We start from the raw sequence: 1,026,157 nt of genomic DNA, 5'->3' as shown, positions 1-1,026,157 counted from the left end.
GCGGTAGGTGGACAAGGGAGGAGAGAGGAGGGGAATCTGTGTTTGGTGGTAGCATCTTGCTGGAGATGGCAGAAATGATGGATGATGATCTTCTGGATTTGAATGCTGATGGGATGGTAGGTAAGGACAAGGGGTACCCTATTGTTGTTCGGTGGGAGAAAAAAGCAGGTGTGAGGGAAGAAGTGCAGGAGCTGGTTCAGATCTGGTTGGGGGCCCTGTTGATAACGGTGCTGGGGAATCCTCAGTTGAGGAAGAAGGTTGACATTTCAGAGGCTCCCTGTGCAAGTTGGCCTCATCAGAACATGTGCGATGGAGATAGAGGAACAGGGAGAATAGAATGGAGTCTTTACACGAAGCAAGGTGTGAGGGTGTGTAGTCCAGGTAGCTGTGGGATTCAGTGGGTTTTCAGTGGATATTAATTGTCAAGTTATCCCCAGAAATGGAACTAAAGATATCAAGAAAGGGAGGAGTCAGAGATAGACCAGATGAAAGTGAGGGCAGGGTAAAAAATTAGAAACTTTTCCAATTCCAGATGAGAGAGGGAAGCAGCACCAACAATATCAATATATCAGAGAAAGAGTTGTGGGAGGGGTCTGGAGAGGATTGGAAGAAGGAATATCCCCCATTAAGAGACATTTATAATTGGGACCCATGACCACTTTTCTGACCTGAAGAAAATGAGAGGAATTAAAAGAGAAGTTGTTGAGAGTGAGGAGAGTCTCAACCAAGTGGAGGAGGCTGGTGGTGGGTGGAGATGCCTCAGGCCTTTGCTCCAGGAAGAAGTTGAAGACCCCTGAGAACATCCTAGTGGAGGATGGGGGTGTAAAGTTTACATGCATCTATGGTAAAAAGGAGGCGGCTGGAGTGTACAAACTGGAAATTCCAAAACTAGCATAAAGCATCAGAGGAATCATGGATATATATATGGGTAGGGACTAGACTCAGGGGAGAAAAGACTGAGTCAAGGTGGGAATAGATAGCTTTGTGGGGCAAGAGCAGGCCGAAACAATGGGTCAGCCCTGTTTGTGGATTTTTGGAAGAAGGTGGAAGCAAGCTGTGCAGCGTTGGCGGGCTATTAGCTTGGAGGCAGTGGGGAGGAGATCACCAGATGAAATGAGGTCTGTGACCATAGTTGATACAATGGCCTGATGTTCCATGTTGGGGGTCATGGTCCAGAGGAAGATAGGAGGAGGTATTTGACCCTCTGCAATGTAGAGGTCAGTGCACCAAACTACAACAGCACCCCCCTTAATAACAAAGTCAGGGTTGGATCTGAGCACAAAGAGTGCAGTCAGTTCAGAGGAGATAGGTTGGATTGGTTAAGGGAGGGGGCAGAGAAATTGACATCGACAATTCTCAGTGAACAGATCAAGTGCAGGTAAAAGGCCAGAAGGAGGGGTCCGGGTGGAGGGAGAGTGTTCGAGCTGGATGAAGGGGTCTGTGGGATGGGGAGAGGACTCTTGTCCAAAAAATGGCACAAAGGCAAAGATGGCAGAAGAAGAGTTGGATTTCATGTCATGCCTGAAGCTCATTAAGTGGGTCGCAGAGGGATAAAGCTGACACCTTTGCTGAGCACAGAATGTTTGAAGGTTGGGAGAGGTGGTGAATGCCCGACAGGTGGTCGGGTTTGAGGAAGAAATGGAGTCAGAGGGAAGGGGAGGAAAGGAAGGTTTCAGAGGGTCATGGGTATCTCTGAGCTGTTGCATCTCGTGAGCATTGATGCCTGAAAGGAAAAAAACACATTTCTTGTTCTGATGAGGCCAACTTCGACAAGGGAGCCTCCAAAATGTCCATCTTTTTCCTTTAATATATAGTATAAGGATTGCCTAGCACCATTGTCAACAGGGTCCTCAACCGGGTCCGACTCATCCCCCACACTTCTGCCCTCTCCCCCTTTCTTCCCTCCCACAACAGTGATAGGTTCCCTTTGTCCATACCTACCATCCCACCAGAATTCACATCCAGAAGATCAGCCACCATTCCTGCCACCTCCTACAAGATGCTACCACTAGATGCATATTCCCCTCCCTTGTCTGCCTACCACAGGGACTGTTCCCTCTGGGACATCCTAGTCCACTCTTCCTTCACTCTCAACACCACCCAACGGCCCCACGGCACCTTCCCTTGCAACCACCTTATGTGTAACACCTGCCCACTTACCTCCTCACTTCTCAGTATCTAAGGTCCCAAACACAACTTCCAGATTGTGCAGCAACTCACCTGCACTTCACACAATCTAGTCTGCTGCATTAGTTGCTTACAGTGTGGTCTCCTCCAAAGACTGGGTGACCACCTCATGGAGCATCTGTGTTCTGCCAGCAAACATGATCCTGATCTTCCAGTTTCCTGCCACTTTAACACACCACCTTGTTCCCTGGCTAACATCATTTAAAGGAAGGCTCACCGGACCCAACACATTAACTCTGATTTTTTCTCCACAGATGCTGCCAGACCTGCTGAGCTATTCCAGCAACTTCTGTTTTTGTTCTGATTTACAGCATCCGCAGTTCTTTCGGTTTTTATTTCTGTCGCAGGGCTGCTGTAGAGTTCCAGCAAAGCTCAGTGCAAACTAGAAGAAGTATACCTCATTTTCCACTTCGGGACCCTGAAGCCCTCCAGACCAAATATCAACTTCAATAATTTTAGGGCCTGAACTGTCTCATGTCCTAGCCCTCTACCCCAGACACCAGGCCTTGTATTACATAATCACACTATCACACACTATTGTTAGCCATTAACAGTTTCCATTAACAGCTATTCGCCCTCCTAGCCAGATTGTATCTCCTCCGTTATCCAACTGCTCTTCTCTCTCTTTGGGCTCTATCCAAACCTTTCGTTTACTCCTTCCCCTTCCCCCCAACCTATCTTCTGCATATAAACCAATATTTTGCTACCTACCATCAGTTCTGAGCAAGGATCACTGAACCAGAAATATTAAATCTGATTTCTCTTCACAGATGCTGCCAAACCTGCTGAGCTTTTCTAGCAACTTCTGTTTTTGCATGATCAGGGAGTCTGGCTTTCCCAATCGAAAAGAGGGTATGATTCTGAAATCAAGTTGTTCAGAGATGTTATAACAAAAATCTGGCGTAGGTGGAACTTTAACCCAGGCTTCCTGGCTCAGAGGCAGCAATATCAACACTGCACAACGAGAGTCCCTCACACTTCTATTTATTAATTCAGTATTGGAAATGGGGTGACCAGTTGTTTGAATGAATTGATTAATGCAAAGGTTGTTGTGCTGTAGTGTTGAAGGGTCTCTCTGATGAAAGGTCTAGGCCCGAAACGTCAACTTTTGTGCTCCTGAGATGCTGCTTGGCTTGCTGTGTTCATCCAGCTTCATACTTTGTTATCTTGGATTCTCCAGCATCTGCAGTTCCCATTATCTCTGTGCTGTAGTGGTAATGTCCCTGCCTCAGAGATAGAATACTTGGTTCAAGCCCCACCTGCTCCGGAGGTGTGTTATAACACATCTGAACAAGTTGATTACAAGTATCAAAATAAGAGTATTAAAATAATTTATTTCAACAAGATTTTTTTATGTTCCCTTCAATGACAGCAATGCCCACATCCTATGAATGAATTTTTTAAAAAATCAAATGATATACTGTAGGGGTCAAGATCCCACTGCTGGATCATGTGTCATTGCCGTGAAAAGGCTGCCAAGATCATCAAAGGCCCATTCCATCTTGGTAATGCTCTCTTACAAACTCTTCTATCAGGTAGAAGATACAGGAACATGAACAACTGCACCAGCAGGTTCAAGAATAGCTTCTTCCCAACTGTTATTAGACTGATGAATGGATTCTAATTTTGAATAATGCTGTTCTTGTTAATGTTTATCATGCCTCGTGCACTTCCTGTGCAGTGTAACATGTATTCCCGACTCTGTCCAGGTTTTGTTTTTCACTCACTGATCTGTATATTCGTGCTTGCTCCGATCTGCCTGTACTGCTCACAGTCAAAGCTTTTCACTGTACTTAGGTACACATGACAATAAATCAAATCAAATCAATGAAGGAAGAGATGATATAAACACTCAGTTTACTGATGACACAAAAATAGGTAGGTTGTAAAATAAGTAAGTTGTGAAGAGGATTTAAGTGGCTACAAAAAGATACTGATAAGTAGGTTAGCAAAGATCTGACAAATGTAATACATTGTGCAGAAATGTAAAATTGTTCGTATTGCTGGAAGAATGACAAAGAGACAAGTTATTTAAATAGTGAAAGATTGCAGGGTTTACAGGTTCACAATAATCGGGATTCCTAGTGCATGAATCATAAAAGGTTAGTGAGCAGGTACACAAGTAATTAGGAAAGCTAATGGGGTGTTGTAATTTATTCTGAGGGGAATGGAATACAAAAGTAGGAAGATTATGCTTCAATTATACAAGACACATGTAAGACCCGTATCTAAAGTACCATATACAGTATCGGACATCCTACTGAAGTAAGGATGTAAATATATTAGAATACGTTCAGAGGCTCACTGTAGTAAATGTCTAGAATGGGTGGATTATGAGGAAGGTTGTGATCAGAGATAATAGGAACTGCAGATGCTGGAGAATCCAAGATAACAAAGTGTGGAGCTGGCTTGGCGTGCTGTGTTCCACCAGCTCCACACTTTGTTATGACGAAGATTGGACAGGTTAGGCTTCTAGTCACTGGAGTTCAGAATACTAACAGGAAATTTGATTAAAACCTGTAAAATCCTTGGCTTGGGGGGGGAAGAAGTTCCTCATGGGAGAATCTAGAATTAAGGGTCAACAATCTTTGGAACTTGCTTCCTTAAAACGCATGGAGGCAGATTCTTTTAATATTTTTAAGATAGAGGTGGATAGATTGATGATAAGCAAGAAGGTAAAAGGTTAAGAATGGGATAGGTGGCAATGTGAATTTGAGCTTCATCTAGATCAGCCATGATCTTATTAAATGGGGGAACAGGATAGTGAGGCTGAAAGTCCTACTCATGCTCTTTGTTTTTTTGTTCACAGACCATATCTAGTACTTACCACTAATTATAATACAGAACATAAAATTACACAAGTTAGAGGCAAAATTAGATTATTTAGCCTTCGACCTTGCCCTGCCATTCAATGATGACCCATTATTTCAATTCCCCATCCCCACATTATCCCCATATTGCTTCATTCTTTTAGTATCCATAAATCTATTGATTTTTGTCTTAAATATATTCAATAATTGAACATGCAAACTCCTGTCTGCGAGAGATTATGAAGATCCATAGCATTTGCATCAAGAAATTTTTCTTCATCTCAATTTTGGATTTGTCAAAAGATAGAAAAGAGAAATTGAAGAACAACATTTAGTTGATATTCAGGTTTACTTCACATTTAGCGTGGTGGTGCATTTTCTGTATATGGTGCTTTCAATTTGCATGTCGATTCAGAGCTATTCATTTTCTTTTGCCACCCCATCTTTATTAGATTTTTAACAGGGGCTTATCAGACTATCAGCATAGGGTCATCAAGAATATCAAAAATGCAACAAAATTTGTATTGTTTGGACTAGTTTCTGTTCTATAACAGATTATTGTGTGCTTTTTGCTCAAGCTAATTTTATTGTATTTTAATGGTTAGCACATTTTACTTAATTTGCTTGTGCTATTACATTGATTTTATTAACAGTTGTCATGCAGGCCAGACAAGGCATGATTTTTTTAAAGTAATCAAGAAACTTTTATCATCAATTTACCTGGCCATTGTATCCACAAAGTACCAGATTCATTGGAATCGGTTTTCTAATTTGTTATGGCAGGAGCCATATGACCATTGTGCCATAAACACTAGGCTACCTTATCCTTCAATCCTTCAATTTCACACAAGATCCTTTGATCCAAATGAACGTGGAAACTTTCATCCAATTTTTCCAAACTTTATTCAAACGTGGACTTAAGAAATAGAAAAAAAACTATGCAAATCAATGTGGTCTGGCAGAATGTCAGAAAAATACTCTTGTAAGTTTTAAAACTTTGGATTTGGCTCAATGTCAAGTTTCGTTTGATTACATTCCAATGAAGCACCTTGGCAGAAAAAAATCTCGTGTTAGTACGCTTCCTCTCACAGACTCAATGTGTCGCAAATTTCTTTACAGCCAATTAACTACTTTTGAAGCATAGTAATTTTTGTACAGTAGGAAATGCAGCAGCCAATTTGTGCACCGCATGCTTCCATAAGTGGGACTTGAGATTGTGTTCAGATAATCTATCTTTGGTGAGTGTGATTAAGAGAGAAAGTTTGGCCAGAGACTTCCCTTTTTTGAGTAGTGGTGCCCGAAGGATCTTAGCTTAGCTGAGAAGGTGACCCACATATATTCCAAGTCATATTGGAAAGCGTCTGCCAAAATGCAGACTTGGAAGTGATTGTGACAAAGCGGTAATATCACTGGACTAGTGATCTACAAGTCCAGGCTAATGGTCTGGGCGCATGGGTTCAAATCCTACCACAGCAGCCGGTCATGGAGTCATAGATGTCAACAGCATAGAAGAATATTGTATGGCCCATTGAGTCTGCTCCATTCAAAAACAAACGCCTAACTATTTTAATACCATAAATTTAATTGATAAAATCTGTAAATGAAAGGTAACCTCAGTAATAGTAACTATGAACCCATCATCAATTATTGTTAAAAACCCATCTAGTTCTCTGATATCCTTTAGATAGGGAAGTCTGTCATCCCTACCCACCTAGCCCACTGTGACTACCAACCACAGTAGGAGTTACCTCTTCAATGTTCCCTGAAATTATCTGAGAAGTCACTTATTTCAAAAATAATTAGGAATGGACAACTAAAGCTACCCTCACCATCAATGCTCACATCCCAAATTAGACAGGTTATCAGTTCCATTTCTGAAAAAGCAAGCCTAGCACTTGTTGCTAAAGAGCCATAGAGATATGCAGCATGGAAGCAGACCATTTGGTCCAAATTGTCCATGCCAACCAGATATCCCTGACAAATCTAGTCCCATTTGCCAGCATTTGGCCCCTATCCCTCGAAACCCATCCTATTCATATATCCATCCAGAAGCCTTTTAAATGTTATAATTGAACTAGCCTCCACCACTTTGGCAGCTCATTCCATACACACACCACCTTCTGCATGAAAAGTTTCCCTTGGGTCTCTTTTAAGTCTTTCCCCTCTCACTTTAAACCTATGCCCTCCAGTTTTGGGCTCTCCCACCCTGGGGAAAAGACCTTGACCATTCACCCTATCCTTGCCACTCATGATTTTATAAACATCTATAAAGTCACCCCTCAGTCTTCGATGCTCCAGGGAAAATGGCCCCAGCCTATTCAGCTTCTCCCTATAGCTCAAACCCTCCAACGCTGGCAACATCCTTGTAAATCTTTTCTGAACCCTTTCAAGTTTCAAAACACCCCTCCTGGCAGGGTGACCAGAATTGCACACATTACTCCAAAAGTGGCCTAACCAATGTCCTGTACAGCTGGAACATGACCACCCAATCCCAAGCTCAATGCACTGTCCAATAAAGGAAAGCATACTAAATGCCTTCTTCACTATCCTATCTACCAGTGACTCCATTTTCAAAGAACTATGAACCCGCACTCCAAAGTCTCTTTGTTCAGCAACACTCCCCAGAACCTTACCATTGAGTGTATGAGTCCTACCCTGATTTGCCTTTCCAAAATGCAACACCTCACATTTATCTAAATTAAACTCTATGTGCTACTCCTCGACCCATTGGCCCATCTGATCAAGATCCTATTGTAGTCTGATGTAACCTTCTTTGCTGATGGATTTGAAAAGTAGGACAGTTGTGTTAAATCAACTTCGAACAACAGTTAGACTACTTTTTTAGAGTACTATATGCAGTTACTTTAGCTATATAATAAAAATAATAGAAAGACACTGGGGACTGTGCAGTCAGGACATGTTGTGTCTTACTGAGGAAGGTGCAGTTGAGGGGTTAGGCAAGGAAATATAAATACTTGGATAATCAATTCTTAATGTTGTCAACCATACAATTCCTCATTGATGGTTGATAAAATAATTCCTGTAGCCACAGGGAATGTAGCCAGTGAAATTGCATGAATTGATACAGGGCAATTGTGGATTTTGACTCAAACTGCATTTTCCAATAATTTGCAAGAAAAGAGTTTGAATCCAGTTTCATTCCCTTTCTGTGTATGCTAGTTGGTGAAAGGAGTACTATAAAGATCATAGCTATGAAAACCCCAAGACATCCCTATACTGCAGCTAAAAGCAATAGTTATTCTATCACCCTTTCTTCGTTTGAAGCAAGGAAAACAACCATCAAAAGGAACAAGACAAAACCTCTCAGCTGATCTAGAAGCCAAGCATCTTGAAATCAACTGCTGACTGATAAACATGAGTGTTGGCTGTATCACTCAACGTAACAGCCACCTCATGATCTCTGAGGTCCCCATTGTGGGCTGTAGTTTACCAAAAAACTGCAGGAGAAAGAACCTAGATTTTCCCTACATTCCTTTCTGAAGAAGGGTCTTGGCCCGAAATAACGAGGTGTAGAGCTGGATGAACGCAGCAGGCCAAGCTGCATCTTAGGAGCAGGAAAGGTGACGTTTCGGGCCTAGACCCCTCTGCTTGGCCTGCTGTGTTCATCCAGCTCTACACTTCATTATCTCGGATTCTTCAGCATCTGCAGTTCCTATTGTCTCTAGGCCCGAAATGTCAGCTTTCCTGCTCCGCTGATGCTGCTTGGCCTCCTGTGTTCGTCCAAATCTACGCCTGGTTATCTCATTTTCCCTACATTGTTTGGTCACGTTGTATCTAACCAAAGAAGCTCAGGCAATCGAAGCTGAGAACCCTGTAAACAAAGGACCCTGAAATCTGATTGTCTGAACCTTTCTCCAGAGTCTACAAGACAACAAAAGTCAATAAATAGAACTTCTTTGATTAAAGCCCATCAAGCTGACTCAGTGCTAAAAATACTAGTTCAGACTGCACTCACTGAAGCTGAGGCAGAACCAATGAAGCCAGATGAAATTCTTATGCAAAATCCAAGTCTGCATCAGCAATGCTTTTACTGGCTACAGTTCCACAAGGACTAGTAAGACATTAACAGGGCATGCCAGAACTGCCAAGCTATGGGAAAACCCCAACTGCATCATAAGTTGCACGTATAATTTCCATAGAATTGCTTTGAATGCAGAATGATATCAAAAGACTAAGTCAAGGGCACTCTACCTGAATGAACACAGCATTCACAACAAGATAGATGATCTAAAAGAGATCACTGTTTATGATGTAACTTCTACCACAGGGATGTGGCTGCATGGTGACCAGGACTGGGAAAGGAATATTCAATGACATTTGATACATAGTAAGGGCAGAAAAGAAGAAAAAGCTGTTGAAGGTACACTGATAATGAGACAAGGTCTTAGTTCATTAGTATGGGAGAATCTCAGTTTGGAAAAGCAATACATGGAATCTGTTTGAGTGGAACTAGTAAATAACAAGGGACAGCTGAAATTGTTTGGATTTATTTACAGGCCACCAAATATTCATGGTAGTGTGGGACATGGTATAAATCAAGAAATGAGAGAAGCTGGTCGCATGTTCCCACAATAGAGTATGGAGGGAGGTGCCTATAAATATAGTTGATGCATTGATAATCACTTTCCAAAATTTTATTAACTTGAAGCGATTCCTGTGCACCATTTCCGCCACCTCCAGCAAGATGCCACCACCAGACACACATTCCCCTCCCCTCCCTTGCCCCCCTTCTGCAGGGACTGTTCCCGCTGGGACACCCTGGCCCACACTTTCTTCACCCCCAACACCTCCCCACAGCCCAATGGCACCTCCCCCTGTAACTGGTGATGTTGCAACACCTGCCCATTTACCTCCTCCCTCCCCACTATCCAAGGGAAATGAGGGCAGAGGTGCAGGAAAAGCAAGAGATGCAATCGAGAGCGTTTCGACAACTGAAGGGGGAAAGTTGCAGTCCTTGAAATAGGAGGACATCTGGGGTGTTCGGGAGTGGAACACCACATCTTGGGAGCAGATGCGGCGGAGGTGGAGGAATTGGGAATAGGGGATTGCATTCTTGCAGAAAAGTGGGTGAGAGGAGGTGTAGTCTAGGTAGCTGTGTGAGTCAGTGGACTTGAAAGTGATATCGGTTTTGAGGCCGTCACCAGAGATGGAGACAGAGTGGTCCAGGAGGAGAGGGATGTATCAGAATGGTCCAGGTGAATTTGAGGTTGGGGTGAAATGTGCTAGTAAAGTTGCTGAACTGTTTGAGCTCTTTGTGGGAGCACAAGGTGGTGCCGATACTGTCATCAGTGTTACGGATGAAGAGGTGGGGGTTAGTGCCAGTGTAGCTGCGGAAGAGGGACTGTTCCACATATCCTACAAAGAGGCAGGCATAGCTTGGGCACATGCAGGTTCCCATGGCCACCCCTTCAGTCTGTAGGAAGTAGTAGGAGTTGAAGGAGAAGATGTTAAGGGTAAGGACAGGTTTGGTTAAGTGGATGAAGGGTATCAGTGGAGGGGGACTGGTTGGGTCTGCGTGTGAGGAAGAAGTGGATGGCTTTTAGGCCAACTGTGTGGGAAAAGCAAGTCAATAGGGATTGAATGTCCATGGTGGAGATGGGATGTTGGCGGGGGGGCAAGGAATTGGAAGTCGTGGAAGTGCTGGAGCATGTGGATGGTGTCCCGGATGTAGGTGAGGAATTCCTGGACTGGGAGGAGAAAGTAGAGTCAAGGTAACCAGAGATAAGTTCAATGGGGCAGGAGCGGGCAGAGTCAGGGCAGTAGGGATTGTGGATTTTGGGAAAAAGATAGAAACGGACGATGCGTGGTTGTGGAGCAATGAGGTTAGAGTCTGTGGGCGGGAGGTTACCTGAGGTGATCAGGTTATGGATGGTCTGGAAGATGATGTTTTGGTGGTCAGGGGTGGGGTCATGATTGAGGGGGCGGTAAGAGGAGATGTCAGAGAGTTGGCGCTTGGCCTCGATGATGTAAAGGTCAGTGCGCTATGCCACAACTGTGCCTCTCTTGTCTGTGAGTTTGACAGTGAGGTTAGGGTTGGAGCAGAGGACTGCATGTTCTGTGGGGGAGAGGCTGGTGTTGTTGTGGAACAGAGGGACTTATGAGTACAAGTACATAGTTCATTGAAAGCAACATCACAGGTAGACAGGGTGTTGAAGAAGGCATTTAGCATGTTGACCTTCATCAGTAAAGGAATTGAGTATGGAGTTGAGATGTTATCTTACAGTTATATAAATTATTGTTGAGGTCGCACTTGAAGTATTGTGTACAGTTTTGGTTACCATGTTATAGGAAAGACATAGTTAAACTGGAAAGTGTGCAAAGAAGATTTACAAGAAGGTTACCAGGGCTAGTTGGCATACAATACTCCAGACATAGTTTCACCAAGACTCTGTACAGTTGCAGCAAGACATCCCTGTCCTGTACTCATCATCTCACTATAAAGGCCAACATAAATTTACCTTCTTCACAGAGCAGGCTCAAAGGGCCAAATGGCTTACTCCTTTTCCTATTTTCTATGTTTCTAATCAAGTCACACTCTTTTGATAACTTAAGAAAGCCTGTTTGAATTGTCTCCTTTGAAAACTTAAATTAAGGATCATTTTAAAATTCACCTTTAATCAACTGAGGGGGCAAGTGAATAAAGAAACAGAACTAGTTCACCCATCTTCAGTCAGAAGCTTAGCTTTTTGTGGCACCCCATCTTTTATACAAATAACTTAGGGAACCTCATCCGGGAGCCGGTTATAATGCAGGCTATATAAATTGTGTAAGTTAAGATATTTAAATACTTCTGTAGATGGTGAGGAAAGGCAATTATGAATTAAATGGTGTGTTTGTCCTGAAGTTAAGGAAAAGTTGACGTTGATTTGGGCAGCCGCTACCAAGTAAATATGTTTCTGTAAGCCAACACGTGAGAGTCACTTCAAAAATACATTGTGTGCCACCCATAATCAATGTACAACAACCTGCTTAAGAAAGTTGTCAATTGAAACATTCTGTATCAGCATTATTATTCACAGTTCATTTATGGAGATTGTTGCAACATTGCTTGAATCTGGCAGCAAAGGTCTATAGATTTAATTCAGGTAAAACAGCAATTGAGTGGGGCACATAAAAAACACAAAAGACGGAGATACTGGAAATCTGAAACAAAAACACAGAAATTGCTGGAAAATTTCAGTAGGTCTCATAGAATCCCTACAGTGTGGAAACAGGCCACCAAGTCCACATTGTCCCTCTGACAAACGTCCCACCCAGACTCATTCCCCTGTAACCTGGCATTTCCCATGTCTCATCTACCTAACTCATACACCCCAGGACACTATGGGCAATTTAGCACAGCCAATCTAGCTAGACTGCACACCTTCGGACTGTGGGAGGAAACCGGTGCTCCTGGAGGAAACCCACACAGACACGGAGAATGTGTAAACTCTACACAGACAGTCACCCAAGGGTGGAGTTGGACCTGGGTCCCCAGCAATGTGAGGCAGCAGTGCTAATCACTGAGCCACTATGCCAGGTCTGGTAACATCTGTGGAGAGAAACCAGAGTTAGCATTTCGGATCCAGTGACCTTCTTCAGAATGATGGTAGGTCGGAAAAGGATGGTTTTTATACAGAAGATGGGATGGGGGGGGCTGTGCGGGGAGGGCAGCAGAGTAGACAATAGGTGGAGACAGAGCCCAAAGAGAAAGAAAAACAGCTGGACAGACAAAGGAGTGGTTGAAGATCAGTCTGGAGGAATGAATAGTTGCTCGGGGGCTATTAATGATTCCTAGTAGCCCACGTGATGCCAAGATCTGGTGTGTGGAGTGGGGGAAAGTATGAGAATGGTGCTCAAGTCTTAAAATTGTTGAGCTCGATATTAAGTCCAGAAGGCTGCAGAGTTCCCAAGCAGAAAGTGAAGTGCTCTTCTTCCAGCTTGCACTGAGCTTTGCCAGAGCACTACAGCAAGCCTGAGACAGAGATATTGGCCAAAGATGTGTCGACATGGCAAGCAACTGGAAGTTCAGGGTCTTTTTTGCAGGTAGAATATGGGTATTCTGCGAAGTGGTCAGGCAGTCTGCTTTCATTTCCCCCATGTAGAGGAGACCATATTGTAAACAGTGGATAGTGTAGACTAATTGTATCAGAAATAATAGGAACTGCAGATGCTGGAGAATCCAAGATAACAAAGTGTGAAGCTGGATGAACACAGCAGGCCAAGCAGCATCTCAGGAACACAAAAGCTGACGTTTCAGGCCTAGACCCTTCTCTAGGCCCGAAACGTCAGCTTTTGTGCTCCTGAGATGCTGCTTGGCCTGCTATGTTCATCCAGCTTCATACTTTGTTATAATAGAGTAGACTAGATGGAGTGAAATGCAAATAAAACACTGCTTCACGTGGGAGGTATGTTTGGGGGCCTTTTTTCTAATTAAATGGGATAATTACATTTCTTAGGGTGAATTAATGCAAGGAAATGCAAAGCATTACCAGAAGATAGTCCTTCAATGTTCAACTAGTTTCCAATCTATAATGTTCACTAACAGAAGCTCTGTTATAGACTATTTTTTAAACAGTCTTTTATGTTATGACACACCTCCAGCTTAATTGAGACTTGAAACTGAAGCTTCTGACCCAATTTGCCACAACAGACAATTAATTCAGGATTCCATTTAAATTTATTATTCAATTAGGACACATAGCTTTTTAACCTTTATTAACTTGCAATCAAAATATTTTCCATTTTGTTGTAAGAAATGTTTCTGCAGTTTGAAATTAAAGTAATCTTTTCCTTTGTTGTCCTGTGTCCCTTTATTTATGACCACAGTTATTTTCCTACACAATTCATCCATAAGCAAAAGAGTTCCCAACTTGGCTATGGAAACAAATGTGTGATCATTTAACAGTCTGTGGAATCATTCATCCGCTGTGGCATGTCTTTTTATATTGTGGGACTTGCTATGATCATTTACAAATTAATGCAGTGTGCGGTTTGGACTGGGCTATTTCACAAATATTCGTAAGTTATTTGTCATAGCAATTAATTTGTCAGGGCCATTTCACAAATATTTTCTTTCCACATAATAATACGGATTTACATTAATAGGATGTGAATCAATGTGTACTTTAAAATCCAAGTATGTTATATTTGGAGAAAAAAGATCATGTCTATCATGATGGATAAAATCTATATTCTGATGCAGAACAGAAAAATTATAGAGTAGAATTTGGTCCAGTCTAAGTTAAACTGTAACTTCCCTCTGATAATTGAAAGCTTTGAGCAATGATACTGTAACAAGCATAGAGAGTCATAGAGATCTACAGCACAGAAAAAAGACCTTTGCCCCATCATATCTTTGTTGGTTAAAAACAACGACCTAACTATTCTAATCCCACTTTCCAGTGCTTGGCATTGTATGCTTTGACATCACAAGTGCACATCTTAATACTTTTTAAATGTTGCGAGTGTTTCTACTACCTTTATGGGCAGTAATTATGGGCAGATTCCCACTACCCTCTGCTTGAAAAAGTTTTTTTTCTCATCTCCTCTCAACATTCTGCCTCTGAGAGACAATAAGAAGGAAGAAAGAGAAAGGAAGATCTCCAATTATATATCCTTATCATTACACTTTACAGTCAACATATACTCTTGAAGTATAGTGTCTATTGTAATGTAGGATAAGCAGATAATCTGTACATAGCAAGATCACACAAACAGCATTATGATAAAGACATTTATAAAGTGTTAAGTGAGGGATAAATAGTGGCTGAGATACCAGAGACTCTACTCTTGAGGCCTCTTATGCCCATCTCAGGGAGCAGATGGGCACTAGGTTTAATATTGAATCCAAAAGGCAGCTCATCCAGCAGTGTGGTATTCCCAGAGATTGCAATGGAGTATTAGCGTTGATTTTTGTGCTGATGCCTTGCAGTGGTACTTAAAGCCTTAATAGAGGCAAGAGTTCTGTAAGTAAACCACAGTTTTCACAGTCTGCTGTGCCTCATAGGAGCAAAGTTTGAAATAGTATTGACAGAATAGAAAACTATTCCATATTTGCCATATGGCAGCTTCAACATGTGAAATGATAGGCTGGAAACATGTGGTCCACACTCAGCATGCCATAAAATTCATAACTTTCTACCGTCACTCTCACCTGAGCATCTATGTTATATCTGTGAAAAAAAAATACCTGGAGCCTTAGGCAGCTGGGGGGGGAATGGGTTTGGAGAGGTAGTGATTAGTAGGAGTAATGTTGGAGATATGTTTTTGGATATCTTGAAATATTTCCTGTAACCTACTCCAATATTCCAAATGACCCTTGGTCATTCACAAGACTCGCATTTCTGGTGAAGGGTCTAGGCCTGAAACGTCAGACTTCCTGCTCCTAAGATGCTGCTTGACCTGCTGTGTTCATCCAGCACCAAGCCTTGTTATCTCTGATTCTCCAGCATGTGCAGTTCCTATTGTCTTTGGTTTGCCCAATTCAGTTTTTAATCAATGGTAACTTCCAGGATATTAATAGTTTAGAATTTAGCATTGGTAATGCTATTGAACATCAAAGGTGATGGTTGGATTCCCTCTTGTTGGATGGTCATTGACTGGTATTTGTGTGATGCTAATTAAAGACTGATTGAGGAGAAATTTCTTCTCTCAGGGTGTTGGAGTCTTGGGGACGCCTTGCCACAGACACCTCCGGGTGCAAAGTCCTTTTACTTATTTAAAGCTGAGGTATAGATTCTTCATCAGTCGGGGAATCAATGGCTCAGGAGGAAGTGGACTTGTGGAATATCAGATCACCCATGATCTTATTGGATGGCAGAGCAGGCTGAAGGAGTTAAATGGCCTAGATAATAAAATGTGAGGCTGGATGAACACAGCAGGCCAAGCAGCATCTCAGGAGCACAAAAGCTGACGTTTCGGGCCTAGACCCTTCATCAGAGAGGGGGATGGGGTGAGGGTTCTGGAATAAATAGGGAGAGGGGGGGAGGCGGACCGAAGATGGAGAGAAAAGAAGATAGGTGGAGACAGCATAGGTGGGGAGGTAGGGAGGGGATTGGTCAGTCCAGGGAAGACAGACAGGTCAAGGAGGTGGGATGAGGTTAGTAGGTAGGAGATGGGGGTGCGGCTTGGGGTGGGAGGAAGGGATGGGTGAGAGGAAGAACAGGTTAGGGAGGCAGAGACAGGTTGGACTGGTTTTGGGATGCAGTGGGTGGAGGGGAAGAGCTGGGCTGGTTGTGTGGTGCAGTGGGGGGAGGGGACGAACTGGCTGGTTTAGGGATGCGGTGGGGGAAGGGGAGATTTTGAAGCTGGTGAAGTCCACATTGATACCATTAGGCTGCAGGGTTCCCAAGCGGAATATGAGTTGCTGTTCCTGCAACCTTCGGGTGGCATCATTGTGGCACTGCAGGAGGCCCAAAAAAAATGGCCTACCTCTGTTTCTATATCTTACAGTCTTATAGTGTGCTATGAAGGTTACTTTCCATGTGTCAGCTCCTGCCTGGAAATTGTTCCAGGTCTTGCTGTGTATGTACAATGCCTGCTTCAGTAGCTTTGTATTCACAAGTTGTGCTGAACATTGAGCAACCGTCCATTTCTGACCTTATAATGGAAGGAAGCTGAAACAATTGAAGATAATTGAGCTGGACCACCATTCTGAGGAAGTTCTGAAGAGATGTCCTAGAGCTGAGATTGACTTCCAAGAACCACAACCATTCCCTTTGGCTAGGTATGACTCCAAACAGCAGAGATTTTTGTCCTAATTTGTTTATCAAAGACTCCTTAATGCCATACTGCGTCAAATGCATCAGTGATGTCAAGTGCAGTCAGTCTCAAACAAGGGTTCAGGTATTTTATCCATGATTGGACCAAGGCCTTAATGAGGTCAGGATTTGAAAAGCTACAGTGGAACACAGCTGAGCACCACTGAGCAGGTTATTACTGAGCAAATATTGATCAATAGCACTGTTGATAATCCCTTCCATCACTTTGCTGATGATCAACGTATACTCATTAAAGTAAAAGTCACCACAGCCCCAGTGGATCGTATGCTGCTGTTTCATTAGTGAGAGATAACTGCTGGTGAGCTCAACATAAGTGTCACCATTCTGAAGAGAAAGGAGAGATTGAGAGGATAAGTCCTTAATGTTGACCTTAGTTGACATGGAAATTGAATCTGTGCTGTTGGCATCACTGTGCGTCACAAACCACCCATCCAGTCAACTGAGTTTATAATTGCCTGCATGGGATTTGTCCTACTTTTCATACACAGGATAAACATGGGTTCAAAAACACTGGCTTAGTGCTAGTGATGTTATACTGGAAAGGTTTAGAGGGTGGCAGGTAAATCTGGAGTACAACTCTTCAGTTGTGTGGCTGAACTGTTATCTGGCCCCATTGCCTTTGCATAAGAGCAATATCATGACACCATGTAAAGTGAATAGAATTGGTTGAGGACTGGCATTTATGATGCTGGGGACCTCTGAAGGAGGTAAGATAGATCATCCACTCAGCATTTCCATCTAAATATGGATTCAAAGCTTTTCAGCCAATTCTTTTTCACTGATGTGCTGGGCTGCCCGCTTTCCCTGCACCCCCCCCCCCCCCCCCCCCCCACCTTATTGAGGATGTGGATATTTGTGTCCTTCTATTAGTTTTTTAAATGTCCATGACCATTCACAACTAGATGCAGGTCTGCTGAGCTTAGCTCTGTTAATTATGAGGTGGCTTAACCTTGTTTATTGCTTGCAGGCTCTATTATTTAGCTGGCAAGTAGTCCAGCATTGTATCATCACCAGGTTGTCACCTCATTTTCAAGTGAGCCTGGTGCTGCTCCTGGTATCTCCCACCCCCCCCCCCCCTCCACCCCCCGCATTCTCCATTGGACAAAGATTGATTTTGTTTCATGTTAATGATGACAGAGTGGCAGAGATGGGTTGCAAGTTGTGGTTGAATATAATTCTGTTAGACCATAAGGGCTCATGGATAACTAGTTTTGAGTTGTTAGACATGTTCAAAATCTGTCAGTTAACAATGGTGGTAGTAACACACAAAACAATGTAGAATGTTGACTCCAGCAGGACTGTGCAGTGGTCACTCTTATCAATACTGTTCCAGAAAAATTCATCTGCAGCAGGTAGCTTGGTGAGGATGAGGTCAATTATGTAGGAAAACATGGTGGCTCAGTGGTTAGTGCTGCTGCTTCATGGTACCAGGGCCCTAGATTCAATTGCCAGCCTTGGATGACTGTCTGTGTGAAGTTTGCACTTTCTCCCTGTGTTTGTGTGGATTTTTGTCCCGGAACTCCAATTTCCTCCCACAGTCTAAGGATGTGCAAGTTAGGTAAATTGGCCTTGCTAAGTTTGCCATCGGTCACTAGGGATGCGCAGGCTAGGTGGAGTAGCTATGGAATAAAAAATGCAGGGTGATGGGGTGGGATGCGCTTTGGAGTGTTGGTGTGAATTTGATGGGCAGAATGGCCCAGTTCCACATTGTGAGGAATCTATGATGATGTATACCTCACTCGTTGATTCTGTCATCACCTGCTGCAGACCCAGACTGTCAACTATGACCTTTAGAACTTGACCAGTTAGGTCAATAGCAATGTGGCTGACTTATTCTTGATGATGATGAAGTCTCCAACCCAAAGTACATTCCACAACTTTCAGAACATTTCTGTAGTTTGGAGTATTCATTACTTACAAGGTAATGTTTAATTGGTGTTGTTTTTATGGTGTTTATTACGATAAAAATTATTCACAGAATCCCTCGTGTGGAAGCAGGCCATTCAGCCCACCAAGTTCACATCGATCCTCCAAAGAGCAAGCCCTCCCTGACCCAACCCATCCCTGTAACTAAACATTTCCCATGACAAGCCCCATAACCTGCACATTCCCAGACATTACATGTCATTTTAGCATGGCAAATCCACCTATGCTGCACATCTTTAGACTGTGGGAGGAGACTGGTGCACCCAGAGGGAACCCACACAGACATGGGGAGAATGTGCAAACTCCACACAGACAGTTGCCCAAGGGTGGAATCAAACCTGGGTCCCTGGTGCTGTGAGGCAGCAGTGCTAACCACTGAGCCACCGTGCCACCCAACTTAAAACTCTAAACAAGATATTTGAAGGCTCAATGACCAACTCAAGAAAATTCAAGGTTCTAGGCCCGAAACATCAGCTTTCCTGCTCCTAAGATGCTGCTTGACCTGCTGTGTTCATTCAGCTCCACACCTTGTTATCTCGGATTCTCCAGCATCTGCGGTTCCTATTATCTCTGTTAACATAATGCTGTTTGTTGGAGCTGGTTCCACACATATTTCCTAGTATTTCCTGTCTCCCAGTATCCTTAGTTAGCCCATTCTCTGTGTGTGTTAACATACCACTGTCTAGTTCTCATGTTCTATCTTGCTCAGTAACCTTCTCTTTCTCAATATATGTGGAGCTGGAAAAGTACAGCAGGTGAGGCGCAGGAAAGTCAACATTTGGGACCGAAACCCGTCATCAAGACTGAGGAGGGGGAGGGGATCCCATAAATAAGTAGAGGGAGGGGAACATGTGGAGTGGGTAGGTGAAATAGAGATAGGTGGATGCAAAATAGGGGATTATTGTGGTTGGTCAGAGGGAAGGGTGGAGTGGATAGGTGAGTAGGAAGATGGGCAGGTTGGGGATGAAGAGATCTTGAAGCAGCTGATGTAAGTAGGGGGTTTTTGTGGTTGGTCAGAGGGAAGGGTGGAGCGGATAGGTGAGATTTTGAAGCTGGTGAAGACAATATTCAGGCCATTGGGCTGTAAGCCCCCAAGGCGAAATATGAAGTATTGCTCCTATGGTTTATGTGCGGCCTCACTCTGACAGTGGAGGAGGCCAAGGATGATCATGTCACCAGGGGAGTGGGAGGGGGTAGTTAAAGTGGATGGAAACTGGAAGCTGTTGATGTTGAACTCTTTTCCCACTACGTCTGCCTCCCCACCCATTTCTTTGAATGCAAATCTAACCCACCCTCTGATGACTCCTTCTCCCACCTCCAGCAAACTCCATCTTCCCAGACACCCCCTCCCACCCACCTAACCTCCTTCAATCTCTTCACCTCCAACTGCCACCATGACACCAATAGCCTGAATCTGACCACCACTCTCACTTGCTCCAACTTCTCCCCATAGGAACACACAGCCCTCCGCTTCCTTAGCTTAAACCTCAACCTCACCATTAAATCTGCCAACAAGGGAGCATGATGGTAGTGTAGCAAACTGAGCTCTACATCACTGAGGCCAGATGCCAACTCTCTGACACCTCTCTACCATCCCCTTCATCAAGACCCCACCTCTGATCACCAAGCCATCATCACCCAGCCAATCAACAACCTCATCATCTCAGGACTTTTCCCGTCCACTGCCTCCAAACTGATAATTCCCCAATACAGCATCACCCATTTTTTTTCTCCTACCCAAGATCCGTAAACCCAACTTCTCGGTCATTCCATTGCCTCTGCCTGATCCTGTCCCACTGAGCTCATCTCCTCTTACCTTGACTCTGTTCTTTCCGCTTTTGTCCAGGAACTCCCCAACAATGTTTGGGACACAACACATGCCCTCTATCTTTTCCAAAACTTTCAATTCCCCAGCTCCTAACACTTCCTCTTCACCATAGATGTTCAGTCCCTGTACTCCTGCATCCCCCACGAGGATGGCCTAAAAACCCTACACTTCTTCCTTCCCCATAGATCCATCCAGTCCCCCATTACCAACACTCTCATTTGCTGGGTGGAACTGGTCCTCACCTTCAACAACATTTCCTTTGATTCCTCCCACTTCCTACAAACCAAAGGGGTGGCTATGGGACCTTCATGGCCCAAACTCTGCCTGCCTCTTTGTAGGATTCGTGGAACAGTCCGTCTTCAACAATTACACCTGCACCGTCACCCACCTCTTTCTCCACTATGTCCTCCTCATCTCTGCCCTAAATGAGCATCTCCTTATTCTGTGATCAAGCCCTCTGGTCCTAGCCTCTTCCGCAAGAGAAAACAATCTCTCCACATCTAACTTGTCAATTCCCCTATGAATCTATATATAATATCTCCCGCAAGGAGATTAAAAAGTTCATCAACTTCGCCAACCCCTTCCACCGTAACCTCAAATTCACCTGGACCATTTCTGACACCTCCCTCACCTTTCTAGACCCACCCTCCCTTTATTTATTTATGGCCTCCCCTACATCCTCCCCGCTACTTCCCCACCACGTCCCCGCACACCACCCCCCACCCGCCAGTCCTGATGAAGGTTTCAGCCTGAAACATTGACTTTCCTGCTCCTCAGATGCTGTCTGACTTGCATTTCCAGCTCAACATTTATTGAGTCTAGCTCCAGCATCTTGAGTGCTTACTGTCTCCAACCTTCCCTCTCTCCTTTCCTTCTATTTCTTTCTCCTCCTTTAAGACACTCCTTAAAAAGTACCTCTTATCTTACATGGCTTAAGACCATAAGACATTGGAATGGAAGTAAGCCATTCAGCCCATCAAGTTTGTACTGTTATTCAACAAGATCATGGCTGATTTGATGTTCCTGAATTCCACTTTTCCCCATATACATTGATTCCCTTCCTGATTAATAATCTATCTATATCAGCCTTAAATATATTTAATGAACCAGCCCAGAAATCTCTCTGTGCAAAAGAATGCCACAGACAGAAGAAATTCCTCCTCATCTCTGTCCTAAACGAGCATCTCCTTATTCTGTGATCAATCCCTCTGGTCCTAGCCTCTTCCACAAGAGAAAACAATCTCGCCACATCTAACTTGTCAATTCCCCTATGAATCTATATATAATATCTTATTATGTAATAAAGGAATATTTCATTTTCCTAAATTCAATTAGTACAGAGCCAGTCTACTCAATTTCTCTCAGAAGGCATCCATCCATGGCCAGTATCAGCCTAGTGAACCTTCTCTGGATAGCCTCTAATAGGTTTCCCTAGACATGGAGTCTAAAGCTGTTCAGAATAATCCAGTTGTGGTCAACTAGTGCCATGTATAGTTTTAGTGAAACCTCCCCACTTTTGTATTCCATTCCCTTTGAATAAAGGCCAACATCCCAATTGCCTTCCTTCTGAACTTGATGCTAGATTTTTTTCTGATTCATGCATGAGGAGTTCCAAATCCCTCTGTCCTATTGCTTTCTGCAGTCTTTCTCCATTTAAATAATATTCAGTACTTGTTATCCAACTTTGCTTGATAATATTCCCATGAAGCAAGGAATGGATTTTAGAAGTGCTATGTCATTTTTAAAATTTGTTACTGTTGGGTGAGTTTATTTAATTTAAATTCAGAGTAAACTGAAATAATTTTCAGTTTGAACACATAGTGACAATTTATGGTTGAGAACTGGATGCCAATTGTTACTGTGTGGTCTGGGACAAGCAACAGCTATTATGCAATCTTCATTTTTCTCTACCTGCCCAAGTTAATCCCCCAGTTTTTATTTCTTTTTATGGGGTTATGGATATGTGAAATCAATGCCCAGATAGAGTGGTCAACTCCATTGAAAATAATGGAATCAATAATCAATAATGGAGTCCAGAAAAGGTTTTAGGATTTTAACTGTGGATGTATCAAGCAAAAGGCACACAATTGCCGTGAAAATAAATAGAAGTACATTAAAGTTACAAGGTGGAACCAGATCATTCGAGTTTCTGTCTCAACCATTCACCTTGAAAATTAATTCCTTGGCCTCGCTGTATTTTGCACGAAGCTTTGCTAAATCTACTTAACCATAGCTCTACATCAGTCGTACTTAGTTTGCACTGTTGCACTTAATTTTGACTCTAAAGCATCATGTTCTTTAATCTCTCAATTATTGACATCAATTTTCATCTATCTATTCTTTAATAATTTTACATTATACTTTAGGTTGTCCTATAATCTGTATAGTTGTAACATCTACTATATCACATTATGTAAATATTGTTAAGTTTCATTTGATTCATTTTTAGAGAGATAAGGAGAAACTTGGCAGAGGCTTCCCCCAGAGATTGGTTGAATGTGGCCAATTATACAACAAATGGCACCAAGGCGATAAAAGAAACAGCCAAATCTTATCTGATGCTTTCTAATATTCTTGTGAAATGATAATGTAGACTTAGGTGTGTTCTTTCTTTATATTCTTGGTAGAACTTGCAGCTACTTTACAAATTACCACTTTGCACATATTTATTTGTAACAACCTATTCTTGAAACAGTCTATCATTACATTTTTGTGTTAACATTTATTGAGTGAATTACATTATGGAAATATGAATGAAATATGAATGCCAACGTAGAATGGAAGAACTTTTATGATCATACATCATCCTTCGTTATCTCTGTAATTATGGCAAACCTGTTCCCATTATAATTGCGGTGACTTTTTTTTAGAGCAGATTGTGTGTTTTTGCAACATAGATAATTTCACCTTTAGTAACCATTGTATCACTGATGGAAATGCCACTGTGTCCTGATAGAAGCACAGTGATTTCTGAAAGTTGATTAAACTTGTTTGCTACCTTTGCCCAATCAAGCTTGGGTTGTCACATGAATGTGAAGCTTATTTTAGCCAAAGATATAGTTGTAGATAAAATGTGGAGGGTGAGAAACAAGTGGAGAAGTCACAATCCCATGCCTGTGCACTACCAATCATTTTATTTATTTTTAAGCTTTAGGCAATGTGCACAAGTAAGCTTATTTATACTCTGGAAGATTTATCTTTAGTATTGTTCACAGGCAAGATAATTGAGATCCTAGGGAAAATTGGCAACAGTCTCAACATTTCCATTTAGAAATGAATTGACTGCCTTTTTGTTATATTATGCTGATTAAAATAGGTTAACTCACGCAGTGTTGTACTGTTTTACTTGATTCATATTATGAACTTTAGCGATGCGACTTTTACTATTTCAATGTCATTATGAAGCATATGGATGACGGTGTATCTTCTTTTACATTTGCATCTCCCGATAAATCTTTTATTTCTTTACTCAACCCATTCTGTGTCCTTTAGCCTTGCACTTTAATCCTTTTTGTTATGTAATCTCTCTTGCCTTCCACTCTATGATAGATCTCTCTTTTGTAATTTCTTTCCTTACCACCTCCCCATTCTGTGTTGTTGGGCTTGAGAACTTAGAGTTCTGATGAGAGATCTCCAATCTGGAATGTGGACAAGGTTTTTTCTCCACAAATGCTACCAGACCTGCTAAATATTTCCAGTTTTTACTGTTTCTAATTATGTAGTCCACCTGAGACAAAATGATTCAATTGATACAAAGTGAAGTGTTCAAGAGATTTGCTCATGGTGTTTTAATCACTGTAGAGTATGAAAGTAGAACATAGCATATATACAATAATCTGATTATCTTTTCAAGATGAATGAGTTAGTTAAAACCATAAGAAAAAGGAACAGAATCAGGCCATTCAGCCCCTTAAGCCTGCTCCATCGTACAATAGGATTACACTGAACCTAGTAATTGTATCCAAACAATTTGTTCCAGGTCATTAGATTAGACTGTGCTCTAAAGTGCAATCCTGTTGAATAGATTATCTTTCACTTTGCTTGGTCTTAAAATAACCTACAAAATAGCTTATATAGAAAAGTTTTTAAATAATTTATTTTAACTGATTTTAAAAAGTTGTGTCAACTCTATCTTGCAATTCTCCAATGTGATGAACATGGTGTTTTTGTAACAACAGCAAAATACTGTTGATGCAGGGAATCTGAAATAACAGAAGTGCCATAAAAACTTTACAGGTCTGAAAATATCTGTGGAGCCAAAAACAGAATTAATGTTTTGAATCAAGAATGACTCAATTAATAGAAAGTCATATTCAACTCAGACCATTCTGTTCTTAATAACTAATGAATTCTTGGGATATGTTCTATTCATTAGTATCTTTGGTGTATCCTGTAATTCTTATCATAACTTTAAATTGATTAAATGTGTCAGTTAAATTACCAGAAAAGGCACTATTCTGACTATTTAATATGATTTCTATTAACAATTGTGGAAATAGATAAATTGACTGTAATTCATGTTAATATCATTGATGCATTGTGATTCAATTTTGCTAAGTAAATTCTCAAGCCTCACAGTATTTTACTTTCACTGGAGTAGATTCTAATGTCAATAAATTTGCACAAGTGCACTTAGAAGAATTTTGACTTGTTGATCGGTATATTGAATGTATACAGATATTTCAATCAAACTAAAATTTAAAATTTTAACAATTTTGTTGAAATGTTACACAATGTGCTATTTGTTAAATGTTTGGATTTTTAAATATTCCGATTGTCATATTAATCAACTTCTAATATGTCTGTATTTCCTTTTAGTTCTTTGGAAGCAAGGAGGAATCTTGTTTCTTGAGCGTAATTTGCCAATTTCTACTGCCACCCTGCATTTTGAATAACAGCTGTCTCTTTTATAAAACCATTGTGTTTATTTCCATGAGTCACATTGAGTGATACAGGCACAGTATTCACATTCCTGGGTTCCTTTGTTTAACATCTCATTACTTATTTCATGCTGTACTTCTCAGTTGCTGTCTTCATTCCAAACCTGGGTGGGAAAGCAGACATAAGTAGCTGATTATGAACTAAAGAGTGTATGAATCTTGCTTCTGTATTTTACAAAGATTATGCATTCATTTGTATGACAATTTAATCTGAGCATGAGTTTAGTTAATGTTATTTGTTCTTCATGTTAATTTGATCTTCCTCTCTTACATTTGGTATCTTGTGCTAAGCAATAGATAGACTGAATTGTTTTATGAATGGCACTACTGGTAAATAAGCCTCTCAAGCACATAATTGTTACAGTACAGAAGGAGACCATTTAGTCCATTGTGCGTGTACCAATTCTATTATCTAATGCCAATCTCCTGCTTTTTCACCATGTCCCTGCACATCAATTCAATCCAAATAGTCATCCAATACCCTCTTGAATGCCTCAATTGAACCTGCACCCACCACATTTGCAGGGAGTGTATTCCATACCCTCATTGCTCACTGAGTGATAACATTTTTCTCACATTACCCTTGCTTCTTTTGCACATCACATTAAATCTATGCACTCTGGTTCTTCTTTCTTTTATGAGTGGGAACTTTCTTCTTATCTATTCCAACAATCCTGCTCAAGATTTTGATAGTTTTTTCCAATATCTCTTCTCAGCCTTCTTCTCTCTATGCGGAACAATCCAAACCCCAACCAATGTAACGTTTATATTCTAACTATTTCTTTGTAAGTTGAACATAAACTGTCCAGCTGTCAACAGAAGATATTGGATATTATTGCATATTTCGAGAATTTTATCTTCAAAAGTATTTCATTAATTGTAAAACACTTTAAAATAGTCTGGTGTAATGAATGGCGCTACAGAAATGAAAATTTTTAAAAACTGTTCATTTGTGGTCTTACTGCGCTACGATGTTGGTTGAAGTCTGTCTGATGTCTTGATGTTTCCCCTTATCTCTCCGTCACTGAGATGTTTGTCTTGATCTCTCCTCACTCTGAATGCTATTTTGTCTCGTCTGTTACAAATTTACATGATATCCTCTGGCCCTTTAGTGTTTCGTTTCTTTCGGAACATTGGATAGCAATTGCCCGGTCTCCATATGATTCGTGCCTTCGGACTACTTCCGGTTATAAAATTAATCTTCCAGGCTGTCAGCTGTAATCTATATTCAATGCGTTGCCTCCGTTATGCATGTGGTGTGTTTTTCGATGCTAACATTATGAATTATCTCTTTCTTTGTCTCTCCAAATACTTTGACTATTTACCTTATCGCCCTGGGATGTGGCGGGGTGTCGAGTTGAGTGTAGGTTTGTGGTTTGATTGTTTATTGTGTGTTGGCATGGCCTTGTTGTGGAACAGTTTCCATTGAGACGGAATGCAAACTTTGGAGTTTATGAAAAACAAAAATATACAAGGCATTTTTTTTCCAATTAACTGTAATGCACGTTGATGGTACAATGCTTTCAGCATGTTCGCCTCTGGACCTTTGACCTTCAATTCTCTGACGTTTTACAATGAAAAAGCCGAAACCAATGTTCATCCTCAATCAAAACTCTTCCAGAACGGAATGGAAAATTCGGCTCGTTTTACACCTACGCCACTGCAAGATAATATTTGCACCAAAGTCTGGAAGCATCTTGAAATCTGAGTCACTGGGACGAAATCAACCCATTTCCAGTCAAAAATGTACACTTACAACCAACGAAAAATTTGATTGGATACAAGAAACGTTGAATCATTTTGTTTGCTGTAAATGGTCACAAGTAAGGAGAACTGTTTGTAATTGTAAGTCTCCGGGACCCATTAAAGCAGACTTCAAATTGTCCAGAAAAGCAATTCTTAACATTTTCCTAACGACAGCCTGTCGACTTAATGTCCACTTTCCAAAGAAAAGATTCGAGTGTGGACTCCCCTTTTTTTTGTTACGGTTTCGGTGGAGAAATGATGTAAAGCACCACTTGAAACACACAAGCAGTTTTAAATTCTAGGGTTGATCTACTGGTATTTGCGTGCATCAGGGAAGTGGACCTGTCCCTGGTGTTTAAATAAAAGGATTGATGTTGGTCATAACAGTGGGTCTGGAGGCGCTGCTTTACGCGACAGATTGTTTTTGCAAAGTGTCAGCGCACAGAGGAATTATCTAATTAACAAATATTTGACGCTCTATTTCGCCCAAACAAACGACGCGTTGAGAATTGCACTTGAGGGGGCTGTTGGAACTTCCGTAAGCAATTGGAAAGTTGAAGTATTTGATTTGCGCAAAAGTTAAGCTTAAATTTCAATCCAGTGGGTGGTAAGCAGATTGAAGAAAATGCTGTCAGGTATAGAGGTTGATTCAAACGGTTTTGTTTGTTTTTCCCCAGACGTTCTAAGAGTCCTCGTGGTCTGAAAGGCAAACTCGGAAAAGCTAGTTTGGTCATTTCGGTTTGACATTGATGTAGATGGAAATAGTCGCTGTATGTGTATGTTGTCGCTAGAACACGCATGGGTTTATCGCGTCCTTTAGACAAACTTAGCATTTACGCAAGAACAATGACTAAATGGTAAATACTTGAAATCAGACGGATCCGAGAGGTGGAAATGTTAAGAAAAATACAAAGGACATGTCAGTTGACAGTGTTTCTGTGTGTGTGTGTGTGTGTGTGTGTGTGTGTGTGTGGAAGGAAGAGGGGGAGGGAGATACAAGCTAAGGTTTCGACAATGACGTGTTATATTACCACCTTTAGGCAATGCAACATCCCAAACCAATTTGCAGCAAAATACTGCGGACGAAAATGTGAAATAAACACACTTCTGAAGAAGAGTCACGCTAACGCTAATTGTCTTTTTTTCTTCACAGATGCTGTCAGCTTTGCTGAGTTTCTCTAGCAGTTTCTGCACTTATTCTAGTGCGATGATCAAATTGTAGCCGTAATCCTTCAGCAGAACTGATCTGTGAGAAACTAATACCCCATTTATCTCTGCTGGGTGCTGATACACCCTTTAAACGTTTGCATAATATTAATCGCTTTCTCAAGGATGTCTTTATGCTCCAGTAATAAACGTCGGATAAGTACATGTCAACGTTGCAACATCGAAACATCAAGCGATTGATGTTTTATTTCTCTGCCAACGGTTTCCAATTGTGTTACAGAACAAAACGTGCAAATCAGGCTTCGGGGGTGGGGGGGGGGTGAGGGAGTTCTTCACACTGCTTAACATCTTAACATCTGAGCAGTCTCCGATCAACACAAAGAAAGAATGCTAACTTGTTTAAAAATGAGGCTGCGCCGGAATTAAGTTGAACAGTTTGTCCGCAGGCAGAGAAATTCACATACAAACCGCAGGTTGCTTTTTCTGTCTGCTTTCCCTCTCGTCATTAACCAGTTTCTCCCACGGTTTCACCTGGCCCCAGCTTCTTGCTGGGATCCCATTGCAGCAAACCTTGAGCGGCAGCGGAGAAAGCGGAGACAGGTATTAAACAAAGTAACAAAAAGTTGTTTTACATAGCGCCGTAGGAAAAGACGTCCCGAAAGTTAACACCGAGCCATAGAAGGGGATTTCAGCGGTTAATACTGGAAGCACGTATAGATATCTACCACTGTCCATGTGTTTAGCTTTTAACAAATAATGCAAGTACGTACATTATCATTAAACCATATTTACGTGCATGGTCACTAGGCAGTTCGGAACAGCACAGCAGCATATGAAGAAACGAACAACGTTGGAATGTGACTGCGCAGCAAACACCCCCAAGGCATTTGTTACTTGTACAAGACAATATTGACAAAATTTGAGGGCCCGATAACTGAACGGACTCGCCATTTAACTTCGGCGGAAAGACCTTAGACTGTCCTCTGTTCTGTATTTACTCAAAGTTTGGTTCTGCAGAAATTGCTCGAGGATGTATGTTCCATTCTCAAACGAAAACCACTCAGAGACAGAACCGCAGCTTGGTTTAGGTTGCTGATATGTCGTTTCCCTTTTGATGCGGGAGAGAACATAGATGCGGTGAAATCTCCCAAATTGTTTCTTGTGACAATAGACTTTAGGCTTTAGAGGTTAACGCCGTCAGGACGGGAGATTCCCCCCTCGCCCCTAATGCAGTCACTGATTTGGTCGTGATGCCCTTCTCCACGACACAACAGAGGGGAAGGAAAACTTTCATGAACGAAATAATGTGTGAAAAGGCACTGTTGCATCTTTTAAATTCCCAGCCCACTGACTTAGTAAACGAGAATAGTTCAGGCAGAATCTCTCAATCGAATTATTCCTGAGTCTTCGAACAACTCAGGTTTAGCACTCGGTTTACGAGGAAAGTCAAATTATTTACAATGGGATTAAGCTCTGCTCCTCAGACACAAAAATGTTCCTTAATAGTGGAAGTTAAGAAACAAACGCTGCGGGTTCTACCGACGAGACAGGCCGGACCCGAAACGTTAATTCTGCTTCTCTCTTCACAGACTCTGCCAGGCCTGCTGAGTTTCTCTAGTATTCGCTGCGTTTGTTTCAGATTTCAAACATCCGCAGTACTTTGCTTTTACATAACTGCGGTCGCTTAATCTGAATTGCAATTTAATGCTCTGCTTTTTAAACATTCATTCAGCAATAGAGAAGGTGTGAAATCCAGAATGAGAAGCAGGCGCTAAAAGCGATATGATTTGTCTTTCTCGAAACCAAAAGAACTGCGGATGCTGTAAATCAGGAACAAAATCAAAGTTGCTGGAAAAGCTCGGCATCTGTGAAGGAGAAAACCGAGTTAACGTTTCAGGTCTAGTGACCCTTCCTCAGAACTCCGTCTGTAGGGAACCTCAATCCCAAGGTGTTCTTGGAAGGAGTTGTAGGTAAAATATGAGGATGTATGAAGGCTTAATTGGAAAATCACGCGTTACATTTGGCTCTGGTTTAAATTTGTGGCGCATATTTTTCCTTCTAGATCATTGATTTTCTTAATCTGGCATGCATTAGTTGGTGGAAAATATTAAAGTTAACAATGTCTTTTTGGGGCGAAGAACTTTGATCGTTCCCTTCGCTCCAGCCCTCATTGCCGTCAGTGCCCGACATTGGCCGCTGGGCGGCGCTCCAGTCCGGTAACCGGTAGCAGCTGAGTCAACCTGTTGACGGCAGAACTGTATTCGTGTATCACGGAGTCGTGGCGTCTAGATCACCCGATCAATCTCATCCTGAAGCACTACCGTGTTTTTGCAATTGCACTTGATCGTTGTTTTTATGCCACTTCTTGGCCATTAACATATCTCAGGATCCAATCTGCCCACACATCACTTCATCGATAATCGATATCAGAACATTCATGTTCTATTGGTTCCGGTTCTGTGTTTGCAAATTGCTAATAATTGAATCATCGCTCACCCCATTAGGGGATGGGCAGCCAGTTAAAAAAAACAGGCTGAAGATAAGGAAATGCAAGCCGAACGTGATCTCTGAGGCACAAATCAATACTTCAGACACACCGTCCGCGGGCCGGTGTGTCTGATAAAACTGTATTGATCTCAGGAGCTAATATATAAACCGAGTGATTGAGAGAGGTGCCAATCTCATTTAACTCTAACATCTGAGGAACGCGGTTTGTCCATTACAACACATGCAGAAATAGTGTCGGTTTGTCTGGTTTTTTTCGGCGGGAACTACCTCACAGGGCGCCTTCAAGTTAGCAAAGCGCTAGACCATTTAGGAATTTGTTCGAAATCTAATTTGTTAAAAGTTATTTTAACATAACACAGCCTTCCTCCATTAACTGTCCGCAAACGACAGGTTATTTAAGGCACGGGTTTGGCTGTTAAACGGGAATATGTTTCAAACTGAATTTTATCCGGAATTTTTCAGACTGGATATACCAGGGAGACTTGTCCATTTGTGATATTTAGGTTTAGACTGACGATCTGCAGTCTACTGAGATTTCCATTGACACGGTATGCCAAAAGTTCATGAACAACACGCAGTGTTTTTGTTTGAACGGAGATCAATTATTCTAATTGACAAAGCTTGCTGTCTGAGTTTCAGGGAAATAGAGGCGTTTGTCCTAGCGCCTTGTAAACCGCAATGCGGTACACTTCACGCGCTAACCGATTTGAGATCTGTTTTGATTTAGTTCTTAATCCGTGCACCATTCGAAACGGCACCATTCGACAATGCTTAAGTGAATTCTAAATGACTTCATAATAATATCAGCCCCAAATCTCTACTATTTAATTGTGTTTTTAATGCTTTTATCACTTTATGAAAGCTTTACGAAAATCTGTTGGACACGTTTTTAATCTTTTTTTTAAATTTACTTCTTATCCCCTCAGTACTAAGTTAACAAGCACATAAAACTATACAGCCCACTTACAGAGGCTTAAGCAAAGGGAACGAGTCAGTCGAGTGAAAGCATTCTTTTGCTAAACTCTGTCAATGCTTGTATTTACGTCGTCTATATTCTTATAGTTAAAATTGAATTAAAATGAAACCCAAAGAAGTTGGCTAAATCTAACCGTCTTGTTGGTAGGTTCAGGGACTCAATACGAAATGCTCGAGGATCACTGGCAAAAGAAATACCAGCCCAAGAAAGCAGAGCAAATGTTGCTTCAATATTCACATTTCTGAAAATATTTATGTTGGTTTCATTGCCGACAGTTCCTATTTCGCAGTAAAACGCCACATTGTAAAAGTAAAGTGGGCGTGCTGTCACCTGATATAAGGTGTTTGCAAAATTAAATGTTTGAGGTCCAGCCAAATTTATTTGATAAGCCTGTAACTCAAGGAAAGATTGTCAACGCAATCGTTCATCTTGTTGCTGAATCAGTGGGAAATGCACCCAGATCCCTGGGAAATCTCACAAAGGAAATCAACCTGAAAATTGCAGATATCTGGACAGCACTTCGAGGGAGGCAGGGTGAAGGCGGTGGGGACTATCGCAACTTGCTGTCTCTGAGGTCACAAGGACACAGCAAGGACATGTGAGTCTACGTAATAGCAGCCCACTTCCAAACACAAACACACACCCCGCAGTAACATTTTTCAAAACGGATTGACAGCGCCTTGTTTCTTGTTGTCAAATCTTACCAATCTCCCCATCATCTCCAACTCCTGGTGCAAACAGAACACAGTCTAAAAATACATTATGTGACAGATTAATCTCAAAGGCTTCGCCCACGTTTTGTTTTATTACCAGACATTTAATTTGGTAAACTTTCATTGCCTTACGTTTTCTCAGCCCCGCAAATCCTCCTGCTTAACCATCACGTTTTTTCGCCTTTGCTCTAACGTGGTGCGACATTCCTGTGGGGGGGGGGGGGGGTCGGGGGGAAACATATCGAATAAGTCTCACTGACAGACTTGTGTTTTAAAAGTGAGACGGTGTAACTTGTGCGCCCTACGAACGCCAGACACATTCCCTCCAGTGAGTGAAACGCGGCGACCAAGTGTGTAAAATCCACCGGTGTACGACGTTAAATGAAGCTTCAGATCGATTTTTTAAAAAAAACTTGATGTTCAAGTGTTCACTGTGTAACTTTCATTGAACTAACCGGCCTTTGGAAGATGTGTTTCGTGGATCATCTGCCAAGGGGGGAATAGGGCGCTTTTGAATGATTTGAGATTTTCGCCCGAATGAGTGGATTACATCGGTTTAAAGCAAAACATTCCGCCTAACTCTGTATGAAGGAGATGGTTTTAAAACCATTAGTTAATACTTTCCTTGAAATGATCTCAAATTCTGTCAGTTCAGGCGCTTCACAATATTTAAATCGAAACGCTTAAAACAAAACGATTCTGCTACAGTTGCAAATTTCCACAACAACCAAAAAAAAAACAAAAGGTAGGATTTTTCTTGCAGGAGCAATGCGTCAGTTCTGTGGATCTGGGGAAGTTTACGCGGTGCGTTCAGGTAAGTGCGTTGGCTACAAAATGCCATTCTGTAACCAGAGAGGGAGAGGGAGACGGTGGGAAGACACCCGCTTCTCTTAGAGATTCCTTCAGATTTTTGTCCAGATACATCCAACGTTTACAACATTTTATAATACAACAGATATCCAATCAAACTTTCGGAGCACTTGAAACTAACCTAATTTTAAGAGGAATCATTTGCAATTTCGAGCAGGTGTTGAAGTTCCTGCTTTAACACTGTACATAAAACGCCCCTTCTGAAGTTTCAAGTGAATTTGAGAATGCTTACAAAATCACCAAGCGATTAAATGCCATCAGCACGCAGACAGAACACTGGACTGTGTGAATGACATCAAAATGAATGTGATTGTTGGTAAACAGGTAAAGAAAGCGGGAATGTACAAAGAGCTGAAGAGGATCGTTCATTCACTTTGGGAAGTTGAGGAAGGTTTGGTAGAGGGTAGTGAGGGAATATGGGAGCGGAGGGAAGGGGAGGTGTTGAAATATTTTTACACCGATGATTTAGGCGGGTAGTCGCTCCCCGCTGTCGTGTCCCCTCCTCGGTAAGCTGAGTGCTCATGGGTCCCACGGAACGGGGACACAGGCTGCGGTTATGCCCTGTCTTCAGCGGTGCGATGAGGTTTCTTCAAGCAATGAAATGAATGGGATTTTCTTGTATCCATTATTTCCAAATCCTGTCCTATTCGGCCAGGAATTGTGATGCCCAATCTAGATTTAATCCCTTCATGGCCAGCAACCCCCTGCATCCGCAACCCCTTCTTCCACGCTCTGCCTCCTCCCCCTTTCAATTTTGATTTTAATGAGGTAACTTTTATTTTGGCTACGGATTACCCACATTTACCCAAGGGTCGCGCCCCCCACCCCCCCCCCCCCCAAATAAACCTCCCCTTCTCCCTAGGATTGACCCCTGGACAAATCGTGTCTGTGTTTTTTTTTAAAGAGAAAGCCGCGCCTTTAAGGATGCGTTGCCATCCAAACAGAATGTAAACACATTGTTGAAACTGAGGCAATGGCCGGAATCTCTGCTGGAGTTAATCAGCCCTCCTGTCTGTGCGCAGGCGCTGAGCTGCACTGAAATTTGATGGAAGTTGGAGAGTGAGTTCAGAGGGAATTCGGAACGCAGCGGAAGAGCAGCAGCAGTCAGCCCCGAGTAGATTTCCCGCAAAGTCCGGGATTATTTTTGTTTTTGTAACACGCACCGTCCCGCAGCTGCCGCAGGACAAGGCGGGAGCATGCAGACGCCTCGCAGGGACAAACTGCAGAACTTCTGACTGGCCCGGCTTTGGGTGTCGCACCCCTGACTCTATGGGATTAAATACCATACAGGTTAAAAAAGAAACACCCGCACACGTACAAACGCAATCTCTTCTGGTCTTCACCCGGCGCTGAAAACCGTTGGAAACTTTGGGGCTCAGCTGTGAAACACCGGGTAAGGATTGTGTGTGGGTGGGTGGGTGTGTGGGTGGGGGTGAGCGTGGCTGAAATATCGCATCAATGAATATAAATAGGAAGGTGCAATTCTGAGGGCATTAGATATGTCAACAGCAAACCCCTTTTGAGACAAATTAGACTCTCGTGTTTGTAATGGCGTTTAAGGGAGTTCTGTTTTATTTGCACAATTCCTGCAGCTGATAATTTGTGCCCGATTTCTGTGTGTGCGTGCGTGTGTGTGTGTGTGTGTGTGTAAGCACTGTACATATTGAAATCCGAGATTGTTGTCGACGCGTTCGGCCTTTACCTCTCTTCATTGAAAGGGCCGGGACTCGAACAAAGTTGAAGCCGACGTCGGCCCAGAGCAGTTCAAACTGTAGATAGCAGACTGTGCTTCTATATCTGTGTATGTGCGTGCGTGAGAGAGAGGGAGAGTTCGGAAGCACAAGGAGAGCAAAATTGTTCGCTACGAACAACAGGAAGCGCGAAAACACGTTTTGTTGCATAGTAATATATTTCAATGACAATGGCCTAAGGCTCCCAATAGGAGAAGTTTATGGGATCTTTGCAGATGTGTGTAGGAGCATGAGAACGAACGTGATCTCAAATGCACCTCAGAGTGGGGCAGAAAGCTTGTGCGTGATCTCTGCTGTCCAATCTGGGCCACGGTTATTATGAATTGCACACCCCCTCCCCTTAAATTTATAGAGATTTTCTATCTTTACGTTTTAGAAATATTGTCAAAGCAATGCTGGTGTTTGAGTTTCAATTGGGAACTTAGCAACAGCTGGACTTTCAGAAATCACCACCAACCAGGAGGTGAAAGTACTCATTGTTGGGTATTGGTCGCTCTTCACTCCATGTGAACGGTACCAGCTCCGAGAACTATAATTAGAATACTGGAACTAGCATTAAAAAACCTCTTGGTACTTGTTTGCTTTCATTCTCTAGTTCCAGTTTTTTTAAAATCGTACATGATTAACTCTTCCACCCACTCCTAATTTCCGTACCCCACAGCCCCTGTCCCCTGCCAATAGGATGGGGTTAAATTGCTCAGCGACATTGCCCTGTGGGGAAGGGGGACTGCTGAGTCTCTACCTTCAGGTGCTGGGATTACAGAGATAGGGAGGGCTCTTTGGTGAAGTTACACAGTTGTGACCTCACACGTTGACACTGGGAAAGGCCAGAAATTGGGCAAATCACCATTTCCTCGCTCCATCGGCCCTCAGCCTTATTCCCTCTCCTTCCCTTGCTGTTATACCAACGCCGCCCCCCACCCCCTTCTCAGCTTCATTCATTCAGGCAGCCTGACAAGTGTAGGACAGTCAGAAGAATAATGAAATGACCAGTTTGTGCTCATTTTCCAATAGATAATGACAAGTTGAGAAGAGCCGCTGTTTTTAAAACAAGAGCTCCCCGTCCGCCAGAACGATTTTCGAACCGATCCGAGCCATTCTAGTCCGTAAATATTTTCATCCTGTATAATTTATTTATCAATTCCCGCATATCCCAGAGAATGCTCGTCAATGTGGAGACCATTGCATTTTCGATTGTGGAAGGAGACGTGCGCGCACGTTAACTTCTTTAAGCTCGTAGTTCTAACGTTGTGACATTAACTGTAGCTTGTTAATTAACAATGATCACGATCGTCGTTTTGCTAAAATGACTGGAGGAAGTACTTTCCAAATTCTTAAAACATTATTGTTCTTTTTTAAAAAAGTCTGTCCTTCTGGTCCACTGTGCCATGGAACTCTCAGTTCCCTCATAAATAGAGATACAAAGTGGCTTTGTACATTAAAAGAAGCACCTGGTTTATGTGAGTCTGTACTACCTGGACGCCTACTGACAGAGTAAATTCGCGCCTAGTTAGATTTAAGATTCGAACTGATTTCACAGATTTAAAAATAAAATTAATAGATTTGATCGCGTGTCTTTAAGGATTAGCACGGCGTATTCATGTTTTTCACTGTAGGTCGAGCAGGGAGAAGCTATATCGCATTTTGGGAATTCTCCCGGGTATAAAAGGGGACCTACAAATGCCAGACTAAATTCCGAAAATAGAGAGAAGCTGCCGGGACTTTCCTATAACTCTTCAATGCATCTGCCTCGCTGTTTTACAGCTGGTTTCAGGATTGCATTACATTACAATATTTCCCACAGAAGAGAGAGCGAAAAAAAAGTTGACTGAAGTTTAAAACACTCTGGAGAACGCGCCTTGCAATCTATTCACCGTCTGGGCTCTCCTCTTTTACAGAAACTGAAAGCATTTAATCTTGTAACTGCGGGGTACAGCTCGGTGTCATTTCCCGATTTAGTTGGTGCAAACGTACGGTTAGAGGAATCGGTGATGATGGGTGATTTGTCAAAGTTATGGGGATTAAACTGCGAAGCAATTTGCCTAGTCCGTGTAATGACGCCGCTAACGTTAGAGGTTGTATTAAACAAGCCGACCTGGTGTACTACAGTCAGCAAACTAAGGCAGAACTAGAGTGTGGTTTCTGGTTAGTGACTAGACCGCTGAGACTAGCGATAGGAGGCTGACACAAGTGGGTTTCTGGGCTACCACTTCAAAACGCGAGTAAAAGCAACAAACGCGCACACATCAGAAAACGAGAAAACACTTCATACCACCTTCCTGGGAATTTGGGAGATATATTCAGTGTGTTACACCTAATTCGGTCACCGGCCGTGTAACGTTAGATAACTTTGGATCACATTTGTTTCAGGCCTACGAATAAAATGACACTTCAGTTGCACCAAGCTTCCCACCCACTTAGCCGCTTCCACCTCCAGCATGTTACCCTCCCCACCCCCACCGTAGGGCTGCCATGTGCAGTCAGTAAAATCATGCCTGACCTAAATTGTCATGACTTTTTTTATGGAGAGTGGTGGAGCTGGGGGTTGACGTTCAGACGGTGTTTTATGAGAAGTTTGATACACTGATAATTACCACAAGTTGCAGACGATGAGGACCTTAGCCTTGGGTAAGTTTAAGGGAATGAGCATTGGTGCTGAGACACAGGAGGATAGCGGGAGAGATGCTGTTAGCTGCAGGCGTTCGGATTAAGGTACTGGGGTGTGGGTTGGAGAGAACCCTCCTCTAGAAATAGTCTGAACCAGTTTTTTTTAAAGGAGGAAGAAGCTGTTTTTTTTCCCTTCACTGCTTAGAACTGAACTCTCTGATAGTCACACACACACCTCATTAAGTCACAGGGCAACGAGGGATTTCTCCGACTTCGCCCAGAGAGCTAAACTAAAACAGGGCTCGTTCCTAGCTCAGTGCTGTGTACATTGAGAAAGAAAGGGTTTACCTTCATTTCTGATTTCTGATAGGAACACATTAGGGCCTGCCCTTAGAACTCAGGTCGTATTAGCAGCTTCTTTGTTGTGTAACATGTTAGAGAAAAATAGTTCAGACAGTGTGATTTATTCGGAACAACTTGCCGCTGAAGGGGTAAAAAGGCGGTGTTTTGTTTTTAATTAATCAAGCCCAGTATTTTGGAGCCCATATTCTAATTTAGCGTTTAATCACGGTCTCTCTCTTCGCCCAACCCACTTGGGTTAAATTGCCCGATTTCTAAATGAAGAATCTTCAAGACGAATTATCCCGAATACTCAAAGTTAAAACATAATTTCATTTGACGTGCCCGGTGAATCTCTGAGTTGTAGATGAAAGCAGATTTAGAAAGGCCTCTGTAAAGACAATGGGACTAGCATTCCCAAAATCGATTGTATCGCCATGAAGGAATCAATTAGCAATACGATGTTTTAAGCCGGTCAATAAAGTTGCTAGAAGTTTGCAATTGATAAGCGTGACTTACTGGTGAGGAGACGGGCCTGGACAAATAGCAGATACCAACAACCTGTCCCCCACCGCCACCCCCGCCCCCAAAGACATCAGGGGATAATTCTGTGAACAGAAAGTTGACTGGGCCCGATATAATCGGCCGGGTTCTTCCAGGTCAGTGCAAAGGAATTCAATCTAAACTGAAATGAAGAGTTTGTGTTTGAAAAGGTGAGGGGGAAGGGACGTGCGCAGATCTAAATCTGGACCATCAGACAGAATGTGATTTGAAAAAGAGAGAGACGGAGATAAGTAACCCCCCGGGGGCATTGATACTCGTGACGACTTGTTACATTCGTCCTGATGCTCGCCAAAATCTTGCAACATTTTCTGTGCTGCGAAGAAAGTTGTTCGGACCTTCTATTGAACACAGACTCCTGTTTCCTTCCCGTGCTTTGTCGAGGACTTGGAATCTCTGCGACCAATCCTCCAGACTTCTAAACAGTGTAAAACAAAGACCGAGATTCACGATTTTAATAAATCAGTGAGTCCTGTTTAATTCCGAAACTTACTCTACTTCAAGCGCCGATTACACCCCACTCTTGAGCCTCATCCTCCAAACACTGCTTCAACGTTCACCTGAATTATTTGATACCAGGGCCAGCCCTGTGGGGTAAAATAATGTGACAGTCAGGAATAAGGCACTTGAGCAGGATTGGAAACAGTGAAGGTTTTAAATTCTCTTCCTGTTAATGCAGATGTTACAGGCTATTCTATTGAATTAAAGTCTTTCAGTGCTGAGATATGAATATCCCATCGCCTTTTAACAACGTGTAAAATATTTCTGATCTTTTTCCAAAGTAGCACTTGAGCTAAAATTCCCTCTCTCCGTCTCCAGTAAAACAAACATGTTTCACTCGGTTGCAGCCGACAAGTGAGGTTGCTAAGAGTGTGAGGTGCCAGTGAAGTGTTGCCCTTTTTACATTTCAATTATCTTGATGAATGAGTTGCTCCTTGAATAAAGAAAAATAACCAACTCAGCCCGGAGCCCGTAAACCCGAATCCAGCTGAGTCTCCCTCCCCGGGGGGAAGGGGGCCGCGACACTGGCCTCGCAGTTTCTCACAGACCCTCGTCAACAAAAATAAACCAGAAGAAAAGGCTGGGCATGCTGGGGAAAGTGGAAAATCTCTCTCCCTCTCTCTCACTGTGTAGGTAACTCTTGCGGTTGATATATTCTCAATGTAACGATGGAAGGTGTCAGTAAAAGAAACCCCCACCCCCCCACGCTCCACCAAATACAATGGTCGGAGAGAAACTTTTATTTGCCTCTCTGCATTTGGAGATGTCCCGACTTTATTTGTGTTGGTAGAGTGTTTATGAACTCCTCAGAGCAGCTCGTAAAGTTAAAATGATGAGGGCTCAGATTTCTCCCCCACGGCAGACAATTTTTGCACGGGCCTTGCTCCCTCACAGAATCCTGTAGAAATACGTTCCACTCCTTTCCTGTCTGCTGTCGTTTCCAGTCCTTTTCGTTTTAAAAGCAATCGAATATTTTCACGGCGGATGGTGGGAGCCCGAACTGGAGAGAGGGAAGCTGCTGAAAAGACTTAGCGGATCTATCAGCCTCTGTGGATAGAGAAATAGAACGGGATCTCGTTAATCAGAGGACTGTTTCACTTTGAAACGTTTTCTGTATCTCTTCAGAGACAATTTTAAAAAATGTCAAAGTCAGGACCCCGGGCGCTGACTGTGCAGTTCATGTTAGATTTTTAAAAAATATAGTTTCAGGGATGCAGCTTTTTGCACATCAAGGTTGGGTTAGGAGCTCATTTGCTCCTCCCGGGTCACTCTGTGGTTTTATTTCGACACACTCTGAATTGTCCTTCAGCTGAATTGAACTTAAACAGTAGTGGAGGATGCAAGTATTGGGGACCCCCTGGACTTAAACCATTTTCATCATCGGTTTGAACTCTGAGGAACTGAAGACTGACCTTAGCAGCGTCTACTCCCCAAGACTCCGAAATCAACTTTCTCTGGAGCTTTTCAGGATCAAATTGCTGGTCCAAGCGTTATGCAAAAATAATAGTGATGATTGTCAGGAGTAGCACCCGAAAGCTTCACTCATGTGCTGTACATAACTGGTGTGTTTGTTTCTCTCCCTCTCTGTTCTTTCTAGGCTTGGCCGAGGAATTGCACAGAAGTGTTGCCTATTCGACTGAAATGGGAAGTAAGACTTTGCCCGCTCCTATCCCCCTGCATCCACCGCTACAGCTGACAAACTATTCGTTCCTGAGGGCGGTGAACACTTTCCCATCGGCCGTGGACCAGCTGCAGGGTTTGTATGGCCTCAGCACCGTCCAGACCATGCACATGAACCAGTGGACTACCCTGGGCTATCCTCACCTTCACGGGATCGCCAGGTCGACTTTCACCGAGATGGCCGCCGCACAAGGCTTCGTGGACGGCAGGTTCCCGTTCCCGGCGCTGCCCTTCAGCGCTCACGTCTTCCACCCCAAACAAGGGAGCCTCGCCCACGTCCTGCCCGCGCTGCAAAAGGAGCGGCCCCGCTTTGACTTTGCCAATCTGGCGCTGGCGGCCACGCAGGAGGATCCGCCAAAGCCCGGAGACTTTCCAAAGCTCAGCGCCGGGGTCGGAGGCTCTCACGGGGAGGTTGGTAAAGTCACCCTGGACAGGAAACCTTCCAGGGGTAGGCTACCCTCCAAGACCAAAAAGGAATTCATCTGCAAGTTCTGCGGCAGGCATTTTACAAAATCCTACAACCTCCTCATACATGAGAGGACCCACACGGACGAGAGGCCCTACACGTGTGATATCTGCCACAAGGCCTTCAGAAGACAGGATCATCTGAGAGATCACAGGTGGGTGCAGACACTCCATAGTCACACACACACACATGCACACACGCGCGCACATACACATACATATACACACACATATACAGACATACACAAACACATACACTGCATCAAACATTGCAGGATCATGAATCCTGAAATGATCCTCTCTTGGTGCCTGGTACTGCTTCTCTCTCACGGAGGACAAATGCTGTCATGTCAATTAGTGTGTGATCATCACATTCCCCCAAGTTGGTATCAAAGCTTCTCGAGGGAGCTTTCTGTAGAAGGGTACATCCTAATTTGTCACGAATGGAAATCTCCATTTGCAATGTAATTGTACGGATCTGATTGATCACAGCGCCGCCCTCCCCAATGTTTCGATATTGAACCAACGTGAAATGTAATTCAATGAAGAACTCAGGGCTGGGACATGGTTAGAAGTACCAGAAATGTCAGAAATCACTAAACCCTCTTCGCGCATCTGTTCATATGGGTGAGATTATTGTATCTCCTACCGTTCTCCCTGACCTCCACCAGTAGTGGCTGCCCATTGCAGTGAAGCTGTGATTTGGGGAATAAGATATGAATCTTCTCGCGGTCCCTTGGTGTCCTTGAGGTGAAGTGTTCGGCGCCCGCTGTGCTGCGTCCCTGATGCTGCTGTCGGCGTGGCGCCCCTCCGCCAGTGGAGGGCGCTGTGCCCGCGTGGTGCGGCAGCTTCTACCCCGGCCAGAGGGGAGCGGTGTGGAGCATCGGTGGCCGGTCACTCCTGGCCATCAGCAAGTTCAATAACAGCCGCTACATCCAGTGGCTGCAGCAGGAAAGATACGTGAACCCAGGGAGCTGTAAAGGCCGCGTTACTGAGAGTTTGCCACTGCTTTCATTTGCAGGTATATCCATTCCAAAGAGAAACCTTTCAAGTGCCAGGAGTGTGGGAAAGGATTCTGCCAGTCCAGGACTTTAGCTGTTCACAAAACGCTACATATGCAGGTAAGGTCCGCAGCAAGTTTCCAGAGAATTCAAACTCTGGGCGAATAAAGTTTGACAGGTCCTGCGGGAGGAATCTTGCATAGTTTTGCGGCAAGGGGAGAGGGAGGCCAGTATTTTTGCTCCCTCAGCAACCTATTTATAAAGCTAAGATGATCCAGGGCTTGCAATGTGCATTATGTCTGTCGCGAATGTCCTGCGGACCGGGACATCTTTTCTGCTCAGCCTTTTTCACGAGGGACCTTCTCATGAAACGTCAGCTATAGAACTATTAACTTTTAAGATGACAAATTAAACTTTGTGTACAGCGCATACGATCGTTCCACGGTTTCTGGGCGATCGCTATAAATGCTAAAAGGAGATCACAGTATTTTATTTTCGTTTCAAAACGAAAGAAAGGAATTAATCCTTTGCTTGCTTCAAATCTGAACAGGAATCTCCTCACAAATGTCCCACATGCGGAAGAACGTTTAATCAAAGAAGTAATCTGAAAACTCACCTTCTTACCCATACAGACATCAAGCCCTACAATTGCGAACAGTGTGGCAAAGTATTCCGGCGTAACTGCGATCTGCGACGGCACAGCCTAACTCACACTCCCCGGGCGGAATATTGAGCGAACCGACGGCCAAGCCACTCCGCGTTACTTGAATTTGCTGTGAATACTTGTATAAAGTAAATAAATATGCCCTCCCGCCCTCCCAAAAAGGAGGGAAAAACTGACAATAGCCACATCCATATAATTCAATAGTTTTCTACATATCCCTGTCCAAATCAGAATCTTCGTGTATATAAAATTTTTTATACTGCTCTATGTCCAATCCTCAAGTGGGATAAATTGAAAGCATGTGAATAATGATAATAAAATGCTTTTTATCATGTCATCTTTTGTACTTTGTGTTCCAATTAGGCTTAATGAACACTGACAAAAACTAGACAGCGTCCACCGGGAGGGATAAATACATAATCGAATCAATAAAATTCACTGTCAGTATTTCTTTCAACAGTCTCAAAGCAAAACGTTTGAGGAAGCTGAGGAGCTTATTCCGCTTTTTTAAAAGAAATTCTTCACCGTGTTTCTCGAGGCTGTTAATAGATTTCATCCTGTTTTACACCGGGAATTAATGATAGTGTCGGGGTGCATCTGCTTACTGACAAAGATCTCGAATCCTGAAGCAGCGACAGCTTTTGAGGGGAACCTGCAAATCGTTAAATTGTGCCCCAATCCGCAGTCAACAGCGGGAGGTTGTTCTTATTAAATGCCCTCTCAAGTAGTTCTCGGACTAATTCGGCGGAGGTCCGGAACATGTCAACTACAACTGCAGCATGAAAACGTACACGAGCCCTCACGTTGCGCATCTCCTAACATTTTGAAGAGCTTGACACAACAACACAAAAACATGGGAGACTGTAATTTTCTGTTCCATTGATACGGGTTAATGCAGAGGAGGTTTTGCTGCTGATAGAAACCACAGAGTGAACACCTGAACAACGGTTCCCAATTCCATTTTGACTATTCCAACGTAAACAGTACCCACTTATATCCTCTACCCACAACCAACTTTCATTTCATTTATCATTCAACAACTGATGCCCCCCACCACCCCCCCACAGCTTGACTGGACTGCTGTCTCGTTCTACCGTCAATTTTACAAAATAGCTTCCAACCAGAGGAGCACAGACCACCCCGACCAAACCTAACATGGGAACAGCTCTGACAATTTGACATAATTTCTCTGGCAGCAAGATTTCCTTTGCTCTATTAGTCGGAAGTAAACACATTTTTAAAGTAAAAGCCGGAGAAGATTAAAAGAGAGGTAACGAAGAAACAAACGTGCGCTAGCTCCGTGTTAGATTTTCGCTGTCACTGTATCACAGAGGAGCCTAATAGCATCTTTCCTGCTCTACACAACTACAATCCTCTCACTGCCATAACCTATCCCACACCTCCCAATATTTACTTCTCACTCGGGTTCGCGCATTTACACTTGATCCTCTCGATAACCGTTCTACAATTAACAAACACCAGGCCTGCCATCGTTGCCAGTAATTACAATGAGAAGAATGGACTTGAAAGGGTTGAATGGGGGTGGGTGCGGAATATACGACTTCTTTTTCTCCTCAAGGAGCAACCTCTTGTGAAGGCTATAATGTAAATACATTTGACTTTGGTGAATTGATACCATAATTGGTTTGAAGACTAAAAGGTGCAGCAAAGTGTAGCAAAGAGGTTCTTCATATATCAGAGTGATCGGGCTCTCCATAAATCATTTGATACCGTAGAGCCAAAACATTGGCGCAAGTTGTTTAAATTACACAGCTTACAATTTGCACAAGTGCTATAACGTCATTAACCATTTGTTGACCGATGCTCCCCACTCAACCATTCAACACATTTACACAAAAACAGAAATTGCTGGAAAAGCTCAGCAGGTCTGGTAGCATCTGTAGAGAGGTCAGAGTTGACGTTTCAGATCGAGTGACCCTTCCTCAGAAGAGGTCTAACTCTGATTTCTCTCCACGGATGCTGCGAGACCTGCTGAGCTTTTCCAGCAACTTCTGTTTTTGTTCCTGACTCACAGCATCCGCAGTTCTTTCGGTTTTTGGTCATGATTTTAATTTAACCCGTCAGGGAGTTGCATCTAGAATGAGTGTCTTGCGCACGCTTTTCAGTTTTGCTTCCAGCTTCTGTGAAGTTTACAGGTAGTTAAAAATACGGCGGGAGGGATTGGATTTGGGCGCTGGGGGCGGGAGGTGGGGGGAGATAATGTGGGGCATTGAGGTTGCTGGGAGGCAGGCTTCCGACGAGAAAAAAGACGCATTCTTCAAAATGTGTTGACTTGTGAGTTGGTTTTCGTAGCGCCATTGAAGAGCGGCCTCTCTTGCATTGAAACGTGTTCCGAACTCGCTCTCGGGTGGGCGTATTGTTTGAAAAACATGTTCTCCGTTTCCAGCGAACATCCCCAACGCCTTGCTCTAACCTGTACAAACATTCCAGGCAGCGCCCCACCCCCCTCCCCGCCCCTCGATTCGGTCCCACCCGCTGTTCGTGTCCCCCAGGGCGGCCTCATGTGGCTCTGAAATACTCAAATTTTCCTCCCATGACCATCCACCTAACCCTAATCCTAACCCTATTGCAGGTGTCTTTACATCAACAGACAAGCATCATTGACTTAGTTGGTAAATACTTAATCTAAGCGCCTTGATTAAATCACAGTTACTTACCGAGGAACTGCTTACCCAGTACAGTTCCTGTGGCCTCTGTCTTTCTCACAGTAGACTTTAAACGAACTCGTGTACTTTCAGGATATAGATAATAGAATCCACGTATCTATTTATATTGGCTCGACTTAAATTCATGATCTGTTAGAAAGGATGATGTTAAACATTTAGACATGCACTTTGTAAACAAAGACTCTTGTAATGGAATAACATAGATGTTGTTCATACCACAACATTGGTATTTTTTGAATAACCGTGGCGTCAGTGAATTTTCTTGAAAAATTTACCTTTCACTGGCCTTTCTAAGCATTTTCTAGGGCTTTGTTAACATCGCTTAGTTCTCCCATTGTCCGACCCTACCCTCGTATGTGGAATGTGGGTAACACTGGCTCATCCCATTTGTTACCCATTCCTAGTTACCCTGCAGACGGTTTCTGGAACCCTGCAGGGGACACCCTCAGTTTATTGGAACTGCGCGGAGGGAAGTCAACGTTAGAACCTGCCGCAGTCGGGGCATGTATTCTGGGTACATCTACGTTTTTCAACAAAATAAAGGCGAGTTGCACAGGAACTCTCGTGCGTGCGCAAGGAGTACATAAGTACATGGAGATGACATGTGTAGATGCACACAGCGCGCACTCAAATGTGCAAACATAGGCATATATGTACATATAAAAATAAGGTACATATCTACATCTGTGCACAAAAATGTATACATATGGGTACATATAGATTATTTACGTACGTGCTCATAGACATATTCGCCTACAAATGAATGGAGACATAAAGAATTGTGACGCAAATAATTTAACAGAAACATACAATTTAATCGGCCAAGGGAGGGGGGGGCGGGAAACATGTTTAAAGCAGTTATGGTGTCCTGAATTACATCCAGCTGTTGATTCAGAATGCTGTTTGCTGAGGTTAAAGAATTAAGTACAGGATATTCTACAGGTTCGAAACAACAGATGAAATGCATGTATCTGCCCGGGGCTGAATGACCACTTATGCGCTGCAGATTTGTAACAGTTAAGTTTTGACTTTCTCTACAGCGGGATAAACGCCAGCAATGCCTCAAATACTGAGATGACCGTTCTAGAGAAAGAGATGGGCAGGGGTGGGTTTCGGGGGGGGGGGGGGGGGACGGGGCGGGGAGAGTTGGTGGGGTGGTGGTTGGTGGTGGAGCGAGGTGGAATCCACATGCCCAGGCTTCCGCTCGTTTTCCTGTATTATATGCATCCTAATTCGTTTTCCGGCTAGAGGTCAAAAGGAAAATGAATAAATGAGCGAAAAATGCTACGTTTTCAATAAATTGTCTATTTTTAAAACATTGTATACATATAACTGCATCTTCCTCGCTTATCACATTTAGGCTAAACTAGAGATAGATCAGTTTTATCTCCTGGAAAATCAAGGCAATTCGTATTGTAAGGTAGATACAATTTAATAAAGACTCTCATCTAGAATTTTTTTCTAAATCATAGATTATAATTTGGAATTACTGGTTAAAATACACCTATAAAATAGGATGTGAGGTGAAAACTCGCTTAGTCGAATCAAAGATGTAAAGCACGCAGACTAACTTAAGAAGAAAGTGACAATATCGTTGAAATAAACGAGCATTCCTGGTTTAACTATAACTCTCAATTATAAATAAATAATTCAATCCTCCACAAATCGGCGTTTTCAGTACAGAAGGCCTTGGAAATATAACTTTCAATGTTTCGTTGGTAATTGATTCATTCAATTGGTTGATTCCTGAACTGGTTAGAGCGAATTCGTGGAAGAAGTGAGGAACGGGGGTGATATTTCTGAACTGACGTGGTCTTATGTTGTAGAAGTTGTGACGGCTGCATCGCATTAATGCAAACGCGACCGTTTTAGTGGAATAGAGATCAGATCAATGCTGTCATGAGGTTGTCGCACAGACTAGCAGGGGCTGCTGTCTAAAGGCGCTGAAGCAGAGAATCGTGTTACAAACGAGGCGCTACATATGTGCTGATAGCACCAGAAATGTACCAGATATGTCTCCAACACAGAGGATGCATAAAGCGTTTATACGTCGACTCTCCCAGCGAGTGTTTGTCACTAGAGCCTCCAAGAACCAACTTGTCAAAGTTGCAGAACTCTTCAATAGGTTTACGTCCCATATACCATGCGTGTTTCATACCAACAGAAACGCTTGGTGCGATGTTTGCAAGTTTGAGTTTAGCTTTTTTTAAGAAAAGCAGGGAATGTGATAAACTCGCTTCCCGAGTGAAGTAAAACAACAATCCTGCGTGTTTGGTGTCACAGAGAAACCCACACCGGAACGTCAGGCTGTTTGGTGTTACAGAGAAACCCACACCGGAACGTCAGGCTGTACGGGACCGGAAACGTCACCTAATGTTAAACTGAGATTTGGAGATTGCATTGCTAAACTGCCACAATTCACTTCAAACAATAACATGACTTTTCCGGATCAACAGCATATTTGCTGTCAAAGTTTCCTCAACGCTTAAAACGCTGAACCACCATCCTGGGGAATCAGGACTGGATATCAATTTAATGTTACGGAAAACATGGAGCTTCACAGGGAAATGCGTACGGATTAGATTCCCCACTCCCCCACTTTCTGCCTTTTTTCTTGGGTTAGATTTTGTCTACCAGCCAAATGAATCGAGGCTGTAAATCTGTTCAGAAAGAGAAATGTTTCCTCAAGACCGCTTTGCCTTCTTGTTCTGTGGTATTATTGAACGTCCCATAAGCATTAACTGGAGACAATGCACGTTCTTCGCAAAGTAATTTCCCTGAAAGAGGACCCCCAAGGGTGTACATGACAATGGGGTCTGAAACAACATTCGCTCTGTCAACCGACACTTCGAAGCGGCTATTCGTGGGCAATTAAACACATTGCAGCCGAAACACGCAAATATGGGCATTACCACGCATAATCGACAAATGTCCAACATCTAGTGCCCGATGTGATTTTAATTCAAACCCATCTCCCGGAATCTTCAGCGAAAACTATAGCCTTAGAGACGCATGTGTGCTAAAATCAGACACGCATGCTGTATAACCAGGGTCAATGCCTCATTAGTAGTAACACACAGAACCTTCTCCCGTGAAATGGAGACTAACTTGTGGTCTCTATTGAGTTGCCAAAACCAGTGTTGTTTTGGTTATTTTTGATGGGACGTTACCAGGTCCGAGTTGTAAATATAATCTCCACGCCAGGAAACTAGTTTAAAATCTAATCGCACTGAACTGATGACTCCCCAGGCTATGCCGGGATTTATTTTTTGGTCAGGATTTTTTTCGTTGTTCCAATTTCCTCAACGTGAATTCCGATTTCCTTGGAAATATCGAGTAGGGGAAATTTTCCAAGTTGCCTTTCAAATAAAGCGAACAGATTGGAGGTGGGGTAGGTAGATAGGTGGGCTGCAGGGAGATGTTTTACTTTCAGTTTATTTAAATCAACTCGTGAGTTAGATGAGTTTGAGAGATTCAGGTGAGTCCCTTGGAAAATGTTTAAACAATCCTTGGCTAATTGCACACCATAAACTTCGATGGACTTTTTACCCATTCCCTGAGGGTGTCCAAATGAGATTTTTCAGGTTCTACCACTGTTTTGACATAGAGCCACAGCGTTGTACAGCACGGAGACAGGCCCTTCGGTCCAACTCGTCCATGCTGATCAGATATCCTAAATTTAATCTTGTCCCATTTGTCAGCATTTGTCCCATATCAGTCTAATTTCTTCTTACTCATATAACCATCTATATGCCTCTTAAATATTGTAATTATACCAGCCTGCACAACTCTCTCTGGCATATCTAGTCCCCAGTCCTAACGCTTACACAACAATTTTTATATATATCAGAGATCAGTTCAGTTTAAACTCCTAGAATTCTCCTTCTGCCTTTTCTTCCAATAAATATTACCCTTCACCCCCCGTTATGCTTCTTTCTGTCGTTAACTTTTGTAGTCAATATGAAAGAAAATCTTTCATTCAACCAGAAACCCGATTAAAACAAATCAGCATTTTCTCCTATTGCTAAGTTCGAAATTATGAGATGTCCTGGCAAGAAAATGTTGACTTTATCATAATCTAACTGTATCACTGCTCTTGCTTAATTTATCTACAGACGCATGAGATACATAGCATTTAAACAGAGAGAGTACCATTAACTAGCAAAGTCTCATCATTCTGAGTGGGAACTCATTGTTAGACGACAGGCAGTGTTACAGACTAGGCTGATTCCAAGAGAGAACTTCAGGAATATATTTGGAGCCATTTCTTGTCCTGTTCTAAAATAAATCACCAAAAACTTTTGTATTTTTACATAGGAGTTGGAAGAGGTGCGGAAGTCCGCTGCCAGCAGCATTTGCTCACTGTTTCCCTCCCTGCGTGCTTTCAGATCAATTCGCAACGGTCAGAATACTGGATTAGACAAGAGAATGAAACAGATCCAAAATGGAACCTTAAAGAAAATAGAAGTAGAATCGATAAGATTCCTATTCAGTCACTTTTCCCAATCAACCCTGCAAAAGCTTTGATTGGGCAGAATGCAAAAGACGTGCTTCCTCTACATTGGGGAAACCAAGCGGAGGCTTGGGGACCGCTTTGCAGAACACCTCCGCTCAGTTCGCAACAAACAACTGCACCTCCCAGTCGCAAACCATTTCCACTCCCCCTCCCATTCTTTAGATGACATGTCCATCATGGGCCTCCTGCAGTGCCACAATGATGCCACCCGAAGGTTGCAGGAACAGCAACTCATATTCCGCCTGGGAACCCTGCAGCCTAATGGTATCAATGTGGGCTTCACCAGTTTCAAAATCTCCCCTTCCCCAACTGCATCCCTAAACCAGCCCAGTTCGCCCCCTCCCCCCACTGCACCACACAACCAGCCCAGCTCTTCCCCCCCACCCACTGCATCCCAAAACCAGTCCAACCTGTCTCTGCCTCCCTAACCGGTTCTTCCTCTCACCCATCCCTTCCTCCCACCCAAAGCCGCACCCCCATCTACCTACTAACCTCATCCCACCTCCTTGACCTGTCCGTCTTCCCTGGACTGACCTATTCCCTCCCTACCTCCCCACCTATACTCTCTCCACCTATCTTATTTACTCTCCATCTTCGGTCCGCCTTCCCCTCTCTCCCTATTTATTCCAGTTCCCTCTCCCCATCCCCCTCTCTGATGAAGGGTCTAGGCCCGAAACGTCAGCTTTTGTGCTCCTGAGATGCTGCTGGGCCTGCTGTGTTCATCCAGCCTCACATTTTATTATCTTGGAATTCTCCAGCATCTGCAGTTCCCATTATCTCTGCTTCCTCCTTTGCCCGTCTTTCCCAGTAAAACTTGCAGTGTTTATGCAAATTCACGATTTCAGTTTATCCCGAAGTTAGTCAATGGTTACATGAACCAGGTTCTGTATTGTTTAATTGTTGAGATCTAGAACATTCTGCCAGTCCGGGGAGACAGATCGAAGTATTTTAAGCAGTTTGTTCAGACACACTACCCGGGACAGGTGGGATTTGAACGTAGAACTCCTGCCCCTACACGACCATTGCTCACTAGACTCTCTAACACTTGAGTTCAATGTGGGCTCAAAACGTTAAGGCCATGAGATACAGGAGAAGAATCAGGCTCCTCGGCCCATCAAGTCTGTCCAACCATTCGGACGCGGCTGGTACATTTCTTGACTCTATTCTCTTGACTTCTCCCTGTAACTCTTGATCCGCCTACTCTTAACTCTGTTTCTCTGCCCACAGATGCTGCTAGACCCGTTGAGTTTCTTCAGCATTCTCTGTGTTTATTTCAGATGTCTACAGTTCTCTGCTTCCATTTTCAATCAGAGTAGCCCTTGAGGAATTGTTACTCCTTCAAGGGTGGAAGCCGACGAGTCCTTAATACTACCCATTCATCACTTTCTGAAAGTCTAGAAGGAGTAAGTAACAGGAACGTCACTGACAAACCCAAGCGAGTTTTCATGGCGCAAGGTTGTTGCAGAAATGAGCCAAATGAATAAACATGAGGTGGAGACTTGGACGAGATGAGAAGTTCTTACAGAGAAGGCGGGCTGGACAGCCTCTTTCGAGCTGTTGAGTGAGGTTGAGCAGTGAGGTGGATTCACAGATCAGAGAGCGGCCAAGGACCTGCGCCGGCGGGCAGGCAGAGGGGAAGAGTCTTGTTTGAAACTTCCTACAGGGACTGCACGGAGGCCTGAGCGTCAGATTCCGCCTAGTGGCCCGCACGTTTATGGAAGTGCGATGTCTCGCATTTTTAATAATTAGTTCGCCTTCGGAGAAATAAAACGTTAAGCACAGCTTGACTGAACGTAAATTAAAGTTTTAAAGAGAAAAGCGAGTGAAGCCTGTCAGAGATGTTATCTCTGAGTTTTGAAAGGCACATCTCACTCACAGACACACACAAAAACTCATACACACACTTTCACACCCATACACAAATGCACACAGTCTCACGCGCGCGCGCACATAGACAAGAGACGCTGACTGCAAGTGACAGCTGTAACTCGATTCTGGGAGGCAGCGCACAGCTTCTGAAGTTGAATTGAATTATGACTGCGCTTCTGAATTAAAAGTAAATCACCCCCATCACCTGATCGTATCAGAGATAGTAGCAACTGCAAATGCTGGAGAATCCGAGATAACAAGGCGTAGAGCTGGATGAACACAGCAGGCCAAGCAACATCAGAGGAACAGGAAAGCTGATGTTTCGGACCGAGGCCCTTCTTCCATACAATCTCACGATTTTCTCGCTCCATCACATCTAATTTAAAATAAATTTTCTGGGGGAATACCGTTTATTTATTTATTACCTTGAAGAGAAAGGACAGAGCCAGCTCCCCAGTTTCTGAGCAACTACACGGAGCAAATTTCAAAGCTTTGTGTTGACGGTACTGGCGGTACTGAAGTGGGGTGGGGGGGGGGTGAAATTCACAAAATAAACCTGGGGTCACTGTTCAACTTGTCCCCCTCCCTGATTTTTTTTAGCTGGTCCCATGCTGAAGCTGACTTCAGTGGCACCTGTATCACATTCTACACACCTTTCTCGCTTCCCTCTCCCATTTGTTTTGAAAAGCCACTTGAGAGATAGAACATAAGAACCAGGAGTAGGCCATTTAGTCCCTCAGCCCTTCCCCACCGTTTATTACGATCAAGGCTGATCTCATCTTGGCCTCAACTCCATTTTCTGGCCCACTGCCATAACCCTTCAACCCCATTGCTATTTAAAAATCAGTCTTGCTCCTCCTTAAATTTACTCAATGCGTTGGTATCCATCACAGTCTGGGATATTGAATTCCACAGATTGACAACTATTTGAGAAAAGTAATTCCTCTTTATCTCTGTTTTTAATCCACCTCTTATTCTGAAACCATGACCTCTTGTTCTGGATTTCCCCACATGAGGAAATATCTGCTCCTACTTTGTCAATTCTCTATCATATTATACGCCTCAATTAGATCTCCCCTCATTCTTCTGAACTCCAGAGAATATACATTAAAGCTACTCAATATGTCCTCATAAGATAAAACCCTCATCTCTGAAATGAATCTGGTGAACTTTCTATGAACAACCTTTCAAGCAAGTATATGTCTCCTCAAGTAAGGGACCAAAACTGTACACAGCACTCCAGGTGAGGTCTCATTAATGCCTTGTACAGCTGCAGCAATGTTTTTCTACTTTTATACTCTATTCCTTTAGCAATAAATGCCAACATTCCATTTGACATCCTTAGTACTTACATACTAGTTTTCTGTGATTCATGCTCAAGGGCACCCAGATCACTGCATCCAAGCATTCTGAAGTTTTTCTCCAGCCTAAACAAAAAAGTTAGTCTAAATATGAAAGGAAAGGAAATACTTGACCCATGTCTTACCCACCCTCTCCCTCCACCTTCAAACTCTAGACCCTATTCCATCTAAAAAAGGGCCTTTCAGATTCACCTCAGGTCAGTGTGAAATTTGACAACTTCTTATCCCTTGCAAGATTTAGGACCTAATCCTAATCCATTATCTCAATCCAGTCCTTCATTTCAGGAAGTGAGAATAATTTCAAATTCACCAAGACTGCATAACTGCTACCCTGATTGTTTTTGGATGTTGAAATCATTCATGGCATACAATTCCCCAGGCGGCTCCCTGTCTTCGTCACCTAGAGCATGTTCACTAATCCAGACTTCAAAAAAGTTAAATTTATTTTTGTTGTGAAATCCTCTTCACATGAGACTGAAGCCATCCATTGCAAACTGTGCACAAAGGGTCTCTGTCACACCAGTACTCAGTTTCTTGCAAGAAACACACCTCTGACTTTGGAGGGTGAGACCCGAAACATCAACTTTCCTGTCCCTCTGATGCTGCCTGGCCTGCAGTGCTCCTCCAGCTCCACACTGTGTTTTCTCTGACTTTGGATGGTCAGGCCAGGCTTAATGTACAGAACTCGGATCTCATAATGTCCAAAATCTCCACACTCCAGAGGCTGACTGATACAACAATGCAATGCCGAGGTACTGTTGCACTGTCTGAGGTACCCTCTTCTGCTGAAACATAAAAAAGTGAATTGGAGTAGATCATTCAGCCCTTTGAACCTACTCCACCATTTTATATGATCATGGCTGCTAATCCAAATCAGTAACCTGTTCCAGATCACACTCCATATCCTCAAACCTTTGGGTTCTGAGGATTAGGTCTCCCTCCTTTTGACAATCTCCAACATTTTGGCCTCAACTTGTCTCTGTGACAGGGAATTCCAGAGGCTCACACCGTCTGGGCGAAGAAATTTTTCATCTCAATCCTAACTGCCTACCTTATATCCTTAAACTGTGATTAATTTCCCGGTCAATGGGAACGTGCTTCCTGTGCTTATCCTGTATACTCCAGTTAGAATTTTGTAGATTTCTCATGAGATTCCCTCTCTCATTCTTCTAAACTCCAGTCAATATAACCAAATGTAGAGCTGGATGAACACAGCAGGCCAAGCAGCATCTAGCTGCTTGGCCGCCTGTGTTCATCCAGCTCCACACTTTGTTATCTCGGATTCTCCAGCATCTGCAGTTCCTATTATCTCTCTCCCGTCAATATAATCCTAACCAATCCCGTCATCCCATGAATCAGTCTGGTAAACCTTCTTTGCTCTCCGTCCATAGCCAGAACATCCTTCCTCAGACTAAAACTGCAAACAATACTCCAGGTGGAGCATTCCCGGTACTCTGAAGGCGAGACATTATCTTACATGCACTCGGAGAGGTGTTTTGGCAATTTCTCTGCGGCCTGTGGGACTTCCCGGGTCGTCGTTCAAGATCCGTCCAGGATCTTGCTGTTGGAGGAGCCGGGTATTGCTGACCAATATTGACCTGTCAATCCACATCGCCAAACTTGCTCGAATAAAAGCAAAACGCACCGGACGTTGACAATCTGTGTCAAAAATGGAGATTGCTGGAGAAAACTCAGCAAGACAGGCTACTTCGGAAGGGACAGTTTAGGTCATACCGGACACGAAACATTAACTCTTTCTCTCTCCACGGATGCTGCCAGACCTGCTGAGTTTCTCCTGTGATTGCAGTGGGATTTTGCTGCGCGCAAAGTCTCTACGGCCTTCGGAGTTGCCGGGTCATTGTTCAGGATCCGTCCAGAGTCATTGCAAGTTCTCGGCCTTGCTCCCAACTTTGCTTTCCAACAGTCACCCCTTAGCCTGGGTTGAGAGGTCCCTGACCTTCCCCTCAACCCTCACCATCCCCTCCGTTCGCCACTGCTCCGCCAGTTTTAAACGTGGAAACGAACTTCCAAAAGAGCAAAGATAACAAAGTGTGCAGCTGGATGAACACAGCAGGCCAAGCAGCATCTCAGGAGCACAAGGGTCGAGGCCCGAAACGTCAGCTTTTGTGCTCCTGAGATGCTGCTGGCCTGCTGTGTTCATCCAGCTGCACACTTTATAATCTCCAATTCTCCAGCATCTGCAGTTCCCAATATCTCTGATATTGGGAACTCTCCAAGAGAGCAAAAGCAGCTTTCACTGTTTGTCTTTGATTGACTTTCCGGCAGATTTTCTCTTCCCATAACCATCGGTGACTGAAATGTTTTGAAATTCCATCTCAGTTTGACCACCGCGATCAAACGTCGCGCCTGTTGCTCATTAGAACCGGGGGCTAAATTACAGCGGAATTTCATTCCTTTCGGACTGACTGTGCGCAGTGACAATTTAAATGGAATTTAACCGCGTCGCAACCAGATCTGATTTAAAGCCGGACTATAATTCGCGCAAATAACCACATTAAATCTGCCTACTCGAAGGGAGGACAGCATCAAAGTTCATCACGAAATGCTGCTTTCTATAAACGGACGTGTGTAACCGTTTAAGCGGCTGCAAAATGACACGGAGGATGTGAAGGCTGAGCTCGGGGCAATCCCGGAGCATTTTCACACGGCCAAGAAGCAGGCTTATTTCCAACATCATTCTACACCTTCACGATTTTTACTACCTACCCCTCACAACAACAAAAACCACAATATCTCGATCGCCTTTTGGTTTAAAAAAAAGCTTGCTGCGTCGTTATAACATGCCTGAGCGGTCACTGATACAGGGACCCGGGACGCCAAACCGACAGGGATGAGCCTTTCCAACAGTTGGGCAGTGCTGGGTGGGTGGGCCGTGTCTCCCTGACGGCTGCATATTTAGGATGGCTCCAAATGATTTTATAATTAACCACGCAGCGTTCGTTGCTTTACCGGGGCACCGTGACGAGTGGGTCCTCTTTTGTTGGTCATTCGCATAAATGTTTTGGATGAGAAAATGGGAGGCATGATTAGCACGTTTGTAGATTGCGCTAAAATTGGTGGTATCCTGGACAGTGAAGAAAGGCGTTGAAGATTATAAAGAGATTTAGGTCAATTGGGTCAATGGGCTGAGGAAGGCGGATGGAGTTTAATTTGGATAAACGCGGGGTATTGCATTTTGGAAATACAAACAAGGGCAGGATTTTTTCAATTAATGGTAGGGTCCTGGGTAGTGTTGTAGTACATAGAGACCTAGGGATTCAGGTACATGATTCTTTGAATTTGCATCACAGGTAGACAGGATGCTTCAGAAGGTGTTTAGCACTCACGCCTATATTGGTCAAAGTATGGGAGTTGGGACCTCATGTTGAGACTGCACAGGACATTGATGAGGCCTCTTCTGGAGTAATGTATCCAGTTCTGGTCGCCCCGTTATAGGAAAGGTATCATTAAACTGGAGAGGGTTCAGAAAAGATTTACCAGGATGTTTCCGAGACTGAGGGGTTTGAGGTATAAAAATAAATTGGAAAGACCGGCATAATTTGTCACGGGAACGTAGGCGGTCAAGGGGTAACCTTACCGAGGTTGATAGAATCATGAGGAACATAGAGTGAATGACAAGCTCTTTTCTTTAGGGCGGGAGAGCTCAAAACTAGGGGGGCATATTTTTACGGTGAGAGGAGGAAGATATAAAAAGGGAAAGAAGGCGCAACCTTTCCTTTAAACAGAGAAAGTCGTTCCTGTGGGAATGAACTGCTGGAAGAAATGGTGGATGCATATACAGTTATAACGTATAAAAGGCGTTTAGATAAGTACATGATAGTAAAGGTTTACAGGGATATGGGCCAAACGCGAGCAAATGGGACCAATTTAGTTTGGCAACATGGTCGGCGTGGACTGGTTCGAGAAAGGGTCTATTTCTGCGCTGTTTGGCTCTGCGATTCTGCGGTTCTGCTCGACCACGGCCTAATTATGTTCCATGCAGCTTGTGGTTATCATGAGACATTTTGGCCGCACTGTCTCCACGACCCCTCGACAATCCACATCACCCGGTGTGACCACTCGCCACAAATTCTGACCTCCGTTATGTGTCAGCATGCTTGGTAAGCGGTCAGGCCTGCAACTGAGCCGATCCGCTTTCTTTCAGGGGAAAATTTTTAAAAAATCAAGTGATTAATTCTGTACCGATATCAGTCAAGTATCCGGCTACATCAGGAGCAAAGCGTAAAATACCTAATTTAATAATCTTTTCTTGGAATTGGTGTTGTACGTTCACGAACTCTGCCCTGAAGCTGTGTGGATGGACGTCGCGGTGAGAAGGGGATACCAAGAGCCGCAGAGGTTTATTTGCAGTGAATCTGTTAAAACAAAAATACTGGCCCATCTTCCCCTCACAGATCGACCGAGAAATACAGTTAACGTTTCGAGCTCCAGTGACCTTTCGCTGTCTCCTTCAACTATAAGCTGCAAATAAAATTTTCTTTCCCCCCTGCGCCCATATGTCTCCAGACACCCCTTAAACCCATGTAGAGCCACATTAGCATTTTGCATTTACGTAGCGCCTCCGGCCAGATAACGTCTTCCAAAGCGTTTAGCAGGAGAGCTCTGACATCGAGCCGGTCCGGGCAAGCACAACTTGCTGAAATGTGTGCAGTCGAGAGATGTAGGCAGCAATATCTCCTCTCACTTGATCGGTAGCTCAGCAATCCGGAGGTCCTAATGTCGCCAAAAACTGTACAAATTTGCGTTGTCGCCTGTGCAAAATAAATAAATGCCTCGGGCACTTGCGCGAATTATCTGTGACCCTTGAAAACTAAAGGGGACGATGATAGCAAACCCTCTAAATTGAGGGTGGGGTGATATCACGGTTTCAAATGGAAACCTGCCGTCTTTACCTGGTCTGACCCAGTGTGACTCCAACTCAGCACAGTCAAGGGGCTTTAGGGATAGGGAACATTTGCCATTGACAGACACAACGTTTGAAAGACTAGAGGATAACATTCTCGGTTATAGACTGCAAAAGGCGTGGCAATCTCTGGCAAAGCCAATGGAACGGAAGGGGTCGGGTGAGGGATTGTTCAAGAACCTGAATCAAAGGAGCATTGTCGGAGGCTAGAGGAGATTACAGAGATATGGAAGGGCCTGAGAATTCAGAGATTACAGCGATATGGAAGGGCCTGAGAATTCAGAGATTACAGCGATAATGAGGGGGCTGAGGGGCTGAGATTACAGACCTTGGGAGTGAGCTGAGGGTACAGAGGTCACAGAGACAAGGAGGGGCTGATGGTTTGGGGAGTACAGAGCTAGGGAGGGGCCTGAGGGTGCTAGGATGATAAAGGTGGGGAGGGACTGAGGGTACTGATATTACAAATATAGGGAGGGGCTGAGGGTACAGAGATTACAGAGACGGGGAGGGGCTGAGGGTGCAAGATGGGAAGGGGGTAGGGTTGACCATGCTGAGATTACAGAGACAGATATGGTGCTTAAAAAAAAGTTGCGAACACGAATTGAGAATTTGAAAATCTGAAAGTTGTTTCAGTGAGTGGCACAGTTGATGAGCAATCAAAGAGGTGATTGGTAATAGGGCTTGACATACATTGAGGCTTTTGTAGCATACCCTCTACACAGTGAGCAGACGCACCGCAAATATTGTAATTGTTTGGTTCAGCCAGCATTAACGCCATAAACTTAAATATTGAATTGAATTCCACACCCATTATACCGGTAATGTACACGTGCTTTGGCAGGAATGGTGCCCGATATACGGGCTTTCAATTAAAAGGAGACTAGAGACTGAAGTTTACTTGTTCCTCTGAAGAAAAATTGAGGGGAAATTTAATTGAAGTGTTTAAAACTGCGAGGATTTTTTTAATAGAGGACACAAGGAGAAATCTTTTTTCTTTGATAGCAGGTATCGGGAAAGGGTACATAAGTACGCAAGAAAGCACCAGTAAGTCAGATAGTACCTAAAGCTCGCTCAATATTCAATGACTGATCTCCAATCTCAAACCCACTTTCAAACATTTACTTTAGTTCCATTAAAATCAAAATCCATCCATTCAGCCTTGAATCAATGTAACCACTGAGCACCATGGTGTTAGATATTTCAAAGCTTCACAAATCTTCTGGGTGAAGACATCCATACTCATCCCAGTGAAGGGTGCTTTGTGTGTGGAATGAAATTCCTGACGAAGTGGTAGATGTGGGTACAAAGTTTAAAAGACATTTGGACAAGTACATGAACTTAAAAAAAGTTTTGAGCGGTAGGCAGGTGGAGCTTATTTAGTTTGGGATCATGGACTGGTTGGACCTAAGGGTCTGTTTCCGTGCTGTGTGACTCTATGACTTTCAATGGCATACCCAATTGGTTTTAATCTCTTCATTGAAAGGAGGCAGATTCTCAGTATCTCCCGTGCAGCATGTGGTTATCATGACGTATTTTGGCCGTATTGTCTCCCCGACCCCTCTACAATCCACATCTTCAAACCGCAGATTCTCAGTATCTACCCTGTCAAGTCCCTTCAAATCTTTACTCAATTCAAATAGATGACTTCTCATACTTCTCACTCTAGGGGGTATGCAGTTTTAAAAAGAGTTCAGGTAAGTTTTTTTTACATTTGTTTTTAAGAAAACAGCGTATTATGTTGAAAGCACTCTCCGAAAAGCAGAGGCCGATGCAAATGCATTTTTCAAAAGAGAATTGCATCTCAACTAAAACAAAGAACTGCGGACGCTGGAGATCTGAAAGAAACCAAAACAGGATTTGCTGGAGTAACTCAGTGTGTCTGGTAGTATTCGTGGAGTGAGAAAAACGGAGTTAATATTCGGAGTTCACTGACCCTTTATCAGAAGGTTCTAAAGGACGGAGCCGAAGCTCAGGGCTGGAGGGAAAGATCCCTGATGTGGGACAAATTGGTATATTGTTCAGAGAAGGTACACAGACGCAGGGAGGACTCGGCCTGTGCTGCACGAGACACGTCGGAGATACAACATGCGGCTTTAAAGCCGGTAGTGTAGGATGTCCTTTAAACCTGAAAGACAAAACTTTGAAAACTGAGGTGACCTCTTGTTTGTGTCTCAGTTTGTGGTTTCAAGTCTTCCCTTACACACGCTGTAGCTCGTGTAGAATTCATATAAATTCTAAGTAAGCGCCCCCCAGAACCTAACTTGTTCCAGATATCACTGGCGAGGCTTGGCTTTACACTTGATACATCAAATATTAGGTAAGGGCATATTTAGACAGCTCGAAGAAGTATTTGACAGTCCAACAGGTTCGGCTGTTTCCATCTGATAAGCAGTTAGCACTGACTTCGTAGAGCGATACTTTCCAAGTTAACATTCAAGATATACTATTGAGCCCAGGCCTTAGGGAAATTCCTTGTGCAACAATGAACAATGCCCATGAAAATTATTGCGATATTAAGGATTAGTAAAGGTCAACTAAAATTGAAGGCCGTGTCCATCAAACAGCTGCTGTCGCAAGAGAAACACAAACCTCAACGACTATCCTCAAAGGAGTCAAGTAAATATGTTTGGATGGGTTCTAGGGCTGCTACACTTCAATCAGCTACTGCGGAAATATTGCTTCTTCTTTATGCCTGAAAATTAATATTGCCTTTTGTCCTAACTGGAGACATATGACAAATAAAATACATTAAGTTTTGCCAATTTTTAAACTGTGGGGTCGCTGGCTGGGCCAGCATTCATTGCCCCGAATAAACGAAAAAACATTCCGGGACGTTTAAAAGACATTTGGACAAGTGCACGAATACGAAAGGTTTGGAGCGATATAGGCCAGGAGCAGGAAAGTGGCGCTAGTTTACTTTGGGATTATATTTGGCATGGACTGGTTGGACCTAAGGGTCTGTTTCATGTTGTATGAGTCCATGACTCAGAGCTATTAAATGTTTGATTAGGTGCCCCGAAATCACATGATATTGTAAGTAGGGTGACGTGGAAATGTTCTGTATCTCTCACATTCGGGAGCTCAGTATAACCACATCAAAACTGTCCTGTTCTATCAAGAGATCATGAACTCAAAGCAATTTGCTGTCAGGTTTTTAACTGGAGGTGGAGAGCCAAATGAAGTTCGCACTCAGTGTGTGATTCTTTAGATATCTCTATAGTTGCTATCCATTCTCTTTACAAGGCTCAGTATTCAGACAATTCCAGTCTGGGCACCAGAACCCTGCCAAACTGATGGGTTTGTCCTTCAGTGTGAAGCTACCCATTTTGTTTTAATCTGCAGCATGCGCTGTTAGAATTTGAATATTAAATTATAGTTCAATATTAAACAAGCTCACTTTCCACTGTGCTACAACATGACTTTCCATATTAAATTTACTTCGGTGCATTTAACATGTTGGGAGTTATGTTTCACTGCAAATTGACTTGGAACTAACTGAACGAAATGGGAATGTCTCATTCAGACTTTTTGGAGGATTATGGACTGGTCTGCTGTGCTTGGGGCCTGAACATTAGATGGTTTGAAAATGTGGTGAAAATAAGGAAAACTGGTTTCCAAACCTCAGTGTAAATTTATTCTCTAAATCCACAAGGCAGTCTAAAATAGCAATATCACATAACCTTCAAGTTGCTCTCCAGTGCATAGGTAGCCCCAGTTTAGGGACCTATCAGATTCCTTTAGGCAGACTACATCAAAATCCTGAAGTTCCAACAGAACACTCTTGCAGAAGAATACATAGCATCATTGGGTTCCTCTGAAAGAAGCTTGTTGTTGAAGCTGCTGGAAGAATCTTTCAGCAGGTGACCACATTCATTTGACTGCACGCATCACCCCAAAGTGTCAAATAAGCACAGAAATGTTGTTAGCCTGGCGAGAGAAGGGCTCATGCTTTCAGGTCCTTGAGAGGAATTCTCTGCAAAGGAGCAGGGAGCCCAGATCCTGCTGAATGATGCATGAGTAAATAAATTCTGTAGAGAAATGTAATGATGTTACAACCCGCCACCACCCCCCCCCCCCCACCCCACCATCAATCAAGGCTTCTTCATAATACAGTCTCTCTGTTTCACAAAGTTTACCCAGGGATGTGCAGAGGTAAGTGTATTATTTATATTGATTTTAAAAATCAACTTGTACAGAGATGCTACTACACACTTCTGGAGCAGGTGAGTCTTGAACCCAGGCCTCAAGGCTCAGAGTGAGGGAACATCACCACTAAGGCACATGAGTCCTCTCTGCATTATTTATATGTTTGCTTAAGAGGTGGTTGTTTGGTAACATCGTCTCTGTTGCCCATTCTTAGCTGCCACTGGAAGTTTGTGAAAAGCTTTAGTTTTGGACTTTTGCATGCCTTGTGATGATGGTGTAATAATGCTGGCTGGAGACGTCCAATGATTTGATCTTGTGGCAATAAATAAATGTTGGTAAGGGTATAATTTAAAGGTGATGGTACTCCACTTAAACATTTGCATTTGTTCTTTCACTTGTAGTGGTTGTGGTTTGGTGTCGCTGTCAAATGTATGGTGGCATGCTGCAGAGCATCCTGTAACTAAAATACACTGCAACCACAGATATCCAGCTGTGGGTGAGCTGGATACAGTCTAGTGGAAGGGATGGAAATCAAATGGGGTTTCATTCCTGGCTGACATCAAGCTTCTTGAATGGCTGTAATTGTATCAACTCCAGATGACTGGTGAGTATTCCTATCACACTCACAGCCAAGTAAATGATGAAAAAGATCAGAGTCAAGCCATTAATGGAATACAGAGCCTTTGCCCTCTCCTTGCAACCCACAAAATGATTGCTGCAGCTCAGTTTCTGGCAAATTGTGGCCCACAGGTTGATGGCAGGAGACTTTGAAGTGGCTTTGCTGATGAACGTCAGAGGGAGAGGATTCTGTCCATCCTTTTGAATATGGTTTTCACTTGGTATTTATGATACACAAATTAAATCTGTCACTTGTACCCTGAACATATTCTAGATCGTGCTGTGAACTGGTAAGGACTACTTTCCTATCAAAGGAATGTTTAAGATATTGTCATCTGGAAGCTATAAATCTTATAGATCCTACTGAATTCGTAAAGACCCACAACACTTCTCCACAATACCAATACTCTTACAAACATTTACAGATGCACCATAGAATGTATTCTATCTGGATGCATCATAGCTCATATGGCAACTTCCCTGTCCAGGACCATAGGAAACTGCAGAGAGTTGTGAACACAGCCCAGACCATCATGCAAGCCAGCCTTCTATCTATTGACTTCATCCAAACTTCTTGCTGCCTCAGAATGGCAGCCAACATTCTCAAAGTACCCTCCCATCCCAATTATAATCATTCCAACATCTTCCATCGGCAGAAGGTACAAAAGCTTAAACAAATGGACTAACAGATTCAATAAAAGCTTCTTCCCCACTGTTATTAGATTTCTGAATGGACCTTCCAAATTTCAAGTTTAATGTTGACTTTGCTGTTTGTGCACCTTCTCTGCAGCTATAACATTGTATTCCTCACTCCATTTTATTAATCTTATGCACTTTTTACAGTATGATCTACCTGTGCTGCACACAAAACAAAACTTTTCACTATACCTAGATACATGTGACAATAATAAATCAGATCAAATCAAATTATTACTTCATCAAATAATCATCTTCACTTAACCTTCCATATCTAGAGAATTATTAAATATACCAACTTGTGAAATAGCTTAAAGAACTGAGCCACACTCTTCATACAATCAAACACCCTCTGCATGGTCAATGAATGAGTGAAGGAGATATCTTTTTGCCAATGAAGAAAGAAGAATTTAAGCAATTAAACAACAGTTCTTTATTGATACATTGCCTAATAGTCACCAGCACCTAATTAGTAAAATACTAAACGTTCTTATATGTACTGAAAAAGTCAAAACCTACTGAATTAATAAGTTTAAGAATAGGATTGCAAAGCTAATTCAGTAAAAATCGAACAATACTTCGAACAAGATAACAATATTCCATCAGAGATAATGGGAACTGCAGGTGCTGGAGAATCCAAGATAACAAATTGTGGAGCTGGATGAACACAGCAGGCCAAGCAGCATCTCAGGAGCACAAAAGCTGACATTTCAGGCCTAGACCCTCTCTGATGAAGGGTCTAGGCCTGAAACATGAGCTTTTGTGCTCCTGAGATGCTGCTTGGCCTGCTGTGTTCATCCAGCTTCACACTTTGTTATCTAACACTGTTCCATACCTACATTTAGCACTAAGTTGACACAATTGGCCTACTGTTAAATTCCACAGTGGAACTGGCAAGTTAATAGCTCTGAACTGGAAGTTCAGCAGTTGTCCTAAAGTCTCATTCAGCATATTGCTGACAAGTGGTGAATAATCATCAATCTTACATGACCCCATTCTTCTGATCATTGGAAAATAATTATTGCAACTTTCTCTGGATACTCATACTAGTCTCTTGGGTGTCAGAATGGTGAAGCATTGTCTGTAATGGCTATGAAATATTTTACAACTGAGTTGGACAGATTCTTGGCTGGCATTTAGGGTGTCGCCTGAGACGCAGGGTACATAGGAATTTAGAAACCACAATCAGATCAGTCATGATTTATCAAATGATGGAGTAGGCTTGAGGGGCTCAATGGCCTACTCATGCTTCTAACTCATATATTCACTTTTTTTTGTAGATCTGGTGTCCAATTCTTGGATTGATTTAACTTGCACATTGGCAGTTTATATTCTGACTGGAACCTATTCAAGACTCCCTTCTTTCATATTGAGAATTCTTTCCCCCTTAAGTACAATTATCAGGTGTAAACATTTTGTTCTGATCTGACTGGACATATGAACTTCTCTTCAGCCAAATGGCAAGGTGTTGGTGTCCTGTACCCCAGATACTTGCTGTTGGTCTTAGATTGTCTGAAATCACCTTCTTATATTTCATTCTCTTCTTGTGTCATGCAATTCAATCTACATACATTTAACTTTCACAAAAAAAACCTTTCACAGTGACTGATCCGAGTGATACATGTGTGGCAAGCATTCACTGTGTAGATAACAATTAACTTAAGCTGACACCTGTATTTGGCATTGTTTAATTTTAACTGCAAAACAAAATCCACACATGCTATCTGACCAGTAATGATGTGTAATTTCTGGGACTTTAATAACAAATATACTAAATACTACCAAATAACATGGTGCTTTCTGAGTCACTCTTGACACGCCACCAGGTTTGGCTGGACCGTACAAAATACTACCAGTCATGCTATATTGTCTGCTACAACTATTCTAGTATCATTCTGGAATGCAAAAAGTGACACCTAGTTTCTCTTCTACTCTCCCTAATTCCCTCTTCCTCTCCATCCCATAGTTACCTCCAGCAAAGACCTCTCTGTTATTATGACCAAAACCATTTGATCAGCTGTTTCTGCCATGTCCCAGTTTTCCCACAAGCAAGTATCTCTTCATGAGTTCTGGACTTGTATCTTTGCCCAGCTTCTTCCCTCCTGTCTACTGTGAGCTCATCTTGTCCAGAAGACCAATCTCCCATTCTATCATTCCCAATCCCACTAAACTGATGACCACCAATCTTTTCCTTCCAGTGCCCATGTTAGCTGATATTATGGCTTCCACTCTTTAAATCTTCTGTTATCATGCATCTGCCCAAAAACGACTGTTGACTGCATCATCCCTACAAATCTGTTCCTGTCTTTCTCACAACTCCATGTCTGAATTCTTCATTATAATTCCAGCTGATGTTATGGCTGGACAAGTCAGATTCCAGAATGAAACTTTGCTTAATAGATTTTTTAAACTGGTTTACTGGGTCCCCTGTCACTGAAACATCAGCATGCAAAGTTACAGATTTTCTTAAGAATAAAAGTTGAAAAAATAAAAGGAAAAAATGATAAATAAACAAAGCTATTGAAGTGCAGAAAAGTTTAAAAGAGTTTAAAATACAAAGCATTTTAACCTCTTCCCCAATTCCATCACATTAAAGTGTCCAATCCAGACAGATTATCCCTCTATCTTTTAGTTCAACTCATTTGATTCTTTCCAGATTTTTAATGCGAACTATGAAGTATTTTTGCATGAATACCTATGGAAAAGCTTTTTTTTGTCTGTTAATAATTTACAGGTTTCTAACTAGCCACTCATGGTCCAGAAGTTACTCAAGGTAGCTTTTATCAGGGTAACTTTCCCTGAACTGTTCTTTGTCTTCTTTTAGGAGGGAAATTAAATTGTGCTTGTAACCCCAGTCATTTCTCTGACCAGCTCAGAAACTTCCAATCTCCGAGTTTCTTAAACTGAAATCAATCTTTGATTATCCTGAACAACAACAAAGTTAATGGACCTCAATGTTGACACTAGCAGTGCTAAATGCAACTTTGTACTGAAGAAATCATACCAGCCTCAAAACATTAACACAGTTTCTCTCAGTCTGCCGCCAGACCTGTTCAGCTTCCCCAGCATTATCTGTGTTTGTTACAGGACAAACTGCATTACATTAGCCCAACAGGAGTTCCCTGCTCTCTGACACAGCTGGATTAGGTCATCGTTCAGGAAGGACTGACTGATCTAATCATATTTTTAAACCCTTCATTAAAGTAACTATAATGTGATGGACTCAAGCATTTAGGGTTATTGGAGCTACACTCATCCAGGTAATTGGGGAGAATTGTGCCTTGTAGATGGTGAATAGGTTTGGGATAAGCAGTAATTGTTTCTAATTAAATATTGGCTTGACTGAAGCCATTGCATTCAATCCCTACTCAAAATTCCATTCCCCTGGCAACAGTCTGAAATTAAGTCAGTCTGTCCACAACCTGGTGTTGCATTTGACCCAATGTTCGGCTTTTAATTAGTTAATTTCCTGCCAATATTTTTCTTCTGCATGGATCTCTGAAATCTGTGCACAGCAGCAACTTTCAGAACCAGCAGTCAATGCTGCAAATGGCATGAATTGCTGTGCACTGCATCTCGGTGAGGGCAGCTTTGAGGGAATATTGCTTTCAACCTCATATTTGCACCATCACTAAGACTGCCTTTCTTATCTGCTATAACATTGCCAGGTTTTGCTCCATTTCATCTCACCTGTTGCTGAAACCCTATTTATGCATCATCTCTCACCTGACTATTCCAACGGAGGTTCATCTTCCAAAATCTATTCTTTGTGAACAAGATCAATTCAAAGCTCTGCTGCCTGTGTCTTAATTCACACCAGGTTCCACTGACCTTGATGAGCTACCTGGGCTTCTGGTTAAATCAACATCTCAATTTTAAAAATTTTACCTTTCAAATCCAATCATGTCTTCCCCTTCTCTCTGAGATCTCCTCCAGCCCAGCAATCCTATGAAATATCTGCACTCCTCTGATTCTGACATTTTGTGTAACACTGATTTTATTTATGTCATCCTTCTTGGCCTCTCCTTCAGCTGCCTGGACACAAAGCCCTGTAATACTCTACCTGAAATTTCTCCACCTCTTTAGCTCACTTTCTTCAAGAAACTCCTTCAAGCCTACGTCTTCAACCTAACCTTTGGTCACATGACATGTTAGCTTCTTATGTGGCTCAGTGTCATGTTTTGGCTAATAATGTTCTGTGGAATGCCTGATATTTAATGTGTTATATTATCATGGTCTCCATAGATGACCTCTAGGATGACAGGGAAGCTTTCATGTTTTAAGACTTTTATAATAACAAACAGACTAAAAACACTATTGATGAAACAGTTTTTGTAGGCCACCAATAACTTAAAATGATAGAACATTTTCCCTTCTTTGAAATGACTGAAAAGCCCACCTCACAATTACACTTTACTCTTTCCTTACGTTGCCATTTGTTTTCCCATTCTCTGTTGACAGTGACCCTTTAGTGCTTCTTTACCCTTCCGTTCTTTTGCTGCCATCTAAGGCTTGACTCAGCTTTGAGCTCAGAATTTCTTGGTAATCTGCAAGAGGCTAATTGAGGCACTGCCTGCAATTACATTTGAGTTCCCTGCTCTCTGACACAGCTGTCCAACATTGTTGCTGAACTTGCCACTGGATCCTGCCAGTTCTTAGCTCTCATAACCCCTCAATGCATCTGTACCCTGAATGTTTGTTCACTTGCAAACAATGCCCTTGCTACCTATGAAACTATTGTGAACATCATATGCGTATGTTCATCACTTGAAGAAGTGTGAAGAATTTGAAGGCAGTATGACATTTATCACATGATCTCACCTTGACCTGATGTCCTACTTCCTTGGTACATTCTCCTCTTTAAAGCATCTCACTTTATTCCACATCGTTTTCAAAATCTTTATTCTGTACCTTTGTTAGAGTCATAGAGTTGTACAGCATGGAAACAAATTCTTTGGTCCAACTCATCCATAACATTCATAATGGCCAGATATCCTAAATTAATTTATTCCCATTTTCTAGCAATTGGCCCATAACCCTCTAAACCACTTCCTCTGGGAGCTCATTCCATACCAACATCACCCTCTGTGTGAAAAAGTTACCCTTTAGGTCCTTTTTAAATCTTTCCACTCTCACCTCAAACCTATGCCCTCTAGTTTTGAACTGCTCCACCCTGGAGAAAAGACCTTGACCATTCACCCAATCCACACGCCTCATGATTATATAAATTTCTTTAAGGTCACCCCTCAGCCTCTGTAGTTTCAGGGGTAATATCCCCAGCCTATTTAGCCTCTTTCTATAACTCAAACACTCCCACCTTGGCAAACTCTTTGTAAATCTTTTCTGAATCCTTTAAGTTTCACATCATCCTTCCTTTAGCAGGGAGACTAGAATTATATATAGTATTCCAAAAGGGGCCTAACCAATGTTCTGTACAACTGCAACATGACCTTCCAATTCCTATACTCAATGCACCGACTAATAAAGGCAAGTATACAAAATGTCTTCTTCACTATCCTGTCTATCTGGCACTCTACTTTCAGGAAATTATGAACCTGCACTTCAAGGTTTCCTTGTTCTCAAAGATAGTTGGAATTTATTTGTTGATTTTCTCCCTCAGAATGTGTACTGAATGAAATCTCATCCTCTTATGATTTCAACTTACACCTCAACCTACCATGTTTCACTCCTCTGAGTTCACTGGCCTCTTATCCTCCCAAATGTGTCCCTTGATGTAACTTGCCAAAATTACATTCAAACACATCTCCTTGACTTTGCCATCTAACGTGCCATTGCTTTACCTATAACTTCAATAAGCAGATGATAATTTCTGATCCTTGTATTGCTCAATATCAATATCCTTCTTCCATGACCCACACTTACCTTCTTCTGTTGTGCCTCAATTAATTTGTAACTCCACTTTCAAATTACCAACTCTAGCAGCTATTTGTCCTCCTTTCACCACATTTGGGCAGCAACTGATTCATTCAGCCAAAAGCTCATTTCCAACTTTGATGTCCTCATCCACAGTAAATCCATTGTTCTGCAGTCCCTGTTGTTTCCATAAGTTCAAGGAAATAGGTATGAGAGAATGTGGCAGACAACTGATTTAGCCATCCATCACCAGATCTGGCCAGACCATTTAAAACACTACCGGCTCCTCCAAGATCTATGAGATCCATTCATTCTGGCCTCCAGTATATCCCCAATCATAATTGCTCCATCATTGTTTGTGGTATTTTCAGTTGATCAGGCCTCTCTGGTTATGGAATTTTCTCCTGAACTTGCCTTCTTTCAGGGCACTTCTTAAAATATACTTCTTTGAAAAAGTTTTTGGTCATCTCACTGAATTCCTCCATTGTGGTTCAGTGACACATTTTGTTTTGTAATGATACTGTGAAGTGCCTTGGGGTGTTCCATCGTGTTAAAGTTAGTACATAAGCATGTTATTGTTACACTGAGTGCAGCATTGGGCTATGTATGATAGGAAGCACATTCTGTCCAGGACTATGTGCTGAAGGACACGCAAAAGCTTGGGGCAGCTGCCACAAAAGCACAGTGGGGAAAGACCACTGTTTGCAGTCTTCTTGCTGAAGTTAAATGGGTCTGTTCAGATATTGGACCCTCCTGGTGCCTCAAATGCATGTAAAAATAGTTTAGTTCAAGTAAGAGATGCTTTGGTTTGTTTGGAGAGGGACAAACTCCAATGTTAATTTGTTTCCTTGATGTGTTATTGCACAGAACCCAACTGCGTTTGTGTTTTTTTATGAATAGTGTATACTTTTGAAATTAAAAAAAAAGTAGGATGCACATTCAGGATTTAGGTAAGGAACAAAAGGAGAATGCTGCCAGTTGTCAGAAATGGCCCAGTGGAAAATACTGCTGTCATCACACTTTCTGGTGCTGTGCAAAGACTTTTTGTTCCTTTATTGTGAAACTCCACTTTAAATTTCCTTGCCTTTTGAATTTATTGTTCCCATTACTTGTCTGTCCTTTATAATCGTTCAAATTGATACTGAAGTTGTACAAATGTGCCAATCCACAAAATTACGTGTAAACTGCGCATTTTCAATATTCCTGTCCAAACAGATTACTAGTCATTCTCACAGTAATCACAGCGAAAAGCGGGGAGTCTAAGTCCTGGCCAGTTTCATGGATCCACAGCAAAGCTGTGGCATAGATAGAGGTCAGGCAGTTCATTACAACTTTGCTGACAAAAAAAGGAGTTATTCAGTCTTATTACTTTTTCCAGCTCCAGGTTTGTCTTGTAGTCTTGTAGATCACTGCATTTTATGTGCATTTTCAAGCATTTTTTAAACACACTTCGGATTTCTGCCTCTGCCACCTGTCAGATGGAGTTCCAGACTCCACCACCCTCAGGGCAAAAATAAGTCCTTAACGCTCCTTTAATCCTCCACCAATTACTTTAAATCAATGCCTCTTGAATATTGACCTTTCTGCTAAGGGGAATCAGTTCTCCTTAATCTCATTATCTTGATCCTAAATAATTTCTCACACCTCAAACTTTTGTTGTTGACACATGGTCAGAAAGCTAATGGCACCAGTGATTTGGGCCCGAATCCAACAAGTTCAGTCAGAGGAGAGGAGGCAAGTGGAAATAATATGCTTTAAAGTTAGAAAATTGCAGGGTAGTTTTCTGGTAGACATCATCTTTGGTGTTCACTTTTCCATAAACATTCTCAAATTCAGTACACTCAAAAAGTAGTCATATGAAAACTAAAAAAAAGCAAATGTAATACTTAACTAAGTATGAGTATAAACAACAGAGTTAATAAAAGCTGCAATAGAATGCAATCTTTTGAACGGATCTAAAAACTTATTATTTGAGAAATAATTTTATCAAGGAAATATATATAGATAAGGAAATCTAGAATGATCAGTTTTTCAGGTGGCATCTATAAAGATGCAAATAGGGTTAACATTTCATAAGTTGTTTTTAGAATCAGAGAATGATACGGTAAGATGGCCTTTCAGCCCATTCTTTCTGTGTGGGTTCTTTGAAAGAACCAATTAGCCTCACTCCCTGCTCTTTCTCCTTTATTCCTCATTTCATTTTCAGTTCAACATTAGCCTCACAGCACCAGGGACCCGGGTTTGATTCCAGCCTTGGGTAACTGTCTGTGCGGAGTTTGCACATTCTCCCTGTGTCTGCGTGGGTTTTCTCCGGGTGCTCCAGTTTCCTCCCACAGTCCAAAGATGTGCAGGCTAGGTGGATCGGCCATGCTAAATTGGCTGTAGTGTTCAGGGGTGTGTGGATTATAGGGGGATGGGTCTGGGTGGGATGCTCCAAGGGGCAGTATGGACTTGTTGGGCCGAAGGGCCTGTTTCCACACCGTAGGGAATCTATTTATTCAACTCCATTTTGAAATTTATTATCTCAACTGTTTTCACGAACTGTATTTGAGATCATAACAAGTGCTTTGTGAAAACATTTCTCAACCGGCCTCTTGCTCTTATCAAAATTACTTAAATTCTGTGTCCTCTAGTCACCAATCCTCCAAAAAGTGGAAACGGTTTCTCCACTTTTACTCTGTCAAAATCCAACATCATTTTGAAGACATCTCCCCTTAATTCTCCCCTTAAACTTCTATAAGGAGAGTTCTGTGTTGGATTTGGATTGGACACCTGTTCCTCTGCTTCTGCCAATATTTATTGTATAGGAACTGCAAAACAGCAACTGGGATTACTTCCATTGCCTTGCTTCTGTATAATTGGAAAGTCTCCTAACTTCCTTTCCTTGCTATCTACAACATTACAGCTAAAGCCTCACCCTGTCGGAAATTGAGTGACCCTGCGCCCATTGACTCCTTGATGTAATTTGATGGAATTCCATTAAAAAATCAAGCTAAAACAGTCATTTAATTTATAATAGAACTACCCTGGCATCACTGTTTAGAACAGCAAATAAAGCCCATATTTGTTTTGAAATTTGATTTGTTTGGTATTATAAGCCATCAAATATTTAATTTCTAATCGTCAATGGAATAAACCAGATCCAATTTAGGAGTATGCCTCACGTCTGTACCAATTCCAATGTATTTGTACAGTAAACTTCCAGCCGCTGTCATCTGAGTTAACCTATATATAATTGTTTTACTGTTTCATGTATCAACTATTAGAAAACTTAGATTTATATTTGATGTGATTTGATTTATTTATTGTCATATGTACCTAAGTACTGTGAAAAGCTTTGTTTATGAGCACTACATGCAAATCACAGTAAGCAATGACAATCAGATCTTAGTGTGAGAAAAGACTTAGATAGAGGCATACGGGTTACATCACACAGGGTACGTGCTCAGCAAGATTAACATTGGCAAGATTAGCATTATTTGAGGCAAGAGAGTCCATTCATCAGTCTAATAACAGTCAGGAATAAGCTGTTCCTAACCTGTTGTGCACATGTTCAAGCTTTTGTATCTTCTGCTTGATGGAAAATGTTGTAGGAGAGCGTTACCATGGTGTTATGGGTCTTTGATGATCTTGGCAGCCTTTCCATGGTAGTCAGCCATGTAAATGGAGTCCATGGATGGAAGGTTGGCTTCCACGATGGTCAGGGCTGTGCATGCAGCCTTCTGCAATTTCTTACAGTCCTGGGCAGAGCAGTTGCCATGTACAGGCCATTATGCACCTGGCCAGTGCAATGGTTTCAATGATGCATCTGTAAAAATTGGCAAGGGTCCTTGTGGACATGCCAAATTTCCTGAGCTACCTGAGGAATAAGAAGTGTTGTTGTGCCTTCTTGACCATCGCATCTAAATGGGAAGTCCAAGACAGGTTTTCAGTTATTGTCACTCCTAGGAACTGAACCTTCTCCATCTTCTCAATTTCAGCTCCGTTGATGGAGATGAGGATGTGTTCTCCATAAGACCGTAAGACATAGGAGTGGAAGTAAGGCCATTCGGCCCATCAATCCACTCTGCCATTTAAATCATGGCTGATGGGCATTTCAACTCCACTTCCCTGCACTCTCCCCGTAGCCATTGATTCCTTCTGAGATCAAGAATTTGTCGATCTCTGCCTTGAAGGCATCCAATGTCCTGGCCTCCACTGCACTCCGTGGCAATGAATTCCACAAGCCCACCACTCTCTGGCTGAAGAAATGTCATCTCATTTCAGTTTTAAATTTCCCCACTCTAATTTTAAGGCTGTGCCCATGGGTTCTCGTCTCCCACCTAACGGAAAGAACTTCCCAGCATCCACCCCTTCTAAACGATACATTATCTTGTAAGTTTCTATTAGATCTCCCCTCAACCTTCTAAACTCCAATGAGTACACTCCCAGGATCCTTAGCCATTCATCATACGTTAAACCTACCATTCCAGGGATCATTCATGTGAATCTCTGCTGGACACGCTCCAGGGCTAGTATGTCCTTCCTGAGGTGTGGGGCCCAAAATTGGACACAGTTTTCTGTGTTCTCAGTTCTCCTCCATTTTTTCTGAAGACAATGATCAGTTCTTTGGTTTTGCTGACATTGAGAGAGACGTTGTTCTTATTCAACCATGTTACTAAGTCCTCTATCTCTTTTCCGACCCGTCAATGTTAGATATCCGTCCTACTGTGGTAGTGTTATCAGCAAACTTGTAGATGGCATTTGTTCAGAATGTTGCAATGTAGTCATTCAATCAGGTATGATCTCAGTCTTTGAACTAAGAGGATAGTTCATTGCACTTGAAGAACATTCCATTCTTCAAAAGAGTATACACCAAGCTATGATTAGAGGTTCAAAGAATAATATACATGACCTAAGAATAGCAGAGGAGCTAATCAATGGGCACCATGCCTGATCAACACTTACTTGAAACATATTTTTCTAATTTTGATTATTTTCCCGTTTAGTTTGTTTTAAATAAACAACCTTCAGCCAATTCTTTAGCCGGAGGCTGGTGATATTTCATTTACAAAAAATACATTTATGATACGTCATACCTGTTGTCAATTAGTGAAATCATTGGATTTATCTGATGTGGTATGATATGGTACTGATCTAGGAGACGTCAGTAGAAACACATCTTTTAAAACTTATGCTGCTTCCTCCCTGCCTCCAAGTTAACCGTTAACATACATGCACTCCTCTTTGGTTGGGAGGATGGATGACCAACTCCAGAAACCTTCGTGGATGGTGTCAATGTGGAGGAGAACATTTCTCTCACTACTTTTCTTTGCCTTAACTTTCCCAGATAACGGCTATGACCCAAAGAGACATCAAGGTACAATGGTAAATTTAAACCATGAATTGAAATTAAAAATTAGGATAAATGCTTATTTTCATGAAATCAAAATACAACGTATCATCTGATATAATGTAATGTAATATATATTGCAAATTTGCAAGATAGTTGGCATGGTTCTGGGTCACAATAAGTTTGATAATTAGTTCTTTCAAACTGAGACATAGTACAATTTGAATTCCAGAGGTGAAATGAGAGTGACTGCCCTTGACATCAAGGTCACATTTAACTAAATGTGGCACCAAGGAGCATTAGCAAAACTAGAGATAATTGGAATCAGGGGGATAACTCCTCGCTGGTTGGAGTCATACCTGGCACCACAGAAGATGGCTGTGGTTGCTGGAGGTCAATTATCTCTCCTCCTGGACATTATCAAGTGTCAAGGCCCAAAGATCTTCAGCTGTTTTATCAACAGCCTTCCCTCCATCATAAGTCAGAAGTGGGGATGCTGGTTGATGTTTGCGTAATGTTCACACCATTCGTGACTCCTTATATACTGAAATGTGACATCTTCAATTGCAATATCCAGGCTTGGACTGAAAAAGTGGCAAGTAATATTTATGCCACACAAATGCCAACAGTTATCATTTCCAATAAGAGACATTCTAACCACTGTCCCTTGACATTCAATAGCACTGCCATCACTGAACCGACACCCCCCACCCTGCCGCGGCCTGAGGCTTACCATACACTAGAAACTGAACAGGATGAGACTAATAAATACAATGCCTGCACGGGTTTGGATCACATGATCTTGTTGAATGGCAGACTAGCCTGAAGGGACCAAATATTTTTCTCATTCCTATTTCTTATGGTGAAATGGCAGGTGTGAGGCTCGGAATCCTGCAATGAATAACTCATCACCTGACTCCCTAAAGGCTGGTTCACCATCTAAAAGGCACAAATCAGGAACGTGATAGAATCTCATCACTTGCCTGGATGAGTGCAGCTCCAACAACACTCAAGAAGCTTCACACCGTTCAGGATAAAGCATCCCGCTTGATTGGCACCACTTCTATTCTCTCCATCATCAAGTTCAGTCATAGCAGTGTGTACCATTGACACAATGTACTTTATCAAAGTTTCTCAGATAGCTTCCTCCAAACCCATAATCTCTTCTACCTTGAAAGAAAATGGCAGCAGACACATGACAACATTCATCATTTGCACATTCCCCTCAGAATCGCTCACCATCCTGATTTGGAAATATATTTCCATTTCTTCAATGTTTCTGGGTTAACCTCCTAGAATTCCCCCAACGGTATTGTGGGTCTACTACAGTACATGGAATGCAGCGGTTGAAGAGAACAGCTCACTACCATGTTCTCAAGGGCAACTAGGGACAGGCAATGTGTTGGTTCAGTTAAAAATGCCTGCTGATGGGTGTTATGTACAAGCCTTCTAGCTGTAGTCAGTATGAGGGAAAAAGAAAATCAGGAGGTATAAATGGCTTGTAAAAAAGGCACCATCACAATAATCATGGAGGCACAATAATATGCAGGTGGACTAGGAAAATGAGTTTGGTAGCAAATCTCAAGAAAAGGAATTTGTGGAATGTCTACAAGATGTTCTTTTTGGAACAGGTTGATGTAGAACCCATGAGAGAACAGTCAATTCTGGACTTGGTGATGTTTAATAAGGAAGACTTGATTAGGGATCTTAAAATCAATGAACACCTAGGGGCAGTGGCCATAATACAGTAGAATTCACCCTGCACTTTGAGAGGGAGAATCTGGAATCAGATGTAAAGTATTACAATTGAGTAAAGATAACTACAAAGACATGAGGGAGGAGCTGGCCAGAGTTGATTAGAAGGGAGTTCAGCAGGAAAGTTGGTGGAGCAGCAATGACAAGGGTTTCTGGAAATAATTCAGGAGAAACAGCAGAACATCATCCCAAGGAAGAAGAAATATACCAAGGTGAGGATGAGGTAACCATGACTGACAAGGGAAGTCAGAGACAGCATTTAAGTGAAAGAAAAAGTGCACAATGTGGCAAAGATAAGTGGGAAGCCAGAGGGTTGGTTAGCCTTTAAAAACCAATAGAGGATAAGTTAAAAAAATACAATGGGGAGAGCATGGAGAAGATGAAATATGAGAGTTAGCTAATTAGTAATTTAAAAGTTTGTGAGAGATTCTTCAGCTATCTAAAAGACAAGAAGGAGGTAAGAGTGTACATTGGACCACTAGAAAATGAGGCTGGAGAAGCAGTAATGGTCAAAAAAGAAAGGGTGGAGGAACTGAATAGGTATTTTGGATTAGTTTTCACTGTGGAAGACACCAGCAGTATACCAGAACTTCAAGAGAGTCAGGAGTCAGAAGTGAGTGCAGTGGCCATCACTAAGGAAAAGGTGCTGGGGAAGCTGAAAAGTCTGAAGGTAGAAAAATCATCTGAGCAAGATGGACTATATCCCAGAGTTTTGAAGGAGATAAATGAAGATATTACAGTGGCACTGCATTGTCATCTTTCAGGAATCATTGGAGTCAGGAAGGGTTTCACAAAACTGAAAATGGTTAATGTGACACTCCTGTTTAAGGGAAGGAGGGCAGAAGCAGGAAACTATAGCCTGGTTAGCCTGACCTCGATCATTGGTAAATTTTAGAGTTCATTATTAAGGTTGAGATTACAGAGTACTTGCATGATTGAAATAGGGTGGAGTGAGCATGTCATTGTCAAGGGCACAGTCATGCCTTGACAAATCCATTAGAATTTTTTTGAGGAGATAATGAGCACGTTCTTCTCCTCCCCCCTTTCTGATGAACGGTCTAGGTCCAAAACATCAGCTTTCCTGCTCCTAAGATGCTGCTTGGCCTGCTGTGTTCATCCAGCTCTCCACCTTGTTATCTTGGATTCTCCAGTATCTGCAGTTCCTATTATCTCTAGACAGAGGAGAGCTAGTGTATGTGATCTATGTGGATCACATAGATCACATAGGTATTTTGGATTAGCACAAGGTGCTACACCAGAGGCTGTTAAATAAGATAAGAGCTCATGGTGTTATGGGCAAAGAATGGGCATGGATGGAGGACTGGCTGACTGGCAGAAAGCAGAGAGTATGGATAAAGGGGTCCTTTTCAGGATGGTAGCTGGTGGCTAGTGTAGTTCTGCAGGGGTCAATGTTTGGACCACAACTATTCACAATATATAATAATGATCTGGATGAAGGAACTGAGAGTATTGTTGCTATGTTCGCAGATGACACAAGATGGCAGAGGGACAGGTAGCATTAAGGAATAGAGAAGGCTGCAGAAGGACTTGGACAAGCTAGGAGAGTGGGCAAAGAAGTGGCAGAGAGAATAGAATGTGGAAAAGTGCAAGGTTATGCATCTTAGTAGGAAGAACAGAGAGTAACTATTTTCTAAAAAGGGAAAAAATTTTAGAAATCTGAAGTGCAAAGGAACCTAGGAATCGTCGTTCAGGATTCTCTTAAGGTTAACATACAGGTTCAGCAGGCAATTAGGAGGCAAATGCAATGTTAACATTCATTTCCAGAGGGTTGGAATACAAGAGCAGAAATGTACTACTGAGCCTGTAAAAAACGCTGGTCAGATTGCATTTGGAATATGGTGAATAGTTTTGGGCCCCATATTGAAGGAAGGATGTGCTGGTGTTGGAGGTGGTTCAGAAGAGGCTTACAAAAATGATCCTGGAGTTGAACGTTTGTCATATGGGGAGCATTTCAGCACTCTGGGTATGTACTCGATGGACATTAGAAGGATGAGAGGGGAATCTCACTAAAACTTACAGAATACTGAGAGGCCTGGATAGACTGGATGTGGAGAAGACGTTTCCATTAGTAGGAGAGACTAGGACCTGATGGCACTGCCTCAGAATGAATGGATGACCCCTTAGAACTGAGATGAATAGGAATTTCTTCAACCGTTGGGTAGTTAATCTGTGGAACGCAATACCACAGGAGGCTGTGGAGGTCAAGTTACTGAGTATATTTAAGACAGAGATAGATAGCTTAGGGGATGAAGGGTTATGAGGCGAAAGTAGGAGAATGGGGTTGAGAAAGATATCAGGTATGATCACATGGCAGAGCAGATGTGATGGTCTGAATGGCCTAATTTTGCTCTTATGTGTTATGGTCACATCCCATGTGTGAATTGTTTTTTAAAAAGAAATCACATTGTAAAATCATACTTGCTACTAATATTTTGAAATGGATCTGAGAGGAAAACTGCTCAAATAATTACATTATTGAAAATAAAGTAATTGAAAGTTTAAACAATGTAATAATACTGGAATTGATGGGAATCAGGTGGCACAGGAACTATACACAAAATAATATGTTTGTGGTTGTTGGTCAATCATCTCAGTCCAAGGACTTCACCGCAGGTGTTCCTCAGGGTAGTGTCTTTGTCCAACAAGAGGCAATGGCCACCTCCAATAAGAATCTAATCATCATCTCATGACATTTAATAGGATTACCATCACTGAATCCCCCTTTACCATCATCTTCGGGGTTACGACAGACTAAAAATTGAACTGAATGAGCCATATAAATACAATGGCTACAAAAGCAGGTCAGAGGCTAGCAACTCTGGAACAACTAACTCACCTCCCGTCTCTTCAGTGCCTGCCCACCATCTACAAGGCATGAGTCAGCAGTGCAATGGAATATGTTACACTTGCCTGAATTGGTGTATTTCCAACAGCACCAAAGAAGCTCAACACCATCCAGGACAAGCATCCTGTTTCGCTGGCACCCCATCTACCTTGAACATTTACTCACTTCACCACCGACGGTCAGTGGCAGCAGTGTGTACCATCCACAAGATGCACAGTTGTAACTTACCAAAACTCTTTCAACAGCACTTTCCAAACTTGTCACCTCCAGCATCTAAAAGGACAAGGCCTTGGATACACTGGAAAACCACCACCTAGAAGTTTCCATCCAAGCTGCACAACATCCACATTGGAACTATATTGTCTTTCCTCCCTAGGTCTAAATTGTGAAACTGCCTTCCGAATAGTATTGTGGGTATCACCTTCTCCAGGATAATTAGGGATGGGCAATAAATGCTGACCTAGCTAGTGGCTCACACATCTCATTAAATAATTTTACAAAATTGCCTCTCATTCTTCATGATGTTGTTGGCTTCTTCATCCTGCTCATATCAAATGGAACCTTGTCTGCATCCTCTTTGACTGTAGATTCACCCCAGGCGTATGCCACTAAATTATGGAACCACTGTTCTTCATTGCAACCATTCCTCATAGCATATTTCTCTGCACTTGTTTGTTATGCAAATCAATGACTTCGATGTGAAGGTACAAGGTATAATTTGTCAGATCACATGAACATCAATGATAATGTTGCTAGTGAGGACGATGATATTTGGCTACAATCTGATATTGATCAACTGGCAAATTGGGTAGAGCAATGGCAGATGGAATTTATGTGTGATAACTGCAAGGTGATGCATTTTGGGACGTCTAATAAAGGAAGGACATACAAATTGAATGGTAGGTCCCTAGGGAGTATTGAGGAACAAAGGGACCTTGGTGTATAAGTCCTTAGATGCCTGAAGATGTCAAGGGAGACAGAGTGGTGAAGACGATAGATGGGATTCTTGCCTTCATTAGCCAGGGTATACAGCAAGGAAGTCTTGATACGACTTTATACAAAATTATGAGAGGAATAGATAGAATAGACCATGAGAATCTTTTTCCTATGGGAGGCATGTTTAAGACCAGAAGGCATAAGTTTAAAGTGAGGAGCAAGTGGTTTAGGAGGGATCTGGGAAAAGACTTTTTCACCTGGAGGGTGACAGAAATATAGAATGCACTCTGACAGTGTGGAAGAGGAAGGTACTTTTGTATAATTTAAGAAGCATCTGGGTGAGCACTTAAAGTGCCAGGGCATACTCAGCACCAGGTGTAGGAAAATGGGATTAATGCAGTTAGGTGTTTGTTGATTAGCATAGACATGTTGGGGTAGGGGAAAGGCCAGTTGTTTTTCTTTAGTCATTCATGGGATGAGGGCATTATGGCTAGGCCAGAATTTATTGCCCATCCCTAATTACCCAGAGGGCAGATATGAATCAACCACATTGCTGTAGGCCTGGAGTCACAAGTAGGCCGGACCAGGTAAGGACGGCTGTTTCTTTCCCTGAAGGACATTAATTAACCAGATAGATTTTTCCCGACAATCATCAAAGCATTCACGGTCATCATTAGACTCTTACTCCCAGATATTTATTGAATTCAAAGCACCATCTGCTGTGGTGGGATTTGAACCCAGATCCCCAGAACATTACCTGGATATCTGGTTTAACAGTCCAGTGGTAAAACCACCAGGTAACTGACTCTCCAGTTTCTATGATATATGACTCTATGCCTCTTTTCAAAGTTCTTTTTAGCATAGGCAATAAAGTCTACAGACTGACCTATAAATATGGCAACTTAGATATGCTGGAACTTCCTCCCATCCATTGATGGCTTGCTGTCTTGAAGATTGAATGGAAACGGGAATACAATTGAGGAAGTTCTGCCACCCATACAGCCATGTAACTAACATTTGACTTCGAAATTGTAGCTTCCTCTCATGTGACAAATGCAGCCCAAAGAGGCAGACTCATGACTTGAGTGAGCAGCAAATAACATGTAACATGAGGGAGTGAGTGAGAGGATTGGCAGCAAAAATACAACAGCACAACACAATATTTTTTAAAAGGCATGGAACTTTTGAATGTTAATGTTCAGAGGTACCTGGATATACACTTGTCAAAAAAGTAAATATGAAGATAACAGCAAGCACAATGCAAGGCGAAAGCATAGCAAAACCTCGACTGAATACTGCTTGCAGTTTTGGTCTCCATTTTTATGGAAGGGAATACTTTTTGTGTTTGTCCTGATGAGAACAAGATGAAAAGTTTCAGCAACATGATTCTAAATTAACTGAACAGGGTAGGCAAGGGTGTTTCCTCTAGCTTGGAAATCTAGAACATTGAAGCACACTCTCAGGATGAAGGTTGATCATTTAGGGCTGAGATGAGGTGATTTATTTTCCACTCAGAGTTATTGACCTTTGGAATTTCCTATTTCAGACGAATGTTGCTGCTCCATCATTTAATATACTCAAGGCTGAGGCTGATTGATTGTGCCATCAGCCAAAGGCATGGAGGAGGAATAAAAGGCATAAAATTGGACATCAGATCAATGTTCGATGCTTTCGGCAATTGCCTTTGGTCAGATGTGAAAAATATCTTGCTTGACTATCCGTTTAGCTGGGGAATAGTTATACTAATAAGAAACAAAAATAGATCATTAAAATGAAGTGCATGTATCAGACTTAATCAACCAAATACCAGTTTCGTCTGACCTTATTAGAAGTGGAAATAGAATAAAAACATCAAAGTAAAGATGTAAGCATGCCCATTTCAAGCTCATATTCATCAATTGTATTGATATTCCTTAAAAGGAATGTTGTAGTTTGAAAGCTCAATTACATTTGGGAAACAAAGAGAACTGTTCACTTCTATCAGTGCCAGATGTGCTTTACCAGCTGGAAAGCTGGTCTGTATGCATCAAAAGGATTAAATTTATATATAATTTTTGTAACATAATACACTGCGAGTACTTGACCTTGAATATATTTCCGTGGAAGTTTAATAATCAATAATATAGGCTTCAATTTCTTTATATATGTAATTTATTTCTTCATGATTAGAAAACTTTGATTACTTTAAAGCCTAAACAATGTCACAAATGAAGTATTTCAAATACTGATGTAAAACTCCATGAATTACAATTACAGATGCAAAGCTCGCTGTTCTAATGTAACATGCTGAGTGAGTGTTCCAATTTTGGGTGCGTCTAAGTTTTCACTTTTTTTCCATTGAATTTTAGAGGAAGTGCAGAAAAGTTAACATGCAGGTAACAGCAAGAACTTACGAAGGCAAATGCATGTTGAGACCACAATTAAAATGCTGTTTTCAGTTTTGGTCTCCATTTTTAAGGAAGGGGATCCCTCTTGCATTTATTCCAGTGAGTACAGGTTGAAAAGTTTCAGTAACATTGTTGGGTAAAAACACATGAACCAGCTCAACCAAGCAACATAATAGATTGTGGAACAAAAACAGAACCTGAGGAAGGGTCACCGGATCCAAACCGTTAACTCTGTTTTTTCTTTCACAGATGCTGCCAGACCTGCTGAGCTTTTCCAGCAACTTTTTAATAGGAAGGCGAAAAACATCACAATCTGTTATGTTAAACAAAACGCGAAATAACTGTGGATGCTATAAATCAGGAACAAAAACAAAGTTGCTGGAAAAGCTCAGCAGGTCTGCCAGCATCTGTGAAAGAAAAAACAGAGTTAATGGTTCGGATCCGGTGACCCTTCCTCAGGTTCTGTTTTTGTTCCTGATTTATAGCATCCACAGTCATTTCGGGTTTTATTTAACATAATAGATTGTGATGTTTTTCGCCTTCCTATTAAAAAAAAGTTTGTTAGTGCCCTTAACTTGGTTTAATACATTAGGCAGTTTTACTTCAGCTCATCAGCAAAAATAGGAGTTTTAACAGAGATGTTTAATCCCTCCCTAAGCTAATTAAAAATTACTGAAACAGACTTAAGAAGCTACACTAATCATTTGACTGTCTTACTAGTGTGCACTGGGCAATTTATCAGTAAATTAGTTATTGAAAAGGGTGCTTTTAGCTGATGCCTGTGGACTTAGGAAATGAGCACAGTTTGAAAAGCCTTCCAAAACCACTGCTATTGGAGGATTCTCACAATTTCAACTGGATACTTTTGTGAATGGGGCCTTATTGAAGCAAATTGAATTTTAAGCCAGGGTAAAAGACCATGGAAAATGTCAGTGCAAACTGTTTTAGGCACAACTCACTTGCATTTACAACTCCTCAATTGTTTTCAGTGGGTCAGTCTATTGAACTGGAATTAAAGAGTGCAGACAAATTTGAAATTCTATCAAATGCTGCTCAAACATCAAGTCAACTGAACAAATGACGGAGCAGAGAGGGGATGTTGCTTCTTTGCTTTGTTAGGAATCCTTGGAGCTATGATGTCAAGGCAGTCAATCACATCTCTCCTTTGGAATCCAACTGTTTTGTTCATATTTGAACAGAGCTGTAATGAGGCCTGGAGCTGAGAAGTGACACACAAGCAGAATGTCGGCGAGGCAGTTTATTGATAAGCAAACACTGCTGATAGCACTGATGACAACTTCCATCACATTACTGATGACCCAAAATTGACTGATGGGGCAGCAACTGACTGGGTTGGATTTTTATCTTTTCTGGATAAGCTATTCATGGGCAATTTCACACATTGTTGGGTAGATGCCAGTGTTGTAGCTGTATTGGAACAGCTTGATTAGGGTGTAGCAAATTCCAGAGCACAAGTCTTTAATAGTGTTGCTGGAATGTTGTTAGTGCCATAGCCTTTGCAGTATCCAATGCCCCCAGCTGTTCTCTGATATAAATGAAGAGAATTGAATTGGCGGAAGACAGACAATACAATTCTGGAGGAAGCTAAAGATGATTCATGCCCTTGGCACCTCCAGCTGAAGATTGTTGCAAATACTTCAGCCTTACCTTCAGTTTTTATGTACTGCACTCTCCCATCATTTCAGGATGGGGACATTTGTGGAGATGCCTCCTCCTTTGAGTTAATTATCCACCACTATTCACAGGATTTCAGAGCTTAAATCTGATCTATTGGCTGTGGAATTGATTCTTTCTCTCTGTGACCTGCTGTTTGGCACAAAAGTAGTCCAGTGTTGTTGTAAGTTTGGCAGGATGTAGCAATGACAGCGTACACTGTATCTTCAGTCAGACAAACTAGGGTTCAGATAAGGAAATATTTTAACATTTAGTGGGATTACAAAGTGTGAGCTAGTGTTGGACAGTAGTTTAATGAAGATTTTTATTGTTGCATGTGCAAACAAGCACACTAGTAGGATTTGGAATGGACTACTTGCTGGGATGTGAATACATATTCAATAGCAGGAAAATAGACAAATGCTTGGAAGAAAAAAAAAATCTAGGGATTTGGTTAAATAATGCAGACGTGGGACGGCTTGGATTGTTCTTCAAAAGGGGTGGTACAGATTCATTGGGACAAATGGCCCCTTTCTATGCTCTGGTGCAAGGATTCCATAAATGATATTATTATATATGACAATGCGTGGGATTTGGGGAACTGCTGACCAACAGCACAGCATGCATCAGCAGTAAATACAGAAGACAGGATGTTGGGTTATCGCCAAAGGAAAAGAGTACAAATCTCAGGAAGTGTTTCTGAGTTTCTACAGAACACTGATCCAGCTCAGGCTGGCATACTGTTTATAATTGCAGCAATTTTATCATGAGACAGATTTTTAGGCACTGGAAAGGGTTCAGTAAAGGGCAAATGATTTGATATCAAGTATTGGATACTGGAGTTACGATAAAAAAAACTGCAGAACGGGGAGTGTTCACAATGCAGGATCGGTAAATGTAATTCAAAATTTCGAACATGGTAGAAAGGGTATTTAATCAGGATAAACACCTGTATATTTTAACAGTCATAGATTCCACAAAAGGGCACAGCCATAAGCAGGAAAGGTAAAACCTTAGTCGACAATTAACTATTAGATGCACTGGGTTGTGCATTCAGTAGGCTTCAAAATGATGCACTGCAAATTGCAGAGAGTTTGAGATATCTTGTATAAAGTTGAATTTAAATAGTATTTTGGTACATATATTTTTAGAGTACCAGGATTGCTGGGCTAACTAGAGAACTATAATACAGTAATAAAGAATAGCTGAAGCATAACTTCTATTCAAAGCTTGAAATTACATTTGGAACAGTGTGAGCAGTTCTGGAGATGACAACTTAGGAATGATTTTGGAGGAGAGATAACACAAACTGGAGTTGGATTTCCTGAAATTTAGCAAGTTAAGGGGCAATTTGAACACAGTTTCAGGAAGGGATAAATAGAGAAACTATTTCTATTGGTTGAGGAGTTTAGGACTCAGAAACAATGCACAAAAAATTACAGCTAGATTTCTGAAGAGTGAAATCAGGAAACATGTAAACACAATGGAGGTAGGAGTTTGGAGTGTAATTTGGTAAACTGCAAGTCATCAATTGTTAATTCTAAAACATTGGATCTTTTTAAACCAAAATCTATGCCAGGATATCAGACAATGGTTAGGTCACAGGTTAGTCAGGACCAGGTTGAATTGCAGAATAAGCTCAAAGGGCTAAATGGTGTACCAATGCTCCTTTTGGTGAGATGTATCACAATAAGTTGTTTTGATTTTATTCTTTATACATACTATTTTCGTCATAGTCAAAAATTACTTTCTTGAAAAGTAGTCTTTGCTGTTTCTACTGTCAAAGAGCAAAACTTAAACCATCTTTTCTGGCCAAGTTCCAAAGACAACCTTTCCTCAGTGGTTCGTGATTAACTTTGAGGGTATGAGGGTACACAGCTGTATTGAGTTAACTATTATTTTGATTGATCAAAACACATTATAATATTGAGCAGAGTTCAAGAGAACCAAGTGAAACTGTGCAATGAGTTTGCTTGAAAACATCCAAGAAAATTCATACACTGAAGTAATCAGCTATCATTTTCATATGCAGACTGAATTTGAGCAATCAGAAGATGCGTTTGAGGAGCCAACATCTGATCGCACAATGCTTTTGCTATGTTCTGATTAGAAAGCTCCACTGCTGGAACATCTGACTGAATGCCAAGATGTTCAGCTGCACTCCAGATTCAGACTTTTTTACTATATTGTTAGCGTGCCATACCTAACAATTTTTTTGTATGGCTGCTGTGCAGAGTTGTATTTCATTGAAACTGGGCTACCATTGAATGAGTGGTTGAGAAGTGGGGGGCTGTTGAATTAAAACTAAATACTTCTCCCTCTTTAATATAATAAAATGTGAGGCTGGATGAACACAGCAGGCCAAGCAGCATCTCAGGAGCACAAAAGCTGACGTTTCGGGCCTAGACCCTTCATCAGAGAGGGGGATGGGGGGAGGGAACTGGAATAAATAGGGAGAGAGGGGGAGGCGGACCGAAGATGGAGAGTAAAGAAGATAGGTGGAGAAGGTGTGGGTGGGGAGGTAGGGAGGGGATAGGTCAGTCCAGGGAAGACGGACAGGTCAAGGAGGTGGGATGAGGTTAGTAGGTAGCTGGGGGTGCGGCTTGGGGTGGGAGGAAGGGATGGGTGAGAGGAAGAACCGGTTAGGGAGGCAGAGACAGGTTGGACTGGTTTTGGGATGCAGTGGGTGGGGGGGAAGAGCTGGGCTGGTTGTGTGGTGCAGTGGGGGGAGGGGATGAACTGGGCTGGTTTAGGGATGCAGTGGGGGAAGGGGAGATTTTGAAACTGGTGAAGTCCACATTGATACCATATGGCTGCAGGGTTCCCAGGCGGAATATGAGTTGCTGTTCCTGCAACCTTCGGGTGGCATCATTGTGGCAGTGCAGGAGGCCCATGATGGACATGTCATCAAGAGAATGGGAGGGGGAGTGGAAATGGTTTGCGACTGGGAGGTGCAGTTGTTTGTTGCGAACTGAGCGGAGGTGTTCTGCAAAGCGGTCCCCAAGCCTCCGCTTGGTTTCCCCAATGTAGAGGAAGCCGCACCGGGTACAGTGGACTCCACTGTACCCGGTGCGGCTTCCTCTACATTGGGGAAACCAAGCGGAGGCTTGGGGACCGCTTTGCAGAACACCTCCGCTCAGTTCGCAACAAACAACTGCACCTCCCAGTCGCAAACCATTTCCACTCCCCCTCCCATTCTCTTGATGACATGTCCATCATGGGCCTCCTGCACTGCCACAATGATGCCACCCGAAGGTTGCAGGAACAGCAACTCATATTCCGCCTGGGAACCCTGCAGCCATATGGTATCAATGTGGACTTCACCAGTTTCAAAATCTCCCCTTCCCCCACTGCATCCCTAAACCAGCCCAGTTCATCCCCTCCCCCCACTGCACCACACAACCAGCCCAGCTCTTCCCCCCCACCCACTGCATCCCAAAACCAGTCCAACCTGTCTCTGCCTCCCTAACCGGTTCTTCCTCTCACCCATCCCTTCCTCCCACCCCAAGCCGCACCCCCAGCTACCTACTAACCTCATCCCACCTCCTTGACCTGTCCGTCTTCCCTGGACTGACCTATCCCCTCCCTACCTCCCCACCCACACCTTCTCCACCTATCTTCTTTACTCTCCATCTTCGGTCCGCCTCCCCCTCTCTCCCTATTTATTCCAGTTCCCTCCCCCCATCCCCCTCTCTGATGAAGGGTCTAGGCCCGAAACGTCAGCTTTTGTGCTCCTGAGATGCTGCTTGGCCTGCTGTGTTCATCCAGCCTCACATTTTATTATCTTGGAATCTCCAGCATCTGCAGTTCCCATTATCTCTGATACTTCTCCCTCTTTGATGGTTTTACAATGTCAGAAGATGTATTTATACTGACTTCACCACTATAGTGTGGTTTCTGCAGAATCGATTTTGTGTAGACAGACACTGTCATTGCACCCACGTGATACACTTTGAAATGTACAGCGGAAATGAATCTCCCAAATCCCAACGGGAATGTGGCTTTCCTCAAATCAAGTTCAAATGTTCAATGTAGCACATATGACAAAACAAACCATGTAATTTAGCCCAATATATGTCTATGTATGCAGATGTGTGAAGATATGAACATGATCACCACTTAAGTACATTTTTAAACCAAAGTTAATGTGTTTTACAGACAGGATAGCACCAAAAGATGATCACTCAAAAACAATCAGGGCTGTTACAGCATGTCAAACACTGGCTCAGAAATTCCATGAGGGTTTGACACCTTTCTCCTATTTAGTCAGGTGGTAGTGTACACAAGATGGACTTGGTCTTTGCAAGCAAAGTATGATGGGCATTCCTAAATACTGAGGTCAAGAAGATTTGACCTTTTTCGTTCCCTTAACATTTATTCAGGTCCAGTCTGGTGGATGCATCAGCCAGCATGTCCATTGCTTGATACTACCAAACCACTTGGTGATATCAGTACATTATCATTTGGACAGAAGCTGACAAAGACAATCAACACGAAGGCAACATGAGCTGAGGGAAAGCCGTAGTCTGGACCTGATGCTTGTTGGGCAGGTTAAGTTTATATTTGATACAGTTCAGAAGAGAAAGAGGTGATCTGAATAAATATATAAAATCCAGAGGATCCTGACAGGATTCATTTGAAAAGGAGGTTTTGTTTTGTGGGAAATTCTGGACATTTGACATGGGGATTCACAGTGTTTCAAAAACAAAACAAAGCTAATCAACAAACACTGCAAGGACTACGGATGCTGCAAATCAGGGACAAAAATAGAAGTTGCTGGGAAAGCTCAGCAAATCTAGCAGCATCTGTGAAGAAAACTCAGTTCTAAGGAAGGATCATGGGACCTAAAACATTAACTTCAATTTTTTTTCTTCGATTTTTTTTCACAGATTCTGCTAGACCTGCTGACCTTTGAGCAAATTTTGTTTTTGGTGTTGTTGCTCTTGAAGATAATGAGAACATTTTTCTGAGAGATTTGTGAATCTTTAGAACATTTCCTAAAAAGGCTGCGGAACCGGAATCTCGTAATATTTTTAACGGTTCCATTGATTGGACGGGACATACCCATAGATGATGATGTACTGGATATTCGTTATATGGTATGCTTTTCTTCCAATTTTGGTGCAAGGTGTCAGATGACCTAAGGAGGAACTTGTAGGGTCAACAAGGCTGCATATGCCATTGTCATTTCCTTTACTGAAGTTAATGGTCTGTTCAGTTTAATTCCTTTTTGACATTGTGCAGTAGGTTTGATACAGAGTTGCATGCTGAGCCATTTCACAGTATAACAAAGAGTGAGCCACATTGCTGTGGGTTCAGTGTCACAGATAGCCAGGCCAGGTAAGATTCCTTCCCTAAAAGAGTTGCGAATTAGATAGATTTTCAAAATAGCTGATGACAGTAGTGGTACCATGAAACTAAGATTAACTTCCAATTCCCAATTTCACTTAAAAAAATTACTTAACTCAATTTACATTTCACCACTGATTTGAATCCAGGTTTCCAGTGCATCAACTTGGGCTTCTAGTCCAGTGACATTTATGCATTTGTCAACCCAAAGTCTAAAAGACACTAAGTTTAAAAGAACAAGATGACTAGCTATTTGTTCACCCTTCATCTTCGTTGTAGTTGAGGTAGAAAAGTTTCATAACGTTTTCCTGTGGGATATGAAACTACAGGTGAAATAGCTACAATAATACCATTTGCTGTCTTTGTCTCTCTAAACTACACTATCCCAGAGCCCTGTATTCAAATTTCTGTTGTGACGGAAAAGATCACCAGATTTTAAGTTAAGACTTTTACTGTAATAAACATATTTTAATATGTCCACACTTTCAGCAGGCCACTTACACAATAAACTACTGAAGATGTCCCTCAATTTATATTGAAATCACTGAAAACCTCCCCATGGTTCTACTTTACTCTGTCCCTCAAAAATGAATTTTATTCTTTGAACCAATTTAAGGTGATTCTTGGCTTCAAAGGCTTTGTATCTTCTCTTTTCCTTTCCTAGCAAGGTAGTTTCTAATCCTAGAACCAATTTTCGTTGAGAAGGATGAATTGGGGATTTGACTGGAGAAGAGGTAGATTTCAAGTTAAAGGACTTAAGTTTACAAGTTGTATTTTAATTCTGCTATCAGTTTAAAACCATCTATTTACAATGATGAAGGGTCGAGGCCCGAAACGTCAGCTTTTGTGCTCCTGAGATGCTGCTTGGCCTGCTGTGCTCATCCAGCTTCACACTTTGTTATCTTATTTACAATGAACCATTATTTTGTTAAAGTATATAAATATGATTGTGTTATTTTAAGCTGGGTTCATAAGTCAGGTAAATAGGGAACTTTGAATAGTTTGGCAGTAAATCTTCTCACATATGCAAAAAATAAGGCTGAATTACTTCCTGCAATCTTCAGCCAGAAGTGTGAATAGGATTATTCATCTGAGCCTCCTTCAGTGGTCCCCAGCATTACGGGTACCAGTCTTCAACAAATTCAATTCACTACACATGATATCAAGTAACGGTTGAAGACATTTCAGTTTCCAATGGCTATGGGCCCTGACAATATTTTGGCAATACTATTGAAACTGGTGCACCAGGATTTGTCAGTCTTCCAGCTAAGCTGATCCAGTATAGTTACAACATTGGCATCTGACAATGGGGAAAATTGCCCAGCTATGTCCCGTACGCAAACCTAATCCAGCCAATTCCTGCCTATTGGTCTACCTGCGAACATCAGTAAAGTGATGGAAGGTGTTATCAACGATGCTGTCAAGTAGCATCTGTTCAGCAATAATCTGCTCAGGTGATGCCCAGGATGGGTTCTGCCAGGGTCGCTCAACTCCTGATCTTGGATCAAATGGGGATAAAAGCTGAATTTCAGAGGTGAGGTAGGAGTAACTGTCCTCAGCATTAAGGCCTCATTCAACTGAACGTGGCATCAAGGAGCCCTAACAAAACCGGAATCAATGGGTAGCGGGGAGCAAAGTCTCTGTTGGTTGGATTCATGCCTGGCACATAGGAGGATGGTTGCGGTTGTTAGAAGCTGGTCAACTCAGTTCCAGCACATCTCTGCAGGAGTTCTTGAGGGTGGTGTCTACAGCCCAAACATCTTCAGCTACTTCATCAATGACCTTCCCTTCATCATAAGGTCTGAAGTGGTGATGTTTACCGATGATTGCACAATGTTCAGCACTTTTCATGACATCTCAGACACTGAGGCTGTCACGTTTAAATGGACAATATCCCAGCTTGGGCTGACAAGTGACATTTGTGCTCACAAATGCCAGGCAATAGCTATCTCCACTAAGAGACAATCTAGCCACAGTCCCTTGATATTCAATGATGTTACCATCATTGAATTCTCACTGTCAACATCCAACTAGAAACACACTGGATTTACAACATAAACACTGGCTACAAGAGCAGGTCAGAGCCTAGGAATACAATGGTGAGTAACTCACCCGCTGATTCCTCCAAGCCGTCCACCATCTGCAAGGCACAAGTCAGGAATGTGACGAAATACTCCCAACTTGCCTGAATGGGCATGGCTCCAACCACACTTTCGCACCATATCCACAAGCATCTACTCCCTCCACCTCCGACGTTCAGAGGCATTGTATGCAATTTACAAGACGCACAGCAAAAATTCACCAAATATCCTTAGATAGCTCTGTCCATAGCCACAGCCATTTCCACTCAGAAAGACATGGTGAGCAGATACATGGAAACACTACCGCCTGCAAGTTCCCTTCCAAGCCACTCACCATCCTGACTTGAAAATATATCTTTGTTCCTTCACTGTCACTGCGCCAAAATTCAGGATATCCCTCCATAAGGGCATTGTGGGTCAACCTTTGGCACATGAACTGCAGCAGTTCAAGAAGGCAGCTCGCCACCACCTTGTGAACAGCAACTAGGGATGGCCAATAAATGCTGGCCAGTAGGGGATGCCCTCATCCCAAGGGTAAATAAAAAAACATGATAAGTCTGGGAATATTGGGCTTCATTTCCAGCACACTACCACAGTGAGTTGTGACGCTGTCTGCCATTAGTGCAACTGCCCTAGACGGACATTCTTTCCCCAACCCCCTCCACAACTATCTTATATCTTCTTTCCAGTAAAACAACCTTTACATCTCCCTGACCCGCTTTAACCTTTAGGAATGCAGTATTTGTCTGAGTTTCCGAGTTCTGAGGAAGGGTCACTGGACCCAAAATAGTAACTCTGATTTTTTTTCTTCACAGGTGCTGCCAGACCTGCTGAGCTTTCCCAACAACTTCTGGTTTCACTCCTGTATTTGTCATCAGGCTGAATCAGAAAAAGTCTCATGACTCCTTCTCCATTTTACCCGAGATTGAAAAGACACAGTCTCCAAACAACAATCTTCTAAGTCTCATTTATAACAATGCCATAAACAGCCTCCCTTAACAATCCAATTCCAAGACCATGACTGAAAGATTGTCAAAACTGCAGCAGAAAGTGAGCAGTGAGCATTAAGGCAAAGATTGAAAACAGGGCTAACAAAACAGTATCTAAACGAGCAAATGAGCAACAACTTTTTTTTGTAAATCACCATTTTAATTTCACATTCCCAACAGAAAGCAATACAACATTTAGATAATACAAGCGGCTACACTTCAAAAGTGCTGGATTACTGTAACACATTAAGACACATCTTGAGGTAATGGAAGGTGTCAATAAGTGTCTTCCATATTTCAGTAAAACCTATCAATACACAAATGCTTGTACGGATAATTTTTATTTTGTTTCCCATTTTGTAACGTTTTGAGCTCTGCTGTTCAACTTCACATGCTTCAGTTCAATTAATTCGAAATTTATGTTGTTTTTCAACAGAATGGTTCATTTCTCCTTCTATTAAAAGATTTCAAACCTTTGTTCTACTTATTTATTTAGCAAATTCAAATTGTGAGTACAAAGTGATTGTTTCCTCAGTTGCTGAGTTGAAGGCTACTTAATATGTAGAGAGGACACTCATTTATATACAGCATTATTGTCTCTTGTCATGGGTATAAGAGGTGTGCAGGGGCCCTGGCTTGTGCTGGACCTTTTTGGAAAGGAATCAACAGGTGCATTCTCTGAAGTAATCACTACACCAGAATACAACTGTCATCAAGCAGCACTCTTCGTTCAAACAGCATAAAAATCATTTTTTGTCTTCAACTGGCATTCTTACAAATTGTTCCGATGACCTCAAGATGAAAGGCTTTGATAAGGTGTGTCCTTTTTTCCAATAGTCAGGTTCTGTACATCTAAACATCTATTTGCATTTTATCTAACTCATTACCCAACTCATAAGTTAAAATTGCATATCCCTTTCACACATGCAGACAAACGATCACAGACAATGTTTGTTGGTCGCTCATTACAATCAACATCAATTGCAATTCTTGCTTCTTCCTTGCAGAATATCGAGAAGAGAATTCAGAGATGGTTAAACTCATGACAGATCTAGACATAGCCAATTAAATTGGTCTAAGGTCTGACAACCAAACAACATCAACTTAAGGTGTTTGATGAAATGGCCAGGCAAGATGCAGAAAATTCCTTCTTTTCAATGCTGCCAGTTGTTATGATCCAGAACATATTTTCAGAGTATGATGCAGTTCTCCAATACTGAAATATCTCCAATCAAAGTCACAAAGTATATCCAATATGATGTGACAAAAGTAGACTATTCCTTCCTTGTGCTTCTCGCTCATCTGTGTTTTGTTTTAATGCAGCTGACCACACCATTCTCTTCAAAATCATTGCTGTTCATCTAGGTCAAATTGCTCTAACGTGATTTATGCCCTCAAAAATTTGGGCATATCGAAAAGGTGGGAAGATGAGGAGGACGGGAGGAAGATTGATGAAGGCAGGGGTGGACGAAGGTGTCAGTGGAGGTACAAAATTGGGAGTGGGCGAAGTGTGCGTCAGGAGGGTTGGCTAAGTGGTGGGAAGAGAGCAGAACAGAGCAGGCAGCGGGAAGTGACAGAGTAGGTTGTGTATCGAGTAACTGCTGAGGAGGGGTCCGTGGGGGTCGGTTGGTGGGGGGGGGGGGGGGGAGTGTGTTGTGGAGGCAAGAGTGGGTCGGAGGCTGGGAGGTGAAGGGGATGGAGTACTGGGAGGGTTTGTGAAGGAACGGCGTGAGGGTGGACAGGGGAAGGAAAAGGACAGAAGGGAGAGCGGAGAATCGCAGAGAGGGAGCAAAGTGCTTCAGCAGTGGCGAAAAGATACGATCCCCCTGGAGGCTACTGCTGTCACAGGAGGCCCCGGGCTTCAGTGCGATCAGTCGCTGAGGTGCGGGGCTGGTTGAAAGCAAATAAAAATTAATCAGGCAGAAAGTTGTCCCGACCACAACACTTACTTGACTATTTGTTCCATCTTTGTTTCCCTGGGTGCTGGATCGCTCATGAGCGTCCAATGAGCTCTCGGTTTAATCCTCCGCCTCCTGCACCTCTCACACACCCTCCTTCAGGCCAACCAGTGCGCCTGCGCCACATCAGTCCCGCCCGCCACCAAACCGACGGAACCGTTCGGTTGACGGAAATGACGTTAGCACGATGGGTCAAGGGTTTGGGCTGGAGTCAGAATCCGAATCCACCCGGGGAGAAAACTAGGCGCGTTGCACCTCGGGATACTGGAAGAGTCTGTCGTCGGTCATCCTGTGAGTGTGGGAGAGTTGCGTTGGTGATGGGAGGAGGGAGTGGGGGGTTGACTGTAGTGTCGAGGTGATGCTGATGCTGATGATGGTAATGGTGGTGGAAGCGGCTGTTTAATGTCTGTTGGGGAGTTAGCACCAATCCTCGATCAGCCGTTGACCTGCCGGCTGCCTGCTCGATGTCAGGCTGAATTTGTGTGATCTCTGCCGGAGGTGGGTCTCTTGAGAGCAGCTGAAGAGTTTTTGTGGCCTTGCCCCATCCTGTTACCTGACAGCAAGGGGACTGACTTTGCTTCCTCTGTTTGCTCATGGGGCTGACTCACCACGCTGTGTTGTACTTTCTGGTGTAGTTACCATGTTAAACTAACATAGCTTGATCATTCGCATTCCATGTTGGCAGGTAACAAGTTCCTGTGGTGTGTAATTTGTACAGGTCGCCGATAGTTTGACAGATCTACGTGTGATTAAACAGCAGATAAACTCACGCGCTTTAAAAGCATTCCCTTTGCCTCAGTTAAAGTCAGATTACTTTCCTGCTATATTTTAAAATATAAGACGAACATTTATTGTTTGACGTTTGCCAGGAGGGCTTTGGAAGAGAAGCTGAGATCTGGTTCTGTTAATTTTTCGGAAGTTTCCTGACATTGCCATCTTCCATTCTCTCTCTTTCCATTTTTTTTTCATTCTAGAAATTTTCAAATATCTGCGGATGCTTAAGCAATATATGAAGCTCTTTAGTATGACATTCTGTGTTCTGAAAGCCTACTTGATCTGTAGTGAAATTGTGATCAGTTGAGTTTGGACAGTGCAAAATTCCACTTGTGTGAAGTTAGCCATTCCTGTTAGTAAGCTGGCACAACCAGAGAATGATCCCTGTGATAAACTGAAGGCCTTTATTGGTTCCTTTGGATTAGCTGAATTTGTACAAACTTTAATCTGACTACACCAACCAATTGGAGCAGAGTTAGGCCATACTAGAGTGCACAATCATGAAATCATATACCATCATTTGACAACAAAAAATATTCTTGTGAAAGACTATTCAGACTTTTGAAGTGCGAGAGAGAAAATGAAGTTAGTGCAGCAGGTGAAAAACCATAGCATGAAGTGAAAAGCAGGCATTAACAATTGGGCGATTGTACTCTTGAGTTTGTCAACAATTCTGAAGCATAAGGCAGACCTCTTCATAGAATCATAGGATCCTGACAGTGTGGGAACAGGTCATTCAGCCCATCGAGTGCACACTGGCCCTCTGAAGAGCATGCCACCCAGACGCACTCTCTACCCTATTTCAGCATTTCCCACACTAGACACTATGGGCCATTTAGCATGGCCAATCCACCTAACCCACACATCTTTGGACTGTGGGAGGAAACCAAAGCACCCAGTGGAAACCCACGCAGACAGGGGGAGAATGTGCAAACTCCACACAGATAACTGCCCGAGGTTGGAGTCAAACATGGGCCCCTGGCTCTGTGAGGCAGCAGTGCTAACCACTGAGCCACTGTGCTGCTTGAAACAGTTTGAAAAGCAGGCATCCTCTCCTGAGAGGAAGAGAATGATTGCCTAACCCGGTGATGAGATAAAAACCGAAAGAATTGTGGATGGTAAACATCAGGAACAAAAACAAAGTTGCTGGAAAAGCTCAGCAGGTCTGGCAACATCTGTGAAGGAAAAAACGGTTAACGTTTAGGGTCCGGTGACTCCTCTTCAGAACTCAGATGATGATGAAGCTTTGCTAAAGTTGTTCAAGGTAGCTCAAGCAGAACTCACTCCCGTTTCTGGTCCAGAGGGGAGTCATTGTGTTTTTATTTGTGTTTTTCTGAGATTGAGCATGTGTTTGACATCGTCAAAAGTTAGGTTGCCTAGAGGCCTCTTTTGCTATCTTGCAATTCCACTTCACACAAATTTGTCGGTAGCCCCATAATGATTTGACTCTGATTGAGGATCACTGTATTTGAAAGTGACAGATTACAAAACTCACAAAATGAACATATATCTTTTGAAATATGCACCCTTGATCTGGAAGAACAGTAAATGAACTAGTTCTTGTCAATGTCACTCTTGTTCAGTTAGGGGTGGTTTGTTTATTTGTAAGTGCTTGTTGATTTTGAGATTTGAGATTCTATGTGTAAAGCAACTTGGTATAAGATGGGTGCAATAAAATCTACTTGTGGGAAGTAGTAGGAAATCCTTGTTGCTGAATAGCATTTCAGTATATGGGGCATTGGTTGAGGTTGAACATATGTTGCATTCTGGATTGTATAATGTTGAGATGAAGTGTTGGCTGGCGTGCCAATCTGCAGTGCCATATTGTTAATTGATACATACTGCCTGGAAATTGGAATTTCTTTCACAGGTGGATTGGAGTGTAACATGACGCAGTAGATTTCTGTGTATGAGACGTGAGTTGATAACTATTGATGGAGTTGAAAAGTAACTCTGAAGGTAACATGAGGTGGGCAGGACAATGGCTCAGTGGATAGCATTGTTGCTTTACAGCGTCAGGGACCCAAGTTTGTTTGCAGCATTGGGGAACTGTATGTGTGAAGTTTGCACATTCTCCAGTGTCTGCGTTTCGTCTGGGTCCTCTGGTTTCCTCCCAAGGTCCAGAGATGCGTGCATTAGGTGGATTGGCCATGCTAAATTGCCCAAGTATGTGCAGCTAGGCTGATTAACCATGGAGAATACAGGGATACTGATATATGGTTGGGGGGGGGTAGTGCTGGATCTGGGTGGAATGCTCTTCGAAGTGTTGGTGTAGGTTCAATGGGCCAAATGGCTGCTTTCCCGTTGGAGGTATTCTATGTGATGGAAATGAGGATGGTCACAGAAAACAAATTACTCAACACTAATAGTCTCTGAAGAGTGATTCGGAGCAGGACACCTGGTTGTTAGTTTGGCTAGGGAGAGGGGTGAAACAGCCTCTGTGTTCCACCTGACCAGCAGAAGAAACAGTTTCCTAGGCATCAAGCGGTATATCTGTATTTCTTAACTACCGTGGCTGTCATCAATTAATTCAGCATGTTTAACTTGTGTCTTTTGGCCTGTATGGCTTATTCTTATAACTACTTTAATGCTGAGATATCAAGGAGCTGAATAGAAAAATAAGGTTAAATGTTGGGTTGTAACAGTAGAAATGCCATATTGGCTTTGTACTATACAGCTGGGGATTCATTAGGATACAGAGGGTTTGGCAGAATTGTTTTAACAGCTCCCTAAAATCTATTCACTATTTCACTATTCAGTGGGTATGACATTAATCTGCTTATTTCTCATTTGAAGGGGTAGAACAAAGGTTGTAGACAAATTCTATGGATGTGATAGTAGTTATATGAGAAGAAGTTGAGTAGAATGTGCCTATGTTTTGTAAAATTTAAAAGAATAGAAGTGAACTCATTGAAATTAGTTCTTCAAAGCTTAACTGGATAGATGATGAGAATGTGTTTCTCTTTGCTGAAGAACAAGGCTTACAGCCTTGGAATAAGGATTCGGCTCTTTTCGGATGGTGTGAGGAGATGTTTCTTTCCTCATAGGGTTTCTAATTAAGGAATCGGGTACTATGTAGGTAGTACAGCAATGGAGCACACTTGGAATATGATTGCTTCCTTGCTGTGACATCTTTTAAAAGGTCATAAAATGTAGGAACAGAAGCAGGACATTCAGCCCATCAAGTCAGCTCTGTCATTGAGTAAGATCATGGCTGACCTGGTAATCCTCAACTCCATTTTCCTGTTTTCTTTTCCCCAGTAAACCTTGACTCACTTAAAATCTATCTGTCTTGGCCTTGAATATACTTACCTCCCAGCCTTGACGTTGATTCGTTATTTACTGCTTAATTGTCATTATATTCCCTGTTAATTTAATATTAATTTTGCAAGTCTAACTTTTATATTTTGAAGCACTGTTTCATGCTGGACTGTCAAAGATTGAAGATTTTTCTCACAAAATGTTTAAATTACACTTGACAAATTGTTTAGATCTCCTATATGTAGAAAATACCTGAGTAATAGTATAAAAGGAGCAATGGCAATAGTGTTCAGGAGCTTTGCCTCCAGAAATCAGAAGTGAAAGTATATTTGTTTAAGGCTTATTCCATGTGATTTATGTAGTGACAGCTGTTGCAGAATCTCACTTTGCTTTTCCTTTTGTCACCCACAGTTACAGCGTGCTTCCAAAATGTTGGAGTCCTATGTGACTCCAATCTTGATGAGCTACGTGAACCGTTACATCAAGAATCTCAAGCCGTCTGACCTTCAGCTATCATTATGGGGAGGTGATGCGGTCCTCAGCAAACTAGAACTGAAACTCGATGTATTGGAGCAGGTACAGATTTCCTGTCAGATTTCCTTGAGTGAGCGTCAATGATGAATGATGTTAATGGCTGCTCAACCTGCATAATAAATTTTTGACCACGCAGTAGTAGCTATTTTTGAGACTGACTGGTCAATGATACTATGGGCCCTTAGGTTTCAGAGTTAATGCTCCGTTGATGCATTTGGAAATTCCCTCAATATGGGGAATGCCTGTTCAACAAACCAGTTGATAATTGGTTGACCTTGCAAATTTGCTTTGAATCTTTGGGCAAAGCCAATTTTGGCTCAGGTCAGCTAACCTGAACAAATTAAAGAAAAGGTAACAAAGTGTGGAGCTGGATGGACACAGCAGGCCAAGCAGCATCTCAGGAGCACAAAAGCTGACGTTTCGGGCCTAGACCCTTCATCAGAGAGCTCTCTGATGAAGGGTCTAGGCCCGAATCGTCAGCTTTTGTGCTCCTGAGATGCTGCTTGGCTTGCTGTGTTCATCCAGCTCCACACTTTGTTATCTTGGATTCTCCAGCAGCTGCAGTTCCCAATATCACTTAAAGAAAAGGTATTCTGTTTTCAGTTATTGGTGGCTAGATTTAAAGTGTGGCAAATGTTCATCCCTTTAACAACTTTCCTGATTGATTTTTAGAACAATGCATGTCGAGGGGGAACAATGCATGTCGAGGGGGTATTGTAAAATTGTACATTTTTCTTTTTTAAAGATAGTAGCGCAGAATCTGTCTTTCTGCAAGGAATTTACAAGTTTGTACAATTCATGCTACTTGAGGAGCTAGCCCTCTTTATGGATGTATTGGCTTCAGACCAATTAACTTAGTTATTCATTATCCAGTTTAAAGATTATTCCTGAACATTGCATTATTCTAGATGCATTTGGTATAAATTGAAACATTCCTTTTGGAGCCATAGGTTAAAATGGCCTTGATCTTGCACTCAGCAGTGAAGTGGAGGCGCACATTGCTAATTGCATGACAAAACACCACCTAACTTGGTTGTAGGCTGCAGTGGGAACTTACTGTCTTGGTGAAACCATGCATTCTCTGACATCATGAGCTGAAGAATTGGGCCTTGAAGTCTATCTTACAGTCTTTGAAGTAAAGGCCTATCTGCAGACCTTTGCTAACTGTTTCTTGATATCATTCTATTGTTCTTTGTTGATTCAGTGTTCGTCACAGTTCTTGTCCTCCTCCAAACGCCCTTGTCCCACTATTTTTTTGTTACTTTATTTATTTATGGGATGAGGGCGTTGTTGGTTAGGCAGCATTTATTGCCCATCCCGAATTGCCCAGAGGGCACTTAATTGTTAAGCACATTGCTGTGGATCTAGAATCACATGTAGGCCAGGCCAGACCAGGCAAGGATGGCAGTTTCCTTCCCTAAAGCACATCAGTGAACCAGATGGGTTTTTCCAACAATCGACAATGGATTCATAATCATCATTAGATTCTTAATTCATTGAATTCAAACTTCCCCCATCTGCTGTGGTGAGATTTGAACCTGAGCCCAAGAATGTTATCATGGTCTCTAGATTAACAATTCAGTGATAGACCATCGCCTCCCCTTTTACTCTCTGACATTGGTGGGATTGAGAAGCTGGATCAAGTGCAGCTAGGTGTGTGAGGCGTAAAGGGATGTTGGAGGAACTGGAAGATGTTCACATTTCTGTTGATTCAAAAGGCAGTGATTGTTGAGTCATAGCGTTGTAAAGCACGGAAACAGACCCTTTCGTCCAACTCATCCATAATGACCAGATATCCTAAATTAATCTAGTCCAATTTGCCAGCATTTGACCCATATCACTGTTAAACTCTTCCTTTTCATGTACCTTCCAGATGCCTTTTAAGTGTTGTTGTTGTACTAGCCTTCATCAATCTGCTACCCACCTTACCCAATGTCCTGTACAGCTACAATGTGACCTCCCAACACCTATACTCAAGGTACTGAGTATACTAACTGGCTTTACGTTTCGTGGGAGCAACCTTAAATTAATCAACATTAACACTTGGTAGGAGTAGAGAAATCAATGGTGCTGGGGGAATTATTCACAAGTCCTGGTGAAAGCATCAGTGTTGGTTTTCCTGGTGCCCATTCAAGCACACCGGAGCTTCTAGATCTGAGTGTAAATGAGCCCTCCGGAAGTTGCAGTGATGTTGTGGCCCTTATATTTGCAGGAGTTGCTTTAATTGAGGCATTGTTTCTCACTTGTTTGAAGCCTTGATATGATGCGCCACCCACGGCAGTAAGATAATGCTGCACAGTAACTGACGCAGCCTTATTTCATTTGATCAGCTGGTCATTGACCCTCCTTTTTTGTTCTCCTTTTGACACAAATATTTCCTTCTGACGCAGAAAATAGGAACAGAAGTGGGCCATTGGGCCCACTTGAGCCTAATCTTGGCTGGTCATCAAACTCCGTACCCTGTTCCAACTATCTACTTATCCCTTTTCTGATGAAGGGTCAGGCCCGGAACATCAGCTTTCGTGCCTAAGATGCTGCTTGGCCTGCTGTGTTCATCCAGGTTCACACTTTGTTATCTCGGATTCTCCAGCATCTGCAGTTCCCATTGTCTCTGATGCAATTTTAACCTCACTGCGAAGCCTCTTCCAGGGATGCCTAACCTGAAGAAGTTACCTTCCTCCCTCCGGACCTTTTCTGATGAAGGGCCTAGGCCTGAAACATCAGCTTTCGTGCTCCTAAGATGCTGCTTGGCCTGCTGTGTTCATCCAGCTCTACACTTTGTTATCTCTATTTATACCGTTTGATCCTTTTAGTCCAAAGAACCATAGCTGACCCCTTATTGAAACATTCAATGTTTTGGCCTCAACCACTTTCTGAGGCAGAGTGTTCTACAGGCTCACTACTCTCTCGGTGAACAAGTTTCTCCTTATCTCAGTTGTCAGTGGCCTATCCCATATCCTTAAACTGTAACACAGTTGTGGCTGCCCCTATCATCGGGAACATTTTTACTGCATTTAACCTGTTAATTCTGTTAAAATTTTATAGGTTTCGGTGGTGTTGCCCTCAGTCTTCTAAATGCCAGTGAATACAGTCTTAGCCAATCCAGTCACTCTCCATCTGCCAGTCCCCGTCTCCTAGGTATCAGTCTGGCACAGCTTCATTGTACTCTGTCCATCGTCAGAACATCAGTCTTAAGATAGGAAGACCAGAAACCACAATACTCTAGGAGTGGTCACACCAAGGCTCTCGAGAATTGCAGCAATACACCCCTTGTACTATATTTGAATCCTCTCATTATGAAGGCCAACAAACTATTTACCTTCTTCACCAACTGCTGCACCTGCTTACTTTCAGCGATTTGTTCACAAAGACACGATGATTTTGTTGCATGTCATTCTTTCCCAATCTGTGCCATTGAGATAATCTGCCTTCCTGTTTTTGCTATCATATCTCATATTTATCCACATGCTACTTTATCTGCTTTGTATTTGCTCACTCACTGATGCATCTTTGTATACTCCTCACAGTTCACCCTCTCACCCAGCTTTGTGCTGTCTGTAAACTTGGAGATATTACATTTACTTCCCCCACCTAAATCATCAGCATATATAGTGAATTGCTGAGGTCCAAGCAGTGATCCTTCTGCTATCTCACTAGTCACTGGCTATCACTTGGAAGAAAATCTATTTATTCCTATTATATGTTTCCTGCCTGCCAACCAGTTCACTACCCATAACAGTACACCATCTCCAAAATCATGGACTTCAATTTTGCATGCTGGTTTCTTACGTGCAAACTTATTAAAAGCCTTCTGAAAGTCGAAGTAAACCACATCCACTGACTGTCCCTTATCAACTCTGTTACATTCTTGAAATGTTTCAGTAGTTTAGTTAATCGTGATTTTCCATTCCTGAACCCATGCTGAAACTGTCTGATTCTGTTTTCCAGTGCTTTACTGTTAAATCTTCTACAATGGACTCAAGGATATTTCCTACAACCAATGTCAGGCTAACAGGAGTATGATTCCTTTTTGTGAGTAATGGGTTACATTAGCCACCCTCCAATCCATAGGAACCTTCCAAAGCCTGTAGAATCTTGAAAGTTGACCACTAATTTTAGGGCCACTTCCGCAAGTACTCTAGAAAGTAGATTATTGGGCTCTGGGGATTTATTGGCCTTTAATCCCATCAATTTCCCCAACTCTATTTCCCTCTTAATGTATAATACAATAAAATATTGATTTCCCTCAGTTTCTCCCTCTCACTAGATAATGCGTTCTGCAACATTTTGGGACATTAATGATGTTTCTCCTTTACAAAGACAGAACCAAAATATGAATTTACTTGGTCTGTCGTCCCTTTCTTCTCTGTTATACTTCCCCCCCCCCCACCCCCCTCTCCGTATCTGACTGTAAGGGATTTGCACTTGTTTTATATAATTGTTTTTCTTTTCACATATCTTTCGTGATTCGCGTGTATGTTCCTGGTGGCTTACTCTCATTCTATATTCCCCCTCTTTATCCTCCTTTGCTGAAACCTTAGCTGCTCCCAGTACTCAGATCTGCTGCTTTCTTTGACTATGTTGTATGCCCCATTCTCGGATCTATTACTATCCCTAATTCCCCTTGTTGGCCACCGTTGGCCACCTTTCCCATTTTATTTTAACTCTATTCTGCCTGATTCTGCTTTTTCTTCCACATTTTTGATGACCCTCTAGTGTTTGAGTCACTTCTGGCCGAACCCACAATTCCTTTAGTTGAACCTTTGACATAATCCTGAGTGCCTGTGAGGCATGTTGAATGATTGTCCAAATGTAACCTTGCTGCCTTAGTTGAAAGTCCAAGGGACTGACTTTCACACCGCACTCATTAGAAGTTAATCTCTCTACCACCTTTTCAGTCTGCACTGTCACTGCTCCAGCTCCACTAGAAGTTCACTAACTTATGACCCCTCTGTATGGTTTTGAGCAATAAAAAATTTTACTGTACAAAATTAGATCTGTAATGCAATCTGAAATTTATACAACTTGTGGCTAACATTCTGAATTAACATGAGGTAAATATGGGTAACAGACAAAATGTTGATTAATATGCCATGAAGCACATGAAACAACAAATGTGGCTAAGACAGACGCCATGTATTTGTCAGCAATCCCCGATCAGACGTTAGCAATATGTGGGTCATCAAATTTCCTTAGATTTTCTAAATCCTTTTTGGAAGACTGGCTTTGAAATTCCTTCAAACTGCTTCATTATGGACTGCTGAATGACTGTGTACATTCTGGTAGTTCACTGTCCCTGTGGGCCTGTGCTCCCTTGGATCTGGAAACTGCAACTCTCAGGCACAATATCAGCTTATGTGCAGGCCACTAGCTTCACCGCACTCCCCCCAAAAATAAACTTTTCGATGAGCAGGAATCTTGTTCAATTGCGTCTAAAAAATACTGCTTGAAACTCTAGAAGAGTCGTACTGAACTTGAAATGTGAACTATATTTCTCTCCACAGATGCTGTCAGACCTGCTGAGTTTCTCCAGCATTTTCTATATTTGTTTAATATTCCTTCGTGCTAGGTGTGAACCCAGCCAGTAGACAGTTTTTCCTTATTGATCATTGACTCCAGTTTAGCAACAGTTTCTTGATGCCATACTCTATCAAATGCAGCCTTGGTGTCAAGGCCACTCATTTTCCCTTGCCATTTGGGAATCAGTTCCTTTATTTCATACATGGACCAAAGTTGTATGAGGTCAGGAGCTGGGTGGCGTGGTTGTGTAGGACATTGATAAAGCCATTTTTGAAGTACTGCGTGCAGTTCTAGTCACCCTGCTGCAGGAAGGGCATTATTAAATTTGGCAGGGTTCAGAAAAGATTTACCAGGATGTTACCGGATCTGGAGGGCTTGAGTTATAAGGAAGGGCTGGATAGGCTGGGACTTTTTTCACTGGAGCATGGGATGTTGAGGGATGGGAATATAGAGATTCATAAAATCATCAGGGGCATGGTAAGCTGAATAGGAAGGAATATTTTCCTAGGGTTGGTGAGTTCAAAACTAAGAGTAATATTTTTAGGGTGAAAGGAGAAAGATTTAAAAGGGACCTGAGGGGCAATCTTTTCACCTTGAGGGTTCCTATGTGAAATGAAGTGGTAAATTCAGGCATAGTTACAACATTTAAAAGACATTGAATAGGTACATGAATAGAAAAGGTTTACAGGGATATGAGCCAAATGCAGGAAAGTGGGGCTAGTTTAGTTTTGGACACTTTTTTGGTTGTCTTGGACGAGTTGGACCGAAGGATCTGTTTCTATGCTGTTAGGCTCAATGATTCTAAATGTCAGTAAGCAGGTTATTTCTGACGAAACATCTACACAATGAAAACATTACTTCTCAGTAAACATCACAGTGAGTTTAATTTTAATCTTATTGTTATTTTCAGGAGCTAAAATTGCCATTCACTTTCTTGAGTGGACACATTCATGAGTTAAGGATTCATGTGCCATGGACGAAGTTGGGCTCTGAACCTGTTGTTATTACCATAAACACTATGGAATGTATCCTGAAGCTTAAGGATGATGTACATGTGAGTTAACTTTGATTCTTTGTTTTTGTTGATGTCTGCAGTTTATCAAAACATGTAAAAATTCTTGTAACTCCTGAACTCTTTTAAGAGGAAATTGTGTTTTGTGTGTAGTGGCAGTTTGAAGACTAATTTGTATGTATGGATAGGAATCAGGAACTGCCTTCAATTGAAGTTTGAATTTAGGAAGATGTGATAAATCAAAGAGCTAAGGGAGAGCTGGAAGAAAAGCATCAACATTGGAAATGATGAACAGACAGTGACAATAGGATAGAGAGCATAAATCTTAAATGTAAATCAACAGGTGAGGCCAGAGATTACAAAAAATGGACAAAATTAAAGATTCTGTGTCTGAATGCACGTCACATTTGAAACAAAACTCATGAAGTTAGTGCATAATTTGGTAGCCATTATAGAGATGTGGCTGGAGGATGACATTCAGTATGGAACAGTACATGACATTCAAGAACGATGAGAATTCCCTGTTTGGGGCTTTTATCTGGTTCAATCAGGGAGCTTTGGCTGACAGATTATAACAGGAATGTTAGTCATCCTGTTCTCCGCAAGAGATGGCCCTGAGGGATCTGGATCAGTGTCAAGGATTCTGCGCTTGTATGTAAAGGGTGCCTTGCTGATGTGATACTGGTTTCTGTGAAGTTATTTCAACACCTGTAATAGGTGCAGGCTATAAATTAGTAGGTGGCAAAAAAGTGGCAGATGAAATTCATTTTCATCAAATGTGAGGCAGTAGATTTTGGTTAACCAAGGTAATTACTCCTTCAATTGTTGCAAGAAGGGTGATATGGGTGAGAAATGGGAATTGAGAGATCAAACTCACAAGGCTTCCAAAGCAGTGAGCTGATGATATCTCATGACATACTGGATTCTTTGGGAAGAGGTATGGTATATTTTGGATAAGAAATAACATTGAATCTACAGTATGTAACATTTTCAATAAGACTAAAGTTGGAGCTGAATTATGCTATACGATGTGTTTGTAAAGGCTATATGAATGAAGTTGGGACTGAATCAGAGACAATGTTAGCGTTTATGTCTCCATTCTAGTTGATGGACTGATATTGGAATGGGGCAGAAACATGCAATTCAATTTGTGTTTTTTCTTTATTCTTCCGTGGGATGAGGGCATCACTGACTGGGCAGCATTCATTGCCCATCCCTAATTGCCCAGAGGGCAGTTCAGAGTCAACCACATTGCTATGATTCTGGAGTCAGATGTAGTAGGCCAGACCAGGTAAGGATGGCAGTTTCCTTCCCTAAAGGACATTAGTGAACCAGATGGCTTTTTCCTGACAATCAACATTGTATTCACGGTCATCATTGGTCTGTTAGTTACAAATATTTTTTATTGAATTCATATTCCACCATCTGCCATGGTGGGATTTGAACTTAGGTCTCCAGAACTGTATCTGGGTCTTTGGATTAACAGTCTACTGATAATACCACTTGGCCATTGCCTCTCTCTCCTGTTTGTATGTAAGATAAATATCAAAATGGACTGGCTGAACTAAATGACTGGTTTCTATATTGTAATTTCTTATTGTTCTGCCCAGTTCTATTTAATTTCCAATAGCAGGCGTGATTACAGTGTTAGAAATAGTTGCAGAAAAAAAAAGCAATATGGTAATGAGCTCCAATTTTGAAGAATTTGTAGGAAAGGAATATTCACTGAACTAGAAATTTCAGCATTAACTCATGACTTTGGTCAACATGGGAAAATATTTTGAAATATGCCTCTTACCCCATTATATATTTCTTTCCTATAACGTCCTCACGGTGCAAATGATCAAATGTAGTCTCACTTCTATCAAGCAGGTGGTCATTGTTCCAAATCAAGAAGAGAAATTCAGAGATATTATCTTGAACTTTTCACTTGATAAATGCAAACTCATTATAAGAAGTAAATGTATTGGAACTGTGGAAAATCATAATTGTAGGGAATTAATTTTCACCAAATACTGTGCTTGTAAAACTTATTATTTGAAATTACTGTTTTTCAGCAGTTTTCTAATTGCTTGGCTGTTGATTTCTTAATAAGCACATGAAATATTATTTACATTGTTTTAAAAATCTGTTGAATTTGTTCAGAGCTGGATGTTAGGTTCGGTTGTGCTTGAAGATCCTATGTTACCACTAACTTAATTTTTTAAAATGGAAATTTGAAATACCATTGTATATAATGTAAAACCAAATGAAACTACAATGAATTTGTGCACCTTTTTTCAAATGTTTATAATTTGACCCTTGGATTTTTCTATAAGTGGTGCATTTTGGAGATAGCATGCCACCCGTGTAGTTGGGACTGCTGGAAAACATTTTTTTGCATAAAAAGAACCCTTTTGGGATACTGTGTACTTCAGTGTAAAGGTGAATGTTTCAAGGCCAGATGTCCCAAGAGAAGGCCATTTTTGGTGAAGCCAATTATAGATAAATATACAGGCAGCAGAAGTAGATTTGGAACATATGACTTTGAACATTACAGAACCAACGTTTGATCTTGTACCATGCAGATGGCTACTGGCATAAAGATCAGGTTTCCTACTTGGAGGAAAATTTGAACTTGAATTTAGTGCTGCATACAGTGTTGGATCAAAGGTCAATGAAGTAGAAAACTCTAAAAACAAGTATTTGTTACAGATGTTTTAAACCTCTTGGTTAACATTTGAGTTTGGAAAATTGCTTGTGACGTTTGGACAAATTATCCAGTGGAATGTAGATCCCCAGAGGCTAATGGCTGGGTCTTACTGAAGTTTGACTTCTTTCCTCTTTCTCCCCCTCGTCACCATTCCCCTCCCCCTCCAGCACCCCACAATACAACTGCCTTTTATGGGAAGGAATCTGTTAGTTTTTTTTACCTCAAACTTGAGGTTCAAGTATTTTGTGCAATCCCATTTTTTTCCTTTTTATTTAAAATATTTCAGAACCCAATTTTTAAATTGTTTTTCTTCTGCTCCAGAGCTGGCCTCTTTCCTGCTGAACCTGGTGTTCTCTTTGTCTGAGACAGAACCTCCTTGAAGATACTTATCCCTTGACTGAATTGTCAATTTTGTTGTTAATGCCTATTGAATAATATAGGAAAGACAACTTTGTATTTTGACGATTGTAGGAGTGACAGCATGTGGTTTATGTGTGTGTGAATACTGAGCGTGCAATGTTACAAAGAGGTGATGAAAAGTGAGGGTTATTAGACCTAGTGAAGGAAGATTTGATATTGACACTTTGTGCCTAAAGTAAAATAATTTTGGGGTCAAGTATAGCATGGTCCAGATGTAGATACAATTCCTGTAAAGTTGCTCCAACAATATGCAGAAAGTGTCAACTTTAGATGATGATGCCATTGTGTTAATTTTTCCACCTTCTAAACCAGTAATTTTAATAGCCTCCCTTTGCGAATTTGTCAGGAAGTGTGAACACTTTTGTGCTGAGGCATTGTTGCTTGTGTTAGGACTGACAATATTCATAATATTCCTGTAGAGGAGAGAATATTCCTTTAATCTGATTGCTTTAATCCTGACTTTTAGGAGTGATGGAACAAAATTGTAACCCCGCCCCTCAAAATTAGTTATCTGAAGATTTCTAAAAATCTGCAGATTATTTTTAATGAAAATTTGTACTTGATCAAGTTTGTACGTAAATCATTATCAGCGATTAAATTGATTCAAGTAGGCTTTCAGTTTGAGATTTCAACCTACTGTACATCTTCAAATACTGAAATCAAAATGATAATTTACTGTTAATAGTCCGTTATGCTATTGGTGTAGCTTTTAGGTTTGTGGCACCAGTGATTCTGAATCACCTCTCAGTCAGAAGGTGGTGGGTTCAAGTCCCAAAGTAAGCACATCATCTAGGTTGAAAGGGCTGTGCCCATAAGTTTGTTGCAGACTGCAGGTTGTAATGATCAAGTTACAGTTAAGAGAAGATATGTATTTATGTTGTGACTTGTATGCTTTAAGACATTCAAGATGCTTTTCAGTGAATTAAGGAAAATATAGGTAGTGTTGTGATGTTTGAAATCCAGTAGCTGATTTATGAACATCAAGAGCTTAAAAATATCAATTAGATCATACTAGCTAATTTGTTTTCATGTTGTCTCAGGAGTATATATGATGGTTAGGACACTGGGGAGAATTTGAAAGTGTTACTGCATCTTTCACTTATACCTCATGTCCCTCTCTATGAGTTTTTACAGTTAAGTTTGAAGTCTGAATGAGGCACACCAAATCTGCATGAAATGCTTTTATGCATTCTACTTACCTTGGTTTTTGTTTTTTTTCAATGTTAATCATACAAAATGTTCAATCATTTTCATTAGATATAGTTTGAAAGTGACGCTAATGCAAATTAGTGTTGGCTATGCTGAGCAATGTGTTTTATAAGGAGATACAATATAAAATATAAGATTTGAAAATTATTTATTGGAAAGCCACTTTCAACAGGCAATAGCACAAAGGTATTATCACTGAATGAGTAATATAGAGACCTCGGCCAATACAGTAGGGATTTGGACTTCAACATCAGCACAGCAGATGGTGAAATATGAATTAATTTAGTGAACCTTGAATTTTCAGCTTTGTTAATGGTAACTGGGAAACTATCGCCCATTGTCTTAAAAACAATCTGCTCCCCTCTGGTAATGTCCTCTGCCCTGAAACTCTTCGACCACATACTCAAGCAAACCCGGTACTACAGCCTCTCCTTTCTCAGTACCTGTCTATGGAACTGGATCAGTCCCAAAGGACTCCAATCTGAAGAAGAGTCCCAACCTGCAACATCAACTTTCCAGCTCATCTGATGCTGCCTTATCTACTGTGTTCCTTCAGCTCCATTCTGTGCTGTCTGTGACTCTAGCATCTGCAGTTTTTGCTGTCTCTGCTACACTAATGTTCTTTTAAGAAAGTAAAATTTGCCATCCTCATGTGAGCTCACTTACACATGAGTGTAGCAAAATAGTTGACTCTTAAATGCTTTCTGAAATAGCCAAACCAAACAGGGAGAGTATCGGAGAAATATGAAGTGAATATTACAAGGTTTAGATCGAAGATGGTATGGGGCAAATGTGATCAGTGATATTCTTTCAAAAAAGAAGTGCTGTAATGACCTATCAGTTGTAGCAAGGAAGCAGTTAACTATTTTAGAATCTAAATAGAGCTAGTTTATCATGCAGATAAATAGTTGTACACATCGCCTTCGTGATGTTGTTGTAGGCAATAATTAAGCAAGCATCAAACATTACTGTATTCAGCTAAATAAAACTTCTTTCAAAATGAATGATAATACATTTACAGTAACATCAAAATACTATTTCTAAAAGGAAGGTTGTTCAAGCGTTTACAACATTATTGCTTCCAGTTCCTTTAATTGAAAAATTGTGATGGAATTGAAAAGCAAAGGAGGGCAATTTAAATAATACTGAAGAGAAAAAAATTGGGAAAACTAATGGGACAGAAGGCTGAGAGGGCCACCGGACCTGCCGCCTTACATTCTACAGTGGTTACAGAAATGGTGAACATGTCAGTTGTAACCTGCTGAAATTCCCTAGTGTAAATGCCCTAGTAGATTGGAAAGTCACTAATGCAATACATACCTTCAAGAAAGGAGGTGGTCAAAAAGCAGGAACTATAGGATAGTATGGATGATATTGGTTATTGAGAAAATACTAGAAACCAGTACTTAGGATGTAGTGGCAGAATTCCTAGAAAAAGGCCAATGATTTTGACAAGTTTATTAGAGCTCTTCAAGGATTCAGCAGTGGGGTTGACAAAGAGGACTTCTTCACTGTAGTGTATTTGAATTTCCAAAAGTCTTTTGATGAGATGTCACATACAAGGTAAGAGCTAATGATAGATTAACATGAATAGAAGATTAGCCAACTAACATGAACCAGTGGGATATATTGATAGATTTCAGGTTAGTAAACTAGCAGAGTGCTGCAGGGATCATTGCCTGGGCTTCTATTGTTTACAGTCTGTGGTAATAATGTGAATAACTTTTCCCCAGGGCAGGATTGACTGCCACACGGGGTCATAGTTTTAAGGTGTTAGGAGGAAGGTATAGAGGAGATGTCAGAGGAAGGTTCTTCACACAGAGAGTTGAGTGCATGGAATAGTTTGCCAGTCGTAGTTGTGGAAGCAGAGTCATTAGTGACATTTAAGCGACTGCTGGACATGCACATGGACAGCAGCGAATTGAGGGGAATGTAGGTTAGGTTATTTTATTTTTGGATTAGGATTATTCCATGGCACAACATCGTGGGCCGAAGGGCCTGTACTCTGCTGTACTTTTCTATGTTCTAAGCCCCTGAGTTTTGTCTAATTACTGCAAAATCTGATTCAAAGAATAAAACCTGACAATCAGATCAACATTGACCGAGCACTGGATGTGGTATTAGTACATTCAACCTTGCTGATCCCAAGAGGGTTGCCCTTACAAACATCTGGTGACAAAATTTGGAGACCTTCCCCACAGATTTGTTGATTGTCATCCTGACATAGTCATTCTTGCAGAATCAGACCTCCTGGGTAATGTCCCAGATATGACCATTGCCATCCCTGGGGATGCCCTGTTCCACTATCAGGCCAGACCCACCAAAGCTGACAGCATTGTGTGGTATACAATCAAGAGAGAGTTGCCCTCAACATTGACTCTGGAGTCCATGAGGTCTTGTGGCATCAGATCAAACGTGGACAAGAATACTTCCTATTCATTACAATGTCCCTCCTTTTCCCCTCGGCTGATGAATCAACTCTCCTTGTATGGGATGCATTGAGGATGCTCGGGCACAGGATGTTTTCTGTATTCCTTGCTGAAAATAGAAGAGTTGATTCATTTTCCTTTTTCTCGAGGGATGTAATTATGACAACCTTTTTATCTGTTTGTCTATATGCAATTGACTTGTGTTGTCAGTATAACTTTGGGCTGTAGTGTCGACTGATGGATGTAGGTAGGGATCATTTGCACTTCATGAGTGGAATAAAATGGGTTAAGAGACAACATAAGTAATCCTGGGATGCAGCTTGAAGACTTCTATATCTTTTGCAGAGACATTTCACAAGATGGTCCTAAGGAATCGAAACCTTCCACTTAACAACAAGGTTTGGAGCAGTTGTGACTTTTCATTGGAGAAGAGAAAGTTGAGAGGAGATTTAAAAGAGGCATTCAAAATAACAAGGGCAGTGCAGATGGCGAGAAACTGTTGTCATTTAAGGTAGTTGGCAAAGAAACAATTTGTACAGGAAGAATCTGTTCTGTACCACCTGGATGTGGCGGATACAAACAAGCATGAGATACGTATGTATAATAAGAAAGAAGGTAGTGAAAAAGTGGGAAATTATAGACTGGTATTAAGGAAAATGCTGGAGTGATAAAAGATTTAATATCAGAGCATTTGGAAACAGTGACAGAGTTGAACAGTGTCAGCATGAATTTACAAAAGGGAAATCATGCTCTACAAATCTACTGGAGTTTTTTGAGGACATAATGAGTAAACTTGATACAGGAGAACCAGTACGTGTGGTTTACTTGAACTTTCAGAAGGTTTTCAATATTCAATATTTAGAGAGGTAATCATGCAATATTAATGCACATGGGATTGGGACGGCGTACTGATGTGGATAGAGAATTGGAAATTGAGTAGGAATAAATGGGTTACTTTTCTAGTAGCAGCCAGTGACCTGTGGGGTAGTGCAGGGATCTGTTTGAACCGTAGCTGTTCGCAATGCACATTCATGATTTACATGAGGGAACTGAATATAATTTCTCAATGACACAAAGCTGGGTGGGAAGTTGAACTGTGAGGAGGATGCAGAGATACTTCATTTGTAACTTAGGCAAATTGAGAGAGGGGCAAATGTGTGCAGATGCAATATTATGTGGGTAAATTTTGAGGTTATCCAGCTTGGTAGTAAAAACAGGAAGGTTGATCATTAGTTGAATGGCGATAAATTGAGAATGAGTGGGTGTGGAACAAGACCTAGGTGTCCTTGTGCACCAGTCACTGAAGGCAGGCATGCAGGTGCGGTAGGTGGCAAAGAAGGCAAATGGCACACTGGCCTTCATAGTAAGAGGATTTGAGTATGGGAGCAAGGACATCTTGCTTCACTTGCACACGGTCTTCGTGAGACCACCACTGGGATATTGTGTGCAGTTTTGGCTTCCTTATCTGAGGAAGTGAGGATGGAGAGTAGTTATGTATCAGGTCCCAAGGAGATGTGGTGAGTACCACATCACGGTTGAGGTGGGAGAAAGATGTTTAGTGGGTATAGTTGAGGATGTGTGAGGCAAGTTTGTGAATCAGTTAAATCATTACATGGAAGCTAGACTAAACGTTTAATAGTCTAACTTTTCCTGACAATTTGCTAAACTGCAGAGGAACTCATTGAGTTCTTTGATTTAAATACAGACATTTGGACGACTCCAAACGATTATTTGGCTATTGGAAAACCTGGACTTTTGCGTTTTGTTTTGCAGATGGTCGGTGTTGGGTCTACTGCTGTTTGTCATTTTTATAAATGACCTGGATGAGGGCGTAGAAGGATGGGTTAGTAAATTTGCAGATGACACTAAGGTCGATGGAGTTGTGGATAGTGACGAAGGATGCTGTAGGTTGCAGAGAGACATAGATAAGCTGCAGAGCTGGGCTGAGAGGTGGCAAATGGAGTTTAATGCAGACAAGTGTGAGGTGATGCACTTTGGTAGGAGTAACCAGAAGGCAAAGTACAGGGCTAATGGTAAGATTCTTAGTAGTGTAGATGAGCAGAGAGATCTCGGTGTCCATGTACACAGATCCTTGAAAGTTGCCACCCAGGTTGACGGGGCTGTTAAGAAGGCATACAGTGTTTTAGCGTTTATTAATAGAGGGATTGAGTTCTGGAACCAAAAGGTTATGGTGAAGCTGTACAAAACTCTGGTGCGGCCGCACTTGGAGTATTGTGTACAGTTCTGGTCACCGCATTATAAGAAGGCTGTGGAAGCTTTGGAAAGGGTGCAGAGGAGATTTACTAGGATGTTGCCTGGTATGGAGGAAAGGTCTTACAAGGAAAGGCTGAGGGACTTGAGGCTGTTTTCATTAGAGGAGAAGAAGGTTGAGAGGTGACTTAATTGAGACATAGAAGATAATCAGAGGGTTAGATAGGGTGGATAGGGAGAGCCTTTTTCCTAGGATGGTGACGGCGTGCACAAGGGGGCATAGCTTTAAATTGAGGGGTGAAAGATATAGGACAGATGTCAGAGGTAGTTTCTTTACTCAGAGAGTAGTAAGGGAATGGAATGCTTTGCCTGCAACGGTAGTAGATTCGCCAACTTTAAGTTGTCATTGGACAAGCAAATGGATGTACATGCAATAGTGTAGGTTAGATGGGCTTCAGATTGGTATGGCAGGTCAGCACAACATCGAGGGCCGAAGGGCCTGTACTGTGCTGTAATGTTCTATGTTCCATGTTCTATGATTTCCAGCATTCACATAATTTGCTTTTGGATTAAAAAAGTATTCATGGAGTTCATGCTTTTACCCTACAGTAAAGGCTAATTTAATTCTGCAATGTACAGTAAGGATGAAGCAATGTAAAAGAAACAACACCACGCTTCCTTGTAAGATACCATGCTTACCCTCATCCAGTATACTGTTTTGGAGTGTTCACATAATGGAGATGTGGAGGCCATTGGAAACATTCATAACAGGGCCGTAGAAGGTTACACAGTGTAAAAGTCCTTAGTTGTGACAGTCATGGAGAGTTGGGTTCTTTCTTTCTTGAAAAATATAAGCTTAAGTTGACCTTCCCTTCTGTATTTTACAGAATTGTAAAACTGAATTTATTTAAAGTTAGACTGAAAACATGCTAACAATGAACAGGTATAAGCTAGTTGGCCCTCAAACTTTGTCCACCATTTAACAATTCACTGCTGTAACCTCCAATTTGTGTTTCCTCCTACCCTGATATCCTTTTGCTGTCTTGCTAATGAAGAATCTGTTTCATTTTACCTTAAAAAATGTTCTACTTCCATCAACTTCTCAGGAATAGACTTCCAAAGATGCTTGGTGCCCTGTGAAAGATGTTCACTTCATCTCTCTCAATTGTCTCATCCCTTATTTTGAAATAATGACCTCATTTCTCGATTCTCTCACAAAAAGAAACATCCTGTCCACATTGACCATTTGAAGGCTCCTCAGGGTCTTGTATGTTCAAGCCACCTTATTCTTCTAAGCTCCAGTGATTCAACTTTTGTTATAAGTCATTGGTTATATTCTACATCATGAAATTCAGTGATTGGACTGAGTTGCTTATGTTGTTGAGGAGAAACTAGATATGATAGCAGGCAGATACATGAATCCAATGAATTTATGGATCTCCGATGATTTCCTTAATTTCTGTTGATGTACAGAACAGTTAACATTTGCACTCGGATAGAGAAAATCTACAAATGATGTTACAGCATTTGAAGATGGAGTAAATCAGGATAAAGATTGACTGGCTGAATTGAATTTTTAAAAGCTTATTGAATAGACTAATTCTTGTGGTCTTTAATCCAATTTCTTGCTGTTATTCACGGTCATGTACAAACACAGAAATTGTTAATTTGTGACAAGCCTAAGGTGCAGGTCAGCTGTGCTTTGTTTGCTGGATTGGTGACTTCACTGAGGTTTTCTTTTTAAACTGCATTATTCAGAAGTTTAACTAATCAGGTTAAAATGCGTAGTGTTTGTTCCTGGTATGGATTTAGATCAGTTGTAATTTTGAGTTCTGGAAGTGAGTTTGCTCGCTGAGCTGGAAGGTTCACTTTCAGACGTTTCGTCACCTTTTTTTTTATTTGAAAAAATATACTTTATTCATAGAATGTACAAAAAATAAAACATTTATACACCTACCCAGTCATGCAAGCCACTCCAGGTTACCCGGGGGTACGTACACCAACTAAAGGGAAAAAAAAACAAAACAGAGAAAAAAAAACAAAGCAAAGAAGCCGCCCCGGCAGTCGTCACCCCGCACAGTCCCAGTTTGCCCCCTGACCAGTTGGGGAAGGCACCAGCTGGGCCCAGTTACCAGATAGGATTCTTTTCCCTTTTCTGGACGAGGGGGCTCATACGGTGGTCTTTCCCCACCGCGCCTTGGCGGCGGCTGCCCCAAGCTTTAGTGCGTCCCACAGCACGTAGCCCTGGACCTTGGAGTGCGCCAGTCTGCAACACTCGGTCGGGGGCAGTTCTTTCAGCTGGCAGACCAGCAAGTTGCGGGCAGACCAAAGAGCGTCTTTCACCGCATTGATGGTCCTCCAGGCGCAGCTGATGTTGGTCTCGGTGTGCGTCCCCGGAAACAGCCCGTAGAGCACGGAGTCCCGTGTCACGGAGCTGCTCGGGACGAACCTCGACAAATACCACTGCATCCCCCTCCAGACCTCCTGTGCATAGGCACACTCCAGTAGGAGGTGATCGACAGTCTCGTCCCCCCCGCAGCCACCTCGAGGGCAGCGTGCGGTGGTGCAGAGATTCCGGGCATGCATAAAGGATCTCACTGGCAGAGCCCCTCTCACCGCCAGCCAAGCAATGTCCTTGTGCTTGTTTGAAAGTTCTGGCGATGAGGCATTCTGCCAAACGACTTTGGCAGTCTGCGTGGGGAACCACACGACGGGATCCACCCTCTCCTTTTCCCGAAGGGTCTCGAGGATACTACGTGCTGACCACTGCCTGACGGCCTTGTGGTCAAAGGTGTTTCCTTTCAAAAATTTCTCCACGAAGGACAGGTGGTACGGAACGGTCCAACTACTCGGAGCGTTCCGCGGCAACGAGGCCAGGCCCATCCTTCGCAACACCGGGGACAGGTAGAACCTCAGTAAGTAGTGACACTTGGTGTTTGCGTACTGAGGATCTACGCACAGCTTGATGCAGCCACACACAAAGGTAGCCGTCAGGGCGAGGGTGGCGTTCGGTACGCCCTTTCCCCCATTTCCCAGGTCTTTGTACATGGTGTCTCTGCGGACCCGGTCCATCCTCGACCCCCAAATGAAGTGGAAGATGGCCCGGGTGACCGCAGCGGCGCAGGTCCAGGTAATAGGCCAGGCCTGCGCCACATACAACAGTACCGAAAGCCCCTCGCACCTGACAACCAGGTTCTTACCCGCGATGGAGAGGGACCGGAGCGTCCACCTGCCCAGCTTCTGCTTAAATTTGGAGATACGCTCCTCCCAAGTCTTAGTGCATGCCCCAGCTCCACCAAACCAAACACCCAGCACCTTCAGGTAGTCTGTCCTGACGGTGAAGGGGATGAAGGAGCGGTCGTCCCAGTTCCCGAAGAACATGACCTCGCTCTTACCCCTATTGACTTTGGCACCCGAGGCCAGTTCAAACTGGCTGCAGATGTCCAACAGCCTACTCACCGACCGACAATCGGTGCAGAAGACGGCGACATCATCCATGTACAGGGAGGTCTTGACCTGAAGGCCTCCGCTGCCTGGGATAGTCACGCCCTTCAGGCTCACGTCCTTCCTGATGGAGGCGGCGAAGGGCTCCACACAGCACACGAACAAGGCAGGAGAGAGCGGGCAGCCCTGCCTGACTCCAGATCTAACAGGAAAACTGTCTGATTCCCACCCGTTGATCGAGACTGCGCTAACGATGTTGGCGTAGAGCAGCCGGATCCAATTGCAGATGCCCTCCCCGAACCCCAATTTGGAGAGGACGTCCCTCATGTAAGCATGAGAGACCCTGTCGAAGGCCTTCTCCTGGTCCAGGCTGACGAGGCAGGTGTCCACCCGCCTGTCCTGTACGTAGGCGATCGTATCCCTGATGAGCGCGAGGCTCTCAGCGATCTTCCTGCCCGGCACAGCACAGGTTTGGTCAGGGTGAATCACCGACTCCAGGACAGACCTGACCCGGTTGGCAATGACCTTGGCCAGGATTTTGTAGTCCACGTTCAAAAGTGAAATGGGACGCCAATTCTTAATTTCTTCCCTCTCCCCCTTCCTCTTGTAAATGAGGGTGATGATGCCCTTCCTCATGGACTTGCACATTTCCCCTGCCCGAAGCGCACTATTGTACACCTCCAGCAGGTCCTGGCCGACCAGGCCCCATAGAGCAGAATACAGCTCGACCGGTAAGCCATCGCTTCCGGGAGTCCTATTCCTCTGCAAGGACATGAGGGCTCTGGCCAGCTCGTCCAGGGATATCGGCCGGTCCAGCCACTCCCTCGTGCCGTCGTCTAAGACCTCCGTGATAGACGACAGGAACGACTCGGAGGCCGTGCTGTCCGTGGGCTTCGTGTCGTACAGTCCGGCATAGAAGGATCTGCTGATCCTCAAAACGTCGGGCCGAGACGACGTCACCGAGCTGTCGTCCTCCTTCAGCCGGCTAAGCACAGAGCTCTCTTTGTGCACCTTCTGAAAGAAGAAACGCGAGCACGTCTCGTCCTGCTCCACGGAGCGGACCCTGGACCGGAAGATTATCCGGGAGGCCTCCGCGGCAAAGAGCGAGGCTTGCTGGCCCCTCACCTCGCGGAGGTCCTCCGTGACATCGACCCCCATCGACTGCAGAAGGAGCAGGTTCTGCACCCTTTTCTGGAGTCGCGACAGCTTTCCCCGCCTCTCTCTTGCCTTCTGAACACCCTTGAGGACAAAGAACCTCCTGATGTTCTCCTTCACCGTCTCCCACCAGTCGCCTGGAGACTCAAAGAGGGGTTTCACGGTTCTCCAACCGGTGTACTCCCTCTTAAGCTCCTCGACGTTCTCTGGGGTCAACAGAGTCGTGTTGAGCTTCCACGTCCCCTTGCCGGCCGGCTGGTCGTCCTGTAAGTGACAGTCGGCCAACAGGAGGCAGTGGTCAGAGAAGAACACCGGCTCGACACCAGTGGATCTGACCGAGAACGTCCGTGACACAAACAGGAAGTCTATCCTTGAGCGGATAGACCCGTCTGGCCGCGACCAGGTGTACCTCTGCTGCGCTCCGTCTGCAGGGGTGCTGAAGACGTCGAGCAGCTTGGCGTCCTTCACCGTACCTATCAGGAATCTGGACGTGACGTCCAGTTGAATCCCCCCACCCGCTGTCCCCACGCCGGATCTTCCATCTGCATCAATGATGCAGTTGAAGTCTCCGCCTAGGATGACCGGCCTGGACGTAGCCAGCAGGGGTGGAAGCCGCTGCAGGACGTCCAACCGCTCACTCCGTACCACTGGGGCGTACACGTTGATCAGCCTCAGGGGAGCATTCCTGTAGGTGATGTCAGCCACTAGGAGGCGCCCCCCCACCACCTCCTGAACTTGAGAGATGGTGAAGTTGTGCCCCCGCAGCAGAATAGCCAGGCCCGAGGAGCGACAGTCGTTACCCCCCGACCAGATCGAAGGCCCACAGGTCCAGGCGCCGGACCATTTCCCGTACCTGCCGAGGTGCGGTATCCCGCACTCCTGCAGAAACAGGAGGTCCGCCTTGATGGTGGTCAGGTAGGCCAACGTGGACACACATCTCGCGGTTGACTTGACGCTGCGCACATTAATGCTCGCAATTCGTACCCCCATTGTGGGCAGTGACCGCAGTACCCTCCCCAAGTCCAAGGTCCAGCCCCTCCATCTGTCCCTTCATGCCCATTGCCCGGGCTAACTGCTGGACGCTCTCTGGGCTCAGGAAACCGTCTGTGCTGCCTTCCGGGTGGCATCCCCCCGTCAGGGGTGCGGAGGCAGGAGGGTCCGGCTCCGGATCAGGCTGGGGACGTGCTGTTTCCTCCTTCCCGCCTGGAAGTTCCGGGGGGCCCTCCAGTGCTCCAGCGGCACTTGACTGGGTGTCGGAGTGAGCCTCAGGACGCCTCCCGTCACCCGGAAGCGCGATGCTGCTTTCCTTCCCCCTCGAGACCTTTAACTTCTGCTTCGGGTGGGCCCTCTCCGAATCCTCCTCGTCAGAGGAGCTCTTATAGCCCCCCCTGTAGCTGTCTCTTCCCTCCTGATTGTTGCGGTTCCTGGGCCCGTCGACGCACCTTCCTCCTCGCTTTCCGGACTGTAGTCCACTCCCCTGGGTCGCCTGTCGCCGCCTCCATTGGCTCCGGGTTGTCGGGGGGGATTGGAGCCTGCAGGGGTGCTTTGCTGGCCTCGGGCCCATCCTGCAGGGCTGGGCCCTCCTGCACGGCCTGGCCCTCCTGCACATTAGTGGGGTCCTTGCTGGGCCCTGGTGCCTTCCTCTCCTCCTGGGGGGCTGGCCCCGCATTTCCCCTGCCGGCGACCTGGGCGTAGGTGGTACCCCGCCGCGGGCATGCCCTATAGAAGTGGCCCGCTTCCCCGCAAAGGTTGCAGCTTCTCTCTCGTGGGCAATCCTTTGCAAGGTGTCCCTCCTCCCTGCAGTTCCTGCAGATGGTGACTTTGCAGTCGGCCGCCATGTGACCTGACCTACCACAGGCATGGCAGACTTTAGGTTGCCCTGCATAGGTCAGGTAGCCCCTGCTCCCGCCGATCGCGAAGCTGGACGGTGGGTGTGCGACATTCCCGTCTGCGCCCATCCTCAGCGTCACTTTGACCTGCCTCTTACTCGTCCAGATGCCAAAGGGGTCCACCATGTCATTTAGGTCCCCTTCCACCTTCACATACCTTCCGAGGAAGGTCAGGACATCAACTGCTGGCACATGCGGGTTGTACATGTGTACAGTCACCATACGGCTCCTCTGTGCTGGCATCACAAACAGTGGGACAGCGGTCAATACAGAGAGGGGGCCCTCACCTCCTTTCTCCTTGAAAACCTCCAGGAAGCGCTCGCAAAGCTTGGCACTCCGGAAGGTCACATCGTAAAAACCTCCTCTGGGGAAATCCTGCAGGCAGTAAATGTCCGCAGCAGCGAACCCACAACAGTCCAACAGGACCCTCTTCACGAAGAAGGTGCGGTCCACAGGTGCACCTTCATCCACCTTCTTTACGGAAACACGGATGGTGTTCCGGACCCCCTGACCTGGGGCACGAGCACTTGCCGCAGCCATCGTTGCAGGTTGGCTGCTCCCCTGAACCAGCGTTAGGCCGAAGCCAGCATTAAGATCCACTGGTCGCAAGGGTGCACAGCCAACCCGACGTCCTCCTTTCATCTCCAAGACAGCACTCTCGTCCTCTCAGTCCACAAGAGAGTGGGTCTTTAGTGTGTTTGAGATGTTAGCTGGTTCACTGAGCTGTAAGGTTTGTCCCCAGATGTTTTGTCACTATTCTAGGTAACATCATCAGTGAGCCTCCGACAAAGCGCTGGTGTTATGTCCCGCTTTCTATTTATCTGGTTAGGTTTCCTTGGGTTGGTGATGTAATTTCCTGTGTTGATGTCATTTCCTGTTCTTTTTCTCAGGGGATGGTAGATTGATTTGGAGCCAATGTGTTTGTTGATGGAGTTCCGGTTGGAATGCCATGCTTCTCGAAATTCTCGTGCGTGTCTCTGTTTGGCTTGTCCTAGGATGGATGTGTTGTCCCAATCAAAGTGGTGTCCTTCCTCATCTGTATGTAAGGATACGAGTGATAGTGGGTCATGTCGTTTTGTGGCTAGGTGATGTTCATGTATCCTGGTGGCTAGCTTTCTGCCAGTTTGTCCAATGTAGTGTTTGCCACAGTTCTTGCAAGGTATTTTGTAGATGACGTTTGTTTTGCTTGTTGTCTGTAGAGGGTCTTTTAAGTTCATTAGCTGCTGTTTTAGTGTGTTGGTGGGTTTGTGGGCTACCCTGATGCCAAGAGGTCCGAGTAGTCTGGCAGTCATTTCGTAATTTTGAGTTTACAGTTTTCACTGTCATCGAGTTAACTTGCTTATTTGATTTTCTGAGTGAAGTGAATAATCATAAGGGAAGTAGTTAAAATGCCTAAACGTTTTGCTTGGATTTTCTGTTTGCCTCCAGAATAAATTTTTATGATACACTCTGCACTCTAATAAATTATGATTAGTCGTAAAGTAATTTTGAAGTTTGTTTGCAATCTCACTGATCAAAAATGACCACTATTGTTCAGCAATTCCAATCCAAAAACTTCATTCCAGGTATTGTGGTAGCAGTTAAATTCAGAATTAGGGGAGCCAATGGCCTAGTGATTGTATTGCTGGACTGTTAATCCAGAGACCCAGATAATGTCTGGTGACCTGGGTTTGAATTCTGCCGCAGTAGATGGTAAAATTTAAATTCAGCAACAAAAATCTAAAATGAAGAGCCTAACGATAGCTATTGTTGATTGTTGGAAAAACCAATCTGCTTCACTAATGTCCTTGCCTGGTCTGGTCTACATGTGGCTCCAGACCCACAGCAATGTGGTTGACTCATAACTGCCCTCTGGGCATTTAGGGATGGACAATAAATGCTGGCTTAGCCAGTGATAATGTCATCCTGTGAATGAATTTTTAAAATTTTCATATTATAAAATGTTGTGTTCTCTGCAGCAGCATCTTGTCACTTGCAGGTTTTTACTCATGTTCTGTACAATGCTCTCGACAATTTGCTTCTTTACGTTTACACTGAGAAAGTGCTTAAATAAGGGTTGGGAAATGCTTCCCAGTTCCTGAGCAACGTTTATCCTTCAATGACATCACCAAACACAGATTATCTAGATTCTGAGATAGTAGGAACTGCCATTGCTGGAGAATCTGAGAAAATAAGGTGTAGAGCTAGATGAACATAGCATGACAGGCAGCATCAGAAGAGCAGGAAAGTTGATGTTTCAGGCCTAGACCCTTCCTCAGAAGTGGTCTGGATTCTGTTTGTGTGAATATGCTGAGCACAAAATGGCTGCAGCATTTTCTACATTGGACAATGACTACACTTGAAAAGTTCTTCATTGACTGTGGAAGGTCTTATGTAAACGCAAGCCTTTACAATGAAACATAGATTTACAGTTCAGATGAAGTCTATTCAGCCTGTTGTTCCCTTGCTGGCAGAAAAAGAGCTATTCTTTGTAATCCCAATTAGCAGTATGTTATGGAATTTTTATTGCTTGATAATTGTTTTTGCCTTTACCTTTTTAGGCAGTGAGTTCCAGAGATCCCACATTTCTGCGTGTGAAAACACATTTTCCTCATCTGCTCAGTCATATTTTTACCAATTATTTTAAATTTGTGCTTGGATATTTGAATTCCCTACTCATGGGAATAGGTCCTTCCTATCCACTTTATCATATGAATTTATGCACCTCAATTAAATCTCCTCTCTTCTACCTCAATTCCAAGAATCCCAACCTATCCCATTATGCCCTGTTTAAAAATAAAATTCATTCCTTGAGATGGTCTACTCTATCGTTTCTGGTGTAATGCTGTGACTAGAATTGTGAGCAGTCTAGCTAGTGTTAGAAACATTTCTAGCTTATTATCTTGATCTCATATTCTTAGGCTGGGCCAAGAAAGCAGAACATCATATATGCTATATGCTGCCTTGACCAAAACAATCTTGAAAATGGATAAATCACAAGTTCCAGATGGAATATTTCCCAGGCTGTTAAGGGGGAAACATGGGAAGAAATAGCAGAGATGTTGCCCATCACTTTCCAGTTCTCTCTGGCTCTCGGGTGTGGTGCCAGAAGACTGGAAGAATGCTAACTTCGTAACGTTGTTTCAAGGGAGGAAGGAAAGTCAGTGTAATTACAGCCCAGTTCAGCCTAATCTCCATGGTGGGCAAATTATTGGAATAAGTTCTGAGTGGCATTTTTCCTTTTGAATTTTTTATGTGCAGTGGATGTTTTGATGTTTGCCTACAATTGCTTAAAGCAAAATCTTTTGGATTTGAAAGAAAAATGTCTCCTAGTTTCCTTTTCTAAATGTTTCTGTTCTGATTACTCATGTTCAAAAACACTTAAGTTGTATGCTACGTATTATTACGTAATGAACAGTAGTAATTTCACAACTTCACGTTGTGAATTACATCTCAAAGACCACAGGCTAACTTCCTAGAGCTAGTCTTTGGGCCTCCCCATTAAGGGTACTCAGCCTTTGCAAACTGTTTCCTTAATGTCTACCATTATTAATTTGATGGACAGGCTATTTTTATAAGCATATGTTGAAAGGACTTGGAAGGCTTGGTTCTGAAAGGTAACAGGAGATCTTTATACTCTGTCACTGATTGACTGTTAGTGAACTATTATGTCAGCTTAAACTACAGATTGTTAGAAATGAAATCTTTTTGCAAAGCTTCTTTCTGAATTTTCAATCATTTTATTTTTGAGAGGTATTTTTGAAGGGCCTGCGTTCAAATTTCTTTATATTTCTTCTATCTACCTGTCTGCTTAAGATCTTGCTTCTTTTACCAAGCTTTTGCCCTGTCTGCCCTGGTATGTGATTCAATGGTTTTGTGTCAGATTTTTTTATTGTTGACTCTCATGTTAAGTTCCTTGGATTGTTTTGTCATGTTAAAAGTTTGATATAAATATTATAAAAAATGTAACTTGTTGTAAAAATACAGACAGTATTAGATTAACAGATAAGAACAGAAGACTGCATTTTTTAGAACCTTTTATGACCTGATCTTGCAAACAGTTTTGCAACCAATAGAGCACATGTGAAGTGAACGCATTGTTGCGATGTACAGGAGCATGGCAGCATATTTCTGGTTGTGGAAAATTTCTGTGCATAAATGAAATAAAAGAGACTACGCGGATTAGAAGCAGAAGTGGCCATTTGGCCCACCATTCATTAAGATCGTGGTTGATCAGCTTATGTTCCAAATCTACATTTCCATCTATTCCACTGGCACTCAATTCCTTCGTCTAACGACAATCTAAAAACCAAAAGAACTGCTGATGCTGTAAAACAATCTATCTACTTCTGTTTTAAAAAAATGTTAAATGACCTTGCCTCCACTGTATGCTCAGGCAGAGTTCCAAAGACGTGCACCCCTCAGATCAAAATATTCCCCCATCTGTATTCCAATATGATGATTTCCAGTCTTAAAACTGTTCCCCCTAGTTTGGACTTATCCACAAGAGGAAACTCTATGCCCACCTTGTCACATGAACAGACAGACAAAGATCAAGAAGGTGCCATTCATGCGTTTGAGTCTGCTCCACTCTGATTTTAACTTGTCTCTATATCCCTGTACATGCTTTCATCCCCTTGGTAAACAGGAATGTATCTACTTCTGCCTTAAAAATATTTAAAAATTCTTTGTTTACTGTGTTTGTGGAAGGGAATTGCAAAGGCACTCACCGTCGGAAAGATTTTTTTTCTCATCTCTAGATGGGTAATCCCTTAGTTTAAAGCGATCAACCCTACTAGATTGTCCTACAAGATGAAACCGCCTTTCCACATCTGCTTGGTCAAGTCCCCTCAGGATCTTGATTAAATCATCTCTGACTCTTCTGATGTCCAGAGGAGAGAGGCCTGACCTGTTTCCTGTGAAGGCAGCCCCCTAGTTCCAGGCATTAGTCATGGAAATCTTCTCTGAACTATGTCCAAAACATTACCATCCTTCTTTAAATACAGTCATCAGGTGTGATTTTACCAAAGCCTTGAATAACTGAAGCATAATCTCCTTACTTTCGTGTTCAGTCCCCCTCACAATAAATCATAATATTCTGATAGCTTACCTGAATGCTAATATTCCGCAATTCTTGCAATTGGACACCCATACCTCTTTGCACGTCAGAGCACTGCAAACTCTCACCATTTAATTATTTTTTATTCTTTCTGCCAAAAAGTCAAAGCCATCCAGGATCTTATAAACTTGAATCTCACTTCATAACTAGAATTCTGCAGCTCAGGCAACACCCTGAAAGTTTCCTCTGTACCCTTTCCATTACAGTCACATCTCTTCTCAAATGTGGATTACCGAACTATACACAATACTCTATCAGTGGCCTAACTAATTTTTGTGCAGTCCCAGCATCTACTTTTAAGCCTACCAGACCACTGTCTATCCTCATTAATTTCTTCAAGTATATCACAGTTATTTTCCCTAATTTCTATATTCACATTGTTTCCCTCACTGGTAAACACTGATACAGAATAGTCATTTAGAACCTTCATGATTCTCGGCACTTGCCTTCTCACCTATTTTAATGTTATCTGCAAACTGATGGTACATTCACTTCTGTCATCCAAGTCAATAATATACGTTGTAAATAATTATGATCCCAGTACAGTGGCACTCAACACGATATAGGTTGCCATCTTGAAAATGCCCCCTTTAACCCAACTCTATTTTCAATTAGGGAACCAATCATCTGTCCATGTTAATGTACAGTACTGATTCTAAAACCATGAACTTTTATCTCTTATGTGGAGTACATCGTTGAGTCTTTAAAAAAGGAGTTTGGGAGAAAACAGTTAACTGTAGATACAAATAAAAAGTGCTAGGGAAGCTCAGGTCTGGCAGCATCTATGGGAAGAGGTACAGAGTTCACGTTTCAAATCTAATGATGTCTTCAGAACTTTTTTAATGCAAAACAATTTGCCCCTTTTACTTCATCAAGACCTTTACAAGTGCTCAAATCTCAGTGAAGAGTCATTGCTATCTCCTTGATGAATTTTTTGCTCCCCTGGCAGGACTGTAATTGGTTTTGTCTTGGCAAATTACTGTACTTACCTAATTTATGAAGTTCACTTCTGAAGAAGCCAAACAAGACTCGAAACATCAACTCTGTGTGCCTCTCCACAAATGTTGCCAGCTCCACTGAATTTCTCTAACATCTCTGTATGTGTTTCAGATTTCCAGCATTTGCATTAAAAATGTGTACCTGTGCATCTAACTCCTGAAATAAATAGTGCAGCTTTACTCATTTTCCATTGCTGTCCTGGCTATGTTTGAAAAACATTAAAATCTTGGCTAGATAAATTTAATTATTTTTGTTAGAATCTTGTACCTTTTGTAAAATGTTTGTCTTCGTACATTTTTAATGGAGTGCAGTGTGATTGCATGAAATAAGGCTGATTTATCCATTCTTAACAAAATATCAATTAGGGTTTGGATTGCATTTTCAAAAGCTGTTTCAAATCAGTGTTATATTTTACTATTTCTTTTGAAGCCGTTCTTTACTATTGAGTTGAGAAGGCAGGTATGTTGTATTAAGAAAGAAAGAAAGTAGGAATAGTTGCTAGGATGATTAGCATTTTCTGTCTTTTTGCTTGCCCCTGTCTGAGAACCTGTCCTAGCGTGTAGATAAACTAAAAGTATACTCTTAAATATGAATGAAGTTGCCAAATAGTAATGATTAGATTTGAGTTTTCAACAGAGATTCTTTGGTGCTATTGACAAGGGAGGGAGTTATTTCCTACAGTGCCCTGAGAGATTTTAAGAATTTTGGTTTTAGTTACTAATAGTAATAGCTCTCGTGTTGCATGCCGTTGAGTGGGTGAGAAGATCTTATTGCAAGAATGGCTTTGGGAGAAACCAGGATTCAAGTGTAATTTTAAATGGTAATGCATCACCAAAGGCCAGAAATTGGATATTCCCTACAGGATAATAACTCTGAGAAAATGTTGGTCTAATTCACAACTTCTACAAATTAGTATAACTTTCTTTAGTCGTTTAATATGGGATGGTTTTTTAAATTGTATAAGTACTTTGTGCAGTTTACATGATTCAACAATATTACTTGGTGGATTTGTTTTTTTAAGAACTTGCATAATTCCTACATCTTTTATCTGAAGATTAAAGAAAATTTGGCCTGCAATCCGACTAGGATTCGTGCATAATAAAGTCCTTGTATATACTTTTTAACCTCCTTACTGCAGTTAATTGGTTAGGCCAGTGAAATGGAAATGAAATTGAAGCATGCAATATGCTGATCAACTTCTAACTTCTGTTGTGTGATTTTTGACATGCTAAATAATGTGAGGAAGTGGAAAATTTGAGTCACTCAAAATCAAAGACTTGACGGCATTCTTGAAGAAATGCAGAACTGAATAAAGTGAGTTGTTTGAAAGAACAAAACATGAAAAGATAAATTTCCATGTAGGAATCTGCTCTCAAGTTCTTGATTGCTGACAAGAAAATATTAAATTTCTGGTAGTTTCCTGTTCTTTCATTATTATGTAATTAGTATCTCACTATTCTGTATATTTTTAAAGGCCTGTTCAGTGCAATATATCCTGGTAAGTTTAAGCATGTAAAATCCTGAAGTCTTAGTCAAAGAACTTTGTTTCTATTTTGTTAGAATTTGACATTCTATGTACAAAATTAATGACAACATTGTTGGAAATTCAGCTTCTTAATTTTATCTATGTTATTAATTATTAACAAATAAGTTTTTCCTTCAGGCTTTTTTATTCTTGGAATATGGGCATTGCTGACTAAGCCAGCATTTAATTTCCCGTCCCCAATTGCCTAGTTGGAACCAATTTGCTGTGGGTCTGGAGTCACTTGTAGGCCAGACCAGGTAAGGATGGCATATTTCTTTCCCTAAAGGGCATGGTTCTTTTTCTGATGAAGGGTCTAGGCTTGAAACATCAGCTTTGGTGCTCCTAAGATGCAGCATGGCCTGCTGTGTTGATCCAGCTCCACACTTTGTTATTTGCAGTTCCCATTATCTCTGGTTCCCCTTAGGCTAGTTTCTAATTCCCGATTTTTGAAGCATTCAGATTTCATCACCGGCCATAGTGATGTTCAAACCCATTTCCCCAGAACATAGCCTGATGTTTCAGATGACAGGCCCAATGACATTACCACAATGTCACTGCCTTCCCCACTTGATGAAACTCTACATTTATCTTGTAACTAGTTGCCCGTGTTTAATTTAACCTCTATTCAATTGAGTATGCAATAATTTACTATTTCTTTGCTAATCAACATTGTGAATAAAATAGAATTTGCCTTTGAGGTTTACATCTTTAACAGAATAAACTTACAAGGCCCTTCAGTCAAGTGGTAAAGACCATCATTTTACATTGAATCATATATGTGTTGGGACAGGTGACCTAAACCTGACAAAAGAGGTGGATTTTGAAATGTGATTTAGAGGAGAACGGAAGGGTACAGAGTTTTAGGCAATTGCTAATGGAAAAGTAAAATTTGAGATTCGTAAAAGACCACATTTTAAGATGCACGAAGGTCTTAGAAGGCTATTGGTCAGAAGGGGTTTAAGAGAGGTGACAGGGGAGCATGGCAGTGGAGAAATTGAACAAAATAAATGTCTGTCTTTGAGTTTTTTTAAGTTAACTTGAGAATACATGTTTGTGATGCATAATATGCGTATAACAAAATTACAAATAACTGTTGTGATATTGATCCCAATTTTAATGTTTTTGAATTTCTTCACAATAAAAGTTCTTTCAACTCAAGTTATATAACACCGTTTACGTAGTGAATGGTCTTGTTGTGTTTCATAAACACATAAAGCAAAGCAGTCACTGTATTAAACAAGAAGATATTAGAAGGTAAGATCAATACACATTCTTTTTAAGGAGTGTTTCAAAGGAGAGGAAAATCGAAAGACTGGAGATTGCAGGGTGAGATTGAGGAGCAAACTTTGATGGTTGAAGACCTGGTCACAATTGACCATGAGAAGTGGCAGGCTAGTACATAGGACACGATTGAGTCACAAGGCAGCAGTTGTTACACTGGGTGGACTTATGAAAACGATGAATAGAGAAGCCATGACGAAGCTTCAAATGCAAGGACAGGATTTGTTAATTTTAGGCTTGGGAGACAGGGAGACATGGAGTCATTGAGTCAGAGAGTGGACAGGACAGGGGTAATAATTGAGTGAAAATTAACATAGGACCTCATCATGTGTTCTTGATTTTTTTTGTTCTTTGGTTGGTTAGAGAATCATTTTTAAGTATATTGTCCGGTCTTATTTTTACGACAGTGTTTATATTTTCATCCCCCTTGAGAGCTCACAATCAGCCCATATATCATGCTTGTTGACACTTGCTTTCCTACCTAATTATTAAAGCTTATGCTTTCTTTCCTTGAAGATTAAGTCAGAGATGACAGAAATATTAACTGTTTCACCAGTTTTTCACAAATCTTAAAAGTTTACTGAAGAAAATTTGGATGATTAAAAAAATGCACTGTTTAAAGTACTTGGGTTCCTTTGTGTGTGTGTTTTTTTTAAACAGAAAAATGTGGTTTGACTTAGAATAATTGGCGAGGTTGTCACTTGCCATATAGGAAAGTTTTCTCAAGCATGTGGTCAACTGAAAGGATAATAAACATTAGTATGTTGTCAGATACATACCACACAGATTGAAAAATACCACATTGCTTCTTAAATTAGTAAAATCTTTAAGAATTTACACAGATTGTAATTTGAATATAATTGTTTAAACTCTTTCACACAACTGTGTGACAGTTATAATTTCCAGTCTGCTTTATTGACTGTTATGTAGAAAAGATTTTGTCACATGTTGTAAACAGCCTAGAGGATGTGACATAAATAGCAGCAGAAAGGATGATTATATGATAGGCAAAAACTAGAATTTTATAGATAAAAATTATTTCAAGATAGAACTGTCTTGAAAATATTTTGAACCATGTTCACTTATTCTGTTAAGATACAGAAAGTACAGTCTTAATCTTCAAAGTACATGGTTTGAATGGGCAAATCATGCAGCATATATTTGTATAAATATATTTTTCTCTTGAAACACGTCTGTGATGTGTTCTGAGTATGGATAAGTCTTATTTTCTGCCAACTGAGCGTGTACTAACTTTATTTTTAACAAATTGACGTCTTCTGTGAGATGGTTGCACTACCTTGTCAGTGATGCAAACCGTCAGGAAGATTGGACTTGGTGCTTTATAAAAAATTTTTTACTGTGACTCTAGGGAGTCAGGGTCAATAGTTGAGAAATTTTGTGATTTGAAGATATTTGTAGTGAAACTATTTTTCTTTCTATCCTGACGCTATTAATGTGTAAGGAGATATGCTGGCAGGTTCTACCTTTGAACAATTAATCATATTTTGGTTATAACTTTTTACAGGAAGTGTTCTTGGTGTTTGGAGGTAAAACAGCTTGTAATCTTGGTCGTAATTGTTTTCAGCTTCAATCTCCTAATTTTTATAAGTATCTGTAGTAAGTAACATGTCTTTTCATTTTTTTAGGAGTTATTTGAAATTAATGTCCTCTTGCTACTAATCCTTTTGAGAGTAGAAATAGTTTCTAATTCATCAAAATGCTCTCTGCTCAAAGGAGAGTTATCCAAGCTCTAGCAGTTTTTCTAGATAATTGAAACTCTTCATTCAGATCCAAGGCTAGCCGTTTTTCTCCAGCATCTCCAGGGCCTTGGTATTTTTTCTAAAATGTTTTGTCTAGAATTGTCATACTGCGGAAGTACTTTGTAAAGCTTTAACGTAATCTTGTTTTTGTCCACTGTATGCATATTTTTGAAGATTATGATTTCTTGGGCTTTTTAAAACAGTTTTAAGTTTGTGAATCTAATTAAAATCAATTTTACTAAATAGGGTTATGCATGAAATGTTTGATTAGCTGTGGAGTTAAATTCTACAAATGAGAAATTAATGATTGATAGTCAGCGAGTAGTTAGGCTATGGAATGCGCTGCATGGAAATGTGGTAGAGGCAAGTTCAATTGAGGAGTTCAAGAGAGTGTTGGATGATTATTTTGGTAGAAATGGTATACAGTTATCATGGGGAAAAGGCAGGAGACTGATATTAGGTAATAGAATTGTTACAGTGCAGAAGGTGGCCATTCAATCCATCTTGCCAACATCAGTTCTGTGATAGCCTAGACATAAATGAATTTATTTTAAGGATGAATCTGTGATGTAGGTGTGCCTTATCAGTTTTTTCAGAAAGCCTTTGATAAGTTTCTTGTTTGTAGACTAATGAATAAAGTCAGAATGTGGAATAGAGGTGAATAGCAGCATGGATTGTTAGCTGGCTTCAAGACAGAAAACAGAGTATGAATTCAGTTATTCAGTGTGGCAGAATGTGGGAAATGGTGTTTGACAAGGATCAGTGCTGGACCCATGGCTAATCACAATTTATATCAATGATTTGGACTTTGGAATTGAAAGGACAAATGTGAAATTTGAGGATGGTGTCACATTTTTTTGGGGAAGGGTGGAAGATAACTATTGAGGAACACTGCAATAAATTACAACAGGACATAAATTAATGGGCAGAGTTGGCACATGAAATTCCAAGCAGACAAATGTGAGGTGGTAACATTGGTGCCGTGGTAATTTTTTTAGGTCTCAAATTTGACTTGCTATAAGCAAAAGCAACTTACTTCCTAGTTCCCCTTGGAAGTGAGCTTCATGATTATGCAGTCAAATTGGTCATTTAGAACACAGAACTCGGAACTGTGTTGCACAGTACAGGCTCTTCGGCCCACGATGCTGTGCCGAACTGTTATCCTACTCTAAGATCAAACTACCCTGCACACGCTACATTTTATTATCATCCACGTGCCTATCCAAGAGTGGCTTAAATGTCCCTAATGTATCTGACTCCGCTACCATCGCCGTCATTCCATGCACTCACCACTTTGAATATTGGCCATCTGCTATGTCAGCAGTGAGATTCTTTTAGATCCTTTTAGGTCCCTGCTGTTGTCTGATTATTTTAACTACCTTCACCAGTTTCTTAGCCTCCTTAACAATATCTGTACATTTATTTGTGCCCTCTGCCATACAGCCAGACTTATACTTGAGGATTTTTATCTATTCCCTCAAATTTGATGAAACACTGTTTTTACTTATTACTTTATTAAATGTTCGCTTTAAGGCCTCAGAAAGGTTTTCCAGGTTGTTACCAAGGATGAGTGACTTGAGTTGTGAGGAGAGATTGGAAAGGTTAGGTCTGTTCTCTTTGGAATATGCAAGATTAAGAGATGACTGAATAGCAGTGTATAAGATGATGGTTCCTAATTCAGCTGGTGCAGAAAAATTATTCCTTCTTGCAAGTGGTTGGTAACTCTTCCTAAAAAGGTGGTGGGAGCTGATTCTATAAATAATTTTAAAAGGGAGTTGAATGAATACATTTGGTTGAGGAACTGAAAGGGTTACAGACAAAACTGGGGACATGGGACCAACCACAATTACTCTTTGAAAGAGCTGGCATGAATATGAGAGGCCAAATAGGTTCTTTCACTGCAGCAAGTTGTGTTGCATATTTCGTTTGTACTTTGTGTGGCCTATTTAGTAGAAATAATGATTTTGTATTCTCCCCTTGCTAACTGTGTTTGGCTAGCTGTCTTAGTTCTTTGCCCTTGAAAGTTGAGATTCTTTCTTCCTAATCATTTTTTTTCCATGAGCCTAACCTTGAAATTTAATGATATTCTTTTAATTATCATTGGGTATTATGGAGCTTAAGAGGGTTTTGTGAATAATTACACATTTGTTGAAACTTTTCATCTTGCACTTATTAGGGCTATTTGAATGTACCAAACTAAAAGAAAAACAATAATTATACAATTTGACAAGAGACCACACTCTCCTGACAATCAGGTTTACTGTTTTCCCTTTATTTTGGTGTTTCTTGAAAATTGTTCTGATGAGTTTAAAAGGAGCGTTATTTTCAGTAATACTTAATATTCCACTTGCTGTTTTCAAAGTTTTCTCTCAACGATTAATTAGGGAAATTCTTCTTTGATGCCTCCCTTTCTTAATTTCCTTTCCCTCACTGTTTTTTGAATTTATAGCAAGAGGATTCGACTGTAGGAACAGGGATGTCTTGCTGCAAGTTGTGTAGGGCCTTAGTGAGACTACACCTGGAGTATTATGTGCAGTTTTGTCTTCTTAACTGAGGAATGATGTTTTGGCTATGGAGGAAGTGTGACAAATTGTGACAATCTCATAGAAATCTGTAATATTAAAACATCACCAGACATGGTAATCACAGGAATCACAGGAAGTACATTCCTGATTGGGAAGGCAGGAAGGTGGCAGTTGGTGGTAGGTGGATGGTGGAAGTGTCCAGAGTCAGGGCATACAGTGGAAGGATTCAGGACTGAGATGAAGAGAGAGTAGTGGGCCCGTGGGATTCCCTGTAACAGAAAGTGGTTGAGGCCAAAATATTGAATGTTTTCAAGAATGAGTTAATTATAGTTCTTGGAGCTAAAAAGAGCCAAAAGATATAGGAAGAAAGAAGGAACAAGGTACTGAGTTGAATGACCAGCAATGATCACATTGAATGGTGGAGGAGATTTGAAGGACCAGTAGTCTACTCCTGCTCCTGCTTCTTTGTTTCTAATGACAAGCATTTCAAAGAACTTCACTCAGACTTAAAATTGTGCCTTCACTGACCAGTTGTTTGGAATATTTCTCAATGTATGAGAAAGGGCTGTAATCAGTTATTGTTTGAAAATTGAAAGGGAAACTGGAATTATTTTCATATAAATCAGTTGAGGCTAATGAATGTATCCGAGATAATGGGAACTGCAGATGCTGGAGAATTCCAAGATAATAAAATGTGAGGCTGGATGAACACAGCAGGCCAAGCAGCATCTCAGGAGCACAATGCTGCTTGGCCTGCTGTGTTCATCCAGCCCCACATTTTATTATCGAGGCTAATGAATGTACTCGGTTTCCCTTAATTGTGTGTCACTCCAGTCTTGAATTCCTTTCATTGCTATGGTCAAATTCAAGCAACAGTTGCAGTTACAACCAAAAATAAATCAAGTTACCTTGGGGGAACAATAAATACAGTAAATATGAAGGAGATCACAGAGTAAGCAGATGCAGTGCACTAAGAAGGCAGACTTTTCAAAAGGGATCTGCTGTGGGACTGGCTGGATCCAGAAGCACGCTGAAGTGGAGCCCTTTCCAGAAGGGTATTACCATTTGGAGAAATTGAAATCATTCGAAAATCATTGAAAACCACTTGGACTGGTTTGTGTTGAATCTGACTGTTTACTTGGATGCATTCTATGATCCTTTTCTCAATGCTTAGTTCCTTGTGTTTAAAAAAAAGATATTTTTACGATATAGGTTTGTTGGTACAGTTCACAATAAATTTGGCAGCATTGAGGACACTGTTTTAAGATTGAGCTTGTGCTCAAAGTGTAACATCATATAATTATGCAAGAATACTTGGGAATGTTGCATTGTTGTTGAAAAAGGGCACAAAATCTACTTGTTCAATTAATTTAAAATGCAAACCAGCTGAGATGTGAATTGACTTTACATTGTTCAGTATTGTGATGAATTGCATCTTTATGAAAAAGCTTAGTGGTGGGATTAAAGAGGTTCAGGATTTCTGTCTCCATTGCTTTTCTCACCATTTATTTAGTGGTTACAAGATACAGCTGTGTGTCAGTCCGTGTGTGTCTGTTGCCTGCCAAAAAGAAACTGAGCCCCACCAATGTTTGCTGTCCTCCATTGACATTAGAAACAAAGCTAATAAAAATAAACTTGTTTTGTTTTCCAAAATCTGATTTCACCAGCTTCTACAGTTACAATTTGAGGGATGCGCTTCCTTTTGTTTAATTAAGAGCTTTTTGACCCATAGAATTACATTCATACCAGAAGTTGTAGTTATTTTTGAGAAGGTTTTCAATCTACATAAATTTTCTTTGCTTTGTTTCTTTCTCAAATTCTGTTATAATGACAAGGTAATATGACCCAAGTTATTCTGGACATTGATTTGATTGCTGGATCTAATTTTTTTTCTGGAATTTGCAGCTCAAATGTATTACTGTTCTTATATTATTATTTAAAATAATGCTTTCAGATGGAAAGTGAAGAATTATTAATATCATTATTGTTATTGTTACAAAGGACCTTTCACACTGATTTATGCCCAGTAGCCCCAATTTGAGTGTGGTATATTTACTTGGAGTTCTGTGGGCGGACTAAAACTATGCTTGCAAAATCTATGCTACAACCTATCTGGGGAGGAAAAAATACAAGCTCTGCTATAGTACATTATATCAGCCTGGAGAGGAAAGACTGAAGTTTGGTTCACTGTTAACTTGTTGAGGGTGAGCAGTACCTCCTTCCTCAATTCTCTTATACCACATGTGTAGGTTTTTCTGATAATAAATTGTGATAATAATTGCCCTTCCAATTAAAAATATTAAGTGAAAACATTCAAGCTTAATAAATAAAAGTAATTTTATAAAGGTGAATTGAGAGCTTTTTTAACTAATGGTGAAGTTGGATGAGGTTGTGGTTGATGATGTGTACGTGGACTTCCAAAAGGCGTTTGATTTGTTATCATGATCAAAGTCCATTGATAAAGGGTTAGCTGTAGGACAGATGTCAAATTGATTATGCCACAGATGGTAGAGCATAGCAGTGAAGGTTGTTTTTCAGACAGTGGGAAGTATGAAGTGGTGTCTCCAGTGGTCAATGTTGGAGTGCATCTCTTTTTCAGATATATTAATTACTAGAACTTGAGTATACAGGGCATAATTTCAAGAATTTGCAGATGATACAGTTCATTGAAATGTATTAAACAGTGACAAAGACAGTAACGAATGTTAACAGGCTAGATAGACTAATGAAATGGATAAGCGCACAGCTGATGAAACTGAGCGCACAGAATTGTAAAGTGATTCATTCTTTATAGGAAGGATTGTGAGAGGAAGTATCAATAATGTGAATGAAGCAGCTTTCAAGTGGGTGCAGGAACAGAGAAATCTGGAGTGTACATGCAGAAGGTCTTTGAACATGCTATTTAAAAAGGCATACAGGATCTTCAAAATAAAACAAAGAACTGCAGATGCTGGCAGTCAGAAACAAACAAAAGCGGATTGTGTTAGAGAAACTCAGCAGGTCTTGCAGCATCTGTGTAGAGAAAATACAGAGTTAATGTTTCGAATCCAGTGACCCTCCGTTAGAATCGAAAGCAGAGTCGGTCATGTTGCTATGGGTCTGGAGTCACATGTAGGCCAGTCCAGGTAAGGATGGGAGATTTCCATGACTGAACCAGATGGGTTTTTCGTGACAGTTGATATGGTTCTATGGTCATCATTAGGCTACTAATTCCCATTTTTGGTTGAGTGTAAGTTCCACCATTGGCCACAGCTGCATTTAAACCAGGGTCCCCAGATCATTGCCAGGGTGCCTCATTTAATGGTCTACCGATAATACCACTAGGCCACAGAAAATTAAGGAGCGATGTTTCAAAATCATGAGTTTTATTTTTACAGAATAAATAAGCTGTTTCCACCAGCAAGTGGATCAATAACGTGAGAGGAAAACTTAACATGATTAGTGACCGAAACAGAGTCAAAATCAGGAAAAAACTTTGTCAGCAAGTTATGACTTGGAATGTATTGGTTGAAAGCAGATTTGAAAACAGTTTTCAAAAGAGAATTGGATAAATATTTGATACTGTAGGATTCAGTGGGGGTACACAAAGAGTGGGATGAAAATTCTATTTGGAGAACACTTTCAAAGACTTGGAACATGCACAGCGGATTACCAGGCATATTTCTGTGCAGTATCTAAAGAGAGAATCTCATTTACCTGCACTTGGTCCTTGACATTTTAAGTACTCATGCAGATGCTTCTTAAATATTTCGAGATTACCTGCCTCCACCACCCTCTCAGGCAGCACGTTCTATATTTCTACCACCTTCTGGGTGAATTTTCTTTTTCTCTCAGATCTTCCTCTAAATCACATCTTGCCTTAAACTTGTGCCTTCTGGTCTTAGATGTATCTACCACGGGGATGAGATTCTCATGATCTACTCATCGATGCCTCTCATAATTGTACCTCTCAATCATATACCCTTTCAGCCTTCTCTGGCCCAAGGGAAACAAACCCAATGTTACCAGTCTGTCCTCATAACTGAGACTTTTCATCCCAGGCAACATCCTGGAGAATCTCCACTGCATCCTCTCCAATGTAGTCATGCCCTTCCAATAATGTGGCAACCAGAACTACATGCACTGTTCTATCTGTAGCCAAGTCAGTGTTTTATAAAGTTGTGACAAGAGTTCCTTGCTTTTATATTCTGTACCCTGGCAGGCATCCCATATGCTGCCTTCACCACACTGTCCACCTGAACTGACACCTTCAGGGCTCTTTGGACTTCTACACCCAGGTCCCTATGTTCCTCAGTACTCACTTAATCTCTTAAATTTGCCTGTTCCAAACAGAACAGTCCTAATCTTTCCAACCTCTTGTTACAGCTGAAGTCCGTTGGAAAAAGCCATTTTAAGGCTTTAGAATATTGAGAAAAGTTATAAGTAGGAGCAATGGAGCAGAACACTAATGGTAGGATAATGTGGAAATTTCAGTGAGTCAATCATAATTTTTCAAAATGTAGTTGGAAGCTGGGCGACTTCAACAGCACAAGAATGTGGGTAGATGATTGAAAGTCTTTCTTATCCTTGACTCCTATTTTGTTCTTCCCAAGCACTAAATACTTGAAAAAAAATGTTCTCAAAGCTCAGTTGACTTGGAACATTGTATTATTTGGTTTCAGCTGACTGCACTTCAGATGTAAATGGTGTGAAATCAGAGTGATTCAAAACTTTCCTTCTTGGTGGTCTTGTATAGGTTGCCAAATTGTGATTTAAAACTTGGTTCCTAAGTGTTCTGTATAATTCATATTGTGGTGAAGTTGAATCTTTTCTTTTTGCTGCAGAATGTGGAGCTTAATGGCTCTTTGGAGAATAAGAAGAAAAGGTTTGCATGCAGAACACCTTTCATAATCACAGGCTGTTCCAAAATGTTTTACATAACGTATAACTCATTGTTATCGGATTAAGCTGAGGAAGTACTTTGAAATGCAGTCAGTGTTTTCTAGTAGTCTTGGCCATTGACCTTCTAATTTGAAAATAGCATGGTCCATTGACAACAATGTGATAATAATTAATAACTTAGTTCTTTTTAAATTATGGGCTGCAGGTTAAATATTGGCCGGAAGACCCATAGAAATGGTACAGCACACCAGGGGACCATTCGGCCTATCCTCTCCAAGCTGATCCATAGACACCCAGATTCCCTTTCTAATCCCATCTTCCTGCACATTGCCCATACCTTGCAGCTAACCACACTGAAAGTACAGATCCAGACACAGTAGGAACTGCCAATGCTGGGGAGTCTGAGATAACAAGGTGTAGAGCTGGATGAACACAGCAGGCCAAGCAGCATCAGGGGAGCCAGAAAGCTGACACTTCGGGTCTAGACCTTTCATTTTTCTGTAGAAGGGTCTAGTCCCAAAATGTCAGCTTTTCTGCTCCTCTGATGCAGATCCGGGTACTTTTTGAAAGAGCTTAGGGTCTCACTCTCCACTACCAACTCAGGCAGCAAATTTCAGACATCCACCACCCTCTGCAAAAGAAAATATTTTCCTCATGTCCCCACTTAGCTTGAACCTATGACCCCTGGTTTTTGAATTCTCTGCCAAGTGAAAAAGTTTCTTCCTGTCTCCTCTATCTGTACGTCTCATAATTTTGTATACCTTAATCATGTTGCCTCTCAACCTTCTCTGTTCCAAGGACAACAGTAACTTGCTCAATCTCTCTTTATAGTTACAATTCTCCAGCCCTGGAAACATTACGATAAATATTCTCTAAACTCTCTGCAGAGTACTTACATCCTTCCTGTAATATAGTGACCAGACTGCACACAGTAGTCCAGTTGTCGCCTCACTGTCCTGAGGAAGGGTCACCGGACCTGAAACGTTAACTGTGATTTCTTTTCACAGATGCTGCCAGACCTGCTGAGCTTTTCCAGCAATTTTGTGTTTGTTTAATCATTATTTCCCTACTTTCACGACCAAAGCCTTCACTATTTCCTCAGCCACCTCCCTCAGAACTCTAGGATGTAGCCTATCGGGGCCGGGAGATTTATCAATTTTTAGACCCTTTAGCTTTTCTAGCACTTTCTCTTTTGTAATGCCTACCGTACTCAACACTGAGTACTCAACTCTAGGCTCTCCCTAATTGTTGGCATACTACTCATGTCTTCCACTGTGAAGACTGACGCAAAGTACTTATTAAGTTCTTCAGCTATTTCCTTATCTCCCATCACTAGCCTTCCAGCATCAGTTTGAAGTGGCCCAATATCTACTTTTGCCTCTCGTTTGTTTCTTATGTATTGAAAGAAGCTTTTACTATCATTTCTAATATTACTAGCTAGCCTACCTTCATATTTGATTCTCTCCTTCCTTACTGCCCTCTTTGTTATCCTCTGTCTGTTTTTGTAGCCTTCCCAATCTTCTGATTTCCCAGTGCTCTTGGCCACTTTATAGGCTGTCTCTTTTTCTTTGATATATTTCCTGACTTCCTTTGTCAGCCATGGCTGTCTAATCCCACCCCGGATAACCTTTCTTTTCTTTGGGATGAACCTCTGTACTGTGTCCTCAATTACACCCAGAAACTCCTGCCATTGTTGCTCTACTAGGCTCTGCTTCCAGTCGATTTTCGTCAATTCCTCTCTCATGCCCCTGTAATTACCTTTATTTAACTGTAACACCGTTACATCCGATTTTGCCTTCTCTCTTTCAAACTGCAGGCTGAACTTGACCATATTATGATTGCTGCCTCCTAAGTGTTCCCTTACTTTAAGGTCTTTTATAAAGTCTGGCTCATTACATAGCACTAAGTTCAGAATAGCCTGCTCCCTTCTGGGCTCCATCACAAGCTGTTCCAAAAAGCCATCCTGCAAACATTCCATGAATTCTCTTTCTTTGGATCCACCAGCAACATTATTCACCCAATCCACCTGCATATTGAAGTCCCCCATGATCACCGTGACCTTCTCGATGCATCTTGCGCTGCTGGTCCTGATCACTGTTAGGAGGTCTGTACATAACTCCCATTATAGTTTTTTTTGACTTGGTGGTTCCTCAGTTCCACCCGCACAGACTCCACATCTTCTGACCCTGTGTCATTTAGTGCCATAGATTCAATTCCATTCTTAACTAACAAGGCAACCCCACCCCCTCTGCCCAACTCCCGGTCTTTTCGATATGTTGTGAATCCTTGGATGTTTAACTGCCAGTCCTGAGCTCCCTGCAACAATGTCTCTGTGATGCTTCCCACAGCATAATCATTCAAGAGGCTTTGTGCTGTTAATTCATCTACTTTGTTGCAAATACTATGAGCATTTTAGATAAAGTGCCTTAATGCTAGCTTTCTTATCATTATTAGAGAGGTTGGAAGTCCCAAGATGTCTTAAGATATCATTCCTTTTTGTTGTATTCCTAGTCTTCCTCAAGCTTAAATCCACCTGTACACATGCTATCCTGTTGCTTATCTTTCCATTTAACTCCATACTCCCTGTCTCTTTCACTTTCCCTCCCCCCGACTCACTAGTTTAAAGTCCTACTGACTACCCTATTTATCCTTTTCGCTAGAACACTGGTTCCAGAGCAGTTCAGGTGGAGACCGTCCCAATGGTACAGATCCCCCCGGTTCCAAAACTGATGCCAATGCCCCATGAAATGGAATCCCTCTTTCCCACACCAATCCCTTAGCCATGTGTTTACTTCCCTAACTTTCTTTTCCCTCTGCCAATTGGCACGTGGCTTGGGCAGTAATCCGGAGATTATGACCCTTGAGAACCTGTACTTCAATTTCTTTCCTAGTGCTTCATAATCCCTGAACATGTCCTCTACTCTAGCTTTGCCTATGTTGTTAGTCCCGATGTGGACCACAACAACTGGATTCTCCCCCTCCCGCTCCAATATCCTTTCAACCCGGTCGGAGATGTCCCGCACCCTGGCACCGGGCAGGCAACACACCATGCGGGACTCCCAATCCGGCATGCATAGGATACTATCTGTCCCCCTAATTATAGAATCCCCTATAACAACTACCTGTCTCTTTGCTCCCCACTCTTGAATGACCTTCTGCGCCACGGTGCCGTGGTCAGCTGGCTCATCCTGTCCACAGTCCTTTTCCTCAACCGTACAGAGAGCAAGAATCTTGTACCTGTTGCTCAAGGTCAAGGGCTGAGGCTCCTGCACTCCTGAACTCTGAATCCTCCTACCTGCCTCTCTTATGGTCACACCTTGTCGCTGAACACTTTCTGAATTTGAGTTATTTAGTCTCCCGGGTGTGACTGCTTCCTGAAACAAAGTGTCCAGGTAACTCTCCCCCTTTATTTCCTGTTACAGAGCCAACTTTGGATCCAAATAACACATAACCCAATACCGCATTGGCTTTTACTTTTTTGACCTATCTACGTGTGGGACCTTGTGAAATGTCTTACTAAAATCCGTGTAGACAACATCCACTGCACTACCCTCATTGATCCTCCTTGTCAATTCCTTAAAGAATTCAATCAAATTTGTAAGGCGTGACCTTGTCTTGGCAAAGTGATACTGACTATCCCTGACTGGTCCATGCCTCTCTAAGTGACAGTTTATCTGATCTCTCGGAATTGCTGCTAACAATTTGCACACCACCAAAGTAAAGCTAACTGACATATGATTGCTTATATCCTTTTTAAACAAGAACCACATTTGCAATCTTCCCGTCCTCCAGCATCTCACCTGTGTTTAGTGAAGTTTAGAAATTAATCCTTAGTGCATCTGCTGTTTCCTCCTTCAACATCCGAGGGAACAATCCATCTGGCCCTGGTGACTTATCCATTTTCAAGGATTCCAGTTCCTCTAACACTGCCTCTCTTGTTAGGATTATTTTATCCACTACTTCACACTGCTCCTCTTGGATTACTATATCTACATCATCCTTTTCCTTTGTGCAAATATAGACGAGAAAATCATTTATTATTCTTCCTATTTCCTCTGCATCTTCACACAAGTTCCCTTCTTAATTTCTGACAGGTCCCACATTTTCCTCAATTATCCTTTTGTTATTTAAATACTGGTAAAAATATCTTTAGGTTTCCCTTTATAACGTTTGCTAATATTTTTTCGTGCCTTCTCTTTGATTTCTTTGTTTCTTCTTTTATTTGATTGCTGTACTTAGGGTATCTGCAATTTAATTTTTTTGTGACTATCATAAGCTTTCTTTTTCTATTTTTTCTTACCCTGTAATTTTCTAGATTGCCCCAGAGGTCTAGATTTGGCAGCAACATTCTTATTTTTGGAGGTGACATAGAACATAGAACATTACAGCACAGTACAGGCCCTTCGGCCCTCGATGTTGTGCCGACCTGCCATACCAATCTGAAGCCCATCTAACCTACACTATTCCATGTACATCCATTTGCTTGTCCAATGACAACTTAAAGTTGGCGAATCTACTACCGTTGCAGGCAAAGCGTTCCATACCCTTACTACTCTCTGAGTAAAGAAACTACCTCTGACATCTATCCTATATCTTTCACCCCTCAATTTAAAGCTATTCCCCCTCGTGCTCGCCGTCACCATCCTAGGAAAAAGGCTGTCCCTATCCACCCTATCTAACCCTCTGATTATCTTCTATGTCTCAATTAAGTCACCTCTCAACCTTCTTCTCTCTAATGAAAACAGCCTCAAGTCCCTCAGCCTTTCCTCGTAAGACCTTCCCTCCATACCAGGCAACATCCTATTAAATCTCCTCTGCACCCTTTCCAAAGCTTCCACATCCTTCTTATAATGCGGTGACCAGAACTGTACACAATACTCCAAGTGTGGCCGCACCAGAGTTTTGTACAGCTGCAGCATAACCTCTTGGTTCCGGAACTCGATCCCTCTATTAATACTACTTTGTGCCCGAGGGATCTCACTTTCCAGTGCCTCTCGCTTGTTTGTTACTGATTTGTCCTTTAACAATCGTGTCCAGTCCACCTCAGCTGAATCACTTCTCTGTTTTATAAAATTTGCCTTCCCCGAGTTTAAAATTTTTACTTCTGATTTATCTCTTTTCCATAATAATGCTAAATCTAACCGAATTGTGGTCACTACCCCTGATATAGTCACCCACTATCACTTCACCAACCCGCCCATCTTCATTTCCCAAAACTAAATCCAGAATTGGGTTTGTCACGCATTGTTTGAAATAATTTCCTGGACACAGTATATGAACTTTTTATAATCAGTGCTGTTTACATTGTTTAAGATCCAGTTGGTATTGGGATAGTTAAAGTCTTCAACTACTATTGCCCTCTTATTCCTAGAGGCAGAAATTTTTCTACATTTGTGTGCTATCTCCCTCTTACTACTTGGGGGTCTGGAGTGCACTCCTAATAGTGTGACTAAGCTTTTTTTAAATTCCTAAACTCATCTGTTAGCATTTCATCACTTTTCACAGTTGTACCTATGTTTCTAATCAACCTGATCAAAGATGTTGTTGTACACCTCTGGAACAGGTGGAACTTGAAACTGGGCTCCCTAATGCAGGGGGTAGGGATCTTATCACTGCAATACTCAAGGGCCCTAATTGATTCTTTAACCAATACTGCAATCGCCCCCTCCCTTTTTCTGCCACTCATTCTATCCTGCCTGAAAATTTTGTATCCAGGTTATTGAGCTGCCAAATTTGCACCCCCTTAACCAGGTTTCCCTTGTAGTAGTGACATTGTGCTGCCCTGCGTCTATCTATGCCTTTAGTCCATCTTCCTTATTTGTAAGAATCATTGCAGTGAAGTATGAACAGCTCTATTCCATCAGTTTTCTTCGCTGGATGCTTTTTACTCTTTTTTTTGTCTTTGAGTTGCTGACTGCATCAGTAACTGATCTTCGACCTCCCGTTTCCCAATCTGAATTGGACCCGTCTAAGCCTACACTATGATTCTCATCCCTCTACCATACTAGTTTAAAACTATTAGGTTTGTACAGGTCCCACCTTCCCCAGAAACTGTCTCCACGTATCAAGAATCTAAAACCCCTCCCTGTTAGCAGCCACGCATTCTTCTAATTTGTTCTGTTATTCCTCCTATTGCTAGCATGTGGGAGTCTTCTGAGAATGCTACGTTTGAGCTCCTGCATTTTCATTTATCTCCTAACTTCTAATATTCAACTTTTCGTCCTCATTCCTTTGTTTACCGATGTTGTTGGTATCTATGTAAACCACGACCACTGGCTGTTCATCCTCCCTGCAGCTGCTCTTTGACATCCCTGACCTTGGCACCATGGAGGCAGTGAACTTTCCTGGATTCACATCTGGTCCCAGATGTGTCTGTCTTTTACCTTTATATTGAATCCTGTCTCATTATAGCTCTGCTGCTTGTTTTCTTCTCTTTCTATGCGGCAGAGCCATCCATAGTGCCATGAATTGATGCTGATTTCCCATGAGAAGCCACCACCCCCAAAAGTATTGAAATTGGTACATCTGTTTGAGCGGGGGATGACCACCTGGGACTCCTGCACTTCCTTCCCGAGTCTTTAACTTTGTCTGATGGCCCTTTCTGCCTGTGTAATCCTCACCTGCAGTGTGACCACCTTGCTAAATGTGCTATCCATGACATTCTCAGCATGGTGGAATCTCCACAGTGAGTCTCCCCGCAGTTTCAGCTCTGAAAAGTGCTTAACCAGTAGTTGCAGCTGGACACACCTCTTGCACACATTGTCGTCATGGAGACTGGAAGCATCCCTTATTTCCCATATAGAACTAAAGAAACATACACAACTTTGAAGTCTCCTGTCATGACTTTTTTCTAGATTAAACTAGTTACTCCCTTTAAGTGGATTTGATTAAGCTGGAGACCTTCCCATGTTTTAAACATTTCTATTATAATTGGAAGTCCCTACCTTTGTTTAATCTAAAATACTTTTAAAAATGTAAGTTAATACTCTGAAGTTATCAGCTATGAAATGGCAGTTTCTGCTGGGACTGTGTCACTTTCTGAACTGCATGGACTGGGACTCAGCACCACACTCAGTCTTTTGGATATTTCCCTTATGTGCTCAGTGTCATTTTTTTACAAAAAAATTATTCACGTGTGGAATGTGAACATCTCTGGCTTCCCAGCATTTATTTTCCGACCTTAAGTGCTTTTCAGAAGGTGGTGGTGAGCTGCGTTCTTGAAGTGCAGTCTGTAACATTCCTGTGAAGTGCTTTGAGTTTTATTATGATAAAAATGCAATACAAATATAAGTATTTGTTGCTTTCATATATTTATCCAAGTTGTATGTTTTGGGCCCAAGTAAGAGTAATATTTTGGCTGTAAACTACTTTGCAAAGATCGTGATAAACTAGTTATCTCACAATACTTTCCATATTCCCATCTCTGTTTACTCTTATTACATTTCTCCTTTTTGTTTTATCATTCTTTCCAATATCCTTGTATTCTCACTCCTGTTCTTGCTTTCTCCTGTCTCTTTCTCCCCATTTCTCTTTTCCATTCCTCTGCCATGTTCTTTGAACAGTGCTTTAGTTCAACATCATGCGTGCTTCTACATTCGGAAACATAATTTAATTCAAACCTGTCATGGCCTTGTCGATATTCGCCTGAATGAATGTTGGTGTAATTTGTTAAACTGAGACAGACAAGTTAGGCAGAGTTCTTGCCTCATACCTAACTGTTGTGTTTTTACCCCACCTTCAACGAGAGATTGCTGGCAAGGCCAGCGTTTGTTTCCCATCCCTAATTACTCTTGTACCACAGTCCCCGTGTTATGAACTTGAGTCCATTCACAAGTTGATTTTTATTCAATTTGGAACACAATGCAGAACTATATAAAATAGCTGTTTGTAAGGATGAGGAAATACTTGTATGTTGGATCTTTAAAATTACAGCTCTGTATAGGATTGCATGAGGAGGAGCAGAGTTGATATTTCCAGAACTGAAGGGAACAGGAAAGAATGGTTTTTGTGCTGTTGACAAAATGGGAGGAGTGGTGAGTGGAACAGATGGTGAAGCCACAAAGAGTAAATTCAAATGGTAACAAAGGAGGAATGTAGTATTAATGATATTCATGAACGGTAGAAAATAAGTCTGCTTTGCTGAGAGCAAGTCAATGATATCAAGATACTTAATATCTTACCAAAATTGAGGAATGAATTTGTTGAACTCAGAGTTGATCCCCCAAAGCTGTAAACTACCTAAGTGTAAAATGAGATAGTAGGAACTGCCGATGCTGGAGAATCTGAGGTAACAAGGTGTAGAGCTGGATGAACACAGCAGGCCAGGCAGCACCGGAGGAGCAGGAAAGCTAATGTTTCGGATCTGGACCCTTCTTCAGAAATGCTCCTGAAGAAGGGTCTAGACCTGAAACGTCAGTTTTCCGGCTCCTCTGATGCTGCCTGGCTTGCTGTGTTCATCCAGCTCTACACCTTGTTATTTTAAATGGAAAATGAAGTGTGTTCTTCCAACTTGCTTTGGGTTTTGCGAGGACACTACAAACGTGGTTTGGGAATGTGAGCGAGTGAACCAGATAGTGTGGAGAAATGATAAGCAACTGTAATATTGGGGTTATTCTTATGGACAGATTGGAGGTGTCCTGCAAAGTGGCCTCCCAACTTTGTTTGGTCTTGTTAGTGTAGAGGAAATGGTATTGTGAGCAACAAGTACAGTGGACTAATTGGAAAGAAGCCTAAGTAAACTGCTGTTTAACCTGGAAGGTGTGTTTGAGGCGTTGGACAGGGTTGGGGAATGGTGGGAAATTGTCAGGGATTATGGGGAACTGAACCAAGATGTTATGGAAGGAACATTCCCTGCTAAATGCTGATGGAGAGGAGAAGTAGTCTTTGCTGGTGGCATCCTGCCAGAGATGGCAGAAATAATGGAGGGTGATTTTTTGAAAGTGAAGACTAGTGGGGTTAAAAGTGAACTCAGTGGCTATCCTATAGTTGTGCCCTCCACCTTCTCTTCCTTTCCAGAAAAACTGCAGAAAATATGCTTGACATAGCTGTCACCTATGGTGATGCGGGAATCCTCAGTTGAGGGAAGATGGAGGACATGCCATTGGTATCATTGTCTAAACAGATGAAACTGAGAAACTGGGAGAATAGAATGGAAGCAGGAGGTGAAGAAGTATAACAAATATCTGGGTGCCGGCATATATGGAATGGATATTGGTAAGCAACTTATCCAAGATTTGGAAACCGAGAAGACAAGAAATGAGGTGCTGCATTTTGGGCAGGCAAATCAGGACAGGACTTATACGCTTAATGGTAAAGTCCTGGGAGTATTGCCAAAAAAGAGACCTTGGAGTGCAGGTTCAAAGTTCCTGGAAAGTGAAGTTGCAGGTAGACAGGATAGTGAAGAAAGTGTTTGATATGCTTGTTTTTATTTGTCAGTGCATTGAGTATAGGAGTTGGGACGTCAAGTAGCTGTACATGATATTGGCTAGGCCACTTTTGGAATACTACGATAAATTCTGGTCTTCCTTCTATAGGAATGATGTTGTGAAACATGAAAAGGTTCAGAAAAGATTCACAGAACGTTGCCAGGATTGGAAGGTTTGAGCTACAGGGAAAGGCTGAGTATGCTGGGGCTATTTTCCCTAGAATGTTGGAAACTGAGGGGCGATCTTATTGAGGTTTATAAAATCATGAGGGTTTACAATCGTGAATATTTAAGGTCTTTTTCCCTGGGGTTAGGAAGTCCAGAGCTAGAGGGCATCGGTTTAAGGTGAGAAGGGAAAGATTTAAAGGGGACCTAAAAGGGCAACATTTTCATGCTGATGGTGCGTGTATGGAATGAGCTGCCAGAGGAAGCGATGGAGCTTGGTACAATTACAACGTTTAAAAGGCATCTAATTGGGTACATAAATAAGAAGGGTTTAGAGGGATATGGGCCAAATCCTGGCAGATGGGGCTAGATTGAGGATATCTGGTCAGCATCCATGAAGTGGGCTGAAGGGTCTGTTTCTATGCTGTACAGGTCTATGACTGTAACAAAGGGAAGAGTCAGAAATGGACCAGGTGATGCTGAGGGAAGGATGAAAATTAAAAGCAAAATTGACTAACTTTTCCAATTATGGACAAGAGCCAGAAGTAGCACTGATGATTTCATTGATGTACCAGTGAAAGAGTTGTGGGGGGGATGTGAGTAAGAGTAGAACAAGGAATGTACCATATACGCTATAAAAAGCCATCTTCTTGTCCTACTCCTGACTACATCTACATCCTTCCCTTACTATCATTTGTACTTGCTTTTATCTTTTATTCTGGGCACCTTCAGATTTTCTACTCAGACCTCTATCCTCTTTGTCAACAGCATTAAAAAAAATCATTTTTCTAGCCCCGTTTAGTTATGAAGATAGGTCATACTGAATTTGATATTATTTTGGTTTCTATCTCTACAATTACTGTCAGACTTCCTGAGTTTCTGCAGCATCAGATGTTTTTATTTCCATATTTCCAGTATCTGCAATATTTATTTGAGCTTTAAGTTTCATAAGATACTCTGGTGGCATAAGAGCTCCTATCTGGTGATCACTAATCTTATTTGCTAAGTTAGCCCAGTACCACTATGCCACTATCTCTTCTCAAATAATTCACTTTTGATAATGGGCTCCAAATTTATGATTATGGAATCATGTAAGCTTATGAAAGATATGTAATGTTTCTTTTAGTGTTAATTCTATGTTTGTCTTTATAAATTGAAGTAACTGTAAATAAAGAAATCTACCTATTTTCATAGGCTAAGTATTGTACCTAACAAAATTATGTTTTACTACTTTAAACAAGAGGGTCAATGTTTGATAAATGCCATGGGAACAAGAATTGAACATGTTTGGCTTGTAATCAGGGAGAAGTGACTTTTCTTATTGTTACCCAGTGACTGTGGTTATCAATGAAATAAGTGTAGAGATTAGAAAGTAAGAGGTGGATTTGACACTGAATGGATGAGAATTTATTAAGAAGTACGTAGAATTTTTGTTAGAATGTGGTCAACTTAGTGTTTTTCTTCAATTACGCACTGATTCTCACTGGAATACACATTTCAAATTTTAGCCTAATCAAGTTTTTCAATTACATAAAGAGGAACATTTTGGGATATGACAGCTGGTGGTGCTGTCATCCAAAGTTGCTAGAGACAGCTTTCAAATTACAGATACTTTAACTGATAGTAAAATAAATTACAGAAACGCCATCTTGATGGCAACATCAGTAGTGCTGCCTTCCCAGACAAAAACCAGTGGTTTCTCTACTCAATTGAACTGGGTTGCTGAGTATTCCCATAGTTCAGAAATGAAATAGAATATGCTTTGAGACACCATATGCGATTCTGCACTGTCAATACATATGATGCAAGAGTATAAAAGTGCTGGTAAGCTTCGTCATTCAGCTCTGGCATCACAGGAATGCTTTCTGTGATGCCCAGAAGTCTCTTGGTGAATGTTCTTCTCGGACAACAACTCAAAGTAGTGTTCCACCCATATCTACAACTGTTTATTGCAGTCAATGAAGTGCTGGAAGGTTTGAGCTTACCACCACTGTAATGGATCCTATCCATTGAAGCTAAGCAATCACTTCTCATTAATTACAAGAGCAATCTAAGCAAGAAGACGCTTACTGCACTAAGATCAAATCCAAAAAAAAGTCCATCTACCTTCATTATGATACTCATTACTGGCCACCATTTGGCTAGATTATCCAGAGGCTGTATGACAAGGGAATGCTTGGGACAAGCATGACAGGATCACAAATGCAACAGGTCTGTCAACAAAGAAAATGGCTCCACTGAAAATAAAAATAAGGGAGGTCTTCATTGACTGCAATAAACAGTTGGAGATATGGATGGAACACTACTATGAGTTGTAGTCTGGGGAGAACAGTTACCAAGAGACCTCGGGACACGATAGAAAGCATTCCTGTGATTCCAGAGATGAATGAAGGAGCTTACTAAAGATACTAATCCACTTATCATTGGGAAACTCTAGATGCTGATGCTGTACTAACATATTTCTGTAGTATCTGCACAAACCACTCTGTCTCTACTAGAAAGAGAAAGTATTGTCTCAGGCTATATGAGAATCAAAGATTGTGACTTCTTACAAAGACAAACGCAATCCTAGCAATTGCAGTAGCTGTGGAGTCACCTCCCTCTTGAGCTTAGTGGAAAAACTATTTTCAATGCTACCCTTTGTTAGATGGCAGACCCTGGCTGAATGCATCCACTTTGATTCCCGTCATATATAATGATGGCCCATTATATATTGCCTTCATCAAGCTCATCAGTGTTTGATCACATGAATCCAAGTAATATATTGTCTTCATCAAGCTCATCAGTGTGTTTGATCACAAGAATCCACTGCTTGTTTGTGGCGTCATCATACCTGTTGCCTGTTGGTGTCTTTCTGGGGGACCATGGTACCCATTTTTGTGGGTTGCCTTTGGGTGACTGCTTAAAGAGCTGGGGTCTCGGTCAAGGCTACGTCAACTGTCCCATCTCTTTGTGATGGTGCCCAAGGCTGCAGGCTTTCTTCAGTCTCCTGTGGGCTTTGGGGCAATGCTGGGGAAGCTTATGGATTTTGTCTGGGCTGGGGGACAGCAGATGGTCTTGCTGTATCTGCAAGATGTTGGTCTTTGGGCAGCAGTGAGGCACCAAGAGAGGCCATGAGTCAGAGCTGGGAGCAACCTCTAGCCAGAAAGAAGGAGCAATTATGCTAAAATGGTACCAGTCAGTGTAGTGCCATAAACAATAACATAATGAATATTTAACACGTTTTCTGGCCCTCATAATTATTCATGTTAAAGGGAGGGAACACTAAATGTCGTGACTTTAAACATAAAATCCATGTACGTTCCCTGTGCTTGTTCTTTACCATTTTTTCATTCTTTCTCTTTTCTTTATCTTTAAAAATATTTTTTGCGATGTGGCCTTCATTGGTAGCTGGCATTTATTGCCTGCTCTCAGTTGTCTTGCAAAGGTACAACTACACCACGAATATCTTCATTTAATGAATGATAAGAAATTGTAATCACTAATTACAAGAGATCGAAGTTGACAGCATATATACATTTAGGTGAAACTACACAAGGATGCGAGGGAGAGAAGAATAGATGTCATATATTAGATTTAATGAAAAAAGATGGGACAAGGTGTGAGTGGAGCATAAATACCGGTATAGATTGGTTAGGTCAAAAGGCTTCCTTCAATGCTTTATATTCTGTACAGTCTTATGCTGATGTGTGATTGGAGTCTAGCCAAGATTGGGCAATGATAGCAAGTTTCTTTTCTCAAATGCCTTTAATAAATTAGTGGTTTAAACAACAACCTGGTAACTTTGTGGTCAATTTCACTCTTCTAGCTTTTTATGTTAGTTTCAGATTCTCAGTGTGCCATGCTGAGACTTGAACTTGCCGTATGAATTAGGCTTCTGGATCACCAGGCTCGGAGCATAATTAAAGAACTGTCGCAGTATTTATTTTCGTCCTCTCACGATTCTTTCCCATGCACTCTGTTACTGGACAAATATCACATATCATTTTTTTTTCAGCTGCAACCTTAAAACATTGCCTTGAACCTGAAACTGGAAAGTACATTCCACTTCCCATGATGCCTAATCTTCATCAGGGCAAATCCATGAGAACACTGCCTCTGGTGGGAAGACTTATTCTACATTGTTTGTATCTTGTGCCAATCTGTCTATCTTTTTTAATGGTAGAATATGGTGGTAATTGCAAGACCACTTGGTGAATCAATTGTTTGCCCTTGACATCACATGGGTGTGTCCATGTAATCACAGTAATCTATTATACAGGGTCTTGCTCTCCAAATTTAGGGAAATTAGACCAATATTTGGCTATCATGTGGTGTATTACTGTATGTGCACTAAAGTATTTGAATCCAGATGTCTAATTTGTAGGTAGTTTAAAGCGGGTGGAAGAATTTGTCATGAGTACCGATATGCTTTACGGAAATGATGGCATACAAGTTGACCTTTGAATCCTTCAAAAATGGGGGTCCACTTAAGTGTTGAGTATAAAAATAAATCACTAGTGTGAGTTGTTAGCATCTTTGCCATTTACCATGTGGGATCTGCCCAATGCAGCATATCTTAAATTCTTGTGTATCTTCATACCGCAGCCCATTTCTTTTCTTTGATACTTTGAGCTCTGTTACAATGTACAGGAAGTAAAGCAGCTATTTGTGGCATGAAAAATTGAGGCTCACAACTAATGCAAATACCATATCATGGCTGAAAGGGCTATAATCTTGGATGCTAAATGTGTGCAAAATTGTGATTTTATTTGGACCAAATCAAATGAGGCCATCTTATTTTCCATTGTCGCCATTGTGGTAGCCATTGTGAAACTAAAAATAATAGTTTGTGATGTTTTATTGTTTGTAAAATTACTTGTTTCATTTCAATGATGTGAGTTACATTGCACAAACCACAGAAAATGGTTTATTTAGTTACTTTGTAATCTCCCTATGGCTATAGCATGTTTGCTTTGCTGAACTGTATTGCCGTCAGCGGCTGTTAGGCTTAGAAGGAAGGTGTGGAATTGCATGTTAATAGTGCATGGTTGTAGTTCTTTCATTGTCTTTCGTTGTCTTGTATTTCAAATACAGATTATATCTGTAGGGAATTGATTTAACATGGTTTATTTAGGTTTTCCTTGTTTGGAGACATTCACTGATCGATTATGTTTTGTTCCTAATTGATGTAACTGTTGCATCCAGTTAATGTAGTTTGATGTCCATAGTATTGCTTCAACAATCTGGCACAGACTCCAAAGATGAGAAGTCAATCACTATCTGTTTGTTTATTTTGGGATGTGTTTGCTTTTCTAAGAGTCTGACAGCCTCTTGCTTCATGGGGCAACCTCAATTAACCCTGCTGGAGAGGACATAACTGACCTGTTTGAGCATTTGTGGGTTGTTTTGTGAGAAAACTTGTCGACTAATTTGATCATGGATAACATTTCTGATGTTTCATTGATTATAGTTACAGTTTACTAAGTTGTAAAGGTGCTTTACAACTGCTGCCATTTTTAGTAAGAGAGGCTTCATATTTATATTCTATGTGAAAGATTAGTTAATTTATTTGTTAGAAAGGTCTGGGTGACATGGCAGACAAATGCATTTCCATTGGTACTGTTGATCAGGCTCAAACTTAGAATCATTTATAGAGTATTGAGGAACATTTTGAATTTGAAACAGAAGGCTTAAATATATTAAATATTGAAAAGAACTGCATGAGAAAGGATCATGAATTCCGTTTAAGTTTTGATTTGTTTGGAAGCAATCTAATCAAGTTTGAAGAGTGTGTGCATTCTATTCTTCAGCATTTCATTTAATCAAGGATGTACAAGTCACTTTGGCGTTGCTGCTCAATTTGTTAATCCATCTCAGCAATGTTAATTGTGCATCAAGTTGCTCAACAATACCATTTGTACCACAGACTTATATTCTACTTTGTAACTCACTCTAATACAGTGTATGCTAGAAAGCATAAACTGTTGATCTTTGAGCCAAAAATCTTTAACTAATTGTACTGGAAGTATTCAGTTGTACTTAACTGGCAAGTGAAGTCCAGTGGAATGTTGCTTAATTTCCGATTCGTGATCTGAAATCAAATATCTCTGTTTTTATGGGTATTGCAGTGACTTCATTGATTGGTTAAGGCAAAAACTTGCGTTACACCGGCTATAGTTTTCCAAACCTCCTCAGACTTAGGTTGCTGAAGAGGATGTTACACCCTTGTTGAAAAGATGATATAAACATAAGCCCAATCAGTTTAACCTTGACGGTGGGGAGAATTTTTGAAACAATAGCTGTGGACAAAATTAAGTCCCCTGGGTTGATATGGTTAACTAAATTAAGCCAGCCTGAACTTGTTAAGGGCAACTCATTTAACTAACTTGAATTTTTTGAGATAATGGAGAGAGTTGAGGAAGGTACTTCTGTTGGTCTTATACGAGTTAATTTAGAACTTTTGGAATAAATGAGACATTAGCAACATAAATGTGAAATTGTCTCGGTGACAAGAAATAAAGTAGTGGAGAATAGTAGTTTTTCAGACTGGGCGAACATTTATAATGGAGTTCCGCAGGAAACTGTGTTAAAACCATCATTCTTACTGACTTTTCGTCATGATCTAGAGCCTGAAATGCAGGGCATGATTTCAAAATTTGTAGATAGTATGAGATTTGGAAAGAGTGCTAACCATGAAAAGAATAATGGAAAACTACAAAAGGATGTAAGGAAAGGGCTCTGAGATTATTGGAATGGAGAGACAGGCAGCAAATTAAGTTTAATTCTGAGATCCTAGACATGATTTATTCTGGGAGGAAGAATGTAGAAATACAGTACAAAATGGAATGAGGTGTGGAAACGGAAGGACATGGGTACATTCTCACATGAATCATTAAAGGCAGCAAGGCAAGTTGAAAATATAAAGCATGTAGTATCCTGGATTGTCAGTTGGGGCATAGAATACAAAAGCAAGAAAGTTAGGTTAAACAATGGTTTAGCCTCACCTGGAGTCTAATTCTGGAGATCATACTTCAGGAAGGACGCTAGAAAGGGTGAACTGAAAAGTCATGAGGGTTGTTTTCGGAAAGAGAAATTTCAGTGCTGTGGATGGTTGGGGAAGTTGGGGCAATACTTCTTGGTAAAGAGAGCTTTGAGGAGATTTGATAGGGCTATTCAAAATCATGAGGGATCTGGTTGAAATTGATGAGAAACTGTTTCCTTTAGTAAAAGGTTCGCGACCAATAGATTGAAGGTAATTGCCAAAAGAAACTTTGAGGAGCAGGAAAACAGGCTTGAACAGATCAAGATTGAGGAAGTTGATGTGCTGGAAATTTTGGCAAACATTAAGATTGATAAGTCCTCAGGGCCGGACCAGATTTATCCTAGGTTGCTACGGGGAGCGAGAAAGGAGGTTGCTAAGCCGCTGGCGAAGATCTTTGCTTCCTCACTCTCCATGGGAGTCGTACCGGAAGATTGGAGGGAGGCAAATGTTGTTCCTCTTTTCAAGAAAGGGAATAGGGAAATCCCTGGAAATTACAGGCCAGTCAGTCTTACGTCTGTGGTCAGCAAGGTTTTGGAAAGAATTCTGAGGGATAGGATTTATGACTATTTGGAAAAGCATAGCGTGATTAAAGGGAGTCAGCATGGCTTTGTGAGGGGCAGGTCATGCCTCACAAATCTTATTGAGTTCTTTGAGGAAGTCATGAGACAGGTTGACGAGGGTCGAGCAGTGGATGTGGTGTACATGGACTTCAGCAAGGCATTTGATAAGTTTCCCCATGGCAGGCTCATTCTTAAAGTCAGGAGGTATGGGATACAGGGTGATTTGGCTGTCTGGATTCAGAACTGGTTGGCTGACAGGAGGCAGAGAGTGGTTGTAGATGGTAAGTATTCTGCCTGGAGGTCACTGCTGAGTGGTGTCCCGCAGGGCTCTGTTTTTGGGCCTCTGCTCTTTGTAGTTTTTATAAATGACTTGGATGAGGAGGTTGAGGGATGGGTTAGTATATTTGCTGATGACACAAAGGTTGGAGGTGCCGTTGATGGTATCGAGGGCTATTGCAGGCTTCAGCGAGACATTGACAGAATGCAGAGCTGAACTGAGAAATGGCAGATGGAGTTCAACCTGGATAAATGTGAAGTGATGCATTTTGGAAGGTCGAACTTAAATGCTGAATATAGGATTAAAGGCAGGATTCTTGGCAGTGTGGAGGAACAGCGGGATCTTGGTGTTCATGTGCATAGCTCCCTCAAAGTTGTCACCCAGGTGGATAAGGTTGTTAAGAAAGCATATGGTGTTTTGGCTTTCATTAACAAGGGGATCGAGTTTAAGAGCCGCGAGGTTATGCTGCAGCTCTACAAAATGCTGGTGAGACCACACTTGGAATATTGTGTCCAGTTCTGGTCGCCCTATTATAGGAAATATGTGGAGGCTTTGGAGAGGGTGCAAAGGAGGTTTACCAGGATGCTGCCTGGACTGGAGGGCTTGTCTTACGAGGAGAGGTTGACTGAACTCGGACTTTTCTCTCTGGAGAGAAGGAGGAAGAGAGGTGACCTGATCGAGGTGTACAAGGTGATGAGAGGCACGGATAGAGTTGATAGCCAGAGACTTTTCCCCAGGGCAGGATCGACTGCCATGAGGTGTCATAGTTTTAAGGTGTTAGGAGGAAGGTATTAGAGGAGACGTCAGAGGGAGGTTATTCACTCAGAGAGTTGTGAGCGCATGGAATAGTTTACCAGTGGTAGTCGTAGAAGCAGAGTCATTATTGACATTTAAGCGACTGCTGGACATGCACATGGACAGCAGTGAATTGAGGGGAGTGTAGGTTAGGTTATTTTATTTTTGGATTAAGAATATTCCACGGCACAACAGCGTGGGCCGAAGGGCCTGTTACTGTGCTGTACTTTTCTATGTTCTATGTTCTAAACAATAGTGACATCAGGAAAACTTTTACACAAAAGCAGCTAGGATTTGGGATGCACTGTCTGGGGGTGCGGTGGAGATGGTTTCAGTCAAGACTTTCAAAAGGGAAATGGATCATTATCTGCACCAGAATAATTTGTAGGGCTGCTGGGAAAAGGCTGGTAAGTGGCACGAGGTGCGTTAGTTCTTTAGAAGACCAGATGGGCCAAATAGCTATATCCTGTGCTATAAGAATTCTGTGGTACTATGTTTACATCACACCTCTTCTCTAGCCATACACTCATGAATTCACCCCAGAGGCAGAATGAAACAAAAGTTTAAACAAAGTCAAATTATTGTCTGTTTGGAAGAATTTCTTGAAATGTGGCCAACGAGGTATGTTTTAAGGAGATTCTTGGAGAAAAAAAGAGAAAGGGAGACTGAAATTTATGGAAAGAATTTTGGAGCTTAACTCCGACCAGAGATGGGACAATGATAAATTTGTTAAGGGCAGATGGTACAGGGCTGGAGGAGGATCCCTCGATGAAAAGTGACATTCCCCAAAGGGATTTGCTTAGAAAGATGAGAATTTGAAGACTGGCCGTGAAAGCAATGGTATGATGGAATTTGGAAATGACAAAGGCATGCACACTATTTCATCAGCTGATGTACTGAGTTAAGACATGGGATTCGTGATTTTGTCGTGATGGAATTCGACCATCTGCGATGGGAGATGCCGTGAGATGACAGACTGTATTGTTGTCATCGACTACCGAGATTGTGAACACTGGGTGAAGTTGGACATGGAATTGGAGGCGCAAGTACGGAATTTGTTGTGGAAGTACTGCAGACTGTGATTTCGATCTTTTCCATGTTTAACTGGAGGAAGCATCATTTATTCTGAACGTAAAACAATTGGTCAAATAACAGTGAGGATTGGTGGGTGGTTGGAGTGGGGTGTTGTCCATGCAAATGAGTTAGAAAAGTGAACCAAGAATAGATTCCTGGGAGACTATTTGTGACTGGGATTGACTGTCAAATTTAATGGGTGCCATAATTTGAAACTGCTGTAGGGCTATTCAACTATATAAAAAAATGCACGTTGTCACACTGTTAAATTATACATTAAGTTGACAATTTGTGCCAAATGTTAGCACTTTGTGGTCTGACAACATGGAGATTATATCCAATAAAATGCAACACAAACATAAATATAACAGAGTTGGGTGAACAACTACTTAAACTTGGGCTTGAAATAGATTAATTATGTTATTTTTTGTACTGTGCAGTTCACTGGGATTTTTTTGTCATCATGGTGCTGTATAAGAATAAAATGTTTGTGATCTGGATGATTAATTACTGTACAAATTGATCTTGCTTGGGATCATGGGAATATTATTGTGGAACTTAACTGTTTTGAATTACATCATGAAGACCTCATTGCACTGGAGTTTTTAGTGCACTATCTTGTGTCTATCATGGGGACAACCGAAATTTATATGGACATGTGTCATGTTCTGAATTTTGTAAAATGAATCAGAGGTTCATTTGAGGCTGCACATTTTCATTTTAATTAGCTGAATACTGAATTGCAGTGATTCCAGATGTTTAATAGAATGTTTAGACGTATGCATTGTGATATAGATGAGAGCAGCCCTTCGTGTAGTTACAAGTTGGTGTAAGCAGCCAGACAAAAAAAAATCAATAGAAATGACTTCCTTGCACTTACTGAAGACAAACTTTTAATCAAGTTCACTTTAAATGTTGTATAATGCACCCATAACTGTGTGTAAATGTTTCAGTTGTTGACAATGTTCCCTTGGTGTGGCTTATCTAGATTTTGTTGTTTTGCAGGATGATCATGAGAGCTGTGGCTCCAGTTCAACCAACCGCAGCACTACAGAGAGCATAAAGTCATTAGCTAAAACCCGACGCATCCAACAAGTGACCTCAGCTGACCCTGACTTACCCCCAGGTGAGTGACGAATGTGACTGGGTAGGGAGATATTTGAAGTGTTTCTGTTATGTGCATATTTAAATAAAAACTTGTAATCATTCATAATCACAAAATATTGACAGGAATTAATGCCATGATAATCTTGTGTTGATGAAAGCTAACTCTTTGATGTACTACAGACTTGAATTTTCACATATATTTGTTGAGTTGAGTCTATGACAGGCGAGAAGTGTTTACCCAATGTCTGTTGAATACAAGCTTATCTTCCTTGAATCTTGCTTCTGCTCTCTGCTCTGAACTGAACAACAAACTTAATGGACAAAGAATTTGTTCACAGCTAGGTGTTATCCAAATTGGCCGCCCTTTTATTTGAGGATGGCGTCAATCCTGTCATGAATTTCTACTGTGGGTCTTAGTATTTTTCAATAGGCCAATTCTTGACCAGTATATCTTTGGGCACGTGGGTGGAATCTTGGTTGAACATAGGTCTTATTCACTTGATATCAAATGTAGTCAGTGATCTATGCTTCTGAATCTTAAGAGTGTGAAGTTAGACTTGTAGAGAATTCCCTGTTGGCTATGTGCCTGATTGAGATGGTAGTGCAGCACTGTTTCACAAATACAGTTTACCAATTAAACATAATTGTGTCGTCAATCTAAATTGTGCATCAGTGCTGCAATCTATAAAGCAGTTCGTCATCAGATTTGCCACACTGAAGCATATATTTGAGTTCTTTCAGTGATAGATACACTTTGTGTCCCATGTTAGTGTGGCTTTCTCGTTCTGTTACAAAATTTAAAGCAGCGAGGATACAACTGAACAGCAGTTGGAACTAACTTAGCAGATGTAATGCATTTGTTTTAAGTTACAATATGTTGGCGATAAAATCATCAACTGACGAATGAGTTGGCTAGCATTGTGACCTCATTGGTAAGTTACATTTTATCTTTTGCTTCTAAGTACTAGCATGTAAGCTAAAAAGATCGTTTAATTTCTGCATATCAGAGGATAGTTGTAGCGCTGAAGGAAGAAATTCTGATGCTCTGACACCTAGTGCCATTTTACCACCTTTTCCCCATAGCTCTGTATGTTCTTTCGATTCAGGCAATTTCTATTGAGTAGCTTAATCGAACCTGCCTCCAATACGTTCCGAAGCAGTGTATTCCAGATCCTAGTCATTTGCTGTATGAGTGAATGTTTCCCTATGTTGCATTGCTTCTTTTGCCAATTTTCTGAAATGGGTGCTTTCACGTTTTTTTTATCCCTTCATTAATGAGAGCAGCTTCTCTCCATCAGTCCAGTCTTATTGGAGGATACCTCTATCACATCTCCTCTCAGTCATTTTGTCTGTTGGGGAAAATAGCTGCAACTTCTCCAGTCTTTTCATACCCTAATTCTGCATTCCTGGAATCACTTTTGTGAATCAGTTCTGCACCCTGGCAAATAGCTTCACATCCATTCCAAAGTGTGGATTTATTTTTAAACTGGATTCAGTACTCAAGTTGCAGCTGAACCGTTGTTTTAGATGAGTTCTCCAGTTTTATATGTGTAACTTCTAATAGTTTTGAATTACAGACTGCCATTGGACACCTCTTCCTTTTTTTGACTTTTTTTTGGGCAGCACGGAGGCACAGCGGTTAGCACAGCTACCTCATAGCGCCAGGGACCCGGGTTCGATTCTAGCCTCGGGCAACTGTCTGTGTGGAGTTTGCACATTCTCCCCGTGTCTGCGTGGGTTTCCTCCGGGTGCTCCTGTTTCTTCCCGCAGTCCAAAGATGTGCAAGTTAGGTGGATTGGCCATGCTAAATTGCCCGCAGTGTTCAGGGAGGTGTAGATTAGGTGGGTTATGAGGAGATGGGTCTGGGTGGGATACTCCAAGATTCGGGGTGGACTTGGTGGGCTGAACAGGCTGTTTCCACACTAGGGATGCTCTGATTTTATGACTCATGGGACATAGGTTCACTGGCTGGTCAGCATTTATTGTCCGTCCCTAGTTGCCCTTGAATAGGTGATAGTGAGCTGCCTTCTTGAATTGCTGCAGTAAACATTGATCCACAATGTCCCTCGAGAATTCTAGGGTTTTCACCCAATGGCAGTGAAGGAATGGCTTCATATACTTGACCTCATCCTTACCAATATTCCAGTTGCAGATGCATCTGTCTATTTCAGTGTCGGTTAGATTGATCACTGCACAATCCTTGCGGAGATGAAATACCACCTTCATATTGAAAATGCCCTCCATCATGTTGTGCGACACTCTCATAGTACTAAATGTGTTGGCTTTGAACAGATGTAGTAACTCAAGATTGGGCATCCATGAGGCACTGTGGGCCATCGACAGCAGCAGAACTGTACTCGAACACAACCTGCAAACTCATGACCCAGCATAACCACCTGTCAACCATTACCATCAAACCTGGTTCAACAGAGAGCCCGTCATCCTGGGAACAAGTCTGGTGAACCTTCATTTCACTCCCTTTGTGTCAGTAATATTTTTCATGAGATAAGGAGACCAAAACTCTATGCAGTACTCCAAGCTCTTATGTAATTTAAGTCAGACTTCAATACTCCTATACTCAAATCCTCTTTCAACAAACGCTGATATTTCCTTTATCCTTCCTGATAGCCTGCTGCAAATGCAAGTTAGCCTTCAGTGATGGTGTGGCAAAGACACCTAGATTCCTTTGTAAAAGGTGAAGCTGCCGTATTCCTACCAGACCATAGGGTTGCTGTTTTATTGGAGTGAGATAACTTGTGGTGGTTTAACCTGAAAGGCTCCATACCTGAGGTGAGACGAGGACATTGAGAAGGAGAGTTTTTCATAGTAACCTCAGTTAGTGCAGGAATTGAACCCATGCTGTTGGTGTCACTCTGCGTTGCAAACCAATTGTTCAGCCAACTGAGCTTATTGACCCCCATACACATTTACACTTTCCAACCTCTTGCCACTCAAGAAATAGTCAGCACATCTGTTTCTCCTACCAAAGTAGATAACCTCACATTTTTTCACATTATGCTCCATCCGCTGTATTCTTGCCCATTCACTAAGACTGTCCACTTCTTCCTAGATTGCTTTAAATCTTTCCCACAACAAATTCTTGATTAGCTTTGCAAAATCTGCACATTTGGAAGTATTACATTTGGTCCCCATCTCCATATCACTGATGTATGTTATGAACTGTTGCAACCCAAGTACTGATCCTTGAGGTATCCCACCACTCACATGGAGATAGCAAGAACTACAGATGATGGAGTCAGAGTCAATACAGTGTGGATCTGGAGGAACACAGGTCAGGCCGCATCGGAGGAAGCAGGAAAGTCGCTGATGAAGGATGTAAACCTGAAACATTGACACTTCTGCTCTTCTGATGTACTATATTCCTCCAGGTCCACTCTATTGAATCCCACTAGTCACAGCCTGCTAATGCAAGAATGATGCATTTATTCCTGTTCTGTTTTGGGCCTGATAGCTAATCATTAATCTATGCCAATATATTACCTCCTATCCCACGTGCTTGATGTTTTCTAACTAGCTTCCTGAGGGGTCTTTATCAGAAACCTTCAGAAAATATAAGTATGTTACATCAATTTGATTGCCTTTATCAATTTATTAGTTGCATCTTCTAGAAACCTCCAATAAGTTTAGAACATAGAAAATAGAACAGTCCAACACTGGAACTGGCCCTTCGGTCCACAAAGTTGCGCTGAACATGACGAGAAATGAAACTTGTTCCTTCTCTCTGCTGTTGGTCAATATTCTCCATTCCGTGCCTATTCATATGCTTACCTAAAAGTCCCTTATATGCCCTTATCATATCTGCCTCCACCACCACCCCTGACAATGCATTCCAGACTCCTGCCACACTCTGTGTAAAAAAAAATTGCCACTCACGTCTCCTTTGAATTATCCCCGTTTCACCTAAAATGCATGCCCACTAGTTTTAGATGTTTTGACTCTGGGGGAAAAGATTTCTGACTGTTAACTCTATCCATACATCTCATTATTTTATACAGTTGTATCAAGTCTTATTTCAACTTTTGCTGCTCAAGAGAAAATAACCTGAGTTTTTTCTCGCCCTCCTTATAGCTCATAATTCTAATCCAGGCAGCACCCTCACTAAGCCTCCACATCCTGACTGTAAGGTGGTGACCAGAATTGAACATAATACTCTAAGTGTGGCCGAAACAAAGTCTTATTAGGCTGCAGCATGACATCCTGACTCTTGTCCTCAATTCCCAATCAATAAAGGCAAGCATGCCATATACCTTATAAAAAAAGTGAAAGAACTGCAGATGCTATAAATCAGGAACAAAAAACAAGGTCGCTGGAAAAGTTCGTCAGGTCTGGCAGCATCTGTGAAGGAAAAAATAGTCATCTTTTTGGGTCCAGTGACCCACCCTCAGAACACAGTTCTGAGGAAGGGTCACTGGACCCAAAACGTTAACTACTTTTTTCTTCACAGATGCTACCAGACGTGCAGAGCTTTTCCAGAAACTTTGTTTTTCATGCCATATGCCTTCTTTACCACCCTATCTATTTATGTGGTCACTTTCGGAGAGCTATGGACTTGAACCCCAAGACCCTTCTGTACATCATTGCAGTTCAGAATCTTGCCATTAACTGTTATACTTTTCCTTGACATTTGATATCCCAAAGTGCAAAACCTCTCACTTACCTGGCTTAGACTCTATCTGCTATTTCTCTGCCCATATCTGCAAGTGATCTATATCCTGCTGTATCTTTTGTCAACCTCCTACACTGTCCACAACTCCTCCAATTTTTGTATCGTCTGCAAATTTATTAACCCACCCATCTACATTTTCACCTAAGTTGTTTATATATATCACAAACATCAGAGGTCCCAGTACAGATTCCTGCGAAGCACCACTAGTCATGGATGTGCAGCCTGTAAAACACCCTTCCACCACTACTCTCTGCTTTCTGTGGGCAAGCCAATTCTGAATCCACAGCCAAGTCACTGTGGATCTTATGCGTCTTAATCTTCTGCATGAACCTATCATGGGGGACCTTGTCAAAAGCCTTTCTAAAGTCCATGTAAACACCATCCTTTGTATCAGCCCACCTTTAGTTGCCTTTTCGAAAAATTCAATCAAGTTTGTAAGACGTGATCCACCCAATACAAAGCCATGCTGACAGTCCCTAATTAGACCATGCTTTTCCAAATGTGCGTAAATCCTACCCCTGAGAATTCTCTCCAATAACTTCCAACCAGTAATGTCCTGGGATCCTGGGTTTAAATCCCACCTTGGCAGATGTTGGAATTTGAATTTTAAAAATAATCTGCATTGAAGGCTCTAACAAGCCCATGAAGCTGTTGTTTTTGTAAGAAATTGACTAATATCCTCCACGGATGCTTACCCAGTCTGGCCAAGATGTGACTCCAAACCCACACCAACTGTGCTGTGGGCAGTTAGGGTTTAGTCAACAACACCCATATCCTGCAAATGAGTTAAAAATGGCTCCTATCTGTGCATACTTTATAACTAAAACATTTGGAATGGTTTCTGGCATTAACATCAATGAAAAGAAAATTGTGTTGCCTTTCTCTTTTTTTTTTGAAATGGTTGTGTACGTCCCAATGAGATTACACTTTGGAAATAAGGCAATAAATTTTCAGTTCTTCAGATACTGTGCTGAACCAGGATTTGCTTGTTTCAGTCATGTGAACTTAAGGGTAATGCGATGGGTATTTGCGTATCTGGATGAGCCTATCATGGGGGACCTTGTTGAAAGCCTTACTAAAGTCCATGTAAACACCATTCTCTGCTCTACTGTTGTGAAGTACTTGTTTGCAGTGATATCTCATCATGTACTGTCGTGTAACCCATGAAAACTAATAGCTTTGGAATTCTAGTTTACTGAAGACCGATGATTTTGCGCACCTGATTTGGTGTAACTTCACTAATAGGATTTTCGACTGCAACCTGCAAATCAACATCGTAAACAATCCAGGCATTGACTCATTACTATGTTGCTGTTTCTTTTAAAAGGTTTCTAAAATCCACTGCACTGTAAGTTTCCATATAGGCCAGAAGAAAGATCCTGAATCTTGGCATCAGATAGGCAACACAGCCTTGGAGGCTCTGTCTTTGTGATAGGGAATGGTGTTGCTCCATGTAACTAAACTGTCCTCTATCATTACTTGCATTTTCCTTTTGTTCCCACACTTGAATGCTGCTCGGGATGATAGTGCTGAGGTCATTTCACTGATCCTCCTGACCTTTTTCACACTGAGGACAATATCTCACACCCAATGGAAAAGGCCAGTTTTCTTTGGAAGGGTCTTCCAAAGCTAAATTCTGGATCCTCACTCTCAGTCACCCTTCCTGTCTCTTACCATTGACTAAATTTGATTTACATGATCTAAGGGGAATGTTTGTCTCTTGAAGCACTGTCCAGATACCTTTACCCCTGCCTGATGTCACAGTCTCTATCGCTCAAACTGCAGCTTGTAAAGTCTGGGCTGATGTGTCTTGAGCAACTTGCTTCAGATGCAGTCACCATAGGTTGCATGGGTATCCACTAGCTCCCGTGTACTCTAGCTGCAGCACACCATCAATCCAGTTATTTCTATTCTATCGATATTTACATGTTAAATATATTATGAATGAACTTCTGTACTTTTCAACGTCAATAATGTCTCTTGGAGGAAGGAAGTGAACATACTGTAACAAAATTGCAGATGACACAAAAATAAGCTGAAAGTCAGGTTGTGAAATGGAAATATGCAGTTTATAGAGAGATTTTTATAGATTAAGTATTTGGGTAAAAAGCTGGAAAAAAGAGGATGATGTGGGAAGATGTGAAGTTGTTCATTTTGGAAACGAAAACAAAATAACAGAATATTATTTAAACGCAGAAAGCTGCAACACAAATAGACTTGGGACTTCTTGTGCGTAAACCTCAAAAAGCTTGCACACAGGTGCAGCAAGCAATCAGAAAGGCTAGTGGATTGTTGGCCCTTTATTTCAAGGCGGTTGCAGTATAACAGCAGGGAAATCTTACTGCAACTGCACAAGAAGCTGATGAGACCACATCTGGAGTGTAATGAGTGGTTTTGGTCCCCTTATTTAAAAGATCTTTTTCAAAGCGGTTCAGAGAAGGTTCAGTACGACAATTCCTGCAATGGAGGAACTGTTGTATGAGCAAGGGTGAAACAGGTTGGAACTCTACTCATTGGAATTTAGAAGAATGAGAGGTGATCTTTTTGAAAGAAAGGAAATTCTTAAGGGGCTTGACAGGGTAAACTCTGAGAGGCCGTTTCTCCTTTTGGGAGAATTTAGGACCAGAGGGCATAGCTTCAGAATAAAGGGGTGCCATTTAAGACTGAGATGAGGAGGAATTTCTTCTGTGAAGGTTGTGAGTATTTGTAACTACTTGCCACAGAGAGCAGTGAGGGAAGAGTTCTTGTGTATGTTTGAGGCTGAGGTAGATTCTTAATCAGTAGGGGAATCCAACGTTATGCGGAAAGGGTAGAAAAGTGGATGTGAGGAATATTGGATCAGTCATGATACTATCACAAGGTTAAACAGCCTACTCTTATTTCTTATGGTTGTATGACCTCTTGATTTAAAGGACATGTTTAATCACAAGACAAGAAAGAAATCCCCACCTATAACCTACCTGATTTCCTCTGATGTCGCAGTTTCTCTTGCAGAAAGAAACAAGTTAAAGTGCCTGGAGATAGTAGGAATTGCAGATGCTGGAGAATCTGAGATAACAAGGTGTAGAGCTGGATGCACACCAGGCCAAGCAGCATCGGAGGAGCAGGAAGGCTGACTTCTGGGTCTAGGTCCGAAACGTCAGCCTTCGTGCTCCTCTGATGCTGCTTGGCCTGCTGTGTTCATCCAGCTCTATGCCTTGTTACCTCAGTTGAAGTGGCTCTCTGCTTTCACTTGTACCCCACCATTGCTGTCCTTTTCATGTAGGCCTGCTGTTCTCTTTAAGAAACTGTTGACTTGCTTTCTCTCATAGTTTGAAAAGCTGCTGACTTCACTTTTTATAAAACTGCTGTCCCTACTCTGCTGTCTTTGAAGTTACTGCGGCCCTTGCGCTGTTCAGAAGCACACTCAGAAAAGGAGAATATTGTAGAGGAGAAGACTGAGATACGCGCTATTAGACTTGAAAGGATTGAGGTTAGTAAGAAGGAGGTGTTATCAATTCTATAAGGTGTGAAGGTAGATAAACCCCCTGGGCCAGATGGGACTTTTCCAAGGGTTCTCTGGGAAGCTAGCGAGGAGATGGTGGAACCTTTGGCCTTGATCTTTGAGTCCTCATTGTCTACAGGTTTAGTACCAGAGGACTGGAGGATTGCAAATGTTGTGCCCTTGTTCAAGAAGGGCAGTAGAGATGACCCAGGTAATTATAGACCTGTGAGCCTTATGTCTGTTGTAGGAAAAGTTTTGGAAAGGATTAGAACAGGTAGGATTTATAATCATCGAGCAAGCAACAGTTTGATTGGAGATAGTCAATATGGATTCATCAAGGGCAGGTCATGCCTCACAAACCTCATTGAATTTTTACAGAAGGTGACCAAGCATGTGGCTGAGGTTGGGGCAGTTGATGTGGTGTGCATGGACTTCACTAAAGCCTTTGATAAGGTTCCACATGGTAGCCTATTGGAGAAAATGCGGAGGCATGGGATTGAGGGAGATTTAGCAGTTTGGATTAGAAACTGGCTTTCTGTAAGACGGCAACGAGTGGTGATTGATGGAAAATATTCAGCCTGGAACCTGGTTACTAGTGGTGTGCCACTAGGATCTGTTTTGTTTGTCATTTTTATAAATGACTTGGATGCAGGCGTAGATGGTTGGGTTATAAAGTTTGCAGATGACACTAAAGTCGGTAGAGTGGTGGACAGTGTGGAAGAATGTTGCAGGTTGCAGGGAGACTTGGATAAACTGCAGAATTGGGCTAAAAGGTGGCCAATTGAGTTCAGTGCAGATAAATGTGAGGTGATTCACTTTGGGAAGAATAATAGGCAGGCAGAATACTGGGTCAATGGAAAGATTCTTGGTAGTGTGGATGTGCAGAGGGATCTTGGTATTCATGTACATAGATCCCTGAAAGTTGCCACCCAGGTTGACAGTGCTGTTAAGAAGGCATATGGTGTGTTAGGTTTTATTGGTAGAGGGATTGAGTTCCGGAGCCGTGATGTCATGCTGCAACTGTACAAAACGCTAGTGCTGCCTCACTTGGAATATTGCATGCAGTTCTGGTCGCCCCATTACAGGAAGGATGTGGAAGCATTGGGAAAGGTACAGAGGAGATTTACCAGGATGTTGCCTGGTCTGGAGCGAAGGTCTTATGAGGAAAGGCTGAGGGACTTGGGTTTGTTCTCATTGGAGAGAAGAAGGCTAAGAGGGGATTAAATAGAGACATACGAGATGATCAGAGGATTAGATAGGGTGGACAGAGAGAACCATTTTCCTACGATGATAGCATCAGCTTGTACGAGGGAGCATAGCTACAAACTGAGGTGTGATAGATTTAAGACAGATGTCAGAGGCAGGTTCTTTACTCAGAGAGTGCTAAGGACGTGGAATGCCCTGCCTGCCAATGAGTTAACTCAGCCACATAAGGGGCATTTAAACAGTCCTTGGATTAGCATATGGATGATGATGGGATAGTGTAAGGGGATGGGCTTAGATTAGTTCACAGGCTAGTGCAACATCGAGGGCCAAAGGGCCTCCCCTGCGCTGTACTGTTCTATGTTCAGAGGCTTCTGCTCTATTGCTCGGTGTTTTTATTTTAGATTTTAGTTGCTCCATGCACGGTTCTTTAATAGTTTTATTAGTTTAGCAGCATGCTTTAAATTTAAAGTACTATAAACCTCCTGTGGTTTTTCCTTTTTGCCTTCAGTAGTGTTTGAATCACTTCTCTGACCATGGAATGTGGAAGTATCTTCAGCAAAAAAAAATTGCATTTGATGGTCAGGATAAGGCGCTATTTTCCTGATTCGAAGATTCTGTCCTTGTTTTCCTGCCAACTCCATAAATCCCTTGTGGCTAAATTTGATTACTGCACATCTGCCATCAGAATCTATGTCAGTCCAAGGCTGTCACCATTCTTGTCTGTGCTGTCTTCATGCATTGCACAACTTAAACTGCTTGCATGTTTCAGATTTAAAGAAAGCTGCTGGTGGGTGCTTGTCACAAAGTACTGATCATCGAAGAAATCATTGCTTGATGTGTCATATTGTATGCATATGTGTACAGTTCACTTTACACTCAATGCCATGCTGTGTATGCATTCTGGAAACAGTAGACCTTTGGACAAGATGTGAGAGCTATTTTTCATTTCAAATGTGCTAAATGCAATAGGTTTTCCATTCATTTATAAGGTTAGGATTTGCTGTGACTCAAGTGCATTCCGTGGCTATTATCCGAGATCATTAAAGTTTTTTACTTTACAGCTGGAGCAAAGGAAATCTTTTTGGAGGGAAAAATTAACGAGAGGCCCATGTGAAAGTATAGATGGTCATTAAAACTAAATTGTTTCTTTTGTATCCTGAACAATATTTATCTTTCACCCAATATTAGTGACACATTACCTGGTGATTATCTCATTGATGTTTGTGGAACTTAGCTATACACAATAGACACCCTCATTTCCTACCGAACAGCAGTAACTGCAGTCTTCAATTGGATGTAATGGACTTTGGGATGTCTTGAAGCCATGAAAGGCATGGCATAATTTCAAGTTATTTCTTCTCCTGTAGGGATTCAGAATGTCAGCACTGAGTTGATCTGCACTGATTGATTTACACTTCATTGTAAAGGTTCTGGCTGAGGAGTAGTGAAACAACTCTGCTCTGTTTTTATACTAGCTGCAAAATATTGGCTGAGACCTGAGTTCTGCATGATAGAGTTGCAAGCTTCATGAAAGCTATCAACTTGAGTATCCAGGTATGGTATCTGTTTCAATTTAGATGGAAGCTGATCAACAATGATACAGGCTTTGAGCCCTCTGAACAGGAGGGCAAGATGAAAAATCATCACTTCATAACTTGCTAAGATAAAATATAACAAGTGCCTTCTTCAGAACAGGAATCCTATGCCTCCCTGACAGATTCAGAGACTGACAGCTTGTGGGATTGGCAGTGGGGGTGGTGAGGTAGTTTAGGAAGCAACTGTTTCTGTCACTTTTCAAACTAGAATGATTGCTCATTGTCAATGGATATGGATGCCCGACCAAATTATATTGATGAATTGTTAACTTAGACGAACGATCATTTTTGTGCTGATGCTGTTTGAATATCTGCATTAAATGCAGATTTCAGAATTTGACAAACAGCTACAATTTGCTACCATTGATTTCTAACTGGTAATTTGGCATTTGGCCTGTGTATATTTCTCCAAAATGACAGTAAATGGAAGGTGGAATTTTGAAGAGTTTTTTTTTAATGTTGCCTAAAGTACCAAGATCTCTCTTGCTTTGCCGCGTTTCTTTTTGTGTGCATACAAGGATCCAGATTATTTCTGTTGGTAGGTTATAATTATGCTATTATATCTGCTCAAATGTTACAGCACTTCCAGGCAAGGAACAGATAAATAGTAACACTCAGATATCCAAAAATTTGTGCCCATGTCACATGGCTGTCTTATTAGTTATGTGAAAACAGTTTGTTCTGGTCTGGCACAAAAACAGAAGTTGCTGGAAAAGCTCAATATGTCTGGTAGCATCTGTGAAGACAAAGTCAGAGTTAACAGTTCAGATCTGAAACTTTAATTCTGAATTTTTTCTTCACAGATGCCGCCAGACCTGAGAGTTTCCAGCAACTTCTGCTTTTGTTCCTGATTTACAGCATCCACAGTTCTTTTGGTTTTTATCTTGTGGTGTGGCGTGCCATTGCAATGAGTTGAATAGCATGAAACAGCTGTATTTGTGATGTAGTTACATGCAAAACCACAGAGTGGGCGGCATGGTTGCTCAGTGGTTAGTACCGATACTTCACAGCGCCAGGGCCTCTGGTTCGATTCTACCCTCGGGCAACTGTCTGTTTGCATGTTATCCCGTGTCTGCATGGATTTTCTCTGGGTATTCTAGTTTTCTCCCACAGTTGAAGATATGCAGGCGAGGTGGGTTGGCCATGGAAAATTCCCCGTAGTGTTGAGGGATGTGTAGATTAGGTGGGTTATAGGCGGATAGATCTTGGTGGGATGTTCTGAGGGTCGGTGTGGACTTGTTGGGCTGAAGGGCCTGTTTCCACACTGTAGGGATTCTATGATTACGTCAAGAACATTATATCTAGTCCATTCGGATCTAAGTACTTCTAAAACAGTGTGATAATTCTAAGTTTTTGCTGATCAATTTCCTTAGCACTAGGAAATCAACTATTGCAAGTGTGGAGTCCCAGTGTTTCAACTTGCCTGCTACTTCAACACACCACCGTATTCTCTGTTAAGATCTCTGTCTCAGGCCTGCTACAGTGATCCAGCGAGGGTAAATGTAAGTTGGAAGAAGTGTCTCATCTTTGATTTGGGAACCTTGTTGCCTTCAGGACTCAGTATCGAATTCAATAATTTTAGAGCCTGAACACATCCTTTTGTATCTTTTACTTCCATGCTCCGGGAACTGGTGTGACATGGGCTGCTTTCAGTACAGCCAATCTGATTTCTCCCAATTATCACCTGTCTAGCTTTTCTTTCCTAGCTTATTATCAACAATCCTTCTTCTGCCTAACTTTTTCCCCTCCATTCTCCACCCTATCTGCTTACTCCTCCCCCACCAACCCCTGTCATCAGCATAAATACCACTTGTTCCTAGATGCCATCAGTTCCAAAGAAGGGTCACAGGACTGGAAGCATTCTTTCTACAGATGCTGACTGACCTGCTGAGTTTCTCCAGCAATTTCTGCTTTTTCTTCAGGTTTTGATTGTTGTTAGAGATTTTTAAAAAATTAATTAATGCAAGTTGTTTTTCTCTAAATTTAGTCATTGTTTCCCTTTTTTTGTGCACTTGTGTGATTTGGCATTGCTGGCTTGGTGGCATTTATTGCCCAACCTTAGTTTCTTCCGAGAAGTAATGGTGAGCTGCCTTCTTGAACCTTTCCAGTTTATGTAGGTAGACCCAATCAGGAGAGAATTCAAGGATTTTGACCCAGTGACATGCAACTGAACAATGATGTATTTCCAGGTCAGGATGGTGAGTGGCTCCAGGAACTTGCAGGTTGTGGTGTTCCCATGTAACTGCTGCCTTTGTCCTTGTAGATGGAATTGTCCGTGGATTTGGAAGGAGCTGTCTCAGGATCTTCTCCAAGAGTCTTCAGTGCATCATTTAGATGGTACAGGCTGCTGTGTCGGTGGTGGAATGAGTGGTGCCAGTCAAGTGGGCTTCAGTAGGCAACTTGTAGTGGATCAAAGTAATCTAGGAGGCTGGAGTTGTTGTGTGTCATTACTAAACTCCTGAAGCACTTCATAAAAATGAATGTCAGAGATACCAGGTGGTAGTCATTAAGGCACGTTGCCTGGTTTTTATTTGTCACTGAGAAGACAGTGGCCTTCTTGAAGCAGGTGGGAACCTCGCAGCATAGTAAGGAGAGCCTCATGATGTCTGCAAATACTCCTGCCAGCTGGGCTGAGCAGGATCTGAGTGCACAGCTGGGGAATCCGTCCAGGTCAGTTGCGTTCAGTGAGTTCATCCTTAAGAAGGCCGATCTGACATCTACAGCAGTGACTGTGGCCACAGGTGCACCTGAGGCTGTGGGTTAGATGACATCATTTCACTGACCTTCTTTTAAAAACAGGCATAGAATGCATTGAGATAACAAAATGTGGAGCTGGATGAACACAGCAGGCCAAGCAGCATCTTAAGAGCACAAAAGCTGATGTTTTGGGCCTTGAGGGTCTCAGATTATCTCAGATTCTCCAGCATCTGCAGTTCCCATTATCTCTGATAGAATGCATTGAGCTCAGCAGGGAGGAATGTATTGTTGTCAGCGATTTTACTCAACTTTGCTTTGTAGCCCTTCATATCGCATAAATCTTGCCAGAGTTAAAGATAACAAAGTGTGGGGCTGGATGAATACAGCAGGCCAAGCAGCATCTTAGGAGCGCAAAAGCTGACGTTTTGGGCCTAGACCCTTCATCAGAAAGGTCTAGGCTCGAAACGTCAGCTTTTGCGCTCCAAAGATGCTGCTTGGCCTGCTGTGTTCATGCAGCCCCACACTTTGTTATCTTGGATTCTCCAGTATCTGCAGTTGCCATTCTCTCTTGCCAGAGTTAATGTGTGTTCGTGAGTTTAGTCTGATGTTGTCTCGTACCTGGATTTCCTCTATGAGTTTGGGTCACCTGACTTGAACTCGTTCGACCTGCCTTTAGTAGGGACTGAAGTCCTGTAAAGATAGTCCTGGACCACAGCTCTGTGATATTCTCATCCATGTCAGAAGACGGTGCGTTATAGCCCCACTGTTGGATCTGAACACATACCTTTATTATTGCTGGCCCACTGTCTTGGAATTCCTGCCCTCTTGTCACTGTAGCATTAACTAACCATGCAGGCTGTAAAATACAGCTGGGCTGAGCAGCAATTGCTAGACTTGCCAGTGATGCTTATCTTTTGAATGAATAGAAAAAGTCATGGCTTACATTCCGGTGCAGCATTGCAGGAATTATCTTTTGGATGAAATGCTAAATCAAGGTTCCCTCTGGCCTCTCAGATGCAAGATTCTCATACCACTGTTTACATTAGAGCATGTATTATCACTGGTGTTCTGGCCAATATTTATCACAAAGAAACTGTTTCTTTGACTGTTTATTCCAGTTTAGGAAGAACTTGCTCTGTGCAAATTGGTTGCTATGTTTCTGTTTACAACAGTGAGTGTTCTTCAAAGCAGTTAATGGACTGTGAAGCACATTAAAACATCCTGACTGTGAGGAAGTTGCTGTGTATATTGAAGATCCCCTTTTCTTTTTATTCCCTGACAGATGTTATTTGATTAATACAGCCAATTTTTTTCATCAAGTTTTGATTTAGTTGTAGTGACTGCAGTACAGAAGGATGCCACTCAGTACGTTGAGTCTATTCTCATGCTCTGTTTTTTATTTGTTCATGGGATGTGGCCATCACTGGCTGTGTCAGCATTTGATGCCAATCCCTTAGTTCTTGAAATATTGCAGTCGGTGTTCTTTAAGTACCCCCAAAATGCCATGAGGAAGGGAGTTGCAGGATATTTACCCAATGACACTAAGAAAAAGTAATATATTTCCAAGTCAGGAACATGAGTGGCTTGGAATGGAACTTTGCAGGTGGTGCTGTTCCGACCTTATCTCTCCTCCTTGTCCTTCTAGGTATCGGTACCATTTGCCTTACCAACTCTCCATATCCCTGCAATTTTAATTTTCAAGTGTCTGTCACATTTCTTTTCATAATCATTCATCATGTGATGAGTTGTTTCGGGCACTCCAGATGTGGTATTGCCAGTATTGTAATTCACAATTTGTTATGTGAGTATCGTGCTGTAGTGATATGGCATGCATTCTGGCACTGTCAAACAGTTAGTTGTCAGTTTCCATACATGGGTTATCAAATCAGCACCAACATCTGAAATGCGTGACAAAATGCATTAAATTTAATCAGTTCTCATGGTCATTATATATTATACTTTTTGCTTGAAGTATCACCTAAAGTTTTTCTCTTGGGACCTTATGATGCACAAGAACCAGTCCACGTTGCGATGATCAAACAGAATAGGTTAAGAAATAAAAGCAAAATTACTGTAGCTACTGCAGATCTGAAATTTCAAACATCAAGAGCTGGAATAATCTCAGCGATTTAGAAAGCATCTATGGAGAGAGAAATAGAATTAACATTTAATGTCTAATGACCCTTCCTTGGAAGTTGAAGGCTAAGCAATCTAAGCACATCCAGATTGTCACACTAAACTTAGTGCCAGAAGAGCTCCATGGTATTCTAGTTATGATATTACCAGTGGTGTAATTCACAGTTTGCTATGTGAGTATTGTAATTTGATGTTTAGTTGATGCTGAGATGACTTCAGTACAGTTGGTACTGAGGGATCTTTTCATACTCCAAGGTGCTGATAATGGATGCATTGAACAATTGTCAAATAACGCTTAGATATTCCGCATTATAATCAAGAGCAGATTAGACCTATCTCTTGGAAGAGGTATCTTTCAGTCCCGTAACATGGAAATTAAAATTTGCTACAGTTTGATCTGTTATGCTGAAAAAAATTGCCAATCAGGATTATCAGTGCAGCTTTATACTGGCTTCAAGGTTTGTCATTACAAATCACATGCCCTTGTTAAGCCTTCCAAAGTATGGTTGTAAAAATATCTTATAATGAGCCTAATGTGCGCTTTGCTGCACCTGAAAGGGTGGTCCACTTAAATGAATAGGATTTACAGCTGCAATGTTTGCTTGCTTTTCCTTCTAACTTGTTAACATGCTTCTTCTAGTTAAGAACATTTGAAAGCAACCCCACGAATCGGTCATCAGAACCATGGAGAACTGATTTGACTCCTTGTGTAAGATGGTCATTACTGACCAGATGAAATTACTGTGAATAGACAAAACTCAAAGTGCCACTCTGAAATATTCTCATCCACATGTAGACAAATGAAAATGTGGCTTCCGAGAGTGAGGCAGGTTGAATACCAGTTACATGGTATGTAACAAACAAACATTTTTAGCCCTGCAAACTGTTCAGGTGTATGCATAATTTTCAGTCTACTAAGTGGCCACCTTTAAGTTAGATTCAAATCACACTGACTGGCACGATGGAACAGATTCCAGGGTTTAAACAGGAGCAGGAGAAGACATTTAATACTGCCTGGAGGCTTGTAACTTCGGCATTTTCACATGTTCACTCGGTACCTGATTTTTGCAGAACCTAACCAATTTTGTGCAGAGAATTCTTAAAATTAATTAAATTAAGTAAAGCATCTCATTGATTTGCAAAGGCTTCTTCATTATTTCAAGAGGACCAATCCTTTCAAATAGGTGAGCAGCACCTTTATAAGATTTTTTGCAAAAGGCAATATGAAAAAGGTGAATGGAAGTACATAACTACAGTGGCATAAATGGACATATTCATCTGTATCTTCTACAATTCGTGCTCATTTAAGCAGTTACTAAGTTTAAAAAAAAGTTATGCATTCCCTTACAGAACATATTTCAGCATGTTGTCACCCACCAGCCAGGACTTCAATTAAAGAGATTCCTCATCTTGGTTCCAAGTTGAAGCAATCACTCAATTTCAATGCTTTATAAACTCATATGTTCATCGTTAAGGTCTACAGCCACATGTGCACACCAGTTCTCTTGGAGGATGGCCCGTCTCATCTTTATTACCTCTATATGGGAATCAGTGAACTGTTAACTCTTAGTTAAAGATTCTGCTTGCGGAAAGTTTTCAGTGATAGAGTTACCATGAGTTCAGTTCCTAAGGTCTTTCCGTTGGGAGTTTTCCGATTTCCTTATTAGAGCAATGGGAAGAAATTATACTCGCTGTAGATACAAAAATCTTTCTGCACAACCGAACATTTTGGCATTGTATCTTTAATAGTAACTGGAGGAGAAAAAAAGCACTTGGCGGGTATGATATTTCACTCTTGCATTTTGCAGATGATGGCATTTACCACGCACTGGGAATGCATAATGGAGTTCGTTTTTCCAGCTATGATATGGTTGAACAATTTTAAATAGGTTTCTTCCCAGTAGGCTGTTATGCAGGTGCTGACTGTGTCAATTGTTGACACAACTCAAGTCTTTCTGCTTAATAGAGAGTGCAGTGTAGAACACCAGTATGCTGGCCTTTACAAATTAGATCCAGAAATAAAAATAACAGGAGGTTAAATGTTAGCTTACTGTTTTTTTTTGCAATTTGGGGAGGGGCTTGTGGGAGAAGAACTAATGGGAGTAAAATTCATTTCAAAACCTCATCAAAGCACAGTTAAGTAATAAATATAGCTATTTGGTATTGAATTATTTAAGTATTTGTGCTTGAGTCACAAACATTGTTAACACAAGGGTTCAATAGGGTCCACTGGACATTTTTAAAGCAATTTGAGAGTTGCTTATTTTATAGTTGAGCGTGATAATATTTTGTATGCAGTGAAACTCCCTGAAAGAAATAAGTGCTCACAAAGTTCAGTGAACCCGCTGTAAAAATCAACATAACTAAATTTTGGTCCCAATAAAAAAAATTGGAAGCAAAATGGAAACTAAACCAAAAGTAATTTACTAAATTTGGACTTTTAAAAATTATAGCATTTTTGAACTTGCACATTTTAGTTTTACATTTTTTCATTATAATTCTGTTGGTTCCTGTCTTTTTTTTCTTGGTTTTAGTTAAATATTTTACAGGTGTCGTTCTTGAAAACGAATATATGAACATATGAAACTGGTACAGGAGTAGGCCATATATGGCTGCTGTTCAAGCCTGCTCTATTATTCACTAAGATAATAGATGACGTTTGACTTCAACTTCATATTACAACCCCCTTTATTCCCTTAAAATCTAAACATTCATCCAACTAGGCTTTGAGTTACTCAATGACTGAGTATTCTTGGGTCCCTCAAGTAAAGAACTCCCAAGATTCCTAAAAATTTAGTGAAGGAAGTTTTCTTCACCTCTTAAGTGGCTGACCCCTTATTCAGACATGCTCCTTCATTCTACTCTCCTGTCAAGATAAACCACTTCTTTACAGTTTACCCTGTCAAACCATCTCAGAATTTTATATTTCAGTGTGACTGTCTATTTTTTTGATGTCATGTCAGTATTGGCCCATTCTACGCAATTTCTTTTCAAAGGCCAACCGTTTCAACCCAGTGAACTTCTTTTGTTTCCCTTCTAAGGTAAATCCATTCTCTTTTAGATACGGAAGCCAAAATTTTATATGCATTCTGGTGTTTTCTCACAAAAGCCCTGTAAACTTTCAGCAGCAATTTTTTGCTGTCGAATTCATGTTCACTTGCAGTGAACACCATTTACCTAAAACACTAAATGCTCATTGTATTAAATCACATTGTGATTCGTGTAGAAACACATCCAAATCCAATACACTTGTTAAAAGCAATGCAATGATGTAAAAAAAACCAACATTTCTTGTTTCATTTCTTAGGAAAACAAGCAAGGTGCATGAGAAAACATTGATGTACAGCATAAAGGAAAATCCAAAGGAGTCTATTGTTATTCTCTTGCTCTTTATATGTTTAATGAGAAGAGTAGGATCCATTTAGGACCATAGATAACAAAATGTGAAGCTGGATGAACACAGCAGACCAAGCAGCATCTTAGGAGCACAAAAGCTGACGTTTCGGGCCTAGACCCTTCATGGTCTAGGCCCCGAAACGTCAGCTTTTGTGCTCCTAAGATGCTGCTTTGCCTGCTGTGTTCGTCCAGCTTCACACTTTGTTATCTCGGATTCTCCAGCATCTGCAGTTCCCTTTATCTCTCCATTCAGGACCATAGTGGAAATTTGTCTGTGGACCCAGAAGATGTGGGCCCAGTCCTCAATAAATACCTTGCATCAGTTCTCATAATGAAAAAAGAAGATACAGGAATAGACATCAGGAGGGAGAACTGTGAAATAGTCGAAGAAATTAACTGAGAGAGAGGAGGCAACAACAGGTTTAGCAGCCTTGAAAAGGGATAAATCTACTGGCCTGGGAGAGATGCATTCCAGGCTGTGCAGGAGGCAAGGGAGGAGATACAGGGACCTTGGTAATTTTCACATCCCCTCTGGCCAGAAGTGAGGTGCCAGGGGATTGAGGGACTGCAAACTTGTCCCAGTATTAAAAAGGGCAGGAAGGGATAAATAGTGAAATTTCAGGTCATTCAGTCTAATCTCAGTTGTGTGGAATTAATTTGAAATAAACCTGAGCGAGAGAATATATCTGCACTTGGACAGACATGGATTCACCAAGGATTGTTGAGGGATAGATGTGTTTTACAGATTCGATCAAAATTTTTAGAGAGGTAACCAGAAGTGTCGTTGAGGATAATGTATTTGATGTGGTCTATGTGGACTTTAGCACAGCTTTTGATAAGGAGGTCAAGCAAGTAAGAACCCATGGATCCAAGGCAGAGTGGTACGTTGGATCCAAAATTGGATTAGAGGCAGAAAAAAAAGGGTGATATTGGATGGATGTTTACAGTGAAGTTCCACAGTGCTTAGTGTTGGGGTCTTTGCTATTTGTGTTGTGCATTTATGATTTGGACTTCATTTAGGGTGAACGATTGAGAAGTTTGCAAATGACACAAACATTTGTACAGTTATGAATAGTGAGTAGCCACAGTTACAGGAAAATAACACTACACTGGTCAGCTGGGTAAATAGAATTCAACCCCGAAAAGTGAGAAATAATGCACTTGGGGAAGGCTAACAGGCAAGAATTTACACAATGAGTGATAGAAAATCACTCTGAAGGAAGTCTGTCAGATTCTGAATAGTGCTGAACATCAGAAGGACCTTCGTTGCATATAACAGATCCTTGTAGGCAGCAGGGTAGGTAGGTGAGGTGGCTAATAAGGTGTACGGATACTTGCATATTAGTTAAGACATAGAATACAAGAGCAAGGAGCTTGTAAGACACAGGTTCTGCCACAAGTGGAATACTGCATGCAGTTCTAAACACCACAATCTAACATAGATGGGATTGCATGAGAGATGGTGCAGAGGAGATGTACCAATTTGCTGACTGGTTTTTTGCGAAGGTGACCAAGCATGTGGATGACGGTAGGGCAATTGAAGTAAAGCCTTTGATAAGGTTCCACATGGTAGGCTATTGGAGAAAATGCAGAGGCATGGGATTGAAGGAGATTTAGTACTTTGTCTTCTTCCAGAAGGCCAGTTTCTAATACAACGAGTGGTAGTTGATGTAAAATATTCAGCCTGGAGTCCGGTTACTAGTGGTGTGCCACAAGGATCTGTTTTGGGACCATTGCTGTTTGTCATTTTTATAAATGACTTGGACGCAGGCATAGGTGGATGGGTTAGTAAGTTTGCAGATGACATTAAAGTCGGTGGAGTGGTGGACGGTGTGGAAGAATGTTGCAGGTTGCAGGGAGACTTGGATAAACTGCAAAATTGGGCTGAAAGGTGGCAAATGGAGTTCAGTGCAGATAAATGTGAGGTGATTCACTTTGGGAGGAATAATAGGAAGGCAGAATACTGGGTCAATGGAAAGATTCTTGGTAGTGTGGATGTGCAGAGGGATCTTGGTGTCCATGTACATAGATCCCTGAAAGTTGCCACCCATGTTGATAGTGCTGTTGAGAAGGCTTACGGTGTGTTAGGTTTTATTGGTAGAGGGATTGTGTTCTGGAGCCGTGCTGTCATGCTGCAACTGTACAAAACGCTAGTGCTGCCTCACTTGGAATATTGCATGCAGTTCTGGTCGCCCCATTACAGGAAGGATGTGGAAGCATTGGAAAAGGTACAGAAGAGATTTACCAGGATGTTGCCTAGTCTGGAGCGAAGGTCTTATGAGGAAAGGCTGAGGGACTTGGGTTTGTTCTCATTGGAGAGAAGAAGGCTAAGAGGGGATTAAATAGAGACATATGAGATGATCAGAGGATTAGATAGGGTGGACAGAGAGAACCATTTTCCTACGATGATGGCATCAGCTTGTACGAAGGAGCATAGCTGCAAACTGAGGTGTGATAGATTTAAGACAGATGTCAGAGGCAGGTTCTTTACTCAGAGTGTGGTAAGGTTGTGGAATGCCCTGCTTGCCAATGTGGTTATCTTAGCCACATTAGGGGCATTTGGACAGTCCTTGGATAAGCATATGGATGATGATGGGATAGTGTAAGGGGATGGGCTTAGATTAGTTCACAGGTCGGCGCAACATTGAGGGCTGAAGGGCCTGTTTTGTGCTGCATTGTTCTGTGTTCTATGTTCTAAGTTCCTAGCACCTGCAATGCTATGGGCCAAGAGCTGCAAAATGGGATTAGTGTATTCAGATCTTTGTTATCTGACATAGAAACAAATGACCTGCTTGTGAGATGTAACTTTCTGTGTTTATAATTAGGTCGCTGCTCGTGTGAGTTTCAACCTGCAGTGAACTGTTTTACAATTCCTCTCATATGTTTAGTTCAGTTGAAGTGGTGGGGAGGTCTAACTGTAAAAAAACTTGCTGACTAGAAGGAGTGTTACGCATTGACTATACTTCAGGTTAGAAAGCAAAGTTAGAATACCCAGCAGATGTTTGAATTTGAGGAAGTTTCCATTATAGATTTATTTCTCTTCGAGTTTTGCCATGCAGATTTAAGTGACACAAATAAAATAATCTTTTGTTATCCTGTTGTAGGTTACGTACAGAGCTTAATTAGGCGTGTTGTTAACAATGTGAACATTGTAGTCAACAATCTCATCTTGAAGTATGTGGAGGATGACATTGTTCTCTCAGTCAACATTACATCTGCAGAATGCTACACAGTGGATGAGTTTTGGGATCGAGCTTTCATGGATATTCTAGGTGAGTGAAATAGATCCTTTTATCATTTCTACTTTTAGAAATATGGGAATGCAAAATGTGAATTTAAAAAAAGACTTAGTAAAGCAGGATAGTTGAAAAAAATTAAATGGGGTTTGGTCAGTTGCACATAATTGTTCAGAATTCTTTCTGTCGCATCAACTGCAGTATTTATGTAGCCTTCGTAACGTGCAAGTTTTGATAAGATTTTTAGTTTTAAACTGTCTTTAATTTAAGGTAAGGTGGCATGCATTAGAAAGGTAGTGGTTTGTAAGAAGTTATTTAATTCTGTCTGGCAACAGACCACGTGATTTGCTTTCCAAATGGACAAGAGGGCCTAAGTCAAAAGACTTGTTAATCAAGGGCAAAGTTTTCACACCATAAGCAAAGGCAAGAGCAACTGGGAAAATTTTCATTTTAGAAAGAGAATTATAGAGAGCGAATTCCTCGAGAGTGGCAAGGGCAGTTAAAGTGTAGTGAACACAGAGGGAAATATGCCCTTTCTCTTGATGATCAGGCAGAAAGTAGAAGGCAGATGATCTCTAGTTAAAGAGATGTCCATAGCATAAGAATGTAAGAAATAGTAGCAGGAATAAGCTATGTAGTCCATTTAAAGGTATTTGCCATTTAACCGGATAAGGCTGATCTAATTGCACCCTTATTCCACTTTCTTGTCTGCTGCCTGCACACCCCAGTGTCCTCCATTTTCATGTCAATCAATGTTTAATTCAGTCTTGAATATATTTGGTGAAGCAGCTTCCGTTGCTTACCAAGGAAGTGAATGATAAAGAGTAATGTTTCCCAGACAAGACATTTTCCTCATTTCTGCCTTAAATGCAAGTCCCCTGTATTTGAACTGTTACCCTTAATTCTACATTTGCTCACGCCAAGCTCCCTCAGAATCTTATCCTCTCATTTTATAAACTCCAAAGGTTGTAGCACCAAACATCTCCACCTTTCATTGTATGACGACCCCTTTCATCCCAGAAATCAACTGGAGCAAGCCTACTGCATTCATTAGCTTTGAGAGGACTGTGTTTTGACATTCACTCAATGTTGTGACTTGGCTAAACATGGAGATGTGAAATAGTTGAATATGAGATGGGAGTAATGTTGGTTTGCTTACTGTAAATTGTGCAGCTCTGCAGAGAGTAAGGAGTAAAGCATAAATGTTATATGGGGTTTTGATTGTGCCAACTATTAAGACGGATAGTTTAGAGTATCAGTTTTCTGCTCAGTAATGCTTCATCGCTGTTGGTTATAGTTGGACGGCTGCAGTAAAAGTATTAAAACTTGCAATCTTTTTGTGTGATCCTTTCACTTAGTCACAGGGAATTTACATCTATTCATTCAAAGTTATTAGCCACATCAGGGATTGTTTGGAAAAAAACACTTTGCAATGTTATTTTCAGGAGTGTTCTTAGACTTAATTCGTCACCAAGATGATATGAAAAGAGGTGACCCAGAATTTGGTCAAAGGATTAGGTTTCAAGGAATATCTCAAAGAAGGAGGAAGAGACCAAGAAGCTAGATGGCTTAAGGAGGGATTTCCAGGGTTTAGGCATCGAAACATTTCAAGACAATTTATAAATGGCAAAACAGTTAAAATGGGAAGATACCAGAGGACACAAGATTAGATAAATACAGAGATCTTGAAGAGTTGGGAGATGTGGAAGGTTTTGGTAGCCAGGATGAGTATTTCAAAATCGTGTAATTTCCAAACCAGACCATGTAATTTGGTAAGCACAGGTATTGTGGGTGAACAACACATGACGTGTATTAAAATATAGAAACGGAGCTTTGGATGAGATCAATTTCATATAGAATGGGATGTTTGCCATTTATAAGTAATAAACCCAGGTGCAGCAGAATGTGGTCATGTTAGTTTTCGTGATGGTATCTGTATGTGGAAAAATTTCAATTTGGGATTCAGATACAATACCAAAGGTTGGAATCAGTAACCCGCCTGCCCTGGCCGACACATTGCCCCCGCCTGCTCCTGCCCCACGATCTCATCTCCACCTATCTGGACTCCATTTTCTCCCCCTTGGTCCAGGAACTCCCCACATACGTCTGTGACACCACCCACATCCTCCACCTCCTCCAGAACTTCCAATTCCCTGGCCCCCAACACCTCATTTTCACCATGGACGCCCAGTCCCTATACACCTGCATTCCCCATGCAGATGACCGAAAGGCCCTCTGCTTCTTCCTGTCCTGCAGGCCGACCAGTCCCCTCCACCGACACCCTCATCCGCCTAGCCGAACTCGCCCTCACCCTCAACAACTTCTTTTTTGATTCCTCCCACTTCCTACAGATAAAGGGGGTGGTCATGGGTACCTACATGGGCCCAAGCTATGCCTGCCCCTTTGTAGGTTACCTGGAACAATCCCTCTTCCGTACCTACACTGGCCCTAAGCCCCACCTCTTCCTCCGTTACATTGATGACTGTATCGGTGCTGCCTCGTGCTCCCAAGAGGAGCTCGAACAGTTCATCCACTTCACCAACATCTTCCACCCCAACTTCAAGTTCACCTGGACCATCTCCAACACATCCCTCACCTTCCTGGACCTCTCTGTCTCCATCTCAGGCAACCACTTGGAAACCAATATTCATTTCAAGCCTACCGACTCACACAGCTACCTAGAATACACCTCCTTCCACCCACCTTCCTGCAAAAATTCCATCTCCTATTCCCAATTCATTCGCCTCTGCCGCATCTGCTCCCAGGATGAGGCATTCTACTCCCGTACATCTCAGATGTCTTTGTTTTTCAAGGACCGCAACTTCCCCCTCGCAGTGGTTGAGAACACCCTCGACCGTGTCTCCTGCATTTCCCACAATTAATCTCTCATACCCCGTCCCTGCACTAACCGCCAAAAGAGAATCCCCCTCATCCTCACATACCACCCCACCAACCCCCGGGATCCAACGCATCATCCTCCAACACTTCCGCCATCTGCAATCCGACCCCACCACCAAAGACATTTTTCCCACCCCACCCTTGTCCGCTTTTCAGAGGGACCACTCTCTCTGTGATTCCCTTGTCCGCTCCAGACTCTCCTTCAACCCCACCACACCCAGCACTTCCCCCTGCAACCGCAGGAAGTGTTACACTTGCCCCCACACCTCCTCCCTCACCCCAATCCCAGGCCCCAAGGATACTTTTCATATCAAGCAGATGTTCACCTGCACATCTGCCAATGTGGTACACTGCATCCACTGTACCTGTTGTGGCCTCGTCTACATTGGGGAAACCAAGCGGAGGCTTGGGGGCCGCTTTGCAGAACACCTACATTCGGTTTGCAATAAACAACTGCACCTCCCAATCGCGAACTGTTTCAACTCCCTTTCCCATTCCTTAGACAACATGTCCATCCTGGGCTTCCTGCAGTGCCACAACGATGCCACCGGAAGGTTGCAGGAACAGCAACTCATATTCCGCTTGGGAACCCTGCAGCCCAATGACATCAATGTGGATTTCACAAGCTTCTAAATCTCCCCTCCCCCATACTGCATCCCAAAACCAGCCCAGCTCGTCCCCGCCTCCCTAACCTGTTTGTCCTCTCACCTGTCCCTCCTCCCACCTCAAGCCACGCCTCCATTTCCTTTTTACTAACCTCATCCTGCCCCCTTGACCTGTCTGTCCTCCCCCTGGACTGACCTATCCTCTCCCTACCTCCCCATCTACACTCACCTCTACAGGCTCCATCCCTGCCCTATGTCTTGTCTGTCTCCTCTCCCCCTATCTTCTCCTCTATTCATCTTTGATCCACCTCCCCTTCTCTCCCTATTTATTTCAGAACCCTCTCCCCCTCCCCCTTTTCTGATGAAGGGTCTAGGCCCGAAACGTCAGCTTTTGTGATCCTAAGATGCTGTTTGGCCTGCTGTGTTCATCAAGCTCCACACTTTGTTATCCTAGATCAGCTTTAGACAGTTAATAGTGAGCGTGATAGAATCCGTGTTGTGGCCTGGTGCAAAGTTTATGGTATTGACCTTCCCAGTATTTAGTTGGAGGAAATGTTTACTTATATTGGTCTGTCAGGTCAGTTAGTAAGAAATTCGGCAGAGTGGCTATGGACCATGAGCTTTTTTCGTCCAAAGTTGACAAAGTGTGAGATCAAGGTACTTACTAGAAGAATAGAACCACAAGATTCCACGTTTTATGCCGAATAAGAATTTATTATACAAGATTATTTCAGTTATACAATCTGCCATATATGCATATGCAACTTGCATTCTAGCATCCAGAATTTTCCTAAATATATATGGTTAATAAACACATTGTGATCAGACATCAAACAGAGCACATCAAGCCGCAAATATGGTCAAGACAGATCCCACGGATTTCTCAGCAACCTCTTCGATGATAGTGACACTATTGGTCATTAAACTTTACAAGGGATTCTGATTTCTTCTCTTTTGAAGACCTAGTTTCATTACCTTGTCAAAAGCTGTTCCATCACAGACTGGTTCAGTGTCTTGTCATGTTTTAGTATGTGCACCCTTACTTTCTAGGACTGTGTTCCCCTGGGTTCTTGAAACTGTACCCCAGCATTTGCTTGCTGCCACAACTCCTGTTTTTTCATCAACAACTAACATCACCAAGTGAGATAGCAAGAACTGCAAATATTGGAGTCAGAGACAACATAGTGTGGAGGTGGATGTTTTTTTTGCTGCAGAGGCAGAGGAATTGGGAGTAGGGGATCACGTTCCTGTTGGAGGATAGGTGAGAGATGATGTAGTCCAGATAGCTGTGGGAGTCTGTGGACTTGAAAGTGAGAGTCTTTTTCCTAGGATGATGACATCGGTTTGTACGAGGGGGCATAGCTGCAAATTGAGGGGTGATAGATTTAAGACAGATGTCAGAGAGTGCTAAGGACGTGGAATTCCCTGCCTGCCAATGAGTTAACTCGGCCACATTAGGGGCATTTAAACAGTCCTTGGATAAGCTAATGGATGATAATGGGATAGTGTAGGGGGAGGGGCTTAGACTAGTTCACAGGTCGGCGCAACATCGAGGGCCGAAAGGCCTGTTCTGCGCTGTGTTGTTCTATGTTCTATGTTCTATGTCAGTTTTGACGTGGCTATCAGAGATGGATAGGTCCAGGGAGGAGAGGGAATTATCGGAGATGGCCCAGCTCCACACTGTGTTATCTCTAACATCACCAAATATTAGGTTTCGAGAAGTGCCTCAAAGTTTTCACTTCTCTAAGTTCTAATCGATCTCAGCTGCACAAAGCAGATATTCTTTTGTAGCTTCCTTAGCCCATGGTCTCAGCTGTAGAACTATTAACTGCACATGGCATCTTTTGCGCCTGTACAGTTCACAGGTTTTTTGAGTTCTACCTTAAGCACTTAGCTGCACCTCCTTGCTGCCCAGAATTTTGAGTCATAATGGCTTGGTACATTTGCACCTTTTTTGGGATAAGCATCATATCTTTGTTCCTGAGTTTCTGACTGATGGGGAGCCCAAAGACAGCAATCCTATCCTATGGCTGCCCCTGTCAAACTAACTACAACACTTAGACTGTTCTGAATGATCTTTTGAAAACCTTGAAATAAGCTCTGCCTTGGTTCCAAGGCAGTATTTTATGTAACTGATATTTTGTAGCAATGGAATGCCATACCACCTTAAAATTCTTTATTCTTGAATGTATCCATTTAATATTGTGCAAGTCAGCAATCTGTGTGTAAATTTTAACATAGGAGATTTTCATCACTGTCTGATTGCTTTTTGACAGTGGAGAATTGCAAGAGTGATGAGCTAGAGCTTGGTGTGTATTTCAAGCACTCAAACTTAGTCTTGTGTTTTTAAAAGATGTTGCAGATGTGCAGCAAATAGGTGAGATTAGGAAAGGATCAAGGATAGATCATCAGAGAAATTCTACAGATAACACGGTGGCATGGTGGCTCAGTGGTTAACACTGCAGCCTCACAGCGCCAGGGACCCGGGTTCAATTCCAGCCTTGGGCGACTGTCTGTGTGGAGTTTACACATTCTCCCCGTGTCTACGTGGGTTTCCTCTGGGTGCTCCAGTTTCCTCCCACTGCCCGGAGATGTGCAGGTTAGGTGGATTGGCCATGCTAGATTGCCCGTAGTGTTCAGGGTGTGTGAGTTATGGGGGATGGGTCTGGGTGGGATGCTTCAAGGGGCGATGTGGACTTGTTGGGCCGAAGGGCCTGTTTCCACACTGTAGGGAATCTAATCAACAGTTTGAAAAGCCATTGCAGGTGAATCTGGTTAGATTAGAAGTAGTGACTTCACCATTAAGGGGGCCCTCTTGTTACACAGTGGTAGTGTCACTACTATTAGACCAGGAGGCCTGGGTTCAAGTCCCATTAGCTCCAGAGGTGTGTAGTAACATCTCTGAAATGGTTGATTAGATTAGATTCCCTACAGTGTGGAAACAGGCCCTTCAGCCCAACAGGTCCACACCGCACCTTGAAGCATCCCACCCAGACCCATCCACGTATAACCCACACACCCCTCAACACTATGGGCAACTTAGCACGGCCAATCCACCTAGCCTGCACGTCTTTGGACTGTGGGAGGAAACTGGAGCACCCCGAGGAAACCCACGCAGACATGGGGAGAATGTGCAAACTCTGCACAGACAGTTGCCCAAGGCGGGAATCGAACCCAGGACCCTGGTGCTGTGAGGCTGCAGTGCTAACCACTGAGCTACCGTGCCGCCCGTACCGTGGTGATTAGAAAAATAAGTTAAATAAGAAACGTTTTAAATTAAGTGAGGACACTCACCTGGGAGATATGGGAGATGCTGGAGACAAATGCTGTGGTCAGCTCTATTAACGATTGCGAGCAAGTCACAGAAAATGAAGAGGAATAGTTTACCATTATCATAGGATGCTGTTTGTGATTTGCAGGCCATTTTAACAGTGTAGAGATATACCAACTTAGTTGGAGGGATTCAAGCTTGAAATTGGGGCATATCTGGGCAGGAGTTTGGAAAATGAGAGTGCCTCGGAGTGCAAACAAAGTTTAGAGGTCAGATGGTGGTTAGCAAGCACAGAAAATTAGAGGATTATGTTTTGAGGAAGGACTGGTTACAGACTTAAAGTGGAAGGGAAGATTGTAAATGAAGCAAGGGAGTTGTTAATAATATCTGTTAAAATAGATACTTGGAAGATAGATTGTCACGATAGTTGCAGTTGGGTTGAGGGACCATACAGTGGGTCTCTTGGGCAGGATTAACTAACACCAAAAAAGTTGAATTGTACATTTATTGCATTGGGTTTTGTGATTGTGCTACCACATTTCCCTTATTACAATTGTAACTGTAATTCACAATTAGAGGAATGTAGGCTCAATAGTATTATTGCTGGACTATTAATCCAAAGATCAGGTAATATTCGGGGAACCTGGGTTCAAATAGCAGATGGTGGAATTTGAAATCAATAAGAGTCTGGAATTAAGAGCCTAATGATGATCATGAAACCATTGTTGATTGCCAGGAAAATCCATCTGGTTCACTAATGTCCTTCAGGGAAGAAATCTGCCATCCTTACCTGGTCTGGCCTGCATGTGACTCTGCACCCATAGCAATATGGTTGACTCTTAACTACAATAAGTGCTGGCCTATCCAGCAACACCCTCATCTTATGAATGAATAAAATCAAATTAAAAAATAAATAATGGCCTGTGAAGTATTTTGGGATGTCAAGAGATCCTAAAAAATGGTATATAATGGAAGAATTTTTCTACATGAAAATCTTAACTGTGATCTGTTGTGCTGTTGGAGTATCTTAATTTTAAGTACCGCAATTTAAGTTTAGTTTTCACCAGTGGCAGTTATGCCAAAGGTTTAATATCAAAATGGTACAGCATTGTCAAGACCAAATCTTAAATTGACGCCAATTTCTAAACTGTTAATGGAAATTGTGCATTTCTGGTATGACTGGACAGTTTTTATGCTATTCTATAATTGTTAATTGTGTTCAATGGCCTGCAAATAAGGAGAAAATAAATTTTCTTTTCTCAATGGGATGCAGGCCTTTTTTGGTAAATACACAGAATTGTGAATTTCACTTTTGTGCTTCATATATTGGCATAAACCTTAGCTTCTTAGCTTCTAACCTTGTATGCATACTAGTTGGATGTGATTTTTCCTTCGACACCATAAACAAGTTCATGCTTGTATGCTGCATGGCTATTATGGGGAAAACAGTGGAGTCAATTCTGTAGTTAGTTCTCCAGTTCTGAGGAAGGGTCACTGGACCCAAAATGTTAGCTGATTTCTCTTCACAGATGCTGTTAGACCTCTTGAGCTTTTCCAGGACTTCTGTTCTCGTTTCTGATTTACAGCATCCATGGTTCTTCTGGTTTTTCTCTAGTTAATTTGGCTTTAACCATGATCTGAGAAAAAGTATTGAAGTTATTTGCTAAATTTCTTTTTTAAACTTGTATTTCATAAGTATTTGTAGGCAGTCCATGTCTTCACATTGATTTTACAATTTTACAGAATGTAACCAGTAAGTAAACATAGCCCAAGTTCTGTGATGGAGAAACTAAGAGCAGGAGTATGCCATTCAAGCTTCTGAGCTTGCTCCATCATTCAGTATAATCTGCCAACTTAATACCCACTTGCCACTTCCACCCTATAATGATTGATCCCTTTAGCTCTAAACACTATAACTAACTCCTCCTTGAAGATATTCAATGTTTTGGCCTCAACGGCTTTCTGTGGTGGGTAATTCCACAGGCTCACCACTTCTGGGTGAAGAAACTTCTCTTAATCTCAGCCCTAAATAACCTGTGTCGTTAAATTATGATCCCGTATTCTGGACTCCCCAGTCATTGGGAACATCCTTCTTGCATTTACCCTGTCCAGCCTGCGAAAATTTGCTAGATTTGTCTGCCAACCCGTTCTCTATTCGTCATTCTTGAAAGATTCTAGTAAATTAGTCAATCATGTTCGCCAATTTCTAAATCCATGCTGATTCTGAAGAAGGGTCTAGGCCTGAAACGTCAGCTTTCCTGCTCGTCTGATGCTGCTTGGCCTGTTGGGTCCATCCAGCTCTACACCTTGCTATCTCGGATTCTCCAGCAGTTGCAGTTCCTACTGTTGCTGATTCTGATTGACTGTTTTCCAAAATCTCTGTTATTAAATCTTTTATAATGGACTGTAGCATTTTCCCCACTTTCATGGAGGTGATAGCCTAGTGGTATTATCGCTGGACTGCTTACCCAAAGACTCAGGTAATGTCTTGGGTACCTGGGTTCAAATCCTGCCATGGCAGTTGGTGGAATTTAAATCCAATAAGTATCTGGAATTAAGAGCCTAATGTTGACGGTGAATCCATTGTCAGTTGTTGGAAAAAAATCATCTCATTCACAAATGTCCTTTAGGGAAGGAACCTGCCATCCTTACATGGTCTGGCCTACATGTGACTCCAGAACCACAGCAATGTGGTTGACTCTGAAATGCCCTCTGGGCAATTTGGGGTGGGCAATAAATGCTGCCTAGCCAGTGACACACTCATCCCATGAATTTTTTTTAAATTCACTGTCAGGCAAACTGATAACAGTTGTTAAATCATTCTGATTGTAGTTGTGTCTAATGAACTGCTATAACTGAAATGGCATCATTGCTCCTTTCTTTATAATTGCCTCTTGACATATTGAGGGATTCCAGATTGTTGTTTTTGTCCTTGAGATATTCTCTTGAAATATTTGAAATTAACCATGCTCTTTATTTGGGAGACCTGTGTTGTTGTGTTAATAAAAGACTGGCAGGGAGTAAAACTAAAATATACTATACTTCATGTGTACAGCCAAATCCATTGACTTTCATTTACTTTCACAAAAAGCTGGCATCATGCAATTGTGCGTGCATCTGTAAGGAAGGTTAATTTTATTTCAAGTAAACATGTTGTAAATTGAGTGTTCTGCTAAGGGAGGAGATCAGTCAAAATGCTTGCTCGCTCAACTATTTTTTCACTTCTGTGATTTATAATTGAAATTTTGAATTACCATCACAAGATCTTGCAACAAATTACATTTTGTTGTGTCAGTGCAACCGGGTTTACTCATTAAATTGACTTGTTTTTGAAAACCGTTCCAAACAAAATTGGAACAGTGCGATGTCTCTTTTTTTGTCCCACTGTTCCACTAGTTATAATATAAATTTAAGTATTTTACTCAGCCAATGACATAATCACTTATGTACTTTATCTCCTTTATGTTTAGGTTAAAAAGATCCGGTAACCATTCTTTAACAAGACCCCCGTAATAAAAGAATCCCATATGAGTTGACGTTACCGTTTGCCTCCTCAACTTTGCCCCTGGTCTGAGGCATGGTGATCCATGGATTAAATTCACCATCAGTTATCTGCGAATGTACTGTAGCCAGACTTGCAGATGACTCAAAAATAGAGGGAAAGTCAAGTTGCAAGAGAATACAAACAATTTCCAGAGAGATATTAATACGTTAATTTAGTGGGCAAAAGGTTTGCAAGTGCAGTTTAATGTGGTAAAATATAAAGTTGTTCGTTCTTAATACCCTGCCATTATTCTTTCACGCCCCTTTTTGCTGTCCTGATTTCCTTTTTAAGTTGTTCCTTGCACATTTTGTATAACTCTAGGGCTTGTGCCGTTTTGAGGCCTCAAAACCTCCCGTCAGCCTCCGTTTCTCTCTTTATCCAATACAGTATTTCCCTCCATATCCAGGGTTTACAGGATTTGTTGGTCCTACACTTGGTTTTACTGAGCATGTGTATTAGTGCATGTGTCTGGGAGCATGTGTCTCTATTTCCTTCGTGAACGTGTCGCACTGCTCTGACAGATTTACCTAAACGTATCGACATCCAACCTTTTCTGGAGGAATCCTCTCTGATCTTACTAAAGCCAGGCTTCCCCCAGTTTAGAACTTTGATTTCTGGTCCACTCTTATCCTTTACCTGGACAATCGTGAATCTGATGAAGTTATGACTGCTATTTGGAAAATGCTCCCTCACTAGTACTTCAGTCACAAAAACAGCAGTTGCTGGACAAGCTCAGCAGGCCTGGTAGCGCCTGTGAAGAAAAAATCAGAGTTAACATTTTGAGTCCGGTGACCCTTCCTCAAATGATAGCTGGGAACACTTCAGTTTATATGCGGCTCATTTCTCTCTCTTCAGGCTCTACCCTATTGTTTACTCCCCGCCCCATCCGCTCCCTATTTTCTGCATATAAAACACCGTTTTCCCAGCTACCATCAGTTCTGAGGAAGGGTCACCGGACTTGAAACATTAGCTCTGATTTTTCCTTCACAGATGCTGCCAGACCTGTTGAGCTTTTCCAGCAACTTCTGTTTTTGGTCCTGATTTACGGCATCCACAGTTCTTTCGGTTTTTAATACTTCAGTCACTTATGCGGCTTCATTTTGTGAAAGTAAGTCCGAGACCGCTACGTTTTTTGGAAAGCCTTCTTTGTAGTGGCTTAGAAAGCCCGCCTGGATGTATTTTAATAATTCCTCTCCTCGAAACCTTTCATACTGTGACTGCTGTAATTAATGTAATCCCCTATTATCATTACCCTACTACTTTGACATCTCTCTGAAATTTATCTACATATTTCCTCTTCTACTTCTCTCAAACTGATTGGGGAGCAGGGTGGGAAGTTAGTGGGGGAGCCTATAATATACTGCCAGAATATGATTACTCCTTTTTCGTTTTTAAATTCTACTAATGTAGCTTTGTTTGAGGAGCCTCCTAATATGCTTTCCCACCTAACTGCAGTGTCAGATTCCCTGATTGATACCGCGACGCCCACTCCTATTTTACCTCCTTCCATGTCTTGCTTGAAGATCCTATATCTTGAAAAGTTGAGATGCCAGTCTTGTCCCTTTCCCAAGCATGTTTCAGTGTCAAAAGTGACACTGTATCCCTATATAATAAAGCGTGAAGCTGGATGAACACAGCAGGCCTAGCCGCATCTCTGGAGCACAAAAGCTGACGTTTCGGGCCTAGACCCTTCATCAGCGAGGGGGATGGGGTGAAGGTTTTGGAATAAATAGGGAGAGAGGGGGAGGTGGACCGAAGATGGAGAGAAAAGAAGATAGGTGGAGAGGAGAGTATAGGTGGGGAGGTAGGGAGGGGATAAGTCAGTCCAGGGAAGACGGACAGGTCAAAGAGGTGGGATGAGGTTAGTAGGTAGGAAATGGAGGTGCGGCTTGGGGTGGGAGGAAGGGATGGGTGAGAGGAAGAACAGGTTAGGGAGGCAGAGACAGGCTGGGCTGGTTTTGGGACGCAGTGGGGGGAGGGGAAGAGCTGGGCTGCTTGTGTGATGCAGTCGGGGGAGGGGGCAAACTGGGCTGGTTTAGGGATGTGGTGGGGGAAGGGGAGATTTTGAAGCTGGTGAAGTCCACATTGATACCATTGGGCTGCAGGGTTCCCAGGCGGAATATGAGTTGCTGTTTCTGCAACCTTCAGGTGGCATCATTGTGGCACTGCAGGAGGCCCATGATGGCCATGTTGTCTGAGGAATGGGAGGCGGAGTTAAAATGGTTTGCGACTGGGAGGTGCAGTTGTTTGTTGCGAACCGAACGGAGGTGTTCTGCAAAGCGGTCCCCAAGCCTCCGCTTGGTTTCCCCAATGTAGAGGAAGCCACACCGGTTACAATGGATACAATATACCACATTGGCAGATGTGCAGGTGAACATCTGCTTGATTTGGAAAATCATCTTGGGGCCTGGGATGGGGGTGAGGGAGGAGGTGTGGGGGCAAATGCAGCACTTCGTGCAGTTGCAGGGGAAGGTGCTGGGTGTGGTGAGGTTGGAGGGGAGTGTGGAGTGGACAAGGGAGTCACGGAGAGATTGGTCTCTCTGGAAGGCAGACAAGGGTGGGGATGGAAAAATGGCTTTTTGAGTACTGTTTTTTAATCTACTTTCTGGGTCCCTAATTTCTTGTGGGACCAGATCCCTTTTCTTCATCTATGTTATTGGTACCAAAATAAACCTCAGTCTCTTGTGTTTGCCCTCTCCCTTCAGAATGCTTTGCAGTCATTCAGTGACATTCCTGACCAGGGAGGCAACATATCATCCTGGAGGAGGAAAGGCTGCCTGCTTTTCTTACAATTGAACTCTCTGTCACTATAATCCTACTTGTTCTTGTGCTGCAGACCCTATCACAGTACCATAAAGATGCTCTCACTGCTTTCTGCTGCACAACCACCTGTCCCAAAGTGTCCAAAATGGTATATTTGTTAGAAAGGGGTTGGCTACATGGGACTCCTACACTACCTGTCTTCCTGTACTCTGTCTGGTGGTTGCTGCGTGTGCTTTCTGCCTGTTCAGTCTCCACTTTACTAAGCAGGCTATCTACAGTATATTCATCATCACGGATACTCCACAATGAATTCATTTGCAGCTTCATCTCTGAAATGCAGTTAGCCAGTCCCTGCAGCTAGTCACAGTTACTGCGCATGTGGACAACAGATAGACCTGAAGCCTCCATAATTTGCCACATAGCACAGGAAGAGCATTTTTTAAAATTCACTCATGAGATGCGGGCTTCACTAGCTAGGCTAGCATTTATTGCCCAACCCAAATCACTTAGAAGGTAGTTGAGAGTCAGCTACGTTGTTATGGGTCTGGAGTCACATGTAGACCAGACCAGTTGAGGATGACAGATTTTTTCTCTGAAGGACATTAGTGAGCAAGATGGGGTTTTTTTAATAATGGTTTCATGGTCATAAATAGGCTCTTAACTTCATATTTTTTAAAAATTTAATTCAAATTCCACCATCTGCTATTTGAACCCAGATTCCCCGAATATTACCTGATCTCTGGATGAATAGTCCTGCAATAATACTACTGAGCCTTACATTCCTCTAATTGTGAATTAAAGGAACATTTGCTGAGTTCCTGGATTAATAGCCGAGTGATAATACCACTAGGCAGTCGCCTCCCCTGAAATATTACAGGTGTGTGCTTCTTTGCCTTGACTTCCTTTGAGCCCCGCAGTTGCGATGTGGTTTGAAAAACAAGTTGTGCATCTGCTAATGTGGTACACTGCATCTTGGCCTCCTCTACTTCAGGGAAACCAAGCAGATGCTTGGTGACCGCTTTGCAGAACACCTACGCTCAGTTCGCACTAAACAACTACACCTCCGAGTTGTGAACCATTTCAACTCCCCCTTCCATTTCGCAGATGACATGTCCACCCTGGGCCTCCTGCAGTGCCATAATCATGCTACCCAAAGGTTGCAAGAACAGCAACTCATATTCTGCTTGGGAACCCTGCAGCCTAATGGCATCAATGTGGACTTCACCAGCTTCAAAATCTCCCCTCCCCCTACTGTATCCCAAAAGTAGCCCAGCTCATCCCCGCCTCCCTAACCTGTCTTTCCACCTATCCCCTCCTCTCCCCTCAAGCCCCACCTGCTTCTCCTACCTACCAACTTCATCCCGCCCCCTTGATCTGTCCGTCCTCCCTGGATTGACCTATCTCCTCCCTACCTCCCCACCTACACTCATCCGCCCCACCACCGCCTCTTTGACCCGTCTGTCTCCTCTCCTCCTACCTTCTCCTCTACCCATCTTATATCCACCTCCCCCTCTTGCCCTATTTATTTCAGAACCTCCTCCCCGTTCCCTATTTCTGAAGAAGGATCTAGGCCTGAAACGTCAGCTTTCCTGCTCCTCTGATGCTCCTTGGCCTGCTGTGTTCATCCAGCTCTACACCTTGTTATCTCAGATTCTTCAGCATCTGTAGTTCCTACTATCACCGAAAGTTTTATTTTGTTTGTTTTAAATTTTAAAGTGAGCGCAGTTGGCTTTTGAAAATGAAATCCTTCCACTTATCAGGAGATTATTGCATGCATCTTAAATGTCAGAATGCCTTCTCAGAATGTGAACACAAAGGTTGGTATTTATTGCCATTGAGATGGCATTGGTCTGCTGCTGCCCTGCAACACCACAGCCCTGGGCGGGGAATGGCAGCATGGAGGAGTTGAGGGTTGTTAAGGGCGAAGAATGTTAGGAAACTGTGATGATGGATTTCAGTGATTAACAATTATCATCCATTTGATGATGTGATTGTTTGTTCCTGAAGTCTCCATTAATTTACTCTGGAAATTTGTCAGACATTACTAAAGCACACGTAAAGGCATTGTTGTTCCTAAACCTGTTTAGGAATAATGGTAGGATAAAAGATGTGTTGCTATACCTTGGGATTATGGATTAGATCTATGCTTTAATAATGCTGAAGGGTGTAAATTTGGCGTTGATCAGCGCTGATGGAAGGAAGGTGGGGAGTGGTTGTGCCTTAACATCACCAGGTGGGCATGGGTTTCTTCTGGATCTGATGAAGGATCATAAACCTGAACCATTGCTTCGATTTCTCTTTGCAGATGTCACCAAATTTCGAGTGTTTTCTGTTATTATTTCAGATTGTTGGCGTGTACAATATTTTGGATTTGTATTAAGGTTCTCTTGTGTCTGGCAGTGTTTGGCTTTTTAAAATTTCTGGGAGCTGAATGGATAATCATGGCGTGCTATTTTCTTTCTTGCTTTCTTTTATCAATTTCCTTCCAATTCTCTTATTTTGTCCTTTTTTTATATTTTTGTGTCTCTTGATGAGTAAAACCCCTCTATCCCTCACCCATGCCCACTTTACTTTTCTCTGAATATAGTTTTTGGCAGAATCTGAAACCACGAGTAAGAAACTTAATTAAAATGTTACCAAGACGGACAGTGCTGTGAAGTTAGTGACTATGGCAAAATATATATATTTGATCTAGAAATATAGTTATTAAATGTCGTGCTTGGATTATGAAAAATGTCAGGAATGAAATGTCAGTAAATTATGGTAAAATTTTGATGAATTCTTGTAGATTTTTTCCATTTATAATGAATCCTTCATTTTGTAAGCATTCTTGATGCTGGAGAACCATGCATTCTCTGAGAATGTAGCACTCAGATCACACTCCATGCCAAGGAATTGTCATATGTACCTGTTCCAAGAGATTCGATACATGAAATTATGCATACATCCAGAATGGAGCTAGTTGCAAGAATTTAGTTTGTCATTGAGGACAGTTTTAGGGTCAGGAAGGAGAAGATCAAAGGTGACAGAAAATTGAATCTGTGTGTGTGTGTGTGTGTGCACGCGCGCGCATGCACGTCTGCACCAGTAGTAAGTTTGTAATCATGAAAAGTAGATGCTCATGTTCAGCTGTCCTGCTGGCAAGACACCTAAATGGTTCTGCACAGCAGAATTAATGAGATGTCCGCAGTGCAGTTCAATATCTCTGTGCTGTTGGAATTGAGGCACAAGTTTCATGAGTTAGTCCACAGTCAAGTGTTGAAGTCAGGGAGGTTGATTGACTGGAGGAGGAGGCAGTCATTGAGACTGTCAGGGATGGAACAACTCTTGAGAACAAGCCCAAGGCCAGATCAGTAAAGGTAAAGACATGTAGCTCGTTGAGAAGTTCAGTGAGACTCACTGTGCCATTAATATTTGAGGGAAATCGCTGAGAATTCCATGGAATCTGTTTTGAATGTATTTACTGTCTGATCTATGGTATGGAATGTTCTATCACAGTTTATTATGCATGTTTAACACGTTAATTCTGGGTGTTACAGGTTGTGTATATATTGTAGATTTTATTACTGTTCTGGTGATGGAAAGTAAAGTTTACTGCTAGGTATTCAACTGTGAAATCCTCTGGCTTTATTCTTTGAACAAGTGTCCTAGATCTCACATTTTGACAACTTTAAAAATAAAGTTATGAACTCTAGCCAGATTGGAACAGAACACAGTAGAAGTGTTGATGGGTTGCATCAAAATGATATCTTTCTCATTTGGATAGTTGCATAATAATGCTGCCTTCCTTATTCTTGTAATAATTTAAATGTATTGTGTACTCTTCAGCTCCAGAATTGGTCTTGAGGAAGGTAATCAACTTTTCTGATTGCACCGTTTGTCTGGACAAGCGAAATGCAAGTGGAAAAATCGAATTTTACCAGGATCCGCTTCTCTACAAATGTTCCTTTTGCACACGTTTGCACTTTACTTATGACAATCTCAACTCTAAAATTCCAGCAATCATTAAGGTATTTATCTAAGAATACTTTATATTTAGAGGGCAACAACCAGGGATAAATCATTGATGGGAAATGATGGCAGAAGAATTGCATAGGTATTAGTGACTAACCCATAAAGTTTTCACATACCAATTTTATTTTCTCCTTCACAGATGCTGCCACACCTGCTGGGCTCTTCCAGCAACTTTGTTTTTGTTCCTGATTTACAACACCCACAGTTCTTTTGGTTTTTAATTTTATTTTCAAAGTGTTCCATCAAATTAGTATATATTGAGACATGTAAGTTCAACGATGAGATTTTGCGACATGGTGCTTACATTTTTAACAATTTATCTAGATGTGGATATACACTTAATTTTTAAATAAATATAATGATTTGTTGCATTTCCAGATCTTTTAAAAAATCTCACATCGTGTTTTTGGTGATTAAGGAAGTCTGCTGGGGGCTGAGGATATTTCTCTTTTCTGGTTTACTCACTGAAGAAAACCAACAATATTGGATCAAATTAATAACAAATGGTTAGGTATTTGCTAAAATACTCTGATACATTTAGAACAGCGAGGCTAAGACAGTTGTGTCTGTGTATAATTTGTGACCTAAGTATGCAGATATCAACCTAGTATTGAAGTGTATGAGATGCCGTTTAATAGATTTGCTACAAATGGGCAAATATGCTTTGAATGTAGTTCTGGAGCGAACTGATGATCTTTAAGTAATAAATGCAGAAGAATTAAGTTAACTTTATCTGCATTGAATACAAGCTGGTTAGCAATGGCCAATCTACTGCCAAGTTTCTGCAAGTGCTTGGAGATTGCTGGCACAAGTTACATTGGAAAAGTAGTTTAGAGTTATTTTTGCAGTAATGTTAAGACTTCTTAAATGTAAGGAAGCAGCTCCAGGATACAGTTTGATACCTCCCTGATGAATAAGACAGATAATAGGGAGTAAGTGATAGATTTATGTATTCAACATCCTTTCCCAAAGTGATACTTACTAATGCTTCACATTGCGTCATAAACAAGTGTGCACAACAATTCTCAAGCAGAAAATTGAATAAATGATCAATCATATTTCTTTTGATCATTAAAGTAGAATGTAGGTAGGATGTCATGAAAACTTCCTCTTCTGTGGGATCCTTTATATCTTCCTGAATGTCTCATTTGAAAGACAGTATTTCCAGCAATTCCACAGTTTCTCAATATGACAGGTCAGCCAAGATTTGATGCTCAAAACTGCTGATGGGTTTAGAACCCACTGCCATCTGACACAAGCTTAAGGAACTAATCCACGGAGCAAGCTGATACTTAGCTGCCTGTAGCTGTATGGTTTTGAGAAATACCAGGTTTTAGCAATTTTTAACTTGGTTCTCTTCTTTAGATATAAAGTACATATAAAAAATGACTGGGGAACAGGTTACTTTACCATTCTTGCAAAAGACTTGTCAGTATTTTGAGTGTAATTTGTCAAGTGGTGCCAAATTTCCAGATTGGAATGAATGCTGTAATTGAACTGATTTCAGAGTATGCTTGAAACAGAAATCATTGATTTGAAGCAGACAAATGAAAATGTTAAATTAAAAATTCAGGCTGTATATTAAAATGTAAGTACAAAACTCTCCAAATTCTGGGGCAAAGATTATGCCACAACATGTTTGCTTGATTTCATAGCTTTTGCCATCTACCTCAAGAAGTTTTGTCTTTTAGGCAAATGAGTTGATACTTTACACCAGAGTTTCCCCATCAATTCACTTTTTAAGCACCAGATATGACAACAGTCATAGAGATTATTTTTCTTTCTTCTTTCATGAAATGTGGGTGTGGCTGGCAGGGTCAGTATTTGTGCCCGTTCCTTGTCCTTGTTCCTTGTCCTTGAGAAATGACAAGCATGTTTGACCACTTCAGACAATAGTTAAGACTCAAACACATTGTTGAGAATCTTGAGATGCATGTGAGCCAGCCTAGGAAAGGGTAGCACATTTACTTTCCTAAGGACATTAGTGAACCAAATTGGTATATACAACAATGGATTGTTTCATGGTCACCATTACAGAAGCTAGTTTTCAATACCAGATTAACAATTTAAATTAGACCAGTTGTTATGGTGGCATTTGAGCTTGGACCCCTGGATTGCTGTCCACTGACATAACCATTGTGCTGCTGTGTCCTCTTTTGATACAGATCAAGAAATTTTTAAATTGTGCTCGAGTTCTTCCTAGTGGTTTATGATAGATATTCTTCTTTACACTTGACTAATCACTTTGCCGAGTTGTAGTACTTGTAACAAATGGGAAGTATCTGTGCAAAAGCGAAATCATGTGGACGCTGGAAATTTGAAATAAAATAAACATTCTAGAAATATTCAAGTCAGGCAGCATATATGGAGAGAAGTAGAGTTAATACGTTTCAAATTCAGATTATCTTTATCAGAACGGATGAAAAGTTTCTGATGGTGATTTCAACCTGAAACATGAACTGTATTTCTCTCCAGAGAAGATACCTGACCTGCTGAGTATTTCCGTCATTTATGGGTGTTATTTGGGAATATCTGTGAATGTTTCAGAACAATCCGTCTGATTAAAATGTTGTGTAAATTTGGATTTTGAAGAAAGAATGCGTTTTCCTTGCCAGCGAATTACGAACTGCAGATGTTCATCAAAATTTTCTCTTCATATACCTGTTTTCCTTCAGTCTTGTGGGGTGAAGTGACGTTTGTTGGAGTTGGTTTTTGTGGTTGTGAATAAGAGTAACAGAAATCTTCTAGGGCTGTTCAGTGAAGACGGTACTCTGCAGACTTCTAAGTTCTGTTTTTCTGCCCAATGAGAAATCTCAAGAGGCAAAATCTTGGTCTTGCGCTCAGAGATGAAAAACATCACACACAGATGTTTGAGTTATCAGAACGGCCATTTAGCGAAGTTAGATTTGGCTAATCATGATTCAGCTAAGAAAATCAACCATTTTTAAGTTTCCACATTTTTCATTTGAACTTGTTTACGGTGTGCATGGTCAGAATTTCTAATTGCAATTGGTGAAAGTGATCCTTTAGGGATTTGAGTTTACTCTTTGTTAACATAATGGAATGATCTGTTCATGTGATCTCGGTCAGAGGGATTGAATATGAGTTAAAGTTAAAGTTCTTTTTTTTCCAAAATGATTTCGAACTTTAAATTTGTAATAGCATTAAAGTAGAAACCTGAAGAACTAACCTCCATCAAGGAAAAAAATCTCAATGATCATTGCAGTCGAGGCAGTATAGAAAGGGTTCACTAGGTTGATTTCTGGGATGAAGGAGTTATTTTTTAAGAAAAAATTGAGCAGATTGGATCAGTTGAAATGTGTAAGATTTGAATGAGTGGATGTTGAGAAAATGTTTCCTTTAGTGTAGGGCATCCAGAGCTGGCGGACAGAGTTGTTTAATTAGGGATCTCCCATTTAAGAGTGGGATGAGTACTAATTTCCTCTTTAAAAAAAAGTTGTCAACCAATTATTGTTTTGTGATGCATTCACACTCATGAGTAACTTGATAAGAACACCCAATTTTATCTTCACCTTCAGTTGCATAAGGCTGATATTTATCTTTTTCATTTAATTTCTTAGACTAGCAAGTTTATGGTACCTTACAGAGAGAAAGCTGTACAAGATCTGGTTTTGACCGTTGAGATAGGATTAACTACTGACCACATAGTGAAAATGTCCCTGGATAGCAATGATTATAATATGATTGAATTTTACATACAGTTTAAGGGAGACAAGTGTGGGTCCAAGACAACTGTTTGGATTTAAACAAGGGCAGATATGACGGCATAAAATGTGAACAGGCAATGTAGGTTAGGAGATAGGTCAATAGAGATGTAATGACAAATGTTAATGGGGACAGTTCAGAGTGTAGAATAGATAACATTCACAGATTAGATTAAAAATAAGCAAAGTTAGTATCAAACTCAAAGAAAAACATAAAGTTGTGCAAAGATAGGTCGCAGTTCAGAAGATTATACAGGATATAAAAAACAACAAAGTATTACGAAAAGATTAATGAGAGACAAATTGACCAGATATTTTGCATTGGTCTTCATTAGAAGGATATAAATAGCATCCTGGAAATCAGGAATTGAAAAGGAGGGAGGAACTCAAACTTACAATTCCTAAGAAGAGAAGTACTGAGTAATTTGTTGCATCAGTGAGTTGGTAAGTCCCCAGATCCTGATAGATTTCATCCTTGGTCTTAAAAGAGGTACTAGCTAGTGTGATAGCTGATGCATTGTTTTTAATTTTCTAAAATTCATTAGATTTGTGGAAGATTCCTTTTAGAATAAAAAGTAGCTAATACTCTTTTAATCAAAATATGAGGAATGCAGAAAGCAGGAAACTACAGTTATCTTAACATCTGTCATAGGGAAATCGTTAGATACTATTATTAAAGACATTATAAACAGGACAATCGGATAAGTTCCAGGTAATTAGGCAAATGTGACATGGTTTTGTCAAACAGAAATCACATTTAATTAATTTAATTAAAGAAATAATTTGTGCTCTAGGTGAATGGGGAACCAGCGGATGTATTGTATTTAGATTTTCAGAAGGTATTTGATAAGCTTATAGTGTAGGGGGTAACATTGGAATGGATTGAAGATTGTCTGGCTAACGGAAATCAGAAAATCGGAATAAATGGTTCTTTTTCAGGGTGGCAGCATGTCACAAGTGGTGCCAGGGGTCATTGCGGGGCCTCAGTTCTTGACAATTTATGTAAATGAGTTAGATGACGAGATCAAACGTATGGTAGCTAATTTTGCTGATAGCCCAAAGACAAGTAGGAAAGTGAATAATAGAGAACTCAAAAGGAGCCTACAAAGGGACATTGATTAAGTGAGAGGGCAAAGGTCTGGCAAATGGGGCACAATTTTGGGAAGTGTGAAATTGTCTATTTTGGAAGCAAGATGAGAAAGAAGCATATAAAGTAAATGGTGAGATGTCAAGTTGTTCTAGTCAATGAGTTGCAGGTACAGCAAGTAATCAGGAAGGTAAATAAAATATTATATTTCATTGCAAATGCATGGATTATGCTTCATTTATATGGGGCATTGATGAGACCGCATCTGGAGTAATGTGTACTGGTCACCGTACTGATAGAAGAATATTAATATTTTGGAAGTCGTTCAAAGAAGGTTTATTAGAGTAGTACCTGGAATTAGCAATTAGACATTCCAGACGTAAGTCAGGATGTGATGGAAAGCTGTCCACTAGCCTGGATGAATGCAGCTCCAACACTCAAGGATCTTGATTAACTCTACATTCATATTGTTCACCATTGACACGGTAATAGCTCTGCGCACCACCTACAAGGTGCAATGCAATTATGAGGCTCCTTTGACAGCACATTCCAATCCATAACCTCTGCTGCTTAGAAGGACAAGGGCTGCAGATACATGGGAATAATGCTACTTCTTGCAAAATCCCATCCAAAGCCACAGATTGCCTTGACACATGTTGACATTGCCTTCAATGTTGCCGTGTTAAATACCTGGAACTCACTCTGCAGCAGTTCAAGCAGTTTAAGACAGCTTGCCACCACCTTCTTGACAACTAGGGGTGGGCAATAAATGTAGGCCCATTCAAAAAATGGTTTCGAAACTATAGCCAGTGTCTTTAGTGTCAGTTTTAGAGGTTATTTTGTCCTGGATTTTTTTTGAGAGGGTTTAAGACCAAGGTGCTGAGCCAGCTACTGAAGAAAACTCAAATGAACAATTTGGGAGGCTTTGCGTTTTTATTTTTGACAGCCTGAGTGGATGTGGCCAGCTCTGTCAGATGAGAATTTCTGAGTAGCCTCAGAAGGTACTGGGATCTCAAAAGAGTTAGAATCTTCAGTGAATGTCTCCTGGCTGCTACTCTGTCTGAATTTTCTCCTGATTTTTTTTCCCTCCATGTGAGAATCTGTGTCTGAATTTTCCTTTTACCCAAGGGGTGTGTTTACAGGATATTACTATGTTGGAACAGTTAATTAGTGATAGTTACTGTATCAATTATTCTTAAGTTTTCAATAGAGTTAAGTTGCAGGTGGTTCTCCTATAATGTGATAGTTGCTTTCTTGTGTGACCTCGTTCTATAGAAAATCACCATCGAAAGCCATGTCACAGGGACTCACAGTAGAAGATCGCTCTACATGTACAGCAGAAAGTTCTCATTATCCAAACAGCATCACTATTCATCAATTGTGTCACTGCCGATTCATGTTAACGAAACACACGTTACAGCAGATCTATCTGTATTCTAAATTCCTGTTTCTTTGGTTATAATTTAACTATAGTGTTTAATTAAATTGTGTTTTGCTTAACTTGGAGCAGTTTGACCAGTTGCATTGCATCGAGAACAGACGCTTTACATTTGCCTATAAATTAAGAAAAAGTTAGGGTCTAGCCTACCTTCTTAAAATATTTTAAGAGTGCCTGATCTGGTCCATAATGCTTTACAATTTCTGCCGTTACTTTCTGCAGTTTCCTTGGATGGTTTTCATGCGGCCTTGGTGTCTTAATAAGCTTTCAATGCATCTGATTTTTCTAATAACTCTTTACCAATATTTTAGCCTGTTTAGTGTCTCACTACTTGGTTTTTTATTGAATTGCAACTCTTTCTTTGTAAAGGCAGATGCAACATATTCATTCAGTACCTCAGCCGTGTCCTTTGTCTCCATGTGTTAATCTCCTTTTTGTGATCCCTAATCTGCTCCATGCCCTCTTTTTATCTCCTTTTTGCTATTTATATGTTTATAGAAAACTTTTGGATTTCCATTTGTTAGTTTCTAGCTTCTCAATCTCTCTTTGCTGCTCTCGTTTCTTTTTACTCTTCTGCTATTTGACTAAATATCTTAGAATTTACTTCAACCCAATTGTTGTCCAGAATTTTATTTGTACCTCTTAATGTAACACTTCTGGAATAATGTAGCACTAGTTTAATTTTTATTTCAAATTTTACAGATTCAGGCACTCGTTGAAAGTTTGAAGCTGTCCATCACAGACCAACAACTTCCTATGCTGATTCGCATAATTCAGCTTGGAGTTGCACTTTACTATGGTGAAATTTGCTCTTACAAAGATGTAGAAGTGGAGGAAGCATGTTCTACAGCAAAGGAAACATCCATTACTCAAATCGGTAGGTGTAAAAATCTGAAGTTTTGATAAGATGCATGAGGCATGTTCCAACGAAGTTGTATGTTTCTCTGACTTGGACATACACTGGCACTTTCATTATCATAATATTGGAATTCCATATCTAACAATGTTGTGAAAGTACGTTCAATATATGAACTGCAATGATTGAAGAGCAAGGCTCATCATCACCTACTTGAGGGCAGTTAGTCACGGGCAGTAATTGCTGGTTGACCTTACCAATGTTCCCCACATTCTGAGAATTATTTTGACGCATATAAATCATTTCAAAATGTTAATTGTATTGTAATTGTGTAATTGAAGGCAGGTAGTGGGTATTAGCCTGTGATTCATACTTGTTCCTAAAGACACGGATTTAAACTGTGGCTGTTGCGTTACTTAGTGCTTGCTTGTGACTGCTTGAATAGAGGTTAAAAAGGTGTGGAAAGATTGGCTTTGGTTTTATCCTTTATCAACTGGCTATCTGAAGCAGAATACAAAGGACTGTAAACAGTTTATCTTTCACTCTTTGGGAGCAAAAGCATCACAAAGGAATAGAAGACGCACATAGGGCACTTCACCCCTCCTGTTTCTCCATCATTGAACACGACTGTGGCTGTTCTTCCGCCTCAGTTTCACTTTTGCCCCCAATTCAATATCCCTTGATTTCTTGAGTTACTGAAAAAACTGTTTATTCCAGCCTTGAATATATTCAGTGATGGAGCATCTACAGTCCTTTGTAGAATGAAATAATTTCTCCTCATGTCAGTCCTTAATGATTGATCACTTGTACTGGGATTGTGCCCTTATATTACAGACTCTGCAGCTATGAGAAACCACCTCATATTTGCCTGCCATGATCCTTCAGAATCTAGTAATTTTCAGTTTTCAATTTTTCATTATTTTAAACTCCAGACCGTGGGCTTAGTTTAATCCGGCCTTCAACATAACACCATTCTCTTGTTGCAGGGATTAATTTAATGAACTTTTGTTTCTTCCTTCGAGTAGTCTCGTCCGAGACTTAAATAATCACATCAAGACCTTTGTTATAATACTCATTCTCCTTGCAAGAAAGCTAAAAAGCTATTTACTTTCCGAATTGTTTGTTGTATCTGCATACTAACTTCGTGTTTCTTGAATGAGTGCACCTTAGTCCCCAGGGACCATCATTATTTAAAAATGTAATGCCCTTTTTAAAAATTATTTAGCTTTTCTAATTTTGTCACCAAAATGAATAACATCAAGCTCCCTATATCATACTTCATTCACGACTTTTCCGTACCACTTAGCCTGCCAAAATTTCTATGTTGCTTTTGTGGTTCCTTCTCTCAGCTTATATTACCACTTGACTGTTACAGTCAGCAAACTTGGATGTACTACTCTCTCATTCTTCTTCCAAGTCATGGAAAATATTTTATTTATGAGGCCCAAGCTCTTATCAGTTACAGTGTACCAACCTATAAATATCCAATTTATCCTCATCTGCTGCTTCATGCCCGTTAATGAATTTTCATTTTGTGTTAACATTCTGGCCCCAGTTCCATGAGACCTTGTGCATTTACTTCTTATGTGGCATTTATATGTTGCCTTTTGGAAATCCAAACACACATGATCTACTGGTTCCCCTTTATATCTGCTATTCATAACATTCTCAAAAATGATAATATATTTGTTGAACATGATTTTCCCCTTTGAAAAACCATGTTCATGTCAGCTGATAATGTTATGCATTTTTTATATGACTGTCGTTAAGATAGCCTCAATTATTGATTTCCAGCATTTTCAGATTTTGTGGTTGGATTTTATTCATTCCGATATTATTGGAATCAAACTAAATTTGTGAAATTTGAGATTTCTTCCTTGCAGCCTCATGACAACTGCATTTAAGATAACTACAATATAATTGAAGTCTAACAATGAGTGTCACATTGATTGCTAATCTCCAAACCAGAGACTGAATTTCTGATTTCTGTTTTCTTTGTAAAATATTATGTTTATTTTTTCACTTATTGGACACAAGCACTGCACAACTGAATCTCATTTGACTTGTGCTTAAGATACCTCTGATAAATGGAAAAACGTGAACTCACCAGATATGTGATGGAAGGTTGGTGCCAACTAGATGTAAAAGAAATGAATAAATTCTGTCCAAGATAAATTAGCATTATATTCCAGGAGATTTTTAATTAATGAAGGAAATAAAAATATCAATGTTTCTTTGGTTATCTATATTGTTACAGCAGTATTGTTTCAATAGCCGAACAATAATTATTTAAAAACGGCTGATGATGTTGCTAGTGATAAAAACAAATGTGAATTGTGAGTGTTAGTTCAAAGTATGAGTTTGAGAGTATATGCATACATGTTTGCTTAATCTGTTAATGTGTGCCTGCTAACTTGCCTGCAGACATGATGTCTAATGCAGATTTTTAAAAATAATACTGGCATTTTATAATACTGGTGTTGTGTTCAGAAAACACATTCACAGCCTAAGGCTGAATTGCATTGAGACTTGGATTGAAAAGTTCATATGTAACTTGAGTGTTAAGCTAAAACTGTGCAAACATGTAACAGTCATATGGTACCCGAAATGGATGAACAAATTCATCTGGCAACGGTTGAATTAAAAATAGAAATGTATGTTTTATTGTATTGATGCTCTTATATTTGATAAAGTAATAACCTAAATAACCAGCAATGGCTCAATTGATTGCAGTGTCAACTGAGTCAGAAAACAGAGTCCAACCCCCTGGTCTAAAGATTTGAGCACAAATGTGAGTCTGAAATTCCACTCCTGCAGGGTGATACACTGTTAGAGGTATAATTGTTCAAGAAAGATGTTAAATTATAGACCAATCTACTCTCTCAAATCTACTTAAATCATTCCAAAGCACAATTCGTAGAAGAGTACTTGAGTTCTTCGTTTTGGTGAAAACAGAAAATGCTGAGGAAACTCAACAGGTCTGGCTATGGAGAGAGAAATAGATACACAGAAGATGCTTTCAGATCTGATGAGTTGCTCCAGCACTTGCTGTTTTAATTTCAGATTTCCAGTATCAGTGGGATTTTGCTTTTATTTTAGAGTTCTTTATTGTGTGTATGCAATGTTTATCCCTAAATTACTAAAACAGTTTATTTGTTGAGGTTAGAAGATAATAAAATGTGAGGCTGGATGAACACAGCAGGCCAAGCAGCATCTCAGGAGCACAAAAGCTGACGTTTCGGGCCTAGACCCTTCATCAGAGGTTGGCCTGCTGTGTTCATCCAGCCTCACATTTTATTATCTTGGAATCTCCAGCATCTGCAGTTCCCATTATCTCGGATAATATTTGTTGAGGTTGTTGTGTGTGGGACCTTGCAATATTCGAATTGCTTGCCATATTTCCAAATATACAACACTTCAAAATACAGTACTAGCTGCTTACTTGGAAAATCCTTTGGGATGTTTAGAGGTTGGGCTAATTGCAGAGTAAAGGTGCTTTTTCTCTAAATGGCATCATTTAAGAAAAAGGAAAGTATTTTTTAAATATGGAAGCTCCAGGCCAGATTTTGGAAATACTTACAGTTTTAAAGTTTCGGTTATTTTAATCTGTCTTCGCCTTGAGGTGTTGATTTTTGTAGAATTCTTATCCGATGACTTCACTGGGATGGAAAGCCTAAGCAGCATGGGATATGGAGCTGAAGCACAAGTTTCAGAAGGTCATGGTAATTTATTGAGAGGAATACTGGTTAGTATGATCTGTAGAAACTGCGAGAAACTTAAGCAATTAATGTTGGCTGGCATGAATAGCATTCTTCATTCAATGCCAGATGTGCAGTTTGTTGTCATGCTGCTGCTATGTGGAACCAAGCAAGTAAATTACTAGTCCATCAGAAAAATATACAAGTTAGATTAGCTATTGGAACAGAAATATCATATTACCGATATAAATGTGTGATTTGTAGAATTCAGGTTTTTGGCTCTTGATAAGTAGCTTACATTTGCACGCTACTGTTGATCTCAAATTTTTTCAAAGACTGCAACATATTTTGGTGAAACATATGAAGTGTTTGAAATGCACTGTTAAGAATTTCATTCTGTTACATATTTCTGTTTAAGCTCCTCAATCTTCACCTTTCTGTCTTTGCACCAAAGTGGAGGATGGATTGACTGAGGCACAGCTTTTATCCATTAGTCATAACCACTGGAATGTAGTGATACAATCACTGCATGTTAAGGTTGGAATATAAAGTCAATGTCAAAACTTTATTTCACTTTGTCTCCTTATTTTAGCGATTATTCCATTGTCCTAACTTACCTGCATTCATGTGTACTTATCGTACAATATATATGTAGAGAGGGGAAAGAAAACGGAAATGTGGCAACGATTCTGCCCAAGCTACCCCTATTACAGCAGGTCATCTTTGATCCACGTAATTTGCGTGTCTAGAACTTCCTGACAGGATTTGCCTGAGTTTTCCTGCCAAGTATGGATTGCTGTCTTAATTTGTCCCTGACAAAATACTGTCAGAATAAAACATTGAAAAGAACCCTATATTAATGAAGGAAATCTTTGAGCCTTTCATTGTGAAGTTTGACAGTATTTTGTAAAGCTTAAAAATTATGCATGTACTAAAATGCGTGAAATGTTTTGCACAATAGATAAAACACTTAGATTGTAAGGAGTTAAAGACAGTTATTCCAGGGAAGAGAAACAACTTAATGCAGGCAAACATCACAAACTGTTTTGTAGGAGCATTGTGAGGAAAAGTATGACATTGAGATCCAGTGAGCTGCTGAGATTGGAAAAGATGAGCAGAACAAGGAAATTAACAAAGTACACTGAGAGTAGTGTTGTAAGAAGAACTAGTTTATGGTGTTAATATGAATTTCCCCAAGTAAAATGTTAGCATAATAATGGCAAATGGCAAATATTTATTCCTGTGTAACTGACAGCAATTTTCCTGAGACTTGTAAGACATCATCAACATCTTGCACGTACATGTAAAAAGAACTTGAAGCATTTTGCTCAGCAAGGCAAACAAAGCAGACCATAAGCAAAGGAAGAACTGAGGAGACATGATCAAAAATTTGCTTGAAGTGATAATGGAAGAAATAAAAACAGTGAGCCAAAGTTGAAAGTACAACTGCCAATTGTTTGGGTGAATTTTTCATTTCTGACCTTGACAGTTGGACTGGGAGGCAATACATATAAGTAAGTGCCAGATGATGGATGAGCAGAACGAGATGAATGCTTGGATATTGACAGTAGAATTTTGGATGAAGTGAAGTCTAGCTAGTGATGGCTGAGAGGTCATAACACAATTTCCAGCTTATTTCACTGATGAGGTGAGGGCAAGTTCAAAGACTGCGTCAAAAGTGGAGGATGCAAGTGGTGCAAGTTCAGCAAGAAGGGGTGGACGCTAGGAAGTTGTTTCCGTGAGGCGGGGAGACCAGGACCCGTGGGCACAGCCTTAAAATTAGAGGGGGTAAATTTAAAACTGAAATGAGATGACATTTCTTCAGCCAGAGAGTGGTGGGCTTGTGGAATTCATTGTCGCAGAGTGCAGTGGAGGCTAGGATGTTGGATGCCTTCAAGGCAGAGATCGACAAATTCTTAATCTCAGCAGGAATCAAGGGCTACGGGGAGAGTGCAGGGAAGTGGTGTTGAAATGCCCATCAGCCACGATTTAAATGGTGGAGTGGACTTGATGGGACGAATGGCCTTACTTCCACTCCTATGTCTTATGGTCTTATGGTCTAAGTTAATGCTGCTACACTGAGGTTGAAAATACAGGACAAGGTGCAATATTTTGTATTTTTCTCGGCAGCTTACCTTTCTTTGACTGTAGATTTTGTATGCCTACTATTGCATAGGGCTGAAGATTTATATACTGTTTTCTGTTTAGAGAAGTTACAACACTACCATCTGTTGCTTTTAATTTTGCATTTTAATACAAGAGTTGGCAATTCACCACTGGAGCCTGGCTGAGATCATAAGATACAAATATGTTCCTCCTATACTTTTTGTGAATGCAGCTATTACTGTCTCTACAGCTTCTAAATTGCTCAGTAGAACGTGTGTTTAGACTTCTTTCTTTCTTATTCCAAAATAAGTGCTTAACATGCCTGGTCTAGAAAGTTTATGGCTTTGAATTCTATAATATTATACGTTGCATAATTTTGATTACCGATGCGTTTATTGATGCACTCTATTGATCCAAATTGCAGCCACTAAATTTACAAATTGCAATAGAAAGCACTTATCTAGAATATTGATTTTTTTATTGGCAAATATTATTATTTTAGCTCTGGAATTGATAATATACAGTTATGTACTTAAATGATATCGAAAGGTATTATTAATTAAAATTTCTAACAAATGCTTCAACATGAAAGAAAAATGGCCAGTATCTAGCAGTCCTGAGTTATCGTTTCATGTGTCTTCTTCCACCAGACTGGTTTTGAGGTGTGGTTTTAAATTCACAATAATAGATCAGATAAAAGCTTCTGCCGTTGGGACCATCACATTATTTTCTTCATTTTTTGGTTTGGAACTGTGAGCTGAAGTTGAGAGTTTAACTTTGGAATTTGAGCAGCAGCTTGTTTTGCCTTAAAGAAGGAAAAAAAACAAACTGATATTTGTTTCTAGGTATTGGCCTGGAAAGTTAACTACAGGTAAATTATTGTCCGAAGAGCCCTGTAAACATTTCTGTACCTGAGATGTATTATGCTTAGAGATGGCAGCTGCTTGGATGTTAGGAGGATTAGTTAATAAGTGGCTGATGCTGGCCAAACAAGAATGTTGAAGAAAATGAACATGAAACTACAGTTTGAACTGGTTTGTTCTGGAGTTTTGGAAAGAAGGCAGTGTGGCTGGTGAAATCTGATGGCTGGCATTTTGGTTGCTCTGTAGTTCATATTCAGATATCGAATAATTGAAAGTTCAGTTTGTAAAACATAAGTAAGTCACCAGCAGTGTGATAATGGGAACTGCAGATGCTGGAGAATCCGAGATAACAAAGTGTGGAGCTGGATGAACACACCAGGCCAACCAGCATCTTAGGAAGTAGGAGGAATCGAAAGAAACGTTGAAGGTGAGGACGAGTTCAGCTAGGCGGATGAGGGTTTCGGTGGAGGGGGACTGGTCAGACTTGGGGGACAGGAAGAAGCAGAGGGCCTTCAGGTCATCTGCATGGGGAATGCAGGTGTATAGGGACTGGATGTCCATGGTGAAAATAAGGTGTTGGGGACCGGGGAATTGGAAGTTCTGGAGGAGGTGGAGGGTGTGGGTGGTGTCACTGACGTAAGTAGGGAGTTCCTGGACCAAGGGGGAGAAAATGGAGTCCAGATAGGTGGAGATGAGTTCGTTGGGGCTGGAGCAAGTGGAGACAATGGGTCGACCAGGGCAGGCGGGCTTGTGGATTTTGGGAAGGAGATAGAAGTGGGCGGTGCGGTGTTGAGGAACAATGAGGCTGGAAGCTGTGGGTGGGAGGTCACCTGAGGTGATGAGGTTGTGGATGGTTTGGAAGATGATGGTTTGGTGCTTGGGGCTGGGGTCATGACCCAGGGAGCTGTAGGAGGAGGTGTCAGAGAGTTGGCATCTGTCTTCAGCGATGTAGAGGTCAGTGCGCCATACTACAACTGCGCCTCCCTTGTCCGCGGGTTTTGTGGTGAGGTCAAGATAGGAGTGGTGGATTGGAGGACTGCACATTCTGCGGGGGAGAGGTTGGAATGGGTTAGCGGGGTGGAGAGGTTGAGGCGATTGATGTCTCGATGGCAGTTGGAGATGAAGAGGGTGAGGGAGGGTAGGAGACCTTCGGGTGGTGTCGAGGAGGAGGACTTGTGTTGGAGGCGTTTGAAGGAGACAGCTGTTTGAATTGACCTGTGACTTCAGAATTTAAGTGATATACAGTCCTATGTGCCTGTGAACAACTCACTATCTGAGGACAGCTTGAAGCTTTAGCAACCATTGTTCAAAATTGCTTAAGTGAACAGACCAGTTACAACAATTATTTTTATTTTTAATTGTGGCTTTTGATCTTTGTATGTGATAGTGGGGTTTGTGAGAAAGACGATTAGCTTAAATTATAGATAGCAATTAGATTACTTCGTTTAACTTTTGCTCTGCTGAAGTTATAGTATTAATAATTGTTAATTCTGTTTATGCTATTAAACTTGGTGTCTTGTATCATTATTCATAAAGACTTTTTGAATTTTGAGGGTCTTTGAAAATTTTAATTTCACTGTGTGCGATGTCCAGTGTTTGCAAGTTTGATTTGGCTTGGTTTGCTGTCCCTGTGTCCTAATATTGCTAAAGGCTGTTACAGATCCCAAGTACAAAGAGTTCTGGTAGCCTGTGTGGATATGAGATATCAGCATAAAGTTCCTCAAATTTATCAGTGATCAACTGGTGACATTAAAGGTCGTAAGGACCTTCTTGCTATGTTTGCTGACAATGTTACTACGTGCAAACATTGTTCCAAATTCTCATATATTATTCTGGATTACTGATTAGTTCTTTGCTAGAGAAAGTTTTGAAAAGAGCTGCTTGCCGTTGTATCAGTGATAATGGGAACTGTAGATGCTGGAGAATCCAAGATAATAAAATGTGAGGCTGGATGAACACAGCAGGCCCAGCAGCATCTCAGGAGCACAAAAGCTGACGTTTCGGGCCTAGACCCTTCATCAGAGGGGGAGATGGGGTGAGGATTCTGGAGTAAATAGGGAGAGAGGGGGAGGCGGACCAAAGATAGACTTGCCGTTGTAGGTGATTTTGAAAAGCAATACAATCCTTAGTGATAATGGGAACTGCAGATGCTGCAGAATCCAAGATAATAAAATGTGAGGCTGGATGAACACAGCAGGTCAAGCAGCATCTCAGAGCACAAAAGCTGACGTTTCGGGCCTAGACCCTTCTTCAGGGGGTGGGGGGGGGGATGGGGAGAGGGTTCTGGAATAAATAGGGAGAGAGGGGGAGGCGGATCGAAGATGGAAAGAAAAGAAGATAGGTGGAGAGGAGAGTATAGGTGGGGAGGTAGGGAGGGGATAGGTCAGTTCAGGGAAGACGGACAGGTCAAGGAGGTGGGATGAGGTTAGTAGGTAGGAAATGGAGGTGCGGCTTGAGATGAGAGGAAGGGATGGCTGAGAGGAAGAACCGGTTAGGGAGGCAGAGACAGGCTGGGCTGGTTTTGGGACGCAATGGGGGAGGGGACGAGCTGGGCTGGGTGTGTGATGCAGTGGGGGGAGGGGACGAACTGGGCTGGTTTAGGGATGCGGTGGGGGAAGGGGAGATTTTGAAACTGGTGAAGTCCACATTGATACCATTGGGCTGCAGGGTTCCCAAGTGGAATATGAGTTGCTGTTCCTGCAACCTTCGGGTGGCATCCTTGTGGCACTGCAGGAGGCCCATGATGGACATGTCATCTGAAGAATGGGAGGGGGAGTTAAAATGGTTTGCGACTGGGAGGTGCAGTTGTTTATTGCGAACCGAGCGGAGGTGTTCTGCAAAGCGGTCCCCAAGCCTTCGCTTGGTTTCCGCAATGTAGAAAAAGCCACACCGGGTACAATGGATACAGTGTACCACATTGACGGATGTGCAGGTGAACATCTGCTTGATATGGAAGGTCATCTTGTGGCCTGGGATGGGGGTGTGGGGGCAAATGCAGCACTTCGTGCAGTTGCAGGGGAAGGTGCTGGGTGTGGTGGGGTTGGAGGGGAGTGTGGAGTGGACAAGGGAGTCACGGAGAGAGTGGTCTCTCCGGAAGGCAGACAAGGGTGGGGATGGAAAAATGTCTTGGGTGGTGGGTCGGATTGTAGATGGCAGAAGTGTCAGAGGATGATACGTTGTATCCGGAGGTTGGTGGGGTGGTGTGTGAGAAGGAGGGGAATCCTCTGCGGGGGCTGTTGTGGTGGGGGCGGGGTGTGAGGGATGTGTTGCGGGAAATGCGGGAGATGCGGTCAAGGGCGTTCACGACCACTGCGGGAGGAAAGTTGCGGTCCTTGAAGAACTTGGACATCTGGGATGTGCGGGAGTGGAATGACTCATCCTGGGAGCAGATGCGGCGGAGGCGGAGGAATTGGGAATAGGGGATAGAATTTTTGCAGGAGGGTGGGTGGGAGGAGGTATATTCTAGGTAGCTGTGGGAATCGGTGGGCTTGAAATGGACATCAGTAACTAGCTGGTGCCTCCTCCAGAACTTCCAATTCCCTGGCCCCCAACACCTCATTTTCACCATGGACGTCCAGTCCCTATACACCTGTATTCCTCATGCAGATGGCCTCACGGCCCTCAGCTCCTTCCTGTCCCGCAGACCTGACCAGTCCCCCTCCACCGACACCCTCATCCGCCGAGCCGAACTCGTCCTCACCCTCAACAACTTCTCTTTCGATTCCTCCCACTTCCTACAGACAAAGGGGGTGGCCATGGGCACCCGCATGGGCCCTAGCTATGCCTGCCTCTTTGTAGCTTACGTGGAACAGTCCTTCTTCCACACCTACACAGGCCCCAAACCCCACCTCTCCCTCCGTTACATTGAATGACTGTATCGGCGCTGCCTCTTGCTCCCCAGAGGAGCTCGAACAGTTCATCCACTTCACCAACACCTTCCACCCCAAGCTCAAGTTCACCTGGGACATCTCCAACACATCCCTCACCTTCCAGGACCTCTCAGTCTCCATCTCAGGCAACCAGCTAGTTACTGATGTCCATTTCAAGCCTACCGACTCCCACAGCTATCTAGAGTTCACCGCCTTCCTGCAAAAATTCCATCTCCTATTCCGAATTCCTTCACCTCTGCCACATCTGCTCCCAGCATGAGGCATTCCACTCCCGCACATCCCAGATGTCCAAGTTCTTCAAGGACTGCAACTCTCCCCCCCGCAGTGGTTGAGAACGCTCTTGACTGCATCTCCCGCATTTCCCGCAACACATCCCTCACACCCCGCCCCCAACCACAAACGCCCAAAGAGGATCCCCCTCGTTCTCACACACCACCCCACCAAACTCCGGATACAACGTATCATCCTCTGACACTTCTGCCATCTACAATCCGACCCCACCACCCAAAACATTTTTCCATCCCCACCCTTGTCTGCCTTCCGGAGAGACCACTCCCTCCGTGACTCCCTTGTCTGCTCCACACTCCCCTCCAATCCCACCACACCCAGCACCTTCCCCTGCAACCGCAGGAAGTGCTACACTTGCCCCCACACCTCCTCCCTCACCCCCATTCCAGGCCCCAAGATGACTTTCCATATTAAGCAGAGGTTCACCTGCCCATCCGCCAATGTGGTATACTGTATCCATTGTACGCACTGTGGCTTCCTCTACATTGCGGAAACCAAGCGGAAGCTTGGGGACCGCTTTGCAGAACACCTCCGCTTGGTTCACAATAAACTGCACCTCCCAGTCGTGAACCATTTTAACTCCCCCTCCCATTCTTCAGATGACATGTCCATCATGGGCCTCCTGCAGTGCCACAAGGATGCCACCCGAAGGTTGCTGGAACAGCAACTCATATTCCACTTGGGAACCCTGCAGCCCAATGGTATCAATGTGGACTTCACCAGCTTCAAAATCTCCCCTTCCCCCACTGTACCCCAAAACCAGCCCAACCTGTCTCTGCCTCCCTAACCTGTTCTTCCTTTCACCCATCCCTTCCTCCCATCTCAAGCCGCACCTCCATTTCCTACCTACTAACCTCATCCCACCTCCTTGACCTGTCCGTCTTCCCTGGACTGACCTATCCCCTCCCTACCTCCCCACCTATACTCTCCTCTCCACCGATCTTCTTTTCTTTCCATCTTCGGTCTGCCTCCCCCTCTCTCCCTATTTATTCCAGAACCCTCTCCCCATCCCCCTCTCTGAAGAAGGGTCTAGGCCCGAAACGTCAGCTTTTGTGCTCCTGAGATGCTGCTTGGCCTGCTGTGTTGATCCAGCTTTACACTTTATTATCAGAATCCTTAGTGCATGTGTCTTCAAGTTTGCAAAGTCAGTGCAACTTGCCTATATGGCCTGTAATCCAGTAGAGCCAGGTGACTATATTGACTTTGAGTTCACTGTTGATTTGTTCAGTGAGTTTGATTTGAGTTTTCAGGTACATTAGCAGGTTCAATATTGAATGCCGTGGCAAAAGGTATTCATTCCAGTTCTTTCACTTTTAGGCTTTGATATCGCGCACAAAATTTCTGAAGCTAATTTGCGTACTCCTTGGCATATTCTTTACAGTTTGACGTTGTGGTCAGAAAGGCACTGTATAATCCGAACTATCAGTGGCAATTCACACACAGTCACTTGTGCTCTGTCAGCTACAGGTTTTCCCTTCCTGTCCATGAAAATTTTCATTTCATTCCCTTGTTCATAAAATTGCAACAGAATACTCCCATGCCATTTAATCATAATCAAACGAATCATCGAATTGTGTTTGAAGGTCTTTCAGTAGCACTTCAAACTACTGGCTCTTTAACACTCTACTGTTAATGCTTGATACTGTTTTTAATATGGCTATCCAGCCACAGGTACCATGCATGCATACATTCTCTTCATGAATGAAGCACCAAATGGCATACAACTAAGTATTCAGATCAAAGTTGAGGTGGTGCTTTATTTTCTTGACTAGAGTAACTAATCCCTTCTGAGACCCAAGCTTGACTACAGCATCATCAGTAGTAAAAAAATTTAACTTTGCATTGGCTTCAGTTATCATTTGCACTGCTAATGTAATCCCCTCAAAAATACCTTCCCCTTTGTTGAGGTCATCGAATGCTGCTAAAGAAAGCAAATCTTCTGTGCTTTAAAAATCTGCTGTGATTCTCTGCATGAAGATGACCAGTACTTGTTATGCTCCAGTCTCATGAATAATCGATTGGTTGAACTCAAAATCAGCCGCCAAATCTTTTAGAGATTATTAAGTGTCCTGAGCCAAAACATTAATCCACTCTGACACAATGCAGTGAGTCAAGTTCACACTCTGAAGTAATTTAGGTTTCTCTGGAGCCAGTAAGTTTGCAGATGCAATGGTGCAGTCCGTTACAAACCCTCCCTCTACATGAGGCCTAAGTTATTTTTTGGAATGGGTTCACTTGCCACATAACTTGACCATATGAAATTAGGTTCCTGTACTTCCATATTCTTTTTAAGTGCTTTGATTTTTATCTGTGCATGTCAGTCCTTGAATTCCCCATATTTGATGTGCTTTGTTCTCTAATGCCATTCCATGTTGGCTTTTCTTGTGGCAGAAACTGTTTCTTAAATTGTGCACACAGGTTTGCATTTCACCTCCACCAAAAAAAATTGCCCCACTTTTCGTTAAAGTACAGTATTCCACTCCCCTTCTTATGCAGCCATTTTAGTGAACATTATGTAGTAAGTAAGCCTTTCAGCATTGACCTCTGCTGGTGGGTCCGAGGCTTTCAGGCTGCTCCCCTGTAATGGGCTTCTTTGGGTATAGTTTCCACTTTCTCAAAGTCCTTGCACCAAGTGCTTTCGTGCTTCTTTGGCAGTGGCTCCTTCACAATCAGGCTGACACCTGCAATGTGTAGTACTACTGAGATTCAGTGTGCTGTTTTCCCCAGGATATTACTGAAGTTAGCTGCGATCTAGCAATGTTCTGGATATGGACCTGGGCCAGAGATCACCCTCTCTCCCACACTTGGTGTTGGACGAAGGGATTGACAGTATGGTTGCTAAATTTCAGTACGTCATGAAGGTCAGAAATTGAGTTGTGAAGAGAACGTAAAAGGACACCAAGGGATATAGAAAGGCTATCAGTGGGAAACTATCTGAAAAATGGAGTATAATGTGAGAAATTGTGATATTGTTCCTTTTGGTAGGAGAAAATAGAGCGGGATTGCAGTGCGTAATGAGATCAACCAGCTTGACATCATAGAATATGCATTTCCTGATTCGAGCTGTTAATCTAGTCTAATCTGGCAACCTGGCTGACACACGGAAAGCGTACGTGTCAGAGATACTGACACTGATAATTTTGGTGATGGGATACTGGCCTTTCTCGATTTATTTCAGTGACACTGAGAGTAAAGCACAATCATGACAGCTGCCATCTTTGAGTTGCGGGTAAGTATTTCTCACATCATGCCGTCGCTTGGGAACCTTGATTTGTTCAACCCTGCTGTTGAGAACTGGGCTCAGTATGTGGGATGAATTTTTTTATAGGTGAACAACATTGTAGCAGATGAGAAACAATGATTAATTCTTTTGATGGCCTGTGGAATGCAGCTTTTTCTGTCATTAGAAGCCTAACATTCCCTGTACTAAATCCTTTCACAAATTGACTGACATAGTTAAAGGATGTTACATCCCCAAGTCTCCTGTAATTCTGAGACGCTATTAGTTTTACTCGACAATTTGACAACGAAGGGAATCTGTATTGGAATTTTTGACTGGGTTAAGATGGCTGGCAGAAGCATGTGAATTTGGTTTAATGCCTAATTAGATGCTGAGAGACCATTTGGTATATGGGTTTATTGATGTAGCTATCAAAAACCCCTGTAAAGGAAGCCTAACTGGACTTCAGCTAACTGCCACAACTGGCCTTATCATTGGAAAATATGGCAGGTGGAGCATGCAAGTTATAAGGGCAGCACCTTCAGAGTTGCTAATGGGTAGAAAACTGCATCAGGTTAAATCTGATCTTCCTGGATCTTTGGGGATAGGGGAGGGTGAAATGGCATCAGGAACTCCAATGCTGGCCCAAGACTCCACCATGCAAGAGAGATGGTTTAGTGCAGGGTGAAGTGTGGTGTAAGAGTCGTGGAAATGGCCTTAGAAGGGTTTAGATGCATGGTTGATGTGAGGTCAAAGCCAGTGATTTTTAAGTTGGTCCTGAATTAGCATGTGGATCACGTGAAAGCCATGAATTCTCAAATGGTGTGGGAGCAAAAGGTGGCCTGCCCCTCTGAATTGTTGGAACTGTAACCAGAGCCTCTGGATATACACCCTTTCAAAATATTGTTGAGTCCTCTGAGTCAGAGATGGACGTGATGGAAATAGCCTCGATGCCTTTGGCGTCAGAAGAGTGAAATTCTACCGAGGCACTTGTGTTGCAAGAGACAAGTGCCCGTGCTTTATGTGCTGCCCGTGTTGGATGCCAAGTGCTACCTCGTACTAAAATTATCCAGGAGGCCCTCCAAGAAAAATGACTGGCCTATGTCCATAGACTCCTCCGCTGAGGAGGGATGATTGTAATTGTAATGAGCTCCCTGATTAGGGCTGTTAGTCGGTTCCAATCAGGAACCCCCACTGACATGTGAAAAGTGTATGTCAAAGATAATGAAACTCTGGTGCCTGACTCTCCATGAGGCAGTAGTATCGTCAAGGACTGTTCCTATGCAAATTTTGTTTAACCCTTAATTAAATGCTGAGAGACCATTTGGTATGGGATTTACTGATTTAATTTCAAAGGTCCCTGCTCCCTGAAGCTCAACTGGACTTCAAACAAGTAGTACATGGAAAATTTGCTGACAGGATACTGGCCTCCTTGCGGTTATTTCAGGGACCATATTATCTTAGTGGTGAGAGATTGTACAGCTCAGAGATGCAGAGCTATGTGGGTGTCCTCATGTACGGATCTCAAATATATAGTATGCAGATATTGCAAGTGTTTAGGCAACATAATAGAATGTTATTATTTATTTTAAAAAGAATTGAATTGAGGAGGTTATGCTTCAGATATATGAAGCACTGGTGAGACTGTATCTGGAATACTGTGTACAGAATTGGTAACCTTGTTTTGTGGAGGATTGTTAATGTGCTGGAAGCAGTTCAGTAAATGTTTTACCAGGCTAGAAACTAGAATGGGTGTGTTGTCTTATGGGAAAAGGTTGGAAAGACTAGGCATGTAGCTGGAGTGCAAAAGAGTAAAATGTGGCTCAGTTGAAACACATGATCATGAGTGGTGGCTCTGAAGAGGATGTTTCCTCTTGTGGAAGAGCCTAGAGCTAGGGGGCCACCCATTTAAAACAAATTTTTTTTCTTTGAGCGTCATCACTCTTTAAAAACCTCTCCCCCGAAAGGTAGTAGAAGCATGTCTTTGAATATTTTTAAGAAAGATGTAGATAAGTTCTTGACAAGCAAGGGACTGAAATGGTATGGTGATTGATGATTTTATTGATTGGTGGAGCAGGCTTGAAGGTTCTGCTCCTGTTCCTAATTTGTACATTCCTGTCTGGAACATTTGATACTGCTGTGCATTAAAATTTACCTGCACACATTCATTTATTTCACTAGCCTCTTTAAGTGTATTGCTGTCATCCTCACAATTGATGCTACTTTCAAGATTAGTGCCATGTGGCTTTTAAAACTGTGCAATGTGTACCAAGTCTAAGGTTTTTAATATCAATAAGAAATGCAGTGGCTCCAGTACTGAGACCTTGGAAGCACCTTTGGGAGGCGATGGCTCAGTGGTATTATCACTGGGCGATTAATCCAGAGACACACACAAGGTTCTGGGTTTGAATCTTGCCACGGCAAATGGTGGAATTTGACTTCAATAAATGCCTGGAATATCTTAATGATGACCATAAACCCATTGCTGATAGTTGGGGAAAAACCCATCTGGTTCATTAATGTCGTTTAGGGAAGGAAACTGCCATCCTTACCTGGTCTGGCCTACAGCTGATTCCAGACCCACAACAGTGTGGTTGACTCTTAACTGCTCCCTGGGCAATTAGGGAATTAGGGATGGGCAATAAATGCCAGCATTGCCCTCATCCCATGAATGAATCCAGTGCAGTCTCTGTACGTTCCCCCAGTTGTAAACAATGATTGTTCACCACCACTCTCTCGTGCCACAGAGCCAATGTCCTATTAACGCATCTCCCTTTTAATCCATAGCTTTAACCTTGCTGGAGTAAGCCTTTATGTGGCACTTCATGAAACTCATTTTAGAAGACTGTATACATCTCATCAACTCTCTTTGTCAAAAATCTCAATTAACTGAAATAAACATGAGTTTAACAATTCTATGCTGGTTCTCCTTTACTCATGCATATTTGTTAAAGTTAATTGATTTTGTCTTGGCTTATCATTTTTAAAATGCTGTTGTGCTACTGAAATTGAACTGTTGCAAATATCTACTTCATGGTTCATGTATTTTAACTTAAGTTTTAGTTCTAGGAATTAAAGTTTAACAGCACATAATTGGATAAATGCAATTAAAGTACCTGAAGGTTCATGTACTTTAAAGGTTGGGGTCATGTTGCTTTAAGAGGTTAACAGCTCAGAAGGTTAGGATAATTAAAATGCTTGGCATTAGTGATTGTTCAAACAGCTAAAACAAGTGGCATGAGCAAAATGCAATTTCAGTCTCTTTAAAAGAATCCACAATATAAGGGATGGAACAATAGAAACAGCTTAAAGTTAGAGACATGATATTTGCAAAATTTGAAGTAAGGGCACTTCAGAGCTAAATTATTTTAAATTCAAGTTTAGAATAGTAGAACAATCTATAATGTCACAGGGATGGTTAAAGCCTAAGATGATCTTCTGGTTTCAGTTTATTGGACGGTGTATTTGCTTGAGAAGTCAGTTGCACTTTTAAAGCGTAGAGGGTAGTGTCCTAGAAGTTGTGGATGAGAAATCCCAGAAAGCTCTTGATAGTTCAATAGAGATAGAAGTAGGTGAAGGTAGGTATGAGTATGGCGATAGCAAGAATTACAGATGCTGGAGTCAGAGTCAATACAGTGTGGAGCTGGAGGAACACTGCAGGTCAGGCAGCATCAGAGGGGCAGGAAAGTTGACGTTTTGGGTCGGGATGCTTCAACAGTCCTGATTGAGGGTCCCAACCTGAAATGTAGACTCTCCTTCTCCTCCATTGCTGCCTGACTTGCTGTGTTCCTCTAGCTCCACACAGTATTGACTGGGTAGGTAAAAGTACATAACATTGGAGTAGATGAAGACTATTTGGCCTCTTGAGCCTGCTCCCTAATTCAGTAAGATCAAATCTGAGCTGAATAAAACACAAAAGAACTGTGGATGCTGTAAATCAGGAACAAAAACAAAGTTGCTATGAAAGCTCTACAGGTCTGGCAGCACCTGTGAAGGGAAAAACAGAGTTAATGCTTTGGGTCTGGTGATCTTCCTCAGAACTGCTTGTGTTTCAAATGCTCCTTTCCAATTTCCTCCTGATTAACCTTTAATTTTCCTGGATACAAGAATTTATCCACCATATCCTTAAAAATATTCAGTGACCCCATCCCTACCACCTTCTGAGGCAGAGAGTTCCAATATCGTGCAACTGTTTGCAGGAAAATTATTTTCCAAATATCTGACCTTGATCAGTTGGATCAGTGGGCTGGTCAGTGACAAATGGAGTTTAATTTGGATAAATGAGCAGTAATTCATTTTAGTAAAACAAACAAGGATAGGGCTTACAATTCATGGTAGAGCCGTGGGTATTGTTGTCAAATGGAGAGACCTCGGTGTTCGGGTACATAATTCTTTGAAATTTGCGTCACTGGTAGACTTGGTGGTTAAGAAGGCGTTTAGCACACAGTCATTGCTCACACCTTTGAGCATGGGAGTTGGGACATCATGTTGAGGTTGCACAGGATGCTAGTGAGCCTGTTCTGGATTGTGGTTCTGGTAACCTGTTCTTGGAAGGATATTATTAAACTGGTGAGCGTTTGGAAAAGATTTACCAGGATGTTGCCAACAAAAGCGGGCGGGCGGGTTTTAGATATAAAAATAGACTGGAAAGCCTCGGACATTTTTCACTGGAGTGTAGGAGGTTGAGAGTTGACCTTATTGAGGTTTATAAAATCATAAGGGCATGGCTAAGATGAATGACAGTTGTCTTTTCCCTAGGGTAGGAGAGTTCAAAACTAGGAGGCATATTTTTAAAATGAGAGGAGAAAGATTTAATAAGGACACGAGGGGCAAGTTTTTTATGCAGAGAGTGGTGGATCTGCCAAAGAAAGTGATGGACGCAGGTACAGTTACAACATTTAAATGACATTTGGATAAGTTTGTGAATAGGAAAGGTTTGGAGGGATATGGGCCAAGCACAGGCAGATCAGACTAGTTTAGTTTGGGAACATGGTCAGTGTGGACCGCTTGCACAGAAGGGTCTGTTTCCATTCTGTATGATTTTATGATTCTCTGACTTTAGAGGGTGACTCCTAGTATTAAAACATAGAACATAGAACATAGAACAGTACAGCACAGAACAGGCCCTTCAGCCCACAATGTTGTGCCGACCATTGATCCTCATGTATGCACCCTCAAATTTCTGTGACCATATACATGTCCAGCAGTCTCTTAAATGACCCCAATGACCTTGCTTCCACAACTGCTGCTGGCAACGCATTCCATGCTCTCACAACTCTCTGCGTAAAGAACCTGCCTCTGACATCCCCTCTATACTTTCCACCAACCAGCTTAAAACTATGACCCCTCGTGCTAGCCATTTCCGCCCTGGGAAATAGTCTCTGGCTATCAACTCTATCTATGCCTCTCATTATCTTGTATACCTCAATTAGGTCCCCTCTCCTCCTCCTTTTCTCCAATGAAAAGAGACCGAGCTCAGTCAACCTCTCTTCATAAGATAAGCCCTCCAGTCCAGGCAGCATCCTGGTAAACCTCCTCTGAACCCTCTCCAAAGCATCCCCCCTCACATCTTTCCTATAATAGGGCGCCCAGAACTGGACGCAGTATTCCAAGTGCGGTCTAACCAAAGTTTTATAGAGTTGCAACAAGATCTCACGACTCTTAAACTCAATCCCCCTGTTAATGAAAGCCAAAACACCATATGCTTTCTTAACAACCCTGTCCACTTGGGTGGCCATTTTAAGGGATCAATGTGTCTGCACACCAAGATCCCTCTGTTCCTCCACACTGCCAAGAATCCTATCCTTAATCCTGTACTCAGCTTTCAAATTTGACCTTCCAAAATGCATCACCTTGCATTTATCCAGGTTGAACTCCATCTGCCACCTCTCAGCCCATCTCTGCATCCTGTCAATGTCCCGCTGCAGCCTACAACAGCCCTCTACACTGTCAACGACACCTCCGACCTTTGTGTCGTCTGCAAACTTGCTGACCCATCCTTCAATCCCCTCATCCAAGTCATTAATAAAAATTACAAACAGTAGAGGCCCAAGGACAGAGCCCTGTGGAACCCCACTCACCACTGACTTCCAGGCAGAATATTTTCCTTCTACTACCACTCGCTGTCTTCTGTTGGCCAGCCAATTCTGTATGCAAGCAGCTAAGTTCCCCTGTATCCCATTCCTCCTGACCTTCTGAATGAGCCTACCATGGGGAACCTTATCAAAACAGTGCCCAGAGTTCTGAACAGACATACAAAGGAAGCCCATGAGCAGTACTTACTCGATGCAGCTGAGAAAGATTGGAACTCAGATAAATTCAGTGGCAACTGATTGAACTTAGTTGTTTGATAACAGCTGAAATTTTGCTAGTAATTAGATGCTTCTGAGCGATTTCAAAGTACTAGAGATTTCAGATTTTGGGAAAAGAGACTGAACTGCCAAACCACAAGAAACTGTTGTGGCAATCTGATTTGGAGATATTTTTGAGTGAATTCTGAAGCAAAATGTTCAAAAGTGAAGAATTCATATCCTTTGTAAAGGACATTTTTAATGGGATAAAATAATCCACAGTGTCATTAATGTCTACATGGGATCTGTAAGGGCCAGATTGCAAATTTTAGACAAATCTCTCTCGACCAATCCTTGTCATTTGCCCATCACAAAATTGTGATTAAATTTGCCCTTTTTCAAAAAAAAGGTTGGGGTATATTTTGTTCACTCCTCCTGGATTAAGAAGTTCTTTGTAAGAACTGCGGCAATTCTGGGCCATGGGGGGGGGGCATGCAGGAGGCAGGGGGAGAATACATTGCAGCATTTTCATGTTCACAAACCTGTATGGAGAGATATAATTGAAAAGGATCAAAAGATTATTCAATTGCTAACAAATTAAGTCCAAAATGTTGAGAGACACACTTCAACAATGTCCTTGGTTTTAAAGGTGGAATCCAAAAGTTGACAATTGTACTTAGTAGTCGGAAATTCCTTTGAGGAGATTTTCGATTGGTGAGACAGCAGGTGTAGAATGTAGGCAGTTGTTTCCCTTTTGAAAATCTCTTCAGAAATCTTCTGAGGAAATGTTATTGAAACTTTTTGTGTTTTGGGGGATGAGAAAACGTTTATACCATTTGTTGGCTGCTTTTTCTCAGTCACCTGGAGTTGAAGATGTTGATAATGTCAGTAGTTGCTGCGGGGAGCAGCATTGATCTCTTGACTGGGATCATTGTACGATTGAAATGATTGTATGATTGATTTCGGTGTTATTTTGGTCATGTGACCAAGTCTGCTGTAAAGTGAGAAACAGTTGCCATCAAGGCTTAGTTTTGCTTTCCTCATAACTTCTGTAATGGGCCATAGACAGTTGGCTAAGTGGAAAGTCATGAACACATTTTGTAAGGCAGATGTAAAATGCACTTCTGTTATGCAGGAATTTTTCTCGGAAATAATCATCTCTGGAGCAGCTTCAGGAGCATATTAAAGTTTTGGCAAAGGTCTGTAACTTGGTTTGTGGGTGAGGTTGTTGACTTGCTCGCCAAGCTGGTGTGTTCTCGTTCAGATGTTTCGTCACCGTGCTGGGTGACATCATCAGTGGAGCCTTCCATGCAGGCTTCATCGGAGGTTGCACTGATGATGTCACCCAGCACGTCTGAGTGGAAATAAGCCACTTTGGCGAGCAAGTCAACAACCTCATTTCAGGAGCAGATTTCTGAGATGTTTCTGGAAGGATTTTTATGAGTTTAGGCACCTGATTATAGTCTTTGTTATGCAGTTGGTTTGTTTTTTAAAATAGTCACTGAAATTTGATGTATATTTTCTATTAATCCATGTGTAACAGATTTGTCTTAAGTATTTTGACCGTTTAATGGTCGGTCTGTGGGCTATTGGTCCACATTTTGTCTGATAACTCCTATTTACCTTGTGTTAGAAAATATAGAAGATTGCTTTAACTTTTCTTAATTTACATAGTGTTATGAAGTTGGATAGAGTAATTGTGAAGTCGAAGGTAGGAAGCTAATATGTGTGCTTCCTTTAAGAGATTTGTGCTTTGTACTTAGAATTTTTTTTTCAAGTTTCAATGTCTGCGAGTAGCAGCTGAAGTTGACAGTTCAGGGAACCTCAAAAAGTGAAACTAGTGTATCAAAAAATACCTTACAGGTAGCTGGCAAAACAGTAGTCTTGTTTAGATATAGTAGGAACTGCCGATGCTGGAGTCTGAGATAACAATTTGTTGGTGTTGTTTAGATATTGTGATGTGTTTGAATTTGATTAATTAATTTAAATGAACCACCTAGAAGCAGAAGGTGAATTGAATTTCAATCTGATGGTTTCAGGTTGTCAACACCAGTCATATTATAAGAATTTGATTGTGTCATTATGACATAAGACGGGGGCATTTGGAAAATTGGAGAGACCCAGCTGCCATCTGAAAGAGAGAGACAACTATCACTGCCAGAGATAGTAAGAACTTCCGATGCTGGAGCCAGAGATAACACAGTGTGGAGCTGGAGGATCACAGCAGGCCAGGCAGCTTCAGAGGAGCAGAAAAGTTGATGGGTCGGGACCCTTCTTCAGAAAAAAAAACGGTCCTGACCCGAAACGTTAACTTGCCTGCTCCTCTGATGCTGCCTGGCCGGCAGAGTTAGCACTAGTCAGCTCTCAGAGAAAGCCGATCGAATTAAAGGTACTATGGTATTTTAGCTCAAAGCCTTCGTTGCAGAAATTATAGAGATAAGACATCCCTAACAGCAGAATTAATGAAAGAAAGGTTTTTGTGAAGAGATTGCAGATAACAGACTAGGTAGTCTGTGAAAACTTGGAGAGATTAAGTCATAATTTTAGGAGCACAAAAGCTGACGTTTCAGGCCTAGACTCTTCATCAGAAAAGGCAGATGAAGAGAGGATTCTGAAATAAATAGGGAGAGAGGGGGAGGCAGACTGGATATGGATAGAGGAGAAGATAGGTGCAGAGGAGAGTATGGGTAGGGAGGTAGGGAGGGGATAGGTCAGTCGGGGAGGACGGACAGGTCAAGGAGGCTGGATGAGATTAGCAGGTAGGAAATGAAGGTGCCACACCAAAGGCTGCTACATAAGATAAGGTTGCACGGTATTGCAGGTAATGTATTGGCATGGATAGAGGATTGGTTGACCTGTAGAAAGCAAAGAGTAGGGGTAAATGGGTGTTTTTCTGGTTGGCAGTCAGTGGCTAGTGGTGTGCCTCAAGGAGCAGTGTTGGGACTGCAATTGTTTACCGTTTACGTAGATGGTTTGGAGTTGGGGACTGAGTGTGGTGTGCAAAAATTTGCAGATGACACTAAGGTGAGTGGTACAGCAAAATGTGCAGATGACACTGAAAGTCTGCAGAGGGAAATAGATAGTCTCAGTGAGTGGGCAAAGGTCTGACAGATGGAGTACAATGTTGATAAGTGTGAAGTCATTCATTTTGGTAGGAATAACAGGAAGATGGACTATGTTTTAAATGGTTAAAAAATTGCAGCACACTGCTTTGCAGAGACACTTGGGTGAGCTTGTGCATGAATCGCTAAAAGTAGGTTTGCAGGTGCAGCAGGTAATTAAAAAGGCATTTGGAATTTTCTCTGCCATTGCTTGAGGGATGAAGTTGAAAACAGGGAGGCTAAACTGTAGCTGTATAGCATCCTGGTGAGGCCACATCTGGAGTACTGTGTGCAGTTTTGGTCTCCTTACTTGAGAAGAGATGTACTAGCACTGGAGGGGGTGCAGAGGAGATTCACTCGGTTGATTCCAGAGTTGAGAGGGTTGGATTATAAAGAGAGACTGAGTAGACTGGGATTATACCTGTTGAAATTCAGAAGAATGAGGGGAGATCGTATACAAACAAATGAGATTACGAAGGGAATAGATAAGGTGGAGGCAGGGAGGTTGTTTCTGCTAGCAGGTGAAACTAGGATTAGAGGGCATCGCCTCAAAATAAAGGGAAGCAGATGTAGGACTGAGGTCAAGATGAATTTCTTTACCCATAGGGTTGTGAATCTGTAGAATTCCCTGCCCAGTGAAGCGGTTGAAGCTACCTCGCTGAATATTTTCAAGGCATGGCTAGATAAATTTTTAAGCAGTCAAGGAATTAAGGGTTATGGTGAGTGGGCAGGTAAGTGGAACTGAGTCTCAAAAAGATCAGCAAAGATCTCATTAAATGGTGGGGCAGGCTCGAGGGGACAGATGGCCTACTCATGCTCCTCGTTCTTATGTTCGTATGTTCTTACTTAAAGTTAACAATTGGTCCAGCATCCATTGCCATTTGTGGAGAAGGTATTCAAACATTTACTACCCTTTGTGGGTAAAAGTGCTTCCTAACATCTCTTCTGAATAGTCTGGCTTGAATTTTTTCAGATTATGTTCCCGAGCTATACAATCCCAACCAGTAATATTAGAATCTCTTTATCTACCTTGTCGTCCCTTGTTAATATCTTGAAAACTTCAATCAGATCATCCCTTAAACTTCTAATTTCTGGAGAAAAGAGGCCTAATTTCCATAATTTCTCTCTATTGCTTAACCCCTGAAGTCCTGAAGTTTGTTAAGCTTGTATAATAGACGTGTAAAAACTTTTTTACTGCTTTATACCTAACGGCCTACTTTAGCAGTAATATATTAGACTTGATGGTGAACAAAATGAAAAATTAAAACCTTGATTTGGAAAGTTCAAGGATGTGTGGGAGTAACGTGAATTCTGATTATAGCTAAAGCGAGAATTAGTGGAATTTTGGAACAAGGCAAACCCTCTCTGGGTCATAAACTAAGATAATTGAGTAGAGGAAAGATCGTTCATTTGTAAATTATGTGAATCTATTAAGCAGCAAACCAAAAGATTAAATCTCACCAAGGCAGCTTACATTTGATAAGAAGACTTTATTGAATATTTATCATACCTGTAAACTTAATTGGCAGAAATAAGGCCCTTGTGATGCAGTCGTAGTGTCCCTACCATTGTGTCTGGTAACACAAGTTCAAGCCCTACCTGTTGCTCCAGAGGTCTGTAGTAGCATCTCTGAATAGGTTGAAAATATCGATTTGATAGAATGGCTGAGAAGTTTAGAAGGGCAGTTTTATGTGTGTGTTCTATCTATTTTTAGAGTGTATCTGTTAGGTAGCCAGAGATGTATTTGAGATTCACAATGCATAAACACAATTGATTCCTCTCAGCCAACTCATTTTTGGCCTGAGCCGTTGGAAGGGGAAAGGTGGTGTTACCCAATATTTGTGTGTGACTAATTTAGTGAGCTTGACTGGTCATTTGGTTAAAACCATGGAGGACGAATAAGCAACTATTCACTGTTATCTTTGTCTGAGTGAACCTAAATTAGTTTTGACAGCTCCTGTCTTTTCTGGACTTATGACCCTGACTTGAACAGCCCCAGCTGCTAAAATATATTTAACTACTGTGGCACATCTCTTCAAAAGAAGCTGATTTGCTGCAGGGCTTGATGAATGTTGACAAAATGAAGGCCAGTGTTTTTTTTAATACAAAGTTCACATTGATCCCTGAATGTTATGCAAACTTATAAATCAATTTTTACTCTTGATCACAAGTCAGTTTATGCTCTTTACCTATACCACTGGTAAATGTAACGATGGACTAATGAATGTGTCTAATGACTTTGACAATTTCTGTGCACGTTGATCACTGAATAAACTTTTTTGGAACTAATATTGACTTTAGAAGTGAATTATCCTTCATTTCAACCAATTAGAGAGGCAGAACAAGCAAACTGAATTTCTTGATATTGGCAGTTCATTAGTTTTCTTCCACAAATGAATGCGAATCTCCCCATTGAAGATTGTGTTCCAGCCATCACCAGCTTCAGATCACCATGAGTTAACATTTCTGGTGTTGATTTTTCTCAAAAATTGAAAGTGGCTCAGTGGATAGCAGTGCTGTCTTATCATGACAGGGACCAGCGTTTCATTGCAGTCTTGGTTGATCGTGTGGAGTTTGCACCCTCTCCCTGTGTCTACAGGAGTTTCCTCCATGCACTCCGGTTTCCACTCTCAGTCCAGAAATCTGCAAGTTGGGTGGATTGGCCATGCTAAATTGCCCAGTGGTATCCAGAGTTGTACAGGCTAGGTGGATTAGCCATGGGAAATGAAGGACTATAAGGATAAAGTGGTGTGTTGGGTTTGTGTTGGATCCGCTTCAGAGGATCAGTGCATTTGAATGGACAGAATGGCCTCTTTCTGCCCATAGGAATTCTATGATTCTAAAATTCTTTCACAGAAGCTATTCTAAAAATGGGGAATAAAGGTAAGGACTGATTCGGGCTAGTCAACATGACTTTGTGCATGGGGATCGCACCTCACTGAGTTTTTTTGAAGAGGTGACAAAGAAGATTGATGAAGGCAGAGTGGCAGGTATTGTCTATGTGGACTTCAACAAAGTGTTTGACAAGGAACTGGATAGTAGCCTGGTTAGTAAGGTTAGAACACATAGGCTCCAGGGGAGCTAGCCAATTGGAGACAAAATTGGCTTGAAGATAACAAAGGGTAGTGGTAGAAGGTTGCTTTTTGGACTGGAGGCCTGTGAATGCAAGGATCAGTACTGGGTCCACTGCTTTTTGTCATTTATATAAGATATATTTGGATGTGAATGCAAGAAGTATGGTTGATAAATTTGCAGATGACACCAAAATAGATGTGTAATGGACAATGAAGAAGATTATCTCAGGGTACAACGGGACCTTGATTAGATAGGCCAATGGGCTGAGGAGTGGCAAATGGAATTTAATTTAGATAAATGTGAGGTGTTGCATTTTGGTAAGGCAAATCGGGGCGGGACTCATACACTTAATGGTAAGTTCTGGGAGTGTTGCTGAACAAAAAGTCCTTGGGGTGCATGTGCACAGTTCCTTCAAAGTGGAGTCACAGGTAGACAGGGTAGTGAAGAAGGTGTTTGGCGCACTTGCCTTCATTGATCGGAACACTGCATATGGAAGTTGGGATATCTTGTTGCGGCTGTGCAGGACATTGGTGAGGCCAGTTTTTGAATACTGTGTACAGTTCTGGTCACCCTTCTTTCAGAAAGATGTTATTAAACTTGAGAGGGTACAGAAAAGATTTAAAAGATTGCCAAGGCTGGAGGGTTTGAGCTGTAGGGAAAGGCTGAATCATCTGGAGCTTTTTACCCTGGTACATTGGAGGCTGAGGGGTGACTTCATAGAGGTTTATAAAATTTTGAGGGGCATGGACAGGGTGAATAGCCAAGGTCTTTTACCTAGGCGTGGCAAATCCAAAACTAGAGAGTATAGTTTTAAGATGAGAGGTGACAGGTTTGAAAAAGGATCTGAGGGGTAAATTTTTCACACAGAAGGTGTTGTGTGTATGGATTGAGCTGTCAGGAGAAGTGGTGGAGATGGGTATAACCACAATATTTAAAAGACATCTGAATGAGAATATAAATAGGAAGGGTTTAGAGGGCTATGGGCCAGGTGGCAAATGGAAGTAGGTCATGTTGGGATGTCTGGTTCGCATGGAAGATCTGGACATTAGGGTCTGTTTCTGTGCTGTATGACTATCGCCACTAGTTCCTTTATAATAAAGGTAGGTGCTCAAGGCTTTTTTATACACTTCTGATGTCGAAGTAGTTTTTGTTTTCTTAGACTGCATGGTTAAAGTTTTGTTTCTTTGTGTCCATGGAATGCCACCCTTGTGCCACAATTGTAATGTACCTCCCTCTTGGCCAGTAGGGCCTTTTTCAAGTGCCACTGATGCAAGTTATGTGTTACCAAATGCCCGAATAGATTGATTAAAGATTTCTATAACCTTCAAAGTTTTAAACAGCCAGGCAAGGAGGAGGTCTTTTGGCCCTTCAAGGCTGATCTGATTGTAAACCCCGAAATCCCACCTATCCCGAAAGCATGTTTATTATTATTATGGTTATTATTGTTAAGAATTTGTCTACTTCCATCTTAAAATAACTCAAGGACGATGCTTTCATCACTTTTCCTGGAACAGAACCTTCTGATCGGAAAAAAAATCACCTCATCTCAGTTTTAAATGGGCAACATCATGTTTTAATCATAGCCCTATATTCTTCAAGAGGAACCATCTTCTTTCACCCTCAGGTTCGTGCATGTTTTAAACAAGTCATGCCTTGCTCTTCTAAACTCCAGCTTTGCCTATCTAACCCTTCCTCATAAGACAAGTGGCCTATTTCTGGTATTAATCCAGTGGACTTTCTCTGTGCTGCTTCCAGTGCATTTACGTCCTTCTTTAAATAAGGCGACTAATACCATGCATGACAATCCACTGAGTCAACTAGGACACTTCTCTGTTTGGCTGCATCCTGTATTTTTCAGCACATTTGATAGAACATCTTTGTCATTTCTGGATAATAATCATCACCACCACCTCCAACAGACTGATAGACGCAACACGTATTTGCACACACTCCAGCATACATGCGCGCACACAAACACACACAACACATTTAGATTAATCTGTCTTCTTCTATCAGCTCATATAACCTAATCAACTAATTTTGTAATTTCTGAGCTATCTCCTCGAACAAATCTATTATCCCTGCAGAACTGATGTCATATGCAAACTGTTATATTTTACATTTAAAACGTTTGCTCTTCACAGTTTTTTTAATTGTTGCGATATTGGCAATAATCGCATACTCCCACAATACATTAATGCTGTTGTTAATTCCAAATACTTCTGGTCACTTAAGTTGGTAAAAACAACAAAGAATTAATCACTTGGCTGTTATTACAGTGACTTTATCCCAATTAAACCATATTGAATTTTCTGGCCTTCATATCATGGCCTTGTCAAGTATACTAATATGTTTTTGGTTTGTACATTTTCAGATTTACTTCATTGTGCAAATCATAAATTCTCTTAATGGAGTACTGTTTCTAAAGCCTACAGGTACTTCCAAGTTACTGGAAATGCTGATGTACAAGCTCCTTTTGGAGTTTAATAGTTTCCATTTCTGTGAAAACAATATGTAACATGCAGAATGTTTTGCAGTTCTGCAGTTGTCAGTTTTAAGGTGGCCACATGGAATGTCAAAGGGGTCAATCATCCTATTAAGTGGTGAAAAATTATAGCCTTTATAAAGATGGAAAAGATCCAAATTGCTTTCTTGTATTTGAGCAATTCTGTGCTACTGCAATGTAGGTTTGTTTTGGAAACCCAAAGGTTTCCGCTGACTACACTCTTTCCACAACTTTAGTGCATACTAATGACTTTGGACATGACAATCTGGGCACTTCATTATTCATCACATCGAGCCTTTAATTTTTCTTTCATTAACTTCTCAATGAATGGTAGCAGATGTTTGGTACAAGACTGTGCAAGTCCGTTTGGGTTTGAAATTAATCAAAGTAAGGAAAAGCTAGACAGAACAGAATATTTTTCTTCCCATCATTTACATCTGTGAAGAGTGGTCGGTTGATTTGATTCTGCATTGAATTAACCTTCTGAAATTCTAGCTGGCTGAGGGGGATGTTTTGTTCATGTTAAAATGTTATATAAAGGATATATCTATCAACTAGTTTAGTGTGAATTCTGGATAAATACATAAGATCCCGAGAGATCTTGACAGAGTACATGTGGAGCGGATGTTTGCTGTTATGGGAGAATTTAGGATGAAAGGTCACTGTTTAAAAATAAGGTATTAACCATTTAAAACTGAGATGAGGTGAAATTCATTTTTTTGAGAGAGTCATGAGTCATTGCAGCTTTCTTCCTGAAAAGGTAATGGAAGAGAAGTCTGCATATTTTAAGTCAGAGCTGGATAGATTCTTGTTAACCAAAGGGGTGAAAGGTTATCAGGGTTAGGTGGGAATGTTGATTTGGACTGATGGACGAAGAAAATGTAAAAGTGACATAGTTATAAGTAAAAGGAACTGAATGTCGCAATAAATTTGTAATATAAGGAAGGTGAGTGAAAAGTTTTCTTTTGCATGAATTTTCTTTGGCTTCAGCACAATTTTATCATGTAAGAAAAGCATTTAGCGGTTTTTTTTTCATTTTTAAAAAAATCTGTTCTGTAGGCAATGTAAGTAACACAAACAAGGTCAAAGTTGGAAATTTTGTGCTCGATGGAAAGGAGGCATTGAATAGCTTGTAGTGATTAATATTCTGAATAAATATTTATATCTGCCATGATTGTATTGTGTGGCAGAGTAGTGTCAAGGAAACATATGGTGCTATGGGTAGTGTCCGAGGCACAGCCATGCTCACCTGCTTTATCAATGGCTTTCCTTCCATCATAAGTTCAGAAATGGAGATTCTCGCTGGTTGCACAGTGCTCAGCCCTAGAGGACAAAAGAGGGCTACTTGTTGTTTTATAGGGACTACTGATCAGAATAATGAGAGAAAACCTCATTCAAACATCCAAGATGCAGGGTATATAATGAAGAGATGAGGAGAAATTTCTTCACTCAAAACATTGAATTTTTAAAATTGTTGACCCAGAGAGTTCTTGGATGTGCCATCTTACTCATCAACATCATCATCATCATCATATTTAATGATGAGATATACTTACAGTCTCTCAAGAAATTGAGGAATGGGAGATTGAGCATGGAAGTGGGTTTAAAGCCGAAGTTGTGCCATGATCATAATGCATGCTGGCACAGGTACGATGGACTCTCAGATAACTCCAGCTCCTCTAAAGTATTTTCTTGTGTCCTTATGACTTTACAGTACGAAAAGTATTTTGTATTGGTGGAGCAAAGTACTTTTTATTCAACCACATGAGTAGGTGTTTCAGGTTGGGTTAGCATTTATTGCCCATCATTAACTACCTTCTTGAACCACTGCAGTTCATATAGTGTACGTACAGCCACTGTGCTGTTAGGAAGGGACTTACAGGATTTTGACACAATGACAGTGAAAGAACAGTGATATATCTTGAAGCCAGCATGTCCTGTGACTTGGAGTTGGTGGTGTGAAATGTATCTGATGCTTTTGTTTTCTAAGTGGTAGAGGTCACAAGTTGTGAAAGGTGATGCTGAAGATGCTGTGGTGAACTGTTGCAGTGCCTCTAATAGATGATGCACATTGCTGCTACAGTCAGTTCCTCCATCACCAATTAAATGTTGAAGGTGCTAAATGGATGTTAATCAAGTAGGCTGCTTGGATGGTGTCATGCTTCTTGCAGGCTTTGGAATTGGATCATCCAGGTAAGTCAAGAGTATACTCTTGACTTACCTGGATGATCCAATTCCAAAGCCTGCAAGAATCCCTGATCTGACCCTTGTAGATGGTGAATTTATTTTAGAAATTGAGGAATTGAGAGTACATGGCTGCAGAGATGGTATAGGTTTCAGATGCCTGGGGCATTGAGATTGGTTCTGGGAGCAGTACAAACTAGATAGGTTACACCTAGGCAAGACTGGGACTGATGTCTAAGGGGGAGTATTTGCTAGAGTGGTTTGGGAGGCTTCAAACTAAAATGGCAAGGGGTTGTGAACCTATGGAAGGAATCAGAGGAAGTGAAATCAAGAATGAGATCAAAAGACACAAGGGAAGAAGAAAATTGATAGGCAGAATCAAAGGCCAGAATCAAACAAGGCCACAGAGGAAAGAAAGAGGGAATGGGACAATGAACATTTAAAAAGCCAAACCTTAAGGCTTTATGCCTGAACGCGCACACATTGGCAATAAAGTGGATGAATTAATCATGCAAATAGATGAAAGCATGTCTGATATAGTCAGGATTACAGAGACATGGCTGCAGGGTGAGGAGGGATGGAAAGCTTACAAGAGAAATTAGAGTTAGTATTCAATCTAAGGAAGAGGCATACAAATTGACAAGGAAAAAAAATACCACAGGCCTGAAAAAATGAAAACATTTTGGAATTCAACAAAGCAGGACAAATGACTAATCTTGAAACGGAAAATAGAGTGTGAGAGTAAGCTTGCAGGTAACAATAAAATTGACTGTAAAAGTTTCAGTGGGAGTGTGAGGAGAAGAAAATTTGTGATGACAAATGTAGATCCCTCACAGTCAAAACTGGGGAATTTATAATGGAGAACAAGGCATACTATTGGTTCTGTGCTCACAAAAGAGGACACAAAGTAGATACCAGAAATGTTGGGGAACACAGGGTTTAGAGAAAGGAAGGAATTGAAGGAAATCCGTATGAGCAGGGAAATGGTGTTTGGGAAATAGATGGTAATGAAGACCAATAGATCACCAGGCCCTGACAATCTATATCTCAAAGTAGTTAAGAAAATGGTCCTAACAAGAGTGGCTGCATTGTTGATCATCTTCCAGTATTGTGTAGACTCTGGAATAGCCTCTACAAATTGGAGGATGACTAATGTAACTTCTTAAGGACATAGGCAAAAAGAATACTAACAATTGCAGACAATCACCCTGATGTCAATAGTGGGGAAAGTGCTAGATTCAATTACAGAAGAATCAATGGCTGAGCATTTAGGAAGCAGTGGCAGTATTGGTCAGAGTCAGTATGGACTAATGAAAGAGAAATCAGGCTCAACAAATTTACTTGAATTCTTTGAGGATGTTATAAGTTGGGTTGATAAAGGTGAGTCAGTGGATTCAGTTTACTTGGACTTCAGAAGTCTTTCGGTAAGGTCGCACATAAGAGATTAGCATACAAAATTAATTTTCATAGGATTAGAGCATAGTTTATTGAGATAGATAGAAAGCCGGTTGACAGACAGGAAACAAAGAGTAATAATAAATGGGTCTTTCTCCATATGGCAAACAGTGACTATTGGGGTATCTCAGAGATCAGTACTATGACTCTGCCTATTTACAATATGTATTAATTATTTGGATGAGAGAAATAAATACTCATTGGAGTTTAGAAGGATGAGAGGGGATCTAATTGAAACTTTCAGAATACTGAATGGCCTAGACAAAATGGATGTTGGGAAGATGCTTCCATTGGCAGGAAAGTCTTTCACCATACTCCTGACTTGTGCTTTGTCAATTGTGGATAGGCTTTGGTGTGTCAGGAGGCAAGTTAGTCACCTCTGATCTGCTCTTGTAGCCACCTTACTTGTATGACTAGATCAGTTCAGTTTCTGGTCAATGGTAACTGCCAGGATGTTGATTTATGTGGGATTCAGTGCTGGTATTGTCTTTGAATGCTGAGGGATAATGATTTTCACATCTCCTGTTGGAGATGGTCATTGCCTTGCATTTCTGTGGTGCGAATATTACTTGTTGAATACATGCTGCTAGACCTCATTGTCGGTGACATTTTCCATTGCTACACTGGTGATTAAGATTAACTTGATATAGTGATAATTGACCTGGTTGGACGACTTTTGCTTTTTGTGGATATGGCATATCTGGGCATTTTTTCATGTGGGTACATGCCACTATTGTGACTGTAACTGGAAAACTTATCTATGGATGCCTCCCACCCACCCTCCTGCAAAAATTCCATCCCCTATTCCCAATTCCTCCGCCTCCGCCGCATCTGCTCCCATGATGAGGCATTCCACTCCCGCACATCCCAGATGTCCAAGTTCTTCAAGGACCGCAACTTTCCCCCCACAGTGGTCGAGAACGCCCTTGACCGCGTCTCCCACATTTCCCGCAACACATCCCTCACACCCCGCCCCCACCACAACCGCCCAAAGAGGATCCCCCTCGTTCTCACACACCACCCCACCAACCTCCAGATACAACGCATCATCCTCCGACACTTCCGCCATCTACAACCCGACCCCACCACCCAAGACATTTTTCCATCCCCACCCTTGTCTGCCTTCCGGAGAGACCACTCTCTCCGTGACTCCCTTGTTCGCTCCACACTGCCCTCCAACCCCACCACACCCAGCACCTTCCCTTGCAACCGCAGGAAATGCTACACTTGCCCCCACACCTCCTCCCTCACCCCTATCCCAGGCCCCAAGATGACTTTCCACATTAAGCAGAGGTTCACCTGCACATCTGCCAATGTGGTATACTGCATCCACTGTACCGGGTGTGGCTACCTCTACATTGGGGAAACCAAGCGGAGGCTTGGGGACCGCTTTGCAGAACACCTCCGCTCGGTTCGCAATAACCAACTGCACCTCCCAGTTGCAAACCATTTCCACTCCCCCTCCCATTCTTTAGATGACATGTCCATCATGGGTCTCCTGCAGTGCCACAATGATGCCACCCGAAGGTTGCAGGAACAGCAACTCATATTCTGTTTGGGAACCCTGCAGCCCAATGGTATCAATGTGGACTTCACCAGCTTCGAAATCTCCCCTTCCGCCACCGCATCCCAAAACCAGTCCAGTTCGTCCCCTCCACCCACTGCATCCCAGAACCAGTCCAACCTGTCTCTGCCTCCCTAACCTGTTCTTCCTCTCACCCATCCTTTCCTCCCACCCCAAGCCGCACCTCCATCTCCTACCTACCAACCTCATCCCACCTCCTTGAACTGTCCGTCTTCCCTGGACTGACCTATCCCCTCCCTACATCCCCACCTATACTCTCCTCTGCACCTGTCTTCTTTTCTCTCCATCTTTGGTCCGCCTCCCCCTCTCTCCCTATTTATTCCAGAACCCTCACCCCATCCCCCTCTCTGATGAAGGGTCTAGGCCCAAAATGTCAGCTTTTGTGCCCCTGATATGCTGCTTGGCCTGCTGTGTTCATCCAGCCTCACATTTTATTATCTTGGATTCTCCAGCATCTGCAGTTCCCATTTTTACTATGGATGCAGCTAGTTGTGAAACACAAATCCAGATCTGTTGTCAGAATATTGTCAGGGCTCATAGCCTTTACAGTATCCAGTGCCTCCAGCCTGGTTGTTGAAACCATATACTTGTATTACATGTATGAATAAAGTTGGATTTTTATGTTTGAGTAAGTAACTGAATCTAAATGAAGATGAAGTTGTACAGAATTCTGGTTTTATGTTCATACATTCTTGGTGTGTGTTCCTTTGTGTTTAAAATTTCTGCTATAACCATAAATGCTTGTCAAAAGAAAACTAATCATTCACATTATGAAACTATGCAAAGCATGTTTTTGTGTCCATTTTGAGACTTGTTTGTAATTGGAACAATAATTAAACCTTATGCATGACACTAAACTGTAACAATAAGGCCTGCTTTAGTTTGCTGAGTCCTGGGGGATCTTCACTTGATGGGCGTCATCTTGGTCTGCGGATGTTGTGTGCATAACTGCCAAATACTGGCTAATTGGAAATCCAGGAATCTTACCATTATTCTCTCAATTTTCTATTGTCCTGGGACCAAAATCCTTGGATGGAATCTCACATGGTTCTGAACAGTAGTTAGACCTACTTTAGCAAATATGGTTTCCATTGTTGCTTTTCTGGCAATTACACGTGGTCTCTGCTGGAGGAATGATTTAACACAGTTTTTTGGGCAGTTGCTCAAATGTATCTTGGCAATTGGCAATCTAAGTGGACACAGGAGAATTGTAGGTGAGCTAGGGAAAATTTGAAATGTTGACTTCAGATTTGTTTCTCGAGTTAGGACATGTGTGCCATAAAAATGAAATCCAATACTGCCAATATTTTTTAAAAAAGTCTTGGAACTATATTGGATAACTTGAGAGTTCACAATCATTTTGTTGACGTAGATGGACTCCTCTTAACTTCTAATGCAAAAGCAAAGGGATGGTGGAAAGGGAATGTACTTAAAATACTGAATTCTAATGAGAAATCATTCAATTGAAATTTTAACTGTAATTGTTCTGTATACGTTGCTCTGGAGAGTTGCTGAGGAGTTCAAGAAACCTCTGTTTCCTCATGAATAAGATAATAAAGTGTGAAGCTGGATGAACACAGCAGGCCAAGCAGCATCTCAGGAGCACAAAAGCTGACGTTTCGGGCCTAGACCCTTCATCAGCCTCATGAATACTGTTTCTTATAAACAGTAAACTATTCAAGGTCTTGCGGTATGTTAGATGTTTCTTGTTTGGAACCATTGGCTCTGATTTTGTAGTCAGTGGTGAATTAGCAGCATCTACTGCTGTTTAGCGTACTTGCACCTATCCACAAACCCATTGCAGTCTCTAGTGTATCACCCCTGGTTGTTGGTGACCTAAAACAATGCAGTGCCCGGTACTGTGGAAGTTGGGATCGTATCTTTTCAACCAGTCAGTTTGCTGAGTTTTAAATGAGTTCAAAGCAGGTGGCAGGACAGAATACTTACTTCCCCTCAGTTGAAGGGTCAGTAACAAAGTGGCATAACTTTTAACATGCTAGGAAGGATATTTTGAGGGGAATTGAAAAAAAAGAATTTTTTTTCACCCTGAAGTTGCTGTTGATCTGGGAGGGTAATAGAGGCGAGTAATCTCACAATCTGTAAAAAATACGAGGTGAGCACTTGAAGTGTCATAACATTCAAGGCTATGGGCCAAGTGTTGGACAGCATAACTTGTGTAAATTAGCATTGGTGGTATAGACTTCACCACTATGCTGTATGATTCAATGATTCTGAGTAATTTATTTTCAAATTTTACATGTTAGGTTTTAAGATGGCACAATCTGCATGTAAGTAATTTTCTGCCAACTGTTGATGAATGGCTAAAATCACTCAGGGAGTTTTGAAAAGAAAATGATTGATTATGATTTTTTCTCAGTAACTGAAATTTTGAGTTTCTAGTAAAAAAAAAGCTTCAAACCAAGAAAAAATTCCAAACGCTGTATGTTCATCATGAGTTAATTAAATTTATCCACTGAATTGACTTCTGTGCCTCTTCGTATCTTCATTAAGTTTGAAGTCAGCAATTATCTCAAAGGCCTGACATCAACTGGATATTTTTATATCACAAATAAAAACCAAAAGAACAGCAGATACTTTAAATCAGAAGCAAACATTTAAATTAGTGGAAAAGCTCAGCAGGCCTGGCAGCATCTGTGTAGAGAAATTCAGAGTTAACATTCTGAGGAAGGGTCATGACCTGTAATGTTAACTCTGATTTCTCTCCATAGGTGCTAGCAGACCTGCTGAGCTTTTCCAGCAATTTCTATTTTTGTTTCTGACTTTTATATCAGAAATAAATAGACCAATCTCTTGCAGTTGAGATTTGAGCCTTTGCAGTTGTTTGCAGAATTCGCTAGTGTACAGTTTCTGCAGGAACAGGGTGTGCACAACCGGTTCAATAGATGATCTTGGAATGAGGGGATTGTCCTACGATGAGAGATTGAATGGACTAGACCTTTATTCCCTGGAGTTTAGCAGAATTGGTGGAGATTGAGGTGAAAATTATTAATTTCTCCAGGGGATTGACAGACTGGATGCTGAGAAATTATTTTCCCTGGCTAGGGAATTTACAACGTTGGATCACTGTATCAGAATAAGGTATTGTTTAAAAGTAAAGTGAGGAAATATTTATTGATTCAAAATGTTTTCTGTCATAGAATTTTACAGCAAGAAAACAGACTCTTTGGACCCAACTTGTCCATCTGTTTCCTAAACAGACCTAGTCCCATTACCTGTGTTTTGCCCATAATCCTTCTGAACCTTTCTGTCTAAGTACCTGTCCAAATGTTTTTTAAATGTTGCAATTGTACCTATCTCTACCACTTCCTTTGGCACGTTGTTCCATATACCCACCACCCTATGTGTGAAAGAGTCTCATCTTTTCATTAAGCCCTTCCAAGTTTAGGTATAATCCAACCAATGTGAAAATAATAGTCCTGTCTTTTCTACGTGATACAAACTTAAAACCTAGTGCACAGTTGGATGGTACCACTTCCTGTAACAGCCATTGGGGACAAGCCCTGTATGTGATTGACCAGGAAGTGCAAATGGTCACCAGCATTTTGTGAATTGGTTCTAGAAGTGAGGTGGGCTGCAGTTGAATCCGTTCCCAATCGGACAATCAGGAACCATCTGCGAATTCAACAACAACAGGAGTGCCATTTGAAATTAATTGGGAATGGGGATTCATTCAACAAAACTCATTGTGAATTAACTGTGAGATTAAGGGGATTATGGTGTGAAGTCATTGAGAATTGGAATTCAGTACCAATAGGGTAGGACTCAGTGCTAACTGGTGCAAATGAACACAAATTTTTCACAGTGCCTGCCCTCTGCTTCATCTGTGCAGGTACCAGTCGGGATGACTTGGTCTCTCTGCAGGTGATGGCTATGCTCGAGGGATTTCTCCTCTCGGTGCTACTGTTAATGCAAAAATAACAATGTAGCTGTATAGCTCCTTGAGCACGGCCCACCTCAGAACCATTTTCTCACAACACCCACACAGTCCTTGATAATTTGAGTATCTAAAATGCTCTGATATCAGTCTTAAATACATTGGGCGATTGAGCAGTCACAGCCCTCGAAGACAGAACTCAAAGATTTGCCATTGGTGAGTGAAGACATTCCTTTGCATCCAATCCTAAATGGTCTGCTGGTGATTGTGAGACTGTCCCAAAGAAGAGAATGATCTTTCTTCAGCAACCTTGAGAAAATTCTGCACTATTCAATGTGTTTGCCCATCATCTAAACTTGAGAATACTGGCCCAGCCTCAAGTTTTCCTCATAGGAAAACCTTGCACATAAGGAATCAGTCTAGTGATGCGGGCTGTTCTTTCTGACTGGATATTGTGAAATCAGTGGGACAGATAACGTGGACAGTTGGAAGTTAAAGGCCTTCAATTTAGGGAAATGCCCCAAGGCACTTCACAGAAGGTCAAAACAAATCTGACAGTGAATTTATAAAGTGAAAGCTTGGCCTAAGGGGCAAACACATTTTTGGAAGTGTCATAAAGAGAGGAAGAGAGTCATGAGCTACTGAGTGTAACTTTGGACAGATTGCTGGGAGTTGGTTGTGGGTAAGAGTAGGGAAAGAGGGAAGGAGGCGCTTTCTTGCTTTTTCTAAACTTTTTTACCCTGTAGTAATTGATTTTGAATTGAATTAAGCTTTATTGTCATGTGCATTCAAATAGGTGCAGTGAAAAGTTTGAAATGTTGCTTCACTCAGGTATAGGATGCTTAGTATGTGTTACAGAATTGAATGAATCATAAATAAAAGTTTAGCATAAGAATAAACAATAAAGAATCCTTTTAGAAAGTACTCGCACATTAGTCCTTTAATCAAATCTGTTGCAGCTTTCAGACTACAGGGCCAAGTGTACAGGAAGTGCTGGGTATCTGTCCTGGAGGCCTGGCTTGCCTTCCGCCTCTGCCCCTGCACTGGCCTCTGCTCCACTCGCTTGGACTTTATTGCCTCCATACTGGCTTGGCCAGGGCCTTGCCTCTGGAACTCGCAGAGAGGAGATATTTAGGAAGTATCTGCAATATTGTTGAGGTCAAATCTATTCTCAATGATTGTAATAAGAGCATAAGAACTAGGAGCTGGAGTAGGTCGTTCAGCCCCTCGAACCTGCTCACCTCGATACAATCATGGCTGATCTCCTGTCTGCTTTGACTTCACTTTCCTGTTTGAACCTATAACTTATTAAAAATCTGTCTCCTCTTAAAAATTATCAATTGTTCTGGCATTCACCACACTCTGGGATTGTCAGGTCCACAGATTCACAACCTTTTGGAAAAATAATTTCTCCTTTCTCTATTTTAGATAATTTTAATGAATAATGTTCAAGCATGTTCCAATCCACTTCTAGAACAGGTGGGATTTGAACTCCAGCCTCTGCAGTTGGGGCAGAGACCTGTTGCAGAAGGATTTCAAAGTGGAGTCTTGAGTCCCATGCCCAGCAGCACAAATGGATCTCCACCTGGATTTCCCCACCACCACAGCCTCCAGAGAGATTGGCTCCACGACATGGCCCCAGGCTGCGCTACGACCCAAGATGCCACCCCCACCCCCTCCACCAAAGTCTCCCTCCAACAAGTGCCCTCATCTCCATTTCAAACTGCTATCCCTTATCCTACTACTGTGACTTCTCATTCCAGATTGCCCAACTTCAAGAAACATCCTTTCTGTAGACACTGTGACACATAAGGGAAAGGGAAAGTTAGCTGGATATTTTGTTCTAAAACATGGCCAAACCTCTCAAGACAGTATCTTCTGACTTTGTTAGTGATCAGGAACAGAGGACAGTTGCTGCAACTCAGATAGGCAAGTAGACCCAGACTGCAGGACTCCAGGAGCCTCGGCCTTAGTGATTGTCCAACCCATTCATAGTACTGAGGAAGGGTCACTGGACCGAAAATTTAACTCTGATTTTTTTCTTCGCAGATGCTGCCAGACTTGCTGAGCTTTTCCAGCAACTTCTGTTTTTGCTATGTTCATGGTTCTTCCAGCTTGTTTGGATGACAGTGAAGGATGTAGCTAAATGACCATGCCTTTGAAACAATCTACCCTCGAGTCAAGTGGATGCTCGGATTTTCAGCAACTTGCAGACAAAACTTGATGGATTTTTGTGTACTCAGGGAATTAATGGATACAGGAATAGTGTGGGAAGATGGAGTTGAATTTGGAAAATGTAACACCTTTAGTTCGGGAAGAAAAAAGGCAGAATGAAGGAAACTATAAGCCAGTTAGCCTGATGAAAATGCCATGTGAAAACTTCTCAGATTGGTTATTAAGAAGGTTGTGGAAGGTTACTAATAAAAGTCATAACTTCATCAGGCTGAGTGAACATGGCATTGTGAAAGCAAAACCATGTTTAACGGATGTTACTTTCTCAAAATATGTAATACCAGCAGGGTGACTAGAGGATAACCTTTAATTATGGTGTATTTGAATTTCCAAGAGACATTTGATCCAGTTAAATCAAATGTTACAACACAAGATTAAGAGCACGTGGGAAAGTGGCGTAGCATATTAACATAAAGAACTGGTTGGCTAACTGGCAGCAGAGTCAGAATAAATAGGTCATTTTGCATTGAAAAGCTGTAATTTGGCTGGGTCCTCAATTATTTGCTATTTATATATCAGTGTCTTGGATGAAGGGACCGAATCTATGGTAGCTAATTTTGTCAGTGATAGGTCAGAAAGTAACTTGTTCTGAAGGGTGTAAAGTGTGTGCGAAGCAATCCAGGAGGTTTAAGTGAATGGGGAAAAGGTTGACACATTGATTATAATGTGAGAAAATTTAGCCTTGTCCATTTTTAGCAGGAGGAGCAGAAGAGCAGTATACTATTTAAATAGAGAAAGACTGCAGAACTCAGTGAACAAAGGGGACTTGGTACCCTGGGACCTGAATTGCTGGAAGTTAGTATGCAGGTATGGAAAATGATCAGGAAGACATATAGAATGCTGGGGCTTATTACAAAGGAAATGGAATGTACAGGTTGGGAATTGTACTGCAGTTTTACAGGACCTCGCTGAGACCCCAACTGGAGTACTGTGTGTAATTGTGTTCTCTAATTTGGAAATAGGTATAGTTGCAGTCAGAGCAGTACGGAGAAAGATCAGTCAACTAATTCTTAGGTAGAAGAACTTACCTTAGGAGGAAATGTTGATCAGTTTGGATTTTTAACCAATGGAGTTTAGAAGGATATGAGGCCATCTTATTGAAACGTACAGGATTCTGAGGGAATTTGAAAGGGTGGATGCCAGGAGTATGTTTGCTTTTGTCGGGGAGACTAGAGCTAGGAAAATCATTTTAATCAGAAATAATCTCCCTTTTATGATGAGATGAGAATTTTATTGTCTCTCTGAGGAATGTTAGTCTGTAGAAATCTTTTCCCCAGGATAGAGTGGAGACTGAGCCATCGAATCTATTCGAGGCAGAGTCGAGGGCCATGGAAGTCAGACAGGAAAATTGAGCTGAGACCGGAACCAGATCAGATGTGATCTGACTTAATGGTAAAACAGGCTGAAGGACTGAATAGCCTACTCCTGCTTCTGAGTCCAACAATCCTGTTAATGGCAAAGTAAGCACAAAGAGGCCTGTTTCTGATAGTATTATTCTTCAGTTAATTCACATAAATACATTGTCAATTTAGTTATTGTTTTCACTGCTTAATTGATGAACTCTAGTTCTAGTTTCTCCTGATACGTTTGAAAGTAGCAAAACCCTGTAAATGGATTTATTTAATTTTATTGCATGAGATAATTAATTTTGGGATGTTGAGTAACTCTTGATAGAGTTTAAAAAAAAATGTGGAACATTTAGCAGTGCTCACTAGAACTGCCTTTTTCCAATTTGCCATTGAATTGGAGAAAGTCTTCTGGTCTCACCGAGGCCCTGTATTGCTGCAGTAAAATTTCTCAACTTGAAAATTCAATTTTCTTTGATAGAAGCCCCAGTGCTCTCTTTGCCTTCCTAACCACTCGTTGTACCTGCATGCTAACCCTTTAATGACTAGTACATCACAAGCAGCCATGTGACTGTCAGCTACATACTTTCAGTTCAATAAACAGTATTTTTTTTAATATTCAACAACAAAATAACTTGTGCAGGAGATATATTCGAAGTTTATTCAATATATTGGTTGAGTATCCTTCAGCCCTTTTGGTTTTCAAGCAGGAGGTGTCAGAAAAGTTACCACATGGACAACTATTCTAACATTCAACATAGTTGAAGTTTAGTCTACTCCTGTTGGGTGGGGGTCAATACTGTTGCAAGAGGAAAAGAGAATTTCCAACCTTTTGGAATATATAATTGACATTTTCCTCATTATTTTTATCCAAGGTGGAAATGTGCTGTGATAACTTTGATGTGATGATTATGTTGTGACATTTATGATGTGCCTTGTGATTGCACGCAGACATTATGGCATGAAAGGAGTGGATTAAAAAATAATCTTTAGCTACTGTTGGCAAATATGTTTGTAATGTTGGCTGTAAATCATCATTTTCATGCCCAGGTATTGATCTGAATTTTTTTAAGCTGGTAAAAATGACTGATTGTGACATCGTCTCTTTTGATGGGGAGGCACTGGTTAATTGCTTTCACCTGTTTCAATATGGCATTAAAGTTGAGTGTTTGTGTCCACAGGTACTGAATCTGAACCAGGATCTCAAGGTCAACATGCAATCCAGTACCAGAACCTGGATGCCCAGCAGCAGTTGCAGCAGCGGGATGGTGATGATGATCAAGGTTGGGTATCTTGGGCATGGTCTTTGGTTCCTGCACTGGTCAGTTATTCTGAAGAGGCTGGTGAAAGCTATGAAGTTGATGAAAATGGCATCAGAATAAATTGCCCGAGATCATCACCTCATAAGGATCCAATAGTTTCTGTGGGATTTTACTGCACCAAAGCTACTATCACTTTTAAGGTTTGTTTTTAAAAAAACACACCAAGGCTGACATCCACTTTGCTCATTTACTGTAAGATAGTTTTACATGTATAGATTAGAATGACAGATTTTCTTCAGTCAAGACCCATAGTGATCCATTCCTCGTAAGGTCATTTTAATGATACTGCTTTTCCCCCCAGGTTTATTAATTAATTGAATTTAAATCCACCAGCTGCCATGGTGGGATGTGAACTCCTCTCTCAGGAGCATTGATTTGACCCTCTCTTGTTTACTTGCCCAGTAACATTAGCACTCTGCTACCATTCCTCTTTCTTAGTAGTACGTAGTGAAAACAGCAAAAGAGAATTTTTTGGAGAAATTTAGAATTATCTGTTCCTGTAGGATCCTTGTTCAATTTTGACCCAAAAACTGATCACGTTTGTTTGGGGAAAGGTAAGACTCTAATTATAGTCCAGCATAATCATACCTACTATTTTTTGGCAGATTTTTTATCCAGGGTAGATATTTGCTTTATTCATAGATTTTGGAATGATTAATGTTTGGCCTCAGGTGAACTATTTTGTCTGGGATTAATGTGTCACATAGCAGTAAATATTTCATGTTCTACATATGGTTGTGATAAATAAAAGTATTATTTTTCATGATATATTCTTCTCGCAATGCTGAAGCTTAGGTGCTTAATTTATTGGCATTTTGTACGTTCCCAGGTATATGTGCACAGATATGTGTACCTGTGATGAGTTTGTTAATAGTAGCTTAAGTCATTTGAACATTTTAATGTTTCTGACCCACATTTCTGCAGTTCCTTCTTTCAGACTAATCCTGCTTGTAACAAATTTTTTTTAAAATTATGCTCTTCGTGCTTCTTAAAAGAAAAATAGAAATACTTATATAGGTAAAAATTGATTTATGAGGATGATGCCAGAATTCAAAGATTGCAACTGTAAGGTAAGAGTGAACAGGCTGGGACACTTCTCTTTAAAACAAAAAAAAACTTGAGTGTGACCTAATACTGATTTTAAAATATTGACTTGGCTTTATTGGTTAGAAGTAAAAAAAAACTGTTTATTTGGCAGTCTAAAGCTACGGGCATTACTAGGCAATAGTATAGTGGTAATATTACTGGACTAACAACCCAGATCCCAATATAAAATTCTGATTTAAATTTGAACTCCATTGTGTCAGATGATGGGATTTGAATCTGAGAAAAAAAAATCAGAAATTAATAGCGACCCTACGGCAAAAAACTCATCTGATTCACTGATGCTGTTTTGGGAATGAATTCCACTGCCCTGACTTGTTCTGGCCAAGATGTGACTCCAGAACCTAGCATTGTGGCGACTTTTCCATTACGAATCTGCTTACAGTGGTTCAAAGAATGATTCGGCATGGGCAATGAATACTGGCCCAGCCAGTGACGCCCGTCACATGAGTGAATTAAAAAAATACACTTTTAACTGCTCTCTGAAATGACATTGCCCTCAAACTGAGTGTTAGTTATGAGGTATGCATAATAAATACAGGCTTAACCAGTGACTTTCACATCCTGTGCACAAACCAAGAAAAGTAAAATCATCACTTAGAGAAATGTAGAAAATAGTAGCAAAATTAGGCCATTTAGCCCATTAATTCAGCTCAGTCATTTATCGTGATAATGGTTGATCCTTTATTTCAATGCCATGCTGCTACTTTTTCTCATAGCCATCGAAAGCAATAGGCCTTGAGAAATGTAGGTGTTTCTTAAATATGTTCAGTCACTCCACAACCCTCTGTGCTAAAGAACTTCACAGGTGTGTCATCCTGTGAATGATGAGTTTTTCCTTATCCCAATCTGATGTGGTCAATTGCATAGCTTGAAACCATGTTCCTTTGTACTGGAAGCACCCACTGTGGAAATACCATCCCTGCATCCAGTTGGACCTGCCCTGTCACAATTTTATGCACTGCACAGAGATCCCTTCTCATTCTTCCAACGTCCAGTGAATTAGGCCCAGTTGCCACTTGGAGTTCAATACCACATTGGATATTTTAGTTTTACTCATATGATTTGGGCATCGCTGACTAGGCCAGCATTGTTACCCATCTTTAATTGCCTTGGAGAAGAAAATATAGAGTCACATTCTTGAACCGCTGCAGCCCTTGAGGTATTGTGGATACCTACAGTACTATTAAGGAGCGAATTCTAGGATTTTCTTTGTGACACTGAATGAACATTGATTTTGTTCCAATTGGAATAGTGCACAGTTTGGAAAAGAACTTGCAGGTGGTGGCTTTCTCATGTAACTACTGCCTTTGTGCTTGGAGGTAGGAATTGTGCATTTGGAAGATGTTTTTGGGGGAGTCTTGGTGAGTTACTGTAGCACTTATAGATGGTACACGCTGTGTATTGGTGATGAACAGAGTGCAGGTTGAAGGTGGTAGATGGGATGCCAGTCAAACAGGTTGATTTGATCGAGATGATCTCATGCTTTTTACGTGTAGTTGGAGCTGCACTCATCCAGCTAGTGGAATGTATTCTATCACACACCTGGCTTGTGTTTTGTAGGTGGTGGACTAACACCAGAGAGACAGAAGGTAAATTATTTGGTCCAGTACTCTTAGACTGTAACCTACTCTTTTCATCACTGTACTTACATGGTTAGTACAATTTAGTTTCTGGTCAATATTAAACCCACTGTGCTGTTGATAGTAGGGGTTGATAGCTGTGCCATGGAAGGGTTAACATTTTAGCTGTATCAGAGATAATGGGAACTGCAGATGCTGGAGAATCCAAGATAACAAAGTGTGAAGCTGGATGAACACAGCAGGCCAAGCAGCATCTCAGGAGCACAAAAGCTGACGTTTCGGGCCTAGACCCTTCACCAGATGAAGAGTCTAGGCCCGAAACATCAGCTTTTGTGCTCTTGAGATGCTGCTTGGCCTGCTGTGTTCATCCAGCTTCACACTTTGTTATCTTAACATTTTAGCTTCTGCTTTGCCGATGGTCATTGCCTGGTCCTTGTAGGGTGGGAATGTTACTTGCCAACCGTCAGCCTAAACCGGCACATTGTCCAGGTCTTTCTACACATCCAAATGATTGAGCCTATGACACTATCCTAAGGAACTCATGTAAAAATGTCCCGTGTATGAGATAATTGACCTTGAACAACCGCAGCCATATTCCTTTGTGCTCTGTATTACTCCAAAACAGAAAATAGTTTTCAAACTGGTTCTTCACTGGCTGAGGTTTTGCAAGGGCTTCTTGATAGCGTATTTGTCAATTATGGTCTTGATGTCAAAGACAGCCACACACATTTCAGTTTCCTTCCCTCTTGTTGGGGCCCATAGCCTTTGCAGTAAACATATGAAATCAACCTATTTAGGCATTTTATGGTGCATCATGGGGGCAGTAGGGACTGAAACCCAGACTTTCTGATCCAGAATGTTTTTGAATTAATTTTGAATTCTAGTGGATCCTACAATCTCTACAGTGTGGAAGCAGGTCATTCAGCCCATCGAGTCTACACACTCCTACCCTGTCTCTGTATTTCTCATGGCTAATCCACCGTGCATGGGCAATCCACCTAATTTGCACATCTTTGGACTGGGGAGAAAACTGTAGCACCCAGAGGAAACCCATGCGGATGCAGGGAGAATGTGCAAACATAGGGTGGATTGCCAGGGTGGGTCCCTGGCTCTGAGGCAGCAGTACAAGCCACTGAATCACTGTGCCCAGACATAGAGACACTAGCACTGTGCCAGAAGAGCCCTTAGCCTTTAAAGTATCCAATGCCTTCATCCATTTCTTGTTGTCATGTAGAATGAATTGAAAATTTAGTAGGAAGCATGTGTCCTTTTTGTCAGCTGTGCATGCCCTTTTGAAGGACCTGGATTTGGGAGCACAAAGAGTTGCAGAAGTTCCCCATTGTTCCACCCTTCTTTGGTTGTCCTCTGTACCCCTGTCGTTGATCCACTCATGTGTTGTCCTGAGATTCAGTCCCGACCCTAGGCCTCTCTGATATAGTGTCATAGCAGCCATTGCTCCTCCTAGGTATTGAGGAGCATGGACAGCTGTTAGCCTTAAATTGGCTGGTAGTTCTTTGGTGGACAGGAATTCAACTTCTAGTCACAGCAACAAAGCTCACCACTCGCCTTTTAGGTATCGCAAGTCTTTTGGGAAAGGAGTTCTGGTCGGCAGAAATGCCCATTATCATCTTAACATTTTGCCACTGTAGGGTTGCCTGCTTGCTACTTTGGGAGATGTCTGCTTGCTATTTTAGAAGCTTATTTGCCTGTTCTGCATCAGAAAATTAGAAACAGTGCCATTAAATTTCTAAACTTTTAATCATGATCCCTCAAGCATTTTTACAGTCTTATGAAAGGTACAATAGATTATTTTACGAAAAGCAGTTGAATATAAGCAGTTGGAACAAGAGATGTAATAGAGTTTCACTTTTATTGACCCAAGTATGGAATCCTGCTTGGGAGTAGGAGTCACAATAAATATATAATGTATTAATGAGCTTTCTTCAATTTTCCTGGGCATTGTTCAGGGTCTGAGTAGGCATAAGCTTGAATTCAGTTGAATTTTTGTCTCAGTTGTGACAGGCTTTTTCCCTATACTTAGTAGACTGACAGGCTGGCCGTGTATCTTTTTTGCTTTGTTCCCTGCTCAATTAAGAGCAGCCCTTAGCGCTCAGTGATTTGTCAGCCTGCATGCACATTAAAACTGGCTATCTATCCTCCGCACTTTTGGCTCTGATCTTAAGGAAAAGCATTCCTGCTCAGTTTGAAATAAATAAGGGCCATTCTGGTTTAATGCACATGGGATCAGACAATTGATCCTCATTATCTCAGTTTGAAATAGCTGTGAGCTACAACATTCTATACATTGGATACATCTGGCTTTAATGCGCATCATCAATTCCTGATTTTTTACCAAATAAACCCCTGCCTAAGTGGATTCAGCCTTTTATTTTGAAAAAACATATTTTGATTTGAAAACTCAACAATTAAGTATGACCCATTCTCAAATCCTTCCTGTGAATTCCAAAAATAATTATTGAAAAGTCTAGAAATTTTGTGGGGGCATGGGACATAAAACTTTGGGTTGGTATTGATTCATTCCATTATCTTCCATTATTCTGGTACGCGTACTTGGTTGCATCCGTAATTGATTAGTTGAAAACTTTGATGGATAGACCATAGAATCATACAGCATTGAAGAAAATTGGAAAAGACTGCCGCATAGCAAACCATTCAGAAATAATTTCCTAATAATGCTTAACCAAGTACTTTTTCAATGAAAATTGCTAGGTTTAATGTAGAAAGGTGGACTTGGTAAAAAGAAAAATCTTGGTTAAAAAGACGTGAAATTGCAACATAAAGGTCTTCTAATCCAGCATTTCCGGTGCAGCAGTTTTTGATTATTTTGTCTGATGTTCAATAAACTACCTAGAAAACAATGGCCAAAGGGCTAAGAATATGTTGCACAAACCATGGAAACAATAAATAGGGACTTGAGATAAGTTTACTTTTGAAAGACCTGTAAGCACATGTGAAGAACTTGAGTGCAATGTAATTCAGGAAAAGTGGAAGAAATTTCAGACTGGCAAGGAAATCAGCAAAGAGCTTTTCTGTGAGTAGAGATTGAATAAAATGGGCTCATGCCCTCTGGAGTTCTGAAGAATGAAAGGTGATCTCAATGAAACGTATAAAACTTTGAAAGGGGTTGACAGGCTACATGCCAAGAGGCAGTTTCTCCTTGCTGGAGCACCTCTAACGAGGAACATTGTTGTGGAGTTGAGCGATGGCTATTTAGAATTGAGATGAGGAAAAATTTCTTCACTGAAGTTTGTGTATCTTTGGAATCCTCTGTACTTGAGGGCTATGGCAACTCAGTTGCTGAGTATGTGCATGGCTGACGCCAATGAAATTTTTCATCCTATAGGAATCAATTATGGGGATTTGGTGGAAAAGTGGAGTTGCAATTAAGGATGGTGATGATATTAAATGGAAGAGTAGTCTTAAGGCTTACTGCTGTTACTTGATTTAAAGGGCAGCACGGTGACTCAGTGGTTACCAGTGCTGCTTCACGGTGCCAGGAGCCTGGGTTCGATTCCACCATCAGGTGACTGTTTGTGTGGAGTTTGCACAGTCTCCCTGTGCCTGTGTGGGTTTCTTCCTGCAGTCCAGAGACGTGCAGGTTAGGTGGATTGGTCATGCTAAATTACCCATTGTGTTCAGGGATGTTTAGCTTAGGTGTGTTATAGGGAGATAGGTCTGGGTGGGATGCTCTGAGGGTTGGTGTGGACTTGTTGGGTCAAAGGTCCTGTTTCCACTCTGTAGGGATTCTATGAAATTCTGTGAGTTCTATGTACCGAAAATTATGGAGAGTGAAAAAAGGCTGAGAAAATTTCAGAAATCTTGAGGATAGCTTCAGCAGCTTAAAATGGAAATGTTACTGATCTAGGAGAAACATTACACAATGTTCTGTTAGGTTGTTTAAATTAGACATTTTTTGTTAGAAGATGGACTTTGATAACTGAGATTTAGTTGTATTAAATAGTGAAATGAATGGAGAGCAGATTGATGTTTGGAAAGTTGAATTATCTGTTGGATAAAGTACTGGGAGGTTTAGTTTTCATGCAAAATGTTGTTGAGATGGGAGCGCTGCATACATTTAAATCTGGTAAATTCCACTGCATCCACTAAAGTGAAACTAAGTCTGTGGAGTTGCAATGGAACAGAAGTGTTAAGAGTGAAGGGTTGCACTTTGCAGAACACCAGCTAATGGTCATGAAGTATGCGGTTAGCCTGTGTTATTCTGAGACCACACTCCAACTCCTCAGTTGGTCAACAATGACAGCCAAACAATCTCATTTTGGTCAGCCAGTGAATATTGCAATCAATACCACAGAGTTCCACAGAAGGGGAGCCACACTGATATAGTGACATACAGCACTCAATACAAGCATATATATTTTTTCATGCCTACTTGCATCCCCTCACCTCCTTGCATTTCTGCAGCAACATCTCCAGACGGTCATTGGCGTGTTTCCCAGCAGCTTTGTTCTGTTCAGTGTCAAACTGACGCTAGATGTTTTCTTGATGGACATTCAGATTCAAAGCCACATCCACCAGCGCAGTCATCAGCTTCATTGCTTCATTAACCAGACATTAGACAGAGCAGAGGATTCTGCACGCTGAGAAATCAAGACACCTAAACCCAATCCGAGAGATGCAGACGCTTGATGACTTTTATACCAAGATCCTGCTCAAAAACAGTACAGGCACCAATGACCTCCCCAGACATTTGCTACCCTCCCTGCCAGAGAGACCACCAATACACTGGTCCCTCCCTGAGAATGTTCTAGGCATTAGTAATCCCTCCACTTCCCTACAGACACAGACATCTACCCACTTGCCATCAGAAAGAACCAGAGACTGGGTTCAGCCCTCAGAAAACCCAGACAGACAGACACCACCTTCCCCCCCCACCACCCCGAGATGCAAAGACTGACTCCTTCCCCAGAGACCCTCCTCACCGCCAAACCCCTCCCTGCCCCAGAAAGATCCAGACACCACAACCCCTCCATTCAGAGATGCCAAGACACTGCCCCCCTCCTTCAGTATCAACCTGGACCTGGACCTTTGTCCAGAACAGCCACAGGCACTCCTTCTCACGGAAAGACACCCCAGATACTGGGCCCCTCTCTCAGAGATCCCCAGACACTGGCACCTATTCCAGTACCTTAAGATGGGATTCAGCACTTCAGTTGTGATTATGGATAGAGAATTATAGCTTCAGATCAGTATGACAGGTCGGCACAAAATCGAGGGCCGAAGGGCCTGTACTGTGCTGTAATGTTCTATGTTCTATGTCCTATGTACTTCCATAACAAGAATGGCATTATATTTGTTGCAACTTTTGGAATTTTCAGAAATTTTATATCTTTTTGTTGTCATCTTAACAGGGGTAGGATGAACGAATGGCCAAAATTCTAAATCTCTTGGTCAAATGGTGAAAGAATTTAACCATGAAACGTAGAATCTTACTTTCAGAAGCAGCCCATTTTACTCATACCCCACTCCCTGCCTCTTGCCCCAAAATCTTTCAGTTTTGTCATTCTTGCATAACAGTTAATTTTTTATTTAAAAGCTGTATAGAGTAAGCGAATGGTTACAGCACAATATTAGTTTACTTCAGTTTAGCTAGTCTCAAAGTTCCTAATCCCTTTCTCCACAGTTTTGTTTTGTTTTTTTTTTGGTCTTCTGAGGCTTATCCAATTCTCACTTGAAAGCCATGATGGAATCTGCCTTCACCATTCTCTCGTGCAGCACGTTGAAAGTGCTGACAATCCACAGTATAAAAAAGGTTCCTCCTCGTGTTTGTGTTATTTTTGCAAGAGACCTGGTTGTCCTTGTACTCGAGGCACTGAAAGTAAGCAGGTGGTGAAGACAGCATATGGTTTGTCAGCCCTCATAGCAAGAGAATTCAAAAACAGAAGGAGGTATGTCATGCTGCAAATATCACCATAACTTCTGTGTTGGTTTTGCTTCTGCCTGCTTGCATGTGTATGTGGGAGTTTAAGTTAAAAAGTTGTAAGTTGATAAATTATCATTTGTTTGTCTTTGCTTAGAACTCATTCACCTGGAATAAACAGTAGCTTCTTGCTAATTCCAGAAACCTGGTTGCTATATTTTATTAACCCAAGTTTGTAAGGTAAGCAAATTGAAGATGTTGAGCAATCCTCAAATTGATTACCCTGGGAGTAATATCAGTGTACTTTCCTCAGTGGTCCATGATAATAAGCAGGTATGAATGGTCACCTTCCACCTTTCGTCATAGAACCATAGAATCCCTACAGTGTGGAAATAGGCCCTTCAGCCCAACAAGTCCACACCAAACCTCCGAGCATCCCACGCAGACTCAAACCCCATAACCCACATAATCTAGCCCAATTCAGCACGGCCAATTCACCTAACCTGCACATCTTTGGACTGTGGGAGGTAACCAGAGCACTCAGAGGAAACCCATGCAGAAACAGTGAGAATGTGTAAACTCCACACTGACAATCGCCAAAGACTGGAATTGAACCCGGGTCCCTGGTGCTGTGAGGCAGCAGTGCTAACTGGTGAGTCACCATGCCGCTCACTAATGTAGCAATAACTTCTATTTTTTAAATCATTCTGTGTGGACAGTAAAAGTATTGACCTTCTGGTAAAAATTGACTGATAATGATTCTTATTACTGCAAGCACCAGGAGGGAAACCAGTCATTTAATCTGGAAATTGACAAGGAAAGACTCTAACCAGTAGAACAGTACTCTGCTTTAAAAACCAGTCATCCAAGTCAGTGCGAAAGGTCTAAATTAATTTTATCTATTGAGATTTACTTGCAGAAAATCACAGAATTGTAGTAGTGTTACAATAAAGAAGGCCATTCTACCCCTTGTATCTGCATCAGAATTTCAAATGAGCATTATTACGTACTGCAACTCCTGTTTTAACCTCTCCCCTTGCAAATTATTTTTATCTAAATAGTCATCCAAAAAGAATGCCTTGATCAAACCTGACTCCACCATATTTCCAGGCAGTGCATCCCATGCGCTAATTACTTGTTGTGTGAAAACATTTTATCTTTCCTCTCATTTGCTTCTTTTGTAAAATGCTTACAATTGTGGCCTCTGGATCCTTTCATGAGTGGGAGCAGTTTCTCTATTTCTACTGTATCCAGTCCTCTTGCCTGGTAGCCCATAAGCTTCCAACTTCTATTTATGGAAAGAATCATGGGAGAATACTCGATACCATGCGTGTATTTTAAAAGATTGGAATTTAAATTCAGTTTTTATATTTCTGCTCGTGACTGTTGTGTTTTGATTCTAGAATACAACTTCATGTGTGAAGATGTGCGCAGCTACGTGTGGGAGTGAGTGTTTTATTGTGTTTCCCATTTTGGGATGTTGCGTACTGAGATGTTGTCCTTTCTTCTGACTTAAACTTAACTGCAAGTTTGATCAGTGTTTGTTACTGAAAAGCACAACACCAAAAGTGTTTTAAGTACTCCCTCTAAATTTTGTTTTGTTACTAATGACTAAGAGGTGAAGAAAAAAGAACGGTAATGTGACCATCTCAACCTATCCTTGATGATTATGTATAATAGTCAATCAACTATCTTGTGCAGAAAAGAACAGTTATGAGTGTGGACCCACATTCCTTCCAGTTGTGAATTCTTGGCAAATAAACAGTTAAATTGGAACTTTTTTTTTGCTTTTTATGTTTTCTCCCTAAATCAAATTCTGTTTCCATTTCTGTATTCCTCTCTGTGAAATATCATGAGTTTTGCACTGAATTCACTGACTTGTCATCCTGCTCCTCATTTTTTTCTTTGTTTATTACTCAGTCCTCAAATTTAGGCAGTTAAGAAGACAAGGATTATTATTACTATTATTGTTCACCAGAGAACTAGGTGCCAAGTGGTCTTCGCCATGCATTTATCACTTTACCCTTGCAGTAGTTTGGTCAGCAGAATATGTTTGAAACCTAAACGTACACAAGCAAATCTAAGTAACAGCAAAATATAGGTTAGTCTTGGAAAATTGGCATTATCTTTTTGTTCATGTGATGCTGCATTTAAAAAAAATCATCAAATGTGAGCATCACTGGCAAGGCTGGAATTTATTGCTCATTCCTAATTGCCCTTGTAGCTAAGAGTCAGTGAAAAGCATAAACTGCTGGAGAAACTCAACAGGTCTGGTAGCACCTGTGGAGAGAAAGCAGAGTCAATATTTTGAGTCTAGTTACCCTTCTTCAGAACAGTAAAGTCATTCATTTTGCACTGAGGATGTAGTCAACCAGATGGGTAAAGATAGAAGATGTCCTTTTGGGAAGGAATATAGAGTCAGATTCAGCGTATGGTATTGAAGTAGATTACAGGTATATGAATATTGTGGGGTAAAAACATGGAAAGAAGAAACTTCTGTGTGTTCTGCAAATATTATAGTATAATTGTCACCTTATAGTCACCCACCTGTTCTACTGAATATTGTTCTCATGGAAACAGCAACAAAATAATTATAGTGATTGTGATGAGATCAGCCAACAGGACCTCATAGAATGAGTTCCCTGATTGGGATTGTTAATCTGCTCCAATCACGGAGCCCTAGCAGTTTAGAAGGTAACTGTCAGAGATACGGAGACTCTGATAGCTGATTTAGAATGAGGCAGAACTAGGGTCAAGGACTGTTCATGTGTAAATGGGTGACTTGGTGACAGGATGCCAACCTATGTGGAGTTACTTAGTGACGACGAAAGTAAAGCATTTTCCTGAAGAAACTAGCTCACAACAGTCATTTTTGAGTTGGCATAAGCATTTCTTACGTCATATCTTTATTTGTCAAACTTAAGTCGTTTGCCCTTGCCATTGTCGTTGATGCTCAGTATGCGGAAAGAATGTGTTTTTCTTTTATGGAAAACAATATTGTGGCACAGGAAAAGCAATAAGCAAGTCTCTTGACAGCTTGTGGAGCTGTAGCCTTTTCTTTTATAAGGAGCCATTTTGCGACTTTCATGTGGTCCATGTGTTTATTTAGGAACATTGCACCTACCTGAACTTTATGCATCAATGGTCCTGACAGGGCAACCATACCTCCCTCCCACGTGGGGCAATTTCCACGATTCTTACACCAAACTTTGTCCCCGATATCAAACTGTTTATCTCACTTGGCAGAGTGTTGTAAAATGGTATCAGGAAGGTCAATGACAGATACAAAACTTCACTAAATGAGAGAGACAGTTTGATACAGGGGAGAAGTATGGTGTAAGAAACTATGAAAAGGCTCTGCATGAGTAAGAGGCATGGTCAATGTGAGGTCAGGACCAGTGACGTCAAAAGTTTAGGTAGACGATCCTGAACCAGCACGTAGACCATATGAAGGCTGCGAATTTGCAAACAGTGCAGGAGCAAAACATGCCGTGCTTCTCAGAATAGTTTAAAAATCTGCTGGAACCTGTGAGTTCACCTGTCTGAAATGTTGATGCGTTCTTGGAATTAGAGATAGTTGTGATGGATGTAGCTGTTTTGATGCAGTTGAATTTTTCTTGCTACTGGAAGAGAGGATGAAATTCTACCATGGCGCTCCTGGCACAAGAGGCAAGCTCCAGTGCATTATACACTGTCCACATCAAACAGCAGGTGGAGGAACTTGACCCAATGCTGAAATACCCCAGGATCTTCTCCAAGAAAAAGGACCAGCCTATGTCATCAGGCTCAGAACAGGAGGGAGCTAGTGATTGTAATGAGATCAACCAGCTGGAACTCAAAGAATATGAGTTCCCTAATTGGACTAGATTAATAGCGCCAATCAGGTAGCCCTGGCTGACAGATAAAAAGGCGAGTGTCAGTGATATTGCCACTTTGATAGCTGATTCAGAAGAGGCAGTACTAAAGTCAAGGATTGTTAATGTATAAATAAAGGGTGACTTGGTGATGGAATACTGGCCTCTGTGGACTAATTTCAATAATAACATTTGAAAACATCAGAAATGATAGCCCTTGAGACGGACAACCAAGAAATCTTTTATTTTGGCTCTTGAAGGAAGATCATCTGTAGTGCTATGGCATAAATATTAAATATAGCAACAATTGAAAATGCAAACAGCATCTCTGAAACTTTAAAGAGTGACAATACGGATGTTGCCTTTGAGAAATGATATATTTGGAGAGTTCACAAACACGAAGAGCATAGGCTTAGGGTCATACAGCTCGGAAACAGGCCCTTTGGCCCAATCGTCCTTACCAACCCGGTTTCCTAAACAGAACTAGTCCCATTTGTCTGTGTTTGGCCCCACTAAACATTTGTTATCCTTGTACCTGACCAAATGTCTTTTAAATGTTGTAATTGTATCTGCGTCTTCCTTTTCCTCTGGCACCTTGTTCCACATACGCACCACCCACTGTGTGAAAATGTTGACCCTAAGGTCCCTTTTAATCTTTGCTCTCACACCTCCAATCTAAGCCCTTTAGTTTTGCACTCCTGTACCCTGGGGAAGAGGGAAGGCTATTAACTTTACCTATGTTCCCCGTGATTTCATAAACCTTGAAAAGGTCACACCTCAGATTCCTACGTTCCAGGGGAAAAAGTCACAGACTATCCAGCTTTTTCTTACAACACAAACCTTCCAGTTTTGATAATATCCTCATAAATCATTTTTGCACCCTTTTCAGTTTAATAAAGTCTTTCCTATGTCCGGGTGACCAGAATTGTACGCAGTACTCCAAATGTGGTCTGTACCAATGCCTTGGAAAGTTGTAACGTGTCATCCCAACTCCTGTAGTCAGTGCTGTAATCGATGAAGACAGATGTATTAAATGCATTCTTCACCATCCTGTGACGCCACTTTTAAGAAACTCTGTACCCGCACCCCTAGATCTCTCGGTTGACAACACTACCCAGGGCCCTACAGGACTGTGCAAGTCCTGCTGTGATTTGCCTAACCAAAATGAAACCCTCGCATTTATCTAAATTTAACTCCATCTGCCATTCCCCAGTCCACTGGCTCAATTGATCAAGATCCCATTGAACTCTTAGATAACCTAAGGTTCACTATACCACCAATTTTGGTGTCATCCACAAACTTACTAACCATACCTCCTTTATTTTCATCGGAATCATTTATGTAAATGATGAAGAAGAGTGGACCTAGCATCGATCCTTGTGCTGTTGTCCAGCCTGGAGACCTTAGCCGTCATCTTCTGTCTCCTACTGCCCACAGATGTAATTTTTGGGAGTGAATATTGAAGATTAATAGAACTATTCGTTGAAGTCTTATGGTAAAAAGTGTAAATCTAAATCGGGAGTTAAATTAAATAAAGTACAACAAATGAAAATGAATTTATTGTAAAACTTTTTTGTCAAATATTGTTTGAAGACTGTAATTTTATGTGAATTTAAGTATTTTTATTTGATATTTGTGTGATTAAATTAATTCTTGTGGCGCAGTCGTAGTGTACCTGTTACGTTGAGGCCCAAGTTCAAGACCCACCTCTCCAGAGGTGTGTAATAACAACTGTGAACAGGCTAATTTTAAAAATAGATTAAAATAATTGTGTTAAAGAAGGTGATTAAATGCATTGCTGAATTAATCCATTGATTGTTTAGTCTACATATCTGTTGGGTTCAGCTTTTTTTTATGAAATAATTTTCCTTCATCTTATTTTTTAAACTTAATTTTAACTTTGATTCTTTTAGTTCCTGGACTTAGTATAAACTGTCCACCTTGTTTGTATCTAGAAAGTGTACTTTTTTTGACAATATCAGCTTCTAACAAGTGTTTTGATATGAAGTTAAAGTGGTAGGACTTTTTAACCTGGTCTTTCCAGATGAAAGTAGTTAGAATTACAGTGTTAATTATTTAATTTACAAAAATGCCATGTGAGTAAAGAAACCTAAAACAGTAGCTTCAGGGGTAGCTGCTTAAAAATAATGCATTTATATAAACTGCAACTATTTGGAATGGATTAAGTTTTTAACTTAATTTAGCTAAATTGAAATACAATATTTTATTGAGAACAAATTTCAGGACCTCTCAAATACATTTTTAAATTTATCTTGGCATTCTGTTCTGTTTTCATTTAACATGCTAAAAGATTCCAGCTGTAATTATATAATATTCACTATGTATGATTACCAAGTCTTGTATAATCATGCCAATTTCTAGAAATATTATTTAAAATTGTTCTATTTGCTGAGTAAAAATGTTCACAATTCATTTACACTTAACTTCGGTCAGAGATGGAGTCAAGTTCCTGCAGTGTTATTTTATGTAGCCGAGACCATTCCAGTATAACATGATGCTAAATTAATCCTATTGTTGATTGAATAACGCTAGAAATTGTTCTTCTAGATTTTGAATTCCTTTAATCAATTAATTGCTTTTCCTCTGGAGTAATTGCTGACAGATGAAGCTGGTTAGGTAATAAAGGGTACAGGTTATGCACAACTCTTTACCTTAGGCATATTAACATAGCTATGAAAAGCCAACATGTGTAACATGAGTTACACAACAGGAGTAGTTCAAATGGATTTGTAATGAGAGCTGTGGGTATTTCCATACTGTAGGAATGAATATTGCTTACAATCATGACAGTGTAATTGAGATAATTGCCAAGGGTAAGTTAACCGTTGGTAATGGTTTGGAATCTGAATTCAATCTGACAGCTTCGAAAATTTCTTACTGATTGATTATGATGGTATTTTGTTGCTAGATGCCATTGATTCTGAGATATGATTGTTAAAATGTTTTAAATACTAATATCCTCTGAAGTCATTTCTAAGAAGATTTTGTATATGAATCACTGGCCGACGTGAATTTTCCTAATTTTCACATCAGTTGCATAATTATTGAGTAAAAATATAGATATAGGTTTGACAATGATGAAGGTATTTGCCTAGCAGATGCAAAGAAATTGTTAACATGAGAAGTTTAACATTAACCTTATGTTCAAAATACATGTCATTATCTCATTGTGATTAAACCATAGTCAACAGTGAGCCTTATATCCTGATGTGGATAATACGTTGCAGCTGTTTTACTTCACCTGTTTCCTGTGTAATAGCTGTATTTAGTTTGAAACAAAAAAGATTAATTTGTCTGCAGCAATTTTGTGTATTGGGATGACAGGTTATGACTACTTATTGATAAAATGTAACATATTTGAATGGAGGTATTGTCATGTTGTTACAGTTGACAGAAATGCAAATGGAGAGCAGCTATTACAGCCCTCAGAAAGTGAAATCCAAAGAAGTGCTTTGCTGGGAGCAAGAAGGGACAACTGTTGAGGTATTTCTCAATTCATTGCCCAGAATGATGATAACATTTCATGTGAAGACATCTTCTCAGTGATCTATTAATTCATTGTTGTTGATAAGCATATTGGATAAACATCCTAAAATGTGTTTACTTTGGTTAGAATTTTCTGTTACATATATGAGAATGCTATTTACCTTGAAATAAAGTCATCATCTTGACAGTTTGTTGAAACACTTCCATTTTATGAACTGACAAATATGTAGGGATCTCTTCATGAAAACAAACATGTGCCAAGTAAAATCTGTTGTTTCTGGTAAAGGTACACATGCTGAGCTCATTCGGCAGTATTATGTATGAGAAATGGCCAAGACTTTACATTATTACAGTATCTAACAGCAGATGTCCATTATGCACTGAGATATTATGGTAGCAATCTGCCTTTAAAACAGGATCTAAATTCACATAGCTCAAAGTTGTGCAAGAGATCAAATTCCTAAATAGAGCAGAGTTTGCAAATGAAACTAAAGCCATTCTCTGTGTAATTATGTCTTTGTATTGTGAAAATTATAATCAGTTCTCTTTGCAATGAATTACAGAGTATAAATTGAACCTAGAGTGTTGTGCTTGTTCTGGATTATACAGCGTAGAGTTGGAATTGTGTTGTTCAACGTTGGAAAAGGAGTAACTAATAAAACAGAATCACATTGTTGAAAATTAGCATTAATTAAATAAAGTTGCGATTCAGTCTGCTTTTTTAATGCAGCATTCTGCAAAATCCTTCAGCAAACGCACTTAAGAAAAATCTGGGGAAAAACCAGACTTTACCGGTGTCTGGATGTGAATTTTTTAGTTCCTCTTTGAAACACTTTGCAAAATCATAGCCTTCCAGTTTATAAGCGCATATTGGGACTACTCCTCACCTTTTGCTTGGTATCAGAGTGTAGGAAAGCTGCAGATTTGTTAACACCATTATGGTTAGTTTGAGAGTAGACCTGGTCATAAATTTACTACTTTGGCAATGATTTGATGAACTACCAGCTATTCACATTATAGGACAAATTTCCAAGAAACTGTTTTCAAAAATGATAAGCAATTTGTTCTGTCAGTTCACAACATCCCTCACTGTTCGGTAACCAGGAATCTGACACACAAAATCTGTCATGGATACAATTTATAAGCAGGGTTTCTTTTTGCAATTAGTTAGCTTTTATTTTCTGATCTTCCGCTAAAGGGAGAACAGTGCAAACCATGAAGGAGAGAATCATAGCCTCTGGTTCATCGAGCCTGCACCAATCCTCCAAAGAGTATCCACCTTCATCCCAACAATCCTACATTTACCATGATTAATCCTCCTAGCCTGCACATCCCTGGACAGGGTGGTTTAGTATGGCCAATCTATCTAACCTGCACTGTAGGAGGAAACTAAAGCACCTGGCGGAAACTCTTGCAGGCAAGCTGAGAACGTGCATACTTTAACACACATGGTCACTGAAGGCTGGAATTGAACCAGGGTTCTTGGCTCTGTGAGGCAGCACTGCTAACTGCTGTGCTACCATGCCACCCAAATTATTTGTGAAATGCCCATGACTGTGTTGAGAAATAATTACTTTCAGGGCAATTCCTAAGTTATAATGTGAAATACTGACTTGCATTTGTTTATATATTACAGCAAGCCCTTGTGATTTCTGTGGATCTCTACATTTGCATTTTTCTTCCATTCTTCAAATTTAAAACAAACAATTATTTTAAAGATTTACATTTTTGCTAATGGTCTTTTATAGGAGGATGCTTAGCATTTTCACATTTGAATGCAAATTAGCTATAATAATACCTACTGTTTGTTTTTAAGGTGCTGATGATGGGAGAACTTTTCTTTGACTGCCAAATGGGTTTTGTGGGTTGCAAGGCTTTCTGCCTTAAGGGAATAATGGGTGTGAAAGACTTCGAAGAGCCTTCAAACAGAAGTGAATCTGTAAGTAATTGAGTATTTTATTAAAACAGCAATTGCATGTAATAGAAAACAATCTAAAATTTTAAAGAGGTGAGAAGTGGAAACATTTTGACAGTCAATTCCAGAACTTACAGTCAAGAGTGCTGAAGATTGGAAGGGTGAAGGAGCAGGGTGGTTGAACAGGCTGCTTGGAGGAATAATGGTTCTTGGAGAATTGTAGTTTGAAAGATGTATCACTAGATAAGGAGACAACAGGCAATGAAGTGCTGATATATCACAGTATGAAACTGGATGAGCACAGGAGGCCTGGCAGCATCAGAGGAGCAGGAAAGTTGACGTTTTGGGTCAGGACCCTTCTTTGGAAGGTGCTGTGCAGTGAGGTTAAAATTGTATCAGAGATAATGGGAACGGCATATGCTGGAGAATCGGAGATAACAAAGTGTGGAGCTGGATGAACACAGCAGGTCAAGTAGCATCTGGATATTTTTCTGAAGAAGGGTCCTGACCTGAAACAACAATTTTGCTGCACCTCTGCTGCCTGGCCTGCTGCATTCCCCCAGTTCCATGCTATGTTGTCTCTGACTCCAGCATCTGCAGTTCTTGCTATCTCTGCATGAAGTGCTGATGTTCTGCATCAGCTTAGTTTGTAGAAAATGGGAGCAGATGAATGAAGAGGCAATGAAGGCTTGAGCTATATTTTCAGTTGTCATTAGGCTGAGGTTTGGTTTAGGTTGGAAATAAGTAGCCTTCGTGATGAGAGAATGATATCAGAAATTTTGCTCAGTATCAGATCGTAATCCATTATTCTGGATTCGGACTCAATGTCAGACTATGGCAGAAAGTATGATGGCATCATTGGTGAAGGTATGTGATTTGTAGTGGGGCTGGGGGCAGTAGTTATGAGGAATGGTTTGGGAGAGAGGCAGCCCTACACCTCCCCTGTCACCTCCATCTAACATCGTGAACAATCCTTCCACATCTGGCAGAGATTAACCTGCACTTCTGTACCAATTGCTCCTGATGTGGTCTCCTCTATATTAGCGGCCAGTTCATGGAGTACCCGCACTCTGCGCGCACCAACCAACCTGCCCTTCCTGTTGCCATCCACTTTAACTCCTCCTCCCACTCCCCCGGTGACATATCCATCCTTGGCCTCCTGCACTGTCAGAGTGAGGCCAAACGTAAACCGGAGGAACAACACCTGGTATTTCGCTTTGGGAGCTTTCAAACCAATGGCCTTAATATTGACTTCACCAGCTTCAAATCTTTTTCCACCCCCAACCTGTCCATCACCTATTCATTCCGCCCTTCTCACTGACCAACCACCATAACCCTCTACTGCATCCTCCTATCTCCATCCCACCAACCCTCTCCTCCCTGTATTTATTTCTGGGCTCCCCTTCCCCTACCCAGCCCTGATGAAGGATTTCAGCCTGAAACTTTGACTTTCCTGCTCCTCAGATGCTGTCTGACTTGTGTGCTTTTCCAGCTCCACATTGGCTGGTAGGAGTTGTGATCTTTGTGCCTCTTAACTGGCAGAAATTGCAAGGCAGGAAGGTGGTCAGCAATTTTGTTAGAACAAGGCCATGGGAGCAGGATGTGGCTCTCAAAGACAGAATGAATTCACCGAATGAATGAGAGGAGATGGGGTGTGTATTGGAAGCTAGAGTGGTTGAGAACTAGCTCAGGAAGAGTTTGGCTGGATGTACTGGATGATGGAGTAATGTGTGAACTAAGCATTGAAATATTGGTTTAGATGTTAGTGTGATAAAGGAGTCCATAAGCTTCTGGCGCTTACTATAGGTCAAGATCGGCAAGTAAAGGCAAAAAGGATTTAAAACTGGACGTTTGGCAGTAGAGAAAAGAAGCAAGAGCTTATTCTTGCTTCCCATAATAGTCGTGGAATTGAATGATTTTTGGCAAAGTACAAGGTCTGATTTCATTTGATGGGATGGGAGGATTTAGTGGGTGTGCGTTTTAGGACTTGCAGAATTTTTATATTATTTTGATGTGCTATTAGAAGTGTGCTAATGGAGATTTTATTTTCATTAAACAAGATTCTTATCTGCTTTGAAAGGTTTGGGAGCATTTTCAGTGGAATTCAGTACTTTTATTTTCTAGCTTTTGAGGCAGTCAGAAGCTATTAAATGAAAAGCATGGGAAATTAAACGAATCTTTGACCTAATATATAAATTTATAAGCTGTTTATTAAATTGAACCACATGGCATTGTGTTATGGAGAATCAAGTTTGTAACTTCTATGCAAGAAGGAAGTTATAGTTTTTTTTCTTCCTGCGGTATCTTCCATCAGAATTTTCTAAGTTTTCGGCTACTTTATATTGCACAAATAATTCAGTGCAGATCTGGGCAAAATACTGAGGCTGTTTTCTGGAACGCACCTTGGGTACTATGCTTACTATTTAGTTATACGTCTCCTCCAAGAAATTGAAGGTTTGGCTTTAAATTTAACTAGGTATAACTGAATATTAAATAATGTATCATTTTCTTTTATTCATAGAATCATGAACAGACTATTGTCTTTTTAAAGTTTTCAATTAATTTACAATAGTATTTAGACAATTCAGTTTATCTAAGAACATAATAACATTTATACCGAGGGTAGGTGGACCATTTCATTACTGACATTCGCCCTCCCTGCTCTCACCCTGTTCTTCACACCACAACAATTTTGGTTGATCAGTTGCTTTAATTGCAGTAAAAACACATGCTTGACACATTTATTCAGCTTTTTAAAATAAGACAAGAAGAAAATATTGCTAAAACTTTACTCCTTTGTCCTGTAAGAAGTATATAAATAACCTGAATGAGCCCTTTGAAATTAGTCCTAACTTGGTGAAATGAGCCAAAAGAGGTGACTTCCGACTGGCACAATTGATGACCAACTTGAATGGTCAGCTAGGCATCATTGCTGAATTTCCAGCATCTTGTCCTTTGTACTGAATTTGTTTCTCTCTCCAGTTGAACTGTTTTGTTGATTGTCTCTCAAGCACAGATTAATTGCAGATGAAGTCTGAAAGTCAAATAAAAACTCTTTATCTTTTAGAAAACACAAACCTTTTCCTCATTTTATGGAGTGATCGAGTATGATATAATTGGTCTTTCAATTGGGAGTGCATCAGGATGCATTCTAGATGCTGGAAGGCCTGCATAAGTTTACATTCTCTGGCTCTTGAGTTCAGCTGAGTAGTACTGGAGTTGCTTCACAGAACAGGCAGAAAATTTCATGACTTCAGTTTTCAGCATGTGATGTATTACTGACTTTGAAATAGGCCAACACAACTTACAGCTGGTGGATTGACACACCAATCTGACATTAGAGTCATACAGCATGGAAACAGACCCTTATGTCTGAGATCCTTCAGTGCAGATAAGCTGTACCGAAGGGTCTGTTTCCATGCTGTATGGCTCTGACTCTAATGTCGGATTGCATTGTTATTGATGCTTGTTCAGTGAAGTTAGAAATTGCTTAAAAATGTGGACATAAGCCATTGATGGCACTTCCTCTCCATCTTCCCAGTATGTCAGCACAAGACATTGTCTAAACGTATTGGAGTGGGCGTGGAGGGCAGTAAAGGAACTCTTTGTGAATAAGGGATAATGGGAACTGCAGATGCTGGAGAATCCAAGATAACAAAGTGTGGAGCTGGATGAACACACCAGGCCAAGCAGCATCTCAGGAGCACAAAAGCTGACATTTCGGGCCTAGAGAGAGACATAGTAATAGTGAAAGTCTGGAATTCAGCTTTTGTTTTGCGAAGATCAAGGAATCTCAAAAAAAGTTAGAGCCTAGGTTATGATTGGTCAGTCAACCTGGTTCACTAATAGAATTAGATTTCTTGTTGGGTGATTACTATTTTAACCATTCCATTCCAGATAATCCTGTAATTTAAAATTAAGGGTGTTTCTTCTAGGGTCGGAGCTTGCCTGTAGTTTATGCTGGTAAAGCATGTGGTTTTCATGGGTAGAAATTATATCAGCGCAACCATGCAGAGTTTGCAGGTTTGGTGGCACAGTGGCTCAGTGGTCAGCACTGCTACCTCTCAGCACCAAGGACCCCGGTTCAATTCCACCCTCGTGCGAATGTCTATGTGGAGCTTGCAGATTCTCCCCGTGTCTGCCCTGGTTTCCTCTGGGTGCTCCGGTTTCCTCGTATAGTCCAAAGATGTGCAGGGTAGGTGGATTGGCCATGCTAAATTGCCTGTAGTGTTTAGGGATGTGTCGATTAGGTGGGTTATAGGCAGATGGGTCTGGGTGGGATGCTCTGAGGATCGGTGTGGACTTGTTGGGCCAAGGGCCTGTTTCCATACTGTAGAGATTCTATGATTCTGTGGTAATGGTTCATCTAATCTGGAGTAGCAAGAGCAACAGAACATCTGAGAACTCTTTGAATAGCAGAATCAATAACCTGTTGCCTTGAGGAGATTTAGGAATTACGAAATAAGCAGAAGCTTGGCTGAGGTGAACTATGCATGAGAGTCAAATCAAAGAGCAATAGGGAGGGAAAGAAAATTTTAACTTCAAAATTTCACTCTTTTAAGATCTTTAACCATGCATTACCTGAAGGAGTGAGACTTTACAATCTTTAGTTATTCATTTTCTAGGCCAGAGAAGTCAATTGACTATAATATTAATAATTATCACGTCTAAGCACATGAATTAGGAACAGGAAATCACTCAGCCTCACCAGCCTGCTCCTCTATTTAATACTATGCTGGGTGATCTGAATACTCCACATTCTCACTTTCCTTTACTTATCAAGAATGTATCGACCACCTTCAAAATAATGAAAGACTCTGTTAGTTTTACCTCTTGAGGAAGAGTTCCAAAGATTCACAACTCTCTGAGAAAAAAAAATCTATTGTGTCTGTCTTAAATAGGTGACCCATTATTTTGAAATAGATCTAGATTCTCCATAGGAGGAAATGTCCTTTCCACATCTGTGCTTTATCCACATTAGTGAAAATACATGTACGCAATTAATTATTGGCCTAGATTTCTGTGGTGGTTTCATGAGCAAATGTGCATATTCAGTAAGCTGTTAATAATGGAGGGTGAATATGAATGAAATACCATTTATCAACGGTAAAGTCAGACAGGTGCAAATCATTCGGCAAACTGCAGAAATTCACACATTGGTTCTTCCTCTCCTCAGTGTATGCATCGTTAATGGTGAGAGACATTACAACTGCCATGTCATATTGTCAACAAATTATTTTTGTTCTTTTGCTGGCGACAGGCAAAACATCTTTTATCATGTGTGTATAATAATGGTTCAGTTTTATTTTAATTCGTAAATTAAAAATGACATAGAACATAGAACATAGATAGAACATAGAACAGTACAGCACAGAACAGGCCCTTCAGCCCACAATGTTGTGCCGACCATTGATCCTCATGTATGCACCCTCAAATTTCTGTGACCATATACATGTCCAGCAGTCTCTTAAATGACCCCAATGACCTTGCTTCCACAACTGCTGCTGGCAACGCATTCCATGCTCTCACAACTCTCTGCGTAAAGAACCTGCCTCTGACATCCCCTCTATACTTTCCACCAACCAGCTTAAAACTATGACCCCTCGTGCTAGCCATTTCCGCCCTGGGAAATAGTCTCTGGCTATCAACTCTATCTATGCCTCTCATTATCTTGTATACCTCAATTAGGTCCCCTCTCCTCCTCCTTTTCTCCAATGAAAGAGACCGAGCTCAGTCAACATCTCTTCATAAGATAAGCCCTCCAGTCCAGGCAGCATCCTGGTAAACCTCCTCTGAACCCTCTCCAAAGCATCCACATCTTTCCTATAATAGGGCGCCCAGAACTGGACGCAGTATTCCAAGTGCGGTCTAACCAAAGTTTTATAGAGCTGCAACAAGATCTCACGACTCTTAAACTCAATCCCCCTGTTAATGAAAGCCAAAACACCATATGCTTTCTTAACCCTGTCCACTTGGGTGGCCATTTTAAGGGATCTATGTATCTGCACACCAAGATCCCTCTGTTCCTCCACGCTGCCGAGAATCCTATCCTTAATCCTGTACTCAGCTTTCAAATTCGACCTTCCAAAATGCATCACCTCGCATTTATCCAGGTTGAACTCCATCTGCCACCTCTCAGCCCATCTCTGCATCCTGTCAATGTCCCGCTGCAGCCTACAACAGCCCTCTACATTGTCAACGACACCTCCGACCTTTGTGTCGTCTGCAAACTTGCTGACCCATCCTTCAATCCCCTCATCCAAGTCATTAATAAAAATTACAAACAGTAGAGGCCCAAGGACAGAGCCCGTTGGAACCCCACTCACCACTGACTTCCAGGCAGAATATTTTCGTTCTACTACCATAACGTGACTTTAGCTGCAAAATGGCTTGATTGGGGCTATTTAGACAAACTGGAAAATTGACAATTTTGTTGAATGGATGCAAATGTTAAAAAGGCTCAAATCAAAAGCTGATTTATTTAAGTGATGAAATAAATGAACTCAATTCTCATTTATGTCATAGAAATTGTTTATATTCCACGTTTAAATCAAAACTTAACAATTATGCCATATTTTTCTTTGAAGGAAGCCTGTTTCTTCAGTTGTGGTGAAAGTCTGAACAGCAAGGGATTAACATACCTCACCAATTCCCTGTTTGATTATCGAAGTCCAGAAAATAATGGAGTCAGGGCTGAGTTTATTTTGGATGCTGCTCAACACAAGGTCAGGCCATTACTAAAACTAATTAGTACACTGGGAGTATTTATTTTCCCAAGGTTCTATTTTAAAATATATCATGGCATATTTATAAAAAATTGTGAAACCTTCAGAAATAAATGCTTTCAAAATTTGCTGTGTTAGGTTACACAGGTTGACTGATATTACTTCCCTGTTAGACCTACTGTGGAAATAGTAGAGGCAAGCAATATATCTGACTGCATTAGATTGAATTTAGTTTTATTTATCAGCTTGATCAGGGTTTGATGTTTCTCAGATTGTAATGCCAATTGAAGAATACCACAGATGCCTGTATAAGTAACAAGTATGGTTGGGTTAATTTAAATTTTGTGTGTAAAAGGGAGAACTGATAACATTTCAAATCCCAAAGCAAGAAAATTAAACTGAAAATGAATTGCTTATATTTCGTACAGTGGTTGCCAAAATCATTCAAATCAGGTGATTAGCATCAGACTTTAGCATTTGGTTGGTATTCAAAAATTTATACAAGATTATGTAAGGATAATTAAAGTACACAGTTTCAAATTGAAACAAAGCTGATATTAAACTGTCAGACATCATCTGATGGGTATATTCTTGATGGCAATGCTTCAGCCAATCTGAATTCACTTCCTAACCAATCAACAGTGTATTCTAACATTGATATTTAAAATGAAATTTTCTTGGTAATGGTACTTCTTGTGAATTGTCTTGGTGTATGTGCGATGAAAATGTTCAAAATCGTGTTTTCTTTCCATCAGTATTCAATTTCCACCAGACGACTTTATTCTAAAGTTATACCACCAGGGACCTTGGCAAATGCAGCACATGCTAATTTCTTTTCTCAATTATTGGAGTGATTCTATTTTATTGCACAGCCATTATACCTGTGTTCTGATTTTTAAAATTATAACATGTGTCCATGGAACATGACTTTATTATAACTCTTTAAATACCCTCCCCAGACAATGCAGTAAATCTAGACTGAATGCTTAAGGTCCGTAAAAACATAGGAATTTGGAGCGGGATTATGAGACAATGCTGAACCTAATTTCAGCGAAAAAAGTCGAACAAGTGAGAGAAGTGTCAGTGGGAGAGCATTTTGGTGGTAGCGACCATAACTCAGTCAGATATAGGTGGTCATTGAAAGGGGCAAAGATGGACCAGAAATAAAAGTTTTAAATTTGGGGAAGACTGATTTTAAAATGATTTAAAAGTGGTAAGACAGGATCTTGCTGAAGTTAAATGGGAGCAGCTGCTTGTGGAAGTCTCCGTTGGAATAGTAGGAGTCATTTGAAAAGGAAACAGTGAAACTGTAGGGCCAACATGTACTTATAAAGGTGAAGAGAGGGACCAAAACTGCCGGACAGTCCTGGATATAATCAGAAGACCAAAATCCTGGAGGCATGCAAAATGTGCAGGGGGTCGCTTTCAAAAATGAAATCGGTCAAGTGAAAAAGGGGCACAAAGAAAGCATTGGCAGATAAAATAAAGAAAAATTAAAAGGCATTTTATATGTATTTAATGGCCAAGAAGATAACCATGAAAGAATGGGGACTCAATAGATGCTTGATGACAGGCATAGCCACGATGGGCCGAAAGGCCCCTTCCTGTACTGTAAAACTCTGACTCTGACCATAACGCATAGAAGCAGGATTAGGTCATTCTGACCATCGTGTGTGCTCTACTATTTGATCGTAGCTGTTATGTTTCACAATTCCATTTTCCTGCCTTCTCCTTGTAACTCTTGATCCCTTTACTAATCAAGAACCCATCTATCTCTGCCTTAAAATGTACTCAATAACTTAGCTTCCATATCTCTCTGCAGCAGTGATTTCCACAGATTAACCATCTCAGTTCTAAAGTTGTTTAGAGACTATGCCTTTGGGTCGTAATCTGTTCAACTTGTAGAAATGTCTTCTCCCCATCCACACGATATGACCCTCTCAGTGTTCTATAATTTTCAGTCAAATGCCTGTTCAACCTTCTAAACTCCATCGAAGACAGACCCAGAGTCCTCAACACCTCCTCATTTGACAAACCCTTTATCCCTGGAATCATTCTTGTAAACCTACTCTGAACCCCTTCCAATGCCTACATATCCTTCCATTTACACATCCTTCCTTTTGCGCGTCCTTCAGTAGGACACCCAGATCCTTCTGCACCTCAAAGCTCTGCAATCTCTCCCCATTTTAGATAATATGCTTTTTCTATTCTCCCTGTCAAAATGGACAATTTCACATTTTCCGACATCGTACTCCATTTGTGAAGTCTTTGCCCACTTCTTTAGCCTATCTATATCTTTGTGTAGCCTCTTTATGTCCTATCTATAAATTACTTGCCACCCGTCTTTGTCATCTGCAAAGTTAGCAATATAGTTGTCATTTATATGAATTGTGTAATATTGAGCACTGATTTCTTTGGTACATGACTTGTTACATCTTGCCAACTAGAAAAGACCCATTTATGCCCACTGCCAATTCCTGTTAGGTAGTCAATTTTCTATTCATGCCAATATGTTACTCTTTCGACCGGGAGGTTCTATTTTCCACAATTACCTTGGATATCGAACCTTATCAAACGCCTTCTGGAAATTGAAGTACAGGAAACCCATGAGTTCCATTTTAGGTGCAACGTATGTTACTTATTCAAAGATCCCTAAAGAATTTGCTAAATACAAGTTTCCTGTAGTTATAATCTCTCTTTCAATAGAACATAGAAGATAGAACATAAAACAATACAGCGCAGAACAGGCCCTTTGGCCCTCGATGTTGAGCCGAACTGTGAATTAATCTAAGCCCCTCCCTGTACACTATCCCATCGTCATCCATATGCTTATCCAAGGACTGTTTAAATGCCCCTAATGTGGCTGAGTTAACTACATTGGCAGGCAGGGCGTTCCACGCCCTTACCACTCTCTGAGTAAAGAACCTGCCTTGGACATCTGTCTTAAATCTATCACCCCTCAATTTGTAGCTATGCCCCCTTGTACAAGCTGGAGTCGTCATCCTCGGAAAAAGACTCTTGCTGTCCACCGTATCTAATCCTCTGATCATCTTGTATGTCTCTATTAAATCCCCTCTTAGCCTCCTTCTCTCCAATGAGAACACACCCAAGTCCCTCAGCCTCTTCATAGGGCCAGTGCTCCAGACCAGGCAACATCCTGGTAAATCTCCTCTGCACCTTTTCCAATGCTTCCAAATCCTTCCTGTAATGGGGTGACCAGAACTGCACGCAATATTCCAAATGAGGCCACACTAGCGTTTTGTACAGTTGCAGCATGACATCACGGCTCTGGAACTCAATCCCTCTACCAATAAAACCTAACACACCGTAAGCCTTCTTAACAGCATTATCAACCTGGGTGGCAACTTTCAGGGATCTATGCACATGGACACCAAGATCCCTCTGCACATCCATCTACCAAGAATCTTTCCACTGACCCAGTATTCTGCCTTCCTATTATTCTTCCCAAAGTGAATCACCTCACATTTATTCGTATTGAACTCCATTTGCCAACTTTCAACCCAATTCTGCAGTTTATCCAAGTCTCCCTGCAACCTGCAACATTCTTCCACACTGTCCACCACTTCACTGACTTTAATGTCATCTGCAAACTTACTAACCCATCCACCTATGCCTGCGTCCGAGCCATTTATAAAAATTACAAACAATGCCCACAGTGTTAAGCTCCATCAGGATCTTGTTTGCTTCTAAGAGATTATTGCTAATTTTTCTAAACTGCGAAGAGATACAGGTCAAGTCTTTCCAACCTTTCCTCTCAAAATAACTTCTCCACCTCTGGTACAGGTTGAATGTACCTTCTCTGAACTGCTTCTGATGTATCTGAATGCTTTATTTAATAAGACCAAAACCGTACACAGTATTCTAGATGATGTTTCATCAGTGTTCAATGGCAGAGTAGAGAGTAAGCTGGGGAGAACATACCAACTAGTTTTAAAATAGGTATTCTAAAATAGAAAAACAGTAGTGAAGATAAATGCGGGTCCCTTAACAGTCAGAAACAAGAGAAGTTATAATGGGGGACAAGGAAATTCCAGACTAATTAAATAAATATTTTGATTCTGTCTTCGTAACAGATGACACAAATAAGTTGCTAAAAGTATTGGGGAGCACGGGCTCTAGTGAGCAAATGGAATTTTTTAAATCAACGTAAGTAGAAAATGGTGTTGAGAAAATAGATGGCATTGATTAAAGGCTGATAAATCCCCAGGGCCCAATAATTTGCATCCAGAGTACTTAAGGAAGTGGCTGTAGAAATAGTGGATGCATTGGTGGTCACCTTTCTATATTCTATCAACTCAGGAACTGTTCCTATGGAAGGGTAGTTAATGCAATCCCATTATTTAAAAGAGAGGTAGAGAGAAAACAGGTAATTATAGACTGGTTAGCTTGACATTGGTAGCGGGGAAAATGCTAGCGTCCACTACAAAAGATTTAACAACAGAGCACTTGGAAAACAGTGAAGGGACTCGACAGTCACCATGCATTTTTGAAAAGGAAATCATGGTTGACAAAGCTACTCGAAGCTTTCAGTGATGTAATGAGTAGAGTTGATGTGGAATGACCCAGTGAAAGTGATTTACTTGGACTTTTGGAAGGCTTTTGATAAAGTGCCACAGACAAGATTAACCTGCAACATTAAAGCACATAAGATTGGATGTAGTATGTTGACGTGAACAGAGAACTGGTTAGCGTACATCAAGCAAAGAGTAGGAATAAGTAGTAGGGTACGACAAGGATCAGTGCTTGGACCCCAACTATTTACAACCTTCATTACTGATTTAGATGAGGGGGCTAAAGAAATATCTCTACGTTTTTGGTTGCACAAACCTTGGTGGAATGGTTATCTATGAGGAAAATGTGGACATACTTCAGTGTCATTTGGACAAGTTGAGTGAGTGAATGATTATTATCTGAATGTCAATAGATTAAGAAAGGTGAGGGGTGCTATGAGAGAGGGTGGTCTTGTTTACCAGTCACTGAAAGTAAGTATGGAGGTGTAGAAGGCAGTTAATAAAGCAAGTGGCATGATGGGCCTCAAGTGAGAGGATTTGAGTACAGAAGTAGGGATGTGTTGCTGCAACTGTACAGGTCATTGATATGTGAAACTCAGTGTTAGCACCTAAAATTATCATCCTAAAACAGGTGCTGAAAATCATCGTGTAAAATCAACAGGAGGTGGTTGTACTTTTGACCTTTGTGTTGTCTGGTTTGCAAAAATAAGACGGGAAGAGGGGAAATTATTTTATTCTCTAGTAATGGTCATGAATATGAAATAGCTGAGAAAATGAAATCCAAGGAGCTTTTCAGCATCCCGCAAGGACAGTGTGGGCAAAGTAGAAAACAGCAATAGAAAAGTATTGTTCATATTTTAGGCGATATTGCATGTTGAAGGTGGATACCTTTGAGTAAATTTGAAGATGTTGTTTGAATTTGTTACATTATTACATATACTAATGGCCAAAGCTACATTTGGAGACGCATTTCCTGTGATTTTATTGACCGTGTAAATAACTAAAATTAGATATTAACTGGTGAAATAGTGACACGAATTGTATGATGCTTTTGTGTACAACCTGTATTCTGTCACATTACTTGAGCAGGAGAATGCTTTCGATAACCTCTGCTCTCTTTCCCTGATAAGCCTTTGTGTAAAAGGCTATGCAAATACAAATAGCACTCGCATAAAGTGTTGTAATCTCTGAATTCCATCCTTTTGGAACTTAAGTTTTATTTGTCTTGCTTTGTTGGCAGGAGACATACACAGAGATAGCTGGCGTGCAGCGTTTTGGGGCCTTCTACATGGATTACCTATACACAATGGAGTGTAGTAGTGGCAGAGGTATTGCTTTATTTTCTCTTTGATGTTTGCTTCCCTCCCCTTGAACTACACAAACAAATGTTTCTTCATAGACATATGGTCCTTGACCTGTTGCCCTTTGTTTTACCCCAATCTAACCAGGATAGTCTGAGATTATATTTTCAAGAAATGAGTATGGCATAAGTATTGAATGTGGATTAAATAACGAAAATAAGAAGTGGGCGCTTGGCCAGCTCACATGTTCAATGCTTTCTATGAACAATGTGCCCTGCTACAAATTGTCTTTGCACATGGTTTAGTCAATAGCTGTTTTACAGACTTTCCCTCTGCAGTGAACCTCTCAATAATGAATATTTCATAGAAGTTAATCCTTTTCATGTAATTGCAAAGTCTGTCTCAAATTGAAGATTTGTTGGTTTTTCAGGAAAGATGCTTTTCATGACATCGATATTCAAAAACAAAATACCTTGACTATCATCTCTTTTGTACCCCTCATAATTTTATAAGCCTCTATAAGGTCACCCTCAATCTCCTATGCTTCAGTGAAAAAATCCCCAGCCTATCCTTATAGCTCAAACCCTCCAGTACTGGCAACATCCTGGTAAATCTTTCTGAACCCTTTCCAATCTAAAATACTAATCACATTGGAACTAAAATGAAGAGTCTGCAGTGCACCCTTGGCTAAATATTTGAGAAGACATTTTACAGACCCAAATGCAACTAGTCAATGTGTGCTTTGAGGATTGGTGAACTAAACAGGTCCCTAATAGATTAACAGGAACATTTTTGTGTGGTTTTTACAAACCTTCAAATTGCTGGAGGCAAAAAAGATGGGGATCATGTGATTTCTGTGGCAGATCACAAGGCAGTGTGATGGATTGAAAGGATAAATCAGGTGGCCAGAAAGGATTTGAAGTTTATGTTCTTGTAACAGTGTAGTGGATATATAAGTAAATTACAGTTTGAATTATTAATCGTTTACAAAAGGTAAACTACTCAGTTAGTAATCGAGAAGCCTCGTGCCATTTTATCTTAGTGATGTGTCTTCTCCAGAAAGAGAATTTGAAATCCGTTTCTTTGTTTCTGTTTGTCCTGTTTTTCAAACTATTTTCTTTTCTACACATCTTTATCTCTGACTACAGTCAGCTTAGTGTCTTGCATTGCATTGAGGCTAAGAGGCAAACAGGTGACTTCCTTACAGCCCTGTATCATCATTGCCATTTACAAACAAGACCATTCTCCTTTCTTGCTGTATTGCGGAAAACCTCACCACTTGCTAACATCTGCCCAGTTACTGCTGAGAGCTGCAGTGGAACTGCAGTGTCAGAATAATGGTTTGAAACTTGTGTATTTGAACCGCTTTTCAATGGGATTAATTTTAAGTGGTTAAGTGAAAATGATATATCATGTCAGAGGTGTATTGAGATCTGTGTGTAGACAATGCTGTCCATACTTAGGAAAACATTTGGGTGGCTTGACTAAGACCAAAGTAAACATTGTACAAAGTAAAAGCTCATCTTAAAAAATAGTTGTTCTCAATTACTTGCTCTGTAGGTGAGTAAATGTTTCAACTTCTCTGCTGATTGATAGCAAAGTGAGCTAATCTCTTTATTTTCTGGGAGTTAGGAAGAGAAAAATTGAATTCTTCAGCTTTCAGGCTTTTATATTAAGGATGCCTTTACAATGAAGCAATAGTCTGGGCAAATGAATTGTAATTCAGGTTTTAGGTTAGACAAATCCCTGCCTGCACAACTTGCCTGCTGTGTAGTTGGAACCTCAAACGTATCATGGAAGTTGTAACCCTGTTCCTGCCTTTATATACGTCTATGCGCCGCTGCCGTCAGTCAGAAATTTGAATGTTTAAGTTCTGCTGAAAGGGAAAGTAGGGTGTAAAGCTATCCTTGCTTATTAAAATGAGGTTAGATAGCTTAAAACTGCTCAGGTAATCAAAACCCATGAGTAATCTCTAAGAATGTTTTGAGTCTGCTCTTGATTTATTCATTGGTTAGCATTGATTTGGCTATTCCAATGCTGTTTTGGGTAGCATCTCATAGGTTCTCGCTTTTTAGGATCTGGTTCAGTTTATTCTTTTGGTTCATATTTTCCAGAACTGCTTTTACTCAAGAAAGAATGTACTGATGCCATATGCTTGTTTTGTTCTCAGGTTCTGTTAGTCAACAACAAGATGTTTCCATAAACAAAAGTGAAGATCTGGGCAGTGTCCAAGAGATGTCCACGAAAAGTCTAGTTGTAGGTCCAATGGAGGTTCGGCTGGACAGCAGTTCTGTTCACAGAATACTAAAAATGGTAGCCTGTGGACTGGATCATGAGTATGAACCATACAACAAACCTCACTCAGGTTAGAACAAAATTGCAGTGACGACTTGTAAGTGACCACTGCAACTTTTTAATTCTCAAGATTTTTAACTCCTGCGTCTACTAGTGACTTTTAATAGTGTAAATGAATTGGTCTGTAATGTCGTATAGTTATAAATTTCATAATTTTAGTTGATGTAATTTAATCTTTTCTGTTGGCATTCATGCAAAACCTGCTCATTATGCTAAGTTTTTGTTCAGCCAGAATCACTCATCTCCTGACCGCATTGCAACCTTGGTTCAAATATAGAAAATATACTTGAACTCCAGAGGAGAAGTGAGTAAGATGCTTCTTGATGTCAAGGTTGCATTTGACCAAATGTGGCATCAAAGAACTCCAGCAAAACTGGAGTCGATAGAAAATGGGGTGAAAACTCTCTGGTGGTTGGAGTCATACCTAGGACCAAGAAAGATAGCTGTGTGTTGTCGGAGGTCCCAACTGCAGGGCATCTTTGCAGGAGTTCCGCTTGGTAGATATTTTCTAACTACCCTCTTCAGAGTAGTCATTACGCATTCCTGGAACAAGTGGGACTTGAACCCAGACCTCCTGGCTCAGAGACAGAGACAGCACACTGTACCACAACAGCCCCAGAGTTTCTCTTGGCATTGTTCTAGGTCCAACGATTCTCAGCTGCTTTATCCATGACCTTCCCTCCATCAGAAGAACAGAAGTGGCTACGTTTACTGATGATCGTGCAATATTTTGTACCACTAATGACTCCTCAGATCCTGAAATATTCCATGTTCAAACGCAGCAACACCTGGATGCTATTCATGCTTGGTCTAACAAATGACGAGTAATATTCACACTACACAAATTTGAGCAAATGACCATCTTCAACAAGAAAGAATGTCAGCATCGCTGAATCCTTCACTATCAACATCTGGGGTGGAGGTCGTGGGTGGGTTAGGGAATACCTTAGCAGCTGACCTGTCAAAGTTTTCCATCATCCATAAGGCACAACCAGGAGTGTTATGGATTATTATCCACTTCCCTGGATGACTGCAGCTCTGACCACACTCAAAAATTGACACCAACCTGGACAAAGCAGCTGACTTGGCACCACATTTACAAGCATTCACTCTCTCCACCACCGACACTCAGTAGCGGCAGTGTGTATCATCTACAAACTGTAAAACAGAAATTCATTAGGCTTCTCCTTCAACTACTTCCAAATCCATGACAATTAACAGTAGGAAAAAGCCAGCAGATACGTGGGAACACCACCACTTGCAAGCTCCCCTCTGAGCCACTCACCATCCCCACTTGGAAATATATAACTGTTCCTCACTTTACTGTGCCAAAATCCTGAAATTTCCTATCTGCACCAAATGAACTAGACAGGTTCACATTACACTTTTTCGAGGGAATCTAGAGATGGGCAATTAATGCTAGTGCGCAACCACTGATACCCACATCTCAGGAATCAATAAAAATCAAATTAACAAATCTCTTTCACATAGTATGATAGGCATCCATTCAGCTGTTTGTGCTTGTACTGACATTTTGAAAGAGCGATCTGATTAGATCCATTCCACCGTTCTTTTCTCACAGAACAACTTATGAACCTTATTTATTTTAAATGTCAATAATGAATCTGTTTTCACTGCCCATTCAGGCAGGTATTGCAGTTCATAACAACACAGCTCACCTCTGGCACTTTTACTAAATGTCATGCATCTGCATTCTCAGCATAGCAATTCCCTCTCTCTTGGAAATATTTTTGTTTTATTTGCTGCATTATAATGCATTTGCTGAATATATTAATACACCCAAAAAATCAATTTGTACGCACATTGCACTGCTTCCACTGGGGGAAACAGGTGTCATGGAGTTTCTGCTGCCTTCCCATATCAACACACTGATCAATTAGAATCTATCTTACATGAGAACTAAGATGGACTGTTAACTCTTCTTCCTGCATCTCCATGCCTTTATGGCCAACCAGTCAGCACCCTTTTCTCATGCTGTGTAAATTCGCATTTCTTTTTCAGGTTTATTCTTGCATCCCAGCCCTGATGTGTGCATCTTGAATAGCTTCAATTCTCTGTCTCTTTTCATCAAAGTTTAATTTCTGAATCATCAGCAGTTATTTAGGGTTTGATAAATAGGCCTAAGTAACTTAAGTCTAAGAATGTAAATAAACAAAATGTAATGCCCTCAAGCTGATCTTCTTGGTGGATGAAATGTTTGATGTGGAAAACTGAGTGGAACAGAATCCATGTCATGTCTCATTTTAATCAACACTGAGTTTGGATTCAGAATTCCCTCGTAAGTCCAACTAAATGTTAAGATTTTTGGAAGTCATATTCTCCTGTTGAACAATGTTTTGGTTATTAAAGCCCACATCCCTCACTAGCATTCAAATCTATAGCACTAACTGTTTTCTTGGCAACAATTGGCTCATCAGAGCTCACGTCTGAAGAAACAAAGGAATTCGGACTGGAAGTAGGCAATTCAGCCCTTTGAGCCTGCTCCACCATTTAACATGATCATGGGTGCCCTTTTATTGTTTTAGCCAAAGTGGACAACCTTGCACTTAGCCATATTAAACTACATTTGCCAGATTCTGGCTCATTCTCCTGGCCTATCAATATCCATCTGTAAACTAGTTTTCTCCATAACACAGCTTGCTTTCCCACTTATTTTTAGTGTTAGCCATGAATTTTGGTGTGTTATACTCTGTCCCTGTTTGCAGATCATTTATATAGATTGTAAGTAGCTAAGGCCTGAGAACTGAACTTTGTGGCACCCCACTAATTACAGCTCACCATCCAGAGAAATCCCCTATCCAATCTAATACTCTACCCCTAATCCCCCTGGGATCTAACCTTCTGGATCAATCATTTATGCTGCATCTTGTCAAATGACTTCTGTAAGCCTGGCTATTCCTCATCCATCTGATTCCTGTTATCCACCTTGCTAGTTACATCCCCATTGAGCTCCAGCAAGTTTGTGAATCATGACTTGCCCTTCATGAAACTATGCTGCCACTGGTGAATTGAGCTTTGTTTTTCCCAAGTGTTCAGTTATCTCCTCTGTTACAACTGACTACAGCAATTTTCCCATTACAGAGGTCAAACTTACTGGCCTGTAGTTTCCTATTTTATGCCTATTTCTTTTTTTCAAGTGAGAGTATCGCATTAGTGTGTTCCAATTACTTTGGACACCAGGCCACCTCAAAATATTTTAAGAAGGTAGCCTAGATCCTAACATTTTCTTATTTTAAAGGCAAACATAAAGTACCATGTACCAGATGCAATGCGACTGATCCATCCACTCGACACTAAGCACAACAATTTATTTAAACACTGTGATTAAAATGCACAAAAGACAGAGGAACTTAGAATAACTATATTGGAAAAACTAACTGAATAAAGATACCCTAATTGTTGCTAATGAACTGTTCTTATATAGTAACATCCCTTAAACACAACCCTTGGTAAAAAGGTAAATTCATAAAAATAGTTTTGACTCATAGGTAACCCAGTAGCAGAGAGAAACCTCAGCTTTGAGCTGTAACCAAGAGAGGGAAAAGATAGCTTCTACTTCTTCAAACCTCCAGAGGCTTCTTCCCCGTTGAGACTTCAGCAGCTGCTGGCTAAAGCTAAACCTAAAAATAAACTGAAAAAAATATAGAAAGTTCCAAGTTCAAAAATACCTAAGGCCTCTCAAGCTGTTTACATTATAGGTATTCACTGGAAGGCTCCTTGTCTCCTTTTTTGAAAAAAAGACAGAGCAAAATAACATCTTAAAGCTGCAGCATCGTCATACAATCCACTTGTACCTTTCCAGGGATTCTTGGAATATCTATCAAGGAAATAGAGTATAAAAGTAGGGAGGTTTAGCTAAAACTGCAAGTCACTAATCAGACCACAACTGGGATCCTGTGAACAGTTTTGGCTCTCTTGTCTTTGATGAGATATGCTGGCATTGGATGCAGCACAAAGAAAGTTCATTAGGCTGATACTGTGTATAGAGGGACTGTCTTATGAGGAAAGGTAGTGTAGGTTGGGACTGTACGTATTGGAATTTGGAAGAATGCGAGGTGACCTTATTGAAACATTTTGATTTTTTCGAAGGTTTGATAAGATTGGTGTGGAAATGTTGTTTCCCCATCTGGGAGAGTTTGGGACCAGAGGACATAATGTTATAATAAGTGGTCACATATTTAAATTAGACTTGAAGAGGAATGTCTTTTATGATAGTGAATCTGTGGAGTTCGACTACAGGTATAGCAGTACTTAACAGTTAAATTCAATATAAATCTGAATATTTCCATGATCTTGCTTAAAATATGCCCTTGCATTTTCAAATTCTGATTTCTCTCATCACTCAATTATAAACCTACACTGAGACACGCTCTGGAAAATCTCTTTTACACATTTTCTTTTACTCCAAGATGAAAGCTGTCAATATAAATCCACGCAATTTATTTCACAGTACTATCTGGTCTGCTAGTTCATGAAAGGTGTCAATTGCTTCAGATTGGTTTCACAGGTCAGCACAACATTGAGCAGTTTTAAAATATGCATTTGTGCCTGTTATATGATGTTAGATGCTGATCCATTATATTCCCAATAGTCATGTCTCATTATATTTGTTGTGTGTCTTTTTTGTTTTCAATAACAAGTTGAATAATCATTCTTTTGATATTGTGTTTGCTTTCCAAACTACCACCAGCTCTTCTAATAGTAATTACTCCTTTTGAAATCTTTCAGAAACTGTGGATGAGAAGAGAACAATGCCAAGCCAAGAGGAGTTGACTGCTTTAGAAGAGTATATTCCAACAAGGTTAACTTGTATAACTGTTTTAAAAACAACAATTACAATTACTCTCGCTGAATTCAACCTGCTCGACAACCTACTTCCAATAATTTTAGGTCAAAAGGTAATGAGCCATTTAAAAATAAGCCTTACAAATGTATGTAGAAAGGAAAAGGGTTTCTTTAGATATGACATTTTAATTGGATTTCTTCAAATAGTTTGTAAATTAGAGACAAGATCTTTAATTGTTCCTTTATATTTGTTAACTATCTGTACTTAATGCCACATCGTGATAAAAGTGAAAGTTCTCATAAAATGAAAGTAACAACTATAGAAAGACCTGTGGCAGGGCCTGGTCTCTGTGGTCAATAGGGTTGATCATGTAACTCAGAGATAGTAAGAACTGATATGCTGGAGTCAGAGATAACACAGTCTGGAGCTGGAGGAACACAACAGGCCAAGCAGCATCAGAGTAGAAGGAAAATTGATGTTTCGGGTCAGGACCCTTCAGAAATGGCTGAAGAAGGGTCCTGGCCCAAAACATCAACGTTCCTGCTGATTTCTGAATAGACTCAACTGCTGCAAAAAGTACAGACCTGAAACGTCAGCTTTCCTGCTCCTCTGATGCTGCCTGGCCTGCCGTGTTCCTCCAGCTTCACTTTGTGTTATCTCTGACTCCAGCTTCGGTAGTTCTTACCATCTCCCCTGAAGCTATGAGGTATTTTCTCTGTCCATACTTTAAATTAAATAATGGGGTTATATTTCTAATCTGCAGGGCCCATTTCTGAACCTCTGGAATTTTTGAAGGTGATCACTAACTAGATCTTTTCTCTATAGGCACTTCTATCAACACTAACCAACAAAGCTAATCAGGTCTAGGCAATTAACAAATTGCGGTTCCATTAATTTTCCCAGTATTACATCTTTTAAAATAAATACTAATTGATTTTAGTTATGTACCGTGATATATTATAATGTAGTTTCCCAATCTATTGCAGCCAACTTTCCCCTCATACCCTTGTAATTTTCTTTATTAGATTTAAGACACTAGGTCTAGGTAAATGATAGATGGGTAGGGTGCCAGGTTAAAAGTGGAAATGGAGCCAGGTACGTGATGTAGTGTTTATGCTGCTTGGAACAAATTGAGTCTGATGGGTCAGGGAGTATGTATGTTGGGTCTGGGGCATTTGCGCCCTGTGAGAGGGTGGGGTGTGATAATGGTTCCAGCATGGTGGTTGGAACGTGAACGTTGTAACCTTCATTTTGTCTACATTGGAAGTGTTTTACTGTTTAACTGTGAAAACACAGCAAATCGCTATCTTTGCTAGAACATAGAACATTACAGGCAGTACAGGCCCTTCGGCCCTCTATGTTGTGTTGACCTGTGAAACCAATCTGAAGCCCATCTAACCTACACTATTCCGTTATCATCCATATGTTTATTCAATAACCATTTAACTGCCCTTAAAGTTGTTGAGTCTACTATAAATGCACTTCCTGCAATAGGCATCAATAGGAGCTTTGCAAAAATGCTTTAGCTAACTTATGATTACAGAGACCAATTTCACATAGAATTACATAATACTTTCAGTAAAGAAGTAGACCAACTGATCAGTAAAGCAGCTAATGCCCACATAAACATCCTCCCGGCCTATGTATAATCCTATCTGCACATCCCCCATCGCTTTTTCCACTTGTGTCCCTTGAGCGCATTCATGATATTCACTTCACTGCTTCTTTGGCAGTGAGCTCAATATTCTAATGAATCTGCAAGTAAAGAAATTTCTCCTGACTTTCTTTCTAGACCTCTTCTTATATTTGTTATCGTATTTATAATCCCTAATTTGGACTAAATCACATGGATCCTACTGCTTGTTGGGCTGATAATCAGCTTAGTCAACACAAGAATCAGGACAGTATATGGTCTTTCATGGTCTGCGTGTTTCACTATTCAAATTACTGTCTTAAAAAAAATTATTTTGTTCTTCCAGAACGCCATGTCTTATTTAAGTGCACCGCATTTTCACCCATTCCGACCACTACCTGCCTTGAGAATACAAGTGGATAAGGGCAGCTTGGAACATTCTGTGCCAATGTATGCTGAACAACTTGTACCTGCTGTTAGCAGCCTTAACCAACCATCTGATAACTTGCTGCATAACTGTTATGCACACTGTTACGTTAAGGTAAGGTATTATATAGCAGCTTTCCAAAATTCATTCACTTTTAATGTTCTTACTTTCATGATGAAAATCTAGTCTAAACATCCATTTTCTGAGTGATGTATAATTAGCATTTCAGGTAATGAGTTAAACTATTGGCTTTAGCTGTGTGCTATACTGTAACATTTGGTAAAAATGGAAGTTTTTGCAGAAGCATGGAATGATTACAGCACAGCAGGATGCCATTTCGCCTGTTATGTCTGTGCTGGAGCTATTCCTGTTCCCTGCCCTTTCACCAAAGCTGTGCAAACCTTTTCTCTTTAGACAATTTAGAAATAGATTTAAACGATACTGAGATTCTGGGATTTAAAAAAAGGGAGTACAAAAGCAAGAAAGTCATAGTGAACGTTTGTAAAACACCGATTTGGCCTCAGCTGGAGAGCTGCGTCCAATTTTGAGTACCACATTCAGAAAGTATATGAAGACATTATAAACAATGCAGAAAAAATGGGGAAAAAAATGGCGCAGAAGGAGGCCATTTGGCCCATTGTGTCTGCACTGCTTCACTAAATCAGTATCAATGCCTAGTGCCAAGCTCCTTTTTACCTGTTTCCTTGCACATTATTTTCTCTTCCTATAATTCCTTTTAATTAATTCATGGAATGTGGCCAATGTTGGATAGGTCAGTATTTATTACCATCCCTAATTACTCTTGAGATAGAGATGTGTTTCCTTCTTGAACCACTGCAACGCACAGGGGTAAGTACACCCATTGTGCCTTTAAGAAGAGACTTGCGCTGCAGGAACCATGGTCAAGTTCCAGTAACCTACATAACCTACTTGCTTTTGTTTTCAACTCCCCTTGCAATAAATGATACCATTCTGTTAAGGTTCCAAACTATTTGCTGTAACTACGTACAAACCTTTTGCAATATGTGCGCTGGGGCAGCCAGTTCCCTTTGCATTTCAGAGCTCTGAATCTTTCACCAGTTAGATAATATGCTTCATTTTTATTCTTCCTGCCAAAATGGATGATTTCACATTTTCCCACATTTCACTTAAGTTGCTAAATCTCTGTCTACTTAGTTAAGTTATCTGTATCCCTTTGTAGCAACTGAAGACCTCTCAGTATAATTTTCTATATATTTTTGTGTCATCAGCAAATTTAGCAACCATGCTTTAATCCAAGTCAATTACATTGTGAAAATTGGGTCCTCACCATTGATCCATGTGGCACACTACTTACGATATCATACAAACCACAAAATAACCCACTATACTACTCTCCTTAACTAGTCAGTCTTCTGTCCATGCCAATATATTACCTCAAAATGTTGAGATTTTATTTTCTCAAATGCACCTTATCAAATTCTGAAACCTGAGTGCAACCCATTCACCAGCTCTGTCTATTCTTTAAAAAAATAAGTGGCCAAGTCCCAAATGATCACAGGTCTGCTCTCATTAGGGAATTGAGATGATTTGAGGTGAGGGTCACTGCACCTCTGATAAGGCATGAGATTGTGAGGATGGGATCTTCATGGTAACCTTAGCTGGTTTGGGAATTCAGAACCCTAGGCAATGTTCTGAGAGTGATAGTTTGAATCCCACAATGGAAGATGGTGAAATTTGAATTTAATAAAAATCTCGAGTAGAAATCTAGTCTTGTGGTGCCATGGAACCATATGTCAACTGTCATTACAACTCACCTTGTTTACTAATGTGTTTTATGGAAAAGAATCTGTCGTCCTTACCTGGTCTGGCCTACCTGTGACTTCAGATTCACATCAATGTTGTTGATTCTTAATTGTGCTCTGGGCGATTTGGAATAGGCAGTAAGTAGCAGCCTGACTGCCAACACTTACATACCATGAATAAATTTAAAAAAAAAAGCCCTGACATCTGGCTGCCAATACAGCCTTCTAAACTCTTGCTTCTTGCTGCAGCAAACAATAATCCCCTTCACTGTACTGTCTCGTTCAACCACCACATTCTTTTTGTTTGCCCCAGTTGGAATGGCTTCCTGTATCTCGATGCCATAGCCAGTTAGCTAATCTGTCCTGCAGCTCTTAGTCTGCATGAAACAAACTGAAAAAACTTGCAAGTTGTTGGTCAATGCCAAGGCTAAGTTTCCTGTGGCCCTGCTATCTGTGTCTCCTTACCTGCTTCATTTGCAGTCACACATTCTTTTCCCTGATCACTGACCAAATCACAAGACCCATCAGTGCAAAAGATAAGGCTGAAACATTCGCAACAGTCTTCAGTCAAAAGTGCTGAGTACATGGATTTTGTTATCAAGAAACAGTTGGATGCACTGACAACATTCCAGAAAAAGTGTTGATGACGTGTTCTCCAGAACTTGCTGCACAGTTGGTCAGGCTGTTCCAGTTCAGCCAAAGGATCTGTCTGATAATGTGAAGAATTACCCAGGTGTGTCCTGGACACAAAACAGGACAAATCCAAACTGGTCAATTACTGTCCCATCAATCTACTCTTGATCATCAGTAAAGTGACAGAAAATGTCATCAACAGTGCAGTGAGGCAGCATGTGCTGGGCAATAACTTGTTCACTGACACCTAGTTTGGGTTCCACCAGACCACTCAGCTCCTGACTTCATCTTCAGCTGCTTCATCAATGATCTTCCGCCATCATGGGGATGTTCGCCAATGATTGCACAATATTCAGCACCATTTATGACTCCTCAAATATTGAAGTAGTCCATGTTCAAATGCAACAGGATCTGGACAATATCCTTCCAGGCTTGGGATCACAAGTGCCAAGTGACACACAAAGCCAAGCAATGACCATTTCCAATAAGAGACAATCTAACAACCACCCCTTGACATTCAATGATGCTACCATCGCTGAATCTCCCACAATTAACTTCTTGGGAGTTATTATTGACCATATACTCAACTGGTCACGAATATAAATGCACAGATTACAAGAGCAGTTCAGAGGCCAGGAACAGTGAGTGACTCCCTTCATGACTCTCCAAAGCCTGTCCACAATCTACAAGGCATAAGTTAGGGGTGTGATGGAAATCTCCCCACTTGCCCTGGGTGAGTGCAGCTCAATAACAACACCATCAAGGACAATGCATCCTGCTCGATTGAGGCCAAATTCACAAGCTTCCACTCTTCCCCCCCACTTAGTGGCAGCAGGGTCTACTATCTACACGATATATTGCAGAATTCAGCAAAGATCCTTAGGTAGCACCTTCCAAACTCTCACAACCACTTCCATCTAGAAGCACAAGAGCAGATACATGGAAGCACCATCACCTACAAGTTCCCCTCCTAGCCACTTCTTGGCCTGATTTGGAACTATGTCACCATTCCTTCAGTTCAATGAGTCAAAATCCTAGATTTCCCTCTGTAAGGGCACTGTGGATGTACCTATAGCACATGGACTGCAACAATCCAAGAAGGTAGCTTGCCATCACCTTCTCAAGGGTAACTAGGGACAGGCAATAAATGCTGATCAGCTATGCAGTATGTCCCATGACAGAAGTAAAAAAAAACCCTATCCAAAAGGGTGCAACTGAAATAAGGTGTCCAGGTAACTTTCCTCATTCTTGATGATGCATCGTTGTGTTTGTAGTTTGGCCCCCAGCTTGTAAACCCAGGGCCAGAAATGCCTGGAGTGCAGACAGACAGTTGTTGCAGATGTGTTTGGATTGCGCCAGTGTCCAGGAGAAGAATTGTATTCTACAACTGCAACACCTCACCTGCTGTGCTGTCTTTATTGCGTCTTAATTAAGTGGTAATTACATAATTTATAATCTAAAATTCTTTCTTCTTGCTCCCATCTCGTGTGCTAAATTAAATATTCAAATCCAGTAGAATTTACCACTTAACGATTGAGATAAATGCCAAATGAATTATTTACTTCTTCCATTCTTGCAGGACCTGTTAAAACTTACAATTGAGAGAATTATAAATTGTTTTTAAATAAAATCACTCATTTCAGCATTTTCTATGTAGTACCTAACAACAGTTAATCACTAACAAATCAATTCTCAACTTTCTTGTGTCACTGTTTAATTTTCTTTAAACAAATCAGCTTATTTATCCCCCTTCTGTGTGTTCTCGCACAGATCTGCCTTTCTCCTGGACGGTAATTGTTGTACCTTGTTAAATTTTTCTTTGGGGTTTTATCTTTCCATCACTTACTGTCCTATACAACTGAGTAATAGAATGGACCGTTACCAATTCTAGTAAAATATTGAAGCACAAAGTTATTGATAATTGGATGAAATGTTACTAATGGACTTCTCATTTTACCGAGATCCCTTTGTCCTACTTCAGCTTCCCTTTTCTTGATCTTGGATCTCTTTTTAGTGATAAAGGCTGTTTTGTATCTGTGACTATTGGGATGTGCAACCAAGTGAATCACAGAGATAATGGGAACTGCAGATGCTGGAGAATTCCAAGATAATAAAATGTGAGGCTGGATGAACACAGCAGGCCAAGCAGCATCTCAGGAGCACAAAAGCTGACGTTTCGGGCCTAGACCCTTCATCAGAGAGGGTGATGGGGAGAGGGGACTGGAATAAATAGGGAGAGAGGTGGAGGCGGACCGAAGATGGAGAGGAAAGAAGATAGGTGGAGAGAGTATAGGTGGGGAGGTAGGGAGGGGATAGGTCAGTCCAGGGAAGACGGACAGGCCAAGGAGGTGGGAAGAGGTGAGTAGGTAGATGGGGGTGCGGCTTGGGGTGGGAGGAAGGGATGGGTGAGAGGAAGAACCGGTTAGGGAGGCAGAGACAGGTTGGACTGGTTTTGGGATGCAGTGGGTGGGGGGGGAAGAGCTGGGCTGGTTGTGTGGTGCATTGGGGGGAGGGGACGAACTGGGCTGGTTTAGGGATGCAGTAGGGGAAGGGGAGATTTTGAAACTGGTGAAGTCCACATTGATACCATTAGGCTGAAGGGTTCCCAGGCGGAATATGAGTTGCTGTTCCTGCAACCTTCGGGTGGCATCATTGTGGCAGTGCAGGAGGCCCATGATGGACATGTCATCTAGAGAATGGGAGGGAGAGTGGAAATGGTTTGCGACTGGGAGGTGCAGTTGTTTGTTGCGAACTGAGCGGAGGTGTTCTGCAAAGCGGTCCCCAAGCCTCCGCTTGGTTTCCCCAATGTAGAGGAAGCTGCACCGGGTACAGTGGATGCAGTATACCACGTTGGCAGATGTGCAGGTGAACCTCTGCTTAATGTGGAATGTCATCTTGGGGCCTGGGATAGGGGTGAGGGAGGAGGTGTGAGGACAAGTGTAGCATTTCCTGCGGTTGCAGGGGAAGGTGCCGGGTGTGGTGGGGTTGGAGGGCAGTGTGGAGCGAACAAGGGAGTCACGGAGAGAGTGGTCTCTCCGGAAAGCAGACAGGGGTGGGGATGGAAAAATGTCTTGGGTGGTGGGGTCGGATTGTAAATGGCGGAAGTGTCGGAGGATGATGCGTTGTATTCGGAGGTTGGTAGGGTGGTGTGTGAGAACGAGGGGGATCCTCTTTGGGCGGTTGTGGCGGGGGCGGGGTGTGAAGGATGTGTCACGGGAAACATGGGAGATGCGGTCAAGGGCGTTCTCGATCACTGTGGGGGGAAAGTTGCGGTCCTTAAAGAACTTGGACATCTGGGATGTGCGGGAGTGGAATGTCTTATCGTGGGAACAGATGCGGCGGTGGCGGAGGAATTGGGAATAGGGGATGGAATTTTTGCAGGAGGGTGGGTGGGAGGAGGTGTATTCTAGGTAGCTGTGGGAGTCGGTGGGCTTGAAATGGACATCAGTTACAAGCTGGTTGCCTGAGATGGAGACTGAGAGGTCCAGGAAGGTGAGGGATGTGCTGGAGATGGCCCAGGTGAACTGAAGGTTGGGGTGGAAGGTGTTGGTGAAGTGGATGAACTGTTCGAGCTCCTCTGGGGAGCAAGAGGCGGCGCCGATACAGTCATCAATGTACCGGAGGAAGAGGTGGGGTTTGGGGCCTGTGTAGGTGCGGAAGAGGGACTGTACCACGTAACCTACAAAGAGGCAGGCATAGCTGGGGCCCATGCGGGTACCCATGGCCACCCCCTTAGTCTGTAGGAAGTGGGAGGAGTCAAAAGAGAAGTTGTTGAGTGTGAGGACGAGTTCAGCTAGGCGGATGAGAGTGTCGGTGGAAGGGGACTGGTCGGGCCTGCGGGACAGGAAGAAGCGGAGGGCCTGAATCACAGAGAACTTGTTCTGATTCCAAGTTTCATAGCCCACGCTGCTTTGAACCAATTTTCTGTTTGCTTATGTTTATGCTCACTTTTTCTTGGTCCTCTGCCAACAGTCTTATTGCTTGTTTGATATGGAAAAGAGAGGAAATTGTATAATAGCCTCTTTTGACCTCATGTCAGCATTCAGCCTATGTTCTGACAGACATGTTTGACTGCAGTGAGATGTTTTGAGAAGAAACAAAGAAAAATGCCCGTTGTTTTACTGCACTGACTGACTTGGTTGGGAGCTTTGGGCATGGACAGTAGCCTTTATAATAAATAAAACAAAGAACTGCAGATGTTGGAAATCTCAAAAAAAAATTGTTGGAGAAATGGCAGTATCTGTGGAGAGAAAGTGGAGTTAATGTTTTGGGTCCCATGATATTTCTCTAGAGTTCCAAGTACTTGGCTTTGTCAGAACTTAGAATCCTGGCTGACAGATACAAACAGGTGGTAGAATTGCATCAATATTCATTACCTCTGTTTTGAAATATTGGAAAATTATTCGGCATATTTTTCCCCAAGTGTGAAGCACTCCTGGTTTTCCTTCCAATTGTATTAGCCTATTGTTGCCTATTTTCTGAATGTGGTGATTCATACAGTGGATTTGTGGAACAGGTGTTGCTGCGAGGAGTAACTTGACATTCTTTGTTTTAGAGGTAATTTCTGCCCATGCTCCAGTGTAAAGGGAGTTGCCTTCTCTAGAATCAGAATCCTTGGCTTTACAAATGGCAGTGGAGAGTACAAAAGCAAGGAAGTAATTCTAAATATTTATAAATTGCTTCTCCTCTCCAGCTCGGGTTGTTTGTCCTCCTCCCATCTGAAAATGATTATAGGTATTCAGCGATCAAATCCATTCCAAATGGGTGTCTTCATATGGCATGTCAGTTGATAGTTGAAGGGGTTACGTCTTAGGCTCTGCCACAGGTAATTCACGTGAAATGAACAAGTGTTGTTGGTGTTAGAAATTGTGCCCTTCAATTCACCAAGAACAGTTGCAGTCTTGTGTCCAATTCTGGGCATAACCCTTTGAAAAGTAGAATGTAGTCAAGTGAGGGCTAAGGGACTTCAGTAGGTAGACAAAATGGAGAAGCTGATGTTGCCCTTGAAATAACTTGACAAAGGCCGGTATCCCGTCACCAAATCATCTTTATGCATGTGTGAATAAATATGACACTGACCCAACTAATTCCTATTGTGAGCAAAACCCTTAAACACCTGTTTGTATCTGTCAGCCAAGATTCCCTGATTGGACCAGCTTAACAGCCCCAATCAGGGGACTCATGCAGTTTGAGATCCACGTGGCTGATCTCACTCCAACCACTATTGTTTGATTTATTTTCTCACGTACTGCAGTGCAGTGAAAAGCTTTTTTCTTACAAACAGTACAGGCAGATCATTGTAAGCAATGATGTACCTATCAAAGGTTGTTTAAAAAAATTAGACACAGGCATACAGGTTTTATTGTATAGGGTGTGTGCTAGATGAAATAAATGTTAGCAAGATTAGCATTCTTTTTAGGCTATAGAGTCTATTTAGCAGCCTAATAACAGCTGGGAAGAAGCTGTTCCTGAACCTGGTGCATGTGTTCAAGCTTCTGTATCTTCTGCATGATGGAAGAGGTTGTAGGAGATTATTGCTGGGGTGCAATGGGTCTTTGATGATGTTGGTAGCCTTTCCGTGCTAATGAGCTTTATAAGTGGAGTCCATGGATGGAAGGTTGGCTTCCATGATGGTCTGGGCAGTGAATGCAACTTTCTGTGATTTCTTATGGTCCTGGGCAGGGCACTTGCCATACCAGGCTGTTATGCACCTGGGCAGTATGTTTTCAATGGTGCATCTGTAGAAGTTGGTGAGGGACCTACTGGACATGCCAAATTTCCTGAGCTGCCTGCGGAAGAAGAGGCGTTGTTGACCCTCCATGACCGTTGCATTTACATGGGAAGTTGAAGACAGTTATCGTCACTCCAAGGAACTTGATGCTCTCAACCCTCTCAACTTCAATTCAGTTTATGGGGCGTGTTCTCCTGTTTTCTTTCTGAAGTCAGTGATCAGCTCTTTAGTTTTGCTGCCATTGACAGAGAGGTTGTTCTCATTGTACCGCATCACCAAACCCTCTCTCTGCCTTCTGTATTTTGACTTCCTATTGTTAGATATCCGTCCTACTATGGTGGTGTTGTCATTGAACTTGTCGATGGTGTTCATTTGGATTATGGCAACGTAGTTGTGGGTTTGTCGGGAATACAGTTGGGGGCTAAAGATATACACCTGGGGGGGGGGGGGTGCTGCAGTATTAAGTGTTATTGTGGAGGAGGTGCAGTTACCTATCTTCACTGATTGCGGCCTTGGGTTAGAAAGCTGAGGATCCAGTCACAGAGGGTAGAACCAAGACCAAGATCTTGGAGTTTTGAGATCAGTCTGGAGGGAATAATGGTGTTGTTGGGGGGTGGGAACCTGAGCTGTACACCGGAGGTTAGAGTTGATGCAGGTGAGGCAGTAGCAAGAGGTAGACCAGTTAGTGGGAAGGATTTTCCTGGGAAGGAACCAAGGGATCAGTTAAAGTGTGTTTGCTTTAACGCAAGGAGTATCAGGAATAAAAGTGATGAACTTAGAGCATGGATCAGTACCTGGTGCTATGGTGTTGTGACCATAACAGAGACATGGGTTTCTCATGGGCAGGAATGGTTGCTGGATGTTCCAGGGTTTAGAGCATTTAAAAAGAATAGGGAGGGGAGAAAAAGAGGAGGGGGTGTAGCACTACTAATCAGAGAGGGTATCACAGCTACAGAAGCTTCCACTGTCGAGGAAGATCTGCCTACAGAGTCAGTACGGGTGGAAATTAGGAACAGCAAGGGAGTAGTCACCTCGTTAGGGGTTTACTACAGGCCCCCCAATAGCAGCAGGGAGATTGAAGAAAGCATAGGTCGGCAGATTTTGGAAAAGTGTGGACGTAGTAGGGTTGTTGTAATGGGTGACTGTAACTTTCCTAATATTGATTGGAACCTCCTTCGAGCAGAAGATTTGAATGGAGCTGTTTTTGTAAGGCGTGTTCAGGAGGGTTTCCGAACGCAGTACGTTGACAGGCTGACGAGGGGAGAGGCCATTCTAGACTTGGTGCTCGGAAACGAGCTGGGGCAGGTATCAGATCTTGTGGTGGAAGAGCATTTTGGTGATAGTGACCATAACTGCCTCACATTCTACATAGCTATGGAGAAGGAGAGGATTAGGCAAAATGGGAGGATATTTAATGGGGGAAGAGAAAACTATGACGCGATTAGACATGAGTTAGGAAGCATGGACTGGGAGCAATTGTTCCATGGTAAGGGTACTATAGACATGTGGAGACTGTTTAAGGAACAGTTGTTGCGAGTGATGAGTAAGTATGTCCCTCTGAGACAGGCAAGAAGGGGTAAGATAAAGGAATCTTGGATGACGAGAGCGGTGGAGCTTCTTGTGAAAAGGAAGAAGGTAGCTTACACAAGGTGGAGGAAGCTAGGGTCAAGTTCAGCTAGAGAGGATTACATGCAGGCGAGGAAGGAGCTCAAAAATGGTCTGAGGAGAGCCAGGAGGGGGCACGAGAAAGGCTTGGCAGAATGGATTAGGGAGAACACAAAGGCATTTTACACTTATGTGAGGAATAAGATAATAGAACATAGAACATAGAACAGTACAGCACAGTACAGGCCCTTCGGCCCTCGATGCTGTGCTGACCTGTCATACCAATCTCAAGCCCATCTAACCTACACTATTCCATGTACGTCCATATGTTTGTCCAATGACGACTTAAATGTATCTAAACATGGCGAATCTACTACCGTTGCAGTCAAAGCGTTCCATTCCCTTACTACTTTCCACCATATCTAACCCTCTGATTATTTTATATGTTTCAATTAAGTCACCTCTCAACCTTCTTCTCTCTAATGAAAACAGCCTCAAGTCCCTCAGCCTTTCCTCATAAGACCTTCCCTCCATACCAGACAACATTCTAGTAAATCTCCTCTGCACCCTTTCCAAAGCTTCCACATCCTTCTTATAATGCGGTGACCAGAACTGTATGCAATACTCGAAGTGCTGCCGCACCAGAGTTTTGTACAGCTAAAGCATAACCTCTTGGTTCCGGAACTCGATCCCTCTATTAATAAAAGCTAAAACACTGCATGCCTTCTTAACAGCCCTGTCAACCTGGGTGGCAACTTTCAAGGATCTGTGTACATGGACACCGAGATCCCTCTGCTCATCTATACTACTAAGAATCTTACCATTAGCCCAGTACTTTGTCTTCCGGTTACTCCTACCAAAGTGCATCACCTCACACTTGTCTGCATTAAACTCCATTTGCCACCTCTCAGCCCAGCTCTGCAGCTTATCTATGTCTCTCTGCAACCTACAGCATCCTTCGTCACTATCCACAATTCCACCGACCTTAGTGTCGTCTGCAAATTTACTAACCCATTCTTCTACGCCCTCATCCAGGTCATTTATAAAAATGACAAACAGCAGTGGACCCAACACCGACCCTTGTGGTACACCACTAGTAACTGGTCTCCAGGATGAACATTTCCCATCAACTACCACCCTCTGTCTTCTTTCAGCAAGCCAATTTCCAATCCAAACTGCTATATCTCCCACAATCCCATTCCTCCGCATTTTGTACAATAGCCTATTGTGGGGAACCTGATCGAACGCCTTGCTGAAATCCAGAGACACCACCTCAACTGGTTTACTCTCATCTACCTGTTTGGTCACCTTCTCAAAGAACTCAATAAGGTTTGTGAGGCATGACTTTCCCTTCACAAAACTGTGCTGACTATCCCTAATCAATTTATTCTTTTCTAGAGGATTATAAATCCTATCCCTTATAACCTTTTCCAACGCTTAACCAACAACTGAGGTAAGGCTCACTGGTCTATAATTACCAGGGTTGTCTCTACTCCCCTTCTTGAACAGGGAAACCAGATTTGCTACCCTCAGTCATGTGGCCCTATCCCTGTAGACAATGACAAGTTAAAGATCAATGCCAAAGGCTCGGCAATCTCCTCCCTGGCTTCCCAGAGGATCCGAGGATAAATCCCATCCGGCCCAGGGGACTTATCTATCTTCACCCTCTGTAGGATTTCTAATACCTCTTCCTTGTGAACCTCAATCCCACCTAGTCTAGTAGCCTGTATCTCAGTATTCTCCTCGATAATATTGTCGTTTTCTAGAGTGAATACTGTTGAAAAATATTCATTTAGCGCTTCCCCTATCTCATCTGACTCCACACACAACGTACCACTACTATCCTTGATTGGGCCTGATCTTACTTTCGTCATTCTTTTATTCCTTAACTACCTATAGAAAGCCTTAGGGTTTACCCTGATCCTATCCACCACCAACTTCTCATGTCTCCTCCTGCCTCTTCTGAGCTCTCTCTTTAGGTCTCTCCTGGCTACCTCCTCGCCCTAAAGTACCCTAACTGAGCCTTCACATCTCATCTTAACATAAGCCTTCTTCTTCCTCTTGACCAGAGATTCCTCTTCCATCGTAAACCATGGCTCCCGCACTCTACAGCTTCCTCCCTGCCTGACAGGTACATATTTATCTTGGACACACAGGAGCTTTTCCTCGAATAAGCTCCACATTTCTAATGTGCCCATCCCCTGCAGTTTCCTTCCCCATCCTATGCTCCCTAAATCTTGCCTAATCTCATTGTAATTGCCTTTCCCCCAGCTATAACTCTTGCCCAGTGGTATACACCTATCCCTCTCCATCACTAAAGTAAACATAACAGTAGGGCCGATCAGGGATCGCATAGGGAACTTGTGTGTGGAGTCTGAGGAGGTAGGGGAAGCCCTAAATGAGTTTTTTGCTTCTGTCTTTACGAAAGAAACAAACTTTGTAGTGAATGAAACCTTGGAAGAGCAGGTGTGCATGCTGGAATGGATAGAGATAGAGGAAGCTGATGTGCTGATAATTTTGTCAAACATTAAGATTGACAAGTCGCCAGGCCCGGACCAGATTTGTCCTCGGCTGCTTTGGGAAACGAGAAATGCAATTGCTTCGCCACTTGCGAGGATCCTTGCATGCTTGCTCTCCACTGGAGTCGTACCTGAGGACTGGAGAGAGGCAAATGTAATTCCTCTCTTCAAGAAAGGAAATAGGGAAATCCCCGGCAATTACAGTCCAGTAAGTCTCACGTCTGTCGTCTGCAAGGTGTTAGAAAGGATTCTGAGGGATAGGATTTATGACCATCTGGAAGAGCATGGCTTGATCAAATGCAGTCAAGATGGCTTTGTGAGGGGCAGGTCATGCCTCACAAACCTTATCGAGTTCTTTGAGGATGTGACTAGAAAAGTTGATGAGGGTCGAGCTGTGGATGTGGTGTATATGGACTTCAGTAAGGCATTTGATAAGGTTCCCCATGGTAGGCTCATTCAGAAGGTCAGGAGGAATGGGATACAGGGGAACTTAGCTGCTTGGATACAGAATTGGCTGGCCAACAGAGGACAGCGAGTGGTAGTAGAAGGAAAATATTCTGCCTGGAAGTCAGTGGTGAGTGGTGTTCCACAGGGCTCTGTCCTTGGGCCTCTACTGTTTGTAATTTTTATTAATGACTTTGATGAGGGGATTGAAGGATGGGTCAGCAAGTTTGCAGATGACACAAAGTTCGGAGGTGTTGTTGACAGTATAGAGGGCTGTTGTAGGCTGCAGCGGGACATTGACAGGATGCAGAGAAGGGCTGAGAGGTGGCAGATGGAGCTCAACCTGGATAAATGCGAGGTGATGCATTTTGGAAGGTCGAATTTGAAAGCTGAGTACAGGTTTAAGGATAGGATTCTTGGCAGTGTGGAGGAACAGAGGGATCTTGGTGTGCAGATACATAGATCCCTTAAAATGGCCACCCAAGTGGACAGGGTTGTTAAGAAAGCATATGGTGCTTTGGCTTTCATTAGCAGGGGGATTGAGTTTAAGAGTCGTGAGATCTTGTTGCAGCTTTATAAAAGTTTGGTTAGACCGCACTTGGAATACTGCGTCCAGTTCTGGTTGCCCTATTATAGGAAAGATGTGGATGCTTTGGAGAGGGTTCAGAGGAGGTTTACCAGGATGCTGCCTGGACTGGAGGGCTTATCTTATGAAGAGAGGTTGACTGAGCTCCGACTTTTTTAATTGGAGAAAAGGAGGAGGAGAGGGGACCTAATTGAGATATACAGGATAATGAGAGGCATAGATAGAGTTGATAGCCAGAGACTATTTCCCAGGGCAGAAATGGCTAACACGAGGGGTCATAGTTTTAAGCTGGTTGGAGGAAAGTATAGCGGGGATGTTAGATGCGGGTTCTTTACACAGAGAGTTGTGAGAGCATGGAATGCGTTGCCAGCAGCAGTTGTGGAAGCAAGGTCATTGGGGTCATTTAAGAGACTGCTGGACATGCATATGGCCACTGAAATTTGAGGGTGCATACATGAGGATCAATGGTCGGCACAACATGGTGGGCTGAAGGGCCTGTTCTGTGCTGTACTGTTCTATATTCTATGTTCTATGTTCTAAGGCTGAGCTGTAGTCAATGAGCAGCAGTCTGACGTAGGTGGCCTTGTTGTCCAGACCTTCAGGGATGAGTGGAGCGCTAGGGATATGGTGTCTGCTGCGGACCTTGATAGGCAAATTGTAGCGAATTGAGGCTGGCTGGGAGACTGGAGTTGATGTGGGCCACATCAGTTCTGTCTTTTCAATTTTAACATTTAATACAAGTATCGAAAATCATACAGGGTTTGGATAGACAAATAAGCAGAAAGATTTTCCGGTACTTAAAAGGTCAATAACCGATTATATTACCAGAGATAACAAAGTGTGGAGCTGGATGAACACAGCAGGCCAAGCAGCATCTTAGGAGCACAAAAGCTAACATTTCGGGCCTAGACCCGCTGCTTGGCTTGCTGCACTCATCCAGCTCCACACTTTGTTATCTCGGATTCTCCAGCATCTGCAGTTCCCATTATCTCCAAGAACCACTGATTTCAGGCAAAGGAACCAGAGATAAGATGAGGCACATTTATTTTATACAATGAGTTTTTATGATCTGCGATACACTACCTGATAGTGTAGTGAAAGCAAATTAAACATTGACTTCCAAAAGGGATTTGAATAAGTGCATGCAGGGAAGGAATTTTCAAAGTTCTGGAGAAAGATGAGGGCATGTTGGGCTAAATGGATGGTCTTCTGTGCTTTCACATTTTTTGAACCTTTGAAATTTGCAGTTGTTACTTATCTAAGTTTTTCTAAGAATAATTTTACTGAGCCTTAATGGACAATGTCACTTTTGATGTATATATTATTAGCTTCTGTTTTTTACCTTGAATAATTCTGTGGGGATTCTGATGATAGTCTTGTGAAACCTGCAGTTCTCACTGCACACATTCAAGCAATTGCATTTTTGAGTTACAGCCTCATGAGGATTGTGACCAAGTTTAAGGAAATGTTTGAAAGTGGGTTTTGTAACTTTGTTTTCCAACATTTCTTTCTGTGTCACAGAGGTGGTAGGCATGATAAGCATAGTAGCAAATTGCCCATTTAGTGTTCCATCCTTTTAACTTAAAAATGTTGACCAAAAACTAAATTGTTATTGTACATACAGGATAAAGGAAGGCAAATATATTTCCGATCTTTGAGCTGCTAACTTTCCAATTACTCTTAATTGTTTTGATTTTAAAAATGTATCCGGCTTAAATCTTTAAATTATTGCATCATAATTTAAACCCATTTTGACCAGATACTTCCCAAACAGTTAGTTATGACAAAATGAGCGGTTTTGCTTCTGCTGATTGAAAGTTAAGGAGAAGGAAGGACTCCTTATTCACCGAGACATGTGTATCTTTCATTGGGTGTGGTAATGATCCAGATTGGAATGTGTTTCTATTGGTTAATACTTTAAATATTTTTGGCTCATGTAATTACTGGTAACGTATTTGACAGAACCAGCTGAAAAGACATGTTAAATCTGACCCTTCTAAGGGAGATGTATTAACAACAGTGCAGATACAATGATTGATCATTTCATTCTGTGAGGCAGTTCAAGTACTGGTACTAAAGTGAAAGCATTTCTAACCTGTTTCTCTGATGGTCAGTGCTCATTTTAAAAGCTAAAATGTTAACAGAATTTACCAAAATAGACATAAGACTGAAGTGCGCGCAGTAAATTTTATTGCATATAATTACATAGGAGATGAGGACTCGTAGCACAGTGATGTGTAACTCTGTCTGGGTCACAGTACCATTTGCAACTCCCATACCAGTATTTGTTGGAAATTCTAGTATAGCCAAGCAAGTTGATTTTCACTTTGCAAATCCATCTGATATATTTGATGGCAGGTAGGAAGAGGGAAGTTTTTCTTGCTAGCTGTCCTGTAAAAGACACTGCAGTAATTTGCCTATAAGTATGAACCAATTCAAATGAAGTCAATGGCCCAATCCTTAGAAATGAAATGGAGCAGACACACTTATGACATACAACATAGAAATAGACCATTTAGCCCAAGTAGTCCATGTATACTCCACATGACCCTCCTCTCATCTTTCCCCATCTATAACTGTCAGCATAACACTTCTCTCTTTTGTCTCATATACATATCTAATCTTAACCACTGTGTGCTAGCCATCTGAACTACATTGCGGGCAAGGAGTTTTAGATTTCAAGTGCATAAGAATTACTGTTGTTGATATTGCCCTTTGTGCATTGCAGGAGCAAGCTATCTTGGTTGTTTCCGGCCTGAACTTACTCAGAATGTACATTAACATTTGCATTTTGATACCATGCTGAGACCAATTCATGTGTGCTCCCCTTTAAAGCTGCCTTGCAAAAAACAATTTTTTTTCAATCTGACTGTAATCTCTTCCATCTGAAAATTTCTAACCAGCCTTAAAACACATCCAGCTGAACATGAGGGAAAGGCCAGAAAGAATAGTGGTGATGGAATGAACCTGTCATTCCAGGATCCTACAAGGAGATAATCTTAACTTCTTTGTTACACTTATCATGCATTCTCCTTCTGAAATTTGATTACATAAACCACTTTGCCCACCTAGTTATAGCTATTTGATGATTTTGATGCAGGATACACTTCAATTTTCTCATCACAAGCACTGTCATGGCTGAGCTTGTCGAATCCATCCGCAACATCGACTTTGTGATGAGTGAGGAACAAACAGTCTGTGCCTTTTGAAGGGACACTGAAACCACACGGGATTAATTTTGACCATGTGATGGAGTAGGAGAGGAATTTCCTAGATTTTTTTTCAGCCTGTCATTTGGTTTTGGGCAGGGTAGGAAATATGTGGATCTTATACAAGTATAGATGGTGCTGGAGAAGCTAAGGGGGTCTGGCAGCTTCTGTGGAGACAGAAGTAGATTCTATGGTTTGAGGCCAGTATGACTCCTCTTCACAAGTGCACGATTTTGGAAAATTTGTTTTATATACTTTGAACAAAGCTGATGGGTGGTATATCGACATGGCCGTAATAGAACATTACAGCACAGTACAGGCCCTTCGGCCCTCGATGTTGTGCCGACCTGTCATACCGAACTCAAGCCCATCTAACCTACACTGTTGGTGGAGGGGAGGAAACAGAAAGCACATTTAGAGACCTGGTGCAAAAGACAAAAGGGCTATCGATTGTGATGAAAGCGAACAAATGTAAAATGTGTATAAATTAAGGGTGAGTGGATCCTGTCTACCAAGAGAAAAGTAAACAAGACATTTACAAGCTAAGGTTATGGGGAAGCGGGGAGAGAATGTAAGAAAAATGGAGAACAGACGTAATAAAGTTTCTGAAGTTATGTAATTCAGTGTTGAGACCTCAAGGCTGCAAAGTGCCTAAATGGAAAATGAAGTGTCGTTCCCTAAGTTTTCATTATGCTTTATTTAAACATTTCAGTGGGCCTAGGGCAGACATATTACCACAGAACAAGGTGGTTTATTGAAATAGCAAGCAACTGGGAGGTTGGATCATTCCCGTGGACAAATTACTAACAGTTCCTATTATCAACTTTTCTTTCTCTATAGCTCACCAATCTCCATTCCTTTGATTGTAGCTGCTGTTCTCTCTCCCTGGATTCCATCACCACCTATCGCATACTCCTCCTTCCCCCTGCCTTCAGCATATATATAATCTTTTCCTCGTTACCAGCAGTTCTGAAGATGGGTCACTGGACCCACAATGTTAACTCTGCTTTCTGTGCCTCAGTGGAGGGGGGAAAAAAGGACTTGGAACAATATTGCCACTCCTTCACTGTCATTGGATCAGAATCTTGCTGCTCCCATCCTAATAGTAGAGTGGGTGCATTGTTAAGAGATGGATTGGAACAGTTCAACAAAGAGGCTCACGGCCTCTTCTCTGACAGCAAGAATTCTTGCTCTCAAGTACTTGGTTTTATCATCCTTAGTTTGCTTATAATGAGGTGAATTGAGCACATGTTCCTGTTTTTTTTTAAATCACCCTCCCTTATGTTAAAGAGCAGATTTTGAGTCAATAGCTTTGTATGTAAAAAAGAAATATATGGCCCACCTGCAGCTAGTTTAGATTCCCTGCAGGCATCTTTCCTTTCTATTATGTTCTCTGATATGCGACAGAGTACAAAGTAGAGACATTGGATGTTTGAAAAGAAAAGCTTTTCCGTATAAGTTTACATTGTTTTTTTTGGAACTTGTGCAAATACAGAATAAAAAAAAAGCAGTTGCAAACCAAAAAAGTGTCCACAGCAGTCCATTGTTGTCTCGGTTTGCAGTGTTCTGTTAAAATATTCCTGAACCTGTCTCAGGTCAGTCTGGAAAGATGAGAGAACAAGACACTGAGAGGGCAGAGAGGGATGGAGGTAGCCAGTTTCTAATGATCATGCAGAATATGAGTGAGTTTGGATTGAAGAGATCAGTTTTGTGATGATGTAGACAAAGCCGGAAGACTGGGTGAACTTTGGTTGAAGGGAGGAGTCTCCAGTGTATCTCTGACAATGAAATTCAATTTGGGGATTACAGGTTACCTGGATAGTAAAGGAAAAAGAAAGAAAGAAAGAAAGAAAGTAAGCTATTGGGAACTGAGAACACCTTTGGCTTGATTCCTGATGTTAGACGTCTCCAGAAAATACAGCACAAATTATAACGCACAGGGGGATTTTAGATCATTTTTAGAATTAAATGGTTGATCAGTTTTCTAGTTAAATTGTAATAGTGATAGTGTTGAATGATATTTAGACAGTACAACTTCTAGCTAGTGTGACTCTCCTTGTTTGTCATTTTAAATTTGAATATCTTTCTAAAAATTATAGATGCCTATGGGCCATATGACATTATATTCAGTATCTGGTAAAGTTGGTATTGACCATCCCTAGTGTGTCAATACTCATGTACTGTCAGATCTTGGGTTTATTTTCATCCCTGCTTGTTATCCCACATTGCTTACTTGTTTAGGGAGTTTGAGTTGTCATGTTTTCGCAGTTAAAACAAAGGATTAGACTCCTCAGAGATAATGGGAACTGCAGATGCTGGAGAATCCAAGATAATAAAGTGTGAAGCTGGATGAACACAGCAGGCCAAGCAGCATCTCAGGAGCACAAAAGCTGACATTTCGGGCCTCGACCCTTCATCAGAGAGGGGGATGGGGTGAGGCTTCTGGAATAAATAGGGAGAGAGGGGGAGGCGGACTGAAGATGGAGAGACTCCTGTTGAGTCTTTGTAACATGTAGTCTCACTCACAGTTAGGTACTCGGTTTATGTCATCGTACAACATCTGTAAGACTTCTGTATAGGGGAGCTTACTTAAATTTTGTTTTATTCCAATGAAGGGTGAAAGGAAAAAATGACTTTTCAGAAACCATTTACGCATATGAAATAATATATATCTAACATTTCAAATTACTGTACAATCTTAAGTTGTTGTGTTTTAAGTCATTTGCTTCAACATTCGAAGGATTATTATGTGCACTTAATGTCAGGATTTCCATTTCAATGTTATTTTGCGTTGAGGTGATTATAGTGTATGTGACCTAATTGACACCATTTTTTAGTAGCTTGTTCTGCTTCCTGCCCATTCAGCGTCCAATTTTCCTGCACCCTGACCTTTTGATTCACAACCTTTCTCCTTGTTGAGGGTCCTGTTTGGTGATTCTATCTCCGGCCATATTCTTGCCAAATAACTTGTTGCTGACTCACCAACCCGGAGAGCCTCCTGCTTGACCCTTCCCAACCCTTCCATTTACAGCTGTCTTCCTTCCGTGCTCATTTAGTCCTTTTTGCTAGCCCTCTCGCAAACCCTTCCTCCCCATAAAAGTGGAATGGCAAGCTAAAACGAGTTGCAGATATGAAAGTCAGTGGGCAGAAGGCCAAAGAGTGGCAGGGTTGGGAAGCTGGGGGAGTGACAAGTGAAAATGTTAGCAAATAAGATCAGGGATCGCCGTTTTCAGCGAGCTGGAGAAAAGTATAAAGAGTTACCATATTCCAATCTATTTTAAAAAAATTTTAAATATCATTTCATTTCCAGGAACATAGGAATGTTGATTATGTTCATTTAGAAGAACTCAGAACGTGAAAGTTTTTACAGTGGTTACAGTGGAGAAATTTGATTTACCTCATTTATGGGCAGCAAAGTGGCTCAGTGGTTAGCACTGCTGCATCACAGCGCCAGGGACTTGGGTTCGATTCTAGCCTTGGGTGACTATCTGTGTGAAGTTTGTACATTCTCCCTGTGTCTTCATGGGTTTCCTCCGGGTGCTCTGGTTTTGCCCACAGTCCAAAGGTGTGCAGGATAGCTGGATTGGCCAAGCTAAATTGCCCGTAGTGTCCAGGGATTTTCAGGTTGTTTGGATTGGTAAATGCAGGGTCACAGGTAGGGGTGATGGGTTTAGTTGGAATACCCTTCAGAGAGTAGGTACAGACTTGATGGGCTGAAAGGCTGATTTACACATGATAGGAATTCTCTGATTAAAACTATATCATTTAAAGTTGCATTCCTGAAAAGTGAAAGCACAATGTTCACCAAGACTCAGTATTTTATTGAATGAGTGATTATTCGAGACAGAACACAGGATAGGGATTGAGTGCTTAGCGGCATGGTGGAAAGTCGACAATGCACTCAATCATGTCAGCAAAACAAAGGAGCTAGTTGTGAACTTCAGGAAGTGGAGAGGAAGGCACGCTCCTGTCTGTATCAATGGTCCTGAGGTGGAGCTGGAAATAATCAAGAGTGCCAAACTCCTGGAGTGATGATCACCAACAACGTGTCCTGACCCACCCACATTGACATGTCAGTTAAGAGAGCACAGCAATGTATCTATTTCCTCAGGAGGCTGAGGAAATTCAGCATGTCCACAAGGACTTTTACCAGTTTTTATAGATACACCATAGAAAGCGTCCTATCTGGATGCAACACAGCATAGTAATGGCAACTGCTGTTCCCAAGACTGTACAAAACTCAAGAGAGGTATAAACCTGGCCTCATCCATCATGCAAGCCAGCCTTCCTTCCATTCACTCTATCGATACTTTCCTCTGCCTTGGGAAAGCAGCCAACATAACAAAGACCACTCCCACCACCTGTTATACTCTCTACTACCCTCTTCTGTTGGACAGAAGACCTAAAAGTTTGAATAAATATGCAAACAGGTTCATGAATAGGTACTTTCTCATTGTTATCAGACTTCTGAATGGAACTCCCCAGTGCAAATGTTGTTCCCTCTCTCTCTGCACCTTCGCTAGGGCTGTAACAATGTACTCCACACTTTGCTGTGCTTCCCTGATTCACTTTGTATGGTACAATCTGGCTGTATAGCATGCCAAAGCAACACTTATCACTGTATCTCATTATATGTGACAACAATTAATCAAGCCATCAAAACTATCAAACTGATTGTTGGAAAAATCCATCTGGTTCACTAATGTCCTTCACGGAAGGAAACTGTCATCATTATCTGGTCTGGTCTACATGTGACTCCAGATCCTCAGCAGTGTGGTTGACTCTTAACTGCTCTCTGGGCAATTGGGGATGGGCAATGTATGATGCCTAGCTAGTGACATAAGGAGAACAAAGAACAAAGAAACCTACAGCACAGGAACAGGCCCTTCGGCCCTCCAAGCCTGCGTCGATCAAGATCCTCTGTCTAGCCTGTCATCTATATCTTTCATCTCTCATCCCTTGAAGGAATAAGGAAAAAAAAGCAACTTCCGGCTTAGAAGAGTCTAACGTGGTGCCATGATGTAGCTGGATTGCTTCCTGACTTGATGTTTTGTCATAAAGGTTAAGTAGCAAGTCCCTGTATTCTTCTACACTGTTGGTGACAATTTTCAGCAGAAGCACTATTAAGTGAAAGCCCTAGCATCAAGGAAAACTCAAAACTGCAGCAAAAGAAGTGTATGGCAGCTTGGTAGTCAGGGAGGTACTGAAATTGTACATTTTAACTGCTCTGACTGTTGGTCCTGAAATTTGATTCAAAGAATTGTATTCTTGCTTTATGGTTTGTGAATTTTTGTTTATCTTTAAACATTTGTAATTGGTGTTTTGAGCTTACATGACACTAACCTATCGGCTAGCCTGCACCAACTTGTGTTAACATTACAGTTATTGTGGCATTTGTAACTTATTGGCCTTCTGTGTCAAGAGTATGACATCAAACTTTTTGAAATTATAAAATTCTTACAGCAAGGCACTGATATGACTCATTGCTGTGGCATTTCTTTGGATCAGTAGATACAACCCAATTTCAACCCTGCTCATTTACCAAGAGAATTAAAATCTATTTCGGTTTGTTTGGAAAATGTGATGGAGAAGTTCTTATTAATTATTCAAAATATTTATAATAAACAGCATTGCTATGTTAGAATTCAGTAAACAACTTTATCTGTTGGGTGTAACTCACTCTCACTAGTGTACATAGATAATGTCATCAGTTCATTTGAGCTATTGGGGACTTTAAACACTCAAACAAGAAGAATGTTCCTTCTTATTTTCAGGCATTGACATTCTTTGCAAATTCTTTTTCCCTACGTGAGAAACCTGATCTTTTACAGTGAAGCAACTTTTGGATGATTAGATTGTTTAATAAGTCCCAGCTGAAGTTTAATGCACTGAAATACAATTGTGGAAGTACAGCTGGAATGTCTCGAATACGTTTTAATTGCTTTTTCTCGAATTACAGCAAATGTAGATGGCTTTCTGAGCCTATATTTAAAACCCTGTACTCACAATTTCACAAATTCACGTCAATCAAAGTGGAAATCAAAGTAAAGTAGACAAAATTTCTGAAGTTTTCATCAAGTAATATTTTTCTGTCTTTGTCTCTGACATGACAAAAATGATACCACTTAGCAGGCATAATGTTACTGGTAATTGAAACAAAGATTTAAACTTATTTTTGATAAGTTCTGTGAAATGGCTTGGCGGCTGATAAAATTGTTCAAGCACAGATGTTCTTTAATCAAAAGGTTACTGTTGACAGCACAACCATCGTTTATTTTGATTTCTTGGTTAATTGAGGCACATGCACTTCTTGCCTTGTCTCATGTGTTGCTGGTCCTAATTTTGGATTGTTCTGGAATAATCGGAGAACTTTGGAATTATGTTCCTGTCCCTAATTTATGTTGTCCATATTTGTCTGAATTGCATCTAACTGAGTTATATGATTATTAAAAACAATTGCACTTTGAATTAATAAGAGGCAAAGGGAATAATAAAGCAATTTTTTGATGTTAAACCTTGTTTAACGGTCATGACTTTGAAAAGTAAATCAGACTAGGTGATGATGCAATGATAGGGACAAGTGTTTAGTGTATTCATTATAAAGAAAATTGAGGTTGACGTGTTTCATCCTGTCTTCATTAAACCTTTTCTTGTTGTATAGTTTTTGATCCTCTCTGCTTTGTTATTGCAGATATTTGGTTTCCAGGCAGGCCTGACCTCCTTGGATAGTGAAGGATCATTCTGTCCTCCTGTCCCAGTCATTCTTCCTTTCAGCACAGCCTTTTATGGCAAATTACTTCGACTTCCATCATATTGGTGAGTTGACAGCCATTCAGAATGTGCTAGAGGCTGTTCATTTTACTGTACTATTAGATTGGCCTTGTACACTGATATCATTGTATTCATTTGCATTTCCAATGAACAGTTGGCTAATGAAATAACCAAATGGTGAAGTCACTGTTTTAATAACTTAGTAAAACTGTGTTTAAATTTGTTTTGAAATTCATTGGCATTCACTTGGGAATGCTGCCTGAAGTGTTTTCATCAACAGGAATTGAATTATATATATACATTACAAAGGTCACTGAAATTTTAGTAGATCTTAGTCATCATCTAGAGAGTAGAAACTTGCTGTGTGCTATCATGCACTGTTCAGGAAAGGTGTTCCATGTAATTGCTTCGACTTCAGTGATATACTGTCCATGACCATCTCCGACACAGCTTGTTCTGTTGTTCAATTCTGCTTTTAAGTAGAGTTTACCTGTTCTAATGCAATGATTATACAAAGGCTGATGCCGAAATGTTTAATTGTGAATGAGTGGTCTGCCTTCCTTCATTTCCTATTTCAAGTAAGCACGTTCTTAATAAAGAGTGTTTTTAGTGGCCCCTGTGGAAATGTAGAAGACAATCGAAATGATAACACAAATGCCCTTAACAATGACCTACTTCAGCCCATTTGCTGTGTTTGGACAGCTTAGAAATGGAACCTGAGGAGCTGTGCCATTCCAGTCATACGGGATTTTGCTCAGTGTGAAGAGCTTTCTAGGCTAATGTGGAATGCTTTAGTGAAACTTTGCCAGTATACAGTGCTTTGCTCAAACATCCATTATTTATGCTTATTAGCATTAGTAGACTATTTTTGAAAGGGAAAGGGGGGGAATTGATTTTGTCCAGGTGCATCGACCTTCCAGTTGGATAGCACTGGGAAATAGTAACAAAGAATGACCTCACTCATAACTCCCCTTCTTCCAATATGACTGAGATCAACTCGCATAGCTCAAATCAGTAACCAAGGGGCATTTCCTGGACTGTATGGTGCAGTACCACAGCTAGTTATTTACCCATTTAGCCATCTGTGTAGTTTTAAAAATTGCTTTCCAGTGAAATTTAGGATCTTTTTCAATAACAGCTGTAAGGGTTTGCGTATTTGCCGGTGAATGTCCAGCAATGCTGACCGTAATATATTCAGAAGATTTTTTAAATTAGAATGAAAACATTATAGTGTGTACTGAACAATGTGCATTTATTTAACACCAAGGTATATCCACGTGCAGCTGATTGCAGAAAGGCCATAATGGCTAATTGCTCTGAGAGTAATTAGAATGTTTGGTTTTCATCTCTGCAAGCTCTTATCTTGATGAGTATGAAGTAGTGGAAGGATTGCCAGGCCAGTTCATTTTTTGGTTCGTTCATGAGTTGTGGGCATTGTTACGTCAGGATTTATTGTCTGTCTCTACTCGCTCTGGAGAAGATGATGAGTTAGCTGTCTTCTCATGCAAACTCGCTTTCTGTGACTGAAACCAACATATCACCAACTCTGAGTGATTTTAAGTATCTCTCTGAATGCCTACACAGAATTTAGAACCACAGTTGAGCTCTGCTCACCAGGATTTTCTAGAGTGGGTGGCCCCTAAAATTCTTGAGTCAGGCAGGAATGTAACCAGAATGTCAAAGGCCCACCCCTTGATTAGAGGGTAGTGCTTTTTATTGAGGACAGCAGTTAATTATTGGATTTCTGTTTTTATAATTTAAAGATTGTTTTCAGGTGTATCAAAGTACGACATCCGAAATGTGATAGGTTCAGAATACTTAAACACACTCTGTTGCATACTTTGACATGCTCACTCACAATCACACTCACAACCACACTCACAACGTTTTGTTTTTATAATTAGAGGTTGCATAAACTAATGGTAATTTAGTAAAATGAAATTTGGATTTGAATCTTTAAAACCGATTGCTTTACTGGTAAATGAATAATGTTCAGATTTTAAGTGTTTACAGTTATGATGGCTACAAGACTTCTGGATTTACTCCAGCATTAAAAACAACATTTATTTGTGTCAAATAAAAACTTTTGACTTGGCATAAATCTATATGATCTGTTCAAACATGACAGTATTTGAAGAGGTAACTTAACAGTGCCTTGTTATTTCTCTGACTACTGGTTATTTTCAGCACAACCAAAAAACTGGGGCCCATGATGGATTAAGTAGTTGAATTGCTTCACTTTTAAATTAGGAAAATGGATTAAACTTGATGTTTGCAACAGCAAGGCATTGCCCCATTCCTGCACCCATAAAGTCTTCATGGACACTTCAGAGCATTAGATGCAAATTTTAAACTCAAATATGTTCGCAGATTCTTCCTAATGTTACTTGTGCTGGACACCAATCAATATTAGGCATTTGAAGAAAATTCTTCTTGTATTGCCATGTTATTACTGCAAACTGTTAGTTAGATATTAAAATTACATATACATTAGGACTTTCTGCTTGCCAGAGTTTCTATTTGTTAAAATTAGGATTACAGAATTTTACGATGAAGAGATGAGAAAATATTTTGTGAATTATTGGATTTGTCTACCTCAGAGAGCTGTGGAAGGTTAGTAATTGAGTTTTTGCAGTAGAGATTGACATATTTCTAAATACCAATAATGTAAAGGCATATTGCGGTAATGTGGCAAAAAGACATTGAAGCAGAAGTTCCATCGTAACCATATTGAATGGCAGAATAGGCTTGAGGGCCTGAATGGCCTGTTGTTTCTGTGTTCCAATGAATGAAGGTAGATGGAGCTGAAAGACAGAGAAGCCATAAGCTTATTGATCTCAAGAGAAACTGCCTTTAGGGACTGAATGGTCTACCACTTCTCCTGTGCATGTGGATAAGACAGGATCCTGGGTTGGAGAAAAGCCCCAGCACAGATATGATGGGATCAGTGTCTTTTTTCTACGCTATAATTCCTGTGATTTGATTTGAATGGTAGCAGTTAACTTTGGTAGCCATATGGTGGTGTCTTAGGTGCTGGTTTGAAATTTATTCACCAGATGGTGATGGTGCATGGAGAATTGAGACAAATGTAATTATATAACAACGTGTAAAATAATGCTCTGTAAGAAGTCTTTTGTCAGGTTGTCAGTTGGATTTTTGAAGTTCATAGACATTTTTTTCTCAAAAACAGATGATTGAAGGACTTAGAAGTACACTTCTATGCACCTGTTTTCATTTGAGCCTTTTAAAATTTGCCTTGCTCTTGATCTTGATAGTGTCAAGATAATGAAACGTTGACTATGAAAAGATTACTAGAATTTCATGTCTGGAAGCTATTCTTGCATGATGAACTATACAGATGAATGGTGAGGGCTGAAAAAGCAAGTTACTTAAGAATGTGTTGCTGTTAGCACCCTGGACTTCATTTTGGATTAGTGATATTGGGATATTTTTGCTTTAGTGTACATTCCAGTATGTGTAATGAAAATAAACTTCCCTAGACATCGGGCTAGATTACCTTTTGCTTTTGTTTTTTGAAATTTGTACATGAGTTTCACATCACGGATTGCTATGCTGGTCAAATTCAAAAGCAGCCTGCATCCTATGCTACAACTTTTGACCTTGTGTTCCTCCAATTCTTAATGTTATGTTTCCATACATTTCTTCCCCTCTCAAAAATAACTTAAGTGCTGTGGTTCTACTGATTCTTAGTGCTTTTGGATTTCCTGATCAAGTAACATACTTAATTATTCTGTTTACAGATAGTAAAGGTTGGTGTGGTATGTGGCATTTTACAATGTAGCATTGATAGAGTCATAGAGTTGTACAGTGCTGGAACAGACCCTTCTGTCCAACTTGTCCATGCCGACCAGATGTCCTAAACTAATCTAGTCCTATTTGTTCGAATTTGAGCCAATCCCTCTAAACCACTTCTATTTAAATACCTGCCCAAATGCCTTTTAAATCTCATAATTGTAATTGTGCCTGCCTTTACCATTTCCTGTAGCAGCTTGTTCCATACACACACCACCCTCTATGTGAAAACATTGCCCCTCAGGTCCCCTTTTAAATCTTTTCCCTCTCATCTTAAATCTATGCTGTGTACTCGCGGACTCCCCTACCCTGGAAAACAGACCTTGGCTATTCAGCCTATCCATGCCCTGCATGATTTTATAAACTTCTATAAGATCACACCTCAGCCTTCTATGTTCCAGAGGAAAAAGTCCCGGTCTATTCAGTCTCTCCCTACAGCTCAAACCCTCCAATCCCAACAACGTCCTTGTCATTTTTTTCTGAACTCTTTCAAGTTTAACAACACAAGCGGGGAGTTCAGAACTTGACAAAGTATGCCAAAAGTGGTCTCACCAATGTTCCGTACAGCTGCAACTTGACATCCCAACTCCGATACTCAATGCACTGACCAATAAAGTCAAGTGTGCCAAACACCTCCTTCACCACCCTGTCTACCTGCAACTTCACTTTTAAGGAACTATACACTTGCACCCCCAGGTCGCTTGGGGCACTCCCCAGTGACCTTCCATTAAGTGTACAAATCCTGCCCTGATTTGCCTTACCAAAATGCAACACCTCACAATTATTTAAATTAACCTCCACCTGACACTCCTTGGCCCACTGAACCATCAGATCAAGGACCCGTTGTATGCTGAGACAACCTTCTTCACTGTCCACTACATCACTAATTTTAGTGTAATTTGCAAACTTATCGTGACTCCTGTTTTTACATCCAAGTTATTCATATAAATGATAAAATGCACCAGACAGAACAATGATCCTTGTGGAATACAGCTGGTTACAGGCCTCCAGTCTGAAAAACAACTCTTCACAGCCACTCTCTGATTCCTACCTTCAAGCCAATGTTGTATTCAGTTGTCTAGTTCCCCCAGGATTCCGTGCGATCTCACCTTGCTAACCAGTCTACCTTGTTCAATGCATTGCTGAAGCCAATTTTTGTGGTCCATTTTTGTGGCTTCTTCAAAAAACTCAATCAAGTTAGTTATGTAAAGTAAGATAGCTGTTTTACCCAAGATCCGAATGCTCCTGGGTTTCTGAAGTGGCTACAGGACACTGCTACCAAAGTTGCCCTTGAGGCCATCAAAGCAATGACAGCACTGAAAACATTCTTCTTTGCTTATGCAGTGCGTTTGGGATGCACTGTGTTTTTGCGATGCTGCATTAGGGAAATTAAACTGATAAGGGGAGACAAGGATGTCCATGGTTCTTTGCAGCACTGCATATGGGCAAGGCGTGGCAAATGTGTTTCTTCCAAGCCCGGCAAAGTAAACACACCTTCCCGCTCAAACACTGAACTCCCCATTGAGGATATCTGCCATTCCTAGGATTTCAGACGCTTCCTTTGCACAGTCTCTGATTCTCTAAGATGGCCCATTTCCATTTGCTTCCTGCAGTGCACTGTCCTTTCTTGCAGTAGTTGGGGTAGAAATCATGAAACTTATCTGAACCATTTTCTGGAGCATTCATGGGCAAATAGGCGAGTAGGCCTATGAATCAGGCTGACCTTTTAATGGGGAATCATTTTTGGAAACTACTGAAAACTACACTGCATTCTTTTCCAACCATAACTACTTCCCCACAATATTTAGAAACTCTGCTTCACCAAGTGTTGGGGCCACAGCATCAATTAAATGAAATTCTTCGAACAATCTTCCAGCATACCTCATTTTGTTTTGCTGATGTCTTTAAGTTCAGCCATAATTGCAAACTTAGATCCACTCCTCCTAACCAAATTCATAATTGTAAAAACTTCTATTTTATTCTGCTTCAGTCTTTCCAAGAAAGAGAAAATTGTTGACCTGTAATCATAAACGAGTAATTCAGGAGCCCTGAATTCAAATTCAACGTGGCAACTTGAGAAATGAAATTGAATAAGTTTAGTAATTTCTGGTTTAGTATCAGAAAAATCATTAGGAAAACTGGATTGTCATAAAACTCAACTGATTTACTAATGTCCTGAGGAAAAGCAATCTCTGGCACCCATACCTGATCTGTCTTAACATTTGATAGCTCATAAAATGTATGTTGTATGAAGAGATTAACCCAGTTCCAGGAAAAGAGCCTGAATTTAACAGTGAAGCATGAGGAAACAGAGAAAAATAACTTGGGACAATCCTGACTGTAGAGCTTTCAATTCTAAAATGTTTGCAACCAGCCTGAAGTATTTTTTATTAGGTAAAAGGTTGAATGAAGGAAAAAGGAGAAGTCGAATATTTGTTTTCCAAATGCGTGAGAATTAATAATATTGAGATAAAAAGATTATTGCCTTAACCACAGAGAGAAATGATGCAAGTAAGAAAAAGGGAGAATGTAGTATTCATTGTAATATTGGCAAATGCTGATTTTGCCTGACAAGTTGCCAAAAACGATAAAGTTCTGTCTTTCTCTGTTCATTCGTAATCAAAATGTCCGAATCGGCTTTCATGGAGATTGATTGAGCCTCAAATTAATATCTTATCGGGAGCACAGTAGCACATCCTTCCACCTCTTGGAGGTTCAGTCTAAGTGATGTGTTCATAACTTGTATTGGGGAGTGAATTGACGGTCTGTTGACTCTGGGGGAAAAATAATTGAGAACAGGCCTGCTAATTGCTCCTTTTCCATCTCAGTGTCCATTTTTCCTTGGTGACTTAGAAGTGCTTTGGGATATATTCCTGTTTTAAAAGTGTTATGTAAATATTTGTTCATGTTCTGCAGTTTAAACTCGTGTACGTGCACTGAAATTTATTTTTATAAAGAATTTTAAAATTATATTCTGTTAGACAATGCAGCTATCATACTATTAATTTGTAGAATTCAGTGAAAAGTTTTAAGGTAGAGCGAAATAGATACTTGTTAAGGAAGGGGGTTAAAAGTTATCAGGAGTGGATGGAAATGTACACTTGAAGTTCCAACCAGATCAACCACGTTCTTATTTAATCCTTGAAGGGCTGAATGACCTACATCTGCTTCTGATTTCTATGTTAAAAAAAGTTGAACAGATTTTCTGCAAAAATCATTTTTCAAAACTGAAATTGCTCGCTAGCATCTATATTAATGTGATAAAAATGACTATTTGAAGTATACTCTTTCATAATTATGATTGAGTTGGTAAGGTGCTTATGAATGTCATAGAATATCACAGCACAGAAGAAAGCGAAAGGGCCCATTATGTCTGTACTGGCTCTCTGAAAGAAGTGCATGTTAGTTCCACTCTATGCTCATTCCCATGGCCTGGCACATTTTTATGCATTTTATGTATTCTGAATATATTTTTTAAAAGATTAAACAGTGTGTAGGTGAAATATTTTGTATAAATTTGTGACTCACATGCCATAACCAAAAAAAAATTGTGTGGCAAAGTATAGTAACGCACTGGGGATTCAAAACACTCCTGGTGGAATGTTAGTCTGTGACTTCATAAATCTCTGTGTTGTGGTCTTATTTCCTTTGGTTATGTTCCTTCTTCGAACAGCTGCATAATATGAATAAGTAAATGGACTACCCACTGAAGTGACCAGGTTCATTATATGTAGTTCATAATGTGTAATGAACAGAGTAGCACTACAAATAACGTAGGTGTGAATAGGAGTAAATAAAAGTCCAGCTGAAATGAATCAAACTTCATCTGAATTGTATAAAACTCAGCATGCACACTTTGGCTCATGCAGGGAGAGGAAGAGATATTCTACCTGTAGCACTGGTATTACCATTAAGCCATAACTCCCTTTTAAAATGCCCATCTGGATAACATTGATACCTTGAATTGTGAATCAGTCAAAAAAATCCCTTGAAGTCCCTCCACCTGATGCAATTGTTCTTCCCCTCGAAAAATAAAAAAAATCATTTTTACGAAGCCTAGAATTACAGAAACATTTGCTGTGTATTTAACTGCCTTTCCAGGCAATGTTTTTGTCTTTAAATGAGAGCTGAAAGAGACCTTTAAATGATGCACTGTTTTTTGTTTGAAGTTATAATTAAGGTCAATTGGCAGCACTGTTCTTAAATAGTCTTCATTATTAAAATTTGCACACTTTGATTTGTTCAGTTTATTTAAGCAAGATAAACTGTTCACGTACTTGAGATTTTTATTACTCCATTGAGTTATAATAGCAACTAATGCACTTTGTCTGTAAATGTTTAAAGAAGATATGGCATGACTGTCTAAACTGATCTAAGTTCATTTGAAGACAATGCAAGTGCCATTTGAATTCTACCTGTGTTCATACGCTTTCAATCGTCTTTCATGAAATTATTTGTCCTTCACTACAGTCCACTCAAAACCTTGTAGTCATAGTTCAAATTGAACACTTAAATTTGAACCAGCTTCTACAATAACCTGCCTTTTGCTTAAGTAGCATGGTAACATGAATTCTTTGGTAAAAATGAATGACACAGCTCATTCAAATGGCCAACTTGTGTGCCTTTTAAATTTTCATCTGGCCTCAGAATACCTACTTGTACAAATAACATTTGTCAAGGACTGCCCATTAAAAATGAAGGCAAATTGTTCACGACATGATTTTGAACAGGAGTAGCGTTACGCACTTGCATGACAATTGCAGTGTGACGTGAAGCTAACTTCCACTTTACAAAATGTTAAACTCATTCTCGTTCGGCTAAAAGAGCCAAGCATTCATACCTCTGAAGATATAAAAGAAAGCCCAGAATTCTGAATGTATGGGGAGTGGCTAGTCTTCAATACAGTTTGCTTTGTGATGAGAAATGAGTTTTGAGGTAGCCAGCAGCATGTCAACAGAACAGATTCGTCAGCCCTATTCTGTGTGCTTTTTTTTTGATATATGTTCCAAATGTTGAATAGGAATCCGTTCACTTTGGGTATAGGACTTGTTGAGTCCAGAGGTTATAAAAACATGACTGAGTGTTTCAGTGGGAGCTATTTGGAGGGAGAGAAAAAAATGTGGATGATATCTCAGAGTTAAGAAGTATATGCTTTTGGTGATATCGATTATATGAAAGTGGAAGATCGGGATTGGATCAAATAGGTTGCCAAAATGATGAAAAAGAAAGATTTCTGTTTATACAACTCCTTTCATGACCTTATTACATGATAGCTAAACAACTTTAATATCGTCATTGATGGTAAAATGAGATGATTAAATTTAAGACCAGTATTTCTACTTCTATTTTGGTATTACACTGCTTATTTGCCATTTTGTCATTGATAAGAGTTGACCATTGTTACAAGTAATATAGAATGCGACTTCATCCCCACAACACAATAAATACACAATTTTATTTCTTGATAAATTGATTGTCTACTGATGTGCCAAATGATACTTGTCCCATGAGTTAATTTATTCTAAAGCAGAATTAGATCTGTGTTCTATAGTGGGAGATTTCTTGCTATTAAAATTTGTATCAGGAACTTTGCAATGTCATCCCATTAATGTGGAATGTTTATTCAAAACATTATTAGTCTTGTAAGCTAAACGTTCATTCCTGTGCATGAAATCGTCTTGTGAGGTTGATTTATTTATTGTGACGTGTACTGAAGTACAGTGAAAAGCTTTGTTTACGAGCAGTAAAGGCAGATCATTGTAAGCAAGGATGCACAGATCAGAGGTTTTAAAAAACTTACATGGAGGTATACAGGTTACATTGCACATGCGTGCCCTAGGCGAGATCAGCGTTAGCAAGATTCAAAGGCCTGTCTCAATATTAGTTGTGGCTCAGTTGTTAGCATGTTTTTTTCAAAGTCCCATGCGTGCATTTTGGAGACGTAATTGAGTGTAAAACTGGAGGAGTGCTGCACTGTCAGAGGTGTCAACTTGTGATGAACTGTTAGAGCAGATGAGGCTTTGTCAATTTGCATCAAAACCTCCCTTGGCTGAGTGTGTTGGAAAAACAAAGCAGTTCAGAGCCTAGGAGCCTGCTGTGTCCCAAAAGTAAACCCCCATTCTGTGTACTCAAAAGTGGCTTTGATGTACTCTTCACATTTCACAACACTCTGCTATGTGAGGAAAAAAATGTCAACTTAAAATTTAACTTTGTTAAACTTGATAGCAAAGCCACAAGAGGCCTTGTAGAAAGCAGAAGTACTGCTCTTCAAGCTGTCAAACGGTCCTTCATTGGAATACTGTAGAGACCCTAGGGCAGACTAGGAATGAGATGGAGAATTGAAATGTCAGTAACTAGATGCTTGTGATGTTTGTGGATGATAAAAGAATTTCTCAATGTTCATTTGGTTTCAACACTGTAGATGAAACTACATTGCAAGCAGTGAATGTATTTTGTGAAATTGTAGGAATTTAAGTAAAATGATGGCACATCCAATAGTACAATGGCTGTTGGGAAGAGTGGAAGTGGAAGACCTGTTCTTGTACTTTTTGAACTCAAGTAGGGGCAGAAATCACGAGATGCTGGTTCTGCTCCTGGCATGGACCCATAGCCCCACCCCTGACCCTGACATGAGCACAGAGATCCCACCCTTATTTTAAGGACAGTGAGCTCAAAGAGTCCTGAGTGCTGGTTAAGGTGAGAGCTGGAAATGGAACTTTAGAGTCATCAATGTAGGAGCAAATTATTGCAGATGCTGGAATCTGTACTGAAAATGATGAATGCAAATAATAAACGGAAATCATACTGGGTCAGCCAGCGTCTGTGTAGAGAGAGAAAGCTAAAATTTCAAATCTAGATGACTCTTCATTAGACCTGAAGAAGTGTAGAGGGGGAAGCATTTATACAATTGTTGGGGTAATGGAGTGCTGGGTGAGAAAAGGTGTTGATGGTGCACGTTAAGTGATCAGAATATGAGAGTGACAGAACAATGGTGTGTTTAACTGCCAAACTGGGAAGAATAGATGGTCCCACTGGAGTTAGGAGAGGGGAAAGAGGACATGGTGACTGAGAATACAACAAGTAAAGCTAAAAGAAAGGTGAGAGATGGGAGTGAGTTCACAATCTGAAGACATTGAACTCAATATTAAATTCAGAAGGTTGTAAAGTGCCTAGTCTGAAGATGAGATGTTGTTTCTTCGGTTTGTGCTGTGATTTGTGGGAGCATGCAGCATACCAAGGACAGACACATGGCCATGTGAGCAGGATGCTATATTAAAATAACTGGCTGCTGGAAGGCCGGGGTCATGCTTGCTTACAAACTGGAGGTGTTCTGCAAAGCGGTAACCCAGTCTGTGTTTGGTTTCTCCGATGTCGAGTGGGCCACATTGGGTGCAGTGAATGCAATAGACTAGATTAGAGAAAGTACAGGTGATATACTGTGTTACCTAGGACTGCGTAGGCTCTTGGATGGTGGGCAGGTGTTGCACCTTCTGTAGTTAGATGGAAGATGCCATGGGAATGAGGGATAATGTTGGTGGTCATCGAGGAATGGTCTAGAATGTCCTTGAGGGAGCGATTCCTGAGAATTGCAGATGGGGGAGGGAGGGAAGGGGGGCATGTATTTGGTGTTGGCGTTGGCGTTGGTGTTGGCGTTCTGCTGCAGTTGTCTGAAATAGTGGAGGATGATCCTTTGAATGTGGAGGCTGGTGGGATGAAAACCACCTACATCTGCCATTACTGTGATGCCATCTGCTGTACTGACAATTTCCAATTCGCTGGCCTGAACTCCTGTTCTTCACCATGGATGTCCAATTCCATTACACTTCTATTCCTCACCAGGATGGTCTGAGAGCTCTCGGCTTCTTCCTCAACCAGAGGCCCGAACAATACCCATCAACCACCATGTTCTTCCACTTGGCAGAACTTGTTTTTTTCAGATTGAGAAAGGTGATTCTGGTTGGAGGGTGGTTAGACATCAGACAAACTGTAGATTCAGGTTGAGAGTGGCTGGACAAGAAATCAAATCAACATCATGATGGTTAGCATGAACCAGGAACAGGGTTAATTATGTTAATATTGTGCTACAAGAGCAGATCAGACGCTATGAATCCTGCAGTAGGTAACTCAGCCTTTCCAAATACAATTATCCAAGTGCGATCATTCTTGTAAACCACCTCTGAAGCTCCTCCAATGCCAGTACATACTTCCTTAAATATGAGCCCAAAATGGCTCTCAATATGCCAAATGCTGTCTGCTGTTCTCGTCCTCTCAAAATAAATGTTAACATTGCATTTGCCTTCCTAACAGCCAACTGAACCTAAATGTTAACCTGAGGATCCTGAACGAGGGCTCCCAAGTACCCTTTGTGCTTCATATTTCTGAAGTCTTTACCCATGTAGAAAATTGTCTACTCTGGTGTCCTTCCTACCAAAGTGCATAACCTCACACTTTCTGATGTTCTATTCTATCTGTCACTACTTTGCCCACTCTCCTCAGCTTTTCAAGTTCTTCTGCAGATTCCTCCATTCCTCAACATCACCTGTCACTCCATCAATCTCTGTATCATCTGGAAACTTAGTATCAATGCCCTCGGTTCCTTTATCCAGATCATTAATAAATAAGATGAGTACTTGTGGTCTCAACAATGACCCCTGCAGAACTCCAGGCAAAGAGTCATAGAGTAATACAGCATGGAAACAGGCCCTTTGGCCCAAACTGGCCCATGCTGACCGTGGTGCCCACTTAGCTAGTTCCAATTGCCTGCATTCGCTCCATATCCCTTTTAAATCCTTCCTATCTATGTACCTATCCAAATGTTTTTTAAATGATGGTATTGTACCTGCCGCAACCACTTGCTCTGGCAGCCTATTTCCATATACAAACCTCTCTCTGGGTGAAGAAATTGCTCCTCAGGTCTTTCTTAAACCTTTCACCTCTCACATTAAACCTATGCCCTCCAGTTTTCAGTTCCCCATTTCTGGAAAAAAGACTATATGCACTCATCCTATCCATGCCCCTCAATTTTCCACATCTGAATAAGATCACCCCTCATTCTTCTATAATCCGAGGAATAACGTCCTATTTTGGCCAACCTCTCTCTATAACTCAGGCCTGCTAGTCCTGGCAACACCTTCGTAAATCTTCTTTGCTCACTTTCTGGTTTAACCATGTCTTTTCCTATAAGAGGGTGACCACAACTGAACGCAACACTCCAAGTACGGCCTCACCAGCAACTTTTACAACTGTGACATAATGTCCCAACTCCTATATTCAGTGCCTTGACCGATGAAGGCTAGCATGCTAAATGCCTTCTTCGCGACCTTGTACACCGCTGATACCACTGTCAACAAACTATCAACTTCTACTCATATGTCCCTCTGTTCCACAACACTCCTCAGGACCTCACCATTTACTGTATACCAATCCCTAGTTGCCATCCTGAAAAAGACCAGACCAAACCTCCTCAAAATATTCAGAAGATAGTCTAGACCCTAACTTTTTCTTATTTTAAAGTGTCAGGCATTGCATTCCAGCTGCAATTCCATTGGTCAAACTGCAAGCAAAACCCATTTTTACCATACATGATAGTCAAAATACCACAAAACATGGAAGAAACTGGAGTAACTTAACTTTTTTGGAAAACTTAACAGAATAATAGATTATTTAACCACTAAACAGTAGCTGTTCTAGTGTAGTAACACCCCATAAACGCACCCCGGCAAAGGCAAAATTCGGTAAAGCCGATTTTCCCAAATGCAGTTCTCCAGCCTAGGAGGTAAAACATCAAGAGAAAACTGAGAGAGAGAGTAGCAAGGACAGATGTATTGCAGCTTCAAGACCCCAGCAACTGCTACTGGGAAACTAACACTTAAAGTCCAAAGTTTTGGCAAAGGCCTGTAGCTCGGGTTGTGTGTGAGGTTGACGACTTGTTCGCTGACCTGGCTTGTTCTCGTTCAGATGTTTTGTCAACATGCTAGGTGACATTAACAGTGGAGCCTCTGATGAAGCGGTTATTCAACTCTGCTTGGAATTTATACTGTTTGGTCCATTATGGTGAGTTGTGTCATTTCTGCTTTTGATCTGTTTGGTTTTGTATATGAGGTGCAATTCTTCATGTTTGTTGATTACATTATGGGTGGAGAACCATGTCTCTAGGAGTTCCTATGTATGTCTACGTTTGGCTTGGGCTACTAAGGCTATGTTGTCCCAGTTAAACTGATGGCCTTCATTGTCTGAGTGTACTGACATAAGGAGAGTTTCTGTTGCCCATCCTATAGATAAGTAGCCTGTCAATACTTCTAGCTCCCTCTTATTTCTTGAACTGAAGTACCAACTTGGTGCAGTCCTGGATTGAAATCCATGTAGGTGGATCTTTTGGATGGTTGTTTTTTGATTTTGACAAGGGGGCAGATGTGGCCTGTGCTGTGTTGACACAAAGAGAAGAGAACAGTGGCTGACTGGGAAATAATAGTTTGAAGTTTGGCGAGTTTGGTCATGAGGTAACAGAAAGTGGGAGAAGATGCCAGAGTGTTGACATTTAGCCTGTGCACAGTCGATATCTTTTTGCCAAGAAATGACTCCACCTCTTGTCAGCGAGTAAAGGCGATATTGGGTTGCTTTGGACTTTGTTGCCTAATTATGTTCAACAGTGGAGGAAGAAAATTGAGTGTGAATATTATATTATGACCATATTCCCGGTGCTAATGTACCAACAAATAATTTATAACGCTTTGATTATATTCACAGCTGTATATTGGGTTCAAAGGTTTGTGGTAATATTTATCCTTGTTACTGTAATGGAAATATGAAGTGTCAACGGATGATGAAGAAAAGACAAGCTAAAAAGGGCAGTGTGAAATAATGCATTCTGTTCATACAGTCCAGCAGCCATGAGGCATAAGGTGTTGAGCAATCCTCTTTGGCAGTGGCTTTGAAGCTACTGCTGTCTCTCATTTGTGCTTTAGTGGCACAACACATTTATAATGCATCCAAGTTCTTTGACTAAATTTTGCAGAATTCAAAGAGTTCACACATAGCATCAACACCACAAGTGGTTTTGTTTTCATAAGTGTTTCCTTGAGCTCTACTTCTGTGTTTATTGTAAAAAAAAACAGCCAGATGTCAATCATTGGATGACATACAGAACCTACACCTGATAAATCACCTGTCTTGTTTCATGTTTCATGCGCAAAATCTAGGCAACCCAGAATTGAACTGTGCAGCTTCTGATATTAATTATAGTAACTGGGAATGTACACAAGTTAGCTGTTTAAATTGTGGATTCCCTTCAAATGAATGAATCACAATACATGTAATTTATATAGTACTTTCAAAGTAGTAAAATCGTTAAGCAGCTTCATAGAAGTGTAATCAAAGAAAATTTAATGCAGGGAGATACTAGGACAGAAAATTAGACGAAGAAGTAGATTTTGTGTAGACACTGGTAAAAGAGGTGGCAATAGGGATGGAATTACGAAATAAACGCAGCAATAGGTAATGGCTACCAGTAACAGAACAATTAAACAAATAGATGCAGAGAAGGGCAGAGATCTGGAGTACTGGAACACAGGAGGAGGTTAAAGTTAGGAATGGACCTGGCCATGGAGAAATTTGAAATCCTGAATTAAATGCTAAAATTGAAGTGTTGCCAGGCTGGATTAGTGAACATGCTGATGTTTGGTAAAGAGATTTGATAGGAGTTAGGGACACAGCTTTTGGATGAGCTCAGTTTAATGGAGGCTTGTCTGTTTGAGTAGTCACTTCCAGAGGTACCAAAGACATAGTAGTGTTCGACTAAGATCAGTTATAGGCTTTAAATGTTATATGGCCAAGTAATTACTTCTTCATAAGCAGTGACATAGAGAAGATTTGAAGACCCTTTTCACAGTAGCTATGTTTATTGAGTGAAAAATATAGTGAAAGAATATGTTTCAATTGGCAGCTAATGTTAAAGGGAATCGCTAAGTCTTATTGCGTCGTGCCTGCACCAGTATTCAATAATGGCTGATACATTTCTAAGCACCGTTATCCTGCCTTCTCCCCTTTACCCTTTGTTCCCTTACGACTCAGGAACCTATCTATCTCTGTCTGAAAGGCACTCAGTGATTTGGTCCTCTCAGCCTTCTGCACCAATGACTTCCACAGATTCACCACATTCTGACCGAAAAAATTTCTCCTCATCTCAGCTGTAAGGGATTGTCCTTCAATCTGAGGCTGTGCTCTCGGATCCTCATCTCTCCTAGCAGTGGAAACATCTTCATGGCCACTCTGTTCGGCTGTCTCAGTATGCCCTAAATTTCAATTAGATCTTCCTGCACACCCCAGACCCTCCCTTCATCCTTCTGAACTCCATTGAATACAGACCTAGAGACATCAACTGTTGCTCACATGACAAGCCCTTCATTCCTGGGATCGTTCTTGTGACCCTCCTCTAGAGCTGTTTCAACACCAGCACATCCTCCCGTTGGCAAGGCCCCAAAACTGCTCACAATATTCCAATTCCCTGCCCTTGTCCTCGAGCACTCTTGAAATGAATGCTAACGTTGCATTTGTCATCTTAACTGCCAACTGAACGTGCATGTTAACCTGAAGCAAATCCTGAACTAGGACTCCTAAATTCCTTGTTGCTTCAGATTCCTGAAGCTCTTTCCTATATAGAAATTAGTCTATGCTGCTACCAAAATGCATAACTTCACACTTGGCCGCATCTTCTCAAAACTCGCTAACATTGTATACCATCTGCCACTTCTTGTCCGCTGTGCTAGCTTGTCCAAAATATCCCGCAACCATCCTGTTTCATAAGCACCGTCTGTCCCTCTACCTACTTTTGTGTCATATGCAAACTTGGCAACAATGATCTCTGTCCCTTCTGAAGAAGGGTGACCAGGTCCGAAGCCTTGACTGTGCTTTCTCTCCACAGATACAGCTAGACCTGCTGAGTTTCTCCAGGTAATTGTGTTCTTATCCCCTCAGTTCCTTAGTCCAGATTGTTAATACGTAACATAAATAGCCAGTGGCTGTGATGAAAGTAATTATGTTTTTTTTGAAGGAGGCTGGTGGTGGTTGCATTGCCAGGATGTTAGAAGCCAGGCAAGATTTGGGCAAAAGAGTAACCATAAATTGTTTACATGGTCCAAGAGTGCCATAAGTGGACCATTTGACCATGTATACAGCACTGCTCGTGTACCAAGTTTAATGTAGAGAACTATAAGGAGAAAATAGTGCTAAAAGCTTTTTGAAAGTTTTTAAATGCTTTAAAGTATAAATTACTTTAAGGAGTAGATGGTTTTTATAAAGTAGTAATTTGAAAAATGTTTGAATGTTCACTAATTTATGATTTGGTAACCAGAACATTGTTCAAATTCATGAAAATGAATATGTTCATTTTATTTTAAAGATAACATGCAGCTCTAACAGAATATTGCACATATTTAAGCTAGTAGCCAAATAATGCAAGTACTTATTATACAGTAAAATCCTGGGCCTGGTTTACAGTTCTATCACTGCTACAAAAATAATAGAATTTGGATTTCACACTTAAATAATATCACTGAGCAACTTCAGTTTTTGTTTCCTTTGCTATAACTTCATGTTTGCCACCTCACTGGTGAAGTTTGCCTAGTATTGTGGTACAAAGCAGATTTCAAGCAGACCTAACAACTTGAGTTTGGGCATCCATTGAGTCGTACTTACTTAGCAGTAACCTGCATACTGGTATTCAGTTTGCCCTCCACTAGTCCTGCTCAAGTTCTGACCTCATTGCAGCCTTAGACCAAACATGACCAGAAGAGCTGAATTCCAGAGTGGATGTGCAGGTGACTAGCTTTGACATCATGGTAGCATTTGACTGAGTGTGACATCAAGGAATTCTAGCAGAACTGGATTCAGTGGAAGCAAGGGGTATAACCTCCTACTGGTGGAAGCTTTACCTAAAACAAGAAAAGGTGTTGTCTTATGAGATTAGTCACAGGGCATCATTGCTGGAGTTCCACAGGCTAGTATATTCAAACTACATCTTCCTCAATGATGTTCCCTCTATTATAATGTCAGAGGTAGGAATGCTCGCTGATAATTAGACACTGTTCATCCATATTCACACTCTCTCAGACAATGAAGCTGTCTGTGTCTCCTTACAGCAGGACCTGGACAACATTCAGGCTTTTGGTTGATAAGTAGCAATTAATATTTTTCCACAAGTGTCAGACAATCACCATGTTCAACAAGGGAGAATCCACCCATCTCCCTCTCTGGCATTAGCATCTCTGAATGTCCACTGTCAGCTTCAAGGACATTGCCCTTGACTGGAAACTGAACTGGTTTATCCATATACTGTAAATTATGTGGCTTCATGTGCATGTCAGAGATTGAAAATTCTGTGGCAACTCCTCAAAGCCTGTACATTGTCTACAAGGCACAATTCTGAAGTGTAATGATATACTGTCCATTGCCTGGATGTGTAAATCTCGAATAACACTCAAGCTCGACACCAACCGGCCTACTACTTGTTTATATTCATTCATTCATGGATGAGGACATTGCTCAGGCCAGCATTTATTCCCCATCCCTAATTGCTCACAGAGCAGTTAAGAGTCAATCGCATCTAGGCCAGATCAGGTACGGTTGGCAGTTTCCGTCCCTGAAGGACTTTAGTGAACCAGATGGGTTTTCAACAGTCACCAGTGGATTCATGGTCATCATAAGACTCTTAATTCCAGACTTTTGTTTTACTGAGTTCAAATTCCACCACTTTCCACAGCGGGATTCAAACCCAGGTTCCCAGAACATTATCTGGGTCTCTGGACTAACAGTCCAACAATAATACCACTAGGCTGTCGCCTTCCCCTTGATTGGCAGCCCATGTAATGCCCTCACGATTGACTTCCTTTACCACTGACGCACTGTAGCTGCAATCTGTATCACATGATACACTTCAACAATTCAACAAGGCTTCATAGACAGCATCTTTCAAACTCATGACCTCTACCACTTAACAGTACAAGTGCAAGCGAGTTTTGAGAAGATTTGTAGCTCAGGTTGAGGTCCTGGATGTGTGTTTGCTCGCTGAGCTGGAAGGTTAGTTTTCAGACGTTTCGTCACCATTCTAGGTAACATCATCAGTGAGCCTCCGATGAAGGGCTGGACATAACACCAGCGCTTCACCGGAGGCTCACTGATGATGATGTTACCTAGAATGGTGACGAAACGTCTGAAAACTAACCTTTCAGCTAAGCGAGCAAACTCACATCCAGTACAAGTGCAGCCAATGTAAGTAATATATTAGACCTGCATAATAGTTTAATATACTTCATGTATTAATGTATTTTTCTATTTCCCTCTCATGCTACATTTTCTTTTGAGCATGGGTGACCTATTCCTAGGCTTCTGATATTTCTGCTCTTGAACTGGTTGTATTTTGAATGGTGGCGCATGTAGTTCAAACGACATGTTTCCTTGTCTCTGCTAGAATGGGATAGAACTTGTGCAGCAAAAATTTTGTCAATACTTTTGTATGAATCATTTCTCTTTATATTTGAAACCTTAAATCTAATCGCAATATGGTCACAGCTTCTGAAGTGTATAGCCAAATCTGACTTAACTATTCTTAATGTTAGTCCCTTGTAGGCATAATATATTCCTTGAGCAAGTACTCCTGCACACATTTTAGGAATTCTGTTCCCTTGTGTCTGTTAACTTCATACCTGTGCCAGTGAGTGGGTCGTTGAAAAATTTTACAAGTATAATCATTTTTTTTCCTTGTCTCCCTGATTTGTATTGAGATTTCCTTTTCCATTTGCCTTCCACAATGTGTGCAGTACAAGCAGGCAAATGTAACAATCCCCTTTTACCTGTAGACACATTGCCCTTGCGTGAGCCTGGAATTGCTTCAGATAGCCGCAACAATTCTCAAATCTGTCATATAACCTTACCTTGCTTCCAAGTATTTTGAGGAATTGTTTGCAGTTCATGCCTTGTAGATAGTGTACAGGCTTTGAGGAGTTGCCACAGAAATTACTAATTTTCAATCTAATGATTATTCCAGAATCTTAAACTGTATAATGTGTTAGTTAACAGAATATGTCCTTGAATTTCTCTTGTGTTCGTAACTATCCTATAAGATGCTTGCTGTCTAATGACAAACTCTTGCAGTCAACTACATGTTGGAGACGTTTGACTTTTGCTGTAATGACTTCTGCTGTTGCTGTATGTAAGTTATTTAGGTATTATGTTTCAAGTTGTTTGTATTTTCTTGTTCTCTTGTTTCACCTGTTTCATCCTTAGTCTGATCTTACAAAGTCTTAGACTTGCCTTATTTATTGCCCTTCTTCTCTTCGGTACAATCTTGTTTTTTTTTCCTCCATTACCGGTTTTGCTGTATTATTGCCCATCTACACCTGTAGTGCATTTACCCCAAGCCGCACCCCCCGCTACTTACTAACCTCATCCCACCTCCTTGACCTGTCCGTCTTCCCTGGACTGACCTATCCCCTCCCTACCTCCCCACCTACACTCTCTCCACCTATCTTCTTTACTCTCCATCTTCGGTCCGCCTCCCTCTCTCTCCCTATTTATTCCAGTTCCCTCCCCCCATCCCCCTCTCTGATGAAGGGTCTAGGCCCGAAACGTCAGCTTTTGTGCTCCTGAGATGCTGCTTGGCCTGCTGTGTTCGTCCAGCCTCACATTTTATTATCGTGCATTTTATTGTATTATGTTTTGGAGAAGCTACATGATGATCTGACCATGGTGTGCCCTGAGGCAGCCTTGATGGACTAGCTGGTCTATACTTGCCTGTAAATTTTGCAAGTTTGATTGTATCGCTTGTACTCTTCTAATCTTCAAACAAAAAATATTCCTTTGTCTGTGCATACTTGTGCAGCTTGTGAACTGAAACTAGCAGTTAGACTCGGACCACGTTTTGCACTCTACAGCTATGAATCTTAAATTTATAATACAACTTGGGCTGAACAATGACTACTTTTGTTCAAAACTCCTGAGATCAAGTCTGCATTTTATGACCAACTTGGATGCGATGCAGTGTAAAATATAATAGATTTTTTTTTCTGAATTTGATTTCTTTTTGAATTAGTAACAGAATTGTTACTGAGTTGGATTTTGCTATTCCATTTGACTTGACTACCTAGAATACTGTTTGTTATATCTTGTACAACATTCTTAGCCTTAGTATCAGCTTTGACACAACTTTGCCATTGAAATGTATCTGTGTAGATTGTACATTCCAAGTGTCGGGTGCTGTCAAAATATGTTGGACCAGTAATGCGCACAGTGCTGTAATAAAAAAAAACTAGTTAGAACTTGCTGTTATTTTGGAAAAAGTGAACATACAGTTTTACGTTGCACAGGATATGAGTAATAATCAAAATGAAATTTTTGGAAACATTCTGCGGGTTTCAGGCTTGCATTTTGGGACTCTATGTAAACCATTAAAGCCAGCTGCTTGTTGTAATATTCTTTCAGTCTTGGGCAGGTGTTGATTTTGAAACCATGAATAGCTGTTCTTTAAGTCTGCACATACTAAATCCTGTGAACCAAAATTACTTACCTGTACCAAATAGTATGTTTTCATCAACACCAGTGAAAAGAATTTTCAATATGATTTTCATTAAGGCAGCTTAATTGTTTTGATCAGTTAAATTTCCACTTTGTTATGTTGGGGATGGAACAAGTAAAGAGAAAGAGACCTGTCAATCACTCTCGTTCTGAATTTATACTGGACCTTTTCCAAGTTTTCTTTTAATGAGATGCTTGATCTGCTGGTTTTATCACGATTTATTTTCCCTGAGAGTATAGAGTTTGACCTAATTTTTATAGACTTAATCCTGGAAAACGTACACATGTTTTGCAGAGAACTGTAGTGTTATACACACTTCACTACTTAATGAATCTGCGTGTAAGACTGAGAGAATGACAAACTTAAATCAACAATATTTTATAAAATTCTGACTTCCCAACACACTTCTGATGAGCTGAAAGGATCATCCGCTTGGTCTGTTTTCAATTAGTTTTTTTTAAGAAATAATTTATCTTGCTCACCACCCCCCCCCCCGCTTCCTATTGCAAACTTTACCCCTTTCGATTTGAAATTCGCATTTCTCAAGGGTGGTGTACACTTTACATCAGCTGATAATTCTGATTAAGAGTTCTAGACAGCCAATACCAGAAGGTTATTCCACGCTGGCGAGGAGTATTTTCAGAAGAGGTTGATCCTATTAAAAATTTATACATTCCAGAAGGTATTGCATTCTCAAATACCCCCAAATGACTTGTGCTGAGGTCACCTGTAGTGTCCTACTGCTGTTTGGTTAAGATTAAACAACATGACATATATTTGCGATTGAATCCAGAGCCGCCTTTGCTGTATAGATTAATAAAGCTGAAAGGAATGTCAAATGTGACGTTTGGTGTATGAATTGGGACTGCATCAGGAAACTATTTCCTGAATTGACATCTCAGCTGCAAGTCCAAACACACACACTTTATAAAACTAAAATATCGCGGTTGCTGAACATCTGAAATAGAAACAGAAAATGCTGAATAGGTCTGGCAGCATCGGGAAACAGTTGACATTTTGGGTCAATGACCTTTACTTCGGAAATTCTGATGGAAGATCATCAATCTGAAATGTTAGCTTGGCTTCTTTCTTCACAGAAGCAGGCTTTAACTACCGATAGCCAGGCAGTTATGGTTTAAAGAAGATGGTTTAAAGGATTAAGTAAAGCCATAAGCTCTGAGTCTTTTTGGGGAAATATTAGATGTAGCAAGTGATATACTATGATCAATGAAGATCTACAATTTATAGCAGAATGGCAAAAACGGCTGGTACACGCACCAAAATGCAAATGGAGGTTGTATCTTGAACTTAGAGTAAGATATGGTTGTACGTGATTTTCAAATAAAGGTTACAAGTTTTTGGGTTATTGAGAACTGGTTACTGGAACTTTGTAAGGCAACAGAGGAGTCTCAGGGTTGCGTATGAATTAGAGTTTATGTAGAGTGGAGGTTTTGGTCCAGGCTGAATTATACATGCAGAGGTTATGCTTGAAGTTAGCAAAAAGATTAACTTGAGTGCACGAGCGAAGGATGAGGTGAATTAAATGGAGAAAGGTTTGATGTTTTGAAGATGAAAGTGGCCATTCTGATACATGTTTGGCATTGTCAACTAGATTTCCAGAACAACTTTGAACACTAAAACTGTGGTCAGAGTGTTATCTGTCATTCATTTTTACCCAAGCTGCTGCTATCTGACCAGCAGACTATTGAAACCATTGTTTCTGACTGTCCACCATTCTCCACAATCACCATACCCTTACCAGCAGTTCAATTTTCTCTTTGTGGCTTTGTCATTCTATTTTGCCCTCTACAGCCTTAATTCCCCAAATGTCCCAGCATCTGCTTGGTTAGCTGCCAGGTCTAGTCGCATTCCTGTGCCAAAAGCCATCGAAGCAAAGGGCATGGAACCACCAATTCGTGGAATGCTCATTCCTGTGCTCTGTTCCCTACCTAAATGCTGTATCGAGGGTAGGTAGAGATTCTGGTACCCACAGGGGCATTCTTGGTTCTTTAGAGCTAGGTTGGGTCCTGACTTGTTCAGGACTTGCTTTTCAAGCTCTTCCAGTATGATGCTTCCAGAGTCCTTGCAGAAGTGTTTCAGTTTTGTTCATACCCTAATCCTGTTGCTGTTGAGTGCCATTTATTATTCATTTCATGAAACATACTAGGTCATCATCTTTGTTTGACAAAAGTGTGTTGTGACGTTTGCCAAAAAAGAAAACCAAAGATTTTTTTCCAAAATCGTGTTAGTTATTCAAACAAGACAAGCTTGAAGTCTGTCTGTCTTGAAGTCATCCTTTGACAATTAACAGAAAGTAACCTGCAACATTCCTTTGACTTCTTTCAAAATATCAGAGAAAGTACTTATCATGTGTCAAATCCAATTGTTTAGCACTGGCACAATGGAAAGAAATATGAACACAGAACAAGCTGTACAAAATGTTACACTGGCCTAAAGCTTTCCATACCAAGATTTGTTAGTTGGTTCACCAAGATGACCGGATTTTATGCAAGCGCTTCATCTGCCTTGTAGGTGATCAGAGATAATGGGAACTGCAGATGCTGGAGAATCCGAGATAACAAAGCGTGAAGCTGGATGAACACAGCAGGCCCAGCAGCATCTTAGGAACACAAAAGCTGACGTTTCGGGCCTAGAACCTTCTTCAGAAGGGGGATGGGGAGAGGGTTCTGAAAAACATAGGGAGAGAGGGGGAGGTGGACCGAAGATGGATAGAGGAAAAGATAGGTGGAGAGGAGAGCATAGGTGGGGAGTTAGGGAGGGGATAGGTCAGTCCGGGGCGGACGGACAGGTCAAGGAGGCGGGATGAGGTGAGTACGTAGGAAATGGAGGTGCGGCTTGAGGTGGGAGGAGGGGATAGGTGAGAGGAAGAACAGGTTAGGGAGGCGAGGACGAGCTGGGCTGGCTTTGGGATGCAGTGGGGGGAGGGGACGAGCTGGGCTGGTTTTGGGATGCCGTGGGGAAGGGGAGATTTTGAAGGTTGTGATGTCCACATTGATACCATTGGGCTGCAGGGTTCCGAAGCGGAATATGAGTTGCTGTTCCTGCAACCTTTGGGTGGCATCATCGTGGCACTGCAGGAGGCCCATGATGGACATGTTGTCTAAGGGTTGGGAGGATGAGTTAAAATGGTTCGCGACTGGGAGGTGCAGTTGTTTATTACGAACTGAACGGAGGTGTTCTGCAAAGCGGTCCCCAAGCCGCCGCTTGGTTTCCCCAATGTAGAGGAAGCCACACTGGGTACAATGGATACAGTATACCACATTGGCAGATGTGCAGGTGAACATCTGCTTGATATGGAAAGTCATCTTGGGGCCTGGGATGGGGGTGAGGGAGGAGGTGTGGGGGCAAGTGTGGCACTTCCTGCGGTTGCAGGGGAAGGTGCCGGGTGTGGTGGGGTTGGAGGGGAGTGTGGAGCGGACAAGGGAGTCCCGGAGGGAGTGGTCTCTCTGGAAGGCAGTCAAGGGTGAGGATGGAAAAATGTCTTGGGTGGTGGGGTCGGATTGTAGATGGCGGAAGTGTCGGAGGATGATGCGTTGTATCTGGAGGTTGGTGGTGTGGTATGTGAGGACTAGGGGGATTCTCTTTTGGTGGTTATTTCGGGGGCGGGGTATGAGGGACGAGGTGCTGGAAATGCAGGAGACACGGCCGAGGGCGTTCTCGACCCCAGAAGAGACAGCCACACTGAGCCCTGCCAAATCTTCACCATCCCCCCAGACCTCCCACTGATGGAAGATGAATGGTCAGTCCTCAGAAAGGGGCCCACCTTCAGACAATAAGCTATTTAATAATAGCCCATGTTGTTGGATTAGAATATTATCATGGATATACGACTGGCTAACTAATTGAAGACAGTGAGTTAGGATAATGGGGTGCTATTTTCAGGATGGCAACATGTAACTTGTGGAATGCCATAGGGATCAGTGCTGGGACCACAATTATTTAATGCATATATAAATGACTTGGAATGTGAATGTACCATACCCAAGTTTGCGGATGATACAGAAACTGGTGGGAAGACAAGTGGTCATGATGACACAGAGGGATAAGACAGGTTAAATGAGTGGGCAAAAACTTAGCAGATGTAATATACAGTGGGGATATGTGAGGGTATGCACTTTGGCAGGACGACTAAAGAAGTTGAATATTATTTAAATAGAGAAAGACTACAAACAGTTATAGCCCAGATGGTTTTAAATTGAGCATGTACCTGCTAGATTTTAGAAAAATCTGAAGTGACCTTAATGAAACATACAAGAGTCTTAAATGACTTGACAGAGTAAGAAAGTTGTCTCTCCTTGTGGTACAGTCTCGGACCTGAGGGCATCATAGAATCATAGAATCCCTACAGTGTGGAAACAGGCCCTTGGCCCAACAAGTCCACACCGACCCTCAGAGCATCCCACCTAACACCCCTGAACATTATGGGCAATTCTACGTTAGCATGGCCAATCCACCTAACCTGCACATCTTTGGAATGTGAGAGTTAACCGGATCACCCTGAGGAAACTGGACCAGACACGGGGAGAATGTGCAAACTCCACACAGGCAGTCGCCCGAGGGTGGAATTGAACCCGAGTCTGTGGCATTGTGAGGTAGCAGTGCTAACCACTGAGCCACCATGCTGCCAAACTTGCAAACTCTGCACAGTTGCACTGATGAAAACCACATACGTTACCAGCATAAACTACAATCACCTTTAATTTTACTTTGCAGGGTTATCTGGAATGGAATGGTTAGAATCATAATCGCCCAACAAGAAATCTGATTCTATTTGTGAACCAGGTTGGCTGACCAATCATAACCTAGGCTTTCGAGATTCCTTGGTCTTCGCAAAACAAAAGCTGAATTCCAGACTTTCACTATTACTGTGTCTCTCTGCAAATACCTTATTCACAAAGAGTTCCTTTACTGCCCTCCACGCCCACTCCAATACGTTTAGACAATGTCTTGTGCTGACATACTGGGAAGATGGTGAGGAAGTGCCATCAATGGCTTATGTCCACGTTTTTAAGCAATTTCTAACTTCACTGAACAAGCATTAATAACAATGCAATCCGACATTAGAGTCAGAGCCATACAGCACAGAAACAGACCCTTCGGTACAGCTTATCTGCACTGAAGGATCTCAGACATAAGGGTCTGTTTCCATGCTGTGTGACTCTAATGTCGGATTGGTATGTCAATCCACCAGCTGTAAGTTGTGTTGGCCTATTTCAAAGCTAGTAATACATCTCATGCTGAAAACTGAAGTCATGAAATTTATTGCCTGTTTTGTGAAGCAATTCCAATACTACTTAGCTGAACTCCAGGACCAGAGAATGTAAAATTATGCAGTCCTTCCAGCAGCTAGAATGCAACCTCTTTCACTTCCAATCTAAAGACCAATTGTACCATACTTGATCCCACCGTAAAATGAAGTAAAGGTTTGTGTTTTCTGTAAGATAATTTGACTTCATCTTCCATTAATCGGCTCTTGAAGGACAGTATGTTAGCAATGAAATGATCCAACTACCCTCAGTATTAATGTTATTATGTCATTAGATAAACTGAAATACCATCTCAGAATAAGGGGTCATCCATTCAAAACAGAAGAATTTCTTCTCTCAGAGAGTAGAGAATCTGTGGAATTCTTTACTTCAGAGGGCTATAGAAGTTAGGTTGTTAACTATGTTTAAAACTGAGATAGCTTTTAAATCAGTGAGGGAATGCAGCATTGTGGGGATAAGGCAAGAATGTGGCTATAATCAGCTATGATCTCATTGAATGGCACTGTGGAGTTTAGCTGAAAGGTGTATTTATTCTCCCATGTCTTATGGTCATAAGGTAGGGTGATGCTGTTGAAAGTCAGGCTGAAGTAATTAGGTTAATCTTTTGCTTGAAAATGGTCATTGCTTGGCACTTAAGCGATCCACTAAAATAAAACAAAGAACCGTGGATGCTGTAAATATGTAACAAAAATGGAAATTGCTGGAAAAACTCAGCATCTGTGGAGCGAGAAACCAGATTCACTGGACTCAAAGCGTTGATTGGTTTCTGTTTTTGTTACTTAAGTGGTCCACATGTTTCTGCCACTTGTCACCCAATGCCTGATGCCAGTACCCTTGCTTCTAAGGAATAGTAACTGTCTGTGTTTCGACATTCTAGGTACGCATTATAATGTATATTCTAAAGTAGTTTGCCCCAATTCTTCCAATCGGTTATGATAGGACATAAGCACAGAATGTGGGATCATGAATGTGGGTTGGTCACTAATAAACCCAATAAGGAATTTAAGGGAGATATCTTAGCTCAGAGTACTGAGCAAGTGTTACTAAATGGAACAGTTGATGTAGATTTACGGGGAAGTTATAAAAGTATACAAGGGAGAAAAGAATAGAGGATCTGCTATTGGCTGAGACCAGTTAAGGTGGGAGGAAGCTCGGAACGTACACCAAATTAGACTGACTGGCCTGTTTCAATGCTATAAAATTATTTGTAGGATATGTTCTATGAAAATTCACACCTTGATTGATTTCAATTTGTGTTCAACAGGTTGAAACGTCCATTTGTCCGGACTACAGAGTGCATATTTGAATTGCCCAGTCTGACTTTACAAGCAACGAGGGCCCAGACCCTGCTGCTGCAAACCATTTTACAGAGTTGGACACACAATACGGGAACATCAGTATCATTGCCACTGGACGAAACTTTACTTAAGGACATCTTCAGACCTTCAGGTAAGACGTCTTCTAAATGATTGCAACCATTGCTCAGAGCTGAGACGTTTACCTTTAATATTATTGGCTAGCTGGTAATCAAATACTCGTATTGAATGCAGCACTTTGCGAAATCATTTTTCATGAATATGGTGAATTTGATGTTATTTGGACTGCTTCATTTCAGACTAATTATAGCAAAACAAAATGACTTTTAATTTTGGGTCCCGTTTCACAATTGTAGAGAAATTTAATGATAACTTTAAGGAGCTCAAGTATACTTAGGTGGAATTGGAAGAGGAGAAAAATAAGGATAGATTGATAGGATTGTGAATGTTCAAATGTTTGCATAAAAGCTTCAGAACCTATTAGTGTTTACATATAAATAATTTCATAATCTGTTTTCTTTTGAAAAGGTGTTGCTTTTCCATTAAGTGCCACAGCTGCTGTCATAATCTTAATATTAGAACTGCTGTGTGCTGGAAGAGTACATTCCAGTTTTAAAAACAAGATTATTTTACAGAAGGGTAGCTTTCTCTCCCCAAAAAGAAGACCAGGTGGGTTTCACTAACCTGCTTCTAAGTCGTCATGGAGTGATAAAACTTTGTATCACATTAACATAGGAAGCTCAAAAGTAGATCCATGGATCACAAAAGAACAGTTCTTGAATTTTAGGACCCTCTGGGGCATATGTTGAAACTTTCAAATCTCATTTTGTGAGAGGATTGCGCTGACATCATATGCGCAGTCTTTGGAAGTAACGTTAAACTTATTTCATCAGTGCCTAGTGCATTATGTTCGCCAATGTTACACAAACTTGCAAACAGTGATTGCATCCCAATCCTTAGATTTGTTATTTGTAGCAACTGAATGCAAACAAATGTAAGAAATCAAGTATTTTCGAGCACTAATTCACTGGAAAACCTAAGAACAGTATTTTATTGTGATCAGAGATAATGGGGACTGCAGATGCTGGAGAATACAAGATAACAAAGTGTGAAGCTCTCTCTGATGAAGGGTCTAGGCCCAAAACGTCAGCTTTTGTGCTCCTGAGATGCTGCTAGGCCTGCTGTGTTCATCCAGCTTCACACTTTGTTGTCTTAACAGTATTTTTATCTTTTTGATTCAAAAAATGTTTATATATGTAGGAGTGCAATGAGAAGTGAACGCAGTGAGCATGTTCAATCTCATTAGTCAACATGCCATTTATAGAGTGGATTATCATGAATTTACATGAGCTGTGAATGGATTTTCAGGTTGAGTCATGCAGGTCTTTCCACTAGCAGTCATAGCATCTTCATGTGAATTGACTCTCCCTGCCCTAGAATTACACAGCAGTGATGTGAACTGAATATATGTATCTTCCTTGCACAAAAATCTTATTTCCCTGAAGGTGAACTCAGGGAACACTTGGTGCCTCATGTTTTGATCTGTTTCTTGTCGAATGTTTGCATTGCCTGAAAGTATTGAATGTTTTGGCTTGGTCATACAGACATTGCTGTTTTGACGGTTGAATGTCTCAAATGTTAAATTATTTCCGTGAATTGCCAGTTGTTTTGCTTGCCACTGAAAACTCGGTTGTCAATAACTGACTCAGGTTCATAATGTGTAAGTAATTATCAGCAGCATAAGCACTGTAACTACAGTAATTCTGCTTTAAATTTAGCTGGTATCTGGTCAACTGTGCTTGAAATGAATAAATCTATGCCCAAAAATAAAATGTTCACGTAAGTCATCATCATTAATATTCCCTTCAGATAACTGCTTCACAAATTGTTCTATATAATCTGAAGAGATTTCAGGATATGTGTTTATTCCTATTTCTTCATGTTGTAACTGAGGCACTTTCGAGTTCAGGCAAACATGATGTCAAATAACATTGACTTGATTGATCTCATATTTACTCTGAAACTTTCAAATCTAATTTATTTAAAAAAAACTTTGTGTTTAATATATGTAAGTGGGTTTATATAATGTGACTAAAATGTAATTGAGAATATGCATCTGTTTTTCAGTGAATAGCATAGCTGTGTTACCAGTGTTAGCGAGTTTTGAGAAGATTTGTAGCTCAGGTTGAGGTTCTGGATGTGAGTTTGCTCGCTGAGCTGGAAGGTTAGTTTTCAGACGTTTCGTCACCATTCTAGGTAACATCATCAGTGAGCCTCCGACGAAGCGCTGGTGTTATGTCCCGCTTTCTGTTTATCTGGTTAGGTTTCCTTGGGTTGATGATGTCATTTCCTGCAGTGGTGATGTCATTTCCTGTTCTTTTTCTCAGGGGATGGTAGATTGGCTCCAAATCAATGGGTTTGTTGATGGAGTTCCAGTTGGACAAGCCAAACAGAGACATGCACGAAAATTCCTAGAAGCATGTTATTCCAACCGGAACTCCATCAACAAACACATTGGCTCCAAATCAATATACCATCCCCTGAGAAAATGAACAGGAGATGACATCACCAACGCAGGAAATGACATCACCAACCCAAGGAAACCTAACCAGATAAATAGAAAGCGGGACATAACACCAGCGCTTCGTCGGAGGCTCACTGATGATGTTACCTAGAATGGTGACGAAATGTCTGAAAACGAACCTTCCAGCTCAGCGAGCAAACTCACATCCATGTTACCAGTGTATCATGTAATGATGAATTCTTTACTCTTGTATCGTGTGTCACCTTGTGCACTATGGATCTGCAGTGGTTACTTGGAACAGTATATTCAAAATGAGAATCAACTTCATTTTCTACCTCACATATTCTGGATTTTTATAAAATTTATCTGTAGTTTTATCAAGGTATTTTGCCGTAATATACATTTCTACCTGGTTTCATTTTATTCTTTTTGTCTTGTAAAAAATCCTTTTATTCTTAGGACGATGATCAAGAGACTTGTAGTATAATGACTCTTCTCAGAATTTGCCACAAAAACATTGCGTACAATTTAATTGAAGAATAAAGGCAGGTTTTGGCAGATGCTTAAAGATGTCTTTTATTATTAGTTTGCAGCAGCAGGCATTCTTGCTCAAAGCCACATGTCTTGAATTTTCTGTTTATTAGAAGATTGGTTTTGTCATTGAGCGAATTACGAGTGCAAGTGCCTCCTGTTTAATTTGGAAATCATTGGGAAAAAGATCTGCCATCAGTCACACCTCAGGCGGAAGAAAGGCAATGATACAGGAAAGTACTACTAGCTGCATGCAGAAAGCTTGTGTATTTGTCTACTCCATCTGCCGCTGGAATCTCCATTCAAGCGTTTGCCAACTCTAACTCTCTCTGTTGGGATCTTCCATCCTCTACTTGGCACAAATTTTGACTTAGTCAAAGCACTCGACTTGTATTATATTTTTGCTTGTCTGTCACTCATGTCCTTGCTGAGAATGTTTGTTTTCTTTTGATTCCTCTAACTCTTTAAATGTAAAAGGAGATGCAACACTTCAGACTGGTCGATTGCATTCGTTGAAAGCAATGTGGTCTCCTTTACACTAGGAGACAAATCATAGATTGGATGACTGTTTTGCAGAACACCTATGCTGTGACTGTAAAATAATGTCAGACTACCAGTTGTCTACCATTTAAATACACCACTGCGCTCCCATGTCACCATTTCTATCTCAGGCCTACTATAGTGCTCGAGTGTAGCTCAAGGCCTAGGTACCTCATTCTCTGCCAAGGTACCTTGCAGCCTTTAGGACTCAACATTGAGTTTAACAATTTCAGAGCATGAACACTCTCCTCCATATTGTTACCCGCCCACCTCTCCTGAACAGCATGTTCTGTATGAGTTGCTTCCAGCAAAGCCATCCTATTTTCAAGCATTCATGCTTCTTGTTAGTACCCATGTATTCTACCCACTCCTTTCCCAACTCCACCCCCAGTATCAGCATAAAATGTATCATTTCCCAGCTGCTTTCACTTCTAGGGGAGTGTCGCTCGATTCTAAATATTGACTCTGTTCTTTCTCAACCAATGCTGTCAGACCTGCTCAGTTTCTCCAGCTCTTCTTGTTTTTGTTCCTTTCATAACTTAGCACACTTGATGTGGAGGCAAGAATTCTATTAACACTCTTGCTTACTATTTGTACTTGACCACTGTAATCTGTTTTCCTGGACCCTTAATATCCTTTGAACTTCCATTGCTGATGGATATTCACCAAATTAGGCATTCTCTGATCTATTGTTCTTTGGTCTAAAGTGGAGGACCTTGCACTTTGTCATTGAAATCAAACTACCACAATTTTGCCCACACATTTTGTCTATGTTTTCTTCTAATATTGTTCTCCCTGTTGTACTACTCAGTATCCCGCTAACCATTTTGTCCAAATAATTGTTAGGTAGTACTCAACTTGAGCATTGAAGGAAGCCATATTTTGGCAAGCTTTTCATCTTGCAACCTGGATGATTTGCAAGAATAACAATTCAAAGGGGAACCAACAGTTATTCTGCGCGCTGATTTTGGCAAGTGGATTTTAATTGGTGGATGCATTCCCATGGACAATGAACCGAATGAGGTGATTAACAGTCAGATTTTGTTTAAATTTTATAGTAGGTCACGTTTACTCTAGCCAAGGAACTTTCTGAGAAATGAACCAGCAGATGTCTTTCATTTATTTTGTTGATTTGGAATAAAGGTAAAAGTGAAGTCGCTATTGTCCCAGAGGAATATAAGCTGCTCTGTCATTAGTGAGAGATGACTGGTGATGAGTTTAACCTGAGGGTCACCATGTCTCAGGCAAAGGCGAGGTTGAGAAGGCAGAATATTCGTTGTAACCTCAGTCCTTACTGTATTTGAACTCACTGTTGGAATCCCTCTGTATCACAAAGCAGCCATCCAACCAATTGAGCTCACACTGCACTGATATTCATATACCACATTACACATGTAATATTATATATGAATTTTGACAAAATATGTTTCTTTACGGTAATCATTGTTGTGTCATTAAAATACTTGGGTAAATATTGTTGCTTTCTAAGTCATAAATTGGTCAGTAATTGGGAAATAAAATTGAGGAACTCTGAAGATTTCAGCAAAGATTCTTGTGGGACATTACGTCTGATTTCATTCCGATGTGAGCAAGTGACTGTTATACCTATTCTGTTTTCTACTGCCAAACTACTCTCATGAATGGTCTAAATTTGCCGTCGATTTCTTGACTTTAATTTTTAACTAGACGTGGCTTATGTGGAACTTAATTGAATGGCATAAAATTTACATTCCGGATACATGGGATCATCACTCAGTAGGAGAGAATTTGGAAGGTTATAGTTGAAACACCCACCATTTCTTCATCTGCTTGATTTTGAAGCCCTCACGTTTGAAACATGGGTTAGCTTCTTGGCATTTGGCACTCTTTAGTGCCATTACTTTTTTTTCTAATACTGTTTTTTTTTGCTCACATTAACATGAATGAGTTCCAGTTTAAGTCCTTAATTCTTAATTAGTTTCCCCAGTATACTGATATATTGTTTTCCTCTACAATATGGATTGCCATATATCAGTTAATCTGTCACCTCCTTACTTCCATTTGCAATATTATCCAGCTTTGTTTTTAAATGGTCTGCATTGCCCTTTCTTTTCTCCAATGATTGCAAAAGCTAATTGAGCTGTTGAAAGTTTTCACTTTTTTTTGGCTAGATTAATTGGAAAGAATACTATTTATTTTAAGCAAAGTCAAAGCCATGAAATTAGTAAATTAGCATTGCTCCTTGAAGAAATTGATTGTCCTGAAATGAGTCTCAGAATTCTAAAAGTGAAATATTGCTAACTTTTCCATTCTTAAATACCGCTTTATTCTATGTTATAGGTTTTCCCAATTTATCTGGCCAAATTATTTGGCACATTAAATAAAGGGCATTAATACATGTAGTGATACAAAAGGTCAAAAGTATGCAGGCGGCAGTTTAGGGATGTAGATGTAAGCAGATGAATGATACACCTGAATAAAATGAAACTTATTTGCTGTTGAATTATGCTAGGTTTTTGGCATTTGCTGATTGTAGTAATGCAGAAAGCCCAGCAAGAAAGGGCTCAGGTGATCATTTCCAGCTCTTCAGGCTATTGCCTGGTATCAAGAGAACCGACGCACGACAAGCTCCGCAAGAAAATTAGTTAGTGATTTCCTGTGGGTCTTGTCGAGGTTATGATATCTCTTCACATCAAGTTGGAGTGTTCCACCCTGCTCCTGTAATGATCGGACTTCCTGTGTCATTTTGCCCATGACCCCATTCCTGTTGCTTTCCGAGAGGTGTGCAGTAAATAGGTGAGCATTTCTTCTGTGAAGACCATCAGAGAGCCACTGCAGAGGAACTCGTCCTTGATGGTGTGTATGTATCAAAATAATTGCCTCTGTGGAGAATTCCCGCTGGAGGTAATTGACATGTTCTTTTCTTTGCAATATTCTCCCTGATTTTGACCATATATGATATCAGTTCATTGTTTTTAAGGATAACACCTGAAATCCCTAGAAAGCTGTCACCAAACTTCTTCATGTGGACTGTACCTCCTCCTAGTTATTTTTAAGACCTGGCAAAGACTTAGCTAAAGAGATAATAGAGTGTGGGGCTGGATGAACACAGCAGGCCAAACAGCATCTTAGGAGCACAAAAGATGACGTTTCGGGCCTAGACCCTTCTTCAGAAAAGGGGGATGGGGAGAGGATTCTGAAATAAATAGGGATAGAGGGAGAGGTGGACTGAAGATAGATAGAGAAGAAGATAGGTGCAGAGGAGAGTATGGGTGGGGAGGTAGGGAAGGGATAGATCAGTCCAGGGAGAACGGACAGGTCAAGGGGGCGGGATGTGTTTAGTAGGTAGGAAATGGAGGTGCGGCTTGAGGTGGGAGGAGGGGATAGGTGAGAGGAAGATCAGGTTAGGCAGGCGGGGACGAGCTGGGCTGGTTTTGGGATGCAGTGGGGGTGCCTGCTGTGTTCATCCAGCTCTACACTTTGTTATCTCAGATTCTCCAGCATCTGCAGTTGCCATTATCTCTAAAGACTTAACTCTGTTGTGTTCCTTGGATTTAGAGCCCTTTTTATGCTTTCACCTTGTCTTTGACAGGGTATCCTTGTTGACCTGAGGTACATTACCTTGTTTACCTGGAGCACACACTTTTCCCTTTTTAGTTGGGTGTCAGTCTGAGGAAAAAAAGACACTGTAAGACCTCCTCCGGACACTCCACATGTCCTTACGCCATAACCCCTAAGATTAAAACGTCATGCAGACAAACTGCCACTCTTGGTACCACTTAGAGAATGTCCTGTATTATCTTCGAAAGGTGACTTAATCTGAAGATACTTCAAAGGGCAAGCTAGTGTTCTCGTACAGTCCTGTATGAGTATTTATGGTGATATAGTTCCTGGATGACGCCTCAAGCTCTAGTTGGAAAAAAGCGTTGCTCATTCAATTTAGAAAATATACAATTGTCCAGCGGGCCTTTCTGACAAATCTTTTATGTGTAACATAGGGTATTTGTCTAAGCAAAAAACTCAGACTGTCAACTTAAATCCCCATGGGAGAGACAGACCAAGTTGTCAGGTTTTACAACTGGGACTACTGGTCTGGCCAAGTCAACAAATTATAGTGGATATATGATGTTCAGTTCCTCATGATGTTCCAATCTTTCCTCTACTCTGGTGCATTGAGCATAGGGGGCTGTTTGCACCTTGAAGTATTTTGGTTGTGTCTCTGCGACTACGTAGATCTTGGCCCTGGTGCCTTATATCTTCCCAAGGCCCTCTTGGAACACTTTGGGATACTTCCCAATAATTTCATGTAGATTGCCAGTACCCATTTTAAAGACCAGTTGCCAATCTAGGCAGCTTTTTTGTAGCTAGTCCCAAGTGTTTGGGATCTGGTCCTTACACCATCATTCAGGGCACTCGACTGTCTGCTACCCATGCATAACTGGGGCTATAGTGATCCCAATAATATGTAAAGACTCCTTGATGCACGTGGCCAATGTAGACTTGGTGTCTTGCAGGCTTAAAAGCAAGATGCCCAGTAAGAGTTTGCTAAGGGCTTGCTCCCCAAAAGTAGATCTGATGTTATCTATGTCCACCTCTATATCTAGGGAATACAATGTTTACTGGAGTTTTATATTAACTGGAGCCACTTTGGGAGCAACAATGTAATTTATCACTGTCAATCGTCATCATTGGACTGATTTATTTGCAAAGCCCTGTCTCGCCCTTTAGACTGGGCGGGACACATTTTGTCTGTTTCAAGAGCGGTGGCCGCTCTGACTACAAGTGCAGCATGGACATTCTTGCTCTCCATTATATTGTGAAGAAACATCCCGCCCAGTTCTGGAACCATGTGGCCTCTGACTCCAATCTTGCATTATGTGGGAGCCCTGAGTATTCTGTACTGGGGACTTGACTCTGTGGTATGAGAGTAGCCCAAGATTGAAGACCCCTGAAGCTCCTGAGTCTTTTTTTCCCATGCTTTCATGAGAAAGGTGAGTTCTATGGCTTTCTTAAGATCCTGGTCTGGTTTGAATAGTGGATTCCTTTGCATCACAATGTTACCTAATTCCACAAACCAACAGATCCCAAAACATCTCCTGAAGAGCTGCCCCTACTCAGTGTTCCACCAATTTTCACAGTCTCATCAAGAATTCTGTAATCAGTTCCCCAGGGTATCTGTTTGCCATGTTAAACCTGTAGTGCTGCAATATAACAGATTGTTTGGATCATAGAGGTCCGCTACGATATCTGTCAGTTTGTGAAAAGAATTTAACTTTGGGGCAACCTAGTACATTAAACTTTCAATGATGCGGAAACTCGGTACCCTGAAAGCGGTCAAGCAAATGACCTTCAGTCAATGGTTCCCTTTGGTCCCGTTTGCCTGAAAGAAGTGACTCATTCTGCCCATGTCCTGGGACCAGTACTCCATACCCACGTCCTTAGGTTTCAGTTTCGCAAATGGGCATTTCCAATATTTGTCCATCTCGGGTTCATTCAAAGGGAAGGTTGTCCAAGATTTTACTCTTGTTGCCAATGTGATAACTCGGGAAGTGTGACTAGAAAGGAGCATCATTTATTGTTGAACTAAAATACAGCCACAACTCATTGCATACATAGAGTGTGGACAAACAGTTCTGCAGATCCATCTCTGGTTCTGCATTTGTTAATACTTGGACATTTTATCACACAAAACTAACATTTTTTTCCCCCATCATCAAAGCACAGTGACTTTGTTTTACTTTTAATGATTATCTGCCACCAAAAAAAAAATTCACCCATGTAGCCTGTTGGGTATTTATATGCGAAGCCTGTTAAGAGCATTGCAACCTTTGCTTCATAAAGGGCTCAGGTGATGAGTTCAAGCAGGACATTACTTGTTACGAAAGGCACTCATACTCAGTGAGCCCCAAGTGAGAATATTATTTAGTGATTTTCTTAGGCATTTAAGGCATTATCGCACCAATAGTAAAACAATTTATGAACCAGAGCAGGATATTCAGCCTCTTGAGCCTGTTCAACAATGTCTTGAATTTGGAGGCTGACGGGATGGTAGGTGAGAACAAGGAGAACCTTTGTGTGTTTCTTGGATGGAGGATACTGTGAGATCACAAGCAAAGGAAATGGAATGGGTATGGGCAAGGACCCTGTCAACTACCATGAAGAATCCAAAGTAAGGAAGAAGAAAATCCAAAGAGAATCTATCCATCACCCCTTGACATTTAATGCCATTATTAACATTCAGATCCCCATTATTAACATCCTGGGGGTTGCCATTGACCAGAAACGTTACTGTACTCATCATATAAATGCTATGGCTACAAGGGCAGGTCATAGGCTAGAAACCTTGCAGTTGGTAACCCACTTCCTGACTCCCCAAAGTCTGCCCACCATCTACAAGGCAAAAGTCAGGATCGTGCTGGAATAGTTCTCACTTGCCTGGATGAATATAGCTCCAGCAATATTCAAGAAGTTTGATACCATCCAGGAGAAATCAGCCACATGATTGACACCGAATCCACAATTTTAAAAGAACACCTTCTAATCTCACGACCACTACCAACTTGAAGGACAAGAGCAGCAGATACCTGGGAACACCACCATCTGCCAGTTTTCCTCCAAGCCACTATCATCACTGGATCAAAATCCTGGAACTCCCTCCTAAATGGCATTATGGATATCCCTGCTCCAAATTGACAGCAGCAGTTCAAGAAAGCAGGTCACCACCATCTTCTCAGGGGCATCTGAGGATGAGTAATGAATGCTTGACCTAGTCAGCAAAGCCATCATTCATTGAATATACATCAAAGGGAGTACAGTTTAAAGAAGATGGGATTGTCGGAACAGATGCAATTAAAATGGAGAAGCTGCAGGGATAAAATAGGAACAAGTAAAAAAAATCTAGTTAAGGTAGCTGTGGATCCTGGTGGATACTAGTCACTTGCCTATTTCCATAAATGTAGACTCAAATCCAAAGAAGAGTTGATAAACTGTGTAAAGGCAAGGAATAAGTAAAATTTTGGAAACAAGTTCGATGTAATTTTCAATTTCAGGACCAGAGCACGACAAAACACCAATATGTTCATAAATATACAGAAAAAGCAGTACATTGCTTGCCTGATCTTTAAGATTTGGTTCTGGTGATAGACAATTCCCAAGTACGCTATATATTTTCTTTATAGTGAAATGTGAAAATTTGTTGAATAGCTTGCAATTTCTATTTACTTTGGCATAATTTTCAGTCTCTATGTGAGTAATCTGTTCATCATTGACAGTCATAGGTTAATTTATCTGGGACCCATAATGGACATAATTGAGCATCAGAAAATCAAAATAGGTGACATTTGCTGTATTGAATGCCAGAGGTGTGAAGAGGAATTAATTGTTTAACTCCATTCCTGAATTCAAAGGTACAGATTGAATTGATTGCAATTTTTTGGAAGCGTTTTCATGACACCTAAAGCAGTAGAACATTGGAACAGCATGATGTAAGAAATTTTGTGGTGTTTATGACAGTTCATGATAAAATAGGGTTGAAAGCTAAAGTGTTTTTCTTTGCTGTGGCAGTCCAGAGCAAGAGGTCTTAAATTTGTACCAGAGATAACAGGAAGTTCAGATGCTGGAGAATCCGAGATAACAAAGTGTGGAGCTGGATGAACACAGCAAACCAAGCAGCATCTTAGGGGCACAAAAGCTGACATTTCGGGCGTAGACCCTTCATCAGAAAAGGGGAATGGGGAGAGGGTTCTGAAATAAATAGGGAGAGAGGGGGAGGCGGATCGAAGGTGGATAGAGGAGAAGATAGATGGAGAAGAGACAGACAAGTTAAAGGGGCGGGGATGGTACAAGAGAGTTGCAGTGGGAGAGACATTCCCTGAGGTTTGTCCAGAGGGAGGAGGGTAACTTCTTCAGGTTAGGCATCCCTGGAAGAGGCTTCGCAGTGAGGTTAAAATATGTTTCCAACCAAAGTCTTGGAAATCTGGGATTCTATAATAAAAATCAGTTGACATTGGATGTCAGTTGAATATTTGAAATCTGAAAGGGCTGATGTTTTTAGATTGGCAAGGAAATTAAGCGTTGCAGAAATAGGAAGGGTAAATGAAGTCAAGACTTGGATCCGCTGAAATCTCTGTGAATAAAGTTGAATGAGCCGTTCCTGTTACTTTCTTGCGTTTTTAAGTCTGCCCATTTGTCAAACTCTGGTTGAATGTTGTCAGACACTGTAAACACAAAAATAGTAGATTGTAAATCAATATAATTTTATGTTTTTTTTTCCTCTTCCTTAATTTCTTCCATGCCATGTATCATTCCTCAATTGACTGGGGAGGAATCCTGTAACAAACCTCTGCCAGTATTAGTACCGAATTGGCAATTGCATAGTTGGGTTTCTGGTGTTTTAACTGACTTTATTTTTCAGAAGAGGTACTCTGTTTACCTAACGTTTTCCTGAGGTAGCCCTGTTGAAATCAACAATTGATTTGCTGATAGACTGTGCCTTTCATGGCGCAATTAGTTTTTGTACAATTGCAGTTTATTTCTTGATTACTTGCCCGAGTAGATATGGAACAACAGTAAAAATATTAGCAGTAATGATGTCCTCTGAAATATCTATTGAAAATGTTAGCTTATTTAATAAGTTGGAAAAACGTATAATTTCTACAGTTATATGCAAGTGTGTGAATAAGCTTGTTAAAGTGTCTTGCTTTGCGTTTATGCTGTATTAGTCCTTGAAGACAAAAGTTTCATGTTACATTTAATTTGATGTAATGGAGTGAAATTTTAAAAATGTGTATTTTTCAATTGTATTTCAGTTAATTGCTGAGATCAAAACTTGAAAATATATGGCTTGCAGATGTAACTTGATCGAAATGGCATATTTTGTTAGTTGCTAATGAACCGTGATACTCATAAGATTTAAGTGTTTATTGCAAAGCAAGAAAAATAAGAAAATTGTCTAAGTGCTTTTCAGAACAAAGAATGCAACTAAATTTAATGTGACTGGTCTGGAAACTATTTCAAATTTTTATGTGAAATATTTTTTGGTGAAACATTCCCAGTTCTGTCCCATTGCAGAATGCCATCAGGTGGTGAGCTAAAATGTAAAGCAAGTTAACGGGCATGGAATGGAAAGCCTTTTATATTATTTTCTGTATGAGCTGTGACATAGCAGTCCAATGACTAATATGGTGCCGTAAGGGATGCAATGTCCATATGGATTGTCTGGAACATTGCCAGCAAGTGCATGTGAATGATTGCTTTTAGAGCGAATAGAATACTTTATAAAACATATGGAAACATTTCAGTTGGTTCTCATAAGGACTTCGTCCCCAAGTACATCTATGATCACTCTTCCTGAAATTACTTGACTGCTTGATTGTTCCAGAAATTTGGCATAAATTTGCATATTCAACATGTTCATGAAACTGAGTTGTGTTGCAAATGAAACGTTTTAGATGTTTAATTAGACTGAGTTGATGTTTGTACAAGTATTTTTGAACTGTCATGATTTCATCTTATCATATGTGAGAAGCTTATTTTAAATGGTTGAATAGGAAGTATATAGTGTTGAATACTAAAATTATTTTTCATACAGTTTTATTACTTACATCTTCAGAGATCTTGGGATGTTTCTAAATGCTTTATAGCCAATTAAGTACATTTGAATTCTTGTCCCTGTCATAATATGAGAAGCCATGATGTGGAGGTGCCAGTGTTGGACTTGGGTGGACAAAATCAGAAGTCACGCGACACCGTAGTCCAACACGTTTATTTGAAATCTCAAGTTTTCGGAGCACTGCTCCTTCATCAGATGAAGGAGCTTTGGCTGATGATGGACCAGTGCTCCAAAAGCTTGTGATTTCAAGTAAACATGCTGGGACTATAACCTGGTGTTGTGTGACTTCTGACTTCATAATATGGGAAGCACAACAATCAATTTGAAGACATAATAATGATAAAAACCAGATAACCCGTTCTCATGGTGTTCATTGCAAAATAATTGGTGGACAGGATATTTGGGCTGGTCCCTTGCTTTACTTCAAAGCTTTGCATAGGATTTGTTGCATCTGCCTGAACAGGCGGGCTCTTGTTCAGTTCTGTGATTTAATGTTTCTTTCAAAACACTGTGCAGCACTCCCTCAGGACTGCATTGGAGTGTCATCCTCACTTTTTATGTTCAGGACCGGGGGTGTGACTTGAATCCAGAATTTCCTGACTCGGGGCTGGGAATGCTACGTGGCTACGGACAACATATATGCTTCTGATAACAAGTATTTTTCTCTGCTGCAAAACTTTATTTTTGACTTCTTTCAAAATTGCAATTGTCTGCCCTGGACACTCCCTGTGGTAAAGTGTTCCATTGTGCAAATAACATCCTTTATAAAGAAATTTCTATGAACCCCTTCCTTATTAAGTTTGGTTTCCTTGATGTCTTCTAGGATCTCTGCTGCTCTGTTTTAACGTTTTAATGTCCCCTGCATATAGGTGCATGAGCAATAACCCTAACAACAACTGGTCCAAAGGCGTCTTCATTACTAGACTACTGTTGTACTCGCGTCTTTATTAATCAGAATAACTCTTGGTTTTATGCACCTGTCCTTTCAGCAACGAGGTATTCAAACGCTTGTTCCTCCCCAGTTTTAAACACTTAATGTTTAGCGTAAACGATTTCTGCTGTTTATCAACACCAACAGCTTGCATTTGTGTCATGCATTTTATGTAGAAAGCATTCCAATCCAAAATGTATCATATCCTGTATATATTCATATTAAATTACATCCGCCACCTTTCAATACATTTTCCAAAGTTTGTCTTCATTCTTTCATGGGACTTGAACATTGCTTGCAAACAAGGCCAACATTTATTGCTCATTCTTAATCGCCCTTGAGAAAGATGTGTTGAGTTGTCTTTTTGAGTCGTTACAGTCTATTTGGTGTTGGCACACCGACAGTGAAGTTAGGAAGGGAGTTCCAGAATTGTGACTGTGAAGTAGCAGGGATATAGATGCTTGTCAGTTTAAATCAAAATCATGGAATTGTGTCAAATTTATGGAACACCATTCAGAGGAGCACTAAACCTCAAACACTGCAGTGGTTCTAGAAAGCCACTTACTGCTGCCGCCGTAAAGGCAGTTTAGGCAGGCGATGATCAAATCCAATGAAAATGACTTGGTGAGGACTTCCAGATCAGGGTGTTTCCATACATTTGCTGCCCATCTCCTCCTAGGTCTAGAACCCATACATTTTGAAGATGCTCTCAAAGAAACCTTGGCAGTGCATCCTGCATATGGATCATCAGCTGTGCACTTCTGGGTGAAGTTGGTTGCAAATGCTTCAGCTTTGTCTTTTGTACTGATGTACCGTGCTCCTGCATCAGTGAGGATGAGGATGCTGTGGCATTTTCTTGTCAAGTTAGTTGTTTAATTGTCCACTGCTGTTCGTAGCTAAATGTGGCAGGACTGAAAACCTTAGATCTGATCTATTGGTTGGGCATTTGCATACTTTGGAAATTGTAAGTCGACTCTGCTGTTGGGCATGCAAGTAGCCCTGTGTTGTACCTTAAACAGGTTGGCATCATTTTGGCCAAACATTTGTAGCTTAGTTTATGAGACAACAGGATATTAGTGAGGCCATTTTTAGAATACTGCACTCAGTTCTGGTCTCCCTGCCATGGGTAATGTGTTGTTTAACTTGGAAGGTTTCAGAAAAGATTTACAAGGATGTTGCCGGGATTGGAGGTATTGAGCTGAGGAGCCTAGGGCCACTTGCCCTGGAGTATCAGAGGCTGAGGGATGACCTTATGGAAGTTTATAAAATCATGAAAGGCATGGATTGGGTGAATAGCCAGAGTATTTTTCCCAAGGCAGGGGAATCCAAAACTAGGGAGCATAGGTTTAAGATGAGAGAGGAAGGAATTAAAAGGGACCTGAGGGGCAAAGTTTTCACATGTATGGAACAAGGTGTCAGAAGAGGTGATGGAAGCGGGTACATGAATAGGAATGAGAGGAAAATGGGCCAAATGTTGGAAAATGGGATTAGATCAGTTTAGGATATCTGGTAAGCATGGATGAAGGGTCTGATTCCATGCTGTACATCTGAATGACTCTATGATGACCTGTTCTTATTTTCAGCCTCAGAAAACAGGTTTTTGTATAATCTTAGCATATGCTTTGTGTCCCCCATCCACTTGTTAGCCACAACATGCGATACTCACTGAAGTAGTCAGCTTCAATTTCTCTCTCTCTCTCTGTTACTTACAGACAGACACACACGCACACACAGACACTTTTATCTCCCAGTGCATGGATTAAGCAGGCAATACAGACTGTTTTGTGAAGTTGTAAGGTTTTCTAAGGAACAGTTAAATTTCATAAGGTCCCTATGAATATTAAAGCTACAACCACGAATACCCATAGCAGCATTCTCTTTTACACTTGAGGTTTAAATCATCCTTGATCTGTGGAGTGATTTTTGGACAAATATCAGCTTACACAGCAGCAAGTATGGCAGGTGTGCCTGGTGGTGCCCTTGGCATATTGTCCTATGCGGCTCATTGAACTTGAGCTGATGCCCTTGCTTAAAGTAAAATAAGGAATATTTTGGGCCGTGAGTTTGCAGATTATGGGTGAAGGCAATGTTGCTGCAGCTGATGATCCACAGCTCCACATGGATGCCCAGTTTTGAGCTGCTAAATCAGCTCTGAATCTTTCCCATTTAACTTCGGGATGGTGCCAGTGAAAACAATGGGCAGGGGTTCCTTGGTGTGAGGACTTTGACTCTGCAAAGATTATGTGCAGTGATCACTCCTAGCGGTACTGCCTTGAACAGATGAATGACAGGTCAGCTGAGGTAGAAAAAAGTGGTTCCTGCAGTAACCCTTCGGCTCACCACTGCATACAATCCTCTAATCTGACAGTAACAGCTACCACAGCTCACTGTTTTGTCTTCTTAAGTGATTTTCTATTTAATCAAAATTGACATTGGCTTTCCTATTCCATTAGCCATGATTTTTGTTAAATAGTGTTTTTTCATGTGAAACTTTGCTATAGTCCAAAATTGAAATCACTCCAGCCTCAGTCATAGAGCTTCAGTTTGCAGATAATGGTGGTGTCTGCGATCACACAGAGGCTGAGTTCCATGTCATTATCAACTCCTTCTCTGGAGCAAATAAGAAGATGGGCTTTTCATTAAACACCAGAAAAACCAAGCCCCTTTTCATACCAATCAAATATTGATACATTGGACTTACTTTTAGGCTATTCATTGAAAAATAGAAAAATAAGAACTGGAGTAGGCTGTTTGTCCCTTTGAGCCTGCAACACCATTCATTATGATCATGGTTGATCATTGAACTCAACAACCTGTTCCTGCTTTTCTCTCATCTCCTTTGATTCGTTTAGCCCCAAGTGATCTATCCACCTGCTTCTTATAATCATAGTGCTTTGGCCTGGACTGCTTTCTGTGGCAGCAAATTCCACAGACTTACCAATCTTTGCATGAAGACATAGCTCCTTGACTCAGTTCCAAATGGTTTATTCTTGGACTGTGAGCCATGGTTCAGGCACTCCAGCCATCAGAAACAACCTTCCTGCATCTACGTTGTTTAGTCCTGTTTGAACTTTATAGGTTTGTATGAGATCCCCCTGCATTCTTCTGAATTTAAGTGAATGTAATCCTACCGATTAAACCTCTTATCATACGTCTTCTCAGGAATCGGTTTGGTGAACATTCGCTGCACTTCCTAGGCAGGGCATCCTTCCTCAGATAAGGAGACCAAAACTGCACACAGTATTCCAGGTGGGTCTGACAAAGGCTGTTTAAATTTTCAGCCATGCATCCCTCCTCCTGTACTCAAATCCTGTCACTATGAAGGCCAACATATCATTGGCCTTCATCATCTGCTCCACCTGAATGCTTACCTCCGGTGATTGGTGTAAGGACACCTAGTTCTTGCACATTCCCCTCTCTCAATTTATAATCATTCAGGTAATAATCTTTCTGTCTTTGCTATCAAAAGTGGATAATGCCACATTTAGCCATTGTATACTCATCTGCCATGAATTTGTCCACTAACACATCTTGTCTGAATCCCATTGCAACTCCCTTGATTTGGGTATGGTCTCACTAGTTTGGAAGATTGCAAATGTAAAGAAGGCAGGAGACTACTGAGCAGATAGTTTAACATCATTGAGAAAATATTAGAAGCTGTATTTAATAAAGTCATTGCAGGGAAAGGTTAAAATGTTTCGTGAATGGAAAATCATAGTTGACCAATGTACTGGAAATTTTTGAGGAGGAAACGCCCTGCAGATAGAGGAGAAACGGTGAATGTACTGTACTTTGAATTTCTGTAGTAGCATTTGTTAAGGTACTGCATGAAACCTTATTGTGGAAAAATACAAGATCATGGTGTAGGAGTAACGTTTTGACATGAATGGAAGATTGGCTGACTAAGTCGAAGCAGAGAGTAGGTATCAGCGTAAGAGGTTCTTTCTCAGATTGGCAAGATGCAATGAGCGGTGTGGTACAAGGATTGGTGCTGGGACTTAAATTGTAAATAATTGAAAGGACACATGGTATAATTGCTGAATTTTCTGACATCACAAAGATAGCAAAGATAAGTTGGAAAATAAGTGTGAGGAGGGCACGGGGAGGCTATAAGAAGATATAGATAAGTTAAGTGAATGGGTAAAGATGTGGAAAATGGACTTTAATTTGTGAAATGTACATTTGTCCACTTTGGCAGGAAAAATTTATAAAAGTATGTTACTTAAATCGTGCGAGATTTCAGAGCTCTGATGTGTAGAGGGCCCTGATTGACGTCATGCATGAATTGCAAAAGCTTAGTATGCATCTGCACAGGAATTAGGAAGGCTAATAAACTGTTATTCATAGAGGGGAATTGAACACAAAAGCATAGAGTTTGTGGATCAGTTATACAGGACACTGGTGAGTTAGCATCTGGAGTGCCGTGCACAATCTTGGTCACTTTATTTGAGGAAGGCTGTAAATGTGTTAGAAGCAATTCAGAGGAAGCTTATCAAACTAATACTTGGAATGGGTAGGGGGAGCAGTGTTGTCTTCTAAGGAAAGTTTGGACAGGCTAATCTTGCATCCACTAGAGTTTAGAAGAATAAGATTTAACTTGATTGAAATATGACATCCTGGTGGACCTTGACAGGTAAATTTGGAGAGGATATTCCCTCTTAAGCGGGAACCTAGAGCTAAATACAATAACAGAATTGCTGGGGAGGCTCAGCAGGTCTGGCAGCAGCTGTGAAAGGAAAAAACAGAGTTAACATTTTGGGTCCGGTGACCCTTCATCAGAACTCTGTTGAGGAAGGATCGCTGGACCTGAAATGTTAACTCTGTTTTTTTCTTCATAGGTGCTGCCAGACCTGCTGAGCCTCTCTGGCAATTTTGTTTTTGTTCCTGATTTACAACATCCACAGTTTGTTCAGTTTTTATATAGAGCTAGGTCACTGTTTAAAAATCAAGGATTGTTCTCTCTCAGCAGAGGTGCGGTGATTTTTTATTCCTGAGGTGTTGAGTGTCCTTGGAACCCTTTCCTGAAAAAATCAAAGATTGATCGATTTCTATATAGTTAGGGGCAAAGGATTATTGAGGTGAGGATGCAGATTTATAGTTATACTCAAATCAACTGTGATCTGGGGCTGAATGGCCTGCAACTGCTCCTAATTTATATATTTATATGTATATATGTAACTTGTTCCACTTAGCAATAAATTATAACTTTGTGCATACAGTTTTGAAGCGGTAAAGATGAGTATTTTATGGAATAGGGTAATAGTATATGAAACCAGTGCACTGATGTAAAGTCTTTGACCCAAAATATTCAATCTGTTTTCTTGCCGTAGATGTTGCCAGACCTGCTGAATAGTTTTCAGCATTTTCAACATTAATAGTATTTTATTTTTGAACATATGAATCCTCTTCAATGTGAGAAGGGTATACAATATAACCACGCGTCATTTTCAAGTTGACACTTGGATTTCAAGCTTGTGTCACCATTATGGTTGTACTTTGTTAGACTTTATTTAATCAGCTTAATTTGAGTTTAAATTCAGTAACCTTTGGTAGATGGTCTTAATTGCTAGATTTAGATAACAGATTTTATGAGAAGATTTGGAATGTTGGGCAAAGCTCGACCATCACCCACCATTTGGTAGACCATATTAAGTTAGTTGGTAAAAGTTGAGATTATATTGTTTGTTCTTCCTCCCACTCATCATTGAACATTGAGCATGGTAAAATTTCAGCCTGTATACTCTAGAGATTTCTTGCCATTTCTGGTTTTAAAAAGTCCTCAACTTTCTTAGCTCCTGACTTATTTGCTTGGAGGTGCAGGGGTAATGTTTTCAGTGAATTTTCTGGACTGTACATGTGAGAGAGGTAGGGCTGCTTAACACTTAAATTTTTATATTGCTCTTTGCCTTTCATGATCCAAATTAAGAATTTTATTGGTATGGGGAATGAAACTGCCCCATCCACTGACTGCATTTAATACCAAGTACTAAAACTTGAAGGTTTGTTTTTACATGTCACTATATGTTAATGATAAAATGTGGTACTGTCATTTACCAGTGCACAGTGTAGATAAAGTGGGGTCCATTCCACTGGACAATAATGTTCAAAAAGAATTGAGAGAAAATGGATTAATCTTTGAAATCTGTCTCTGCTAGAGTTTACTGGTTGCATTTAAACATGTCTATCTGGTGCACAGACTGTGCCATTAAGTAAAGACACATGTTGCTGAACTAACTGCATTGGGTACAAAAGAACATTGAAATGCATAAAAGTTATAATTCAAGAACAGACACTTGGCGCAACAAGTCAGTATTTCCACACTCTCCACAAATAAATAGGTTAAATCACAGTTGTCCACATCTATTTTCTTTATTCAAAATATCAAATGTATGAGGAAACACTGGTATACGTTTTGCCCGAATGACTAATAATGAAATTAATTTTACAACTCACAACTCTCTTTTGTAAAGAAATCTCTCGGCTTCTCAGTTGTAAATCTTACATTTCGTCTTGAATCTTTGGCTCCTTGGTTTTTGGCCCTCCATCACTGGGTTACAACGATCCCTGCCAATTATGCCCCATGCTGCCATAATTTTTACATGCTTCCATTATATTTTAATCTCAGTTGTTCTCATGCATGAAGACTGTGTTTCAAATGTCTTTCCTTATATTTGCATTATTTATTAATAGAGCAACTTTTTGAATGTATATGTTTGATTACACACTCTGAAGCTGCAATGTTCTTGTAACACCATGGACCAATATTACTTCAAGTACTCTAACTGGTATAAGTGATGTGGGACATTTGCCACATTAAAGATGCTATATAAATATATGTTGCTGAGATCTTATTCAGGAGCATTGCGCAAGTCAGATATATCTTGTATGATTTCATATTATTGAAAAATTACCATATTTAGTGCAAATATATTTGGTGTCATGATGAAGATGAGTTTCTTTCAGCAGCTTGTTTTGGTGGAATGAACATCATCAGTTTTATGATTGGATGCCAGTTTGGGCTGTCATATAGTTTCACACTTTTGACACTCAGCCAAAACCATCCTAGCAATGTGAGGTTCATTTTTAAAAAAAACATTCTACACGTACATGTTTTGAATTGAAATAAGTACAATCAAAGTAAAGACTCGTTTAAGTCTTTTTAATTCTCCCTAAGAAGGAAAAGAATGTCCATTATGTCTTGTCAATAAGGCAAACACTTGCCTGGTAGTTGAAAGCAATATTGTTTTGAGTGTATAAAAGGTATTTGACTTTACAATCTGTGCCTTTGTGGTATATCTCAGCGAATGCCTGATTTAACACAACTGTTGTTTGAACAAGTTGGCTGATTGGTGATTCAAGAGAGGGCAGTGGTGAGTTTGTGGATGACATTTGCTTGTCGTGAATTCACAATTTTGACCGCATCTTCAGCAGACAGGAGTTAGAAATTCAGAGCTCACGGGTGGTGTTGGAGTTAGAAAAACCTTTATATTTTTCATTCATTCAGTTGAAAGGGCAGCATTTATTTACCATTCTATTTTTTTGAAGAGAAATGAATGGCTTGCTAGACCATTTCAGAGGGCAGTCAGTGACTTTGCTGTTAGATCTCTGGTAATAAATTGAGCAAAATGAGTAAGGACGGCAGATTTTCTTCCATAAAGCACACAAGTGAACCAGATGGATGTTTATGACAATCCGGTAGTTTCATGATCACCATTACTGATGCCACCTTTTCATTCCAGATTTATTTAATCAGCTAAATTTAATTTCTATAGCTGCTGTGGTGAGGTTCGAATTCAAGTATCCTGAATCACTTGTCCAGAGCTTGGAATTTGTTCAAACTGCGCTCATGTTACAGCGTTTAGAAGGGTGGAGAAAATCATCTTGCTTGTGATTCAGGTGTATACACACATATTTAGATATATACCCAGCCATTAATGTTCAACTCCAAAGAGGCAATAGCCAGAATAGGTAACTTATGAAATTAAAGAAAATAAACTTTACGGAAAGGTACTGAATTCATTCAGGTTGTATCACAGCAGCCTAAAGGACATTGGGGTAGAGAGTAACAGATAGTAGTGGTTGTAAGAGCAAGAGCTGTGTTCAAAGTTAGGGGTGATTTTTTTTTGTCCAAGCATGTGAACATCACTGACAAGTCCAGCATTTGTTGCCCATTCATTATTGTCCTTCAAAAGATGATGTTGTGCAGCCTGTGTGTTGCAGAAACACCCACTGTACTGCAAGGAAGGGATTTAAAGACTGATACAGCAATTGAAGCGTTCTTCAGGGCTTACTGTGTGCATTCCAAGACTATGTCAGAGGTTTTAAATGACCACTTTGCATCAGCATGCATGATAGAAGTTGATACAGCATTACTGAAAAATTTGATGGTAGTTCTGGCTCGAATGAGGAATCACAAAATGTATTAGCCTCCTCGCCTGTCGGCATTTGCTTTAAGCAGTTGAAAAAGCCCTTTCTCACAATAAAATCAATAGCAACCTATGTTGTAGGATCATGACATGAACTGCAATTAGGCTTATGCAGTTCCTGTGGCAGAGACTCATGTGGAACCTTGATACTTCATGGAATAGAATCATGGAATCACAGAATCCCCTACTGTGTGGAAGCAGGCTATTTGGCCAAAAAAGCCCACACTGACTCTCTGCACTAACACTAATGCAGAGAAACAAAGTTGCTGAAAAAGCCCAGCAGGTCCAGCAGCATCTGTGAAGGAAAAATAGAGTCAATGTTTCAGGTCTGGTGGCCCTTCCTCAGAGCTGGAACCCGAAACATTAACTGTTTTTTCCTGACTTACTGCATCCGGAGTTCTTCCAGTTTTGCAGCATAGTTGGGTCAAATGGCTTGTTTCTATGCTGTATGTACCATACATTTCTACATTAAATGTATGATTTCCTTTAAGTCAGAATGGAGAAATTGTAGTTTAGTTTGAGTTCAATTGTAACCAAGTTTCTGTAAAGAACCATGTGTGCAACGGACAAAATAGTGTGCAGTTAGTGTGGAAATAGACTATTCTCATAAATTGGAAACCTGATTGTAAAGGAAAGACAGATGACCACATTTTTCTGGGCTTGTTAAATTTTGTCTAACCTCTACGTGATGTACCATTTGAGGATTTCCTCATTATGATCTTGGCTATTTTGTGTATTTAAGAGAGTGAAAATTCTTCATTTGTATTGTGACTATTTTAAGTAAGCCATTTGTAATGATACACTGATTGCAGTGTCCATGAGCAGCTTCATACATTTCCGTAGATGACAGTATAGTTGGAGAAATCTCTTCGTGCTTTTGAGTTAAGGATTAATGTAATCTAAAATACTAATTCCTTTTCCTTTTCTACATTTCAGGACACCCTTTGTTTAAATAGGAGGAGTGGAATATTGTTGTTATCATGTTATTATGTTAAACATAGAACAGAGAACAGTACAGCACAGGCCCACGTTGTTATGTCGACCTATTATCCTACTAAGATCAATACATGTTGTCGCTTGCTAAATGACAGTCATGAGAGGCTAGTTTTCCTGAGTCTCTGTGCTCATCCTAAGTCAAATTTATCAATTTTGCTTGTCAGGTATATCCATTTGTCCGAGTGGTTTGATATATACTGAACAATTAATACCAGTATTTCAAAATGCATTTGTACAAGAAGAACATAAGAACATAAGAAATAGGAGCAGGAGTAGGCTGTCCGGCCCTTCGTGCCTGCTCCGCCATTCAATAAGATCATGTCTGATCTTTTCGTGGACTTAGATCCACTTATCCGCACTCTCACCATATCCCTTAATTCCTTTTTTGTTCAAAAAAAAATCTGCCTTAGCTTTAAAAATGTTTACTGAAGTAGCGTCAACTACTTCACTGGGCAAGTAATTCCATAGACTAACAACCCTCTGGGTGAAGAAGTTCCTTCTGAATTCATTCCCAAATCTGCTCCCGGTAATCTTGAGGCTATACCGTCTTGTCCGAGCTTCACTTACCAGTGGAAACATCCTTTCTACTTCTATCTTATCTATTCCCTTCATAATTTTATATGTTTGTATAAGATCCCCTCCTCAATCTTCTTAATTCCAATGAGTATAATCCCAGTCTACTCAGTCTCTCCTCATAAGCCAATCCCCTCAACTCTGGAATCAACCTAGTGAACCTCCTCTGCACCCCTTCCAGTGTCAGTACATCCTTTCTCAAGTAAGGAGACCAAAACTGCACACAGTACAACTTTAATTGTACCAATTTTAGTTTATTTAATTTACGTTTGAGAAAATTTGTTCCACGTTTCTTTTTACATGAATCTATCCTCAAAAGTTTCACATCTCCTTAAATTAATTCATTTCAAACAACATAGCATTAACAGCTCACATCAAGATTTCTGGATGTGTGATTGTGAAGATGACGTCTTGCTAATAGTTCTGTTAAATTTGAAGGACATATGGTATTGCAGCACCCTGTCTAATTTTCCAAAATAAAATACAGAAGTCTTTAATACTTTAGCACACTGCACCATCATTTACAATTGAAGAAATTACATATTTAATATTAAATATTTCTAAAGTAACGGGTTTGATCTATAATATGATACAGATTGTTTTCAATGCAGCCCACAGAGGTATTTATTGGAAAGACCTTCAAAGCACTATTTTATTGTTATTGGCCAGTTGTGTCAGAGCATGAACCAAATTCTGGAAAGGAATTCTGTTTGGGGTAGATTATGTACTGTATTAATAATTTAAGTAATTGCTATGTATTGCATAAATACCTGATCATTTCTGTGACATAGAGGAAACAAGAATTTGCAACATCCAGTTATGATGTTGCTGTGCACGACTGAGTTTCATATTTAAATTTGCAATGGAAATTTTGTTGATTGGCTTTTGAAAGGCAGTTGTCAACAAAATATGAAGGGAATCAAACAGAGTAGCCAAATTGTAATTTTTGTTCTTTGATTGTAAGTTTTATTTTGAATACTTGGAAGAACTTGATACTTGAGCATTGCGTTGTATTTTAGCTGTCTGGATTAGATTCCCTTTGATATTGCTCGATTTTATTAGTACATACTAATTTCCTCTGCCAGTGCATGATACAGTATTTTGTAGCAGTGAGCTTTCCACAGTTCTTGAATGCTTTGCTGTAACAGGAGTTTCCTGTGTTTATGGTGTCATCTTAGCACACATGAATAAAGTTTGTGTCGAAAGCTTTGTAAAACTTTTGCTCAGATATTACATAACTTACATTGGAGAGCACATGAGAGCAAAGCAATCTTTGCATTTATATGGTGTCTTTCATGTCCCACAGGATGTCCCAAATTGTTCCCGAATGAATGCACTTTTTCGAAGTGTGGCCTCTGTTGTAACATAGGAAACATGAGGATGTTGAAAAGGATCACGAAAGATTGGGGAAAAGTGAAAACAAATAGTTAGAAAGACAGAGTTACATGATTAAATTATAAAGTAGCTTAAGAAACTGAAAAACATATATAATAAAAGAAAAAAATAAGACTAGGAAAGAGTCATTGAATATATATAATAAATGCACAAGTAACGGCAGCAAAATAACAAATAATAATTAATTACATCAATTTAGAATTTACTAAGTTTGAAGGCTAGCTTTGCAAATATGACATTAGAATAAGAGATGAGCGAAAGATAATTAAAATAGGAAAGGTGGGGAAGATCATGAATAGGTTAATTACTTAAGATAAAGCCTCTGGTTCAGAATGTATGAGCATAAAATTATTTAGTTGTTTGGTAATACAAAAAGTATTAGGAATTTACAACACATAACAAGGCCCATAAGCCCTACAGGCCTGCACCAATCAAAAACAACCTCCTAACTATTCTCATCCTATTTTCCAGTACTTGACCCAAAGCTTCTATACCTTGACTTGGCAAATAAAGGCTCATTCTGGTGGAGCTTTCATCTTGCACTGATCAGTACATCTACAATGTCAAGGGAAACAACAACATTTATTCTACGTGGAAATAGTGTGCTGATTGGTTAGGAAGTGGATTCTGATTGGTAGAGATGTGGCCACAGAGACTGTGCCACTTAGATAATTGTTAGTTAACTGCAAGGCTTTGTTTAAATTTACATGAGGCGGACTGTCTCTGGTCAATTTTACCAGACAATGCCCTGACTAAAGAGAGACTGTCCTCAAACAGAAGGTAGCAGATTGAAAGATTCTAGAATGATTCCATTGGACTGGAAGATAACAAATACCATGCATTAGTGATGGGAAAGTTATTAGAGGCGATTCTGAGAGACAGGATTTACATTTACATGTATTTGGAAAGGCAAGGGCTGATTTGGGATAGTCAACATTGCTTTGTGTGTGGGACATCATGTCTCACTTACTTGATCGAGTTTTTTGAAGAAGTGACAAAGAGGATTGATGAAGGTAGAGTGATGGATGTTGTCTACGTGGACTTCAGTAAGGTGTTTGACAAGGTTCTGCATGGTAAACTGGTTAACAAGGTTAGATCACATGAATACAAGGAGAGCGAACCATTTGGATATAAAATTGGCTGTAAGGTAGAAGATATAAGATGGTGGTGGTTTGCTTTTTGGCTTGGAGGCTTGTGACCAGCGGTGTGCATCAAAGTTCGGTGCTGGGCCCACTGCATTTTGTTATTGACATAAATAATTTGGATATAAATAGAGGCAGTTTGGTTAGTAAGTATGCAGATGACACCAAAATTTGTGGTGCAGTAGACAGTGAAGAAAATTACCTCAGAGTACAACCGGACTTGATTAGATGAGCTGATGGGCTGACGAGTGACGGGTGGAATTTAGTCTAGATAAATGTAAGGTGTTACATTTTGGTAGAGCAAATCAGGACAGGATTTATACACTTAATGTTAAGGTCTGGGGAAGTGTTGCCAACCAAAGAGATCTTGGATTCCCGGTTCACAGTTTCTTGAAAGTGGTGTTGCACTTGGTAGTCATGTTAGTGAAGAAGGTGTTTGGTAAGCTTGTCTTTATTGGTCAGTGCATTGAGTACAGGCTTTGGAAGGTCATGTTGTCCAGGACATTGGTGAGGACACTTTTGGAATATTGTGTTCAATTCTGGTCTCCCTACTATAAGAAAGATGTTATTAAACTTGAAAGGATTCAGTAAAGATTTTCGATGATGCTGCCAAGATTGGTGGGTTTGAGCGATAGGGAGACACTGAATTGGCTGAGGCTATTTTCCCTGGAGTGTCATAGGCTGGGGGGATAACCTTTGTAGAAGTTAATAAATTCAAGAGGGGCATGGATAGTGTGAATATTCAAAGTCTTTTCTCCAAGCTAGGAGAATTGAAAACTAGAGAGCGTAGGTTTAAGGTGAGAGAGGGAAAGATGTAAAAGGGGTAACATTTTCATGCAGAGGATGGTGCATATATGGATTGAGCTGGCAGAGAAAGTGGTGGAGACTGGTACAAAGACAACACTTAAAAGAAATTTGGGTGAGTAAATGAATACGAAGAGTTCAGAGGGATATAGACCAAATGGTGGCAAATGAAACTGGGTTAATTTAGAATACCTGATCAGCCTGGACGAGTTAGACTGAAGGGTCTGTTTCTGTGCTGTTCAGCTCTATGACCCTATGACTGTAAATGCCACCCCACTATTTAAAAAGGGAGCAGTAGAGAAACCAGGGAACTATTAGGCCTGTCAGCCTTACATTAGTTAGTCAGCAATAAAGCTAGAATCCCCTATATAGGAAGAGATAAACAGAGACCTGGTTGATAATGATCTGATTAGACATAGTCAGCATGGATTTGTGATTGGGAAATCAGGTTTGACAAACTTGTTAGACCTTATTGAAGATGTTGACAACAAAACTGATAAAGGAGAGCTGATGGCACAGATTTTGCTAAAGTCCCTCAAAGGAAGCTGTTTGGTCTCTGGACAGAAAATACTGTGTATGAGTAAGTAACTCATTCTTGGACTGACATACTGTGACTAGTGGGGTACTACAAGGCCTTCCCTACTTGGGCCCAGCTGTTCACAGTACATCTTCCTTGGCTGTCCTTCAGGGTTGTGAATGACTTGCTTGCACTCTAAGGGGGTAAATTCTGCAGTGGCTGAATCGTCCAATCCTGGAGCCGCATACCCTGCCCCAAGTGAGGTTTGATGAAACGAGAGGATAGAATGCTCTGGATTCTGCACACTGTTTCTGTTGGTTGTGCTTGGCCTCCATGTGGTCCAGTTGGTGATGTTCGAAAATTTTGAAGCGTTCATGTTTGCTTCTTCTGTTTTGTGCATTTGAGGGCAAGTGATTCCCATGTGTCTGATAGCGATGTTTCATTTTTTTAGAGAGGCTTTAAAGGTATCCTTGACATGTTTTATCTGCCTGCTTAGTGATTGCTTACTATCGTAAAGCTCAGAACAGAGTGTTTGTTTAGGAAGTCTTGCATCAATCGTGCAGACAGTGTGGCCAGGTGATCATAGCTGGTCGTCCGTGACCAGTCTCTTGATGCAGGTAAATTAGCATTGAGAGGATGCTCACATTGGTACACATCCTGATATTGGATTTGCAGGATTTTTCAAAAGCAGTGCTTGTGAGAACTCTCCAGGGATTTGAGGTGTCTGCTGTCCATGGTTCATGTATGTGATGCATACAGGAGGATTAGGACCATAGCTGCCCTGTAGACTGAGTTCAGTGCTGGATTGAAGTCTTGGACTTCAGACGCTCTGTTCCTCAGGCTTCCGAAGGAATTGATTGGATGGATTGGAGCTGATGTTGTGTTTAATCATCAATATATGCCTGCACTGAGAGGAGGCTCTCAAGATATGGGAAATGATTCATGCATCCCAGGGAGTCACCACGGATTTTGACAGTAAGGGGTAGGGTTGTGTGGCAGAACCAGCCTGGTACTGAATCTTTTCTGCTTGCCCTGTTGGTTAGTTCCACTTCAGTGGGGAGATGAGGTGGAGGGTCGCAGCAAGGAAGATGGAAAAGACTGTTGGTATGATGATGCTGCCCTTCTTGACCCCACCTGGCATTTGTGTTGGGTCTGTGGTGGATCCATTGGTGAAGATCATGCATTGTGTGAGATTGTGAAGCAGGTGGAGAATGGTGATGAATTTATGACCTCCCCCCCCACAACTTGAGACATCCCAACAAATTGTGGCCCAGCTCACAGGCAGATGTCTCTGCTGCTCCCCGACTGATTTGGCAATGATCCCTGGACTGATCGGACTTGATCTATAGGTTGTGGATCCCTGGACCCTTGACAAACCAATTGTCTGTCTGATCTTGGCCAATACCCCATACTGAGATTGAATGATGCCCTTGACTAAGCATTGCAGAACTTCCTGACTGACCATAGCCCCATTTTACTTTACTAAGGTGTAGTTCCCCCTAGTTTAACAGACTTGAAAAGATATGTTAATACACAATATAAATGAAGATAAAGAAGAAATCAAGCTATTTATGGAAAAACACTTACTGAAAGATTTTAAAACCAGGCAAAACAAAACAATATCTGACCCAACACCATTGCTTTATTGTACTCAAATACCAGTGACAGCAAATTCTATTTTCTGCCACATCTATAGCTCAATTTATAATTTAACTGTTTTTTCCAATTCTTCGCCTCAGGAACTTGATGGCCTCTTTCTTGAGAGTTCATACAATTAAGCTTAAACTTCGTTTGCTTCATATAAGCCCGACACGTTTCTAACTGAACAGTTTTAGGCTGGAATTTACAAACCAACTTCCTTCTCCAGGAGAAACCATTCTTGGATCTGGCCTTTGCAAGGTCTTCTGCAAACAAGCAAAATCTTTCCAATCAATGGTTTCTCCTGAAAGAAAAATCACTTCTTGATTCTCTTAAACCAAAGTCAAATATTTGGTGCTTTTCATTGAAAAGTTCCAGAATATCAACAAATCTACACGGCTACTCTAGGAGAGCTTCCAGTCACCTGTTCTCTGACACACTCTGGTTTTAAAATCATGGTTCCAAAAAGACCAAAAAGTTAATTGTTAAACTTCTTGATATACACAGACCAAAAGCCACCTGCCACTAGTTCAAATTCCTCACTCGTAAAATAAGTGATATTAGATTTATATATAAATTATACACTTTACTTAATATGGTGTACAAGAACATGTCCGCTCTTTTAAAAATAATCATGGGAAAAAATGAATGCTTTGTGCTTTGGTTTCTGTTTTTAATTTCAGATTTCCAGCATCTACTTATGTTGTTTATTCTTAGAATGTCTACTCCCTTGACTGTTGGGTGTTCTGCTGGTACCAGTATTGGTGGACGAAACTGGAGGTGATTGCTTCTTGTGAAGCATTTAGTGAGATGTTTGTGAGTGATCTTAAGATGGTGACCTGAATTAAGCCACCAGGTATGTCCATCAGGTTACTGCTCTAAGTTTAATGCCAGACATCGGAGCTGTCTAGTCCCCACACCACTTACCACAACCCTCCTCTTCACCCTCTCTCCTCATCTAAGGCTTGGTGACACTCGAATTGACCTCGCTACCAGTTGTCACTCTCCAATGAGAGTGCAGCGCCAGCGTCCAGTAGGGCAATGGCAACTTTGCCTTAATATGGGAGAATACAAAATGCCTGTAAATGAAATGAGGTTAGTTAATAATGAGACACAAATCTGCTTAAAAAAAGGTAGTTGTCGCTTATTAGAGAGAGACTGAACTCAGTGTTCATAGGGGAAAATCAGACTTCTTTTCTTGACATAACAACTTAGATTTTTCATTTCTACTGTATTTTTACACTTTCTCTCCAATTACCCATGCTGTTCAAGGACTTGGAAAATTCTGCCTAATGTTTTGCCTCTGCTTTATTCCAAAAGGTGCCAGCTGCTTGATGCAATATAGGCAACAAAATGTGAGGCTGGATGAACGCAGCAGGCCAAGCAGCATCTCAGGAGCACAAAAGCCGACGTTTCGGGCCTAGACCCTTCATCAGAGAGGGGGATGGGGTGAGGGTTCTGGAATAAATAGGGAGAGAGGGGGAGGCGGACCGAAGATGGAGAGAAAAGAAGATAGGTGGAGAGAGTATAGGTTGGGAGGTAGGGAGGGGATAGGTCAGTCCAGGGAAGATGGACAGGTCAAGGAGGTGGGATGAGGTTAGTAGGTAGATGGAGGTGCGGCTTGGGGTGGGAGGAAGGGATGGGTGAGAGGAAGAACAGGTTAGGGAGGCGGAGACAGGTTGGACTGGTTTTGGGATGCAGTGGGTGGAGTGGAGGAGCTGGGCTGGTTGTGTGGTGCAGTGGGGGGAGGGGACGAACTGGGCTGGTTTAGGGATGCAGTTGGGGAAGGGGAGATTTTGAAACTGGTGAAGTCCACATTGATACCATTAGGCTGCAGGGTTCCCAGGCGGAATATGAGTTGCTGTTCCTGCAACCTTCGGGTGGCATCATTGTAGCACTGCAGGAGGCCCATGATGGACATGTCAACTCAAGAATGGGAGGCGGAGTGGAAATGGTTTGCGACTGGGAGGTGCAGTAGTTTGTTGCGAACTGAGCGGAGGTGTTCTGCAAAGCGGTCTCCAAGTCTCCGCTTGGTTTCCCCAATGTAGAGGAAGCCACACCGGGTACAGTGGATGCAGTATACCACATTGGCAGATGTGCAGGTGAACCTCTGCTTAATGTGGAATGTCATCTTGGGGCCCGGGATAGGGGTGAGGGAGGAGGTGTGGGGACAAGTGCAGCATTTCCTGCGGTTGCAGGGGAAGGTGCCGGGTGTGGTGGGGTTGGAGGGCAGTGTGGAGCGAACAAGGGAGTCACGGAGAGAGTGGTCTCTCCGGAAAGCAGACGGGTGGGTATGGAAAAATGTCTTTGGTGGTGGGGTCGGATTGTAGATGTCGGAGGATGATGAGATGTATCCGGAGGTTGGTGGGATGGTGTGTGAGAACGAGGGGGATCCTCTTGGGGCGGTTGTGGCGGGGGCAGGGAGTGTGTTGCGGGAAATACGGGAGACGCGGTCGAGGGCGTTCTCGATCACTGTGGGGGGAAAGTTGCGGTCCTTGAAGAATTTGGACATCTGGGATGTGCGGGAGTGGAATGTCTTGTCGTGGGAGCAGATGCGGCAGAGGCGGAGGAATTTGGAATAGGGGATGGAATTTTTGCAGGAGGGTGGGTGGGAGGAGGTGTATTCTAGGTAGCTGTGGGAGTCAGTGGGCTTGAAATGGACATCAGTTACAAGCTGGTTGCCTGAGATGGAGACTGAGAGGTCCAGGAAGGTGAGGGATGTGCTGGAGATGGCCCAGGTGAACTGAAGGCTGGGGTGGAAGGTGTTGGTGAAGTGGATGAACTGTTCGAGCTCCTCTGGGGAGCAAGAGGCGACGCCGATACAGTCATCAATGTACTGGAGGAAGAGGTGGGGTTTGGGGCCTGTGTAGGTGCGGAAGAGGGACTGTACCACGTAACCTACAAAGAGGCAGGCATAGCTGGGGCCCATGCGGGTGCCCATGGCCACCCCCTCAGTCTGTAGGAAGTGGGAGGAGTCAAAAGAGAAGTTGTTGAGGGTGAGGACGAGTTCAGCTAGGCGGATGAGGGTGTCGGTGGACGGGGACTGGTCGGGCCTGCGGGACAGGAAGAAGCGGAGGGCCTTGAGGCCATCTGCATGTGGAATGCAGGTGTATAGGGACTGGACGTCCATGGTGAAGATGAGGTGTTTGGGGTCAGGGAATTGGAAGTCCTGGAGGAGGTGGAGGGCGTGGGTGGTGTCACGGACGTAGGTGGGGAGTTCCTTTACCAAGGGGGAGAAAATGGAGTCCAGATAGGTGGAGATGAGTTCGGTGGGGCAGGAGCAGGCTGAGACGATTGGTCGACCGGGGCAGGCAGGTTTGTGGATTTTGGGAAGGAGATAGAAACGGGCCGTGCGGGGTTGGGGAACAATGAGGTTGGAGGCTGTGGGTGGGAGGTCCCCTGAGTGATGAGGTCATGAATGGTGTTGGAGATGATGGTTTGGTGCTCGGGTGTGGGGTCATGATCGAGGGGGCGGTAGGAGGTGGTGTCGGAGAGTTGGCGTCTGGCCTTGGCGATGTAGAGGTCAGTGCGCCATACTACCACTGCGCCACCCTTGTCTGCGGGTTTGTTGGTGAGCTTGGGGTTGGAGCGGAGAGAGCGGAGGACTGCACGTTCTGCAGGGGAGAGGTTGGAGTGGGTGAGAGGGGTGTAGAGGTTGAGGCGGTTAATGTCTCGACAGCAGTTAGAGATGAAGAGGTCGAGGGAGGGTAGGAGGCCTGGGAGTGGTGCCCAGGAGGAGGACTTGTGTTGGAAGCGGGTGGAGGGAGGGTTAGGTTCCCGGTTGAAGAAGTAGGCATGGAGGCGAAGACGGCGGAAAAACTGCTCTGTGTCCAATCGTGACTGGTATTCGTTGATGTGTGGCTGTAGGGGGACAAAGGTGAGGCCCTTGCTAAGGACTGACCTTTCATCCTCAGTCAGTGGGAGGTCTGGGGGGATGGTGAAGATGCGGCAGGGTTCAGTGTAGCTGTCTTCTCAGGGGTTGCCGGCTGTGGAGGTTGTGGGTGGAGCGATGAGGTCGTCGGCCGTGGGCGGGGTTCCGTCGGCGTCGGCCGTGGGCGGGGTCTGTCGGCGTCGGCCGTGGGCGGGGTTCCGTCAGCGGGAGTGTCGGGGTGGGCGGCAGCAGCGGCCGCGGAGAGGGTGACTGCAGCAGCGGTCCCGGAAGTGGTGTGGCCGGCGGAGGTGGATGTGACGTCATCGGTGGGGTCTCCGGCCGTGTCCTCATGGTCAATGGCGGCGGGTGCATGGTGGTGGAGGGGCAGGGACAGACTCGGGATTTGGGAGGCGCAGGAATCCTCTGGTGGGTGGCAGGGGCCAGTGAGTTGGTTGTACTTACGATTTTTGGTGTCCAGTAAATCTGAGTGGAACTGGGTGTTCAGTCTGTGGATCCTGCGGAGGATAAAAAACAGCAGGGGTCCTTTGCAGGTCTGGGAGAGGGAGGCTCTGAGCTGGGGCAGGCTGGATTGCAGTGCCTGGAGGTGCCGGCGCATGGCTGCGAGTGTCTGTTTCAGGACTCGCAGGGAGAAACGCTTCTGAAGGGTCTGAATATTCTGGGTGTAGAGGTGGTCACGGTTGGGGCCAAATTGGGAAGGTTGAAATGTAGACTCTAGTCCCTTGGGGATGATCCGGTTCTGTAGGCAGGTGCTGAGGAAGGTGATGTGGCTGTGTTACCTGGTTTGCTTCAGGACATGGTCGAGCAGTTTCAAGGCCAAAGAGATTACAAGAGAGTTGCAATGGGAGAGAGATTCCGTGAGGTTGGTCCGGAGGGAGGAGGGTAACTTCTTCAGGTTAGGCATCCCTGGAAGAGGCTTCGCAGTGAGGTTAAAATAGTATCAGAGATAATGGGAACTGCAGATGCTGGAGAATCCAAGACAACAAAATGTGAGGCTGGATGAACACAGCAGGCCAAGCAGCATCTCAGGAGCACAAAAGCTGACGTTTCGGGCCTAGACCCTTCATGATGCAATATAGGATTACTTTTACAGAAATGGTGCATCATATAGCACATTCAAAAATATAATGAACTTAGACACAAATAACTCCAAAGAAATCCAGAAAATGAAATAATGGATAGCCAGCTATCTGATGTAATTGGAAAGCCCAAATCATGCGAGCTGCATCATCTGCATTCAAATGCAGCCATATCTTGGTGCCAAAATGCCTTTAGGTTTTTGAGATCAGTTCTTTAAAAACATGAGGAGACTGCAGACAAATTACAACTCTTTTCGTTGATTTGGCCGAGCTAGCGTTATCCACAACTTAGCTTTATGTGTGTTCTTTAATAGCTTGTATTGTTCTTTCTGGACCTGAATATAAATGGTTACTCCAGCTGTGGAGGTACTCGTGGGTGTTGGATGGAAATTTTGGACAGCTCAGCTCCAGCTGCTGACTCCTTTTTTGCAATGTGCACCTGCAGTGCCTGACCAGTAACTGCTATTTGCAGAGTGTATGAAATGACCCCAGCTAAGTGACAAATAAGGAAGTTTCTTTTGAAATCCATATGTGTAAGTTTCATATGCCAGCTGTTGTGTTCAAGTAGCACTGTACAGGTGCAGAACTTCCTGCTGACATTACAAAAGAGACATAACTTTTATTTATTTCTACTATTAGCAGTGCTTTTCCTCACAGCAATTCTGCAAAATCTGTACTGCAGTCTAAGTTATTGAGATATGCTGTTTAATTAAAAACAGGAGAAAACCATATCAGAGAAAATCTTTGAAGATTAGGAGAGAGGAAAATGTATTCTTAGCAGTAAATGATCCTGCTTGTGTCTGCTGTACAGGCTTCTGTGACCATGTTCGAAGCATATTTTCATATGTGTGGGAAACAGGAAACCAGTGGAATTTTGGTGGCCTGCTTTCTACCAAGTAATTTGGGACATGGTGGCATAATCTTTGAATATTGAAAGACTGTTTCCATAACATTGCAGATTTCTGGCACACAGTATTTTTATTGCCTTAGTTGAGATTAAATTCCAAAGTAGAAGAAAGCAGGGGCAGCTTATGCCAATAGCTGATTCTGATTCTCGCATTAGGTATCAGTTCAAACATTTTTGCCGCTTCTGCAGGTTGCAAGCATATGATTGACTGCTTGTAGCTCTTGCACAGATGTTCTTTGATAACTCTAGCCAGTAATTTCTTACAATTGTTCTGCATATCAGCCCCACATGCCGCTAATTGTTAATGGTGTTCGAATGAAATGGAGAATGTAGTCTGACTTGTAAACAGGTGAAAAGGTGCAAAGCAAATTGTGAAATTGTTCCAATTTGCTTATGAATCTATTGGTAACAAGCTTAACACTGAATAACAAGGGTTGAAGTCACATTCTTGTATTTGAGAACAACAATCAAGTCTGACATCCTGATGCAGAACCTCAGTCTGTCAGAGGTGTGCTGCCTTTCAAGTGAGACATAAACCCAGAACCTACCTGGCTTTTTGGACGGTGCGAAACATCCACATTCTGTGAAGAATAGGGAGATTATTCCTGATGTATTAACCAATGTTTATGCAAAATACACCTGATTATGTGTTCTTTGTCACATTATGTTCTGTAGGAGTTTGCTGTTTGTGAATCAGCTACCACCTTTCCTACGTTTTAGCAGTGACCACATTTCCACAGATGCTTTGTTGCCTCTGAAGCACTTTACGCATGTGGCGGTCATAAAATATGCTTTATAAATACAAACTTTAATTTCATTTTTTCTGTCTGCTTTTTGCTTATTCCAAAAGAATAGTGAGCTGTGGTTTCCTACCAAGGATGAAAAGAAGACTCTGTGTGTTTGTGTGTGTGTGAATAAGACAGAGGGAAAATGAATTTCAGACTGTAGTTGGCTCACAGCAACGGTAGATACAATGTGTGACTTAATCATGCAAAAAGTAGCAAGAAGGTGACATTTTAGATAAGTTCTACTTGTACTGGCCCCTAATTTTCTTAAAAAAATGTTAGTTTTTGGGCATATGTCAAAATTGTTAAAAGGCATCAACTCATCATCAATTCTGTGCTTTTAGTGATTACACAACGAAAATTATGATCTTTGGAGAAACTTAAGTGAGCACGTAGAGCATGTAATGGGGATAAGAAGATGAACCAGTAATTGTGCTTGTACACTATATTTCAAAATGGTGTCATGATCCTGTTGAGACACAGTGATGAATCCAGAGCTCTCCAATGACTTTTGAGGGGGAAAAAGTACGTTTGGCTTCACGATAGGCAATCACAAATCTACATATAACCTTTTTTTTACTAGGTTCAGTTGGTCATAATTTCACTTCTAAGCCAGTTGTTTACGTGTTCAAATTTAATTTCAAAGTCTTCAGTCCAAAACCTATGACACTGGTGCAGTACTGAGGGACTGCTGCACTGTCAGAGGTGTTGTCTTTTGAATAGGATGTAAAGTAAGTCCTGCTTTATCAACCTGAGGATCTGCTTGTGTGAACCTACAACTCCAGGTCCTACAACATCAGATTTGCTTCCTTTCAGATTTAATACAATTTAATATTGAAATGCGACACCTTGTATTGCCAGCTTTGAATTCCACATTGTTTGGATTCAAAATTAAGTGAAAATAGTCCCTTTATATCTTCTAACACAAATATTATTTATTCTGCTGTCATTTTTACTAAGTCTCATCCCACATTTGTGTCCACAATGAACAGAAATGACCCGAGATGTCAATCCTGCATGACATCACTGCATGCTTCTAACTTCTGTTTTTTTTTAAAGAAAAAGTAGCATTTTCTATGTTTCAGAGATAATGGGAACTGCAGATGCTGGAGAATTCCAAGATAACAAAATGTGAGGCTGGATGAACACAGCAGGCCAAGCAGCATCTCAGGAGCACAAGAGCTGACGTTTCGGGCCTAGACCCTTCATCAGAGAGGGGGATGGGGAGAGGCAACTGGAACAAATAGGGAGAGAGGGGGAGGCGGACCGAAGATGGAGAGTAAAGAAGATAGGTGGAGAGAGTATAGGTGGGGAGGTAGGGAGGGGATAGGTCAGTCCAGGGAAGACGGACAGGTCAAGGAGGTGTGATGAGGTTAGTAGGTAGCTGGGGGTGCGGCTTTGGGTGGGAGGAAGGGATGGGTGAGAGGAAGAACCGGTTAGGGAGGCAGAGACAGGTTGGACTGGTTTTGGGATGCAGTGGGTGGGGGGGAAGAGCTGGGCTGGTTGTGTGGAGCAGTGGGGGGAGGGGACGAACTGGGCTGGTTTAGGGATGCAGTTGGGGAAGGGGCGATTTTGAAACTGTTGAAGTCCACATTGATACCATATGGCTGCAGGGTTCCCAGGCGGAATATGAGTTGCTGTTCCTGCAACCTTCGGGTGGCATCATTGTGGCAGTGCAGGAGGCCCATGATGGACATGTCATCTAGAGAATGGGAGGGGGAGTGGAAATGGTTTGCGACTGGGAGGTGCAGTTGTTTGTTGCGAACTGAGCGGAGGTGTTCTGCAAAGCGGTCCCCAAGCCTCCGCTTGGTTTCCCCAATGTAGAGGAAGCCACACCGGGTACAGTGGATGCAGTATACCACATTGGCAGATGTGCAGGTGAACCTCTGCTTAATGTGGAATGTCATCTAGGGGCCCGGGATAGGGGTGAGGGAGGAGGTGTGGGGACAAGTGTAGCATTTCCTGCGGTTGCAGGGGAAGGTGCCGGGTGTGGTGGGGTTGGAGGGCAGTGTGGAGCGAACAAGGGAGTCACGGAGAGAGTGGTCTCTCCGGAAAGCAGACAGGGGAGGGGATGGAAAAATGTCTTGGGTGGTGGGGTCGGATTGTAAATGGCGCAAGTGTCGGAGGATGATGCGTTGTATCCAGAGGTTGGTAGGGTGGTGTGTGAGAACGAGGGGGATCCCCTTAGGGCGGTTGTGGCGGGGGCGGGGTGTGAGGGATGTGTTGCAGGAAATACGGAAGACGCGGTCAAGGGCGTTCTCGATCACTGTGGGGGGAAAGTTGCGGTCCTTAAAGAACTTGGACATCTGGGATGTGCGGGAGTGGAATGTCTTATCGTGGGAGCAGATGCGGCGGAGGCGGAGGAATTGGGAATAGGGGATGGAATTTTTGCAGGAGGGTGGGTGGGAGGAGGTGTATACTAGGTAGCTGTGGGAGTCAGTGGGCTTGAAATGGACATCAGTTACAAGCTGGTTGCCTGAGATGGAGACTGAGAGGTCCAGGAAGGTGAGGGATGTGCTGGAGACGGCCCAGGTGAACTGAAGGTTGGGGTGGAAGGTGTTGGTGAAGTGGGTGAACTGTTCGAGCTCCTCTGGGGAGCAAGAGGCGGCGCCGATACAGTCATCAATGTACTGGAGGAAGAGGTGGGGTTTGGGGCCTGTGTAGGTGAGGAAGAGGGACTCTTCCACGTAACCTACAAAGAGGCAGGCATAGCTGGGGCCCATGGCCACCCCCTTAGTCTGTAGGAAGTGGGAGGAGTCAAAAGAGAAGTTGTTGAGTGTGAGGACGAGTTCAGCTAGGCGGATGAGAGTGTCGGTGGAGGGGGACTGGTCGGGCCTGCGGGACAGGAAGAAGCGAAGGGCCTTGAGGCCATCTCCATGCGGAATGCAGGTGTGCAGGGACTGGACGTCCATGGTGAATGTGAGGTGTTTGGGGCCAGGGAATTGGAAGTCCTGGAGGAGGTGGAGGGCGTGGGTGGTGTCACGGACGTAGGTGGGGAGTTCCTGGACCAAAGGGGAGAAAATGGAGTCCAGATAGGTGGAGATGAGTTCGGTGGGGCAGGAGCAGGCCTAGACGATGGGTCGACCAGGGCAGGCAGGTGTGTGGATTTTGGGAAGGAGATAGAAACGGGCCGTGCGGGGTTGGGGAACAATGAGGTTGGAGGCTGTGGGTGGGAGGTCCGCTGAGGTGATGAGGTCATGAATGGTGTTGGAGATGATGGTTTGGTGCTCGGGTGTGGGGTCATGATCGAGGAGGCGGTAGGAGGTGGTGTCGGAGAGTTGGCGTCTGGCCTCGGCGATGTAGAGGTCAGTGCGCCATACTACCACTGCGCCACCCTTGTCTGCGGGTTTAATGGTGAGGTTGGGGTTGGAGCGGAGGGAGCGGAGGGCTGCCCGTTCTGCGGGGGAGACGTTGGAGTGGGTGAGAGGGGTGTAGAGGTTGAGGCGGTTAATGTCTCGACAGCAGTTGGAGATGAAGAGGTCGAGGGAGGGTAGGAGGCCTGGGGGTGGTGTCCAGGAGGAGGACTTGTGTTGGAAGCGGGTGAAGGGGTCAGTGGAAGGAGGGTTAGGTTCCCGGTTGAAGAAGTAGGCGTGGAGGCGAAGATGGCGGAAAAACTGTTCTATGTCCGACCGTGACTGGTATTCGTTGATGTGTGGTTGTAGGGGGACAAAGGTGAGCCCCTTGCTAAGGACTGACCGTTCGTCCTCAGTCAGTGGGAGGTCTGGGGGGATGGTGAAGGTGCGGCAGGGCTCAGTGTGGCTGTGTCCTCTGGGGTTGCTGGCTGTGGAGGTTGTGGGCGGAGCGATGAGGTCGTCGGCCGTGGGCGGGGTTCCGTCGGCCGTGGGCGGGGTTCCGTCTGCGTCGGCCGTGGGCGGGGTTCCGTCGGCCGTGGGCGGGGTTCCGTCTGCGTCGGCCGTGGGCGGGGTTCCGTCGGCGTCGACCGTGGGCGGGGTTCCGTCGGCGGTTTGAGGATCGGGGTGGGCGGCAGCAGCTGCGGTGAGGGTTGTGTGTGGGGTGTTGCACCTGGACGTGGAGGTGGTGACTGCAGCAGCGGTTCCGGAAGTTCTGTGGCCGGCGGAGGCGGATGTGACGTCATCGGTGGGGTCTCCGGCCGTGTCCTCATGGTCAATGGCGGCGGGTGCATGGTGGGGGAGGGGCAGGGACAGACGCGGGATTTGGGAGGCGCAGGACTGCTGTTGTGGGTGGCAGGGGCCCGTGAGTTGGTTGTACTTACGATTTTTGGTGTCCAGTAAAGCTGAGTGGAACTGGGTGTTCAGTCTGTGGATCCTGCGGAGGATAAAAAAACAGCAGGGGTCCTTTGCAAGTCTGGGAGAGGGAGGCTCTGAGCTGGGGCAGGCTGGATTGCAGTGTGTTGAGGTGCCGGCGCATGGCTGCAAGTGTCTGTTTCAGGACTCGCAGGGAGAAACGCTACTGAAGGGTCTGAATATTCTGGGTGTAGAGGTGGTCACGGTTGGGGCCAAATTGGGAAGGTTGAAATGTGGACTGTAGTCCCTTGGGGTTGATCGGGTTCCGTAGGCAGGTACCCTACCAACGTCCGGATACAACGCATCATCCTCCGACACTTCCGCCATTTACAATCCGACCCCACCACCCAAGACATTTTTCCATCCCCTCCCCTGTCTGCTTTCCGGAGAGACCACTCTCTCCGTGACTCCCTTGTTCGCTCCACACTGCCCTCCAACCCCACCACACCCGACACCTTCCCCTGCAACCGCAGGAAATGCTACACTTGCCCCCACACCTCCTCCCTCACCCCCATCCCAGGCCCCAAGATGACATTCCACATTAAGCAGAGGTTCACCTGCACATCTGCCAATGTGGTATACTGCATCCACTGTACCCGGTGCGGCTTCCTCTACATTGGGGAAACCAAGCGGAGGCTTGGGGACCGCTTTGTAGAACACCTCCGCTCAGTTCGCAACAAACAACTGCACCTCCCAGTCGCAAACCATTTCCACTCCCCCTCCCATTCTCTAGATGACATGTCCATCATGGGCCTCCTGCAGTGCCACAATGATGCCACCCGAAGGTTGCAGGAACAGCAACTCATATTCCGCCTGGGAACCCTGCAGCCATATGGTATCAATGTGGACTTCACCAGTTTCAAAATCTCCCCTTCCCCTACTGCATCCCTAAACCAGCCCAGTTCGTCCCCTCCCCCCACTGCACCACAAAACCAGCCCAGCTCTTCCCCCCCCACCCACTGCATCCCAAAACCAGTCCAACCTGTCTCTGCCTCCCCAACCGGTTCTTCCTCTCACCCATCCCTTCCTCCCACCCCAAGCCGCACCCCCATCTACCTACTAACCTCATTCCACCTCCTTGACCTGTCCGTCTTCCCTGGACTGACCTATCCCCTCCCTACCTCCCCACCTATACTCTCTCCACCTACCTTCTTTTCTCTCCATCTTCGGTCCGCCTCCCCCTCTCTCCCTATTTATTCCAGTTGCCTCTCCCCATCCCCCTCTCTGATGAAGGGTCTAGGCCCGAAACGTCAGCTTTTGTGCTCCTGAGATGCTGCTTGGCCTGCTGTGTTCATCCAGCCTCACATTTTATTTTCTATGTTTTAACTATTTTTTACTCAATCGTGCAATCTGACCCAAATCCACATCTGTTTGTTTTCTTTGCTGCTTTTCCATGTGATACCTTCTCAGAGGCTTTCCTGCAGTTCATGTATATTTTTCCCATGCACCATATATGTTGCATCCTCAAAGAATTGTATGACGTTTATTGAACATAATCATCCCTTTTAAAGTTTATCCCTGTTATTTTTAACTGTTTTCGATTTAATATCATCCTTAATTAAAGACTATAACATTTTTCATACCACAGTTGTTATACAAACTGGTGTGTAATTACCCAGATTAGCTCTGTCTCCCTTTTTAAAAATATGCGCTAGTTTGGACATAGTTCAGCCCTTCAGCCCTGTCCCACAATGAATGCAACCCTCGAATATAATTTCCAGGGTCTGTTCTGTTTTTGTTTTGCTCATTTTCCTTAGGCTCCAAGGACCTTTCAGACTATAGGGCTTCATCTACTTTTGATTTAAATAGTATTGTTACATTTCTTCTGTTACCCATAATCTCTCTGCAGCTATACTGTCTTTTCGCAAGCTCAGGAGTTGTGAATTGAACTAAGGTAGACTTTGTTGTCATTTTTTTCTCTTACCTATGCCTTCTTTAATTAACATAGGTGCTGTGGTTATGGGAACTTAAACCCTTTTCTCTACTTTTCAACGGAAAAAATACACAAGTGACAATAAATTACGATTCCGTTTTAATAGCATTTCTCATCTTACCCTCAATCACTCGGATTGCACTTTGGATAACGTCCAAAAGAATACCAATGTTAAAAGGGGACTGTCTTAATTGGATTTTTTGATGTGCAAGCATAGAGGGTGGCTGACGGCAGTGAGGTTTGTGTTGTGCATATGCACTTTGAAGAGGTTTAAGCATTACACGTAACTGACTTGTAGCAAAGTTGAAGCTCATGGGAACAGCAGCAGAATGATTGATTACAAAATTGTTCAGGAGGTAGAAAACAGAGTTGTGGTGAATGACTTGTGTTTTAGGCTGTAGGAAAGTATACAATAGTCATAGAATTGTAGAGCTACAGAGGTCTACAACACAAAAAGTGGCCCTTCGGGTCATCGAGTCTGTGCCAATAAAAGAAATAAGAAACCAGCTGTCCTAATCCCATTTTCCAGTACTTGGCTCATGGCCTTTAATGCTTTGGCATTGCAAGTGCTGTTCTCCAAAACACAGTATGAGGACCACAACTGTTGATAATGTACAATAATAGGTTTAAGTTAGAGGCTCAGGAGACATGTCTGAAATTTGCATGAGCTAAAATTTTGAAGTATCTAAACTCTGCAAAAGATGGAAGTGACCTTCTAAAGCTGCTAGAATAGATGAGCAGATTCAGAGAAATTGAATTAATTGTGATTAATTGAATTAATCATGCAAATTTCAGACATGTCTCCTGAGCCTCTAACTTAAACTTATTATTGTACATTATCAACAGTTGTAGTCCTCATACTGTGTTTTGGAGAACACCACTTGTATGTTTAAAAAAAGTTTTCTTGTGCTAGTAACTTTTTTTTGTTCATTTGTGGGATGTAGGCGTCGCTGGCCAGCAAACATTTCTTTGCCCATCCCTAGTTGCCTTTGAGAAGGTGTTGGTGAGCTACCTTCTTGAACTGCTGCAGCCCTCCTGCTGAAGTTTAACCTGCAGTGCTATTAGGGAGGAAATTCCAGGATTTTGAACTGGCATCAGTAAAGGAATAGCAATAAATTTCCAAGTCAGGATAGTAATTGGCTTGGAGGGGAACTTGGAGGTGGTGGTGTTCCCATATGTCTGCTGGTCTTGTCCTTCCAGATGGGAGTGGTTGTGGGCTTGGAAAGTGCTGTCTGAGGATCTTTGGTGAATTTTTGCAGTGCTTCTTGTAGATAGCACACATTGCTACTACTGAGCGTCAGTGGTGGAGGGCGTGGATGCATGTGGATGTAGTGCCAATCAAGCAGGCTGCTTTGTCCTAGTGATAATGGGAACTGCAGATGCTGGAGAACCCAAGATAATAAAATGTGAGGCTGGATGAACACAGCAGGCCCAGCAGCATCTCAGGAGCACAAAAGCTGACGTTTCGGGCCTAGACCCTTCATCAGAGAGGGGGATGGGGTGAGGGTTCTGGAATAAATAGGGAGAGAGGGGGAGGTGGACCAAAGATGGAGAAAGTAGAAGATAGGTGGAGAGGAGAGTATAGGTGGGGAGGTAGGGAGGGGATAGGTCAGTCCAGGGAAGACGGACAGGTCAAGGAAGTGGGATGAGGTTAGTCGGTAGGAGATGGAGGCGCGGCTTGGGGTGGGAGGAAGGGATGGGTGAGAGGAAGAACAGGTTAGGGAAGCAGAGACAGGTTGGACTGGTTTTGGGATGCAGTGGGTGGAGGGGAAGTGCTGGGCTGGTTGTGTGGTGCAGTGGGGGGAGGGGACGAACTGGGCTGGTTTAGGGATGCGGTGGGGGAAGGGGAGATTTTGAAGCTGGTGAAGTCCACATTGATACCATTGGGCTGCAGCGTTCCCAGGCGGAATATGAGTTGCTGTTCCTGCAACCTTCGGGTGACATCATTGTGGCACTGCAGGAGGCCCATGAAGGACATGTCATCTAGAGAATGGGAGGGGGAGTGGAAATGGTTTGCGACTGGGAGGTGCAGTTGTTTGTTGCGAACTGAGCGGAGGTGTTCTGCAAAGCGGTCCCCAAGCCTTCGCTTGGCTTCCCCGATGTAGAGGAAGCCGCACCGGGTACAGTGGATGCAGTATACCACATTGGCAGATGTGCAGGTGAACCTCTGCTTAATGTGGAAAGTCATCTTGGGGCCTGGGATAGGGGTGAGGGAGGAGGTGTGGGGGCAAGTGTAGCATTTCCTGCGGTTGCAGGGGAAGGTGCCGGGTGTGGTGGGGTTGGTGGGCAGTGTGGAGCGAACAAGGGAGTCACGGAGAGAGTGGTCTCTCCGGAAAGCAGACAAGGGTGGGGATGGAAAAATGTGTTGGGTGGTGGGGTCGGATGTAGATGACGGAAGTGTCGGAGGATGATGCGTTGTATCCGGAGGTTGGTGGGGTGGTGTGTGAGAACGAGGGGGATCCTCTTTGGGCGGTTGTGGCGGGGGCGGGGGGGTGAGGGATGTGTTGCGGGAAATGTGGGAGATGCGGTCAAGGGCGTTCTCGATCACTGTGGGGGGAAAGTTGCGGTCCTTGAAGGACTTGGACATCTGTGATGTGCGGGAGTGGAATGCCTCATCGTGGGAGCAGATGCGGCGGAGGTGGAGGAATTGGGAATAGGGGATGGAATTTTTGCAGGAGGGTGGGTGGGAGGAGGTGTATTCCAGATAGCTGTGGGAGTCGGTGGGCTTGAAATGGACATCAGTTACAAGCTGGTTGCCTGAGATGGAGACTGAGAGGTCCAGGAAGGTGAGGGATGTGCTGGAGATGGCCCAGGTGAACTTGAGGTTGGGATGGAAGGTGTTGGTGAAGTGGATGAACTGTTCGAGCTCCTCTGGGGAGCAAGAGGCGACGCCGATACAGTCATCAATGTAACGGAGGAAGAGGTGGGGTTTGGGGCCTGTGTAGGTGCGGAAGAGGGACTGTTCCACGTAACCTACAAAGAGGCAGGCATAGCTTGGGGTCCTGGATGGTGTCAAACCTCTTAAGCGTTCTTAGGGTTGTACTCGTTCAGGCATTTGGGAAATATTCCGTCACACTCCTGATTTGTGCTTTGTAGGTGGCAGACAGGCTTTGAGGAGTCAGGAGGTGAGTTACTTGTCGCAGTATTCCCAGTTTCTGGCCTGCTCTTGTCGCCACTCTGTTAATGTGTTGAGTCCAGTTGAGTTTCTGGTCAATGATAACCCCCAGGAAGTTGATAGTGTGGGATTCAGTGATGGTCACACCATGGAATGTTTCGGGTAGTAGTTAGATTGTCTCTTATTGGCGATCGTCATAGCCTGGCATCTGTGTGGCATGAACGTCACTTCCCATTTGTCAGCCCAAGCCTGGATCTTGTCCAAATTTTGTTGCATTTGAACATGGGCTGCTTCATTATCTGAGGAATTGCCGATGGTGCAAAACATTGTGCAATAATCGGCGAACATCCCCACTTCTGACCTTATGATGGAGGGAGGGTCATTGATGAAGCAGCTGAAGATGGCTAGGCCTAGGACACTACCCTGAGGACCTTTTGCAGAGATGTCCTGGAGCTGGGATGATTGACCTCCCACAACCACGACCATTTTCCCATGTGTCAGGTATGACTCCAACCACTGGAAAGTTTGCCCCTGGTACCAGCTGATTCCAGTATTGCGACGGCTCCTTGATGCAACACCCGGTCAAATGTAGCCTTGATATCAAGGGCAGCCACTCTCACCTTCCCTCTGGAATTCAGCCCTTTTATCCATGTTTGAACCAATACTGTTTTTCTTTCTTTGTTCATTCATGGGAAGAGGGTGTCACTAGTGAGACAGTATTTACTGCCCATCCCTAATTGCACAGATCGCAGTTAAGAGTCAACCAAGTTGCTGTGGGTCTGGAGTCACATGTCACGTGGACGAGGGAAGGATGGCAGTTTCCTTCCCTGACGGACATTAGTGAACCAGAAGGTTTTTTCCGACATCGATAATGGTTTCACGGTCATCATTAGATCCTTAATTCCACCTATTTTATTCAATTCAAATTCCACCATCTGCCATGGCAGGTGAGCCCTGGTCTCAAAACACTATCTGGGCCTCTGGATTAACAGTGTAGTGATAATACCGTTAATGAGATCAGGAGCTGAGTGGCCCTGGTGGAACCCAAACTGAGCATCACTGAGCAGTTTTATTACTGAACAGGTGCTGCTTGGTAGCACAGTTCATGACACCTTCCATCACTTTACTGATGATTGAGCATAGACTGATGGGGCAGTAATTGGTCAGGTTGGATTTGTCTTCTTTTCGTGTTCAGGACATACTTGGGCAATTTTCCACATTGCCAGGTAGATACCAACGTTGTAACTGTACTAGAACAGCTTGGCTAGAGGAACACTAAGTTTTGGAGCACAAATCTTCAATGCTTTTGCCAGAATGTCATTAGGGCCTGTAGCCTTTGCAGTATCCAGTGTTTCTAACTATTTCTTGATGTCATGTGGAATTAATTGAATTGGCTGAAGACTGGTTTATCTGTCGTGCTGGGGATCACTGGAGGTGATCATCCACTCAACACTTCTGGCTGAAGATTGCTGTGAATGCTTCAGCTTTATCTTGCATTGATGTACTGAGCTCTTCCATTATTGAGGATTGGGATAATTATGGAGCCTCCTCCTCCAGTGAGTTGTTTAATTGTCCACCACCATTCACTACTGGATGTGCCAGGACTGCAGAGCTTTGGCCTGATCCTTTGGTTGTGGGATCACTTAGCTCTATCATTTGCATGCCAAATAGCCAAAGTAGCAAGTAGTCCTTTTTGGTGGCTTCACCATGTTGATACCTCATCTTCAACAATGCCTGGTACTGCTCCTGGCATGCCCTCCTGCACTCTCCATTGAACCAGGGTTGATCACCTGGCTTGATGGTCATAGTTGAGTGGGGGATATGCCAGGCCATGAGGTTACAGATTGTGCTGGAGTACAATTCTGCCGCTGTTGATGGCCCACAGTGCCTCATGGATGCCCAATCTTGAATTGCTGGATCTGAGCAAAGCACGATGATTGTACCGCACAATATGATGGAAGTTATTCTGAATGTGAAGACGGGAATTCATCTCCACCAGGACTGTGTGATGGCCATTCTTACCGATTCTATCATGGACAGATGCAACTGCAGCTGGCAGATTAGTAAGGATGACATCAAGTATGTTTTTGCCTCTTGCCGGTTCCCTCACCACCTGCTGCAGACCTAGCCTAACAGCTACGTACTGTAGGACCCAATCAGCTCAATCAGTATTACTACAGCTGAGTCACTCTTGATTGTATACACTGTGCCACCCCCTGTGCTGGGTCTGTCCTGCCGGTGGGACAGAACATATCCAGGAATGGTGATGGTGGTGTCTGGGACATTGTCTGTAAGGTATGACTATGGCAGGATGTTGCTTGACTAGTCTGTGTGAGACACCCCTCCCAGTTTTGACACTAGCCCCCAGATGTTAGTGATGAGGACCTTCCCGGGACGACAGGGCTGTTTCTACCATTGTCTTTTCTGATGCCTAGTTCGATGCCCCGTGATTCATCCAGTTCCATTTCTTTGAGACTTTGTAGTGATCGGTACAACTGAGTGGCTTGCTCACCCATTTCAGAGGGCAACTGAGAGTTAACTACATTGCTGTGGACCTGGAGTCACGTGTGGGCCAGACCAGGTGAGGTGGCAGATTTCCTTTCCTGAAGGACATTTGTGAACCAGATGGGTTTCCTCTAACAATCAGCAATGATTTCATGGAGACCAGTAGGTTCTTAATTCCAGATTTATTTTTGATTTATGCTATGGTGGGATTTGAACTTGGGTCCCCAGATCGTTAGCTGGGTTTCTGGATTAATAGTCTAGTCATTAGGCCATCGCCTACTCTGACTTTTTCAGTTAGAAAGGCCAGTTGCTTTGTATTAACTTATGGTTGTTCCATGACTTTGATTTTTTTTGACTTCTTCAGAGGATGTGAGATTTGCAGGCAGTCTAGCATTCACTACCCATCCTTAATTACAGTTCCGAAGTTGGTGGTGAGCTGCCTTCATTGTACGGATGTGCTAGTTTGATGCAGCAATGTCACCATCTCATGTGTTCGAGAGTATTCTTCAGACTTCCTCCGAACTTCTTGAATGGATGTAAAAATGTAGCAATGAATTTGTCATATGAAGAGATCCTGGAATAGACTTACATGGCCATTCTAAACTTTACACTCTGATTAGCTATGGATAGAATAATAATTATTGGAGAGAAAATAAGTTCCTGAAATCCCTGGTGGTTTGATAGCTACACAAATGCAATTAGATCTTTATCTATTAGCTATGCCAGGATCTCTGGGAGCTGCTGCAATGCCTTCACCGTATGACAAACTCATTGCTACATTTTTACATCCATCCAAGAAGTTCAGAGGAGGTCTGAAGGATACTGTCGAACACGCATGTATGTCAAAACACAGTGAAAAGTGATTTTTCACATGCAAAACACAAAAGTGTTGCCATGCTTTGGCAGCACCATGAAACACTGAATATCATGCAAGATCTTAATGCAGTAGAGCTCATCTTTCTTTTTACCCTCCACCATTCCTATGTAGGAGTTCATGTGCCTTAAATGTACCGAAAGCTCATTAATACTGAAAATCCCCTTGATCTTTAGTCCTGACTTGGGAAAGTCATTTATTGTGAGGTTCCAAAGCAAATGTTCCAGAGTCTACAGAATTTTGGAAGATGACAGTGAGCATATCTGCTAATTTGAGAACCACTTCCTGACTTACTCATCAAATCATAGAATCACAGTGTGGAAGCAGGCCATTTGGCCCATAAAGCCCACACCTTCCAAACAGCATCCCACCCAAACCCACTCCCCTACCCTGTCCCCCCACATTTCCTCTGGCTAATCCACCTCGCCTGTGCATCCCTGGACTCTAGGGGCAACTTAACATGGCCAATATACCTAACTGCACATCTTTGGATTGTGGGAGAAAACCAGAGCACCCGGGGAAAACCTATACAGGCACATGGAGAATGTGCAAACTCCACACTGACAGTCGGCTGAGGCTGGAATTGAACCTGGGTCCCTCATGCTGTATGGCAGCAGTGCTAACCACTGAGCCACTGTTCTACCGTACTCTGGCATAAATCTTATCAGGCCCTGGGTATTTACCTGCTTGTATACCTATTAGTTACCCCAGCACCATTTCCTCTACTCATGCGAATTTCTTTCAATTCCTCTTTCCCATTAGACCCTGAGTTACCCAATGTTTTTGTGTTGTCTTTGTGAAATCAGAACTAAAATAAGCATTTCATTGATCTTTCATCTCATTATTCCCCTTCATAAATTCTTTTGTTTCTGACTAATATACTGTATCTTTTTCTTGTCACATATCTATAGAGGCTTTTACCGTTAGCCTGTATGATAAAAGATGTGATGTGCACTTCTGTCATTTTCAAGAACAATTTGGTTGTCGTTTTCCTTGAAATTAACTTTTCATTTAATAGGTATGATAAAGGGCCATTTTATGTATATTTATCTCTGAGCAGATTATTCAGTATTTGGAAAATACAAAGGAATGATTACAATTATTTTTATCTTCATGTTTGATAAGTTACACTATCAGTCGTGTGATTGAGATAGGAAATTGGATTTGGTCTAAATTCATTAAGCTAATTTCAATGCAGTTTTGTTGATTCTTATTTAAACATCAACCTAATTGAATGATGGAACAGGCTTTGGGGCTGAATACCCTCTGTTGTTCCCTTGTAAAGTGCTCAGCTGGATTTTCTGAATGAGGATAAATTTTGAGTATATTTGTTTGGATTTGTAGACCAATCAACCAGTTTTATTGTAATTTGTCTACTACTGTGAAGATAGAAGCATCTTTCAAGGTTATAATTAAAACTATTGCAGAATATTCATAACATGAAAGATTTCCCAACCCACAATTTGTTTTGTTGTTCTGAATTTCTTAAAACCACTGTGGCACAGTAAGCATGTTTTAAATCAAGAGAAATCAAGAATATCTTATATACTAATCAGAGTACATTGTGAAGGAACAAACTTCAGCGTGAAACAGAAGGTGCCCCAAAGGATTTTTAATGGCATATTTGATATATAAAAATATACAATAATTGAAAGGTAAGTATGCTTCTCCACTTGGCCACCTACAAAGATTTCTTGAAATAGTTACTTTTGGGATATATATGTTAAAACAACTTAAGTCAACACCTGCCATTCATCAAATATCTCTTCATTGGGTTACAGAATAAAGCTCCTAATTAAGATCAATGTCTCCATTATTTGTCTTGCTCACTTAAATAGCTGTTTTGATTTTCATAAATTTAGCATTGTAAGCCTTTTAAGTTAAATTTTGCCTGTAAAGCTGAATGATTTCAGTGGTGAAAATGTAAAGACTTGTGTCAGCCAGGTTTCAGAGATTTGAAATGATTAATGAGCCTGGTATTTCATTTTTGAAATGTGAACTTGTAAAAATTCAACTGGTTTTCCCTAATACCGATTGAAAATTCATAATGACTGCTGTACTCAGAAGGGATTTATAAAACCATTGAAGAATCTGCACAAAATGATTAAAAAAAATGTTGAAGAGTAAAAGCCATCTCTTAAGAGTTGTCTGTATATTGGTTAAGATGTCTTTTGGACAAATGCAGCATGATACTATTTGTTTCCTTAAATTGCTTTCTCCTCTTTAATGTATACAAGATCAGAAGTCACATGACACCAGGTTATAGTCCAACAGGTTTATATGAAGTTACGGGCTTTCGGAGTGCAGCTTTATCGGATGAAATTTCATTTGATGAAGGAGCAGTGATTGAAAGCTTGTGGCTTCAAATCAACCTGTTGGACTATAACCTGTTGTCATGTAACTTCTGACGTTGCTCATTCCAGTCCAACACCAGCACCTCCAGATCTTTAAGAGATACATATAGTTTTGCAGATGTCTCTTGAACAAGCACAGTGTGATCATATCATGCCTTGAATTATCTGCTGTGTATTTTGACATGAAGTGAGCAAGGGTTGAAGAGTTGTGACAAGATTAATTCATTCCCTCTTTCAACAATTGAATTTATTCAAATGTTGAAAATCTTATTTTTCATTGGGTATTTTCTCTGCTTAACTTCTACCCTACTACTTTTGATCAAGCTCTCAACTGCTTTCTGAAATTAGATTAGCTTTTGGTTTGAGCTAAAACTACTGTACGTATTTTCTTTACCTTTTATTATGCTGATATCTTTCATAAAACTTTTTGTTGTTGCAAATGTACATTTTAAGTTTTTTACATTTGTAGCAATTTATTGATTAGCTTATAGATTTAGCAAATGAAAAGTCCTGGAGAGAAATGATTTGTGACCTCATTTGCTGAGTTGAAGGTGATTAGGCTGCCACTTAGTCTGTAAAGGGAACACTCCTTGGTAATATGCAATGTTGCTTGTGTCTCTGAATAAGTGTATAATGGTTTTGGTCTGAGCCCCAGCATTGAAGATTGGCTGATCAGGGGCTCAGGCTTGTTTAACAAGGACCACTTTTGTTGTGTGATTCCAAGGCTGGGCATTTGACATACAGGCTTTATCACAAAGAACTAGATGATCCCATGTATTGCATTCTTCAGTCCACAGACCACCTGCTGGGAGATCAGGAAGGTTGCTCTGTATGGGACACTGAGTTGGAAGGTGTGCAGTATGTTGTTCGAACATGTCATTATGAAGGATTATTTTCTGTGATAGAAATGTATCAGTCAAATTAATCATGTGAATACCTGTTTGTGAGGAATGCATGATCATTGTAGGGATCGCTTTGTAGTACATAGGACTGTCCAAACTGAAATCAACAAAGCAGTTCAACTGCTGACAAACAGCAAAGCTGCTGTAACAGTTGGAATCCCTGCCAAAATTCTGACATAACGTGGAGATGCACTCCAGGCACAGTTGCACCACCTACTGCCTATCTTGGGGATCCTGTGACTGTGATTTTAGTCAAGAAATGAAACTAGTCCAATTGCAGTAATTTTGGAGGAATCTTACTGCTGTCTGCCCCAAATCTCCAAATATCAAGAGCTGTTCCTAAAATGGTAATGTAGTTTTCAACCATCAAGAGGCGTTAGGTTTAATGTCACTCTCACTCTTTGTGCCTCATCTCTGCAGCTGTAACATTGTATTCCTCAGTTTTGTTACCCTTGTGCATTTTATATGGTATGACTTACTTGTACTACATGCAAAACAAAACTTTTCACCGTACCTAGATACATGTGACAATAATATATCAAATCAAAATCATAGCAGCGAACTTTACGGCCAAGCAAATCCAAGAAAAATACAAAACACTAACAGCTGTTATTGACCTTTGTTTCACTCTTGAGATGTGGACATCACTGGCTAGGCTAACATTTGTTACTCATCTCTAGATGCCCTTGCGAAGTTGGTGGTTAGCGGCCTTGAACCGGTGCAGTCCATTTGGTGTAGGCACACCCACAATGCCGTTGAAGGTTATTCCAGGATTTTGACTCATTGACACTGATCGAATAGTGAGAAATTTCCAAATCTGGATAGTGACTATTTTGAAGAGGAACCTGCAGGTGTTGGTGTACCCATGTATCTGCTGCCCTGATCCTTATAGATGGACATGGCCACGGGATTGGAAGGTGCTGTCTAAGGAGGCTTGGTGAATTCTGAAGTGCATCTTGCAGATAATACGCACTGCCACTACTGACTGGCAGTGGTGGATGGTTTGAATATTTGAATGTGGTGTTAACCACGTGGGCTGTTTTGTCCTGAACAGTGGCAGGCTTCTTGAGTGTTGTTCGATCTGCACTCATCTGGAAAAGTGCAGAGTGTTTCATCTCTCTCCTTCTTTCCACCTTATAGCTACTGGACAGGCTTTGGGAAGTCAGGAGGTGAATTACTCTCTGCAAAATTTCTAGCTTCTGACTTGCTTTTGTAGCCACAGTACTTTTATGACTAGTTCAGTTTCTGCTCCATGGTAACCCTCAGGATATTGACTGTGGGGTATTCAGTCACCATGATGCCATTGCATGTCAAGGGTCATTGGTAGATTTCCTCTTATTGGAGATGGCCATTGCCTGGCTTGTGTGGAGAAAATGTTACTAATCACTTGTTTGCCCAAGCCTGTATATTGTTGCGGTCTTGCTGCATTTGAGTAAGGATTGCTTCAGTTTCTGAAGAATTGCAAATGATGTTGATCAATTTGCAGTTGTGGCAAACATCGCTGGTTCTGATGTTATGATAGAGGGAAGGTCAAAGATGAAGCAGTTGAAGATGATTGATGAATTCCTGCAAAGATGTCTTGAAGCTGAGATGATATTCCTCCAGCAACCCCAACAATCATCCTTTGTGGCAGGTATGACTTCAACCAGGGAAGAGTTTTCTCCCTGATTCCCATTGACTCCAGCCTTGCTAGAACCCCTTGATGGCTCACTTGGTCAAATGCAGCCTTTGTATTAAGGACATTCACTCTCATCTCACCTCTTTTGCCCATATTTGAGCCAAGATTATAATGAGATCAGGAGCTGAGTTTATCAATTTTATGTTGTCGTCAAGTTTATCCCCTTTATCAACTCTTCTTGTTGTATCCTCAAAGAAGTATAGCAATTTGTAAATGCGATTTCTCTGTGACAAAACCTTGTTGACTATGTTTGATTGCATTAAGCAATTGTCCTGCTATTTCTTCGCTAATAATGGACTCCAACATTTTCCCCTTCCTCACAGAATATCATGGGAATGATCTTGTCCATCACTCTGCCTTCTCCTTCGCAACATTAAATGCACATCTGAGCTCATTGATTGTTATCAGAAAGAAAGAAGGATTGATATGAGGAAGGTGTCAGTGTTTTCTATCACCCACAAACTCGAGCTCATTGAAAACTCTGCTGCCCACATCTGAACTTCTACCAAGTCTATTTTAACCATTGCTCCTGTGTCCACTGATCTGAATTCCCTCCTGGTCCACGAAGGTTTTAATTTTATTCTCAACATGTTTTTAAATCTCTTCATTGCTTTAGTCCCCTTTATCTCTGTCACTACCTGCAGCTCTACAAACCCTTTGAGATATGTGCACATTTCCAATTCTGGCCTCAAGTCCCTTGCAGATTTTGATCACTCCACCATTGCTGGCAGTCCCTTCAGCAGCCTTGGCCCCAAATTCTGTAATTTCCTACTTTAACACTTACTTGCCTTCTCTTTTCAAGGCTCTCCTTGAAACCTACCCTTTTGGGAAAACTTCTGGTCATCTGTTTGAACGTTATTCATAGCTTGATGCCAAGTATTGTTTGATAGTGCTCCTGTGAAGCACTTTGGGACATGTAAATATAATGACGACACTGTAGGTTGTGCTTTCTTAAATTTTGGAATAAGTCAGCATTGTAATTTGGGAAATGCAGCTCCAATTTGTGTATCGTAATGCTGAAAGAAATACCAATATAATAATCATCAAATAATCTGTTTTATTGATGCTTTAAATATTGGCCAGGACATTGGCAAGAGCTGTCTCGTTTTTCTTTGAAATGGTGCGACTTCTTTTAGCTGAAATGCAACACTCGCCCTGATTTTTCACTTTATTCTTTGGAGTAGGATTTGAACCATAACTATCTGACTCAGATGAGAATGCTTCCAAGTGACCCACAGCTGACATCTAATGAAATACTTCTGCTGCTGGATCAGTTTAAGAAAGATGAAAACTGCATTGGCAAATGATTTCATTTTTCTTTCCATTTGTATGTTATTTTGTAAAATGATTGAATGAGAATTTAGACAAATTCTTTCTATCTTGACACAGGCAATAAATGTTGGCATAGCCAGTGATTTCCACATCCTGCAAACAAGCAAGTTAGTAATAATACAGACTCTGTTTCACTTTATTATTCATGCACTTGTATTTGTGTGTTTTGATTTTATTTGGTTATTTTTGCACAGCTGTACTTTTAATTCTTGGATCACACAAAATCTGCCAATTATGGACCATGTCACAGTTGCCAAAGGCAAGGGTTCCACAAGAGAGAGACTTTTTGATACCACACCAGTTGTGATCATATTCTTAATAGCTACAAAATTGCTGGAAAAGCGCAGCAAGTCTGCATCATCTGTGGAGAGCAACTAGAGACTAGACTAGAGCAACTAGTGTTTCGGGTTTTCTTTTGCTTTGTAGATAAAAACAGGTCTCTTGCATAAATACACATTTGTTTCAGCTAGTTAATAATAATCCCCCCACCGCTTTCTTGCTTGCAGAATACAGCTGCATTTCACAGTCCATTTAAAGCTTCATTGACAAGCTGCTGAATTGTCTATTTTAGTATTTGAGGTTGAGGATTATTAATGATGTTGCACATGCATCTTTTGAATAAGTTACATTCTTTAAAATCTCAATTTTTTGCATTAAAAAAGCTATTCCTTGTAGCACAAACTTTTGCTTTGACAAATTGATAGACTCTGTAATGTTCTTTTGACGGTGGAAAGGCCTTCTGTTGAGAGGCATTGACTAAAATACTTGTAAAGATGGCGCAAGAACCTAAAATTAAACAGGAAATTAGCATTCTCTTTTTGCTATCCATCATGTCATTACTTAAAATGGGAATGCCTGTTTCTTTATGTGGATGTCAAGATTTTCACCTTTACTGTGGATAATATTTTGTGGAACTGAATCTGCTGAGTGATGGTTGAGTAAATATATTCTACACAATTTCACATGTTGACAAAATACTCTGAACAAGCTTAATATTACGGACACTTCCGGTCACCATGCTACCAGAAGGATGTGCATGTTTTGGAGAGAGGACTGAAAAGGTTTACCAGGATGTTCCCTGGTATGGGGGATTTTAGCTATGAAGAAAGGTTGGATAGACTGGATTTGTTTTCACTGGAATGAGTGGCGACCCTAATAGAAGTTTATAGGAACACACAAAATAGACACAGTAGTCAGCCATGTGGCCCATTGAATCCTCTCCCCAATTTCATGTGATTGTGGTTGATCTTTCATTTCATCGCCTGAGTCCTACGTTTCCCCGAGAAACCAAGGATCAGTCTATACTGACCTTAAATGTAATTGTTTATGGAACATGCACAACTCTCTGGGAACTTCAACGAGTCACAATTCTTTGGGTGAAGATTTTTTTTTCATTTCAGTCGCAAAATTATACTGTACAGAAGAGGCCCTTTGGCCCATTGAGTCTTTTCCACCAAAAGAAATACACCACTACCTACACTAGTCCCACTTTTCCATATGAGGCCCATAGTCTTCAATGTTATGACATTTCAGATCCTCATCCAAATATATTTTAAAGGTAGTGTCATGACAGGGAATGGCCTAACCCCTCTGATAATTAAACTAAAACACAAATCCTGTTCTGTTATGACAAGAGTGGGGGTTCCCCTCTAATAATTACCCCCGAAACACCGAGAAGCTCGTCTTTCCCCTCATGATCTATTAAAAGAGTGGTTAAAAGAAAGACAATTCCTGATCTCCACTTTTCAAGTAACATGAAACAATTTACTTATTTAATCCAACAATGAACAAATTACCGAAATTGCTAACAAACTGACAGTTCCCCCTTGGACTACTCGCTACTCCCTAACTCATCTAATTTCTACTGGAATGCTGTTTAACTAAAGACAAGTCCCACTAATATAAACCTAAATAATAAGAAACAATAAATTATGACTTAACCTCTCTAAGTTCGCACAAACTGTCTTCTGGAATATTCTGTCATCTCTGATCTCTTCACAAACATGTTTCTACTGTTAGTTCTGTCTGTAATTTCTTCTGTGTGGACTTTGAGCTAAAGTTCTGTGATACCTTTGATTAATTAGGCGGGGTTTCTCTGAGAGCTGAATGGTGCTAACTCTGGCATATGGCGGATGAGTCTCTCTTTCAGCTGGCGGTTGGCTCTTCCCCGATTTTCCAAATACCTGTGACGACATAATCAAGCTCTTGGATTTGATTGGTTTTGGGTTGTCAACCCCATCCGATGTAAACTAAATTGGCTTTCCGTATCTAGGTGCTTCGTTTAAATTAATTGGCCGAATGCAGACTCGTCGCAACATCAGAACAAGACTGCTAGCCTGTCACCTGTAAAGCTTTTTCTTTGATACACTTGTTCCACTTTTTGAGGCTCTCCGTGCTGGCAACATCAGCTGCTCCTCACAGAGGTATCTTTTTTTAAAAAATTCTAAGTACAGACAAAGCGCAATTCTATTAAAGGAACCACATAGTTTAGCTTCATGCCTTCCACTTAATAATTACTCAACCTAACTTCCTAACAGTTGCGAGGTTTCCAGACACCACACCACCCTCTGGGTGAAAGGATTTCCTCAGATCCTGCCTTTCACTTTAAAATTTAGCACCCTTGTTATTGACCCTTTAGAGAAGGGGAACAACTGCTTTCTATTCATCTTTTCCATGCACCTCATGATCTTATACACCTCAATAAAGCGCACCTCAAACTTCTCTGCTCCAAAGAAAGCAGTCTGAGCTTATCCAGCCTCTCTTGAAAGCTGAAAGACAACATCCTGGTGAATCTCCTTGCACCATCTAGTACAATCATCTGATCAACCTCTTTTACTTTGATGAAGACCCCATCTTACAAAATTTCTCAACCAGTAGAAGCAGTTTGTGTCTACTTGTTAAGAATCTTCCAATTTTTTAAAAATGAAATCACCTCCTTCTTAACTCCAGACAATTTAGGCCCATTTTACTCAGCACTAAAAGAATAAGTTCCAAGTTAATCCAGCAGTCTTATTGTAAAAGAGAGAGAAGGAGAGAGAGGGAGAGAGAGAGAGTGTGTCTATGCTGGCTATTAAAATAGCAATTTACTCTAATCCAATTTTCTAGCACTTGGCCAGTGGTCTTGAATGTTATAGCATTTCAAACATCAGATGCTCCTGTGATAACACGGTGTGAAGCTGGATGAACACAGCAGGCCAGGCAGCATCGGAGGAGCAGGAAAGCTTGACGTTTTGGGCCGGGATCCTCCTTCAGAAAATGTTCCTGTAACTGCTTTTTAAATATTGTGATGCTTCTCTCTTCTACCCTTGTTTCAGGCAGTGAATTCTAGTTACCCCACCCACTACTCTCTGGGTGAAAAAGCTTTTCCTCAAATCCATTTGAAACATCTTGCCCTTTTAACTAGGGACCTTCTACACGTGTGGGAAAAGTATCTTCCCATCTTCTCTATCTATGACCGTGAAAATTTTATACACTTCAAGCAGCTTCTTCCTCAGTCTTTCTGCTCTAAGGGAGAACAGCCCCAGCGTATGGTAGTCACTCTCCATAGCTGAAATGTTCCGGCTACCCAGCAACCTCATGAACCTCCTCTGCATACTCTCCAGAGCAATCATATCCTTCCTAAAGTATGGTCATCAGAACTGCACACTCCCATTACTGCTTTTAACAGCTCCAGTACGACCTCCCTGTTCTTGTATTTAATGCCTTAACTAATAAAGGCAAGAATCCCATATGCTTTCTTAATCACCTTAACTACCTATCCTACTGCTTTCTAAAATCTCTGGTTGAGCGCAGTAAGGTCTCTCTGATCCCTTGCACTTAATAGGATTCTAACGCTTATCATATATTCCTTCACCTTGGTGGACCTTCCAAGTCAATCACTTCACACTTTCCAGGACTAGAGTCATTCACAATCCGTCTTGTGAATCCCCTGTGCAGTCACTCCCTCCTGTACAACCTCATCCTTCCTTTAGTGTGGAGACCAGAACTGCGCACACTACTCCTGCTATGGCCAAACAAAGTTTTGTTCAGGTCCTTCATAATCTCCCTGCTCTTATCTCAATGCCTTGACTGATAAGTCGTGTCCAGTTTGCTTTCATAACTATCCGGTTAACCTGTCCAGCCTCCTTCAGGGATCTGTGGACAGCATCCCAAGACCCCTCCATTCCCCTGAGCTTTCTACTGTCCTGTCATTTGTCAAACACTCTCTTGTTTTGTCACTTCTCCCAAAGCCAATAAAACAAAGTCAAGTAAATTTCCATTTGCCATTGACGTGGGCATCTGACCAATCTATTTATATCATCCTGTAACCTAAGACCTTCCTCCTTACTGTCAACCACCGGTCGGTCTTAGTGTCATATGCAAACTTGTGTAACGTCACCTTCACATTCTAATCTGCATCATTTATGAATATCATAAACATTAAGGGACCTTCCACTGATCGCTGTGGAAAGGCAGAAGAAAAGCCTTCTGTCACACAGCCTCCTGCCTTCTCCTGCCACCCTCGGTTCTACAAGTAATTTGAACAACCTGTCTGTATCATCATGTAGTCTAAAGCTTTTCTCCTTGCTGATTACAAGTTCATCAATTTTCATGTCATCTGTGAACTTATCTCAGACTCAATGAAGGCAGATCATTGTTAAGTGGGACTTAAAGGAGGCAGAAAGCAACGGAGGCTTGAATGGCACAGCGGCAATGTGCAAGATCAGTAAACAAGAGTAGGGGTCGGTTAGCTCAGTTGTCTGGATGGCTGATTTGCGATGCAGAGTGCTGCCAATGGTGCAGTTTCAGTTCCCACACACTGGGCTATGGTCAACAAGAAAGTCCTGTCTTCTCAACCTACACCATTTGCTGAGACATGGTGACTTTCTTGTTAAACCACCACCAGTTGTCTCTTGCTAGTGAGAGGGCAGTCCTATGGTCCTCTGGAACAACAGCAAACTTACCTCACCTCTATTACTGAGTAAGCTACAATATTAAACTAATGGTCTGTGGACTTGGGTTTGAATCCCACCATGGTAAATGATGAAATTTGAAGTCAGTAAAAGTGTGTAGTTAAAAGCTAGCCTGGTGGCACCATGACAAATGACATAAAAATTATTAATATCCTTTAGGTAAGGAAGTTTGCCATCCTTACCTGGTCTGGCCCACATGACTCCAGATCAACTCTTCTCAGTACAGTTAGGGATGGGCAATAAATTCTGGCCTAGTTAGTGATGTCCACATCCCATGAATGAATAAAAACAAAACCAGAAACAGCCCATTCAGCTTCAGTGTCCAAATCCTGTAAAATCTGTCAATTTAATTTTCTGTCCTGGCAAAGTTAGAATATCTTTGTATTCTCATTTCCTTCAACTGGCAGATGTAAAGTTGGACAATGCAGAATTGAATGAGCCCTGCACTGTTGTACTGCACTGAGTAGTGCATTGTTGGAGGTGCAATCTTTTGAGTGTGGGCGCCTCAAGGGATATAAATGACTTTATGATATTGTTCCAGTGAGAACCATGTGAATCTCCACAGTGTCCTGCCAGCATTTAGCACTCAATCAATGAATCAATAATTTAACAGATAAACTTAAGTTATTATTTGGCTTATTGCATTTTTAAAAATTTGCTCATTGGATGTGGGATCAGCATTAATTGCGCATCTTTAATTGGCCACAGGGCACTTAAGAGTCACCCACATTGATTTGGATCTAGAGTCATGTGTAAGCCAGTCCAGGTAAGAAAGGTAGATTTCCTTAACAGAAGGATTCAGTGAACCAGATGGATTTGTTTTATGACAATTGACGGTGGTAACATGGTTGCTGTCATACTCTGTTTTCATTGCAGATTTTTAAAATTGAATTCATGTTTCACCATCTACCCTATTGAGATTCAATCCCATATCCTTAGAACATTATCCTTTAGATCTAGATAATAAATCTAGTAACATAACTATGATGCCACCTTCACCTCCTACTGATTGGAGCTTGTATGCAAATTTCTGGTTCTCCTACATTAATAATGACTGTCAAGAGGTTTGGAATATTGTGGCATTTTAAAGGATGCTGTATGAATGCAAGACTTACTTATTTTTAAAAGTCACAAAATTCACGATCCTATTAGCTTTTCTGTTTTCTTATCCATGTGTAATTTGTAAATCTAAGTTCCCAGAACCCTTTACTTTGCCACATCATCTAATCCCCTACCATCATGTGTTTTTTTTAATCCAAAGTATACAAGCTCACATTTAACAACTTTAAATTCAATTTAATCCATCTGCTACTCTTTTGCCCATTCTGTGGCCTGATGAATCTTCCCTTATACCTTTCTTTGGTCCTCAGAATTTTGTAGTGGTTTCTATTTAAGGACCATTGAAAAATTTGGAGTTATTTTTTAGGAATTCTATTCAGAATGTAATTTCAAATAGTGATCATGCCAGAACAATTCTCCTGTGTCGTATTACTCATTTGCAATGTGGAGAAATTGCTTTTAATTTCACTCCCTTTAAATGAGTTAATACCTTATTATAAGTTCCAAGAGCATTTTCTAAGGTTACTTTATTTCATTATAGACCACTCTATGATGCATTTGTGAAAGTAACTGGAGTTTAGCAGTAGTGGTACTGGACAAGAAACCCAGAGGTCATGAGCTCATACATCATCATAGCAAGTTGTAAAATTGAATTCAATAAATCTGGTAATTTGTGAGTTAGCTAGCACCAGTTAAAATGACCATAAAAGCGGCTGGATTGTTGTAAAAACTCAACTGGTTCATTAGCATCCATTAAATAAGAGACCTGCCACCCTGCCTTGTTTGGCGTTCTAATGAATCCAGTTCAGAATTCAGTTTTGGCTCTTACTGCCTTCAGTAGAAACTAGATGTGGATAAAGTACTGTCCTTCTCATATCCAAGAACAAAGAAAATGCATTTTTGTAACTAAAATCACAACATAGGTATGAATTAGTGAACGTTTGGTATCTCTGTATTTGAAGACTCCTCTTGATTTCAGAGAAAAATGAAAATATTGTCATTAATACTAAAGTTGCCTTTATATAGATAGTACTTTTTTGCTTCTATGCTATATGCTTCAAGAAGTAACTGAATAGTTTGCTGTGTGCTGTTAAAATATAGAGTAATATTTTTAATCAACTTGTTCAGGATATTATGGCAGACTTCTGAAGCATTTAGGACTTGAACCAAGCCCACCTGGCTCATAGTTAGGGACTATGGCTGTTGGTACTTTTGAAATACTGTGTCAGTTCTGGCTTCCCTGCCATAGGAAAGACATTGTGAAACTTGAAAGGGTTCGGAAAGATTTACAAGGATGTTGCCAGGATTGAAGGGTTTGAGCTATAGGGAGAGACTGAATAGGCTGGGTCTATTTTCCCTGGAGCTTTGACAGTTGAGGAGTCACCTTGCAGAAGTTTATAAAATCATGAGGGGCACAGATAAGGTGAGTAGCCAAAGTATTTTCCCCAGGAACCGGGACTCCAAAAGCAGTGAGCACAGGTTTAAGGTGAGAGTGGAAAGATTTAAAAGGGACTGAAGAGAGTAACAAATGTTGTAAATGACTGAATTAAACTGATAACTTTTGTTGGATGAATCAGCTGGAAGCAAGTGCAAAGGACCACAAGCTGTGATGAGTAGCAGCATTATTAAGGAGAGCAAACAAGTTAAGGCAATGCAGAATTACTGATAGAATCCTGACAAATGTAGAGATATAGAGGGAAATTGAAATGTATGTTCACGGCTCCCTTGCAGGACACGTAGATTTCAGGTAGTTCAAAAAGATCACAGGAAACTTCTATTTATTAGCTAAAGCATTGAGTACAAGATCAAGAAGTTTATGCTAAAATTGGAGTTAGGTCATGGCCAGAATGCTACATACAGTGCTGTTGAAAACATTACCGGAAGGATTTTGTTGCATGAGAGAGATAACAGGAAAATTTCCAAGAATGTTTACAGTAAATAGTTGAAAATGAACCCTATTGCACCCCACTAAATAAGCCTTGCCAACCAGAAAAAGACCCATTTATCCCAACTCTTGTGCCTCTGTTGATTAACCAATCCTCTATCCAAGCTCATTCATTATCCCTAACCCCATGTGATCTTGCTTGGTACACTAACTTTTTATTGTGGCGTCTTAAAAAGTGCATTTGCAAGTCTGGATAGACTACATCTACAGGATTGCCATTACCACTTTGCTTGTTACTCTAGCAAAGTTGTCAAATATGATGTACTGTTTATAAAGCCACACTGACTGTGGATTGCATTTTGACTTTTGAAATATTCTGTTATTGTTTCCTTAATAATGGATCCTCAATGACATTTGTTAAGCTAACTAGTTTATTGTTTCCCACTTTATGCTTCCATTCTTTTTGGATAAGGTGCATGTTTTTTTTTTAGCAGTTTTCTAATGCATTGGAAACTTCCCACCTCCAGGGAATACTTAAATAATGTCATCAATTGATCGACTATCACAGCTGGCATTTCTTTTTCAGACTCAAAGTTGTTGGGGCCCTGTTTGCCTTCAGTTTGCTCAGTGCATTTTCCTTGGTTGTGATAATGATTGTTCTAAGTTCCTCTCTTGTAATAACCTCTGTTATCTGTTACTTTTGGGAAGATATTAACGTGCTCCATTGTGAAACTAAGGAAAATATTGTTTTAACATCTCTGCCTTTTCTGTGTACCTCACGATTAACTTCTCAGTCTCATCCTCCAAGGAACGGAATTTCACTTTAGCTGCTATTTTCCCTTTTGTATACTTGAAGATTTTGCACTAGTCTCCTTTCATAATTTACCTTTCTTCTTTTCATTGCTTTTCTCCTAACTCTTCTGTTGACCTTTAAAAGTTTCCCAAACTTCCACCCTGCCACTTCTTTCTTCCCCTGTGGAATATATTTTAATTTGGAAGAATTATCTCCTTAAACATCTACCACTGCCCTATCTTTTAGTTTACCTATCAAGTCCACAGTAGCCAAATTTGTTGTCATGCTCTCGAATTATCTTTGTTTAACACCAGACCACTAGTGTGAGACTCCAGTTGCTCACCATCAAACTGAATTTCACATGCTACAATCACTCTTCCTTTGAGGATCCTCTGCTGTGAGATTACTAATTAACTCCACCTCATTGCACCAGCACCAAATCCAGAATAACCTGCTCCCTAGTTGGTCCCTAACATATTGCTTCAAGAAACAATCTCTAATAAATTCAGTGAATTCTCCTTTGAGGCTATCATTGCTAATTTGATCAATTCAGTTTATATACATATTAAAATCACCCATGATGATTGCGGTATATTTTTACAAGCTCCAGTTTAGGGACTTATAATTACTCCCATCAGTGACTTTCTTCCTATGATATTTCTTGTTTTGACTCACGCAGATTCTACATCTTGATCTCTAGTCCCTGTTTTATTTCATGTAATATCAAAGTTACACTATCTTCTTTCCATTCTTGAACAACTCCCCCTGCCCCCTCCCCCCAGACCCCACCAACACCAGCAGCTATTTGGTTTAAAACCTTTTGTACAACCTGTTTATGTGATTTGCCAGGACTTTGGTCCCAGCATGATACAGGTGAGCCGTCCAGTTGTAATGAATCTGAAATAGTGCTAGCATTGAAAACTCTCCTTCCATTTGAAAATAAATTACTTTGGTATGTAACCTGCAATGTTACTGATGAAGAACCAAAAAGTGGCATTGGAGTGGGTCACTTTTTTGGCCAGCTCAAGCAGGATGGGCTGAATTGCTTCCTTTTGCACTCTATTTTTTTTTTTCTGTTTGTGTTAGTCGTGAACGGAATATGAATAACCTCAGTATGGATCCGTTATCTTGGTTATCAATGTTATTAGTGAAACATTACCACTCTAATTATGCATGGAATCATTGCAGCACAGAAGGAGGCCGTTTTGTCTGTCAAGTCCATGGTGATAAATACGTTCCTGTTTCTGACTGAAAATGAAATTACTATTAATTTTGTATGCAAAATTTGAATACTTGAGATAGATTAAATTGAGTTGGAGAAGAAACAGCAGACTGTTCTATGTTGTAACTGTTTTAATTAAACTGCATGTGCTTTAGTTCATGATATTTCAACACATTTGGCAGTACTTGTAGCCTGTTGTTCCTCAATGGAAGCTGAAATATTTAATTGACAACACCACGCACTCCATCCACTCCTCCCAAGAATTCCTCAACATCATCAAGGACACCAGAATAGAAGAGGACTAGATAACGATACCCTTCAACGTAACAGCACTATTTACATCCATAAACATCGAACTAGCCAAAGAGACAATTGCCACATTGCTGAACAAATCAGGAAAACAGGCACCCCACAATGCCAACAGCTCAACAATGACAGTACTCTGAAACTGCTGGATTTGTGCCTCTCGAACCACTTCACCTTTAACGACCGGATATTCAAACAAATCAGCAGAAAACCAGTAGGATCCCAATATCAAGATGATTGTAGAAGTGGTAATGCAAAAATTAGAACAGATAGTGCTCCCCACTATACAACCCAAACTCTAGGTCTGCTATGTAGTGGACACCTTCATGATTATCAAACACATAAGACTAGAAGAAACTCACTGACACATAAACAACATTCTCCCTGGAATAAAATTCAAAAAAAAGAAGAGAGCAATAACTGACTACCCTCCCTAGACATAATGGTGAAATGTAAGAACAATGGGGTACTCCAGACTAGCGTATACAGAAAGGTCACATATATGGACCAGATACTTAATTACACCAGCAACCACCCCAACACCCATAACCGGAGCTACATCAGGACATTATTCAAATGAGCCACAACATACTGCAGCAACCCAGAATTTTGCAAAGTGGAACAGGTAGATTTATATGGAGTTTTTAAAAGGAATGGATCCCCAAAAATCACAATCTGCTATTACCTCCATGACAGACCACAACAAGAAGACACAACATGGCTATTCACACTAGTCACCTTACCGTACATCAGAGACATATCAGAGATGATCACTTGACTACTTGGACCCCTAGGTGTCAGGGTAGCCCACAAACCAACAACCATCATGTGACAGCTACGATGAACATAATGGATCCCATACCCACAATCAATAAAAATCAAGTAATATACAAAATAACATGCAAGGACTGTAAGAAACACTACATAGGCCAAACTGGAAGAAAACTGAGGGTAAGGATACACAGACATCAACTACCACCAAGGGACACAACCTGTTCTCACTGGTCTCAATACACATGGACAGAGAAGGGCACAAATTCAACTGGGACAATACATCTTTAATAGCACGAGCCAATCATGCCAGGGAATTCCTGGAGGCCTGGCATTCCAACTGGAACTTCTTCAAGAAACACACTGAACCAGACCTGATATACAAACCACTAAAAAACAGAACCGGAAGTGATGCTTACCACCCCAGCAAACTGAAGCATATAAATAACAAGTTGGATAGAACACCAATGCTTCACTGAAGGTGCGCTAATGATGTTACCTAGCAGGGTGACGAAACGTCTGCAATCAAACACACCGGCTCGGCGAGCAGGTCTTCAACTCATCCATAACCTGAGCTACACGTCTTCTCAAAAACTTTTTTTGTTCCTCAATTTGCCACTAACAAACTGAAATATTAAGATGACAAACAAAATGAACCATTTGAATTCACCATTAACCAAATAAATACAATAATTACACCCCACCTGATCTTTTACAAATTTTCTTGTTTGTAATTTGTTCTTCAGGAGCCGTAACATATTTTATATTGTTTTTGGCTGCAATATAATTGTCTTCACAGATGTTCTTGTTTGGTTTATTTTAAGAGTTCTGTGCCTGAATTAAGTCTTTGCCTCTGTAAAGGGTAGCTTTAAGATTGAAAAAGGATGGGCAGAGGTAAGTGTTTGCTGTCCATTATGTGTTTGATGCTGTTAACTCAGGTGATACATGACTTGTTTGTATTACATGTCTGTTGCTTTGAGGTTTTGGTATTTGGTGTGTTCAATAAATTTCTGCTATTGTAGCTCAAAGAATGTCAATGGCTTCTTAAGTACAGACTTGGAAGTTTGCGCCTTCTGTTTTTTCTTCAGTTTTGCATAAACATTTGTGATTGACTTATTAGTTTTATGAGTGTATTTCCATTTGGCATAGAAGCAAGTAATTCATTGAAAGTCACTCATTGAACTATTAGTTGAATATTTCTTTTCAGATTGAACTTTTATTTTGTTTTAATTCCTTCCCAGATGTGGATGCTGCTGACTGGAAGTACTGGCCTTATCTATCCCAATTTTCTCTTGAGTTGGTTTTAAACAGATTCCTTGAGAACAAGCAGTGGCTTTTGAGACATTTCAGGGCCCATTTAAAAACAAAGTATGTTGTTATTGGTCTGGAGTCATTTATGAGTCAAACTGTAAGTTTCCATTGTTTCTGGTGTTGGGGTGTAGGCACTGACGAGTGGTGTTCTATTAGAATGAGCTGAAGGGTTGGGAGGTGTGTTATTATCCCACAGAAGGGCTCATTGAGATAGCCACCTAGTGGCTCCTGAGTTTTTTCCCTAAAGGATATGAACCAGACAGGTTTTTCAATGGGCATTATGATATTAGTTTCTAATTCTAGGTTAACTTAATAGAATTAAAATTTCTTAACAGCTGTGGTATGACTTGGACATGTGTCTCTGGACTATTATTTCAGCGCTGTATTCATCATGCTATTGTATCCACCCTTACATGGTAGTATTTCCTTTTGGGGTTTTTATGTGCCAAAAAGATCAGGGTGCACCAGCCCTGCTGATGTCAACTGCCCCTTAGATTGGTGCTCACTTTCTGTAATTCTGTGTGCTATCCTTCTATCCATTACTATTTTTGCCCTCAGCTCAGATGTAGAGGAGGGAAGAAGTGTGCCAAGTATTATCCCAGCTGCATCTGCTGTTCATATTATTAATTAGCTATTTCCTGCAGGCAAGATGTTCATTTTTCTGTCTCAAATGCTCAGTCAAATAATTCTTTTGATCTCTCCCGGAAAATCTGGAATGATTATGCTTACTGTTCTTACAACTTCCAAACCAGCGCTTGGGTATTTTCTGGTTGCTTTTGGCACAGCCTACCATCACCACAATACCTCAAGTCCTAATTTTATGTTTATTTCCCAGGATGGTTTTTGCCACAGTGTTTGATTGTTAAACATCATTGCAGTGCGACAGTATGCTAATTCCCATCCATGCAGCAGGACCTGATCTCCAATTGCCTTTACTGTACCTAACATTGAACAAATCCCCCTGTCCGCCAAGGCAATGTGATAGTGTAGGTATTTGAGACACTCCACATTAAAAGACGACAGACATTTTCCATTCCTGTAGTGACAGACCTGAAAGTTATTATAACCCAAGGACTTTGGTGCTGTGACATAGGTAATTCTGCCCTCTTTGAGACATGGCAGGCTGGAGAAAGTCAACTGAAAAAGTTAGGAGCAGTTACATATCTGTTTCAGCAAGGTAGACTTGAGGATGAACACTGACTCCATGGGGTTGTTCGTTGCCATTTAAAACAAACAAACTTGTATGTTTCAGTGAGCCATATAGGTGGGATATTCACACACTTCCTGACTCTTCAGCTCACCGACACAGACATAGCACGCCACTGTCGTCAGTTCCTATGCCCTAACCCTAGAAGCACCAGAGGTCCTGACCATTTAATACAGCACAGCACAGGCTCTTTGGCTGCCCTGTGTCCCAAAGTGAGACAAGCTTATTCACATTGGTGATTTTAATGCCACAGTTGGGAGGAACACAGACATCTGGAAAGGTGTGATTGACAAACACAATGGTAGGGAATGTAAACCCAGCTGGAGTACTTCTGACAAAATGATTAGAGTGTGGGCTGGTCATAATGGACATGCAGAGGAGGAGATGGCCTTGTGGTATTATAACTAGATTGTTAAACCAGAGACCCAAATAACGTTCTGGGGACCCAGGCTTGAATCTCATGCAGATGGTGGAATTTTTATTCAATAATTGTCTGGAATTAACAGTCTAATGATGACCGTGAATCCATTGTTGACTGTTGGAAAAGCCCATCTGGTTCACTCATGTCCTTTAGGGGAGGAAAATGCCATCTTTAGCTGTCTTACATGTGACTCTGGACCCACAGCAAATTGGTTGATCCTTAACTGGCAATTAGGGATAGGCAATAAATGCAGCCTAGCCAGTGATGCCCTCATCCTGTGAATGAATAAAAAAAACCCTAATTTGCCAGAGTGTCAAGTGCAGGATCTTAGTCTGATATTCTCGTTGTGACATTACCGTCTGTTTGGCTATGTTGTTTCTGTATGGGGCCGTAATCATGTTTGTATCACTTATGCCATGAGGGGAGTTAACAGCTGCTGGAATAACAGTCTTCTAGTCCAGTCTACTGTCTACATCAGCATGGTCCGCAAAGGGCAAAAACAGTGACAGAAATGCTGCTGCAGGAAATTCAGTGTTGATGGATTCATGAATGCTGCAAAGAAGACCTACTCAGTCAGTACTTCACAGGCATCATGATGATGCTCAATGCATAGGACCAACAGAATGTTTCAGGATCAGTTGCATGAGACAGGCTGCATCATCTGCATGCATGACAGAAGACTTCCAAAAGAAGTTTTCAGCTGTAGGCTCAATGTGTTTTTAATTCATTCATGTGATGTGTTTATCTCTGGGTGGACCACCACTTATTGCTTGTCTCCAATTGTCCTGGAAAAGGCAGTGGTGAGCTGACTTAAACCATCACTGAGACATGGCTTCAGGAGAGGATTGGGAGTTGAATATTGAAGGGTATGTAACATTTAGGAAGACTGGGAAGCCAGGGAAGGGTGGAAAAGTGGCTCTGTTAAACAAAGAGAATACTGGTGTGTTATACTCGACCTGGTTTTGACCAGTAAGCTGGAATTAATTACTAATCTCATAGTGAAGCCACTCCAGGGTGGCAGCAGCCATAATATGATTGAATGTTGCATGCAGTTTAAGGGAAGGAAATACATGACCAAGAGTACTATTTTGAATTTATATAAGGAGAGGTATGAAGGCGTGAAAGTGGAACTAGTGACAGTGAACTGGCAACTGAGGTTATGGGGTAGATCAATGGAGGTTCAGTTACAAAAATTTAAGGTGATAGTGCAGAATAAATACCTTCCTAGAAACAAGAATTTCAAAGGCCGGACTTACCATTGTGTTCAAATAAAACAAGTCAAAGTTGATATCAAACTGGAGTAAAACATATAATTCTGCAAAAATAGGTTGCAAATCAGAAGATTGAACAGAATATGAAAAGCAGCAAAAGTTACCTCAAAATTAATAGGAAGTGAAAAATCAGAATATGAGAGAAAATTAACTAAAACTATAAAAGCATGTAGGAAAATTTCTTCTAAGATTTTAAAAAGGCAGAGTTAACAAAGTAAGTGTTGGTTCTATATATGAGTTCAGGGAGTTAGTAATGGAGGACAAAAAGAGACAGATAAATTGAGCTGATATTTTACAAAAGTCTTCACTCAAGATGATATAAGTAATTCACAAATATTCCAGATATAGTTGTAAATCAAGAATTGAAAGGGAAGGAAGAAATCAAGAAAATTACAGTTACCAGGGGAATAATACTGAGTAATTGTTGAAACTGTGTGGTCACAAGTTGCTGGCTCCTGATGGATTTCATTCTGGGGTCTTGAAAGAAGTAGCTAATGACTTAGTTAATGTGTTGGTTTTAATTTTCCATTAGATTTGACAAAGGTTTCTTCAGTTGGGAAGAAGCTAATGTAAATCCTGTGTTCTAAAGGGCAGGTAGGCAAAAAAGCAGGAAAACACAGGCGAGTCTGTCATTAGGAAAATGACGGAAGGTACTATTAAAGACCTTATAACAGGGAACTTGGATAAGTTCATAAACAAAGTTGCTGGAAAAGCTCAGCAGGTCTGGCAGCATTTGTGGAGGAAAAGACAGAGTTAACATCGTGGGTCCGATGACCTTTCCTCAGAACACACCTGCTTTCAGACCTTCTCTGCCTTGGTTACCAAGGGGAGGGAAGATTATGGAGAACGCGCAAGAATGTGCAACAACAGCCTTCCTCAATGTCACAATTCCAACAATTTTTGTCTCATTTGCAAATGTAGTAATCAAGCTACCTGTATTTTTATCCAAATCGTGTTCATATATTAATAAAGGGTCACTGGACCTGAAATGTTAACTCTTATTTCTCCTCCACAGATGCTGCCAGACCTGCTGAGCTTTTCCAGCAGCTTTGTTTTTTTTTCTGATTTACAGCATCCTCAGTTCTTTTGTTTTTTATTTGGATAAGTTCAAGGTAATCAGGCAGATCCAACCTGGTTTTGTCAAAGGGAAATCGTGTTTCATTAATTTGTTGAAGTTCTTTGATGCTGTAACTTGTGCTGTAAATAACAGGGAGACAGTAAATGTATTATAATTAGATTTCCAGAAGGCATTTGATAAGGTGCCACATCAATTATGTGAAAGCTAAAAACTCATGGTGTGGTGGGGTAACATATAAGCACGGTTGGAAGATTGGCTGGCCATTTGGAAGCAGAGAATAGAAATGAATGGGTCTTTTTCAGGCTGGCAGGATGTCATGAGTGGTATGTGTGGGGTTGGTGCTGCGCCTGAATTCTCCACAATTTATATAAATGAGTTGGATGAAGGGACCCAAGGTATGGCAGTCAAATTTGCTGATGAGACAAAGGTAGGTATGAAAGTGAGTTTGGAAGAGGATGTAAGGAGCTGACAAAGGGAAATAAGTTAAAATAAGTTGACAGTGCATCTGGAATATAGTACAATACTTGTTACCACACTTATCGAAAGATGTTAATGTTTTGGAAGTAGTTCAGAGAAGGTTTACTAGACTAATACCTGGCTTACTTTACGAGATAAGGCTAGATAGGCTAGGTCTGTAGCGTAGAGGAGTCAAAGGTGACTAAATTGGTATATATAAGACCCTGAGGGCTGTAACCGGGTGGATGTGGCAAGAAAGTTTTCTTTCGAGGGAGAATCGAGCACTAGAGTCACAGTTTAAAAATAAAGGGTTGCCTGTTTTAAGAAAGACATGAGGATTTTCTTTGTGTCTGAAGGCTGAGTATATTTGGACTTGCTTATCTCAAAAGGCATTGGATGCAGAAACTTTAAATATTTTACGGCAGAGGTATATAGATTCTTGATTACCAAGGGGAGGAAAGATTATTGAGAACGTGCAAGAATCTGGTACAGCAATCTTCCTTAATGCTGTAACTCTAATAAACAGTAGAAGTCCCAGCACTGATCGTTGTGGAACACCAGTATATCCACTGGCCACTGGAGAAGAAGGATCTGTGAAGATGCCAACTGTTTAGAGTATTTAAACTGGGGAAGTGGACTGAGGATTGGCAAATGCCATTCAATACAGATAAGGGTGAGCTAGTGCACTTTGATAAGTCAAACCAAGGTAGGACTTATACAGTGAATGGTAAGGTCCTGAGGAGTGTTGTGGAATAGAGGGACCTAGAAGTACAAGTATGTAGTTCATTTAAAATGACATCACAGGTGGACTGGGTGGTGAAGAAGGCATTTTGCATGCTGGCCTGCATCAGTTGAGACATTGAGTATAAGATTTGAGATGTTATGGGTGTATAGGTCGTTGGTGAGGCTGCACTTATTGTGTACAGTTTTGGATACCCTGTTATAGGCATGACATAGTAAACTGGAAATTATGCCAAATAGACTTACAAGGATGTTGCCAGGATTTGTAGGCCTGAGTTATAGGGAGAAGTTGGCCAGGATAGAACTTTATTCCTTGGAATGTGGGAGAATGAACGGTGACCTAATTGAGGTGTATAAAATCATGAGGGGCAGAGATGGGATGAATGCATATAGTCTTTTTTTTCCAGGGATGGGGAATTGAAAACTGGAGGGCATTGGCTCAAGTTGAGAGGAGATAGATTTAAGAATGACCTGAAGGACAACTTGTTAACACAGATAGTGGTATTTATATGGAATAGGCTGCTGTAGAAAGTGGTTGAGGCAGGTACAATAGCAGCATTGAAAAAACATTGGGTCAGGTACATTGTTGGGAAGGGTTTGGAGGGATATGGAAAAATGCGTGCAATTGGAGCTAGCTGAGTGGCCAACATGGTCAACATGGACCAGTTTGGGCCAAAGGGCCTGTTACCATTGCTGTATTACTCTTGTGACTCTATGACAGGCATAGAAGGATTCACAGGTCAAACAGCAGAAGTAGCATGTGAAAACCCTAGCAGCCCACCCACTGCCTCAGAAAACAGCACCTGTCCCTGTGGCGGCAGTGTGGTTGCAGAAATGGACTATTTCATCACTTCAGACCCACAACACTGAAGGAGATGAAAACAATTTTTTTTAGAGCAGCAGATCCTCATAGCCTAACTGGATGCTAAAAGAAGTGGCTAGTTCAATAGTTAATGCATTTTATTTTAATTTTCTAAAATTTCCTGGACTTCAGGAACACTCTACTAATTGGCAAAAAGCATATGTAATTCCTTTATTTAAAGACAGAGAATGTCTGAAAGCAGGAAACTGCAGGCCATTTAACTTAATATAAGTCACAGGGAAGTTGTAAAAGCTATGATGAAGGATGCTATATCAGGGCATATTGAAAAATTCAAGTGAGTCAGGTAGTGTCAAAATAGCTCTGTGTATAGAAAGTCACGTTTAACCAATGTAGTGATGTTCCTTGAGGAAGAAATATGTGCTGTGGATAAAGGGGAATCACTGGATGTATCATCATAAAATTTTGAGGAATCATTTGAGTGCCACATCAAAAGTTTTGTGGAAAATTAAAAGCTCATTGTGGGCAGCACAGTGGCTCAGTGGTGAGCACTGCTACCTCACAGTGCCAGGTTCTGGGTTTGATTCCACCCTCAGGTCATTGTCTGTGTGTAGTTTGCACATTCTCCCTGTGTTTGCGTGGGTTTTCTCTGGGTGCTTTGGTTTCCTCCCACAGCCCAAAGATGTGCAGACTAGGTGGATTGCCCATGGTGTTCGGGGATGTATTGACATGTATTGACACATTGACATGGTCAGAATATTGGCCAGCTAAGAAGAAACAGAGAGTAGATTTAGATGAGATAACATGGTGTGAAGCTGGATGAACAAGGCAGGCCAAGCAGCATCAGAGGAGCAGGAAAGCTTGATGTTTCGGGTCGGGACCCTTCTTCAGAAAAAATTAGATTGAGATGGATCACTTTCTGGTTGTAACAATGGTGTTGCAGTCTCAACTTTTTCCAATGTGCATAGTTTACTTTGAAGAAGAGGCCTTTCCCAAATTTTGATTAACAAACATAGGTAGCAACATAAGACGTGAATAGGACATAAAGATGCAACAAAGAAACATGGATTAGCTAAGTGAGTGACCATAGATCTGGCAAATGAAGCTTGATGTGGGAAAATGTGAAATTGTTCATTTTGGTAGGAAAAATAAAAAGGCATATCTAAGTAGTGAGATTACAATGTTCTGCAATGCAAAAGGGTCTGGGTGTAATACATGAAGCGTGAAAGGCTATTAATCAGGTGCAGCAAGTAATTCGGCAAGCTAGTAGCATGTTATCATTTATTGCAAGAGGAATTGAATGCAAATGTGGAGAGGTTATGATTCAGCTATGTAGGGCTTTGGTGAGGCTGCATATAGAACACTGTTCACAATATTGCTCTTGTTATTTAGGGAAACAAGTAAATGTGCTGGAGGCAGTTCAGGGGAGGCCTGCTAAGCACACAACTAGAATGAGGAAAGGTTGAACAGGTTCGGTTTGTATATCCAAGAGTTTTGAAGAGTAAGATGCAACTTGACTGAATCATGGGTTTACAGGAGTTTTCGCAGAGTAGGTGTGGAAAAGATTGGAGATAACTTTTGACCACTTTACTTAGCAAAAATCTATCAGGATAGACAAGAGTGTAAATTACAGATTGGACATGATATTTTTGAATGAGGAGAAAAGGCTTGATGGACCGCGGCCTATTTCAGTTCCTTATTGATTCCATATGTCACCCTTTTATCCTGTACCTTGTCCTGATCTCACTCCTTTTGTGCTTGCTGCATTGCATTTGTTCTTTCTGTCCCCAACAACTTTTTCTTGCATTTTAATAGCTTTTCTTAACCCCTCTCTAACCTTGTGCAGCACTATCCTGCAAATTTACAGCCAACCAGCTTTTGCTCATATGAATCCATTAGTCTTTCTTCAATTTTCGGCTGAACCTTCAGTTTCTTGGGACATACTGTGGAATTTCCCTCCAAATACCTTCTGCCTCTCCATCTTTCTCTTGTTCTTTTAAGATTTTCCTTGAAATCTTCCTCATTGAGTAAACTCATTCAAAACTGCTAGTCTGTCTTCCTCTTGCTTTGAATGCATTTCTGTCTGATGACAGTTCTTTAAAGAGCGTTTAGAAAATTTTTACCTTAAAAACTCTGTGAAGTTCAAATTATTGTGCTGATCATAATTGTTATTGTGCTGGAATATTCTTACATATTTTTTATTCTTCCATTGTGAGACATCATAATGTTTTGTCTGATGGTATATGGAATACACCATTTTGCAAAAATGTAAATGGGGCCGTGTAAACTCTCAGGAACATTGAACCACTTGTGTAAGCTGTGTCATATTGAGGCAGGCAGATATTTAAAAACAGCTTCAGCTATTTCTAAATGGTGGACTTCAGGTCATTCATCATCAATAGTTGAAGTGAATTCATATAAAAAGAAAATAGAAAGGTGGAATGTTAGCAGTATATTTTTTCTTGCTCACATATGTTTTACAGAGTTCTTGAAATAGAAATCAAACTAAAGGTGAGATCATCACTTTCTGCAGCATTTTTTTCCATTTATCTTGCCACATCAGGCAGACATTACAGTTAGAAGCAGTATATTTAGAAGCTTACTGCCTAGAATGAAAGCAATACTGATAAAGTCACACTTTTCATGGAGAACATATTCTGTGCCATGTATAACATGATGTATTTCATACAAGTGAGATAGACTGTAGATTTTACCAGTTCTTACACATTTAAATATGCTATTATATTGTTTTGAGCAGGGATATTTTAAATGTTTTTAGTATTAATACACTATCTTGTAAATAATATTAACCTATGATTTCTTTCAACAATGTGTCTTGCACTCTAAACCGCTCGAGTTTTCATTGTGGATATTTCTGTACCTGTTTATAATGACAACAGTATAGTACAAGAGATAATGGGAACTGCAGATGCTGGAGAATCCGAGATAACAAAGTGTGGGGCTGGATGAACACAGCAGGCCAAGCAGCATCTTAGGAGCTTTTGTGCTCCTAAGATGCTGCTTGGGCTGCTGTGTTCATCCAGCCCCACACTTTGTTATCTTAGTTCAGTACAATATGCTTTCATAATTATTGAGGAAAAAATTAATGTGCAAGCTACTGATTGCGTACAGGGCCCCACTGATAAATTGGTATCCTTATCTATGCCTTTTTATACTTGAAAGATAGGTGCCACATATTATGCATGTGTCTGAAAATGGTAATGAGTGCAGTAAGCACTGCCTCCCGTGAGGGTGTCTAGAGAAGTGGATCAGAATAAAGAAAGAGCTTGTAAGAGACAGACCTGGGGCTAATGAGCTTTTAACATTCTCTGTAAAATATTTGTCATAATTTTGAAATAGCTGCAGTGATACACTAAATTTTAATGTTGTTTGCTCAGCAAGATTCTTGCAGTTCGACCATTTAAGTAGATCCATAGTAAATTATTTTGGGTTTGAAGGAACCCGCAATGCGGTAAACTCCTTATGAGGTGAAGTAACGTTTTCCTTACCAGTTGTTATATCTGCACATTTTGTTTCAAAACGAGAGCAAGGCTAAATCTCTTGCCTTTATGTAATAAGTTGCTAGATAAGGCAAAGGGTAAATTAATAGAGTAAATTGTTAACAAAGTAACCACCTGAATAAGTATATTAAGTGGTTTATTAACTGGGTAAGCCTGTTGAGTTTAGGAGAAAGTTCACAGTAACCGTAAAACAGAATCTGCAACTGAAAATCTCTTGGGTCTGCAACAATGTGGACCTTAGACTGCGCTTCGCAGAAGGTTATAAATAAGCACAAATCTGAATTGGCAACAATTTCACAAAGGTTGACTGTTGACCACCAAAAAAATTATAAAATTGATTTTAATACTTCTTTATTTTGGTTTGCCAGTTTTTCTTGACCCTTTTGCATTTTTAGGAAAGTGGTTTCCATTGTTTTGGACAATATTATTGGAGCGAGTGTCTCTGGAAAATTGAATTCACTAATAGTGAAATCAGTAGAATTAGAGTGATGAATTGGTGCAAATGCGAGGTGATGCATTTTGGAAGATCAAATTCAAGAGCGAACTGTACAGTAAATGGAAAAGTCCTAGGGAAAATTGATGAACAGAGAGATCTGGGTGTTCAGGTCCATTGTTCCCTGAAGGTGACAACACAGGTCAATAGGGTGGTCAGGAAGGCATATGGCATGCTTTCCTTCATTGGATGGGTCATTGAGTACAAGAGTTGGCAGGTCATGTTGCAGTTGTGTAGGACTTTGGGTCGGCCACATTTGGAGTACTGTACAGTTCTGGTCACCACATTACCAAAAGGATGTGGATGCTTTGGAGACGGTGCAGAGGAGGTTCACCAGGATGTTGCCTGATATGGAGGGTGCTAGCTATGAAGAGAGGTTGAGTAGATTAGGATTATTTTCATTAGAAAGACGGAGATTGAGGGGGATGCTGATTGAGGTCTACAAAATCATGAGGGGTATAGACAGGGTGGATAGCAAGAAGCTTTTTCCCAGAGTGGGGGACTCAAGTACTAGGGGTCATGATTTCAAGGTGAGAGGAGGAAAGTTTTTAAGGGAGATATGCGTGGAAAGTTCTTTACACAGAGGGTGGTGGGTGCCTGGGACGCGTTGCCAGCAGAGGTGGTAGTTGCAGACACGTTAGTGTTTTTTAAGATATATTTGAACAGGTACATGGATGGGCAGGGAGCAAATGGACACAGACCCCTAGAAAATAGATGACAGGTTAGACAGAGGATCTCGATCGGCACAGGCTTGGAGGGCCGAAGGGCCTGTTCCTGTGCTGTAATTTTCTTTGTTCTTTGTTTGATCAAAAATCTCTAGTATAAATTCATCAGAAGGTATTTTAATGTGGACCTTCACCTCTAAGCCAAATAACATTGTTCAGGGTTATATATTACAGACCCATGCAAAGTATTGTTTGTGTCTTTCAAGCTCTTAGTGAATATCCATGCATCCACATACCCCATCAATATTGGTGGGATTTGAGCTGGCTATAGGCAAGTGGGACGAGTTTAGTTTAGAATTACGGCCAGTGTGGACTGGTTTTACTGAAGGGTCTGTTTCAGTGCTGTATGACTCCATGACTCTATCCGTTGAAATATGCAGTGGTAACTCAATGCAGACAGTATATTGGTGTGAGTTGTTACAATTTAGTAAAGACTGTAAACATAAATGAGTTTTGCAGCAGAATCACCTGTTTGGGAATTAATGGTATGCTTTTTTTTTGACAGTTAAGGTGCATCTATTTCTAGCCAGGCAGAACCCCGATTATATTGCTTGGCTCCTCACCAGCTGATGTCGTCTTGATGTAAAACTCTGTGCAGGCCTAGACGCACACATGCACAATTACTCTTCCAACAATTAGAAGCAGAAATTTTTAGAAGGTATACGATGTTATTCCAAGGAGTGTAGTGGACAACCTGAGCACTTTGTAAACCAGATGTGACTACTACGTTGGATTTATACAACACGTTATGCAAAAATTAAATAGTGTGAGATTGCACCATCCCAAGGTTGTCCTGTACTCCAGAGTTACACTTGAAAGTTACAGAGTGAAGCAATAGACAATAGATGATTGACAGGATAATAGAGGTGATTGCATTTGAATTTTATGCTGGATTTTACTGCCCATGCAATTTCGGATTAAATTGTTGTCATTATCTTTACCCATTGTTTGTGATTTGCCTCTTTGTTCATTTGAGGATCCATAACCCAGTGTTAAACTTTGGAAGATGTAAATTGTTGCTTAATACCTTTTCATCAGTAGATTGCATTTCAGCAATTTTTTTCTCTATTTATTTGCTTTTTGTGTAGCTCTGCATAGAGCTTCCACATCTCTGTATCAGGTTCTTGCATTAAATATCTTAAGCGTTGAGAAATAACTCCTCTGTTTAAAAGTTCTGATTATTTAAATACTACAGACTACTTTATTTGCAATTTTCTTTTATTAGGTGTGAAATCCCAGAATCCACTGCCAACTCTGGAGGGTTCTATCCAAAATGTTGAGTTGAAGTACTGTAGCACATCATTGGTAAAATGTGTTTCGGGGACCATGGGATCAATAAAAGCTTGTGCCAAAGCCCCAGGTATGTGCAGCTGGAACATGTAAAAGTTTATTGCCTGTACAGGAGAACTGGCTTAAAAAGTCACCGAAATTAGAATTTACTTTGTCTGTCATGAATCAGCTTTTCTCCCCCCAAAGATTTGTTATTTTGTCAGTGGAAGATCATAATGTGTTAACAATTCTGTCTATAATATACAATGATCAGGCAGTGAAAATACGAATGTGTTTCATTGTCTGGGCCAAGATGTTTTGGATGTTTATTTGTATTCCCGACAGTTACTCTTAAGAATTGTGGCACAAACTTTTAAGCACTGGAATCTGTGTAAGGCTGATTTAAGGTAAGAATTTGTGGTATGCCCCACATTGTTTAAAGTGAGAACATTCGGTTACGTGCTTGCAATAGAAAACAGGTTGTTCACAATAGCACCAGTCAACATTCATTCAGAATTCTGTACTCAATGATCTAAATTACCTTGGCATATATTATCATGAGTCTGTGAAACATTCTTACATGCAAACACAATTTGGAGAAAATCAGATTCAACCCCTCCATACATATACACACACTGCATTTTAGTAACAAGCGCAGAGAATGCTGGAGAAACTCAGCAGATCTGGCAGCATCTGGGGAGAGAGGAAACTGACCTAACTCTGTTTTTCTCCTTCTGCCAGACCTGCAAAGTTTCTTCAGCATTTTCTGTTTGTTTCAGCTTTCCGGCATCAGCAGTATTTTGCTTTTATTTGAAAACTTTTATAATCGAGGTCAAACCATGATCTGGAAAAAATTGATGTACTTTAAGTGTCAGTAAACTAGTTTCCTTAGTAGCAAATTCAAATTCCAGACATGGTGATCATCAGAAATGAATGCTCAGCTGACAGTAATACTTGCTTTTAAAAGTCATTATTTACCATTCAGATTAATTGTAATAAAATGACTGTAGTCTTCATTTTTGTTTTACTCACCTCAGCTTCCTAAAGGGAAATTTTAACAGATGAATTACAAATAAAATGAGAAAAAAATGACAAACTGTCCTAATGCAATGTGTAGCTGCTCATATTCACTTTTCCCCTGAATGGATGGATGCTGAGTGCAGTGTTGAAAAACCAGTGCAGTAGTGGTGGCAACCCAATTAAGGTTGCTGAGGAAGCAATCAAATATAACTTTTCTAGCAGACAATGGAATTTTATAGATGCATGGAACCCAGGCTATGCCTGTAGCTTGTCAGCTCACAGGAGGCATGTACAGTGTGAGTGGTTAGAGTGCTATGAAAGAAAAGTGTTTGTTAAAGATGAAAGTTATAGATAAATTAACGGTACTGAAGTAGGACATCAATTCATCAGACCCATGCCAGCTCCCCATGGGGCTGTTGAATCAGTCCCAGTGTCCAGTTTGGGACCGTAACCCGCAGATCTATTTCTTTCAACCATATACCAAATTTCCTTTTGAAATCATTGGTTGTTTCTGCATTTTACTATCCTGTGGACAGAGACTACCAGGTCGTTACACCCACTTGTTTTAAAAAAAAGTTCTTTCTCTCATCCTCGTCTGGCTTTTGCCCCAAATCCGAAATCGGTATCTCCTAGTTCTTGCAGCATGAGCCAATTTAGATTAGAGTTGATTGGGTTGTCACACGTACTTGACTACAAGAGTACTGGAGTATAGTGAAAGGTGTACAGAGTTACAAACCTCCCGCGCCATCTTAGAATACAATAGTTAAAATTAAAAACAAAACCCAAAATTAAAGAGACAGAAACAAAAGGAAAAGAAAATATCCAGATCATCCTTGCCGCTGCCACCATGAGTCTTGAGCCTGGCTCACCACCACTGCCTGCATTGGACCCAACAATGCCACTGTTGCAACTGCTGCTTCACCAGCACAATGTCACTGCTTCAAGTTCTGTGCCTCACCACCTCCTGTGCCAACCTAATCTTATAAGTAAAGCCGCACTCACTCCCAGTGCCAGTAACGGAGCTTACAGAATGGCAGCTAACTGTCAATCACCTGAAGCCTGAATAAGGCTTTAGTAGTTACTGTTGCTATTGAATTTTAACTAGTATGAGTCATCCAGACTAATTTAAGAAAGGGACTGTTGAAAGCACACTGTCTTCACACACGAACAGTTGGCAGCAAGCATATCCTGATTGAGGCACAATCAGAGTATATGTGGATATCTGGGAAGTTGAGTGCAGAGTGCTTTTTTTTGGTTTATAGTTTCTAAGAAATATTTTCTAAGGTAACGAGGACTACAGAATAAGAGCACAAGAATGACTGATATTATTTGGTATTAACATCTTCCAAAAGGTTCAATTTAAAGGCATAAGACATGGTTGCTGCAGCAATTGGGCTTCATTCTCCAGAGAAAATTTAGCAAGGCAAATTCACCCAAAAATTTAAATAATGGGATTGAAACCTTCAAATTGTTTTACCTGTTAAGGATTCTCTGAAAGAGTTTAAACGATCTGCACTCTGTTCATGTGGGAAATCTGGCTCCCCAATTTTGTATTGTATTTGCAATTCTTTTGCGTGAAAGCACGAGAATGGCTAGTTTCATAATCAGAAGAGGTTTGATTGTCTAACTGAGAATCTGTTTTAAATTATTGAAATTAGGTGGAGGTTTAACCCGATCCTGCCTTTCAATTTTGTTTCTCTGTTAAGATTGGCTCTTCTAACAGAAAGTAATTTGATTCTTTATTGTATTGGCCACCGTGGGCATGATCTTTTCCAAGCGACAGTTATGCTGCACATGGCAGATGTAGAAAAACAACTTTGCATTACCTTTCATTTAATGAGCAGCTTGCATGACATTACACATCTCAAAGTGCTCTACAATCAATCCTTCCTTTTGAAGTCGACTCAATGCAGATAATTTGCATACAGCAAGGATCCCACAGGCACCCATAGAATCCCTATAGTGTGGAAACAGGTCATTTGGCCCAGTAAGTCCTGACTGACCCTCCAAACAGCATTCCACCCAGACCCACCCCCTTACTCTGCCCTTGATTTCCCATGGCTAACCCACCTAGCCTCCACATCCCTGAACACTATGAGGAATTTAGCATTGCCATTCCACCTCACCTATGTAATAATTAGTTTCCACAGAATAAAAACATAAGGGTAGGAATTGTTCATTTAGGCCCTCAAGCCACTCTACCATTCAGTGAGATCATGATTGATCTGTGAATTAGCCTGTAATATGAGTGATTTTTTTTTTTAGATAAATCTTAGCCAGGACCCAGACAAACTCGCCTATTGACATGAATGCTTTGATTAACATTTCATCCAAAAGATAGTGCTGCCCAGTGCGGCATTACTTTCATAGTGCAGAATGACGTGCTAGTCTGACTATTGCTGAGTTTTTCTAGGGTGGGCCTTCAATTCATAACCTTGTGACTCCGAGGTGAGAATGGAAACACGAAGCCAAGTTTGAAGCTTGATATGTATGACTTATAAACATTTCCCAATCTGTTTTTATTTTGGCAAGCTACTCTGTTTCACATTTGACATTGTTGTCTTTTTTATCTTTTTTCCCTCCAAGTTTCTGCTCTCAGCTGGTTTCAAGCTAAATTATTCTTTTGAGCCAAGCATTATACAAAGAAGAGTCAACTTCTCTTTCATTATTTGCATTGTCATCTTTCTTTCATATTCCTGAACAAAATAAGTTTCCAAATTAATTAGTCTTCTAAAAATCCTACATACATTTACCGTATTAACGAAAAGTTCCAGTCTGAGAGTTTTAAAAAAAATTTGCTGTGTGACTGTTAAGGGAAGAGCCTTCAAAAAAGTTGAATCCGTTATCTGACCCAACCATGATATTTTGTATTGCCAAGAATGAGTGTTTCATTGTCATCTCAATTAATACTGATAATCAATAATGATGTCATTCATCTTCACAATGCTCTCAGACACTCTTGCCAGCATGCAAGTTTGAACCGTGGCAGCCAACTTCCCTGGACTGACCTATCCCCTCCCTACCTCCCCACCTACACCCTCTCCACCTATCTTCTTTACTCTCCATCTTCGGTCCGCCTCCCCCTCTCTCCCTATTTATTCCAGTTCCCTCCCCCCATCCCCCTCTCTGATGAAGGGTCTAGGCCCGAAACGTCAGCTTTTGTGCTCCTGAGATGCTGCTTGGCCTGCTGTGTTCATCCAGCCTCACATTTTATTATCTTGGAATCTCCAGCATCTGCAGTTCCCATTATCTATGATTGAGATATTTCTGGTGAGGGTGTAGCACCTTGGGGCACTTTCCTATGTTGAGTACTCTACTTGGGTACAAGATGTGTGTGGAATAAACTGCTCCTTGTCCCACAAGCAAAATTCTTTATTGTTTGAGGGCTCCTTTTGCGTGCTTTGCTTCCAGTGCTGTTTTGGTCCTGCTGAAGTAACTCAATGGAGGCCAGTATCCCATTATGATGTCATCGTTTATTTACACGTGGGGTTCTTTGACACTGATCCAGTTTCCTCAGATGCAGCTTTCAGAGTGAATAGAATTTCTGACACTCCTGTTTATGTCTTTAAGCCAGGGGTCCCTGATTGGACCAGCTTTATAGTCCCAATTGGTGAACGCATAGTCCATGATGTCCACCTGGCTGACCTTGTCACAATCGCTACTTCCCTCCCACTCTGAGTCTGAATTCATGGGCCGATTCTTTTTGGTGTAGTGCCTCCTGGGATGTTTTAGCACAGGGCCAGGTTCCTCCAACTCTGTCTCTGACACAGGCAATGTGTAATGCACAGTAGCTTGCCTCTTGTGCCCATGAGCTCAGAAGAAATGTATTGTCCTCTTCAGGCAGCAAAGATGTTGAGGTGGTGACATCCGCCATGTACATCGGATTTTCAGGTCTCTTCAATGATTGATGGAGACGGTGAACTCATGGTTCGGAACAGTTAGAAAGGCAGCCAAGGAATGGGCACGTTTTGCTCCCAAACTGCTTGCAAGTTTGCAACTTTCATATAGTCCACATGCTTGCTCAGGACTGTCACATCTACTTAAACTTTATATGTCACTGGATCTGACCTCGTGTCGACCATGCCTCTTAACCTATGCAGGGTCGTTCCTGTGGTTCCTGCACCAAACTTTGTCTCCTGAAGTAAACTGTCTCTCTCACTTAAAGGAGTATGTGGCTGGCATTGTTGTTCCTAATGCTGTTTCACCCTCCCCCCAGGCCCAGGAAGTTCAGATTTAACTTAGTGCAGAGTCTTTTCCCCATTAGAATTTCTGCTGGAACTATCCCTGTAGTTATGTGAGGGATGGTCCTGTATCAAATAGGAGCTGGGATAGTTTGTTATCTCGTGAAGCTATAGATTGTTTCTTTAATCCTGCCTTCAAAGTTTGGACTGTTCTTTCTGTCAGACCAATGGATAAAGGATGATGTGGAGCTGTCCTGAGAAGAAAAATACCACTCAACTTCCTTAGTGTAGGGATAGGTGTATATCACTGGGCAAGAGTTATAGCTGGGGGAAAGGCAATTACAATGAGATTAGGCAAGATTTAGGGAGCATAGGATGGGGAAGGACACTGCAGGGGATGGGCACATTAGAAATGTGGAGCTTATTCGAGGAAAAGCTCCTGTGTGTCCTAGATAAGTATGGACCTGTCAGGCAGGGAGGAAGCGGTAGAGCGCGGGAGCCGTGGTTTACGATGGAAGTGGAATCTCTGGTCAAGAGGAAGAAGAAGGCTTATGTTAAGATGAGATGTGAAGGCTCAGTTAGGGCGCTTGAGGGCTACGAGGTAGCCAGGAAAGACCTAAAGAGAGAGCTCAGAAGAGGCAGGAGGAGACATGAGAAGTTGTTGGCGGATAGGATCAGGCTAAACCCTAAGGATTTCTATAGGTATTTAAGGAATAAAAGAATGATGAAAGTAAGATTAGGCCCAATCAAGGATAGTAGTGGGAAGTTGTGTGTGGTGTCAGAGGAGATAGGGGAAGCACTAAATGAGTATTTTTCGACAGTATTCACTCTAGAAAATGACAATGTTGTCGAGGAGAATACTGAGATACAGGCTACTAAACTACGTGGGATTGAGGTTCACAAGGAAGAGGTATTAGAAATCCTACAGATTGTGAAGATAGATAAGTCCCCTGGGCTGGATGGGATTTATCCTCGGATCCTCTGGGAAGCCAGGGAGGAGATTACCGAGCCTTTGGCATTGATCTTTAACTCGTCATTGTCTACAGGAATAGTGCCAGATGACTGGAGGATAGCAAATGTGGTTCCCCTGTTCAAGAAGGGGAGTAGAGACAACCCTGGTATTTATAGACCAGTGAGCCTTACCTCAGTTGTTGGTAAAGTGTTGGAAAAGGTTATAAGAGGTAGGATTTATAATCATCTAGAAAAGAATAATTTGATTAGGGATAGTCAGCACAGTTTTGTGAAGGGAAGGTCGTGCCTCTCAAACCTTATTGAGTTCTTTGAGAAGGTGACCAAACAGGTAGATGAGAGTAGACCGGTTGACGTGGTGTATATGGATTTCAGAAAGGCGTTCGATAAGGTTCCCCACAGTAGGCTATTGTACAAAATGTGGAGGAATGGAATTGTGGGAGATATAGCAGTTTGGATCGGAAATTGGCTTGCTGAAAGAAGACAGAGGGTGGTAGTTGATGGGAAATGTTCATCCTGGAGTCCAGTTACTAGTGGTGTACCACAAGGGTCGGTGTTGGGTCCACTGCTGTTTGTCATTTTTATAAATGACCTGGATGAGGGCGTAGAAGAATGGGTTAGTAAATTTGCAGACGACTCTAAGGTTGGTGGAGTTGTGGATAGTGACGAAGGATGCTGTAGGTTGCAGAGAGACATAGATAAGCTGCAGAGCTGGGCTGAGAGGTGGCAAATGGAGTTTAATGCAGACAAGTGTGAGGTGATGCACTTTGGTAGGAGTAACTGGAATGCAAAGTACTGGGCTAATGGTAAGGTTCTTGGTAGTGTAGATGAGCAGAGAGATCTCGGTGTCCATGTACACAGATCCTTGAAAGTTGCCACCCAGGTTGACAGGGCTGTTAAGAAGGCATACAGTGTTTTAGCTTTTATTAATAGAGAGATCGAGTTCCGGAACCAAGAGGTTATGGTGAAGCTGTACAAAACTCTGGTGCTGCCGCACTTGGAGTATTGCGTACAGTTCTGGTCACTGCATTATAAGAAGGATGTGGAAGCTTTGGAAAGGGTGTAGAGGAGATTTACTAGGATGTTTGCTGGTATGGAGGGAAGGTCTTATGAGGAAATGCTGAGGGACTTGAGGCTGTGTTCATTAGAGAGAAGAAGGTTGAGAGGTGACTTAATTGAGACATAGAAGATAATCAGAGGGTTAGATAGGGTGGATAGGGAGAGTCTTTTTCCTAGGATGGTGACGGCGAGCACGAGGGGGCATAGCTTTAAATTGAGGTGTGAAAGATATAGGACAGATGTCAGAGGTAGTTTCTTTACTCAGAGAGTAGTAAGGGAATGGAACGCTTTGCCTGCAACAGTAGTAGATTCGCCAACTTTAGGTACATATAAATCATCATTGGACAGGCATATGGACGTACATGGAATAGTGTAGGTTAGGTGGGCTTCAGATTGGTGTGACAGGTCGGCACAACATTGAGGGCCGAAGGGCCTGTACTGTGCTGTAATGTTCTATGTTCTATGTTCTATGCTCGGCAATGGCCTGTTATTTGTGACCAAAGCTCCCAGGGATCCATGCATTGTAAAAGCTGCATGCAGTTTTTCTGTTGTCATCCCCATGTTTGATGAATGAACTCTTTGTGCATCCAACCACTTTGAGTGGATATCCACAGTGACTAAGAATGTTGAGCCCCTGAAAGGACCTGCGTAGACAACATGTAATTGAGTCCAGGGTTTATCCGGCCATTCCCACAAATGTAAGGGAGCTGCTGGCAGTAATTTTTGTCCTTGTAGTAACTCTGAGCACTACCCCACCATTGTAGCTACGTCTGCATTCAACCTTGTCCACCAGAAATAACTGCAATGTTTTCATCCTTGGGTGATCCTGGTGGAGTTCAGCCAATATCTGGCAGTACCCTTTGCTCAGGACAATCTGCCTCGCTACTCATAATAATATGCCATCCTCTACTGTGATCTGGCCTCTCTGGGACCAAAAAGGTTTAAGTTCTGGTTGTGATGGCTCTTTGGTTTCTCCTCATCACCATCAGCTGTTTGAGTTTTGCCAGGACTGGATCTTTCTGATATTGTCCGCTGTGACCTACAGTATGTCCAGAAAATTTCGAACTACTGTGGACTCTTTCAGTGCTGCGACGACCGGTCGTGTATCTGCCAGTGAAAAGCGGCTCAATGCACCTGCATTTGTGACTTGGCCTCCCGGATAGTGTTCCAGCTTGTAATTAAATGCAGAGATAGTAGGAACTGCAGATGCTGGAGAATTTGAGACAACTAGGTGTAGAGCTGGATGAACACAGCAGATCAAGTCGCATCAGAGGAGCAGGAATGCTGACGTTTTGAGCCTAGACCCTTCTTCAGAAATGGGGGAGGTGGGAGAAGGGTGTCTGAAATAAATAGGGAGAGAGGGGGAGGTGGATAGAAGATCGATGGAGGAGAAGATAGGTGGAGAGTAGGCAGACAGGTCAAAGAGGCGAGGATGGACTGACCTCCCAAACTCCCCACCTACACTCACCTTTACTGGCTCCATCCCTGCCACTTTGACCTGTCTGTCTCCTCTCCACCTATCTTCTCCTCTATCCATCTTCTATCCACCTCCCTCTGTCTCCCTATTTATTTCAGAACCCCCTCCCCCTCCCCCATTTCTGATGAAAGGTCTAGGCCCGAAACGTCAGCCTTTCTGCTCCTCTGATGCTGCGTGGCCTGCTGCGTTAATTCAGCTCTACACCTTGTTATCTCTATAAATATATGCGCTTAGTCTTAGAGCCCACAATTTGTCCGACCCAATGGATGGCATTGCATTGTCCTCTTTAAGAAAATCTGGCAGTGGTTTTTGATCCATTATTATTACAAATTTACATCCGTAAAGGTATCGGTGGAACTTTCTGATCCGAAATATGACCGCCAAACCTTCCTTCTCTATCTGGGCATATTTACGCTTTGCATTTGCCAAAGTTTTGGATGGATATTCCATTGGACGTTCCTCTCCATTGGGCCAGCTATGACAACATACTACCCTGATGCCGTATGAGGAGGCTCACTTGAAACCATGAGTCAATAAATGTGGAATCCTGTGCTACTCGTATGCTCCACTGCTGCTTTTCCCATGATAAAGCCAGTTAAAGTGCCTGTTGAGCTTCAACCAGGAGGCGCTTTTGCACGGTTACAACACTAATCCTACAAACCAACTGGTCTGTCCACATCTCGTTAAGATTTAAACCAAAGTCATATGCATCTGCTAGTCTTAATCTAATCAAAAATCCCAATACATATTCCCCTGGTTCTTGAATTTCTGAGGAAAACCAATCGTGTCTCATAATCAGAGGATACTTGGTGTTTTAATATTCCTTCATTGAATCTATCAATTCTTGAAAAGTTTTAGTATCTGGAGCTTCGGGCAAAGTTTGGCTCCTAAAGTTAGGATGAATGGGAAATGGGAATCTGTGCCTTGTCCCAGCAGACTAATCTAACCACAGCCTAACAGGCATAATCATGTCTATCACTCAAATTTCTAGCCTTACAATGTGATAGAGCTCAGGAAAAGGCCCATCGAGTCTGCACCAGTCAAAAATAAGCATCTAACTATCCTATACTACTATTCAACAGTTACCCCAAGGCCTCGTATGCCTTGGCATCACAAGTGCATACCTGGATACTGCATTAGTGCTACGATGATGCTGCTTGGCCTGCTGTGTTCATCCAGCTCTACACCTTGTTATCCCTGTTTGAAATATACCCATTCAAAGGAACTCTCTCTGTCCAAAATGCTCCGTCAAAGCTAGTAAGCGAATAATACTACTTTTCAATAGTTACCCCAAAGCCTTGTATGCCTTGGCATCGCAAGTGCATGTCTGGATATTGCATTAGTGCTCTGAGGGTTTCTGACCCTACCATGCTTATAGACAGTGAGTTCCAGATTCCCACATTGTTGGGGTGAAAAATATTTTCTTCACATCTTCTCTAAACTTATTCCTTCTTGCCCACCTGGTCATTAATACCTAACCAAGATTTCCCACTTGTTTTTAGCTGTCCACTGTTAAATGTTGTGTTAATGTTAAGCAATGCGACTCCAACTCCAATGATCCTGGATAAATACCTGTTTTCAACAATTGGGACTGGGTCAGTCATTCAAGCAAGCCTTTTCTGTTTGAAATATGTATCAGAGATAGTAGGAACTTCGGATGTTGGAGAATCTGAGATAACAAGGTGTAGAGCTGGATGAACACAGCAGACCAAGCAGCATCAGAGGAGCAGGAAAGCTCCTCTGATGCTGCTTGGCCTGCTGTGTTCATCCAGCTCTACACCTTGTTATCCCTGTTTGAAATATACCCATTCAAAGGGACTCTCTCTGTCCAAAATGCTCCATCAAAGCTAGTAAGCGAGTATCTTGATTGAAATTCAGGATGAGAGAGTTGGCAGAATGCACCATAATTTAAATATTGGTATTTAGCTGCTTGTGAGAGGTGTGTTGGTTATGAAATATCTTTTGCATCCTTACTGAGAGCTTAAAGCCAGATCTGATTTTGATGGTTTAGCTTTACATCATGGTTTTTATATTTGGTGTTTTATAATATTGTTTTTCATGCTCAAAGCACATGTAGCTTTGACCCCCAAGTTTGTTTTTCTAATAGAGTTGCTTTTAGCCAGATGAGTTAATCATTACAGACTTTGCTGTAGAACAGTGTCATTAGATCTGGTCTCATGTTGGTGTTTTTGGGTGACTGCACCTCAACTTCAGCATGACATGGCATCAATATTTCATTTGCACCAAATGGTGATTTATTCTCAACTTCATAAATCTGATTAGGACCATGCAACATTATAGGATGCAATTCATTTCATCATTCTTATACCAGCTCTTTGACAGAATCATCCCACTACTGCTCCCCTGCCCTTCCTCCATCCCATGTTATTATTCACTGTTTTAGTAGGATGTTGAATATTTAGGAGTTAAAGGTAATGAGGCAAATGGGGTGTTCTGGGTAAATTTGTTAATTGAATTAAAATGTATATATAAAGAAGAGTCAGCCAGAAGGATGGAGCATTTTATTGTGTGTGGTTGGTTGAAATAAAACTCTAACTACAAAGAGTATGCCTGGATTTTGTCTGAAAACATTGAAGTTATAGTGTACAACATCCCACATCATTGCATTGGAAGCATTTCAAAGAAAATTCACTTGGCAGATTCCTGGAATAGAAGGGTTGTCTTATAAAGTAATGTTAACTTTAGAATGTAAGAACTAGGAGCAACAGTCAGCAATTCAGCCCTTTGAGCACATTCCGCCACTGAATACAATCATAGTTGATTTCATCTTGCCTTCGACTTTAGTCTCCTGCCTTCTCAACATAACCCTTCAAACCATTGCTAATTTAATCTCACCATCCGCCGCACTTGGAGGAGTGAATTCCACAGATTCGTGACCCTTCGAGAGAAGTAATTTCTCCTCACTTCTTGTTTAAATCTGCTACCCCTTCGCCTAAAACTAATACCTGTTGTTCTAAATTGCCCTATACAGGGAATCATCCACTTGCCAATCCCCTTTAGCATCTTACATTCCTCAATTAGATCTCCTTTCGTTCTTCTAAACTGTAGAGAATATTGGCTTGAGCTGCTCATAAGGTAAGCTCCTCACCTCTGGAATCAATCTGATTAAACTTCTTTAAGCTGCCTCCAATACAACTACATCCGTCCTCAAGTAAGGGGACCAAAACTCTTATGCACTGCTGCAGGTACAGTTTGAAGCATGCCTTGTACAGGTGCAACAACATTTCCCTGCTTTTATACTCTACTCTTCGCAATATATGCCAAAATTCCATTTGCGTCCCTGATAATCTGCAAGATAGCTTTCTGCGATTCATGCACAAAGACACCTAGATCCCTGGCATAAGGGCATCACTAGCTAGGCTGGCATTTATTGCCCATTCCTAATTGTCCAGTGGGCAGTTGAGGGTTGACCACCTTGCTGTGTATCTGGAGTCACATGCGGGCCAGACCAGGCAAGGAAGCCAGCTTTCCTTCCCTGAATTGCATTAATGAACCAGAACAGATTCCTGACAATCGACAATGGTTTCACAATCATCATTGAACACTTAATTACAGATTTTTATTGAATGCAAGTTCCACCATCTGCTATGGCAGGATTTGAACTTGGCACCTGGCTTCTGGATTAACAGTCCAGCAATAATACCATTAGGTCATTGCCTTCTCAATGTTCAAGCACTGTTCCTGTTTAAACTAGATAAAAAAATGTGACAGCCATTCACTGGTGCATTTCTTTTGGAATTATTTAGCCAGAGTCAAGCTGTCTAGTTTGACATTTGACAAGACTTGGCATTTAACTGTCAGTTGTTGCTGACTGGTTTATTATCCATGGCAATGCCTCTACCAATTGGAGTCTCCTGCCAAGTGGTCAGTGCTCTCCTCTTGTAGTGTGGATATTCCTATTCTTTCTCCTCAGTTCTTTCGCCCTCCTGATGTTCTAGCCAGCCCAGTGCTGGACACAGCATCCAGAACTTATGGAAGCAGCATGTTAAACAGCCTCCACTAGAGAGGTTACAACCACAGATTCACAAAGCTCCCAAGCCACAAATCATTCCAATATTAGGATCATCTCACCTGTGGCAAAAGTCAGCCTTTTTATTTTTCTGTGTTTCAACATGCCTGTTATAAACGTGCATGACCACAGTCCTGGAACAATTGCCTGAGAGAATTTCCTCTTATGGTCAACAATTAACAGTCCTTTTCCTTTGCTTCATTACATTGCATCAATTACTTTGAAAGAATAAAGTAGCTGGGTTCTGACAAAATGTCAACAACTTAAATGTCAGCTCCATTACGCTGCACACACACTGCGAGACCTGAGAATTACCAGCATTATCTGTTCATTTTTATATTGTAGAAACTGAATTTGAAGCACAGAAGGTGAATAGGGCACTTAGTAGAGATGTTCAAAACTGTGAAGTATTTTGGAGTAAGGATAACCTGTTGCTGCTCATTGGAATGCCCGTAACCAGAAAATATCAATTGAAAGTAACTGGCAAAAGCATCAGTGTGGTTAAAGGGAAGTTTTTTTTTGATGCACTAGTTTATGATGGTTGGGAAAGCACTATGAAAAGATTGCCAGAAGCAGACTGAATAGTAACTTTCTAAAGAGAATCAAATACATACTTGAAGGAAAGGAAACTGTAGGGCAATTGGGAATGAACAGAGAAGTAACCAGAAAATCATAAGGAAGCGGGGCATAAGTAGGCCAATCTGCCCATCTAGGCTGCGCCATTATTCAATAAGTACATGACTAATCTGATTTACTATCTTCACTTTCCTAACTGCACCCTCATGATCCCTTATTCCCTTGTCAATCAAAAACATTTCAAAACTAGCTTCGTATTCAATGACCCAGCCTCAACTGCTCACTGTGAAAGAGAATTCCAAAGACAAATGATCCTTTGGTGGTCTAGAACCTGAGTATTGCTGAAGTAAGACACATTCTGTCGATGTTTCTCATCAGGACAATAGGCAAGAAACAACAACCCAAACAGAAAACAACATCCACACTGCACAAAAGAAGAAACAAAAGCAGAAGTTACTGTAAAAGGTCAGCAGCTCTGTCAGCATCTGTGACGAGAAGTCAGAGTTAACTTTTCAAGCCCAGTGATCCTTCCTCATCAACTCTGATTTCTCTTCACAAGAGCTGCCAAGCCTGCAGAGCTTTTGCAGTAACTTCTGTTTTTGTTTCTGATTTATAGTATCCGTAGTTCTTTCTGTTCTTATTTAGCACAAAAGGAGAATACAGAGTGATAGGGAAAGAGTCTAAACCAGTAGAAGGAAAGCAGTGGAAAAGGTAGCAGTCAATGATGCCGTGAATGAATAAAAAATACATGTACTTTCTGTCAGCAAAGAACAGGACACTGTGTATTAATATGTGTAGCTTCTGTACACACAAATATGTCTCACTGAGAACCTGAATAACCATTCAAAATTGGTTGTTGGTCGACGTACCTTTTTGCACAATCAGGACTGTTTAGCAAATGTCAACTAGTGAGTCACATTTAATATGTTGGCATGAGCTGGTTGGCTAAAGTCAGTATCTTGTTAGTTTTAAACAACCAAACATCTGTGCAATATTGATATCATCTGCCAGTCTTTGGGCAGCACGATGGCACAGTGGTGAACACTGCTGCCTCACAGCACCAGTACCAGGGTTCACTTCTAGTTCGGGTGATGCTGTGGGGGTTCTGTGTTCTCCCCCTGTCTGCATGACTATTCCAGAAGTGAGTGAAGCAAAATAGGGGTAACTAAAGGTCATTCCCCATGCAGATGGCCTAAAGACGCTCCGCTTCTTCCTGTCCCGCAGTCCCGACCAGCCCCCCTCCACTGACACCCTCATCCGCTTATCCAAACTTGTGCTCACCCTCAACATCTTCTCCTTTAATTCCTCCCGCTTTCTACAGACAAAGGAGGTGGCCATGGATACCTGCATGGGCCCAAGCTATGCCTGCCTCTTTGTAGGTTACGTGGAACAATCCCGCTTCCAAAGCTACACTGGCCCTATCCCAGGGTCTTCCTCTGTAACATTGATGACTGTTTTGGTGCTGCCTCGTGTTCCCATGAGGAGCTCGAACAGTTCATCCACTTCATTAACACCTTCCACCCCAACCTCAAGTTCACCTGGACCATATCCAACACATCCCTCACCTTCCTGGACCTCTAAGTCTCCATCTCAGGCATCCCCTGGAAACCGATATCCATTTAAGCCTAGCAACTCCCACAGCTACCGAGAATATTCCTCCTCTTACCCACCTTCCTGTAAAAAGGCCATCTCCTATTCCCAATTACTTCGCCTCCACCGCGTCTGCTCCCAAGATGAGGCATTCAACTCCTGAACATCCCAGATGCCCTCTTTTTTCAAGAACCGCAACTTCCCCACCACAGTAATCGAAAATGCCCTCGACCATGCCTCCCACATTTCCTGCAACTCATCCTTCACATCCCTGATCTGCAATAATAACCAAAACAAAATCCCCCTTGTCCTCATGTACCACCCCACCGACCTCCAAATCCAACGCATCATCCTCCAATATTTCTGCCATCTGCAATCTGACGCCACTACCAAAGACATTTTTTTTCCCTCCCCACCCTTATGTGCTTTCTGCAGGGACTACTCTGTGCGTGACTCCCTTGTCTGCTCCACACTCCCCTCCAGCCCCACCACCCCTGGCACTTCCTGCAACCGAAGCAAGTGCTACACCTGCCCCGATACCGAGTGGAGGTGTTCTGCAAAGCGGTCCCAAGCCTCCGCTTGGTTTCCCCAATGTAGAGGAAGCCACACCGAGTACAGTGGATACAGTGTACTACATTGGCAGATGTGCAGGTGAACATCTGCTTAATATGGAAAGTCATCTTGGGGCCTGGGATGGGGCTGAGGGAAGAGGTGCTGGGGCAAGTGTAGCACTTCCTGCGGTTGCAGGGGAAGGTGCTGGGTGTGGTGGGGTTGGAGGCGAGTGTGGAGCAGACAAGGGAGTCAATGAGAGAATGGTCTCTCCGGAAGGCAGACAAGGGTGAGGATGGAAAAATGTCTTGGGTGGTTGGGTTGGATTGTAGATGGCGGAAGTTGAGTGATGAAAACAGAAATTGCTGGAAAATCTCAGCAGGTCTGGCAGCACCTGTGGAGACAAAGCAGGAGTTAATGTTTCAGGTCCAGTGACTCACTGAGTTCTCCACAGATGCTCAGACCTGCTAAGCTTTTCCACAAATTTCTGTTTTCTGACGTCTAGCATCCGCAGTTATTTCAGATTTTTATTAAATGTTGAGAAGATGTTTCCTTTTCATGAGAGAGTCTAAGACCACAGGACATATTCTCAGAATAAAGCGGCACAAATTTAAGACTGAGATGAGGAGGAATTTCTTCTCTGAGGGTTTTGAGTCTTTGGAACTCCTTCCCACGGTGAGCTGTAGGGACCGGGTCCATGTTTATATTTTAAGGCTGAGATTGGTAGAATCTTAATCAATAGGGAAATCGAGGGTTGTAGGAAAGGACAGGAAAATGGACGTGATGAATATCTAATCAGCCATGAGCCTGCCGAATGGTGGAGCAGGCTCAAGGGAGAAAGTGATTTACTCACGTTCCTACTTCTTATGCTTATATGGGTAACTCTGCTTATGCCTCTCCACACTCTTTGACCTCATGCTGTACACTTACCTTTTGTAAGAAGATGAGACATAGGTGTAGTGAAAATCCTGTGTGCATTCGACACATTGCCATTGCTCTCAAATCACCATGAATTCCTGTTACAATTACCTTTTTTGTTTTGCTGCTGCACCCGTATGAATTGTTCTCCAATCATGCGGCCTGATGCTGGGAAAAGCTGTTAGTTCCAAGAACAACTGCAAAGTGCAAAGGTGCATCTTTTTGCAGATACCTGTTTTACAACTGTAAAGTGAGCATAATTTCTACTTTATGGGCAGCTCATCGACAGTTCTTTACCGTCTGCAAACATTTCTTCAAAAACAATACAAGTTCCTCTTTCATGCTGATGGTTATAGAACAAGTCTGTGGTGGGCTGTAGACTGTACAAGAATGCAGAACAAAGTTCAGTTCACTGTCAGTATGTTTATTCTTTGTATAAAAGAGTCCCTTACATACCAAGATTCCACACAGCAAACCACTGTGTTCTCCTTGAAGTTTGTGTGTTTTTATGACATTGTCATGATATGATTACTCTGAGGAATAATTTGTTTCTGTCAGCTCGTGGAAGATGAGCTTACATGAAGTAAAATCAATGTTCAAATACCTTACAAGGATGATACCCCTTGTGATATTCCAAATAAAAGGCCCATGACCTGATACTTCATAACACACCCACAGAGTAGCTTATAGTCCCAAATGTTTTGTTGTGGGTTGAAAAATTTTTGCGATCATCTGAGTCCACGGAGGAACTTTTTCTTGGCTAATAAATCTGGCTTATTGTTGTGGATTTCCTTGAAAATGCTTTTCCCAAAACATATGTTGAAATCCAAGATTCCATGATTATAAACAGGGCTGATAATTTCTTTATTCTGATTAGTGTAAAGATCAACAGACAGTCAGTTATAATATAATTTGAGATTACAAATATGATTGAAAAAAATGATAAAAATATTTTCAACAATAGGAAGGAATGATGGCATGAAGGAAAAACTGATTCCTCTAATCCAAGGGCCTTCGGACACAAGAGAGTTGCACAAGAGCAAATGGCTCAATGAAAGCAGGAAGCCTGAATCACTGTTTGCCCCTGACTTGATAACTTTCACCATCCAGATTCCTCAGCAAATGGACAGCTATCATAACTCTGGTAAGTGCACACTTGTTCACACTGATTTTATTTATTTTTGACAAGCCTGTCTGAATTGTTAATGAGACCCACATTAAAATAAGACATTCAAAAGACATAAGACATTTGACTTGTTCGTAGAGTCATTGGGTCATACAGCACGGAAGTAGGTCCTTCAGCCCAACTCATCTATGCTGACCAGTTTCCTAAATGGAACTAGTCCCATTTGCCTGCATTTGGCCCCTTTCCTTTTAAACCTTTCCTGTCCATGTGCCTGTCCAAATGGCGGCACGTTGGCTCACTGGTTAGCAACCACTGCTTCACAGCGCCAGGGACCCCAGTTTGATTCCACCCCCAGGCGACTGTCTGTGTGCACTTTGAAAATTCTCCCCGTGTCTGCATGGGTTTCCTCCGGGTGCCCTGGTTTCCTCCCACAGTCCAAAGATGTGCAGACTTGGTGGATTGGCCATGCTAAATTGCCTGTTGTGTTCAGCAGTATGTAGATTTGGGGTGTTGTAGGGGGATGGGTCTGGGTGGGATACTCCGAGGGTCACTGTGGTCTTGTTGGGCTGAAGGGCCTGTTTTCACACCATAGGGATTTATGGATAAATATTGTAATTGTACCCACCTCTACTACTTCCTCTGGCAGTGTGTTACTGACACAATTGTTGTGTTCGATGTCGGGCGCAGGTATGATATAGTATAAATATTAAGTAGAATGGTTTGAGATAAAGAGCAACATTTTTTTGTTTTGCAGATCAAAAAATCAATTGTTGAATTAAATATTTTTTAAAATCAGTTTGTTCAGAGTTGTTATTGTACACCTCTAGAGCAAGCAGGACTTGAAGCTGAGTGTCCTATTCAGAGGTGGGAACAGAAACACTGAGCCCTTTTATATAAGAACCACACAATTGCATCATCATCATTATGTATACTTTTCGTTGTGTGTCCAGACAAATATATTTGCTCTGCTGTTGAGTTTGAAGACATGATTCTCTTCGCCAGTGAAGATAACCAAAAGTTTGCGAGGATTTTATCACCAAGCTTTGTTAGTGTGGTTGGTGGACCTTTAAACTAATTTAGCTGGTTGGTGTGATAAAGAATGGAGGTATAGTAGGGAGTGATGCACAAGTTTAGAAAAAGAACCAAGCCAGTCCTGAAGGTACTGCATATTATAGTTGAGTTAAGGCACAAGGGAATATGGCAAGTCTGGATAGCAATTATTGTAAGACAAGGAGTCTTGTGAGTGAGGCAGAAGAGTTGAGGGTATTGACTAACACATTAACGTATGAAATTGTTGCTATATTGAAGTCACGATTGAGGGAGGAGTAGGGCTGTCAGCTCGATATTCCAGAATATAGAATCTTTAGGCAAGATAGCGTGTAAAAGAGAAGGTGGTGTTCTAATATTGATCAAGGAGTTATTACATTGTAGTAAGTGGTGATATCTTGGAATGTTTGTCAATGAAACTATATGTATAGATCTTTGTTGGGGGTAAGCTAGTAACTTCCAAACAGTAAGGGAGAGATAGAAACCCTCAGATATTTAAGTACTATTTGAGGTTGTTGACTTGCTTGTCAAACTGGCTTGTTTTCATTCAGACGTTTTGTCGCCATGCTAGGTAACATCATCAGTGAGGCCTCTAATGAAATGATGTTGTTCTACTCCGCTTTAGCTTAATTGCAGTGTGTCATCTCAGCACTATATTCTTTTTGTTCAACGATAGATTGTGAACTTTGTTTTATTCTCCATTCCATTTTTCTGAAAGCTTTAGTTCCTGTTGTGAAGATAAGAAGACAATTGTGAACTAATAATTCATTAGCATCACCCCGTGATGTAACACATATACATTGATAATTTTCCATCTAATTCAATATTAAATATATTTCTAAGAACAAGAGTAAACAGTTGAGCTCCAAGAGCCTTATTAGTCCTCAGGAGTACATCACTGCTTTTATATTCAAGTCCTCTCAAAATAAATGCCAAAATTGCATTTGCCTTCCTGGTTACTGACTCAACCTGCAAGTTTACCTTGAGAGAATCCTGGACCAGCACTCCCAAGTCTTTTTGCACTTGAAACTTCTGAATTTTATCCCCGTTTAGAAATAGCCTATGTTTTTATTCTTCTTACCAAAGTGCATGACCTTACACTTTCCCACGTTGTATTCCATCTGCTATTTCTTTGCCCACTCTTCTAACCCATTAAAATCCTTCTGCAGCCTTGCCACCCCTTAATACTGCCTATTCTCCACTGATGTTTCTATGGAATGCTGTAAATTCCTAGTTTTGCACTTAAGAGAGTGGCGGCAATGCTCCTATTCTTCGATGTGATCTTTTAATCTGGGGTAAGCAGCCAAGACCTAGTTTCAACATCTTCCCTGAGAGCTGGTACCTCTGGCAAGTTCCTTTATTTGTTTTTGGGATGAGGGTGTTGCTGGCTCGGCGGCATTTATTGCCCAGAGGGCAGTTAAAAGCCAACCACATTTCTGTGGGTCTGGAGTCACATGTCGAACAATGACATGTTGACCGATGGCTGTTTCCTTCCTTAAAGAACATTAGTAACCAGATGGGTTTTTCCTGACAGTCAACAGTGTATTCAATGTCATTGTTAGATTCTTAATTTTATTGAGCTCAAATTCCACCATCTGCCATGCAGGATTTGAACCTGGGTGATCAGAACGTTGGCTGGGTCTCTGGATTAACAGCCCAGCAATGATACCACTAGGCCATTGCCTCCCCTTGCAGAGAAGATATAGAGTTGTTCAAGAATGATGTCAAGGGGTTTGCAAATTTATTTGCTGCATTTTCAGGAATGAATGATGAAGAAATATGATCAATTTCAAATACTGTAACAAGAGAAGCAGAAGGATCAATTGAGATGATAAATTTTTTAGTCAGTGAGAAACTAAATTGAGATAGAGTTATCTATTGGATATGTGACTATGGATTTTGACTTGCACAATTTGAAGTTGAAGCTATCAGAAGGAGCCAAGAACATTCAGTGATGCATTTTTTAAAAAAGTGTGGGTGTGTGTTTAATTGCCAGTGGGAATTCTAGAACAGAAAACTGTGAGGTAGAATGAATTTCTGTCAGTAATAGGATGCAGGGCCATTAACTCTAGAAACATGTTAGGACATCTTGTGCAATGTTTGGAAGGGTGACCTAAACCAGCCAGTACTCCTGCCATATGTTACGGTGTAACTTTGCAAGTGCCACAGAGTATACTAAAAGAATGAAATTCAATGAATATTATTTGAATTATTCCATAATGTATTTTGATGTTATGCTCCATTCCCAACACAGGCAACATCGTTACAAACATGTGCCATTCATCTTGTTTTCTAACTGAGTCATCTTGCACTGTCTTAGTTAGCCACTGCACAGCTTCAATGTATAATGTATATATTGTGTGTGTAAATATCATTTTCCCTTTTTACTTAATTCATTATTTTATCTTTCCATTCCTTCTTTCTTATTGCCCCATCTTTCATCTGTATCTTATGCTGCATTTGCTTTCCAACCCTTTTGCCAATAGTCTTTCTTTTCATTATCTGTTTCTCCTTTTAAGCTGTAAATGTAAGTCTTAATGTAGAAATGTGTGAACTGTTCATGTTGTAAGAATGTGTACTCGCGGAAATGACAAAGGTATGGTTTACATTATTGAATGTATACTGTCATTATGTATTTTTTTATTAGCCGGACAGAACAAAGTACTGCAAAACATTCTAGCCAACTCAGAATATATTGATCATTATAAAACTAGGTGCTTACCACATTGATCGAATATTGCAAAAGACACCATTCAGTTGGAGGTTAAAAGGTCAACATTCTGAGAAGATTTGACAGGTAGATGCTAAGAAATTGTAATCTACATGGAAACATTGTTCCCTCCTTTTTTTTCTGGTGCCAATGATTTCTGAAACCAGAAGTCAGTGCTGTGGGCTGCGATGACATACTGATCGTCGTGTGCAGATTATTGCAGCAGCTGTGTGCATGCCTAGCTTACAGGGAATGTTAGCTAGAAAATTGGAATCTTGGGAGAATAGTCTGAAGAGTAGGGTTGGACAAAATGTTTGAATCTATTTGAATTCTCTACCCCAGAGGACTGGATGCTGACACTTCAAGTAATTCAAACCTGAGATTGATAGATTTTTGGAATTGATGGATTTAGCGATTGGGTGGGTATAATGGGCTGAATGATTTCCTTCTGCACTGCATTGATTCTGTTTTTCTGTTATGGTGTTGAGGTTGAGGGTCTACTTTGACCTTGTTCAGTTATTGAACCAGTTTGCTATGATGTCCTCTTGCTCCAAATTTTTTTATGTTTAAAGATAAATAATGCAAGGTAGAGTGTTAGATATAGTTGCTAGAATTTTGTTTGATCTACACTTGGGATGGAGCACAAATACTATCAGGCTTTTGCATGTGTGTTGAAATTTGAAGGCTGCTGATGGGCTTTTTGTGACTTCTGAAAAGAATACATTTGAAGTTGAGTTGCTTTTTTTCTCACAGTGTTTTGTAAATTCTTTGTAGTAATGCATTTGTATCTTAATTGTGTTTTGGAAAAAGTAATTTTTAAGATGCTCCTTAGATGTAGCATCCCTTATTTCTAGTAATGTGTCATTGATTGAATACTTTTACACTGAAATACAATAGAGTTTTAACTTACAAATAATGGGAAAAGAAAGTGAGTGATAAATATTCATGGTTCATCTCCAAATGGTTAATATGTTCAATTCACAGAATCAGAGAATAGCTATAACAGAGAGAGAGAGAGAGAGAAAAAACATTCATGGACAGTCTTGTATGCACTGTCTTTTGAAGGAGCAGTTCAACTGGTGTCAGTCCCCTGAATCACCTCCACAGGACTGTACATTTTTCCGTTTCCCCTTCTTGACAGCTTCAATTGACCCTGCCTCCATCATACTCCTGGAGTAAGCCAGATTACAGCCATTTGTTGCATGAAAATTTTTTTGTCATGCTGCTCATTTTTCTTGCACCAATTAGCAAAAGTATGCGCCCTTTGGTTCTTGATCTCTCCATCAATGCGAACAATTGTTTTCACTGCTACTCTGTCTAGATCCTTCATGATTTTGAATAACTATATCAAATCTCTTCAACAAATTCTCTCCTCCAAGAAACACAGCCACAACTATTTTTAAAAACTCATTCATGGGATATGCGTGTCACTGGCAGCCCAGCATTTATTGCCCGTTTCTAATTGCCCAGAGGGCAGATAAGAGTCAACCACTGTGAGCAGGCAGTCACATGGAGCCAGACCAGGTAAGGATGTTAGTTTCCTTTCCTAAAGGCATTAATGAAGCAGATGGGTTTTTCAACAATTGGCAACGGTTTCATCGTCATTGTTAGACCGTTAACACCAGACAGTTTATTGAATTTAAATTCCACTGTTTGCCGTGGTTTGATTTGAACCAAGATCCCCAGCACATTGGCCTAGGTCTTTGATTAGTTGTCCACAAATAATAATATTAAACCTTCACTTTCCCAACTACTCTAGTCTTTCATGTAATGGAAGTTACTCATTCCTGGAACTATTGAATCTTTCTTGCACACTCTCTAATTTCGTCATTTCTAACTATGATGCTCAGATTTGGAAGTAATATTTTTGTTGAGGCTGAAGTAACATTCAACAGCCGAATAACTCATGGTTTCCTGTAGAACTGCTGTTGGATTTTTGTTTCTTCTCACCCATTTCCGTGATCCCCATCTGGTATGTATTCCTCCTGTTCTGACTCATGGTGCTATCGACTTGCTACGTACTGCTCCTAACCGGATTCCTGTGTTGCTACCATGTAACACAATCATCCTGTGTTCTTGGTTGCCAAATATTGCATCACCAACAAATCCAAAAGGGTAAAAATGAATGGGTGCTTTGGCTAACATCCAGAACTTTGATTGATTTCTAAGCTGATGTAACCATCAAGGAAACCATGCTTCTGTGTAACATGATCCACTCTATAGTACTATATTGTGAATCAAATAGAAAATTAGGTTGTAGAAAAGAATCTTCTGAGAGACTGAACGAGATTAGAAAGGAAAAGACACATGAAAGAAACATTTGAAAAGTGCCCCTGAAATGAGAGAGGATAAGCAGAGACAAATAAGTGTTCAAAATATGTTTGCATTTTTATTTGAAAATGTTTAATTCGTGAGTTAATTTTCTGTAGAAAGTTACAGGTACAGTTCTTGTGCATAAGTAATCCAGCTTCCATAGACATTTTGAAGACATGAGAGACATGAGGCTTTTCATCCTAATTTTTTGCCAATCTTTTTTAAGTTGCTGACTTGTGTTGCTAACAGTTCCTTACGACTCGTGCTAACGGATGCAGTATTGAACATTATGGAGAACACAGCTGTTTTAGCATTAATTGATAAATTTGATGATGACCAAGTGAAACATTTCTAGGGCATTCTTTTCTGTGCTCAAGTTTTTCTCCATTCCAGGATCTTCCTGTGGTTCAAAAATGACCCCTGTCTTATAACCCTTTCCCTCCTTCACCCCTGAATGCTGTAACTTTACTCATTCAACAATTACTTCTCAGTTTATCGGAAGCCTTTAGGAATTCTAGACAAAATCCATCTACAGTAGACCATCTCCTGGCCTTCTCCCAGAGAATGCAGTTATGTTCGCCAAGCAGGAATTTCCACTTTGAAATCCGCACTGACCATCCATTTTAATATATTCTTTTCACTTCTTGATTTATGAATATTTTCATTCTTGATTAAATCAAATCATATTTTTCTGAGGGGGAAATGTTAATTATAACTTTTGTGTTTCCAGTTATCTGGCGGAAGAACCATTTTTGAAATTATTTCTGTGGTTTCAAGTGAGTAGTATGCTGTCTGTGGTTTGCAAACCATCTTCCGCAGAACTTTTGAAAGAACTTGACTGACACTTTGGAATGTAAAACATTACATGGCAAGAGTGGCTGTGAAGCTTTGTGTAGCAATAGAGTGAAATAGTTCACAGCTCCCTTCAGGATTAAAAATTACTATTTAACATGGGGAAATACAATGGAGGAAAATAAACCAAGGCTCCTTGGACTGTACTTTTTAAACCCCGAAACCTCAACTACTTGAAAGACTACAACAGCAAGTATGTGCACTATCATCACAAACAAGTTCCTCTTGAAGTCACACATCACCTTCATTTACAACAACATTGTCCATGCACTGTTGCTAGTCAAAAGCCTGGACATCCGTCCCTAACAGCACAGCCTGTGTACCCAACATGCCAAGGACCACGATAACGAAGTGTGGAGCTGGATGAACACAGCAGGCCAAGCAGCATCTTGGGAGCACAAAAGCTGACGTTTCTGATGAAGGGTCTCGTCCTGAAACGTCAGCTTTTGTGCTCCTAATATGCTGCTTGGCCTGCTGTGTTCATCCAGCTCCACACTTTGTTATCTCGGATTCTCGAGCATCTGCAGTTCCCATTATATCTCATGCCAAGGACCGCAGTGGTTCAAGAAGGTAACCAAACAAAATCTTCTCGAGGAATTAGGGATGGGCAACAAATTTTGGCCCAGCCAGTGACATCCCATGAACAAATAACAAAACCTGAAGTATTGGAACCAGATTTTCTCTCTGCATGAGATTTATTTTCTTAGAAAGAAAGCAGGATAATGTAGCTGCCACAATGATGCCACCTGAAGTTTGCAGGAACAGCAACTCATATTCCGCCTGGGAACCCTGCAGCCATATGGTATCAATGTGGACTTCACCAGTTTCAAAATCTCCCCTTCCCCTACTGCATCCCTAAACCAGCCTAGTTCGTCTCCTCCCCCCACTGCACCACACAACCATCCCAGCTCTTCTCCCCCACCCACTGCATCCCAAAACCAGTCCAACCTGTCTCTGCCTCCCTAACCGGTTCTTCCTCTCACCCATCCCTTCCTCCCACACCAAGCCGCACCCCCAGCTACCTACTAACCTCATCCCACCTCCTTGACCTGTCCGTCTTCCCTGGACTGACCTATCCCCTCCCTACCTCCCCACCTATACTCTCTCCACCTATCTTCTTTACTCTCCATCTTCGGTCCGCCTCCCCCTCTCTCCCTATTTATTCCAGCTCCCTCTCCCCATCCCCCTCTCTGATGAAGGGTCTAGGCCCGAAACGTCAGCTTTTGTGCTCCTGAGATGCTGCTTGGCCTGCTGTGTTCATCCAGCCTCACATTTTATTATCTTGGAATTCTCCAGCATCTGCAGTTCCCATTATCTCAGGATAATGTAGCACTACCAGACAATTTTCAAGTGAATAAACAAAGTAGAAAGTTACTTAGCTGTATGTAGAAATAAAGTCTCTGACTGAAGCTCTACCCTTGCCTGTATTTTGACTGAACTCAAGATTTAATATTTAACAGTACAGTTCCTGAACAAAGCTTTTTTGTCACTAATTCCTGAGCTGCAGCCTAGCTTCTTCTGTTAAGATGGGCAGTAATGTTGCCTTCTAGCAAATTATGGGAATTGAGAGTGTTGCAATCAAAAGAAAAGGGCTATATAATATTTTCTGTGCTGAAACCTCAATCAGTTATTGGTGGTTTTCTCCTTTCTCACCAACCTATCCCACGCAGCTGCGCTAAGACTTTATTGCCAAACACTATCCATTACCATTTATGTTCTTGTCCCTTTTTGTCTAATTCTAGAGTCTTTGCACTTCTATTAGATTGAACATATGTTGTTTATCATCATCTTTATTGGTTACTGAGTCTTTATACACCTTGTTGATATTTTTCTGTTCGCTACTGCGTCACTATACTGTATTGGTCATTATTCCATATTCTCTAACCTAACCTTGACCATCCCCCTTTTGTCTTTCACCCTTTACATTAATTCCACCTCCCAAACACAGTGACATTGCGTCATTCCAATGTTTTGACTCCTGACAAGCCAATAACAGCAAATCACATGTAGATAATATCTTTTAATATAATAAAAAACGCCAGGGTACTTCACCAAGCTGTCAGAACATAAAATATATCATGAAGCCACTATAGTAGCTATTAGGGAAGATGGTCAAAAGCAGGGTCAAAGAGATTTATTTTCAGCAATGTCTTAAAGGCGGAGAGGTTTGAGAAGCAAATTTCAGAGCTAAGGGCCAACAGGCTGGTAACACAACTTCCAGTACTGGACAGACTAAGATAATTAGATGTAGGAGCAGAATTAGGTCATTTAGCCCATCGGGTGAATTCAGTGAGATCTGATAATCCTCAAATCTACTTTCCTGTCTTTTCCCTGTAACTTTGGTTCCTGTATTAATTAGAAATCTGTGTATCTTAGCCTTGAATATACTGAATGACACAGCCTTGACAGTCCTCTGCAATAAAAGAATTCAAAGTTTCCTTCCAAGCCACATATCCTAACTTGCAACCACATCACCGTTCTTTCACTGCCACTGGGTGAAAATCCTGGAATTTCCTTCAGAACATCACTATGGGTATCGCAATGCTGCAAGGACCACAGGGTTCAAGAAGGCAGTTCGCCGCCAGTTTTACAAGGACAATTGGGGAAGGACTATATATGTTAAACTACCAACTGACAGCCAAATCCCATAAATGAATTGAGAAAATAATTTAGAAGAGAAGAATATACAATAAAAAACTAAAAGAACTGTGGCTGCTGGAAATCAGAAATAAAAACAGAAATTGCTGTACAATCTCAGCAGGTCTGGCTTCATCTGTGGAGAGAAATCAGAATTAATGTTTTGGGTTCAGTGGCCCTTCTTCAGAACTGATGGTAGCTAGGAAACAGTTGATTTTTATGTAGAAGATAAGGTGAGGGGAGGGATTAAAGAGTAAACTATAGGTGGATTTATGAGAGATGAACAGTTGGACAAATAAAGGAGTGGATAATAGTGGGCATGGGAGAATGAATAGCTACTAATGAGGATTATTCGTGGCCAGCAGTGAGCTGTGTGTAATAGCAAACCATGAGATAACAAGGGCTGGCATGTTGGGGTAGGGGTAAGGATATGGGAGAAGGTGCCTCAAGCCCTAAAATTATTGAATCCAACGTTGAGTTCCCAAGGGGAAAATGAGATGCTGTTCTTCTAGCTTGCACTGAGCTTCACTGGAGCACTGAAACGAGCCTGAGACACAGATATTAGTGGGTAACAAGATAGCGTGTTGAAGTGTCAGGCAATGGAAACTCAGGGCCTTCTTTGCAGACAGAACGTAGTGTTCTGTGAAGTGGTCACCCAGTCTATGCTTCATTTTCTCAATTTAGAAGAGACCACATTGTGAGCAGTGGATGTGGTAGACTAGATTGAGTAAAGTGCAGACAGAAGAATACAGACATCTGGAAGAAATAATAGATACAACACAGACAATGGCCAGTCATGCAGGAGCAGTGATCAAGTAGGTAAGTAGAATGCTGAGCTTTAGTGTCAAAACAATAAAAGATAAAACTGAGGCTATCATGCTGAAAATAGCTAATGTTCTTGTTTAGGCTGTAGCCTCAATACTGCAAACAATGCTCTTCAACAAAATCTGTTTTCTACAGTCAGTGTAGCGATTTATTGAAAAATTATGAAATTTTGAACTCTTTTGATCTTGAAAACAGAGGAATGAGAACAAATGTTGCAGGTACATCAAAGGCTCAAACTGGAATAGATGAAGTTCATCTTGAGCATTCCTTCATTTGTACCACAACCAGATAGAAGAGAAGAACCTGATTAAAGCTGAATAAAATCAATGCATTCTGTACAACAATGGAGGTGAAAAATTGAAAGTCATGTTCTTGGTTCCCAAATGCTGCCTTTGTAGTGCCTGGGCCAAGGACATCTCCTTCAATTTTGAATGGGAATGGACCGGTTAGTAGCAGCATGAACAACAAATTAAGAGCTCTGATGAAGGGTCTAGGCCCGAAACGTCAGCTTTTGTGCTCCTGAGATGCTGCTTGGCCTGCTGTGTTCATCCAGCCTCACATTTTATTATCTTGGAATTCTCCAGCATCTGCAGTTCCCATTATCTCTAGACAATCCCAGGAACTGATCTTGAATGAGCAGGCTTAGAATCCCGAAGGCTGGAGGTAACAGAAAACAAGAAAAAGACACTGCTGGTGTGAGTAGGCTATACGCCCTCTAACAGAAACTGTATTGCAGAATAAAGGATAAATCTGGAGCTAATAAAAAATAGTAGTACATGTTCCTGAGTGACTTCAACTTTAGGGCAGAGGAAGCAAGGAAGAAGAATTCATAGAGTGCATTTTGGATGATTTACAAGAACAGTATGCTCAGAATCCAACCAAGGATCAGGCTATTTTGTATCTGGTAAGGCATATTTAATAAATGATCTCAGACTAAACAAACCTCTAGCGAACAGTGAAAAGCAAGTGTAGAATTTTGCATTCAGTTTGAGAGTGAGAAGCTTGGTCTGAAAATAACTGTGCTAAACTTAAGGTCACTTACATTAGAAGGAGGACAGAGTTGGCTGGAGTGGACTGGGAAAGGGATTTAGCAGAATGATGAGCAATGGCAGATGTTTAGAAATAGCGAATGACCCTCAGCATGACAACAAATGATAGGGGATAAACTGTACTTGATTAGACATAGAAAATAGGAGCAGGAGTCAGCTATTTGGCCTTTTGAGCCTGCTTTTTGTTCCTTTTTGATCATGGCTGATGATCTGTAATTCTATGATAAAGCAAAATCAGCAGATGCATCATATTTAGATTTGCAAAAGGTATTTGGTAAGTTACCACACATAAAACAACTTAAGATAATACCCTGTGGTGTTGAGTAGCATGTGTTGGGGAATGGCTAACTGATAGAAGATTAAGGAGATATTTTAAGGATAGTCACCTGTAACTAGTGCAGTTCCATAGGGCTCAGTGCTGGGGTCATATTTACTTACAGTATATATGAAAGACTTGTATGGTGGATGTGAATGTGCTATCACAAGGTGTGTGGATGACGTAAAACTAGGTGGAAAGATAATGAGTAAGGATGACATATGGAGTCTAGAGATTATGATGAATTATGTAAATGAGAAAAGACTTCACAGAATATATTGTAGGGAAATGTGAGGTTATGAACATTGGCATGAAGAATAGAGGAGCTGAATATTGTTTAAATGGGAGAAGAATGCAGATACTGCAGAATAGAGAGATTTGGGGTCCTCCTGCAGAAATCACAAAAAAAAGCAGCATCCAAGTTCAGCAAGTTGTAGGAATCTGTTTTTATTTCAAACTGAATTTTGCTACCACTATACAAGGCACGAGACAGAACAGGAAATATAGTATAATTCATCAGTACTTATTAACAGTACTTGCCTAAATTATAGATTATAATTTTATCATGTTTGTAATTTTCTTCTATTCTGTTTTTACTTTCTTTATCTCTGCTTTTTCTCCACTGCTTTGCACCTATGGCATTTGTGTCTGTTGGAAAAGTGTTACTGTTGAACCTATAGACTCCACATTAGTTGTGATCAGTTATGGCAGGTGGTATTGGAACACATATTTCATTTACTTCAGAATTGCAGTAGCCTTGTCATGGGCCTGAAAGATTTAGCAGAGCCATCCAGCTTATTCTTGTCACCAAGTTTTCTTATTGTAATTACGGGGCTAATTTTGAAACTGGAAGTATTGCTTTGGCTTTGAACTACTGTGTGATATGCCGAATTTGTAAAGATGCTCTATATAAATGCAAGTTATTTCTTCTTCTTATAGCTCTACATCCTCTTTCTTAATGGGAATTTATCCAGCTTGCTTTAAAAGCCAGTCATAGTAATTTGTTGGACAATTTCACAGTACTACTTTTAAGCTTTGCAGAACACTAGTTCAAAAAAGTGAACAATAGCTAGTACTGTTGGATGCTGTAAAGAGAAGGACTGTGGTTTGGGGACTCTATAACAATGACACCATGCAATGCCTCTGGAAAATGAGCTTGACGGGTCTCACACTTGCACTGTGCACAGATACAAAAGAAATGCAGGAAAAAGATCCAGCTAGTCCATCTAGCTTCTCCCATACAGGTATGCTGCTGTTTTGGTCAACATTGCTTCTTTCTTGTCCCCTGTAATATCAAGCATACTCCTAGGAGAATCTGAAAAGGCAGATTTAGAAGTTTATATTTTTGGATTGGGGATAATGTGCACTCCAGACTGCTGTAAAAGTGTTAGGAACAAGGCTGACATTTTAATTCCGAACAGGTGAAGTGTCACAGCAGTGATTATTTCCTCAATTAAAAATGTTCATTAAATTAAAATCGTGTGGAAGTTATTCCAATTTGCCATTACACATTTCCTTAGCTTTCCCTTGAGATTGCACCAAGTGCTGTTGTTTTGTAATTGTTGCCTTTTTTCCCCCCCTTGCTCCCATGGGATTTCTGCTTTGGGGGAGGGGGAAAGTGTTATCCTCTTGATGACAGAGTTGCCTGGATGATTTCATGCTTGTAGCATTTGTTCACGGGAATTTGTGAAAAATGTAACTGCAACAGGGCACTGAAACTATTAATGTTACTTTTAGTTTTAGGCACTGTGCACGGACTGAATGAAGAATTGCAGGTGTTCTGCTGACCTGGTCCTGTGGGATTTTATGATGGTAGATTTCAAGAAGAAAGTTACATATGTCTGCAGAGTAGAACAGCAGCTGTGAAAGATTTATGCTTTTGTCAGAGCCATAACATTTAAAAATGTAACATTTAATCAAATACATGGAAAGCAGAACAAATTTTAAAGATGTTGCGCAGGAACATTTGGTTTGATCTCTTTACCATAACAACAACTTGTGGGAATATTGATATTGAGTGCTGTACAATCTTTATTTAAATATGGTAGATGGGATTATGTGAGAAAAGGTCACAGGATCTTTTTTATTACTTTGCAGCTTGTAGGAGGACCACACTTGAACACATAATTACTTTAAAAGCCCTGTTGTTGCTTTATAAGCATAAGTACAAGTCCGTTGGGAATTAAGAACCCAACCAAGTAGGTGATGTACAGGGTCGACTTTAATCACCATGCATTTAAAATACTTATTTCTTGCACTGATTGAATCCCATTCAAATATTGGTTTTGGATGCTTGTTTCAAATATTTCAGAGTCTGAAGCATACGAAGGACTGACAATGTTATTCCCACATTTGTCTCTAGAGTTTAAAATATACACGTAGACCTAAGTTTACTCCTCATTTGATTGCCTTTTCTTTTTTTGGAAAGTTGTGTACAATTGCATGTCCGTCCACTATATGCACCAACTAGGTGATATGTGGTAAGTAGTATATAGGAATACTGAGACCTTTCCATTGTGATCCTGTGGAATCATGGGTATTCATACTTATAATTTACTTTACTTTGAAGTTGATTATCAAACAAAGATGTCGTAAAAATGTTTCCAAATTGTTCCATAATCGTTGTGTTTCTTATGATGTGCTATTGAAATGAAGGGAATTGTGAAAGCTGTGGCAGGATCCCTACCTGAACCAGCAGATAATTTACAATAATCTGACAATGACGTAACAATGTAATATGCTTGAGGGTAGCACAATGACAATGCATAAATCGCTCTCGTCTGCATTGCATTTGTGCTAAGTTTATGAAGTTGGGCTTGGACCTGCAACTTTCTGAATCGAAGTGATAGTGTTACCTTTGAGCCAAGGTATCATTTATAAGCTCATTATCTAACAGTGAAGGAGGTGAGCAGTTGGCATGGCATTGCTGAAAACTGTGGAGTAAAGACTTGATTCTTCAAAGAATGGAAATTGTGGTGAGTTTTTAATTTTTATGGAATAACTATTCTAGATTATGTTAAAATTGGTGTCTTCTTCTCTAGAAAGATTGAAAGACGACCTGGCAGTAGTCATCAAGGTCATGAATCAGTGGAATTGACCAGCCAGGAGTGCGATGGATGCCAGGACATTGAGTAAATTTAAGGAGATTGATAGATTTTTAATTAGTAATGGGTTGAGGAGTTGTTTTGAGAGGCAAGGAAAGCAGAGTTGAGGTCAAGTTGAAATCAGCCATTAACTTTTTAAATGGTGGAGCAGGCTCAGGGTTGAATTGCCTTCTCCTGCGTCTAGTTCTTAGGTTCTTACATTCTATTAAAATTATGAAGGTGCGCAATAATGTGGATGTATTAAAGATGTTTCTGCTTGTCGGGTTGCAGGCTGGGTGTGTGAGTGTCAGTTGGGGATGGAGTGTGAACCTATGGGTCATAAATACAAGGTTTTCACTAACTGGTCCGGTAACAAAATTCAGAAGAAACATCTTAAGAAAGAGAGTGCTGAGAATGTGGCATTTGATGCCACAAGCAGTAATTAAGGCGTATAGCAGAGATACAAATCAGGAGAAGCTTAATAAACTCATGAGAAAAAAAGGCAAAGTAAGCTATATTTTTAGAATTGTAGTAGGTTCAAGTAGAATAATGTCACCAAATGGCTTATTTCTGTTTAAGAGAACTCTTGGTTTTCCATTAAGCTTTGAAATATTTGCCAATCTCCCAGCATACCATATATTTGCTGATTTGCTGCAAAGATAATCTGTTTACAGCTTAATGTTGGCTTAAAAGTATAATATTTTAATATTCCCTGTCATTACATCAATTTTGAATCTATTGTAGTAAGAACCACCAGGAGCTGTTTCGGAAACAACGTTTTATGACTTTTAAATTCTAATCTTTTTATCTTTAACTAAAATTCTATCAAGTGGCTACAGCTAATAAAAATGAATACACAAGCTTTGTGCACACAGTTTTGTTGTATTTTATTCCCGTAATCAAGATCCCCCTCAAAAAAAAATGGAAAAACTCTACTTGCAAAGTGTGTTTACATGGCAGGATTTGATTTCAATCACAAATTATATTTATTATTACAGACCAATCAAAGGAAATCTAAATCCCAACATATGCCATATTTGCAGCTCATGCTCTAAACTGTGCAAATTATGCTGCTTGCTGCACCTGATTTCAAACTCACCAGTGTCACAACCAGCATTTTTCACTCCACTACCAATCTCAGTTCAGTATTATTTTCACAATTATTTTTGTGGCATGGTCACTTCATTTGTTTGTTCCGGAGCCCTTACCCCATCCCCCTCTCTGATGAAGGGTCTAGGCCCGAAACATCAGCTTTTGTGCCTTCAAGTATTTTGTATGTTCCAGTGAGATCAGTTCTTATTCATTGAAATTATCCAAAACACAGGCCCAGTTTCTCCAATCTATCTTCATAGTGTTGCCTGAAATGAGTACTCCGTCTTTTTGTCCAGGTTTCTCCCCTTGTGTGACAGACAAACGCAGGGAATTGATTCAGACTACTTCACAAACCTATCTTTATTTTAACTCTTTACGCACCAATACTGAGTAGAAAACATACATTTGTTGCAACATTTACTTCTTACTTCATCGAACTTAGTTTCAACTTAAATGGAGTAAGTTAAACTTCACTTGACCTTACTTTTATTTAACCCATATGTAACCCTAACTCTAACTTACCTCTACAAATTTGGTTTGAAACAAATACTAGCCCAATTCAAGTGTTGCTGTCAGCTTTGCTCTTGGGGTAGATCTTGCCTTGTGATTCTTTGTCTTCTCTGAAGTTAGCTTTAAGGCAAGTGCTTATCAAATGTGCTGTTGAAGGCTCACTCCTGCAAATCCCTTGTTCTCCTAACTTTTATCACAAAATGTTGTTCTTGTAGAAACTTCTCTGGTCCTCAGCTAATGCATTGACCAAACCCGGATCACAATGTTCAATCCCAAACAATGGAGTTTACTGGAAAACAACGCCCAGATATTTATGCCAAGTCATAAGCAGTCACATTCCATACTCCATATAAGGCAACATGGTGCGAGTGTGTCTAGTGGAGCACATTGAGACCTGCCTTATTTGATCAACCCAGGAAACTGTAATTACAACATCTTCTAGCTTCAGTTTAACTGAGGTCAGAGTATAAACCGACTTGACCAAAATTTCCATCATTTAAAACCTTTCACTATTTAAGAAATATTTAGCATGTATCTTTCTTGCATCAAGATCGATAACCTCACATTTTTCCACATTATTCCAATCACATTTCGCATGACCTCCAAACTATTAATATATATTATGAAGAGCTAGGGCCCAAGTACTGATCTTCGCCAAATCTCATTAGTCAGATTCTGCCAATGTGAAAATTAATTCTAGTCTCTATTTTCTGTCTGTTACCCAGTCATTAGTCTTGTCATACATTGCCTCCAAGATAACAAGGTGTAGAGCTGAATGAACACAGCAGGCCAAGCAGCATCTTAGGAGCAGCAAAGCTGACGTTTCGGGCCTAGAGCCTAGGTTGCAAGATTGATTGTGGAAAAGTTCGCGGGAGGATATTCTTGCGTGATCGCCTGGTGAAGTTACATGGGTAGAATGGAGAAGTAAGGGCATTCAGCGGGAAATTAAGGTTATGTATATTTAGGGAGATCACAGATAGCTTTAGAATAATATGGCTGTGATAATAAGAGATGCTAACTTTGCAAACATAGACTAGGACTGCCGTAGTGTTTAGAGCTTGGAGACAGAGGAATTTGTTAAATGTGAACCAAATTCCTGGTTCTGGACTTCCCCACCATTGGGAATGTAGAGTCATACACCACAGAAAGAGGCCCTTCAACTTTCAGTGTTCTGAAGAAGGGTCATTGGACCCAACAGGTTAACTCTGATCTGTTTCTACAGATGCTGCCAGACCAGTTGACATTTTCCACCAATTTATGTTCTTGTTTCCTTCTGCCTACCATGTCTTTGCTAACCAACAAATGTTAAACTACACTAATCCCATGAGTTTATAGCTGACAATGCCCTGGCATTGTAAGTGTTCATCCAAATGTCACTTAAATTTGCGAGACTCCTTGCTTCCACCACTGTCTCAGGTAGCATGTTCCACATTTCCACCACCCTCTAGGTGAAAAAAATCTTTTTCTCAGATCTCCTTTAAACCACTTACTTCTCATCTTAAACTTATGTACTCTGGTTCTGGTCACATCTGCCATGGGGAAAAGACTCTCACCATCTACTGTCTCTATGATTTGATTTCTTGCAGTCACATGGACCTAATTACAGTGAAAAGCTTTGTTTGTGAACAGTACAGACAGATCATCGTGAGCAAGGGCATACAGAGCATATGGTGTTTAGAGCAAGATGTACCAGTTACACTGCATAGGGGGTGCGCAAAGCAAGATCAACATTATTTGAAGTTAGAGAGTCCATTCATAAGGCTCATAACTTCAGGAAAGAAGCTGTTCTTGTTCTTGAACCTGTTGGTGCGTGTGTTCAAGCTCCTGTATCTTCTCCCTGACAAAAGAGGTTGTAGACAAGCATTAAGACAGATGTCAGAGGCAGGTTCTTTACTCAGAGAGTGGTGAGGGCGTGGAATGCCCTGCCTGCCAATGTAGTTAACTCAGCCACATTAGGGGCATTAAACAGTCCTTGAATAAGCATATGGATGATGATGGGATAGTGTAGGGGGATGGGTTTAGATTAGTTCACAGGCCGGCGCAACATCGAGGGCTGAAGGGCCTGTTCTGCGCTGTATTGTTCTAAGTTCTAAGTTCTATATTGCCTCAGGGAAGATTTCCAGCATTACTTAGCAGCTGTGCAAAGAGTCATCATGTAGCAACTGGAATGCTTTGGATTGTTATGTTCTGTAGACGTAGACCGTTCATCACTTGAGCCATTCAATAAGATCATGCCTGATTTGTTTGTGTTTTGAATTCCACAATCCTAATTATTCCTAGTTCAAGTATTAAAAATGTGTGAATTAGATACAACAATTACTCATTCCTGTCCAGCACAAAAATAAAAGAGGAAAAATGGCTCCACCATTGGCTTACAACAGAAATTAAGGATAGTATTAGCGCCAACGAGAAGACATATACAATTGCCAGACAAAATAAAACCTGAGGATCGGGGGAATTTTAGCACTCAGCCAAAGAGCACAAATGTTTGATGAACAATGGGAAGATGGAATATGAGTGTAAAATTCAAGGGAATATAGAACCTTTTATAGCCAGTTTCTATAAATATATAAAGAGGAAATATGAGTAGTGAAGACAAATGCAGGTCCTTACAGTCAGTAGCCAGGAAATTATAACAAGGAACAAAAGAAATGGCAAAAAGAATTGAGGGGCAAGTTTTTCACACAAATGATGGTTTGTATGTGGAATGAACTACCAGGCGAAGTACTAGATGTAAGTACAGTTAGAACATTTAAAAGACATTTGGACAGATACAGGAAGAAAGCTTTAGAGGGATATGGGCCAAACACAGGCAAATGGGACTACTTTAGTTTGTAAAACTTTGTTGCCATGGACAAGTTGGACCAAAGGGCCTGTTCACTTGATGTGTGACTCTGAGTCTTTAGAGAATCAGTCATGAATGGCTGAGTGGGCTTGAAGAATTGAATAGCCTACTCCTTCTGTTTTCTTTGTTAACACTTGATCCTCTTGCCTAACAAGAATCTATCCACCTCTGTCTTAAAAATATTCAGTGGCCTCAACCATATCGCCTTCATTGGCAGATTTCCACAGAGAAGGAGCATTCTCCTCACCTGTGGCCTGAAGTGACAACCCCTACTTTTTAAATAATTCATTAAGTGTTGTAAGCATTTTTGGCTGGACCAGCAGTTATTTCCCATTCCTAGATGCCCATGAGAAGGTGATGGTGTGCAGCCTCCTTGAACTGCTGCAGTCCATGTGCTGTAAGTAGACCCAAAATGCTGTTAGGGAGGGAATTCCAGGATTTTTACCCAACAGCAGTGAAGGGATATCATCCTGCGCAACTCTTTGGAGATGTCCTGAAGCCGAGGCAACTTATCTCTAATGACCGCAGGTATCTTCCTTTATGCCGGGTATGATTCCAACCAGCAAAGAGTTTCCCTGTGAGTTCCATTGATTCTGTTTTTCCTGGGTTTCCTTCATGCTACACTAGGTCAAATACAGTATTAATGTCAATGGAATGTTTCTACGTCACCTAATGTTAAAACAGTGCCCTATAGTTACGGACTGACATTCAAGAAACATCCTCTCCACATCCACCTTGACAAAACTGTCCAGGGACTGAAATATTGACTTAAGTAACCTCTCACTCTCTCTTAAACTCCTCTGGTATAAAGCCCAGCTTGCCCAATCTAACCTCTTGAGGGAACACTCATTTCAGGTATCTTTCCAGCAAATCTGTTCTGAACCATCTCCAGTGCAGTTGCATCCTTACAAAACAAAACAGAAGCCCAAAACTGTACAGAGTGTTTGAGATGTTGTTTCACCAGTGCTCCTCATAACTAAAGCGTAACCTCCTTTTACATAAATCTGTCTCAAAATACAGAATAGTCTCCCATTAGTCTTATTGATTATGTGTTGTAGCTGCATACTAACTTTTTGTGACTAATGTACTCAGACCAGCAAGCCATGGTGGGAGCTTTTGAAGGAAGACCATTTTGTTGGTCATGTCATAGCCTGCAGAGATATGTGGGGAACCATAATGCACTTAAGCACAGTCAGAGAATATTGTTTTAGGGCTTTGGTTTAGGGCTGTCTTGTAGTATAAGAAGAGTGGAGAGGATGGATGGAAATCAAATCAGATGGATTGAGGTAGAATTCAATTTGTGAGTTAGCTGTAAATCAATGAGTTCCAGCTTGTTTTGTTAATTCATTTGTGGCATGTGGATGTCTCTGGCTTGGCCAGAATTTACTCCCTAATTGACGAAGAGCAGTAAAAAGTCAATCATATTGCTGTGGGTCTTGAGTCACGTAGGCTAGATCAGGTAAGAGTGACAGATTTCCTTACCTGAAAGATTTTAATAAACCAGATGAATTTTATGACAATTGACTGTTGCCAGTTAGGTTAGCTTTTTAATTCCAGATTTCAGTTGAGTTAACATTTCATCATCTGCCATGGATTTAAGCTTATGTTTCCCTAGATGATTAGACTGGATTACTTGTCCAGTGATGTTACGACTCTACTACCATCCTGCCACAAAATACTCTATCAATTATTAGCTCAAGTAGATTTTAAATCCATAACATTCTTTCAAAAAAAGTGCGATAGTTAATTGTATTTTAAGGGCCATTTATGAACTCTCAAAAGATTTTCAACTTGAGGCCTTAATGCCACTTGCAAGTGTTTTTCATGCATTCATCGTGTGGCGTCAATTACCTTGAATTGGGGCTATGAAATTCTGGTGCAATAATAACAGTGCAAGTCTAGCTATTCTACAATGTTAGCTAACAGAAACTTGTAAGTTACCAATGGTTAATGTGTGAAAATTTAAATTTAGCTTGGAGAGCTTGGGGAAATATAGGATAGTTGGCCTATGGTAGATCTTCTGTTTTTGATCGGTTGCTCATTAAGATATAAAACAGCTTGCTTTGGTTAACTTCTAGTTGAATTAATAGTTTATCACAGAGGAACAACAACTTGGATGCAGATTTAGAAATCTGGAATGCAGCAGACTGAAAAAGCACAGACTTTGGTTTGCGAACAGCTGGAAAACTTTGAACTTTTGCATCAGCTACTGGCACTGGCTGAATTTGGAACAAGGAGATGGGATTAAATCTAATTACTGCCTAAAATCATCAATCGCTGCAGCTGCTGCCTCCTAAATTATCTGTCGACTTATTTTCAGAATGATTTGGAAGAGTTAGCCGTTACCATAGGAAGTGGACAGTACAGTGGAATGTTTCTGTCGATGACTGATAATGGGTGGTCAAGTTATGTATTATTATATGTGCACCCAGTAATGGTGTTAATTGCTGTTTCGTGACATGCTTGAAAAGTTGTTACTGCTGTTTCAAACTAATGTTGCAACATTGGCCGAAGTTTCTGGCATTGTTACATGGTGTTGCTGTTTTTAGAAGCAGCCTATGAAGTCCGTTAACGGAAGGCGTCCGTTCTTTTTTGAAACTCGGGTAATAACTTGTCTTATCTTCAGTCAGTTTTTTAAAAATAACATCTCATCCAGTGGTTGGTTTGAATAGATTTTGAATCGGTTTGCTGAAACTGCAGTCTCGGCCTTCCTATGCTGGTTGCAGTTGTCTGTGTGTTATACTCTAAGCTTGATTTCAGGTTAAATACTGTTGCCTTTGTCTGTTAAGTGAAAAGTGATTTTTTTTTGGAGATAATGGGAACTGCAGATGCTGGAGAATTCCAAGATAATAAAATGTGAGGCTGGATGAACACAGCAGGCCAAGCAGCATCTCAGGAGCACAGTGATTTTTTTTTGTTAATGTTATCCAGTGCAAGGAGCTAAGAACAAGCACAATGGCCGGAAATAGAAGGGTTGGATTAACTGGGCTAAGTTATGCTGATATCATTCAATTCCCATTTAGAATCATGAATCTATCTTTATTCTGTATAATCTATTAAGTTTATATTTATCCGTCATATTTTGTGTTGATTCACAAAATGTACATCATTTTAGTGGGAATATTAGGAGGTTTAAAGATTTTTTTATCCTGCAGCTGAAGAATTGTAAAACTCAGATGCTAAAACATCATCACTGTTCGGAGGGTGTGATTACAGCACAGTGATTTTCCAGGGGCATTTTTCGCTGATACAAAAAGTGAAACCACTATTTCTAGGTAGAATAGAGGTAAGATAGCTCTCCTGTTAGTTTCACCTGGAGTTAGCACTTCTGTCAGTGAATGAGATTGATTTTCTGCCTGCAATTTGTGTTTTGTGGCTGTCATCCACTAACTGCACTAGGATGGGGTATGCATTTTTTTGGGGAAAATGTTAGTTGTTAAAAAGATACCTAAATTGAAATAGAGACTTTCTGTGATAAGTTTCACATTTACTGAATAGATCCAGCAAATTCGTCCTGTTTAATGCTTTTCAGCAATTAGGTAAGCAGCAGGATGCTGTTTTTGCTAAAATCAAAGCAAAATACTGCAGATGCTGGAAATCTGAAATGCAAGTAGAAACTGCTACAGAAACCCATCAGGTCTGGCAGCATCTGAAGAGCGAAATACAGAATCGATGCTTCAAATCCAGAATGAACATGAAACATGCTGGACTTTAAATGTTAACTATGTTTCTTTCTCCACAGATGCTACCGGACCTACTGGATTTTTCCAGCACTTTGCTTTTATTGTCGTTTCTGCCAATTGATATACATAGTGGTCTATCTCGAACAACAGCTTCTACATTTGCGCATTTAATTTTGCATCTGCTGTTTTTCTGTCGTACTTAGACATAAATGTTTGCAGTTCCTTTATTAGCCTTACCTTACCAATAATATTTAATTTATTATGACCCAATGCTTTTTAAATAAACATTCATTCAAGAAGGAATGTTAGACATCCTTGTCTTTCTTTGAGTGGGATATATAATGTCTTGAATGAATCTCTAAGTAACAAATTCCATGGAATACTACTGTGACTACGAAGACACCACTCGTTGTTATTTGTTTCCACTGTGTTAACAACTCCTGAATATCTTTGAACCTGGTGATGGGGCCATAGTTGAAGCATTAAGCAATGAGTATACCATTTTTGATTAAGTTGACTTTAAGCCACCCGTTGTCTGTATAGACAGGATACCAACCAAAAACAAATACTGACATGTTAGGCTGTAGATAACTAACAAGCAGGAGTTTAAATCCTCAGGAGGCAAACAGAAGATTTGAAACCTATTCAGAAACAATTAGAACATCTGATCCTAAGCCAGGTGATTTTTAACATGCTTTTTGAGTGCCTTTTCTGCTTCCATTTCTTGTTGAGAACAGCATTTAGTACTTATTTTGTTCACAGGATGTATGCGTTGTCATCTAGGCTGGCATTTATTACCATCTCTAGTTGCCCTGGTGCATCAGTTGTGAGCTGCTGCCCTGAAATGCTTTAGTCATTGGCTGTAGGGATAACCACAGTGCAATTAATGAGGGTGTTCCAGGACTTTTTAATCCAGTGATAAGTAGTCTTAATTGACTGGGCAAAATAATGTAATGTCTGTTTCCTTTTATTGGAATTTTTTTTCATTGACGGCAAGTTTAACTTTGTGGGAAATCGAAGGGATAGAGTGGAACTCTGGTTAAATAAACCACATTTCTCTCCACACAGTGCAATGATTGGCAAAATCAGAGAGGAGAATGAAAAGTGAGTACTGCTTCAGACCCGGACTGTTTCACAATGAAAAAGTTGGATTAAATTTGGCCACATTATGGGTGTTACACTTCGCACCAATCCTGTCAGTTTTCTAGACAGATCCTTGTAAAAACAGTTAATGTCAGTGATACTGTGCATATTGCTCCGCTGAAACCCTGATTACACTTCAGTTTTATAAGGGAGTGCTGGTCTTTGACACTCAAAACTCTTTATACACTCAGAATTGTGTAGCCGTGACTGACACAGACTTGTCAGGAGTGGTCTGGGAGTGATTGCTGCTACTTCTAGACAACTCATCAAGTCCTTCTCTTCCTTCCTACCAAAGTCTTTTAAGCTTTGCGTCTTGTATGAGGAGTAATGCTCCCTCCTACGATGCTGCTTGGCCTGCTCTGTTCATCCAGCTCTACACCTTGTTATCTCAATGACTTCAACCTTATTTATTGTATTAAAACATGTTGGAATACTGAATTTTTTTTCCCAGTGTATCATACCTGTAGTATTTGAAACTTGGATCTTTAAATTATTGTACTTTAATACTATTTGCTGCAAATAATTGAAGTTAAAACTCTTTCAAATAGTCCTGGAAGACTGGTGGTTAACTTTCAATAATGAGCACAAATCCAAATTGGATATAATACACTGATTAAGGTCATATATTGAACAATATTTTGAGTGTTTTGGGTACCAGTATTGGGAAGTTTCTTATACTTTCTTACCAGTTGACAACAATTTACAGAACAGAAAAATGCGTTCGCTTGAATTGGTCAGTTAATGTTAAGACTGGATAAGGGAATTACAAGAGACTGCTAGTTGACAGTCTGAATTTCTTTTATGCCAGAACAGATGTGGAAATTTAAATATTCACTCTGTTCCAAGTATCTTGTTGCTGTAAAATTTTATCTACAGGTGGAAAAAATATGTTCTCGTTCACCCTTTATGTGCTGAATATCTAATTTTATTTTCCCAAAATGTCATAGAATTGTATGGTTCTCTTGACTGCAATAAAGCAGGATAAGAACAAATAACAACTTTCTAATTCTTTAGGGAAACCAAATTTGTTCCTTTATTGTCCATCTTTGCAAGATTTTATTTTCCTCATATTTAGGCTTTTCCTTTATTTAACTGTGTAGCAGGAAATCTATCTCCTACCATTCCAGCTGGTAGCTGAATTGGCAATTACCAGTCAGTTATTCTGTCCTTTGAGGGTTGCACATGTTCTGAAATGAGAGTATTTGTAGTGTTTTGACAGTCAGCAATTAACTAGTACCAAATCATTGAGGTGCCATTGATGGAGTGGAACATGGTACTGAGTGAATGTGAACAGTTTTTCCAGAAACAGGAGAAATCCTCAAACTGCAGGTTATTCTTGGACATTCATTCGCAGTTTGTAAGACAGCTGTAACACAGTGCTGGATGTTTTGCCAGTTCTTCTACTTGACAATCAATGAAGAATGCAAAAGTGAGAAATTTTAAAAAGGAAACAAAAATTACTTTACAAGAAAAGAATGAAGTAATACTGTCAACAGAGATATCTGTTTTTATTCTAAACATTTCTCAAATTTTACTTGAACTTGTAGTATTAGAATTCCCAATGATTTTTGCAGATGTTTTGTGCTGAAAATCAAACACAAAAAAAAACTGAACAGACATTCGGCCCTCAAACGATTAAAGCTAATGATCTTTAACAGTTTCCTCAATGTTTATGCCCTTTTCCTCAACACTTAACCAGTAAGATTTCATCAGCCCTTTGAGCACTGAATTCTTTTGGACTTACAGTATTGAAACATATGTTCAATCACTTAACACATATTTGGGTAATATTCTGTTAAATTACAGCCCCTTAGACAATGGAGTAGGAAAGCACAACACAACAGATTATATAGTTTATTGTTCGATTTGGTTTAAATATGACAAATGATTTAAAGGCAGCAAGAGACCCTGTTGCCCATTTAGGAATTCAACTATTATTCCATTGTACTTAGGAGCATTTCTTGCTGTTCCACCTAACCTCTTTTCCAAAATTTTTGTGCTTGGAGGTAATTTGAAACCTTTACACCTTGCCATGTCCTCACCTCTTTCTTGGCCCAACACAAAAAAGCCTGCATTACCCTTAAATTATTTCAGTACTTTATATTCTATTACATGATATATGATTGCAATCAGCGAGAAAGACAGTGTTCTTGCAGTGGAGATACCCTATTTCTGTAAGGTTTCTGCATCAAATTGAATGGGTAGATCCACATGTACAGTTGCTTTGAACATGTCACGTCTGGGCTTTTAACTTTGGACTGCATGAAATAAGAATTAAAGTGCTTGCCTTTGTATTTGGAAGAAACAGTGAAATCAAAGTTTTCCTGTTGCACCCTTGGACTTGTTTGGAAACCAAACACAATTTCCTTTCCTTGTGGAAGCCAGGCAGTAGAATGAGAGAGGCCTTGCTTATTTTGAGATTTCTCAAAGTCTAGTCTGTTACTGACATCATCCAAGTGTTATGCAGCAAAAGCATACACTATTGCATATCTTTCATGAGCCACAACAGGATTTTCCTTTGGTTATCAATGGCCAGCAATGCAAACTTCAAGGACAGTAGTTAAACCACCTCCATCTGAACACTTGGATTATTTGAAGGCATAAAATTAAGATGTTTATTGGGATAGAATTTTCCAAGAGAGGTTTGTTTTGATTTGATTTGTTTTAGTTTTAGTTTATTATTGTGATATGTACTGAGGTACATTGAAAAATATTGCAGTGTGTGCTAACCAGATAAATCATACCTTTACATAAGTATGTCAGTGTAATAGAAGAGAATGCAGAATATAGTGTTACGGCTACAGAGAAGATATATGAGGATAGGTCTGATAACAGAGGGGAAGAAGCTGTGACTTTGACACTATTTTGGATGCCTTTACTCATTTTAGTGAAAGATGCTTTACTATTAAGACACACAGCAGAGAAACAAGTCAGGCAGCCTACTCAGTCTGTTCTGGTGTTTCTGTTACACTTGAGCCTCCCCAGTTCTTATCTAACTTCATCAGCATAAGCCTTTATGCTCTTTTGTTTCTCTTTAACATGTGGAGTGCTACAGGATCACAGAGTAACATTAAGTGAGGGTAGAAACTTGGTGGATGGAATATAATGTGGAGAAATGTGAGGTTATGCACTTTGGGAGGAAGAATAGAGAAGCTGAATATATTTAAATGGAGAAAGCCTGCAGAAAGCTATGAAAGAGAGTGATTTGCAAGACCTTGTCACTGAACCTCAAAATCATATCCAAGATTTGTAGGTCATAGGGAAAGCAAATGGAATGTTGGCTTTTATTTCATATAGAATGGAGTATAAAAGTAGGGAGGATTTACTAAAGCTAGACAAGGCACTAGTCAGATGACAGCTAGAATAAAATGAACTGTGAATAGTTTTGATCACCTTATCTAAGGAATGTATACTGGCTTTAGAGGCAATCCAGAGAAGGTTCGTACTCATTTGCATTTAGAAGAATGAGAGTTGATCTTGTTGAAACATATAAGATTCTCAGGGAGCTTGACAAGGTAGATGTGGAAACCTTGTTTCCCCTTATGGGAGAGTTGAGGACCAGGGGCCATAATCCCAGAATAAGGGATAAGCATATTTAAGATAGAGCTGAGAAGGAATTTCATCTCTCAGAAGGGCATGTATCTGTGGAAGCCTTTACTGCAAAAGGGCTGTTGAGGCCAGGTCATTAAGTATATTTAAAGCTGTGTTAGGCAAATTTTTAACCAGGAAGGGAATCGAGAGTTATGGGGAAAAGGCAGGAAAGTGAAGTTGAGGATTAGCAGATCAGTCATGATCTCATTGAAAGGTGAAACAGACTCGACTGGCTCAACTGTTTCAAGGAAATATGCAGTTTCCTGGATGGGCCTGCATTTATTCTGGATTGTTAGTAATCCTGGAGAAGGAGCTGATGAGCTGCCTTATTGAACATCTGCAGCCGTTAGCATGTAGGAACATCCTACTTTGTGCCAGATATTAAACCACCCCAGCCCCCCGACCCCAATCAATTCCCATTGACTTCAGCTTTGTTGGGACTTCTTGTGACCACACTTGGTCAAATTCAGCCTTGATGTCAAGGGCTATGACTCTGACTCTCTGCTATGTCTGGAGCCCAACTCCTGTGTTCATATTTGGGTGTAATGAGGGTAAAAGCTATGACCCTTGTGGGTAAAGAGGTGGAGCCTAGGAGGTTGAGGAGTGACCTTTATAGAGATTTGTAAAATAGTGAGGGGCATAGAAAAGGTGAAAAGCAAAGATTTTTTTCCTGTGGTGGTGCAGTTCAAAACTCGGAGGCATATTTTTAAGGTGAGCGAAGAATGATTTCAAAGGAACCTAAGGGGCAATATTTTAACATAGAATAAACTCTTAAAAAACTGCAGATGCTGTAAATCAGAAACAAAAACAGAAGTTGCTGCAAGATCTTAGCAGGTCTGGTAGCATCTTTGAAGAAAAAAATCAGAGTTAATGTTTCAGGTCCTGTGACACTTCCTCAGAACTGTTCTGAAGAAGGGTTACTGCACCCAATACATTAAGTCTGATTCTTTTCTTCACAGATGCTGCCAGACCTGCTGAGCTTGTGCAGCAACTTCCGTTTTAACACAGGTACAATTACAACATATAAAAGACATACAAGTGCATGAATAAGAAAAAATTAGAGGGATATGGGCCAAGCACAAGCACGTAGGATAAGATTAGTTTGGAAAAAGTTGGTTGGTATTGACGGGTCAGACCGAAGGATCTTTTCTGTGCTGTATGACTCTAGATCAGCCTTTCATCAGAGCTGCTTGATTGCCAGGTAGATACCAGTGTTTTATCTGTATTGGAATAACTTTGTGAGAGGAATGAAAACAAAACTCTTCCTCAGCGTCCTGAGGAAGGCTCACAGGACCCGAGACATTAACTCTGTTTTCTCCTTCACAGATGCTGCCAGACCTGCCAAGCTTTTCCAGCAACTTTGTTTTTGTTCTTGATTTACAGCATCCACAGTTCTTTTGGTTTTTATTTTGCGAGGGGAATGGCTAGTTTTAAAACATAAGTACAGTTGCTGGAATTTTGTAAGGTCTCGCAGCCTTTACAGTACCCGTCTTTTGATGTCATATTGAGTGATACTTGGGATGACAGAAGGAGGCTGCGATGGCTTTTTCTGACTAAAGATTGGATACAAGTACTTCAGCATTGTCAATTTCACTGAGGTGTTGAGGATGGGGATATTTTTGGAATTGCCTTCTCCTGTTAGTAGTTTAATTGCCAATCACCAATGGCTGTGGCTGGACCTCAACGCTTGGATCTGATTAATCAGTTGTGGGATAACCTCCTTTGGAAGAGAGCATTGTGTGATGCTGAGTACTTCTGACCGATCCTGAAACCTCTGGGATCTTGCTTAAATCCCAAACCAGTTTTCAACAAACCAAACATCACCCATTGTCTGGAATCATCTCTTGCACTGGTTATTGAGACATTGCAATTGTGTATGAATTTATTTAATATTTTGTTGGTGATTGGTGATTTTATTGTACCATTAGAAAGTGGATAAATGCATTTCTGAAACAGAAAAACGAAAAATAGAATTCCACTCTAAACATGTCATGAATGAAAACAATTGGCTGTTAAGCAGTGTCCCTACTCATCAGGATTAGTGAAACTTCATGATGCCACATTGAGGAGTTTGCATAAAACATCTGCTCCCAAAGTGCTTTTAACTTGGAGTTTTATGTTTCATTTAGTATTTAAACAGATGTTGAATTATGTAGAATTTGAATCCAATGCCTATATTTTTGCTAACTTCTGAACATCACTCATGACTTGTTTTAAGAATGAACAAAATTTAGAACAGTCTCTCCTCCTTTAGCCCTCCCACAGCTGACCTTTGCAGCAATTTTTCCAAAGTCAAACAAGTGTACTGATGTGAGAGAAAGGATGCAGAATGGCGGGTTTGACGTTGGGAATATAAATCTGACGAGTCGCTTTTGTACATGAAGCAAAAGGAATTTGAAAACCTGCAGAAAGATGAATTTTGCTTCTTGCCTTTGCACCATTACCTCTGATGTCCTGCAGAGACCTATCCTTGACCCTTCCAGTTCGCTCTACATCCTTCACCTCAGTGTTATCGTCTTTAAAAAAAAGCAATGTTAGTTTTCACGTGCAGGCATTGAATTCCAATTCTGTCAACTCACCCATTGAAATCAAATTATCAGACTGCGTGTTTGACATCATGCCTTTTATTATGGGGATAACTGAACAGGATGTCTTCAGTTCGCACTGCAAGCGTTGCCCTCTTGCAAACACAGAAGATTCTGGACAATATCAGCATTTTTGACAAGAGAAACAGTTAATGTTTCATGTCAGACTTGTGGAGTTCTACAGCATGGAACCAGACTGTTCAGTCCAACTAGTCCATGCTGATCATGTTCTCAAACTAAAATAGTCTCGCCTGCATTTGGTCCCTATCCCTCCAAACCTTTCTGATTCATGTACTTATCCAAATGTCCTTTAAATGCTGTAACTGTATTTGCATCCACCACATCCTCTGGCAGTTCATTCCATACATGATTCACTCTCAGTTCAATAAAGTTGCCCATCATATCTCTTTTAAACCTTGCTTTGCTCACCTTAAAAGTATGTCCCCTAGTTTTGAACTCCCACACCATAGTTATCTTAATTATGCCTTGTATGATTTTATAAACCTCTTGTAGGGTTACTCCTCAACCTCCCATGTTCCAGTGAAAATTTCCCCAGAACTGGTTTTTGAACTGTGGAAGAGGAAGGAGTTTGGCTTTTGACGCTTAAGCATGAAGATTTGAAAGCTCCCTGCCTAATCTCCCTGTATCAGCTTCTGGAAGTTCAGAAAATAGAAACTGAGTTATACTGTAGCATTAAAATTAACTAACCATCCAAGCTACAGTAGTCGTACCCACCAGGAGAGATTGTTTTCACTGTCCTCGGCCATGGAAGTGACTCAAATGTCTACCTTTCGAATTAAACCCTACCAAAAAAGTTGATTTGGATCAAAGAACTAGCAGCAATTAGTACTAGATTCTAAGGCAGGAGATTGATTCTTTAACTCCCACGTTTATCAAACTGCCACAGTCTGCCTTAGTTCAAGACCTCAGCATAGTGAATTGTCTTCTGTTTCACTTAAACTGCACCATTTCAGAATGAAGAGAGAAGGACTTACATTTTTGTAAAGACTTCCACTGTTGCATATCCCAAATTTTTCTAGCCATTGCAGTAAATTTGAAATGCAGTGACCATCGACTGTGAAGGAAATGTGATAACCGATTTACACACACGAATTCTCCATCAACAGTAATGTGATTATGACGTGATAAACTGTAGCGGTATTGGTGATTAAGTACTGCTGTTTGAAATAGTGTTGTGGGATGTTTTATATTTACCTGAGACATCAGATGGAGGCCTCAATTTGACAAATCATCTGAAAGATGGCACAACTAACAGTGTAGCACTCAGTGATATACTGTGATGATCAGTTTATAGGGGACTGGTTACCTCATTCTCCTAGATGGTTGGTATGAGATGGGCAAGTGGTTCATGCATTGTTTGGTTCTTCTTCAAATTGATATAGACTTAGGATTTTCCCCTTCCACTGAAAGTGGAAAATTAACTTGGGATGAAACTCTGGCAGGCAATGATCTAGGGACTGCCAAAAAGGAGAACACATAGATAATTGAATGATGAATGAATATACATTTTGCGTAAATATTTACCACGGCACTTGAACCAAAATTTATTTTGACTTTAAGGTGAGCGTATGATATACTGAGCCATGGCTGATGCTAAGTTTTGATCTTTTGTCAAGAGACCTTTGGTTTCTAGTATTTAAATAATTAGTTCACCTTTATCATGAGGTTACCTTGTCGCTCTCAAGAGCTCTAATTGTCTTGTCTTTTTCTTGTTCAGTAGATCCTTTCTGATCATGTACCTTGTTCATTGCTCCTTTGCTAATAACGCTTTAGTGATGATTAAGTGAAGGGATTCTGACAGAGAGCCTTTTGGAGAGCTGAGCATGGAGTTGGATGGGGACCAAGACCTTGCTGAGGAAAAGAGGTTGGGTCAGATGTGAAAAGGGATAAAGGGATTTTTGTTGAAGAGGGGAGATAATGGAAACTTGAAGGAGAGAGAATGCTGCCTCAGCAAAAGATGAGAAAATTTCCCTCTATTCATCCCATAACAAATGTTTAGCCCAGTACTTCCCAATATTTTCCAATTTAAACATGCTTTGTTGGCTGAGAATTAACACAAAGCAAAATGCCTGGAAAAAACAATACAGCTGTAAAGTGAAATAGAGACATGGAGTACGTGATTATTTATGTTTATGTGTTCTTTTAAAACTATACATCAAAATGTGTAAAATAGGGAAATCTATGTTTCAAAACACTTTTTAAATATTAATTTGTGAACTTCTGCAGGTTTTAGCCAAACTCTTCATACTCACTGATGACAGATGATTATTGAAATCTCTTTAACCTTGTAATCAGTCACTCCACCTCAGCATATACACCATTCTTACCAACACCCTCTTTCCTCACGTATACACACCAACCTCTCTTGGCAGTACAAATCTGTACCCACTCATCCAGCTCACTTTGTAACTCCCATACACATGCACTCACCTACCTCTTTCCCCTTTCGGTCTTGTTCCCTGTTAAGCAAAATCACTAGCCTGAAGTAAGGAACAGACAGTCAGGAGCATAAATGTAGTAAAGTTTGAACCCACCTTTCCAACTCAGCCATGTGAGCGCCTAGTTTTTCCATCACTCAGACAGTAACTAATTTGCACTTGCTGACTTCTGACTCTACCCAGTCAATGCAGATAGACATTTTCACCATGTTGGTCTCTGAACCAGACCAAAAACAAGCAAATGTGCTGCTGGAAATGTTTTCTGAAATTTGTGGTTTAAGTTCTTGTCAATCCCATGTTGTTCGTAGAATTGATACAGTGGGTCCAGGATTGCTCCTGACAACCAGAGCCAGAGTGTCAGAGCTAAATCATCCCTGTCCACAGTCAACGTTGCTGCTCAGAGGAGATTCTGCTTGCGACCCCAGATGTGGCCTCCCCATATCTCTGTCTCTCTCTTCTATTCTCCCCCAGCCCAGCCTACCATTTGACCATCCCTGAGCCAATTATGATCTCTGACACACCTATGCACTTGCTCAACCTCCCAGATCACCCACACCTCCCAATTGCCACATTATTGCCTGTCTACCTGTTGCTTTACCCACCCTACTCACTTAGCTCACTCACTTATCCACCCCATTTACTCAATCCTTGATTCATCCAGTCACCCACATTCATCAAATCACGAGCCTTCATATGTTAACACGCACCTTACCTTAGGGCTGTTAGTGCAACAGATAGGGCACATGTCCAGTCTTCCCTTTGATACTCCATCATTGCAGTGAAGGTTTTGATTGAAGAAATGTTCTGCCTTTCTGAAGAACCTGAGGTTAGAAGGTCCATGCAGAATTGTAGAGCCATGTTGTGGCAGGTGAAAGGCAGAGTGGAGCAGCAATCTGAAGTTGATTATTGCTCCCTGAAGTTCCAGACCTTTATGCATTTTCTCGTGGTTGCATATCATCAATTTCACTGGAACAAAGCCCCAGAACTATCCTTGTGTATCCTTGGTAATATGCCTATTTTGCCTATTTGTAACGCACACTGATTTGTACCAATTTACACCATTATGTTAACTTTCTTTAAAGTATGGCTATTTTTCCTCAAGGGGGCTCAGCATCAAGGGACAGAGGCTAAGAAAGACTTCAAAAAGTTTTGCCTTTTTTAATTGGAGTTGTAAAATTCTGTGGATGTTGATGAGGTGACCTCTATTAATTAGACGTACGGGATCTTTGGCACAAGGACTATAAATATTTTTGTACTTTACCAGTGTTATTCTCTTCATAGCCTCATGACTCCTCTCTTTTCTAGTTTGAGTTCAAAGGCTTTCTTATTCATCCTTCTTCTTGTCCTACTAATTTTCAGCATATGTTTGAACCTTTAGCACCATAACCTCCAATTCATGATAAACGCCTTTGAAGTAATGCACTAGTTCAGTTTCTGACCAGTCATAAGGTTAAATTTTACACAAACTCTACCGGAAGTGGAGCTTATTCAAGTGATTAAGTTTTTTTTCCCAGCTGATATAACATTACCAGTAAATAAAACCAACACTTTTTTGTCTGGGTTTCATACTGTTTAAGGTGGTTTATTGAAAGTGGAAGCTCAGGCGATATGGCATCAATGTAATTAGTGCATTTGCCATTTTTAACAAGAGTGTGTCTCATGTCTATTTGTGTTTGGGATCAATTCAGTTTGTATTTATGTAATATTTCAACATTTTAAAGTTCAAGATGCAATCTGCCTTAGGGCTGACCTTTTTCTTATGCTGTGCTTTACTGATAGAGAGATTAATTTGAACATAGTGTTATACAGCTGGTATTTCATCCCACTTAGAACAAAAAAACTTTCCTTTACATCATGCCTGGTCATGACCTTGGGACATCCTGAAGTGATTTACCGCGAAGCAAGTACTCAGAAATGTAATCACTATTTTAGGATAGGGGATAGTCAATTTATACACAGCAAAATCCCACAAATGTCATTTTGACAATAGCAAGATGATCTGTTTCCAAATGATGTTAATTGAGTGATAAATATTGACGAGGATACTTGGGATAATTCTCCTGTTTCTATTTGGTGCCACAGGATTGGTCATACTCATTTTGGAGAGTAGTTGAGACCTTGACTTCATGGCCCTCTCACAAGTTAGTGTAGTGGAAATGCTAATCTGTTTTATGTATTTTATTTTATTCTTTGCTTCATAAACTTGTACAGCAAGGAATGCTACAATGCTGCCATCTGGGACACAGTGAACAGAGTAGAACCAGGCCTGAACACTAAGGTAAAAATGCATCATTTTTGTGACTTCTGCTCAAAGACAAACAGCTGAAAGTTAGCCTGAAAATGTTCATTGTTTTTGAATTGAGGAAATGCTCATTTTCCAGGTCTTGACAGCATCATAATATTCAGCTTTTAGCTTTGGTTATGTTTTCGTTTGGGGAAAATGGTGCTGCAGTGAAAATTTCAGTTTCGAGGTAATATTTGTATAAGTCTACTTGGATTCAGTATTATCATTGTATATACAATCTGCCTTAGGCAGCATTATAAACTAGGAAGGATGTATCATCTGTTGGGATGCTACTTATTGTTACTTCAAGCAAGAACCAGAATAATAAAAATTTTTGGAGGATAGACTTAAATGTAAGAACATAAGAGCCATTTGACCCTTCAAGTCTGCTCTGCTATTTCTTACAATCATGGCTGATCTGTTTCTGTTGTAAATTTCACATTCCTATTTATCCTCAATAACTCCTGATCTTTTCAATGGCCACTTGCCGAAACCATTCACTGTCACACATCTTTCAGTGGAATCACCCCTCACTCAGCTGAAATTCAGCAACAACAAGTGCAGCCTTTCCTCAAAAGGCTCCTTTCAAACCTCACCGAAACCACATGCAATGCATTTGCATCCTTCCTGAAATAAGGAGACCAAAACTATCACCGTATCCAAACGTGTTTTGTGTAACTGAAATATAGCATCCTTCATTTTTATGTTCATTCTCTGTCTGAGTAAAGGGTAGCATTCCATTAACTTTCCTGATTATGTGTGCACCTGCATACTCATTTTTTTTAATCGTGTGTTTGAATACCTAGATAGCTGTGTAATTCGGAATCTACAGTTGTTCACTTTGACCAGGAGAATAAATAAGTTTAAATTTTCCCATATTATACTCATTTTGCCAGATTTTTGCTCATACACTCAACCTTTCTATATCAGTCTACATCCTTGCAATGTAATCTTTTCACAACACACCTTCTAAACTGTCTTTGCATCATTTCAAATCTAACCATTCAGTCTTTAACTCCCCTCATTGATGTCATTGATAAGAAACTGAGTCCTCGGCACAGACCCCTGCAGGCCCCCTACATGTGACTTCTTACCAATCTGGAAAAGACCCAGCCAATGTTCTATCTGTGCTAGCACATCACCCACTACATCAAGAGCTCCCACTTTGTGCAATAGCCTTTTAGAATAACCCTATTGAGGTGAAATCTGTTCTATAAAAATACTGTTTCATCTTATTGATATCTGTATTATGAATCAGTAGTGAGTGGAGGGTTATGTTCTGCAATAAACCTTGAATTATTTAGCACCTTTAAGTACACAACTGTCCCAAGATGTTTTACAAGAAACTATATTGACACTACAGCAAAGAAGGACATATTTGAAGTAGTGACAAAAGCCTTATTAACAGAGTTATGTTTTCAAGGTGAGAGGTTGGGAGGTTTGAGAGAGAAGATAGGAGGGGACAGTGGTGGCTGATTGCTTATAAATACCTCAAGATGATGAGTAATATAGTTCTACTCAAAGATATTAATCTGAGCCAAGTGCATGAGGAAATATGCAGACACTGTCAAACAAGTAGCTTTCAAGGAATATTTTAAATAAGGAAATTGAAATATTGATTGTGGACTTTAGGGAAGGATTTGCAGAGCTTAGATCCCAGGAAATAGGTGACATGGACATCAATGGTGGAGAAATTAAAAACAGAGATGTCCAAGAGACTAGACCGGATGTGCAATTAACTCTAATGTTTTTTAATAAGCCATTTTCCGAATGGCCCACAGTGACTAGTGGATCACTTCAGGGATCAGTGCTTATACCCCAACTGTTCACAATACGTATGGATGATTTAGATGAGGGAACTAATTGTAATTTCTGAAAACCTGGAGATAACATGCAGCTTGGTGGGAGGGTCAACTGTGAGATGAATGCAGAGATGCTTCAGTGTGATTTGAACAAGTCGAGTGGGTGGGTAAATGCATGGCAGATGAAGTATATTGCTAATAAATATGAGGTCATCCACTTTGCTGCAAAAACAGAAAGGCAGGTAGATTGTTGAATGGTGATAGATTGGGAAAGGTAGAGATACAACAAGACCTGGGTGTCCTTGTCCACCAGTTGCTGAAAGTAAGCATGCAAGTGCAGCAGATGGTGAAAAAGGCAAGTGGTATGTTTGTCACATAGCGGGAGGATTCAAGTGCCGGGGGCAAGAATGAATTGCTGCAGTTGTACAGGGCATTGGTGAAATTGCACCTGGAGTATTGTGTGCAGTTTTGGTCTCTTATCTGAGTAATGATGCTCTGGTGATAGAGGGAATGCAGTGGAAAATTTACAATACTGATTTCTGTGATAACACGAGTGACATGAGAACAAAGGTTGAATTGGTTAGGACAAGATTCACTGGAGTTTAGAAGAATGAGGATGGATTTTATAGAAACCTGAAGTTCTGTCAGGGCTGGATAAAATATTCCCAGTGACCGGCTTGTCTATAACACCGGTCACAGTCTAAGAATATGGGGGAGGCAACTTGGGACTGAGATAAGGAGAAATGTTTTCATCCAGAGACTGGTGAGCCTGTGGAATTTTCTGCCACAGAAAGCGGTTGAGGCCAAAATATTGAATAATTTTGAGAAGGAGTTGGTAATAGTTCTTAGTACTACAGGAATCAAAGGGTATAGAGAGAAAGCAGGCACAAGGGTCTGAGTTGGATGATCTGCCATGATTAAAATTGAATTGAGGAGTAGGACCAAAGGGCCAAATGGTCTACACCAGTTCCCCGTTTTTATGCTTCTACATATTTAAGGCTGGAAGATGTTGCAAAGATCGTGAGGGGCCAGATGATGGAAGAGTTTGAAAACAAGGATGAGAATTTTATGATTGGTTCCAGTGGCATAATATTTCAATTTTGTTATACATTCACAGGGGCGAATAGTGAAAGAGATATTGTACAAGTTAGGTTACAGGCTTCAGACTTTTGGATAACCACAAGTATATGGAAGGTAGAATATAGGAGGCTAGTCAGGAATGCATCATAGTGAAGTCTAGAGGTAATAAGACACCAGAGTTGGAGAATGTGGGTTTTGTGAAGAATTGCAGGTTTTGTGGACAATTGCAAAACTGGAGCCCAGCTTGTCCCCTCCCCCCACTGCATCCCAAAACCAGCCCAGCCTGTCTCTGCTTCCCTAACCTGTTCTTCCTCTCACCCATCCCTTCCTCCCACCTCAAGCCGCACCTCCATTTCCTACCTACCACCTCATCCCGCCTCCTTGACCTGTCCATCTTCCCTGGACTGACCTTTCCCCTCCTAGGGAGGGGATAATACTTCCTCTCTACCTATCTTGTTTTCTGTCCATCTTCGGTCCACCTCCCCCCCTCTCCCTATTTATTCCAGTTCCCTCTCCCCATCCCCCTCTCTGATGAAGGGTCTAGGCCCGAAACGTCAGCTTTTGCGCTCCTGAGATGCTGCTTGGCCTGCTGTGTTCATCCAGCTCCACACTTTGTTATCTTGGATTCTCCAGCATCTGCAGTTCCCATTATCACCATTTATGACTGCTCTCTGTTTCTTCTTAGCTAGCCAGTCTTCTAACTATACCAGTATGTTACCTCTTATACCATTAGCATTAATTTTCTGCAATAACCATTGATGTGGCACCTTATTAAATGCCATCAGGAAATGATTTCTGCTGCCTATCAAACTATGCCCAGTCATTTGTACCTTTATTGGCCATTAGTTTTTCAGTTTCAGAGTGAAAGGTCAGGATGTTCCTTACTGCTAAAAGTAGGCACATTCGTGTATGTTTATGCGATAGCAAGTATAAGAACTGAATTGCTGACAGACCTGTCTTCCAAGAATCAAAGCTAAATTTTGCATCACCTGGCTCAAAAAAATGAAATAGACCGACAGTAAACATGTCCCACCCTTCAGACATAACTTTACAACAAAGTAGGAAAATATCCAGCTCTGTAAAATTTAATGCAGATCTCAGAAATAACGAGAGTTCTGGGGGCTCTTACAAGTAATTTCCCCTTGTTAAAACTTCAAGGATATTTTATTTTACAATGGTGCGGAAAAGTTAATCTACCAACGCTGAAAACAAAATACTTTACGCAGCAGATAACTTAATGATGGATGCAAAGCACTCCTGAGCTACGCAATGCAGTTGGTCCATTTAGTACAATTTAAGCAATAAAGGCAAATGGTCAATGGCTTATCCCAACATAAGTGGCTATCTGGGATATGTTGGGGTGTTGAAAGTTGTGAGCTCTCTTTATTCACTTTTGCACTTTGCCTACCCATAAAACATTCATTTTTTTAAGTGGATGCTAATTTCTCAAGTACGGCATTAAATCACTCAATTTAATTTATTGAAATGAAACATTTCTTGAATAGTTGAGAGGAATTGAATGTATTTCATGCACTTTTAAATAAATGACCACACTTTCCAATTATATTAACAGGAAATTTTTAGTAACTATGAGTTTTTAAATTTCAAGCTCTTCAGAGTAGCATGAAGCTCACTGTTTAAAATCTCTGATACTTAGCCGTGCTTCAGTTAAGTCAGGTTCATTCTTCTATTTTTAAAGTGAAGTTTTTAAAGCATTATATTTCAGCTGCAGAAACCTTTTGTTAGCTTAAGGTGATTTGTAGTCATTAATACTTTTCCACTATGTGATCAAAATGCAGATAAAATAGTTTTGTATTTCAAGCTAGTCAACAACTCTGAGCTAGCAGATGCTGTAGAGCAAAGTTCAGATTTATATAGCAACTAAGTCTGTGTGATTTTCTGTCCCATCAGTGGAACAAATTGGAGTTTCCTTGGTCCGGTGCAGAAAACTAAATAGCATGCAGTGTGGGAGGGTTATCAGCTAGTTAGACTCACTCATTTATTGGTGAAATAGTGCAGTTAAACTTAATTTTCCCATGCCAGACTCTTGAGTTGAATATGCCAGGAGTTTTCTTGATAAATGTGTAATGTGAGCAGCAGTAGATTACCAGAAAATCAGGAATTAGAGAAGGTCATTGATTGTTGAATTAGAGTTCTTATTCTTGAAACTAGTTGAAAAATAAGTTTGTTTTGAATTTCATTGGTAGAAATCACTTTCGTTTTAGTCTGACTTATTTAATTACAGATTGATCAGTTTCTGGGAATATAATGTGGAAATGTGTTTTCATATCAGTATAAGTAATTGCTGTGGTAAGCATGCTTTTGGAGGGAAATCCTGTTAAAATGGAATATGCTTTTTTTAAACATTTAGGGAAAATATTACACAACCTTAATTATAAATTGTGAAAACAATAAAGCTTGTGTCTGTCTTTTTCTGATATAATTGCAATGTAAATATAGAAAAATGCACTTATGGACAAACTCTCTCAATGCCAAAATTGCTCAACCATACTTCGGTCATCTGTTAAAAATTACATTTGATAATATATGGCAGTTGCTTATAGATGCTAATCTTGTTCATAAAGTCATAAGAAACAGTAGCGGGAGTAGGCCATTCAGTCCATCCAACCTAGTCGATCGTCTAGTAAGTTCATGGTTCATCTGGTTATTGGCCTGAACTCTACTTTCATGCCTGTCCCCGCCATAACTCTTACCTCTATTCTAGATTTGAAGCCTCTCCAACTCAGCATTGAACATGTTTAATGATCCAGTCTCCCCTGATGTCTCAGAAAGAAAATTAAAAAGGCAAGTGATCTTCCAATAGATAAGGAAAAAAGATCACCCCCATGTTCTCCTTAGACAGTAAATCCTTATAAACCGTGCAAAGTAGTAGATTCCCATTGTTTTAGATTCCCCCCAAAAAAGTATCCTCTCAAATTCTACCTGGCCAAACCTGCTTAGATTCATATATACTTCATTAGATAAGCAAAGTTTGGCCTTGGATCTTTGAGGTTGGAAGGGCAAGACCATCTGGGGTTTCTGTTCTGATCACAATATGACATCATCTGTCAACAGTGCACAGTTGTCATGTGTATGAAGGGATGTGCTCAGCTGTAAAGGTCTGTTGTTGAATACCCTGTTCATGTTTGTTGTTGAGCCTGGCCTCTAGTAATATTATTGAGCCAAATTGTTGTGTTTGCATAGGTACAATTTTAATTTAGCATGATAGAAGACAAATGCTTCATACTTTAAATCAAGTCTCCAGGTGACCAGCATTTCCATTTGCAAAAATCTTCCAGTCTATCTGTCTGCTGCTCTGTGAAAGAAGTTGTTCATCCAGAAATGTTCTCTGGATTGCAGTCTTAATGAAATAGCTCATATGCTGCATAAGAACTTTGGTACCTTCAATACTAATACTGAAGGCAATCCAATTTGAGGCACAGTGCCAGGAGCATAAAAAAGTAAGTTTTTATACTAGATTTGTCTGGTTATAGTATAATTCTAAATGTTTACACTGGAGGCTTGTGAAATGAAACCCGGTTCCTTCACTTACAAAGACTTCTGTGTAAACAAGTCTAAAGATTATTTGTTGTCAAACCTTATTCATTATTGTCCAATAAAAGTTTTAACAACACATCCAAAGATCAGTGCAGATACAGCTATAATTTTTACAAATGTTTCGACAGTAAATCTTTAGTGCTTTGGGGTACGTGATTTTCAATCAGTCTTGTTACAATTACATAGTATTAAAACACAGAAACAGACCACAGAATGGGTTTTGCCTATATATATGTTATGTATGAGCCTCCTCCCATCTTACTCGTTTGAATAGGTCTGGAATACAGTCCCTGGAAGTGTGGTGGAGACAGGTCAGTTGAGGCATTCAAGAGGGAATTATTTGAGATTTTAAATAGAAACAAGATGCATGTGTATGGGGAATGGCACTAAACTGTGATGCTCATTTGGAGAGCCATTATAGACACAATGAGTTAAATGACCTCCTTTTGAGGGAATCTTGAACTCACGGACATAGTTACAGAAGAAGGGTAAACACATTTTAAACTGAGAAATGGAGTAATTTCTTCTGAGGGTTGTGAATGTTTGGAAATCTCTACCCAGAAAGTAGAGGTAGTTTGATCACTGAAAGTATTTAAAGAGTGTGTAGAAAGATTTTTGAAACATTGAGGAGTTGAAACTATAAAAAAGTGGCAAAAAGAGGTGTTGAGACCTGGATCAAATTAGTCATGATCTGTTGAATGGTGGTGCATGCCTCAGCTGTAGAATGGCCGAATCCTGTTTCCATTCTTTGTGTTCTCCTGTCCTGCGCTGTAATATTTCTGTGATTCTGTGTAAACAAATCAGCCACTCCTTTTAACTTTGTAATGAGACTTGCTTCTCGGGTCCTAGCTTAGTGCACCAGAGAATTACAAGAACTTGTATTTACTCAGTGCTGTTAATGTGGTTTAAACACTCCAAAGTGCATCGCCAGTACATTATCCGACAAAGATTTGGCACGGATCTGTATGAAATTTGATACTGATCTATATGAAGAGATATTAGGGCTACTTGGCCAAAACCATGGTGAGAATGGTTAAGCTAGCTAAGGAGAGAGCACTGGAGATGAGGGACAACAAAGTGTGGAGCTGGATGAACACAGCAGGCCAAGCAGCATCTTAGGAGCACAAAAGCTGACGTTTTGGGCCTAGACCCTTGAGCAGGTTTTAGAAGGGAATTTCACAGAAAATCGATGTTGTCAGTCATTGGCGTCCACCTTGCCTTTACAAAGAACAAAGAACAAAGAAACCTACAGCACAGGAACAGGCCCTTCGGCTGTCCAAGCCTGTGCTGGTCAAGATCCTCTGTCTAACCTGTCATCTATTTTCTAATGGTCTGTGTCCATTTGCTCCCTCCCCATCCATGTACCTGTCCAAATATATCTTAAAAGACGCCAACGTGTCTGCGTCTACCACCTCCGCTGGCAACGTGGTCCAGGCGCCCACCACCCTCTGTGTAAAGAACTTTCCACGCATATCTCCCTTAAACTTTCCTCCTCTCACTTTGAACTCATGACCCCTAGTAATTGAGTCCCCCACTCTGGGGAAAAAGCTTTTTGCTATCCAACCTGTCTATACCCCTCATGATTTTGTAGACCTCAATCAGGTCCCCCCTCAATCTCCGTCTTTCTAATGAAAATAATCCTAATCTACTCAACCTCTCTTCATAGCTAGCACCCTCCATACCAGGCAACATCCTGGTGAACCTCCTCTGCACCCTCTTCAAAGCATCCACATCCTTTGGTAATGTGGTGACCAGAACTGTACACAGTTTAGTTTCCTGTTTATGTCAAAGGGCCAATTTTGCTGGACCAATGCTCACTTTATACCAATTCGCTCTTCCTGAACATTCATGCCGCTGAAATATGCCAATGTATATTTCTGTACTTCTAGCGTACGGAATCCTGCTCCATAATCTTGATACATCTAAAATTGCAATATACATGATGAAACTAAGAAAATTTGTCTATAAAACAGTAAAACTAAAGTTAGTGGGCTGAATGCTTAGTGAATCTTAAATTTGCAATATTCTTTGACACTATCTTTTGCGTTCAACTAGGTTAAAATGGCTAGTCCCCAGTAGCCCAGTATGCTTAACATATTTTGCTTCTAATCATTTGTCTGATAATTTGGATCATCGTACCATGAAGATAGATTACTGGAGAAATATATTTGTACTTTTTGGGTAACATGTATCAAGACTACAATTAGTCTGCATGATATTCTTAAAATCTAAAAGTCATGTAAATGGTGTTTAATTGTGCTGTTCTGCTGATTATTGAGGTAGATAGTTGACTCATTTAATAAGCTCTGGTTAAATCAGCAACTTATTATTTGAAATGATTAATAATAAGTTACAGGGTTTTGACCAGAACTATCAATCATGCAGCACAGTCGTTCAGCACATTACAGCCGTGATGGACTTCTACCTTTTTATTTTGTATGCGCTGCAAAAAACTAACAGTCTCCTTTTCCACTTTACAGATTTTGTAGACAAACCTCAAAGTGTCTAGCCTGTATTGGTCATCTTGCATACAAAGCTGTATTCATTTATATCCTTGTCTCATTTATTAGCTGTATTGATGTCAAGCACCCTTGGACCCCATCACCCCAGCCCCCCCCCCTCTCCATATATACATTCTTATCTCAAAGGTCTCTCTCGGGTCAGGGAGAACTGTTTCTTTCGTTCCCTGACTGTTCTTGACCTTTTGGAAACCTTGTAGCTCTGCTTGGCTTTGTGTTGGCTTAAGATTGAAGTGGTTTACCCAAATGCTCAAAACTGGTGCCACATTTCTCCCAAGAATCTCCAAAATGTGGGTTGCACCAAGTAGAGATTAACAGTCTGGATTGACCTCATTTGTCGAGAAGTGCTACAGGACCCATGCTAAGACAATAACATTCCTTTTCTAGATAGCAGCACAGTAAATCTTGAGTGTGTGTTTGTGGGTGTTGATGCACAGAGTATGGTACTGACCACAGTGAAGAATTATTTAAAGCAGTCTTTTCAAAAGCAAGCTGTTGCTGTAATTTTAGGACCTGGAAATTATTGCAGTGCAAGGTGAACATGCTTTCTTCAAAAAAAAGCTGTTTAATTTGATCTTTTAGTTGAAATAATTTAATCTGGCATGCCTCGTGCATTATCTGGTTGACAGTGATGTCTGTGTAAGCTTATTGCAACACTATTCATCCATGTATAATTCAAGTACATGTGCAGTCTAGATCTTGCATAATTCAGCCTTTCATCTGTCAAGACTGAGTTGGAGCTAACTGGCATTGTGTGGATGTGTGGTAGTAAATTTTCACAGCAGTAAAGATAATGCTGTGGTGGATGTCAGTGGATTTGCACAATTAAATATAGTAACTGTTACCATTTCAGCACTGAGTATTGTGATGGAGAAACAAATGTTTCTTTGGCAGGAGAAAATGATTCATATTTACCCATCTGCTGGCATTTTAAGTTTCTTTAATTTATATGAACTGTATTTACAAGGTCTTTCCTGACATTTCGGTAGATGAATGAGGTTAGATTCATACTGAAACTTGGACAAATGTGAAGAGAATTTGCTGTTTATTTTTACATGTTCCACTGTCTTCCAATGACAACTATCAAAGGCAAAATAAATTTACTTGAAGTATGAATTGTTTCAGATCAAAATTTGATGTAGATCAGTTTTGAAAGATCATTAATCAACTAGACAATAGATTGATCATATTCAAATCTTATCTAACTGATAATATTTTACTCCTCAATAATTTCCACATTCTAAACACTGAACTTAAATTGGCAAAAGAATACTGCGTACTCCCAGAAGGACTACTTAGCTGTTTGCAGAAAACTCCAACAATGTTCAGATATTATTCTCAAATGGGGCTCCTTGAGGTAAAGAAGTCTAGAACTTTATCCTGATAAGCTGCTATCACTTTCTGCTGATTATAATTTTACTGCTATAATTCTGGGCCCCATATTCAGAGGAGGTTCACGAGAATGGTCCCAGGAATGGAAAGCTTAACGTATGAGGAATGGTTGAGGACTCTGGGACTATACTCATTGGAGTTTAGAAGGATGAAGGGGGATCTAATTGAAACTGTCAAAATATTGAATGGCCTGGACAAAGTGGATGTTGGGAAGATGCTTCCATTGGTCGGAGAGTCTAGCGCCCGAGGGCACAGCCATAAAGTGAACACCTTTTAGAATAGAGATAAGGAGAAACTTCTTCAGTCAGAGAGTGTGAATCTATGGAATTCACTGCCATAGAAGGCTGTGGAGGCCAGGTCATTGAGTACATTTAAGACTGAGATAGATAGGTTCTTGATTATCACAGGGAATCAAGGGTTACAAAGTGAGAGAATAGAGTTGAGAAATTTATCAGCCATGATTGAATGGTGGAGCAGACCCAATGGGCCAAATGGCCTAATTTCTGCCCCTATGTCTTATGGTCTTACTACAATGTTAGTTCTTCTCGCTGTTTTATCTATAAGTAATATAGTTGAAACCATGTTCTGGAACACTTGTCATGGCTAACTACATCATTGATTGAATTACAATCATAGTGTCTGTTCAATCAATTTTTTTTCACCCCCATCTTGCTGTCATCCGTCCCTTCTCTTCCCACTCATCTCCTGTTGCAATACTCTGTATACCCTCATTTCCCATTCTCCCATTGCTACTTCCTCTTCTCTCCATCCCTTATCCCACCTCCCATTCCTGACACCTGCTGCCACCCTTGTGCTTCCTTTGGTCCCTTGCTTCCTTCTGTCCTTGCTCCACTCCTGCCCCACACCCCTCACAACAGCCCCACCCCCCCAGCCAACATGCTTGTTCATCCATTCATCTTCCTGCCCTCCTTTGTTCCTGACTCTGTCACTATATTAGGGACTTGTATTTCAAATGTTTCTGGCAAGAATTTGCATATCCGTTTTTTTACAGAACTGTGCAGCACTTTCAAACATTTTTGTAAGGAACTCATTTGATTATTCAGCATTTCTTGTAATTCAAAGAAGAAATCCTCTTCTGCAATGAATTCAAACTTGTAAAATCCTCCCCAATCTACTCCACATTGTTGCCCTCCTCCCTCACTGGAACAAACATGATTATTTTCCTGCAAAGTATTGAATTTAAAATCAGGCAAATATAACATTAAAGTCTCAAAATAGCACCTTTGATTAATGCTGCTTCCAGAATAAAACAGTTCTTCCTTTGAGCTATCTTATTCTTGATGTAGATTGTTGAAGTTAAATGAATTGGATTTTTTGAGGCATTTCCAATTTGAACAAGATGATGAATGATCACATGCTCGGTGGTAGCTGGCACGAGTTATCAATGCTTGCTTTTGATGATCTATTTCCCCTGGTACATGGAAAATAATAGAATTTAAAAGACATCATTGTTTAAGAAGAACATGATTTATCTGAATAGTTCATAATATTACATACTTGTTGACACTCTCTGGTTTCTATTTGTAACCTATCATATAGATGTTGCAGTATGTCTGCTGACCTGACAGCTGTCAGAAAAAACTGGTATCAATATTTCCTGAATATTGCTTCATGGTTATTTAGCCTTTTTTTTGCTGATGCTCTGCGCACATACATCAATAAGTACATTAATTGATAACAGAAGGACATCATAAAATCCCTTGTGGTGTGATTTATTGCAGTGACAGTTTCGTTGTAGCAAACTCATGTAATTCACATTGATTGATACCAATGATTTTCTTAGCAATCAATCTTGATTTCTTAATTGTACAATACCATGCTACTGTTAGAAGTGAGCTTACTGCCAGCAAAGTACAGCTGTATTAACTTGTACAAAGTTAGATTTTAGTGATGTGTGAGCTTTTAAGGGTCTAAAATTTATTTTAATAGATTTTTCATGGAGATCTATGTATATCACAGCCTAAAAGGTAATACACTTCATTTTAGTTCTTGGTGTTGATGTTGCACAGTATATTTCTTGAACATTTCAATCAGGTATTTTACTGCCTTTCTAATCAGTCTTGCAGTTTGCAACTTAACTCAAGTTGGGCCCGAGGACATTTCGTACATTAATCAATTTAGTTTCAAATTTGAAGAAAATCTCAAATTCTTGGCATATACACAATTGTACTGAGTTGCCTAACCTGCAGTAACTGGTTTGATTTTTGATGTGGATGGTCTGGCTGAGTTTGAACCATTTTTGAATTGAGATTGAAGTCAAATTAAATATTAAATGAAGTGTTAATTCATAACAAATCCACATTGATGGACTCTTCTCTTAATAGAGTTTATGAGTAAGGTATCTCTATAGTTTTGTTGACCCAGTATTCTGTGAATTCTCCTCATAAAACTGGCAAAGCCCTTTCAGTGTGGAATGTTAATGGAGTGGAGTAATGGGTACGGCTTGTGGATGTGACAGATCTGATAGGAGCATGTGCTCAAGACTACAAATCTAAAGACAGGCGATCCTTTTGGGACAGTAGCATTACTGGCAGATAAAAGCAGTGGGGAGGCTGTAAACCCAGCAGTTGACTATATTCTTCACTAAAAGGGTCAACAAGAGTCTATCGGGAACCTGGTTCTAAGCTGGGTAAGAATAGAAAATAAACATATTGGCCATATGATATATGAAGGACATTTTTTAATATAAAAGGCAGTGTAGCAATATTGTTTAAAAGAAAAGGAACGCGTGCTGTAGGTAGGACTGAGCAAGACAAGTTTAAAAAATATAGACAGAATGGATATTGATGGAGCTCAATGATCAGAAGGAATTATTTCAATTAGTAGTGAGTGTTTGCTGGACCTCCCAATTGTGGGAAAGAAATGGGAGAAGATATCTGCAGGTATATCTGCTTGTCAGATGAGGAGTGGTTGAGGACAGTGGGTCGATGGAGTTTAGAAGGATGGGGGGGCATCTGTTTGAAACTTACAGAACATTAAGAGGCCTGGACAAATATGGAATGGATATGGAAAAGATGTTCCCACCAGTAGGACCCAAGGGCACAGAGTCAGAGTGAAGGGATGACCCTTTAGAACTGAGATGATGAGGAATTTTTTCCAGCCAGAGCGTGATAAATCTATGGAACTCATTGCCACAGAGGCCTGTTGAGGTCAAGTCATTAACTGTATTTGAGACAGAGATAGATAGGTTCTTCATTGGTAAGGGGATGAAGGGTTATGGGGAGCAGGCAGCAGAATGAGGTTGAGCAACATGTCAGTCACGTTCAAATGATAAAGCAACCTCACTGGGCTGAATGGCCTAAATCTACTCCTGCGTCTTATTGTCAGATAGGTAGGTTAAAAAGATAAACAGGAATAATAAGGTTATCGTTCAGTAAGATTTTGATTATCTCATGTTTAATTGAGACAGAGACTGTGAAATTGAGCTAAAGAAATAGAATTAATAGATGTATACATGACGCAAGTAAAATGCATTCCTAAATTTGTGCATGATTCAAGCAGGATTTTGATAGGCAGATGAGTGAAGGCAATGTTAGGTCATGAGTATGATCACATAAATGAGCTAAACAAGTGAAAATCTTGGGAATGGAGACTCTAACTTGATAAGGCTGAAGATTTGTGGATAATTGGACAGGAATAAGACCTGTACGGAGTGAGTACAGCAGATTGGATCTGGAAAGAGCGTTGGAAAATGAAGATTGAGGTGGTGTCAGAAGAGAACATGAGCACTTCAGATTACAATATAAGCAGCATGTTTAAAAAATATGGTCAGGTTATGGGAGATGCTAGTATTTTTAGGACTCCACACTTAATTGAAGAGATAATAACTAATTAAAATTGATGAGAAGATCCAATGTGGAGCATAAGTATAATAATTTAAAATAAAAAGATAAAGTTGACAAACAGGATATGGAAAGCCAAGACAAAGTAGAAACTGATATAAATAGGTGGGAAGGCAGGTAGTGAAGATGACACATGCAATCTGGAGAGAGGTATAGACAGGCAAAACTTAACAGATGTATTGTGGAAAAATATGAAGTTATGCACTTCTGCAGGAAGAATAGAGAAGCTGGATATTATTTAAATAAAGAAAGCTTTCAAAAGGCTACTGAGCAAAGGGATTTTGGAATCCTTGTTCCTAATAGGGTAGGCAAATGAAATATTGATCTTTGTTGGGAATGGAGTCTAAAAATGGGCAGGTTTTCCTGAACCACACAAGACAGCACTCAGACCACAGCTAGAATATTGTGAACAGTTTGGGCTCCTTATGTCAGGAAAGATATTGGAGACAGTCCAGAGAAAGTCCAGTAGGCTGATACCAAGTTTGGAGAGACTGTCTTATGAGGAAACTTTGAGTAGATTGGGCTTGTTCTTTCTGGAATATAGAAGAATGAGAGGTGATATAATTGAAACAAACAAAATTCTTAAGGGCCTTAGACAGGGTCGTTGTGGAAACATTGCTTCTCCTTGTGGGAGAGCTTAGGACCAGAGGGCACAATCTCAGAATAAGGGGTCATACATTTGACACATAGATGAAGTGGAATTTCCTTTGTCAGAGGGTAGTGAATTTGTGGGATTCCTTACCACTGAGTACTGCTGAGTCTTAGTTATTAAGTGTATTCAAGGTGGTGATGGACGGATTTTTAATCAGTAAAGAACCAAAAACTGTGAGAAAAAGGCAGGAAGGTGGACTTGAGGATTATCTGATCAGCTATGATCTTATTGAATGGCAGAGTAAACTCATTGCACCAAACGATCTACTACTGCTCCCATATTTTATGGTCGTGTTAGTAAAAGTGAAGAAAAATCCAGGGTAACAGGGAAATATTGTCTAAATGTATGATTTAAAGAAATGTTGCTGGTGATAAGAATCAAAAGGATATTTATCGTTAAGAACACTAGGAAATGGTGCTTAAAAATATTGGAGCTAACTTCTCTTTGCATTTGTCTCTACAGAAGAGAAGGATGTTAGGTGTCTCATTGGTTAGCACTGCTGCCTCACAGCACCAGAGACCCGGGTTCAATTTCGGCCTCGGTCAACTGTCTATGGAGTTTGCACATTGTCTGCGTAAGTTTCTGCCGGGTCGTCCGGTTTCCTCCCACAGCCCAAAGTTGTTCAAGTTAGGTGGATTGGCTATGCTAAATTACCCATCATTTACAGGGATGTGTAGATTAGCTGCATTAGCAATGGGAAATGCAGGTTTAGGGTAATGGGTCTGGGTGGGACATGTCTGTGATATCTGAGAAGAGGTAAATTCTGAAGAGGCTTAGATTAATATCAGTTTTGTTTTCTGTCATTACAGTTAACTTTAGAATTGAAAAGTCTACGTAGTAACACAGGAACAGGAGCACATTTAGAACATGAATCTATTTGGAGGTGCTCATCCATTCAGTGCAGTGCAAACTGGATTTCTGCTTATTTAACTTACCTGAATTTTCCTGTATCTCTTGAATCTCTGAGAGATCAAAAATATATCTATCAATCCTTGAATATACTAAGTACGGCCAGAATTCCGAACATCATCTGGGCCTAATGTAAGGTTCTCAGTCATATTGAAGGAGTACTCTGTAATAATCATCATTTTTACAGCAATAATAGTATTTAACAGTAGAAAATGAATGTGAAGTATTTGATAGAATTTCAATTCTGGCATAGTATTTCATTCATACTGTCATGGAAAGATGCAGGGCGAGCAGTGTTAGTTTCTTCCTCGTGGATGCTGCAGATCATCACTGCTTGAAGTTCAATGAAATTCTTATGTTGAAGTGAGATTGTAAGGTAGAAATAACCTGTGGTGGAAATTTAATAGGGTTTACAAGTAAAGACATAATTTAAATTATGCTACATCTTCATTAATGCTTTATTATTTGCAAATTCTTGAGCTTTGAGTGATCTTTTACCATTCAAGGTTGTTAAATAAGGGAGGGATCTTTTCAGGGTCGCAATACAGTGTTTTGCATCTTCTCTCTGCGTTGGATGAGGGATAAATTTGGCCCCTGCTACATTTTGTTTCCCTCACGCTAAAGCCAGTGGTCCATTTAGTGACCAGTTTTTGAACTCATCAGATTTAGGCTTCAATGTATATAGAGTCCAAGCAAGTCTGATTGCTTTGTGTCTCTAACCTCAGCTATCTTGCACAGGAAGGAACGCTAGGCAAGCGTGAAAATTGCCATGCTCCAAACATTTAAATTAATGTCAAGGTTCAAGCTGATGCAATTTTTTTTTCCTTCCATGGGGATTCTTAGTACTTCACTGCAGTCAGGTTGTATCAGAGTTGAGTTTCGGATCATTGTGAAGGGTAAACCACTTCACACCAACTCCAAAGTTACCAGTATAAGTGTACCCATGGGCAATGAGGCAAGTGGGTGTGAATGACATTTGAAGCTGGAATTTGAGATTCATGCTTCTGTGGGTTGAGAGTTCAACTTTGCTGCAATAGATATTGGACTCTTCAAACCCTATACTTAGAAGTCAGACTAACATTGGATATCCACCAAAGAAAGCCTTCCCTTAACCACATTTTAATTGCAGAATTAGATCAAGGTGGACTATTATTTAAGAAAGAATTAGCCAACTATATTGAAAAAGGAACTTGCACATAGTTATAAAATCAAAATTACTGAGGAATTTAGGACCTTTTAGTTGTATGAATTAATGCAATGTAGTCAAAAGGCATACATTCTGTGAAATCCCCCGAATGGTCTTTCAGTTCAAGTGTAACTAAATTATAAGAATTGAGAGAGTTACAGCAATGTTGAACTAGAACGATAAACAGTGCAGGAGTAGCGCACAAAAATGTGTTTATAGAAAACGCTGCAAGCTTGTACACTGTAAGATTGAGGGAGGGATTAAAAAAACTTGATGCGTACAGCAATAGCGGTTTTGTTGCTTGTGTAATATACTTAAATGTTGAAAAGAGATTGCTGTTTACTTGTTATACAAACAATAAACTGACAAATGATATCAACATTATCTGTTTTTGAAGGTGGGTAAGGAAGTTGTTAGCATTTATTGAGCCTCTAATCCATTTGAAATTCCTTCTTGCATTCTCATTGTGCTCTTTTCGACTTTGACCAAGACAAGGTCACAGGCGCTTAATGATGGAACAAGTTCAGCGAAAACCAGGTGCTCAATTAGCTGGAAACCAGATATGACATTGGGCATTGAGATAATAAAGTAATCCCGGTATCTAGGCCTGTAATTGTTGTAATATCATGAATTGTTTATTGGTTTATTTGATTCAGTAGCTGTTGATTTGCAACAAGGATGTCACAGATTTGCTTGCAACTTCTCAGTAGCTACCTTGTTTAATGCAAAAAGAGAATTTGGTGATGACGGAAAAGTGATAAGTCACGAGCTATTTTACTTCACAGCCCATTGTTAAATAGTTGATTTTAAACTTAGGGAGTTTAGTTATCAACGCTTTTCCTTTCAATTACGGTATTGATACTATTGGATAGATAGATTGTTGTTGTTTTGTGGTACCACATTAAAACACAGATTGACTAGCTAATCAATTAGCAGGTATATTCATTTTCACAGTATTTTGCAATGGGGTTTGAATCCAAGACTGGAATTACTCATCTCATCTTGTCATCATTCCGTGACTTTAATCATAACCTGTTGGTCTCCTAACAACTCTCTACCAAAAAACAGACATTAAAGCTAGGAACACAGAAATTATTGAGCTCTTTATGATCTTCTTAAAAACTGGAGTCAAACCCTGTGATCTTCCCTTCTGATCGTTTTTTCATACATGGTAACCATTTTAATTATTAGAGGGCAATGAGATTAGAGAATCTCTACCAGAATGCACAGTTGAGATAAACCACCTCTTTGCAGTTTGATGCAGATATAAATTTGAATCAAATCCAGGCTTGGCCTAAATATGAAGAAGGGTTGAGCTTTAAACTTCAAACGTGTTTATGGCTTTATTGATTGGTCCGCTATACGTGGCAGTTTTAAGCTAAGTATATGGGTGCTGGCGGATCTGGGTGGAATGTATATTTTACATAATGTTCATACTTGTCTCTGACTCCATTGGAGTTTAACATTTGCTGGGAAATAAAGCCAGTTTTGCCTCTGAACTGATCGTTTCTGTGATAGACTTGTCAGGTTTAAATTATCCTCCATTTGTATATTTGTCACTTCCTTCAAATTAAATTGATGTCCAGCTTTTAAATAAGTGCAAATAATAAATTAGTGCAGTCACCTTAAATCAGTAGCTGCTAGTTAATTAGCGATGCCTCCATTTTAAAATGTTTGCCATCATTTTCAACTAACTCGTGGCCTTGCCGTATCCCATCTCTGTAATATTCTCCGGCCTCTCATTTTGAGGGATCTGTGGCCCTTTAATTCTAGCCTGTTATGCATCCTGGATGTCAATCACTCCTCCATAAGCAGCCAAGGCACAGCCACCAGTGTGCTAGGATTTGTAATTTGATCCCCAGACCTCTTTGTCTCTCCTTCTCACTTTCCTCCTTTAAGACTTGTATCAAGCTCTTCGGCCAAGCTTTTAGTTGTCTGCCCGTAATTGCAAACAACCAAAGTGTACAATTTTGCTTCATAATACTCCTGTATAGCCCTGATGGCAAAAGTTGATCTGGTGTAAAAGAGGATCCATAATTTTGACTTTCAAGTTAGGGATCAAAGTCCATGCACCCCTCCTAAAATTTTCTTTGCATACATCATGAACGGTGACAATTAGGGTACATGGTGTGGGAAAACCGTGGCCATCTGCTTATCCAGCTGGTGCTACTACAACTAATTCTGCACTTCTGTCTCTGGACAGTTCAAATCACAGCTCTCTTTGAGAAGGAACATTAGTGACTGAATGGTGTGCTGATTTGATCCCCTACCCTGAGCGTCTGCATTCAGAACTTAACAGGGCAACTGATCTAGTGATAGCAGATTGGATTTTGTCATTATTCCATTTGTGTGACAGTTAGAGGTCAAGGATTGTTGATTAATCAGTGAGAGAATCCCAGACCAGCTAATTCATGCATAAGATCAGTGTGGACCCAAATCGAGGTTGCTTGTAAATGTTCAGAAATATTGCTTGTTTGAAAATCAAACCTTATTTTCTCACCTGAAGCAAGACTGCTCTCGATAATTAAACTTTTCTATGGGCATATACACTAAATATAAGTTATTGCTTCCATAGAGCGAGATAGGATGCCAAAATATTGCTGTTAACTGTACGGAATTTTCTTATTTTTGTTTTGCCTTCCTTTCAAAGGAAGCAGCTGATGTGGACAATGATTTTATATGTGTGACACACTACCAAGAGATTGCATTTGATGCAAATTTTGTTTCTTGGTTTATCAGCTTTCAGCCCGAAATTAAAAACTTACTTTGTCTCTTTGGCTGCAAGGGACTGTGTACTGCTTTTGTGTATCACTGGTTCCTGCCTCGAAAGAATAGTTCCAAAGGATTGTAGTCGGGAAGATCCCCTAAATGAACAGTGCCCCAGAGTGGGAGGCAGTAACACTGAGGCAATGCAAAAGCAGCTTCAGTAATCTTTTGGTGTTCCCTCTCACTGATAAAGTAAGGCAACTTTAATTCCAATTTATTATTATGTCAAAGGTCTAGACCTGTCACCTGCTTGATGAAAAACAGGCCTAAAGGTACGGGCTACAGAGGGGCTCAGCTCTGTCAGTAACCACATGATTGGATTATATTGCTGATTTATACGTCTGACTGCTGGAAGAATTCATTGGTGACAGCCAACTCCACTGTTAACACCTTCCTTATCACATGCTTTTTGAATTCAATTCTCACTTATTCTTCCATTTCCTGTATTATGGGCCATGCCAGAAAAAAGTTCATAGTCTTCTTCAGCACTGCTGAACCACCCAGTGAGGGTAGGGTTTGTGAGGAGATTTTGAAAGCATTGGCACTCATTGCAGTCTGTTTGCAGTTTAGTCATGCTGGGAGGTTTGACATGCAAGATGACACTTTGTGGAAAGTGATCATGTTACCCCCCACTGGTTTGGAGTCTATTGGGTTGACTGCTTCCTCAGGAGCGTAAAGCGTCTCCTCCTAGCATTTGTTGCTGTGAATATGTTTGTTTGTTCTGTGAAGTTGTTGGGTGGAGAAACTGTCACGCATGATGACTACAGGGTTCACTAAAAAGTTGTTGGTGTCATTGCTTCCATAACTTACTTAGGATCTGTGTCACTTAACAAATTAATTTTTCTAAACTGTGCATAGTTGTGAAGTTAACACTAGTATTGCTGATACAATCTAAACAAAATGTGGGAAGTCAAATTTGTTGCCAGATGCTAACAGTTGCTTGAAATTTACACCAACTTTCGAGCTCATTGCTCATTGTAAGTGTGTCCATTTTGAAACTGCTGATATTTACTTGCATTGAGTAATTGATTGTTAAATCATCTTCAGAACAAAATGCAGTACTGAAACTGACCAGGTTCACGAGACCAGTGCCAAGTATGGAGAGATTGAGTAGATTGGGCCTGTACTCATTGAATTATAGAAGAATAAGAAGTGACCTTATTGAAACATACACGATTCTTAGGGGACTTGACAAGGTAGACGTGGAAAAGTTGATTCTCCTTGTGGGACCACTGAGGATCAGAAGGCTTGTCTCAGAACAAGGGGTTGCAATTTAAGACAGAAGAATTTCTTCTGCAAAAGAGTTGTGAATTCGTGAAATTCTGTTAACACAGAAGCCTGTAGAGGTTGGGTCATTAAATATATTCAAGGCTAAGATTGACATTTTTAATCAGTAGGGAATCTAGAGTAATGGGGAAAAGGGGTGAAAGTGGAGTTGAGGATTAGTAGATTAGCCATGATCTTATTGACTGACAGAGCAGACTTGATAGGCTGTATGGCCTACCTCGGTTCCTATATGTAATGGTCTTATCCTACATACTTGGTGTAAAATGTTAAAGCTCCAAAGGCTTCTGTTCATTGGAGCACATGAGATGTGGCATTCCACATATTCTTATTCCTATTTTTATTCAATTTAAAATGAAGGTTTTGGGGGATAATATTGGTGAATCGTCCAATCATACAGCAAGGATATGTGTAAGCGTGTAGGGTAGGTTACAATTCAGACCATTGTGTAGGTCCTAGCATTTTAGAATACTTATCCAATTAGTTTCATTTCCCTGCTTTTCCCCCAGGGTTCCATATTTTCTTTTCCTCTTCATGTATTTACCTAAAGGGGGACCTGGATTTACGAACGTCTGACTAATGAACACTTGAACTTTTATGATCCCAGACAGTGTCGTGACTTTAAAGGCTCAACATAAGAACATTGCCATACTTAGAAATTTCTGCTTTGTATTGTCCTGTATTGTGATCCAACTTTCATACAAATCAATTTGCAAATGCACGCAAAAACGGAACCCATTCGCAATCCAGGTACTGCTTCCTCTAAAGATCCCTGTTACATTTGCTACCACACTGTTTCAGCAAGCACTTTTCAGATCATTGTAGTTCCCTGCATGAAAAGAGATCTTTTCATCTCCCAAGTCATAGTCTGACAATCAGGACCATTTAGGAGAGATGTTAGGAAACACTTCTGTAAGAAAGGGTGGTAGACATTTGAAACTCTCTTCCACAAATGGCAGTGGATGCTGGATCAGTTGTTAATTTCAAATAAAAGATAGATAATTTTTGGTTAAGTAGAAGTATTGAGAAATATGGACCAAAGACACATATGTGGAGTTAGGCCATTATCTTATTGAATGGTGGAACAGGCTTAAGGGGCTGAACGGCTTATTCCTGTTCCTGGGATCCTATGAATTCCTATGAATCCTAGTCATTTTACCAGTTATCTTAAGTTTGTATCCTTTGGTACTGACCCTTCTGTCAATGGAAACAGTTTCTCTGTACATACTCAAGAACACTCTTCATTATTTTGAATGCCATGACTGGAGCCTGTTGAAACTACAAGACTTGAGAGTTTGACGTTATGTCTGTCAATTCATTCTTCCCTCAATAGTTAGTTACAGCCTTTAAAAGACCTTGAAAAGGGATTGCATTTTGAATTGAGTAACCAGATTTGTCACTATGTTTATAATCTTATGAATGGCCAACCTCTCTGAAGAAGTGTCTACCAATGGTTTGGTCTGTTTGATCAGATACTAACTTATCGAGAGTTTAGTACTAGTCTGGATTTGAGTCAGGTTGCAAAAAGTATTTAAATAGCCAGGGTGGGAAATTACTAATATTTATTGTCATGGAAAGCTGTTAGTCAATGAGGTGAAAGTGACGTCAAGGCAGTATTTGACTGAGTTTAGCATCAACGACCCTCAAATCTGGACCTAATAGAAATCTTTGGAAATCCTGCTGGTTGGTATCATACCTGGCACAAAGGAAAATTCTTGTGGTTGTTGTAGGTCAATGGGTTTAGCTCCAGGACATCTCTGCAGGAGTCTCTCAGATTAGTGTCCTCACCCCAACCATCTTCAGCTGTTACATCAATGATCTTCCCTCCATCATAAGATCAGAAGTGGGGATGTTTGCTGATGATTACATAAATGCTCAGCACTATTTGTGACTGCTTAGATCTTGAAGCAGTCTAATTCCTGGATAACCTCCAGGCTTGGTCTGATAAGTGGCAAATATCATTTCCATCACACAAGTACCAGTTGGTGATGATTTTAAAAAATTCCAAATCTAACCATCACTCTTTGAACATGCCATTGAATATCATTGCTGAATCCCCCACAATCAACATACAATGGGTTACCTTTCACTTGAATTTGAACTCAATCAGCTGTATAATCACATTAATTGGCGGGTCAGTGATTGGGAATTCTGTGGCCAGTCTCCTGCCTCCCCAGTACCTACCCACCATCTACAAGGCACAACTCAGGGGTGCAATTGAATATGCTCCGCTTTCCTGAAAGAATGTAGTCAAAGCACCACTGAAGCTTCACAGTATCCAGGACAAAGCAGCCCACTTGATGACCAACCCATTCAACTTCAGTCTTTCCACCACCAATGCCTAATCATAGCAATGTGTAGCATCTACAAGATGCACAGTAATAACGTACTGAGGCTACTACAATAGTATCTTCCAAACCTACTATCCAGAAGGACAAGGGCAGCAGATGCATGCCAACGCCATCATCTTCTGGTTCCCTTCAAACTACAGACCATCCTGACTTAAATATAGAAAATAGGAATGAAAGCTGTAGTCTATTTGGCCCTTCATGCCTGCTTCCAATATTCCAAAACACTTATGACTGATCATTCCACTATTCCCACTTTCTTCTCTTACCCTTTGATACCTTTAGCCCAAACATTTATGTTCAATTCCTCCCTGAAAACATGCAGTTCCGTGGCAGAAAATTCCACAGACTAGCCAGTCTGAGTAAGGACATTTCTTGGACTTGGAACTATATCGCTCTTCATTCACTGTCACTGGGTCAAAATTCTGGAGCTCGCTTCCTAACAAGATTTATTGGTGTCCAAGGACTGTGGTTTAGAAAGTTGACCCACCATCGCTTTTGCCAAGGCAGTTAAGAATGCTGAACAATAGTGACACTTACATTCCATGAACAAATGAAACAATGAAAAGGGAAGTGGTAATTAATTAAAACCAACATTTTGCATCAGTCTTCATTGTAGAGGACATTATAAACATCCAAAGATAACTGATAAACAGGGTGCTAATGGGGAAAAAAAGATCTTGTTACACTCTATGTCATGAGGGACAAAGTATTTGACAAATTATTTAGACTAAAGGCAGACAAGTCCCCAGAACCTGTTACCTGCATCCAAGGAATCAGAAGCTTTGGTTGAAATGTTTCAAAGTTTGCTTGATTCTGGACGGGTTTCAGCCGGTCGGAAAGTGATAATGTAATTCCCTGTTCAAGAAGGGAGGGAGACAGAAAGCAGGAAGTTATAAGCCTCTTAGCCTAACATCAGTCATTGGAAAAATGCTAGAGATCATGATTAAGGAAGAAATAGCAGAACATTTCGTGAAGCTCAGTGCAATCAAATAGTCAACGTCGTTTTGTGAGGGTGTAGTTGCGTTTGACAAATTTGCTAGTTATTAGAGGATATCATAAGCAGAACTGATAAAGTGGAACTGAAATATGTGGAATGTTTGGATTTCTACAGAGCTTTTGATAAGGTATCATATGAAAGATTATTGCATAAGATACGATTTCAGTTTTGGAGGTAATGTATTTGCATGGATGGGGAACTTGTTAACTCACAGAAAACAGATTTAGAATTAGTGCTTTTTTCAGGTTCGAGAGACATAAAGTCTCAAGGATTGGTCCTGGAGCTTCAACTATTTGCTACCTATATTAATGACTTGGGGGCAGGGGCAAAGTGTGATGCATGTAAATTGCCGATGATCCAAAAATAGGTAGGAGGGTATGTTGTGATGAGAATATAAGGAATCCGCAAGGTGATATAGGTGGAGTCATAAAGTCATGGAGTCATACAACGCAGAAATGGACCCTTTGGTCCAAATCATCCATGTTGACCAGGTTTCCTAAACCATTTGGCCTATATCGCTTGGAACCTTTCCTATCTATGTACCTGTCCATATGTCTGTTAAATGTCGTAATTGTTCTCCCCTCTGCCACTTCCTCTCGTAGCTCTTTTCGTAGATTGAGTGAGTGGGAAAAAGCTTAGTTGGTGGAGTTTAATCTAAGAAAGTGCAATGCCAAACAAAAGTGCATCACAGAGGGATCTGGGTGCTCTTGTGCATGAAACACAAAAAAATTAGCATGCAGGTGCATCAGTAATTAAGAAGGCAGATGGAATATTGATCTTGGATAATGGGAACTGCAGATGCTGGAGAATCCAAGATAACAAAGTGTGAAGCTGGATGAACACAGCAGGCCCAGCAGCATCTTAGGAGCGCAAAAGCTGACGTTTCGGGTCTAGACCCTTCATCAGAGAGAGGGAATATTGATCTTTATTGTTAGGGGTAGGAGTATAAAATAGAGGAACCAGTTTACAACTGCACAGGGTATTGGTGAGGCCAGCCCTGGAGTACGTGTACAGTTTTGAATCCCTGTGTTTAATAAATGATGTTCTAGCATTGCAAAAAAGATTTGCCAGGCTGATTTCCTTGGTTTAAAGGATTACTTTATCAAGAATAGGTAAACAGGTTAGATCTTTCTTCATTCGAGTTCACAAGAATGAGAATCTTAGGGACCTTGACAGGGTTGATATTGAGAAGATGTTTCCACCAGTGGGAGAATTTTGAAGTAAAGGCCATAGTTACAGAATGAGAGGGCACTCATTTAAAAGTGAAATGAGAAGGAATTTCCTCTTTGAGGGTATCTGGAATTCTTTACCCTTGGGAGTGGTGAAGACTTCTTCATTGAAGGTATTTAAAGATGAAGTAGATAAATTTTTGAAATTTCAAGCAGTTCAGTTTGTAAATTGTCATGGAAGAGGAGTTGAGGCAGATTAGAACATAGAACATAGAACATAGAACAGTACAGCACAGAACAGGCCCTTCAGCCCACAATGTTGTGCCGACCATTGATCCTCATGTATGCACCCTCAAATTTCTGTGACCATATGCATGTCCAGCAGTCTCTTAAATGACCCCAATGACCTTGCTTCCACAACTGCTGCTGGCAACGCATTCCATGCTCTCACAACTCTCTGCGTAAAGAACCTGCCTCTGACATCCCCTCTATACTTTCCACCAACCTGCTTAAAACTATGACCCCTCGTGCTAGCCATTTCTGCCCTGGGAAATAGTCTCTGGCTATCAACTCTATCCATGCCTCTCATTATCTTGTATACCTCAATTAGGTCACCTCTCCTCCTCCTTTTCTCCAATGAAAAGAGACCGAGCTCAGTCAACCTCTCTTCATAAGATAAGCCCTCCAGTCCAGGCAGCATCCTGGTAAACCTCCTCTGAACCCTCTCCAAAGCATCCACATCTTTCCTATAATAGGGCGCCCAGAACTGGACGCAGTATTCCAAGTGCGGTCTAACCAAAGTTTTATAGAGCTGCAACAAGATCTCACGACTCTTAAACTCAATCCCCCTGTTAATGAAAGCCAAAACACCATATGCTTTCTTAACAACCCTGTCCACTTGGGTGGCCATTTTAAGGGATCTATGTATCTGCACACCAAGATCCCTCTGTTCCTCCACGCTGCCAAGAATCCTATCCTTAATCCTGTACTCAGCTTTTAAATTCGACCTTCCAAAATGCATCACCTCGCATTTATCCAGGTTGAACTCCATCTGCCACCTCTCAGCCCATCTCTGCATCCTGTCAATGTCCCGCTGCAGCCTACAACAGCCCTCTACACTGTCAACGACACCTCCGACCTTTGTGTCGTCTGCAAACTTGCTGACCCATCCTTCAATTCCCTCGTCCAAGTCATTAATAAAAATGACAAACAGTAGAGGCCCAAGGACAGAGCCCTGTGGAACCCCACTCACCACTGACTTCCAGGCAGAATATTTTCCTTCTACTACCACTCGCTGTCTTCTGTTGGCCAGCCAATTCTGTATCCAAGCAGCTAAGTTCCCCTGTATCCCATTCCTCCTGACCTTCTGAATGAGCCTTCCATGGGGAACCTTATCAAATGCCTTACTGAAGTCCATATACACCACATCCACAGCTCGACCCTCATCAACCTTTCTAGTCACATCCTCAAAAAACTCGATAAGGTTTGTAAGGCATGACCTACCCCTCACAAAGTCGTGTTGACTGTATTTGATCAAGCCATGCTCTTCCAGATGGTCATAAATCTTATCCCTCAGAATCCTTTCTAACACCTTGCAGACGACAGACGTGAGACTTACCGGTCTATAATTGCCGGGGATTTCCCTATTTCCTTTCTTGAAGAGAGGAATTACATTTGCCTCTTAGTAAGTCAACTCAGATTAGTAACGATCTTGTTGAATATTGGGGTAGACTTGAGGGGCCGAATGACCTACTGCAGTCCTATTTCTTCTGCTGTAATGTGGCAGAGCTATTTCAGATGGAATTTCTCTTGTACCCTGAAGTTTTGCTGATGCACACTCCAGGTCTCTCCGTAGTGCAGGACTGTGGTGACACCGATTGTCTGCACACTTAGACACTTGTTGACTTGCGGGGGGCTTTGTTGTTAAAAAATGTTCTGCTGTATTTAATTGAAGTATTTAAAATTATGGAAGGATTAGACTGTGTGCATAAGCTTTTTGCACTAAATGAGTTAGGCTAAGTGATGGGCCATGCGTTTAAACTGTCTAAGTATAGAACTTGATTATGCTTAAAGAGTTATTCTGTGCTACACCATCCAACATCTCGCCTATCTTTTGTACACAGTGATATAAACTATAGTTAAGAATTCATTCAGCTCTTCATTAAATGGTTGTATTAATCACACAATCCAAAAACTTGTACCGAACATCGGGAAGTTTCTGGGCAGAGAGGAATGCCCGCACTCGGATATGATCATTTTGGCAGTTTGAAAGCTATTTATGCTCATTTATTTTCTGTACGTTTTTATATAACTTGTTGTCTGTTTTGTTTGTCCTTCACAGAGTTTACATGGCTGTTGTTGCTAGGATGCACTAGGGATCCAAATGTTCAAATGTATCATGACACGGATGGTCTGAGTTGACTGACTAGTCATCTTGAGTCATTTTTGTGTGTTTGTATAACACTTCCAGGGAAACTAGACATAATCTTGGTTTAAACCTCAATTTCTTCTGAAAAAATGCATCTTCAGCACAAAGATCAGTCAAATGTTTACTGGAGTACCAGTTTGGATTATGTTCAAGGTATAGCATGTATGCTCCCACATTTCGAATGCAGGCCACAGGTATTACCAAACCGGCATCAAAGCTACATACTGTGCATTCTGGAAAGAATTTTAAAGGCAGAAAATGTGAGGACCACGCAGCAGAAGAGAGAAAAACAGTTTCAAGTTGATGACCTTTCATTTCAAAATTGATTTTTTTGGGGTTTGTAATCAGTTACCTAATATAGGCAGTCGATTTCTTGTGATTTTCTGATAGTTTATTAAGAAGCAGCAGTTTAGAGATGATGCATTGGTTAGTTAGATTAAGCAAGTGTACAACTGTGACAATTGGGGATGGTTTGCTGACACCAGAAGACAAACAGGCTGTCATTGTGGAATGTTTCTGTCTTGTTAAAGAGGTGGTTGGAATGGGGGTGGGGGCAGCATCCTGCTGTCAGCCCCAGGTGTTAGGGAACTCTTCCCTTGGTCCCCCTCAGGCCTCTTCTCCTTTTTCCTCTTCAAATATGTGTCCACCTCTCTTTTGAAAGTTACAATTGAAACTGTCTCTGTTGCCCTTTCAAGTGATTTCAAATCATCATACATCTTCTCATTGGGGAAACAAAAACTTTGTCCCAGTTTTGTCTCTTTTGCCAATGACCTTAACTCTGTCTCCTGGCTATGGACCCTTTTGCTATTGAAAATAGTTTGTAGCCAATTCTTGATAACGAAGTGTGAAGCTGGATGAACACAGCAGGCCAAGCAGCATCTTAGGAGCACAAAAGCTGATGTTTCGGGCCTAGACCCTTCATCAGAGAGCATCTCTGTAGCCAATTCTTGATGTTTTACATTGCCTCTTTAACTCAGTGTTGTTCATTCGATTTCCTAGTTTTGTCTGTAGGATAATATCTAAACAGTCTGTTCAGCACCCTTGACCTGTCTGTCTTCTCTCCACTCAACTGCTCCACTAGCCATCTTCTATCATCGCCTCCCCCTCTCTCTATTTATTTCAGAGGCCCCTTCCACGCCCCCATTTCTGAAGAAGGATCCGGACCTGAAATGTCAGCTTTCCTGCTCTTCTGATGCTGTCTAGCCTGCTGTGTTCATCCAGCTCCACACCTTGCTAGAAAAGCTCAGCAGGCCTGGCAACATCTGTGAAGAAAAACATCAGAGTTAACATTTCGGATCTGGTGACCCTTCCTCAGAACTAACAGTAATTAACATTGAGCATGTTGTTCACAGGGTAATTACGCTGGAAATGACAAGACCATTGTGACATGTTAAACTTTGCTCTCCCGTGGTTTTGAAGCTGCAGTAATATCGTTGCGGGAATTCTTCAGTGTTGTGTCCTGATCCCAACTGACAATAGTTGCTTCATGAATGACCTTTCCTCCATCAGAAGGTCAGCAGTGAAGAAGCTTCCTGTTGGTTGTGGTGTTCAGTTTAATTTGCAGCTCATTAGAAAGTGAGGCAGTCCATATTCATATCCAGCAATGCTTGGACTTCATTGAGGCTTGGGCTAGATTGCAAGTCATGTTAATACCACACAATAGTTGTTTGCAATAAAAGATAGTATAGCCCTCTCCCAGTTACACTCAGTGGCATTTCCTGGTGATTTCAAAATTCTAGTGACTGGAAATCCATTGACTGGAATCTTAACTGAATCAGCTTTATTCATACTGTGGCAGTGCAACAGGGCAACGGCTGGTTATGCTAAAGTGAGCAAATTACATGGTATTTAATTATTCCAACTGATGATCGGGAAACGTTAGTTCAAATCCTTCTATTGCAATTGGGAAGTTAAATTTGATGAACAAGTTAATCTGAATAAAGAGCTAGTTTCAATAATGGCAAACATGAAACTACTACATTGTCACATAAAAGGTTTACAAATGCTGTTTTGTGGAGGAAATCTGCCTATTTGTGACTTTACACACACAGCAAAGTAATTGAATGTTCAGTGTCCCTGAAAAGACCTAGCAATCTATTCAAGATAACCAAGTGTGAAGCTGGATGAACACAGCAGGCCTAACTGTGTTCATCCAGCTTCACACTTGGTTATCTTGGATTCTCCAGCATCTGTAGTTCCCATTATCTCTGATAGCAATCTATTCAGTTGCTTTCAAGAAAGCAGCTCACCACCACCGCCACTTCACAAGGGCAGGTAGGGATGGACAATAAATTTGATTTTGCCATTGATACTTGCATCAGTGAATTGATCTACTGTAAATGCTTCCTGAATCTCCTTTCCTGTCTACCATCTACAAAGTACGAGACAGTGATGAAATACTGCCTGCTTGCCTGGATGAGTGCAGTTGATCACAGTACGCAAGAGGCTCACCTGTGCAAACTTCCTCATTGCAGAAATTAAATTGTTTGGCCCAAAATTATCTGTTTTATACCGGCAATGTTGCACAACAAAATTGCATGCTGAATCCTTTAAAGTGATAATAGTGACAGATGCTGAAAAACAGAGGGACAAGGGAGAGGTTTAAGGATGTAATTCCAGAGATTAGGGCCTAAGCAGCTGACAGTTGACGTTGGAGATGAAGAAAAGATATCAATTAAAACATATCAATTAGAAACAGCAGGAGTGCTGACATTTTTTGATGGAGGCACTTTGTGAGATAAGATAGTAAGAGAGACCCCCAACCACTGTGTCCTAGAAGGGCAGCACGGTGGATCACTGGTTAGCACTGCTGCCTTACAGTGCCAAGGACTCGGCTTCTATTCCAACCTGGGCAACTGTCTGTGTGGAGTTTGCACATTCTCCTTGTGCCTGTGGGGGTTTCCGTTGGGTACTCTGGTTTCCTCCCACAGTCCAAACATGCGCAGTCTTGGTGGATTGGCCATGCTAAATTGCCCACAGTGTCCAGGGGTGAGTAAATTACAAGAACTAGCCGCGGGAAATACAGAGAACGGGTAGGGGGAATGGGTCTCGGTGGGATGCTGTTTGGAGGGGCAGTGTGGACTTGTTGGGTCGATTGACCTGCTTACACACTGTAGGAATTCTATGATTCTGTGAGAAGGGATACATTGTAATACCACCAGCTACAATTTCCCTTCTAAGCCAGACACCATCCTGATTTGGAACTATCTCACTGTTCCTTCATTGCTTCTGGACAAATCACCCTGTAACTCGTTCCCTAACAGCACTGTGGATCTACACTCCTTGTAGTGGTTCAATGAATCTAATTATGATTATAAAATCTAATTATGGATGGTTATCAGTGGTAGCCATTTGTGAAGCAATGATTTTAGTCATGTTGGCTCTTTTGCCCTGGCTCTCCTGAAGGTGATGGCTTGTCTTTGTTGTCGGTTGTATGTTACCTGCTCATGGCATACTGGTGTTAAACTTAGAATTGACAACATTTTCAGAAGAAAAATAAAGATTTACATTTATATGGTCTGCTCATGGTTTCAAGGTGCCTGAAAATACTTTACAGCCAATGAAATACTCATGAAACACAGCCCCTATTGCAGTATTGGAAATGTGGTCGATTAACATGCAGTAAGGCTCCACAAACAGCATGGTGAAAATCTGTTAAATACTGTTGTTTCAGAAATATTAAGATGGCCGTAGAGGGAGAGCTCCATTACAGCACCCCAGTGCGCAGTACAGTACCAGTCTCCTTTATTCCTTAACCTTAAACCTGCAGCCATGTGACTCACATGAGAGTACAACCCTTTGAGTCACTCCAGAAGCCTTCTGTAGTAACACAGGGGAGTAACTGGATGAATTTTGTACGCCTGGGAATCTCCTTATTTGATGTATTCTCTGTCTCTCTCTGTTACCCCCATCCCAACCGAACAAAACCAGTACCAACACCCCAGGAATCAGTCAAATAAATCCTCTGTGAACTGTTTTCAATGACTTGTAATCTTTAAACAAGGAGACCAAAATAATTCATACTGCAAATGCAGTCTTGCCAATGCTAGGTAACTGCAGCAAAAATATTCCTGTTTTTAACATTCTGTTTCCTTGCAATAAAAGACAAGTTTATTTCCCTTCATAATCACTTGCTGAAATTGCAGGTTAACCTTTTTGTAATTTATCTATCAGGACACCCAGGTCTGCAATCGCTTCTTTCAAGTAATATGTTGCTTTTCTATTCTTCCTGTTAAAGTGAACAAGATCACGTTTTCCAAATTTAGACTTCATCAGCTCCATCACTTCGGGAATCTGTGAAGGCATACAGATCGATTATGTGCTCTTTGCAACTGATTGTTAATCTTCGTATAAAATTTTATACAATAATTTATATTATTTTTCACCCTTATATTAATGAAAGTTGGCTTTATAATATCTCAGCATAATCCAACGTTTGGTATTTCTTGCTTTTTATAGGTCGGATTGATTTGTCATTGAGATAGGAAAATTTTAAATTTGTTGTTGATGGGGAAACCATTGCTGTGCAACTAAGGTGATTGAGTTTGGATTAGAATTAAGCATCAAATGTTTGATTTAATTGATCATGAATATTATAGTGTGATTAAATGCTAGTTGATAATATAGATTGAGAGTGAGCAATCGAGTAACTCAAGGCCAAGAGCTCCAGGCATTGGCTATAAGAGTAAATGAGAGGTCTTGAACTGCAAGTCATGAATGAATTATAAAGACCTGTGATAATGGGAACTGCAGATGCTGGAGAGTCCAAGATAATAAAGTGTGAAGCTGGATGAACACAGCAGGCCAAGCAGCATCTCAGGAGCACAAAAGCTGACATTTCAGGCCTAGACCCTTCATCAGAGACCTGTTTTGTTTACAGTTTGGTAGCTAAGGAACAAGCTGCAAGTACAATTAGATGTTTGCTTGGTTAAAAATTGAGTTGTTGCGCAGTACTTTGGAAGATGTAACACTTGAATCTTATCAAAGCCACAACTAACACTGTGAATGCCCTTCACTCCAGAATCATATGATAAAGTCGCTGTGGAAGGCCATGAATTACTTGAAAATTTAAAAAGAAGTCTAAAATTGTAGCCCACTCTGGGGCCTGCAAATTTACTCAGCCATTAATGGCCCTTCCAAAAAGGTAAACATATGGTCACCACAGACTTACCACACCATAGGGCTGCTCTCCTTAGAGAGAGATGACTGGCATTAGTTTAATCTGAGGGTCTTGGTTGAGGGGAGAGATTGAGAAGAAGAGTCCTTCGTCGTAACCTCAGCCAGTGTGGAAATTGAACCCACACTGTCGACACTGCTTTACATTGCAAACCAGCTGTCCAACCAACTGAGCTAATTGAACCCCTTATATCCTTCCAGTACACGTTTGTCAAAAATGTTGCAGTTCTTTCACACTTGTATTACATAGGCATGGATCAAATCCAATGAATTTAGGCAGAACATCATCCGAAGCCATTTGATGCTAGTTAGATTTTAGGTTTCAAAGCCATTTTATTTTTGATATATTTTCCAGTTTGCTATTTGTTAAGTCTACTATACTTTGTTATTGTGCATGCATCCACATCTTTTGAACCTTCTCCCGTCCATTCAGAGAGACTTAGAAGCTGGAATGTCTTTCCAAATAGGCAAACCACAAGGATGGAAGTGAAGCAGCAGAGGTATTAGTACAGATAATTTGAAAAAAATCATTTGGGTGATGTGGGCTTCTCTGGCTGGCCGGCATTTGTTAGCCAACCTTAGTTGCAGTTGAGAAAATGGTGATGAGTTCCCCTCTTGAACCACTGCAGTTCATTTGGTGCAGGCACACCACAGAGCTGTGAGGAATGGTGTAATATATTCATAATTCAGGATTGAGAGAGGCTTGGAAGGGAACTTGTGGGTGGTTCCCATGTGTCTGCTGCCCTTGTCCTTTTAGATGGCAGTGGACAGGCCCCACCATGTCAGTACCCGTGGGCATGGACTTGGAAGGTGCTATCTATGAGCCTTGGCAAGTTTCTGGAATATTTCTTGCAGATGATACATAGTGCTGCTACTGAGCATTAGCGATGAAAGGAATGACTATTGCAGATGTGATGCCAAGGTCAAGTGCTGCTTTCTTCTGGATGGTATCAAGATTCTTGAGTGTTAGAGCTGTGCTCATCCAAGGAAATGAGGAGTATTTCATCACACTCCTGATTCGTACCTTTAGTTGGTGGATCGGCTTTGGGGAGTCAGATGAATGAGGACCAGTGGCAGAAGACAGCAGTCCCACTGTCCATTATTCTTTTTGGGATGGCGTATGCACTTGTTTCACACTAGTTTTCCAATGTATGTAAGTGAGTTCCAAAGGAATGGGGAGGTGGTGCCAAAATGGTCATATCACTGAATAAGTAATCCTGAGGCCCAGAATGATGCTCTTGAAACACTCAGTCAGATTCCAACATCTTAGCTGTTATTTAAGTTCAGTTTACAAATCTTGACTTGAAAGTTAGTTTGAATAGAGGTGATAATAAAACTGTTATACATAGTCATAAAACTCACTTGTTCACAAATTTCACAATAAAAATCTGACATTCTTACTGTGGTAACAAACTTCAGTAAGATTGACTTCTTGGTGCTCTCAAAAATTGCTCATTCAGCCGGTCATTTCTATGGCAAGGTCAGAAGTCAGATGACACCAGGTTATGGCCCGACAAGTTTATTTAAAATTACAAGCTTTCAGAGTGTTGCTCCTTCAACTGATGAAGGATGATGAAGTAATGCCTATATCCCTTAGAAGAATAAAAAGAGTAGCCACTGACAGCAGCAGGATCACCATAGAAACTAATGTACATTAGGCTGTTCTGCAGTATAACTGTGATCCTGAAATTCTGCACAAATTATCTTCGGGTATAGGGTCATTCTGAATTCACTCAAGTTCATTTTAAAGATATGGAACTTTGCTCTAAATTAAAGAGGAGCTTCCTGACAACTTCCAATGCATAATATTTAACTGTATTATGAAATAATAATTATGTGAATGTGTATTCACTGAGACTACACTGAAGAAAACCTCTTAATGCAAAAATGGTGCTGTACCCCTCCAAGGATTATGCCTCTAAATGATTTCTTTCTTTTGATTTGATGTGACTGTATTAGCACTGTGTTTTTACAATGTAATTTTAGTAAGATTGATGATTATTGCTGGAATAATTTTTGTTAGACTTGTGTGTTTTTTTTTAAATGTTGGTGTTCTTTGCACAAATTTAAACTTAATTGGTAAAAAATTCCTTTGAAGATCCCAGCAGACCAACATAAGGTCTGAATGAGCTAGTAAAGAATAACTTGGCAACAGCTTAAACAGTTTGTGTCTTAAGCCTCCTTTAAATTGTAATTAGTTCAAGCTCAGAAAATAGTTGAAAATTCTTGACACTGGATTAGAAGCTAGTTGTTACTTTTTATATCGGGAAGAGAATGCAATTTTTGCTAAAATAACCCTCAACAATTTCAGTCGTAATACTTTGATGCTTGCATCTTGTATACTGCATCGATCCTGGAACTCATATCCTGGCAGCACGGAGGGAGTACCTATCTTACTTGAACTACAGCAGTTCAAAGTGGTGACTCACCACTTCTTTCTTAAGATGTAGTTAGGGGTGGGTATTAAACACAGGCCTGGCCTGTGATGCCCATATTCCATGAACAAATAAATAAATCACATTGATAATTGGTTTGTCATTAGGCATTGCCTCAATTTGTAAGTATTTGCCTTTGTTTTCCAATTGTTGCATGGCCAATTTCGTGACCTTTCCCACACTGACAACTTTATTGGACCTTCTGTTCTTCCAATTAAAACTCTTTGTGCGACTTTATTGTCTTTTTTTATCCTATAACTGGTGACCATACTTTAATACCACTACCCTTCCCTAAGTCTTCGGTCAGTCAAAGCAACCTCTCGCTGGCTCTTTTGTGGAGTATTTTCTCCTCCTTGGAGCATTTTGTATTGTTTTTCTGCAAATTATATAAATGCAGGCAGTTGACATTAGTGCATTTCGCACTTGCAATCTTCCAATTGGAAGCAAAAATGAGAAAATAATGCTGTAAAAGAAATTTTCCTCTTCATCTGCAATTCTCCTTCATAGGAGAAATTCGTGCTTCCAAACTTGTGCTGTTCACCAGCTACTCATCATTTAGATCTAACTCTGTCAGTTGATATTGGTTGTAGTGTTAACAAAAAAAAATGACTGCACAAGAAACCTTACATCCCTTACCATCTTAAGCTCCAAATGTAGATTTGAACATAATTTTGCCAAAAACAGTGCCTTGATTCAGTTGTGCTCAGGTCTCAGCAAATGGTATATTTTTATGGTCCAGATATTTTCCAATCACCATTTCAGATTCCAAAAGATTCCATCAAATGGATGTGGCTGTTTTTGATTATTAAGATGTAAAATATATTTTCAAGTTAGTACATTCTGAGCATAAATTGTGAACAGTGTACCAAGTTTAAGGCTGTGTGAAAGTAATTAATACCTATCATAACGTTGAGAAGTGGCAGTGTGGAAAAATTTGGAGAATCTGATCTGAATTCTGCTCAGCAGAGTTTTTTAATGGAGTTGTTTGCTGGCAGCATCTGAACACAGCATACTATTTGTGCAGGGGATTTGGAGGGGTCGTACCCAAAATGGGTTGGTTCTATGTAGAGAGAAATATAATTGGAAGCTCAAATTTCTGGGAGCTAGTTTTTTTAAAAATGTAATTGTTATCCATGTGTTATGCAAATGTTGGATTAACTTTTCCTGAAACAGTCCTTTTACTTCTTGTACTTGTCCTTTTAGCTGTTTTCATAGAGGCTTTTCTGAGGCACTTAATTCTCTTTTGGTTTGAAACTTCATTTGCACAGTAGCTGCATTTGTCCCCTGACACTGCATAAAGTGTGAATAATTCTGATGTATATTTAATGCTGGGTTGCGGTGACGGTGTCAGGGTAGAGGCTTGGTGGTTGGTGTTGGATTTCATGGAGGCGAATGCAGTTATGTGTAGAATAATGTGAAACAGGGAACATCAGCTGAGAGTGATCTGAACGGAATGGCCCTTACTCAACTGATGTTTTGTATGATTTATAAGTGTGTGGCTTGCTAAGTACTTCCAAGGGCCAGAATGCTTAATGTTGTAGAATGATTTCCACATTAATGTTTGATAGAATTACTGGAATTCTACATATTTGAAAGCCAGCTATTGGTGGAAAGAAATTTATTGTCTGTGTGTCTTTTTTCTCCCTGGTAATTTAATTAATGATTGTGAGTCTCTGAGTGGGGTAGGGGGAGGAGCCCAAAGATGGTGATGAAAGTGCGCTTGTCATTTTCAAAGTAAGAATGATTCAGTAGAGTTTTAAAGTGTAGTTAATTTTTTCCCCCAACTTGAACTCTCTTAACACACTGTTTTTGAAAAAGAAGTTGCACAGGGTTCGATTTATGCTGTCATCAGTGATTCTGCCACTGTGTCCGTAGAGCTGAAATAATAGCTGTACATTTCTTAAAAACAAGACTTCTGTAATTCCACTGTGTCTCTCGCTTACTGTGTAGGGCTGTATAAGACTTGAAACTCACTACTTTAATGTAGAATGTGTAGGCCATAAAAGTATGTGTTCTTTGTTTAACTTGCAACTTTAACAAAAAACTTGCCTCACTTCCGGGCATTTGTGCTGGTCTGGTTTTGGAATTCAGCATGGAACTCATCGCTCCCATAGTTTTCTTGCATGACACGTATTAATGGGGCAATGTCAGCAAATCTTACCTCACCCTGTTTCCACCCTCCAGAATTCCTAACATCTGGGTAACTGCAGTGATTATAGTTGTCCCGTTGGAGTCATAAAGAGAAATGTAAACAGGCAGCTTTGAATGCACTTTTAACCATTGATATGCAAGTTATGGTAACTGTGCTGTGGTGTACTTTCCCGGTATACAGTAGAACAGAAGTCAGATGTCATCTGCAATAGTTATTACATGTCTGGCATCTAATATGGATGAACAACAGCCAATGTGCAGATAGTACTGCTTTGATATTTCTGTTGCACTGACAGTGAAAATCAGCCTTTTTTCTCTTTAAGCATTCAACTGTTGTTGAACTTACAAATTTATTTACTTACATTTTGTGAGGAAGTGCAGTCCTGTCACCTACGAATGATTTTCCTCATATCAAATTTATAATTAACAAGTAAAACCTGTCTACTTCAGGAAATAGATTAATTTAATTGTTCTTGGAAGTTTTTTTTCATAAGCTGGAGTCACAGAAACATGACAGCACAGAAGGCAGCTAATCAGCCTGTTGTCAGTTCCGGGTTGCAGTAAGAGCAACTCAGCTGGTGCTACTCGTTTAACGATTTCATTTCAACTAGTCCCAGCAATTAAGTTTGTATTGAGAACAGACCAGTAAGAGGTGAAATAAGTTGAAATTGTACCTTTTGAATTGTTGCTTAACGAGAGTTTGAATGTATGTGTAGAATGTTTAGACATTTTCACTTTGTCATGCACAAGTTTTTTGTAAATGGTGCCAATGACAAATTTTTCACCCACTCAGCTTTACTATATTACAGCATTAGGTCAACCTAATCTGTTCCAGACTGAGTTGAGAACACTTTTTGAAACATCTGAACTTGGAGAGTGCTAAATTTTCCATCCAAATTAGAAGGAAAGATTTCATTCCGTAAGGTTACTCCTTTGGCAATTCCTGATGTTCAGAATACACTAACCAACAAATACCTTGCCTGTTACTGAGCAAACATGTTGAAAGTGATGAAATATTAAGGAATTCCTTTCAGCAAATTAAGGTCAGTTTAAAAAATAATAACTTGAGCACAATAAATAATAGCATGATATAGACTGAATCAGTTCAGACATAGACATAGGCATTGACAAAGACAATAGACGTAGACATAGAACAATTTAAATGCATGTTTGTTTCATAATGACGTGGTAACCAAAAACAAGCAATCTGGCAATAAAAGTGCAGTGCTGAGCAAGTGAGTTTGTGGTTGTTTTTACCTGTGTGAAAAGTACATTTGTTTTCTTTGTGGATTGGCAATGGCAGATAGTTTTCTATAACTTTGTAATGGAATGGAGTTTTCCTGAACACTGTTAAATCAGGGGACCTCAGAATCAAACTGTAACTAAATACGAGTTATTTTGATGATTTGGTATACCGAGTTAACACAAAACCATGAACACATGAAGTAGGAAATTTGGAGACAATGCATCAAGTGAGTAAAAGTTTTTTTTAATGTCTTTATCCAAGTGTTTGAGATTTTCCAAAGATATGCCTTTATCAGACTTACTTGCATTGAGCTAAATGACTCAAGTTTGTTTTTTATACTGTTTACTTTCATGATCTGCCTTTCAGCTTTTTTTTGGACATCTGTGTTAATGATGGTTTGACTCGGTAGGGTAAGGATTCTGTAAGACCATACTGTCACCCTGTGGATGTAGTTGGTACAGCTTAAGCACTCCTTGTTGAGGTTGAATTTCAGCAACTAACAAGTTTATGAACAAATATGTGACACATGATAGCTGATGTTGTTATATTTATGTGATAGCTGATATTTCAGGTGCTGTCAGTACCTGAACAGAGCGCACCAGTATTGTTGTAAATTGAACCCAGAAAATGATAGTTCATGTTTATTGGCCTTAATGAAATGTTTATTAAATTAAATCAAGTATTCTTAATTTTTATTGAACAGTATGTTTCGTAAATTCTGTTCATTTCCTATGAAGTCTAGCATTGAAAAATGTTTTCACGTGCATTTAGTTCTGTGTTTGTTGTTTGTCGTTTGTTGGTCTAATACCATGCTAGAACCCATTACAATTTGCTTCCCAATAAAGACAAACTTAAATACTAAAGGTCAAGAAAATAGATCACATATTAACTGAATCATTGCACTGCAAAGTTTTATATCCAAGGAGTGAATGAGTATAGCCTTTTAAAATATATGTGGCAGTGAACCAAATATTGCTTCATATTGTTATTTTCATTTGATCTAATTGCAAGTAATTTAAGATAAATGCATTTTAAAAAAAAGCTTAACAACTCAATATTCTTTTCCAGTTATTTAATCAGCCAGCCACTGGTCATTTTATTTTTTTAGTTTTGTTGCATGATGTGTTTTTGTGTAAGTGGATGACAACCGAAGAATCCATTCTGCATTCAAATCGACACCATGTGCTATCTGATTTAAAAGTCCCTTAATGGTGTTGTGCGTACTCTTCATTAAATCAGGGTGGAGAAACCATTGATGCATGAAGTCTCTTGCCTCCTTTTTTTAACCATGTTTTGTTTGCCATTTTCCCTGTTCCAAAGCTGGAACCCTTCAAATGCCCTTTTGTTGACCAAATAGTGAATAGATTCGTTTTTTAAAATAAACATCTGGGAAAATAATTTTACTGTAATTTTCTACGTACTGATCATGGAGAATCTTTAGACCCTTTGAGACATGAGAATGATAGTTTCTCAATGTAATATTTAGCTTAATAAAATTTGTTTTTGCGATTAGTAAACATAAAACCGTTTTAAAAAATAACACATGGTAATCTAAGGTACAATGGTCTGAATTGCTTAAAATTGGTAAAAATATTACTGTGCTTATGTTTCTTTAAATTTGAGTTGAAAATCTTTAATGTTTTTAACTGGGTAATGTAATACCTGGAGTGTGACTATTTAGATTTGATATCATAAATTTTTAAATATTTTCAAATTTTGCGTACTAATTCTCAAATTTGAGTGGTTGCCTGTTTAAATACTCCAGTCGCACTCTAAAATTCAAAGTTTAGTTCATTTTTGCTTTAGATTGAAAAAAGATGACTTGTTCAAAATCACAATCTCAGTTCTTATTATTTCTGCATTTTTAAAGTCAGGATGTCCTTTGCATTTAAAAATAAAGTATACTTTTTGATAATTCTACTGTAGCTCTGGTAAATTTTGTAGAATTTTTATTAAATATATTTATCTCATTTTTTGTTCTTAATCATTTTGTTACATTTATGATGTTATGTCATAGAGCTGCCATGATTTCATTAAATGGTGGAACAGGCTTGAGGGTTGAAATAGCCTGATCCAATTTTATTCACATAATCATTTCTGTTAATCGGTAGAATAGCATTTTGGAACACATTTTCCTAAGGCAGTATTATTTCTAAAAGTAATTCTTAGGTTGTCTTTCGTGTAAAGCAACCTCATTAGCGACTGCCGTCAACCTGCTGATGGCAGAATGCAGTGAATCCTTCATATGGAAATTTCACTAATATATTCCGTAAATAAATGTGGTAGGTAACAACTATGCTGGAAAATAACCTTTGATATGTATAGTCCAATTTTTATTTTACCTTTTTATTGACTTTGTTTTGATAGGGTTAGCTTTCATACACTTTAGAGAGATCCGAATGGTATCCAAAGTCGTGCAACAAATGAACATCATGGGTGAATAGAATAAATGTGTACTGTAGTGAAATTAAGTGCATCTGAACATTTTCCTTGAGCTTATATTGTTGTTACTCATAGTTACTTTCTTTTTTATTCCTTTGTTTTTGTGATTGTTTATATAAAACACAGACAAAATTAGAGATTTTGGTCTTGAGAAAGCTCTTTTCTTGTGGACTCTCATGGCTGAATTGTGAATGATACCAAATGATCAAGTGAAAGAAGATAAGGGACTTGCCTTTACAAAATTCAGTTTCACAACCAATACGTGTTCCCGCCAGTGAAGTACTTCTAAAATATTATCACTCATATCATGTAAGGAATATGTCTGCCAATTTATGAAAAGCGAAGGACAGTGATATTTGTAGGTTGATAAACCTGAGACAAGACACAGGGGTGAGTTCCCTAACTCCTCTTTGAATAGTGCTCAATGCTTAATGTCATCCTAAAAATGGAAGTTCTGATAGTTCAGAGCTCCCTCAGTATTGCCTTAAAGTGTCAATGAGCATTGTGCAATCAGGTTGCAAGTGCAGCATGAACCCATGACCTTTCTGAGTCAAGCATAAGTGCTACCTTAGAAGAAAGGCTGATACCTATGAAACTGGTTGTTCTTTTAGACTTGAGTTTCTGCTCTTTGATATCACTTGCAGAAGACTGCATACAATCTATGTATTATATATATTCAGTTTGTATTTGAAACAAGGAAAAGATCTCAGTAATAGCTAATGTTTGATATTTACATAACATCTTAGGATAAATTGTGACATTTTCTATCGATGGACCCAAAAAACTTCCACTAAGTAGGTCACAATGACTTGGTTTGAAGACAGAGTTACAGGACCAGTAACTTCAATATGTTTTATTTTGAGTTAGGTTGTGAATAAAATATGCATTCTGAAGGTTGTTTTTTGATTGCAATGAAGACTGATTTTCAGTTAACTTTTTGTTAGGATTTTTAAATTCAGAATAATTAAGTTGGGTGAAGAGAGAGAAACATATTGGAGGGGTACTTACGTTTAATTGTTTATCCAGTTTACAGTTCTGTTCAGAGTAGGACGATTGATTGCAAAGATATTTCTTTGCTACAGTTGGTTCATGCCACGGTAATCTTCAGTTTACCAAAGATTTGCAATGAAGGTATTTACCAGAGATAAACTAAATATTACGACTTAAACTGACCGTAGACCATCAGCTCCATGTAGGTTCTGTGCAAAAATATGAATGTGCTCAGCACAATGACTCTGTGAATCAGAAAATTAATTGCACACACTGTAAATCGTTAGCTGCATTTCAGTTGAGACCTTAACTTAACAGTTAACTCCCCAACTGGATATGTTTCTGTTGCTTTTGTGCATCAGTTTTGGAAGTTATCTTGTGTAACTTTTGAGTGATATAAATTAGAGAAATAAGTGATCTAAAAATTAAGTAAATGTAATTAAAAGATATAATTCTGTTGCTGACTCTGCATAGTCCTTTTCTGGTTTTAGACATATTCTTGAGCTTAATTCAAAGTGGTCTTATTTGCGACATTTTAAGTAAAATTTCAAATGATAGAATGGAAATACCAAGCTCCAGAGTAAATTTTTCTTCAAATTAATTTCAAATTCCTTGTGAAGCACTATCAAACACAGAAACATTTTTCTGGAATTGTTTTGCATAGGATGGTAGAAGAGAAAGTTGTGTCTGGAGAATACGGCAAAGGAAAAGTTAGTTTGAGAAGTTCCTTTAATTATCAACATTAACAGTGTTGCGGTTGCATCCTTTGTGACTTGATTTGCTACAAGTTTATCCTAACTTTATAAAAGGTTGAAAATGTCAGCAGTTATGTTGAGGCTCATTGGCATGGTGTTCTCTCTGCATTTGCACCAGATTTACATGCAGACCATTTATGTGGTTTAAGGGACTGCAGAGCTTTGGGCATTTGTGCAAGCTAAGCACTTCATTCCAATAAGGCTAAGACTTCTCAAATATTTTATGGCTGTTCATCAGTGCCTCTGCCTGCACAAATCTCCACTTTCAAGTCTATCTCAACCCCCCACCCAACAAGCTTTTAGGGTCTCTTCATGTTGTGAAACCATGCAGCATGAAATAAAATCATTCTGTTGGTGTTTTATTGCAGTTTTTTGAGTGTTTCTTCTCTCCTTTATCCTCACTGAGACCTCTTCTAAGTACTGTTTATTTAAATTGTAGCTTTGTGATGTGAGAAAGTAGATTTTAAAAAAAACAAAAGGCACCTTGATCACCTATTATTCTGAATATGCATTACTGGGTTAAATCCTTAATTTTAATACTGAAATATAATTTGTGGGTTCAGTACTTGCCCCCTGATGGATGGCCATTCTGTGTGCAGGGGCACGCTAATAAGATTGTCCAACTTTTTTTTCAAATAATCATGCAATATTCATGTATGCATATTCAGATATGAAAGTTATGCAGACAAACATAGTGGCGGCAGTGCTCAGCATCAAAACAGTCCATATGCACAGGTCGACATACTTGAGTGAATGTTAACAAGCTGTACTAAATATAACTCCATATGAGGGATGGGAAGAGAGGGCACCTGACAGATTCCGACTCCAGCCCATATGATGACTTCACTGTGACATAGGCTTTCTTGCATATGCTGAGTAGCTACTAATCAGCCCTTCACGCTATAACAAATTTATGTCATGAATTTCCTTGTTCAAAACTCTTCCTTAATTGCAACTGTAAATAGACATATTACCCAAAGAGTCTCCTTTTTGCTTTAATAGTTGACCTGGAGATTATAACAAAGATTTCCAACCACTATTTAGGCCCATTTGTATAATCGTCACATTCTGTTCAAGCGCCATCTTGATTTTCTGTTGCGTTAAGATTTAAAGTTTTCTAAAAGTGATAAATCTGTCCACTGTCTTTTGAGGATGAGCATTCCAATGAATTACAATCCTCTGTGAGATATAATTTCTCCTCAATTCAGTCTGAAATGGGCAGTTCCTACATTTTAAATGGTGACTCTTGGTTCTTGATTCTCCCATAAGGCAAAGTGTCCTTTCCACATCCTAGTCAGAATCATGTATGTTTCAATTATGTTTCCAATTACTCTTCTGAACCCTCGTGGGTACAAGCTTAACCCGTTCAACCTTTCCTCATAAGACAACTTGTCTATTCTCAGTAAACGGTCTTTGAACTGCTTTCAATGCATTTACATCCTTCCTTAAATAAACAGACCAATGTTCTGCAGAATTTTCCAATCTGCAACTGAAGCATGACTTCTCTTGTAATCAGTATCCCTCATAACAAATGATAACATTTTATGAACTTTACTAATTATTTCCTATACTTGTGTTCTGATCTTCCATGATCAATACATTAGGAGACACAGATCCCTCTGCATCACAGAGCTCTAAAATCTCTCCCCATTAAGTGATTTTTTAAAAATTCTTCCAGCCAAATAGACAGTTTTTCACTTCTCCTGCATTGTACTCTATTTGCTAGATGTTAACTTATCCATGTCCCTTTGTAATCTCCTTATGTTTTCTTCATACCTTAATTTCTATCTATTTGTCTGTCATCAATGAATTTTGGAACGATACCTTTGGCCATTCCATCCAAATCGTTTATATGAATTATGAAAAAAGTTGAACTTCAACCATTGATCCTCATGGCACACTCGTCACATCTTACCAAATAGGAAATGACCCATTTTTGCCTCCTGCCTGTTTCTTGTTTGTTGGTCAATTTTTTATTTGTGCTGATATGTCACTTCCCTTACAATGAGCTCTTATTTTTCTCTTGACATTGCATCTTATCAAATGCTTTGGACTCCTATGTGTAGTACATCAGCCAGTTTCCCTTTATTCACAGCAGAAAAAGGAAACTCCTTCTTTGCACAAAACTATATTGACTCTGCCTGATCACTTCGAATGTTCCAATGTTGCTGGCTATAATGTCTCAGATAGGAGTTTCTAACATTTCCATGTCATATGTCAAATTCAAGGGCTTCTAGTTTCCTGCTTTTGCCTCTCTCCCTTATTGAATAACTGAGTAGAGTTTGCTGTTTCCCAATCTAATGAAACTTTCCTCAAATCTAGAAATCAAAAGCACTGACTGTCTCACTAGAGTCTTCTTTTGAGACTAGGAAGAAACCTACCAGGATCTGACAACATGTTGGCCGGTACCTCTAACAACTTAGTTACCAGGCAAGTGGTATTGACTAATTTTTGTGAATTCCTCCCTCCCTTTCAATTCCTGATTTACGGCTGTTTCTAGAGTACCTTTTTTTAATATGCTGGAGTTATCTATTGCTTAATTCTTAGATTTGCTTAGCATTTCACACATTAACATTTGTTATTTCTTGGTTTGTCCCTGTTCTTTAATTTTCCACATCTTCCTGAAATTGATCACTTACCTCTAATATCAGTTTAAAACTCTCTCTCTGCCTGTTTCTTTGCCTGATTGTGTAGCTCACTGGCTGTAGCATGATTCATGAGAAGACTGTCCTGATGATGCAGCACCCGCTTTCTCCCATGCTAGTGCCAGTTCCACATTAACTTGTACCCCACTTCCACTGTACCAATCTTTGATTGCTGTTGTATTTGTTCTGCTATTTTATTGGCTAACTGTGCACGAATCAGGATCAAATGCAATTTTAATTTTGCTTGAATTGACCCACATATGGCTACACCTTTTAGCGAATAGAATTTTGACTGCTGTGGTGAGTAAGGAAATAGGTCCCACTGCTCTAAGTTAAGCCCTTGACAAGTAAAGACAGATGAGCTGAGATTATGCAGTGGATATTTAAGTAAAGCTGTTGTTTGAACTGAGCATTGCTATGGTGATGACACTACACTAGTAAAAGCCTGAACAAATAAAACTCTGCAGAACTCTTTTTATAAAATTCCCCAATGTACTACTATGATTAGGTCAGCCAGGTAGCTTTGAGGTTAGAGAACTGAGCTCCTGATGAGAAGATGCTGAGCTCACATCCTTACAGTGATTGTCATTTGGAACAAGAAATGCACTTCCTATTGACTAGTTGTAGGATGTCACTAATCAATCACTTGATTCCACTATTAGCTCCTGAGATAGGAAAAAGTAGTGGAAGCAAAACAGCAAAAAAGCAAAATAGGTTATCTAGCAGCAGATATAGAAATTGTGTTGCTCAACTGTTGAGTCTTAGTCTTCTCAAAGTTCTGAATTTTCCATTTTTCTCACATTTTTCAGTTAGGCAATTGACTTGAAGGTATTGGATCACAATAGGAAGAATTTTTACAAGACTATGCCCCAGTGCCCAGATGTGCTGTTTCTGACTTTTCAGCAAATGTTAAGAATTTGAGATCAGTTGTTCTGTATTTTCTGGGTGAAAATTTCACTTGGCTGAACCACAGTATGTTTGTGTGTATTTATGTGTGTGTGTGTGTGTGTGTGTGTGTGTGTGTGTGTGTGTAAGAGAGAGAGTGAGTGTGTGAGAGAGAGATAGGAGCTTATATGGTCTGTTGTGTGCAAAATTTGCCACTTTCTGCTTTAAGAAGAAGAATCTTGAATAGTAGATAAGATAGTGTTATCTTAATGAAGGGAAATTGTGTCCATGCACAATCTGTGGAGGAATGTAGAGAGATTAGCAAGTGCACAAAAACTTGGCAGATGGAATTTAATATGAGAAAATGTAAAGTTATGCATTTTTGCAGGAAGAATAGAGGAGCTGATTATTAAAGGAAGAAAGACTGTAGAAAGCTGTAGCAAAGAGAGATTTGGGAGTCCAGGTCCATGAATCATAAAAACTAGCATTCAAGTTCAGGGATAAATGCGAATGCCAATAGAATATCAGCCTTTATTTCAATGGGAATGGAGTATAACAGAAGGGAAGATTTAATAAACCTACACAAGGCACTAGCCAGACCACAATAATAAACGCAGAGAACTGAAACAGATGTTAGAGAAATTCAGCAGGTCTGGCATTATATATATAGAGAAACAGAATTAATGTTTCGAATCCAGTAAGCCTTTGTAATAGCTTTCTCAAAACTGTTCTGATGAAGAGTCACTGGATTTGAAATTTTAACTCTGCTTTTCTCCAAACAAATGCAGCCAGATTGCCTAGTCAGACCACAGCTGGAATACTGCAACAGTTCTGCGCCACTTATCTAAGAAAAGTTTCATTAACTTTGAAGGCAGTCCAGAGAACGTTCATTAGGCTGATACAAGGAATGGAGGCATTGCCTTATGAGGAGAGGTTGAGTAGATTGGGCCTTGCATATTGGAATTTAGAAGAGTGAAAGGTGACCTTATTGAAGCATATGAGATTCTTAGGGGACATTATGGGATAGGTACAGAAAGGTTGTTTCCTTTTGGGAGAAAGCCTAGGACCAGAGGGCTTAATCCCAGAGTGAGAATTCGCACGTTTAAGAGAGAGATGAGAGAAATTTTCTTCTCTGGAGTGTAGTGAATCTCTGGAAGTTTATTTTACCACAGAAGTCTGTCGAGACTGGGTCGTTAAGTATGTTCAGGGCTGAGATAGACAGATTTTTAATCAGTAGGGGAACCAAGGGTAATGGGGAAAAGGTGGAAAAGTGGAGTTGAGAATTTCAACTGTTACTTGTGTGACCTCGTCTTGTTGCTTAATGCAAATATTTGCATGTTCCAGGAAAGGCACTACATTACTATAAATGCTATTGCGAGGACCTAACCTTACGCCTGAATCACATGAGATTCTACTTTACTCTCCCACAAACTCCCCATGACATCAACACAGTGGATGGTGTTTATCATGTATTAAATCTTTCAGATGCATTTACAAGACCATCTATTTCAATTGTGTTACAATGATATTCAAGGAAGGGAAAACGATAAACCGGAAACTAAAGTCTTGTTGATGATTCTTGTGGTTTTGTGTACATTTGTGTAGTTCATTGTAAAGAGTAAAGCTATTGGACCCTCAGAAAGGCATTGACCTATTGGAAAAATCATCATAGAACAGACTGTGCTTTGCTAATTTAATTGTATTCATTTTAACTGTGATTCAATGATTGACTAAGATGCATTGCAGTAAGGAAAGGTTGTTGTGTTCTTTGACTATGGAATCTATAATTGTTTTCAAGAATGTTTTAAAAAGCCTTCCAGAAGTTTGCATCAATTGTAAAGTGATCATTGAAATAGAGGCCCCTATGACCTGGCAGCCCTGAACTTAAAACAGTGCCAACAAACAGGAAGTTAACATACAAATTCCATGTTGATGGCAGACACAAAGGATAACTGCAGATAAAAAGAGGTGCTGCAGGGGAAAACACAGAAAGCATGATTACAGGGAGCTATGTGTAATACTGTTAAACAGAAGAGTAAACTGAAGACAGAATGTGAGCAGAGAATGCCAGTTGGAAAATTCTGCTGCTGCACTTCAATTTTGACAGAACCAACTAGTCTGACAATAAAGTTAATTAAAGTAGACAGGTAAAGGAATCTCTGGGGAATCTGAGCCATCAACATGGTCGTGAACCTAGCTAAGGAGATTCAGCTGTAATGCACCATTTGAATGATGACTGTCTGCAGGGGACATGGACGGATAGAAGCTGCCATTGCATATCATTTGTGGACCAAATACATTGACTGAAAAGATTGCGAGAATCACTGTTATATGATTGGCAATCTTTCTGAATTTCTGTTTTGTTCCAATCTTTGAAGAAAAGTCTGAATTAAAATTGGATGATAAGACCTGTGTAAAAATTAGGGACCACCTAATATTTGGAAAGCAACAAAACCTGAGTGAAACCTAAGATCATTAGGTCATCTAAAGTGTGCTTTGCAAGAAATTCAGCATAAGAAAACCTGGGTTAGTTTGAAGAAAGAAAAACCTTTGAACATAACTCACAGAGTCCTATATCATGGAGACAGGCCCTTTGGCCCAAACTGATCCATGCTGACAAATATGTTCATCCAAATATACTTTAGAATTCTCGCTAGGAATTTTACTATTTGTTTTTTCTAAAAGCAAAATACTGTATATGCTGGAGATCTGAAATTAAAAGAAGTAGTACTGGAGAAACTTAGCAGATCTAGTAGCATCCGTGGGGAGAGAGAGAAACTGAACTTCAGAACTAAAGTAGAGTCACTTTGGATGTGAAACATTAGCTCTGTTTCTGTTTCCACATATGATGCCAGGCATTCTGAGTTTCTATGAAACTTTATTTTTGTTTCTCAGTCTTTGTTGTTTTATTAAAGTTTCTGATTTCTTAAATTACTTCATTGTCTGTTACTTTTGCACAGGCTTTAGTCCTCAATTTTAGTTTCAGATATACACCTCCCCTTTGTAACACTTATTCAAAAGCCGAAAGCATCAGATCATTGAACAACATCACAAGTCCATCAAATGTTGCAGGTTAAACTTGTTGCTACTTGTAAACACAAATTCATCACGGATACACAGCAGTAGAAGTTGTTATTAAACATATTTAGAAATCCAATGGGATGGGGGGAGAGAGAACCAAGGTACAGATTTCAATATACAAGTAATGATATACACATTTTCACAAACGCAACTGATAAAGTGCCATGGAAGAGATATACCAGATTGGCTAGATATGTAATTTAGTGAGTTCTCAACACTGAGAAAGGGAGTTGCCATGGCAGAAAGCAAAGCGCCTTTTAGGTTTCAGAGTTCTGCAGGGTTTTGTGAGGGTACCTGACAAAAAAAAATGTTTTGACTTGTTGGCAGCAAGCATCAATGTAATAAACTTTGCTAGATTTTATTTTCCCACATAGAGTTGTTCAAATGCCATATTGCGAGTAGTGCTGATGTAACTTAAAGAGGAGTTTGGATGAGTATGTGAAAATAAGGAATGAAAAAGAATGAAAGGACAAAAAATTGGGTTGGAGTGCATTGTTCCAGCTGAAGGATTGGATAATGACTTTAAATTCTGTGGATCATCAGTTTTATTATTTTATGTATCAAATTATATGCATGTACTCTACTTTGTGATACAAAGTGATTCTGTGTGGTAATTTTTGCCCTGTTGTGAATTATTTTAACTGAAGATATAAAATTGTTAACATAAAGCATCAAAAATCCTTTGAAACTTATCAATAGCAGAAAATGTTTATTTTTATTTTGACGAAAACAGATCTCATAAATTGATACTGAAGTTTGTGGTCTCAGTAATGAACACTGAAGATGTTAAGGCTACCATGAGTGTACCAAATGGTTTTAATGATGTAGTTGAGCTCTTTTGAGCAAAGTTACTTGCAATTGGAGTACATTCATAACATAACATGTGTTTCTACAGAACCTTGACTCAGCTGGGTCTAGATCTAACTATGAGATGCTGTTCCAGCCAGTATGCCTTCAATGTCTATTGCTTAAAAGCCTATTGCTGTTCTTTTTATTTCCTTTATTCATTCATGGGCATTGCTAGTTAGGCTGCATTTACTGCCCAGAGGCCAATTAAGAGTCAACCATATTGCTGTAGGTCTGGAGTCACATGTAGACCAGACCACATGTAAGGTGTAGGTAACATGTAGATAAGGATGGCAGTTTCCCTCCCTGAAGGACATTAGTGAATCAAATGGGAATCATTAGGGAATCAAATCAATTCCTGACAACTGACAATTCACAGTCATCATTAGACCCTTAATTCCAGATATTTTATTGAATTTAAATTTCACCATCTGCCATGCGGGGATTTAAACCCAGGTCACCAGAACCTTTCCTGGGTCTCTGAACAAACAGTCCAGCAATAACACCATTAGGCCATGGCTTCCCTCTGTCATTTGTTCAGTTGCTGTTTCTCTGAATTCTCTGGTCTTCACATGTGTCAATTAATTGTATGTGGAACTTTATCAGAATTCCTTTTCAGATGCTGCAGTGAGATTTTTTGCAGTAAACGGGTGAGACATGACCCATAGGTAGGTGGGTAGCAGGGTGGCTCAGTGGTGCACACAGGCGCTTATCTGTGTGCAGTTTGCACATTCTCCCTATGTGTGGGTTTCCTGCCTATGTTCCAGTTTTGTCCCATAGTCCAAAGATGTACAGATTAGGTGGATTGACCTTGCTAAATTGCCCGTTGTGTCCAGGAATGTGCAGGCTAAGTTGATTAACCAGGCGAAACGCAGGGTGGCAAAGATAGAGTAGGGAGTGTAGGTTTGGGTGAGATGCTGTTTGGAGGGTTGGTATGGACTCAGTGGGCTGAATGGCCTGCTGTGGGGATTGTATGATATCATAACTAGTTCAGTGTATTTAGGCACTTCTGATGATTGAATTTTGTTGAAAGTGTTCTGTACAAAAAATGCTCTGGAATCTTTCTCCTCTCCAGATTTTTTGGTTAACTGTTCAGTAATTTCTAGCATTTTGAGGCTTTAAGGTGTCATTGACCCTGCATAAAAGATGAAACACAGACTACAATATGATTGCGAGCTTTGGCAACTTTACTCTAAATTGAGATAATGCAGCTTATGCGTTTTCTGTGTCCTTTTACTTCTGAAAATGCAGTGGCTTATTTTTACAAAAGTTACTGTTGACTTGTTTGAAGTGCTAACAGACTTTAACTAATAGTTCAAAGTTAAATTATTTGTTTAGTTAAGGAGCGTATCCATTGCCAGCAAAATAAATCTGCACCTGAACAAGCTTTATATCATATCTTCAGAGAGCTGTATTATCTGCATGCCTCTGATTCTTAACTAAACAGATTCTAATTTTTTTCCTTCAGCAGTGTCAGCTCTTTGCTTTTGACTTGCGCCAAAAAATGTCCACATATGCTGGAAAAAGCAAATCGCATTTCAACTTTACAGGGTGACTCATAAATAATCATCTTAGATTTTGGTTTGTTTGTGTAGAGGACACAAGTGCAAATCCTTGAGCAGGCAGAGAAAATGCTTCCTTCTCAAAGTCAGGGAACTCACAGTGCAGTATGTTTAATTTTGAAAACATTCCATTGCCTCTCCAGTTTTTGTTTGCTCAAGTATCACCAACTACCACAGATGACTTGCTTTAAAACTGGTTTGATGGATTCTAAGATGGCTGATAAGTCACTGCGTAAACTGCATCACCTGCCACGTGTGTTTGGAGGGGCAACTAGATGAGGTGAGAGTTGTTGGGGCCGGTTAGCTCAGTTGTTTGGACATTTGGACACGTCATACAACTTCGGAGTAAACTTGTCCTTGGCCTTCTCCCCTCAGTGAGAGAGCTGCCTGTGGTCCTCTGGATGGCTTTCACTTTTCAGATGAGGTTTTGGGAACTTTGTATGCCCTCTCAGATGCCTTACTTCGACCGTAAGAACATAAGAAGTAGGAACAGGAGAGCTGTTTAACAGCTTGAGTCTGCTCCACAATTCATTAAGATCATGGCTTATCCAACATTTCTCGTGACCTGAATTTTACCTCGTAACCCTTGATTCACCGACTGACCAAAATTCTAGCCACCTTTCTATCTCAGTCTTAAATATACACAATATCTGTGGCAAGGAGTTCCAAAGACACTCAGCCCTCTGACAGAATAAATTCCTCCTGATTGAACCCTTAAATTTGAACCTCTTTATTCTGAGACTGTGCCCTCTGGTCCTAGACTCTCTAATGAGGGAAACATCCTCTCAGCGTTTACTCTGTCAAGCTCTTAAGAATTCCCTATGTTTCAATGAGAGCACCTCTTGTTTTTTGAAACCCCAGTGAGTCAACTCCTACACATGTAGTGTTTGCTTATAAGACAGTTCCACCATGTAAGAGATCATCTCAGTGAACCTTCTCGGAACTCCATCCAGTGAAACAATACCGTTCCTTAAATAAAGGGACTAAAACTGGTCACAGTACTCCAGATGTGGTCTCACTACCACCTTGTACAGTTGCAGTGAAATTTTCCTACTCTTACACTGCAACCCCCTTAGACTTGATTAGACACATCTGCATATTCCTGATGAAGTCTTTCAATCTGTTGGCTGCTTCCTGAATGAATTTTCTTCTTTTTTGTACGGACACAAGCAGGATATTTCCGTGTAATCACTTCAGAGATGTTTTGAGATATCCTGTCTTCCTGGGAGTCTTCTGCCATGAATGTGTTCCAGCTGGAGCACTTGCTCTAGGAAATTGGTGTGAAGCATACTTTGAGATTTATTGTGCCTACCTGGTTATGAGAATAAAACAATTATAAGAATATGTAGTTGCTTTAAACTGGCACAGACTCAATGATAGAACATCCTTTTTCTGTGCTGTAGACCCTCTATGATTCTATTGATATGACATGATTATCACAAAACTGCAAACATGATGCACAGAGGGATCTTGAGGTTCATGTCCATAGCTGCCTGAAAGTGGCCACACAAGTGAATAGGGTGGTGAAGAACGCATATGGCATGCATGCCTTTATTAGTCAGGGAATTGAGTACAAGAGCCAAGATGCCATGTTGCAGATTTATAAGACTTTGGTTAGGCCAGACTTAAAGTTCACTTTTGGTTGCCACATTAGAAAAAGGATTTGGAGGCTTTGGAGAGGGTGCAGAGGAGTTTACCAGAACACTACCTCGATTAGAGGGTATGAACTATAACGAGAGGCTAGAAAAACTTGGGTTGTTTTCTCTGGAGTGGTGGAAGCTAGGGGAGACTTGAAATAATTCTATGAAATTATGAGATGTATGGCGAGGGTTGATGGTCAGAATCTTTTTCTGAGTTGAAATGTCTAAAACTTGGAGTCATGCATCTAAGATGAGAAGGGGAGAGTTCAAAGGAGATGTGAAGGGCAAGTTTTTTTACACAGGGAGTGATTAGAGTCTGGGATGCATTGGGTGGTGGTGGAGGCAGGTACAATTTAGGCGTTTAAGAGATTTTTAGATAAGCCCATGAAATGCAAGGAATGGAGGAATATAGACCAAGGGCAGCCGTCATGTTCGGCACAACATCATGGGCTGAAGGTAACAAAGTGTGGAGCTGGATGAACGCAGCAGGCCAAGCAGCCAAACCAAACATCATGGGCTGAAGGGCTCATTCCTGAGCTTTACAGTTCTCTGCTCTAACATGCAGTTTTCAGTCAGCATAGAACACATTTTAAAACAAGACATTGGCCCCGAAATTTCCTCCAGCGGGCCATTGAACGTTGCATGTAGCTCATTAGATTTGCCAGCCCATTTAGTTCCAGTGATATTTTAGTGTTCGAGTTGCTAGAAATGGGAGGTGGAAACAATGTAGCACCCTTGACGGTATGTCTGGGACCTGAGTGAGTATGATAAGGAACTATGTATCTTAATCAGTGGATTTGAAAATTGTGAAAGAAGCAGTGTAAAGTCTGAATGAGCAATGTAAGTTCGGGTGGATGAATTGAAATGTCAAGTTAAGTATTGTAAGAGTAAAGGAGTGGGAAAGCAAAGTTGCATTAAGGGAAAAAAGAAGTGTAGTTTTATTTCAGTGCTTTTTTTTTGCAATCCAATCACAAATAAAACCTGAAGGCATGGGAGCTCACACTTGTGATAGTTTTTTTTTGTTACTTTCGAATTAAGTGGCTTGCCAGGCCATTTGATGGTAATTAAATATCAACCACATTGCTGCGGGCTTGGAGTAACAAATAGACCAGACTGGGTTAGGATAGCAGAGATAACAAAGTGTGGAGCTGGATGAACACAGCAGGCCAAGCAGCATCTCAGGAGCACAAAAGCTGACGTTTCGGGCCTAGACCCTTCATCAGCGAGGGGGATGGGGACAGGGTTCTGGAATAAATAGGGAGAGAGGGCGAGGCGGACCGAAGATGGAGAGAAAAGAAGATAGGTAGAGAGGAGAGTATAGGTGGGGAGGTAGGGAGGGGATAGGTCAGTCCAGGGAACTGACAGGTCAAGGAGGTGGGATGAGGTTAGTAGGTAGGAAATGGAGGTGCGGCTTGAGGTGGGAGGAAGGGATGGGTGAGAGGAAGAACAGGTTAGGGAGGCGGAGACAGGCTGGGCTGGGATGCACTGGGGGGAGGGGACGAGCTGGGCTGGTTGTGTGATGCAGCGGGGGAGGGGACGTACTGGGCTGGTTTTGGGATGTGGTGGGGGAAGGGGAGATTTTGAAGCTTGTGAAGTCCACATTGACACCGTTGGGCTGCAGGGATCCCAAGCGGAATATGAGTTGCTGTTCCTGCAACCTTCAGGTGGCATCATTGTGGCACTGCAGGAGGCCCATGATGGACATGTCATCTAAAGAATGGGAGGGGGAGTTGACATGGTTCGCAGACTTCTTTCCCTAAGAAATATTAGTAAACAAATTTTTGCAACAATTGATAGTAATTTTACGGCTGTAGTGAGCCTTTAAATACCATTTCTATTATTTGAATTTAAATTCCACTAGTTGTCATGATCTTCTGGGGATTAGTTCTGTCCTTTGGATTACGAGTTCAGCGGTAATACAGATTTGCCAAGACTAGTTCGTATTTTCAGTGTCAGAGAGGTTGACTTAGATTGAAGTGAGCATGCCCTCTAATTTTATGTCATAGCAATATAATAGTATTCTGTGTTAGTTGGAACTGCTGATGCTGGAGAGTCTGAGATAACGAGGTGTAGAGCTGGATGAGCACAGCAGGCCAACCAGCATCAGAGGAGCAGGAAAGCTGACGTTTCGGGCCTAGACCCTTCTTCATTTCTGAAAATCCAGCTGTACACCTTGTTATCTTTTTATCATAGAATTCTATGTGTCAAGTTTAGTTCATACCTACTACTCAGTACAAACTTCCATACTGTGCAATCACTGAAGCTCACAATTGTTACAGTGCAAAAGGAGGCCATTTGGCCCATTGTTTTGCAATAATTCTTCCAATATGCATCATTATCTAGTGGCAATTAATCTGCTTTTCGCCACATCCTTGCTCACTGTTTCTATCCAAATAATAATCCAATACCCTCTTGAATCACTCAGTTAAACCTGATTCCATGACATTACCAGGCAGTGCATTCCATACCCTAATTAGTCGCTATGTAAAAGAGTACTTTTTTTTGCATTGCTCTTGCTTTTCTATTGCACATCACTTTAAATTTGTGCCCTCTGTTCCCATCCCTTTTACAAGTGAAAACAGCTTTTCCCTATCTACTGTGTTCAGCCCACTTGAGATTTTACAAAAGCTCTATTAAATATCCTCTCAGCCTTCTACTCTCAAGTAGAAGCATCTCAATATTTTTAGTACACAGTTCCAACTTCTTCAATAAAAAGCAAAACACTGTATATGCTAGAAATATGAAACAAACATTGAGAATGCTGGAGAAGTGTAGCAGGCTGGCGGCATCTGTGGAGAGAGAAGGACAGAGTCTAAGTCAGGTATGACTGTTCAGAGTTCTTCAGGTTTTTCAGATCCTAGCAGACCTACTGAGTTTCTCTGGCATTCTCAATGTTTGTCTCAGTTTCTTTGATCTGTCTTTATCACTGAAGTTTCTCATTACCGAACCATTTTTTGAGTACATTTGAATAGAAAGCCAGAGAGTGAGATGCTTTTTTTCTGAGCTAATCATACAGTAGATTTTCATGGGAGCCTTGCAACACCTTCCAATGTTCTGATTTCTTTCATGCTTGCGCTGTTGCTTGGAATTAATGTGCCATTTCTGTTTAACAGTCCAATAGATGGACTAATGATTAAAATATTTGTTTCAGTGACATGAACAATAGCTTAAAGCAGAATTTTCAGAAGAAATGTAGCAGTCTGCATAAGTTCAGTAGATGGCTTCATTGCAGAATGCTTTAAAGGTTGCATTTTTCATTCCTTTGTGTGGGCATTTTACTTGGAACTTTTCTTCTCCTAATTTTCTACTATGATATGTGTGTTCTTTTTCCCTGCTGAGAGGTTCAGAGGCTATGCTTCCAGATATTTTCAATTCCCTTGCAATTGGCAAAGGTGAGTAAAAGCTTTGTCATAGAAAGGTTTTAAGAAGCCTACCACAGGATAAGAAGGAGGTGCAGAGATGGTGAGATCTCGGGAAGGATTTCCAGAGCTCGGAGTCCAGATAGCTGAAGACATGGCTAACAGAAGCAGTACAATTAAAGTTGGAGGTGTGCAAAATTGGAGGGACTAGCAATGAACAATTTCAGAGATCTGAGAATTTTAAAGCTGAAGGAAATTAAGTGATGAGGAGAAGTGAGACTGTGGAAGGATTTTAAAAATAAGGAATATAATTTTGCAGTTAAAATGTCATTGAAATGGGAGGCTATGTAGATCAATGGGTGATTGGTAAATGGGACAGTGTGAGTTAAGAAATGAAGAAAGTTCAGGGTATGTCACAGGAAACATAGCTTTTTTTTCCTCATGTATGTGTTATATATTACAGTTAGTGGCTAGGACATCATATTCCGTAAGGTGCAGATCAGGTGCTTTTTCTGTGCGTAGAGAATTAAAATTTTTTTTAGAACATTAGAACATTACAGCACAGTCCAGACCCTTCGGCCCTCGATGTTGTGCCGACCTGTCATACCGAACTCAACCCCATCTAACGTACACTATTCCATGTACGTCCATATGCTTATCCAATGATGACTTAAATGTACCTAAAGTTGGCGAATCTACTACCGTTGCAGGCAAAGCGTTCCATTCCCTTACTACTCTCTGAGTAAAGAAACTACCTCTGACATCTGTCCTATATCTTTCACCCCTCAATTTAAAGCTATGCCCCCTTGTGCTCGCCGTCACCATCCTAGGAAAAAGGCTCTCCCTATCCACCCTGTCTAACCCTCTGATTATTTTATATGTTTCAATTAAGTCACCTCTCAACCTTCTTCTCTCTAATGAAAACAGCCTGAAGTCCTTCAGCCTTTCCTCGTAAGACCTTCCCTCCATACCAGGCAACATCCTGGTAAATCTCCTCTGCACCCTTTCCAAATTGGATGTCTGTGAGCAACAGCTTGAAAGTTTGCAAGCATACAGAGATTACCCGAATTGAAACATTTGTATCAAAAGTCCGTATAGTTAACAGGCCAAGCAGCAGTTTTACCAAGGCAACAAGTTTCTGAATTTAGCCAATCAATTTTAGCCAGACACATAGACACCAAAAACTGATGGTTTTGACAACGTAGGATCAATCCTGTTCTAAGCAATTGCTCTGCCATCAATGGTATATAAGAAGGGGACAGTTGGACAAAAGCCCAGAATTAACAGCCCTCAGGTCTTGAGAGAATCGCTGGCTGCCGTAGCCGCCTCTAAGCCTTAGAGAAAGCACCATTTAAATAACAACGATACCCATGGCACAATGAGTTAACATTGCTGACAGAACAATCAATGGAGAAGGCACAGAATATTCCAGAAGACAAGTAACCTGGCTGTAATTTTGAGAGACTAAATTCTGCTTTTTTTAAAAAGTAGGATTTGTATTTATTGGAACAACATACCATTAGAATCATTTTTTATTTTGGAATAGTTAGGAGTTAGAAGTGATTTATTCGGATTGTTAACAGTTTAGTTAATTTGTACGTTGTTAGAGTTAGATAAATAAATTGTTATTTGTTGATTTTAAAGTGGGTGTCAGGGATTTATTTCATTAAACCATTAGAAGCTGCTGAAAAGCAGGTTACACCACTTTTCACTCTCCTTTTACAGATTCTAGGATGAGGCGCCTCTCTTTGGGTGTTTTGGTTTTAGATTTCAGGGGGTAAACCGCCACTTTATAACACAATATATTTCCCAATCAGGATGGTGAGTGGCTTGGAAGGGAACTTACAGGTGCTAGTGTTCCCATATACCTATTGCCCTTGCCCTTATAGATGGTTTTGGTTTGGAAGTCTCTGTCTAAGGAGCCTTGGTGAATTTCTGCAATGCACCCTGCATCCTGTAGGTAGTGCACATTGCTGCTACTCAGCATTAATAGTACATTGAATGAATATTTGTGAATATGGTTCCAGTCAAGCAGGCTGTTTTGCTCTATATGGTGACAAGCTTCTTGAAAAATGTTGGAGCTATCTTCTTCCAGGCGAGTTGGGAGTATTCCTTCACAATCTCCTTGTGCCTTGTAGATATTGGACAGGCTTTGGAGAGATAAAAGGTGAGTTACTCACTGCAGATTCCCTAGCCTCTGGCCTGTTATTGTAGCCACTCACATTGCTTATCCAGTGCAGTTTCTGGTCAATGGTCACCACAGCCACCATCTCCTCCACATCCCCCTGCATCCCCTCACCCTGCCGAATGTTAATAATGGAGTAATCATCGATGATAATACCATTGAATGACAAGGGGAATTGTGAGATCTTCTTTTGCATCAGATGATCAGTACTAGCCACTTTTATGCCTCAGATATTACTTATGACAATATGATGGAGGGAAGGGCATCGATGAAATAGTTGAAGTTGTTTTGGCTGAGGGCACTGCCCAGAGAAACTCCTGCAGAATTGAGATGATTGACTTCCAAGAACCACAGCCATCTTTCTTTGTGCCACGTCTGACTCCAACCAGTGGAGAGTTTTCCCACTGATTCCTATTGACTATATTTCTGGTACAACTCCTCAATGCCACACTCCCTCAAGTGTAGCTTGAATGTCAAGAGTAGGCACTCTCACCTCATCCCTCAAATTCAGCTCTTTGCCCATGTTTGAACCAAGGTTGTAATGAGGTGAGAAAGTGAAATACCCTGGCTGAACGCAGCCTGAATGCTGGTGAGCAATTTATTGCTGGGCACAGGCTACTTGAAAGCAATTTATTGATTATTGAGAGTAGACTGATGAGATGGGCATTGACTGGGTTGAAATTTTTTTGTGTACGTGACAATCTGGGCAAGATTGTACTTTGTTGATAGCTGCCAGAGTTGTAGCTGTGGCAAGCACCACATTCAATGTAGAAAAATCTAAGGTGAAGCATATTTGTAAAGAGAATGTTCAGACACTATATGTCAATCTTATTATGGGCATGCAGGAGCAGAGACCTAGGTGTATATGTGCAGATGTCATTAAGGTGGCAGGACAAGTTGAGAGAGCCATTAATAAAGCATATAATACTCTCGGCTTATTTAATAGGAGCACAGAGTACAACAACAGGGAAGTTGTGCTGAATTTGTACAGGACACTCGTTTGACTTCAGGTGAATTATTGTGGATAGTTTGAGTTTTTCTTCCTTTGGAAGAATTCATTGGTGAGGATGCAGAAGATGTTTACAAGAATAGTTCCAGGAATTAGAAACTTAAGCAATGAGGAAAGATTGGAGACTGTTGTTCTTTGCAGTGAAGAGGTTGAGAGGGGGATTTGCTGGAAGTTTTCAGAACCGTGTCAGTCTGATTTGGAGTTGTGTTCCTGGTTGTAAACTGACCAAGAACCTCTCTCTGATGAAGGGCCTAGGCCCGAAACATCAGCTTTTGTGCTCCTGAGATGCTGCTTGGCCTGCTGTGTTCATCCAGCTTCACACTTTATTATCAAGAACCTGATGCCACTGTTTTGAAGTGTTTTGCATAAAAAGTAAATTCAAGGTGAGATAAAACTTTTTTACAGCGAATAGTTTGGGTCGGGAATGCACTACCTAAAAGTGTTGTGGAGGCAGGTTCACTTGAGACTTTCAAGAAGACATTGGATTATTATTTAAAATGAAATTATGTCTAAGGTTACAGGAAAAAGACAGCAGCTTGGCACAAAGTCAAAATGCTTAGAAAGCCAGTGAGACGTAATGGGCTGAAAGGCCTCACTTTTACACTTCTGATTCTGTGATTCATTCATAATAATGTGAACCTTCACTTCTGGCTGTTCTGACTCCCTCCTTCCCTCCCTCCCTCCCTCAGAATTCTTCACAACCAGTCAGTGATATCCTTAACCCTGTGAGACAAAATAACGTACTGGAGTCATGCCTGGATCTGCACAAATGCCTAGCTGCTGCTAACGAATGATTCCCCAACCAATATTATTTTCCTGATTTTTCGCTCACCTGTATCGCTGACCCATCCACAACTCTGGGAAAAAAAAACTGATAAAAACCTTGACAAGAAATCTCGGTGATTACTCACTGATTCCCCAAACAATTGAAACCAGTCCAGGAGATCATTCTGCCCTGAATTCCTGAATAAATTGACCTGGTAAGAGATGATTTTGTCCCCAGCCAAAAACAGAAACTTGAAGAAATTCAGCAGAACACTGACCTTGACAGAAAAACCTGCATGTTTCAGGCATTTGCTATTTTTAAAGTCAAGAACCATCCATTGATAACTAATCTAGAATTCATCTTATACAGTGTATAGTTGTGATTTCTGATTCTTCCTAACCTATTTATTTGGCAGAAACTGTGAAGTTGAATACAATCTATTCCTGTCATTATCATATAAATTTCAATCAAAGCCTGTTCTTTCTCCTCATGTTTCCTTCTTCCCTCCCTTGTTTCCTCCTTCTCACCCCTCTGTCCTCAAGTATTGTGTCTATCCATGACACTCACTTTTTCTCCTAACGTGCCCGCTCTTCTTCTTTTCCTGAGTTGCTGATTCCTCCTGCCTTTGTCCAGTTAGCCACAATACTGACAGAATCTAAGTACTGCACATGTTCTTGCCTGGACTTGTAGAATGCCATGGGTGAACGACTAGTTATAATAATTTACGAAGGATTCAAATTCAGAACCTGGAAGTGCTCCAGGTCTTTCAAAGTAGATTATTTAACTCAAGCATAGACACTGAACTGGGACACCAAGGGACTTCAATCTTAATGCCTGTTCTCATGTACTACTGAGTCATGTGGCTGAAAATTTGACTAACTTTATGACCAGCCATTAAATGAGTTATATTTTAGGATTTAATATTGAAGGATTGGAGGTTCTGGTATGTTCTGATCATCAGAAAATGTCCTGGCAGTTATTCTATAGCTGTGCAACAATTTGTGTTTAAAAAGTCCCATTTATTTTAAGAGGTTTAGTTGTTTTATATGGTTTCTGTTGGTGGAAAATTGATGTCATGGTAGTAAGGAAATGGAAAACAAATCCACTATGTGTACCTGAATTGAGAGAAATAAATCATTCATGTTTCTTTGCTTTTTTTCTGACAGAAAATTATTTGAGGACTGATACAAGCAGCATCTGAAGAGGTTTGCAGGATAAAGCTATGTAATCAGTTTCTTCTAAGCATCCATTCATCAAATTTCCAAGTTTCTTGGTTCTTGTAGAATGTGACAGTGCAACGCTGCTGTTGTCCTGCACAGAAAAGTTCCTATCTTGGTGATCGAAAGACTTGGTGTGTAGGCACTCCCATTAGCTGCCTTTATAGCTTTAATGTATAAGATTTAAGTGTATGCAGCTGTGTGGTGCTCGGCTTTGATATGTCATCAATGACCATATCTTTAGGTGCAAGTGGGGTGTGTTGGTTTAATGTGCTCTCCTCAAGCTCACAACCTTTCTCTAAGAAGAACACAATTCACAAGTTCAGCTTTTGACTAAAGCCCTGAGTGTATTTGCATTTTGAAGATTATTAAGTCCTGTCAAAAACAAATATCATTGAACTAGGAATTCCTTCATGTGAAACACAAATGTCAGATGAGTATTTCCGGCAGAATCTAATGTCAATTGTGGTTGATGTTTTACAGTCATTAAAGACTGATTTCATTTATTATACCAACTTACTCTATGCAAAAATGAAACTTCAAAAGGAAATTCTGCTGCAGTGTGGCAGTTTTCAAGTACATAAAATACTACTGTGGGTGTAAGGGTTATCTCACTCAGGCGAATGGTAAAGTGAACTGTTTATATTATAAATATATATACAGCTGTCGAGTGGAGAACATTATTTAAACAAAGAAAATGAATGAGTAGAAAATAGTAAACCTAGGTACAGACATGCTCTTTGAGGTAGTGATGCAGAGCTAACCACTTCCTACAGTAAATGATAACCTTCAAGAATGAATTGCTCATGAGAGTTGGGAGTCGACTTTGCATCCAAACAGAGACAAACCATAGTAAGAATGAACTGGCGCTTGTTTGCACCACCGTCATATTAATAATGGTCTGAATCAAGGTTTAGCAACATCTGCAGGCACAGAAACAAGGATACCATGCTCCCTGTTAAGTGTTTTCTTGAGACTCTGAAGCTACTGAATGTAAGCCACTTGTTGAATGTGACTCAAAATTGGGATCTTTTAATTTCCTCAACAAATCTGACATGGAGCAATTTATTCTCAGCACAGTAGTAAACCTCATCATTCTTCCTTTGGATATTCTAACTGGAGGAATTGATTTCATGGAGATTTTCCCCACACTGCCTGTGACATTTCTATAGAGTTGTGATTATTTTTCTTGAGTCTGTCGGCCATATAACATTTAGAACATTATTGCAACTTGCATGGCATAAAGTAATAAAACTTGGAAAAAGATTTACAAAGCACCAGCAATACTGGCTTTACACTGTGAACTCATGTTAACAAGTGGTAGCTAAACAGAGCTGGAAATAACATCTGAAAGCATTTTAAATTGCAACATTATTGCAGTTGAAACTAAAGTGGGGCTTTGAAGGCCTATCATAGGGTTCACCTGTTGCTGAAGGCATCAGACAAGGATATATCACAGTTTATGATGGAAGCCACTCTCCCTAATCTTAAATTTCTGATGTATGAAGAGGCTTGGCTTAGAGATGCTTGACCCTGTAATATATTTAGCTGAAGAATGCAAAATGCAGCAAGTAATAATTCTGCAAGGGCTAAAAGGAAAAGTTGACTGTATACTTACAGTGCAGAAATGTTACATCACTGCTTCCTTTGACGATGTGGGGAGTTGGAGATGCTGTTTCAGAAAGAGCACTGAAAGTGAGGTGCACTGTTTGGGCTGAAGGCTTTCTGGTCAATACATGGTGAATGTCTCGGAGAAGACCCCATATTGATACAGTGTGATCCAGGCCTCTCCATGCAAAATGATGGTGTAAATGATGGTGAGAAACAAAGTCAATGCATTTCTTCCTGTACAACCTCTCAAGCATGATTAATCGTAATTTGTAAACTTTCAGAAGCTTTTCTAAGCGTGGCATTCCATAAAACTCCTGTGCAACTGCTTTTCATGAATGAGGCTAACAGAACTTTGTTGGAATACATCATATTAATCAAATTACTGTAGTCTTTTTAATCAAATTAGTGTAGTTTCATTATTTAAGCCAAATCACTGGTCAGAAAATTGGATTCATGGCCGGGCATCTAACTTTTGAAATCTGTACTCAATAGAATACATGTCACTGGTGGAATTTTTAAAAAGTAACCCCTAAATGTTTGATGTTTTCAAATTCCAGAGTTGTACATTTCTTTGATTTAATAACTAATGTGGAGTATAGGTTCAGCAAATTTTTTCATTTCATGACTGTTTAACCGACGCTTCTTATCAGGTGATTTGCTATTACTCTCAAATGCACAAGACATGTTATCAATCAATTTCTTGTGTGAGCATCAAAATAGTGTTTTTCACTGAAAACTTATCTTCCCTTGCCTATGGCACATGATGCTTTGAAATTTGGTGACAATAACTACAAACCCAAGTTCATTGAACTGAGTAAATTGAGAAACAGATTATTCTGTTCAGTGATGAGTTCTGAATACAAGTTCAGATAACCATGAAAAATCTTACAGCCCACAAAAAGTTGGCTTGCCGAAAATAACCTTGTGTTTATGACATGTGAATTTCAGACACGTTGCATTTCTCATGAGAATGCTAATATTGTGTTACTCTTTTTCATAAGTATGCCTTTTCTCCTCTGACTTTCAGGTATTTGTAACAATGCTGCGCCACACCTGTAAAGCTTCCATTGAACAACTGGTAACTAATTTGTCCTGACAGGGAGATACTGTTCAGCTTTTGTGAAAGTAATAAACAAATGCTTGAACCTCCATGATGTTACTGATGTGTAGCCTAGAATTTGGGCGTGTAATTTGTACTAAGATGATATACTTGAGTTGTTTTGCCCCTCAGTCTTGTGGATAGTTCACAGCTACTTGTAAATTGTCAATAGTAATCATGGGAAAATCTCTGCTGGGTGGGGTCATACCTGTCACACAGTAAGATGATTGTGGATGTTGGAGGTCAATATCTTAGCCCCAAGACATCAGTACAGGAGTTTCTCGGCATAGTGTCCTTGGCCCAACCATCTTCAGGTGTTTTGTCAATGATCTTCTATCAGTTTGAGACATTTAGGATGGAGAAGGAGTGAAGATTTAGATTATCAATAAAAATTCATTCTTTTTTGTATAACTGATTAATTAAAATAGAGTGTTTGATCTATTGTAGTAAAATACTTTTGTTTTAAAATATGAACCTAGTAGTTTCATTCTTTTACTTAAGGTTCTGAAAACTCAGGTTTTAAAACCTGAACATACTTCTGGTCTGTGTCATCATTATCTCCTAATTGTTGTAAAACAGCAGATTCTCTCACTGATTGAGAAATGCTGCTCCCGGTCTAATTTGATACTGTAAAAGAACGCCATTCGTTTATAAGTAGTTATGTGGCAAAAATTCATTGGGAATGTGAGAATTCTTTTATTTCAATAAACTGGGGAAAAGGCATGGAGCTGTCAGACTTTTCGAAGTTCGAGGGTGAAATGTTAATCATTTTCATATGAACATTTCCATTCAAAAATTAACTTTCTCTTTTTGACCATTCTACAGTTGGTGAAAAAACAGAAATATCTAACTATCAATTTATTAAATTCCAGCTGCAAAGCACAGCTGTTCTCTCCCTTTATCATTCTCTCACTTTCTCTCTTGCACACTCATCCACCCACAACTTCTATTTAAAGGTAATTCTGAGTTTGCATGTCCGGCTCCTCTCACAAGTGGAGGTGATGGGCCAATGATATTGTCTTGAGTGACTAATCCAGGGACCCATCTGGTTCATGAATGTCTTTTGGGGAAGGGAATTGTTGGCCATCAAATCCAGACCCACACAAATGTGGTTGAGTCTTGACTGTTTTCTGAAATGGCCACGCAAGACACTCAGTTGTATCCAAGGACAACATTGGTTAGAAAGTGCTGGCCAGCCAGCAATGCCCACATCCCACAAATGAATAAAACAAAAACCACGGTTAAATTTGAACACTGGTTAATTTTCATGAGACTTGGAAAAAGCAAATATTTTTGTACAAACACCTTTTAAATTCTAAGTCCAGTTGCCAAGCATTCTAAATCAGCTATATGCTTCTCTTTCAACAGGGAAGATCTTTGGTGTAATTTTTTTCTGTGGAACTTTTACTGAACAGTAACTTTTCTGAAAATAAAGGTGTCTGAAAGCTGGACAAATTGATATTTACCTTTATAGCCTGAGAAAAGATCTTTTCTCTAAGAGAATCCATTATATAAGTTGATATAGTTCACCCACATTTCTAACTTCTAGCCATACTCTTCAAATTATGGCCGAATTATGTCAGGCAGTGAATTGGACTTGCAGCCAAATGGCGTATTTTTGAACAGACAGCAAAGTAAACCAAAGTTACTTACTTAGCAAACAGCAAAGCAAATAGAGGCTATTTCCACAGTTTATTGTAAGTGATTACTAACAAACAGAGATTCATTTGTAAAATCATTCCCAGCAATTTATGGCAACAGCAGTCCTTGGGCATGATTGACGCGATAATCACCCTTTTCTCCAATCTGCCAGGAATGATGGTGTCACTATATGCAGTAAATGTTGGCTGCTCACAACACTGCCTTTGGGCTCAAAGCCAATATTTGGAAGAAGTATAAGTTTCAAGGTTTAAACAGATGGAAGCCTCTCTGTAAGGTAAGGATAAAGGTGCAAAACGACATCAAATTAATTTTGAACCAACCCCTGATCATTTAGTTCTATTTTGATCTTTACAAACTTCTCCACAAGTTTGCAAACGTTGGCCAAGGTTTTTAGGTCAGCACCAAGCTGCTGCTGACCTATCAGGAACTGCCCTTGAAGGTCCAGCACTCTGTGCTGCGTGTCCTCCCTTTCTCATCCTGCCACAAAATGGAAGAGAGTTCCAGTGATCCAGCAATGATGTTATTGAGCAACCAAAGTAGTCAGTCACATTGAAGACTTCTCAGACAGCAAGTCAGGAAATGAAATGTAGTTATCATTCACAGTTTTAGAGAAAGCAATATGTGTAGGTACATACATGAGAAAAGATAGAAGCTGAAATACCAGCAACTTGATATTTAACATTTTGTTTCAGACCTGTGGAACTTTTGTACGGTAGAAATGTGATTTTTTTTTCACAGATTTGAGAAAAGCAGGGTTACTCAGGACTACTTGCATTCATTCAACAAGGTCACAGTTTGATTTGTAGAGATATTGCAGCATAAAAGGGAAAGTTCAAGTCAGTTTAACTGATTTTGAAGATTGCTATCTACAAGGATTTTAAAAGAGCCCCATGCAAGAGGGAATACTTCATAACTAGCAAGATCTTCTGATTCTACATATTTTAGCAGTGCAAGTGCATACTCATGCTGGTTAGTACCAATGATTTCAGTATGATTAAAATGGCACAATCTGTGCCTATAATTGAAGCTTAAGTGCAAGCAATATGACACATAGGACTATTACACATGACAACATAGGCACTTCATCTAAGGAAAGATATACTGGCATTGGAGGCAGTCCAGAGAAGTTTCATTTGGTTCATCCAGGTATGGAGGGTATGTTTTATGAGGACAGGTTGAGTAGGTCAGGTCTGTACTCATTGGAATTTAGAAAAATGATTCTTAGGAGACATGACAGGGAGGTGCAAAAATTGTATCCCCTTGTGGGAATACCTAGGACCACAGGCCATAACCTCAGAGTAAGGAATTGAAGTTTAAGACAGGGATGAGGAGGAATTTCTTCTCTGAGGGTAGTGAATCTATACAGTTCTTTACTGCAGAAGGTCACTGAGGTTGGGTAATTAAAAATCTGTCTATTTTAGCCTCAGACATACCTAACCTGTGAGGGAATCAGTGATTGTGGGGAAAAGGCAGGAAAGTGGAGTCGAGGGTTAACAGATCATCCATGATCTCATTGCATGGCACATCAGCCTTGATGGGCTGAATTGCCTATTTATGCGCTTATGCTTTTTCTTAAAATTTTTTGGATTTCAGGTGAGTTGATTTGTGCATTGAGCAATTTGGGTGAAGCTGGGTTGAGCAGGATAATGGTTTGTTTGGAGCGTGAGGTAGAGTGATGTGTGAAGCAGTGAGGTCAGTAACTCGTTCAGATCTACACTGCACAGATGCAGCACTGAGCTGAAATGTCCAGGCTTCTTTTTTAGAAAAATTACTCTGTTGAAATTGATGCATGGGAGGTGATCAAATGCTTTTGAATGCCACCTGTTTTGAATGCTGGGTTTGATGTTACCAGCTGACAGCTCATGCTATTGTTAGGAAGTGGTGAGGTTTGTTTTAATGAGAATTGTATCAAGTAGAGCAAACTTTCCTCCCCTAAATGTAGCTGCCTGTTTCTGTGAGCCTACAAACTGTCATGGCCCTTGAGCAGTGCCGATTGTGTTAGCCCCTGTCTATTTCAGTTTGTAGCTCAGAAGTCATTTTCTAATTACTGTATAAAAGAAATACATTATTTTACAGTTCCATGAATTTGATGATTATCTTTTATGTCCTTAAATGCCTGTTCTAACTTTATATTTCAAGATTTAAGTTGATCTGAAAAGTTTGGGTTTCAACTTTAAGGTTGGTTTTATCCCAGAAAGTTGCATGGTGTTTCCGACCACATGCATCTGTGCATTTGCAGAATTTTCCAGTCTGCTGTCTGTACTTCAACTAGCACTGAAAGGGTAGAAGGAGCCTTTTCTTTGGTTTGTCATGTTCTTTTATTTACTTTCCCCAAAAAATTTGAGGCAAACCGAAATTTGAATTTGCAAAGGACTTATTACAGGCAGGTGCCATTTAAAATAATGGAAACTGTTTTTATTGCGAAATGCCCAGTTAGATAAGAACATTGATTAATGCACTTTATTAATGATAAGCAGCAGCTGTGGTTTCTTTATTTTCCTTTCTAACTGCTAACAAAGATTGTTTATTACATGTGGATTTTTGTTCCTCTCCATTGAAAGGTATAAAATTACACTAAAAACATTTCAAATGAAACTTTTTGGGATGGCAGTTTCATTTTCTTAAGAACTAGGAAATTAAACCAGCGATGATGATTTAATTTTCTGAATAGTAATTTTTGGTTTCTTTACAGAAATTTGTGTCTGTTAGAGACCATAATGTCAAGTAAATTATTTCACTGGTAATGTAGCCATTTTAATGTATTCTTTCATAGGATGAGGGAATTGCTGGCAAAGCCAACTTCTTTTGCTTATCTGTGGTTACTGTTCAGGAGGTGGTGATGAGCTGCCTGTTGAAGTAGTGTGTTCTCTCTGGTGTAGGTCCACTCACGGTGCCATTAGGAAGAATGTGGTTCCAAATCAGGATGCTATGTGTCTTTGAGAGGAACTTGCAGGTGGTGGCATTTAGTCATGTAAGCAAACATGCTACACTTAAGCTGCCGGGGAGAAGTGGCTCTATGCGAAGTTGATCAATGCAATCATCTCTTTCCATGGAAACATGATGGATTAAGTCTGCTATAATTAGGCAACATGGATCTGCCATGGAGGCAGTCAAAACTGTGTTCCGACGCTGGCATTCTTTGCTACATTCTTGTTTTGGCTGCTTCAGTTTGTTTATATTGTGGGAGTGAGCATTACTGACAAGTGAGCATGTATTACCTGCCCCTATTTGCCCTTGAACTGAGTCAAAGGACAGTTGAGAGTTCACAATTTTGCTGTGGGTCTGGAGTCCCGACCAGGCTAGACCAGGTAAGAATGGCAGACATCCTTCTTGAAAGGACTTGAGTGAACCATACAGATTCTATGACAATCGACAGTAGTTCCACGGTTACCGTTAGACTAGCATTAATTCCAGATCTGCCTTTGAGTTATCTGTGGGGGCATTTACTTCCATACCGGCTGATCAGCCAACCTTGTCCGAGGTTAAGGATGCACCAAATTTGGTTTTGTCTTCAACATCAGGAAAATGAATGTCATGGTCCAGCATGTTGCCTTAGTGCTACCTATCAGCATTAACAATACTGGAGCTCGTTGATAGTTTCACATTTTTACATTCCAAAGTTACCAGTAAATCTATCACTTGATGCTGCTGCATCCAAGTTTAAGAAAACAGTGTGGAAGCAACAGTGACTGAGAACATGTGCTAAACAGGAGAAAAAGCTAAACATTTCTCACCTTAATTGTCTCACTCTGTTGTCAGGATGAACTCAGCAAGGTCAGATGAGCTCCAGGAATATGCTAATTCCATCAGTGAGCACTCATTAAACACAGGAACATCTGGCTTGGATATGTTCATCCGTTGGTTGATAGTAGTGTGACCAAAGACGACTTTTAAGGTAAACTGTACACTGTCAAACTCCTAGGCCTTTGTATACTTACTACAAGAATACTTGCAGGAAAGATTTGAAGGTGTTAGACATTGACAGTGATGCCTGGAAGACAGTCACGGATGGCTGAAACCTCTGGAAGCTGATTGTTTAATTGGAAGGGTTTTGAAAGCGATGAGCAGAAACAAGAGCTTAGGTGGCTGAGAAAAGAAGCTACAGAAAACAGAGAACAGCGAGTTGTGCACCTGCCCAGACCCACTGTGTTTCTCTGCAGCAAAAGTAACAGAGGCAACAGTTTTAGAGTGGAGTTTCTGACCTATTAAGCCAGCAGGCTTAACATGGTATTGACCTCCATGGCACAAACAATAGTTTTAGAAGACCGTAGTAGGTACTGAACTTGTTGAGGCACATCCTGGATTGTAGCACATGTGAAGTTACCGTACTGGTTTGGTTCAGGTTACTGAATCAAAGTTCATATTTGGCAGGCCAATTCCATAAATGCCGAATTCCTTTGTCCCCTGCAACTGAATATGACCACTTTGCCACTCTTGTGAGTTGAAAGTTATCTCTTTATAAAACTACTTTAACTGTACTGTTTCCTGACCATCACCTTCATTCCATCTTTTTTGCTCAGTCTGTATCTTTGTCTTCTAGTATCTCTTTATGCCTGAAGAATGTGAAGCAAAATTCCTTTGCAGTGGCATGTGTGATGCACTTAGCATTTTACCAGTTTTCAGTCCCTAAAATGACATTGTATTCTGAATCAATTTATCTCAATGCTTGATAACTAGGTTTGATGTTCTTGACTTAACCTGTGAATCTGTTTGCATCAGTTATATAAGTACATGACAGGACTATTACACCCAAGACTAACTCAATTTTCTTGTAACAGCTAATCCCTAATGGACAAATTACAATGTCACCAAATTAGACTGGTGGTTTGACTTCCTTTTTTGGGCAAATTTTGAGCATTTTGATTGGTGACACGTTACAGTGAGCAAATAATGAATTAACAGCACTCTCTATTTCCCTCAATGTAGAGTATGATATTTGTCAAGAGTTATTTGAATGGTTGCAATTGCAAGTGCTTCCATATGTCTGCTAGCTTCTGCTTTTCAGAGTGAGTTTAGAGATGAAAGCTGATGATGGGTTCCATGCCGTTCTTACTGTATGACTGCATTTATCATAAAGAATGTCCATCTTCTGATTATCAGTATTATTAGTGCTGTCCAGTAATTTACCAAGTGCCAAGATTTGGAAGTACTTAACGTGAAAACTCTGAGAAGGATACTGTGATTGACTTTTACTCATTATTATCTTTGCTCTTCTGTGAACATAAGAGTGAGATCAAAAAGTAGCACAGCACAGGAACAGGTCCTTCGGCCCACCAAGTCTGTGCCAAAACGTGATACCTTCCTAAACAAAAAGCCTTTTGCCTCCATACAGTCCATATTCTTCTATACGAGAGGCTGGTATTCCACCACCCAGTTTCCATTTATTTACATGTGGAGAATTCTTAACACTGATTGAGCTCCCTCAGAGCCAGCTCTCAGAGTGAACAGAATGTCAAACACTCCATTCTTATCTGTCAACCAGGGCTTTCTGATTGGACTAGATTAACAGCCCCTATCAGGGAACTCACATTGTCAGAGTTCCACTGGCTGACCTCATTACAATCGCTCTACAGCTATTTTATCTGCTTCTACCACCTCCTCTGGCAGTGCGTTCTAGACCTTTGTGCAAAAAAAAGACTTGCCTCTCCCAAAATGTTTAAAGTTTTCCCCTTTTACTTTATATCTCTGTACCCTTGTAGTTGACATTTCTATTTTGGGTAAAAAGATTCTGAGTATCCATTCTACCCATGCCCCTAAACCTTTAAACGTCTAACAGGTTGCCCCTCAGATTCAAATGTTCAGATGAAAACAAGCTGAGTTTGTTCACTCTCTCCTCATAGCTAATCGTCTCCAAACCAGGCAACATCCTGGTAAAGATAATAAAATGTGAGGCTGGATGAACACAGCAGGTCAAGCAGCATCTCAGGAGCACAAAAGTTTCGGGCCTAGACCCTTCATCAGAGAGGGGGATGGGGAGAGGGAACTGGAATAAATAGGGAGAGAGTGGGAGGCGGACTGAAGATGGAGAGTAAAGAAGATAGGTGGAGAGGAGAGTATAGGTAGGGAGGTAGGGAGGGGATAGGTCAGTCCAGGGAAGACGGACAGGTCAAGGAGGTGGGATGAGGTTAGTAGGTAGCTGGGGGTGCGGCTTGGGGTGGGAGGAAGGGATGGGCGAGAGGAAGAACCGGTTAGGGAGGCAGAGACAGGTTGGACTGGTTTTGGGATGCAGCCTTTTCTGTACCCTCTCCAAAGCCTCCTCATCCGTCTGTGAGTATGGTGACCAGAACTGCACAAAATATTCTAATTAATGAGAGTGTTAAGACTTCCATGAAACTAGGAAGCGGGATTAACAAAATAACCTGCTAAAAATGTTTTAAAATTAATCCATCCATATATGTTTACTTTCAATTAACAAGTAGGACAGAATTCATTACATAGGCCAAACAAAGAGTGTTCTTTTCATTTATTAGAATTATCATCAGTTGGTATCTGATTTTATTTCCACCTACTTGTTCACTGTTGCTGTATAGATGATTATTGGTTTGAGATAAGAAATTGTTTCCAGAAATAAGAAATCTTAGTTGTTAAGATAATTTAGAGATGTTCAGATTGTTTTCTTTGTGGAGGAGAAGGCTCAGAAGAGATCCAGGTCGAGTGTTCAAAATCATGAAGCATGTGAAGAAAATATTATTGCTCATAAAAGAATCAGGAATAAGGGAGTACAGATTTTTGGTAATTTGTAATAATGTAAATGAGATGTGAGAGAAAAAAAAATTAACAGCAGGTAGTTTGGCTCTGGAGTGCCCTGTCTGAAATATGGTGGAGGCGGGTTTAATTATAGCATTCAAGAAGGCACCACATGGTTGTTTAAATAAGAGCAGTGTGAAGGCACATAGTATTATTGGGTAAAGCAGGAGAATGCCATAAGTTATGATGTTCATTTGCAGAACTGATGCAGGCACAATTGGCTGAATGGCCTCCTCCTGCACAGTAACAATTCTGAGATGTTAAGATTTGTTTTTGGGTAGACAGGATCTTCTTATTCCTGAAGAGCACAGTATATCATTTTAATATTTGCTTCAAAGATAAGACTAATTACTCACATGTCTACTAGGGAAATTAGCATAAATAAAACGTATTTTTAAAAGTTTTGGCGAATAATGTTTGCTTTCTTAGGTGATGCACTGGTAAGTACCATTTCAAACAACATATATCCTGTTGCAGCTGTGTCCCTTGTATTTGACAGTTTAGGATTGCCGAAGTTGTTAGATTAATAATGTTTTCTTGAATAGGGATCAAAGATAGTGGAGGCTTTTGTCTTAATACATAATAAGTAAAGAATAAGATTTTCCTGTTTGAACTTTGAATCACTTGCCTTTTTGTGTCTGGTTCACTGTTTAAGGGAAGATAAAATATAGGACATTCTGTCCCTGAGAAATTGCAGCTTTACAATGAAATGGTATTGGCTTGTCGAATGTATTCTGAAACCACCAGTAACTGCACTTTTTTTTAATACATATCAATTGAGATCTGCAATTTTTACTTCAGCTTTCATTCTTATACTGGGGATGCAACGAAAAATGATTGAGGTATCCTGGGACAGCTAATTGCTAAAGCCTGTGTGGAATGTGGAGCACTGAGCCACTTTGGCAGTGAGCTGAGTAACACTGCACACTTTTTTCCTGGCTGAGCCTGAACTAAAATTAAGCAGAGCGAGATATTTCGCCCCCCCCGCTGTGATTTACAGCAGATTTGTTGTGAGTCAACCTAATATCCATTGCTAATAGCTTGGACTCCCTCGCACAAAGAAGTCAGTATTTCTGTACAGTTTCTAGAACCTGTGATACAGATCTTGGGACAACAAAGAGCAGTTACAAGTTAAATTGTTAATTGAACTGCTGAATTTTTGTCATCTGGGGCTGGGGTCATTTCAGTTGGACCCTGTCCTGTCTGTGAATCTGCCCAAACACCTGTTCAAATTCTTTATTTTTATGAGATCATTTTGATAGCGTAATTGCTAAGTGCTGTGCTTAAAATAGTCATGATGTGGAGGTGCCGGTGTTGGGTGGAGGTGGACAAGGTCAGAAATCATATGACACCACGTTATAGTCGAACAGGTTTATGTGAAAACACAAGCTTTTGCAGCATAGCCCCTTCATCAGGTGAGATGAGAAAAAAGCACACAGAATGCAGAATTTGTAAGTAAGAGATCAAAGAGTCACACAGATAAACCGTTAGTTGTCTCGGATCACTGACTTGAAAGAAATTCAGGGATTTATGTAGACATATTAATCAATTAAAACTTCCTGATTAAAGATTTAACAGCATCTTGGGTTTGTTTAATACATCCTCACCAGTTGTGTGACTCTTTGATCCTTTACTTATAAATTCTGTGTTCTGCGTGCTTCTTTCTCACCACTTGATGAATGGGCTACGCTACAAAAGCTTGTGCTTTCAAATAAACCTATTGGACTGTCACCTGGTGTTGTAAGATTTCTCAAAATAGTCATTGTTTAGATTGATTTCTGTTATGTTAGTTTTGAGTTTCTTTTTCTTAAAAGGCCATTTTAATATTGTTTTTAACAGTAACATACGATTTGAATGTACGTTTCTAGAATAATGCTACATCTGGTCATAGCTGGTAATTTTTATTTCATTCTAAATTTAATTATGTTTATATGTTTATACAGTAAAAATAAAACACTGGGGGAATTTGGGTCACACTTAACTGATCCATTTAAACTGCTCGTGTGTATCCATCCTCTTTCCAAAATTGTCTACTTTTCAACAGGAAGAATGATTAACTTGTATTTATACAGCACCTTTCTCAACCACTGAATATCCTTAAGAACAAAGCTTTTTGAAAAGATTTGTAGCTAAGGTTGAGGATGAGGTTGTAGACTTGCTCGCCGAGCTGATCTGTTTGATTGTAAATGTTTTGTGACACTGCTAGGTAACATCGTCAGTGTGCCTCTGGTGAAATGTTGGTGATCTGCCCCACTTGTTATTTATATGCCTCGGTTTGCTGGGGTGGTTCGTATCACTTCTGGTTCTGTTTTTCAGTGGCTTGTATAGCAGATCCAGTTCAGTGTGTTTATTGATGGAGTTCCAGTTGGAATGCCAGGCCTTCAGGAATTCCTGGCAGGTTTCTGTTTGGCTTGTGCTCTTGTGGATGTGTTGTCCCGGTTGAATTCGTGTCCTCCTTTGTCCATGTATATTGAGACCAGTAAGAATTGGTCATGTTTCTTGGTAGTGAGTTGATGTTCATGTATGCTTATTGTCAATTTTCTTCCAGTTTGGCCCATGTAATGTTTCTCACAGTCCTTTCGTGGTATTTTGTATATTACTTTAGTTTTATTGGTTGTTGGTATGGGATCCTTTATGTTCATCAGTAGCTGTCACAGGGTGGTTGTTCGTTTGTGGGCTTCTCTGATACCTAGGGCTCTGAGTAGTCTTTTGTCATCTCTGATATGTCTCTGTACGGTAGGGTCACTAGTGTGTCTGGCTGTGTTGTGTCATCTTGTTGTGGTCTGTTGGCAGAGGTAATGGTAGATCGTGCTTTTTTTGGTTTCCATTCCTTTTTTAAAACTCTGTATAAGTGCTCCTGTTCTGATGTACAATTCTGGATTGCTGTAGTGTGTTGTGGTCCATTTAAATAATGTCCTGATGCAGCTCCATTTAAAGTAGAGTTAGAGTAGCCGGGAAGAACCTGTTTCCCTTCGTAGAAGGGGGAGAAAAAAAAACAGGAATCAGAGATACAAGCTAAATGGCAGAGGATCAGAGGGGATGTGAAGAAAAAAATTTCTACGGCTATGGTTGTATGGATGAATAAACCACAGTTAGATTAGATTCCCTACAGTGTGGAAACAGGCCCTTTGGCCCAACAAGTCCACACTACCCCTTGAAGTATCCCACCCAGACCCATCTTCCTATAATGCACACACCCCTGAACAATACGGGCAATTTAGTATGGCCAATCCACCTAGCCTGCACATCTTTGGACTGTGGGAGGAAACCGGAGCACCCGGAGGAAACCCATGCAGACACGGGGAGAATGTGCAAACTCCACACAGACAGCCGCCCAAGGCTGGAATCGAACCCGGGTCCCTGGTGCTGTGAGGCTGCAGTGCTAACCACTGAGCCACCGTGCTGCCCAAAATGCCTATTCTAAACCTAGATTCCTGCACCCTCGTCTGTAGCCTTGCAGGTTTCACACTCAAAAGTGCAATTCCAGTTTCCTTTTAAGTAAGTTGAGTGTTTCTGCCTCAGCCACCAAATTGCACAGTAACTTCTTGGTACCAGCCGTCTTCTGGGTGAATAGGTTACTTTTCATGTCTCTTCTACCAATCACCATAAACCTATGGGGTGTGGTAATAGATCTCTCCACTACTGGAAATGGGTCCTTCCTGTCCACATTATTCAAGGCCCTCGTTCTGTAATTTTGAAAAAAAATGAAGTTCTGTTATTCAGCATTTACCATGAGACATAGAAATGAATGTACAGAGATAAAAGTCATCTTGCCTTAAGCTTTGTAATGCCAGAAGTATTTTTTTTGCAAACTTGTAATTTGAATTTAATAATTCCTTGCAATACCTGACAAGCTTTGTAGTACTGCATAGTATTTCTCACATTCATTCATTGGAATGGTTCTTGCTGACAGGAGCGGGATTCTGTTTAAATAACACATTGCTTGCTGGAAGTCATGGTCAATTGAACACGTTTTATTAGGTATACGCTTGTAGATATTTGCATATTTTAGTCATTATTCTTTGCAGTTGATTTGGCCATATGTTGCCAGGGTCAGTGGAGAATATCAGGAAATTTGGAGGTAGATCTATTTCAGGCTTATACCGATTAGTATAATTTGGCCCCCATATTGACTCCAGGAGACATTTATTGCATTTATGACCATACTACTGAATTGAAGCCAGCCAGTATTCTTTTAAATCTTAGCTCAGGCAGGATCCTGTGAAGTTGTATTTGCACATATACATGCACATTTTACAAAACAAATCTTACTATTGACTAATTTTAATGTTCTTCCCAAGGTGAGCTTAAAGGCAGGAGGCATTTATTTGAATTTGTCAGTTTAAAAATGGTGTTTAGATAATTTAGATTAGTTCAATTGGTTTAGCCTGCCAAATCAAATTTCTTGATTTAATGCATGAAATGGGTTTAGCTCAGATTACTGCTTCTTAAACTCTTTCCCAATATGACTTTGTTTTGAAGTTCGAAAGTTGTTTTTATCCCTTGATGAGTGGGGACATGGTAGGAAATCTACATGAGAGCCCTGCCTTGGAATGCATGATTCCAAAATCTCACTGCACGAAATCTCTTGCGGTCGCAATCCCCACTTTGGGGACCACTTGTTCAGATGCTCCAAATTCACCAGCTATGCGATCAGACAAGACTAGAAAATGAAATTAAAGATTAATAACGTTTTTTAATGAGTATAATTGAGCAGAACAATTTACCGTTCCTCAGAAGCATTTTGAAATAGGGTCACTGGACCTGAAATGTTAACTCTGATTTCTTTTCATTGATGCTGCCAGACCTGCTGAGCTTTTCCAGCAACTTCTGTTTTGTTTCTGATTTACAGCATCAGCAGTTCTTTTGGTTTTTGTTTAGAACAGTTCACTCTACGGCTAAGGTTTATTAAAGTAATGAACAAAAGGCACTAAAATTATCTCACCAAAAATACAAGACCAATTTCAAGTCGGATATGACTCCCCGTCTCGCAGGCCGGCAAACTCTTACTTTCTTGAATCAGAACACCTCCAATTTTTGTGCTGACGAATTTTCTGCCTGAAAATTCGCCTTACTTGGATGAATGTCAATCTTGGTGTGAGGTGAAAACACGCTCCACTTAGATAGAATAAAAATTTATTTTCAAGTGTACTTTTATATGAAAAATACAGTGTGAAGTTTTATAACTCACCCAATCACGGCACCTACATCAATTACTGAAGTCATATAGAATAATAAATGAAAGTAAAATTAAGATAGAATTCATCATAGTTCAGTTAACTACTCCTGGGCTCAGGGAACGCTGATTTAGGTGTCATGGAATACCCTGAACATGCAGCCTGGACGAGACTGCTATGCCGGGCCACTGGAATACTTGGCCAGAAGCCTCTGCCAAAGAAGTCTGGCATGCTAGGCTGAGACTGCCTGCTGGACCACTGAAATACCTGGACACCAAAGAGAAAGACCTTCCCAACAGGACAAGTCTGCCATGCCGGGATAAGACTGCCATAACAGGAAACTACCATATCGGGAGAACGACACACAGAGACTGCTGTGCTGGGCCAAGGCTCTCTTTCTTCTCCTTTAGGTGCCTGGGCCTAACTTTGGACCTGGAGCCTCGGCCTAGCCTGTGAGTCTAGGCCAGGGGGGTCAGCCCGGGACCTGTTCCTTGCTCATCGGCAGACCCCAAACAGGGTGGAGCAGTGTCCAGCTCATGCTGGTGTTGCTGCTGCTGATGTCAGAGCCTTCTACAGGACCTTTGAGAACTTAAAAACATGACTTTTGAAACTATTTATACCTAATTTAGAATTGACGCTTGACCGCCTCCCTTAATTAAGATTGGTGAAATCGAATTTACTAATAATATCAACAATTATTTTTGGCAGGATTTAAGATTACTTTGGTTCTGTCCATGTGTGTTTGCTGCCTCTCGCTTGAATAGAATGAAATGTGCTTGTGTTTTTACTTCATCTTGAACATGAGCAAGCTCTTATTTTTTATAACTTGAATTTCAAGGGCAGTGCTACTGATAAGGCTTTGGAGGTGCTTTGGTCAGGGAATTCTCATAGTTGGTTTTAACAAAACTTCTAAATTAAAGATAGTTAATGAAATTAGTAGAAATTAATAAAAATGCAGCCTTCACCACCAATTCGTTAATTAACCTTTGATGACAATATGATTGAGGAGCTTCAAACCATTCATTTGTTACTGGCTGGTTGTCAATCATGATTCCAGTTTGTCAGTGTTCTGAGATTGTCATTGGAAGCACAAAATGGCTTTCTGGTTTTGTTAGACCAGCAGAATCTACTTGTTTGTAAAGGGTTGCTAAAAATGGTCAACTTTTGCAAACTAAATCCACACCTAGAAAGGTCAAACCCAGGTCAGCTTACAAGTTGTGATCCGAGATAATAGGAATTGCAGATGCTGGAGAATCCGAGATAGCAAAGTGTGGAGCTGAAAGAACATAGCAGGCCAAGCAGCATCTTAGGAGCACAAAAGCTGACGTTTTGGGTGTCTGCACCCAAAACGTCAGCTTTTGTGCTCCTAAGATGCTGCTTGGCCTGTTGTGTTCATCCAGCTCCACACTTTGTTATCTCAGCTTACAAGTTGTCCAATTATGAATAGTTCAAATTAATATTAGAGGACTGGAACTCAGATAAAATTTCAGTCTTTCATTGCAGTCTAACTTAGATTTGCTATGATTTCAAGTTAACAGAGCTAATCCACTGACTGTGATGCCTAATTAGTAATTTTACTATACAATGATGTCTTTATTTCCTTCTAGGTGCTGTTCTTTTAGCCTGTGTGCAGGGAATTGCAGTCAATGTGGACCCAATCTTTTATGTATGGCTTCTTCAGCTGCCTCAGAAAATGAACATGAAACATAGATCACAGGTAATGAGATCATGATGGGATGAGTGTCTGAAGATTAAAGTTTGTCTGCATTTATTTTGTCATGAACATTGTGCTCTATAATATTATTGAAATCAAATACTATTGTGTAATATTCTGGCATTGCAATGAGAACAAACAGTAATTGGTTAAAGTTTATAGTAGGTATTATACATTAGTATATTTCCACTGTCTGAAAATGAACATAAAAATAAGAATCTGTAAGATTTCTGATATGGCACACACTCGTTTATAAATCTATTCATGTCATCATTGTTCATAGTGTAAAGACCAATATCACATTTTTAATGGAAATGTAGATGCTAAAGTATTTTGAGTTAAGTGCCTTACCTGATCCAAATTAGCATTTTTCAAACAATGGAGTTAATTTTTTATGCAAAGAGCATGTCCCTAGCATCTTCTGTTTTGTAGAAAGTACAAAAGTTGTAGAAGACACAAGAGTAAGATAGAGTGCTTTTCCTCATTACTTTTAACATCAAACATTTAAACTATAATTGTTACTTTTTTCTGAATGGTTAATGATTGGGTTGGCTATATTTACTTACAACAGTGGGAACTATGTACCGGCTCAGATGTACATGTCCGGAAGCCAATCACAAAGTGCCAAAGTCAATATCTTCAGGAGAGATCCTGAAGAAAGTCATTAATTAATGCTGCCAAAAACGGAGTCTGTTTGGTCAGGGGAAAATGGTATAGTGGTTATGCCACCAGTAATCCAGTGTCCCAGATTGATGTTAACCAAGATTCGAACCCCACCATGCAAGCTGGTGTAATTTGAATTGAATTGAATTGAGAAGTGAAATTAATGTAGTGGAGACTGCTTTCGATTGCCTTAAAAATCCAACCAGTTCTCTAATGTCGTTTATGGAACAAAGTCTGCTGTCCTTAGCTGGTCTGGCTCACATGTTACTCTGGACCTATAGCTGCATGTTTAACTCCTAACTGCCCTTTAAGGTTGGGTAGTAAATGCTGGCCTTACCAGCAATGCCTATGTTCCATGAACGAATATAAGAATACTGTAATTATCTGATGCTGTTAGGCCCTTATTACCTCACCAGCTGATTCGCTTAAACCTCCTGATGAAGGTTGAAGGGTCTAGGCCCGAAACGTCAGCTTTTGTGCTCCTGAGATGCTGCTTGGCCTGCTGTGTTCATCCAGCTTCACACTTTGTTATCTTGGATTCTCCAGCATCTGCAGTTCCCATTATCTCTGCTTAAACCTCCTTCTCTCTTTTGCTATTGAAGCATGAACTGCGTCTCACTTGAAGTTCCTCCAAATTGCCTTGCAGTACAGCAACATTGTTTGATAGTTATTTCCAGCCACTGCATTTCTTTTTGCGTGAGCTGAGATTTAAAAATTAGTAAGCATTATGAGATTAAAAATATAGGTAAATATATTATGAGTAAAATGAAGACTGCTCCTTTAGTGCTACAGAACAGAGTGAACTTGTGGAATGCAATCCCCCAGGCATCCGTAAAAAATGCCACATTACTACTTAATAAAAATGAAATTTGGTTTATTTGTTCACTGTAAATCATAGTTTGGGCATTGCCCTTTATTGCAGTACAATGGCCGTGATTACTTCACAATTATTTCCTCATTTACTTTGACCACCATAGGAAATGTATGCAAAAATGCAGATATGTACTGGCAATAATTGAAATTACAGTTAAATAATATAAATATGTAAGCGTGTTGTAATAATGTATTCTAGTCAACCACATTTTTTCTGTAAAATACACAAAACACTTGCATACTGCATAACACTATGTTCTTTGTCAAAATCAAGAGGAGCAATTGAAATAAATAGTTCCATCAATTTTTATTTTCCTTACTGAGATTTGAAAATTGAACTTAATTTATTGTTTGCTTTCAGCTGGTCAGTCATGGTATTTCATTGCATTTCAAGAAAGATTGAAACCAGCAGTAATTTTATTAAAGAGAAAGTCCACACAACTTCGGAAACTAGCCCTATTAATGAGCTGCCTTTTAAATGAGTATATAAAATTTGACTGGTTTATACGTGACATTGGGCATTTTTTAATATTCTATCCTGTCATTTAGCATATTCCTAATATATTTATTGTGGTTGTAAAAGTAGAGTCAATTTCCTTGAGCTCACATCGAATTATATTACATACCAAAAGCTGTTTTTCTTCTTGCGAATGATACACCCCACTCTTCTGAATTCATTGACTTTTTATTGTGATATGTTTCTCTGGATGCTAGGCATCCACAATACCATATTGAAGTGAGATAACAAGGTGTAGAGCTGGATGAACATAGGAGGCCAAACAGCATCTGATTCTCCCATTCTCTAGCGTCAGCAGTACCCACTACCACTATATTGAAGTGGCCATTATTTGTGTGTGAATGTCAGAAATAACTTTAAGAAGAGATAAGGCCACTAAACTAGTAAGCCAGAGGCTTGGGTAGTGTTTTGGGGAAATTGTTTCAAATCCCATTACAAAAGCCATTTTAACTTGTGTCACGTGGGAGGATTTAAACTAGCTTGGCAGGGGATTGGGAACCAAAGCAAAGATGAACAGACTGAAAGGTAACTAGAGAATATGGCCGCTAAGACTCAGAAGAAGAGCAGGTGGGGTGTGGTTACTGATCAAAGCGGATCTGGTGGACTGAAGTGCATCTGTTTCAATGCAAGTATAACAGGTAAGGCAGATAAAAGTAGAGCTTGGATTAGTACTTGCAACTATGATGTTGCTATTACAGGGATTTGGTTAAGGGAGGGACAGGATTGGCAGCTTAATGTTCCAGGATATGGATTTTTCAGGCGGAATAGAGGGGGATATAAAAGGGGTAGGGAAGTTGCAGTACTTGTTAAGGAAAATTTCACAGCTGTACTGCGGGAGGACACCTCGGATGGCTCATACAGTGAGGCAATATGGATAGAGCTCAGGAGCAGAAAGGGTACAATCACAATGTTGGGGTTTACTGTAGGCCTCTCAACAGCCAGCAGGAGATAGAAGAACAGATATGTAGGCAGATTTAGGCAAGATGTAAAAGTAACAGGGTTGTTGTTGTGGTGGTTTTAACTTCCCAAATATTGACTAGGACTCACTTAGTGCTTGGGGCTTGGATGGGGCAGAGTTTGTAAGGAGCATCCGGGGGGCTGCTTGAAACATTATGTAGATAGTCCAACTAGGGAAGGGGCTGTACTGGACCTAGTATTGGGGAATGCCTGGCCAGGTGGTTGACGTCTCAGTAGGCGAGCAGCTGGGGAACAGCGATCACAATTCAGTACGTTTTAAGGTAGTGATGGATAAAGATAGGCGTAGTTGTCAGTGAAGATGTTAAATTGGGGGAAGACTAATTACAACAATATTAGGCAGAAACTAAAGAATGTAGATTGGAGGCAGATGTTTGAGGACAAATTGATAGCTGATATGTAGGAGGCTTTCAAGTGTCAGTTGCTGAGAACTCAGGACCAGCACATACCTTTAAGAATGAAAGATAAGTACGGCAAGTTTAGGGAATATTGGATAACAAGAGATATTGTGAGACTAATCAAAAAGAAAAGAGGAAGCATTTATCAAGGCTAGGAGGCTGGGAACACACAAAGCAAGGGTAGAATATAAGGAAAGTGGAAAGAAACTTAAGCAAAGAGGCAGGAGGACTAAAAGGAGTCATGAAAAGTCATTGGCCAACAGGATTAAGGAAAATCTCAAGGATTTTTATACATATATAAACAGCAAGAGCATAGCCAGGTAGAGGGTTGGCCCACTTAAGGACAGGGAAGGGAATTTATGTGTGGAGCCAGAGGAAATGGGCGAGGTATTATATGAGTACTTTGTGTCAATATTCACCACAGAGAAGGACTTGGTTGATGGCGAGTCTGGGATCATGTTGAGATCAAAAGGGAGGAGGTCTTCTCAAGACATTTAAGGTAGACAAGTCCCCAGGGCCTGATGGGATAGATCCCAGAATACTGAGTGGGGCAAGGGAGGAAATTGCTGGGGCCTTGAGGGAAATCTTTGTATCCTCACTGGCTACAGGGGAAGTCTTAGAGGATTGGTAAATAGCCAATATTGTTCAGAGATAATGGGAACTGCAGATGCTGGAGAATCCAGGATAATAAAGTGTGGAGCTGGATGAACACAGCAGGCCAAGCAGCATCTCAGGAGCACAAAAGCTGATGTTTCGGGCCTAGACCCTTCATCAGAGAGAGGGATGGGGAGAGGGTTCTGGAATAAATAGGGAGAGGGGGTGAGGTGGACCGAAGATGGAGAGAAAAGAAGATAGGTGGAGAGGAGAGAATAGGTGGGGAGTTTCAAAATCTCCCCTTCCCCCACCGCATCCCAAAACCAGCCCAGTTCGTCCCCTCCCCCCACTGCATCACACCACCAGCCCAGCTCATCCCCTCCCCCTACTGCATCCCAAAACCAGCCCAGCCTGTCTCTGCCTCCCTAACCTGTTCTTCCTCTCGCCCATCCCTTCCTCCCACCTCAAGCCGCATCTCCATTTCCTACCTACTACCTCATCCCGCCTCCTTGACCTGTCCATCTTCCCTGGACTGACCTATCCCCTCCCAACCTCCTCACCTATATTCTCGTCTCTACCTATCTTCTTTTCTCTCCATCTTCGGTCCGCCTGCCCCTCTCTCCCTATTTATTCCAGTTCCCTCTCCCCATCCCCCTCTCTGATGAAGGATCTAGGCCCGAAACGTCAGCTTTTGTGCTCCTGAGATGCTGCTTGGCCTGCTGTGTTCATCCAGCTCCACACTTTGTTAGCTAATATTGTTCCTTTGTTTAAGAAGGCTGGCAAGGATAATCTTGCTAATTACAGGCTGGTGAACCTTCTATCAGTGGTAGGAAAATTATTGGAGAGGATTCTTCCAGACAGGATTTACTTCCGCCTGGGAATCAGTGGGCGTATTAGTGAGAGGCAACATGGTTTTGTGATGGGGAGGTCGTGTCTCACTAACTTGGTTGAGTTTTTTGAGGAAGTGACGAAGATGATCGATGAGTGGATATTGTCTACCTGGACTTCAGTAAGGCCTTTGATAAGGTCCCTCATGGCTGGCTGATGCAGAAGGTAAAGTTGTGCAGGGTCAGAGGTGCGCTTGCAAGATAGATAATGTTCACCCAGCTTCACACTTTGTTATCTTGGATTCTCCAGCATCTGCAGCTCCCATTATCTCTAAAAAAAACTGCCTTGGTCATAGTATGCTTTTCTGAATGGAGGGCTGTGACGAGTGGCATTCATCCGGGATCAGTGTTGGGATCTTTTCTGTTTGTAATATAGATACATGATTTGGAGGAGAATGTAACTGGTCTGATTAGTAAGTTTGCCGATGACACTAAGGTTGGTGAAATTGCAGATAGCAATGAGGACTGTCAAAGGATACAGCTGGATATAAATTGGTTGGTTCCTTAGATACCAAAGCAACTCGATTCCATATACAGGTCAACATTTGGACTTTTTGATAAATGATGAGGAACATGCATGCTACGCAAGTTCCAGGCAATAGCCATCTTCAGTTGGAGATAATCTGACCATCATTCCTCAACATTCAACTGCGTTTGTATTATTGAGTCCTCGTCAAACTACTTTCTGTTGAATTACCTTTGACAAGAAACAGAACTGGATCATCCATGAAAATACTGTGGCTGTATAAGCAAGTCAGAGGCTCAGCATTCTTTGTTGATTAACTTGCCATTTATCTGTCAAAGCTTCACCACCATCTGCAATACACTTATCAGGAGTGTAATGGGATACTCTTCATTTTCCTGAATGGGCGTGGCCCCAAAAACACTTGAGAAGCTTAAAAAAGTCAGTATAACGCTGTCTGCTGCAATTCCATCCCATCCGCCTCCATTAATATTTACTTCCTCCACTGCTGATTGACAATACCAGCATTGTATGCCATCTACAAAACGTTCTTCAGTAACTCACTGAGGCTCCTCTGAGAACACCTTTGAAACCTGCTACATTGATCACCTTGAACAACGATGCATGGGTTTGTTACATGTGCAAGTTTCCCTCCAAGGCACACACCTTTCTGACTGTGGTCACTTCCTGTATAATCATTCCTCCTTTGTCACTGGGTCAAAATCACGGCATTCACTTCTTAACAGAACCATGTGTGTCCCTGCACCCCAAGCACTGCAGTGGTTGAAGAAAGCATTTCACTTTCTTCAGGCAAATAAGGAATAGGCAATAAATGCTGGCTCAGCCAGAGACACCCATAATCCCATGAATTATTTTTTTAACATGCCACCGATTAGCTCACCCTAGTTCATTGAGTGAAGCATTTTGAGATGTAAGTTTTAAACGCTAAGCTTCATTAATGGAAGTATTTCTTTCAGAAACATTTGCCCAGTTAATCTGTATCATAATACCAAACAGAATTGATTCCAATACTCTCTTTTTTGAAATTATGCATCAGTTTTCACAGGACATCATGAAATGCTAGTGGTAGTCGGAACTGCAGATGCTGGAGAATCTGAGATAACAAGGTGTAGAGCTGGGTGACCACAGCAGGCCAAGCAGCATCAGAGGAGCAGGAAGGCTGACGGTTCGGGCCTAGACCCTTCTTCAGAAAAGAAAGGTCTTTCTGAAGAAGGGTCTAGGCCCGAAACGTCAGCCTTCCTGCTTCTCTGATGCTGCTTGGCCTGCTGTGTTCATCCAGCTGTATACCTTGTTATCTCATGAAATGCTAGTAATCTTTTTGGGTGAGTAGTCCAATGGCCCAGGTTAATGTTCAGCGACGTGAGTTTGAATCCTGCAACGACAAAAGGTGGAATTTGAAATTTGAATAAAATCTGGACCTAAAAGCTAATTTAACAATGACCATGTAACCAGTTTTCATTGTTGCTAAATCCCATCTTGTTCACTAATGTCCTTTAGGGAAGGAAATCTGCCATTCTTGCATAGTCTGACCTACGTGTGACTCTGACCCACAGCAATGTGGTTGACTATTTAACTGTCCTCTGAAATGTTCTACAGTTATTTAATTCAAGTGAAATCAACAATGGACAGCAAATACCAGCCTTGCGCATGACATTCACATCATATGGAAATATGAGAGAAACCATGACATGCACCTTGTTACAAAAATGTACTGAAATAATCATAAAGGCATAGATACAGCCACTTGAATTTATATTCTGTCTAGAGAACAATAAAATGTGCTAAGATGTTTCACTGAAGTATTATCAGGCAGAATTTTTACACTGAACCACAAAAAAGGGGTTAGTAAAACACGGTTTTGAGAACCTTTTTTCTCAGTGCAGAGCGCAGTAGAGACAAGGAGGGCTTTATCTTTGTAACCAAGAGGAGGCAGAGAAACAAAGAGGCTTTGTCTGTTAGCTGAAGGGTCTTGATTGAAATATGTTCAGGCAGTGTCAGGTCAGTTTCATGTGGATATGGACTCTCAATGCAAAATAGCCAATAATTGCAGTAAATTTTGTCATGTTAAACACTAATCCGTAAGATGGCTGAAACGGGAAATATATGATGTCTTGCCAACTGATGCTTCCTGAGGGCTGATTGCTCAGGCACATGTTTGGAATAGAACCGAGCAAGAGGGTATCTCAGTCTTTGAGTGTGCTGTACTTAAATTTGGATTAATTAGAGCTGACACTGGATGTGTTTTTCCCTCTTTTGCAGCAATCTGTGGGAGTTATTCAGTCAGTCATGCCAACAACAAGGAAGAAGGAGGATGAGGTATCTGTTGGCAGTACGCCATTGGCAATGCAGCAATCAAATCAGGCCTCTGAATATGCTAGCAGTCCTGTCAAAACGAAAACGGCGACAGGTACGTTGTTCTCACTTCTTCAGTTAGTACTTCACAAGTAATGTGATCGACTTTAAAAAGATGTTATTTGACAATACCTGTGGCAAAGCCAATCAAGGCCATAAGAAAATAGATTCACAGGTATCAAATTAAAAGAAATGCATGGAATTTTGAACTAAAGTTGATCAATTTTGTCAGGGAGAATGAAGTGTACCAGTGGAACTTGATTGTAAACAAAAACTAAGTTTTAGACATCTAGTCAGCAATTAACACAAATATGTTTAAAAGTGACTTGGGCAATCACTTTCTGATAGTCCTAGTTGAAAGTCAACAGCATATACTGTCTTCTCCTTAACCCCTAACCTTAATCTATGAATGTATTAAATTAAAGCAGTCAGCTGATACTCCTGAATAAATATTTAAGATGTTGCGAAAGATTTTTCCATTTCCACCAATGAGAATACTATGGTGTAATACAACCTGTGGAGCAATGAAAAGGACAAGTAAATTGCTGCTTGTACAGCTGCTGTCACACAATCTTCATATTTATAAGATTCTAAAATTTTCAATTGAATTTCCAATTTTTCTCTCTTTTTCACAAACTGTGTCAAAATTTCCATTTCTCATCTGGGTGATTTATTATATGTTTATGTGACGAATGCAGGCACTTCATGGCTAAGTAAGCGCTAGTTCTCTCACTGGCTTCTATCAGTCAGTACCCAGCATGTGAAATCACACATTAACTTTTGATATGGCTGAAAAAAACACTTTTTAAAAGAATTGGTGCACGTGTTATACAAACTATTGGAGCATTATATATTAAATAAATTCTGCATGTACATAGAGTGGGTAATTTGCTTTCTTTTTTAATGTGTTTAATTTTCATTTCTCCACCTGTGGTGGAAAGGGCAAAAGAAATTGGAGGGAAAATACGTGAAATTGAAAGAGCTCCCTTAATAATCTTTGGCTTTAGAAATTCTCAATGTTTTGTGAGTATTTTTTATTTAAACTGTAACCACGGGAGGAATTATTTGTTTGTGAGGCACAATTGCCTCCTTCTGTGCTGTAACCATTCTATGTGCCTCATTTAGAAACACACTTGGTTTGCACTTAACATAGGACATGACAGCATGGAAATTAGCTATATCCTTCTAATCCAATTTTCCTTCTTTTTAAATTAAATGTTCTGTTTTTCTTTGGACTGTCGATTCTATTGGTGAGATTGACTCTTCAGTGTTTACTTATAGTAATATCTCTTATGTGCTCATAATCCTTAGTCTGAAAATGATTCGTCTGAGCTGTCTGTTTGTCAGTGATTTATAGACCAGTGGAAACATTATCCTATTTATATTCTCAAACAAGCCCAAAGGTTATTTCATGCTGGATCCACCCAATAATCATAACAGGAAGCAGGTGGGGTTGTGACATAAAAATAGAGTGCTGGAAATGCTAAGCAGGTCTGGCAGCATCTGTGAAGAGAGAAGCAGAGTTAATGTTTCAACTCAATGACCATTCATTAGTTTTGATGAAAAGTCATTGATAACAGTACTGGTTTGTTTTTCTCACCTTGCAGATGCTGCCAGGCCTGCTGACTAATTTCATCATTTTCTGTTATTTGATGTTCAGCAACTGTATTGTTTTCTTCTGTATACTTGTGGCATGTGACAACTGTGCACACATGATACTGTGGCTTGCACAATGAAATAACTGAAAGGGAATATAAAACTGTGTTTCGTAAGTTTCATGATAATATTAAAGTGATAATATTAAAGTTGGGTCTAGTGTCATTTGGGCCCTTGGAGAGAATGAGAAGCTCAGTGAACTTCAACATGTCATTAAAATGGTGGATAATTCAGAAATGGACTTGATGTACAACTGTTTTCTCAAAAGTGGCATTAATGATACAGAAAGGATAGACAGCATCGAAACAATTAATGGGACTACACTTTGTAATTAGTGTGTGATGGACCTAACAGAGATTCATGCAAAATAATTAAACCAACAGCATACTGAAATGAATAACATATCTGCAGGATGAAAGAACATTTGGGTAGAAGGCAGAAATATATTAAGTGGAGGAATGATGATCTTGATAAGCAAAAGTTTAATAACCAGTAAAAGTGCTGCTATAACAGGATCAGCTGAGTTCCCAGAAGCAGCCTACATAGAAAATATTAATTAACTGAGTAATTTTTGGTAACTGACTCACTGTGAGAGAGCAGGGAGTAAGGTGTTTGTCTATTTACAGAAGCCTAGTACTGTGTTGGTTTGCAAATGGGTTTTCGATTGTTGAGAGAGCCAAGGCTTAAATAATAGCACTAATGTAGGAAAATGTCCCAAGGTGCTTCAAATCATTAAAACAGATTATCTGATCAGTTACATTATTTTCTTTCCGTTCAAGTCAAGAAAGCCATTATTGGCTGAAGTATTTAATGGTAGCTCAGTGTTTTGAGCCTCTGCCAAAGGTGAATATTACCCCCAAAAGGTACTGTTTATCCAACACAAATAAAGTTTTTTCTTAGAGAAAGTGTGGGCTCCTTATGAACATTCATATTCATTTTAAGCACAAAGAATGTTTTGAGAGGCTTCAAGTTTTAACAGCATGTCACATCAGTCTACATCTGCTCAGACACCGGCCACACTATTCATAACTTAATTGTTTCTTTTCTTCTGCAGAATCTTTGTGTAATTTTCAGCATCCGGCTAGAAAGCCCAATCTGTCCTCTCATTTTATGATATATGTTACACTAAAATTCATTAGCCTTTCATCCAGAGGTGGAAGCCTCGAGCTCAGCAGAAGTCTCTGAGCAACATGGCATTCTCAGTCCTTCGATCAGGGAATGCTTCCTTTGTTCACATGAAAGATCAGTGATTCAAAATTTGAGCTTGTTTTCTTTCTCCACAGATCCTGCCAGACCTGCTGAGCATTTTCAGCATTTTCTGTTTTTAATTTGAATTTCAGCAATAGTTTGCTTTTGTATTAATAGTTACTTGAACCTCTAAACTCCGTCCAATAATTTCACTGCCAGGGTTTCTGTTTTTAATAAGCAGCCTACCGTTATTGGGCTTCAGCCCATTGTATTGCTGATTGCTGATTGGATTTTTGGAGCATAAAATGTGTCCCTACCTCTTGTTGAGGGTGACTGGTTCAAACTGTAGTTAGATTCCAGTAGCCACAATGATATGTCAACGATCGGGGTGTTTGCTTACTTTCTGCTCATTGGAGTAGATAAAAATTGTGGTAGCTGAGTTTTGGGGCTCCATGGTGGGTGGGAGCATGATTCGGACGACTTAGTGAAATGCGGAAAAGAACAAGTGAGAAGATGAGAATAGTTTTTTACTGAGTGCATTATAATCTAGAATACAAGGGTGGTGGAAGCAGATTCAAACAGCTTTCAAAACACAGTTTATTTGTAATTGGCAATGACAAAAGTGTAGGGTTTTATAATCCCAAGAGAGACCACAAGATAGGATTTCCTAAACGGCCAAAGCAAAAAAAACAGTTGGACAAAGTTTCACTAGTTTATAAGTATGACTGCAAAAGATGAACTAATATCTGCATAGTTCACATGCTAATTAGCAGGTGAATGACATTTCAAATAAAAGGTAAATTTCCTGTTAAAAGCACCCTGCTTGATTCACACACATTCACTCCCACCACCACCAATTCTCAGTGGCAGCATTATGTACTATATACCAGATGCATTGCAGCAAAATGTCAAGTCCCCTTTGACAACCCCTTTCCAAGCCTAGATAACAAGGTGTGGAACTGGATGAACACAGCAGGCCAAGCAGCATCTTAGGAGCAAGAAAGCTGACGTTTCGGACCTACACCCTACATCAAAAATGGGGGAGGGGAAGGGGGTTCTGAAATAGATAGGGAGAGAGGGGGAGGCAGATCGAAGATGGATAGAGGAGAAGATAGGTGGAGAGGAGACAGACAAGTCAAAGAGGCGGGGATGGAGCCAGTAAAAGTGAGTGTAGGTGGGGAAGTAGGGAGGAGATAGGTCAGTCTAGGGAGGACGGACAAGTCAAGGGGACGAGATGAGGTTAGTAGGTAGGAAATGGGGGTGCGGCTTGAAGTGGGAGGAGGGGATAGGTGAGAGGAAGAACAGGTTACTTCTTTAACCGTGAGCCTAAACCTCCCTTTACTGACCCCTTCTCCCACCTCCAACACAAGCCCTCCTCCTGGACATCACCCCAAGGCCTCCTACCCGCCCTCAACCTCTTCATCTCCAACTGCCATCGAGACATTAATCGCCTCAACTTCTCCACCCCTCTCACCCACTCCAACCTCTCCCCCGCAGAATGTGCAGCCTTCCGCTCCAACCCCAACCTCACCATCAAACCCGCAGACAAGGGAGACGCAGTTGTACTTCGGTGCACTGATCTCTACATTGCTGAGGCCGGGCGCCAACTCTCCAACACCACCTCCTACCGTTCCCTGGACCATGACCCCACCCCCGAGCACCAAACCATCATCTCCTAAACCTCATCATATCAGGTGACCTCCCACCGACAGCCTCCAACCTCATTGATCCCCAATCCCACGCTGCCCACTTCTATCTCCTTCTCAAAATCCTCAATCCTGACTGCCCTGGTCGGCCCATTGTCTCCGCCTGCTCCTGCCCCAACGAACTCATCTTCACCTATTTGAACTCCATTTTCTCCCCCTTTGTCCAGGAACTTCCTACTAACGCCCGTGACATCTCCCACGTCCTCCATTTCCTCCAGAACTTCCAATTCCCCGGTTCCCAACAACTCATTTTTACTATGGATGTCCAGTCCCTACGCACCTGCATTCCCCATGCAGATGCCCTAAAGGCCCTCCACTTCCTCCTATCCTGCAGGCCTGACTGGTCCCCCTCCACTGACACCCTCATCCGCCTAGCCGAACTCGTCCTCACCCTCAACAACTTCTCTTTTGATTCCACCCACTTCCTACAGGCAAAGGGGGTGGCCATGGGTACCCGCGCATGGGCCCAAGCTATGCCTGCCTCTTTGTAGGTTACGTGGAACAGTCCCTCTTCCGTACCTACACTGGCCCTAAACCCCACCTGTTCCTCTGTTACATTGATGATGTATTGGCGCTACCTCGTACTCCAAAGGGGAGCTCGAATAGTTCATCCACTTCACCAACACCTTCCACCCCAGTCTTAAGCTCATCTGGACCATCTCTAACACGTCTCTCAACATCCTGGACCTCTCCGTCTCTGCCTCTGGCAACCATCTAGAAACTGATATCCATTTCAAGCGCACAGACTTGCACAGCTACCTAGAATACACCTCCTCCCACCCATCTATAATTCCATGCTCCCCATGCCTAGTTTTTTTGATCTGTCAATATCACTAAACTGAATTAGAGCAGCCATTAAAATACTGTACCTTAAAAAGTGGGTACAAGGGGTGGGAATTCTGAGACAACTGCCTCACCTCCCTGAAACCTGTGCGTCATCTAAAAGGTGAGAAGTATCATGGAATACTTCCCACTTGCCTGGGTGCTAATCAAAAACTCACTTTTCCAGTCAAACATAAATAGTACACTACGTACTGCAGCCTGAAAAATGTATAAAGGTACCTTCACATTCAGTGCATTGTAAATTCCTACAGTGATTTTGAAGTTACATAATGACTTCCCATGCTTTTAAGGTTTACCTTGCACAAAATTAATAGTTTATAAGATAAAGAAGGGACCTAAGGGGCGATTTTTTTTTCTGGCAGATGGTGGTGCATGTAGGGGATCAGCTGTCAGAGGAAGCGGTGGAGGCTGGTACAATTATAACATTTAAATGGCATCCAGATGGATATATGAATAGAAAGGGTTTAGAGAGATATGTGCCAAATGCTGACCAATGGGACTAGATTTATATAGGATCTCTGGTCAGCAAGGACGAGTTGGACAATGGTTCTGTTTCCATGCTGTATATCTCTTTGATTGTAGTGCTTTAGATGTCCCACAGTGTTTTATGGCCAAAAGGCTACATTGAAGTGCCACATTTACGAAATGTTTGCACAGAATAGTTTCACAACAGCAGGGGGATAATCTTTTCTTCGTGATGCTGCCTGAGGGAAATAATTTGGTTACTGCAAAAGGAGAACAGCTCTTCAGATGCTGCTATGGATCTTTTCCATCCAGCTTGAAAGGCAGACATGGCTTGGACTTAACTTTGCATCTGATGAATGGCAGCACTCCCCCAGCACAACACCGAAGCATTAACCTGGCTACGTCCTCAACTGGCTACACTGGAACTCAATGTATCTGAAGAGGCAAAACTGTTGCCCTGAGAAATATCCTCAGAAATTTATACCCAGCTTTTTTTTATTCTCCCATTGATTGTGGGGATTGCTGGCAAGGCTAACATTTGTTACCCATCCCTAACTGTCCTACAATTGTCTTGATTGCTAGATCATTTTAGATGGCATTTAAGAGTCTACCACATTGCTGTGGGTATGGAGTCACACGGAAACAAAATAATGTAAGGACAGCAGATTTCCTTCCCAGAAGAACGTCAGTGAACTAGTTGGGTGACTGCAGCAATCCGTGACAGCTGCCAGTGTCATCTTTACTGAGATTAGCATTTGATTTCAGATACATTAATTATTCGAATTTCAATTCCTCCAGCTGCCATGTGAGATTTGAACTTTAATCTCTAGACTATTAGTTTGGTTTCTAGATTACTATTTCACTGACATTAGCACTAAACTGCTGTCTCTCCTTGAAAATTTTGGAGAGGATTACATAATATATGCAGGTTACTAGCTTTTGTATGAACTTGAAATTGAAAAAATACTGCAGTGTATATTATAGTGCAAAACATATTCTGAGATATTTGTAAAATAGCCAGTAAAGTGAAAAACACATTCCCTAAACAGTCATAATGTTTCGTCTGTTCCTAATATCAATTAGGCATTGATTTGCAATTATGGAAGCAGTTGTATAATTTGTAGTGATCTGAGTGCAATCTAGTATAAACAGAGTGATTGCTTTTCTCGAAGAACATAAACTCCCATAGTTAACAATTACTGTATTGTGGAACAGATGTAAAAGACTGAAGTATTTCCTGTTGTAATTGAATTTGGCATGAGGCTTTAAAAAAATTGCCGTAATTATGACACTGTCAGCTGGAGAAACCTGTGTCACAAAGAGACTGCAATTTGATTTATATGCTTTTTTAATGCCTGTAGGCTTTCTTTATAGATTTTGCCTGCATTTTCTTTTGAATGCTTTATTTTCTGTGCAAGTCAACAATATGGTACATAATTAATGTGCAATTAATAAAACCTGTGAATTTATTTTTATCTGAATGGTGAAAATGGTTTTATTGCATACACCAGAACCATTAGTGCTTGTTGGCATCTTCTGCATGTTCATTTGTTTACTCCCACTGTTCAGAGCGATGCTGTCATTTCGGGGTTTAATTTCCCAGTGCAGTAACTTTATGGCACAGAATTTAGGCTTAATGAATAAAATCTGTGATTTGATGGTGGGTGTAAAAAATTATATATTTCCAATCCTCAAGAAAATGTGGAATCAGAAAATACCCTCTGGCTCAAGCAGCCTGGCTACTATACTATCCAAATTGTCTATTTAATTCTTGAAGTTGCAGAACTATCGTACCCAAATGTAATTAAGAAAAACTAGAAAAACCATTCTTACACCTCCATTCATCAGATAAAACCAACACTTTCCACTGTTCTTATGATCTGTACAGCATTTGATTATTTCTATCTCTACCTATTCCTGTATTCTTTAGTTCATTGCTGAGCAAATATTCATTCATCTCTTTTTGGTATCGAAGTAGTAAAGTCATTCTATACTAATTGGCTAGTGTATTGCATGTATTATTCACTTTCTGTATTAGCTGAAATTTACTGTTGCTCTCATCCTGTAGATGAGCTACTTCTGATCCATGTTATATAACAGGCTTTTAAGACTCAAAGCATTTTAGAAGTCAGGTCTTGTAGGTTTGAATTAATTACTTACTTCAATGTTAGCTAGTTGTGATTTTTATGTTCAAAATTTAATTTTGAATTTTCTGGAATTCTTCCAAATCTTACCCTCTTCATTTCACCTTCATCTTCTTTTACTCAACATCTTCCTTTCCCCCACCTTCTTCCTTGCTCCTCTCCTGTCTGTCTCCTACCTTACTTTCTGCTGTTCCCTCATTTCTTCCTTTTTCACCCCTTTCCTCCCTTCATCCCTTCACCCCCTCATCCCTTCCCTCCTACCTCCTTTCGGCCCCTTCTTCCTCCCTGCAACATGTTCACTTTTACCTTCTTATTCCTCAAACAAGATGCTTCAAGCTGCAAGATAATAAAATGTGAGGCTGGATGAACACAGCAGGCCAAGCAGCATCTCAGGAGCACAAAAGCTGATGTTTCGGGCCTAGACCCTTCATCAGAGAGGGGGATGGGGAGAGGGAACTGGAACAAATAGGGAGAGAGGGGGAGGCGGACCGAAGATGGAGAGAAAAGAAGATAGGTGGAGAGAGTATAGGTGGGGAGGTAGGGAGGGGATAGGTCAGTCCAGGGAAGACGGACAGGTCAAGGAGGTGGGATGAGGTTAGTAGGTAGATGGGGGTGCGGCTTGGGGTGGTAGGAAGGGATGGGTGAGAGGAAGAACCAGTTAGGGAGGCAGAGACAGGTTGGACTGGTTTTGGGATGCAGTGGGTGGAGGGGAAGAGCTGGGCTGGTTGTGTGGTGCAGTGTGGGGAGGGGACGAACTGGGCTGGTTTAGGGATGCAGTAGGGGAAGGGGAGATTTTGAAACTGGTGAAGTCCACATTGATACCATTAGGCTGCAGGGTTCCCAGGCGGAATATGAGTTGCTGTTCCTGCAACCTTCGGGTGGCATCATTGTGGCAGTGCAGGAGGCCCATGACGGACATGTCATCTAGAGAATGGGAGGGGGAGTGGAAATGGTTTGCGACTGGGAGGTGCAGTTGTTTGTTGCGAACTGAGCGGAGGTGTCCACACTGCCCCCCAACCCCACCACACCCGGCACCTTCCCCTGCAACCGCAGGAAATGCTACACTTGCCCCCACACCTCCTCCCTCACCCCTATCCCAGGCCCCAAGATGACATTCCACATTAAGCAGAGGTTCACCTGCACACCTGCCAATGTGGTATACTGCATCCACTGTACCCGGTGTGGCTTCCTCTACATTGGGGAAACCAAGCGGAGGCTTGGAGACCGCTTTGCAGAACACCTCCGCTCAGTTCGCAACAAACAACTGCACCTCCCAGTCGCAAACCATTTCCACTCCCCCTCCCATTCTCTAGATGACATGTCCGTCATGGGCCTCCTGCAGTGCCACAATGATGCCACCCGAAGGTTGCAGGAACAGCAACTCATATTCCGCCTGGGAACCCTGCAGCCTAATTGTATCAATGTGGACTTCACCAGTTTCAAAATCTCCCCTTCCCCAACTGCATTCCTAAACCAGCCCAGTTCGCCCCCTCCCCCCACTGCACCACACAACCAGCCCAGCTCTTCCCCCCCACCCACTGCATCCCAAAACCAGTCCAACCTGTCTCTGCCTCCCTAACCGGTTCTTCCTCTCACCCATCCCTTCCTCCCACGCAAAGCCGCACCCCCAGCTACCTACTAACCTCATCCCACCTCCTTGACCTGTCCGTCTTCCCTGGACTGACCTATCCCCTCCCTACCTCCCCACCTACACCCTCTCCACCTATCTTCTTTACTCTCCATCTTCGGTCCGCCTCCCCCTCTCTCCCTATTTATTCCAGTTCCCTCCCCCCATCCCCCTCTCTGATGAAGGGTCTAGGCCCGAAACGTCAGCTTTTGTGCTCCTGAGATGCTGCTTGGCCTGCTGTGTTCATCCAGCCTCACATTTTATTATCTCTCTCCACCTATCTTCTTTTCTCTCCATCTTCGGTCCGCCTCCCCCTCTGTCCCTATTTATTCCAGTTCCCTCTCCCCATCCCCCTCTCTGATGAAGGGTCTAGGCCCGAAACATCAGCTTTTGTGCTCCTGAGATGCTGCTTGGCCTGCTGTGTTCATCCAGCGTCACATTTTATTATCTTGGAATTCTCCAGCATCTGCAGTTCCCATTATCTCTGTTTCAAGCTGAAGATCGGAATTCTGAGCCTTAACTTGGTCATGGAGTTGGAAACTCCGGTTCACGATGTGTAACTGTTTTGGATCCTGAGCAAACTGGCAACAGATTCTATGAAAAGAAATTGCAGTGATGATTTTCATGGCTTTATTCATGGGTTGTCATAAGAAACAGGTGCTTTTGCTTCAACTTCTTTTAAACATGTTAAAATGTTTTAGTTTGGAAATCACGTACATAAATGTTAGCTCTGTTTGTTTAAGTGTGTTGTCAGAACTGCTTTGGGATTTCCTGAAAATTAATGAGTAATTGGAAGATTACTTAAATGTTTCTTTTTAATTCTATGTCCCTGTGTGTAGGGAAAGAATTCTGAAGTTTAGTTGTAAATTGGTGAGACTTTCAGAGGAAGACTTCAAGACTATTTCAGAACGAAGTGTTCGATTTATGTGTATAATTTTCATCATTGAGAAGAGGAAGGGAGAAAAGTGTTACTGGAGGATTATTCTGATGGATTCAGTCTGCTTTGTGGTTCGTGCTTTAGATTTTCTCAACTTTGTTTTGCCATAAATAGGACAGCATGTTCCTTTGTAATTGAAGATGAAAGAAAGAGTTGCATTTATATCGCTTTACATGACCACCAGATGTCTCAACCATGAAGTAGTTAGTAAGGGTTATTGCTTTTGTAGGAAATGCACCAGCCAATTTGTACTTAGTAAACTCCCACAAACAACAGTGTGGTAATGACCAGATACACTGTTTTTTGTGATGTTAGTGACTAGGACACTGAGAATAACATCCTGGCTTGTCCTTAAAATAATACAAGTAGATCTTTTACACCATGTGACAGGGTAGAAGGAACCTCAGTTTTAGACTCTAATCCAAATGTCTGAATCACTAGCTGTGCAGTACTCTTTGAGCATTGTATTGGAGTTTCAGCCTTAGTTTTTGTGCTCAATTTCTGGAGTGGGACTTAAACCTGAAGAATCCTGACTTGGGCCTGAATGTTACTAATTGAGCCACGGATAACAAACTTCCAACATAAGGAGTTCAATTGTAAATCTGTTTTAATTCAAACTGTTTTTGAATGGCCGCTGCAGATGCTTCCAACAAATAGTCTGAGCTGTGGTGTGACTCAGGGCTGTCTCTAGATTTTTAAAAGCAGCCTGCAAAATGCTTTATTTGGATATTTGCTAACTTCATAGCGTTGTGCTAAAAAGCAATGTTCAAATGTAAGCAGAAGTACATTTAACGTGCAAATCATTTTTGATAATTTTGCTTTTGTATTCCATACATTCAAGGTTCAGTAACCTATTTGATGATCTCAAATATGTAAGACAAATATAAAGTAATTAACAACAGTTCACTGTAGGCAGTGTGACTCAGTAGGTTAAAAATTGTGTTTGCACCTCAGGGGCCTTGATTTTTAGAGCCAGTCCAGGCTAATAGCAGCCAGCTGTTAGGATATAGTACTTAGCAGAGAGTGTTTGCTAATTTATTTTTCTTTTTTTCACCTTTCCTCTCCATCCCTTCTCTGGCTTTAAATGAAAACTCAGAATGAGAGCCCTGGAAAATGATTCAGCTGTAGAGAATGTCAAAGCCAAGCCCAATCTTGTACCTATATCTGTAATTTTATTACAGTAAACCTGCACTTTCTGTAAAAAAAAAAAAGTTGATGTATGATCCTCACTGATGGTGTTATCTCAGGAGCTGAGGTTATTTCTTCTGCGTTTGCTGTACTTGTTAAGTGCATACTGGAGATGGTCAGTTTAGCCTTGTATTTCAATCCTGTGGTATGACAATGGGTTTCACATTTGTCCAAAGAAAGCTGCTGAATGAAGCTGCCAATGCTTCAAGTAATGATGACATTCTTGACAGAAATTGCATTCATGGGATGTGGGCACCACTGGGTAAGCTGGCATTTACTGCCCATCAAGGCAGTTAGGAGCTAACTGCATTGCTGTTGGCTTAGAGTTTCATCTAGGAAAACATGGCAGATTTTCTTCCCTAAGGAATGTAGGTGTAGATTTCCTTCGCTAAAGGGCTTAGTGAACCAGCTGTTTTTCCTTAAATGACAATTTGACATGGTTGCCATTATACCAGCTTTGTGTCCCAGATTTTTATTGAATTCAAATTGATCAGTATGCTGAGGGCTGCTAACTCATGACCCCGGAACAGTGGACTTGAGTTCTGGTTTACTCGTCAGTGACATTACCTCTACTGTGCTGCCTGCTATGGAGTGGCATACATGAAAATGAGACTTCCTGTAAATTGGAAAAAGAATTCCAGATTATTTTCTTCCGTGATTGCTACTCAAAGAAATGTTAGCAAAATTAGATTCAAGTTTATATCTTAACTGTCAAAGATCTTTTGACTGTTGATGTTAACATTGCCAGTTAAATTATTATATATATTTTAAACTAACTTGTACAGATGTATTATGACACACCTTTGGAGCAGGTGGGATTTGAATCCAGGCCTTCTGGCCCAGAACTTAGGGACGGTAACACCGTGCTACAGGAGCCCCAACTGAGTAATGCTAGTGAAATTAGTTGTACTGTGCATCACTTTTGTGTAAGACATCTATAACTTGTGGTTAAGAATTGAATTGTGAATTGCCACAAGTTGCTGGAAGCCACGCATTACTCATTCATCAGCCTTTGTGAAAACAGCTGTTGTTGTCTATGGTGATCATGACAAAATGGAAATATTATAGATAGTTTTAATGATTACATTTATCTATTAATTTGAAGAATTACAAGTACAAATTTTATACAATTTACAGTGCAGATAAAGACCAATTTATAAGCAGGTCTATGTCAGTTCACATGACCCTCCTTTAACCATTCTTCATCTATCCATTATCTAACTATTTTTCTGTTCCTTTCAGCCTCATTCACTTATCTAGCTGAAACTTAAATGTGTCAATTAACTCTATTGCATCACATGAGCAATGGAGTTAAACTTGTAAAATAAAACTCAATATATATCACATAAATATGTTCATAAACAAACAAATCAAGGAAGCATCCTTCCAGAGATAATAGGAACTGCAGATGCTGCAGAATCCGAGACAACAAAGTGTGGCGCTGGATGAACACAGCAGGCCAAACAGCGCCTTAGGAGCACAAAAGCTGACATTTCAGGTCTAGACCCTTCAACAGAAAAGGGGGCTGGGGAGAGGATTCTGAAATAAATAGGGAGAGAAGCGGAGGCAGACCGAAGATGGATAGAGGAGAAGATAGGTGGAGAGGAGAGTATGGGTGGGGAGGTAGGGAGGGGATAGGTCAGTTCGGGTGGACGGACAGGTCAAGGGGGCAGGATGAGGTTAGTAGGTAGGAAATGGAGGTGCGGCTTGAGGTGGGAGGAGGGGATAGGTGAGAGGAAGAACAGGGTAGTGAAGCGGGGACGAACCAGCCCAGCTCGTCCCCGCTTCCCTAACCTGTTCTTCCTCTCACCTATCCCCACCTCCCCCCTTCAGCCGCACCTCCATTTCCTACTAAGTAACCTCATCCCGCCCCCTTGACCTGTCCGTCCTCCCCGGACTGACCTATCCCATCCCTAACTCCCCACCCATACTCTACTCTCCACCTATCTTCTCCTCTATCCATCTTCGGTCAGCCTCCCCCTCTCTCCCTACTTATTTCAGAATCTCTGCCCATCCCCCTTTTCTGATGAAGGGTCTAGGCCCGAAACGTCAGCTTTTGTGCACCTAAGGTGCTGCTTGGCCTGCTGTGTTCATCCAGCTCCACACTTTGTTATTTAGCATCCTTCCAGAGAAACTCTTATAGTCATAGAATCATGCAGCATGGTAACAGACCCTTTGGTCCAACCAGTCCATGTTGAACGTAATCCTAAACTAAACTACTCCAACCTGCCTGCTCCTGGCCTGTATCCCTCCAAACGTTTCCTCTTCATGTATCCATCCAAATGTCTTTTAAAAATTGTAATTATGCCCACGTCTATGACTTCATCAGGACTTTCATTCCATATGTAAATCACCCTCTGTTTAAAGATTAGCCTCTTATGTCTTTTTTAAATCACTCTCCTCTCACCTTAGAAATGTGCCTACTAGGCTTGAAGTTCCCCATCTTGGGGAAAAGACAACTACAATCAACATTATCTATGCCTGCCATTGTTTTATGAACTTCTATCAGGTCACCTCTCAACCTTCTATGCTCTAGTGAGAAAGGTATCAGCCTATCCAGCCCTTCCTTGTAACTGAATCCTTCCATGCCCACCAATATCCTGGTCAATCTTTTCTGAATCCTCTCCAGCTTGATAATACCCTTCCTATGACTTAATTCGAATTGAGATAAAGTATAGTCCTGATGCTTTTTGCCGAGTGTCATATTAATCTTACTGAGATGTGATTAGAAAATGCAAACTAAAATGAAATTCTTATTAAACTATTGTATGAAATGTAAATTAACACAGTGACTCAACTGGTTTTCCAAATAGAACATAGAACATAGAACATATAACATGGAACAGTACAGCACAGAACAGGCCCTTCAGCCCACCATGTTGTGCCGACCATTGACCCACATGTATGCACCCTCAAATTTCTGTGACCATATGCATGTCCAGCAGTCTCTTAAATGACCCCAATGACCTTGCTTCCACAACTGCTGCTGGCAACGCATTCCATGCTCTCACAACTCTCTGTGTAAAGAACCCGCCTCTGACATCCCCTCTATACTTTCCACCAACCAGCTTAAAACTATGACCCCTCGTGCTAGCCATTTCTGCCCTGGGAAATAGTCTCTGGCTATCAACTCTATCTATGCCTCTCATTATCTTGTATACCTCAATTAGGTCCCCTCTCCTCCTCCTCCTTTTCTCCAATGAAAAGAGACCAAGCTCAGTCAACCTCTCTTCATAAGATAAGCCCTCCAGTCCAGGCAGCATCCTGGTAAACCTCCTCTGAACCCTCTCCAAAGCATCCACATCTTTCCTATAATAGGGCGCCCAGAACTGGACGCAGTATTCCAAGTGCGGTCTAACCAAAGCTTTATAGAGCTGCAACAAGATCTCACGACTCTTAAACTCAGTCCCCCTGTTAGTGAAAGCCAAAACACCATATGCTTTCTTAACAACCCTGTCCACTTGGGTGGCCATTTTAAGGGATCTATGTATCTGCACACCAAGATCTCTCTGTTCCTCCACACTGCCAAGAATCCTATCCTTAATCCTGTACTCAGCTTTCAAATTCGACCTTCCAAAATGCATCAACTCACATTTATCCAGGTTGAACTCCATCTGCCACCTCTCAGCCCATCTCTGCATCCTGTCAATGTCCCGCTGCAGCCTACAACAGCCCTCTATACTGTCAACGACCCCTCCGACCTTTGTGTCGTCTGCAAACTTGCTGACCCAACCTTCAATCCCCTCATCCAAGTCATTAATAAAAATTACAAACAGTAGAGGCCCAAGGACAGAGCCCTGTGGAACCCCACTCACCACTGACTTCCAGGCAGAATATTTTCCTTCTACTACCACTCGCTGTCTTCTGTTGGCCAGCCAATTCTGTATGCAGACAGCTAAGTTCCCCTGTATCCCATTCCTCCTGACCTTCTGAATGAGCCTACCATGGGGAACCTTATCAAATGCCTTACTGAAGTCCATATACACCACATCCACAGCTTGACCCTCATCAACTTTTCTAGTCACATCCTCAAAAAACTCGATAAGGTTTGTGAGGCATGACCTACCCCTTACAAAGCCGTGTTGACTGTATTTGATCAAGCCATGCTCCTCCAGATGGTCATAAATCCTATCCCTCAGAATCCTTTCTAACACCTTGCAGACGACAGACGTGAGACTTACTGGTCTGTAATTGCCGGGGATTTCCCTATTTCCTTTCTTGAAGAGAGGAATTACATTTGCCTCTCTCCAGTCCTCAGGTGCGACTCCAGTGGAGAGAGAGGATGCAAAGATCTTCACAAGTGGCGAAGCAATTTCATTTCTCGCTTCCCAAAGCAGCTGAGGACAAATCTGGTCTGGGCCTGGCGACTTGTCAATCTTAATATTTGACAAAATTTTCAGCACATCAGCTTCCTCCATCTCTATCCATTCCAGCATGCACACCTGCTCTTCAAAGGTTTCATTCACTACAAAGTTCGTTTCTTTCGTAAAGACAGAAGCAAAAAACTCATTAAGGGCTACCCCTACCTCCTCAGACTCCACACACAAGTTCCGTATGCTATCCCTGATCGGCCCTACTCTTTCTTTGATCATTCTCTTATTCCTCACGTAAGTGTAAAATGCCTTTGTGTTTTCCCTGATTCCTTCTGCCAAGCCTTTCTCGTGCCCCCTCCTGGCTCTCCTCAGACTTTTTTTGAGCTCCTTCCTTGCCTGCGAGTAATCCTCTCTAGCTGAACTTGACCCTAGCTAAGGCTTTTTGATAGGTAAGTCTCAGTAAAACCAAAAACTGTTACAAGACACAAAAAATCCTTTTTTTTTGATCAGATGATTTTTGGTTAGATGCTAATCTTATTCTACATTATAATATAATACCTGAAGTATTTATATTTTTTGAATGAAAATAACATTAATTCTTTTGTTTTATGAATTATACACACATCACATTGAAACATTTGCCTGAGAGAATTTGGCCCAAGTAATTTTCTGTTAGCTGTTAGAAGATCTGACTTAAATACTGGGAGCAATTTCAGAAGCTGCCTTGTTCAAGACAGGAGACTGGCAGAATAGACTATATTTTTCCTCATGTCCTGATCTACATTTATTTGAGTACAGAAGTAACAGATTAATTTTCCCTGAACCACACTAGCTAGGACTTCGGTATTACATTAGAGGAAGATTTGTAGGAAATTGATTTTCGCCAATTTGGCACAATCTTGCAGTTCTGGACTGATCGTGCCATATTCTCCAAAATAGAAATACTAACTAAATATGAAAACCATCAGATAGTGTAACTTGCCATGTAAACATGGTTGTACTGGAGTTCATCAGAAGCTGGCTGGAGCCACACTTAAATGAACAAATGGCAAAAAAAACTTGCTGGCTTGCAACCAAATCACATGCACAAATGAGCAAGCCTTCCTACTGAGAAATTCCATTTCCTGGAAATCCACTTGGAAAAACAAACAGAGTAGCACCATGTAGTAGCATTTTTTGAAAAAAGCTATGTAATCATATCTGGCATTAAGACATTTAAAGCATGCTGGACTTCTTCAGTCTATCATCATGGCTCATCACTGGCCAGCAGACATCTACCAGCAACAGTGTGAATGGAAGGAAGTAGTTGTGACCCAAGAAATCCCCTTGCCTCCAGCTTTATTAACTTAGATGAACAATCAAGCTCTCTGACTGTTGCACACTGCTATGATCTAAAAACAATCGCCATTAAGTAGTTTCTTAGGATTAGCTACAAAAGTATATTAGAAGTTCCAAGGACATCAATCCAACGACAGCCACACTGCTGAAATGGAAAGTGTAATAATTTCCATAGTGACCGATCGCTTTTAACAAGAACATCAAATTTCCTGTTAGTAGTTGAAATGATAAGATTTGATGCTTAAGATGTTTATTGTGACCAACAAACACTGTTGACTAAGTGCTTTCTTTGAAGGCATTTTGACACTACACTGAAGAACTGACTCCCTCCCTTATTTTAAGCACAACTGAAAAGCGGACTTCAATGGTGTGCATTGTAGCCATTACAGTGAGAGTATGGCCTTCTGGCCTTCCTCTAGTGCAAGCTTGGTGAACCTGGCAGTTTCGTTTTTTAACTTCTCAGGAATTTGGTCTTTTCAACTAGGTACGAGCTTCTATTGTATCATAGTCAACCATAGAGATTCTCAGCCTTCAGCTGCTCCCTCTCTTATGCACCCTACCAGAATCAACTCTCTTAATTGTGGCATTCACTAATATTTTAGGAAAGCCTGCAACCTGATATCACAGTGGTTTACTCTGTACCCTGACAATCTCAAAACCCATTGCCATTGAAATGTACACCTTATGGGCCTTGTATTCAGGTAGAGATTACTTAGGATTTATTAGGACAATTAATCATACCTCATAGTGAAAGTGCCCCTGGATATCAATGAATATATTATGATTGAATTGTTCACACACTTTAAGGGAGAGATATGTAGGTCTCTTTTGTATTTAAGTAAGAACAATTATAAAGGCATGAAAGCAGAGCTAGCGGAAGTGAACTGGCAAATTAGGCTAAGGGATAAGTCAATAGAGATGCAGTGACAAACATTCAAGAGGATATTCCAGAAAGGGTTAAGGAGATATATTCCACCAAATTCTAAGAGATGGACCTGGTTAACTAAAGCAAACAAAGATATTATCAAACTCCAAGGAAAGACATATAATTCTGCAAAATCAGACGATAGGTAAGAAGATTGGACAGAATATGAAAAAGTGTGAATTAAAAAAAAATTAATAAGGAGGGAAACAGATTTTTCAGATATTTAAAAAATAAAAGAGTTAACAAAGTAAGTGTTGATCCTATTGAAAATGAGCCTAGGGAATTAGTAATAGAGGATAAAAAGATGGCAGACGAATTGGGTCACATACTTTACACCAATCTTCACAAGAGAGAATATAAGTAGCATTTCAGAAATAGCTATAAAGCAGGAACTGGAAGGGAGAGACAAACCCAAAATTACAATTACCAAGGAAGTAGTATTGAGTAAATTGTTGCAACTGTGGGTTGAGATGTCCCCGAGTCCTGATGGATTTAATTCTAGCTCTAACTCTTTTATTCAAAATGGAAGGGAGGCAGAATGCAGGAACCTACAGACCAGTTAGCTTAACTTCTGTCATTGGAAAAATTGTTAAAACTATTATTAAAGACATTACCACAGAGCACCTGGATAAGCTGCAGGTAATTTGGCAGCGCCAACGTGGCTTTTTCAAAGGGATGTTTAATTGATTTATTGGAGTTCTTTGAAGAAGTAACTTGTACTGTGGATAAAGGTGAACCAGTGGATGTATTGTATTTAGCTTTCAGAAGGCATTTGGTAAGATGCCATATCAAAAGTTATTGCAGAAAATAAAATCTCATGATGTTGGGAGTAACAGGAAGCAGATAGTAGAAATAAGTGGGACTTTTTCAGGCTACTAGGATGTCACAAGTGGTGTGCCATAAGGGTAGCTGCTAGGCTTCAGCTCTTCGCAATGTATACAAATGATTTGGATGAAGGGATCCAAGGTATGATGGATAAATTTACTGAATACACAAGGATAGGTAGGATAGTGAGTTGTGAAGTCAATGCTAAATGTCTCCGAATGTATATAGATCAGTTAAGTAAATGGACAAAGACCTGGTCCATAGAGTACGATGTGGAAAAGCGCGAATTTGTCCATTTGGCAGAAAGAGTAAAAAAGAAGCATATAACATAAATGGTGAGAGGTTGCAGAGCTCTGAGATGCAAAGGGGCCTCTGGATGGCCCAGTGCACAAATCACAGAAGATTAATATACAGGTAATAAAGAAAGCTAATAGAATGTTCTGGTTTATTTGCAAAGGCAATTAAATGCAAGAGTAGAGAGATATTGCTTTCGCTGAACAGGACATTGATGAGACTGCATCTGCAGTACTGTGTACTGGTCACCGCATTTATGAAAAGATGTTAATGCATTGGAAGCAGTTCAGAGAAGGTTTACTAGACTAAGATCTTTAAATATTTTTAAGGCAGAGTTAGATAGATCCTTGATTACGTTAAAAGGCAAAGTCACCTTAGACCTACAGGACAGTAGGGCTGCCCCCTCAGAGATGACTGGTGGTGATTTAACCTGAGGATCACCACGCCTCAGGCAGGGGGAAGAGGTTGAGAAGCATAGTCTTTCAGGGTAACATCAGTCTGTCTGGGAACTGAATCCACCCTGTTGGCATCACTGTATGTCATAATTGAGCTAACTGACCCCTCAAACGTGATTTTATTAAATGGCAGAGTAGGACTGAATGACTGAATGACCTATGCTTGTTCCTTGATTGTATGTTAGAGATACTGATTTGCTTTCCTTGAGAGCCCAAAACTGTATAACAAAGAGGACAGTTAAAACACACCATCACCTGCAAGTTCCCCTCAAAGCCACTCACCATCGTCACAGAACTATATTGCAGTTCTCTTATTGTCATGATCAAAATCCTGGAACTCCTCGCCTTGGTTCAAGACAGAGTTTAACGGGGGAAATAGGGATGTGCAAAAAAATGCTGGCTGGCCAGTGACACCTATGACCCGCAAGTGAAGAAAAGAAAACTAATGTTTGTAAAAGAACATTCTTGAGCAATAGTCTGGGACTTGAGTGATCAATCAATCTCAGGGATTGGTATTGGGAACCCTGCTTTTGCTGGTACACATTCATGACCTAGATCTTCGGATGCAGGGACAATTTCAAAACTTACGAATGATACTGGATTTGGAAGGATTGTAAATCTGATTGTTTTCCTCACAGAATCAATGTAGTATTGCATAAGGAGATAAACAAATTGGTGGATTGGGGGATTGGGTAGCAGATGTAGTTTTATGCAGAGAAGTGTGAGATAATATGTTTTCGTGAGGAGACCATAGAAAGAAGAGGGTACAGGAGCAGAGGGACCTGATTGCATAAGCACACAGATCATTTAGGGATGGCAGTACAAGCGGACAGAGTAGTTAATAAAGCATACAGGATACATAATATAATCAAGCAGAGCCAATATGGCTTCATGAAATGGAAATGATAGTTGACAAATTTATTAGAGTTTTTTGATGAGTTAACCGCCATGATAGATATAGTAGATATAATTCATCTGGATTTCTGAACGGTGTCCAATAAGATGCAGCCACTTATGGTTACTTAATAACAGAACAGCACGTGGTGCTGGGAGGAATATATTAACATGGATAGAGAATTGCATAACTAATAAAAGACAGAGAGTTGGGATAAGGGAGCATTTTCAGAGTGGCAACCAGTAAATGGTGGAATGCCACAGAGATCAGTTCTGGAGCCATAATTTTTCAGAGGATAATTAATAGCTTGCATGTGGGAAGTGAATGTTCTGTCTCCACATTTACAGATGGTACAAAAATAAGTGGGAAGGCAAGTAATGAGAATTACGTAAAGCATTGGTTGTTAATTATAGTCAACTCTGAGATAGGTTCCCTTGCTGTTTAAAATTCCATGATTATAGGGTGGGGGTTGCAGGAAAGCCAATTTGTGTATTATCAGATCAGGGATAATCTCAGTGTCAGGTAGAACAGAATATAGATAGGTTAAACAAGTGGGCGCAATTTGGTAGTTCGAATGCAACATGGGAAAATATGAGGTTGTGCACTTTGGCAGGAAGATTAGAAGAGCTCAAATTTTTTTTTTAAATGGGGAAAGACTGCGGAAGGGTGTAGAATAGAGAGAGATAAAGGGATCCTTGTGCCTGAATCACAAAAAAAAACTAGTACACAAATTCAGTAGTAATATGGACTGTTGGCCTTTATTTGAAAGGGAATAGAGTATAATAATGGGAAGTCTAATTGAAAGCACACAAAGCACAAGTGAGACCTGGAATGCTCTGCGGACTTGTGGATCCCTTATCTAATTAAAGATATATTCACATTGGAGGCAGTCCAGAGATTGTTTACTCTGTTGATTCTGGGTATGGAGAGACTGTCTTATGAGGGCCGCTTTCGTATATTGGGCTTGTACTCGTTAGAGTTTAGAAAGATGAGAGGAGACTCATTGAACCATATAAGATTATTAGAGGGAAGTGTAGACTTTGATAGGTTGTCTCCCATAATGAGAAGGTCTAGGATCAGAGGCCAGAGTGTAGTAAACCTGTTGCATTCTTTACCATGGAGAACTGTAAAGCCTGGGTGGTTAATTATAGTTAACTCTGAGTTGGATTCTCTTGCTGTTTAAAATTCTATGATTATTGGGTTGGGGGGGTGGGAGCAGGGAAGCCAATTTGTGTATTGTCAGATCAGGGATAATCTCATTGTCAGGTAGAATAGAATCAATGGGCTGAATGGCTTACTTGTGCTCCTGTCTTGTTGGCTGTCTGTCACCTGTTGTTTCCCTTGCTGAATTAAAACCATCAAGCAGTACTCATTTTTATCTTTTTAACATTGAATCTTGATGTATATTAATGCAGTTGCTTCTGAAAGATTGTAATTGATGCTTCAATGGGGAATCACGAGAATCAAAATAAGCAAAGTGTGTTTCTGAGATCTAGCAGAGGCACAGTGAGCTGGCAATTTTCCTTTCTGTGTTGGATCATTTTAAGATTCTATACCTATGAATTAAATGACCCCGTAATTATGAAGAAGTACCAACTGCTGTATAAGAGGCTTTAGACCAAAACATGGTAATGACTACTGCTTCAGAAACTTCTTTTGATGACATCAATTTTATCTTGGTGTAAATGGCAAGGCCTGCATTTGTTGCCCATCCTTATGCCCTCAAAAACTGCCTTTTTGAACCACTGCCATCCATTTGGTACAGACAGATCTATGGAACTTTTTAGGGGAGAGACTTATAGGATTTTTACCCAGTCAAAATGATAGAGAGCAGTGGTATAGTTCCAAGGCAGGATGAAGCCAGTCTTAGAGACAAACTCGTGACAAATTGTGTCTTCATCCATCTGCTGCCCCTTGTTCTTCGAAGTTTCATAGGTTGCCAATTTAGAAAATGATGTTGAATTGGGGAATTGATATGCACTGCTGTCACTGTGCATTGTTGATGGATGAAGTGAAAATTAAGTGGTGAATGGAGTCCTAATCAAGTGGCTGGATGGCATCGAACTTCTTGCATGTTGTTGGAGCCACACTTAGCTGGGCATGCAGAGAGTATTGCATTGCACTTGTGCTGTTTGTGTAAACCTTGGGGAATCAGAAGATGTGTTGCTTGTCATAGAATTTCCAGCCTCTGACATTCTATTGTAGCTACATTATTTATATGGCTAGTGCAGTGCCGTTTTTGGTCAATGTTAAAGTTGTGAAGGAAAGGTCATTCCTGAAGCAGTGGAAGGTGGTTGGAGTTAAGGCATCACCATGAGAAATTGTGGAGTGCTGTTGTAGTAACATGATAGTGTTCATACTTCTGAGTTAGAAGACCTGATTTCAAATCGCATGTGCTCCACAGTTGTGTAAGAACACATCTGAGCAAGTTGATTAGACAGTAGCTATCCTGAGAATTTCTGCAGCGTCCTGTGACTGAGATGTTTAGTCCCCGGTAGCTGGAACCCACTTCATTTTTGCAAGGGATAAATCCAACTATTTAAATGTATACCCCTTAATTTTTATTGACTTTTTTTTAGGATTCTTTGGTGTCAGGCAGTCAAAAACAATCTCTTTATCAAAGACAGTCACCTTATCTCATCTTTGGAGGTGATAATATAAAATTGCTTCAGCAGTACATTTATACGTTTGATAATAGTATTCAGTGCTTCCTGTGTAACGTAATGAGTGGAAAAAATAAGCTATAATCAAGGAGTGTATCAACCCTGACAAGAATGTTAATAGAAAAAATAGCCTTTTTGGTTCTAAGGTACATGACTAACTCCTCTTGTTATGCACTACTTGAAAATGGTGCTGTGTAAATTTAAGTAGTACTCTCAAACTTCTTAAGATTAGCAGCTTTACAATTTAGTATGGTTAATATACTTCACTGCAAATGATACTTAGCAGGACTGTTTTGTTTTGTTGTTTTGCTCTAAAACAGGTACTTTTGGCATTACATGCATTTAGTGTTTGATTATTATGGAGTGCCTGTTACTGCAAGGTATGCTCCAGGAATGGCTCCGAGCCACAATGGCATTCTGCAGTTGTTTAAAATTGGGTGCTGGCAGATATCTGTGTATGTTTTTATCAATTCATATGTAGACCATATGTCACCAATATTTGCCAGAAATAGATGACAAATTGTTTTCATCATCAGTCATTGAGCCATAATAACATTTTGGCCCTTTTGGCATGAGATTAGAGTTACTGATCACTAGATATTATTGCTCTTTAAGTTGCTGTTTTCCATGTTCACCACATACAACCATTAATTTTAAAATGGGCTGCTGCACACCTTTTTACTTGCACTGTTTTGGCCGAGTGGTGATTTTTAGATAAGTCACGCAAAATGACAAAGTTGGAAAAAAAAGTGTGCTTATCTTTGTCCTGATGTAAGACTCAAGATGTGTGCAATAGCTGAACTCTTAATTATTTACAGAAAGTATTCTACATACTGAAATTTGAAATTTTATGTACTGGACCATGTTTTCAGTATGAATTCTGCTCTGAAAAGTGATTGCACTTCAACAGTAGCTATACAAAAAACATAGCTAAATATCATTGATGCTGGAAATCTGAAATAAAACAGAAACTGTTGTAAACCCCCCGCAACTCAGACAGCATTTGTGGAGAGAGAAAGAGCGACAGACATGGAGGATTTAAAGTTCTAAATCTGCAGTCGGCCTGAATGGTTCATAGATTACCTCTCTACCAATGCCACCAGATCTGCTGAGGTTTCAGGCATTTTCTGTCTTTGTTTGATGATATATACTGCCTCTCTGGTGAGAGGTTCACCCTTGAGTAGTTAAAAATTGGATAATGTTACCTTTGTTTGTCTATTTCTAATGCAATGTCAGCTCAGTCTGTAATCAAGTACAAATGTCTTCAGTTACTGTGGCTTCAGGCTCCAACAATCAGGTTTGTACAAATCTGGAAATTACATACTTTGTGATCATTGTTTATATTTGCTGGATTCCTGTTGCTCCTACACTTTTTTCCTTCAGAAACATTCTGCTAATTCCTGGTGGATAGATCATAGCAAGGTGGTTATTGATAGGTAAATTAACCAACAAATTCAGGAGACTGAGACATATTCCCAGAACATGCTGGTTATTTGCTTTGTATAAACCACATTTTGCACTCAAGTTTCCTTTTTAAAATCAATTTATTTAGATATGTTATGACATAGCTCCACGTCTGTCACTTCCTGAGGTGATACTTGAGCCTAGACCTTCTAGCCAAAAGGTAGGAATACTACAGTTGTGCCACAAGATCCTCTAATCCTCAGTATTTTTACACACCTGCTGGATTTACACATCAATTGGCAATTAAACTCACCACGGTTCATTCTTAACAGTATGAATGCATTTGTATGAACATATAATCAAACTGTCCTTGAAAAGTGAACAGTTGCAAATGTTGACTTCTACATCTGGTAAAGTTTTATTAACAGTGTTACACTTAATGTTTTTATTTCACCAATCTGTCCATTTCTTCTCTCTTCTTTGATTTAATCTTTTAATTGTCCTCTTTCTCTTCTTGTACCTAATTTGATGCTTCTGAACCTTTTCCCTTATATCTCTGTTTCTTTTGTAATCTTCAAATCTTATGGATGAAAGTGATACACTGTCCATTCCACCATTTGACATGCTCCAATGTGCGCTGCTATAAGTCTGTGCTTAGAGAATCAATGGTGTAAAGTTATATCCACATTATACAGTGTAGAAATGGTCCCAGTAACTGTGGAAATGGTAAACCTTTGGCTTCAAGACCATTTTCTTTCTTTATTGCTATTTTCAAAAGTTTTTTTTTGCCACAAGAACTTTGCAAAGTTTATGGAGGAGTTAACAAGGTAAGTTTCAGGAATTATGACTAATGCAGTAATTGTTAGAACAATGTGAAAATGAAGAAGAATAATTTGAAATACGTATTTCGATTTAAACCCATCTTAAATTGCCATACTCTGATAGTGTAAGGACTGGTTTTTGAGGCTTGCCAGGCTATGTTGGATGAGGTAAACTTGTAAGCCAGACAACTATGACTGCAAGGTTTCATTTCCTGTATCAGTACAGCCAGGCTCAGTAAAGTAGAGAAAATTGACAAGTTGAAAGCCAACTATGATTAAGATAACTGTAGGGTAAGTTGATCAGTCCCTTGTTTCAAACAAGATATGTTGCATTGCAGGAGCATGAGTAGGAGATTTGGCTTACGATATCAGAGCTAGTTCCTTAACCCTGTTTGTTCATTGATTGAGGCCCTGCTGGATCACTCTGTGGGGTCAATGAACAAAGCATTACGTGTAATGAGCATGTTTTATTGGCATCAATTGTCTTTGAGAACTATCATTTGGGAAGGGCAGCATTGGATTATTCAGCTGCAACTGATTATATCATAATTTTTCTAGTAGATTTAAAATGGCTAGTGCATCTAAAGTGTTTCAGTATAGAACATTGACAGTTTACACTTGAAGCTCTTTGCATGTGTTCCGTTTGGATTAATAAAAATAAATGATTAGGCTTGGCCCTGATATCGTTTGAAAGGCTTCAGTTAATTTTACTTTGACATTTGTAATAAATCTTGTAATGGCAATCATGTGTTTCTTCACTGAAACATCCAATTTTACATTGGCCATGGGTTAAACCAGCTGCCAAGAGCTCTTCATACAAATTTCTAAAGGCTAAGGTCAGCAGTTTAGTTCCATGCTTCTAGCATTTGGCAAATGCTTTGTTGAGGTATCTTGGATGCTGGTACATAAGAAGCAAATTGCACACAGCTCTCAGATTGGTCTTCTGTAGCCTTATATCACTTATTTTGTTGTACTGTACATGTTGGATAGGTCATGTCAAGAACTGCAGAGACAAGTTTGGAAATTTTGCAACAGAAGTAATAGAGAAGAAACTTTTTGCGCTAGTAATCATGCTATAAAAGATTTTTGATTAATTTAGTTTTTTTCCTGGCAAAATGCCTGGAAAAGAATGACATGGTTACTCTGACCGCTCACAAGAAACTTTAGATGGGGTAGCACAAGAAGAATGTTTGGAAGCAAGCATGTTTTTGCACGAAAGGTAAATCATTGCCTTTTGATATTGGAGCATCTATATTGCTGATCCATACTTCTGTGTCACATCTCACATGTGCCCCTTTTTCCTTCCCCTTCTCTTTACAAATATTTAATTTTTACTGTGTGCTTCTTGTGATTTCCCATTGTACTTGCTGCTGTACTCCCAACTGACATTTAATTGTAGCCTCTGGCTCCTGAATTTTCCAGACTGACTTGTTTTCTGTATCTACCATGATCACCACGGGCTCACTCTGATGCTTTCCAAGTAGCCCTAATCTCCTCTCCTGATGTTTACCTTTTCCTATCCATGATATTGCAGAGGGCCACGTAATTGTCCTAGGTCTGATCCATTTCTATTGCTGAGGTTACCCTTTGTGGCTATATGTTTCAACTCTATTTTCCTGAATCTCAAATTTCCATTACCTTCTCTTGCCCCTCAAGAAGCATCTCACTATGACTTCCTCAAGGTCAAGGGGGGGTAGGCACGCCATCAAAGAATTAAAAATGCATTAATTGCATCTGTTGGTCATTGATGTGTCTGGCTATCTACTGTCAGATTTGGCTCAAGAGCTTCAAGTGTTAGTATTACTCCCTTGATGTACTAAAAACCACCTATTATTCCAGCATCTTCAGCTTCAAATACCAAATGAACTAATTTTCTGTCTCATGATCTTGATCTTCAAATCTTTTACAATCTTGAGTTGTACAGTTCATATTCTGTGTCAATGGTAATGCCCAAATGTTGTTAGTGAGGGATTCAGTGATGGTGTCATCACTGAATTTTCTGGATTTCTCAGGTGATTGTTGAAGTTGGTAATTTCTTGGCATTTCTGTAGCCCAAATGTTACAAGCTATTTGTGAGCCTAAACCTGGATATTGTCCAAATCTTGGTATGTTTGGATACGGACTGCTTGAGTACCTGAGGAGTCGAGAATTGTGCTAAACATTCTGCAACGACCAGCGGGCTTCCCCGTTTCTGACTTATGATGGAGATAAAGTCAATGATGAAGCAGCTGAAGACAGTTAGGCCGAGAACCCTACCCTGAAGAATTCCTGCAGTAATGTCCTGGAACTGAGACGGCTGATCTCCCTCTTCCTATGTGTCAGATATGGCTCCAGCCAGTGAAGCGTTGTCCCCCTGATTCTTATTTGCTGTGGTTTTGCTGGGCTCCGTGATGCTATTCTTGGTTAAATGAGGCATGGATGTCATGGTAGTCACTCTCACCTCTCCTGTGGAATTCAGCTCTTTTGTCATGTTAGTACTCAAGTTGTAATGAGATCAAGAGCTGAGTGGCCCTGATGGAACCCAAATTGAGTGTTATTGAGCAGATTATTGCTAAGTAAGTGCTGCTTGATGACACTGCTGATGACACCTTCCATCATTTACTGATAATTAAGAGAAGACTAATGAGCTGCTAATTGGCCTGGCTGGATTTGTTCTGCCTTTTGTGTGCAGTACCTAGCTGGGCAATTATCCACATTGCCGGGGTGATGCTGATTTTGTGGTTGTTGACCTGTTCGCCCAGCTTGGCCTAAGCCAAACGTAGAAACGCACGGGAATTCCTAAAGACATGGTTCTTCAACTATACTTCAATCATCAAACATATAGAATTAGACCCCATATTCAAACCCATACAGATCAAAACCGTAAATGACAGTACTCACCATAGCGGACTGGACAGTATAAATTCCAAGCGGAGTAGAACAACATTGCTTTATCGGAGGTTCCACTGATGATGTTACCTAGTATGGTGATGAAATGTCTGAACAAAAACCAGCCAGCTCGACGAGCAAGTCAACAACCTCATCCATAACCTGAGCTACAGATCTTTGCCAAAAGTTTAAATTCTGATTTTTTTAGCTGGTTGAGACCATTGCTGTTTCTTTGTTTTATATTTTTCTCAATTCTGATTTGGAACTGTGAGTTGAAATTGAGAATTGAGTTTTGAACAGCAACTTGTTTAAGAAGAAAGAGAACAAACAACCAGATGTTTGCAAGTGGAAACTGGCCTGGAAACATAATTGAATTTAATTATTCTTCTGCAAACACTGTGGATGTTTCGGCATCAAGATGTGTTATGCTCAAGGACTGGCAGCTGTTTAGATGTTGCATTGGTCAATCAAAGGGAGGTTGGTGCTGAGCAGCCAATAACAGACAATGCTGAAAAGGAAAGAGAAACCATAGACTGAGCTAGTTCTGACTAGTTATTTTGAGGTGGAAGGCTGTGTGTTTGGAAGCTGCTAGAGTGAGAAGCTTGTTTGAGGTTTATTGTCTTTAGTTTTATTTTCAGTCAAACAATTGTTGAATGTTCTGAGAAAGAAATCCCAGTATTTAAGAAACAAGTGAATGTTCCTCAGCACCGGCTGAAAACTGTTGTCATTGCCCGATGATTTCGGAATTCAAGCAAGATAGAATCCGTTGTGCAGTACTGCAATATAACACATCATTGAAAAATTCTATAAAGACCTGGAACTCATCGTTAAAACTTTTATTGAATTGGAAAATTTCAACTCTTTTATTTTCTTATTTACCCCTTAACTGTGTCTGTCTGTCTGTCTGTCTGTGAGAGTGGATGTTACAATCAGAGAAGATTGAGTTTAAATCATAGACATTGATTATGTCACCTTGTTCGGCTTTACTCTGCTAAAGCTATAGTATTAATAACTGTTTATTTCCGTTTAAGTTTCAAACTTGTCTAATGTCTGAAGTTCTTAAACTTGGGAGCAATGGGGTGATCTTGAGTGTCATTGAATATTTAAATTTCACTATATTATGAATCTAGAGATTGTGAGACTGATGTAGTTTGGCTTGCTGCTGCTGCTGTACTGGAACAGTTTAGTTACAGGGGCAGTTTCTGGAGCACGTGTCTTCAGGACTTTGACTGGGATGTTGTCAAAGCCCACAGCCTTTGCAGTGTTCAGGTCTCCACCTGTTTCTTGATATCGTGAATTGAATTGGCTGGAGACTGGTATCTGTAATTTTGGGGACCTCTGGATTAGGTTAAGATAGCCACTTTTGGCTGAAGGCTGTTGCAAATATTTCACCCTTATCTTTTGTACTGATGGTCTGAGCTCCCCATTTATTGAGGATGGATGTGTTTGTGGAGCCTCTTCCTCCGTGGAGTTTTCTAATTGACTACCACCATTCACAACTGGATGTGGCAGGACGATGGAACTTTGATCTGACCCTTTCATTTTGCTTAGCTCTGCCTGTCTCTGTCATTTACTGTTTCATTTTTAGGCATGCTTGGTGCTGTCCCTGACATGCCCTCCTGCACTCTTCTTTGAACCAGGGTTGAACTCCTCGCTTGATGGCATTCGAAAAGTTGGGGACAGATGAGGCCACAAGATTGCAGATTGTGATGGAATACAATTCTGCAGTTGCTCATGGCCCATAGCACCTCTTAGATGCCCAGTCCAAAGTGGAAATAAATGGTCATCGGTTAGCTCAGTTGGTTGGATGGCTGGATTGCAAAACAGAGTTATGCCAGCAGCACACATTCAATTTCCAAACTGCTGAGCTCACCATTCAGGTTTCCCCCTTCTCAGCCTCACTCCTCATTTGAGATCTTGTGACCCTCAAATTAAACTAACCAGCAGTCATCTCTTTCTGATGAAAGAGCAGCCATATGGTCCTCTGGCACTTTGGTGACTTGAACCTACCTTTCCTAAGTTCAACAGCATAGTTGTGGGTTTGGAGTCAAATGTTGGTTTCTAGATAAGGGACAACAGTTTCCAAAAGGATATTAAAGCTCCAGATGGGCATTTGTAATTGACTGTGGTTTCATAACAGTCGTTTGACTTCTAATTCCAGAATTTTATCTAATTAAAATTCTATCGTGGAGGAATTTGAACAAAAATCTCCAGAGTATTAAAATAAAACAAAGAACTGTGGGTGCTGGAGACGTGAAAGAAAAACAGCAAGTGCTGGAAAAACATCAACAGATCTGGTAGTGCCTGGTGGGAGAATAACAAAGTCAATATTTTGAATTGAAATATTCACTCAGTTTTTCTCTCAACACTTGCTGCCAGACATAAGGTGTTTTTCCAGCACTTTGTGATATTTGTCCAGAACATTACCTGAGTCTCTCGATTCCTGGTTCAGCTATAATACCGCTATATCACTACATCACTTGAGGATACAAACAGTGCTCCTTTGGCCATTGTGTCTTAGATTTGACTCCATGACCACTTCCTTCAAAAAGATTTACGAATAGTTAAATGTGTGCAGCATCCATTTGGTAAGTTCAGTGCTGTTTGAGTGCTGCATTTCTGCAGGTATTATCAGGTGGTTCATAGAAGTTGTTTTTCTCCACAAACATCAATTGACTCAGTCAGAAGTGCAACCTAAAACGTTTTGTGAATAGTTCAGTCATCCCTGTAACTTTGCTTCAGTGTTTTCTGATGTTAGTAAATAAATCCAACTTGAACTTTAGCCTGTATCTCACGTCCTGATATTCTGGTAAATGTTGTATTCTGTGCCTGCCAGAAGGACTATGAATCAAGAGTGCAATGTGTAACTGTGTACCCTGAGAGTGAGCTAATTTTATAAAAGGATAACTGGAATTAATGCTGTGGTGCACCATTTTTATTCATTGCATAAACTAGAATATGCATTTGTGGCCATTAGAAATGTGATTTTGCTCGAAGCCTTTGCATTTTACTTCAATTTTAAAGAGAATTGAGAGAATTATCAAATTATTTCAAAGACTGTGCTTTTCTTTAGCTTAGGTGTCTTTGCTGTCATTTCACTCACCAAGTTCCATCTTGCCTTCCTCATTACCAGCTCCCACTCCCCTTTCATTCAACAGTTTCGCCTTTTCCACCACAACTTCACTAAATCACTTCCTTCATGCAGTTCCTATAACACTCATTAAACTGAGCAACATTCAGGACAAAGCAGTCTGCCTGATCTGCACTCTAAACACCGTCTTCAACATTCACATCCTCTTCTGCTTAAGTACAGTGGTACCATGTAGTGCCACTTACAAAATGTTCAGCCACACCTTGCCAAGGCTCCTTCAACATCACCTTGCAAACCAGAGACCTATTACCACTTAGGAGAACAAAGGTAGCAGGTTTAACATTTTGAGTCCAGTGACTTTTCTTACGAAGGGCCACTGGTTTGGAATCATTAACTCAATTTCTCTTCATAGATGCTGCCTGACATACTGAGTTTCTCCAGCACTTTGTTTTTGTTTCAGATCTCCAGCATCGGCTTTTTTTTTTATTTAACAGCAATAGATGTTGGGATAACATCACCCTGCAAATTTACTTCTCACCGTCCTGACTTGAAAATATATTGCCGTTCCTTGACTATCTCTGGATCAAAATCCTGGAGCTTCTGCATTAACAGCATTATCAAAGACTTGTTACAGTGCAGAAACAGGCTGCTTGGTCTGTAATGTTTGCATTGACTATCCAAGTGAACAATTCATTTGGTGGACTCTCCCACCTTCTCCCCATATGCGTATTGTTCCTTTCCAGAAGGCAGTCTAATTTCTTTTTAAATGTTGCAGTTGAACCTAACCTGTGATAGGCAGTGCATACCAGATCTTAATCACGTATTGGCTGCAATAGTTCCAGCTGGCAGCTAAACACCACTTTCTTGAGCTCAGTTAGGGACAGGCATTGAATTCTGAACCTTGTCAGGACTGTCCATATCCCAAGAAAAATATTTAACAGATAATCATCTCCATCTTTTTTGTTATTTCTTTCAACCCAGCTGTTTCTTACCTGAATTGGTGATTCATCAGCGGGGCCCAATTTTTACAAATCATTCCATATCACCCATTTATTCTTCAAGCTTAATTCTAAATTGAGCTTTTTACACAATTTATTTGTACAATTATACACCTCCCACCTACCTCTGAGATCTTTGCTGAACTGCATTTCTCCTTGTTTCTATCCCATTCACCTCTGCAATCAGCAGAAATACAACTCTTGTTTTAAGTTTCTTGCTACTCTGTGATATTTACCTAAGGGTAAGCTTGATGAGAATTTTAAAGTCGGCTTTACCATCAACATATAGGAACGAACAATGGATCGAGAGTAGAAGGTTCAATCCCTTCAGTTTGTTCTCCCATTCAGTCTTGTCATTGCTGTAGCTCCTATTGTAACTCCATCTATGTGCATTGGTTCAGTGTCCCTTAATACGTTTACCTGTCAGAAAAACAGGGATAGCAAGAACTTGAGCTGCTGATTCAAAGACAACGCAGTGTTCAGCTGGAGGAACACATCAGGTTAGGCAGCATCAGAGGAGCATGAAAGTTGGTGTTTCAAGTCAGGACCCTTTTTCGGTCCTGAAGAAGGGTCCCAGCCCGAAACTTGGACTTTCCTACTCCTCTGATGCTGCCTGACCAGCTGTGTTCCTCCAGCATCACACTGTGTTGTCCCTAGCAGAAAACTGTTGCGTTATCAGAATGCTGACACTAACCTTCCTGAATTGATTTTGTCTGTGTTGAAAAATGTGCAGTTTATGCAAGCCTTAGTATTCTGCTTGATCTATGATTAATCTTTTACACCTGGTGAGCCATCAAATCTGTCTTATTTCATATTCATATGCTGCCTGTTTGAGTGTTTACCTCTGTCCCTCTGCTCCCAAAACTACATCACTGGAATTCTCAAGAGTTGTGATTATTTCAGTCATGTTCTCAAACTTTGTTTGATCCTGACCTGCGTGGCCTCCCCGCAATTGCTCCCCTGGTCTTTGTTGTGCTAGGTTGTTTTCCTGTTTTCTTACCAAAATGTTGACAAATGTTATTGACCTGACTTTCAGCCATGAATCAGTTTGAGGTTCTAGATTCAAGTCTTGTTCAAGGCTGATGCTCCAGTGTAGCGTGCCGATAAAGGTGCTGTCCTTTAGATGAAATATTAATCTGAAACCTCATCCTTCTGCTCACTTTAGATGTAAACAATCCCATGGCACTATCTCAAAGAGAAGGGGAGTTGTATCAGCATCGGAAGAAACAGATTTTATGGTTATTGTTGTGTTGTCACTTGTCTGAATTCGCTGATTGCAATTTGGCTGCAGTGATTCCTACAACAGTCAGTGCACTTGAACTTCTTTCGCTTAAAGAACTTAAGACGTCCAGTTGTTGTGAAGGATGCCATTTGAGTGCAAGTCTTTCATTCACCTTATCCTTTCTTTTTATTCTGCCTTTCGTTCACATTTTACTTCGAACATGTTCAAACTGTGGCCCACAGGCAAATTTCAGTTTGTGATCTGTGACAGCCAGATCGATAGAAGCCCTGGTAACTTGCCCATTTGAGGTTTGTTTTTTTTGTTCCCTCATTTTTCAGTTGGCTATAAATATTTCTGTTGCTGCCACAATCAGAGAAGTCAGAATTATTTAGAGCCCAAACCTTTTGCCCGCCAAATGAATTTAAGTGCAGTTAATACAAGTCTGTGCTGTTGTCAAAAATTAGGCACCCTTAGGTCATATGGATTATAAGACAATAATTTCACAGACTTTTATTTTATCCTGTCTCATACACTTTAAACAGACAAGCTAACTCTGCTGTTTTGTTTAAGCAATAACACTGTGAAGAATGTACTTAAGACCACTAGATTTACTTTTGACTTTAAGGATTTATTCTATTTAAAGATGAATGTTATATTGCCTAACAATTATATTGCGTTCTAATTCTGGACGCATTCAACATGGCTACAGGGATAGGTCAGTATTCAGCCTCCTAGGAGAGTATTGGATTAAAGCAGAGATCTAGATCCCATCAGTACCATGTCACAAAAACTGAATTACTTGAACTTTGATTGTATTTGCATTTGTGTTTAATTACAGCTGTACATGTGGTTTTATTGCGAAACAGGGAAAATAGGGTTTGGGTTCAAATCATCTTCCTGTGACATTCAAATTATTTACCTGGTACTTGTGAAACTCTGGTTTCAACTAACTCAACTGCTAAAACACTATAGACTTTACCTGAATTATGTCTTCCAGATGCAACTTCCCCAGCCCCAATACTTTCTGCTGTCAGTCTAGATTATCTGTCCTTCCTGGAGACTATTTTTTTAGTTCTTCTGCCCTTCCTTCACAAAGAAAACTTTACCTCTTGCTACCTTTAACATTTTCAGCCAGATTTTTAAAAATTTTCTCCTTTGCCTTTACATCCTGATTTTCTTTATTCAGCTCAGAATGTTCCTTCTGCATTTTTGAAATGTCCAAGGGCTATGTAGTTTTCCATGAAGTTTGTTGCACTGTAAGCAGTACTGTATTTTAGATGAGTTATTAACCTAAAGCCCTCTCAAGTGGTCTGCACTTCCTTTTATTTTGCGTTCTTTCATTTAACACTATGAGTTTGCATTCTTCACAGACTGGTCGAAGACAAGTCAACGTTAAGGGCCGACTTCTGACTATGTCTTCAAAAAACTACTATTTGTTAGATAATAATATACGGTACTGCTGCATGGTAATCATTGCTTTACTAGGCTCTGGTCTTATGGTTACATTATGTAAGGACTAATGTGTTTTGTGTGTTCGTGTCAACATGCTCTTGATGTGTCTTCTGGAGAGTGAGCCCCACAGACAAGCATGCTGGAGTCTTCTTCCAGAGTACTGTCAAAAATCAGTGTCTACAATGTGGTATTTATATTCAGTGATGTGCAGTTCCTTGATATCATTGTAAGGTTGCTTCATATTTCTATTGCTGTTATACATTTCACTCTGAAAGGAAAAGGAGAGTTCCCCTGATGTTCAGTCCAGTATAATCAAAATATACTACTTGGTCATTATTTCACTGCAGTTTGCTAGAGAATTGGCTGTTCTGTTAAATACAGTCGAAAAGTGACTGTACTTGAAAAGTGCAGTGAAGTGTTTAAGAATACCCTTAAGTTATGAAATGTGTCATGTGAGTGCTTGCTTTTTTGATAGTTTATAAGCCTGAGCAGACTGTGCGGTTTCAGTGCTTTCTCAACCTTAAAAATCCCTTTGATGGGATATGGGACAGTCTCAAATGACACACTCAAAGTGCAATGATAAGAACTATCATCGTTATACTTTTACAGTGATACAGATGTAGCTTATGAAGAGCACTGCCTTGGACTTTGCACAAATGCATCACATAGGTCTCACTATAATCAGGCCTGGTTCCTTTATGTTTCAAATAAAAATTATAGAAATCTATTTTAACATAAGGACTTGATCAGCCAAAGAACCTGAAAATAGTAAGACTGATTTTTTTTTTCCTCTGTTAAAAAAATCATTGCTATTATTGCTTAGTTTTACAATAATTTTTGGGCATCTGTGTTGTGTTTAAGGAAATTAAACCCTGTTGTCTGTTTGTGTGAGGGGGGTAAGTTTGGGAAAGCATTGATGTTTATTTATGGAGGGATAACGTCATGATCAAAGAAAAGTTTTTAAAAAATATTTTAAACAAAGCTGAAACATGAAAAACATCTGCATCCCAAACATGGTATTAAAGATACTGCATTGGAGTTGGAAGGATAATAAGGAAAATATTTAATTGAGCTGGTTAGCTTGATGTCTGATTTAAAATAATGCCCTGTATTCTATTACACTCTGTAAGTAAATGTTTAAACATAAAATATGAATATTATTTCTGTAATGAGGAACTTAAAAGGGATCTATCATGGTAGAGTGCCCAATTCTGTTTTTGTCAATCTTGTTTGCCGTGTTGGTTGATTATGTAAATGATTGCGGAATTCCTGAGTTTTAATGTTAGCAATGCCATGTAGTTATTACAAGGTCAACAACTGAAGAACAATTACTACTAGGATGGAAAACTAAAGGAATATTTGAAAAGAGAAGTCAAAATACAATGATATGAATGACTAGCGAGAAATAGGTTGGTGTGTGACTGATATTTGATTGATTTGTCTTCCCTGTTTTTTTTCTTTGGAATCAGCAAAGTCTGGGCATTTCACATATCAGGCACCAGACATGCATGATAATTGACAAAAATGCCTAATTACAAAACTAATGAATTTGAATTCATGAGAAGTATGTCTCTGCCTGCCAAATTATAAACGCAGGTTTTCAGAATGTAACAACAGCACTTGCAGCTGAATGTAAAACAGTAAGTCTGAGAACTATGAATGAACTGGATTTTATTTTCTCCAGTTTCTCTGCTTAACAGAACCCTGTCCTCAGTTCCTGTTTCTTCATTGGCTGCATCAACTCCATTTTTCAATTGGCACCTTCAATTTTTTGTTCCCCTTGAAAGCAGACACTTAGCACCTTTTCTTGAAAATTTTCTCCAAATACACCTCCCTTTGGCTTCATCAACAACATGATTTCCTTTGTTATAACCCCATTAGTCTTGGCATTCAACAGATCATCATCTAATATCACGGGAATGGTTTGAATCTAGAATTTGCTTGTACAGATATATTGGGGCACACTGCTTTATCGAAGGCATTTTGTATGCAAGATCTATTACTAATAGATTTATTCATTACTCATATGGGACCTTTAATGCAACAAGATCTTAACAGAATTAGACAAGCAGAGATAATTTGGAAAATGTGGGTTGGAAGAGATTAAGATTATCGAGAATTTTAAAAAAAGACCATTTCAAAATTAAAATGTTGCTTGACCAGCAACCAATATACCCAGTGAGTACAGCGATAGTAGGGTAATGGGACATACTGAAACTTAAGACATGGACATTTGAAATTTGGGATGAACACAGACTTAAGGATGATTGTGAAGTTGGGTGATGTTCAGAGTGGGAATGTGGTTTTGGAACTCGCATAGAGATAAGTTTGAGATCTGTGCGACACAAAGGTTACAATAACCACTGGCTTAATCTCAGACTGTAGCCGGGAAGAAAAGTGGAACTGAGGCTGATGACCAACCATAATTTCATTAAATCGTAGAGAATGTTTCAGATGCTGAAAGGTCTGTGCTTCTCTTAACTGTGTATTATTCTAAACTTTGAATTTATGCCAAAATACCCAAATCCAAATTGTGAAAAATATAAATGAGATCAGTTGATGAGATATCAGAGATAATGGAAACTGCAGATGCTGGAGAATCCAAGATAATAAAGAGTGAAGCTGGATGAACACAGCAGGCCAAGCAGCATCTCAGGAGCATAAAAGTTGACATTTCGGGCGTAGACCCTTCATCAGAGAGCCTCTCTGATGAAGGGTATGGGCCCGAAACATCAGCTTTTGCGCTCCTGAGATGCTGCTTGGCCTGCTGTGTTCATTCAGCTTCACTCTTCATTATCAGTTGATGAGGCTGGTCATGAATACTGCTGGTTATTTATTAATGAAGGGTGCAGCAGAGCCTGGTAACTCTAAAAATGAGTTTTCAACTTGGTGAAGCTACACTAACAGACTGTTTGCATGCCAAGCAATGTAAGCAGCAACTGACCTATAGACCTACACAATTGCGCAGCCAACAGGTTAGATCTAAGATCTGCAGTCCTGCCCCATGTAGCCATGAGTGATGGTGAACAATTAACTGATTGACTGAAGAAGAAGGCTGCACAATTATTCCCATCTTTAATAATGATGGATGTCACCACATTACTGTGAAAGGCAATGCTGAAGCATTTGCAGGCATCTCCAGCTGGATATGCTGAGTGGATGATCCATTTCAGCCAGCTGCTCATGTCCCCAGCATTGTAGGTGCCAGCCTGCACCATGCGATATCAAGAAATATCTAAAGGCACTGGATACTATAAAGGGACCCCTGAAGATATTCTGGCGATAGTAATGAAGACTCGTGTTTAAGAACAAGCCATGCCCCTAGGCAGCTGTCAAGTACAGCCGCAAAACTGCACCTCTTATTGTGGAAAACTGTCCAAGTATGCCCTGTACACAGAAAGGAGGACAAAGCCAACCCAGGCATTTACCAGCCCATCTAACCTTAATCATCAGGAGAGGGATGGAATTTGTGACTACAGTATTGTCTAGCAGCATTTACTCAAAATGATCTACTCACTGCTCCTCAGTTTGAGTTCTATCATTGCCACACAACTTCTAACCTCATTACAGCTTTAAGTCCAAATGTAGATGAAGGAGCTAAATTCAAGAGGGTCGGTGAGGATAATAGCTCTTGATACCAAGGCAAAGTTTGACGTAGTATGGCATCAAGGAGATCCAGCAACACTGGAGTCATAGGAAGTGGGAAAAGTTTGTTGGAGTCATACCCTACAGAGTGGAAGATGGTTGTAGTTGTTGGAGGATAATCACTTCTCATCTGAAACGTCAATGAATGAGTCCCTCCTGCATTTTGCAAGAAGAATTGAATATTACTTAAATGATGAAATATTGTGGAAAGTTACAGAACAAAAGGATTTTGGACTACTAATCTATGAATGATAAAAAGCTAGCTTTCAATTTCAGCAAATATGAGGAAGGCTAATAGAATATTGGTAATAATTTCAAAGGGAATGAAATATAAAGTGAGGAGATTTTACTAAAATTATGCACAGCTGTAGAAGACTGTGAACAACTCTGAGAAAGATATATTGGCATTGAAGGCAGTCCAAAGAATGTTCACTGACATGATAGTAGGTTTTGAGGGACTGACTTATGAGACGTGATTGAGTAGACTGGGACTGTACTCATTGGAATATAGAAGAATGAGATGTGACCTTATTGAAAAATGCATTATTCTTAGGAAACTTGACAGGGAAAATGTGGAGAGATTGTTTCCCATTAAGGGAGAGTCATGAACCAGAAGGCATTATCTCAGAATAAGGAGTCGTATATCTAAGACAGTGATGAGGAAAAACTTCTCCAAGGGTTTTGAATCTGTGAAATTCTTTATCAAAAATCTGTTGAGGTTGGATAGAATCACTTGAGGAATCAAGGGTTATGGAGAAAAATCAGGAACATGGATTTGAGGATTATCAGATCAGCCATGATCCCATTGGCTGTCTGAGCAGAATTGATAGGCTTAATGGCCTACTTCTGCTCCTATGAGTAATGGTCTATGCTCATAGTAGTGTGCTAGGTCCAACCATTTTTAGCTGCTTCATCAGTGGCTTTCCCTCCATCATGAGATCTAAGATGAGGGATGCTTGTTATGATTGCACAATCATCAACACCATTTGTGACTCCTCAGATATAGAAACATTTAATGTCCAAATGCACCAAGATATAGACAGCATTCAAACTTCAGCTGATTACTTAGACAAGTGACATTTGTGCTTGGCATTTGTGTGGCAATGACCATCTCCAACAAAACGTTGTGTCTTTCGGCCCTTGACATTCATGATAACTGGTCAGTCCCCCCGTATCAACATCTTGGCGGTTACCATCAACCAGAAACTGAATTGGGCAAACCATATAAATACTGTGGCTACAAGAGGCTAGGGATCTTGTGGTGAGTTACTCAACTTGCAACTTTTGACAGCTTGTCCACCATCTACAAGGCTCAAGTTGAGAGTGTGATGGAATATTTTCCTCATGACTGGATGGGTGCAGCTCTGACAACACATGAACTTTGACAAAATCAATGACAAAGCTTTTTTAATACCTTCAAACATTCACTCCCTGCACCACTGACACACAGTGACAGCAATGTTTCCATCTGCAAGATGCACTGCAGCAGCTCATCAAGACTCCTTTTTCATCACCTTCCAAACCTGTATCACCCCAAAAGACATGATCAGTAAATACAAGGGTGCACCACCTGCAAGTTACTCTCCAAACCACACAGCATTCTGACTTGGAAATGGATCATCGTTCCTTCATTGTTGCTAGGTCAAATCCCTGAAACTCCCTCCTAATAGCACTGTGGATGAACAAATAGATCTTGGTGGTTCAATAAGACAGCTCATCTTCATCTTCAGACAGTTGGAATGATGTGGAGGTGCCGGTGTTGGACTGGGGTGGACAGAGTCAGAAATCACACGACTCCAGGTTATAGTTTGACAGGTTTCTTTGAAAACACAAGCTTTCAGAGCCTCGGTCCTTCTTCAGGTGTTAGTGAGAGCGGTAGTATCTGACACAGACTTTATAAGTAAAAGATCAAAGGTTCACACCATTGATGAAGATGTACTAAACAAACCTAAGATGCTGTTAAATCTTTAATTAGTTAAAAGTTAGAAGGGATGGCCAATAAGTGTTGGCCTAGCCAGTGACACTCACATCATCTGAGTCCTAGATTGACAGCCCACTGAGCTAGCTTATTGGTACCAGTCTGGGTTAGTGATCATGTTAAAATTCGCCCGGGGTGAAAATCCCGTATTCATGAGGAATCCAGACAGGATACCTCCAAATTGATGTGTTTCCAGTAGAGGACAATTGAACTTCCTTCTTCTTCTTAATCGAGTTGGTCTTTATAAAGTTAATTTAAAAGGAATGCCAGACTTGCCAGTGACGCCAACATGTTACAGAAGAAAAAACAGCCCAGGATCATCACTCACCGTTCTCTGCCGTACGTCATCGAGATACTACACACTGCAGCCAGTGTGCCCATGGTGGAGTGAGCAGGTATCTTAGCAGACAAATGAGTTGCCAATCTATTTGTCGTGCGTCCTGGATAATTTTGAATAATGTTGTAGCTGTATTTCTCCAGGCTGGTGAAGAATATACCATCATAGTTCTGATTTATGCCTTATGGGTGGTGGAGAACCGTTGGAGTTTGGAGTTGTGCCTTTTTCCAGACTATCAAAATGCTGGGTTGAATCTAGTAATTGATCTAGTAGTTTTTTTTTCCTGTTAAAGGTTAATGAGGAAGCTCCTAGTGAATCCGTCTCGGCTGTGTTTCCTTGTAGATTCTACTGGTCTTTGTAAAACTTCGAGTGATTTGCAATACTTCTGCAAAGTTACTGCCACAGTTTGCTTTAGACAACACTCTAAGGAATGATATTATGTTAATCAAGAGAGTTTCTTTAAAATTTAAGGTATGAGAGTAGCTCAGGGGCAGCCAGATTGGAGCGGGTGGGGAGGCTGAATCAGTGATGGAATAAGCTCATTACAAAGAGGTAAAGAAGGTAGCACTATATGCTATATTAAATGGCACATTGAGCAATGTAAAATCAAACTGAACACTGGATTTCCGATGGCAATTAAGACAGATCAAAAATGTACAGACCTACAACAATAAATTTGTGGGAAAATGAAGTTGCAGGCCAACCTGTGGTCATGATGACTTCAAAGAAAATTTTGAAGATTAATTTTACAGACGTGAGAAGACTGGAAAGGAAAATACCAAAATGTTAAATGCTGCCTGGCAAATTATGACACGAGAATCAAAAAACTGATTTGTTGATTAATCTTGATTTGAAAATTTGCAGTGCACCAAAAGGCAATGTGATTTACTCCAATAATGGTGAGAATTGACTAAAGATTTCAACATGCTTGTAAGTGATTATTGGAAAGCTTAATGAAGAAGCTGTACACTTCAGAAGTACTTGATTATAAATGACATCAGCTGTTTAATGCTTTATAAAAATCATTGGCAAGATCTTATTTAGAATGCATTGTGCACCTTTGGATACTGGATGTTATGAGTGCTACTTTTTTACAGATACGGTGTTTGAAAGATATTTGGATAATTACATATACAGGAAGAGTTTGGAGGGATATGGGCCAAATGCAGGCACGTAGGAGTAGTTTAGTTTGGCATCATGGTTGGCATGGTCTAGTTGGACCGAAGTGTCTATTTCCATGCCGTATGACCATATAACTGTTTGAGGAAAGGTAACTTGGGATTAGCTGTGAGGAAATACTCAGAGCGGAACATATTCTGTTGACAGGACAACCAGAGGCAACATGACCTAAGACTTAATATACTTGGAGGTGCAAGAATATTTTATATGGATAACATTACATGAGAGTGTGATCTTGCTGTAGTCATTGATGGAAAATGTTCCTTTTTTTTATTCCCAATGATGTAGTGACAGCTTCAACATTTATGGCAGAACGTTCCTTTAAAATATGGCTTTTTTACTTTTACAATTTGAATAATAGGTAGCTGATGTGAGTAGAAATCAATCTTCCAATTCTTTCCACATTTTAGTGCTGATTGTTGCTTTATGTTTTCCGAGTCAAGATAACTAGGCAATTTGCTAACATTTGACCTTCACATTTACTGGTTTCTGTTCATCCATTGAGCTAGGATTTTTCGTCACCTAAGAAGGAAAACTTGAGAATATTTATATTAATTTGTATGACTAAATGGTAGATTTATTTACAATTATTGTTACTCTTTGCCATATTGGATTGCTGCAAACTGCAGCAGACAGGAAAATCAGGGTGGATGGAACAGAATGCACATTTGGAAGGGATCCTATTCAATTTTCCCTACATCTTGATGGTGTGCATCTTCCTACCCAACCTCTTGTGCTCACTGCATCCAAACAATTTAGTTTGCCATGGTAAATGGTCAAGAAGTTCTATTCCAGTAAATACAATAGTGCAAGTTTTGTATATTATTGAAGGCATAACTGATAGTTCTGAAACTACTGACCACACTTCAGAAATGCCTCACTGGTTGCAAAATACTTTACCATATCATGAGGTAGTGAAATGTCCAATGCAAATTCAAGTCACATCCTTCACGGGAAAAATTCAAAATACAAAACTTATGAGAATTAGTTTTACAAGGAACATGTTATCCACATTGGTTAAAAATTAATGCTGTCATGATCTCTAGTTTTATGACCCTATTTATAATTATTCAACTAAATCGTTGGCTTGCTTTGATCATTCTAGTCCCAGATTTATTCTGATATTCTATTTTTTCACAGTTGCCAATTATCTTTCAAAACCCAGATACATTACAAGGCATTGTTCAACACTAACTTATTAAAACAAAAGAAGCTATTACTGAGGAATGTTTTTAATATCTCCCCAAAGCTCAATGAATAATAGTACTTTCTGGTGTTTAATACTCAAAGTCACAAGCCAGTATCATAGTATGAGCAGTTGTAAAGGCTTTTAAATTAGCCTGAGCAATGAGATGAGGTTCAAGGGTGGCAGTAGGAAAAGTCACTTTCTATCTTGTTTGCAATCGTTTTCCAGTGGCGACGCTTAACATCTGAAACTTTGATTATTCATTTATACAGTTGATATGACTGGCTGGGGCAGCATTATTGCCCTGAGAAGGTCGTGGTGTATTGTCTTCTTGGACTGTTGCTGTTCACTTGCTGTAGATATCCCAGGTGGTTCATCTGGTTGCATTACGTTTTTGAACATTTTAGCCATTGATACAACTAAACACAGAATGTAGCTACAACTGACAGAAGTCAAGCCTGACAAATTTACTAGAATTCTTTGAGGAGGTAACAAGCAAAGGGGAATCAATGGATGTAATATATTTGGATTCTCAGAAGGCCTTTTATAAAGGATGTCATTGCATTAAAAACAGAGCAGAGAAGGTTTGCTGGATTAATTCCAGAGATGAAAGATTTGTCTTATGAATGAAATTGAGAAGTTTAGGCCTATGATCCCTCACGCTTAAAAGGATGAGAGGAAATCTAATTGAGATATATCAAATGTCTAAGGGTTTAGTAAAGTAGATGTACTATACATTGGACTCCTAATGAGCTAAGAGCCTCTATGTTGGAGGTTGTATATCACCGTGGACAGAGTTGTGACATTATGCACTTGTGTAGGAAGAATAGAATAACTGAATATTAGTTAAGTAGAGAAAGACCACAGAAAGCCTTGGAAAAAGGGATTTGGGAGTCCTTGTCCATGAATGCCCACAAAGGCTAGATCCAAGCTCGGTGAGTAATGGAGAAAGCAAATGGAATGTTGGCCTTTATTTCAAAAAGATCAAAAAGTAGGGAGGTCTTGCCACAACTATACAACGCATGAGTCAGGACACAGCTGGAGGACTGTGAACAGTTTTGACCCTTATGTAAATGAATATGTACTGGCATTGGAGGTAGAAAAGCGTGATGCCAGGTCAATAGGGGCTGTCTTATGAGAAGAAGTTGCATAGGTTCGGTCTGTACTTGCAGGATTTTAGGAGACTTAGAGGTGACCTTATTCTTAAAGCACTACACAGGGTAGATGCAGAGAGGTTGCATCCCCTCATGGGAAAGCCTAGGACCAGAGAGCGTAATCTCAGAATAAACAGTTGGACATTTAAGTCAGAAATGAGGAGGTATTTCTTTTCTGAGAGGGTGATGTATCTATGGCCTTCTTTACCACAAAAGATTGTCAAGGATGGATCTTTAAGTTTATTCAAGGCTGAGACAGAGATTTTTGGTCAGTAAGAGAAGCCAGGTTTATGGTGGAAATGTAGGAATATGGAGTAATGCATTATCGGATCAGCCATGATATTATTGAATGATAGAGCAGACTCAATGAGCGAAATTACCTTCCTCTGTTACAATGTTTTACGTTCTTATAGAATGGCTTGCTAGGCCATCTCAGAGGGCAGATAAGAGTCACCTGAATTTCTGTAAGCTTGGAGCCATATGCGGACCAGATCAGGTGAGGACTGTGGTTCTGATTCTCTTCCTCCTGAAAAAAACATTGAGATTCACAGTCTCATGACAATTCCAAGATCGAAATTGGTAGATTTGTGTTAGGCCAGGGTAGCAAGTGATACAGAATGAAGTTAAAATAAAACTAAAATAGAACACAGAACATAGAACAATACAGCGCAGAACAGGCCCTTCGGCCCTTGATGTTGCACCGACCGGTGAACTAATCTAAGCCCCTCCCCCTGCACTATCCCATCATCATCCATATGCTTATCCAAGGACTGTTTAAATGCCCCTAATGTGGCTGTGTTAACCACATTGGCAGGCAGGGCGTTCCACGCCCTTACCACTCTCTGAGTAAAGAACCTGCCTCTGACATCTGTCTTAAATCTATCACCCCTCAATTTGTAGCTATCCCCCCTTGTACAAGCTGAAGTCATCATCCTCGGGAAAAGGCTCTCACTGTCCACCCTATCTAATCTTCTGATCATCTTGTATGTCTCTATTAAATCCCCTCTTAGCCTCCTCTCCAATTAGAACAGACACAAGTCCTTCAGCCTTTCTTCATAAGGCCTGCGCTCCAGACTAGGCAACATAAAGGTGGGAAAGGAAATGGAGGTATATGCAGTGTATAAACTGCAATATAAGTCAATGATCGGGCAGGCTTGTGATAGTGAACTGCCTACTCCTGCCACAATGAATATTGGGGAAAGACCAGCATTGGCTACATTGTGTTTCTTTGTCCAATCAAATAATAGAATTGTGCAAGTTCAGATTTTCTGACAGTTCATGTTCCAATTTGTAAACATAGCAAAGTGGAACTTTGCCCGTTGACTGCACTTGTATTGACCCTATCAAAGTTCCTTGTGGTGACGTAATGGAGGGCAGGCTGCAAAAATTGTAAGCATATTTCACAGGGGTTTTACTTGTCAAGAGGCAGCACACTGCTATAAAATTTAAATGATAAAATGCCCAGGACACTTTAAAAAAAAATCTTGGAAAGTTGGAGCTGGTGACTGATTTAAAAAAAAATTGTTTCATGTGTAGTTGAGCACCCTGGTTGAATGGGCTTTATTATGAAGAAGTTCAACAAGACCACCCGGAAAAGTGTAGACCAGTCATCTACTATGGCTGCATTGGGTAGCCTTATTGTTGAAGTGCCACTGGAAATTGAGGGGGGAAATGGGGGTGATTGCCCTTGACAGCAACAGTTGATTGAATGTTGCGTCAAGGAATGGTAACAAAACTGGAGTCAGTGCGAACTAACTGGGTGGACAGTGAGAGTCTTTTTCTGAGGATGATGACTTCAGCTTGTACAAGGGGGCAAAGCTACAAATTGAGGGGTGATAGATTTAAGACAGATGTCAGAGGCGGGTTCTTTACTCAGAGAGTGGTAAGGGCGTGGAACGCCCTGCCTGCCAATGTAGTTAACTCAGCCACGTTAGGGGCATTTAAACAGTCCTTGGATAAGCAAATGGATGATGATGGGATAGTGTAGGGGGAGGGGTTTAGATTAGTTCACAGGTCGGTGCAACATCAAGGGCCGAAGGGCCTGTTCTGCGCTGTAATGTTCTATGTTCTATGTTACTCATTGCAGTCATATGTAGCACTGAGGGAACCCTGTTATGATAGTCAACATCATCTTGGCTCCAGGATATCATTGCAGGAGTTCCTCAAGGGAGTGTCCTAGAGCCGGCCATTGTCAGCTCCTTAAGCATAATGTCTATCCATCATTCAGTTATTCCCTACAATTATTCAAAAAGCGTGCAAGGGATACGGCAAATAATTATAGGCCAGTCAGTCTGACCTTAATTATGAGTAAATTTGTGGAATAAATATTGAGAGCTATGATTAAATATGGTTTGGAGATGAAGGTCATTTCTTTTGAATTGAATTTTCTGAGGAAATAACAAGGAACATCAATAAATTTAGTAACTGGATGCTGTTCACGTGGATTTTAGTAGTACATTAGACAAGGTCCCTCATTGCAAACTATTAAGAAAAATCAAATCCCCTGAGATAACAAGGAAAGTGGCAAATTGGATCCAAAACTGACTAACTTGCTGGAAACAATAGCTGACGGATGTTTATGTGAATGGAAAGCAGTTTCCAGTGGGGTTCCACGGGTCTCACTTTTTGGATTCTTTGATAGTAGTATATATTGATGATTTAGGTTGAAATGTGGGAGGCTTGGTTGGGAATTTTACAGACAGTGCAAAAATTGGCCATGTCAGCGATACTGAAGTGATTGACTGTTGACTGCTGGATGATATCAACAGTTTCATTGCGTGGGCAGGAAAGTGGCAAATAAAATACCATTTGGTGTATTGTGAGGATGTACTTATGGGGAGGGCAAACAAAAGAAGGGAATACATATTAACAGAGGATACTCGGAGGGGGCGGAGGAAGTTAGAGACTTTGGGAGTGCATATTCGTTGGTCTCTGAAAGTGGCAGGATAAGGAGAAAAGGTGGGAAAGGAAAGCATATGAGATGCATTCCTTCATTAGACGTGGTAAGAGCGAACATGCAATGCTGTAACCATATAGGACAGTTAGGCCACAACTGGATCTTTTTGTACAGCTCTGGTCACTAAATTACAGTAATGATTTAATTACTGTTGAGAGAGCACAGAGGATAGAATTTTGAAAATTACAGCGATAAGGAAAGGTTGAATAGCCTCTGCTTATTTCCCTTAAAACAGAGAAAGCTGAGGGGAAACTTAAATGAGAAATAAAAGGTAAAGTTGCCATGTTCTTACCAGACCACAGGGCCACCCTCAAATTAAAGAGAGACCACGGATGATGTTTTAACCTGAGAGTCAGCATACCTCAGGTGAGGGGAAAGGTTGAAAATGAGAGTCCTTTTTAGTAACCTCAGCGGATGTGGGAATTGAGCCCAACCAACTGACCCCCTTATTGAGGTATACTAAATTACGAGGGGCCTCGATAGAGTGGACAGGGAAGATCTAGGCGGGGTGGGATCCTTTGGTGGTTGAGGCAGAAACCTCAACTTAGTTAAAATGAAACCAGATCAGCACCTGAAACACTGTAACCTGCAAGGCACTGGACCAGGTGCAGGTACGTGGGATTGGAATAGGTAGCCAATTTATTCACCTGGTGCATACACAGTGGGATGAATGGTCTCTCTGTGCTGTAATTTCTCTGTGGGCTTAGAAGGTCAAAGGTGTGGATGCTCGCTAATGGTTCGAATAATTTTCATCACGTTTCACGACTCTGCAGAAACTGAAGAGTCTGTGTTCAAATGTAACAATGCTTGGACAACACTTAGCCTTAGAACTGGTAGGTGGCGAGTACCAATCACATCACTCAAGAGCCAGACACTGGTCATCTCCAATAGGACAGCATCCAATCATTGACCCATGACATTAAGTGGCACTACCATTTCAGATTCCTGCACTATCAAAGTTTTGTTGACAGTCCTTTCCTGCCTCCACAATACTTGTCCACTATCTACAATACAAGAATCAGAAGCAATTCTCTTCACTCCACTGATATTCAAGAAACTTGACAGCATTCAGCCCAAAGCAGCCCACTTGATTGTCACCACATCCACCACTTTCAACATTCACTTTCTCCTTGACGGGGGCACAGTTATGACATTGAGTACCATATACAGGGGAACTGCAGTGACTCACAAGGTTCTTTTGACAGTACCTTCCAAACCTGTTACTTCCACCACGTAAGAGAACATGGTGAGCAGATAAGTGGGAACACCTCCACTTGCAAGTTTTCCTCAAAGCTACTCACCATCCTGACTTGGAACTATATTATCGTTCTCCCACTGTCACAGGATCAAGTTCTGGAACCCCTTTGCTAATAGTGTTGTTAGTGTCCCTGCTCCACTACAGTTCAGGAATGCACCTTCTCAAAAACCTGGAAATTATGGATGGAAAGTAAATGCATGCCCCATCACGTGAGTGAATTATTAAAACAAACCCTTTTTCATAAATTTGTAGTCAAGGCCCTTTGGTATTTTTTTCCATATGAAAGTGGAGTATTTCGCCTTTGTGGAAATTGGTACACAGCAAGTGAGAGAGAAATGTTAATCCCTGTGAGAACAGTGGGAATGAGGATTAATTTCACTAATTATTTCTGCGGAAGAGGGCTTTTTGAATTTAGTTTTTGAAAACGCTCATTTCTGATGAAACCTGGTTTCTTAATTCACAAAGGATGATTGGCTGTATCAAGAAGTTAAAGACAGCCATTTTCAGCTTGGCCGTAGATATTTGCTGATTGTTACTAATCAGCTGTAGTTTCTTACAGAGAAAAACCTTTCGTATTCACCTTATCTATGCCCATTATGATTTTATAAACCTCCGTAAGATCACCCCTCAAACTCTGATGCTCCGTGGAAAAAAGCCCAGCCTATCCAGCCTCTTCTTATAACTCAAACCCTCCAGTCCAGGGAACATCCTCGTAAATCTTCTCTGAATCATCTCCAATTTATTAGTATACTTCCTATAGCAGAGTGACCAGGACTGTACACTAATCCAAAAGTAGCCTCACTAACATCCTAAACAACCTTGACATGATGTCCCCATCCCTGTTCAGAGATGTTATTACATATCTCTGGAGCAGGTGGATTTGAACCCTGGCCTCTTAGGTGACATGTGAAGACACTATCACTAATTTTTGTTACCACATATTTTGTGAAGTAAGTATGATTCAGGACTTTTCTACTTTAATACTTATTATCATTCATGAAATGTCTTGTGGTTACGAAAGCAACAGTAAAACTGGATCAAATTCATTTTCAAATGCATCTTATTATACTTCAGCATTTTGGCAATGAAATTTACAATGAATTTTAAGGGTGTCGTTCATATAAAGTCAGGGTAATACTTCCATACTTCGGGTTTTTGTAATTAATTTTCACTGTCATTTCTTCTTTTTTTTAGAATCTCGCCCGTTCTCTGTCCCAATAATAGTGATGCAAAGCTCTGAGGAATGGAGTAGCCCAGAGGAAAGAATGAAAGAAATCATTGGATTAGTATGGGATGGAGTCAAACGTTTAACGCTTCAGGTAGGTCGTATCGCTGCTAGGTACTTTTATTTCTTTAACAACTTAAAACTTGTATTCAGTAACCTACATAATCTACAATCAGTAACCTGATTAGCGGGTTTGCAGATGACGCTAAGGGTTGGTGGAGCAGCAGACAGTGAAGGGGACTGTCGGAGAATGCAGCAGAATATAGATAGATTGGAGAGTTAGCCGGAGAAATAGCAGATGGAGTTCAATCCAGGCAAATGCAACGTGATGCATTTGGAAGACCCAATTCAAGAGCAAACTTGTGGAAAATGGAAAAGCCCTGGGGAAAATTGATGCACAGAGAGATCTGGGTGTTCAGGCCCATTGTACCCTGAGGTGGCAACGCAGGTGGATAGAGTGGTCAAGAAGGCATGCGGCATGCTTACATTCATCGGACAGGATATTGAGTTCAAGAGTTGACAGGTCATGTTACAGTTGTATAGGACTTTGGTTTGACCACATTTGGAATACTGGAATTCTGGTCACCACATTACCAAAAGGATGTGGATACTTTGGAGAGGGTGCAGAAGACGTTCACCAGGATGTTGCCTGGTATGGAGGGTGCTAGCTATGAAGAGAGGTTGAGTAGATTAGGATTATTTTCATTCGAAAGATGGAGGTTGAGGGGGCACCTGATTGAGGTCTACAAAATCATGAGAGGTGTAGACAGAAGCTTTTTCCCAGAGTGGGGGACTCAATTACTATGGGTTATGATTTCAAGGTGAGAGGAGAAAAGTTTGATGGAGATATGCATGGAAAGTTCTCTACACAGGGTGTTGGGTGCCTGGAACGTGTTGCCAGCGGAGGTGGTAGAGGCGGACACGATAGTGTCATTTTAGATGTATCTAGACAGATACATGAATGGGCAGGGAGCAGGGGGATACAGATCCATGGAAAGTAGGTGACAGGTTTAGATAGAGGATCTGGAGGATCTGGATTAGCGCAGGCTTGGAGGGCTGAAGGGCCTGTTCCTGTGCTGTAATTTTCTTTGTTGTTTGTTCTACATAAACCCCTGGTCCAACAAAGCTTTGGTTTTTAAATTTATTTCCCTCTGTAGCCCTCACCCCTTCTCCAGCCTTTTTGCCATCCCAGATCCCATACTTCTTTTCCAATTTTGGCTTCTCTCACTGCCATTGGCAGTTGTGCTATCCAGTTCTTTACCTTCCTGAATCTCTCTACCTCTCCTTTCTTCTTTAAAATTCTGCCTAAAACCTCTGCCCTTGACCAAGTGTCTCATAACCTCTCTTAATGTCCCTTATTCTGGCACTGGACAAAACATTTTAGTTTGATAACTCACCTTTGCAGCCCTCAGTGCATTTTACCTTTTACTTTTTTAAGAGAGTTTCCGGGGAGACTAGCAATCTGGAATCCCTGGGACATGTTTCAGGGAGATGGGTTTGAATCCCAATACGGCAGCTAATGAGATGTGAACCTAATTTTAAAACTCTGGAATAAATAGCGAGCCTAATGGTGATGATGTAATCACTGTCAATTGTTGTATAAACCTACCTGCTTCATTAGTGCCCTTTAGGAAAGGAAATTTGCCATCCTTACCTGGCCAGCTCTACATTAACTCCAGACCTGCATTAATGTGATTGTCTCTTAACTGCCCTCTGGGCAATTAAGGTTGGGCAATAAATGCTGCTCTCGCCAGCAATGCCCACATGCCATTAACACATATGACAAAATTATGGTTATTGGAAGTTATTGGTACTGAAAATATTGTTTGTTGAAAAGAAAGCTTGGGATATCTTGAAATATTTGACATTGAAATGTTATTGTTGTATTCTTGTAAACATCATTTGAATCCCTAAAAGCACATCAAATGCTGAGGAATTCAGCAGGTCTGGCAGCATCTGCAGGGAGCGAAAGATTTAATGTTTTGAGTCCAGGATTACTGCTGTCTTTCAGAGCTGAAGTATTCTTTCAGGTTTCCAGAATCTGCAGTATTTTGCTTTGACTTGAGTTTAATACCTATCAATTTCAGCGTTTCAAACTGTAAGAGTACTGTAATGATATGAAAGCAGACAGCCAAATTGATTCATTCTATCACTATAAGCCTAAACAATTATTATGCAATACATTAAAATTAAAATACATTATGAGCATCAAGATTGCCCCAATGGAACTTGGGCTTCTTCAATGTTTGGAGCTATAATTTTTGGAGTTTTAAATCTGCTTTGATTTTTGGATTATGCGCATGCATTTTTCAAGATAATGCAAACGGAAGTGCAGTCTTTGTTAACAAGCTGAGCTCTCAGTGGTTATACAGCTGGCCGCTGAAAATGTTAAAAACCTGCAATTAAAACAGAAACTGCTGAATGTCCAGTGACTGGACCCAAAATGTTAACTCTGCTTTCTCTCCACAAGGTAACAGAAGTATTTATCTGTAAATTTAACGTCTACTAATTGTCCTGTCACTGTTTAATGCCGTCACTGACATGGATCAGATTACATGCTGACACCTTTATTTAAATTGTATTCATTCCAAATGTGGACACATTAAATAAATGTAAGGCTAGATCCTCTGGGCTAGGAATTGGATGGGACCGTCATTTGGTGATATTTGAATAGCAGGAAAGGCCTTTCTTGAAGGAGAAAATTCACAATGCAGCAGTATCTGCGAAACATTTTCCATTCTTTAATATCTTGCTGATATACCCCTTTCCTTACCAATAATTGTATGACAATTATAGGACAATGGTATTCTGAGTTTGTTGGTTAACTGGGTTTATTGGATGCTGGTATTGCACCACTCCTTTGTCGCAGCTGTGAGCTTCACCCTTTTGTGCCCTTTTGTTGTGATATGCCCTGAATGTATCAGTGCAGTCATGACAATAGTGCTGATTTCAGGATTAGATATTAATGGGGGCCCCATGTGCCCTCTTGAGTGTATGTTAAAGGCCCCATGGGAGTATGCAAAAAAGACCATTTAAGTCCTTTGCGTATCTTGCCTAGCAATTATGCTTTAAGCAACATCCCCAAAAAGAAAATTATAGTAACTTAGGAACAAGAGTAGGACATTAGACACTTGAGTATGTCGCACTATTCAGTAAGATTACGGCTGTTATGGTCTCAGCTCTGCTTTGCTGTCGCTTCCTATAACCCTTGACTCTTTTGTCTGTCAGTAATCCATCTCACTCATCTTGAATAAATTCAATGACTGAGCCTCCACTGCATTCTTGGGTGGGGAATTCCATAGACTGTTGACCTTCTGAGAGAAAAATATTTATATTTAAATAGAAATCTCTTATTCAGAAATGCAGTTTAACTCTTGGAGCAGCATTAATTGTTATGAGGAGAATTTTGGTCTTTGTTCTGGGGAAGAGCTGTGGTCAGGCAGATTGACAGCTCTGACTAATGCCAGCTGACAGGGTGGTTTGTTCAAAGCTCAGGCAGTCCCCAGTATGGAGGAGCAGCGCAGAATCAGATTCCAGAGGCCATGTTGAGGGTTTAAGAGATAAAGATCTTGCTGGAGTGTGTGAGCGAGTAGGGGTGGGGGTCCTATGATAGAATTAGTTGACCTGAAAAGTATCTCTCCCTCATTCCTCACTAGGCTGAACTTCATATTGGTGTTCTTTCCTCCACCTAGAGTGAAATGCAGGCAGTGGTGGTATGATATCCTTAAGTGACCATTAAGGGCCTCAGCAGGCCTCATTCACCCATACCTATTCTGTAAGATTTCAAGTAGTTTGCAGGAGGGTGCATTGATGGCAGTCTGTCCACTCACTGGCCATTTTGAATGTCCTGCTTTCAAACCCAACTGGAGTTGAGCCAAGCTGCATTTGTGCTGACACCATTAAGCAGCTTTGTACTAAAATTCTCAACTGGCCTGATATCCCATCTGCAGTGTCATGAACATTCAACTTGTCCAAACGACAAACTACAATTTACTTTGGGATATGGCAGTGCCAGTTTCTGTGTGACATATCAATTGTTCCAATTGACCTATCATGCTATGTGAAGAAAATCCAGAATTGGGTTAGGCTTTATGGAAAGTTGGATTAAGGGACCTCAGCATCCACACAAGACATTGGGTAGTGATACCGTCAGTTGCTTTGAAGTTTTTGACAACCAATTTTAAAATTACGAGATGTTTGTCATTATATCAGATATGACATTTCCTTTTTTTTTTGTGTGTGAAAAACTGAATGCCAATGTTAACTTGTCCAGCTGTGGAAATGAAAGATCCTTTTCCTTTAGCTTTTCTTGGTTTCAGTGAATTTGGTGTTTTCCAGTCACAATCCAGCCACATGAACAAATCTTGGATTGGCTGTTTGAAACAACCTGTGGACTTTGTTTTTGTTTAACTCCGATGGTGGACTATTCAGCCAGTTCTTTTTGTGCAATGATTAACTTCCTTTCTGGCCGGCTTCTGAAAATAGAAAGACCTCTCTGCATTTCAGTAGCAATGTTTATATTGCTGCCAGGGACGCCATTGCCTCCAGAGATGTTAGCAGAAACCAACTCTTGAAATTGGCTTTGGACCCTCTGGAGGCTGTGGACGCAGCTCAGTTACTTGATTGTATGGTCACTGATGGGATTACTGGCAGCAGCAGCAGCAGTGCTGTTAGGTAATTGCAGCATATAATTTGGACTCCATGAGGTTTCAATCAAACGCGTAAGGAACTTCCTCTCATCATGCAATGAGCTCACTTTCACAAAACGTACTTACTTGTTGTGTTCACCCAATTATTAACTAAATTGCCATACCTAAAATTCATAAGCACATATTACAAGTGCCAATTTTTTATGCATACAATTTATAGCAATGGAGAAAAGATAAGTGACAATTTTCAGTTTAAAGTGAGAAATGTTGCACATAATTTAATTTGTTCTGGGAAATGTAAATTCTACAAATTCTGTTCACATTTTCAGTACTTTGGAAGAAGGGGTATAGCCATTAATATTTCATAGTCCAGCTCTTACATTTATATTCCTGACTCTAAATATTCATTCTTTTGTAACTTATCAGGTAGGGGAAAGTTTTCTTCCTCAGAAAGTTGAACAACTTACTTAGGAGGGACCTATTCATTCATTTTGTGATTCTCATAATTTTATAAATTATTCCTGATCTGTGTGAAAGCAAAACAATATTTCAGTTGTGCCTGTCATGTTCTCTTACAGTAGCTGGAACCAGTTAAGAGAAGTTTGCTACAGCTTATGAAATATCTGGGTCGGTAGAATGTGTCTATGCAGTTGTTAAAGCAGGGATCTAATTGTTGAAATCAGATGACCCCCTCAATGTTATTTTGATTATAGTGCTTAATATATTTTTGATGAAAGAATGGAATTTTAAATGAAGTTCAGAGTATGAATAAAACACTATTTGAAATTAAATTAACTTCCTATGAAAACTGAAATGTATGATTAAGCCACCAGCTAGCAGAAATAATTCAAACTGTATTGTGGAAAAAGAAAGTTATGAACATGATATATTCAGGATTTACAAGTTCTGATGTAATCCTAATTAAAACGAAACGATTCTATTTCAGGAATGTGCAATAACTCTTAATATTTAGCACATGAATGTGTTCAATATTGATGGAGGAATATGTTGCTACCAAACTGAAATCAGATCCTTGAAACAGAAAGGACGTTACCATGGAAAAATGAAGTAACACTCATTGCAGCTGTGATGCATTAATGAATAGGATATTTTTTTAAAAGATCATTTGTGTTTGGTGTGGCTCGAAGGGACTGAAACAGATGGTTTCCATGAACAGAATCTGACCCTCAGCATGAGCACTGTTACTGGCATATTACTTCATTCTCTTTCCCTTGATGAACAGTGTGTTGAATTATAACATGATTTACAGTTATAGGTTTGATTTTCTATTTACATTTGATTTTATATTGCATGAACTGTTTAACTTACCGACATTGAATCGACAACCAGAATCTATTTGTGAACAGGAAAAGAGTGATAAATTGATTTGAAATTGAAATTCACAAGGTTTCAGTTTACCTCATGAACAAGCCTACTGGTGAAAATATTTCCTACTTCTAAAACAGCGTAACTATATTAGTTTGATTTTTAGTGGAAATAAGGGATAATTTAGTGATTCTATTTAACAAAATTTGACTTTAGACCAAGCGGTTTCATTCTTGCTTAATGGTGACATGATGTAAATAATGCTGATTGAGCAAGAATTCTTACTCACCACCTTTTTTGCATTGCTGCATAAACATAAGTGTTTGGAAAGACCATTTTACATATCAGTAGGTTCTTTGGATCCATCTGAAATGTTTTATTTCAGTTTCTCCCAATATACAGCATGTTTCAAGTTAAGGAAGAGTGTGAAAGTTTGTGAAATGTAACCTACTTTAATGTTTGTCTTAACATTGGCAACAGGCTGCTTTGCGAAGATTTTATTCAGCTTTCAGTGAGCGGTTTAACTCCTTTCACAATTGCAGTTTCATCTTTTTCTACATGAGTTATGATCCTCAGTTACTAACTGGGTAGATTTTTTGATGTGTGTCTATCCAGCATTTAGCTAGGTCATGGCTCATCTGTTACTTCATCTACCTGCCTTGGTTCTATATCATTTTTGCCTAACTGTGCAGTGAAGTGAAATGAAGTTTCTGTGACTTGATTTATGTCAACACATTGCCATTATTTTGGACATCACTGCGTGATTGCACCTTTTGAAAATGACGTCTGTTTTCTGCATACATTGTTTTAACCTGATACATGTATGTCACTAAGCAGTACATCATCCTGACTTGGAATTATATCATCAGTCCTTCCCTGTCCAAGGACACTTCAAGGAATGCAGCAATTCAGAAGACGTTTCATCACCACTATCTCCAGGAAATTAAAGATGCGCAGTAAATGCTGGCCTGCCCAGTGATGCCACATCGCATGAACAATATTTAAAACTAAAGAAAATATCATCAGTAACAGGTTTAATGTTAAGCAACATTCCTCTAATGAACGTTAGAGGTATAGGCAGAGATAAACGGACACTGAGGCACAGCAGGGGATATTAGTAACAGTGACCAAAATGCTTTGGGGTGATGCTAATCTTACTGCACCTTATGATGGAGAGTCACTGTTAACTGTATTTTTCTTCCAAAGATTTAACATTTCCTTCCACACCTTTGTGAGAATATGATTCTCTTTGTCAACTCAGTCACAAATGCTCTACGTTTACTACGATGTGTTTCCATTCATTAAATCGTGACTTTTTACTAACTCACTCACAAGGACTCTATGTTTACTATGCTGCATTTCCTTTGATTCATTCATTAGTAGTACATTTTACTCTGCAAGTAGCATTTCAACTTGTTTCTGTATTAATGGCTACCCGTGAATAAGTGTTAATACCATAATCTACTGAGAACAATGTCATCCCCACCATCGTGCCTCCAAAACACACTCAAAACTATGGAGAGATTATAATATCAATTAGCACTTAACCACCATCCCTCGGGATCTTTCTCAGAAGGCAGTAAAGGCAGTGTCATTGAATATATTTAAGGAAAAGATAGATACATTCTTCAACAACACAGGTACATCCTTGTTAGGCAAGGGAATCAAAGGTTATTCGTGGTAGATGGGAATACAAACAGATCAGCCATGATCTTTTTGAATGGTAGACCAGGGCCAAATGGCCGACTCCTGCACCTAGCATGTATAAATGTAAGAAACTTGATTGTGTGATTTAAAGCAACAGCTTGGACTTATGTTTGTTTCATTATCTCAGCATGTATAAATACACTTTACAGAGCGGATATCCGAATTCCAGCACACTTAGAACTGAGGCACTTTCTGAATTCGCCTGCTTTGTTCTATCCCCTGATTTTTGAGGTTAACAGTTCTTCTTGGACCCTAGTATTAACCAGTGAGATTTTTTTTTGCTGATCAAAGCTCTTCATATTTCATTTCTGTGTCTAATATCCAGGCTTAAGAATGTGGATGTCAAATGTATTGTTGAATGGTTATAATGATTTCAAGAATGTGACTTGTGTATAACCCATATATAACCATCTTCAGATAACAAGATGTAGAGCTGAATGAACACAGCAGGCCAAGCAGCATCAGAGGAGCAGGAAAGCTGACGTTCTGGGCCTAGACCCTTCCTGCTCCTCTGATGCTGCTTGGTCTGCTGTCTTCATCCAGCTGTACACCTTGTTATCTCAGATCCTCCAGCATCTGAGGTTCCTACTATCTCTATAACCATCTTCAGCTCCTTCTTCAATGACCTTCCTTCCTTCATGACGTCAGAAATTCACCTTGGATCCTTGCACAGCACCTTCTTAACCCATGGCCACTATCATCTGAAAGGACAAGGGCTACATGGGAACATTACCATCTGTAAATCCTTCCCTAAGCCACACATCCTCCTGACTTAGAACCACATCACTGTTCATTCACTGTTACTGAGTTAAGATCCTGGAGCATTCTAACAGCACTGTAGTTGTATGCACACCAGATAGAATGCAGTGGTTCAAGAAGTTGGATCACCGCCAGCTTTGCAAGGGCATCAAATAATTGGTGCTAAGTGTTGGACTGGTCAGCAGGGGTTACGTTACTTGTCATAGAATCTGTAAAGTACTACAGCCCCACTTCTGGGCCAGTCATAAGGCACCAATCTACTCTAACCCCATTTCGGAGCATTTGGTTCATAATCTTGTATGCTATGGCATTTCAGGTGTTCATCTAAATGCTTCTTAAATGCTATGATGTTTCCTGTCTCTAGCACCCTTTCAGCAGTGAGTTCCAGATACTCATCATTTCTCTTTAAATACCTTTTTAAATCCCCTTACCTAAAATCTGTGCGGATTTGAAAGTGACCCCGCTACTGAAGAGAAACATTTATTCCTATCAACCCTATCTATGCCCCTCATCATTTTTGTGTATCTCAATCATATTCTAAACACCTCCCACTCCCCCACCACACCACCCGACCTTTAGTGCTCCAAGGAAAACAGCCCTATTCTGTGTAGAGATAGCAAGAACTGCAGATGCTGGAGTCAGAGACAACATTGTGTGCAGCTGGAGGAACACAGCAGGTCAGGCAGCATCAGTTGACATTTCAGGTCATCAGAAATGCGGAGGGGGAAGGGAGCTGGGAATTATATAGACAGAAGAGGGCTGGGGCTGAAGAATGTAGGTGGGATGGTGATAGGTGAGTGCAGATAGGGAGTGGTGGGGATTGGTCAGTGAGGTGGAAGGGGCGGATGGGTAGGACAGAAGATGGACAGGTTGTGTCAGGGCAAGGAGGAGGGGATGAGTGGGAGGGTTAGACGTGGGATGAGGTCGGGTGTGGTAAGATTTTAAAACTGGTGAATTCCATGTTTAGGCTATTGGGCTGTAGGCTCCTGAGGCAGAATGTGAAGTGTTGCTTCTCTAGTTGGCGTGTGGTGTTATTGTGGCGCTGGAGGCAGCCCCGGATAGATATCTCACACAGGAAGTGGGAGGAGAAGTTAAAATTAATAATTGAAGGGAATACTTATTTTGAAGTCTCTATCTGAAGGCCTGTACAAGATGTTATCCATCCTGCACATGTTTCCAGGAAGTTTGGAAAGATTTCTTTAAAAATATGAGTTTTGAAGAGCAGGAGATGATGGGGAAGAGAAATTAAATGGAAGAAATGTGCTTTTCAAAATTTAAAATTGTTGTGAAAAGTTTTTTTTTGTGATAATATAAGACTTTTGGTTATTAAGGCTAGTTATGACATTTCAACACAGATGGAATTATACGAAAGAAATTGAAGAATTTACATTTTTAACGTCTCTTTCTTGAGCTCATGACCTCCCAAAACACTTGACAAACAATGAAACAGTTGTGAAATGTTCTAGGAAATGTGACAGGCATAGAGCACAGAAACGCCAACAAACAGCAATGTGACAAAATCCAGATTATCTGTTGGTTGGGGTATCGTATGTTGGTCTTGATACTGGAGAACTTGCCTTCAAAGAGTGCTATTAGATTCTTGATATTTCCTGACTAGGCTTTTGAGTTTCACGCCTAGTTAAACACTGAGTTAACAATGGCTCCCCCGATTGTGCCACGCTCCCTCAGCACTGCATTGACATAGATTATGTGTCCAAGCCTTAAGAAAGGGATTTGATTCAGGATCCAACTGGAAAAATCTAAAACCTCTGTTTGGGAAGTAATCTCATCTCTGTGACTGTATTCTAAATAGTGAGACCCTGAAGCAGGTTCCGTCAGTGTGAAAGAGGCAGTTTGAACTAGATGGAAGTTTTACTAGCGAACAACTATGTTCCAGATTTCATATTACCTCAGCTGGTGCCAGCAGCAACAGCATCCAAGATGATTGGAGAAAATTGTCAGCTTCTTCCAAGAGTACAATTTCTTGGGGATCTAAATAGTGCATTAATCTAGAAACTTTGAATGAATATTTTTTACAACTACTTGTAATCATTTAACTTGCCAATACTTAAAATCAAATGTAATTGAATTGCAAAACGTTTTACTGCCTTTAGTTCTACTTCACTGCAAAGGTATATTTTAATGTTTGGGCAGCAATAGGTATTGAAAAGATTCAAGCAACTGGTAGTCCATTGCCACCCTGGATGCTATTGAGTGGTCAGTTTGTTTACATCTGGAATTTCTGGCTAGCAAGCCGGAAATTCCTGACAATGCAACCCCCTTAAATGTATTCAGCTGCGCTCTGAATCACAGAATCTTCGTTTGCTGAATGACTTAGTGTGTGATAATGCTGAAAGCTTTGATTATGCGCCAGTCTGGTATGCAGATCGTAAATGTTCCTTTTTTAATCTATTATTTGGTACAGTGTTGCTTAAACAAACTGACAAGAATTCATTATTGAAAAATAGAAGTTGAATTAAAAAAATAAATAGATTGTTAAATTAAAAATCTTTGTTTGTTTCTGGTATAATGCTATTTAAGGCATATGCAGAGCTTAATTGTGCCTTTGATCAGTCGTTTATTGATCCAAGATTGTTTGTTTTGGATTTAAAACTCTCTTGTAATGTTGCAGATGTTAAAATTTCAGCAGATTTGCAACTATAAAGCTAGTTGCTTTACTGATGTGCTGCATTTCATCAAATGTCCCCAAACACTGTCTTTTTTTTAAAGAAATGGTACTAAAGGTCATGCAGCTCATGGCAATGGTAAGCACATGTTAACAGTTTGTGTTTGAGATCTTTGTAATCCTTTAGTTGTCAACACATCTACTACATAAACAATTTATAGTTAATCATCCATCCAGTATCTCTTTTGTTGATGAATAACAATTTTTTCCAGAATGAGCAAGGCATGGCGTAATGATTCTAAAACACCATTCCCTTGATAGAGCAGGTTCCTGTTCCATCTCTCAGTATTTATGGAAAGAGTATTTCAGCTCTGCATGTTGCCATTGCAGCTGCAATTTATTACAGTCAGGAATCAGCTTGTTTTTGTCCTCATTTGAAATTGTGTTATGTTACCATTTTACAGGAACCAACTAATGGAAAACATAAAAGTAATTTTTATGAAAGGCAGCCAAACCTTGTCCATCAGCTACCTGCTTTCCACATGCCATCCAAATAATCCTACACAACACAATGTATGTGGCTTCAAAGTTGCAATAAACTCCCTGGAGCTGCTACTTGTCCTGCAGAGCACCTTAGAGTGAACCCTTCAGATATTTAAAAGAGGAAATCGAAGTTTTCAATGATACACAGTAGGTGCCTCTATGAGCAGGCTAAAACCAGAAGGGGTGAAAAAGTATTATATCTACTGGCATATAAAATGAGTAATGTAAAACTTGATCCTACCGTCTTGTAAAAGAAACCTGAGTCTGATGTAAATGCAAGGTCACCAATGCAGACAAAAAAATCTCAGCTTCAAACAAAATCCGCGTTTATCTTGGTTGGTTTTCATAAATACACTCTGGGTGCACTTCTACAATGAGGAAGAACAATCAGCTGTTGCAGTTTTGCCAGTTAAATTGCATTTCTGCCTTCCGATACTAGTTTTGTCTTCTGTGCTTGGGCTTTTAACCCAAGCCTGCAGCTAAACTTGTTTTTAAAACAGCAACAGATACCAGATTGGAATCAGAAGTTGGAATGGAAAGTTAGATAAAAGTAGCAGAGCAAGGCAATGGTTGATGTGTACAGTTTGCTCTGTTATTGACAGAAATTCCACTTTCAGGATAGATGTCAAGATAATGGAATAAGTGGGGCACAATCAAGGTCCGTCACTGAATGTGTTATGTCTTGTGGATCTGGTGCCACCACCACCCATGACAATTTGATCCCTTTCCAGTGGGCCTAGTGTCCTTGAAATATTTTCTTTATACTCCTTGTCATATCCTTTAGAATGTGGAAAGAGGATTTGCTTTGGACTCGATTATTTGGCATTCAGATGCAGTACCCAGACTAGATGTTATCATGGTTGTGAAGCTGGAGGGATCGGCTGATGTTTGTTTGCCCCTCTTCCAACTTTGAGACGTTGTTGGTAGAAATAGTCCAGTGGGGCATTTAGTGATGATAATGCCACTGAATGTGAAGGGATGATGGTTTTATATTCTCATTTGTTAGAGGTGGTCATTGCCTCCTGCCTCCTGTTAATTGCCGCTTGTCAGCTCAAATTTGGGTACTGTCCTGGTACTGCTACATTTAAATGTGGACTGCTTAAGTGTTTGAGAAGTTGTGAATGGTGCTGAATATTGTGCAAATATTAGCAAACATCCTCAGTTCTGACTTTATGGAGAGTGGATCACTTATGAAGCAGTTGAAGATATTTCAGTCATGGGCACTATTCTGAGGAACTCTCCTAGGATGTGCTGGAGACGAGATGATAGACCTCCAACAACCACAGCCGTCTTCCTGCATGCCAGGTGTGACTCCAACCAGTGGAGTTGTTTTTCCTGATTCTCATTGACTCCACTTTTATTAGGGCTCCCTGATGACACACTATGATAGATGTCGCCTTGATGTCAAAGGAAGTTACTCTCACCTTACCTTCTAGAATCCAGCTCTTTTGTCCATGTTTGAACCAAGGCTGCAATGAGGTCAGGAGCTGAATGGCCCTGGCAGAACCTAAATCTGTGTCACTGAGTGGGTTATTGCTGAGCAGATGCCACTTGTTCTCACTGTTGATGACTTTCCATCACTTTACTAATAATTGAGAGTAGACTGATGGGGAGATAATTAGCCAGGTTGGATTTTTCCTGCTTCTTCTGTAAGGGGTACACTTAGGCAATTTTCCACATTTTCGTGTAGATTCCAGTGTTGTGCTATCTTGGTTCAGATAGTAGGAACTGCAGATGCTGGAGAATCCGAAATAATAAGGTGTAGGGCTGGACGAAAACAGCAGGCCAAGCAATGCCACAGGAGCAGGAAAGCCGATGTTTTGGGCCTGGACCCTCCTTCAGTTTTCTGGAGAAGCACCAGTGTGAATGAGCACCAGTCTTCAGTACTTTTGACAGAATGTCATCTTGGCCCTTTACCTTTACAGTATTCAATTTTCGTTATATTACGTGAAGTGAATTGAATTGGCTGAAGACTGGCATCTGTTAGCGAGTTTTGAGAAGATTTGTAGCTCAGGTTGAGGTTCTGGATGTGAGTTTGCTCGCTGAGCTGGAAGGTTAGTTTTCAGACGTTTTGTCATCATTCTAGGTAACATCATCAGTGAGCATCTGTGATATTGGGTAGCTCTGGATAGGGCCATTGAAGTGCGTGTGTTCTTAATCATCCACCAGCCCTGCAACTGGGACTTGAGACGTGTATTTTAACAAAAGTTTGACCCTTCTAGGCCCACCCAGAACAGCATGGCAAGCTGTCTTCCTTCAGCTTTTCGCTAGTGCAGTTTTGGTGGAAAGACATGCAGTGAGCAGGTCCGCAGCCAGTGCACTTCAGCTGTGAGTACCAGTACTAGCTGGAAATTGCGCCACCTTGGCTGAGCCCCTGAACACACCATCTACAAGACTGAGGTCAGGAGTATGGGTGGAATATTTTCCATTGTTTGCGTGAATGCAATTCCGACAAAACTCCAGAAGATCAGTGTCGTCCAGGACAAAACTATGTAAAGACATGGTAACACTTAGAAAGTGGGGGCTTCCGTATTACTCCAGACCCATATCCTGGACCTGAACCTTTTCTTCCTGCTGCACCCCCAGGAATCCCACCAACTTAGGAGAGTAACCCTGTCCCCCCCTGGCATAATCACAGTGGTTCCACTTCTGAGACCAGCACAGCAGGCCTAGCCCTTCTCTACAAACCAGAGTGCAGAGTCACCTCCCCTGCCCTACCTCTCCCACTACCCCCTTTCTCCTGTAACCCTTGATCCTCTTATCAATCAAGAACCAATCTACCTCTGTCTTACATACACTCAATGGATGGCATGGTAGCTCAGTGATTAGCACAGGTGCCTCACAGCACCAGTGACTTGGGTTTGATTCCACACTTGGGTGACTGTCCGTATGGAGTTTGCAAGCTCCAGTTACCTCCCACAGTGCAAAGATGTGCAGGTTAGTTGGATTGGCCATGCTAAATTGTCCATAATGTCCAGGGATGTGCAGGCTCATGGAAGATGCAGGGTTACAGCGGATGCGTGTGTGTTGTGGCGGTGGGGGGGGGGAGGTGGTGGGGGAATGCTTTTTGGAGGGTCAGTCTGAACTTGATGAGCTGATGGCCTGCTTCCACACTGTAAGGATTCTATGAAAAACATCCTACTTAATATAGAACATAGAACATTACAGCACAGTACAGGCCCTTCGGCCCTTGATGTTGTGCCAACCTGTCATACCAATCTGAAGCCCACCTAACCTACACTATTCCATGTACGTCCATATGCTTATCCAATGACGACTTAAATGTACCTAAAGTTGGTGAATCTACTACCATTGCAGGCAAAGTATTCCATTCCCTTACTACTCTCTGAGTAAAGAAACTACCTCTGACATCTGTCCTATATCTTTCACCCCTCAATTTAAAGCTATGCCCCCTCGTGCTTGCCGTCACCATCCTAGGAAAAAGGCTCTCCCTATCCACCCTATCTAACCCTCTGATTATTTTATATGTTTCAATTAAGTCACCTCTCAACCTTCTTCTCTCTAATGAACACAGCCTCAAGTCCCTGAGCCTTTCCTCGTAAGACCTTCCCTCCATACCAGGCAACATTCTAGTAAATCTCCTCTGCACCCTTTCCAAAGCTTCCACATCCTTCTTATAATGCGGTGACCAGAACTGTACGCAATACTCCAAGTGAGGCCACACCAGAGTTTTGTACAGCTTCACCATAACCTCTTGGTTGCGGAACTCGATCCCTCTATGAATAAAAGCTAAAACACTGTATGCCTTCTTAACAGCCCTGTCAACCTGGGTGGCAACTTTCAAGGATCTGTGTACATGGACACCGAGATCTCTCTGCTCATCTACACTACTAAGAATCTTACCATTAGCCCTGTACTTTGCCTTCCGGTTACTCCTACCAAAGTGAATCACCTCACACTTGTCTGCATTAAACTCCATTTGCCACCTCTCAGCCCAGCTCTGCAGCTTATCTATGTCTCTCTGCAACCTACAGCATCCTTCGTCACTATCCACAACTCCACCAACCTTAGTGTCATCTGCAAATTTACTAACCCATCCTTCTACGCCTTCATCCAGGTCATTTATAAAAATGACAAAGAGCAGTGGACCCAACACCGACCCTTGCGGTACACCACTAGTAACTGGTCTCCAGGATGAAAATTTCCCATCAACTACCACCCTCTGTCTTCTTTCAGCAAGCAATTTCTGATCCAAACTGCTATATCTCCCACAATTCCATTCCTCCGCATTTTGTACAATAGCCTAATGTGGGGAACCTTATCGAACGCCTTGCTGAAATCCATATGAACACATCAACCGGTTTACTCTCATCTACCTGTTCGGTCACCTTCTCAAAGAACTCAATAAGATTTGTGAGGCACGACCTTCCCTTCACAAAACCGTGCTGACTATCCCTAATCAATTTATTCTTTTCTAGATGATTATAAATCCTATCCCTTATAACCTTTTCCAACACTTTACCAACAACTGAGGTAAGGCTCACTGGTCTATAATTACCAGGGTTGTCCCTACTCCCCTTCTTGAACAGGGGAACCACATTTGCTATCCTCCAGTCATCTGGCACTATTCCTGTAGACACTGACGAGTTAAAGATCAATGCCAAAGGCTTGGCAACCTCCTCCCTGGCTTCCTAGAGGATCCGAGGATAAATCCCATCTTGCCCAGGGGACTTATCTATCTTCACCTTCTGAAGGATTTCTAATACCTCTTCCTTGTGAACCTCAATCCCATCTAGTCCAGTAGCCTGTATCTCAGTATTCTCCTCGACAACATTGTCATTTTCTAGAGTGAATACTGTTGAAAAATATTCATTTAGCGCTTCCCCTATCTCATCTGACTCCACACACAACTTACCACTACTACCCTTGATTGGGCCTAATCTTACTTTCGTCATTCTTTTATTCCTTAAATACCTATAGAAAGTCTTAGGGTTTGCCCTGATCCTATCCGCCAACAACTTCTCATGTCTCCTCCTGCCTCTTCTGAGCTCTCTCTTTAGGTCTTTCCTGGCTACCTCGTAGCCCTCAAGTGCCCTAACTGAGCCTTCACATCTCATCCTGACATAAGACTTCTTCTTCCCCTTGACCAGAGATTCCACCTCCTTCGTAAACCACGGCTGCCGCACTCTACAGCTTCCTCCCTGCCTGACAGGTACGTACTTATCTAGGACACACAGGAGCTTTTCCTTGAATAAGCTCCACATTTCTAATGTGCCCATCCCCTGCAGTGTCCTTCCCCCATTCTATGCTCCCTAAATCTTGCCCAATCTAATCGTAATTGCCTTTCCCCCAGCTATAACTCTTGCCCAGTGGTATACACCTATCCCTACCCATCACTAAAGTAAACATAACAGAATTGTGATGGCTATCACCAAAGTGCTCACCTACTTCCAAATCTAACACCTGGCCGGGCTCATTACCCAGTACCAAATCTAATGTGGCTTCGCCCCTTGTTGGCCTATCTACATACTGTGTCAGGAAGCCCTCCTGCACACACTGGACAAAAACTGACCCATCTATAGTACTCGAACTATAGTGTTCCCAGTCAATATTTGGAAAGTTGAAGTCCCCCATGACAACTACCCTGTTTCTGTCACTCCTATCGAGAATCATCTTTGCTATCCTTTCCTCTACATCTCTGGAACTATTCGGAGGCCTATAGAAAACTCCCAACAGGGTGACCCCTCCTTTCCTGTTTCTAACCTCAGCCCATACTACCTCAGTTGACCAGTCCCCAAACATCCTTTCTGCAACCGTAATACTGTCCTTGACCAATAATGCCACACCTCCGCCCCTTTTACCATCTTCTCTGTTCTTACTGAAACATCTAAATCCCGGAACCTGCAACAATCATTCCTGTCCCTGCTCTATCCATGTCTCCGAAATGGCCACAACATCGAAGTCCCAGGTACTAACCCATGCTGCAAGTTCACCCACCTTATTCTGGACACTCCTGGCATTGAAGTAGACACACTTCAAACCAACGTCTTGCTTGCAGAACACCTTATTTCAGTTGTCAATGCAGCATAATAACTTTCCGGGGCATGCAAAAAAATGGAGTGGGATTAACAGCCAGCTCAGATTCAATAGGCCAAATTCATTAATCTCTTCTGTTGTATGATTATGCTTCTTGTCCTTTCTGTTGTTCTTAATTATCATTGTCCACAATTCTTTCCACTTCTTGGTCTCTTGCATGTCTCCTAGCTCTTTGCTTCTATGAAATGTTTGTTGGCGTTCCACCCATTGCTTTCCATCAGATTGGACTAAAGTCATAATTGCAATGCATTTTAATTACACTGTTTAAAGGCAGTTAGTGTTTTAGTTTTTGATAGGTTTGTATTCAAGAGTGACCTTCAAAAAAGAATTGAAGAAATAAATGATGGATACAAAAGCATTAAATCTTTGTAAATAATTTATATTTTATACTAGCAAGAAGTAACAGCAACATTTTGCATCAATACACAGACTAAGTCTTCTGCCCAGCAATTCTTAACATTTATTGAAATTTTGTTCAAAATTATTGTGTATGCCTAATAAATGAAAGAGCAGATTTGTGTAGCTGTTGAGAATTCACTCGGAGGGGAAGGGAAGAGAGAGAATGCAGCAGGGGAATGGATTGATAGGTTATCATGTTTTGTATTTTCACACATTCAGACAGCCAGACTTTATAATTATATAAATGAATGCAACTTAAGGAGTTTTAACTTCCGACTTTGAAGGAAGTGGATGAGTTGCATTTGCACCCTTTTTTCACAACCTCATGATATCTCAAAGTGGTTTACAATTTTTGAAATGTAGTCACTGCTCAGTGTGGAATAAATGACAGCTAATTGTATAGAGCAACTGGAGCCTTTGTCATTTTCAGCATCTCTGAATTTTAAATTGGTATCAGTTGTCAACGCAGCATAATAACTTACAGGGGCATGAAAAAAAAATGGAGTGGGATTAACTAGAGTGCTCTGGAGAACAGCCAGCTCAGATTCAATAGGCCAAATTCATTAATCTTTTCTGTTTTATGATTATGCTTCTTGTCCTTTCTGTTGTCCTTAGTTATCATTGTCCACAATTCTTCCCATTTCTTGGTCTCTTGCATGTCTCCTACCTCCTTGCTTCAATGAAATGTTTGTGGTGTGCAGAATACTCGCTTGTCTTTCACTCATGTTTTCTCCCTTTCCTGTTGCCTTTTTATCTGTTGTGCCTTGTCATTCCCCCATTTCTGGTCACCTGTTGGACAGCTGGAAACAAGCTTAAGACTCCTAACTTGTGATAATAATTCAGTTGTTTGTGTGGCTTCTCAAGTGTGTTGTATGCTTTAATAAAATTAGGGCTAATCTTCTACCTCACTTTCCTACCCTATTCCCATTGCTCTTAGCATCCAAAAAGCTGTTCATCTCATATACCCCATCAATTGAGCATCCAAAGCTGTCTAGGATCGAGAATTCCAAACATGGGTGATTCAGGTGCTCTATTTAAATTGGAAACCATTCTGCAGAGACAGTATAAACTACTTACTTGAGTTTGATATGTAAAAGGGTTATTAATTTTGAGATTTGAGATTAATTGCTGTTGCAGAACATAATTGGTAAAAGGCAGAATGTAATGTCTTTTCTTGATTCTTTTTAACAGAACATTACAATATTATTTCAACATATATGAATGGAAGTCAATAGGGACTCAGAAAATTCAATATAAAACAGCACTTATTTGATTTTTGATACTTTTATATTTTCCAATTTCAGCTTGAGGTTCAGTCGTGTTGTGTATTCTTTCCAAATGAGAGTCTGCCATCTCCAAGTACCATCGTGGCAGGTGACATCCCAGGGACGGTGAGGAATTGGTACCATACGGAAGCGAATATGCCTGGGACTTTGGTCATCTGCTTACCTCAGATAAAAGTGATCAGTGCTGGCCACAAATACATGGAACCACTGCAGGAGATTCCTTTTGTCATTTCACGGCCTATTCTGGATGAAGGTAGGTTCTATCTGCTGTTCCATTTTGACTTGAGCCTCTTTCAGTGCTTGGCACAGCATCTACAAAGTTTTGAGGGTCACGCCAAATTGTGTAAATTTACTCTTCATTACTTTAAAGTCAAAAATTTCTTTTGTTCTGCACATCCTTTCATTAATTCCAGATACTGAAGTTATTGGCTTAACTTGCACCATTGTCTTTACTACTGGATACGACTGAGGGTTTGATAGAGTAAATGTTGAAATGTTATTTCCACGTCTCCCTTTGTTTTTGATTTCCTTTCATCAAAGTACAGTAACACTAAATAATCCAAAGGGAAATTTGGAAGAATTTTCTTTCACCTAAAGGGTGGTTATAGATTGAAACCTACTATCACATGGAGTAAAAGCAGAGGTTGCTGGAAGCTCAGCAGGCCTGACAGTTCTGAGGAAGCTTCAGTGCTCTTGAAACTTTAACCTTGTTTTTTGTCTTTACAGATGCTGCCAGACCTGCTGAGCTTTTCCAGCAACTTCTGTTTTTGTTCCTGATTTACAACTGCCACAGTTAATTTGGTTTTTATCGCATGAAGTAGTTGAGGAACCCTAGCTGAAGCTGCATACATGTAAGAGAAAGGAGTAGGAGGGCATCCGCGATGAGCTGAGCCAAAGTGGATTGGGAAGAGTTTTGTATGCGGTGCAAACACAAGTATAAACCATTTAGACCACATGGCAGGAAATTCTTTGGGATCAAGACTTTACAGATTAACAAAGTAGATTAGGGAGATAGTAGAACAACGGTTTGTTTTGTGACCAGTAACCTAGGGGTCTAGACACACTGGGAATATGTGCCCTAAAGGCAATTGATGGAACTTAAATTCACATAAGCACCCTTCAAACCCACGACCACAACCACTTCAAAGGACAAGGGGAGCAGATACATGGGAATGCTGCCACATCCAAGTTTTCCTCAAGCCACACACCATCCTGATTTGGAAATATATTGCTGTTCCTTCAGTATCACTTGGTGAAAGTCCTGGAAATCCCTAATGGCATTGTGGATCACCTACACCAACGGAGTGCAGTGTTTCAAGAAGGCAGCTCACAACCACCTTCTGAAGGTCAGCCAGGGGTGGGCAATAAATTTTGGCTTAACCAGTGATGCCTATGTTCCATAAATGAATTTTAAAAAATAACATTCAAAGTGAGATTTTAACTGTAACATCTATCACAAGTTTAATTTTAGATTAAGAACCTGCTCCTTGCTAAACAGGTGAAGAGAGGTGAGGTGGTCAAAAGAAGTTGGAGATACAACCTGAAGGATGCTGCCCTAAAAAGTGCTGACCTAAATGCAGTGAATCAAATACAAAAAGACCTAAGTGTATATGCGCATAAGCTACTAAAGGTCGCAGGGCGGGTGAAGTGAACAGTTAGTAAATTGCAAAGTAGAGTATACTTTATTCAAAAAGATAAGGAGTACAGGAACAAGGATCTCATGCTGAATTTGTAGAAGAAACCAGTTAGATCACGGCTGGTGTATTGTGTACTGCCCTGGGCACCATGCGATAGGAAGGATATGAATGGTTCGGAGAGATGACAGAAAAGTTTGAGAATGGTTCGATGCATGAGAAATTTCACATTTGAAGATAGTTTGGAGAAGAAGGGCCTGTTTTGATTGGAGAGTGGATGGCTCAGAGGAGATCTAACAGTAGTTTTAAAAACTGTTTAGGCTGGACTTTGTGGATATGGAAGAAAGTGTTTCATTCTATAAAAGAATTGGAAACGAAGGATGCATATAATTTAGTTTACAAAGAAGCAAGCATTATGTGAGGCAGTTTTTTTCACACAGTGAGTAGTTGAGGTCTGGAGTTCACTGGAAGTTTGGTGGAGGCTGGTTCAATCGAGGCATTTGGGAGGGTACTAGGTAATTGCATAAGTAGCAACAGTATTCAGAGCAAAATGGAAAACACAGGAGAATGGCACGGAATTATGATGCTCATTTGGCGTAGTAGTGCAGACACAAAGGCTTTTCTGATGAAGTGTCAAGGCTCCTAAGATGCTGCTTGGCCTGCTGTGTTCATCCAGCTCCACACTTTGTTATCTCGATTCTCCAGCATCTACAGTTCCCATTATCTCAGGGGACGGGTTTCCATTTGCAATGTAACAATTCTGTGAATCTGCGTTTATTTTTGCGTAAATCATCAAATAAATATTTCTTTTACCTAGAGGGTGGTTACAGATTAAAACCTACTATCACATGGAGTAAAAACAGAAGTTGCTGGAAGTTCAGCAGGTTTGGCAGCATCTGTGGACAAAATTCAAAGTTAAAATTTCAAGTCTACTGACCCTTCCTCAGAACTTGCAGATTTGGAACTTTAACTTTGATTCTTATCTGCAGATGCTGACAAACCTGCTGAGCTTTTCCAGCAATATCTGTTTTTGATCGTGACTTAGTGCATCCACAGTTCTTTGTTTTTTTTAAATTTTCTAAATGAGTGGAAGTTAGGGCTAGCACTTAACCATGTAAAGGACTCATTTAGTGAGAAAAGGTGCATTTTTACAATGTCATTCAACTTGTTCGCCCAGAAAGGGAACAGTTGACGCTCCTGAATCTTGTTCTTTCAAGTAGAAGATTCTTCCTAGATACCTTAGCACGTTTCAATTTTACATTCTTCATGCATTTTTTTATTTATCTTTTTTGTGTGTTTCTTCTTTCTGCTTTATTTCAACTTCTCTTTCTGTTTCTGCCCTAAGTTGACTCATATTCACCAAATTTGCTTCTGCAATTTTCCGGTTTGTTTTAGTTTCTGTAAGCACTAGGAGGTTCGAGATGGACTGTTGGTCCCATCGCTCACTAAAACTCCAGTTGAATTATTGTCCTCACCTCCTGATTGTCACCTTCCACCAATTTGTGATGCAAAATAGTTTCAATCTGAAGAGTGAGCAAAACAACCTAGATGTTGAGCCACACTGCAAGGTACCTTACAATGGTAGAATCCTTGCATCCGTGTGTTTTAGTTAGGTCAAGATGCACATGGTTGATGTGACCAATTTAAAGTCCAGCATCAAGAGTGTGAGAACTTGCAGGTATGTGATATGATTGCCAAAACTGAATTTGCAGTTCATGTCTGAGCTACCCATTTACAACTGAGGAGAAGCAGATGTTTCACCTTTTTGGCACAAGTTTTATTCAGAAGAATGTGCTCAAGGATGACTGTAGGCGAGCTATGTATTTTAGCAGTGATCTATTAGTAGAACAAATAAGCAGATTACATTTTTATACAGTAGAAAACACGGCTCTGTTCATGGTATTTTCTTCTCAAATGGTTTGCTTCATTTGAAGACTTTTACTGCCAACCTCACAGACTGTTGGCTTAATCATGCTAACTGATGGCAAACCTCAAGGTGGAGGAATGTCTTAACAAAATAAATAACATTTTTTGTAGATGGGTATCCACATCAGAAATAGTGCATTAATCACATCTAGAAAGTCTATTTCAATAATGATCCAGGCTACCTTTGCTCTGACTGTGCTATTGCCAGTAAGTGTCTGTTTTCATATTACATAAGTAAAAGTTCGGCTGCAGTGAGTCATGGCCTATAACATCATTTCAGGGTCTGATGAGTTTCATGAACCATTCACATTCTGCTTTTGTGGTTAATGACATCAGTAGATTCCCTCAATTGTTTTGTCAGTCAAATATGTTAGTTGTTATTTCATAACATAGATCATAGAGATGAAGTAAATATACATATATTTCTTTCCCGCACTCGACTTTCTGCCTGATTCCCATGTTTTGATTATTGATATTGTACTTACATTGCATTTGTCATTTTTAAAGTTAGTTTTCATTCTTTTGCTGTTCACATATTTTCCCTCTGCATTTGTAGTATCTCATTCTTATTGTTCTCATTCCTACACTTCTACTGTTTATTAAATAGAAATATGGAATTGCTCCCTTTTAAATTAATTTGCATGGAGACTTGTCAGAGCGGCTGGTAGAGAATGGAAAGAGTGCTAGTACACATTTTTGGGAAGCATGACACACATATGCTTTATCTGACAACTGAGGTCACATGCTGAGGCATCCCAGGAACGGATCCAAAAATTTGTAGATGTTCTAGTTTGTTTGACTTGACAAAACAGCATAACTGCGGCTGATTGATTCACTGCAAAATGTACTTGAAATGGCACCACGCACATCAACACTGATTTTTTTTCTCAAGTGAGTGGATAGGCATTTAATTGACTTGGATGACCTAGATGCCACTTATCTTGGTACTCTTAAATTTTGCCTGTCCTTCTGCACAGGCAGTGAAGGTGTGCCTCTAAAGCTGAACAGCTTTGTTTAAGGATGTGGATCAGGACTCAATGATGTTGTTACATCTCATTTTCATTTTAACCTGTTGATGGTGGCAGGGAATCTTGTTTGGGCTTTCTTGCATGGTAAAGGTGATCAGGAAGATGATTGTTAAGAACAAAAGATGAATTTTTAAAATTTACCTTTCATGGATCAAAGCATAATATGTTTCTTTGGTGTCTCACAAGGAAATTTGAGAACTTCCAACCCTTCACAGACCTTGACTTCACACCTCTTCTGTATCTGTCTCCACACCTACTTCTCTCTCTGTCTGTCGCAGATGCACTCACACACACTCTTTGACATTGAATTGTGTAAGCAATTTCAAACTCGCAAGTTGTCTCACCAAATTCTAAGTTTGTCACTATTGATGACACCACAGACTGTAATATAAATTTTTAAAAATGGCATTTGTGTCCCTCTTTCACAACTTAAGGAGGCCTCAAGGTGCTACAAGTACATCTCATTAGGTTGACAAACACAGCAGCCCTCTTCTACCAGGCATTCACTTTTTGTAGCTTCTGTAATGTGGACAAAGTACCAGCTAATATCTGATACGCAGTGAAAATAATAATCTGTTTTCTGCTGTGCATGTTTGAAGAGATGTTTACTAGGTTATTAAATCAACATATATTCTGGCCTTAGATTTTTAATCTCCACCCAAGCCACTGGGATGGTTGGTGATTTACACCCACGTGATCGCTTACATGTTTGCTGTTGTTTCAGCCTTAATTACAAATTATGCTCTGGGTGCAGGCTTTCTGATCCAGATGCTCAAGTGGTACCAACTTTGTCAAGTTGACATTTTGTCATCAGTTATGATTGGTTGTCATTATATCTTAACATCACTGTAATCTCTATTTCCAATTCATGTCCAAATTTAATACAGTCACTTTGTAGTTTTAAGCCCTTTTGTTGGGGTCTTTTATCTGAAAATGGAAGCTTGTTCCATTCTCACCATGGTGCAATTTCGCAAAATGTGTCCTTCTTTAAGACTTTTTACTTTCTATTATATGAGTATGTGCTAGAACAAATCAACTTTCTGTGACAAGTGGAATAATGTGCTCATGTTGAACAGAATTCCTAATGTCAATAGGCAGTAGAGCCGCAAATTACCTGTCACTTATGGTTAACTTAAACTAAAAGAATTATTTTATGCTTGTCAAGTAACCCATATATAATAGCTATCACTCCTTGTATTTTTACACCATGCGCTGTAGGTTCTGTGCAAAAATATGATTCCTGTATATAAAAGTGGTTTTATTTAGAAGACCTACGTTCCTACATTTACTATTATAAATTTGAAATGTGGCAATTGTTTAAATTAGCTTAATTGACACTATAATTTTGCTTATCTCAATTTGTCATTTATGGTGTAAACTAAAAATGCATTCTTTTAGAAATTTTGGCTAAGAAGCATGAGTGCCAATCAGCAGTAATGTAACAATCATCTCACACAGACAAGGTTTATTTTTTATTTGTAATTAACAAATGTGCAACATCTTTTGAAATGTTCTGCTTCAGACTTTTCTTCATATTTTTAGCATTTTCTGACCTTTGTGATGTATTAACAGTGAACTATAAATCTGCAGTGAAACATCTTTACTGTGCCTTACCAACAGGTTAAAAGCAAGTAAGTTGTTTAGTTTTCTGTCTGAGAATGTTTTAAATAGGCTGCAACCTGATTGCTTGTTTGAGTTAGAGTAGATTGAAGCTATAGATGAGATTAACTTTATGGATTTAAAGGCTCCATTCCATTTCACGAAGTGGAGATAAGCAGGAGGAGTGCTGTACCAGTGAATTTCAAATATTATTTTTGGAAAGAAGCTTTGTAGGCATTGAACAAAATCCAGAATTATTTTTTATGTACTGAGCACAGACAGAAAGCAAAGCAGTTTATATTAAACAAAGACAAAAAGCTAGAAAAACATTTTAGATTTGGACAAAGAGCAAGCTACTTTTTAACTGCACAGTAGTTGTTTTCACTAAGACTTGTGGAAAAGTTACATTAGGAAAGGAACTCGCACACAGCTCTTAAAATTATAGATAGTATTGGAAAATTTTATTAAAGTGTCATTGGTAAAGGTAAATATGAATGTAGCTCAGTAACCTTTTAATTAGATGGCGTTTCAAAAACTGAGAGAGCTAATTAAGAACTGATTTTAGATTTCAGCTTAGATGCAAGTCCTTTCTTTGCACAGCCCTGTTATGGCAGTCTGTGTTCCATAAATTCCTGAGATTTAACTGTGCCAGTGTAATTTAGTGAATGATGTCAGTTTTCAGCTGAGCTGTTGGGTAGAACACCTATCCCTGTAGAGCAAAAACAGGAAAAGTTATTTGGAAATCATTTCTGTAAAGCAATGGTGTGGGAAGTGTCCTTTGGCTGCGTGAGTGGAGCTCTCTGCTGTAGTTCTTACAATATTTCTTATCAGCCTGTTCACAGATGTAATTGCTCTGCTGCAGTTGCTAACCTTACGCTAAAATAATCTACACCTGAATCGATGGCTGTCATGTGTTGGAAAAAAAAACCTGGCCAGATAGGCATGTGTGTATTAAAATGTTACAAGCTCATATGTTGTACTTTGAAAAGTATTGTGAACAATTCTTCTTTTTAGTAAAGCAGAGAGCATATTTAATTTCTGCTACTCTACAAGAAGTGGTGTCATATAGAGTCCTTGAGCCATACAGCATGGATACAGACCCTTCGGTTCAACTAATACGTGCCAGCCCTGTTCCTAAACTAAACTCGTCTCACTAGCCTGCAGATGGCCCATATGCCTCCAAACAGTTCCTATTCATATAATTGTCCAAATGTCTTTTAAGTGTTGTAACAATACCTACATCCTCCACTTCTTCTAGCAGTTCATTCCACGCAAAACACTCTGTGTAAATAAAATTTTGTCCCACATGTCCTTTTTAAAACTTTCTCATCTTACTTTTAAAATACGCTGCCTGGTTTTGAACTTGTCCACTGTAGGGAAAACACTCTTGCTGTTCACCTTATCTACGACCCTCGTGATTTTATAAACCTCTGTAGAGTCACCTCTGAACCTCCTGTGCTCCAGTGGAAAAAGAATGTCCCAGCCCTGTCCAGCCTATTTTTATGACTCCAATCCTCCATTCCCAGCAACATCCTGGTAAATCTTATCTGAACCCTCTTCAATTTAATAATATCTTTCTTATAGCAAGGCAACTAGAATTGCACACTGTAGTCCAGAAGAGGCCTCAATGTGACGTCCCACCTCAAAGGTCTGAGCGTTGAAGGCAAGCGTGCAAAATGTCTTCTTAACTACTGTGTCTACCTGTGATGCAAATTTCAAAGAATTATGTACCTGAACCCCTTGGTTTCTCTGTTCTATATCACCTTACAGGGCCCTACCATTAAATGTACAAGTCCTGCCGCTGTTTGTTTACCAAAATGCAAGATCTTGCATTTATCCAAATAAACTCAAGCTGCCACTCTCAGCCCATTGACCCAGTTGATCAAGATCCCTTTATAATGTTAGAGAACCTTCTTCACTGTCTGCTGTACACCAATTTTGGTGTCATCCACAAACTTACTAACCATGCCTCCTACGTTCTCAGCCAAACGATTTATAAAAGTGACAAACAAGAGTGGACCCAGTACTGAGGTAACAGGCCCAGATCCCCGAAACATCAGCTTTTTTGCTCCTTAGATGCTGCTTGGCCTGCTGTGTTCATCCAGCTCCACCCTTTGTTGTCTCGGATTTTCCAGCATCTGCAGTTCCCATTATCTCTGGACCCAGTACTGATCCCTATGGAACATTGCTGGTCAAGGCCTCCAGTTTGAAAAACAAACCTCCTCCACCACCATCTGTCTCCTACTGACAAACCAATCTTGTATCCAACAGGCAAACTTACCCTGAATCTCATGTGATCTAATTTTTCTGATTGGTCTGCCATGTGGAACCTTGTCAAAGGCTTAACTAAGGTCCATGTGAACTGCTGCTCTGCCGTTATCAATCTTTTTGATTACTTCCTCAAAAAACTCAATCAAGTTTGTGAAACACAATTTCCTTCGCACAAAACCGTGCTGATTATACTGAATCAGCCCTTGCCTCTCCAAATGCACATAAATCGGGGCGGCACGGTAGCTCAGTGGTTTGCACTGCAGCCTCACAGCATCAGGACTCTGGGTTCGATTCCAACCTCAGGCGACTGTCTGTGTGGAGTTTGCACATTCTCCCCGTGTCTGCGTGGGTTTCCTCCGGGTGCTCTAGTTTCCTCCCACAGTCCAAAGATGTGCAGGTTAGGTGGATTGGCCATGCTAAATTGCCCGTAGTGTTCAGGGGTGTGTAGGTTATAGGGAGATGGGCGTGGGTGGGATGCTTCAAGGGGCAGTGTGGACTTGTTGGGCTGAAAGGCCTGTTTCCACACTGTAGGTAATCTAATCTAATCTAAAAATCCTATCTTTAAGAATCATCTCCAGCAATTTGCCCACCACTGATGTCAGTAGTTCCCAGGATTCTTCTAATAGCCATTCTTAAATAAAGGCACAGCATTAGCCACCCTCTAGTCCTTTGCCACCTCACCTTGGATTTTACAAATATTTCTGTTAAGGGCCCCACAATTTCTTCCCTAACTTCCCACAACATCCTGGGATACTGTTGATCAGGTCCCAGTGATTTATCCACCTTTGTTTTCTAAAACCTCCAGCACTTACTCTTGTGTAATGCGAAATGTTTTCAAAACATCAAAATTTATTTCCCTGAGTTCTCTATCTCAATATCTCTCTCCACTGTATAAACTGATGCAAAATATTTATTTAGTATCTCTCCCATCTCCTGGGGTTCAAACATGGACAACCTCGGTGATCTTTAGGGGTCCCTGTTCTCTCTCTAGTTGCTATTTTCCTCTGAATGTACTTGTCAAATCTCTTTTGATCATCCTTAACCTTAACTGCCAAGACTATCTCATATCCTGTCTTTGCCCTCTTTATTCCTCCCTTAAGAATGTCCCTACACTCTTTATGCTCTTCAAGAGATAATTTGATTTCTGGTGTCTATATCAAATATATGATCCTTTCTTTTTCTTGACTAGAACCTCAATATCTTCATTCATTCTTTGTACCCTACTCTCACCAGCCTACCCTTCACTCTAACATAAAATACCTGTGAATTCTTGTTATCTCACTTATGAAAATCTGCCACTTGTCAGTCACTCCCTTATCGCAGACAGTTTACTCCAATCAACTTTTGAAAGTTCTTGTCTCATACCATTAAAATTTGCCTTACTCTAATTAAGAATATTAATTTTATTGAGGGCTTGTCCTTTTCTATATCTGTTTTAAAACTAATAGAATTGTGATCTGTAGTCCCAAAGTGTTCACCTACTTACACTTCAGTCACTTGCACTGTCTTATTTCCGAAGAGAAAATCAAGTTTTGCCCCCTCTTGAATAGGTGCATTTTCTTGAAGACACTTAACAAAGTCCTCACCATCCAAGCTATTAATACCGTGGAAGCCCCAACCTACGTTTGGAAAATTAAAATCCCCTACTATTACAACGCTACTTGTTAACAGCATGGTCATCAAATCTGGAACATGTTTAATCCAATCAAATTAATATAGATCGTTGGGACACAATGTACTGGAATGTGTGGCTGATAGAATATACCATTGGCTCTATCTGATTTTTTTTCCCAAAAGTTTAGTTTTGGTCTTTGAAAACACATGGGAAGAATGGAGAATATTCCTGCTACTTGCAAATACGTTGAGCAAAATTCATTGCACATGAAATGTGCATTATCACTGGACAAGTATAATAATTGTTTTTCTCTTTAAAGATCAATGACTTCTATCGTCCATCAATGTGTCCTGGTGTTTTATCAAAGTCACTGTAAATATGGACTGTTTTATTCTGTTCACTTCAGTGCTTTTGATACTAACTTCAACAAATCCTATTGGTTCCATAAATGACTGTCAAAAGCATTAGGCTCTCAAGAAGCATCATATCACAATCAAAATACTTCATTCTCAACAGATGCTGTTGTACCTGCTGAAATTCTTTCGTACGTTCTCTTTGTTATATTGGTGATAGAATCCGTTGGGGGCCACATGAGTATCTTTCTCTTGGATGCTGTACAGAGAAAATTTGCTAGAACGATGCCAAGGTGAGAGACTTCACTGATAGGGAAACAATGGAGAAGGTAGAATTGTTCTCCTTAGAACATTAAAAGATGATTTGATGGAGGTGTTACTTTAAGAGTTTTGGCAGAGTAAAAACAAGAAAATGTCAAGAGAATCAGTAATCAGAGGAAACCCAGGTTTGAGATTTCAAAAAAATCTGTGGAGGCTTGAAGAAACATGTGTAATTCAGTGAGTTGAGCAAGGGAGTGAAAGATTATCTGTGGGGTGGGGGGGGGGCGCAGGAGTAAAATGTAATTTGAAGTTACAATCACATCAACTATGATGTTAATAAATGGCAGGCATAAGTAGAATGAAGTCCACTTCTGCTCCCTAATTCATATCTTTGTATGTATAGTAAATATATATAATAATTTCAAGGATGCTTTAAGGACAAAACATTTATAGTCACTAACAATCTCCCAGCTGTGGTAGTGAAGACTTGTGCTCCAGAATTAGTCATCCTTTTACCTATTCTTTTTCCAGTACAAATACAAGTTTGGATTTTCCTAATAATGTGGAACATTTTCTAGTTATGTCTCATTCACAAATGAACAGGAGTAATCTAATGGGATGAATTCTCTCATCGTCAGTCTTCATCAGAGATGCACAAAGTGACAAGCTGTTTGTTGACAGTGCTATTAAGTGAGAATTGTTTAGCAACACCAGTGTACCATTGATAATAGGAATTGCAGATGCTGGAGAATCCGCGATAACAAGATGTAAGGCTGGATGAACACAACAGGCCAAGCAGCATCATAGGAGCAGGAAAGCTGACATTTCGGGCCTAGACCCTTGTTCATTTTGGGACCTGCCCATGTGAGGCTCACTGATGACTGTACGGTGTCCAATACCATACACTACTTCTCAGGTTGTAAAGTGATTTGTAGCTGCACACGGCAAGATCTGAACACTGTTTGGGCTTTGGCTGATAAGTGGCAGGTAACATTAACACCACAAGTGCCTGGCAATGACAGTCTCCAATATGAGACAGTCTAGCTATCTTTCCTTGACATCCAATGGCATTCCCATCACTTAATTTTCCAAAATCAGGGATCCTGGGACCAGAAGGTTAACTAGCAAGGCATTTGATAAGGTTCCCCATGGTAGGCTCATTCAGAAGGTCAGGAGGAATGGGATACAGGGGAACTTAGCTGTCTGCATACAGAATTGGCTGGCCAACAGAAGACAGCGAGTGGTAGTAGAAGGAAAATATTCTGCCTGGAAGTCAGTGGTGAGTGGGGTTCCACAGGGCTCTGTCCTTGGGCCTCTACTGTTTGTAATTTTTATTAATGACTTGGATGAGGGGATTGAAGGATGGGTCAGCAAGTTTGCAGATGACACGAAGGTTGGAGGTGTCGTTGACAGTATAGAGGGCTGTTGTAGGCTGCAGCGGGGCATTGACAGGATGCAGAGCTGGGCTGAGAGGTGGCAGATGGAGTTCAACCTGGATAAATGCGAGGTGATGCATTTTGGAAGGTCGAATTTGAAAGCTGAGTACAGGATTAAGGATAGGATTCTTGGCAGTGTGGAGGAACAGAGGGTTCTTGGTGTGCAGATACATAGATCCCTTAAAATGGCCACCCAAGTGGACATTGTTGTTAAGAAAAAATATGGTGTTTTGGCTTTCATTAGCAGGGGGATTGAGTTTAAGAATCATGACATCTTGTTGCAGCTCTATAAAACTTTAGTGAGACCACACTTGGAATACTGCGTCCAGTTCTGGTCGCCCTATTATAGGAAAGATGTGGATGCTTTGGAGAGAGTTCAGAGGAGGTTTACCAGGATGCTGCCTGGAGGGTTTATCTTATGAAGAGAGGTTGACTGAGCTCGGACTTTTTTAATTGGAGAAAAGGAGGAGGCGAGGGGAGCTAATTGAGGTATACAAGATAATGAGAGGCATAGATAGAGTTGATGGCCAGAGACTATTTCCCAGGGCAGAAATGGCTAACACGAGGGGTCATAGTTTTAAGCTGGTTGGAGGAAAGTATAGAGGGGATGTCAGAGGCGGGTTCTTTACACAGAGAGTTGTGAGAGCATGGAATGCGTTGCCAGCAGCAGTTGTGGAAGCAAGGTCATTGGGGACATTTAAGAGACTGCTGGACATGCATATGGTCACGGAAATTTGAGGGTGCATACATGTGGATCAATGTTCGTCACAACATCGTGGGCTGAAGGGCCTGTTCTGTGCTGTCCTGTTCTATGTTCTATGTTCTAGAACACCCATTGCTTAAAGCATTCATTCTCTCCATCACCAATGCACAGAGATAACAGTATGAGCCAGCTGCAAGATGCACTGGAATAACTTGCCAAGGCTGCTTCAGTGGCATCTTCCAAACCAGGACAGGCCAGCAGATGGGAACATCGCTACCTGCAAGTTCTCTTTTAAAGTCTCACATCATTCTCACTTGGGACAATCTTAGAACACCCTCCTAATAGCACTGTGGGTGTGTCTGCACAAAGTGGACTGTAATATTTCAAGAAAGCAGTTCATCACCATTTCAGCACAGGTAATTCAGGGTGGGGAATAAATGCAGGCCCAGCCAGCAATGCTTACATCTAAACATAGAACATAGAACAGTACAGCACAGTGGAGGCCCTTCAGCCCACAAAGTTTTGCCAACCATTATCCTACTAAGATCAATTTACCCTGCATACACTACATTTTACTATCCTCCACGTGCCTATCCAGGAGTCGTTTAAAACTCTCTAAAGTATCTGACTCCAATGTCAATGCCGCCAGCGCATTCCACATGCCCACCGCTCTCTGTGTGAAGAACCTACCTCTGACATCTCCCCTATTCCTTCCTCCGATCACCTTAAAATCATGCGCCCTCATAATAGTCATTTCCGCCCTGGGAAAAAGTCTCTGACTAACCACTGTATCTATGCCTCTCATCATCTTGTGCACCTCTATCAAGTCACTTCTCATCCTTCTTCGCTCCAATGAGAAAAGCCCTAGCTCCCTCAACCTTCAAACCTGTGTATAACAGAAGAAAAAACTCATATTCATCCATTTACTTCTTTCAGGTAGTAAATTCCAGTTACAGATTTTTAAAATGTCTAATGTATCTTTCTTAAGTTTCTTTTCTGTCCTCTCTTCTTTCAATTATTTTTTCTTCCTTTTATTAACTTACTGTAATTTGCTAATCTTTTTCTTATCCTATTTCTTCCTCCAGAATTCCTGTGTTCTTTTTTGATTATTAAATCCAAGTGGTTAAGGAGATAGGTAGTTTGCCCCACGGTCACTCAGGTCTCAGAAGGTCTGCGCTCAATGGTGCAAAAAAAGTCAAACTAACCACACATGCCTTACTCCTGCAAGATTGTGTCTATCACATTTGTTATCTTAAAAACAATGTTTTTTTAGTTTAATGAAAGTATTTTGAAGTGTTTATTTAGCTTGCCATGTGTAATAAGTGATCTAAATATTGAACTTACGAGCAAAAATCTTTAAGAGCTCACAAAAAAAGTCTTTTGGTATTACTAACAACAAGCAAATGGTATTTAATTAACTTGTCCCAAGCTGATTGTCAGATATCATGCTGGCTTCATCTTCTGCCTGAATAATGTTGTGTTTCCTTACTTTGCTATTTTGAAAATTAATTGCAGATTACAATTTTAATATGCCCAGTAATAAAGAACAGGAAGTAAAGGTCCAAAGAAATCAGCTAAAAGACATTAGAGCAGAAGTAGACCATTTGGCCCATTGAGTATGCTTTGCCATTTGTTAAGATAGTGGCTGATTTGATAATCCTCACATCTACTTGCGTTCCTTACATCGATCTCACCCTTGGTCATTCTTAAGGACATAATCTCTACAAACCTCAGTGCTCATGGATACACTACCCTCTGTCCTACTGGGTGATCCCTTAATCTGAGATTGTACTGTCTGGTACTGGACATTTCCAAGAGCGGAAGCAACCTCTTGGCGTCTACTTTGTCAAACCTTTAAGAATCTTATATGTTTCACTGAGGATCTGCTGAATCTAGAAATTCATATCACTGCAAGTGCCAATCTTCAACCAATTTCATTCACTCCCATCATAATGTCAAGAAATTGCTGAAGGTGTTAGATACTGCAAAAACTACGGCCCCTGAAAATATTTCTGTAATAAAACTTTAGTTAGGCCATATTTGGAGAATTGTGTGCAGTTCTTGTCACCTCATAATAGGAAGTATGTGAAGGGTTTGGAGAGGATGCAAAAGAGGTTTACCAGGATAACAAAGTGTGAAGCTGGATGAACACAGCAGGCCAAGCAGCAGGATGCTGCCTTGATTAGGATGTACTAGCTGTAAGGAGAGGGTAGACAAATTTGGATTGATTTTGCTCGAGCAACGGAGGCTAAGGGGCGACGTGATAGAAATAAATGAAATTGAGAGGCATGAATATTCAGAGTCTTTTTCCCAGCATGGAAATGGGTAATAGTAAGGCCATAGCTTTAAGGTTTGAGGGGGAACAGTTAAGGTAGTTGTGCAAGGAAGGTTTTTCATACAGAGGGTGGTAGATGGTAGAAGCAGATACGATAACAATGTTTAACAGGCATTTAAACAGATACATGAACAGGCAGGGATTAGAGGAATCTGGATTATGTGCAGGTAGATGGGATTAGTTTAGAATGGCATCATGGTTGGCACAGAGATAGTGGGCCAAAGGGCCTGTTCTTCTGCTGTACTGTTCCTACTCATTATTTTAAACCCAATAACAAGTCTAATTGACTCAACCTCCTTTATACAAAAATCCCTCCATAGCTGGAATCAATCTCATGAATCTTTTCTGGACTGGCACCACTATCAGTACGTTTTTCCTTAGATAAGGAAACCAAAACTGTTTGCAGTATTCTGTAGTGGTGCGGTCTAACTAGTGCCTTGTATACGATTTTTTTTTACTTTATTCCCTTTGAAATAAAAGCTAACATTCCATATGCCTTTCCTATTACCGTCCCAATTTGTCTTACCAATTCTGAATTTGTTGTTAGCTTTTTGTAATTCATGTAAGAGGACTGGCAAATTCCTCTCTGTTGCAGCTTTCTTCAGTCTTTATCCATTTAATTAATATACAACTCTTCTGTTCTTCTTTCCAAAGTCAGAACCTTACATTTTTCAACAGTAAATTCTACCTGCCAAGTTCTCACTCACTCACTTAGTATCTTTCAATATCTTTCTGTAGACTTCTTGTGCCATTCCTTGCTTGTGTCATTTGATAACTTGGTAATTGTGCATTCACTTCCCTCATCCAAATCATTAATATGTTGCAAATAATTGTACCCCTTGCACTGATCGCTCTGACAGTACAATTGTAATAGTTTGCCATTCTGAAAGTTCCCCCACTTAACCTAACTCTCAGTCTCCTATTTGTTAGCCAGTCCTCAATTCATGTGAACATACCATCCCCAACACCATAAATAGCCTCAGAGATAGTAGGGACTGCTGATGCTGGAGTCTGAGATAACGAGGTGTCGAGCTGGATGAACACAGCAGGCCAGGCAGCATCAGAGGAGCAGGAAAACTGACATTTCAGGCCTGGAACCCTTCTTTAGAAATGGGGGAGAGGAAGGGGGCTCTGAAATAAATAGAGAGAGGGGTAGGCGATGATAGAAGGTGGATACCAAAGGGTTGTAGTGGGGGAGAGATCTGCTGAAGTCTTCCTGGAGAGAGGAGGATAACTTCTTCAAGGTAGGCATCCTTAGAAGAGGCATCGCAGTGGGGTTAAAGCCCACTCAGTGATAGTAGGAACTGCCAGTGCTGGAGTCTGAGACAACAAGGTGTAGAGCTGGATGAACACAGGCCAGGCAGCGTCTGAGGAGTAGGAAAGCTGATGTTTCTGGTCTGGACCCTTCACCGTAAATAGCCTGATGTGCAGAACTGCATTGACCACCTCTTGGAAATATAAATAGATTATATCTACTGGTTCTCCTTTATCCTCCTGCCTGTTACTTCCTTAAAACTTTCAAAACATTTGTCTGGAATATTTTCTCTTCATAAAGCTATGCACACTCAGCTTGGCTATATTCATATTTCTGAAGACATTTCTGTACATTCTGAAGAAAGGTGACTGAATCCAAAAGCTAACTTTGATTATTCTCTACGGATGTTGAGTTCTTCCAGCAATTTATCTTTCTTTATGTATTTGTAAACGTTCTGCTGTCGTATCGTTCATGATAGACTTTTACATTTCCCAATAGTGATGTTAATCTAAATTTTTTTACTCCTTTTCTTTTCCAATCATCTGTATCATTCCATTAAAGAGGATTCTTAGAAGATTACTACCAGTGCATTCTCTGTCATTGTAATTACTTCGTTTAGTGGATGCAACTGATCAGGCACAGGAGACTTATCAGCATTTAGCCTCATTAGTTTCCCTAGTATCTCATTTTCATGTTTATTTCCTCTCCCTCTTTTGCCCCTTGATTATATCGTAATTTTGGAATATTGGTAGTGTTTTCTATAATGAAGATTGATTCACAGTATTTATTCAACGCCTCTGCCATTTTTTGGTTCCTCATTATTGTTTTCCCAGCAATAATCTCTGAGGGGCCAGTGATCACTTTCACCTTTCTCTTAGTTTTTGCATATTCAAAGATGCTCTTGCTGTCAATTTTAATGTAATTTGCTGGTTTACTTTCAAAAATTATTTTCTCCCTTTTTTTGGTCATCTGTTGTTGCTTTTTACAACTTTCTCCATCCTGTAATTTATCATTAACCTTTGACACATTGCATATGTTTCCTTTCAATTTAATACTATCCTTAATTTCCTCAGTTTCCCAGTATTGGCTTATCTCCTTCCTAGAATCCTCTTTCCTCACTGGGATATTTATTCATTGTGATTTGTGAAATATTTTTTGAAATGTCTGCCATTTTTCCTCAACAATCTTTTGTGCTAAGCTCCTTTTACAGTCAAATCCAGTCAACTCTGTCCTTTGCTTCTTTGCAGTTCCCTTATTAAAACTCAGCACAATTACTTCTGACCCAATTTTTCAGTCCAAAAATGAATGCTCAGTTCTGACCACTATTTCCTTGGCAGTCTTTTATTCTGAGGTCATTAATAAAACCTTCCTCAATTACACATTATCAGATCCAAAATAGCCTTAGTTGACTTTAATCGCACCATTAAAGATAGTCTACCAGAATTTGTGTTGTGTTTGTAATCACTGAATACTGCCAAATGAACCACGTCTAGATAACTAAAATATGGTGCTTTATGCCATGTTGTTTATTCCATTCAGTAATCATTGTCTGACTTTGATTCTTCGAATTTATGTCGCACACGCATTTCTTGTCACTCATATGGTCCCAAGTCAGGGTGGTGTGTGTTTCTTAAAAAGAGTCTTGCAGGTGGTGTTCCCATCTATCTGCTGCCCTTGTTCTTTGAGATTTGTAGAGCTCACTCGTTTGGAAAATGCTGTCAAAGAAGCCTTGGTGAATTATTCCAGTGCACTTGCGGTTGCTCCTGTGCCAGTACTGTGCACTGTGAACCTTGGTGGTGGTGGTGGGGCAAAGAGGGTTTGGGGTTTGGTGGTGCATGTATGGTGGTGGTGAATGGTAAAACTGTTAGATGGGGTGTCAGTCAATGAGTTTGCATTGTCCTGGATGGCACCAGTCGTCTTGACCGTTGTTGAGCTGTAACCATCCTGGTCAGCAGGGAATATTCTGTCACACTACTAGTGTACATTTTAGATGGTGAGCAGGATTTTGGATAGTCAGCAGCTGAATTACTTGCCGCTGATTTCTGAAACCTACTTTATTAGGTACTGTCGATGGTGTGGGTGGAGTGCAGAGTGAATGCCAAAGAAGCCATAATTGTATTCACTCTTGATTCACACCACACTAGCCACTTAGCAGCCTCTGCCGAGATGTTGTCTAGGTTTTGCTGCGTTTGGACACTGTCAGTATTGAACAAGTTGTGAATGGTGTTGAAATTCTTGATATTCTGCAGTCGATTTGGTGTAGGTATATCCAAAGTTCTGTCAGGAATGGAATTGAACGAATTTGACTTGCAACAAAGGAACAGTTAGTTCCAATTGAGGATGGTGTGTGGCTTACAGGGCAACTTGCAGGTGGTAGTGACCTCCTACAGCTATTGCCCTTTCATTTTTAGGTGGTAGATGCTGCATGTTTGGAAGACATTGTCAACGAATCTTCCCACTTCGATGATAAACGCATATATACAGCCAGGCCTTTTTGCTTCTGCACCCATATAAGTATTCTATTCGCTTTATGTATGACGTGTTCACATTCTCAGCAACAAAGTACATGACCTCATATTTTTCCACAGTCAACTAAATTCTTTAAAATTCATTTATGAGATGTAGGCTTCGCAAATATTTATTTCCATCCCTTCTTACCTTTGAGAACCTGGTGGTGAGCTGCCTTTTTGAAGTGCTGTAGTCCTATGGTGTAGGGACATCCACAGTGCTATTAGGGAGGGAATCCAAGATTTTGACCTAGTGGCAATGATGAAATGGTAATATATTTCTAAAGAGAAATGATGTATTGCTTAATGGGAAACTTGCAAGTGGTAATGTTCTGTTGACCTTCTAGATGGTAGAAGTTGTGTTCTGTGTGGAAGATCCTGCCTAAGGAGCTTTGTTAAGTTGGTATAGTGTACCTTGTAGTTGGTGCATTGCTGCCACTGTGAGTCATTGGTTGAGTGAGTGAATGTTCAGGGTGTTCAATCAGATACCAGACAAGCACAGTGCTTGTTCCTACATGATGTAGACATTCTTGAGTGTTGTTCAAACTGCACTAATCTAGGTAAGTGGGGAATATTCATCACACTCCTGACCTGACTTGATGATGACGGACTGGATTTAGAGTGTCAGGTGTTGAATTATCCACCATAGAATTCCTAGCTTTGACTTGTCCTTTTATTTATGTAGATGCTTTGCTAGTTTCCTGCTCAGTGATACCCCCTGGATGTTGATTGTGAAGGATTCAGCAAATGGTAGTGCTATTGAATGCGGTGTCTGAGGAGTCACGAATGATGCTGAACATTGTGCAATAATCTGCTCACCTCTGACCTTATTACAGATGGAAATCACCACACTCAACTCACCTTTACACTAGAGGACATTTGTTGAAATGGTCACTTAATAGATTAAGTTCTTTTCTTCTCTTCTCAGGTGATGCTTTCCCCTGGACCATCAGTCTCAGCCAGTTTAGTGTGTATACTTTACTCGGACAGCTGAAGGCATGTAATCTTTTGGAACCTTTGGGCTGTACTTCAACACTGGCCATCACCTCACATAAGCTGCAGAGCTCCAGCCCTGAAACCAGACATTCATTTGTCGTCTGTCTCCATGTAGATCTGGAGTCTCTGGAGATGAAATGCTCAAACCCTCAGGTTGGTGTTGGCACAGCTAATTGATTTATTGTGGGGAAAATAAGAAATGACTTTCTTTAAGTTAATTTGTCCTGTACTTTATAGGAGAATTCTTATTCCATTAAACATCTTAGCTTTCTCTTTTGAGTTTGGTGACCAAGATCATGAAGAAAGATTAGTTTACTGCTTTGATGTGCTCTCAAGTTTTTTTTGTAATTTAGATTCTTCCAAAAAAAATTTAGTAACTGCAGTCTAAAGTGCATCTTAAAACTGATGGAGTAAAATCAGTTACAGATGTGTAGTTTCTCAAAGTATTATGTAGCAGAATTAATGTGCAGCAGCTTTGAAAGTGTCCACTGGAGCTGCTTGTTCAAGAGTTTATCATAACTTCACACAATATGTTTACAGATGTGGGCTGTAACATTAAAGAGATTTCAGATTTAAATAATATAGACTTGAGTTCCCATTAATCAAATGCATTCCATGCAGTGGTGGAAATCTTCTGCCAAACCTGAAATTCTTCATATTTTTGTTATCTCAAGAAAAGTCACTTTGCATTGATTTTGATCCGAAAAGTTTGAGATCGGTGGTGTAGAGTTTTTCATAAGACCACAAAATCTGCTTAATTGTCGAATATTTTAAGTTTATTTTCCTTGATTAATGCAGCAAATCATTTCTGAACATTTTTAAACATTACTTTTGTTTATTTGTGCATCTCTCCACTTGCCTGGATGAGTGCAGCTCTAATGATACTTAAGTTCAATACCATCCAGAACAAAGCAGCCCACTTGATTGACAACTAAATCCACCACCTTCAACTTTTACTTCCTCTACCACAAAGGTACAGTGGTGGTAGGGTGTAAAATCTACAAGATGCAGTGCTGCAATTCCCAAGGTTCTTTGGATAGCATCTTCGGAACCTTTAATCGTTCCCATCCAGAAATTCACCTCCAAGCCATACACCATCTGGACTTGGAATCACATCACCATTCCTTCACTGTCACTGACTGAAAATTCTGAACTCCCTTTCGAACAGGACAGTGGATGCTAAAGATTTGTTTGTGTCATGGGAAAAAGAAACTTGAATCAAAACTAAAATTGCAGAGTTCCCTTCTCCAACCAACTGACAAAGTTTGAAGATTTGGCTAACCTGTAAATTTTCAATTTGTCAGTGAAATTTATGTGTGCTAGAATGTACTATCATCCTGCTCTACCAAGTCTCTAAGCTTCCAATTCATTTGAATTTTCATTTGCCTGGATGAATGCAGCTCTAATGATACTTAAGTTCAATACCATCCAGAACAAAGCAGCCCACTTGATTGACAACTAAATCCACCACCTTCAACATTTACTTCCTCTACCACGAAGGTACAGTGGTGGTAGGGTGTAAAATCTACAAGATGCAGTGCTGCAATTCCCAAGGTTTGCTGAAGATTTGTTTGTGCCATGGGAAAAAGAAACTTGAATCAAAACTAAAATTGCAGAGTTCCCTTCTCCAACCAACTGACAAAGTTTGAAGATTTGGCTAACCTGTAAATTGCCTGAAACCTGCGACATCAAAAGTTTGAAACTGACGCATTCAAAGAAGTTTGCACTGTTTAAACATTAAATTGTTGGCTTAATTTCTCATAAAATTGAGACTTTTTGTTGGTTAGTGTGTTTTAAAAGCTTGCTTTCCAACTGTGCTAGGTGTATCTCATCAGATTGCTTCATCTGCAACTGATGGGATGCCTGTTGGAATCATTAAGGTTATTGATAATCAGGTTTGGTAGCTATGCTTCTTTTAGATTTAGTGTCTGGAAGAGGACGGTGTTGAATGGAATGTAATTAAACACATTGGGCCAGAATTTACTGACAAAAGAATAACAACATTTATCCTAACATTGTGATCAGTGTGTAAATAACTTAGCAATTTTGGCAGAGAAGAGATACGTCGCAAGTTGAAAATGACAGGATAACTTGCGTCTTTCTACCAGCAGCCTCCTAAAAGCGAAATCTTACTGTTAATCTCCTGTTGAATTTCAAAAAAAAATTGCTGCGTTGGTTTAGTAATTACATATTAAATTCACTGCAGAATGTTTGATCCGTTATAGAACATAGAACATAGAACATTACAGCATTACAGCACAGTACAGGTCCTTTGGCCCTTGATGTTGTGCCGACCTGTCATAACAATCTGAAGCCCATCTAACCTACACTATTCCATATGCGTCCATTTGCTTGTTCAATGTTATTTTCCAATGGACCCTTTCAGTGATAAACACACAGGAACATAGGAACAGGAGTAGGCCATTTAACCCCCTCATGCCTGCTCTGCCACACAGTGAGAACGTGGCTGATCTGTGGTGTAATCCTGTATATTTAACTTTGGCCCATATCCCCGAATTCCTTTGCTTAACAAAAATTGTGTATAGAGATTTTTAAAATTTTACGTGTTCTTTCTTTTCCCTTTCTTGCTCCATTTTCTTTTCATTCCTATTTCTGTATCTAACTTTAATCTTGCTGTCATCAGAGTCGTTAGCCTGTATTTTTCATTCTCAATTCTTAAATCTCATTGACTAATCGGAGAGACTGCTGTCCAAGATGACCTAGCAAGCTTTCACTTGCATCAGTTTCCATAGCAAAAACCTTTAGATCTGAACGGTGAAGAAAATCTTTGTCAGAAGGGCATGACCATACACACTGAAGCAACACATTCTGTGTTGATTTCACTTTTAACCATAATATTGAATAAAATGCAGCAATAAAAACTAATCTTTTCCTTTAAAAGGAGAATAAGTTAGAACAATTTTATTGCAGTCAAGGCCAACCTGTATCACAGACACAATCACAGAATTCATTGCAACAACCTTTGTTTTCAAGGAAGCTAACTTAGAAGTACAAATGAGGCGTAGAAAACATTATTATACGAATAACAAAAATAACAGTAGCAATAATGTAGAAAATGATGGAAATTAAGAAGTGATAAACTCTCAGAATCAGATAGTTACCATCACAGTATTTTAGAGTAAATACTTGAGTCCATTCCAGTTTTAACTATAATCAGTCAACGTTTTTAAGTTTGACAATAATTCCTTCAAATTTTAAAAAAAATCCATGCCTATCCTGTTTTAGGAAAAAATAAGCAGAATTATAGATGTATAAGCCTGCTATCAAAAAGAAATTTGAAAATATTCAATTTTTTATACTAACAGTAGAAGTTTTGTAAGAGAAGCAGTGGAATTGCTGGGAAAAAAATGGATTTAACCATGGAGACAGAAAGTATGGACTGAGCTACCATATTACTACATTGCACCTGTCTTTACAAGGCAAGAGGTTGCTAGTTGGAATGTTTAGGTGGACCTCTCATTTAAAAATTAAAGCCACTTCTTTCAGTCACAAATGCAGCAAACAATTCTACGTGAAAAAATGATAATAGTTTTAAACCTTCTTTTACAAACTCCAATTGATATTTGGTTAATTCATTTTAAATCTTTTTTTCTGTTAAATGAAATTATGAGGGGATATGCAGCTGTAAGGGAGGACTATGGAATTTAGTCACAGATCACTCAAAATCTCATTCATGGAAAATCGGATTAAATGGACTACTTTTGTTTCTATGTTTCTCTGTGAATGCTCTCTTTCCCCGCCCCAACTTTTTGAATGCTGGTGATGGATGTTGAACTACTTCAAAAAATGAAGCCAAGCAATACTTATATTAGTTCATTGCACATAGTGCGAATTTCTAAAGGTAAACTTCTGTTAGTTCGAGTTACTGGACTCCACGCTGACCTTACATCCATCAAAATTGTGTTCCAGCTCAACCAGAACTGATGATTGGAATCTTCCATTCAAATTTGAAATAACGCAGTGATACAACAATAGTATTGCTTAAAAAATAGATAATAAAAACACACTTGTATGTTAGAGTAGTGCTTTTCTGATGCTGGAATCAAGGGCATTGTCAGAACAGAGTTTAAGGCATTTTATTTTGCACCGGGCTGTCTTGTGTGTGAACTTAAGAGCTCTCCAAAAGTAAGTATTTCATTCACAAAATTCACCAAAGTAACAGATCACTTGAACCAGTGATAGATTCTAATACTGTTTCTCCTCATTTCTGACCCACAATTTTGTTTTGAAACACTCTGTAACCTGAGAAGTCATTAAACTCCAGGAGATGTGAGGATAGTAACTTAAATAGCTGTCTAACAATAAAAAAGGAAGTATATGAAGAAAAGTGTGTCAATACTTCTGCCGAGTCTTTGTGAGTTAGATTTCTCGACACAAGCAACCCATCCCTTGTTTTCATGCAGGAAACATTCCATTTTTTCCACTTTTAGCTTTAATGTTTCATAATTATTAAAGTATGAATCCTTTATGAATAACCTTAATTGAAGAAACAGTCCTAAAGCAAGCTTGTACCTAGATAGCTACTTGAAAATTATCGATGACTGACAGTTAAACCTTTGAGATCAGCTTCATGTTTCTTTGTCCCTGGAGCCAACATTGGAATGAACTGCAAATAGTGGAATATTAAGTTTTCATTAACTGAGAAATACTTAGACAACATAATATTTGTGTTCCATTGGGATGTTGTGTACAATATAATAAGCACCTTGTTATACCATATTATGCTCAAGGCAAAATAAGTTCTGTTGTAGAACTGCTTAATGAAAAACAGTTCCTACTCTGTTGATTTTAAGATCATCTTAAGTATGTGAGTTAGCATTCTGTTAATTGCAGAATACAGCTTGATCTGATCTGGTGTTGAATATTCGATGCTGAATGCCACATCTTCTATTTATTTGAAGTCAGCTTGGTGTGCTCCCTTTCTCTGGGTCGACAAAACATGACACGCATGTACGAAGTTTCACATTTGTGGTGGAACTCTCGAATTTAGTAGCTCAAATAAAATAAATGAATTGTGACTGCAAGCACGTAATGTTAAATGGAAACCCCATTTACCCTCTGATGTGGAAATAAAACAGCCCATTACATTATTTCAAAGAGTCGTTGAATTATCCTCAGTGCTTTGGTCAATATTTACCTCTCAGTCCACATCACAAAAACACATTATTTGGTCATTATCACAAAGCAATCTGTGGCAGATTGTTGTGCTCAGTTTGACTGTAGAGTGTTTTGCAATGTCCTTGGGTTTTGAAAGGCATGTTATAAACGTACATCTTTCTTGCTCTATGGATCAACAGAACTTGTGCATGCTTTTAACTTATCTTAATGTTAAGGAAGTTTTTACACTCTAATATTCCACAATGAAATGGTTAAAAAATGTAGTCCCTTGCTCATTCAGTTTTGTAGTGTAAGAGATATCTGGAATTATTCAGGCAATTGCGGAGTATGTTAGGAATTTCCCTTAATGTTTTTCTCTGATTTCATGAACAACAATGTGCGACACATACTGACTCCTATTTTGGATGATGGCATTGGGCGTTGAGTTCATTTCCTGAATAATTAAATGCTTGGCTGGACAGAAAAGTAGTTTTCTTATTTTAAAATATTCACTAATAGTTGGATTTGAAATAATTAATAACCGGGCTTAGATGATTACAGTTATCAAATTACATTCACAAAATTGTGCAATTGCTAAGCTTAAGCTGCAGTTCACCACAAAATATTTGATTTAGGTATAACTTATTGTATTCATTCTTTGCTTCTTTTTAGTGGATTGGAATACTTTGGTTTGTAAAATGATTCGCCATCTCTTCCAACTGTTAATCTTAGCAAACAGAATATGCAAAAAAAAGCCTATTTTTCCTAATATTTGCAGCTTTAAATAAGTGTAACTTAGTGTCATCTTTTCCTCTTTCATTCTATGGCCACAAAGCAGAGTCTTGGCGGTGTCTTTTTTCGGTAGGGGTAAAGAGATGCTATGCATCTGTCCAAATGTCCTAAAAGTCAAATCACCTGAAATGACTATACAGAGGTCGGTCTGCTGTCACCAAGTCACCCTTTATTTATATTTGCACAATATACCAGCCAGCTCAGAGCCAGTCCCCTCAGCTGAGGAGAATCTAAATGCCCTATATATATTTTCTTTTTATTTAACTATTTTACAAATAAACCTGTTCAGAAATGTTTTTTACACCTCTGAAGCATTTGGAACTTGAACCCAAGCCTCCCGGTCCAGGGACAGCGACGTGACCACTGTGCCACAAGAAGGCCATCCACTGTTTGTATTGGTTAGCCAGGTCACCCTCACTCACCCAGGTTAACAAACTCAATCAAGGATCTCATTGCCAATAAAATCCAACTGATTCCAGTCATTACATCATCTTACTTCTGAAATGAAAATAGATAACAGCACCTTTCTGAGGGCAGCTATAGTGGACAATAAAGTATAAAATCAAGTGCACAATTGGAAAATGGTCACAGGACCAGATGTACCAAAATTTGAAATGTGGATAATGCATTGAAGATCGTATGGCAGGCTGAGAGAGCAGTTGATAAAGCATAAATTATATCACAGACTTTATTAGCAGGAGCTGGATTACAGGAACAAAGAGATTAGTTTGGCTTCAACCAGAGGATTGCGCCCAGTTCTGAGCACCACACTTCAGAATGGATATGAAGGCGTTGGAGAAGACATGGAAAAGTTTCACAAAAATGGTTCCAGGGATGAGGATTTTAAGTTATGAAGACAGGTAGGAAATGTTAGGTTGTTTCCTTGGAGATGAAAAGGCCTAGAGAAGATTTGGTAGAGGCAGGTCTGGACAGAGTAAATAAGGAGAAACCATTTCCATGCATGAAAGGATCAAGATCAAGAGCAGGCAGATTTAAAGAAATTGGTAAAAGAAGCAAAAATTACATGAAGATAAACTGTAACTCAGCCAACAGTTAATGTCTGGAATGCACTGCCAGAGAGTGTGATGGTCTCAGTCTCAATTGAAACATTTAAAGAGGAAATTTGAATTTTATTTAAAAATGGAATACTGTGCAAGGTCACAGGAAGGAGCTAGGTGAATGCTACTCAGTGGATAGCTCTTATGGAGAGCAGCTGTAGAGACAGTTTGCCAAAGGCCTCTTTCTGCATTGTGTTTTTGAACTGTTCACTTTTGTTTCTTCCTTCAATGGGTATCACTGGATAGGCCAGTATTTATTGCCCATCCCTAATTGTCCTTGAACTCATCGTTTTGATGATCAGTGAAGAATCAACCACATCATAGTGGCTCTGGAGTTGCTTTCCTTCGAGAGTTTTTATGATAATTGTTTCAGAGTGCCAAAAGTTTCATTATTACTGAAACTAGGTATTTTAAAAAACTGGATAATTAATTGAATTTAAATTCTTCCAGCTACTATGGTCCCCAGAGCATTAGCCTGTGCCTCTGGATTACTAATCCTGTATCATTACCACTACTCTGCTATCTTTTCACCAAGAAAAATTAAAAAAAATGTTCAGGTCATATTGTTCTCCTAATAGCCTACCATTTGAAAAAAGCAGGTACTTTGACAAGTGACAGGATCTTTCCAAAATGCTGCATAGCCACTGTTGGCTGGACAATAAGAAGACTGACCCCATTTTGAGGCCTTAATGTCTTGTTATCACTAGACGAAAGCAGTCAACATTGACCTCAATTTGTTTTTCTAATGTAAGGGAAACTTAATGGGGTGGTTAAATATGTTTCCTTCTGTAGGGCTACAACAGTTAATAACTACTCCCAGTAAAGGCTTTTCAATATAATGGCATTTCCTGAAACTTCACACGACACTGTGTTATCCATGTAAGTTTATTGCTTTAAACATAGCCTGTGCAAGGTCCACAGAAATGGATAGTTTGTTTAAATAAATTATAGTGTGTGATAAAATTTAGTAATTTGTACTATTAGGAAGTATTTATGGAGCAAGTATTCCTAATTCATTGTTCAACAACAAGTAAACTATTGACTAAAATTTTCTCAAACATTAATGGTTATACAGTATGTTGTAAGTGATTTACTGTGATCATTACTGTTGCTTATAATGCTTGCACTCAATGCCACACAGGATGTGTTTCCCATTTTTCACTCATTTCTTTGAAATAATTTTGAAAAAAATGTTAGCCTAAGGACATAAGTATATTCAAACAAGGCTGATTGCATGTTGTACTTCTTTTCCACTTCTGAGTTGATGCAGTAGGAATGGCTAAAGCAAGTTTAATTCACTCGTGCAGTAACTTGTTTGCTTCGTAGTTATTAAACTGAAGCCTATTTTTTTCTTAATTGCAGATTACTTTTTAAACTAGTGCATTTCAATGAATTATGTAACAGTAAAGTTTTGTGCTTCAATCAATCACATTTCTAAGTTGATGGTTTCCTTGGTTAATGATTCAAATATTAATTACATCAGTAAGGTCTAATCCAGACTCTTTGATGATCTAATTTTTTGTTCCTGTGTAAGCAGCAATGTTGTACTTAAAGCCAAGATAATGTAGATTACTTTGTCGAATTTTCACTTCTGTTTTTTGACTACACAAGGCTTACTTTAAACCATTGCTGTTTTTGAACATGAAAATGAAACAGCTGAATGAAAGTGAATTTTGCAGTCAAGATTGTAAAAGGTTGTAATTTCAATCATGAATACTGCTCCAATTTAAGGAGTACGGTAGTCATTTCAAACTATCTATCATACATGATTCTTACATTCTGATGAAATTTGACAAATGACCCATTTAGAAACCATTCTGATGCATGATTTTGTTATACAGCGAGGCACTTTAAACTTGGTTTAAAACTTCACCCATTGAAGGTGGCAGAGGAGTTGGAGTAGATCATGAGGAGAGGCATAAATCGATGATGGTGTAAACTAGCTGACGGAGTGAGTTAGAAATGCTCAAGGGGACAGAAATGTCCAGGGGATAGAAAGTCTCCCCTTCCTGTCAGGTTTAAATGACCTGAATTGGTTTTTGGCTCGTAACACCAAAGTTGTCTTATATGGTATGGATCAACTCTATAAAATAACTATCAATTTTGCACAAATCCATTTTGAGGCAAAGGCATTTTGCCATTTTTAATTATTTTTTGCTTATCTTTTAGATTTTGTGTAATTAACTCCGAATTCTTTTGCTGTTCTACAGCATGTAATTTTCTTCCATTTCGTAAGTCCTTCAATTGATCACTCATAGGTTTGAAGAATATCACTTTGCACCTGTTCATTTTGAACTCTTATCTGTTCTGATTTTGTCTCACTGCTTTAATTGGCGATGTCTCTTTGCAAACTTGCTTCTCCTGTCTAAAATACTTACCGTCCATCTGAATTTGGTGTCATATGCTAACACACTGCAGCTTGATCTAAGTCATCAGCACAGAACCTTCACCAAGACCATCCATTCCCTGTCTGATCATCCCAACATTGTTTAAATGCTGAGACGTTCTACCTGACTGGAAAATTCCAGTAGATTCCCCATAACTGACAGGCCTGAGTTTCCTGGTTTCTCTCCTCCCACTTTTCCAATAATGCAGTGACAGAAGCAAAATTCCAACAGCTGAAAGCAAGAGAATTTTGAAAGATAATGACTGGTACTTCTCGTTGTCTTAATATCCTGAGACCAAAATTAATAATCCTTGAAATAGATCTTTCTTAAGTCCTGTTATTTTCTCCATTGTAATTTTTAAAAAGTTTTATTTAAATCAAAAAAGTATTTAACCTTTTATTTTGTTTTGATCTCTATTATTTTGTCTTCAGTGAAAATGGATGAATCACACTCATTTAATATATATATCATTACTTTGCTATCTGTTATACTATCAGCTGCATCTATCTTTCAGCAAACGACACTGTAACCCACTTAATCTTAATATCATTATTTCAACTTTTACTTACATGTTGCCAGTCATTATCCTTTTCAACAGCTCTTAGTGGCTGAAATCTTCTGGTGAAAGTCATTTCCAGGTGTGGGGACCATTTTGTGCACTCTGGCACAATCTTTTGGAAATTGAATTAATTTAATAATCTACTAATTTACCTCCCTTACATCTGTCAGCCGCCCTGCATTCCCACTGGGAGAATTCAAGGAGTGAAAGTACTGTATGAAAATCCTCAAAATGGAAGCGCCTTGGGAATAGAGTAAAAAGTGACAGAAATCGAGAGGCCCTAGGCTAGTAGAAACTTTAGACCTGCAGGAAGACCCTCCAGAGGATCGACATTGATTGCGTTTAAGGCCTTTCATCTCTCATTGCAATCGTTAGGCCAGTGAAAATCCTACCTCCATGTTTCTCTCTCGTTCGATGATGAAATACAGCTGGATGTACAAAATTTAAATTTGGCTTTGATTAGCAAAATCCTTCAAAAATGTAACCACTTGAAATTTCATCTGATTTAAATATGAATCTTAAAGTTTAATAGTACTCAAAATTCCAGTCCTTCAGCTATAAATATATGGCTGCAAGCCACACCAATTAGTGATTGTTAATAACTTGTCATATCAAACTTGGAACATTGAATTTCTCTTCTCAGATGCTGATGACCTGCTGAGTTTCTTTAGCATATTTTGTTTTTATTTCAGATTTCCAGCACCTGTAGTGTTTAGCTTCTGTTTGAGTGGTCATTTGTCCTTGAAAGATGGCACAATAAAATTCGCACAGAATCTTGAATAATTTCACCAGTGTGATGAGAGTGTGTGTGTTGTGCAGTATATTTTAGGCGTTACAGTTCTTCTGCCATGTATGTCTTTTTGCATGAAAGTCCTTTCTATAATGGTATGAAAGTGGCATAAACAAACATAGTCAGAGAATTTGTACATTTCAAGAACAGTGCTCAAAAAGAATAGTGTTTGAGGGAGTGAGTTTGTGAAAAAAACATTTTTAAATTTGTAAGATGATGCCTGCAATAATTTAGCCAGTGCTATTTATTTTGAAGTGGTTTGCACTGGAATCTTTTTAAATAGCAGCAGATTTGTTCCACTTGTAATGTGGCCGTTGTATTTTGAGAATGTAGTATTATTGTTGAATTGAAAAACAAATTAAGCACTTTTCATTACAATCATCTTGAATGACTGAAGATCTTATTCTTCGTCACTGATAGATCTTCTATTGAAATCAGCTTTGCCAGATGCAACATTCCTTTCAGCAAACCTGCAAGTAAATTAGCAATTCAATTACAGCTGGGAAAAAACCCTAGTTTTACTGTTACCCAAAACCTCTACTGACATTAAGAATGGAAGATTGTTTATTTGAAGACATAATGAAGCAGAAAACAGTGTGTATTGTGTATAAGCATGTGTAAAAATGCTTTATGAAGTTTGAGTGAATCATCCAAAACAATCTGTGATTTCATTATGTTGTCTAATGTTAAATTTAACATTGAATAATTTGTACTGCATCTTTGATATGGATGTTTTTCACTTAACTATACAAGGAGAGATTGGGGATGAAATTATATTATTTGCTCTAGGATCTGAGTGTTGAAGGCAAGACCAGTATTTATTACCCATTAGAAGATTTCTTTTTCCTCTGTAGGAGTTTGATACAAGTGTCTGCCTTGCTGGACTATTTCAGAGGGCAATTAAAAATCAAGCACATTGCTGTCAGTCTGGAGTCATATAGTCATTCCAACATTTGCAAGGCAATGAATATCTCCAGCAAGAGAAAATCTAGCTATCACTGCATGAGACTCAGTGACATTCTCATCCTTGAAATTTCCACCATCAATATGCAGCAGGGTTACAATAAACTGTTCCAGGCTGAGTCAGAAGTCACACAACACTGGGTTACAGTCCAACAGGTTTATTTGAAATCACAAGCTTTCAAAGCACTGTTCCTTTGTCAGGTGAAGTGACTGGACTGGCAATATAAATGTTGCGGCCACAACAGCAAGTCAGAGACTAGGAATTCTGCATGGGCAACTTGCCTCCTGTCTCCCCAAAGACTCCATCATCTACAAGGCACAAGTTAGAGGTATGGTGGAATAACCACCAAATGCCTGGATGAGTGCAGCTCCAGCAAAGCTCAAGAGGCTCGACATATTCCAGGACACAGCAGCCTGCTTGATTGGTACTTCAAAATTCATTCCCTTTACTACCGTCTAACAGTGACATAACTGTGTACCATCCAGTAGATGCAATGCTTTGACTCATCATGCCTCCTTCATAACTCTGTCTACCATCTAGAAGATCAACAGCAGCTGTCTCATGGAAGCACCACTGCCTGCAAGCTCCACTCCAAGCTACACATGATACCGACTTGGAAATATTTTGCCGTTCCTTCACTATCACTAGGTCAAAATCTTGCAGCTCCTTTCCGAATAGCACAGTGTCTGTCCCTACACTATAACAACTGCAGGTCTTTAAGAAAGCAGTTGTAGGGGTGAGTAATAAATGTTGGCCTCATGGCCAATGTCTGCAACCCATGAACGAATAATAGGAGAAAGGCCTGACTGCATAAGGATGACACATTTCCTTCACAAGTTAATATACACGTTGGGATTTCTACAGCCTACTGGTACTTAGCAAATTGATCATCATTTAAGCTGATGCTGAGTTGAGTGACAATAGAGCTATCCTTCAAGATTATTTCATGCTTTGTATCATGCAAACTTTCAGATCTGCCAAATGCCCATTCAACATCAAATTATTTCAAAAGGCAAGATATCTCAAACATATAAACAACATGTGAAGCTAGCCACTCAACAATGTTGTGATGCTGTTGTAACACAAGTAGTATATTCTCCATTTAAGGTTTTGGCAAAGATTTATATCTCGGGTTGTACAATTATAGTAACCCAAGCCAAACATAGACGTGCATGGGAATTCCTAGAGGCATGGTTCTCAACCCATAATGCAATCAACAAACATATAGCATTGGACCCCATATACAGATCCATACAGATCAAAACCGGAAATGACACTAGCCATAACGGACTGGACAATATAAATTCCAAGCAGCGGAGAACAACATTGCTTCATTGAAGGCCTCACTGATGATGTCACCTAGCGTGGTGATGAAACATCTGAATGAAAACAAGCCAGCTTAGCGATCAAGTCAACAGCCTCAGCATTCTCCATTTACCGGATGCTGCCGTTGAGCCAAAAAGACATTCTGCCTCCCATGGATAAATAATGTGGTATATGCATTTCAGTACTAGGGTGATATTGGATATTTGGGCCATACATCCAAGCATATCTTATTAAGCAGCACGTCCATTCAGCAGTCCTCAATAGGCAGGGTATTCACTGTTTTCACCCAATTGTGCTTACAGAGCTTGGAATGTAATATCTAATGTTAGATTTGATTCTCCAATTGGACTGACTCTACTAAACAATCCTGAATGTGTTAAGAATTATACCAACAACCAAATTAAGGTTATGTAATGACTCACTTACACTTGCTAGAACTGGCATATATTCACAAGTTAGCAGTGGAAAAAAAATACTTGTCCAGGCATTGCACCTTTTATAATTAAACAGAAATGTGAGAGACAGTGACTTCCTGGTGCTTTCTCTATTGCACCACTTCAACCAATAAAACTTAAGTTGCCACCCCTTTTCTATGCTGTATAAGTTGCTGCTCATTTGAATTGTGACATGCTTTGTGACATGCTGTGAATACCCTTTGAAGGTGTGCCTAATTTTTCAGCAGTAACTAAATGTCAATTCTTCCACCTCCCCGGTTAAAGTTTTTGAAGCTTCAGCCCAGGTCACTGCATTATTTGTACAGTAACATATCGGTGTTTTTAGATTAGATTAGATTCCCTACAGTGTGGAAACAGGCCCTTCGGTACAACAAGCCCACACTGCCCCTTGAAGCATCCCCCCCAGACCCATACCCCTATAACCCACACACCCCTAAATTGCTACGGGCAATTTAGCATAGCCAATCCACCTAGCCTGCACATCTTTGGACTGTGGGAGGAAACCGGAGCACCCGGAGGAAACCCACGCAGAAATGGGGAGAATGTGCAAACTCCACACAGACAGTCACCCGAGGGTGGAATTGAACCTGGGTCCCTGGCGCTGTGAGGCTGCAGTGCTAACCACTGAGCCACTGTCCCCCTGTTGCAAAAGATAGGAGCACATTGGAAAGAATAGACAATAATTGAAGGCATCGTTGAAGAGATGAGTTTTGATTTGTTTTGGAAGAATTGAGATAATGAAAGGCCCAGTGGTTTTCGAGATCAGCAGTTCCAGCCATATCTTTTAATAACTTTCTATTTATAAACCATGCAAGATTGTTTGGAAATTCCTAAAACAGAGTTTAGCTAACCCTCAGAACTGGAGTAACAACATGACTTTCTGCATCTGTGTAACCCACATGAGAAGGAAATTTCACAGCGTTGATCTCCCTCGAGGCTGAACATTTTCAAAAGCTGGGGGGATTTTATTTTTAAATGAAAATGTTTGGTATGGAACGCAGCTGTGTGCATTTTGAGTGCAGCTCATTTATCCTTCCACAATTTAGAATTCCTTTTCTTCGAAGAAGTAACAGTATTAAGCAATATAAATGGAAACTGAACAGAAGAGTTGGTTTAGCAAGGTGCCTCAGCAGAGGAAATATTAGCATAGAATTTATTGACTAGTTGGCCTTTTACTGTGCACCTAACAACGTGTGATTCTAAATTATTTCTGTAAAAGCACAATTGCCTTAAAACATAGTTAAATGTTCATTTTTAGTGGCAGTCTGATCTGTTGAGTAAAATGACCCTTTTCGGTTACTCATTTGTATGGAACTTGATAGAGCAGTGCTTCTGAGTTAATTCTGTGTATCGTACTGGGTTGAAGAATTCCAGATTGTGGAGGGATTAGAGAAGTTGGGATTCTTTCTCTTTAGAGCAGTGAACTTTAAGTGGAGATTTAATAAAGGTGTTCAAAATAATAAATAGTATTGATGCACTAAATGGCAGCGAGTTGTAGCCGGAGGACAGATTTAAAGTGATTAATAAATGAACAGAGGTAACTTAAGGAAATATTTTTCATGCACGGTGTTTTCATTGTCAGTTCTTGGCCCAGAAGGTGACCGTTTAGTCTATTGTGCTTTTACCAGTCAGATCTAACCCAGTCATACTTTCCATCTCTTGGTTTGTAGTCGTATATGTTAAGGCACTTCAAATGCATATCTTATAACCTTTACTACACTGCCTAAAAATGTACTTGAAACCGTTTCAGGAGTAACTTTCAAAAAAAACTTGAGAAAATGCTTGAAAAGGAGATGTTTGCAGGGCAGTGGGGAATGAGAGAATATGTGGGTCTCTTTGAATATTCTTGCAATAAGCTGGCATTGATATGAGGGGCCCTATGTTGTCTGGTTTTCCTTAAGTGAAATGACATTCCACTTAGCGTTTATTGCATGCTATTCTAGTTTATTAAACACCTGTACAGGTTGCAGAATAAGTTTCAACTCAATTTCTAATTGTAACATACATAGAAAGCAAGAGTACATGTTTTTTTTTCAGTCTGACTGAACACTGTCTGAAGATGGTTTTAGTCACAAAAGGCCATCTTTGTTAAATTATCTGAAAGCGAGAAACAACTGTTCTTGGATTGCAGCACAACATCTCGTTCTTTGATTATCAAGAGATGGCAGTTTCAAGTGATTCACCAAAATTTACTGCCTTTGGTATCATTGTTTGTAATTTTCTTCAACAAACAGTGATTATTGGTCAAGTTTTTCACAAATTTGTGGTTTACTTGTCTTTGCAAAAGCATTCAATAATAACATTTGCTTTCTGCTGATGTGTTAGAAATGTTATGAGTAACTCCTTAAACTGGTTCCGTTTTTAGTTTAGGTTTGTACCTTAACTCTGTCACAAGTGGATTATTGAAGTCTTAGTTTCATTGCACTGAGTAGATCTCTTTGTAACTCTCCTTACGATTTAGACATCATTCAGACGCCAAGACTTGTTTATGTATTTCATTACTAATAATGTGAATGATTCTAGTTCAGCAAATTCAGTGCATACAATGCAATAATATTGGTTTTGATTATTTCCTCCACTGGCAGGATTGGACATCATCTGGATTGGCATGGTGGCATTGTGGTTAGCACTACTGCCTCACAATACCAGGGACCCGGGTTCATTTTCAGCCTTGGACAACTGTCTGAGGGAGTTTGCACATTCTCTGCATGTTTGCATGGATTTCTTCCAAGTGCTCTGGTTTCATCCCACACGTCCAAAGATGTGTAGGTTTGGTGGATTGGCCATGCAGGGACAGGGTAGAGGGGTGAGTCTGGGTGGGATGCTCTTGGAGAGTAAGTGTGGACTTGGACTGAATGACCTGTTTCCACACTGTAGGGATTCTAAGGACTATCCTCCAGTAGGCATGGCAGGAGAGGCCAACCTAAACCGAGAAATCTTGCACAAACACAGGCTAGAAGTTTCATATTGATTCTTCTGATTTCTCAATGTGACTTTGATGACGGATCAGGGAAGCCCTGGAAATGGTGTAATTGGCCATTAACCTTGCCACTTCCATCATACCTGCGAAGTTATAGAGGAATATTAGCGAAAGCCTTTGGATAAAGGCAAAATACTCTTGCATTCTGTATGTTTATTCAGGGAAAGGTTTGTTGCAAATGGAACTTATAAGTCAAACTTTTAAGTGACAAAGACCTGGCTGAGTGTTTCAGCTGAAAAGGGACTGCACTTTCATGGAGACGTGTTGTGTTATGGAACTGAAAGTAAACAGTCCTTATAAGAAACATAGTGTCAAAAGGTAGCTCATGGGGTTTGATTAGCTCAGTTGGCTGGATTCCTGGTTTATATTGCAGAGTAATGCCAGCAGTTCTGATTTGCTTCTTGTATGAACTGAGATCATCACAAAGACTACACCTTCTCAAACTCAGCCTTCGTCTGGCACGTGGAAAGATATATCTAGTAGAGTAGCACAGGGAGCAGTACTGGGTTCCCAAAAGAAATGGGAATCCAAAAATAGGGGAGTCTTGCTAAAACTGTACAAGGGCACTAGGTGTACCACTTCTAGAGTACTGTGGGCAGTACTCTGTATCTAAGATATGATATACTGGCATTAGAGGCTGCCCAGAGAACGCTCAGTATGTTGATCCTGATATGGAGGGACCATCTAATAGAGGTTGAATGGGTTTCACCCGCACACATTACAGTTTAGAAGGATGAGATATGGCAATATTGACACAGGATTCTTAGAAGATTTGGCAAGGTGGAGGCGAAGATGTTGCTTCCCTTTGGTTGGAGAACCGAGGAGCAGAAGGTATAATTTTAAGAATAAGGGGTCACCCATTTAAGACTGATGACAAGGATTTTCTTCTCTCAAAAGCTAGTGAATCTGTCAAATCTTTACCAAAGATGGCTGTAGAGGAAATGTAATTCAGTGTAGTCAAGACTGAGGTAGATGCTTAATCGGTGAGGAAAGCATGGTTTAGCAGTTTAGTCGTGATTTCATAGAATGATGGGCAGTACTGATAGGGCAAATGGCCTTTTCTTCCCATGTCTTATCGATTCTAGGATTAAATTTATCACCAATTGATTTTGTCTAATTAAATTGCAACCAATGTTCCGTTGGTGCTATAAACAAGAGGATGAACAAGTGTGTTAAGTCTTAGTGATAAAGAAGTCACTGAACTTCTTGTTGGAGGTGAGAGGATTAGGCCATGATCAGGAGATTAAGATGACAGTTGTTGTTTGAGAAAAGGAAAAAGGTGAGTAATTTTTGTTTCTTTTAGGAGACCTTGAAGTGCTAGGTGCTTTTAGCAGAGGTGAATAAAGCCTAGTAACATTGGATTTAGAATTGAGGGTGAGAAAATCTCAGCCCTCCCAAGAGGAATAGGGGATTTTGAGAGAGAAAATATTGTTACTGAGAATGGGAGTAGCAAACATTAAAAGTTGAGCAGACTGTGGGGAGGCAATGATGTATTGACGCTGGACTGTTAATCCAGAGACCCAGGTAATGTTCTGGAGACCTGGATTTGAATCCCACCGTGGAAGTTGGTGTAATTTGAAATGAATACAAAAAGTCTGGAATTAGGAGTCTAATGATGACTATGAGTCCATTTCCAATCATTGGGGGGAAAAAAAACCTGGATCACTCAGTCCTTTAGGTAAGGAAACTGCCATCCTTACATGGTCTGGCTTGCATGTGACTCTAGACCCACAGCAATGCGGTTGACTCTTAACTGCCCTCTGGACAGTTAGAAGTGGTCAATAAATGCTGGCCTATTTAGCTACGCCCCGATTCTGTGAAGGAATAAAAAAAATGCCTCTGCAAAAGCATCACAAATGCCTTGAAACTTTCCTGAAACTCATCCTGTTTTCTTTTACCAGGTCCAGTTATTGTATGAGCTGGCACACAGCATGAACAGTGCCTGGGACAAAATTCAGAAGAAAGGCATACTGCGGCAGTCTTCTACCCATCCTGAATCAATCTTAGCACCAATGCCAGGGTCACCAATAAGAAGTAGCGTCAGTACAGCACCACCAGATGCCAGCACGTGTAGTCCTTCTGCTGATATTGGAACCACTACGGAGGTATGTGTATACTCCTTATCAACCAAAAAAAGCTGTACTTTTTCCTTTGACTTGGTAGATAAGCATTTCCTATTCCTTTTCTGGCACTTTGACTGTGATTATAATGAAAGGCTCAGTTGAATAGTTGTGGGTAGGATCTTATTCATGGTGGTTTGTGGTGAAAATCTGGAGCAAACATTTCAACTTCAGCAGCAATGTGAAACTGTCACTGACAGGTTGAGCACATGTTACATCCCCTGACTGAATGACCTCAATGCAAAAGGATCCACCTTAGTCAGCCAATCTGCTGCTACCAGTTTTTTGGCCCAACTAAAGTTAGAAATTTCCCGACTGTGAGCACAGTAGAAAGTAAATGGTGGCATTAACCATGAGACCAGAGATCTGAACTCTTCAGTGATTACAAGGAATAGTCAGTGGTCACAAGTATTGTCTCATTAGGTTGGAATGATGTAAAGGCTTTTTTGCAGTTTTTTGCAGGACCATCGGAGGTTTTGAGTCATGTTTGGTCACAGAATCAAAGCAAAAGGAGGGTTTATATAACACTTAAAATCAAACGTGTTTCCTGCTAAAGCAATGCATGGATATTTGCTTGATATTATGCATCTCCTTCAGTTTGCACATACTTCATGTATACATCACCTGCTCGGATTTTTAAAACTTTGAAAAGCACCTATCTGGTTTTGACTGGCAGTATATGACCTTAAGTCAGGCAGTATTTAAAAATTTGTGTTGGAAAAGTTTTCAGGAGAACTGTACTCCTATCTGAACTCAATTTTATGGCCTAATCATTATGTTGCTAATGTGCATCTTAAGACGGTGTTATAAATTGCTGAATGCACTGTGAATTACGTCTTTCTATTTTCTGAACCTAGACATGCCACTAGACCATAAGCTTGAAAATATTATTTTGTGTTTTGACAATTGTTTTTGTTCTGTCGTGAAATAAAATGAACATTCAGTCCAGTTTAAAATAAGCTTAGTTGTATTTAGAGCTTTGTATTTGAATGTAGTACTGATTGCTGCTGAGAGTATTTTTTTTCATGCTGATGACCTTTCACACCTCAAGTGCAGAGGCAGACTCTATTTAGCTTCCTGAATTATGATGTAAATGGCAAAGCAGTGATGTGAGTTGTGGCACACAGGGAGTGTTTAATCATTTATACCACCCCTGAGCTTAGAAATATTATGTTGTGCAAACTGTGACAGCCCATTCTATCTGTTTACTCAAGTGAGAGAAGTAGTTGAACTGTTTGGTCCATGGGGAGACCAAGTGATTGAACAAGAATGCAAGAATGTTTTACTAAGGGGAAGTATCAGAGTGCCGAAAAAATGATCATCTCTATACCTCTGGGCAGAACAAGGGGTACAGACCTTATGTGTTTGTGCCTTTTGATGAATGAAGACGGTTTTTGTTTGAAGGAAAATAAACTCCCCATTTTGTTAAATTCATTAAACCTCGCACAGTTGATGATATACTGAATGTTTGTATATAATTTGGCAGACTGAGGTGTGGGAAAAAGTGGGTAAGATTCTGCAACATTCTTGACTTTCTTTGAAGTTTGGAGAGAGAGAGAAAACAAAGTACAAAACTTAGAGAAATAAATGTCTGGTTTTGGATATCATTCATAAAATTAAAAGCATCTTCGAATCACTAAGACTGAGATTCTCATGCAGAAGATTGAATCTATCCTCACATTAATTCATTTTGGGATTAAATTTGTACAGGTTCTTGCATTATGTATCACTCAGAACAGCAAAGCACTAACAAAAGATTTTATAAGGTCTTTCAAAATTGATAAAAGTTGTCCTTTGAGGGATGAGCATTCACTGTTTAACTTGCATTTATGTTCTGGCAATAAAGTCAGAATGCCACAGGTGTACGAATGCAACATTTCAGTAAGCTGATAAATGAACCTGAAATATACACTTAATTATCCCTGGATGAACACAGCAGGCTAAGCAGTATCTCAGGAGCTCAAAAGCTGACGTTTCGGGCCTAGACCCTTCATCAGAGAGGGGGATAGGGAGAGAAGGGGAGGCGGACCGAAGATGGAGAGAAAAGAAGATAGGTGGAGAAGAGAGTATAGGTGGGGAGGTAGGGAGGGGATAGGTCAGTCCAGGGAAGACAGACAGGTCAAGGAGGCAGGATGAAAAACCTCCTCCCTCACCCCCATCCCAGGCCCCAAGATGACCTTCCGTATTAAGCAGATGTTCACCTGCACATCTGCCAGTGTGGTATACTGTATCCATTGTACCCGGTGTGGCTTTCTCTACATTGGGGAAACCAAGCGGAGGCTTGGGGACCGCTTTGCAGAACACCTCCGCTCAGTTCGCAATAAACAACTGCACCTCCCAGTCGCGAACCATTTTAACTCCCCCTCCTATTCCTCAGACAACATGCCCATCATGGGCCTCCTGCAGTGCCACAATGATGCCACCCGAAGGTTGCAGGAACAGCAACTCATATTCCGCTTGGGAACCCTGCAGCCCAATGGTATCAATGTGGACTTCACCAGCTTCAAAATCTCCCCTTGTCCCACCGCATCCCAAAACCAGCCCAGTTCGTCCTCTCCCCCCACTGCATCACACAACCAGCCCAGCCTGTCTCCGCTTCACTAACCTGTTCTTCTTCTCACCCATCCCTTCCTCCCACCTTAATCCGCACCTCCATTTCCTACCTACTACCTCATCCCGCCTCCTTGACCTGTCCGTCTTCCCTGGACTGACCTATCCCCTCCCTACCTCCCCACCTATACTCTCCTCTCCACCTATCCTCTTTACTCTCCATCTTCGGTCCACCTCCCCCTCTCTCCCTATTTATTCCAGAACCCTGTCCTCATCCCCCTCTCTGATGAAGGGTCTAGGCCCGAAACGTCTGCTTTTGTGCTCCTGAGATGCTACTTGGCCTGCTGTGTTCATCCAGCTTCACACTTTGTTATCTTGGATTCTCCGGCATCTGCAGTTCCCATTATCACTTAATTATTCCTGTTTGGTTTAAAGAGCCATTTAAAAACAAGGGCAGCTTCGCGATTTGTTACATATTTAATGTAATAGGAAAGCCCGGAGGCATGTAAATTTGACAAAAAGCCAAATAGAGTTTTTTAGGACAAGATGACTATAACTTGGCCAAAGAGTTAGACCCTCAAAGTGGACAGAGGAATTGCAAAGTTACTGATTCAATGAGCAATTTCCAAAATTTAGAGCGTCAGTTGTTGATGTCGCTGCTGCCAATGGTTGGGTAAAAAAATTAGGGAATGTACAAGAGGTCAGAATCATTGGAGTTTTGGCATATTATTGGGCTACAGGGCTGAAAAACCTTATGGAACTGGGAAGAAGTGAGACTCTGAGGGGATTTGAAAATGTGGATGAGCATTTCAAAATCAAATAAGCACATTGTCATGCTGTTGCTTTGTCAGTGCAAGTGGAAAATCATTTTAGCAATTTTACAACTAAGCAGCAAGTTTTGACATTTAACACATTAAGAAGGATCTACATGTTAATGAGACTGGAGTCACTTGTAGGCTTAGACAGGGAGGCTTCCTTCTCTGAAAAACAGAGATAAATTATATTTTATTTTAAAACAATTCAGGACCTTTAATAATCATTGAATCAATTTAGCCATGGTGCAGCTTGAACTCATGACCTTTGGGTCACAGTACCAGCACTGCAGTTACTCCTCTGTCATGCTCTCATGAAACATCATGAGAGTATTCAACCAAATAGGAGCCCTAGTAAAACTGAAGTTAATGGATTCCAACGAACTCATCGGACTTGAGACATTGGCTGTTTTTTTTTCTCTCAGCAGAGGCTGCCAGATCTGCTGAGTTTCTCCAGCTGTTTCTGTTTGTATTGGCTCTACAGCCACTTCTTACTCCTAAACCTCTACTGGCATTAAGGGCAAACGCAGTAAGAACATGGAATGGCATCACTTAGAAGTTTATTCCCATCCTCACTTGAAGGCACACACCCATTTCCTTCATTCGTGCTAAGTCTGATTTCTGAAATTCTGTGATACCATTGTAGGCACTCAATCATAGTAAACAGCTAATGAATGAACGACAAGTCAATTTGCTTCCAGTAGCGGTTGAATGTTGACAAAGACCATTTTTCCTCATCTTTAAATAGTGTCATTCATTTTATTTACATCACGTGGAGCTTTGCCACCATCAATACAACACAGTTTCGATGTTACTCTTAATCATTGACCTAAAATATACTCAAACTTAGAATACAGCCTGCACTCAGAGCCTTTTATCTTGCGGACAACAACCTATTTTGCAAAATGACACTTGTTTTATCAAGTTATGCTTTGTTTCATAAAAGGAATGTTATCTTGTGTGAATGTACAATGTGCCGGAATAGCCAATTGTCCTTGTGTTTTGGTTGCTGTGCTGGCAACCAAGAGCAACTCCAATACAATGAGGATATCGGAGAAGCTGAAAAGGAAATTGGGACTAAAACCTGGGCAAGCATTTTAAGCTTTACCATATGTTCATTTTTACATAATAATATTGCAGTGGTTCTGTTTTTGAGAAATTATTTGCTGTTGGAAAGTTTGAATGAAGAAAATCGATGACAGCAGTCATATGGTATACATTGTAACTACCAAATATAGTTTTTTTTAAAAAATCCTCTACTCTCTCTCCTCCTTTAGGACTCCCTTTAAAACTTACTCCTTGACCAGGTTTTTGGCCACCTGTCCTAATATCTCTTCAGGTAGCTTGGTGTGAAGCAATTAGAAGTCGAGGAAAACCCTGTGCTAGTGGGAATCAGATCTAGTACAACTAAAAATGGTTGGGTTGTTGGAGGTCATTCATCTCTGCCCCATGATCAGAAGCCACACAACACCAAGTTATATTCCAACAGGTTTATTTGAAATCACAATCTTTCAGAATGCTGCTTCTTCATCAGATGACTTCACCTGACGGAGAAACAGCGCTATGATAAGCTTGTGATTTCAAATAAACCTGTTGGACTATAACTTAATACAAAAACAAAGTTGCTGGAAAAGCCCAGCAGGTCTGGCAGCATCTGTGAAGGAGAAAACAGAGTTGATGTTTTAGATCTGGTGACCCTTCCTCAGAACTGATGGTGGCTGGGAAAATGTCAGTTTGTATGCAGAAAATAGGGAGGTGGGTGAGGTAGGGAGTAAACGATAGGATAGATCCCAAAGAGAGAGAAAGACAGTTGGACAGACAAAGGTCTATAACCTAGTGTTGTGTGACTTCATACCCTGTCCACACCAGCCCAACACCAGCAGCTCCACATCCAGGAGATCACAATAGTGTTTTCTCAGGGTAGTGTCCAAAACCGAACCATGTTCAGTTGCCTCATAAATGAATATCTCTCCTCTGTAGGGTCAGGAGGGTTTCTCTGATGTTTGCACAATGTTCAGTACCATTTGTGACTCCCTAGATACTGAAGTTGGCCTGTCAACATGCAGTAAGTCCTAGACGATATCTATGCTTGGATTGATAAGTGGAAAGTAAGGCTCATGCAGGCAATCATCACCTCAATAAAAGAAGAGGCTAGCCATAGTCCCATAACAACCCCCACCGTCAACATCTTGGAGGTTACCATTGACCAGAAACTGAACTGGATGAGGCATATAAATATTGCAACCGCAACAGCAGGTCAGAAACTGGAGAATTTTCAGCATTGCATCTCGTGATTCTCCAAAGCCTGACCACCATCTACAAGGCACAGGTCAGGAGTATGATGGAAAGCTCCCTACTTAGCTGGATGATTGTAGCTTCAACAGTGCTCAAGAATGCCCTCTGGCACATCTCACACCGTAATCATTTACCACTGAGGCATTGGCAGCATGAGGTCACCATCTGAAAGATGCACTGTAATAACTCATCAAGATTCCTTGGATTGCACCATCCAAACCCACAACTTCTGGCATACAGTAGGACAAGGGCAGCAATGCATGGGAATGTCACCACCGGCAGCTTCCCCACTCAGTTATGTACCATCCTGATTTGGAAATATATTGGCATCTTTTCACAGTCACTGGATCAAAATCCTTGAACTCATTTTTGAGCTGCATCATGAATATTTACAAAGATGTCAGCAGTTCAAGAAGGCATCAAACGTTCCCTCAAATCTCTTTAAAGAAGTGTACAAGTAAATAAGATAGGCCTTCACCACAACTAATGACTATTTCATGGGCACCGTTACTGGGAGTGACTTTTGAAATCTGATTTTTTAAATTTTCTGCACATTGTATTTGAATTCCAGCAGTTCCATTGTCAGATTTTGACGTGCTCCTAGAGGTTCTAGACTCTGGATTACTAGTCTGATTAAATTACCTACTACTATCTCCTGAATAGTGAAATGATTAAATAAAAAAAATTTTGAATACACACTAATAGTGAGAATTACTAGTTTGATTAATACCTGTGACCTTGTACTGTATTGACAAATGATTCATTATATTAATTTACCAAACATTAATTTATCCCATTACTGTTAAGGGGCTAATTGCTCCGGACTTCCACAGACCTTTCTCTGATGCTTTTTGGCTGGTTCCATGTGCTGTGCTCCCCGTTTATTAAAGATGGAGATATTAGTGGAATTCTGTCCTCCTGTGAGTTATTTAATTGTCCACCACATTTCACAACTGGATGTGGCAGGGCTGCTGGGCATAGATTTGACCTGATGTTTATGGAATCGTTTAGCTCTGTCTAGCAGTTGCTGTTTTTGCTGCTTGTACACAAGTAGCCCTATTGCGTAGCTTCACCAAGTTGACACCTCATTTTTAGGTGTGCCTGGTGTTGCTCCTTGCATGCCCTACTGCATTCGAAATTGAACTAAGGTTGATTCCATGGTTGATGATAATGGTAGGGTGGGGTTATGCTGGACCATGAAGTTGCAGATTGTGTTGGAATGTGATGCTGTCGATGGCTCAGTCTTGAATGAGATCTGAGATAATAAGGTGTAGAGCCGGATGAACACAGCAGGCCAAGCAGCATCAGAGAAGCAAGAAATCTGATGTTTCGGGCCGAGACCCTTCTTTAGAAATGGGGGAGGGGAAGGGCATTCTGAAATAAATATGGAGAGGGGGAGGCAGATATAAGATGGATGAAGGAGAAGATGGGTGGAGAGGAGACGGACAGGTCAAAGAGTCGGGGATGGAGTCAGTACCGGTGAGTGCAGGTGGGGAGTTAGGGAGGGGATAGTTCAGTCCAGGAAGGACTGGCAGGTCAAGGGGGCGGGTTGAGGTTAGTAGGGAGGAGATGGGAGTGGGGCTTGAGGTGGGATGAGGGGATTGGTGGGAGGAAGGACAGGTTAGGGAAGCAGGGACAAGCTGGGCTGGTTTTCGATTGCATTTAGGGGAGGGGAGATTTTGAAGCTTGTGAAGTCCACATTGATACCATTGGGCTGCAGGGTTCCCAAGCGAAATATGAGGCGCTGTTCTTTCATCTTTTGGTAGCATCGTTGTGGCACTGCAGAAGGCCCAGGATGGACATATCGTCTGAGGAATAGGAGTGAGGCTTGAAATGGTTTGTAACTGAGAGGTGCAGTTGTTTAGTGCGAACCGAGCGTAGATGTTCCACAAAGCGGTCCCGAAGCCTCCGCTTTGTTTCCCCGATATAGAGGAGGCCACAACTTGAACAGCGGTTGCAGTATACCCCACCACCAAAGACATTTTTCCCTCACCACCCTTATCTGCATTCCGGAGGGGCCACTCCCTTGTCTGTTCCACACTCCCCTCCAGTTTCACCACACCTGGCACATTTCCCTGCAACCACAGGAAGTGCTACATCTGCCCCTACAACCCCCAACCCCCTCATCCCCCTTCCCAGGCTTCTAGAAGACTTCTCACATCAAGCAGATGTTCATCTGCATATCTGCTACTATGTTATACTGTACCCACTGTTCCTGTTGTGGTCACCTCTACATTGGGGAAGCCAAGCGGAACACCTCCGCTCGGTTCGCAATAAACAACTGCACCTCCCAGTCGCGAACCATTTCCACTCCCCCTCCCATTCTTTAGATGACATGCCCATCATGGGCCTCCTGCAGTGCCACAATGATGCCACCCGAAGGTCGCAGGGACAGCAACTCATATTTTGCTTGGGTGCCCTGCAGCTCAATTGTGTCAATGTGGACTTCTCAAGCTTCAAAATCTCCCCCTCCCCCAACTGCATCCCAAAACCCGCCCAGCTTGTCCCCGCCTTCCTAACCTGTCCTTCCTCCCACCTAACCCCTCCTCCCACCTCAGGCCTCACCTCCATCTCCTATCTACTGACCTCATCCCACCCCCTTGACCTGTCCGTCCTTCCTGGACTCCCCTCTCTAACTCCCCACCTACACTCACCGTTGCTGGTACCATCCCCGCATCTTTGACCTGTCTGTCTCCTCTCCACCTATCTTTTCCTTTATCCATCTTCTATCCCCCTCCCCCTCTCTCCCTATTTATTTCAGAACCCCCTTCCCCTCCGCCATTCCTGAAGAAGGGTGTCGGCCCGAAACATCAGATTTCTTGCTCCTCTGATGCTGCTTGGCCTGCTGTGTTCATCCAGCTCCACACTTTGTTATCTCAGATTGTCCAGCAGCTGCAGTTCCTACTATCTCTTGAATCAGATCTGTTCTGTATGCCAAGGTGATAATGCCACATAACACAGTAGAGTGTCTTCTGAATGTGAGGGTAGGACTTTAACTCCACAAGGATTGTGCGATTGTCACTCTTGGTACTGTATCATGCACTGATGCATATTCAGCAGGTGGATTATTGACCATAAGGTCAAGTATGCTTTTCCGTCTTGTTGCTTTTCTTACCAGCTGCCCCAAGTCTTGTGCCAGTCAGCTATGTCATTTTCAGACACAACCAGCTCAATCAGTAGTGTCGCTGTGAAGCTGTTCCTTGTATTGGACATTGAAGCTCCCATCCAGACCACGTTCTGCACCCTTCTCTCACTCAGTGCTTTCTCCAAATTTTGTTCAATATAAAGAAAGACTGATTCATCAACTGAGATGGAGGTTGGTTTTTCTGTGCTGTCACCTCTGCTGGGTTTGTTCTGTCAGTAGGACAGGAGAGGACAGACCAGTTACGGTGGCGGAGAAGCATTGAACCTTGGAACTGGAGTAGACTATTTGGTCCTTTGAGCTTGCTCCATCATTCAAAAGGCCGATCTTCTGTCTCAATGCCATAACTGAACCATTGTGTGTAAAGTAAGATTCCAAGAGTATGACTATGTCAGGCTGTTGCTTGTCTAGTCTGTGGGGCAGCCTCTGTCCCTGATGTTGGTCAGAAGAACTTTGTAAGGTCAGCAGTGCTGTGTTTCCAGTTTTCATTTCCGGTGCCTTAGTAAATGCCAGGTGTCAATCAGGTTTCATTTTTTTTAAACTTTCTAGCAGTTGATACAAGTGAGTGGCTCATTGAGCTATTTCAGAGGGCTGGTAAACGTCAACCACATTGTGTTGTGTCTAGAGTCACCTGTAGGCCAGATCACTTACAGACAACAGATTTCTTTCCTTGTAAGATATTAGTGAACAAGATGGGATTTTCTGATGCTGACAGTGGTTTCATGGCCATCATTAGACTTATAGGTCCAGATTCCTGTTGATGTGGAAGCTTTGGAAAGGGTGCAGAGGGGATTTACTAGGATGTTTCCTGGTATGCAGGGAAGGTCTTATGAGGAAAGGCTGAGGGACTTGAGGCTGTTTTCATTAGAGAGAAGAAGGTTGAGAGGGGACTTAATTGAAACATATATAAAATAATCAGAGGGTTAGATAGGGTAGATAGGGAGAGCCTTTTTCTTAGGATGGTGATGGCGAGCACGAGGGGGCACAGCTTTAAATTGAGGGGTGAAAGATAAAGGACAGATGTCAAAGGTAGTTTCTTTACTCAGAGAGTAGTAAGGGAATGGAACGCTTTGCCTGCAACGGTTGTAGATTCGCCAACTTTAAGTACATTTAAGTCATCATTGGACAAGCATATGGACGTACATGGAATAGTGTAGGTCAGATGGGCTTGAGATCAGTATGACAGGTCGGCACAACATCGAAGGCCGAAGGGCCTGTACTGTGCTGTAATGTTCTATGTTCTATGAATTGAAATTCATTTGTCTGTTGTGGTGGGATTCAAACTCAGGTACCTGGAGCATTACCTGGGTCTCTGGATCATTTGAGGAGGAATTATATAACTGCACCATGACAGCAAGGGAAGAGTCTGGCATTGTAGCCCAGTCCAGTCCATGGGCTGCATGTGCATACAACAGCATCACAGTAATATTTGATGGTGCAGAATTGAAGTACAGCGATGTTCTGTTAGTGGAGATGTACTTAGAGGGTTCTTAGATGCTGGCTGTTATCACATGCCAATGTATGTGCTTGTGAAGCGTGCCTTGAGATTTTGTGGACCACTGCCCAATGTGAGGGACCTCTGAACAAGTGGTTTACTGTATTAACTAGGTACTTGTTCTGATTTCCCTGGCATACTTTCTTGGTGTCTAAGTTGTTTGGCATATTTGGTCAGCTAGGAAGCTGAATGACGTTCATTTAACAAGCCATAATCCTCCTTAATTGTCCTAACAAGAAACTCCCTGCTTCGCTTGTCAAAAGCATAAAAGATGGAGTTGAGTGTTCTTTTGGTTCACAGGTAGTAGCACTAGATTTAAACTGGAAGGCCCAGGGTCACATCTAATCTGCTCCAGAAGATGAGTCATAATACATCTGAAGAGGTTGATTTAAAAAAAATTTAAACAATGGAGCGGTATACTGTTGACATTGAGATCAGTCTCATCAGATTTCTCTTCTGATTGTACCACAGATATCGCCACAGCCATGTCACACAGACCTCTGTCAAATTCCATTCACTGTTCTCCTCTTAGCAGTTTCTTTATTAGATTCTGGACCTTTTCAGTATAGAGGAAGGCCCTTCAGCCCATTGTACCCATGCTGCTTGTCAAGTACATATCTACGCTAACCACATTTTCCATAGCTTTGTCTGCTGTAGTATTTCCTGTGTTCATCTAAATAGTTCTAAAATGCGTGGGTACTGAGACAGTATATATTGCTGCTTCTGAGTGTCACTGGTGCAGAGATTTGAGTGTTTGTGGATGTGGGTTCCAATCAAGCAGGCTGCTTTGACCTCCATGGTCTCAAGCTTCATGTTAGAGCTACATTCATCAAGGCAGATGGGTAGTATTGGGAGGTGGGAGATGGATAGTGGCGATACTTTGGGGAGTCAGGAGGTGAAGATTGCTGTTCAGTTCAGTTGCTGGTCATGAGAATTCCCAAGATGTTGGTAATGGGGCATTCAGTGATGGTACTGCCATTGATTATCAAAGGATCAGACATTCTTTTGTTGAAAATGATCATTGTCCGGCACAAGCGTGATTTGCATGTTACTTGTCACTTGGCCCTAGTTTGGATATTGTCTTGCATGTTCATCAGTGAAAAGAGACACAACGTAATCATTAAGCTCCTCTGTCATCTCTCAGTTCCCCATTATATATCTCCCGACTTTTAATGGTCTCACATTTGTCTTAGTAAAATGTTTCTTTTTTGTCAATGTGTATAAGATTTTACTGACCATTTTGAGATTTTCCCCTCCTTTTCAATTTCTTGGTCCTGCTTTGCTTGTATTCTTAAAACCTTCCCAATCCTCAGATGTATTATTATTTCTGGTCATTTTATAAGCTTTTTCTTTTAATCTTCTCCAATCATGTACTTCTTTTGTAAGCCATGGTTGACAACTTTTTTTTGAGTTTTTGTACCTTAAGGAAGTATAATTGCTGTAAGCCATGTAATAAGCTTTGAAGACTGTTAGGTCTTGCCTTTTAATATATTTTTCCAGCCCTGTTCAGTCAACTTGTGCTTTGTTTTCGTAATTCACCTGTATTAATATTTAACACCCTTGCTTCAGACTGACCCACTTCACTTACAAACATAATGTAAATTCCGATCATATTGTGGCCCCTCATCCCCTTAGGTTGTTTTACACCAAGATTGTAACTTAGTCTTTTGTCATTACATAACAGCAGATCAAAAGTAGCCTGCGCTGTAGTTGATTCCTCAAAATGTTGTTCTAACAAAAAAAAACATCTCTACCACATTCCAGAACCTTGTTCTTCATAGCTTTCGGGCTTAATTGATTTTCCCAGTTTTTGCAAATTGAAGTCACTTTTATGTTGCACATGCTACCAACTTCTCTCATCTCTTGACTTATTACCATGCCCCAAGCCACCACTATTGTTTATAGGCCTAAAAATAGTTTCAGTCAATGCCTCTGAGATAGTAGGACTGCAGATGCCGGAGAACCTGATATAATAAGGTGTGGAGCTGGATGAACACTGCAGGCCAAGCAGCATCAGAGGAGCAGGAAAGCTGACGTTTCGGGTCTAGACCCTTTTCAGAAATGAAGCAGGGTCTAGGCCTGAAACGTCAGCTTTCCTGCTCCTGAGATGCTGCTTGGCCTGCTGTGTTCATCCAGCTCCACACCTTATTATCTCTCTTCAACCAATGCCTGTTGCTCCATGCTGTTTCTGAGCTCTACCAAACAGATTCCACACATTGTCCTTCTGATCTGAGATCCTCCCTCACTAATGCACCGACCCTGTCTCATCCTATCATGCAAGTTGTACCTCTTTTTCCTTCTGTCCGCCTTTCTGAAACATTGAATATCGTTAAATATTCAGTTCTTAGTCCTAGATGTCATGTAGCCATGTTCCTGTAATAGCAGTTCTACCATAACCATGTATCTCTGTTTGTGCCTCTAAATCATCTGCCTTGTTCTGAATGGTACGCACATTTGTTTCGAGAACCCATAATTGCAATTACTGACTTTGAGGTCCTGCTTTTCTCAATTCTTCCTTATTCCCCAAGATTTGCTTTCATGCACTCATCCCTCTTCCTACCAATGTCTGTTGGTAGTTGGCCTAGGCCTGAAACATCATCCTTCCTGCTCCTCTGATGCTGCTTCGCCTGCTGTGTCCATCTGGCTCTACACCTTTTAATCTCAGATTCTCCAGCATCTGAAGCAATTTCCTATGTTGCCGGATAGGTGTCAGTGTTGTAGCTGTACTGAAAGAATGTGGCTAGGGGAGTGGTTAGTTCTGGAGCACACGTTTTCAGTACTGTTGCCAGAATGATGTCAAGGCTCACAGCCTTTGCAATATCCACTGCCTTCAACTGTTTCTTGGTATCATATTGAAAAATATCTCGGCAAGGCAATATGGAACCAACTCGTCTGTGAGCAAATTTCATATCGAACTTGTGAACAGTCAGGTTTCATGAGGGGAATGGAATTGTTGACAGTGACTTCCCAAGGTTTAACTAAATAAATATATGGCTTCTTCAACTCCAAATGGTTGGCCAAACTACCTAATAACAGTTGTTGTGGGGTTTGGGAGACTTGCTAGAGAAGTAAAGACTAGTTTAGTCAGTGTTAAAATGGAAATAGGCCCCATGTCTGTAGCAATAGCACCTTTGGATTGCAAGTTGCTGTGATGGATGGTATCTTCAACTTTCTGAATTTTTTAAAAATTCGTGACAATTGTCCATGATATGTGAGAAAACAGTTGCTCAATGGGCTACATGTGTCGATTTTTAAAAAGTTCCTCCTGTTGATTTTCATGGTGATGACTGGTGACACCAGCACAAGGTTAAAAAACTTCTGTGACCAATACGATAGGAAAGCTAAAAAAAAACAATAGGCCTCTTTTGAAGGTTGACAATCTGTGGCCCAGATGATGCTATGAGCTCTTTGTTGCAGCGCATGAAATCATCCAAAACTCTTGAGAATTCTGAAGACTTCCAGCCAATCTTTTATCTCTTATATAATTTTGTTTGGACCTTAAAACTCCTGTAATTGGGCTTTAAAACTGCAAAATAAATCCCTGTTTATACCCTATAGAGGAACGAGCCATCTTCTGCAGCGATTAAGTCATCATCGTCTCTGTTTTCAATGCATGAAATTTCAAACTACTTTTAAACTGTCATTGTTTTAATTTTATTAAGACCATATTTGAGTGATTTCAGCTGAAATTTAATCAAGGAGCTCAAACAAAATTCAGACAATATTCAAGTTTTGCTTATTACATCATTCGAACCCTTCAACTAGCCGCTTTCTCACTGCCAACTGTCAAACATTTACGGCTATGAACACGTAGTGCAGTGGAGTTTTTTTTTCTCCATCTTTTATGTGTGACCTTTTGCAGATGCTGACAATCCCGGGGACCACTTGTTCTAACTTCCAAAAGATAGTGTTAGCTACCCAAATTTCAGCAGAAACGTTAGTTGTATATAACAACTGAAATAAACCAACAAATACAGAGCTACGGAGCCCAGGATTCTTGAGACAGCATGTTCATGGCCAGGTCCCAGACAACCAGGCATTTGATTACTTCATGCATCTCAGTTTGAAACCCTATGACTTAGCAGGGTGAGGAAATGAGAAAATGAGAAACATGAAAGGGAAATTTAACTCTACTAATGAGTATTTATACAAATACCTCCCTGGTTTTCTTTTATTGTAAAGGAACAGTCAATTGCCAAACTTTTCATTTCTAAACCATTCTGCCGTGACGTTATCTGTAGATGACATCATCGCAATGAAACAAAGAATGGCCTTTTTTCTTAGCCAGAGAACATTATGTTGAATTTCCTGATAAACTAACAAGAGTGGAAAGGGCATATGTTGTTACTGATGCACGAATTGGCCAGCAACTCATGGCAAAGACTTTTTTCTTTCTCATTTCCTATTTTTTCTCTTAACCCAGTCTTACCTTCTCTCTCTCCCTCTCCCTCTCCCTCTCTGATAAACATTTGGCCCAAATTTGAAGATAATATCCTATTATAGAAGTTATATCTATTACAGTTCAATCAAGTGAGACCTTTGGAACTAAAATAGTGTTTGCAATATTTGACCTGTTTTGAAGCTATTGCTCTAGCTCTTCGATGCTTTTTAATTCTTATGCAGGATTTTAAATTTAGATTGTAGATGACACCAAATTTGGTGGCATAGTAGACAGTGAAGAAGGTTTTCTAAGATTCCAAAGGACTCTGGATTAAATTGGTCATTGGGCTCTTCTTTAGGGCAGCACGGTGGCTCAGTGGTTAGCACTGCAGCCTCACGGCACCAGGGACCCAGGTTCGTTTCCAACCTCGGGCGACTGTCTGTGTGGATTTTGCACATTCTCCCTGAGTCTGCATGGGCTTCCTCCCACAATCCAAAGATGCGCAGGCTAGGTGGATTGGCCATGCTAAATTGCCCGTAATGTTGAGGGGTGTGTGGGTTATAGTGGGATGGTCTGGATGGGATGCTTCAAGGGGTGGTGTGGACTTGTTGGGCCGAAGGGCCTGTTTCCACACCGTAGGGAATCTAATCTAATCTAAAATGGAAGATGCAGCTCAGTCTGGATAAATGTGAGCTGTTGCATTTGGTACAACAAACAAAGGTAAGGCTTGTACAATTAATGGCCTGGCCTTGGGTAGTGTTGTAGAACAGAGGGACCTATGGGTGCAGGTACATAATTCTTTGAAGTTTCTGTCGCAGAAAGACAGGATGGTTAAAAAGGCATTTGGCACATTTACCTTCATTGCTCAGGCTTTTGAGTATAGGAGATGGGAGGTCATGTTGTGGTTGTACAGGACATTGGTAAGGCCTCTTCCGGAGTAGTGTGACCAGTTCTGGTCATCCAGTTATAAGAAATATATTGTTAAATAAGGGAGGGCTCAGAAGAGATTTACCAGGATCTTGCTGGGTATTGAAAGTTTGAGTTATAAAAAAAGGCTGGATAGGCTGGGATTTCTTTCACTGGAGTGTAGAAGATTGAGAAGCGACTTGATAGAAGTTTATTAAATAATGAGAGGTAAAGATAGAAATAATGGCAGTTGTCTTTGCCCTAGGATGGGGGATTTCAAGAGTAGGGAGCTAATTTTGAAGGTGAGAGGAGAGAGATTTAAAAAAGACATGAGGGGCAAATGTTTTTTTTCTGCAGAGGGTGGTTCGCATGTGGAATGAACTTTCTGAGGAAGTGGTGGATGTGAGTACGATAACAACATTTGAAAGACATTTGGAAAGATACATGAATAGGGAATGTTTGGAGGGATATGGACCAGGAGCAGGCTAGTGGGACAGGTTAGTTTGGGATTATGTTCAGCATGGACTGGTTGGACTGAAGGGTCTGTTTCTGAGCCCGATGACTCTGTGTGTTTACTCTTCAGCGTGTCATGAAGATTTTTGTTCTGTTTTATTCATGGTGTCACTGGCTTGGCTGGCCTTTATTGTTTGTTCCTAATTGTCTCGAGGGCATTTAAGAGTCAACAACATCTGTGTGGGTGTTAAGTCTTTCGTAGGCCAGACTGCTAAAGCTGGTATCAGAGATAGTAGGAACTGTAGATGCTGGAGAATCCGAGATAACAAGGCGTACAGCTGGATGAACACAGCAGGCCAAGCCACATCAGAGGAGCAGGAAGGCTGATGGTTCAGGCCTGGACCCTTCTTCAGAAATGGGGGAGGGGAAGGGGGTTCTGCAATAAATAGGGAGAGAGCAGGAGGCGGGTAGAAGACGGATAGAGGAGAAGATAGGTGGAGAGGAGACAGACAGGTCAAAGAGGTGGGGATGGAGCCAGTAAAGGTGAGTGTCGGTGGGGAGGTAGGTAGGAGATAGGCCAACCCCGGGAGGACAGAAAGGTCAAGAGGGCGGGATGAGATTAGTAGGTAGGAGATGGGAGTAGGTCTTGAGGTAGGAGGAGGGGATAGCTGGGAGGAAAGACAGGTAAGGGAGGCAGAGACGAGCTGGGCTGGAGTCCAGCTGGAGTCTGAAGAAGGGTCTAGGCCTGAACGGTCGGCTTTCCTGTTCCTCCTGATGTTGCCTAGCCTGCTGTGTTCATCCAGCTTTACACCCGGTAAAGCTGATAAATTTCTTACCCTGAAGGACCAGATGGATTTTGACAACATTTGGGAGTGGTAAAATGGTTATTGTTTTCATTTTATTCCAGCTGTCTACTTAATTTTCCTTTTACCTTATGCTGTGGCGGGAGTTGAACCCACATCTCTGCAGTATGAGGCTGGGATTCTGAATTACTTGTCCAATGACCTTATTACTGTGCTATTACCGGCACTTTAGTGTACAAATAAAAGCACGAGATTTCCTTCCCTAGGCCTATACATATCTTGAACTCTTATATCTCCTTTAAATTGACTGAAAACCATTTTCATGACAAAGCTGACCCAATATGTTCTTTGGTCTAAAGAAGTAGAGCCCTTATGGATATAGATTGTTGTCACTGCCTACATTTGCAAAAAGCTGTACCACAGAGGATTGTTTCCAGTGCATCACTGGTGATCTAAAATTGACTGTGATCATGAAACCTCGGAAGAAAATTATTTTTGACGGTATAGATCTGAACAACATACTTCTAAGTAGCCTGGGAGAAGCCTTTTATTCCAACAGTGCTTGTACACGTCTTCTGACATTCCTCACATTGAAGTGGAACATATAGAATTTTCTAACAACCAGGAATGTGAAGTAATGTAGTGCACAATGTATTGTTGGGCTCCAGATGGTTGAAGAAATAAAATTACCTCTGCTTTCAAGAAGGAACTGCCCTGATTTGCTGTCATAACTTCAATGCAAAATTTGTGATATTAGCCGTCCGACTCCTGAAGGAGCCAAGCTATAATTTGCGTTTCTACCGTGTTTTTTCTGAATTCAGGGACTTGTTAAAGCCAATTTCATACTTCTGAAGTGTAAGAACTGTTGTAATTTAGGAAATGTTGCAGCCAAGTTCTGCACAGTGAGGTCTCTAAAACAGCAAATGAGATATATCTGTATTTGTGATGTTTGTTAAGGCATAAATATTAAAGTACCTTTGTACTGAATTCCCTTTGCAAGAAATGACAACTTTCTGTCAACTTTCCTCATTGTGAGGATTATGAATCTGTGGACTTCTTTATCACAGAAGGCTGTCATGGCTGTGTCATTAAGTATCTCCAAGGCTGAGATAGACAAATTTTTAATCAATGAGGAAACCGAGAGCTATGGGCAAAAACAGAAATGGAGTTGATGATTATCAAATCAGACATAATCTAATTGAATGAAAGAACTGACTCGATGGGCTGCATAGCTTATTTATGCTGCTATGTCTTATTCATGTGGATGTGTGTTAACTATTATGATTCTTGTACTGAGTCACTGAGATACCTCACTATCTCCAGACACTTCAGTTTTTTTATTTGGATGGTGTATTTTTTACTTATTATTTCTGTTAAAATGAACAATTTCATATTTCCTCACATCGACTTCACTTGCCAAATCCTTGTCCAATTTTTTGATCTAAGCTTGTTGCATATCAGCATTGATCTATTTTTATGAAGCAGCTTAAGAATAGTCTTTCTTCAAATGTGTCTTTAAAACCCGAATGTATCCAAGAAACTAGGCGATTTGCAGCATAAATTAAATTGTTTGTACGGTGGAGGTTTACAAAGGAGAAAGAATGCATTAAGCCATTGGCTATAGCAGATAATGGGCAAGTCTTTAAAACAAAATGAATGTTTTTGACTTGTTGTTTGGGACAGTGAAGGGAGTAAGTTACCTCCGTGAAAGAATTTATTTTGTGGATCCTCCAGACCATGAACTATTTTTTTAGAGCCCTGCAGATTTTTGAAATAAAACTGAGAAAGTCTAAACCTGCAGTTATGTGAGGGCTCAAGTAAGAAATATTTATAGTTCATAGGACTGGAATTGAGAAGAAATAGTTAAGCCAATCTTACTGATTAGACAGCCATGAAAAATTTCTCTGTATTTTGATCAACTGTAAAGTGATGGTGTTGGCAAGTTGGAGTTTTGTTTTGCTGTGTTTCAAGATGTTTCAAACTGTGTTACGTGTAAGAACCTTGTTTAGTTCATTTTGTTCATTTCTTTTGTGCAATAAACTTCTGTTTGTATTGCAAATCTGAAACCATGTATGCTTCAACCAAAGGCCACTACATGAAGAAAAAAACTTTATCAAGCCGGATTTCATTCTGCGTACTGACTTGTTCAGCAGTGACATTAGCTAGTATCATAACAGTGTTCTCTTCATAACTTACTTTCCTATCTATATTTGAGCCATTAGCATATTTATTAACCGTGGCTCCAGTCCATTCATCCAAGTCATTTTAAAAAAAATTGTGAAAGATTGAGGCTTCAGCACTGATCCTTGGTGAACAATACTTGTTACATCATACCAATCCGAAAATGACCGAATTATCTTCACTCTCTTGGTCTTGTTAGCTGTCCAATCTTCTGCCCATGCCAATATGTCAACCCACACACAATTATCTTTCATTTTCCGCAATAACGTTTAATGTGGTACCTTATCAAATTCCTTCTAGAAATCAAAGTAATGTACATTTGCCAGGTTCCTCCTTGCCCTCAGTACACGATAATTCCTCAAGATAATATGTTGGTGAAGTATGCTATCTCTTTAAGTAAACCATGTTGACTCTGCCTGATTAATTTGAACCTTTCTACATTTCCTGCTATAATTACCTATAGCTTCTAATACTATCCCAGTGCCAGATATTACGCTAACTGACCTGTAGTTTTCTCGCTTTTTGAATAAAGGAGTTACTTTTGACATCTTCCAATCTAATGGAATATTGGAAGTTTTGTAAAGTCAAAACCAATCTGTCAACGAGCTAAGTAACCACTTCATTGAAGATACTAGGACAAAGTCACTGTGAGGACTTTTAAGCCTAAAGCTCCAACAACTTACTAAATATTACTTGCCGAAGATTGCAATTTTCTTGAATTTTCCCTCCTTTCCATTCCCTAAGTTACAAGTATTTCTGGAATGTTTCACCCGTCCTCAATATTAACACTGACACAAAATACCCATTTCCTTTATTTGCTATCTCCTTATTTTTGAGTAATGCCAAAACTCACTTTCTATAGAACCAACACTCACCTTGTCAATTCCTTTCTTTTATAAGTATTTGTAGAATCTCTTACTCATTATTTTCTATATTTCTGGCTAGTTTTCTCTTGTACTCGAATTTTTCCCTTTTTAATAATCTTGCAGTCATTCTTCGGACAGGAAATAGAACATAGTAATCTCTGACCTGCCATCTATTTTATTCTTTAAGTTTAATACTGCTTTAAATATTTCTGGTTAACCATGGATGATGGGTCTGTCCAGTAAGTTGTTTTCCTTTCACATTGCACTGCAAAAATCTTGTTTATTCTGAAGTGCCTTCCACTGTATCTCTATTGACTTGTCTTTCACCTAATTTGCCCGTTCCCTTTAGTTTTTTCATGCCCACATAATTGCCCTTCCTTAAGTTTAAGGTATGAGTCTTGCATTCACTCTTCTCTCCCTCCAACTTGAATCATATTCTCACTACCTCTGCCTCGTGAGCCTTCACTACTTTTGTTTAAATATTGTCCACCTGTGGGCGTTGTTTGCATGGTCAACATTTATTGCCCTTTAAAAATTATTCACGAGATGCTCGACATGAGCTACTTTCATGAAATAAGCTACTGAGGAGCTTGAAAAGGGATTTGAATAGTAATTTGCTTGTGAAGTGGATTATATGTTTTATATTGAGATAGTCAAATAAGGGTCACTGCAATTCCTTCATTATTAGGGGAAAACGGAGTGTAATGTTTGCAGAAGTGGGATAGAATTATAGAGTGAGAGGTAACAAGGGGTAGAGCTGGATGAACACAGCGGGGCAAGTGGCATCGTTGGAGCAGGCAAAATACAAGATAATTCTGGATATATTTCAATACCTTTGGCAAATGGTGTTTAAATCTTATTACTGTTGATTAAACAACTGTTGTCCGTCTATTTCTGACACCTCTCAGAACAGATTATAGGCATTAATATTGGATTCCGATTCAACTATTAAAATTTTGTCTTCAAGTAAGTTTGTGGTCAGTTAACCACTAGAGGGAACTGTTTAAAGTCTGAAAGTAAAGAGGTGCAGCAATCTTATGGCCATTATTTTAATATAGGCATGAACCTGTTGTTTTGAAGATAGTTTGAAATATTGCTTTTGGTTTAGAGGAAATGGAAATTATGAGAGAATAAAGTATCAGTTTTCCATATTTCAAGTAGTATATTTGCTTTGATATTGATTCAGTTCCAAATCTCCTGAGGTGTTGAAAGGTTCAGAAAATTTGTGGGTGATCTTCAATACAAGGGGTACTTGGAATTCCTTATAGGACTTATGAGCAAGATGACACCATTCAAACAGACCATGGCTGATCTGGTTGTGATCTTAATCTTGTATTCTTGTCTCGGAGATAATGGGAACTGCAGATGCTGGAGAATCCAAGATAACAAAGTGTGCAGCTGGATGAACACAGCAGGCCAAGTAGCATCTCAGGAGCACGGCTGCTTGGCCTGCTGTGTTCCTCCAGCTTCACACTTTGTTATCTTGTATTCTTGTCTGTTCTTCAGTAGCCCCTAACTTCCTTGTCCATCAACTCCATATCCCTTGAAAATCTTTTGGCTTGATTACAGTAGACTGAGGAAATATGGAAGAATGTGGAGCATGGATCTGCTGTAAAGAACATCAACATCTGTGGAATTCCAGTGTTTCTACCTGGTCCTGTTTGGGATTGACCTCAGTAAATCTATTGTCTGCAAAATACCTTTGTATTAAAACTTGTAGATTCTTAATTCATGCTCGTTCATATTATTCTAGGACCGGTACAGAATATTTCAATTGTATTTAAGTGTAAATATTAGGCATGAAATGAGGGATTCATTTTTGTCCGCTCTTAGAATTATGAAACCATGTTTAAGAAATCAGCCATGCAGTTTATAAAAGGGTGAATTTATACTATGTTCCTGAGTACTTTATCAACTGAGAATGTGGCCAAAGTAAATGAATAGATGCTAAAACAGATCTAGAAGGTTAGGTACATTTGGATCATATTTGGTTTAAGCAATAATTAAGTTCAATAAGGCAAATGAGGGTTACTGTCCTTAATATCAAAGCAGCAGTTGGCTGTGTGTGCCATAAAGTAGATTTTGCAGAATTGGAATCAATGGGAATCAGGGCAAAACTCTGCCCTGGTTAGAGTCATACCTAGCACAAAGTTGGTTGTATAGGACCAGTCATCAGGCACAAGATATCAGTGCAGGAGGAATGTAGGGTAGTTTCTTTGGTCCAACCATCCTGAAACAGATTGTGTCCTACTGCAGCAAGATCTCCATGGCATCCAGACTTGGGCAGTTAAGTAGCAAGTAATAGTTGTGCCATATAAATGCCTGTCAATATATAATGTGCAAGAAACAATCCAACCAATCCCCTTTGACAGTCAATCACATTACCATCATTGAATCCACTACTCTCAATATTCTGGCCAGAACTGAACAACACCAACTTCTAAATATTGTGACGATAAAAGTAGGTCATATGATAGAAATTCAGTAGTATGCAAATCCCCTCTTGCCTTCCCAAAATCTGACAACGTCAGTAAGGCACAGATAGGATTATAGTGCAACATTTTCCAGTTTCCTGTTTGCGAGCAGCTCCAACAACACTCAAGAAGGTCCATGCCATGGTGGACAGTGCAGCCTCTCGATTAATATTCCATCTAACACCTTTCGCCTTCATTCCCCCCACTACCTTTGCATATTGGCAGGTACTTGTGTGTAGTTGTATCATCTACTAGATGTACAAGGCTACAAGACCACGTCTACAAGGCACCTTCAACAGCACCTTCCAAACCCAAGACCCCTACTGCCTAGAGAGGCAAGACAATCAGATGTTTAGGAACACCATGACCTGCAAATTCCCCTCAAGGCCACACACCACTTGACTTGTTGCAAGTGCATCCACTGTTGCTGGGTCAAAATCCTCTGTGTTCCTAAAAGTACTGTGAGTCTTTCTGTACAACGTGAAGTGCAGTACTTCAAGAAAGCAACTCATCACCTTCTCAAGGACAATAGGAGATGGGCATTGAAGACTGGCCTCAGTGTCTACATCTAACAAGTACTTCAAACAAAAATGAATTACAGCTAGTGACTGAAAGCACTGTTTATCGGAAAAGTATATCCTCTTAAAATGCTTCGGTATCAGTGATGTTCAGTTGCTTTTGTAGTGTACAATAAAAGTGGCAGCCAATTTCCATCCTGCAAGCTCTCTCACTTCCGTGTGACCTCTTGTAACTGCTTTGCACCAACTTGGGCATGGTGCAATGTAGAAAAAAAAGATTCTCCACAATCTGCTTCGTCGAATAACATTGCCATTAGAACATTAATAAGTCTTTACCCAGGTGTAATGTTTTGTTCAAATGTCACATGAATGTACAGCACAAAACAAGGTTATTGGCCTATGTTGGTGTTTCTGCACCACATGAACCTCTTCCCCTTTATCATCTAATTAACTCGATATGTGAAACCTTTAATTCTTTTCTCCCTTGATTTTATCTGCCTGAATTATCTGAACACGAGTTGGAAAGCTATTAAAGAAGCATTAAGCTTAGACTTTTTAGTGAACTTTCCGTTACAAATGCCACTGTGTGAAATACATTGATTCATGAAAACTACATAGGTTGTTAAAGTCATGGAGGACTTAGGATAGCAATTATTGTAAACTAAATACAGCTTAAATAAAGTTTCTTCAAATTTAAATTCATTAAACTCACAACGATCCATCATTTCAGTAGGATTTTTTTTGCTGTCTGATAAACGAAAATCTAAGGAGAATTTGGACTCTGCCCCCATTTGTCGGATATGAAAAGCCATCTTAAGCGTTGAAATCATAGATTTTGCTGCCTTAGTTAGTTCCCACTAAAGGATTAAGAGATTCTTTTGTGTGTGGAGGGTTTCCTTTAGAGCAAATTCCCAATAAATTCACTATTCTTAGAATAAACTCAATTCTCTCTCCCTTCCCTCCCCCCTTTCCCCTTGGAATCTATCTGTCTAGCCTGGGAGTTGACATTTATAGGCTGGTAGACATTTCTTTAGTTTTTTGTTAAGTCTGAACTGTTGTGACAAGCTTTCATAGCATAAGCACTGTATAAATCTTGTCATAAGAGATGTATGCTTTTCCTCAGTGTATGAATGGTAATGACATTGAAACCAGTAGGTGTGTGGAAGAGATCCTGCATTCAGAGTGGGATAATAAACTATGATAATACACTTTAGCAATGGACATCTACTTTTGGCTTCAGCGGATTATTTTTCCTTGATGCAGGCAGTGGAAAAATCCGATGACACCAATTCATGAAATTTTGATTGGCTGTTTTCATTTTCCAAAGAAAATAAATTTTCTAAAAGACTTGATGATTGTTTCTTACAGTAAGATAGTTCAGAGTGGCTCATTATGTTTCCTGTACAAAGTCATGGAAATATGGTCAGGTAAGTAGCTGCTCTCTTGCAGTGGCCTGGCAGATTTTGAAAAATTAGCCTCAGCTATTATAGATTCAGTACTTGAATTAATATATTTACAAAAAAAAAGTTCAACCACCTTGTAAGAAGTAAAAAGAAAAAATCCTATGACTTTGCTAGTTGTTGCAGGGCATTACTAAAGAGCAATTATCTTTTTGCATTTGTGAAATGTGAGTGCTGTTGGTACAGCAAGAATTTATTGACCATGTTTAATTATACTTGACAATGTCGAGGTGAGCCACTGCAGGTCATGGCCTTGCTAAACCATGGTACTGTTTGGATGCAGTTTCCAGGATTTTGACCCAGTTACTGACATGAGGATTAAGGTGTAAATGTATTTTAACCAGTTGATTAGTTATTTCATGTGAAAACAGAGTACTGCAAATGCTGGAAATATGAAGCAAGCACAGATAATGCTGGAGAAACTTAGCAGGTCTGGCATCATCTGTAGGGAGAAGCAGAATTAACATTTCAAGTCCAGTGAGGCTCATCTTCAGAGTTCTCGCTCATGCTTATTGGTATGTTTAGTATGCTTTTACAACACAATGTCTTCTTGATAGAAATATGTCGAGAAAGAACTAAAAATTGCAACAGCCAAAAAATTGTAATCATTTAATCCTCATTGCTTGCAGGAGTAACATTGCGGGGTGTCTGATTTAATACCACTGCTCTAGAAAGGGAGGGGGACAAACCAGGAAACTTACAATCCAGTAGACCCAATATCAGTGGCAGGGATAAAAGCAGAACATGCTGGAAAACCACATAAAAATCATATAGTCTCAAAATGGTAATTCAGTTATGTTTCCCAAATGCATTCAGATCCTGCTGAGTTTCTCCAGCACTTCCTGTTTTTATTTTAGATTTCCATATTTTCCTTTGAACCAGTGGTAGGGCAGTTGTTTCAGTGCAATCTTTGGTTCTCAGCCTGCCCATGACTGGAAATTGTTTCTCTATGCTTACTTTGGCTAAGGCTGACATGACCTTTTGAACCTCTGTGTCCAATTTACTGTCCACTTTCTCTTCTCTAAGGGCGATATCCCAATTTCTGCTGCCTACTTATACAACAAGAGTCTTCTGTCCCTGGAGCCATTCTTGTTAGTTGTCTCTGAAGATTTTACATGCTTCCTAATGAGAACTGACAGATTTTTAAATTTGAGGCAAAACCATACTTTAACAAGGTTTTCCATAACATCCTTATTTTTGTACTTAATGCCTCTATTTTTTCAGGCCCAGGATGCTGTATTTAACCACATTCTCAATCTTCTGCCACCCTTCAAAAATTTGTGTAAATATGGTCCTAAGTCTGTATATTTCTGTACTCCCATCAGCATTGCGTCCTTCATTTTGTTTCACCTTTCTTCATTCTTCTCAACAAAATGTGGTATTGCACATTTCTCTGCATTAAATGTTATCTGCCCTGTCTCCTCCCATTTTCATCAGACCTCTTGAACCCTGTCACTATCATGTGTGGTTCATAGTTAAGTGTCATCTACAAATTTTGAAATTGTACCGTTAATATTATGGCTCACAGAGATAGTGCACTGGAAATCAAGCCTCATCATTCCCAGAATCAACATAAAAGTTGACAATTTTATAAAGTATGCCAAGTTTCTAAATTTACCTGACTATCATCGATTGATTGATATATTGTCACAAAATGGTGAAAAGCTTTGTTTACCAGTTGTACAAGCAAAGGATGTACAGATCAAAAAACTTCGATAAATGCATACAGGTCACATTGCGCAGGGCATACGCTAGGTGAGATCAAGACCCAAGTTCATAGAAAGCACGGATCAGATTTCTGTACTGAGCAAGAATTGCTATTTAATAAAAATCGTTAGGTGATAGCTACAGGGAAATAGTTACAAACTGTTGGCACATGGTACTATTGATGAAAACTCTAATTTCCTCATAAAGCGCCACCTTAAACACACTCACACTTGCACCCACACTGGTGCACGCACGCACACATTAATGCACATGCAGAAGCTTATGGATGGAGGGATATATATTTGTAGAATCTCTTATGCTTTATTTTTATAGTTCTGGCTTGTTTTCTATTGTACTCAAATTATTCCCTTCTTAATAATCTTACGTCATTCTTTGGGCAGGAAGTAAAACATAGTAATCTCTGACCTGCCATCTATTTTGTTCTTTAAGTTTGATACCACTTTAAATATTTCTGATTAACCATAGATGTTGGTCTGTCCAATAAGTTGTTTTCCTTTCTCATTGCAATGCAAATATCTTGTTTATTCTGAAGTATTCCCTGAAGTACCTTCCACTGCATCTCTATTGACTTGTCCTTCACCTAGGGAAAAAGAAACTAGAAAGACAGTTCAGTCTTCTCTCTGATAACACGGTTTGAAGCTGGATGAACACAGCAGACCAAGTAGCGTCAGAGGAGCAGGAAAGCTTGATGTTTTGGGTCGGGACCCTTCTTGCGACTGGGAGGTGCACTTGTTTATTGTGAACTGAGCGTAGATGTTCCGCAAAGCAGTCCCCAAGCCTCCGCTTGGTTTCCCCAGAAACCTACTAACCTCATCCCGCCCCCTTGATCTGTCCATCCTCCCCGGCCTGACCTATCCCCTCCCTACTCCCCAACTATACTCACCTCTACAGTCTCCATCCCCGCCCCTTTAACTTGTCCGTCTCCTCTCCACTTATCTTCTCCTCTATCCTTCTTCAATCCGCCTCCCCTTCTCTCCCTATTTATTTCAGAACCCTCTCCCCATCCCCTTTTCTGAAGAAGGTCTAGGCCCAAAATGCCAGCTTTGGTGCTCCTAAGATGCTGCTTGGCCTGCTGTGTTCATCCAGTTCCACACTTTGTTATCTCGGATTCTCTAGCATCTGCAGTTCCCATTATCTCCTTCGGTTCCAAATCATCTTGCAAATTGCACTCCAATTACTGCGTATTCAAAATGATTATTTACACAATGTTTTGCATGGTTTTCAAAACTGCAGTTACTCTTTCAAGCACTAGTTTCAAGACAGCTCTTTCATATTTTAGTTACCAGTTTTTTTTTCAGAGCACAAAGTTAAGCAGTATCAGTCTTTACAATATCTGTCATGAAAAGCCAAGGTCCCAGTACCGGTCCTTGACAGACCATAGTCAATGGCTTCCTCCGGTCTGAAAAAAGAATTCTCTCTTCACTGTTTTCTGGATTCCTCTCACTCAACCAACTTCATCTTCGTGCAACTACTTTCCCTTTAATTCATGGGTTAAACTGCTAAAATAATATTATCTGGCCATTATCGCATTGACTTCAAATGACTTTATTGTAGGCAAATTGACGGAATCTTTTCCTACGTTAAAAAGTGGCAACCATTCAAAAGTACTTAATTGGCTGTAAAGTGCTTGGGGATGTTCTGAGGTCATGAGAAATTCTAGAGAAGAGTTAGTCTTCTCCTGCTTTTGCACAGATTTGATGGAGCTGCCAAATTTATAACTTTATTCTTATCAGTTAAATGCATTCTGATGTAATGCACTATTACTTCTCTTGGAGCTCCATGTGTGAGTATCTCTAAGTCTTGGAAACTTGTGATTTAGTTGTGGATAATATTTGGAAATGTCATGTATGATTATTTCACTCTACAGATGTGGACAAATTGTTGTGTTTGAATGTTTTCCATAGGGTGATTCAGTCCAAATGGTGGATGAAAGTCCCTTCGCTGACTCTTCCACATTGGAACAGAAAACTAGTAATATTGGTGGAACCACAGGATGTATAAGTTTATGGATGCAGTGGATGTTGCCTAAAGTTACTATTAACTTGTTTGCTCAGGAACCTAGCAGTAAAGGCACAGGTGAGAAATATAATTTACTGCATCTTTGAGTAAGGAGTGCATAATTCCCTAAACCCATCGTAAGTGCCATTTTCAAAGGAATTCCAGTTTTTCACAGAAATGTAGGTATTAAAACTGTGAACATGTAATCAGTGTCCTTTATGGCAGTTTTTAAGAATATGGCTACCAGCGAATTGGAAGGCTGTTTTACTTCTTGAGTGGTTTTCTTTCTCCATGATCTCAAATTACTCTGACAAGCCGCAACACTGATAGGACATGATGATGTTTTTGCCCCGTTTTTCTCTAAACATCTGCATCTGACTTTGAAGAGGAGAACCACAATTAAAATTGAGTACCTGTTCATAGAGAGAGAAGTTAAAGAAACACCAGGGCTGCTGTCAACATATTTAGCAGTATTAGAAAATCCCTGGGAACAAATGGCCCTTTTTTCTGCCATTCAAGAAATGATGCATTTGTAATTGTTTTCAAATTCAGCCAGTAGAAGGGAGGAGAGATTTTCTGAGTTTACATGTGTCCTTTTAATTGGGACATTTTCCAGAGAAATCTGACATATACTGTTTTGCATTAAAGTTTCAAACATACACAATAGATAGACGGGTAAACATCAGATGACCCATCACATATGATAGATGTAGCATCATAATTAAATGTGTCCTTCCTTCCCCCCCTTTCTCCTCCCATGCCCTATGTTTGTAGGCCTATGTAATCTCCTGGGAAAGGACAAATGTATTAGGAATATTAAAGTAACAAACACACTTGGGAATATTATTCTCTAACCCTCTCAAATTATGAACACCAATCCAGGAGATCACATAGAGCCAATATTCTCCGTAAGACTCTGAGCTGCTGGGTCCTTTTGAGTTTGTCTGGCATTTACTTATTTCAGGGATGGGTTGGAATTGATTTTAAAAAATCTTAAAGGTTTTGATAAACTTTCAAAATCTGCTGACATTTTCAGCAGAAACTGTTGTTGTGCAGTGTTCATTCGTTGGTGTCACCTTTTTCCCAGAAGGTTGCAGTCCATGCCTCTGTGTTCGATGGAGTTTAGAAGGTGGGTGATCTCATTGAAACTTATGGAATACTGAGAGGCCTGGATAGAGAGGACATGGAGAAAAGTTTTCCATATAGGGTGTGAGGATACAGCTTCAGAGTGAACTGAGATGAGGAGGAATTTCTTCAGCCAGAGGGTGGTGAATCTGTGAAACTCGTTGTCACAGAAAGCTTTAAAGGCCAAATCATTGGGTGTAGTCATGACAGAGATAGGTTCTTGATTATTAAAGGCAGCACGAATTAAAAGGGAGAAGGCAAGGGAGTGGGATTGATGAATATATCAAAAGATCAAATGCAGAGAAGACTCAATGGGCCGATTGGCCTAATTCTGCTTCTGTAACTTATGGTCTTATGGATCTCTGTCTCTGTCTGAACTGTGCAGCACTAACACATCCACACTGGCCAAGTGTGTCCAGCCCATTATTGCTGTAATCCATTTTCCCCTCATTGGATTGTGAAGAATCACAAAGACCAACTTTGTAGAGTGGAATCTCTACTTCTTAAAAACTTCTCACATTGATGTGTTTTTGGAACTCTATATCATGTTGAAACAACACTATGAGTCATCAGACCCCTGCTAGATGCCCAGTTAATTAATCTTCAGCTTCTTTTCAAGAATTACCTCTGAAACTTTGTGTTGAGGTACCAATTTTTTTTCAGATAATAAAATTCTTCAATTACCATTTCAGATATTTGTGTTGTTGGCGAACTTGAAGACCTGAGTGCTTCAGTTGATATTCAAGATGTTTACACAAAGGTGAAGTGCAAAGTAGGCAGCTTCAATATTGATCACTACAAGAGCAGGTAAAATAATCATGTCCTTAAGGTACATGTTGTCATTTTGTAGAATCAGTAATGTGAAAATGTTCATACGTGCTGCTGTCTGAGGCATTGATAAAAATGTTTTATCCGAAATATAATTTCAGAAAACATGTGAATTAAGAGCAGTATTAGACCAATAAGCCCCTTGGGCCTACTCCACATTCAGTGCAATCGTGGTTGATCTGATTGCTCCATGTTCCTGCCAACCTCTTATGACCTTTCACTCCCTTGCTTATCAGAAAGCTGACTAGAAATATTCCAAGACTCTGCTTCCACCACTTGTTGAGGAAGAGAGTTCCAAAATCATGGTGCCTGAGAAAAACATTGTTTTCATCTCTGTCATAAATGCCTCACTTCCTATTTTTAAATAGTGACCCAGTTCAGTATTTCCCTCAAGAAGAGACACATGTACTCTGTCAAGTCCCCTCATTATTTTATTTGTTTCAGTCAATTTGCCTCTTACTCCTATTAATACCAGCAGACGTAAACCTAATCTGTGCTAAGTTTTCTCAAGAGATAGCATTCCATTTCAGGATTTAGTCCAGTAAGCATTCTCTGAAATGCTTCTATGTCTTTATAGCCTTACTTAAAACAAAAAAAAATCAGCACAATGCAGTCATCCTAATATGCTGTCCGTGATGCCATGCATCATCAAAGCTTAATTTCCCCACTTTTGAAATCAATGCCTCTCACAATAAGCATTCTGTTTGCCTACCTAATTTCTTGTTTTATCTGCATGATAATCTTTTGTAATTAATGCGCTCATACTGCCAAATCTCTCTCTATTGCTTAACTCTGTTGACCGCTTATCATTTATATGATAATACTTCTTTCTCGTTCTTTCTGTCCAAAATGGACAATTTCTCATTTCCCCACATTGCGTCCTAGTTGCCAGATCTTTGTCCATCACTTAACATATATATCCCTTTGCAGGCTCCTTATGTCCCCTTCACAACTTACTTTCCTCCCTATCTTTATGTTCATCAGCAAATTTAGCAACATTAGTCTCCCTAATCCAAATCATTTAAATATATTGCAAAATAATTGAGGCCTAGTACTGATCCCTGTGGCATACCACTCATTATATTTTGCGAATCAGAAAATATCCCACTTATCCCTCTTCTGTTTCCTGTCAACTCGGAGAAATTCTATCCATACTAATCAGCTTCTCCATATACTGTGAAAAACAACAGTAACCTTTTATTTGTCGATAAAAAGTATTTAACCTTATCAAATACTTTCTGCTAATCTAAGCACAGTATATCCACTGATTCCCCTTTATCTACAACAGATGTTGCTTCTTCAAAGAATTCCAATAAGTCAGTTTTCATGGTTTTTCTTTCACAAAATCATGTTGAATCTGTCTGACTGACTTATCCTGTTACAAAATCTTTAATAATAGTTTCTATCAGGCCTGTAGTTTGCTGTATATTTTTTACTGTTCCTTTTTGAATAAAAGTATTAGGTTCACTGTTTTCAAGTCTAATGGAACCTTCTCTGATTCCAAGGAACTTTGGAACAATAAAAACAGTGCATCAACTATCACTCTAGCCTACTTTAAAGTTTCTCTAGTATGAAGTTCGTCAAGCTATATCGGTGTATGTGTCAGCCTGAAGCTCTAACAGTTTGCCCCCTACCACTTCGCTGACAATTGTCATTTTCTTTGGCTCCTCCCACCCTCCCTTCTATCTCCTGATGCAAAAGTGAATCTGCAAAGAGAAATCCTTTGTTTAGTTTTTCTTTTCTTGTGTGTGTATGTTCAGACTAAAAGGACTAAATATTTCTATTTTCATTTTACAAACTCTGTGTTAACTAGTTTTGCATCATTGCGTTTAAGTTTTGTTTCACGATGTACCAACATTTCTAAGTCTCTTCAAGAAGTCTAGTTAATGCTTCTTTTTACTCTAAGTCTAAAATAGAGAAAGCACATAATTGGCCATGTTGGGAACCTGATAAAATAACAGCATTATTATGGTGACCCATGAAGTACTGATACTACAGAAAGACGGTACACTCCTCCCATCTCGGTCATACCAGATGGAAATTGTTGAGGTTCCTGATAGCTGTAAGCCCTCCATTCTTACAGTAATGTTTTGAAACTCATCATAACTTAATGTTATTACGCACATGTTTCATGAGTTGACCAAAGAATGTCATGCTTTTCCTACCTGTGTATCAAGTTTGGTATGCAAGGGAACATTACCTGTTACTGTGGACCCAACGGTGCCAGCATTTGCTAGTCAGTTCCAGCACTGGGATGATCAGGGTATAGGACCAGCACCTTGGACCTGACCCATTATTTTCTTGAAGCTTATAGTCACTAAGAGAAAGTTATAGACATGGAGTTGTAAGGTGCTGTCTAAGGGACCTTGGTGAATTTCTGCAGTGTATCCTGTAGATAGTCTACACTGCTGCCACTGAACTTTGGTGATGGAATGACTGAATGTTTGTGGATATGGGACCAATCAAGCATGATGCTTTGTTTTCGATGGAGTCAAGCTTCCTTGAGTGGTGTTAGAGCTGCACTCATCCAGGCAAGCAGAGAGTATTCCATCACACTCCTGGCTTGTGCCTTGTAGATTGTGGGTAGATTTTGAAAAGTCAGGAGGTGAGTTACAAGCTGCACAATTTCTAGCCTCTGACCCATTCTTGAAGCCACAGTATTTATATGGCTAGTCCAGTGGAGAACACCAGGATGTTGACAGTAAAGCCCAGGGTAAAAAACCACCAAAGCTTAATTTGTTGACCAACATCTTGCACATTTTCTTGTGTGAATATAGCCACGCTTTAAAACAAAACATTAAAAATAATTCTGTTTCATATCCTCCCTGTGGAAAAATTGTTGTAATGAAAGGTTTTATACCTTCAGAGTCCCTCAGTGAAGTAATAGAAAAGGTTTACATTCAGGAAATATGGAAGTGTAAACAGTTTAGAAATAGGTAAAAATTGATAATATGAAGTTACTTGTGAGAGTTGTGTACAAACCTCAAACAATAACCACATGAAAGGGTTGACTATAAAGAAAGAAACAATAGAAGCTTGTTTGAAAGACGTGGTGATGGTCATGGGAGATGTGAGCCTGTTGTAGCTTTACGAAATTAGATGGGCAAAGGGTACCTGGATGAGGAATTCATACTTTTTTTTGGTATAGTTTCTTCGAACAACATGTTTTGGAGCCAACCAGCCTATACAATGAACATAGGATTAGTGATCTCCTCTTGAAGGAGCCCCTAAATAGTAGTGTAAAGACCATAATATGTTTGAATTTTACATCCATTTTAAGGGAGAGAGAAGTGGGTTTTAAACGTTTTTATAAAACTTAAATAAGGGCAATTATGATGGAATGAAAGCAAAGTGAATCATGAAACTAGGTTAAAGGATATGTAAAAGTACTGTTGATATTGGAGATCTGAAATAAAAAAAAAGCACGTGCTGGAGAAATTCAGCAAGCCTGGCAGGTTCAGTAGTGGTAATGCCACTGGGCTAGTGATCCAGAACCCCAAATTAATGCACTGAGGATCTGAGTTCAAATTTTGTCAAGGCCAATGTTAAAATTTAAATTCAATTTTTAAAAAAATCTGGAATTGAAAAACTAACCTACTGGTAACAATATAATGACTGCTGATGGAACCAGTTTCAATGTTTCCTCTTGAGAGTTGCCCACTTAAAGTGGAGTTGGGTGAGGAGCAGGCTCAAGAAGCCAAATGGCCTTTTGCTCTTTGTTCATGTGTATGTATGTAGATTAGTCTCAACAATACTTTTTCTTCAGACGAGGGTTCTGCCCTCTCCAGCACTCTGGTGGTTAGTCAGAGATCAGTGCCTTTGTTCAAGGGACATCTTGAACATATTAGTAACATCTGCTGTGGGTCTTATTCCCCCAAATCCCTCATTCTGATCAACTGACCACAATCACTTGTCTCCTCCATTCTATTCAGGTGTTCAAACATGCACCTTACTTTCAACTAGAGTGTCTGTCTCCGTAACAGTTGCAGATTGCCTGGGTTTTATGGGCAGTTGTACTATGAAGCGACTTGGGCTTGTTACCAAGCGGATTTCGTAAGAGGTTACATTTCTCCCTACCATTTTTCATTGAATCAAATGAGATAGTTTATAATGTCTCATAATGTCCAGTGGTCAAAGCAATAGTGAATAAGGGCCTAGGGTACTCTTGAATGGGAGCCTAATATGCTCTGTCCAACTACCTCCAACACTCTCAACCTCATTTGATTGGCCTAGATTTAACTCTTCAAACAATCTCACAAAACTCATTTGTCAATGTCATAGTCTACATGTGGCTGCAATGATAACTCATGTTTGCTCAGAAAATATAGTTGTCAAACAATTACATTATTCTTATACCACATGAGCACATTCATTCTAATTGTATGACTGAAATAATAAATGTCTCTAAATATTAGAAATTCATGAAAGTGATAGTGCTATTTCATTAATAAAAATAAGAAACCTTGTATGAAAGTTAGATTTGACTAATGGGAAGTGCCATGATTTGTCCACCTTTTGATATGGTAAAGAGTTGTGCTTATTTAATTCTCAGAGAGTATGTATTCAGTGTAGTTTATGAATTGTATAATCTATAAAAATCACACAATTATTTAGACTAGACAAGGCAGGCATTCTGTTTTCCAGGCCAGGTGAAGGCTGGCACACAGGACAATTTGATGGACTGCTTCTACAATGCAAAGAAAAACCTGGGGTGAGACTCTCATAGTGAATAAATCACTGCACATTTCTAAATTATGAGCTATTAATTTCTTCCAGATTCTGATATAGAATGTGAAGACAGTGGTTACAAGGATTGAACAATTTCACAGGGATTGTGGTTAGATTTAAAACTTTCACAAGGTTCAACCAATCTTTGCCTTCAAGAACATGTGAAAGGATACAGAAAAAAATGCTGTTTAGCTCCTCAATTCCTCTTCTCTGTTAGAGACAAAGCAATTTGCCACAAAGACAATTAAGCAAAACTTTCAAAATCTGTCTGTTATGATTATTGAATGAAGTGGCCTTCTGAGGCTCATTGGATAAGATTTTTCTTACTTTGACTTTTTTCCATCATGTGAAGAGTATTTGATCATTTTGGCCTTGGAATCTCAATTAGAATTTCAAACTTGAACATGTTTAATGATTTCCTTTTAAAACCTTGTTATCATGGATAGAAACTCAGCTTCTCTTAAAATATCAAATCCCTTTTAAGTTTAAATGGCAAAAAGAGGAAATGCCGAATTTGATGCTAAACAGATGCCTGCTGCGCTGATCTGCAAAAGTTACCCCATAAGTAAAAGTTGTCCGTTAAAATAACTGGTGGAACTAAACAGAGATAACAAGGTGTAAAGCTGGATGAACACAGCAGGCCAAGCAGCCTCAGAGGAGCAGGAAGGCTGACCTTTTGGGCCTAGACCCTTCTGCAGAAGTGGAACTAAACAGTTAATTTCAGTACCGTTGTTCATATTCCAAAGTGAAACGTTACTTGAGCTATTGTAGAATCCACTGTTAAGTCAGTTAATAGACCTTGTTCTAAAATCCCTGCTGTGAAAGAAATAATGTCTGGTTATGCATCTTAATTACAGTTTAAAATTATATTATCCTGAATTGCAGTATTACATTTTCATAGTAAGTCACATTATTTAACTTGTAAAAGTCTGCATCTTGAAAGGCAGCAGTTCCCTCATAGACTTAGTTCTTGTAACCATGTCTTCTCATCTCTAATGGTGCTTACTGCTTATATTCCAAATCAAATAAATTTTACTTTCTACTTCCTGTTGAGTTTAAATTGGTATGTAAGACCAACGGGAAATCTGTAAGTTTTTTTTCACGTTTTGCCCATAGTTATGTGTTCCATATTGCAATCTCCTAATTCTAAAATCAAAACATGATTCAAATGTCATCTGACTAACAGCTTTGTAAATAAATACTGCAGTAGAATTTCACAGTTTTTGTCACTGTAATAATTTACTGTTGAACAAAGTTACTTCGAATTTGATTAACTACTGGCCTCCACAGCTCTTTGGACAAACAGGCCCAGTATAGTTTTCATCACATGGTATATGGAACACATAACGTGAGATCACTGAAATGATTGCACTTTGCAGCTGCATTCAGCTGCTAAAACCTTTAGTATAATCAACAAATTTTTTGCTTATGGCCTTTTTATTGCTTCCCCCCCCCCCCCCCTCACCCCACCCCCCACTGTCTGTCCTATCACTCTTGTCCATCACCTCAAGCCTTGGGGAAGGCCCATGGTCTCTGGGGCATTTCGGAGGTGTTGTACTTTCTTGTACTGACAAGCTGAACAGACGCACTTTGTTGGTTCGACCCCTCAGCAAGCAAGATCCCTTCAGTCATTTCTCTGGCTTCTTTCCTCCTGTAAGAAATAAGTTAAATTACTATTACTGATTTAATCTTTTAATGACATTTTATCTTTTTAAGTTTGCTACATGTTGAAGGTATATGTGCAAATGCAGGAAAGATCAATTGCTAAATTGCTTCCTTGAGTAGAACCACAACCTTTGTTTGTTAGCAGGCAGATATCACAAAAAGCTGTCACAATGATACTATTCAAATCTGCCAGAAATGAAAGAAACATTTATATCTACATCTCACTTTTCACATTGTCAGTCAGGATGGCCCAAAGTCTTCTGCAGTCAATGAAGTACTTTTGAATTGTACTCACTGCTGTGGTGTAGGAAGTGTGGCAGCCAATATGTACGCAGCAAAGCCCACCATTTGCAAGGTGATAGTGACCTGATAATCTAGGTCAGTGATGATGTTTGAGTGGTAAGTATTGGACATGATATCAGAGAGAATTCTCTCATTCTTTTTGGAAATGGTGTCTTAAAAGTTTTCATGCAGTCTGCAAGAGCTAATGAAGCCCGAGTTTAGTGTCTCATCTAGAAGACGGAACATCTGACGCTGCAGCATTCCATCAGTACTGCGCTAAGTACCAGACTAAATTGTTACTTACAATTAAGTGTCTGGAGTAGGATCTAAACTTAAATATTTCTGACTCAGAAGCAACAACGCTACCCGTGAAGCTAAGGTGAACACACTGACTGAATGGAGATGTATAGACATACAGCTTTCTTTATCAGTGATTCAGTTAGTGCCTTCCCCTGTTTTAACCCTGCAGATGTGCAAGTTTATTTCTCTCTAGTGTTGTTTTAGTTTTCTTTTCAAAGCACGTAACGTGTGTTCCCAGAGTTTGTCAGGTTATATCAGATGTGATCTGACCAGGATTTTGCGTAGCTGCACCATTATCCAGTATCTTGAGCACCATAAAATAATGCCAGCATTCCATTAACTTCAACTGGCCTCAGACAAAGATAATATGAAGTCTGAGAGTCTACTGAAGGCAAATATCACCTAGGTGGAGCACCATACGAAAGGCTGCATAATTGCAGGTATCAAATGAGAGCCTAGTCTCCAAGAACCAAACCTATGCAGGAAAGCCAAACACTGCAGATGCTGGAAATCTGACATTAAATAAGAAAGTCCTGGAAATACTCAGCAGGCTTGAAAAGAGAGAGAAATATTTAACGCTTTATCGCAGATCTAGCCAGCAGGACTCCTACTCCATGTTTTGTACCATGCAGCAAGGGAACAAATAAGCCAAAGGTGTGTTTGGCCAATTTAATGGAGCAGTTATACCTGTAGAGCCAAATATTCCCAGACATCTTAAAAAGAAAGCACTTGGAGCAGGTGTAGAAGTAATTCTAAAACAAAGATTCTTTCTCAGGGAGTGGTATTTACAACTGGAAATGAGTAATGAAACCCATTAAAATAAGATTTTACTCAAAGTAAATCAGCTGCAGTACTATTTGTGTTTTCATTTAAAAATACGGTCACCTGGTGCTACACAAGGAAGTAATTTACTTGTCTATGAGACTTCAAGAAAAGGTACTTCCATTTTTTATGTATTTAATGCAGTTCCTTATGCTTGCTGTTAAAACGAACAACTTTCAATCTGTTTTAAGATTAATACTTATGTTTACTACGCTGCAAGTGATTCCTCAATCTTGCTCAACATGTGTTTTGCCCACTGTTGATATGCGATGTACAAATTGTGATCATGCAGATGGCAGCCAAACTTTTAGAAGGTTCCCACCAGCAGCACGGATTTCTTTCTCTTACTTACACCAAAGCCGTTACGCGGAACGTCCGCCATAAGTTAACATCAAGGCCTGAGCGGGTTTCACGTAGCCTCCACAGAGTGGCGGAAGGCATCGTGGACAGTTCTCCCCAGTATCTTCATGAGATCCTCCTCAGTGCCCAGCCATTCGATGTCGTCCTTTCCTTCCCATTGATACACAGCGTTGCAAAGATATTCCAGGCAAAATTGCCAAAGAAACCGAAGACGAAGCGGAAGTCAACAGGCCAACCTATGAGGGCCTATGGCCTAACATCACGAGAGTTACCTCTTATTTATATCAACACAAGTGTTGTCAGAGTGTTTTTTCCAAAAGGAGAAGAGCAGTACAAAAAAGGTAAATTTGGTTCCTTTAAAATTGTTTACATTTCTAACAGTTATGTTGCTTTACCTCTCTCACTTCTTTTAGTTACATATTTCCTTGTCATAGTTGACATTACTGAGAAGGAAAGAAGGTTCAAAACACCACTGGATTCAAATCTTATCTCACATAGTAAGCTGAATTACATGGCGCTGGCCAATGATATTTTGTTTTACATGTAGAAGATTAGACCTGGTAATGCTTGTTTATACTCCCATGACATCCGACTAAAAATACTGCTGATTCCGTGTGGTCTGTTGAGGAATTCAGAATGAGAGAATATTAAAGTTTGAGGTGTTCCATTGGAGACGAAGGTTGGGATCTATTCTGTCATGCAAAACATGGGGCAGATCTGCAAATCTCCCACCCTCAACCCTTAAAAAACACTGTAGATATTAACTCACCGGCAATTAAAGGAAAATCCCATTAGGAGAGAGTTCGCAATACTGGTTATCTTTTGAAGTTATCGATTTAAAGTAGCATTTTCAAAAATTAAACTTTAAATAAGCTTATTTGCAGGTACTAAACTCTAACTGTTTAATTTCAATAATGTTTGGAGAGCACAGAAATTTTTTTCTTAATATTCACCGTTCAGTGTTGAAATAATCAACCAGATACTAAACTATCTACACCAATCAGGAAAATTTTTGTAACCCAAATGTGGTGAGTCATCTAAAGTTAAGTGTTGAGAATTTTGTGGCAAGGATTTTGTTGAGATAAGATTTTGATCTGAATGTCTAATTAAATGTTTGACTCTATCAGTCTCTTACAATTGTACATCATGGAAACTAGAAAAGTAGGAGTAACAGGCTATTCTACTTTTTGAACCTGCATTAAATAAGCTCACGATTGATCATCCAACTCAACAGCCTGTTCCCATTTTCTTCCAGTACTTTCTTTGATATTCATTCCACTTTGATTCCTTTAGCCCAATGTACTAAACCCAACTCCTCCTAAATCAGTTCATACCTTAAATTGCTGCATCTGCAATAGTTTGCTATTTAAATATTGCTAGCTATAAAGCTGAGCAACATAAAATATTTCCTAGTAAGATCTCAGAAGAAATCAGGGACACTTCTGTGCTCATGATGACTATGTTCAGCTGCAGCTCCTGGTTTGCCGCATAGGGTGACTGGAGCTTTGGGTGGACTCACTCTGGAGAATCCTTGAGACTGAGAATGTTGTGGATAGTGCATTTAGTGAGTTGTTCATGGCACAAGTAAGGGCTACACAGTCAGAAAAGAGTTTGGTGACCACTAAGATGTCTAGTAAGTGTGGGCAGACTGTGCAGGAGTCCCCTGTGGCTATTCTCCTCTCAAACAGAAATACCATCTTAGATACTATTTGGTGAGAGTGGGACATTTCTGTGGCTGCAAGCGAGATGGTGTGTTGACTCCCTGGAGCCAGGGTCAAGGTTTTTTAAGGGAAAGCACCAGCAGCAGCCATATCAGTGGCACCAATACTAGCTCTATTGTACAGCAGGGAGGGTCCATAGTTAGGTAATTGGCAGCACTAGTGGGGCCAGAAATAGGAAGACAACACAGTTGAATATGTGGTGCAGAGACCTGCTGTAGGAGGGAGGGATTCAGATATCTGGATTGTTGGAGTCACTTCTAGGGCAGGTGGGACTTGTATAAGAAGGAGGGGTTGCACTTAAACTGGAAGGGCACCAAAGTCTTGGCAGGGAGGTTTGCTAACACTACTAGGGAAAGTTTAAACTACGGGTGTCAGAACAGAGAAGAGAGGGGCAAAATTAATAAGTTGAGAAGGAAGAACAGGCAGGGCCAGATTAATGAACATGATAGGATTAGCAGTCTAAAGTTTATTTAATTTAGTGTAATGAGTATGACGGATAAGACAGATGAGCTTAGAGTCTGGATTAGTACATGGGACTACGATGTAGTAGCCGTTATAGAAACTTGTTTGAGACGAGGGCAGGACTGGCAGCTCAAATTTCCAGGGTTTACATGTTTCAGTTGTAATAGAGAGGAATGTAAATGGGGTGGAGGAGTTGCATAACTGGTAAGGAGAATTTTACAGCAGCACCAAGAGAGGATATCTTGAAGGCTTCATCCAGCGAGGCCATGTTGGGAGAACATAGAACTAAGAAAGGTGCAGTCACTATGATGGGGTTATACAGTAAGTCTCCCAATAGCCTGTAGGAAATGGAGGACCAGATATATAGCTGATTGTGGAAATGTGTAAAAACAAGTTTGTGGTACTGGGTGATTTCAATTTCCACAACATTGACTGGGATTCCCCAGAGTTCCAGGGGCATAAATGAGGCAGAAATAAGCCAGGCAGCTTCAGAGGAGCAGGTGAGTTGACATTTCGGGTTGGGGCCCTTCTTCTGAAGAAACATCAACATTCTTGCCCCTCTGATGCTGCCTGGCCTGGTGTGTTCCTCCAGCTTCAAGTGGTGTTATCTCCAACTTCAGCATCAGCAGTTATTACTATCACTTAGATGGGCAGAACTTGTTAGGTGCATCGAGGAGAGATTCTTGAAATAAAGTATACATAGCCCAACCATAGAAGGGGCCATATTAGACCTGGTACTGGGAAATGAGTCTGGCCAGGCAATCAAAGTTTCACTGACAGGAGTGGGGGAGCATTTTAGGAAGAGTGATCATAATTCTGTAAGTTTAAAGATAGATGTGGATTAGGAAAGGATGATCTTCAAGTGGAAGTGCTAAACTGGGGGAAGGCTAATTACAACAACATTAGGCAGGAACTGGAAAAATTGGATTGGAGATGGCTGTTTGAAAGCCATTTAACCAGAGTTCAAGACCCACATATTCCTGTGAGCATGAAAGATAAGGATTATAAAGATTTGAGAACCTTTGATGATAGATGTAAGTTTAGTTAAAAAGAAAAATTAAACATATGTAACATTCAGGGAACAGAAATCAAACAAGGCTATTGAAATGTATAAAAGGACGTAGAAAATAACTTCTAAAACGGGGGTTATGATGAGCAGCGGGGCCACAAAATGTCCTTAGCAAATAAGGCTAAGTAGAATCCCAAGGCGTTTTTATGTATATTAGGAGTAAAAGGGTATCAAGGAAAAGGTGAGTAAGGATAAAGAGGGAAGTTACATGGGAGCCAGAGGAAGTGGTTGAGGTTCATAATGAGTACTTCACATCAGTATTCACTAAGGAGAAAGATACGGATGATGGAAAGTTTAGAGAGGTGTTTGTTGATACTTGAAGGCATGTCGATACTAAGAAGAAGGAGGTGCAGCGGTTTTGAAATGTATTAAGGTAGACAAGCCCCCAGGACCCGATAGAATCTATCCCAGGATAATGAAACAGGCAAGGGAGGAGATTGCTGGGACCTTGACAGAGATCTTTGTATCTTCTGTAGCCACAGGCAAGGCCCCAGAGTACTGGAGAATACCCAACATTGTTTTTTGTTCAAGAAAGGCAACAGGGATAATCCGGGAAATTATAGGCTGGTGAGCCTTACATCAATAGGAGGAAAATTGTTGGAGAAGAATCTTAGGGACAGAGTTTACTTGCACTTGGAGAAGAATGAACTGATTAGGCATGGTCAGAATGGCTTTGTGTAGGGGAGGTCTTGTCTCACAAACTTGATTAAGTTGTTTGAGAAAGTCATGAAGATGTTTGATGAGAGTAGGGCAGTGGATGTTGCCTACATGGACTTTTAATAAAGCACTTGACAAGGTTCATCATGGTAGTCTGGCCCAGAAGATCAAATGGAATCCATGGTGAATTTGCAAATTGGATGGAAAATTTGCTTGGCAGTAGAAGACAGAGCGTAGTGTGGAAGGGTGTTTTTTTCTGCCTGGAGATCTGTGACTAGTGGTGTTTCACAAGGATCAGTAGTGGGACCTCTTTTGTTTGTCACTTATAACAATGATTTAAATGAAAATGTCAGTGGCCTGATGAGTAAATTTGCAAATGACACAAAAATTGGAGGATTGTAGATAATGAGGAAGGATATTAAAGGACATAGTGGGATACAGATGAGTTGGAAAGGTGGGTGAGAAATGGAAAATGGAGTTTTATACAGACAAGTGCGAGGTGATTTGGGAGGTAAAATGCGAGAGGAAAGAATACTGTAGCTAGCTGGACCTTTAGCTACTGTAAATAGCTGCAACCCTTAGGAGCATCGATATGGAGAGGAATTTTGGGGCCCAAGCCCATAGCTGCCTGAAAGTGGCAACACAAGTAGATACGATGGTAAAGAAGGTGCATGATATATTCACCTTTGTTGGTCAGGGCATTGAATATAAAATTTGGCAAGTTATGTTTCAACTGGTCTCATTTGGAATGCTGTGTGCAGTTCTTGTCACCGCGCTATAGGAAGGATGTGGAGGCTTTCGAGAGGTTTACCAGGTTGTTGCCTGGACTGGAGTGTATTAGGTATAAGCAGAGGTTGGAAAAATTAAGGTTGTTTTCATGAGGGTGTCAGAGGCTGAGAGGCAACCTGATCCAGTTATATAATTATGACAGACATTGACAGTGAATAGTTGGAGCCTTTTTCCCAGGGCGGAAATGTCAAAAACCAGGGTGCGTAGGTTTAAGGTGAGAGGTGGAAAATTTAAAGGAGATTTGATGAAGAAACGTTTTTCTCACTGAGGGTTGTAGGTATTTGGAATGTGCTGCTAGGGGAGGTGGTACAAGCAGATAGTGATAGCCAAGTTTAAGAGGCACTTAGACAGATACACAAACAGGCAGAGAATAGAGAGATATGGACTATGTGCAAACAGATGGGATTGATTTTGAATGGCATCGTGGTTGGCACAGACGTGGTGGGCCGAAGGATCTGACCCTGTGCTATACTGTTCTATGTTCCATGTTCGAAGAAGCAGGACAGCTCGGTGTTTTCAATAATATGCCGCATGCTCGTAAACTTACTTTTAATATATTTCTTTTCCAAAATTAAAAAATTGTGTAATGTGTTCAACTAATGGAATGTCTTAATGACTAATGCTTTGCATGCAGCATTGAGGTCATATCAGCATGCTTCTGTACGTTTGAGTTGCAAGTGAATTGACCATCCTGTTATGTACATTTTTCTCATTTGAAATGCAGGAGCTGTACAGATGAAAGAAGATACTTTGGTTCTTAAAATTGGCTCAGTATGCATGGCTCCGCAGGCTGATAACCCCCTTGGAAGGACCGTTCTGAGAAAGGATATTTACCAGTAAGTAAATCTGACAGAAACCACTGTTTGCAAGTTTTCTGATTGAAGTTTGAATCTTTAAGTATCATTTAATATATATGCTGAATATCATATTCTACAAAATTGACTTTGGCTGCTTGACTCATTCACTCAGCCAGAAAGAAATACAAATTCTGTATCGTCCAACATACTCCCTTACCCCAAAAATTGTAAACAGAGCAATTATTGCAAAAAAAGATTTTTTTCTTGATTTAAAATTGGAATCTCTCCCCACTGAATCTTTGTCTTCCTCTGTCAGGAGGGTGGTTCAGGATGATGCAGGGACTCTTTTAACCTATTGGAGAAATGAATCCCTTTTCCAACACGCTCAGTAGATTTAGCAGTTGTTTTTGGTGTCTTTGTCCAAATGCATATCCCAAGCTTTTAACCACTAAAACTGTTTTGCAGAGATGCTCCAGTCAAACTGCAAGTTTAACTTGTAGCTTAACGTCTTCTCAATAGCATTTTTTTCTTGGCAATTAATTTTGCCAATTTTCTGCCTTCCTCTCCTTTCAGAAGACATTGAGCGCACTAAAACTGATATAGTTTCAATTGATGTAAAACTGGAAGGAATGAGATCAATTTCAGAATCTTATATTCTGCACCTGAAGAATGAGTCAGACGTTTCTGATGCAATTTGGAGTTAGCAAGTTCTCAGGTCACCCTGAAGTTGCCCTAAATATGTGTTGCGCTCATGAGTCAAACAAATGGTTTAGTCCATATCACCATTTGATAATGAGCCTGCTCCACTCGGGAAGTTCATTCAGATTTAATGTTTGAACCTGGCGACTTCCAGCCTTTGCCTACTAATTGCCTAAGGATTCTGAGATATTGAAGACCTCTTTGGTAATAAACCTTTTTAGATGTTTGCAATAAAGATCTCAGTTGCGAAGGATTTAAACAATAAGTAGTTATTTAAGTCAACCAGTAGAATTCAGTGTGACAATAAGCATGCATTCTGGAATGATGCAAAAGCATAAACACTGAAAATATGCATTTTTTTTGTTTAAATATCTGAAGCTGCAGAATTTAGCACGTGTATACACCATTTACTGAAAGCTTAATTCATATTTGTAATGCCTGTTAAAATAAGCAAGTAAAACGGTGTAATTTTGTAGAAAAAAAGTCTGACTCAGTGACTGCACAGGTTTCATTTCATAAGAAACTTCAGCGCGTTTCCTTTTTTGGACTCAGTGAAATTGTAGTTATATATAGAAATGTAATTTCATCACTATCATGGGGTTTACTCCAGAAAGAAACATGACATTTCATTATTTCACCAAAGACAGGCGTGAGATTTTTTTTCTTGTGTGTGGGCAGCAAACCTCTGAAATGAAATACTTGTATGAATACATTTTCTGTCAACATTCCCTGCTCTAGCCAGTGTTTGCTTTTGTAAGCCATACAGGTCACTTATTGATGGTGGGTGAAGGCAAATATTGGACATGTGAAAGATGAAAGTTGCTCTGAATTCTACCAAGCTGGCAGCATTACATCAACCCCTCCCCCACTTTCTTAAAAAAAAAATTAAGGACGATTCAGTTGGGGAAAAATGAACTGACAGCCTTGAGCTTGAACAAGTGTCTCAAGTATCTAACTACAGTGTGGATCAGATGGTACCAATATGTTAGGTATGAAGGTTTGCCACAGGTAATATGGTACTGCAGAAGGAAAGTTTGCAAAAGCCACTTGAAAGCTTCAGTAAAGTTAAAACATTTTAATGTTAATTAGTAATGATTTCGTCGTGTAGATGCATTTGAAATATTAAACGAATAAATAAACAGTATTATGTTCCTGTTTCCATAACTAGAAATAAAGCACAGCAACCACCTCAGTTGAACCTGGACAGAATCAAGGAGAATGAAATAAAATCCAATTTAACAGGAAAAGTTTTCCATGTCATTGAAAAAAATCCTATTCTCTGAACTGTAACATATCATGGCATAATATTGTTGTGGCGTATCAAATCCTACTTCACATATAATTGGTTGATCTGAATTTTATACCATCATCCAAATCTCTGGGAACTGTTGAATAGCATTTATTGAATACAGCAGCAGTCAAAGCAATTTATATTGTAGCAGTGTGTAATCTCACACTCAAAATGTTTCCAAGAATTGAATGAATTGGCTTAACAAACCAGTACCTCCCACCATTTAGATAGGTAAAACAACATATCTCATTTTCTTTTCAGATTGCAGAAGTGATACCTCATTAACTGAACTGCTCACATGCGAACAACTGTTTAAGCCATTGATGCATTTGTTTCCATATCACACTAGTTGTCATTCAGATACAGCTCTGTAGTTATTTCAGATCACAGTCCCTCTCATTCATCTGGCAAAACAAATTTTTAATGTACAGCTCCCATATGAATAGTGTTTTCATAGCTGTCAATTCAGTCCTTAACATTTCTGCTGAGTTGTCAAACAAAAAATTGACTACAATAAAAACTTGCATTTATACTCTGCCTTTAACAAAAAAATTCCGAACAATATTCACATCACTGCTGTTCATAAAGCTGTAATAGTGAGCCACATCAGGAAGAATTAGGACAGGTAAACCAAAAGCTTAGCTGAGGATGTATACTAACATGTTGAGAAAGTGATAGAGAGATTTAATGAGACATTTAGAATATAGAATCCATGCAGCTGAAAGCACAGTCACCAATAAAATCTCGAAAAAAGTGATCAGAATTAGCCATATGATCCTAAAACTTGCCTTACTGTTCAGGAAGATTATGACTGAACTTTTTATTGCCCTGTCTTTTCTGCCGTTCCCATTATCCGTTGATTCCAGTAATGATCAAAATCCTTCTAACCTCAGACTTAAATATACTTAATGGGGTAAAAACAAAATTTCTCTCCAAATTTTTCTTTAGTTTGTTCTTTTATGGAATACAAACCTGGTGTTTGTTATCCACTCTTAATTACATTTTAGATGTAGGCCTCAGAGAGTAATTGAAAATCAACAACATTGCTCTGGGTCTGGAGTCACATGTAGGCCAGACAAGGTAAGAACAGCAGTTTCCTTCCCTGAAGACCAGTCCTTTTTTCTTTTATTTATTCAATCACAGGATGAGGGTATTACTGGCTAGGCAGCATTTATTGCCCAAAGGGTCTGGAGTCACATGTAGGCCAGACCAGTAAGGATGGCAGTTTCCTTCCCTAAAGGACATTAGTGAAATAGATGTGTTCTTCCAGCAATCAGGAATGCATTCACAGTCAGAGTTAGACTGTTAATTCCAGATACTTATTGAATTCAAATTCCACCATCTTCCATGGCGGGATTCGAACCCTTAACCCTAGAAAGTTAACTGGGTCTCTGGATTAACAGTCCAACAATAATATCATTAGGCCATCACCTCCCCCTAAAACCAGGTGGATTTTTCCAACAATCGGCAACAGTTCTGTGGTCATCTTTAATTCCAGATTTCTTTTACAGAATTCAACTTCCACCCTCTATCATGTTGGGATTGGAAAGTCAGTCCCGTTTTTGGATCAGGGTGTGATGTTTGGGTGCTGGAAAAGGAGGCTGCCAGATGTGTAGGGGATAGGGTGCCACGTAGGTAAGGTGCCAGCTGGATACGATGCCAAATGGGTAGTATGCCAAGTAAAAAGGGCTATAATGCCAAGTAGGTAGGGTGAAAAATGGCAAGGGGCCAGCTGAGTGTCAGTTGAGGTGGGTGGGAAAATGAGGTCCTCTGGGGAGGGTGGGTGTCAGGTTTGGTGGGGGGGGGAGGGGGGGGCGGCAGGAGTGGTGTTGAGGGATGTTGCGCAGAGTTGTGTTGGATCAGATGGGGAGCACTGGGATGAGATGTTGTCAGGGAAGGAGGTTTGGGTATGGAGCTGGGAATGGTAAGTGCATCCAGTGGCAGGGGCCAGGGCGCACCATGACCATTGGTGTGGGAAAGAGGTTGGAGACTGAGGATGGAATTGGGGAGGGGTGGTTGTGTGTGGAGCAAGTGTACGGAGTATTGGGCCAGGTTCTTGGAAGTCAGGGGAAGTTTTAGTTAGGGATGTGTGATCTAGGAAAGTGGTCAGTTGATCAGCTACTCAGGAGCTAGATTACTTATCTTGCAGTCCACCCTTTCCTACAAGCCTTCAGAGTTTGTTGGGGTGGGAGTTCCATGGGGTCCCACATACGTCTTCCATCTGCATTGTAATCCCAACAGGCCATCGTTAAATCTGGGCCAGTGTTTCAAATTGCTGATTTTTCATCAGATTCTTCCAAGTGCAAATATGACTTCCCTTTATATGAGCACAAGTTGGAAATGAGTTGTAACATGTTCCCTTTGTCTCAGTGACTGACTACTGTGCCCCTATTCCCCCAAAACCCATTTGGAGTTCCTACCATTACCCTAATCCTCAGAAAGAGATTCTGTTTACCTTCTAAACTGACTACTGACCACCTCCTATCTCTTGCCTCAAAGACTTAAGTGAGTTGCTGCTAAATTATTGCAAATTGTTGTCTACACCAACTGTTCAAGTTGTGTTCAACTTGTTTCTAATTTTTTTTGAGTAAAATGCTGAATAAAACTGTCTGAACTTGATGACATTGTATCTAAAATTTAATGTGAATCCATGTTCAACTTTTTTTGAGTCTGTGGTCTATTGCTACATGCATGGTAATGCTTTGGCTATGTCAAATGTAGCAATTACTTTTATGAGTTACATATGAGACTTTTACACTGGTCTGAAAATGATCAATTGTATTAGTTTGGATCTAAAAAATATCATGTTAAGATGTGGATTACCCAGTGGGTGGCTGAGTTGGTTATACGCAGCTTTATACAGAGTTAGATATATGCTTAGGTTGCCTATAACAGCTTGGATTATTTCCCTTTTGACATAGAAACCCAGAGTAACTTGCCAGGATATTGACAACATGCAAGCCAATTAAGTGAAAGTAATTCAGCACTGTTCAGAATGTCTCATTAGTGCTTTATAATCAATCAAATAAGTTTGAAGCACCCTGACTGTTGTAATGCTAATTTGTGTCCAGCAAGCATCCACAATCCCACGATGACCATATAAATTATTTATGTAGTGCTGATTGTGGAATCAACATTGGCCAAGACACTGGGCATAACTACCCTGCTGCTGTTTCAAATAGTTCCATGAGATCGTTTATGTCCACCCGAGAGAGCAAACAGGGCCTCAGCCTAACATCTAATTCAAAAGAGAGCGTGTCCGGCAGCATGGTACTCCCTCCCTGCTGAACCGGCGGCTTTTTTTTTGTTTCTCACACTCAATTTCTTTAGCAGTACTCAAACCCACACCTCTCGGGTGAGAGTGTTACCAACTGAGCCACATCTGAAAAGGTGAGTTTGAAGCCTCGTTTTAAGTGTTGACACAGACATCGCAGACCAAATGTAGGGCATGCTATGTAAAGATACAAAAGAAAGATCAGTACACTCTTATATAGGTGATATTGCAAGGGGTGTATAGAGCTTGCTAACCCCTTCGCTGTTGGCCTGGAGACACATGTAGGTCAGACCAAGTAAGGATGGTAGATTTTCTTCTTTTAAGTACACTAATGAACCAGCATGACAAAAAGTGATGGGTGAATTTTACATGGCAAACAAGACTACCACAATAATGAAAAGAAAAAGTAAAAGATATTAAGAAGTCACTTCAAAAAGTGACATTTCAATGTGACATTTTTAGACTTTACAATTAATTGTACAGAATGTTAAAGGTATATATGTTTTACACACAAAAATTTAGCATTTTTCCCCAAATTAAATGTTTTTATAAAGTATAATGATTTTGATCAATTAAATCATTTTTGAAAATGATATTCAAAAGTCTGATGTGGTGCTAAAAAGTCCTAGTGTGTATATTTTTAACAAGATTTGTTACATATTTTAAAAGTTTCATGTTAACAATCTTACCTTTTAAATTGGTATGGGCCATCTCATTTAGTATTTGCAAATTGAGAGGAGGCCCCTTACACCTGAAAATACAGATGTCAACTTCAAAAGTGTAATTAATCTGATCCATTAATAGGTGACAAAAGTGGACAAAGCTGCAGCAGATAAATTTCCGCACAGTTAACTATTTCATTTTGGACCGCAAAGGGTCTTTTTTTTCCGATGGTGAAAGTCTAGCAATGCTGCAGTTTAAAGATCTAGGCGTTCATGTGCAGTAAGTACTAGTGATCAGACACATTAAAAATCAGAAAAGCTGATGAAATATCAGTCGTTATATTTAAAGGGTTAGATTTGAAAGGTGTGGATGTTTTACTACAGTTCTGCACAGTTTTGTTTAGACAACATCTCGATGCTGTATTTGGTTCTGGCAATACAGCACAGATTTACCAGGAAAATATCTGGAGCTCCCAATCATTAAATTATAAGGAGATGACCTAAAGTGGGACAATGATATAGAAAGTTAAGAGTTGAAATAATCCTAAGTTTAGGATTTTGAAAGGAAACATTCTAGATAGACGTCTTTTAAACTGATGTACAAAGGGGGCTAGAGACATTCAGCCCACCAAGACCGTACCACTCAACCATTCAACCAGCCCATAGCTAGATAGATCTTCTATTTCAATACCGTTTATGCTCACTGTCCCTTGATAATTTTAATATGTTGAATATACCAATCTTTGACTTGAATAACTCAATATCTGAGCCGTCATAGCCCTCTGGGGTCGAGAATCCCAACAATTCACCACGTTCCTCCTCATCTTAGTACTCAATGGCTTACTTCTTATTCTGAGACAATGTCGTCAGGGGTCATAACTCTAAAATCAGAGCCAGGAATGATGGGAGAAGTGTAGGTCTCCCTCCCATAAAAGCCTTTAGATATTACTTCATGTAATAACGTTAAATCAGATGGATAGATAAAATATTTGTACTGAATGGGGATATGAAGGGAAGTAAATGGAGTTGGAATGGACATTAGCCATGACCATGTTGGATGATAGTGCAGGTTCAAGATGCTGATGGCCTATACCTCTCTTAATGGCTTATGAATCAAGGTAAAGTCACCACAGGCTGACCAGACAATAAGGCTGCTCTTTCATTAGAGACAGAGATGATTGGCGGTGGTTTAGCCTGACAGTTACCACAGCTCAGATGAGGGGAGAAGTTGAGAAGGGGAATCATTCACGGTAACCTCAGCCATGTGGGAATTAAACCCACTCTTTTGGCATCACTCTGAACTGTAGACCAGCCTCCTGGCCAACTGCATTAAAGCCTATGAATAATGCAGTGCCAAATCTGAAACTGCAAGCCTTAATCGATATGATTAAAACTTTTGAGATCATTAGCAATAATTACATTCTAAACAAATCAAGTTGCATGTACAAACCCAGCACTACTTCTTACATATTCAACTGAAAAATACGTGTAGATTGAACTTTTGCCCTGGAAAAATTCTCCTGGAAATAACAAAGATGTGACATTTGATTTATGATCTTGTTAATGCATTCTTTTGGATTCTGAGTAGATATGTGTTTCTTACTTCAAAGCTGACCTCCTTAAATGTATTTTAAATTAGTTAAAATGGCCAAATATTCAGAACTTATTCACGTCTGTCCCCATCCCAAGAACTGAAATACTTTAAAATTATTTAATTTAGCGTAAGTTTCTATTATTTACTGTTCCACTTCTAAGTTTGATGTTCTTGCACAATGGTATAATATGTATTTTGAGATTAATATAGTTTTCATTGAAATAAACATTACATTGCTGTGACTCTTCAGAAACTGAATATGTAACACAAATTTCGTTAAAACACCGATCTCCACCTCTCTCTTCACCTGCTACTTCAAAGCAATCTCTTTTGTCAAGTGTTGTGTTCCCTATCCTGAATTCTACTTCCTTGGCTGAGTGAAAATTCCCTGATTTTTCTCCGCTGAAGCACTTGGAATGTTTTACTATCACAAACTTGCCATGTAAGTGTCAGACAGTAAAGCAAAAATTAGCCTGATATCTTAACATGCAACTGGTGGGAGAAACCAGTTTTACATCATGGAGTAGAACATGATTGACTCTGAGCCACCTTTGGTTCAACATTTTGCCAGCACACACTGTAAAGGTATATACATATGGGCAGTGGGGCATGATATCTGAGGGTGACCAATACAACAGGGCTGTAGTCCGGAGAAGTATCAGTTTTTTCCATGGTGATAGCAAATGACACTTCTTCATGAACAAAAACAAAGTTGCTGGAAAAGCTCAGCAGGTCTGGCAGCATCTGTGAAGGAGAAAACAGCATTAACCTTACAGATCTGGTGACCTTTCCTCAGAACTTCTTCATGAGCCTTGCTAAACTACTATGGCATCTGTAAACTATTCTGAATTACATGACTTCAAAGCCTGCTGCGATGCCAGAATCCATTGTACTTGAGGTTAGATTGTTGATTTGCAATGTGAAATCAAAGGGAAGTTTTGCGTATGTATTGCACTTTTCATAGTCATAAAGCAGCTTTCATCCAATGAAAAGCACCTCTTCCAAAGTTTTATAGTGCTAGGATGTGAACTAATTATTCCAGAAGAAATCTGCATTTGTTACTGCTTTCTTCCTGATTCGATTTGGAGTTGTTTAACATTGGCTGCATTCCTCCTGTGTTAACTGTTTTTGAATTTGAGACCATTTCCATTTAATGTATTGTTCTTACTACTTTTCTGAGTAACAAAAGCAGAACTGAAATGAATGGGAATGAAAGCTAAAGTAAATCTCCCCTGATATCTTTGCATCCACAAGTGTGTGTGATTTTTAGTAAGTGTAATTTAACAAGGTTTTTTACTGCATTTTTCCTCTCATTTTCACAGCAGTTAAACAATCAACAGGGCTGTCTCATGGATTTTAATGTAAATCTGTGTTTCCCACCCAATAGCTTTAGAGAGAGTCCCATACACAATAAAATGCTAAGAGATCTTCCTTGACGTTGCTCAGGACATATGCTTTTTAATAAGGATAAGAATGTATCACTTTGCTGGTAAAATGGGTTCTGTATTCCTTTAAGGCCACAATGCTTGATTAATAAGGCAGAATTGGCTGAACTCATTCACTGTTTGGTTAGTGAGGGAATGTTGCTGAATTGAAAGTGCTCGTAAATATAAAACTGTTGGCCAGAGGCACCCAGAATGTAAGTATCTGCCATTCTCTTTTTAAGATGTAATTGCTGAGGTCATTCAAAGGGCACAGTATTCAGGGTCTTTTATCAGTATTTTAAAAAAATAAATATTCATGTATCCCTGATCAGTGGTTGCAGTGGTCATAACAAGATATTTTAGGACAGTAGGGATGTTGGTGCTACGTAATGTCGACCTTGTGATGTGAGTCATTTTTTTTGTTGTAACTACACAAGATATAAAACTTTAATTGTTCTTTGCAAATTAAATTCCATGACCAATTCTTTGTAAACTGTAAGTGGGAGGTCTTGGTTATAGTCATACTTGTTTAACTTCGTGTTTAACTGTGATTCATTCCATTTTTAAAAAGCTACAGGAACACAGGAAAGATGGTAGTACACATTTAATTGAACCAGGCTGGGTCCCTCATATTTGGCAATACTGATTTTAAAGACCCCAGCTGGCAAGTTTACAGGATGGGAGTCTTGTAAAATTTTGCAGAAAATTCTGCTGCGCGCTCATCCTGTCTCTGACCTAGCTGCAGCTTGATGGGTCTATGCAAGATCTTGCATATCTCAGTTGAAACCCTTTCATTAGCTAATGAAATCTGCAATTTTTAGACCAGCAATAGGAGTTCAGAGATAAGAGGGAAGCTGAGCAATCTGGGACCACAGTTGGTAATGGACACCTTCTTAACAGGCCCTTGTCTCAAATGGGCAACCCTCCCTCAACCATGTGCTGCCTCTTCATAGTCCTGGTGTCCCCTATTTCCCTTGGCTTTTGTCACCTGGTTCACCCTGACATTTGAGTACACACTCCATCCCAGGGTCTTCTCTTCCAGAAACAAAAAGGGAAGTTGCTGGAAAACCTCGGCAGGTCTGGCAGGATCTGTGAAGTGAAATCAAAGTTAACGTTTCATATCCGATGACCCTTCCAGCCCTGTCCAGAGAGCTCTGGGCTCTTGGCAGTTTGTACTGGGGGTTGAATGTCTGTCAAGAATATTACTGAGAACAAGTGTTGAATCTTCTTCTGAAGTCCTGAAGATGGGTCTCAGTTCTGAAGAAGGATCACTGGACCCGAAACATTAATTATGCTCTCTCTCCACAGATACTGCCAGTCCTGCTGAGTTTCTCCAGCAATTTCAGTTTTTTTTTTCTGATTTCCAGCATCCTCAGTTCTTTGTTTTTTTTTGTTGAATCTTCATATAGTTATGAGGTCTTGTCAAACTGTCATTTATATAGCTTCAGTTATTTTGTGTAATACGCTTTTTTGTTAGAAGTACTTCAACAACCTTGCTTGAATATGTGCAGTGTCTGACTGGTGGCCAGATTACAAAACTAAAGGTTATGGCCTGTCAAGGTAAGTTTAACTCTGGAATCTGACTCAATGAAACCAAAAGGACTGTGGACGCTGTAAATCAAAGACAAAACAGAAATTGCTAGAAAAGTTTAACAGGTCTGGCGGCATCCTTCCTATAGCAGGAAACCAGAATTGAATGCTGTGTTCCAAAAGTGGCTGAACAAATGTCCTGTACAGCCACAAAGTGGCCTCCCACCTCTTATACTCAATGCACTGACCAATAAGAACAAGCAAACCAAATGCCCTCTGTGCTATCCTATCAACTTGGCACTCCACTTTCAAGGAACTGTGAACCTGCACTCCAAGGTCTATTTGTTCAGCAACACCCCCCAGAGCCCTGCTATTAAGTGTATAAGTCCTGCCCTGATTTCCCTTTCCAAAATGCAACACCTCAAATTTATCTAAATTAAACTCCACCTGCCATGGCCCATTGGCTCATCTGATTAAGGTCTGAGGTAACCTTTTTGCTGTCCACTACGCCTCCAATTTTGATGTTGTCTTCAAACTTACTAACCATACCTCCTGTGTTCACATCCAAATCATTTCATTAAATGGCGAAAAATAGTGAACCCACCGCTGATCTTTGTGGCACACCACTGGTCACAGGCCTCCAGTGTGTAAAACAACCCCTCACTACCACCCTCTGTCTTCTACCTTCAAGCCAGTTCTGTATCCAAATGGCTAGCTCTCCTTATATTCCATGTGATCTAACCTTCCCAACTAGTCTACCTTGAGGAACCTTGTAAACACATTACTGAAGGCTACATAGACCACATACACTGCTCTGCCTTCTTAAATCCTCTTTGTTACTTCTTCAAAAAACTTAAGCAAGTTAGTGAGACATGATTTCCCATGCACTAAGCCATGTTGATTAGCCTTAATCAGCCCTTGAGTTTCTGAATACATGTAAATCCTGCCCCTCAGGATCCCTTCCAACAACATGCCTATCACTGATGTCAGGCTCACAAGCCTATAGCTATTTGGCTTTTCCTTACCATCCATTCTTAAATAATGGCACCATTTAGCCAAACTCTAGTTCTATAATTTGTGGCAGCCTAGGGACATAATCACCTGGGAGACACTAATGTCTTCTTCTGTAAAGCCTTGCCAACTTTGTCCTAACCTATCACAATTTTCCAACTGCTCTGCTGTTAAGATATTTATAATGGACTCTATCATTTTGCCCACTGTCAATGTCAGGATGACTGGTGCATTTATCGGTATTTTCTCTCTATATTGTTTTTAAATGGATGTGTTACATTTGTTACACTCCAATCCAGAGGAAGTTCCAGGGGTATGGAATCTTGCCCCACCAAAAAATCTAATATTTCTAGTGTCACTTCCTTAACTGCTCTGGGATGTGGATTATCAGGCTCTGGAGACTTATCAGCCTTTAATCCTATTAGTTTCCCACCACCATTTCCCTGCTGATACTAATTTCCTTCAGTTCATCCCTCTTAGCAGATGCTGTGTTCTCAAGAATTTTCAGGATACTATTGTGTCTTTTGTGAAGACAGAACCAAAGTGTGGAGTTATTTGGTCTTCCGTCTCTTTGTTCCCCACTACAAAACAGTTAGAATTTCCGTTCCAGGATCCAAAGCACCTCGGATGCCTTGGAAGCTGCTTGTTTACTTTGTATAATCTACTTTATTTTAGATGTATATTCTGAAGGAATAATGTTTTTAGTAACTTATGTGTTGAGTAGCTGGCTACTCATAGACTCAGGTACCATTGAATTGTATAATGTTGCATTTCTGTGTACTAAATTTGAGTTCCAAGTATCAGCCAATTTGATGAAAGTGAAGATTCCACTCTGTGTTCCTCGACTGAAACAATAAATAATCACTCAGTCAGTTTGATTGAAATGTATGTTAATTTTCAATCATCTAAATCCAGCCAGCATATTGTGCACTTTTTTGGAAAGTTGTTGGCAAGGGGTAGAACATTCTGTTAGCATCATCTGTAGAGCTATTGTATTTGTTGCAGTGAGGATGATATTGCCTAATCATATTGTTCATATTTGTAACAGACACTTAAAACTGGCCAATATTGTTGACAATCATAAATAATGCCAGAAGCAACTTCAGAGAATAGAACATAGAACATTACAGCGCAGAACAGGCCCTTCGGCCCTTGATGTTGCGCCGACCTGTGAACTAATCTAAGCCTCCCTCTACACTATCCTAGCATTATCCATATGCTTATCCAAGGACTGTTTAAATGCCCCTAATGTGGCTGAGTTAACTACATTGGCAGGCAGGGCATTCCACACCCTTACCACACTCTGAGTAAAGAATCTGCCTCTGACATCTGTCTTAAATCAAAGACCCCTCAATTTGTAGCTATGCCCCTTGTTCAAGCTGAAGTCATCATCCTTGGAAAAAGACTCTCACTGTCCACCCTATCTAATCCTCTGATCATCTTGTATGTCTCTATTAAATCCCCTCTTAGCCTCCTTCTCTTCAATGAGAACAGACCCAAGTCCCTCAGCCTTTCTTCATAGGGCCTGCGCTCCAGACCAGGCAACATCCCGGTAAATCTCCTCTGCACCTTTTCCAATGCTTCCACATCCTTCCTGCAATGGGGCGACCAGAACTGCATGCAATATTCCAAATGAGGCCGCACTAGCATTTTGTACAGTTGCAGCATGACATCACGGCTCCGGGACTCAATCCCTCTACCAATAAAACCCAACACACCGTAAGCCTTCTTAACAACACTATCAACCTGGGTGGCAACTTTCAGGGATCTATGTACATGGACACCAAGATCCTTCTGCACATCCACACTACCAAGAATCTTTCCATTGACCTGGTATTCTGCCTTCCTATTATTCCTCCCAAAGTGAATCACCTCACATCTCTCAGTATCAAACTCCATTTGCCACCTTTCAGCCCAATTCTGCAGTTTATCCAAGTCTCCCTGCAACCTGCAACATTCTTCCACACTGTCCACCACTCCACTGACTTTAGTGTCATCTGCAAACTTACTAACCCATCCACCTATGCCTGCGTCCGAGTCATTTATAAAAATGACAAACAAAACAGATCCTAGTGGCACACCACTAGTAACCAGGCTCCAGGCTGAATATTTTCCATCAATCACCACTCGTTGCCGTCTTACAGAAAGCCAGTTTCTAATCCAAACTGCTAAATCTCCCTCAATTCCGTGCCTCTGTATTTTCTCCAATAGCCTACCATGTGGAATCTTATCAAAGGCTTTACTGAAGTCTGTGTACACCACGTCAACTGTTCTTCCCTCATTCACATGTTTGGTCACCTTCTCAAAAAACTCAGAGGTTTGTGAGACATGACCTGCCCTTGACGAATCCATGCTGACTATCTCCAGTCAAATTGTTGCTTGCGAGACGATTATAAATCCTATCTCTTATAATCCTTTCCAAAACATTTCCTACAACAGATGTAAGGCTCTCAGATCTATAATTAGCTGGGTCATCTCTACTGCCCTTCTTGAACAAGGGCACAACATTTGCAATCCTCAGTCCTCTGGTACTAAACCTGTAGACAATGAGGACTCAAAGATCAAGGCCAAAGGCTCCACCACCTCCTCCCTAGCTTCCCAGACAATCCTCGGAAAAATCCCATCTGGCCCAAGGGATTTATCTACCTTCACACCTTCTAGAATTGATAACACCTCCTCCTTATTAACCTTAATCCTTTCAGTTCTAGTAGCCCGTAACTCAATCATCTCCTCTACAATATTCTCCTGTTCCTCAGTGAAAACAGATGAGAAATAATCAGTTAGCACCTCTCCAATCTCCACAGGATCCACACACAACTTCCCACTTCTGTCTTTGACTGGCCCTATTCCTACCCTAGTCATCCTCTTATTCCTCACATACCTATAGAAAGTTTTAGGGTTCTCCTTTATTCTACCTGCTAATGTATGCTCATGTCCCTTCCTTGCTTTTCTTAACTCTCTCTTTAAATCCTTCCTAGTTAATCTGTAATTCTCCATCGCCTCATCTGAACCATCACGTCTCATCGTCACATAAGCCACCCTCCTCCGCTTAACAAGAGATACAATTTCTTTAATAAACCATGGTTCCCTTACCTTATCACTTCCTCCCTGCCTGACAGGGACATACCTATCAAGGACACGCAATATCTGTTCCTTAAATCGGCTCCACATTTCGATTGTCCCCATCCCCTGCATTTTGCTAACCCATTCTATGCCTCCTCAGTCTTGCCTAATCACATTATAATTGGCCTTCCCCCATCTATAGCTCTTGCCCTGTGGCATGTCCCTATCCCTTTCCATTGCTAAAGTAAACATAACCGAATTATGGTCACTTCTCCAAAGTGCTCACCTACCACTAAATCAAACACCTGGCCTGGTTCATTACCAAGTACCAGACCCAGTGTGGCCTCCCCTCTTGTCGGCCCTTCGACATGCTGAGTCAGGAAACCCTCCTGCACACATTGGACAAAAACTGATCCATCCAAAGTACTAGAGTTATAGCATTTCCAGTCAATGTTAGGGAAGTTAAAGTCTCCCATAATGACCACCCTGTATCTTTCACTCCTGCCCAGAATAGTTTTGCCGAAACTCTCCTCCACATCCCTGGAACTTTGCGGGGGCCTATAAAAAACTCCCAGCAGTGTTATCTCTCCTCTCCTGTTTCTGGCCTCAGCCCATACCACCTCAGTAGACGAGTCCTCATCAAAAGTTCTTTCAGCCACCATTATACTGTCCTTGGCTAACAAAGCCACACCTCCCCCTCTTTTACCACCTTCCCTGACCTTAATGAAAGATCTAAACCCTGGAACCTGCAACATCCATTCCTGACCCTGCTCAATCCATGTCTCCGAAATGGCCACAACATCGAAGTCCCAGGTACCTATCCAAGCTGCAAACTCACCTACCTTATTCTGGATACTCCTGGCGTTGAAGTAGACACACTTCAATCCAGCTTGGTGTCTGCCAGCACTCTCCTGTGACAGTGAGGTCCTGGCCTCCGCTCATCCTTCTGTGTACTAGAACTACACCTCAGTTTCCCATCCCCCTTCTGAGCTAGGTTAAATCCACCCAAATAGCACTAGCAAATTTCCCACCCAGGATATTAGTGTCCCTCTGGTTCAAGTGGAGACCATCCCTGTTTGTAGAGGTCCCACCTTCCCCGGAATGAGCCCCAATTGTCCATGTACCTGAAGCCCTCCCACCTGCACCATCCCTGCAGCCATGTGTTCAGCTGAAATCTCTCCTTGAAATATGCACTGGAATGAAGTTTCTTGAACAGGATTTATTTTGTACCGTAATATGTCGTGTTTATTCAGATTATAGAAATTACAGCCCGAGAGGTATTACTTTTTCAAGAATTTAGCTAGCTTCTTTTTTAATTCGTTTTCAGGCTCTGACGAGTAGCCATTTTGCATGAAAACACTTCTCCTAACCTCACCCATTTGTTCTCCATGACCATTATATCCAATTGATACTTATTTCCCTCTTCTCCTTCACGAGCTTTGTTTGAACCCATCTCTTCAACCATTTCTGTGGACAACTTGTGAAAATATCCTTTTTTGACAAAGCATTCATTGTGATCTGACAAAACCCCTGTGAATCATTGTGAGACATTTCACTATTTTAACAGGACCAAACAAAGGCAGGTTGTTATCGGCCTATCAGCTGTGGCTCAGTTTCCAGCATTCTAACCTTTGCGTTTGAAGATTATGGCTTCACTTCCCACTGAGGAGAACTGAGCACAAAAATTTGAGCTGACTGTACTTTACTGAGCAAATGTTACATTGTTAGTGGTACAATATTTTGCCTGAAACATGAAGTCATAGCCCTATCTGTTTTCTCAATCAGTTGTAAAAGATTGATAGCACTATTGCAAAAATAATAAAGGGCATTATCCTTGTTTTTCTGGCCAACCAATGTAACCAAAGCACGTCATCTGTTCATTGTTACATTGCTGCTTGTGGAAGTTTGCTGTGTGTAAATTGGCTGCTGTTTTCCTAATTTGCAGAATGCACTTCAAAATTCATTGGCTATAAAGTATTCCATGGTGGTGAAAGGTGCTATGTAGATGAATGCCTTCTCCATTATTACTACATTTAAAAATAAAGCCATACAATTTGCATTTGAGCAGGGTTGTATGATACTTGTCTTGAAATTTGTGTCATTAAGGGTGATTGAAGCGCAGTGTGAAAGCTATTTCATTTTCTGTATTTTGTATATAAACAGATAAAACTTCTGGCATTTATGGAAGCCAAGGTTTGAGTGAAGAAGAAAATATTTTGACTATCTTTAACTGTTTTGAAATCAAATATGGCTTCATCTCATTCACCCAGACCAGATTAGCTCTTCCCAGAATCCTCATGGTCAATTTTTCTGAAATGTCCTGGGAAGCTGGTTACTTCATGAGCTGTAATAATAATAATACTGCTATTAGATATAAGTGGTATGTTTAGTGTTTGAAGCTTAGATTGAACTTGTTAGTATATTTGTGTTTCGCTGACCAGTTCCCTATCATTTCTTTGTCACGCAAATGTTCTGTCTGACAAACGTAAGGAATTACCTTTCTAATTGCTGCTAAAACTATAAAATAAATCATATAGGTGAAAGCACTTTTTTTGTTAGAAAGCAGGTATGTGGGTTACATTTCTTTCTTTTAAAAGAGGTACTGTGCATGCTGAAAAGGAATTTTTAGGAGTGTAAATTTATTAGCTGTTCCACCCAATAAATCTGTCTATAACATAAAGTATCGCCAAGCAGCAAAACTTCCTAAAGGGCCAAAAGAATAATAAATTTATTTGTGGTAAATTCACTGTGTCTTATTAGTTATAGGTCCAGGGTAATTAAGCCTCACATTTATCTGGACAACCAGCTGTTCTTTTTAACATTTGGATGAAATGAGGGGATGTAAATAAGTTGAAATAATCTACAAAACCTCAGTTGACGGTAAATATGTGCAAAACTCTCAGTTCTTAATTCCTGCTTATTACATTAAAATGAAAAAATAAGTGTTGACAATTAAATTGCACCCCATCTGTAAATGAGACCAATTAACTGGTCTGAGGAACGCTATCACTCATCATTAAGAACACTATTTAAGTTTTTGGCTTCTGAATTCTGCAGAACATTTGCGAGTTTGAGTTTGCCAGCTGTTGCTGGTATTCCCAAGGAGACTATTAGCCATGTCAGAGGTTTTGAGACTATACAGTTATTAGAAAAGTGGGTGAGAGGGAGTTGGGAGGGGGCTAGTGTGGGGAATAATATGTTTTGCGAACAGTTTCTCTGAGAAACTGCACGTACCCTTGGTATCTGTTAGTACCAACAATGCTTATAATAACATCGTTTACATTGTAAAGTCTATTTTTAAAGATGTTCCAATTTTTGATGGTTTTATCTTTGTTCAGGTTGTAACTTCTGTTTGCAGAAAATAATATCCATTTTATCAGGGACTTGCATTAGCAATGATGATCATGAATAAATATTTGACAAAGGTTAATGGGGTGTAGAATAAAAAAAGCATGGAGGATTCTTTAATTTGTGTAGGACAGTAGTTCAACCTCAGTAGAGGTACTACATCTAAATCTTGGTGCTGTGTTTTAGGAAGGTTTTGAAAGCGTGAATGAGAGAGCAGAAAAGATTCAGGAATGGGGCTGTTCAGTTCAGAGGATAGGTTAGAGAATTTAGGATATATTTCTTGGAGAAAGGAAAAGTCAGAAGAGACTCGATAGAGGTATTCATAATTCTGCCGGGTCTGGTTAGAGTAAATATGGCAAAAATTCCCGATTGTGAAGGTTTCAAAGTCAAGGGATGAGAGGTTTAAAATAATTGGTAAAAGATGTATAAGTAACATAAGGAAAAGCTTTTTCACGCAGCAAAAGATTGAAAGCTGAAATGCACTGCCAGGGAGTGAGATGCTGGCAGATTCAATTGGAGCTTTCAAAAGGGAATTGGAATGTTATCTGACAAGGAGAAATGTGTGGGGTCACAGGAGAAAAACAGGGGAACGACATCAAATGCATCGCTCAATCAGAGAACTGATGCAGATACAATGAGCTGAATGACAATTTTCTGTGCGATAACAATTAAGTAATTCCAGATCAATATTCTGACACTTTAACAGTGCTCATAAAACTGTCCAATAATGTACAATTTGATAAAACATCTCTCCTGAACATGGTGAATGTGAAAGACATCGTGAATTTATCCTGATTATTATGCTGGGGGTGGATGTGCATTCAAGATCATTTGATGAGGATAGTAAACAGGTTTTGAAAGCTACTTATTTTGCTTTCACTCTAGATAAAACCTGCAATACTTTGTCCTTATTTTGAGAAATATGGACATTTCTGATAGCAGTGTGTTGCAACTTGTGTTGATTCCAAAGACTGCTGTAAAATTCAAGGTGACTTAGAGTTTCATAGAATGATATAGCATGATCTGTGCCAAAAGTTTGCTAAAGTTATGCAATTAAGTTGCTTTTTTTACGTAACCCTGCAGTTTTTCTTGTTGCAAGTATTTATTGAATCTGCTTCTACCACCCTTTCAGACAATGCATCGTAGATTATTGTAAATTGCTGGGTAAGGCAACTATTTCACACTCACTCTGGTTCTATTGGTGCGTAACCTTAAATCGGGCCTCTCTGACTACTACCCCTTCTGCCACTGGAAGTAGTTTCTCCTTATTTAGTCATTCATGATTTTAAATGCCTCGATCAAAGCTCCTTTCCAGGCTATTGCTCAAAAGAGAACAATGCTAGTTTCCCAGCCACTTCTGGAATTGAGGGCCTCATCCCTGCTATCAGTCTGATCGCTTTAGCACCCTCTGTTAAGGCCTTCATATCCTTTTTAAAGGCGCACAGAATCGAGCACAGTATGCCTCCTAAGGTTTAAGCAGTGCTTTGTAAAGTTTTAATACCACAATACATCTGTCGATAAATTAAACGTTCTCACAATGTTCCAGTTTGCCGAATGAGGCTTTATCAGGCTTTAACAGCAAAGTTTATAGTTACTGCTGGAAAACCTCGACCCCAAAAAAAACAAGTCTTCTATTTCTGAAATATCTGATTGTTTAACCTAATGATAATGATTCATATATTTGACATGTTTAAAATTTTTTAGCCATACTTCAGCTATTGCTTTAATCTTATGCAATTGTCCCCGTCCCGCTTTCCCTTTCCATGAAGTGAAGGATAATTAGTGCTTTTAACTAAAAACTGAAAGAACTGCAGATAGCGTAAATCAGAAACAAAAAACAGAAATTTCTGGAAAAGCTCAGCCGTTCTGGCAACATCTGTGAAAAGAAATCAGAGCTAACATTTTAGGTCTATTACCCTTCAGGTTTTTTGTTCCAGACCTGCTGAGCTTTTCCAAAAGTTTCTGTTTTTGTTCACGCTTTTAACTTCTTGGCCAACTTCTTGGTGAAAATGCTTCAGTATGATTGGCTGCTTACCCTGTTTGGTTATATCTCTGCAGCTGGATGCCTAGACTCAGCTCTAGATTCAAAATAAAGTTGAGCAATGGAAAATCCATACCACACTGGGGTCAACAGTTTCTTTGTCACGGACCATGGAAATCTGACCATTAATTTGCTATATAATAAAATGTGAGGCTGGATGAACACAGCAGGCCCAGCAGCATCTCAGGAGCACAAAAGCTGACGTTTCGGGCCTAGACCCTTCATCAGAGAGGGGGATGGGGAGAGGGAACTGGAATAAATAGGGAGAGAGGGGGAGGCGGACCGAAGATGGAGAAAAAAGAAGATAGGTGGAGAGAGTATAGGTGGGGAGGTAGGGAGGGGATAGGTCAGTCCAGGGAAGACGGACAGGTCAAGGAGGTGGGATGAGGTTAGTAGGTAGATAGGGGTGCGGCTTGGGGTGGGAGGAAGGGATGGGTGAGAGGAAGAACCGGTTAGGGAGGCAGAGACAGGTTGGACTGGTTTTGGGATGCAGTGGGTGGGGGTGAAGAGCTGGGCTGGTTGTGTGGTGCAGTGGGGGGAGGGACGAACTGGGCAGGTTTAGGGATGCAGTAGGGGAAGGGGAGATTTTGAAACTGGTGAAGTCCACATTGATACCATTAGGCTGCAGGGTTCCCAGGCGGAATATGAGTTGCTGTTCCTGCAACCTTCGGGTGGCATCATTGTGGCAGTGCAGGAGGCCCATGATGGACATGTCATCTAAAGAATGGGAGGGGGAGTGGAAATGGTTTGCGACTGGGAGGTGCAGTTGTTTATTGCGAACTGAGCGGAGGTGTTCTGCAAAGCGGTCTCCAAGCCTCCGCTTGGTTTCCCCAATGTAGAGGAAGCCACACTGGGTACAGTGGATGCAGTATACCACGTTGGCAGATGTGCAGGTGAACCTCTGCTTAATGTGGAATGTCATCTTGGGGCCTGGGATAGGGGTGAGGGAGGAGGTGTGGGGGCAAGTGTAGCATTTCCTGCGGTTGCAGGAGAAGGTGCCGGGTGTGGTGGGGTTGGAGGGCAGTGTGGAGTGAACAAGGGAGTCACGGAGAGAGTGGTCTCTCCGGAAAGCAGACAGGGGTGGGGATGGAAAAATGTCTTGGGTGGTGGGGTCGGATTGTAGATGGCGGAAGTGTCGGAGGATGATGCGTTGTATCCGGAGGTTGGTAGGGTGGTGTGTGAGAACGAGGGGGATCCTCTTTGGGCGGTTGTGGCGGGGGCGGAGTGTGAGGGATGTGTTGCGGGAAATACGGGAGACGTGGTCAAGGGCGTTCTCGATCACTGTGGGGGGAAAGTTGCGGTCCTTGAAGAACTTGGACATCTGGGATGTGCGGGAGTGGAATGTCTTATTGTGGGAGCAGATGCGGCGGAGGCGGAGGAATTGGGAATAGGGGATAGCTTTTGTGCTCCTGAGATACTGCTTGGCCTGCTGTGTTCATCCAGCCTCACATTTTATTATCTTGGAATTCTCCACCATCTGCAGTTCCCATTATCTCTGACATCATTAATTTGCTATGCTTTTTTTGATCCTGTTCACTTCTCCAAATGCCTACCATTGAATGTTTCTTTGAATTGCCTGCACATATGTTTTATACTAACTTTGTTCTGAAGCCTAGGTATTTCTGTTTACCTTGATGCTTCTGAAGAATTAACATACTTCACTGTAGGTTTTTGTCAGGCCTATCCAGGGGCTTGGCTGCTGAAAGTGTAGCATTCCATGTTGGAGTAAGGGAAATGTGGTTTGCACTAAAGCCTTGAGTTGTCAGAAGTTGTAGAGCTGGTAAAGATTGTAAAGATGAAGGCAAAGGTGCTGAAATCACTGAGAGATTTTATTGTAAGGATGAGAATGTTACAATCGATGACTGGAAGCAAAGTCTTTGTGAGTACTTAACCATGAAGTGACCCTAATCTTTGAGCATGTTTGTGATACTCACCGACCCTAGCAAGAGTCAGTAAACTGCAAACATGCCCTATCCAAGCTCCTTTGATGAATAGACACCTACCAGAGGACTGGCATTGTCCTATGAAATGTTGAAAAAGGAAAATATAGGCTATTGTAAAAATGTAAGAACAATTGGCAAGCTTAGGATTCTGAAAATCAACATTGGGTGAAGCTGCATCCTTGGTAATTGGATTAATGGTTTTGGTATAGCTACCACCAGAAGTAGTAACAGTGAAGAGATGGTTTCCAGATGCCTGACTGCCTTTGAGCCCTTGTTTTCACTCACCTTCCTCCCAGGCTGGAGTGTGATCCATAAATGGAAAATTAAAGGGTGAGGGTGAAATTGTTTGTAGAAATAAATCTGCAGGATCTTGCAAATGCAATTATTTTTAAAGTCAATTATTTTTCTCACGCTGTTAAATGTCTTAACTGTTAGGAGGCACAGTACTGGGGTGTATCTGTGAGGTAATGAGCACTTGTCTGGAAGACTTTTTGTGGCTGTTTTTTCTAACTTCCTGTACTGAAATCTATGTGATTTTATCTGCAGAAAGACATAAACAAGTGTGTACACTGTTGTTAATAAAGTATGGAGCTGGATGAACACATCAGGCCAAGCAGCATCCTGGGAGCACAAAAGCTGACGTTTCGGGCCTAGACGCTCCATCAGAAAAGGGGGATGGGGAGGGTTCTGAAATAAATAGGCAGAGGGGGAGGCGGAGCGAAGATGGATAGAGGAGAAGATAGGTGGGGAGGTAGGGAGGGGATAGGTCGGTCCGGGGAGGACGGACAGATCAAGAGGGCGGGATGATGTTAGTAGGTTGGAAATGGAGGTGCAGCTTGAGGTGGGAGGAGGGGATAGGTGAGAGGAAGAACAGGTTAGGGAGGCAGGGACAAGCTGGGCTGGTTTTGGGATGCAGTGGGGGGAGGGGAGATTTTGAAGCTTGTGAAATCTTGCCCCCACACCTCCTCCCTAACCCCCATCCTAGGCCCCAAGATGACTTTCCATATCAAGCATAAGTTCACCTGCACATCCGCCAATGTGGTATACTGCACCTGCTGTATCCATTGTGACTACCTCTACGTTGGGAAAACCAAGCGGAGGCTTGGGGATTGTTATGCAGAACACCTACGCTCGGTTCGCAATAAACAACTGCACCTCCCAGTCGTGAACCATTTTAACTCGCCCTTCCATTCCTTAGACGACATGTCCTTCCTGGCCCTCCTGCAGTGCCATCATGATGCAACCGAAGGTTGCAGGAACAGCAACTCATATTCCGCTTGGGAACCCTGCAGCCCAATGGTATCAATGTGGATTTCACCGGCTTCAAAATCTCCCCACCCCCCACTGCATCCCAAAACCAGCCCAGCCTGTCTCTGCCTCCCTAACCTGTTCTTCCTCTCACCCATCCCTTCCTCCCATCTCAAGCCGCACCCCCATTTCCTACCTACTAACCTCATCCCACTTCCTTGACCTGCCCGTCTTCCCTGGACTGACCTATCCCCTCCCTACCTCCCCACCTATACTCTCCTCTCCACCTATCTTCTCCTCTATCCATCTTCGGTCTGCCTCCCCCTCTCTCCCTATTTATTTCAGAACTCTCTCCCCTTCCCCCTCTCTGATGAAGGGTCTAGGCCCGAAATGTCAGCTTTTGTGCTCCTGAGATGCTGCTTGACCTGCTGTGTTCATCCAGCTCCACACTTTTTTATCTTGGCTTCTGTAGCATCTGCAGTTCCCATTGTCTCTGTGTACACTCCTGTGCTATATATTAGTTCTGAATCTGCTAGAAGCATCTACCATGCTATTTTTACAATTTATTTGGTGAGTTTTAATGATAAATTTTTCATGTTTCCTCACACTCAAAAGAAAAGCAAAACTTCCTTGCTCAATTTATGAAAAATTCTACAAAATGTGCCATTTTTCTCATTAAACCACAAACATATCCACTTGAATTGTAAATAAAAACTGAAAGAACTGCGGATGCTGTAAATTAGGAACAAACACAACATTGCTGGAAAAGCTCAGCAGGTCTGGCAACATCCGTGAAACAAAAAAAACAGAATTAATGTCTTGGGTCCAGTTCTGAGGAAGGGTCACCAGACCTGATACGTTAAGTCTGTTTGTTCCTTCACAGTCGCTGCCAGACCTGCTGAGCTTTTTCAGCAACTTCTGTTTTTCTTCAACTTGAATTGTGTCTAATATATTGTTGCATTTGAGTGTCAGCACTACTGAGCAGAAAAAGACACCAACAACAACAATGTGCGTTCATATAATATCTTTAATACAGGAAAATGTCTTCAGGCATATCACAGAAACTTATTCACGTAAAAATTGATACTGGTCTAAAAGGTAGATTTTTAATAAGATTCTAAAGGAGGTGAGAGGTAGACAGATTTATGATGGACTACCAGAATTTTGGGCTGAATGCAGAAAGGATAGCTATCAATATTAGTATGAACTAGATAAGAAATGCACAAAGGCCTAAGTTGGAATAATACTGCATTGTTGAATGGATGAGACTTTGAAATTAAAAGTGATGAGGATCGGCAGTTAGTTAGTGAGCTCAGAGGTGATGAATGAGACTTAATGTAAGTTAAGATATGGTCAGCAGATATTTGGACATTTGCAAAAGATCAGAGAAAATTGGGGTGTTTTGGTATAGTCAGATCATGGGATTGTGACAGTGAACGAACTGAGGCTAAGGTAGAGAATCTTAAGTGGTAGAAGTAAGTCCTTTGATGGAGAGGACATGACCTTTGGCAAATTATTGAGGGAGTTGAGAGTTGGCTGCCTGAGAGCATTGCAGTTGTGAGTGTTGGATTCAACAGCAAGGATATAGAGTTTGTCACGGGGAATAAATGCAAGACCTGAACATTTTATTTTTGTTTGTTTGTGGGTCCCCACTTATGAGAAGAAAGTGCTTTTTCCAAGCATAGCGGAGCCACATTAGGAACTTCATTGATTAAATCAAACAACTTCTTTTGGTTGTTTGTAATCGACAGAGTACAGACTGTACTCAACCAGCCCATGTTTTCAAAAGCTGAAATGATATGACTTTTCCTATCATGTGCCAAAACGCAGAATTACAGTTTGAGCAATATGATATGCTATTAGCTACACAAGCTAACCCATTTATGGTAACCTGGCATACTTGTGATAGCATGATGCCCTATGAAGTGAGATTGGATGTATGATATGAATCAAGAAGAAGGACAGCTGATCTCATTTAGGCATACAAAATTCCTACTTACATCAACTAGGTAGATACAGGGGAGATGTTTCCCTTGGCTGTCTGATCTAGAACTATGTACTTCTCAAGATAAGAGAGAGGCCATTTAGGCTCCTTGTGGAGAGGCGATGGCCTAGTGGTATTATCGCTGGACTGTTATTCCAGAGACCCAGATAGTGTTCTGGGGACCTGGGTTCGCATGCCGCCATGGCAGATGGTGGAATTGGAATTCAATAAAATATCTGGAATTAAGAATCTAATGATGACCATGAATCCATTGTTAGTTTGTTGGAAAAACCCATCTGGTTCACTAATGTCTTTTCAGGAAGGAAACTGCCATCCTTACCTGGTCTGGCCTACATGTGACTTCAGACCCATAGCAAAGTGGTTGACTGTTAACTGCCCTCTGGGTAATTAGGGATGGTGAATACATGCTACCTGACTAGTGATCCCTCATCCCATGAATGAATAAAGGACTGATAGTAGGAGGAATTTCTTTCTCAGAGGGTGATGAATCTTTGTACTTTTTATCCTGAGGACTATGGAGACTAAACCATTTAATATTAAATATTTCAAGGAATACAAAGAGTGCAAGAAAATAATATTGTGGGAGAAGATCAGCCAAGACCTAGTTCAATAATGGTACAGTCTTTGGAGCTGAATGGACTACAGCTCCTACATCTTCCTTGTTGCTTTTTCCAAGGTAACGCCTCAGCCATAGGATTACTAAAAACAAAATCAAAAGGACTAAGATGAACTACGAAATGAAACTAGAAGAAAACATAAGCAATTATACCAAAAACTTCCATAAGTGTATAAAAAAGAAGAGAATAGTGCAAGTGAATATTGGCTGTTTAGAGATGAAAAGGGTGAGGTAATAATGGGAAACTCGGAAATGGCACAGGCACTAAACCAATATTTTGTCTCTGTTTTTGGAGTGGAAGATAACAATTTCCTCCCACAAAACTGCAGTTACTGAAGAGATACTTGGTGAAATTACTATAACTAAGGAGAATATGTTAAGTAAACCAATTGGGTTAAGGCAGATAAGACCCTGGGGCCTGGTGGCCTGTCTCCTCCGGTATTAAAGAAGGTGGCCACAGAGATGTTGGATGCATTAGTTATGATGATCCAAAATTTCCTGGATTCTGGAAATGTACTGGTGGATTGGAAACATGCTAATGTGACAGCCTCATTCAAAAAAGGAGATAGGTAAAAACTCAGAAACTAGACAAGTAAGTTTCACTTCTGTAGTGGGTAAGTTACTGGCGTAAATCGTAAAGAAGGAGATAACTGACTTGGAAAAACAAATCTCAATTCACCAGTGACAACACAGGTTCAAGAATGGCAAGCCATGCTTCGCAACTTGCTGGAGATTTTTTGAGGATGTACATAGAGATGTTGAAGATAGGAGCAAGAATAGGCCATTCAACCTTTGAGCCTGCTCTGCCATTCAATATAATCATAGCAGATCATCGAGCTCAATGCCTTAACCCCACCCTTCACTCATATCCCTTGATTCCATATCCCAAATCTGCAAGAGCTGTGCCTACCTCCTTGTTGAAAACCCATAATGTTTTGAGCTCAGCCACTTTCCGTGGCAGTGAATCCCGCAGACTCACTACGCTGTGAATGAAGAACCCCACAAGGTTCAACCTTTACTGTTACTGTGAGTCTGGAGTCACATGCAGATCAAACCAGGTAAGAATGGCTGATATACTTCCCTAAAGAACATTAGTAACATTTTTAATGAAAATTGACATTGGCAAGATGAGACTAAGTTTTAATTCCAGATTTTTAAGATTGAATGCAGACTTCATCACCAGCCATGGCAGGATATAAGCCCATGTATTTATTAGTCTGGATTATTAGTCATTGTCTCCTGCTATTGATTGATTTGATTTATTGTTACATGTGCCAAAGTGCATGAAAAACTTTAATTACAAGCAGCATAGGTAGATCATTGTAAACAAAGATGTACAGATCAAAAATACTTGGACGGAAGCATACAGCATACATTGCACAGGGTGTGTGCTAAGTGAGATCAATGTTAGCAAGATCAGCATTTTCTGAGGCTAGCGATTCCATTCAACAGCTGGGAAGAAGCTGTTCCTGAATCTGCTCATCCGTACGTTCAGACTTCTGTACCTTCTGCCTGATGGAAGAGGCTGGAGGAGATCATTACCGGGGTGTGATGTGTCTTTGATGATGCTGGCTGCCTTTCCGTGTTAGCAAGCTGTGTAAATGAAGTTGATGGAAGGTTGGATCCCTTGATGGTCTGGGCTGTACATGCCCCCTTCTGTAGTTTCTTACGGCCCTGGGTAGACCAGTTGCCGTACCAGGCCGTTGTGCACCCAGACAGTATGGTTTCAATGACGCATCTGTAGAAGTTGGTGAGAGTCTTAATGGACGTGCCAACTTTCCTGAGCTGACTGAGAAAGAAGAGTCATTTTTGTCCCATCTTGACTGTTGCATCTACATGGGAAGTCCAGGACAGGCTGTTGTCATGCTGAGGTTCTTGACACTCTCCACCCTCTCAACCTCCAGTTCTATTGATGTAGATAGGGGTGTGTTCTCCTCCTTTCTTTCTGAAGTCAATGGTCAGTTATTTAGTTTTGCTGACATTGAGAGACAGATTGCTTTCATCAAGTCACGTCTCCAAGCCCTCTATCTCCCTTCTGTATTTTGACTCGATGTTGTTAGATATCCATCCCACAATGGTGGTGTTGTCACCGAACTTGTAGATGACGTTTGTTTGGAATTTGACAACACAGTCGTGGGTGTAGAGGGAGTTCAGGGAATAGGGGCTTAAGGATGCATCCTTGGGGGCTCTAGTGTTGAGTGCTATTGTGGAGGAGATGCATTTGTCTATTCTCACTGTTTGTGGCCTTGGGTGAGAAAGCTGAAGATCCGGTTTGCTGAGGGTGGAGCCGAGACCAAGGTCGCGGAGCTTTGAGCTAATCTGGAGGGCATAATGGTGTTGAAAGCAGAGCTGTAGTCAATGAGCAGCAGTCTGTTGTTGGTGTCTTTGTTGTCCAAATGTTCCAGGGATAAGTGTAAGGCTCAGGATATGGCACCCACTGTGGACATCGGTAGGCAAATTGTAGGGGATCAGGGCAGGCTGAAAGACTGTTTCAATGTGCAGCCCAGCGCGGGGATGTGGAGTTGCCACTCTCGTGTGATGTTCCCCACAATTGTTCTTTACCAAAAGTCACATTTCAGAGTGACGGCTGGTTGAATGCTTTCCTCTCTAACTGAGATGCTGATACCAATTACAGTGACTCAAACTGCTACACAGCTTCAATTAAGTCCCCCCCGTTGATTTTTTTTTGCCTCATGATCCTTTAGCTCTTTTTTAAACCTGTTTCTAAAAATAAATTTAGTTGAATTATGTACAACCACAAAAGACAGATGTCATCGCCACATTTTGCCTTTGTACATTATAAAACTCTATCTGAAATCTGTTGTGAGTTAAGTTAAAGAGAAAAATATCCTAGAGAAAATGCCACTGAAATTTCAACTTAATTAAATGAAAAAAAATCCCCTGATATACACAAGGGAGAACATTTTTAAAAGACGACAATAGCTATCTACACATGCTTTGCAAGTTCTAGTCAGCTGAAAAACTCGTGTAGCAGCCGAAATTATGGAGTCCTTTCTTCAAAGAACGGGAGTTCTCTGAATTAGCCAGTCATCTTGCAGGTTATGTCTTGCATTTCCTCCTGGTTTGATTAAGGAAGGAAATTCAAGGGACAAAATGTCAGATGTGCCAAACTCTGCAATCTTTAAAACAAAAATAACAATTTCTGATTTACGGCTGGTTGTTTGATTTTTGTTTTTAAATTAATAAAAGTGAAGCCGACAGCTGTAAAAGGTTATTGATGCCTGAAATTAAAAAAAATTCATTATGCAAAACCCATCTGTACCTCCTAGTTTCAGATTTCCTTCATTTTTACTTGAACTGTATGATCTTGTTTGCAGTTTCACATGCTTTGTGGTAAAATTACAGTGTAGGTAATATTTTACAGATGTAACAATAGCTGTAATGTGAACTGTATTCATTTACTGAAACTGAGCTGAGAATCTGCTACTGGCTGCTGGAGGAAGGATGTGGTTTTTGTGAGTGTTGGGTTAAGCGTTTTCTGTTCAGTAATTTTTGAACTGCAAAATCATTTTGAAGGAATAGTGAGTATCATGCCCTTTTCCCTTTTAGAATTTTAACCTGGGGGACTTGTCAACTGTGAAGATACTACAAAGAAGTGCAGGAAGAAAATCTAATTCAGTTATAGTCATAGTGCAAAGGACTGTTCACTTTATATATGACACGCAACTGAAATTGGTGAACCTATAATAAAGAGGTTAGTTGTGCATGAACAAGTGAATCAGTTATGCACAGCACTCAGACATTGCCCACCTGACAATAATCCCAGCAGTTGCTACAATCCTAACAGGGACTGTTAACAATTAAGCAAGAAATCTGAATACCCAGTATACTGAAGCATTTCATTAGATTTTATATTTATAAACAAAAACAATCCTAATTGCAACAAAAATAAATTAAACAAAGCAAACCCTACTAACAACACTATATCAGAGATAATGGGAACTGCAGATGCTAGAGAATCCGAGATAACAAAGTGTGGAACTGTATGAACACAACAGGCCAAGCAGCATTTTAGGAGCACAAAAGCTGATGTTCCGGGCCTAGGCCCTTCACCAGAAAAACTTTTTCTGATGAAGGGCCTAGGCCCGAAACATCAGCTTTTGTGCTCCTAAAATGCTGCTTGACCTGTTGTGTTCATACAGCTCCACACTTTGTTATCTCTACTACTAACAACACTGTTCGCTTATGAGAATGTAAAAACACTGTAGCCTGTCCTTGCACACACCCCCAACCTAAACCACCCAGTCTTCCAGGATTTGCTTAAATTCTCATTATTATTCCTTCAGAGTAAGATTTGATGATGTCCTTCCATTAACTTTTTTGTTTACATGACCTTTCACATTTTGCTTCATTGACCTCACAAGAGTGGATCCCCAGCTCCTTATTTGGTCCATCAGCGGATCCAATGGCCTTCCCAACCTTTCTGAGCTCTCTTCGCTGACTGTTTTCTGTCACAAGACTGTGAGGACCGCTGTATATTCCTTCTACCTGTTGAAATTTAGGCAAATCTTCCCTCACAAAATTTAAATTGAGGTAGAGCCCAACCTGCCTTCTGCTTGGTGAACAAAGAAGTTAGTATTTTCTCATTTAGAGTGCAACCTTAACTGACTGACTGACTGACTGTCACCTGCTTTTGGTATTTTGTTCTTTTCAATCCAATAAGATTTTGTCTTCAAAGCAAACCTACAACTGTCTCCATCGTGTGTTCTCAAACTAAATTGCTTGCCTCTGTCCACAAGCACATGCATCTGTAGGTTGTGCCTCCATAATCTAGCAGTCTCTGGGTTGGTAACCTCAGTGGCCTGGCACCCAGTCAGCACTTGTAGAAAGCAGAAGGAATGCAGCATGAAAACTGCAACACTGACAAAGTAGGTAGAATTGTACTGGCAGGTAAAAAGAGCATCTGTATTCCCCAGTGCTTTTCATATGATTTTCTGCTGCATAACATGTTTAAGAGCTCAAGCACTAACTTCATGTGGTTTGACAAATCCTGTGATCTGACAAATGTTCAATCCCAAGGCTGCTGGATTGCAGTTGTACAACCTGGAAAAGAGCTTTTAAACCAAGGCTCTAGTCTGAAGCACTCCCTCCATGGTAATGTAACATACATAGTCTGCTGAGATAATAGGAACTACAGATGCTGGAGAATCTGAGATAACAAGGTGTAGAGTTGGATGAACACAGCAGGCCAAGCAGCAGTATAGGAGCAGGAAAGCTGATGTTTCGGGCCTAGACCCTGATGAAGGTAGAAATGCACTTTAACGAAATTCCAAATCCAAAGCTTTACTTGACTCAAGGAAGCCATGTGAATATTATCTAAGAGTTGTATGTCCTTCTTTCCCAGAATTGGAAGCTTTCAACTTTTATGGATATAATGATAAGTATCCTGGATCTACCTTAAGTTTGACAAATAGGTCATTCATTGTTCAAGTGCTTACACTTGTATAACTCTGACCTTGTACCATAGTGTATTTTTTGAACCGTGATTGATTTCCACTTGTTGGAATTGCGTTCACTTCAAGATTAGTGCCAGCTTCTCAATTATGATTTTCCTTTTATCTTTCATTGACCACTTCAGTCTCCTAAAATTAAACATTGTATTCTAAAACATATAAATCGTGAACGAGACACTCGGAACACAGCCAGTGAAGGTCTTGACGTGGGCATAATTGCCTTGGAGTTTACCAAAAGCATACTGTTACAAAATGTGAAGGTGTTTCACATTTGTCCATGCATTGCTGCCTGTGAGCAAACACTGCTACATAATCTGAGGAATTATGAAAATGGTGCAATTCTTCTAAAAATTGTGATCTTGTGATGGACTGAATGCTCGAGATGAAGACAGTTGAAGGACCAAGGACACTGCCTTCAGGAGCTCCTGCTGCTGTCACCTAGAGGTGCATTGATTTGCCTCCAATACCAGAACCATTTGCCTTTTGTGCTAGATAGGACACCAACTAGTGGAGAATTTAGCCTGTCAGTTCTCATTTTGCCTCTTTGGTCAAATGCTTCTTGGATGTCAAGGGCATTCATGCTTGTCACATTTCTGGTATTCAACTCTTATGTTCATATCCAGCCCAGGACTGTAATGAGATCTGGACTTTTGTGTTTGGTAGAATCCAGACAGAGCAACAGTGAACAGGTTGTTAGTGAACAAAGATCTACTTGACAGCTGTCAACAACATTTTCAATCAGAATGCTGAACATCGAAACAGACCGATGGGCGGTATTTGGTAAAGCTGGACTTGGTTTCTGCATTTTGTGAACAGGATGTATCTGGGCAATTTCCAAGTAATTATAACTAGATTCTAAATAGTATGAAAAGAGAATCCAGAGAGGACAGACCTTTGATCATAATGGGTGAGTATGTCACTGGACAAATTAAGTTGGTAAGCAGCTTGTATTCAGCATAACTATTGACATGGAAATGTTGTCTCTAAGATGTCTTTCTTTGCTATCATTTCTGTCTGCCGGCTTATTAACACTCTGGTGATCCTCTGTCCTGAGGCACTGGCCTATTCCCAATTCTATTTTTTCTAAATGTTTCCCTCTGGGAATATAACAATCTAATGCAAATTTAATTTGCAAACGTACTGTTCCACTGGTGGTTTGTAAATTTGCATATATTTTAGATAAATATATTTTCAGTGGTCTAATTGTCAATTAACTGCAATCACATATTTCTTGTAACTTTGCAATTATAATCGATAGTCGTAACGTCAAACTGACACACTACAGGCCCCCCAATAGCAGCAGGGAGATTGAAGAAAGCATAGGTCGGCAGATTTTGGAAAAGTGTGGACGTAGTAGGGTTGTTGTAATGGGTGGCTTTAACTTTCCCAATATTGATCGGAACCTCCTTCGAGCAGAAGATTTGAATGGAGCTGTTTTTGTAAGGTGTGTTCAGGAGGGTTTCCTAACTCAGTACGTTGACAGGCCAATGAGGGGAGAGGCCATTCTAGACTTGGTGCTCGGAAATGAGCCGGGGCAGGTATCAGAACTTGTGGTGGGAGAGCATTTTGGTGATAATGACCATAACTGCCTCACATTCTACATAGCTATGGAGAAGGAGAGGATTAGGCAAAATGGGAGGATATTTAATTGGGGAAGAGGAAACTATGATGAGATTAGACATGAGTTAGGAAGCATGGACTGGGAGCAATTGTTTTTTGCTTCTGTCTTTACGAAAGAAACAAACTTTGTAGTGAATGAAACCTTTGAAGAGCAGGTGTGCATGCTGGAATGGATAGAGATAGAGGAAGCTGATATGCTGAACATTTTGTCAAACATTAAGATTGACAAGTCGCCAGTCCCGGACCAGATTTGTCCTTGGCTGCTTTGGGAAACGAGAAATGCAATTGCTTCGCCACTTGCGAAGATCTTTGCATCCTCGCTCTCCACTGGAGTCGTACCTGAGGACTGGAGAGAGTCAAATGTAATTCCTCTCTTCAAGAAAGGAAATAGGGAAATCCCCAGCAATTACAGACCAGTAAGTCTCACGTCTGTCTTCTGTAAGGTGTTAGAAAGGATTCTGAGGGATAGGATTTATGACCATCTGGAAGAACATGGCTTGATTAAATGCAGTCAACACGGCTTTGTGAGGGGCAGGTCATGCCTCACAATCCTTATCGAGTTCTTTGAGGATGTGACTAGAAAGGTTGATGAGGGTCGAGCTGTGGATGTGGTGTATATGGACTTCAGCAAGGCATTTGATAAGGTTCCCCATGGTAGGCTCATTCAGAAGATCAGGAGGAATGGGATACAGGGGAACTTAGCTGTCTGGATACAGAATTGGCTGGCCAACAGAAGACAGTGAGTGGTAGTCGAAGGAAAATATTCTGCCTGGAAGTCAATGGTGAGTGGTGTTCCACAGGGCTCTGTCCTTGGGCCTCTACTGTTTGTAATTTTTATTCATGACTTGGATGAAGGGATTGAAGGATGGGTCAGCAAGTTTGCAGACGACACGAAGGTTGGAGGTGTTGTTGACAGTATAGAGGGCAGTTGTAGGCTGCAGCGGGGCATTGATAGGATGCAGAGATGGACTGAGAGGTGGCAGATGGAGTTCAACTTGGAGAAATGCGAGGTGATGCATTTTGGAAGGTCGAATTTAAAAGCTGAGTACAGGATTAAGGATAGGATTCTTGGCAGTTTGGAGGAACAGAGGGATCTTGGTGTGCAGATACATAGATCCCTTAAAATGGCCACCCAAGTGGACAGGGTTGTTAAGAAAGCATATGGTGCTTTGGCTTTCATTAGCAGGGGAATTGAGTTTAAGAGTCGTGAGATCTTGTTGCAGCTCTATAAAACTTTGGTTAGACTGCACTTGGAATACTGCGTCCAGTTCTGGTCGCCCTATTATAGGAAAGATGTGGATGCTTTGGAGAGGGTTCAGAGGAGGTTTACCAGGATGCTGCCTGGACTGGAGGGCTTATCTTATGAAGAGAGGTTGACTGAGCTCGGTCTCTTTTCATTGGAGAAAAGGAGGAGGAGAGGCGAGCTAATTGAGGTATACAAGATAATGAGAGGCATAGATAGAGTTGATAGCCAGAGACTATTTCCCAGGGCAGAAGTGGCTACACGAGGGGTCATGGTTTTAAGCTGGTTGGAGGAAAGTATAGAGGGGATGTCAGAGGCGGGTTCTTTACACAGAGAGTTGTGAGAGCATGGAATGCGTTGCCAGCAGCAGTTGTGGAAGCATGGTCATTGGGGACATTTAAGAGACTGCTGGACATGCATATGGTCACAGAAATTTGAGGGTGCATACATGCGGATCAATGGTCGGCACAACATGGTGGGCTGAAGGGCCTGTTCTGTGCTGTACTGTTCTATGTTCTATGTTCTATGACACATGTTATACCATAAGAAACTGCTCAGACTCTGCTGTATTCTCGTATGGTCCATGCGTGCTGGGAGACTGATATAAAATCATAGTCATACAGTACAGAAACAGGCGCTTCGGCCCAACTCATCCATGCTGACTAGATAGCCTAAACTGAGCAAGTCCCATTTGCCAGTCTGTTCTGAGGAAAGCCACTCGGCTCGAACTGTTAACTTTGATTTCCCTTCACAGATGCTGCCAGACCTACTGAGCTTTCCCAGAAACTTGTTTTTGTTTCTGATTTACAGCATCCGCAGATGTTCCAGTTTCCGTTTTCCTGTGTTTGTCACATATCCCTCTCAGGTTTTCCTATCCATGTACCTGTTGAAATGTCATTCAAATGTTATAATTGTACCTATGTCTATGCTTCCTCTGGCAGCTCGTTCCATATACTCTGTGCGAAAAAGTTGCTCCTTAGGTCCCTTTTAAATCTTTTCTGTTTCACCTTAAACCTCTTCCCTCCAGCATGGACTCTTCTACCCTGGGGCAAAGACCTTGGCTATCGACTTTATCTATAATCCTAATGATGTTATATACCTCTATAAGGTCATCCCCCTAGGAAATGAAAGCCCCAGACTAAGAAGCCTGTCATTAAAAGTCAAAACTTCCAATCTTGGTAACATCCTTGTATCTTTTTTGTACCCTTTCCAGTTTAATAACTTCCTGTAGGAGGGCAACCAGAATTGTTCTGCAAATGTGGTCTTACCAATGTCTTGTACAGCCATAACATATGTTCCAACTCCGGTCCCCAGTGCTTTGACCAATGAGGGCAAATGTGCCACGCACCTCCTTCACTACCCTATCTACCTGGGACGCCACGTTCAAGGTGCACGCCTCAGTCTCTCTGTTCGACAACATTTCCCCAGAGTCCTGCCGTTAACTGTGTACGTCCTGCCCTGGTTTGTCTTACCAAAATACAAACCTTGCATTTATCTGAATTAAACTTCATCTACCATTCCTCATACCACTGGCCCAGTTGATTATGATTCCATTGTACTCTTCGATACCCTTCTTCATTATCCATTGTACCACCAATTTTGGTATCATCCGCAAATTCACTAACCACGTGCCCTATATTCTCATCCAAATTGTTTACATAAATTACAAACAACAGTGGACCCAGCACTGATCCTTCTGCCACACTGCTGGTCATAAGTCTCCAGTCTGAACAGCAACCCTCAATCACCATCCTCTGTCTGCTACTGTCCAGCCAATTTTGTATCCAATTGACTAGCTCGCCTTGGATCTTATGGGATCTAACCTTACTAACCAGTCTGCCTTGTCAAAAGCCTTGCTAAAGACCATGTAAACAACATCTACTGCTCTGCCTTCATCTATCTTTTTGATAACTTGTTAAAAAAAACAATCAAATTTGTGAGACATGATTTCCCACGTACAAAGCCATGCTAACTTCAATATCTAACAAGCCAATATTTTCGACTGCAGCTGTTTTCATGTTATCTAGCCTGCAAGAAATATGCAACTTTCTGTAAATGAATTGCCACGTATTCTTTATGGCCAAACGACTCTGTGGATTCTCAAACTTTCTGAATTACAACAAATTTATCATGCTTGTTAGAGTATAAAAAGAGCAAGCTTTGTTGCCACTGTACAAGGCATTGATGAGCCCATGTCCGGAGTACTGTGTACAGTTTTGGTCCCTTGTTTGAGAAAGTTTGCAATTGAATTGGTGACAGTTCAGAGAAGGTTCATTAGATCAATTCCAGAGACAGCGGCCTTGACTTATGACAAAAGCTTGAACAGTTTAGACCCCTACTCTGCAGAGTTTAGAGGAATAAGAGGAGATCTAATTGAAGTATATAAGATGTTGAAGGGGTTTAACAAAGTGGACATAGGGCAGGTGTTGTCCCTTCGGTAGTAATCCAGAATAAGAGATCATAGTTTTGGGCTAAGGATTGTCAGATTTAAACATACATGAGGAGGAATTACATCTGTCAAAGAATTGTGAATCTATGGAGTGGATGATGGGACATTGAATAAATTTACGGAAATAGACATTTTTTAATTAGCCATGGGTTAAAGGGTCATGGGGAGCATGCAAGAGATTGGAGTTGAAGTCGAAATGAGATCAGCCATGATCAAATTAAATGGTGGAGCAGGCTTAGCAGGCTGAATGGCCTTTTCCTGCTCCTGGTTCTTATGCGTGAGAAAATATTTTAAAATGCCAAAAAAAATCAGTTGTTTGCAAAAGCAGTTTGGAAGTCAAAAAAGTTCCAATGTCAGAATACATCTACTCTGATTTAATGTTAAGTCTGCCAATGATTGGAGTTCTTGCTTATCCTTGATAGCTGGGTCTAAAATTGCTTTGTGTATAAATCTGTTATAAAAATGATTCCTTGTAGAGATAATAATGCACCATTTGGCAGAGACTTAATGCCTGAGGAATAATTCTTATCAGTGCTTCCATCAATCACTATTGATAGTTACTGTATTCAGAACTACAGAAAGAAATTTTGTTGCCATGATTTTACAGCAGTTGCCTTTCTTTGTATGAAAAGTCAGATACTATGATTTGCAGCAAGGATAAACAATATTTGAATGCATTTATTTCCATTTGAATATCTGTCTGATATCCAGATATGTTTTAAAATGCTGAGGTCAAGTTTGTTTTTCCGGACAGTAATGACATCAGTGCAGATTGTTTGAGCAAGTGTAAATGCTTTGCTTTCCCGATATCAAAATAGGTTGCACCCTCGAACATAATATTGTGAGCATTTCTTCAAGGGAGCGATACTTGACAGATATGGAAAGGAGCCATTGTGGTAATGTAATTGCTGTCAATGGTTTAGTGAATAAAATCATCTTCTAAAAGGACATATACCAGGGAACTGGGGAGACAGTGGTGTGGTGAAAATGTGACTGGACTATTAATCCAGAATCCCAAGCTCATAGAATCCCTACAGTGTGGAACCAGGCCGTTCGGCCCAACAAGTCCACACTGACTGTCAGAGCACCCACCCAAACCCGTCCCCCTATAACCCACCTAATCTACACATCCCTGAACACTATGGGCAATTTAGCATGGCCAATCAACCTAGCCTGCCCATCTTTGGACTGTGGGTGGAAACCAGAGTGTCTGGAGGAAACCCACACAGACACAGCGAGAATGTGCAAACTCTGCACAGACAGTCGCCCGAGGGTGGAATTGAACCGGGGTCCCTGGGGCTGTGAGGCAGCAGTGCTGACCACTGAACCACCACGCCGCGTGTTCTGGGGAACGTGGTTTGAAAGTCACCATGACAGATGCTAAAATTCAAATGCAGTACAAACCTTGAATAAAAAATAAGCCTAACGGCAACCATGTGACCACTGTCAATTATCATAGAAACCCATTTGGTTCACTAATTTCCGTTAGGAAATGTGCTGTCCTTGCTTGATCTGGCTTACATATTTCAGACTCTCAGCAATGTTTTAACTGAGTTAAGGCTGTTAGGACAACCATGCACGGGCAATAAATGCTGGCGTAGTAAGCGGCATCAAATAAATGAACAAAAAAATTTTTATTTTGATAATTGCAGTGGGGGAGTGAAGGGAACTATGTTTGCTTTGTTTTCTTTTATCGATAATAACTGGATGGCTATATCTACAGCTTGTATATTTGTTTGCTATACTAGGTATTTAAGCTTTCTGCAGACATTTGGCTTGTTTGCAAAAGTGAGTACAGTAACAAGTTATAAGTCAACCTTTGCAAAATCACCCGACTTTCCAATGTCCTGCAGCATGAGGAATTGCACCTCCTTGGTGAGAGTGAAATACATCAGACCAGATTTCAACTTAAATTAAGCACAATTAGAATGTCGTTGCAAAGGAGCATTTTTAAAAGTAATTGAAGTTTCCTGTTTAGCTCCACTTTGAGTTAAATTATTCAGGAAATCTTTAACTGAAATGGCTGTTTTCTTCAAAAAGTATACCAGTAGTTAAAATTTTTCAATACTGTGCATTTACAGGGCTGCTTAAGGTAATTCATTACCAATGCCAGGCATGAAACATAATCCTTTCTTTTTCTCCTCATAATGAAAATAAACATTAAAATGTCAAAAATAGCAATATTTAACTTGGTTTGATGGACATTAGCAATATAAAAAAATCTTAATTTTGTTTAGTAGGATTGGATCATTCTTATTTAAAGACCATAAAAGTGTAATGTACCAATCTAAGAACTGCGACTTGCAGTTGTATAGTGCTGCTCAGATCAAGGAAGACCTCTCAGAGTGCTTTATATTCACTACAGCCAGCATGGGGAGAGGGATGGGCAGCCGAGAAGCTATAATTGAAGACTGAGGGTATAGTCTAAAGGTAATTATTAAGACAGTTTTAAAGGCAGGCAGAGAAGTGACAAAAAAAGCCTTTGGACAATGCCTTTCTGTTTCTTAAGACATCTTTAAGTGCTTCACAACCAATGGAGTACTTTTGTAGTGTAAGAGTGAAACAGGTAGTTGATGTGGACTGAGACAACAAAGTGTAGAGCTGGATGAACAAAGCAGGCCAAGCAGCATCTTAAGAGCAGAAAAGCTGACGTTTTGGGCCTAGACCCTTAATCAGAAATGGGGCAGGGGGAAAGGGTTCTGAAATAAATAGGGAGAGACGGCGAGGCGGATTGAAGATGGATAGATGAGAAGATAGGTGGAGAGGAGACACAAATTAAAGAGGCAAGGTTGGAGCCAGTGGAGGTGAGTGCAGGTGGGGAGGTAGGGAGAGGATAGGTCAGCCTGGGGAGGACGGACGGGTCAAGGGGGTGGGATGAGGTTTGTAGGTGGGAAATGGAGGTGTGGCTTGAGGTGGGAGGAGGTGATAACTGAGAGGAAGAACAGGTTAGAAAGGTGGGGATGAGCTTGGCTGGTTTTGGGATGCAGTCGGGGGAGGGGTGATTTTGAAGCTTGTGAAATCCACATTGATACCATTGGGCTGCAGGGTGGCATCGTTGTGGCACTGCAGGAGGCCCAGGATAGACATGTCAACTGTGGAATGGGGAAGGGAGTTGAAATGGTTCATAACTGGAAGGTGCAGTTGTTTATCGCGAACTGAGTGAAGGTGTTCTGCAAAGTGATCCCCAAGCCTGCGCTTGGTTTCCCCAATGTAGAGGAGTCCACAACAGGTACAACGGATGCAGTATACCACATTGGCAGATGTGCAAGTGAACCTCTGCTTGATGTGGAAGGTCTTCTTGGGGCCTGGGATGGGGGTGAGGGAGGAGGTGTGGGGGCAGGTGTAGCAGGAATATTTTAGAGACAATAAGGCCTGAGCTGATGAAGACATGGGCTGGATTTTCAGTGTTGAGGTGGAGAAAATGATGGACAAAGAGGCATGAATGTGGCAACAGCTGCCAAAAAGTTTTGGCAGCGTTCAGTTGGAGTAATTTGTAGCTTATCCTTCTGTTGATCTCAGACAGCTAACTTGAAAGCAGTGAATTAATCTTTTTCTTAGTGGAGCAAATAGATCGCCCAGACTTTCCATATACAGGTAGCATCTGGTGGTTAATGTTGGAAAAGGGGAACAGATAGATGCTGAAAAGGAAAAAGGGGCCAAGGGTGGAATCCTATTGTGCAGCTAGGATGAACAGATAAACAGAAGCGTTTTACCCATGATGTACTACTTGCCTCAAATGTACAGTTAAAAAATCAGAAAGCCACAATGTCCAAGTTGTGGACTGCAGAGGAAATCTTTGGAAGATGATGGGATCAGTGATTGACTGAAGAGTAGTAAAAGGTAGGTCATGAGAGCCTTTGTCATCTTTGTATGTGACTTTGACCAATGTTCTGTCTGTTCTGTGGGCTGATTAGCAGCCAGTTTAGCGGGGTGGTGGTGAGAGTGCCATGTGCAAGGAACGTAGTTGCTGGATAACAATCTTTTCAAATTGTCTAAGATGTGAAAAAGCACAATAGTTGGTGTATAAAGGGCATCAGGATGGTTTCATGAAGACCAATGCAGTGGTGGCTTTTGAAGCAAATTGCATTTAGCACAGGACAAAGGGTGTACAAGTTGATGATACTGCCAAATGTGTGAGTGAACAAGAGAACCTGGATGGTCCACAGTGGATTTGCAAAGCTGATGTTAGATTTCATGAGTGACACAGTTGAGTTAATTGGGAACATACTGCAAAGAGAGTAGCTAGGAAACTGGAATTTGGGGCAATAGGCAGCGCTTTGGACAGTCAGAAAGCATGTGTAGGCATTGATGCATCAAACAAAAAAGGAAGAAAAGATAAGTTGGTGGGGTTTAGATGAAAAGTGTTGAGAAGAGACCTGTGTAACATTAATGCTGGCATTGACCAGTTGGATCAAACAGCCTCTTTCTATTCTGTAAATAATTTGTACTATTGCAGAGCAATTGCTTTCTATTTTGTACATAAAATTTAGTGATGGTTTTCATGTTTGATTGAGGTGACATTAAGAACAGCAGTTAGATAGGAAGTCATGCCTAAGCAAACAGATAGGAATGGCAAAAATCATAAGGGTTAAAAGACTCAATTGGGATAATTTGGAATGAACTCTTTAGGTCCACTCTACTGTGCTGAAGTTTGTAAATTCACTAATCACAAAGCATTATTTCTGATTGTCATTTCTCACCTTGATGAGTAAGCATAGAAATGAATTTACACAGCACTTTTTCCTTATGTTTTTAGCTTATTTTTAGTTTGCAAGTTAAATGTTGGCTCAGGAATATTGTTGAATATTCCTATTATTTAAAGTGTTTCCAGGAAAATAAACAGCAAACACGACATAATTAAGTTTGGGAAAATGTACTATTGTTTTGAAGTGTGTTGATGGAAAATTGCACCTCATTAGCTCTATTGTTTGCCATTTGTAAGTAAACGTAATGTTATTTTTTTATCTGACTAGTGGTTTCAACACAAGTATGAACTGAGGTGACCCAATTGCTTACACCAACAGTCAGGAGGTTAAAGTTAGGTTGCTTTTGTTAACTGACCTTTCATCAAATTGACCTCAATTCCCAATGGCTGCAACGAGTAAATGTTCTGCTCAGTGTAGTAATGAGGCACACAGTCACGCTTGTCTGGCCCAGCTGACCACACTGGCCTGCACTGGGTTGCTTCTATTTACTTCACTTTGCGATGCTTCGAAAAGGAGAAATGGGTTATCATATTGAAAATGCATCATGCCCTCACGTGACAGGATTTTAATAACAATGATGAGAAAAGTTTACTTATCAAGGTATTATTACAGGGCTGTATTCTGAATCGGAACTGTGGTCATGCCAAATTCAGTGGTTTTAATATAGGAGAGGGGGTAGCCTGCAGTATTTTCTTCTAAAGTTTTGCTTTATCTGCAATAGAAACTTCTGATAACTCCAAATGATTTTATAATTTTTAAGTGCTGTTCATATATGTTTTTTAAAAAATCAAATCGATTTGAGGGCCCAGATTTTGTTGAAATAATGTGTCTGAATGAATGACGCCATTATTAAGCCACAAATCAGCCTTTGATGTTTGAGTGTGAATTGTCCTGCTGAATGCTGATTCACTACAAGTGACCAGATCAGTCACACTGTTGTGACGACCATTAGCTTTGTAGAAATAGAATATTGTGTGTAGCTTCTCCGTGATTCCAACAAAGTTACTACCTTTGCAGATTAACGTCCAAAGTACTTGATTAAGTGACAACGTGGTGACTTATTCCTTTAGGTTCTGAATTATTTTAGGATATTCTAAAAAATGTTCAATGCTAATTTTCTATTTTCTTTTTTCTATTTGTCTTTCCCTTTCTGTCATTGCCCTTTTTACCTGTCTCCACTCTGTCTCTGTCTCTGTCTCTCTCTCCCCCTCTTTGGGTTTCTGACGCTCTTCTATTCATGTCACATTCACATCAACTTTGTGGGCAAAGCATTTTTAAAACCTGGATGCATGTAAGCCAGTCTAACAAAGCAAGCTAAAAGCTGTCAAACTCCAGCCAAAAGTTAGCCCTTTCGTTCTGAGAAATGACATTGACCAAAAAGATATTAAATACTACTTTGTGATATTTAAAATGGACTTATTTTCCTGCATCCATCGTCGTTAACTCTAATTGTAATAGTTTATGTAGAGTTTAAAATCAAGATACGCAAGTTTATAAAGAAATCTGGCAGCAGCTACATTCATAGCTCATAGAACAGCAGAGTTGCTCTTTCAGTAAAAATTGATATTCTGATACTGTAGTTAAAACAACATATGTATCTGCTTTGAAGGATACATAGTATAGAAACAGCTCAATCAGTCCACCATGTCAGAATTTATGCTCCACTTAAGCCTTGTCCTAACTTAATTCTATCAACATTGCCTTTTATTCACTTCTCCCTCAAAGCCAGATCTGTAGATTTACTTATACTGGTCATTTCAACCACTCTTCATGATGGCAAGCTCAACGTTGTTGCCACACATTGGATAACGGTATTTTTTCTGAATTCCCTATCGGATTTCTTGTCAATAATCTTACGTCAATGACTTTTAGGCTTGCTCTTTCCCAAAGAATCATCGAATCCTTACAGTATAGAAAGGGGCCATTCGGCCCACCTATCTGCACCGACCATCCAAAGAGCCCCCCTGTAACCCGCATGCGGTTTTTCTTTACTATCGCTAACCCACTTAACTTGCACATCCCTGGTTGCTTTGAGTCAATTTTAGAATGGCCAATCCATCTGATCTGCATATCTTTAGATTTTGGGAGGAAACCAGAACACCTGGAGGAAAATCCCACAGACACTAGGAGAATGTGCAAACACCAACAGTCGTCCAATACTGGAATCGAACCCAGGTCCTTGGCACAGGGCAGTAGTGCCAACCACTGTGAAATGATCTTTTAGTGTTTGCCATACCAAAATCTTTCAGACTTTTAAAGACTTCAATTAAATCACTCCTAAACCATCCTTCATCAAAAGGGAGTAGACCCAACTTGTCAATCCTTTCTTGATATATTTACCCGTGCCTGGTATCAGCAACACAAATCTTCCTTGCACTTGCTCCAGTGCCTCTATATCCTTTCTATAATGTTGTGACCTGCACAACACGCAGGACAATACAGTAAATTGTCTAACTAAGATTTGATACAGATTGAACACAACTTTTCCTCCTTTAGACTGATCTCTGTAAAAGTAAACCATAATTATTGCTTTGGCTTTTTTATAGCCTTGCTCATCTATAGTGCTGCTTTTAATGATTAATGTCTTTGTGCTTCAAGTTCCCTTTGTTCTTCTACCTCTCCTGGGCTTACATTTTCTAAGTAATAAGTGTCCTTCCTACACTTTCTAACAAAATTCACTATTTTAAATTTATCTGTGTTGAACTTCTTATACCGTTTATTTGAAAATATTTTCTTAAATAAGTCAACTGTGTCTGCCTTCTATTTAATGGGCTCAGGAGGGAATCGCTCTTGTTTTCCATCTTCCTATTACTATCCCCGCGTGTTCACACTATCCAAGGTTGAGAGGCTAGAATGCAAGCCTTTCCTGTGCAGTCCCATTATAAAACGTCAGAGTTTAAATAACCTCCACAAAGTCTGCTGTTGCTTTTAAAAGTTCAAATCTACTGTTCATTTCTTGGAAAACTCTTTATAGGTTAATGTTGTCATAATAATAAAATGATGCATAAGGAATGATAAAATGATGTTGCTGTTTCTGCAGTACCTAGAAGTATGGTTAAAGAGCAATTAAAATATATAACTGCTTTGTCAAATACTTATGCTGGATAATTGCACTAGACAGAACTAATAAATCTTGTGAATGTTGTTGCTTAGGGTCAAATTTTTAAAACTAACCATTATTTAAACAATTTAGAATAAGGCTACCTTTGTTCAGGCACCAGAGTAAATGGCTGATTGCAAGACTCCTGATCTAGTAAGTTATTGTGTAGTACCCAATGATCAGCTGGTTTCAGATATGCACAAGTTGGAATTAACCATAATTATTCCCCAAAGATTTTGATCTACACGGTGTCTGAGCTGCAAAACCCATATGTGAGTGTGAAACCCAAGCTATGTGCTTCTCTATAAATAGATCCATCTGTTATATAAATACACCTGTAGAATATTAGATGGGAAATAGAATAATATTTTAATTTCTTCTTGAGCATTATTAATAGCCTTCTCATTTCCTGAGATCAACTCAAGTGGATCCTCTTAACACTGTAAATTTAATTATTTCTGCACTGTCTGGATTAAATGTTAATTTATGTATGTGGACAAAGAAGAAAACACTTTATACATTAAACTGTGCAGTGTTAAGAAAAGATGCATAGCCAGATCTTGCAAAATAAAATTCACACTTAACATGCTCTGTGAAGACATGCTGGTGTTGATGCTTTTTTAGCTTTCAGCCCAAATGTTCCCTTGCTCCTGAAATTATATGGGTCAAGTTTGTCATGAATTATTCAATAAGTCTTCACCAGTATATATTTTAACGATGAGCTTCTGTCTTTTCAAAGTTGCTTTTGACTTGAAAGGTTTGAATATGAGTAAGGTCCAAAAGTTCAGCAAATTAAAGGTAAATAATGCAAATGAATAAGAAGACTTAGATTTAGACATCACCTTTTGTGACCTGATTCCCCAGAGGGCAGTTAAGAATCAACCACATTACAGTAGATCTGGACTCACATGTGGGCCAGACCAGGTAAGGATGGCAATTTCCTTCCCTGAAGAACATTAGTGAACCAGATGGGTTTTTCCAACAATAAACAATGGATTCATGGTGATCATTTGACTCTTAATGCCAGTTTTATTTTGTTGAATTCAAATTCCACCATCAGCCACAGTAAGATTCAAAACTGGGTCTCCCGAACATTACCTAGATCGGTGGATTAACAGTTCAGTGATAGTACCACTAGGCCATTGCCTCCCTGCAAAGTCACTTTACAGCCTATATCCTAAATCACTATTATATCCATAATCACTTTATAGCCAATATGGTTTTTGTATAATGTTAGCCACTGTTGGAAGAAATGTGGCAGTCAGTTTGTACACAGCAAGGATAGTATAGGGGGATGGGCTTAGATTAGTTCACAGGCCGGCACAACATTGAGGGCCGAAGGGCCTGTTCTGCGCTGTATTGTTCTATGTTCTAAGCTCCCATAATCGACAATGAAATAAATATTTCTTGTTTCATCAACCCTATTTCTGCTTCAACTATTTGCTCATCCAGCTCCTCTTCTGGGCATTTATGTTGGTTGACCATTGCAATAGTTTTACCTCAGCAGGTACCATGCATTGCATCTTCAAAGTTGCTATAGTAAGGGCTCCTCAAAGAAAGCTGAATTTCCATGAAGGGGTGTAAAAAAAAATCCAGCGGCTAACTCCTTGGCAACTGAATAAATGGTCATCGTTGATAGAGTGATTAAATTGCAGATGCACTGAATAGAGAAAAGAATAGCCTTTGTTGTCACATATACTCAATGAGTATAGTGAATAGTTTATAAGTTGCCATTTAGAGTGCCGACCTAAGGTACAAAAGTATCTATTATGCTCAGCTTCTTCAGTTACAAGATGTTAGGCAATGTAGAGAAGCCAGGAGGCCGCTGTGCCAGGCTGGGAGTCATCACTGTAGACCAGGACTTGCAACTTATCGGAGGCCAGGAATCATTGCTCACTCGATTGTAAGAATTGGAGAAGCAGAGAGTTATTGGGATTTGGGAATGGGAACAAGATCACAGAAGAATTTTCAAAATAAGGATGAACAGCTTAAAGTTAAGACGTGAAAATGCATTTTAGCAAGTTAACATAACAGTAGCCTGTTCATAAGTGCTGTCAATACTGTCCTAAATGTATTAAATCTTGCCGTAGAGAGATACATCTCCTGCTGTTTGGCATGTTAGCAAGTTTCGTTCTCCTCATACTCTGACTAATGTCGCTGGACAAGGATTTCCAGGTTAGGTTTTGGACAGATCAACTGATGGTCACCCACACAATGCCTTGGCATTTTTAATGCACTTTTCACTTACGCTGTTTATATGTACCAAAATAGCATTCATCCTTTTACGCAAAACGTTTCTGCACATCAGTATTGTTTTTAAAAGTTCTGATGGGATAATGGAATGAGTTATACTTATCCTACAGATGAGTCTGTTAGCCCAGCTCCTGAAAGGACTTTAAAGGTGATGTCATTTGGGAGGCTCATTCAGTAGGCTTGGTAATAGCCCGCAATTTGCTCGATGTAATTCCACTCGTGACATGTAAATTATTCAAAGTTATTTTACTGGGCACTTCTTTGAGGTGCGGGTGGGAGATGCTAATAGTTAAGCATGCACTTGACAGAGTTCCATTACGGATAACTGAAAAAAAGGTGTCTCGAATTAGAATTTTACATTCTAAATCTGCTGCATTTAAGAACTTTTCTTTGATCTCTTTGAATTCTTTTCCCTTGGGCCTCAGCATCACCCACTGTTTGAAGGGGAAATAAACTTAATACATATTTTTAAATGATGTCTAACTCACCTTGTATATGGATAGCATTTTTTTGTTATTTTGGTTATATTTCATCAGGTACTGTATTGTTTTTGCATGTGTTGTGAGCCTTTAAAAGATTCACACATGATAGTATCCAGATTGTGAGTCTTTCGTGCCCACCAGCCTGACCCTGCATGGTGAATGCACACATGGTGCAGGTCCTACACTGATATATTTTTATTGAATGTCACTTGCTTTTCTCACCATGCCTAGATCTGCTAGTGGTGTTGTTACCTTGTGACGCATCTTTACAACCTCAATGCAATCTCTAGTTACAATCTCAAGTTTTATCTGCAAATCTATGGGCAGTTCCACAAACTTTCATCTAGATGATTGACTTAAGGGGTGAAAACTAAGAATCCTGAAGCCAGTGCCTGCAGGACTTCATTATTGTGTAGTTTACTCCCAAAGCCACTTCCATTTTTTCTGTCTTCCAGAAGAAAAATTCCTTCAACAATCAGTCTGTCTGTTTATCTGTAATTACACAAACTCATTAAATAGCATTGATCCAGGTTATTTTCACTGTAGTAGTCTTGCATGTAATAACAATGCAACAATGTTATTCTTACAGACATTTTGAATCCATTCCCCATGTGCATATATGATATATATATTTAGGAAGATGGGTTTTGCTTTGGTAAACCACAGAAATTAGCTAGAATTTTACAAATGAAAGAGAAAGTTCAAACATATTTTATTGCTTTGTATAGATGGAGGATTTGGATACAATGCAAATTAATCATCAAAACAACTAGTTATATTATCACAACAATTGGTAGGTCAGTTTACTTAGATTAATCTTTTTTCAATTAAATTTCTCTTCAGTCTATTGAAGATGAAGTTAATTTAATTATAAAACAATGTAAGTGCCTAACTGACACACAACAATTTTTCTGTTTACCATTTTTTAATGCTGAAACATACCGTAACCTTGTTGGAGAATAAAGTACATTATCCTTGAAATGGGATGACCTGAGGAAATAATTGAAGCATTCTTAGTTTCTAAAATATTAAACGCATCTTGAAACATTTATGGATTTGTATTTCATAAACAAAATGTTTTTCATGTGTGTTGTGAATTGGAGCCACTAGTGATGTTAAGCATCAAATCATAATGGTTTAAAATGCATGAAATAATACTAGATATTTAGAGTACACATCTTAAACTACTTTTCTTTAGATAAATATATGTGCTGTTCATTAACTGGTCAAATCATATTCATTTAGGTATTTAATATGGGTTATATTTATGAATGTAGAATCTAGGAACGTACTTCTTTTATTTAAGCACCATGAGGAAAATTGAACAAATATGTAACACACTCTGCCTTGTGTCCTCACAGGAGAGCTCTGAATTTAGGAATACTACGAGACCCTGGATCAGAAGTTGAGGATAGACAATACCAAATCGACCTACAGTCCATAACTATTGGGACTGCCTTGTGGGATCAGCTGAAACCTGAGAAGGACGTTGGTAAAGGAGGCCTTTGCCCAGAGAGTGAAAGGAATTACCAGAATCCAGCCCTGGAATGGAACATGTCCAACAGGTAACTGAGGTCATTTTTGTACTCAATCCGGTCAGAGGTATTAATACACACCTCTGAATTAGTGGGACTTAAACCCAGGCTTTCTGGTTCAGATATAGGATTGTTACCATTGCTGCAAGAGGTCCCTCAAATTCCATTTATTACTTTGTGTTAAATTTACCTGTTCAAAAATAGTATGACGCAACTGTAGAACAGATGAGACTTGAACCTGGACCTTCTCTCTCAGATGTAGAGAGACTACCGCAGCACCATGAAAGCTATTGGCGGCATTAGCTACTTCAAGCAATTCTGAAGGCAAATGTGACAACAGTTAGCCACCTGCCAAGTACAATTACAAACAATGGTATCATTTGTTTCACTCAGAGGAAGATTACTTTGGTGGGAGAAAGTGGATATTTCACGGTTTTATTCAGCTTCTATCACAACACAGAAGAAGGCCTTTGAATCTGCATCAGCTCTTCTACAGAATAATTTATTTCGTCCAATTTTTATCCATAGTTCTGCACATTTTCCTCTTTATGAATGCAATTTAAAATATGTTTCCATTTATCTTTAAATAAACAAATTAATTGGGATGTTTAGAAGGAATTCCTTGTGTAGTCTATGAGCCATTTGCCTCAGGACAAGCTTCCATCATTTTTATCTAACCCACTGCTAAGAGAAAATGCTCGTTGGTCAGCATTATTAAAGCAAAACACAACTCTGGAAATTCAAAATAATGTCAGGGTATGCTAAGCAAGCTCAACATAGTTTTGTCTACGCCTGAAAACCTCTGGCTGATCATATTTAATTATAGATGTTGTTTGTTCGACCTGATTTTCCACTCGACTATTTAGTATTTTAAACATGAATTACTACATTATCTCAAGTGAGTAACCATACAATGGATTCCAATACATCTGCTTCCTTAAAGAACAAAAAATTTGGAATTTCACCGTTGTTAGTGCTGTAAAAAGTTATGTACATACCAGGTAGCTAAAACTAATGCTTAAAACTCAAGTTTCAAATATATTAAATTGCAATAGTGGAGAAGAAAGATCATTTATTTTGCAAAGTGTTAAATTTGAATTGCACATGCCTTTAATCTGATGGCACTTAACAAAGCACCTGAAAATAAATGCAGCCAATAGCTTGTGATATGGTACAGTACACAAGTCCTGTATAGAAGATAAACACACATTTTTACTAGATTCAAACTTTTTTTTAATACAGAGAAACATTTTCTACTTCAGTGCTTACACTGGTTAAGTTTGGAGCTCTAAAATTAGATCTGCTCTTCACAGCATTTCATGGATGAAGTGAAACCTTCTGTCCCGAAATGTATATGAATTTATTTTAGATTTGGTACGTTATCACAGCAAAGTAGGAAGTCTTTTGACCCATCTTATCTCTTCTAGTTCTCCGAAATAATGATTATTTAGTTCCATTCCCCAGCTTTCTCTGTAACCCTACATATTCTTTTCTTTTAAAATATACATCCATTCCCTTTTAATAGTTTCTAGAGTATCCATTTTCAACATGCTGTCACTCAGTGCATTCCAGATCCAAAGAACTTTTTGCAGCAAGAAAGCTTGTCCACATCTCTTTCTGAGTTCACTTAAATGTGTGTTCTTTAGTAGTTAAGCCTCTTGCTTGTGGAAATAGATGGTCTGTATCTACCGTCGTCTTATTAAAACTCCTGAAAATTTTGAGCACCTCTACAAAATCAGAATCTATCTATCTATCAGTTGAAGTCAGAAGCTGACACATTTTCCTTTCTTTGAATTCCAAACAGACTTTGTAGATTCATTTAATTGTAAATGAAATATTTGCAGTTCTTCATGGTCATCTTTTGCAAGATTGTGCCACAGGATTTGGGAATTATTAACTCCTGTTTGGGGATCAACATTAGTCTCTTCCACTCACACGCAGTCACCTGTGACCTGAACTTAAATGTTTCCTTGACACGGACTGCAAATACTAGAAGCTGTATTACTCTCATTGTTTCAAATTGCAGCAGATGTGGTCATTAAAGTTACATTGTAAAGTGAATTATGTATATTTACTTTTTCAGCACTCAACATTTTCTGTTAGGCTGGGGCAAGCCCAGGAAAGAACCAGAAAATAAAATGTGTATACTTAGAGAAAGGTCTTTTAAGCCCATTTTCATTTTAGCACTCATCAGTATCACTTACGAAATGCCATCAAATTGAAGTTTATCCATAAATGTTATTTCGGAGTAAACTGTAAGCTTTCTGTAATTGTTTATACTCCAGAACCTATAGTTTGAAGAAACAAACCACAGGTGGTCTTGTCTGAAGGATAGATGATCAAACAGCAGGGTTAGAAGGTGCTTTCCACTCATCACCCACTGTTTAACTTTTAGAAGAGATTAGAAGATGGATTCCAGTGCTAGTTCAGTGACTTCTACAGAGGAAATATATTACCAGATAAAACAAATGCCGAATTACTGTCATTGTATTTTCCAATTATTAACTCCAAAGGCGACAGTCATAACTTGCAAACCAGTCAGTTTACTGCAAAAGACTAAAAGTTTACATTGTTCCTGCTAAATACACTGTGCCCAAAACAACATCGGCATGGATGATTTGCTGTGATTTAATTTCATGGATGGTATTAATATAGCATTTCTGATATGTTTATCGTAAAATGTTCGAAACTAATCTAGTTGTTTTCACACAAGTATCTTGACCCTCTGTTTTAAGAGCATAAGATATAGGAGCAGAATTTGGCCATTCAACCCATCAAGTCTGCTACATCATTCAATCTTAGTTGATATTTTCTCAACTCCGCTGTCCTGCTTTCTCCCCAGAGCTTTTGATCCTCTTACCAATCTAGAACCTGTCCATCTCACTCAATGACTTTGCCCCAACTGAACTCTATGGCAAAGACTCCTACAGATTAACTAACCTATGGCTGAAGAAATTACTCTTCTTCTCAGTTCTGTGGGGTTGTCTCTTCACTCTGATGCCATCCCCAAGGTTCTAGTCTCTCTTACTAGTGGCAACATCTTCTCCATGCCCAGGCCTCTCAGTTTCAATCAGGCAGAGACCCAGAGTCCTCGACCATTCCTCCTATGACACATCCTTCATCTCTGGGATCCTTCTTGTAAACCTCCTCTGAACCCCCTCCAACACAAGCACATCCTTTTAAAGAAATAAAGCCAAAATATGCTCTTAGCTTTCCAAATGTGGTCTGACAAGAGCCTTATACAGCCTGAGCAGTACATTTCTCTTAAAATGAACACTAACATTGCATTTACCTTCGTAACTACAAATTGAATCTTCATGTTTACCTGATGAGAATCCTGAACGTAGAATCTTTAGATTTCTGAAGCCTTTCCCTACTTAGGAAATAGTTTACGCCTCTATTCTTCCCACCAAAGTGGGTAACCTCACTCTTTAAAACATTGTATTCCATCTGCCACTTTGTCCGCACTCTCTCAGCCTGCCCAAGGCCTTTTGCAGCCTCCCCAGTTCCTCAACACTGCCTGCCCCTCTAGCAAAAGTATTTGTCCAGTTCTGGAAATATATCTGCCATAATATCAGAAACTTGTGTCAGAACCATAATAGAAATATTATTGTGAGCAATTTTTCTTAAAATGTGTACTCCTGAACTTTGTGATTTATTGATATTAACCCTTTAGCCTACAAATGGAAGTTGTCTTTATTTCTAATACTTTGACATATTTATGTTAGAAGGGGTAGGTTGAACCCCTCTGATAATTAAAATTGAAACACAAGCCCTCAATCTGTTATGGCAGGAGTAGTGATCCCTCTCTAATAATTAAACCCAAAACACCCAGAGAAGCTCACTTCACCTCATCGAATCTGTTTAAAAAGGAGTGGTTAACTGAAAGAAAATCCCTGACTTTATTAGCAACAAGATAATTCATTTTTTAACCTTAACAGTGAACAATTTAACAGAACTACTGACAAATCAAACAATTCCCCTTTAACTGTTAGCTTCTCCCTGACTGAACAAAATTCTACTGTTGTGCTGTTCCAGTAAATACATTTCCCACTGAAATAAACTCAAATAACAATAAAAATGAATTAAAACTTTGATCCTCAAAAGTACAACTAGGTTAATTCTTCCAGAATGCTCCACACCCTTTCTGCTCATCCCCAGCCAGGAACGCCCTTCTCCATCGAATTCTGATGTCTAAAATGCTACTCTCTGATGTCAGAAGTATTAGCTAAGAGTGCCATGGTATCTTTTATGGATAGATGTTGCTTTCTTAGAGACCCTGGAGATTTCTGTGAAAGCTCAGTGTTTATTCCTCAGATGGCAGTTTGCTCTAGCAGCAATCTTTTTAAAAAATCCCTCCTCTTATATAGATTACCTGTTAATTTTCTTAAAATAGGATTGGTCTGAGATTGTCAAAACCATCACATTTAAATTGAATTGGCTTTCAGTCTCTAAGTGTTTGGTTTAAACTAATTGGCTGATCTTCGAGCCGGTTGCCAAAAACCTCAAAACAAGCCGAAGGTTTCCAAATGCACAGCCAACTGATAAATGTTTCAATTTTAGAAACGTCTGTATCTATTCAGCTGCTCACACATTTTCTGTTTAAATCTCCAAAATTAGAAAAGCACTTTACCTCATAAAGGAATTATGGACTGTTCTCCCCCTATCATTTTACACCCAAAGTTTACAAACAAAGCTTCCTGTCTTCTGATTCACAACTATTCTACATAACGTCATAACCCTCCCCCCATAAGAAAAAGTGAATCATTATTATAAAAAGAACCAAAAGAACTGCGGATGCTGTAAATCAGGAACCCAAAACAAAGTTGCTGGAAAAGCTTAGCAGGTCTGGCAGCATCTGTGGAGGAGAAAACAGAGTTAACGTTTTGGGTCCGGTGACCCTTCCTCAGAAGATCCACCAGACCCGAAACGTTAACTCTGTTCTTTCCTCCACAGATGCTGCCAGACCTGCTGAGCTTTTTCAGTAACTTTGTTTTGGGTCCATTATTATGAAAAGATGGCTTCGTTTCTTTTTTCTATAAATCTTAAACATCATTATCACAAAATACATAGGTCACTAATCTAAAGTTACTCATTCTGCATACATGTATAACATTGGACCGGTAGTGTTCAGTGTTACGTACGTATTTTGCTTTTGAACCCATGATAATGCATCCGCAATAACTTTTTTATGACCTGCAATATGTACAGTCTCCAAATCAAAGCTTGGAACATAAAACTCCAAAGAAGTCGTCTTTTATTCTTGTCCTTAAATCTTTCCAAAAAGGTGATAAAGTTTTGGTCAAATACACAACTGTCTCCGATACATTGTTTGTAACATAAACATTAAAATGTTGTAAAGCCAGTACGAAACTCAACAACTCTTTTTCAATGGTGGAATATTTTCTCTTTGGATATTGTGTTTCTTAAAAAAAACCTATAGGCCTTTCAATTTCACAACCATCCTCTTGCATCAACACAGCTCCATCCCTTACATTGCTTGCGTTGATAGTGACTTTAAAGGGTTTTGAGAAATTTGGCATGGTTAAAACTGTTGGGGTGGTTAACATGGCTTTTAAATTCTCAAATACCTCATGGCATTGTTCTGCCCACTGAAATTTTGTGTTTTTCTTTAGCAAATCCATCAGCAGTACCGCCACCCTAGTAAAGTAATACAAACTGCTGGCAAAATCCACTCAGTCCCAAAAATCAAAGCACCTCTTTCTTTGAGGATGATCTTGGAAATTCTTCAGTGGCCTTAATCTTCACTTTCCTCGGGGTCATCCTTCTGTGTCTGATATTGTGTCCCAAGAATGTCACTCCTACCTTTGCAAATTCAGTTTTTGTTAAATTTATGACCAGTTTTGCCTTCCATAGTCTTTCAAAGAGCTCTGACGAATGCACCATGTGATCTTTCCATGAATGGCTAAAAATCACTGTTAGTCAATCCTGCCGCAGCTTGATTCATAAGTCTTCAAAATGTGGCTGGTGCATTCTTCATTCCAAAGGGCATTACTTTAAATTGATATAGCCCATTTGGGGTTACAAATGCTGGCATTTCTGTTGCTCTCTCCTACAAAAGTACTTGCCAGGAACCACAAAGTAAGTCTAACTTTGTGACTCAAGTGGCTTGTCCAACTTTTTCCACATAGTCCTCCAGCCTTGGGATTGGGTACGAGTCTGATGTAGTTATGGCATTGACCTTCCGAGATTATCAAAACCATCAATCATTTTCAATCTCTAAGCGCTTGGTTTAAATTAATTGGCTGATCTTCAAACTGGTTGCCAAAACATCAAAACACACCTAAGGTTTCCAGTCACATAGCCAATTGATGTATGGTTCAGTTTCAGAACTCTCTGTTCCTATTCGGCTGCTTATAGTCTCATTTTCTGTGTAAATCTCTAAGCATAGAAAGCACTTTACCTCTTAGAGGAACCACGCATTCTTCTCTTTCTGGTTTTGCAAACAAATTCTAGCTTCCTGTCTTCCAGTTCACAACCAGTCTACATAACTTCGTAACATTTGCAGAAACTGAATTCAGGTAATTCTTGACTTAATGTAAAGTGAATGATAATGTTGCCTTTAAAATGTTGTAATTAGTCCCAAATGATGTCTGTAAGAGGTTATGGGCATTTCAAATGAATGCATTTTCAACCACATCACTTGCTGAACAAATGCTATTCCAATAGTATTGCAGAAGCTAAAAATGCAGGTTGCAACAGTCTAAAAGCTGCTTTCTGAACCTAGGGATTAATTTTTGGATTGCAAATTGGTATGTCAGCTATGTACAATTAACGTAAATATAATTGGAATCTCTGGCTGGGAAATGCCAAATTATTGATTTTGTTTTAGCTCTTTTAACTGCATTTGTTATTCACTCAACTCAAACAGAGGGACAGAAATCCCACTGGAAACAGCTAACCAAGAAAGGGCAAAAGTTGGGACAGCATGTTAAATTCTGCAAGATTCTGAGTAATGTTCAACATCCATTGTCTCACATTTGTTGTTGGGTGTCTTGTTGAGACAATTCCGTATGAAAGGTCACTTCTTGTTCTGTGTTTTCTGAAGAAGGGCCCTGACCTGAAATATCAAATTTCCAGCTCCTGTGATGCTGCCTGGCCTGCTGTGTTCCTCCAGCTCCCCACTGTGTTACTTCTTGTTGTGTACTTGGGGAAATGTTCTGTGTTATTAACCATATGTCTGGGCACTATCTGGATTATATGGCATTCAAGATAGTTTCGGATTTGACGAAGAGAGGATGAGAAATATTATTTCAGATAGCAGCTACAATTGCCTGGAATGCATTGCCTACAAAGGTGTTGGAAATAACTTGCAAAGCAGAATGATTAAAAACTTTAAACCAAGCATAATGGTGAGAATGCCCACTTCCTGTGCTGCACAAATCTGTCTAGCTTTATCCGCAAGTAAAACGTCTCCTTTACAGAGTAATAATTTCCAGATAATACTTTAAACGAGCTTTCCTGTTTATCTCATATATTTTAAAAATCCTGCTTCACCTACTTTTCAGTTTGGCAGTGAAGTATCTTGCTGCTATGATTGAAAAGAGCTTTTAACATCTAACATCAGCATTTAAATATAGACATCTCTGTTCCATATACTGTGCAATTAAAAAAAACGTATCACTCTTAAGCGCTTTCTCCATTACAACAGGTTCTGTAGCTATCATAGCAGTTCCTTTGAACCATGTTGTTCTTAATTATGATAGTAAAGTGTGAAGCTGGATGAACACAGCAGGCCAAGCAGCATCTCAGGAGCACAAAAGCTGACGTTTCGGGCCTAGACCCTTCATCAGAGAGGGGGATGGGGAGAGGGTTCTGGAATAAATAGGGAGAGAGGGGGAGGCGGACTAAAGATGGAGAGAAAAGGAGATAGGTGGAGAGGAGAGTATAGGTGGGGAGGGGATAGATCAGTCCAGGGAAGACAGACAGGTCAAGGCGGTGGGATGAGGTTAGTAGGTAGGAAATGGAGGTGTGGCTTGAGGTGGCAGGAAGGGATGGGTGAGAGGAAGAACAGGTTAGGGAGGTGGAGACAGGCTGGGCTGGTTTTGGGATGCAGTGGGGGGAGGGGATGAGCTGGGCTGGTTTTGGGATGCAGTGGGGGAAGGGGAGATTTTGAAGATGGTGAAGTCCACGTTGTTACCATTGGGCTGCAGGGTTCCCAAGCGGAATATGAGTTGCTGTTCTGCAACCTTCGGGTGGCAACATTGTGGTACTGCAGGAGGCCCGAACCAAGCGGAGGCTTGGGGACCGCTTTGCAGAACACCTCCGTTCGGTTCGCAATAAACAACTGCACCTCCCAGTCGCGAACCATTTAACTCCCCCTCCCATTCTTTAGACGACATATCCATCATGGGCCTCCTGCAGTGCCACAATGATGCCGCCCGAAGGTTGCAGGAACAGCAAATCATATTCTGCTTGGGAACCCCGCAGCCCAATGGTATCAGTGTGGACTTCAGCAGCTTCAAAATCTCCCCCTCTCCCACTGCATCCCAAAACCAGCCGTGTTCGTCCCCTCCCCCCACTGCATCACACAACCAGCCCAGCTCATCCCCTCCCCCCACTGCATCCCAAAACCCGCCCAGCCTGTCTCTGTTTCCCTAACCTGTTCTTCCTCTCACCCATCCCTTCCTGCCACCTCAAGCCACACCTCCATTTCCTACCTACTAACCTCATCCCACCGCCTTGTCCTGTCTGTCTTCCCTGGACTGATCTATCCCCTCCCCACCTCCCCACCTATACTCTCCTCTCCACCTATCTTCTTTTCTCTCCATCTTCGGTCCGCCTCCACCTCTCTCCCTATTTATTCCAGAACCCTGTCCCCATCCCCCTCCCTGATGAAGGGTCCAGGCCCGAAACATCAGCTTTTGTGCTCCTGAGATGCTGCTTGGCCTGCTGTGTTCATCCAGCTTCACGCTTTATTATCTTGGATTCTCCAGCATCTGCAGTTCCCATTACCTCTGTCCTTAATTATGAACTGTTTTTCTAATCAGTTGGTTATGTAGTTTAATAACATTGCAATTTTATAATAAGACAAGAACAATTCCTTTCCAAGCTTTTTATGAAGACAGTGAATGGAGCACGACTGTAATCAGCCCTGCAAGTACTCCATTAGTCACTGCAACCTGGCACAGGTTTTTAAATTTATCACCGTCTTCTGCTTTAACATGCTGAGCCAGTTTGCAATCTAGTTAGCTAATTTGATCCATGAACCTCTACTGAAATAAACATCTCGCATGTCAGAATCTGATTTGTCCTATTTAAACATTCTGACTGTGGCCAGAGTCCTATTCATTCATCACCTGTCTGCCGACTAACCTGCACTGGCTCCAAGTCAAGCAGCACCTTGATTTTTATAGTTCTCATTCTTATTTTAAGTCCTTCCACACATGACCTTACCCGTTCCATCTGTATAATCCCCTTCAGCCCATTATGTAAAGTTAAAAGTAAAGGGAGAAGAAATAGGTTATTCCTCTGCTCCGGTGTGCTCTGGCATTTAATAATACCTTTGCAGAGCTGATCTCAGTTACAGCTTCTGGCCTGTTCCCTTTGGGCCATGGCCCCTCTACACATTAGGGATCTGAAACAATGATCCCAGGTTCTAGTTTCTTGATTGTTGAATAATGACCTTTCAATATATACCCTAACAAGTGCCCTTAGAATCTCCCAGGCGTCAGTCCTCCCGGACATGCATCACATTGAATCCTGACCTTGCCCCTCTCACTTTACTTGCTTCATCACTGACAGCTATGTCTTCAGCTGCTTGAGTCCTAAACTATCAAATTGCTTCTATGACTCTCTGCTTCCTTTTACTCTGATGACACCTATTAAGATGTACTCCTTTGACCATCGCCCCAGTGTCTTTTTATGTGGCTTCAATTTCTAATTTCAGACTCATAAGATGTTTTCAGTGCAGAAGGAGACCATTCAGTTCCTCTAATCCATACCATCTTCCTACAGTTTAGCAAGTACCCATTGCCTTCCCTTTCTGCATAGCTCCTTCAGTTCTGTTTTTCCCCAACATGCGCTTAGCAGTTTCTTTTTGTTAATTATACTTCTACTTTTTCAGACTTTTTCTCACAATGATCCTCAGATAGTCAGATATTACATTGAGTTAAAGGTCTTGTGTACATATAAGTCGATGTTGCAACAGTAATGGTCATTCTTATAGCATTCTTAAACCTTCTGGAGGTTTCTGTAACCAATAGTCCATGCTCGTACAGTAGAGGAAGATTAAACTTTAATACGGCTTTCATGTGGTTGACCACAAGGCAGATGCAATCCCAAGATTTCCCACTTTCCTTCTTTAACATCCTGATGATAAATTAGGCTAAATTGCCCAGTTCACGTGATTATTCTGAGCTATACATCCCTATGAATCCATTTGTCATACAATCGGACGTAGATCAAAGCCTGTTCAGTCGGGTGTATTCAATGTGATTGTCATGACATTAATCATACTGTATGAAAAGATGCCTGAGGATTTTGAACTACAAAAAGGGGATAGCATTGTACCAGATTAAAGTAGAAGATTGTTTATCCTTGCATCAGTCTGCACATCTTACACTTTGAGCTCTGAAGAAGGGTCACCAGAATTGAAGCATTAACTCTGATTTTTATTTACAGACGCTGCCAGACATGCTGAGCTTTTCCAGCAACTCATGTTTTTATAGACTGTTTGGACAGTTACTCTGAAATTACTTCTGTATTTACAGAATCACTCTTTCACCCTTCGGGGAGGTTAATGCTTGAGTGTTTTGCTCCCTAGATTCAGAGGAGGGGAGTGGGCTCTTGTGGCACTGTGGTAGAGTTCCTGCCTCTCGGCCATGAGGCCCTGTTTTATGACCTACCTGCTCCAGAGATGTGTAATAATATAAACGGGTTGATTAGAAAATATTTATAAAGAAGGGGGATGTCTCATGTTTTGGCCAGCTTTTATATCTTAACCTGTTTTTGACAGGACTGATTATCTCACTGTTCTTTTTTGGAACTAAGTGGAGCAAGTTGACAATTTTCTTTGTATCACCATAGTGACTGCATGCCAAAAGTGTTTGACTTGTAGTGAAGTACTCTGTGGCATTCCAAATCTGTGGAAAACGCTATGCAAATCAGAATATTTCCCCTGTATTTCTCTCCTCTTTGCCCCTCCCATTGGTTTGAAATGTAATTTACCTGATGGGCAGCATGGTGGCTCAGTGATTTTGATTGATTTATTGCCACATGTACTGAAATACAGTGAAAAGCTTTGTTTACAAGTGGTACAGGCAGATCACAACAAGCAAAGGATGTACAGATCAAAGAAACTTAGCGGTTTCCAGGTTAAGTTATTTGAGACTTGAGTCCATTTAACAGTCTGATAACGGAAAGAAAGAAGCTGTTCCTGAACCTGCTTGTATGTGTGTTTGGGTTTCTGCATCTTCTGTCTTAGAACCTTTCTGAGGATGGGTGACTCAACCTGAAATATTAATTCTGACTCTTTCCACAGATGCCGGACCTGCTGAGCTTTTCCAATAATTTCAATCTTTGTCTCTGATTTATAGCATCCACAATTTTTTCAGTTTTTATTCAGCAAGGAGCGTTTGTAAGATTCATGTGAGCCAACCCTATTTACCTTGGCATAAGGACAGGGCTGGACTCGGACCTCCTCCTAAGTTCCTCCCTCAGGGGATCTCAGTGTTTAAAGTCACAATTCCCACCTTTTACCAAGCACCCCCCCTTGCATTTCAGAAATAGATCTTAGATTCCACTTTGCGGATGTAAGGAAAGATCTGTTTTTACATCATCAGCTAAATTTATATGAAATTTAAGTCAACTAATTCAAATCTTATGAGGCAAGGATCCTTGGAAATCCTGCCATGAAGCTGGGATTAGCAAACTAAGTTGTGCACTGTTTTGCTGATACTATGTGTTCGGAATGTCTACATGAAACTGGTGGTACCCACTACTAATGATATAGCTGATTCATTGAAGAGGCCTTTCGGAATAAAAACAACTAGCCATAAGCATTCAATGGAATATTAACACCTCCCTGACCCAGCACTTCACAATGTCATTAACGACAAGAGCCTTTTTGTTTAAAAACACTTTCCAAGTTGCAAACTCAGTAAATGAAAATTCAGTTTTGGAAAAATTAGACTGCTACAGTTGAAAAAATAAACAGTTACTAAGTTTCAGCAGAGATGAATCAAGTAATGACAGAGAGGTAGGCAAGCATGGATATGTTTTGGCTAGAAAAAGAACCTTCCTCTCCCAATCTCATGATAAACATTTCCATTTGAGGGCTGTCCATGTAACTCTATTTGCCAAGTGGATGGCATAACTTGTGTACAATTCCCCAACACTGGATTATCAACTATGGATCTATGGGCCTTTCATTATATCTCAATTCTGTATAATTATTGAGAAAAACAGATTCAAGCGTTGTTTATTAGAAATATTTCTGTCCCCTACTCCTACTGGTACCTCCCCGCTACCACTATGGTTACATTACCAAGGCACGATTTGCTTATATGCAACTTCTCTGCCCAAGACAGCAAAAAATTAGGGAGTTGTGATTGCAGCCCAGTTCATCGTGGAAACCAGTGCCTCTTCCGTTGACTCCTGCTGCTTTGGGAAAGCAGGCTACTTAATCAATGACCCTTTCTACCTTGGCTATATTCTCTTTCACCCTCTTCCATCAGGCAGAAGATACAAAAGTTTAAAAATGTACCAACAGATTTAAGAACAGCTTCTTTCCTGCTGTTATCAGACCTATAAATGGACCTCATTTATATCGTAGATCTTTCTCTGCCTTCACTGTGGCAATAACATGACAATTTGTATTCTGTTTTATTACTCTGATGCAATTTTGTAAGGTATGATTTATCTGGTTCACACGCAAAGCAATACTTTTCACTGTGTCTCAGTACATGTGACAATAATAAATCAAATCAAATATGATGAATGGGAGTTTAATGACTTACCTGTGATTTCATTTTTTGGAAATGAACTGAGGCTTTGTATGATTTTGTCAGCTGGGGTATCTGGACTATAAGCTGTAAAACATAGGACTAACAGTGTGCCAATTTTATTTGTCTTTTTTTCCAGCATTAGACGTCACCAAGAACGAAGAGCAATTTTAACCCCAGTTTTGACAGATTTCAGTGTTCGAGTAACAGCTGCCCCTGCTATTCTTTTCACAAAACAGGTCTCGCTAGAGAATATACAGACTGAGGTCAGTGATAAAGAATTTTAATAAAAATGCAATCTCAGTAGTGATAAAGCAGTGCATTTGTTGTCCAAAGTGATCTCAATTTGACGATTGCTGAAAATTGTTTTGAACCTCCTTTCTCTTCACTTTGTTTCCATTTTGAATAAGGTGCATTATTGTCAGTGCTGTTTTAGTTGTTTGGTGCATTCATCTCTGTGTTCAATTCAGTTTAGAAGGCATCTTTTTTCTCTTGTAATGATGGAAATTTACCACAAAGAGGAGTAGAAATTTGGTTGAAGGTGGCCAATTGAGAATTCTAAAACGAAAGTTAATTGATTTTTGTTAGGCTGAGGTATGAATGGAAATGGAACAAAGGTGGGTGGACAAGACTGAGATACAGACCCACCCCAGTGTAATTAAATAGCTAAACAGATTTGAGGAGCTGAATAAATTTACTGACAAAACCTGCTGTCAATTCAGATTGGCAAGTGGCAAGTCACATTTGTGGCTGATAAATGCCAGGCAATGACCATTTCTGGTAAGAATCAATCTAATCAACACCCCTTGAAATTCAATGGCGTTATCATCACTGAATCCCCCACTTTCAATATCCTGTGGGTTACCATTGACCAGAAGCTGAACTGGATTTGCCATATAAGTGCAGTGGTTGCAAGATTCAGTCAGAATCTAGGAATACCGTTGTAAGCAACTCACCTCCAGACTCCCAAGAGCATGTCAGCCATCTACAAGGCATAAATGAGAAGTGAGGTAGGATACTCCCGATTTGCCTGGATGTGTGCAAATCCAAAACCCTCAAAAAACTTGATTGCATCCGTGAGAGAACAGCCTACTCAACTGGCACTGTAAGCACAAACATCCGTTTCATCCATCACCATTGCTCAATTGCAAGCTGCAGTGCACAAATTCACCAAAGATCCTTTAGACAGTGCCTTCCAAACCCATGAACACTTCGACCTGGGAGGACAGGGACTATAGATTCATGAACACCACCACCTGCAAGTTCCCTTTCAAGCCACTCACGATCCTGACTTGAAAGTATATCATCATTCTTTCACTGTTAACTGGGTCAAAATCCTGGAATTCTTTCCCTAGCAGTGTTGAGTGCTGACTTACAGCAAATGGATAGTAATGGGCAAATCAGAACTTGGACAATAAATGCAGGCCAACCCAGCAACATCTGTGAGTGAATTAAAAACACATGACTGATATGGGATAACAAAGTGTGGAGCTGGATTGGGTCTAGTCCCGAAACGTCAGCTTTTGTGCTCCTAAGATGCTGCTTGGCCTGCTGTGTTCATCCAGCTCCACACTTTGTTATCTCGGATTCTCCAGCATCTGCAGTTCCCATTATCCATGACTGATGTGGATTTAGATTCAGTATTTAATTCTCTGCATGTTACATATAATCAGTATATGTTCATCTGTAAATGTAAACTAATTTTCATCTTATTCAAAATACTTGTGATTAAATAACATGGGAAATAGAATTGCTTATCAAATATTTGTAATAATGTTTTTGTCTCTGTAGGAAATTATAGTGTGTGGCCATTCATTGGAAGTCAATGTTACGACAAGCCTGGACTTCTTCCTCAGTGTAGCTCAAGTTCAGCTCTTACAGGAATTAATACAGGTCAATATGCATGAATTGGAGCTTGTTGATCCAACCACAGAGGTAATTTCATACTCAAATTTAATTTGTTTACTTATCGTTCCAAATTTTATCTTCATGAAACAATTACAACATACTAGCAATTATAAAAGTCTCCACGCACAAATATAAATAAAGACCACTAAAATTAAAAATGGGTCTGTAGTATATAATAAACAAAAGGTTAACAATGTTCCTCCGTCAGCAAGTCTGAGAAGGCTTGATTTGGAAGAATTTGCAGCATGGTAACAGGCCGTTCAGCCTGACGAGTCTGGGCTGGCATTTATGCTGCTCGTGAACATGAGAATTATACAAGAACTTTAATCAAATAAGCATTTGGAGTACAGGAAACAAAACAATGCCTAAAAGAGATTTAAAGTAGAAGTTGTTTTTGTTTTGAACTCGACTGAAATGCAAGAAAACCAACTTTTGAAATGAAATAATAATTTAAATACCATGATGCTGATTGGTGAGACAGTAGTTGGCACAGAGATGTAGCAGAAATGAACAACTGTCAATCTTAGTTAGAGACAAAAAACTGCAGATGCTGGAATCCAAGATAGACCAGAGGACGCTGCAAGAACACAGCGAACCAGGCAGCATCTAGAGGAAAGGAGCAGTCAATGTTTTGGGTATTAGCTTTCTTCAGGACTGGATGTGGGGTGAGGGGGAGCTGCAGATAAAGAGGGGAGGGGTGGCAGAATGGTGGTGATTGGTGGACACTGATAGTAGGTACTACTGGTTGGTCAATGAGTGGGATGAATCAGCTTGGTGGCTGGAAGGGAGGGTCAGAAGGTGGAATGGAAGAGAGGCAGCGGAGCTGGAAAGGAAGCCAGGCGATGGGTGGGAATTTTATTTGAAATTGGAGAACTCCATGTTCAGTCTTCCCGGCAGTAGGGTGTCCAGGTGGAAGGTGAAGCATTGTTCTTCAAATTTGCCCTCTGAGTCGCTGTAACTTGGGGAGGAGGAGGACCAACATGTTGGAATGGGAGTGGGATAGGGAGTCGAAATGGACAGTGACTAGGAGCTTGGGTTGGCCATTACTGGCCAGGCAAAGATGCTCGGCAAAACGGTCACCCAGTCTACATTTGCTCTCATTGATGTAGTGAAGACCCACATCGGGAGCACCAGATGCAATAGACTAGGTTGGAGGAGATGTAGGTGAAGATCTGTCTCACTTGAAGCCACCGACCATTCCAACCCACTGTAAAAGATGCAACACCTGCCCACACAGCACCCCCCTCAACTCCATTTAGGACCCTAAACAGCCCATCCAAGTGAGACAGAGTTTCAACTGCATCTCCTCCAACCTAGTCTATTGCATCCAGCGCTCCTGATGTGGTCTTCTCTACGTCAGTGAGACCAAACGTAGACAAGGTGAATTTTTCGCTGATCATGTCCACCTGGCCTATAACAGCCAACCTAACCTTCCAGTCACTGTCCATTTCAACTCCCTGTCCCACTCCTCCTCCAACATGTCCAGCTTCAGCTTCCTCCAGCGTTGTAGCGACTCGGAACGCAAATTTGAAGAACAACACGTTATCTTCTGCCTGGGCACCCTACAGCCCAGAGGACTCAACGTTGAGTTCTCCAACTTAAAATAACCTTCCCACGTATTCCCTGGCTCCCCTTCCATTTCCACCTTCTGCCCTGCTCTTCCAGCCATTACCAGATCCATTCCTCCCATTGACCAACCAGATTGTATCTACTGCCAGTGTCCACCTATCACCACCGCTCCACTACCCACCCATTCACCCCTCCCCCCACCCCCCAGGGAGGCAGTGGCCTAGTGGTATTATCGCTGGACTGCTAATTAAGAGACCCAGATAAAATTCTGGCAACCCAGGTTCAAATCCTGCCACAGCAGATGGTGGAATTTGAATTCAATAAAAATATTTGGAACTAAGAATCTAATGGTGACCGTGAATCCATTGTCATTGTCAGGAAAAAACCCCATCTGGTTCACTAATGTCCTGTAAAGAGGGAAACTGCCACCCTTACCTGGTCTGGCCTACATGTGACTCCAGATCCACAGCAATGTGGTTGACTTTGAACTGCCCTCTGGGCAATTAGAGATGGGCAATAAATGCTGCCGAGCCAGCGACGTCCTCGTCCCATGAATAAGAAAAAAAAATCCAGTCCTGAAGAACGGTAACACCCAAAATATTGACTGCTCCTTTCCTCCAGATTCTGCCTGGCTTGCTTCCAGCTTCCTATTGTGATCAGCTGTCTTCATAACCTTTTCTCTGGTGAGGAATATGGCAATATTTACCTCCAAAGAAGATGGCAATGTGCATTAATTAAAATAACTTCTAGCATGTGCAAATTAATAACCCTGCCTGCCTAACTTGGTTTGCAATGTAAATTTTAGCCCAGTCAGAATTATTTTCAATGGCACAATTAAATCTATGTTCTGACTTTAGCAAGCGTGGGCTCATCGAGCACGGTTGGCACACTGCCAGCTGTGCACAATTTCCAGGATGTATTGTTTGATACCATTCCCCAGTCACTGGGACATACAATATCTGGTATCACACTGGCACTGAACCCATTTACATGATACTCATTTTGGTAGGGTAGGCAGAACTTAAATCAGGTGTGATTTGTGCACTTCTTGAAGGTCTGGAATCAGAAAAGTACTGGTTGTTAACATTTCAAATGCCAAAAAAAGGCAACAACGAGGTTCCCTGCTGAATTTTCCATTGGAAATGTAATCTTGTTAGGGGCAAGAGATATATAAGATTGGGAGATAAACAATGGTCTTTTAAACTACAACTGACATTGGAAAAAAATGAAGAATAACACAGATTATGCCTCGCAGGATATCAGATTACCATCATAGAGTGTGTGCATGGTTTTGTTTCTTAAGGCAGAAAGTGACTGGGGATTCAAAACGGGCTATTTGCACCAATCCTGTTCACAGATTGTAATGTTGAACATTAATTGGAAAGGAGAAACAGTCTGAAATGTTGAGCAGTCATGAACTAAAATATATTTTGGGTGTTTTTTTATTTATAGACACTTAAATTTTGTTGTATGTACTTACTGCGCTATGTTTTTTCTGACCTGGTTTCTTTATATCAAGTGGAGATCTTTATTCTTTGTCATTACTAATGAGACTTTTACTATAAGCAAGCTGTGCTTTCGATGAAACAGACATTTTGTTGTCCACTGAACTGAAATTTTAAAAATCATTTGTTTTGAGTGAAATGCCCTCTTCATGTATTTGCTAGATTGAATATTTTAAAGATATATTTTAAGGTCAATTCTCCGAATGTCCCAGCCAACATTCAACTGTTAACCAACAAATACAGATTATCTATGAAGTATCTTATTTCTGTTCATGGGACCTTGCTGTACTGAAGTCTGCGGTTACAGTTTCTACATTAAAATAGTTGCATTGGTATCAGGTAGTTTGGAGAGTCCAGTGCATTTGAAATTAAGGGGAAGCAGTGGCATAGTAGTAACGTCACTGGGCTATTGGCTTAGAATCTCAGGCTGGAGACATGGGTTCAGAACTACTGTAGAAGCTGAATTTAGTAAACATTTTGAGTTATAATGTCAGCCCGGTAAATTGTTCATTGTTGCTTAAAAACCAAACTGATTTGCTACTGTCCTTTCGGGAAGAAACATATTGTCCTTGGGTAGTCTGGCCTACGTGTGATTTCAGGCCGTAGGAACGTGATTGATTCTTAACAGCCCTCAGAAATGCACCTAGTGAGCAACTCAAATCAAGATACAATTCGTGGTGAGCAATAAATGCTGACTTAGTCAGCGACATCTATGTCCCACCAATGAATAAAAAAGGTATGAAGGCAAGATTTTCCTTTTCTTGATTCTTAAATTACGACTATTTTGTCTCTCCTGATGAGTTAACTAAATTATTTTATCACAACGTAAATAATGCTGTCAAAGCCACCTGACGAATTTAGAAATGCCAAACCTGAAAGTGGTCCGACATTTGTGCTTCTTGTTGTTATTGAATTGAATTAGCTTTATTGTCGTGTGTATTAAAATGAGTACAGTGACAAGTTTATAAGTTGCCTCTTAGAGTGCCATCTTAGGGATAAAGGTACCAGGGTACAGCTTCTTCAGTCACAAGATTTGTTATCACAGTTCTTATTAGATTGAGTTTAAACGTACCCGAAAATTTCTGGATTGGATGCTATTTTCTTAGTTCCGTTGAATATCAGTTTGAGTGTTGCACAATCGAAAAGATTTAAAACTTCTCAGCAGTCGTTTTGATGTTGATTTCGATGTTTTCACATTTGTTCATGGTTTGTTGCTGGTGTCCTGTGAAGTTGATATATGGTTAGTCTCTGCCACGGTTCTATGGCGATGGTGCTATCACGATTGTGTTAGTTGGGAAGTTCCGGGAGTTTGATGTGGAGATGATGAAGAAGCAACAATTCACTTGGTGACAAAATGGGATGGATTGAATTTTTTAAAGATATATTTTAAGGACAATTCTCCAAATGTCCCAACCAACATTCAGCTGTTAACCAACAAATACAGATTATCTGTGCAGTATCTTATTTCTGTTTGTGGGACCTTGCTGTACTGAAGTCTGCGGTTACAAATTGTAGGGGAACGAGTGCTCTTCTCCTTCCAGGAACTCCCAGGATGATGTAATTCTATCAAAGTAACTTTGTTTTGTTATTATATTACATCTAGTAGAATACACATATAGCAGTCACCGTATGCCACACTTCAGGAGTGGACTTTGAATCTGGTGACCTGCCTACAAATTAGCAAACTGCACTGCTGCACTTTTGGCTACAGGCATTTGAGCTAATGTGGTTTTTTTCCAGGCAAGCCTTCTAGGTTGTGGAGGAAGAATTTTTTTGAGTGAGGTAGTAGATTAGTGAAAGATTGTTATAGTTAATTATTTGAGGGAATTATCATGATGATCCTACACTCTGACTTCAGTTCAAAAGTAAATCATTGACTATAAAACACTTTTGAGACATCCGGTAGTTGTCAAAAGCGCAATATCAAGTCTTTTCCTTTTGTAATCTTTCAAATTAAAAAGCTGTAAGAGGGAAGAGTGAGGGTGTACTGGTGTGGTAATATCACTGGGCTCATAATCCAGAGGCACCAGTTTAATGCTCTGGGAATGTGGGATCAAATTCCACCACATCAACTGGTGGAACCTAAATCCAGCTCACAATCTGGAATTGAAAACTAATTTCAATCATGGAGATTATGAATTTTAATAATTTGCTGTGAAAGCTCATCTGGTCCACCAACCTTGAAGGAGGGAAATCTACCGTCTTTACCTGGTCTGGCCTACAGGTGACTCCAGACCCACAGCAATATGGTTAACGGTTAGCTATCTTCTGAAATAGTTTGGCAAACCATTCAGTTCAAGGGACAACAAGGGGATGGGTAATGAATACTACCCTTGCCAGTGGCACCCACATCGCATCAAATAATAATTGGGAAAGGAAATAATATTTAGTTTAAAGTAAAAGCATGATTCCAAGTTCAGAACTAACCAAACCATTCATGGCAGACTTGGGCGGTCTGACTTCTGAGCCAGGTCTGGGACATTGCTGATAAACAACTAGCCAACTTAGCTTAATAGTAGAGCCCGGAGGTGTACATCTGTCACAGGTGCTGAGATTCTGCTTAGCTGGCTCCAAATTAGCCTGCAGGCAAAAACCCTAATCAGTGGGGTGGCCCTGGTTGGGCAAGTAGCAGGAAGCATACTGATAATTTGCTGAAGTAAGCCAAGTGGTTCAAACTCATTTGAGCTGCAGCGGTACCACACTGCTTACTTCTTTGGGGGATTAGAGACTTTGGCTTTGCCAACCTGCTTCCGAAGCACTGGACTTAATTAAGTGAAATGTGCCCCTCCAGTAAAGGTTTGTGTTCTCGATTTTGTCAAACAGAAACCGGTGGGGGTCAATTTCTCTTGGACTTAAAATGGAGACTTTTAAAAGTGGTGATGGGCTTTTACATGAATCAAACACCCAGCTAACCAAAAAAAGAAAGTCCATCTGATTAATGTAATACTTTTTAAGTGCTGGCTTAATGCTTAAGGTTCTGCCTCTTGTATTTCATATTTGGAATTCCATTTGAAGGCTCCTCTGTCTCCACAAAAGGTGGCTTTAGTGGATACACCATGAAGGTGTGTTGACCTTAATTACTCTATGTATCAAACTATCTGGTTACATTCATGTAATTTTTTTAATGAAGCTTTGTCGATGATGCATTAGCTGGGAAGTCATCTGAAGAATTTGAAAAATAAATATATGCTTCCCCTAATGACTCTCTGGGACTGAGGAAGATTTTGGTTATGTTAGTGGGCAAGGAATCCAGGGGCCATGTCTAATGATGTAGAGTCTTGGTAGCTGGAGCAAAACATCAATTACTTTTTTAAAAAATGGAATAAAATGCTTGCATCAGAAATAGTGACGACTAGACTGTGATTAAAATCTATCTAGTTTACTCACATGGTTTCATGAAGGAAATGTGTCACTTCTATCTGATCAATCTGATTTGACTCGAGACACTGTAATGTAATGTAATTTTCTCTGAATTGGGTTCACAAGCCACTCAGTTGCATTCAAGGAGATGGCTCATGACTGCCTTTTCAAGGGAAATGACAGATAGTCAGTCTTCTGTCCTGAAGAAGGATCACTGGACTTGAAAAATTAACTGTGTGCTTTTTCTCCACAAATATTGCAACCTGCTGAGCTTTTCCAGCAATTTTTCTTTTTGTTTCAGATTTCCAGCAGCTGCACTTCTTTGTTCTTTTTTTGTTTTAACGGCTCATATATCCTGGTCTTACTTGTGGTACTTACATTGTGGAAATTAATTAAAAATGGGCCAAATGTCTGTCCAATCCATGATGTGGACCATCATGCAAAGTCAAGGTACTTACCAAAGGTCAAAGATTCTCATGGGTCCTGTGTTGTGTTCAGAATGTGCAGGAAGAGGTCTCTTATGTGAAAGGAAGAACATTTGAACAGGAATGTTAAATGTCGAAGAGATTTATAGATCACCTAAGTGAGGAAATATTAAATGTGCCTGTTCATTCAACTTTGAGACATATGGACACCTAGACTTGTTCAATACTGTGTATTTTAAATAAATTTAGGTTTTTATTTTGAAGTAATTGCTCCGCCACTTTATTCTTAGGAGTGAGTGATTATTGAATCTCCTCAAAATTCAAAACAAAGCAAAAATTGAATTGAGGGCTTTCCAGTTTTGATGAGCTTGGGTTTGGGAGTGCCTTGTTGCATTGTCTGTAGCTTGGATTGAGTGAAATGTGACCTTTGTACAGATAATCCTGGGATGAGTGGAGGAAGGCAAAGCTCTTGCATGATATAATTAGTGGAAAAAAGATGCTTCACTGATACTCTCAAGGCTTCATTGACAAAGTGTGGCATTCCCACAGTCACATGGGAATCACTGGCCTAAGACCTTCCAAAGTGGAGGAGGAGCATCCAAGAAGGCATTGAGCACCTCAAGACTTACTGTCACGATAAAGCGGAAGCTTGGCCAAAACAGCGAAAGGAACGTTCTGCCACTCCACCACTCCACCCACCCCATCCTGTGACCACCACCTGACCCAACAGTAACAGAGTCTCTGGATGTGAGTTTGCTCGCTGAGCTGGAAGGTTAGTTTTCAGACGTTTCGTCACCATTCTAGGTAACATCATCAGTGAACCTCCGACGAAGCGCTGGTGTTATGCCCTGCTTTCTATTTATCTGTTTAGGTTTCCTTGGGTTGGTGATGCCATTTCCTGTTCTTTTTCTCAGGGTATGGTAGATTGGCTCCAAATTAATGTGTTTGTTGATGGAGTTCCGGTTGGAATGCCATGCTTCTAGGAATTCTCGTGCATGTCTCTGTTTGGCTTGTCCTAGGATGGATGTGTTGTCCCATTCAAAGTGGTGTCCTTCCTTATCTGTATGTAAGGATACTAGTGATAGTGGGTCATGTCGTTTTGTGGCTAGTTGATGTTCATGTATCCTGGTGGCTAGCTTTCTGCCAGTTTGTCCAATGTAGTGTTTGTCACAATTCTTGCAAGGTATTTTGTAGATGACGTTTGTTTTGTTTGTTGTCTGTATAGGGTCTTTTAAGTTCATTAGCTGCTGTTTTAGTTTGTTGGTGGGTTTGTGGGCTACCCTGATGCCAAGAGGTCCGAGTAGTCTGGCAGTCATTTCGGAAATGTCTTTGATGTAGGGGAGAGTGGTTATGGTTTCTGAGCCCGTTTTGTCTGTTTGTTTGGGTTTATTGCTGAGGAATCGGCGGACTGTGTTCATAGGGTACCCATTCTTTTTGAATACGCTGTATAGGTGATTTTCCTCTGCAGTGTGTGGTGGCTCGTTGGAATAATGTTCTAATGCAGCTTTGTTTGTGGGTGTTGGGATGGTTGCTCCTGTAGTTCAGTATTTGGTCCGTATGTGTTGTTTTCCTGTAGACGCTGGTTTGAAGTTCCCCATTGACTGTTCGCTCTACTGTGACATCTAGGAATGGCAGCTTGTTGTTGTTTTCCTCCTCTTTTGTGAATGTTATGCCAGTAAAGGGTGTTATTGATGGTCTTGAAGGTTTCCTCTAATTTGTTTTGTTTAGTGATGACAAAGGTGTCATCCACATAGCGGACCCAAAGTTTGGGTTGGATGATTGGCAGAGCTGTTTGTTCGAGTCTCTACATTACTGCCTCTGTAAGAACCCTGATATCGGAGATCCCATGGGTATCCCTTACTGGCATAACATTCACAAAAGAGGAGGAAAACAACAACAAGCTGCCATTCCTAGATGTCACAGTAGAGCAAACAGTCATTGGGGAACTTCAAACCAGCGTCAGCAGGAAAACAACACATACGGATTCCCACAGCTACCTAGAATACACCTCCTCCCACCCACCCTCCTGCAAAAATTCCATCCCCTATTCCCAATTCCTCCGCCTCTGCCGCATCTGCTCCCATGATAAGACATTCCACTCCCGCACATCCCAGATGTCCAAGTTCTTTAAGGACCACAACTTTCCCCCCACGGTGATTGAGAACGCCCTTGACCGCGTCTCCCGCATTTCCCGCGACACATCCCTCACACCCCGCCCCCACCACAACCGCCCTAAGAGGATCCCCCTCGTTCTCACACACCACCCTACCAACCTCCGGATACAACGCATCATCCTCCGACACTTCCGCCATTTACAATCCGACCCCACCACCCAAGACATTTTTCCATCCCCTCCCCTGTCTGCTTTCCGGAGAGACCACTCTCTCCGTGACTCCCTTGTTCGATCCACACTGCCCTCCAACCCCACCACACCCAGCACCTTCTCCTGCAACCGCAGGAAATGCTACACTTGCCCCCACACCTCCTCCCTCACCCCTATTCCAGGCCCCAAGATGACATTCCACATTAAGCAGAGGTTCACCTGCACATCTGCCAATGTGGTATACTGCATCCACTATACCCGGTGCGGCTTCCTCTACATTGGGGAAACCAAGCGGAGGCTTGGAGACCGCCTTGCAGAACACCTCCGCTCAGTTCGCAACAAACAACTGCACCTCCCAGTCACAAACCATTTCCACTCCCCCTCCCATTCTCTAGATGACATGTCCATCATGGGCCTCCTGCACTGCCACAATGATGCCACCCGAAGGTTGCAGGAACAGCAACTCATATTCCGCCTGGGAACCCTGCAGCCATATGGTATCAATGTGGACTTCACCAGTTTCAAAATCTCCCCTTCCCCAACTGCATCCCTAAACCAGCCCAGTTTGTCCCCTCCCCCCACTGCACCACACAACCAGCCCAGCTCTTCCCCCCCCCCCCACCCACTGCATCCCAAAACCAGTCCAACCTGTCTCTGCCTCCCTAACCGGTTCTTCCTCTCACCCATCCCTTCCTCCCACCCCAAGCCGCACCCCCATCTACCTACTAACCTCATCCCACCTCCTTGACCTGTCCGTCTTCCCTGGACTGACCTATCCCCTCCCTACCTCCCCACCTATACTCTCTCCACCTATCTTCTTTACTCTCCATCTTCGGTCCGCCTCCCCCTCTCTCCCTATTTATTCCAGTTCCCTCTCGCCATCCCCCTCTCTGATGAAGGGTCTAGGCCCGAAACGTCAGCTTTTGTGCTCCTGAGATGCTGCTTGGCCTGCTGTGTTCATCCAGCTTCACACTTTATTATCTTGGAATTCTCCAGCATCTGCAGTTCCCATTATCTCTCATACGGACCAAATACTGAAGTACAGGAGCAACCATCCCAACACCCACAAACGAAGCCTGCATTAGAACATTATTCCAACGAGCCACCACACACTGCAGCACAGAGGAACTACGCAGAGCAGAGGAAAATCACCTATACAGCGTACTCAAAAAGAATGGGTACCCTATGAACACAGTCCACCGATTCCTCAGCAATAAACCCAAACAAACAGACAAAACGGGCTCAGAAACCATAACCACTCTCCCCTACATCAAAGACATTTCCGAAATGACTGCCAGACTACTCGGACCTCTTGGCATCAGGGTAGCCCACAAACCCACCAACACACTAAAACAGCAGCTAATGAACTTAAAAGACCCTCTACAGACAACAAGCAAAATAAATGTCATCTACAAAATACCTTGCAAGAACTGTGACAAACAGGCAGAAAGCTAGCCACCCGGATACATGAACATTAACTAGCCACAAAACGACATGACCCACTATCACTCGTATCCTTACATGCAGATGAGGAAGGACACCACTTTGATTGGGACAACACATCCATCCTAGGACAAGCTAAACAGAGACACGCACGAGAATTCCTAGAAGCATGGCATTCCAACCGGAACTCCATCAACAAACACATTGATTTGGAGCCAATCTACCATGCCCTGAGAAAAAGAACAGGAAATGACATCACCAATGCAGGAAATGACATCACCAACCCAAGGAAACCTAAACAGATAAATAGAAAGTGGGACATAACACCAGTGCTTCGTTGGAGTCTCACTGATGATGTTACCGAGAATGGTGACGAAACATCTAAAAATTAACCTTCCAGCTCAGCGAGCAAACTCACATCCAGAACCTCAACCTGAGCTACAAATCTTCTCAAAACTCGCTAGTAACAGAGTCTGCGCAGCTACTTACAGACTCACCGTGACAGTGGAAGAGAACCTTTAGGGGTGGCACGGTGGCTCAGTGGCTAGCACTTCAGCCTCACCATGCCAGGCACCCGGGTTCGATTCCTGCCTCGGACGACTGTCTGTGTGGAGTTTGCACGTTCTCCCTGTGTCTGCGTGGGTTTCCTCCCACAATCCAAAGATGTGCAGGCTAGGTGGATTGGCCATGCTAAATTGCCCATAGTGTTTAGGGTGTGTGGGTTATAGGGGGTGGGTCTGGGTGGGATGCTTCAAGGAGCGGTGTGGACTTGTTGGGCCAAAGGGCCTGTTTCCACACCGTGGGGAATCTAATCTAATCTAATCTAATCTAATCTAGAGTCATCCTCACCTGCAAGGGACTGCCAATGATAATGATAATTAGTGAATACAGTTAGTTCGAAGCTATCAATTATAATGCCAAAGACACTGATGGAGACAAAAGTTGCTGGATACTGTGATTACCTAGCTCTAATTTTCAAAACATAGATTTGTTGAGAGGCTGAAACTTAAAATAGAACAAGATTTGCAATGAACCATTTATTCTTTCATGCCTTGTAACTCCACTCAAGGTTTCCTACCTGAGAATGCTGGCTAAAAATTTATGAAGTGTTTGAATTTCTATACAGTCTGTGTGGGATGCTCTGAATATGAGAGATAGTACAAAATTGCAATTGTGTCTTTCATCTTTATTCCTGTTAATATTTATTCCTTTATTTTGATGTACCTCTTCATTTTCCTCTTAACATTCCTCATGATTGTTTTTTAACCTAAGCGTACGTGGTTTCTTTCACTGAGTTTTGAGTTTCAAACCAGAACCTCTGACAGCATCCTCATTTCCAGTGGTCCTGCCCAGAAAAATATTAACTGGGTATCTGGTTGGCATCAGGCTCCAAATCAAGTATATCAAACCTTGGAACTACTAAAGGGAAAATGTACAGCAATTAACAGCTGAAAGATTGATTGCTCCTTGTTGGAAAACAGACATTTGAGATACATGGGAATGAATGTATATAATTCTGACTGATTAATTGCAGAGTTTAGTATTGTTACAGTTCAGTGAATGTTATGAATAGCATATCTTCAGTTGCATGTGCACTGAAGTTAAATCGTCTGTTTCTTTGACTCGAGAATGATTCAGAAATCAGGTCTTGAAAATGTTGCTTCAGTTTCACGAGCCCGTGAGAAGTAGCTTAGCTCTCTTAGAAGACTGTTGGGAGTACTGATTCCAACAGTTTTATAATTGTGAATCATAGCTTACTCCAAGATAAGCCACCTGTGAGATCAGAAAGCATTACAGCTTAGGCCCTATTAAAACTCCCGCTCAGCTGATTGCGTGTGCCATATTTCAGTCATATTAATTACTGTTGGAAGCATAAAACTTAATATTAGTCCCCGAATCAGCTGGGAAAATGCTATGCAAATTGTGACGTTTACAACTGCACATCTCAGCTCTTTTAAAGCTTTCTATTTTAACACGTGCCTGTCTGCAGCCAAAATGCTGTGTGCAGCAGGAAGTTGCTCACACTGTATGCACTCTTCCCCACCCCTGCCAAAACCTTCAAGCTCGCAACTTATATGGTGTTCACATAACTCAAAAAATGAGTTGTTTTTGTCCACACTTTAGGCATTGTTTATCCTTTAAAGTTCATTTTCAACAGTGCAAAAGATGGTCAAGTTTGTTGTTCTTGTGGTAATGGCCTTTTACTGTTCATTTGTTTAAAATCAGTGTTTCATTAATAGCATTTTTCGTCTGAGTCGAGTGACATTCTTATCAAGGAACAAAGCTTATCTTTCATTATAATTCCTGAAACAGTGTTAACAGAGCAGCTTTAGGCGTTTTTTTATAGCTTAGGGTGCTTGTGATTGCTGCTGGTGTTCATTAATCTATGCAGCTTCAGCATGGTAACATTAAATTTGACATTGCTGCTCTTAAAGACTGTCACCATAAACTTCATTTGCCTGCAGACTCCATATTCCTTCTCTATCCCTGTAATTCCCAGTGTACTGGCGCACCCTAGAGGGGCGATACAGCCACTTGCTTCATTGTCGCATTTATTTCCAAGTTCTAAAGCATACAGTGTCAGCATATGTCATTTTTAGTTGAATCTCCTTTTTCTGCATTTTGTGATAGCACAAAAAATAGCAGAAACTACTGTGTTACCTAAAAGAATTTCAGTACTGAAGCCTAAACAATTACAGCATTTTGTAAGTCATAAGTTTACTATTGCATCAATTGCATTTTAAACTTTATTTTCCAGAATTTTTTTTTAAGTGCAGCTTCATTTTTTTAATGGTTCATGCAAAGGCTGAATTATTTGTGACTAAGAGGTGAGTAAGCGATCCACCAAAATGTTCCTTGTTTATTTTTTTACTTTTGCAAATTCCTATAGGCCTCTGTAATATAGTGCAAGCGATCCAAGACATTGTTTATTTCAGTTGCATTAATTGAAACAGAGGAAGGCCGCTTGCTATTAACTTTTAGAACAAGCCACATAAAGCAGCATGGTGGATTTTCTTTGTCTCTTCAGTGCTCTGATCCAATTTTTTAATATGGTTTCACTGGTATGGGGAGAAAAGCTTCTTCCACAATCTCAAAACAGTGAGATATTGACAGTTCCGAAGCCAGATTCCTCGGGCACAATTCTGGAATGCAAAATTGTCTATAATTTGGCAGTAAATTGGCATTCAGACTCTTAAACCACAAGAATTGCGAGTATGGAAACTAAAATGCATTGCAAATTTTGTTTTGTTTTGATGCTGAGGGTGGGGTTCGAATGGGGACACAGCAGTGGAAAGTAATCTTTACAGTGCACTTGGACCCTGTGTGACATGCAACTTTGGAGCTGCTGCTGCTGTCACTGGGTGCACAAAGTCACCAAAACAAAATCACTCTTTGCTCACGACTTTTTCTATAGTCAGAAAGTGAAACCAACATTGTAGCAAGCTGCTGATTGGAGATGACAGAGCAGGCCACCAGTTTATGATCACCATCTTCCTTCCTGAATGATGAATGACAGAAATGCACTTCATACTTTGTAGTTTTTGTTTCGTTTTCGGGTCCATATTGATTTACATCAGTTTGACTCCTTTTAAAAAAGAAGTTTTTTGCGCCCTTTGACTGCCACAACACCAGTGTCCCTAGGGCAGATATTCCCAAATGTGAGGGCGTAGAGAGAAAGAAAGACAGCACAGTGGCTCAATGGTTAGCATTGCTGCCTTAAGGTGGCAGGGACCCAGGTTTGTTTCCACTCTAAGGCAGCTACATGTGTGAATTTTGCACATTCTCCCGTGTCTCCATTTTTCAGGTGCTCCAGTTTCCTCCTACAGACCAAGGATGTGCAGGCAGGGTGGATTGGCCATGTGAAGCGCACGTTACAGAGATGGCTGGGTCTCAGTGAGATGCTTTTCAGAAGGTCACTGAGGCCTTGATGGGCTGAATGACCTACTTCTACACTGTGGGATTCTCTGATTCTATGAAAGGCTCGTGTTTATAGATCACCTTTCACTCGTTCAGAATGCCACAAAGCACTTTTCAACCCTTGAGCTACAGTTGAGCTAGAGACACTGTTGTAATTCAGACAGATCTTGCACACCCACGACCTATTTTAGTGATTTTCATTAAGGGCTAAATACTAGTTCAGGCCAGACAGTAGGGAGAACTTGCCTGCTTATCTTTGAAATAGTACCATGGAATCTTTTACATCCATGCAAGGGTATAGCTGAGGTCTCATTATTCAAAAAATGGCATCATGGACTACCCCTAATGACTGCACAAGGAGTTTCAGCTCAAATTTTTGCTCAAGTCCCTGGAGGCAAGAATTAGATCTTTAATTTCCATTTAAACTAAATGAAGACCAGTTGTGAATGATATCAAGCCTTAGCAATGATGAGTTATTTCAAAGTACAGTGAAAAATGTTGTAGTCTGTTAGAACACTACAAAAAGCTGTATCTCTATAACATCTGTTTTTGGCACTGTCGAATGTTGAGCAGAGCACAGAAGTTATGTGCACAATTATTTGCATGTTGGTTTTGTGGTTCTATGCAATGCAGAGCAGGAAGTTCTAGAAATAATTTGATTATTGATCCAGCCGATTTTGGATGTGTTGCCAGTGACCTCACTGCCATGGTGTTTATAAGATCAAGAGAATCAATGCAGTCCAATGATTTCTAAAAGGGAAATCCATGGAGTAGATGGCTGATAAGGGCAAGATCAAGTTTGACTCTCCAATTTAAGAATGGCTCTCAGTTGGATCTCACTTTGCAGCAACATGTGCCTAGGGGTCAGAAGATTAGATCGATGGAGGCTGGAACGCACTAGCACTTGATGAGATAATTCAGGCTGACACTTCAATGCCATGCTGAGGAGTTGGTTTTTGGTTGTTGTTTGAGGAATAAACAAATTTCATGATACTGGGGAGAAATGCATGCTGGAAAGATTGTACAGGAGCAAGGGCTTTAAATTCCTGGGACTACTTCTAGGGGAGATGGCACCTGTACAACTGGATGAGTTGTATCTTAACAGAGAGGGGTCTGAATTCCTTATAAAATGTTTTAGTGCTTTTGGGGAGTGTTTATTCAGCCTGGTGCAGGAACTCAGAGAGAATATTAGAAAGTATTACCAGGGTGCTGAGGAACCTGTGAGGTGCTGTTAGCACTAGAATTGAGAATAGTAAGTTAAAGGGTAGAGTTGGAATAAGGGAAAGTTATGAAGCCTAAATCAGGGTTATATTGCATATAGGTGAAAGCTCAGGGTATAGTTAATAAGATTGAGGAGTTACAGGCACAGATTGTCTTATGAGATTATATGATGTGGGCTTCTTTTTATCATACTTAAACTGCCTGTTCACTCTTTATAATGTTGTGCTCCCTTGTTCTGGACTGCCCACTCAAAGGGAACAGTTCCTTGAAAGTCTTTATCGTGTATCACAGGAGGAGGAGGCCATTTGGCCCATTGGTTCGTGCTGGCTGTTTGAATGAGCAGTTCGCTTCATGACATTTGCCTGCCATTTCCCTTGTAGAGCTCCACATTCTTCTTACTCAAATAACCATTTAATTCTGTTTTGAATGCTTCAATTGAATCTGTCTCTGGCTTATTCTGAGGCAGGAGATTCAAAACCCTAACCACTTGTTGCATCAAAAAGTTTCTTTTCATTTCACTTCAGCTAATTTTCTTTAATTACTTTCAGTCTATGCTCTCTGATTCTTAAAAGCAAAGTACTACGGGTGCTTGATATCTGAAATAAAAAAGCAGTGCTGGAAAAATTCAGCATGTCTGACTACCTCTGAGGTGAGAGGTGCAGAATTAATATTTCGAGCCCAGTTTGACTTTTCGGCCAAAAAAAGAGTCATATTGGCTTCATAATGTTAACTTTGACCTTCTGATCTTTTCATGAGTGGGAAGTTTCTCCCAATGTACTTTGGTTTTGAACTTTTCAACCAATCTCATCCTAACTTCTCTAAGGAAAACTCAGTTAGCCAATTTGTCGGTATAATTGAACTTCATTCATGGAATCATTCTTATAAAACATTTCTGCATTCTCTACAATTGCTTCTCATCCTTCCCAAAATGAGCCACCCGGAACTGGATACATAAGACCAGCTGAAGCCTATCATGTGTTTCATAGAAGAACAACAGAACGCCATTGCTGTTTCACTCAGTGTCCCTGCTGATAAAGCCTATGATATTAATCGCTCAATCCATCCTACCTCTTTTAATGACTAATGCTCACATGCACCCAGATTTTTGCTCCTGCACCCTCTTAGAGTTGTATCCTTAACATTGCCTTTCCATGTTCTTTCTATCAAAATGTTTTTCTTCAAAGTTCTCCACATCATTTGCCACCTATTTGCCCATTCCACTAATCTGTATCTTTTTGAAGCTCTGCCGTGTCTTCCTCAAACTTTACAATGCCTCCAAGTTTCATATCACCTGCAAACTTTGAAATTTTCCCATAATCCTCAGGTCTTGATTAACAATATATTAGCAGGAAAACCTACAGTCCTAATACTGATTCCTGGAGTTCTCCACCACAAACCTTTCCCTAGCCGGAAAAGCATATTTTAACTATTTCTGTCTGTTTCTTGCCACTCAGCCAATTATGCTGTTACAGTTAGTTATATTTTCTGATTTTCAACATGGCACATTTACATTCTGATCAGTGGGGCTATTGTTTCCTTCGGGATTTATAAAGTGACAGCTTCTCAGATCAACAACTTCTACAGTGCTGCAGCTGAACAGAGATTCGGAAGTGACACATGTTCTTATGAGAATCCACAAGCTGATATATTTTGATGATGTGCCCTTTATTATTACAGAGAGCATTAACAGCATCTTTAAGGTAGACGGAGAGGAGTTTCACGCTATTATGTTTCATGACAATTTGTTTTTGTAAATACTGTTAGATTTAAAAATGAAATCAGTGGGACACACCTTTTTTTAAAATTATATACAAATGCTGTTTAAAACAACACAGGAAATTAAAATCAAGCACTGTTCGCAATGAAACAGTTTGTCTAATGGCTAGCTTCTGGAAAGGATGTGCCTTTTTAAGAGGTCAGCATGGGCCATTGATAGCAAGTCTACTTCCAGATGCATAAAATTTTGTCTGGCTAGAATTACACCAGAACACCAAAGCTTTGGAACCCTTAGAGACCATGGAGACCATACAAAGGCAACCCATTGCAATACACATGACTAATATTTTTGCTGAAGTATTTTATAATATTGCACATATATCTCATAGAAGGACAGCCTTCACAAATACACGACAGCAGATAATCAGACATTTAGTCCTGTAAACTGAAAAAATTACTCAGGTGATTTGACATTCGGAAGTTGTTTTATTGTAGTAGTCTCGTCTCAAAATCCCTGCTTGAAAGAAAATGCACGAAGTATTGGTAACAAACGTTGCCTGGATCTACTATTAGGGATTTACCTTTTGATTTGCTAGTTGAACCCTGGAGCACAAACATTTTTGTTGATTGTTATTGTAGCCTACTGTGATGGGGTGAGGGTTGAATGAAAGTTGCAAAGTGGAGTAGAGAGAGAAGGAGTTCACACCGAAAGGTACGTCATTCCAGACTACTTTATACATCCGTTCCCACTTACCAGCAGAAAGAAAAGTTGACTAAGGCCAGGCAGAGAGCAACTGTTAGCCTTTTACTTTGTCCTTGATGGACTGTGACTTCAATTGAATCTTGCCCTGTTCACCATTTTGTTTTGATCTGGAACTATTATCAGAAATAACTTGAGTTAAAAGGTTTGTTTCTGGTAGAAAACAACTAGAAATTTTACGTGCATGCACATAACAGTTGTTACATGGCAGAAGAAAATTACGTGAAATGCAGCATTAGATAAAGCTGTTGTAAAGTCTGGATCCTGTAACAACACATGTTATTATAAATGTAGAATTTATTAATTAGCAACTGTACTTGCATTTACATTTAAAAATATCTTTACATAGAAAAGTAGTTTTCTAAAACTTTTCAATTAGTGCAAAACTCAAGTCCATGACAGCTCATAAGTTGTGTTGTCCTGATGTGTTCATTAGTACTTTTATGGTGTGCATTGATTTAAATAAGTTTTCTTGTTCACTTTACCTTGCGGAGTGACTGGCAAAGCTTAATGTTTCATTTGCTAAGTTCAACTTTCTTCACAAATTTTGTGTTTGGAACATTTTCGGTTGAAGTGAGCTATTCACCTACGGTGGGCGGAAATGAAGGCCAAACAATCATTTTCTTCAGTGTTACTAGGATGCAATCTATTTTATGGACATGCTACAGATTTTCTGTTTTATTCATTCTTTCATTGACTATGTGTTTGTGGTTGGACCAGCATTTCTTGCTTATTCCTAATTGCTCTTGAGAAGATGGCTGTGAGCCACTGCAGACCATGTGCTCTATGTAGACACACTGTGGGGTTAGGAAAGGGGCTTGACCTAGGAGCAGTGATATAGTTGAAATTCAGGATGGTATGTGGTTTGGAGAGGAAGTTGTGGATGGTGATGTTTCCATGCATCTAATGCCATTGTCCTTCTGGGTTATAGAGGTCACAATATGTAAGGTGTTTGGAAGTAGTCTTGATGAGTTGCTGCAAGTAATGTACATGTGTCATGTAAGCAAAAGATATCTTAGCTGAAAGAAATAAGGATGGTGAATCATTGTGTGGGAAGAAGCATAAAATATGGCAGTTTTAAAGCATGTACTTTGCTAGACTTGAAAATATATATTTTGATCCAATTTGAGCTAATGATCCTCACCTTGAGAACTGAGCGAAAGCACTGACATTCTGTCTGAAAATTTATTTGAATCAAATTTGAAAGAGACTTTTAAAGGACAAATACTTTTAAAATGGATGTGTGGTGGTTTAGTTGGCTAGCTGGCTGATTTGCGATACAGAGTGCTGCCAACAGTGTGGGTTCAGTTCTCGCACAGGTTGTAGTTGGTATGAAGGGCTTTCCTTCTCGACCTGTCCTCTTGCCTACTCTTAGGTTAAACCACCATGAGTCATCTCTGTCTGATAAAAGAACAGCCTAAGTACAGGTAGGACAATGGCAACTTTACCATTTTACTTTTAGGTTGTCAACTTGATCGCCAAACCAGTGTGTTTGATTGCAATCATCCACAACCCGACCTACAAATCGTCTCTTAAACTTTTTACTTTACTTTAGAAGCATATGATATCAGGGCTATGGTGGAAGAGCAAGACAGGAGCTTATTAAATAGCATTTTCAAAGAGCCATCTCATGTATAATATGCTAAATGATGTCCTTATGAACATTCCGTTTATATCTCTCTGTTGTTCATAATATGTAGTTTGCACATAAGTTGTGATAAGATTGTTTCCCCTGGTGGGAGTGACAAGGGCCAAAGGGCATAATCTCAGAAAAAGAGGTGCGTATTTAAGACAGAGATGAGGAGGAATTCCTCCTCTGAGAGTGTAGTGAATCTGTGGAATTCTTAATAGCAGAAGGATGACGAGGCTGGGTCATTAATTATATTCAAAGTTGAGATAGACAGACTTTTAATCACTATGGGAATGAAGGGTCATGCCAAAAAGGCAGGAATGTTTATTATGATCTCGTTGAATGGTGGCACAGACTCGAAGGGCTGAATGACCTACTTCTACTTTTCTTTATGGCCTTACAATCTGTAAATGCAGGTTTCAACTGAAATTATATGTGTTTATGAGTCAGGAATATACAGGTTTCTGTAGATAGTTTTATGCTATAGCAATCATTAAAAGTCAACTTTAATATCTGGTATCTGTAAGTGTTAAGGGTATCAATTTCTTTCTGCATACCATGGTAAAGGAACTGCCAGGTTCATGATAATTAAATGTAAATACCACCTCTGAGACTCTAAATCAAGAATACTGCAGCTGAACCTTGCTGCAATTAATTAAAAACATTGAGGATCTGTCAACTCAATAGCATTTTAAAAAATGCAGAACTCGGCAATTGTGTCTCCCATCGTCTTAATAAGCATCACAATAAGACTGTGTTTTATGTTTCACCATGTGTACCATAACCAAGGACTGACTTGCATTAACTCAAATGTGTTGTATCTTTACCACCAATTTCGCCATATAGTCCCAATGGCATTTTTTAAATAAGAAAAATCTAACGTTTCAGAATAATCACCTTCTTTTATTTCATGCCTGATCTGTGTTTTAATAATGTTACAATATCTGCCCCTTGTGAGTTAACAAAATGTGTGACTTAAAGATGTTGGAATGTTAAGGCAAAATTGTCACCCACACAAGATATTTTGGGGTCAGAATCTGACATAAATTGCTTTTATAGATTTATTGAATCAAAATAAGAGCAATATGAAGAGATAATTAACATACTTTGTTGCTTTGTATTGTGATAATAATACAAATTTCTATATTTAGAAGACAGACCAAATGAACTAGAGATTTTGATAGTAGAAATACATCTGTTACCCTGTTTGCATTTACTGTTTAATTGGATGTGAACATTATTAGAAGTAGTGAAACAGTTGTAAATGCACAGAAGAGCTAATGTATGTTTGCAATATTCGCAACTGATGACCTGGTGTGAAAGTAATATTATATTTTGATTGAATTTTTATTCCATTTTAACTCTTCAATGCACTACAAAGTATTTGCAAATCCTTGTAGCTATGTTGACAATGTCATGGTGCGTTCTTATGGAAGTCTTTGCATGTTATCACAGTTTTTGTAGATCAGTATGATATAAATAACATAGTGCAGTTAAAGACCATTCATCAGTGGGAGCTGCACATTAATAGGGAAATACTGATGATCTTCAGTTCTCGCCATTTATTACAATAAGAAATGAAATGTTCCAGAACACCTTGTTGCAACCAACTGTAACTTTATTTGTACCGAAACAATTTTGTCTGCATCCTGAAATATAACAGCAGCTTTATCTTCATTTGGTGAAACAGTTTACTCGTCTGAGTGGAGGTTATATAAATTAGCTCAGCAAAGTCTCCGTAGATTGTAGTTTGTTTAAAAACAGTTCTGAAAATCCATCTCTGTAAAGTAATTAAGCACAACATTTTTGGACTGTAAATCTTGTGCCTTTAAGAATATTGTCATACAAGAAGCTTATGACATATTGTGCCACTTAAAAAGTACCCTATAATCTCCTTTTAACTGAGGGCTATGATAGATTCATAAGCTGCCAGATCAGTGAAATATTTTGTCATGGGTATTAATGAAACAAAACTAAGTGCAATGTTCTTGGACACTGAAAAGGAGTTTCTGACCTTCTGCAGTATCACAAAATACATATCTTCTCCATTACAACGATCACCAATTTCCAGCCTCTCTGGAATTGTCTCCCTTTGCATTCTTACCCAGTATTTCTGCTGCTCCTTGTCCACAGTGTTGCCGCACCCTGACTCACCTATTGCATCGGCCTTGCATTCTCCACACTGTATCAAGTTCAACAATCAAAAATTTTGCATCAAATCCTGATCCCCGTTGGGTTGCCTCTGTACTTGCTAACCGATATTGCCACCAGAATCTACAATTTAACATTTGCAACCTTGTGCGCAGATCTCTGGCAGCATTGCCTAACCCTATCTACGTAGCTTTCTCCAACCTTCTGATCTTGCCTCTCACACTGTCTGCTCCACCAACCTTATGGCCTTTAATGCAGTCATCCTCTTTAATTGTACAATGTAACCAAGTATTTAGCATCTACATGCCAGAGTTCACAAATAAACACTCTTAACCTCTCAATCTCACCCTTTAAGACTCTGTCATGTTTTACTTTGTTAGAAACTAATTGGACTAACAACAAACGATGATAACTTTATGATTGTTACTTTGTAGTTATTGATTATCTCTGCCTCCTCTCCCCTCTTTCTGCTTAACATTTAAATTGTTTTTCCAAGTTTTTATCTAAAGCACTTGTGGCAGAATGCAATGTAGTAATGTTGAATTTTAGACAAGATATCGACTAATTAACAGTTAGGTGTAATCTAATGTTCTGAATTCATGATAACTCAATTATCTGATAATTTGAATTTGTTTTGACCAGTAAATTCCCACTTTGTTATTTTTGGTACTTAATTTGTATGAGTGGATAATTCAATTTTTTTAAACAGTACAAACAAATCCTCAGCGTTGTCTGACTTCATGCAGCTCCAGAAACTGCATTTTAGGAAACATATGAGAGACATTGAAACAGCATAGCCAGGATTTACTTGTAAATTAACAAGAATGAGAGGTTATGATTAAGACAAAAGCTTGAAAGAAAATTGGTCCTTTTTCATTGGCTGAGCGCAAGTTCAGAGTAGTCTGTTGAATGTTTCTAAAGTGCCTAAAAGTTTTTTCTGTAGTAAACTTTAAAGAAGGTCTTTGCTGGTAAGTGAATTAATAGCAAGGAGTGGAAATTGAGGATTTTTGAAAGAAAATCAGAAAAGTCCTTCAAGCCAGAGATTATAGCATCCATTAAAGTGGAATGTGAAGTGACTTGAGAAAAATGGGGTAAACAAGATTACAGTGGAAACTTGTCCCTTGCTCCTGATCACTCTTTAAAACGTTCTACTCTTTGAGTCAAATGTAAACTTTGCAGACCTTCTGAGCCCACTAAATGCCTCTCTTCAAAAACTATCCCACTTTGAACCCTCTTGAACCCAGTACTTCCGCACCCCTGCAGCTAAGAGCATGTTTCCGCACTTAGTTGGGATTCACATTGTTCTGTTGTCCCAGGAGTGGTCACTACATTCGGCTATCACCTGGTGGAGCTGCCAGCTAATCAATCTCAAAGGCAGGTATTCTCATTGACCTTTTAGCCAGGGGTGGGAGGGTGTGAGGACCGTGATGCCTCATAAAATGCGCAGCATTTTCCAGGGACTTGGTTCTGATTTTAGTTAACAGGTGTTGGGCTGAAGGAACCTGTTGGAACAGGACTTTAGTTTTCCACGTGTTCGGTTAGAGACTGATTTTCATGCATGCTTTGGAGAAGGAGTCAAGAATGGCGTGGAACTCAGTTTCTTCCTAATTGGGTGGCAGGCCAGGCAGCCCACTTCAGCATTCTCTTCCAAGGCACCATGCCCAGCATCGATTACTCCAATCACTCAAATCTCCATTGTCATTTGTACACCTGACAACAGACTCCAGAAGCAACTGCTCAGTTTGAACTCCATTGTGGAAGGCAATAAAACCTTTTAGGGATGCACTCAAAATATCCCTCAAAACAGTCAAAAATGGATTCTGCCTCATTGTGGATTGGGTCGAGAAGGCAGGAGAATGGGGTTGAGAAACATATCAGCCACGATCGAATGGCAGAAAGATTTGATGGGCCAAATGGTTTAATTCTGCTCCTACATTTTATGGTCTGAAAGGGGTCCCTGGCTGTGAATAAAGAAACAGCAAAGACCCATTTGGGAAGGTGTTGACCACATTTGGAGATTTGGTTAAAAACACAGGCAATGTTGAGACCTCGGACAGTGCATACAGATCTCTTCCCCTCCCCCATTTCTGATGAAGGGTCTAGACCCAAAACATCAGCCTTCTTGCTCCTATGAGGCTGCTTGGCCTGCTGTGTTCATCCAGCTCTACACCTTGTTATCTCGAATTCTCTGGCATCTGCAGTTCCCATTATCTCTGATACAATTTTAACCCCACTCCGAAGCCTCTTCTGAGGATGCCTACCCTGAAGAAGTTACCCTCCTTCTTCCAGACAAACCTCAGGGGATCTCTCTCCCACTGCACTTCCCTTCTATCCATCTTCGATCCGCCGCCTCCTCTCTCCCTATTTATTTCAGAACCCCCTTCCCCTCCCCCATTTCTGAAGAAGGGTTTAGGCCCGAAACGTCAGCTTTCCTGCTCCTGTGATGCTGCTTGGCCTGCTGTGTTCACCTAGCTCTACACCTTGTTATCTCATCTACTCACACCTTCAAGCGCCCCCTACCTTGAATTATGGCATGTGACTTATCAAGCTTCTTAGAAATCGTCAAGCCAGAGTGGAAGCAAGTCAGTCCTGATCCCAATTATCTGCCATAGGAGAAAGAGAACATTGAATTATGTAAGACGAATGAAGTTCCAATAAACATATAATTTAAAAGATTTAGATTGAGAAAATATTTATTTGAGGTCGGGAGGGTGAATGATTACAACCTGACAGACGATTGTATATTTTAAAATTTGAAGTGGTTTCTAGGAGTATTAAGCTTCAGAGTATTTGAATACTCTGTGCTATATTTAAATATTCTCTGCTTCTCATTGCCTTTCCATTCTTGTAAAATGATTTCCTCAGACAACTCTCAAAAAATATTTTCATAGGAAAATCTGTGATGTACTATTACTGTTGGTTCAGCAGCAGTCCTTTCTTTTAAAATTACAGTCTATACCAGACAGTAGCAGAAACTGGGGTTTCAGTGTCAATAAGCATTTGTTTAGAAACCTTGTAAGAAACTTTCCAAATATCTCTGGGGTGAAACAGTTAAAGTAGCTCCAGTCTGAAGTAGACTAAGTTTGCATTCCTTGATTATATATCTAATTCAGATTGTCATTTCTATGACTTTGGTTTCGTTTTTAAAAAAAGACAGGTGCTAGCAATGTGGATACTGAGTGGCAGCCAAAACTCTTGTTACATTTTCCTTACATATCCATGCAGCTAGCCAATGCTTTCGTTCATGGTGTTTTAAATTGAGCAGTTTTTGGTCTCAATCTAAAGACTGAGCATTATTGAGTCTGAGTCTCTTCCAACAGTTCACAATCTGTGGACCATTAAACACTGGTAGCCAGATTGTAGACACTTGGCGAGATCAATTTCTGCATTTGTGACTCAGATCTTCATTTCATTTAAAAATCAACCTCCAAAATAAACCTCCCATTATATGGGAGTTGACCCTGGAATTCACATTGAGATTTGGTTTGATTGACCTGCCAACTGGTTAGCCTTATCCTTATGGCCCAAGAACATCTTTTTGTGTTATGCATAGCCTATTATTCTGCTGAAGTTTTCTTCAAAAGTGTTGTTCATCCTAAAATGAAATCCTGGAATAGGATTCTGAATCCAGCATACTTATTAAAATATTATTAAGTATCACATATTGCTAAGTGTCGTGCGTGTTCACTTATTCTAAACCTATTAGGGCTGACACCATATGAAAATAAATACATGATGCACTGTAACTCTCAGTAACTTATGTTTAAAACTGTTTGATTTTCTTCCCATTTAATTTAACAGCTCTACCAAAGTTTTCCAGGGTTACTGACTGAAAGCTGTACATAACACATTTTTCCAATCTGTTTACATACACTTTTTAATCATTGAAGTGATGCACGTTATACATATTTGAAAATATTGCAGTATGTGGTGGTGATGTGCAAGACAATAATTTGTTACTGAGCCATAATATTTGGTATCCTGCAAGCTCCACTCTTTCAGTAGCTTAAACCTATACCCGCCACCAAACCCGTCACTATAGCTCTGGGAGTCCACAGCTGCTGTTGATTTCTCTTTGTGGTCAGCCAACAGGAGATATGCTTCTGTGGAGCAGAACTGAGACCTGCCAGGTTTCTTTCCTTCTCGCTTTCAAAGGAAGCATGTTGCAGTCAGAAAACTACTCCTTTGGTGAGCATGCCCCAAGCGCTGGTGAAACTTGGCAGCCCAGAGAGAGTTGACTTTGTCAGTCCTCTGGCGAGTCTGGGATTTAAGCACTTAAAGTAGCAATGAAGTCAGGCTTTCATGGAATCAACATCCTCAGAAAGTGATTGTGGACTGAATACAATGTTTCCTGAATTGTACATTTTAAGTTATTAACTGCAAGTGAGGCAATAACCAGTTCTGGTCAGCAAATGTTTTGCTGTTTGGGTGCATGATTTATTGCAAAATAATCTATTGATGCCTGTATCCCAGCAATCTTTCCAACTATTTGGCAATACTTTTTACTCTTATTAAGAAATGTAGGAGAAGGCATATGGTACAGAATACCGTTCTGTAACAAATAGAATTAGTATAAGCTTTTAATAGCTTCCAGATTGTAGTGACTATTCTAATGCTACCTTCATTGGTCTTCAATCTTCCACCTTTGGTTGACATGATTTAATCCAAACTTTGTCGTCCATATCTGAACCAAATCCTGTACTTATACTCAGATCCCTTTGTGCCCAAGCGTCTGTTACAAAGGAGAAGTCGACACCCCCTCTGATAACTTAAAACCGAAACACAGAGAGAAGCTTGCCTCGTAATCTGTTCATATAAGAGTGAAATATGATATGATCTGCCTCTTACCCACCACCACCCCCAATCCGTTATAAAGGAGTGATCAAATAAAAGAAAGTCCTGATACTCCTTTATAACCAACAAGTAGCAATTTATTTATCTAACTCTGACAGTAAACAAATGTACAGAACTACTATCAAACCAAAAAATTCCCTCTTAACTACTAACTATTCCAGAATAAAACAAAATTATAATGATATGCTGTTCCAATAAATATAAGTCCCACTTACTTAAAGCAAATTAGTAAAAGAATAAATTAAAACTTAATTTTTCAAAATTACAGCCAGGATAAATCACCTGGAATGTTGTTGCCTTCTTCGCTCCCCTCCAGTCAGGATCGCCTTCCACCATTGAATTCTTGTGTCAGGAGTATTAGTTAAGAGCGCTGTGGCACCTTTAGTGTAGATTATGGTTTTCTGAGAGCTTAGAGAGTTTTGTGAGAGCTGGTCATGTTTTCTTTTATAGCTGAGAACTGTTTTCTTGGCAGATGACAGTTGACTGTTGCCCCAATTTTCAAATTCCCTCTTGTTTTATACCCTTGATGACTTACTAATTTCGTCCAATAGGATTGTTCCTATGTTGTCAAAAACATAAGATTTGAATTTAATTGGGTTTTGGCATCTAGGGTCTGGTTTAAATTAATTGGCTAAATTAAAAAAATTGTTGTTTTCTGTCTTTCTTGGGGTGGCACAGTGGCTCAGTGGTTAACACTGCTGCCTGTTAGACAATAGGTGCAGGAGTAGGCCATTCGGCCCTTCGAACCAGCACCACCATTCATTATGATCATGGTTGATCATCCACAATCAGTATCCTGCTCCTGCCTTATCCCCATAACCCTTGATTCCACTATCTTTAAGAGCTCTATCTCCCTCTTTCTTGAAACTACCCAGACATTTGGCCTCCACTGCCTTCTGGGGCAGAGCATTACATATATCCCCCACTCTCTGGGTGAAGAAGTTTCTCCTCAACTCTGTACTAAATGGCCTACCTCTTATTTTTAAACTGCGTCCTCTGGTTCTGGACTCACCCATCAACAGAAACATACTTCCTGCCTCCAGATTGTCCAATCCCTTAATAATCTTGTACACCTCAATCAGATCCCCTCTCACCCTTCTAAACTCAAGTATATACAAGCCCAGTTGCTCCAATCTTTCAATATATGATAGTCCCGCCATTCTGGGAATTGACCTCGTGAACCTACGCTGCACTCCCTCAAAGCAAGAGTGTCCTTCCTCAAATTTGGAGACCAAAACTGCACACAGTACTCCAGGTACGGTCTCACCAGGGCCCGGTACAGCTGCAGAAGGACCTCTTTGCTCCTATACTCAATTCCTCTTGTTATGAAGGCCAGCATGCTATTAGCTTTCTTCACTGCCTGCTGTACCTGCATGCTTGCTTTAATTGACTGATGTACAAGAACACCCAGATCTCGGTGAACTTCTCCTTTACCTAACTTGACTCCATTTAGATAGTAATCTGCCTTCGTGTTCTTATCCCCAAGACATTTATCCACATTAAACTGCACCTGCCATGCATCTGTCCACTCACCTAGCCTGTCCAAGTCACCCTGTATTCTCATAACATCCTCCTCACATTTCACCCTGCCACCCAGCTTTGCGTCATCAGCTAATTTGCTAATATTACTTTTAATGCCTTCATCTATATCGTTAAAGTACATTGTAAATAGCTGCGGTCCCAGCACCGAACCTTGTGGAACCCCACTGGTCACTGCCTGCCATTCCGAAAGGGACCCGTTTATCACTACTGTTAGCTCCAAGGACCCAGGTTCAATTCCACCCTGAGGTGACTGTTTGTGTGGAGTTTGCACATTCTCCCAGTGTCTGTGTGGGTTTCCTCTGGGTGCTCCAGTTTTCTCCCGCAGTCTAAAGGTGTGCAGGCTAGATGTGTTGGCCAGGCTAAATCACCCTCTAGTGTTCAGGGATGGGTATATTAGGTGGGTTAGAGGGGGATGGGCCTGAGTGGGAAGCTCTGAGGGTTGGTGTGGACTTGTTGGGCCAAGGGGCCTGTTTCCACGCCATAGAAATCCTATGAAAAACGTTTTGTCTTTGTAAAAATGCTGCTTTGCCTGCGAACAGTTTTGCCTTTTGATAGTGTTTCAATTTCAAGTACTCTGTGCACACACCCTTAACGCCTACCATTTTCCAAATATCAAATACTCTACCCAACTTTGTAACACTTCATCCCTTTGACTTCCTCCTGCTCTCTCTAATCTTGTGAAATCTTTATGCTCCTCCAGTTTGGTTTTGCCCATTAGCAATTTCTTTTACTCTGTTATTGGTGACCATGCCTTTAGCTCCTAAAGCAAGGGAAGCAGAATCATAGAAACACCATAATCTGCAAGTTCCCTTCCAACTCTCACACCATCCTGACTTGGAAATAGGTTGCCATTTCTTCACTGTCTCTGGATCAAAATCCCTGAATTGTCTTTCTTAACATCACTGTTGGTGTATCTACATCCAAAGTACTACGGAAGTTCAAGAAGGCACCTCACCACCAACCTCTCTAGGGCAATTATGGATGAGAACTAAAATTCCTGGCTTAACCAGGAATACACATATTCTGTGGATGAATACAAACAAATATCATTGACTTGCTTCCTTAACCCTCTCTGTCTCAGAGCTTAAGATGTCTGTAAAACCTAATTCTGAGCAAGCTTTTGTTTTTTTTTTCCTGATGTCTTACTTTGTTGTCAAAGTATTATCTGATTAAGCTTCTGAGAAATGTACTAGGATGTTGCATGTATTAAAGATACTGTATAAATATTTGTCAAGGATAATAAGGCTAAAAGGGATCAAAAACACAATAGTTTTGAGGTTCAAGGGGTATACTAAGTCAGGATAGAAGACATTGGAATAAGTCCTAGTTTGACCAGAGAACACAGGAACAACCTGCAGTGCATTGGGCAGTGAGATAAAAAAAATAAGAATACATGTTAAAAGGAACAAGAACAGGCCATACACTTCCTTGATCTTGTTCTGCCATTCATTAAGTTTAAGTCTGATCCAATGTTGGCCTCAGTGTACTTGCCTGCCTTCCCCATCACCCTGGACTCTGCTGTAGTTCAAAAATCTTTACTATATTTAATAACTCAGCCTCCATGGTTCTACAAGGGAAGATATTCCTCTCTGTCTCCAATCTAAATATGCTTTTTCCTTTTAGAAGGCATATGGCAACTTTGCTTTATTTTTGGGGTGTTGAGTACAAGAGTCAGAATGTCATGTTGCAGCTTTATAAGACTTTGCTTAGGCCACACTTAAGAGTATTGCATTTGGTTCTGTTCGCCACCTTACAGGAAGGATGTGGAGGCTTTGGAGAAGGTGCAGAAGAGGTTTATCAGGATGCTGCCTGAATATAGAACACAGAACAGTACAGGCCCTTTGGCACCCGATGTTGTGTTGACCTGTTATCCAACTAAGATCAAACTACCCTTGATTACCCTATGTTTTACTGTCCTCTATGTACCTATCCAAGAGTCACTTAAAAGTCTGTAAAGCATCTGACTTCGCTTCCGCTGCCGGCTGTTCATTCCACACACCCACCACTGTCTGTAAAAAGAACCTACCTCTGACATCTTCCCTATACTTTCCTCCATTGACCTTAAGATTTTGCTCCCTCGTAACAGTAATTTCCACCCTGGGAAAAAGCCTCTGACTATCCACTCTATATGCCTCTCATCATCTTGTACCCCTCTATCTAGCCACCTCTCATCCTCCTTCGCTCCAATGATAAAAACCCAGGCTCCCTCAACCTTTCCTCATAAGACCTGCCCTCCAGTCCAGGCAGCATTCTGGTAAATTTCCTCTGCACCTTCTCTAAAGCTTCCACATATTTCCTATAATGAGGTCGCCAGAACTAAACACAGTATTCCAAGTGTGGTCTAACCAGAGTTTTGTAGAGCTGCAGCATAACCTCACGGCTCTTAAACTCAATTCCTCTACCAATGAAAACCAACATAGCACATGCCTCTTTACACCCCTATCAACTTGTGTAGCAAATTGACCCCAAGATCCCTCTGTTCCTCCACACTGCTGAGAATCCTGCCATTAACCCGTTATTCTGCATTCAAATTCGACTTTCCAAAATGAATCACTTCACACTTTTCTGGGTTAAGTTCCATCTGCCATTTCTTTGCCCAGCTCTGCATCCTGTCAATAACCCATTACAACCTAAAGCAGCCCTCCATTCTGTCGACATCTCCACCTGAATTAGAAAGTATGAACTGTAAGGAGAGGCTAGAAGAACTCGTTGTTTTCTCTGGAGCAACTCAGGGAAGACTTGAAATAAGTCTATAACATTATGAGATAGGGTTGACAGTCAGAATCTTTTCTCTCCAAAGTTGAAATGTCTAATACTAGAGAGGATGCATTTAAAGAGAGAGAGGAAAAGCTCAAAGGAGATGTGAGGGGCAAGTTTTTTACACAGAGCAGTAGGAGTGTGAAACACAGTGGTGGAGGAGACAGAAACAAAAGGTTTGTTCAAGAGACTTTTAGATAAGCACAATGAATATGCAAGAAATGGAGGGATATGGACCAGGCAGAAGGGATTAGTTTAATTTGCTCTGATGTTCATCACAACATCATGGGCCGAAGGGCCCATTCTTGTGCTATACTCTCCTATATTCTGTTCTATGTTCCCTCATGGAAGGAAACACCATTTCTCAGCATTTACTTTATCTGCTTCAGAATCTTCTATGATTTGTAAATGATTTGGTTGTAGGAGTGGAAGGGTGGATTACTAAGTTCGCAGACGATACAAAGGTGGGTCGCGTTGTGGACAGTGCAGAGGGCTGTTCTAGGTTACAAAGGGGCATTGATGGGATGCAGAGCTGGGCTGAGAAGTGGTAGATGGAGTTTAACCCTGAAAATTGTGAGGTGATTCATTTTGGAAGGACAAACTTGAAAGCAGAATACAGGGTTAACAGAAAGATTCTTGGCAGTGAGGAGGAGCAGAGGGATCTTGGGGTTCATGTCCACAGTTCCCTGAAAGCTTCCACCCAGGTGGATAGAGTTGCTAAGAAGGCGTATGGTGTGTTAGCTTTCATTATAAGAGGGATTGAGTTCAAGAGCCATGAAGTTACGCTCCAGCTATACAAAAGCCTGGTTCGGCCACATCTGGAGTATTGTGTCCAGTTCTGGTCACCTCACTACAGGAAAGATGTGAAATCGTTGGAAAAGGTGCAGAGGAGATTTACCAGTATGCTGCCTGGAATGAAGGGAAAGTCTTACGAGGAAAGGTTGAGAGAGCTAGGGCTTTTCTCTTCAGAATGACAAAGGAGGAGAGGTGACTTGATAGAGGTGTACAAAATGATCAGAGGTATAGATAGAGTAGACAGCCAGAGACTTTTTCCTAGGGTGGAGGTAACTATTACAAGCGGACATGATTTTAAAGTGAGTGGAGGTAGATATAGGGGAGATGTCAGAGGTAGATTCTTTACTCAGAGAGTGTTTGGGATGTGGAATGCATTGTCGGTGAGGGTAGTGCAGTCGGCTTCATTAGAGGCATTTAAGTGGCTATTAAATAGGCATAACGTCGGGGCGGAGATTAGATAGACCTTAGAATTGGGGTAAAAGTTCGGCATAACATCGTGGACCGAAGCGCCTGTACTGTTCTGTACTGTTCTATGTTCTATGTTCTACTATTACCGCCTCTCATTTATCTAAACGCCAGTGAGCACAGGCGAATCAGCTCAATCTTGCCTCTTAAAATAAACCCTTTGTCACAATATTCAACCTAGTGAACCTTCCCTCTTCCTCTAATGCAAATGTGCCCTGTTTAAATAAGGAGGCTAAACTTTGAGCTGTACTCTAGCTATGGTCTCACTAAAGCTCCAGAAATTTGTGGCAAAACTTCCCTTCTCTTCTACACCACGTTCCTTGGAATGAAGTCCGACTTCCCAGCTGCTTTCCCAATTACTTGCTTTGCTTCCATACAAATCTTTGTACCTTGTACAGCCACATCCCCATGTATCATAGTGCTTTGTAATCTTGTTCCATTTAAATAATACTTTGTTTTTCTGTTCTTCTTGATATAATGTGGATAATTGTTTATTTTACTACATTATACTTTAAATTTCTGCTTCCTTACTTCATTCTCCATATTTTTATACCAGCTCATTGCTTGCTTTCCCATCAGTTATCGTCAGGAAATTTGGCTGCAGCACAATAAATACCCTCATGCATTTGGATTTTCCCCCAGTCCATTTCTTTCTATACGTTAGCCAATCCTCTACCGATGCTTTAGAGTCATTTTTTAAACGTGGGATCTTGTCAGGTACCGATTAGAAATCTGAATACACAACATCTACTTGTTCCTTTTTGTCTACACATTACATCCTCAAAGCACTCTCATAAATTTGTCAACATAATTTCCCTAACATAAAACCATGTTGACAGTGCTTTATTGCATTATGAGTTTTTCAGTGTCCTGCTACTACTTCCTTAATAATGGATTCCAGCATTGTCTCAATGACAGATGTTAGGTTAATTGGTCTTTAGTTTACTGCTTTTTCTCTTCCTCCTTTTGAGAAAAAGTGCATTCTCAATCAATGTTCAGTGGAACAATAATTATTTAACAATGTACCACAATTGCTGATAGTATGTGAACGAGGAGCAAATGTGCCTGTTGACGTTGCGCAAGTTTAGCCACATCACTGTAATCTGTTTTAAGAAAGGAAAGATAAGCCAGAAAATTTAGTTCAGCTTGGAGTATAGTCTTCTAAAGTGACAATGTGTGAAAATGCATTGCTGTATCATTAAAATTAGTTTGAGTTTATGCTCAGGAATGTGGGGATACTTTAGAAAGATGCAGTTGAGGTAGAAGATCAGCTATGATCTTATTAAATGGTGGAGTAGGCTTAACTTCTACTCCTATTTCTTTTGTTATTGTTTTAAATAAGCTTATAATTGGTATGGAGGAAGCTTGCACTATAACTTTAATTTCACTTGTGCTCTCTTTTTAGGTTATTTGTGTTTCTTCAGCTGCAGAATCAAAACCTGTGGATTCCAGTCACATATTCCCAATTGGAAAAAGGGCAGAATTTTATCTTTGACTCTGTTTTGTATGAAACATTATTAAATGCTATCATGCTGTTGATCTTGAGAATCATACCAATACAATTTGATGAAATGTGACCCATATGGAACATATATTTGTGCCTCCTAATGTGGCTATTTGGAAAAACGTTACATTCATATAAAAAGGACACATCCTTTACTCATTAGTTCCAAGAGGCAGGGTTTTTGGCATGGGGTTCTTGTGGAAACACTCTATTGCTTTTTATACGGATTGGGCTTTAGTTTTTGATGACACTGTTTAGAATAGGAAGTATCTAATAAGCAAAGCATTTTCTTTAATGTATTGCCAGTTCATTTAATGTATGCCTGGAGGTCTGAAATTTTATCTTCGATGTTGCAATAATATGTATTTAATTCTCTGAAGTGTTCATAGCAGAAGCTTCATACTTTAAGGGCTGTAGAAATTTTTTTTTTCAAATATAGTAATTTGAAACATCTGTAGTGATTAAAAAGAATAAAATGTGCAGCGGTCTTTTATAACTCAATCACATTCATATTAGCCCATACCAGTAGCCAATTAGATTTTCTTATTTGCTTTAATTCAGTTTTGGAATGTGTCATTCTGCCTTTGCTCAATTTACAACAAAAGCTTCAATACACTTACAGACAATATGACGGTGCTTAGGTTCAGAGTAGATGGTAGCAATTCCAGTGGCAATCATGCCGGGGCATTTAGTTAAGAATCCTTGAATAATACAAAAAAAAACAAAGAATTGTGGATGCTGGAAATCTGCAACAAAATGAGAAATTGGTGGTAAAATCTCAGGAGATGTGGCAGCATCTGTGGAGAGAAAGCAGAGTTAATGTTTTGCATCAATTACCTTTCTTTATAATGCAATTTTTTATTTGACAATAAATAATATTGAAGAGGAATAAATACTAGAATTAATTGTAAAGAATTAGAAAAATATTCACTTAGATGTTAATGATCTGATTGGGCATATTCAGTATGGATTTACAAATGGGAAATTATTTTTGATGACTGTCGGAGGTTTTTTTGAAGATGTTGGTTAAAATAGATCAACAGACGACAGTGGATGGAGACAGTAAATTCTGATTTTCAGAAGACTGTTGATAGAGTCCGTGCTAAAATTAAAGCACTAAGAGTTGGAGCAACTACAGGTATGGTTTAATGATTGGCTAACAGACAGAAACAGAAAGTAGGAATAAATGGATCTTTCATGTATTGGTAGCCTGAGACTAGTTAGAAAATGCTACGATCAGTACTTGGGTTCCAGCTGTACAACGTATATCACTGATTTGGCTATGGGGACCAAATGTAATATTCTCACATTTGTGTATGATACAAAGCTAAGTGGGAATGTGTTTTGTGACGAAAATATAAAATGGCTTCAGGAGGATTTGGACAGGCTGAGTGAAGGGGCAAGAACATGGTTGATGGAATATAACGTGGAAAAACATAGAGTTAGCAGAAACACATATGCAGAGTATTTCTTGATTGGCAAGAGGTAGAAAGTGTAGATGTATAAGGAACTTAGGTGTCCTTGTTGGCGAGTCATTGAAATCTAATGCAAGTACAGCAATTATTAGGAAAGCTAATGGAATGTTAGCCTTTATTGCAAAAAGATTGGAGTACCGCATTAATGAAGTCTGAATTCCATCGCATCAGAAATTACTCATATTATCTGGAGTACTGTGCAGTTTTGAACATCTTATCTCAGGATAGGTCTTATTGCCACAGAGCAAGTGCATTGAAGGTTCATCAGTCGTCTTCCCAAGAGAAATTGAGCAAACTTGGCTTGTATGCTCTATTCGAAGAACGAAAGGTCATCTTGTTGAAAATTAGAAAATGCTAAAAGGGGCAGGCAGAGTAGATGCAGATAAGATGATTCCTCTGGTTGGGAGTGCAGAACTGGAGGACAATTTAAATAATAAGGTGGATTCCACTTGCGCCCAAGATGAGGAGAAAGCCCTTTACTTAGAGGCTCATGAACCTTTGGAATTGGCTGACAATTATATTTTATCTCATATTTGTATACTGTCAGTTTTTTTCCCTATTCTGATAACATTTTTCAGTTTTTTTATAAATATGAGTTTTAGAAGTTTCTGTATAATATTTAAAGTTTTTTTTAGTGTCTGTTCCAATTATTTATTCTACTAACTATAAACTATAAAACAGAGAAGGATAATAAGTTCTGAGGACTTTCTGGTTTGCTGTCTGTGAGAATACTTGAATGTGGTTGACTTCTTACCCTGATTATTGACGTCACTGTTGCTGGATGCCTGGAGATTATCTTGATTGCTGCCGAATTCAAACTGTTGACATGGAAAGGGAATTCCAAACTGCAGAGACTGCTTAACCGTTGTGGACAGTTGTCCTTGAGATAGGGCTGTAAGTTCTGTCAGAGATAATGGGAACTGCAGATGCTGGAGATTCCAAGATAATAAAATGTGAGGCTGGATGAACACAGCAGGCCAAGCAGCATCTCAGGAGCACAAAAGCTGACGTTTCGGGCCTAGACCCTTCATCAGTGAGGATTGACAGAGACCCTCTCTGATGAAGGGTCTAGGCCCGAAACGTCAGCTTTTGTGCTCCTGAGATGCTGCTTGGCCTGTAAGTTCTGTCACTCTGCTTCTGACTGAAAAATATGGACCGCGGTGTATATGCTTTAGCTGAGCCCAGTGTTTAGCACTTTCAACTCTGATTCTGTAGATTGTGGGTTCAATTCCAGTGCCTAGATTTGAGTGGTAACCCAGGCTAATACTTCAGGAGTGATGGATCAGAGGTGCCATCTATCAAACTTGGATGAAAGTGAATGATTCTGTGACACTAGTTTAAAGAAGAACAGAGGGCATTCTCCCAATGTCATGGTCAATACCTGTCCCATAATCACCAAAGCAGATTATTATTTTGTCATGCCAACCAGATATGGCCACCCAGACATGGCCACCATGTGGTCAGTGACCTGTGGTTAAATATAGCTTATGTTTCAATTTGTAATGATTCAAGTTAAAATAGATTGGCAATAAAGCTTATTTAAGCATCTTAAAGATTAGCTTATTACAAGTTATTATTGAACATTCCTTCAGAACAATGAGATAAATTAATTTACAAGAAATGACATGCCAAGATTTAAACAAGTACAGATAACGGAAAAAAAAAATACTTATAAGAAGAAAGTCCCAGCAAGTTCCCATGGTTTGCCACTGGGGTCATTGCTTGAATTCCTCATTGCTGAAATAAAGGGGTTTGCGTTTGACATCAGATTCAGCACGATGATGACTTCCTAAGTCAAATAGGTGATGCTTTCTTCTCTAGGTAAGCTCTGTGGAACAGTAGATTTTGGAAGACATTTTGTTCTTAATTAGTTCAATTTTTTTTTAACTTCCTGCTCAACTTGTTTCAATGGACTATATTTACCTTCTGAATAAATTTTTCCCCTTATCCTTCTGAAATCCTTATCCTGCTCAGAGGCCAGTATCCCATCACCAGGTCATCCTTTATTTACACATGCACAGTACATGGGCTGTGATCAACCAGCTCAGAGCCAGCCCCGAGAATGAGGTAGTAGGAACTGCAGATGATGGAGAATCTGAGATAACAAGATGTAGAGCTGGATGAACACACCAGGCCATCCAGCATCAATGGAGCAGAAAAGCTGTCATCTAGACCTGAAGAAGGGTCTAGATCCGAAACGTCTGCTTTCCTGCCCCTCTGATGCTGCTTGGCCTGCAGTGTTCATCCAGCTCTACACCTCATTATCCCAAGAATGAGGTGATTCTTTGAATCTCCTGTTTATATCTGTCAGTCAGGACTCCCTAATGGGCCCACGTTAACAACCCCAATCAAGGATCTCATAGTCAATAAGATTCACCTGGCCCCCATTTCACCCCACAACACCTTCTTTGGTTATATGCCCCCATCCCTACCTTTAACTTCAAACATGAGTGTTTTCTCAAAGCCACCTTCTTGAAGACCTTCTACACAGAGCTGGCTGTCCTGTCACTGCTATACTGTTTCAAATTGCAGAATTGTCTGATGCAGACTGATGAGTTATCATTCCCACTGTAATTGCTGGTTCATCCAGATTTTGGGTTAGACTCTTCTGTTTTCTTTAAACTGAAGTAATCAGTTGTGAAAATCAGCTTGAGTGGCAGGTACTTTGATATCTGTTGAGGCAGTGAGCATTGTTTTGCATCTTGGAAGGAGACACTATGTTGTGCAACACCATGGGCATTCTAAAGCCTCCGTTTTGTGATCTGAAACAGAGGAAGCTTGGATCAATAAGCCTTAATGTGGTGTCCTTTAGCCTTCTTCTCATAAATAAACGTACTAAAATGTTGTTTCCGATGTACAGTTTTTGAAGCAGAAATGCCTTTTTAACAGAATTTTTAAATTCTATGATATCAGGCAACATGCTCATAAAAGTTAGCACATTGATATTTGTGCACAAAATTGGTTACACTACCGTCACGACTGCAATTCAAAATAGCTGATTTGTTGCAAAGACATGAGATATTCTGAGGTCATGAAAAGCATAACCTAAAGTACATTTGCATTCCTTATAGGTGTAAGTATTTTAAAATCTATAATATTATGCATTTTCATTAATTTACAGCTTTTCCCCCTCCCTTTTATTAAGTCAAGAACCCCCATCTGAATTGGCAGCTCTGTCCAACACGCTTCTGATATTCCACCCTCATTGGCTGAACTGTTTGAGTATGAGCAGACTATGAATGGTTTGCCTCCACTAACTTCAAATTCTGCACATATGTTCTGTTAATGGCTAAGTTCAGAATCTAGGGTTTCAGGTACATAAGTCTTTGAAATTTGCATCACAGGTAGACTGGGAGGTTAAGAAGGTGTTTAGCACCCTTGCCTTCATTGTTCAGGCCTTTCAGAAGTTGTGATGTCATGTTGAGGTTGCACAGGATGTTGATGCAGCTTCTTCTGATGTACTCAGTGCAAATCTAGTCATCCTACTATGGGAAAGATATTATATTTGAGAGAGTTCAGAAAAGATTTACCAGGATCTTGCCAGGAATGGAGAATTTTGAGTTGTAAAAAATAGGCTAGATAGGCAAGAACTTTTTCACTATAGCATGGGAGGTTGAGGAGTGACCTTAGAGATTCATAAAGTCACAAGGGCATTGATAAGATGAATAGCAAAGGTCTCTTCTTTTGGGTGCGGAGTTCAAAACTAGGGGCATATTTTTAAATTGAGAGGAGAAATATTTAAAAAGGATATGAGGGGCAAATTTTTTGAACAGAAAGTGGTAGTGTGTAGAATGAACTGCCAGACAAAGTGGATGGATGCAGGTACAGTTACAATGTTTAAAAAACATTTGGATAAGTACATGAATAGGAAAGTCTTGGAGAGATATGGGCCAAATGCAGGCAAGTGCGACGGAATTTAGTTTGGAAACATGGTCAGCGTGGATTAGTTGGACTGAAGGGTCTATTTCCATGCTCCATGACTCTATGACTTTATTTGTGGACAGAGAAAAGTCTGAGCTTCAAGTCATAAAAAAGTTCAGTTTTTTGAGTTAACATGTTGTACCATCAGAGTCCTAACCAAGAAGCTTTGACCAATGATACAATAATCAGAGATATACAAAGATATGAAAGGCATTGAAGTGGACTAAGGATCTGATTTGAGTGTTTACTCAAGGTTCTGTGAACAGGAGGACAAATGTGAACTGGTCACTGAAAATCTCTCCTGCCGTCCCAATTCTATTCAAGTAGTACTGTGGTAAATTTGTAACTGAGAGGGCAGACAGGGTTCCATTTTAAGGTTTTAATTTGAAAGACAGCACCTCCAACAGGACAACGCTAGCCTTTTTGCACTGAAGTGCCAATTTAGATTACCTGGTCAGATTATGGAGTGGGATTTGAGCCCATAATCTACTGTTTGAGATGAAAACGCTGCTGCTATGAGAAAGTTGATGGATTAATGGCAGAATTGTTTGGACCAGTCACTCAATACCTGGAGGTGGAAAGTGAAAAGAAAGTATTTTGTAAATTGTGATACAGTAAAAAAAAATTACATGTGGATATCTCCCACTTCTGTTTGGTTTCATCCACACACAAATTATACAAAGGTAATCAAAGATGCTGGGACTTTGCTTTGGCATGCAAACAAGTGTCTTTGTTAGTATATGTCCATTCCTGAAATCTTCTCAGTGCTCTGTGAAGGCATAGTGCCATACCTTGGTGGGAAACAACATCTCACTCTAAATTAGGACTTTTCGTTATTCTTCAGGACAGAACATTTTTGTGGTATAACTTTCTGGATGTTAATTGTGCAAAAAAGGCAATGGGCCTTGGGGAACATGACTGAAGAACAAAACCAACAGAGTTAGTTTATGAATGAGGTTTAAAGTATGTCGTAGAAGGGAAGGGCAGAGAAGGAAATAAAGTGAATTAGAGTCAAATTAGATATAGGAAAATAAATAAAGAGAAGGAAAGAGAGATTAAATTTGCAGAGAGAAAAACAATCCACTACCTGAATTAATGAGGTTCCACGATTTGTTCATTTTACAGGACAGAAAGGTTGATTGGCATTTCTTTAGCAATTATCAGGTTGTTATTTGCACTATTAATTATAAAGCTTAACTTTCTGTACAAATTTTAACTGGCGATTAACATGCAAATCCATCAAGTTTTGTTTTTAAAAATGACAGTGAGGCTAGGAGTGAAATGTGTTTGTAAAAGCAAAAAACTGATGAAGTAAATTGAACAGTAACACATAGTTAATACCAGCTTGTGCATTAATTCAGTTCATAGGTCCCTTGCTGGGTTTAATTTCCATTGAGATGGGCTGTCATCTAGTACGTCAACCAAGTGACAGAAGTCACGTGATCGGTGAGAGCTGAAGGGTGGCCTCGAGCAGAATGGGAAATTGGGAAATAACTGCTTGCTTTACTGTCAACAAGCATATCCCATTAATGATTAAAAACATGAGTTGCTGAAAAGAGAGACAAGTTGGTGAAGCTCTTTGTCTTGCCCTCGTAAGGAGAAATGCCAAACAAAAAATGGTGAGGAGCCTCACAGCTGAGCGAGCTAAATTCTGATCAGGACTGCAGTTTTTTATGCATCCAGCTAAGATTTTGGAACACGAAGAAGGTTATTCAGCCCTTCAAATCTGTTCCACTATTCAAGGATTGGTGTCCTTCATTGGTAACTCCATCTACCTATCCTGGTTTCCTAAACTTTAATATGCATGTCGAAAAAAGAAATTTTTCAGTTTCAGTTTTAAAGACAGAATTTTGTGCCCTGCTGCACAGAGCATTTGGTGATGACAGTGTATGTGACCCTGCCACCAACCTACATCCTGTTCTATGAAATTTAGCAGAAGATGATGAGGGGACAGCCTACTCATTCAACTTTAATTGATGCCTTTGGGACACATTAGGATGTTATCCTTTCATTGTTATTGTTAACCTAAAGACAAGCAAGGGGCTCACAGTGAAAGGACCATGAGAAGCTGATGCTTGCTGATTCCTTACAGAGTCTGAGTCAGTGGCCTCTCTCATTCCAAGGCATTCAGTTCCTGGTTGTTTTAGGGATGGTACCACTGCCAAAGAACTCCTGCTGACACTGCTGACTAACCTCCACCATGACTTCCACTTTGTGACCCTCCTCCTGCCATTACTCCCTTGTGCCCTATGTTCCAGGGACCATGCTAGTTCTTACGCGTGTTTGTTACGGGCAGCAGCCAATGTCCTCCCATTGACATTGCCATTCATTGGACTTATCTTCTGGCAGAACCTCCACTCCAGGGAAGGTGCAACGCTGGCCACACCAGTGTCTATTTATGCCAAGGTGTGATTGCCAACCTGACTAAACGTTACATGCGGCCTTGCTGGTATCCTTTCTCCCAGTCATCTCTGCAAAGTTCCTCCCACAGTTTCTAGGCAAGCTTTAACCTCAGCAGCGGTTTTGCAGGATGGAGTTCCAGATTTCCATTACTTTTATTGTGAACCAGTGCTTTGAAACATCATTCCGGAACTGCATACCCCAACTTTTTAAACTTGTCCTTTCATGTTCTTGACTACCTCCTTTAATTATTTTAACACTCCAATCAGATTACCTCCTCATCCAGTATTTCAAGGGAATTAAAATTTGTTCAATCCAAACTGCCCTCACAACATGGCTCTTCTGGCCTTGGTAAAATATTGAGAAAATTTTCTGTTAATATCTTCTGAAAAATAACCTGAGACCATAGACATGAGTTAACCAGTACCCTAAAGTAAGCAAGATAATAAAGTGTGACGCTGGATGGACACAGCAGGCCAAGCAGCATCTCAGGAGCACAAAAGCTGACGTTTCGGGCCAAGACCCTTCTTCAGAGAGGGGGATGGGGTGAGGGTTCTGGAATAAATAGGGAGAGAGGGGGAGGCGGACCGAAGATGGAGCGAAAAGAAGATAGGTGGGGAGGTAGGGAAGGGATAGGTCAGTCCAGGGAAGACGGACAGGTCAAGGAGGTGGGATGAGGTTAGTAGGTAGGAAATGGAGGTGTGGCTTTGGGTGGGAGGAAGGGATGGGTGAGAGGAAGAACAGGTTAGGGAGGCAGAGACAGGCTGGGCTGGTTTTGGGATGCAGTGGGTGGAGGGGAAGAGCTGGGCTGGTTGTGTGGTGCAGTGGGGGGAGGGGACAAACTGGGCTGGTTTAGGGATGCGGTGGGGGAAAGGGAGATTTTGAAGCTGGTGAAGTCCACATTGATACCATTGGGCTGCGGGGTTCCCAAGTGGAATATGAGTTGCTGTTCTTGCAACCTTCGGGTGGCATCATTGTGGCACTGCAGGAGGCCCATGATGGACGTGTCATCTAAAGAATGGGAGGGGGAGTTGAAATGGTTTGCGACTGGGAGGTGCAGTTGTTTATTGCGAACCGAGCGGAGGTGTTCTGCAAAGCGGTCCCCAAGCCTCCGCTTGGTTTCCCCAATGTAGAGGAAGCCACACCGGGTACAATGGATACAGTATACCATATTGGCAGATGTGCAGGTGAACCTCTGCTTAATGTGGAAAGTCATCTTGGGGCCTGGGATAGGGGTGAGGGAGGAGGTGTGGGGGCAAGTGTAGCACTTCCTGTGGTTGCAGGGGAAGGTGCCGGGTGTGATGGGGTTGCAGGGCAGTGTGGAGCGAACAAGGGAGTCACGGAGAGAGTGGTCTCTCCGGAAAGCAGACAAGGGTGGGGATGGAAAAATGTCTTGAATGGTGGGGTTGGATTGGAGATGGCAGAAGTGTCGGAGGATGATGCGTTGTATCCGGAGGTTGGTGTAGTGGTGTGAGAGAACAAGGGGGATCCTCTTTGGGCGGTTGTGGCGGGGGCGGGGTGTGAGGGATGTGTTGCTTCAAAATCTCCCCTTCCCCCACCGCATCCCAAAACCAGCCCAGTTCGTCCCCTCTCCCCACTGCATCACACAGCCAGCCCAGCCTGTCTCTGCCTCCCTAACCCGTTCTTCCTCTCACCCATCCCTTCCTCCCACCCCAAGCCGCACCTCCATTTCCTACCTACTAACCTCATCCCACCTCCTTGACCTGTCTGCCTTCCCTGGACTGACCCATCCCCTCCCTACCTCCCCACCTATACTCTCCTCTCCACCTATCTTCTTTTCTCTCCATCTTCGGTCCGCCTCCCCCTCTCTCCCTATGTATTCCAGAACCCTCACCCCATCCCCCTCTCTGATGAAGGGTCTTGGCCCGAAACGTCAGCTTTTGTGCTCCTGAGATGCTGCTTGGCCTGCTGTGTTCATCCTGCTTCACACTTTATTATCTTGGATTCTCCAGCATCTGCAGTTCCCATTATCCCTAAAATAAGCAAACTTGACACTTTGAATTGCACAGTTTAATGAAGAGAAAGCCTGTTGTCAATGGATTATTAAACAATTTGATTTGATTTATTGTTACATGCACCTAAGCACAGTGAAAAGTTTTCTTGTGAGCAGTGCAGGCAGATCATAGCAGCAAGGATGTACAGATCATTGGGTGAAAAAAAACTTGGACAAGAGAAAGGCAGACAGGTTATACCGCACAGGACGTGTGCTAGGCAAGATCAGCATATTTGAAGTTAGAGACTTCATTCAACAATAAAATGATGCTAATGTTAAAGTATTTATGTCAATGAGATATTGCCGTATATGGAATGGTGATATTCTTGAACAGTTTCACTGTTACTGAAATACAAACAAAAAGTGCTAGAGAAACCCAGCAGGTTTGGCACCTTCTCTGGAGAGAGATGCAAAAAAAAATCATATTTTATTCTCAACTTTCACTCTTTTCCTCTCCACAGATGCTGGCAGATCGGCTGAGTTTCTCCAACAACTTCATTTTAACTTTGGATCTCCTACTTTGGAAATACTTTTATTTCACTAATACTGATGTTGGCTAAGTGGATTAGAATTCATCTTCAACTGAAAGTCTATATAAGACATGAATGTATTTATTTTCTACTTTACAAAATGAATGGACTGTAATTTGCTGTGACAAGGCATTTCATAGCATCGCTATCGGTTAATCTAGCCCTTGCATACGTAGATTTAGAAATTTTCTTGTGAGTAAGTTGTCAAAAGTACAAGTTGATAACAGGGCAACAAGGCGAAACAAAGTGCAGTATCTTTGACCTGAGTGAAAAGTGTTGTACTGCTGGTCTTAACCTGTTGGATTGAATGATTCTATAATTTACAGCTTGGGGACAAAGAAGGAATTGTTCGTTAGAGTGGTAAATTCAATATAAAATCCAACATGGAAGGATTAGATTAAGAGACCATGAAAAGCATTGAGAAGGGAATATTTTGTTAAAAAGTTAATATTTCAAATTGTGCATTTTGAAACTATCCAACAACAGGGCATTTTTCACTGGAGCATAGGAGGTTGAGAGGTGACCTTATAGAAATTTATAAAGTCATGAGGGGGATATACAGGATTAATAGTAGATGTCCTTTCCCTAGGATGGGAAGACTAAGGGGAATAGTTTTAAGCTGTGAGGAGAGAAATTTAAAAAAGACATGAGCATTTCTTTTTTACACAGAATGGTTTAAGTATAGAATGAACGTCCTGAGTAGATGGTGGATATGGGCACAGTTACAACATCTAAAAAACACCTTGATAAGTGCATGAATAGAAAAGGTTTGGAGGGCTATGGGCCAGGAACAGACAGGCAGGTACGACTAGTTTAGTTTGGGATTATATTTAGCATGGACTGGTTGGAACAAAGGGCCTGTTTCGGTGCTATACAGCTCTATATCATTTAAAACCTGACAGAATGAGAGTGCAAAGTTTTAAAAGTTAAAGATTAGTGTCAGAGTAATTGATAGATAGCAATTCGTAATCATCACCACATTAAAAGGATGCTCAGACTGAAATAGACAAGACTTAATTTTCTGTAGTTTCATTGATTTCAAATGCAAAATATTATCATTGTCATACAATTCAAGCGCATGTCTTTAGTGACGCAGACTCAGACCCAGCTTTGTGAAGATAAGAGTGTAACCATGCAACTCAGCCTCCAACATCAGGATATCTGAGTTGATCCAGATGCCAAGAGGCCTGAAGTTGCTTAAACAATTGTACGTAAATAAATGTGAGCGCTGTTGACCTCACTGTCACTTTGTGGAAAAATCTGGACTGATATTATTGAAAAACGTTTTCTTTAAGTTCATTCATGCAATGTGGGTTTCGCTGGCAAAGCCAGCATTTGCTTCTCATCCCTAATTGCCCAGGAGAAGATGCTGGTGAATTATTACCTTGAACTGCCATAGTCCTTGAGGTGTAGGAGTACACACAGTGCCATTACGGAAGGAGTAACAGAATTTTGACCCAGAAACTAGAAAGGACAGAAATGTATTTCCAAATAAGGATGGAGAGTTGCTTGGAGGAAAACTTGCAGGTAGTGGTCTATCTGCTGCCTTTGTCCATTTGGATGGTCGAGGCCACAGGTTTAGAAGGTGCTTCCAGAAGAGCCATCATGATTTTCTGGTGTTAAGCATGGTGCACTGCTGGCTTTGTTGCTATGTCTGTTCTTAGTTGCAAGAAACTCCATTGTTCTGTTTATAAATTGACTTTCCCAACTTATCATTGCAGAACTGTCAAAAAGAACAGAATAAGACCACTCCTGCAGAAGGAACTCCAATGGATACTTTGTCACGCCACAGTGGAGCTAAGGACAGTGGTATTGGGAGTGACAGTGCACGAATTCGGATTGTTCAAATTGAGCAGCAAAGCGGAACCAGTCATCATCGCCTTGCAAGGCCTTCCCGCCAGTCTTCCATTGTGAAAAATTTGAATTTTATCCCATTTGATATATTTGTCACAGCCAGCCGTATTTCATTAATGACCTATTCAACAGCAGCTAGTTCCAAATCAAGGTCACAGCAAGAAAGCCCGAGCCAGAAGGTGAGCGACAAACTTGGCAGGAGCACGCTAAACCAGAAAAGTATGGAGATCGAAGGCATGTCAGAGAATAAATCAGGCCAGCCAGGGATTGCAGTGCTGACAGCTGAGGATCTACTGAATAGTAATGCTCCATTGAGCACAGGGAAGGTTACCAGTCACTTGTCACTAGAGAGCCTTCATACGCCAAGCAGATCATCAGCTCGACAAGCTCTTGGCGTCACTGTAGTCCGGCAACCAGGCCGCAGAGGAACGAATGATCTTCAGCTAGAGCCCTTCGTGTACTTAGTGATAGCCCAACCTTCTTTGTTAGTGAGTTGCCATCACCGGAAGCAAATGGTGGATCTGTCATTCTTTGATGCCACGTTGAAAGCTGTCCCGCCAGACTACAAGTGTTTGGGTAAGAACATTTCTCAGCTTCCAGTTTCATATTATGTCACAAACTGTTATCTGCATGGATTTTAGTAAGGCATTTGATAAGGTCCAACGTGGCGGATTGGTCAAAAAAAGAGCCCATTCAAAGCTGGCTTTGTAACAGGAAATAAAGGGTAATGGTCACTTGCCGCTCTTGTGAATGGAATGCGGTTTCAAATAGTGTTCTGCAGGGCTTGATGTTGGTTTGTTTTATACATTCAGGATTTGGACTTGCACGTGGAGTCACAATTGGGAAATCTGCAGTCAACACGAAAATTGGCCATGTAGTGGAAATTGTAGGTGATAGCTGCAAACTCAAATTATATAGATGGGTTGGTGGTGAGGAAGGAAAGCGGAAGATGGAGTTGACTCTGATAAGTGTGAAGCAATGCCTTTAGGAAGCTCAAACAATAAAAGGGAATACACAATAAACATGAAGATGTTGAGAGGGTAGATGAAGTGAGAGATCTTAGCATGCAGGTGCACAGGTCCCTAAAGATGGCAGTACATATAGATGAGGTTGTAAAGATGGCAGATGGAGTGCACCCCTTCATTGGTAGAGGTATAGCATACGAAACTAGGGATATAATAATAAAGCTGTATAAGACACTGGTGAAGCCACAATTGGAATATTATGTGCAGTTCTGGTCACCACATTATAGGAAGGATGTAATTGCTCTGGAGATAGTGTGAAAAGGATTGACTAGAACGTTGCCAGGGCTGGAGATTTGTAACTATGGTAAGAGATTGTAAAGGTTGGGTTGTTTTCCTTGGAACAGAGAAGGCTGAGGGGTGACATGATTGAAGTTTACAAAATTGAGGAGTTGAGGTAGAGTAGACAGGAGGAAACTGTTTCCCTTGGCAGAGAGTTCAAAAACCAGAGGGTCATAGACTCAAGCCAAGTGGCAGCAGGATTAGAGGGGACGTGGGAAAAAAAGTTTTCTTTCACAGAGGGTGGTGGATGTCTGAGCTTTGCTGTCTGAGTTGGTGGTGGAGGTTAAACTCTTCCAGAAAGTACCTGGATCTGCATCTTATATGTTGTAAGCTGCAAGGCTATCAGCCATGTGAGGGAAGATGGGATTAGAAAGGGCATCTGGCTGTCTTTGGGCAGCATGGTCAAGGTGGATTAAAAGTCCCCCTTCTGGGCCATATTATTTCGAAAGTTTTATGGTATCGCTTTATGGCTGTACGTGTTACACTTTCATATTTGAGTTTTCTCCCTCTCATTCACCTCTGCCCCTCTTGACTAATATAAACAATAATCAGGGAACTGTACTTTGTGAAGAGGCTGAGAGTGAATTTAATTGCTGTGTACTAAATAATGAGGGGCCTAGAGAGAATGGTTAGAAAGGATGTATTGTCCTTGACAGAAAGGTTCGCAAACAGAGGTCAAAGATTTAAAATAATTGGTGGACAGAGTGAGGGAGTTGAAAAATGTTTGCACCCAAAAGATGAAGTGACTGTGGAACTTATTGTGCAAAGGAGTGGTGCAGCCAGAAATCCTGACTCCATGTACAGAGTTTGTGATACTCTTTTGACGTGCTGCAACCTATAAGGCATACTTTTTTATTTTTAGTTTTATTCATTCATGCAACATGGCCTTCCTTGGCAAAGCCCTCATTTATTGGCCATTCTTAATTGCCCCTGAGATGCTACCTTGAATTGTGGGAGTACTTAAAATGTGTGAACATCCTGTTAGAAAGAAAGTTCTCGAATTTTGGCCCAGTAACAATGAATGGTAATGCTTCCATGCATCTACCTCCCTTGTCCTTCTTTTTGATACAGGTTGCAGATTGGAAGGTAATAAAGTGTGAAGCTGGATGAACACAGCAGGCCAAGCAGCTTCTCAGGAGCACAAAAGCTGACGTTTCGGGCCTAAACCCTTCATCAGAGAGGGGGATGGGGTGAGGGTTCTGGAATAAATAGGGAGAGAGGGGGAGGCGGACCGAAGATGGAGAGAAAAGAAGATAAGTGGAGAGGAGAATATCGGTGGGGACGTAGGGAGGGGATAGGTCAGCCCAGGGAAGACGGACAGGTCAAGGAGGTGGGATGAGGTTAGTAGGTAGGAAATGGAGGTGCGGCTTGGGGTGGGAGGAAGGGATGGGTGAGAGGAAGAACAGGAAGAGAGGAGAACTCTCTTTCGATTCCTCCCACTTCCTACAGACAAAGGGGGTGGCCCTGGGTACCTGCATGGGCCCCAGCTATGCCTGCCGCTTTGTAGGTTACGTGGAACAGTCCCTTTTCCGCACCTACACAGGCCCCAAACCCCACCTCTTCCTACGTTACATTAATGACTGTATCGGCGACGCCTCTTGCTCCACAGAGGAGCTCGAACAGTTCATCCACTTCACCAACACCTTCCACTCCAACCTTCAGTTCACCTGGGCTATCTCCAGCACATCCCTCACCATCCTGGACCTCTCAGTCTCCATCTCAGGCAACCAGCTAGTAACTGATGTCCGTAACAAGCCCACCGACTCCCACAGCTACCTAGAATACACCTCCTCCCACGCACCCTCCTGCAAAAATTCCATCCCCTATTCCCAATTCCTCCGCCGCATCTGCTCCCACAATGAAGCATTCCACTCCCGCACATCCCAGATGTCCAAGTTCTTCAAGGACCGCAACTTGCCCCCCACAGTGGTCGAAAACACCCTTGACCGCGTCTCCTGCATTTCCCGCAACACATCCCTCACACCCCGCCCCTGCCACAACCGCCCAAAGAGGATCCCCCTCGTTCTCACACACCACCCCACCAACCTCCGGATACAACGCATCATCCTCCGACACTTCTGCCACCTACAATCCGACCCCACCACCCAAGATATTTTTCCATCCCCGCCCCTGTCTGCCTTCCGGAGAGACCACTCTCTCCGGGACTCCCTTGTTTGCTCCACACTGCCCTCCAACCCCACCTCACCTGGCACTTTCCCCTGCAACCACAGGAAGTGCTACACTTGCCCCCACACCTCCTCCCTCACCCCTATCCCAGGCCCCAAGATGACTTTCCATATTAAGCAGAGGTTCACCTGCACATCTGCCAATGTGGTATACTGCATCCACTGTACCCGGTGTGGCTTCCTCTACATTGGGGAAACCAAGCGGATGCTTGGGGACCGCTTTACAGAACACCTCCGCTCGGTTCGCAATAAACAACTCCACCTCCCAGTCGCAAAATCCATTTCCACTCCCCCTCCCATTCTTTAGATGACATGTCCATCATGGGCCTCCTGCAGTGCCACAATGATGCCACCCGAAGGTTGCAAGAACAGCAACTCATATTCCACTTGGGAACCCCGCAGTCCAATGGTATCAATGTGGACTTCACCAGCTTCAAAATCTGCCCTTCCCCCACCGCATCCCAAAACCAGCCCAGTTCGTCCCCTCCCCCCACTGCACCACACAACCAGCCCAGCTCTTCCACTCCCTCCACTGTATCCCAAAACCAGCCCAGCCTGTCTCTGCCTCCCTAACCGGTTCTTCCTCTCACCCATCCCTTCCTCCCACCCCAAGCCGCACCTCCATTTCCTACCTACTAACCTCATCCCACCTCCTTGACCTGTCCATCTTCCCTGGACTGACCTATCCCCTCCCTGCCTCCCCACCTATACTCTCTTCTCCACCTATCTTCTTTTCGCTCCATCTTCGGTCCGCCTCCCCCTCTCTCCCTATTTATTCCAGAGCCCTCACCCCATCCCCCTCTCTGATGAAGGGTCTTGGCCCAAAACGTCAGCTTTTGTGCTCCTGAGATGCTGCTTGGCCTGCTGTGGTCATCCAGCTTCACACTTTATTATCTTCGATTCTCCAGCATCTGCAGTTCCCATTATCGCAGATTGGAAGGTGTTGTCAGAGATACCTCAGTGAGTCACTACAGTGTATATTTTAAATGGTACATTTCCAGCAGAATAAGTGAGAAAGGGCGTGAATGTTGACGGCATTGGGTGGAATGCCATTCAAATTAACTGCTTTGTCGTATATTATATTTGGGTTTCTAGATTTTTGTTGGAGCTGCACGCATTCAGGCAAGTATTCCATCATGCTCCTGACTTCTGCTCTGCAGATGGTGGACAAACTTCGGGAAGTCAATTATCTTTCAAAGAATTCTCTGGCCTGCTCTTGTAGCCGCAATGTTTATATGACTAGTCCAATTCAGTTTCTTGTCAATGATGACCTCAGGTTGTTTATAGTGAGGGATCTAACAATGGTGATGCCACTGAATGACAAGGGGTATCAATTAGATTTTCTTCTGTTGGTACTTGTGCGATCTGAATGCTGCTGGTTCTCAGCCCAAGCCTGGATTTTTTCTGGGCCTTGCTGCATATGGACACCGACTGTTTTGATATCAGAGGACATTGGAAATGTTACGCAACAGTCAGTGAGCATCCTAATATTGACCTCTTGATGAAGAATCGATGATGAAGCAGCTGAAGATGGTCAGGCTGAGGCCACTACTGTAAGAAACTCAGGCACAGATGTCCTTGGGCTGAGATGATTAACCTTTAACAACCACAACCATCTTTCCTTGTGCTGTCTCTTGAAATCCTACAGAAGAACAGCATTTTTTGAAGCCACCATAAATTCTCGAATATTTTCGCTGGGTAACCGATCCCTTATTGCACACTAAACTATAGTGCAGTCTCCATAGGCTTATCTCTATAGGATTGTAATGTAATTCAAGTTTCCACAACACTTATAACTGCAGTGGGTGAGGAAATTCCTGAATGCTTCATGCGCTTCTTTATGGTATAACGGGAACCTTCACTGTACTGCCTCTGAGGCAAGCATATCCTTTCTTGGATATGGAAGTCAAAACTTTGTAGATCGTTCTCCAGGTATGGTGTCACAAAAAGCCCAGTAAATTATAGTAAGCAGCCAGCAGGTCTTAAATTCAGTCTTCTTTTTCCTCAACCCCTAGGTGCAGCTAGCTAAACTCAAGCTGCTGTTAGGCCTACCAGAATCTAAGGAATTTTGGAAGAACATAGCAATACTTCCACTGTCCCTATAGCCATGTCTTTTAATACAAAAGGATGCAGACTAACTGATCTGGGGACTGGCCACTCTTTAAGTCCAGTGGTTTTCCTAGTGTTGGTGATTGTTTAAACTTTCTCCCTTCCTTTCACTTCTTGAATTTCAAGTGCTTTTGGAAAGTTTTCCGAGTCTTCTACAATAATTAGGGCGGCACGGTGGCTCAGTGGTTAGCACTGCTGCCTCACAGAGCCGGGGACCCAGGTTCACTTCCACACTCAGGCGACTGTCTGTGTGGAGTTTGCACATTTTCCCTGTGTCTGCGTGGGTTTCCCCCCGGTACTCCGCTTTCCTCCCGCAGTCCAAAGATGTGCAGTTTACATGGATTGGCTAAGCTAAATTGCCCGTAGTGTTCAGGGGTCTGTAGATGTGTTATAAGGGGATGGGTCTGGGTGGGATGCTTCAAAGGTCGGTGTGGACTTGTTGGGCTGACAGGCCTGTTTCCACACTGTAGAGATTCTATGATCTAAGACTGTCACACAATGCCTCTGCCAGTCCCTTGTTTTTAATTTGAAATTTCAGTCAGCAATGGGAGGAAACTCCTCGTAGGCCACGAGCAATGCAAGAAAAATACCTCTTCCACTCATTCTTTCTCACCTCCCGTCAGCAGCTGGGTTTCTGTGAGCTCTCGGCGTTAATTTTAAAACTGAACTGAGATCCTTTGCACAGCCTTATTGCAATGTTTAAACTTGGGACCCACTCCCAAGGAGTTGTTTTGCCTACCTTCTTCCAGGCCATCTCTTTAAAATTTGGAAGTGGCCATGTTGTAGGCAGTCAGGGGCAGCTTTCTGATTTCTTTTAATTTGTAGCTCTGCCCAGCTTTTGCAAGTATTTTAGTGGCAAATAGAGCTGGGATGGAAATAAATGATTGATGAAAGTAGAAATTCACAGTTTTTATGATGAAGATGGATGCTGAGCTAAGGCCAAACAGATAAGCCAGTATTCTTTACGCTTTACACAGAAGGTGGTGGGTACCTGGCACGTGTTGCCAGCAGAGGTGGTAGACGCAGACACGTTAATGTCTTTTAAGATGTATCTGGACAGGTACATGGATGGGCAGGGAACAAAGGGGTACAGACCCTTAGAAAATAGATGACAGGCTTAGACAGAGGATCTCGATCGGCGCAGGCTTGGAGGGCCGAAGGGCCTGTTCCTGTGCCGTAATTTTCTTTGTTCTTTATTCTTTGTTCTATTCATGATGCATGCAAGTTTCCTTGCACTTTGAGAAACCCTTTTTATTCAAGCAAGTGAGAATCCCACTCATTAAAGTCTTGTGCCCGTAAGAGATCTCTTTGAGAGAAGCACTGTCATTAACTGAATCCTGGAGCTGGACTGTGCAAACATTGCTACTGTTTCCCAAGCTTTTTTTGATCAATGTTGTATTAATGTGGGTCAGCAGGAATTTGCCAACTTATTGAGCATAACCCACAGGAAGTTTTAACACTACTGCTTTATAGAGTTATTGTATTGAAGGTGGCCATTAATCCCACTGTGCTTGTGCTGGCACAGGATTTGTTTTCATCCACTCATGAGATGTGGGCATCACTGGCTGAGCCAGCTTTCAGTGTCCAGCCCCTGTTGTTCTTGAGAAGATGGTGATGAATTACTGCAGTCTATTTGGTGTGAATGCCACAATGCCATTAGACGTAGACTTCCATGATTTTGACCCAGCAACCCTGGAGCAAAGGTGCTGTACTTTCAAGCTGCTGGTAAGTGAATTGGAGACCATCTTTCTTGAAGTGGTGTTCCCATGTTTGCTGTCCTTGTCCTTCCAGATGTCAGAAGTCATGGGTTTGCTGTCTAAGGAGTCTTGGGGAATTTCTGCACTGCATCTTTTGGATGACACCCACCGCTACTACTGAGAATTGGTGGTGGAGGGAGTGGACAGTTGTGAATATGGTATCAATCAAGTAGACTGCTTTGTCTTGGATGGTGTCAAGCTTCTTGAGTATTGAAGTTGCAGCCATCCAGGCAATTAGGGAGCATTCCAGTGTACTCCTGGCTAATGCCTCATAAATGGACAGGTTTTGGGGCGTCAGAAGGTGAGTTTCTTGCTGCAGTATTCCTAGCCTCTGACCTGCTCTTGTAGCTGTGGTAGTTACACAGCCAGTCTAGTTGAGCTTCTGGTCGCTGGTAACCTCAAAAATGTTGACAGTGGGGGATTCTATCATGGTAATGCCATTCAATTGCAAGGAGCGATGATTAGATTCTCTTTTACTGGAGATGGTCAGTATCTGGCATGAATGTTACTTGTTATTTGTCAACCCAAGCCTGGATTTTGTCCACATGTTTTTGCATTTGAACATTGGCTGTGTCCGGATCTAAGGAGTCATGAATGGTGCTGAACATTATTCAATCATCTGCGAACATCACCACTTCTGGCCCTTTGATGGAGAGAGGGTCATTGATGAAGCAGTTGAAGGTGGTTCATCCAAACACACCATGAGACTGACCTGGCTACCTGGCTTATCCAGGTAGAAGTCTCCCTCTGGAGTGATTATCCATCATGTCACAATGGTCCCTGCACATGCAAACACATCTCATGCCTGTTAGCTAGCTCCTGAGAGGCCACAGGAGATATCTGTGTGCATTAATGTCACTGATCTCACAACACTGAGGATGAGAGCACTGGGGAGGCATAAATGGAGTTTGGGGCAGAGATTGGAGCTTCCTCCAGAAGCTAAATGGCTGCTGGAGTGTGCAGCCAGGGGAGGTGATGTCAGCTGGTTATGATGTTATATTCCCATACTTGTGGCCGAGAGGTCATTGAAGGTCAGCCATCTCAGTGCTGGGAGAACACTGCGAGAGTATCCTAGGCCCAACCAAATTCAACTGCTTCATCAATGAAACTCCCTCTAGCTTAAACGGGCATGTGTGCTGATGATCACGCAGTGTTCAGTACCATTCACAACTTGTCAGATACTGACACAATCCGTAGCCAAATGCAGGAAGACCTGGGCTACATCCAGGATTGGACTGACAAATAACTTTCCAATGTGCCAGGCAATGACCACCTAAAACAAGGGAGAATCTGACCATCTTTCCATGTTATTCAATGATATTACCAAAGTTGAATCTCATACTATCACCATCCTCTGGGTTATCAATGATTAGAATTTGAACTGGACCAGTCATAAATACACACTGGCTCTAAAGCAGGATAAAGGCTGAAGTGAGCACTTTATGTCTTGTCCATCCACAGTGTGTCCACCATTCATAAAGTGCAGTTGAAGACTGTGATGAAATATTGTGTGTGCACATGTCACTGCTGTGTGGTAAAACCTAATGGTACTGAACTGCTATTTGTCAACCTATGAGAAACAATTGCTTCTTGGTGCTTTACAAGGTCTCTAAGTAGCTGTCAAGTGGAAAGCTGTAGCCATATTTCATTTCAAAAAATTCAGATGATTTCTAAATATATCCAAATTATGAATGGAACCAAGTATATTATCTTGAAATTTGCATTTATTGTGTAATTCAGAACTGGGCTGAATTGTGAGAGAGGCAAAGAGAGACCATGGGATGATATTAGCAGTTAATATAAGAGAACCTATCGGCGGAGTAATGCAAAAGGAGGGAATGGACCCAGATATGACTTAAAGGGGATTTGTGCCTGGAAGAATTGAACACTGTACAGGCACTAAATAAATATTTTGTATCTGTCTTTGCCAGGGAAGTATATGCTAACAACTTTAGAGTGAAAGAAGAGATTGTTGAGACATTGGATGTGCTAAAAATTAAGAGAAAGTTTGGAAAGTCTGGCTGTATTTTAAAGTTGATATGTTACTAGGACCATAAGACCTTAAGATTAAGAAAAATAATGGTAAAATAAAATTCAAGAGGTATTGTCCATGATTTTCTAATTCTTTTTTGATATATGGGTGGTATCTAACAGGGCTATGTAAAGTAAATGCAGAGAGGAAGTTCCCAATGACTGGAGAGTCCTGACAAGGGGTCACAGTTTAAGGATACCGTGTGAATCATTTAGAATTGAGAGCAGGGGCAATTTCTACATCCAGAGATTGGTGATCCTGTGGAATTCTCTGCTATAGAAAGCCATTGAGACCAAAGCATTGGATATTTTCGAGAAGGAGCTCGATATAGTTTTTAGGACTGAAGATATTAAAGGGCAGAAAGTGAAATGGTGGATCTCCCTTGAAGGGCTGAATGGCATAATCTTGCTCCTACCTCCTCTGTTCAGAAAGGATATAGTGGAAAATGAGGAAGCAGGGAATCCCCAAGTTGCAAATGGGTTCCATTCTTGAATCCGTTGGCAAGTCGATTTGTTCGCAAGTCTGAACACAGTGCAGGACATCATACTATAGCCATCAGAAGTGCAGGAAGTGTTTGTATGTAAACTCGTACCCCTGTATTGGATCGCATTTGTAAGCGTGAGTGTTTGTAAGCTGGATGTTAATAAATCAGGGGCTCCCTGTATTTTCTTTAAGAGAGATTCAGATTACCAGAGACTGCAAATCGATGTGAGGCAAATGTCTACAGTTCACCTGCTTAAAGTATGCGTGACAATGTTCAGCTGAGAGAAGTGTGAAATGAAAATAAAATTATGTGTTATAGATACTGCTCATTGAGGATAGACAAAAGTTAGGAATGAAGTGACTTGTCAATTTTCTCAATTGCTGAGAAATATTCAAGTATCTAGAGACATTTGCCAAAACTGCAATGTATAGTAATGTGTTAATTCCTGTGGTAATAGGGAAAGTATTTTATTATTTGACATAGCTGCATTGTCACTTTATAAATAGCTTCAGATTAGTATTGCAGAATCTTCAACAGCCCTGGCAAGAGGGTTCAAGCTGGTGGTCAAAGCAATGATAAAATTAGCAGTCTTTTTGAAGGCCCTGGTATTATTTTGCCTGTTTTCACTTTGAGAGTGGATAAAAAAAATACATTGGACTAAATACGAGTGTTCCACTTGTTCAGAATTACTCAGAAACACCTGGTGAGGAAAAAAATTGCGCTAGTTGGTCATGAATTAATGGAATATTTGGGATTAGCATAACCCAAACAGTCTTGATGTTGTGTAATTCGACATAAGCCTTCATATTTCATATTAAACTTGGAGCAGCAGCAGAAGAACTTTGCCCAAGGAAATTTATTTTCACTTGGCCAAGTGTTGTATCTGGTATTTGAAACAACTTGACAAATTTGGCACTTAATTTGGCAACGTCTGTCGCTCTATCTTTGACAAAAGAACTGAAAAGAGTGATGTAATATGTTATTTAATTTTGTTTTTATTGTAGACCCTGGGAAGACTCTTCCAGAAGCTCTAGACTACAGTGTGTTTTGGTTGCAAACTGTTGCAGGTGACGTTGATCTGAAAGCTGGCATTCCCCCTCCACTCATCTCTTTTCAAATCAAAGACTTCCTCAATGGGCCAGGTAAGAGCACAAGACGTCTGTCCTTCCAGGCGAGCTGATGGGCTGATCTAAGTCACTAGGAAAAATAAAAAACATGAAGCCGATTACAGCAATGAAGTCCAGGAGCTGTTCACTAAAATACATTCCTGAAAGTACAGCTTTTGCTTTACTCCAAAAGCTTGAATGTGTGGTCTGTTAATAGAAAGCGCGACTAAAATGATTCTCGGGTGGAACTGCGCCCTCCATCCTATTGTACTGGGTTTTATGTGCAAACTGAAACAGTAATTCTCAAAGGATTGAGCAAAGATTTAAAATTTACTCAAGTAAACTATATGTTGTAAACAATTTGTCAATTGGCAGGGGAAAGAGATAAACAGATGCAAGTTAGCAGAAACTTAATCTCATAATTCAAGCATACAGGAAGCCCAGCAGTCATTTTGCATTATGAAAAGCTGAGTTCAATGATAGTAAGTAGCTAGGCATTGAAACCACTAATGAATGGGTAATGGCAGGATATGGTAATACACTCGATACCACATGAAGGGGCAATTTTTCCATACATTTGGCAAAAGAAGTAAGCATATATTTTTTCCAGATTGAAGTAACAAGATACCAGTGTTAGTGAGTACACATTATAGTTCCTGCAGGAAATGGTGCTTACAACACCCAGACCTGGACGATAAGAATGTAACGGTGTATATTGTACGAGAAAGGCCAATTACTGACATTTCTGTGTGAGTTATAAATCGGTGATACAAGCCCGTCCATCATTCTTCTGGGCTTCAAATGCCTGTAGTTTAAGGTTCTCAATGGCTCACTTTAGTTTATTACTAGCTTGAGAGACATAGCTTTATATGGGCCTTCAGAAAATAGCAATAAAACATGACGTTGGCATCCTGTACACATGAAAAAAAGGGTAGCATTGTGTTACCATTCTTTGTACATTCACAATGTTACACATAACGTAATTCAACTAACAGTTGCCTGTTTCCCCTGGTGCTGTATAAACTTATGTGAGATTGATTGGTCCCCTTCCACCTGTCCCACACTGGTTCAGGATGCCAAACAAGTATTTCTTCAAGAGATTCCTGAATTTAGCAAAGGCTATAATTCCATCCGTTAACAAGGTCATTGGTTTCCCGCAAACCTGAGGAATAATGTGGCCAGATATCCACTGGTGCAATAGCTCCGACAGGTGATAGATTAGTTGGAACAAATTGGAACCATTATGACCTGGCATTCCTGCTTTCCATCAAGCGTTTTTTGTTGGTGAGGGGAAATGTCGTCATTTTTGCACAGTGGTTGGCCCAGAAGAGTGCCTTTAACAGGTTAATTTGAATCATATGAAGTGTCACTGGCCTCAGCTGACACAAGCTTCTTTCCATGTGTGAAACTGTAATAAATCCATTCCCAACTGAGGTAAATCCCCCACGAGCGGGTGAACTAATTCAAGCATCATACTGGCATGCTCGACCTCCATAATTTGAAGCAGGGTGACCCTGAACTCATTGCAAATAAAAGAAACACCACAGCGAAGGAGCATTGGAAGAGTTGTACACTAAACCTTCCCATGTCATCCAGTTCAGTTTTGCGGTACAGATATAGCAACAGATAAACTTAGGCATTTATTCAGTTGATCTCCTGTTCTTAACTGTAGTGAAATCATTTGGAATAATCATCTCAAAAGTTAGCAAGTGGAAAAATGGGATTTGTCATCACATTTCAATGTATTTGGTCTCATTTTAACAAAAGGTGACATTTTTATCAATGTATTTCTTTGCTTCCAGAGACAGTGGGTGATGAGTAGTTGAGTAACTGGTGCCTCTGCTTAGGAACACAAAATGAAACCTGAAACAAAAATATATTTGTGATTCACAGCAAGAGCTTGTATATATCTGGCACAGTTAATACAGTTAAGTCATCCCAAGGCAGTTAGCAAGATTTATCAAACAAAGTATCATACCTAGCAACATAAGGAGAATATGGTGCTGTTTCTGTTTCTGGAGTGTAGCAGTAACTTTGAAAAGAATTCTTTCTGATGAGTTGAGGCACGTTCCAGTACACGTGAAGAGTTAAATGCCCAGAAAGTGATCTTGGTTCAGGGTCCAGATATCATCCTGGCTTTCCCCTGTGTTGACACCAGGTCGAGCAGGACATCCCACCCCTTTCTGTGGCAGAAAACCATTTCAAAAGATGATTAAAGCTTTTTTGAGTCGGGAACAGGTTCTAGTTTTGTGTCCCCACCTTCCGAGTTCATGGTGTAAAGAGCTTTTTCACTGGCCAGCTGGGAAGTTCTCCAACTGAGAACAGTAAGCGGCTGCTGATCAAAGCATTCCCACTCCAAGGCTGCTTTTGGTGCCAACTTCTTTAAAGGCCCCTTCATCTGTCTTGTATTTCACAGAAGTTCAGTTGCACAGGCCTACTGCTATTCTTCTGCATGGCATGGGAGCAGCCCCACTCTGGGAAGTCAAGTGCAGAATCAAGGTTGACTATCTGTGGTTCACTTGGACAGATGCACTGTCAGCCACACCATCTTTTGGATGTGACGTTAAACTGATGCCCCACCTATTATACTCAAATAGAATCTCATAGCCCTACTTCAAAGAAAAAAGATGGAATCATTTCTGGCTCTGATCAATAATTCTTTCCCAAATGACATCGTAGTAAAACAAAAGGCTTTTGTTAGCTGTGTCTGATTGTTGTTTGCGGGATCTTCTTGTGATTAAAATGGCTGTTGCATTCCTAGCCCGAGTATGCCTTAATGGCTCTTGATTGGCTGCAGAATGCTTTGGGATACTTTAGGTCTGCCCCCATTATCTCCGCATTGCAAGCTTCTTGGTGTGAAATACGCCTAATTTTGAGAAGTTACTCATGAGTGTTAATGTTTAGTCACATAAAGAACTGCCAGAGTTGTGAATATGGCAAGGCAAAGAGGCTAGATGTGCAACTTGGTGGCAAGAAAACTTTCTGGAGGCTGGAATAGGAGTCTCTGGCCCATTGCTGGGCTGTTTTGGCATTTAATCCCATGTCGGTCGACAGGACTGCACGATAGATAGCCCTGGATGGTATTGCAGGCTATCCTTTCAGTGGTAAACGCAGCATGCCTTGTAGTGGGATGACTAGGGCCAGCACTGTATCAGTATGCAAAACCTGAGAGCAGGTGTGGAAGAAGGTAACAGTCCTTCAGGGAACCAAAGGCAGGCTAACCTTGCCCTAGCCGCCAACTATATTGCAAAATAAAACCCACTCTGTTTGCTGCCTGAAGATCTCTTACACTTCATAGACCTTTATCTTGTATCATGAATAATACTATCCAGGGAGGTATGTATTAAAGTTACATCAATTCTCTCAATTTCTTCAGGTGCAGAGGCCAGAACATTTCTTGTCTCCCAGATGATTTTTTGTTATGTCAGGTGGGGTTTTGATTGGTGCAAAGATGGACTTGATATAATTAGAAGTCTGCTGTCTGGAAAATTGTAAAATTTTTGACACATTCCTTTGAATTTTCAAGTTAAGAACATGAAGCGTGGTTCTTTCATGTCCAAACAAAGATTCAAAGCATGGTTTTAATGAGAAAGAGAAATGACCTGATCTAAATTAAATAAATTCTTCAAAGCTATGTGATTAGTTAATACGTTTGTGAGTGCAAAAATAAAATTCCTGTCATCAGTTTAAAACCAGTTATATGTACGTGGTGAAGATCTTGTTACCGGAAATCTTTCTTTTTCTGTTTAAATTACATTTTTGGAATTTCTTTTTCCACACAGGGTCATTCTAGTATGATTAAAAAAGGAACCTGGTCTGCATATCTAATGTATGTACATAATTTGGGATTCTTTTTAGAATCTAGTGAAAAACTTAATGTCAGTAAAATACTTGCATTTCTTTTTCAAACTTAGTGTGATTAGTTCTATCATTCCAGACTATGAATCTAAGGCTTGTAGTTTCAAGCCCCCAATAAAGACACTTGAAGAGAGATTGAGACAGAAAGAGTTTTGCATTGCTGTTTGTTTAAGACGTTTTATTGTGTCTCTGCCTTCCCTCTCAGGTGGGTGTAAAAGATTCCAAGGCACCTTGAGGAAGAGCAGGAGTGTTCACCTGGTGTTTTAAGCAACACTTATCCCTGAACCTTTGTCACTGGCCTTCAGATCTAAATCGCTGGTGTATAGGGATGAGGACATTATGCTGGAGTTATACAAACCCTAGTTTGACCCACTTTGAGCTATGTGAGCAGATCTTGGCACCACACCTTAGGAAGGATGCTTTGGCCTTAGGAGATTTTAACACAGGCTTACAAGGATGATACCTGGACTTCGGGGGTTAATTTATGAGGAGAGATTATACAAATTAGGCCTTATACAAATAAGTTAAGGAGCAATATAATTGTGCTTTTCTGGGGAAGGCAGCTTAGATAAGTTATTTCCACTAGTTGAAGATTCGACATTCGGGGGCATTGTCTAAGGATCATGGTCAGACCATTCAGGAAAGATGTTAGAAAGCATTTATACACTGAGTAGTGGAGGTTTAGAACTCTCTTCCTCTAATTGCGGTTTATATTAATTCAATTGTTAAACTTAAATCTGTAATAGACTTTTTTTTATTTATCTTGGGTATCAAGAGATATGGGCCCAAGGCAAGAGTATGGAGTGAGACTGCAAATCAGCCACAATCTTTTTGAATGGTGGAGCAGGCTGAAGTGTCTAATTGGCCTATTTCTGTTCATATGTTCTGAAACAGATTATCTGGAGAGGAAGTGCTCCCTCCCTGGTGTGGTGAGGGTGATGACAAATTAGGGTGGGACCGAAAACAATTAGATTCTCAATGTCAAGAAGAGTTCTCCCAATTTTCCCCTGGAGCCTTACAAACCAAATTCAGACCTCACCCTTGACTGGCAACTCATTATTCCACAGCTCACTCTACTTACCGCCCACTTCCAATTCTCCTGCCCTGGTGAAAAACTAGACAATTTCATGACAGGTACAACCGAGTGGGTACCTGCCGGCTGCAGCTCTCTGAATGCCTGTCCTGGCCATCATACAGGTGCTTCTTCTGCACCACCTCCCTGTTTAATCCATCTCCACTATCCTTCTTGATATTTTGTCCACTCCACATAAGTGAACTCCCAGTCTACTGCATGATCAGGCCAGCATCTTAGTTCCTCAACTCTTTATTTAGGAGCTGATGGACACCTACAGTTTAAGTGCCTCTAATATGTCATTTTCTGCATTGGGACAGCCACATAACTTGAGCATCAGTACAGGATGAAATGGACACATTAATTCGATGACTCTGCAAGACTAAAGTACATAAGAGCAGAAATAAGCATTGAGTGTGCTCTGTCATTCGATGAGATCACAGCTAATTCAATATTCATCAACTCCACTTTCTCTGTAACCTTTAATTCTATTTCTGATTAAAAATCTGTCTGCCTTAGCCTTGAATATACTTAATGACCCAGCCACAGCAACCTTCTGTGTTAACAACTCCACAGATTCGCTGCCTTCTGAGAGAAGAAATTCCTCATCATCTCTGCCTTACCTGTGCGACCCCTTATTCTGAGATTAAACCTTCTAGACCTGAATTCTTCCACAAGGAGAAAGAGGGAGAGGCAGACATTTTATGATGTTGAGGAGCACTCAATTGTCAAACAATCAGTCAGAAAGGGATTGGACATGTCAGTGTATGTCGCCATGAACCTCAACATCAGAGTTGTTCATGTTCCAGCAGTTTACACAGTGCATGCACTCCAAACAAATGGTGATGTATCATAATGAAAAGGAGAAGAGGCCTCAGATGGGTGAAGGGGCAACTACAGTCAATCAGAGATACTGCCATAGCCAGTTAAGGAATTGATCTGACTAGACAGTAGGGAGTTGACCACGTCGATCCTGCAGGCCAAGTAGTCTAGAGATTGCAAGTAGCTCAGTTAGGGTGCTGCTGAGAGACAAATCTGGGGGAGCTGGGCCAGTGTTTTCTGACAAAGGCAGGGATTGAATCTGATGGAAGTGTGGATGTGCGAACAGCCAGTGCTTATTTATGAGTTGGAGAGGTGGTGAACAACATTCCTGTTTGGCTGGGCCCAGATACTCCAGTATTCCATGTATGGTGATTGATCTCTTACGTAGATTGACTTTGGTTCCGGATATCGCTGCCGTGCACGGACTTTGGAGACCCATGCAAAATAGTGACAGTTTTGAGGGAGTGCCGATGGTGAGGTATCCTCATTCAGTGTGGAGGAAGTACAAGGGGCAAGAAGAGCTCATAATTTGGACTCGGTACGAGACCTTGAGTGGTCATGGTTCATGTCGTGCTGAGTCTTGCAGTCCTTTCGTCTTAGCAAGATATGTGTGCAGTGGCAGAGTTAGAATGAACAGTGACCATATGAGTACAAAATAACAGAGAGAAGACAATGCCATTTGCCCCTGTGGAGGACAGAAGATCAGTGACCACTTTCCTATACAGCTGATCTGGAACACAGTAGCGACCTGTGCTGAAATTTCTTTGCAGGCCAGTTGTACTGGTTGGTATGGCCTCCTTTAGTGGTCAATGGGAAAAGGGATTGCCCACTTTTTCATCTCGCCATCCACCAGTTCCTGCAGATTGCCATCTGAGAAGTTCCTGCCTTGACTGTGAGGCATGATCTGTTTGATGCAGATAGAATTGTCGTGCCAGAGGGTTGAAAGCCATGAGGTCTAGGCTGTGATGTACACTTGTGCCTTCTCCAAGAAACACATCTAACAGCCCAGTCCATAACTTTTGCATTGAAAAGTGGAAAATTGCATGAAAAGATCTCTCCAAGCGATGACAGACCAACCACTATGCTTCACGGTTATCTTTTCATTTCATTTTTTCTTTCTTTATGCATTATTTATGGGATGAGGGTGTCACTGGCTAGGCAGCATTTACTGCCCATCCCTAATTGCCCCAGAGGGCAGTTAAGAGTCAGCCACATTGCTGTGGGTCTGGAGTCACATGGAGGCCAGACCAGGTAGGGATGGCTGTTTTCTTCCCTAATCGACATGAGTTAACCAGTTGGGTTTTTCTGACAATTGATAATAGATTCATGGTCATCATTAGATTCCTAATTCCAGATATTTTATTGAATTAAAATTCTATCATCTACTGTGGTGGGATTAGAACATTGGCTGGGTCTCTGGATTAACAGTCCAGCAATAATACACTAGGCCATTGCCTTCCAAATTAAAAATGTGCTCACAAGTAATCTGTCATAATTATAACAGTAACATTTCTTTTCAGTAAAATTAAGCTAGTCAGTCATTGAAAAATGGAGCTAACCGATAGGATTTAATTGAAGGATATTTGAGTACTTTATTGTATCTGTTGTTGTTAATGATTTACATTTGCTCGCATTGCAAACCTGATCAAGTTAATTTTTTGTATTTTACCATCACCAGCTTCTTGAGTTTGATGTAATATTTCACTGTGATCATAGACAGCTAGACGTAGACCTTTTCAGCCTTTAACAGAACTCAAGGCTGATTACTCCCATACAACAGCAGTGAACTTTTTTTTTCGCTTTTAATAAAAGGCAAATGTAAAGTAAAAGCAGAACCTGCCTTCTACAGAATTACATGTGCCTAAAGGAAGCAGCACAGACATGCATGAGATTCCAAACTGCATTTGAGCGTTTGTGGCACAACTGGGCCCAGCTCCACCCTAGGACAGCATGCACCTCTTGTAACCCCAAATGTCTGCTACTTGACGTACCACACAGTATAATCGTAACTTGATATTTATTATGTGGCGTTTAATGTATTGTTTAAAAATTGGTTGATTTGTATTTCTCTCTGTGTTGGTAAGGAGCCTGTGGATTTGACAAATTGACTAATACATACAAGATGTGCTCTTGAGTAACTTTTGATTCGATGTTTTGTTTCAAAGAAGGTAAATAGATTCCATGAGCAGCTTGCTTTTGACGAATAATAAAGTTTGACTTACTCTTGACCGTCAAATGAGCTTTGGCTGCTTTGATTTTCACATGATGTCAATATGTTAAAGATACATTTAAGACCAGTTCGCCACTATTGATTAGTTGGAATTAATGGCACTTTTGAACAATTTTAAGCAACAAACTAAATGTTGATGAAAAGACATTTCTGATGATTAAAACTGTAAATAAGAGGATGGTTAAATGATGTGTATGTTATTCCTGCATTAACCAAAATAAGTCCTGTAAACAATTCAAAATTGATTAATGTTCTTTTCCATGCACGGAATCAGATGGTTTTGTTTTCTTCAGCCCCGCTGCTCAGTGGAACTGTTACTTTCTAAATGCCATTGTTGTGTATGTGACGCTCAAAACCATGTTCAGTAAAGTAACCAAACCTACTCCTTTGATTTGACAGGTCTGTCATAGCCTTTAACAAGAATTTGTTTGAGTTCCAATTCCTTTTATTGTCTAAACCTTCTGTTTTTTTTTAAACAGCTGAAGTCAATTTGGAATTGTCACGTCCTTGGAAAGTCAACTTAAGCCTTGTCAAACTGGATCAAGCAACAAAGTTTTTCAAGAGCATCCTGCCCAGATATGGTTCTGAGATCACCTCCAAAGCTGCTGTCTCTCCTGAAACAGTTTATTATAAAGAGGAGATGTTGACATCAGCATCTGGTGTGAGGATTGAACCTGGATCATTTACTGAGAGAACCATGGATCAAGGAAGCATTTGGAAAATGATGTCCTTCTTTCAGAAATTTTCTATCCACACAGCTCAGGTTGTTGTTGCAATGGAGGCTGTGCCTCATCCTGACAAGCCTTGCATTTTGGCCTCTCTTTCAAGTCTAAAAGGGGCCCTTAATATAAAAGCAGGACCCAAATCCACAGGTAAGTAGCATAACATGTATTTCCAGATTACATCTTGATAACTTAATGTTGTATGTTAATTAATATTGGGTAAGTGTTCAAATGTAAATATATTAATCCCATTTCACTTAAGGATAGAACTGAAGCAATTTGTATCTTGGCCTATAGGACAGTTTCTATTGTTGAATGACTATCTGTTTATCCACGGTATTTTTAATTTTTATTTTAAATGATTTCAGTACATAATTACACAAGGAGGAATAAAGCCAATATCCTCTCCGTTGGTAAATTGCTCAAGTACAGATCAGCACAGTTCAATTCTGATGGATATTAGAAAGTACAGTAGTTCTCCTATAACGCCATAGAGTTGCGTTTTTGTGTGACCTCGTGCAATACAAAATTGCCATAGAAAAATCACATTATAAGGAAATTGCTCTTCCTGTACAGCAGAAAGCTTGCATTATCCAAACAGCATCCATTATTCATTAACTGCAATGCAGCCAATTTTCACATTAATGAAACAAGCATTGTAGCAGAACTACCTGTACATAAATTGCTTCTTTTTGAAAGCGCCCTTTCTTATGCAACACAGGTGCATGCACACAGAGACATGCACACAAAGTCAAGTTTGGTTTGAAAGTCTGCCAATGCTTTGAATGTTCGATTAAAGTTCAAAGGATAGATTGGTTGACTGGTACTATTAAATAGTGTTTTTAATATATTTGTACCACAGACACCTTTCCCTGTGTACAATGCTTTTGAAAGCTAAAAGTACAATTATTATTGTACAATATGTTTAAAAAAAGTAACATACTGAATTTTCCTGTTAAAGTAGATAGTTTACTGCAGTTACCAGTAAGTTATATTTGATTTTGAGTGATATCAGTCTGCTGAAGGAAACTTTTACCAATGAGGTGTGATCTCTTGCTCCTAACTACGTACACATAGTGAAATTTCTGCATTAAACTAAAATGTGTGTACATGTATAAATTAAGTGCATCTTAAATTTTCAAGCCGAATTCAAGTTAGCTATTCATACCTAAAACACTACCCATGATGTGTCGATCTCTCCAGTGTAAAAAGAATTGCTGGAGAAACTCACCAGGTCTGGTACTACCTGTGGTGAGAGAAACAGATTGAACATTTCGAGTCCAGTAAGCCTCCCCTTTGAAACATTAACAAAAAAGCGCTATTCCAGTCCATGGAAGGAGCAAGATCCAGAACCAGAGGACACAGTTTAAAAATAAGGGGTAGGCCATTTAGAACAGAGTTGAAGAATAACTTCTTCACCCAGAGAGTGGTGGATATATGGAATGCTCTTCCCCAGAAGGCAGTGGAGGCCAACTCTCTGGATACTTTCAAGAAAGAGATGGATAGAGCTCTTAAAGATAGTGGAATCAAGGGTTATGGAGATAAGGCTTGAACAGGGTACTGATTGTAGATGATCATAATGAATGGTGGTGCTGGCTCGAAGGGCCAAATGGCCTGCTCCAGCACCTATTGTGTATTGTCTATAAAGAGGGCATGAACTTAAAGCAATCAGCAAAAGAAGCAAAAACAGTAGAAGGAAAACTTGTTCATGCAGCACGTTGTGAAGGAAGAATGTGTTACAGGGAGCAGGCAGGAGAATGACATTAAGTGAATTGCTCACTTCGAAACTGGTGCTGACATGTTGAATGAATGGCCTCCTGGACAGTGCTATTTTTTTCTGTGTGAGAATGTAAAAGAAAGGTGTGACAACTTTTGATCCAGAAGTAAAGAAAATCTTTAGTTTCTTTAAAAGATCTATGTAGTGTGTAGTTGTTTTTAAAGATGTTTGGAAAGGAGTTTTAAGAATTAGATTTAATTATAAAGGGATTAGTTGTAATGTTCTTAGATAATAAGAGATATCAGTACACATGACCCTGAGATCCTTGGCCTGAAAGCAGTACCAACAGAATTGAAGTTAATACCAGAAAGTATGTTGCGCACAGGCACCAAGGTGAACTACAAACAGAGGTGCTAGATTGTATAGCCATTGAAGCATCCACTTGAGAAATCAGAAAGGTGGAAAGAAAGAGGAACGCCAGATTCTTATGAGAAAATGAAGCAAATCTCTCAAACCTTACCTAAGATCTCATTTGCTGACACTTCAACCTGTCATGAGGCTTGAAAACAAACTCTGGAGAGACGCACATCAGGATTTCCATGTTTTGAGGGTGAAAATGTTGATAGGATCATGCCTGGCTGATGATAATCATGAAACCCAGAAGTTATTGTCAGATAGGACTCCTGACCTATATGTGTATGAATGAAGAGCAGTATGTTGTGGAATTGTGTAGCTATGTGCATGCTAAAGGGAATCTTTCTGGTTGTGAAAACTTATTTTTGTAGTATTGATAATTTAAAGAGAATTTTACCTTTTTTGTTTGAAGTATGATTTGCCTGTTAATTTGAGCTGAATTTGTGTTGATTCTAATTTGTGTTAATATAAGATGAAGTTACAAAAAGTGGAATTTCATTGATTTTTTTCATATTGGGTTTGTTTGGGAAATGTAGTTATTATTATTTATGGCTTTCTCACTCAGATTGTAACAAAGGATATCCAGCTTCACCTTTTAAGTAAAACCGAAAGAACTGTGGATGCTGTAAATCAGGATCAAAAACAGAAGTTGCTGGAAAAGCTCATCAGGTCTGGCAACATCTGTAAAGAAAAAAAATCAGAGGTAACGTTTTGAGTCCAGTGACCCTCCCTCCCTTTGTGGATGGATCACCAGGCTTGAAACGTTAACTCTGATCTTTTCTTCACAGATGCTGCCAGACCTGCTGAACTTTTCCAGCAACTTCTGCTTTTGTTCACCCTTTTAAGTCTCTTGTATAATGGTATAGGACGCTGAAATATAGACAAGAAAATTTAAAATCTAAATCTAAATCTAGAATCAAATGATTCAAAACTTGACATTGCTCTAGATCATGATGAAACAATTTGTAGTGGTTGTTAGATTTTGACTGACATTGGAATTGATGGTTATCAGAGTTAGGCAGGATTGTGGAGTTGAGATCACAATCATGAACTCATTGAATTGCAGAGTAGTTTGGAAGGGCTGACTGACCTCCTCATAATTTGTATATACATGTGAGGAATTCAAGATGACATAGACAGAATTGGGAATGGGGAAAAGATTGCCAGATGGGTTTGATGTGAAGAGGTGTGAGGTAAAGTGCTTTAGAAAGACTACTGAATAACTAGGGAAGTAGAGTTGACCTTAAGGTATGAGTTGGGTACATGAAGCAGAGAGTTGGGGCAGGAGACCAAAATAGTTACATGAGAAATGAATGTGTCGAATGGCAAGAAGGGACAATGAGAATAAAATCTAAGAATAAACCCGACAGTCAAGATTAGATAACAGGATAACAAAAAAGACATAAGGGCATTGTATCTGCATGTGTTTAATATTCATAAGAATATAGATGAATTGATAACACACACGAAAGGAGATACATACGATAACAGCTATCAAAGAGACATGACTACATAGTGACGACAGTTAGATCAGAATTTTGATTATGACTTCAAGAAAGCTAAGAAGCTAGTTAAAGGTGGAAGGGCGGTATTGTTAATAAAGAGGTCATGAGTAAAATAACTTGGCTCAGGAGATCAGAATGTGGAATTATTTTGGCTGAAGTTGATTAATAGTAGAAATAGTAAGTCACATTAGGGATGATCTCCAGACTTCCTAACTAATTGCAATGTATGAGGAGGAGTTTGTGTTCTTACCACAGAGGGATGTCGAGGCTGGGTTATCGAGTAGAGTCAAGACTGAGACCGACTGAGGTGGATTTTTAATCAATAAAGAAATGAAAGGTTACAGGGAAAAGGCAGGAAAGTGAAGTAGAGAAGATTATCAGATCAGCCATGACCTCATTGACTAGTGGAGTTGGCCGAAAGGCTGATTTCTGCTTTTATATCTTCTGCTCTTATGTCTTGTGACGAAGTACGCAAAAAGAAATATTGACTGTTTATGGCAATAATCATGGATGAATTTGATCTACATATAAACTGGGAAAACCACGTTGGCAGGAGTAGCCTAGATGAGGAATTTGTAGAATGCTTTGAGAGAGTTTCTTAGTTTTGGAGTCAATCAGACAGCAGGTTATATTATAAACAACAAGGTGTAGAGCTGGATGAACACAGCCGGCCAAGCAGCATCAGAGGAGCAAAAAGGCTGACATTTTGGGCCTAGACCCTCCTTTCTGAAGAAGAGTCTAGGCCTGAAACTTCAGCCTTCTCGCTCCTCTGATGCTGCTTGGCCTGGCCTGTTCATCTCGCTCTACACGTTGTTGTCTCAGATTCTCCAGCATCTGCAGTTCTGACTATCTCTGAAGCAGGTTATATTCAACTAGATTTGTTATGTTGTGTTATATTGTTGTGTTGCAGGTTATTTTTATATTGTGATAGCATCAACAAATGATCTCAGAGTAAAGGCATTCCTAGGTAACAGCGATCATAATATGATTGAATTTTACATTCAATTTGAAAAGAGAAGTTTGGTCTCAGACATGCATTTTAAATATGAATAAGGCAAGTATGTTGGCATAAAAACTGAGCTAGCTGAAGTGATAGGATACTAAGTGAGGAGATTGGTTCTCAATTAATCTATGTCACAGATTTAAGAGGATATTCTAGAAAGCTGAGTAAATAAATTCCTACTATGAAGAAAAATTCAGAGGGGAGGAGTCATTATCCATGGTTAACTAAAGAATTTAAAGAAATCATCAAACTCAAGGAAAATGCATTTATTAGTACAAAGGTGAGCAATAGGTCAAATGATACAGTACAGAGGATGACTAAAAATAATGAGAAAAGTGTAAGTAAAGTGAGTGCTGGCCCTCGACAGAAAATGGGGAGATAGTTGTAGATCGGAAGGAAATGATGGGTAAAATGAACAAGTATTTTGTTTCTGGCTTCACTGTAGAGATACAGAAAACTATTCCTGCAGAAGCTGCAATTCAGGAGGTGGAAGGGAGTAAGGAGGTTGGCGAAACTATAGACACGAGGAATGTGTTGCCGAGCAAAATTGTGCGATTTTCTTTCATTTATTCACATATTTTACGCATCACGGATTGGGCCAGCACTTAGAGGCCACCCTGACATGGCCCTGAGAGGGCTTTAGTGAGCTGCCTTCTTGAACTGCATGTTGTAGGGACACCCACAGTGCTGTTTATGTGGACGTTCCAGGATTTTGACCCAGTGACAGTGAAGGAAAGGCTATGTATTTCCAAATCAGGATGTGTGTGTAGCATGGTACCGAACTTGCAGGTGGTGGTGTTCACATATATTTACTACCCTTGTCCTTTTAGTTGGCAAAAATTGCAGCTATAGAAAGTGCTAAATGCGGAGCCACGGTGAGTTGCTGAAGTTGCATCTTGTTGATGGTGCCCACTGCTGTCAGCGTGTATTGGTGATGAACAAAGTGAACCTTGAAGGTGATAAATGGGGCGGGAGTCAAGCAGACTGCTTTTTCTTGGATGGTGTGTAGCTTCTTTAGTGTTGGCGGACCTACTTGGCCTGACAAAAGGGAAGTATGCCATCACACCACTTGATTTAAGTAGATGGTGGACAGGCTTTAGAGTGACAAGAGCTGGGTTACTTACTGCATAACTTCTAGCCTTTGACATGCCCTTGTTGCTCCATTATTTATTTCCCTGGCCTAGTTCAGTTGTTAGTTAGTGGTAACATGCAGGATGTTGATAGGAAGGAAATTCAACAATGGCATTGACATTGAATGTCCAGAGGCAATGATTTGATTTTACCTTGTTGAATTCAGTCACTGCCTGACATTTGGACATGGTTTGCCTCAGTATCTAATGAATCAAGAATGGCACTGAACATTGTGCAATCATCAGGAACATATCCATTTCTGACCTTATGATGGAGGGAAAGTCATTGATGAAACAGCTCAAGATGGTCAGACCATAGATATTACCCAGTGAGACCTGGAGCTGAGAATACTGACCTCCAGTGACTGCTCCCACATTTTCAAAGTTATCATTTTATCTTCTTCCTTCACTGCTTCACGCTGTGCATTGCAGAAAATATCAAATAAGCTATTCTCGAAATAATTATTAAGGCAAACGGTATTGCTCATGTAATACTGACAGTCAGCTTATTCAGTAGTCAGTGTGTTATATTCCCTCACCTGCAGCCCCATTTTCAATTTGGCAATTGAGAGCAGATTTCCCTTACCTTGTTCAATTTATGAGTTCAAATTATGCCATCCTTTCCTCTCAGGTCAGCTAATTCTATCCAAACTAACCATCCAGTTTTGAATCTACTCTCCCCTCTCCCCCACTCCCCCATCCCTCCTGCATAGTACTAAACTAAGTAGTGCATTTATATATCCGGCTACCAGGGGAGCTATTTTAGTCTTTTAACTGTGGCTCAAGTTACTTTCCAAAGTAGCTTATAGACAAAATGATGAATAGGAGTATGACTTTATTGCTTCACTAAACCTTTACTAGTCTTGCCTGTGTGTGGAGTGTCTATTGGTGAATTACTAAAAGAAAAACAACAACAAAATAAAAAAATTATCCATTATAGTTCCCAAACTGATCATACAATGCCAATGTTAATGGTCTGCATTATTTGGCGTTAATTTGCCAAGGCACTGGATCATCTACAACAGCCAGAAGCTATTTTGCATGGAGTTAAAATTTCTATACCTCTGAAAAGCAGCTCAAATATTTCCCATTGCTTATACCACAGGAAATAAATCCTTTTGTCAGTGTAAGCCAGAGGACAAATTAAACATTAAAAGGACCACAGGGGATTGAATCTAAGTGTGGTTTGTAGAGATGAATACAAATCACCGTTAACATTTCCCCTAGCACTTTGCTAGAATATTGGGTGTAGGTGCCTTGATTTTGTCACATTTGGCACTTTGTCACAAGTAGCTTAAACCCTCTCTTTTCCCAGCACTCAGTAAGAGGTTACGACCATATTGGCTAAGTAACACCTGGGATTTTGAATGTCATTACAACATATCCCCAGCCTGTTGAAATGAACAAGTAATGGTGGATTTAGCTGACAAAAGGATAACTTTACTGAATCTTACAATGATAAAGAAAACAGGATTTTAATTCCTGTCTGCGTTCTCCCTGATGTTGAGGTGTGTTTTGCAATCTACTGGATGGAGGAGGAAAGACCAGATGTTGTAATGTTCACAAAACAGACTGTCTCCTAATCTTGAGCTAGAAACATGCAATAAATTGCAAACATGCAATACCCTAAAGCCTCAAAAAATGTCCTGATCTAAAGTGCTGATATTGATCAGTCAATTAGAATTCAAATAAATGCACCAAATACAACTAGGCATAAAATGAAGCCTGATGTCATGTGGAATTTTTTTTAAAAAAGTGCTTATTGAAATATTTCAGTGAGGAGTGGCAGAGAAAAACAAGGTCTGATGTCTCTCTTGGAGTCAATTCATTAAAGTCATCAAGCACTAAAATTTTAAGGAACTCACAAGATTTTTCAAATTTGTACTTGTTAAGATTGGTTTGTTAATGCAATTAGTCATTGTCAGAATTGTAACTTAGGATTGCTGCCTCTTCAACGTACCAAGGGCTGTTTACCTGCCTTCTCTGTGATTTAGCAAGATGAGATCATATAAATTGATAACCATCTCTCTGTTTTCTTCTGATTCATCTCTGACCTGAACTCTGCTTGAACCTAGTTAGACACAAAACATCCAGGATTCTTGGCTGAAGCCATAAAATTTAATTAAATCCTACAGAAATGATGTGTAAAAGAACACCACAGTACCCCAATAAAGTGAAAATAAGTACTGTGATGTATTAAAATAATAAATGTGCCTGCTTCTCTGTGTTTGATGTGAAGGCAACAAATATGGGCTCCCAGCAGTCAATATATATGATGTTAACAGGAAAGGTTGTAAGTCACATGCACAAGAATCTCATCTGCTTAAGATCACTGTGCACATTTACTGCTGGTTATATGATGTTGACTGTGGACTCAACAAAGCTACGCACAGCTGCATCAGACCTGAACAAATACCAGCCATGGCTCAGATGGTTGCACTTTTGCCCGTGAATCAGAACGTTGTGCATTCAAGTCCTTCTTCAGGACTCCAGCACAAGAATTATGGCTGACTCTCCTGATGCAGTGCTGAGGGAGTGCAGCATCATTTTGGGGTGGGAGCCGTGTAGGGACTGTCCCTTTTGGAAGAAACCTTAAACACAGGCCCCGAAAGCCAGAGATGATGGGAACTGCAGATGCTGGAGAATCCAAGATAACAAAGTGTGGAGCTGGATGAACACAGCAGGCCAAGCAGCATCTTAGGAGCACAAAAGCTGATGTTTCAGGCCTAGACTCTCTGATGAAGGGTCTCGGCCCGAATCGTCAGCTTTTGTGCTCCGAAGATGCTGCTTGGCCTGCTGTGTTCATCCAGCTCCACACTTGGTTATCTCTGACAGCCAGCTCAGGTGAAAAAGGTTAAAGACTCCATGGCTACAGCACTATTACAGGTCAGAAATACTTAACTGTTTGCAGAGAGCTTTGGAAACACCCTGGGGTGCCAAGGTGTCAGACAAGTGCATAAATGTCTTTTCTTGTTTGAGCAGGGTTTTGCTGTGTGGCCTGCATTTCGAAATTGCAAGTGATCTCCCAACTCTGATGCAGTACATTACTCATCTTCCCACAAGTATGGTCGGGGACAGATGGAACAACAGAATATATGTCAGCCTGGAACAGATTGATTCCATTGTTTACTTTGGACTGAATATAATGCATTTTAGGTTGTTTGTTAAGTATTCACATGTTCCAACATTAGAGGTGAAGGAATAACTTTAAGTGGCACTCGAGAAGAAATTTGCTTGCTGCAGTTAGTGTCTGTAAGTGTTCAGTTTAAAATACATGCCTCTGCCTTTGAGCAATGTTTGAGGAAGCAATTGAATTATTTATTCTTGAACCTGAACTAAAATACAGTTTTGGAAACATTCAAGTGTGTAGAATATCCAGTTGAACACAAGAGAACATGTTATATTTCCTTTACAAGGTTGATCAGTCAGTCACAAAAATATATTGGACTCCATAAATTACTGCGGAAAGTTCAGTTGCTTCAATGATTTGCTCATAATTCCCCAATGTTGCTGAGGAGCTGGCATCCTGTATTAATTATATACAGATGTAAAGATCAGAGAACTGATGCAGAAGGACGTAGAAAGAAAGAAAGCAAAGATAAATGTTTCTTTTAGCCATGCACTACTTAATTTATTGTGCAGTTGTCTAAAAGAGGATAAATCTGACATCCTTTTCTTCTGTTTAGGAATGATTTTGGGTGCCACATTTGCACTCCAACTGAAGGATTTGCTTGTAAAGACCCGCCTGAAAGACAGAACCAGAGCACTAATTGGCCCATTCTGCTGTACCCTGCAACTGGACGCTAAGTGGTGCAGGCACAGTGGCGACCCTGACCCACATCACTCTATTCCAAAAACGCTGGTCGACTTGAAAGCTGGACTGATCCAGGTTTGTGTGGGTGGCAGTGGTGTCTGGGAGAGTCTGTCTTTAATGAGTCTGTTCCTTGTTTGACCCAAATGTCTTTTATTTCCAGCCCTCTAAATCATGCAAAGAGCACCCTTGTAACATGATCAGGTTATCTGGTAAAGCTCAACACTGTTGTATTTGAAGTACTTGATTTTTTTGTATGAGTAATAAACTTTTAAAAAGATCAGAGCAGAACAAACAAAACTGCGGAGCAATAGGATGAAACGGCCAATACCATAAATACTGTAAAGGCACTTAAATAATTAGAAATGCATACAAAGCATTTTGTTTTCATGGCAGTAGAGATGTCGAACAACTATTTTTTAAGAGGATTGGTGAGATGGGAGCAGTTGATCATAGGAGCACATACAGACTGGTAGTTGTTGACTTGGTGCTCAGTCCTACTTTGTATATGACCTTTGCCATCCTCTATTGACAAGTGATCATTGTGACTGGATTGAGTTGAACTGATACATAAATCACCCCTGCCTTTTAGACCTTTTATTGACTGCAGGAGGAATTCTGCATCTGTAATTTACTGATTCACAAAAGACTGCAAAAAGATGTCAGGTTGGTTCTGCAGACTTCTCTGAATGCAGTTGTTATTAACTGTGGAAGCTCCTTCAAAGCCCTTCCGTAATAAATAAGTAGTTTGCAAAATGTCCGACAGAGGTTTTGCTTTGAAAACAACACAGCTTTAAATTGTTTGAAGTTGAAATTAATCCTGGAAGCTAACTAACTTTTCTCAGAACTTCATGCTCCGGAAGCAAGCATTTATAAAATGCGCATACCTACAGATGTAGTGTCCTGGACTCCAAAAGTTGACTGGTAGTGTTTTCTGATAAAGGGTCTAGGCCCGAAACGTCAGTTTTCGTGCTCCAAAGATGCTGCTTGGCCTGTTGTGTTCATCCAGCTCCACACTATGTTATCTCGGATTCTCCAGCATCTGCAGGTCCTATTATCTCTGGTAGTGTTGCTTGTTTTCTGAAACCACAGTGAAGCTGATTCTACTTATAATAACTCAAAGAATCCCTACAGGGTACAAACAGGCCATTTGGTCCATTGAATTCATATGAACCCTCCAAAGAGCATACCATTTGCCCCGCCAATCCCTGTAGCCCTGCATTTCACGTGGCCAACCCACAGATTGTATAAATCTTTGGACTGTGGGAGGAAGCCACAGCACCCAGAGGAAATCCACACAGACATGAAGAGAATGTGTAAACTCCACACTGTCGCCCGAGACTGTAATCAAACACAGGTCCCTGGCACTGAGAGGTAGTAGTACTAATTACTGAGTCACTGTGCCACCCTAATTAGTTGGTATTATAGAAAACAGTCATTATAATTTACAATATTATAGATAATATATTTTTATGCATACAATATGTATACAATATATACAGGGGAGGCAATGGCCTAGTGGCGTTATCACTTGACTGTTAACCCAGAGATCCAGATAATGTTCTGGGGACCCGAGTTTGAATCCCGCCAGAGCAGATGGTGGAATTTGAATTTAATAAATATCTGGAATTAAGAATCTAATGACGACTGTGAATCCATTGTCAATTGTTGGGAAAAACCCATCTGGTTCACTAATGTCCTTTAGGGAAGAAAACTGCCATCCTTATCTGGTCTGGTCAACATGTGACTCCAGACCCACAGCAATGTGATTGACTCTTAACTGCCCTCTGGGCAACTAGGGATGGAACATAAATGCTGCCAAGACAGTGACGCCCTTATCCAAGGAATGAATAAAGAAAAGAAAAACTGTTTACTATCATTCTACTGATACTGCAATGAAGACAGTTATCCTCCAAATATATATTTTATTTCGGAGTATATGCAGATTGTGTCCATCTCGGGCAAATTGATGTGTTGAATTGGGCAGGTAAATACTTTCACAAATTTACAAGGCTTTTTTTGCAAATTTATATAGTTTAGTGAAAACATCGGTTGTTACTGTTCCCTGTTTAGAAAGCCACTGGGAAAAAATCCAGTTCTATCTTAAAAAAATCCAAAGCTCCAATTTAACAAATCACCCGATTATAAACCAGGACAGTGCATCAGTACCCAAAAGAAACAAAATGCCTACAAAATCAAAAGGGGAAGATGAAGGGCAGCGCAGAGGTTGCTAAATTAACACGGAAGTTGGACATGTTGAGGTTTCCAGGCCTAAGTCTGTAGTATGACATTTTGAAAATCCAGCAAAAGAGTTGCTGCAATTCTGCACTGCATATACTAGTCTGCTGCAAGGCCAGCAGCAGGAATCCCCAGTGTACTGCATAAAAGGTTATTTTCAGCCTCTCATTCCATTTCCCTGGGAGATCTGTGACCTATGGCCTATAGAGTACCTCCAGCATTTTCAGAGCCAAAGTGATCAGGCATTGAAAGCTGTTACATTAAATTATCAACATCTCATTAACTAAGAAATTGGCAGCCAGACAAGAAATGGTTTAGGTACGTCTTTGGATTTTTAATGTGTTTGTTCCTTTGCAGCTTATCAGTGCTGGTGCTTCTCTTTTTGGTGTCTGTTTAGATATTCTGGGGCCAAGAGCATCTGAACTGTCTGAATCTACTCCATGAACTTCTCCAAGGATATTTTGGGCAAGATGCCAAGTCTCAGACATCAGACCACACACAGCAACCATCATCTGCCATAGGCAGACATCAAGCTTTCAAGACTGAACACAGTTCTGATGACTTGAGGACAGGGCAGTTTCAGTACATTCAAGATGCAGGTGCGTGGGATGACTAATCTTTTATTTGGCTCATTTTGCCACCTCAGCAAAAAAGGTGTCCCTGCTTTGGTGCACACAGATTCAAATATGCACCGGGGTTGCATTAATTACCTTCTCACATCATTGCTCATGGAATCTGAAGCCATTGTACATGAATAACTCTTGACTACTCTGACCTATCATTCAGTTAGATCACTGATTATATGTATTCCACGTCTGTCGAACTACTTTGGTTCCCTCACTCTTAATACAAATTTCAGTGTTGAATTAAATCATCCTGTTTGAGGGATAGAGTTCCAGATTTCCAGCAAGCTGTTTGTGAAGAGGTGCTTCCTGTTATCGCCTATAAATGGTCTAATTTTAATGTTCTCTTCCCATGTTCTGAATTTCCTCATGGGGGAATATTGCTTTTCTTTCCATATCACTATCTCTCTATCCCACTCTCCCTAAATGGATCAAATTCTGTGCTCATGTTAATCAACTCCATTTGATCATTCCTTACTCTTCTATACTTCAGGGAAGTCAAACCCTGTCCACATAACCTGTCCTCTCAACTTAACAAGATTCTTTCATCAAATGTATAATGTATGCATGTTTAAAAATTAATTCTAATCACAATCAACGATCTTGGGGTTACCATTGACCTGAAAGTGAACTGGAGCAACCATATAAATACAGCGGCTACAAGTGTATGGCAGAAGCAAGGAATTCTGTAGCGAGTACCTTACCTCCAAAACCCATTCACTACCTACAGGAAACAGGTCAAGAATGTGAGAGACTAATGTTCACTTCCTGGGATGAGTGCAATTCCTACCACACTCGGGGAGCTCAAAATCATCCAGATCAAAGCAGCGCACTTGTTGGCACCCCATATAATACCTTTAACATTTGCTCCCTCAGACACCATGCTGAGTGGCAGCAACATGCACCATGTACAAGATGCACTGCAACAGATCACCAATGCTCCTCTGACACCCTTCCAAACCCACAATCTCTACTCACCCGGAAGGGCATCAGCAATGTACATGGTATTTGTTAGATCTCAGCTGGAGTATTGTTTACAGTTGTGGGTACTACATTACAGCAAGGACGTGAATGCATTGGAGAGAGAAATAGTTTACGAGTATACTTCCAAGGATGAGGAACTTCAGTCATGAGAATAGATCGAAGAAATTTGACTTATTCTTGGAGTGATGAAGGCTAACAGGAGATCTTACAGAGTTTTTTTGAGCAGACTGGATAGAGTAGGTAGGAGAAACTGTTTGGACTTGCAAAAGGAACAAGAACAGCGGGCAAAGATTTAAAGTGATGTGCAAAAGAAGTGATGTGAGGAAATGCCTTTTAACACAACAAGTAGTTAGGATATGGAAAGCACTGTTCGGAAGTGTTGTGGAGACAGGTTTAATTGAGGTTTTCAAGCAGGAATTGGAGGACTGTTTAGATATAAATAATGTGCAAAGATATACACTTGATGATAATGCTCATTTAATGAGTTGGTGCAGGCACGATGGGCCAAAGAACCTTATTCTGTACCATAATGCTTCTGTGATATTCACAGAATATCACCACCTGCAAGTTCTTCTCCAAGTCCCTCACCATCCTGATATGTAACTATATCACCATTCTTTCAGTGTCACCTGGTCAAAATCCTGGTACTCCCTGCTAACAGCACTGTCGGTGTACCTACAAATGAAGTTTAATGATTTAAGAAGACAGCTCACCACCACCCTTCTCTTGAGCAATTCGTATTGGACAATAAAAACTGGCTCAGTCAGTGACTTCCAGAACCCCTGAATTTTTCTTATCAATCGGATTCATATTTATGAGCACTGAACAAATTGCCTTGGGTACTGTATTTAGTATTTTTATTGCATTTTTTAAAAAGGTATCACACAGAAAAGCATCCAAAATGCTGTCAGAGAAATGACCAGAAAATAAATGAGATACTGTGCAGGGGCTAGAGACGAGGAGAAGTGACCCAAAGCTCGAATGAAGGTGGATTGTAAGAAGTGTTTCAAATACGGAAAGGGAATCAAAAAGTTCTGGGATTTGGGAAGAAAATTCTTGAGCCTAGGGAGTTTCAGGAAAATCTGTCAGTAGTATGATAAAAAGGGTCAGTTCGCGGGTGGTAGAGGGAAAATGTGGGAAAGGCCGGAGTCAGAGAAACTGAATGATGGAGGGGATTTGGAGAAATAAGAACAGGAATTTTAAGTTGGTGATTTGGAAGGGTTGTTGAAGGAACCAGAATAAAATGTAAGCCACTTCGGATACAGCTGATGTTGAGTGGAAAGTGTTCCATAAACGGCGGCAGTGGTGTGATAGCAAGATCACTGTATCAGCAATCCAGAATCTGGGCTCATGTTCTGGGGAACGTGATTGTGAAATTTAACTTCAGTGAATACCTGGAACAAACAACAAAGTTCATCCAAAAAGTGGATGTCAGTAAAGCATTAGTTGGCACAGCAGAAGCATTGATGGGTTCAAGAGGTGTGGTGCATGGCAGAAATGGGTGACACTAGTGTCAGTGCAGAGACTGATCCTAGGCTCCGTGCTATGATTGCAGTTAATGTCACCAGTGGCAGCATGGGAATGATGGAGAGGAGGTAGCCAAGGGTGGATTCCAGGAATGTAAAACAGGTGACAGACTTAAGTCGGCAAGGAAGACAGTTGCTGGAAAAATTACGGCTGCAAACACATCAGTAAGAACAGAATGAAGCAAAAATATTTCAATTGAGCAGAATATTTAAGAAGTGGATTTGGAGGTGCATGACATAATCAGCCAAGAACAAGAAAGATGAAGAAGGCTCATGCTCAGTGGACACAGCAACAGAGAATTTCTTTAGGTCATCTTACTGATTGATAGGGCCAGAAACAGGATTGGAGTGATTTAAGCATGGAACTGTACAAAAGATGAAGATGCAGTTGGGAAACAGCAACACATTCTTGAAGGCCGTGTGAGGTTGGCGATTGGACAGTAGTTTGTAAGACCAGAAGAATTTTCCAGGAAGAATTGATGTCTTAATGATGGCAATTCTAAAATGATGGAACACACTACCCAAGTAGAGGGCAGATAGAAGAAAAGCTAAAGAAAGACATGGTTTCAGGTTGAGGGAAGTGGCTGGTTTGGTCAATGGGCAACTGGAAGGGAAAGGGGAAAAGGAGAGCATTTAGAATGGTGTTAAAGAAGTCAACATGGATAGGAGTGATTCTGAGCAGAGCCATATGTGTAGATTAGTGTAATATTGGTATAGAATGCAGAGTATTGGGTTAGCTGAATTTTCGAGGAGATAGAGGATGCAGTGATGACAAGGAGTGCATTGAGATAGTGAACTTTAGACATGACATTGGCATGGATGGACGAAGATTAGTGTAACAAACGTAGCAGGAGGCAACCTCTTCCGTTGAAACAATAAGATGTTCGTAGGTCAGCTCAAAGTCAATTTCAACATGGGGCGGAATGTTCCTAGACCCTTTGAGGTGGATTTGAAAGTAAGTTGCCTGGAAAATATCAGAAAATCCCACTGGATTACTTTCCAAGAGCATAACCCAGTAGCCCAAGGGCGAGCTGCCAATCGATGCAATTAAGAACCCAGTCAAAGACTATTATCCCATGGTGAGAGAGCTTTCCTGGTATCATGTGGAACCCTGATCATGTTTGGAATTCAACAACTAGTCAGATATGGCTGAATATTGGCAGGTCAAAGGGACATTGGAACCTCACGTTAAGTTGGCCACGATAAAAGCCACAAGGTTGAAACAGTCACACCCATTCTCATGGAGGGTTTCTTGGTGTCTCTGAGATGTTGTCTTTTAAAATATGTCATCCTGAAGTGCCCTCACCTGCCTGCCCACCTCTCCCTGTTTTGGCTGCAGGCTTTCGTTATTGCAGGTCTTTTCACTGGGTCTCCCGTAAAGAAGACCTATTAACTGGCCAATTTCGAAAAGATTGCATTAGAATTGGCCCAGACCCTCAATAAATTTTCTATCTCCAGAAGATTGAACGGAGACTTGTTCAGCCCACTGGTCAGGAAGGAAGATAGAATCAGAAACTAGAATATAGAGCTTTTACATATGTAGCAGGGAAAGGGCCATGGATCAAAGCCCAGGTGAAACATTCAAGCTCTGGAGATGAAGCAAAATCAAAGAGACTGTGTTTAATACAAAAGAGGTTGTCAGTCATTTTTAAGTTGCTTCGGATATGCATCCTGGTAACATTTTTGTTCAAAATTTTTTAATTATATTGACTATTATTTTGGGGTGAATCATTGCTGAGTACAAGCAGTAGTATTGTTGACTGACCTTGATAAAAGTTTTGTTCAGGATTTGTGATTTACTGTCTTTGCCAATGAATCATGTCAAAGAATGGACAATTTTCTTAAGGTTTGATTTTTCTTTTTAACTTCTTACAAATGGTATGGGGCATCTGAACTAATCAGCAGATTGTAATATTCAATTTGTTTGTTTTTAGTGAATTTTGCCAACACTTGTGTTTCAGCCCCATGACATTTGCCAGATGTACAACTTTTAATTGTAGGTTATTTCTATCATTTTTTCCAAGTAAACGACATATATCAAGAATTGTGAGGCTGTCAAGGGTCAAGGTAAAGTTACAGCTTGGCAAAAATCATGCAGTATAAAATCCAATGTCTCATCATACCTTCTTTTTAAACCTTATAAAACAGCTTCCTGTATAAAATGGATACAAAAATATGCACATAGTTGAGACTTAGAGTGATAGAATTATACCGCACAGAAACAGGCCCATGTCTGCTAGGTTTCCTAAACTGAACAAGTCCCATTTGCTCGCATTTGGCCTGTTTCCCTCTTGAACCTTTCCTATCCATGTATCTGTCCAAATGTTGTGGTTGTAACTGCCTTGGCCACCTCCTCTGACGGTTCATTCCATACACGCTCCAACCTCTGTGTGAAAAAGATGCCCCTCAGGTCCCTTTTAAATCTTTCCCCTGTCACCCTAAACCTATACTGTGTAGTTTTGGACTCCCTTACTCCGGGAAGAGATCTTGGCTATTTACCTTTTCTATCCGCTCCTCATGATTCTATAAACCTACGTAAGGTTATCCTTTGGCCCTCAGGAGAGAAAAGTCCGAGCATATCCAGCCTCCTCTTATAACTCAAACCTTCCAGTCTTGGTAACATCCTTGTAAATAATTTCTGTAAATAACCTTTCCTATAGAAGGGCAATCAGAATTGTACACAGTACTCTAATTGTGGCCTCACTAATGTCTTGTACAGCTGTAGCATGATGCCCCAACTTCTGTAGTCAGTGCTCTGACCAACAAAGACAAATGTGCCAAACGTCATCTTCACCACCTGACATACCATGGTTGCTAGCATTTGAATATAACAATATACGTTTTTGCTTTTGTTTAATAAGTATAAAGTGCAATGCATTGTATAGACATTAGCCTTGGCTAAGTGGTTAGTGATTCCCACTTGAATCAAAGTTTGTGGGTTCACTCCATTCGAGTACATTGTTTTTCTTGACACTATTGCAGTACGTTGGAAGTGCTGCACTGTCAGTGATGTTAACCTTCAGGTGGAGATGTTAAACCGAGCATCGATTTGCTCTGGCACATACATGTTAAAAAAAATCACTTTGCATTTTTCTCAGAGAGAATCGGAGTTCTCCCCAGTGTCTTGGAGATTATTCATATCTCAATCAATATAGATTAGAAGTCATCTGATCATTAACATATTGCTGTTTGAGCAAGCTTTAAGGGTGCAAACTCACTGCTGTATTTACTACATTACAACAGCAAAACACTTCAAAATTACTTCAGTGGCTCTAAAATGCTTTTGGACATCCGGTGATTATAAAAGCTGCTGTAGAACAACACGTCTATCTTTTTTTGACAGAGGAATCAGTTCTGAGGAAACTATTATACCTTGTCTTGAGGCCCAGAAGAAGAGAAAAACAAGAATACCCTTTCTCTACAAACCCCAAATCATTTCATCACTTGAATTATACTGCAAAGAGCTATCAGATTCCAGTTCTTAAGCCATAACAATAAATTATACACATTTTTGTTTGTTTAGTCACACAATACAATTTGACTACTTGCCATTCTACAGTGAAAATAACCATTTCCCCTTGACAGATCACTACAAGTAATAAAATTGCTATACCTCAGTTGTGACTGATCTGGTCCTCAAAATCAAATGATTAAATCAAGTTGTTGGCACAAATAGGCCACTCGATGTAGTAACCACCTTGCGTAATAATCCCCTTATTGTGTGTCCCACATCTATCACTCAATCGAGACCCAAGAAAAGTTTAGAATTCTCACATGGCTGTGTCAAAGAATGAAGTTTTTTTAGTAGAATCGAATGCAAGACAAAAGTTAACAGGTGTTCTTTAATAGAGAAAAAAGATATTAGATTACATCAGATTCAGGGGTGAGCTTGCAATCTGTTTACAAAATTGGCTTAAAGCAGGAGTCAGAGGGTGATGGTGGAGGTTTGTTTTTTTATCGGACTGGCTGCTTGTGACCAGCAGTATTCCACGAGGATCAGTGCTGGGTCCACTTTTGTTCGTCATTTATATAAATTATTTAGATGAGAATATAGAAAGCGTCATTAGTAAGTTTGCAGCTGACACCAAGATTTGTGGTATAGTCAACGGTGAAGAAGGTTATCTAAGATCACAAAGAGAACTCGATCAATTGGAACAATGGGCTGAAGAGTGGCAGATGGAATTTATTTGGATTTTGGTAAAACAAACAAGGGCAGGATTTCTACAATTAAAAGTAGGGCGTTGGGAAGTGTTGTAGAGCAGAGACCAAGGGGTTTCAATGCATAATCCTTTGAAGTTTGTGCGAGTTATAGATAGGGTGGTTTGCCATGCTTGCCTTAATTGCTTGGACCTTTGAGTATAGGAGTTGGGACGTTGTGTTGAGGTTGTACAGGATGTTGGTGAGGCCTCTTCTGGAGTAATATGTCCAGTTTTGGTCACCCTGTTATAGATTAGATTAGATTAGATTAGATTCCCTACAGTGTGGGGCAGGCCCTTCGGCCCAACAAGTCCACACTGCCCCTTGAAGCATCCCACCCAGACCCATTCCCCTATAACCCACGCATCCCTGAACACTACGGGCAATTTAGCATGGCTGATCCACCTAGCCTGCACCTCTTTTGGAATGTGGGAGGAAACCGGAGCACCTGAAGGAAACCCACGCAGACACGGGGAGAATGTGCAAACTCCACACAGACAGTCACCTGAGGCTGGAATCGAACCCGGGTCCCTGGCGCTGTGAGGCTGCAGTGCTAACCACTGAGCCACCGTGCTGCACCATAGGAAGAATATTATTAAGCTGAGGAGGACTCAGAGGAGATTGACCAGAATGTTTCCGAGAATGGAGGGTTTGAGTTATAAGGAGAAGCTTAAGAGGCTGAGATTTTTTTCACTGGAGTGGAGGAGGTAGAGAGGTGACTTTGTACAAGTTTATAAAATCATGAGGGGTACAGATAAGGTGAATGGCATTTCCCTAGGGTGCGGGATTTAAAACTAGGGGCCATATTTTTAAGGTAAAAGAAAGATCTAAAAAGGAAATGGGGCCAATTTTTGTTTTTACCCAGTGAGTCGTTTCCGTATGGAATAAACTTCCAGAGGAAGTGGTGGATGTGGGTACAGTTACAACATTTGAAAGACATTTGGATAAATACATGAATAAGAAGTATTTGGAGAGATATGAGCTAAACACAGGCAAGTGGGACTAATTTAGTATTTTGGAATTATGGTTGGCATGGACTGATTGGACTGAAAGGTCTGTTTCCGTGCTGTGTGACTCTATTTCATTCTTTTTCTCAGTGACTATCAGTTATATTATGTATTGTGATGAATGTTTGCAAACTTTTTAATCCCTTGACTGGTGCACAGATGTTTATCTTCCTTGTGCACAACCTAGTCCACAGGTAGCCTCTCTTGTAAAGACCATTTGGAGGTACAGCTGACTTTATTTAAACTCCGAACCTCAACTTGCATTGTCCCAAGAAAATATGGCTTATTATTCTGGAATGTGCACTGCTTTTTTTAGCATCTGCATTACAGATTGGATCATGACACTAAAGCCAAATGCAAGACTGATCTGAAGCTTCCAAACAGCAAGAGAATTGTTTCTTTGGACAGTGAGTTTCAGCAGATAGTGGTCACAATTAAAATCCCATAAAGCTGTCAGGATCTTTGGGATTCACCTGACCATGTTGATTTTCTCAAGTAGCATGTCTGTTTACAAATATTTTCTCAGCTTGCCTTTTATTGTTCGGCATTCTTGTAATCTGACTGAACAAATACATTTTTACAGAGCTTCCCACTTACTGCCCAGGCACTTTTACCATGCTCTTGCAGCTGTGATACTGTGGATGTTTGCTTCAATGATGGTTGCAAGCCAAGTGGCTAATTATCCAAAGTTTGATCGGTGATTATGATAATCTTTTCCTGTTCTTTCTCACTTGACGTCTTGCCAATCCAAATCCTTGCAGTAAATCATGTCCCGTTTCCCTCACTCCTGCCAATGTTGCCTATTTCTCCTAACTGACAATTCTTCTTTTAGCTTTTCTTTCACAGAAACCCTAGTTTGTAGTCATTCTCCTCTCCTAAACATTGAACCATTTATCCGATAACGAGGTTAGCTGTAATTCAAAAGCAAAATACTGCAGTGCTGAAGTAAATCTGAAGTGATATCATAAGGAATGCTGCAAGTCATCACTTTGTGTAAAAAAAAATTGTCCCTCATGTCTCTTTTAAAATTTTCTTCTCTCACCTTAAAAATATGCCCTCTGCACTTGAAATCACCTAGGGAAAAGACACCTGCCATTCACCTTATCTATAGCCCTCGTGATAAGATAACATCTATGGAGAGAGAAGCAGAGATACTGTTTCAGGTCAATGACCTTTCATCAGAAATGAAAAATCTTAGCCATGCAATAGGTTTAAGCATGTGCAGATGCAGAAAAAGTGGAGGAAGAAGGAAACTAGCAAAAGAAATGGGCGTTGAGTGGTAAGGAAGAAATGACAAAAGGTATGAGGGTTCTAAGCAAGAGTAAAGATCTAAGGCTGGTTCTAAAGAAAGTGTAAATAAAAATTAGGTTTAGGAGTTGGTCATTTGGCCTATCAAGCCTGCTTGGTTTATTTTGATTATGGCCTCATCTTTACTGGTTGTCTGCTGTTATCTGTTGACTCCCCGTTTTTTTATTCATTCATTGGATATGGATGTCACTGGCTAGAAGCTGCCTTCTTAATTTGCTTCAGGGTTGGGACTGGGCAAGTTGACTAGGAAGCTAGGTATTTGCACAGTGCTGTAAGGGAGGGAGTTTCAAGATTTTGACCTAGTAGTGGTGAAGGAATAGTGAAATATTTTCAAGTCAGGATGGTGAATAGCTCAGAGGGGAACTTGCAGATGGTGGTGTCCCCACATATCTGCTGCCTCTACCTTGCAAAATGATAGAGGTTGTGGGTGTGCAGGTGTTTTCAGAAGAACACTGGTGATTGGCTGCAGTGCATCATATAGATGGTACGCATTGCTGCGACTGCATGTTGGTGGCGAAGTAAATGGTTGTTCAAGGCACTAAATGGGCAGCCATTGAAGTGAGCATTGCCCTGATGGTATTGAGTTTCTTCAATAGTGTGGGAATTACACACATCTAGGCATGCTGGGAGTATTCCATCTCACATCTGACTTGTGCCCTCTGAATAGTCATCAGGCATTGGGCAAACAAGAAGAGAATTACTCATCACAGAGTTGCCCTGCTCGGACCTGCCCTTTTAGCTATACTATTTATATATTTGGTCCACATCAGGATTTGGTCAGTGATAATGCTCCAGGATGTTCATGGTGGTGAATTGAGTGACGGTAACACCACTGAATGTCAGGTAGTTATAATTCTATTATCACTTGTTAGAGATGATTATTGCCTGGCACTTATGTGGAATGAATGTTTTTGACCACTTTTAGCCCAAGCCTGGATATTGCCCAGGTCTTCCATTTGACATTGACTGTTTCAGTGTTTGGGGTGTTATGAATGCTGCTGTACATTGTGCCATCATCAGCAAATGATCTTATTCCTAACCTTGCAATGGAGGGAAGGACATTAATGAAGGAGCTGAGGATATTTAGCCCTGTGAATTTCTCCAAGGAACTCCTGCCGTGATGTCTTGGAGCTGAGCCGATTGCTGTTCAACAGTCAGAAGGAGTTTCCTTTGTGCTAAAAACAGTGGAGAATGTCCCCCGATTCCCATTGACTGTCATTCTTGGAGGGCTCCTTGATTTCACACTCCGCCAGATGCAGACTTGATATCAAGAGCACTCTCACCTTATCTTCGGATGTGTGAGGGACCGCAACTTTCCCACCACAGTTATCGAGAAGGACCGCAACTTTCCCCCCACAGTTATCGAGCATTCCACTCCCGCACATCCCAGATGTCCAAGTTCTTCAAGGAACGCAACTTTCCCCCCACAGTTATCGAGAACGCCCTTGACCGCGTCTCCCGCATTTCCTGCAACACATCCCTCACACCCCGCCCCCGCCACAACCGCCCAAAGAGGATCCCCCTCGTTCTCACACACCACCCCACCAACCTCCGGATACAACGCATCATCCTCCGACACTTCCGCCATCTACAATCCGACCCCACCACCCAAGACATTTTTCCGTCCCCACCCCTGTCTGCATTCCGGAGAGACCACTCTCTCCGTGACTCCCTTGTTCGCTCCACACTGCCATCCAACCCCACCACACCCGGCACCTTCCCCTGCAACCGCAGGAAATGCTACACTTGCCCCCACACCTCCTCCCTCACCCCTATCCCAGGCCCCAAGATGACATTCCACATTAAGCAGAGGTTCACCTGCACATCTGCCAATGTGGTATACTGCATCCACTGTACCCGGTGTGGCTCCCTCTACATTGGGGAAACCAAGCGGAGGCTTGGAGACCGCTTTGCAGAACACCTCCGCTCAGTTCGCAACAAACAACTGCACCTCCCAGTTGCAAACCATTTCCACTCCCCCTCCCATTCTTTAGATGACATGTCCATCATGGGCCTCCTGCGGTGCCACAATGACGCCACCCGAAGGTTGCAGGAACAGCAACTCATATTCCGCCTGGGAACCCTGCAGCCTAATGGTATCAATGTGGACTTCAACAGTTTCAAAATCTCTCCTTCCCCAACTGCATCCCTAAACCAGCCCAGTTCGTCCCCTCCCCCCACTGCACCACACAACCAGCCCAGCTCTTCCCCCCCACCCACTGCATCCCAAAACCAGTCCAACCTGTCTCTGCCTCCCTAACCTGTTCTTCCTCTCACCCATCCCTTCCTCCCACCCCAAGCCACACCCCCAGCTACCTACTAACCTCATCCCACCTCCTTGACCTGTCCGTCTTCCCTGGACTGACCTATCCCCTCCCTACCTCCCCACCTATACTCTCTCCACCTATCTTCTTTTCTCTCCATCTTCGGTCCGCCTCCCCCTCTCTCCCTATTTATTCCAGAACCCTCACCCCTTCCCCGTCTCTGATGAAGGATCTAGGCCCGAAACGTCAGCTTTTGTGCTCCTGAGATGCTGCTTGGCCAGCTGTGTTCATCCAGCCTCACATTTTATTATCATATTTCTTTGCAGTGTTTGATAGCATGTTTTGTTGAACCTGCAGGTGGTGTTGTTCCCAGGTACTTGCTGCCCTTACTCTTCCAAATGGTAGTGGTTATGAGCTTGGAAAGTGCTGTCTAAGTTTCTTAGGCAAATTTCTGCAGTGCATCTTATAGATAGTACACACTGCTGCAACTGAGCATCAGCAGTGGAAGGGGTGGATTCTTGTGGATGTAGTGCAAATCATGTCAGTGCTTTTTCCTAGATGTTGTCAGGCTTGTGGAGTGTTGTTGGAACTGCAACCATCCAGGCAAGTGGAGAGTAGTTCATCACACTCCTGACTTGTGTCTTGTAAATGGTGGACAGGCTTTGGGCAGTCAGGAGGTGAGTTCTTTGCTACAGTGTTTCTACCCTCTGACATATTTTTGAAGCCATTTCATTTATATGGCAAGTCCAGTTGAGTCAATGTCAATGGCCTTCTTCTGATCTATAGTCATTCTGTGATTCTGAGCTGCCACAACTTTGCACATAAGCAGTCTGTAAAAAAAATATTGATAGCTTATGTCCTCCTCACAGCTTACTGTTGTCCCGATCTTGGTACTATTAGCAAAATTAACAACTGATCCCTTCATCCAATTATGATATATTATTAATAGTTCAGGCCCCAGAATGGATCTTGTGGTGTTCTACTTATCATATGTTGTCAATTTCGAAGTGGTGAATATTGTTTTTTTATTGCTAGCTAATCGTCTGTCCTTACATCTATGTTTCCCCCTGCGACATGATGATGTGGCACCTTGGTAAATTCATTTTCTAAATCTTAGTACACCACGTGCGCAGGTTCCCCTTTATCTACATTGTCTATTACTTCTTCAAAGAACTCCAGAAACATAATTAAAAGTAAACACAATTTCACTTTCACATCAATGCTTGATTGCACTGGCAATGGCAGTACTATTAATAATGACTACTATCTAAGGAAATAGAAAGAGATGCTATGATCTGACATTAAGTTTAACTCACTACTGAATCTATAAGATTGCAAATTGCCTAACCTAAAGATGTATTACTCTTTATTAGACTGACAATGCAGACCAGAGGACCATTTGGGATAACAATCACCCCATCTGCATTTGGTCTCACCGTTATAGAGAGCATCTTGTGAACAACCAATACAGTGCAAAAGTGCAAGTAAATTGCTGTTGATCTGGAAGGGGTTTAGGACCTATGGCAATGTAAGCGTTAAGATATAGAAGGAAGTAGAATGAGGATATTTGCTGGAGATGGAGTGCTAATACGCGATCGGTAGAGAGATTTTATGCACCACCCATCGTTCCTCTCTTCTCTTCCTCTCCGTTATCCAGGTCAATGCAGTCTTTATAAGTGGCTTTCTCCTTATTACCTTTTGCTGCATTCTTCAAAAGAACTTCCTCAAAACTTGCTGCTTCTGCCATACCTTTGGCCACCTAGTTTGTCGTGATTCCTTTTGCTTTTGCAATATGATGCTAGTGGCCATTCCTGTATTAAAACATAAGGAGAACATTCAGAATGAATTAGATACATACCTGCAAGCCTATTTGGAAAGCACAGGGGATAGGAATAATTTGATAATTCTTTAGAAATGGCTGGCATATGTACACTGGTGCTCCTCACACCTGTTCCGGTATTGAATTAGGTTATGCCTGAGCTGTGTCTTGGTTCCATTTACACTCCTGGTTCTGTAATCCATCATAGCCTAGCCTAATACAAAATATCATTTTCAGTTTTAAAATATCCAGTTTGTCACAAAGCACAGCAGTGAGTGGCCTCCTTCTGAACTGTATGATCATGGCTTATTTATCACTAACTAACACAAGCAATGATGTTACATTGTAATTCAGTAAAAGGAAGACCGTCAAAATGAGCACACACTTGATTTTAGTACATGTTGATTATTGTTCTACTTCAAAGAAGGTAATGAAATATTTAAGGGCATATACCATGAACAAAGAATTTAATGTTAATCATTGATGACTGTGGATTTCCAAGAAAATTTCTGCACGTAGGAAACTGGTGACAGGCTTTGGAAGGATATTTGTTTATACACCAGAATACTAGCATTGCTGAAACTTGAGGTTTGCCTCTTTCATCCAAGAGAATCTTAAACCACATCTGGTGGGTCTCTTGAGCCAAGGACCAGAAATTTGGATAAATCAAAAGTTCCGAGATAATCTCTTTCTTAGAAAGGACAAACATCTGTAAGATTCTGTAGAACACAGGAAATATTATCTCCAACAGATAACACAGAAGGACATCTGCAGCACAAACGTCCGCAGCATTGTACTGAACAGACAAATTGTGTCGCCTGTAGCAAATGGTACAGCTCAGAATTATTTTTCATCTGGTGTGAGGCAAGGGAATAATCAATTTAGCCTGATTTGCAAGTGGAAACTTGAAACCTAGTATGAAATGGCATGAAGAGAAATTAAGCATCAGAGTGACTCCTAATTGGATTATGCTTTTCTATGATTCAGTCCAACAAAATAAATCCTACAATGTTCCTTATCCTGCAGAGTGAGAGTGCTATTTTGAACAGCTAAAAAATATCTATTCCTGCAAGATGCTCCTGGTCAGCAGCAAGTAAAACAAAAGAAAGTATTTGCATTTTATATAGCAAATTAATCTTGCCTCAGAATTTTCAGGTCTCCCGCCTCAGATTTTTCCTCAGTTTTAATGGATTTCTGAAAATGTGGAAACTCGGCAGCAAAGAATGCTTGATCAAGATAGTAAATGCCTTTCCAGAACGGGCTGCTGGCCAAGAGGAGTGGGAGGCCTTCACTCCCTCCTGTGTAAGGTCACATGGTTTCTCTTCACCACAATCCCCCCCCACCCCAATCCCAGCCTCAGCTCTGTTTCCCTACCCTACCCTCCAATCATGAATATCTCAAGCTTCCAAATGTCACAACCCCCTGCCTCTCCTTCCCCGCCAGCATGCCCACACAGCCACTCTGCTGGTGTCTGATCTTCCTGATACTAGCTTCTGATCACCCTGCAACATCAACATCACAGCTGGAATATTGTAAGCAGTCTTAATATAGAACATTGCAGCACAGTACAGGCCCTTCGGCCCTTGATGTTGTGCTGACCTGTCATACCGATCTCAAGCCCATCTAACCTACACTATTCCATGTACGTCCAGTCTTGTGCCCCTTACTTTAGAAAGATTTATTAGAGTTGGTGGCAGCCCACGGAAGATTAACTAGGCCGATCCCGGGTATGGAGGGACTGTCTTATGAGGAGATCTTTAGCAGGTTGGTCCTGTACTCATGGAAGTTAAAAGAATGAGAGGCGACCTTATTGAATCAAATAAGAATACTGAAAGTTTAATTACCATTGTGGGAAAGTTTAGGACCAGAGGGCATAATGTTAGAAGAAGAGGTTATCCATTTATGACAGAGATAATGAGGAATTCCCGGATGGTGAATCTCTGGAATTCTTTACCACAAAGGGCTGTCGAGGCTGGCTTATTAAGTACATTCAAGGCTGACATAGCAGATTTTTAATCAAAGATTATAGGAAAAAGACACAGAAGTGCAATTGTGGATTATCCGATCGTCCATGATGATGTTGAACAGTGGAGCAGACCCAATTGCCCTGTTGCCCCTATGTCTGATGGATTTTTCAATGTATTGCCATTGCTTATATACTGAAATGATAAGTGTACAATCCTTTTATTATTGAATACTTTGTTTTACTTTAATGATCATCTTTAATTATGTTACGAATGATGATTACTCGTGCCACAATTTGGCACTTACCACCACATTGGTTTTTCAACAAACTGATTGTCTATCTATTTAAAGTTTCCTCGTGGTACCCAGAGGAGCACTGCTGCTGCCCCGGCCCCAGGGTGAAAACACAATCATTTAGCCTATTTGAATCCCTTCTGTCTTTCCAGGAGGTCCTGACTCTTTAGCTTGTCATCAAGATTCACAGTCACATTCCCACTAAGGCAGAGGGAAAATTGTAGTCAGGCCCAGATTATGTTATTTGCCTTGCTTCCACACATTTAAAGAAGGACCCCCACAGTTCTGGGTGTTGCAGAGTGTTCCAGCATTTGCATAGAACTTGTGGTCACTAGCATCTTGATGACTCAAAGGTGGCTTTTGAAGGACTGACATGAGTTCAAAGCTCATGGCTTGTTGGAGATATTTCCTTTCAAATGAGCATGTTGCTTTGTGTGCTGGAGTCTAAATGTTGTGGTCACATGTTGTTTTCCACACTCAGAACAAGAGGGCTCCCAATGAGGGATCTCGGCAATGCCTCAGGCTCCTGCCCAAAATGTTGAAGTTAAGCTGAACTCCAAAAATCTTGACAGGGTCAACACTGGGTCAGGAAGTGCTCCTGCGCCATCATCTTTCCACAAGCAATGGTATTGAAGAAGAAAGTTTCCAGCTCTGTTATGCTGATAAACTGCCAAAACTACAAAGGGAATTTTGATGTCCGCTTACAGAAGATGACTATTTAAAAAAAACCCTGAACAGGCTAGATGACCGAGTGTTGTCAGCTAATAAGTCACCAGCGTTGGCTTCTTCATGGGAGAAACAAAACATATAAGATAAAACAAGCAAGTTATCTCCTCAGAGGCCATGTCTCAGTAGTAAAGTCGGCAAAAGAAATCTGCAGTCGGTAATTGAGAATCAGTTGGACGTGGCAGTCTCCATCGCGCCACAGAACTAAAAAACAAGCAGTGATTTAGACTGTATCTCATGTGTCAGCTGTTTGAATCCTATCCCTGTTTCAGCTGCTTGTTTTCTAACCCGGTTTCAGTAAGCCATGATATCTTTTGGCCTTAATATCACACAGCGATTTGTATAGATCTGTCTACAAATCCCCAAACATGGGACTCAAAGCTAAACACGTATTACAAACGGATTGGAGTATTAAAGCACTGAACTTGGCAAAGACTTGCAGAAAAGAAAGGCTGCATAAAATCAGTTTGAAAGCAGACAGCAAGAGGCTGTCAAATGTAATGGGAAGTGGGCAAACTCTAATGGGATGCCCTTGGCTGATGCAGAGAACTGCAACCTATTTAATTGTTTAAATAAATGGAAGATTAATAGGACAACATCAAGAAGCTTTTAACAGACATATCTGGAAATAATATTAATTAGAATAAATACCACTTTCTCCCTGCCCCTATCAGTTCTGAAGACGGGTCACTGGACTCGAAACGTTAACTCAGCTTTCTGTCCACAGATGCTGAATTGCTTCAGCAATTTCTGTTTATTTTCAGATCTTCAGCATCCACAGTTCTTTGTTTTGTATTAATTAAAATGTATCCAGGTGTGTGTGTGTGTGTGCACAAGGAGCCATAGTCTGTCAAAAAAAAGCATAACACTTGTTAATGACAAGAGCTTGCATATGAAACCCTTTAATAGCTACCACATGGTTCTGGCTGACCAGGACCAGGAGACGCTCTTGCTCAGTTATCAGTAGGACATCGGAAGGACCAACAGATAAATATCTGTTTTTGTCACTATGGCATACCTTCCTTGGCCATTCAGTTCTTCGGACTTCAACCTGGAGCTTCTGTTGCAGAAGTAGCTACACTACCACTGCACCACAAGTTCTCCTACCAGGGTAAGTACCTCAGTCCCAAATATCCATGATTCTGCTGTGCTATTATAATTATACCATTGATTTAAAAGAGACTGTGATCCACTGGAGCTTGCAAGCCAGATGATGTACGCCAGTTAAGTCTCTCTCATTTTCAGTTGAGATCCCCTTTAGAGCAGAGTCAGTTATCAGTGTGGTAGGCTTCAATCGTCCATGGTCATTGACGAGAACATCTCAAAGCGTTCCATTTGTGCCAGTCTGTTGAGACGTTCCCTGGTATTTTTCTGGTGTCTGGTTTGCTTGCTAGGTCTCTCAGGAGGGAGCAGCCACCGGAGGAAAATCTAGAACTTGTGGATTCTCCTTCAGAAAATCCATTAGTTGATCTTCATAAAGGCATATCATTCATAGAACCCCACAGTGTGGAAACAGGCCATTCAGCCAAATAAGTGCTCACTGACCCTCCAAAAAGCATCCCACCTAGATCCACCCTCCTAAACCTGCATTTCCCATAGCTAATGTGCCTAACCTACACATCCCTGATCACTATCAGTAATTTAGCATGGCTAATCCGCCCAACTTGTACATCTTTGGACTGTGGGAGGAAACCCATGCAGAGAACAAGCAAACTCCACACAGACAGTTGACCAAGGCCAGAATCGAACCTGGGTCCCTGGTGCTGTGAAGCAAACTGCTTACCACTGAGCCACGTGTTATTATACATTCTGCTCATTCCTTCCTCAATCAGTTGTGGATAGTCAGCAATCTGCCTCAGTTGCACTGCTCCTAATGTCAATAGTAACAATCCTTGAGTTCTGTTATCAGGCAAGAGTCATTTATGACACAGAAAGGGGTGATTTGGCCCATTGAGTCCATGCCTTACCCCTGCAGAGTAATCCAGTACTGCTCAACTGTCAAGTTTATTTTCAAATCATTGCTTATTTCCATTTCCATTATTCTTGTAGAGTTCCAGGTCATTACCTGTCACTGCATAAAAGCTTTCTCTCTCTCATCCTTCTGCCTGAAATCTCCTTGTACCATCGGCTGATGGGAAGAATTTTTTCTAATCTGTTTTATTTAAATAAATCTGCCATAATCTTACATATGTCATTCAGATCTCACCCCCACCTCTGGAATCTCTTTGCCCTTGCCTTCCCTCACTTAGTCAAATCATTTCTGTTGTTTTTGACCCCCCCACCTGCATTGTATTCTAAACCTTACCCAAGATTGATGGTAACTTGACTGGCCTGTAGTTACGAAGACTTGTTGAAGTAAGGTCGTCACATGTGTTATTCCCAGTTCTCTTGTTCCTCTCCCAAATCTAGCGAAGATCGGGAGAGTTACGCTGCGGTATCTCCACACCTACTTTGTTCAGCAAACTTGAATGCAAGCCATGCAGACTAGGGAACTTCGTTTAAAAAAAAACGCAAAGAACTGCAGATGCTGCAAATCAGGAGCAAAAACAAAGCTGTGGGAAAAGCTCAGCAAGCCTGGCAGCATCTGTGAAGGAGAAAACAGAGTTAACGTTTCAGGTCCGGTGACCCTTCCATAGGACTTATTTATTCCACAACTACTTCCTTTTCAATTTTCACTCTATCCATTATCTCCACTATCTCCACATCCATGGATATTTTGATGGATTTCTCTCGCACAGTTAAAAAAAGACATAGAGTTCATTTAGTATTCTAGCCTTGCTCTACTCTCCTAAGTATGAAGCACCCTTACTAAGCACTTGCTGTTTACATACTGATACAAGATGTTTGTGTTACTCATCTGTTGAGTGCCATTATAATCTCGTACGCTGTCTCTTTGCCACTCTTATTTTCCTCTTCTCCCCTTTAATCTATTGTATTTGATCTGGTTCACAATTGAAGTATTTCCCTCACATGAATCAAATGCCTTCTTTTTTCATGTTTCATTGTAATCGCTATTTACCTCATTATATTTTTGCTTCCTTTCCTTTTTGCTGTTGCCCAAATATACCCAGCCTATACCTGAGGCATAACTTCCAGATAGATGACCAGTTGTTGTAGTGTAATATTTCCCATTAGTCTTTGTTTCTGTTTCACCCCAACTAGTTCTATTGTTCTTACATCGAAATTGATCCTGTTGTGATTAAAATGCAGTAATTGATTGCTTCAGCATTATCAGCCAAACACTTATGCTGCCCTGATTACTCTACCCAAATGTCCCCCAATCCCCTATAGACACTCAACCCATTTCATTTCCCAGCAGCGGATACAGCAGTGCTTCCTTTTTAGGGGGTTTCGGCACATGTGGAACAGGAAATTCTCCTGAACAAATTTGAGAAATTCCTATTCCTCCTCAACCTCCATCATCATCTCATTAATATTTGGATAATTTCCAGTATCACTGCTGTATAGCTCTTGCACCTCTCTGTGAATACCCCTGCAGAATAGTTCCTTTATCCCTCTCTTTCTCACTCACTATTTGGGAGCCAAAGTAAGTACTGAGATCCCATTTTCTTTTCCATTCGAACCAAATGGATTTTTCCATTGTCCCTGAAGGATTTCCCTTCTTTCCAACACTGCAAAACTTGCGATCCCTGCTCCCTTTTCAACCCTGCATTTTTTCTGAATTCTTCACATTCTTGTACGTTAAGTGTCCATATTGAATTATGTTTCAGGTATTGACACTATATCATGTTCCCATACTGTTGCTTGTGCCTGCAGCTTATCAATGTGTTTACGCATATTGATGGAAGCTTGTCACTGCACTGTACGGAGTCCTTGTTATCTGCTCCTATTTAATATTATTATCCAACACGCTTATTTTATGCGAGAGATAATAGGAACTGCAGATGCTGGAGAATCCAAGATAATAAAATGTGAGAATGGATGAACACAACAGGCCAAGCAGCATCTCAGGAGCACAAAAGCTGATGTTTCGGGCCTAGACCCTTCATCAGAGAGGGGGATGGGGTGAGGGTTCTGGAATAAATAGGGAGAGAGGGGGAGGTGGACCGAAGATGGAGAGAAAAGAAGATAGGTGGAGAGAGTATAGTTGGGGAGGTAGGGAGGGGATAGGTCAGTCCAGGGAAGACGGACAGGTCAAGGAGGTGGGATGAGGTTAGTAGGTAGATGGGGGTGCGGCTTGGGGTGGGAGGAAGGGATGGGTGAGAGGAAGAACAGGTTAGGGAGGCAGAGACAGGTTGGACTGGTTTTGGGATGCAGTGGGTGGAGGGGAAGAGCTGGGCTGGTTGTGTGGTGCAGTGGGGGGAAGGGACGAACTGGGCTGGTTTAGGGATGCAGTTAGGGAAGGGGAGATTTTGAAACTGTTGAAGTCCACATTGATACCATTAGGCTGCAGGGTTCCCAGGCGGAATATGAGTTGCTGTTCCTGCAACCTTCGGGTGGCATCATTGTGGCACCGCAGGAGGCCCATGATGGACATGTCATCTAAAGAATGGGAGGGGGAGTGGAAATGGTTTGTGATTGGGAGGTGCAGTTGTTTGTTGCAAACTGAGTAGAGGTGTTCTGCAAAGCGGTCTCCAAGCCTCCGCTTGGTTTCCCCAATGTAGAGGAAGCCACACCGGGTACAGTGGATGCAGTATACCACATTGGCAGATGTGCAGGTGAACCTCTGCTTAATGTGGAATGTCATCTTGGGGCCTGGGTTAGGGGTGAGGGAGGAGGCGTGGGCGCAAGTGTAGCATTTCCTGCGGTTGCAGGGGAAGGTGCCGGGTGTGGTGGGGTTGCAGGGCAGTGTGGAGCGAACAAGGGAGTCACGGAGAGAGTGGTCTCTCCGGAAAGCAGACAGGGTGGGGATGGAAAAATGTCTTGGGTGGTGGGGTCGGATTGTAGATGGCGGAAGTGTCGGAGGATGATGCGTTGTATCCGGAGGTTGGTGGGGTGGTGTGTGAGAACGAGGGGGATCCTCTTTGGGCAGTTGTGGCGGGGGCGGGGTATTTTATGCACTTGATTACACCTTTTCGGCTTTATTCTGGCACCCATCTTCCTCTCAAATTATGTCACTTCAAACCCTCCCCATGCAGTTTCGAGTCCTGCCTATTGGCTACAGGTGCCTTCTGTCTAGAAATGGTCCCAATGCTTCAAGAATTTGAAGCCCTCCTTTCTGTACACTCTTGAACCTCACATTGAACCTCCCTATCTTCCTATCTCCACACTGGTCAGCACTTGGCAATGGGAGTAATCCAGAAATTACTAGCCTCAATGTTCTACTTTTTAAACCTTACCTTAGAACCACAATATGTGATCTCTCTATATCATTGGTACCAATGTATATCACAAATCTTAGCTAACTCCCTCTCCTAACATAATATTCTGCAATCTCTCCTTTCCCCTGGCATGAAGAGGGCAATGTGCCAAAAATTACAGAAATACCATTTGTCCCACCAGCAATCAAATCTATAACAATGGCACTTCTGCATGTTGTGTTCCTTCTGTGCGTTCTTTTTCCTGTTGGTGTCATGGTGTAGATTGCATACTTCAGGGTTTTGCCATTCCCATTGGTCTCCAATGTTGACTGTCTGTCTGAGAATTTCACAAACTCCAAAGGTTCCTTTGCTGCCTCTCAATTTCTAACCTTCAGGATGACACACTGACCTGACCTTTCACCCATTGACATTCAATAGTGTTATCATTGTTGAATCCCTCACTTTAAACATCCTGGAGTTAACATTTGCCATAAAACTGAACTGATCCAGCCATATAAATACTATAACTACAGAATGGGGTCAGAGGATGGGAATCCAACAATAGGTAACTCACCGCTTGACTCCTGAAAGCTTGTCTACCAGTTGTAAGGCACAAGCCAGAAGTTTGATTAAATATTCCCTACTTAGACAAATAAGTACGATTCCAACAATATTTGAAGCTTGATTCAGGATGAAGCAACCCACTTAATTGGCATCCCATCCAGCACCTTCTACATTCACTCCCGCCACCATTGACAAGCAGTGGCAAGAGCATGCACAAACTTCAGGATGCAATGCCACACGGCACCTTCAACAACAATGTCCACTACAACCTAGAAAGACAAGGGTGCATGCGGACACCGCCAACTGCAAGTTCCTCTCCAAGTTACACACCACCCAGTCTTGGGACTATATCACCATTCCCTACTTGATCAAAATCTTAGAACTTCCTTCCTAAAAGCAATCAGGTGACCCTGCACACAAGCACTGCAATGGTTCAAGAAGGTAGCCCACCACTACCTACTGTGGGGAAAATCGAGAGTGGGTATTAACCACGGACGCCAGATTCCATGAGCAAATTTAAAAGAAAGCCTTCTTGGAACACACAATCATCCTCCTCAAACTGCTCCCACATTGTGCTCCTCCCATCTTGTCCTGTCTCACGCCACTCCCCACCACTCACTCTGTTACTTGTTTGCTGGTCTTGGACTTAAAGAATTTACATTGACTTCTTGACACTTTGATAAGACTGGTTTGAGAATTTGGAAAAGTGAAGGAACCAGGTGTGGCACCGAAAATGTCATGTATTTTCTGGAAAATTATCTAATTTTTGTTACATCATTTGGTCCAATCCCCAGTTTAATGTTCATCCTTCATTTTTCTTTACCCTTCGAAAATGACAGTTTGCACAATAAGTAGGACCCTAATGTTGTAATTTGTGCTTGTTGGCATTATCGTGCAAAGAAATAATTTGCACGTACTGAAGGGGCTTAACATGTAACTATCGGAACGCAAAATGAAAAAGGAGAGAATGAATGGACACTGAGCAAAGGATTTTGAGAATTGCCCCAAAATATTGGTATAAGCCGAGGTTCCGAGAAGATTAAGTCTTGAAGGGGAGCAATGAGAGCAAAATGAGTGAAATTTGAAGAAGAGGGCCAAAGTTTTTGGAGATTTTGCCACTTTTGGTGAAGCTAACAATGGGATGATATATAGGAAAAGACACAAAACTGGAGAATTTTGCAGAAGATAAACTGGGGCAATGTCATGGATTTGTTTGTAAATGTGGAGGAAACCTTTAAATCTGATACTTTTGAGGCCAGGGATCCAATGTAGGTCATTGCAGCGTTGGACATGCAAATCTTTGCATCTGACAGGATGTGGGAACATTGGATAGAACTTTGAGGTGGATTTGGCCTGATAAGACCAGTAAAGAAGATACAGCCAGCACAAGGGGACCATTCTTTCCCTACACTGAGCAAACTTTGGTCGTTCAGTTGGGGGACATTCTGCTACAGTTTGTCAATTTGGTGATGCAGCAATTGTCAGAAAGAGCAATGAAAACAGAGCTGAATATCATTTGCTTATTTATGGAACTTGCCTCGTGCTTACAGAAGAATGCCCAATGCAGGTCATAAAATAACAACTCATTGTGTACTTAGCTATATTCAACATATACTTATCTGTTGACACACTTCATTACCTGGAATTATCTTATCATTATCTCTTTGTCTATGTATTCTGTGCCTGTGCGTCGCTCTCCTCTTCACCTGAAGGAGCAGCACTCCATGAGCTTGATCTTTTGAAAAAAACCTGTTGGACCATAAGCTGGTGTTGTGGGACTTCTGTCTTTGTCCACTCTGGTCTAACACCCACTCCACATCATATCTTCAGCATGTGCAGTGAACTTTTGTTTTGAGTTTCCACATGTTAGTCATCTCTTTTGTGTTTCCGTATTTGCAGATGTGCAGAAATTGCCAAGCATTTTTGAAGTCGTTTTTTACAATGAGACTGATGACCGCCCAGGGATGATGATGTGGAGGTACCCAGAGCCACGTGTCCTCACTCTAGTTAGAATTAATCCAGTGCCTTTCAACACAACTGAAGATCCAGACATCAGCACAGCGGATCTTGGCGATGTCTTACAGGTCTGTTGGAGATGTTTTAATTTATAGCCCTGAAAAAGTTGTCAAAAATGTTATCTCTCGGTTTTTTACTTTGGATTTTTAGCTTCTGCCATATTTTGCTTGCATTTCATACTATTGGTTTCTCACTGAAAAGTTTACTTAACCGATCTCATCACATAATTTTTAGCCCTTCACAAAGAAGCACAATTCAAGATAAGGTCTGACTATCTTAGCGTCATAAGGTCATTGACATGTACAGCATGGAAATGACCCATTGGATCAACTCGTTCATGCCAACCAGTTATCCTAAATTAATCCAGTCCCATTTGCCAGCATTTAGCCCATATCCCTCTAAACCCTTCCTCTGCCCATCCAGGTACCTTTTTAATTTTGTAATTGTACTAACCTCCTCTACTTCCACTGGCATACACACACCTCCCTCTGCATGAAAAAGTTAGCCCTTAGGTACCTTTTAACTCTTTCTCCTCTCACCTTAAACTATGCCTTGTTGTTTTGGACTCCCCTACCTGGAGAAAAATCTTCTATCAAGTCATCCCCCATCCTCCGACGCTCCAGGCAAAATAGTCCCAGCCAATTCAGCCTCCCCTTTTTAGCTCCCATCCTGTAAACTTGGCAAAATCCTTGTAAATCTTTTTTGAATGCTTTCAGATTTTGCAGCATCTTTCCTATAGCAGGGAGACCAGAACTGAATGCGGCATCCCAAAAGTGGCCCAACCAATGTTCTGTACAGCTGCAACATGACCTCCCAACTCCTACACTCGATGCACTGACCAGTAAAGGCAAGTGTACTAAACTTCTTCACTACTGTGTCAAACTGTGACTCCGCTTTCAAGGAAACTATAAACAAAGGTCTCTTTGTTCGCCAACACTCCTCAGGACCTTGCAATTACGTGTATAAGCCCTGCCCTGATTTGCCCTACCAAAACGCAGCACCTTACACTTATCTAAATTAAATGCTATCTGCCACTCGCCGGCCCATTTGCTCATCTGATCAAGGTCTCATTGTACACAGAGGTAACCTTCTTCACATTTTACAATGTCCACTGTCACTTGTGACACCACAAAATCTGATCTGCACTTTTGCTTGTTGTTCATTGGTTTGCGTGACTTCTGTCAGTAGTGACTTGGTTTGTTGTCCACTCGCTTCGTATTTCAAGCTTCAGGGTTCAGCCCCACTCTATTGCTTGAGTACAAAAATCAAGACTCCAGTGCTGTGCCAAGGGAGCACTTTGCTGTCAGAGATCTGTCTCTCAGATGAGATGTTAAACCAAGACTACTCCTGCTTTCCTGGACAGATGAGAAAGATCCATAGTACTATTTCTGCACACATCCATTTATATACATAAATGATCTGGAGGAAGGTATAGATGTCTTGATTAGCAAGTTTGCAGATGACACTAAGATTGGTGGAGGAGCAAATGTTGAAGGGGAATGTCGGAGAATGCAGCAGCATATAGATTGGAGATTTGGGCAGAGAAGTGGCAGATGGAGTTCAATCCACACAAAGGCGAGGTGATGCATTTTGGAAGATCCAATTCAAGACCGAACTATATGGTAAATGGAAAAGCCCTGGGGAAGATTGATGCACAGAGAGATCGGGTTGTTCAGGTCCATTGTACCCTGAAGGTGGCAACGCCGGTTGATAGCGTGGTCAAGAAGGCATACGGCATGCTTTCATTCATTGGACAGGCTATTGAATACAAGAGTCAGTAGGTCATGTTATAGTTGTATAGGACTTTGGTTTGACTACATTTGGAATACAGCATACAGTTCTAGACACCACATTACCAAAAGGATGTGGATGCTTTGGAGAGGATGCAGAGGAGGTTCACCAGGATGTTGCCTCGTATGGAGGGCACTAGCTATGAAGAGAGGTTGAGTAGATTAAGATTATGTACATTAGAAAGACAGAGGTTGAGGGGGCACCTGATTGAGATCTACAAAATCATGAGAGGTATAGATAGGGTGGATAGCAAGAAGCTTTTTCCCAGGGCGGGGGACTCAATTACTAGCGTTCACGATTTCAAGGTGAGAGGGGAAAAGTTTAAGGGAGATATGCGTGGAAAGTTCTTCATGCAGAGGGTGGTGGGTGCCTAGAACGCGTTGCCAGCAGAGGTGGCAGAGGTGGGCACGATAGTGTCATCTAAGATGTATCTAGACAGATACGTGAATGGGCAGGGAGCAGAGGGATACAGATCCTTGGAAAATAGGTGACAGGTTTAGATAGAAGATCTGGATCGGTGCAAGCTTGGAGGGCTGAAGGGCCTGTTCCTGTGCTGTGCTTTTCTTTGTTCTTTCTTCTTTGTTCTATTCCAAAGAAGGCTGGGAGAGTTGTTGCCAATGTCTAGGCTAATATTTATCCCTCAATTAAATCCTCGCAAAAATCTCTGACTAGCACATTGCTGTTTGTGGGAGTTTGCTGTGGGTAGATTTGGTGTTATGCTTTTGACACTGCTACAGTGACTGGACTTCAAAATGTACTTCATTAGTTGTGAGGTGCTTAGAAGTGTCTGCTGATGGTGCACATTACTGTATAAAAGCCATGTTTCATCCTGCTTTATTTGCAAAATTAAAAGCCTCTTTATAACCCTTTACCATTTAATTTATTTTTCCTGAGGATGAGAAGATAAATGAGGGGGGACTGTGGATCAATTTGGTCCAGAATTTCTGCCATTGATTCCCAAGAAAAGATTTTTTGCTTAATGAGACTGATGGATTAAAGCCTGCTATAAAACTTAAATAGTTTTGAAATTTAGTGTTGCTTTTTGTTTAAAAGCAGACTTTTTTTCATGTTTCCTCAGAAATTTAGTGCAAATTTCCCAGGGCTCTAAAATTACCATTTCCCAATACCAAAGGGAAAATAAATGTTAAGTTGAGTGCAGTGTTTATACACGCCTGGCTTTCCGGACAGGAAGACAATTTTGATGCAGTGCAGTATTCCACAATACTTGTGGGGCAACACAGGTGAAAGTATTGCAGCTGTGTCTTCTTAACAAACGTCAATACTACAACGCTGGGCAAGGTTTTTCCTGTGGAACACTATTTGCTTCTTTCCCAAGAGTGGATTGCATTTACATTCTTAAAATCATGAGTTCCTGCACCTTGGCCATGTGGTTTCTTGTCCATTCTGAAAACTTGGTATTTGCGTCTAGTTAAATAATTCAACCCAGAATGAGGACTGACTGGATGGAGGTTTCCACCGCACTTTTCTGAAACAAACCTATTCTTGCAAGCAGAAATAATGGCTTGGTCTCTTAACCTCACTTCTGCGAAATCACTTTGCCAAAGTGTGCTACAGGTTGTAAGAAGAAGGAAGTTTTTGCATGGCTTATTTGGGAAAGCTCAGGGAGGGTTATGCATTAAAAGAGTTGGCACAGAAACAGCGGGAAGAATGGCCACCTCCTCTGCTTTGTGATTCTGTGACATTGCTTTCCAGTCCTAAATTTTCTTTTGATTTAGATATCAAATTCTCCATATGGCTTAAGAGAAAACAAGAGTGAGAAACATTTTGAGATGTTCTTAAAATGAAAACTATAAAATCCAACAAAGAGTCTGTTGGTGAAGGGCTAGTTGGTGACATGATTCTGTGGTCATGAAATGGGAATTTTTACAAACAAACGCATGTACAATTAAAATGGGAAAAAGTGTGGTTGTGAAAATCTGGGAGCTGAAGAACTCAAGCTATAGTTAGTTCATCTTGTTTTAGAGAGAGAGAGAGAGAGAGAGAGAATGAAGAAATGAGCTGAGATATCCTCGATGGCCAGTAGCTTGCAATTGAGAATAACGACACCTTACATTTACCTAGCATCTTTAAAGTAATAGAAGAATGTTAAGAAACAGCATCTGACACCAGTCTCATGACTGGCAATATTAGAACAGACTTCAGCAAATAGTTTTTTCAAAACGTCTTATAAGAGGAAGTGAGATGGAACAGAAAGGAGTTCTTTGAGTAAAGAAATTCTGGGGCTTCAAGCTTGATGTGGGTGGGTAAGGGATCGGAGGCTGATCAGGAGAGCAGGCAGCCAGCCAAACCTGGAGATAACGAAAGTATGGATGAGGGATTCAGCAGCAAGATAATCTGAGGCAGGGACAGAGCTCTGGACAATGTTACAGAGTAAATAAAAACTGTTGGTGAGATTGGGGATGTGTGATTGAGAGCTCAGCTTAGATGCACTTTTAGTTCGGTCACTGAGTCCGTTATTTTAGAGGAATTTCTGTGCAGTATTTAGGTTGTTTATATGATCTGTTTTAGCCATCAGCCATGGTTCACACTCATTTTAGATCAAAAGATTGTGGGAGCAAGTCCCACTCCAAAGATTGAGCATAAAACTCTAAGTTGATATTCCATTTCCAACTGAGAGACTGCTGCACTATATAATAGAAACATGGAAATTAGGAGCAGGAATAGACTGTTCAGCCCATCAAGCCTGCATTGCCATTCAGGGCTGATCCTCCATTGCACTGCCCCTTCATACCAATTGCCTGTGGAAATTTGTTTTCTCCTTTGAAAATGTTCACTGATTTGGCCTGTACATCTATCTGCAACAGATCATTCCATAGGTTAATCACTCTCTAAATGAGGAAATTTCTCCTCAGCTCATTCCAAACTCGCCGACCATGTAACTTGAGACTGTGATTCCTTTATCTGGACCTCCAAGACCCAAGGAAACACCACCTCTCCAAACAGTCTGTCCAGCCTGTCAAAATTTTATTTGTTTCAATGAGACGCCCTCTCATTTTACTCAATTCCAGTGAATGCAGGCCCAATGGACCCAATTTCTCTTTAAAAGGCCATCCCAGACCTCTTTTCCAAATGAGGTCCTATCCTTCATCTAAAATCTGCAACTCTATTTTGAAGGAGAGCAGGTTAGTTCTTCATGGTGCCCTGGGAACTGTTTATTCCTTAATCTACCGTACCAAACCTGATTACCAGCTCATTATATTTTGGAACAATGACTATACTTCAGCAGTATTGGCTACAAAGTATTTTAGGATGTCCTGAGGTTGTAAAGCTGCTATGCAATTCAAATTTTTATTTTGATGGCATAGTCTAATTATGCTTGTTATCTATTGGGACACTTTTTAACTAGAATATAGTAGTTTTGAAAAATGGACAGCTTTATTGATATACAAACATTTTGTCATGAAACTGGGGGAGCTTTATTTTGTTGCACGTAGCCTGTGCAACTTTTTAAATCAATCTGTTAGCTCATAGTTGGCTGTCAGCTCTGGAGAAATAACGGTCTCCATGGTCTGACTATTTTCTCGTGTTTACAGATCAAATACTGCTGTGTTGAATCAGACACTAATATTGGAATCATAAATCTGCTCCGCTGTCAGGACTAGTTTTACTGCTGTAATGTTAAGCCCGTGACAATAAAATCTACCTTCAAAATATAATTCTATATAAATCTTAAATGTTTGTGGAGTTGCTATTACTTTGGGAATTGGCAGAAAACGCAATGATAATAGATCAACTACCCATTTTATACGCAATGAATAGGAGTATCGGTCAGGAATATAATGTGAGGTGTGCGTTCTGAGAGGGGACTGTATGAGTGGGCAACAAAATGGATGCAGCGTACAGTAGACAGAATTATATTGGCGGTATGGGGTTGGGAGGTTTGTAATAAACAGGTATTAAATAGCAGGTGGAGTGTATGACAGATGATGTGTATAGTGGGAGCAGTATGTGGAGATTGGCATTTGTAACAAGCGGGTGTACTGGCAGGAATGTGGGTAATGGGTAGGGGTGGGTAATTGATTGGGTGTGTAACAGACAAGGTGCTAAATGTGTAACCAATCAGGTTTTGCATATTTTACATCATTAAAAATATCCTCCTCTTTTTCTGCTGGCTCTTGCATCATTTTGTCTTTTTACCTTGCTAACACAACCTACTTTGTTCGCCCTAATTGCAAAAGGCTCAATTCCTCTCTTTGTTTGGCAGTCCCTTCAAATGAGGATGACATTTTCTCATGGCAAGAGCCAGCATTTGGATTGTTTTAGCATTGGGAGGCAATTGCTTTGCTGCTACCATCACAGATCTGGCTGACCAAAAAAACTCTTTTTGACCTCTCATGGATGCCTTGGAATGATTTACCAATTAATACTCAACTTCTTTGTCAATTATGACACATCTTCAGTGATTGAATGACCCATGTTAGAGAGCTGGTGGTCAATTAGAAGCCAGCAGTGCTCCAGTACTTGGGGCTTGGAGGATGTTTGTTTTCTGTAATAGGACTGGGAGGTTAACAGGGTTTGAGAGGCCATAGGCAAGGTAAATTTGGGAGAGTAAGATAGTGCCAATGTGTCCATTAAAGAGGGACCTCCCTCCTTCCCTTCCTGTCATTAGCCTGTGCAGGAATTTGTGCCAGACTGGGCATTTGTTTTGGTCTTCTGCTATCACTAGTTAAACTCTAGTACTGGTAGGATAAGATCATTAATTGACTATTAATTACTGGATTTAACATGCTTCCTATCTTAGCAGGGATGGCATTACATTTGGCCCACAGAATTTCTACCAGAGAATAGGCCATTCGTCTGTATGTCAGTATTCATGCTGTCCATGAGTTCCCTCACTCCTGTTTTATTTCACCCTGGCAATATACCATTGTAATTCTTTCTTCATTACTTACTTATTCAAATTCCTCCTATATGCTGCTATCATCTAAGCAACATTTCATATGACCTAACTTTTACATTTAAATTCTTCCTACTTATTTCCTTCAGAGTCTTGACTTCTGTTTTAGAAGTGGAAAGCTCTTTGAAAAAGGTATGAGTGGCAAGAACAAGCTTTTTAATGTTCTTTTCAGTCTATAGCACAAGGTCAGAATCCTGTGTGTGTGTATGAGAGAGAGAGATAACACCATATGTCATTACTGGACAGATCACGCACTGAAATTCACTTGACAGATTTTTTTTTAAAAATTGCTTTTAAGGATGTAGTATTTCAATGAAAAGCAAGCATACAATGACTTAGGTTCAGGTTTAACAATAAAAAAAGTTTATTACCCAAATAAAACGAAGATTAAAAATGAATAAATCAAATAATTACACGTAACACAAATGTAAAGATTTCAAAACACATGGTATACAATCCTATTAATCCCCAAGACACTCTTTGAAAGCACTCATATCAGAGAGAATTTAAATCTTGTTCACATTTAAATGACTTAATTTAGCTATATTTTCAATTTCCCAGCCTTCAGAATCTTAACACCTGTTCCTGGAGACCTAACCCATCTGTTCTTAGACTTTCTCAGCTTCAAAAAATCCCTTTGGGTTTTAACCAAATACTTCTAATTGAAAACTTTTAAACTAAACTCCTTACGCTGATGTAACTTCTGTCTTAACAGTACTCCTAAGATGCTGCTTGGCGTGCTGTGTTCATCCAGCTCCACACTTTGTTATCTCGGATTCTCCAGCATCTGCAGTTCCTATTATCTCATTCTAGACTATCTGTTTTTCTCAGGAGCAACTGTTTTACATATCCAGCTGCAGCCAAGACTTCAGTAAACAGCCCAAACTGAAAAACAAAAAACCTTTTTTCTTCCCAAACAATGGTGTTCTCCTAACCAAAAGAAAAAAATTCCATCCCTGACATTCTAAACTGTAAACTCCCAAATGTAGGCAATGTTCAAATAGCCTGTCTGAACTGGTTTTAAAAATAAGTCACTGTGACTACAGAAATAGCTGCAAGTTAATCAATACACACTTTCAGATTCACAGAAAACTCAAATGCCACTATTTCATGATTCAAAAATACACAATAAATGATATTAAAAATGTATAAATCAGGGACTGTCTTATGAGAAAAGGTTGACCAAGTTGGGCCTATACTGATTGGAATTTAGAAGATGCAGAGGAAACTTTATTGAAATATAGAAAATTTCTAGACACTTAAGAACATAGATGTTTAAGGGTAGTTTCCCCTTGTGGGAGAGTCCAGAACTAGAGACCATAATCTCAGAGAAAGGGATTGCCCAGTTAAGACACAGACAAGGAGGAATTTCATCTTCCAGAGGATAGTGAATCTGTGGAATTCTTTACCACAGAGGACAGTCAAGGTTCGATAGTTAAATATTTTTCAAGGCTGAGAGATTTTTTTTCATCAGTTAAAGAATCAAAGGTAATAGGGAAGAGGCAGGAAAGTGAAATAGAAAGTTATCAGGTTAACCATGATCTCATTGAATGGTGGAGCAGACATGGGCTGAATGGCTGGTTTCTGCTCATACATCTTTTGATTTTATCACAATAGTCACTAGCCACTATTGACTAGTCATTAAAGCCTGCCCCAGCTTTTATCAGGTAAGTGTAATGGTCAACTCATCTACTGATTGTAAAGGTGTCTCTCACATACAAACACCAGATCTGATTGCAACCGAGTGGAGACTCATTTTGTAAAGGCTAATTCTTGCATGATTGATTTTAAACAGGTGCCTTGCAGCCTGCAGTATTGGGATGAGCTTCAACAAGTATTTGTGGATTATCGCGAATTTAGCCTGTCCGAGAGCAAGGCATGTGAACTGCAGCTTCCTAACGTTACTTTGACTAGTGATCAGAAGGAACTCATAGCTTCTGACTTGTGGCGAATTGTTCTCAATAGTAACCAAGAAGTTACAGAAGAATTGAGGTGAGCCAACGCAATTACAACAGCTGCCTATGGAGTCGGCTGATAATGGAGTAGTGTAAGAGAGTGCTGTTTTCAAGCTTTTGTACTTGAGTTGACATTCAACACCAAGTTATGAATGGATCAAATCCTTGGTGTTTGAAGGTTATGAACCAAACTTCTGATGCCAGTACCTGCACTTAAATCAAGTCCCATTCACCCATCATGATTCACGTCAACTTAGATTGGCTTCTGGTCTTATAGTGTCTCACATTTAAAATTCTAAATTTTGTGTTCACATTGATCTCTGGATTTTTCACATCCCATCCTGTAAAATTCTCCAGCCCTATAATTCACAAAGAACTCAGTAAAGCTGCTTTTTTGTTTCGTTCCTGTATTGGTAACTGTATCTTCAGCACTTGTGAAGTCACTGAGCTCCATCCTAACATCTATATTACAATGTTAGGTGTCAGATATTGTCTGTTAATGATTCTGTGAAGCACCTTGAGATTTTTGCTTTGGTGGAGCAACTATATTTCACGTTTTTGCGAGAGTCTATCTTGAACTGAGCTTGGGCTGCCTCAATTGTTTTCGAGTTTGTCTGCATGCAAACTCACTTGCAGTAAACCATTTGTAACCTGGAGCTAAATTGATTATTGAGAAGACTTACATAAAGGTCCAAGTGAATGAAGAAGCTGATGTAACACCCCCTACTTAAGAAAGGAGGGAGGAAGAAGACAGGAAATTATAGGCAGGTTAGCCTGACCTCAGCGGTTGGTAAGCGTTCAGTCATAAGGATGAGATTGGGAAGTACTTGAAAATACACGGTAAAACAGGGCTGAATCAGCACAGTTTTGTATGTGTCACATGTGACAAATGTATTAGAATTTTTTGAGGAGGTAACAAAAAAGGTAAACAAAGGAGAGGAGATAATGGGAACTGCAGATGCTGGAGAATCCAAGGTAACAAAGTGTGAAGCTGGATGAACACAGCAGGCCAAGCAGCATCTCAGGAGCACAAAAGCTGACATTTTGGGCCTAGACCCTTCATCAGGGTCTAGGCCCAAAACGTCAGCTTTTGTGCTCCTGAGATGCTGCTTGGCCTGCTGTGTTCATCCAGCTTCACACTTTGTTACCCTAAACAAAGGAGAGGATCTATTTGTATTTTCAGAAAGCCTTTGACAAGATGCCACACAAGCAGCTGCTCAATAAGATAAAAGACCACGCTGTTGGTACTGGCATGGATATAGGATTAGCTGGCAGGCCGAAGGCAGAGCGTGTAAATAAAGGGGCCTTTTTTAGAATGGCAGCCGGTGATGAGTGAAATTCCACAGGGGTCAATGTTGGGACCACACCCATTCACGTCACACATTAATGAGCTGGATGAAGGAACTGAGGGCATTGAAGCTACGTTTGCAGATGACACAAAGATAGGTGGAGGGACAAATAGTCACTGAGGAGGCGGGCAGGCTGCTGAAGGACTTGGACAGGCTGGGAGAATGGGCAAAGAAGTGGCAGATGGAATACAATGGCGGAAAGTGTGAGGCTGTGTGCTTTGGTAGGAAGCATAGATGCAGATTCATTTGGCAGTTAAGATAGCAAATGCAATGGTGGCATTCATTTCAAGAGGGCTGCAATACAAGAGCGGACATGTACTGCGGAGGCTATATTGTGAGCAGTTTTTGGGTCCCATATCTGAGGGAAAATATGCAGATGTCATAGAAGATTCAGTGGAGTATTACAAGAAGGGTTCCAGGAATGAAGGATTTGTCATATGAGGAGTGGTTGAGGATTCTGGGTCTGCAATCAGTGGAGCTTAGAAGGATGAGATGGATCTCAGTGAAACTCACAGAATACTGAGAGGCTTGGACAGAGTGGACTTGGAGAAGATATTTCAACTAGTAGGTGAAACGAGGACCGGGGGCACAGCCTCAGAGTGAAGGAACGACCCTTTAGAAGTGAGATGATGAGGAATTTCTTCAGCCAGAGTGTGGTTGATCTGTAGAGCTCATTGTTACAGAAGGCTGTGGAAATCAAGTCATTGAGTGGTTTTAAGACAGAGATAGATAGATTCTCCATTGGTAAGGCGATCAAGGGTTACAGGGAGAAGGCAGGAGAATTGGATTGAGAAACATATCAGCTATGATTAAATGGTGGAGCTGACTCAATGTGCCACATGTCCTAATTCTGCTTCTATATCGAATGATCTTATGGAAGATAACCTATTAAGTGATCTAAATTGTGAATAATGACAAATTGTTTTATGATTATGTTGTAGTTTGGAGGAAGGCTTCCCTCAATATCCCAAACTTTGCACTTGACTGCTAATATACCTGACCCTGAAAACACTTCTTCCTATTGCTTAGGCTAAAAGGAAGTACAGAGAGGCTTTATTTCCCAGCACCACTACCTCATACCTTGATGATTTCACAAACCGCTAGCTTTCCTTGTTTCAGCATCATACATTGCAGAAGGAGACCATTTGCAAATTGAATCTGCACTTCATTTTAATCGATCTGTCTCAGTGATTTCTTTTTAGTTTATTTATGGGATGTAAGTCTTACTGGCTGGGCCAGCATTTATTGCCTATTCTTAATTACCTGGTGAAGGTGGTTGTGAGTTGCCTTCTTGAATTGTTGCAATCCTTGGGTGAGGGTCATCCGTAGTGCTTTTTGGAAGGGAGATCCAATATTTCACGAGGAACAGCGAAGGAACTTGTAGGTGGTGTCCCTACTCCTTGTGCTTCTAGGTTGTTAAGTTCTTGGGTTTATGAGATATTGCCTGCGGAGATGTCCTAGAGTTGAGGTGATTGACCACTAACAGCCACAGCCAGCTTCCTTTAGGCTTGATGTGACCACAACCAGCAGAGAGTTCTCCAATTCCCACTAATTCCAGTTTTACTAGGCTCCCATGATACCAATTGGTCTTGAGGCCAATTAGTCCCAAATTCAATATTGTTTCGCCATAGTTCTGCAAACCTATTCAATGACACATACAGAAATTAGATTGAATTTTCAAACCTAACAGTTTAAAATTGTTATGTAAAAGTATAAAATGTGATAATTTGGCACGAGTTAGCATAAATCCTCAAAGTACATTTATTTCAAAAGAACAAAAACAGTGAATTGGCTAATGATTGAAGTTTCACAATATTAAAGGTACTTTCTTCTCCCTATAAGAATTCAAGTCTCTGAGTTAAGAGAATTTTTTCTGTTGATTGCCCTATGTGAGCTTAATATAGAGTGAGACAGGCCACAGAAGCTGCGATCATGTTGCAGGTTGTGTAAATTCAGCTGGTGCATTGGCCTTGGCTGTAGGGCATTTTACAAATGTTGTTGCATAAACAAGAGCATGATCCCCGAGTTGAAACTCCTTTGTGCTGTGCTCCACACACTTCAGCATAAGCATTTTGCCAAAAGAATTGGAGACATCTGTAAAGGGATTAGAAACCTACTCCCTAATACACCTCTTAAACCATTATGTACCCAACGCTGTGCACATTGAGTATTTATGGTGTAGGTGCATGAAAGGCAAAATGGGCATTAAGCTTTTGGTAAAGGGTGCAGAGGAAGCTCTCTGGAACAGTGCCAAGGGTGTAGGCTTTCAATTATTTGAAAAAAAACTGAAGAAACTGCTGTTGTTCCTCTTAGAACAGTGCAAGTTAAAGGGACTTGTGTAAAGGAGTTCAAAGCCATGAACCATTTTATAGGATAAGCAAAAATAAACTGATTGGTTACTTACTACTTTGTCACTATAGGATAAAGCTTTTGACTCATTACCAAAAGAAGCAGCAGTGTCTAAAAGAGATTTTATTTTTAAAATGAGTGAGTTGCTGTAATCTGCAATTGGTGGTCTGTGAGGGAGTTGAAAGTAATTGGAAATTGAAGAGGCAGTTAAATGGGGAAAAAAAATCATTTCTAGACTCTGGGGAAGGAGCAGGGGGAGTGGGACTAATGACCTGGTGGGACACAATAGGCTTAATGACCTCTTTGTGTGCTGTGTGTATGCATAAAGCAGATTCTGGTGAACATCTCATAAGTCTATACGAGACAGATTTCTTTCTGAAATACAAATATCCAGCGTAGCCCCCCACACCCAACCACCACCACTCCCATAAAGTATGTGAAAATGGGAGACTCAACTGGTTAACATGGCTTGGGTCCAAGAAGTTACTCCTCTTTACGTGGCATTGTCAACATCCCAATGGATAATATAGACTAAAGGAAAGAACTAATCTTGAAAATTGCATTCCATAATTTCAGCAGTTACTCAACACAAACTCAAACCATTCCACTTCATCGAGAGATGAAGAAAATCTGTAATCCCCACTTTTCCCTGGGGCCAACCCTCTCCACCTCATCTGTAGCCTGTAAAGTATTATTACTGAACTAGCTGATTGTGCTAAGGATAAAGATGTCATTTCATTTTTGTTAGAAGAGGCCAGACAGATAAAACTATTGAACATTTTATGTTTTTATTACTTGTGATTGTTTAGATTGAGTGAGTTTTCCTTTTTCAGTGAAAATTAGAACACTTTCACAGTTATAACCAGAGGCATAACATGGTAACATATGGCTGTTGTTGGTCTAAGAGTTTTTCCGGATCAGAGCGCTCTGAAACTCGCTTCCTAACAGCACACAGGGTATACACCATCTTTTCAGGATAGTGAGAAGTGGGCAGTAAATGCAGGCATTCATAGTGACGCCGGTATTTAATGGAGAAATAAAGAAAATATGTCAAGGTTTCCCCTTTGGTTAACCTTGTACTTTCAAGTGTTTTCTACATTTTAGGTGACAGGGGATATGAGATAACAACAGTGCAATGAAAGCAGTGGAGCAGCTGGGAATTTGGCGATCAACAATGCATCTCCTTAATAGATGGAATTTAAGGATAGGCAAAGGAAGGAAATAAAATTACAAATAGAACTAGAGGATTGGAGAACGAGAATCAAATCAAGTACAGGAAGAAAAATAATGAGAGGGATAGTAAGATTGGATAAAAACAAAAAAGGATAAATTTTAAAAATGTAAAAACTCATTTACTTTCAATCAGAACATAAAACATTACATTACAGCACAGTACAAGCCCTTCGGCCCTCGATGTTGTGCCGACCTGTCATACTGATCTCAAGCCCATCTAACCTACCTATTCCATGTACGTCCATATGCTTATCCAATGATGACTTAAATGTACCTAAAGTTGGCGAATCTACTACCGTTGCAGGCAAAGCGTTCCATTCCCTTACTACTCTCTGAGTAAAGAAACTACCTCTGACGTCTGTCCTATATCTTTCACCCCTCAATTTAAAGCTATGCCCCCTCGTGCTCGCCTTCACCATCCTAGGAAAAAGGCTCTCCCTATCCACCCTATCTAACCCTCTGATTATTTTATATGTTTCAATTAAGTCACCTCTCAACCTTCTTCTCTCTAATGAAAACAGCCTCAAGTCCCTCAGCCTTTCCTTGTAAGACCTTCCCTCCACACCAGACAACATCCTAGTAAATCTCCTCTGCGCCCTTTCCAAAGCTTCCACATCCTTCTTATAATGCGGTGACCAGAACTGTACACAATACTTCAAGTGCAGCCGCACCAGAGTTTTGTACAGCTTCACCATAACCTCTTGGTTGCGGAACTCGATCCCTCTATGAATAAAAGCTAAAACACTGCATGCCTTCTTAACAGCCCTGTCAACCTGGGTGGCAACTTTCGAGGATAAGGACAATTTGCTACCTGTTGGAAAGAAACTACACAGTTTTGGTGGTTCCATGTTTGAGCCAGCAGTTATTTGGTAATTAACAAGCAAATGCAGCAATTTCTTGAAACTCACAGGGAGGATGAGGATGAAGAGTTGTTCTCTTGTGGTTAAAGTTGGAGCCACACAAGTCATTCAGTGATTTGCGATGTGACAATTTGTAGCTCACAGGATTTCTCTTCCTTGCTACATGTTACTGGATAAAATAAGTATTATTAACAGTGAATACTGGTAAACTCCTCATTGTAATAGATAACAAAGTGTGAAGCTGGATGAACACAGCAGGACAAGCAGCATCTCAGGAGCACAAAAGCTGACGTTTTGGGCCTAGACCCTTCATCAGAGAGGGGGATGGGGAGAGGGTTCTGGGATAAATAGGGAGAGAGGGGGAGGCAGACCAAAGAAGGAGAGGAAAGAAGATAGGCGGAGAGGAGAGTATAGGTGGGGAAGTAGGGAGGGGATAGGTCAGTCCAGGGAAGACAGACAGGTCAAGGAGGTGGGATGATGTTAGTACGTAGGAAATGGATGTGCGGCTTGAAGAGGGAAGAAGAGATGGGCCAGAGGAAGAACACGTTAGGGAGGCAGAGACAGGCTGGGCTGGTTTTGGGATGCAGTGGGGGAAGGGGATGAGCTGGGCTGATTGTGTGATTCAGTGGGGGGCTGGGACAAACTGGGCTGGTATTGGGATGCGGTGGGGGAAGGGGAGATTTTGAAGCTGGTGAAGTCCACATTGATACCATTGGGCTGCAGGGTTCCCAAGTGGAATATGAGTTGCTGTTCCTGCAACCTTCGAGTGGCATCCTTGTGGCACTGCAGGAGGCCCATGACGGACATGTCGTCGAAAGATTGTGAGGGGAGTTAAAATGGTTCGCGACTGGGAGGTGCAGTTGTTTATTGCGAACTAAGTGGAGGTGTTCTGCAAAGCGGTCCCCAAGCCTCCGCTTAGTTTCCCCGATGTAGAGGAAGCCACATCGGGTACAGTGGATGCAGTGTACCACATTGGCAGATGTGCAGGTGAACCTCTGCTAAATGTGGAAAGTCATCTTGGGGCCTGGGATGGGGGTGAGGGAGGAGGTGTGGGTGCAAGTGTAGCACTTCCAGCGGTTGCAGGGGAAGCTGCCGGGTGTGGTGGTGTTGGAGGGGAGTGTGGAGCGAACAAGAGAGTCATGGAGACAGTGGTCTCTCCGGAAAGCAGACAAGGGTGGGGATGGAAAAATGTCTTGGGTGGTGGGGTCGGATTGTAGATGGCGGAAGTGTCGGAGGATGATGCATTGTATCTGGAGGTTGGTGTAGTGGTGTGTGAGAACGAGGGGAATCCTCTTGGTGTGGTTGTGGCGGGGGCGGGGTGTGAGGGATGTGTTGCGGGAAATGCGGGAGACGCGGTCAAGGGCATTCTCGACCACTGCGGGGAGAAGGTTGCGGTCCTTATTTGCGGTCCTTGAAGAACTTGGACATCTGGGATGTGCGGGAATGGAATGCCTCATCGTGGGAGCAGATGCGGCGGAGGCGGAGGAATTGGGAATAAGGGATGGAATCCGACACTTCTGCCATCTACAATCCGACCCCACCACCCAAGACATTTTTCCATCCCCACCCTTGTCTGCCTTCCGGAGAGACCACTCTCTCCGTGACTCCCTTGTTCGCCCCACACTCCCCTCCAACCCCACCACACCCGGCACCTTCCCCTGCAACCGCTGGAAGTGCTACACTTGCCCCCACACCTCCTCCCTCATCCCCATCCCAGGCCCCAAGATGACTTTCCATATTAAGCAGAGGTTCACCTGCACATCTGCCAATGTGGTATACTGTATCTATTGTACCCGGTGTGGCTTCCTCTACATCAGGGAAACTAAGCAGAGGCTTGGGGACTGCTTTGCAGAACACCTCCGCTCAGTTCGCAATAAACATCTGCACCTCCCAGTCACGAACCATTTTAACTCCCCCCTCCCATTCTTTAGACAACATGTCCGTCAAGGGCCTCCTGCAGTGCCACCAGGATGCCACCCGAAGGTTGCGGAACAGCAACTCATATTCCGCTTGGGAACCCTGCAGCCCAATGGTATCAATGTGGACTTCACCAGCTTCAAAATCTCCCCTTCCCCCACCGCATCCCAAAACCAGCCCAGTTCGTCCCCGCCCCCCACTGCATCACACAATCAGCCCAGCTCATCACCTTCCCCCACTGCATCCCAAAACCAGCCCAGCCTGTCTCTGCCTCCCTAACCTGTTCTTCCTCTGACCCATCCCTTCCTCCCACCTCTAGCCGCACATCCATTTCCTACCCACTAACATCATCCCACCTCCTTGACCTGTCTGTCTTCCCTGGACTGACCTATCCCCTCTCTACCTCCCCACCTATACTCTCCTCTCCACCTATCTTCTTTTCTCTCCATCTTCGGTCCGCCTCCCTCTCTCTCCCTATTTATTCCAGAACCCTCTCCTCATCCCCCTCTCTGATGAAGGGTCTAGGCCCAAAACGTCAGCTTTTGTGCTCCTGAGATGCCGCTTGACCTGCTGTGTTCATCCAGCTTCACACTTTATTATCTTGGATTCTCCAGCATCTGCAGTTCCCATTATCTCTGATACAAAACTCCTTACTATTACTGTGGCAGCAAATTCTGGCCAATTGAAAAATGGGCTTTCGGAATGATGCTGTGTGAATTTCTGCTTTATGCATAACAAGTCCATTTTCAGAATTAGAAAATATTATATCTGTTTTAAATTAAGAAGGATGACTTGGCAAAGATAACTTCTGCTTAAGAGATCAGGAATGTGTTTTGAAAGAATGTAGTAACTTAGACATATTGAATTTCCCTGTATGTTCAACTGTTGCTAAGTGACCCCTTTGTTAGATTACAATACTTAGATCTATTGATACAATGGAAACTTTTAACATCTGTACAGAACAAGCAAACTTCTGGATGTATGTTGTCCTGTTACAAATAGTTAAATGGGGCCATGTATTGTCACTCTGCCCTACTTTCCCCTTGATTTATTGTCCTTTTTGAATGTAGTTCTCTAAGTATTGATGCTCATATGCTCTATAAGTCATGTTCTCATACTTCATGTACCTTTGCAACCTGTGACTGGACCCCAGTGTTGAATGTTTGAATGATCAGTGAATATAACAGGGTGCTTCCAGGTCAGGATTGGAATTTTATTAACTTGATTTCCTCGCCAATAAGCACTCAAGTAACTTTAGCTTGCACACCACTTTCAGCTGTTTGAAACTATGTTTTTGAATAGCAACCAAAACCCAAATCAACACTTGAAACAAAGTTTTGGCCAACTTTTATATTCATAAAGTCCAGAGAATAAATACAATTGCATGAAGTCATCCACAAAAGCTTTTCCTCAAATAAAAAATATTCGTAAATCCAGTACTTTGAAAAAAATATATACTTATGCACTTTGGGGCTTGATCCAAGTGCCATAATGATCATAAGATAGACAAAAGTGCAAAATACTGTTCAGGCTATTAACAATTCAACAGCCTGGAACAAACATCAGCTACACACATTGTAGCTCTCAGTGAATTATTAACTGAGCTTAAACGCTCATTCTCCATGTTGACCACTTTGTACATCTCTTGGCTTCTGTCTTCATATATAGAACATTGAACAATACAGCGCAGAACAGGCCCTTCGGCCCTCGATGTTGCGCCAACCTGTGAACTAATCTAGGCCCCTCCCCCTACACTATCCCATCATCATCCACATCACAGTTGTGTTTGCCTTTCTTTCATTTGTGCATGTGCTCTTAGTCTAGGTCTAATTATTTGTCTTTGCGAGCTTACCTTTTTACTGAACAGGTTATTGATAAAAGCAAGTGTTACACATGAAACATTAAATATGGCACCCATCCATGAAGGCATAATCTAAGACTTAGTGCCAGAGCTTTCAGGAGAGATGTTAGAAAGCAGTTTGATACATTTAGTTATGCACCCCAATTTAGAACCTCATATAGAATCCCTACAGTGTGGAAACAGGCCCTTCAGCCCAAAAAGTCCACACCAATCCTCAGAGCATCCCACCCAGACACATCCCCCTGTAACTCATCTAATCTACATATCCCTGAACACAATGGGCAATTTAGCATGGCCAACCCACCTAGCCTGTAGATCTTTGGACCTTGGGAGGAAACCAGAGCACCGGAGGAAGCCCGCGTAGACACTGGGAGAGTGTGCAAACTCCACACAGACGGTCACCTGAGGGTGGAATCAAACCCAGGTCCCTGGTGCTGTGAAGCAGCAGTGCTAACCACTGAGCCACTATGCTGCTGCGAACTATCATGTATTGAAGATATACAAAGATATATCAAACTCTGTTCAACAAATAGCAGTGGATGTTAGAGGATTTAATTTAAATCTGAGATAGATTTTTTTTGTTAAGCAAAGATATTAAGGGTTATGGGACAAAGGTAGGTATATGAAGTTTAACCCTGATCAAGGCTAGAGGGGCTGAATGGCCTACTCCCATTCCTTTGAAACCCCTATCAGCATTCATTTCTATTTTTGTGGTTAAACATCTACATTTTCCTTGTCTTTCTTTCCTTCTACCTCAAGAACGATTCTTCTCTGCATCTTTGTCACAACATTGCTGCCTTTGTGGCTGGAACTGGATGCAATAACTAAAATAAAAAGACCAAATGTTCAGAACACTCAGCAAATCAGGTACCATCTGTTGTGAGAGAACAACAGAGTTAATGTTTCTCATCTTGACCTTTCATTGGCAAAATCAACCTGGAATTCTGTTGTTCTCTGCTACAAATGCTGCCTCACCTCCTGAGGGTCTCACTATCTTTTATTTCAAATTTTCAACATCTGTAGAACCTGACTTTTTAAAATCAAAATAGCAATACTTAGTGACCAGAGCACTCACCACTACAAATAATATGCACCATGTTTAACATAACGAGCCCTTGCCTGGAGAGTTGTCAAATGAAGTTTAACAATGAGTCACAAATTAAATCAGGCAACCAAAGGTTTGTTCAGAGGAGTTGTTTTTAAGAAGGGACTAAAAGGAGTACGCAGACGTAGATGGTGAAGAGGTTTAGTGAAAGAATTCCAGAGCTTTAACCTCTCAAAAGCAGAAGTTCCAACGACCAACAGTGGTCTGATTGAACTGAGGAATGTGCAAAAGGCCAGAATTGGAGTAGCTCAAAAGTTTACAGAGATATGGAGAGATGGGGCCATGGAGGGATTTGAAAACAAGAATTACCAATATTTAAGATTGAATGTGGCTGGAGCAGGAATGAATACTGGTCAATGAGAAAAAAATTATCCATAGCTTCCATTAACTTCTACTGTATTGTTTTGTCAATATTATTTAGCATTCTAGTTGCTAACAGTTGTTCTTCAGTCAATATACATCAAATGTCATGTCTGTAATATTCCAGATTTTTTAATTCACCCTCAGCTACTCGCTGGTTACCAATGTTCCTTGTATTTCATCCTGAGCTCAATGCACTTAGTAAGTTCAATCTGGCACTGATATCCCCACTTGTGGGAAAATATCCGTGAAATTTCTTGTGTCTTTTAATTTTGTTTTATGCTGTGTTATACTTTAAATACTGACTATTAAAGACAAGTTGCATCTAATATTAGTGTTAAAGTATCTCCTTGATAGTATCATGCAGGAAAGCTCTGACCAACATTATCCATTCGAAATATCTTCAAGGAGAAACTCTGCACAGATTATGAATTCCCAACAATTTTTCTGTCTGATGTCTCCATGTAATATTTGGATTCTGTATGCTATCACAAAGACCGCCCTCTTGCACCTCTCTAATTTTGCATTGCCTCAGAGTTCCTGAGCCTCCTCCATAGTATTTTCAAACTTTGTTACTTTAGCACTCTGCTGAGTGGTTTTTGTTCTGAGCTGTCTGATCCGACATTATTTTTGCACCATCAGTTGTTTCTTGCCATCTTCTTACAAGATAGCCCTGTTGTTTGCCTGCCTTTTCTTTATTATTCATTCAAAGGATGTGGGCTTCACTAATTCGATCAACATTTATTCTCCATCTGTACTTGCCTGAGGAATGTGCAAAAGGCCAGAATTGGAGTAGCTCAAAAGGTGGTGGTGAGCTGCCTTATTGAACTACTGAAGCCCAATTGATATAAATGGACCCACAATTTCATAAGGAGTTCTGGGATTTTGATCTTGTTATAGCTAAGGGAATGGCAATATAATTCCATATAATATAGTTAGAGTAATGTCTAGTTTGGAAAAGAACTTGCAAGAATGGTGTTCCCTTGCCTTGTCCTTCTCATTAGCAATGGTGAGTTTGCAATGTGTTGTCTAAGGTGCCTTGGTAAAATTCTGCAGTACATCTTATAGATGATACTCATAGCTGCCTCTGTATGTTGATGGTGGGGACAGTGAATGTGGACAGCAAATGTGCCAGTCAAGTGGGTTGCTTTGTTCTGGATGTCATCAGGCTTCTTGCGTGTTGTTAGAGTTGCATGCATCCACCAAGCGTGAATATTCTATCACACTCATGACTTGTGCCTTGTAGATGATGGACAGGCTTTGGAAGTTAGGAAGTGAGTTACTCGCTGCTGTACTCGTGGCTTGTGGCTTGCTCTTGTGGCCACTGTGTTTATCTAGCTTGTCCAATTCAGTTTTTTGTCAATGGTAACCACCTGCTCCCAGGATGTTGATTAAGCAATATTTAGAGATACTAATTCCATTGAACTTCAAGGGATAATGGTTGAATACTCTCTTGTTAGAGATTGACATTACCCAGCACTTGTGTGGCATGAATATTACTCGCCACTCGTCTCCCCAAACCCGGACATTTCCCAGGTCTTGCTGCATTTGGTCATGTGTTTCTTTTGTATCTGAGGAGTTGCGAACGGTGCTGAACATAGCACAATCATTAGCAAAAGTCCCCACTTCTGATCTTATAGTAGAGGGAAGGTCATTGGGCTTAGGACATTACCAGGAGGAACTCCTGCAGAGATGTCCTGGAACTGAGATAACTGAACTCCAACAACTGCAGTCATCTCCCTCGGTGCCAGATAGGAATCCAACTAGCCGAGACAACAAAGGATGAATTTTTGTTCTTCTCTTCTTTGACAATAGCTGTGGCTTTAGGAAATGGCCAAATTTCAGATAGTCATTTGCCTGGTACTGTGAAAATCTTTCAGCATAGCTTTGTTTGTAGAGTGACAACTTTAGTAAGGTGATTAGATTAAATTAGATTAGATTAGATTCCCGACAGTGTGGAAACAGGCCCTTCGGCCCAACAAGTCCACAATGCCCCTTGAATCATCCCACCCAGACGCATCCCCCCATAACCCACGCACCCCTGAACACTGTGGGCAATTTAGCATGGCCGATCCACCTAGCCCGCACATCTTTGGACTGTGGGAGGAAACCGGAGCACCCAGAGGAAACCCAAGCAGACACTGGGAGAATGTGCAAGCTCCACACAGACAGTCACCCGAGGCTGGAATCCAACTCAGGTCCCTGGCGCAGTGAGGCTACAGTGCTAACCACTGAGCCACCGTGCTGCCCAAAATATCTGTTAGGTTTATTTGTCAAATTTTTTAAAAAGTATTTTCTTTCACTAATGTGTTGGCATAAATGTGATATCTATTATTTCTGTCTTGTATTCTCATCAGCAGTGATGGCGAATCTGGCTCACAAAGTGTCTGTGACCAGCTTGTGTCTCCAATGGCATTGGCAGCCTGCACCAGGGTAGATTCATGTTTTGCAGCATGGTTCGTGCCTTCTTTTGGCATCTCATTGCGGTTTGCCCAAATTGAGCTTCACCTTTGTCATCATCTGGATCAGCTCGGTAGAGGTATGTTACTGAACAAATTTGTTACTTCGACATTTTCAGTTCTTAGTTCATTTTATTCTGAGGAATCCTTCACAATATATTGAGAATTTTTTTTTCTGAAATGCTGAAAAAAGAGTAAAGTATGCTTTCTTGAAAACACAATTTTGCTTTTATTCAAAAAATTAATTAAAACATGTATTTCTTTCTGTGAAATATCCTGACCTGAGATCATAAGAGAGATTTTTCTCAAATATATTGCTTATTTAACTAATACAAATCAGTTGATCCTGTATATAAGAGTTTGTTTTAAATATTATATATTAAACAACCAACGTAATACAAGGCATGCCACCATTTCACAATAATTCATTTCGAAGTGTTCAGTGTGCATTTATAAAAGGTTACATAAGAACTTGAAAAAGAAAAGAGTAGTAAAATAAGTCGATAGGGTGAGATGAAATAAGTTTATGTCAAACTTAAACACCATCTTGTACTAGTAGGCTGAATAGCCTGTTTCTGTGCTAAAACACTTGTTCTCATGGAAATGAGAATTTTAAATAAAGAAATTGATATCCTGCACTTGGGCTTGAAAATGTACACTGCATGCTGAAGATGTGTGTCTGTGATTCACCTTTGCTATTTTATTGGAAACTCCCCTCTTTATAATGCGTATAATTTCAATGCCTTAGTTTCTAATAGTCATACTTCCTGATTTTAGTTGTAAATACCTCTGAAAATCTGAATCTGTCAGAATCACAGAGCACAGAAGCAGGTTATTTGACCTGTACGGTTGTTGAAATGCTTGAAAATCTCAATAAATCCATTCTAAATTTTAATCACATTCTGTTTCAAAATTGCAAATAACCATCATGTGGAATTGAATTTTTTAAAATTCCTTTGAAGGTACTAGTTTAATCCTTCCTATTCAATTTGGGAAGAACGTTTCAAAATTATTAATATTAAATGGACAAAATTAGAATGGTTTTATTTTACCTTTGAGTTGTAACAGCAACTTACCTATCTGTTTAAATTTTGATTGTAAATCAGTGAATAGTTTTGATGCTACTATTTTACACAATCCATCAAATTTCTAACATTTTTGCGTGAAATATTTCTATCATACCACAGCACATCCCAGCTGTCTTCAGGCATTCATCCCTGATAGAAAGCTGCCTGCAGAGCAAGAATACATGATTGTTTCTCTGAAAAGCCCAAATGTCTACATGCGGCAATGGTCCGATAGCCCTGTCTGCCAAGAGCTCCAGTTCTCTGCGATCGCCAACTGCAAGCTGCTCGAATACCGCAATCTAACCATGACAAGCATTGTAAAACCCTTCACCTTTCATGGGCAAGTAGTCATGAGCAACAGCTGTGTGGAGCAGCTAATCGACGGAAATGTGTTTGTTGACCCCGTGTTTATCAGTGTGGGGCAACACGCAGTTCATTCACTAGACATAGCAGCTCGTGCTTGGAGACAGGTATGTTGAAGCATGTGATATAATTTAAACCACGTCAGCTCCTTTTACAATTAACCATTGGGGACTCTGGGACAAGAATAGACCATTGGGCCCCTCGAGCCTGCTGTGCCATTCAGTGAGACAATGACTGATTGACTTGCCAACTCTATTTATTCATCTGTGCCCACATCATTTAGAGATCTCGGATAATGCACATCTCAGGTGTAGAGTCAGCATATTTTATACCTTTCATTAAATGACAGAGGGTTATCCAAGGTCTTGTCAACAAATTAAAATTAATGCTTCAAGAAGCATTTCTATTATGATGAGCCCCGATTACTTTTCATTATAAGTTTTTTTTAAAAAGGAAACTCATTAGATGAAATGATAGTCTTGTATTCCTCATTGTCGTTACCCTTGGGTTCCTCTGGAGCTCATTAGACCCAGAATACTTCAAATACCTTGTCAGCCTCAAAATATTGACAAAGGGAAGTCAGTTTATGTGGTATATTTGGACATTCAGAAAGGGTTTGACAAAGTCCTGCATAAGAAACTATTGCACAAGATTAAAGCGCATGGGATTGCGGAAAATGTATTGAGATGGATAGGAAACTGATTGGCAGAGAGGAAACAAAGGGTAGGAAGTGATTTGTTCTTTGCAGATTAGCACACAATAACTAGTGGGGTGCCACAGAGATTGGTGCACGGACCTCAGTTATGCACGAAATATATTAAGGATTTGGATGAGGGAACAAAATATAACATCTCCACATTTGCAGCTGATACCACGTTGGGTGGGACGATGAACTGTGACGAGGATACAGAGATCCTTCGACATGATCTTAACAGGTTGAGTGAGTGGGAAAATCAATGGCAGATGCAGTGTAATTTGGATAACTGTGAGGTTATTCAGTTCAGAAGCAAAAACAAGAGGGCAGATTACTACCTGAATGGCTGTGAATTTGGAGAGGGGAGTTTGCAGCGAGACCTGGGTGTCCTTGTGCACCAGTTGCTGAAGGTAAGCATGCAGGTTCAGCAGGCAGTAAAGAAGGCAAATGGTATGATGGCCTTCATTGTAAAATGTTTTGAGTACAGGACCAGGGATATGTTATTGCAGTTGTTCAGGGCCTTGCTGAGACAACACCAAAAATATTGTTACATTTTTGGCCTCCTTTTCTGAGAAAAGAAGCTCTTGCTCTCGAGGGAGTGCAGCAAAGGTTTACCAGGCTGACTCCGAGAATGGCGGGACTGACATATGTGAAGAAATTGATTAGGTCAGGATTATTTTCACTGGAGTTCAGATGAGTGAGCGGAAATCTCGTAGATGCTTATAAATTCTAACAAGACTGGACAGGATAGATGCAAGGAGGATGTCCCGACGTTGGGTGTGCCCAGAACAGGGGTCACCGTCTGAGGATTCAGGATAGGTCACTTAGGACACAAATGAGGAGACATTCCTTCACGAAAAGAGTGGTGAGCCTGTGGAATTGATTACCGCAGGAAGTAGTTGATGCCAGAACATTTAATGTAATCAAGTGGCAGCTAGATAAAGCACTTGGGGCAAATGGGATCAAAGGCTATGAAAGCAGGATTAGGCAACTGAATTGGACGATCAGCCATGATCGTGAAAAATGGCAGAGCAGAATCAAAGGGCCAAATGGCGGCCTCCTGCTCCTATCTTCTATTTTTCTTTGTGATTTAGAACTTATATTCAAGTTAAACCTGAATTAGACTCCTTCTAGAGGTCACAGTGTATAATATATAGAAAGAATGAATGTGATCCGATTGTCTGCAACATTGTTCATGGGTTAATGTGGATTTGGCCACTTGCTTCTCCCATGAGTGATGGGCAGCTTTGATGTAATGGGGTAGATACGGGCCTGTCTATATCTCTATTTAAATTCATTGTTTTGTTTTGAAAGCGCACCCTTTTCCCTCAAGAGTGGAAGTCAGGTCAACATCCAAAGGTTCCAAAAAGGACCTGTGCTCCTCTGACCGTGGTTCAGTGGGTCGTGTTATTCATATAGGCTTCATTTTAAGAGTCGTCCAAAGTCCAACAGATAGAACGGAATACCTAGAAGCCAGAGAACTCGGTTATAAAATCAAGGCCCAAAACACAAAGTTTTGTTTGATCTTCCTGTGCCACACTGTGGTTAAGTTTATATCAAAACTGTCATTCTTGTATTATGCAAAATAATGTAATCACAGTAGAATTACTTGTACAATATTCCTTTTTAAAACATTTTCTTTCATAATACATAAATATTACAAATTATTTTTGCTTCATGATACAAAGCCCTGTATTTTGATGCCAATCATTTTTCACACACAATTCACAGGCACACAGGCAGCAGTATTTCATTGCCTTAGTCAAATTGTACCCACAGACTGGTCAGCATTGAAAATCTTAGTTCTCTAATTTTTAAAAGTAGAAAGTTGAGCTGCGATGCCAGTATTTTGTCTAAATATTTTTGCAGTCATTAAAGATTAAGCGTCAGAGACATTGCCAACTTTAAATTCTAAATCAGTATTTAGATGAGACACAAATCCTCCAGAAGGATCCAATTTTTTTAAAACAACTGTTTTATTAAGTACTATGGAGAATTTAAAATGCTGGCATTGACAATAACCAGCTTTTGTCAGTCATCTGAAATATTAACCCGCATATTCACATCCTCGGGTTTTCAGGCCATGGTATTTACCACTAGGTGGATAGCTGCTAAACATCTTTAGGGCTGATCTAATGCACACTGATGTTTTCTGTTCCAGAATGAACATCCAGAGGCAGAGGAGTTGGTCTTCAGCCACTTCGTGATATGTAATGACACTCAGGAGACACTGCGGTTTGGCCAGGTGGATACTGATGAAAATGTTCTATTGGCCAGTGAGCACAGCCATCAGTACAGCTGGCGTTCACACAAGTCCCCCCAGGTATTACAAAACGTAGCTTGCTGAATTATTCTTTGACGGCTCTTTCATGGGACTAAACGGTAATAATAACAGCAGGTGCCTTGAAGTAGACATTAATATTGCTGTATGCGTAAAGCAAGCTTTTTATGATTTAAGTCCAGAAAATGTAAGTGATAAACCCAGTGCAACTGCCTCCAATTTATTTAAGTACTGAGTGCTGACACAGAGTATTGTGGTCCAATAACTGTGCCCTTACCTATGGGCCAGTGTATTTGGGCTCAAGTCTTACTTACCACAGAAGTGCGTCATAATGCATCCAAGTAAGTTAATTAACAAAGTCATTTAAAGTGCACTTTACCTTCAGCATCCCAATAACACCTGTTGTACTTTCTCATACCAAAGTCAGAATCCAACAATGGCATTTTGTCACAGCTTTTGTCTGAAAATGATGAATGTTCTGCTGTCTCTCACAGCTTTTACCTTTAATTCTGCCATTTTTGTTGGAAGCAAATTGTGAAAGCAAGTGTTCATTTCTCATAGTACCAAGCTTCCAGTTCTGGATGGTTAAGAGAACATTAACAAGTATGAGGCAGTGATGTGTAGTTTGTTCCACAAAGGTGGAATTTCATTTCATTTTTAAATATCCTGTTTTTGACAGTTGCAATGATGTAGAGCATACTTACTGGTAGGTGCCCTAACTGAGACTGGTGTAACACTGTGAGGATTTTCCGACCTTAGTTCTCAAATTAACTTCCCAAAAGGAACTAGAAATGAGATGATTGGCTTTAGACCAGATGCCATTACATTTAAGCAGTTTCCCAACATAACATCTCATCTGTCCATCATTTTGCTCTCACTTACCAATCCAGTTGCTATCCACTTATCTCCCCAACTTAGTCATTGACATTTTTCTCTTTTTGAAGTCCATTTTGATCTTTCCCATCCCACTGACATTACCTGTTTTGCAGTTCCTCTACAAAGCTGTCACCAAACTGGCTTTGATTTTGTGGTTGGCAGTGAAGTAATAGAACTCTAATAAATCTTCCTACACAGATCTAGCAATATCGGCAGCATAGATTTCTCCTTTCCCAAATTTAGCTTAGATCTGGCGCCAAATCAATGGGATCTCCAAGTGTCTGCCAACAATGATGTAATCAAGCACGTCAAGCAGCCAATTACGTTGAAGTATTTTCACCGGCAACAGAGCAGGAAGTAAAATGTATTAATTAACCTTCTATATTAATAGAAATTTACAGTGAGTAAAATAAACAGTTGGGATATAACTGATATTAAGGCAGTTGGCATTCTTCCATCTGTGAGAGCTAATGGGAGTACAGTCTGAGAACTTTGGTAAAGCCAGATGAGAACATAATCACATTCAACATGAGGCTTGAATGAATGACAGATTGACATTTTTGTGCTGTGTTGACTATGCCAGCTGGACATTCACTGAAGCACAGAATTATTATGGTGCACAAGAAAGCCATTTGGCCCATCATGTCTGCAGCAACTCTCCAAATGAGCATCATACCTAGTGCCTTTCTCCAGTCTTCTCATCACAACCCTGCACATTGTTCCTTCCAAGTTAAAAGTCTTATTCCTTTTTGATGCTTCAATTAAAACCACACTTTCAGGCAGTGTATTTCCAGACCCTAACCATTGGCTATGTGAGAAGGTTTTTCTCCCTCTCTGTTTTCTGGCTATATATCCTAGGCAGGATATGGAGGCATAGACTTGCCTGCCATCTGCATCCTCCTCTTGATTTTACAAATTGAATCCTGAGAAACAGTGGGAGCCCCAAGGACTGGACTCCACTCAGTTGTAGGAGGAGATGCAAAATGCTTACTGAAAGAGAACATCCAGCTGTCTATTGAACTGCACTCCAAGTCTTTAATTCTTGCAGGGCAGGGGGTACTATGTGACCCATAGCTGGAATCTGGTTGGTGCACACTAGGGTGTGCCCACATGCCAGGTGACCTATATATCACATTTTTGGGGGAACCAAGATTTCTTCAAGATCCCTGCAGTTTAGGTTAGGCCTGGCAGATGCCTCATGGGCAGGTGCCATCACCCTGGGGTGATGCAGAGGCTGGGTACATGACGGGAAGCTAACCAGTGGCCTATGAATATAGGCAAAATACAGCAGATGCTGAAAATCCAAAAGCTAATTTTTCAATCCAGAGTGAAGATATAGATCAGCCCCAACTTCATTGAATGACAGAACTGGTTTGAGCGTCTGGTTGGTTTTTCTTGCTCCAATTTTCCAAATCAACACAGAGCATGCAAAAATGACCTGCTATGGTTGGATGAGTTTAATGTCAACTGTTCACCCTCAACTATTTTGCCTGCTAATTGGTTCCTGTGCATTAGTTCCTAAATTATGTCTTAATCACAGAAGAATGACTAATATGAAAGGACTTTTTTTTATATACAATCTGCTCATTGAAATTACGTCGCTCAAATGATCTACTTGTTAAAATTGGAATTGTGCAATGAAAAAGCCTCCTGTTGAAAATGCATTGAAACTCCATTGATTAATTCAATTCTTTTACATGGTGTCTCATCCTGAATGGGAGCTGTTTGTTGAAATTCAAAGTCAATCCTCTGATCAGTGCCAAGTGAATCTCCTTTCTATGCGTAGGATTCAGCAAATTGAGCCAAGTTGTTACGAGGAGCAAAAACAAGCTCCTAGAAAAGCTCAGCAGGTCTGGTAGCTTCATGAAGGAAGAAGTAGAGTTAACACTTCGGGTCCGGTGACTCTTCCTCGGAACTCATATATTATGAAGAGTTTTAGAGACCATTTCAGAAGCTGATTATGTATATTTCTATCCAGAAGTCCAAAACATCTACATGCCACAAAGAAAGTTAAGTGGGACTAATAGATGGCATAAGCACTTGGAAGAGATGACACGAATATTTAGCATCACTCTGTCACAATCTGAAAAGTAAAGAGAGAACTCTGTGGGGAGCATTTGCATCAGAGTTTATCCTGATACCAACTCAGCTTGCTGAGCTAGCTTAAGATGATCTTTCAGGGCTATCTGACCTCACCTTGCTGCAGAAAATGAATGAATTTGCCAAATAATCTGAACCCACGTGAAATATTCCCACAAAAAGCAACAATAGCAGATATTTTTAATCTCAGTGCAAACCAGAAGAGATAAAAATCTGGTCTTTTTTTGTTGAACACTAAGAGAAAGCAGGATATGAGCTAACAATGATGAAAAATATTAAAGTGGAAAATTGTCTAATAGGAAATTGAAAACTGCCGTGAAATCAGCAATGATCTAATTGAATTGTGAAACAGGCTCCTTTATTCCTGTTTCTCTGTTCATGTCACAGCAGTGTGAGGGTGGATTGGAATGCTGGTGGTGATGTTGCAGAGTTCAAACTCCCAGTATGTGTACGGTTTGCCTGGAACCTACATCAGCAACAAAATGGTATTGATGATCAGTGGCTATTTTGCAACCATTTGATTAAATCATCGCAAAGGTGGCCTTGTTTTTTTTAAAAAACATCATTCATGCGATCTGAGCATTGCTGGTTGGACGATCATTTATTGTCCATCCCTCATTACCCTTGAGAAGACAGTAGTGAGCTGCCTTCTTGAACTGCTGCAGTCCTTAGGATTTAGGGATATTTACAATACTACTGGGGAGAGAATCCAGAATTTTGACTCAGTGACAGTGAAAGAATCTCCAAATTAGGATGGTGAGTGGCCTGGAGAGAATGTTGCATGTAGTGATGTTCTTACGTATCTGGTACCCTTGTCCTTCTAGTTGATAGCATTTATGGGTTTGGAAGGTTGTCAACTGTGGGCTCTGTGAATGATCTGTATCGAAGTGTAACGATTGTTATTCCTACCAGAAACTGAAATGACTAAAATACAGCTGTTGATGCTGGTTCAATTTTCAAATGAAACAGAACTATAAAAACAAACTTTTATAAGACATTCTAATGTATTAAAATGTTCACTGGTGCCTCATGGACAAACATACATGGAAAGTATTAGAGAAATTCAGTAGGTCTGACAGCATGTGTGGGCAGAGAAACAGAATTAGCATTTCAAGCCCAACATGAAGACATATCTGATGCTGCCAGACCTGCTGAGTGTCTCCAGTATCTTCTGTGCTTGTTTCAGATCTCCAGCATCCACAGTATTATGCTTCTATCTTTGCTGACACAGGTTGATACCGAACACTGTAAACAGAAGTCATTAAGGCTGGTTTTACAAGAGTGATTTAAGGGAGGAGACTCAGGTGGAGATGTAGATAGGTTTAGGAATTACAGAGTCTTGGAACTAGGCAGTTGGCAGCCAGTGTTGAAGAGAAGGAAATTGGAAATAAACAAAGCTAGAACTGGACTGGATGGCATGCAGAGATCTTGGAAAATTAAAGGTAGTGAGGAAATTACAGATATAAGGAGGAACCGAGATCACAGCATGACTGAACGAAGGAGAAGAATTTTAAAATGATGTGTTGCTGAGCAAGGAGCCAATGTTGGCTAGTGAGCACAGTGGGTTAGTGGGTGAGTTGTATTGGCATGAGAACTAGCTAGCGTGAAAAGCAATCACTGTACATGATGTCAGCATATCAAATTAACTTGAACGTTTTACAGACATTCCACCTGATCAGCTCATGTCGGGAGAAGGTGTCTGGACAGGCCATTGCCAGCTTCACTCAAAGTATTGTACCACTCAGCTCTGAAACAGCAAGTTTCTCAGTGCGATTGCTGTCAGATAATCCATTTGGTGTTGTTAGGACAACCAGTCATTCATGTGACCTCACTGACACAGCAATGCCTGAATACCGTGAAGGAACTACAGTGAGCAAGAGGTCCAAACAGCTAAGTCTGGTGTGGAAATGGAAGTCTAGGAATCAACTCCCACCATGGCCATGGCATACAGTGCTGTGAGATTACCCAAGAAGTAGCTGACAACTAAACCAGATGTCCCAGTGGAATTACTGTGTTCTAAGTAGTTTGACATCTTTGTGGCAAATGTTCTGTTGGCAGGAGGCAAACCACATGCAGTATATTGAGTAAGCTTCACATTGTATTGTACTACACAGTTTGCACAATATTTCAGTTTTGTTCATTTTATGTTTATTTCAGTAGCTTGAATCTCCTTATACGTTTTTTTCCCAAGCATCCTTGTATGGTTTCCTAATGTGTTGAATCAGATTGCCTTTGTCAAATGATTGAAATTTTGTTTCCTGTAATAAGAGGTTTGAATGATTAAGTCTAATCTTTAATACCATATTTCATTCTCGGGCTACGTCTGGGTGCTTCACGTACACAAATTGCTTTCTGAATGTGGTTGGTGTTAGAAATGCGAGCCTCTCAGGCAACACAATAAGTAGTAAAGTGCCACAAACAGCAAACAAGATGAATGAACAGCTAGTCGTTTTTGCTGGTATTTTCACAACCTGAACCGACCAATACGGCCTCCGACTTAATATCCAGAAGAAAAGGAACACTTCCAAGAATTTAGCATAGTTTCCAGGTGTCACTGAAGTGCCATCCTAGATGGTGTGCTGACGTCTAGTGACAGAATGTAATAGTTGTGGCACGACCTTATCCACAGGCTGGAGAGCTAGTGACAGCACTACCGTGACTGATTCTGGGGTCCCTGATTAATTAAATCACAGTTGGACGGTCTGTTGGTTGCTGTTGATATTCTCAGGACCTGTTGCCCACCTCTGAGAACTATCAGTCAGCCTGAGGACTGGGAGCAGTGGCCATTGGCCCTGCTGCACACAAGCCCATACGACAAAGGAGCAGCCTAGCAGGTCTGCACCACCGTTCAATGAGATTATGGCTAATCTGATAGTAAGTCTGTGTCATGCTTGAATATGCTTAATGATCCAGCCTTGACAGCCCTCTATGGTAATGAATTCCACAAATTCACTATCCTCAATGAGAAGAAATTCCTTCTCATATCTGTTTTATATGCTTCACCCCTTATTCTGAGATTATACCCTCTGGTACTAGACACTGCCATAAGGGCAAACAACCTTTCCGCATTGACCCTGTGAAGTGTCCTGTTTTTCAACAAGATTGCCTTTCATTCTTAATTCCAACAAATACAAACTGAATCTATTCAGTCTGCCCTAATAATACAGTCCCTGCATTCCTGGAATCAACCTAGTGAGCCTTCTCTGGACCGCCTCTACTGCTTGTATATCTTCCATTAGGTAAGGGGACCAAACTGTTCACAATATTCCAACTAGCCCCAGGAGAAGGTTTGTTACTAGAGCCTTGGAACACAGATACATGCTTAGGCTCACCAAGAAGATGAGACTGTTGCTGGAAGGTTTCAGAACTGTAGAAAGTAACAGAGATAGGGAAGGACAACACAAGGAGGAATTTGGAAACTAGGATCAGAACTTTAAATTTAGGTTATTGGATTGGGAGCTATCGTGGGCCAGCGGGCACGGGGGACATAGATGAATGTAACTTGATGCATGTTACGGCATGGACCACAGAGGTTTTGAAGTGCTCAAGTTTGGAGAGGTGGTAGGTCAGGCAGGAGACTACTGAAAGGGTTTAGTAACAAACCTTCTCCTGGGGCTCATTGGAATATTGTGAACAGCTTGGACCCCTTACCTAATGGAAGATATACAAGCGGTAGAGGCGGTCCAGAGAAGGCTCACTAGGTCGATTCCAGGAATGCAGGGACTGTTTTATTAGGACAGACTGAATAGATTCAGTTTGTATTTGTTGGAATTGAGAAGAATGAAAGGCAATCTGTGTTGGCCTTGATAAGTGATAACGGGAACTGCAGATACTGGAAGACTTGCCCTTGATTTTGGCCGTTTCTTTCAATCCTGATTTTTAAGCGCTGCACCATTAGTGGCCACACTTCCAGTTTTTTTAGGTCTTCTCTGCTGGAATTTCCTTCCCAAACACTCCACCCCCATCGGTATCTCTTTTTTTTAAGCTGTTGAAACGTACCATCTGGACCAAGTTTTTGATCATTTGTCGAACACCACCTTGAGTGTGGCTCCATGTCAGTTTTGTTTGCTAACGTTAATGGGATAGTTTGCTATGCTTATAACCCTATATAAATGTAACTTATTATCCAGTAATTAGGACCTGGGAGATGGTCATGTCTTGTACTTGCTACCTTTGCAAAACTGCAAAGCCTTCCTGTGTTACCAATCCTCTTCTGCTGTAATGGGAAAGTCAGTGCAGTTTGTATTTGCTTGTGTGTTGCGTGGTGGTTTGACTGCATCAATTGTTTGCAATACCAGAAACAATCCTACATTTTTATTTGTTTATACAGAAGGTGCTACTAAATGAGAAAAAGGAACGAGTTCTGTGTTTTGCACGGTAAAGCGTAATGAGATCAAAAGTGGAGGAGCAAGTAATGTTAGGAGTCTTGTCGGAATCTTTCTAGTGACTGAATCAGCCAAGGATCGTTCAAGGAGCCACTCTTTTTCTACAACTTTGGGCACATTAGCAGCAGTAGGTGGAAAAGTTTCACAGCCCAAAGCCAGGTTCACACAATGAATGGTAGATTATTTGGAGCATTGAGTGAGTGTTGAGAGCTCACGTGATTGAAGCTACAAAGAAGGAAGAACATATAACTACGTTTTCTAATGAGGAAAAGCAAGTAGAGCTGGTCAGTGTTATGGATTTCTCTAGGCTGTGATAAAAATATAAAATGTTCTTTTTTAAAGAATTGGACTTTCCAGCTTTTATGCACAGAAAATTATCCTCTCATCTGCATGAAAATACTAGGACCCAGAGTGGAATAATAGGTACCATGTGCTATAATAAAATGCCACAAAAATGTTAGTCAACAAAGATTATTTTGAATATTTAGTTATGGTTAAAGATGGCATTTGGACATAATTGTTTCCATGCTAAATAAAGTGTTTAATAGCTCATAGCGGATGAAAGATGGAATTAAAGCCTCAAGTGTGGACAAGCCCTCAGAGTGTTAGATTAGAGGAATGTTAGATGACTTCATAGCTATAAAATTATTTCAGTCCTCTTGATAGTTCTGAACTTGCCAAGTTACTGAAGTTTCAGAACATTTAAACCAGATCTGAAGATAAATGTGAAATAATCTGTGCGTTTGGAATCAGTAACTGCCCCAAAGGCTCTAGTTTATACTTGACTTCCACCAGGGAATAAAGTGAGTTAGGACAGAGGTCTCAGATACCACATACTTATAGTGGGAAAGAAAATGAAGTTACTCAGTGTTCACGTCTCATGTTTCTTATTATGCAGGCATTGCACAATTGTGGAGTGTTGCTTATATTGAAAAAAATTGTATATGATCCATATTGTAAATGGTAATTTCACCACGTCACCTGTTTACAAAGATCACTGTATTAGCCATTACGGGGTCACAACAAGCCAACTTCATGTACGTATTATCTTGGCAAATTTCCTAACTTCTAAAATGAACAATGATTACTACAAAGTTGATGTGACTTTGTTACCCTGTTGCTTTCTTAAACACATTGCAAGTAATAAGTACATTACATCTCAAACACTCTAGCTTTGGGGTGTCACATACTGGAAATTTTCTGTAAAAATGTTTAAGGATATAATAAATTGTATAAAACTCTGCCAGAGAATTTAACCTAGTATGCCCATTGCAGTGAACATACAGAGCTTTTTCTGTTACACTAATGACATGGGATTGAATGGGTTGTGCAGATTCACTAGGGACAGTCAGCATTCCAGATTAGTGACCTCATTAGTTTGTGTTTAATTAAATTGATTTCTCAGACTTTATTCCAAAGAGGAGAGACACTTTTTACATTTACCTCAGCAGCCTTTTCTTTTCAAGTCCTCTTGCCTGAGTACTTTGAACACTTGGACATCCAGTTGGGAATCTGTTAATACTTTCCTCTCTGAAGAAACCAGTAACCTGTTGCTCTTTGAACTAAGTAATTGTTCATTTTCTACCACAGTGCCACAAGTAATAAAACTGCTTTCAGAGAAAGTGTACTTTTTGCTTTTCTGTGCCAAAGGTTAAAATGCCCTAATCCTTACCCAACAGTGTTTCAGTAATGACATTGTGTTATTTGTTGCCAAAAGAAACTTAAACTTCAAATGCAATCAATCCCAAGAACTAAACACGGCACCTAATAACCCTGAGTAGACTTTAAAAGTGTTCTCAGAACCATTGTTGGTGTAAGTTTCTAATTTTTTTCTCTCTATTACACTGATATTAGAGTTCACTTTTGTGTTGCCTGCATTGACCTTATGGGTTAGCTTCAACTTCTGAAAGAACAATTAGCCTTTGTTTTATTTGCAATTTTTTTTACAAAATAGGCCCCCACATGCTTCTGTGTAGCTCCCTAGGACAGTGCAGTGCTTTCTTTGTCTTTCAGCCTTTCTTCCGACACATGATTCTTATGTGAATGAAAAGGTCATATACTACAAGGAGCACTACATGGAAAACACAGCGTGATGCTATCCTGGTCAACCCCACAGAAACGGATGCCAGGGACATTTGTAAATTGTAATTTCTAAACCAAAGGTGAAATTCAATGCAGGAATGCTGTGAGGAAGTCTTTTAACTCCCATAAAGGACTCCTTTTTTAAAATTAAGTTCCTGTGTAAAGCTACATTTGCAATTGTAGCATGTGAATAGTTCTCGTTTCTCTCAAATTTGCTGGTGAAGCACTAATTTAAAGACAACACTAATACCGCAGATGTAGCAGAAACTGCAGATGCTGGAGTCAGAGACAACACAGCTGGAGGAACACAGCAGGCCAGACAGCATTAGAGGAGCAGGAAAGTTGATATTTTGGGTCGGGACCCTTCTTCAGAAGAAGTGTCCTGACACAAAACATCAACTTTCCTGCTCCTGTGATACTGCTTGGCCTGCTATGTTCCTCCAGCTCTACACTGTGCTGTCACTAGTACCACAGATGTCTGTCACAAGGCCACAGATTCTGCAACGGTCGAAAGTATGCCTTCTTCCTTCCCCGCCCCCTGTAAAGTCTCCATTCCCTTGTCATGCTCTTCGCACCCCTCCTCTCTCGAATCTCTCCGCACAACCCCCCCCCCCCCCTAAGTTTCTCTACTTCTGGCTTCCAGGTCATGTGCCAAAGTATCTTAAATCTATCCCCTTTTGAATGACTATGCTGAGTAGAATTCTTAAGACTGCATTCTCCCTATTTCTCAGTTCTTCCTGTTTCTGTCCATTTCTTCACAATGACAAAGTCGCCCACATTTTCGTCTCTGTTTGAAGACTTCTCATTTTCCTTCACGTTTGGCAAATCATTTTCTGCCAGTTATAACATGATATCACTAACAAGCCTATTTTCCCCTTTCCAAGCTACTTGGTTTGCTCATCCACCTTTGAGTATACCAGTAATTTAGGTCTGACTACATCACAGGGTTACCAGTGGTTTCGGAAGATGGTTCAATATTAACTTGGTAGACTATGAAATCTAACCTTGCTAGTAACACATACATTCCACTGAACTTAAAACAAGTATCTAATGATATCATTCACTTCCCACTTTTTGTTCGAGGTGCCTAAAGAAAGGGGACTGATGTCCTCAAGATATTATTGGTAGACTATTAATCCAGAGACCCAGATAATGTTCTGGAGACATGGGTTTGAATTCTAGAACAGCAGATGGTGGAATTTGAATTCAATAACAATCTAGAATTAAGAGTCTAATGATGACTATCAAACCATTATTGATTGTTGGTTTTAAAAAAAACTACATGGTTTACTAACGGCCTTTAGGGAAGGAAACTGCCATCCTCACCTGGTCTGGCCTACGTGTGACTCCAGACCCACAGGAGTATGGGTGACTCTTAACTGCTTTCTGGCCAATTAGGGATATGCAGTAAATGCTGGCTTAGCTGGTGACAACTATATCCTCCGAACAAATAAAAATAAGAGAGTAAAGCAATGCATTTATACACAGATTAAAATAAGAGGCAATATAAAAAGAGGTACAAATTATATTAAAAACATACGTGGATCAGTCTTTGAATTGTTTGTGAAGAATTGTAAATAGTTGAACATTGTGACTGTTGCAGTAGAGAGGTTCGAGGTAGTATTGGTGTTGGTAGTGGAACAGAAGATTTTCAAGGTTCTTGATTTTGTAGGATGGAAGTTGATAGAAGTTCCTTTTTCCTGATTTATTTTTTCAACTGGTTTTTACCTGAAAAACAAGACTCATTACGGTATGGTGACCTTCAATGCATGCTAACACTTGTACCCAACATGGCACATATGATAGTGTTCAGTCCCACAAGTCCACTCTAGTAGAGTTGAATTTGGCTTTTTCATTGTGGTCCTTGTGTTTGCTGCAGAATGAACACATAAACTATGTCTGCAGTTAGGGACATAATCTATAGACGATGGCTTGGTGTTAAATAAAGGATTGTTAGCCCCCCATTTATCTTTGTAGTAGCTGCAAGAGTTGCTTTGAGACTTTTAAGTTTTATATCCCATTACTCCCACAAAAGTGGCTGGATGAACACCTCACTGCGAAATTATCACTGATACAATTTTAACCTCACTGCGAAGCCTCTTCCAGGGATGCCTAACCTGAAGAAGTTACCCTCCTCCCTCCGGACCAACCTCAGGGAATCTCTCTCCCACTGCAACTCTCTTGTAATCTCTTCCCTGGACTGACCTATCCCCTCCCTACCTCCCCACCTATACTCTCCTCTCCACCTATCTTCTTTTCTCTCCATCTTCGGTCCGCCTCCCCCTCTCTCCCTATTTATTCCAGAACCCTCACCCCACCCCCCTCTCTGATGAAGGGTCTAGGCCCGAAACGTCAGCTTTTGTGCTCCTGAGATGCAGTTGTGTTCATCCAGCCTCACATTTTATTAACTCCCACAAAAGTGTTTCTTTTACATCTGTAATTATTGTCTCTATAGCAGTCTTATTTCAAAAGAGTACATTTTGAAATTAAAAGCGAAAAATGTTCACACTATTTCAGGATTGCACTATGTAAATATTACCTCCCACAATAATTTAAACAAACAGAAATCTAATTTAATAATAAAATGTCCTCGATCTAGCGGTGTTTCCACGAGTGAGACAACTGGCATTTCCATTCGAAACAGAGCCCAGTGTCATGGCAGGGATTATAAGACTGAGGAGGTTATGTTGGAAGTGTACAGAACTTTCGTTAGGCCTCAGCTTGATTACCACGTGTAGTTCTGGTGGAGGACGTGATTGCACTGGAGGGGATAACAAAGTGCTTCACCAGGATATTGCCTGGAATGGAGCAGTTTAGCGATGGAGAGAGGCTGGTTTTCTTTAGAGCAGGAAAAGGCTGAGAGGGGACCTGACAGAGGTGTACAAGATGATGAGGGGCATAGACAGAGTGGACAGAAAGCAGCCGTTGTTCTTAATTGAAGGGCCACGAACAAGGAGGCACACTTCTAAGTGAAAGGCAGGTGTAGAGGGGATTTCAGAAGAAGTTTTTTTTTACCTGGATGGTGATGGGAGTGTGGAAAGTAACCTCTCGGACTTAAGAAATACTTGGTGAGCACTTAAAATAGCATAGCATTCAGGACTGTGGGACTAGCATAGATTTAGTGTAGTTTTGGTGGGACAGATCGATAGGCTGAAGGGCCTCTTCTCTACTGCCAGATTCTATGTGTGGTCCATTTAAGATTTCAGGAGATGAATAGTAAATAAATGTTACAAATGCTTATCATGAAGCAGATCAAAACAAATAGTCCCTAGAATACCTGACATGTTCTTCTGTCAGCTGCATAGTCTATGCTATTCTTATGGAATTTTTTTTAATGTCCTGCTTTTGTTTATGAAACAGCATTGAATAAAATACAGGGCACCATATGAGGTCGCAGGCACACTGGCTAAATACGAGGCTATGAACCAAGGCATTTCTGTACTAGTGTGTGAAAACTTTGCAAAAAGAAAAAGTCCTGACCATCCTGGATTATAAGTAATATTATTTAAGAGCATGCACACTGCCCTGGACACACAAAATGAAAGTAACATGTTTCTTGAGTTGAGATTTTCATGCACGACCACTTAAGAGACTATGAATTAAATAATTCCTCTTGATATTCTCTTGGATTGTTTTGAATTTAGGAAGCACATTCTCCATTCAGGGATGTTCCATGCCTTGTTAATTATTTTACGGTTAGTGAGCATCAGTTACAAGTCCAGCATTTATTGCCTGCCCCTAATTTTACCTCAGATAGTAGTGGTGGTGGTGGGCTGCATTCTGAACTGCTGCAGCCAACCTGGTCAAGTACAAGCTGTTCATTTTAACTGTCTGGAAGTTTGTAGAAACAGTACATTATTTGAATGGAGAGAAACTACAGAAGTCAGTTGTACGGAGGAACTGGGTGTGCTGGTATATAATTCACAAAATGTCGGTGTGCAGATGCCGAGAGTGATTAGGAAGAAAGCAAATGTTGGTTCTATTGCAAGTGAAGTCAACTACAAGAGTGGGGACGATGTGTTATGGCTGTGCAAGCTGTTTGTGAGACATCTGGAATATTGTACGTAGTTTTCATCACCTTAAAGAAAGGCAAAATGTTATTCTAGCAGTGGAAGCAATTCAGTGAAGTTTCACTTGACTCTTCAGGCACAGGGTGGGTGTCGTCTTGTGAAGAAAGATTATACAGATTGAATTCACTGCACATTAGAGTTTTACAGGAGAGGTGACCTTACTAAAATATAGAGGGTTTTGATGTGTGGGTGCCGAGATGATGCAATTTTAAAATTCAGTGGATCTCCCATTTAATACGGTGATGGATTCTTTTTCTCTTAGGATAGTTAGTCTGGAATTCTCTTCCCCAGTGAGTAGCAGAGGAAAGATTATTGTTCAACACTGAGTTAGATTTTTGATTTCCTCAGCAATGGGGCCCAGGGTTGTGAGGAACAGAAGAAAAATGGAGTGAAGGCCACAATCAGCCAAGATTTTACCGAATGTTGGAACAGAATTCAGGGGCTGAATGGCCTACTGTGCTCTTTGTTTGCATTCTCATGATTTGCAAGATCAAGGGAAGAAATAGGTTTGAGGTTGTCTGTGCAGTGTCAGTAAAAACACCAGTAAGTGTGAGTAAGGGTATAAAGTATTTAGCTCATTAGCCTAGAACAGCATGTGTAAATTTGAACTTACGTGGTCTCTTGCACAGAATATTTAATATCCTTAAATAGGTAAATAAACATGATAAAACATCTGAAGACAAAAAGCTCTGTATAACATCTCCACAACTATTGACAGTAATTGAATACATGCAGGCTGTCAACCTATCTTACTGTCTGCATTATTCAAAACTGACTAGTTGTGATCCGCTGGCCATATTTCCAGAACTGTTTTTACACAGTACTCTGGCATTAATACTTACTGCTCAAATTTTACCCAAGTAGATGATCACGCATTTACTTTTCCAGTCCTTCTTGCTCCTCAGTGACCACAGTTCTGTATCAAACTATCCGAATCAGCTGACTGCCTTGGAGCGCAGTTTGAAAAAGCGGCTTAAAGGCGGAATTGCTGTGGGTGTCCTTAACCCAATGGGTGCCCTTCCTACTGCCTACCCACCCACTCCTCACCTATATGGAATTCTTCGACCTGGATGTGGATGAGATGTTGGGTGACCCATTCACTTAAGGGCCCCTGATAGTCTCAACCTACTGATTCATCTTCTGGCATTTACCCAGGGGGAGGGAAAACCTAAGTCATACACGAAAACCATCAACTTTAGCTGCTTGATTGCCTATTGGTGGTTGCATGGTCGACTGTATAAAATGAGTGTGGAAAGAGAGTTCTTCAGTGGTCCCCTGAGCCTTATGGAGGAGCTCCTCTGGAGAAAGGTACAGAAACCTTGAGTCAAAGCAATTAAGATGCTTCCAGTGACCTTTTAACCAGGCACAGGATGAATGTGTAAAACTGGGGCCATGTGTCCCTTTTCAATCCAGCCCAAAGTAATGCTTTCTTTAGAGGCTAAAGTATTTAGGACATTAATTACGGAGGCCATGTCTGATTGTCCAAAGCAAAAAGAACATGAGATGAAAAAGAAAATTGGGCAAAATCCAAATAATAGCCAAATGTCATGTGAGTTTGATTGGACAATAAAGGCCCAGAATTTGCTGCCAAAATAATTTGGAGGTGATATCAATATCCTGATATTAATAGCTCTGACCACTATTAATAAAATTAATCAGCAATTGTGACGAGGAGGGAACATAGAACATAGAACGTTACAGCACAGTACAGGCCCTTCGGCCCTCGATGTTGTGCCGACCTGTCATACCGATCTGAAGCCCATCTAACCTACACTATTCCATGTACGTCCATATGCTTATTCAATGACGCCTTAAATGTACCCAAAGTTGGTGAATCTCCTACCGTTGCAGGCAAAGCGTTCCATTCCCTTACTACTCTCTGAGTAAAGAAACTACCTCTGACATCTGTCCTATATCTTTCACCCCTCAATTTAAAGCTATGCCCCCTCGTGCTCGCCGTCACCATCCTAGGAAAAAGGCTCTCCCTTATCACCCTATCTATCCCTCTGATTATTTTATATGTTTCAATTAAGTCACCTCTCAACCTTCTTCTCTCTAATGAAAAAAGCCTCAAGACCCTCAGCCTTTCCTCGTAAGACCTTCCCTCCATACCAGGCAACATTCTAGTAAATCTCCTCTACCCCCTTTCCAAAGCTTCCACATCCTTCTTATAATGCGGTGACCAGAACTGTACACAATACTCCAAGTGCAGCCGCACCAGTGTTTTGTACAGCTGCAGCATAACCTCTTGGTTCCGGAACTCAATCCCTCTATTAATAAAAGCTAAAACACTGTACGCCTTCTTAACAGCCCTGTCAACCTGGGTGGCAACTTTCAAGGATCTGTGTACATGGACACCGAGATCTCTCTGCTCATCTACACTACCAAGTATCTTCCCATTAGCCCTGTACTTTGCCTTCCGGTTACTCCTACCAAAGTGTATCACCTCTCACTTGTCTGCATTAAACTCCATTTGCCACCTCTCAGCCCACCTCTGCAGCTTATCTACGTCTCTCTGCAATCTATAGCATCCTTCGTCACTATCCACAACTCCACCGACCTTAGTGTCGTCTGCAAATTTACTGACCCATCCTTCTACGCCCTCATCCAGGTCATTTATAAAAATGACAAATAGCAGTGGACCCAACACCGACCCTTGCGGTACACCACTAGTAACTGGTCTCCAGGATGAAAATTTCCCATCAACTACCACCCTCTGTCTTCTTTCAGCAAGCCAATTTCTGATCCAAACTGCTATATCTCCCACAATTCCATTCCTCCGCATTTTGTACAATGTTGGTGAATTGCAAATTGTCACGTGACATGGGATCATAACTGTAGGCTAGTAACAGGCCATTCAGCCCACTCCATGCCAGTGTCTGAGCTCCATCTAAGCCTCTTCTCTTTCTTATGTAAATCCACCATTGGTTTCCTTTTTACTGAGAAGCTTGTCCAGCTTCCACTGAAATGTATCTCTTGTAGTTACTCCAACCACTCCATATGGTAGCAAGTTCTGCATTCTCATCAACCTATTGATGCAGATTTTTTTTTATGAATTCCTGAAGGAATTCTTGGTGACTGTCTTATGTTCATTTCCTCCAATTACATTTCAGCGGCATTGTAGTAATATAGTAATCAGAACCTCAGGCTATGTTTGGGGTTACGTGTTGAAATTCCACCATGAAACCTGGAATTAAACTAACAAAAAAAAACTAGTCTAATGTCGACCATGTAACCATTGTGATAAATAAACTTTCTGATTTACTAGTGAAATCTGTTGCCCTTATCTGGTCTGGCCTACACATGACTCCAGATTCCCAGCAATGTGGTTCCCTCTTAAACTGCTCTCTAAAATGACCTAGACAATCAGTCAGTTCAATGACATTTAAGGATGAGCAACAAATTAGATTAGATTAGATACCCTACAGAGCAGAAACAGGCCCTTCGGCCCAACAAATCCACACCGCCCCTTGAAGCATCCCACCCAGACCCATCCCCCTATAACCCACACACCCCTGAACATTATGGGCTATTTAACATGGCCGATCCCCCTAGCCTGCACATCTTTGGACTCTGGGAGGAAACCCACGCAGACGCGGGGAGAATGTGCAAACTCCACATAGTCACCCAAGGCTGGAATCGAACCTGGGTCCCTGGCGCTGTGAGACTGCAGTGCTAACCACTGAGCCACTGTGCCAGTCTTGCCAATGATGCCAGTATCCCATGCAAGTATAACAAAAAAAACACATGGGCTGCAGCTCTCGTCATTCACTGAACTCTCCAATGCTTCATTGAGATGCCCAGTGAGGGCACTGTTGCCCTCACCATGCTGTCACTGGGTCACACTTTTAACAGCTTAAATGCAAAAAGTGTTTGAGGGACTAGTTCTGTTGTGAGATGTTTCAATTCAGCACATTCTCCACCACAATATAATAGAAAAATAAGTATGGGAAAGGTTTTTAACATTCTTATCTCTATACCTACAGGGAAAAAAAAAGCCTCTGTTGTGCACCTACCTCTCACAGCCCAGCATAGATTTTGAAACTTACCTTGCCTCAGTGCAGTACATTGGCAAACAGATTTGAAGGTTGGCCACTGACAGAGGTGTTAACAAGAGTCCTGAAGGAGGCGAGGATGTGCTGGACACAATCGGGCAGGGAAATCAGCATTTCAAGCCCAGCTTGCTGAATATTAAGCCTCATGAGAGGGTGAGTTAGCTCAGTTGGGTGGACAGTTGGTTTGCAGTGCAGAGGGATGCCACCATCATGGCTTCAGTTTCTGCACTGGCTGTGGTCACCATACTGCTCTTCTCAGCCTCTCCCCTTGCCTGAGGCATGGTACCCTTCAGGTTAAACCACTACCCATCCTCAGTCTCTAATGAGAGAGCAACAATATGCTTCACTGGGCCTTTGGCAACTCACTTTACTGGGACATCCTTTCGGGCCATTGTACTCTACCATTTCGTTGAAAGAGATATCTAATTTATTCCAATGCTGTTCTCATGCTCCATAATCTTGCATTTGTCTTCCCTTTGATTATACGGCATGGATGTGGAAAGAATGCTTTCCATTATAGAACAGTCTAAAACTAGATTTTATCCCGTCATTTCTCGCTGTTTTGCCAGATATGTTGCCTTTGCCCAATTGTCCAATCTCTGCCTAAAACGATGATAAATCACAAATCCCACACCAACAGACTCTTTATTGATTACGCTCCAGGTACCATGATGAAACCGTGACAGCCTAGTTGAACAGGAAGGTTGTACAGCAGTACATGAGCACAACCTTACTCCACACGCTCTCGATACGTTGGTCGTGTGAGATTGAAGTAACAAACAAATGTAAATTAATAAATGTGCTTTAACTCTAGAAGGTTTTTATTGCTGCCAGTGTAAATGTTCCCAACTGCTACGAGCTTATCCAATAGAAACATTCAAATCCTTACTGTCTACATGATCTCCATCTGTTTACTTTCCTTGCTGATTTTCTAACTGGTCAAATGGATCCAACTGCTTTGGCTGTTTTTCTTTGGCATTAACTAATATTTACAAATTAAACAAATTAATTGCTTACAGACTTACGTTCAGGAGAGCTGAGTGACTAGCCAAATGTGCCCTGAAGCTTCTTATGTCGGTGAAGCCTCTCGGTGTTAGTTTTCAAAATTGACTGGCTTTAGTTATGTTCAAAATTCAAATGACAATCAAATCTCTTGGCCTTCCAGAATTATATGTCTAACTATTTCACTGGCAATTAATGTAAGTCCATGAGGTTTATTTTTTAAAACAACCTACAACTCAGTTGTTTCATTTGGATTTTGAAATATATATAACTTCGCTGCATGCTTAAATTATATTTCTACACTAAGCTTAACATATATCTCTTCTGTGTGCTTAACCTAAAGACGATTGTAGCTTTTTCCCAATAAATGGCCCGAAGGTAACATTCATAATCGGAAAGGAATGTTTTGCAGTCCTGATATCTTTTGGCCTGTTCAGAGCATTTGAAACAATAACTTGGTTTGTGTAGTGAATTGAGGGTTGAGGCTGTCAGCACTCAGCATTAATAAAGAATGAATTATAAAGCAACCTCTGGTAACTGCACGTGTGCAGTTAAAAGCAGAAATGTGGATTTTGCTGTCTTGAGTTCCTCCTGCTTTTCTGGAAGTTATACTATACCGATATCTCACCCAGAGACTCACCCCAGCTGATCAGGCCCTCTTGTGGCGCAGTGGTAATCCCCCTAACTCCTGAGCCAAGAAACCTGGGTTGAAGTCCCACCCGCTCCAGAGGTGTGCAATAGCACCTCTGGACAAGTTGGTGAGGAAAATAGGTTATTAATTTCATGGAGGCAATGGCCTAGTGGTATTATCACTGGACTGTTAATCCAGAGACTTGGATAACATTGTGGGGACCCAAGTTCAAATCCCACCATGGCTGATCGTGGAATTTGAATTCAGTAAAATACCTGGAATTAAAAATCTAACGATGACCATGAATCCATTGTCGACTGTCGGGGGAAAAAACCCACCTGGTTCACAAATGTCCTTTAGGGAAGGAAACTGCCTTCTTACCTGGTGTGGCCTACATGTGACTCCAGACCCACAGCAATGCGGTTTACTCTGAGCTGCCCCCAGGGCAATTAGGGATGGACAATAAATGCCACCTAGCCAGCAATGCCCTCATCCTGTTAATGAATAAAGATTTTACCTTAAAGATAAAACAGAAGCTTATTAGCAAAAGAAATGAAGACCAAGAATAAACCAGACCATCTACTTAATACAAATTAAATGATATTTAAATACACAGAAAAAGTATACTTCCATTATCCTAAAACATGCTTTTATAAATTAAAAGCACAAAACAAAACAGATTTTGCATAGTATGCAAAACAAACCCTCTACTTTACTCAAAGCAACAGGTACAGTACTCACATCAGAGTACACCACAAATCACTTGTGATTTCAACTTTTACACTGAAATTGTAAATGGCTTCTGCTCTAAGTAAACTCTTCAGGGTTTTGTCCCAACATATTTGGTACGTGACTAACACTAACTTGTCCCTCGAAGATGTCTTAATTTACTGACATATCCTTCCCTTCTTAGGAGAATGACCTGAGCCAACTTGTTCCAAGGAATTCACAGGCTGCCTCACTCAAAGTGAAACTTAAAAGCCTCACCACCTAAACTATAGGTGTTTCCCTTAAGCATGAAAAAACACTTGCAGAAATCTCGAATAAACGGAGGCTCCAGTATTCACCTTGCTGGGTGGTAAAGCAGTCTAAAATAAATAAAAGCCCAGAAGTGTTGCACAAAACCCATTCACATTAAAGCCACACTCAAAACTGTTTTAAAAGAAATCACAAGTTAATATTTAACTTCAATTACACAGAAAACTGACTGGTTAACAACTAAACAACAGAAACCCAATCTTGCAATAAATAAGATTAAAATACATATTGGATAAGTACACGAATAGGAGATATTTGGAGGGATATGGACCAAACGCAGGCAAGTGGGACTAGTTTGGTTTAGGAACATGGTCAGCATGGGCCAGTTGGACTGAAGAATGTGTTTCCATGCTATATGACTGTATGACTTTGTGTAAAAACCCACAGTTTACATTACAGTTGAAATACTTGAATTGATGTGGATTTGCACATCTTAGCTGCTACCCATTAAACTACAAGTAAACATTAGAACTTAACAGGTGTTAAGTCTTAATTATTGCCAAAAAAAAACTTAGGCAGAGAATTAACTTTTTTGGTATGGAATTGAATGATACGCAAATTTAGTTGTCAAAGAATAATGTTTTTGCCTCTCGCTTATTTTCTCTTCCATCTTGCACTCTCCTGATTCACTTTTTCTTTCCCTTTATTTCATTTTTGTACATGATTCAGTATTGAACTCCTTGTCCTAACTAACAATTCCTGGTTCAAAGTCTGTAAGGATGTGCAGTTTTAAGGATAGTAGTATACACACCAACAGGAACAGTTGCCATTTCTAGCTAGTTAACCAGGAGTTGCATCAAATATAATAAATACATTTCAAGGAAGATTCTGAGCCTTTCTTTCTTTGAGAAATATGACTAAATTCATGTAATACAGGTTTAAGAAGCAGATTTTGGTGTGGAGTCAAGAATATTAGAGCTCAGATTGTTTTAATTGTCCCACTGCCTGACAAAAAAAATTGTAGCTGATATAGTAAGAAGATCTCCCAGCAATAGATCCGGTGCCAAATATTTTTGTAACCTTATCAGTTCTGGGGTACCTTTTTCACCATCTGCCAAGACTGAAATATGAAACACAAGTTAAAGTAAAGCTGAAATTTTTCCTTGTGGAGAGTGCTGGGATGGGTGTCGTCGATGTCAAGTAACTTGCTGCTCACACTGCCAAGAAAATTTGCCATATCCTGTACCAGTCAGCTAAATAAGAGCTGGCTGGTGAGCTTTAGCAAACCACTTGGTCTGGGGGAGGCCATGATTAGACCACCCCTGATCACCAGAAAATGACAGTGTACCAGAGAGCGGCAGCTTCTGGATCCTAAAAAAAAAATTGTCATGGCTACTTTTCAGGGGCTGCAACAGCAAGAAGGTAGGATTTTGTCTTGAGTCGTCTTAACAGGGAGTCCGAGAGTTATTACAGCATTGCTAAGGGCCCTCATACCCATCGTGTCTGGTTACTCAGCATCTGTCCATTCTAATGCTGTCAATAGATATTATTATAATTGTGAGGGGCACAGATAGCTTGGATGGAAAGATATATTTGCCCTCAGTGGAGGGATCAGTGGCCAGGGCATAGTTTTAGGATAAAGTGGAGGAGATTTAAAGGGTATCTCAGAGGCTGGTAGAAATCCAAAACTCACTGCCTGTGCTGTAGGCCGAGTACTGGAAAATGGAAGTGAAATAGTTGGGTCATTGGTTTTGGCCAACACTATCTTGATGGGCCTGAAGGCCTTTTCCAGTGCTGCAGACCTTCGTGACCAATTTTATAGCACTTGGCCCATACTTCTATATGCTGTAATATTTCAAGTGATCATCTAAACATTTCCTACATATCTTGATGGTTCCTGCCTCCAAAGTAGTGAGTTCTAACCACCCACCAATCTCTGGGTAAAAAAAAAATACTTTCCTGAAATCCCCTTTAACTCTCCTCTGCCTTGTCTTAAAACTGTGCTCCTTGATCATTGACCCCTCACTAAGGGAAGCTGTTTAAAGTCATAGAATCCAAAGAATCCCCACGGTGTGGAAAAAGGCGCTTTGGACCAACAAATCCACACCAAACCTCAGAACACCCACTCAGACCCATAACCCTGTAATCCACCTAATCTTCGTATCACAGAACACTACGGGCAATTTAGCATGGCTAATCCACCTAACTTGCACATCTTTGGACTGTGGGAGGAAACTGGAGCACCCGGAGGAAACCCACGCAGACACAGGGACAATGTGCAAGCTCCACACAGACAGTCGCCCGAGGCTGGAATTGAACCTGGTGCTTTGAGGCAGCAGGGCTGGTCACTGAACCACTGTGCCACCATAGAGCCATACAGCACGGAAAAGGACCCTTCAGTGCAACTCATCAATGCTGACCAGGTTTTACAGACTGAGCTCGTCCCACTTGCTTGCATTTGGACCATATCCCTATAAACCCTTCCTATTCATGTACCTGTCCAAATGTCTTTCAAATGTTGTAACTGTACCTGCATTGACCACTTCATTTGCAGGTCATTCCTCATACAAAGCACCCTCTCTGTGAAAAAGTTGCCCTGTCAGGTCCCTTTTAAAACTTTCTCCTCTTCCCTTAAAAATATGTCCACAAATTCTGAAATCTCCCACCCTAGGGAAAAGACATTTGCTATTCACCTTATCAAGCCCCTCATGATTTTATAAACTTCCACAAGGTGCCCCCTCAACCTCCTAAACATCAGTGGAAATGTTCCAGCCTATTCTTATAACTCACATCCTCCAGTCCAGGCAACATCCTGGGGAATCTTTTCTGAAACCTTTCCAATTAATAATATACTTTCTGTCGCAGGATGACCAGAACTGTGCACAGAACTGTGAAAGTGGTATTACCAACGTCCCTGTACAACCTCAACTCCAATACTGAATGGTTTGAGCAACAAAGGAAAGCATGCAAAATGCCTTCTTACCCACCCTGTCTACCTGTAATACAACTGTCAAAGAATTCTGTACGTGAGCCCTTAGGTCTCTATTCAACAACACTACCAAGGGCCCTACCATTAATTGAATGAGTCCTGCCCTTGTTTTACCAAAATGCAATACCTCGTATTTATCCAAATTAAACGCCACATGCCACACCTCAGCCTATTGGCTGAATTGATCAAGGTCCCTTTGTAATCTTTGATAACCACCTTCATGGTGCACTAGACCATAAATTTTGTTGTCATCTGCAGACTTAGTAACTGTGCCTCCTAAATTCCCAACCAAATCGTTTACATAAATGACAAACAAAACTGGATACTGGTGACAGGCCTCCAGACCAAAAAACAATCCTCTACCACCACCCTCCATCTCCGACTGGAAAGCCAATTTTGTATACAATTGGCAAGCTCCTCCTGAATCCCATGTGATCTAACTTTACTAATTAGCCGACCATGCAGAACCCTGTCAAAGGCTTTATTAAAATCCACATAGACAATGAGAGATAACAAAGTGTGGAGCTGGATGAACACAGCACACCAAGCAGCCTCTTAGGAGCAGGAAAGCTGACATTTTGGGCCTAGACCCTTTATCAGAAATCATCAGAAATTTCACCTGGATTATCTGTAACACCTCCCTCACCTTCCTGGATCTGTATGTCTCCATCTCGGGCAACCACCTAGAAACCAATATCCATTTCAATACCATCGACTCCCACAGCTACCTCAAATACACCTCCTTCCACCCACCTTCCTGCAAAAATGCCATCCCCTATTCCTAATTCCTTCGCTTCCACCGCATCTGCTCCCAGGATGAGTCATTCCACTCCCACATTTCTGATGAAAGGACTAGGCCCAACACATCAGCTTTTCTGCTCCTAAGATGCTGCTTGGCCTGCTGTGTTCATCCAGCTCCACACCTTGTTATCTCAGATTCTCCAGCATCTGCAGTTCCTGTAATCTCCATGTAGGCACTGGCTACTGTTCTGTTCTCATCCATCTTCTTGGTTGTGACTTCAAAATAGTCAATCAAGTTTCTGAGACATGATTTCCCACAGGCAAAGCCATGCTGACCATCAGCCCTTACCTTTCCAAATGCATGTAAATCCTATCTGTCAGAATCCCTTTTCCCGAGTTACCCACCACCAATGTCAGACTCACAGGTGTATAGTTCTTAGGCTTCTCCATAAAACCTGTCTTAAATAAAAGTGCCACATTAGCCACCCTCCAGTCCTCTGGCACCTCACCCATGGCTATAGACGATACCAATTTCTCTGCTAGGTTCTCCACAACTTCTTCCCTAACTTCCCACAATGTCTTGGGACAAAATTTGATAAGGTCCCAGAGATTTATCCGCCTTTGTTTTTTAAGGCCTTCAGCACTTTCTGTCCAGTAATTTCCAAGACACAAATATTCATTTCCAAGGTTCCCTAGCCTCATTTCTTTCTCCACAGTAAAACCTGATGCAAAATATTCATTTAGTATCACTCCCAGCTCCTCTGGTTCTACACATAAACAAACTTGCTGATCTTTAGGGAGCCCTGTTCTCTCCCTAGATAATAAAATGTGAGGCTGGATGAACACAGCAGGCCAAGCAGCATCTCAGGAGCACAAAAGCTGACGTTTCGGGCCTAGACCCTTCATCAGAGAGGGGGATGGGGAGAGGGAACTGGAATAAATAGGGAGAGAGGGGGAGGCGGACCGAAGATGGAGAGAAAAGAAGATAGGTGGAGAGAGTATAGGTGGGGAGGTAGGGAGGGGATAGGTCAGTCCAGGGAAGACGGACAGGTCAAGGAGGTGGGATGAGGTTAGTAGGTAGCTGGGGGTGCGGCTTGGGGTGGGAGGAAGGGATGGGTGAGAGGAAGAACCGGTTAGGGAGGCAGCAACAGGTTGGACTGGTTTTGGGATGCAGTGGGTGGGGGGGAAGAGCTGGGCTGGTTGTGTGGTGCAGTGGGGGAAGGGGAGATTTTGAAACTGGTGAAGTCCACATTGATACCATATGGCTGCAGGGTTCCCAGGCGGAATATGAGTTGCTGTTCCTGCAACCTTCGGGTGGCATCATTGTGGCAGTGCAGGAGGCCCATGATGGACATGTCATCTAGAGAATGGGAGGGGGAGTGGAAATGGTTTGCGACTGGGAGGTGCAGTTGTTTGTTGCGAACTGAGCGGAGGTGTTCTGCAAAGCGGTTCCCAAGCCTCCACTTGGTTTCCCCAATGTAGAGGAAGCCGCACCGGGTACAGTGGATGCAGTATACCACATTGGCAGATGTGCAGGTGAACCTCTGCTTAATGTGGAATGTCATCTTGAGTCCTGGGATAGGAGTGAGGGAGGAGGTGTGGGGACAAGTGTAGCATTTCCTGCGGTTGCAGGGGAAGGTGCCGGGTGTGGTGGGGTTGGAGGGCAGTGTGGAGCGAACAAGGGAGTCACAGAGAGAGTGGTCTCTCTGGCAAGCAGACAGGGGAGGGGATGGAAAAATGTCTTGGGTGGTGGGGTCGGATTGTAAATGGCGGAAGTGTCGGAGGATGATGCGTTGTATCCGGAGGTTGGTAGGGTGGTGTGTGAGAACGAGGGGGATCCTCTTAGGGAGGTTGTGGTGGGGGCGGGGTGTGAGGGATGTGTTGCGGGAAATACGGGAGACGCGGTCAAGGGCGTTCTCGATCACTGTGGGGGGAAAGTTGCGGTCCTTAAAGAACTTGGACATCTGGGATGTGCGGGAGTGGAATGTCTTATCGTGGGAGCAGGACTTCATCAGTTTCAAAATCTCCCCTTCCCCTACTGCATCCCTAAACCAGCCCAGTTCGTCCCCTCCCCCCACTGCACCACACAACCAGCCCAGCTCTTGCCCCCGACCCACTGCATCCCAAAACCAGTCCAACCTGTCTGTGCCTCCCTAACCGGTTCTTCCTCTCACCCATCCCTTCCTCCCACCCCAAGCCGCACCCCCAGCTACCTACTAACCTCATCCCACCTCCTTGACCTGTCCGTCTTCCCTGGACTGACCTATCCCCTCCCTACCTCTCCACCTATACTCTCTTCACCTATCTTCTTTATTCTCCATCTTCGGTCCGCCTCCCCCTCTCTCCCTATTTATTCCAGTTCCCTCTCCCCATCCCCCTCTCTGATGAAGGGTCTAGGCCCGAAATGTCAGCTTTTGTGCTCCTGAGATGCTGCTTGGCCTGCTGTGTTCATCCAGCCTCACATTTTATTATCTTGGAATTCTCCAGCATCTGCAGTTCCCATTGTCGCTGATCCTATTCTCTCCCTAGTTGCTTTTTTGCTCTTAATGTGCTTACAGAATCTCTTTGAATTGCTATTAAACTTCTCTGGCAAGGCTATCTCATATTGCTTTTCTTAATTTATTAATATGTGGGATGTAGGCATTAGGGGTTGGCCAGCATTTATTGCCCAACCCTAGCTGCTGTTGAGAAGGTGGTGGTGAGCTGTTTTCTCAAACTGCTGCAGTCTACCTGCTGTGGGTTGATGCCCAATGCCCTTAGGGAGGAAATTTCAGGATTTTGATTCAGCAACACTGAAGGAACGGCGATATATTTCCAAGTCAGGATGATGAGTGGCTTGGAGAGGAACCTGCAGGTAGTGGTGTTCCCAAGTATCTGCTGCCCTTGTCCATCTAGATGGAAATGGTAGTGGGTTTGGTAGCTGCAGCCCGAGGATCTTAAGTAAATTTCTTTAGTGCATCTCATAGATAGTAGCAGGTGTGTGTACTGAGCATTGGTTAGTGGGAGTGGATGCTTGTGAGTATAGTGCCAATCACGTTGGTTGCTTTGTCCTGGATGGTGTCAAGCTTTGAGTGTTGTTGGAATACCAGACCTCCAGCAATTCCCTGGCATGTGTCTGTTCGGCTTGTGCGATTACAGATGGGTTGTCCCATCATTGTCCCCCATTGTCGGTGTGTAGTGACACAAGTGAGAATTGGTCATGCCTCTTGGTGGCTAGTTGGTATTCATGTATCCATATTGTCAGGCTTTAATTCAAAAGGAATGGATTCTCGAAAAGCAGAATCCACTATTACCTCCGACACAGACCACAACAAGAAGACGCTTCACGACCAGACTCGCTTATCACCCTACCGTATATCTAGGACATTTCAGAGATGACCATAAGACGACTCAGACTTCTAGGTACCAGGGTAGCCACAAACCAATAACCAACCTACGACAGCTACTGATGAATGTAAAGGATCCCATTGCCACAACCAATAAAACTAATGTAATATACAAAATACCATGCAAGGACTGTGAGAAATACCACATAGGCCAAGCTGGGAGAAAACTGGCAATATGGATATATGAACACTATCTAGCCACCAAGAAACACAACCGATTCTCACTTGTCTGACTGCACACGGACAACAAGGGACACAGATTCGACTGGGACAACATATCCATGATTGCACAAGACAAACAGTGGCGTGCCAGGAAATTCCTGGAGGCCTGGTATCCTAACCAGAACTTCATCAACAAACACATTGAATTAGACCTTATGTACAAACCACAGAGAAACAGAATTGGAAGCGTTACCAAGCACCCCAACAAACTGAGGCATTTAATTAATAAGCGGGACAGAACACCAACGCTTCACTAGAGGCACACTGACAATGTGACCTAGCAGGGTGACAAAACATTTGCAGACAAACCCACTGGTTCAGCAAGCATGTCTACAACCTCAGAGAAACAGGTTTTACATTTCTCGTCCAGCATGACTCATCTTTAGAATTCCAGACTTGAAACATTAACAGGTTTTCTCTCCCCACGGGTACTGCCAGACTTGCTGAGTTTCTCTAACATTTTCTGTGTTTATTTCGGATTTGCAGCATCAGCAGCATTTTGTTTTCATATAAATATTCCTTGAAACTACTTCAAGAGCATGGGTTGGCACGGTGGTTCAGTGTTTAGCACTGCTGCCTCACAGCACCAGGGCCCTGGGTTCTATTCCACCCTCAGGCGACTGTCTGTGTGGAGTCTGCACATTCTCTCCATGTCTGTGTGGGTTTAATCCAGGTGGTCCAGTTTCCTCCCATAGTCTAAAGATGTGCAAGTTAGGTGGATTGGCTATACTAAGTTGCCTGTAATGCTCAGGGTGGTGTAGATTAGGTGCATTAGCCGCAGAAAATGCAGGGTTACAGGGATGGGTCTGCGTGGGATGTTCTTCGGAGGATTGGTGAGGACTTGTTGGGCTGAATGGCCTGTCTCCATATTGTGGGGATTCTATGACTCTGTGAGCAAAGAAGTTCTCCCTTGTGTCTTGGACAATATTCATCCATCAAACAACATCACCAAAACAAATTATCTGATTATTACTCTAATGATGCTTTTGTACGCATTGGTAATAGTGACTGCACTTCAAATATACTTCATTGTCTGTAAGGCACTTTGAGATATCTGGCGATCCTGAAAGACACTAAAGTCATAGCGATCTACACACAGAAAAAAGACCTTTTGGTCTATCATACCCAGAACGATCAAAAATAGCCACAACTTTACTACGTAGAGCATTTGCACTGCATACGTGATAAACAATAATACCTTCCGGTTGCTAGCCATTTTAACTCCCTCTCCCATTCCCTGGGTGGCATGTCTATCCTGGGCCTCCTTCAGTGTCACAGTGACGCCACCCGCAAACTGGAGGAGCAGCACCTCATACTCTGCCTCGGGAGCCTACAGCCCAATGGCCTAAACGTGGATTTTACCACATTCAAATCTCCCCAGCCCGGCCTCATCCCATGATCAACCCTCCCTCTCGTCCCCATCTCCTTGACTGATACAACCTGTCCATCTTTTCTCCTACCAATTCACCGTTCCCACCTAACTGACCAATCCCCTCCACTGCCTACCTGCACTCACCAATCACCATCCCACCTACCTTCCCCAGCCCCACCCCTTCTCGCTCTGTTTATTTCTGAGCCCCTCTTCCCTTCCCCATTTCTGACAAAGAGTCCCGACTCGAAACATCAACTTTCAAACTCTGATGCTGCCTGGCCTCCCGTATTCCTCCAGCTCCACACTGTGTTGTCTCTGACTTCCAGCATCTGCAGCTCTTGCTATCTCAAAACTATACTAATCCCATTTTTGAGTGCCTGGCCCATAAGCTTGTATGTTTGGTATTGCAAGGGCACATCTGAATACTCCTTAAATGTAAAAAGGCCTCTTATCGCCTTTGCAGGCAATGACTACATTAATGCAAGTCTTTCTTTTAACGTATGAATGGCTCTGTATTCACTGCAGCTTTTGTACAGATAATTTGAGTGCCATACGTGGTGCACCTTACTTCAAATTAATAGGTCAGCTTTTCCTTTGAAAAGAAATGTTGTTTAGTGACCTGCAAATGGTGATATGTTCCCACCCTATAAATAGATTGAAACAAATAATTTTGGAGAAAACCGTAACTGTCATAGTATGTCGTGTGTTGCCCTGGTTTATCTCAGTCGTTACAAACATTTTTATTGTTCTGTGCAGCTGCTTCACATCTGTATTGAGGGCTGGGGAAACTGGCGCTGGTCCGAGCCATTCAGTGTGGACAACATGGGCACATTTGTTAGAAGTATCCAGTACAAGGGCAGAACAGCATCACTGATCATCAAAGTGCAGCCACTTAACAGTGTGCAAAAACAAGTAAGTTTCTTTCATGTGGTTGGGTATGGAGGCCAACCATTTTCTGTATGAATTCTAACCCTTTAAATACAGAAGAGAGATGTTGAAGTTGTGGTCTGTAAATATGTTTTCCATCTTATTATGCTTTTGAGAAGATCTGCCTTTAAAAGCTGAAGCTAAATATTTAAACATGGGAGACACAAAAAGTATATATTTTTTGAATAAAGGCTCAAATAAGAGATGCCTTTTAAAAGATGCTGCACAGTTCTGCTAATCGTTTAAACATTAGTTGCTGCACTTACTCACACTGACTCCACATGATCTAATAATATCTGTGGAGAATGTCTTAGAAGTATAGAGTAGTTACAGCATAGAATCTCATGGTGAGAATTCTAAGTTTAAGCTCCTTTGTTGTCAACCAGTAGGTCAATGTTTCATTATTTGTCCTCTCAAAAACCTTTGGAAATTTGAAGTTGGGCTCCCATTTGCTCTGTTGTTCAGTTTAAAAAGGCTTGAGTGTGTTTTAAGTTGTTTCTTCACAGCTATATCCTCTACTTGAAGTAATCCTTTTTGGATCCTTCCTGATGATCCATTGTCCTTCCTATACTGAGATGCACACAGCATGCACGTTATACAGAACAGTACTCCTGAGAGTAGAGAAAGCCAAACAACTATTTGATAAATGTGTTGAAAATGTCGAAAGGTATTGGCAGATAAAAGGCAACATGGGGATTTTTTAATTCTCTCATGACAGGAGAGTCAATAGCCAGTGGACATCAATTTAAGAAAATTAGCTAAAGAACCAGAAGTGAGACAAGAATTTTTTGCAGCAAAGTTATCCTTTGATATGGGTAAAAGAAATGCAGACTCAATAATTGCTTTCAAAAGGAAATTGGATAAATACTAGGGTAAAAGGGGGAACATTTGCAGGCAGAAGGCAAGTGAATGGAGTTAATTAGATAACTGTTTCAAATAGATGACACAGGCACAGAGGGCCAAGTGGCCTGCTCCTATGCTAAGATTCTGTGCTTCATTAAAATCTGAAGACGACATCTGCGAAATAAGCAATATTTGTAGTATCAATGTTTAATTACTTAAGCTTGACTTATAAGCCAATGCTTAAATGCATTGCTAACAGTATAGTTAGAATCTGACTGATTACCTTGTGCACAATACACAGGTATGATTGCGGTATTTTCAAAATAATCCATGTGTATTTGAAAGTATATGAAGCCTGTTATTATTATGTGTAATATTATCCTCTGTAATTATGAAGAGTTTTGTTTATTTCTGCTGGTTATTCTTCAACCCACATGTGCAAGAACCCAATGATTGGCAATACTGTTCCCTCTCAGATAATTATTTGTGGAAGACAAGCTATTTGCAGTTATTTAAACCTGGACGTGGAACTGAAGGTGGTGCAGCATTGCAGTGGGCAGGACGGACGCGAGTCGATCAAGGAACATCTTTGCTGTTTGCCACTGAATCAAAAGATACCATCTTTTGTTCTTGAGAATGCGGAATTCACTGAGTTGTGCATCAGGGTTATGGGAAGTGACACAGACTGGTCACCAGATGTGCGCCTAGAGACTCTTCAGTCTGAAGACAGCACCGTTATTCAGGTACTGAAATCACTTGGACAGCTGGAATTGAACTTGAACTGCAGTGTTAACTCATCCATCCCCTCTATCCTGCTCCCCCATTCAGTCAAATGGTGGATAAACTGTACCTTAGCACCTGCTTTATTTCTATCATCCTTAATACCCTTGCCTGATGATAATCTATCAACCTTAGTTTTTAAAGTTTTTTCTGGTTTTCTCCTTCCATCCCTAAAAAAACCTCGACAGCCCTCAAGAGGGAGAGAGTTTCAGATTTCAGTCGTTGTGTGAAAATATGCTTCCTGACATCATCCTGGCTGTAATATGTTCTGTACTCCCACATTGGAGGAAATTGTTCCTCACTATCCCACCCTCTCATCTCCATTAGTCATTTTCAAGACCTCAGTTGTTTCTTAAGAATGTGTTCTCTTGTGGGGAAGAGCATAACTAGACCCTGTCAATGTAGAATAGTCACCAAGATCTCCAACAGGGAATTCAGAAGAAATACATTTGGCTAAAGGGCAGTGAGGATATGAAACCCGCTCCTGCAAGAAGTGGTTGAAGTGAATAGTATGGACACATTAAAGGGAAGTTGAATGACCATTTAAGAGAGATGATGAAATGAGAGACTCAGATGGAGCATAAATGATAGCAATGCATTAGTTGATCAAATGGCCTTTGTTCTGCTCTTATATTTTACGTAAACCATTGGATCACCCACTAACCTTCAACATTGAAGGGAAAACAAGTCCAGCCTGTAGCACCCAGCCTTGCCAGGTCTTCACCATTCCCCCAGACCTCTCCCTTACTGAGGACGAACAGTCAGTCCTCAGTAAAGGGCTCACGTTTGTCCCCCTCCACCAAAACATCGGCGAATACAGCTCACATTTGGATATTGAGCAGTTTTTCCACCGTTTCTGCCTCTGCGCTTACTTCTTTAACCATGAGTCTAACTGTTCCCCTTACTGACCCCTTCTCTTGCCTCCAACACACCCCCTCCTCCTGGACACCAGCCCATCTTCAACCTCTAACTGCTGTCGAGACATCGATCACCTCACCCTCTCTACCCCTCTTATCCCCTCCAACCTCTCCCCCACAAAACGTGCAGCCTTCCGCTCCAATTCCAATCTCACCATAAAACCCACGGACAAAGGAGGCGCAGTTGTTGCCCCGTTGATCATGATCCCATCCCTGACCACCAAACCATCATCTCCTAAACCATTCACAGCCTCGTCACTTCAGGTGACCTCCCACCCACAGCCTCCAATCTTATTGTTCCCCAACCCTGCACCTTCCGCTTCTATCTCCTTCCCAAAATCCACAAACCTGACTGCCCTGGTTGACCCATTGTTTCCGCCTGCTCCTACCCCACTGAACTTATCTCCACCTGTCTGGACTCCATTTTCTCCCCTTTGGTCCAGGAACTCCTCACCTACGTTTGTGACACCACCCACGACCTCCACCTCCTCCAGAACTTCCAATTCCCTGGCCCCCAACACCTCACCTTTACCATGGACATCCAGTCCCTATATACCTGCATTCTCTGTGCAGATGGCCTAAAGGCCGTCTGCTTCTTCCTGTCCCACAGGCCCGATCAGTCCCGCTCCACTGACACCCTTATCTGCTCAGCCGAGCTCATCCTCACCGTCAAAAACTTCTCTTTCAATTTCTCCCACTTCCTATAGACAAAGGGGGTGGCCATGGGCACCCCCATGAGCCCAAGCTATGCCTGCCTCTTTGTAGGATACTTGGAACAATCCAGTACCCACACTGGCCCTAAACCCCACCTCTTCCTCTGTAACATTGATAACTGTATTGGCGCTGCCTCATACTCTCACGAAGAGCTTGAACAGTTCATCCACTTCACTAATACCTTCTGCCTCAACCTTAAGTTCACCTGGGCGATCTCTGATACCTCTCTCTCCTTCCTGGACCTCTCTGTCTTCATCTCTGGCATCCACCTGGAAACCGATATCTATTTCAAGCCTACCAACTCCCACAGATACATAGAATACACCTCCTCTCACCCACCTTCCAAAAAGGCCATCCTCTATCCCCAATTCCTTTGCCTCCGTGGCATCTGCTCCTGAGTTGAGGCATTCCATTCCCGGACATCTCAGATGTCCTCGTTTTTCAAGGACCGCAACTTCCCCTCCACAGTGGTTGAAAATCCCCTCAACCATGTCTCTCACTTTTCCCGCAACTCATCCCACACACTCCCCTCCCTGCAATAACAACCAAAACAGGACCCCCCTCATCCTCACGTACCACCCCACAATCTCCGGATCTAATGCATCAACCTCTGACACCTCCGCCATCTGCCATCTGACCCCACCACCAGAGACATTTTTCCCCTCCCCACCCTTATCTGCTTTCTGGAGGGACCACTCTCTCAGTGACACCCTTGTCCACTCCACTCTCCCCTCCAGCCCCACCACACCCGGCACTTTTCCCTGCAACTGAAGCAAGTCCTACACCTCCCCCCTCACTCCCATCCCAGGCCCTAAGAAGACCCATATCAGTTGTTCACCTGCACATCTGCTAAAGTGGTATACAGTATCCACTGTTCCCATTGTGGCCTCTTCTACATCAGGAAAACCAAGCGGAGGCTTGGGGACCACTTTGCGGAACACCTATGCTCAGTTCGCAACAAACAACTACACCTCCCAGTCGCAAACCATTTCAACTCCACCTCCCACTACTTGGATGACATGTCCATCCTGAGCATCTTGCATTGCCGCAATGATGCTACCCGAAAGCTACAGGAACAGCATCTCATATTTCTCTTGGGAACCCTACAGCCCAGTGGTACCAAAGTGGACTTCACAAGCTTCAAAATCCCCTCCCTTGACTGCATCTCAAAATCAGCCCAGCTTGTCCCAGCCTCCCTAACCATTCCTCCCACCTCAAGCCCCACCTCCATCTCCTACCCACTAACCTCGTCCTGCCTCCTTGACCTGTCCGTCCTCCCTGCAACAACCTATCCCCTCCCTAACTCTCCACCTACATTCACCTTTACTGGCTCCATTCCTGCCTCTTTGACCTGTCTGTCTCCTCACCACCTATTTTCTCTTTTATCCATCTTCTTTCCCACCTCTCCCTTTTTATTTCAGAATCCCCTTCCCCTCCCCCATTTCTCCAGATGGGTCTTGACCTGAAACGTCAGCTTTCCTGCTCTGCTGATGATGCTTGGTCTGCTGTGTTCATCCAGCTTCACACCATGTTATCCGAGCTTATACAAGCTCTCCTCATAATTAAAATATCTTCGCTCTTGTATCTTAGTGAATTGTTGGGTGTGTGGGTGTTGCTTATGAATTTGTAACGTTGAGCAGTGTTAATATGATACTGATTTCATTTTCAAGCATGTGTGAACAACCTGGAGGTATGTTACCTGCTGTGAAGAGAGCAAGCAGCACAATGTATATGTACTCTTAATCGCACAAGATTTTCCTTATGTTTAATTATGAAGATCAAAATGTTGACAACTCCCCATTACTCATTTTAGCTTTTATAAAATTAAAGCCTGTACTGCTTTTAACACAGAGCATTTAACTGAAACTGATATGGATCTAGACCATACAGTGCATTCATCAGTCTCTTCCTCATTTGAGTAACTCTGTGTGCTTGGCCCGGTAACTAAGTGTTAAGTGAGACAAGTTTATCCTTTTATACTGTATGTTTTTGAACTAGTGCAAGACAAAGGACCCAAAATGTTAACTTTCTTGCTCCTCTGATGCTTTCTGACCTGCTGTGTTCCTCTAGCTCCACACTATGTTGACAAGAATGACTTTGCACAGCATAGATGAAGAAGTTGGCCCATAATACACTAATCAAGATAACTTCGCAAAGTTTGAAACTGAGTTAAATTCACTCCTGCCTCAAAGAGTATCCAGTCCGTAAAAAGAGAAAAATAGAATGAGCTTCAAATTGTCAAGTGGAAATCTGCTTGATTTTTATTCTTGCTGCATGGGTTCCTTCCAATAATTAACTCTTTGTTGTGGATCACTGCAGGTTCCCAATTCAAATGGCTCCGTATTGCATGTGTGGTGTACTTGTCTGAACCTGGATGTCAAATCCCCTGTACAACAGAGAGTGGTGAGCGTTCTACTCCTTTTCAGCATTTCTAGACCTCTGATACTAACTAACAACAGTTCTGTCGCATTTATTCACTCCCCTAAATGCCATTCTGCCAGAACTAGAAAGTTCAGATGTGTAGAGTTAAGGTGAGGGGTTCATTGGGATAATACTGTGCTGCCCTCCACGGTCAAAAGGCACACCAAATGGGTATGGAGCAATTAAGTCATTGCAGTCATCTAGCAAGTGGACTATCACATGTAGAAGTGTAAAATTGTTGATTTCAGTAGGAAGCATAGAAAAAGAAGAAATTATCCTAGGTAAGACCACACCTACATCTGTGTACAGATTTTGGCTCCTCACCTTAGAAAGAAAATACACTTGCTTTAAGGATGTGTGTCCATTACTAGATGGATTCCTGGTGTGAGATGATTTTCCTCTATGATGAGATTCAGTAAAGTAGGTCTATATCTGGAAATACAGCCTGTGGGGGCATGTAATCCCCAGCTCATTGTCTCAGGATAAAGCAGCTACCATTTAGGATTGAGGTGGGGAACAATTGTTTTTCTCTGAATATTGTGAGTCTTTGAAATTCAGTCATGAAAGCTTGGTCAATGAGAATTAAAAGCTGGGATCGACAAATCGTTGGCAGTAGACGAATCAAAGTATAGAAGGGTTAGGTTTTAAAGGAGCTAATTTAGATGTCCAGCAAAGATCAAACATGTTGAGTTCTGTATTAAGTCATTGGAATCATCTAGCAAGTGGACTATCACATGTGGAAGTGTAAAATTGTTGATTTCAGTAGGAAACATAGAAAAAGATGATACTGAGTTACAAAAAGAGCCAGACTGGATTCGAAATGTTAACTCTGTTTCTCTCTCTCCACAGATACTGTCAGACCTGCTGAGTTTCTCGAGCAGTTTGTTTTTATTTAATTCATATCACCAACATCTACAGGGCTTTGCTTTCATTTCAGCAGAGGACTCATTGACTGGCAGAGCATACACAATGGCCACATTGCATATTCGTGCTATAAGTTCTTACACTCTTGCATTCTACAACTGTTTGAGTATGGTTTCTTCTTAGCATCTCTCTTTTTTTTCAAGACACTCCTTAAAACCTGCCCCTTTTTGCAAATGTTTGGTCTACCGCTCAATGTCAAGTTTGATAGCTCTCTTCTGAAGTGCCTTGGAATGGTTTACAATGTTAACAAGCTCTATAAATGTGATTTCATGTGGTATCATCGATAACATTGGAACTGCCTCCAAGATGGGTCAAATCTGCAGGAGTGTACTTTGTACTTGGGAAAGAATGGCAGAACATTATCTTAATTTTGAAACCATTATGTTGTTGTTCCCTGCCCTCCCCTTGCCCTTCTGTCTACTGACAAGCTTATTTTGTTTTTGTAGCAAAGGCACGTTAGGTTTCTTGTGTTTGAATTGCAGCTGTTTCTCAGCCCTTTGTTTGTCATGAGGAGCCATCTCCCTGATCCCATTATTCTACACGTCGAGAGGCGAAGTTTGGGTTTGAAAGATCCACAAGTCATTGCTGGAAAGGGGCAGGAAGAGCCACTTCAGAATGTTGAACCAGAAGTCGTGCACCATTTGACATTTCAAGCAAGGTAACCGTAAAATTCCTGCCAATGACAATCAATGACCACATCTTCACCTTGTTCTGGACATTCTAATACATGCTTACAATGTGCTTTGAACCTTCTTTTCGAATTCTCGGGCTGTAATACTTGCCTATGTGTTGCGGCATTTCTAAAGGGTATAATTAGTGGTAAATTGTTATGTTTGACTACATTGTACATTTTATACTCTGATGTAAGTTAAAACATCAGTAGCGAAGGGTGGGAAATGTACTGCTTCTGTCGTCATTCCTGTATTTTGGTCGGCAGATATACTGATGTAAACTGTTATGTGACTTGGCATGTTGGGCAGGTTGGCAGAAAGTGAAGCAGTCAAATGGAAAGAAAGAAAGGCTTGCTTTTTCTCGAGGGTCATTTGTGGCCTCAGGTCATCCCTAAGTGCTTGACAACCAATGACGTGGTTTTGAATTGTAATAAGTGTAGGAAAACTGGCAGCCAAGTTGCTCATAGCAGGTCTTGAAAACAGCCATACGCAAAAAACAGCCTCTCAGTTTTAGTAGTGCAACTTGAAGTAGTCCTGTTTCTGAAGCTTAATTCAATCTACATCTGAGAGTAATTTAGTAAAAACAAAATCAAGGTTTAGGAGACACCGTTTGTAATGCAGGTCAACCAAGGCAGATAGAATGATAGGAGGCACTTGTTCAACATACTGTCTCTGTCAACATTGTTTGGAATTCTCTACCACAGAAAGCTATTGGGGCCAGTTCTTTAGATATTCCAAGAGAGAGCTAGGCGTGGCTGTTGTGGCTAAAGGGATCGAGGGGTATGGAGAGAAAGTGGGAGTGGGATGCTGAAGTTGCATGATCAGCCATGATTATATTGAATGCAGGCTTAAAGGGCTGAATGGCCTCCTCTTGAACTTATCTTCTAAGTTTCTGTGTCTGTAGGCTGGGTTTTGCAGGGTGCTCTGGTCCTTGACACCCCCTGCAGCCCAGCTAAGAGGTTGGAGAGGGAGAATCTGTCTGGTATCTAGACAGCTGCCCCATACCGTTTGAATGCCAGGAGCAGCATTAATTGCTTAGCAGTGAGAATCTCACCTCATTTAAGGATGATGTCAAGCAACTGGAGGTCCTGCAGCTGGGTTATTTTAAGAGAACCAACTGTAAGCAGTGGCCAGTGCCCCACACCATGGGCACTGCCGCCCTGCTGAGGAGGCCAAGTGAGTCAAAGATCACAGTGAGGGGAGTAAGATGGATGAGGGCCTAAGCTCAAGTGGGTGCATTTGGTTAATTATCTTGTCAAGGGTGCCTCACGATGAGCCCAAGTGTTGTTTGCACCCCGCCTTACATTACGCTGCTGCATTTCCCATGATGTCTAGGTCTCCCTCAGCTGTAGGTAAAGTTCCATCAGGGATAGGATGAAGCCTTTAACCAGCTGTTAACTGCTGTCTTAAGAGCTCTTGTGTTCCTTGAGGGCAGGCAGACAGCCCCACCCCCACATGTCCTCGCAAGATTTCAGACAGGTCAGGGCGAGTGAGTAGATGATGGAATGGCTGGCTGATGGATCCTACATCAATCACCAACACCACCACACCCCCAGCCCCCTTCCCAGCTACCTCCTACCTTCAAATCAATTGCTAGGGAGCCTGAGATCCATTCCCATGTGGCAGATCGACTTTTATGCAGATTGTATTGAGAAAGGATGGTGAAATGTGCATACCGCATGTTACAGAATTGTGGAATTATATAACACATAAGGAAAGCATCCTTGCCATTACATTCCAAATCAACATAACTCACTGAATTAGAAAAACAAAGCTCCTCATTTGTCCTCTGTTTCTTTTGCTAACTGTTCTTAAGTCCTCGAGTCACTGATTGCTGTGCCACTGGAGACAAGCTCTGCCTAATTACACCATCAAAACTACTCATGATTTTTGCACACTGCTATCAAATCCACTGCCCCCCCCCCCCCCCCCCCCCGCCACCATTGCCTTCCCTCCTCCAAGGAGAACATTCCTGGCTTCTCACATAACAGAATTCTCTCATCTCTGCTAAGTCTACACTGTACCTCACTGAAGTCTTGATGTTCTTTATAAAGCATGTGAAGAGGATTTCTTCTTCATTTGTTGATGCGATGTGGACATTACTGGCAAAGCTAGCGTTTGTTGTTGGTGTTGTACTTATGGATTGGAAGACAGGACATTAGAAGTTGTAAAATGATGGATGGGGAAAAGTGTGTGGTCCCTTTAAAAGGTGTGTTTTTTAGGCTTGGAGATAAAAGGAACTGTCTGCAGGCAACAGCAGATGCACAGAGAATTCTTGAAATTGAAACATTTCAAAAGGCTACACTGTTAGTAGGCAAAGCAGCATTTTTACCAAAGTTTTTGAATTTAGCCAATTAATTTAAACAAGGCCGTAGATACCAAAGTCCAATTAAATTTAAATCTGATAGTTTTAACAATCTTAGACCAATTCTATTGTAAGAAAGTAATAGGTCATCAAAGGTGTAAAAGAAGAGAACATTTAAAAATTGGTGTGAGAGCAAACTGCCATCTGTTAAGAGAACAGCTCTCAATAGCCATCAACTGTAAAGAGACAGAAAATCACTGGCTCTCACAGAAATCTCTGAAGATCTCAAAGTAAGCACTGTCTAAATAAAGGAACCACAGCACTTGTAACTAACATTCCTGACTCAAGAATTTGACAGAGAAGCATTCCTGACTGGAACACAGCGGAGCAGGCAAAGAATATTCCAGACGACTTATCTTGGCTATAATTTTGAGAGATTGAGCTTTGATTTATTTTAATTAATTTGGTTTTTATAAGTGTAACTTAAATCTATGGGAGCAGCATACAATTTTAATTTTGTTTCATTTGAAAGTATTTAGTAATTAAAGAGGCATTGTTTGGTTTATTAGTAGTTCTATTAATTTGTTTCCTGTTATAGTTATATAAATCATTATTTGTTGATTGGAGAGTGAGTGAAAGGATTTCATTTCATTTAACCTCCTATCCCTGACGGTTGTCCAGTCCTAATTACCCTTGTCGAGGTGGTGGTGAGCAGTTTTCTCAAAATTCAGTCAATGTTGTATGCCAATAATGCAGTTAGACCAGGAGTTCCTGGATTTTGATCTAGCAACAGGGAAAAATGATATCTGACTTGGTGGGAATTTGCAGGTGGTGCTGTTCCCATGCGTCGACTGTCCTTTGACTTGGATGGGAGAGGCTGTGAGTTTAAAATATGTTGTAAAAGGAACCTTTGTGAATTACTTCACTGCATTTTGCAGATGCCATACGCTGTCAGTGGTGGAGGGAGTGACTATTGAAGGTGGTGGGACACCAGTCAAGTAGGCTGCTTATCTCTGGATGTAGTCAAGCTTCTTGAGAGTTGTTAGAGTTAAACTCAGCCAGGCAAGAGGGGAGTATGTGATCACACTCCTGACTTGTACCGTGTAGATGGTGGACTGGCTCTGGGGAGTTAGGAGTCGAGTTTGCCACTGCATTATTCCTCACCTCTGACTGGTCTTGCAGCCACAGTGCTTAATGGCACTACCAATGACACCTCCCATCCCTTTCATGATGATTGAGAATAGTACGATTTAGTGTGATTTGGCCAGGTTGGATTTGCATTGCTTATTTTGTGGACAGGCCCTGACCTGAACAATTTTCCACAATGTTCCATTGATGCGAGTGTTGCAATGTAGTGGAACAGCTTGGCTTGGGGAACAGCTAGTTCTGGAACACAAATTTTCAACAGTGTGTGTGCATAGCCTTTGATGTATCCAGTGCCTTCAGCAATTTCTTGGTGTAATTCTTATCCAACCCTGCATTAGGCAAAATATGAATTAACTTTTAGTTCTTGGCAATGAAACTTGTGCTTAAATGGCAAGACAATGGATTGTAATAATAGCCCCCCCCTTCTTCTCAGGGAGGAAGATGAAGCATCCCAGTGTGCAGTCCCCATCTCAACGGTCCTCATTAAACAAATTGTCCGTGGCCCACAAAGTGATTGTACTGTTGCCAAGTTACTTAGAGAGTTCTACAACATGGACGCTGATGCACGTAACCCTTGGCCCTACATAACAAAGGATCCTGAAAGGTAACGCAGTAAAACCTTAAGCTTTCTGCTGTATGTGCAACCAGCAATTTGGAAATATGCAAAACATTTGGATACAAATGGATGCAATTAAAGTGTCTGTTACTTTGGTCTATTTAAGCTGAAATACCCTTTAATCAGGAAACACATAACTATTGCCAGATATGAGCAACCATACCTAATAATATTCTGTTTCACTTTTTATTCTCCTCCTTTATCAAATTCTTTGCATTTTCAGTGGATTAGTAAAGGTTCTTTTGAGGTAGGGAAGTTTTAAATGTAACCTGTACGAACTTATTTCTGACCGATCTTAGTGTATCATTTGTATTCCTGAAAATGTTTAATTTAGGGATGAAATTTAAACACTTAACAATGCTTTGGTTATAACGTGACCATTATCTTTGCAAGTCTGTCATGATTATATGAGAGTTATTTGATCTCCAGGCCGACTTTGTAGAATTCTGAATCAAAGAGTTATATCAAATACTAATCCACAGTTAAGAAGATAAATGTCATTTTTGCTAGGCCTGGGAAGATTGTATAGTAATACAAAAGAATTTGTTGGTAATCTTTATGTAATCATTTTCTGGCAGCTTTTTAAAAGCCAGAACAACTTTTAAGGATCTGCCACTTTTGACATGAAGAATCATGACAGCTTAAATACTTATTTCAAGCACGTAAATGCCAGCAAGGATAATGAAGAACTAATCTGTTTCTCTTAAATGTGTGTTTGAACCGAGCAGCAAAAACAGCAGTGAGCTGCTTGCTCAGTGGGACAGCCCAATGCAAGTTAAACTGTCTGCGTGGAAACCCTGCCTTAATACACTTCTTGTTGAACTACTACCTTGGGCCTTGTTTGTCAACCAATCCAAATGGGACCTCTGGCTCTTTGAAGGCGAGAAGATAATCGTGCAGGTTCCTGCTGGGAAAGCAATTGTCCCTCCAAACTTTCAGGTACACAAATTGATAATTTGTTTTCACACTCTTAGAAAGAAAATCTTTTCCATGTTTTGAAAGGATTGCCTTTTAGTTTCTGGACAAGTTTTGCAGTCTCCGTTATTCTTGTGAGCAGCTTGGCTGAGATACTAATAATAATTTGACCGAACATCCGCATCAGACTGCACTTTGAGAAGGTCAACACCTGGGCTGTTAGCTGATCTAAATTATTGACCTTCCAAATAGGATCTTTATTTATTTCTTCCAGAGCAACGCCAACATTTGCTGCATAATACCATAAGATACAGGAGAGAATTAGGCCATTTAGTCATGGGGTCAGCTCTGCCATTCGATCATGGCTGATCTGTTTGTCAACCTCATTCTCCTGCTTTCTCCATGTAACCCTTGATCCCCTTGCTAAATAAGAACCTACCTATCTCTGTGTTAAATATGCTCAATGACTTTGCTTCCACAAACTTCTGTAGAATGAGTTCTGCAGATTTGCCTCTTTCTAGCTGAAGAAATCCCTCCTTATCAAATTCTAAAGAGTTCACTCTGAGGGGTCCTTGTCTCTCCTATAGTGGAAACAGCTCCTCCACATCCACTCTGTTCAGGCCTCTCAACATTCTGTAAGTTTTGATGAAATGACCCTCTTGTCCTGCTAAACTCCATCAAATATGAACCCCTAGTCCTGACCAGTCCTCAGATGACAAATCCACTTCTTTAATTTCCTTCATTCACCATCACCTTGAATACAACCCAGTGGTTTGCTTGGCCATTGCAGGCGAAAAAATACCCAGCAAAACCAGGAAAATAGAGTGGATCAGACTGGATCTCCAAATCAGGTTGGACCAGTCTGTCTCATTAGTAAGTTTGTCTGTTATTTCCTTTCAGGATTTCAGAGGAAGTGGTATAGTAGTAATGTCATGAGAAGACCAATTCACAACCCCAAACTAATGTCCTAATGAAATGGGTTTGAATCTCACCCCCCCACCAAAGACATCCTTCCCCCCCAAAGAATTCATTTGAAATTAAATTCAGTTGTAAAAGGGATAACACAATGGAGGAGCGCAGCAGGTCAGGCTGCATCAGAGGAGCAGGAAAGTTGACTTTTCAAATCGGGACCCCTCTTCAGCATCAGCAATTCTTACAATCTCAATTGTAAAAGATCTAGAATTAAAAGCTGATCAAATAGCAACTGTTTAACTCTTCATTTGTCATAAAAACCCAGCTGGATCACTAATAGCCTCTAGGAAAGGAAATTTGCCACCCACACCTGTCTTGCCTGTGCGTGAATGAGACCCACATCACTCCAGTGTCATAAGATAATAAGATGTAGGAGCAGAAGTAGGCCATTCACCCCATCATGTCTGCTCTGCGACTTAATCATATCCATATCCACAGAATCCATAGAATTCCTACGGTGTGGAAACAGGCCCTTCGGCCCAACAAGTCTACACCGAACCTCAAAGCATCCCACCCTGACCCACCCCACTACAACCAACCTAATCTATACATCCCTGAACACTACGGGCACTTTAGCTTTACCAATCCACATAGCTTGCACATCTTTGGACTGTGGGAGGAAACTGGAGCACCCAGAGGAAACCCACACAGACACAGGGAGAATGTGCAAACTCCGCACAGACAGTCTCCCGAGGGTGAAATTGAACCCAGGTGCCTGGTGCTGTGAGGCAGCAATGCTGACCACTGAGCCACCGTGCTGCTCCAGTATCGATACCGATATGCTAATCTTCAGCTCTGCTTTCCTGCCTTTTCAGAATTAGAATTCAATTTTATTGTCATGTGTACTCCAGCATAGGGACATACCCTATAACCCACGATTCCCTTTCTGATTAAAAATCTGCCTGTCTCGGCCTTGAACGTATTCAAAAAGCCAGTCGCAACTGCTCTTTACCATGAAGAATTCCATAGATTCATGACCTCTGAGAGAAGAAATTGCTCATCTCTGTTTTAAATGGCTGACTCTTATTCTGAGATTATGCCCTTTAGTCCTATACTGTCCTACAGCCTGTCCACATCCATCCTGTCAAATCCCCAAAGCATCTTGTAATTTTCAATAATAATTCTCATTCTTCTAAATCCCTACGGGTACATGCCCAATCTACGCAGCCTCCCCTCTTAATAGGCTCCCTCATACTCGAGATCAGCCTGGTGAACCTTGTCTCAACCACCTCCAATGCCAGTATTTCTTTCTTCAGATAAGGGTTAAAACTTTTTACAGATTTCCAGCTGTGGGTTGACTAATGCCTCCTGTAGTTTTAGGAAGACTTTCAAATCATTATACTCCAGTCCCTTTCAAATAAAGGTCAACATTCCATTTACCTTCATTATTACCTGCTGAATTTGAATGTTACCGTTTTATGATTTATGCACAAGGATGCTGATTATGAATTGCCTTCTGGCCAAATAGGAATGGGCAATAAATGCTGGCCCAGCCTGCAATGCCCACATCCCAAAGACAAATAATTTCTTTTTAAAAGATACTATTTAGTCTCCTCACTACTGATTTAGAGGCATATACAAGTCAGACTGAACTAAGAGAGCACATTTCCCATCTAGATTAAATAAGCAAACCAATCTTCCCTTAACAAAACCACTGCGATGATCCCTGATTAATCTAGGTCTTTCCAGGTAATCATTAATCCTATCTCTCAATATTAATTCCAGTAATTTGTCTATTGATCAGAGTGATCAACCTATCAATTTATTAAACTTAGTTTCTGAATAGCTTGACTCTGTTTTTAAGCCTCATTCTAGACTCCCAAGTCAATAAAAACAGTTTAGATCTACCTTATTAGCTCCTGTTAGTATGTTGAAAACAGCAATCAGAAGTGTTCTTTCAGGCAGTGCATTCCAGATTGTAAAAACTTATTGCATTAAAAAAATAGTTTCAAGGGAGCAAGTTGTCTGCAGTGTACCCGAGACTTGGAAGTTATATGTGGCCTGAAAAAAGAGAAGAAAATCATTTCTAAACAATATTGACTACTTTAATTAGGTTAACATGCTGGCTTATTAACTTAGAAAAGAAAACCACAAAATGCCACCTGAAAATAATGTAAAATGAACAGCATTGTAATTGTTATTAACCATTCATTTTAGGAGCCTTTTCAGATCGGTATCTACTGGGCCAGCACAAACACTGTGCACAAATCCACAGCAGTACGACTTGTGCATGATGTCACATCCCCGAAGTGGAAGGATTATCCCGTCACTGATGTCATTACCCTGGATGAGGATGGGATTGCTGATGCAGATGTAAAACTTGGAACCTTTCCCGATCATCAGAAGGTTTGTTTGCGACCACTGGACCCTTTCCTTGCCTCTGGGGGAATGCTTGAAACAGTCTCGGCTGTTTTCTGTTTGGACATTAGCATGCTATCTAAAACCATAAGCAAAATCTCCCTTTCCTCACACTAAAGGAGGAAAACTTGGTGTGGATTCTGCACTTTTTCCTTGCCAGCTCTTACTTTTGTTCGTGTTGCTAACCGGGTCTGAGTGCATGATCTACCAGAAAAGACTGCATCAAAAGCGCTTCACAAATCCAAAGTGGAAAACTGAATGTGCTCGAGAAACTCCGCAGATTGAGTTGCATCTTCTTCCAAAGAAGTGTAGCTTTGATTCGAAATGGTAACTCAGTTTCTCTCCACAGATGCTGCCAGACCTGCTGAGTTTCTCCAGCACTTTCTGGTTTGGCCTGGAACATGCTGTTCTTCTAATATTGGCAGATTGTTGGATTTTCGTCATCTGTAGATTCTTCGTTATTTTCTGTGTGCATTCTTGAGAATATCAGCACAGGAACCAGCCAATTAGTCCCTCAAACCTGTCTTGCCATTCAGTTAGAGCAGGGCTGTTCTTTATCTTAATCCATCAACCTGCCTTGATTCTTTCATCTGTAATATCCTTGCCTAATAAAACTCATTTGCTTTGAAATGTTGATTTGATTGGCAGTCAGTTTAGGCCAATACTTCCCGATCTCTGTCTGTGAAAAATTGCTGCCTCCCCCTGGCTTTAACCCTGAATGATCCAATTCTAATTTTGCACTTAAGCAGCTTTGTTTGTGCTCCCCTATGACAGGAAAGTGTTTTTCTCTCGTTGTACCTTTTAACCATCCTAATTACCTCAATTAGCTTGCCCCTTAATCTTCTACCCTCAAGAAACACAGGTCTAGTCTATGTAGCCTATCCTCAGAATTTAAACAGTTTAACTCCCAGTATCATTGTGGTGGTTGCATCTTCTCCAAAGCCAATATATCTTTTCTGATGAGCCAAGACTGTATGCAATACGCCAAATGAAGTCTATTTCGAGCTCCATGCAGCTGGATCTTAACTTACACCCACTTGAGTTAATACCCAGTCGCCTTTTAAATTACGTTTTGCTTCTGTCCATTAATGCTGGGCAATTTTTAACAACTCACCAAATCTCCTTATACAACACCTTCCTCATCTGAAATCTCTACGACCCTAGAACTGCAAGAGCAGTACATAGATGTTGGAAATCTACCACCTACAAGTTCCTCTCCAAGCCACTTGCCATCCTGACTTGGAACTATCCTGGAACTCCCTCCTTAATTTCCCAAGGACTGCAGTAGTTCCAGAAGGCTAGCTCATGACCACCTTCTCCAGAGCAATTAAGGATGGACAACAAACTCACTCAGTCAACGAGGTCCATATCCCATGAACAAATTTAGAAAAGAAAGCTGCCAACTATTAATGGGAGTTATTGAGATACTTTGTTTCTTATGGGGCAAATGCTGTAGGAACCCCAGTTCTAAGGTCACTGGGAAGACAAGGAGTGTGTATTAGTTCCTAATTTTTTTAAATTGCAAAGCTATTTACCTGCATCAGAATGAGTTCTTGCTTTGAGAGTAGTTAATTGGCTGTGATGTGTTTTGGAATGTGTGGGTATGGATAGAACGTGGTGTATATGCAACTTCTTTTTGTTTCTATTTTATTGATTTGTTCGCTGTGCTCCTGCAGCTGTGTCAGTTTTGTATATCTTCAGTGGTGCGACATGGGATTCAGATCCTGCTGATTGAAGACAAGACCGTTATAACAAATGCCACGGCTCACAAAATCTACTATCGCCCTATGCTCGTCTTCCCAGAACGAACAACACGAAAGGAGGTACAAGTTGCAGAAATTGCTGTCTATTAGTGAGCTAAATCTATGGCACTAACATACATGTATGTTAGTGTTTGATAAAAGTCACTATAATTTGAAGAGCTTTGAACATTTTGATTGGTAAATTAACATTTTGTCTTGTTTCGTTTTTCCTTCCTTTTGAATCAGCTATGTAACGTATCTACCACTAAGAAAGAGAATCCCACATTTTAATCATTCTCCTAAGTTCTGTGCAGAATTTTGTTTAGTGATTACAGCTTATCATTAACTTGATTGCATTTTTTGAAAAAGTAATGAAAAGGATGTGATTTATATGGGCTTCAATACAGTGTTCAACAAGGTTCCTCGGAGTAGACTGGTTACCAAGGTTAGATCACATGGAATATAGGGAGAACTAACTATTTGCATACAGAACTGGCTTGAAGGTGGAATACTGAGGGTGGAAGTGGGGAGTTGCATTTCAGATTGTGACCAGCAGTGTACCCCAATGATTGGTGCTGGGTCTACAGCATTTCCATAAGACCATAAGACATAGGAGTGGAAGTAAGGCTATTCAGCCCATTGAGTCCACTCCGCCATTTAAATCATGGCTGATGGGCATTTCAACTCCACTTCCCTGCACTCTCATCATTTATATAAATAGTTTGGATCTGAACGTAGGAGGTGCAGTTCGTAAGTTTGCGGGTGACATCAAAGTTGGAGGTGCAGTGGACAACGAAGGACGTTACCTCAGAGTGCAACGGGATCTTGATCAGAGATAACAAGGTGGTAGAGCTGGATGAACGCAGCAGGCCAAGCAGCATCAGAGGAGCAGGATGTCTAACGTTTCAGGCCTAGACCCTTCTTCAGATGGCCAATGAACCGAGGAGTGGCATATAACGTTTAATGTAGATAAATGTGAGATGCTGCATTTTGGAAAGTCAAATCAGGGCCAAACATGGGCACCTGATGATAATGCTGGTGAGTTTTGAGGAATAAAGAGACCTTGGAGTGCAAGTTCATAGTTACTTGAAAGCGGAGTTACAGGTTGACAGGATAGTGAAGAAGGCATTTGTTATGCTTGCCTTTATTGGTTAGTGCGTTAAATATGAATTGAGAGTTAATACTTTATGATTACTGTGTACAATACTGGTCTCTCTGCTATAGGAAGGGTGTTGGGGAGCTTGAAAGGGTTCAGAAAAAATTTACAAAGTTTCTTTAAAAAAAATTCATTCGTGGGATGTGGACGTTGCTGGCTGGCCAGCATTTATTGCCTGTCCCTTGTAACCCTTGACAAACTGGTGGTGAGCTGCCTTCTTGAACTGCTGCAGCCCACCAGCTGCAGGTTGACCCACAGTGCAATTAGGGAGGGAATCCCAGGATTTTTACCTAGCAACAGTGGAGGAATGATGATATATTTCCAAGTCAGGATGGTTAGTGGCTTGGAGGGGAACTTGAAGATTGTGGTGTTCCCATGTATCTGCGGCCCTTGTCCTTCTAGATGAAGTGGTCATGGGTTTGGAAGGTGCCGCCTGAGGATCTTTGGTGAATTTCAGCAATACATCCTGTAGATAGTACACACTGCTGCTACTGAGCATTGGTGATGGAGGGAGTAGGTGCTTGTGGATGTAGTGCCAATCAAGCGGGCTGCTTTGTCCTGGATGGTGTCAAGCTTCTTGAGTTGCCAGGGTTGGAGGGTTTGAGCTATAGCGGGAGGCTGAATAGGCTGGGGCTATTTTCCCTGGAGCAGAGGCTGAGGGATCACCTTATTCAGGTTTATAAAATCATGAGAGTCATGGATAGGGTGAATAGATAAGGTCTTTTCCCCAAGGTGGGGGAGTCCAAGACTAGATGGCATTGGTTTCAGGTGAGAGGGGAAAGATTTAAAAGAGACCTAAGAGGCAACTTTTTCATACAGAAGATTGTGCATGTCTCAATTTGAGTTACCAGAGGAAATGGTGGAGGCTGGGACAATTGCAACATTTAAAAGGTATCTAGATGGGTACGTGAATACAAAGGATTTAGAGAATTATGTGCCAAATGGTGGCAAATGGGACTAGATTTCTCTAGGCTATCTGGTCAGCATAGACAAATTGGACTGAAGGCTCCGTTCCCTTGCTCTACATCTCTATGACTCTATCTTATATTTATGACCCCCGCTTCTGGTCTCACCCTTAAGTTGAAATAATGGGGAGTATCTACCCGTTGTACATTCAGTCTGAAGGTAACAATGGTGGGAGAAGAGAAACCCAGTCCCTGTAAAAATAGAAAAAGCACCCAGGCCTTCCAGCAAATAGGCACCTAACTGACAGCACTTAGGTTTTCTACCAGTATTGCGGCCCCGACTGCGAAAGGACTAGCCACAAAGAGTCACTGGCCAATGAGAGGCAACAGCAGCATCATAGAGAAGGCTTGGTTACTGCCAGTACAAACCCCACATCTCCCAGAAAGGAGAGTGACCGTGGAAAAGGTGGGGGTCTCCTGAAGCAGGGAGAGGGAAGCCTTGAAGATGAAGGAAAGGGCAGGGGATGGCTCTCAGTGGCCATCTCTAAGGCTATGTCCAGTCCATCGACAGTGTACAGATTTTCTTACTTGCATCTGCTATTCTGTACCCTTTCTTAATCATGAAGAGCTGTGTTAGGGTACCCCTCAGTCTTCTCTTTTCTAATTAAATGGCAGAGTAGACCCAAGTAGGTGAAAACCTACCTCTCTTCCATTGTCGCCTTTAATCTGGATTTGACTAAGTGAGGGAATGGAGTGGGTACAGGAAAAAGGCATGAATTACCAGATTACAGCAAAGTATGACATGAAATCAAGTGATCACATTAAACTGTTGCTGGTGTGTGTTCATTTCTCGGTGACAAAGGTGGAGAGTCCAGGAGCTGAAGTTTATAGTTTCAGGACAAAATTCTATTTGTTCTGGAATGAACCTTCCAATTTAGAAGGTAACAAATGTGATCCTGCTGTCTAGAAAAAGAGGAAGAGAAAAGAAAATGGCTACTTGCAGACCTGTTAGCCCGACATCCGTAGTAGTGAAGACACAAGAGTATTATCAAGGCGGTGATAATAGGATATTTCAAAAATAATTGTCTGTTAGTCAGAGTTGAGATGGATTTAGGAAGGGGGAATCGTGTTTACCTGAACTGTTTGGAAACTGTGCCAAGCAAAGTTGATAAGAGGAAAACGGTGGATGTAGTGTATTTGGATTTTCAGAAGACTTTTGATAAAGTTTCACACAGGTTAGTCAACAAAGTTGAAGTGCATAGGAACCCAGTCCTCGGTCGTATGTCTCAAACTGGCAATCGACATGCCCTGTACTTCAATAAATTACAGGTAGCATTCCTAATACATATTGTTTAGCTGACAAATCTTAGACCAGTTTTCAGCTGTTTAAAGATATGGCCATAACTAATTATTACATGAATTTCTTTCAAATTTGACCCACGACTGTCTCATAATGGCCTTCAATGTAACTTCAGTAACTTGTGAAGTCTTTAACAGATTTACACCTCATTTCGATATATAGCTCTTTGTATTAAAACTATTTGAAGAGTACTTGTGTTGCAATTTGAGATGACTGCCTTTGTTATTATTAATCTTTGGTGACCACTCAGTACCTCAAGTTGGGTTGAAAACATTTTCACTAGATTTGGCAAGTTGGCAGCTGTGGTCTTGTCTAGTTCCCCTGAAGGGAGTAATATGGCCCCTTCCCTCCTTGTTAACTGTCAACAGATGACATGCTCACTGAAGACGTCTATATACATTTCAAAACAAATAAGAAATTCCAATCGCAGCCACTTTCCAGCTCGACAGTTGTTTGGAATTAAAGAAAAGCAAAGTACAGGTCGCACACATAGAACAATTCATATCATTTAATTTGCAAAGTAGTGAGGAGCATGGCAGCTATAAACTTTTTGCAGCTCCTATCTTAGAACATAAGAACATAAGAACTAGGAGCAGGAGCAGGCCATCTGGCCCCTCGAGCCTGCCCTGCCATTTAATAAGATCATGGCTGATCTTTTTGAAATTCAGCTCTACTTATCTGTCCACTCACCATAACCCTTAATTCCTTTACTGTTCAAAAATTTATCTAGCCTTGCCTTAAACACATGCAGTGAGGTAGCTTCAGCTGCTTCACTGGGCAGGGAATCCCACAGATTCACAACCCTTTGGGTGAAGAAGTTCCTCCTGATCTCAGTCCTACATCTGCTTCCCATTATTTTGAGGCTGTGCCTTCCAGTCAGTGATTAGCAGGTTTTGCCTGGATCGGAGCTAGTGGGAGGCATTTTCTCTCATTCATTTGTAGATATGGGTGTCACTGGCTGGCCAGCATTTATTGCCCCTTCCCAGTTGCCATCGTGAAGGTGGAGATAGTGACCTGCCTGCATAAACTGTTTTAGTCAATGTGTTGTTGATAGTATCTGAACGGCGTTATGGATGGAATTCTAGGATTTTGACCCAGCTGAAGAAACAGTGAAATATTTACAAGTGAGTCGCTTGGAGAGGTACCTGCAGGGTGTGGTCTTCCCATGTAACTGCTGCCCTTGTCCTTCTAGATGTTAGTGATCATGAGTTTGGAGGGTGCTGTCTGAGGGCCTTTGGTGAATTTCTGCATGGCGTCTTGTAGATAGTACACACTGCTGCTACTGAGCATCGGTGGTAGAAGGAGTCGACAATAGTTTTCTTTTCCTCAGGAAAAGGGGATATTACTGCACTCTGTTACTCCATGTACCAGTGCAGATCCCATGCACACTGGCTGCTGCATTCATGTGACACTGATAAAACATGTGCAAATTTTCTTCAATATTTTTTCCTGGTCCTTTCTGCCTCAATACTGTTCTCAGAAATGGGAGCAAGTATAAGAGTACATGGGATTTGCAGGACACAATCAAGCCATTCTGCCCAATCATTCCATATTGATATTTGCACGCAATTCGGGTCACTTCTCACCCTGTCTAATTTGATTCTACACCAGAGAGAATCATGTACCATTCTGAGAAACCAAAGCTTCACCCCTATCTATCTATGAAACCTCTTGTGATTTTAAGGACATTTCTAATAGGTCAGCTGTCACTTCTGTCTATCCAAGGGAATACAGAGACCTACACTGTTCATCCTCACCTGAAAGCTGACAGAACCTCCACCTCAGATATCTATGTTCATCTAATGATGGCCTCTTGAACATAGCACAGATTTCTGAAATTGCCTCCTTATAATTCTCCATCTCAATCTCTCTCTCTCCCTCCTTTGAGACATTCCTTAAAAACCTGCCTCTTTGACAAAATGTTTAGTTATTATCAGATTATCTGCTGATGTAGTTGATTGCCAATTTTTTGTTTGTTTGACAACACTTGTGGTTGGCATGAGTCACCTGACGATGTAAAAGGTGTTATTTCAATGCAGTTGTTGTTGTCATTGGAGAACCAAGTATTTTGCAGTGGAGAAATTAGTGCAGGAGCAGTCCGTACAGCTCTACGAGGCCTGTTCTGACAATGAGGTGGAGCTGCTACTTTGCTGCTGCACTGCTATTATGATGTTGTAAAAGCCTTGCTTAGCCACAGGACAGAGAGCTCCTTCCCCAGAATGAGTAAAACAGCAAGTCCAAAGAGAGGGAAAACTTAAAATGGGGAGACTTCTCTTAATCAAAACATTTCCAAAAGCATGTTAGCATATTTTTCTCCTTGTGATACTTTATCACATTTTGTTCAAAGGCCCCTGTGCTTCGTTTTTCTGTATGAAGTGATGTTAAGCTCTTGGAATGGTATCTTTTGGCTGAATCTTGCATCAAATTAACTGCAGTGGCTGAAGAATTCAGCTTGCACCAAGGGCAACTAGGGGTGGGCAATAAATGCTGGCCCAAGCAGTAAAGCCCACCTTTCCTGAATGAATTGAAACAAAACACATTGCCAGCTTCCGCCACTGTCTCCCCACACCCTCCAAGTAGTCTTAGCAACTACAGAGTCAGGGGACGTCAGCTGAGAGGAGAACCAACTGTCCCAAAGACATTGAATGGCCCATTGCCCTCAGGAGCAGAAGTTCTGCCTCAGAGAGCTCTCTCTATTTTAGGAGGGAACCTTGCAGCTTGGACCCAGAGTTTAAGAATGGGGCCCAGTAAGGATTAAGAGCTGAGTACTGGGAGGAAACCCAAGACTGGGGCAAGATATAAACCTTTCGGGCCTGTCTTTCGTAGGCTGATGAGTTGCCATTCCTCAAACATTTTTGCTACACTTCAAGAGTACTTCATTGTTTGTAAATGAGTTTAGAAATGGCCATGCAGGCCACTGTATTAGATGCATGTCTCTCCTGTTAATGTTGCTGTACTTTATACATGTTTTCCAGCAGGTCCATGTGGTGGAGAGCTCTGTGTTTAGCCTCAGTCCAGCAAGATCCCACTTTCCTGCTATGCCACGCTCCATTCCTTGCTGGGACCTCCTCGCTGGCGGAAGTCAAGCAGATTTCACTGCCCCATTGCCCCAGAAGTATCTGCTGCTCGGCTACTCTCCGCATGTTGGCATAAACAGCTATCACGACTGGAGTCTGCCAACTATAATTAGGCAAGATTTCCCGAGGCAAAGTGTGGCAGTGCCTCTTGGGGATTCTGATGAAAGTGGATTTTGTTCCAGGTACAGTGAGACCAATTTTGATTTAGGGAAAAAAAATCTCTTTTTGACATACTCTGTCACGCGTGACTATTTAACTTCAACATTGATATTTCAAGTAACTAACCAACACACACTGTAGGGACTTGTTGAAGGGATTTCCTGTTTGAAGACCGAAATTCAGTAATCCTCTCTTTTATTTCTGAAGCAAGATAGAACTTTGCCTTTTTTGCAGCTAATCATTCTTGATTCTATCCCTCTGAATTGCAAATTTCCCTTCACAGTTCATGTACTAAAATCTGGTAAGTATGTCAAATCGTTTATGGAATGGTCTGCAATGTCGTGTTCAATTGCAGTGGATTCGTCACTGTCAGTGTGTATTTCTCCTACTTGCAAACTGAAAGCCCTGTTGAAACAATAAGCATTGTCAAACCATATTATTATCAAACAGTGAGAACTTTCATCTAGTTTATGTTGGATATTCTCTCAGAATGGCTAGAATTTGCAGAAACACCAGCTGGAATTGGTCGTTGCTTTTGAGACAAAGTGGACCTGAAAGTGGGACATAATTTCTCTCAAGGACTGGTCAGTTATGGAACAATCCCCTCACTACCTACACCACTCTTGATGAGTCTTAACTGCAATTCTTCTCAGAATTAAATGAATGACGAAACATAGTTTGGTGTCACGGGTTGTTTGACCTTGTTTGCCGTCATTCTGCAGTGAGTGCTTGGCGCTTAACTGAGTTCTTGCTGTCATTTTTTTTAGTTTCTGTTTCAATTCCCCTGTTTGGGTGTGTTTATGAACATTTGCAAACAGATCTGTGGACCCCTCCTATTTGTGGTACAGATACCTTTTCTCATGAGAGGATACAGGAGAATGATGGCGGTTATAGATTTGTAATTTGGCTCATTCACGCTCACTGTAGACGGTCTTCTCCTTTACTCTGATGCCTCTTCTGTCATTCTTCAATCTTCGCCTTCCCCACCTCCCCGTTACTGTCGCCCTCGATATTCCTGCTGCTTCCCCCCCCGCCATTTCACTCCCATGAAGATTCCCGTGCCAAACCTTAACATTACAACACTCCTTATTCAATTCCCTTCTTCGTTTCTTCATTCTGACCACATGTATTCACTCGTTGAATTACCCATCCAGACATGTGGGCCTGGCCTATCTTTTCTTCTTTACCCCTATCATTATAATTGTCCCCTCTGTATCCTTATCTCCTCCCCCCATTTCCCAGGATGCTGCCAGTGCCCCTGTCACCCTCACCCTTTACATTCCATTCCCTTCTGTTCCTTTCTACTTAGCCCACCTTTATCTGAATCTTTTGTGTTCAGCTTCACTTGTCTGTCTCAGTAAGGTTTGCTGGTGTCAGACATTGTGGATGCGTCACTTGGGCAGGCTTGTTGACCAAGCCAGGCTTCATCTACAGAGTAATAAAGCTGTACAGCATGGAAACAGACCCTTCGGCCCAACTCATCTATGATGACCAGATATCCTAAATAAATCTAGTCCCGTATTCCATAATTTGGCCCATATCCTTCTAAACCCCTCACACCCCACTAATGATATCCTATAACCTCTTCCATCAGGCAGATGATACAGAAGCCCGAACACACGCATGAACAGGTTGAGGATAGCTGCTTCCCGGCTGTTGTCAGACTGATAAATGGACCCTCTAACCTCAAATAATGCTAACGTTGATCTCACCTGGTGCACACCCTGTGCAATGTAACCTGCATGCTTCTGTCTAAGTCTTTTTGATCTGTACATCCTTTACTTACTATGATCTGCCTGTGCCACTTGTAAACAAAGATTTTCACAAAGATTTCCATAAACTTGACAATAGATCAATCAATCAATCAATCATGTACCCATGCAGATGCCTTTTAACTCTTGTAAGGGTACCAGCCTCCATCACTTCCTGTGGCAGCTTATTCCATACAGGCACCACCTACTGTATGAAAAAGTAGCTCATTAGGCCTGCTTTATACCTTTCCCCTCTCACCTCAAACCCATGCCCTCTAGTTTTGGACTCCCCTGCCCTGGATAAAAGTCCTTGGTTATTCACCCTGTCCATGCTTCTCATGAGTTTATAAACCTGTATAAGGTCACCTGTTAGCCTCTGTCACTCCAGGGAAAATAACCCCAGGCTATTCAAGCCTCTCCCTATAGCTCAAACTGTCCAACTGTGGCAATACCCTTCTAAATCTTTTCTGTGCTCTTCCAAGTTTAACAGCATCATTCCTATAGCAGGGAGAGCAGAATTGAACACCGTATTCCTTGCATTGTATCCATCTGTGCAAAAAAAAAGCTGATTTTGAAGGAGGCAACAAGGTGTAGAGCTGGATGAACACAGCAGGCCAAGCAGCATCAGAGGAGCAGGAAGGCTGATGTTTTGGGCCTAGACCCTTTTTCAGAAGTTCCTATCATCTCTGATTTTGAAGGAGCCATGTGACTGTACCCTTGTACTACCTTGAGCTTGGGGCAAGGTGTCTGTCCTGCCAGAAACCAGCTTTATACGTACTTCATAAAAACCAAAAGAACTGCAGATGCTGCAAATCAGGAACAAAAACCGAAGTTGTTGGAAATGCTCAGCAGGTCTGGCAGCATCTGTGAAGGAGAAAACAGAGTTAACATTTTGGGTCTAGTTCTGAGGAAGGGCCACCGGACCCGTAATGTTAACTCTGTTTTCTCCTTCACAGATGCTGCCAGATCTGCCGAGCATTTCCTGCAACTTCTGTTTTTGTTACTTATAGGTACTTCGTTGAGTCTGTGAACACATATCTTTGCTGTTTTTGCTGGACAAGATTGTGCCTGAGAGTGTAATTCCAGCAGGCTGAGGGCATCGATGAGTATTTTTGACAGTCTAATAATGAGGTTTTTGACCTGCCTGAAAAGTTCTGAGAACCTGATAACGAAACTCACATCAGGAAACTGAAGATGTGCCTCCTCCTCAATTAGGTTCTGTCCCCAGCCCTCCCAGACTGGCCGGACAATTCCGCCCAGAGAACCGTACTGCACAGGAGCAAGCTATTTAGTCTATCATGCTTGTGTTGGGTCTTTTGAAAAAGTTATCCAATTATTTCCACTGCTACCAATCTTTCCCATTTGTCCTGCAGTTTTTCTTTTCAAGCAAATCACCCCTCAGATAATAGTGACCGCACTTTGTAAGAGTGAACAATTGCAAACCGCTTCATGATACTGCTACATCATGGTGATCTATATACATTGGGGGATCACATTCATTATTTGAAATGGAATAATTTTTTTTAACACAGGCAAAGGGCGCCACCATTAGAAATGGCTGCAAGCATTTGCATCCTTGACGTATAACACTGGCATAAAGTTGTTCTTTATTTTCAACAAATGTAGGTGAGAGTTGAAATAATAGTTCAAACTATTTTATGCAGGGCACCCCTGTACCTCCTCATGATTACTAATGAAAGGCATTCTCACTGCCTGCATACGTGCACTCATTCCCTTTGCTTTACATCCTGGCTTCTATGTCGATGATGTAGCCAGACATGAAACAATATCAAGGCTCAAGCTGCATCTTAACTGAAAACATTTATGAATACAGCCAAGCTTTTGACATATTTTAATTTATACACTCTGCTTTAAACAAGTATTTCTCATCAACTGGTAGACTTCCTGCGGTGCTCCGCCTAGTGGTGGCAGACTAATTTTATTTGTATTGGAATTTTCAAAAAGATCAAGCAACAGTTTCATCCTCAGTCCTCTCGCACTTGCTTTAAAATTTGTGACTTCTGTGAATTAACCTGCATTTGCATTGCCATTTGTCATTTTATAAAAAAGATACAGATGGTAAAGCAAGTGCATAAAAGATGCACAAAGATGATAATCAGTAATCAGGCCAGTAGCTGTCAGATGAGGATGAACAGCCTGGATCTCTCTTGGATAGGGTAGAGTGAGAACTGACCTCTTAGAGGTCCTTAAGATCACAGGAGGTTTTGATTGAATGGACAGAGAGAGAGAGAGCAAATTTGCCCTCAAGGGGAAGATCAAAACTAATATAGTCAGCAAGAAATTCCAGTAGAGTATTTACCCGGAGAGAATGAGAATGTGGATCTCCATGTATCTGGGAGTTGTTGAATCAAAGAGTATGTGCATTTAAGGGGAAGGTAGATAAGCACTTGAGGGAGAAGGAGGTCCGTTGGTAGAGTTGGATGAAAGGAAAGATGGAAGGAAACTTGAACAGATCATAAACGCCATCAGGGACTGCTTGAACCAAGTGGCTTGTTCCTGTGCTCTACCTCCAATGTAATCCACTGTAAAACGTGGCTTGATCTGTATAAATGAGCATGTTACAGGGTGAACAATATATCCTTGTATCATTGGACTAGACACTGTAAATAATATGGGTGAGCTCTATATCCTCCTGCTCCCTTGATTGCAATGAAAAACATGAGGCTAATTTATCAATCTGAACTCACAGATGGAATCATAAATAGAAGCACCACAGTCAAGTACACTACTTAACTTCACAGTTTTAAACCTCAAAAAGGTAAAACTGCTTAGACTTTAGCTCTCTTCAGTAACCTGTGGACCTGTCCCAGGATGAAAATTCATAGAGACACATAGAAAATATGAGCAGGTAATATGCCATTTAGCCATTAAGATCATTCTGACATTCAACATGATCGTAGTTGATTGTCAATCACAGCACTATACTCTTGATCTCTCTTGACACCTGTGACAACTTTAGAAATCAATCTTTGTTTTTCTAAAACATATTTGATGACTTGGCTTCTGCCGTCTTCTCTGGTAGAGGATTCCACAATTTCACCACCCAGTCAGAGCAGACATTTCCCATCTCGGTGTAAAATGGCCTCCTCCCCTGCACCAGCCAGTGGAAGCAGTGTCCCTGTGCCAGATATCTCCAGCCATGTTGGAATTTATGCACTTCAACGCAATCCCTTCCCAGTTTTCTCAACTCCAAAAGGTATAGATTCGATCGACCCAGTGTTTCCTCAGGTGAAATAACCACCATCCTAACAATTAGTCTGGTAAAGCTTTGCTGTACTTCCTGTGCTGCAAATATATCTTTTCTGAGGTAAGGTGGCCAAAACTGCATGCAGTGCTCCAGGTGTGGTCTCACCAAGCCCTCTACACTGCAATAATGCTTCCCTGCTCCTGTATTCAAACCCTCTTGCATTGAAGGCTAACATACCAATCACCTTTCTGCCTGCTAGGTGCAACTGCATGCATGCTTTCAATGACAGGTGTACAGGGATATCCAGGTCCAGGTATGTCAACCTTTCCCAATCTATCACCATTTGAATCATACTATTTTTCCAACTGAAATAGATAATTTTACACTTCAGTTAAACTGCACCTATTATGCAGTTACTCACTTACTCAACTTGTGTAAATTGCCTTAAAACCTCTTTACATCCTGCTCAGTACTCTCACTTCCACTTAGGTTTGTGTCTTAAGCAAACTTGGAAATGTTGCATTTGATTCCCTCATCCAATTTGCTGATGTTTATTGTGAACAGCTTGGAGCAAGCACTGGAGAGGCAATGGCCTAGTGATATTATCATTAGACTATTAATCCAGAGACCCAGAAACGTTCTGGGGAGCCAGGTTCGAATTCCGCCAGGGCAAGTGGCAGAATTTGAATTCAATGAAATATCTGAAATTAAGAATCTAATGATGACTGTGAATCCATTGTCAGTTGTAAGGAAAAACCCATCTGGTTCACTAATGTCCTTTAGGGAAGGAAACTGCCGTCCTTACCTGGTCTGGCCTACATGTGACTCCAGACCCACAGCAATGTGATTGACTTGTAACTGCCCTTTGGGCAACAAGGGATGGGTAATAAAATGCTGGCTGGTCAGCGACACCCTCATCCCATATATGAAAAAGGGAAAAAAAATGTCATCACTTTCCACTCTGAAAGGATCCATTCTTTCCTACTCTCTGTTCCCTACCTGCTTAGTAATTTTTAATCCATGATCGTATGTTACCATAAACCCCACGTATTCATTTTAAGCACCAAACTCTTAAGAGGGACCTTACCAAAAGTCTTCTGAATGCATTATATTCACTTGATCTCCTTCTTCTATTCTACTAGTTATATCCTCAAAAAACTCCAGTAGGTTGGTGTTAATAAATGTGTCGTTAGGCTGCCCCTATTAGTCTGTCATGGCACACATTTCATTTCAACATAGGCAGGCAACAGGACGGCACAAAGGGAACAGGTATTTCATTTTCCAAGTTAAAATGACAGAGGTGATTTGGTATTTGAAGAAACTGCTCACTGAAGTTTTGCAGCTGCATTGTCACATCAGAGATAGCAAGAACTGCATATACTGGAGTTAGAGATAATGCACTGTGGAGCTGGAGGAACACAGCAGGCCAGGCAGCATCAGAGGGGCAGGAAAGTTGACTATTTGGTTTGGGACCCATCTTCAGAAATGGGGAGGAATGGGGGAGAGGAGCTCATAAATAAATAGAGAGAAGAAGGGTGGGGCTGGGGAAGGTAGGTGGGATGGTGATAAGTGAGTGCAGGTAGGCAGTGGTGGGAATTGGTCAGTGAGGTGGGAGGCGCAGATAGGTGGTAGAGAAGGTGGACAGTTCAAGGAAGCGGGGACGAGAGGCAGGATTGATCACGAGGTGAGGCCGGGGTGAGGAGTTTTGAAACTGTTAAAATCCACATTTCGGCCATTGGGCTGTGGGCTCCCGAGGCAGAATATGAGGTGCTGCTCCTCCAGTTTGTGCGTGGTGTCATTTGTGACACTGGAGGAGGCCCAGGATGGACTTGTCACTCAGCGAGTCGGAGGGGGAGTTAAAATGGTTTGCGACTGGAAGATATTGTCATTTGTCGTGTACAGAGCGTAGGTGTGCAACAAATTGGTCTCTGAGCTTTGGATTTGCCATGGGAATTTGCAGGATTACAATAGGGTTGAGAGATGGGCCTGAGTGGGATGCTCTTTGGAGGTTGTTGTGGAGCTGACAGGCCAAATGGCCAGTTTCCACACTGTAGGGTTCCCATGTGTCAGAAACCAGAGGGTGCAAGTTTAAGGTAAGGAGTAAATAATGTAGAGGAGATATGAGGAAACATTTTTTTCACCCAGAAATATTGAACATGCTGCCTGAGAGGGTGGTGGAGGCAGGTATTCTCATAACATTTAAGAAGCATCTGGATGAACATTTAAAATGCCAGGGCTCAGTAGCCTATGGATTAAGTGCTGGTAAATGGGATTAGTGTTGTTTGCTGTTTGTTGGTCAGCAGAGACATGGTGGACCAAAGGGCCCGTTTCTCTGCTGTATAACTTTCTCTAAATCTGTATTGTGATCTGAAGAAGTGTCATATTGAATTTGAAACATTGCTTCTGTTTCTCTCTCCAAGGATGCTGCCAGACCTGCTGCGTTTCTCCAGTATTTCCTTTTGCTGCATGTAATGGCTTCCATTAATGAGCTGTCGTGAGTTTTTTTTTCCACTTTTCTGAATTAAAATTGAGCTCATTGACTCAAACATGTAATCTCCCCCATCAAGAGAAATTACTTTTGTCTGCTTTGTGACTCCTTTCAACACAAATGCAAAGTATTGTGGAGGAGGAAGATCTGAAATAACAACAGAATGTGTTGGGAATACTGTGCAGGTCTGGCAGCATCTGTGGACAATAGGAAACTATTAACATTTCAAGCCAACGACCCACTACCAGTATGGTTGTGACTAAAACTCATTGATCAGAAAGTCACCAAATACAGAAAAGGTTTCAGGGTCACTTTTGTCTCTTTTAAAAAGCAAGAGCCAAACTTTTGAGGGATTTTGACAGATTGCAGAGTGTGAAATTGTTGACATCAGTAAGAAGAGAGCCACAGACGAGCTGAGGATAATTTTGTTTCACGCCAGCAACATGTTATGATCTGGAATATTATATCTGAAAGGTGGATGGACACAGATTTAATAGCAACTTTCAAAATGGGATTGGATCAGCACTTGAACAGGACAAAAAGTACCAGGCCATGGAGGAAACAGCAGGGGAGATGATGGCTTAGTGGTATTATTGCTAGATTATTAATCCAGAGATCTAGGTAATGTTCTGGGGATCTAGGTTTGAATCCTGCCATGGCAGATGGTGGAATTCGAATTTAATAAAAATTTGGAATTAAGACTGGTGACTGTGTTTGTTGTCAATTTTCTGGAAAATCTCATCTGGTTTTCTAGTGTCCTTGAAGGAAGGAAATCTGTTGCCCTTACCTGGTCTCCATGTGATTTCAGGCCCCCAGTAGTGTGGGCAATTAAGAATGGGCGACATGTACTAAGCTAGCCAGTGATGCAGTCATCTCCTGAATGAATAAAAAAAAAAGTGGGACTGACTGGGTAGCTTTGTCAAAAAACCGATGGGCTGAATGGTCTCCTCCTGTACACTATAATTTTCAAACTTGACTGTTTCCAAATTAAAACGGAGGATGGCAATTTATAAAAACCCATTGACTTCATGAAAGCTGGATAACTTTCTTCAGAATCCCATTGTATCTCATCCATTAGACATTAAAGGACATCTGAAGAACAAGAAGATTTCCAGAAACTACTTTTCTTTCTTGTATTGCATCTTATAATAGCATCAAGGTTTGCTGAAACTGTATCTGTATCAGGTTGGATCACACATTTGGCATTGAGACAAACACCACATTTATTCTATTCTTATCTTACATCTGTTCTTAATGAAGCCTTCAGATCTTCTTTTAGGGAGGGTGAAGCAGTTAAAATGTTTAATTTTTTTTTCAATCATGAAGTACATAAATCTTGGAGCAATATGGGAGGTGACTGAGGCAGTTGGTGCCATTCCACTGACTGGGAAAAGCTGGCTGTGAATCCCAGACTCCTCTGACAGCTAGTTACTGATTCAGTCTGTTCACCGGCTTGCAGTACTCAGTGAGATCAAGGAGGAGCGAAAGGAAAGTTTTGACATGACACTGCATCAACATGGACAAAAGTCTTGATACCTGCCAGTGACTGAAGGTACAGAATGTTCACTGTTAACCACTGGTCTTCATGGCCAGTAAGTGAGTGACTATGACCTGCTACAAACACAAAAACACGAGAAGCATGCATTTTTGTTTTAACAAAGGTTTCAGATTTATCATCATCGTGTGCTTGTATTCCCATTCACACTCTGTCACAAAGCTGTCTTCATTCTGAGTAGTATTGAAATGAGTTATTTCCAGACACCTGCCTGTGTACCCATGTAAGTGATTCAATTGAAGAGCACCACAGACCTACCTGCCCTCCAACCCTGTACTTTTAAACAGCAGCCTATCTCAGCTTTAAAATCTAACCAGTTATGAAATGCTTCAAAGTTAGAGGAAGCTTGTGTGGAGTATAAACACTGCTAAAGGCCTTTTGAGTCAACTCACCTGTGTCTGTGCTGTACGTTCCATTGTGTTTCTCAGTGTGCTCCTGCACTACTATCAGCATTGTGCAACTCACTGAAAAGGTCTTGGCACACCTTTGTCTTGGATTTTAGGCAGGTGAGATGGAACGGCTTTCCATCAGTTCCAGTCGCCCTCTGGAGCTGACTTGTAGGCAACTGTTAGTGTCAGAGACAATCCTGCTAGAGAAACAATCCCGTTCAGGAAAGCATTAGATGATTATTTCAATGGAAATAATGTTTAGGTCCATGGGGAAAGGGCAGGAGAATGGCTCTAAACTCATGTATAAACTGTCTCATCCCTTTGTCTGCAACTGTTTCAACATTGACCATCTGATATAAGGTCAGACATGGAGATAATAGCAGTAATGTGTACTATGTACAAGATGCACTGCAGGATTTCACAAGGCTTCTCTGACAGCATCTCCCAAGCTCACAACCTCTACCACCTACAAGGACAAAGGTAGTAGATACATGGAGGCTCCACCATCTGAAAGTTTCCATGGAGCAGGTTTAAAGTCACACTTGTGGAATGTGTTGGAGGATCTCAAGGCGTGATTTTGGAGATAATCGACATCAGCTGTGTCAGCAATCCATACTTCCTGCCTTTATGAAATGATTCTTTGATTTTACCTATCCTGAATCTAAAATGTTGACTCTAAGTTTTCTTTTACTCCTGTTTACAGGAATGGCAAAGTGTTTAGCTGAATAATACAAACAGATTTATAAATCTTTTTGACTTTGGCTTTCAAGACAGAAGTTGAGATAAAAGCGAAAATGAAAACTCTGGGAAATCACATCAATGAAAGTTGTATAGAAAGGAAAATTTATTTTATGCGGCATAGTGGTTGGCACTGCAGCCTCACAGCGCCAGGGACCCGGGTTCTATTCCAGCCTCGGGAAACTGTCTGTGTGGAGTTGCACATTCTCCCCATGTCTGCGTGGGTTTCCTTCAGGTGTTCTGGTTTCCTCCCACAGTCCAAAGATGTGCAGGTTAGGTGGTTTGGCCATGCTAAATTGCCCATAGCGTTCAGGGGTGTGTGGGTTATAGGGGAATGGGTCTGGGTAGGATGCTCCAAAGGGTGGTGTGGACTTGTTGGGCCGAAGGGCCTGTTTCCACGCTGTAGGGAATCTAAAAATCTAGTACTAATTATAACTTTTTTAAGTTCTTTATATTGAGGTGCTTTCAAAGTGAAGTCTCTGTTGTAATGTGGGAAGCTTGGCAGCTAGGTTACCCACAAGGTCCCACAGAAGGTAACGTCATTCTAAGCAGAATTTTTATTTTTCATTTATTTGGCTCGCTGGATATACATAGACCATTTTTGTCGATTTGAATTACATGTGCATAAGCACTCCCTTGATACTGTGCTTGCATTTTGTGCTGAAGGTTTTGGATTTGGCTTCGAAACCACAACCATTAACATTAGAGTTCTGATTAATTAACTGATCTGGAGACTGTGAAATACTTCATAACACCTCCATAAGGCACTTCTAGCTGAGAAGTTCCATTGAGGACTTTCTTATCCTACCAACAGTGAAGGCCCTTAAGTGGTCAATTACCAGACGCTTGAAGGCTTCACCTCACCGTTTCTCCAAAGAAGGGTAGTTAGTTTCCCAACAGGGGCGGTGTGCCTGCTATTTTGGGGTGGGGTACAATTAGCGACATCGAGTGTGGGCAAAGGAGTGACTTTTGAAAGCTCCCTACTCCCTTGAATCCCACAAGATGTAGGCTTCGTCCAACAACCTTTAGGACTCAGGGCTGCCAGCCTGTGATTACCCAGAAGCTTCTGGCAACCTCATGATGCCACTTTCAAGGCTGGTGATATGTCTAAGCTGTCCCTGTCAGATATTATGAGTAGGCTGTCATATGATGGGCTGCGTTAGCTTGGCAGTGGAGAGGGAGTGTTAGTCTCCAACAAACAAGCTCACACCCAGACTTAGTTTCTGCAAGTAAGTTGCAGAAAATTGCATTGAGAGTAAAAACTGCCTGTAAACTATAATACTGCTTCCTCTTGTTTCAGAGCTATGGTGGTATCTTGTCAGGAATACCTCGGTGTCACCTACATAACTATCAGTGAAGATTCCAATCCTCGAATGATCATCCACAACAGATGCACTGTTGGAATCATGATGAAAGAAAATCTGAAAGGTAGAGCCATGATTTAATATCTCTGACCTGTAGTTGCTATTTCTTGAAACATTGTATTTTGTTCTTGGAAATAACCAGTTTGACTTCAATGCTGGAATGTGGAAGAAGCAAAAGCCAAGTGCCATAATTACAAGATAGGTATGAATAAATTTGTAGATAAATACCGGAGTCACATCAATTGGTGTATGAATTGATTGAAACAAATTAATTATTGCTTGCTCTTGTTTCCATTGATTTTCGATGATATGGTGACAAAGTCAGGATTATTACCAACTTCAAAAATCAGCCAAGGGGTAGGAACTCAATTATGCTGAACTGGAAAAATAGAGATTTGTTTCTTTCATTACACTGCCTGACTGTTTGCGACTTCTGTGCTGTCTCCAATGATTGAGTTGAGTACCTATAGCAATAACAGATAGGCACATAACATTTTTTCCAAACGTTCGGTGTCAATTTTGATCCTCTACATAAACCTCCTCACACTTCACTTCATCATTGTCCTTCAACATTATCACGCTGTTCTTTTCTCTCTCTTACTCATCTTCTATTCACAACATAGTTCTCTTCATTAAATTATTGTTCTCTTTCTGTTGCTTCAGATGCCCGAAAATGTGCAGTTTATTGTCGAAAAATTCCCGCTGAGTGTTCAGTGCACCATGAACTTTATCATCAAGTTTGGAGCTTCCCTGAATGCAAAACTGAAGACCACCTTCCCAGCATCCACCTCAGTGTGGTATCCCCATCTGAACTGTCTGAGGATTGGAGCGATGTCATTGATCTGAATAGTCCTGGGACTCAGGTAAGATGTCCCACTTTTGTTTTCTCATTGTTATATGCTTCCCTGTCGGAGAAGCATTTTGTTTCAGTTTGTATGATTAACGAACGGGGTTACGTTCTACTTTATAGGATTCACATTATGTGCTTTGTTGTAGATTTGGATAAGAACATACAAATTAGAAGCTGGCGGAGCCCATTCATTTCCTGGAGCCGGCTCTACCATTCAATAAGAACATGACTCACCTGATTATGACCTTACCTCTACTTTCCTGTCTGCTTCCATAAGCCCCATTAACTATTTTTAAGGCGGATGTAGAGAGATTCTTGACTAACAAGGGAGTTGAAGGCTATCGGGGGGTAGACGGGAATGTGGAGTTGAGATCTCAATCTGATCAACTATGATCTAATCAAATGACAGAATAGACTTGATGGGCTGAATGGCCTATCCCTGCTCCTAAACCTGTTTGTCAGGTCGAGGGTTAGCACTGTTCATAAAGATTTGTCACTAGTTAGAGATGACCTTGTTTCAGGAGTTCATGGTTGAAGATCGGTGGGTGGAGATGAGGGGAAAGATTTCCCTGTTGGACACGGTCTGCAGGCCCCCTAGTAATAACCATGATAACCACAAATAACCAGAGCAGAGTATAGAAGAAGTAACATTTGGGGCTTGTGATAAAGGCAATAATCATGCGTGTCATTCATCTACAAGTAAACTCGAAAAATCAGATTGAAAGTAGTACCTTAGATGAAGAGTCCTCAAAATGCTTTTGACATAGTTTCATAGAGAAGTGTATTTTGTAACTGCCAAAGAGGTTAAATTAGCCTTGGTATTGTGTAATGTGATAGGATGAATAAATGACCTCAAAGTAAAGCAACTACAGCGAGTTTTGAGAAGAAACAGCTCTGCCAACCATCCAACCCAAACTTTGGGTCCACTATGTGGATGACACCTTTGTCATCACTAAACAAAACAAATTAGAGGAAACCTTCAAGACCATCAATAATACCCTTTACTGGCATAACATTCACAAAAGAGGAGGAAAACAACAACAAGCTGCCATTCCTAGATGTCACAGTAGAGCGAACAGCCAATGGGGAACTTCAAACCAGCGTCTACAGGAAAACAACACAAATGGACCAAATACTGAACTACAGGAGCAACCATCCCAACACCCACAAACGAAGCTGCATTAGAACATTATTCCAATGAGCCACCACACACTGCAGCACAGAGGAACTACGCAGAGCAGAAGAAAATCACCTCTGCAGCGTATTCAAGAAGAATGGGTACCCTATGAACACAGTCCGCCGATTTCTCAGCAACAAACCCAAACAAACAGACAAAACGGGCTCAGAAACCATCACCACTCTCCCCTACATCAAAGACATTTCCGAAATGGCTGCCAGACTACTCGGACCTCTTGGCATCAGGGTAGCCCACAAACCCACCAACACACGAAAACAGCAGCTAATGAACTTAAAAGACCCGATACAGACAACAAGCAAAATAAATGTCATCTACAAAATACCTTGCAAGAACTGTGACAAACACTACATTGGACAAACAGGCAGAAAGCTAGCCACCAGGATACATGAACATCAACTAGCCACAAAAAGACATGACCCACTATCACTAGTATCCTTACATACAGATGAGGAAGGACACCACTTTGAATGGGACAACACATCCATCCTAGGACAAGCCAAACAGAGACACGCACGAGAATTCCTAGAAGCATGGCATTCCAACCGGAACTCCATCAACAAACACATTGATTTGGAGCCCATCTACCACCCTCTGAGAAAAAGAACAGGAAACGACATCACCAACCCAGGGAATATCATCACCAACCCAAGGAAACCTAAACACACAAATAGAAAGCGGGACATAACACCAGTGCTTCACCGGATGCTCATTGATGATGTTACCTAGAATGGTGATGAAATGTCTGAAAACGAACCTTCCAGCTCAGCGAGCAAACTTACTTCCAGAACCTAAAGCAACTACAATTTGATTGAATTTTGCATCCAGTTTGAAAGGGAGAGATTAAGCCTAAGTCCAGTGTATTACACCTAAATATGTACAACTATGTCAGCATGAAAGCTTAAATAGTTGAAGTGAACGGGGCTAGGGGTTAGATCAATATACATATAGTACCAGCTCTTCAAGGGGATATTTAAGATTCCTCAGGTTATGTATATTTCTGATAGAAAGAAATATTCTAAATGGAGAACCCATCATCCCTGGTTACCAAGAGGTCTACAGCACAGAAAGAGGCTCTTTGGTCGATTGCTTCTGCACTGATCCAAAGGTCAGAAAAGTTATTCAGCGATGTCAGGAAAGCATCAAACTTAAGGAAAATGCATATGATTGCATAAAAATGAGAGGTGGTGTGAGACTATGTGGGCCGAATGACCTGGATCCACACTGTAGAGATGCTACGACTTAATGAAAAATGAGCAGCAGCTCAGATGATTGGTCAGACAATAAAGAACAGCAAAGAGTGACTGAAAGGTTCATCAGGAGAAAGAAATTAGTTTAATGACATGCAGCTAGCCAGAATCCCTGACCCTAACCCTAAACACCACCCCCCGAACTCCACGGACAACAGCATTCCTCTCCCGAACATCCCAGAAGCTCTCTTCTTTCAAGAACTGCAACTTCCCCTCCACAGTGATTGAAAATGCCCGAAACCGTGTCTCCCGCATTACCCACAACTCATCCCTCACACCCTAAATCCGCAGGAATAACCAAAACAGAATCCCCCTCATCTTCACGTACCACCCCAATCTCCAAATCCAACGCATCATCCTCTGACATTTCCACCATCTGCAATCTGACCCCACTACCAAAGACATCTTTCCCTCCCCACCCTTATAGAACAAAGAACATTACAGCACAGTACAGGCCCTTTAGCCCTCGATGTTGTGCCGACCTGTCAGACTGATCTCAAGCCCATCTAACCTACACTATTCCATGTACGTCCATGTGCTTATCCAATGACGACTTAAATGTACCTAAAGTTGGCGAATCTACTACCATTGCAGGCAAAGCGTTCCGTTCCCTTACTACTCTCTGAGTAAAGAAACTACGTCTGACATCTGTCCTATATCTTTCACCCCTCAATTTAAAGCTATGCCCCCTCATGCTCGCCGTCACCATCCTAGGAAAAAGGCTCTCACTATCCACCCTATCTAACCCTCTGGTTATTTTATATGTCTCAATTAAGTCACCTCTCAACCTTCTTCTCTCTAATGAAAACAGCCTCAAGTCCCTCAGCCTTTCCTTGTAAAACCTTTCCTTGTAAAACCTTTCCTCCATACCAGGCAACATCCTAGTAAATCTCCTCTGCACCCTTTCCAAAGCTTCCACATCCTTCTTATAATGCATTGACCAGAACTGTACACAATACTCCAAGTGCGGCTGCACCAGAGTTTTGTACAGCTGCAGCATAACCTCTTGGTTCCGGAACTCGATCCCTCTATTAATAAAAGCTAAAACACTGTACGCCTTCTTAACAGCCCTGTCAACCTGGGTGGCAACTTTCAAGGAACTGTGTACATGGACACCAAGATCTCTCTGCTCATCTACACTACTAAGAATCTTACCATTAGCCCAGTACTTTGCCTTCCAGTTACTCCTACCAAAGTGCATCACCTCACACTTGTGCTTTCCAAAAGGACCATTCTCTCCGTGACTCCCTTGTCCGCTCCACACGCCCCTCCAGCCCCACCATCCCCGGCACTTTTCCCTGCAACCGAAGCAAGTGCTACACCTGCCCCTATACCTCCCCCGTCATCTCGATCCCAGGCCCTAGGAAGACTTTTCACATCAAACAAATGTTCACCTGCACATCTGTAAACATGGTATACTGTATCCACTGCGGCCTCCTCTACATCGGGGAAATCAAACGGATGCTTGGGGACCTCTTTGCGGAACACCTACGCTCAGTTCACAACAAACAACTACACCTTCCATTCACGAACCATTTCAACTACACCCCCCCACCTCCTCGGACAGCATGTCCATCTTGGGCCTCCTGCATTGCCACAATGATGCCACCCGAAAGATGCAGGAACAGCACCTCATATTTCGCTCAGGAACCCTGCAGCCCAATGGTATCAATGTGGACTTCACAAGCTTCAAAATCCCCCCTCCCCCAACCACATCCCAAAACCGTCCCAGTTAGTCCTGGCCTCCCTAACCGTTCCTCCCACCTCAAGCCCCACCCCCATCCCCTACCCACTCACCTCATCCCACCTCCTTGACCTGTCCATCCTCCCTGGACTGACCTATCCCCTCCCTAACTCCCCACCTTCATTCACCTTAATTGGTTCTAACCCCGCCACTTTGACCTGTCTGTCTCCTCTCACCCTATCTTCTCCTCTATCCATCTTCTATCCGCCTCCCTGTCTCCCTATTTATTTCAGAACCCCCTTCCCCTCCCCCATTTCTGAAGAGGGGTCTCGACCCGAAACATCAAACTTTCCTGCTCCTCTGATGCTACTTGGCCTGTTGTGTTCATCCAGCTTCACACCGTGTTATCCTTTTTGCATACTTGTTTTTCACTCAATAATATGCAAAAATGAAGAATTCAGCCAACATCACTGGCTGCTGTTTGGGAAGTGATAATGTCATTGATTTGCCTGTTCTGTTCTCTTCCATGTATGTTGCACTTGACCTGGTCCTTTGTGGGTCTATACAGCTCAATACTGAACCCCAGAAAACTATTAAGGGGCAGTCTATTTGAAAGATTACTGTTTGAGATCTCTGATTTTTGTTTGAACGAGTCTGATTAATTTTTTTCCACTGGCATTTTCATTGAAGAAGACTTTTTTTCTGGTAACTGAAGCATACAGATTAATATCAAAAACGCTATTTGAGATTTGTTTGTTTTACAGTGAATTTTATTCATGAAAAATAATGAAGATTTGCACAGCTTATCAATTTCAGTTGATAATATTTAGACAAACACGTGCTCTAACTTCATCATTCAGCATGCAAAACAGATTAGGCGACTGCTGAAGCGGTTAGCTTTAAGAATAAATAAAACTTTCTTTTACTGAATCATATTTTGTTCCCGCTTGTCTCTACTCAGGTGGTGTTTCTGCCCGGTTACGGCTGTGTGTATGTGGATGTCAGTCATCTTTCCAGCACTATAACTGTGACCATGGTTCCAGAGGGTAGAGCTGGCCCTGTCCTCACCAGCCTTTATGGGTAATTATCCACATGCTTTCCAGATAGATTGCAGATTGTGAGATACAGAAGAAGATTGATAGTATTGTACAGCTGAAATGGAGACTATTTGTTCCTTTGTAACTGTGCTGGCTCTTTGATACACCTTTAGTGCCTACTTAGTCTGCAATTTCCCCACAACCCTGCAATTTTTGTTTTACTTCTCAATTGTTATTCCAGTTATCTTTTGAAAGTTATTGTCGAATTGGCTTCCACCACCCAGAAACACAACTTCAGAACAAGAAGAGGCCCATCCTGCCATTTGACTTGGTCATAGGAAGGTGATGGCCTAATGGTATTATTGACAGGTTGTTAATGCGGAGACCCAGATAATGTTCTGGGGACCCAGGTTCAAATCCTGCCATGGCAGGTGGTAGAATTTGAATTCAAGGAAAATCTGGAATTAAGAGCCTGATAATGCCTATAAATCCATTGTGGATTGTCAGAAAAACACATCTGGATTAGTAACATCCTTTGGGGAAGGGAACGTCCTTCCTTACCTGGCCTGGCCTACGTGTGACTCCAGACTCTTAACTGGACAATTAAGGGTATGCAATCTCGTGTCTGAATTAAAAAAGGTGATCCCCTGTCACACCATTCTCCTACTCTGTCTCCATACCCTTTGACATCTATAGCCTCGAGAAATGTACTTGGCCTTCACACAGCCTTCCATGGTAGAAAAGTCCACAGGTTCACCACACTTAGAATGAAGAAATTTCTCCTCATCTCAGGTGGAATTTGTGTAATCTGTATCCTGACAAGGTGTTGACCAAAAGAGGGAAACTTCATGACAAGTTCAACGGGCTGATCATCAGCCCAGAAATCTTTCCACTTTAAGACCATAAGACATAGGATTAGAAATTAGGCCATTCGGCCCATCGAGCCTGCTCCACCATTTGATCATGGCTGATAAGTTCCTCAACCCCATTCTCCCACTTTCTCCCTGTAACCTTTGATCCCCTTGATAATCCCAGTATCCCCTAAACAGGGTGATAAAATTGTGTAAAATAAGTTAAGGGACAAAAACCTTACCATGTGGTAGCAGATTCCATTTTCTAACCACTCTCTGGGCAGAGAAATATCTCCTGAATTCGGTGCTGTATTTATTAGTGACTATGCTAAATATTTTTAACGAATTAGTCATCTCCTCACCAAGTTTTTATTTTGTGAATAACAATTGCCTTCAGGTTACTTGCTCTCCACTCCCATTGCAAGTAGTAAACAAAGACCTTGCTTGACCAATGCAAACTTCTTAATGCCTGATTTTAGATTCTTCCAAGTGAGCAGAACGTAGCCTGCTTGAGCACTGGGATCCATGGGATGGAATAAAATTATATGACATCTCATTCTTTTGGCATTAGAGACAAAAGAGTTTTTCGTACAGTTTATGGAGTACTCTTCATGATTCACATCTTAAATTGTATAAATATTGAGCAGGTACAGGAAATAAAACTGAAGGATATGTTTTGCTTGTTAATTCAAAATAGACGTTCAACTGATTAATATTGACAGTTACTGATGAAAAGGACTTCTTCTCAAATTATTTTTGTACAACATTTCTTTTTGACTCAGGCTTAAGTCTCTTGATACTTGGATTTTTTAAACTAAAAGTTAACGCTCCAAAACCAATCAAAATAATGGTAGATCTGTGATTTATGGTAAAACATTTGTGTATTTGAAATATACAGATGCGAAAGATGCCAACTCCTAAATAGCTCACAGCAACACTTAGCTTCCTTCAGATCTGAAGTACCAAGTACATTTTGCTCACCTTATTTGGAAAGGAAGGGATATAATTGCATTAAAAACAGTTCATAGGAGGTTGACTCATTCCTGGAACAAGGTTTCTTTTGTAAACCTTACTAATGGGATGTTGACATCACTGCCCAGGCCACCAATTATTGCCCAACTCTAATTGCCGTTGAGAAGGTGGTGGTGAGCTGAACTTATGAAGAAAGATATAACATCTTCACCTTATATCCACTGAAGTTTAGAACAATGAAGTGTGATCTTATTGAAACATAAGATCCTGACGGGGCATGATAGGGAGGAAACTGGAAAGATGTTTCCTCTTGGAGAGGGAACTAGATCAAGCAGACACAGTTTAAGATTAGGAAGTCTCCTTTTTAAGGTGGAGTTGTGAATCTCTAAGTTGGTCATTAGTCTATGGATTTTCATTTCCAAGAAAGTAGTGGAGGGTGAATTATTGAATTTATTCAAGGCTGAGTTACATTTCTTTTGATAGACAATAAAGTCAAGGGGCATGAGAAGTAGAACAGGATTGTGAAGTTCAGACCACAATCAAATTACTCATGATTGTATTGAATGGTGGAGCAGGCTTGAAGGGCTGATGTTCTATTCCTGCTCCTAAAACTTTGTTCCAATGTACCATACAGCCATATCTCCAAAATTACTCCTGCACTTTGAAATTTGCCAGAATGTGTTGCTGCAGTTTTTGTCCCAGGAGCCTGCAAAGGCTGAATTTCTCATCATTACATTACAGAGCTCTCTACTGATCACGGCAGAGAAAGAAGCAGACACAACAGTAGACCAGTCACCTGATCGTAATGAACATGAATATTGATCTAAAAAGAGACATGTTGCTGAAGCACTTCATCATGGACTCATCAGAATAGATGTAGGAATGGCAAATTTCAAATGGGCACAACAGTTTACGATACAGGAAAAATAGGGTGCTCATTGTTTAGTAGTTCAATTCTGATTGGCCTCAGCAATGGCACTGAGAATGCAAGAGGAAAGAAGAGGCTGCCCCAAGCATCAAGCCAATTTGAACAAAATGCAATGCTTGAACATATTTCTTTAGTTTGCTGAGAGTAAATCCCTGTGCACGTGTATGTTGCTTTTCAAGCCACCACATTTGAGTAAAGGCAATAAATACTGATCTTGCTGTTAATGCTCACATCCTGTGAAATAATTTTAGAATAAGTTTGGAACAACTTGCCTCAAATAGCATTAGTAACAAAATGATTTGGAGATGTTCACAGTACATTAGAAGGATATGTACGAATATTTGGAAGAATTGATTAGTACACTGAAGCTTTCATAGATCCATTGTATCTGCTTAAGTGCTATTTGGTGGTTAAAAATCAACCCCAGGACAAATGACGCTCCATTGAGCAAAATGGACAATTATCTTGCGCATTATTTTAGGAAGTAGAGAATGTATAAAGAAGAATAGGCAACTCAAAACCGGTTCTACCCCTATTCATTTGAGTTCTTGTCTGATGTGTGACCTAACTCGTGACCTTTGCTCCATTTCTTTGATTAACACTCTCATAATAATCTGTTATAATAATCTATCATCACCTGTCATTGTAGTAAAGAGCTCCAAACTTATACCACACTTTGTGTCCAGAAATCTTTGCTGATGTCACTGCCAAAAGAGCTGGCTATAACCTTTTTCCCTCGATATCTTGAAAGTTTAAAAAAAATTACTCCTACAAAACATGTGATAGGGTTAGGGTTAACTCACCTCTAAAGTAACACTTGGACGCAGGAATAATTTCGGCATCATTGAACCCGTCCTGCCATTCACTGTATCATAGCTGATTTGTACTTCAAGTCCATTTATTCATAACACCGATACCTAATATATATCTGCCTTTCTCAGACTAGAAAATTTCATTTATCCTTCACCATCCACAGCTTTTTGGCAGTGGGAATTCCAGATTCCACCACCCTTTGTGTGAAAAATGTTTGCCGATTTTAACTTTAAATGGCAGCCCATACATTTTAACGGTGGTTCCTTGTTCTGGATTTTGCCCTGGGAGAAACCATTTTAATCACCTCATCTATCTCTAGTTTCTAAACTCAAGGCACGGTGGCTCAGTGGTTAGCACTGCAGCCTCACAGCGCCAGGGGCCCGGGTTCAATTCCAGCCTCGGGTGACTGTCTGTGTGGAGCTTGCACATTCTCCCTGTGTCTGCCTGGGTTTCCTCCGGGTGCTCCGGTTTCCTCCCACAGTCCAAAAGATGTGCAGGCTAGGTGGATTGGCTATGCTAAATTGCCCATAGTGCTCAGGGGTGTGTGGGTTATAGGGGGATGGGCCTGGGTGGGATGCTTCAAGGGCGGTGTGGGCTTGTTGGGCTGAAGGGCCTGTTTCCACACTGTAGGGAATCTAATCTAATCCAAAAGGAATACAAGTCCAGTTTATCCAGTTTGTCTTTGTAATTTAATCTTTTGTAATTTGGTGGAATTCTGCTCAGTCTGTGCTGTATCTCTTCCAAAGTCTGTACAAAACTAGTGCGGGGTTGTGCCGCCTAAATCTGAGCACAGTATTCCATATGGGTCTTGACCGTGGATAATGAAAGAAGGTTTCCTTTAGTGGGAACGACTAGAATTAAGAAGCGCAATTTAATAATAAGGGGTCAGACAGGGATGAGAAGAATCTTTTCTTGTGAAACTTTGGAGCTTCTTCCCCAGGTGGAGGCAGAGACATTGAATATTTTTAAGAAAGGTAGATAGACTCCCAATAAAAAAATGGAAGAATTGCAGATGCTGGAAATCAGAAACAAAACCAGAAAAAGCTGGAAAGTCTCAGCAGGTCTGGCAGCATCTGTGGAGAGAAACTGGAGGAAATGTTTTGCGTCCAGTGAGCCTTCCTCAGAAATCCATAGACAGAGTCTTGACTAACAAGGAAATCTAATGGGATCAGAGGAAGGTGGGAAATGATGTTGAAGCCACTGCCAGGTGAGCCATGATAAGAATGAAAGACAGAGCAGGTTCGATGGAGCCGACTCACCAACTCTTGCTCCTAATTCATGTATTTATATGACCAACAGAACCATAAATTGCCAGTCTTTGTGTTGAACATGATTGACATAAAGACCAACAATTCGCGAATCTTTCTGATTATAAATGATTTGCCTTTATGATGTCTGTATGTGGGATACCCGAGTCCCTTTCCTCCTCTGTTGTTCTCTCTCACTCACCATTACGGAAATATTTACTGAGAAGACAAAATGAGAGAATAATCAGTCTGGAGCTGACAGAGATACCAACACTGTCATTTCTTCTAACAGTACAGGGGTATTTCACCTTGTGGCTTCACCGGGAACAAATTAATGCAAGCTCAACTCAACTGCTGACCTGGAACATCTGAGCTAACTAGCCACCAATAGTCATCTGGTTTTGCTAGAAAGCTGCTTAGGGGCTTTTGGCATTCAAGATTAATAAAATAGTTTGTGGCTGCTAGGCTGAAAATGGTTAAAATCCAGAAAGATGACAATCTTTATGAATAAGCGGTCTGATCCTTATTAACAGGCTTGTGAGAAACAGTTCAAAGGGCTTTGTGCACAGTGTTTGAGAAAACTGCACTTAACATTTCCCATTCATTCTCAGGAGAATTCTCTTAAATGTTTTAAGGATCGCACAGTGACAGATGAATTGCATATCCTTAGTCTTTTGAGACCCTTAAAAATGCTCCTTGCTTGTTGCATTTGTGCAGCGCAGACAAATTTTAACCTTGAGTGGTTTTCTGTCTATTTTTCTCTTGCACAGGACACCGAAACAAGCCATTGCAATGAGAGTGCTGATTACTCAAGCGAGCCTGACGATAAATGACGATGTGACCAATCATCGAAAATCGTCGGAATTGCTGAGGCTAACGCTGGACGATGTTCTGTTGAATCTCTCACCAGTGGTGAACCATGCCAGGGCACCATCAGGGGAATTCCGACCTGAGCCCACTGTTGGAATTGCAGAACTTTATATGCTGGAGGTGTGCGTGGGGGACTTGCAGATCGACAATCAACTTTACCACCAGTCCAGCTTTCACTTCCCTGCTCTGCTTTGCCAGGAGCTGAAGCCAGAAAGGCCACATTGGAGAAATGGCTCCCATTCGACTCTCTCAGCCAGGGACCTTGATGAGTACAAACGCAATTGTTTCTTAACAGCCTGCATCCTTTTGAGAGAGCAGAATTTTGCCTTCACCATGAATGAACTGGATTTTGAATTGAAGCCTGCAAGACTCTATGTGGAAGACACGTTCGTATATTACATCAAGACTCTGTTTAGTACCTATATCCCAGACGGTGGTCTATATCAAAAACAAGTGAGAACGACTTCCTGCTCAGCAGCCGACCTGACTGTGCCAGAGCAAGTGGTTATTGCCACTCGAGCACTAGTGAACCCAATCAAATTGCGGCGGTTGACCATCCATCCCATCAGTTTGCTCGTCAGTGTTCACGCCTCAATAAAATTATACATTGCCTCGGACCATGCTCCTCTTTCATTCGCTCTCTTTGAGCGAGGGCCTATCTACACCACTCCCAGGCAGCTTATCCATGCACTTGCCATGCACTATGCTGCAGGAGCATTATTCCGAGCAGGTTGGTACAGCTATTATCAGGTTGACATTTCCATTCAGTGGCTCGCAGCGGCTACCTGGGTTAGGTCTGCGAAACAGTCGATAATGCTCATTGCGCACCTCATAAGAATAGGAGAAAACCCCTCAAACTTATTCCACCATTCAATGAGATCATCATTGATCTAGGACCTAACTGCAGATACTCATCTTTGCCCCTCATCCATTAATACCTTTGGTTACCAAAGATCTATTGAGGTCAGGTTTAAAGTTAACGATTGAGTATCACAAAAGAAGAGAGTTCTAAATTCATCTCAAGTTCAAAATGGCCTGCTCCATAGGCTGTGTCTATTCTGTTCTAGACTGCCCAGCCAAGGAAAACCAGGTTTTAGCTACATGTCAGCAGCCCCAGCTCAGAGTCAAAAGGTAGGAACAAATAACTGCAGTTGCTGAAATCTGCACTGAAAACAAAAAAGTGCTGGAAATCACATTAGGTCAGGCAGCATCCGTGGTGAGAGAGCAAGCTTGCAACTCCTTCCAGATTCTGTGGCTGTGCACCATTCTCGAATGGGGATCACCATAAAATACCAAAATCACCAACAGCTGTTTTAAAATATGTCTGAACAATCATAGCGTAGTGACCTCTGTCCTTTGAGTAAAAATATTGTGGGTTCAAAACTCGCCCTGGAGACTTAAGCACAAACATTTAATTGGCAACTCCAGTGCAGTACTATGGTCGTTTTGCTGCCAAAGCCAGGCATAAAAGATCCAATGACTAGGTTTTAAAGAGGACCAGGACAGTTCTGCTCAGTGTCCTGCCTTAAATCTGTTCCTTGATGAATGCCATTAAAGCAGATTGCCAGATCATTATCTGTTTGTTAATGTTTACGTGCAAATTGCCTGTCATCTTTTTATGACAGTGATCTTTGGTGGTGGGAGGATGCTGCCATGAATCCTCTGTCCTTGACTGTATCTCAATCCTTGTTTGGTTTACAGTCATAAAACATCAGCCACAACTGAATCTGAACAATAAGAGGCTCTTGTCTTTAAAAATGTATTTTATTGCATGATAACAACTAAGTACAAGCTACATCACAAACGTAGACATTGTCACAAAGGAACTAGTAAATGTAAGATCCTGCAGTCTTCAGGACATTAAGCCTGAGCACCCTCTCCCATGTCCTTACCCCACTGGGTGTTACCCTCACACAGGCTGCTACCACAAACAACCCAATGGTCCCCGTTAGCAGCTACTGATTCTGTCAGGCTGACTGTAACCCATTCCTCTTGTCTGCACAGTGGCTGTTCTCTCTCTCTCTCTCTCTCTATCTCTCTCTCTCTCTCTCTCTCTCTCTCGCCCCCTCCCTGTCTGGGCTGCATCTCCACCCTCCTCCTCCTAAGTTGCCACATCCCATCTTGCGTGTATATACCAAGCTTTTCTGAGCTGCAGTCAGTTCTGAAGAAGGCTCACTGGACCTGAAAAATGAATTTTAATTTGTCTTCCACAGATGCTGCCAAATTTTTCAAGCAATTTCTGTTTTTGTATCTGTTTTCCAGCACCCACAGCTCTTTGATTTTAATGTTTGTGCATATGAATCTTCATTGTGTGAGATTCTAATAATTTATCTTGTCCACCAACTGAGCTGGTATAACATACATCAGATCTTAATGGATATCTACCATTAACCCTTTCATAACCATTAGATAATATAACAAATACAACAGTAACTACACTTCAAAAGTATTTCATGGGGTTTGAAGGGCTTTGGGTCATCCCTTCATGAATGTTGATGTAGAAGCTCAAGCCTTTGTTCCTTATGAATTTGTATTCGATCTAAACAAGCATTCTCATAGGTGCAGCCATCTGTCATTGACATTTTTGGTTAATGCTCACACAGGTTGGGTTGTCGGTTCTCTGGAAATTCTTGGAAGTCCTGCTAACTTGGTGCGAAGTATTGGTAATGGGATAGCAGACTTCTTCAGACTCCCATATGAGGGACTGACCCGTGGTCCAGGAGCTTTTGTCAGTGGAGTCTCCAGGGGAACAACTTCATTTGTCAAACATATTTCAAAAGGTAAATGTTATTTTTCTTTCGTCAAAGGCCACATTCTAACTTGGGACGTGGGGCAGCCATGTTACTTTGATATGTTGCAATATTGCCTCAGAAGTGAGAAATTGGAAACTTCTGTTTGGCCCTTTAGGCAAATAAAGAATGCCAAACTGCATGGCTTCTGAAATGGATATTGTCTTGATTCAAGAAAAGTGAATCTTGTAAAATGAATCATCAATTCTTAACCTTCTGAAGAAGGGCCCAGACCCGAAACATCAGCTTTCCTGCTCCTCCGATGCTGCCTGGCCTGCTGTATTCCTCCAGCTCCACACCTTGTTATCTCAGACTCTGGCATCTGCAGTCCCTACTATCTCATCAATTCTTTATGTGGTTTAAAATGTTAGTATGTTTTCTGCCATGAAGGAAATGATGCTGGCTCACCCTCTGTGTTCAAGAGCCATGAAAAGATTGTCCTTGCACCAATAGTATACCTTTACATGAATGACAATGAGGCCTGTCACCTTGTTGCAAGAAGGATGGGATTAGAAGGAGAACATTCCGTACCTCAAGCTCAATCCACCATTCTATGAGATTGTGCTGATCCATATTCTAAACTCACCCACTCACCTTCACTACCTATCTCTTCATAAGTACCCTTTATCAGGCAGGCATTCCTCGATCTTAATTTTGGAGAGCTCCATCTTTCTGCTATCATCTACAGAGAGTTGTTTCTTGGCATCACCCTTAAATGGTTTAGCTCCAACTTTAAGGTTGTGCTCCCTTGTTTTAGGTGCTCTCACTGAGGAAATAATCTTGCTACATCTATTCCATCAACTCCTGCCCTGATTTTAAACACCTTAATGAGATTGTCCCTTAATCTGCAAATCGTGGAAACTAACCTGAGGAATAATGGGTGGATTTTGGAATAATTTTTGAAAGTAATGCGTTTTGGAAATTTGCACATTTGAAGAACAAAGGAATGGAAATTGTGGCCTGGCTTTATGCTCCTGAGTCGAGCCCACTGCCCTGAGACCATGAGGCAGCAGCAGAGTCTGCCAGTGTGGAGGATGGCTGTCTAAAAGACTGATTCCAGTGCCCCTGTGTTTGTTCGAGTAAAAAAAAACCAAAAAGAAAGCAGTTCTTTTGCCTTACATCTTATAATCTTCCTTTGACCCATCCACAACGACCCGCCACTTCATAACCCACTCCCACAGTTTCTCATTGCCCTCCATGTGTACCTTAACACATCTCTTGGCCTTTCATAGCTTATACCAGTCTAGTGTATCTATCCATTCCCAGTGGATGGTGCTTTATAGCAACTCAGTGCAAACTTCCTAAGATGTGGAAACAACAGTAGGCTATTTGACCGATTGAATCTCCCCTGCCATTTGGTGACATCACGGATGATCTAATAAACCTGAATCTCCTTTCCATGACAACCCTTGATTCCCGTAGCAATTAAAAATCTGTCGATTTCAGCCTTGAATATACTTAATGACCCAGCCTGAACAGTCCTCTGTGGTAATGAGTTCCACAGATTGACCAACCTTTGAGGGAAGAAATTCATCCTTATCTCTGTCTTAATGAATAATGCCTTTTACTGAAATTATGCTCACTGGTCTTAGACTCTCCAACAGGAGGAAACAACTTCTCAGCAGCTACCCTGTCAAGTCTCCTAAGAACCCCATAAAACTTTTTGAACTCCAATGAATACATGCCCAGTTTGCTGTTGTCATAAGTAAATCCCTCCATATCAGGGATCAACCTTCTGAACCTTCTCTGGAATGCTTCCAATACCAATATATCTTTCCTTTTAGCTTGGACAAGGGGATCAAAACTGTTCACAGTATTTCAGCTATGGTCTAACCAGTGCTTTTTATAACTTTAGCAAATCATCCCTACTTTTATATTCCATTCACTTTGAAATAAAGACCAACATTCCATTTAACTCCCCTATTCAAAGCTAACTTGGACGCTAACTTCTTGTGAGGCAAGCACAAGATCTCCCATATTCCTGTGTGATCTCCATTGAAATAATATTTAACTTGGGAATTCTTTCTGCTAAATCTAACATTTCCTAGTAGCCCATGCTCCATGTTCCCAAACTAAACTGATTCCACCTGCATGCGCTTGGCCCATACCTCGCCAAACCTTTCCTATTCATTAACTTAACCAAATATCTTTTAAATATTGTAACTGCACCTGCACCAACCATTTTCTCTGGCAGTTCATTCCACGCAGAAACCACTATCTGCACCCCCCATATCCTTTCTGAACCTTCCTCCCCTTACCTTAAAATATGACCCTCATGATTTTATAAACGTCAATAGCGTCACCCTTCAACGTCCTGCACTCGAGTGAAAAAAGCCTCAGTCTTTCCAGTCTATTTTTATTATCTCAAACACACCATTCCCGGTGACATCATAAATCTTTTCTAAACTCAGTCCAGTTTGATAATATCCTTTCTATAAGCAAGATTGTTTTTAAAAAAACATTATTTATGCAACTTTTTTTCTCAACTTCTGGATATTCCAAGATGTTTTAAAGCCAGTAATGTGCTGTTGAATTGGAGGCCCTGTTCTCATATAGAAAGTAAAGCAGCAATTTGCACACAGCAAACTATCACAATTATAATATTCAGGTCATTCATTTTTTTTATGATGTCGATTGGAGGAATGATAACACACCTGCTTTTCTTTGTAAATGTATGATGGCATTTCTTATATCCTAGTTACATACTTTGTTTTTAAATAAAACCTCCATGGTGAGTCACTTTTTACTGTATTTCTGTTCAGGTACCCTGACTTCGATCACTAATCTGGCTACAAGTTTAGCTCGGAACATGGATCGACTCTCTCTAGATGAAGAGCACTATAATCGACAGGAGGAATGGCGAAGGCAACTTCCCGACAGCCTGGGGGAAGGTCTGCGGCAGGGACTGTCCCGGCTCGGACTCAGTTTGCTTGGTATTACAATATTAACCAGTTTGATATTGAATCTTAAAATATAAACAGAAATCTCAAGAGCTCATCAGAGTAAATTCTGGAGATAGGGCTCTAAACTATGTGCATGCACCCTTTTTGAATCTGTACAGTATTAGAGGGCTAATAACCCCATCACTGAAGACCATGTGTTATAAAATAGACTGTGGTTCACTGATGGCTCTTTAATGTAAGTCCCATTATTGATGACTGTAAATGTGTGTACGATGTGTCGACCATTTATGTTGAAGCACTTCAGCTATGTTTACACAGTTTTAAGTTCAGTATAAACCTTGAAGAAAATCAGTTAATAATGAAGGATACCAGATCCCAGCCTACCCTGAAATGATTCTGCTTTCTTCAGGGAAATGAATCTATTAATCTCAATAAGATATTACAGTTCTGTTCCCTTGATTTAGCTGCAGAACAGATTTAGATGATTGTAGCATGCTACAAGGTGCGGAATGTTTGGTGCACCCGGAGGAGAATTTATCTGGGAAAAGTACCTACGTTTCCCATTTTTATTAGAAAGGTTTTCTGCATCAAAATCTATCTTGCAAAAACCCTTCTTCAATCATGTTTGACAATTGATTTTTGTTTTGTTTCACTCGAGAGGGTGGTGATCAGCAAGGGGGAGACAACATTTAATGAAGCTTTCTCAATCCTTTGCCATTGTTCATTTGAAATTTTCTTCAAGATGGATCGCTAATGTGCTATGATTTTCCCATCCTCGTTAGTTTGGTAAAATGTAAAGCTGATTTCCTCTGTGTTCTTGAGACACCATCATTACATAGAGAGAATGGTATTGTACTCATTTACTTTGATAATGGGCAGTTCAGGCAGTCAAAGAAAATCACTATGATATTTAGGCTGTCTAGACTAAGAAGTATTAAAAAATGAGACGTTAAAGTATCCTGAATTCTTGAACGGACTGGTATGTACTTGGATGCAAATGAGAATGTGGACTGCAAAGTTATGCATCTGAACAGTACGTACATCAAATAAGATTTTATGGAAATGAGAAATCTGACCTTCAATAAAAATGTGCTGTGTGAATGAATAGGATAGGATTGATTAATAAATTATAATAAGAAGAACCATAGTTTGTTAGCATTGATTTCCTAATAACAGAGTGTGAGGGTGGAATAAATTTGTATTTCCTTCTTGAAACACAGAAAGCATCAGAAATGTATGGCACAGGATCTTTCAGTCCCTCATGTTTGTGCCAGCTGGGAAAGTGCTAACCGGCCTAAGCTCACTGTTCAGTTCTTGGTTGGTAACCCTATAAGTCACAGCACTTCAAGAGAATGTTCCAAGCTTTTATTTATAAGTTGCCTTGAAGTTAGAAGCTTCTGCTGCCGTTTTAGGCGATGTATTGTCGATATATGTCTATGCTTTGAGTGGAGAAAAAAACATCTCCTCAACTCACCTCTAACTCTTTTGCCAATTTGTGTACTGCCCCTGCTGGTCCCTCTACAGTTGGAAGTGTGTTTCCGATTGACTTCATCTCGTCCTCCCACATTTTTATACACCTTTGCTAAACCTCCCCTCAACTTCTTCTCTTAGATGGAAACAACTCCAGCCTATTTAGTCCTTAAGCACAGCTAAAATTCTTCTGTCCTGAAAATGCCCTAGCAAATCTCTGGACCATCTGTAGTGCAATTGCATCTTTCCTGTAAAAGGATCATGGAGCTAGCTCAAGCTATAATGTAACCAGTGTCTTATATAGCTTTAACATAGCATCCCTGTTTTCTTATTCTATGCCTTGACTAAGAAAGGAAAGTATGTAAATGCTTTGTAACCACATTATCTACATGTCCTGCTGCGTTAAAGGATCTGTGGACATTCACTCCTTTGTTCTTGTACACTTTTCAGTATTCTTTCTCACCACACCCACCCCCCGCCGCAAATGCGTCACCTCACATTTCTCCACTTTGTTCTTTTCTACCCACCTGATCATCCAGTGATTGCTTCCTACAGTGAACAGCTATCCCCCTCACTGTCAAGCACGCAACTGACCTTCGTAGTGTTAGCAATCAAGTATTCAAACGTTTGAGTCTAAATCAACATACACAGCATGAGACATTGTTAAACCCTTTAGAACCTCATTGTTAAAGAGGCAAGGAATAGGGGGAAATGTCGCAGATTGGATTCAGAATTGGCTGATCCTTCAAACTCAAAGGGTGGTAGTGGACGGAAAATATTCAACATGGTGCTCAATTGGATCTGATCTGGGTCCTCTGCTATTTATGATTTTTGTAAATGATTTGGATGAAGGAGTGGAAGGGTGGATTTGCACGTTTGCAGACGATTTGAAAGTGGGTCATGTTGTGGACAGTGTGGAGGGCTTTTCTAGGTTACAAAGGGACATTGATAAGATGCAGAGCTGGGCTGAGGAGTGGCAGATGGAGTTTGATCCTGAAAAGTGTGAGGTGATTCATTTTGGAAGGACTAACTTGAAAGCAGAAGACAGGGTTAATGGAAAGATTCTTGGCAGTGTGGAGGAGCAGAAGGATCTTGGGGTTCATATTCACAGTTCCCTGAAAGCTGTCACCCAGGTGGATAGAGTTGTTAAGAAGGCTTAGGGTGTGTTGCTTTCAATAACAGAGGGATTGTGTTCAAGAGCCGTGACGTTATGCTGCAGCTGTACAAAAGCCTGTTTCGGTCACATCTGGAGTATTGTGTCCAGTTCTGGTTGCCTCACCACAGGAAAGGTGTAGAAGTGTTGGAAAAGATGCGGAGCAGATTTACCAGGATGTTGCCTGGAACGGAGGGAAGGTCTTACGAGGAAAGGTTGAGAGACCTAGGGCTTTTCTCTCTAAAATGACGAAGGATGAGAGGTGACGTGATAGAGGTATACAAAATGATCAGAGGTATAGATAGAGAGTCAGAGACTTTTTCCTACGGTGGAGGTAGCGTTTACAAGGGGACATAGTTTTAAAGTGAAAGGAGTTAGATATCGGGGAGACGTCAGAGGTAGGTTCTTTACTTGGAGAGTGGTCGGGGCATAGAATGCGTTGTCGGAGAGGGTAGTGGAGTCGGCTTCATTAGAGGCATTTAAGCGGCTATTAGATAGGCATATGGATGATAGTACAAGGTTGTGGTGGAAGTTAGATAGACCTTAAGTTTCGGGTAAAAGTTGGGCACAACATCATGGGCCGAAGGGCCTGTACTGTTCTGTGTTTTATGTTTATGTTCTTAAACACTCAGTGACCATTACCATTGGTTTCCTGCTACTGTGCTAATTTTGAATCCAGTTTGTCCTGTTGACATGGGATTAAATTACGAACCCTATTAGTGTTTGTTGCTCTGGATATGTCTTTGTAATTATTGCAGATTTTTCTACATACCAGTCAATTTCCAGTGACGATACTTATGTGGAGCCAAAACCAATAGCCACCTTTCGATGCAGTAGAATTGGAATGCCAGAGAGGGGCAGTAATTAGACCAGAGTGTGTTGATGTAATCTTGTTGGCATTTTATGGGAGTAATTTTAGCAACCTGCCCAATGGGACACTCATAACATTGGAACAGCTACTTGATTTATCTCCTCCTGACTGATTCACGACCCGATTTGCACAGTGAAACAGTGAGAAGTAAAATGCCAATGCAGTGTAGCAAGGTTAGATTAAAATTACTGCCGTCCAGCCACTCTGCCCTCGGTGTTGATTCTATACTTGTGTAGATTATTGTTATGTAACAAGTATGTAGCATTGCAATTTGGGAAGCAGAGAGCTGGAATTATATGATGAAGTGGACACTTCACCGTCGCACAGGCTAAAGAACTGCAAAGCTGAGGTAGTGCAATGTTGCTCCATAACTAGCGAATAAATCTGCATGTTTCCATTGTAAATGTGGATATAAGAATTTGTAGTGATGGAGAAAAGTGAACACATCAACAATTTTTAATATAAAATATCTAATAAAGGTAATTATTTTTAAAGTGACCAAAGTTATGGAGAAATGTAATAAAAGTGTGCAGAATCTTGTGAATGAAGTGACAATGGAGACGCTATATATATGGAGAATGTCAGTAACCAGAGAACACAGTTAAGAGCCTGAGGGGCAGTCAGAATTTTATTTTTGAAGCAGTGAAACTGTTGTGATGTGGAATGCACTGCCTGAAAAGGTGGTGGAAGTGGTTCCTATGTTAATTTTTCAAAGGGCATAGGTTAAATACTTTTAAAGGAGGAAACTATGTAGCACTTTAGGGAAGGAGTGAGGCTAGAGGTACGAATGGAATAGCACAGCTACAATGAGCTACCTGGGGCTTCTATTGTACTGTATGAATGTACAATTCTGTATGAATTTCCTAGGTTTCTGCAAAGCCATTGCATGTCGTCTGTGTGAGGAAGAAGGAAAGTAGCTCAGTAGGGACCTGTATTGTAAACTGATCAGAGATAATGCGAACTGCAGATGCTGGAGAATCCAAAATAACAAAAGTGTGGAGCTGGATGAACACAACAGGCCAAGCAGCATCTTAGGAGCACAAAAGCTGACGTTTTGGGCCTAGACCCTTCATCAGAAAAGGGGGTTGGGGAGAGGGTTCTGAAATAAATAGGGAGAGAGGGGGAGGCGGACTGAAGATGGATAGAGGAGAAGATAGGTGGAGAGTAGAGTATAGGTGGGGAGGTAGGGAGGGGATAGGTCAGTCTGGGAAGGACGGACATGTCAAGGGGGCAGGATGAGGTCAGTAGGTAGAAAATGGAGGTGCGACTTGAGGTGGGAGGAGGGGATAGGTGAGAGGAAGAACAGGTTAGGGAGGCGGGGACGAGCTGGGCTGGTTTTGGGATGTGGTGGGGGGAGGGGAGATGTTGAAGCTTGTGAAATCCACATTGATACCATTGGGCTGCAGGGTACCCAAGCGGAATATGAGCTGCTGTTCCTGCAACCTTTGGGTGGCATCATTGTGGCACTGCAGAAGGCCCATGATGGACATGTCGTCTGAGGAATGGGAGGGGGAGTTAAAATGGTTTGCAACTGGGATGTGCAGGTGTTTATTGCGAACCGAGTGTAGGTGTTCTGCAAAGCGGTCCCCGAGCCTCCACTTGGTTTCCCCGATGTAGAGAAAGCCACAATGGATACAGCGGATGCAGTATACCACATTGGCAGATGTGCAGGTGAACATCTGCTTGATGTGCAAAGTCATCTTGGGGCCTGCGATGGGGGTGAGGGAGGAGGTGTTGGGGCAAATGTAGCACTTCCTGTGGTTGCAGGGGAAGGTGCCGGGTGTGGTGGGCTTAGAGGGGAGTGTAAACTTATGCCTGTTACCATTGATTCAAGGGTAACTTCCAAAATGCAAGCGTTTATGCAGTTAAAAAGAAAGTTTAGCAGGAACATGGTGCAAGTCTAAGGAATTAGGATTGATTGCCCTTTCAAAGTGACAACATTGACACAGCAGGCCCAATGGCCTCGTTCTCTGCTGTATAATTCCATGAAACTATTGTCTTCTGTGTAATGATAAAATGTGAAATTGTTATTGGAGAATCAGTATTTCTGGCTCAAAGAATCTACCATTCACAACAAAAGGAATAATATGAAAAATAGTGGCAGACAGGGTTTTCCAAAATATTTTGCTTTGAACAGAATAAAGATTTGGATCCTGTATCAATTCTGTCTGATATTCCCAGGTGCCATTGCTGGTATTGTGGATCAGCCGATGCAGAATTTCCAGAAGACGGTAGAGGTTTCAGCTGGACGCAAAGCCAAAGATGTCATCTCTGGTGTGGGTAAAGGCATCGTGGGAGTTTTCACCAAGCCAATTGGAGGGGCAGCTGAGTTGGTCTCACAAACTGGTTATGGCAAGTACAACATCTTTGAACAGAACTATGCTTTCTTTATCTTTTGCATGAGTATGCCCCTCTGTTAGTGACAGCAAAGTCTGAAAACCAAAAGAATAAGAGCAGGATCAAGCCATTTGGCCCTTCCAGCCTCTTCAGCATTCAACAAGATCATGGCTGATCTTCTACTGAGCTCCACTTTGCAGCATTCTCCCACATGCCTTATTTTTTTTTCTCTCTATTCATTTGTGGGATGTGGGTCTCACTGGCCAGGTCAACATTTATTGCCCATCCCTATATGCCCTCGAGAAGGTGGTGGTGAGCTGCTGAATTGAATTCTGCAGTTGGTAACCCGCCTTCAATATAATCGGCAGATGCTTCTCAGGAGGAGAAGTCCATAGATTCATACCACTTTTGAGTGCAGAAATTTCTCAATCTTGAGTCTTAAGTGGCCGGCCACTTAGTCTGAGATGGTGGCCCCCTTTTGTAGATTGACAGCTAGAGGACCATTTCCTCAGCATCTACCCTGCAAAATATCTTTAGAATTTTACATGTTTTCTCCACTGATTCTTCTGAAGTCCAGGGAATTAAGGCATTCTCAGTCTCTCCTCATTAAAACAGTCCCCTATTGGAACCAGACCAGTAGAATATTGTTGGTGTCCCTTTAGGGCAACTCATGGTGTTCCTCAGGTAAAGTAACAAAAGTACTCGTACTACTCCAGGTGTGACCTCACCAGTGCACTTTATAATTGCAGAGAGACTGCTTTACTGTTGTTCTCTAATCCCTTTATAACAAGTCCCCCCCTAAACTCAGCACCTTTCCAGATTTTCAAATGTGAGCTTGTGGTATCTTCATATTATTGCCTTGATAGGGCCCACTAAGTACTGGCTAAGTCCAAATATCACTGACACAGAAAGTGCAATAACTAAAGGCCGACAGGACGACAAAAATATTGCCGTGGCCCTCTTTAAACATCAACAAGTGAAAAGGTGTTCAATCAATCACTCTCTTCCTCTCCTGGGATGTGGTCCCTAAATATAGCACTGGAGTGGCAGTCCTGATATTTTGGCTCAAACTCTGGGGTGGAGCTCAAACCTTCAAACTTCTAGCGCCAAAGGTGAGCATTGTGAACATTCTGACATATCCACTCACAGATTGACATAACCTGGGTGCTGAGCCTGCCTGTTGATGGGGAAAAAACACTCTCTCTCTACACAAAACTCAGCCTCCACATGTGTTTTGAATACTAAACTTATGTTTTTTATTTATTTTAATGGTACAACTCTGTTGATTTAGCTTAAAGATTAGCTTGCAACTATAATAAGTAATGGATATATTTTATTTCGGAAGAGAGATTGTTACTTGTAACGATGTTGCTCCGAAACACTATCCAATGGAAATTATCATACTTGAATGTTGAGCTAATATAGTTATCGTATATAGGAATTGCCCATTGTTTCTGCATTAGTTTCAAACGGGATACTGGTTCTATTATTTTAGACCAAACCAGAGCTTTCCCTTCGTGTTTATGAGACTAACTTAAAATATTTCAATTTTTGTCGCTGTTATATAGCTCTGCCTTTTACGTAATTGCGGTTAAAAAGATGAATATCCCTATCAATCTGTTTCAAACACATTACATCATTTCAGCACCATGAGCTGCTGGTTTAGTCAAAGTAAGAATCTTGTCTTTATTGCTGTAGGCATTTTACACGGGGCTGGACTTTCTCAACTTCCCAAGCAGAGGTTTCACCCCACTGAGCAACAGACTGACCAGGCCCCAAACAGCCACATCAAATATGTCTGGTAAGAGTATTCTGGCAGTCAGTCACTTTTATGATGGCATTATTCATTACATTGCTCTGGCTTTGTATCAAACTAACAGGTCATTTATCTTGAGAAGGTTTGTTTCTAACACGAAATGTTTCAGTTCTGGAATTTTAAATAAAAAAAAGAAATTAATGGTATCTGTTCAACATTTTGCCTCCTGACAGGAAAATGCTTCAGTCTTTGGGTAGGCCTGAAGTCTTTATGGCCTTGGATGTGGTTATTGTGAGCAACTCTGGCCAGGAGTATGATGGTTGCTTGCTGCTCACCTCCGAGGTATTGTTTGTGGTCAGTATCAGTGAAGACACACAGCAGCAGGCTTTCCCAGTCACTGAGATTGAGTGCAGCCTGGATCCAAAGAAAGAGAACATGCTGCAGGTTGTGCTCAAGCAACAGAGGGTATCATATGACGCAGAGGTAAGGCACAAGCCTTTCTACAACTGAACTGGAACTAGTTATAGGAAATGGATGCTTTTGAACCCTGTTAAACACAGTCTATTTATCCTTCGAGAAACATTTCCCAACAGCCACAATTTTTAAATCGTAAATCTCTTATTTTTCTACAGTTGGACATTCAGACAAGTCTTTCATTCACATTAACACAAGATATCCTGTTTGCTAAGAGCCATATCCCTGGTGTCAGCCAACACAAATTTTGAATAATGACCTTGTCTGTTCCACAAATTGAAGACAGTTCTCTACATTAGCATTTTGTAAAATATAGAGTTTTGCGCAAACTTGCTCATATGACAATCCTTTCTCCACTGCTTGATCAGCTTAAAATAAAATTACAAACAGAAGAATACCACATGAGCCATTAAGTGTAGTTTTTAGGTGTTTCTTTCCTACTTTATCTCTCTTGCTATTGGCTAACAAATTACTATCATTGAATTACAGGGGAAATTTTTGTAGCAGTAAATTTAATCTCAAAGCAAACTAATGTGCTTTCAAAATTTTAACAATCCAGCCTCTTGTTAAACTTTAACAATCAAAGATTGACACCTGAATTTTATCTTAGAGTCAGTCTTCAAAGCAGTTGACTAACAATTTCAAGTTCTTTATTTATTGTCTCCCATATTAAAAGAAATGAAACTTATTTTTATTGACATATCTTGCCCATTACGGCACCTTTCCCACTGTTTTTAAATGCAAAAACCAGTATCTAACACAACCTTTAATCTCGTCAAATGTCCCAGTGTGGTTAAAGGAGCATCATAAAACAATGCATTACACCAAGCTATATCAGGAAATACTAGGAGAGATGACAAACAGGCTCTAAGGAATCTTTTAAAAGAGCAAAGTAAGGTGGAGAGCTTGGGGTCTAGGCAACTATGGCTTTAATGAGGAGGCAAATGGCTTTGTGGTATTATCGCTAGACTACAGTCCGGAAACTCAGCTAGTGTTCTGGGGACCCATGTTCGAGTCCCACAGATGGTGGAATTTGAATTTAATAAAAAAAGCCTGGGATCAAGAATTTACTGATGACCATGAAACCATTGCTGATCATTGGAAAAACCCATCTGGTTCACTATTGTCTTCAGGGAAAGAACACTGCCATCCTCACTTGGCCCAGCCCACATGTCACTCTGGACACGCAGAAATGTGCTTGACTCTCACCCGCCCTCTGAAATGGCCTAGCAAGTTCCTCAGTTTTATCAATCGCTAGAAAATCTCAACAAAGAAAAGAAACCGGAAAGACCACCACGCTTTGACCTAGACAGTGGGACATACAGCAGCAGAAACAGCCCTGTCGACCCTGCAGAGTCCTCCTGACTAACACCTCAGGGCAAGTGCCAAAATTGGGAGAGCTGTCTCGCAGATTTGTCAAGCCTCATGTAGTTTTGCTCACGGAATCATACTTTACAGACAATGTTTCAAATGCCATCATCATTATCCCTGGATATATCCTGAGATGGTTGAGTGGTATACATTCAAGGGGAAGTTCTCAACATTGACTCCAGATCCCATGAAGGCTTAAGGTTAAAGGTAGGCAAGGAAACCTCCTTAGGGCTACCATGTATCAGCTTCCTTTGGCTGATGAATCAGTATTCCTTCATGTTGAACAAAACCCTGAGGAAACCCTGAGGGTAGCAAGGGTGAAAAATGCACTTTGGATGAAGGACCTCAGTGTCCACTACCAAGAGTGGCTTGGCAACAGTACTACTGGTTGAGCTGGTCAGGTCCTCAAGGACATAGCTGCTAGACTGGGTCTGCGGCACTCTGTGATGGAACCAACGAGAGGGATGAAAACATACTTAACCTCATCCTTACCAATCTGGCAACTGCAGATGCATCTGTTTATGACAGTATCAATAAAAATGACCATTTCACAGTCCTCGTGGAAATGAAGTTCCACCTTCACATTAAGAATACCTTCCATTGTGTTGTATGGCACTGTTGCTATGCTAAACAGGATGGACTTCAAACAGATTCAGAATTGAAGACCGGGCAGATATGAAACGCTATGTGCCATCAACTGTAGCAGAATTGTACTTCAAGATAATCTGGAACCTCATGGTCTAGCATATCCCCCACTCATCAATTAGCATCAAACCAGGGGATCCAACCCCTGGTTCAGTGGACAGTGTAAGAGGGCATGCTACAGCAGCACCAGGCATACCCGAAAATGACGTGTCAACCTGGTGAAGTTATCAAACAGGACTACTTATATGCCAAATGGCATAAGCAGTAAGTGATAGATAAAACTAAGCAATCCCACAACAAAAAGATCAGATCAAAGCTCTGCAGCCCTGCTACATACCGTCATGAGTGGTGGTGGTCGATTAACCAACTCGCTGAAGGAGGAGGCACCACAAATATCCCCATTCTGATGGAAGATCCCAGCGCATCAGTGCAAAACATAAGATTGAAGCATTCGCAGCAATCTTCAGCCGGAAGTGTGAATGAATCCATCTTGGCCTCCAGATCCCAGTCTTTAGCAAATTCAACTCACTCCACATGATATCAAGAAACACTTAGAGGTACTGGATACTGCACAGGCTCTGGTAATAGTCCTGAAGACTTGTGCTCCAGAACTTGCTGCTCCCCTAGCCAGACTCTTCCAGTACAATTACAATGCTGGCATCTACCCAACAATTGCACAGTTAGAAAGTTGCCCGAAATTGTCACGTACACAAAAAGCAGGATAAATCCATCTTGTCCGATTACTGCCCCATCAGTCAGTGATCAACCATCAGTAAAGTGATGGAAGGTGTCATCAGCAGTGCTATCAAACAGCACCTGCTCAGGGATGCCCAGTTTGTGTTTCGCTAGGGTCATTCAGCTCCTTAGCTCATTACCTTTGGTTCGAACATGGACAAAAGAGCTCAATTCCAAAGGTGTGGTGAGAATGACAGCCCTTGACATCAAGGCTGCATTCAACACAGTGTGGCGTCAAGGAGCCCTGGCAAAGGGAGGGACAAATTATTCATTTGTTGGAGTCTTGCCAGACACACAGAAAGATGGTTGCGATTGTTAGAGGTCAGTCATCTCAACTCCAGGACATCTCTGCTGGAGTTTATCAGGGTAGAGTCCAACCATGTTCAGCTGCTCCATCAATGCCCTTCCCTCCATCATAAGGTCAGAACTTGGGGTGCTCTCTAATGATTGCACAGTCTGCAACACCCGTTGCGACTTCTCAGATACTGAAACGGTCCATGTTCAAATGCAACAAGATCTGGACGATATCCAAGCTAGGGCTGACAAATGGCAAGTAACATTTGCATCACGCAAATGCCAGGCAATGACCATTTCTATTAAGATGGAATATAACCACTGCCCCTTGACATTTGATGGTGTTACCATCACTGAATCTCCACTATTAACATCCTGGAAGTTGTCATTGACCAGAAACTCAACTGGACTCATCTCTTAAACACCAGTGGCGACAAGAGTAGGTTAGAGGCAAGGGAATACTGTGGCAAGTAACTCACCTCCTAACTTTCCTCCAGTCTATCATCTGCAAAGCACAAGTTTCCCCACTTGCCTGGATAGGTGCAGCTCCAACAATATTCAAGAAACTCATGACTACCAAAAGCTGTTGTTTCTTGTTTACTTTACTATGGTGGGAAAATCAGACAAATGGGCGGAGTAGTTTCCATTTGTTAATTTCGATTTCTGAAACCCTCAATTTTATTTCAGTTCAGTTAGGGACCAGGAACTTTTGTTAAAGCAGATGAAATTTGAAATCCCCAGTAATTATTAAGAGAGTAAAGCCACAAGATTCCATGGGTTTAAATGAAGAAAAGAAATTTTACTGGAATAATCTAATATCCAGAATGAACATGAGGTTGACATAAATTAACAGGAAAAATGTGGTTGAACACACCACAAATGCTACATTAAATGACAGACGTAACCAAGACAGATTTTATGAATTTGTTAGCTGCCCATCGGTATTCACTATAAACTTAAGAGCTCCTCAAGAAGAACTTCAGTTTCTTTCCTTCAAGGATAGAAGTAGCAATTGCAACAATCTTAACCACTGTCTGGGTCAAGAGGTTTCATTGAACTTCTCATTGGATTTAAATTGATACTTTATCCTTTATAAATCACCCCATTTTTTAAAATAAACTGGAGGTAATCCTGGCTTTAATTGACAGAGTAAAACAGATTCAGTTCTTTGTTACAAACTAGTCAAGAGAAATGTAAACTGGGAGATGTGTTGCTGTGGTAGAACTTATATCAGCTAAAGTCAAGTACAGTTCCATAAGTTTGCATCGTATACAACGGAAAATCATTAAAATGGAAATCAGAGTATTTTTTACAGGAAAGTGTTTTGGGGAAGGGAAAGTTAGTGAGGCAGGATATCTCATTTCCTTTTTTCTCAGCAACTCCACCTATCCACTTGTTCATAGGACATAGAACAGTACAGCACAGTACAGGCCCTTTGACCCACAATGTTGAGCCAAACTTTTCCCCTAATCCTAAAGTCTATCTAATCTCAAGCCCGACCTTGTACTGTGATCCTTATGCCTGTCTATTAACCGCTTAAATGCCCCTAATGTTGCTAAGTCCACTACCTTCTCCGGCAATGCATTCCACGCCCCTACCACTCTCTGAGTAAAGAACCTACCTCTGACGTCTCCCCTATATCTACCTCCTTTCTCTTTAAAGCTATGTCCCCTCGTAAAAGCTACTTCCACCTTCGGAAAAAGTCTCTGGATGTCTACTCTATCTGTACCTCTGATCATTTTGTACACGTCTATCAAGTCACCTCTCATCCTTCGTCGTTCTAAAGAGAAAAACCCTGGCTCTCAACTTTTCCTCGTAAGACCATCCCTCCATTCCAATCAACATCCAGGTAAATCTCCTCTGCATCTTTTCCAATGCTTCTGCTTCTTCCCTGTAATGAGGTGACCAGAACTGGACACAATATTCCAAAAGTGGCCGAACCAGGCTTTTGTATAGCTGGAGCATAACTTCACGACAAACCATACGCCTTCTTAACAACTCTGTCCACCTAGCATTCAGGGAACTGTGAATATGAACCCCAAGATCCTTCTGCTCCTCCACACTGCCAAGAATCTTTCCATTAACCCTGTATTTTGCTTTCAAGTTTGTCCTTCCAAAATGAAACACCTCACATTTTTCAGGGTCAAACTCCATCTTCCACTCCTCAGCCCAGCTCTGCATCCTATCAATGTCCCTTTGTAACCTGGAACAGACCTCCGCACTATCCACAACTCAACCCACCTTCATATCGCCCATGAACTTACTGATCCACCCTTCCACTCCTTCATCCAAATCATTTACAAAAATCACAAATAGAAGAGGACCCAGAACAGATCTTTGTGGTACACCACGCATAACTGAGCACCACATTTAATATTTTCCATCGACTACCACCCTTTGTCTTCTAAGGGTCAGCCAATTCTGAATCCAATCTGCCACCATTTCTCCCTGTCCCATGCCTCCTTACTTTCTGCATGAGCCTACCATGGGGAACCTTATCAAATGCCTTACTTAAATCCATGTATGCCACATACACTGTTCTACCTTCATCCATGTGTTTGGTGACCTCTTCAACGAATTGAATAAGGTTTGTGAGGCATGATCTACCCCCCACAAATCCATGCTGGCTATCACGAATCAAATTGTGCCTTTCCAAGTGATCATAAATCTTATCTCTCAGAGCCCTTTCCAATAATTTGCCCACCACTGAAGTAAGACTAACTGGCCTGTAATTTCCGGGGTTATCCCTATTCCCTTTTTTGAACAAGGGAATGACGTTTGCCTCTCTCCAATCTTCCAGCGCTATATTCTTGGTCAGTGAGGACGAAAAAATCGTCGCCAAAGGCCCTGTGACCTTTTCCCTTGCTTCCCATAGAATCCTTGGATAAATCCCATCAGGCCTGTGGGACTTATCTGTCTTCAAGTTCCTCAAAATTCCTCATCCACCTTCCTTACTAACATCGACCTCCTCTCACCTACAGCCTGTTCATTAGGTTAGCTCTGTTGGGGCACTGATCCAGGTATATCTGAATCAGCCTGATCACTTTCCTCAATTTATAGATTTCTCCAGGCCTACAAGCAATGTTCCCTATCATCTTCCTTCTTGACCCTTTCATCCAAATTTTAACTTGTGAGTGAACCTTTCATTGGAGGGTTTTCTTGACATGGCTTGTGATTAATCCCCATTCATATTGATGAGATCTTCTTGACAACGTGACCCTGGAACATGGGAGAGACTTGAAAGTCAGCCCATCTATTGAGGCTAGTCTGCAGCTGAAGAGGCACCAGGTGAGCATATTAGCTCACTGTAGATTAAATTGAGTCATGAGTTCTGTGAAACTAGGGCTCAGAGAAGTCCATAGGGAGTTAGACATGAAGCTGTTGAGCTGAATAGCATTGATGGGAAACTATGAATGAGGGAGAGATTAATAGAAGAAAATGCCAGTAAAAGCAGAATCATGTGGGAGGATGCCTGCGTGATGCATAAGCACAAGTAGACGATATCCTTCACACTGTACATCTGTGTGGCCTACTCCTGTATGTATAATCACACAGCACTTCCAGTAAATCCAAGGGGTAAGTCTGAGAGTTGGCATAGAAGTGATTCTGGCTTACCCGTTGAATTGACTGCTCAATTTTGACACGGTTTTTTTCTGTCTTGCCTAGGGAGATGGCATTCGAGAGAGACTTTCTGAACAACAGTACGATCGACTGGTGGATTATGTTACAAAAACATCACACTACATTATTCCCAGCAGTGCAGCAATGCAGCTGGCTTCTCAGGTAGTTGTTGCAGATCCTCCTGCCTCGAGAAGCAAGACTTACCAGTACTTGGTTGATAGCCACTACGGACTTGTGTTTGTCAGCAAGTTTTCTATGGTGAAAAACAAGGCACTACGAAAGGGATTTCATTAGTCAGAAATGTGCAACTATGACAAAGTTTTTTTTTAAAGAGACAAAAGTGCCGGCATTTTTTTTGACTAAACAGCTTGACAGTCAGCTCTTGAAGTGTAGCACAATTTTATCATAAGAAACTTCAATGAAAACAAGTGTAATCTGGGTCAGCTTGTTTATGTAATTTAATTAATTTGCCTTTCTCTGACTGACTGTATCAACTGTGTAAATACTATGTTGACTGAAAGGGATGTGGCCACTCATGCTTCGAGGCAACTTCGTTAAGTGCTGTCAATAATGAGATTTTGCTATTTGTTAATCTTTACTTCAACAAAAGATTTGTTAATATAACTGAAAATATCAAAAGCAAATAAATTTTCAAGGAGACAATTACAAGGAGCCATTTTCTTTTGCAAAATAGTTTGTCAGGTGAGCAGCTATCAGAGGGGAATCATCCTGGTTATTATGTTGGACAAGCAGCCAGAATTCTTGCTTGTTATAAGTCAAACGAAGTGGAGAAAGTGAGAATCTGTTGTGCCTGATGGGTAAATCTTATACCAGACAAGTTTCAAAATCTTGACAAAATGTTCAGGAATATTGTTACATGCTGCCAAGCCCTCCCCTGCTGAGCTCCCTTCTTACAGGCTCCATAAGCTCAGAGTCATCCAAATCTCTGCGATGTGTCCACGAACTTCTGCCAAGGTCATTGAGAATCCACAGCTTATCCAAAATGGCACAGGTAACCGGACGTCGCAACACACGCTGGCTTTGCTGGTTTGGGATGGGATTCTCGACTGACACAATTGGAACACCCGATCTTAATAGGGCCATTGCTGAGTTCAGACACACTCCATTTTCAGTTGAGTAGGGCCTCATCCCACAGTATATGAGTTATGGTTTTTTTAGCGTAGACGCAAGTGCTCATAAGGGGTAGTTAAAGCCTGTCAGACTCTCATGCTATTGTTATTTAAATGGACAACTCTTTAAATTTTGAAAAAGCACAGTCTGCCTGTGTCTGAGAGTTCAAAACAAAGAACTGTTTGAAGTTTCTGTAAAGTTTGTCAGCATTAAGGCTGTTGTAACAGTATGATACCTGTTTGACTTCTATTCTACTGTAGTGGTGGGAATTACTTTACGTTTCCAGTTTGTTAGCTCCAAGACGTTATTAAAGGACCACCTGATGTGATGCAGGAGCAGAGAGGGTGGTCATTCTGCCAAGCAAGTGTACTGCGGCATTGAGTAAGATCATGGCTGATCTGATAATCCTCAGATCCAATTTGCTGCCTATTCCCCATAACCATTGATTCCCCTCCTGATTAAAAATCAGTCTATCTCAGCGTTGGATATTCTTAAAGAGCCAGCTTGATATCCCTCCGTGGTAAACCACTCCACAGGTTCACTACTTTCAGAGAAAAGAAATTCCTCCTCACCTCTGCCTTAAGAAAGTTCCCCCTTACTCTGAGATTATGCTGTCTGCTGTCCCACAAGAGGAAACACCCTTTCCAAATCTGCCTGTCCAGTCTGCTAAGGATCTTGTATGTTTCAGTAAGGTCTCTCTCATTCTTTTAACCTTTAATGAGTACAAGTCCGATGTATTCAACCTTTAGAACATAGAACATAGAACATTACAGCACAGTACAGGCCCTTCAGCCATCGATGTTGTGCCGACCTGCCATACCAATCTGAAGCCCATCTAACCTACACTATTCCATGTATGTCCATATGCTTGTCCAATGACGACTTAAATGTACTTAAAGTTGGCAAATCTACTACCGTTGCAGGCAAAGCATTCCATACCCTTACTACTCTGAGTAAAGAAACTACCTCTGACATCTGTCCTATATCTTTCACCCCTCAATTTCAAGCTATGCCCCCTCATGCTCGCCATCACCATCCTAGGAAAAAGGCTCTCCCTATCCACCCTATCTAACCTTCTGATTATTTTATATGTCTCAACTAAGTCACCTCTCCACCTTCTTCTCTCTAACGAAAACAGCCTCAAGTCCCTCAGCCTTTCCTCGTAAGACCTTCCCTCCATACCAGACAATATCGTAGTAAATCTCCACTTCACCCTTTCCAAAGCTTCCACATCCTTCTTATAAGGCGGTGACCAGAACTATACGCAATACCCCAAGTGCGGCCGCACCAGAGTTTTGTACAGCTGCAGTATAAACTCGTGGTTCCGGAACTCGATCCCTCTATTAACAAAAGCTAAAACACTGTATGCCTTCTTAACAGCCCTGTCAACCTGGGTGGCAACTTTCAAGGATCTGTGTACATGGACACCGAGATCTCTCTGCTCATCTACACTACCAAGAATTTTACCATTAGCCCAGTACTTTGTATTCCGGTTTGAAAGCATTCAGAAAATATTTACAAGGACATTGCCAGGATTGAAGGGTTTGAACTATGGGAAGAGGCTGAATAGGCTGGGCTATTCTCCCTGGAGCTTCAGAGGCTGAGGGGTGACCTTAAAGAGGTTTATAAAATCATGAGGCGAACGGATAGGGTGAATAGCCAAGGTCTTTTTCCCCATGGTTCCTTTCAATGTAAAAGAAATAAAAGCTTTCTCAGTTCCCTAAATAAGAACATTCAGTATAGCTGCCTTCTCCTCACAATGCCTGAGGTTTGAATAGTTGCCTTCTGCCTTGACAAACAAAACTGTCTATTGAGCATTCCAGGTATGGTCTGACTAGTGCCTTGTATAGGGAGGCCTTGCTAAAGCCATTCAAGGTACTGGTTGGATCACCTCAAGAATACCGTGAACAGTTTGTGTCCATTCATGGAAGGAAAGAGACACTGACAGTGGAGGCAGTCCAGGCAAGGTTCCCTGGGTTGATCCTGGGTATCGAGGGATTTTCTTGTGTGGAGAGGTTGAGCAGGTTGGCTTGTGCTCATTGGAGCTTAAAGACTTGAGTGGATATCATATTAAAAGACAAGATTCTTAGAGGACTGTATGGGTTGGACACAGAGGGGTTGTTTCCCATTGTTGGAGAGTCCAGAACCATAGGGCATGAGTTTAGAGTAGGGGGACACTCCTTTAAGGCACAGCTGAGTATCTTTTCCCTGTGGGTAATGAATCTGCAGAATCCTTTACCTTCGAGAGCAGTACTGATTGTTAAGTCTGCTCAAGGCTGAGTTAGATAGATATTTAATCAGTAAGGCAATCTAGGGTTACATGGAAAAGGTAGGAAAATGGAATTGAGAATTATAAGATCAGATATGATCTCTTTGAATAGCGGAACAGACTCCATTGGCCAAATGGCTTTCCTCTGTCCCTGTGTCTTATATTCTTAGTTTTGTGGCCAAGGTGGAGGTTGAACAAAATACATTGTTATTTAGCCATGATGCTTACAGACTTCAACTGTCATAATTTTGCTTAAGTGCTCTGTTTGTGTTATTGTTTGCTGCTCTATAGTATAGAATAATCTAACATAGAATGCTTCAAATTCAAGTTTTACAATGGAATACAATTTGTAATTATAAAAAAAATTGACAAAAAGTTGATTCAGTATTAAAAGTGAAATTAGTAATCACTGAACACCAAGATATGGCTATTTTTGGCCAAAACAGGAATTGTAGCTCAGCCAAGCATGAGGAATTTGGTAATTGATGGGTGCATCCAGGATCTTAGCAGGGTCAAGCCAAAGAAGGGGATGACATGTTGGACAGATAATAGTGGAAGGAGGAAAATATGGGTATGGGAAACTTTGGGGGATTAACATGGAGAATTGGAAAAGCATTCAGCCCCCTTCATTGACCACCATTGTTCTGATACAACCTTGGACATAGGCTTCTCCTGCCATCTATTAGATGCGAGTGGCTGTGGAAAAGGGACTCAATTGAACATTAATTGCCTGCTTAAAAGTCTCAATTAGGCCATCAGTTGGCAGTCCACCCACATCTCACCCACTACTCATAAATTATGGTTGAGTGGGAAAAGACAGATGGTTGGAGTCATGCCACCAAGATACAGAGCCTTATTTTACAAATTCACCTGTTTGTTCTCCTGATTATCTGGCCCATAAATCTCGCTGGATACATATGAATACACTGTAATACTTGGGATAGTCTTGGAACCATTCATAGTAAACATGATGAAGCTTATAAAGTTGTGATGTTGAAAGTTTTACTGAAAAATTGCCAATCTCGGAAACATTTCAGCACTTTGTTAGAGAGTTTAACATCATTTACTTTGAGCACTCTTCCATAGTTGTTTCTTTTGTAAATGTTTTGTAGTATACGTAACACCAAATTAAGCTTTAAAACCTCAATTTGAACAAAACCACTTAGATGAATTAACGTTAGGCCTGGTTTTATATGTTCCCAATGAGTGTGTTGTTGATGGAGTGGGTGGGGGAGATAAAAGATGTTGGTGACAAGTCCACTACCTCCCTACTTGCCCTAAACTGACCTCCAAACTCGCAGAAAAGAAACTGTAATACTTGGAAATGAACTGGAACTCCATTTTGAAGTACACAGTCCAAGTTGGACCACAATGTCTCATTCACCAGTATAACTGGTTTTTCCCTTCCGTGTAGTACAGAGAGCAACCTGCCCGTTATATTTAAATGAGTACCTTAATGCCAGTTAGGTTTGCTAGCAAATCTGTTTAACTGAATAATACATTTCTAAGGCAAAATATGGTTGGCATGGGAAGTTGGCTTGGAGTGGGCAGGTAATTTATGACCTACATGAAAATGTTGTGAAGGAAAGAGGTTGCACATCAGAATGCAGATGAGGCTGTATGCACATAGGGTGCATACCCCACCACCATATGGTTTTTCCTCCATTGTGCTGGCTGCTCCACAAAACCAAGTGCCCTTCTGTTTGCTGCCATTCTTCAACTCTGGATTCTCTCTTTCCATACCGTGGGATTACCTAACTATAGAAGCCACTGAGCCAAAATTAATATCAGCCCACTATCTGAATATAAGAAAGAAGTCCCTTCAGAAAATGTTGGTAGTTTCTTTGGAATCTTTCTGAAACCGTACCCTTTTCATTTTTGTCTTTAATGGGAGTAAACGTATTGTTTAGTTGAGCATTAACACCCACCCCTCCCCACCCCAGCACAACATCAAGGTTACAATTAACTGAGTGTCATAGATCCTGAGCAAAGTGAGAACCATTCTAACAAAACTAGAGTCAATGGGAACTTGGGTGGCGGGGGGGGGGAATACCTTCACTGATTGTAATCATGACCGGTGCAAAGGAAGTTTGTTGTAGTTGGTGGAGGTAGGCCATCTTAGCTCCAGGCCAAATCTACAGGAGCTCCTCAGGGTCATGTCCTAGGCCCAACAACCTTGTCTTGACTATAAGGTCAGAAGTAGGGATGTTTTGTTGGTGATCGCACAGTGTTTATTTGCAATTCCTCAGATGCAGAGGCAGTCCATGTTCCTTATGCAGCAAGACCTGGATAATATCTAGGCTTGAGCTGAGAAGAGGCAAGTAGCATTTGTGCTATACAAGTGCCAGGCAAAGATCATCCCCAGCAAGAGTGAATCTAACCGCCTTCACTCGACACTACTATCTCTGAATCCACTACTATCAACATTACGGTGGTTACCATTGATCAGCAAGTGAGCTGGGTTAGCTATGTGAATATTGTGGCTATAAAAGCTGATCAGAGTCAAGGAATCCTGTCGTGAGTAACTCATCTCCTGACTGAAAACTTGTTAACCTTCAAGGTATACGTGAGTGAGTGTGATGCTTGAGTGTAGCTCGATTAATGCTCAAGAAGCTTGATGGTATTTGTGATAAAACAGCCCACTTGGTGGGCACGGCATCCACAGATGTTTATTTTCTCAGTCACTGATACTGAGTAGCTGCAGTGTGCACCCATCTCCAAGATATACTGCTGAAATTCACCAAGGCTCCTGAGACAACACCTTCCAAACCCAAAACCAATACCATCTGTAAGGACAATGGCAGCAGATACATGGGAATATCAGCACATGCAAGTTGGAGATGTATTGGCATTTCTTCGGTGTCACTGGGTCAGAACCCTGAAACTCTTCCCCTAACAGCTGAACTCTGTAGGCCATTTGGTGTCGGTATAAGAGGTCAGTGCGCCACCATCTTCTCAAAGGCAACTACGGATGGGCAATAAATACTGGTCCACCCAGTGATGCCCACATCCCATGAGTGAATTTTAAAAAAATCAACCTTTATGGTTTTGAATTTTTTTGCTGTAAATGTCAGCAGATCATTTCATACTGCTTCTGCCTCACTCCTGACAGCACAAATAATAACTTAAAGGATCTTGTACAATTAATCAAGCAAAACATAGTGTACTATATAATAAGATACTGAATAACATGTTACAATTTAAACTCATTTTGATACAGTCATACCATCCTCTCTTGACTGTATAAATAGCAAGGGCATTGAGGGCACTCACCAATTGTTCTGGTTGATAACAAAGCATCTTTCGACTGAATACCTTTCTGTGACTTTGCTGAAAAATTGCACCAGGAAAGTTAGTAAAATCAGAATCAGATTGTTATTGTCAAAAGGTATGAAGACATTTAAAAAAAAAACTGTGATACTGGAAATCAGAAATAAAAAAAACTGCTAAAACTCTCAGCGGGCGTGGCAGCGTTTGGAGAGAGAAAGCAGAGTTAGAGTTTCAGATCCAGTGACCCTTCTGTCGGACTAGGTAGAGGTTCTCCAGTTCAGAAGAAGAGTCACTGGATTTGAAATGTTGACTTTGTTTCCTGTCTACAGATACTACCAGATCTGCCGAGTTTCCATTCTGGCATGAAGACGTTGCTGGCCAGAGATTTTCTTTTTAAATGTGCCTCCTGATGGTGTGCCTTTTAGCTTACTTCAATTTACGAATGATGATTCTCTGCAGTCTGGGATAACACTTTTTAGCTTGTTGAGCTGACAGTGGGACTAAGCGTGTCCTAAACAGTGAGAAAAGGTAAAATACTTCCCTGCACGTACTAACAGATATCTTACCAGATAACTACCCAGAAAGTCAGAGGTAGCTAACTATTCAATGTGACATCTAATTGCAACAAAAGCAAATTATCTTGCAGTGTAAACTTTTTTTTTGTAAATTGTGTATTTCAGGTTAAAATTAAAATCACAGAGAAGTGCAGCACAGAAACAGACTCTTTGGTCTAACTTGTCCATGCTGACCGGACATCCTAATTAATCTAGTCCCATTTACCAACATTTGGCCTGTATCCCTCTAAATCCTTCCTATTCATATACCATTGTGATGCCTTTTAAATGTTGTAATTGTACCAGCCTCTACCACTTCCTCTGGTAGTTTATTTCATACACAGACTACCCTCTGAGTGAAAATGTTGGCCTATAAGACACTTTTAAGTCTTTCTCCTCTCGCCAAAACAGCCTCAAGTCCCTCAGCCCTTCCTCGTAAGACCTTCCCTCCATACCAGACAATATCCTAGTAAATCTCCACTTCACCCTTTCCAAAGCTTCCACATCCTTCTTATAATGCGGTGACCAGAACTATACGCAATACTCCAAGTGTGGCCGCACCAGAGTTTTGTACAGCTTCACCATAACCTCTTGGTTCCGGAACTCGATCCCTCTATTAACAAAAGCTAAAACACTGTATGCCTTCTTAACAGCCCTGTCAACCTGGGTGGCAACTTTCAAGGATCTGTGTACATGGACACCGAGATCTCTCTGCTCATCTACACTACCAAGAATTTTACCATTAGCCCAGTACTTTGTATTCCAGTTTGAAAGCATTCAGAAAATATTTACAAGGACATTGCCAGGATTGAAGGGTTTGAACTATGGGGAGAGGCTGAATAGGCTGGGCAGAAATAGACCCTTCGGTCCAACCAGTCCATGCTGACCGTAATCCCAAACTAAACTAGTCCCAATTTGTCTACGCTTTACAGGTATCACTCCATATATGTCTGATTTATTAAAATGCCTTTTAAACATCGCAACTGTACCTACATCCATCACTTCCTTTGGAAGTCCATTCCACATGTGAACCACTCTGTCTGTGGAAAAAGCTCCTTCTTGGTTTTTCTAATCTTTCCCCTCTCACCTTAAAAATACACCCTGTTGTCTTGAAATTCCCTAAGGAAAAGACACCTGCCATTCATGTTAGGTATTCCCCTCATGATCTTATAAACTCCAAAAAGGCAAATGTCAACATCCTACACTCCAGTGACAAATACATTTCATAAATTCTTTGTCACGGATTCCTCTGCATGTTTTATTTTTCCAATTTACATGAAAATTCAAGCCACTCATGATAAAAAAAACTGCCTTTATTCACACGTCCTCATTATATCTTGATTTATTCTTTGTTCTATAGTAAAACTCCTGTAAAGAGGGCTTATGACCGGATCATCTTCCCCTTTTTGAGTCTTGCCTTCACCCATACAGGTTGTACATCTTCAGATCCAAGATCATTTCTTATTGTTTCACTTATACCCCTGAATGTTTATTTCTCAGCTTTGATTATATCTGTCAGCCTCCATTTGTGCTAGTAATGTATTTTTTCTTTGTAAATACTGCATGAATCGAAGCACAGAGCTATTAATGTTACCATTTCATCATTATTTGAAATGAAATTAGATTCTGGTGAGCCTGATGCTTTAATGTGTTTGTACACAGTGTCCCTCCTGTCCTGCATTGGGTAGCACTACCTAAGCAGCTTCACTTTCCATATTAAGCAGAGGTTCACCTGCACATCTGCCAATGTGGTATACTGCATCCATTGTACCCGGTGTGGCTTCCTCTACATTGGGGAAACCAAGCGGAGGCTTGAGGACCGCTTTGCAGAACACCTCTGCTCGGTTCGCAATAAACAACTGTACCTCCCAGTCGCAAACCATTTCCACTCCCCCTCCCATTCTTTAGATGACATGTCCATCATGGGCCTCCTGCAGTGCCACAATGATGCCACCCGAAGGTTGCAGGAACAGCAACTCATATTCTGCTTGGGAACCCTGCAGCCCAATGGTATCATAGTGGACTTCACCAGCTTCAAAATCTCCCCTTCCCCCACCGCATCCCAAAACCAGCCCAGTTCGTCCCCTCCCCCCACTGCACCACACAACCAGCCCAGCTCTTCCCCTCCACCCACTGCATCCCAAAACCAGCCCAGCCTGTCTCTGCCTCCCTAACCTGTTCTTCCTCTCACCCATCCCTTCCTCCCACCCCAAGCCGCACCTCCATCTCCTACCTACTAACCTCATCCCACCTCCTTGACCTGTCCGTCTTCCCTGGACTGACCTATCCCCTCCCTACCTCCCCACCTATACTCTCCTCTCCACCTATCTTCTTTTCTCTCCATCTTCGGTCCGCCTCCCCCTCTCTCCCTATTTATTCCAGAACCCTCACCCCATCCCCCTCTCTGATGAAGGGTCTAGGCCCGAAACGTCAGCTTTTGTGCTCCTGAGATGCTGCTTGGCCTGCTGTGTTCATCCAGCCTCACATTTTATTATCTTCGATTCTCCAGCATCTGCAGTTCCCATTATCACTACCTAAACAGCTGTTCAGCGGTGCCTCCATATCCTTTTGTGTCGTAAGCCTAAATTTCTCCTGTTCCAAATGCTCTTTAAAACCCTGTCGACAGCCTAGTTATATGAATTGCCAGGACATTGGGACCAACATGGCTGACAGGAAGTCCATTCCACCGAAACACCTGTCTCCTACCGGAGTACTGGTACCAGTGTGCCATGAAGTAAAGCCCAATGCTCTCGATCCTTAAGCCAACACTGACCTCCTTGACTTTATTTATCCTCTGCTAGTTTGCCCATATGTTAGGTAGTAATCCTGAGATTATTACCTTGGAGGTTCTGCTTTTAAATTTTGCTTCATACTGCTCAAATTGTTTCAGTACAGCCTCCTTTCCAGTCCTATCAAAGTCATTGGTTTCAACGTAGAAACATAGAAAATGGTTGCAGGAGTAGGCCATTCAGCCATTCAAGCCTGAACCACCATTCAATATGATCATGGCTGATCATGCAGATTCAGTATCCCATTCCTGCTCTCTCTCCATACCCCGTGATCTGTTAGTTGCAAGTTCACCCTGAATATATCGAACAAACTGGCCCGAACAGCTCTCTGTGGTAGAAAATTCCATGGGTTCATAACTCAAGAGTGAAGAAATTCTTCCCATCTCAGTCTTGATTGGCTTACCCATTATTCTTAGACGATGATCCCTAGTTCTGGACTTGCTCAACATCAGGAACATTCTTCCCACATCTATCTTGTCCAGTCCCATCAGAATTTTATGTTTCAACATGATTCCCCCATCATTATTCTAAATTCCAGCGAGTACAAGCTCAGTCAAACCAGTTTTTCTTTAAATGTTGGCCCTGCATCCCAGGAATCAGTCTGGTGAACCTTAGCTGGACTCCCTCAATAGCAAGAATGTCCTTGTTCAGACTTGGAGACAAAAACTGTACACAATACTCAAGGTTTGGCCTCACCAAGGCCCTGTATAACTGCAGCAAGACATCCCTATTCCTTTACATTAGTCCTATCAGCAATGCCTCTGCATCCCTTTGCTTTGTAGGCCTAAACATCCCCTCTCCCAGTACGTGGTTATGAACCTGTGGATTTCTTGATACATGGTCAATGCCAACAGGATTCCTCCCTTCCACTCTTAAGTTCCTGTCCAGCCCCAAGGAGATGCCCTTAACCCTAGCACTAGAAAGCAACTTATCCTTCAGGATTCAAGGCCATGGCTGCAAAGAACAGTTATCAAATCCCTAATTACACTGACCACTGCGTATCTGACCCCTTTGAAAAAGTGTGCTGATACTCCCAGGGTCGTCAGAGTAGTTATATTTCACCAAATTACTCAAAAGACCCTACTTTACCTCTGTGATTGACTTGGATTAATAGAAAACACTGACCAGGTTTCTGGATTTAAACACAAATTGTTAATTGGATAGGGTGAATCGCCAGGGTTTTTTTTCCCCCGAGGGTGAGGGAGCCCAAAACCACAGGGCATAGGTTTAGGGTGAGAGGGAAACGATTCAAAAGGACCTGAGGGGTAACTTCTGCTTGCAGAGGGTGGTGCGTGTATGGAACGAGCTGCCAGAGGTAGTGGTGGAAGCTGGTACAATTACAACATTTAACAGGTATCTGGATGGGGACATGGAAAAGAAGAGTTTAGAGGGTATGGGCCAAGAGCTGGCAAATAGGACTAGGTCGGATAAGAATGTCTGGTTGGGGCAGATGAGTTGGACCAAAGGGTCTGTTTCTGTGTTGTATGATTGTATGATTCTGTAAGTCAGTTCTAATCACAAGAAGAAAAATATGACATTTTTACCTCATAACTGCCAACTTAAGCTCCATCCTCTTCCTAACCCTTGCTCACATATACACACAGACGGAAACAAATAAATAAATGTCGATTTTAAAAAAAGTGTTCTGAAGATGGGTCAGTGAACCAAAATATTAACTGTGTTTCCTCTCTGCCATGCTGGCAGACCTGTTGAGTTTTTCCAGGAGTTTCTGATCATGTTTGAAATGAATACAGAAGGTATGAGCAGAGGAAATAAATTACTGTGGAAATGCAGTTCAATTCCACAAAGCTTGATTTGGTGTTCTTTTTGCTTAATCCAATTCCAATGTGATCTAACTTCTTTATTTCCAGATCCTTTCAAGTCTCTGTTTCAAGGTCACTGCTTGAATTGAACTGAATCGAATTAGTTATTGTCATGTGTATTCACTATAAAAATACTGTGAAAAGTGTATGGCTTCGGCGTGCGTACATGGCACCATTCACATTAACTTAGAGTAAGATAAGGAAAAAAAGACAACTGAAGAGAGTCCAACTTTCCTTTCCACTGCCACAGTCACACTCTGGGCTCTCCAGCCCTCACCATACCTCTGCCAGAGTCTCTCTCTGGGCTGCCTCACCGGCTCGCTTTTGCTACCCCCTCTTGATCCAGCACCATCGCTCTGACCCACACTCGAGCCACCATTGCTGCAGGACACAGCCCGCGCTTTCAGCTCCCACCATGTGGTTCCTGATCATGACCTGACTCCTTTGGTAGGTAGTTAAAAGGGGTTGAGGGGGAATAGATTAGATTAGACTTCCTACAGTGTGGAAACAGGCCCTTCGGCCCAACAAGTCCACACTGCCCCTTGAAACATCCCACCCAGACCCATCCCCCTATAACCCACACACCCCTGAACACTATGGGCAATTTAGCATGGCCAATCCACCTAACCTGCCCATCTTTGGACTGTGGGAGGAAACCGGAGCACCCAGAGGAAACCCACGCAGACACAGGGAGAATGTGCAAACTCCACACAGACAGTTGCCTGAGGCTGGAATTGAACTCGGGTCCCTGGTGCTGTGAGGCTGCAGTGCCAACCACTGAGCCACCGTGCCACCCAATACAATAGGGAGGGAATAGACTACAGAGGGACAGAGAAGAAGGGAGAAAGAAAGGAAGGGAAAAGAAAAAAAGAGAGAGTACTGGCGAGCAGAGTGGAGCTTCAAATGGAGCGACTTATGGAAAATGATAGGAGAAAATTGGAAATCATCTCATTTTTGGTGCCTGCTCTACACAAAGCCTGTCTCTTGTGGTCTGAAGAGCCCTGTTGTTACACAAATACTGACCAGGAGCGAATCAGAGAGTTGTTCTTGTGTTTATGCCTCCTGACCCACACAAAAGTGCCTAATTGTAACCCAAACAACAGCATGTCTCTGGGCAAAGCTCACTCTGAGTCTTAAGCATCCCCCTTCTCTGCTTTAACAAATCAACAGTACAAGCCCAACTCCCAATGAGTCCCAGTAACTGCAGCAACTCATTCTACCATCCTTTAATTAAAGCAGGCCTTTTCCCATTTTGATATGCAATTGAAATTAATGTAAATAAAGTGCAGCTTTTGCACCTCCCACTGCTACGTTCCTATTTTCAAGAACAAACAGTTGATGTTGAACTTGTACAACGTACCTGTTAGACCTCAGCTGGAGGTATGTACAGTCGTGGGTCCACTAATTGTAACATGGCCCAGCCTGGTGGCCCTCAAAGAATATGAGTTTTCTGATTGGGGCTGTTAATCTGGTCCAATCAGGGATCCCTGGCTGACACATAAACGGGAGTGTTGGGGTTCTGTTCACTCCAAGAGCTGGATCAGTGTCAAGGACTCTCCACATGGTGATGGGATACCAGCCTCAGTGGGATGGGATATCATAAGCCAGTGGGCCCCACTGTGTAGGAAAAATGTGAATGTATTGGAGGGGAGTGAAAGGAAATTTGCAAGAGTAGTTTTAGAAACAAGAACTTTGAGTTACAAAGATAGGTTGAAGAAGTTAGTGCTGTTTTCCTTGAAGTGAAGATGGCTGAAATGAACTTTGATCGACATTTTCAACACCATGAGTGGTCTGGATAGAGTGTTAAGGGAGAGGCTGCTCAGAAAAGCAAAAAAACAGGAGGGCATGTGTTTAAAGGAATGCACAAAAGAAGTGAGGATGATGTGAGAAAAATACTTTTTCACTGAGTGAGTAGTAAGAATATAGAATGCATTGCCTGGCATTGTGATGAAGGCAGGTTCAGTTGAGGCATTGGATGTACCATGACAATTCTGTGATCTTCTGTCTTTCATTTCCCCCACCCACTTGAATGGCTCCCTTTACCAAGCTGCTACATCTTCTGTGCACTCCCCACTCTCATCTGCACAGCTTGTAAGAATCTCACACTTGTTAGACAGTTACAAGGACTGACACTCCTCAAAATCTTCTCCCTGAGTTCATACCTGCTTTACCTATGGTTAAACCCTCTTTTCCATCATCACAGGCCAAATTTGAATGACTTGTTCTAGGTGGTGTGACCACATTCTAGACCCAAGTGCCCAATGTCTATATCTTGGGCCTGAATACCTCCCATGTTCCTACCCCAACCCCAACACACCAGGCCTTATCATCGCATAGTCTGCTATCACACTTTGCCAACTGTTCATAGTCCCCATTAACAGCTATTCATTTTCCCAGGCTGACCTTCACCCACTCCTTTGCTCAATTGTTTTTCTCCCTCTTTGTGCTCCATCTCCACCTATCTTGTACTTCTCCCCTCCACCTCCACCCTATCTTCTGCACAAATATCAACCTTTTTCCTAGCTATCATCAGTTCTGAAGAAGGGTCACTGGAACCAAAATGTTAACTCCGATTTCTCTCCACAGATGCTGAGATTTTCCAGCAATTTCTGTTTTTTTGTCCTACATCTGGGATTCCACCTTTTCAGGTTGAATCCAAAGTTCCCTGAGCTGCAAGTACTTACTGCAGGTTTTGTTACTGTGGGAGACAATGTGGCTCAGGAGCTCCCATGTACCGCAGCAGCAGCACATTATCCATTTGGCCATCGTTATTGAGTTTAATTAAATTAATGAATTAATCTGGTATCCCTGTTCTTTATACTTTTTCCTTTTCTTTGCATTTTATTACAATTCATTTATTTTAACACCAGTATGAATCCTATGCATGTTATTTTCATGAAAATAAAATAAACTACTGACACTTCAACACAAACTTAAGATCTTACTTTTATTTTAATGACTAGGAAATCTAACCAATCAGCTGTTTTCCATGCTCTTGTGTCTTGTACTTAATGATGTCACCCTGCGACTAGTCTCACTGCAGGTTGGCCTGTACTTTATCCTCTCCCATTTGCTGCTCTGTCAAACAAACTATTTGGGCTGCTATTAATAGCACAAACCTTCATCCGTTACCAGATATTTACCAATTAGCCAGCTTCTTCTCTTGCAGCAAAACAAGAAACAATTCCTGGAGGTAGAAAAGGTTTATTCAAAAGTAGCCAAACATGGATTGGCTATGTTAAATTGTCCATCGTGTCTAGAGTGGGAAGTGCAGGGATAGGGTAAAGGGTGAGTCTGGTTGTGATGCTTTTCAGAAGTTCATTGTGAACTTGATGGGCCGAATGGTCTGCTTCCACACTGGAGGGGTTCTGTGATTCTATGGTCTGTGATGTGCGTGAATGTGGAAAGCCGCCATGCCGCTGAGGTTGTGATTGCTGGTAAAATAGCTGTGGTGGTGGGATATGGTGATGTTGGCAAAGGTTGTGTGCACACTCTGTGAAGGTTTGGAGCTGGAGCTGTTATAACAAATCAACCCCCTCAGTGCTCTACAGGCTGCTATGGGAGGTCAGGATAAAATATAATGCTGGTCCACTGAACTCAGAAGTTGAAATATGAGCAATGTCCTCTACTCTCTACTCTTTCTTGTAATTGAATACAGTGAATCCCTACTTATGTTACTCACATTCATGCTAAAGGAGGAGTGTCGATATGTCTAATTAACATTTTCTGTTCCATTTGAGTAGTGTTTGCCACAGACTTCCTGCCCAATGCAGAGTTGCCCTTTCCTGCAATGCTTCTGTCCTCTCGCTCATTCACTTTTCTTCATGCAGCCTCATGATGCGATGATAGTGTAATTACTGACAGATTTTGAGAATACTGTATACTCCCAGCTGATAATGGGAACTGCAGATGCTGGAGAATCACCATCCCCCTCTCTGTTGAAGGGTCTAGGCCTGAAACATCAGCTTTTGTGCTCCTGAGATGCTGCCTGGCCTGCTGTGTTCATCCAGCTTCACACTTTGTTATCGTACGCTCCTAGCTATCAGGTTTAAGGTCTCAGATCAGTCACAAGGAAAGTGCCAGAGCCTGGAAGACAACTCATGTGGTTCCACATTTCAAGGAGGTGTTATCGAGATAGACCAGGGAATTACAGACCACTGACTCTCTCATACGGAGCAGGGAAACTATTGAAGAAAATTCTAAAGGAGAGAATTTATCACCAGTTGCAGAGGCAAGTTTGGCCAGGGGTTGTCAGCATGGCTTTGTCAGAGGGCAGTCATGCCTAACAAATTTGATTTGATTTTTTTTAAGCTGGTGGTCAGGTAGTTCAGTTTTTTAATTCTCTTGTGGGACTTGGCATTGCTGGCTGGGTCAGCATTTGTTGCCTTTCAGGTGGTGAGCTACCTTCTTGACCCACTGTGGCCCATGTGCTGTAGGTGAACCTGCGGTGCTGCTAGGGAGGGAGATCCGGAACCCCGGCCTGGCAGTGGTGGGGAGTGGCAATGTATTTCTGGGTTAGGATGGTGAGTGGCCTGGAGGGGAATGTGCAAGGTGGTGATGTACTGAAATATCTTCTACCCTTGTCCTTCTGGATGGAGATGGTTGTGGGTTTGAAAGATGCTGTCTAAGGATCTTTATCAAAACATGTAGCTGATGTCTTTTAGTGATAATGGGAACTGCAGAGGTTTCAACAAAGCCTTTGACGAGGTCCCACATTGGGAACTGATAAAGAAGCTCATAGGATCCAGGATACCTTGACAAGTTGACTTCGAAATTATAATACTAACTACAGAGGTGATGGCCTAGTGGCATTATTGCTGTACTGCTGATCCATAGACCCAATAATGTTTGGGAACCTGGGTTCAAAACCTGTCATGGTAGGAATGGTGGAATTTGAATCCAATTTAATAAAAATCTGGAATTAAGAGTCTAATGATGAACATGAATCCATTATCGATTGTCAGAAAAATCCATCTGGTTCACTAATGTCCTTTAGGAAGGAAACTGCCATCCTTACCTGGTATGGCCTACATGTGACTCCAGACCCACAGCAATGTGGTTGACTCTTGACTGCCCTCTGAGCAATTTGAGATGGGTAATAAATGCTGTCTGGCCAGCAACGCCCTCATCTTGTGAATGAATAGAAAAAATGGAGAGACGGTTGTGTGACTTGAGAATTGTATGAGTAGTATACCATGGGATCAGTGCTGAATCCCATACTGTTTGTGATATTCAAAAATGATGCGGGTAAGAATGTTGCAGCAATGTAAAATAAGTTTACGCGTGGCACAGATTGGAAAGGTCATTGACAATGGGGAAGGTGTGAGATAACAGGAAGAAATAAACAGATTAATCAGATGGGCAGATCAATGACAAATGGAGTTTCACTCTGATAAGTGTGATGTGATGCACTTAGGAAGAAGGAACAAGATAAGGGAGTACTCAATGAATGACAGGACAGTAAGAAGCTCAGAGGAACAAAGGTATCTTGGGAAGCTTGCCCACATGTCCCTGAAGACGGTAGGACTGATTAAGAGAGGAGCTTAGAAGGCACATCGGATGTTTGCCTTTATCAGTTGTGGCATAGATTATAAGAGAAGGGAGATCATGTTGGAACTATACAGAAATTTGGTTGAGCGACAGCTGGAGTACAATGTGCAGTTCTGGTTACCACTCAACAGAAAAGGTAAGATTTCACTGGAGGGGGTGCAGAGAAGCTTCACAAGGATGTTGCCTGGGATGGAGCTGTTCAGTGATGAAGAGAGGCTGGGTAAGCTCAGGTTGATTTTTGTGGAGTAGAGAAGGTTGAGGGGGACCTGATGAAGGCATGCCATTATGAGGCCCATGGACATGGTAAATAGAAAGCAGTTGTTTCTCATAGTCAAAGGGTCAATAATGAAGGAGCATGATTTTGAAGTGAAAGGCAGGAGGCTAAGAGGGAGTTTGGAGAGGAACCATTTTCACCCAGAAGATGGCAAGAATCTGGAATACATTACCTGGGTGGGTACTTGATGCAGGAAATCTCATAACCTTGTACTTGGATGTATACATGAAATGTCATAGCATTCAATGCTATGGACCTCGTGCAATAAAGTGGAAATGGTGTACGTAGTGGTGTAGTTTTGACTTAATGAGCTGAAGGGCCTCTTTTGTACTGTATAGTTCTATGGTTCTCTTCCTTCCTCTACTTGCTTCCCTGAAGTGGTCAACTCTGGCACTCAGTGGCAAATTTCACTAAGTTGGCTACTTATATGTGCTGCTAACACAAAGAGCCTGAGTCACATAATAAGGATCCAGTTTCAGCTGGCTCTCAATTAAGCCGCTCTTTCACTGGAATCCTTGAAAACACCCAGCTCAAGGTTGGCAATGACAGAATTTAAATTGGGGCTTTCATTTCGATGCCAACTACAACTTGAATTTGGTTTGCACAAAATAAAACAAAATAAGACTTCCTTGCCTGACAATGCAAACACTCATGTGGAGTTATGAATTCATGTGTTTGTTTTTAATAAGTTAAACACTTGAGGTTGTCATAAGCAGCTTGACTGGAAGAGTGCCCCTACAAGTCACCGCAAAATGTATAAAATCCCAATATATATCACCAGACTGACCAATTTGCCTGACTGACTGCTATTCAGGACAAAACCAATTCACACCTGGTTGCTTCGGTGACAGAAAAAGATCCTTCCTATAATACGGTTAATTTTATCCGGACACTGCAAAGAACGTATGTCTAGTTTGTGCAATGTAAACTATATCCTTTTAAGACTCCACGCGCCGATGTGTTTTATCATGATTAAAACTCAGGCACTTCTCCACACTCCTGTATATTCTTAATCTTCATGTATTCATCCAATTCCCTATTGAAATTTAACCTTGAATTTGCTTCCTCCATCATTTTGGACAATGCATTCTAAATCATCACAACTTATGTTTAAAGTAAACTCTCCTTGTCTTGTCATTGGTTCTTTTGCCAGTTTAATTTGTTTAATGACACTCTTGCAAACAGAAATGGGTTTTCCTTATTCACGCTATCAAATTCTTTCATAATGTTGAAAATCTTTGCTAAATCTACCCTTCTTCATCGATATACGAGCAGGACCATCATCAAATCCCTTATCCCTTGTGGCATTCCTGTAAAACTCTTCTGCACTGTTTCCAAGACTCTATTACTCTCCCTAAAATGTTGTATCCAGAATGCTGCACAATATTCCATGTGTCCTGATTTAACATACCTTTCTAAATGTTTTGCTGTTTAATTTGCACTCCCAGTGATTGTACAAGTTAACATATATGATGTGCATTTAGAGGCATGAACACCTTTTTCTGCCTGTTTCCCTCTGTCAGTATGTTAACAGCTTTGTGCTTACCAATAAGGTGAACTTTGATGGCCAGTGTATGGGAGGAAGGATGGAGCATATGGCAGAACCTATTTCAAATAATTCCTTTTACAACACACAAAATCACTTTGCTAATTTTTTTTTAGATTCCCTACAGTGTGGAAACAGGCCCTTCAGCCCAACCAGTCCACACCGCCCCTTGGAGCATCCCACCCAGACCCATTCCCCTATAACCCACACATCCCTGAACACTACGGGCAATTTAGCGCTGCCAATCCACCTAGCCTGAACATCTTTGGACTGTGGGAGGAAACCGGAGCACCCGGAGGAAACCGACGCAGACACGGGGAGAATGTGCAAACTCTGCACAGACAGTCACCCGAGGCTGGAATCGAACCTGGGTCCCTGGTGCTGTGAGGCTGCAGTGCCAACCACTGAGCCACCGTGCTGCCCCAAAGTCTCCTTAAATAGTGTCTCTCTAAACTACAGGTTCGTAGTTCCTTGAAACTAGTCACAGATAGACACAGTAGTGAAGAAGGCGTTCAGTACAGTTGTCTTTATTGGTCAGTGCATTGATTATTGGAGTTAGGAGGTCATGTTGCAGCTATACAGGACTCTGGTGAGGCCACACCTGGAATATTGCATTCAATTCTGGTCTCCCTGCTATAGGAAGGATTTTGTGAAACTTGATAGGATTCAGAAAAGGTTTACAAGGGTTTTGTCAGGGTTGGTGGGTTTGGGTTATAGGGAGAGGTTGAATAGGCTAGGCTTTTTTTTCTTCCCTGGAGCATCAGGGGCTGAGGGGGTGACCTTATAGATGTTTATAAAATTATGGGAGGCATGGATATAGTGAACAGCTGAGACCTTTCTCCCCAGGGATAGGGGAGTCCAAAACCAGAGGGCATGGGTTTAATATGAGAGGGAAAGATTTAAAAGGGGTCGAAGGGCTAATGTTTTCATGCAGGATGGTGCATGTATGGAATGAACTGCCAGAGGAAATGATGGAAGCTGATACAATTACAACATTTAAATGGCACCTGGGTGGGTATATGAATAGGAAGGGCTTGGAGAGATAAATGGTGGCAAATGGGACTAGATGATCTATAATACCTGGTCGGCATGGATGAGTTGGATCGAAGGGTCTGTTGCAGTGCTGTGTCTCTCTGTGACTCCAGAGAAAACAGTACTCGTGACCAAAACCATAATAACCTCTCCAGCAAAATGCAATTAGTGGAACCTAGCTGCACAACACAAGTTATGAGCATGAAATCAATCCCAATCCCTTAGATTAGGGCAGAATTCAGATGTGATTGATAGGGCAGTACTATGCATAATAGAGACCATTCAGCCCATCGTGCCTGCACCAGCAAGATACTTTCAAATCAAAATCAAAAACAGAAGTTACTAGGAGAGCTCGGCGGGTCTGGCAACGTCAGTGAAGAAGGAAAAAAAGAGCTAATGTTTCGGGTCTAGTTCTGAGGAAGGGTCACTGGATCTGAAACGTTAACTCTGATTTCTCTTCACAGATGCTGCCAGACCTGCCGAGCTTTTCCAGCAACTTCTGTTTTTGTTTCTGATTTACAGCATCTGCAGTTCTTTTGGTTTTTACTTTCAAATCAACTTGTTCAGAGATGTTATTACTCACCTCTGAAACAGGTGGGACATGAACTTGGGCTCCTTGGCTTTGAGGTAGGGTCATTACCACCACACCACAAGAGCGTTCAGTGAAACTTGTATTGCAAGTATAGAGCCTATACTCGATCTCTAATCTGTTTGGGACTAATGGTGTCACTGTAGGCAACCTTTCTCTTAAAAATAATATTATATCAATGGTTCTTTGTTATAAAACTCCTCCCTGTAATGTGAAGACTGATAGCTACAAAGGTCGTTGAGTTTACAGCTCCAAAGTAGATCACGCAGCTGAAAAAGAAAGTTTGCAGAAATACTGTTGTGACATAGACAAACAGGATTAGAGTATGGGTTGCAGGAATCGTACAGAAAGAATGGACAGGAAAATGAGCCAAGTCATAAAAGTTAACAGATGCAGGACAGTGCTGGACATTACAAAGACCGATGAAACAACACAGATGTTCACAACTGGAGATATAAATCTAGATTCTGTATGCATTGTGTACGTATACACAAACAAACAAAACTCTTCCTACTCCCTTCAAAGGAAAAGGGAAAGATTGTTTGAGCTGATTCTGCTTTGTTGCGGTCAGGTTAAAACTGAAACAGATTCTATTTTAGCAAGTTAATGAGTGTATTTGATGGCAAAGGTGTTTTGTCTCCTTTCCAATTGCCACATCACAGATGGCAGTCTAACATGGCTCTGACTGATTTATGGCAGAAATCCAATCACATTTGAGCCCTGCTAGTCTTTGAAACTGTCAACTCTCTTGAATGCACCTCTTTAAAGTACACATTTGCAGCATCTGGTTTTGATTTTCTTCTCAAATAATCTGTGTCTAAATAACAATATTTGCACAACATCTACCAAGGTTCATTTCATATTGCTTGCTGATATGTTGGACGTTGAAGTCAGCCAGTTGTAATCACTAAGTGTTAGAAATGTCAAATAGAACCTCACACAAACCTTTGTATTTGATTGTTCTGTATAAGTTGGGAGTGGGAGGGCATTCTTTGTACTTTCTGTTCTGTCAACAATTTTCTGTTATTGCTTCCAGGATTGTCTCCAACAGGCAAAACTTTTACATTTAGTTTTGACAATGCTTCAAAATATGCAGGCTGTCTTTTATTAGTCAATATTCACTGGCATTGCTTCTCTGTAACTGACAACAACTTTTGTAGTCTGCACATATACAGTTAAGCATCCAATAGTTGGTGTCATTGATTCCATGCTTCTCCACAGGATATGTTATTCAATTCCCTGCAAAATGCAAATGATTGGCTATCACTTAACTGAATAAAAAAAACTTGCCTTTTCATGGTGTTAGTTTCATTATGAAACCACTTGAAAAAGTCACACTTTGATAAGGTGTGACTGTTTTTTCTTTAACATTATGTTAAATTCAGGATTACTTTTGAACAACAACGCTGGCCTTGAAAAACAAGGTTTGCATTTACAGAATGTCAGTGTTTCTCTCCTTTCAATAAGAACTTGGAAATTTTGATATTTACCTTAAAATTATGTAAATGAACTTTCAGGTTCTGTCTTAATCCCATAATCCTATAACATTTATTTCACTGCCTGTAAAGTTGCATTAAAAACTGAATGACATATAAAAAGTTTTAGCAATCAGTGATGGAAGAGACGGAATTAGCATTTCAAGTCAAATACAGTGGAAGAGTCCAATCTGGTTCAAAGGATTACCTCTGTACTTTCTCTCTGTAGATACTGCCAGACGTGCTGAGTTTTTCTAGCAGGTAGAATGTTATTTTGCAGTTCAGGCATCCACAGTATTGTGTAATGTTGAGTGTTTTAATTTCTGGTTTGCCGTATGTGAGGATTGACATTGCAAAAGAAGCTGCATTGCAGAGATTGCTGGATCTTCGAGTGAAGCTTTCTTCTAGCTGAGTGCAGAGTGCCGTCACTTCCTTCCTGATGATAAGATCCAGGCCTATGAGAGGTTTTGTCTTTAATCCTGCTGCATGTTGTAAAAGTTTTCACATTCAGATGTCAATCAGTAACAGAGTTCTACAGATTCACTGAAGAAAAGATGTTCTCTCTGGGTGGGGTAGATGTGGAAGGGTGGTGGTGCTACGGGTCAGGAAGTTTAGAACCAGAGTTCATAGTCTCTAAGTAAGGGGTGGATCTGACAACTGAGACGAGAAAGAGTTTCCTCACTTAGTGGGTAGTGAATCTTTAGAAATCTCTACAGAGTTCAGGCATTGAGTTTGTTCAGGACAGACATCAATAGTTTCCAAGATGATGGGCTGAAGGGCCTACTTCCGTGATGTAAAATGCCTATGACTCTATTAAAGGTATCAAGGGATATGGAGAGAGAACTGGAAAGTGCCTTAGAAGCAGATGATGGGTCATGCGTTTATGGAATGCCTCAAGGGGGTAAATAACCCACTCCTGTTCCGCTGATCCTAATACCAGGAGGGAATATTGTAAAACAAACATTGGCAGTGTGCATATATGCATCATGAAATAACGTTGAATACAGTAACAATCAGTAAGCATGATATTTTGGTTCACTTGCCTTGGAAGTCTGAAGGCTGGTTCTAAATTGTGTCTATCGCTCTAAACCTACTTCTCCTGTCTTGAATTCCCTGAGAAAATCCTGCAGAAATATTTGGGTTAAGTTTAGGTTCTAAAAAAGAGAAGTTATATTTATGTTACATTTCATGTTTGCCCACCAAATGAAACTGATTCCTTTGGTGAAGGGTTCACAAGCAGTTTTCGAAAGGGGAGATGTTGTTTCACTCAGTTGCACTTGAGTTAGCAGCCAACAAAAGATGTAAACATAATGGCCCTGCAGATGTCTCATATTAAGAGTGTAGTATTTAGCAAATTGCAGCCTGTAGTATGGTCTCTTGTTTGTACTACACCAAAACAAATTGTACTTTTTCCAGAAGGAGATGGTTCCAAAGAAGAGAAACCACAATGAAAGACTCCACAGAGTCACTGAGTGTAGTGAAGAGAATTAAAGTTTTTCCAAAATGACCAGGGGTTGGAGCATTAGCATAGTTAAAGCAGAGAAGTCGAGGAACAGAAGTAAATTTTTTCAACCTTGTTAAACCAATCATTTAGATCATAGCTGTGTAACGTAAGATTTGATCACACAAACTGACTAAAGATCACGAAGTAGTGATACTTTATTC

General features: G+C 41.0%; 2 protein-coding genes across 6 annotated transcripts; both read left to right on the top strand.

Moving 5' to 3' along the window:
* The first annotated feature begins 32,889 nt into the window (after positions 1-32,889).
* osr2 (odd-skipped related transciption factor 2) lies at positions 32,890-43,360 on the top strand. 4 transcript variants are annotated; one of them, XM_059646252.1, is made up of 4 exons: positions 32,890-32,912; positions 40,811-41,513; positions 42,380-42,479; positions 42,910-43,360. In XM_059646252.1, exons 2-4 carry the CDS (start codon positions 40,855-40,857, stop codon positions 43,090-43,092), a joined length of 942 nt encoding a protein of 313 aa, XP_059502235.1. In that variant the 5' UTR covers positions 32,890-32,912; positions 40,811-40,854; the 3' UTR covers positions 43,093-43,360. The 4 variants fall into 4 exon arrangements, with proteins under 4 accessions (XP_059502235.1, XP_048384369.1, XP_048384370.1 ...); XM_048528412.2 differs by lacking the exon at positions 32,890-32,912 and adding an exon at positions 34,472-34,847; XM_048528413.2 differs by lacking the exon at positions 32,890-32,912 and adding an exon at positions 35,174-37,833 and having other exon boundaries at positions 42,992-43,360.
* A 51,885-nt stretch (positions 43,361-95,245) lies between these two features.
* LOC125451670 (intermembrane lipid transfer protein VPS13B-like) lies at positions 95,246-1,002,878 on the top strand. 2 transcript variants are annotated; one of them, XM_048529130.2, is made up of 62 exons: positions 95,246-95,332; positions 99,488-99,652; positions 106,041-106,184; positions 159,985-160,105; positions 182,392-182,559; positions 199,433-199,614; positions 206,571-206,745; positions 249,640-249,920; positions 265,629-265,724; positions 267,544-267,666; positions 274,230-274,367; positions 280,140-280,227; positions 282,371-282,565; positions 287,305-287,474; positions 289,342-289,536; positions 312,625-312,749; positions 340,636-340,820; positions 420,169-420,303; positions 437,546-437,725; positions 552,980-553,089; positions 560,737-560,884; positions 611,035-611,159; positions 630,436-630,670; positions 650,269-650,489; positions 668,667-668,870; positions 696,854-697,025; positions 698,765-698,879; positions 705,140-705,281; positions 706,990-707,398; positions 712,480-712,591; positions 760,990-761,193; positions 774,268-774,394; positions 775,920-776,063; positions 822,036-822,744; positions 833,045-833,182; positions 841,608-842,000; positions 851,306-851,508; positions 854,066-854,267; positions 878,106-878,290; positions 886,727-886,923; positions 900,278-900,459; positions 901,567-901,916; positions 904,665-904,826; positions 934,430-934,585; positions 935,920-936,186; positions 940,174-940,257; positions 941,682-941,857; positions 945,755-945,925; positions 946,666-946,876; positions 949,982-950,170; positions 951,859-952,005; positions 958,321-958,604; positions 970,011-970,138; positions 970,738-970,937; positions 976,015-976,133; positions 981,672-982,501; positions 984,375-984,551; positions 987,323-987,493; positions 993,139-993,309; positions 994,993-995,095; positions 995,284-995,533; positions 1,002,236-1,002,878. In XM_048529130.2, the coding sequence occupies exons 2-62, from the start codon at positions 99,506-99,508 to the stop codon at positions 1,002,482-1,002,484; spliced, it is 12,120 nt and encodes a 4,039-aa protein (XP_048385087.1). In that variant the 5' UTR covers positions 95,246-95,332; positions 99,488-99,505; the 3' UTR covers positions 1,002,485-1,002,878. The 2 variants fall into 2 exon arrangements, with proteins under 2 accessions (XP_048385087.1, XP_048385088.1); XM_048529131.1 differs by lacking the exons at positions 95,246-95,332; positions 705,140-705,281 and adding exons at positions 95,390-95,539; positions 703,545-703,611.
* The last annotated feature ends 23,279 nt before the right edge of the window (positions 1,002,879-1,026,157 follow it).

This window comes from Stegostoma tigrinum, chromosome 5 (genome assembly GCF_030684315.1).
Source record: "Stegostoma tigrinum isolate sSteTig4 chromosome 5, sSteTig4.hap1, whole genome shotgun sequence".
Classification (NCBI taxonomy): domain Eukaryota; kingdom Metazoa; phylum Chordata; class Chondrichthyes; order Orectolobiformes; family Stegostomatidae; genus Stegostoma; species Stegostoma tigrinum.
Note: the sequence above shows the minus strand (reverse complement) of the source record. Positions and strands in the feature narration are given on the sequence as shown.

Bases quoted from the DNA above. Each gene is read 5' to 3' on its own strand.
- osr2 (XM_048528411.2), top strand. The intron at 41,514-42,379 runs GTGGGTGCAGAC...TTTCATTTGCAG, and splicing joins GATCATCTGAGAGATCACAG to GTATATCCATTCCAAAGAGA. The intron at 42,480-42,909 runs GTAAGGTCCGCA...AAATCTGAACAG, and splicing joins ACAAAACGCTACATATGCAG to GAATCTCCTCACAAATGTCC.
- LOC125451670 (XM_048529130.2), top strand. From the start codon at position 99,506: ATGTTGGAGTCCTATGTGACTCCAATCTTGATGAGCTACGTGAACCGT. The intron at 267,667-274,229 runs GTAAGTAATTGA...TTTTCTTTGAAG, and splicing joins CTTCAAACAGAAGTGAATCT to GAAGCCTGTTTCTTCAGTTG. The intron at 842,001-851,305 runs GTAAGTAGCATA...TCTTCTGTTTAG, and splicing joins AGCAGGACCCAAATCCACAG to GAATGATTTTGGGTGCCACA.